The following is a 1,109,869-nucleotide window of genomic DNA, read 5'->3' as shown; positions in this document are numbered from 1 at the left end:
TATTACTCACCAAATAACCAACCAGTGTCCCTTTTGAATGCCTCAATTGACCCTCCACCACATTTCCAGGGAGTAAAGTCAATGTAACTCCCTACCACTGCTGGGGCTGAGGTTACCTAGCAGTGCGCTGACCTACAGGATTCCAAGGATATTGGGTTGGCCACTTAGGATTGAGGTGAAGAGAAATTTCTTCTCCCAGTGAGTGGGGAGCCTGTGGAATTCTCTGCCACGGGAAGCAGTTGAGGCGAAAATATTGCATGTTTCCAAGAAAGAGTTAGACATCATTGTTAGGCTTAAAGGAATCAAAGGGGAAAGAAATGGGAAAGGGGTTGTGAGTTGAATGATCAGCCATGATCCTATTGAATGACTGAAGGGCCGAATGGTCAGCTGCTGCTATTTTCTACATTTTATGTTTTCAGTTCCCTGCTGCAACTTCACCCATAAGCCTCTGGCATGTCTCGCTGGATTTTCCAAGGGCTAGGCCAATTACTCGCTGGCAACATTCAATTTCGTTTGGGGTTGGCATGAAGGGTGATGAGTTCAAGGCCAATGGCAGCACATGCAGCATTGACACATCAACAATCCTACTGGCTGAGGTGGGAACTGCAAGTTCTGAATGGAGGGAGAGGGTCACGATAATTCAACATAGAGGAGCCATCAGGAGACGAGGCAACATTTTCTTTCAATCTCGAACAGCCACAATACCTTGTTTGTGCTAATGCAGGGACAATCCTTCCTTGGTATGGTCAGCTGTGGCCCCGTTATTGGCTATGCCTCATGCCACCTTTCATTCTCCACCTTACCCTCCATTCCTTGGGTCCAGGGCTAAATTCGAATTCCTTTCCTTCAGAGTGAACCTTCCACAAATCTACTGTACATGAATAACATGTAGAGCAATGATGGACTAGGACCATAGCCTGGACAATACTGCATCCCATTCTCACTCTGTGCTGTGTGCCTCACTCCTACACAGCGCTGTGTCACTGAGCTGAATCCTGTCAATGATATACCATTCCTTATGTAATTGGAACTGTGCCCCACTTCCATGATTCTCTCTCACTCTGCTTGTCCGACTGGAATTCAAATTCGAAATGCCAGTGGTGTACACTCAATTTGAATCTTAGGGAGACAGAGAACTTGAGAATTGCTGGAAAACAACACAATTTTGTCAAAACGTGTCATATCACACTCATCATGACCATTTGAATGAACACCATTAAAGGGGAGTCGAGAGTGTGTTGCTGGAAAAACACAGCAGGTCAGGCAGCATCCGAGGAGCAGGACAATCGACATTTCGGGCCCTTCATCAGGAATGAGGCTAGTGGGCTGCGGGGGCTGAGAGATAAATTTGAGGGGGCGTGGAGTTGGGGGAAGGTAGCTCAGAATGCGACAGGTAGATGAAGGTGGGGAAGAAGGTGATAGGTTGGAGAGGAGGGTGGAGCAGATAGATGGGAAAGGTGAAGGACAGGGCAAGAGGGCAGTGCTGAGTTGGAGGCTTGGGACTGCGATAATGTAGGGGGAGGAGAAATGAGGAATATGGTGAAATCCATTTTAATCCCATGTGGTTGCAGTGTCCCAAGGCAGAATGTGAGGTGTTCTTTGTCCAGGCATCATGTGATAAGGGTTTGGTGATGGAGGAGGCCCAGGATCTGCATGTTCTTGGTGGAGTAGGAGGGCGAGCTAAAGTGTTCAGCCATGGGGCGGTGGGGTTGGTTCGTGCGGGTGTCCCAAAGATGTTCTCTGAAATGGTCTGCAAGTTGGCATCCTGTCTCCCTGGTGTAGACGAGACCACATCGGGTGTAACAGATACAGTAGATGACATTGGTGGAGGTACAGGTAAAGTGCTGTCCAATGTTGAAGGATCCTTCGGGGCCTTGGATGAAGGTGAGGCGAGGGGTGGGCACAGGTTTTGCATTTCCTGCGGCGGCAAGGGAAGGTGTCAGGAGTGGGATATGGGCTAGTGGGAGAATGGGGGGTGGGGGGGGGGGGTTGTGTGTGCATGGATCTGACATAGGAGTCGTGGAGGGAATGGTCTCTCCGGAACGCTGATAGGGGTGGGGAGAGAAATATATCCCTAGTGATGGGGTCTGATTGTAGGTGGTAGAAGTGGCGGAGGATGATGCAATGTATACGGAGGTTGGTGGGCTGGAAGATGAATATCAGGGGGTTCTGTCCTTGTTGCGTTGGGAAGGTTTGGGTTCAAGCACGGAGGTCCGGGAAGTGGAGGAGATGCACTGGAGGGCATCATCAGCCATGTGGGAGGGGAAATTGAGATCTTGGAAGAAGGAGGCCAATCAACTAGCTCTCTCCTCTCATCCAGTTTTGATTTTCCCCATGATATAGCATTCTTGACAATTGTCCCAGTGAGTGACACTTTGACAAAATAAGTCCTTCCTCAGCAATGCTTGGGGAAGTCTATCATCTGTGGACCTCACTGTCTGCTGGAGTATGAACAAACGAGGTGACTCCTCCTCACAGCCACTACCTTTCTGCCCAACTCCATTGTCAAGAACATCAGAAATATTGTGGACAGAAAGGCAGAACGAAGGTTGTTGCAAATTTCAATCTTACTTTTAATTATTCGATTGGTTGCAATTTAATCATGAGTGATTACATTACTGCCTGAGACTAATAACAAGTGAGTTGTCCTGGCACACCTCCTGGTTGGCATGCATTGATGGTTACACGGGAGTTCAAGATGTTCCCTTCACTGTGGGGGAAACAATGTTGTGTTTTTTTTTCTCTCGGTCAGTCTTTAGTGTTATCATAGAATCCTGATAGTGTGGAAGTAGACCATTCAGCCCATCGAGTCCACACTGACCCTCCAAACAGCATCCCAACCAGACATATCCCCTCCTTCCATCCAGGTAATCCTGCATTTCCCTTGGCTAATCCAGTGAGCTTGCACATCCCTGGACACTATGGGCAATTTAGCATGGTCTAATCTGCACATTTTTAGACTTTGTCCTACCACACAATGGGACATGACTAAACACACGGGTTTAGCAGGTCCTCCAGACAGTCTGGGATCTTAGTCCCTGAGAGTAGTTATTGCAGATGTACCTAAAGTGCTGTAAGGACTGGCTTCTAACACACTGAGATAGACCCAATATAACATTGACATGGCCTTAAAGTGTCCTCATTTCCTTCACCTTGACTTATAGGCCAGCAGCCCCACTCCCAACAAGCCCAACCAACTTCACATATCCCAGACCCCAATCCACCTGCTCCAATGTCTGCCCTGCCCTTTGTGTCCCGATCCTCTCTGAAAGCTACAATTTGGCTCCTCCTCCTTTCTCTTGTGCCACACAGTTCAACACAACTAAAGACATATAACCCAATCTCTCAGAATCCAATCTGTTTACTCTCTCGCTCTCTGTTGAACTGTCACTCTGTCCTTCTCACTCACTCACGCATTTTTTGATCTCATTCAGTGAGGCATCTTTGAATGTGTAAGAAGCAAAGAGCACGATGGAACTGCAGTAAAGGTCTTGTTGAGGATGTGGGTTCCTGTTCCCTGTGCTTCACTGGGAACAGGCAGATTTCACCCTCACTTGTGTTTATGGTCACTGATTCCAGGGATTCAGTGAGGTGAACTGGAGGGATCACTGACTTGGGGATAGAGAGGTCGGGGAGGGGGTTGGAGGTGTAAATGGATATATATGTAAATGGGGGTGAGGGGGCTAGAAGATTCAGGAAGACAGCAGAATGGGTATCAATGAGAGGGTCTGGGGGGTCTATAAGTGGCCAGGCTCACTGTGTTCGGTTTGGGATCTGTGAGCTTGTGTGGTGGGGGTGTCAGTGACTTTGACCATTGAGAGTCTGTGATTAAAGCAGACAAAGTAATTCAGTTCAGGATAACCTTATGTAAGTGGATAGTGATTGAATTCAAACTCTGCTTTTAATGAGCAAAGTTTTGATGTGTGTATGTCTGTATTTGAGTGTGAGTGGCTTGGGTCTGTGTCTGTATGTCAGACTGCCTCTGTGTCGTGTGTGTGTCTTTGTGTGCGTCTGTCAGTTTACGTCTGTTCCTCTGTATGTGTGTCAGTGTGTTTTTGTGTGTATGTATGTCTGTGTGCTAGTCTCTGCCTATCTGAGTGTTTGTATGTTCGCCTGTCTCTGTCTCATCCATATGAGAGTGTCTGACCTGTGTGTGCAGATACGTATGTTGCTGTGTCAGTGCCTCTTTACGTCTGTGTGTGTTTGAGCTATGCACATGTGTACATTTTTGTCTATGTGTGCTTTGTTTGTATGTGTGTGCCTCTGTGTGTGATTTTATTTATATCAGTGTCTGTGTGTATGTTTGTGTTTGCTTTTGTCTGTGTCTGTCCATATGTTCACATCAGAATCCGTGGTGTTTATGTCTGCATGTGGGACTGAGGTTAGTTATTGGGTGCAATCAGATGAGCGCTGATGTTAATATTGGTCACAATGTTTAGTGACATTTTGCTGTCAGTTTTTATTTTTAGCTGAAGATATTGAGTGGTGGGAGCAGGTGCGCGAGCAGCTCTGAAAGAGGAAGTGATAGAAGATTCTGACTGGGATTCTCTGACGCCTCCATTCCTGAAAGCTATCTTACTGTGATTCTAATAAAATCCTCATCACTTTGCGAAAATACAATGCAAGAACCAGAATAAACCAACAGCTCATACATGCATGTGTATCTGTGTATGTGTGTCTACATCCAACTGTGTGTCTGCATTTACCTGTGTCTGAGTGTATGTCTGTATCTGTGTGCTTGTTTTTGTCTATGTCTGAATGTGTTTGGCTGTACCTGTGTATTCTTGTGTCTGTCTGTGCCTGAGTATGTGTATCTGTGAATGAGTATGTGTCTGTGTCTGCATCTGAGCCTGTGTCTGTCTGTCTGTGTTTCTGTGCATGTGTGAGTATGTGTATGTGTGTCTCTGTGTGTATGTCAGTATTTGAGTGTGAGTGTGTGTTTGTGTGTGTGTGCAGTGTATGTATCAGTGTCTGTGTGTGTGCGCGCGCGCGCGTGTCTGTGTGTGTGTATCTGTGTGTGTGTGTCTGTGTGTGTGAGTGTCTGTGTGTGTGTGCTATCATAATCGGAAGGAATGCAATTGGAAACCAGTTATGTTACATTAGCCCTACCTCAGACCTTGGAAAGGACACATTCAGAATACGGGTAACATTCTATTAGAAACATGAATGTAGAGACATTGGGAAAGGGAGGAGATTACGAGAGTGATAACAGGATGAGGAGATTATAGCTATGGGGAAAGACTGAACTGGCTTTTCTATTGAAAAATGATGATTGAGGAATAATCTTGAGGACTTCCAGATTTGCGAAGGGTTGACAGGAAAGGCATGGATGTTTCCACTTGCAAACAGAAATAGAACTAGGAGCATAACATCAGCAAGTCACTACTAAATCCAGGATAAATTTCGCAAGAAACTTCTCTCTCTGCAGAGAATGTGAGAATGTAGAACTACCTACAACAAAGGAAAGTTGATGTGAATAGTAATGGATGCATTAAAAATGAAGCATGAACAGGGCTTGAGGCAGAGTTGGTCGATCGATATTTTGATGAACTAAGTTAACAGAAGTAGGGACACCAGCCGAGACCTTTTAGGTCTGCCTCTGCCCTGTAAAAATATTAACCAGCGCACTTATGTCTGCAAGAGTCAATCTAATCCCCAGGATAGACTACTTATTACTCTGAGGCTGTGCCTGCAGTGAGAACAAGCTGTTATTAGTCTGTGATTCAATGACTGATATGGATGTGGACGAGACAATTTCGTGAATTCCATGAAACAGTTTTTCAAAATCAAAACTGCAGAGAGCAACATTTAAATAAGAAACTTTCAAATTGACTTCTGAGCAGATTCCAATACATCTGTCGACCTCAATGCTTCAGGGAGAATGGTGTGACTGAGAATAGAGGAGACTGCACTCTCTCCAGCTCCAGCTCTGAATCCCAAGCCTCGCAGATACTGCCTGCTGTCTGAGCTCAGTTTTGGAAGTGCAGTGCCAATTTCAGGAGTCCACTCCACAATGGAAGTTTAATGTCGCAGTTTAATGTGCAGCTCAGTGCCAATTATAAAGCTGGCACAATTCAGTGACACGTCAAATGTAGTTCAATGAAACGGTATTTCTAACCGGCGAGGGATGCCAACCTAATTTCAAAGGTGAGTGGGCAGGCCTGGCACTGACACAGGGGGTAAGGTACATCGGGGCCCAGTAGTGGGCATGTGTCACCCAGTCTCTGCTGTTAGAAGCCTCTCCCAGACTGACATCACCTTCACCAACACTGCAGCTGACGTGGCCAGCAAGATCAAGGCATGTTATGGCACCCGTGGTTTTCCTAAAGGCCCTGGGTGTTGTGGATTCTCTCCAGTTGAGCAGTATGGCCAATAGAAGGAGACAAAGCTCACAAATTTACAGCAGCAGGTTGGGTGTCTGAATCCAGGTCTTTGCTGTGAACATACATTGACCATCACTAGACAGAGGCCCTTTGGTCCTGATTAAGCTGCTACCCTAACAGGGGGAGAGACGGATTCTCTGACTTACCACAAAGCTCCTTCGTATCCACATGACTGCAGCAAACAAAAAGGGAGATAGAAAGACAGTCAAGGAGAGAGAAACACATTTATTACTTCAACGCAACGACAGACCAGCAAGATTACTTTCAGTTTGATGTGACAGAATATTAGAATCTGACTTTTGACTCCAATACCAAAAGTAAAAGATTGCAGTCAGTCACCAATGGGCCCATTCCTTCCTTATTTTCTAATCTTTCCTTCCTCCTATCCACTCTATTCTTATGGGGAAAGTTCAACCAACCGATAAAACAGGTCAAGTTGGCAACTACAGCACGACCATCCAGCAGTATGTATTAATATGTTCAGTGTCTCTCAAGTGGTTGCCGTAGCAACAATGCTATTTTAAGCAATAGGTTGCTGTACTGCATGCTAACATGATTTTCTCCAGAAAAACCATCCTGGGTTTTAAAGGGGAACTTCAAATGTCCTTGTATCTGACAGGGAGTGGATTAATTGCCATAACTAGGAGAATTTGGAGCTAGGCAAAAGAGAGGACTACAGATGCTGGAGATCAGAGTCAAGATTAGAGTGGTGCTGGAAAAGCACAGCAAGTCAGGCAGCATCCGAGGAGCAGGAATACAGGAATCCTGCTCCTCGGATGCTGCCTGACCTGCTGTGCTTTTCCAGCACCACTCTAATCTTAAATTTGGAGCTATACCATTCAGTTTAAACAATGAGGCCTAAAACTTGGATTGAGCCTGATGCTGCAAACTGTAGCTGTCTGGTCTGGTTACCTACAGTCAACGGGCTAAAGGTGCCCACAGTGGACTGTCAAGCAGCCCCAGCATAGTCCCATGACATTAAGACACCATGAAGACAGCAGTAACCTTCAGTTCCAATACATATCTGGGACACAGTTCTTTCTCCTCCTCTTGGCCTCAATGCCAGGATGAGTCATGAAGCCCAAATTCACAATCCTTGATCCAAAGGGGAAAACATTCTCAACCCCAATGCTACTGTCAACTTCTGTCCTCGAGTTCTACAACAATGACTGAGGCACAAGGGCTGGGTGACCTTCCCAGTGCTACACTGAGGGAGTGCTGAACTGTCAATGGCACTGTCTTTTTTGCTTGACACGTCATATCGTGGTCGTGTTTCCGCTCTGTCAACTCACTGCAAGTCATTGGGCAGAGAAGATGTAGGAGAGATGTCCCCAAGTCCTGGTCAATACTTAACCCTGAATCAAAATCACAACATGATTAGGAGCTGAGAGAATTGCTGTTTACGGGAGCCTAGCTGTGCACAAATTAGCAGCCGCATTTGCAGCATTACAGTGACAATACTTCAAAGGTATTGGCTGCAGGCAGTGTGAAACAATCAAAATTTGGAGATGCCGGTGTTGAACTGGGGTGTACAAAGTTAAAAATCACGCAACACCAGGTTCCAATTAAACCTGTTGGACTATAACCTGGTGTTATGAAACAATCAAAGATTGTGAAACAAGAACACGTCTTTCTGCTATGTGAAGCTCACTCTGGGGGAGATTGAAGATTAAAATATGTGGACGTGGTTACTGTTCAAAGGGCTAACTGGTTTCACACTTCACAGGCTGTGTTCTGATGATCTGTATTGTTACATCGAGTGGTAAGAGCAGGTGTGCAGCAAATCAATGATGCAAAGAGGACAAGGCATTTTAGTTGCAATCTTACTTGTGTGAACCTGACTGTAATTCACAGCACCTATATGCATGGGAGCCTTTATACCTGGTCAGTGTCAATTTTAGTACAACAGCAATCAGTGAGACAGTGAGATCAAACCATGACAAAATCATGATGTGATTTCAGTGAAATGGGAGAAAAGAGACCCCATATGATCCACAGAATAAGAGAGACAGACAGAGAGCAAGAGGGACTGAGACAAGATCAACACAAACAAGGCAAGGGACTGCACAGGGATGAGGAAACCTGCAAGAACAAAACTGTCCTTTGTCAGAATATGTGCAGCACAGGTGTAAAGATCCCACTACTCTTTCAAACTGGTAGTAAAGCTCTTTCTACTCTCCCAGAACAGGTACTACACTGGGTTCGAGACAGAGTAAAGCTTCCTCTACACTGTCCTTATCAAACCCTTTGAGGACAGGAATAGCATGGGGATAGATACAGTATGTTTGAATCAACCTGTTCAGAAGTGTTATGATATATCTCTGGAGTAGGTGGGATTTTATTCTAGGTCTCCCACCTCAGAGGTACGGACACTACCACTGTACAACAAGCTCCCCATAAAGTTCTTGCTACACTGTCCAATCATCTCAGCTGCCAGTTTAGCATTCCACTTTTCTTTCACCATTGAGGATAATTGTAAAAGCAGCTTCATTGGGATTTTTGATCCATTTTGTGCACTTGCACTCTGTAAATCCATGCCCTGCTGATCTCCTCAAAATCAGTCTGTGTTGATGGAGTCTGAGCTGAGCTGGGATCCCAGTGTGGATGCTCTGACTGGCAAGTCACGGTGACATAACAGGTCACCTCTGTGGACCTCTGTACAGGTTACTTGCAAGATGTGCACCGGACACAGAACATAACTCTCTCAAAGCCAGCCGTAGCTGTGTACGCGACATGAGCCCAGGTTGGATGTGACTGCGGATTTCAGTGTACAGATATGCACTGGAGGAACTCACTACCTTGATCTCCAGCAGGCCATGGGCACAGATGGTCCTGGCTCAGGTATATCAGGGGCTGGGGAAGGTTCTGAATTTGGAACACTATCATCTTGGCTCAGTACCAGTGAGATCCTCTCCCCGTCTGTCGTGTCTGGTTTATAAACGGAGCTCTAGCACCTGGGGAAGGGGGCGGCATTTGAGCTCACAGTCTCTGGGTCCATGACAAACAGATACTTACATCTGCCATGGAGACTCAGTTGCTCGGCTTTCCACTCAATTCCCCACATCACAAATCAGTTAGCGACCTCCAAAACTCAGCAGGTGAGTCTGCAACTGGAAACTAACTTCCCCCATCCAATATGTCCCAAAGCCTTTCACAGCCAATGTTTAAAAAGTGAGGTCTGCAGATGCTGGAGATCAGAGCTGAAAATGTTTAGAAATACAGAAAACTGCTCCAAAGGTGGGTCATTTAGTGCAACGAGACCTTTGTGCCATTCAGTATGATCCTCTATCTTAGTGCCAGACTTCCATATTCTCCCCATTCCCATTGTTAATTTTAGCTTGTAGCAAATTCTCTATTTCATAGTATCCCTACAGTGTGGAAACAGGCCCTTCAGCCCAACAAGTCCACACTGACCCTCTGAAGAGTAATCGACCTATACCCATTCCTCTATAACCTATTATCCTATATTTACTCCTGACGAATGCAACTAACCTACACTATCCCTGAACACCATGGGCAGTTTAGCCTAACTTGCACATCTTTGGATTGTGGGAGGAAAGTAGAGCATCTGGAGGAAACCCACACAGACGTGGGGAGAATTTGCAAACTCCACATAGACTGAGGCTGGAATCAAACCCAGGTCCCTGGCGCTGTGAGGCAGCAGTACTAACCACTGAGCCACCGTGCCACCCTTGGTGTCTTGGCCTTCACAGCTTTCTGTAGAAGAGAATGCTTGGAGTGAAGGAATTTGTCCTCACCTCAGTCCTAACTGGCCTACCCAGTATCATTATATTGTCCAGATCTTATTGCATATTTACATGAACTGCTTCAGAATTTGAGGAGTCATGAATGGTGAACATTATGCAATCATTAGCAGACAATCCTGCAAGTCTTCAGTACTGTTGTGGAATGTTGTCAGGCTCCATTGCAGTATTCAGCGCCTCCAACTTTTCTTAATATCACGCAGAGTGAATCGAAATGGCTGCAGACTGGTATCTGTAATGCTGGGGACCACTAGGGGAGGCCAAGATGGATCATCCATTCGGCATTTCTGGCTAAAGGTTGCTGCAAATGCTTCTGCCTTATCTTTTGCCCCGGGCCCTTCTATCATTGAGGATGGGGATATTTGTGGAGCATTCTCCTCCAGTGAGTTGTGTAATTGTCCACCGTCATTCACAACTGGATGTGACAAGGTTTCAATCGAATCAGTCCTCCCAACTGTACTGCCCACTGGCCTGGATTTGCCTCCTTAATTACACATCATCAGAGGGACTCCACAGCTGCCTCACCCAAAAATGAAAATTATAACAGAACGGGGTCAGTGAATTGATTCTGAAACAATTTTGTCCGTAAGACCATCAATGGAGTTAACTGCTGGTCACATTGGCTTCACATAGATACTCAGCAGTTAATTTTCAGACAAGCACAGCACCCACAACAACACAGAATGTTGCTTAAATAATGCTTTTACCTGACCCCAATCTTTCACAGTTCATAAAGTAAACACTACTTGCAGAATAGAGCGTGACACTAAGTGAGGACAGCCCAATAAATACTGCGAACAGACTCAATTACATTGAACTCTCCAATGCAGTCACGCTAATGTGTGTCACACTGGGTCATCTATATTTTATATCAAAGGACTGGGAGAACATGGCAGGCAATTAAACATCGGTTGGAGCTCAATAGTAGAATACAAATGTAAAAAAAAAAATTTCAATATCTTTTTCAGTAATTCAGGGATTGGCTTTGTCACCCCATTATGTGCCTCTTTGAAAGAACTATGTGATTATTCCCACTGCCCTGCTCTTCCCCATAACTCTGCCATTGTTTTCCTTTCTATTTTAAATATTTATCTGCTTCTCTCTTCAAAGTTCTTCTTGAATGTGCTTCACGTCACTTCCAGCAGCATTAGGCTGCTGCCATATTGGCTCAGTCGACTGATGAGGTGTCCACATTAAACTGGCAATCCACAATCTCTACTTTCAAATGCTCTACACTAAATTGATCACTGGCATGGATATCTTGAAAACCAATCATTAACAAAGTCCAATCTGAGGCTGTCATTTCAGTTTAACCTTGATCCTCCTGTTTTGGGATCTTCAAAAACATGTTGCCACCTTATCCTTATTGGTTTGCGCCCTTAATGAAGTTCCTAAAAAGCCTATCCAAAAGCAGGATTGGTGACACATTTATCTCCTGCACAGGCTGAAACTGAGACTGAATAGTCTTCATGTTACAGAGAGAAGAAAGTGAGGACTGCAGATGCTGGAGATCAGAGCTGAAAGATGTGTTGCTGGAAAAGCGCAGCAGGTCAGGCAGCACCAAAGAATTGATGTTTTGGGCTTAAGCCCTTCTTCAGGAATGAGGAGGGTGTGCCAAGCAGGCTAAGATAAAAGGTAGGGAGGAGGGACTTGGGTGAGGGGCGTTGGGAATGCTATAGGTGGAAGGAGGTTAAGGTGAGGGTGATAGGACGGAGAGAGGTTGGGGGCGGAGAGGTCAGGAAGAAGTTTGCAGGTCAGGAAGGTGGCGCTGAGTCCAAGGGTTGGGACTGAGAAAAGGTGGGGGGAGGGGAAATGATGAAGCTGGAGAAATCTGCATTCATCCCTTGTGGTTGGAGGGTTCCTAAGCGAAGATGAGGCGCTCTTCCTCCAGGCGTCATGTTGACACGGTCTGGCAATGGAGGAAGCCAAGGACCTGCATGTCCTTGGCAGAGTGGGAGGGGGAGTTAAAGTGTTCAGCCACAGGCGGTTGGGTTGGTTGGTGCGGGTGTCCCAGAGGTGTTCTTTGAAACGCTCCGCAAGTAGGCAGCCTGTCTCCCCAGTGTATAGGAGGCCACATCGGGTGCAGCGGATGCAGTAAATGATGTGTGTGGAGGTGCAGGTGAATTTGTGATGGATATGGAAGGATCCCATGGGGAGGTGTGGGGGCAAGTTTTGCATTTCTTGTGGTTGCAGAGGAAGGTGCCGGGAGTGGAGGTTGGGTTGGTGGGGAATGTGGACCTGACGAGGAAGTCGCGGAGGGAGTGGTCTTTCCAGAACACTGATGGGGTGGGGAGGGAAATATATCCCTGGTGGTGGGGTCTGTTTGGAGGTGGCGGAAATGACAAAGGATGATACGATGTATCTGGAGGTTATTGGGGTTGTAGGTGAGGACCAGTCGGGTTCTGTCCTGGTGACGATTGGAAGGGCGGGGTTCAAGGGCGGAGGAGCGGGAAGTGGAGGAGATGCGGTGGATAGCATCATCAACCACGTCTCGGGGGAAATTGCGGTCTTTGAGGAAGGAGGCCATCTGGGTTGTTCGGTATTGGAAGTGGTCCTCCTGGGAGCAGATGCGGCGGAGGCGGAGGAACTGGGAATATGGAATGACATTTTAACAGGGGGCAGGGTGGGAGGAGGTATAATCAGCTACACTGGCGCCAACCCCACCTTCTCCTCCGCTACAGACCCCCACTGATCCTCACCTACCACCCCACCAACCTCCAGATACATCGTATTATCCTTTGTCATTTCTGCCACCTCCAAACAGACCCCACCACTAAGGATATATTTTCCTCCCCACCCCTATCAGCATTCCGGAAAGACCACTCCCTCGTCAGGTCCACACCCCCCACCAACCCAACCTCCACTCCCGGCACCTTCCCCTGCAACCATAAGAAATGCAAAACTTGCCCCCACACCTCCGCCCTCACTTCCCTCCAAGGCCCCAAGGGATCCTTCCATATCCTTCACAAATTCACCTGCACCTCCCCACACATCATTTACTGCATCCGCTGCATCCGATGTGGCCTCCTATACATTGGGGAGACAGGCCACCTACTTGCGGAGCGTTTCAGAGAACACCTCTGGGACACCCGCACCAACCAACCCAACCGCCCTGTGGCTGAACACCTTAACTCCCCCTCCCACTCTGCCAAGGACATGCAGGTCCTTGGCCTTCTCCATCGCCAGACGGTGGCCACACGACGCCTGGAGGAAGAGCGCTTCATCTTCTGCTTAGGAACCCTCCAACCACACGGGATGAATGCAGATTTCTCCAGCTTCGTCATTTCCCCTCCCCCCACCTTATCTCAGTCCCAACCCTCGGACTCAGCACCGCCTTCTTGACCTGCAATCGTCTTCCCGACCTCTCCGCTCCCACCCCCTCTCCGGCCTATCACCCTCACCTTGACCTCCTCCCACCTATCGCATTCCCAGCGCCCCTTCCCCAAGTCCCTCCTCCCTACCTTTTATCTTAGCCTGCTTGGCACACCCTCCTCATTCCTGAAGAAGGGCTTATGCCCGAAACGTCGATTCTCCTGCCCCTTTGATGCTGCCTGACCTGCTGCGCTTTTCCAGCAACACATTTTTTTTGTTTATTTTACAGAGACCCAAGAGGAATAGTCAGATACACAAGGAAGAGATTGCCTTACTTGGTGTTGTCGGAGTCTATTGTATGAAAGAGGTTTTCCAGTTCCTCTTCATTGAGGGTTCCATCTGAGAAAAAGGCCCGAAATTCGTCCAAGGACAACTTACCATCATCTGAAACCAAGTGAACAAAAGGGTCATTGGTGACAGGAACATGCAATCAACACATGTCGCAGCAAAAGATAACAGTCTGAAATTAGTGTCGCATGGATACACAACAATCCATCCCTCCCAAACAGTTATTAATAATATTCACTGTGAAAAGTTCAGGTTCTCTGACAAATCCCTGAGGAACACTGTTTACCACCTCTCAGGAAACACAGGATTCACTGTAATCCTTTTCTCTGTCACACACTACAAAATCTGTATCACCAGATTACCACCATGTCGTGCTGACACTCTCCAATCATTTACAAGCAGCTGTTTTGTCTCTCTAATCCTAATGATCAATTCTGGCAACTCCTTCACAACTGACTGGTTTATGGGACACACAGTCTTTGGGTCAGAGGAAAGTGATTGTTCCACTAACCCAATACCTGGCATCATCATCCAGTGCTCACCTCATCTTTTAGCTTTATCTTTTTTTTCTTCATAAAATATGCAAGATAGTGCCGGATTGTGGCAACAGTTGAAGTTTTTCGCCGTATGTTACTGTGTTGTTCATTGTAGAGTACAAATGACAGTAAATCATTATTCATTCTTTGCTGCCCTCCCTACCCGAAGTGATGAACATTTCTCTCAGAATCACGCCACCTCTTTACATGAGAGTTGGCCCTTCAGATTTGCTTCAGTCTGCTGTTTAGGCCCACAGGCCTCTCAGTGGGTCAGGCCTCCGCATTCTCCAGCTGCTTTCCCCCTGCCTGTCCTCACCTCTCTCGTGGCTCCCCAAGGTCAAGAGGAAAGGGTCAATAGTGAAAGAGTCAGCTACCCCATCGACCAGGATGTCAAGCTCTCCAGTTTGAAAAGGCTCTGAGCTGGTGTTATTATCTAACAGAGACTGTACTACATCGGCCCATTTACTCTGTCAGTGTGATGTAGAAACAGTGTCTCATTTACTGTAATAGCTGCTGAACATAGATTGTGGGAGTTCCCCGAATGTTTGAGTGCGAAAGAAGCTGCTTGGTTATCAGGGAGAAAGTGAGGACTGTAGATGCTGGAGATCAGAGTCGAAGAGTGTGATGCTGGAAAAGCACAGCCGGTCTGGCAGCAACCGAGGAGCAGGACAATCAACATTTCGGGCAAGAGCCCTTCATCAGGAATGAGGCTCGTGAGCCGAGGGGGTGGAGAGAGAAATGGGAGGGGAGTGGGCTGGGGTTAAGGTAACTGAGAGTGTAATAAGGTAGATGGAGGTGGGGGTAATGGTAATAGGTCAGAGAAGAGGGAGGAGCAGATAGGTGGGAAGGAAGATGGTAAGGTAGGACAGGTCATGAGGGCGGTGCCGAGTTGGAAGGTTGGAAGTGGGATAATCCGAAGGGAGGAGAAATGAAGAAACTGGTGAAATCCACATTGATGCCATGGGATCGGAGGGTCCGGAGGCAGAAGATGAGGCGTTCTTCCTCCAGATGTTGGGTGGTTAGTGTGTGGCAGTGGAGGAGGCCCAGGATCTGCATGTCCTTGGCTGACTGGCAGGGGGAGTTGAAGTGTTCAGCCACAGGATGGTGGGATTGGTTGGTGTAGGTGTGTCCCGGAGATGTTCCCTGAAGCGCTCTGCAAGTAGGTGTCCTGTCTCCCTAATGTAGAGGAGACTGCATCAGGAGAAATGGATACAGTAAATGACATGTGTGGAAGTGCAGGTAAAACTGTGGTGGATGTGAAGGCTCCATTGGGGTCTTGGACGGTGGTGAGGGGGGAGATGTGGGCACAGGCTTTGCAATTCCTGTGGTGGCAGGGGAAGGTACTGGGAGGGAAGGTTGGGTTGCTGGGGGGTGTGGACCTGACAAGAGAATCGCACAGGGAATGGTCTTTATGGAAAGCAGATAGGGGTGGGGAGGGAAATATATCTCTGGCAGTGGGGTCCATTTGTAGGTGGCGGAAGTGGCAGAGGACGATATGATGTATCCGGAGGTTGGTGGGGTGGATGGTGAGGACCGGGGGGGTTCTGTCCTTGTTGCAGTTGGAGGGGTGAGGTTCAAGGGCGGAGGTGCAGAAAGTGGATGAGGGGCACTGAAAGGCATCATCGACCACATGGAAGGGGTAATTGAAGCCTTTGAAGAATGAGGCTATCTGATGTGTTCTGTGGTGGAATTTCACCTTCCACCACACCAACCTCCATGTACATCACATCATCCTCCGCCATTTCCGCCACCTATAAATGGACCCCACCACCAGAGATATATTTCTCTCCCCTCCCCTATCCACCTTCTGTAAAAATTATTCCCTCTGCGACTGTCTTGTCAGGTCCACACACCCCACCAACCCCACCACCCCGTGGCCGAACACTTCAACTCCCCCTCCCACTCCGCCAAGGGTCCTGGGTTTCTTCCATCGCCACACCCTAACCACCTGACGCCTGGAAGAAGAACGCCTCATCTTCCACCTTGGGACCCTCCAACCCCAGGGCATCAATGTGGATTTCACCAGTTTCCTCGCTTCCCCTCCCCCTACCTTACCCCAGTTCCAACCTTCTGCTCAGCACCGTCCTCATGACCTGCCTCATCTGTCAATCTTCCTTCCCATCTATCCACTCCATGTTCCCTCGGACCTATCACCTTTACTCCCACCTCCATCCACCTATCGCACTTTCAGCTACCTTCCCCCTAGTCTGACCCTCCCTCCCATTTCTCTCTCCACCCTCTCAGCTCACAAGCCTCATTCCTGATGAAGGGCTCTTGCCAGAAACATCACTTCTCCTGCTCCTCAGATACTTCCTGACCTGCTCTGCTTTTCCAGCACCACACTCTCGGCTCTGCTTGGTTATCAGACTGCCTAATAGAATCTGTGGTTCCAAAGCTTATTTTACATGGGATGTGTGCATCACTGGACAGGCATTTATTCAATCATAGAGTCCTACAATGCAGAAAGAGGCCATTCAGGTCATCAAGTCACCACCAACCCTCTGAATAGCACCTCACCCAGAGCCACTTCCTCCCACCCCTGTAACCCCAGTGTTTTTTTTTAACCATGGCTTAACCCATCTCGCCTGTGTACTACAGGCAATTTAGCATGGCCAATCCACCTAACCTGCACATCTTTAGACTGTGGGAGGAAACCAACACAAACACAAGGAAAAATATGTAATCTTCAGACAGTTACCCAAGCCTGGAATTGAACCTGGGTCCCTGGCACTGTGAAGCAGCAGTGCTAACTGTCCTTGAACTGATTGGAATGTTAGGCCACTATGAAAGGACAATTAAGAGTCAACCACATTTGCTGTGGGTGTGGAGTCTCACACCAGTCAAGAATGTCAGACTCCCTTTCCTGAACCAGATGAATGATTTTTAACAGCAATTAATATTGTTAAAACAATTTACCGTGACTGTTATTGAGACTAGCTTTGAATTCAAACTTTGTGAACAAATTTAGTCTATATTCCACCAGCTGCTATGGAGAGATATGAACCTGGACCCCAGAGCATGAGCCAGAGTTTCTGGATTACTTATCCAGTGACATTGCCATCATCCCTCCCAACGATCCAAAGTTAAAAAAATCAGATAAAAGTAAATGGATCCATGTCATAGCTAGGGAAACTAAAACAGAAACTGGGATTGGAAACCAAAATCTCTGAGGAAACTGAAACTAGTTGAACCAGCTAAGAAAATATAGAGGTAAAAACGATGACTGCAGATGCTGGAAACCAGAGTCTAGACTAGAATGGTGCTGGAAAAGCACAGCAGTTCAGGCAGCATCCGAGGAGCAATAAAATCGGTGTTTCGGGTAAAAGCCCTTCATCAGGAATACTGATGAAGGGCTTTTGCCCGAAACATCGATTTTACTGCTCCTCAGATGCTGCCTGAACTGCTGTGCTTTTCCAGCACCATTCTAGTCTAGACTAAGAAAATATAGAGTCAACTGAATTCAGATGGTCATTCCAGTGGTGCAGTAAGGCAGACTGAGACTAATTCTGAGGGAGCTAGGAACAGGCAAATATGTAGTTGCTACAACTGTTTCAGATACTTGAAAATAACACTGGGAGATTTACATCATTCAGGCCAGCGCAAGCAGAGATGAGGAGGGTCTGCAGACATGTGTCATTTTTTTGTAAAGACAGTGCCAAGGGAGCTCTGATTGTGCATTGCCGTCAGCTGGGAATCAAGCTAAATCCTCAAAGGAGTTGGAATTCTGCATGAGAAAGGCAGAGTTTTGAGAAAGGACCTTGTAATTGAGATTTATGTCACATATGTTGAGTAAATTGTAAAATCTGTCTTACCATTAATTGGTCATTTACAACCAACAGCAATTTACCTGTTGGTAATGCAGTGATGCCAACAGCAAGGGTTCAATTCCTGAACTAGCTGACGTGTACCATAAAGGACTCTCCTTCTCAATTTTTCCCCTTTCCAGAGGCACTATAACCCTCAGGTTGAACCAGTATCAGTCATCTCTCTCTCTCTCTCTCTCTCTCTAATGACAGAACAGCCCTATGGTCTGGTAAGACCAAGGTGGTTTCACATTTACATGCTTAACAGAGACTAATTTTTGGTTTGATTGCCAGAGTAAGACTTTCTAGAAATGAAACCTGGAGCATCAGGTTTTCCATTGGTTCTGTTTTGGAAGTTCAGTTCTTTCACATTATTGGTCTCCAGGGTGATCTTAACATTTGTTACAATGAGTCATAAGGTAGCACAAAGCTTAAGTACTACTCAAGAAGACACATTTAGTCAAAGCTCTTCATCTTATATTTATTAAGCCATTTTGCAGGAATGACATCTCAAGGTGAAAACCAATATCATTACCATGCTAGAAGACAGTATTGATTGATTGGAAGGTGAACTCTAATTGGAAGAGGTGTTTCCATGCAGAGTGCACCCATTAAGATTGATGATGTGGAGGCACTAGTGCTGGACCGGGATAGACAAAGTTGAAAGTCACACAACACCAGTTTATAGTCCAACAGATTTATTTGGAAGTACAAGTTTTTGAAGCACCACAGAATGAAGGAGCAGAGCTCCCAAAACTTGTATTTCCAAATAAACCTCTTGGACTGTAATCTGGTATTGTGTGATGATGAACTTTGGCTATTAATGTTGATTGACAGTTAACTGCCAGGTTCTGTTTACATTTTAAATCAGACAAAGTTGATTCTGATTGGCCAGGGCATTGTCCAGAGACATTAACCAGAACATGGTTGTCATCTACTTGTTGAGGTGAAACAGGCACAATAAGAGTCCTATATCTGAAGCACACAAACAAGCAATTCTGCAGCATTTAGTCAATAGAAATGCTGGTGATCAGCATGCCAGCTTTCAACCTGAAAGTCTCATAGAGGGAACCATATGCAGAAATGAACCTTCAAGAAAATGGAGAAGGATAGAAGAAACCAGAGCAGCCAAAATGAGATTTTCCTTTTGAAGCTTAGCTAACAGTTCAGCCAGGGCTCTGGGGAACTGCTGCCTGGCCCACATCATTTCCCTACTCAGCTTTGAATTTTAACATTGAACTTGAGAAGATTAATTATGATTCAGGTAACGTTTGAAATCATTGACTGGATTGAGTGTATGCAGTAATTTTATTTGAAGAATTATATTTTAACATCACCTTTTGCTTACAAAAAAATGTGCTTGCCAACACCAAGTTGAAAGTGGACTCCAAATTATTTACAGGAGAAAGAAAGGACTGCAGATACTGGTGATCAGAGTCAAAAAGTGTGGGGCAGGAAACCAAGAAGCAGGAGAGTTGACGTTTGGAGCATAAGCTCTTCATCAAGAATGTGTTCCCTCATTCCTGATGAAAAGCTTCTGCCCAAAACATTGACTCTCCTGCTCCTCAGATGCTGCCTGATTGGCTGTGCTTTTCCGGCACCACACTTGTTGACTCCAAATTATTTCTGATCCTGTTGTGGACCAGTAACTTTTCAGCAATTTGAAATCCTGATTACTCCCGAGGAGAATAAAGCCACAAGATTCCAAACTTCCAAACAAACCAAAAGAAAGTACAACTGTCTTATACCCAAGCATCCAGAATTAACATGAGGTAAACATGGATATACAGGCAAACTGTGGTCAAACGCACCATGAGCCATGCAGAAAATGGCAGGTACAACCAAGACTGATCCCCGAGTTTACCAGCAATACCCAGATATCAATCATGAATTTAAAAAATCTTTGAAGATTCCAAAACTAGAGGGCATATGTTTAAGGTGAGAGGGGAAAGATTTAAAAGGGACTTAAGGGATTGGATTACTTACAGTGTGGAAACAGGCCCTTCAGCCCAACAAGTCCGCACCGACACGCCGAAGCGTATACCACCCAGACCCATACTCCTACATTTACCCCTTCACCTAACACTACGGGCAATTTAGCATGGCCAATTCACCTAACCTCCACATTTTTGGACTGTGGGAGGAAGCCGGAGCACCTGGAGGAAACCACGCAGACACGGAGAGAACATGCAAACTCCACACAGAGAGTCGTCTGAGGCGGGAACTGAACCCGGGTCTCTGGCGCTGTGAGGCAGCAGTGCTAACCACTGTGCCACGTGCCGCCCACATACCACCGTGCTGCCCAAAGGGGAAACTTTTTCACGCAGAAAGTGGTGCGTGTATGGAATGAGCTGCCAGAGGAAATGCTGGAGGCTGCTACAATTACAGCATTTAAAAGGCATCTGGATTGGGATATGAATAGGAAGGGTTTAGAGGGATATGGGCCAAATGCTGGCACTAAATTAGTTTAGGATATCTAGTCGGCATGGATGAGTTGGACCAAAGGGTCTGTTTCCATATTGTCTATCTTTATGATTCCGTCTTCCTTGTGATGGACTTCAGCAGTTTTCTTTCAAGGACATACATTGGGATTTCCCACAAAATCCGCTGCAACTGAGATTTTTACAATGAATATTCGACTCTCAGCTGCACTGACATGACTCCAGGACTCTAGGTGACATGGGTTTCCTTTTGCCCCAAATGTCAGCTTCACTGGCCTGACACTGCCTCTACATCCCTCTAAGCCCCAGTCACTCTGGTTTTCTTAGCAATTACTACTCTAAAACCTCTCTGAGCCTCAAATGCAGGGAGCTAACCACAGCATTTCAGTACCATGGAACTGTCTGCGTTCTCCTGCTTCTCAAGCTCCACACTGTTCACAGCCCATAAACTGCTATGTCATCTGTAAAGCTCAGTGAAAGGGCAGCAGGATGACTCAGTTGTTAGCACTACTGCCTCACAGCGGCAGAGACCTGGGTTCGATTCCACCCTCGGGCGACTGTCTGTGTGGAATTTGCACATTCTCCCTATGTCTGCGTGGGCTTCTTCTGTGTGCTCTGGTTTCCTCCCCCAGTCCAAAGATGTGCAGGTTAGGTGGCTGAGCCATGGGAAATGAATGGATACAGGGATAGGCGAGGAGATGGGATGCTTTTTGGATTGTCGCTGTGGACTTGATGAGTCACATGGTCTGCTACCACACTGTAGGGATTCTATAATAACACCATCACGGCTGTAATCAATTGCTCTTAACTCATTCTAGATCAACTAAACTCCAGATTATTTGTTGTTCCTGAGCTGGTCAATCATGGTCAATCCTGTGGATGTGACTGGGAAAAGGTGCTGCTCATTCACCCAAATGAAGCCTCAGAGTCAAATATCTCGTAAAGGGTGATTCATGCTGTCTCAAGTGAGCTGTGACTCTGTAGCTATCAATCTCTCACTGAACTAGAAGATTAAGAGTTCAAGAACACCACTTCAAGTCTTTTTAAGATTGAAAATGCATCAAATGATATAGGGAGAAAGCAGAATTTGGCATTGAGATAGAGGATCAGCCAAGATTGTATTGAGCAGGCTTGAATAAGCTAGATGGCCAACTCTTGTCCCTATTTTCTATGTTTACCTGAGCACAAAATCACAAGCTAATGCAACACAGGATAGAGGGAGTGCTGCATTATTAAAGGTGCTGACTTCCAGAGAAGATGTTCAACTGACATCTTACCTAGCCTCTCTGGAAAATGTAAAAGCTCTCATAGAAACATTAAAAAAGTGAGAGTGCACTCCATAGTCTGCAGACCAGGAATGGTCCTCCAAAACAGGCCACCTTGTTGGTCTTTTATCTCTGCCTGTGAGATGGTTCTGTGCAGAAATTAGTTGCTGCATTTCCCAGCTAATAACAGTGAATGCATTTCCTATGTGTTTCATAGGCTTTAAAATGCTTTTGAATGTTTTGAACTTATGAATGGAGCTATAGAAATATAATAAACAAAATAAAATGATGTGATTAGGCATGATTTAGGATGCATAGGATGGGGAAGGAAACTGCAGGAGACGGGCCCAATTGAAATGTGGAGCTTGTTCAAGGAACAGCTACTTTGAATACTTGATAAGTATGTATCAGTCAGGCAGGGAGGAAATTGTCGAGCGAGGGAACCGTGGTTTACTGAAGAAATTGAATCTCTTGTCAAAAGGAAGAAGGAGGCTTATATAAAGATGAGAGGTGAAGGCTCAGTTAGGGTGCTTGAGAATTACAGATTAGCCAGGAAAGACCTAAAGAGAGAGCTAAGAAAAGCCAGGAGGGGTTATGCAAAGCCTTTGGCAGGTAATATCAAAGCAAACCCTAAGGCTACCTATAGGTATGTCAGGAATACAAGGATGACTAGAATAAGATAAGGGGCAGTCAAGGACAGTCGTGGGAAGTTGTGTGTGGAGTCTGAAGAGACAGGAAAGGTACTAAATGAATATTTTTCATCAGTATTCACACAGGGAAAAGACAATGTTGTCGAGAATACTGAGTACAAGCTATTAGACTACTCGGGATTGAGGTTCACAAGGAGGAGGTGTTAGCAAGTCTGGAAAGTGTGAAAATTCTCTGGGATTCTCTGGGAAGCTACAGAGGAGATTGAAGAGCGTTTGGCTTTGATCTATACATCACCATTGTCTACAAGAATAGTGCCGGAAGACTGGAGGATAGCAAATGTTGTTGCCTTGTTCAAGAAGGGGAGTAGAGACAACCCTGACAATTATAGACCTGTGAGCCTCACTTCGGTTGTGTGTAAAGTGTTGGAAAGGATTATAAGAGATAGGATTTATAATCATCTAGAAAGCAATAATTTGATTAGGAATAGTCAACACAGTTTTGTGAAAGGTAGATCGTGCGTCACGAACCTTATTGAGTTCTTTGAGAAGGTGACCAAACAGGTGAATGAGGGTAAAGCGGTTGATGTGGTGTATATGGATTTCAGTAAGGTGTTTGATAAGGTTCCCCACGGTAGGCTATTGCACAAAATACGGAAGCATGGGATAGAGGGTGACTTGGTGGTTTGGATCAGAAATTGGCTGGCTGAAAGAAGACAGGGAGTGGTGGTAGATGGGAAATATTCATCCTGGAGTTCAGTTACTAGAGGTGCACCACAAGGATCTATTTTGGGTCCACTGTTGTTTGTCATTTTTATAAATGACCTGGATGAGGGAGTAGAAGGATGTGTTAGTAAATTTGCAAAAGACACTAAGGTCAGTGGAGTTGTGGATAGTGCCGAAGGATGTTGTAGGTTACAGAGGGACATAGATAAGCTGCAGAGCTGGGCTGAGAGATCGCAAATGGAGTTTAATGTGGAAAATTGTGAGGTGATTCACTTTGGAAGGAGTAACAGGAATACAGAGTACTGGGCTAATGGTAAGATTCTTGGTAGTGTGGACAAGCAGGGAAATATCAGTGTCCATGTGCAGGTTGATAGGGTTGTTAAGAAGGTGTACAGTGTGTTAGGTTTTATTGGTATAGGGATTAAGTTTCGGAGCCATGAAGTCATGTTGCAGCTGCACAAAACTCTGGTGCGGCCAAACTTGGATGATTGCGTACAGTTCTGGTCACTGCATTATAGGAAGGACATGGAAGCATTGGAAAGGGTGTAGAGTGGATTTACCAGGATGTTGTCTGGTATGGAGGAAAGATCTTATGAGGAAGGGCTGGGGGACTTGAGATTGTTTTCCTTTAGAGAGAAGAAGGTAAAGAGGTGAATTAATAGAGACGTACAAGATAATCAGAGGATTAGATAGGGTGGACAGTGAGAGCCTTTTTCCTTGGATGGTGATGGCTAGCACGAGGGGACATAGCTTTAAATTGAGGGGTGATAGATAAAGGACAGCTGTCAAAGGTAGGTTCTTTATTCAGCGAGTAATAAGGGTGTGGAATGTCCTGCCTGCAACAGGAGTAGACTCGCCAACTTTAAGGGTATTTAAATGGTCATTGGATAAACATATGGCTGAAAATGGAATAGTGTAAGTTAGATGGGCTTCAGATTGGTTTCACGGGTCGGCATGACATTGAGGGCCAAAGGGCCTGTACTGCACTGTAATATTCTATGTTCTATGTTCCATGTTCTAAAGATTTAAATCCTTTCATTTCTTTATATATTAACTACATTACAGTTCCTTGGTGTCTTTTCAGGAACAATAGAAGATTCCTATTTCTCTTGGAGTTTGGAAGAATGGGTGGGGCGATATTATAGAAACATCTAAAATTTAAAGCAGACTAGACAGTGTCACGGAACAAATGATATTCCCAATGACTGAGGAGATCAGAACCAAGGATTACAGTTAAGGATATGGGATAGGTTATTTAGGACTGAGACAAGGAGAAATGTCTTCGCCTAGAGTATCTTCTTTTTGAAAATATTAAGTGTTTTATTTTTACAAATGCTTTCTGCCGGAGAGAATTCCTTAGGCACACCACTCTATACTACACTCCTATATCAAGTAAACAGTTCCACTTAACCATTTCTCCCTAGTTTCTGTTCTAACAACTCAAACTTTCCCAGCTTCACGCAATCTGAAAATATTTAAGCTGAAAATGTGTTGCTGGTTAAAGCACAGCAGGTCAGGCAGCATCCAAGGAAATTCGACGTTTCGGGCCAGAGCCCTTGAAAATATTTAAGCAAACACTCCCGGTGTGGCAATTTCACAAACTGAACTTTTCAACTCTGGCTCGCATGTTAAAGAGGAAATGAGTGTACAGTAATTCCAAGCTAGGAATCATGTCATTTGTGCACAATGGAAGCTGATCTATTCATGTACAAAAGACTATTGCTTATTCAATATTACTTTCCCTGAACATCCCATCAGATGGAAAAGTGTACAAGTCAGCTTCCTGCCACAATGTCGACGCAGTTTAAGCAACATTGTAGAAAACCTCAATCTGAGCTCGTTCATCAGCAGCAATTCTGGGTTTTCCGAGCCCAATGACCATGCCTGTCGCTACAATACCCTGCTCATAAATCCAGGATATTGTAGCGACATGCCTGATTGTTACCATGCCTGATTCCAATAAGAAGTATGGAATTGTGAATATTAAGCAGCTTTTGTCTATACAGCTCCTTTTGCTCCTTATAGGAACCACCTGCAAGAGTTGGCAGTTTAAAACATGTATGTTGCAGACCGAAGCCCACCCCTTTCCAGAAGATCTACTCGCCAATGATTCAGTTGGAAGCAGAGACAGTCAGACAGGATTAAATTCATGTTCCCTTGAGTGGAGAGAGGCACAAAGGAATCTCATTGACCTTTAAGCCTAACAGTAGCGACCCATAACCTCAATGGATCACCCTCACTTAATGGATACAACTATCCTGTCACTAGCAGTTGCTTCCCAGGAAGCCATATTGTAATGCCATATTGGTGTGGATGCCATTTGAAGGAAAGTGGGCACATGACACAAGGATGTACCCAGGATGGCAACCTTCCTGAGATATCCCCACACAGCAAAGGTCAGCATGGGCTCTTTAGCAGCTGCTTGGCACCACTGCCAACACCAATGAATATGCTTGGGCACTGTGAGAGTGTACACCCAGGATCAAATGGTAAGTTCCAGGGCTTCAAATGGGCCTTTCCAAAGGATAGTTTTGTGTATCAATTGATGATCGTTATAATGAATGCCTCTCCAAAATTATCCAGAAGTGGCCAGGGCTCGAGGGAGGTGGAAGGATAGCAATATGACCTGAGCAGTAACACCCTTTCGTTCAGCTGAAATCCAAACATTTACTAGTTGGGGCCCGTGAACCTTAAAACATGGATGACAATAATTGGTTTCCCTTCTGCTTTTGACTCTCCAGTCCCATTAGCTCCCAAATCTTGCAGTCCCATTTTGTCTGAGACAACAACGCATTTCCCTCTTTTTGCTACCACAGTCCTTTATGAGCCGCTACATTCCTGGACTTTGGAATGTCAGAAGTTGTTTTCCGTTCATCACTTCAGGAAGGATCCTCATTTTGAAAAACAAATGGGGTACTATGTGAGAGAGCTCATTTCTGAAGTAAGTCACTCTTAATCACTGCAGATCACTAGAAGCCACATTATATGAAGTTACTGTGTTATTGTCATTATTAGTGTCTTCAGTAAAAAAACTTGTATTTGGACAAAATACTCAAGCCTTATTCACAAAGAGTCATATGGCTAATTAAAGGATGGATTCCTTACACTAGTCATGTACGCAGCTAAACCAAGACCTCTGGAGGGGTTTACCTGTGTCCAGAGGTTTCTCAAATTTAGAAGGGATGAGATTCAGGTTTGATAATGGAGAAACCTCCAAAACTACTGGGAACCAGGTATATCTGTCTCACAGGTATGAGGGGACGGGTGAATATTGGTGGGGATGGAGTGGTGGGGAGGAAATGTTGGATCAGAATGGGAAAGGTGATTGATATCTGTTGTGGGCACGTCCACTGGAACCACCTAATCCCAATAGCTTTACTATATCATACTTAGTATCTACTTATATTCCATCTGTGTTGCATGGGAATTTCTTACAAGTTCACAGGGTAAATGTTAGAACAAGTATACATTATTACCTAGCTACATGGACCTAGCATTTAGGAAAGCATTCTAGAGACTGATTGCTTCATCCTAGGAAAAGTTTTGTTTCCCTGATGGGTGGACGGCATCTTATATTGTCTGTTAACCCCATAATCTCTTGACTACCCCATACAACAAGACTAGAGTGGTGCTGAAAATGCACAGCAGGTCAGGCAGCATCCGAGGAGCAGGAAAATTGACATTTCGGGCAAGAGCCCTTCATCTGGAATGAGGCTGGGAGCCTTGTGGGTGGAGAAATTAATGGGAGGGGGTGGGGCTGGGGAGAAGGTAGCTGGGAACGCAAATAGGTGGATGGAGGTAGGGATGAAGGTGATAGGTCATAGAGGAGGGTGGCGCGGATAGGTGGGAAGGAAGATTGACAGGTGGGACAGGTCATGAGGAGGGTGCTGAGCTGGAAGTTTGGAACTGGGGTAAGGTGGGGGAGGGGAAATGAGGAAACTTGTAAAGTCCACATTGATGCCCTGGGGCTGAAGGGTTCCAAGGCGGAAGATGAGGTGTTCTTCCTCCAGGCGTCGGTTGGTGAGGGAATGGTGGTGGAGGAGGCCAAGGACCTGCATGTCCTGGGAAGAGTGGGAGGGGGAGTTGAAATGTTGGGCCACTGGGCAGTGGGGTTCCAACTCAGCACCATCCTCATGACTTGTCCCATCTGTCCATCTTCCTTCCCACCTATCCACTCCATTCTCCTCTCCAACCCATTACCTTTACCCCTCCCTTCATTCATCTTCTGCACTCCCAGCTACCTTCTCTCTAGTCCCACCTCCTCCCATTTATCTCTCCACCCCCGAGGCTTCCAGCCTCATTCCTGATGAAGGGGTCCTGCCCGAAACGTCGATTTTCCTGCTCCTCGGATGCTGCCTGACCTGCTGAGTTTTTCTAGCACCACTCTAATCTTGACTCTAATCTCCAGCATCTGCAGTGCTCACTTTCACTTACCCCATACAACATATTCTGTCTATGTATCCCAACATTTTACTGACTTTTCTCCATTCCATCCATTGTTTTAGTATTGCACCAGGAACTAAGCTATCATTCAGTTAGTAACATCTTTGGGTCTGAATTAGCCAGTTCTAGATTTGAATTCCACTGTACAGTGTTGACAACAGAAAGCTAGGCTAACACTCCAGTGTGGTGCTGATGGAGTGCTGTACTGTCAGAGGTGCCATCTTTCAGAGGAGATACCAAATCAAAGCCCTGCATCTCTCTCCCACTCCACTGTCTTGAAAAATCACTAGTGGGTTCCCATCAATATTTCTCCACCTGTCCACAATCGACAGCAACAGATAATCTGATTCACATCACGTTTTTGCTTATTGCAGCTAGTTCTGTGCAAATTGGCAAAGTGTTTCCAAAACTGCAAATGGAATACAATTCAAAAGGAGTTCATAGTGTGATCCCGTGATCGTGAAAGGTGTTACATAAACATAGGTCTTCCTTTCTTTCATCATTGAAAGTGACAGGCATCGGTCAGAATTCCATAATAATTCCATCAACTCTACTCTCCATTCAGATTACTACATATTTTCATCCAGATACATTTCCCTCAGGCAGTTTCCTGACAACTGAAATACTCATTAAAACTCCTTTTTGAAGGAGAATCTGCTACAAGTGTTGTATCTAGAGGGAATGATAGAAACAGTGAGAAATACCATCTAATTCGTACACATCAATGGTTAGCACTGCTGCCTCATTGCGCTAGAAATCTGGGATTGAATCCAGCCTTGGATGACTGTCTGTGTGGAGTTTGCACATTCACTCCCCATCTGCGTGGGTTTCCTCTGGGTGCTCTGGTTTCCTCCCACAATCCAAAGATGTGCAGATTAGGTGGATTGGCCATGCTCAGTTGCCCCATAGTGTCTTGGGATGTGCAGGCTACGTGAAGCAGCCAGGGTAATACAGGGTTACAGGGGCGGGCTGGGGGTTGGTCTGGATGGAATGCTCTTTAGAGGGTTGGTGAGGAGTCAATGGGCCAAATGGCCTGCTTCTACACTGCAGTGATTCTATGATTTCATCTGCATAAAAAAAGCTCTTGCTGATGACCTATCCAACAAGGTTATGCATGGTATGGTAGGTGCTAGCTATGAAAGAAAGGTTGAGTAGGATTGTTTTCAGTAGAAAAAAGGAGATTGAGGGGGGACCTGATTGAAGTCTACAAAATCATGAAGGGTATAGACAGGGTGGCTAGAGATAAGCTTTTTCCCAGGGTGTGGGATTCAATAACGAGAGGTCACATGTGAGAGGAGAAAGGTTTAAGAGGGATACATGCGGCAAGTACTTCACACAGAGGGTGGTAGGTGCCTAGAACTCGTTGCCAGCAGAGGTAGTAGAGGCAGGAATGGTAGATTCATTTAAGGTGCATCTGGACAGTTGCATGAGTAGGTGGGGAGCAGAGGGATACAGATGCTTAGAAATTGAGCAATAGGCTTAGACAGTGGATTGGATCAGCTCAGGCTTGGAGGGCCTGTTCCTGGGCTGTAAATTTTCTTTGTTCTTTGTTCTCTCTATCTCATGACAGAACTGGTCAGGTAAGTGTGTCAATTGCTGGGCCTCTGACTCTTATAATCCAACTTCATGAACTCCTCCTGCTATTTTTGCTATTCCTGGATATTTGGCAACCACAGACATCTCTAATCCAATTCTTATTGCTTCACCCTCTAGTGATAGTGAAATACATGTGAACTCATTCAACTCAACCAACCTCTCACAAAACATTAAAGAATTGCAATTTGAAGGGATTGCGAATGCTGGAAATCTGAAACAAGAACAGAAATTGCTGGGAAAACTCAGCAGGTCTGGCAGCATGTGTGGAGAGAGAAACAAGAGTCAAAGCTTCAGGTCCAGTGACCCTTTTGCAGAGTTTTAGTTTTTGTTTTTGTCTCACAGAAACTATTGTCCATCCAGCTCAGGATTAATCTTTTTTTAAAATTAATTAATTTATAGGATGTCAGCAATGCTGACTCAGACAGCATTTGTTGTCTGTTCCTCGTTTCCCTTGAGAAGGTGGTGGGAGCTGCCTTCTTTAATGGCTGTAGACCATTGTAATCCACCTCGTTCCTTACATGTAAGATAGTAACCTAAAGGGTTAACTGCCGTCACAGTATAAGCTTCACCTATCAAGATATAAAGGATTGTACCTGGCAGGGGCTTAACTGATTGTCAGAGCTTAAACAATGGGCTGAGGATTGGCAAATGGAGTTTAGTTCAGATAAATGTGGGATGTGCATTTTGGTCAGGCAAATGAGGGCAGGATTTATACAGTTAATGGTAGGGTCCTGGGCAATGTTGCCAAATAAAGAGACCTTGGAGTGTAGGCTCATAGTTTTTTTTAAGATTAGATTCCCTACAGTATGGAAACAGGCCCTTCGGCCCAATAAGTCCACCCCAACCCTCTGAAAAGTAACCCACCCAGACCCATTCCCCTACCCTACATTTACCCCTGACCAATGCACCTAACCAATGTGGGCGGCACGGTGGCACAGTGGTTAGCACTGCTGCCTCACAGCGCCAGAGACCCGGGTTCAATTCCCGACTCAGGCGACTGACTGTATGGAGTTTGCACGTTCTCCCCGTGTCTGCGTGGGATTCCTCCGGGTGCTCTGGTTTCCTCCCACAGTCCAAAGATGTGCGGGTCAGGTGAATTGGCCATGCTAAATTGCCCGTAATGTTAGGTAAGGGGTAAATGTAGGGGTATGGGTGGGTTGCGCTTCGGCGGGTCGGTGTGGACTTGTTGGGCCGAAGGGCCTGTTTCCACACTGTAAGTAATCTAATCTAATCTAATCTAACATTATGGGCAATTGAACATAGCCAATCCACCTAACCTGCACATCTTTAGATTGTGGAAGAAAACCCATGCAGACATGGGGAGAATGTGCAAACGCCACACAGTCGCCTGAGGCTGGAATCGAACCTTGGTGCCTGGGGCTATGAGGCAGCAGTGTTACCCACAGAGCTAAAATGTGTTGTGGAAAAGTGCAGCAGGTCAGGCAGCATCCAAGGAGCAGGAGAATCGACGTTTCGGGCATGAGCGTTTGGTACACTTGCCTTATAGGATATTGATTAGGCCACTTTTGGAAGACTGCTTTCCACTCCGATGTGCCTGTTATAGGAAACATGAAATGATTTACACGGATGTTGCCAGAGTTGGAGGGTTTGAGCCACAGGGAGAGGCTGGATGGACTGGGTTTTTTTTTCCCTGGAGGGTCAGAGGCTGACGGGTTACCTTATAGGGGTTTATAAAATCATGAGGGTCATAGATAGGGTAAAAAGACAAGGCCTTTTCCCCAGGGTAGGTGAGTCCAAAGGTGAGTTTGGACTAGAGGGCAAGGATTTAAGGTGAGAGAGGAAAGATTTAAAAGGGGAAGGGGCAACATTTTCATGTAGAGGGTGGTGCCAGAGGAAGTGGTGAAGGCTAGAACAATGACAACAGTTAAAAGGCATCTGGATGGCTACATGAACGGGGGGTTGTAGAGGGATATGAGCCAACAAACCCAACCTGTCCAACAATTCCCCAGAAGACAAGCTCTTCAGTCCCAGAATTAATTGAAACCTTTTCTGAACTGTTTCTGTTGCAATGTTATTGTTTCTATGCAAGTCTTAAGCAGTACACAACACACTGGAGGTGGTTTAATCAACACACAGTACAGCTACAGTAAAATGTCCCTCCTTTTATGTTCCATTCCCCTTGCAATAGGCAACCACATTCAATTTGCCTTGCTAATTATTTGCTGAAGCGGCTGACTAACACCCAAACCCTCAGGATTTTGCAATCCCACCATTTAGCTAGCACACTGCTTATCTATTCTTCCTGCCAAAGTTGGCAAATTCACATTTTCCCATGTTAGTTTCTCTCTTCCAAAAGTGTGTCTACTCACTTAATCTGTCTATATTGTTCTCTGGACTCATTGTGTATTCTCACAACTTACTTGTTCATTTGCCTTTGGTATAGTTAGCAACCATACAGACATCTACATACAGACAACCATGACTCAAATTATTGATGTAGATTGTAAATATTTCTGCATGTAGCACTGACCCCTGTGACATTCAACTAGTTCTAGCTTCTTATACCAAAATTATCCTACTTCTCTACTTCCTATTAGCAAACCAATCCACTATCCAGGTCTATATGTTACCCCCTTTTCCTTATGTTATCTTTTCATTCATGGGACAAGGGCGTCATTGGCTAGGCCAGTATTTATTGCCCATCCCTAATTGCTCTGAGGGCAGTTAAGAGTCAACCACATTGTTGTGGGTCTGGAGTCACATGTAGGTCAGACCAGGAAAGGTTGGCAGTTTCCTTCCCTAAAGGACATTAGTGAACCAAATGTTATTTTTAAGACAATCAACAATGGATTCATGGTCATTAGACTCTTAAATTCTTGAATTTTTAAATTGAATTCAAATTCCACCATCTATCATGGCAGGATTCAAACACTGATGCTCAGAACATTATCTGTGTCTCTGGATTAATGGTGTACTACGTAATATGGTATTTTATCAATGCTGAAAATGTGTTGCTGGAAAAGTGCAGCAGGTCAGGCAGCATCCAAGGAACAGGAGAATCGATGTTTCGGGCATAAGCCTTATGCCTGAAAAGTCGATTCTCCTGTTCCTCGGATGCTGCCTGACCTGCTGCGCTTTTCCAGCAACACATTTTCAGCTCTGATCTCCAGCATCTGCAGTCCTCACTTTCTCCTCCTACTTTATCAATGCCTTCCACATAAAACTCTTGTCAATTAAATTAATGAGCAGAATCAACTCTATACCCCAGGATTATAACAAAAGGAATATGTGCCATATTTGATTAATCTGACATCTTAGTTTAGTCTAGACCAGCGGTTTCCAATCATTTTAAGCACAAGATGACTTTTTGAATTGAAGTGCAACCCAGAATCTAGCCCAAAGAAAACACAGAGTGAACAGTTTAATTTTAGTGCTGTATAAATCTAAACCTAAGTGCATAGAATTATTCATTTTATCCTCTGCTCACTGAGTCTCAGTGTGACACCTGTGATTGCACATTATCTGCCTCTGGTTTGTACTTTGAGGCTGTTAATGGTATAAAGATTATCAAATGACTCTCTGAGATGGGTGCAATACTTGCACTTGATTGAGAGAAAATGAGGACTGCAGATGCTGGAGATCAGAGTCGATGAGCATAGTGCTGGAAAAGTACAGCCGGTCAGGCAGCATCCGAGGAACAGGAGAGCCAGCATCCTTGGAAGAGGCTTCACAGTAAGGTTACAATCAGCAAGGAGGAAGTGAGGACTGCAGGTGCCGGAGATCAGAGTAGAAGAGTGTGCCAGTTAATTATCTTTATTGGGGATAACAGGTGGAGGCAATGGCCTTAGTGGTATTATCACTAGACGACTAATCCAGAAACTCAGCTAACGCTCTGGGGACTTGGGTTAAAATCCTGCCACAGCAGATGGTGGAATTTGAATTCAATAAAGAATCTGGAATTTAAGAGTCTAATGATGACTGTGAAACCATTGTTGCTTATTGGGGGGAAAACCTTCACTAATGTTCTTTAGGAAAAGGAATCTGTTACCCCCTACAGGTGACTCCAGATCCACAGCAATGTGGTTGATTCTTAACTGCCCTCTGGGCCATAAATGCTGGCCAGCATCCTGTGAGTCAATATGAGGGATGTGTAATCAAAGTGTGCTTTCTCTTTAAGAGCACAGGATGTCAGAAGTGGGTATTTTTTCCCTGTTAACCAGTCTCTAAAACATCACTGTCCCTTGACTTGACTTTCAGCTCAATGGTGTTTTGGATAGTAATTACCTTCATCCTTTTTACATCAAACATCTGATAGCATTTACTAGTCAATGCACCAATGTCTGCTTCAAAGAGTGGACCAGAGAAAAACTCTTGTGTGGCATTATTCCAAATCCCCCTTTTTAACTTATCAATGTACTTAGGTGACAAGTAGGGGAAGCAATTATATTTTACAATTAAACAAAGAACAGGACAGCACAAGAACACCAAGACTGCACACCAACACGTGGTGCCTTTCTAAACTGAAAACCTTTTGCATCTCTGCAGTCCATATCCATATCCCTCTATTCCCTGCCTATTCATATATCTGTCAAGTTGTCTCTGAAATGTTGCCATTTTATCTGCCTCTACCAGCTCCTGTGACGGCATATTTCATGCACTAACACCCTCTATGTAAAAAAATTGCTTCTCACACCTCCTTTAAACCCCCTTTTACCTGAAACCTATGTCCCCTATTAATTGACATTTCTACCCTGCAAAAGAAAGCCTCCAACAACCCAATCTATCCAATCCTATCAGAATTTTGTAAACTTCTATCAGGTCACCCCTCATCCTTTGACGTTCAAGTTGTGAACAGAAATTTATTTGCCCACTCTATTTTGAAGTTGTACATTTTGTTTTGGTTTCTTATCAGACAGTTCAGGTGCATCACTCATCATGAATGCTTCATCTTGAAGTTCATGACCTCACTCGGCATGTCTACGTAATTGGAACAGCCAGAAGTTTGCAGTTTTCTGCATGGTGGTTTGGGGGTGGGAGGATCTCATCTGTGGTCGTGATTCATTTCTGAGGACCCTGGTCAGCTTGCGCTGCTTGGATACTGGAAGTGGGGTGAAGCAGCATACTTATAATTCTTCTTTGTATTGACCGGACCTGTTAGATGTGCAGCTGAATGAGAAAAGGCTGACAGAGAATGGGCAGAGGAGTGAGACAAACTGAACTGCTCTTGCAGGCAGTCTGCATGAACAAGATCAGCTGAATAGCCTTGTGGCTTGCTCTGTAATGGGCTGGCTTCAAACATCAGCTCCTCATAGATTTTAATTCATTTGAGTGCATTATTCTGAACCCTGCAGAGATAGTACATCTGGTCTAAACTGAAACACTTTGCAACAAGCCGGCAAAGCCTATTAAGAGGATGCACTTTTCTCTAATCACGCAGTTTCTGGAAATGGAAGTCAATGTTGATCAATGTGCCCACAGTGAAAGAATGTAGGCGAGCAGGCAGGTGGTGTGATTGACTGCCAGACACTCTGTGTTCAACTGGTCTGTCATGATCTACATGTTGGAACCGATAGTCACTGGCCATCAACAATGTTGCTTGTTTGAGGCAGAGCACTCTTAGACTCTTTCCAAATGACTGATCCACTATCCTTTCATTTCCCAGTGAGTCTGCACAAATACATTACTTCAAGCTGCTCCTCAGCAGACAGCTGCTTCCAGGGTTTTGTTTTTGCCAATCCCTAGTACCATCAGAAATTGGACTATTCTTAGAGTCATAGAATCTTACAGCACAGTGGCCCAAACTAATCCATGACGACCAAAATGTCTATCCACGCTAACCCCATCTCCCTGCACTTGGCCCATCTCCTTCTAAATCAAGAGTGTGGTGCTGGAAAAGCACAGCCGGTCAGGCAGCATCCAAGGAGCAGGAGAATTGATGTTTCGGGCAGTCCTCACTTTCTCCATATCCTTCTAAACCGTTCCATGTATTTATCCAAATATCTTTTAAATGCTGTTAATGTACCCGCCTCAACCACTTCCGCTAGCAGATCATTCCATATGCATACCACGCTCTGTGTAAAAACATTGTCCCTCAGGTTCCCTTTTATCCTTTCCCCTCTAACCTTAAACTGATGCCCTCTAGTCCTCGATTCCCCAACCCTGGGAAAAAGACTGAGGGCATTCACCCTATCCATGTCTCTCATCGATCTTATACACTTCTATAAGTTTCCCCCTCAGTCTCCTACATACTAAAGAAAATTTTCCTCATTTGTCCAACCTCTCTCTATAACTCAGACCCTTGTGGCACCATTCTCAAGAACATGGGATCCTGGGTTCATGGGATCACAGGATTATGGGATCATAGAGGTTCTGGGATATGGTGATTCCAGTATCATGGGGTCACAGGATTCTGGGACCACAAGATCACAGGGATTCTGGGTCATGTGGATCTGGAGTTATGGGGTCATGAGGACCTGGGCTCATGGGGTCACAGAGATCTGGGATCATGGGGCTACAGGGATTCTAGGATTATGGGGCCACAGGGATTGTGGGATAATGGGGTCATGGAGGTCTGGGATCACATGGCTATGTGGATTCTAGGATTATGGGCTTGGCAGGTGTCCAGGTTACAGGATCACAGGGTTTGTGGGCTCACACTAAGTTCAACGTCATCAGTAATCAACTCAATGGCATCAATTTGTATCCAGCAATGTCTCATAAACACCAGCGAAAGGAGCATCAGTTAAATTTTCATGTTGGTTGAGGAATATGCATCGGTTAGGTCATGGGAGAAGGACTCACTAGCTATGGCAGCTTCTCAGTTTGATATCTCATCTGAAACCGAACATCTCTGACAGTGTGGCTCTCCCTCAGTCCAAGATTGCACGTGCTGCCCTAGGGCAGTGCTGAGGTCCAGCCCACCTCTGCCATCCTCATTGTGCCATCATATCTAACCTAGGCCAATTGCTGAGGGTTGATCTCACAACAGTATGGCACAAAGCCATCATCCTTCCTATCTCTCAGACCAGATGTGGGTGAGGCTGTGAGGATGAGACCTGAGAGAGGACATAGCAGTCGGGATTTGGAAGCAGTCTTCCCTTCAATGCCCACCCTCAGACACTAGGAGCTCTCTTTTGTCTATGCCCCCTCACCATGGCTCTTAGATCCAGTCACCATCTTGGAATGTGCAATAGAGATAGAAGTTCCTGTCAAATTGTCTGCCTTTATCTGCACACCTGTCGAAGAGGGTGATCTTTGGTCCAGGGATGGAATGAGAGAGCATGGGATGTTGGCATTAATGGGAAAGGTGATGGGGTTGGCCCATTGTCCACTCCTCTCCTCTCTTGGACCTTCTTTTTCTCTTAATGGGAGCCTGACGGCCAGTTGCCGAGGTACCCAGACTGCTGCACAACTGAAACAGGGCCAAGCAGTTTGCAAACATGAAGAGCTGTCAGTCACTTCAATCTCCAACTCAGCACCACACCAATCCATCCCCACCCCTGCAGTCCAAATCTCTGCCTAGACTGTGTCTTTGAAATGCATTGTCAATGAAACCCCCTGACGTCAGCTGTTACCATGGAGCCTGAGGTTAAAGGCATGGCCTATGATGGCCTCCTCCAGCTAATAATGATGTTTTTGGAAAATAAGCCAAACTAAAAATACAAACTCACCTGTGCTGCTGTTGTCTACATATTAAATAATGACATATAATTCAAGGGATCAGAACACTTCCACTGGTTACGCTAGAATAGCCCTAGGCACCCAGGTTTCAATAACACAGTCATAATGCATATAAAAATAATACCATTATATGGCAAAAAATTAAATAACTGAATAAGTGAATTGAAAGTGAATTCCCTGGGGGATTTTGTTTTTGGCGTAATACCAGCCCAGAAGTCTCTATTTGTAGACTGATACCTTCCTCAAGCTCCTAACTAACACTGGATGGGCTCGTTATCCTATTACAGTCATACAGTACAAAAACAGACCTTTCTTTCCAATCAGTCCATGCTGATCGTAATCCCAAACTAAACTAGTCCCACTGGTTTATGATTGGAGTGGACAAGATTAGACACGCCACTACTAGGAGCAGTTTGATGACTCAGTGATTAGCACTGCTCCCTCACAGCGCCAGGGACCTGTGTTCAATCCCAACCTCGGGCAACTGTCTGAGTGGAGTTTGAACATTCTCCCCGTGCCTGTATGGGTTTCCTCCCACAATCCAAAGTTGTGCAGGTTAGGTGAATTGGCCATGCTAAATTGCCCATTGTGTTCAGAGATGTGTAAGTTAGATGTATTAGTCAGGGGTAAATACAGCTTAGTAGGGGAATGGATCTGGGTAGGTTACTTTGAGGGTCAGTGAGGACTTTGTAGGGATGTTATTCCATTCTACCTCGTTGAGGTGACAGGGATGGGCCCTGCCCGTAGGACATCTTCTGCTTTACTTCATTTGTGTTTGTGACATCTTTCCCAGCACTAAGCCATTGATGATAATGATGTGAGTGAGATTGCTACACCCTGGAGTATTGTGCATGCAGTTTCGGCATCCCTTACCTGGGGAAGGATGTTCTGACAATGGAGCGAATGCAACAGAGGTCTACCAGACTGATTCCTGGGATGGCACGACTGACAGATGAAGAGATATTGGATCAGTTAGGACTTCACTCACTGGAGTTTCGAGGAATGAGGGAGTTCTCACCAAAACTTAAAATCTAACAGGGTAGATGTAGGGAGGATGTTCCTGATGATCAGAGGAGTCTAGAACCAGGTATTACAGTCCAAAGATAGGCCATTTAGAACTGAGATGAGAGAACTTTCTTCACCCAGAGAGGGGTGAGCCTGTGGAATTCACCACCACAGAAAGCAATTCAGGCCAAAATATTGAATATTTTCAAGAGTTAGACAAAGGTCTAAAAGGATCAAAGGGTCGAGAGAGAAAGCAGTTGTGGGATAGTAAATTGGATGAACAGCCATGATCATACTGAATGGCGGAGCAGGCTCAAAGGGCTGAATGGCCTAATCTTGCTCCTATTTTCTCTGTTTCTATGAAGGCGTGCTATCCTCCCATCAGCCTTTGTTGCTGCTGTTAGCCCAGCCTGGGATGACGCCCTGTGAAGACTGTCTACTCCATTGGTTCAGGGGGAACCTGTTGCATCCCAGCTCCCTGGAGCCACTCCCAACATTTCTGGACATGTAGTAGCAGAAAGGGAATAGGGAAATGCACTGAATCTGGTTAACCACACGGATACATTCAGCCAGGTTGATGCTGGGGCTGAAATGGGATCTTTCTGTGTTCACTATTCCCTGGAAAGAAAGATTCCATTCACCAGTAGGAAACTCTCATAAGGGGCGGCTGCCCATTTTCAGAGCCTGGAATTTTTACGGATCATTTTGCCGGAAAGGATAAGCTGGCATATAGGAAATATCTTTCCAACCATTCTCAGTCAGGTTTGATATCTCGCCAGAGATTTCCCTGGGGAGCTGCCTCGGCCAATGTTACTCAGTATATTTTTGCTCTCAATGCATTTCGGGACATTATTGACTAACACAACATTTTTCCAGCCACCCCTTTGTAATAAAATGTGCAGTGAAAGTGACAAACACATCATTCAGGCACAAACAGATGATCATTGCCACCAGCCTGCTCTCTGTCTTAACCCTTTACATCACTCACACACAGTCCATTAGAGATCATGGTCCCATTGGTTACACTGTCTCTCCTGAATGCTATGATGGAATTAACACATTCTTTATCTCACAAGAACAGGGTTATGATGAAGAGGAAACTAGACCTGACGACAACAGGACTGTACAATCCAGCATCTCACCTATCTACACCCCACTGTGTGAAAAAGTCCAGCCTGATTTCCAACATTCATCGTAAACCCAAAGCCTCTGTTTGAACGTAACTTCCACTCATCCATCAACAATGCACGTGCAGGTGACATATCGGTTTTAAAATGATCAGCCCATCTTCCTTAAACAAGTGTATCCTTGGCCCCAAACGTCTCGATCATCATTCACAATCTCTCCTGATGTGGCTCAGTGTCAGGTTGCTCTGATATCGAAGCTCCTTGGACAATTTTTACTCTGAAAAGGTGCTATTTAAATGCAAGTGATCATGATTGCCTTCCTGGGTTACTGCATGCTGCAAAAATAATTGAACAAGGTTCTTTTGATTCATGGGAGGTGGGGGAGTACTCAATGGAAAAGCCAGCATTTGCTCATGCCTCATAGCCTTCAGGAAGGTGGTGGTAAGCTGCCTTCTTGAACCACTGCTGCCTGTCAGACGGGGATGTTCCAATCGATTGGCTGCCTTTGGCCTTTGAGCTGAAAGTAAGGGCAGGTTTAGAAGGCGCTGCTGAAGTTGCTATGGTGAGTTACTGCAGTATGTACAGAGAACGATGCATAACGTAACGCAGTGTGCCAGGGATAGAGTTGGCAGTACCCTCCAATGGCTAGAGTGTAGCAGCAGTAACGGTCAATCTGAATCTATCATATCTTGCCACATAGAATCCCTACAGTGTGGAGAAAGGCTAGTTGGCCCAACAAGTCCACACCGACCCACCAAAGAGTAACCCACCCAGACCTACTCCCCCATCACATCACCCCATATTTCCCCTGACTAATGCACCTAACTTCCAAATCCCTGAATACTATGGGGCAATTTAGCATGGCCAATGAACCTAACCTGCACATCTTTGGACTGTGGGAGGAAACCGGAGTATCCAGAGGAAACCCACGCGGACAGAGGAAGAATGTTCAAGCTCCACAAAGACAGTTGCTTGAGGCTGGAATTGAACCTGGGATTATCGATTGTGGAGGGGACAGAATGATTATTGAGCTAGCTTTTCTAAGAAACCAAACCTGGCACAGAGATAAAACTCTGGAATAAAAGATCACATTCAAATTGACAAGATGGTGATGGTGAGATAGACAGTAAAGTCACTCAGTCCTGAACGGCATCTCCAGGGAGAGTCTTTTTGGACTTAAAAGGTTAACTCTGCTTCTCTCTCCACAGATGCTAACAGCCCTGCTGAGTTTCTCCAGCATTCTCTGCATTTACTTCAGATTTCCAACATCTGCAGTATTTTGCTTTTATTTTTATGCACAAAGTTGGATTAATGAACACCGAGATGGAGGAGAAAAGAAGGCATGGGTCAGCTGTATTGAGTCATTATGCAGCACAGAAACAGACCTTTCAGTCCAACTCGTCCATGCCAACCAGATATCCTCAATAAATCTAGTCCCATTTGCCAGCACTTGGCCCATATCCTTCTAAACCCTTCCTATTCATATACCCATCCAGATGCCTTTTAAATGCTGTAATTGTACCAGCCTCCATCACTTCCTCTGGTAGCTCATTCCATACACGTACCACCCTCTGCTTGAGAATATTACCCCTTGGGTCCCTTTTAAATCTATTCCCTCTCATCTTAAACCTATGGCCTCTACTTTTGGATTCCTCTACCTTGGGGAAAATACCTTGTCTGCTTACCTATCCATGCCCCTCATGATTTTATAAATCTCTTTAAGGTCACCCCTCAGCCTCCAACGCTCCAGAGAAAACTCCCAGCCTCTACAGCCTCTCCTTATAGCTCAAATCCTCCAACCCTGGCAACATCCTTGTAAATCTTTTCGGTACCCTTTCAAGCTTCACAACATCTTTCTTATGACAGGGAGACCAGGATTGAATGCAATATTCCAAAAGTGGCATAAACAATGTCCTGTACAGCCACAACATGACGTCTCAGTATCTCTACTCATTGCACTGACCAATAAAGCAGACCAAACAACTTCTTTACTGTCCTGTCTTCCTGTGACTCCTTCTACGAGGAACAATGAACCTGCACCCCAAGGTGTCCTTCTTTGGCAACATTCCCCAGGATTCTACCATTAACTGAATAGGGCCTGCTCTGATTTGCCTTACCAAAATACAAAACATGATATGTATCTCAATTAACCTCCATCTGCCACTCCTCAGTCCGTCGGCTCACTTGTAGTTACCCTTATGTTCCAACTGCATTACAGAACAGCATTGCCAGAAATGAACCTTACAACTTTGGGGCGGCACGGTGGCACAGTGGTTAGCACTGCTGCCTCACAGCGCCAGGGACCTGGGTTCAATTCCCGCCTCAGGCGACTGACTGTGTGGAGTTTGCACGTTCTCCCCGTGTCTGCGTGGGTTTCCTCCGGGTGCTCCGGTTTCCTCCCACAGTCCAAAGATGTGCGGGTCAGGTGAATTGGCCATGCTAAATTGCCCGTAGTGTTAGGTAAGGGGTAAATGTAGGGGTATGGGTGGGTTGTCGCTTCGGCGGGTCGGTGTGGACTTGTTGGGCCGAAGGGCCTGTTTCCACACTGTAAGTCTAATCTAATCTAATCTAATCTAAACTTGTGTGCGGGCTCGAGCTGTTCTGCTTCTGGGCCAGGGGACCTGGGTTCAAGTCCCAGCTGCTTCAGATGTACCATTTCTGAACAGATTGGTTAAAAAAAGCCTAAAGGTTGTGAGTTTAATCCTGCACCCTTTCGAAATTTCCTAATCTGTAAATGTTGCTCTGCACACATCCTTGGATCATACATGAAGGGAGGCATGTCTGCTAATGTTACAAAGAAACTCTGAAGCTCTTTATCTTCACTCACTTTCCTCAGCGCCAAGGGCAAATGTAGCAAACCAGGCTTCTGAGGCACAAAATAGTCTTGTTTCGAAAGGCAGGGACCTACGTTTAAAATAAACCAAGTACACCTCGCTCACACCTGAATCATGCATCGGGAAAAGACGCAGCTAAAAAGAAAGCAGACGGATCTCTCGTGAGGATGGGGGTGAAGTAAGGGCAGCAATTATTCCGTTCAAAGCTGCGCGATCCGAGGAGAAGGGAGCTTAATGAATGATTTGACTGCAGCTTATAAATTATTGAACGGTCAAAGGACAACCTTGCTGCAAAGTTTGGCAGAGAAGGCGAGGTGAGTGCGTAAGACAAACAGGAATTGCTGGAAAAGCTCAGCAGGTCCGCCAGCACCTGCGGACAGAAAGCAGAGTTAATGTCTCGGGTCCGGTGATCCCTCTTCTAATTTCCAGCATCCACAGATCTTTGGTTTTGTTTTGATCGGAATGTGTATACTCTCCAGTCTGAAGAGAGCAGACTGTGGACTAGAGGTTGCGAGGGGCAAGAGCAGGTCGCAGGGTTTCTCAGTGTGTCCAATCACCTCACCTCCAGCTTCGTTCCCCTCCCCAACCCCCGCACAGGGCAATATAATGTGCGCTGGACCCAGTCCCACGTCTTGCATCTAACATAGACTGGGGAGGGAAAAGGTGAGGGAGAAGGGTAGGTTAGGTGGGGGGATTGGGATGGAGGGTGGAGAATTCAGGTGGGGAGAGGGGGGGATGGGAAGAGAGAATGGAGGAGAGGGAAAGAGGAGGGGATGGAGAGGCAATAAGAATGGAAAGGGAGGGGCTGAGGAAGGAGAAGGGGGAATGGAGGTGGAGGACAGAGGAAAGAGAATAGAGGAAGATAGAATTGGGGGTGAGGGGGGAAGCAGTGCTGGGTGAAGGGAATGAGGATGGGGGCGGGTACCACCCTGACTCTGAAAAGGTGTTGCTTACTTTTATTACAGCTCAGAGGTAGGCAAAGGGGGAAGGATTATTGAGAGATTGTCGAGTGGGAGTAAGAGAGGTGACGCTGGAAATTTGATCAACAAGTAGAATAAAAACAAATTCCATTCCTCTGGCTCTTCACCATTTCATTCCACAATATTCCACGTCCTCCTGTCCCCACCTCATTCACAACTCCCAATCCCACTCCCAACTCCCAATCCCACTCCCAATTCCCAATCCCACTCCCTCCCAGCCCGTCTCAAACCCTGAGCTGCAGTGAATGACCGGTTTCTCTTACATCTGTCACAACACTGTGACTTTAAGAGGTTCATTTTGTCCTGGCATATTTTTTAAGCAAGGTTATAAGACAGAGGTGAAGGGCTGTCCATTTACTCTGAATAAAGTAAACATCTTGTGAGGCCTTAGGTTTTTTTTTAAAGCTGGGACAAGAGAAGCAGTCTGAACGGGTGGGGTCAAACTCACACAGAACCAAGAGTTTTAGTTTTAGCTTTCAGCAGTTGCTGGGGTCTTCAAGCTGGATGTGGAAGCTCCTATTCCTCTATCTGCTCCAGCTAAAAGCTGGGGTGCTCTTCCTGGTGATCAAACTGCATGTGAGACAATTTATTTTATTGAATTTGCCTTTGCCAAGGGTGTGTTTCTGAGATAGGCAGAAGTGGGTACTACAGATGCAGGAGATTAGAGTCAGGATCAGAATGGTGCTAGAAAAGCACAGTAGGTCAAGCAGCATCTGAGGAGCAGGAATCCTGATGAAGGGCTTTTGCCCAAAATGTCAATTCTCCTGATCTTCGGATGCTGCCTGACCTGCTGTGCTTTTCCAGCACCACTCTAATCTTGATTGTGTTTCTGAGTTTTTACTATATCCAACTAATTAATTAGTAGTAGTTAATACATATTATTTTGTGAAGCATTTTGATAGAGCTACAGTTAAGCCAATTCTTTTACTTTTATTTTGTCTGTATTTAACTGTAAATGTAAAAATAAAGTATGTTTTGCTTAATGTTGTGAAGATTGAGCAATCAGAATGCATCTGGAATGCAATCCCTTCCACTAACCTTTAAAACAAGGAAAGGTTAGGGTCTAGGCTATCTTCTGGATATATTCTGAGGGCGTTGGCATGGTCCATTACACACTCCACTGAATTCTCTATTGATCGAGAGAGTTCTCGCCTCTCTTCAAGATGTTGGCACTGATACTCCTCTAAGGTTCCAGGTCTGTTATTGAAATGGACCCCTGGGTCCACCTCAGGCCTTGTTCTCTGATGGGGCCCCATCGCTCCATTCCGAAATCATCACGAGGTAGGGACCTGCCTTAGAAGTGCAGACATCTTGGAGTCACAAGTATACAGGAGGAGGCCATTCAGCATATTTTATCCACAAAGAGAAGGCAGTGAAAATGATGGGAGATGGGGAGGGCAGGATAAGAAACCAAGCACAGACATCTCCCACCTCTTCCAACTGAAGGTCAAGACTAAGAACTGATGGCAGGGTGGAAAGATTGCCAAAAAAGCACTAGCAACTCACCAACAACAATGACACGTATGGTGCAGTCCAGACTCTCTCTAGACCAAGGGCCCAACACCTTATTCTACTCAGAGTGAGGAACAGACCGACATCCATCAAAAGCTGCCCAAGACCACCTCAGCACAATGCCAGCCTGCCATGAGGTTCAAAAGGCTCTCAGCAGCTAAAAACCCACACAATCATTGACAAAGATGGAAACCTCACCAAACTATTTCAATAAAATATGGCAGAACATATGTGACCTCCTCTCTCTTATTCGCAAAGTGGAGGGCATGCCCAAGATCTTGGAGACACTGAAATTGTGATCAACTTCAAGAAAGGAGATGAATCAAAAGTGCTGAGTTGATGATCCATTTCAGTCCCTCCAGCGCCCCCCAGCATAACAGATACCAGCCAATTTGATTCACTCCATGTGAAATCGAGAAATGGTTTGAGACACTGGATATTGGAAGATATGGACACTGACAGCATTCCAGGAATAATACTGAAGACTTATGCTCCAGAACTTGCCACTCCCTTAACCAAAAGCTGTTCCAGTACAATTACAACATTGGTATCTACCCTGCAATGTGGAAGATTGCCCAGGTATGTTTCATACACAAAAAGCAGGACAAACCCAACCTGGCCAGTTCCTGCCCCATCGGTCTACTCTTGACCATCAGTAAAGTAATGAAGATGTCATCAAAAGGGCTATCAAGCAGCACTACACAACAATAATCTGATCAGTGATGCTCAGGGTCACTCAGCTCCTGACCTCATTACAGCCTTGGTTCAACCATGAACAAAAGCACTGAATTCCACAGATGAGGTGAGAGTGACAGCCCTTGAAATCAGGGCCACATTTCACTGAGTGTGCTATCATGGAGGCCTGGCAATGCTGGAATCTATGGCTATTGGGGGGAAACTCTCTGTTGGTTGGACACATAGGAAGGTGGTCGTGGTTGCTGGAGGTCAGTCATATCGATTCCAGGATGTCTCTGCAGGACTTCCTCAGCTTAGTGACCTAGGCTCAAACATTTTCAGCTGCTTCATCAACGATGTTCCCTTCGCCAAAAGGTCAGAAGTGGGGGATGTTCGCCGATGATTGCACAATGTTTAGCAACAATCTGTGATTCCTCAGATATTGAAGCAGTCCGTGTTCAAATGCGACAAGATCAAGACAATATCCAGGCTTGGAGTGATAAGTACACGTAACATTTGTGCCACACAAATGCCAAGTTATGACTATCACCAATAAGAAACAATCTAACTGCCATCTCTTTACATTCAAAGATGTTAGCATTACTGAATCGCCCAAGATCCTGAGGGTTATCATTGACCAGAAACTCAACTGGGCTTGCCATATAAACACAGTGACTACAAGGTCAGAGGCTAGGAATATTGCAAAGTGTAACTCACCTCCTGTCTCCCCAAAGCCTGTCCATCATCTACAATGCACAAGTCAGGAGTGTGATGGAATACTCCCCACCTGCCTGGAAAGGTGCAGTTCCAATAACACTCAAGAAGCTTGACACCATCCAAGACAGAGTAGCCCTCTTGATTGGTACCAAATCTACAAACATCCACTCCCTCCACCACCGAAACTCAATGGCAATAGTGTATATTATGTCCAAGATGCACTGCAGAAATTCACCAAAGATCCTTAGACAGCACATTTCAAACCCACAACCACTTCCATCTAGAAGGACAAGATCAACAGATATATGGGAACAATACCACCCGCAAATTCCCCTCCAAGCCTCTGACCATCCTGACTGGAAATATATCACCGTTCCTTCATTTTCACTGCATCAAAATCCTGGAATTCTGTCCCTAAGGACATTGTGGGTGTAGCTACAGCATGTGGACTGCAGTGGTTCAAGAAAGCAGCTCACCACTACCTTCTCAAGGACAAACAGGGGCAAGCAATAAATTCTGGCCAAGCCAGTGACACCCATATGCCTTGAGTGAATTAAAATAAAAGCCCATTGTACTAAGTATGGAGGGTTCTCACTGCTGTCCTCACATGGAAGGTCAGTGCAAACATCTACCTCAATCATCTGCTCCCCAGAACTCCTACTGGCTTCACAAGGTGGGTTCTGTCTATTGAAGACTATAGGAGCAGGCCATTCACCCATTGAGACTGCTCCCTCATTCAATGACACCATGGCTGATCCGATAATCTTCAATTCCAGTTTCCTGTCTAAACCACATAAATCCTTCATTCCCTTACTGGTTAAAAATCTAAGCCTTGGGAATACTGCATGAGCCAGCCTCAACAGCCCTCTGCAGTAACCAATTCCATGAACTCGTTACCCTCTGAGAGAAGAAATTCCTCCTCATCTGTTTTAAATGGGCAACCCCTTCATCTGAGATTTTACCCTTTAGTCCCACCTGGGGAGAAAACCTCCCCCCATCTACTCTGTTGAGTTCTCTAAGTATCTTAAATATGTCAAAAAGGCCATTTCTTATCGTTCTAAACTCTAATGAGTACTGGCCCAAACTATCCAACCTCTCCAAGGGGATAGTGGACATGATCTTCACAGCAAGACACATGCATGAAATATAGAGAGAAACAGCAACATTTACACAGCCTTCTTCAATCTCACATTGGCCTTCGACTCTGACAACTAGGAGAGGAATGTGGGTTATGCTGCTGTAGTTTTGTTACCAAATTCATCTCCATCCTCTGCCAGCTGTACAATAAGAGGGAGCCATAATACTGATCAACAGAACCCCAACAGATCCAACATCTGTGCAACCTGGGGTCTCTGTTCATGAGAAGCGATACAGAACTTGCACGTTAGACTTGTTAGACAGTGACTGTGTCTAGTTGTGGGAAAAGACGTGAATGCATTGGAAAGAGTTCAGAAGCAGTGGTTCCGGGAATGGGACACTTCACCGATAGATTAGATTAGATTAGATTACTTACAGTGTGGAAACAGGCCCTTCGGCCCAAGATTGAAGAAGTTGGAACTGTCTTCCCTGGAGAGAAGAGATTGAGAGGAGATCTGATTGAAATTTTCATAATCAAGAGTGGGCTGGATAGAGTGGATAGGGAGCAACTGTTCCTGTTTGTAAGGGGAACAAGAACAAGGGTGATATGAGAAAAAAAAACTCTCATAATCAGAGATTAATTAGGGTTTGAAATGTGCTGCCTCGAAATGTGATGAAGTGGACAGACAGGAGGCTGGAAGAACAGAGCAAGCCAGGCAGCATCAGGAGGTGGAGAAGTCGATGTTTTGGGTGTAACCCTCCTTCATATGATGAAGGCAGGTTGAGTCTGTCCAACCCTGTTAGAATGCTCAACATTTCAATGAGATCCCCTCTCTTCCTTCAAAACTCCAGTGAGTGCAGGCCCAGTTAAAACAATTGCTCCTCACCAGACAGTCCTGCCAACCCTGAGTGAACCTGCCCTGCAATCCCTTTAATGGCATGTACATCCCCTCTTCAGCAGGGGAGCAAGACTGCACACAATATTCCAAGTGTAGTGTCACCAAAGCCTTGAATAATGCACTAAGAGGTCTCTACAGCTGACCTCAAAAGGTGTGTGATGAAGGCCAACATGCTGGCTGCCTTCCTAATTGCTTGCTGACCTTATGATGAAAATGTCGATTCTCCTGCTCCTCGGATGATGCCTGACCGGCTATGCTTTTGTGACTCTGATCTCCCACATCTGCAGTCCTCTCTTTCTCCCTCCTGTACCTCTCTGTCCACTTTCGTTTACTGGTGTAGAAGGACGTCCAGGTCCCTATGTCCATCCACCCTTCTCAATATATCACTATTTAAATAATACTCCTCCTGTCTATTTTTCACATTAACGTGTTTAACTTCACATTGCACTGACATCTGTCCGGCCCACTCATTCCACTCGTCTAAATCATCTTGCATCCTCCTCGCAACTCACAATCGTATCCCAGTTTGTGTCATTGGTAAATGTTGCATTTGCTTCACTCATCCAAGCCATGCACATACATCATGAATAGCTGAGCCCCAAACATGGGCACTTACAGTTTGTGAAGTGGTCGGATGCAAAATGAGTCTTTGCTGATCTTACAGGGGCTTAGTGATATGGAGACCCTGTTCGATTTGAGTCTGACACCGTCCTAGGCTCAAGAGGATTAGGAGCTAAAACAGGGTGAAAGCAGTTACGCAGATGCTGGAGATTAGAGTCAAGATTAGAGTGGTGTTGGAAAAGTACAGCAAGTCAGGCAGCATCTGAGGAGCAGGAAATTTGACGTTTCTGATGAAAGGCTTTTGCCTGAAACGTTGATTTTCCTGCTCCTCAGATGCTGCCTGACCTGCTGTGCTTTTCCAGCACCACTCTACTCTTGACTAGGGACTACAACATGTGTATGGTGTGTCCGTGCAATGGAGATTGGTCTTCTAGCATCCCTGGCTGTGCCTGCCATTGGACAGAATCCTTGCTCCCTCAGCGCTGTGTGGCAGTCTATAATGGAACCCCCTACTATACAGGGCAGTGACACATTGCACTCTGACAAAATAAAGTGAGGGATCTGCAATGTCACAGACAAGGCCAGCAGCATGAGACCTGGATACCACACCATTGTCATAGCCACAAGGTCTGGTACTGTGGCAATGGCACCTCAGCCCTGAGTGAAACAGAGTGGGCAGGAGAAGGTCAACTCAAAGAACGACAAAGTGGAGACACCCTCCCTGGTAGGGGTTAATCTGAGGAAAAGCACTGCCTCACTGGATAGATTCAACATTAAAAAAATGAATCCGTTAACTACCTTGGCCAGCTCCCTTGTGTGACAATTCAATGCCTTATGATCCTTATTTGTACACCTTGACATGGGAAGCAATGAATGAGAACAAAGAGCCATGGAATTCCAACCTCGATCAGTCATTGTCCTGGGTCCCCAGTGGATCGGAATGGATTCTCCCCTGGTGATTTCTGAAACTTCTGGAAATGTGAGATTGGCATGGAAAATTTTGGGTCATCAAACATCAAATGGTGCCCTCTTCCTCCTCCAGGTGACATATTTCGATCTGGGCATAACTAACATCCTCTATCATCAAGTAGTCCTCATGGCAACACCTTTGCTCTGGACAGTAGTGCCTGCTCAGCATGGCACTGCCCGAGTGTGGGACATATCCCTTATGCCATGACAGGAGTTAGCTTTCAACATGGTTGATCTGATTTATTTCTTGTCAAGTGTATCTTGTTATACAATACAGTGAAAGTGTGTAGTGTCGCCACTCTCCAGCACCATCTCAAAACACAGAAAATTAAACCAAAACATAGAATATAAGGGCAGAAAAATGACAAAATAAAGAAATTGTTCAACTGTACAGTCCTTCTTGTTAAGTGCTCTGACATGGGCCATGGGCCTGGTCGTCAGGTACGTGTCCCTTCGCCACATTGCTGTCTCTGGGATGAAAGTCGTCACTCTTCCCTACTGTCTTCCCTCCACCTTGCCACTAACTGGGCCTTGTCAATCCAGACATCACTGATGCCACCAGTGGGTAGCGCATCAGCCCAAACTCAACTCCACTATGGCCATGAGCCTGTTTTGGGCCAGTTCCATCAGCCTGGCAGAGAAATGGCAGTGGCAGCAGATGCGTTTGCCACAGGAAGATCAATAATGAAGGATATGAATAGGGAAGATTTACAGGGATACGGGTTAAATGCTGACAAATGGGACGAGATTAATTTAGGATATCTGGTTGGCATGGACAAGTTGAACCAAAGGGTCTCTTTCCATGCTCTACAACTCTATGACTCAATGACGCAAGGTCTTTGTGCAGGAAGACCTACTCAGTCAACGCCTGGTGATGCTCAATGAACAGCAGACACAGAATGGCCCTCAGTGCCAAGCCTGCCCCTAAATCCATCCTGATCAGCAGGAGACTCTCGGTTTCACTGCCAGGATATATCATGGCTCTATTGATGGAGATCCAAGAACTAAAGCTGGAAACACCACCAATGCTCAACGGTGAGAAAATAGCTCTAAAGATAAATGAAGATTGAGATCTAACTGAACGGCCTGTGATTTAAAGAATGGAAGGTGGGGGAGCAAAGAATGCAGGAAATCCAGCGGCTTGCTGACACCCAGGATATGTGAGTTAAAACCATTTACAACCCAAGTACCCTCACACCCATGTCCAACCGAAAGCTGAGGACAGACAGGTGGGCAGCAATCATTTGAGCATCTCTCCAACCATGACTCAGTCCCCATTACAGATTTACTCAACCATGCCCTACAGAATGTCCTCCATTGCCAGCTCAGCTCAAGCCCAGCCCAACATATATACATCTTCTGACAGCTCGGAACCAACAAGGTCAATGCTGCAGATGTTATCCTTATCGAGATCTGAGATTACAGTGGACAGGCAGTCTTGGTGCAAGCACATGACCTCACACATCAGCACAGCCTTTAGCCATTTGGGGAAGAGTGTTTAATCACAAAGCCCGCAAACCCAGTTCTCAGTATGCAGGTAGCAGCAGCTGTAGGCGCCCAAGACCTGAACAGTATTCAGCACATATCTCTCAAATGCCTTGGGAAGTATCATCAGTAATGTCTCTTCAAACACTGCAATCTACTGGCAGATCCTGCTGTTTCAATATCCATGTATGTCCCCAACATTGAGGAGCCTGTTACTGCCAATTAGCTGCACTGACCAACTGCCTGACTCAATACTTTCACAACAAGCTCCCAATTTCCATCTCAGTCATGGTAGCCACTTAACAGAGAAATACGTTAATGATGCCCTCAAAGTCTCCCGCAGAATATGCAATGAAATTACTGACCACATCAATAGTCAAGACCTTGATTCCAGAGAAAGTCAGTGTGTGTATGGGACCTGAATCCCAGTGAGAACTACAGAGGAACCTTGATTATCTGAATATCATTTATCTGAATTTTGGATTACCTGAAGAAGGTCCTAACAGAAACCTTACATCAACAACATGTTTCCAACACTGATTGCACCTTTTGTTTACGGTGATTAAAAGTGATCTCAGCTTACTGAACTGCTGCTGAGCTGACCTCCCGCCCTCTCTCTCTCCCCACACTTTCCAGGGAGTTCTACACAGGGATGTATCCTGAACGCCCCCCCCCCACCGCGCACCCTTCCCAGATAATCTCTCCAACGTTGTTCTGTACAAGGCAAAAGTGGAACCTGTCAAAAGGTTGTGTAGGTGTGTGCGTATCTGTGTATCTGTGTGCGCGTATGTGTGTGTGTGTGTATCTGTGTGTGTGAGAGGGTGTGTGCGTGTGTGTGTCTGTGTGAGAGAGTGTGTGTGCGTGGGCGTGTGCGTGGGCGTGTGAGAGTGTGTGTGTGGGTGTGTGAGAGTGTGTGTGGATGTGTGAGAGTATGTGTGTGTGAATGTGTATCTGTGTGCGTGAGAGGGTGTGTGCATGTGTGTGTCTGTGTGAGAGAGTGTGTGTCTGTGTGAGAGAATGTGGAAGTAGGTGTGTGAGAGTGTGCGCGTGTGTGAGTGTGTGTGTGGATGTGTGAGTGCGTGTGCGTGTGCGTGTGAGTGTGTGTGTGTATCTGTGAGTGTGAGAGAGTGTGTGCATGTGTGTGTCTATGTGAGAGAGTGTGTGTGGGTGTGTGAGAGTGTGTGTGTATAGGTGTGTGTGAGAGTGTGTGTGTGTGTGACTGTGTGTGTGTCAGAGAGTGTGTGTGGGTGTGTGAGAGTGTGTGTGTGGGTGTGTGTGAGTGTGGGTGGATGTGTGAGAGTATGTGTGTGTGAATGTGTATCTGTGTGCGTGAGAGGGTGTGTGCATGTGTGTGTCTGTGTGAGAGAGTGTGTGTCTGTGTGAGAGAATGTGGAAGTAGGTGTGTGAGAGTGTGTGCGTGTGTGAGTGTGTGTGTGGATGTGTGAGTGCGTGTGCGTGTGCGTGTGAGTGTGTGTGTGTATCTGTGAGTGTGAGAGAGTGTGTGCATGTGTGTGTCTATGTGAGAGAGTGTGTGTGGGTGTGTGAGAGTGTGTGTGTGTGACTGTGTGTGTGAGAGTGTGTGTGTGGGTGTGTGAGAGTGCATTTATGGGTGTGTGAGAGTGTGTGGGTGTGTGAGAGTGTGTGTGCGTGTGAGAGTGTGTGTAAGTGTGTATGTGCGTGTGTATCTGTGAGTCTGAGAGAGTGTATGCTTGTGTGTGTCGGTGCGAGAGAGTGTGTGTGGGTGTGTGAGAGAGTGTGTGTGTGTGTGTGTGTGTGTGAGTGTGTGTGTGAATGTGTGTGGGTGTGTGAAAGTGTGTGTGTAGGTGTGTGAGAGTGTTTGTGTGTCAGAGAATGTGTGTGGGAGTGTGAGAGTGTGAGTGTGGGTGTGTGAGCATGTGTGTGAGAGTGTGTGTATGTGTGAGAGAGTGTGTGTGAGTGTATGAGAGTGCATGTGTGGGTGTATGAGAGTGTGTGTGTGGATGTGTGAGTGCGTGTGTCTGTGTGGATATGTCAGAGTGTGTGTGGGTGTGTGAGATTGAGTGTGTGTGTGTGTGCGTGTGTGCGTGTGTGTGAGAAAGTGTGTGTGAGTGTGTGAGAGCATAAGTGTGTGAGAAAGTGTGTGTGTGTGAGAGTGTGTGAGAGTGTGTGTGTGAGAAAGTGTGTGTGTGTGAGAGAGTGTGTGTGAGTGTGAGAGTTTGTGAGTGTATGCGTGAGTGTGAGTGTGTGTGTGTGAGAGTGTCAGTGTGTGTGTGACTGTGTGAGTGCGTGGGAGAATGTGTGAGTGTGTCTGTGTGAGAATGTGTGTGTGAGAGTGTGTGAGTGTGTATGTGTGTGGATGTGAGTGTGTGTGTGAGAGAGTGTGTGTGAGTGTGTCTGTGGGGGTGTGTGAGAGAGAGAGTGCGTATGTGTCTGTGGGTGTGTGTGTGGGTGTGTGTTTGTGAGAGAGTGTGTGTGTGTCTGTGGGTGTGGGTGTGTGAGTATGTGTGTGAGAGAATGTGTGTGTGTCTGTGGGAGTGTATGTGTGTGTGAATGTGTGAGTGTGAGAGTGTGTGTGAGTGTGTGTGTGGGTGTGTGTGTGAGAGAGTGTGTGTGTGTGTCTCTGGGTGTGGGTGTGTGAGTGCGTGTGAGAGAGGGTGTATGTGTCTGTGGGAGTGTGTGTGTGTGTGTGTGTGTCAATGTGTGAGTGTGAGAGTGTGTGTGAGTGTGTGTGTGTGGGTGTGTATGTGAGAGAGTGTGTGTGTGTCTGTGGGTGTGAGAGAGAGTGTGTGTGTGTGTGTCTGTGTGTGGGTGAGTGTGTGTGTGAGAGAGAGAGTGTGTGTGTATGTGTGGGTGTGTGTAAGACTGTGTGAGAGTGTGTGTGTGTGGGCGTGTATTTGTGTGTGAGAGTGCGTGGGAGTGTGTCTATGAGTGTGTGTGTGGGTATGTGTGTGTGAGACAGTGTGGGTGTGTGAGTGTGTGTGAGAGAATGTGTGTGTCTGTGGGAGTGGGTGTGTGTGTGAGAGAGTGTGGGTGTGTGTCTGTGGGTATGTGTGCACTTCAGAGAGAGTGTGTGTTTGTCTGTGCGCGGGTGCGTGTGTGTGTGTGAGACAGAGTGTGTGTGTGTCTGTGGGTGTATGTGAGGGTGTGTGTGTGCGAGTGTTTCAGTGTGAGAGTGTGTGTGAGTGTGCGCATGAGAATGTGTGTGTGAGTGTGAGAGTGCATGTGAGTGTGTGTGTGAGTGTGAGATGGTGTGAGAGTGTGTGTGTGAGATTGTGTATGTGAGTATGTGCGTGTGAGATTGAGTGTGTGAAAGTGTGTGAGTGTGTGTGTGAGAGAGTGTGTGAGTGTGTGTGTGAGATAATGTGTGAGAATGTGTGTGTGTGTGTGTGAGTGTGAGAGAGTGTGTTTGAGTATGTGTATGAGTGTGTGTGTGAGAATGTGTTTGTGTGAGTCTGTGAGTGTGGGAGTTTGTGTGAGTGTGTGCATGAGAGTGTGTGTGTGTGTGTGTGTGTGTGTGAGAATGTGCTTGAATGGGTGAGTGTGAGAGTGTGTGTGAGAGTGTGTGTGTGAGAGTGTGTGTGTGTGTGTGTGAGAGAGTGTATGTGTGAGAATGTGTGAGTGCGTGTGTATGAGAGTGTGTGAGTGCGTGTGTGTGTGAGAGTGTGTGTGTGTGAGTTCTGTGGGTGTGTGCACGTGAGGTATTTGGAGACTTACGCACCCCAAAGGCAGCAGCACTCTTATTGTTGGTGTCCGGTATGGCTGCCTGGGGGTCGGGGGGACGCACAGGGTTGGTGGGGGGGCAGAGCAGCGTGGAGGACTGGTGGTGGGGGGTGCGTGGGTGGGGCTCAGACATTGGTTTGGTGGATAGGGGAGTGCGGGGGGTCGGTCGGGGGATGCAGGCAGGGGGCATGGTTGGACAGGGTTGGGAGGGAGGATGGGGGGTCAGATGGGGGCAGTATTGGACGGGGGGGACTCACACACGATGTGCTGCTGCCTCGTCTCCTGAACGGGGTGTGGACTTCACAAAAAACTCTAAGCCCCAGAGGAAAGGCATTGAATCAATTAACCGATTAAAGATTATCCGAATGAAATAGTCCCCACCTATCTCGTTTGGATAATCGAGGTTCCTCTGTATGTACGTGTTGGATCCTATATCCCAGAAAGAGTGATTGTATATGTTTAATCCAGACCCATTGAGAGTCCATGTGTGTGTGGGACCCATACCCCACTGAGAGTCAATAAATGTGATTCCCATAACCCAGTGAGAGTCAGTATGTGTGTGGGATCTGTACCCCAGTGACAATCAGTGTGTGTGTGGGCTCTGTACCCCAATGACAATCAGTGTGTGTGTGGGCTCTGTACCCCAATGACAATCAGTGTGTGTGCGGAATCTGTACCCAACGACAATCAGTGTGTGTGTGGGATCTGTACCATATTGACAATCAGTGTGTGTGTGGGATCTGTACTCCATTGACAATCAGTGTGTGTGTGGAATCTGTACTCCATTGACAATGAGTGTGTGTGTGGGATCTGTACCCCAATGACAATCAGTGTGTGTATGGTATCTGTACTCAATGACGATCAGTGTGTGTGTGGGATCTGAACCACATTGACAATGAGTGTGTGTGTGGGATCTGTACCCCAATGACAATCAGTGTGTGTGTGGGGGGAATCAGTACCCTAATGACAACCAGTGTGTGTGTGGGATCTGAACCACATTGACAATCAGTGTGTATGTGGGATCTGTTCCCCAGTGACAATCAGTGTGTGTGTGTGTGGGATCTGTACCCCAATGACAATCCGTATGTGTGTGGGATCTGTACCCCAGTGACAATCAGTGTGTGTGTGGGATCTGTACCCCAATGACAATCAGTGTGTGTGTGGGATCTGTACCCCAATGGCAATCAGTGCATGTGGAATCTGTACCCCAATGACAATCAGTGTGTGTGTGGGATCTGTACCCCAGTGACAATCAGTGTGTGTGTGGAATCTGTACCCCAATGACAATCAGTGCGTGTGTGGGATCTGTACCCCAGTGACAATCAGTGTGTGTGTGGGATCTGTACCCCAATGACAATCAGTATGTGTGTGGGATCTGTACCCCAATGACAATCAATGTGTGTGTGGGATCTGTACCCAGTGACAATCAGTGTTTGTGTGGGATCTGTACCCTAATGACAATCAGTGTGTGTGGGGAATCTGTACCCCAATGACAAACAGTGTGTGTTTGGGATCTCCAGTGACAATCAGTATGTGTGTGGTGTCTGTACCCCATTGACAATCAGTGTGTGTGTAGGATCTGTACCCCAGTGACAATCAGTGTGTGTGTGGGATCTGTACCCTAATGACAATCAGTGTGTGTGTGGGATCTGTACCCCAGTGACAATCAGTGTGTCGGGGTGGTCTGTATCCTAATGATCATCTGTATGTGTGTGGGATCTGTACCCCAATGACAATCAGTGTGTGTGAGGGATCTGTACCCCACTGACAATCAGTGTGTGTGTGGGATCTGTACCCCAATGACAATCAGTGTCTGTGTGGCATCCGCTGTCCCTGGGTTAGGCTCTTTAGAGCGGAAATCAGAATTAATCAACACTTTTTAGCATGAAGTTTGTTTTCATTCAAGCTTAGGTTCAAATCTGGTATACACACTATTCACAGTATTAAGATAGATCTTCCATCATTCTATGCAAACTCTCACTCTCTTCAGGAGAAGCTGATAGTCATCATTAAGGGAACGGAAAATCCACTCAGTCCATCAAGTCTCCAACTAGCTCAGCATCACTTCAGTTCTGGACAGTGCACTTTCAGAACAATATGAAGGCATCGGGGAGATTGCAGAAAGGAATTTCTCAGAATGGTTCCAGGGATGAGGAATTTCGCTTACAAAGCTGGGACTGTTCTCCTTAGAGAAGAGAAAACTGGGAGGTGATCTGGTTGAAGTTCAAAATCATGGGGATGACCTAAATAGAAAAGGGAAAAACTGTTTCCACTTGTGAAAGGATTGGGGTCCAGAGGCCACAGATTTCAAAGGCTTTGTGAAAGAAGCTAAAGTGATTTGAGGACAAGCCTTTCTGCACAGCAAGCGTTTCAGGTCTGAGATGGAATATCTGAAAGGATGGTGGACGCAAATTCAATCACAGCTCGACAAAGGGAAATCAGATGGTTCATTATAAAAGGAACAAACTGCAAAGGAAGAATGACACTTGGTGAGATGCTCATTGAGATAGTAGGTGAGGAGATAATGGGTTGAATGGCTTCCTCTTGCAGTGCTGAGATCTTGCCTGGTCTGTAGCTGATCTCTATTCACCCAGACTGGCTCTTGTTGGCTTCACCGGAGAATCTTGTCCTCCTTTAACCCTTGAAACCCCGATCACATCCAAGTGAATCCTTGCCAATACTCTATATGCTTCTTGAGTTGCAGTGTTCAGAAGTGAACACAGTACTGCAGATGTGGTCCAACCCAGGCTCTGTTCTATTGGAAATACAATTCAATTCCAAGCTGCGGGAGATAAAGGTCAACATCCAAGAGGATGACGCCTCTTCACATTATCCCAACCGAATCTTTTTGTACATTTAATCACCACAACCAGATCCATGCGGAGTTGGTCCAATCCAAGGGCACATCAGCTAAGTTTACAGCTGTCCTTGCAATTTAACCCTTTCACCCTCAGTATCATTATCAAAAATGCCTCTGAAAATTAGCCTCATATAAATTAAATATGCATCATTATGAATCAGCACTCACCATTTTTATCAGCTCTTCTGAATATCTAGAGAGATGGAGAAAACAGATTTTTAAAAGGTTAATTTCTTCGCTGACTCAGCAGAAATTCAAACAGAAACCATTCCCTCCGGATGCCCCCGGGATTTGTTTGCAGTATTTAATATTACATTACAAACCAGACTATGGAGACATAGTGAAAGCTATGGAAACATTTGTACAGACACGCTCCCTCTTCAGATTTTGGTATTTCTATTCATACTTCCATCCAACTTTCATATTAATTTCACCCCTGCCAACAGATTGCCTCTCTTTCCGGCTCATCTTCCTTTCAATCCTCCCTCTTCCTCTGCACTTTTCTGTCTTTTTCCCTCTATTTCCCTTTGCGTCTCCTTCTTGCCTTTCAGCCACTGCCTCTCTGTGTCCCCTTTTCCTTTCTCCAGTTTCTCAGTACGTCCCTCACATTTTTACACTCTCTGTGTCACTCGGCGTTTCTGTCTCTGTCTCGCTTTCTGATTTGCTCTGTTTCTCTGTGTGTCCCTCACAGTTTCTCGCTCCCTGTCACTTTCTCTCGCATTCTTTCAATCTCTGTCTCTCTCAGTTTCTCCGTTCCTTTCTGCATGTCCCTCTATTTCTCTCTCTCTCTCCCTGTCACTTTCTCTCACATCCTCTCTCTCTCTTCCCTTTTGTTTTAATATCCTCGGGCACTTCCTTTCTCCTCACGTTCCGACTGAATTTATTCACCTTCAGTCCCTTTTTGGCAGGGAAGGATTTCGACTCAGTCCCTGGTCAGTGGGGGAAACCTCTAACCTCTGAAAGTTGGCCACTGTCTCTCTCGCCTCCTCCTGCGGGTCTGAGACTGGGAGCTATTAATGAAAGTAAGCGCAAAGTTCTTTGAATACAGTCGAGGCCAGGGTTGGTATAAACTCCAGGCTGGGGAGAGAGAGAGGGGGGTGGTGAAGAGAGCTACTTACGTCCAGGATAACCGAGATGCCTTTCTTGGTGTCCGGTGGGAGCTGCTCACTGGAAGCTGCCTGTTCAGTTTTCTGGGAGTCCCTGTCCCCGAACTTCTTGTCGCTCATCTTGGTGAAGACCCAGCGCAGGACCCCGTCCAGCCCCCTGATGCTGCGCTGCAGAGGCGGCTGCTTGTCACGGAGCTGCTGCTGGACGCTGACCCTGCAGTAGCGAGCTGCCTGATCACACATCTTCTTCACATCCTGCAGCCCACCCACTTCCCCTCACCTCCCTCCCTCCCCCCCCCTCCCTCCCTCAGCTTCAGGCCGGCTCCAGCAACACGCCTCCCTCTTCTCCCCCCCCCCCCCCCCTCCACCCCACCTCCCCGCTCCCCGTCACCGCTCACGCACCAAGCACAGGGACCCGGAGAGCTGGAGAGAAACGGGAGAAGATGTAGAGCAGAGAGGCGCACACACACACACACACACACACACAGGCCGGCAGAGATGGAGAGATGCAGAGGCACAGAGGGGCGGGAGGAAAAGATCAGACCCCGCTCTGCACTCACAGACACTGTCCTCCTCAAACTGCTGCCCAGTCAGCTGGAGACAGGCTGGACCCAACCAGGGACCCCCCTCACAGGGCAGCTCCCAGGTTAATAATAATATATATGAAAACTGTGGGTAAACTTTGTGAATATGTGAGTGTGTTTTTGATACGTGTGTGCAGGTATGGGTACATGTACATTATGTCTAAACTGTTAGAGATGCAACAGCTATGTTGTGCGTGTCTGTGTGCTTTAATCAACGGGTGTGTGTTTGTGGCTCCATACCTGTGTATCTGTGTGTCTGTCTGTGTATATGACTCTGTCTGTATCTATGCATGTCAGTGCGTGGATGTCTGACTGTGCCTGTGTGTAGCTCTGTATGCCTATGTGTATGTATCTGTCTCTGCACCTTTATGTGTGTGTCTGTCTGAGTGTACCAGGCTATGTGTCTGTACATGCGTATCTGAGAGTGTATATATAGATACCCTTGTGAGTACATTGAGTGAATGCCTGCATCCATGTTAATGTGGGTGAGACTGTTACTGTGCGTGAGACTGCTGTGTGTATGACTGTGTGCATGTGACTGTAACAGAGTCTGTGTGACTGGTTGCATGACCATGTCTGTGACTGTGCCTGTGTAATTTTGTGTGTGACTGTGTTTGTGATTGTGTCTGTGTGTGTGTGTCTGTGCATGTGATGCCAACAGTGTGGGTTCGATTCCCACACCAGCTGAGGGTACCATGAAAGTCTCACCTTCTCAAACCCTCCTGTCACCTAAGGTGTGGTAACCCTCAGGTTAAACCACCACCAGCCATCCCTCTGTCTAATGAGAAAACAGTCCTATGGCCCATTGGACTATGGTAACTTTCCTTTTATCTGTATCTATTTGAATGTGTGTATGAGTATGTCTATGTGTATTTGTGTGTGCGTATGAGTATATCTGTGTATATACATACCTGTGTGTATATCAGCTGTTTGTGTATGTGTGTCTGTGTGTGTCTACCTGTCTCTGTGCGTATGTGTTTCTGTGCATGAGCCTATCTGTCTGTACTTATGTGCGTGATTTATATGTGTCTACACAAATGTGAGTATGAGTATATCCTTGTCTGTACATATGTGTATCTGTATGTGTGTGTACGGTATATGTGAGACTTTGCAAGCATTTCTGTGCGTTTCTGCATGGATCTGTGAGTATGTTTTTGGCCTTTGTGAGTCTGTGTGCCTTCATGTCTGTGTATGTATGTTTGTGCATGTCACTATGTATGCATGTGTGTGCAAGTTTCTATTGTGTGTGATTGGTCTCTTTGTATGTGTGTTTATATCTGTGCCTGAGATTGTGTCATTGTGCTTGTCTGTGTCTATATGTGTGTAGGTGAGTCCATATGCGTGTATATGTGTGTTTCTGTAAAATGTATGGCTATACATTTGAATTTGTGTGTATGTGTTAGTATGTATCAGTGTGCTTGAGTTTGACTGCATGTGTATGTCTGAGTTTGTTTGTGTTTTGCTATACGAATATGTGTGTGTGGGTGCATGTGTCTATGTATAAGTATCTAGGTGTCTGTCTATCCAAATGCATGTGTATGTATGCATGTGTGCATTTGTCTGTGTGCGTATCGGTGTGAGTGAGTATATGTCTGTGTGTGCACATGCCTATGTGAGTGTGTGTGTGTGTGTTGTTGCATGTGTCAACACCACAATCCCTGCTGTTCACTTGAATGTGTTACTTTTTCTGAGGTCCTGAGAGGGTGGCCAGCCAACTGGGACCCTGGCAGAGTTTGATGTTTCTGAGCCACAGGGATTAATTATATTTCTGGTCGAGTCAGTGAGTGCAGACGGAGGATGGAGCCTGGATCTTCCTGATGAGTGTATCTCATTCAGCAGTCAGTCCTCAGAGGAGCTTAGCTGTACTATAGGTAATGCTGTAATAAACTGGTACAGAGCAGGAAGAGAAACAGCAAGAAACAGGACAATTGTTCACTGACTCTAACACTGTGACAGTAAGAGATAAATTTATCACCAGCAGTGACAGAATCGGGGGACATAGGATCAGCTTCCTGTTCTACACAATACCTGCTATTCAGTCCCATTACAGTGGGTGGAATTAAATATGTGGAGTCACAGATGACTGCTGGCTAATCCCATTCTCCACTTGGTCACTGCCCCTGGACAAGTTCCTCCCCATTTACACAATTGAAATCAGCTAATATTAACCCCAGGATCCACTCCATTAATCGCCATTAATATCCATAACACTCCCCACATCACCGCAATTTCACAGGTTCACTTCCATTTGAGAGAAAGAATTCCTCCTCATCTTTGTCTTAAAGGGGCGACTTCCTACTCTGACATTGTGCACTCTGGTCTTAAACTCTCCCACACTGTGAGACAACCTTTCCACATCTACTCTCTCATGATCCCAAGAATCTCATATGTTTCAGTAAGGTCAAAATTCTTCTATATTCCAATGAGTTTAGCCCCAATCTACTCAACTTCTCATAAGACAGTCCTTTCATACTTGGGATCAGCTTAGTGAACTGGTCTGCCTCCAATGCCAGCATAGCTTTCTTAGATAAAGGGCCCAAAACTGTTCGCAGTAGTCCAGCTGTGGTCTGACCAGTGCCTAGTAGAGTTTTAGCAAAATGTCCCTACTTTTTATACTCCACTCCTTTTGAAATAAAGACCAATGTTCCATTTGTTTTCCTCATTACCCACTGAACTCAGATGACAGGTTTCAGTGATTCATGTATGAGGATTCCCTAAACCCTTTGTGCAGGAGTTTTCTGTGATCTTTCTTCATTTAAATAATGTACAACTCCTTTATTCTCCCTGCCAAAGTGTATAGTCTCATATTTTCCTACACTATATTCCACCAGCCAAGATGGAGTTCTGCCCACTCACTTAACAAACCTATTTCTCTCTGCGCGCTCTTTGTATCATTGTCATCACTTGCCTTCCTACATGTTTCTTGTCATCTGCAAACTTGGCAAGAGTGCATTCACTTTCCTCATCCAAGTCATTAATATACATTGTGGTCCCAGCACTGATGCCTGTGGCACACTGCTACGTACAGGTTGCCATCCTGAAAATGCCGCCTTATCTCAACTCTTCATCTTCTGTTAGCCAGTTCCCAATCCATGCTAACATCCAATCCCCAACACCATGGGCTCTTATCTTATTAAGTAGCCTAATGTGTGCTATTTTATGGAACACCATCTGAATATCCACTTCTTCCCTCACCTCCCTGCTCATTACCTTATAAAATAACTGTAACACATTTGTCAGACATAATTTCCTAATCATGAAGCCATGCTGACTCTGCTCGATATATTCTGCATTTCAAAATGGTTTGCCATTACATCCTTTATGATGGAGTCTAATGTTTTCCCTATGATAGATGATAAGCTAACTGGTGCTTGTCTATGTCTGTATGTGTGTATGTGAGTCCATATGTGTGTATCTGTGTGTTTCTGTAGAATGTGCAGCTATACATTTGAATCTGTGTATATGTTTTAGTATGTATCAGTGTGTTTGAGCTTGTGTGTGTATGTCTGAGTTTGTGTTTTGCTATATGAATGTGTGTGTGTGGGTGCATGTGTCTATGTATAAGTATCTGTGTGTCTATCCAAATGCATTTGTATGTATGCATGTGTGCATTTGCCTGTGCGTGTATCAGTGTGAGTATATGTCTGTGTGTGCACATGCCCAGGTGAGTGTGTGTGTGTCTGTATTGATGCATGTGTCAACACCACAATCCCTGCTATTTACTTGAACGTGTTACTTTTTCTGAACACAGAGGTCCTCCCTTCTTGAACAAGAGTGTTACATTGGCAGTTTTCCAATCCTCTGAGCCTCTTCCAGATTGCCATCAGTGTATCCACTATCTCTGGAGTTACCTTGAAAATCCTAGGATGCAAGCCATCATGTCAAAGCAGCCTGTTGGCCTTTAGTCCCATTAGTTTTTCTCGCCCTTTTTCTGTAGTGGTACTTATTGCATTTATTTCTTCCCCTTTCTTAGCTATTTAATTATTTCACATTTTTGGATCCCCTACCATGAAGACTGATGCAAGGTATCTGTTCAACTCTGCTTCTATTTCCTGGCTCACCGTTTTTATTCCCTCAGCCTTGTTCTCTAAGAGGTCTATGTAGCTTTTCTTTTCCTTTGTATTTATGTAAAGAAGGTCTTACCATCTATTTTGATGTTACTTGTGAGTTTGGCCTCAGTTTATTTCTCCCTTGTTATTAGTTTTCAATTACCTTTGCTAGCTTTTTAAAATGTTCCCAATTCTTTGATTTCATGTGAATCTTTGCTATATTTTATGGTTTTCCTTTCAATTTGATACAATCTTTAACTCTCCTGTTAAACATGATTTATTCCCTCCTGAGAATCCTACAGCTATCACCTGAATAAGGTAGTTGTTATATCATTGAACAAGTAATCCTAGTTAATACTGTCAAACATGGGCTCAAACCCCACCATGGTATATAGTAAAATCTGATCTCAGTTCAAAGATAGCTTAATGATTTGAAAAGGAAATCAGAAAAAAATTGATTCTTCTGGACCTGAAATGTTAACTCTGCTTTCTTTCCTCAGGTGCTGCTGGACCTGCTGAGTTTTTCCAGCAATTCCTGTTGAAGATGTATTTGTCCTTTAGGGAAACTCCTGGATAATCATCCACTGTGCAACTGCAAAGGGATATAATGCTAATGGTCACCTTAAAATCCCATCGCCTGCCTCTAGCTCCAAAAGGATACTGACCTGCACGAACATTGATTAAATTGGGAAGCAATTGTATTCCAATAGGATTCATACATACTGTATGACCGGAATGATGAATCAATGTAAGCCACAGCCTCTGTTCTCTGAGCCTGCTGTTTCTTTTAATATAAAGCGAAATGCTCAGAACATCTTTTGTTTTCTCTGAAGTGTGCAGGCAGCTTGTGATCAAAAGGAAGGACTTGCTTTCCGGCGAAGCCTTGCACAATCTCATTGATGCCAAAGTGCATCACAGCGAATGAAGTCCTTCTTTGAAGAGGAAGCAATGCAACAGCCAATTTGGACACAGCAAACAGCAAAGGCAGATTGACCGCGTGTTGGTTGAGGTAGAAACATTTGATGGGATTCCAGGGATAACCTCCTATTCTTAGGAAAACACAGGAGACAGGAAATGGGAGCAGGAGCAGGCCATTCAGCCACTCAGATTTTCTATTGTACTGAATCATGCTGATTTTCTATCCCAGCACCATTTTCCATCGCTATCCCCATATCTCTTTAATATCTAGAAATCTATCAATCTCTTGAATATATTTCATTATTGAGCATCCACAAGACTGACCAGATTACAGAGACTCACCACCCTGAAGTGAAGAAATTCCTCTTTCCCTGACTTCTAAATGAGACTGCGTCCCCTTGGGTTCTAGATCCCCTTTCAGCCCTTCGAGCCTGTTCCAAAATTTAATATGATCATGGCTGATCATCAAACTCAGTCCCCTGTTCCCACTTTCTCCTTTTGAAATCTTTAGCCTTAAGAACTATATCTAAGTCAATTTTTTCACCTGAGTTGCTTATACAGAATTTTGCAAGCTCACCACTCCATGGATGAAGAGATTTCTCCTCATCTCAGTCCCAAATGGCCTATCCCACAAGACCGTAAGAACATAAGATATTGAAGCAGAATTAGGCCATTCAAACCTTCGAGTCTGCTCCGCCATTCGATCATGGCTGATATATTTCTCAATTCCATTATCCTGCTTTCTCCTCGTGACTTTTGATCAAATTACTAATCAAGAGCCTACCTATTGCTTTCTAAAGTACGCTCATTGCCTTGTCCTCCACAGCCTTCAGTGGCAATGAGTTCCACAGATTCACCACCCTCTGGCAGAAGGAATTCCTCCTCACTTCTGTTTTAAAGAGTTGTCCCTTCGTTTTGAGGCTGTGCGCTCAGGTCCTAGTCTCTCCCCTTAATAGAAACATCTTCTCCATGTCCTTTCTATTCAAACTCCTCAGTATTCTGCACTGCCTTCTGCAAATCAGCCAATCATCTTTCCATGCCAGTATCTTGCTCCTAACACCTTAGGTTCTTATTTAGCAGCCTCCTGTGTGGCACATTGTCAAAAGTCTTCTGGTTCTCCTTTGTCTAACTTGCTCATTACCTCATAAAAGAATTCTAAAAGATTTATCAGGCATGATCTCCCCTTGATGAAGCCATGCTAATTCAGCCTTTTTTACTATACACTTCCAAGTACGGCGCATTCTCACCCATAGTAATGGAATCTAAAATCTTCACAATGACTAAGGTCAGGCTAACCAACCTATAATTTCCTGTCATCTGCTTCCCTCCCTTCTTAAACACTGGTGTTACTTTTGTCATTTTCCAGTCCTCTGGGACCCTCCCTGATTCCAGTGATTCCTTAAAGATCACCACCAATGCCTCCCCAGTCTCCTCTGCTATTTCCTGCAGAACTCTGGGGTTTAATCCACCTGGTCCAAGTTATTTATCTATCTTCAGACTTTCAGCTTCCTCAGAACCTTCTCCTTAGCGATGGCCATTGCACTCACTTCTGCCCCCGACTCTTTTGACATTCTAGTATTCTGTTGGTGTCATCCATTGTGAAAACTGATGCAAAGTACCTGATCAGTTCCTGTGCTATTTCTCTGTTCCCCATTACTACTTCTCCAGTTTCATTTTCCAGGATTCAATTTCCACTCTTAAAGTTGATATATTGAAAAACGTTCTTGCAATCCTCTTTCATATTACTAGCTAGCTTACCCTCATATATCATCTTCTCCCTGTTCATTGTTTTCTCAGTTGTCCTCTCTAGTTTTTAAATGGTCCCCAATTCTCTGGTTTCCCATTAATCTTCACTATATTGTATGTTTTTTCCTTTTGTATTTATGCTTCCCATGTCAGCCATGGATAACGCGTCTAGATGGAAGTTGTTGAGCATTGGAAGGTACTGTCTGAGGATCTTGTGTGAATTTCTGCAGTGCATCTTGTGGATAGTAGACACTGATGCTACTGAGCGTCAGTGGTGGTGAGAGTGGATATGGTGCCAATCAAATGGGCTGTTTTGTGAGGAATGATGTCAAGCTTCTTGAGTGTTGTTGAGCTGCACTCAAACTGGCAAGTGGGGAGTATTCCATCACAGCCATTACTTGTGCCTTGTGGATGATGGACAGACTTTAAGGAGTCAGGAAGTGAGTTACTTACCGCTGTTTGTGGTGCAAATGTTACTTGCCACTTGTAGACTACTGCAGTATCTGAGGACTCATGAATGGTGCAGAACATTGTGCAATCATCAGCAAGCATCCACACTTCTGAACTTATGATGGAGGGAAGCAGCTGAAGATGGTTGGGCCGAGGACACTATTCTGAGGAACTCCTGCAGAGATGTCCAGGAGCTGAGATGACTGACCTCCAACAACCACAATCATCTTCCTATGTGCCGGGTATGACTCCAACTCTGATACTCATTGATTCCAGTACTGGGACGGCTCCTTGATACCACACTTGGTCAAATGCAGCCTTAATGTCATGAGCTGTCAGTGTCATCTCATACAGCGCGATCAATGCATGGGGGTCCACAGGTCACCAAAAATGACAACATAAGTGAATACGTTAGTCAAGAAGGCATGTGCCATGCTTGCCTTCATCAGTCAGGGCATAGAGTATAAAAATCAGCAAGTCATGTCGCCGTTGTTTGAACTTTGTTTAGGCCACATTTGGAATATTGCGTACAGTTCTTGTTGCCACACTACCAGAAAGATGTTGAGATTTAGGAGCAGGTATAGAAACAGTTTACCAGAAGGGGGGGTGTTAGCAATGAGGTGAGATTGGACAAAGTTGGTTAGTTTTCACTTCAACTTTGAAGGATGGAGAGAAACCTGACAGAAGTTTGCAAAATTATGACAGGCGTGGAAAAAAATGGAGTCTTTTTCCCAGAGTAGAAATGTCAATTACTAGGGGACATAGTTTAAGGTAAAATGTGGTAAGTTTAAAGGAGATATGAGAGGCAGGTTTTTTTTACACAGAGGGTAGGAAGTACCTGGAATGTGCTGCCTGAAGGGATAGTGGAGGAGATGCAATAACAAGCATCTTAACAGATACATGAATAGGCAGGAAACAAGGAGATATGGACCACGTACAACCAAAAGGTTTTTTAGTTTAGAAGGTTGCCATCTGTCAGCGCAGTCTTGGAGGGGCCAAGGGCCTGTTCCTGTGCTGTACTGTTCTTTGATTAGATACAGAATAAAGGTTCCTCTACACTTTTAAACTGAAAATACAGCTTCCTCTACACTGTCCCCATCAAACCCTCACAGGACAGGTCCAGCATGATGTTAGATACAAGGCAAATCTTCCTCCACACTGTCCCAATCAATCAGTCCCAGGACAGGAACAGCATGGGGTCCAATACAGAGTAGAGGTCTCTCTACACTTTTAAACTGAAAGTACAACTTCCCTTTACTCAGGCCCCATTAAACACTCCGAGGACAGGGACAGCACAGGGCTGGATACGGGATGAAGCCTCTATTACAGTGTTCAATAATATTCCTTGTGTCATTACTTGATAAATGTGTTGGATAGTATTGACTGACAAGGATACAGCAGTCAGTTTGTTGTCTCTCAGAGTCAGGTTTCCCGCTGCTTTTGCTTTTTGTCAATGTGAACACTGGTGGATCAGGATGTTCACAACACCATTCTATATAGGAGACTGCGAGGAAACACAATGTTGAATCAGTGCTGTCTGAAATGTTGATTCACACCTCAGAGGATAATGTCACCCGCATCCCCAGCATTCAGGGAAATGTCCACATCTTCCAACTGATGACTTTTCACATTATCGAAGCAATTTGCATTCCTTCAGCACCTCAGAACCTCTCAAATAAATAACTACCCAAAGAGTGAATTCAGCGACATCAGAACCAATTTATAAACAGCACAATCACCCAGAATAGCGAAGGAATGAACCTGGTGTTGCTCAATGAAAATTCACCAGAAAATTCCCTTTTCCTCCCTGGAGAAAACCGATCCCAGTCAGGCAGGTTCAGTGGATTGGCCAGGGTAAATTGCCCATTGTGTTGAGGGCTGTGCAGGCTAGTTAGGTTAGACATGGGAACTGTGGAGTTACAGGGAGGGGGATGGGTCAGGCAGGATGCTGTTCGGGAGGTTGGTGCAGATTCAATGGGCTGAATGCATCTATTTGCACTGTCTGGATTCTTTGATTCTAGAATATCATGACTAACCAAACAATTGATATCCCATTCTGATGATAATATTCTTTTGACAATAGAGCATTCCTCAGTACTGACCCTCTGACAGGGCAGCATTCCCTCAGTACTGAAACCATGTCAGTTACTGGAGTCATAGCAAAAGGAGTCACAGTATCTGGACTATAACAGGACTCACAGTAACAGCTGGGTAGTTAGTGTCTAATGGGATTCGCAGTAACAGGAGTTACAGTAACAGAATCTTAGTGATTAGGGTCACAGGAAGTGGAGTTATTGTTATTGGAGTCACAATACATCGATCATAGAACAGCATAGAATAAGAACAGGTCCTTTGGCCCACTATCTACATGCTGACCACAATGCCATTCTAAATCGATCTTATCTCCCTGCACATGGTCTGTATTTCTCTATTCCCTGCCTATTTATATGTCTAAATGTCTTAAACTTTACTATCTTATCTGCTTCTACCCTCTCTCCTGCAGCCTGTTTCAGGCACCTACCATGCTCTCTGTATAAGAACCTGCCTCACACATTTCCTTTAGATTACCCCCCCACTGCCCCCCCCCCCCCCAACCACCACCTTAAACCTATGTCCCCTAGTATATGACATTTCAACCAGAGGAAAAGACTCTTACTTTCTGTCCTAACATACCCTTCATAATTCACTCAAGTCACCCCTCAGTCTCCAACACTCTACCAAAACAAGCAAGGTTTGTCCAACCTGTCCTTAGAGCTAATAGATTCCAATCCAAGCAACATCCTGGTAAATCTATTTTGCATCCTGTTCGAAGCCTCCACGTCCTTCCGATAGTGTGGTGACCAGAACTGCACGCTCCAAATGTGACCTAAATAAAGTTTTATCCAGCTGAAACAGGAACTGGAGTCACAGAAATAGGAGTTACAGTAACTGGAGTCATTGTAATGGGAGTCACTGTAATAGGAATCACAGACATTGGTATCACATAAATTGAAGTTAAAGTAACTGGAGTCACAGTAAATTTTCAGGAATAATAGGAGTCAGAAGTGAGAGGACCATCAGTAACAGGAGACTGCCCAGGCATGTCTCCACGGCTTTCAAATTGTGCTTGACTAAACGTTTGAGTTAAAGGCTGAGATGAACATTGATTTTCATTATCACATTGCAATGATATTGATCCACACTCAGACCTCCTCTAGCATTTGCGATCACTGAAGAAAGTTGTTTGTTGCCGGGTTTCGCAGCCCTGGCTCAGTCAGTGGTAGCCTCATACCTGCCTCAGGCTGTTGTTTCAGGCGCTGCTCTGCTGAGTTGACCACATAAACCAAATGAACAATCTCCCTGCAGTAGTGGGAGGCTTTAGAGTTAGACAGACATTGATCTGAAAGTTCTCTTGGCACAATTGCAAGGAAGACCAGAGCAGTTACTCCCAGTGCTCAGCTCAACATTTATCCTTCAACCGACATCATAGGCATAAATAAAATCTGAAAGAACTGCAGATGCTGTAAATCAGAAACAAAAACAGAAATTGCTGTAAAAGCTCAGCAGTCTGACAGCATCAGTGGAGAGAAACCAGAATTAACATCTCGGGTTGAGTGATCTTTCCTCAGAACTGAGGAAGGGTCACTCGACCCGAAACATTAACTCGGATTTCTCTCCACATATATTACCAGACTTGCTGAGCTTTATCCAGGAACTTCTGTTAGTGTTCATAAGCATAACTGATTTGCTCTAGCATGGGCAAAGATCTGGAAAATGGAGTAGAGTGGAAAAGTGGGAAATTTTCCATGTTGGCAGAAAGGATAAAATGAAGCATAGTATGTAAATGGTGAGTGATTGTAGAGAACTGAGATGCAGAGGGATCTGGGTGTCCTAGGACAAGAATCATAGAAGGTTAGTCTGCAGATACAGCAAGTAATCAGGAAAGCACATAGAAAATTATGGTTTATTGTGAGAGGAATTGAATGCAAGAGTAGGGAGGTTATGCTTCAGTTATAACAGGCATTGGTGAGTCTGAAACTGGAGTACTGTGTACCAGGCACTATTAATGTGTCGGAAGCAGTTCAAAAAAGGTTTATAAGATTTATGCATGGAATGAGTGGATTATTTTATGAGGAAAGGCTAGACAGGTTAGGCCTGGAACCTCTGGAGTGTAGAAGATTCATGGGTGATTTAACGGAAACATATAAGATCCTGAGGGGACATGACTGGGTGGATGTGGAAATGATGTTTCCTCTTGTGGAAGAATCTAGAACGAGGGGTTATGGTTTAAAAATAAGGGATCGACACTGCAGGCAGAGACAAGGAAACGTTTCTTTCTCTCTCAGAGGGTGTTGGTCTTTGGAATTCCTTTCCTCAAAAGAAAGTGGTTGTAAAATCAGTAAATATTTTTAAACCAATGTTAGATATATTCTTGATGGCCAAGGGAATGAAAGATTATTGGGGATATGCAGGAATGGGAATGTAGAGTTGAGGTTAAAACTAGATCAGCCATGATCCTATTCAATGGTGGAGCAGGGTCAAGGGGCCTACTCTTGTTCTTTGTGTGCTGTGTGAATTTTTTGTGTTCAAATTGGCTGCTGTGTTTCCAACAGCACAGCGATGACAATGCTAATGCATTGATTGTGAAGCAATTTGAAACATTTGTTTTTGGTCTATTTTTCTGGAGCATTGGAAACTGAAGGGTGACCTTATATAGAAGCTTATAATATCAGGAGGGACATGAATAGGGTAAATAGACAACTTATTTTATCCCGGAGTAGGGGAGTCCAAAGCTAGAGGGCATACATTTAAGGTGAGAGGGAAAAGATATAAAACAGACCTAAGGAGCAACATTTTCACGCAGAGGGTGGTGTGCGTATGGAACAAACTGCCAGAGGAAGTGGTGGGTACTGGTACAATCACAACATTTAAAAAGCATCTGGATGGGTACACGAATAGGAATGCTTTAGAGGGACATGGTCCAAATGCTGACAAATGGGACACAATTAATTTAGGATATCTGGTTGGCATGGACCATTTGGACCAAAGGGTCTGTTTCCCTGCTGTATATCTCCATGACTCTAAACGCTGGAATTGAAAGCTACTTCCAGTAATGGTGACCATGAAACCACTATCAAGTAAAAATGCATCCGGTTCACTAGTGTTCTTTATAGAGAAGCAAATCTTGTGCCCTTATGTGGTCTGGGCCTATATGTGACTCCAGACTCATGGCAAGAAAAGTTGACTCTTAATAGCTCTCTGAAATAGGTGAACCACTTAATTCAAGGGTAAGTAGGGAGGAGCAATTATTACCAGTGCTGCCCATATGCCGTGAAAGACCAAAGAAGGACAAGCCCTGATGCCGCTGCAAACATTATGGCAAGACTCAAAATTGGGTTCAGTTATGGTTCCTATCACCATGCTTAGACAACCACAGCAAAAACACACAGGAAATTGGTGACTAGGTGACCATTCCCCGTGAATCCATGTCCGAGGGAGGGGAAGGAAGAAAATTGAGGGATGGAGAAAAACAAATTCCCTCCCTCCCTGGTGTGTTTTGAGGGAAGGGGAAACGGTGAACCAATTCTCTGAACTATCAGAGCACACTTCCCGGTGGAGTCTGGCATGCTTTCCTCATTACTGGAGCAGCAGAGGCTCAGTGTGATATTTCACTTGAAAGCAACGTTCTCCTGACTATCTGTGTGGTTAATTAGTCAATCCCTACAGTGTTTTAAAGGTTGAAGCTGCAGATTAAAGTCGTTTCCCATCTCACCACCTGCCAGTCTGTCTGTCTCATCATCACACACACCAACTCCAGTAAAAGCATTCCCCAATTAAATCTGCATTTGCAATAAATGGATAAACACATGAGGAACGGTGCCAATTAGTCCAGAATGAGCTCAATCAATGCTGAGTTAATCCTATCCTTCAAAGGAAAACTGTTTACCTCGCTGGACAGAGCAAAAATTAATTGACAGACTTGGAGAGCGGAGCATGTAAGGTTTGGTCTGAGAACAGATATAAGACAGGAACATTGTAAAAGAGAAAAGAACTTCAATTGAGAATGTAAAGCTTTCTCTGAGCTTTAGTTTGCCTCAGTCTGGGTCTCCTCTTTATCCCCAAATTGATGACAGATAGAGAAAGTATAATTAATATAGGGCTTTTCACAAGCCCTGGATGTCCTGAATAACTTCAAGGCTAATGAAGTATTTTTGGACTGTAGCCTTGGCTTTCAAATTAAAATGAATCAACCACTGGGTACACAGAAAGATCCCACAGTCAGCAATGCTGGGCCAGGACGCCCCTGCACTGGGGTGGTGTCCAGGGCCTCAAATGAGCTTCACACTTGAAGAATGGCCTCTGAAAGAGTGTAGGGGTGGTGGAAGGGCAATCTTTCACTGCTGGATTGGGAGGGCTGAAATTTGTCTGTGTTGCAAATCCCTACAATATGGAAAACAGTCATTCGGTCCATGGAGTCTGCACTGGCCCTACAAAAAACATCCTGCCCAGAACCCCTATTCCCATAACCCCATACTTACCATGACTAACCCACCTAGCCTGCACATTGCAGGCAATTTAGCACGGCCAATCCACCTAAACTGCACGTGGAGTTATCGAGTCATACAGGTCTACAGCATGGAAACAGGCCCTTCGGCCCAACTTGCCCCTTTACACCAGTTTTCACAATTAAACACATCTCATTTGCCTGCATTTGCTAAATATCCTTTCATACCTATCTCATCCTGTCAAAATGTTTCTTAAATGATGAAATTGTACTCTCTTCCACCACTACCTCTGGAAGCCTCTCTCCTCTCAAACCTATGCCCTCGCCATGGAAAAACACTGTTGGCTATTTACCTTACCTACTCCTTTTATGATTTTACAGACCTCTGTAAGTCTTTGCCCTTTGGGAGGAAGCCCCCACACAGACATGGGGAGAATTCCTGAAGCTGGAATCAAACTGAGGTCCCCGATGCTGTCAGGCAGCAGTGCTGACCTCTGTCCCGCCCTCCCTTCTTCAATGTACCACTGCTCACTGAAACACTACTAATAGCAAAACACCCAAACTCTCCACAACCAAATTTATCCGATTGACCTCCCTATTCTCTGTCAAATTCAGCAGTGCACCTCTCAAAGTGTTTGGGCTCTTCATTTGTGTTCTTCAGTTTTAACAGACTTTCTTTCTTTTAATTATAATTGAAGGGTTACTAAACAAACGACGACATTGTGGTTTTTGAGGAGATTTGTAGCTCAGGTTGAGGTTCAGGCTGTAAGTTTGCTCACTGAGCTGGAAGGTTTGTTTTCAGATGTTTTGTCACGATGCCGGGTAACATCATCAGTGAGCCTCCAATATTCTGGTATTCTGTCCTGCTTTTGATTTGTGTCTTGGTCTGTTAAGGTGAGTGATATCATTGCCGGTTCTTTGTCTCAGAGGAAGGTAGATGGGGTCCGACTCGATGTGTTTATTGATGGAGTTTCGATAAAATACCAGGCCTCTAGGAATTCCCGTGTGTGTGTCTCTTTAGTTTGAATGTCATGGTAGCTCACAAACCTACCAACACACTTAAACAGCGGCTGATGAACCTAAAGGACCCAATACAAATAAACCGCAAAACCAATGTCATTTACAAAATTCTATACAATGACTATAACAAACACTACATGGGACAGACAGGCAGAAAACTAGCCACTAGGATACATTAATACCAACTCGCCACAAGAAGACATGACCCACTATCACTAGTATCCTTACATACAGATGAAGAAGGACACCACTTCAACTGGGACAACATATCCATCCTAGGACAAGCTAAACAGAGACACACATGGGAAAAAGAACTAGAGATGATATCCCCCACCTTAAGAGACCAAGACACATAAATAGAAAGCAGGAAAGAACACCAGCGCTTCACCTGGAGGCTCACTATGATATTACGCGACATGGTGATGAAATGTCTGAAAACAAACCTTCCAGCTCAGCAAGCAAACTTACAACCTAACAACAAGATGGATGAACAGACTTTGAACTTTGTGTTGGCTCTGTTCAATCAAAAAAATTGGAAGGTTTTGACATCCAAAGGGACATGAGTCGCTAACAGGCAGATGCAGCAGCTAATTGGGGAAGGAAATGGCAGATTTGCTTTCATTGTGAGACGACTGAGTACAGGATGAAAGCCATCTGTCCGAAACTGTACACAACCCTGTTGAGACAAATGCAGAGATTGCTGAAGAAACTCAGCAGGTCTCTCAGCATCTGTGATGAGAAACAGTTAATATTAAACAGTATGACTCCTCTTTGGAACAAAAACAATTCTCGTATTCAACTATTCTGGTGAGCACAACATGGCACTGCTGTAGGTAAACAAGAAGGTACCTTTCTTACACTGTTTCATTCACGTAATATATGACTTCTCCTAAAAAATGTCAAGTTTGAGATGTTTTTCACTGAATCGTAATGTTTGGACAAGCTTCAGTTCAAACAGTCCTGCAATGGGGGCATCATTGAGGCTCAATGGTTAACACAGTTGCCTCACAGTGCCATGTACCTGGGTTTGATTCCACCCTCAGGTGACTGCCTTTCTGCGTGGAGTTTGCACATTCTCCCCGTGTCTGTGTGGGTTTCACCCAGGTGCTCCGGTTTCCTCCCACAGTCCAAAGCTGTGCAGGTTAAGTGGAATGATTATGCTAGATTTCCCATGTGTCCAGAAATTGCAGGCTAGATGGAGATGCAGGGTTACAAGGATAGGGTAATGGGTTAGGTCTAGTTGGGATGCTCTTCAGAGGGTCAGTGTGGATTCAATGGGCCAAATGACCTGCCTCCACATTGTAGGAATTCTATTCTAATTCATCGAGCATGATCATTTGTCTGAGATCGAACAATGACATACTGCTTTTATATAGCCTGTAACATTATAAAATAATCTATGCCACAATTGATGAAGGCAAGCATCCAAATGCCTTCTTAACTACTCTATTAATCTGTTCTGCCACCTTCAGGGATTTGTGGATAATCACCGGAAGATCTCTCTGTTCCCGTGAGCTGCCTAGTGTCTTACCATCCATTGAGTATTCCCTGGTGTTGCTCCTTCTTCCAAAGTGCATCACCTGACAGTTATCAGGCTTAAATTGCATCTGCCACTGATCTGCCCAACAGACAAATTCTTTTACATCTTCCTGTGGCTGAGATTATCTTTCTCATTACTAACCATCAGGACAATCTTTGTGTCATCCACAAACTTAATCATCACCTCCCATGTTCCTATCTTCATCATTTATTTATGAACAAGGGTCAAGTAATGAGGGATTCAGCACTAATCCTTGTTGAATATCATTGAGCGCTAGGCCCCAGTAATGCCAACAGCCTTCCAGCACATATGATCATCCAACTTAGTCCCTTATTCCCATTTCCTCTACTTGATCCCTTTAGCTATACAAACTGTATCTAACTCCATCTTGAAAACATTGTATGTTTTGGCTTCAAATGCTTTCTGAGGCTGGGAATTCCACATCCTCACTCAGCTCTGTGTGAAGAAATCTCTCCTCATCTTAGTCAATATCATCAAAGTGGAGGGAGAGACGCAGAGAGACAGAAAGACTCAGGAAGGGAACTTCAAAGCTAAGGATCAGAACTGATGAGTGTAAAGCAAAGCAGAATTATGTTGAAGAAATAAAGAGATGGAAGAGGTTTGAGAAGCACCCCCTTGAGAGGTTCCCTTTCCTCAGTCAATATGACACAGTCGGGCATTAGGTCATATTGGTCCCGTGGGTGCCATTCTCACTGCTTGGGCTTGCCATCAAAGCTGCTGCCTGTGTAACTGAAAGTCCAGTGTCATAAGGATGATTCCAAAGAGTTCAACAGCAAAACTTATTCAATCTGTCAGATAGTGATGAGCAACCAGTAAGGAAGGGTTTGGGTGGCTTTCCTTCTCAAGCAGCAATTGACACATAGTCAACGTTTCCTACAAACCTGTTCCCTTCCAGCTGACATCCGCCTAACACATCAAATTCTCCACATCATCTACTTATGGTTCTCTTTGCTGTTTGTGGGAGCTCACTGTGCTGATGGGCGGGTGATGGTCTAGTGGCATTATCGCTGGGCTGTTAACCCAGAGATGCAGGTAATATTGTCCAGTCATTCAGCACAGAAACAGACACTTCCTCTGGAAGTTCATTCCACATACGAGTCATACCGCCGTGTGAACAAAAAAATTGCCCCTTGCCTTTTTTAAATCCTTCTCCTCTCAGCTTAAAAATATGCCCCCTACTTTTGAAATCCCACACCCTGGGGAAAGGATCCCACCATTCACCTTACCTGGACCCTTCATGATATTATGATCCTTGAAAAGGTTGCTCCTCAACCTCCTGCACTCTAGTGAAAAAAGTCTCAGCATATCCAGCCTCTCTGGTCTGGGCACCCGGGTACCAATCCCACCATGGCTGATGGCGGAACTCGAATCCAACCAAAATCTGGATTTATCTGGTCTGATCTGGACTCCATGTGACTCCAGACCCATAGCAAGGCAGGTACTCTCTGGGATGGGCAATAAATGTTGGCCTAGCCAGTGACACCCACATCCCGTGAATAAATTAAAAAACATACGAACTGCTAGCTTTATTTGTCATGAAGATTATTACCAAAATCCTCATCAGCATTAAAGACAAATTGAAACCAGCAGGAGATGGCCATTTGTCCCATTGAAACTGTGCTGCCCTTTCTGTTAAACAATCCCAAATTAATGGTTCTGTCCACTCTCTTCCCACTGGCTTTGGGAAACTGTGTTTCAAATATTTATCTAATTTTCCTAAAAAAGTATGAAATGATATTTGCCTTAATGCAGGGAGCTATTCCATTCTCCAGCCAGCAACTTGCACAGATAGCATCTTTATCCCATTTCCACCCCCTTAGCAGTGAAGAGGAATTCATGATCACTGATTCTCCAAGCAGAGCAGTCCTTCCCTATTCATAACTTAGTGATTTACATTCAACAGAGTGCTTTCAAACTCAGACAGGTCCTGATGAAAGAAATAGGGAGAAGCTGATTGCATTTATTTATTTTTCTTTACTGTATTTTTTTTGCAATTGAATGGTTATGATCTGGAATGGACTCTCTGGTGAGGCTGTGGCTGGCGATTCAATCATAACTTTTAAAAGAGAATTGAAAATGTATGTAAAAAGAGAAAAAAATTATTATAAGGCTTTGGGAATGGGAGTATCTTTCAAGAAATTGGCAGAGATTGGATTGGCTTAAATAGCTTCCTCCTGGACAATACAATTTAAAAATGCATGAAACATTGATGAGACTTCATTACTGAATCGACTGTAGTGAAAACCCTAGTGTCTCAAAACTGTCCTCATAGCCACAGTTAGCCGTACCTGGAATTATCTAGGTGCAACTGCATTGTGCAATCCTGTGATTTTCAAACCCCTTTAAAATACCCAAAATTGCACACTGAGACCGAACTGGGGATGAACCAGTATTTCAAACTAAGTGATCACTTCTTTATCATGTCATGTCTGGATTTAAAACCCATGATGAAAGGCTAGAATCCCTTACCTGGCAGAAGCCAGCTGGGAAGACATAGCATTTTCAAAGGGTCAGTACAAACATAAAGCTAGTCTTCTTCCAAGCTGCAGGTCGGTCTGAAACATATGAAATCTCTTCGCCTTCTCTGCTTCAGACTGGGATTTTAAGTGGAGGTTTTTTTTGGGCTGCCAAATCCTTCTTGACTCATGGCCAGTGAAAGCTTGAGCGAGCCAGCCTTGTAGCATTTGCCAACCAAACACTGCATTTGGCACTTCCCAATGGTAATTGTTTCGAAGAGTAGTCTCTCTTGTTAAGTGGTTCTTTGTGATTGTTCCTGGGTGTCCATGCAAAGCTGGTCAAGATATTTCTGACCAACCTGTTCAGACAAATCTCTGGAGCAGGTGGAAGTTGAACCTGGGCTTCCTGGCCCAAAGATAGGGGCAATACCACTGCATCAATGATAGTCAATGCTACTTCCATGTTCAGTAACTGGCAGTATATCAATTGAACGGGACCCATTAACAATGGAAAGTGAGACCAAAGTATGCTTATTAACTGAAATGTTAGATCCAAAAACTTGCTGCCAAATTTTCATGCCATCGATTGAAATTACATCTTGGGGGATTTTAATTTGTAGAATCTCATAATGGTAACTTAGAATTTGGACAAACCTAAGCTGATCAGACAGACCAAACAGATTCACAAAGACTCTAAATGTTGAGGTAGAATTGTTGAGGTAATTGCGAGTAATATGTTAATTATATTGCCACAGTTAAGAACACATGTGAGAAGGACATTGTATCATGAAGTAATTAGACTTAAATAAGGATAATTACAAAAGAACGAGGGCAGAGATGGCTGGAATGCATTGGGGAAGGAGTTTGGCAGCAAAGACAAGGTGGTTGAGGAGTAATGGCAGACATTTTGAAAATAGCTCATAGTTCACAGGAATAAAAATCTTAGTGAAGAGGAAGGATCCGGGGAAGGGGAAAACCAACTATGATTAACTTGGGAACTTAAGGAGAGCAACAGGTTGAAAGAAAAGAAACATATAATGTGGCAAACATTAGAGGCAGGCCAGAGGATTGGGAAAATATTAAAAACCAGCAAAAGACAATCAAAAGAAAAGAGGGAGAAGATAAACTTTGAGCATTAAGCTACATAAGAAATAGCAATACAGACAGCAGGAGCTTCTTTAAATATATAAAAAGGAAAAGAGAATTTAAAATCAGTAGAGGTCCCTGAGAGTGAGGATGGGGAAATGATGATGGACTAGGAAATGACAGAGAAGTTGAAGAAATACTTTGCATCAATCTTCAGGGTAGAATACCATAACAGCATTTTAAAAATATTAAATAATCAAGGAGCAATGGAAGAGAGGGATAATTACAACAACTGTTGCTAGAGAAAAAGTATGAGAAGAACTATTGGGGATAATGACTATAAATTCCCTGGACCTGATGAAATGCATCCAAGGATATTAAAGAAAGTAGCTACAAAGATGAACTATTTTTGGAATCCCTAGATTTTGGAAAAGTTCTAGTTGATTGGAAAACTGACAATTTCACACCTTTATTTAGAAAGGGAAGAAGATAAAAAAAAAATAAGTTACTGCAGGTCAGCTAGTTTAACATCTGTTATTGGGAACATGTTAGAATCAGTTTAAAATGATGTAACAGTAGCATACTTCAAAATACAGAATATGATGAAGCAGAGTCAGCATGGCTTCATGATGGGAAAATGTTGCCTGACATGTTCACTAGAATTCTTTGAGGAGCTAACATACACAATAGACAAACGGGAAGCAGTGACGTAACATTTTTTCAATTTTCAGAAGGCATTTAGAGTCATAGCCATAGAGATGTACAGCACGGAAGCAGACCCTTCAGTGCAACTTGTCCATGCCACCAGATATCCCAACCCAGTCTAGTCCCACCTGCCAGCACCCGGTCCATATCCCTCCAAACCCTTCCTATTCATATACCCATCCAGATGCCTTTTAAATGTTGCACTCGTACCAGCCTCCACCACATCCTCTGGCAACTCATTCCACATACGCACCACCCTTTGCATGAAAAAGTTGCCCCTTCGGTCTCTTTCGTAACTATCTGTTCTCACCCTAAGCCTATGCCCTCTAGTTCTGGACTCCCCCACTCCAGGGAAAATACCTTGTCTATTTACCGTATCCATGGCCCTCATGATTTTATAAACCTCTATAAGGTTATCCCTCAGCCTGTGAGGTTCCAGGGAAAATAGCCCCAGCTATTACACCTCTCCCTATCGCTCAAATTCTCCAACCCTGGCAACACCTTTGTAAATCTTTTCTGAACTCTTTCAAGTTTCACAACATCTTTCTGATAGGAAGAAGACCAGAACTGCATGCAATATTCCAACAGTGGCCTAACCAACGTCCTGTACAGCCGCAACATGACCTCCCAACACCGATACTCGATACTCTGACCAATAAAGGAAACCATACCAAACACCTTCTTCACTATCCGGTCTACCTGCTTCTCCACTTTGAAGGAGCTATGAAGTCCTTTGTTCAGCAACTCCAAAGTCCCTTTGTTCAGCAACAGTCCCCAGGACCTTACCATTAAGTCTATAAGTCCTGCTAAGATTTGCTTTCCCAAAATGCAGCACCTCCCATTTATCTGAAGTAAACTCCATCTGCCACTTCTCAGCCCATTGGCCCATCTGATCAAGATCTTGTAATCCGAGGTAACCTACTTCACTGTCCATTACACCTCCAATTTTGGTGTAATCTGCAAACTTACGAACTATACCTCTTATGATCACATCCAAATCCATTTATAGTGGACCCAGCACTGATCCTTGTGGTACACAGGCCCCCAATCTGAAAAACAACCCTCCACCACCATTCTCTGTCTTTTATCTTTGAGTCAGTTCTGCATCCAAATGGCTAGTTTTCCCTGTATTCCATGAGATCTAACCTTGCTGACTATTCTCCCATGGGGAAACCTCTTCAAATGCCTTGCTGAAGTTCATATAGATCACATCTACCGCACTGCACTCACTGGAATTTGAAGAAATCACCTCCACACCTAAAATACCTCAAAAAAGCAGCAGCCTGTTATAGCCAGAAATTTTTCTCATTCTCCAACTTGTATCAGACATTAATCAATGTGAAAAGACCTCATGGTGTTTGTGGTCATATATTAGTTTGGACAGAGGACTGGCTTATAAATAGGGATTTGGGATAAGGTAGACATTTTCATGATGGCCACCTATAGCTAGTTGAATACTACAAGGATCAGTGCAGAAGCAACAATTATTTACAATATACGTCAATAACTCAGATGATGGAAACAAATGTATTACAGCCAAATGGCATGAATATAGGTGTGCAGGCAAGTGAAGAGGATGACATAAACAGTCACAGATACGTTATAGATACATTAATCGGGTTGGACAAAACTTGGCATACAATGTGGTGGAATGTGAAGTAATGCACTTTGGCAGGAAGAATAGAGGAAATGAATATTATTAAATTAGATTACTTACAGTGTGGAAACAGGCCCTTTGGCCCAAATAGTCCACACCGACCCGCAACCCACCCAGATCCATTCCCCTACACCTAACACTATGGGCAATTTAGCAGGTCCAATTCACCTATCCTGCACTTTTTGGACTGTGGAAGGGAACCGGAGCACCCGGAGGAAACCCACACAGACACAGGGAGAATGTGCAAACTCCACGCAGCCAGTTGCCTGAGGCAGGAATTGAACCCAGGTCTCTGGTGCTGTGAGGCAGCAGTGCTAACCACTTTGCAACCATGCTGCCCACTTATTTAAGTGGAAAAAGACTGCAGAAAGTTATAGAACTGAGGGATTTGGGAATACCTGACCATGATTCACAAATCGAAAAGCGTGGTGCTGAAAAAGCACAGCCGGTCAGGCAGTCCGAGGAGCAGGAAATGAAGGGTTTATGCCTGAAACGTCGATTCTCTTGCTCCTCGGATGCTGCGACCTGCTGTGTTTTTCCAGCACCACACTCTCGACTGTAATCTCTGGCATCTGCCGTCCTCATTTCCTCCATGATTCACAAATAGCTGGCAACCAAGCTTAATGGGTAATAGGGCAGGGGAATGGAATATTAACTTTTATTTCAAAAGGGAATGGAGTATAAATGTAAGGAGTTTCACTCAAACTATACAAGGCACTAGTCGGAAAACAGCAGAGGTACTGTCTGTGAACAGTTTGTGGCCCTTTACCTAAGGAAATATATACTGGCATTGGAAGCAGTCTAGAGAAGATTCACTAGGGTGATAGCAGGAACTGTCTTATGAAGAGAGGTTGAGTAGGACTCATTGGAGTATCAAAGATTGGAAGATCACCTTATTGAAACATACGTGATCCTTAGGGTAGGTTGTTTCCACTTGTGAGAGAGTCTCGGACCAGAAGGCTCCATCTCAAAATAAAGGGTCGCACATTTAACTCAGAGCTGAGGTGGTATTTCTTCTGAATCTGTGGAATTTCTTACTGCAGAGGGCTGTTGAGGTTAGGTCAGTAAGTATATTCAAGGTTGAGATATATAGGAAGGGAATCAATGGTTATGGGGAAAAGGCAGGAAAATAGAATTGAGGATTATCAGATCAACCATGATCTCATTGAATGGTGGAACAGATGAAGTGGGCTGAATGGCCTTCTTTTGCTCTTACATCTTATAGTCTATACAACTAGCTCTATATCAGATTTCTTCCTTTTACCATTGTATAACTGACATGGAGGATGTTGAATGAAGCTATATAATGCCACAGACCATTAAGACGATTCTTGGAATACCAGGTCTGTATTTTCTGCAACAAAAACAGACATTGCTGGAAACATTCAGCAGGTCTGGCAGCATCTGTGAAGAGAAAGCAGAGTTAACATCTTGGACGAAGTGACCCTCCTTTAGAACTGAACTGCAGCCTTGAAAAGTCCTTTATATTGAGATAATGCCCTCCAGTCTCGTAGAAGGGGAAACAGCCCCTTCACATCCACCCCATCATATCCCCAAAGAATCTTTTGTTTCCGGAAGGTCACCTCCCATTCTTCAATACTCCAATGAGTACTCAACCTCACCTCATAAGACGGTCCCACCTTCTCTAGACTGCTTCCAATGCCAGTATATATTTCCATGGATAAAGGACCCAAAACTGTTCACAGTATTCCAGTTGTGGTCTGACTAGTGCCTTGCATATGGAGGGAAAGTGGGTGGACCAGAGGAACTGGCCAAAGTGCTCACTAACAGGTTCTGGCTGTGGGCCGTGAGGATTTGACCCAACTGTCTGCCTCTCTAGGACAAAGCCTCAAACCTCAACAATTTTTCCTTCCAATCCTTCCACTTCCTCCAGATGAAAGGGGTAGCCATGGGCACCCGCATGAGCCCCATCTATGCCTGTCTCTTTGTCGGCTACATAGAGCAGTCCATCTTTCGGGGTTACACCGGCACCACTCCCCAACTCTTCCTTCTGCTACGTTGATGACTGCATCAGCACCACCTCGCACTCCCGAGAGGATTAGATTAGATTAGGTTAGATTACTTACAGTGTGGAAACAGGCCCTTCAGCCCAACAAGTCCACACTGACCTGCCGAAGCACACCCACCCAGACCCATTCCCCTACATTTACCCCTGCACCTAACACTACGGACAATTTAGCGTGGCCAATTCACCTAACCTGCACATGTTTGGACTGTAGGTTGAGCAATTCATCAACTTCACCAACACATTCCACCCTGACCTCAAATTCACCTGGACCATTTCCACCCCCTTCCTCGACCTCTCCATCTCTATCCACAAGCACCAACTCAACACTGACATTTTTTACAAACCCACCAACACCCACAGCTACCTGGATTACACCTCCTCCCACCCTACCTCCTGCAAAAGCGCCATCCCGTATTCCCAATTCCTCCACCTTCACCATATCTGCTCCCAGGAGGACCAGTTCTACCACAGATGGCCTCCTTCTTTAAAGACCAAAATTTTCCATCCCACATGGTTGAAGATGCCGTCCAATGCATCTCATCCACATCCCGCCCCCCCGCCCTCAAACCCCACCCCTCCAACCACAACAAAGACAGAAGCCCCCAGTCCTCACCTTCCACCCCACCAACCTCTGCATAAATCACATCATAATCCAACCTTTATGCCACCTACAAATGGACCCCATCACCAGGGATATATTTCCCTCTCTATCCCTATCCGCTTTCCACAAAGACTGTTCCCTCCATAGCTACCTGGTCAGATGCACACCCCATCAAAAACCCACTCTCCTTGCAGCACCGTCTCTTGTCACCCCAGGAATTGTAAAACCCATGCCCACACCTCCCCCCTCACCTCCATCCAAGGCCCCAAAGGAGCCTTCCACATGTATCAAAGTTTCACCTGCACTTCCACCCATGTCATTTATTGTTGCTCTCGATGTAGACTCCTCTACACTGGGGAGACTGAACCTTTAGAGAACATCTTCAGGACACCTGCACCAATCAATCCCACCATCCCGTGGCTGAACATTTCAACTCCCCCTCCCACTCTGCCGAGGACATACAAGTCCTGGGCCTCCTCCACCGCTGCTCCCTCACCACTCGACACCTGGAGAAAGAACACATTATATTCCACCTTGGGACCCTTCAACCCCAGGGCATCAATGTGGACTTCACCAGTTTCCTCATTTCTCCTCCCCCCACCTTACCCCAGTTCCAACCTTCCAGCTCAGCCCCATCCTCATGACCTGTCCCACCTGTCAATCTTCCTTCCCACCTATCTGCTCAACCCTCCTCTCTGACCTATCACCTTTACCCCCACCTCCATCCACATATTGTACTCTCAGCTTCCTTCTCCCCAGCCCCACCCCCCCTCCCATTTATCTCTCCAACCCCTGAGGCTCCCAGCCTCATTCCTGATGAAGGGGTCCAGCCCGAAACACCGATTGCCCTGCTCCTCGGATGCTACCTGACCGGCTGTGCTTTTCCAGCAACACACTCTCAACCCTGTCTGCCTCTCTGTCATGGTGGTGTTTGAGCACCGTTGGTATCCTTGAATAGGAAGCATGTGTTGTCCAACTAATGACCATGACCAGTGGCGTTATCTCCCCTTCCAAATAGCACATTCATTACATTTTATCGGTTTCTTAGAAAGTTTTGTCTTTCAATGTTGTGCACCTTTAAGAGACTGTCTTCTTTGACTTCCCTTGTTTAATTTAGTGCAATTGTTTAGCAAAAATGTATAAATAGCGATTGCTGGAATACTGAGGGCTAGGAGGTGGAACAGCAGATATATGTAGTGCCATATCTTAGAAACAAATATACTATCAAGGCAATGGCACGGAGTTTCACGTTCCACTAAGTAGCTTTGGATTGTAAAAACTGTAACAAACACAGTAAACGACAGAACATCAATAAACATTATTCATCTGGATTCCCACTTGCCATGTAAGAAAAAAAAACACTGAAAAAAATGAAAATTGGAAACAATGTTCATAGAATCCCCACAGTGCAGATTGAGGTCATTCAACCCATCAAGTCTGCACCTCAACCTATCCCCATAACTACACATTTACCATACTCAACCCAACCAGCCTGCACATCCCTGGACACTATGGGGCAATTTATCATGGCCAGTCCACCCATCCTGCATGTTTGGACTGCGGGAGGAAGCCCATGCAGACACGCAGAGAATGTGCAAACTCTGCACAGACAGTTGCCCGAGGGGGGAATCAAACATGAGTCCCTGGCGCTGAGGCAGCAATGCTAACCACTGAGCCACTGTGCCACCCAAAATTGCAACATGGGTCAGAAACTGTTGGAGACAGTGGGTAAGGATAATGGCAATGGGTTCCAATTCCCAGGGCATGGCTAATATTTTTCTCCACTGATCGCATTCAATGAAGGAGCAGGTTCAAAGTGTTGAGCGATATCTGTCTGTTTCTAAATTGCAACAGTGCACAGTTCGGTGGATTCTGTAAGTCTGCCAGTGCTTGGTTCAGTTCACAGCTTTCTGCTTCCATTTACACTGTCTGCTATCTTGACTACCACCTGATGAAGGCGCAGCCTCTGAAAGCTAGTGCTTCCAAATAAACCTGTTGGACTATAACCTGGTGTTGCGTGATTTTTAACTTTGCTGTCTTGACCTCAGCCAAAAGGAAACTAGAAAGGCACTGGTGTTGAACTCATCAGAAAAACCACTGCCCCGGAATGAACTTAACCCATTCACTGCACACAGTTAATACAGCAGCTGTGATAAGATAACTCTCTCCTTAATTGGGGATCAAATAAAGTTGAGAAAAGTCACACACAATATCCACTTAGCAATAGAATCTACAAATACCCCTGTCGCTCTATTCGTCAAACTGTGAACCAGTGATTTATTGATTCAATTGCTAGCATAAGGGTTTGTCCAGATAAGGTCACAATTTTTTTATCTACACAGTGCTGTGAATCTGTATCTACTCATTGCACCCTGTCAGTGTACAACAACTCAGAGATTGAGGGAGTCTTGTTGTTAATCGATGGGGAAGTGCTTCATGAGCTGAGAGAGGAATTTCTTTCTCAAAGGAGTGCATTTTAAGTTGTTTGCTGTCAAGGCTGTAAGCACTTCATCCCAGCCCCCTGTGTGCGCTGACCTACATTGGTAACCGGTCAAGTGATACCTCAGCTTTAAAATTCTCATCCTTATTCACAGCCTTGCCCCTATCTTTGAAATTGCTTCAAAACCATCTTTTTTTTGTATGACGCGCTAGTCCTAGTCACGTTGTTCTACCATTAACAAACAGGATTTTAACTGCTGAGGTCCTAAATTCTGGAGATACCCCTCTTCCCACTTCTTCATCTTTCCTTCCACCTTTTAGATATTCCTGAAAACGTACTGTTATTGATGACACCAGATACCTCCTTTCCAATCCCTGACGTATTGTAAGGAGATAGTCTAGATTTATATATTGAAAGGCAAATGTATAGTGCCGTGTTTCAGGTGTGATTTGAATGGTCCACCACTCGGATTTAATTAAAACACACTTAATTCTTACAACACAGTTAAAATACAAAAACATAGTTTTGACGTAACTTTAACTCTATTAAAATACTTAACAAGACAACGTATTATTTAACCACTAATCATCAACTGTTCCAATACAGGCAGCATTCCATAAACACACCCTTTGGCAAAAATGCAATTCAGTAGAACAGTTTGATTCTCATGTACTGTGTCTCTCCAGAAGAAGGAAACAATCTGCTCCTTTTTAATTTTTAAGGGGATGCCTTGCTGTCTAAGACTTGACTCTAGCAGCAGCAAACTCAAGCTTTTAGCTCAGCAGCCAGCAGAAACCTTCTCAACTAACTGAAAGCGAAATTAAAAACCTTCTAGATCTCTGTGAGCTCTGACACAGCCCACTCATGATTCTTTTGAGTCCTTTAAAACAAAACAGCCTGGAAGAACTCAAAAGCTGTTTGCCAACTGCCTGTCTGAAGGAGACATTCAGACTCCACTGTGACACCAGCCCTCAGCAAGAGAAACAATGAGAGAACATGGCTTTTAAAAGCAAAGTCTTGTCACAGTATATGTTTGCTTAGTCTTATGGTCCATAGTCCTAATGCATTTTACATCCAATAATATCTGGTGTAAACCACAGAGACAAGCTATTCAGCCCAATAAAACCATGCTGTATTTAAGCTCTGCTTGAGCTTCTTCCCTTTTCTTTTATACGTGGATAATCCTCTATTCCTGTCACCCTGTAGCTCATTTGTCCTTTAACACAGTTCATAACAATTCACCATGACTCCTCCCTATGGCACCAAGTTCCAAAGGCCGACCACTCTCTGGAAAAATAGCTTTTCAAAATTCTCACTGGAGTGTCCTGAACTGGGATCCACAGTCTAAAGGATACAAATCGGACCAGTTAGGATTGAGATGAGTGGACATTTCTTCACCCAAAGAGTGGTGAGACTGTGGAATTCTCCACCGCAGAAAGCTGTTGAGACCAAGTATTGAATGTTTTCAAGAGGGTGTTAGATGTAATTCTTAGGGCTAAAGGGATCAAAGGGAATGGGGAGAAAGTGGGAACATGGTGCTGAGGTAGATGATCAGCTATGATTCTCTTTAATGAGAGAGCACGCTCAAAGGGATGAATGGTGACACAGCGCCAGGGACTTGGCTTTGATTCCAGCCTCAGGCAACTGACTGTATAGAGTTTGCACATTCTCTGTGTGGACCTCCTCCCACAATCCAAATATGTGCAGCTTAGGTGAATTGGCCACGCTAAATTGCCCAGAGTGTTCAGGGATGTGTCGGCTAGGTGCATTAGTCAGGGGTAAATGTAGGGAAGTAGGTCTTTATGGGTTACTCTTTGGAGGGTCAGCATGGATTTGTTGGGTCAAAGGGCCTGTTTCCACACTGTAGGGATTCTATGATTCTTGGTGTCTTGCTGTTCCTTGCAGGTTGGAACACTGGACTTTTTAAAACAGTTATCGAAAAAAAGCAATAAAAAAAAGGAATAAGTCATTTAGCCCTTTGAGCCTGCTCTGTCATTAAACAGAATCATAGCTGATCATCTACCTCAGCACCCTGTTCCTACTTTCTCCCCATTCCCTTCGACCTCTTTAGCCCTAAGAATTACATCTAATACCCTCTTGAAAACGTTCAATGCTTGGTTTCAACAGCTTTCTGTGGTAGAGAATTCCACAGACTCACCACTCCCTGGGTGAAGAAATGTCCCCTTATCTCAGTCGTAACTGGCCTAATTTGTATCCTTTAGGCTGCGATTCCCAATTCAGGACATTCCGATCACTGGGAACATCCTTCTTGAGTTTATCCAAACTTAGGTTTTTATCCCCTCCTTCTAAACTCCAGTCAATACAATCCTAACCAATCCAGTCTCCCTTCGTATGTCAGTTTTTGCCATCCCAGGAATCAGAGTTGAAAGTATGGTGCTGGAAAATCATCGGCTAATGCTCCTCGGATACTGCCTGACCTGCTGTGCTTTTCCAGCACCATATTTTTGACTCTGATCTCCAGCATCTGCAATCCATTCTTTCTCCATTCCAGGAATCAGCCTGGTAAAGTTTCAGTGTACTCCCTCCAAAGCCAGAATATCCTCAGATCAAGCCCAGGCACAATGGGCCAAGTGGCCTCCTTCTGTAGTGTACCAATTCAGTAATTCTATGATAAAGAAGCCAAAACTGCGAACAGTCTCATCGAGACACAATAGAATTCACTCAGAGGTCACTCAGAGTGGTGACAGGAGCAGAGTGGGAGCAAAATGGAGTGAACCCTGCAATAAACAGCAGCGGGAGGTTCTGGAGGATCGTGGTCAGTCAGATGGGGACTGAGGTCAAGATAGTAGCAGAGCGGGAACTTTTAATGGAGCCCCAGAAGTGACATCAAGGCTGAAAATGTGATGAAGGATTGGCTGCTCAGGAACCAGGTCAAGAGTCTGAGTAAGTGTTACCTGCAGGAAGAGAGAGAGCATATAAAGTGCTTTTTTTTTGTGGTTTCTGGTTAAGAATAGAGAGCAAGTAGTGACCACATACACAAGAAGTGGAGTCAGTTACAACTCCTGATTTGTTGCCTGGGGTGGCTGGAACTGCAGATGTACTCCTTCCGGAGCAGGGTTATAAAATCATGAGGGGCATGGATAGGGTAAATAGACAAGGTCTTTTCCCTGGGCTGAGGAAGTCCAGAACTAGAGGGGCATAAGTTAAAGGTGAGAGGGGCAAGATATAAAAGGCACCTAAGGGGCAACATTTTCACGCAGAGGGCAGTGTGTGTACAGCTGCCAGAGGAAGTGGGTGACACTGGTACAATTACAACATTTAAAAGGCATCTGGATGGGTACATGAAGAGGAAGGATTCAGACGGGTATGGGCCAAATGCTGACAAATGGGATTGGATTTATCAAGTATATCTGGCCGGCATGGACGAGTTGGACCGAAGGGTCTGTTTCTGTGCTGTCCTGTACATCTCTATGACTCTATCTATGAGGGAGAGGACATCATGGAAAGCACATTTAGTGAGCTGGGCACATCGCAAAAGAAGAGAAGAGTTGGATGACCACCAGGAAGACAAGTTAACATGGCATATAGTGCAAGGATACCTTCTGCCCATTCCCCTCTTAAACAGGGATATCAGTTTGGAAACTGTTTGGTGGTGGATGCCCTCTCAGCGTAAAACAGCAACAACAGCTAGATCAGTGCCACAATGACTGGCACTGTTATACAGCATGGGGGATCCAAGTGTAGGTGAGTGGTAGTGACAGGGGACCCTATGGTCAGAGGCACAAAAAGGTTTTTGTGACCACCAGTGAGACTCCAGGATGGTGTGTTGCTTCCCTGATGCCAGGGTCAATGATGTCTCTGAGCAGGAAATTTGCAAGGGGGAGGGCGAGCAGCCAGAGGCTGTGGTCCATATTGGTCCTAATGCCTCAGGTATTTGTGAAACTTCCAGACTCCAAATATGACCGCCAAATTTTCTTTCTCTATCTGGGCATTCCTGATGAAGGGCTTATGCCGGAAACATTGATTCTCCTGCTCCTCGGATGCTGCCTGGCCTGCTGTGCTTTGCCAGCACCACACTCTCGGCTCTGATCTCCAGCAACTGCAGTCCTCATTTTCTCCTAACTTGGTGATATTCCCTGGTCCACGTGTGAGTGAAGATATGAAGATATTCCTGTTGGTTGCGTGGCTAGAGAGCTGGTGTAAAAGGGAGGAATTCACATATCTGGATAACTGGGATCTCTTCCAGGGCAGGAGACACCTGTACAAGAAAGGCAGATTACACCTAAACTGGAGGAAAGTTTGCTAGTGCCATTCAGAAGGGTTTAAATTCATGTGGCAAGGAGGTGGGAAGCAGAGCAGGAAGGGAGGGGAAGGTTAATGTTACGTCAAGTAAGTCTAGTCAGAAGAACAGGCAGGACCAGCTTGATGAACTTGGTGGGACTGGCAGTCTGGAGTGTACTCATTTTAATGCAAATCGTATAACAGGTAAGGCAGAGGAACTTAAAGCCTGGATTAGCAGACAGAACTATGAGTCGATAGCCATTAGAGAGCTTTGGTTCAGAGACGTAACTGAATGCTGCAGGATTTAGTTGTTTCAGGCGGGCTCGGGAGGGATGTAAAAGGGGTGGGGGAGTTGTACTACTGATCAAGGAGAATGTCACAGCTGCACTAAGACAGGACATTTTGGAAGGCTCATTCAGCAAGGCCATATGGGTAGAACTCAGGAATAAAAAAATGTCCAGTCACTATTATAGGATTACACTTTGGGCTTCTCAGTAGCCAGCAAGAGATAGAGGAACAGGTATGCAAGCAGATCATGGAAAGATGTAAAAACAACAACGTTGTTGTAGTGGGTGATTTTAACTTCCCCAGTATTGACTGGACACCTTTCGTAACAAGGGCTCTATTGGGACCGAATTTATTCGGTGCATCCAGGAGAGTTTCTTGAAATATGTAGGTCGCCCAACTTGGGAAGAGGGTCTACTAGACCTTCTATTGGTGAATGAGTCTGGTCAGGTGATCAAAGTTTCAGGGAGCATTTTGGGAACAGTGATTTATAACTTTGTAAATTTTAAGATCGTTATAGATAAAGTTTAGACTGGTCATAGACAGAGTCATAGAGATGTACAGCATGGAAACAGACCCTTCAGTTCAACTCGTCCACGCCAACCAGATATTCCAACCCAATCTAGTCCCACCTGCCCGCACCCAGCCCATATTCCTCCAAACTCTTCCTATTTATATCCATCCAGATGTCTTTTAAATGTTGCAATTGTACCAGCCTCCATCACTTCCTCTGGCAGCTCATTCCATACATGTACCACCCTCTGTGTGAAATAGTTGCCCCTTATGACTTTTTCATATCTTTCCCCTTTCACCCTAAACCTATGCCCTCCAGCTCTGGACTTTCCCACCCCAGGGAAAAGACCTTATCTATTCACCCTATCCATGCCCCTCATGATTTTATAATCCTCTATAAGGTCACTTCTCAGCCTCCAATGCTCTAGGGAAAATCGCCTTACCCTTTTCAACCTCTTCTGATAGCTCGAATCCTCCAACCACGGCAACATCCTTGTAAATCTTTTCTGGACCCTTCTAGTTTCACAATATCTTTCCAATAGGAAGGAGACCAGATTTACATACAATATTCCAAAAGTGGCCTGGCCTAACTGATGTCCTATACAGCTGTAACATGACCTCCCAACTCCTGTACTCAATATTCTGACCAATAAAGGAAAGCATACCCAACGTTTTCTTCACTATCCTGTCTACCTGCAATTTTACTTTCAAGGAGCTATGAACTTGCACTCCAAGGTTTTTTTGTTCAGCAACACTCCCTAGGACCTTACCATTAAGTGTATAAGACCTGCTAGGATTTGCGTTTTCCAAAATGCAGCACCTCACATTTACCTAAATTAAACTCCATCTGCCACTCCTCAGCCCATTGGTACTTGGGGGAAAGTATTAAATTGGGGAAAACTAATTACAACAGTATTAGATAGGAACTGGAGAAATTAGATTGGGGGGCAGCTGTTTGAGGGTAAATCTACATCTAACATGTAGGAGCCTTTGAAAAGTCAGTTGATCAGAGTTTAGGAACAACATGTTTCTATCAGGATGAAAGGTAAGGATGGCAAGATTTGGCAACCTTGAATGACAAGTGATATTGAAAGTTTAGTTCAAACTAAAAAGGAAGGTTATGTAAGATTTAGGAATTTGAAATCAAACTGGAGCCTTTAAAAACATAAAGAAATCAGAAAGTAACAAGCAAAAAACTAGGAGGGCTGGAAGGGGCCATAAAATGTCCTTGGTATGTCAGATAAGGGGAATCCCAAGACATTTTATATCTACATTTGAATCAAGAGAGTAACTAGAGCAAGTGTAGGTCCACTCAAGGACAAAGAAGGGAACTTATGCATGGAGCCAGAGGAAGTGTGTGAGGTTCTCAATGAATACTTAACATTGGTATTCACCAAGGAGAAGGACATGGATTATGGTAACATTAGGAAGGGGTACATTGATAGGCTGGGTCATATTGATGTTAAGAAGGAGGAAGTACTAGGTGTCTTGCAAAATATTAGAGTAGATAAGTCCCCAGGGCCTGATGAGATCTATTCCAGGATACTGAAGGAAGCAAGGGAGAAGACTACGAGAGCCTTCTCAGAGATCTTAGTCTCCTCTTCTGCACAGGCGAGATCCCAGAAGACTGGAGAATAACCAATGTTGTTCCTTTGATTAGGAGGGGTAATAGGATTAATTCAGGAAATTATAGGCTAGTCTGCCTTACAACAGTGGTTGGGAAATTATTGGGGAAGATTCTTGGGGACAAGATTTACTTGCAATTGGAAAATAATGAATTTATTAGGGATAGTCAGCATGACTTTATGAGGTAGTGGTTTAGTCTCAAAAACTTGATTCAGTCTTTGAGGAACTGACAGAAATGATAAATAACAGTAGGGCAATAGATATTGTCTGCATGGACTTTATTAAAGCATTTGATAATGTCCCCCATGGCAGGCTGGTCCAGAAAATGAAATCACATGGAATCCATGGTGAGTTGGAAAGTGGATGCTAAATTAGCTTGGTCATAGAAGACAGATGGTAATTGTGAAGGGTTTTTTTTCTGACTAGAGGTCTGTGACCAGTGGTGTTCCTCAAAGATCAGTGTTGTTTGCTTTTTCATACAAATGATTTGGATGAAATGTAGGAGGTCTGATTGGTCAGTTTGCAAATGGATTTGTTGGATTTTTGGATAATGAGGAAGGTTATGAAAAGATACAACAGGTTATAGATTAGTTGGAAAGTTAGGCAGAGACATGGCAAGTGAAGCATTGGAGGAGGTCAAATGCAAGAGAAAAGTATACAGTAAATGACTGGCCCCTTCGGAGCATTGATATACAGAGAGATCTTAGGGTGTAAGTCCATAGCTCTCTGAAAGTGGCAATACAAATGGAGAAGGTGGTAAAGAAGGCACACGACATGCTTACCTTAATCGGTCAGGGCACTGAATATAAAAGTTGGCAAGTCATGTTGCAGCTGTATACAACTTTAGTCATGCCACATTTGGAGCATTGTGTTCAGTTCTGGTCAACACACTATAGGAAGGATGTGAAGACTCTGGAGAGGGTGCAAAAGTGGTTTACCAAGATGTTGCCAATGTTGGAGTGTATTAGCGATAAGGAAAGTTGGACAACAGACAATAGACAATAGGTGCAGGAGTAGGCCATTCTGCCCTTCGAGTCTGCACCACCATTCAATATGATCATGGCTGATCATCCTTAATCAGTATCCTGTTCCTGCCTTATCTCCATAATCCTTGATTCCACGATTCTTGAGAGCTCTATCCAACTCTTTCTTAAATGAATCCAGAGACTGGGTCTCCATTGCCCTCTGGGGCAGAGCATTCCACACAGCCACCACTCTCTGGGTGAAGAAGTTTCTCCTCATTTCTGTCCTAAATGGTCTACCCTGTATTTTTAAGCTGTGTCCTCTGGTTCGGCACTCACCCATCAGTGGAAACGTTTCCTGCCTCCAGAGTGTCCAATCCTTTAATAACCTTATATGGCTCAATCAGATCCCCTCTCAGTCTTCTAAATACAATCCCAGTCGCTCCAGTCTTTCAGTGTAAGGTAGTCCCGCTATTCCAGGAATTGACCTCGCGAACCTATGCTGCACTCCCTCAATAGCCAGAATGTCTTTCCACAGAACTGCACACAATACTCCAGGTGTGGTCTCATCAGGGTTCTGTACAGCTGCAGAAGAACTCTTTGCTTCTATAATCAATCCCTCTTGTTATGAAGGCCAGCATGCTATTAGCCTTCTTCACTACCTGCTGTACCTGCATGCTTACCTTCATTGACTGGTGTACAAGAACACCCAGATCTCTCTGTACTGCCCCTTTACCTAAATTGATTCTATTTAGGTAGTAATCTGCCTTCCTGTTCTTGCCACCAAAGTGGATAACCATGCATTTATCCACATTAAACTGCATCTGCCATGCATCTGCCACTCACCTAACCTGTCCAGATCACCCTGTAATCTCCTAACGTCCTCATCACATTTCACCCTGCCACCCAGCTTAGTATCATCAGCAAATTTGCTAATGTTATTACTAGTACCATCTTCTATATCATTAATATATATTGTAAAAAAGATGCGGTCAGCACTGATCCCTGCAGTACTCCACTGGTCACTGCCCGCCATTCCGAAATGGAGCAGTTTATCACTACTCTTTGTTTCCTATCAGCCAATCAACTTTCAATCCAAGTTAGTACATTGTCCCCAATACCATTTGCCCTAATTTTGCTCACTAACCTCCTATGTGGTAATTTATCAAAAGCGTTCTTAAAGTCCAGGTACACTACATCTAATGGATCTCCCTTGAGCATCTTCAGAGTTACATCCTCAAAAAATTCCAGAAGATTAGTCAAGCATGATTCCCCCTTCATAAATCCACGCTGACTCTGACCTATCCTGTTACTACTATCCAGATGTGTCGTAATTTCATCCTTTATAATAGACTCCAGCATCTTTCCCACCATGCAGGTCAGACTAACAGGTATATAATTTCCTGCTTTCTCTCTCCCACCTTTCTTAAAAAGTGGTATAACATTAGCCACCCTCCAATCCGCGGGAACTGATCCTGAATCTATCGAAAACTGGAAAATAATCACCAACGCATCCACGATTTCTCGAGCCACCCCCTTCAGTACCCTGGGATGTAGACCATCATGCCCCGGGGACTTATCAACCTTCAGACCTAACAGTCTCTCCAACACCAATTCCTGGCAAATATAAATTCCCTTAAGTTCAGGTCCTTCAGCCACTGTTACCTCAGGGAGATTGCTTGTGTCTTCCCCAGTGAACACAGATCTGAAGTACCAATTCAATTCTTCTGCCATTTCTTTGTTCCCCGTAATATATTCCCCTGTTTCTGTCTTCAAAGGGCCCAATTTTAGTCTTAACCATTTTTTTGCCTTTCACACACCTAAAAAAGCTTTTACTATCCTCCTTTATATCTTTGGTCAGTTTACCTTTGTACCTCATTTTTTCTCTGCGTATTTCCTTCTTAGTAATCCTCTGTTGTTCTTTAAAAGTTTCCCAGTCCTCCATTTTCCCACTTATCTTTGCTATGTTATACTTTTTCTCTTTTAACTTTATATGTTCCTTAACTTCCCTTGTCAGCCACGGCCACCCCTGCCTCCTCATAGGATTTTTCTTCCTTTTTGGAATGAACTGATCCTGCATCTTCTGCATTATACACCAAAATATCCGCCATTGTTCCTCCACTGTCATCCCTGCTAAGGTATTGCACCATTGAACTTTGGCCAGCTCCTCCCTCATAGCTCCATAGTTCCCTTTATTCAACAGAAATATTGCCACTTCCGATTGTACCCCTCCCTCTCAAATTGCAGATGGAAGATTATTGTATTATGGTCACTACTTCCCAATGGCTCCTTCACTTTGAGGTCCCTGATCAATTCTGGTTCGTTCCACAATACCAGATCCAGAATTGCCTTCTCCCTGGTAGGCGCCAGCACCAGCTGATCTAAGAATCCATCTCTGAGGCACTCCACAAAATCTCTTTCTTGAAGTCCAATACTATCCTGATTCTCCCAGTCTACCTGCAAGTTGAAATCCCCCATAACAACTGTAGTAACATCTTTGCGACAGGCCAATTTCAGCTCCTGATTCAACTTACATCCGACATCCAGACTATTGTTTGGGGGCCTGTAGATAACTCCCAAGAGGGTCTTTTTACCCTGAGAGTTTCTCAGCTCTATCCATACTGACTCTACATCCCCTGATTCTATGTCTCTCTGCGCAAGGGACTGAATATCATCCCTTACCAACATGGCCACCCCACCCCCCCTGCTCGTCAGTCTGTCCTTACAATAGCACGTGTAACCTTGAATATTTATTTCCCAGGCCCTGTCCACTTGAAGCTACTTCTCAGTTATCCCCACAATATCGTATCTGCCTATTTCCAAAAGAGCCTCCAGCTCATCCATCTTATTTCTAATGCTTCGTGCATTCATGTATAGTATTTTTAATTTGTTACTGCCCTCACCCTTCCCATCAACTCCTATTTCACTGAACCTTACAGCATGATCCCTTTCTGAGTTTTCTGCCTCATTGATACAGTTGTCTTTCTTGACGTCCCTTGTTCTAACTTTCCCTCCAATTTCCTTCTTAAACATCCAGTTTGTCCCTCCCCCCCGTTACTTAGCTTCAACGCAGCTGTGTTACAGTAGCAAACCTGCCTGCCAGAATGCTGGTCCCTAACCTAATAAGGTGCAAACCATCTCTCTTGTATAATTTATGCTTACCACAAACCACACCCCAGTGATCCAAGAATTTAAATCCTTGCTTCCTGCACCAGTTCCCCATCCACACGTTCAAGTCCATTATCTCCCTGTTTCTGGTTTCACTAGCCTGAGGAACTGGAAGCAAACCAGAGATAACCACTCTGGACATCCTGCTTTTCAGCCTTCTGCCTAGTTCTCCGAAGTCCCGCTGTACTATGTTCCTCCTCTTCTTCCCGACATTATTTGTGCCGACATCTACCACCACCTTCGTCCTCGAGGATTTCCTGCACTCTGTCTGTGATGTCTTTAACCCTGGCATCAGGAAGACAACACACCGTCCTTAAGTCCCGCCTGCTGCCACAAACACCCCGGTCAGTTCCTCTCACTATAGAGTCCCCTATTCCCACGGCTCTGTGTGATGTCCGACTCTTCCACACTGCCTCCACACCAACTTTTGATTGACAGACCTGGCCACCTCGTGGACTGGCAATGTCATCTGTTTCTACTGTTTCCAAAAGATTCAACTTGTTCCTGACAGGTACTTCCCCGAGGGTCTCTTGCACCTGTCTCCTCTCTGCCTTCCTCATCGTCTGCTCTCTTCTGCTCTTTTTTGGTATGGCCGGTGTAATCACCTCACTGAAGGTCTTGTCCAGAAAGATCTTGTTCTCTCGGATGAGCCTAAGCTCCTCGAGTTCTTTCATCAGTGCTGCAATATGCTCTGTCAGTAGCTGAACGTGCACACACTTTCCACACTTTTACGAGCTAGACACACCAGAGTCGTTGACCTCCCACATCAAGCATGTAGCACACTGAACCAGCTTGGCAGTCATGTCTTCACCCTCTTCAACTGTGGCGTAATCACTTCACTCAACCTCCTTGTCAAAGACTCCTGAGCTAAAGCCTCACTCTTCAATCCACAGGAACTTCCTAGGACCCTCTTTTTGGGGCAAGTCTGTGGACTTTTAATTTAGGTTAGAGGAGGAGGGTGGGAGGGAGGCCCTACTTTGTAGGACCTGGGGTCTAGAACACACCCACACAAATAACAATCAGTTGGATGGTTTTCGGTAGAGCAGCGGAGGCTGTGGGACAACCTGAACAAAGTATATATAAAATTATGAGGGACATGGATAGGGTAGATAGTTGAAATATTTTAACCAGGGTGAAAATGTCAAATACTACTGGGCATAGATTTAAGATGAGAGAGAAAAGATGTGCACGGAAACTCTTTTACAAAGAGGGTGGTAGGTGCCTGGAAAGTGCTGCCTGGGAGATGGTAAAATCAGACACATTAGCAAAGTGTAAGAGGCATTTAGACAGATACATGAACAGGCAGGGAACAGAGGGATATGAATCTTGTGCAGGCAGCTGGAATTAGTTTGGCATCATGGGTGGGATGAAGAGCCTGTTCCTGAACTGTACAGTTCTATATTTCAAATGTAGCAATTGATTTTTTGAAACCTTGAATAATTTTATGTTAGGCTAGCTCCTTAACATTTTCTTTTGAAGAGAATAGGAAGCCCATGATTTAACTGTTTCCCAATGGGTATATTCTTGATATTTTGGTGTTGGCTTTCATCACATCCCCTCTGTGTTTTTATCACATGACATTAATACAGCTTCACATTGAATTTCATCTGACAATACTTTGCTGAAGCATTTGGGGCCATTTTACTACTCTAAAAGCACCATACAAGTGTGTGTGTGTGTGTGTGTGTGTGTGTGTGTGTGTGTGTGTGTGTGTGTGTGTGTGTGTGTGTGTGTGTGTGTGTGTGTGTGTGTGTGTGTGTGAGAAAGAGATGGGAAGGGATCATATAGCTACCTGAGCCAGACTGGTATTTGCATCCACAGAGACAGGTCCAAATCCCCTCCATCTTCTGTCTCCAACTATCGATTCACCTCCCAGAACACATCTCCATCCACAAAGATGTGTTGTCCCCAAAATTACCCACCTCAAATAAATGCTTCCTGCACTCAAATTTCCTCGCAGGTTTTCTTCAAATTACATCCAGATTTTCAGTCTCAGTGGAAAATAAGGTCATTGCTCCACTCGTTCCTCAGCCTTTTTTTTGAGCAATATTAAAATATTTATCTTCACTGACGTCCAATTTTCTAAATTTATAAGATGTTTTTATAACATCAGTTAAAATCACATTAAAAATTAAAACTCTTCATTGAAGACTCCTGCACTTGTCCCCAGTGTGCATTAATGATGGATGAACAAACTGACACTTTAAATCTCATGCTACAAAATGAAAGCTTGGGTTGAGTTCAGAACCTTTCTCATCGATTATTAGTTATGGTCATTTTAACATTTGGGTGAGATTTAATGAAATTTGACAGAACCTTGAACATAACTTCGTGACAATTTCAAATCCGTATATCTTAGAGCCTGAGAGATCTGGGCAGGCTGGAGGCAGAGAGAATGTTCCCGCTCAAGGGGGTGTTTAGAATTAGGGGACACTCTTAAGCAAGAATTTCCCACTTAAGAACCTGTGGAATTCTCCCCTCCAGAGAATTGTAGAGGGAGGTCCATTGAATACTCTGAAAGCTGAGATTCTTGACTGGCAAGGGAATGGAAGGTGAACTGGACAAGAGAGTTAAAGCGATATTGCACCATGGCTAAGTGGTTAGCACTGCTGCCTCCTAGCACCAGGGTCACAGGTTCAATTTTGGCCTTTGTCAACTGTCTGTGTGGAGATTAGCTTGATCTTAGAGTACGATAAAAGGTTGGCACATTGAGGGCTGAAGAGCCTGTACTGTTTTGTGCTCGATATCCTTATTGGCAGAAATGAATGCCAGAGTTGGCACTGTTGTGGCGCAGTGTTCAGATTTGGGAATTGGGGTGGTTGGGCCCGAGCAAGCAGATAGGGAAGAAGTAGGTACAATCTCAAGATATGCTCGTGAAATCATCAGACTGAAATCATTTACCTTTTCTCCAAACTGCCCAATGTACTGTGACTGCAGCATAGCAGGATAAAAAGAAGGGAAAAGGGCAGGAAATTAAACCCCATTTCCATTTCCAAATATACCAGTTGGTTCCCTATTACACTTGTTGTACAATACAGATATGTCATCTTGTGTTCACGTCTAATGGATTGGTTTGTTGTACAACAAAAACAGCCCCTGTGGCTACATTTTCTTTCATTGATCTGGGTGTGGACATCACTGGCAAAGCCATAAGTCATACAGCACAGAAACAGACCCTTTAGTCCAACTAGTCCATGCTGACCAAACTAATCTAGTCCCACCTACCTGCTCCTGACCTATATCCCTACAAATCATAAGGCCATAAGACAAAGGAGTAGAAATGAGACCTTTTGGCCCATCGAGTGTGCTCTGCCATTTGATCATGGCTAACATGTTTTTCAACCCCATTTTCCTGCTTTCTTTCTGTAACCTTTGATCCCCTTGGCAAACAAGAACTTACCTATGTCTGTTTTAGATATATGCAATGACCTGGCCTCCATAGCTTTCCATGGCAGTGAATTCCACAGATTCACCACTCTCTGGCTAAAGAAGTTTCTCCTTATATTCGTTCTAAAATATCTTCCCTTTACTCTAAGACTGTGCCCTCAGGTCCCTGTCTCTCCTGCCAATGGAAACATCTTCACATTCAGTACTCTGTAAGTTTCAGTCAGATACCTCCCTCATCCTCCTAAACTCCATCAAGTATAGACCCAGAGTCCTCAAATGTTCCTCATGTGTTAGGCCTTTCGTTCCTGAGATGATTCTCGTGAACCTCTTCTGGACCTGCTCCAGGGTCAATACATCCTTCCTGAGTTATGGGGCCCAAAATTGCTCACAGTAATTTAAATATGGTCTGACCAGAGCCTTATAAAGCCCAGGAAGTACATCCCTGCTTTTATATTCTAATGCTCGCAAGATGAATGACAACATTGTGTTTGCCTTCTGAGTACCGACTCAAACTACAAGTTTACCTGAAGAGAATCCTGAACGAGGACGACCAAGTCCCCTTGTATTTCATTTTCTGAATTTTCTTCCCATTTAAAAAATAGTCCATGCCTCAATTCTTCCTACCTCACACTTCCTGATATTGTATTTCATCTGCCACTTCTTTGTTCACTCTACTAACCTGTTTAAAACTGTCTGCACTTCCCTGTCACTCTACCTACCTTTGTATCATCTGCAAACCTAGCCAGAATTCCCTCAGTTCCTTCATCCAGATCATTAATGTATAATGTGAAAAGTTGTGGTCCCAACACTGACCCTTGCAGAACACCACTCGTCACTGGCTTCCATCCTGAGAAGGACCCTTTTATTCCCTCTCTCTGCCTTCTGCCAGACAGCCAATCTTCTATCCATGCTAGTACCTTGCCTCTAACACCATGGAGAAAGTGAGGACTGCAGATGCTGGAGATCAGAGCTGAAAATGTGTTGTTGGAAAAGCATAGCAGGTCAGGCAGCATCCAAGGAACAGGAGAGTCGACGTTTCAGGCATGAGCCCTTCTTCAGGAATGAGGGAAGTGTGTCCAGCAGGCTAAGATAAAAGGTAGGGAGGAGGGACTTGGGGGAGGGGCATTGGAAATGTGATAGGTGGAAGGAGGTCAAGGTGAGGGTGATAGGCCGGAGTGGGGTGGGGGCGGAGAGGTCAGGAAGAGGATTGCAGGTTAGGAAGGCGGTGCTGAGTTCAAGGGATTTGACTGAGACAAGGTGGGGGAGGGGAAATGAGGAAACTGGAGAAGTCTGAGTTCATTCCTTGTGGTTGGAGGGTTCCTAGACGGAAGATGAGGCACTCTTCCTCCAGCCGTCATGTTCCAACCACCCCATGGCTCAACACTTCAATTACCCCTCCCACTCCACCAAGGACATGCAGGTCCTTGGACTCCTCCATCGCCAGGCCATAGCAACACGCCTTGCTAACCTGCAATCTTCTTCCTGACCTCTCCACCCCCACTCCGGCCTATCACCCTCACCTTGACCTCCTTCCACCTATCGCATTTCCATCACCCCTCTCCCAAGTATCTCCTCCCTACCTTTTATCTTAGCCTGCTGGACACACTTTCTTCATTCTTGAAGAAGGACTCATGCCCGAAATGTCGATTCTCCTGCTCCTTGGATGCTGCCTGACCTGCTCTAACACCATGGGCCCTATCTTACTCAGCAGCCTTCTGTAAGGTCCTTATCCAGGTAGATAACATCCACTGGTTCTCCTTGGTCTTACCTGCTTGTTGCCTTCGCAAAGAATTCTAACTGATTTGTCAGGCATGACCACTCCTTCATGAACGAGGCTGAAAATGTGTTGCTGGTTGAAGCACAGCAGGTTAGGCATCATCCAAGGAATAGGAAATTCGACGTTTCGGGCATAAGCCCTTCATCAGGAATGAGGAGAGTGTGCCAAGCAGGCTAAGATGAAAGGTAGGGAGGAGGGACTTGGGGGAGGGGCGATGGAGATGTGATAGGTGGAAGGAGGTCAAGGTGAGGGTGATAGGCCGGAGTGGGGTGGGGGCGGAGAGGTCAGAAAGAAGATTGCAGGTTAGGAGGGCGATGCTGAGTTGAGGGAACCGACTGAGACAAGGTGGGGGGAGGGGAAATGAGGAAAGTGGAGAAATCTGAGTTCATTCCTTGTGGTTGGAGGGTTCCCAGGCGGAAGATGAGGTGCTCCTCCTCCAGCCGTCGTGTTGTTATGTTCTGCCAGTGGAGGAGTCCAAGGACCTGCACACACATCATCTATTGCATCCGCTGCACCCGATGTGACCTCCTCTATATTGGGGAGACGGGCCGCTTACTTGCGGAACGCTTCAGAGAACACCTCTGGGACGCCCGGACCAACCAACCCAACCATCCCGTGGCTCAACATTTTAACTCTCCCTCCCACTCCACTGAGGACATGCAGGTCCTTGGACTCCTCCACTGGCAGAACATAACAACATGACGGCTGAAGGAGGAGTGCCTCATCTTCCGCCTGGGAACCCTCCAACCACAAGGAATGAACTCAGATTTCTCCAGTTTCCTCATTTCCCCTCCCCCCACCTTGTCTCAGTCGGTTCCCTCAACTCAGCACCGCCCTCCTAACCTGCAATCTTCTTCCTGACCTCTCCGCCCCCACCCCACTCCGGCCTATCACCCTCACCTTGACCTCCTTCCACCTATCACATCTCCATCGCCCCTCCCTCCCTCCTCCCTACCTTTTATCTTAGCCTGCTTGGCACACTCTCCTCATTCCTGATGAAGGGCTTATGCCCGAAACGTCGAATTTCCTATTCCTTGGATGCTGCCTAACCTGCTGTGCTTTAACCAGCAACACATTTTCAGCTGCGATCTCCAGCATCTGCAGATCTTATTTTTTACCTACTCCTTCATGAAACCATGCTGACTTTGCCCTATTTTACCATGCACTTCCAAGTATTCAGAAATCTCATCCTTCACAATGGGCTCGAAAATCTTACCAAAGACTGAGGTCAGACTAATTCACCTATAATTTCCCATCTTTTGCCTTACTCCCTTCTTAAACAGGGGAGTTATATTACCAAGGACAGCCAAACCAACCTTTCAGCAGACCTTTGATAAGTGCCTCACAGGAGGCTGCTGGGTAAGGTAGGGACCCATGGTGTTGGAGGCAAGGTACTAGCATGGATCGAAGATTTTCCAGTTTTTTGGGACCCTCCCAAACACTAAAGCCTTCATTATCTCTTCAGTTATCTCTTTCAGAACTCTTGGGTGTAGCCCATATAGTCCGGGTGATTTATCCACTTTCCTATTTATGTACTTAGCCAGATGTTTAAATGATGTAATTGTACCCACATCTACCACTTCCCCAAGCATTCATGCCACACACGAACCACCCTCTGTGTAAAAAAATTGCCCCTCTTGTATTTTTTAAATCTCTCTACTGTCACATTAAAAATGTGATCCCTAGTCTTGAAATCCCCCATCCTAGGGAAAACACAACTACTATTAACTCCATCTATACCCTTCACCATTCTATACACACCTATAGGGCCAACTCTCAACCTAATTGTTGTCACATGTAGGTCAGTTCAGATCAGAACAGCAGTTTTTTTCCCTAGAGGGATGAGTTTTTGACAATGGCTACATTGTCACCTTTTAATCCAGATTTTAATTAAATTCAAATTTTCCCACCTGCCATGGATTATGAACCCCGATCTCAGAATGTTACCACTATATCACTATCTCTCCCAGACGTAAGATGCTATGGACTTAGCTGTGGCTCAATTAACATGTCCTGGTCTCTATCCCAGACGTTGTTAGCTGGAGTCCCCACTCTATAGAATTATGCCCATTACCCTGATCCTGTAACAAGAAGCACTGCACTGGCGGTAGATCCATCTTCGAATCTTAGAGACATAGAGCTGCACAGCTTGGAAACAGAACCTTCGGTCCAACTCATCCATGTTGACCCTTTCTGAAGTGGACAGAAAGGAACCCAGAGTCTGATTGTAAAGATGAACAGCAGAGTCCTTTCCTGTGTCTTGGTCAAGCAGCATTTAGAGAGCTTTGCCTTTGCCACATGACTGCTTTGTGGGAGCTTGCTGTGTACATTTTGGCCATCACATATCCTACATTACAACAGTGACTATATTCCAGAAGTATTAGTTGTTATAAAAACGAGACTACCCTGAGGTTGTGAAAGATGTTCCTTAATTGTTTAATAATCACTATTTTCCCTTCATCATCTGTTTCAATGCCAGTCAGTTCTTTCACTAGCAACGGGTGATACAGCTAAATGAGAATATGTTTGAGGACACTCTGGTCACTGCTTACCCCATGATAGTCATTAGTGCCAAAAATAAAACATATATTGGAGGTACTAATGCCTCTAATATCTGAAACACATGACGTCAAGGCCCTTTCATCAGTCTCCGTAGGCCACTTTTCATCTATTGCCTGCTTGCATTGCAATTGGGCTGCAGTCCATCGATTACAATTCCGTTTCAACAAAACAAGATTTAGGGAGACGACGGCACTGTGTCTGTAGCCCTTCTCTATCCAAACAGGCTCTTCCTATGTCACTTGTAGTTACTCCGTATCTCTCGATTCATGGTGACACATCGAAAGGTACAACAAAATCTGCTTCACTTTTCGAAGCTCCGATTGTCCTGGGATCCACCTCTTTGTGAGGGGAGAATTTGAATTATCACTGCCCATAGTCTGAAATGTTGCTTCCTGGTTTCACTTCTGAGTCCCCCAGCTCAAAAATTAGTATTATCACCAGCAGACTGCACCACCGCACAAACCCCCGACCACAAGAGTAAATAGTTTTCTGCATCTACTCTAAAGATTCATGTTAAACATCTGGAATCAGATTATCTCCCAATCTTCTACACTGAAGATAAGGCAAGCTATGTTTGTACAATCTGTCCTCATCCTCTAATCCTTTTAGCTCTGATGTCATTTGACGAATCAAAACTATCTTCCCATTAAAATCAGACATAAGGAGGGGATACAACATGCAAAGGATACAAAGATACCAGAACCTTTTTCTTCCAACACTTTTTAAAAGAAACCTATTTTGTAGTATACGCAACATTTCCCTCAACTGAGACTTGGACAAGCTCGATTAAGCCTTGATAATTTATTTAAATAAGGCAGCAAGGCTGTTGATTCTAGCCTCCCTGATACATGGCTTGAAGGGGTGGGGAGGACTGTGCGGGGTTCTCTGTAAAATCCAATCTTCAGTTTTTCCCAACTGTTGAACATTTTCTGGTCAGCATTAGTAAGTGGTAGGTAATGATACATGCGCATTCTGTACCCCATTAGGGTGAGAATTCCAAAAGGCTAAATGAAAGATGCAAGAGTCCCCATGGGTAATGAATATTGACCAATATAAGAAACCTTTTCACAGGATCATGGGAGAACTTGTCTGCACAGGAGACATAAGGAAGTAGAACAAAGAACAATGCAGCACAGGAACGGGAGCTTTGGCCCTCCAAGCTTTCACCAGAATGTTTTTGCCTTCCCTACTAAAACTGTCCTCATTTCCAGGATCCATGTCCATCTATTCCCTTCCTATTCATGTACTTGTCTACTATTGTGTCTGTTTCCACCGCCTCCTCTGGCAATGTGAATTGTGGAAATACAGACAGGGGAAGAAATAGGGCCTCCTGCTCCCACAGCCACATGCCCTGAATAGCACGTTCCCTACCTGGGGTATGGCACATGCATGGCCAGAGAAGTGATCAAAGAATCCTTACAGTGTGGAAGCAGACCTTTCAGCCCACTGAGTTCATACCAACCATCCAAAGATCATCCCATTCAGATCCACTCTCTACCCCATCCCTGTCACCCTGCATTACCGTGACTAATCCACCTAGCATGCACATCCTTGGACACCACAGGCAATTTAGCATGGCCAATCCACCTAACTTGCACACTTTGCACTGTGGGAGGAGACCGGAGGCCCCAGAGGAGACACATGCAGGCATGGGGAGAGTATGCAAATTCCATACAGACAATCACCCAAGGTTGGAATCGAACCAGGGTCCCTGGAACTGTGAGACAGCAGTGCTAACTATTGTGTCACTCTTGATAGAAAGAACCAGGACAGAATTTTCCGAAGGGGCAAAATGGTCTCGTTCTGAGCTGTGAGGTTCTACATTAGTGTATTAATAAAACGGGATGTAAGAACATTGGAAAGAAAGAAAATGAGAGAGGGAAAGAATCAGGGGGCGGTTGGGAGAGGTAGACAAAGGCACAAAGTGACAGCAAGAAAAACAGGAAGAGATTGAGGGAGACAAAAAAAGACAGTAAGAGAGAAATAAAGGGAGGTAATGGAGATGAGAGCCTTTCAGGAATGTTTCATGGCTAGTGCCATCTTACAGATGGGTTGAGCTCAGAGTTTGCTGAGTGATGGGGATGTGAGTGAGAATGTGAAGTGAATTATGTGAAACCACTGATGGGAAAGACCCAGTGACACTGAGATTTGTTGGTGCTGGAGGCTTTATTCAGATTTTCTGGAGCAGAACAAACAAGGGAGGTTCTGGCATTTAGCCTGGCTAGTCAGCCCAGGAGCAGCTTCTTCCTCCTCAGCGAATCAAAGAAAACTGTGATCTCCTGCTGACCATCTCACATGCTATTGTCTTGGGTCACCGTCTTCTTTTAGATCCATTCGAACCCCTTTGCAGCCCATTCAGCAGCAAGTTGGTCAGATCTGGAATGCACTGCTTGTGAAGTTGGTGAAGCAGACTCAATGGGAACTTTCCCAAGGGATTGGAGAATTACCTACTAAGGTGAAGCACTGAGCTGTGCAATAGGATTGATGCACTTTAAGCAAGTTAGCACAGACACCAGCGGGAAACATGAGCTCCATTGTGTTGTGTGATGCCATATTTTGAGATTTGAACACTACCATTTATTGCGTGTTCCTCGTTGTCCCTGAGAAGATGGTGGAGAGCTGCCTTTTGGAACTACTGCTGTCTATGTGCTGTAGGTTGGCCCACAATGCCATGAGGGTGGGAATTCCAGGATTTTGACCCAGTGACAGTGAAGGAATGGTGAAATACATCCAAGTCAGGATGATGAATAGCTTGGAGGGGAACTTGTAGGTGGTGATGTTCTCATGTATTTGCTGTCCTTGCCCTTCTTGACAGAAGTGGTTGTTGGTTTGGAGGGTGCTGTCTAAGAATCTTTGGTGAAGTTCTGTAGGGCATTTGTAGATATAGTACACACTGCTGCTACTGAGTGTCAGCGGTGGAGTGAGTGGATGTTTGTAAATGTGGTGTGAATGAAGAGGCTCAACTTGGTGGATGGTGTCAAGCTTCTTAAGTGTTGTTTAGGGCTGCACCCATCCAGAGAAGTGGTGGGTATTCCATCACAGTACTGACTTGTGCCATATAGATGGCTGACAGTCTTTGGAGAGTCAGGAGGTGAGTCACTTGCCGCAGTATCTCTAGAGTCTGACCTGCTTGTTGCAGCCGTGTGTTTATGTGGCAAGACCAGTTGAGCTTCTGGTCAATGGCAACCCCTAGGGTGTTGATAGTGGGGGACTCAGTGATGGTAGCACCATTGAAAGTCAAGGGCAGTGGTTGGATTGTCTCTTATTGGAGATGCTTATGCCCGAAACGTCGCATTTCCTGTTCCTTGGATGCTGCCTGACCTGCTGCGCTTTTCCAGCAACACATTTTCAGCGATGTTCATTGCTTGCCATTTTTATGGCGCCAATGTTACATACAGTTTGTCAGCCCAAGCCTGGATATTGTCCTGATGGTGTTGCGTTTGAACATGGACTGCTTCAGTATCTGAGGAGTTGCGAATGGTGCTGAACTTTGTGCAATCAATAGTAAAGATCAGAGACAGGATCAGATCAGGAACAGCCTGCTGTCAATTCCAGCTGAAACCTTAAGCAGATCAACCTGTACCTAAGAAACAAACACAAGCAACTAATGGCCAATTCAATAACCTTGTGTCACAAACTCAAGGTGAAACTCTCTTTTTCTCTCCCAATGGCCAAAGCCTCACTGTCTGGGAGTTGCCAGATATTTTCCATTTCAGTGGGTTTTGGAGATTACTGGAGTCACAACACTCCACTGTCATCACCAATCATTTGAATCTTTCCATGACTTAGCTAAAACGAGAATGTTGCTGAGCTGCAAAATGAGAAAGAAGGAAGGTTTGTGTTTGATAGCACCTTTCACAAGTGTAAGTTTCTATCTCGGGCGACTGAATTAACACGACTTCTCCATTTCTATCTCGGGCAACCGAATCAACACGGACATTTACAATAAACCGACCGACTCCCACAGCTACCTAGATTACACCTCCTCCCACCCTGCCCCCTGTAAAAACGCCATCCCATATTCCCAATTCCTTCACCTCCACCGCATCTGCTCCCAGGAGGACCAATTCCAACACCGCACAGCCCAGATGGCCTCCTTCTTCAAAGACCGCAATTTCCCCCCAGACGTGATCGGTGATGCTCTCCACCACATCTCCTCCACTTCCTGCCCCTCCAATCGCCACCAGGACAGAACCCCACTGGTCCTCACCTACCACCCCACCAACCTCCATATACATCGTATCATCCACTGTCATTTCCGCCACCTCCAAACTGACCCCACCACCAGGGATATATTTCTCTCCCCTCCCCTATCAGTGTTCCGAAAAGACCACTCCCTCCGTGACTCCCTTGTTAGGTCCACACGCACCACCAACCCAACCTCCACTCCCAGCACCTTCCCCTGCAACCGCAAGAAATGCAAAACTTGCACCCACACCTCCCCCCTTACTTCCCTCCAAGGCCCCAAGGGATCCTTCCATATCCGCCACAAATTCACCTGCACCTCCACACACATCATTTACTGCATCCGCTGCACCCGATGTGGCCTCCTCTACATTGGGGAGACAGGCCGCCTACTTGTGGAACGTTTCAGAGAACACCTCTGAGACACCCGGACTAACCAACCCAGCCACCTCTGACTCAACACTTCAACTCCCCCTCCCACTCCACCATGGACAAGCATGTCCTTGGACTCCTCCATCGCCAGACCATAGCAACACGATGGCTGGAGGAAGAGCGCCTCATCTTCCGCCTAGGAACCCTCCAACCACCAGGGATGAACTCAGACTTCTCCAGTTTCCTCATTTCCCCTCCCCCCACCTTTTCTCAGTCCCAACCCTCGAACTCAGCACCACCTTCCTAACCTGCAATCTTCTTCCTGACCTCTCCGCCCCACCCCCACTCCGGCCTATCACCCTCACCTCAACCTCCTTCCACCTATCGCATTTCCAACGCCCCTCCCCCAAGTCCCTCCTCCCTACCTTTTATCTTAGCCTGCCGGACACACTTTCCTCATTCCTGAAGAAGGGCTCATGCCCGAAACGTTGATTTTTCTGCTCTTTGGATGCTGCCTGACCTGCTGCGCTTTTCCAGCAACACATTTTCATCTCTGATCTCCAGCATCTGCAGTCCTCCCTTTCTCCTAAGTTATCCCAAAGCCTACTTTAGCCATCCTTCAATTGTATGAGTAAGGCAACCAATGTGCGCACAGCAGGATCACACTGAAACACAGAGATAATCACCAGATATTCTATTCTTCCTGATGTTGGCTAAGGATAGTAAGAAGAACTCCCTTGTTTTTCTTTACAAGTGCTAAGAGATGTTTTGCATCCAGCTGTGAAGCAACAGGGAGGCTTTGCTTTAATGTCTCACCTGAAAGGAATCCTCTCTGGTGCACTGTAAGACTGTGTACATTTCTAAGTATTTTCCCAGTTGAATAGTCTCCCTCAAACAAGTATCACACCTGCTTATGAATTAAGGAAGACAGCAGTCTATCAGTGAGAGTGTTATTAAAGTGTTATTATTAAAATTATTGAAATTCTGCAGGAGGTAATACTTCAAGTTTTATTCTTTAGAGAAGATCAAAGCTCTGTTGTTGATCTTGATCCCAGTCTAATTAAGTTGGATTATGCTTGCACATTGGGTTGTGATCTCACTGAGCTGGCTGGAACTCAGTTAAACAAGCCAGGCTGACAGTCTCAGGTTCTACTCTCACAGCTATATTCATTCTCAGGATGTGGCATCCATTGACAAAGATGGCATTTATTGTCCATTCCTGACTACTCTGTGAAGATGATCCTAAATTGTTTTGTTCAGCCATTGCATTGAGTTTGAGACTCATGGATTGGCAATAGCTGCTTCAGTGGTCAATTTATACAAGGGATGCGAAGTCACTGGCTAGGCCAGTATTTATTGCCCATTCCTAATTGTCTGCAAGACCGTTGAGAGTCCACCACACTGCTGTGCATCTGGAGTCACGTGTGGGCCAGACCAGGTAAAGATGGCAGATTTCATGCCCTATAGAACAATAACGAACCAGTTGAGTTTTTCTGACAATGGACAATGGTTTCATGGTCATCATTAGATTCTTAATCCCGATTTTATTTGTTGAATTCAAGTCAACTGTAGGATTGGAGCCACAAATAGACTCAAGCTGGTGAGGACAGGACTTTAGTGAACCAGTCATTTTTTTTTTACAATTTTCAAGCATTCATGAGGACCTTTCCTTTCTCTTTCAGCTCTTTCCACTTTGCAGAGGATCACTGTTGCAACAACCATCTCTTTATTCTTGAATAAAGCGGTAATCTTGCAACTAGATTCTTTTTGTTAACCCTTCCTCTTTATCTGGACTGGGGACCCACACGATTACATGAAGACTTGCCTGCACCAGTACCTGAGTTTGCTTCATTCTACCACATTGTACATTGATTTTGTTGGATGGGTTTAAATTAAGGGGGCAGGGGACAGAGAGCCTGACAAGTAATCCAAAGGGTGATAAGCTGGGATGGACTTAGAGGTTAAAGCATGAGTTAGTCTGGAAGTCAGAGGAAACATAGTCTAGATAAGAAAGAAGTGGGTTTAGTAAGGAGACTGAGGAATAAGAAAGTGGAGCTGAGGACACAGGCTGGCATAGGACAAGATGAGATCAAAGCAAAGACTGAACTTTGGCTGAAAGATGGACAGGATTGGCAACTCAACATTCCTGGTTATAGGGTGTTCAGATGAGATAGAGTGGAGGATAAACAAGAAGAAGTCACAGCATTGATGAAGGAATCAATAATGGCAGTGAAGATGGATAATATCTTGGGAGGGTGGATATAAAAAACATAAAAGGGACAAACACACTGTTGGATGTGTACTATATGCTCTCAAACTATCAGGGAAAGACAGAGGATCAAATATAAGATTAGAGATTTCTTAGCACTTTCTAAGTTAAAGTGGAGAGTTATTCTTACTATCCTTAACCAATGTCAGGAAGAACACATCCCTATTACAGGCTTTACTTTTCCTCTATCCAGCTTGATCAGGATTTTAAAAACTTCTATCGAATCTCCTCTCAGCCTTCCTCTCTCCAGGGAGAACAGTCCCAACTTCTTCAATCCATCCTCATCACTAAAATGTCTCATACTCGCAACATTTTTGTAAATCACTTCTGCACTCTCTCTTATGCATACAGTGTGGGGTCCACCGCTGTATACAATACTCTAACTAAAGTCTAACATGTGATTTTACAAGTACAAACTTCACCTCCTTATTCCTGAACTCTATCTCCCTATTAATATTTGATTTGATTTGCTTTATTGTAGTCACATGAATCTGAGTACAGTGAAAAGTTTTGCTTTGCGAGTTGTCCGGGCAGTAATAGGGTGCTTAGACAGAGCAAGGCACACAAGGTAAAAACATTGACTGCAGATGCTGGAAACCAGATTCTGGATTAGTGGTGCTGGAAGAGCACAGCAGTTCAGGCAGCATCCAAAGTGCAGTGAAATTGACTTTTCGGGCAAAAGCCCTTCAATAGGAATAAAGGCAGTGAGCCTGAAGCATGGAGAGATAAGCTAGAGGAGGGTGGGGGTGGGGAGAATGTAGCATAGAGTACAATGGGTGAGTGTGGGAGGGGATGAAGGTGATAGGTCAGGGAGGAGAGGGTGGAGTGGATAGGTGGAAAAGGAGCTAGGCAGGTAGGACAAGTCTGGACAAGTCATGGGGACAGTGCTGAGCTGGAAGTTTGGAACTAGGGTGAGGTGGGGGAAGGGGAAATGAGGAAACTGTTGAAGTCCACATTGATGCCCTGGGGTTGAAGTTTTCCTAGGCGGAAGATGAGGCGTTCTTCCTCCAGGCGTCTGGTGGTGAGGGAGCGGCGGTGAAGGAGGCCCAGGACCTCCATGTCCTCGGCAGAGTGGGAGGGGGAGTTGAAATGTTGGGCCACGGGGCGGTGTGGTTGATTGGTGCGGGTGTCTCGGAGATGTTCCCTAAAGCGCTCTGCTAGGAGGCACCCCCAGTCACCCCAGTGTAGAGGAGACCGCATCGGGAGCAATGGATACAATAAATGATATTAGTGGATGTGCGGGTAAAACTTTGATGGATGTGGAAGGCTCCTTTAGGGCCTTGGATAGAGGTGAGGGAGGAGGTCTGGGCACAGGTTTTACAGTTCCTGCGGTGGCAGGGGAAAGTGCCAGGATGGGAGGGTGGGTTGTAGGGGGGCATGAACCTGACCGGAGTCACGGAGGGAACGGTCTCTGCGGAAGGCGGAAAGGGGTGGGGAGGGAAATATATCCCTGGTGGTGGGGTCTTTTTGGAGGTGGCGGAAATGTCGGCGGATGATTTAGTTTATGCGAAGGTTGGTAGGGTGGAAGGTGAGTACCAGGGGCGTTCTGTCCAAGGTTACAAATGCACAGGAGATGCATAAAGCAAGATTAACATTAGATTTGAAATTAGAGAGGTCTGATAAGTAGTTTGATAAGAGCAGGGAGGAAGCTGCTCTTGGACCTGCTGGTGTATGTGTTCAAGCTTCTGTATCTTCTGCCTGGTGAAAGAGATTGGAAGAGAGTATTACCAGAGTGGAAGGGGTCTTTGGTGATGTTAGTGCCCTCTCCATGGCAACGAGAAGTGTAGATGGAGTCCATGGATGGGTGGTTGGCTTCTGTGATGGTCTGGGCTGTGCACACAAACTTCTGTAGCTTCTTCCGGGCCTGGTCAAAGCAGTTGCCATACCAAGTCATTATGCACCCGGACAGTAAGCTTTCTATGGAGCATCTATAAAAGTTAGTGAGAATCCTTATCGATGTGCTGAATTTCCTAAACTGCCTGAGGAAGAAGTGCCAACTGAAAATGTGTTGCTGGTTAAAGCACAGCAGGTCAGGCAGCATCCAAGGAATAGGAAATTCGGCGTTTCGGGCATAAGCCCTTCATCAGGAATGAGGAGAGTGTGCCAAGCAGGCTAAGATAAAAGGTAGGGAGGAGGGACTTGGGGGAGGGGCGATGGAGATGTGATAGGTGGAAGGAGGTCAAGGTGAGGGTGATAGGCCGGAGTGGGGTGGGGGCGGGGAGGTCAGGAAGAAGATTGCAGGTTAGGAGGGCGGTGCTGAGTTGAAGGAACCGACTGAGACAAGGTAGGGGGAGGGGAAATGAGGAAACTGGAGAAATCTGAGTTCATTCCTTGTGGTTGGAGGGTTCCCAGGCGGAAGATGAGGCGCTCCTTCTCCAGCCGTCGTGTTGTTATGTTCTGCCGGTGGAGGAGTCCAAGGACCTGCATGTCCTCGGTAGAGTGGGAGGGAGAGTTAAAGTGTTGAGCCACGGGGTGGTTGGGTTGGTTGGTCCGGGCGTCCCAGAGGTGTTCCCTGAAGCGTTCCGCAAGTAAGCGGCCCGTCTCCCCAATATAGAGGAGGCCACATTGGGTGCAGCGGATGCAATAGATGATGTGTGTGGAGGTGCAGGTGAACTTGTGGCGGATATGGAAGGATCTACAGAAGAAGTGCCAAGGAAACTACACTTTCTTAACAGCTCTCTCCATCCATCCTGCCATCTTCTATGATTTGAGCTTGGCTCCTCTGCCCCTTCAAAATTGTATCTCCCTTTTTTATTTTGACTGTTAATGTCATTCCAGCAAAGTGCAGCACCTCATACTTCTTGTTCCAATTAGTTCAAGATATTTCTGGGAGTGTTATCTATTCAAGTGAGGTCACAATAAAAGAACTGCGATGGCATGATAGTTCGGTGGGTTTGATTCCAGCCTCAGGTCACTGTCTATGCAAAGTTTGGACTTTTTCCTGTGTCTGCATGGTTTTCCACCTACAGTTCAAAGATGTGCAGACTATAGCCATAGGGAAAAAAGGAGAAGATAGGGAAGTGATTCTGGGTGGGATGTTCTTCAGAGGGTCAGTGTAGACTCAATGGGCCAAATGGTCTGCTTACACACTCTAGGGATTCTATGATTCTAAGGATTATTTAAGAATTGACTTTTTATGAGCATCTTTATGGGGCAAGAGAGGCTTAGGAAGGGTACTTCAGAGGCTGGGATCTTCCTCTACAAGTTGCATTGGTGTGAGTAACCCAGGATGGCTGAAGAGGTCAGGTGTATAGGAGGGCAGGTATCTCAGACGGCTGTGGGGCAGGAAGAGGAGACAGAAAATGGGAGGGACCTCTGAGAAGCTTGATCAGCGCGCCAATTCTGGAGGACATTGCTGCACACGGATATCAGAGGACCATATAGCGGGCAACCTCGAGAAATCTGAAAAGAAAGAGTATGTGAAAAGCAAGAAGTCAATCAATGAGGGGTTTATGTGGGTCAGCGAGCACAAGTCTCAAGGCATCAGACATGATTGACGGTTTCAGCAGCAGATGAATTGGGGCAGGAGTGGAATTGGATGATAGTCTAAAGGTGAAATTAGGTGGGAATAGTGACCTTGCTGGTATGTTGTCACAGCTCAGCGTAAAATAAAAGTTGCAGATAGTTTGGGTCAGTCTCGGAGAGTTGCCCAGAAGAAGGTTAGAATCAATGACGAAAGAACACAGTGTCTGTAATGCATTGAGAACGTTGGCTACAGACTTCTGGTTAACCAACACTGAATGTCAAGCAAACAACCGGCCAATTCAGTGAAAAAGGTGTAATGTCAGAGAGCTACAGCAGCTTAAGATGAATTATGAGGGAACTGTTATCTCCATCACAGATGTATGCAGGATGCTATTTGTGAGTTTTACACAATGTGTGAATATAGGCTGTGAACTGAGGACGATGTTGGATAAAATCCTGCCCTGACTGGGAAGAAATTGAAGTCTGAGATTCTCCTAATTTTCAGGTATGAACTTTTTCTCTCTTGATGCTATTCCTGTCTCTGAAACTCTAGGTTTAAATCAATCTTTAAGTGCCACTATCAACCATCTTGTCCTGTCCCAGAAATCCCAGTGGAGATGGAGCTGATTGTTACTATGGCAACGCCACATTTCTGTTCCTCCTTTCGATTGGCTCACATTGGGTTTTGAAACCTGTTGTCAGGCAACAAAATTCCACTGATTCAGAAGTTTCTCTGGAACTGGAGCATCCTGAAGAAGCTATCAACAATAAGCAATTCATTTTAAATTAATGAAGCATAAAGAAATGTGGGTTAAGAAGAAATATGAAACAGAGAAACTAGGAAAACAACCCAATTTTCATGCTAAAAATACAAAGGTAGTGAACTGAGCTTAAATACTTAAAATTCTTTTGTATTCCAATAATATTTTGATGGCTATCAATGCACTTAATGTTATATTGAGTTAATTCTGATAGTTGCCCAAGATCATTTCTGTGTTATTAGCATTTATCTGATTGTCAGACTTTGCAATAATCCCAAAGCCATTTTACTGGATCTTTTTATTTCTTTTTTGTGTGTGCAGGTGTGAGACACAGTGAGAGACACAAAGTGTACAAATCTTTATTCAATATCCACCACCAGGAAAAATAGGAAAACACCCGAGTGGCCTGTGACAAGCAGTGCCCTTCACATCAAAGGGCAATGCTGTGTGATCAAACAGTGAAGGGGAGGACAGGGACTAAATCAAAATAGAGTTGGAGGGGAAATGGATCTTTTTATTATGCACGGGACATGGGTATCATTGGCTGATCCAACTTTTATTGCCTGTCGATGGCAAGCTGCCTTCTTGAATCATTGCAGTAGTGTGGGTAGACCCACATTGCCTTTAGAGAGGGAATCCCAGGATTTTGACCCAGTGACAGTGAAGTAATGATGATATATTTCCAAGTCAGGATGTTGAGTGGCTTAGAGGGGAACTTGCAGGTGGTGGTGATCCCATGTATCTGCTGCCCTTGCCCTTCTCGATGGAAGTGGTCATGCTTTGAAAGGTCATGCTAAGAAGCCTTGATGAATTTCTGCAGGGCATCTTGTCGATAGAACACATGATTGCTTAATAGTGGATGGATTGAATATTTGTGGATGTGGTCCCAATCAATTCGGCAATCAATCATTGCCTAGCACTTGGGTGGCATGAACATCCCATGCCATTTGTCAGCCTAAGCCTGGATATTGTGCAGATTCTGTCGTATTTGAACAAGGACGACTTCAATATCTGGGGAGTCGTGAATGCTGCTGAATATTGTGTAATTATCAGCGAACATCCCCATTTTCTGATCTTATGATGGACTGAGCACCCATTGATGAAACAGCTGAAAATGGTTGTCAGTAGTCTCAGACTTAACAGGTTCTGTTGAGGTAGCTGGTCTTGGGTATGCTGGCAGCATTGGCTCTATAATCGGTCTCAGTGCCCTCAGGTTGGGTAATGATACCCCGGTCAGAGTAGAAATGTCTGGGGACATAGGCTTAACATAAAAATGGGTAAGTTTAAAAGAGATGTAGGAAGCAAATCTTTTACACAGAGGGTGGTAAGTGCCTGGACTGTGCTGCCAGAGGAGGTGGTGAAGACGGATACAATAACAATGTTTAAGAGGCATTTTGACAGATATATGAATAGGCAGGAAATAGAGGGATACAGAGTGTGTAGATGTAAAAGGTTTTTAGTTTAGAAAGATACCATGTGTTGGCAAAGTCTAAGTAGGCTGAAAAACCTGTTCAAATGCTGTACTATTCTTTGCTTAATGTCGACTGTACAAAAATGGATCAGATAGATTAGTGCAATGGAGTACTATGGACAGTTTTCATTCTTTATCAAAAAAAGAATAGACATACAACAGAGACAGAGGACAGTGGTTGTCCACCCTGGAATGGTGGGTTTGCTTTATGAGGATAGATTAAGTTGAATGGTGCTAAATGGCCTACTCCTGCTCCTATCTCCTATGTTGCCAAAATGTCACTCAGCATGCAATATTTTCATGCCACCATTTTGGAGCCTCGGTTTTCTGCCCTAGCTATAGAATTGGATATTGCGACATTTTGATTTTTTTTGTCAGCATTGTAAGTACAATAAAATACAATGAAAAGCTTTCATTTCTCGCTCTAAAACGCACCGTTTTGAATAATTTAAGAACAAGGAAAAGATATAGCTTGATGAGAGTCCATCAGCCCTGAACCAGCTCATCATTGTCAATGATGTTGACAACACCTGTGTTGGCCATCCCTCTGTCACCACTTCAACGCTGTCTACACTAGATTCAACTAACATCAAAGTTGCCAGTCCTCAGGTGCCATATTTGCTATTGGGCTGATACTCCTCTGCGGCTGCCTAGCCGTCATTTGCGCCAGATCAGCCCACATCAGGGTCACGTGTATCGCCACTGGGTCCACCTTACTGATGTTGCTGTGATGGCTTTCTACCACCACCTTGCCGCCGACAATGCTCCGTCTTCTGCTGCTCGGCCTATCTTGCTGACGTTGCCTCTGTTGATGTAGCAGCCACTGATTCCAGGTCCAGTGCTTCTTCCAGAAAAGTACGTAGGGCCTCACTCCCCTTCGCATTGGATCCTGCTGGAGTTCTGGGGTAGCCAGCCCAAGGTCGACCCTCTGGGCCCAGCCCGAGACAGCTCAAGATCTGCGTCCTGGGTCCACTCGAGGTCTGCGCACTGGGGTCTCACCGCTACCGATGCAGTCCAAACTCAGGACAAAGGTAAGTAAGTAAAAAGGAGGAAAGAGAGGGGAAAAAGTAAAATGGTCAGAGCGGATGGGCTCTGGCACAGGACCCTGACTCTGCCTCGATCTGTTCCTCTTTCAGGAACAGATCAAACTTTTTTTTTCCGTGCAAGATACGTTGAATGAACAATAAGAAATAAGCATCATCTAAATGGTGAGAGGTTGGAGAACTCTGAGGTGCAGGGCAATCTGGATGGCCTTATGTAAGAATCACAGAAGGTTAGGTTGCAGGTGCAGCAAGTTATCAGGAAAGCTCATATAATGCAATCGTTTATTATGAGGGGAATTGAATGCAACAGTAGGGAGGTTATGCTTCAGTGAAATACAGTGAAACCAAACTGAAGTACTGTGTACAGTACTGACCACCATATATATGGAAGGATGTTGATGTGTTGGAAGCAATTCAGAAAATGTTTACTGGCTTAATATCTGAATTTAGTGGATTATCTTATGATGAAAGGCTAGACATGCTAGACCTGTATCCTTTGGAGTTTATAAGACTCAGAGGTGATTCATATTAGATCCTGAGGGGACCTGACTGAGCAGATGTGGAAAAGATGTCTCCTTTTGTGGAGAATCTAGAATGAGAGATCATATTTAAAAGACCTTTTTATGACTAGGATGAGGAAACATTCTCTTTTCTCAGAGGGTTCTTTGTAATTCTTTTCTTCAAAAGGGAGTGAATGCAAAATCTTTAAATATCTTTAAGAAAGAGGTAGCTTCATTATTACCAAGGGGGGGAATGAAAGATTATTGGCGATATGAAGCAACATAGAGTCAAAGTTAAAATCAGGGCAGCCATGATCTCATTGAGTGGTGTACCAGGCCTGAAGGGCCAAGTGGTCTGGTTTTGTCACCTGTTTGCATGGTTATTCAATCATAGTGGAGGTTTAGCGTGGCTCTCAGCACCATTCATTAAATAGCACCTATACCTGTAGTGGGCTTTGTTGTGTGTTTGACTAACATTATTTGCGCACAGATGCACTTTAAAGAGTCTTGAACATAGCTTCCATGCCCCACCAGGTCCACCATTAAAACTGGACCTGAGAGGCAGACCAAGAGCTGCCACAAAGCTATACTTTAAGGCAGATCCACTGAGCTGAATATGACCCTCAGGTACAGTTATGCATCGGCCAAGCTCTTCAGCAAGAGCTGTGGAATTTATACTGCCTTTTTGGAAATGGGTGCTCCCTTTGGAGTGATTGAGCCTTGTAAATGCTTCAAGAAATTATTAATTGAAAGACACATGATAGCATAAAACGTAAGCAAGAACAGATCAGAGGTGAGAAAAATAATTCACAGGGCGATAATGTGAATATCCCCTCCCAGTAAACTCCACTTTACATGCCAGACTGGGAGCATTACAGAGAAATTTCACACAGTTTAGAGCCAAGAATTTTAATCCAGTGTTAGAACATAGAACAGTCCAGCACAGTCCAGGCGCTGCGGCACTTGATGTTGTGCCGACCTTTTATCCTACTCTCAGATCAGACTAATCTACGTACCCTACACTGTACTATCATCCATGTGCATATTCAAGATTCCCTTAAATGTCCCTAATGTACCTGGCTCTACTACCAGAGCCGGCAGTGAATTCCACACACCCACCACTTTCTGTGTAAAGAACCTACCTCTGGGATCTCCCCTAAACCTTCCTCCAATCACCTTAAAATTATGCCCCTTTGTGATAGCCATTTCCGCCCTGGGAAAAAAAGTCTCTGGCTATCCACTCTATCTATGCCTACATGCCAAGGCTTTTTCATGCCCCCTTCTAGCTCTCCTAAGTTCAATCTTCAGTTCCCTTCTGGCTACCTTGTATCACCCTACAGCTCTGTCTAGTCTTTTTTTCCTCAACCTTAAGTAAGCTTCCTTCTTCCTCTTTACTAGATGTTCCATATCTCTTGTCATCCACGGTTCTTTCAGCCTGCCATCGCTTTCTTGCCTCAGTGGAACAAACATATCCAGCACTCGCAGCAAGTGCTCCCTAAACAACCTCCACGTTCTGGGTGTAGGTTTGCTTGCTGAGCTGGAAGGTTTGTTTTCAGATGTTCCGTCACCATGCTAGGTAACATCATCAGTGAGCCTCCGGATGACACACTGATGGTATGGCTCACTTTCTATTTATGTGTTTGGGTTTCCTTAGGTTGGTGAAGTCATTTCCTGTGGTAATGTTATTTACTGATGTGATGTCATTTCCTGATTTTTTTCTCAGGGGGTGGTAAACAGGATCCAAGTCAATGTATTTGTTGATAAAGTTCTGGTTGGAATGTCATACTTCTAGGAATTCTCGTGCGTGTCTCCGTTTGGCCTTTACTAGGATGGAAGTGTTGTCCCAGTCGAAGTGGTGTCCTTCCTCATCTGTCTGTGAGGATAATGATGAGTGGGTTATGATTTTTGTGGCTAGTTGATGTTCATGTATCCTGGTAGCTAGTTTTCTGGCTGTTTATCCAATGTAGAGTTTGTTACATTCTTGCGAGGTAATTTGTTAATGACATTAGCTTTGGTTGTTGTTTGTATAGGGTCTTTCAAGTTCATTAGCTGCTGTTTTAGTCTATTGGTGGGTTTATGGACTACCATGATGCCAAGGGGTCTGAGTAGTCTGGCAGTCATTTCCGAGATGTTTTTGATGTAGGGGAGAGTGGCTAGGGTTTCTGGATAGACTCTCTTCTCTGTTCCTCTAACCACTGAATCTCATATCACTGTCACTCTCCTATTCTCCCCACTTCCCTTTCGAGCCACAGAGCCAGGCTCAGTGCCAGATACCTGGCCACTGTGACTTTCCCCTATTAGGTCATTCCCTAAAACAGTATCCAAGGTGGTATACTTATTATTGAGGGGAACAGCCACAGGGGATCCCCACACTGACTGCCTATTCCCTTTCCCTCTCCTGACAGTAAACCAACTACCTGTTGTCTAAAAGAAATCACTCGGGTAAAAAATGAGGTCTGCAGATGCTGGAGATCACAGTTGAAAATGTGTTGCTGGTTAAAGCACAGCAGGTCAGGCAGCATCCAAGGAATAGGAAATTCGACGTTTCGGGCATAAGCCCTTCATCAGGACTCACTGACTAGCTACAGGCCTGCATACGGAGATACAATTTTAACCACATGCATTCACTTTAGAAGAACATAATTAGATACAATTCAGGTTAGTGAGTAGATAAGAAAGTAAGATCATAGGAAATGGGAATGGAGCTTTCTAATTGGTCCCTCCAGCATTCAATGAATTCATGTCTAATTTCCTACCTTAGCCCTTGTTTCCTGCCCTATTACTGCATCTTAATTCTGTTAATAGAACAAAAATTCTGTTGACCTCAATGTCTGAGCATCTACAAGTCTCTGAAGTAGAAAATTCTAAAGATGCGCAACTCTGTCAATGAATAAACCTTCCCCCATCTTTGCCCAAAGTGGTTGACTCTTTTTCCTGAGACTGACTCCCAGTTCTAAAGTTCCAGCTCGGCACCTGCCTGTGATGATGAGATGATGAATTGTTTTGAAAAGAAATTTGATGGACACTTGAAAGAAATACACTTGCAGAGCTACAGAGATAGAGTGGGAGTGGTGCTGATTGAACTGCTGTACAAAAAAATCTATGACTTAACCCTGTCAATCCCCTTGACAATGTTATATTTTCATGAGATCACCTCTTGTTCTGCTAAATTCTAGGAGATAGAGGTTCAGTCCACCTAATGTTTCCTTTATGGATATTCCCACATCCCAAGAATTGAACATTTTTTTCTCTTCTTCCTGTTTACTTCATGGATATTGCTTTATTTATACGATATTTATATGGCTTGCACATGTTTACTTCACAAACTGATTGGACAATGCTCCAGTTGCTTTCCACTGTGCCACGTGACAATAAATTCAATTCAATTCAATTCAATTCAATTCACAGCTCCTCAGATACTAAAGCAGTTCATGATCAAATAGAACAAGAACTATGCAGTATCCAGCCTGACAAGTGGCAAGTAACATTCATAACACACATCCGCTGCACAATGAGCATCTCCAACAAGAGAGAATCTAGCCGTTGCCCCATGACATTAAATGACATCACCTCCACTGAATGCCTCACTGTCAACATGCTGGGGTTACCTTTGATCAGAAACTGAACAGGACTAGCCATATAAGGGCTATGGCTTCAACAGCAGGACAGAGGTTGGGAATTCTACAATGAATAACTTACCTCCTGACTCCCCCCAAGCCTGTCCATCATCCACAAGGTACAAATCAGAAGTGTGACAGATTACTCCCCACTTGCATGAATGGGTGCAGCCCCAGCAATAGTCAACAAGTTTGACACAGTCTAGGACAAAGCAGCCCACTTGATTGTACATTCACAAGCATCCACTTCCTCCACCACAGATGCTTAATAGCAGCAGTGCGTAATATCTACAAGATGCATTGCATAAATTCACCAAAGATACTTAGACAGCACCTTCCAAATCCATGTCCACTTCCAGCTCAAAGCACAAGTACAACAGGTTAATGGGAGCACCACCACCTGCTGGTTCCCCTCCAAGCTACCCACCAGCCTGACTTGGAAATATATCATTGTTCCTTCATTGTTGCTGGGTCAAAATCATGGAATTCCCTCCCTCACAACATTATGGGTGACCCCACTCATGCTTTCAACATTTTAACTTCTGCTTTCACTTACACGCTCACACTTCATGAATGTGAGTTTGCTAGTCACATGGGTGGTATGTGTATGGAATGAGCTGCCAGAGGAAATGGTGGAGGCTGGTACAATTACAACATTTAAGAGGCATTTGGATGGATATATGAATAGGAAGGGTTTGGAGGGATATGGGCCAGGTGCTAGCAGGTGGGACTAGATTGGGTTGGGATAACTGGTTAGCATGGACGAGTTGGACCGAAGGGTCTGTTTCCATGCTGTACATCTCTATGACTCTATGACTATGACTGCTTGGTCTTCATTTCTCATTAACTCACTAGAAAGGTGACTGTTCACATCTGAGTTCCTACATACTTGGTCACACGTGGTCCTGTATTAGGCTACACTGACCAACTACAGGAAACTCTCATCACCAAGAAGGAATTGGTAAATAAAGGAAGATGTAAGAGGCCCAACAAAGTAAGATAATTTTCTTCAGTTCTGGTCAGAGAGTCATAGAGATGTACAGTATGGACCCTTCAGTCCAACTCATCCATGCCAACCAGATATCATAAATTAATCTAATCCCATTTGCCAGAATTTGGTCCATATCCCTCTAAACCATTCATATTATACCCATCCAGATGACTTTTAAATGTTGTAATTGTCCCAGCCTCCATCACTTCCTCTGGCAGCTCATTCCATACACACACCACCCTCTGCATGAAAAAGTTGCCCCTTAGGTCCCTTTTAAATCTTCCCCCTCTCACCTTCAACCTACGCCCTCTAGTTCTGAGTTCCTCACTGCAGGGAAAAAATCTTTGCTCTTTACTCTAAATATGCCCCTTCTGATTTTATAAGCCTCCATAAGGTCACCCCTCAGCCTCCAACACTCCAGAGAAAACAGCCCTAGCCTATTCAGCCTCCCCCTATAGCTCAAATCCTCCAACCCTGGAAACATCCTTGTAAATCTTTTTTGAACCCTTTCAAGTTTAACAACATCCTTCCTATAGGAGGGAGACCAGAGTTGCACACAATATTCCAAAAGTGGCCTAACCAATGTTAGCCACAACATGATATCCCAACTCCTATACTCAATGCTCTGACCAATAAAAGAAAGCCTTCCTCACTATCCTAACTATCTGAGACTTCACTTTCAAGGAGCTATGAACCTGCACTCCAAGGTCGCTTTGTTCAGCAACACTCCACAGGACCTTACCATTAAGTGGATAAGTTCTGCTCTAATTTGCCTTTCCAAAATGCAGCACCTCGCATTTATCTCATTTAAAGACCATGTTCCACTCCTCAGCCCATTGGCCCATCTGATCAAAGTCCCTGTGTACTCTAAGGTCACCTTCTTCGCTGTCCACTACACCTCCAATTTGGGATGACCTACAAACCTAATAACTATATCTCTTATGCTCACATCCAAATCATTTATATAAATGTTGAAAAACAGTGGACCCAGCACCGATCCTTGTGGTACACTACTGGTCACAGGTCTCCAGTCTCAAAGGTAACCCACCACTACCACCCTATGTCTTCTAACTTTGAGCCAGTTGCATAATCAAATTGGCCAGTTCTCCCAAGATTCCTTCTGATCTAACCTTGCTAGCCAGTCTACCATGTCAAACGTCTTACTGAAGTCCAAATAGATCATATGCATTGTTCTGCCCTCATCAATCCTCTTTGTTACCTCTTCAAAAAACTCAATCGATCTCCCTAAATATTAGTTTCTCAATTCCTAGTTGACTATTGGGGATCTACAGAACAATCCCAATCAGGTGATTTGTTAATTCTCAGTTCAATCAAAATAACTTCCCTGGAAGTATTCCCAAGAATATCCTCCCTAAGTACAGCCATAATGTTATCCCTTATTAACAACACTTCTCCCCCTCTTCTCTTGTCCCCTTTCTATACTTCCTGTAGTATTTGTATCCTGGAACATTAATCTGCCTGTCCTGTCCCATCCCTGAGCCTCATCTCTGTAGTTGCTATGGTATCCCAGTTCCTTGTTTCTAACCATGCCCTGAGTTCATCTGCCTTCCCTGTTCAGCCTTTTGTATTGAAATAAATGCAGTTTAATTGATCAATCCTACCTTGTTCTCTGCATTGCTCCTGCCTGCCCTAACTGTTTGACTTGCTCCTTTTCCTAACTGTACCAGTCTCAGATTGGTCTCTTTCCCCACACTCTCCCTGGGTTCCATGCACACACCTCACCACCCCCACCACCCCAACCTTAATAATCGCCCTGAGCAGCTCTGGAAATCTCCCAGCTAGTATATTAGTCCCCTTCTGATTCAGATGCAATCCATCCTTCTTGTCCAGGTCACTTCTACTGCAGAAGAGACTCCAATGATCCAAAAATATGCTCTATCCTCCTTTTCCTAATCTCACTAGTTTATAGCGTTGGGGAGTAATTTAGATATCACTATCCTCAAGTACTTCCTTTGTAAATTCGTGTCTAACTTTTTATATTGTCCCTTCAGAATCTCATCCTTTTCCCTTCCTATATTGTTAGTTACAATGTGTTCAATGACCTCCTGCTGGTCCGTCTCCCCTTTGAGAATATTCTCACTGTCTTGAGATATCCTTGATCCTGGTACCAGGGAGGCAATGCACCATTCTGATTTATCATTGTTGGCCACAGAAACATCTGTCTGTGCCTCTGACTAGAGAGTCCCCTATCACAATCTATCGTTTGGAACCTAACATACCTCTCGTTACATTAGAGCCAGTTTCGGTACCAGAAACTTAGTTGTTCGTGCTACATTCTCCTGAGACGACATCATTTTCCAAAGGCTGGCAAGTGAACTCTCTACCTCTGAGTAAGACAAATTAAAATCCCAGTCCAGAGACATGATCCACAATCCAGGCTAACCTGCCTGGTGGCAGATCTGAGGATGTGCTGTACAGTATCGCTGTATTATTATCCTTTCAGTGAAACATTGCACTGAAACCCTATTTGCTCTCTTAGAGAGATCCCATTGCACAATTTCAAACAAGTGCAAGGAATTTACTCTTTGGTCTCTCACCTAATAATTAGTCTGAAATTTTCAGCACGAAAAGACTGTTGGCCATTGGTCACCTTATTTAAGGAAGAATATTAATTCACTGAAAGCAATTGAGAGAATGTTGATCAGATCAATACCTGGAATGGATGGGTTGTTCTATGAGGAAGGTTTGGACCACTTTTCAAAAATGAGGAACAGCACAGAGATTAGATGACTTTATTTTTCTCTCAAGACGTTCATAATTCTATGTGTATAAGGCGGTGGAAGCAGAGTCCTTATCTATTCTTAGGCAGAGGTAAATAGATTCTTGTTAAACAAGGAGGTGAAAGTATACCAGGGGTTCGTCGGAATGTAGATCCAGACCGGCCTTGGTTTTATTGAATGGTGGAGCAGACTCGACGGGCTGAATGGCCTTCTCCTGTTCCTGGTTCATATTGTTTGTGTGAGCTTGGTGTGTACAAATCTGCTGTTGTTTGTCTCACAGTAACACTGTGACTACACTTCAAAAGTATTTCATGAGCAGTAATGAGTTTGAGATTGTGAAAGATGTGATAATAATATTAAGCTCTTTCTTTCTATCTTTGGTGACTTGCCTGCATCTCATTTGTATTCATGACTTTTTCTATAAATAATGTTCTCACTTTGAAAGTAGTTCATGGCCTTTAAATGATGCCATTACCCAGGTGTGGTCTGCATCTCTTCAGACACATCATTGACTGCGAGGATTCCAAACTAAACCTCACACTACCTAGTTGCACTGGTGGTATCTGAGAGTGAAATGTGTTTTAGTCATGGCACTGGATCACAGTGAGCTGGGAGCTGTCAGAAAGCACACGGGATTACAGCCTCATCCATCAGTCATGTGTCTCAACTGGTGGTGAAATCTTTGTGTAAGCCCAGATTTTTGCACCATTGCAAGCTGCTGGAGTTTTTAGCGGGGGTGGTGTTAGAGACAGCCACAAATCTCCTTCTGGAATGTGCTTTTGCATAGGAAGTCTGACAAAACATGCAGTGGCTTTTGTCAAGGTTCGTCCCAAGCAGGTCCATGACACAGAACTCTGTGCTCTACGACCTGTTCCCCAGGACGCTCACTGAGACAAACATCAACTGCGACTGGAGGACCATCAATTCAGTGAACTCTTTGGTCTGCCCAAAACCTGTTGGTCTTCCAAAGAAAGGAATTGACCTTGATCAAGTGTCGCAGACTAACACATTCCAAGTTCCAGAATTACATGCTGAGGGACACACTAAAGCTTGGGGGAGCTGCCACCAAGGCACAGTGGGGAAAGACTATTGTCTAAGGTTTTTCTGCCGAAGTTAAATGGGAGTCCGTTCAGTTATCAGACCTTCCTGGTGCTTCAAAGGTGTATAAATATAATCTTGTGCAAGTAACTAATGCCTTGGGTTTGATGCTGGATGGAGTCAAACTCCAATGTTTGTTTGTTTCTTCATATGCTACTGCACAGAATCAAATTGTTTCAGTGACTATATATGTATATGAAGGTACTTTTGTAAATAAAGTATGCATATTTAAAAAAATCTATCCTGACTGCATGTGGCCCTCACATCACCTTCTTTCCTCAAAGTGCTAAGATAGGGAGACAGGAATGGCGGGATTATCCGTCATTTCAGTTTTGTCCCTTCTCACCAATTCCCACCTATTCAAACAGCTTTCCCTGCAGTCACACCACACAGGATCACGCAATGAGGAATACCCAATTGGATGTGCGCTCAGAGAGAAAAGGACTGGAATTCACTCATTGTTTGGATGTTTAGGCCATTGGAATCATAGGCTCAGCTGTGAAAGTTGGTACCTGAGGTTCAGCGACTTTATCATTGTTTCGATCTGGCGCTGCCAGTGGTGAAACACAGGCAGAAGGGCATCACAGCAACATCACCGAGGTGGGCCCAGTGATGAGAGACAATGGCAGTTGTGGAGGAGTATTGGCCCAGCAGCAAAAAATGGCACCTGAGGATTGGTGCCTTTGACGTTGGTTGGTTCTGGCAACAGTAGATGAGAGATGGTGGCGCAGGCTTTGTTGACTTTGTTATGTCATTTTTTCTCTTTATTCTTAAATTATTCAAAATGGTGCCAAATCATGGTGACCGATGATATTTTTTCACGATGATAATTACATTCTTACTGTAAAGTACACAAGACAACAAAATCATTCCTTCAAATCATTCATTCACGAGTTTAAATCTTAAGGTCACAATTTGAACATGTGAATTCAGGAATCTGGAAACAAAACTGTGATCAGTATAAATGACAGGACCTTAGAACATAGAACATAGAACATAGAAGGATACAGCGCAGTACAGGCCCTTCGGCCCTCGATGTTGCGCCGACCGAGTCCTACCTAACCTATACTAGCCCAATAACTTCCAAATGCCTATCCAATGCCCGCTTAAATGAACATAAAGAAGGAGAGTTCACCACTGATACGGGCAGGGCATTCCATGAACTCACAACCCGCTGTGTGAAGAATCTACCCCTAACATCTGTCCTATACCTACCACCCCTTAATTTAAAGCTATGTCCCCTAGTAACACCTGACTCCATTAGCGGTAAAAGGTTCTTAGTATCTACCCTATCTAAACCCCTAATCATCTTATACACTTCTATCAGATCTCCCCTAAACCTTCTCTTCTCCAATGAGAACAGCCCCAAGTGCCTCAGCCTTTCCTCATAAGATTTTCCTACCATTCCAGGCAACATCCTGGTAAACCTCCTCTGCACTCGTTCTAAAGCTTCCACATCCTTCCTATAGTATGGCGACCAAAACTGCACACAATACTCCAGATGAGGCCTCACCAGAGTCTTATACAACTGCAACATGACCTCAGGACTCCGGAACTCAATTCCTCTGCCAATAAAGCCCAGTACACCATATGCCTTCCTCACAGCACTATTTACCTGGGTGGCAACTTTCAGAGATCTGTGTACATAGACACCAAGATCCCTCTGCTCATCCACACTACCAAGTAGCCTACCATTAGCCCAGTAATCCATCATCTTGTTATTCCTACCAAAGTGAACGACTTCGCACTTAGCTACATTGAATTCCATTTGCCACATTTCCGCCCAGCTCTGCAACTTATCTATATCCCGCTGTAACCTACCACTTCCTTCCTCACTATCCACAACTCCACCGACTTTCGTGTCATCCGCAAACTTGCTTACCCAGCTTTCAAGTCCTTCCTCTAGATCATTTATAAAGATAACAAAAAGCAATGGTCCCAAAACAGATCCTTGTGGTACACCGCTAGTAACTGCGCTCCAAGATGAACATAATCCATCAACTACTACCCTCTGTCTCCTTCCAGCCAGCCAATTCCTAATCCAAACCTCTAATGTATCCTCAATGCCATACCTCCGAAGTTTTAGCATTAGCCTACCATGGGGAACCTTATCGAACGCCTTACTAAAATCCATATACACAACATCTACTGCTTTACCCTCATCCACTTCCATAGTCACCTTCTCAAAGAACTCAATAAGGTTTGTGAGGCACGACCTGCCCTTCACAAAACCATGCTGGCTATCCCTGATCACGTTATTCCTACCCAGATGTTCATAAATCTTGTCAGATTTATTTTATTCGTGGGATGTGAGAGTCACTGACTGGGCCAGCACTTATTGCTATCCCTAACTGCCCTTGAAAAGATGGTGAATGCATAACAACCTCACTTATCTGAATATCAATTATCCAAATTTCAGATTCTCCGAACAAGATCTCAAGGTCCCGTAAAAACATTATCCATGATACGAACAATCAGTTATCCAAACAAAATAGTCCCTGTCCGTCTCGTTTGGATAATCAAGGTTATTCTGCAATGTAAGAATAATACCCCAAACCACTTTCTGAAAGTAAACAGAGATTGGCAATAAATGCAGGGTCTGCCAGTGTTGGTGAAATCTTGCAAATGTTGAAAAGCTTGAGATATAATGACTTAATCAAAAGCTGGGAGCTTGTGTTGAGTTACTGAGTTTCCCAATATTCAATAGAGTCACAGGCAAATATGCCAACATAATCCAACCGCAAGTGTTAATTAGGCTGGGATCAGGAAAAGGAGCAGAGCTTTGTTATCTGAATAATAATAGCTGATGCATTAAATCCTGTGAATTTCAATAATTTAATAGTTGATAGGCTGTAGGCAGTGGTGGGTCCAGAGAGACATGGGGAGTTGGAGCTGATGATATACCATGTTGAGAAATTGGTTAAAGTTTTGAGTTTTTGGTATGGGAGGAAGATCTGAATATGATGAAATCCTCATTATTGCATTCCCTCAGGCAGCAATGGGGCATGAAGGTTCTGTTGTTGTCTTATACAATTAACAAAGCACACATCTCTACTCATAGGGGATAGAGTACAAAAGCAGAGAGATGTTGGCGAACTTGTACAAGATACTTGTTAGACGTCAGGTTGAGTGTCGTGTACAGATATTGGTGGCACATTATTGGAAAGATGTGAATACACTGGAAAGATTGTAGAAGTGATTTACAAGAGTGGTTCCAGGCATGAGAAACTTCAGCTATAATGACACATTGAAATTAGAGAGAAGGAGACTGAAAGAAGTTCGAAGTAAGGTTTTCAAAATCATCAGCAGGTTGGATAGAATAGATAGACCGAAGCTGATCCCGCTCAGAAGAGGAACAAGAATAAGAGAGCATCGATTTAGAGAAGGAAGCAAGGTCAATGTGAGGGAAGTGTTTTTCAGACAGTGAATGGTTAGGATCTGGAATGCACTGCTTGGAAATGTGATGGAGGCAGGCACAAGTGAGGCATTCAAGAGGGCACTGGATGGTTATTTGGATACAAAGTGTGCAAGGATAAAGGAAAAATGTAGAAGATTGACACTATGTGATACAGCTGGTGCAGGCATGATGGACTGAATGGCTTCCGTCTACACTATATCAATTCTGTGAGCTTGTAATGTGCCTGCCTCTGCCCATCAGAGGTAACTTTGCTGACAGCCATGCAATGGGACACTGTCACCTATTAGAACGTAGACATAGATTTGCAAATTGTTTTGCAAAATATTATCCTCTGTTGTCAGCTCCTGACCTCCCCAGTGTGTGCAGAAGGGTTGCCTGACACAGTATAGATAGGCCAACAAAGAAGTGAGGCCATATTGGGTAAAAAAACCCGGCTAGATTTGAAGGTAGGTGAGCACTTTAGTGATAGTGACCACAATTCGGTTATGTTTACTTGAGCGATGGAAATGGATAGGTAGAGAAAGCAGGGTAAGAGTTATAGCTGGGGGAAAAGCAATTATGATGTGATTAGGCAAGATTTAGGGTGCATAGGATGGGGAAGGGAACTGCAGTGAATGGGCACAATTGAAATGTGGAGCTTGTTCAAGGAACAGCTACTGTGCACCCTTGATAAGTATGTACATGTCAGGCAGGGAGGAAGTGGTTGAGCAAGAGAGCTGTGGTTTACTCTTGTCAAGAGGAAGAAGGAGGCTTATGTAAAGATAAGATGTGAAGGCTCAAGTTAGGGCATTTGAGATTACAAGTTAGCCAGGAAGGACCTAAAGAGAGAGCTAAGAGAGCCAGGAAGGGACATGAGAAGTCTTTGGCAGGTAGGAACAAGGAATACCCTAAAGCTTACTATAGCTAAGTCAGGAATAAAAGAATGACTAGAGAAAGACTAGGGCCAATCAAGGACAGTAGTGGGAAGTTGTGTGTGGAGTCCAAAGAGACTGGAGATGGGGTAAATTGATTTTTTTTGTCAGTATTCACACAGGAAAACGACAATGTTGTCAAGGAAAATACTGAGGCTATTAGACTAGACAGGATTGGAGTTCATAAGGAGGAGGTATTAGCAATTCCAGAAAGTGTGAAAATAGATAAATCCCCTGGGCTGGATGTGAGCAAAATTAGGGCGCATGGTACTGGGGGCAAAGTACTAACTTGGATTGAAAGTTGGTTAGCTGATAGGAAACAAAGTGATAAACTGCTCCATTTCGGAATGGCAGGCAGTGACCAGTGGGGTGCTGCAGGGATCGTACTGGGACCGCAGCTTTTTACAAGATATGTTAATGATATAGGAGATGGTACGAGCAATAACATTAGCAAATTTGCTGATGATACTAAGCTGGGTGGCAGGGTGAAATGTGATGAGGATGTTAGGAAATTACAGGGTGACCTGGACAAGTTAGGTGAGTGGTCAGATGCATGGCATATGCAGCTTAATGTGGATAAATGTATGGTTATCCACTTTGGTGACAAGAACAGGAAGGCAGATTACTACCTAAATGGAATCAATTTAGGTAAAGGGGCAGTACAGAGAGATGTCGGTGTTCTTGTACACCAGTCAATGAAGGTGGGCATGCAGGTATAGCAGGTAGTGAAGAAAGCTAATAGCATGCTGGCCTTCGTAACAAGAGGGATTGAGTATAGAAGCAAAGAGTTCTTCTGCAGCTGTACAGGGCCCCGGTGAGACCACACCTGGAGTACTGTGTGCAGTTCTGGTCTCCAAATTTGAGGAAAGACATTCTGGCTATTGAGGGAGTGCAGCATAGGTTCACGAGGTCAATTCCTGGAATGGCTAGATTACCTTACACTGAAAGATTGGAGCGACTGGGCTTGTATGCCCTTGAGTTTAGAAGACTGAGAGGGGATCTGATTGAGCCATATAAGATTATTAAAGGATTGGACACTCTGGAGGCAGGAAACATGTTTCCACTGATGGGTGAGTGCCGAACCAGAGGACACAGCTTAAAAATATGGGGTAGACCATTTAGAACAGAGATGAGGAGAAACTTCTTCACCCAGAGAGTGGTGGCTGTGTGGAATGCTCTGCCCCAGAGGGCAGTGGAGGCCCAGTCTCTGGATTTATTTAAGAAAGAGTTGGATAGAGCTCTCAAGGATAGTGGAATCAAGGGTTATGGAGATAAGGCAGGAACAGGATACTGATTAAGGATGATCAGCCATGATCATATTGAATGATGGTGCAGATTCGAATGGCAGAATGGCCTACTCCTGCACCTATTGTCTATTGTCTATTTAACCTAGGATTCTCTGGGAAGCTAGGGAGGAGATTGAAGAGCCTTTGGCTTTGCACTTCATGTCGTCATTGTCTACAGGAATAGTGCCAGAAGACTGGAGAATAGCTAATGTCTTCCCCTTGCTCAAGAAGGGGAGTAGAGACAACCCTGGTAATTATAGACCAATGAGCCTTACTTCAGTTGTGAGCAAAGTTTTGGAAAGGATTATAAGAGACAGGATTTATAATCATCTAGAAAGGAATAAGTTGATTACGGAAAGTCATCACGGTTTTGTGAAGTGTAGGTTGTGCCTCACAAACCTTATTGAGTTCTTTGAGAAAGTGACCAAACAGGTAGATAAGGGTAAAGCAGTTTATGTGCCGTATATGGATTTCAGTAAAGCATTTGATAAGGTTCCCGCTGGTAGACTATTGCAGAAAATGCAAAGGCATGGGATTGAGGATGATTTAGCGGTTGGGATCAAAAATTGGCTAGCTGAAAGAAGACAGAGGGTGGTGATTGACGAGAAATGTTCATCCTGGAGTTCAGTTACTAGTCGTGTACCACAAGGATCTGTTTAGGAGACACTGCTGTTTTCATAAATGACCTCGATGAGGGCTAGAAGGATGGGTTAGTAAATTTGAGGATGACACTAAAGCTGGTGGAGTTGTGGACAGTGCAAAAGGATGTTGTAGGTTAAAGAGGGACATAGATAAGCTGCAAAGCTGGGCTGAGAGATGGCAAATGGAGTTTAATGTGGAAAAGTGTGAGGTGATTCACTTTAGAAGGAGTAACAGGAATACAGAGTACTGAGCTAATGGTAAGATTCTTGGTAGTGTGGATGAGCAGAGAGATCTAGGTGACCATGTGCACAGATCCCTGAAAGCTGCAAACCAGGTTGATAGGGTTGTTAAGAAGGCAAATGGTGTGTTAACTTTCATTGGTTAAGGGACTGAGTTTCGGAGCCATGAGGTCATGTTGCAGCTGAACAAAACTGGTATGGCCGAACTTGGAGTACTGCATACAGTTCTGGTAACTGCATTATAGGATGGATGTGGGAGCATTGGAAAGGGTGCAGAGGAGATTTACTAGGATGTTGCCTGGTCTGGAGGGAAGGTCTTATGAGGAACGGCTGAAGGACTTGAGGCTGTTTTTCCTTAGAGAGAAGAAGGTTAAGAGGTGACTTAATAGAGACGTACAAACTGATCAGATGATTAGATAGGATGGACAGTGAGAGCCTTTTTCCTTGGATGGTGATGGCTAGCATGAGAGGACATAGCTTTAAATTGAGGGGTGATAGATATAGGACAGATGTCAAAGATAGGTTCTTTAGTCAGATAGTAGTAACAGTAGTGCAATTGTCAACATTAAGGGCATTTAAATAGTTATTGAGTAAACATGTGGATGATAATTGAATAGTATAGGTTGGATGGGCTTTAGATTGACGTCGGCGCAACATCGAGGGCCGAAGGGCCTGTAATGTGTTGTAATATTCTATTTTCTATGTCCCCATTCTCTTCTCCCCACCATGTGCTCCAAACTGCAATGTGGTTGAATGAAGAATGAAAGACTTGAATTTACATTGTACCCATCACAATCACAAAACGTCAGACAGATTTTGTTTACAATGGATAATGTGCTTTGAAAGTGCCACGGCTTAACTGGGAAGAGTGCACTGAGCATGATGCCCAGCCCTGTTCCAAAAGCTTTCAGGAAACTTATGAAGTCTCATTGAGACCATGAAGATGACTAACTTGCCAGCCTTTTAAGCTGTATTGATTTTTGAATCTATTCACCATGAGGAGAGAGAGAGAGAGACAGATACTTTCAGGTTGTGGGCTCTGCATGTCTCTAGCTGCATTACAATTACAGCTTTGTAACAGGCTGCACCTTAACCATCAGAGGGCTGTCATCAGGCTGACCTCCTTATTTCAAAGACTCTCAGTGTTGCTCTGTCTCAAGGTATCCCCTCCACTGCTTTGAAAAGCAACATTGTCTTGTACAGCTAAAATGTTCACCATTTGATTTCCTCAAGCTGTAAGATCCCTTGGTATTTCTGTTAGATAGCAGTCTAGATTCCATTTTATAGCCTCCAAAAAGGAAAAATATATGGTCACTTACAGAAGTTTCATCACTGACGTAATGTAGGGATGCAAGACCCGATTTGTGCACAAGTTGTCAAGGGGCAGATTGCAAATTTTAAAACAAATCTCCACTTCCCTCCACCCCACTCCCCCTCCTGCCACCTGACAATAAGCAGATTGTTATTTAATTTCCCCCCCTTTTTCTTTTAAACAGTGGGGGCCTACTTACCCCTCCCTCCCCCCTCACTTTATTAGTTTACTCTGACTTTGTAAGAAATGCAACAACGTGGTGGCAAACTTCAACTGGAAACACTCTCAGACACAGGGGAATGCTTCATAAATCATGCACAGATACAAACACAGAAATCGAAACAGAAAGGATTAGGAATTATTCAATTAACATCAACTGAAGTATCACGAAAATAAAATTGATTTAACAGTGTCCTTGCTTTTTAGGATGGAGTCCAAAAGTATGGAACAGTCTGGATTTTCTTTTTTGAAAGGGAGGGGAGGTGGTGGCTTGCTGGCAGCATCCGAGGAGCAGGAAAATCAATGTTTCAGGCAAAAATCCTTCACCAGGAAGATCTTGACTCTGATCTCCAGCATCTGCAGTCCTCACTTTCACCTATATACTAAAGCAATGCAGGCTTGGACTAAAAAGTGTCAAGTAACATGTGCACGACACAAGTGTCAGGCAATGCCCATCTCAGACAAACTCAACATCACCCACAAGATCAAGCAGCCCACTTGATAACACCTCACCTATCACTTCAAACAGTCACTTCTTCTACCACACTACCCTTGGCAGCAGTGTGTGCTCTACATAGGGTGCACTGCAGCAACTCAATGAACCTTCTTAGCAAAATGTCTAGGAGAAAAGGGATAGCAGATACTTAGAAACAGTGCTACTTACAAACACCCCTCCACTCCATACACGACCCCGACTTGGAAATATATTACAATTCCTTCAGTGCCACTGGGTCAATATTTTGGAATTGCCTCTATGGACTATATAGTCCAAGTAAGTGGATCTCTGTCATTTTCTGAAGTGCAATTAGCAATGGGCAATAAATTATGGCCTTGTCAGTGATGCTCACAACCTGGAATTAGTACAGATTTTGAAAGAATGTGATCCAGTTGAGAGCAGTGACCTACATTCATTGACTGCTGAAACTGCCCCTCAATCTTGACCAGCACATTTTATTGTGAGCAGGGCTTTCTCACCCAGGTTGAATTGCCCCAGGGTGCCCAGTGTAGCTCAGTCATGTGACTCTCCCTGGCAGCTGCTCAAGTCTGAAACTAGAGCTGAGTTTTTGTGGTGGGCTCTCTGTTTCATATTGTCACTAAACTGCATAAACGCGCACGTATTCTGTGTTCCCATGGGAACTGTGGTTTCTCTTTGACATCCTGAAATCTGTGTGAATCCAATTACAGTAGCAAACCTGCACAGCAATCCATGGAGTGACAGAGCTGAAAGAGACACCATTGCTGCTTTGATGGAGCTGTCACTAAAATTGGTGTGTTAGCTACACACAGTGCTGACCCTGCCCCACTCTCTCATTGCCTTGTCTCAGCTAATGAAAAGCATTCATGTATCTGTCAAGAATCAGGATTAGGAGGAAGTTTTATAAGAAGCTCGCTCACAGTAACCCCTACTTGCCCCTCCTCTCCCAATGCTCGCTGGGTACACATTTCCCTACGGCAGCTCTCCATACACTCTCTTGAGTCACGATGTGGATGTCACAGGTTGGTCGACCACAGAGGCTGCACCTGCATGCCCTCTTTCAATCTCTCCAATTCCATCTTCACACTAGGAGCAAAGAAAGACTCACATTTATGCAGCACCTCGGCTCCAACCAGCCTTAAAGTCAATGAGGTCACTTGTCACATGGCAGACAACAGAATTCTATAATGCAATGTAAAGAGTCACTTCTCCTGCCCCATTTCGAACTTTATACAGCGAAGGCTGAGGGGTGACCTTATAGAGGTTTACAAAATTATGAGGGGCATGAGTAGGGCAAAAAGGCAAAGTCTTTTCCCTCGGGTTGGGGAGTCCAGAACTAGAGGGTAAGAGGGGAAAGATATAAAAGAGACCTAAGGGGCAACTTTTTCATGCTGAGGGTGGTACTTGTATTGAATGAGCTGCCAGAAGAAGTGATGGAGGCTGGTACAATTGCAACATTTAAGAGGCATTTTGATGGGTATATGAATAGGAAGGATTTGGAGGGATATGGGCTGGGTTTTGGTAGGTGGGACTAGATTGGGTTGGGATATCTGGTTGGCATGGACGGGTTGGACTGAAGGGTCTGTTTCCATGCTGTACATTTCTATGACTCTATATGATGGAGCAGGGATGTAGATTGCTGTGATTGATGCAACTTACCACACATTCTGTTGCCCAGGAGAAGCCTCTCCATCAACAATTGCTGAGTTCATAGACTGTCCCATTCCAACCAAAGAGCACGGGTAAGCATTCTTTCCATTATCTTGCAGTTCAGTCCAGTTTCAGAGGCTGACTTCTGACACCTTATCCGAGCATCCACTCTCTACAACTAGGTGTGATGGATGATTTGACTACTGAAGGGATCACGATAACGCCAACTTCACCCAACATTGATGTTCTACACTCCAACATGTATCATTAGATTGTCATTGGGATGGGATTTGACAACTCATTAAGAATGATTGTTTTTGTGATTTCAACTTTTTCTATACCCAGAAGTGCAATCAACCAAATTGTTTTTTCCAACCACCAAATCACATGACTTTCTTTTAACTATTAATATCAGTAAGTCACCTGTGCAACTAATTGGCTATTAACATCCAAAGCCCGATACAGGGCAATGAAAACCCTCACGGGCAGTGAGGTACGGGTAGGGACACCAGGAAAGGACAGCAAGAGTTTATTCCTCCTTCCTTAACTCGGCAATTCTGGCAATGCACTGGTTTTATTGCGGGCAGCAGTGAACTGCCCATAGAGCATCCTGGCCCATGAATGTCAATGCCAGCTCATTTCTGAGACAGTGCACCTTCAATCCCGGAGAGACATTATGGCCGCACTACAAGATATCCAGTTGATGTGCTTTGAACTCTCATTATCAGTTCAATACATTTCCCAAGTATGAAAAGGAATGGGCAATTTGGCTGTGTGAGATGTTGGAAGTGATGTGATGGCACCTCCAGGAAAGTATGCCCAGAGCTGGCAACCCTCATTCACCCTCAGAATCTGAACAGGAGTTGAAAGGACCTGAGAACAAGTGGAGGCCACTCACCGTTTAATCCTTTTCCATCACTCATTCAGATCATGGTTAATCTATCCCTTGACTCCCTTTACTTGCCTTTGTCACGCATCCCTTGATAACTTCACCCATCAATGATATCAGTCTTGGGCAGCGTAACTTGACTCATACTCTCTTTGAGAAGCCTCCAATGTGTGCACTTGAACCTTCACACTCCTCTCAATTTTAAGATTGGAAATGGGAGTGGAACTAAAGATTTCAGAAAGTGACCCCCTCCAATTGCCCCATCCTCTCCCACTCACTTTCTCCCTGTTGGTCAGCTGATATGTCCACTCTAGCATTGCACCATTCAGAAAGAAAACAACCTCCTCCAATTATCGCCAAGTTTCCACCAAATACGTAGAAGCGTTAAAGTTCTGTTTGAATGCCTCTCTGGTTTCTGATGCCAGGCTGTTCCCAGCAGTGCCCTGCCAGTGCTATCTTTATTTCCTGGTGGGCTGGCCACCCGCCTCAGTTTGCCCAGACAGGCAACAATGCTCTGCCAACTCTCCAACAACCAGAGTATTTACACTCACACAATCAGCTTTTGTGATTGTTTCCAAATGAAGATCTGTGAGGAGTTAATTTTACAGGTTACATTATCTGTACAGCTTTCAAGTTGGTACTTGCCTCCCTGTTTTATGCGCTATGAATGATTGCAGTTTGTCAATAGATTGTAAAGGATATTTCACTCCTAATTAGAATTGGACCCAAGCCCAGGAGTACAATTCTGTTTAGAATTCATATCAGTTGCTGACAATAGTTCACCTTAAATGGAAGAAAGATTGACTGATAGGACAGCTTTTACAGCCTCAAACCTCATCAAAGAGATTTTGATTCTAATGTTGTGAATGTTGATCTGGACACAGTATAGTCCAAAGGCTTCAGCACGTGATCTTGGCTGGCACTCCAAGGTGTACTGAGGGATGATTGCACTGCTGTAAGAGCCTGGCTCCTCGATGAAGCATTCAGCTGAGGCCCCATACTTCGTCCTCAGCGAACATGAAAAATCCCATTTTGAAGCTGAGTTTTCCCCAGCAAAGAGGCTAGTACTTATCCATCAATCAACATCCAAAACACTTCGCATTTATCCCATTTACTATCTATGGGTAAAGGAACGTTAAGAAATAGGAACTGGAATTGAGCTTTTCTGACCATGTTAGATTAGATTCCTTAGTGTGAAAACAGGCTGTTTGGCCCAACAAGTCCACACTGACCCTCCAAATAGTAACCCACTCAGACCAATTCCTCTACATTTACCCCTGACTAATGCACCTAACCTACACATCCCTGAACACTATGGGCAATTTAGCTTGGTCAATTCACCTGACCTTGCACATCTTTGGATCGTGGGTGGAAACCAGAGCACCCGGAGGAAACCCATGCAGACACGGGGAGAATGTATAGATTCCACACAGACAGTCATCAGAGGTTGAAATCAAACCCGGGTCCCTGGCACTCTGAGACACCAGTGCTAACCACACAGCCACCATGCTGCCTGTTTGTACAAGGCTGTAATGAAATTAGGAGCTGGGTAACCCTGGCAGAACCCAACCTCGGCATCACGGAGCAGCTTATTACAGAGCAGGTGCTGCTTGGTAGCACTGCTGATGCCACCTTCCATCACTTTACTGATGATCGAAAGTGAGCTAATGGAGTGTTGATTATCTAGAGTGGATTTGTTTCTGCTTTTTGTGGAGAACGGAGAACGTATCTTTACAGGTTTTCCTGATCTTGAATGGAGTCCATTGAAATGTGGCCAGTTCTGGAGCATTCTCAAGTAAGTTCTATGAGCAAATTTCTCTCACTAAGGAAGCAGTAGTTGAGTCTCAGAACTTTGGGGAATATTTCCCCGTCACTTTTTCTGCCCCACCATTGACGTTATGCCCTCACCTTGCTTTCACTGGTGGGTTCTGCCTGGGAAACCCATGTACCCACACTTAAAACTGAAAACCTCAGTTGAAAAAATACTCAAAATCCCTGTTAAAATATCTAATTGTCAACCTGCCTTTTCTGAGAAGGTTTCACACATGAAGCCTAACAGACTGCAAATATAGCCCCATGTCACCTTTTGATGGCCCTCAATTTTCCATCTTGTGAAATTCAGCACCAATGACAATGTGGCATTCCCTCAGTCATCAAGAGCAGTAAGTAGTATAGTGGTAATTTCACTTGACCAGGAATCCAAAACCTCAGGCTCATACCCTGAGGATATGGGTTCATAGATATTTAAATTTAAATTCAAAGAAAATCTTGGAGGAAACGAATGGTGAGACATAGCCATTGTTGAATGTCATATAAGCCCATCTGATTTACTAACAGCCTTTAGGAAAGGCTGTCCTTACTTGGTCTGGCCTACATGTGACTCCAGTCCACAGCAATATTGTCAACTCTTAACTGCCCTCTGGGTGATAAATGCTGACCTATCCGGTGACACGCATGCTCCATAAATAACATAAAAGTGAAGTGCTCAATTCAGTTGAGTCCAAACCCATAACCTGTTTCAGAAGCAACTAAATGATCCTCAACCAAAACTGAGCTGCACAAATTCTCATTTTTCTTTTATTACTCCCTCTCCACTCTCAGTAGAGAGAGAGAGAAAAAAATACCCTGTATACTTTTCATTTTAAGCTCAGTTACCATGGAGACCGCTGAAGGTTTCTGTAACTTTTAGATGAAGACTTTTTTTTAATAAAAGATCTTCTGCGCAATGAAAAGGACTGAACCTCCGTGTATAGCCATAATGAGTTGGAGTTGTGCCAGTTGTGCTTCTTTCCCATCAGACTGACACCGTGATGCTGGCAGAAAACCAGTAGAATTCGTATCAGGGCCTGGTTTCTCTTTCATGGTTCAGAGAGATGGCGGGGGGTGGGGGTGGGGGCGGGGGTGGGGGGGAGGTGAAGGTAGTGAGGAAATGCATTTGTTGTCTCCAGTAGAAGTAGATTGTATCAATATTAGCTTACATTGTCTGTGGAATACTGAAGATGAAATTCCAATAAATCACAACTAGAGGGAAATAAAAATCATAAAAAAGATAATTTCATCACCTTTTGTCACTTCCACTAAATAGTTCAAATTACTTTGGAGATGTTTTTGGACGATGAATTGTAAGCCATAAAATCTAGTTTCAGAGCCATGTTCAGGCAGGAGAAGTCAAGTGTCATTCTGATATATATTTCAGGAGACAGATGATACGAGTGAGCACAGTTGGTTATGTAGGAAACCAGCAGTAATATGTCCAACATGAGCTCGCAGCTCTAATGGTAGCTCAGGACTGGAAAGGTTATGAAATAATAACATTAAATTTAATGGATAAATCTGGAATCAAAAGCTAGTGTAATGGTGAGCATGATCTACTGTCAATTGCCATCTGATTCACTCATGTCCTTTAGGGAAGGAAATCTACCATCCTTATCTGGTCTGGTCTATCTGTGACTCCAGACTTTCAGCAATGTGGCTGACTCTTAAATGTCCTCTGAAATGGCCTAGCAAGCAACTCAGTTGCATTTATCTGCTAAAAGGTCTGATATTATGGGTGCACTTACACCAAAAGACTGCAGCAGTTCAAGACAGCACTTTCACCATCACCTTCTCATGGGTGATTAGGAATGGGTAATAAATGCTGTAAAGACAGAAGTGCCCCCATTCTGCAAACAGGTTTAAAAAGAAATCTGGGCCAGAGATTAGAAAAAAGAACTTTTAAAAGCAGGAAAGGCACAACAAGTCTAGTTCCTTTTCCTCCTGTGCACTGATATATCCTTTTCTCCAGTGTATTAGGCCCTTTTTGGGAAACGAGGGTTTTGCTGGGCAATTCCCACCATGGGAAGAGAAATTGGATTCATGTCAACAGGGACTCAGTGGGTGATGTTACGAATTTGATCAAGTAATTGGAGATTGGGAGGCAGAAAGTTAGAATCTGGTAATTGTAAAATGCTGCTGGCTGGGGGAGGGGGCAAGTGGTGGGGCGAGGAGATAGCATTGCATGGTTCCTGTAAAAGATGGCATTTTGTTTGTGCTTAGAGATTTACAATGCAAGTACATAGAGAGCCCGAACTGAAATATTTGGCTCGAAAGGCCACACAGCAGGTCAAGCAGTGGTTTTTACCAAGACAATAGGTTTTTGAATTTATCCAACCAATTTGAAACAGGTACTTAGATACCAAAAGCTTATTAAATTTAATTCTGATGGTTTTGACAACATAGGTCCAATCTTGTTGTAAGAAATATTGATATGTCATTACTGGTATAAAAGAAGGGAGCAGTTGGACAAAAAATGACCCCAGAGCTAGCTGCCATCCACCAGAACTAACAGCTCCAAGCACGCAAGAGACAAATTGGCTCTTACAGTCATCTATGTATTAGAGAAAGCACCATTTAAATAATAAGTCCCAACAATAAAGAATAGAAGGAAAAGTCATTTTTAGCAGAATACTTGATGGAAGAACACAGAACATTCCAGAAGACACATAACCTGGCTGTAATTTTGAGAGACTAAATTCTGTTTGTTTGTATGAGTAGGACTTATATTTATTGGAACAGCATACCATTCAAATTTTGTTTTATTTGGGAATAGTTAGTAGTTAGAAGGGATTAATTCAGGTTATTAACAGTTTAGTTAATTTGTTCACTGTTAGATAAATAAATTATTACTTGTTGATTTTAAAATGAGTGTCAGGGATTTATTTTATTTAACCACTAGAAGTTGCTGAATAGCAGGTTATACCACTTTTCACACACTTTTTAGATTATAGGGCGAGCTGTTCCTCTTTGGTTGTTTCGGTTTTAGTTCTCGGGGGAGGTCAACATCCACTTTATAACAGATTGGGGGCTTCAGTCTGGGATTTGGACAGACTTAGACTTGAGGACTAGTGTTCTAGGTCTTTAAAACTTAAGTGAGAAGTAGAAAATCTGTTTAATTTCAGTTGCTTGTTGTTGGTTAAGTCAAAAGTGGTGAAATAGCTCTTTACATTTCTAAAGCAGTTGTCAAGAAAGTTAGAAAGACAGAAAGAGGTGACAACTGTAGTATTAGCTAACATGCTAAATTGGGTTTATTTAAGGAAAACCTTAATTTATGAAAGTTGAACTTGTAACAGAGTTGGCCAAGCATTTTAAGTATATCAGAGAAACAGTCAAGTGCAGTGGAGTTACAAAAAATTAAATTGGAAATGAGACAATTGAAGTTAGAAAGTGAACTTAAAGAAAGGAAACAGTTTGAATTACGGTTAAAAGCAGAGGAAAAAGGAAAGAATATTCGAGTTGGAAAATGTGAAGTTGGAACTTGAAGCAAAAAGACTTCAAATGACAGAAGGAAAAGTAACAGACTGAATGATGATGAGCAAACTCATCGTAACCAACAGCCTGGTAGGGATACATCCAAATATGTCCAAACACTACCAAAATTCAATGAAAATTATGTAGAAGCCTTTTTCATTTTCTTGAAAAATTTGTGACACTGGTGAATTGGCCAGTGACTGTGTGGGTAATATTAATTCAGTCCACATTGGTTGGCAGGGTTACTGAGGTGTTTGCAGTGCTGACAGAAGTGGTGTCAGGAGAATATGAAGAAGTAAAAAAGGCTATTTTGAGCTGCTTATGAATTGGTACCAGAAGCATATAGACAATGGTTCAGAAATGTACGAAAGGAACCAGGTCAGACATATCGAGCTTGAAAGAATTAAGCACAGCAAAGTCCATAGATGGATGAGAGCACTAAAGATAGCAAAGACATATGAGGCTCTTAGAGATATTATTCTGCTGGAGGAATTTAAAAGCTCACTTCCAGAAGTGATAAGAATTCATGTTGAGGAACAGAATTTTAAAACAGTGAGAACAACTGCAGAGATGGCAGATGAATATGCATCAGTGCATAAATCCAAATCTAGCTACAGACAGCAATTTCATTCCATAAGGGATAGAAATTGTTAAAGAGGGAAATCCTTCAATGAGAAACAAAAGGTAGACCACACTGGGAACTATTGACCAATATGAAAAAAGAAACCCAAGACGGTGGATAAGGAGTGAAAGACCTCAAGTATTTTCACTGCAATAAGGTGGGACATACAAAGACACAGTACTGGTGGTTTAAGAAAGGCTCTAGTAAAAAAAAGGATGGGGTAAAAGAGGCTAAATCGGTGGGATTAGTTAAGACAATGAAGAAAATCCTGAGAGAAGTCGAGGAGCTGAAGGAGGGTGCACGGCTTAGTCACAGGCTGGATAGTAAGACAGTACTCGGTCTTTTCAAAGACTTCACCTGTGTGGATAACATTTGCTCAGATGGAATAGGGGGAGTAGGTGAAGAAGTTAAAATATTGAGATACGGGAGCTAGTCTCTGTCTAATAGTAAGAGATGAAAATATTTGCAATCTTCTGAAATATGGCCCAAGAGAGTGGTAATCTGGGGCATAAATGGAGAGATGAATAATGTCCTGTAAGATAAGGCTGGAAAGTCCAATTAAGACTAGAGGAGTGATAGTGGGAGTGATGGAAAAACTGGCTATTACAGGAATCCAATTTATTCTTGGAATCGATACAGCTGGTTCACAGGTGGGAGTGATGTCCATTATAGTGGAAAAGTCTAAAGAAAACCAGGAGTTAAAGGAAAAATACCCTGGAATATTTCCAATCTGTGTGGTGATAAGATCCCATAGCCATATGTTAAAACAAGAAGGGAGAACAAAAGAAAAAGATAAAGGAGTTGAGGTCCAGTTAACTGACACATTGTTTGATGAGATGGTATAGGAAAAACCTAAGCAGGTAGAGGATCAGGCAGAGGTGTTTAGTTCTGAAAGATTAATAAAGTTATAACAAAAAGATGAGACAATAAAAGATTTATATCAGAAAGCCTACTCAGAAAAAGAATCAGACTGCAATCCAGAATGCTATTAGCTTAAGGATAAAATCTTAAGGCGGAAACTGTGGGCGGCACGGTGGCACAGTGGTTAGCACTGCTGCCTCACAGCGCCTGTAGACCCGGGTTCAATTCCCGACTCAGGCGACTGACTGTGTGGAGTTTGCACGTTCTCCCCGTGTCTGCGTGGGTTTCCTCCGGGTGCTCCGGTTTCCTCCCACAGTCACAAAGATGTGCGGGTCAGGTGAATTGGCCAAGCTAAATTGCCCATAGTGTTAGGTAAGGGGTAAATGTAGGGGTATGGGTGGGTTGCGCTTCGGCGGGTCGGTGTGGACTTGTTGGGCCGAAGGGCCTGTTTCCACACTGTAAGTCTAATCTAATCTAAAAAATGGAGACCACGGCAGGGTAGTGCCGATGAGAACGGAGTGGAAGTTCACCAGATTGTCTTGCTGGTAGAATACAGACAGGAAATATTGTGGATATCATACAAATTACCTGTAGGAGGTCATCTAGGAGTGAGGAAGACTCAAGCTAAGATACAGAAGCATTTTTATTGGCCTAGATTACCTAAAAATGTGGTTGAATTTTGCCATACTTGTCAAACGTGTCAGATGGTAGGAAAACCACAGGCAGTGATAAAAACAGGACCTTTGATGCCAATTCCCACATTTGAAGAACCTTTTACACGGATTATAATCAATTGTGTAGGTCTCCTTCTTTAAAACCAAAAGTGGAAATCAGTATCTGCTAACCATAACGGATATGTCTACCAGCTTTCCAGGGGCAATTCCGATATGGAATGTCAAGTCAAAAATGATTGTTGAGGTGTTGCTTGCTTCCTTTACCCGTTATTGATTACCCAGGGAAATTCAGTCAGAGCAAGGGTTCAATTTTACTGCCAAATCATTTGAGGTGGTCATGAATAGTGTAGGCATTCAACACTTCACATCAACTGTGTACCATCTTGAACCTCAGGTAGCAATGGAAAGGTGGCATCAAAGCTGAAAATGTGTTGCTGGTCAAAGCACAGCAGGCCAGGCAGCATCTCAGGAATAGAGAATTCGACGTTTCGAGCATCAACCCTAGAGACCATGTTGAGGTCTTATTACCAGGATTACCTAAATGATTGGCATAAAGGTATTATTATATATTAATACTTTATATTGTTTGCTGTTAGAAATGCTCCAGATGAATCAACCCACTTTACTCCATTGAAAGGCCAATTGGTTATTTTTCAAAACAACTCAATATCCACCAGGAAAAAACCTTTTTTTCAATGGTTGAATATTGAGTTTGGTAATGGCCTTACAACATTTTAATGTTTACATTGCAAACAACGCATCAAAGACTCATGTGCACACCGATTACAATCCTTTGACATTTTTGGAAAGATTTAAGGACAAGAGCACCAGATTATTTTTTGTGAGTCTTGTGTCAGAAGATTATACACATTGCAGGTCATGACAATATTATCGTAGATGCTTTATTGCAAGTTTTAAAGAAAAATGTTTACATAAGTTAGAAACTGTAGCATTCAATGTTATATATAATTAGTATAAAATGTGTAACTGTAGATTTATGAGCCAATAGTCTAGAAATGGAGTTAATAATGGAGTTAAGAGTTGAAAATAAAATAAAAGAAGACATCTTTTCATAATGATGGTTCATTATTTTCTTAAGGAGGGGGCGTGGGGAAGTGTTGCCAAGTTGAGTAGTGTAATTGTAGATTGGGAGGTAGGAAGTTAGAATTTGGTGTTTGTAAACTTCTAAAATGCTAGGGAGGTGATAGGCATTACATGGTCCCTTTAAAAGATGGTGCTTTTTCTGTGCTCAGAGATTTAAAATGCAAGTACAGAGACAGCCCGAACTGAAACATTTGTATTGAAAGGCCATACAATTAGTAGGCCAAGCAGCACTTTTTAACCAAGACAAGTTCTTGAACTTAGCCAATCAATTTGAACCAGGCACTTAGATACTAATTTAATTTAAATCTGATGGTTTTGACAACACAGGGCCTCTGCTATTGTAAGTAATATTGATATGTCATCACAGGTATAAAAGAAGCAGGAAGTTAGACTAAGACCCTACAGCTAACTGCCATCTGCCAGAGCTAAAAGTCCTCAACATTCGAGAGAGAATTTGACTCTCCCCGTCATCTCTGTATTAGAGAAAGCACTATCTAAAGAATAAGGGTACCAATGAAGAAGAATCGGAGGAAAAGGCGTTTCTGACAGAAGCCTCGACAGAAGAAGGCACAGAAACTTCTGAAAGACACATAACCTGGCTGCAATTTCAAGAGACTAAATTCTGTTTTTCTGTATATGAGCAAACTGGTATTTATTGGAATAGCATACCATTAGAATCTTGTTTTATTCAGTTAAAAATCACACAACACCAGGTTATAGTCCAACAGGTTTAATTGGAAGCACACTAGCTTTTGGAGCGACGCTCTTTCATCAGGTGATAGCGGAGGGCTCGATTGTAACAGAATTTATAGCAAAAACTTGCAGTGTGATGTAACTGAAATTATACATTGAAAAATTGATTGTCTGTTAAGCCTTTCATCTGTTAGAATACAGTTTTATTCAGGAATAGTTAGTAGTTACAGAGGATTTATTCAGTTTGTCAATAGTTTAGTTAATTTGTTCACTGTTAGAGTTAGATAAATAAATTGTTACTTGTTGATTTTAAAGTGTCAAGAATTTATTTTATTTAACCACTAGAAGCTGCTGAAGGGCAGGTTACACCACTTTTCACACTCTTTTTACAGATTATAGTGCAAGGTGCTCCTCTTTGGTTGTTTCTGTTTTGGGTGGGGAGTCAACCTCTGCTTTACAACTGTAACACTTACTTTTGAGTGACAATGGTATGGTTCAGCTCCGACTACACAATAAACTAGACCGGTATTTCGGTGCAGTACTGAGAGAGTGCTACACTATTGAAGGTGACAGATTTTGGATGAAATGGAGACCTCATTCTCACACTCAGTTCGATGTGAGAGATCCCAAGACACATTCTTGAGGATCATGGGTGTTCATTCCTGCTTTCTTGGCCAATACACAGTCCACAGTCAAAATTAAGAAAAGCAGGTAATTTGGTCATTATCGCTTTGTAGTTTGTGAGATTTCTATAATATAACAAAAACTATTTTAAGTGTATTTCACTAGTTATAAAATATCTTGAGACATGAAAAGGGGCACAGGCAGCAAAAAGTATAATAGCGGATGGAATTAAGCTCCGGATGTGGAATATATTCCTAGGTCCATCTTTCTTTACTGCTTGTCCTGACTCTTTGGACAGTGATATCCTGCCTGTGATGAGGTGACTAGATATGAAATGTCCCAGCTAGAGACTGACCTCCATGTAAGTTTGTCAAAGTTATTAACTCATGCAACGAGAGACAAGGCTACAGTGCTAACATCCAAAGAAAGTAATGGTAGCCAATGCTGGAAGGAAGGGAATCAGTGAGATGTAGGAGGTCAGAATTGTAGGAAAGCAGATATCTGGGAGGACTGAAGGGTGACAGGAAGTTGCAGAGAGAATGAAGCGGCAAGGCTATGGAAGGATTTGAAAATGAAGAGAATTCTAAAATTGAGCTAATGCTTATCCAGAAACAAATATAGGTCAGCAAATACAGAAGTGATGAGTGAATGAGAATTGGTACAAGTTAGGCAGCAGAGCTTTGCGTGAGCTGAAGTACTTAGGGAGAATAGAAGCCCTCCACACTACAGTTAAAATCTGCCCTAACATGAGTCAGAGCAGGAGATGTTTAATCCTTTCCGTCCAATGCTGTGCTTGTTCGATAAACAGTAAACCAGTTGTTTAGTGCCACCTATTGAGGACACAGCTTCATAATCAGAGAGTCTGAGTCATAGATATGTACAGCACAGAAACAGATCTTTCGGTCCAAGTCATCCATGCTGACCAGATATCCTAATCTAGTCCCATTTGCCAGCATTTGGCCCATACCCCTCTGAACCCTCCCTTTTCACATACCTACCCAGATGCCTTTTAAATACTGTACCTGCCTTTATCACCTCCTCTGGTAGCTCATTCCGTCCAAGCACCACTCTGTGTGAAAAGATTACCCTTTAAGGTCCCTTTTTAAATATTTCCCCTCTCACCTTAAAACTATGTTCTCTAATTTTGGACTCCAGTTCTCTCTACAAATCCTTGCTGAAACAAAATCAATTAAAGCTGGTTACTGTCTGTAGGACAGATTTGTTTAAGTTAATAATTAGATAGGATATACCTGTTTAGCAAATGATTGACACAAGAAAATAAATAATGTAATTTATAATTTGTCTTGATATTGCAGCATTGTTTACTGTCTCATATTGCTCCAGGGTCATAGTTCCATGTGAGCTGAACTCAGCACACTGAGCAGCTAAATCCCTTTCTCCCATCATTCAAACAGCCTCAGGGAACAGGAGGAACCTTGTTCCTGCAGTAAAACAGGGATTTCTTTGTTTCCCACCCCCACCTCAAATCAGTCACCTTGTCTACAGCCCTGCCACCCAATGGCTCCAGAATCCTCCCCACCATCCCATAGATTCCGACATCTATCTGAACCTATAAATGAAATTTATATATTTTAACTGACTGGGATTCTGCATCTGCACAAAAGCATGGGATTTTAAATCCGTTTGAAATGTGACAGGAATTCTTTCTTTCTTTCATTTGTCCTGCACCTTTCACACTGTAGAAATTTCAGGATTGGATTCTTCAGTGTCACATTGTTAAGTAAAAAAAAAGGCTGACCAAAGTTTATACCAGTTATTGTGTTAAATCAGACACAAGATGTTAAAAAACATATTTATTTTATTTGCTGGCATCATGATCAATCTCATGATCAATATCAGCAGAAAGATGTCAGGCACGTTCACAGGAGCAATATTTCTGCTAAGTTTTTAACCAGATTTATGGAAGCGTAGGATAAATGCTCCAAACAACATCTCCCAATCGATGGCAGAGTCTAGAAATGGTTTCAGGCATTAACCCTATTGCAAGCTCTATAACGATCCTGTGCATCATTATGTAAATTAAACCTTCATTACTGGTTGTTTCAACAACAGACTGCAGATATTTTAATTTATTACTTAATTTCCACTGCATGCCCTGTACACACAGTGTATGAGAAGCTATTCTTCAACACGTTAGAAATTAGGTCATCAGCAAATGAGAGGGAGATTTTTTAAAAAATATATAAAGAGATCTGCATTGGAATATTGAGAAAACAGATCTGGACTAGATAAGTGAATGGGTAGAAGTGCTTAGAAACCAGTTCTGCACGGCACAGACTGGAGTGCTTAGGGAGAGAATAAAGCTCCCTTTCCACTGTCCCACTTAGTAAGCCTCATATCTGAGTTAGATATAAGAGCAGCTATCCCTCATGAACTGTCTTCTATTGTCCACAGCAGTCGATTGATCATCTCATCAAGATTGTCACTTGAGAGCAGCATTAAGGCAGTTCTTGTGCTTTGGATTTAAATCCAGATGAAACCAGCCAGGCACCATTAACAGGTTCTCCCAAACATCTGAAGCCCACCACTCAAATTTAGCTCCAGTACTCACAGCTAAGAGTAAGGCACTGACAAGCTGAGCCAGGCATGTCTTTGGCCCGATAGCATTGGGTGTGCACTTCCCTAAGCCCTCAATGAATTTAATAACCGTGTCAGCAGAGCTTCTCCTGCTCCAGCAGGCAACTCCCCATTGGCCAAAGCCAGTACAGACTCCAGAACCAGCCATAACACTGACCACTCCCAATACTGGGTGCAAATCCCAGCTGACAAGACTAGCAATATGTTGGCATTTCAGGGAAAGTGCGATAAACTTTGGCCATCTTCTACAACAGCAATCCAGAAGCTATCATTTCAAGGTTTGTGAAGCACATATTGGCCATACCCACAGGCCCTTCTCCACTCCCCACCTTCATAACTGGACTCTCTACTATCTGTGCCAGGTCCAGTCAGTAATCCATGGGCTGACGATACCGAGCATGTTAGCTATGGGGATGTATGCTACCTCGGACTTCTCCTATCCCCTTTCCACACTCAGTGGTCATCTGCCTTCATGCTTCAGCTCAACACGTTCAAGCTTGTTGGTCACACAAAGTCCATATCAGGTGGAATGTTGGCTCTTTTGGTACTGTGTGTTTCCTTGTCATTGTCTGGAACAGCTTCATCCTCAGGCTGCTTGGCATCATGGGCCTGGATGGTCTTATTCAGTTCCTGGTGAGCTCGACGCACTAAGTATAACATCATGGCAACACTGATGAAAATCTGGAGGAAAATGGATACAATGAGTCTGCGTAAAATCCTGTGAAATGACTTCTCCATACTGTGATACATTTACCTGTTCAATCATATTATTCACAGAAGAAAATTAATTTGACTTCTTCATCTTATTGCCCTCCAAATAGCCCTCCCCTCAATCCAGCTACCCCGTTCCCCCTAGCCCCACATCCCCATTCTTCATGTGCATGCTTTGAAAACAAATATGACCTCGCTATTCAACAACAGGGACCATCACTGCCCAGTTCACACACTCAACTGTACTCTGTTCAAGCACACAACTTCCAGCAGGGGGCAATGGATCGTTATCTGTTCAGACATTTCTTACTGTCCTGACCCAAGGGATTGAGGACAATTGCAGTTCGATCTCAGACTCCCTAAGTGAGCATTTAGCAAGAGACTGAGTGGTGGAGTCTTCAAGCCAGGAATAAAATCAAAGTACTGCGGATGCTGAAAAATTTTTTTAAATGTGGGAAAAACTCGGCTGGTCTGGCAGCTTCTGTGGAGTCAGTATCAGAGTTAACCTGTCAATTCCCATAAGTGGGTTCCAAACCAGAGCCATTTCAGACTTGAATTGTTGAGTTTATAGATCTTCGTACAGATCTTCCAGCCTGTTTAGCTGACTACTACATGCAATGATCTTTTATACCTACATGATCTCAATCTTTAACCAGACTTCACGTAATGGTCAGCATACTCTTTGTGAAATCGTACTGGTGATTAACTAATATTTAATATAGGGCAGAATTACACTTCAAAGAACGGCCTGGATAAAAAGCTCCTGTTATGTCCAGATTTCCCTCAGGATCAGATTCCCAGTGGCTGGTCCCTGGACCATGGTGAGAAATGTTGCTTATGCAATGCTGGAATATTCGGTGTCTACTTCCGGTCTCTCAGTCTGACCTAATATCAACTTTGGTCCTTCGGAAAATAAAACTGTGGGGCTAATTGCTCAAAAAGCAGGGCATTTTCAGATTATTTTCTAACTGACCTACTCAATGATGTTACAGCCTGCTTCTACAGAACATAGAACATAGAACAATACAGCACAGAACAGGCCCTTCGGCCCATGATGTTGTGCCGAACATCTATCCTAGATTAAGCACCCATCCATATACCTACCTAATTGCCGCTTAAAGGTTGCCAATGATTCTGACTCTACCACTCCCAGGGGCAGCGCATTCCATGCCCCACCACTCTCTGGGTAAAGAACCCACCCCTGACATCTCCCCTATACCTTCCACCCTTCACCTTAAATTTATGTCCCCTTGTAACACTCTGTTGTACCCGGGGAAAAAGTTTCTGACTGTCTACTCTATCTATTCCTCTGATCATCTTATAAACCTCTATCAAGTCACCCCATATCCTTCGCCGTTCCAACGAGAAAAGGCCGAGAACTCTCAACCTATCCTCGTACGACCTATTCTCCATTCCAGGCAACATCCTGGTAAATCTTCTCTGCACCCTCTCCAAAGCTTCCACATCTTTCCTAAAGTGAGGCGACCACAACTGCACACAGTACTCCAAATGTGGCCTAACCAAAGTCCTGTACAGCTGCAACATCACTTCACAACTCTTGAATTCGATCCCTCTGCTAATGAACGCTAATACATCATAGGCCTTCTTACAAGCTCTATCCACCTGAGTGGCAACTTTCAAAGATCTATGTACATAGACCCCAAGATCGCTCTGTTCCTCCACCTGACTAAGAACCCTACCGTTAACCCTGTATTCCGCATTCTTATTTGTTCTTCCAAAATGGACAACCTCACACTTGGCAGGGTTGAACTCCATCTGCCACTCCTCAGCCCAGCTCTGCATCATATCAAAGTCCCTTTGCAGCCGAAAACAGCCCTCCTCATGTCCACAATTCCACCAATCTTCGTATCATCTGCAAATTTACTGACCCACCCTTCGACTCCCTCATCCAAGTCATTAATAAAAATTACAAACAGCAGAGGACCCAGAACAGATCCCCGCGGAACTCCACTTGTAACTGGGCTCCAGGCTGAATATTTACCATCTACCACCACTCTCTGACTTCGACCGGTTAGCCAGTTTTCTATCCAATTGGCCAAATTTCCCTCTATCCCATGCCTCCTGACTTTCCGCATAAGCCTACCATGGGGAACCTTATCAAATGCCTTACTAAAATCCATGTACACTACATCCACTGCTCTACCCTCATCCACATGCTTGGTCACCTCCTCAAAGAATTCAATAAGACTTGTAAGGCAAGACCTACCCTTCACAAATCCGTGCTGGCTGTCCCTAATCAAGCAGTGTCTTTCCAGATACTCTGGAGCAACTGGAGTGTTAGCCTAGACCTCCTGGCTCAGAGCAGGGAAACTGCCACTGCACCAAAAGGGCCTAACAGGGCAAATTAGAAAACCTGTTACAGCAGCAGGAACCAAATTTGATTCCACCCTTGGGCAAATGTCTGCGTGAATTTTGCACATCTTTCCTGTGTCTGTGTGGGTTTCCATCGGGTGCTCCAGTGTCCCCCAACAGTCTAAAGATGTGCAGGCTAGTTGGATTAGCCATGGGAAATGCAGGGTTACAGGGATAAGATAGAGGGATGGGATGCTCTCTGGAAGGGGCAGTGTGAACTCGATGGGCCGAATGCTTCCACACTGTAGGAATACCATGAAACACCATTGGAATACCCTCCTGAAATACAACAACCTCCATCTCCTGTGAAGCAGCCCTTGCCACTCAGACGCCCCACTTCCATTCTGATGGCCCTCCCAGAGGAAAGAGCAATAGAGTTTCACAAATAGATGGAGCACCCAGTCTGCCAAGAATATGTCCTGAGGAAGTTCTACCTGACATGTAATATCACTCAAACAGGTTTACTACTTCACTTTATATTCACATACTACCTTTCTGCATACCAGTCAGTCAAGCTACAAACTACAATGAATGGCCATATTCCATGAAAACTGCAGGATTTCACTTTTCTGTGAGTCTAAACTTGCTTATTAATTATAGAATTAGTGCAATGCAGAAGGAGGCCATTAGGACTGCACCGGTTCTATCACCTAGGACCATTCTCCTGCCTTTTCCCCTATTGCTGTACACCATTTCTACCCAAATAACCATCCAATACCCCTCTTCAATATCTCAATTGATAATTTCTCCGCCACATTTCCAGGCAGTGCTTCCCCCACCTAATTACTTGCTCTGTGAGGAAGTGTTTGCTCACGTCACCCATGCTTCAGTGACATATCACTTTCAAAATGTCATCTCATTCTTGTTTCTTTTACAAGGAGAAATAGTTTATTTCTATCTATATGGTCCAGCCCACTCATGATTTTGAAAACCTCCATTAGATCTTCTTCTGTCCAAGGTGAACAGCCCCATAACTGACGTTTCTCATACCTGGAACCGTCTTGTTATGGTTCCAGGTATGATTATGCATTTCATTTTAAATTTTAGTATATTTATTTATTCTTGGGATGTGGCCAGTGGGAACAAATCCAGCATTCCCTGATTACGCAAGCGAAGGTGGTGGTACTCCTACAGCATTAAAGAGTGAGTCCCAGGGTTTTGACTGAGATGATGATGAAGGATTCGGCACATTCCAAGTGATTTGATCCATCCACTTGTCAGCCAGCTTTCGAATTGCAGCAATTGCAGTTTTCACATTAATTTTAATGGGCATCAATTATTCTACGCACAAGTACATACAGCTATATTCTGGTTTACTCCTGAGGGCTTCAACAACAATGGATTTACTGCATAAAGCAGAAATTTTCAGGTTTAAAGAATGAAGTAGTTCAAACAGTACATCATGTACTGTTCACATTCTATCAATGCAACAGATAAGCCACCATAACCCCAAAATGGTCACTTAACCTATTTTTCAGTTTATCACACACTTCGAGTTGCAAACACAAAAACACAGCTGAGTAACCATTCACTCACTCACAACCCAGCATTGTCGATAAAAGCGTGGACATGAAAAGAATTTTTAATATCAAAGAGTCGCATGCTTTACAAGGGGAACAGCTGGACACAAGATGATGTGCTAGAAAGTGAAAGAAAGAGACTGATAATTTCACAACAGCAAGCGTGATTAGAGAGAAAGGAGGATTAAACAGATAGTCAGGGAGAGTGGATGGAGAGAGTAAGGACAGCATAGAGAGAAGGGTGGAAGGGGGAAAATGGATGTAGTGAGGGGCAGTCAATGGAGAAGGTGAAACAGAGTGCACAAACAGACCAAGGGAGAGTTGACAGAAGGACTGAGGGAAATTGGACAGAGGAAGTGAGGGAGAGGGATTAGACAGAGGGATTGAGCGAGAGTGGACAGACGGATTGAGTGAGAGGGAGGGAGATTTTGCAGAGACAGTGAAGGGAAGTGGACATAGGGAGGGATTGTGCGAATTGGGATTGTGGATGAGAGTTGAGGACTAGTGGGCAGAGAGTGTGTGAAGGAATGAGGACAGTAGATGTGTGAAGAATGAGAGAGACTACCTGCGTGAACGAGGAAGGGAGTGATGGACACAGGACATGAGAGAGAGCCGTTGGGAGGGAGGGTGAGAGAGTAGTCAGAGAGAGAGGGTGGCAGAGCGGATAAAGAGGGAAGGTGGCAAAGCAGACAAAAAGAGAGGGTGGCAGAGCAGACAGAGAGAGAGGGTGGCAGAGCGGACAGAGAGAGGGTGGCAGAGCGGACAGAGAGGGCGGGAGAGCGGACAGAGAGGGAGTGTCAGAGCGGGCAGAAAGAGTGGCAGAGCAGACAGAGGGAGAGGGTGGGAGAGCGGACAGAGAGGGTGGCAGAGCAGATGGAGAGGAAGCGGCAGAGCGGACAGAGAGCGAGTGGCAGAGCGGACAGAGACAGAGGGTGGCAGCGCAGATGGAGAGGGAGTGGCAGAGCGGACAGCGAGCGAATGGCAGAGCGGACAGAGAGCGAATGGCAGAGCGGACAGAGACAGAGGGTGGCAGCGCATATGGAGAGGGAGTGGCAGAGCGGACAGAGAGAGAGAGAGAGAGAGAGAGAGACTGTGTGGACAGAGAGTAGGGAGAGCATGAACAGAGAGATGAAGGGAGAACAGGGAGAGGGAGGGAGGGAGGGAAAAAGAGTACATAGAGAGAGTGAGGCAGAATAGACAGACAGCACGATGGAAGGGGTGAGGGAGAGTGGATAGAAATTGGATGGGGTGAGTGAGGTAGAGTGAATGGTGAGTATGAGGGGGAAGGGACAGAGGATGGACAAAGGGAGTCAAGAAGAGGTAGGAGTGAGGAGGAGGGTATGAAGAGAGAGAGGGTGTGTGTGAATGTATCATGAAGAAGAGTGGCTTGGTAGCAACGTGAGGTGAACAACTAGTGAGCAAAGCAGAGGCCAAGAAATGGTAAATGCAGCAGCTGTTTTTTACTGCAATAAATCGGACTGTTTGTTCCCATTTTGTGAAAAATGTATTAGTTCTTGGAGATTGTTACCTGTAATACAAATGCTAAGTAGCCCTCTGGACTTTGATGATTTACCACATCTTCCAAGGTCCTGACAGTACTGCCCAGGTAAGAGTTGAGTATCTGGGAGGGTAATAGACCCACAGTGGAGGTGGCCAAATACTGCAGCGTTTCCAACTTGCTGATCTGAAACAGAAAGCCCAAAGACTCTAGTTATCACTTTCAAGTAAGACATTATATTTAATAAAGTATTATTAATCACTGGCATTTCAAGTAATTCAATAAAGTTTTTTTTAACAAAATTACAATTCTTGACTCTTCTTTCCCAGAATCATTTCTGCCTACTTGCCCGTCTATCTTTCTCATTACCCCTTTGGCATCCAGTGAAACAAAGATTTTATCTTAAAAAACTCAGCAAACATTCCTCATACAGTTTTACATGATAGTCTGCACGCACCTTCAGTGTTGCTGAATCAAGAAATAGCACTCTTTGGCATTAAACTGGACCTCTGTCTGACTAAACCTCAAACATGCAATCAGGAATTTCAATCATTCGCAAACCTCAGAGAAGAAATTCTTCTTCATCTTCAGATTAAATGGACAACAACTTATTTTTAAACTATGTCCCCCTAGTTCTAAGTCACCCCAAGAGCAGAAACATTCTTTCAACATTGTTTTATTCATTCATACAACACAGACATTGCTGGAAATTCCATCCCTAATTAGAGTCATTGAGTCCTAGACATGTACAACAGGGAAACAGACCCTTCGGTCCAACTCATCCAGGTCGACTAGATATCCGAAATTAATCTAGACCCATTTGTCAGCATTTGGCCCATACTATCCCTCCAAACCCCTCCTATTCATGTATCCATCCAGATGTCTTTTAAACGTTGTCAATGTAGTAGCCCCCACCACTTCCTCTGGCAGCTCATTCTATACATGCACCACGCTCAGGATGAAAACGTTGCCTTTTAGATTCCTTTTAAATCTCTCTGTCTCTCTCTCTCAACCCCCTTTTGCATGCAGCTCAGTGGTTCGCACTGCTACCTCACAACACCAAGGACCAAGATCCGATTCCAGCCTTGGGCAACTATCCATATAAAGTTTCTCTGTTCTGCGTGGGATTCCTTGGGGTGGTCTGATTTCCTCCCACAGTCCAAAGATGTACAGGTTAGGTGAAATGACCATGCTAAATTACCCATCATGTTAGTCAGACGGAAATGGGTCTGGGTGGGTTATTCTTCAGAATGTCGGTGTGGAATTGTTGGGCCGAAGGACCTGTTTCCACACTATAGGGAGTCTAATGTGCCATCTAGTTTTGGACTCTCCCATCCTGGGGGAAAGACCCAGACTATTCACCCTATCCATGCCCCTCATGATTTTATAAACCTCTATAAGATCACCCCTTAGCCTCCAACACTCCAGGCAAAGTAGCCCCAGCCTATTCAGCAGCTCCCTACAGCTGAAACCCTCCAACCCTGATAACATCCTTGTAAATCTTTTCTGAACCCTTTCAAGTTACACAACATCCTTCCTCCAGCAGGGAGACTAGAATCTTGATGTAGGTGATGGTGAGCTGCCTTATTGAACTGCCACATCTGTGGGGTGTCAACTCTTATTCACACAGAAAAGAAGCTAATGGTCCTCCAGTGCTACCCTCTGGATTACCATACCTGCCCTAATAATCACAGTCATAGCCTCCTGCCTCTCACCACAAGCCACACTGATGCACCTAAGGGATGTCACTACCTGTTGGAAGAAAGTGTTAAGGAAACCTTCTCTGTGTCTGATGCATCACAGGATCTGAAGCTCAGACTCCAGTTCATCAACACTGTGCTAATGTTTCTCAAGCAACAGATATTTATTGTTCTTGTTGTTGCTGTGGATCACAGCATGAGTGTATAAGCTGTAGAACATCACCTGCTTTGTCATTTCTATTTTTTTAACTAATTAGCTTTTCAAGTTTCACTCAATTGTCCATTTATGCTTTTTAACAGAGACAGCAGCCTTGTTTAGTTTATAAAATATGTTTAAGTCTTTACTGTCACTCTGTGTATACCTAACCCACCTCACAGTCAAAGTTTAATGAATTCATCAGAGGAACAGGAACAGATAATCCAGGCCAACAACTCTAACAGTGGGGAACTGCATCACAGGGAGTGTTGTATTTTGGACTAGATATTAACCCAACAGAATATCTCCCTTCGCAGTGAAAGATTGCATGGCACTGATTTGAAGAAGAGCAGGAGAGATCTCCCCGGTGTCCTGACAACTGTTTATCCCTCAACATCAATAAGAACAGCTTATCCAACCATTAGCTATTTGCAGGATTTTGTTGTGCAGAAATTGCTTGGCAGGTTTCCTACAATGCAACAGTTGACTATATATTCCAAAAGTATTATTTGGGTTGCTTTATAAGTATTATCTTTCTATTTGTCTTTGTTCCTGCAGCCATGTGAATGATAAAGCCCTTCAGTCTTTGATTCTTAAAGTAATTTGTTTCTATGGCTTTTCTGGCAGCAATTCTCACCATTCAGAACGCACCAGTGTGATGTGTGGGCTCAGTATAGAGACTCTGCACTGACAGAATCATAACATTGTATAACTTTCAAGATCAGGTCCATTGGGAAGAACATGCAGCAGCTTTCCATGCAACTCTGCCAGAGTGTTTGCTTAGCTCAATTCACTAAGCTCTTCAAGGTCTAGACAGTGTATGCTACACATTATCTAATAGCTTTCAACTGTGGGACTTTCATTATCCATAGATTCAGAAACTCAAAGCAAATAACTCGCTTTTAAAAGGAGACATTTTTTCTTCACCGCCACATTTAAAATCTCTCACTCCAGCTGTTTTCAGTGATGCTCATGAACCAAAACCATTAAAGGAAAATGTCTATGATGCGCTCTAGCTGTTTGCACACTGCTATAAAAGACATTAGGTTTTTGACCTTGGCTTTTAAACAGAAAGTGCATTAGTAAATTTATACAACCTTGTTACATTATCTGAGAGGTTCTTTCCTCTACATTTGTCACCCACTTTTTTCACAGCTCAGTCCTAACGCCTTACTGAGTGGCCCAATAGGACATAACACCCACAGATTCCTCCCTTTCAGACAATAAGCCAAATCTCCTTGGAAAAGTAATGGCAAGTAACCAACACGCATTGATATCTGTAAAGCAGACAGCAGGTTCAGGGGAAAACAGAAGATATCATGATTTGAAAATTGTCAGAACCTGTCGGCCAATTCTTGTCATCCCACCATTTGTTTTGCATCAGCAGCATTGTGCTCAGAGTCCACTGTTAACTTTAAGTGCTTGCTGGGCTTGCACAATGCTCATCATACTCACCACAGAAAACTAAGGTTCATGATTAATTGAGGAAGGTAATATTTAAGCAGTAGAATTTTTGCTCAAACAATGTCAACTTCTCTCACGTGGAAAGGGTACACTTTAGAGTACAAATGTCTCACTTGGGAGTACATCTTCCTGGAGATTAAACTTTAAATGATATGAACATTTTTGAATTTTGTTTGGAAGATTCCTTTGAGTTTTCTTTCTCCTTTCTCTTTCTTAGTCCAATTTTTTTTAACTTCTCTATTTCTTCCTCCATCAAGCCTATGTTTATTTCCCAATACTTAAATCTCACTAGCTGAAGAAGCACATTTTTGATCTCATTGTTTCCAAAAGGTCCCATATGCTGAGTTTTCTTCATCACACTATCTGCAGCTTCTTGCAAGTTGCGTAACTAATTCCAGTCTTGCTGAACATTAACAGTAAGTCTAACAGCTCATGCTGTGAGATAACTCACTGCAATGAGATTCTTCTGGCAAACAACTATGCCGAGACTGGGAAGCAAAATAGGCTTCCCAATTTTTCAACAAGCCTAAATTTAAACAGAGCATTATCTAGCATCACCATTTCATGCACAGAATAAATGCAGACCATTCAGCCCAACTGGCTGAGGACAGTGTTTACACATCATGTTGTTTATGGGTCTGAAGGAGTTAACAGTTGATTGAGGACAGTAAGCACGAGCTACTATGATAATAGCACAGGAATCTGGTCACAGTAAAAGGAGGAGCTGGTTGGAGACAGACCGGAGGTACTGTGCTCCTAACTGTCTCTGCAATAATGTGGGCCATATTCCTGGAAGCTGTAAAAAGTGCAGCAATGCAATGAAATTTGTGCTGTTTACTCAAGAAGATTCTTTTAGTTAGATCAGATAGGTGGTCATCCTCATTCACAACAGGTCACTTTGCGTTTGAAGGAATCCACAAAGCCTCCAGGATATTAATCTGGTGGCAGTGAGGAAGTGGCGATTGTAGATCAAACTTGGAGACTGTGGTGTTTCCTTGCATCTGCTGTTCTTGTTTCCATCTGGTAGAGGTCATCCATTTGTAAGGTGTTATTAAAAACTGTGTGGTAAATTGATTCAGTGTGAATGTGAATAATGAAGGCTTTGTCTGGAACGCTGTTGAGCTTCTGGAGGATTGTAGGAGGTCACTCATCCAGGCAAATGGAGAGTATTTTATCACATTCATGATATGCAACTTGCAAATAGCCAACATACAATTGAGGGGGGTTACTTGTCCCAAGACTCCCAGCCTCCGGCTTGCTTTTGTAGTCACAGCATTTCTATCGCTACTGCAGTTCAGTTTCCAGTCAACTATGAGCCCCGGAATGTTGGCAGCTAGAGAAAATTTAACAATTTGATCCGAACGTTACTTTCTATTTATTACCCAAGCCTGAATGTTAAGCATGACACTTTGCATATTGACCCTTGCAGCTTCAGTACCCAAGGAGCTGCAAATGATACTGAACATTGCGCAATCATCAGCGAACATCCCCTTCTGACCCTGTGATGGAGGGAAGGTTTTCGTTGCAGTAGCTGAAGATGGTTGGGCCTCGGACACTCTCCTGAGTAAAATCCTGGAATTGAGATAATTGAACTCTTATTGTGACTCCACCAGTACAGTTTCACTTGAAACCCCATATAGAAATCAATTTTATTTGGGGTCCTTGGTATGAAAATAATTAATAACATTAGGAAATAAGAAATGGAAGCAGGACTAAGCTATTTTTTGGTTCAGAGCTGAAAATTGTTGCGGGAAAAGCACAGGTCAGGCAGCATCCAAGGAGCAGGAGAGTCGATGTTTCGGGCATGAGCCCTTCTTCAGGATGCTCCTTGGATGCTGCCTGACCTGCTGCACTTTTCCAGCAACACATTTTCAGCTCTGATCTCCAGCATCTGTAGTCCTCACTTTCTCCTATTTTTTGGTTCAACCTGTTTATGGCCTTGGTGTCACTTTCCTATCTGTTTCCCCATGGCCTTTGAGACTCATGCCATTCAAACTCAGCATTGAAGATATTGAGAGACCTAGTGTCCACTGTACAAAAATGAATGACTATTCGAGAGAAGGAATCATTTCTCAACTCAGTCTTATTTTTAAATTAATATTCTCTAGTTCTAGATTCACCTACCAGGAGAAATGCCCTCTCGATGAGTACCCTGTCAAGACCCCTCAAAATCGTGTATGTTTCAATAAGATCATTTCTCTTTCTTTTAAACTCCAGTGTATAGGCTCAATCTTTTCTCGTAAACCCAGCCCTTCATCCCAGGATCATTAATGATTATTCTTTTCTTAATCGTTCCCAGCATGTTTCCCCCTTAAGTAAGAAGATCAAAAAGTACAAGTAGTGCAGGCTTCGTCTGTACATTGCAAGCAAGACTCCCTTTACCTTTCCAACTCATAAATAAAGGCCTATATTACATTTGCTTTCCTAATTATTTGCTGCGCCTGCAGGCTGATGGTTTATGATTCAAATTCTAGAATGCCAAGGTCTCTCTGATGTAGCATTCTGTAGTATCTCTATATTTAACCAATATTCTGATTTTCTATTCTTGCTGCCAAAGTGAACAACCACATATTTTTTCCACATTGCACTCTATCTGTAAACTTTTGCTAACTTACTTACCAATCTATATTTCAATGCAAACTCTAGTAGGAATGAATTTTACTGTAAACCAATTTGAACAAGTTTCACAGAAGAATTCATACAGATTAATAAGTTTAGATCCAATGAGGTCCAGAACAAGATAGCCAATTGGATATAAAATTGGATTGATGGTAGAACACAGGATGTGATAGAGGGTCGTTCCTTGGACTTGAGGCATGTGATCAGTGATGTGCCATAAGGATTGGTTTGGGTCTGCTGTTGTTTGTCATTTACATTAAAAATTTGGATGTGACTAGAGGAGGTATGGTAGTAAGTATGTGGATGACACCAAACATTGGTGGTACAGTGAAGAAAGTTATCTAAGAATACAGCAAGGTCATGATCAATAGGCCAATGGTCCAAGAAGCGGCAGATGGAGTTCAATTTAAATAAATATGAAGTGTCGATTTTGGTAAGGCAAAATAGGGCAAGACTTATATAGTTAATGATAGGGCCCTGGAGAATGCTGTTGAACACAGGGACATGAGGTTGCAGGTTCATAGTTCCTTGAAGGGAGATTGGGTGGTGAATGCAGCGTTTGGTATGCTTGCCTTTATTAATTATAGCATTAAGTATAGGAGTTGGGATGTCATGTTGCAGCGCACAAACATTGGTGAAGCCACTTTAGGAGTACTGTGTACAATTCTGATCACCCTGCTATAGGAAGGATGTTGTAAAACTAGAAAGGGTGCAGAAAATATTTACAAGCACGTTACTGGTACTGGAGGGTTTGAGTTATGGGGCGAGTCTGGATTGGTTGGGACTTCTTTCCCTGGAGCGTCAGAGGTTGCGGGGTGATGTTAGAGATTTATAAAATCATAAAGACATAAATAAGATGAATAGCCAAGGTCTTTTTCCAACGGAGGGCGAGTCCAAAACTAGAGGGCATAGGTTTAAGGTGAGAGGCAAAAGGTATAAAAGCAGCCTGAGAGGCAACTTATTCATACAGGATACATGTATGAAACGAGCTACAGTACAGACAGATACAATCATAACATTTAAAAGAGATTTGGACAGATACATGTATAGGAACGGTTTAGAGGGGTATGGGCCAAACAGAAAAATGGGACTAGTTTATTTTAGGATACCTGGTTGGCATAGATGGGTTGGACAGAAGGGTTCGTTTCTGTGCTATTTGACTCAAATCCTATCTAGATTTGTAATGCCACCTTTCCAAGCTTGCCTCATTACCTATACACCATGTCCGACATACTTTCCCTCTTTCCACAGGAAGGGGTACTTGCCAGAGGTTGGATCTCCCAGGATTCCAGGTGTCTGTGCCAACTTTAAAGGCCAGCTCTGAAACCAGTCAAGCAGTGGACGTCTAGAGTTGCACTTCACCGTTCATGACAATTGTTCCCGACGGGTGGGAATGAGGGAAATTGGCAATCTGCTTTCCTGACCGGGATCTCGAGGTAAAAACAATGACTGCAGACACTGGAAACCAGATATCTGAATTAGTGGTGCTGGAAGAACACAGCAGTTCAGGCAGCATCCGAGGAGCAGTAAAATCGATATTTCAGGCAAAAGCCCTTCAGGAGGAATCTAGAGGTGCTGGTGAATGCATGGGCTGCAGGTGGTTGCTGCCCATGAAATGTATTCAAAGATGGCATGGTGGCTCTGTGGTTAGCACTGCTGCCTCATTGAACCTGAGTTCAATTCCAGCTTCAGAAGACTGTCTGTGTGGAGTTTGCACATTCTCCCAGTGTCTGCGTGGGTTTCCTCTGCATGCTCCAGTTTCCTCCCACAGTCCAAAGATGTACAGGCTAGGTGAATTGGTCATGCTAAATTGTCCATAGTGTTCAGGGGTGTGTAAGTTAGTTGCATTTGTCATGGGAAATGTAGAGTTATAGGGTAGGGGAATGGGTCTGGAGGGTCAGTGTGGACTTGTTGGGTTGAATGGCATGTTTCTACACTATAGGGATTCTACGATACTATGGAAGGCCAAAGGGGCAAGTGGTGAGCTGCAGCTTCCAGCTTTCAGCTCTGACTTACATGTCGGGAATAGGAAATAAAGATTGATGGATGCTGAAAATCATAAACAAAAACAGAAATTGTTGGAAAAACTCAGCAGGTATGGTAGCATCTGTGAAGAGAATACAGAGTAACATTGCTGAAACTATTTCTGGCTCACGGATGCTTCAACCCAAGTACATCCAAGAGAGGGAGTGAGGGGGAGGGTGGTTTGTGGGTTTGGTATTCACTTGGAGCTAAGCTATCCCAGATCTGATGTACATGAGATAACGTCAGAATTTGCTCTCATCCTAAACATCGATAAAGTGTCCTGCAAAAATCAGCATTCTCACAGCATTTTTCTCAAAGAAAATTTATTTCTCTCCATCTCACGTTGCTATGCCCCTCTTTTGTTGGCAACCTTCATGTATTGTATTATTCTCCATCTGTAAAGCTAGCCATTGAGGAATGAGGAGGTATCCCTCTACGATGGCATCACTTGTATGCTAGATATTTCAACACAAGCAATTTCAGGCTGAGAACACAAAAATGAGCCAGCTTTTTTTTTTACAAAGCCTACCCTCAGCCGAGGCACAGGCCAATTGGAATGCCTCTATCTAGACTAGCCTGATCGCTAAACTTGGCAAGGACAGGCAGATTCAGCTGTGTGATGTGGTGCATAGGCTCAGCATTTTTAATCCATTGCATGTGGCATCCAGACCCATTCCCAGTAAATGAAAGAGTTAGGTTCCACCTTTCACTATATTAAACTGAACATCGCAATAGAGGTACTGCACCTCATTGTGGAAAGATATGAGAAGGAAATGTTCACTAGTAGGAATAGTGCCAGATAGATTCAGTGTCAGCTAACTGCTTACTCATGCCAAAGGAAAATGAGCAAAGTAGTGACAGGAATACATAGCTGAAGGGAAGAGAGCAACAATAGCTATTTGACATAATGGTTCATGAAACAAATGTACTCTCATTAACTGCCTATAAATGGGAGTAAGTTTACTAAGTAACAGCACTTTAGAGAATTGTTATTAATTCTATAAAGATACAGAGTACTTCAGCTCCTCAGAGACTTTTACCTAACCTTGAGTCAGTTAGCAGGAATAAGCTTATCACAGTGAGTTTTGCTGTACATAAACTTTCTACACGGTGTTGCACATAATAGATTGATTTTGTCAACATATTGATGAGTAAAGAGTATTAATGAATCACGTCAATGTTTCCTGTTCCTCAAATTTCGAACTCAAAGATATTGTTATGTCTAATGCAGGTAACAAAGATGTCACAAAATGGTAATTTTAGCTGACAATGCAACCAATATTACATGCCTTTTGTTTCTTTCTGTGTGACATACAACACACTGTGGATATGCAAACCTAGACCAGAAAAGTACAGGGCAATGCATTAATTGATTCAAAAGGAGGAATCCTTGCAAGGGTGCTGGTAACTTGATGTCTTTGCAAATATCATGGCGTGAGGAGAAATTGAAAACTTCCAGATCTCAGTGAAAAACTTTTTCTGATTCTGTATGCAGTGGATGTAAAAGGACCACTTTTATGTTATGCTACTGAATCCAAGTGATAACAAGCTGGTACATCACTGTTTTTGCAGGATTCTGCCTTGTTTTCATCTTCCTCTACTCAAACCCCTTTTGATTTACAACACCATCTAGATCGGTAATGAAGATAGGACAAAAAAAACTAGCCAGGAGTCCCAAGTAAACCAAATACTGTGATTTGAGACATTCTATCCATAGGTTGATGGAAGTAGTGAGGAAATTGATAAAATACTCATGCATCACATGTGGCAGTATAGTATAATATGTGGCTAGAAATGAGCAGTTCTTTTTGTGTAAAGAAATCACGAGTAAAATGGAAAGGGATGTTTCTGACTGCCTTAATGAAGAGTATAGGTGAAAACAATGATTGCAGATGCTGGAAACCAGATACTGGATTATTGGTGCTGGAAGAGCGCAGCAGTTCAGGCAGCATCCAAGGAGCAGCGAAATCGACGTTTCGGGCAAAAGCCCTTCATCAGGAATAAAGGATGAAGAGTATAACTGCTTATGGTGGAACAATGGACTAATGACGGCTGATTTACAGTCACTACAAACTGCTAACTCTTCATATCAGCTTCTGCCAAGCCAAATTCAGACAGGGAACAATGGTATTTTTCAATTCAGAACAGAGTACCAAGGCCTGATTTTAAACACTTCAGCTGGCCGTGTAGAACAGTGTGGGTGGGAGGGTTTCTGATGAGCTCCATGTTAATATGTAACGCCCGCTCACTAAAATTCTTGCACCCTCCACTTCCTCAATTGATTTGTGCTTGAATTTATATGTAGAGCAGCTACAGGCTGAACTTTAAAGGTGAACTGGTGCCCAGATGATGACAAGTGCACCACCTCAGATGGTTTATAAAGATCAGTAAAATCTCTAGGCTGGTAGATTAAATATGTTGGAAGATACTTCCCACATGTATTCCCAGTTTAAGTGGAAATTATACAAGATTCTTACAGAGCAGCAGGAGCAAGTGGCCTGACTTCTCTACCAACTGATCGCACACTGTCCTGCTTGCTCGCTCGCAATTTTAATGTGCCTTGTGGAGGGGAACTGTACGTGTGGCTCTCTGACCCCTGCACCACTTACAACACATGGTCAAACTCACTGAGGTGGCAACCAACCCCATCACTTCACTCACACAGTATCCAAGTGAAAAACTGTATTAGAGAAAGGCCCATCTCTAATTCAGTGACTCCATTAAAGAGGAGGTTCCCGCATGAACAACAAACAACATGGGATTAAAACTCCCTCACTGTCCCCAATAAACATTCCTAGGACAGACGACAGTAGAGTAAAGCTTCTTCCACACTTTAAAACTGAAAATAAAGCCTACTCTACTCTTTAAAATGAAAGTAAACTATACAAGCCTCCAACGCTGTCCCTATCAGACTCTTCCCGGATAGGGGAACAGCATGGGATTAGATACAGAGTTAGGCATCCTCAATACTTCTGAACTGAAAGTAAAGCCTCCTTTACACTGCCCCATCAAACACTTCCAGGATAGGTACAGCAGAGGGTTAGATATAGAGTAAAACTGTACTCTTTCAATCTGAAAATAAACTGAAAGCAAAGCTTCCCCAATACTGTTCACATAAAACATTCTAGGTCAGGCACAGCAAAGGGTTAAATATTGACTATATCTCCCTCTACTCTTTCAAACTTTCAGACATTCCCCTACCACATGCAGGTGATACAAAATAAAACTTCCTCCACTCTTTTAAAATGAAAGTAAAGGCCCTTTGACATTGTCCACACCAAACAAGGACATTGCTGAGTTATAATCAGAGTAAAACTCCCTGTACAGCTTGAGTGGATTACAGGGTAGATAGGAAAGAACTCAAAAATGGACTGAGGAGAGCTAGGAGGGAAGGGGAACAACAAAGCCTTGGTTAGAAGGATTAGGGAAAACCCAAAGAATAAGGGAATGATAAGAGAGGAGGATTGGGCCGATCACGGGTAGTGGAGGGAACTTGTGCCTGGAGTCTGCAGAGGTAGGGAAGGCCCTTAATGAGTTTTTTTGTTTCAGTATTCATTAGAGAGCCACCTTGTTGACAATGAGAACACTGTGGACAAGATTAATAGGCTTGAAAAAATTAATATTAAGAAAGTGAATGTGCTGCAAATTATGGGAAGCATCAAGATAGATAACTCCCCATGGCCAGACCAGATATAGAGCTGAAAATGTGTTGCTGGAAAAGCGCAGCAGGTCAGGCAGCATCCAAGGAGCAGGAAATTCGACGTTTCAGGCATAAGCCCTTCATCAACAGCTTATGCCCGAAACGTCGAATTTCCTGTTCCTTGGATGCTGCCTGACCTGCTGCGCTTTTCCAGCAACACATTTTCAGCTCTGATCTCCAGCATCTGCAGACCTCACTTTCTCCTCCCAGACCAGATATATCCACGGTTACTACAGGAAACGAGGAATGAGATTGCAGCACCTCAGACAATGATCTTTGCATCCTCACTCTCCATAGGAGTAGTACTGAATGACTGGAGGGAGGTGAATGTTGTTCCTCTGTTCAAGAAAGGAAATAGAGAAACCCCTGGGAATTACAGACCAGTCAGTCTTAGTCTGTGGTAAGCAAGGTACTGGAAAGGACTCTGAGATAGGATGTATGACTATTTGGGAAAACACAGTTTGATTAAAGATAGTCAGCATGGCTTTGTGAGAGGCAGATCATGCCTCACAAGCCTTATTGAGTTCTTTGAGGATGTGACAAGACAAGTTGACGAAGGTCAAGCAATCAGAAAGATAGGAGGTATGGGATACAGAGAAATTTGGCTGTCTAGGTACAGTATTGGCTGGCCAAAAGACGACAGCCAGTGGGTAGTGGATGGAAAGTATTCTGCCTTGAGATTGGTGACCAGTGGTGTCCCGCAGGGATCTGTTCTTGGGCCTCTGCTCTTTGTAGGTTTTATAAATGACTTGGACGAAGAAGTGGAAGGGTGGATTAGTAAGTTTGCCAATGACACAAAGGTCGGTGGTGTTGTAGGTAGTGCTGAGGGCTTTTGCAGGCTACAACAAGGCATGGTCAAGATGAAGAGCTGGGCTGAGAAGTGGCAGATGGAGTTCAACCTGGATAAATGTGAAGTGATTAATTTTGGACAGTCGAATTTGAAGGCTGAACACAGGGTTAAAGATAGGATTCTTGGCAGAGTGGAAGAACAGGGCCTCTTGGAATCCATTTACATAGATCCCTCAAAGTTGCCATCTAAGTTGATAGGGTTAAGAAGAAGGCGCATGCTGTTTTGGTTTTCATTAACAGTGGGATTGAGTTTAAGAGCTGCGAGGTTTTGCTTCAGCTCTATAAAACCTTGGTTAGACCACACTTGGAATATTGTGTCCAGTTCTGGTCGCCTCATTATAAGAAGGATATAGATGTTTTAGAAAGGGTTAAAAGGACATTTACCAGGATGCTGCTTGGATTGGAGGGCTTGTCTTATGAAGAGGGTTTGAGTGAGCTAGGGTTTTTCGTGCTGGAGAATAAAGAAGACAGTTGACTTGGTAGAGGTGTACAAGGTAATGAGAGGCATAGATAGAATAGATAGCCAGTGACTTTTCCCTGCGGCAGGAATGACAGTCATGAGGGGTCATAAGTTTAAGGTGGTTGGAGGAAAGTATGGGGAGATGTCAGAGGTATGTTCTTTTTGCAAAGAGTGGTGGGTGCGTGGAATTCACTACCAGCGGTGTTGCAGAATCAGAGACATTAGGGACAATTAAGCGGCTGCTGGACAAGCACATGGATGGCAGTAAATTTCGGTGTAGGTTAGGTTGGTCTTAGATTAAGATAAATGCTCGACACAATATTGCAGGCAGAAAGGCCAGTGCTATTCTATGTACTTTAGAAAGAAGGAAGACAGACAAAGGCAGCAACCACATGGTCAGAGAAAGAAACCTATACTGCTGTCTGACACAGCAGTGAATCTGCACAGTGACTGTCTTTGCTGCTTAAGTTCAACTACCTCTGGACATTGGAGAGCATCTAAAAAAAGTTAACAACAGCGAAATTCACAGCTGACCTTGCAGGAAACTGTGTGGGAGAGCTCACAGCACAGGAACAGATAAGTAACCTTGCTGTAAATCTACAGCAGTGAGGAGAATGGGTTCTTTCTTGGCGAGATCGGTCTCTTGATTAAATTTTAAAAATGCAAACCATAAGTACTAAGTTAGCCTCGAGTAGTTTTTAGAACATGAAGGAGCAAACATGGCCTTCAGTACAGTAATGTGCACTTCCTGTCAGTTGTGTAAGTTTAGGGAGAGTTTCCATGTTACTGATCATTATGTCCGCAAGAAGTGTTTTTGGTTACAATTCCTCTCTGCTGTCTCTCTATCAGATCGCAAGGATTGGTTGGAGCAGGAGTAAGAGGCAATAAGGAATTTATAAGAGCTAGGGGTGTGATGGACGGCAGTTATAGAAAGAGAGGAAGGCTGTAAATGGGTTAACTCCAGGAAAGGTAGGGAGGGAGGCAAGTAGTGTAGGAGTCTCCTGTGGTTACCCCCATCCCAAACAAGCATGCTGCTTTGGAAAATGTTGAGATTGATGGACTCAGGGGAATGTAGCACCAACATTCTGTTTCAGTACCAGTTTCAGGTACTGAGAATGGGTCTAAGAAGTGAGGTACGTTTGGTTCCAAGCGATTGATTGTAATAGGGGACTGTCTTGTCAGATTTTTCTCTGACCGACATTGAGAAATCAGAATGTGTGTTGCCTTCTTGTTGCCAGGATTAATGATATCTCAGAGAGGGTGCAGAATGTTCTCAAAGGGGAAAGGGACCAGCAGGAGGTAGCTGCACACATTGGAACTAATGTCATACGAAGGGAAAAAGGATGAGATTCTGAAGGGAGAATATAGAAAGTTAGGCAGGAATTTAAAAAGGGGTTCCTCAAGGGTAGCAATATCTAGATTACTGTCAGTGCTATGAGCTAATGAGGGTAGGAATAGGAGGATAGAGCAGAAAAATGTGTGGCTGAGGAATCACATTTTTGGATCATTAGAAACTCTTCTGGGGTAGAAGTGCCCTGTACAAAAGGGATGGATTGCATCTGAATCGGAAAGGGACTAACATACTGGCAGGGAGATTTACTGGAGCTGTTCAGGACAATTGAAACTCGTAAGCGGGGGGGGGGGTAGTAGGTTGGTCCCTGGGAGAGTGTGAGTACGGAGACTGGTGCAGATAGGAAAAGGAGCAAATCAAACAGTCAGGGCAGGCAGGAACAAAGCAGAGTACAAGGTAGTATGGTAAATTAAACAGCATTTCTTTCAATATAAAAGAGGCCTAACAGGGAAGGCAGATGAACTCAACACATGGTTAGAAACATGGGACTGGGATATCATAGCATTACAGGAACTGGCTCGGGGATGGACAAGACTGGCAACTTAATGTTCCAGAATACAAATGCTATGGGAAAGATAGAAAGGGGCTCAAGAGATAGTGAGATGGCATTTCTGATAAGGGACAGCTTTACTTATGGAGGATATTCCTTGGAATACTTTCAGATAACTTATTTGGGTGGAACTGAGAAATGAGAAAGGGATGATCACCTTCTTGGGATTGTATTATAGATCCCACAATAGTCAGCTGGAAATTGAGAAACAAATTTTTAAGAAGATCTCAGTTATCTGTAAGAATAATAGGGTGGTTATGGTAAGGGATTTTAACTTTCCAAACATAGACTGGGACTGCCATTGTGTTAAGGGTTCAGATGGAGAAGAATTTGTTTAGTGTGTACAAGAAAACTTTCTGATTCAGTATATGGATGTACTTACTAGAGAAGATGCAAAACTTGACCTACTCTTGGGAAATGAGGCAGGTTTGGTGACTGAGGTGTCAGTGGGGGAGCACTTTGGGGCCAGCGACCACAATTCTATTAATGTTAAAATAGTGATGAAAAAGGATAGACCAGATCTAACAAGTGAAGTTCAAAATTGGAGGATGGCCAATTTTGACTGTAGGAGGCAAGCACTTTCAAAATTTGATTAGGGGCAGATGTTCACAGTAAAGAGACAGCTGAAAAATGGGAAGCCTTTGAAAGGGAGATAAGAATCCAAAGATAGTTTATTCCTGTTTGGTGAAAGGAAAGGCTGGTAGGTGTAGGGAATGCTACACGAAGTGACTAACCAAATTGAAGGTATGGTTAAGAAAAAGGAAGCACATGTCAGGTATAGACAGGATAGATCGAGTTAATCCTTAGAGTACAAAGGCAGTAGGAATATACTTAAGAAGGAAATCAGGAGGCCAAAAGGGGGACATGAGATTGCTTTGGCAAATAGGGTTAAGGAGAATCTAAAGGATTTCATAAATATATTAAGGACAAAAGGGTAACTAAGGAGCGTAGTGTCCTCAAAGATCAGCAAGACAGCCTATGTGTGGAACCACAGGAGGTGGGAGAGATACTAAATGAGTATTTTGCATCAGTGTTTACTATGGAGAAGGACATGGAAGATACAGAATGTAGGGAAATAGATGGTGGCATCTATTAAGATCAAGTTAATAAGTTTTCAGATGATACCAAAATTAGAGGTGTAGTGGACAGTGACGAACACTACCTCAGAGTACATTGGGATCTTGATCAGATGGGCCAATGGCCTGAAGAGTGGCAGTAAGTTTAATTTAGATAAATGTGAGGTGCTACATTTTGGAAAGGCTAATCAGCGTAGGACTTATGAATTTAATGGTAAGGAGTGTTGCTGAACAAAGATGCCTTTGAGTGCAGATTCATAGTTCCTTGAAAGTGGAGTCGCTTGTAGTTAGGATAGTGAAGGCAGCATTCGGTATGCTTTCCTTTTTCGGTCAGAGCATTGAGTATAGGAGTCAGCAGGTCATATTGCAGCTGTACAGGACATTGGTTAGGCCACTTTTGGAATATTGTGTACAGTTTTGGTCTCCCTCCTATGGGAAGGATATTGTGAAGCTTGAAAGGGTGCAGAAAAGATTTACAAGGATGTTGCCAGGGATAGAGAATTTGAGATATAGGGAGAGGCCGATAGCTGGGGCTGTTTTCCCTGGAGCATCGGAGGCTGAGGGGTGACCTTATACAGGTTTATAAAATCATGAGAGGCATGGATAGGATGAATAGACAAAGTCTTTTCCCTGGGGGAGTCCAGAACTAGAGATCAGAACTATAGGTTTAGTGTGAGAGGGGAAAAAATTTAAAAGGGAAATCTACACCTTATTCCAATTCCATCTCAAACTACAAAGCTACTCCACCTAACCTTTACTTCCTGCCTGTCCCACTGCAGAACAGATCAGAGTTTTAGAATGACAACAATTGTTCTACTTACTTAGAATCCAGTACAGTTTTGCTAAGCTGTACCATGTCTGACTGGCTGTCTGATTCAAAGCTTAATAACTGAAAGAACTGTAGGTGCTGGAAATCAGACACAAAAACAAAAATTGCTGGAAAAGCTCAGTAGGTCTGGGAGCATCTGTGGAGAGAAATCAGAATTACTGTTCCATATCCAGTGACCCTTCCTCAGAATTGGCTTAAAGCTTTAATGGAGTGAAAATATTATTGCTGAAGAATTTGTGATAAAAAAATTTCTGAGAAACCATCTACCAAAAGATCTTATTTTTATACTATCATCACTTTGAATTGTTAGTCTGACTGATATTTGTGGATAACTGAATCTTGTGCTATCTTCAAGAGCGGTGATGGTACTTAATTGTGCCAAAAGACAAGTTTCCAACATTGGGATGCAAATTTGCAACTAAATTCTCAGAACTTTAAAGGCAGGCTGAGTTTTGCAAAAGAAAGGTGACAGAAAGCACTATCATGTCTGCCAAGCACAAACAAGGTCACCAGAATTATATTCCCCTTGCAATTTCCCTGCAAGTAGGCCCATTCCCAACAGCAATAATGATGTGCGACAGGGGAGGTACTGCACTTTGGCATGAGTAGCTGCTGCTCTGCCTCCTTTGGGAAGCATTCATCTATTCCAGAGCACGATTGACACTGAGTAGCAGTAGTGTCAGTTGCGTGGGACATTGAGGATGACTGTGGGATAGAAACTGGAGTGTAATGGGCATGGGTCAAAGTGGCTGGCCTGGGGTGTCTGAGGAAGGGAAGTAGGCTAGCTGGGAAGGGCCAGAACGTTTAACTGAAGGTATTCGCTCAATGAGCCCAGGTGATACCCGATTGGTTGCCATTATAGCGCCAGCACTTTTAATTCCTTAACACAATGGGGCAAGTGTCGTGTTCCCGGATATTTTCTAATTTCTTTGGAAATGTTTTGAAAGGAGTTTGAGATGTTAACTCTGTCACTCTCTCCACAAGTTGCTGCCAGAACTGCTGAGTTTCTTCAGCAGTCTCTGCTTTTATTTACCAAGGAAGCTTCCCTACCTTTCTTCAAGAGTGGGGCTTTCTATGCTCACCTTGGTGTTTTGAGGATCACGTTAAGAAACTGCAAATAAAGAGTCACTGAAGAAAGTGATGTCACATCTCATTTGACCTAAAGGTGTGGACCAACAAATGAAATGGGGTTTACTTGTGCAGCAGGTCAGGCAGCATCAAAGGAACAGGAGATTCGACGTTAAGCCCTTCTAGAAGGGCTTATGCCTGAAACGTCGAATCTCCTGCTCCTTGGATGCTGCCTGACCTGCTGCGCTTTTCCAGCAACACATTTTCAGCTCTGATCTCCAGCATCTGCGGACCTCACTTTCTCCTGGGGTTTACTTATGCTCCTGTACTCGTGGAGTACAAATATGACCACAAATAAGGCATCAGTTCAAGTTACACAGTGACGTACCACTCACCTCAATAAGTACACACAATAAATTATCACGAGAATGACTCGGGAATCACATAACAAGCAACAAGGAAGTTCTTGTCCTTAGCCACACTTTCCTGACAGATAGACTCTGGCTCCATATTTAAAGAGCAACTGGATACCACTTCATTATCTGGGAGTTTTTATGGTGGCAGCTCCCAACGCCTGAAAAATGCCCGCCAAGTTGCAGAAACTTGCCACACAGTTCAGTGATGCTTTGGTACAGCTACTGTTGAATGGAGCAAGGAACGGAATGGAAGCCATCTTCACAGGGGATGAGACCAGGAGGCCATCCCATCAAACCTGTATGACTTGGACTGAAATAGCAGACTGTGCACCAATGCCCTTTATGAACTAGTGGTGTAAGGAAATGAATGATTTGTTACCCTCCACCAGCGTAAATGGCACAATCGTCTCTGTGCCAACTCACACTCTCAGATGCACCACTCGTTTAACTCTCCCTCTGCACAGGGATCTCACAAAAGGCAGAGCCTGCCAGCTTGGTATCATAGACATCATATGCACTGAGGCTCAGACCCATACTCTCAAGCTGCTAACACTTCTGAGGCACTGCACTTCCTACTCACTTACTTCAGATGGACACTACGTGGCATGGCTCCACATACTCTCAAACCCTGCTCACTCACCCACTGCTACCAGATTCAAACCTTCTCTATCTCAGTGCAGCCCACAGCCGTGCTGAAAGGGCCAAGAGTAGTGGAGATGGTCCCAGTCATAAAGATCCTTACCTCCTCTGAGGAAGGGGCAACAGAGAAGAATGGGAACCATTCCTCTCGCGAGGGAGAGATACAATGATCATAAAGTCCAGTGAGCACCATTGTGCTCTTACCCTTTTGGATATGCATAAAGCCACATACCTTGATGTGTTTGATATATTCTGCATCTTCAGCAACTAACTCTCCCCCTTCTCTCCTGCAGGCACTATTGGCAGCGAGCACCAGGCCTACCGGAAGAGACTACAGCCTGAGCCCCTCTACACCACTACATCTGAGCAGGAAGCCTGTAAACCCTCAGAGAAAACACCTGCAGTGTACTCCTTCACCCTCCAACAGAGACAGAGACAGAGACGGTCATCGCCATGCGAATGCTACCAAGCTTAGATTCACAATTGGGTGAATGTATCAGTTACACATGATGCCAGTGAAGGAAGGTGAGCCTGAAGTCACTGACAGTCAGAAGATTGTTGTAGATCAGATAGCTGCTGTGTGCCAGGCAGATGTGTCCCTGTACTCGGCCTGATAGGGTCAGGCTGCAGCTCGAGAGAGGGAGGGGAGTATCAGGCAGGTATGATGATGGAGGACGGCATGCATTGGCCTTGGTCCTTCACAGAAACAGCACAGGCTGTTGTGGAGACCCAGGTCCAGCAGCATGCTCAATTGAACTGAGCATCCTTGGCAAGGAAAAATAGCACCAGGCACCTCAATCTTCCCCGAGTGCCTAATCTTCTCAAGGAGATAGTTGATGCCAGCAGGCACCCACAAGAAGACGGGTGACTCTGAGATAGAGTCATAGCCAATGTGCACTCTGGGGCTTAGACCCAGACTCTCAGGAGACTCTAAACGTGTGTTGGCCCTCCGTCTCACAAATCTCATAACTGTGGAGCTAGGTGGAGGGATCAGCTTAAATCTTCACAGCCTGGAGGAGTGGCAGTGTCATCAGTGACGGTACTTAGATACGGCATGGATGCAGTGAATGCTCACTGTGGTGTTCTGCAGCACTCCAGAAATATTGAGAGAGTGTAAGCTGCTTCAGTAACAACCTCAAGATAGAGGACAAGTCAGTAACATTCAGCAGCCAGTGAGATTTCTTTGTGCTTCTAATTCTTTGCTGCAAGACTGTCTTAGCAGACCCATGTGTGATCATGACAAAGCTCACTATTACAGTTGTTTTGGTACGAATGTTGGTCCAGGACAAGGTGTGTACACCAGCTTTCAGTAAGATGATCAGATCCACAACAAACTGCCTCATTGCCTTCTGCACTGCTCAGTGAGACAAACATATCTGGTTGTTCTTTATGCCAAGCTGCTACTCTGAAGCAAAGCCTGGTGCTGCTGTTCAAAAATCTTCAGCTGCTTCAATGACCTTCCCTCCATCTTAAGGTCAGAAGTAGGGATGTTCAGCGATGATTGCACAATGTTCAGCACCATTCATGACTTCTCAGATACTGAAGCAGTCCATGTCCAAACGCAACAAGATCTGGACAATATCCAGACTTGGGCTGACAAGTGGCAGATAACATTTGCGCCACACAAATGCCAGGCTATGATCATCTCCAATAGGAGACAATCTAACCACCTTTCCTTGGCATTCAACAGTGTTACCATCTCTGAATCCCCTACTTATGAACATCCTGAGGGTTATCATTGACCAGAAACTCACCTGAACTCACCACATAAACACAGTTGCTACAAGAGCAGATCAGAATGTTGCAGCAAGCAACTTACCTCCTGACTCAAAACCTGACAACCATCCACAAGGTACAAGTCAGCAGTGTAATGCAATACTCCCCACTTGCCTGGATGAGTGCAGCTCCAACAACACTCAAGAAGTATGAAACCATCTAGAACAAAGCAGCCTGTTTGATTGACACCACATCCATAAGTATCCACTCCCTCCTGCACTGATGCTCAGTAGCAGCAGTGTGTGCTATCCACAAGATAACTGTAGAAATTCACCAAAGGTGTTCAGACAGCACTTTCCAATTCCATGACCACTTCAATCTAGAAGGAAAAGAGCAGCAGATACACGGGAACACCACCATCTTCAAACTTCCCTCACTTGGAAATATATTGTTGTTCCTTCACTGTCACTGGGTCAAAATCCTGGGATTCCCTGCCTGATGGCATTGTGGGTCAGCTCACGCAGGTGGACTGCAGTGATTCGAGAAGACAGCTCACCACCACCTTCTCAAGGGCAACTAGGGACAGGCAATAAATGCTGGCCAGCCAGCAACACCTGCATCCCACAAATGAATTTAAAAATCTCCACTCAGGACCCAACAGATTCTGGATCAGTGGCGCTGGAAGAGCACAGCAGTTCAGGCAGCATCCAATGAGCAGCAAAATCGACGTTTCGAGCAAAAGCCCTTCATCAGGAATAAAGGCAGTGAGCTGGAAGCATGGAGAGATAAGCTAGAGGAAGGTGGGGGTGGGGAGAGAGTATTCCTTCTACCCCCAGGATCTGACAAACTCCATTTACTCCTAGGCTCTGACAGCATTGTCCCTTTCTCCTGAAACTCAATCCTCCACCTTCCTTCCACTGCCAAACCAACAGCATTCCCCTCTCACACCCTAAACATCCAACAATAACTCCTGACCTAACCTAAACACGTCACATCTACCTGGCCCTTCACCAACTTGTGTTCTGGCACTGTTCCTTCGTAGCAGGCTATCTCCCGCCCAACTGATAACCTAACCTCTCACTCACCCTCATGTACCTACACATTCTTAGGAGCTTTCAAAGTGGCTGTCTGTGATGCTGGCTCTTTAAATCATAGAATCACAGCAGTCAGTCGCTGTAAAAAAAGAATATTGTTTGCCTTCCCCTTGCACTATGTCAGATTTTAAGTATAGCTCTATATTTCTCAAGGAGATCTGATCAGAAACCCTTCTCATCTATCCAGAATTCTTTCTTGATGTAAAACTGTAGCTGAGTGGCAATATGTGTGACTGCCATTCCTCAGAAACTCAGGCCATGATTTTGAAGGAATTTTGTTATGGATTGTCCACCATTTCTCTTCAGTGAATGTGATACAGCAACATGAATGCCTCTCCTGCATTAGTACATTAGGCTTGGAGTCATTGATTTCTTGGAAGTATGAAAAGACCTGGCATGTAATTATGGCTGAATTTAGTTTTGTCTTCCCCTGATACGTACATTCAGCACTTCCCAACTAATGCAGACCGGAAACTGAAAAAATTGTAAACAAGTCTGTTAATGTCAACCTTCTTATCCTGGCTGACAGAAAATAAGGGGTTCCCACTGCTGCTGTCCTGCGATTGGGGTAGATATGGGTTCATGCTGTGGGTCTTTTGGTTACTTTAAATTTGGTATTATTTAACAAGGAAGGATTGATAAATGGCCTTGTAGTTAAGGATCCTCTTGGACGGAGTAACTACAACATGTTAGAGCTTCAAATCCAGTTTGAAAGGGTGAAGACAGAGTCACATATGTATAGTGCTGAGCAAAGGTAATTATACAGGCCTGAGGAAGGAGTTAGCTTGAGTGGACTGGGCAAAAATATTAAAGGGCAGTACACTTGAAGAACAGTGGTAAATGGTTAGGCAGATAACAAATATTTGTCAATTAAAGTGTATTCCTGAGAGAAAGAGGAATTGTAAAAATCATCCATGACTTAACAAGGAAATTAAGGATAACATAAAGACAAAAACTAAGGCATATCGACCTGCAAAAGTTAGCAGCCCTCTGGAGGATTGGGAGAACTTTAAACATCAGCAAAAGGTTACTAAAAACAAACTCAAAAGAGCTAAGATGAACTATGAAAGGAAACTAGCAGGAAAGATAAGCACTGATACTAAAAGCTTCTATCAATATTAAAAAAAAAGAAACTAAATGGTAGCCCTTTAGAGGATGGAAATGGCAAAATAATAATGGGAACTCAAAAATTGTAGTGGCACTAAACCAATATTTTGTCTCCACTTTCACAGTGGAAAATAATAAATTTCTTCCCAAAAACTGCAGTTATTACAGAGGAACTTGATGAAATTACTATAATTAGGAAAAAGGTATTAAGTCAACTGATGTGAATAAAGGCAAATGTCCCTGGCGCCTGGTGACCTGAACCCTAGGTTATTAAAGGAAATGGCAACACAGATAGTGGACACAAAAGTTATGATATTCCAAAATTCTCCGGATACTAGACAGGTACCAGTGGATTGGAAACATGTGAGTGTGACACCCTTATTCAAAAAAAAAGGCATAAAGTGGGAAACTCTATCCAGTTAGTTTGACCTCTGACTCCAGCAACGTCCCCAGTACAATCATGAAGGAGGAGATAACTGAGTACTTGGGAAATCAAAGCTCAATTCATCAGTGTCAGTGTAGTTTCATGAAGGGAAAGTCATGCTTGACAAAACTTGCTGGAGTTCTTTGAGGATGCAACGACTAAGCTGGATAATAGGGATCCTACGGATGTGGTATATCTAGACCTCCAGAAGGCACTTGACAAGATGCTGCATAAAAGACCTAGCTAGAAGTTTAGATCCCAAGGGAGTTAGGAGTACAGTTTTGGCTGACTTACAGAAAGCAGAGTATTGGGATAAATGGGTCCTTCTCTGGATGGTCAACTGTAACTAGTGGGGAGCCGCAGAGTTCAATTCTCAGACCTCATCTATTTACAATCTGTATGAATGATCTAAAACCAGGGACAGATTGTAACATAGGAAAACTCATGAACTTTACTAAAATAGATGAGAAAGCAGGCAGTGATAAGGAGATAAAGAGCTTATATATGGATATCGATAGGCTAGCAGAACGGCCAAAGTTGGGCTGAAGGTTCTGTTTCCGTGCTGAATGCCTTTATGACTCTGGTGTGAGGTTGTCCATTTTGGATGGAAAAATAAAACGGCAAATGATTTAAATGGGAAGTTTTACAAAGTGTGTCAGTGCAGAGAGATTTGGGTGTGCTCGTGCACAAATCACAGAAAGAGGATATGTAATTGTGGCACATAATAAAAAAATCACATGGAATCCTGTCATTGATTGCAAAAAGGACTGGATTATAAAAGTAGTGTCATTACAATTAAATAAGGCGTTGGTGAGACCACACCTGGGGTATTGTGTCCTGTTTTGGTCTCTTTACTTGAGGAAGGATTTGGTGGCAACAGAGGCAGTTCAGAGGAGGTTTGCCAGATTGATTCCAGGGATAAAAGGGCCGTCGTTTGAGAAATGATTGAATAGCTTGGGCTTGTACTCAATGAAGTCAGAAGAATGAGGGCGGGATCTGATTGAGCCATATAAAATGCAAATGGGGATTTGATAAGGTGGACATGGTCCCACAAGAGGGAGCATCTGTTCAATCTTGAACAAGAGTTCAAAAATACAGTGAGAGGAGGCAGGTTCAAAACTGAGTTGAGGAGAAACTACTTCTCTCTGAGGGTTGAGAATCTGTGGAAATCACTGCCCTAGACTGCAGAAGAGGCAGAATCAATCAACAGATTCAAGAAAGAGATAAGATATGCTTCTGATGAAAATCAGGATAAAGGGTGATGGGGAGCGGGCAAGTGTAGTTTAGACCAGGATAAGATCAGCAATGATTATGTTAAATGGCAGGATGGATTCGAAGGGCTGAGTTGCCTACTCCTGTTCCTAATTCCTATTTTCCTTCCTACATGTTAATCATTGGTTTGAAAGAAGAGACAATGAACTCTAATGGTTAAATGGTCCTGAATCACAGATGAGAGCTGAAAATGTGTTGCTGGTTAGAGCACAGCAGGTCAGGCAGCATCCAAGGAACAGGAAACTCGACGTTTTGGGCAAAAGCCCTTCATCAGGAATGAGGAAAATGTGTCCAGCAGGCTAAGATAAAAGGCAGGGAGGAGGAACTTGGGGGAGGGGCGATGGAGATGTGATAGGTGGAAGGAAGTCAAGGTGAGGGTGATAGGCTGGAGTGGGGTGGGGGCGGAGAGGTCAGGAAGAAAATTGCAGGTTAGGAGGGCGGTGCTGAGTTCGAAGAAATCGACAGAGACAAGGTGGGGGGAGGGGAAATGAGGAAACTGGAGAAATCTGAGTTCATCCCTTGTGGTTGGAGGGTTCCCAGGTGGAAGATGAGGCGCTCTTCCTCCAACCGTCGTGTTGTTATGTTCTGGCGATGGAGGAGTCCAAGGACCTGCATGTCCTTGGTGGAGTGGGAGGGAGAGTTAAAGTGTTGAGCCACAAAATGCTCGTGGGTAGGTAGTGCAAAAAATTTAGATTGGCAAATAAAATGTTATCCTTTATTTTCAGGAAGATATATTACAAAAGTAGGCAAGTCTTGCTACAACTATGCAGGGCATTGGTGAGACTGCACCATGTGGTGCTGCTTACTTTTTCCCTTTTAAGTGGAGTGGGGTGGAGTGGGAAGGCATACCTCTGAAGTTCAGAGAAGGTTCATCAATCCAATATGGCAATGAAGTAGGACACTTCAGCTGGAGCTTCTTGGCTTTGTTGGTTTCTTTTTTTGTTTCTCTTCTGTGTTTTGTTTTCCCTCTTCTTTCTTCTCAGTGACAACCAGAACTCCTGGCCTCAGCAAGGACTTGGACTCCCGGCCTCAGTGCAGACCCGATGAGGTACTCTTTCGGCCTGGCATAGTGTCTCCTGGCCTGGCATGGTGGTCTTCTGGCCTGGCATAGCCTCAGCATGGACTTCTAGCCTCAAGGTGATTCCAGAGTGGTCTCCTGGCTTTGAGGTGAAGTCTGGTGTGGTCTGCAGTCAAAGCCTGGTGAGGACTGAGTCTTGGCACCAGCATGGAGTGGGCTGGAACAGCTCTTGTTTTGATGTTTATATTTATCTATTTTCTAATTTATTTCTATGGTCTGTAATGCTGGACTTCTTATTTATTTGTCTAATTCATTTTCCTAACTTGTAATGAAAAATCTGACCTTTGGTAACTTGAAGCCAGGATGAGTCAAAATGTGTGGTGCTGGAAAAGTACAGCTGGTCAGGCAGAATCCAAGGAGCAGGAAGTTGATGTTTCAAGCACAAGCTTTTCATCAGGAATATGAGGGGTGCCCCAAGGGGGCTGACAATTAAATGGGAGAGGGGTGAGGCTGGGGGGGGGAGGGGGAAGTAGCTGGGAATGCAATAGATAGATGAAGGTTGGGGGTGATGGTGATAGGTCAGAGTGGAGAGTGGAGCAGATAGGTGGGAAGGTAGGACAGTGCCACGTGGGAGGATTGGATCTGGGATAAGGTGGTGGAGAGGAGATGAGGAAACTGGTGAAATCAACATTGATCCCATGTGGTTGGAGGGTCCCAAGGCAGAGGATGAGGCATACTTCCTCCAGGCATCGGATGGCTAGCGTTTGGCAATGGAGGCGGCCCAAGGCTTGAATGTCCTTGGCGGAGTGGGAGGGGGAGTTAAAGTGTTCGGCCACAGAGGGTGGGGTTGTTTAGTCTGTGTGTCCCAGAGATGTTCTCTGAACCATTCTACAAGTTGGCCTCCTGTCTCACTGTACGGGGTGACGTGTTAACTTTTCACTGTTGTCATTTGAAGACGTGACAAAGCTAATTCAATTCAATTAATTCCTGACGATGAAAAGCTTGCCCTACAAGTAAAGATTGAGTAGGCTCGACTGATTCTCATTGGAGTTTAGAAAAATGAGGGTGATCTTATTGAAACCTAAGATTCTAAGTGGTCTTGACAGGGTAGATAATGAGAGGATGTTTCCTCTTGTGGGGGAATCTAGTACTGGGGAAAACAATTTCAGAATTAGAGTCACCCAGTGTAGACACAGTTTAGGAGGGCTGTAAATCTTTGAAATTCTCCATCCCAGACAGGCAAAGGAAGCTGAGTTGTAGAATAGATTCAAGGCTGAGTTAGACAGATTGTTAGCCTTCAAGGGAATCAGGGACAATAAGGCAGGAGGAAATACGCAACAACCTTTTCTAATAATGAAGCAGGCTTGAGAAACCAACCTACTTCTGTCTGATTCCTCTGTGAATTTCACTGCATTAGTAATCAAGATTACTCTCATATATCCTGAAACAGAACACTTTTTGACAACAACAATTACATAATACAAAACATCCCAAGACTAATAAGACAGAGTTCGATACCAAAGGCAGGTGATCAAAAGCTTGGTCAAAGAGGCAGGTTTCAAAGTGATCCTAAAGGGTGAGGGAGGCGTAGGCAGAAATCTCGAGAAGTCAGCAAGGAACACAGTGAAAGTGGCCACAGTCCCAGAGAAATCATGACTGTTTCTCATTTGACAGATGACAGGCGGTGAGGAGCGGAAGGTGAAGCGTTCAAGGAGACCTCAGCTGGTACAGGTAGCGAACCTGCGATGTTGGCATCACTCAGCACCGTGAGTCCGCTGACCAATGACAGAGAAAAGCCAGGGTAGAGGGAGAGAGGGTCAAGCAAGAGGCGAAAGGCGTGGAGATCTCCAAGGGTTATGGGATGGAGGAGGCCACAGAGATAAAGGAGAGAAAGAAGAACTCACAAAGTGCCAACTTACTGCGAAGACTGCATTCTGGAGTCCAAAGGGGATGGGCGTCAGCCTTGCCAGGAAGACCACCTTAAGGCCACCGGTGCCATCCAGCACTCGGATGATGGCACTGAGCTTGGCGTTGCCTCTGATCAGGGCACCCATGGGTGCCAGCAGCCAGCGCTGGGTGACCAGATGAGCTGCCAGGGTGCCCACCGCCGCCCCAAAGACCAGCACCGCCAGCCCCAGCTGGAAGCCGTACAGGTAGCCCGGGGCCAGGCTCAGCAGCGTGTAGCCCCAGGTCCAGGGGAAGGAGATGACGATGAAGGCCGCGCTGAAGAGGAGCAGGCCGGCCCGCAGCTGCTGACCCTCCAGCCAGAGCAGCAGCTGGCGGCGGCACGACCACAGCGCCAGGCCGCCCAGCGCGGTCGCCACGGCAACGGCCAGCAGGCAGCAGCGAGCGGCGCAGGCGCAAGCCCTGAACCGCCACAGCGGCAGCGGCTCCCCCGACACCCCGCTCGGCATCACCGCCAAGACCGCGCGCTCCAACCGTCCCACCACCCGGCGCGAGGGATGGTCCTGCAGCCCCGCCCCCTCAACCAAGCCCCGCCTCCCCCACACCGGAGACCCGCCCACTTAACGGTGCCCCGCCTCCATGCCCCCCGCCCACACGTTCCCAATCCCCGCCCACATCCCCCCTGGGCCGCGAGCCCCGACACCTGGAACGGAATCCCCTCCAACCCTGCACACGGCCCTCCTTGCCCCCATGCCCCGCGCCCCGCCCCTCCTCCTCGAGCCCCAGCGACGTGACGTCGAGGGCCCGCCCACTCCGACGGAACACCGCCCCCTTTCACTGAAGCCGCGCCCCGTGGTTGATTGCTCTCCCCGCCCACCTCGAATAAAGGTGCCGCTCATTCCACTGGAGCACCGCCCACTTCAGCGGACCCCCCCATTCCGGTTAAGCTCCGCCCCCCGCACCCAAGCCTAACGCCTCCCATGAGCGTACGGTCCCCAATTCAAGCCCAATGGATAGGATAAATTAACAAAGTCTGTTCCCTGGGGTCGGGGAGGCCAGAACTAGAGGGCATAGGTTTAGGGTGAGAGGGGAAAGGTATGAGAGAGACCTGAGGGGCAACATTTTCACACAGAGAGTGGTATGTGTAGAGAATAGCTGCCCGAGGAAGTGGTGGAGGCTGGTACAATTACAACATTTATGAGGCATTTGGATGGGCATATGAATAGGAAGGGTTTGGAGGGATATGGGCCGGGTGCTGGTAGGTGGGACTAGATTGGGTTGGGATATCTGGTCGGCATGGACGGGTTGGACCGAAGGGTCTGTTTCCGTGCTGTACCTCTATGACTCTATAATGATCTGGCCCGGAGGGTGAATAGTTATTAATGGGTGTGGCTAACAATGGGTTGTATCTAATAACAAGGCTTGATATGTGGACATTGGAGTAAAGACATGGTAGGATGATAGGTAAGGACAGAGGGCACCCTGTCACTGTTGTGGGATGAAAGACAAGAGGTAAGGGCTGTAGTGCGGGAGATGATCAGACCCAGATGAGTAATTTTCCTGACAGCCTGTGGAGCTGCAGCTCTTTCTGTCATTAGGAGCTTAACTTTCCCTGAGGCACCAGATACTAAAGCCTTTCACGAATTGACAGGCATAATTAAGGAATATTATAACCTCAAGCCGCATCTAATTCAGTGACACTATTGCTTTTATTTAGTAGTTCGAGAATAAGGGACTCTACATCAGAGTTTTTGATTAGGCAGAGGCCTGTGGCTTTGGTTTAACTCTTAATGACGTGCTTTGAGACATGGTATGTGAGATCAATGATGCAACAATGCAAAACACATTTTAGCTGAAACCCAACTGAATTTCACACCCCCACTATCATGGCTTTATCATGGAGCACGCAGCAAATGGAATATGTGAATTGCAGGGTATTCTGATCAAAGTAGACACCTTCACCAGTCTGATGGAGCTTGGGGAACACCACTTGAGTTCAGGCAATTGCATAGTCTCACTCAGAATATATCCTGATCAGAGGGACTATAGGTCGGCCCATAGAAAAACCCCAAACAAAGCCAACCATTGTAGTTGGTATGCAAACAGAAGACAGCAAAAGGATCCTACTGGACCTAAATCATAGATTCTGTACAATGTGGAAACAGTCCATTTGGCCCAACAAGTCCACACTCACCCTCTGGTGAGTAACCAACCCAAACCCCTTCCCCTATTCTATTACTCTATATTTACCCCTGCCTAATGCACCTAACTTACACATCCCTGAATACTATGGGCAATCTAGCATAGCCAGTTCACCAAACCTGCACATCTTTGGATTGTGGGAGGAAACAGGAGCATCTGAGAAAACCCATACAGACACAGAGAATGTGCAAACTCCACACAGACAGTTGCCTGAGGATGGAATTGAACGCAGGTCCCTGGCGCTGTGTGGCAGCAGTGCTAACCATTGAGCCACTGTGCTGCCAATAGATTAAGATAACTTACAGGATGGCATCTAGGAGAGTTCATATCCTGGAAAGTCCATCTACATTTGGTTTGGAACAGTTAAATTACTTAGCAACATCAACATCAGAACCAATCAAGATAATTGTCTGGTTAAATGATCATCTGGTTCTAATGGAGTTCTGTACCAGTGCAGCCGTATCAGTGATTGCAGAAGCAGTTTTTAACAAAGTTTGCTCTGTACTGGAGATGTTAACTTTGCATAAACCACAACTGGCTGTGAACCTATACCAAGGAACCTTTTACAGATTAAGATTAATAGATTCTTACAGCACAGAGAAAGACCTCTTGGCTCTGCACTGACCTCACTACCACTAAAAGTGTTCAAATTCCAATTTTCTGCACTTGTTCCACGCCCTTGGATGTTGAAGTATTCATCCAGATATTTATTTTTGAAGGTTGTAAGGTTTCCAGCCTCCTGTACCTTCCGAGGCAGTGCACTCCAGATTCCTACCACCTGCTGAGTGAAGAGCATTTTTGCCAAATTCTCTCTGAATTTCTTACCCTAAAACTGTGCCCTCTCATGATTGACCCTTAACCAAGGGGAACAGATGCTCTCTATTCACCCATTCGATACCCCTCGATCTTATACACCTCAATCATGTCCCCCCTCAGTTGTCTCTGCTCGAAAGAAAACAATCTAAGCTTATCTGGTCTCTCCTTTTCACTCAGTTTCTCCATCCTGGTATACCTCCTCTGTATCTCCTTTGGTGCTATCATGTTTTTCATGTAGTGAGGTGACCAGAACTACACACAGTACCCAATCCTAATCAATGCTCTGTATATTTCCAACATTACCTCCTTGCTCTACAACATGATTGATGAAAACAAGTCTCCTATATGCTGCCTTAACGATCCTATTCATGTGTTGTGCTGACTTCAGAGATCCATGAATACTTACCCAAGATCTCTCTGTTCCATTAAGCTCGTCATTGTCCTGTCGTTCATAATTACTCTGTCTTGTTTCTTCTTCATCATCTCCACTGGTCTGCCCATTTGACCAACTCATTTATATTTTCCTGTAACCTACAATCATCTTCGCTATTAACCATTCTACCCATCTTAGTGTCATCTGCAAATTTATTTAACGTTTCTTCTACACTTGGATCTGTATCATTTATGTATATAACAAAGAATACGGGTCCCAGTGCTGATCCTTGTGGTACACCACTGGGCACAGGCTTCCTGTCACTTGAATAGCTTTCTCCCACTACCCTTTATGTCCTATTACTAAGCTAGTTTCTGATCCACCTTGCCCAGTTTCCCTCAGTTCCGTGTGCTTTTACCTTCTCAATCAGTCTCCCATTTGAGACTTCATCAAAAGCTTTGCTAAAATCCATATATACTACATCAACTGAACTTCCCTCATCCACTCACTCGTTCACATTTTCAAAGAATTCTAACAAATTTGTTAGGCATGACCTCACTCTGACAAAGCTGTACTGACTATCCTTAATTAACCCATGCCTTTCCAAGTGGGTGTTAATTCGCTGCTTCAGAATTTTCTCCAATAGATTCCCTCCCACTGACGTAAGACAATGTAATTTCCTGGTTCATCTCTACCAACCTCCTTAAAAAAGTGGAAACTACATTAGCCATCTTCCAGTTCCCCCGTGGCCAGAAAGGAATTAAAAATTTATGTCAGAGCTCCTGCAATTTCCTGCCTCACTACCCACAGCAGTCTGGGATGCAATTCATCTGAGCCAGGGGATTTGTCTGTTTTTAAGCCTGACAGAGCCTCCATTTCTCCCCATTTCCTATGTCAAACTGTGCAAGTTCTTCATAGTTCCTTCTCCTGAATGTCGTCCACACATCCTCCTTTTCCAGAGTGAAGGCTAAAGAGAAGTATTCATTTAACACCCCTAATATCCAGCACCTTTACTTCACACACAGATGGCCCCCTTGGTCCCTATTTGGCCCTATTCTTTCCCTGGTTAACCTTTCCCTGAGTATATTTGTAAAATATTTTAGGATTCTCCCTAATCCTGTTTGTAAGTCCTTTATCATGCATTTTTTTTCCTTCAAATTGCTTTAAGTTCTGTATTCCTCCCGGAGCTATAGCTGAATTGATTAGATTAGATTAGATTAGACATACAGTGTGGAAACAGGCCCTTCGGCCCAACAAGTCCACACCGACCCGCCGAAGCGCAACCCACCCATACCCCTACATTTACCCCTTACCTAACACTACGGGCAATTTAGCTTGGCCAATTCACCTGACCCGCACATCTTTGTGACTGTGGGAGGAAACCGGAGCACCCGGAGGAAACCCACGCAGACACGGGGAGAACGTGCAAACTCCACATAGTCAGTCGCCTGAGTCGGGAATTGAACCCGGGTCTACAGGCGCTGTGAGGCAGCAGTGCTAACCACTGTGCCACCGTGCTCCTTTTAGAATTGCTAAAAGCCCTACTCTTTTTTTGTTTATCCAGTCCTGAATTGTCCTCGACATCCACGGTTCTCTGAATTTATGGGTCCTATATTTCCCTCTAAAGGGTACATGTTGGACCTGTAGTCTCCCCAGTTCTTTTTGAATGACCCTCAACCCCCATTGCTCTGCTGTAGACTTCGCCATAAGATGAATTGGCCACGTTAAATTGCCCGTAGGTTAGGTTAGGGGTATGGGTGTTTTGCGCTTCGGTGGGATGGTGTGGACTTGTTGGGCCGAAGGGCCTGTTTCCACACTGTAAGTAATCTAATCTAATGTCAAGACATCGACCTCCTCTAAACCCTTAACACTATGCCAGGAAAGTTGAAATCCCCTGATATAGTTACCCGATTATTACTCTCTCACACTTCTAGAGAAATGTCTACATATTCGCTCCTGTATTTCCTGCTGACTCTTTGGGGGCCTATAATACACTTGCAGTAAAGTAGCTGCCCCATTAATATTCCTTGGTTCTACCCCCAAAGCCTAGTTTTGAGGACCCTTCCAACATATCATCTCTCCTTAATGCAGTAATTGACTCCTTAATTAATAGTGCTACACCACCACTCTTCTTAGGCCGTCCTCAGTCTCCTAAATACTTCAGAATGTTGAGTTGTCAGTCCAGCCCTTCCCTTAACCAGGTTTCTGTGTAAGGATACAATTTTGGTTCCTGCATGAAAAGCAGCTGGTTCAGTTACCAGTGATTATAGTAAGAGGCTCAGACCCGAGCTTGATGGGAGGTTCACCTTGATTGGCTCAGCATTTTTAAATTAGAAAATGGGAGGTGGGCACCACAGGGAGTACAGTGCTTTATTTCCCCCTCCAATTTTCCTTTGATTTAATCCTTGCCATCCCCTTCATTTTTTGATCATGCAGCATTGCCCTTTGTTGAGAAGGGCACTGCTTGTCACTGGCCACTCAGGTGTTTCCTTCCTTCCTGGTGGTGGAATATAAATCAAGGTTTACATACGTGTTGCACATCACTGTGTCTGATACCTACACACACTCAGCTGGTGGGGGGGGGATGTGGAGAAATTAAATTAGAAAATGGCTGCCTGACTGAACTCCTAATTAAATACCCAGACGTCTTCCAGGAAGGTCTAGGGGCCACCAAAGGAGCCAAGGCCACCTCACATGTTGACCAGGAAGCACTTCCATGATTTTGTAAGGCCCACCCAGTGCCAGTTGCCTTACAGGCAAAAGTAGAGGCAGAAATCAGGAGGCTGGGAAGCAAAAGAATCAACAAACCAATCCAATTTGCAGAATGGGCAATATCATATGAATCAATTTCGGAGGTCCAATGCCTTCGTGGGGATTTTAAACAAATGGTAATTCACTTTTTGCAGCTGAATAAATACCCAGTCCCTTGAATACAGGAATTATATTCTGGATTAGTGGTGCTGGAAGAGCACAGCAGTCCAGGCAGCATCCAAAGTGCAGCGAAATCGATGTTTCGGGCAAAAGCCCTTCATCAGGACAGCCCTGTGCCACCCATTATCCAATAGCCTGGCAGAAAGAGCAGTCCAAACTTTGAAGGCTGAAATGAAGAAACAGCCTACAGCCTCACTGGATACAAAGCTGTCAGAGTTCTTTATTTGCTTGAGGGACCACTCACATGCAACTACAGGGACAGCACCAGGAGAGTTGCTAATGGGGAGAAGACTCCCCCCATCAGGTTACTTCTGATCTTCCCGGACCGGGAGGGAGGGTGATAAAGTATTAGGAACACCAATACTAGACCCGAGACTTCTCCAAGCGAAAGGGACAGTTTGAAAAAGGGAACAAATCTTGTGTGATTTATGGATGGCGTGAGGTCAGGACTGTTCCGTATAAAGTTCGGATGGGTGCAACCATCCTGAATAAGCAAGTGGACCAGATAAAAGCTGCAAATTCTCAAACGATGTGAAAGCAAAATGTTTCTCAAATTCTCAAATGATGTGAAAGCAAACTGATTGCTGCTGGAAGAGGAGTAAGCTTTTACCGAGGACGAGCGGCAAGCTCCCACGTGTCACTTGCTGAGTTAGAGAAACTTTTACCCGGTGCTAAAATGACCCAGGAGGCCCTCCAAGGAAAAGGATTTGTTTATGCCCTCTGACTCAAAGGGTGAGGGATGTAGTAGTTGTAATGAGGTCAGCCAGCTGGAATTCATTGAATAACAAGTGCCCTGATTGTGGCTGTTGCCCTGGCTGACATAAAAAAAGGATACTGGTGCCTGACTTTGGATGAGGCAGTACTATAGTCAAGGACTGTGCATGTGTAAATGAAGAGTGACTGGCTGCAGGATACCGGCCTCTGGAGTTATTTCAGCCTAGCATAGACATAATGTCATTGGGCTGTTCATCCCAGACTAAGTGAGGCCATAGTCTAGACTTTAAGGCTGTTGTGACATTAGGGAGAGAGAGAGAGAGAGAGAGTGAGAGATGAATGATGGTACTTTAACCTGAGGGTCATCACGCCTTCAGTGAAATTGTGAAGGAGACACCTTCATGGTAACCTCAGCTGCTGTGGGAATTGAACTCACTCTGCATTACAAACCAACTGAGCTTAACCTACCTCGACCCAGGGAATCAAAACAAACCCAGCACATACAGAACAGAACTCCATATTAAATTCAATATTAATTCTGTTTCTCTTTCCACAGATACAGCTGGACCTACTGAGTTTCTCCAGCACTTTCTGTTCTTTTTAATTGCAGATTTTCAGCAACTGTTATTATTTCAATTCAGGGGACCTGGGTTTAAATCCCACCATGGCAGATTGCAAAATTTGAATTCAATTAATAAAAATCTGGAATGAATAAAAGGCGGGCATATACCTGTTGATTGTTGTAAGACCCTGGCAAACTTGGCAAAGGACAGCAGATCTCCTTCCACACTCCAGAGCCACAGCAACGTGATTGACTCTTAACTGCCCTCTGAAATAGCCTAGTAAGCAACTTGGTTAATTAGCAAATTGGGAAGGACAATAGAAACTGGCTTAGCCAGCAAAGCCCAAAACCATAAACTGTGAATGAAAGGACCAAAATTTGAAATGATTTGCAAAAGAAGTAAATGTGATGTGAGAAAAAAATATCTTTATCACGTAGCAAAACTTGACCTTCTCTTGGGAGATAAGACGGGGCAAGTGACTGGGGTGGAGGAGTACTTTGGGGCCAGTGATCATATTGCTATTAGTTTTTGAACAGTAAGGGAAAAGGATAGGCTTTGTCCTAAAGTTAAATTGGAGCAAGGCCAATTTTGACGGTATTAGACAGGAACGTTCAAAAGTTGATTAGGAGATGCTGTCACGGGGACTAGAGATATTGAGGCTCTAGTCAAGAAAGAGAAGGAGGCATATGTCAGGTATGGACAGCTGGGGTCAATTAAATCCCTGGAGGAGTATAGGGGAAGCAGGGGTACACTTAGGAGGGAAATCAGGAGGGCAAAAAGGGGATAGCTTTGGCAAATAAGGTCAAGCAGAATCCTGATAAATTCTACAAGTAAATTAAGGGCAAATGAGTAACTAGGAAGTGTGCAGGGCCCCTTAAAGATCAACAAGGCGGTCTATGACCGAAGGGTCTGTTTCAGCGCTGTATGTCTTAATGTGTGGAACTACAGGAGATGGATGAAGCATTAAATTAATAGTTTGCATCAGTTTTTACTGTGGAGACGTTCATGGAAACTTGGGAAATGAATAATGGTGTGTTGAAAAGAGTCTGTATTTGCAAACGAGGAGATGCTGGAGGACTTAAAATGCAAAGAGATAAATAACACTCTGAGGCCTGATCAAGTGTATCCCAGAACGCTATGGGAAGCCAGAGAAGAGATTGCGAGGCCTCTTGCAGTATTATTTGTATCATCAACAGCCATGGGTGAGGTGCTGGAAGGCTGGAGGTTGGTTAATGTGGTGCCACTATTTAAGTAAGGCTGTAAGGAAAAGCCAGTGAGGTATAGACCGATAAGCCTGACGTCAGTGATGGGTAGGTTGTTGGAAGAAATTCTGAGAGACAAGATTTTTATGCATTTGTAAAGGCAAGGACTGATTAGGGTTAGTCAGCATGGCTTTGTGTTGGGAAATACTGTCTCTCAAACTTGACTGAGTTCTTTGAAGAGGTGATCAAGAAGATGAAGGCAGAGTGGTAGATGTATGAATGGACTTCAGTAAAGTTCCGCATGGTTGTTTGGTCAGTAACTTTAGATCATATGGGATCCAGGGAAAACTAGCCAACTGGATACAAATTTGGCTTGACGGTAGGACACACAGGGTAGTGGTAACACCTGTCTTCTACCTGGTCCTGATCACAGTCTGGGATATGGTCAGCTCATGCCAATGCCCTTCCCCTACAGGAGTGGTGGCTCTCATCAGAAATCACTGCTCAGGTCCAGGTTCTTTCTTAAATGTGGTTTGTGCAGGCCAAGGGAGAAGAGAGCTTAGGACACGGGGCTGACCAGAGTTGGAGACACGCTGGATGACAGAGGAGCAGGCTGGATATTGCCGACACAGTTGACTGTGGGGGTGTTGGTCCACCTCTAGGGTTCGCAACCCAAGCCTTCCAGAGCCTGACAGACAAGGCACTTGGCCTTGACACCTCATGTCCACTCGAGGTGGCTTAGGTGTGCGATGGGCACGACATTGACCTTGCACCATAGACCCTCCCCCATGATGCAGTGTGCCACAATTTGAGCCAACTCGGGATATCCTCTCAGTGCCCTTTGGAATAGCAGCGGTGTAATGCTGCGCACTCTCCACTGCCACACTTCCTCCTTCCACCTGGACATGTCATGGTGTGATGTTTTGTCCTCCAGTGGTAGAGACACCTAGTGGAGGGGCCTCTGCAAGTGGGTCCTCCCCTGTTACATTGGGGTTCTGAGGTGGAGAGTACTGAACACAGCGGTCCTGTGCAACTGGCGACTGAGCACATTTAATGCGTACCAGACCACGGACACGTTCTGTGGCCTGGACAAGACGGTATTTCACGTATATGTTGAGTGCATCCATTTGCAGCCTATTTTTAGTTTTTTGAAAGGGCTGCTCTTTGAATTTTGGTTACACTTCAGCCCCAGGCTCCTGATCTATGGAGCCCTGGAGTCAGGAGGAGTGGACAAGTCGATGGAAGTTCTTATGGCTTTGCTCCTGGATCTGGTCAAGACGGCCATTAACAGATCAGGGAGTGAGCCGCAGAGGGACTCATTGTTCCTGTCTTCCTCTCTTTGTGATTATGTCTGCACTTGGATCTCCCTGGAGTCAAAGGACCGGGTGCTCGTCGGTACAGTGAAGGCCTTTCGTGACCATTGGGTCACTGTAAGGGTGAAGTGCGGCATCGGTTTGAGTAATAATATTTTGATCAAGTGGTGTAGGTTTCCGTTCAACTTTTTAATTTTGTGTTTGTTCTGGTTTGTGCCTAGAAATGGGCTATCTTGTTTTTCTTTTGTATTGATTTTGAATCTTTTGGAAGAGCCATTGAGGGCTTTTTCATGTTCATTTATGGGATGTGTGCGTTGCTGGGTCACCAGTATTTATTGAGCATCTCCAGTTGCCCTTGGAAAGGTGGTGGTGAGCTGCCTTCTCGAACTACTGCAGTGCATGTGCTGTAGTTTGACTCACAATACCATCAGGGAGGGAATTTCAGACCTTTGACCCAGTGACAGTGAAAGAATGGCAATATACTCCAAATTAAGATGGGGAGTGGCTTGGAGGGGAACTTGAAGGTGGTGGTGTTCCCACGTATCTGGTGCCTGCATCTTTCTAGATGGGAGTGGTCATGGGTTAGAAGATGCTGTCTGAGGATCTTTGGTGAATTTCTGCGGTACATCTTGTAGATAGTACACACCGCAGCTAGTGAGCATTGGTGGAAGGAGTGGACGCTTATGGATGTGGTGCCAATCAAGCGGGCTGCTTTGTCCAGGAAGATGTGTGTTCTTGAGTGTTGTCGGAGTTGCACATATTTAGACAAGTGGACTCTGGACTGGTGCCTTGAAGAAGGTTGACAGATCATCGCTTCTCAGCTTTTTGGCTTGGAATATGTGTAGGTTTTGGAGAGTTAGGAAGTGAGTTACTTGCTGCAGTATTCCCAGCCTCTGACCTGCTCTTGTAGTAACTGTATTCATGTGGCAAGTCCAGCTGAGTTTTTATTTAAATCTCATACTGTCCCTGTCCCAGGTGAGCTTGATGTGAGGGGTTTGGTGTGAGGGGATTCCATTTTTAATTAAAGTGAATAGAGGAAATTTCTTCTGAATTTTCAAACTCATGTATTCCCTGTCCCTGGAGCGATTGAAGACGATGGAGCAGAGGGCATTTGTTTTCTTATGGCTTCCTTTGCGTTTGAATGAGCCTGGGAAAGTTTATTTTACAACTTGGTCCCTTGTTGTTCTTACCCCGAGTGGTTGGTGGGTGTGCAGTCAAGGGCTGGCATTTTTTTTGTTTATTTTTGCATTCTTGTTTTTCCAGAAAGAAAGTATTTTTCTTCTTGTTTCGAGAGCTGAGGAAAATGTTCCTTCTGGTGAGATAGGGTAGAGGAAATCTTACTCTGTAACTTACTGGTGCTCTCCCCATCCCAGGAGTGTCTGATGGGGATTGATGAGTGTCTGTGTGTGTGAGCAGGGGTGGGGTTCCAGTTGTTTTTGTTTATATCCTTTGTTTAAAAGAATAGAGGATTCTTATTTGGATTGGAGGCCTGTGACAAACGTTGTGTCGCAAGGATTGGTGCTGGGTCCACTGTTTGTCATTTACATAAACAATTTGGATCAGAATATGGGAGGCATGGTTTGTGGATAACCCCAAAATTGGTGGTGGAGTGGACAGTGAAGATGATTATCTAAGAGCACAATGTAAACCTGATCTGATGGGTCAATGGGCTGGGGAATGGCAGATGAGTTTAATTTAGATAAATGTGAGGTGTTGCATTTTGGGAAGGCAAACCAGGGTAAGAGTCACACAGTTCGTGGTAGGGTCGTGGGGAATGTTGCCAAACAGAGAGACCTAGGAATGCAGTTACATAATTCCTTGAAGTGGCCTGACATGTGGAAGATGGTGAAGAAGGTGGTGATCAGAGCATTGAATCTTGGAGTTGGCATGTCACATTGCAGTTGTACAAGACATTGATCAGGCCACTTTTAAAATACTGCATACAATTCTGGGTGCCCTTTTATCGGAAAAACATTGTTAAACTGGAAAGGGAGCAGAAAAGATTGACACGATTCTTGCTGAGACTGGACAGTGTGAGTTATAAGGATATCGGAGGCTGCGGGGTGACCATGTAGAGGTTTATAAAATCATGAGGGGCATAGATAAAGTGAATAGCCAAGGTCTTTTTCCCAGGATAGGGGAGTGCAAAACTAAAGGGCATAGGTTTAAGGTGAGAGGTAAGTAATTCAACCATGGAGGACTGTACATGTACGAAATAAACTGCCAGAGGAAGTGGTAGAGACAAGTACAATTACAACATTTAAATACTATTCGGACGGTTACATGAGAAGGAAAGATTTAGAGGCCAAACACTGGTAAATGGAATTACTTCAGTTTGGAATACCTGGTCATCATGGACAAGTCGGACCACAGTGTCTGTTCCTGTGCAGTAGGACTCTTAAGTTTAATGTCCAGAATTCATTACCCAGAAATGTAGTGAAAGTAGGATCCATCAAGGTATCCAAGAGGAAGACAGATGATTTATTTATTTAAATGGGAAAGAGTATGAGAATGACATTACACCATAATACTCATTTGGACAGCCAGTCTCGTCATGATGGGCCAAATGACCTCTTTCTGTCAGATGCCCTTCTATATCCTGAAGTCATTAACAAATCATAACCATCAACCTCTACCGATGAGCCAATGAGCCCTGAGACCAAGTGAGGAAAATCCCAGTGATGGAGACCTTTGGGATCCCTAGATACAAAGTTACGTACTGCTCTTATACTGTATCCCTAAGTGCAATTTCCTTACATAACCACCTCCTATGGGGAAGGTGCTATGTGATCAGTTTGAGAAATAGTATGAGTCTGACAGTCAGTATATTCAGGAAAAGAGGATTTAGAAATGGTAACTCGTTTCAGTGGTTTGAAGGGGTACTTATGGTTGTCATTCAAATGTTGTCACATCAAACAATTTTGACACATGCGCAAACCAGGAAGTGGACAGGGGCCTTCTGCTGGGAAAAGTCAATCTTCTTGTTTTCGTGATTTTAAGGCCAGTTTGCTGCGAATCTGTCTAAAGTAATTCAACATTGGGTGACATTCGGGTCCATAGTATATGTTCAATTGTTCCTGTTGCAGTGACTGGCAGAGGCAGAGTAGGGACTATCCAGGAGTTTCCAGAAATAAAGATCAATTTCTTCAAACTGGGACAAATATCACAGGGACATTAAAGTCAGTACAGCAGACCTGTTCAAACATTCTGGTTGATTGACTGGTCCATATAATTAATGTAAAAACACTCAGTAACAGAAATGTCATGTGGGGGTATACATATCACTGTTATACTTTATTTACAGCATAATCATGTGGCAACCTTAGTGGCAGAGAGCCTTCTCACTTGCCCCCTTAATTGTGTGGACATTGCAATAGTATAGAAAATGCCTGGTATTTCAGGAGTATGATTTTTTTGCTGGTTTATAGAGAGTGCTAGCTCATAAGGTGCTGTTTAAAACAAAATTTGCTATACTTTTTTTCAATTTCCTTGGGAATTTTTGATCGCACAAATATTAGAAATGGGAAGTAAAGCCGTTTCACCCTTGTGATTTATCCAGTGTGGGTAACAGAGCTTGAGAAGGTTGTTCACCTGGACAATGATCATGTCATTGGGTAGCTGGCTCTCTCTCCAAACCCGATCACTTTCCAGACCCGATCTCCTCTCCTCTTCTCGACCCAACCCTCACTCTTCAATCCTCGTCCTCCCTCCACACCTACCTCTTACTTTCCAGCCTCACTCTTCACCCAGAACCAACCTTCAGTCCTCAGACCCTAATTCTCCAGCCCACCCTCCACAGAGACCCAACCCTCACTCTCCATTCAGACCACCTGATTATCTCAAAAAGTACAACATATTAAGTATGATCCTCATATATCATCATGTTTCCTGATTTCCAAAGCTGCTTGTTATTGGTCTTTCTTTCTGTGTGGAGCAGTTCCTCTGAGCAAATGACAGTGTCTCCATTCCTGATGTTTTTCTGTTGCGGAAGGTGTTTTTTAAAACCCACATTATAGACCATTTTGGCAGATACCCGACAAGCAGTGGATGATCTGGGTGTATTTGTTGAGAAGGTCAGACAGAGCTACGTTCCATCCAACTGGTCTGGCACTGCTTCATACCTACACACAGCAATGGTGATGAGAACAGCTTCCAAGTCGGGCTCTCACCTTCCTCAACCTTCGTTAACATAGAGTACTCAATGACAAAGAGAAAAAGGAATTGTTACGTCTCTCATTGTGGGACAGCTCCCATCAGATGCAGGGGTAGCTTGTATCTGTTCCTTTTATGTAATGGCAGGGCCAGGCAGCACAGCCATTCCCAGGAAGGAGATTGCTACAAACAGGTTAGTGTGAATAAAATGGACTTCATACCATCCTTGCTCTAAGGTGATGAACATTGCATCAACCTGATAAATTGAAATCTGAGATTGCGATCTGAGATGCAGTGAAAAGGAAAGTAACTACCTCTTTAAAAACTTCCAGCTTGTACATTTGCACAAGAAATTCATCAGGTGTGACTTCAACAAACTGAAAGGTGTACTTAGGGAGATGGATTTTTGTATGTTAATAGTTGTTTTGACAAAAAAAACTTTAGTTGCTCTAATTTGCCTATTGTGCCAATGTAAATACTGTGGTGTCGACAACGTTCACACCTTCCTTGTGTGTTGTGACTTTATGTTCACTGGAGAGTTGATCATTATTGGGGATAGTGATGAATACATCTATTTCTGTGTCTGTATGCGTCCAATATACCATGTTTATTTTTAGATTAGATTACTTACAGTGTGGAAACAGGCCCTTCGGCCCAACAAGTCCACACCGACCCGCCGAAGCGCAACCCACCCATACCCCTACATTTACCCCTTACCTAACACTATGGGCAATTTAGCATGGCCAATTCACCTGACCCGCACATCTTTGGACTGTGGGAGGAAACCGGAGCACCCGGAGGAAACCCACGCAGACACGGGGAGAACGTGCAAACTCCACACAGTCAGTCGCCTGAGTCGGGAATTGAACCCGGGTCTCAGGCGCTGTGAGGCAGCAGTGCTAACCACTGTGCCACCGTGCTGCCCGTGTGAACACAAATACAGAAAGTATTGTTACCATGTTAATGTATCACCTAATAATTAGGGAGAATGAAAAAGTCAATCTGAAAATCAAAAATTACCTCTCAAGGAGAGGTCCCTTGTTGGAAAAGGGGCTCTGTTCCTCAAGATGATTAAAGTAATCTTACGATCCCAAGAAAGTACAATGTTAAACATGTTCAGTTATTCAACAAGGTTTATTCAAAGGAAAGAAATATTTTCATACAACAGCATGGCACATGGGAAAGAAAAGCCAGCAGATTGAGAATGACATGTTGTACATGAAAACATATAAAAGAATGTCTAGATTGTAATGGGTAGAAGGAGTCAAAACCAAACATCATCTGTCTCACACAAACCAGCTCAATAGGGGCTGCTGTAGTGGGAAAACGGCGCCAAATAAACTTTCGTACAGCCACAGCAAAAGTTATGATTTGGCAACTAAACCTATCTCAATAAACTGAAGAAGCAGGATCAAAGGTTAAATTACTGCCAGAGACAAAGCTCGAAGGGCTATTGGTCCAATTCATAAAGAAAGGAGAACTTTAGGCACACCTTATCAAATTGCCCAGGAACATGTCAACAGTTTTTGCACACAATGTATTTGAGAAATTTGAGAATTATTCAGGTTCACAGCCACAAAGAATGAACGGAGACTGAATCAGAGGAAGACTGGACCAGGATCTCTGACAAAATTGGTAATCGCTGCAAGTGTCTGAGGAAGAGCCTGTGTGAAGTAAGGCACTTTGTGAAACAAAGGAGGAAATAACTAACACAATAACCTACTTTAATAGGAAATGGAAGAATACAAAATCCCTACATTTCAATCTGACCTATTGACAAAGAATGAAATAGTTGCTCAACATGAAGATGGTGAAGGCTTACTGGCCAACTCAGTTTGATAAAGGGAGAGGTGTCCCTGGGCAGTATGGAAACGGGATACAGAATAAAACTGGGCAGGAGCCTTAAAAATGAGCCTTGGGCAGGTAATGATGCCCAGTTGAGATTTATCTGGATGGTAGAATTCTCCAGGCTAAGATCATTGATATCCTCTGTGTACAGCAATACTGGAGATTATCTGGCAACTTGCTCTGCTACTGGTTGGACAACCATACAAGCTTGTCAATAAGCAGATTCCACTTGGAATAAAGTGATTGGAGCATTGACTGAGTCAATAAAACATTTGGTAATTTTTGGAGAAAAAAAAACGTGCTTTAAGCAGGAATCCCTGAGATCTTTTTTCCTCTTACTTCTCAGGAGTAACACCTTTCAGGTAATAGATCCAGGACATCATAGCTCCCGACCCTGCGGAACCTGGGCATGATATGATCAACTTGCCAGTGACAGGGGATTTGGAGATGTTTGTAGCTTCAAAGTTGACAACCACAACATGGGTTTTCTTCCCACGTAGTGTCTCTGTGGGTTTGCAGGAAAACGCCGGATTGTCCACTTGGAAGGAGTAGGTGGTCGCCTGGGGGAAGATATTCCTGAATGGGATGGTAGCACTATTACCAGCTCGAACTGAGAAGGGGCCCTGAGGTTTTGCAGCCAAACACATTCCAAGGAGGGGAATGTTGTACTCGCCTCCAACCGGAGAGTTGACGTTGAGAATTGCTCTGGTCTCGCCCAGATGAAGAGGTTCGTAGATCACCTCCACACCCACCTCTGAACCACCCGGCGAGGCTGGTGGGACCGTGATGCTTTTCTCCACAAAGAATTCGGGGCTATCAACCTGAAAGGAACAATAGTTGAATCAGGTTGTTATATCCAAGATCCCTGAGGGATCAGGAAATTTACAGACAATTTGAGCAGCAGTGCTCAGCTGCATCAGAAATTCCAAATGCAAAAGAAAAATTAAAACCAAGTTAAAAATTCAAAAAGGAGCATTTGGTTCACTCACTTTAATCATTAAGGTGAACGTCAAAACAGTCCACTTTGGATCCATTCAACAACACCTGCAGAAACATGGCTTAAATATTGACCACATCTCCTTATGTGACAGGCAGTCAGTGTCACTGAGAGGGGTGGGTGAGGGCTCTGCGAGAGGCAGTCAGTGTCAATGAGAGGGGTGGGCGAGGGCCCTGTGACAGGCAGTCAGTGTCACTGAGAGGGGTGGGTGAGGGCCCTGTGACAGGCAGTCAGTGTCACTGGGAGGGGTGGGTGAGGGCCCTGTGACAGGCAGTCAGTGTGAATGGGAGGAGTGGGTGAGTGCTCTGCGAGAGGCAGTCAGTGTCACTGAGAGGGGTGGGTGAGGGCCCTGTGACAGGCAGTCAGTGACACTGAGAGGAGTGGGTGAGTGCTCTGCGAGAGGCAGTCAGTGTCACTGAGAGGGGTGGGTGAGGGCTCTGCGAGAGGCAGTCAGTGTCACTGAGAGGGGTGGGCGAGGGCCCTGTGACAGGCAGTCAGTGTCACTGAGAGGAGTGGGTGAGGGCCCTGTGACAGGCAGTCAGTGTCACTGAGAGGAGTGGGTGAGGGCCCTGTGACAGGCAGTCAGTGTCAATGAGAGGGGTGGGTGAGGGCCCTGTGACAGGCAGTCAGTGTCACTGAGAGGGGTGGGTGAGGGCCCTGTGACAGGCAGCCAGTGTCACTGAGAGGGGTGGGTGAGGGCCCTGTGACAGGCAGTCAGTGTTACTGAGAGGGGTGGGTGAGGGCCCTGTGACAGGCAGTCAGTGTCACTGAGAGGAGTGGGTGAGGGCCCTGTGACAGGCAGTCAGTGTCACTGAGAGGGGTGGGTGAGGGCCCTGTGACAGGCAGTCAGTGTCACTGAGAGGGGTGGGCGAGGGCCCTGTGACAGGCAGTCAGTGTCACTGAGAGGGGTGGGCGAGGGACCTGTGACAGGCAGTCAGTGTCACTGAGAGGGGTGGGTGAGGGCCCTGTGACAGGCAGTCAGTGTCACTGAGAGGGGTGGGTGAGGGCCCTGTGACAGGCAGCCAGTGTCACTGAGAGGGGTGGGTGAGGGCCCTGTGACAGGCAGTCAGTGTCACTGAGAGGGGTGGGTGAGGGCCCTGTGACAGGCAGTCAGTGTCACTGAGAGGGGTGGGTGAGGGCCCTGTGACAGGCAGTCGGTGTCACTGAGAGGGGTGGGCGAGGACCCTGTGACAGGCAGTCAGTGACACTGAGAGGGGTGGGCGAGGGCCCTGTGACAGGCAGCCAGTGTCACTGAGAGGGGTGGGTGAGGGCCCTGTGACAGGCAGTCAGTGTCACTGAGAGGAGTGGGTGAGGGCCCTGTGACAGGCAGTCAGTGTCACTGAGAGGGGTGGGCGAGGGCCCTGTGACAGGCAGTCAGTGACACTGAGAGGGGTGGGTGAGGGCCCTGTGACAGGCAGCCAGTGTCACTGAGAGGGGTGGGCGAGGGCCCTGTGACAGGCAGTCAGTGTCACTGAGAGGAGTGGGTGAGGGCCCTGTGACAGGCAGTCAGTGTCACTGAGAGGGGTGGGTGAGGGCCCTGTGACAGGCAGTCAGTGTGAATGGGAGGGGTGGGTGAGTGCTCTGCGAGAGGCAGTCAGTGTCACTGAGAGGGGTGGGTGAGGGCCATGTGACAGGCAGTCAGTGACACTGAGAGGAGTGGGCGAGGGCCCTGTGACAGGCAGTCAGTGTGAATGGGAGGGGTGGGTGAGGGTCCTGTGACAGCAGTCAGTGTCACTGAGAGGAGTGGGTGAGGGCCCTGTGACAGGCAGTCAGTGTCACTGAGAGGAGTGGGCGAGGTGAGGTCACTTGTTGAGAAGCAGACAAGTAGTGACATAAGTGAGACACAGGATGTAAACAAGAATAAGATTTTTGCAACTGCATGGATCTCTGTGGGAAGTCAAATTCCAGTATGCTATTTATGTTTCTCTTTTTTCTCTTCGCAAAGACAATATGGAACAGATTGCTAGTCCTTTGTATGTACTTAGAGGTATATTTTGATAAATGAAGTATACTTCTGAAGTTAAAAATGCTTTCCCGTCAATACTTAAGTGGGAACAAGGGTAATATAAAAGCAGAGGAACTATACTTCATCTCGTTAAACTCTGCCTCACAGCTCAGCACCGTGCTTTGCACATCCTGCAACATACATGATAGCCCTCCTGAATGAGCCAGAGGCAGGGCCATGGCAGAGGGTGGTTCCACTTTTGGGGTGGGACAGGGGCTGAAATGTGAAAGGCCAATATTCGGAGAGGACTCCTCAGTGAGGAGGGTTGAGATGGGCCTTTGTAGCAATAGATGTGACTCCAGGATATGGTGTTGCCTCTCAGGTGCCAGGATCAAGGATGCCACAATTCAGCTGCAACATATTCTGTAGAACGTGGAGGGTTAGCAGACAGAAATCGTGGTCCATTTTGGGATCAAAGATGTAGGAAGCAAAAGAATGAGGTCCTGCAAGCAAACTTTAAGGAATTACTGGAGCAGATTTCCTCATGGAAGTGATATGGCTTAAGGAGTCTGGGGGTTAAATATTCCTGGGTATGAGGTATTTCGAGAAGATTGAAAAGAAGGAACAGGAAATGGGATAACTGTACTGGTTAGGGAAGGCACTGCAGTGCTGGAGAAAGAGGATGTCTCAGATGGTTCAAGGTCAGAGTCAACTTGACTACAGCTGAGGAATGAAGAGGGGCAATTACATGTCTCAGTGTAGTCTATGGATTGCCAACCAAAGGATGTTGAGGAACAAATCTGCAGGGAAATCACAGAGAAATGGCAGTATTACAGTGGAGTTACAATGAGTGACTTTAATTACCCAATTAAAGACCACGCTATTTGTAGTATAAAGGGGACTGATCCTGGATTACATGATAGAAAGTTTCCAAAAGCACTGTGTGTCCTGTCCATCAAGAAAGGGTGCATTGTTATACCTAATTCTTGGAAATAAGAATGGACCAAGAGTCAGTGGAGGAATATTTAGCAGGCAATGATCATGAAATCGTAAGGTTCAGGATATTGGTGGGGAATGACATGCAACAATCCAGAGTGAGAGAAATTAATTGGTGGAGAATGACTTTAATGGGGCAAGAACAGACCTGGGTGGGAATGACTGAGATGAGAGGTTAGAGGGAAAAAGTCGCAACTGAGCAGAGAGCCACTTCAAAATGGTTTGGGTATAGTCAAGGTAAATTCCCTCACAATGAGAAAGGTATGTCAAACAAATCCAGAGCTCCCGTGATGACAAATGAAACATAATTAAGAAAAGGATGAAAGGCATGCTTTTGACAGAGAGCAATAAGTAAAGCATACAGTGTCCTCAACTTTATTAATGGGGGCATAGTGTACATCAGCAAGGAGGTGATGTTGAACCTACACAAGTCACTTGTTAGACCTCAACTGGAATATTGAGTCCAGTTGTGGATGTCACATTATAGGAACTGTGAATGCACTGGAGAGCAGGAGGTAATTTACGGGTACGATTCCAGGTTTGAGACAGTAGAATCATTTCAGTGATAAGGATGGATTGAAGAAGTTGGGTCTGCTCTCCCTGGAGAGGAGACGGCTGAGAGGAGATTTGATAGAAGTTTGCAAAAGTGTTAGGGGGTTGGACAGGGAAAAACTCAAAAGGATCAAGTAAGAGAAGACACTGATATAAAAGTTCCACACATCAGCAAAAGAAGCAAGGATGATGTGAGGAAAGAAAATGTTCACTCTGAATGATTTGGATCTAGCTTGCACTGCCTGGAAATGTGGTGGAAACAGATTCAAACTGAGGCATTCAAGAGAGCGTTAGATAATTATTTGAGTAGAAACAAAATGCAAGGGATGGGGAAAGATTGGCACTAAGGCATGAGGCTCACTTGGAGAAAGTCTGGTTGAAGATTTGTAGCTCGGGTGTCCGTTGTTGTGGTTCTGTTCGCCGAGCTGGAAGTTTTTGCTGCAAACGTTTCATTCCCTGGCTAGGGAACATCATCAGTGCTATTGGAGCCTCCTGTGAAGCGCTGCTTTGATGTTTCTTCCGGTATTTATAGTGGTTTGTTCTTGCCGCTTCCGGGTGTCAGTTTCAGCTGTAGTAGTTTGTATGTGGGGTCCAGGTCGATGTGTCTGTTGATGGATGTTCTTGCCGTTTCCGGGTGTCAGTTTCAGCTGTAGTGGTTTGTATATGGGGTCCAGGTCCATGTGTCTGTTAATGGAGTTTGTGGATGAATGCCATGCCTCTAGGAATTCCCTGGCTGTTCTCTGTCTGGCTTGTCCTATGATGGTAGTGTTTTCCCAGTCAAATTCATGTTCCTGGTTGTCTGAGTGTACGGCTACTAGGGATAGCTGGTTGTGTCGTTTTGTGGCTAGCTGATGTTCATGGATGCAGATTGTTAGCTGTCTTCCTGTTTGTCCTATATAGTGTTTTGTGCAGTCCTTGCATGGTATTTTGTAAACTACGTTAGTTTGGCTCGTGCTGGCTATTGGGTCCTTTGTTCTAGTGAGTTGTTGTCTGAGTGTGGAAGTTGGCTTGTGTGCTGTTATGAGTCCTAAGGGTCGCAGTAGTTTGGCTGTCAGTTCTGAGACGCTCCTGACGTATGGTAGTGTGGCTAGTCCTTTTGGTTGTGGCATGTCCTCATTCTGTGGTCTATCTCTTAGGCATCTGGTGATAAAGTTGCGTGGGTATCCGTTTTTGGCGAATACCTTGTATAGGTGTTCCTCTTCCTCTTTTCGCAGTTCTGGTGTACTGCAGTGTGTTGTGGCTCTTTTGAATAGTGTCCTGATGTAGCTTCGTTTGTGTGTGTTGGGGTGGTTACTTTCATAGTTTAGGACTTGGTCTGTGTGTGTTGGTTTCCTGTGTACCCTTGTGGTGAATTCTCCGTTGGGTGTTCTCTCTACTAACACGTCTAGGAATGGGAGTTGGCTCTCCTTTTCCTCTTCACTCGTGAATCGTATTCCTGTGAGTGTGGCGTTGATGATTCGGTGTGTTTTTTCTATTTCTGTGTTTTTGATGATTACAAAGGTGTCATCGACGTATCTGATCCAGAGTTTGGGTTGGATTTGTGGTAGGGCTGTATGTTCTAACCTTTGCATAACTGCCTTTGCTATGAGTCCCGAGACTGGTGATCCCATGGGTGTTCCGTTGATTTGTTCGTATATCTGATTGTTGAATGTAAAGTGTGTGGTGAGGCACAGGTCCAGTAGTTTAAGTATGCCATCCTTGTTGATAGGTTCTGTTGCAAGGACTGCATAAAACACTATATAGGACAAACAGGAAGACAGCTAACAATCCGCATCCATGAACATCAGCTAGCCACAAAACGACACGACCAGCTATCCCTAGTAGCCATACACTCAGACAACCAGGAACATGAATTTGACTGGGGAAACACTACCATCATAGGACAAGCCAGACAGAGAACAGCCAGGGAATTCCTAGAGGCATGGCATTCATCCACAAACTCCATTAACAGACACATAGACCTGGACCCCATATACAAACCACTACAGCTGAAACTGACACCCGGAAACGGCAAGAACATCCATCAACAGACACATCGACCTGGACCCCACATACAAACCACTACAGCTGAAACTGACGCCCGGAAGCGGCAAGAACAAACCACTATAAATACCGGAAGAAACATCAAAGCAGCGCTTCACAGGAGGCTCCAATAGCACTGATGATGTTCCCTAGCCAGGGAATGAAACGTTTGCAGCAAAAACTTCCAGCTCGGCGAACAGAACCACAACAGCTCACTTGGAGAGCCGGTGCAGATGTGATGGCCCCGTTGGCTTCCTTCTGTGAGCTGTCTGGAACCTACCTTACAGAAGTACTCCACTTTCTGGCGGGAGTGGTTTAGGAACTTGGCCATGAGGGTCTGGTTGCCACCAAAGTTAGTCCGGAAGTGGCGTGGTTTCTCCGGGCCTGCTGGCTTGGCTTTCAGGATTAGGTCATACTGATAGACTCCTAAATCACTGTTGTTCAGTGTAAGGCGCCCAGTGACCTCACCCACTTTCAGAGGCTGATATTCAAAGGACACTATACCCTATGGAGAAAAATGAAACCAGTAAGATTTTATTTAAAAAGTCACCAGTAAATCATAGCAACAGCACATCAACCATGAGAGACTTTATACAACTCGGAATAAGCCAGAACCTCTGTGCACTGTCTCAACTTCACCCAGCCCTGCTCATGTGCTCACATCTTCAAATCTTAGCTTTCTGGTGTGTAGACCCAGATAAAAGATGCTCACACAAATTAGGTTAGCATCAGGGACTTCAATATTTCTTGCTGCTTGACAGCTCTTGATTTGAGTGCTGAATGCAGGAACCATCGACCCGACACTAAGGCTCTGCAGTAGGAAAGGAGTTGCCCTTGTGCTATTGGAATTCCACTCCGCAGGACCCCAATAGACATAAAGACTTAACAAAATACGTTATTTTTTCAGGCAATGTCTTAGTGAGAGCCCCCTAATATCAATGGTATAGTGCTTCCTGTTCCCTCATTTGACACAGCTTGATGGCCTGAGGAATCCATCTCTTACAGTCTAACCACCCCAGGTCAAGGGCAAGGTGGAGGTAATGGAAAGACATCTCTGGGGCAGCTGTCAGAGCTGAAGGTGGGGATACTTCTGCACCAGAAGGTGCAGCTTCCAGCTGCCAGTGTGCTTTCCTGCTCAGTGTCATTTCTGTGGTGTACAAGATTGTTCTTTTGCTTTGGCTGTCTCAGAAACATAGAGATCTACAACACAGAAAAAAAGTTATTCTCACCCACTGTGTCCGCATCAGCCAAAAGTAAACAACTAACTATTCAAATCACATTTTCCAGCACTTGGCCCATAGCCTTTGTATGTGCCTTGTCACCGCAAGTGCATATCTGAAATAATCTTGAATGTTAGATGGGTTTCTGCCTCACCCACCCTCAAAGGCAGTGAATTCCAGATCCTTATTATCCTCTGGGTAAAAAGTGTTTCCTCATACCTTCTCTAAACCTTCTGTCCCTTACTTTAAATCTATGACATGGTTGGTGATTCCTTCATCAAGGGGAAACATCCCTTCAGGTCTCCCCTGTCAATGCCCTCATAATTTTAGACATCTCAGTCATGTCCCCTCTCAATCTCCTCTGCTCTAAGGAAAACAACCCCAGTGTGTCCAATCTCATTTTGTACCTGAAATTCTCCAGCCCAGGCAACATCCTGGTGAATCTCCTCTGCACCATCTCCAGTGATATCACGTCCCTCCAGAACTGCACACAATATTTCGATTGTTCCGAAGCAACATATTATACTGTTGCTGCATAACCTCCCTGCTCCTGAATTCTTTGCTTCGGCTAATAAAGGCAAGTAAACACCTGTCTTGATACCTGAAGGGATTGATGCACATGCACACCAAGATCCCTCTGATCCAAAGGCCTTTGATTTCAAATAAACCTGACGTACTATAACCTGGTGTCATGTGACTTCTAATTTTGTCCATCTGAGTCCAACACCAGCACCTCCATGTCACAACTATGATACATTACAGATTGGGCCTCTTCCACCTTGAGGAAATCCTGGAGCGATGTCCTGGAGCTGAGCTGACTACCCTACAACCATAAACATCTTTTTTTGTGGCAGGTATGACTCCAACCAGCGGAGAGTTGTACCCCTAATTCCCATTGATTCCACTTTTCCTCAAGCCCTTTGCTGCCATACTCTTAAACAATCAAAACTCGCAGAAAGTGAAACTCAGTCAAACACATCTTCAACTGCTTTGCTCTATTGCTAGAATTACAGAATACATAGCAGTATATTGGTTTTAGCACAAGACAGGTAAGTTTCCCTCTTAAAGACATTAGAATTCCACTCCAATGCACCTTGAATAGAATACTGCAACCTGCAAGCCTGCATCCTTTAACATTCCAGCTCCCCATGTTTGCCTGTTGCTCTTACCTTAGCCTGTGGTGGGACAATGAGCTGCGTTGGGAGAGAGATGTCTGTGATTTTACATTCTGTGATGAATACAGTTGGGTTAGACAATGGATTCTCAACCTCCACACTCCCTGTAGTGCTCTGGCGAACTGGAGCCACCAACTCTATGGTGCCATTCAGACCAGGAGATGTAGATTTAATGTTAACGACATAATAAAGGTATTCCTGAGTGGTCTCATTACGGAAGGTCACCTGTGGAGGCAGATTATTAGGATCCTTCGGCATTTTATTCAGTAACATTTATTAGAGACAACCTGTACCTCTGGTAGGCATTTAGACACACTGGCCCAAACCTTGGGAGTTACAGTTCCCTGACTTCTGGAGAGTATAAATCACATCTATTTAAAATTTCCTTAATACAATTAAAAAAACATGAACTGAGAAAAGCAAATTCTGAAGACAATTTCCCTGAATTCTCCACATTTCTTCCAGCTGTCTGTGTCAGAGTGTCTGGTTTAACTTATTATGTTCTCACCATCACATCTGAAGAATATATTTAATCCTATATGTTACCCTCCCAGAAACTTTGCTAAGAATGTAACGTTAATCAGATAGGCACAAATTAGCAGAAATGACTGTAGAAGTGACAGATGCCAAAGAAAAAAATGACTGGAGTGATAAGTGTTTGAGCAATCCTTAACAGTGGGATTTATGTGGATTATCAAGTAAAATATGGCAAGAGATGAGTGAATCTCCAAGGGAAGTGGTGTGAATGGCCCTTATCAGCTGCTTTCAGCTGTGGTTCCCTCTGGTCTCTCAATGGATTTCATCACCCACATTCACAGCCTGTATCTTCTGTTCTACATGATGATGGGGTGTGACCACTGACCAAATTCCACATTCATATGAATATGTGTCATCAGAGCAAACAACAAAGTCCAAGATTCTTTTGAGGGGAGGATTAATTATTTGTTACAACACACGCAGCTAACTGTAACTTGTTGAATCTCGGCCAAGTCTGAGATAGTTCACTAATGATTACCCATGGTAGCAGCAACAGATGGGGCTCAGTTGCAGGGTTCCCATTTCCCAATGAAAAACAACATTGAGCAGGATGTAATAGGCTTGGCTGCTGAATATATCTCATTTATCAAGCTATATTTAGCCTTCTTTCAGCCGCATTTTTCTTCACTATACCTGTCATTCGAAGTGTAATTTCTAGCTTATTTTTGGCCATAATTTATCTAACTTAATGATTCTGGGTCTCAGAGTGTATGAGGTTATCGAAGACAGTATTTACTGTATGTTTTGTTTGACTCAGGATATAATAATATAAAAAATTCTTGTTTAAGCCATGGAATCTTGTGGTTTCTTTAGTAAATAACTGTATTTCGAATGTATTTCTTGAAAAACAATCGCCACTGACACTGTAACACCTTTACCACTTTAGACAACTCTAAGTGCTTTGCAGCCAATTAGGTATGTTGTTTATTTCGTAATTATTGTTGAAATGTCGGAAACACAAAAGCTAATTCCACACAATTCCACAAATGGCACCAGTATATGAAAATTGATTTTATTGATGTTGGTTAAGTGAAAAATGTTGGCTGGGATATTAGGAAGAACTCCTCTGCTCTTCTTCAAATAGTGCTAAGCAACCTTTCACTTCCAACTGAAAAGGTAGACAAAGTCTGAGCGATGTCTTGTCTGAAACGACGGAATCTAATGTAACACTTCTTCGGGACTGCACTGGGAAGATCAACCCAGGCTCATAGCTAGAGCGTGGCATCATCCACAACATGCGGGAGAAGAGAATGCTTATACCCTGAGAAACCTCAGGCAAGCACAGAGCATCAGATTTGAGAAGGAAAGGTAAAAGTGTGCAGCAAGAAGTATTTGATTAGGTATTGGGGTTTGTTAGGACACAATGTACAAACATACAATGGTCATTTCATAACTGGATCACGTCAGAGGACGTCAATCAAGGAATTGTAAGCCTATGCTTTCCTATTCCTATGAGCAGAAGAAGACAACTTGGAGATTTGGAATGTCCTCTCCTACAATTTTTCCAAGTTTTGTTTCAGCCGTATAATCAATTCACCACAAAGGATTATCTATACTGGGGAGGTATAATGCCACACTGTGTGTGTAGCATGCTGGGAACCTGCAGAGAGGATTCCACTGGAATTCGGAATCAGTCACTGCTGCACTTCTAATCTCACAGCACAGAAGACGATTCAGTTCAATGTGCCTGTGCTGATATGATAAAGGAGTAATGAAGTTAATCCCATTCCCCTGCTCTATACAGATTGCCCTACAATATTTTTTCCATCAAGTTATTATCCAATTGCCTTTTGAAAATTGTTTCTGAATCTGCTCCCACTAACGTTTTTCAGCTAGTGCATGCTGAATCATAATAAATCACTCCATAACCTACTCTTTGTCCATCCAGTACTTTTGGCAGTACCTTTAATGTATCCTTCAGGGTTGACCAAAGCTCATGTCAATATCCTTCAGAACTTCGAGCATCACTTTTACGTTTCTTCTTCACCTGTTTCTGCTCAAAGAAGAACAGCTCTGTCCCACTGCTTATCTGCTCACCTTCTATAAACTGTAGCATAGAAAGCAGTGATTCTCCCACCTTTACTGAGATGATTGCCTCCTTGTAGGTGAAGAAAGTGAGCCTGTACTCCCGCCTGGAAGACCCAGGAACATCAATATAGTCGAGTCCTTTCAATGTGGTGGTACTCTCTAGTCGTTCAGGCTTGACCTGGTCCAAGGTAGCTCGGAATCTACAGTATCACATTAAAACAGTCAGTTCATTTCTGAACAGTAACAACGGTTGGAACACACAGAGGCAATCTGTCCCCCAGACTCCTCAGGTCACCTGGAAAATCCCCCACAGGGTGACCAATCAGAGCAAAACACATCCCCATAATTGCAATGGTAGGAAGTGGTGAGGAGCACTTCAACAACAACAGGCCAGCATGGATTCCGGGCTGGAGATCTGAGGTGGGGAGGTGGGAACGGATGGGGTGTCTTGAGAGTGATTTGGAGGGGTGTGAGAGCTGCAGCCAGCCGAGATGTCACCAGTGAGATTGAGGGAAGGAATATGGAGGTATATATGCATTTGTGGTTGTAAAATATGTTTGGGTGCTGAGGGAAAGATGGCTGCAAGAAGAGTGAAAGAAGCGAATGAAATGTAAGCAGGCTGTGGAGAGTGGTTGCAAAGGTGGGAGAGGGATCCTAGAAAACTTCAAATCATTGAGGTATGAATTTTTTTGCAAATACATGTGGAATCTCTAGAGCTTTGCAAGTTCACAATTTACTATATTTGAAAAATGTAGTGGATTTTACTGCAATGAAGTTGTTAAATTTAAATCTGAGATTGAGATCTGAGGTGCAATAAATAAAACCATAGTTGCCAAGTTAGAGTGTTCCAACCTTGTGCATGTGCAATAGAAATACAATAGCTGTGACTTCACCAATCTGTGGGAAGTGTGTTTAGGGTATTGGTTTTCCATGTGTTGAAATATGGACCAGTTGTTTTGGGAAAAAAAAAGTTTTTGTTCAATTACATCTGTTCTACCAACTTCATTACTCTAGTGTCCAGAAATGCATTTATAAACTGTGGCTTTAAATTTAGTAGAGAGTTGATTAATTATTGAGGAATTAATAATTAGAGTCATAGAGATGTATAACACGGAAACAGACCCTTCGGTCCAACTTGTCCATGGAGACCAGATATCCCAACCCAATCTAGTCCCACCTGCCAGCACCCAGCCCACATTCCTCCAAAACCTTCCTATTCATATACCCATACAGATGTCTTTTAAATGTTGCAATTGTACTAGCCTTCACCACTTCCTCTGGCAGCTCATTCCAGACATGTACTACCCTCTGTGTTAAAACGTTGTCCCTCAGGTCTCTTTTATATATTTCCCCTCTCACCCTAAACCTATGCCCTCTAGTTCTGGACTCTTCCACCTCAGGGAAGAGACTTTGTCTATTTATCCTATCCATGCCCCTCATGATTTTACAAACCTCTATAAGATCACCCCTCAGCCTCCAATTAGGGAAAACAGCCCCAGTCTATTCAACCTCTCTCTGTAGCTCAAATCCTCCAACCCTGGCAACATCCTTGTAAATCTTTTCTGAACCCTTCGAGTTTCACAACATCCTTCCAATAGGAAGGAGACCAGAATTGCATGCAATATTCCAACAGCGACCTAACCAATGTCCTGTACAGCCGTAACATGACCTCCCAACTCCTGTGCTCAATACTCTGACCAATAAAGGAAAACATACCAAATGCCTTCTTCACTATAATATCTCCCTGTGACCCCACTTTCAAGGAGCACTCCAAGGTCTCTTTGTTCAGCAACACTCTCCAGGACCTTACCATTAAGTGTGTAAGTACTGCTAAGATTTGCTTTCCCAAAATGCAGCATCTCACATCTATTTAAATTAAACTCCATCTGCCAATTCTCAGCCCATTGGCCCATCTGATCAAGATCCTATTGTAATCTGAGGTAACCTTCTTCACTGTCCACTACACCTCCAATTTTAGAGTCATTTGTAAACTTACTAATGCTTGCATCCAAATCATTTATATAAATGATGAAAAGTAGTGGACCCAGCACCGATCCTTGTGACACTCCACTGGTCACAGGCCTCCAGTCTGAAAAGCAACCTTCCACCACCATCATCTGTCTTCTACCTTTGAGCTAGTTCTCCCTGTATGGCTAGTTCTCCCTGTATTCCATGAGATCTAATCTTGCTAATCAGTCTCCCATGGGGAACCTTTTCGAATGCCTTACTGAAGTCCATATAGATCACGTCCACTGCTCTGCCCTCATCAATCCTCTTTGTTACTTCAAAAAACTCAATCAAGTTTGTGAGACATGACTAGTTCTGCTTCTGCGTGAGTACCTCTTATGTCAACACAAATAAAGGAGATATTATTATTATTACTTTATAACTGCATCACCTAATAAATGAGTTAGTGATAATTAAGAAGTAGCCCTTGAGAAAACCCCAGGTGGAGTATTTGATAAAGAAGTTACTTGAACCCCCTCTGGAATATGTCAAGCATTTAATATTGCCTGTAATATCCTCCTTGGCACACATTTTGTTTTGCCAAATGCTTCCCTCCTCCACTCCCCACTGTGATCAGGATAGGGTTTCAAGGTGTCAGCAGCTCTCCAGTATCTAGCCTGGATGGTGGTGCCTATTGAATGTTTGACCAGACAGTGAGAAGCACTCTGTCGAACTGCATATCCAGTCACACATGCTCTCAGCAGAAGTTATTCAACATTGTTCAGAAACCCTCACCTCAAAGCATAAGGGCTCGAACTACTGAATTTAATTGAAATGAATTTGGCTTCTCATCACATGGGTACACTGAAAAGTTAATAAGTTGCCACTTATGACGCCATCTTAGGTACAAAGGAACCTAGGTACAGAATCTTCGGTACAAAGCAGAAAAACAAGGAAAACAAAGTTTAAAAAGTACAACAGTGCAGTCCTTCTTATATTACAACCTCCCTGCCAGTTTCCTTGATGGGATCAGCTAATTCAAAACAGATAAGGACCAAACCTTAGGCCTCAGAATCACCACGACTTAACATGGACAGTACATACACACATAAAGACAGAGATGGAGTTGCAAGATAAACTAGCACATCTGCAATCATCTCGAGCCACCCACAATGGTAAGGTCCTGGGGAGTGTAACCAAACAAAGGATCTTGGAGTGCAGGTTCATAATTCCTTGAAGGTGGAGTTGCAGGTAGACGGGGTAGTGAAGAAGGTGTTTTGTACACTTGTCTTTATTGGTCAGTGCACTCAATATAGGAGTTTGGAGGTCATGTTGCGGCTGTACAGAACATTGGTTAGGCCACTTTTGGAATACAGCATTCACTTCTGGTCTCCTTGCTATGAGAAAGATGTTGTTAAACTTGAAAGGGTGCAGAAAAGATTTACAAAGATATTACCAAGTTTGGAGAGTTTGAGCTGTAGGGAGAGGCTGAATAGGCTGGGGCTATTTTCTCCGGAGCGTGGAGGCTGAGGGGTGACCTTTTATAGACGTTTATAAAATCATGTGAGGCATGGATAAGGTGAATAGTCAAGGTCTTTACCCTAGGGTAGAGGAGTCTAAAACTACAGAAAATAGGTTTGAGGTGAGGGGGAAAGATTTAAATGAGATCTAAGGGGCAGGTTTTTCCCGTAGCATGTGGTGCGTGTATGGAATGAGCTGCCAGAGGAAGTAATGGAGGCTGGTACATGAATAGGAAGGGTTTAGAGGGATATGGCCAACTGCTAGCAAATGGGACTAGATTAATTTAGGATATCTGGTTGGCGTGGATGGGTTGGACAGAAGGGTCTGTTTTTGTGCTGTACATCTCCATGACTCTAGGTGATATCCTGACCAAAAGACATTAAGGAATGTCCCAAAAGTTCCACTGCAATTTCTGAATTTACAACAGGTTAAAGTTCAGCTAGTTTAGTAGCTAGACAGAACTAACTCCAAACTCACAAATCAAATGTAGGGTCATTGACCATTTATTCATTCGTTCATGGGATGTGGGTATCACTGGCTGGGCCAGCATGTAATGCCCATCCACAGTTGTCCTTTAGAAGGTGATGATGAGCTGCCTTATTGAACTGCTGCAGTATTTCTGCTGGAGGCACGTCCACAATGCTGTTAGGAAGTGATTTTCATTCAGCAACACTGAAGGAATGCTGATATATTACCAAATCAGAATTGCGTGTGTCTTGGTGGGGAAATTGAAGGTGGTGATGTTCCCATATATCTGCTGCCTTTGTCCTTCTCAAACGTAGTGATTGGAGTTTGGAAGGGTTGAAACAATTTCTGTATATTGTACATAGTGTACACTGCTGTAAATGAGCATTGATGGTGGAGGTACTAAATGCTTGTGGATCTAATGCCAGGTAATGGTGGCTTTGTCCTGGATAGCAGAGTTCCTTTAGTGGTGTTGGAGCTGCACTCATTCTGGCAAGTAGGGAGTATTACCATCTTACTCACTCTTGTAGCCACTATACTTATATGGCTAGTCCCGTTCACTAAGTGTTCAATGGTAATGCATAGGATGTAGAGGAAATTCACTGAAGGTAATGCCATTGAAAGTCAGTGGGATACTGTTTAGATTCTGAGTTGTTGGAGATGCTCAATGTGGTCCAATATTCGGGCGAAATTTCAATCCAAGCCTGGGCAATGTCCAGGTCTTGCTACATTTGGACATGGACTGCCTCAGTCTGTGAAGTCTGACAAATTGTGTCGAACACTGCAATCACCAGCAATCATCCCCACTTTTAACACTGATGGAGGGAAAATATTTTACGAAGCAGCTGAAAAATGACTGAGTCTTCTGCACTTCTGTGAGGATGTCCAGCACAAATGGCCTTGAGCTGATCTACAACAACCACAGCATCTTTCTATGTGCCAGCTTTGGTTCTAATCAGCACACGGGTTTCCCCATTGACTTCAGTTTTGTTAGAGCTCCTTGATTTTGCACTCAGTTGAAAGCAGTCTTGTTGTAAGGACTGTCACACTCACATCATCTCTGGAATCTAGCTCTTTTGTCCATGTTGGAGTCAAGGTTTTAATGAGGTGAGGAGCTGAATGGCCCTGGTGGAACCCAAACAGGGCATCACTGAGCAGGTTATGGGGGTCTGATGAATGAAGCAGTGTGAAAGTCCAGCAATTCCTTTGCAAAGTTAGGAAAAGCAAAGTTGCACTCACTGTCCATGACCATCTGTGCGAAGGCATTGAACTGTAGATTGCATTGGCACCGGCCATAGAACTTTTGATAAAAGACTTTGAAAATTTAACTGTTTCTCTCTCAACAGATACTACCTGACCTTCTGAGTGTTTCCTAGAGTTTTTTTTACATTTCAGACGTTCCAGCATTTGTAACATTTTTGATTTTGTGTCAGCAATGTAGATCTAACCACTTTTCTATTATTTTCATAGAAGCCCTCCAGTGTGGAAACAGGCCCTTCCATCCATAAAGTCAGCACAAATTCTCCGAACAGTATCCCATCCACACCCATTCCCCTACCCTGCTACTCCATATCTACCCCTGACTAACACACCTAACCTACACATCCTTGAACACTATGGACAATTTAACATGGCCAATTCACCTGACCTGCACATCTTTGGACTATGGGAGGAAACCAGAGCAGCCAGAGGAAACCCACGCAGACACAGGGAGAATGTGCAAACCCCACACAGACAGTTGCCCGATGCAGGAATTGAACCCGGGTCCCTGGCGCTGTGAGGTAGCAGTGCTAACCACTGAGCCACCCTTTGTGGGAGCTTCCTGTGTGCAGGATTACAACATGACAACAGTGATCACACTTCATAAGAACTTCATTGTGATGACTTGAGGTTGTGAAAAGCACTGAATCAATGCAAACTTCCTATTCTTCCATGTGGGTGAAAGCAGCTGAGCAGTAAAATAGATGACATGGGATCATATCTATATTGTACACCTTCTCCAAATGTGCAACATCACTGGAAGCACCAAAGGAGCACACGTTCTGTGCACTCTGGTGGCTGCAAAGTGAGTCAGTAGCAGGGAGCGATGAGAAATAGAATTGAAAAGGAAAGGTTTTGCTAAAATAAAACCTGAGCCTACAATGCAATGAAAGACTGTAGTGACAATGATGCAAATAAAACAGTAAAACCCAGTAAAATGACACCAAATTGCAAATTAAAATCTAAAACTCAAACATTTCTGAGAGAAATTGATTCCTGTAGGTCAGGAAAGCCAAATCTGAAGTTTTAACAAATTGCAAAAATCCTAAAATCAATCACAACAATGTGCTTGCAATAAAATTGGCATTGAGACAAAGGAGGAGAAAGTGAGGTCTGCAGATGCTGGAGATCAGAGCTGAAAATGTGTTGCTGGAAAAGCGCAGCAGGTCAATCAGCATCCAAGGAACTGGAGATTCGACGTTTCAGGCATAAGCCCTTCTTCAGGAATGAGGAAAGTGTGTCCAGCAGGCTAAGATAAAAGGTAGGGAGGAGGGACTTGGGGGAGGGGCGTTGGAGATGTGATAGGTGGAAGGAGGTCAAGGTGAGGGTGATAGGCTGGAGTGGGGTGGGGGTGGAGAGGTCAGGAAGAAGATTGCAGGTTAGGAAGGCGGTGCTGAGTTCAAGGGATTTGACTGAGACAAGGTGGGGGAGGGGAAATGAGGAAACTGGAGAAATCGGAGTTCATCCCTTGTGGTTGGAGGGTTCCCAGGCGGAAGATGAGGCCCTCTTCCTCCAATTGTCATGTTGTTATGTTCTGGCGATGGAGGAGTCCAAGGACCTGCATGTCCTTGGTGGAGTGGGAGGGAGAGTTAAAGTGTTGAGCCACGGGGTGGTTGGGTTGGTTAGTCCGGGTGTCCCAGAGGTGTTCTCTGAAACATTCTGCAAGTAGGCGGCCTGTCTCCCCAATATAGAGGAGGCCACATCGGGTGCAGCGGATGCAATAGATGATGTGTGTGGAGGTGCAGGTGACAAAGGAGGTGGGAAGCGGAGAAGCTTGAACAAATAGGATGGCTGAAAGCAGCATTGGAAAGGGGTGCAGGAGAGAGAGAGATACAGTAAGAAAGGTAGAGGAAGAGAGATCCAGTATGTGAGAAAGATATACACAGTAGGAGGGATGCATTTGGAGAGATACAGTGGGAGCAAGAGAGAGAGAGAAACAATGGATGAGAGACAGTGTGAGGGAGAGAGATACTGGCAGTGGGTGGGAGAGAGAGAGAGAGATAGCAGGAGAGATAGAGATACAGAGGCAGAGAAAGGGAGGGAGACAGAGAGAGATAGATAGATAGAGAGAGAGAGAGAGAGTGGGAGCAAGGGACTATCAATACTGGAAAAAGGGAAGGGTTTGGGAAAGCATGATACCAGAGGTCCAGAATTCTTCGACATTTTGTTGCACTGAAGGAACTTACAGAGATGGAGTGGGACAAAGTTGCCAGAGGCCAGACCTCTGGATCAGGAGGTGCTGTTCGTTTCTCTGCATTAAAACTGCTGAAGCTAATTTATTTCTCCTCACTAGTTGCTATAAGCTGCTGCTTTTAACCAATAAGTCAGAAATTTTATAAGTTGTGAACGAGTTGTTCTTTTGTAAGTAAAAGTACGTGGAGAAGAGAGATCTAGGAGCAGTAAGTCCTGGCAAGTAAAAACGAACATCTCAGTGAACCCTGTGAACTGCCTTCCCAGATTTTCCCTCACCCACAGCATTAATTTCTTTTCTAATGTGTGTGCACAAAGGGGAGTTTCATAAAGGAATTAGAGATTTAATAAGTAGAGCTATATGTTGATGGTTTGTATCAGTTTGCCTGTTGTTTTAATTTGCTGAAAAATGTGTTGCTGGAAAAGTGCAGCAGGTCAGGCAGCATCAAAGGAGCAGGAGAATCGACGTTTCGGGCATAAGCCCTTCTTCAGGAATGAGGAGGGTGTGCCAAGCAGGCTAAGATTAAAGGTAGGGAGGAGGGACTTGGGGGAGGTGTGTTGGGAATGCGATAGGTGGAAGGAGGTCAAGGTGAGGATGATAGGCCTGAGAGGGGTTGGGGGCGGAGAGTTCGGGAAGAAGATTGCAGGTCAAGAAGGTGGTGCTGAGTCCGAGGGTTGGGACTGAGAAAAGGTGGGGGGAGGGGGAATGAGGAAGAGAAATCTGCATTCATCCCTTGTGGTTGGAGGGTTCCTGAGCGGAAGATGAGGCGCTTTTCCTCCAGGCATCGTGTAGCCATGGTCTGGCGATGGAGAAGGCCAAGGACCTGCATGTCCTTGGAGGAGTGGGAGGGGGAGTTAAAGTGTTGAGCCACGGGGCGGTTGGGTTGGTTGGTGCGGGTGTCCCAGAGTGTTCTCTGAAGCGCTCCGCAAGGAGGCGGCCTGTCTCCCCAATGTATAGGAGGCCACATCGGGTGCAGCAGATGCAGTAAATGATGTGTGGGGAGGTGCAGGTGAATTTGTGATGGATATGGAAGGATCCCTTGGGGCCTTGAAGGGAAGTGAGGGGGGAGGTGTGGGCGCAAGTTTTGCATTTCTTGCAGTTGCAGAGGGAGGTGCCGGGAGTGGAGGTTGGGTTGGTGGGGGGTGTGGACCTGACGAGGGAGTGGTCTTTCCGGAACGCTGATAGGGGAGGGGAGGGAAATATATCCTTAGTGGTGGGGTCTGTTTGGAGGTGGCGGAAATGACGAAGGATGATACGATGTATCTGGAAGTTGGTGGGGTGGTAGGTGAGGATCAGTGGGGTTCTGTCCTGGTGGCAATTGGAGGGGTGGGGTTCAAGAGCAGCAGAGTGGGAAGTGGAGGAGATGTGGTGGATAGCATCGTCAACCACGTCTGAGGGGAAATTGCGGTCCTTGAAGATGGAAGCCATCTGGGTTGTTCGGTATTGGAATTGGTCCTCCTGGGAGCAGATGAGGCGAAGGAATTGGGAATATGGGATGGCATTTTTACAGGAGGCAGGGTGGGAGGAGGTGTAATCTAGGTAGGTGTGGGAGTCAGTCGGTTTATAATAAACGTCCTATACATTGGGGAGACAGGCCGCATACTTGTGGAAAGTTTCAGAGAACACCTCTGGGACACCTACACCAACCAACCCAACTGCCCGTGGCTGAACACTTTAACTCTCCCTCTCACTCTGCCAAGGACATGCAGGTCCTTGGCCTCCTCCTTCGCCAGACTATGGCAACACGACGCCCGGAGGAAGAGCGCTTCATCTTCCGCTTATGAATCCTCCAACCACAAGGAATGAATGCAGATTTCTCCACCTTTCTCATTTCCCCTTCCCCCACCTTTTCTCAGTCCCAACCCTCGGACTCAGCACCGCCTTCTTGACCTGCAATCTTCTTCCCAACCTCTCCGCTCCCAACCCCACTCCGCCCTATCACCCTCACCTTAACCTCATTCCATTTATCGTGTTCCCAATGCCCCTTCCCCAAGTCCCTCCTCCCTACCTTTTAGCCTGCTTGGCACACTCTCCACATTCCTGAAGAAGGGCTTATGCCTGAAACGTCGATTCTCCTGCTCCTTTGATGCTGTCTGTCCTGCTGTGCTTTTCCAGCAACACATTTTTCAGCTCTGATCTCCAGCATCTGCAGTCCTGACTTTCTCCCTGTTGTTTTAGTTTGGTCTGTTTGTGATAAATAGCAGTCCAGGTTTCTGGTGCATTCATTTTGAAACCTGGTGCATTCATTTTGTTAACCTGAGATATGAAATGACAGATCAATTGGGGAATTCTGCATATTCTTTGAAAATCTTTAACTTTTACAATGATTCCAAGAATATAGGACTGGGTTTGCCATGCACTATTCCTGTGCATCATAACAATATTGGAGGAAAGTTTGACAACCTGGGGTGCACAGACCCAGGAAAGGAACATGAACAACCAGAACAGAAGCAGTCCTTCTGTCAGTCGGTGACAGTACAGATATGGCTGAAGAGGGAATTTCAGGGCTAAATGGCCAAAACTAATTCTGTCTAAAGTTTAATGAGATTTGATAACTGTGTGTCAGGGTGGGGGTGGGGTTGCTGGAAGTTTTATGAGATCTGTTCTAATTACATTTCCAATGTGATGTGCATGTGGGGTGTTTGACAACACTCCATTATGCATGTATACCACATGCTAATTTTGAGTGTTAGAAGTAATTTGTACATGCATTGTGAATTGTAACAATGTTAGAACAGTATTACAAATGCATTCTTGTTGTTTGTTCAAAACTATGGTATCTTTTGAGATTAGATTAGATTCCCTACAGACTGGAAACAGGCCCTTCAGCCCAACCAGTCCACACCGACCCTCTGAAGAGTAATGCTCCCAGACCCATTTCCCTCTGACTAATGCACCTCACACAATGGGCAATTTAGCATGGCCAATTCACCTGACCGGCACATCTTTGGATTGTGGGAGGAAACCGGAGCACCCGGAGGAAACCTACGCAGACACGGGAGAATGTGCAAACTCCACACAGAGAGTTGCCAGAGGCTGAAAGCGATCCTGGGACGCTGGTCCTGTGAGGCAGCAGTGCTAACCACTGAGCCGCCCATGACTTTATAATGAGTATGTTTCCTGGAACTCACTTTAAAAATAAAGATCACCATCTTATAATCAGATCATAGCATAATTTGGTGGTCTGGTCTGGGATTATAACCTAATTTTCAATTTTTCTTTCCTAAACTATTCAAAATGGCGCCAGATTATGGCGATCGTTGGAGGCTTTTCACTGTTTAGGGGCTCATCTGAGATCTGTAATTGACAAGCAAATATGCATCCTGGGACTTGCTGACGTTAAGGCCAGTAAAGGTAATTATTACTATACATATTGCAAACCAAAATGGCTTTGACAGTTGCTATAATGTTTTTGGAAAGGAAAGATTTATCTGAGTGCTTTGCAAACATTGACCACAGCTAGGTTTATTGCAACAGGATAAATGTTGGAGAGAGAATTAAAAGGGTTAAGAAAGCAAAGGTAGTTGAGAGAATAGCACAGCATTTGGGGTTGGAAGAAGTCTGCAGTCCAGGTGAGATTTTGCTTGCTAACAGCTTGAGTTGACTATAATTTAGTTGCAAATGAAGCATTTTGAAATGAACAGAGACAAATGTTTGAACATGAACTTCATAGAGAGAAAGAAATAAGATAGAATGAAATGGATAAAGAAAAGCTTCAGGTTTAAATAGCTCAGATGAGCAGGGAAGTCCCATTTGGAAGCTGGATTCCATTGAAGTTTTCCTTTTTTCCCCAAAATTGAAGTAAGAAGGCAGAAAGAGAGATATTTATTCCAATCTTTCAGAAGAGCAATCTTCAGGTTCTGAGACAACTAAAACTGTGGTACTTAACATCTTTGAACTTATTCCTGAAACTTACCAATTAAAATGTAGGGCAGTGAAGGTGAACCACAGACAGACCTTTGATAAATTTACTAAAGGAAAACAAAATGTTATGGTATTGGGTGCTTTCATTCACTGAAGTTAGAGCTAACTTTTGAGAATGTGATGGAAACCATGATTATGGAAGAATTCAGAAACACCATTCCAGTAATTATTCGATCTTATCTGAACGAGTGCCAGGTTTCTAAAGTCAAAAAGGCTCTGGAACAGGCATATGATAATTCACACAATCAGCAGAGTGTTTGTAAGGATGCTACATGGAAACAAACAAGGTAGCTGGAGGAATCAACAAGAATCTGCATATAATGGGAAAGCAGAAGGTTTTCCAGATAATAAAAACGGTGACGTGTGAAAAAAAACACCACAGAGGCCAGTATCCCATCAGCAAGTCTGCCTTTACTTATACTGATCCTTGACACTGGTCTAATTCCCTCAGAGCCAGCTCTGAGTGAACAGAACCTCTGACACTCCTGTTTATATCAGTCAGCCAGGGCTCCTTACTGGACCAGGTGAACAGCCCCAATCAGAGAACTCATTCTATGAAGTCCACAAGGCTGACCGCATTACAATCACTACAATGTAGACAGCAGTGTGAAGAAACTAGTATGTTTTCATTGGCGTAAGGCAGGGCATGTAAAAGCAAATTGTTGGAAGCAGAGCATAAACTAATGAACAATGTGCAGCCTTGTTCCTTACACACCTATCAATGAGCTGATGCATTGACCTTTGGTTCCAAAAGCCACTACCACACACAGATCTTGAATTCAACACAACAGAAAAATAAATCACAGGGAACATAGCTGGTGGGACTAATATGCATGCTTAAAAAGTTTTTAGAAAAGACAATAATCAGTCACAGACATAAGAGAATAAAAAATTGGCACTGGTTCACTTGAAGGAAATTTCCACAAAAAGGATTGTACCAGAAAGTGAGGTTTGGAAGAAACTCATTGTGTCTAATGCTTTTACACTGAAAATAGGTAAGGATGTTGATGATTATGAGGCTTATATATTGGAAGGGGAAGTCAATCCATTTTTGTCCAAAAAAGAGCAGAGAAAGATTGTGATCTTGAGAGATGATAACAACAAATGCTGGAAATCACAGTAGATCAGATAGCATCCATGGAGAGATAGCAAAGGAATGTTTTGAGTCTAGATGACTTTTTATCAGAGCTGAAGTGAATTGTATAGAGGACAGCATTTATGCAATAATTTGGAGGGGTGTGGTGTGGGGGAAGTGGGTGTAGGGTGCTGGTGGAGAAAGGATGTTGATAGTTCAGATTAAGTGATCAGAATCTGAGAATGGCAGGGCAATAGTCTGCCTACCTGCCTGACCTGAAAGGGCAGGACTGTCCCACTGGGGTGGGGCGCGAAGGGAGAGAGGACGTGCTAACAGAATGTAACAAGTTAAAAGAAAGGGAAGAAATGGGAGTTAGTTCACAATTTGAAGATGTTGAACTCAATATTACGTCTACAAGGCTGTACAGTGCTTAATCTGAAGATAAGATGTTGTTCCTCTAGTTTACGCTGTGATACACTGGAACACTGCAGCATGTTGAGGACAGACATGGGCATGTGAGCTGGACACTGTGTTAAAATGACCGGCTATGGGAAGGTCGGGGTCCTGCTTGCGCACAGACCGGAGGTATTCCATAAAGCAGTGATCCAATCTGTGCTTGGTTTTTCCAGTGTAAAGTAGGTCACATTGGGTGCAGCAAATACAATACACGAGATTGGAGGAGGTACAGGTGGAATGCTGTTTCACCTGGAAAGACTGTTTAGGCCTTCGGATGGTGAAGGTGTTGCACCTTCTGCATTTACATAGGAAGGTGCCATTGAGAGGAGGGGTGGTGTTAGTGGTTGTGGAATGGACTAAGGTGTCCCGAAGGGTAAGATCCCCGTGAAGTGCAAAAGGGAGAGTGAGGGGAAGATGTATTTGGTGGTGACGTTCTGCTGGAGGTGTCTGACATGGCAGAGAAAGATCCTTTGAATGTGAAGGATGGCAGGGTGAAAAATGAGGACAAGGAGAACCTGATCACACCGAAGGAACTGAGAGAATGGGTTGGAGTCCTTGCAAGATGTGGGGTGTGAGAAGCTATAGCGAAGGTAGCCGTGGGAGTCCGTGACTTTGTAGTAGAAGATGGTGAACAGTTTATTCCCCAAATGGAGACAGATAAGCCAAGGAAAGGAAGGGAAGTTTCAGAAATGGACAATGTGAAAGTTGTAGAGGGGGTGAAAATTGAAGGCAAAATGAGTGAATTTGACCAGGTCCTGGCGGGAACATGAAGCAGCAGTGAAGAAGTCGTTGATGTTCCAGTCTTACACTGGCCCCCTCCTACCACCCTTTTGTCAGTACCTTGATGACTGCTTGAAATGTTAGCTTGCTCTGTCTCCATGGATGCGATTTGTGATCTCCATTTGTTGTTTTCAGTACAGATTCCAGCACCAACAATAATTTGCTTCTGCCTTATCTTGAGAGATACTAGTTGCCCTTGGGGGCTTATAATAAGTTATGGATTTGGACATTCCTTCAATATGTTTGCTGAATCAAAATGTACAAATACAGGATGTTGGTGGGAAGTACATGTTGCTCCCATTGCATGACTTAAATTAAAACAGTGCTCAGGGAAAAGGATCTCATTTTGCTAATGTTCTCAAGTTGCTAATGTACAGTTAGTATCTGTGAGTATAAACTCTTTGCCTATTTGTAATCCAGTTCAGCACACTGCTGGCTCCAGTTGAAGTGCTGGTGTGTTCACAGCCATAATGGCAAATGCAGAAGTCATACAAGGCTGAGTAGAATTGCCAAATCAGGTCTTTAAATGGAAAGGACTGAGACTGCAAGGTAACCTCAAACAGTCAATGCCACTTGACACCAAAGTGGGAGCAGTGTTCCACTTAGTCAGTTCTTCTCGAATGTGATGGTTGCGTTCTTGTACAGCCCCACATTAGCGTGCTTAGAAACAGCGCTTAAAACGTTGGCGAAGTAATCGCTAAAAAATTTGCATTTCAGAAATAGTGTCCCTGATTCGTCAATTACGTTATGGCAAATTTGTGTTAACGTTATGATAGAACAACCCTGTATTTAGTTTGGTTTTGTGCGGACCTCTGAGGCCTGTGTGCGGAGTGACCTCCAGAACCAGGGGTCAAGGCCTTTTTCAGGGGAAAATTTGGGTATGGCACGGGTTAATCCTCTGTCAATTTATTTGGGGATTTATAATAAATCTTCAGATGGTGTAAGCAATTACATTAGAAAGAAGTAGGGAATTTAGTTACCCTGATCAAATAGATTCATTATATAATTTAATTTATTCTTATCCAAGAAAGGTTGTCAGGTTAAAAAGAATTGAAACATGCAGACAAGGTCCAAATGCTGCTGATATAGCAGACTGCCAGGTACAGCAAGGGAGCCTCCAGGCTCAGAGCAGCAGCACAGAAATTAGTGGGAGTATTAAGACCTGAGACTTCAGGGTGCCCCTTTCATCTTAGATATTTGGGAAATGAGTTATTTGTCTGAATCAGACCATTTGGAGTTCAAATAACTTGCATGTCTAAATATCTGATGTTTCTCATTGTTTAGCAGAGTATTACCTCAGAATTCTCCCTGGATTAGACACCCTCAATGTTGGCTCCGAAAAATGACTGTTAAACCTGTACCTGAGATTATTCTGTAAAATAAACTACCTCAGACATCTCAATCAGCTGATTGTCGTGCACAGGAACGTTAGAGTTACTGAGCTGGTTAGAGGGAGCATTGGCTAGGAGTGTCTGCCAGCATTGAGACACAGAATAGGGACAACAGGAATTTAGGCAAGTCACCAGTTCCCACCAACCCCCCAAAAAAATCTAAAACCCCAAGTTAATTGTAAACCTGTGATTTATGAATTGAGTTTTTAGAAAATAAAATCAAAATTCATAGTGAGGAAGCCAAGGACATTGCCTGGGAAGAATTAAGGAAGATTATGAGATCACAAGAAAGTGAATGATTTCAAAGTGTACAGAGATCAAAATTGGCAGGAAAACAATACACTTGCAAAAAAATCTCAACAATTCTTAAAAAAAAATTGATCAGAGATTACTCAAATTGCTAGCACACGAGCAATTCATTTTGACTTTATTTTCTCAAAGTGAAAAGTTACCCCGTTTGAGTTTGGAAAATGTATTGAAAGGTGGAATTACATTTACAGCTGACAAAAGGAGGGACTGTGGGCTTAATGAAGCCTTCGTTGCAGAATTAAAGAAGAGAAGAAAAAGATTTGGAATAATGTTAATATAACATTTAAAACCTTCTATTCCTACTTGTTATTGTACTTTTGATTTAAGCTGTTACAGTTTTGTAAATACATCACAAGTTTTTTTCAGATTAGATAAGATTCCCTACAGTGTGGAAACAGGCCCTTCAGCCCAACAAGTCCTCACCGACCCTCTGAAGAGCAATCCACCCAGACCCATTCCCCTACTCCATATTTACCCTTGACTAATGCACCTCGCACTATAGGCAATTTAGCTTGGCCAATTTACCTGACCTGCACATCCTTGGATTGTGGGAGGAGACCGGAGCACCCGAGGAAACCTGTGCAGACACAGGGAGAATGTGCAAACTCCACACAGACAGTCACCTGAGGCGGGAATCAAATCTGAGTCGCTGGCACTGTGAGGCAGCAGTGCTAACCACTGAGCCACCGTGTACCCATAATTTGTACAATCTGTAATTAGCTAATTATTAGATGTGAATAATAGGAATTTGTTATATTTTTGAAGGCATTGTAAAGGATTATTCACAATGGGGAAGCTTTCTTTCTTCCAAGGGAAATGTTGTGAATATTATGAGGCTGTTTTTGTTAGAGAAGAAGGTTGAGAGCTGATTTAATTGAGACATATAAGATAATCAGAGGGTTAGATAGAGTGGACAGGGAAAGCCTTTTTCCTCAGAAGGTGATGGCAAGCACAAGTGGATGTAGTTTTAAATTGAGGGGTGATAGATATAGGACAGATGTCAGAGGTAGTTTCTTTACACAGTGAGTAGTGGGGGCGTGGAATGTCCTGCCTGCAACAATGGTAGACTCGCCAACATTAAGGGCAATTAGATGATCATTGGATAAACATATGGGTTAAAATGGAATAGTGTTGGTTAGGTGGACTTCAGATTAGTTTCACAGGTGGGTACAACATCGCGGAATGAAGGGCCTTTACTGCGCTGTAATGTTGTGTGTTTTGTGTGCCGAGGGGCAACAGCACTCTGTGAAAATGGTAACATTCTGTTATTCATGAGTACAGAGTTCCAGCAACAGTTCAGAAGCAACATTCAAGTCTGCTCTCCAATAAAGACGGAGCTAATTGGGTTTTAGATAGGTCCCTCAGGATAATTTAAAGGTCAACGATACAGATAGTCAATGATAGAGACAGGGACAGACTGTTAGGAATGCTGGATTTCAACAGCCAGCAGGGAAGAAATCAAGAGCAGTGGGATGCTTCTGTCCCATTAGCATGTACCCAGGAGAAAGTTCTAGGAATTAGTAAGCAGACAAGAGTTAGAATTAGGACTTGAGGGAAGAAAAAAGTCCAGTGCAGCTGAGAAAGTGAGAAGGTCGCGTCTCTGTGTTGGGGGAAGCTATGAGGAGCTCAGAAGAAGCCTGTGAACATTGATACTGTACTGAACGTTAGTACAGTGTACAGCTGAGAAATGGGCTTGAAAAGCTTATAAGCAATATGGGCTTCAAACAACTGATCAAAAACAGAGCAGATATCCAGCCAGCTGAGGGTGGTGAACCGGAACTGTGTCTGCAAATAACTACTGGAGTTTCGGAGTCGAGAGAGTGGACGCAGGACAGAAAGGTGATTGAGCAGAAGGGGAACAGTTGCTGAGGATAGTTCTTTAAAGGCTAACAGTGTTTAATGATGAAAGAAAAAGCTAGCATTGGTGCCACCAACTGGAATTTTCTTTCTGCATTCCACAGAGGAATACCCCCTTGGTGGGCCTTGTACTCAGTGTCAAACCACCCTCATAGCTACTAGCTTTTTCTTTCATCACTGAATACTGTTAGACATATGACCCTCACCCACAGAAACACTTGATGCCATGACCTGTGCTCAATCCACTGCCCTCTGAACTTTGAAACTTACTGGCCCTGCCTGAACATAAGAAAACGTACCAAACATTTCCACTGTCTCAGTTTGCCCAGTTCACAGCAAGGTGTCTGTAAGTTCTACAGCTGAGGGAAGCCTAGTCACCGGATGACAAGTAGACAATAGACAATAGGTTCAGAAGTAGGCCATTCTGTCCTTCGAGCCTGCACCACCATTAAGGATGATCAGCCATGATCATATTGTATCAGTATCCTGTTCCTGCCTTATCTCCATAACCCTTGATTCCACTATCCTTGAGAGCTCTATCCAACTCTTTCTTAAATGAATCCAGAGACTGGGCCTCCACTGCCCTCTGGGGCAGAGCATTCCACACACCCACCACTCTCTGGGTGAAGAAGTTTCTCCTCATCTCTGCCCAAAAGGTCTACCCCGTATTTTTAAGCTGTGTCCTCTGGTTCGGCACTCACCCATCAGCGGAAACATATTTCCTGCCTCCATAGTGTCCAATCCTTTAATAATCTTATATGGCTCAATCAGATCCCCTCTCAGTCTTCTAAACTCAAGGGTATACAAGCCCAGTCGCTCCAATCTTTCAGTGTAAGGTAATCCCGCCATTCCAGGAATTGACCTCGTGAACCTACACTGCACTCCCTCAATAGCCAGAATGTCTTTCCTCAAATTTGGAGACTAGAACTGCATAAATACTCCAGGTGTGGTCTCACCTGGGCCCTGTACAGCTGCAGAAGAACCTCTTTGCTTTTATACTCAATCCCTCTTGTTATGAAGGCAGCATGCTATTAGCCTTCTTCACTACCTGCTGTACCTGCATGCTTACCTTCATTGACTGGTGTACAAGAACACATAGATCTCTCTGTACTGCCCTTTTATCTTAATTGATTTCATTTAGGTAGTAATCTGCCTTCCTGTTCTTGCCACCAAAGTGGATAACCATACATTTATCTACATTGAACTGCATCTGCCATGCATCTGATCACTCACCTAACTTGTCCAGGTCACCCTGTAATCTCCTAACATCCCCCATCACATTTCACCCTGCCACCCAGCTTAGTATCATCAGCAAATTTGCTAATGTTATTGCTGATACCACCTTCTATATCATTAACATATATTGTAAAAAGCTGCGGTCCCAGCACTGATCCCTGCGGTACTCCACTGGTCACTGCCTGTCATTCCGAAATGGAGTCGTTTATCACTACTCTTTGTTCCCTGTCAGCCAACCAACTTTCAATCCAAGTTAGTACTTTGCCCCCAGTACCATGCACCCTAATTTTGCTCACTAACCTCCTATGTGGGACTTTATCAAAAGCTTTCTGAAAGTCCAGGTACACTATATCTACTGGATCTCCCTCGTCCATCTTCAGAGTTACATCCTCAAAAAATTCCAGAAGATTAGTCAAGCATGATTTCCCCTTCATAAATCCATGCTGACTGTGACCTGTCCTGTTGCTACTATCCAGATGAGTTGTAATTTCATCCTTTATAATAGACTCCAGCATCTTTCCCACCACTGAGGTCAGACTAACTGGTCTATAATTTCCTGCTTTCTCTCTCCCACCTTTCTTAAAAAGTGGTATAACATTAGCCACCCTCCAATCCGCAGGAACTGATCCCGAATCTATCGAACTCTGGAAAATAATCACCAACGCATCCACAATTTCTCGAGCTACCTCCTTCAGTACCCTGGGATGTAGACCATCAGGCCCCGGGGACTTATCAACCTCCAGACCTAACAGTCTCTCCAACACCAATGCCTGGCAAATATAAATTCCCTTAAGTTCAGGTCCTTCAGTCACTGTTACCTCAGGGAGATTGCTTGTGTCTTCCCCAGTGAACACAGATCTGAAGTACCAATTCAATTCTTCTGCCATTTCTTTGTTCCCCATAATATATTCCCCTGTTTCTGTCTTCAAGGGCTCAATTTTAGTCTTAACCATTTTTTTGCCTTTCACACACCTAAAAAAGGTTTTACTATCCTCCTTTATATTTTTGGCCAGTTTACCTTTGTACCTTATTTTTTTCTCTGTGTATTTCCTTCTTAGTAATCCTCTGTTGTTCTTTAAAAGCTTCGCAGTCCTCTGTTTTCCCACTTATCTTTGCTATGTTATACTTTTTCTCTTTTAACTTTATATATTTCTTAACTTCCCTCGTCAGTAATAAAACGTGTGGCAGCTGCTTCTGATGGGAGTCCTGCCAGGATCCAGGACACCAATTTCTCAATGGTCCACCTATTAGTGCAGAGCTGGCCTGTGAATCTTTACAGTGGAAAGCAACAGAAACAAATGTTTGGCAAGAGATTCTTTAAAATGATGAGAACAATGCGGTCCCAGAACAGTGGTTAACTTGCACCCCAACACTCACAAACTGAGGATGACAGTTGCTCTGCATTAATCAATCAGTCGACTCTGTTAATTCAGTTCCAGATTTAATCAAACATTTACCACATCATCACTGAATCACATTAGCCATGGGAAATGCAGGGCTACAGGGATAGGGTCAGGGAATGCTGTTTGGAAGGTCAGTGTAAGGTTATTGGGCTTCCCTGCTGGTCTTGTGATAAGGATTTGTCACTCTCACTCCTGTGGTCTGGGGGCAATTCATTGGGTAACACTGCTGCCTCACAGTGCCAGGGACCCGGTTCGAGTCCACCCTTGGGCAACTATCTGTGTGGAAGTTTGCACATTCTCCCCATGTCCGTGTAGGGTTTCCCCAGGTCTTTCCATAGTCCAAAATGTGGTAGGCGGATTGGCCATGTTAAATTGCCTATAATGTCTACAGATGTGCAGGTTAGGTGGGAATTGTGGGGTTACACAAATAGGTGGGGTGGGTCTGGATGGGACGCTCTTCCGCGGGTTGTTGTGGGCTCGATCAGGTCTTCTTCCACATTGTAGTGATTCTGGGAATCTAATATATTATTAAGTCAAAATTGTATTTTTCCTGAATGGCCAGATTCATAAAGAAAATAATTTTCAAAATAAAATAAATCTTATAACATTGGAAATCTATGTGAAATATAAATGCAGCATTGCAAATACATATTAAAATTTTAAAATAAAACAAAGATCTGTGGATGCTGGAAATCAGAAACATAATAGAAAACTGGTAGAAGAACTAGGGAGGTCTGGCATCACCTGTGGAGAAAAAACAGAGTTCTGAACAAGGGTTCCTAGACCTAACCCTAATCCTAACTGATCTGCTGAATTTCTCCAGCAATTTCTGTTTCTGCGTCATTACATCCACCTTAGGTTTCAATTGACCAGGCTCCATCTAGAGGCAAACGTTAGGCACTGCAGGCTGAATTACCTGCATCCGCCAGCTTCTGCCACTGAGTGGAGAGCAGCACCTCAGCACAACTTCAAAATGGGAGCCAGGGGAGAAGTGGACACCAGAGGCTTTAAAAGTAAGAACAGAGGGTAAGGACAGGAGCAAGTGGAGGGCAGGAACTGAGACAGGATGAAAGCCAGGGGATGAAATGTATAAGGAAAGGGCTTGACAGCAGGAAGTCTCAGGCAAACAATGTTAAACTGAAACTCATAACATGAAAGGAATTTATTGTCACAATTTTATTAACACTAAATATGTCAGTATTAAATGGGGACTTCCTGGGTATTTCAAAAAATTTGGCTATAAAACATTTTCAGACCACTTTCTGTGGTCATAACATGTGATATAAACACAGGTCTTTTATTTCTTTTACCTCACTTCAACTGACTCACTTTACATTTTATTCCAAGTAGATGCCCTTGTCTGGAACTTTTCCATCGCTGTTCTTCAGCGGGTCTGTGATTTTACTTACCGTATTCCAATTTGGATATGGCTCAGATCATAATCCAGAGATTATAACTTTTACTTTTGCAATTTAGTGCCCAGTTCCTTGTACTTTCTATGCAGAAACTCTTTCCTAGTTCTGTCTGTTTCACCAAAACTTCATGGACCATGACCATTGGATCCTCCCCTTCCCACAGCAGGGTGCCTTCCAGCTTTGAGCAGACGTTCTGAACCCTGGTACCAGGCAGGCGACACAGCATCTGAACTCTTGCTCTTTCCTGTAATCCTATATTAGGCTCAACTACGACAGTATTCGTGTTACTCCCCCTCAATTGTACAGCTTCCTGTATTATAGTGCCGTGGTCAGTTTAAACAGCAGCCCCTGTTCTCATCTATCGGATTATTGCCGAGGCCGACACTCCTGCACACATGGTCTAGGTCCCCATACTTGCTTCAGTCTCTGATCACTGAGTATATCAGAAAACCCTACCATAAGTGCTATGACTGCCTCCTGGTAGCTTTACCCCTCCCTGATATTTTTCCAAGGCAGTATTCAGCTGCTAGTTCAATAACTCAGAGTGAACATGGCTTGAATTTCAGACATTTAAGGTTGTTGTGATGCCCTGATCGCAATGGTATCCAGGAGCTCCTGCATGCTGCAATCTTGACACATTACCTGTCTTGCCATCCTCTGAGTTTCTTGGGTCATTTTCTCACCGGCTTCTCTAGGTGGTGCTGATTGCTTGTCTGTGTCTCTACCTTGCCTGTTCTCTTGGCAATGCTGTCTGCTTATCTTGGGATTCTCACCTCCAAACTCCCCATCATGCCTTATATCAATGTGACTAGTCTAAGGTGCTCATAGGCATCTACCCATTCTGCCTGCGGTCACTTTAGTCATATACCTTAAATCAGAAAGACATTTGCATGCTGCTGGACAGCAAGGGAGGTGGCTGATTAAGGATTCTACATGTGGAAGTATTAGTTGAGGGAGGAATATTGTCTAGTGAATGCCCGTTAGGGAGTAACACAGGTTCTGCAGTCTCCTCCGGAATCACTGCCTCCATAGTGTAAAGGAGAGTCTGCTTGAACAGTTTGTTCACATCCAGGTTTGAAGCTTGCAACAATGAGCTATCAGATTCAAAGCTGTGAGGGTCACTGAGAATCAAGCTGACATTTCACTGAGCTAACCCTGGGAACTGACATGAAATCTTTTTGGGGTCTTGACGATACACTGCAGAATACAGCAGGATAAACATGCTGACATGTGAGAGGCCACTCGCTTCATACAGTTCCCAAGCTTTCTCCTGAGAAAATGTGCACTGTTGTTGAATACAGCACCAACACTGACTGCCTTACTTGATCTTCCTTGCTGATATTCCTCACAGGTGTGGATACAGGATTGGCAGAACACTCTTAAACTAAGGGGGAGCTAAGTTGAACTAACTTTCCAGGTTAATTCGCTAATAGATGATCATAAACAAGAGTTATTCCTTTACATATATTTGCAGTGACTTTTTGCCTACCGTTGTGGTTTGGGGAGCCAGTTGTGAATTGATAACAATACAGTGTGTAACGTCTTGCAAGGCACTTCACGATTTATAACTGCGACTGCCTTTGGGGGCTCAGCAACTCCTTGTAACATGTAGAGCAATCCTGTACCATCAGGCAATGGGAAAAAGACAGAGCCCTGCAGAAACACAGAAATACTGATCAATATTGAACACGGGGAATTAGTGACACACTGAGGTCCCTCTGTGCTGTGGTAATCTATTCTGTTGGACTCAAGTCGCGTTGTGGAAGCGCTGAAATGAAATTGTTGAGAGTTAATGTGGGTTTGGGAGGAGAAATTGGGTCTGGATGCAGGAAAATCACCAGAGCCCATGATTTCTTTCCCTAGCCCTCTTATTCACCTCAATCACGTGTCCCAGTGAGTTCCACATTTTTAACATTCTTGCAGTAAAGATAATGCTTGTGAAGTCTCAACTTGATTTCTTGATGACTGCGTTTTGTTGGCTGCCCTGCTTTTCAGCAAAATAAAGACATTTGCTTTATCAGCTCTAACAATTTTCATAATTTTAAAATCTCCAATTAAGTTCTGTCTCAGGCCCCCCTTTTCTCCTGAGAAGACACCCAGACTGTTCATCCTTCCCTGACAGGGTAGAACCTCGGAGTTATAGTTTTCCATCTGTGTAAATCTGTTTTGCTCCCTCCCTAGAGGCCTACACCTCACTGGCACTAGAACTGTGGGAAGCACTCGGTGTGATCTAACCTGGTTCGATAGGAAATAATATGTCAAGATACAGTAGGGGTCACTGGAGACGTGATATGTGGCAAGTGTGGCAAATGCAGGAGGTTGTTTATTCTGTGGTTTGAAGTTTCACGGGAGGAAAATAGTCCCTGTGTCACTGCAGATAGTTTCTCTGAGTTGACGCTCAACACATGTTTCTACACTTTTACAATCATGGGATTTTAGCAAAGAAGGAGGCCTTAATTTCATCATTCCTTAGCCCTGCCAAACGCAGCTCACCCAGTGTAACCAACAAGCCTAATCCATGCACTTTGGTTGTTCAATTGTAAAACTATTCAGAGGCTAGCACAGAAAAGTGTGTTGGAATCAACTTCTAATAGCCATCCCCTAGCTCCCTCTCTCCTCCTGCCCTTTGTGCACTAATCTTGAGTTGCAACCCATTATGACTAAGTGAGTGTTAAACGCCATTGTAGATCTAAAGGTTCAAATGTATACTGATTCTCAAGATCAAAAAGGCTGATGTGTTTGAATCACTGTTACCTTTCTGCTTTTCTGTATGAGTTCACAAAATAACATTTAGATTAATAGGTTCCTCCTGATGAGTGGAGAGAGAGAGAGAGAGTGCGAGCGAAGTGTGAGAGAGATTTGGATTAAGAATTGATGGATGGAAAGAGGGATCAGAGGGGGTGAGCTACACCTATGCAAGTTCAGCAGGCACTGCAACTCCCAAATGACAGCCCTGTGAACAGATTCAAAATCACTCTGTGCCAAGTGGCCTTTTCTTTTACCTGATGCTTTTTGCCATCCATTGTCATGGTGAGTGGCTTATATGTGATGTCATAGGTTTGGTTCTGCAGATGAGGTTGCACAGTGATAACCTTAGGTCCACTCCAATACTCTCCTTCAATTGAGGGCTGCAGATTCCAGACCTGGTTGGTGCGATTAGTTAGTACAATGCTGTGAACCTGTGAGGTCCGAACTTGACAGCTGAAATTGAGTACCTGTAAGTGACATGTAACTGCAATGTTAGTGCACATTTTAACACCATCCGAGTAGTATTCAGACTTGAAAAGGATTACACAGATCATTTGTTAATATGCGCTCTGCTGAAGGCAGGTCCTTGGCTCATTATCTGCTGATGCTTCATTAATGGAGATCTAACTGAGGTAGAGATGATGCTAAAGGGGATTGACAAAGTGGACATAGAGCAGCTATTTCCCTTTGTGAGGCAATCCAGAAAGAGAACTCATAGCTTTCGGCGAAGGGATGACAGATTTAAAACAGAGGTGAGGAGGACTTACCTCTCTCTAAGGGTCATAAATTTGTGACATTCACTATCTTAGAGTGAGGTGGCTGCTGGGACACTGAAAAAATTTAAGTAGAAGATATATTTTTAATTAGGAAGAGATTTAAGGGTTATAGAGAGCGAGCAGGAAAGTGGAGTTGAGGCCAAGATGAAATCAACCATAAATAGGGCTGAATTGCCAGTTCCTGCTCCTGGATCTTATAAACTGTGATTCCTTGTGATTTTTGCTAGTGGCAGTTTACCAGCACCTTCTACACTCAGGGGAAGGACAAAGAGTAGGGCCCCCAGTCTGGAATGGGAATCAAACTGTGCTGTTTGCATCACTCTGAACTAAATGCTAGCTGTCTAAATAACTGAGCTAGCAAGATGTTACATACAATATACAGCACAGAAAGAGGCCATTTGCCCAACCAGTTCATGCTGGTGTTTATGTTCCACTTCAGCCTCTTTCCTTAACCCCTCAACCCCATGCTCCAAATTTAACTTTCTCAAGGGGCAACTTTTTCACTCAGAGGGTGGTGCGTGTATGGAATGAGCTGCCTGAGGAAGTGGTGGACACTAGTACAATTGCAACATTTAAAAGGCATTTGGATGGGTATATGGATAGGAAGAGTTTGGAGGGATATGGTTCAGGTGTTGGCAGGTGGGACTAGATTGGGTTAGGATATCTGGTCAGCATGGACGAGTTGGACTGAAGGGTCTGTTTCCATGCTGTACATCTCTGTGACTCTGTGATTCTATGACTCTCTGATGAAAGGTCATTGTGACCTGAAATCTCGGCCAGTACTTTTTTCCACAAAGACAGGATCTTCATTGCCTGGCCATAGCCACCCACCTCCACAAAGGCCCCATATGCTCCCTAAGACAGGCTAAGGCACTTCCATTCCAATGACCCACTGTATGAGACTAATCAATCTTATGGTGACAATAGGATGTGCATAAAAAGGCTTTAATGAAAAGTTATTTATTTATTACTTTGCACAATGTTTTTAAAAAGTTAATTTTACTGCAGGACAAGAAATGTATCAATCAACTAGACTTTTTGAAAAAATCAATAGCAGAAACTGTAAGCAATTGAATCTATGGTAGACCATAAGAGAAAAAGACAGAAGTTGATCAATGTAGGTAGCAGCTGAAGTCCCAGGATTAGCTGAACTGACTAACCTTTGCCAATTGATAGAGTTGAGGACTTCAGCACAAACTAGAATGGAAACCAGAGGGCAGAATCCACAGGGACTAAGCTAATATTTGGAGTCTTTTTCCCAGTGTAGAAATGTCAATAATTAGGGAATGTAGATTTTAGGTAAAAGGGGGTAAGTTTAAGGGAGATGTAAGAGGCAAGTTTTATTACACAGAGGGGGATAAGTGTCTGGAACGTGCTGCAAGAGGAGATGGGAGAGACGGATATAATAGCGATGTTTAAGAGGCATTTTGACAGAAGAGTTTTGAGAAGATTTGTAGCTCAGCTTGAGGTTCTGGATATAAGTTTGCTTGCTGACTAATACACCTAACCTACACATTCCTGAACACTGTGGGCAATCTAACATGACCAATTCAACTAATCTGCACACTTTTATCAGTGATGATGTTATCTAGTATGGTGACAAAACATCTGAAAATGAACCTTCCAACTCAGTGAGCAAAATTACATCCATTTTGACAGATATATGAACAGGCAGGAAATAGAGAGATACAAACCACATAGAGGCAAAAGTTTTCTTAAGTTATAAATGCATTGTGTGTCTGTACAAGCTTAGTGTACCAAAAGGCCTATTCCTGTGCTGTAATGTTCTTCCTTTGTTTTTTAACTAAGGCAAGAAAAGTCCCTGACAAAGTGGAGAGGAAAGGTATAGGAGCTGGCAAATTGTCAGGAAAGCAAGAGCAGCAGCAGCAAGAGGATCTGAAGATGAGACCAAAAACAATGCAGGAAAGGTCATGTTAGCAGAGAGCCCACTGAGGAGGAAATGTCTGGGAAATGCTGCATATGCGAAACTGACATTAAAATTCATTCAAGCATAGTCAACATGGTTTAGTGAAAGACATATTGTATGAGAGCTTTTTGAGATGCAAGGTAGATAAAGGGGAACCAGTAATGAGCAAGTTGTTGGAGGGAATCCTGAGGGACAGGATTTACATGTATTTGGAAAGGCAAGGACTCATTAGGGATAGTCAGTTTGGCTTTGTGCATGGGAAATCATGTCTCACTAACTTGACAGAATTTTTTAAAGTAGTAATGAAGAGGATTGATGAGGGTAGAGCATTGGATGTAACCTATATGGACCTCTGTAAGGGATTCAACAAGATTCCTCATGGTAGACTGATTAGCAAGGGATCACATGGGATATAGGAAGAACTGAGTATTTGGATACAGAACTGGCTCGAAGGTAGAAGACAGAGGATGGTGATGGAGGGTTCCTGTGCAGACCTGAGGCCTGTGATCAGTGGTGAGCCACAAGGATTGGTGCTGGGTCCACTGCTTTTTGTCATTTATATATTGAAGATGTGGTGGACAAGGAAAAAGATTACCTCCGAGTACAACAGTATCTTAATCAGATGGGCCAATGGGCTGAGGAATAGCAGATGGAGTTTAATTTAGATAAATGTGAAGTGCTGCATTTTGTAAAGGCAAATCAGGGCAGATATTATACACTTAATGCTGAGGTCCTGGGGGTGTTGCTGAACAAAGAGACCTTGGAGTGCAGATTCATAGCTCCTTGAAAGTGAAGTTGCATGTAGATAGGATAGTGAAGAAAACTTTTTTTATGCTTTCCTTTATTGGTCAGTGCATTGAGTACAGGAGTTGGGAGGTCATATTGTGGCTGTACAGGACATTGGTTAGGCCAATTGCGTGCAGTTCTGGTCTCCTTCTTATAGGAAAGATGGTGTGAAACTTGAAAGGGTTCACAAAAGATTTATGAAGATGTTGCCAGGGTTGGAGGGTTTGAGCTATAGATAGTGGCTGAATAGGTTGAGGCTATTTTTCCTGGAGCAGAGGTGGTCTTAGAGGTGTATAAAATCATGAGGGACATGGATAGGATAAATAGGCATGGTCTTCTATGGAGAGGGGGAGTCCAAACTCTTGGGCATACGTTTAAGGTGAGTTAAGGAAGTGGTGGAGGCTGGTACGATCACAAAATTTCATAGAATCATAGAATCCCTACAGCATGGAAACAGGCCATTTGGCCCATTAAATCCATACCAATCCTCTGAACAGTAACTTAGTCGGACTCATTCCCCTACCCCTATTACTCCACATTTCCCCTGACTAATGCACCTAACCTACACATTCCTGAACACTATGGGCAAACTTGCATGACCAATTCACCTGACCTGCACACCTTTGGATTGTGGGAAGAAATGGAGCACCCGGAGTAAATCCACGCAGACATGTGGAAAATGTGCAAACTCCACATAGACAGTCACCCAAGGCTGGAATCGAACCCAGGTCCCTGGTGCTATGAGGCAGTAGTGCTAACCACCGAGCCACCATGCCACCATCCCCCTCACCTTAAACCTATGCTCTCTAGTTTTGGACTCCTCCACCCAATAGAAAAGACCTTGTCTATTTACCCTATCTGTGTCTGTCATGATTTTATAAATCTCTACCAGATCACCCCTCAGTCTCCAATGCTCCAGGGAAAGTAGTCCAAGCCTAGTCAGCCACTAGTCAGCTCAAACCCTCTAATCCTGGCAAATTCTTTGTAAATCTTTTCTGAACCCTTTCAAGTTTCACAACATCCTTCCTAAAGGAGGGAGACGAGAATTCCATGCAATTCTGCAAAAATGGCCTAACCAATTTAAAAAGCATCTGGATGAGGATATGAATAGAAAAGGTTTAGAGGGATATGAGCCAAATTCTGGCAAATGGAACTAGGATTATATATGATATCTGGCCTGCATGGATGAGTTGAACTGAAGGGTCTATTTCCGAGTTGTATATCTCTATGACTCTATGAGATGCCACAGAGATGAGTGCTGAGACTTCAATTATTCACGGTCTAAATGACTTGAATGTTGGAACAGATTGCATTTTAGCTAAATTTGCTGATCATACAAAGGTAGTTAGGAAAACAAGGAGGGAAAGGGTAATTTTATGTAGCCCACAAGAGCTGGAAATACAGAATGAAGGGTGACCATATTAAACATAAGCCCAAATTGTGATTTCCTTAGTGAGTGAAAATGCTGAAATTGACTGCACAGCATATTTGAGATGTGTTGTGTCTCACTCTGGTCTGTGGTAGTTCTCTTTAGGAAACATCTGCCGTGTTAAGGTTCAGTCAGAGACATAAATGGACAGTGATGGGCCTTCTGTGTAATTAAAATTCCAGGGGTAGGAATCCTGCTCCGACCCCTCTCTGGGACTTAATGGACAATTAGAGGCCAGGACAATTAGAGGATGGTGTTAAAAATGTGTCCACAGAGAGGCCTAGGATTACTAAAGAACACAGGCTGAAGGTGAATGTGGTAGATTGGAAGTTATCGGGCAGGGTTTGCAAAGTGCAGAATGGGAAGCCAGAATGTAATGCCTGGGGCAGCTCTTAAAGCAAGAGCAGTTTTTCTAAAGCTTGGTCCCTTGACCAGGCAATGAGAGCTTGACTATGAGGTAGCACCTTTCCTCCCCACCAGAAACCTGTTTTGCTTTCGGCATGGAGAGTTCCCTGGCTGGCGAAATAGCAGGTTGTCTGCAAGACTTCCCAATCTGCGGTTAAATGGGGCAGAGGTGGAGAGTTTCCACCCACCACCTTCCTGTCCAATTAAACAGATTCCCACAATCCCAAACTCACCTGGATGGGGACCCGGAAAAACACTGACTTAAATTTCAAAACTTCTAACCGATCACTATTTGGTCTTCTCAAAAGAAAACAGTCCTAATTTGTTCAGTCTCCCCTGATAAGTATAACCTCTCAGTTCTGATAGTTTACTTGTAGAGATTAAAACTCAATGACATAAAAATAAAAGCACTTAAAAAGTATCAGGAAAACTTCTGTTCCTTCAGATGCTGAAGGGACAGAATTTCTCTCTTCATCCATGGACATTCTCAGCTTTCCATCCCCAGGCTCACCATCAAGGGAAACAACTTATACCTGAAGGCTGTGTGATACCAAAGTTATGTGGAATCCATTTCTATCAGTATAGTGTGAGTTACAACACTGATTACCCATTTTCTTCTACTTAATTGGTTCTGAAGCATAGGAAAAACACAATACAAATGCAAATTATTTCTATGTTAGTTTTTTTTCAAATTAAGCCTGGCAAAAATCAATAAAATTGTCGAACACAGTATATCTTTTAGATACAACACTGACCTGAATTAATACTCTACAGCCTGAAATGAAGTTCTTCTTGTCATCATACTTAATGCTATGTGTCTGCAATGATTTTATTGAGACATTAACCCAGTAGGTTATCAGGCTACTGTTCCCACTAGTTTGGTTTACAAAGTTATTCAATACAAACCCAGAAAGAGTGTAACAAAAGAAAAACAGGAAAGACTGGCATTTAAATTCACTGTATGATAAAGGCACACAAATCATTGGAAATAAAAAGGCAGACAAATGGAGTTACAACAGAAGCAAACTAGTGTTTCTTTCTGATGGCATGTGAACCAAAAGTAGAGGCGCGCTGATAAACTTTTATTGAATTCAGGTGAGATCACATTTGGATTTCTGAGTGCAGTTTCGTCACCATATTATATCAAGGTTAGAAAGACACTGTGGGAGGATTATTGGGGTACAGTTGCAATGTCCCTATCGTCGAGCTAGGAGGCTTTGAGTTCAATTCCAACCTGCTCCACAGGTGTGTTATAATATCCCTGAACAGTTGATTCAATATCTATAAAGGGTATTGAGACAGCAAAAATTATATCAGAACTACAAACTTAGGACAGAAAAACTAGGCAATTTGTCCTGGAAAGACTGAAGAGATCTGATAAAGGTCTTCAAAGTTTTACAGCGTATGTAATGGAGAAGATGGAAGAATGAAAGCTGGGGCTATCAGAACCAGATAATAACCAAGAAATCCAATAGGGAATTAAGAAAATACTTCTTTAGCCAAAGAATGATGAGATAGTAGCACTCACTACCAGACTGGGTGAATGAGGTGATAGTGTAGATGCAATTTGAGAGAAGCTTGGCCAGCAATTGAGGAAGAAGTTATACTGATGGCGATAGACGTCAAATGCAGGAAGAGGAACATGTTGATCATGAACTCTGTGATTGACTGAATAAGGTTCACTCTGTTAACTCTGCTTTCTCTCCACAGATGCTGCCAGACCTGTTGAGTTCGTCCAGCAATTTCTACTTTTGTTCAGATTGCCAGCATTTGCAATTCTTTATTTTATTTCTAAAATGGACTACTTAGGTTGAATGGTCAGTTTCTATGCTGTACATTATCAGCAATTCCATGTAACATAACATCTTTCACAGCCTGAGAAAGTTGATATTCAGCCAATTAAATACTTTAGTAAAGTACATAAAACATAACAGCGCAGTACAGGCCCTTTGGCCCTCGATGTTGCACCGCCCTGTCATACTAATCTGAAGCCCATCCCACCTACACTATTCCATGTATGTCCATATGCCTGTTCAATGATGACTTAAATGCACTTAAACTTGATGAATCTACTACTGATGCAGGCAAAGCATTCCATACCCTTACTACTCTCTAAGTAAAGAAACTACCTCTGACATCTGTCTTATACCTATCTCCCCTCACTTTAAAGTTGTGTCCCCTCGTGTTTGCCGTCCCTATACTTGGAAAAAGGCTCTCCCTGTCTACCCTATGTAACTCTCTGATTATCTTGTATGTCTCTATTAAGTCACCTCTCAACCTTCTCCTCTCTAACAAGAACTATCTCAAGGCCCTCAGCCTTTCCTCATAAGACATTTCTTCCATACCAGGCAACATCCTAGTAAATCTCCTCTGCACCCTTTCCAAAGCTTCCATATCCTTCTTATAATGCGGTGACCAGAACTGTACACAATACTCCAAGTGTGGTCGTACCAGAGCTTTGTACAGCTGCAGCATAACCTCCTGGTTCCAGAACTCAATCCCTCTATTAATAAAGGCCCAAAACACTGTATGCCTTCTTAACAACCCTGTCAATCTGGGTGGCAACTTTCAGGGATCTGTGTACATGGATACCAAGATCTCTCTGCTCATCTGCACTCCCAAGAATCCTACAATAAGCCCAGTACTTTGCATTCCGATTACTCCAGCCAAAGTGTATCACCTCACACTTGTCACATTAAACTCCATTTGCCACCTCTCAGCCCAGCTCTGCATCCTATCTACGTCTCTCTGCAACCTACTACATTCTTTGTCACTATCCACAACTCCACCAACCTTAGTGTCGTCCGCAAATTTACTAACCCACCCTTCTAAGCCCTCATCCAGGTCATTTATAAAAATGACGAACCGCAGTGGACCCAATACTGACCCTTGCAGTTCGCCACTAGTAACTGGACACCAAGATGAACATGTTACAACAACTACAACCCTCTGTTTTCTTTCAGCAAGCCAATTACTAATCCAAGCTGCTATGTCTCCCACAATCCCATTCCTCCGCATCTTGTATAATAGCCTATTGTGGGGAACCTTATCGAATGCCTTGCTGAAATCCATATACACCACATCAACCAGTTTACTCTCATCCACCTGTTTGGTCACTTTGTCAAAAAAGTCAATAAGATTCGTTAGGCACGACCTATCCTTAACAAAACCATGCTGACTGTCCCTGATCAGATTATTATTTTCTAGATGGTTATAAATCCTATCTCTTATAACCTTTTCCAACACTTTACCAACAACTGAAATGAGACTCACTGGTCAGTAATTACCAGGGTTGTCTTACTACCCTGTTTGAACAAGGGAACCACAATTACTATCCTCCAGTCCTCAGGACTATTCCTGTAGACAATGATGATTTGAAGGTCAATGCCAAAGGCTCGGCAATCTCTTCCCATGCTTCCCAGAGGATCCTAGGATAGATCCCATCCAGCCCAGGGGACTTGTCTATTTTCACACTCTGCAGTATTTCTAATACCTCTTCCTTGTGAACCTCAATTTCTTCTTGTCTAGATGCAAGTATCTCTGTATCTTCCTTGACAACATTTTCATTTTCTATAGTGAAAACTGTCGAAAAGTATTTATTTACTGCTTCCCCTATCTCCTCTGACTCCACACACAACTTCCCACTATTATCCTTGATTGGCCCTAATTTAACTCTCATCATTCTTTTATTCCTGACATACCTATGGAAAGCCTTAGGCTTAACCCTGATCCTATCCACCAACAACTTCTCATGTCCCCTCCTGGCTCTTCTGAGCTCTCCTTTTAGGTCTTTCCTGACTTCCTTGTAACCCTCAAGCGCCCTAATTGAGTTTTCACATTTTGTCGTAACATAAGCCTTCTTCTTCTTCTTGACCAGGGATTCCACTTCCTTAGTAAACCACGGCTCACACGTTCTATATCTTCCTCCCTGCCTGACAGGTACATACTTATCTAGGACACACAGCAGCTTTTCCTTGAATAAACTCTACATTTTTAAAGTGGTTCGACATTGTAAAGTAGAAAACGCAGCAGCCGGTTGGAAGTAGCAAGCTTCCAGAAGTAGTAACATGCTAGTGACCTGATCATCTGACGAGCATTGGCTGACTGATAAATATTGTTATGGTAATACAGACCAAATCTCTATTTTTCAGCTTCACTATTCAGTTATTTCCTTAGTTATAATTCTCAGTCTTTAACCTAGCATGTTGTCAAAATAGTTCCCCATCTCACTCACAGCATTGCAGACAGTGTTTAGCACAATCAGCACAGCAAACAAGCTCTGGAGGATAAATATGTTTGTGTAGCTTAAAATGGCCTGGTGGTCACAATTAGTGTCTGATGTCTGTTTTGCAGGAGTACACATCTGCCTGGAAATGATCGTAGCTCATTGGAGACATCTTTTTCCATCCAAAATAAAGAAAGAACATAACAAGTTCTCCAGTGTTTTTTTTACTGTAAGTGAAAACATGCTGAGAGGCTCAACATGTTTATCCGGTTCTAATCTAAAACTTCCAGCCTGGAAGAATTTATTGACATTCTGGTTTTGAATGTCTTGTGACAAAAAAGATAAAGGTTAAACAAGTTAACAAGTGGGGAAATGACACTTGACATTGAGAATGGAAAGAAAAATGGTCAGGTTTGTTCAAGCACACTAGTGCAATAAGGGGCAAGCGATTCAGGACCAAGATGAGGAAGACTTTTTTCATTCAAAGCATTGTGAACCTGTGGAATTCTCTACCACAGGAAACTGTGGGGACTGTTTGTTAGATATATTCAAGAGGGAGCTGGAATGGCCCTTGTGACTAAAGTGATCATGGGGTATGGAGAAAGAGCAGGAATGGGATGCTGAAGTTGCTTGATCAGCCAGGATCATATTGAATCGAAGGGCTAAAGGCTGAATGGCCTATTTTCTATGTTTCCAATGGTGAAGAGGGAGGAACATGCTGCCTTCTTTGTTGCAGTTATTCCAAGAAAGTAAAAGTAACAGAAAAGGTATAAACTTTAAGGAGGCTAGATCATCTTGTTGAGACATGAAATAAATAATTGAAAAAATAGGATTGCAGTGGTTAGCACTGCTGCCTTTCAGCACCAGGGACTCAGGTTCAATTCCAGCCTCGGGCGAATATCTGTGTGGAGTTTGCACATTTTCCCCATGTCTGCATGGGTGTCCTCCGGGTGCTCCGGTTTCCTCCCACAGTCCAAAGATGTGCAGGTTAGATGGATTGGCCATGGTAAATTTCCCATTGTGTCCAGAGATGTATAGGTTAGGCAGATTAGCCATGGGGGTTGCAGGGATAGGGAAGGGGTTGAGTTTGGATGGGATGCTCTTCAGAGAGTTGGTGTGGACTTGTTGGGCCAAATGGCCTCTTTCCAGACTATAGGGATTCTATGATTCTGTGGAAAAAAACCATCACCTCTTGGATGATTACCATCTATAATGTCAATCAGGAAAAGCAAACGTTAGTAGTACATTTATTCTCATTGCCTGCTTCTTTTAACTAAAATTTGAGGCACTACTGAACTTGAATAATACCATAAGAGTGTTTATCATAGCATAGAATCCCTACAGTGTGGAAACAGGCCATTTGGCTCAACAAGTCCACACCAACTCCAAAGAGTATCCCACCCAGACCCATTCCCCTACCCTATTATTCTACATTTACCCCTGACTAAAGCATATAACCTACACATCCCTGAACATTATGGGCAATTTAGCATGACTGATTCACCTGACCTGCACAGCTTTGGACTGTGGGAGGAAACCAGAGCACCCAGAGCAAACCCATGAAGACGCAGGGAGAATGTACAAACTCACACAGACAGTCGCCCAAGCCTGGAATCGAACCCGGGTCCCTGGCGCTGTGAGGCAACAGTGCTAACCACTGAGGAAGAGGTGATTTAAAGGATTTTGGTTGGGATTCATGTTCGAAAGTTGATACAAGATCCACCTAAGCTGTTGCATTTCCTACCATGAGTCAGCTCAGAGGAAAACTGTCATCACATGGACAGATACAAACCAGGAACAAGAGTAGGGCACTCAGCCGTTCGAGCCTGCTCCATCATTCAATAAGATCATGGCTGGTCAAATTTTAACCTCAACTTTAGATTGTTTCATATCCCTGATAATTGTTCACCACCTTGACCACCAAGAATCTATCTACCACTGCCTTAAAAATATTTAGATTGCGCATGCACTGCCTTTTGAGGGATGGAATTATCAACCCGCTAAGAAAAAAAACCTTTCATATCCCTGTTTTAAATTGTTATCCCTTTATTTTAAACTGTGTCCTCTAATTCTAGATTCTCTCACAAGAGGAAATGTCCTTTCAACACTCACCTGGTCAAGTACCCTCAGGATCTTATACTTTTCAATTAGGTCACCTCTGATTCTTCTAAATTCCAGAAGATACAGGCTTGGCCTGTCTAGCTTTTGCTCATAAGACAATCTGCTTATTCCAGGCATTGGTCTAGTAAACTTTGTCTGAACTGCTTCCAATGTATTAACATCCTTCTGTAAGGGCAGTGACAAGTACTATACACAGAGGGGCAGGTTGTGACTCTTTCTCTGTTAGTAAACATGCCTTCTTGACACAATCCTTGTTGTTAGCTGCATAACATGTATACTTCTTTAAAAAATATATTCTTTCATGGTGAGCAAAGTTGGCAGGGCCAGAACTTGCAGCTGAAACTTAACTACCCTTAAGAAAGTGATGGTGAGTCACCTTCTTGAACTGCTGCAATTCATCTGTATAGGGAGACGCACAGGCCTGTTAGGAGGGGAATTTCAGGTTTTTGACTCAGTGAGTGTGAAAGCAAGCCCATATAATTCTATGTCAGAATGGTGTTTATTGACTAAAAATCATCAACACACTTACTCCATGGAGATACCTCCATGTGAACAAGGATGGTGTTATGGTCTTGGTCTCCAGGGTGAAAAATATATTGTATTATGATGTGCACTTACTGAAACAAAATATATTTGTCAGTGTGTTTGACTCTTTGGAAACACCATCAGATGCTCTTGGATATGGGACGGAAGAAAGTTAATATGCTCAAGGAGATAATGATAGTCTTTGAATATGTGTTATAATGGAATAAGATTCTCTGTCAGAGTCCATTTATAACCCAAACAGTGGATGGAACAAACATGCAGATGTGTTCAGAGCCAAATATGTTTCAAATCCTTATGAAGGAGAATCAGATTGTAAATGATAATGCATCATTCACAGAACAAAAGGAGTGCTGTTTTCCTGTTATTCGTGGTGATGTAGTTGTAATGTCATTGAACTAGTAATTCAAAACCTCTAGCTAATGTTCTGAGGAGTTGGGTTCAAATTCCCATCAAGGATGGTACTGAAATTGAAAATTGTTTTTAAAAGTATCTGAAATAAAAAGCTAACCTAAAGGTGACAAAGTAATGATCGTTGATTGTCATAAAACTATCTGGTTCACTGATGTCCTTGAGGGAAAGAAATCTGCCATCCTTACTTAGATTACATGTGACTCCAGACACACAGCTATGGTTGATTTCTAACTGCCCTCTGAGTCAATTAGGGATGGCCAACACATTTTTAAAAATTGAAGAATTCTACTGTCTTGTATTAAATTGTACCTCACAGCAGTTAATACGTGTGTGTGTGTGTGTGTGTGTGTGTGTGTGTGTGTGTGTGTGTGTGTAAGAGAATTGAATTCTTTCTCCACCATATGATGTTGGTAAAAAGCAGTGGTTGTCTTGAGGCTGACATCATGTGTTGCATGCGTCTGCACTGTGGTTTCTTCTCATTACAAGGTTGACCTGATAAATACTGTGAGCAGAGTATTAGGCAGACCTCAGTTCAGAACAGCTGACCTATACTTTAGTATTGTGATGGGCATTCATCAGGGACAAACAGCTTAGTCTCCCACGTGAAGACTGGTCACATGGGCAGTGGATGATTAACATTTGGGTATCCATGGGCCAGCAAGAGTTGACAGTCCTGCCACCCTGCTCCCAGAACGTGTGGTGAGGGAGGTGGGCGATAGGGCTGCAGGATGTCCAGCATTCTCTCCTGTTTTACCTTACCTTAGCGCCAGCACACAGGGTTTTTTTGGTGAGTTGCTGGATGCCTGTGGCATGTGTGGCACTCGTTGGCATTGACACTGGTGGGGACCAGGAACCTTGCAGCAGTGTGTCCTAGCAGGATTTCTAATTGGGACTGGGGAGGGAGTGGAGCACTCCTCACTCTCGCAGTCTGGGAAGGGCCAGTCAGCCTTACACTACCTTGCTCCTGGAAAATCCCAACTAGAATGGAAAACTACGGGTTGCAAATCTCCTCTCCCTCAATATCAATTAGATTCGTTAAGATTAGATTCTGGAAACGTTAAGATTAGATTCTCGACAGTGCGAAAACAGGTCCTTCGGCCTAAAAGTCCACACCGACCCTCCGAAGAGTAACCCACCCAGAAGCATTCCCTCTGACTAACATACCTAACAGTATGGGCAATTTAGCACGGCCAATTCACCTGATCTGCACATCTTTGGATTGTGGGAGGAAACCAGATCACCCGGAGGAAACACACGCAGACACAGGGAGAATGTGCAAACTCCACAAACAGACAGTCGCCCAAGGCTGGAATCGAACCTGGGACCCTAGTGCTGTGAGGCAGCAGTGCTAACCACTGAGCCACCATCTCTTTTCCACATGCCCCACTCCCAGATGAGCTGAGGTCTTCAGAAAGGGTCACACAAAATTGAGGAAAGATTTGAGAGCAGGCTGACTGTCTGTCAATCTACATTATAAAGATCCTGTGGATGAGGTGGGGGGAGGGGTTCCACTGAATTCTCTAACCAGCTGTGGCCCTGCTTACTGACCATCCAAATTACACACAATTAAAAAATACTGGCAACTACCTTACCAGAATTACACATTTCACACAAAGGAACAAATTATTGTAGATGCTGGAACCTGTACTGAAAACAAAGAGCACTGGAAATCACAATGGGTCAGGCACAGCATCCATAGAGAGACAGCGAGCTAATGTTTTGAGTCCAGAGGACCCTTCATGAAGAGTTATCTAGACTCAAAACATTAGAATCATAGAATTCCTACAGCATGGAAGCAGGCCATTTGTCCCATTGTGTTAACACCAACCCTTCAAACCTACCCAGGCCCATCTCCTCAACCATATTCCTCTAACCCTGCATTTCCCATGGCTAGCCTTCATGTCTCTGGACGCTATGGGCAATTTAGCATGGCCAATTTGCCTAACCTGCAATCTTTGGACTATGGGATGAAACCAGAACACCTGGAGGAAATCCACACAGACAGGAGGAAAATGTACAAACACTACAACTCTATGACTACACAGACAGTCACCTGAGGCTGGAACTGAACCCAGGTTCCTGGTGTTATGAGGCAGCAGTGCTAATCACTGAGCCACCATGCTATGCCTTAGCTTACTCTCTCTCCACGGATGCTACCTGACCCTCAGTGATTTCCAAAATGTTTTATTTTCAGTATGTTTCACATGTCGTTCTTCTGGAATCTGCAAATGGGAGTATAACAACAGATATCTCTGCGAATGCTAAACATGGGGTTTGCAATGCACATAAATGATGAGTCAGAAGTGCATTCAAAACAACTTCGCTACAGTCAGAAACATGCACAAAATAAAGTGGGAGCTTAATTCCTTCCAGTATGTTACTGTTACAGTGCTTGTGAGCAACACTTCACCCCATTGTGTATTGCCTGCTCCAGAGGGACGTTTTGCTATTTTCACTCAGGCCAGCAGATGTCAAGTGTGGAGCCCCATGAGGCTTCACCCGAATGGGAGTCACCACAACCATTCTCACATTACCTGACAGCCAGCGTCAACCCCAATCTAGTGTGGCTCACCCACCATGAAGAGTTATCTTGAGATATCTTGGGAACTGCAGCACACTTCTTTTTGGTGGGAAACTATTCCCCTTTTTATGGTAATCAACAGTAGTTATATCATCACCATTAGACTAGGTCTTTATTCCAGATTTTTAAACTGAATTTAAATTTCCACGTCAGCAGTGATGGGATTTGAATCCATGTCCTCAGCACATTAAGCTGGGGTTCAGGATTACCAGTCCAGAGATATTACCACTATGCCACTGCCTCCTCCTTTGCTTTGCTTACAATCAACAACTACCAGAGCAGTTTCAGAATGATCGTCAATGTAAGCCAGGTTTTAAAGGGTGATTTTAACCTAGTAAGAAAATTGATTGCTTCAAGCACAATACCAGATGCCTGATTTAGATGACTAGATGACACAAGTCTAAAAAAAGACAGAAAGAAAGAAAGAAAAAAAAATGGAAGAACAAAGAAAGAAAGGAAGGCCTGGCATTTCTACAGATCCTTTGGTGTTATCAAAACATCAAAGACCATCTGCAGATAGTGAAGTCTTTCTGAAGTGTAGCCATTCTTGTAAAGCAGGAACTACAGTTGCTGATATGCTATTGCAAAGTGGTTGTACCTCTTTCATAGCAGTTGGTGCTACACATGAACCAGTCAGGTAGAGATAGAGAGATTTGGCTCCTTCGATGAAACATTGCACGTTTTCCAAACGAATGTCTGCATGTACTTTAGCTGGATGAAATATCACTTCCAGGGACACTTGCATTCCTGGGGAGATATAGCCCTCCACGGGAGAAATTGAAAAGTGAGGCTTAAACTTCTCAATGTCCCATCTAAATCTGGAATGTAAAGGAGAAGGTTTAACTCATTGAGAACACAATGCAATGACAACAGAAACTTGAATTTACATAGCACCATTAAAATAGTAAACTATTCCAAGGCATAGAATTTGACACTAAACTGGATTTTTAAAAAATCATTTACGTGTGGAAGATTACCTAGGTACATTCTTTCCACAAAAAGAGAACAAGTCCAATCAAATCATTAGGAGAAAGTGAGGACTGCAGATGCTGGAGATCAGAGCTGAAAATGTGTTGCTGGAAAAGTGCAGCAGGTCAGGCAGCATCCAAGGAGAAGAGTCAACGTTTCGGGCATGAGCCCTTCTTCAGGAATGAGGAAAGTGTGTCCAGCATGCTAAGATAAAAGGTAGGGAGGAGGGACTTGGGGGAGGGGCGTTGGAAATGCAATGGGTGGAAGGAGGTCAAGGTGAGGGTGATAGGCCGGAGTGGGGGTAGGTGCGGAGAGTAAAAAAGCTGCAAATGTGTTGCTGGTCAAAGCACAGCAGGCCAGGCAGCATCTCAGGAATAGGGAATTCAACGTTTCGAGCATAAGCCCTTCATCAGGAATGGAGAGGTCAGGAAGAAGATTGCAGGTTAGGAAGACGGTGCTGAGTTTGAGGGATTAGACTGAGACAAGGTGAGGGGAGAGGAAATGAGGAAACTGGAGAAATCTGAGTTCATCCATTGTGGTTGGAGGGTTCCTAGGCGGAAGATGAGGCGCTCTTCCTCCAGCCGTCGTGTTGCTGTGGTCTGGCCTCCTTCGACTGACTGAACTGGTCCTCACCCTGAACAGCTTTTCTTTCCAATCCTCCCACTTCCTCCAAACCAAAGGAGTAGCCATGGGAACCTGCATGGGCCCTAGCTATGCCTGCCTTTTCGTAGGATATGTGGAACAGTCCATCTTCTGCAGCTACACTGGCACCACCCCCTACCTTTTCCTTCGTTACATCGATGATTGTATTGGTGCTGCCTCATGCTCCCACGAGGAGTTGAACAGTTCATCCACTTTACAAACACCTTCCACTCTGACCTCAGATTTACCTGGACCGTCTCAGACTCCTCCCTCCCCTTCCTAGATCTTTCCATTTCTATCTCGGGTGACCGAATCAACACAGACATTTGCTATAAACCAACCGACTCCCACAGCTACCTGGACTACACCTCCTCCCACCCTGCCCCTTGTAAAAACGCCATCCCATATTCCCAATTCCTTCGTCTCCCCTGCATCTGCTCCCAGGAGACCAGTTCCAATACCGTACAACCCAGATGGCCTCCTTCTTCAAAGACCGCATTATCCCCCCAGATGTGATTGACGATGCCCTTCACTGCATCTCCTCCACTTCCTACTTCTCGCCCTTGAGACCTGCCCCTCCAATCGCCACCAGGACAGAACCCCACTGGTCCTCACCTACCACCCCACCAACCTCCATATACATCGTATCATCCGTCGTCATTTCCGCCACCTCCAAACGGACCCCACCACCAGGGATATATTTCCCTCCCCTCCCCTATCAGCGTTCCGAAAAGACCACTCCCTCTGTGACTCCCTCGTCAGGTCCACACCCCCCACCAACCCAACCTCCACTCCCGGCACCTTCCCCTGCAACTGCAAGAAATGCAAAACGTGCGCCCACACCTCCACCCTCACTTCCCTCCAAGGCCCCAAGGGATCCTTCCATATCCACCACAAATTCACCTGCACCTCCACACACATCATTTACTGCATCCGCTGCACCCAATGTGGCCTCCTCTATATTGTGGAGACAGGCCGCCTACTTGTGGAATGTTTCAGAGAACACCTCTAGGACACCCGGACCAACCAACCCAACCACCCCGTGGCTCAACACTTCAACTCTCCCTCCCACTCCACCAAGGACATGCAGGTCCTTGGACTCCTCCATCGCCAAACCTTGGATGCTGCCTGACCTGCTGCGCTTTTCTAGCAACACATTTTCAATCTAACCATTAGTCTATTTTGAACCATCACAAAGTGACAGGAAGTGTTGTTGACAGTGACTTTAATTCAGCAACAAACTGCTCACTTATGTTTAGTTTGGGTTTTACCAGGACAACGCAAACTAATTACAGCTTGGTTCGAAAAATGTAATGGCTACAAGAGCAGGTCAGAGGCTAGGAAACGTGCAGTCAGTAACTCAGGTCCCAAAGCCTCACAACTATCTACAAGGCACAAGTCAGGGGTATGATGGAATATTCTCCACTTGCCTGGCTGGGTGGTGTCTGAGACCTAACCATCTTCAGCTGTCTCATCAATAACCTTCTTGCCTTTGTAACCGCAAATATGGGAGTATTTGCTCATGTTTAAACAGTGTTCTGTTCAATTTTACAACTGGTCAGAAAAGGCAATCTGTATCCCCATTCAGCAAGACCTAGACAGAACTCATGCTTGAGCTGACAATTGGAAAGTCACATTAGTGCCACACAAGGGCCAGGTTATGATTATTTCCAGTGATAATCACGATGGGCCGAAGGGCTCATTCCTGCGCTGTACTGTTTTGTAAAGAATCAAATCATCTGTCCTTGACATTCAATGATATTACCATTGCTGAGTATCTTACTATTTTTATGGAGCAGGCTGTAACGCCTCAAAACATTTCAAGAAAGTAGCCCAGACCCTAACTTTTCTAATTGCTTTAAACAGGTGTAGAGTGGATATTCCAGGCCTAACACAGCTAGTTCAAACCCCTCAGTTTTAAACAAAACAGAATTTATTTATGGAGCACCAAATGAAACAAACAAAAGATAACAGAATACAGAACAACTTAACCTATCCAAAAACCCAACAGAGCATCCTAACTTAATGATGCTCTTCCAAATGCCTACAACAATCCCCCTTGACCAAAAGGTAAAATCAGACACAGGAGAGATGTCAGAGAGAGAGAGAGAGAAGGAGGATCAGCCTGGAACTGTTTCTTTGATGAGCAGCCTCAAAACACTGACTGCTTGTTAAAACCAAACCAAACCAAATCAGAGAAAAGGGAACTCCCTTTTATGTACAATTTTTAAAAAACTTAAAAGCATCTTTAAGTAGATAAATGCAGACAAAATGGAACCCCTCTGCTGCAAATGTGTTGCTGGTCAAAGCACAGCAGGCCAGGCAGCATCTCAGGAATAGAGAATTCGACGTTTCGAGCATAAGCCCTTCATCAGGGCTTATGCTCGAAACGTCGAATTCTCTATTCCTGAGATGCTGCCTGGCCTGCTGTGCCTTCATCAGGGCTTATGCTCGAAACGTCGAATTCTCTATTCCTGAGATGCTGCCTGGCCTGCTGTGCTTTGACCAGCAACACATTTGCAGCTGTGATCTCCAGCATCTGCAGACCTCATTTTTTACTCGAAAATGGAACCCCTGTCTTTATGACACCTCTAAAAAGAAAACAAGGATAACTTAACCTTGTTAAAGGAGCAGCATTGTCACACTACCAATGGGGGTTACCACTGACCAAAAACTAGAGTGGACTAGCGATATAAACACTGTGGTAATAACAGCAGGTCAGAGGATAAGAATCCTGCAGTTAGTAAGTCACCTTGTGACTTTCAAAGCCTGTCTATGATCTACAAGGCATAAATCAGGAGTGTAATAGAACACTCCATGCTTGCCTGAACAAAAATAGTTCCAACAATACTCAAGAAACTTGAGACCATTCAGTTCAAAGCAGCACAGTTTATTGGCACACCTCACCAACTTAAAAATTCACTTCTTCATTGCAAAAGGATGCACAATGGCACCAGTGCATATCATCCAGAAGATGTACTGTATCAAATCAGCAAGGGTCTTTCAATAGCATTTTCCAAATCCACAAACTCTACCATCCAGAAGGACAAGCACATGGATATAACCACCGCCACCATCTGCAACTTCTCTTCCAAATCCTCACCATCCTGACTTGGGACTATATTACTGTTCATTCAGTATCGCTGGGTTAAAATTGTGGAGCTTCGTTCCTAACACCTCTACAGATATTCCTACATTCCAGGGACTGCAGCCGATCAAGAAGGCAACTCACCGCACCTTCTCCAGCGTTAATGTGGATGGGGAACAAATGTTGGTCTAGCTAGTGACATATCCATCCCATAAAAGAATGCAGAAAAGGATAATAAATACTTCTGAGCTCTGAAGGAACACTAGACTCCATAACACCATAAGCAGAGAACTTAGGCCATTTGGCCCATCATGTCTGCTCCACCATTCAATCATAGTTGATAGGTTTTTTCTGATGAAGAGCTTATAGAACATAGAAGGATACAGCGCAGTACAGGCCCTTCGGCCCTCGATGTTGCGCCGACCGAATCCTACCTAACCTATACTAGCCCAATAACTTCCAAATGCCTATCCAATGCCCGCTTAAATGACCATAAAGAAGGAGAGTTCACCACTGATACGGGCAGGGCATTCCATGAACTCACAACCCGCTGTGTGAAGAATCTACCCCTAACATCTGTCCTATACCTACCACCCCTTAATTTAAAGCTATGTCCCCTAGTAACACCTGACTCCATTAGCGGTAAAAGGTTCTTAGTATCTACCCTATCTAAACCCCTAATCATCTTATACACTTCTATCAGATCTCCCCTAAACCTTCTCTTCTCCAATGAGAACAGCCCCAAGTGCCTCAGCCTTTCCTCATAAGATTTTCCTACCATTCCAGGCAACATCCTGGTAAACCTCCTCTGCACTCGTTCTAAAGCTTCCACATCCTTCCTATAGTATGGCGACCAAAACTGCACACAATACTCCAGATGAGGCCTCACCAGAGTCTTATACAACTGCAACATGACCTCAGGACTCCGGAACTCAATTCCTCTGCCAATAAAGCCCAGTACACCATATGCCTTCCTCACAGCACTATTTACCTGGGTGGCAACTTTCAGAGATCTGTGTACATGGACACCAAGATCCCTCTGCTCATCCACACTACCAAGTAGCCTACCATTAGCCCAGTAATCCATCATCTTGTTATTCCTACCAAAGTGAACGACTTCGCACTTAGCTACATTGAATTCCATTTGCCACATTTCCGCCCAGCTCTGCAACTTATCTATATCCCGCTGTAACCTACCACTTCCTTCCTCACTATCCACAACTCCACCGACTTTTGTGTCATCCGCAAACTTGCTTACCCAGCTTTCAAGTCCTTCCTCTAGATCATTTATAAAGATAACAAAAAGCAATGGTCCCAAAACAGATCCTTGAGGTACACCGCTAGTAACTGCGCTCCAAGATGAACATAATCCATCAACTACTACCCTCTGTCTCCTTCCAGCCAGCCAATTCCTAATCCAAACCTCTAATGTATCCTCAATGCCATACCTCCGAAGTTTTAGCATTAGCCTACCATGGGGATCCTTATCGAACGCCTTACTAAAATCCATATACATAACATCTACTGCTTTACCCTCATCCACTTCCTTAGTCACCTTCTCAAAGAACTCAATAAGGTTTGTGAGGCACGACCTGCCCTTCACAAAACCATGCTGGCTATCCCTGATCACATTATTCCTACCCAGATGTTCATAAATCTTATCCCTTACCATTCTCTCTAAGACTTTGCCCACCACTGAAGTCAGACTCACTGGCCTATAGTTACTAGGGCTATCCCTACTCCCTTTCTTGAACAATGGGACCACATTCGCTATCCTCCAGTCCTCTGGTACTATTCCCGTTGACAATGACGACATAAAAATCCAGGCCAATGGCTCTGCTATCTCCTCCCTAGCTTCCCATAGGATCCTGGGGTAAATGCCATCAGGCCCAGGAGACTTATCTATATTCATCCTTTCCAATATTCCCAAAACCTCTTCCCTGCATATTTCCAGGGCATCCATTCTAATTATTTGTGATTCCATATTCACATCAGCAACAGTGTCCTGTTCCTGAGTGAATACTGATGAAAAGTACTGATTTAATGTCTCTCCAATCTCCTCCGCCTCCACACACAACTTCCCACTACTATCCTTGACTGGACCGATACCTACCCTAGTCATCCTTTTATTCTTGACATACCTATAGAAAGCCTTTGGGTTTTCCCTAATCCTACCAGCTAAAGACTTTTCATGTCCCCTTCTCGCTTCTCTTAGCTCCCTCTTTAGCTCCTTCCTGGCTACCTTATAACTCGCAATCGCCCCTACTGAACCTTCACGCCTCATCTTTACATATGCCGCCTTCTTCCCTTTCACAAGGGACTCCAATTCCTTACTAAACCACGGCTGCCTCACAAGGCCCTTTACACCATGCCTGACTGGTACATACCTATCGAGGACACGCAGTAGCTGCTCCTTGAACAATCCCCACATCTCATTAGTGTTCTTCTCTTGAAGCCTGTTTTTCCAATCCACACATCCTAAGTCATGCCTCACAGCATCATAATTTCCCTGCCCCCAGCTATAGCTCTTGCCCTGCGGCGCACGATTATCCCTCTCCATCACTAAAGTAAAAGTCACCGAGTTGTGGTCACTGTCCCCGAAGTGCTCACCTACCTCCAAGTCTAACACTATGCTCAAAATGTCAATTCTCCTGCTCCTCAGATGCTGCCAGACCTGCTGTGCTTTTCCAGCACCACACTTTTCGACTCTGATCTCCAGCATCTGCAGTCCTCAGTTTCTCCTGATGGGTTTTTTAACCCCATTTTCCTGCTTTCTCCCCGTAATCTTTGATCCCCTTGGCAATCAAGAACTTAGCTATCCCCATCTTAAATATACTCAATGACCAGGCCTCCACAGCTTTCTGTGGCAATGAATTCCACAGATTCACCACTGTCTGGCTTTTACTTTTACTCTAAGGCTATGCCCTAGGGTCCTCTTCTGCCAATGGAAACATCTTCCCATTATCCACTTTGTCTATTCAGAGTTCTGTAAATTTCAGATCCCCCCTCATCCTTCTAAACGCCATCAAATATTGTCCCAGAGTCCTCAAACATTCCTCATATGTTAAGCCTTTCACTCAAGAGATCATTCTCATGAACCTCCCCTGGACCTGCTCCAAGGCCAGTATATCCTTCCTGAGGTGAATGGCCCAAAATTGCTCACAATAATTTAAATCTGGTCTGACCAGAGCCTTATAAAACTTCAGAAGTATGTCCCTGCTTTTATAGTCTAGTCCTTTCAAGATGAATGACAACACTGTATTTGTCTTCCTAACTATCGAATCAATCTGCAAGTTTACCTGAAGAGATTGCCAAGTCCTTTCGTATTCCAGATTTCTGAATTTTCTCCCCATTTTGAAAATAGTCCGTGTCTCTATTCTTCCTACCAAAGTGCATGACCTTACACCTTCCACACTGTATTTCATTCCCCACTTCTTAGTCTACTCTCCTAAAATGCTTAAATTTTTCAGCAGCCTCTCTGCCTCCTCAATACTACCTGCCCCACCATCTATCTTTGTATCATCTGCAAACTCAGTCAGAATTTCCTCAGTTCCTTCATCCAGATATAAAGTGAAAAGTTGTGGTCCAAACACTGACCCAGGTGGAACACCACTAGTCACTGGCTTCCATCCTGAGATGTATCCTATTATCCCCACTCTCTGCCTTCTGCCAGACAGCCAATCTTCTATCCGTGCTAGGACCTTGCCTCTAACTCAATGGGACCTTATCTTACTCAGCAGCCTTCTGTGCAGCATCAAAGGCATTCTGGCAGTCCATACAGATAACTTGATAGAGGTGTACAAGATGATTAGGGGTTTAGATAGGGTTGACCATGAGAACCTTTTTCCACGTATGGAGTCAGCTATTACGAGGGGGCATAGCTTTAAATTAAGGGGAGGTAGGTATAGGACAGGTGTTAGGGGTAGATTCTTTACTCAGCGAGTCGTGAGTTCATGGAATGCCCTGCCAGTAGCAGTGGTGGACTCTCCCTCTTTATGAGCATTTAAACGGGCATTGGAATAGGCATAGTGGGCTAGTGTAGGTTAGGCTTGGGTCGGCACAACATCGAGGGCCGAAGGGCCTGTACTGCGCTGTATTTTTCTATGTTCTACCTATGTTCTATAATATCTATTGGTTCTCCTGTCTAACCAGCTCATTACCTCCTCAAAGAATTCTAACAGATTTATCAGGCATGAAACCCCTGTATGAAACCATGCTGACTTTGCCCTATTTCACCATGCACTTACAAGTATTTAGAAATCTCATCCTTCAAAATGGACTCCAAAATTTTTTTTTCTTTTTGTCTTTTTTTTCTTTTTTTTTTCTTTACACTACCACCTAACTGCAGTAGTGCTTATTTTCCCCAGCACCCATGGTGTGTGTGTGTAGTTGTGAGACACAGTGAGAGACGCAAAGTGCACAAATCTTTATTCAAATATCCACCACCAGGAAAAGTAGGAAAACACCCGAGTGGCCTGAGACAAGCAGTGCCCTTCACATCAAAGGGCAATGCTGTGTGAACAAACAGTGAAGGGGAGGGCAGGGACTAAATCAAAATAGAGTTGGAGGGGGAAATGATGCACTCCACTCCCTGCGGCGCCCACCTCTCCCTGAACAACTCCAGGGTGTTGGTGGACACTGCGTGCTCCTTCTCCAAGGACACCCGGGCCCTAACGTAACCGCGGAAGAGGGGACTCCAAAATTTTTACCAATGACTGAGGTCGGGCTAATTGGTCAATAACTTCCCATCTTTTGCCTTACTCACTTCATAAACAGGGGGGGTTACAGGAGCAATTTTTCGGTCCTCTGGGACCTTTACTGACTTCAGTGATAGCAGAAGGATCACTATTAAAAGCTCCACTATCTCATCAGCTATCTTGTTCAAAACTGTAGAGGGTCCAGGTGATTTGTCCACTTTTAGACCTTTTCATGTTCCTCGCACCTTCTCCTTGGTGATGGCCACCATTCTCATTTTTGCCACCCCCCATCTCTCTTGAACTTTTGGGATATTACTTGTGTCTTCCACCATGGAGACTGATACAAAGTACTCATTCAGTTCCTCAGCGATTTCTTTGTTCCCCAGCATCATTTCCCAGCAGCTCAATGTCCACTTTTGCCATTCTTTTACTCTTCATACATCTAAAGAAACTCTTGCAATCTTCCCCAATATTACTGGCTAGCTTACTCGCATGTTTAATCTTCTCCCTCCTTATTTCTTTTTCGGGTGTCCTCTGTTGGTCTTTGATGGCTTCCCAATCCAGTGGCTTCCCAGTGCCCTTTGCCACATTATATGCTTGCTCTTTTGCTTTTATGCTGTCCCTGACTTCCCTGGTTAGCCATGGTTGCCTCATCCTGCCTTTGCTATGCTTCTTTTCCCTTGAGATGAATCTCTGCTGTGTCTCCCAAATTACTCCCAGAAATTCCTGTCATTGCTGTTCCATTGACTTTCCTGTTAGGTTCCTCTCTCAGTCAATTCTGGTCAGCTCCTCCCTCATGCTCTGTAGTTGCATTTAATCAACTGTAATACAGTTACATCAAATTGCAGAGTAAATTCTATCATACTGTGGCTTAGTCAAGTCATCTCATGCTGGCAATGATCTGCGTACCTTGCACCAATATCTCCAACATTTTCTAGTACGATCAGCCGCATGACTGAGCTACGCAGAACAACTGATCCAAACGCAATGCAGTTCTGATCCAGTGAGATCTCAATTCCCTGGCAGCACCCTTGTATCACAAATAGTGGCTTTGACACGCCAATGCACTCCATCATCACCTCCTCTGCAAACTGGGGAATTCGGTACGTTGGGGAGAAAGTCACCACCACATCACAGGTGCCTCCCTGTGCAGTCAGCTTGATGCTGGTATGCGGTGACAGAGACAGAACCTGAAAAAGATAAAGATGAAGCTAATGGACAATGTGTTCAACGCAAATGAACCCTAATTGGTAATTAAGAATTTAAATAGCTCAGAAACACCTTCCCCATTTTAATCTTCCAGTTACAGCCAAATGGCCAAAGCCATTTCTACTACATTAAGGAGAGAGTGACTGCCTTGACACAAGGTATGGTGGTCAGTGTTTAGCATTGCCACCTCACAGCGCAAGTGACCCGGGTTCAATTCCACCTTCTGACGACCGTCTGTGTGGAGTTTGCACATTTCTCTCTATGTCTGTGTGCGCTCCCTCCAGGTGCTCTGGTTTCCTTCTACAGTCCAACGATGTGCAGGTTAGGTGGGTTGGCTGTGCTAAATTGCCCATAGTATCCAGGGATGTGTAGGCTAGGTGGATTAGCCGTGAGGAATACAAGTTTACAAGGACAGGAGAGGGATGGGTATGGAGGGATGCAGCTCTTTGGAGGGTCAGCATGGCCTTGACGGCTGAATGGCCTGCTTCTACACTTATGGGATTCTATGAATTTAAGTCATTATCATCTGGAATAGAGTATGGTAAGTGATGAATTGTTCCCTTTATAAAATCCTTTTGTGTTCAGTAGCCAACAAACTGAATTGCAACAGTGAGAGCACTCAGCACAAGGCTTTTGATAGGTTACTCAGCATAGCTCAAGGGCCAAAGAAGAGGAGTTTAAAGATTATAGTCAGTGAGTGAGAATGTGCAAAACAAATCAAAGCTGACTGCATGTTAGAGCATTCAGCTAGCTGTACTGCCCAGAAATCAGAACTGCACATTTCATAGGGAGAGTTCTCAGAAAGTTAAACGTATCTGTGTTGTTAGAACTTAGCAAAGTCCTAGGAATTAGTAGACAGCTAAGTGTTGGAGTCAGTACTCAGAAGAAGTCCTATGGAGCTAGAAAAGTGAGAATGTTGTTTGTTTGTGTTGGAGGATCCTGTGAGGTGTTTGGAAGAAATCTGTGAGCATTAATACTTCATTAAGGATTGGAAAGCTCACAAGTAATGATTGCTTGATGCAACTGAACAAGACTAGAGCTCTAGAAACTCCCAGAGACAGCACTGGCTCAGTGAAGCAAACTGCCTGTGAAGACCTGCTGTTAAGCTTGTAAATGTGCATTGGATGTATATTTGGAGTACAAGAGAGCTTATCTCCAGGAACATAGAACACAGAACTGTACAGCACAAGAAATGGCCCTTTGGCCCATGATGTTGTGCTGAACATGACGCCAAATTAAACTAATCTCTTGCGCCTGCCCTAGGTATATATCCTTCCATACTTACGTAAAAGCCCCTTCAACACCCCTATTGCACCTGCCTCCAGCACCATCCTGGCAACACGTTCCAGACTCTTACCACTCTCTGAATAAAAAATCTTGCCCCTCACATCTCCTTTGAACTTTCCCCCTCTCACCTTAAATGCGTGTACCCTAATTGTGGACATCTCAACTCTGGGAGAAAGATTCTGACCGTCAACCCTATCTTTGCACCTCATCATTTTATAGACTTCTATCAAGTCTCCTGTCAGCCTCCGACACTCCAGAAAACAAAAGGGTTTTTCTAGCCTCTCCTTATAGTTCATACCCTCTAATCCAAGCAGCACCCTGGTAAACTTCGTCTACACCCTCTCCAAAGTCTCCACATTCTTACTGTAATGTGGCAACTAGAATTGAATACAATACTCTTAAGTGTGGCCTAACAAAAGTCTTATATAGCTTCAACATGACAAGCTGACTCTTGTACTCAATTCCCCAATCAACAAAGGCAAGAATGCCATAAACCTTCTTTACCACTCCATCTATTTCTGCAGCCACTTTTCGGGTGCTATGGACTTGAACCTCAAGATCCGTCTGTAGATCATCGCTGCTCAGGGTCCTGCCATCATTTGTATACTTTTCCTTAACATTTGATCTTCCAAAGTGCAGCACCTCACATTTCCCCTGATTAAACTCCTTCTGCCATTCTCCGCCCATAACTGCAAATGATGTATATCCAGCGGTATCCTTTGACAACTTTCTACGCTAACCCCAACTCCAATGATCTTTGCATGGCCTACACACTTACTAACCTGCCCATCTAAGAAGGGGGAAGATCAGGCCATCTATGACATGAGTATCTCTATACAGGGAGCTTCAAGCCCAGATCTGCAAATGTAAAAAACTGTGATCTCTTGTGAAGTTTATTATACTTGATGGTTATTTGACTTGTACCATTAACATCTAGGGTGTGTTAGTAGGACATTTGTGGGATCAATCTTGATTGCATTTACTATTTAATGTGTACTGTGGGGCATGTATTGCTCATATTTATCACACATTATCTCCGGGCGTGAGAAGGAAGTTATACACATATGTAGTTTGCATTAGTCTGCTAATGTTGTTAAGTTTATTGCTGTTTGTTCAAAACCGTGGAATTTTGTGGCTTTATTCTTTTGGTTAGTCCCTTGAACCTCATAAGGTGCCGACTTTAAGAATACATGTTCCTAGTCCCTAGCCAGATCATAACACAGATTTGGTGGGCAGTAAATTATGCTTACAGTGTTGAATGACTAGTATGCTAATTCTCCCAGAGTAGTCCAAGCTGACTGGTCCCAGGAAGCAGACATCCCGAGACTAACAGCTGCTGTTTCAGGATCATGTGCACATACACTTAGTTTGGACATAACTGGATTAGGGTGTTAGTGCAGGAATTGAGATTGTGCCTTGGATTTATTCAGGGTAGATAGATCTTTATGTCAGTTGACAAGAGCAATGTCATTTCAATTTCACGACTGCAGCTCATGCCCTCAATGTTCTGATCAGTGAGGGCAAGCATGCCAAATGCCTTTGTCACCACCCTGTCACCCTGCTACCCCACTTTCAGGGGACTATATATCTGCATCCTGAGATCTCTTTATTTGACAACATCTCCCAGGGCCCTACAATTAGCTGTTTAAGTCCTGCCCTGGTTTGCCTTACTAAAATGCAACACCTCACACTGATCTAAATTAAACTCCATCTGCCAATCCTTCATCCAACTGACCAAGGTCTTGTTGTACTCTGTGATAATCTTCCTCATTGATCACGACACCACCCATTTTGATGTCATCTGCAAACTTACCAACTTTGCCACCTATATTCTCATCCAAATCATTTATATGGATGTAGGTTTGCTCATTGAGCTGGAAGGTTCATTTCCAGACACTTTGTTACCCTACTGCATAATATCTTCAGTGGGCCTTGGGACAAAGCACTGCTGATTATTCCTGCTTTCTATTTATATGTTTGGGTTTCTTTGAGTTGGTGATGTCATTTCCTGTGGTGATGCCATTTCCTGTTCTTTTTCTCAGGGAGTGGTAGATGGGGTCTAACTCGATGTGTTTGTTGATAGAGTTCCGGTTGGACCCCATTTACCACTAAATGACATCACCACTAACCGTAGAAACCCAAACATATAAATAGAAAGCAGGAATTATCAACAGTGCTTCGCCTGGAGGCCCACTGAAGATGGTACCTAGTAGGGTGATGAAACATCCGGAAATGAACCTTCCAGCTCAGCTACATCCAAAACCTCGATCTGAACTACAAATCTTCTCAAAACTTGGTAAAATCATTTATATAAATGTCAAAAAGCTGGGGATCCAAAAGTCGTCCAGTCCAAAAAGCAACCGTCTATCACCACTCTCTGACCCCTATTTTCAAATCAAGCCAGTGGCCCCTTTTGAAGCCTTTCCACAGGCAGCGAGCCTGACTGCCAAACCACCCACCTGACTCCCAAAGTGAAACAGAAACAGAAACATCCAGGGTACTTTCATCTGAGTCAGGCTTGCATTGTTTGTAAGTTTCCTGATTCTGCACACCCAACTGAGGAAGGAAAGCTCATGCTGAAATCAGGCCGTGAGGGTATGAATGGTAATAGGTTGGTAAATGGACAAGTGGGCCCAATTAGAAGACACAAGGAGATTTATGGCAGGAGGCAGGGTAAATAGCTGACCTACTGAAAGACTTCATGAAGGAAGCGATTCTGCCTAAGTTGTAGTAAAATAGAAGATAGTCACACACTGAATGTGCTAATAATTGAGGTATTAGAAGAGCTAGCAGGACCTAAGGTCGGATCAGGTCTATCCATGGACACTGAGCTAATTAATAGTATGCATTATGAAGGTACTGGCTATGCTCTTCCTCTTGTCCTTAGATACAGGCTGTTGCCTCCGTACAGTAGAGTTGCAAATTTTGCAGAAAGATTGACATGGTGGGCTATACTGTATTCAGTTTATTATTCTCCGACTTTATGCCTCTGTAAAATGTAAGGATTGGAAGAATCGCCTGCTGTTTACCATGTTCCTAATATATAGCAGTTTGAGAAAGACCTCACCATATCAGACATTCGGGATAGATTGCATAATAAGAATAAGGAGTATTAGCAGTCCATACCTTTGGGTTCTGAAGAAGTGGTTGGTTGGGATTCACAGCGAGGGTGAATGTCAAGGGTACCCTGCTTCTGTTGATAATTGGTACCACTTTCTTCACAACCTGTCCAACCCTTGGAGCTTGCAAATTGACCACCTTGTCCTTGCGATTGACAACTTCAATCTGAGAGGCAGAAAGGAGACAGTGCTGTCACTATGTGTTATGTTAAAATTATTTTTTAAAAATTCATTCATGGGATTTGGGCATCATTGGCTGCTCAGAATTTATAATCTGTCTCTAGTTGTCCTTGAGAAGGTGGTGGTGAGTGTCTTGAATTACTGCCGTCCATGTGCTGTGGATTGACACACAATGCTAATGGGAGGGAATTCCAGGATTTTGACCCAGCATTGTGCAGATAAATGAAAAAACAAATTGTGCAGAGACAATAGCAAGTACCAAGGCTGCTACACTCAAAATTACACAGGAGTTTGCTATAGTACCTGTCAATGATAATGGGACCCTACAGAGGACAATTTCTGTGTTTCATTTGCCACATTTCAACAGAAGCAACATTAAAACATATGTCAATTTTAAAACACTTTGAGAAGTCCTGAAGTCACAAACGTTGCCAAATAAAAGTAGGTTCATTCTTTCCTTTCTTGATCTCCAGCAGACTACAAAGCAATGATGTCATGAACATTTCACTCTCGGCTTTTCTGAAGTACATAATGGGATGGATTCAGGAGAAATGGGTTCTCTTGGGATGCTCCTCCCATGATCAAGTTCTAAATTGAACAGTGGTTTGGTGCCAGGTATGTGAATGTTGTTAGTCAAAGACTGTGGAACGGTGGCTGAAAGAACGTTTGATAAGGACTCATCTACTGAGGAGGTATGGGCTAAGGTTAGAAACAGGAGAGGAGAGGTCACTCTGCTGAGAGTTTTTTATAAGCCTTTGCAGAGTTTCAGGATGTGGAGGAGAACATCAGCAAAACGATTCTGGGTAGAAGTGAAAGGAACAGGGTGATCATTATGGGGGAATTTAACTTCCCCAACATTGACTGGAAATGCTATAACTCTAGTATGTCAGGTGGATCAGTTTTATCCAATGTGTGCAGGAGGGTTTCCTGACACAGTATGTCGAAGGGCCGACAAGAGGGGAGGCCACATTGGATCTGGTACTTGGTAATGAACCAGGCCAGGTGCTTGATTTAGTGGTAGGTGAGCATTTTGGACAGAGTGACCATAATTCAGTTATGTTTAGTTCAGTGATGGAAAGGGATAGGTATACCAAGGTCAAGAGTTATAGATGGGGAAGGGCAATTATAATGCAATTAGGCAAGACTTAGGATGCATAGAATGGGGTAGCAAAATGCAAGGGATGGGGACAATCGAAATGTGGAGTTGGTTTAAGGAACAGATATTGCGTGTCCTTTATAGGTATGTGCCTATCAGGCAGGGAGGAAGTGATAAGGTAAAGGAACCATGGTTTACTAAAGAAATTGCATCTCTTGTTAAGCAGAAGAAGGAAACTTATGTGACGTTGAGACAAGATGGTTCAGATGAGGTGATGGAGAGTTACAGATAAGCTTGGAAGGATTTAAAAAGAGAGTTAAGAAAGCAAGGAGGGGACATGAGCAGCCTTTAGCAAGTAGAATAAAGGAGAACCCTAAAGTTTTCTACAGGCATGCGAGGAATGAAAGGATGACTAGGGTAGGAATAGCGACAGTCAAAGATAGAAGTGGGAAGTTATGTGTGGACCCTGTGGAGATTGGAGAGGCGCTAACTGAATATTTCTCATCTGTTTTCACTCAGGAAAAGGAGAATATTGCAGAGGAGAAGAATAAAATATGGGATATGAGACTAGAAAGGATCAAGATTAGGAAGGAGAAGGTGTTATCAATTCGAGAAGGTGTGAAAGTAGATAAGTCCCGTAGGCTGGATGGGATTTATCAGAGGATTCTTTGGGAAGCTAGGGAGGAAATGTTGTGGGCTTTGGCCTTGCTCTTTGAGTCATCATTATCTGCAGGTTTAGTACCAGAGGACTTGAGGATTGCAAATGTTGTGCCCTTGTTCAAGAAGGGCAGTGGAGATGACCCAGGTAATTACAGACCAGTGAGCCTTACATCCGTTGTAGGAGAAGTTTTGGAAAGGATTATAAGGGATTGGATTTATAATCATCTTGCAAGCAACAATTTGATTGCAGATAGTCAACATGGTCTTGTCAAGGGCAGGTCATGTCTCATTGAGTTTTTTGAGAAGGTGACCAAGCATGTGGATGAGGGTAGGGCAGTTGATGTGGTGTACATGGACTTCAGTAAAGCCTTTGATAAGGTTCCACATGGTAGGCTTTTGGAAAAAATGCAGAGGCATGTGATTGAGGGTGATTTAGCAGTTTGGATTAGAAACTGGCTTTCTGTAAGAAAGTGGTGGTTGATGGAAAATGTTCAGCCTGGAGTCCGGTTACAAGTGGAGTGCCTCAAGAACCTGTTTTGGGACCACTGCTGTCTGTCATTTTTATAAATGACTTGGATACAGGCATAGGTGAATGGGTTAGTAAGTTTGCAGATGACACTAAAATCGGTCGAGTAGCGGACAGTGTGGAAGAATGTTGCAGGTTTAAAGTTTGGGAGAAGATTTGTAGCTCGGGTGCTCGTTGTTGTGGTTCTGTTCGTCGAGCTGGGAATTTGTGTTGCAGATGTTTCGTCCCCTGTCTAGGTGACATCCTCAGTGCTTGGGAGCCTCCAGTGAAGCGTTTCTGTGATGTTTCCTCCGGCATTTATAGTGGTTTGTATCTGCCGCTTTCGGTTGTCAGTTCCAGCTGTCCGTTGCAGAGGTCGGTATATTGGGTCCAGGTCGATGGGCTTCTTGATTGAATCTGTGGATGCGTACCATGCCTCTAGGAATTCCCTGGCTGTTCTCTGTTTGGTTTGTCCTATAATAGTAGTGTTGTCCCAATCAAACTCATGTTGCTTGTCATCTGCGTGTGTGGCTACTAAGGATAGCTGGTCGTGTCGTTTCGTGGCTAGTTGGTGTTCATGGATGCGGATCGTTAGCTGTCTTCCTGTTTGCCCTATGTAGTGTTTGCTGCAGTCCTTGCATGGGATTTTGTACACTACGTTGGTTTTGCTCATGCTGGGTATCGGTTCCTTTATTCTGGTGAGTTGTTGTCTGAGAGTGACTGTTGGTTTGTGTGCTATTATGAGTCCTAGTGGTCACAGTAGTCTGGCTGTCAGTTCAGAAATATTCTTGATGTATGGTAGTGTGGCTAGTCCTTTGGGTTGTGGCATGTCCTCATTCCATTGTCTTTCCCTTAGGCATCTGTTGATGAAATTGCGTGGGTATCTGTTTTTGGCGAATACATTGTATAAGTGTTCTTCTTCCTCTTTTTGCAGTTCTGGTGTACTGCAGTGTGTTGTGGCCTTTTTGAACAGTATCTTGATGCAACTTCTTTTGTGTGTGTTGGGGTGGTTGCTTTCATAGTTTAGGACTTGTTTAGGATTGTAGTTCGTAGTTTAGGATTGAGAACATTTTAGAATTCTGCGACCATAAACGCTAGGAACCCTGAAAACGCCAATCTCTAAACACAGCTCCAACTCAGTCCATTCTCGCCTTCCCTCCCCCCTTTAACTTATCCCCAACTTGAGTCTTCACACTGAAAGCCCATCCAACACAAAATATTGCCTTTCACCAATTAGGAAATGCTGAGTGACTGCAGCAACAAGGACGTTGAACCTGACATTATTGGAGCTGAAATGCCTCAGATTGTGAATTGGAAATACACAGAACTTAAAAGTTAGGCTGTCCCCAAGACGTTACCTATTACTCTTTGGCTGCAAGATTACCTTCATCTCTGCACCTTGGCCGAAGATCTTGACATTCTGTCGGGTGAGTCCATTGATTTCAAAGGTGACAACTTCTTGGTATTTAATGGGTTCCCTTGGGTAGAAAATTATGATGGCTTCTACTGATTTCTTTGGCGCCAGAGCACAAGGTTGGAACTTTACCTCCAGGTAAGAATTGTTGGGGTACAAGCAATGCAGACTTGCAGGAAGAAGCAAAAATAGGTCACAAACAGGAAACTGACAACTGGTAAGTTAAACATCATCATATTTCAGCTGCAAATGTGTTGCTGGTCAAAGCACAGCAGGCCAGGCAGCATCTCAGGACTCTTATTCCTGATGAAGGGCTTATGCTCGAAACGTCGAATTCTCTATTCCTGAGATGCTGCCTGGCCTGCTGTGCTTTGACCAGAAACACATTTGCAGCTGTGATCTCCAGCATCTGCAGACCTCATTTTTTACATCATCATATTTCAGGCATTATTCCAGCACCTAGTTACAGGAACTTTGAGAGTTTTTGAAAAGATTTGTATTGAAAGAGAAATTCTTTCAAGTCAATTTTTGAACTGATCTTTGCAGTTCTACAGGGAAAAAGGAAAGGCCTGGTTATTAACTGATTAGATCTTTCCATTGGCTGGCACAGACACAGATAGCAGAATGACTGCTGATGTGCAAATTATTCTATAATTATCGACTTGCAAACAGACTCAAAAATGGAGCCCATTCACAACCTGAGGAACTTCTTATAATTTATTTAAATCAACAGATAGCCAAAAATATAACTTTGTTGATGATATTAATTTAGGTGGTGATTCAATAATGTGAATCGGAGCAGAAAACTGCAAAGGATATTGATAAAACTGTAGTAGATCATCCACTGACATTTCCGCCTAAACCAAATCATCCGCCGACATTTCCGCCACCTCCAAAAAGACCCCACCACCAGGGATATATTTCCCTGCCCACCCCTTTCCACCTACCCCAAAGACCGCTCCCTCCGTGACTACCTGGTCAGGTCCACGCCCCCCAACAACCCACCCTCCCATCCTGCCACCTTCCCCTGCCACCACAGGAACTGCAAAACCTGTGCCCACACCTCCTCCCTCACCTCCATCCAAGGCCCTAAAGAAGCCTTCCACATCCATCAAAGTTTTACCTGCACATCCACCAATATCATTTATTGTATCCGTTGCTCCTGATGCGGTCTCCTCTACATCGGGGAGACTGGACGCCTTTTAGCAGAGCGCTTTAGGGAACATTTCCGGGACACCCGCACCAATCAACCACACTGCCCTGTGGCCCAACATTTCAACTCCCCCTCCCACTCTGCCGAGGACATGGAGGTCCTGGGCCTCCTTCATCGCCGCTCCCTCACCACCAGACGCCTGGAGGAAGAACGCCTCATCTTCCGCCTCGGAACACTTCAACCCCAGGGCATCAATGTGGACTTCAACAGTTTCCTCATTTCCTCTTCCCCCCACCTCACCCTAGTTCCAAACGTCCAGCTCAGCACTGTCCCCATGACTTGCCCTACCTGCCTATCTTCTTTTCCACCTATCCACTCCACCCTCCCCCCGCCCCTGACCTATCACCTTCATCCCCTCCCCCACTCACCCATTGTACTCTATGCTACTTTCTCCCCAACCCCACCCTCCTCTAGCTTATCTCTCCACGCTTCAGGTTCACTGCCTTTATTCCTGATGAAGGGCTTTTGCCCAAAACGTCGATTATACTGCTCCTCGGATACTGCCTGAACTGCTGTGCTCTTCCAGCACCACTAATTCAGAATGTAGTAGATGGAATTCAACTTGTGGAAGTTAGGCACAGAAATAACCAAAATGCTAAACAATATATTGATTCAAGAGGATTAGAATACAATGGGATGGACATTATTGTCACATTTACTGCATCTGGAGTTCAGCTCATCTCAGGAGGGATAGATTGGCTTTGAAAGGGATTGCAACACAGATTCACCGGAATGATACAGGGCATCCAAAAGTTAAATCATGAGGATAGCTGAATTTACTAGAGTAGCATTCCCTTGAGTCATAAAGATTAAGAGCTGATTTAACTGAAATATCATTATAAAATGGTTATTAAAAATTTGGTAGTCTAGATTAAGGGTCATAGAGTCATTCAGCACAGAAGAGGCCCTTAGGCCCATCACGTCTGTGCTGACCTATCTACACTAAACCCACTTTCCAGCACCTGCCTTGAATGATATGACCATTTACTTCTTAAAGGTTGTGAGCTTTCCCATCTCCAATACCATCTGGACAGGTCATTCCAGAACTCTGCCACACTCTGGTGAAAAGAAGTTTTCCTCAATTTCCTCTGGACCTCCTGCCCTTTACTTTAAAATTATGCCCCCTTATTACGACCCTTCAACTAAGGAGACCAGCTTCTTCCTATCCACCCTGCCACGTCCCTCATAATCTTACACTCGTCTGTCAGGTCCCCTTACAGTCTTCTATGCTCCAAAGAAAACAATCCAAGCTTATTCAGCCTCGCTTCATTGCTAAACATTCCAAACCAGGCACTATACTGGTAAATCTCCTCTGCACACCCACCCATGCAATCACATTCTTCTTATACTGTAGTGACCAGAACTGTACACAGTACACCTGCTAAGGTCTAACTAAAGATTGATACAGCTCCAATGTAACCTCCCTGCTCTTAGACTCCACACATTGACTGATAAAGGCAAGTGTTCTCTATGCCTTTTTAACCACCCGATTAATCTGTCCTGCCACCTTCTAGAACAAATGCCCCAAGATCCCTCTGTAATGCTAAGCTTCCTAATGTCCTGCCATTCATTGTGACTCTATGATATAACTCGATGAGCACTCCCTTGTTTTATTACTTCTTCCAAAGTGCATCACCTCACACTTTTCAGGATTAAATTCCATCCACTGCACTATACACTGTCTCTCCCTCTCTCTCTTTTTTCTCTCTCTCTCTCTCTCCCTCCAAGACACTCATATATAAGTCAATGGTGTAAATTTACATTTGCTGATTTGTATTTGCAGATACATTCTATTTTGTTCAAACAGCACACAATCTGTATGCAGTCAATCAATGTGACATTTTATACATTCCTACTTTGGAAATAAAAACAGTCTGACTCCAGGTTGGACACAAATAGACACTAATCTCACATCATTTATGCATTGTCTGAGCTGAGATGTCACTTTTTTATATACTGATAAAACCTTAAATTATCTCAGTGCAGTGACTTGAAAGTAATTCTAGGATTTACATCTTAATCAACTGAAACCTGTATCTCCATTCTAAGTGATTACAGACTTAACAGCCATCTAGGTTTGTCTAATACATCGCACCAGTTGTCTGACACTTTCATCTTTTACTTATAAATTCTGTCTCCTATGTATCCTGCCCCACCAGGTACCTGATGAAGGAGGAGTGCTCCAATAGCTAGCATTTTCAAATAAACCTGTTGGACTGTAACCTGGTGTCATGTGATTTTTTAACTCTGTTCACCCCAGACCAACACTGGCACCTCCACATCATGGCTGCCCATTTGACCAACTCGTCTGTAGTCTGTATGTTCCTGTAATCTGAGATCATCTTCCTCACTACTCACTACCTGGCCAAGCTTTGTATCATTGGCAATCTTACTCATCACCTTCCCACATTCTCATCTACTGATGAGAATTGTGTTCTTTGGAACCAGGCGCTATGACCTCAGATTGGAATCGAGGAACACCCTAAACATAAGTTGTTCAGGCTGTGAGAAACGTGAAATGTGAAAGACAAGACAAAAATGATAACATGGAAGACAGAAGAGAATAGATGAGAAATGGGTTGATGGGGCAAGGTCAAATGCTGTGGTAATGGGATAAGTAAAGAAACAAAAGGTGTGGCTCGGGGATGTGTGAATGGCATTGCACGCTGCTCCTTGAAACACAAAAATCATACTGTAGGTAATCTAATGTAATCTAAACAAAACTGGGAAAATGAAAGGAAACAGAAGGGGCATGACATTATTATCTGAGATTGCTGGACGCAATATTTAGTGCAGAGGGTTCTCGAATTCGTAACTGAGAAAAGTGTGCTTTGAGCTGACAGTGAGCTTCACAGGAACACTGAGAGAAGCCAAGGCCAGAGTAGAAAGGTTGCAAATTAATATGATGGGCAACCATGAGCAGGGGATCACTCTTGCAGACGGAACAGCAGTGTTCCACAAAATGGCTACAGAAACTCCACTTGATCTATTTGATGGGAGAAAGTGAGGTCAGAGCTGAAAATGCGTTGCTGGAAAAGTGCAGCAGGTCAGGCAGCATCCAAGGAGCAGGAGAGTCGACGTTTCGGGCATGAGCCCTTCTTCAGGAATGATCTATTTGATGTCAAGGAGACCGCAATGAGAACAATAAATACCTTACACAAACAGAAAATTGGTGTTTCACCTGGAAGGAATGTTTGGGCCAGGCATTTCATATGGTGCATTTACATTAAAGATGCTGTGAGAGAGGAGTGGTTGTTTGTTGTAACTGAACAGTAGACCAGGCTGTCCTGGATGCTATAGTTCCTTCAGAATGCTGGGATGGAGGGTATGAGAATGGTAGTGATATCATACTTGAGGTGACAGAAGTGATCTGGAGCATGGTGGGTGGATGAGCAGCTCAAGGGGAATCAAGCATGATTCTTACGTGGATAGGGCTATGACAACACTAATCTTTCGATACATTCCTGTCTCAGTTTTATCTTCAAATATGTAACCTAGATTCCCTTAAAAGGCACATTGATAAAAGATTAAGGTAAAATCGCCATAGTTTTACCAGGCTATAAATCTGCTGCCTCATTAGAGTTGGTTTAACCTGAGGGTCACCATGCCTCAGGTAAGGAGAGAGCTTCAGAAGGAGAGTCCTTCACAGTAACTTCAGCCAGTGTAGGAATTAAACCCATGCTGTTGGTATTATAAACCAACTGTCCCAGCCAACTGAGCTAACTGACCCCAAATAACTCATTGCAACAAAAGTGTTTTGTGTTTCTACAAATCCCTGTATGAGGAATGTTCTGTAGGACATGCATGGTGGGAACTACCTGGGACGATGAGCAGCAACTAACCTAGATCGAAAATTGGTAAAGTAACAACGTGAAACACCAGTGTCAAAGAAATGAAAAGAGCTACGATTGCCTTACCCGATTGCTTGCTCCTGTTTATTGGTGATAATCAGAGTTTTTTTCAAAGGTGTCATGCCAGCATTATAGATGAAACATGGCCCAAAATCATATCTGGTGAAAGATAAGTGGGCGCTTGGGGTCACTATGTACCCAATGAGAACACAGGCAAAAACAGGGCCTTTCTGGATCTATGGGCAAGAAGAAAGATTATAATTTGTGTGTACAAGCTAACTTTCAGTCAACACAATGAACAAGGCGAATAGGTAGCTGGTCAATAAACTGACAACTTTCTGCAGCATAATTCATCCCCATCGTTTGTCTAAGACCCTGTAATCTTGCAAACAGAGGCTCCCAATTTGACAAGATATAACTCAGCAATACATCCCTATGTTCATAACGGCACAATTGATTCATTCCTCCAGGGACTGAAAATTAATCTCCTAACCCTAACCCTATTGCAGGAGAGTATTCCAGAAGGTAATAGATTGGCTCATATTGTATACATATGAAGTAGATTAAGCTAACAAATTTACTATGCATTAAAGTGCACCTGTCTTCTTGTATCCATTTTGTTCAGACCTTAAATAATCCATTAGGTACTTTTAACCTGACAATACAGGAGTCACAGCCTGTCAATGTGAGATTTATTCCAAATCCCTGCTTTAGTCTTTCTAACCAGCCCCCTGTGAGGGCCTTCTGAAAATCTAAAGTATTCAATGTTCACCAGGTCTCCCTTATTAGTAACATTTCAAAATGCTCCACCAAGTTTGTCAAACACAGTTTCCCATTCACAAATCCATTCAGATCATTACCAACCAGTTGTCTATTTATCCCATCCTTTATAATAGATTATAGTATTTTCCCGACCACTAATGTAAGGCTAACAGTTCTGTGGATCCCTGTTTCTCCTTGCTCCTTTCTTACAGAGAGGGGTGATATTTGCTACCTTCCAATCTGCAGGAATCATTCCAGAATCGATAGAATTCTAGAAGATTGACCATCTCTCTAGTAAGCTCCTTAAACTCTGGGATGACGACATCATGTCCTGGGGATTTAACAAATTTCAGTCCCATTAATTTCTTCAAAATAAACTTCTTACTCACACTAATTTGCTTCAACCCCTCACTCTCCTGAGTCACTTGGATCTCTTCTTCTGAGGGATTTCTTTTCACATTGATAAAGCGTCATGAGCTTTTTTTGATCTTAATTACCAATATAATTTCATATCAACTTTATGAATTAACTGGTTAATTTCACTCAGCATTTTCTATTTAGTTCTAAGCTCTCTGGTGTCTTGAGTTTCTGGTATTGGTCATGAGCTTCCTTTTACTTTCTTGCTCTACCCTACTTTGTGTGTTCTGTGATCCCTGGTTTTCAAGGTCCAGATTTGAGAATCCCACCTTTTGTTTTTCCTGGTAAAATATTTATTTTTAAATCTCTCTCTCTTCTTGTATGCATCCCACCCACTGCTCCGACACTGTTGCAAAATCAGCCAGTCGGGAGAACCTTTACTAGACACACATCAATATCAATGCTGAGCAGTGTGGCTGGTAGTCTGAGTGGGAATCTTGATGCTTACCTTCAGCTTTAGCTCGACGTCCTTTAGCACAAACTTGTGGTCTGGATGGAATCGGATTGATGCTGCGACACTGCTTTCGGTTTCCACCCTGTTCTGCTTGCAGTTTAGTTTCAGACAGTTCAGGATGCTGGGAGGACCAGAAAGCTCCCAGTCAAAGTCAAAGTTAAATTTCCCGTTGTTTGAGATGACAAAATGGTAGCTAATATGATCATTCAATTCCACCTGTGAGTACATTAAAAACAGTGTAAAAATCAGGCTGCCACACTCCCAGGCAATCAAATACACTCCCAGAGTCTGACCTACCATTAGCTGAAGGAACCGTCTTTATGGTAAGGTAAAGAGAGAGATACACTGGGCAGTGGTTAAGCTGATGTTGAACGCTCACAGTGCTTCAAGAATGCCCAAATCTGAACTGCTATATTTGCTTTGAGTCTATCCTGTGATAATGCTCCACTTGATGGAGGGTATCCTCAGCACCAAGATAGGAGTTGCTCTCCACAAGATCTGTGCAGTGGTTTCTTACTGATATTGTCATGGACAGATGCATCTGTGATTGATGAGAACAAGGTTAAGTAATGTTCCCTTGTCTTGATTGTTTAACAACCTGACACAGGCCCAACTGACAGACAGGAGCTATTTCTTCCAGTGGAGCAGCCCAGAACAGTGACAAAATGCGAGCAAGGCCTTTCATGGGTGATGTCTGGAAGTACTGCTGCATGAAGAAAGCAGCAGAAGTCAAAAAGAGAAGGGATGAGAGCAGGGTGACCAGCCATCCGGGAATTTCCAGGACCATATTGTATCGGAGGCTTATCTTCTGTGTCTTGAGTGTGCTCCTGCTTGAACAGTGTGCAGCTGTAATCTTGTCCTGTCATGTGCGCTGTACACACTTTTCCTGGTGGTGCTTCCCCAACCTCATCACTTCTGTGACAGCTTTAATATCACTGTCTGTCCTTAAAGGTCCAGCAATGCAGCACCCTCAGTGACATCTCTGACATAGACTGAGCAGTACAGTCTTTCACTGTCCCCTTCACATTCCCCTGCTGTGTCAGCTCGGTCAATGAACAAGACGGTATAAATTTAAAATGATGTGCAAATGAAGCAAGGGTGATGTAAGAGAGATATTTTTCACACATATAGGGGAGGGTAAAGGGCAAGTCATTCAGCAGCTATCTCTCAACATTCCCAATAACTGAATTCCAATGCCTTTCCCAGAAATTTATACTTAGCTGGATCACAGACTGGGACATTTTTTGCAAGTAACTCACCTTCTGACTCCCCAACACCTGTCTGCCATTTACAAGGCATAAGTAAAGAGTGTGATGGGAATACTCCCCACTTGCCTGGATGGGTGCAGCTCCAACAACACTCAAGGAGCTTGCCACTATCCAGGACAAAGCAGTCTACTTACTTGGCACCACATTCATAAACATCCATTCCTTCCACCACCAACAGGGGTGGACAAAAAATGTGGACTTTCCTTGTCAATGAGAGCTACAGACCAAAGGTAATTTTTAAAAAAGTCTTTATCTGTCTTCTCTAGTCACAGGCAGATAGAAGAATGTGTTTGGTATGCTTTCCTGTATTGGTCAGAATATTGAGTACAGGAGTTGGGAGGTCATGTTGCGGCTGTACCGACATTGGTTAGGCCACTTTTGGATAATTGCATGCAATTCTGGTCTCCTTCCTGTCGGGAAGATGTTGTGAAATTTGAAAGGATTCAGAAAAGATTTTCAAGGATGTTGCCAGGGTTGGAGGATTTGAGTTATAGGGAGAAGCTGAATTGGCTGGCGTTGTTTTCCCTGGAACATTGGAGGCTGAGGGGTGACCTTACAGAGGTTTATGAAATCATGAGGGGCATGGATAGGATAAAAAGACAAAATCTTTTCCCTGGGGTCAGGGAGTTCAGAACTAGAGGGCAGAGGTTTAGGGTGAGAGTGGAAAGATATAAAAGAGACCTAAGGGGCAACTTTCTCACACAGAGGGTGGTACGTGTATGGAATGAGCTACCAGAGGAAGTGGTGGAGGCTGGTACAATTGCAACATTTAAGAGGCATCTGGATGGGTATATGAATAGGAAGGGTTTGGAGAGTTATGGGCCGGGTGCTGACAGGTGGGACTAGATTGGGTTAAGATATCTGGTCGGCATGGACACATTGGACTGAAGGGTCTGTTTCTGTGCTGTACATCTCTATGATTCTATCAGTGCCAACAGGACAACTCACTAGCGAGCAGTGAATACTGAACTGAAATCAGTATGAGAAAAGAAATTGAGAGCCATGGTTCATGGTGCATCAACATGGGAGAAAAGATAAGAAAGTAGTGGCACCCAGCTTGAATTGTAAAACCTGTGGTATTGCAGAAAGAATGATGTGGAGGAGCTGGTGTGGGACTGGGGTGGACAAAGTTAAAAATCGCACCAGGTTAATTTGGAAGCACCAGCTTTCGAAGCATTGCTTCTTCATCAGGTGGACTAGGGTAAAATCAATAAAACACAGAGAGAAGGAGAGTAGGAAGGATGTCTAAGTGAAAAAAAAAGATGAAGTTATTTGTGATATAGGCTTTAGCTCTCTGACAAAAATATTATCTTATGGTAGGTATAAGCGTCATCTGATCAGACTATCAGATCGCAAAATAATTTAACAAGTAGCTGATACGCAGCACTGACCTCTCCAAAGGAGATCTCATTGACAGTCTGATGACTGAGTTCAGTTACTGTCCCATCACTGCCTTCACATGCCACTGTAGCTTTCATGCTGTATCCATGCATCTTGACATTTAAGGTCAAAGGTACTGTCTTTGATTTCACATCGCACACAACATTCCAGTTCACATGTCCATCAATGCTTGCAATACAGGAGAAGACAATGGGCATACTGTAGTTGAAACAGATAAGTATCATAAGAATGCTACATTATGTATTTTCACATACAATGTACAGTTCACATTGAGGTTACAGGCTAGTTACAGTACAGGTAAAAACAAGGACTGCAGATGCTGGAAACCAGAGTCTAGATTAGAGTGGTGCTGGAAAAGCACAGCAGGTCAGGCAGCATCCGAGGAGCAGGAAAATCAACATTACGGGCAAAAGCCCTTCAGGAATAGAGGCAAGGTGCCTGTAGAGTGGAGAGATAAATGGGAGATGGGGTGGGGCTGGGGAGAAAGTAGTATAGAGTACAATAGGTGAGTGGGGGTGGGGATGGAGGTGATAGGTCAGAGAGGAGGGTGGAGTGGATAGGTGGAAAGGAAGATGGGCAGGTAGGACAGGTCATGGGGACAGTGCTGAGCTGGAAGGCTGGAGCTGGGGTGAGGTGGGGGAAGGGGAAATGAGGAAAATGGTGAAATCCACACTGATGCCATGGGGTTGAAATGTTCTGAGGTGGAAGATGAGGCGTTCTTCCTCCAGGCATCGGGTGGTGAGGGAGCGGCGGTGGAGGAGGCCCAGGACCTGCATGTCCTCGGCAGAGTGGGGGGGGGGGGGGGGTGAAATGTTGTGCCACAGGGCGGTGGAGTTGATTGGTGCCGGTGTCTCGGAGATGTTCCCTAAAGCGCTCTGCTAGGGGACGTCCAGTCTCCCCAATGTAGAGGAGACCGCATCGGGAGCAACGGATACAATAAATAATATCGGTGGATGTGCAGGTAAAACTTTGATGGATGTGGAAGACTCCTTTGGGGCCTTGAATGGAGGTGAGGGAGGTGTGGGCGCAGGTTTTGCAATTCCTGCGGTGGCAGGGGAAGGTGCCAGGATGGGAGGGTTGGTTGTTGGGGGGAATGGACCTGACCAGGTAGTCACAGAGAGAACGGTCTTTGCGGAAGGCGGAAAGGGGTGGGAAGGGAAATATATCTTTGGTGGCAGGGTACATTTGGAGGTGGTGGAAATGTCGACGGATGATTTGGTTTATTCGAAGATTGGTAGGGTGGAAGGTGAGCACCGGGGGTTCTGTCCTTGTTACAGTTGGAGGGGTGGGGCTTCAGGGTGGGATGTGGATGAGATGCGTTGGAGAGCATCTTCAACCATGTGGGAACGGAAATTGCGATCTCTAAAGAAGGAGGCAATCTGGTGTGTTCCGTGGTGGAACTGGTCTTCCTGGGAGTAGATACGGCGGAGATGGAGGAATTGGGAATGCAGGATGGCATTTTTCAGAAGGTAGGGTGGGAAGAGGTGTAATCCAGGTAGCTGTGGGAGCCGGTGGGTTTGTAAAAATGTCAGTGTCAAGTCAGTCATCATTAATGGAAATGGAGAGGTCCAGGAAGGGGAGGGAGGTGTCAGAGATGGTCCAGGTGAACTTAAGGTCAGAGTGAAATGTGTTGGTAAAGTTGATGAATTGCTCAACCTCCTCGTGTGAGCACGAGGTGGCGCCAATGCAGTTATCACTGTGCGGAGGAAGAGGTGGGGAGTGGTGCCGGTGTAATTACGGAAGATGGACTGTTCTACGTAGCCAAAGAGACAGGCATCGCTGGGGCCCATACGGGTGACAATGGCTACCTCTTTGGTCTGGAGGAAGTGGGAGGATTCAAAAGAGAAATTGTTAAGGGTGAGGACCAGTTCAGCCAAACGAATGAGAGTGTTGGTGGAAGGGTACTGTTGGGGACATTGGGAGAGGAAGAAACAGAAGGCTTGGAGGCCATGGTCATGGCAGATGGAGGTGTAGAGGGATTGGGTGTCCATAGTGAAGATGAGGCATTGGGGGCCGGGGAAATGGAAGTCTTGAAGGAGATGGAGGGCGTGGGTGGTATGTCGAATGTATGTGGAGAGTTCCTGGACCAGGGGGGGAATAGGACAGTGTCAAGGTAGGTGGAGATAAGTTCGGTGGGGCAGGAGCATGCTGAGACAATGGGTCGGCCAGAGTGGTCAGGCTCGTGGATCTTGGAAATGAGGTAGAACCAGGCGGTGCGGGGTTCCTGGACTATGAGGTTGGAAGCTGTGGGTGGGAGATTTCCTGATGTGAAGAGGTTCTGTATGGTCTGGGAGATGACTGGTTTGGTAATGGGGGGGTGGGGTCACGGTCGCGGGGGTGGGAGGAGGAGGTGTCCTCGAGTTGACATCTGGATTCTGCAGTGTAGAGGTCAGTGTGCCAAACTACCACTGCACCCCCGTTATCTGCTGGTTTGATGGTGAGGTTGGGATTGGAGCAGAGGGAGTGGAGGGCTGCGCATTGTGAGGGTGAGAGGTTGGAGTGGGGGAAGGGGGTAGACAGGTTGAGGCGGTTAATGTCCCGGCGGCAGTTGGAAATGAAGAGATCGAGGGCAGGTAATAGGCCAGTGCGGGGTGTCCAGGTGGATGCAGTGTGTTGGAGACAGGAGAAGTGGTCCTCGGAAGGTGGGTGGGAGACCTGATTGTAAAAGTAGGCTCGGAGGTGGAGACGGAAGAAGTGTTCGACGTCACGTAGTGTATCAAATTTATTGATGTGTGGGCGGAGGGGGATGAAGGTGAGCCCTTTGCTGAGGACTGATCGTTTGTCCTCAGTGAGGGGGAGGTCTGGGGGAATGGTGAAAACTCAGCAGGGCTGGGACAGTGCACCCTGTCTTTTTACAATCCGGGCTCAGTTCACTGTTTGGTTACAGACTAATCACAGTTCATTATCACATTATCATAATTTACCATGTGGTGACAAACCAGCTATAGTTCCTGTTAAGATTACAAACTGACTCCAGTTTATTGCTAGTTACAAATCACATGCAGGCCATTCTGTCAGGGGAGAGAACAGAATTCTAGTTACTGCTGTCTAGAATTCAGCCTCATCAATTCCCACTTCACCGATGTTACTTGGCTGCATTGTGTGCTGATTTTGCTTTAAGGAAACTCCTGGCTTCCAGTTTCTGTTGGACATCTCCTTGGCCTTATTTTGTTTCTGTGATTCACTTGCCTTTCATCACTCATATTGTAAACTGGTGGATTCAGCTACTATGTAGGTGCTGGCTGCAGATAGCTGTACCTTGAGTCCAGGAGGCTTTATCAGGAAGAAAAATTATAAACTTCAAACTTCCGTCCAAGCACCCAAAGGATCCTTCCATATCCGACAGAGATATACCTGGACTTCCACACACGTCATCTACTGTGTCCGTTGCTCTCGATGTGGTATCCTCCACATTAGGGAGACAGGACGCCAACTTGTGGAACGTTTCAGAGAACATCCCTAGGACACACGCTAAACAACCTCTCTGTCCTGTGGCCAAACACTTTAACTCCCCCTCCCAACTCACCAAGGACATGCAAGTCCTGGTCTCCTCCACTGCCAAACTCTAGACACCTGGAGGAAGAACACCTCACCTTTTACCTGGGAACCCTCTAAACACATAGGATCAAAATGGATTTCACCATCTTATCCCAGATCCAACCTTCCAACTCGACACCACCTTCTTGAACTGTCCTACTTGCCCATCTTCCTTCCAACCTATCTGCTCCACCCTCCTCTCTGACCTATCACCTTCACCCATATCTTCATCTACCTATTGCATTTCCAGCTATCATCCCCCCAGTCCCACCCCTCTTCTCCCATTTATCTCTCAGACTCTTTGGGCTCTTCACCACCCCCCAACATTCCTGATGAAGAGCTTATGCTCGAAAAGTCAACTCTCCTGCTCCTCAGATGCTGCCTAACTGGTTGTACTTTTCCAGCACCACACTCTTCATCTCAATGCTGTGTATAGGTCCTAGCTGTAGCGTGTTGGAGCTGGGAATAGGTTCAGCTGGGCAATATACTATTTGGAGAAGAAAGCAAAACACCAAAACAGCAGTGAAATATATGACTGTGTAATTTAAATATTGGCATTGGAATAATTATTGACCAGGACATCAGACAGAAAGTCTATACTCTCCACTAAATTAGATCTAAAGGAGTGACAAATAAAAACGCACTCTGTCAATACCACACAGAGCTGTCAACCCGAGTGATGTGCTCAGGTTTCTAAGTAAACATTAACATATAACCTTGGGACTTAGAGGTGCAGTACCATCACCGAGCCATTGTGGGCTCCTAGAAAATCCACATGCCACTGGATTTTCAGCCTCAGCGTCATCCATGGAAAATCCATGGAGAATTTCCTTAATCAAGGCTGAGAAAAAGACACTCGGTACCTTCCCAAACAACAAGATACCATCCCAAAGAGACCAACAAACTTGAGCCATGTTCTGATTATTAAACACAGATCTTCATGAGTAATGGGTAAGGAGTATCATACACAATAGCCTTCATGGGTAATGACTGTTTCATTGTTGCCAGCATGAACATTGAAGCTCACTGAGCCACTGAATGGCTTTTGAGTTCTGGCTGATTTCCATACCTGCTGTGAGGGAGAACAATGCCCTCCATGGGCTCCACAAAAAGTTTGCACACGTAAGCCTCTGAATGCAGTGTCTCCTCTCTGAAATGGAAACTTAGTGGGCTTGCTTCATTGTTAATCATGTTGACGGTCTCATGCGCTTTGTAGCCTGTGGGTAACACAAGGAACAGCATTGGTACTGGTAGCCAGGGGCCAGGTGATACTTTTGTGATCCAGAGGAGAGTTGTGGAATTTCAGCTGAAGTGTGAGGAGCATTATGGGTGTTTTCTCATCATTGAATTATATATGTACTAAATACTTTCCACACTTTGCATGTGGCAATGATGTGTCCACCTGCTTGGCATTTATTTGTTAATAGTTCTCACTTTTCCATATCTTTTGCTTCCAGAGGGTAACTTTCAGGAGCTGGCTTTGCCCCCCAGCTACCGTCAGCTCAGAACAAACTGAAGCCAGCCACCCCACAAAACCTGTCGGGAAAATTGGTTGTTAATTGATTGCTTAAGGACCTTAAGTGGAGCAGATCTGCATAACTCAGTTACATATGTGTTACAGTACAGCACGTGGCCATTCAGTCCCATTGTGCCTACACTGGCTCTTCAAATGGCATTCCTTCCTAGTGCCAATCCCCTGCCTTTTTCCCATACCTTTGAACACTATACCTTTCCAACTAACCATCCGGTGCCCTCTTGATTGCCTCATTTGAACCTGCCTCCTTCACATTTCCGGGAAATGCCTTCCAGACCCTAACTACCCTGAGTGTAAGACCTTGCCTTGTTTTGAAAGTCACTTCAAATCTCTGTCCTCTTGTTCTTGTTCCTCTTACAAGCAGGAACAATTGCTCCCTATCTACTCTATCCAGCCTGCGTTTGATTTTGAAAACCTCTAACAAAGCTCCTCTCAGTCTTCTACACTCCAAGATGAAAAGTCCCAATTGCTTTCAATCTATCCTCAGAACTGTGTACTGAAACTGAAATGAGGAGAAACTACTTCTCTCAGAGCGTTGTGAATCTTTGGAACTCACTGCCCCATAAATCAACAGATTCAAGAAAGAAATAGATATATTTCTGTGAAAACCTAAAGGGCTATGGGGAGCAAGCAGGAAAGTGGAATTGAGACCACATTAAAATCAGCCATCATCATGTTAAAAGGCAGAGCGGGCTCGAAGGGCTGAATTGCCTACTCCTGTTCTCATACCTAAGTTTCTATTTTATATTGTCTGTCAGTGTTCTTCTGGCCAAACAGCATCAACGCACACTTCGTGATCGCGTTCAAACATAGGTTTTCTAACCCAGACCTTAATTTCCAAGATGGTGGGAGAAAGCACAAGTATCTTACTCTTTCTGCATCATATCTAGGCAGGGGAAAGTTCTGCCAAAATTAAGTCAAAAAATTCAAACGCATACCTAATAACACAAATTTGTAGTTGATGTGGGAGCGGTTAAAGGAGACAGCAGGTTCTCTCGTGTTGCCACATAACAGGAATGGCACGGTGATATTTTGCTCTGGAATGATGAAACTCCAGAACGATTCAGTGATGTTCAGCTGCTGAGGCACAAACTGAAAGCTGACCTGAGGAGACAGGTAAGTGATTAATACAAGATCCATCGTGATGAGATGGGTTGATGTGCTCCATCGCTAATGACATCTTTTTAACGCCAACATCTGTGAAACATCAAAAACATCACGGCGCGGGTTTAGAAGATAAAAGCAAAAGTAAAAAGATGTTGAACATGACTTTGCATAGGATTTTGAAGTCAGACAAGATATTTCCTTGCTGCTGTTAAAACTACCATCACCTATATTTATTTCCTTAATCGGATTCTCATTTCTGCAGCTCAGCACACTTCTCCCACGCTGGAAGCCTAAAAATAAATAAATTATTGTATAGTCCCTGATTACATTCAAACCACTGCAGAGATTTTAATGTTGTGTTACTGATTAAAGTGCCTCTTTACAAATTAGAAGTAGTTAGCAATTATCACAGTTAGACGTTCTGTGGGTTTTCATTAACTTGACCCTGGCTATGACATGAGCTGATCTGGAGCCAATTTGTAGGCTACATTTACTACACAGCACATCCAGAATCATTAGGTTCACCTAATGGTTCTTCCAATCAGTGGACTGTACAATGGGCTTCATAAATCAAAATGTAGTAATCAAGCACCCCCTGGTGGCTCATTTAGTGACCATATGATGTAATGTGGACATCATCCACACTTCACATTTTCCCACAGTGTCCTCCATTTGCCAGATCTGTGCCCACTCACTTAACCTAACTTTTTAAGCCTAGTTGTGTTCTCTTCACAACTTACTTTCCTACTTTCCCTTGTATAATCAGAAGATTTAGCAACTATTCTTCCATCCCTTTATCCACGTCATTTACCTAAATTCTGAACAGTTGAGATCCCAGCTGATCTACATGGACTCCTGTGGCACATCACTTGTTAAGGTTTGCTAACTTGAAAAGGCTCTTTATGCCTAATTTCGGCTTTTTGTTCGACAGTCAATCTCGAAGTATTATTTTATGCAATAACCTTTTATGTGACGCTTTATATATTTTTCCCTTCTGAAAATCTACTCCACCAATTCCCCCCTTATCCACATGCATTACTTCCTCAAAGAAGTCTGATAGGTTGCTTAACCATGATTTCTCTAACACAAAACCTTGAACTAACTATGTTGAACTAACCGAAGTGCCCCACTATAATCCTGATTTTTGATAATCGCATCCAGCATTTTCCCTATGCCAGTTGTAAGGGTAGGATCATATAAGAAATGGGATGATTTAACTTGTCTCATAATTGGCTAATAGATGCTACAATTGGCATCAGTACTCCTGTGCTGGATTTCTGCTCCTGATTGGCTGTTAGTGACATTTCCTTGAAGGAATTCATTCTGGAGCAGTCCTCAGTTTCTCGTCTCAATTATTGCTTTCCCAGTGTGGTCCTGGATGGAGATCAGGTGGAACATCCTCAATTTCAGTCCTGCCTGGTATATTTTGGGAGCTGGGACTTTATTGGTCTCAGTGATTAATACTAGTGAAGGCATTATGCCATCGAAGCCAGCTCAGTTTGATTTTCAATCGATAAACTGGAAAACACTAAGAAGGATCTATTTCCATTTACTAGAATATTTTTTGTCTGTAACATGCTGAGCATGACTGCTCACGCCATGAAACACACATTCAAACTTCAGATACTGCCAGAAAATGTCCTTTTCCCATTTGGTTCCTATCGACCTCCCACCTTCAGCAAACTTCAGTTATCTCAAATTCTGTTGCTTATATCCATATTTGCACCAAGTACCTTTCAACGAAAGTACACAGGCATGTGCAGCAAGCAATTGGGAAGGCAAACACTGCATTGGTCTTCATTGCAAGAGGATCTGAGTCCAGAAATGGGGATATTATACAGGGTCTTCGTGAGATTACGCCTGGAGTATTGTGTACAATTCTGGGTCTCTCTACCTAAGACAGTATATATATGCCATAGAGAGGTAGTGCAGTGCAGGTCCAATCGGCTGATACCAGGGATACCAGGATTGCCCAATGAGGAGAGAATGGTTCAACTGGGCCTGTATTCTTTGGGGAATCAACGAGGTAAAAACAATGACTGCAGATGCTGGAAACCAGATTCTGGATCAGTGGTGCTGGAAAAGCACAGCAGTTCAGGCAGCATCCGAGGAGCAGTAAAATCGACGTTTCGGGCAAAAGCCCTTCATCAGGAATACAGGCAGAGTGCCTGAAGGGTGGAGAGATAAGTGAGAGGAGGGTGGGGGTGGGGAGAAATAGCATAGAGTACAATAGGTGAGTGGGGGAGAGGATAAAGGTGGGGAGGAGGGTGGAGTGGATAGGTGGAAAAGAAGATAGGCAGGTAGGACAAGTCATGGGTTGTGCTGAGCTGGAAGTTTGGAACTGGGGTGAGGTGGGGGAAGGGGAAATGAGGAAGCTGTTGAAGTCCACATTGATACCCTGGGGTTGAAGTGTTCTGAGGCGGAAGATGAGGCGTTCTTCCTCCATGCATTGGGGTGGTGAGGGAGCAGCGATGAAGGAGGCCAAGGACCTCCATGTCCTCAGCAGAGTGGGAGGGGGAGTTGAAATGTTGGGCCACAGGGCGGTGTGGTTGATTGGTGCGGCTGTCCCAGAGATGTCCCCTAAAGCGTTCTGTGAGGAGGCGTCCAGTCTCCCCAATGTAGAGGAGACTGCATCGGGAGCAACGGATAAAATAAATGATATTGGTGGATGTGCAAGTAAAACTTCGATGGATGTGGAAGACTCCTTTAGGGCCTTGGATGGAGTGAGGGAGGAGGTGTGGGCGCAGGTTTTGCAATTCCTGCGGTGGCAGGGGAAGGTGTAAGGCCGGGAAGGTGGGTTGTAGGGGCGCGTGGTCCTGACCAGGTAGTCATGGAGGGAACGGTCTTTGCGGAAGGCGGGAAAGGGTGGGGAGGGAAATATATCCCTGGTGGTGGGGTCCGTTTGTAGGTGGCAGAAGATTTAGTTTATACGAAGGTTGGTAGGGTGGAAGGTGAGCACCAGCGGGGTTCTGTCCTTGTTGCGGTTAGAGGGGTGGGGTCTGAGGGCAGAGGTGCGGGATGTGGACGAGATGCGTTGGAGGGCATCTTTAACCATGTGGGAAGGGAAATTGCGGTCTCTAAAGACGGAGGCCATCTGGTGTATTGTGTGATGGAACTGGTCCTCCTGGGAGTAGATACGGCCAAGGTGGAGGAATTTGGATACGGGATGGCATTTTGCAGGAGGTAGGGTGGGAAGAGGAGTAATCCAGGTAGCTGTGGGAGTCGGTGGGTTTGTAAAAAATGTCGGTGTCAAGTTGGTCGTCATTAATGGAGATGGAGAAGTCCAGTAAGGAGAGGGAGATGTCCGAGATGGTCCAGGTAAATTTAAGGTCAGGGTGCAATGTGTTGGTGTAGTTGATGAATTGCTCAACCTCCTCGCGGGAGTACGAGGTGGAGCCAATGCAGTTATCAATGCAGCGGAGGAAGAGGTGGGGAGTGGTGCCGGTGCAATTATGGAAGATGGACTGTTCTACGTAGCCAACAAAGGGACAGGCATAGCTGGGGCCCATACGAGTGCCCCTTTCATCTGGAGGAAGTGGGAGGATTCGAAGGAGGGAATATTTGAAGAATGGGCTAAGAGAGGGGATCTGATTGAAATGTATACAATTCTAAGAGGGATGAACAGACGAGGTGCAGGAATGATGTTTCCCTGGTTGAGGAGTCCAGAAGTAAGGATAACAGATACAGGATGAAGGAGCAAATTACTGTAGGTCAGGCAGCATCCATAGGGAGAAAGCAAGCTTTAGCTCAAGTGAAGAGTCAGCTGGACTCAAAATGATAACTTGCTTTCTCCCCATGGATGCTGCCTGGCCCATTGTGATCTCCATCATTTTTTGTTTTCAGTTTGATACAGGGTTGGCCATTAAGAACTAAGATGAGGAGAACTTTGTTCTCTCACTGAAGCTGTGGAATTCTCTATCAAAAAAGGCTGTGGAGGCCAAGTCATTGAATAGATTCATGAGATAGATACACTTTTAGATTTTAAAGGCATCGCAGGGTATGGAGAGAAAACGGTAACATAATGCAGAGATAGAGGATCAGCCAAGACCATGTTGAATACTAGAGCAGACCCAAAGGCCCAACTGGTCTATTCCTGCTCCTAGTTTCTATATTTTAACATCACCCATATTCTCACTGTTGTACAATGGCTTGCTGACTAGCTGTACTGAGAATTGAACATTCGTGTCCTTGTGTTCAAATCCATTCATCACCCAACTTAACCTCCCCCAGCACTAAAGACAAAGTATCTCTGCTCATCTAATTCTCATTTTTAATTTGTCTAGCACTTCCATTTGGCTCTCATCATGTCCTAATATACCCTTTTGTGACTTGATGTTAAAAGTTTTTTGATTTTGCATCTTGGAAGTACCTTGCGATGTTCAACTACACTGAAGGTGCTACATAAATCTGTGCACAGACAGAGTAAGAGTCTTGTCTGAACTAACCTCGGTCTTCTTCCCTGCTGCAATATATCCTTTCTCTGTCAGGCAGAAGAAGACTGGCTGCACCCGTACATTTGGTGCACTTTCAGACACCCACTGGAAGGAGTAGTCAGTATTTGTTGGATTCATTATGTAAAAAGACCTAAGAAGAGTAAATAGATATTTATTTCAATCTGAACAGCAATTAACATGGTCACTTCATCTACTGTTCATACGATATACAGAATAAATTCAGCACCAATGTAATAATTAGCCCTGCTTCAGCATGCTAATAAATGTGAGGCAGTTGAAGTTAACCATTAAACAGATGGCTAAAGCATGACTTTAGAAGACAGCTATGAGTTAGACACTAGTGCTTCTGCATTACAAAATTATGGGAGGCACAGGCACAGTCTTTTTCCCAGGGTAGAAATATTAATTACTTGGCGACATAGGTTTGAGCTGAAAATGTGTTGCTGGAAAAGCGCAGCAGGTCAGGCAGCATCCAAGGAACAGGAGAGTCGACGTTTCGGGCGTGAGCCCTTCTTCAGGAATGAGGAAAAATGACATAGGTTTGAGGTATGTGACAGGCAGGTTTTTTTTACACAGAGGGTGATAAGTGCCTCGATTCCACTCCAGAGAAGGTGGTGGAGGCAGGTACAATAGCAATGTTTAAGAAGCATCTTGACAGATATATGAATAGACAGAAAATAGAGGGATACGGACAGTGTATAGGGAAAAGGTTTTTGTTTAAAAAGGCATCAAGTGTCAACGTGGTCTTGGTGGGCTGAAGGGTCGGTTCCTGTTCTGTGCTGTTTTCTGTTCTTTGTACTTTGTCACAACAGTGTCTATGCCCTTTCAAAGTATTTCAGTGTTTGTACAGCATTTTCATTTGTCTGGTGTTTACAGAGATTGTTGTACAAGCACAAGTCTCTCTTTTTCATCTGTCTAACTCAGAAATATGGTAATGTTAACATGACAAAAAGAAAAGTGTTGAGCTGGATTTTCAAGGAGGTGTGGTGACTCAGGAAGCTTTTCGAATGGTGGTGTCTGTCCCAACTCATTGCTTTTTTTCCAGGATTATGGGTGTGGCAGAGATTATTTAAATTCCAAACATTTAAGATTAAGAAAACTGTAGCCTGCCTCTGATGGTGACTGGTGAATAAAAACACAGTTTGTGAAGTTAATGTAGTCGCAGCCCTTTTAAAAGTTTGAAAAAGTAAGTTTGCTTTGTTTAAACGAAAACTGAAAACCAATATGTTTCAACTGTCCCAATAACTGTTTATTGACAGAGGCCCACATTATCTCACACTTTCCACAACCTACAATTATCCTAGGCAGGGAAGGGGATCATATATACAGCTAACGTAACAGCTCAAAGAGGTTATTAACAGATTAGCCTTTGTTGGTATGAGGTTATGAGTACAAGCCTATTTGATTAGATACTTGCAGGACTTTTAAATTTGTGAGTGTTTTCTCATTTATAATGAAGATTGAAGGAAGTATTAGACCATTATTTTATTCCATCACAATATGCCTCCACAGGTATGCCCATATTAGATACTAGGAGACTGGCATGGAGGCTCTAAGGGCAAAGAACATGAGATGGGGGCATGGGTTTTCATGAATTGTTATTTGATTGGCTTTTCTCCTCTCAGATGTGAAAGGGTGGATGGAAAAAATGGCCTGGCACTAAGTTGGCACACAGAGTATCTGGAGGTAAGAGTGATAGGTAATGGCAGAGATTAACATTGGGTTGGTGTTGAGCTGGCTTGAGATTTATTTTGGGCTTCAGGGACGGATGGGGAGCAAGACCTGGTATAGGTTGGCACGGGGGTAAAAAGGAGCCATGTGTGAATAGGTTGGGGACATGAATTGGTGCTCTTTTGATCTGAGAATGCGTGGGGTTATGGTATGGCTGGCTGGAGAGTTGACATTGGGCTGGATGGGGGTTCAGTTGGCATGGATGGGGCTTCATGAGTCATTGGCAGGGGTGTGGGGGGGAGGTCAGTGGTTGGGAGGGCATCAAGAATTAACACTTGACTGGCACTTGACAACCTGTGGCTGCTACAATCTGTATCTGGGTGTTGGCAGGCCTGACTACATCTCCACTTGTTACACATCCCCTCCAATCCCCTACAGAGCAAAAAGCAGATCTGACAGAAACACTTTCCAAAGGTGGTTGTGGTAAACCTGGTAGCCTCCCAACTCCCCTATCAGCCTCGGGAATGAAAATGTGACCCATCATGTCGGCTTCAATGGAGATCCTAATTTGATGCTGACACTGGATGAAAAGTGTTTAATTGCTCTGCACTTTCCAAATTAATACTACATTCACTCACTTAAACATTAAATATTAGAGAGAGATGCAAATAGATGACAGAGAGATTTTCAGGCAATAATTAAGATTCTAAAATCATTTATCACCCCACCAGTTAATGTTCGTATTTCTGATAAAAAGTCAACAAATATTAGAAATAAATATGAAATTGCTGGAGATATATGAAAAATAGTTTGATGGTTACACTCTACATCATAATACCCAGATCATTAAGCAAGTTTCCTTTTCCAGATACTGACCAGCATAGTGTGCATTTTCAGCATTTTTTTACTGATTGGTCCCTTGATGTTTTTCCCCTTCTGAATATATTTTTCATGTTGACAATTTAATGTGTTTAAATGCTAATTATGTGGCACATTTCAAGGATCTTTGTGACAGGATAGATAATAGGCTAGTGTTTGTTTTCAGCTGAAGAGCAATTATTTCTTGACATGTGTCATTTAAATTAGTGGATAAAGCTTCCCACTGGAACCCAGCAAGGGCCTTTCAAGTTGGTACAAAATACTGAGTCATGATGGTCTGAATTGGGTGTCAGCAACATTGTTATCTGAGACCATTGCAACTTGGATAAAGTGGAGAGATCCTGCCATAGAATAAATCCTCCACTGGGCTGAACATATGGGTCTAGATGTGAAAGGCCACTTTTCACACTAACACAAGGATCTGGAAATTTGTTCACACTTTACCTGCAATTGAATGGTTGAATGCTTAGGCCCAAAGTTCCCCAGACACTGGGTCTTGGATCTTATGATAATGGAATCAGTAAAGGAAGATGAATATGGTGGGATAGGTGAGCGGGTGAATGGATACCTAATGTCTGAAAAATGGCAATTTATTTTCTATCATCAGTTGCTTTGACCATTGCTTTCATCCAATAATGCAGATAATTTATTAACTATGAACAAGTCATTCTGTGCCTCTTGCATGTCAGAGAAAGGTCAACTGGACCTGAAAAGCCCAAAGGATCATCTCAGCAAACTCAATGGACAGGGACCAATTGAACAGTCTTCATATTATTTCTCTCGTTCATTCAGCATTCTCAGGGGACTCAATGGGTAGATGTGGAGGGGTTGTTTCCCCTTGGGAAAGCCCAAGACCAGACAGCATTATCTCAGAATTACAGGTCGCACATTTAAGACAGAAATGAGGAGGAATTTGTTGTCTTGGAGAGTAAGGGATCTGTGAAATTCTATACAACAGAAGACGTTCAAGGCTGCGTCATTAAGTATATTCAAAGCTGAGATAAGACAGATTTTGAATGCATAATGGCAGTTTCACAGGGAAAAGACAGGAAAGCGGAGTTGAAGATTATCAAATCAGTCATGGTCTCATCAAATGGTACAGCAGACTCGATGGGCTGAATGGTTTCTTCTCCTTTGACTTATGGTCTAATAACACCATGTTTTATTTTGTGTCTGTATATAGGGTAAGGGGAGTTTATAGAATTTGAACTAGTTGAGTTGTATGTGAGTGGTTCATCATGATTTACCTGTAGCTGGACTCTATCTATTTGTAATATATAGTAATTCTGGTTAGGTACTAGAAACCTGGACTATGCTTTCTGTCAAGCTGGGTCTAAAAGGACATGGTAAATTGGGAATGTTGCATACTTTGACAAAATCTTTATCTTTTGTGATATCTCCAGGAATAGCAGAACTTGATTTGTAGCACATTATCCAGTAAGGCGTTACAATATTACTGGTCTAGATTAGATTACTTACAGCGTGGAAACAGGACCTTCGGCCCAACAAGTCCACACCGACCCACCGAAGCACAACTCACCCAGACCCATTCCCCTACATTTATCCCTTCACCTAACACTATGGCCAATTCGCCTAACCTGCACATTTTTGGGCTGTGGGAGGAAGCCGGAGCACCCAGAGGAAACTCACGCAGACACGGGGAGGAGAATGTGCCAACTCCACACAGTCAGTCACCTGAGATGGGAATTGAACCCGGATCTCTGGCGCTGTGAGGCAGCAGTGCTAACCACTGTGCCACTGTGCCGCTCACGGTCTAGTTCAGTTTCTGGTCAATAATGTATTTCAGGATGTTGATAGTGGGAGTTTCAGTGATAGTAATGTCATTAAAGGCAAATGGAGCCAGTTGGATTCTCTCTAGTTGGAAATAGTCATTGCCTGGAACTTGTTCCTTGCCACGTATTGCTCATGCCTGGACCTTGTTCAAGTCTTACTGTATTTGAACATGGATTGCTACAGTATCTGAAGAGGCATGCATAGTGTTGAACATTGTGCAAACAAAAGAACAAGGGGAGTTTGAGTAGGCCATACAGCCCCTCAAGCTTGTTCTAGCATTTGATAAGATCGTGGCTGATCTTACTGTGGTTTCAATGCCACAATTTGCCTCCCGATGGCTTAGTGTTTAGCACTGCTGTCTCATGGCACCTGGGTTCAATCCAGCCTCGGTTGTCTGTCTGTGTGGACTTTGCACATTCTACCTGTATCTGCATGGGTTTCTTCCCACAGTCCAAAGATGTGCTGATGAGGTGGATTGGCCATGCTAAATTGTGTCACTGTGTCCAGGGATACGCAGGTTAAGCGGGTTATTCATGGTAACTGCAGGATTGCAGGGATTGAGTGGCAGTCTGAGTCTGGTGAGATAATCTTCAGAGGATCTGTGCAAACCTGATGGGGCAATTATCCAATTCCTGCACTGTAGCGATTCTAAGATTCTATAACCTTTGGGTGCCTTGTAAGTGTCTGTCCAAAATGTTCAACGAACATGCCCCCACTGCTCTCTGGTGAAGGGAACTCCAAAGACCCATGACCCTCTAAGAGAAAATAATTCCTTATCTCGACCTTAAAAGGAAGAGCCCCAAGTTTAAATTGTGTCTCCTAGTTCTACTTCACTTCTGATTTTCTGATGGATTGAAAGGTTATTAATAAAGATGCATGAGCCTAGGACCAGTTCCAGGATTCTGTGAATGAGAATCACCCTCCCAGAGATATGTTGCTGGGGTTGAGGCGGGGAGTGGGAGATGGAGTGGGGAGAGTCTCAGGTGACTTGCCTTTACATTTATTTCCTCCCAGTATTTAGAAAGGGCTTGACCTTCACAAAATAATCTTTAATTGAAGCAGCTTCTGATTAAAGTGTAGAATATCCACTAATTTAAAATGAGAGTTCCAATTATATGCCAGATTTGAAAAGCAGGATGGGGCATTCAGTGCTGCATTTTCATTACTGGCAGGTGGCAGTGTAGCTTCACAATTAATATGCTTAATCTAGAATGGAATCAAAAACAGTGATTTGACAAGCAAGGGATCGTGCGATCATAACTGATGAGGAAATCCATTAATCACTGTTTATCTCACATACACAGACTGAAGCCTTATTCACCCTATTGTAACACACAATGGTTTCCTGAACGATTTCTGGGTTCCTGCCTCTATGAATGTTCCCAGATGCTCATTTCAAATGCTTATCACTGCTCACATGAAGATCTGCCTGCAATCGAACTAACATTTACTTGTCCTCCTCACACAAGCCAAACTGGAAGCAGAATCCATGACAATGTTTAAAAGAGAACAGAAAATAAAACATTGGAAAAAGAACAAAAATGAGTAAGTTTCTGGGGGAAGGAGAAGAACTGGACTGAGGAACCAGGATGCGATTGTGTAGAAAGTGCAATGGACACCAAAAGGGACCCATTTCTTCCACTTGTTTTGCTCACATCCAAAAAGAACTAATAGCAGTTGCACTTTGTATCGACACAAATATGCTGTGTGTTGAATGATAGCAGGTTATTCAGCACTGAATGTTGTCTCACTGTCACAGAGTACCGCGGTTTCCACACGGCAAGTTGCTGATTTCAAACAACTTGTTGAAGATCTGCTGATGAATTGCCCCTCCATTTGCCTTTAATGGCATTACTATCACTGAAACTCCCACTATCAACACCCTGAAATACATTATTGACCAGAAACTGAACTAGACCGTGAGCGGCAAGAGATAACATAAACCAGTCTCAAATCAGTCTTATTTGAAGCAGTGACAGTGTTCCTGTCTCAGACCTGGAACCAGAGAGTCCTGGTTCAAGTCCTATCTCAAGATATGTTGGTCATGGAAGTTATAACAGGTCAAAAGAGGTCAGCTAGAGAAATAAAATAATCAGTCTTAAACAACAGGAAAGACCAGACTGGGGATCCCTTTCTATGAGTGACAAGGCTGAGAGGTATCCGATGAGAAGAAGAATTATGAAGGGTATTGATAAGGTAGACAAAGATAGATTTTCTGCTTGTCAGGGACCCCAAATGAAGGCTACAAATATAAGAGATCATCAATAAATTAAATGAGAAATTCAGGAGAAATACCTATCTGGAGACCATGTGGACATGGAACTCTGTGAATATATGCAATACAATGGAGTGATGTGGATATACACAATACAAATACAATACATGCATTGAAGCACTAATTAGACAGTTGTGAAGAAGAATGGAATAGAAAGATATATTAATAAAGGTAGGTGAAGAAACTGGGAAGAGGATCATGTGGAGAATAAACACCAACATAGATTTGTTGGGTTGAATGACCTGTCCTGAGCTGTGAACTTCCATGTAAGACTTCTCGTTTATCTCTGAGATGGTTGTGTGCAGGAAACAGGGACAGATGCTAATGGCAGAAAGCAGCCTTGAATTTTCTTGGCATAAAGACAACAAAATTAACGAGAGTTCAGAGACAGCATGTTCCTGTTAGTATATACATGGGCAAGGCTAGGAAGTGTAGGAAATGCAGGATGACTGGAGAAATTGAGGCACTGGTCAAGAAAAAAGAAGGAAGCATACGTCAGGTATAGCCTCAGTGATCATGCGAAGAGAGCAGTGACAGTGCACTCAAGAGAGAAATCAGGAGGGCAAAAAGGGGACATGACATAGCTTTGGCAAATAGGGTTAAGGAGATTCCATGGGATTCTACCAATACATTAAGCACAGAAGAGTGACCAGGTCCACTGCTTTTCATCATTTACTAAATGTTTTGAATGTGAATATAGAGGTATGCTTTGTAAGTTTGCAGATGACACTAAAATTGGTGGTGTAGTGGACAGCGAAGAAGGTTACCTCAGATTACAATGGGACCTTGATCAGATGGGCAAATGCGTCGAGGAGTGGCAGATGGAGTTTAATTTAGATAAATGTGAGGTGCTAATTTTGGAAAGGCAAATCAGGGCAACTTATACACTTAATAGTAAGGTCCTGGGGAGTATTGCTGAACAAAGAAACCTCGGGATGCAGGTTCATAGCTCCTTGAAAGCGGAGTCACAGGTAAGTGAAGAAAGCAGTTGTTACGCTTGCCTTTATTGGTCAGTTCATTGAGTATCGGAGTTGGGAAGTCATGTTGCAGCTGTGCAGGAAATTGGTTCAGCCACTTTTGGAATACTGCATTCAATTCTGGTCTCTCTGCTGTTGAAAAGATGTTGTGAAATTTGAAAGGGTTCAGAAAAGATTTACAAGGACGTTGCCAAGGTTGGACGGTTTGAACTATAGGGAGATGCTAAATAGGCTCGGGCTTTTTTTCCCTGGAGCATCGGAGGCTGAGGGGTGACCTCATTATAAAATAATGAGTTACATGGATAAGGTAAATAGTAAAAAATGAGGTCTGCAGATGCTGGAGATCACAGCTGCAAATGTGTTGCTGGTCAAAGCACAGCAGGCCAGGCAGCATCTCAGGAATAGAGAATTCGACGTTTCGAGCATAAGCCCTTCATCAGGCAAATAGTCAAGGTCTTTTCCCCAGGGTAGGGGTGTCCAAAACTAGAGAGCATAGGCTGAGGAGGAGTGGGGAAAGATTTAAATGGGATCTAGGGGGCAACTTTTTCATGCAGAGGATGGTGCTGCCAGAGGAGGTAGAAGAGGCTTGGTACAACTACAACATTTAAAAGGCATCTGGATGGGTACATGAATAGGAAAGGTTTAGAGGAATATGACCAAATGCTGACAAGTATTAGGTCAGATTATCTTGTCCACATGGATGAGTTGGACCGAAGGGTCTGTTTCCATGCTGTTTAACCCTACAACAGGATGTTATTTTAAATACACTTAAAACATATAAATTCGTTTTCATGGAATGATGCAATTTGATGTTACTTTGTCATACCTCCGATTGATTGTGTTCACACCCACAGCTTGGAATTCGATGACACGTGTGTTGGGGTCAAGGGTTACCCCTGGAGGAGCACCCCTCGGGCCACTTAACTCAGGGTTACGCCTGTTTCCGCTGATGTAATTAGAGTCTTCCAGCTCAAAATGGCAGAATGGGAGGAGGCTGCGGCCCTTCACGGCTACCACTCGGTCCTGCAACCCCGCTTTCAAATTTGGAATGCTAAGGGAATAAAAGGAACAGAAAAATTCATAAATATGAAAACTTTTCCTCATGTGCTTGAACATTTTGCAATTACTAAGTTCTGTGCAATTATTGTGAGTTTTAGCACCTCCAAAGTTTCCTCTGAAATAAAATATGAGCGTGTGTGTGTTCTGCTCATACATCTATGTGTGACTCAGTATCTAAATATGATTCCAAGTATTTGTCTAGCCTGATTGCCAATGTGTGTATGTCAGTATAGTCTTCGTCCGCGCGACTGTATATGTGTGTGTCTGTATGATTGCATGCATGTCTATATCTCTGTGTATCATAGTGTGTAAATGTCTGTGCATCTGTATCTGCGTCAATGTTTGTATGTTGCTCTGTGTTTGCCTGTGTATGAGTATGTGTGTGTGTGTGTGTGCGCGCATGCATGTGCATGGGTGAATTTGCTTGTGTGTGTAAATCTGTCTGCATGTATCTGCATTAGTGTATGCCTGCATCGCTTTTTCAGAGAATGTGGGTCTGACAATATTAAAATGTCGCTGGACACTACAAATGAGAGGAATGCACACAACATGCAATACAGTCCAGAAGGTCCCTGTGATCTCATGATCCGAACATTTGCTAAAATGTTAAATGCAGTCATAGTACAAAGGTGTGTAGATGAGAGCAATGCATTTGACATATCTACTTGGGCTTCAGCAAAGCTTCACATAAGAGCCTGCATGGGAGATTAATAATGAACTTAGGAGCCAATGGAATGCAAGGAAATTTGGCAAATTGGATACAGAATTAGCTGAGTGGCAGAAAGCAGAGTGTGACGGATGAAAGATGTTTTGGTGACTGAAACCCTGTATCCAGTGGGATTCCACAGGGATCAGTATTGGGATCCATGCTGTTTGCGGAATACGTAAATGATTCAGACTTGAATGTTGCAGGTTTGATCAGTAAGTTCACAGATGATATAAAAATTGATGGGGTAGTAAATAGTGAGGAGGACAGCCTTAAATGACAGGAGGACAGAGATGAGCTGGTCAGATGGGCTGATCAGTGGCAAATGGAATACAATCAGATAAATTTGAAGTAATGCACGTGGCAGGACTAACAAGGCAAGGAAATATATGATGAATGGTGTGACCTTGGGAAGCACCAAGGATCAGAGGGACCTTGGTGTCTGTGTTCCCTGGTCCTTTAAGATATCAGGGCAATTGAATAAAGTGGTTATAAAGGCATGTAGGTTACTTGCCCTTATTGGCTGAGGCATAGACTTTAAGAACAGAGTAATACTGGTGGAACTGTATGAGACATTGAGTACTGTGTTCAGGCCTGGAATCCACAGTGTAGGAAGAATGTGACAGCATTGAAGAGGATGCAAACAAAATTTGCCAGAATGTTGCCTGGGGTGGAGAATTTCAATTATGAAAAGAGATTGGACAGACTGTAGTTGTTTTCCTCAGAGCACAGGAGATTGAGAGGGGACAAGATTGAGTTGTTTAAAATTATGAGGGGATACATGAGGCACAGAGTTTGGATGGGAAGGTACCTTTCTCCTTGGTAGAGAGGTCAGTGACCGGGGGACAGAGATTTAATGCAGAAACTCTCAGAACATTTAAGAAGTATTTAGTGGTCTACTTGCAATGCCAAAGTAGATAAGGCTATGGGCCAAATTCTGGAAAATGGGATTGGAATAGTCAGGTGACTGTTTTTGATCGATGGGCTAAGGGCCCTTTCCTGTGCTGTATATCTCTACGATTCTACGTGATGAGGTGATTCCCCTGCGGTTGATTTGGCTCTTGATAGAGACTGTCTCAATCATGTGTGAAGAACAATCATGTTGGGGAGGAATAAGTGGGCTGAAGTAAAGTGTGGAATTGTTACCCCGGTGCCTTCAGAACAGATGGGAAGATGAAGTGAAATGAGAAGATGTACATGAGGTACACACAATGGGTGCTGAAAATCTTGCTGAATGCGATAATTCTGACACCTAACGTCAGCAGGTGCTCGCTATTCAACTAATCCTGTGAACTTCATTAACGATTCCATTTAAATTTACAGCCCATTTTCTTGCCATAGGCTTTCTGGAAAACCTTAACTATACAGCAGATTTAAAACACGTTAGACCAGCACCAATGAGTAGCTGCTATAAATAAACTGCAGCTTTCTGAACCTCCTCATAATTAATTATGACAATGCAGATTAAACTCTGCTCACTTTTAGCACTTGAAGTAATTATCAAACTTTAAACTGCATAGCAGAAATTAAGTGTTAAGAAATGTGCTGAGGGATAACTTATTTATAGCGCTACCTTGGCTCACACTAGCTTCCAGTCATGGCAATGCAATGGTATGTAATTTCCCAAACCACTTAATCACATCAGTCATGATTCCCATCACCAGGCAATTCTGATAGAATTTTTTAAATGCAGACAAGTGGACTCAAATGCAGGAGAGTGCACTATTCTCTTCTGTATCTATATCTATGCTGGAAAAATAAAATACAAATAAGTCAACCCTAGAAAAACACTGGGGCAATTTTCAGATTAGTTGCTTCCCCTAGGAAGAGATGACTTTATCCGAAATATGAGGGCTCCCACCTTGCTTAGTATACCTAGATCAATCAATAAGGACACTAGTGCAGAAGCTCTTAGCCAGGATGTTGGTGAGTCCTGACATTCGATAAGAATTTGGCGTTTACAGAGGCACATGATATTGGATAACAGGGTCCCTCATTTATGATGCAGATTTTCACACATAACAGAAGAACTCCATGAATTGTAGTGGTTGTCACCCTTAAAGATCAGCAACATGGGATAGTGTATGGAAGATACAATATGACCTTATCTTTTTCATCCAGAATCAGGGGAGCAGTGTTGAATTTCAAAGATCAGGCTTTGGCCTAAAGCATCTCAAGAAGTTTGTGAACAGAATTTACGAGATGGGTGCAGTTAATCGCACTCCTTGACTAAGGATCCTATTCCTATCACCTTGGGATACTTTCAACCAACTTTTACCTGCAGATGAGTGATGCCTCAAACTCGCCAACCTCCAAGGGGATAAACTTGACTTTGAATTCCTGTGTTCCCATGGCTGCGACTGTCCCGCTGCATGGCTCCACTGTGAATGGAGGCCTGTCAATATTAATGGAATCTCGGGAGGAGATGCTTTCGATGCCATTGTGAAACCTGCTGAAAGCTTGAGTGCCCTTGCTGGTTGAGAGTCCAGCCAACTCACTGGCTGAAGGTGTATCTGCAAACGCAGGAAAAGTTAATATGGAACTGTCCCAATACACCAAACAATTTCATCATCATGAATCATAAAATTCCTCAGCGCATTTATTTTGGTATTAATCTCATTTCATGCCACCAATCAAATGGAGAAATTCTTTTATAGAGTCTTTGGAATATGATTAGTTATTTTGAAGCACAATAACTGTCACAAAAACCATTTACACATGGCAAGACTATCAATTACCAATTAATTTTTTATTGCTCTTTTGGGTGGAGGGAGACTGTTGGTAAACAGACTGGGAGAATTCTTTATCCAGTTGAATAGTGGGACTTGCACCTATTCCACTGGACTAAGGGAAATGTGGCTAGGTTTAATTCTAAATTAAGAGAGACATGCTAACAAATTACTCCTTTCTTTCAGTTGTGTTAATATTTTTATATTTTAATTTTAATAACAAATCCAGAAATCTGTCAGACAGCTTAGGAAGCAAACAACATTGGAGATCATACAAAACTTAAAAAAGTATTACACAGGTGAGAAAGATGGTAGCAGACTTCAGGGGCATCATGGTGGGCTATGGAAATGGACGAACGTGGGATAGATGGAACTTAATGTCAAGAAGCACCCCGAAGAACAGTGGCCATTGCTGGGATTGCATGAAGTCGACAGAACAAGGTGACAGGAGTTAAATCCAGAGATATCCTCATGGGGTGAGGACAGGGGGCTCACTGGAGGGAGGGGAGGAGCGCTTGAGGAGCTTGGGAGTCAGGTTGCAAAAAAACAGGGAGGAAAGGTCAGACCTTGGCGGACCCAATACTAATTGGGGTAATCATATTATAAAGAGTTTTGAAGGGGAAGATTTCTTAAAATGTATACAGGTTGGCTTTTCATGTCAATGTGTAGATGGTCCAACAAAGGACAGTGCAGTGTTGGACCGAATTCTGGCATTCGAGGTGACAGTGGGAACATTTTAGTGGTAATGATTATGACACCATATGTTAGAAATATGTAATGGAGAAGGAAAAAGCTGGTCTGCAAAAAGAATTTTGGATTGGGTTAAGGCAGATTTTATTTTTAATAAGATCTGGCCAAAATAGATTGGGAACTGCTGCTTAAGGGTAAATTTATAGCAGAACAATGAGAACAATGAAGTGAGGGGTGGGGTGGGGGAGGGGCAACCTCTCAAAAATCAATTAGGAGAGCAATGGGGAGCAATGTGAAAATACTAGAATCTCAAGAAATTCTACAAGTATTTCAAGGGGAAATGAATAACCAAGACCTATTAGGGACCAAGGGGGTATTCTGTGCTTGAAGTGAGAGAAGACTGGCAACGTATTAAGTTAGCACTTCACACCTGTCTTTATTTGGGAGAAAGAGAATTTGAGAAGATGGATTGTGAAGTTATTGAGCAGACTGATGTAAGAAGTGGGGAGGTGTTGGAGGTTTTGATGGATTTAAAAGTGAACGTATCCCCAGGTCCGGATGAGTTGTATCCTGCTGTGGGAGGCAAGGGAAAAAATTACAGGGGCCCTGACCCAAATTTTTAAATTGTCTGTGGCCGCACAGCAAGTGCCAGCTACCAAGCGTCCAGCTAATGTGGTTTCATTTTACAATAAGGGAGTAAAGGTAGACCTGGGAACTAAAGACCAGTGAGTCTCACGTCAGTGGGAAGGAACCCATTACAGAAAATAGCAAAGGAAAATAATTGTCTCCACTTTGAGAGGCAAGGTTTGATCAGGGAAATCAACATGGCTTTGTCAGAGATAGATCATGTCTAAAAAATCTGGTGGAATATTTCAAGGAAGTAACCAAGTCATTGAATGAGGGTAGAGCAGTTGATGTAGTTTAGATGGATTTCAGCAAGATCTTTGAGAAGGTCCCATAGGGGAAACTAAAAGAGGTCAAAGCATGTAGGATCCAGGGTGATTTGGCAAGGTGGATCCAAAATTGAATTAGTGACAGGAGATAGAGAGTTGTGGTAGAAGGCTGTATGGCTGGAGCCCAGTATGCAGTGGCATGGCTTAGGGATTAGTGATGGGTTCCTTATTATTTGTGATATTCATCAATGATGTAGAAGAGACTGTGGGGGAGATGATAAGCAAGTTTCTGGATGACACAAAGATTGGCTGGCTGGTTGGCACTGAGCACGAAGATATTATATTAAAGGAGGAAATAAATGGATAGGTCAGATGGGCAGATCGATGACATGGAATTTAACTAGGAGAAAGTGAGGAGATCAGAGTCGAGAGTGTGGTGCTGGAAAAGGACAACAGGTCAGACAGCATCCAAGGCGCAGGAGAATCGATGTTTTGGGCAAAAGCCATTCATCAGGAATGAGACTTGTGGGCCGGAGGGCTGAGAGACAAATAGGAGTGGGGTGGGTCTGGGGGGAAAGGTAGCTGAGAATACAATAGGTCGATGAAGGTGGGGGAGAAGGAGAGGCGGGTGGAGCAGATAAGTGGGAAGGAAGATGGACAGGTCAAGAGGACGATGCCAAGTTGGAGGTTTGGAACTGGGATAAGGAGGGGGATAGAGAAATGAGGAATTGGTGAAATCCACATTAACTCCATGTGGTTGTAGAGTCCCAAGGCAGAAGATGAGGCATTCTTTCTCCAGATGTCGGGTGGTAAGGGTTTGGCGATGGAGATGACACAGGACCTGCATGTCCTCAGTGGAATGGGGAGGGAATTGAAGTGTTCAGCCACAGGACCGTGAGGTTGGTTGGTGTGGGTTGGAATTTACCCATGATAATGTCTGCTGACGCATTTTAGAAGAAGGAACAATATAAGGGAGTACTCAATCAATGACAAGATACTAGGAAGCATAGAGGAACAGAGGGAACTTGGGGTGCTGGTCCACAGATCCCTTACGGTGAGAGGACATGTTATGAGGGTAATTAAGAAGGCATTTGGGATGCTTGCCTTCATCAACCTTGTCATAGATTATAACAGCAGGAAAGTCACATTGGAACCAAACAGGACTGTGGTTAGGCCACAGCTGGACATGAGAAGGAAGAGATTGCACTGGAGAGGTTGCAAATGAAGTTCACCAGGACTTTCCCTGGGATGGAGCATTTTAGCTATGGAGAGGGGCTTGATAAACTCAGGTTGCTTTCTTTAAATCAAAGAAGGCTGGTGGGTGATCTGATAGAGGTGTGTAAGATTACGAGGGGCATGGGCAGGGTGAATAGAAAGGTGGCATACGCAGGGACATAAGTTAAAGTAAAAGGCAGGAGGTTTACATGGAATTTGAGGTAAAACTTTTTCACCCAGAGGATAGAGGGGATCTAGAATGCACTGCCTGGGAGGTAGTTGAGACAGGCAACCTCACAACCTTTAAAAAGTATTTGGATGAACATCTTAAGTGTCACAACACTCAAGACTGCAGGAAAGTGGCACTAGTGTGGGCAGCAGTACACTTTTGGAGGTACAAACTTGTGTTCTGTTTTATACTATAAGCCCCTAATCATAAGGGGGACACTTACCAACTGTACTCATCGCAACTAAGGCCAAACAAGCTGACATACACCCTCTCCAAATGCAACCCCTAAAAGCACCTCACCCACCCCCACCAAACCTCCTTCCTGATGATCTCTTTCACCTGTCTAAAACTGGTGGGCAGTCAGAAAGGAGTCCTTCAGCAGACATTAATTGGTCTCTGAAGGGCCTGCATTGGGCTGGTGAGGCTTTCCCTTCCTTTGCTCATGGACCATAATATGTTGTTGCTAGATCAGGCTGGCAACCAAAAAGAGCATCCACAGGATTTTACAGGCCTCCCCACCAATAATCCTGCTGCCAGAGGATTGTAATGTCCTTCCCCACAATTTTAACTGTGGGGCAAAGGTCTCAGAGAAACTAATACGTCTTACTGTAGAGTGAGATAAATTCAAAAAGCTTAATTATAAGTCAATCCCTTCGATTCTTGTTCTGTGTTCTGATGTCAGTTCCACTCCCTTATGCTGTAGACAGAGCACCTTGTATTTTAGATAAGCAAACGGTACACATAGTGCAATATGGTTCCTCAAAGATAAGAAATGGAGCACCTAAAATTTCAGAATAAATACATTGCAGTAGAATGGCAAGAACTATTCTTAGTTTCCAGATGTCATTGGTTCACTAAGAGATCTAATTGAAATTCAAGTAGTGATTGTCCAAGCTCTCTAAGAGTAAAAATGAAAATAAAATGAGAGTATAAGAAAATAAGGAATTAAGAGATGAGCTAGAGAGTCCGATAAGGAAAATGAAGAGGACACACAGCAGATATGAAATTCATGAAGAGAAAAATAATCAAGTATTTCAATAGATGAGAATCAGACCTCTGAGACAAGGAAGGACTGCTAATTTATGGCTGTTGTTCAGAAATAATGAAGGTATTTTGGAAGTACTATGCAACAATCATTGTTTTCATACTGGATATAAAATAGGGATATATAACATGCCTGTACAATGAGCAATGCTCTGATGGATAGGGGGCAATTTGGGATAATTAAAAAAAAAACCTGCCTCGAGATATTATCACACAACTCTGGAGCAGGTGGGACTTGAACCCAGGCCTCCTGACTCAGAGGCAGGGACACCTATCACTGTGCCAAAACAGCCCCTCACTGTACATTAATCCTATAATTATTTTGAATTATGTTATACGATTCTTCCAGCACAGGTGGGACTTAAACATGACTCACACTACCACTGTGTTGAAAGACCCCTACACGATTGCACATGGTATTCCCAGGTAGTATCTCATCCAAGTACGAACCAGGCCTGAGCCTAAGATTAGCGTCTGAGATCAGACAAGACTGGACTTTTGCAGAGTACAGGTCATTCTATTTCGTTAACACAAATCCACTGTAACGCGATTAACAAATTTGGGACACAGTTTTTGACATTGACATAGAATCCCTCGTGTGGAAACAGGCCCTTCAGCCCAACAGGTGCACACTGGCCCTACGAAGAGTAACCCACCAAGACCCACTCCCCTACCCTATTACTCTACATTTACCCCTGACCAATGCACCTCACCCACTGAACACTAGGGGCAATTTAGCATGACAATCCATCTAACCTGCACATCTTTGAATTGTGGGAGGAAACCGGAGCATCCAGAGGAACCCACACAGACAAGGGGAGAATGTGCAAACTGCACACAGTCAGTCCCTGACGCTGTGAGGCAGCAGTGTTAACCACTGAACCACCATGCTGCCCCTTTTTAAAGTGTGAATTTTTAAAATGTGCGTTAGCTGTAACACGATTTCTCTGGCAACACTTCAAGTGCTGTTTCAAAAATACGATTTTTATATAATGCGGGCTGCATGAAAACACAGCTATCACATTATATAAGAACTACCTGCATTACGGGTCGTAGGTGAATAAATTATTGAAGCCAAGCTAACAGCAACAACCTGAATGAAATGTTCCCAGGTAGTTCGCAGGAGTGTTATGAAACAAAAACGGATACTAAGCTATGTATAAAGATCTATATTAGGGCAAATAGCCAAAATCTTGATTAAGAGGTAGTCAGTTTGCAGAAGACTAAGCCATCACACCCCAGCCTTCCACCCCAGAACAGACTCCTCACCAAAATCTCCAGATACCTTCTTTTCAACCCCACAACAGATTAGAAGAGACTCTTTCTCCTTTCCACCCTCCAGATATCTCAGTGCCCTTGACACATACACACTCTCACCCTCTCACTCTCTCCCCCACTCCTTTCCTCTCACTCAAACCTACCCATCCTAATCTCACCCTTAAACCCACGCTCTCGCTGCTGCAAATCCTATTCTCTCACTACTCTCTCAGCCCTGCCTCTGCACTTTCACTCCTCATGACCCTGCACAGCTACAAGCATCCTGGCTCTCCCTGTGCAGGTCAATTGTCTATCTCATGCTTTTCCCCACGTCACCCACTCCACCTTCTCAACCCTGTCATTGCTCCCCACTGACTCCCTCTTACCTTCTGCCATTTCCCTTCCCCAACTCCTTCTGACTGCTGTCCTCCTCTCACTCCTCCATTTCTTCGTTCCCCAGCTCTCCCTCCTTACTCACTTGACGTGCAGGTTAGGTGAATTGGCCACACTAAATTTGTTGGTGACATCACTCCTGACCCCATAACCACGCCCACTCCAGTAGCAGCCTCTGTCCCCACTCCCAGCTCCACTCCCACCCCAGGTCCTAGCTCCCAGCCCTGTCATGTTTTTGCTATTCTCCCAGACCTCCCCCTTATTGAGGGTGAACATTCAGTCCTCAGCAAAGGCCGCACATTCAACCCTCTAGGCTCCCAGATTAATGACTTCAACATGCATCGTGATGTTGAACATTTCTTCCACCGCTCCTGCCTCCAGCCCCACTTTTTCAAACAAGAATCCCGCCCACCCACCGAAGACTCCTTCGCTAGCCTCCAACACCCCCCACCCACCTGGACACCCCCGTGCTGGCCTGTCACCCACCCTTGAACTCTTCATTTCCAACTGCTACAGTGAAATAGACCGCCTCAACCTGTCTGACCCCCTCACCCACTTCAACCTCTCACCTTTACAATGCACAGCCCTCCACTCCAACCTAAACCCCAATATCACCATCAAACCAGCAGATAAAGGAGCGGGGGGGGGGGGGGGGCACTGTGGTAGTTTGAAGCACTGACCTCTACATCACTGAGGCCAGGTGCCAACTTGCAGACACCTCCTTCTACTGCCCCCTCGACCACGACCTTACCTCCCATCACCAAACTATCATCTCCCAGATGATTCACAACCTCATCACCTCTGGGGACCTCCCATCCACAGCCTCCAGCCTCATTGTCTGTGAACCTCACACCGCCAATTCTACTTCCTACTGAAGATTCACAAACCTGACTATCCCAGCTGACCCATTGTCTCAGCCTGCTCCTGTCCCACCGAACTCATCTCTGCCTACCTTGACATCGTCCTGTCCCCCTTAGTCCAGGAATCCCCAGCTATGTTTGGGACACCACCCACGCCCTTCACCTCCTTCAAGACTTTTGTTTCCCCAGCCCTCTTAGCCTTATCTTCACCACGGACATCCAGTCCCTGTACACATCCATCCACCACGACGAAGGCGTCCAAGCCCTCTGTTTCTTCCTCTCACGCTGACACAACCATCCTTCTGGCTGAACTGGTCCTCACCTTAAATAAATTGTCCTTCAAATCCTCCCACGTCCTTCAAACCAAAGGGGTAGCCATGGGCACCTGCACGGGCCCTAGCTATGCCTGCCTGTTTGTCAGGCACGTGGAACTGTCCATCTTCCGCAGTTACACTGGCACCATTCCTCAGCTCTTTCTCCGCTACATTGATGACTGTATCGGCGCTACCTCATGCTCCCACAAGGAGGTTGAAAAGTTCATCAACTTCAACCTCTAATTACTCGGGACCATCTTGGACAATGCCTTCCCCTTCCTGGACTTCTCCATCTCCATCTCCATCTCCAGCAACCGACTAACCACAGGCATCTGCTACAAACCCAGCAACTCCCACAGCTACCTGGACTATACCTCCTCCCACCCTGCCTCCTGTAAAAATGCCATCCCTTCTTCCCAACTCCTCCGTCTCTGCCGCACCTGTTTCCAGGATGACCAATTCTACCACAGAACATCCCAGATGGCCTCCTTCTTCAAATATTGTAATTTCCCCTCCCACGTGTTCGATGATGCCCTCCAACATATCTCCTCCACTTTCCACACCTCCGCCCTTGAACCCCACCCCTCCGAATGCAGCAAGGACAGAAAACTCCTGGTCCTCCCCTTCCACCCCACCAACCTCCAAATACATTGCATCATCCTCCATCACTTCCACCAGCTACAAACACACCCCATCACTAGGGACATATTTCCCTCCCCACCCCTATCAGTGTTCTGGAAAGACAATTCCCTCTGCGACTCCCTTTTCGGATCCACCCTCACCCCACACCAGCCCTCATTCCACTCCTGGCACCTTCCCCTGCCACCGCAGGAAGTGCAAAACTTGCGCCCACTCTTCCTCCCTCACCTCCCTCCAAGGACTCAAAGGATCTCTCTACATCCGACAGAAATTTACCTGAACTTCCACAAATGTCATTTACTGTATCTGTTGCACTCGATGTAGTCTCCTCTACATCGGGGAGACAGGATGCCAACTTGTGGATCGTTTCAGAGAACATCTCTGGGACACCTGCACTAACCAACCAAACCCACTGCCCCATGGCTGAACATTTCAACTCCCCTTCCCACTCCAATAAGGACATGTAAGAGCTGGACCTCCTCCATCGCTAAACTCAAGCTATCTGACACCTGAAAACCTCATCTTCCGCCTCAGGACCCTGCAACCACATGGGATTAATGTGGATTTCACAATTTCCTCATTTCCCCTCCCCCCACCTCATCCCAGTCCGAAGCTGCCACCTCGGCACCGCCCTCTTGACCTGTCCATTGTCTTTCCCATCTATCTGCTCCATCCTCCTCTCTGACCTATCATCTTCTCCCTCACCTTCATCCATCTTCCCCCCAGCCCCACATCCCTCCCATTTATCTCTCAGCCCCTGAGCCACAAGCCTCATTCCTGATGAAGGGCTTTTGTCCAAAATGTCGATCCTGCTCCTAGGATGCTGCCTGACCTGCTGTGCTTTTTCAGCACCACACTCTCGAATCTCATGCAAAAATTGCCTGTAGTATTCAGGGATAAGTAGGTTAGGTGCATTAGTCAGGGGTAAATGTGAAGTAATAGGGCAGGGGGAATGGGTCTGGGTGGGTTACTCTTCGGAGGGTTGGTGTGGACTTGTTGGGCCGAATGGCCTGTTTCTGCACCATATGGATTCTATAAGAGGTAAGCTTTAAGGGCATATTAAAGAACAAGAATAAGGTACTGGGGCAGTGCGGTTTCAGGAAGAAGGGTTCTTGGTATTTGAATGCTCAGGGACTAGGGTGGAGCAGCTAAAATCTTGAGTGTTCCTGAATTAGAACAAATATACTGGTGGGATGAATGGCTGGAGAAAATTACAGAAATATTAAAGGGTGAAACTACAGAAGGGCTTGAAAATAAGGGTGTGAATGTTAAAATTGAGACTCCTTCAGAGGAGAATCTAGAAGTGGAGGTATGGATTCAGAACAAAGGAGTCAGATGAGCTGAGCCTTTTTCTCCAAGAAGGTTGCAAATATTTGGAATTCTCTACCTTTGAGAACAGTGGAGGCAGAGTCACTGCAGGGTTGAGCTAGACAGGTTTCAAGGAGTTCAAGGCAACAGACAGGAAAGTAGATTTAAGGTAGAACTGCGGATGCTGGAAATCTGAAACAAAATCATACATTACTGGGGAACCTAACTGGTCTGGCAGCATCTGTGGAGAGAAAGTAGAGTTAATGTTTCGCGTCCAGTATTTCTCTACGCAGAAGCTGCCAGATCTGCTGACTTTCTCCAGCAATTTCTTGATTTAAGGCCACAGTTTGAATGTTATTCAAAGGGCTGAATGGCCAACCGCTCCTCATATTTCCCATGTTGTTCTTATTGGGTGCTGTTTAATCGGGACACAGTGTGTGTCAGCAAACACATGGTCAACAAGTGAGGGGAGTATGGTGTGAATGAGGACAGGAGCTGCAGGTTTTTTTGGAGAACCTCAAACTTATTAACATTAAAACATGGGAGATTACCAGGGGTATGCTTGACCAAGTTTAGAGACAATGGAGGAATGAATGAGGGTTTGAGCAACTGATGAACTGAGACAAGGGGAGCATTCAGCCGATGTTATGGAGGTGGCAATAGGAGGATTTAATGATCAGCTGAATACACGGTTGGAAACTTATCCAGAGTCAAATATGATATCAGGAGAGTGAACCATCTGGTTCAGTTGTAGACACTTGGTAGGAAGTCAATGACATTTGAATGGAGTGTGAATGTGATTGAACACAAATCAATGGCTTCCTAATATTTAACCGGAGGAAAAAGGCAGGCATAGATTGTTGTTCAGGAAATAAGGGTTGGAACTGGAGAATGGTTGATGCAGAACCACCTTTAAATAAAGAATGAGCTTATCTGGGCATTTACAGGACAGTTGGCTTATTATCTGATGTAAGTAAATTTTAGGATATTCAAGGTTGGTTTTGACTAGACTAGACTAGACTTACAGTGTGGAAACAGGCCCTTCGGCCCAACAAGTCCACACCGACCCGCCGAAGCGAAACCCACCCATACCTCTACATTACCCCTTACCTAACACTACGGGCAATTTAGCATGGCCAATTCACCTGACCCGCACATCTTTGGACTGTGGGAGGAAACCGGAGCACCCGGAGGAAACCCACGCAGACACGGGGAGAACGTGCAAACTCCACACAGTCAGTCGCCTGAGTCGGGAATTGAACCCGGGTCTTCAGGCGCTGTGAGGCAGCAGTGCTAACCACTGTGCCACCGTGCCGCCCACCGTGCTACACACCTGAATGAAATTAGCTAGAAGCAACTCTCCAAATCTCAAAAGAACAATCATGTCTCACAGACGTCTGCTTTGATGAAGATGTGGAGGAGCTGGTGTTGGACTACGGTGAACAAAGTTTAAAAAAAAAATCACACAACACCAGCTGATAATCCAACAGGTTTATTCGGAAGTACAAGCTTTCGGAGCACTGCTCCTTCATCAAGTAGCGAGTGGGGCAGGATCACAGGCCACAGAATTTATAGCAAATGATCATAGTGTCAATACAACTGATGCGATGTATTGAACAAACCTGGTGTTGTGTGATTTTGTTTACTTTGTTTACAGAAGTGCCAGACAGGGCAAATAAGGAAATACAATGGGTGCAACGGATGTAGATTTTCAGAAGATTCTTGACAGGATATCAGAGAAGATACATACTAGGAGGTCAAGACAGCTTTTCAGAGTTAGAGACAAAAACACTGCATCTGCTGGAATCCAAAGTAGAGTGGCTGGTAGCAAGCGGTAGTATCCTTAGAGTTCAGCCTTATTATCACTGCCATTCACTGTGTCAATCAAAGGGACATCGTCCCCAATCGAATGCTGTTGGAGTTTCAGATCACAGTAAACTGGAAGATATACTATTTCCTTTGAAAACCAAAGAAGCTGCAAAGAGGCATTAGGGGGAATGGGTCAACAGGAGACATAGCAGATCCCACAATCTTCCTGACACACCCTCACACCCCCATCCCTAACAAGTTTTGAGAGGGATGATGGATGATACCTCCTATCACCACGCTGACTCCAACTTAAAGTAGCAAATTAAGGATGATAAGGAGCCTCAAGCTAAAAGTAGTAGGCAAGGATCTCACCATGTAGGCAACCCACAGGGCAGCACTTGTCAGGTTTTTTCAATACGGGTCACCCCAGATTTCAAGTAGCACTTGAATCTACAAATGTCTAACTCAAAGATGAGGTTACTGAGTTATGGACAGGGTATTGCAATGAGAAATGAAATTGCCAACATTGGACCTTCTTTCAAATGGAAAGGATTAGACAAATTCTAACCCCTGTCAATGCTCTAATGGATTGTAATTTCTCTGTGGCAGCAATGGAAATTTAACAATCAGGAGAAGGTTGTGTCAAGATGTGGTTTACCATTGGTCCTTTCAGGGACTGCTTGTCCAGGAGACAGCAAACCTTCCTTAATGTAGGTGTGTAAATCTTGTTCTGCTGTCATCATCTTCCAGAGGTACTCCAGTGCTCCAGGGCCCTTGTTTATGACTTGTATCCTAAACACAAGATACAAATCAAAGTAATCAAAGTATTGTAACATGATAGATCAGATAGTCATGCTGTTCCAAGTACATCTTCATTCTAGCCTCTTATAAGAACATGTTTTCAATACACAGATGTCCTGCCTATAGCAAATCATATCTACGGCACTCTTGTGGCATTGGAATAGTGTCCCTACTCCTCGACTGGGAGGCCCAAGTTCAAGTCTCACTTGTTCCAAAGGTGTGTACTAACATCTCTGAACAAGCTGATTAGAAAAATAGGTTAAAAGAAATAAATAACAAGATCATACATGTCACCTGGACGGATAGCCGCATGAACACATGTATCTTCCAGGAAGCAGATATCCTGAGCAGAAGTGTGGTTATTCTCACATGGTAACTGAACTGGACAGGCCATTGCATTAAGACACTGAACACTCACCTGAAAAAGGCTCTCTACTCCCAGATCACAACTGGCCACCAGAGAGGTCAGGGGATAGGTTTCAAAGATCTCACAAAAGCTTATTTGTAGAGAACGGGCTTTGACTTCAATAGCTGGGAAGAGTGTACATTGGCTGCCCACAATGGCATGCCTTGCTTCACCCAGTCCTAACTGGCTTTGAAGAAGAGTGGACAAAGAAGGCCAAGATGTAGGTTTAGAGGGATATGGGACGGGTGCTGGCAGGTAGGACTACATTGGGTTGGGATATTTGGTTGGCATGGACGGGTGGACCGAAGGGTCTGTTTCCGTGCTGTACATCTCTATGGCTGATTCTCTGTGAGAGTGATGAGTTCAAACATGAATGCAACCATCATTGATGGTGGAGTTAGCAACAGACTGACTTATGATGTGAAATGTGGGTTTTGTTTTAACAATATTTCTCACTTAATTTAACTTTATTCATGTTTCCGCCTCCTTTACTGCACACCAACTTCACCTCTATCTCTCCTAGCTCTTACACTCCTTTTCTCACATCCTTTTTTTCTTTCTCTCCCTTTGTTTAGTACCCTTACGTTGCCAAGTGACTGCCTCGTTCTGAGGGACTGTCAAAAGAAAGGGACACCCATCTCATTACAATAACATAATGGTTATCCTGGAGAGGGAACAAATAGCAAAAATAGTTCCAGGAATCGAGAAGATTGGAGAAAAGATTTCAAAAGTTGACTTCTTTCTTAAGGGAGGAAGACTGGGAAAAATACCAGAATTATACAGCACCTTTTCCGACATGGAGGCAGGGCGAGGGGATCCCAAAGCAAAGGGCTTTACAGCACATTGGGAACTTTCTCAAGATGAAATGCAGGAATGTACAAATGAATTGCTACACAGCAACAAACAGACAGCATTGTTACAATGGCCACATGGTTTCTTAGAGATGTTGTTGAAAGGACAAAAATTAGGCAAAGGAAAGCAGCTTTGGTGGTGGGGTGGGATTAGTGTTAGATGGCAACTAACATGCCATCAAGAAAACATACCCAATCACCCACCAATTAGCTCAGTGCTTACTGTCTGACAAACCTTCAGATCTTAAACAGTGGTGGATTCCTATTTTTTCTGAAGTTGTTCCGAATTACATATCAAGTTCTGAACTTTTTATTTCACCAGCAGATAGCACAGTTTATTTCAGTCACAGGTGCTGCCGTGCTTGATTGTTCAAAAAGATAGCCAATCTTGTAATGAGTTGCCAAGGGCCACCCAATAATATTGCTGATGTAGATAGCTCCACACACTGTTACCACTACCACATAAATGAAAGCAAGGAAATGTAATTCCAGGAGCCAAATAGAAAGACACAAAATACCCAGTAACAGAAGAGACAAACAGAAGGGAACAGAAGATGCAGAAAAAGAGAGGACGCAGACAAGAAGAGGCAGAGGACCAGGACAATAGGAGTAGAAAGAAGCAAGTGGAATAGTGAGAAACAAATCAGGGAGCAGGAAACTTGAATCTGGAGGCTGGTGGGAAGGGGGGTTGGACACCAGAATGGACAAAAAGAGAAACAGGATGAGAAGCAGGTTGGTATCATCCTTTGCAACAGGCTGCAGTGCCATTGACTGTTGACCAGATGACCACTGCTGTCTTCAAATCTCAATAGTAACTAGGATTTCACAACTTGTACACAGGTATGGAGAACAATTAAAGTTTTCCAGGGTGAAAAGGAAATTTGTTTAATATATAAATGATTGCTTTTGATGATCTGCAAATATCAGAGGGAAAACGTTTTAAATCGGAAAGTGCAGTGAAAAGGAAATAGATGTTGATGACACAGCACTTGCAACACAGACTGTGACACTTCCCTCCTTGGAGTGAGAGAGGAGAATAATTGGGTGAGTTTATCTGGGAAGAAACATGGCCTTTCTTGTCACCTCAGCAATTAAATTCCAGGGTGAGAAGGTCTATTGGTGCCCTGCTTCCTTAATAGGGAAACCATGGCAACCTGCCTGTCATGTTAAGAGTGGAGGTCTCCAATTGTCTAAATCTGGAGGCAGTCTGAGATATGGATGGAGGTCAAGAGGATGACCTCACAAAACCACATTCCTTTCTCTTGCCTCTGAACTCTCTGATCCTCCTCTCCTCACGACCCCACCTCACAACAAGAGAATTAAAGCCCTTACCTTCTCATTGCTGATCCCTCAAAGAGTTGGGCTGAACCAATGGACTTCAGGGCCAGAAGTTAACACCCAGTCTCAAATTGAGTAGCAGCAGTACTGAGCTAATTGGTGCATAATTGGGCAAGGTTTCTTGGTGACACGTTAGTTGCCATCTAACACCCTCAACACCCCCATCACCAACACCAACACAAACAAAAAGATGAGGAAATTCCACCCACCATCTAGTTCTCATCTCCATATTATTGAAAAGATATTGATAGCTAAAGAAATATCTGAAAGATTGATACAATATACAAAAGGCCCTTTGACTATCAAGAGATACCAAATAGCCAGGGATCCTTTCTCTATAAAAAGGAATTTTAAGTGGTGATCTGAGAAAAATATTTTAAATTATGAAGGATTTGATAGGTAGATTACAGTTGCCTCCGCTATACTCGATGCCATGAATACATGCTATCTACAAATAAATCTGAAATTCAGGAGAAATATCTTTTCTTGGACAGTGGTGAAAAAGGGAAACTTGCTATCAAGTGGAGTGGTTGTGGTAAAGAACATTGATGCATTTAAAGGAAACCTGGATACACACGAGAAAAGAAGGGTATGCTGACGAGGTTAGAGGAAGTGGGTTGGCATTACGCTCATGTCGAGTATAAACAAAGAAATGATTTACATATTGACCACTAAATGACGGACAGAGTCATCAAATAATCATGTCAGCTTTCTTTCTCACAGAAGGGAACATATGGAAGCATATTCACGCAGGCAGTATTGATATATTCAACAGAGAATTCTATGAATTTCCAAGAGGGAGAAAGGATTAATAAAACAGTCTATTTAAGTACTATTTCTTGACCGATTCTGGAACATGATGAGCAGTATATCTAAGAGATCATAATGATCATGAGTGTCTTTTGTACAATATTCCAGAACATTGTAGGAATATTTCTTCAATATTTGCAGTGAATCAGCACGCTCATACTGTGTGGGCGAGGAACACTCTCCATTGTCTGCAACCATCTTCAAAAGCAAACTCACCTGAGATCCAAATTAATTCAATCTTTAATTATCTTATCATCCTGACCTATCCAACTGAAATCGTGATGGCTGCTCTGGATCTTGATGACGCTTGACAATCCTTCAGTAGATTACAGATTAGATTAAGTGGCCCAACAAGTCCACACCTACCCCCCAAAGCGTAACCCACCCAGACCCATTTTCTACATTTACCCCTTTACCTAACACTATGGGCAATTTAGCATGGCCAATTCACCTAACCTGCACATTTTTGGATTGTGGGAGGAAACCGGAGCACCCAGAGGAAACCCATGCAGACACGGGGAGAATGTGCAAACTCTACACATTGAACCCGGGTCTCTGACGCTGTGAGGCAGCAGTGCTAACCACTGTGCCACCGTGCCGCCCACTATGAGAGACCTGGGATCAGACCTCTCATCCATCACAGAAATCAATGCAGACAATAACTCTGTAGCGTGTCTTCCAACTGAGAAGTCCCGACTGCAGCTTTTCTCAAACATGACATAGCAAGCCACAGGCCAACAGGAGGAAAATCAATCAAATGTCAAAGAAAGCTTTTCACAGGAGCAGTAATTCAGACACACTGTGTGATTTAAAACTCAGGCACAGTGAATGATTCTCAGACTCACCCATGTAGGTTAACAAGGATGTGTCCTGAACACACAAGTACAGGAGTGATCTGTTAACAATGCTGATCAGTTGAAAGGCAGCACATTGTATCATTCAGCAGTATAGTCCCCTCATGGTGCTCTCCTGGAGTTTTACAGACTCCAACATCCCCTTACTTTCCACTTATACAGTCTGTCTTTCCTGAAGTAACCTTGAATTGTCAAAAGAATAGTTGAAAACATAAGTACGTTTTGGGTTATGAAGCAGGTTAAAGGTTTCCCGTTTCTCAGAAGCCTTATGACAATCCTTTAGGAACTGAACACAGACAAAGAAACTGAAACGGAACAATAGAATGCTAAATAACTGGAGATTACATAGCATTTAGTGTTGTTCTGAATTAAGAGTGTACAGCATTTCGTTATGGAAATAGGAACAACTAAAAGCTGCTGACTTGTTGGGTTTCTGACAACAAAAGAGGGAAGGAAACAAACTGAACACACAAGAAAAGAAAGCCCTAGAAAACCTCAAAAAAGACAAAAGCATCGTTATATTACCTGCAGACAAAGGTCAGCTCACTGTCATCCTGAACAGAGGGGACTACATCGAGAAAGCCAGTGCACTACTCGCAGACACCAACACCTACCAACAGGTGGCACTAGTCTAGACCCCACAACTAGGAAACAAAATTACATATCTCCTAAGAAAATTACACAATTCCGCACAATTAAACAAGACGGAATTCCAGAAAATGAAACCCGATGGGACCAACACCCTACTATTCTACGGACTACCAAAAATCCATAACCCAGGAGCCCCCCTCAGACCTATAGTCTCACTACCCGGAACACCAACTTACAGACTGGCCAAAGAACTACACACAAGACTGAAGGACCTAGTAGAAGAGTCACAGCACTCCATCCACTCCACCCAGGAATTCCTAAAAATCATCAAAAACACCAAGAAGACGAAGCAATGATCTCATTCGATGTAACAGCACTGTTCACCTCCATCAACATCGACCTGGCAAAGGAAACACCTACCACACCTTTAGAAGAGACCATCACAATCACACCAACCACCATCAATCACATTACCAACGAAAACATCATGAAGCTAGTGGACCTGTGCCTCACCACCCACTTAACTTTCAACAACATAATCTACAAACAACCCAACGGCACACCCATGGGATCTCCGCTATCAGGATTCATAGCAGAAGGGGTAATGCAAAGGCTAGAACAAACAGCCCTACCAGCCATCAAACCAAAATTTTGGGTCCGCTATGTAGATGACACATTTGTCATCACAAAACGAAACAAGATAGAAGAGACATTTAACATCATCAACAACACCCTCACAGGCATACAGTTCACCAAGGAGGAAGAAACCGACAACCAACTCGCATTCCTGGACGTCAAGTAGAAAGAAAGGACAACGGAGAACTACAAACCTGTGTATACAGAAAACCGACAAACACTGACCAAATACTTAACTACACCAGCAATCATCCCAATACACACAAATAAAGCTGTATCAGAACACTATTCCAACGAGCCACCACACACTGCAGCACAGACGAACTACACAAAACAGAGGAGAACCACCTATACAACGTATTCAAGAAGAACGGATACACAAAACATATAGTGCACAGATTCCTCAGGAACAAACCATAACAAGCAGACCAAACACAGCCAGAAACCCAAACCACCTTACCATACATCAAGGAAGTTTCAGAAATGACAGCCAGACTACTAAGACTCCTCGGAATCCTTGTAGCACACAAACCCACCAACACTCTCAAACAAAAACTAACAAACTTAAAAGACCCAGTACATCCCACGGACAAAACCAACGTCATCTACAAAATTCCATGCAAGGACTGCCACAAACATTACATAGGACAAACAGGAAGAAAGTTAGCCACCAGGATACACGAACACCAGTTAGCCAAGACATGACCGTCTCCCCCTCGTAGCCCTACACACGGATGAAAAAAAGCCACCATTTCGACTGGGACAGGCTAAGCAAAAGCATGCCAGAGAATTCCTAGAGGCCTGGCACTCCAACTACAACACCATAAACAAACACATAGATCTAGATGCCATCTATCAACCCCTCAGAAAATGAGTAGGAAATGACATCATCACAAACCCCAGGAACCCCATCCAGGAGAAAGATATAAATAGAAAGCAGGACACAACAGCTTCGCCTCACTTCGCCACTGATGATGTTACCTAGCCAGGTAATGAAAAGTCTGTATATCAAACCCACAGCTCAGCGAGCAAACCTACACCCTAAACAAAATCTTGGCTACAATCATTCAGGTGTAAGTTATTCCGTGAGTATTTAATCAAGATTATGGCAATGCTGTAAATCAGCATTGTCGTTTTCAATTTACTGGGGAAAAGTCACTGGCACATTCTGTGAAACTAGAAAGGAAATAGAATATGTCACTGCACGCAATACCTGCACTTGAGTAATTAATTGTGACTGTACAATTGTTTCATTATTCAGGTACGTCTTCAAGGCTAGCTCCAAATTTTCTAATAAGAATGTTCTTAGCTATAGAGGCTGAACCAAATAAGAGCTGTTCCATTGCTAATCAGTAAATCCTTCACAAAGAGTTTGCCATCGAGACAACTTTGAAAAAGTTCAAGTGCCACACTGGTATATTTTCATCTTTAGAACATCATCAAAATGGAATTGGATGTAGCCCAGGAACAGCTGTATCACTTGCTGAAATAACTCCACAGAGGCCAGTATCTCATTACCAAGTCACCCTTTATTTACACATGCAGAGTCGTGAATGCCCTGGGGATTTGGGTTCAAATCCAACCACATTAGCTGGTGAAACTTTAATTTGATTCAAAAATTTGGAATATAAAACAAATCTCTAAATTAGTGACCTTGCTATCCACCTCTACTTGTTGTGTGGACGTACCTGGTTCCCTCACATCCTTTAGGAAATGAAGACGATCAGCCTTAAACTTTATGGCTGACAAGTGATACCAGATCCATGGCAATGTAATTGACTTTTATCAGCCCTCTGCAGTGGCCTAGCAAGCCACCCGTCCAAGGGCAATTAGGAATGGGCAGTAAGTACTGGCCTTGCTAATAGTCCTATTGTGCACAGTATCCAAACACGTGCTACTAAATATTAATGTAACCTCATCACATATCAAGTAAAATCATAAGATACAATTGTCTCATTGTAAAGATTTTCTCACTGTCTCTGCCTCAATGTCTGTGCCATGCCCATATATTTTAGTTGCCTATTTGCTTTTGAATGTGCCAGTCTTCAAACTCATCGCTGAGGAAGATCATCATTAAATCCAAGTTTTCTTCTGAAGAATAAAGCCAATTCAATGTGGGATCAACACTCATCCAAGGCAGACGCTTGAATCATCGAATCCCCATAGTGTGGAAGCAGGCTCTTCAGTCCATCGAGTCCACACCAACCCTCTGGACATAATTCTACCAAGTCCCATCCCACTATCCTATTCAGGTGACCCTGCAGTTTCCATGGCAAATCCACTGAGCATGCACATCCCTGGAAACTATGGGCAATTTAGTATGGCCAATCCACCTAACCTGCACATCCTTGACCAATAGGAGGAAACTGGAGCACCTGGAGAAAACCCACACAGACATGGGGAGAATGTGCAAACCTCACATAGTCAGTCACCGGAGGGTAAAATCAAACCCAGGTCCCTGACGCTGTGAGGCAGCAGTGCTAACCACCGAGGCACTATGTCAACCGACTTTTTCAATTAAATTCAAGGTGCATTATTTCGGGTGAATTTCCCATATTTTCATTGACTTGGGTAGTTCTGATCAAGGTGGTTACAGTTATTACTAAATTTAATGTCATGGTAAAGACCTTGACTGTAGCCTTTAATGTCAAAGTCTTTTCATTAAAATGTCTTGGCAAGTTATGTTTAATGTTGGTTTCTCTTCTGGACAGAATGAGATTAATTAGAAAGAGACTGCAATAATATTGGCTAACTGTTAATCTGTCAGGGTAGACTGGTTTCTGTTGAGGCAGTAGATTAAAGGAACTGAAACTGCTGGCTTTCATGGGAAGCTGACTGGAACCTGCTGACTTTGGCATTTAAGTTAACGTGTTTCAGTGGAAAACACAGTTGGCTCAGGCAGGTCTGATATTTACATATGGCAGAGACAACAAAGTGGAGTTTTAACCCTGAACTCTGTTGTTAACTGTGAGAGCACAGATTTTGGATATTTCCTGGACCAGACCAAGTTGAACAAGGTGAAAGGGTAGCCAGGAATGATGAGGCTGAGCAAGTCTCACAAATATCTTTAATACAAAGATAGACAGTTGATGGCTTGTCTAAATAAAAGACTTGCTCTGAGGAAGGAGCGTTGCTCCAAAAGCTAGTGCGCTTCCAATTAAACCTGTTGGACTATAACCTGGTGTTGTGTGATTTTTAAATTTGTACACCCCAGTCCAACACTGGCATCTCCAAACCATTGTTCTTGTGAGACTGTGTTCAGAATAACCAATCTGTCCTAACTCAGTTTGGACCTGAGAGTAACTCTAGTTCCACACCAATGTGACTGTCTTTTAGCTGCTGTCTGAAATGGTTTAATAAGTTGCATCAAACTGTAACATGAAAAATTTAATGGCATTGTGAAAGCAATTTCACGACAGAGGCAGCAGCAGCTCAGGAAGGCCCACCAACAATTTCACAAAGTAACTAAATGCAGTATGAGGTGTTTTGTGCAGAACATAACAGACGTACTGAACAAATGTCTGCTTCTGTGCTGTAAATTCTTTTTATATTTACATTACAAGATAAAGAAGAAAAATATTAATCCATTCCCTTCCTTTCTAGGGGACAAATTGTGCTGCAATAATGTGAGCAGATGAAAAGAGGAAAGCTGTCTTCTTTCTAGTTCTGCCATCCATGAGAGCAGGAAGCCATAGACACTCTGAGCACTAATCTCCCTTGGAGAATAGAGGATAGAGAAAGTGAACAGCAGCAGGGTCACTGTCTCAACAGCAACAAATGCATTTATATAGCATCTTTAATGTTAAATATCTCAAAGTGCTTCACAGGAATGCAATAAAAGAAAATTTCCATGAAGCAGTAGCAAACTTTCTTCCACTTTATATTCTAGTCTTTTGGGCAAATAAAGCTAATATTTCAGTAGCCTTACGGATTTCTTTTCACCAGACCACTATATTTTAATGATCTGTGTACATGGATTGTCAAATCTCTGAATCTATATTCCTCCCAGCTTTATACCATCTAAAATGCAGTCAGATCAATTCTTTGTTGACTTAAAATGCTCAATTTCAACTTACTGCAGAGAAGTTTATTGGCTACAGTGTATTGCACTTACACAACCTACATAATTTGGAGATGCCGGTGTTGGACTGGGGTGTACAAAGTTAAAAATCACACAACACCAGGTTATAGTCCAACAGGTTTAATTGGAAGCACACTAGCTTTCGGAGCGACACTCCTTCATCAGGTGATAGTGGAGGGCTCGATCGTAACACAGAATTTATAGCAAAAATTTGCAGTGTGATGTAACAGAAATTATACATTGAAAAATTGATTGTCTGTTAAGCCTTTCATCTGTTAGAATACAGTGATAGTTTCACTTCTTTCATGTGTAGATCACAAAACCTTTTTTTAAAAGTTGCGTTCTCGGGTTAGCTGTTAACAATGGTGATAGCTAGACAATATGTTGAAGGTGTTGGCCCCCTGTGTTCTCTGTCAATGCCTTGATGTTTAGATTGATTCTAATCTAAAAAGTGAGATAACCGAGTTTGGCATAAATTCATGCAGTCTTTGAGCTCAGAGTTCTACATGAATGCATGCAGTTTTTGAGCAAAGTACAATGTAACTCTGCAAGTACAAATTTGCCCCACAAAATAAATGTGTGCATGTGGGTCTTTGTCTGTCTGTGTGTGTCCGTTTGGGGTGGGGGTTGTGAGTGTGAGAAAGTGTGTGTGTGTGTGAGTAGTGAGTGCAGAGTGTCTTAAGTCTGTGAGGGTGTGCATGTGTAAGTGTGGGAGTGTGTTTGTCTATAAGAGTGTGTGTCTATAAGAGTGGGTGTCTGTGTGCGTGTCTGTGTGTATCTGTGTCCGTGTGTGAGAGTGTGTGTGTGTAGGAATATCTCTGTGTGTGTGTAGTGCAATGGTGATCACCTGTAATGTGACATGAACCCAAGGTCCCGATTGAGGCCCTCCCTATGGGTACCGAACTTAGCTATCAGCCTCTGCTCGGCCACTTTTCTCTGCTGCCTGGCCCGAAGTCCACCTTGGAGGATGGTCACCCGAAGGTACGAGGCTGAATGTCCTGGACCACTGACCCAACTGGGAGGGAACCCTCTTGTCTGTTGATTGTTGTGCGGTGCCCATTCATCCGTTGTTGTAGCCTTTGCTCGATCACTTCAGTGGTCCAGGACATTCAGCCTCAGACCTTCGGGTGACCATCCTCCAAGGCGGACTTTGGGACAGGCAGCAGAGAAAAGTGGCCGAGCAGAGGCTGATAGCTAAGTTCGGTACCCACAGGGAGGGCCTCAACCGGGACCTTGGGTTCATGTCACATTATAGGTGATCAACATTGCACTACACACACACACACACACACACACACACACACAGATATTCCTACACACACACACACTCACATACACACGGACACAGGTACACACAGACGTGCACACAGACACCCACACACACCCTTATAGACACACACACTCCCACACTCACACATGCACACCCTCACAGACTTAAGACACTCTGCACTCACTACTCACACACACACACTTTCTCACACTCACAACCCCCACCCCAGACGGACACAGAGAGAGAGAGAGAGACAAAGACCCACATGCACACATTTATTTTGTGGGGCAAATTTGTACTTGCAGAGTTACATTGTACTTTGCTCAAAAGCTGCATGCATTCATGTAGATCTCTGAGCTCAAAAACTGCGTGAATTTATGTAAAACTCGGTTATCTCACTTTTTAGATTAGAATCAATCTAAACATCAGGTCATAGACAGAGAACACAGGGGGCCAACACCTTCAACATATTGTCTAGCTATCGCCATTGTTAACAGCTAACCTGAGAATGCAACTTTAAAGAAAAAGGTTTTGTGATTTACACATGAAAGAAGTGAAACTATCACTGTATTCTAACGGATGGAAGGCTTAACAGACAATCAATTTTCAATGTATAATTTCTGTTACATCACACTGTAAATTTTTGCTATAAATTCTGTGTTACGATCGAGCCCTCCACTATCACCTGATGAAGGAGTGTCGCTCCGAAAGCTAGTGTGCTTCCAATTAAACCTGTTGGACTATGACCTGGTGTTGTGTGATTTTTAACTTTGTACAGCCTACATAGGTCATTACAATTTTATGCCTCTTAATAAACAGTCATATACAATAACATTCCTTAAATTTCATTAGCCTTAACCTTAGGTTTAGATTAATTTGTGCTTTCCCCAACTTTTACGAAGAATTCTCACTTCTTGGCATGTAACACTAGGCAAACGTTTAAACATTTCAAACTTGCTATATTTAATTCAATTACCACCAAATTTAAAGAGCTCTTTGCTGTTTTATACTCAGTTAAACCAGTCACTTCGGCTCCCTCTCTTATCATTCTGCATGTGTTCCTTGAGAATCTTTGACATCAGCCTGTATCTCAGACATTTTCCTTTTATTTCCTCCCTTTTCAACTCTCCATCAAACAGATCTTCCAGTGCTGAGACCAGTTAAAGATGTTTATTTTGTCTTTTGTATTTAACAGGGATGTATTATTTTCTTTCTACAGCTTCAAACACTTTCCTCATATTGAGCAACTATCCATTTTATAGTTAAATATCTGAATTCTTATTCCATTTTACCTATGCTGGCTCTCCTGGTACATTGTTCTAACTCCAACCTTTCTCCAGCTGTTGTTCTTCATCCACAGGTCTTCAGTTATTTTCTTGTGGCTTTCAATTTCTTGCTAAATTCTGGGCTACTACTGAGGCAAACCTTTTTTGCAATAAACCCAAATTTTATTGAATTTATTTCCAAAATCCAAATTCACTCAAGCCATTGCTGTATGATACAAAATGCCTGATTGGAGTTGAAATTATCTTTGCCTTGTTGGTCAGATGAAAGATCTATGGGAAATTCAGTATCGCAGGTCCATATTATATAACTAATCTTCACCTTGCATGACCTTAGTGTTGAAACAAAATGCCACAACATTAACATGTACAATGGACATGTCAAAGTGAATGAAAATTTTCTTATATTTGCCATACTTTCCCCATTACCTCTAGCCTTCCTTCTGTGATCCATACACAGTAAACTACCTATTATTTAAAACACAAACACTGAGAATTCTCATGAAATCGGCAAAATAAAACTACCATTTTTATAAAGATGCTTCAAAAACACATCAATTGCCATGCGGTAATTCTCCAAACTACCCCTTGTAGCGCTGCCCATCTCAGGGACCATGACAGGATTGGCTAGTTATAAAGTCATAGAGATGTACAGTACAGAAACAGACCCTTCGGGTGAACTCATCTATGCCAATCATATTTCCTAAATTTATATGATTCCATATGCAAGCACTTGGCCCATATCCTTATAAGCCCTTCTTATTCATATATCCATTCAGACGCCTTTTAAATGTTGAAATTGTACTAGCCTCCACCACTTCCTCTGGTAGCTCATTCTTTTATATGCTCTGTGTGAAAAAGTTGCACCTTGGATTCCATTTAAATCTTTCCCCTCTCACTTAAACCTATGCCCTCTAGTTCTGGACTCCCCCACCCCAGGAAAAAGACCTTATCTATTTACCCTATCCATGTCCCGTATGATTTTATAAACCTCTATAAAGTCACCCTTCAGCCTCCAACAGTCCAGGCAAAACAGGCCTACCTATTCAGCCTCTCACTATAACTCAAACCCTCCAACCCTGCCAAAATCCTTGTAAATCTTTTCTGAACCCTTTCAAATTCACATCTTTTCAACAGCAGGGAGACCAGAATTGAATGCAGTATTCCAAAAGTGGCTTAGCCAACATCCTGTACAGCTGCAACATGACTTCCCAACTCTGACACTCAGTGCTCTGACTAATAAAGGAAAGCATACCGAATGCCTTCTTCACTATCCTAACTATCTACGACTCCACTTTCAAGGAACTATTAATCTGCACTTCAAGGTCTCTTTACTCAACACTCCCCAGGGCTTTATCATCAAGTGTGTAAGTCCTGCCTGGATTTGTCTTTCCAAAATGTAGCACCTCACATTTATCTAAATTAAACTCCATTTACCACACATTGGCCCATCGAATCAAGATCCTGTTGAGGTAATCTTCGCTCTCCAATACACCTCCAATCTTGGTGTCCTCTGCAAACTTACTAACTATACCTCCTACATTCACATTCAAATCATTTATATAAATAACAAAAAACACTAGACCCAACATCGATCCTCATGGCACACCACCAATCATAGGCCTCTAGTCTGAAAAGCAACTCTCTACAACCACCCTCGGTCTTCTACCTTCAAGCCAATTCTATATCCAAATGATTAGTTCTCCTGTATTCCATGAGATCTAACCCTGCTAACCAGTCTCCAATGAGGAACCTTGCTGAACACCTTACTAAAGTCCATTTAGGTCACGTCCACCGCTCTGCCCTCATCAGTCGTCTTCATTACTTCTTCAAAAGAACTCAATCAAGTTCGCGAGACATGATTTCCCACACACAAAGCCATGTTAAGAATCCCTAATCCATCCTTGCCTTTCCAAACACATGTAAATCCTGTCCCTCAGCACTCTTTCCAACAACTTGCCCACCATTGATATCAGGCTCATTGGTCTATAGATCCCTGGCTTTTCCTTACCACCTTTATTAAATAGTGGCACCACAGTTTGCCAACCTTCAGTCTTCTGGCACCTCACCTGTGACTATCGATGATACAAATATCTCAGCAAGGGGCCCAGCAATCACCTCCCTAGCTTCCCACAGAGTTGTAGAGTATACCTGATCAGGTCCTGGGGATTTATCCACTTTTATGTTTTTTTAAGATATCCAGCACCTCTTCCACTGTAATGTGGACATTTTCAAGGTGTCACCATCAATTTCCCCACATTCTATATCTTCCATATTCTTCTCCAGTAAACACTGATGTAAAATATTCATTTAGTATCTCCCCTATCTCCTGCGGTTCCACACATCAGATATCTTGCTTTATTAACTCAGAGGACAAGGGTTAAGCCAACCCATCCTTAAACGCTAAGAGGCTTGTTTAGGTTAAACCACATAGCTGTGGATCTCTGGGGCAGACGAGTTAAAGATGGCAACTTCCCTCTTTAAAGGAGATTACTGAACCAGATGGTTTTTCCCAACAATTGGCAATGGATTTGTGGTCATCAGTAGATTCTTAATTCCAGATTTTTAATTGAATTCATTTACTGTGGCAGGATTTAAGCCCACATTCCCAGAAGATTACCTGAGTCTCTGGACTAATAGTCTGATGATAATATCATTAGAGCGTAACCTCCTCTTAATGATTTAATGAGAAAGTTGACAAACCATGAAGGTAAGATTCACAAAATTCAGCACAAGTACTTTCACAATGATGGTATTTTTAATGTGCCGTGTGTGGAATTAGGTGACAAGTGAAACTCTGAAGAGGTGCTGACGAAACCTTGCCTTGCATCTTGCTTGAAGGATAGCCTGATGAGGATTGTGTATGAGAAAAGCAAGCAAATGAAAACTGTGTGTGAAAAAAGTCATGGAATTGATTGACTGCTGTGTTGTATATCCAGTGGAAAAAAAAACTTCCAGAGGTGAACTGGATGAATGGCTGTATGTTGACAAGGATGCCCCTGTCACAATGACATTAAATACAGAAGAAATTATAAATAGTGTTTTTAGTTATGTCAAACCTAAATTTCAAGATGAGAAAGTGATGACCGCGGAAGCATGTTGAAAGAGCGTATTGAATTGGTTTTCTTTAAGAATGCTTCTTGTGCAACTGGCTGACTCATGTAACCAGCACCTCCATACATGCTTAAAAATGGAGAGTTTACTGTACATTGAAAGAATTGCATTGATATAGCACCTTTGATGAGCAGAGGTCCTCTGAAAGAGCTCTGCAGCAAGTGCAGTTGAAATGTCGTCACTGTTATAATACAGAAAACATAACAATCAATTTACATCCAGCAAGATCCTACAAACTATCAAGTGATGGTGACCTGATAATATTTTTACGATGTACACTGAAGGATAACTATTAACTATTCAGGGCATTGGAAATAACTACCTTGCACGTCATTGATGTTTACTGCTCATTCGAAAGGATTGATAGGATTTCCATTTAATGCTTGATCTGAAATGTTGCAACTCCGACAGTGTAGCTTTGAATATTACACTGGAATGTTAGTCTGATTATTGTGCTCATGCTCTTGGTGGGATTTTCAATCGTCTTCTGACTCAAGTCACTAAAACCTGTGAAGTGAGCCACAGCTGGTGCCTAAATATTCAATCACACATCCTATCTAATGAAGCAAATGATACCTTAACAACTTTAGTTTTTCTTAAAAGACAGATGATTATGGAATCACAGAGAGGTGCAAAAATTATGAATTAGACTCGATATTCCAAAGTAGGTCAATCTATATCTATTACTGATGTGGCTGGAAAATTTGTTGAGTGGTAGGTGACAGAAAGTGGGATTATCAGGCAGGTACTCAAATTGGCAGGATGTGACAACTGATGCTCCACAAGGATCTGTGTTAGGACCTCAATTATTTAAATTATTTATTAACAACTTAGATAATGGTGTTGAAAGTTATATATTCAAATGTTGTGACAACACTAGTTAGGTGGCTTTGCAGACAGTAGGGACGATAGCATAAAATTACAAAGAGATATTGATTGACTGGGCAAATGGGCAAACCTGTGGTGGATGGAGTTCAATGTCAGCAAGTGTGAGGTTATCTATTTTGGACTGAAAAACAATAGATTGAGGTATTTCCTAGATGATATGAAGTTAGACAATGTAAACGCCCAAAGAGACTTAGGGGTTGAGGTGCATAGATCTTTAAACTGCCACAAACAGATGTAGAAAATAATCAAGCAAGTTAATGAAATGCTGGCCCTTATATCTAGAGCACTACACTACAAAGATGTATAAGTCATGCTGCAGTTATTTAAAAAACCTAATCAGACTGCACCTGGAGTACTGTGAGCAGATCTGCACACCACACCTTAGGGAGGATATATTGACCTTAGATGGAATACAATGTAGGTTTACAAGATATCTGCACTTCAGGAGTTAAGTTATAAGGATAGATTACACAAATTAAGCCTGTTTTCTCTAGAATTAAGAAGCTACTGAAAAGAAACATGTGGAGAGTTTGGAGGAGGACTTAATGGTGCTTTTCTGAGGCCAGCATTTAGCTAAAAGGGAAAAAAATGCGTATTCAAGGTGAATGAGGTAACGTATTTCGGATACAGAATCAACAAGGATGGATTATAACCTGTTGAATAGGAGGTCTGATTGAAGTCTTCAAGATATTAACAGGAATAGATAGAGTTGACAAAGATAAACTATTTCCTCTGATTGAGAATTCTAGAAATACAAGACATCGTCTGAGAATTAGGGCCAGACTGTTCAAAAGAGATGTTAGGAATCACTTCTACACACACGTGGGTGCACGTTTGGTATTGTCTTCTACAAATGGCAGTTAATGCTGGATCACTTGTTGATTTTAAATCTGAGATAGATAATATTTTGTTAAGCAAATGTATTAAGAGATAAGAGCCAAAGGCAGGTATATGGAGTTAAGCCATGATCTCATTGAATGTTGGAACAGCCTCTTGGGATTGAATGGCTTTTCCTGTTTTCATGTTCCTATATGCTGGACTAAGACTCTACCTTAAGTGAAAGAGGGCATTCATTCACAGCATACCACAGTTTAGGCTTTATTTGAAAACTCCTTTAATGAATATTAATGTAGTACTAAGTCTTTTATATCAGAAGTTCCAAAGTGCAATAGTTGGTCTCAGTAAGTATTGTACATAGGGTTGCTATGACTAATGTTAGATTTCCTGGCTCCAGGAGTAGAAATACGACGAGACAGGATAGGATTCTTACCACTGATCTGAAACACAATGTCGAATGTTCCCTTTTGATGTGGGGCTGTATTGTGTTGGATAGGGTAGGAGAATGGAGAATGTGCAGACTGCAGGTGCTGGAGATCACAGTCAAAAAAATGTGGCGCTGGAAAAGCACAGCAGGTCAAGCAGCATCTGAGGAACAGGCAAGTGAATGTTTTGGGCATAAGTCCATCGTCTGGAATGTGGGTAGGAAAATGGCAGGCAGAATCTGATTCCAAAACAATCAATTTCCAGCACAAGCAATTCTCATTGGAACAGGGAAGGAAATGAATCAGACATTACTTCTCAGCTGGCTTCATTGCGGCCATTTCAGATCTTCTGCAATTTTCAGAGTCAAAAGACAGAAGGATTTACACCAGCTCAGGGATATGGTGCAATATGCTTTGAAATCAGAAACTTCAAGAGCATTGAGTACAAAAGGCGCTGCCTACTTCACATGTCATTTTGGAATGTTGCATATGATTTGTTTGTAGTACAGTGAGTACTCATTGGGCTTCCTTTTGAATGTGTGATTCACCATTAGATAATGTGCTTGGTAGGTTATCATGTCTGACATCTGGATAGCTGTCAGGGAAATGGAACATCATTGTGAAATTAAGCTAGAGTGCAATTTCACTGGATTTCATTTTGTATTACACAATAGTGAAATTCATATTTAACTGAAGGGTTCTTTTTACTTTCTTGTTTACCTTAAAGTTTAGTTTAGCCATCTGTTTGGCTGTTTCAAAACCTTAACAGATGGCTGAACTTCTGGTTTTCTTCAAAGAATTTTGTGTATTCAGCACAAGAAGTTTTGTTGACACAGTTGCTTAATGAAGTTCCATTATAAAAACTTGGTTGAGCTCCAAATTCACTAATAGATTCTGCTCAACAGAAGTTGTTGACAGCCATCAATGGGAATATGTGCATTGTTAATTACAGATTTATGTGCTGCTAGGAAGTTTTTTTTTAAAAGTGTACTGTTTGTTTAATTTGGGAGACCTATGAGCTTCTCAAAGTTTTCCCAAAGTTATTATAAGAGTTGTGAGATCTATATATTGGTGATACAGTACATGAAAAGGGTATGGAGGAGACTAGGAGGGATATGAGGAGCCTGGACATAATGAGAGGATGAGGCTGAAGTTTTGGGGGTGACGATTAGAGCATTTCGTCCCCATGTCCAGAGTTGGCCCAAAGATGGACCTTTAACTGCCTACTTGCTCTCTGCTATGAGCCTGCTGCAATGGGCAGAAAGCTGATTCCACTCTCTTTCCAAATCTCTATCAAGAAAATGGTGAGTAGTGCTGGTTAAGAGGGAGGAATCACCTGACTCTCAATTCCAAGGTGAAGGTCAATACCAGTTTGAAGGATTGTGTGTCGAGGGTATCGGTGAGGACAGGGTTGGGTTCAGTTGTTGTGTCCTAAATGCAAATATCCAGCTAATATTCTCCATCTGAGCTCAAATAATGAAAAGCAGACATGTGACAATGCATTTCCAGAGCCCATAATAATACTGCCAGCAGAATGTTTCAGCAGAGAAGACAGAAAGATGAGAAAAAAAAAAGCGAATAAGTTAAGAAATATTCCGCATTTCTGCAGAGATCCTCTTAGTCTCCTGTTATAAGTTTGACAAAATACACGCACCAGCTGGTTTTGAAATAGTAACATACGCACTAGCTGGTTTTGAAACAGTTACTCCCCTACTGTTGTTAGAATACTGAATGGACTCACAAACTCTTAATATTCGCCTGTACTTGTATTTTTGTTTTTGCTGCTGTTTACCTATTATTTACTTATCTATGCTACTTCACTCTGTGATCTGCCTGGATTGCTCGCAAGACAAAGCTTTACACTGTGTCTCGGTATACATGACAATAAATTCAATTCAGTTCAATTCAAAACTTCCTCAGGTGGATGTTATAGCTGGAGTCCTCAAGGACAAGGAAAAATCTCCAGCTCATCCTTAGATACTTACTTGTAGACCCGAGATTGGTACAACATTGTGTCTTTAAAGATGATGCTTTTACAAGTACATTCAAAGTCACTGTAATCCACCATGGCACTGATCTTCAACTCTAGCTCCCGAGAGCTATCTTCCAAAACCATGTGGACAGGTTCAGGTTCCACCTCTACTACCTGGAAAATACACAGTAACAAAATGGGTTCTTAGAGTCGTAGAATCATACAGCACAGAAACAGACTCTTGGTCCAACCAGTCCATGCCGCACATAATCCCAAACTAAACTAGTCCAATCTGCTTGCTCCTAGCCCATATCCCTCCAAATCTTTCCTATTCATGTACTTATCCAAATGTTTCTTAAACATTGAAATTGAACCCTCTGCATAAAACATTTGCCCCTTATGTCTTTTTAAAATCTCTATCTCTCACCTTAAAAATATGCTCCCTAGTCTTGAAATCCCCCATCCTAGGGAAAAGACAACTACTATTAATTCTATCTGAACCTCACTTTTTTTAATATAAACTTCTATTAAGTCACCTATCCAGCCTCTCTTTATGGTTCAAACTTTCTGTACCTGGAAAAATCCCAGTAAATGTCTTCTGAACCCCCTCCAGCTTAATCATATCTTTCCAATAACATGTACCGACAAATACTCTTTTAGCTGCATCGTTTAATATTTTTTAAAATTTGAGGAACCGGATGCAAACACATTCACAAATTGTGCCAACAACAGTGCAATTTCAACTTCCATTATATACTGCTTCAAAAGCAATCGCAATATAAACCAGTTGTCTGTGAATTCTTAAGTGTCCATTGTGTTTCAAAAGCAAGGAGCTTTGTCTGCTGGTGAAAAATGTTCTGTTCATTCATGGATGGAACAGACAACAGGCCTGTGGTGCCAATTGAGCAGGCTGTTTTATCCCCTGGATGACGTTAAACTCCTTGAGTGTATTTGGAGCTGCATTCATCCTGGCAAGTCTTCTATCACACTCCTGACTTGTGCCTGGTAAATGGTTGACAGGGTTTGGGAATCAGAAAGAGAATTACCCGCTGCAGGATTCTGAGCCTCTGACCTGCTCTTACAGCCACACTTGCATGGCTAGTCCAGCTCAGTTTCTGGTCAACACAATTGTTTGCGAGAGTAAACAATGCAGGATTATTAATATTAGTTATAAATACATAAGAGGGAATGCAGACTAAGGACGATCTGAGAAGACTGAAGTGTGAAGCCAGAAGACATGTTCACATGTTGGATCATTACATAATGGAGAGCTTTTCTACAAATGGCTATTGAGCCACAGACTATAACTTTGTTTGATGGGAAATTTGAGAATTATTTGAAGAATTAAATTTAAATACAAACTCATCTTTAGAAATGAAAGCGCAATAATCAACTGCAGTGCAGTTGCTCCACACGGTATCAATGGGATCCATTTATGCTGTAAATTCCATGTTACTATAAAGCCTCAGGAGAGGAGAAGGATACTTACAGGAGGTGAAAAATGTGCTGAAATTCTAACAAAATGAATTGTTGAGTGGTACCAAATGTCACTGCTTGATTGAAATGAGCAGTCCAGGTAAAGAAGTGAAATACTTCATGCAGGAGAAGAAAGGATGTGGAAATCAGAGAATGGTGATTTTGGGATACAGGCTGTATGAGGAAGGAAAGGATTTCTGTGTCACTGATAAATAAATTTGTGGATGATGGGTGATTGACAGTGAGGAGGAAGGTTTTACATTACATGATGATATAAACAGATTGGTCAGATGGGTAAATCAGTGGCAGGTGGAATTTAACCCTGGTAAATGTGAAGTGATGCAATTTGGAAGAAGGAACAAGAAAAAGGAGGTACTCAGCGAATGACAACACTGGGAAGCTTAATGGAACAGAGAGATCTTGGGATGTTTATTCACAGATCCCTGAAAGTGACAGGACAGCTTAATACGTTAGTTAAGCAGGCACATGGGATGCTTGCCTTTGTCACTTGTGGCACAGAGGATAAAAGCAGGAAAGCTATGGTGGAGCTGTACAGAACTTTAGTTAGGTCACAGCTGGAGTACCAGTGCAGTTATGGTCACCACACCATAGGGACAATGTGATTACACTGGAGGGGGTACAGAAGAGATCCACTAGGAAGTTGCCTGGGATGGAGCATTTCAGCGATGAAGAGAGGCTGGATAAGTTCAGGTTGTTATCTTTAGAGAGATAGAGCTGTATATGACTATGCAGGGCATGGACAGGGTGAAGAGAAAGCAGCTGTTCCCCAAGTTGAAGGGTCAACAACAAGGAGCCATCATTTTAAAGGCAGGGAATTTAGCTGGAATGAAAAAAATCATTTTCACCCAAAGGGTGATGTGAGTCTGGAATTAACTGCCTGGGAGTGTGGTTGAGGTGGGAAACCTCACAACATTTAAAAATTACACGGATGAGTAATTGAAGCGCTATAATATTCAAGGCTGTGGACCAGGTGCAGAAAAGTGGCATTATGTTTGGTAGCAATTTAGTTTTGGTGGTACAGACTTGAGGGGTTGAACGGCCTCTTCAGTACTGTATAATTCTCTGACCCTTTTAAATAATGATTGTGCTTCTACCATTTTTGTAATATACATTCCAAATGTCTGGTATTTAACAGACCAGACTTGCAACAATAGGTGTATGTTGGGACACTGTGGAATTCTTGACATATGAATCTATGTGGAAATTGCCCAGGAATTTTAAAGTTCCACTGAACAATTCACTACCCAGACACCCCTCCCCGAATGTCTCTGTAGTAGTTAACATGAAATTAAATACATTAAAATGTGGCCTAATATGATGGTAACTCAAATCCCTCTCAACTAGTTCTGAAGAAGGGTAACCGGACTTGGAACATTTACTCGGTTTCCTTTCCACAGATGCTGACAGACCTGCTGAATTTGTCCAGCAATTGCCCCTTTTGTTTATTAGTAACTCACCTTCTTCTTAGCGGGTCGTACTCCTTGCCCAGCACTGACCCACTTCACAATACTGAGGCGACTGTCCCAATCTGGAACCTGGTCGGGGGGCACTGGGTAGCTGATTTTTGACACCTTGCACTTTATTGTGTGTTGGTTGTATGTCACAGGTAGATCTGACTTAAATGTTGCTGTCATATCCTTTGCACATCCAGCATGCAAATGACCAAACTAATCAGAAAAATAAAATCATCATAAACACAAGTTAAAACATATTTGAATATGAAGAAGTCTTAGCAATGAAGCTTGTTTGCGATATCTTGAGCAAGTTTGGTGCATTTCTGAAGCCAGTGTGAAACATGCCAGGACTATCAAGTTGTGAACCTTGGGCAAGCTTGTCGGAAAGGTAGAAACTCAGAAGCTATTGTCAACATCAAATGTCATAATTGAATGGTGTATGATAAATTAAGCTCATCATTAATACAGTGCTTGGTCACAGGGCTTTGCCTTTTAAGGTAAGCAAACACAAAATAATTTAGAAGGGCCTGTGGGTTGAAGGAGGGTCACTGGATCCAATATGTTGATTCTACGTTCTCTCCACAAATGATGCCAGACCAGTTGAGTTTCTGCAGCAACTTTTATTCCTATTGTGAATAGTTATATGTTTGATTGACAGTGCTATGAGCTTCTAAGAGGAGCTTTTATTTAAATGATCAGCTTGGATGAATACTGTTTCATTTTTTATTTCATTATCATTTCAAAAGCTCCCACAGTTAATATCGAGCTCTCTACAAAGGAAATACAATGTGAATGGTCATGGAGGGGGCATAGGGACATGATGGACAGACAATGAGGTTTATGGACGGAGCATGAAAGAAGTGTTTGGAGAAATTGTGGGGATATAGTGAGAGCACTAAAGACACGAAGGGGTAAACAAAATTATGTTAGGCATCAAATGTATGAGGGAGCATAGAATGGTATAAGTCTAAGGAGTAGATGTCGAGCATGTCTGGTGTGTGTTATGAGGGGGTTTGGGGAACTTGGAAGGAGCTTGGATAAAATGAGGGTATATGGAGGTGGGAGCTAAGGAACAGGAAGCATAGTAAACATGCATTGTATTTGATCAATACCCTAATGAATTGTAGATGTGTCAGTTATTTGCCATTGCTTTTTTAAAAATATTCACGTAAAGTGCTAGCTGCACCAACATTAATTGCCCATTCCTAGTTTCCCTTGAGAAGGTGGTGAGCTGCCTTCTGTGAACACTGCTGTAAGTTGACCCACAATGCCATGGGAGGGAGCTCCCCAGGATTTTGACCAATGACAGTGAAGGAGTGGGGATACATTTCCAAGTCAAGATAGTGATTGGCTTGAAGGTCCTTGACCTTTGATATGGCAGTGTTATCTGTTTGGAGGATGCGTCTGAGGAGACGAAGCAAATTTTGTGATGTCAGTTCCTGTTTTGGGCATGCACTGCAGGGCAGTGGCCCTGATTTCAGCCCAACTATGAATCCCACCAAGTTGAAGATCGCATGCACTGGCAGATTGATTAAGAACTAGGGAACATGGTACAAAACTGGTGGGAGGGTGAACTGTAAGGATGATGCAGAGATGTTTCGGTGTAATTTGGACAAGTTGAGTCCGTAGGCAAATGCACAGCAGGTAAAACAGTAATGTGGTTAAATGAGAGACATCCGCTTTGGTAGCAAAAAACAGGAAAGCAGATTATCTGAGTGGCAATAGATTGAGAAAGTGTGAAATGCAATGAGAACTCGGTATTGTCGTACACCAGGTCGGCTAGTGGTAAAGAAGGCAAATAATATGTTAGCCTTCATAGCAAAATGATTTGAGTACAGGAGCAGGGATGACTTGCTCCAGTTGTATAGGGCCTTGGTGAGGCCACAACTGGAGTATTGTGTGCACCTTCGGTCTGCTCATCTGACTAAGGGGTTTCTGGTAATGGAGGTAGTGCAATAAAGGTTTACCAGACTGATGTCTGGGTTTGCAGGACTGACGTATGAAGAGAGACTGGATTAGTTAGGACTAATGTTCCTTGGAGTTTAGAAATATGAGGTGTGATTTCATAGAAATCTATAAAATTCTAACAGGACTGGACAGGGCAAACACAAGGGGGATGTTCTCAATGACTGGGGAATCCAGAATCAGGAGTTCCAGTCTAAGGATATAGTTTAGACTATATAGGCCTGAGATGCAAAGGCATACACAAGGTTTTGGATCTGGAAAATGGGGTTAGAATGTTGAGGTGGTTGTTTTGACTGTTGCAGATGCTGACAGGTTTTTTTCCTATGTCATAAACCCCTATGTCTACGACTCTATGATGAGAACCTTTTCACCCAGAGTGTGCTGAGTGTGTGTAGAATTCTCTGCCACAGAAAATGCTTAAGGCCAAACATTGAACATTTTCAAGAAGGAGATAGATATAGTTCCTAGGGCTAAAGGGATCAAAGGATATGGGGAAAAAAAGCAGGAATAGGGGACTGATGTGAATAAGCAGTCATACTCCTGTTGAATGGTGGAGCAGGCTTGAAGGGTTGAGTGCCTATTCTTGCTCCTAATTTCTAAGTTTCTGTGGGATCAAGAAATGACCCAACTCATGATTCCTTGAACTGATGTTGAGAATCTGGCCCACTGAGGTCCATAAAGGAATGGCTGCGGGGTCTTTGTTCAGACGAGGCATTCAGTGCATTTTGTTAACAATACAAAATGTAAATGAATCTGCAACAGTAACAGAAACAGAAAAGCAGGAGGTGTACATTCAGTGTTTTGCACATCTTATGATTCAATTAGAACATAAATGAGTTACATTTCAAATCCATTTACCCGGCTTTGATTCATATCTTCTTCATAAAATTCCATCTCTTAGTGTTGTGAATGTTTCTTGACCTTCAGAGTCCACAAAACTTTGGGAGAACAAGTTCACTGGATATTATGCATGTAAGTATAGCAAAGAGATAGAATGAGTCAAGGGGGAGCGATCCGGTAGGTTTAAGGGAAGACCTATGGATCTGGAGAAGAAACTGGAACGACTAAAAAGGTGTGAAGGGATCATTTTCAACTTTTTGACTAGTTCTCTTATCATAGTCACCAAACTAGTCTTTCATTTATACTTCCCCTCAACTGGTAGCTTGGAAAAAATAATTGACTGGCATAGTATCATATTGCTAGGTTGTAGCTGGTATCATTGTTAATCATAGAATTTTACAGTACAGAAGGAAGCCATTCCACATAACAGGTCTGAAAAGAGCTACCCAGCCTGCAGCCTTCTAAAGTCACCACTTTCAAATATATATCCAACTCTCTTTTGAAACTGCCAACGAAATCCACCTCCATCACTCTCCCAGGCAATGCATTCCCCAAATCCTACAACTCTGAGTAAAGATGTTTCTCCTCATCTCATGTTAGCTCTTGCTAACAATTTTGAAATTGTGACCCCTAGTTACTAACATAATGGAAAGACCGTATTCTTCTTTATCTCTTTAAAATTGTTCATATTTTAAACACCTCAGTAAGGTAATCTCTTAATCTCCTGTGCTCCAACCCAAATTTCTCTCACCATTCCTCATATCTAAAATCTCTCATTCTCAGTATTATTTCATTAATCTCCTTTGCACTCTCTCCAGAACTTTTTTCTTACTTAAAATGGAGCCCAGAATTTAACACAGCACTCCAAATATAGTCTGACCAATGATTTATAGAGGTGTAGCACCATTTCCTTGCTTTTATATTCAATGCCTCTATTTATAAACTCAAGGATCCTACAATCTGAAGAACTGTTTCAACTTGCCTGGTCATCTTCAGAGATTTATGCAACTGAACCACGAGGTCCGTCTACTATTATACTTCCCTCAAAGTTGTACCATTGAGTCTGTATTTTCTCTCTGTGTTTCTTCTAGCAAAATGTATCACCTAACATATCTCCGCATCAAAACTTAACTGTCAGGTGTCCGCTCAGTTGGATAACTTTGCAATATCTTGCTGAAGTAGCTCACAATCCCCACTATTCTCCCCAGCTTAGTATCATCTGCAAATTTAGAGATTTTGACCTCAACACACATCTCCAAATTATTTATATAAGATCAAAAAAAGCAAGGATCCGAAACAAATCTCTGGGGAACACCATTTTCAACTTGACTTCAATCCGAGAAATGTCCATCTCCTATCTTTTAGCCAACTTTTAATGCATGCCACCAAGGATTCATCAATCCTAACTATCTAACTTGCTAACCAACCTGCAATGTGAAACAGTATCAACTGCTTTCTGAGAACCAAACATATAATATCCACAGCATTAAATCCCTTGCCTGTGTCACCTCAAAATAATTCAGATAAATTTGTCAGACATAATCTGCCCTTGACAAAGCCATGGTGATTGTCTACTTTTAACATATTTTCTTCTTGTGTACATTTACCTTGCCCTGTATTATGTCCTCAATCAGTTTTTCTACTAGCGATGTCAAGCTGACAAGTCTGTGTTTCCTGCCAAAGTTGCAGTGCTCTGAAAGCTTGTGATTTCAAACAAACCTTTTGGACCATAACCTGGTGTTGTGTGACATCTGACCTTGTTCACCCCAGATCAACACCAGCACCTCCACACCATTTCCGAGGTTATGCTTTGCCCGTCTTTAAAGAAAATGGCATCATCTTTGCAATCTTCCAATTCCCCCGGACTAATCCAATGTTCAGAGAGGCTTGGAAAATTTCTGTTAATGGTTCCATGATTTGTTCCCTCACCTGTCTCAGTAATCTAGGATGCATCTCATCTGGTCTTTTTTGCTTTTCTACCTGGGGTTCTGCCAGTCTTCTTAGCACCTCTTCTTTATCTATCACTATACTGTTCAGTTGCTCAACACGCAAATTTTCAACTAAGCCATTGTCACCATTTTCTATTTTGGTAAAGTCAGAAGCTGAAATAATTCCACAGTCACCAAGTCACCCTTTGTTTGCACATGGAGAGTCCTTAATAATGATCCAGCTCCTTCAGAGCCAGCTATCAGAACCTCTGACACTCCTATTTATATCTGTCAGCCAGGGCTCCCTGATTGGATCAGATTAACAGCTCTAGTTGGGGAAATAATATTCGACGAGGTCAATCTAGCTGACCTCATTACAATCACCATGGAAGCAATGTACTGGGGGTATAGCTCAGTGGTAGAGCATTTGACTGCAGAAGCAAAGTACTCATTCAGGACCGCTGCTGAACCCTCTGATTCAGAGAGCAGCTAACCCTGCTTGTTCCTTATGGGCCCACTCTATCCTTCACTAATCCTTCCCTATTAGCATGTTTGAAGAACATTTTACTATTTGTTTCCTAGCAGCCTGCCAACTTTTCCTCATGCTTCCTCTGAGCCTTCCTTGCTCTGGCCTAAGCCTCTCTCCCACATTTGAGATATTCTTCCTGATTTCTATTGCCATAACTATTTCAGTATGCGAAATAATGGGACAGCACAAAATGTCTGCGGCCAAGGTTAGGAACAAATACCTGTGGAGAGATGTTGAACTCGCGGATGTCTGAAAGCCACTCAAATCGTATGATGTCTGCTACACTTCGATTGGTCATTGTGAAGGTCACCAGATATGGCTTGCCAATATGACAGTCTCCAAATTCGATATGCTCTAAATGTGTTGCTGGAATGGAAAACCATCAAAACATCTCAATGTTTTCCATTATCTTACGACCAGGCTGCTGAGAGCTGCACACGTATAAAGTGGTAAACATTCACAAAGACAAACAGACTTAACTAAATTATTGGATCAAAGATTAGGCAGATCTTGGCACAAGGTTGTATTCAGCTGTTGTAACTGAAGTGTGTTAGCCAAACTATGATAATGCACTGAAGTGTCATCATAGATTTCAGTTCAAGACTCTGAAGGAGAATTTGAACCCACAACTCTCTGACCAGGAGGCAAGAGTAAGTCACTGTGGCACGTTTGACATTTAAAGCACAACTACAATCAAAAACAGGGAAGATTAGGGCAAACTTTATCAGATACTAGAAAGTCAGTGGATAAGGGCTCATTGGCAGATGGGACATGACATAATTAAGGACCTCAACGGATTACAGTTAGGCAGTAGTCTGCTGTATTCTCCACCATCTGTACTGGAAAATCATGGTGTCTTCATTGTCAGTGGCATACTGTCATAGTTTAGTGATCAATCTCCTTGCTTTCCTGCTTGTTAGCAGCTGTAAAAAGCCTCTAAAATCCAGACTACAGTGCCAGAGAGAGAGGAAGGCCTTTCTATTCAGGCCGGACAGCAGTGAAGCTTGTGGTTTGGGTTCTCTCATGCCATTTATTAAGGCCAATTCACTTCTTCTCTTTGACAATGGTCCTTTCTGGACCAGATTGTGGGAAACATGCTCGATATATATGTTAATATTAACTACATGGCCTTCCTTGATCCTGCCCTTACACCTTTACAACCTGAAGAATATGGACGTCCAATGAAATGGCTACAAGCCTTTTGACAAGGGGTCAGTGAAGCTCACAGTGCAGCTTTTAAGGAAGTGCACACAGCAGCCATGTTGAAACATATGGAGCCTGGGAATTTGGAAATCCATTAACCAACTGGATAGCATTCCAACCAAGGAACAGGGAACAATATGGGTCAACAGATCAACTATGCAATATCAATGTTAGGTGTGTGCTGAGTTCAACAGTGTTATTCAATGCTTAGACTGCATGAGGACACGAGTTCCAGTGTCCATTTCCTGAAGCTTGACTCCCTTATGATTGTGAAAGTACGATGGTCATTCACTGGTCAGCCTGTACCTCACTGTTAAAAGACTTTGTTTTTTTTATCCGGTGGCAAAGCATTCCAAATCACACTTTAACTCAGGTGAAATTGGATTGCTGATGGAAGTCTTGTTCAAAAGTAGGTGAAAAATTTATCACATGTAGAAGAACAATTTTCTGATGGTGAGCCTTGGGAATTTGATGTTAATTGAATCCTGTAAAACTGAAGTTATACTGTCACTTGCAAATAAGTACTTAGATGTCCCAACGTTTTCACTTAGTTCATGGGGAGTGAGCATCGCTGGCTAGGCCAGAATTTATTGTCTAATTGTAATTGTCTTTGAGAGGATGGTAATGAGCCTCCTTCTCGAAACTCAATAGCCCATCTGTCAGTGTTAGAAAGGCATGGGTCTTCAGGGTAAAGCAATAAATATTTTCTATCCATCCTGTTCGGAGAGGTCATAAAACACCTCTGGAGTAAGTGGGACTTGAACACGCCCTCAAGGGTAAGTGAGAACAGCTCCAGACTTGATTGAGAGCAGCTAACACTAATTGGATGTATAGCACCATCATAATGGAAGCCTGGGTTCAAGTTCCAACTACTCCAGAAGCTTGTAATAATATCTCTGAACAAGTTAAATTAAACAAAAGAGCTGAGCTCACTGTGGAGTCTGTGGGCCATGTATATATTGGTTTTGGGTGGTTGCACCCCACTGTTTGATTATTTAACTAATCCTTTGCTATTCTTTTGGTTCCATTTCAGCTCCTCCTACTCCTGATCTTTGGGGATGAACAAGTCAGAGGATAGCTTTATGGGATGCTTCTACACTTGGTTAAGGCGGTCATCAAAATAAAGTTAAAAATCACACAACACTAGGTTATAGTCCAACAGGTTTATTTGGAAGCACTAGCTTTAGGAGCACTGCTCCTTCATCGGGTGATCAACAGAATTCTGGCAGTGACGAAAAATCAGAAAAATTGTGATTGGTTTGAGGGAGTGTGTGATCATTGCCCTTTGGATCCAAGGAGGCCGAAGAGAGATTTAGTTGAGGTGAATAAGATAATGAGGAATTTGGACAGACTGAATAGGAAGAACTTCATTTCGCTAGCTGAAAATGAATAACCGGACCCTGGAATTAATATAATTGACATAAGAATTAGAGAAAAATTGCAGATAAAAAATATTTTCACCCAGAGGATGGTAGTATCTGCCTTTAGTGGTGGTAAAGGCAGAAAAGTTAAAAAGCATTTCGCTATGCGTTGGACTTGCTACCACAGACATGACATGACCTCCTTTGGTGCTTGTCTAAATTCTCATGATTTGCATCTGGGATTTACACTTGGTATTACAACAAAATTGCAAATAGTCCTCACCTTTAATGTCAGTGTCCTCCAGAAAGTTTGTAAAGCTTTCCACCGAGCCAGCTCTTCCTAGTCCATGGATATTGTCAAATGTGATATCATCCTGAAAACCTTCGCCAATTAATCGTATGATGGTGTCCTCAAACTGGTTGTTGAGCACTGTCAAGTACAATGCTCCTTCCAGGTGCTGAGCTAAGGTTGGTTGGAAGGAAACATCAAACTTGGCCTCCTCCCCACTGTTGAGCTTGATAGTGAGCATGCAACTTTCCTTTACTGTGTGTAAGATAAAATAAAATATGGTTTTAGTTTGATAACCATTTTCAAAGTCATAGAAAATTAGGCCTTGAAACTTGAGTTATTAAAAGAGGGAGAATCACAAAGTCACAGAGTCACATAGCATGAAACAAACCCTTTGGTCCAACTTGTGCACACCGATCAAATCTGCCTAGTTCCATTAGCCAGCATTTTCCCCATATCCCTTTAAGCCCTTTTTCTACATGTACTCAATTAAATGTCTCCACCACTTCCTCTGGCAGCTTGTCCACACACTCAACACTGTCTGGGCAAAAATTGTTACCCTTGGTCCTTTTTAAATCTTTCCCCTCTCACATTAGACCTGTGCACTCAAATTTTGGACTCATACTTCCTAGGAAAAAGACCGTAGCTATTCACTCCATCTATGCTCCTCATGACTTTATAAACCTCTATAATTTCTCCCCTATAAGCCTCCAATGCTTCAGTGTAGAAAGCTTTAGTCTATTTAGCCTCTCCCTATACGTCAAACCCACTAGTCCTGACAATATCCTTGTGAACCTTTTCTGCACTCTCAAGTTTGACACTATCTTTCCTATGGAAGGGTGACCAGTGGGCGGCACGGTGGCACAGTGGTTAGCACTGCTGCTTCACAGCGCCTGTAGACCCGGGTTCAATTCCCGACTCAGGCGACTGACTGTGTGGAGTTTGCACGTTCTCCCCGTGTCTGCGTGGGTTTCCTCCGGGTGCTCCGGTTTCCTCCCACAGTCCAAAGATGTGTGGGTCAGGTGAATTGGCCAAGCTAAATTGCCTGTAGTGTTAGGTAAGGGGTAAATGTAGGGGTATGGGTAGGTTGCGCTTCGGCGGGTCGGTGGGACTTGTTGGGCCGAAGGGCCTGTTTCCACACTGTAAGTCTAATCTAATTGTATGCAGTATTGTAAAAGTGGCTTCACCAATGTCCTGCACAGCTGCAACATGACACCCCAACTCCTACACTAAGTGTTCTGGTGTCCGGGACATTGTCTGTAAGACATAATTTCTTATATTGTAAGGTGTGACGTGAGTATTACCATGTCAGGTTGGTGGAGAAAGTGAGGTCTGCAGATGCTGGAGATCAGAGCTGAAAATGTGTTGCTGGAAAAGTGCAGCAGGTCAGGCAGCATCCAAGGAACAGGAAATTCGACGTTTCGGGCATAAGCCCTTCATCAGGAATCATGTCAGGTTGGTGCTTGACTTGTTTGTGAAACAACTTTTCCAATTTTGGGGTTAGCCCCCAGATGTTAGTAAGAAGGACTTTGCAGGGTTGACAGGGCTGTTTATATTTCTTTTCTGCTGCCTAGGTTGATGTCAGGTGATTCGTCAGGTGGATTTCTTTTAGATTTTGGAGTGACAGGTACAAATGTGTGGCTTGATCAGCCATTTCAGACTGCAGTTGAGAGTCAACCACAACGCTGTCGGTCTGGAGTCATATGCAGGCCAAACTGGGTGAGGATGGCAAATTTCCTTCCCTGATCCACTGAGTGCATCATGGGTTTTTCCTGATAATCGATAATGGTTTCATGGTTTCCAGATTTATTTTTAAATGAATTCAAATTTCATGGTGAGATTCAAACCTGCATCTCCAGAACATTAGCTGAGTTTCTGGATTGATAATCTAGCAATAACACCACTTGGCCATCCCTTCCACTTCATTCATGCTCAATGAAACTTCTTGCAGTGTCAGAATATCCAGCAGAAGAGCGATCCCCAGAATCGTAATTTGTTGTTCAATGTTATTGCTCAGTAAGGAAGTTGGTGAAGAAATCTCAGCTGAAATGTGAAATCTTATTTCTATCTAAGTGTCCTTGCCATGAAGCGAGGGGCTATGTTTGATATAGTGTTCTTTTTTCAGACTAGTAGTTGTTCACTAACATTGATTAAAATACTGTGAGCAATTGTCAGGTGCAAATGACGCATAGTATCTCAATGAGAATGACTGAATGAATAAAAAATGACAAACAGCATCAACCCATCCCAACCAGAATCCTCCACTGACTTGAGCACCATCCATTCTTGATCCAACCAACATCAATCACACAGCTGCTCCAATTATAACCAAACTTCTATTATACATTAACAACATTCACGCCATGTTGCTGAACGAGTCTAAAGTTATAATCATATTTCAATTAACTTGCCCTGTCTTGTTCCCTGTGCATTAAAATACTGCCCCTGTAAGTAGCTCATTTTCTGTTTGTTACCTTTCTCCGGATTCTCTTCTTGAATATACCGGTGTTTAGGATAGGTGCATATGGTTCCAATACATTCCTTCAGAGAAAACACTCCATAATCATCAGAGATATTGACAGACACCTATCAAGAAAAGAACCCAGTTGATTGATTATTTATGTGAAGATTGACAAACTCTGATATGAATGTACTTGGGATTGTTAAATTGTCCTTCAAATTATCCTACAAACACCAATGGACTTACTTTCGACAGGGGAAATAATATGGATATAGGTTTCAGAATATAGGTTTCCTCATTTCTATTAATGAGGAAATTAATATGAGTCATTCTCAGACTTCTCATCTTGTAGGAGAATTACACTCTATGATATTTCTAAAAATAGTTTTATTTTGAGAACAAGTAAATAGGTGTCTCAACTATCTTTTCAAAATGTACAGAGCCAAATGCTCAATTTCAAGGACAGATTCCATTGAGGAATAAAAACGACACATTAATAATCTAATTTACCTCCTTATCCAGTTTTTCCAACATCTGGTTATATATAATTTATTGTCCATGAGCAATTGAGCCCTCAGGACATCACTCAAAAAGGTGGAAGCTGTCGACTGAAAATTCCAAAACCTGTTGTCTAATAACTCAAATGAGCAGTCAAAATGCCTGATGGCTTACTTTTAAAGTCTCAGCGTCTCTCTAGTTTACACTTTGGTGATCTATGCACACAGAGTCATAGAGATCTACAGCACAGAAAGAGGCTCTTTGACCGATTGTGTATGAATCAATCAAAATCAACTACAACTAACCATGTCCTCTGATTATATATGAAAAGGAATGTAAATATATTATAAAAGCAAAAGAACAGCCCTCCCTGACAAGTTCTCCATATGTATTAATTCACTCATTCCTTCAAAAGAGATAAACAGATTCAATCCCTCACTTCAATTCCAACTGGGATGTGCCAGTGGTAGAATAATTTTCAGAAACAGCAGAAATCAAGGGTGTTAGTTGTCTATGAGTTAGAGTTTAATTATATGCTTGCACTAAACAATAACTGACACTGACTTGTGTTCCCTTTGTGGCTCAGTGATGCTGCTCTTTCCTCTGATACAAAAGTCTTGGTTCAACACCCACTTCAAGACGTCATGGCTATGAAGGTAATTTCAGAACATGTCCAAACAAGTTGATTAAAAATTGTAACCAGTAGCAGACTGAAAGTGCACTTGTTGAGTATGCTGCTATGTGTTGAAGTACACAATTATTAGGTTCTCCAGTGTTCCTTCTTCACTAAGATAAATAAAGAACTGATGAAGATTTGAAAGAAAACGAGGAATTACTGGAAAAACTCAGCAGGTCTGGTAGTATCTGTGGAGAGAAAACAGAGTTAATGTTTCAGGTTCAGTGACCCTTCTTCAGAGTTTGACTTAAATTCTGAACATTGCTTTCTCTCCACAGATGCCTCCAGAACTGCTGAGTTTCTCCAGTAGTTTCTGCTTTTGTTTCTCTTCCTCACTGCCTGGTTATATGAGTTCCTACATTGGAGCAGACATGAGTGCTTTGGGTTTTTTTTAACATAAAATCTAAACTCCCATGGTGGACATTTTCAGAAAGTAAGTTTAAATGGTTGGGCTCTGATTTGCTCAGATCCTCTCAGAATCTTAATTATGTTAACTTCATTCTTCCATAGGTCATAATGTGGACATGTACAATATTCGACTAAGTGGGAAATAAGGTTTGTGCTTGGTATTGTATTTTGTGCTTAAATGCCTATAGTGCCATCAGAATGGATTGATCTTCTATGGAAGAACATATCATGATATGTACAGATAGTTGAGAAACTTATTTATTTGTACTGAAGTATACGATACTTCTGTTGAGATTATTGATTGAAAAACATACTCTGGATCAAATGCCGGCTTTATTTCTAAATAAATCCTGAGAAAAGTCATTTATTTCATGGAACAAATGAGCTATGTTGTGATAGAGTACAGGAGACTTAACGGTTATCAGATTTTGTAACAATCCAGTTATTGGATGCAACAGAACAATAATGGGTGTTATAACCATGAAAAGTGAATCTAGGTAGATCAGAAGATGAAATTAGAACAGTAGTAATGGAGGAATAATTCTCAAGGAAATGTTCATTGATATCTTAGATGAGATTGAGTATTGTCTGGGCGGCACGGTGGCACAGTGGTTAGCACTGCTGCCTCACAGCGCTAGAGACCCGGGTTCAATTCCCGCCTCAGGTGACTAACTGTGTGGAGTTTGCACATTCTCCCCATGTCTGCGTGGGTTTCCTCCGGGTGCTCCAGTTTCCTCCCACAGTCCAAAGATGTGCAGGTCAGGTGAATTGGCCATGCTAAATTGCCCGTAGTGTTAGGTAAAAGGTAAATATAGGGGTATGGGTGGGTTGCGCTTCGGCGGGTCGGTGTGGACTTGTTGGGCCGAAGGGCCTGTTTCCACACTGTAAGTAATCTTAAAAAAAGATAAATTATTCAGAGTGAAGAGGCAGGGTTTTTGAAGTAACACTAAGATAATGAAGGAGTGATGAATCTGAACATATTTCAATCGTGTAATGGATGTCTTGGTTGTAGACACCTTTTATAGTTGTATAGTATCAGTACATGTACCTCAATGTGGCAAATTTGATTGATCAATGGATTATCTTGACTCATTGAGCAGTAATTCATTCAAATTTAAGCAATGTAAAGGTGTTACATTTGGTGATATCACCTTAAGGTCACTTACACTGCGGTTCCATAGAAAATATCAATATTGGAAGCACATTGGGATAAAAAATCTAGCCTGAGAGAAGTTGGGGTACCTGCAGGGCTATCTGCCCACAAGTGGCAGGTAGCTGTCCAATTAATTTTAGGGTTATTATTATTGCTGGCCAAATGGGATTGTTCACTCTTTGTCCAGGTTTTCAGAGGTGGGGGAGCAGAGCGACTACCTGGGTGGTGCCTTTTGGTATCCGACAAGGGACCCAAGCTTCAGGTATGTTTGGAAACTCTTTGTACCTGTCTGGGTGCAATATGAAATCCTGCCTCACAGATTTTTTTTTCTTCACTTTCATTTTAAAGTTCTCTGAAAACCAGTGGTGGCTGTGTCAGGTAGCATAGAAGGTTCACTGGATCAAATGGTCTTCCAATTGTCATGACTTCTGACCACTAAATTGCCAATTTGTGGGTGTTCCCGACATAGTACAAGCTTCAAACCTGCAGTCTGAACTGACAATGAGATTATGAAACTGCCCAGGGATCTCTTGCCAAGATACCAAGGCATGTTGGGTAATCTTCTGTGAAAAAAGCCACAAATCAAACTTGATGGCAATTAGTTTCAGTAAGGTAGCTGATCCACAGTTAACCCAATCAGGACCTCTTAATCAAACCTAATGTCTCACCAGAATATTAGTCAAATATTAGTTACCTCAGGTACAAGAATGGATAGGATTAAAATTGATAAAGTGTTATTTAGAAGGATTACTGTAATTAAAGTTGGTAAGCTCCCAATGGATGGAATCCATTGGAGGATGAACATAGGAACGTACAAGTTAAATTTCCAAATTTACAGCTATTTCTGAGATATCACTTGTATTCTCTAAAGTGAATTCTGAAACAAAGTACCTCTTCAATTCAACTGCCAACTCTGTGTTTTTCATTATTTATTCCCTAGACTTAATTTCTGCAGGATGATCACTCATTTTGTTAACTCATTTAATTTTTTTAAAAAATGTAAACATGTTTTATCTCTTCTAGCTCACATTTTCTTGTACTCTAAATTTTCCCTCTTCAGTAATTGCTATGGTTCCAGTTGGTGATCATACCAGACAGGCCTGATCCCAGAGTGAAACCTGTTTGATAGACCAAAAGTTATAGTTGCAATACAGTTAACATTTAAAACACATTTGGACAGGTACATGAATAGGAAAGGTTTAGTGGGATGTGGACCAAACAAAGGCAAGTGGGATGAGTTGAGTTTGGGAAGCTTGGTCAGCATGAACAGTTGGACCAAAGGGTCTGTTTCCAAGTTGTACAACTCTATGACTAATTTGGCTACCATGGTGTTCCATCATTGAACATTTTCACACAAGAAACAACAAAAGTATTTTTAACAAAGAAGTATCAAAGTTTATTACACACAAAAAGGGAAATATACCATTTTACATGATATAAGTAGTACTTGAAATGGTTTTACGATAAATATCAGAAATAAGGATTCAACTCTTTTACCTTTGCAACAACCTTACAGACACATGAACCTCAGTGAATGCTCACCATGTTTCCACATTAAAGGTTTTTGTTCAGTTGACATGGGTATAACTGGTTTCTTTCCAGCAAACCTCGACATGCACTCAATTAGATTAGATTACTTACAGTGTGGAAACAGGCCCTTCGGCCCAACAAGTCCACACCGACCTGCCGAAGCGCAACCCACCCATACCCCTTACCTAACATTACGGGCAATTTAGCATGACCAATTCACCTGACCCGCACATCTTTGGACTGTGGGAGGAAGCCGGAGCACCCGGAGGAAACCCACGCAGATATGGGGAGAACGTACAAACAGTCAGTCGCCTGAGGCGGGAATTGAACCCAGGTCCCTGGCGCTGTGAGGCAGCAGTGCTAACCACTGTGCCGCCGTGCCGCCCAATGCTATCTTCATTCATTTATTTCTCTTCAGGAGATACTTAAACAAAGTGCTAATGCTTACTTCTTAATATAGATTTCTTAAACACCTCTTCCATAGTATTCTGTTTCTGCAGCTTTCTCCTCCTGGTAATAAGTCCTCAGGACTGCTTGTCTCATCAAATTACTTTGAAAACTGCTAAGGTAACAGCACCTCGATGCCAAAGATCTGTTCTGTCTGACAAAAACCTGTACATACAATGAATAAACCTTTCTTAAAAACTAGGTTCTGCTTATTTCTGCCTCTGTCTCTCAATGTCATAGGGCACCTTGCTGCTCGACTTCAGCCCTACTTTTTCTCCTTTCTACTCTTTGTTTCCTAAAGCATCAAAATACTCAGCTCAATGAGTTTTAAAAGCCCAATTTAAATGCAAGTAAACTAATTTCTAGACACGTAGGGACCACTCAGAACTCAAAAATGAAGTGTTTCTTTTCATAACCTATATAAAATAGAAATACAATTTTGATTTAAAGGTATTCTCTCTTGAATTCAAGTTTCCAATTAGTAATCCCCATGAACTTTCATCACATTCATTTTTAGTATTTATTTGTTGGTTTTTATATTTTGTTCGATTATCTCACCACTTTGGTGCAATTATGTGCCTTTTCAATAGATAATCTCTTTTTAATTAACTAGTGATGATGGATTCTCTACTCAGAATTTTGCTTACTCATTGGAATGTATCCACTCTGTGTATACTAAGATATTCTCTTAAATGCATGTATTTAAAAAATCTATGTTAAGAGGTAAGCATTAGCACTTTGTTTAAGGTTCTCATGAAGAGACATGAATGAAAGAAGTGAATGTAGAATTGAGTGAATGTAGAGGCTTGCTGGAAATAAACCAATTTCATATACCCATGTCAACTGAATAAGGAACAATTCCATTGATCTATCCCTCATCCCCATTTGCCAGTTCATTTTAGCTGGCCAGAGGCGTATGAGATAGAAACAGGCTCTTTGGTCCAAAATATCAAAGCCAACCAAGCTTTCCAAACTAAACAACTCCCATTTGCCTGCGTTTGGCCCATATCCCTCTAAACCTTTCCTATTAATGTACCTATCCAAATGCCTTTTAAAACTTGAAACTGTACCTGTATCTACCACTTCCTTTGGCAGTTCATTCCAGATATCCTCTGTGTGAACACGTTTGCCATCATCATTGCCTTCATTTATGTTTAAAATAAGAGTTTGGTACCCACTCTTCTGTCCCTCCAACTGAATGTGAAATTCAATAACATTACAGTTCCTTCTGCCTAACAGAACCTTTACTGTGAGATAACTAATTAATTCTATCACAATGTATATTGTGTAACCTAGTATAACCTGCTGTATAACCAGAACATACTGTCCTAAGAAACTATCCTAAACATTCTGTGAATTTCTAATCCAGGCTACTTTTGCTCACCTGATTTTTCCAATCTACATGTAGACTAAAATTTCCACAATATTGCCATACATACCAGATAAGCTCTTGTAATTGCTTCTTTCATACTTTACCCTCCCATGTGGTTCCTGTTAGGATGCCTGTACAACACTCCCATATGCCACTTCTTGCATCTACCCTTTCTCATCCCTACCCAAACCACCTCTACATGCTGGTTTCCTGAATGTGGGCCATTTCTTATGACTGTGTAAATACCATCCTTAATTAACCTCACCACCTTTTCCTAGTGCCCTGTGCTGCCTTAATGTCATGAACCTTTCAATATTTAGGTCACAATTCATGTCATAATTTGATGACTAGCTCTCTTGCTGGCCATGCAAAACATTTTTTCTGTCATGTCCATGTTATTGGTGACTACAGGGATAACTATTACTGAATCTCCCCTTCCAACTCTAAGTTTCTCTCCACCCCTTGGCAATGGACAAGCAGCACAGACTTCTAAACTAATGCTCTTTTCTGCAGAGAACAGTGCAAATCCCCTTCACTAATTGGTCCCCTGTTTATGCCATATTCCATTTTGCTATCCCCCTACTTGAACAGCTTCCACAAAGCCATCATCAATTAGCTCGCCCATCCTGCAGCCCTCACTCTCATACAAACACACTGAAAAAAACACTAAAGGGAGAAAATTGTAGAGATATTGGTTATAATCCCCTCGATCATACTTGGATACAGAGTGGATGCAATTTGAACGTGGTGTACTGCAGTGTGGGAAGCCAAGAAAATAATTGCTGCAGCAGAAAACTATTTGCAAAAGTGAATTTCTTGAAACTAAAGAAGGTACATTTTATGCCACTATATTACTACTAAATATATGACCATTCGGTTCACATGTTACCTGGGCAGGTAAGGTACCATCATTTTTGAGGACAACAGACAACTTCTCTGTTCGACCTAACAATAGACGTGAGTAGATTAGCAGTGGGTTCCCTTTCTTATTGCGCAGCATAGGCTGCAGGACGTTGATTCGGGGGAGGTTCCCATCTCCAATGATATCAAATACCAAGGACTTTGACTTAGGAACACTGGAAAACAAAAGATGAGAAAGGAATGCAGTCTTCCCTAAGAAAATAGTACAAAGCTATAGTAAATTCAGATATTTAATCTGTGGATTTATAACTCCATTCATTCTGCAATGCTAATCTTGCAAAACACTTGTGAAAATCCTTGGATTTTTACTTTGTATGGTTAGATTTTGCAATTTCTCCTTTTTTTTGCCCCTGCATTGGTAAACTTACAGGTCCATTGTTTATGTATGGCAGCATTGACCCACACCCTCACCTGGGCCAATATTTCTTGTGTGTGTGCAGATAATGGGAGTAAGTTAGATTAATGACAGATCCTGCACTGCTGCAGAATTGTGCCTGTATCAGACACAACTCTTACCTTTTCCCAATCTAGGATATGAGCCATTATGCTCATTTGTAGATCACCAGGACTTTTGCAGGTCAGTTCAGGAAGCAAACTGTTGAGAGTGTGGTGCTGGAAAAGCACAGCAGGTTAGGCAGCATCCCAAGAGCAGGAGAATTGAAGTTTTGGCAGAAGCCCTTCATCAGGTAGGGCAGGCACTGAGGAAGGAGATGTGACTGTGGTAGCGAGTCTACTTCAGGATGTGGCTGAAAAGTTTCAGGGCGGGGGGGCGGTGTAGTGAGTGAGGGACTCACTCAGATCCTTGTAGAGAGAGGAGGCAAACTTCTTCAAAGTAGGCATCCTTGGAAGATGAAGGATGAAGGGCTTATTCCCGAAACGTTGATTCTCCTGCTCCTGGGATGCTGAATGTCCTGCTGTGCTTTTCCGGTACCCCAGTCTCGACTCTGATTTCCAGCATCTGCAGTCCTCACTTTCTCCTAATTCCTATGGAGTCTGTTAAGTCAGTGATTCCACAGGTTCCTCATATGCCACTCTGCAGAAATGGCTGCCCAGGCCAATTGATTTAGATGAGGATACAAATAGGTACCACCACTCATAAAACAAGAGATTTAAAAAGGTACAAATTCCAACAAAAACAGAAAAGAGAAATCTCGACTGTAAGAAGCAAGAATTTAAACATTGGTTCTGTCCTCATTTATGAATCAAGCCACAAAGTAAATAAATACCAGCCCACTCTGGCAGTACGTTCAACATTCACAATATTGTCAGTGAAGAAAGCTCTCACAATTTGTTTCCTTTGATCTGACTTGTTTTATGCCCCTTGATATGAACTCACCTGCAAGTGAAAACAATTTCTGTACATCTACTCTAACAAATGCTTTCATACTTTTAAATCTTCTGAAGGCTCCTCTTGGTCTCTTCTTTTCTGGTATCAGCCAGCTGTAAGGTTCCTGGTTACGGTATCTATCACTGTAGGAACATTCACTTCTGGCTCAATATCTTTATCGGTTGTATGATGACCAGAACTGCGCAGGGGCAGGGACTGCACTGTGAAATTGACCCATGTATGATTCTTTTGATGAAGGCAGCATGCAAACTTTGAGTTGTCTGCTCTTTTGATGGAACTTAATCCAGTAATATGTAACCACATGCAGTTAGTTAATAGCATGCCTCCACTGATGGCCAAATTTACGTGAGGTGAGAAACTCTTAAAGGGGTGCATCAGTGTAGGTGGAGCAGGTACACAATGTGTCTGGGTAAGAGCTTCCAACCTGTTAGAGAGTAACAAATAGGACTGTCAGGGATGGGGTGTAGCCGGGGTATGCTCTGTGCATAATGTCTTTGAGACGTATGGGAAAAGGAGGTTGTGGATGCTGTTTTTTACAATCAATGTCGTTTAGTAGAATGTCTCATCCCCAAAAATTTCAAACAATCACCCATACAAAGCTTGGCTATTGATGTGAATGGTGCTAGATCCTTTCTGCAAGCCTAAAGTCTCACTCCCTCCCTGCCCATGAGGCAGTGACAGTGGAGAAGACACACTATCCTCCTCCTTTGGAGCATATCTTTCTAAATGAGGTCTGAAAAGATGTGTTTTGTCGAGGTTAATTCAAAATCCAAAGGAGCAAACTATTGCATCCACATCTTGGAGCGGATTGTTTTTTCAGATCTTTTGACATGTGAATTAATTCCTTCAGCACCTGCCATAACTTTACCTGTAGACTTACATCATGCTAACAGTCACTAAACCCTTCTGCAGAAGCAGATACAGCCAGTAAATATCAATCAACAGATAACCTGAAAGTAGCTGCTGATCCCATTTAATGGTGTTGCTGCGGGCAAACGTGTGTTCAGCTGTCTGTATTCGAAAGGTGTTAGCTGCAGCTGTGAGCTCAAATAGGCAGTGTCAAACCAATATTTCACACTGACTGACATTATGATCTGTCCATTCTGAAGACTTCAGGCATATGCTGTCAGTGCACAGATGTGTTTGCACCTTCCAGATCCAATATTGGAACAAAAATAGTGCCCAGAATTTACATAATCAAATTTCACTTGAGTAATGGGAATCCTAGTTTTATCTCTTGCATTTTAAAAGTAATTTTGCTGAAGAGATGTTGCTTTTTTATTGTCCTTTCTCTTTATTTAGAGTGTCATACACTTTTTTGACATCCCTTTATGTCATGTCTCATGTCATTGTATCATTTTCATTTTTATCCATTTGTGGGATGTTGGTTGTCGCTGGCTGGCCAGCATTTACTGCCCACTCTTGGTGGTGGACATTGCAATCTCCCAGCAGAGTACACTTTGTGCCTTTGTCATCCTCAGTGTTTCCTCCATCATGAGGGAGAACTGATTTATCACCTGAGGGAGGGCAGTTGCCCTTGAGAAGGTGGTGATGAGCTGCTCATCACAGTTCAACTGCTGTGGGTTGACCATTAGAGCGGGGATTCCAGGATGTTGACTCAGTAATAGCGGAAGAACAGTGATATATTTCCAAGTTAGGGTGATGAGTGGCTTGCAGGGGAACTTGAAGGTGGTGGTGTTCCCATGTACTTGCTACCCTTGTCCTTCCAGATGAAAGTAGCCATGGGTTTGGAAGGTGCTGTCTGAAGATCTTTCATGAATTTCTGCAATGCCTCTTCTAGATAGTACACCCTGCTGTTACTGAATATCAATGCTAGAAGTGGATGTAGTGTGAAGCAAGCAGCTGCTTTGTCCTGGATGGTTAAGCTTCTTGAGTGTTGTTGGAGCTGCACCCATCCAGGCAAGTGGGGAGTATTCCATTACACTTCTGACTTGTGCCCGGTAGACGATGGACAGGCTTTGGGGAATTAGAAGGTGAGTTACTTCTGCAGTATTCCTAGCCTCTGCTCTTGTAGCTACTGTGCCTGTGTGGCAAAGTTCAGTTGAATTTCTGATCAACAGTAACCCCCAGAATGTTGATATTGGGGAATTCAGTGATGATAACACCATTGAACGTCAAGGGGCAGTGGTTACATTGTCTCTTATTGGTGATGATCAGAACCTGGCATTTGTGTGGCACAAATGGTACTTGCCACTAAGCCTAGGTATAGTCCAGATCTTGTTGCATTTCAATGTGGTCTGCTTCTGTATCTGAGGAGTCACAAATGGTGCTCCATTGCACAAACATCAGCAAACATCCCCACTGCTGACTTATGATGATGGGAAGGTCATTGATAAAGCAGCTGAAGCTGATTGGGCCTCGGACACTAACCTGAGGGACTTCTGCAGAAATGTGCCAGAGCTGAAGTGACTGTGTCAACAACCATGAATATTTTCCTGTGTGCCGGGTATGACTTCAACCAGTGTAGAGTTGACTTCTGACCCACTGACTCCAGCTTTGCTAAAGCTCCATGCTGCCACACTCCGCTGCGAATGCACCTTTGATGTCAAGGGCTGTCACTCTCACCTCACCTCTGGAATTTAGCTCCTTTGTCCATGTTTGAACCAAGGCTGTAATGAGGTCAGGAGCTGAGTGGTCCTTGCAGAACCCAAACTGAGCATCACTGAGGGGTACTGTTTAATAGCAGTATTGATGACACCTCCTGTCACTTTATTGATGATCAAGACTGGATTGATGGACTGGTAACTGACTGGGTTGAATTTGTCCTGCTTCTTAGGTACAGAACATACCTGGGCAATTTTCCACATTGTTGGGCAGATGCCAGTGTTGTAATTAGATTGGAAAAGCTGATCAAAGGGAAAGCAAGTTCTGGAGCATAAGCCTTCAGTAATGTTGCTGAAATGTTGTCAGGGCCCATAGCCTTCACAGTGTCCAGCATCTAGAACCGTTTCTTGATATCACATGGAGTGAATCAAATTGAGTGAAGACTGATATGGGGACCACTAGAGGAGACCGAGATAAATCATCCAATCGGCACTTCTAACTGAAGATTTCTTCTAATGCTTCAGCCTTATCTTTTGCACTTCTACCACTGAGGATGGGGATTGTGTATTGTTTAATTATCCACCATTGTTCTTGACTGGATGTGGCAGGACTGCAGAACTTCGAGCTGATCTGTTGGTTGGGGGAACTGCTTAGCTCTATCTATCACTTGCTGCTTAAGTTGTTTGGCACACAAGTAGCTCTGTTTGGTAGCTTCACCAGAGTGACAGCTGATTTCCAGGCATTCCTGGTGCTGCTCCTGGCATGCCCTCCTGCACTCTCCATTGAACCAAGGTTGTTCCCCTGGCTTGATGGTAATGATTGCATGGGCGATAAACCAGGCCATGAAGTTGTAGATTGTGCTGGAGTACATTTCTGCTGCTGGTGACGGCCCACAATACCCAGTCTTGAGCTGATAGACCTGTTTGAAGTCTGTCCAATTTAGCACAGTGATAGTGCTACACAACACGATGGAGAGTACTCTCAATGTGAAGGCAGGACTTCGTACCACAAGGACTGTGCGGTCGTCACTCTTACTGATACTGTCATGGACAGATGCTTCTGCAGCTTGCAGATTAGTAAGGATGAGGTCAAGTATTTTCCCTCTTGTTGGTTCCCTCACCACTTGTTGCACAGCCAGTCTCGTAGCTATGTCCTTTAGGACCCAACCACTTTGAACAGTAGTACTGCTGCACAGCCATTTAGAATTAGAATCTCTACAGTATGGAAACAGGCCCTTTGGCCCAACAAGTCCACACCGAACATCCGAAGAGTATCCCTCCCTGACCCATTCCTCTATATTTACCGCTGACTAATGCAACTAACCTATACATCCCTAACCACTACGGGCAATGTAGCATGGCCAATTCACCTAATCTGCACATCTTTAGATTGTGGGAGGAAACAGGAGCACCCAGAGGAAACCCACGCAGACACAGGGAGAATGTGCAAACTCCACACACTCTTGGTGGTCGACATTGAAATCCCTCACCCAGAGTACATTTTGTACCCTTGACATCCTAAGTGGTTCCTCCTAGTGGTTCATCCTAGGGAGGATGATATATGGTAATCAAAAGAAGGTTTCCTTGCCCTGAACATTAGCTGAGTTTTTTCGATTAATAGTCGAGCAACAAGGCCACCAGGTCATTGTGTCCCCTTGTGTCACTGTATTTTCAGAGGCCTCCTGACTGTGGTACTAGAGTTAGCACCAATGTGTTTGCATTCTGCAGCTGAATATCATGATTCCTTTTTTAAACAGTTTTTTTTGTTCAGGTAGCTGTATAAGCCAAGCGTCTGCTCTATATTCTACAGGGAAGACAATGGAGGATGTGAACGTTCAATGTGTAGTACTGTAAATTTATCTGCAGACTTCCCTGAAAGCAAGAAGTTGGTTTTCCTCACTGAAACTTTCCCTGTTTGGGTTTGCATGTTATTTCAGCTCAAAATGCACAGTACTACATAGGTATGCATAGTATTTCAATTTTTACATTGGCTTTTTCAGGCAAAAATTGCCCTCAGGAACCTAACTGTGGCTTTAATACTGACTCATGTCAAAACTATGCTTTACTTTTAGTTATTTCACTTAAAGTTAAGGTTGACACAATTGCAAGCCAACTTTAAGTAAGGACACCCTGTATGCTTAATCAAGATTCAATGCACATTTAATAATAGCCCCCCAACCTGCAGGTCAATGAAAATTAACCTCTGTAGTTTGTTTGTCCTTTTTATGTCTTTTTCAACTTAATTACTTGAAAAAAGTCATGTATATCAAATGTATTTTTTGCTCTGTCCCGACAATTGCAATTACATAATGTCCATAGACAATGCTATACCCAGGTGTTGGTTCCACAACAGCTTCGAAAATGCACTGGTAATTCTGCATAGTCTGAGGAGTGAACGTTACAACCACAAATTTGTGGTCATAGCTCGGGATGTTCATTCTGGTAGGTGTCACATCAAAAATATCAGTAATGCGAGCGGCAGCCTGAAAAACAAACCGTGAACCAAACATTAGCAGTGAATGTACAATTCTAACGACTAGGCAAAAGTCACCGGTTTTGAAATAAAACAGAGAAAAGACGATATCCTCAGCAGTGTTTGCAGAGAAAACTGAGCTAAGAAGGCAGAGTTTGGTGTCCCAATCGGTGTGGGAAGGATGTGGAAATGAGCAAAGTTGAGGCACTGGGAATGGAATTTCCCACAGGCCCCATATAATGTCCCATTAGCAGGAGACGTTCAGGGTATCACTCTGTAGCCACATTCTGTGACATGCGGTCACCATCGACCAGTTCCTGATGAAGGGTTCCTGCCTGAAACATCAATTTTCCTGCTCTTCGGATGCTGCCTGACCGGCTGTGCTTTATCAGTACCACTCTAATCTTGACACCATCGACCAGCCTAGGGAGAACTTATATTTAAAATCCGACAGTGTTTTCATTGAATAATCCATATTTAAATTAGAGTGAAATCAATTGGGACAATACCTTGCAATCTCAAGGATTATAGTGTACCATGTTTGAACATTATTGTTGAGTTACACTGTGCATTTACCTTATTAGAAACTGGTTTAACGGATACGAGCACATCAGCAGCTACTTTCCCTCCATTGATAATCTTGAAACGAGCTTCAGCTTGATCTCCAACATGTATATTATGGAAAAGGTATCTCTTCTCATCCTCCACATAGACTCCACTGCAAACAATAGACTGCAAGCACTGATGGAGATTAATATTCTGGCAAATATGATGCTCTTCAAAGATGGAAGCAATGTCATCCACCACAATACCTAGACGAACAATGAATACCAATGAGTCTACAGCAAAGGAAGCATAAGCTTGACACAGGTAAACACAGAGCCAACAGGTTACCAAATATCGTCATCTGAAGGAATTTATAAAGCGTTTCAGAAATGTGGGAATCAAATTTTTTGTAAATCCTTTTCTCAGCAGACCACAAGAAACTTGCAAATATGTTTAACTTATCTTGTTTGTCAAAGAAGAAAGGCAAGAAAAATAAAGAAAACTGTTCATTCACTATGCACTGGTCACAGCATAGGCCACTTGTAACAAGGTCAGCCAGATGGACCTCACAGAAAATGAGTTCCCTGTTTGGAGCTGTTAATCTGGTTTAGTCAGGGAGCCCTGGCTGACAGATAAGATAGAAGAATGCCCCAGTGGTTTGTGATGAAAGGTAATGATCGGTCATGTGTGCAGCAGTGTGTCAGGCTGGTATGGTGCATGGGTATGAGGTTGTCTCCCTAATCCTATAGCCACCCTGAGATAGTGCCGCCTCATTATTGGCACCTCTGCCCGAAGCATTGCTCTCTTTTCCTTGTCATCCGCCTTTGTCAGTTTGTTCCTTTGGGGACCTGGGATGAAAGGGGTTGCACCCAGGAGTCCTGCATAACCACAGATTGCAGTGACTCACAGATTCCCAGTCCAACTGTTTATTCTGTGAAATTCGTGAACCAAGTACATATTGGTTGTGGGTGTTTGAAACCCCATTTTAGTTATTTGAAAAATCTTTTGCTATGTTTTTGATTGCACTTCAGCTCCATGCTGCTGATCTTTTGGCATCCGGTGCAGATGGGGTTGGGCAGATCGGAGGACTGCTCCTAGGCCTGGCCAGGCTGACTATAAACAGGTGCAGGCAGTCTGCTTGGAGGCGGTCATCTCTGCAGATTGTCTGCCCCTCTTCTGTGGCTATGTTTGAGCCTGGGTTTCCTTGGACAGAGAGTAATGGGTGTCTATCAATGCTTTCGGTGTCTTTAGGAAGAGGTGGGCACCGTGGGGGTAGAGTGCTTTATTTCCCCCTCCAATTCTATTTTAATTTAATCCCTATCCTTCCTCTTCACTTTCTTCATGTAAGCACAGCCTTTATCCAGCTTTGCTTGCTAATGGTTCACTGGCCACATGGCTGTTGTCCTGGGTGGTGGAAAGTATGGAGTAAAGTTTTTTTGCGCAATGGTGTGTTTTACCAAGTCTTTTACCACATGCACACACAGCCCATGGGCGTTGTGGGGAAAATATAAGCACTACTACTGTGCAGTGTTAGTGTGGGGAATTATATATATATATATATATATATATTTATAAGGTAATGATCACATATATTTATATATATATATATATAAAAAGGGGAAATCAGAGTCTGCTGATTTCAGGGATTGACTCCAAGCTGAAAGAAACAAAAAATTACAAAATAGGAGATTCAGAAGTTCTCCTCAGTCTCTGGACTGGCTTTCAGCTAGCTGGCCACAGCCAGTTTACTAAGTGCAGTTGCTGCTGACAAAATAAAAGGAGTGTCAGAGATACTTAGCTGACTCTGAAGAGGCAGTATTAGAGTCAAGGACTGTTCACGTGTAAATAAAGGGTGATCTGGTGACAGGATACCAGTCCCCGTGGTACCAAGAGTAAAACATGTTCCCAAAGAAACCCGCTCACAGCAGTAGTCTTTGTGTTGGAATGAGTATTTCTTAAATCATGCCTTTGCTTGGGAAGCTGAACTTATTTGACCCTGCTGCCAGGGACTGGAGTTGGTACGTGGAAAGAATGCATTATCTTTTCCTGACAAACAACATTACGGCAGATACTAAGCAATAAGTAATTCTTCTGACAGCCTGTGGAGCTGCAGCTTTTTCTGTTATTTTATTTTGTTAGGAGCCTAACTTTCCCTGAGACACCAGGTACCAAAATCTTTCAAGAATTGATGGATATCGTTAAGGAAGCCAAACCTCTGCTAATTCAAAAACACTATTGTTTTTACTCAGCAATTCAAGAAACAGGAATCCATATTGGGATTTTTGACTAGGTTAAGACGATTGGCAGAAGCATGTGATTTTAGTTTAATCCTTGATGAGATGCTCAGAGACTGTTTGGTATCTGGGATTAATGATGCAACTGTGCCAGAGTACCCACGAGCTGAAGCCCAACTGGACTTTAAACAGGCTTCATCATTGGAAAATGCAGCAAGTGAAGCATCTGAGTTGCAGGATATTCCAATGGAAATGGACACCCTCACCAGTCCAGCTGAGCTTAGGGGGCACCATTTGATTGCAGGCAATTACATAGGTTCACTCAGGACTTGTCCTGATCAGAAGGACTCCAGATCAGCCCCTAACACAATTGCAAAACAAAGTCAATCCCACCCACCTTTTCCTCCGCTACATCGATGACTGTATCGGCGCTGCCTCGTGCTCCCACGAGGAGGTTGAACAGTTCATCAACTTTACTAACACCTTCCATCCCAACCTGAAATTCACCTGGACTGTCTCAGACTCCTCCCTCCCCTTCCTAGACCTTTCCATCTCTATCTCGGGCGACCGACTCAACACAGACATCTACTATAAACCGACTGACTCCCACAGCTATCTGGACTACACCTCCTCCCACCCTGCCCCCTGCAAAAACTCCATCCCATATTCCCAATTCCTTCGTCTCCGCCGCATCTGCTCCCAGGAGGACCAGTTCCAACACCGCACAGCCCAGATGGCCTCCTTCTTCAAGGACCGCAGATTCCCCCCAGACGTGATCGACGATGCCCTCCACCGCATCTCCTCCACTTCCCGCTCCTCCGCCCTTGAGCCCCGCTCCTCCAACCGCCACCAAGACAGAAACCCACTGGTTCTCACCTACCACCCCACCAACCTCCGCATACAACGTATCATCCGCCGTCATTTCCGCCACCTCCAAACGGACCCCACCACCAAGGATATATTTCCCTCCCCTCCCCTATCAGCGTTCCGCAAGGACCATTCCCTTCGTGACTCCCTCGTCAGATCCACACCCCCCACCTACCCAACCTCCACTCCTGGCACCTTCCCCTGCAACCGCAGGAAATGTAAAACTTGCGCCCACACCTCCACACTCACTTCCCTCCAAGGCCCCAAGGGATCCTTCCATATCCGCCACAAGTTCACCTGTACCTCCACACACATCATCTATTGCATCCGCTGCACCCGATGTGGCCTCCTCTATATTGGGGAGACAGGCCGCTTACTTGCGGAACGCTTCAGAGAACACCTCTGGGCCGCCCGGACCAACCAACCCAACCACCCCGTGGCTCAACACTTTAACTCTCCCTCCCACTCCACTGAGGACATGCAGGTCCTTGGACTCCTCCACCGGCAGAACATAACAACACGACGGCTGGAGGAGGAGCACCTCATCTTCCGCCTGGGAACCCTCCAACCACAAGGTATAAATTCAGATTTCTCCAGTTTCCTCATTTCCCCTCCCCCCACCTTGTCTCAGTCGGTTCCCTCAACTCAGCACCGCCCTCCTAACCTGCAATCTCCTTCCTGACCTCTCCGCCCCCACCCCACTCCGGCCTATCACCCTCACCTTGACCTCCTTCCACCTATCCCACCTCCATCACCCCTCCCCCAAGTCCCTCCTCCCTATCTTTTATTTTAGCCTGCTTGGCTACTCTCTCTCATTCCTGATGAAGGGCTTATGCTCGAAACGTCGAATTCCCTATTCCTGAGATGCTGCCTAACCTGCTGTGCTTTAACCAGCAACACATTTTCAGCTGTGATCTCCAGCATCTGCAGACCTCATTTTTTACTCGAAAGTCAATCCTTGGCCAAACAGTTAAAGGTTTTCTTCAGGATTCTGGCTGACATGTTACGTAATTGCTTCTAGCATGCGGACTCGAGATATATAAAGAGACCTACTATACCTAAGTTGAGTAAGATAACTCAAACGCCGGTATCCAAGAGAGTTCATACCTTGGAAAGTCCACTTAAATCTTGTTTGGAACAGTTACATTGCTCAGCAACATTCAAATCATAACTAATCAAAATCAACACCTTAAATGGTCAACCAGTTCTAATGACGATTGATACTGACGCAGCCATATCAGTGATCTCTGAACCAGATTTTAACAAAAGTTGCTCTGGACTGCGGCTCTTAAGGCCAAGACCTTGACTCAGCTGACCATCTTTCTGGAGAGCCTTTACAGATTAAGGGTACACCTTTGGTTCTAGTTTCATACCAAAAGCAGCTGGTTCAGTTACCAATGATTTCAGTAAAAGGGTCAGGCCCAAGCCTGATGAGATGAGATTGGTTGTGAGAGATTCACCTTCATTGGCTCAACATTTTTTAATTGGAAAATGGCTCCTGAGTGAATTCCTAATTAAATACGCAGATGTCTTCCAGGAAGATAAGACTCTGGTGAGGCCTCATCTGGAGTATTGTGTGCAGTTTTGGTCGCATACTATAGGAAGGATGTGGAAGCTTTAGAACGAGTGCAGAGGAGGTTTACCAGGATGTTGCCTGGAATGGTAGGAAAATCTTATGAGGAAAGGCTGAGGCACTTGGGGCTGTTCTCATTGGAGAAGAGAAGGTTTAGGGGAGATCTGATAGAAGTGTATAAGATGATTAGGGGTTTAGATAGGGTAGATACTAAGAACCTTTTACCGATGATGGAGTCAGGTGTTACTAGGGGACATAGCTTTAAATTAAGGGGTGGTAGGTATAGGACAGATGTTAGGGGTAGATTCTTCACACAGCGGGTTGTGAGTTCATGGAATGCCCTGCCCGTATCAGTGGTGAACTCTCCTTCTTTATGTTCATTTAAGCGGGCATTGGATAGGCATTTGGAAGTTATTGGGCTAGTATAGGTTAGGTAGGACTCGGTCGGCGCAACATCGAGGGCCGAAGGGCCTGTACTGCGCTGTATCCTTCTATGTTCTATGTTCTATGTAAGATCTATCACGGGACTATCAGAGGAGCCAAGGCCACTTTGCATGTTGACCAGGAAACTATTCCATGATTCTGTAAGGCCTGCCCAGTGCCACTCTCACAACTTGCCTTTCTATCTATTTTTGTGCCATCTGCAAATTTGGCTACAGTACATTCACTTCCTTGCTCCAAGCCATTAATACTTATTGTAAATAGTAGTGGTCCCTATGGGATGCCCCTAGTTATAGAGCATCAACCTGAAAAAGAACCTGTTATCACCACTCATTATTTCATGATTAATTGGCCAGTTCATTATCCATGCCAATATATACCTCCAACACCTTGATATCACATTCGATCAGATATTTCATTGATATGGAGCACAATCATTTTCGCCTCTCCTCTGGTTTCCAGCTCTTTTGTCCAGATTTGGAACAAGGCTCTAATAGGGGCTCTTTTCTTATGACAATCTTTGAGAAATATCTTGTGGAAGTCCAAATCAAAGTTCCATTCTATCCACTTTGGTTGAGAAAATTTCTAATAAATTAGTCAGACTTGATTTCCCATTTATGAAGCCATGTTGATCGGCTTGATTTGATAATGATTTTCAGAATGAGCTGCTATTACGTCCTTACAACGTTGAGATGGTGATCTACCAACTTGAATGATTGGAGTCTGGTTGGTCTTGATATGAGCAAGGAACTATGGGGAGGGAGATGCAGGATTTTGACCTAGTTCTAGTGAAACAATTCAGTATATCAAACAACCTCGATTCTCCGAACGAGACAGGCGAGGATATTTTATTTGGATAACTGATTGTTCAGTTAACTGATCAGGGTTCACATTGCGGCAGTAATAGCAGGAATAGGGTCCCGTGGTGGGGGTCCCCGTGGCGGTAATAAAAGGAACAGGGTCCCTGTGGTGGTAATGGCAGGAGCAGGGTCCCTGTGGCAGTAATAGCAGGAACAGAGTCCCCGTGGCAGTAATAGCAGGAACAGAGTCCCCGTGGCAGTAATAGCAGGAACAGAGTCCCCGTGGCAGTAATAGCAGGAACAGGGTCCCCGTGAGGGTAATAGCAGGAACAGGGTCCCCGTGGTGGTAATAGCAGGAACAGGATCCCTGTGGCAGTAATAGCAGGAACAGGATCCCCGTTCGGACGGTAATAGCAGGAACAGGGTCCCTGTGGCAGTAATAGCAAGAACAGGGTCCTCGTGGTGGTAATAGCAAGAACAGGGTCCCCGTGGCGGTAATAGTAGGAACAGGGTCCCCGTGGCGGTAATAGCAGGAACAGGGTCCCTGTGGCGGTAATAGCAAGAACAGGATCCCCATGGCGGTAATAGCAGGAACAGGGTCTCCATGACGGTAAAAGAAGGAACAGGGTCCCCATGATGGTAATAGCGGGAACAGGGTCCCTGTTGTGGCAGTAATAGCAGGAACACGATCCCGTGCGGACAGCAATAGCAGGAACAGAGTCCCCGTGGTGACATTAATAGCAGGAATGGTGTCCCCGTGGGGATGGTAATAGCAGGAACAGGGTCCCTGCGGCGGTAATAGCGAGAACAGGGTCCCTGCGGCGGTAATAGCGAGAACAGGGTCCCTGCGGCGGTAATAGCGAGAACAGGGTCCCCGTAATAGTGGTAATAGCAGGAACAGGGTCCCTGTGAGGGTAATAGCAGGAACAGTGTCCCCGTGAGGGTCATAGCAGGAACAGGGTCCCTGTGAGGGTAATAGCAGGAACAGTGTCCCCGTGAGGGTCATAGCAGGAACAGGGTCCCTGTGAGGGTAATAGCAGGAACAGGGTCCCTGTGAGGGTAATAGCAGGAACAGGATCCCTGTGAGGGTAATAGCAGGAACTGGGCGCCCCGTGAGGGTCATAGCAGGAACAGTGTCCCCGTGAGGGTAATAGCAGGAACAGTGTCCCCGTGGCAGTAATAGCAGGAACAGGGTCCCCGTGAGAGTAATAGCAGGAACAGGGTCCCCATGAGGGTAATAGCAGGAACAGGGTCCCCGTGAGAGTAATAGCAGGAACAGGGTCCCCGTGAGAGTAATAGCAGGAACAGGGTCCCCATGAGGGTAATAGCAGGAACAGGGTCCCCGTGAGAGTAATAGCAGGAACAGGGTCCCCATGAGGGTAATAGCAGGAACAGGGTCCCCGTGAGGGTAATAGCAGGAACAGGGTCCCCGTGGCGGTAATAGCAAGAACTGGGTTCCCGTGACGGTAATAGCAGGAACAGGGTCCCCGTGAGGGTAATAGCAGGAACAGGGTTCCTGTGGCGGTAATAGCAGGAACAGGGTCCCTGTGAGGGTAATAGCAGGAACAGTGTCCCCGTGAGGGTCATAGCAGGAACAGGGTCCCTGTGAGGGTAATAGCAGGAACTGGGCGCCCCGTGAGGGTCATAGCAGGAACAGTGTCCCCGTGAGGGTAATAGCAGGAACAGTGTCCCCGTGGCAGTAATAGCAGGAACAGGGTCCCCGTGAGAGTAATAGCAGGAACAGGGTCCCCATGAGGGTAATAGCAGGAACAGGGTCCCCGTGAGAGTAATAGCAGGAACAGGGTCCCCATGAGGGTAATAGCAGGAACAGGGTCCCCGTGAGAGTAATAGCAGGAACAGGGTCCCCATGAGGGTAATAGCAGGAACAGGGTCCCCGTGGCGGTAATAGCAAGAACTGGGTTCCCGTGACGGTAATAGCAGGAACAGGGTCCCCGTGAGGGTCATAGCAGGAACAGGGTTCCTGTGGCGGTAATAGCAGGAACAGGGTCCCTGTGACGGTAATAGCATGAACAGAGTCCCCGTGGCGGTAATAGGAAGAACAGGATCCCTGTGATGGTATTGGCAGGAGCAGGGTCCCCGTGGTGGTAATAGCAGGAACAGGGTCCCCGTGGTGGCGGTAATACCAGAAACAGGGTCCCCGTGACAGTAATAGCAGTAACAGGGTCCCTGTGGTGGCGGTAATAGCGGGAACAGGGTCCCCGTGGTGACATTAATAGCAGGAACAGTGTCCCCATGGGGACGGTAATAGCAGGAACAGGGTCCCCGTGGGGACAGTAATAGCAGGAATAAGGTCCCTGTGGGGACGGTAATAGCACGAACAGGGTCCCCATGGTGGTAATAGCAAGGCCAGGGTCCCTGTGGGGACGGTAATAGCAGGAACAGGGTTCCCCGTGGTGGTAATAGCAGGAACAGGGTCCTGTGACGGTAATAGCAGGAACAGGGTCCCCGTGAGGGTAATAGCAGGAACAGGGTCCCCTGGCGGTAATAGCAGGAACAGGGTCCCCGTGACAATAATAGCAGTAACAGGGTCTCCATGACGGTAATAGCAGGAACAGGGTTCCCCATGGTGGTAATAGCAGGAACAGGGTCCCCGTGAGGGTAATAGCAGGAACTGGGTCCCCTAGAGACGGCAATAACAGGAACAGGGGTTCCTGTGGTGACGGTAATAGCAGGAACAGGGTCCCCATGACGGTAATAGCAGGAGCAGGGTCCCCGTGGCAGTAATAGCAGGAACAGGGTTCCCGTGATGGTAATAGCAGGAACATGGTCCCGTGGGGACGGCAATAGCAGGAACGGTCCCCATGGCGATCCTGTTCCTTATCTCACCACCAGCCCAGTCTGCCTGCTCTCACTGTGCTTTCATTTAAATTTAATAACATTTTTCCAGGACCTTGAGATTGTGTTTGGATTATCTGGAATTGGGATAATTGATGTTTGGATAATCAAGGTTGTTCTGTATTTCGCAGGTGGGATATTGTGTGGCAAGTAAGGGAACTTGCAAATGATGATGTTCCCACGGGTCTGGGTGAATTGGCTGCCAATCAAGTAAGGTGCTTATATAAATAAATAGATGAATAAATAAGTAAATACATAGGCAGCAAGAGACAGACAGCTAAATATGATGGATGCTGGAAATCTAATATAAACACAGAGAATGCTGGAGAAACTCAACAGGTCTGGCAACATCTGAGGACAGGGAAGCAGTTAATATTTTGTGTCCGTTTAAGACCCTTCTTCAGAATGGCTACCTTGTTTCATGAGGGTGGTTAGAATTGCACTCAATCAGGCAAATAGGAAAGATTCCATCACACTCCTAATGCCTGACATGTATTTGATTAAAAAACAGCGTGCAGAGTTAAGAGATGATTTACTAGTGGTGGTTAATAAATGGAAAAATAAAGTTCAGTTATGAGTAAGCAATTCTGAATATTAAAAGAAATCAAATCACAGGGCAATGCCCTTAACAGGCTTTGCATGTAAATTAATCAAATGGAAAACATGAGTGATTTATCGGTGATGGCTGCTAGGTATGGGAAAACAACTTACAGTTGCATGTCAGAGCACTTCTGGCAGTGTAAGGGCTTGACCTGGGGCTGCTGAGGGGGTTACGGGAGTGTATGAAGAAGTGAATTGCACACTGAGGGCTCTGCATGTTGTCAGGTCCCAGGATACATATGAAAGGTCACAGTCATAGAAGGCAGGTTAGGGGCTGGGAATTCCATGGTAAGGAACTTATGTCTTGACTTCTCACGGTGTTACTGTGTATAGTTGAGATGTCACAAGTACAATGGAATACTTTCCAATAGCCTGAATGAACGTAGCTCCAACAATGTTCAAAAACGGAACCAGGATAATGTACTTTTGTTAAGCACCCAATCTCCTATCTTGATTGGTCAGAGCATTACGTGTAGGAGTTGGGGCGGGTCATGTTTTGGCTTTAGAGGGCATTGGTCAGGCCACTTTTGGAATACTGCATTCAAGTCTGGTCTCTCTGCCATAGGAAAGATGTTTGTTAAATTTGAAAGAGTGAAGAAAAGATTTACAAAGATTTTACTGGGGTTGGTGGGTTGAGCTACAGGGAGAGACTAAATAGGCTGGGGCTATTTTCTTTGGAGTGTCAGATGTTGAAGGCTTTGCCTTACATAAGTATATAAAATCATGAGGGGCATAGATAGGATGGATAGACAAGGTATTTTTCTGAGCATGGGTAGTCCCAGAGGTTGTAGTTTGAAGGTGAGAGGGGAAAGATTTAAAATGGGCCTAAGGGGAAAACATTTTCATGCAGAGGGTAGCGTGTGTGTGGAATCAGCTGGTGGAGGCTGGTACAACTATAACATTTAAAAGGCATCTGAATTGGTACATGAATGGGAGAAGTTTAGGGAGATATGGGCCAAATGCTGTGAAATGGAACTAGATTAATTGTAGAATATCTGGTCAGCATGGATGAGTTGGAGCAAAGGGTCTGCTTCTGTGCGGTTTAAAACTCTATTAAACACTACCAGCACACCAGGGGTTGTTCAGCAGCATCTCCCAAACCCACAACCTCTGTTAATAAGAGGAACAAGGGCAGTAAGTAGACAGGAGCACCACTGCTTCCAAGTTCCCTTTAAGTTTGGAAAAATGTCACTGGTCCTTCATCCTCACTGGGTCAAAGTTCTTAAATTAGATTAGATTAGATTTACAGTGTGGAAACAGGCCCTTCGGCCCAACAAGTCCACACCGACCCGCCGAAGCGAAACCCACCCATACCCCTACATTTACCCCTTACCTAACACTACGGGCAATTTAGCATGGCCAATTCACCTGACCCGCACATCTTTGGACTGTGGGAGGAAACCGGAGCACCCGGAGGAAACCCACGCTGACACAGGGAGAACGTGCAAACTCCACACAGTCAGTCGCCTGAGTCGGGAATTGAACCCAGGTCTTCAGGCGCTGTGAGGCAGCAGTGCTAACCACTGTGCCACCGTGCCGCCCACAAATTCTCTTTTTAACAGCAGCTGTACCCACAACATGAAGCACAGACGGTCTTGAAGGTGACCCTCCATCTGCTCAAGGGCAATCAGGGTCAGTCAGCCAATAACAGTAACACTTATGTTCCATGAGTGAAACTAAAATAATTCCAGTTATTCATGCAAATTGCTTTTGAGTCTTATTTCTTCTGAACGTACTTGGTGCGCAGCATTCAATGACCAGTCCATATGGAATACCGGATGGATGGCTGTCTGGGTCACGATCAGTTATATCAAGACACAGGAGCTCTTCATGTTTTCCAATCTGATCTGCAGAACAGTCTACTGTAATGGCCTGTTGGGCTCCAGGGAGCACAATTCCATAACCAGGGAAAACTGTGAACATTCCAACCGTCAAACGGGCCTGCGAGAAAGGGAAGAACAGAAACTGTAAGCTACTGAGCACTGGAGCATGCAAACAACTCAGCACAACGTTTAAAAGTCTCAATCTTGGGATGTTAGTGTTGTTGACAAGACCAGCATTTGCTGTCGATCCTTAGATTTGCCTTAGAAGGTGGTCGTGAGCCATGTTATACTTATGCAGGCTTGACCCAGGAACAGTGATAGAACGGTGAGCTTTTTCAAGTGGAGATAATTTGTGAAATGGAGGGGTCATTTGGTGCTTCTATTCACCATATCGCTTTCTAAGTGATGGATAGGTTTGGAAGGTATGATTGTAGAAGCACAACATTCTATACTGAATGCTATAAGAGGAGGTAGAACCACATCAGTGGACAATCATGTAAATGGCTATGAGTTGTTGCCTTGAAACGTATAGTATCACAAGCTAACTAGATGTGCATTCTAAGATTTGATGGAACCAAGCAGTGCCTTGATAGGGACAGATGTCTCCAAATTTGGAGGCACGGAAATCAAATGGTGAATAATCCTGAGGTATCATCAAATACTTTCAGCAGCTCCTGGAGTCTAGCAATGGCAGAGGCTCTAAATGAGGTAAACTATTGGCTTCCCCAGCCATGAGATGAATGGTACAGTCATTTTCACTCTTCTAATTCCTGCTCTCACAGACAGGGACGATCAGGGCAATGGTGCTTCATAGGAGCGTAATTTACATAATATGTGACAATCAAACTTGCTCAAAGGAGAACAATGCCATCATCTGCAGACTCTCCACAAAAACTGAAAATCTCCCATCTCTGGGGTCATGAGTGAATCTCTTATACAACCTCTCCAGGTTCTTGACATCCTTCCTACTTGTTTGAACAGGAAACTCCATCTAAAGCCAAGCCTAACTGGTGTTTTCTAAAGGGTTAGCATCAATTGTTTGCTTTTATACTTAATTCCCCTTTGAATAATGTGTAAAGGTAATATCAAGGACATGATGTAAGGAAATCAACATTCTGGGCATATCAGATCATCTCTCCATACAGCTTTATCATATCAATGACTTGCAACAAGCCCTTATAGCACAGCAAATCAGAATAACACCATTAAAATAGGGAATTTATAAATAAAACCAATGGCATTTGCAATGCTGCATAAAGGGGACATGGCAGTGTGTAACTGGACATGAGATTTCCACTACTTCTTGGTGACTTCATCCAAGCACCTCATCCTATTCCAATCCTCTTGACTCTCCTTTCAAAGTTATGCTCACCCCACTCATTGTCTCTCCTGTCTTTTTTTCAGTCTCTGCACTGACAATTCCTGATTATTTATGATAATGAGCAACTCAGCTTCCCTTGCCTCTCTCTCCTCTGACTTCAGTCCTTAATAAAGCTTTCCTTCCGTGTAAACTCTTCTAACTCATCTGCTACCATTTGAGGGGGAAGGTTGGGCTGGTTGAACTGGATGAATCAGGGTAGGAAAAGTCTTGTGGACCAGTTCAAAGGGTCAGCACCTGCTCCAAGCTTCTATGTTTCTGTGTTGTACCAAATATAAATAGTGCATTGCCCAGTTGGGCTGAGTGATCTGTTTCTGTGCTTTCAATTATTTTAACTGTTGTAACCTCCTGAAGTTTACTATCTATCCTCTCAGTCTCACATACATAATCGTTTCTGACCACTTCATGGCATCCGGAGAAAGTGAGGATTGCAGATGCTGGAGATCAGAGTGAAGACTGTGGTGCTGGAAAAGCGCAGCAGATCAGGCAGCATCCGAGGAGCAGGAGAATTGACGTTTCGAGTATAAGCCCTTCATCAGGAATGAGGCTTGTGGGCCATGGGAGTTGAGAGATAAATGAGAGGGGGCGCCCACACCTCCTCCCTTACCTCCGTCCAAGGCCCCAAAGGAGCCTGCCCCATCCATCTGAGATTTAACTGTATTTCCACACACATCATTAACTGTACCCATTGCTCCTGATGTGGTTTCCTCTACATCCGGGAGCAGGACGCCTACTTGTGGAACGCTTCTGAGAGCATCGCCAGGATATACGCACGAAACAACCCCACCGCCCCGTAGCTAAACACTTTAACTCCCGCTCCCACTACCCCAAGGACATGCAGGTGCTGGGTCTCCTCCATCACCAAATCCTTACCGCCCGATGCCTGGAGGAAGAACACCTCCACCTTGGGACCCTCCAACATCTTCCGCCTCGGGATCCTCCAAACACATGGGATCAATGTGGATTTCACCAGTTTCCTCATTTCCCCTCCACCACCTCTCCCACCCCCTTATCCCAGATTCAATCTTCCAACTCGGCACTGTCCTCTTGACCTGTTCTACCTGCCCATCTTCCTTCCCACCTATCTGCTCCACCCTCCTCTCTGACCTATCACTTTCACCTCTACCTCCATTCACCTATCACATTCCCAGCTACCTTCCCCCCAGCCCCCATGGCCCGCAAGCCTCATTCCTCAAACATCAATTTTCCTGTTCTTTGGATGCAGCCTGACTGACTGCTTTTCCAGCACCCCACTCTCTATTTCCTGGCAGCTTGCAATGCCCACAGTTCTCTATCTCAGTTCCTGGAGCAAACTCCTCCCAATCATTTAGGAGCTTAAAACTCACAAATACCTAGCATTAGGCCTTTCATTCACTGTTAACAGTACTGAAGGCAGCAATCAATTTGTCAGTTAACTAGATAGCTGGTTCATGAAACAGAATGATACCAACAGTAAGGGTTCAATTCCCGCACCAGCTGAGATTACCATGAAGAAATGTCCTTCTCATCTTCTTCTTCACCTTAACTGTGGTGATGTTCAGGTTAGACCGCCACAAGTCATCTCTTGCTAATAACAAAGGTGGACTATGGCTAGGTTTTTTTTACCTCCAATTGGAGAATACTCTTGTCCCTACACAACCTTTATTTTTTTCCCATTTTCCATATCTTCTGTCCCTCATGTTCAACAGGTGCAGTTTTAAGCAAATCTGATGCAAATTTGGTCTTGCTGTCCCTTAGGGCATCTGGCTGGATCTTATCAGCATTGTCAGTTCTCACTTTCCTCTGTCTAAGCCACCCAATACTCCAGCATCAAGCTTGGGGGCTAAAGAAAACCTTTCAGTTTTAAATGCCTTTTTATCCCACTGTATCTTTAATTCATCATTCCAACAACTATAGTAAGGTATGGACTTATTCACACAGACGGAGGCCATTTGTACAGCTATCTCTGCTGCTTCTTTCTAACTATTTATCTGTCAAGTCTCACCAAATTATACTTCATTGCCATCTGTCCTAGCTTAGACCCACTTAGGACTGAAATTAGAAGAAATTTCAACACCCAGAGAGTGGTGAGCAAGTAAAATTCTCTGCCATAGAAAGTAGTTGAGGCCACAACATTGAATGTTTTCAACGAGTTATATATAGTTCTGAGGGCTAAAGCGGTGAAAAAGTGTGGAGAGAAAGCAATAACAAGGTACTGATCATATGGTGTGATGGAGATAGCTCAAAGGGTTGAATGGCCTGCTCCTGCTCCTATTTGGTATGTTTCTTTTGAGTTCATTAAGCCCATGATTCAGTGCTGCCTGTCCTGCTGATCATTAATTGCATTTACTGTTTTGAACGGGAACACTAGCTGTCTCTGCTTAGAAATACACTTGAACACTTTTGCAGCTATGTTTCTAACCAGATCCTACGTTAAAACTTACCTGGGGTGCTTGTTCTTTCTGTTTTGGAACTCCATCAGCTTTATCCTGAGATTTCCCAATCTTTGAAACACCACCACCGCTAGGGAACCCAGAAAAAAAGAAAATAGCTACAGTTTCTAAAAATGTTAGTAATTTAGTAACGTACAAAATTGTTTCTGAAAACACAGGAAGCAGAGAATGATACAGCACAAAGGAGACTATTTGACTCATCAAAAGGAGTTATCCAATTAAAATGTTGCCCTCCTCTTTCACCATAGCTCTGAGTCAGAGAGATTGTTATAGAGCAACTCTGCAAATATTTTCTCTTCAGGTGTTTATCCAAATCTGCTTTTCTATCCATGTGGCAGGTCCAGTTGAATTTTCAGTCAATGACGACTACAAGAATATTGACGAACAATGGCAATGCACTGAATGATAAAGCGGGAGAGGTGGTTTAACTCTCTTGATGTTACCTATGTGGCTCTGACATTACTGACTACTCAGCAACACAGGGCTGAATGTTATCAAGGTCAGAGCACAAATGGGCTAACACTATACATAGCGATGTGACACTATAACAAAATGGTGCTGGAAGGAGGGAACATTTTACGAAAGGAACCGATTAACAACTTTTGTGTTCAAATCAGGCGATGACAAGTCTGTCAACATTTGATATTGCAGTGGAATTGATCCTACCAATGATTTTTGTAATTATGTGTTGACAGACCTGTGCTCTGCATTGTCATCACCTTATTTTAATCACAGGAGAAGTTTCTTGGCTCCCTTAAATAAATACCTTTACTCTGTTTTACCATCATGCTGTTTTTGCCTCACAATTGTTTTTTTTCAAATCAGCTAAAACACCCTCTACAGAAAAAGTAATTTTCCATCAACTGCATATTTCTATTTATTGACAATGCTGCAATCAGAACTACTTCAACCTTAGATTTACTGTACAGCCTAAAAACAAATGTGTTGTTGTGCATGCATTTCCTCTTCCCTCATATTTCCTGCACTAAACACAAAATTCATGGCAGGCTCTCTTACTTCAGCTCATTGTTATTCAAGGCAACAAAAATATGCATTTATTTATTACCTCCAATGTTGTAAAGCCTGCCCCAAAGTACCTCACAAGTGCATTCTCATTCAAAATGTGACATTGAGTCATATGGAGAGATGCTGGGGAAGATGAAGAAACGTTTGATGAAACACATAGGTTTTAAGGTGTGCCTTAAGTGTGAGAGAGGCAAATAGATTTTAATGGAGACCGCTAGAGGCTAGAATTAGAGGGATGCAGAGTTTTCAGAGGGCTATTGGAATGGATCACATTATAGAAATAGGAAGGGGTGAGGAGGTTGAAGAGTTTAAACACAAGAATAAAAATCGTAAAATTTAAAATTTTGTCAATGGGCATGTGTGAGGCGAACAGAACTAGGTGCGAATTAGCATAGAGCTAGCAGACGTTGGGATGATTTGAAGTTTATGGGAGGGACGGGGGCAGGGGAGGTAGCAATTCACAACTTCAGAATCGTGAACTTTCTCGCCTGCTGCAGATCTTCAAATTTTAAATCTATTCTAATCCATTAATTTTGCCAACATTCAACACAACCACAATCAGCTTCTTTCTAAGATAAACGTTTAACCCAATTACCTACAGTCAACTGTCTCCTGATATCACCCATTCTTGTCACCTAGTTCCATATACCTCCTGTTATTACTATGTTCTAATTAAGTGGCAAGTCTTCATGGGTTAAATGAGCCATTCAAACATGGGGCAAGGCTTCAGTTAAGACCAGTCCTCTCTTTGCTCACCACACACTTAGTTTAGGTTATAGGGATCACTAAAGAGTTGTCAGGAACAGAAGTTGCAGCTGCATCCCTTATCTGCAAAGGCAGAGGCACTGAAACGAAAGATGATGCTCCAACTGCTATTCTATCCACTACATGATACACCCAAGTAACTCAGAACAAATTGTAAAGAGAACAGCTGCTGGATGCACCCAACAACAATTGCAATGATTTCTAGATGGGATATTTGATGGGATGTTCCATACCCTTTCTTTGATTGGCGTGGAATCACAGCTGACATTTTGAAGATGGAGTATTTGTAATCAAATTCACAGTTGTTCTCGAGGATGAATGTACGGCTTTTCCGGTTGCCAAATAACACAATACCAAAGTTAACCTCTCCTGCTGGTAATATCTGATAGGTGGTGAAAATTGCACGAACTGATATTTTAACTGGAATGCTGGCTATAACCTCTCCTCCATCACCCAAAGTGGGCTCAATCACCTGTATTCACAAAGACAAAGCACAACGCTACTCATTTACTTTCTTTTGTAAGTTACCAAATGCATAAAATGAAATAAAACACAACGGGCAAGGTGATTCATTTATGAGAGTGAGTAATTCTAATTTAGTGTCAACAGTGTGGCAATCTCAATGTTTCTTACGCTTTCACTCTCTTGGACATTTAAAACAAAGAGGCACACGAAAGCATGCTGTCAGTACAAGACTGATTTACTCAGGCTCAAGCTTCTGTCTTTGAGCTGCAGTCTGAGGCATGTGAGCTAACAGCAGCCAAAGCAGAAGTAAGTGAAACAATTGGTCCTAAAGCACTGCGCTGTGGAGGGGAAAATGTTAGTGATATTTCTGTTTCTTATTTCTCTCTGGTGATTAGGAAAAAGTCCTTAACTGTGATTGGCACAGAACTGGAAGACAGACAAAGACATCAACAAGAAAGTGAGTGTTCTGTTGCACATTAGCAGCCAATAATTCTCTGGTCATTCATTTTAAATGAACATTTATCTTCAGAGTTTCACATGACTTGCAAAAACATTGAGAAGATTTGACCATCAGGATAAGATTGTGAGGTGAAAATGGGGAATTAGCATAAATGATTACATTGGGAAATGATTGTGTGGCTGCTACAGTTCTCCCTCAGGATGATGTCTGGGCTTCCCAGCTGGCAGATGATGGATCATAGCAAATCCTAATTTAGGTTTGTATTGAGTAATACATGTGCTGTTATTACTCATTATCGCTTCAGCTGGCAACCAGGAAGAGAGGAACCCAGCAGGTAGTTCTTATCAAGAAGGAGAATGGCTCCAGAAAAGTTATGTATCGTGTGTTTACTATGTTTCTTAGCTCCCAGGAACAGATTCCAGTCTGGAGATTGACTGATAGGGCTATCTGGAATACTTGTTTTCTGCCTGCTCATTGGTCTGCTGCTATTGAGGGTTTAAATGGGTATTATGTGGACTTTCATACTGTGAGCACAGCCCACTGTACACAATTAACTCAAGATCATAACCTACTGCAGTCCTGTCTTGGCATAGTAACTGGTTCCTTCAGAGAACAAAGCAACACAAAATGTTCTAGGCAGGGAACAATACATAGCTTTAGGATTAGTGATTCAATCAATGAGTGATGGTCGCGTGTAATGGGTCAAGTTATTCTCAACTAAATTTTAAAAAAAGAAGGACAGATAAACTTCAAAGTTGTGCATAGGTATGAGAAAAATAGAAGAAATTACAATGGCATAAACTGTAATGGTATCTTATTATCCAGGTTACTTTGCTGCCTACCTGATAGGTTATTAATCTTAGAGGATACAGCAGTCATGGCAAACCTGTGCATGACACACAGAACTGTAATAACCAGGAGTCAAAACCATTATCTACACCCTTACCAGGCAGCGTAGGATGGGCTCATCTTTGATCTCTGTGGTAGTTTTGCAGTGGAAGTTGATGTAGATATGAGTGGCACGGTCATTGGGTAGGAGGGACCCCTTCATCGGCTGAATTGTGAACAGAGAATTCAGGTCTGGCATGTCACGTCTTGTGGGTTGCAGAAGGAACCTAAAAGAAGAAAGCATATGATTGGTATGAGCATAATTAAAACCACTGGCAAAAACAGCAAATGGAGAGAACAGGAATTTTCATTTCGGAGACTGGTGGTCATTTGTGCTCCTTCTCAACATTACAGTGGCTCTGACAACCAGATTTGCTTCACCCATGTCCCCAAACCACTCATTAACTGATCAGTTATTTCCTGACAAATAGGCCCTCCAGGGATTCAAAAACCTGTTTCCTGTACCTTCCTTTTACTCCACTTATGAATGTTATTGGCAGATAGTTAGCCATTATCCTCTCATCAGGCAGGATTATCCTAATAAGAAACAGACTTCACATTGCCAAGACGACTTCCATAACAGAAAATGTTGATAAGTATTTTCTCATTAACTTGTTCCGAGATGGTATTACACAACTCTGAACAGGTGAGACTTGAGCCCATATCTCTGACTCAGAGATATGGATACTATCACTGTACCACAATATCCCACCAGAAAACTTTGCTATCATTCTGTACTCAACAGTGTTCATGCGCACGCATTTGGGATTATTTGACATCAAAAAGCAATTAAATTAGATTATTAGCAGATGACAGACAGCATCATATGATCACCTACTTCTCAAAAGCATTCAACAGACATCAATTAAGGAGCTTGTTCCTGAGGAAAACAAAGTCAGAACTTCCTCCTCTTGGAAGTGTGAGAGAGGTTCTGAGAAAGGGAAATAATTGAGCAAGTTTGCCCCTGGGAGGAATGTGCCCCATTCTTGCCATCTCTGTGATTTAATGCTGTGAGAAATGGATCACAGGCAACTTCTTCAGTCACCAGAAATTAAAGCCATTACATTAATGGTATAATCCAATGCTACTATATGCCAACACATATCAGTGTTTTCAAGAAAAAGAGCAAATAAATACCTGTATCCAATCTCATATTTGCCCTTGTTCTTCAAGGTAATGGTCTGCTTCACGCTATCAATAACCTTGACGACACCAAAATCAATCCCACCATCTGTGCCTATTAGAGAAACGCAAGGATCAAGTGTTAATACAGCAGAATGTATGGAGCTAATGAAATTGTTGGGGGGTGCTTATAGCCTGCCTGTCAGTGGGATGCTGGGCTTGGGAATGTCATCAAGCTGCCTCCTGCCCCTGAATAACCTTTTCCAACACAATTAAAAATGTGGCATCTCCTAATGAAATTAAACATCTTGTCGTGAATGTAGAGCAGTGGAAGGAGTAAGTTGCCTCCTGTGTCAAATGTGACAAGGAACTCTAAACTAGACTGACCATGGTTAATAGTCGAGAGTGTGGTACTGGAAAAGCACAGCACGTCAGGCAGCATCAAAGCAAGAGGAGAATCAACATTTTGGGCAAAAGCCCTTCATCAGGAACTCCAGCATCTGCAGTCCTCACCTTTGCCTTGACCATGGTTATTAGTAGTTTAGATAAAGGTGAATCAGTAAATGTGATATACATAGAATCCAAAAGACAATGAGGTTGCCACACAAAATATTCATGCATAAGATTAAAGTAATGGAGTTGAAGGCAGTATATTAGCATTAATAAAGGATTAGTTAATGATCAGAAAGCAGAGAATAGGTTTAAATGAGCCTTTTTAAGTTGGTGTGCTGCAACTAGTGGAGTGCTGTAAAGGATAATTTCTGGGACTTCAGTTATCTACAATCTAACTTAATGGCTTAGATAAAGAAACCAAGAACACGGTGGCACAGTGGTTAGCACTGCTGCCTCACAGCGCCAGAGACCTGGGTTCAATTCCCAACTCAGGCGACTGACTGTGTGGAGTTTGCACGTTCTCCCCGTGTCTGCGTGGGTTTCCTCCGGGTGCTCCGGTTTCCTCCCACAGTCCAAAGATGTGCAGGTCAGGTGAATTGGCCACGTAAATTGCCCGTAGTGTTAGGTAAGGGGTAAATGTAGGGGTATGGGTGGGTTTCGCTTCGGCGGGTCGGTGTGGACTTGTTGGGCCGAAGGGCCTGTTTCCACACTGTAAGTAATCTAATCTAATCTAATGCATGTAACTTTGCTGATAATACAAAACTGGAAGAAAATGCAAAATGTGACAAGGATGCAAAGAAATATAGACAGGTTAAGTAAATAGACAATGAAGTAGCAGATAGAGTTTACTGTGGGAAAATGAGTTATTCACTTTGGTTGAAAGAAAAGCAAAATATTTTTAAACATCTCAAATATTTTACATTTGTAAGTGCACGTAAAACAGAAAATGTTGGAAAAAAAACAGCAGGTTTGGCTGAATCTGTGGCTGAGAGAAACAGAATTAATGTTTCAAATCAAATTTAACTTTCCTTGGAACTTGTAACTGTTGATATTCAGAAACACTTGGATGTTCTCATGAAAATAACACAGAAAATGAGCATGCAGATTGGCAAGCAAATGTGATGATAAAAGGCATGTTGGCCTTTATTGCAAAGGGCATTGGAATATAAGAACAAATAAGTCTTGCTACAAGTGAATGGAGCTTGGGTGAGACAACAATTGGAGTACTGTGTACAATTTTGGCTTCTATATCTAAGGTAAGCTAGTGGGGACAGTACAGTGATGGTTCGCTGGATTGATCCCTGGAATGAGAAGCTGAGAAAACTGAATTGATATTGTCTGGAGTTTTGAAAAATGAGAGATTTTTGAAAAATGAAACAGTCAACATTGTGAAAAAGTTTGAAGGGTTTTAATTTGTATATCCTGGAATCTAAAACAAGGGAACACAATTTAAGGACGAGGGCAAATAATTAGGACTGGCATAAGATTAAATTTATTCACTCAAAATGCTGTGAATGTATAGAATTCTCTATCTCAGGTGATTCTGGATGCTCCATCATTGAACTTATTTAAGATGTGGAGATGATGGTCTTGGACTGGGATGGACAAAGTCAGAAATCACAAGTTTTTGGAGTGCTCCTTTCTCATCAGGTGAAATGGAAGGAAGCATACAGGCACAGAATATATAGACAGATATATATATATATATATATATTCTATATATTCTGTGGCTGTATGCTTCCTTCCACTTCACCTGATGAAGCAGCACTCTGAAAGCTTGTGATTTCAAATTAATCTGTTGGACTGTAACCTGGTGTCATGTGATTGCTGACTTTGAACTTATTTAAGGCTTGGAATAAACAGGTTTTAGGTCTTTCAGGGAATCAAGGGCCATGGAGAGTAGGTGGAAAGTGGAGTTGCAGCACAAAGTCAGCCACAATCATGTTGAATGGTGCAGCAAGCTCAACACCACATTGTTTCCATCCTGCTCCCATCCACCATCTTGTTCCTATTCCTTGAATTCTTAGCTGAAAATGTGTTGCTGGAAGAGCGCAGCAGATCAGGCAGCATTCAAGGAACAGGAGATTCGACGTTCCGGGCATAAGCCCTTCGAAGGGCTTATGTCCGAAACGTCGAATCTCCTGTTCCTTGGATGCTGCCTGACCTGCTGCGCTCTTCCAGCAACACATTTTCAGCTCTGATCTCTAGCATCTGCAGTCCTCACTTCCTTCTTGAATTCTTAACCAGGTTTATATACTACAGCAACAGTGCATGGTGAATGGGGGAAAATGGTTGCATTTATATATTGTTGAGACTTCAGGATGTCCCAAAGCACATTATGGCAATGAAGTACTTTCTGTAATATAGTCACTGTTGCAATGTAAGAAATATATTACTTCTCAGTGGTGCAGCTCATATACAGTACAGCATACTACAACACCCAGTTCCATCCTCCTGTGCAGTGTCAGCAGTCTGTGACTCCACTTGTTTTTAAAATTACAGAATATCTTTATTTAAACTGATATTAATCAAGCGAGTCTCTGGGTTGTGTGTGCAAAATGTTTTTGATCCATTTCAAGATTATCTATAATAAGACCACAAGATGGTCTTATTGTCACGGTTAATTTGATTGAGACCAATTCTGAGACCTCTGCTGAATCAGGAACAGAAAGTACTGGAACAAATTAACAGGCTGTTAGTATCGGTGGGGAGAAGTGATTAGTCAATTCTTTACTTAAGTTTGTCAGTATTGACATAAGGTTCACAAACAAAATGTTCACGCATTTGTTATCTCCTAAACTTGCGGAGTATTTCTGCATTTCCCATTGATGTTTCAGATTTTCTGCATGTGAGAGATTCTTTTGCTGTTAGTCCCACACAGGAATGTCATCCTATTGGGAGGAGACAGGCTAATATGGAATTCTATTTGTCCTCATGTGTTAAAGTAATCTAATGGAGATGCAGGAACGTTCAAGGTGACAAAATAGAGGAGGCAGTGGCATAATGATAATGTTGCTGGACTACTGATTCAGAACCCAGGCCCTTTTGAGAAGGAAATCTGCTGCCCTAACTTGTTCTGCCGTACTATGAATCCAGACCCACAGCAATGTGGTTGAACTATCTTCTGAAATGGCTCAGATAGCCAATATTTCAAGGGTAGGTAGGGATAGGCAGCGAGGCTCACATGTATAAAGACAGAATAAATATTGGTAACGAGATTATCCCGTTGGTATGAAGGTTTATGAAGATTTTTTTTCCATTGTTTGGATTGTCCTGGAGTTCAAAAGCAGGAAACAAAGGAATGAACTTGTAAAGGAATACATGGTATTGAGACCTGAATTAAAAACAAGACTTTTCTCATGCTCACTGGCCCATTGCTGACTCTTTCCTTTCTTGAATCTCCCATCTCCATTTCTGAGGATACGCTGTCCATCAGCTTCCACTACAGACCCACCGACTCCCACATCCTCTGACACCTGCGTCCCAGAAAGAATCTATTCCATCCTCCCAATTTCTTCATCTCTCTGTCACATCTGTCCCAGTGCTGTCACTTTCTAAAGGCTGCCTCTGACATGACCGTCTTTTTCCCCAGCTGAAGATCCCCCCCCCATTGTGATTGACAGGGATCTCTAGTTGTCAATCCGAGCTGCCACAATCCATCTTCCACACTTCTGCCGGCAGGCCTTTCTTTTCTGAGAACAACTTACTTTCTACCCCAATAGTCTTCACATTTCAAGCTCATCCTCCATCATTTCCACCACTCCATCATAATGTCACCATCAAACGCCCTGCGTTTGGCTGTCAATATCCCACAAACTTCCCTCCATGATACACTGGTTCACTCTTCCATCACTCCTAATGCTGCCTTACTCCTCCATGGCACCTTCCTAAGCATCACAGAAGGTAGAATACTTGCTTATTCTCTTCCTCCCTTTTAATTGTCCAAAGTCCCAAATATACCTTCCATGAAGCAGCATTTTACTTGTATTTCTTTTAATCAAGTCCACTGTATTCACTGTTCATATTGTGGTCTCCTTTACAATCGTGACACCAAACACAGATTGGGTGATTGCTTTCAGGAACACTTCCACCCTATCTGTAGCAATTACCCTCACCACCAGTTGCTTGCCATTTCAATAAGCCACCTTGCTCCCATGCTAACATTTCTGTCACGGGTCTGCTACAATGTTGCAATGAAGCATAACACAAGCTGGAACAATGATGCTTCATTTTCCATTTATCGTACTTTTAGCCTCGAAATCTCAATATTGAATTCAATAATTTCAGAAACTGACTGATTTATGACTACTTTACATACATTCTCCCCTCCCAGCCCCTCCTATACCTTTGTATTTTGTTTATTTTGCACTTAGGAACAAGGCCTCATTGTCACTCTTTCAAATCTTAATTTACTACTAACAATCCCTCTGTGATTTATATTGGGCCTCTTTACCATTTGCTCTCTTGCTCCTTCTCTATTTCCATCACAAGTATATAAAAGTATATTTTCTAGTACCCTTCAGTTCTGAAGAAGATTCAGACTCAAAACATGAACTCTGCTTCGCTCTCCACAGATGGGCTCAGACCTGCTGAGTTTCTCCAGCAGTCTGTGTGTTCGTTTTGCATTTCCAGCATTGGCAGTATCTTGCTTTTATCTGAACTGGGCTTACCTTTTGGGAAACTGATATCCAGGGCCACATCATAAGCTTCTGCAAGAATCAGAATGTTTTCTGTCTGAACAATGCCAAGAATATTTTCTGCATCGTAGACCTAGTAGATAGCAAAAGGATGGTGCAGAACAAACATAAACACAAATCGAGAAAGAGGGATTTCAGTCAAAGTGGGTAAATGGAACTGCGGCACACATCAGCAATGAGGACACAACTACAACAATCTGTGTTAAAGCTACTTCACAGGAGACCTCAAACAAAGCTCCCATCCCTGACCATGGTGTCCCTCTAACCATTTACCTTGACAACAGCATCCATTTCTTGTACCCACAGTGAAGGTCTCTGCTGCTTGTCAGGATTCTCACGGGGATGAGGCTTTGCAAATGAAATGAGGTCACATTCTGCCATTGGGGATGCGCTGCTGTTCACAGGCATTCGCCCGGACTCCACATACAGTGCACTAGCTCATCTTTAGGATTCATGTTTAGACTGTATGCCATTTCTCAGACAATTATATTGTTTTGAATTTAGAAACTTTTGGATGGAAATAACATGTTACACTGCCTGATTACTTATTTTTCTCCTCCCACCTTACCTCTAATCGAATATACTTTCTGAGGTTGACTTGTCGCATGGCTTTGAAGCTCATTTGCACAGAAAAATCACTCTTGGGATCGATGACACCCTGATCCTGAGACAGAGAGAAATCATCACCCAGATTCTCCAACCCAGTGATTCTCCAAGCCACTGGCAGGAGGCAATTATTCCGCATGGTGAGGCTCTTGGTGTCCCTCCTAACGGGAGAAAATAAACTTGCATTTGTAATAAACCTTTTAAACCCTCAGCTCAAATAGTAAAACACAGTTCTGCAGCTCAGTTGGTGAGAGTGTTTCGGAAATGTGGTCATTACTGAAAGCACCCAAAAACAGCATTGTGATAAATAACAGTTTGCTTTATATTTTGGCTGTGGGATAAATGTTGACCAATACACCAGGGAGAGCTCCCCTGCTCTTTCTCCAAAGTTTACATGGGATCTTTTATCTTTATCTGACATGGCAGCCATGATCATCAATGAAGATTTTACTGATCCACAGACAGTTCAGTAATCTCATACAATTCACTAAAATATCAGCCTGGATTACTGAAGTCCACAGAGTGGGACATGAATCACCAATGTCCTGACACAGAAGTAAAAGTTGAAAATGTGTTGCTGGAAAAGCGCAGCAGGTCAGGCAGCATCCAAGGAACAGGAAATTCGACGTTTTGGGCATAAACCCTTCAACAGGAATGAGGAAAGTGCGTCCAGCAGGCTAAGATAAAAGGTAGGGAGGAGGGACTTGGGGGAGGGGCGATGGAGATGTGATAGGTGGAAGGAGGTCAAGGTGAGGGTGATAGGCCAGAGTGGGGTGGGGGCGGAGAGGTCAGGAAGAAGACTGCAGGTTAGGAGGGCGGTGCTGGGTTCGAGGGAATCGACTGAGACAAGGTGGGGGGAGGGGAGGGGAAATGAGGAAACTGCAGAAATCTGAGTTCATCCCTTGTGGTTGGAGGGTTCCCAGGCAGAAGATGAGGCGCTCTTCCTCCAACCGTCGTGTTGTTATGTTCTGGCAATGGAGGAGTCCAAGGACCTGCATGTCCTTGGTGGAGTGGGAGGGGGAGTTAAAGTGTTGAGCCACAGGGTGGTTGGGTTGGTTGGTCCGGGTGTCCCAGAGGTGTTCCCTGAAGCGTTCCGCAAGCAGGCGGCCTGTCTCCCCAATACAGAGGAGGCCACATCGGGTGCAGTGGATGCAATAGATGGTGTGTATGGAGGTGCAGGTGAATTTGTGGCGGATATGGAAGGATCCCTTGGGGCCTTGGAGAGAAGTAAGGGAGGAGGTGTGGGCGCAAGTTTTACATTTCTTGCGGTTGCAGGGGAAGGTGCCGGGAGTGCAGGTTGGGTTGGTGGGGGGTGTGGACCTGACGAGGGAGTCATGGAGGGAGTGGTCTTTTCGGAACGCTGATAGGGGAGGGGAGGGAAATATATTCCTGGTGGTGGGGTCCGTTTGGAGGTGGCGGAAATGACGGCGGATTACGTATACGGTATTGGAACTAGTCCTCCTGGGAGCAGATGCGGCAGAGATGAAGAAATTGGGAATATGGGATAGCGTTTTTACAGGGGGCAGGGTGGGAGGAAGTGTAGTCTAGGTAGCTGTGGGAATCAGTCGGTTTATAGTAGATGTTCTAGGTAGCTGTGGGAGTCAGTCGGTCTCCTTCTTCTAGGCAATACCGTACAGCCCAGATGGCCTCCTTCTTCAAGGACCGCAGAATCCCCACAGACGTGATCGATGATGCCCTCCACCGCATCTCCTCCACTTCCCGCTCCTCCGCCCTTGAGCCCTGCCCCTCCAACCGCCATCAGGACAGAACCCCACTGGTTCTCACCTACCACCCCACCAACAACGTATCATCCGCCGTCATTTCCGCCACCTCCAAATGGACCCCACCACCAGGGACATATTTCCTTCCCCTCCCCTATCAGCGTTCCGAAAAGACCACTCCCTCCGTGACTCCCTCGTCAGGTCCACACCCCATACCAACCCAACCTCCACCCCCGGCACCTTCCCCTGCAACCGCAAGAAATGTAAAACTTGCGCCCACACCTCCTCCCTTACTTCTCTCCAAGGCCCCAAGGGATCCTTCCATATCCACCACAAATTCACCTGCACCTCCACACACATCATCTATTGCATCCGCTGCACCCGATGTGGCCTCCTCTATATTGGGGAGACAGGCCGCCTACTTGCAGAACGCTTCAGAGAACACCTCTGGGACACCCGGACCAACCAACCCAACCACCCGTGGCTCAACACTTTAACTCCCCCTCCCACTCCACCAAGAACATGCAGGTCCTTGGACTCCTCCATCGCCAGAACACAACAACACGACGGTTGGAGGAAGAGCGCCTCATCTTCCGCCTGGGAACCTTCCAACCACAAGGGATGAACTCAGATTTCTCCAGTTTCCTCATTTCCCCTCCCCCCACCTTGTCTCAGTCGATTCCCTTGAACTCAGCACCGCCCTCCTAACCTGCAATCTTCTTCCTGACCTCTCCGCCCCCACCCCACTCTGGCCTATCACCCTCACCTTGACCTCCTTCCACCTATCACATCTCCATCGTCCCTCCTCCCTACCTTTTATCTTAGCTTGCTGGACACACTTTCCTCATTCCTGATGAAGGGCTTATGCCCGAAACGTCGAATTTCCTGTTCCTTGGATGCTGCCTGACCTGCTGCGCTTTTCCAGCAACACATTTTCAGCTCTGATCTCCAGCATCTGCAGACCTCACTTTCTCCCCACAGAAGTAAAAGTACCTGCAAAGCTACTGCTGTTCAGAAAAATGTAAAAATGGGAGTGAATGGAGTATCACTGTTAATGTGGGGTTCTAGAGGAGGAATGAAAAATAAAGGGTGTTCTTTTCATTGGAGTTCATGAGGTCTTGTGCTAGTGACAACATGGCAAGGAGCAGAGGGTGGCAATGAGAAGAGTATTAAAGGGAGGGGGTGCGTGGGTGGGGGGGGGCGTGGATAGGAGGAGGGGTGTGGGATGGAGGTGGATGTGGCAGAGGTGATTAGGAGGTGGTGTAGGAGGGAGTTTATTTTCTCTTTTTTTGTGTGGGATGTGGGCATCACTGGCTGGCCAACATTTATTTTCCGCCCCTATTTGCCCTTGAGAAGGTGGTAGTGAATTGGATCTTGGATCGCTGCAGTCCACCTGCTGTGGATTGACCCACAATGCCATTAGAAAGGACATTCCAGGATTTTGACCTAGTGACAGTAAAGGAATGGCAAAATATTTCCAAGTCAGGATGATGAGTGGTTTGGAGGGGAACTTGAAGATGGTGTTGTTCCCATATATCTGCTGCCCTTGTTCTTCTAGATGGAATTTGCCAGGGGCTTGGAAGGTGCTGCCCAAGGATCCTTGGTCAATTTCTTCACCTTTCGTGAAGGTGGGTGTGGAGGGGAGGCAGGTGTGGACAGGTTGGGGGGTTGTGGGGGGTGTAGGAGGGAGGTGGATGTGGACAGTAGCATGTGGATACGATGAGGGCGTGGGAGGCAGGTGGGTTTGGTAGAATGCTACCATATGCACAAAGCTGCAGCTATTAACCAAGCATTTGACGTGCAACACCCAACAGAGAACATTAACAAGCAACCGGTTTTGGGTCAAACATTTTGGAAACTTCAAGGATATTTCTGTAAAGTGACTCAATCGGACCATCTTTGACTGGTTGGTTTCAAATCCATGTCTTTGACTGACCTGTGAAGAATCATCTTGTCAAAGTGCAGCTGCTTGCGGTTGAGTTCCAGGTCTGCACGGACTCCATAGCAGCATAACTTAAAGAGAACTGGCTCAGGATTCTCTCGAATACAACAAACGAGGCAGTCTTCAAATATACCAGAAGAGGTTGGGTAGGCCCAAACTGAGATATCCTGCAAGGAACAATTTTTGAGCTTAAGACGTCTTACCACAGACATCAATTCCACTTCCTTGCCACATCTCTTATTCGCATATTTATTTGTCTCAAGAACATATTTACATAGTCTGAACTCCACATCTCAATTAGCGTTGGCGAAGAACCTGCATTCAATCTTCTCCAAGATCCGTCCAACTCTGTTAGTGTTTGAATCTTTCACCAGTCACTGAAGCCCTTGTATAACTAAAATAATAGAGTCATAGAGTTGTACAGCACAGAAACAGGTTCTTTGGTCCAACTTGTCTTACCTGACCAGATATCCTAAACTGAATTAGTCCCATTTGCTAGTAGTTGGCCCATATCCCTCTATTCATATACCCATCCAAATGCCTTTTAAATGTTGTATTTGTACCTAACTCCACCACTTCCCCTGGCAGCTCATTCCACGCATGCACCACTCTCTGCAAGGTCCTTGGTTCCTCTTAAATCTTTCCCCTCTCACCTTAAACCTACATCCTCTAGTTTGGACTCCCCTATCTTAGGAAAAAGACCCTGGTTCTTCACCAACTCATGCCCCCTCATGATTTTATAAATCACTATAAGGTCACCCGTCAACCTCCGATACTCCAGGGAAAATAGCCCTAGTCTATTCAGCCGCTCCCTGTGGTACAACCCTCAAATCCCTGCAACATTTTTGTAAATCTTTTCTGAACTCTTTCAAGTTTAACAACATCCTTACTATAGTACGGAGACCAGAACAAAATGCAGTATTCTAAAAGGACCACACCAATGTTCTGTATAGCTGCATCCTGACCTCGCAACTCCTCTACTCAATGTACTGACATATAGGCAAGTGTGCTAAACACTTTCTTCACCACCCTGTCTATCTGCGACTCAACTTTCAAAAAACTATGCACCTGCACTCCACAGCAACACTTCCTAGGACCCGACCATTATCTGCCAAAGTCTTGCCATGTTTTGCCTTAGCAAAATACAACACCTCACATTTATCTAAATTAAATTACATCTGCCATTCCTCAGTTCATTGGCCTTTCTGATCAAGGTCCTGTTGTACTCTGAAATAACCTTCCTTACTGTCCACTGCACTGCCAATTTTGGTATCATCTGCAAACTTACTAACCATATCTTCTATATTCACATGCAAATCATTTACATAAATGACAAAAAACAGTGGACCCAGCACCGATCCGTGCAGCACTCTGCTGGTCACATGGCTCAAGTCTGAAAACAACGCTCTACCGCTGCCCTCTATCATTTATCTGCAAGCCAATTTTATATCCAATTATCTAGCTCTTTCTGGGTTTTATGTGATCTAACCTTACTAACCAGTCTACCATGTGGAACCTTGTTGAACGCTTTGCCGAAGTCCATATGGACAATGTTCACCACTCCGCTTTCATCAATCTCCTTTGTCACTTCTTCAAAAACTCAATCAAGTTAGTGAGACAAGATTTCCCACGCATAAAGCCATTCTGATTATTCCTAATCAGTCCTTGCCTTTCCAAACACAATTAACTCGCCTCCCTCAGAATCTCTTCCAACAACTTACCCACTACTGACGTCAAGCTCACCGGGTCTATAATTCCCTGGCTTTTCCTTCCTACCTTTCTTAAATAATGACATCACATTAACCCACCTCCAGTCTTCTAGCACCTCAGCTGTGTCTGTCGATGATATAAATATCTCAGGAAGGCGCCCGGCAATCTCTTCCCTATCTTCCCAAGACGTTCTGTGTACATCTGATCAGGTCCTGGGGATTTATCTACCTTTGTGTGTTTTAAGACCTCTAGCACCTTCTCTTCTTTAATGTGGACATTTTTCAAGACATCACCATCTATTTCCCCAAGTTCCCTTGCTTCCATGTCCTTCTCCACAGTAAATATTGATGAAAATATTCATTTAGTATCTCACCCATTTCCTGTAGTTCCATACATAGACTGCGGTATTGATCTTTAAGGGGCTCTGTTCTCTCCCGAGTTACTCTTTTACCCGGAGTGTATTTGTGTCAACTTTGGGCGAGCTGTCTGCAAATTAGTCAAGCCACAGCCTGACAATCATCAAATAATACTTTAAAGCTAACGTCCCATTAGGTTTTCACAAGTAGGAGAGACTAGGGCCCAAGGGCACAGCCTCAGAGCAAAGGGATGACCCTTTAGAATTAAGATAAGGAGGAATTTCTTCATGAGGATGGTTAATCTGTGGAACTCATTGCTACAGCAGGCTGTGGAGGTCAAGTCATTGAATATATTTAAGATGTCATTTAACATATTTGACTTGATTGAGTTTTTGAAGTGAGACTATTTTGCACACACACACACACTCTCTCCCACACATGCACGCACATACACATATAAGTCAATGCATTTACAGAATTATAACTGCAGATACATTCTGTTTTGTTTAAAAAGCATACAATCTGCAGGCAGTCAGTGCATGCAATCAATCCAAAGATTTTATAAATTCCCACTTTGGAAATAGAACTAGTCTGGCTCGAGGTTGGGATACAGACAGACTCCAACCTCATGCCTTTAATGCATTGTCTGAGCTGAGATGACACGTTTGCTTATAAAACCTTAAGTTTTCTCGAGAATGTGACTTGAAAGGAGTTCTGAGATTCGCATATTAATGAACTGAAACCTGCAACCCATTCTAAAAGATGAAAGATTTAACAGCAATCTAGGTTTGTTCAATATATTGTTTCACTTACATGACACTGTGATCTTTTGCTTCACAGTCAATGTCTTATGATCCTGCTCCACAGCTCCCCGATGACGGAGCAGTGCTCCGAAAGCTGGTACTGTTGCACTATAACCTGAGATCTTTTAACTTCAATCATATTTAAGACTGAGAGAGATAGGTTCTTGATTCGGAAGGAGATCAACAATTACAGGGAAAAGAGGAGAATGGGGTTGAGAAACATATCAGTCATGATCTAATGGCAAAGTAGACTCGATGGGCTTAACTTTGCTCCAATATCTTATGATCTTAGGGAACAATTTAGAAAATGGCAAATTGAGAAAAATATATTGCTGCATTCAACCTCCTGCAGAAAAAAAGCATTACAATTTCAAAGTCTCATCTTTACGGATGCAAACACATTAACAATACAGTGAGAACTCTCCATGAGATCTGAAACATTTAGTAAAGACTCTGCTTCTGTCTGAACGACTGAATGAGACATCACATTGATAATAATTTCCAATATGTTGTGGATATGTGTACCTTTCTCTGGTTGGCTTCAAGAGTGATAGTGGGTGGATCCACAAGGTAGGTGGAAGCTTTTGAGTCGTGCTGAAAACAGAAGGAAACCTCGGCCACCATGGGCGAAGTGTTCACTATTCTGATAATTTCCCTGTTTTCTGGGTGTTGACTCTCCTTGTATCTAAAATCAGAAAAAAAACAAGAATTTTAACAATCCTTGTGACCCTCACAATTAGAGTCAAAGAGTCATAGAGATGTACAGCATGGAAACAGACCCTTCGGTCCAACCCTTCCATGCCGACCAGATATCCTGACCTAATCTAGTCCCACCTGCCAGCACCCGGCCCATATCCCTCCAAACCCTTTCTATTCATATACCCATCCAAATGCCTCTTAAATATTGCAATTGTACCAGCCTCCACCTCATCCTCTGGCAGCTCATTTCATACACGTACCATTCTCTGCGTGAAAACGTTGCCTCTAAGGTCTATTTTCTATCTTTCCTCTCTCACCCTAAACCTATGCCCTCTAGTTCTGGACCCCCCAACCCCAGGGAAAAGACTTTGCCTATTTATCCTATCCATGCCCCTCATAATTTTGCAAACCTCCATCAGGTCACCCCTCAGCCTCCGACGCTCCAGGGAAAATAACCCCAGCCTGTTCAGCCTCTCCCTGTAGCTCAGATTCTCCAACCCTGACAACATCCTTGTAAATCTTTTCTGAACCCTTTCAAGTTTCACAACATCTTTCCGATAGGAAGGAGACCAGAATTGCACGCAATATTCCAAAAGTGGCCGAACCAATGTCCTGTATAGCCGCAACATGACCTCCCGACATCTGTACTAAATACTCTGACCAATAAAGGAAAGCATGCCAAACACCTTCTTCACTATCTGATCTACCTGCGACTCCACTTTCAAGGAGCTATGAACCTGCATTCCAAGGTGTCTTTGTTCAGCAACACTCCCTAGGACCTTACCATGAAGTATATAAGTCCTGCTAAGATTCGCTTTCTCAAAATGCAGCACTTCGCATTTATCTGAATTAAACTCCATCTGCCACTTCTGCCACTCCATCTGGTCCAGATCCTGTTGTAATCTGAGGTAACCCTCTTCGCTGTCCACTACGCCTCCATTTTTGGTGTCATCTGCAAACTCACTAACTGTGCCTTTTATGCTCGCATCCAAATCATTTATGTAAATGACAAAAAATAGAGGGCCCAGCACCGATCCTTGTGGCACTCCACTAGTCACAAGCCTCCAGTCTGAAAAACAACCTTCCACCACCGTCCTCTGTCTTCTACCTTTGAGCCAGTTCTGTATGCAAATGGCTAGTTCTCCCTGTATTCTATGAGATCTAACCTTGCTAATCAGTCTCCCATGGGGAACCTTGTTGAACGCCTTACTGAAGTCCATATAGTTCACATCTATTGCTCTGCCCTCATCAATCTTCTTTGTTACTTCTTCAAAAAACTCAATCAAGTTTGTGAATCATGATTTCCCACACACAAAGCCATGTTGACTATCCCGAATCAGTCCTTGCCTTTCCAAATACATGTACATCCTGTCCCTCAGTATTCCCTCCAACAACTTGCCCACCCCCAAGTCAGGCTCACTGGTCTATAGTTCCCTGGCTTGTCTTTACCGCCCTTCTTAAACAGTGGCACTACGTTTGCCAACCTCCAGTCTTCCGGCACCTCACCTGTGACTATCGATGATACAAATATCTCAGCAAGAGGCCCAGCAATCACTTCTCTAGCTTCCCACAGAGTTCTCAGGTACACCTGATTAGGTTCTGGGGATTTATCCACCTTTAATCATTTCAAGACATCCAGCACTTCCTCCTCTGTAATCTGGACATTTTGCAAGATGTCACCATCTATTTCCCTACAGTCTACATCTTCCATATCCTTTTCCACAGTAAATACTAATGCAAAATATTCATTTAGTATCTCTCCCATTTTCTGTGGCTCCACACAAAGGCTGCCTTGCTGATCTTTGAGAGACCCTATTCTCTCCCTAGTTACCCTTTTGTCCTTAATATATTTTGGATTCTCCTTAATTCTATTTGCTAAAGCTATCTCATGTCCCCTTTTTGCCCTCCTGATTTCCCTCTTAAGTATACTCCTACTTTCTTTCTACTCTTCTAAGGATTCACTTGATCTATCCTGTCTGTACCTGACATAGGCTTCCTTCTTTTTCTTAACCAAACCCTCAATTTCTTTAGTCATCCAGCATTCCCTATACCTACCAGCCTTCCCTTTCACCTTGACAGGAATATACTTCCTCTGGAAATGAAGGCTTCCCATTTTCCAGCCATCCCTTAACCTGCAAACATCTGCCTCCAATCAGCTTTCAAAAGTTCTTGCCTAATACCATCAAAATTGACCTTTCTCCAATTTAGGACTTCAACTTTTAGATCAGGTCTATAATACAATCCCAATAAGGTGATCATCCCTTTCTTATTTCTCAGTTCCACCCAAATAACTTCCCTGGATGTATTTCCGGGAATATCCTCCCTCAGCACAGCTGTAATGCTATCCCTTATCAAAAATGCCACTCCCCCTCCTGTCTTGCCTCCCTTTCTATCCTTCCTGTAGCATTTGTATCTTGGAACATTAAGCTGCCAGTCCTGCCCATTCCTGAGCCATGTTTCTGTAATTGCTATGATATCCCAGTCCCATGTTCCTAACCGTGCCCTCGGTTCATCTGCCTTCCCTGTTATGCCCCTTGCATTGAATGAGTATTGAGTGGGTCACCTTTTCTTCTGTTTTATATTTTTACTTTTATACACTCTTATCCCCCAGTGGTCCTGGAGTACAGCTTCTTTAGATAGGTGTACCTTCCATATCATTGTTTGTATGATTCTAGGTAGTGAGGAAAATCAGGTTGTTCAACCATGTAAGAAGTCTTAAAATAAAAGGAATAGGTACAGGCAATTCTGCTGCCTGACCATCTTCTGTCATTCAGTTTGATTATGGCTAATCTATATTGCAACCTGTCCCTTTAGCTTTATCTATAACTCATCCAAACACTGACTTCACAAAAAAAAATCAATATTGTATTTGAAATAACGTAATAGCTGTCCAAAAGAGAGGTCCAGGTTTTCACTGCCATTTGTAGAAAGTCAGCAGGAGAAATAGCTGCACATTGGTTCATTAGTGTCTTTTAGAGAAGCAAACTGCTATCCTTATCTGATCTTGCCTCCATTTCAGTCCAGACCCACACAATGTGGTTGATTCTTAACTGACCCCGGCAGTTAGGAATGGACAAGTGCTGCCTAGCCAGCAAAACCCTTATCTCATGAATAAATAAATAAAAACACACAAGACATCTGCTGAACAACTAGGGTTAACATTAGCTTCAGTCCTTTGTTCTGCAATTCCTATGTGGGAAATTAATTTCTCTTAATGATCCTCCTGAATCCTTTAATCATTTTAAATGTCTGTTAGGTCTACACAGCCATAAGACTGCTCTAGTTACAAAAACAGGCCATAGACTTGGAATCTTGCAGTCTCTCCAGAGCTTGTCCACTGTCTGCAAGTCAGGCGTGTGATGGAACATTCTCCAATGGTCCAAATGAATGTACCTCCAACAATTCTCAAGAAGCTCAATACCATACTGGACAAAGCAACCTGCATGATCAGCACCCATCCATTACCTTAAAGAAGCACTCTCTTAACCAGAAACACACCATGGAATGTTAAAAATCACACAACACCAGGTTATAGTCCAACAGATTTAATTGGAAGCTGCTCCTTCATCGGGTGGCTGTGGAGTACACACCGGCATCTCCAAATCATGACTACCATGGTAATGGTTTGCACTAACTACGAAATGCACTACAGTAACGTACCAAGGCTCCTTCTAAATCCTGAAAGGAAGGGCGATGGCATCAGATAAATGGGAACATCGCCACCTGTAATTCACCCCACACAGGCCATCCTCACTTGGAATTCTATTGCCATTTTTTTGAATTATAGAACTCCCATTGCTGCGTGACCCATTAGGAAGCAGCTCATCACCTTGTTCCTAGTGCCATTTGGGAGTGGGACAATAAATATTCTCCATACAGCAGCATATCTCATGTAACCCAAATGAAGAGAGAATTTCAGTTGAAATTCAGTCTCATGTACACAACCTGTCCTTAATTTTGCAGAATCAACATGGCTCCCATTCCAAAGTCAACATGAATTGCACCCAAGCCCGATTCTACACTCTCCAATGTTCTTGAATGCTCTTCCAAAAGCAGAAAATTTTAAAATTATTTCTGAGGATGTTGGTGTCACTGATTATGCCAGTATTTATTGCCCATTTTTAATTCCCTTGGATGGAGTTCAGCATCAAGGACAGTGAACGGCTTGTTATTTCCCAGGGACATTAAGAGGATTAAATTCAACAGGCAAGGAATTAAAACTTAGATCACATCTCTTCTGCTCAGTGTATATGGGGCATTTATTGTTCCCAAGGTATAAGGTATAGGCAAGTAGCTAAATGTGGTAGACCCTGATCTGAGACATACTTACAAGAACGTAAATAACATGAGACATGGGAGTAGGAGTAAACCACACACACGTCAGACATGTCCCAACATTTGAGGCGAATGCGGCTGATTATCTGCCTCATCTGAACTTTGCCATTCATTCTGCATATCTCTTAATTTGCCAAGGGCCTTAAACATCTGTCTAAGTTAGCCTTAAACACAGTTAACAATAGATAACCACAACTACCAGAAATAGAGAATTCCAAAGATTCACAATTCTTCAAATGAAGAAATTTCATCTAGTTTCTGCCCTAATTGTTTAGTCACTTATGCTTAAATTGTGCTCCTAATTTGGTTTGAGTGAAATAATTTGTCCTTAACCAAATCCTAAATGATTGTCCCTTATCCTAAGAATGTGCCTCCATGTTTTAAATTCCCCAACCAATTCAATCTCTCAGCATTTACTCTATCACTTTCTTTCAGAATCTCACCTGGCTTAATAAGGTCAACTCTGCTTTAAACATCCAAAACTGTAAGTCCTTTTTACTCAGTTTCTTATCACAGGACAACCTCCTCATCCCAGGGACAAATCTGCACCAGCCAGGCCTCACATCTAATATCCTGAAATCAGACTGTACACTCAAGCACCTAACACAGTGCAACACCATGACTGACATTATTTCCTCTTGCAGAATAAGGTGGCAAACATTGGAAAGGAGACAGCATAATCAGTGGGGGAAATGGATGATTATATCTCCTGAACTTTGTGAATGAGATGGCTCTTAGTATTATGGGTCTGGGTGTGAAGGAGCCCATGTATTGCTGTGAACACTGAGAATAGAATATTCCTGCCTTATGTCATTTTCAACTCTAAGTTCAACCTCATCTGCCCATTAGCATGCTAAACAAATTGCAGATAGTGTTAACATGGATCGATGGGCTTCCAATCCACATCTCTTTTCTCATCCCAATCTTACCATTCTGGTTTTCCACTTTTAAACAGCCAACTGCTACCAGGTCCACAACATAGGTTGCAAAAGGAGGAGAACATGGACAGACCCTGTCACTCAATCTGGCAGATTTGATGCTGGACTACATGTCTCTTACAGGCTAGTATGAAAAAGGGGTCTGTATGCGATGAGTTACTTGGTATTTGTGGACTCCAGCCAAGTTTGAATAAAAGCATAAATACTGGCTTATAAGGTAGCAAGAAAATATATAAATATAGCCAGGGGACAAAACGTTTGCAACAAAAACTTCCAGCTCGGCGAACAGAACCACTACATAGCCACAGAGAATCAGATGTAGGCAATGTGCTGGCATACAACAGAACACAGATGGACAGGCACACTGAGATAGATTTGCTGGCCTGTCAAGGAACATAGAAATTTATGTCTCCAAATAAGCAGAGGGCACCTTGTATAGCATGTCCCTTCTCCAGTCTGTGGTCTGTCCCCTGAAATGTTTAATTCCCAGAGACATTCAAACTGCTGTTCCAATAAACTGCTTCAACGTTGTTTTGGGCAGATCGATTGTCTTTCATTGTCTGCAGGAGAACAACATGTGAAATCCAGGAACTCACCACATTTCCTTAAAAAATACTCCAGAGTGCTTTTAAGCACTTTGCATTAGAAAAGTTTCTTCCAAATTATCCTAAATGCAAATTAGACGTCTGGCCCTTTCAGTAATGCTAGCATAACCAGACACCCGTTCTTTTGTGAGTGATAAGCAAATTTGTACAAATTTGGTAAATAGGTGTCACATCAGCCCACTAGACTATACGTTGTTATTATAGCATGCATTCAGCTGGTTCTGGCACTCACATGGGCTGAAGCCTTCTCTGGGTGGCATGCTGCAAGGCTGAGTCAGAAGCACTGTGGCAAATTACACCTACTGAAGAGGGCAGTCAGTTTCAGTACTGCCAACCACTGATTCACAATTTGTGGCCAGAATTAATCCATACTGGGAACACAAAGGGCAACTCACAATGGGAATACTGGGAGACAGCAATTGGAGTCAGGCTACTTGGCCAAGAGGTAATATGTAGACCAGAAACTACAGTGCAAACTCCAGGGAATTATATGGTTAAAAAAAACGCTATTCCATTCCATATCCACAAGTCACCCAAATATGGAAGTTATAAACATGGAACACTTTTTAACTTAATAAAGTTGATAAACATCAACCCCAAATGAAACACTTGTCATCTCTGGTTCGGTGCACTATTGGAGGATTCACCACTTCCAGCTGTCTGATCCAGTCAAATAGACTTTCTCCCCAGCTCGAAAATGATCATAAATAACGAACAAAGTGTACAAAGAAAGTGAAGACAAAAGAATTCCTGGTTATAGAGTAAAGGATCAATTCTCAAATATAAATATTGAATTTACATCAGTAATGATGCAAGAGATCAAAGTTCCAAAACAATGCAACAGTATGTAAAATAGTAATTGCTGCTCCTAGAATTTGAGGAAAATACCTTCAACACCTAAAATACCTCAAAAAAAGCAGTTCTTACAGCCACAATTTGTCTCGACCTCCATCTTGGATTAGCATTTGGTCTCCTTCCTATTGGGAAAATTGAAAGGGTTAAGAAAAGATTTATAAGGATATTGCCAGGGTTGGAGGATTTGAGCCAAAGGGAGATGCTGAATAGGCTGGGGCTGTTTTCCCTGGAGCGTTAGAGGCTGAGGGATGACCTTATCGAGGTTTATAAAATCATGAGGGGCAAGAATAGGATAACTAGACAAAGTCTTTTCCCTGGGGTGGGGGAGTCCAGAACTAGAACTAGGTTTAGGACGAGAAGGGAAAGATATAAAAGTGATCTAAGGGGCAACTTTTTCATGCAGAGGGTGGTACGTGTATGGAATGAGCTGCTAGAGGTGGTGATGGAGGCTGTACAATTGCAACATTTAAAAGGCATTTGGATGGGTATATTAATTCAAATGGTTTGGAGGGACATGGGCTGGGCGATGGCAGCTGGGACTAGATTAGGTTAGGATATATAGTTAGCATGGATGAGTTGGACTGATGGGTCTGTTTCCGTGCTGTAAATCTCTATGATTCTATGAGATCAAGTGATAAAAGATTCTGGAATGAGTCAATAAAGCCTTGTGCTCAGTTTAAAGCTGTAAATAGCAGAATATCTGATAAAAACTAAACTTCCCAATATACTACACTTTAGGGGTCTCTTCTGAATCTTGCCAAGGACCCATCCTCTTCATGGACTCACTACATGGAAACAGACTAATGTCCCTGTTTTTCTCTGTGTTATTTAAGGAAGTGCTCTGGAGATTATTCTGGACAGTTAGCAACCTTAACTCCTGATCAATTGGTGTATAGTTTCATGCCATTACTTGCCTTTCTCTTGTCAGTCCACAGAGCAGTGGCCCAAACTGAAATACTCCTGTGTTCATGATGTACTTCTTCCGAGGAATTTCTTCTGCCTTCGTGTTCTTCCTCCGATGTTGAAAAACAACACTGGGAAGGAAGCAAAAAAGACAAATGGTCAAACAAAGCAGAAATTCCATCAATCAGACATTAGTTGGTTGACTGTTGAAGAGTTACTGACTGTCACAGAACCCTGGAATTACTTTGTGCAACACCTGTTTTAATGAAGTTTCACCTGTTATTAGATTAGAATTACAGTGTGGAAACAGGCCCTTCGGCCCAACAAGTCCACACCGACCCGCCGAAGTGCAACCCACCCATACCCCTACATTTACCCCTACCTAACACTACGGGCAATTTATCGTGGCCAATTCACCTGACCCGCACATCTGGTGCACCCGGAGGAAACCCACGCAGACACGGGGAGAACGTACAAACTCCACACAGACAGTCGCCTGAGTCGGGAACTGAACCCGGGTCTCAGGCGCTGTGAGGCAGCAATGCTAACCACTGTGCCACCGTGCCGCCCACTATTTTGACAGTGTCAACCCATTTCCAAATCAGTATTATTCTTCCTTGTGATGTCTTTGTAAAAATCAGTGCGTCATTTGAGTATAGGAGTTGGGACATTATGTTGAAGTTGTACAGGACATTGGTGAGGCCTCTTCTGGAATAGTGTCCAGTTCTGGTTGTCCAGTTATAGGAAGGAAGTGACCAAGTTGGAAAGGGTTCAGAAGAATTTACCAGAAAGTTGCCAGATATGGAAGGTTTGAGTTATAAAGAAATGCTGGATAGGCTGGGACTTTTTTCACTGGAGTATAGGAGTTTGACAGGGGACCTGATAGAAGTTTATAAAATAATTTGAGGTATAGATACAGTAGATGTATATGGCTCTGGTAGTTGTCTTTTCCCTAAGATGGGGAATTTCATGACGTGGAGCACATTTTTAAGGTGAAAGGAGAGAGGTTTAAAAAAGAAATTAGGCAAGTTTTTTTTTTAACTCAGAGGGTGGTTTGTGTATGGAATGAACTTCCTGAGGAAGTAATAGATGCGGGTACAATTACAACGTTTAAAAGACATTTGGATAAATTCATGAATAGGAAAGGTTTGAAGGGATGTGGGCAACGAGCAGGCAGGTGGGATTACTTTAGTTTAGGATTATGTTCAGCATGGACTGGTTGAACTGAAGAGTATGTTTCCGTGATATATGACTAAGTATTTCTAGCATTTCCCATTCATCAAAAACTATTCTGCAACTTTTAACACTTAGGAGATTTTTCTGTAATAATTCTTTCACTGTTTAACATCCTTTGCTTTTCACTACTGGTCTGAAAAATGTGTTGCTGGAAAAGCGCAGCAGGTCAGGCAGCATCCAAGGAGCAGGAATATAAGCCCTTCAGGCATAAGCCCTTCTTCTGTAACGTCGATTCTCCTGTTCCTTGGATGCTGCCTGACCTGCTGCGCTTTTCCAGCAACACATTTTTCAGCTCTGATCTCCAATATCTGCAGCCCTCACTTTCTCCTCGTTGATTTTCACTTCTGGTGAATACCTTGATTTAGCCAGCCTGCATACTTCTATACTTCTCCCCACCAAGTTCCCTTCTTTCTTGTCTCTTGGAAAAAAGGCTGCATGTATTATATAGTATCTTTCATAGCCTTAAGACATCCCAAATAAAAATGCTGATTTTAAGGGGCTCTAAAAAGAGGCAAGAGTTTTAGTTAGGCAGAGTTTAAGGTCAGCATTTCAGAGCTTAGATTCTAGGCAATTGAAGGCACAGCCAGCAAAATTGTAGTAGTTAAAATCAGGGATATTTAAGGGATTTAAAAATTATGATGCTGATTGTAGGCTCCAATCTGCCAGTAAGTACACTTTAAAAACACTTCACTGACTTTCCTGAGGGGAGGCCTGCTTACTCACTGCTGCTGCTTCAATTGACAAATCGCCCAGAAGTTGTACGTGAATTACCTCTACTCCACTGATACCTGATACCAATCCAAATCAGAATCATGGCTATGCATTAGTAACTGAATTACTTTTGGGAATAAGGATCTGAATTTGCAATGTGTCCCCAGCTGTTTAAATTGAGGGAAATTTGCAGAGAAATGCAGGGAAATTTGGGGCATCTACCTCTTTTGAATGGTTGCAGAATCTGACTTTGTGAATACCACATTGCTTTTTTCTAGCTCATGTATCTCGAGTGGTTGCCCAGATAAAACACAAGCCTGCTTCGCTTAAAGGTGGCCTTCTCTTTTTTAAAGGGAATTAACTGTAAATAACAGAAAGGTGAACACCAGGGCAGGGTGGGCTCAATGTCAGAAATTAGACAGTTGGTGCTATTAATGCTGGAGATGGGAACAACAGAAACACTACAATCCTGCAGGGATTGGGAAACCCTCAAGGATCACCCTCAAAATAGCATCCATATGCATCTGGATCCAAGGATCAGCGACAGTGCTATAACAAGTCTAACGACCTCATGTGGATAGTTAAGAACTGGTGAACTGCATTTTCTAGTGACATCTCCTCTACAGCACTGTATACATCGTTCAAGCGACTCAATACATCACAAAACTCATCCAACAGTACTTCCATGAACTCAGAACTCAAGAATAACAACATGTTTTTGTATTTATATCGTGCTTCAATGTTAAAAAGATATTACAGGCACTTCACAGAGTCAGTATAAAACAGAATATGACATCAGGTCACAGAAGGAAATATCGGGGCTGATGATCAAACTGTAGAGAGTCATTGAGGTCTATTGCATGGAAACAGGCCCTTCAGCCCAACTTGCCATGCTGTCTAGTTTTCACAATTTAATCTAGTCCCATTTGCCTGTGGTTGGTTCATATACATCCATCCTTACCCCATCTATGTACCTGTCTAAATGTTTCTGAAATGGCAACATTGTATTCGCTTCCACCACTATGCCTGACAGCTCATTCCAGACACTCATGCCCCTTTGGACTCTTTTGTATATTTCCCTCTCTCACCTTAAGCCTATATCCTCTAGCTTTAGACACTCCTACTCTGGGGAGACACTGTCAGCTATCTACCTTATCTATGCCTCTCATGATTTTATGGACCTCTAAAAGGCCACTCTGCAGTCTCCTATTCTCCAGTGGGAAAGGTCCCAGCCTACCCAACCTCTCCTTATAACTCAAACCTTCCAGTCAAGGAAGCATCCTAGTAATTTTTTGACGCACTCTTTCTAGTTTAAAAATAGAGTGGAAATGTTCTAAAATGGATCATATTGGGAGAGTTTGAGGAGTACATTCCAGAGCTTAGGTTCTATGCAAACAAAGGAACAGCAAGCAAAGTTAAGAGTAATTAAAATCAGGGGTGTTCAAGAGGTCAGAATTTGAGAAGCAAACATATGTTAGAGGATTGTGGGGTTAGAGTAGATTAAAAACATGCAAACGTCCAGCATCTTGCAATTCAAAAAGTTCTTGTTCACAATTGGGTGCATAGTCCTATGAATGATATTGATACATGTAGTGGTTCTGTTCGCCGAGCTGGAAGTTTTTGTTGCAAACGTTTCGTCCCCTGGCTAGGAGACATCATCAGTGCTGTGGAGCCTCCTGCGAAGCGCTTCTTTGATGTTTCTTCCGGCATTTATAGTGGTCTGTCCTTGCCGCTTCCGGGTGTCAGTTTCAGCTGTCCGCTGTAGTGATTGGTATATTGGGTCCAGGTTGATGTGTCTGTTGACACATCAACAGATACATCGACCTGGACCCAATATACCAATCACTACAGCGGACAGCCGAAACTGACACCCGGAAGCGGCAAGGACAGACCACTATAAATGCCGGAAGAAACATTAAAGAAGCGCTTCGCAGGAGGCTCCACAGCACTGATGATGTCTCCTAGCCAGGGGACGAAAAGTTTGCAACAAAAACTTCCAGCTCGGCGAACAGAACCACTACAACAAGCACCCGAGCTACAAATCTTCGCACAAACTTTGATCTTGATACATGTCCAAAAGGCTAAACCCTTACTGTTGAAGGGCAATTTACACATCTGCTGTCAGTATCAACAGTGTCTACATTATAATCCCATCAGTTGGCAATCCAAGGATTTTCGTGAGCTCAAGCAGCATCATTGTATGTGTTTTCCTGACTGAGCACAATGGAGCCATGCAGAGACCACCAAAAGCACAAGGCACCTAATAAAACAGTGATGAGCAAGAGGATTGCCAGACTTTTATTTCTTAAGGAATAGAAGGATCTGGTGGGCATTTTCAATGAAGTTTCAAACTATCAGGCAACCAAGTATTTCTGTGAGGTGAAGATTCTGCAAGGCCTCCTCACTGTGGTGGTGGTTCTAGACTAAGGCAAAAGAAATGGCTCAGGAACATTGATCATGCCAAACTGCCCCATTTATATTCAGCAGAGCAATACCAATCAAAAATGACCATCTTTTCTAGCATCATGTAGAAAATTTTGAAACTTTGTGATTCTTAGATAACCAACATGATAGAGGGAACACACTTTTACTCGTTCGCAGGATGTGGGTGTCACCAACAAGACCAACTATGATGCAATGTCAGATTAGTATAATTTGATATCTTCAGAACTACCCAGAAACTAGGGCATTATTACAGGAAAGTCCAGACTGTAAATCTGCTAAAATTGGGCTTTTATTTTCTAGTAAAAAATGAGGTCTGCAGATGCTGAAGATTACAGCTGAAAATGTGTTGCTGGTTAAAGCACAGCAGGTTAGGCAGCATCCAAGGAATAGGAAATTCGACATTTCGGGCATAAGCAAGGGCTTATGCCAGAAACGTCGAATTTCCTATTCCTTGGATGCTGCCTAACCTGCTGTGCTTTAACCAGCAACACATTTTCAGCTTTTATTTTCTACAAATACACAATTTAATAATGGGCATCATTGGTGATCCAGGTACAAGACTCACTTGCACTGAAGATGTGCCATAACACGTCGAAACAAGTTGATTAAAATGACTACATCCAAATAATTCTTGACACCAGCTCTGAGTGCAACAGTCTAAAACATGACTCTGGATTAGGTAAAAAACTGGAAGTACAACAAACATTTATCTACCCACCTCCATAACCAGCGCTCCTCAAACATTGCAGAAGATTCCCCTGGTCTCTGGAGCTGCTCGGACGCCATTAGCCATGCTACCATCCCCACGCTGATTGATGACGTCCCTTCTGCCCCCACCATAGCCACGCCCACATTCACTTCCGCCCCTCACAATTCCTCATGCACCACATATGATATCACTTCCATCCCTCACATCATTGCTGATGTCACACACTCAGTGACTTCTGCCCCCTCCACTGCCATATTTGCCACCACTTCCGCCCTCAACAACGCCACTTACCTGCATTCTGCTGACATGCCCCCCACAGATCCCACTGTCACCATCTCCGCACCCCAGAACCCTGAGGGGAACACCACCCTTGCTCATGACTCTACCCCCATTCCTCCCAACACTACACCCACTCCAGGCCAGACCCTCACTCCCAGCTCCACACGCACACCAGGTCCCAGCTCCCAGCCCTGCCGAGTTTTCACCATCCCTCCAGACCTCCCCATCACTGAGGACGAACGATCAGTCCTCAGCAAAGGACACACCTTCATCCCCCTCCGTCCATGCATCAATGAATTTAATACATGTCGTGACGTCAAACACTTCTTCCGCCACCTCCGAGCTTACTTTCACAATCAGGATTCCCGCTCACCTTTCGAGGACCCCTTCACCCACCTCCAACATACTGCATCCACCTGGACACCCCGTGCTGGTCTATTACCTGCCTTCGCCCTCTTCATTTCCAACTGCCGCCGGGACATTAACTGTCTCAACCTGTCTACCCCCCTCCCCACTCCAACCTCTCATCCTCACAATGCGCAGCCCTCCAATCCCTCTGCTCCAAACTTGACCTCACCATCAAGCCAGCAGATAAAGGGGGCGCAGTGGTAGTCTGGGGCACTGACCTCTACACCGCTGAAGCCAAACACCAACTCGAGGACACCTCTTCCTACCGCTCCCTCGACTATGACCCCACCCCCCATCACCAAACCATCATCTCTCAGACCATATAGAACCTCATCACCTCAGGAGATCTCCAACCCACAGCTTCCAACCTCATAGTCCAGGAACCCCACACTGCCCGGTTCTACCTCCTTCCCAAGATCCACAAGCCTGACCATCCTGGCCGACCCATTGTCTCAGCATGCTCCTGCCCCACTGAACTCATCTCTACCTACCTTGACACTGTCCTATCCCCCCCTAGTCCAGGAACTCCCCACAAACGTTCGAGACACCTCCCACGCCCTCCACCTCCTCCAAGATGTCCGGTTCCCCGGGCCCCAACGCCTCATCTTCACCATGGATATCCAATCCCTCTACACCTCCATCCGCCATGACCAGGGCCTCCAAGCCCTCCGTTTTTTTCTCTCCCGATGTCCCCAACAGTACCCTTCCACCGACACACTCATTTGTTTGGCCGGAATGGTCCTCACCCTTAACAATTTCTCCTTCGAATCCTCCCACTTCCTCCAGACCAAAGTGGTAGCCATGGGTACCCGTATGGGACCCAGTTATGCCTGTCTCTTTGTTGGCTAGATAGAACAGTTGATCTTCCGTAATCACACTGGCACCACTCCCCACCTCTTTCTCCGCTACATTGATGACTGCATTGGCGCCACCTCATGCTTCCACGAGGAAGTTGAGCAATTCATCAACCACACCAACACATTCCACCCTGACCTTAAATTAATCTGGACCATCTCTGACACCTCCCTCCCCTTCCTGGACCTCTCCATCTCCATTAATGATGACTGACTTGACACCGACAATTTTTACAAACCCACCGAATCCCACAGCTATCTGGATGACACCTCTTCCCACCCTACCTTTTGCAAAAATGCCATCCCATATTCCCAATTCCTCTGTCTCCACTGTATCTGCTCCCAGGAGGACCAGATCCACCACAGAACACACCAGATGGCCTCCTTCTTTAGAGACTGCAATTTCCCTTCCCACGTGGTTCAAGATGCCCTCTAACGTATCGTGTCCACATCCCACACCTCTGCCCTCAGACCCCACCCCTCCAACTGTAACAAGGACAGAACACCCCTGGTGCTCACCTTCCACCCTACCACCCTTCGCATAAACCAAATCATCCGCCGACATTTCTGCCACCTCCAAACAGACCCCACCACCAGGGATATATTTCCCTCCCCACCCCTTTCCACCTTCCGCAAAGACCGTTCCCTCCGTGACTACCTGGTCAGGTCCACACCCCCCTACAATCCACCTCCCATCCTGGCACCTTCCCCTGCCACCGCAGGAATTGCAAAACCTGCACCCACACCTCCTCCCTCACCTCCCTCCAAGGCCCTAAAGGAGCCTTCCACATCCATCAAAGTTTTACCTGCAGATCCACCGATATTATTTATTGTATCCGTTGCTCCCGATGTGGTCTCCTCTACATTGGGGAGACTGGATGCCTCCTAGCAGAGCGCTTTAGGGAACATCTCCGGGACACCCGCACCAATCAACCACACTGCCCTGTGGCCCAACATTTCAACACCTCCTCCCACTCTGCTGAGGACATGGAGGTCCTGGGCCTCCTTCACCGCCTCTCCCTCACCACCAGGCGCCTGGAGGAAGAACGTCTCATCTTCCGCCTCGGAACACTTCAACCCCAGGGCATCAATGTTTCCTCATTTCCCCTTCCCCCATCTCACCCTAGTTCCAAATTTCCAGCTCAGCACTGTCCCCATGACATGTCCTACCTGCCTATCTTCTTTTCCACCTATCCACTCCACCCTCCACCCTCACCGACCTATCACCTTCATCCCCTCCCTCACTCACCTATTGGAAGGCTTTATTCCTGATGAAGGGCTTTTTGCCCGAAACGTCGAATTTACTGCATTTTGGATGCTGCCTGAACTGCTGTGCTCTTCTAGCACCACTAATCCAGAATCTAGTTTCCAGCAATTGCTGTCATTGTTTTTACCTAAAACATGACCCTGCTGCCTCTCAAACCAGAAAAAAATTCAAATACTTATAATGCAAGTAAATTATCTTATGAAGGAATTAATATGTACAATCATGATCATGTTGCTGTGCCAACTGGTCCAAAGTTCATGAAAGCTATCCCTGTAACACAAATCTTCCTTTGCACTTACAAAACCTACCAGGGATCTTGACTTATAGTTGGGTATGTACAGACTCCTCTGCAGTACAATTTGTAACATCGTCGTGTGCTCATGATTTCAAAGTTCAGCGTCTGGTCAAATGTCCCACACTCTGCTGAGGTAAAACGCAATTGTAATGCAACTACCTCCCCAGGTTGCACGATCCAGCGGTAAGGAGGAACTCTGCAGAGCAGACAATGATGATGGGTCAGAGGAAACTTTCACAAAGGTCAAATGAGCCAAAGCACAACTTATAGCACAGTATATTCATTCAGACAATTCACCATACTGACCAGTTATTATTGTTACTAGTATGGGTAATTCCTAGTCTTCAAGAAAAGTGAGTAACCATGATTAGAAAATTGAAAAGTGGGTTGGACCATTCAGTCTGTTGACCTTGTTCTGCCATTTATGATGATCCTGGTTGATTCAACACTTCCATACATTTATCTACACTATCCACATAACCCTTTATGCAATTAGTAATCAGCAATCTATCAACCTCTACATAGTTAAAGACTGAGCTTCCACAGCCCTCTGACTGTGGTAGTGGTTCCAAGATTCCCAATCTTCCAAGTTAAAAATAAATCCTCCCACCTCCTTGCTGAATTGGGCAGTGCAGGAAACACCTGGAGACCAAAGGCATCCAATGAACATAGTGGCGGGCAAGAGAATTTTCAGCCTTTTGGTTCTTAATAAATCAGCAAGTGTGGTCAAGTGTGGTTAAATTGTGTCTTTTTGTTTTAGGCTCCCAACTCTGGGAAAACACCTTATCTGCATACATCCTGTCTTTTGTTGTATGTTTCAATGACATCACCTCCTATTAACAATTTTTGAGAAGATTTATAGCTCAGGTTGATGATAAGTCTGTAAGTTAGCTCACTGAGCTGGACGATTTGTTTTCAGATGTTTCATCACTATGACTACGTAACATCATCAGTGAGAGTCTCTGGTGAAGTGTTGGTGGTATGTCCCGCTTCTCTACTTATAGGTCTTGGTTTCTTAAGGTGGGTGATGTCATTTCCGCTTCTCTTTTTCAAGGGAAGATAGATTGGATCTAATTCAACGTGTTTACTGGTGAAGTTCTGGTTAGAATGCCACGCATGTAAGAATTCTCGTGCGGTGTCTTTGTTTCGCCTGACCTATGATAGTGTGTGTTGTCCCAGTCAAAGTGGTGTCCTTCTTTTTCTGTATGTATAGAAACTAGTGAGAGTGGGTCGTGCCTTTTGCATACAAACGAAGGAGGACAACACTTTGACTGGGCCAACACACACATCCTAGGGCAGGCAAAACAAAGACATGCACGAGAATTCTTAGAGACAAATCAACTGAGAAAGAGATCAGAAGGTTGTTGCTATCTGTTGAATTGTACACCACCAAAACATAGATGACATACAATCAGTTGAAGTGTGACACTCTCTTTCTATAATATTGCTACTATATTAAACATAATTTTAGTATAGGAAAGGGAAGTCTTTGCCAATATAAATCTCTGCTGCTTAAGGAAAATGAGATCAAGGTCGCTTACTTGATGACATTTAAATCTTTGCTTGTGTCCTCAAGACCAGTGTTACGGTCAACATCAGATTGAGGTGAAATAGTACCCACAAGAATTGAAGAGCGGGAATCACGGCGACCTCTTTTATGACCACCGGACCGACGCTTGTCACGTTCCAAATCTCTTTCCTTTCTGGACTTTCCTCGATGCTGAACTTGTGGCTCTTCCTGGAGTACACAAAAAAAAAGTTTACTTAACTCAAATAAATTAAAGAATATGTCGCTTATTTGTTCACAGGATGTATGTGCCACCAGCAAGACCAGCCTTTAAAATCCAGTCCTAGTTATCTTTGAGAAGGTGATGGCCAGCTGCCTTCTTGAAGTATTGCGCAGTCCTCTGCAGTCGCTTCATCAGGTTTGTGCTTCGCCTTTAGCCATGCCTGATGTTTCTCCTGAAATGTTCTCCTGCATTACTTATTAAATTAGGGTAAGTTGACTGATCGATAAAAGCAGCATGTTAAAGGACAAAAACTGAAAAAAACTGCAGGATGCTGTAAATCAGAAACAAAAACAGAAATTGCTGGAAAAGCTCAGCAGGTTCATCAGCATCTGTGGAGAGAAATTAGAGTTAACATTTCGGGTCAAGTGATCCTTCCTCAGAACTCTTTAACTCTAACTTCTCTCCACAGATGCTGCTAGACCTGTTGAGTTTTTCCAGAAATTTCAGTTTTCTTTTAAATTAGGGAATAGGTCAGATTTGAGGTTGTAGATTGTGCTGAAATGTAACCCCCCCTTTTCAGTACTTTCTCAGAAGCCCAGGTTTGAGTTGCTTTGAAAGAAGCCAGTTAGCTCACCATGAGAGCCACATAACACAATGGCGAGTGGTGTCAGTGTGAAGTTTGAACTTTCTCTTCACAAAAACTGTGAGGTGATCAATCATATCAATGCTGCCAATGAAGACGTGCATTTATGACAAGTAGATTTGTGAGATCAAGAAGGATTTTCCCTTGTGTTGCTCCTCCAACATTCACCACAAGAGTAGTCTGGTTGACTAGTTCTTCAGGGTTCAGTTAGCACTGGTGCTACTGAGCCACCATTCATAGTAGATTTTGCAGAGTATACTCTGTACCTTTGTTTCCCCTTACTGGCAATTAACATGGACAAATGCGAATTCAGTAGTTGAACACAACAGGTGCGAAGGTTTTAAACTATTCAGGGGATGTGAGTATTTCTAGCTAGGTCAGCAGTTATGGTCCAATCTTATTTGTCCTCCAGTAAGTCCAAATGTGTCATGGTCTTGAACTGTTGCAGACTAGGGGAATGAGAGTGGAGTATGACAAGAATACTGTTAGGAAGGCTGGTCCAGATTTTCACCCACTGATAGTGAAAGCGTGTCAATTTATTTTCAAGTCAGGATGGTTTATGGAAACCAGTAGATTGTTTTCCTCCGACTCCCGTTGTCTTTAGTTTTACTCAGTCTCTCTGATGCCTCACTTGGTAAAGTGCAGCCTTGATATTCAAGGCAGCTACTATTACCTCATCTCTGGAATTCAGTTCTTTTGTCAACCATTAGATCAGAGCTGTGATGAGGTCTGAAGCAGAGTAGCATTTGCAAAACCCAAATTGGGCACCAGTGAGTGGGTTATTGCTGAGCAAGTGTGGCTTGATAGTACTGTCGATGACACCTTCCATCACTTTGCGGGTGACTGTGAGTAGACCGATGAGGCAATAATTGACTGGGTTTCACTTTGTCCTTTTTTTTTGAACATAATATACCTGGGCAATTTTCTACATTGTCAGGAGGATGCCAGCACTGGAACAGCTTGACTAGAGGCACAGCTAGTTTTACAGCAGATATCTTCAGTATTATTGCCGGAATATTATCAGAGCCTCAGCCTTTGCTGTACCTTTGGTAGTTTCTACCTATCATGAAGAAAGTTGACAAAGGCAGGGCAGTAGGCCTAGTCCATATGGATTTCAGTCAGGCCTTTGATAAGGTTCCACATGGGAGGTTGCTCTGGAAGGTTAGATCACATGGAATCCAGGACAAGCTGGCAAATTGGATACACAATTGGCTTGACAGTAGAAAGCAGAATGGAAAGATGCTTGTCGGACTGGAGGTCTGTGGCTAATGAAGTGCCTCAGGGGTCAGTGTTAGGCTCATTAATATTTGTTATCCATATCAGTGATTTGGATCAGAATGTACAATGCATAATTAGTAAGTTTGCTTATGATACTAAAATATACTTAGTGTTGTGACAGTGAGGAAGATTATCAGAAATTGCAGCAGGACCTTGATTAGCTGAGGAAATGGGCCGAGAAATTGCAAACAGAGTTTAGTATAGATACGTTAGAGGTCTTCCACTTTGGAAAGTCAAATCAAGGTAGGAGTTTCAAGGTGACTGGTAGGGTCTTAAGTAGTTGTGGAACAGAGGAGTCTTGGAGTTCAGGTACACTGTTCTCTGAAAGTGAAGTCACAGGTAGACAGGTCAGTGAAGAAGGCTTTTGACACACAGGCCTCCATCAGTGAGAGCACTGCGTTTGAAGTTGGGAAGTTATGTTTGCAGTTGTACAGGATATTGGTGAGGACACACTTGGACTATTGTGTTCAGTCCTGGTCACCTTGCTATTGGAAGGATGTTATTCAACTGTAAGGAGTGCAGAAAAATTTTACAAGGATGTTGCCAGGAGTCAATGATCTGAGTTTTTGGGAAAGGTTGGACAAGCTAGGATCTTTTTCTTTTGCGCAAAGGAGACTGAGGGGGAATCTTATAGAAGTGCATAAGATCATGAGAGATGTGGATAGGATGAATGCCCTCAGTCTTTTTCCCAGAGTTAGGGAATCGAGGATGAGAGGGCATCAGCTTAAGGTTAGAGGGGAAAGAATAAAAGGGAACCTGAGGGTCAACCTTTTTACGCAGAGGGTGGAATGCATTTGGAAAGAGCTGCCAGCGGACATGGTTGAGATGGGTACATTAACAACATTTAAAAGGCATTTGGACAAATACATGAGTAGGAAAGGATTGTAAGGATATAGGCCAAGTGCAGGGAAATAGGGTTAGCATGGATGAACATTTGAGCATGGATGAACACTTGGGCCTGGATCTATGCTGTCAGACTCTCTGACTCTGAATGGAGTAGTTGATTAAGGATGCCATATGTGATACTGAGGATCTCAAGAGGAGGCCAAGAAGGCGCAACCACGTAGAATGTCTTGAAGACAGTTGCAAGTGTTGTCAAGTCATTAGTTTTCACTCATTTGGAGCTGAAATAATTTAGACCAGTACTATGTCCACAAACCATCATACCTGGATTTACAAAGCCCCTTTCATGACTTCAGGACATTCCAAATGTTTTACTTTATAAAGTTAATGGGGGGATTTTGAAGTTTTGTCATTGTTACAATATAGCAAACTTTGCAGTCAATTTACACAGAGCAAGGTCTCAAAAATACCATCCTGACAATATGGTTTGATGTAGGTTGAGGGTTACATTCTGAGGAGGACATAGGGAAAATTCATTCTCATCTTAAAGTTGACATCCCCAGCCAATGTTCTGTCTCAGCTGTACATGGCCACACAGCAGTCAGGATTACACTGTTACATTGAAAGAAACAGGCTGATCACAATACCGAGCTCAAGTGGGGATGGGCTGAGCATCAAATTCCAATGTCACAATCATGCATGGTGGGATAGGGAACGGGAAAAGTGCAGCAAGGAACAGTGTGAATGAGACAGAACCTGTATCTAAAGGATTAGTGAGCTCTACAGATGGAAGTGTGCTTGAAAATTAGCAGCATGTCTCAAAAAGACAAAAAAAACAGACAGGGACTCAAAACACTTGGAGAAAAGCTGCTCTGCTGTGAGGGTAAGGCAAGAGCTGACGTCAGTGAAAGAGATAGATCTGTGGACCATCTAGGTAAGAATCCTAGATTAGGACACGAATCAGAATTACTCCTTATTCGGCAACATTCAATGTCCCAGAATACAATTCAGAACCCAATTACATGGAAAGGATGACAGCAACACGAATCCAATTGGACAGATCTATCTTGGACACCTACACACACAAAGCACCTGCAATGAAGTTGATCAATAGATTTAGTGTCAAAGAATGCCTTCTGATGGGTAGAATATTATGCAGATTTGGATGCTGAATATGTAAAGAACGGCCAATAAGCATCCAGTCTTATTATTTGCTGAGTCACATTTGTAAACTTGGAAACCATAATTAACTGCAGCTATAACAATAATCCATGGAAGGTTGACCAGACTATGTGAATTTAATTTTATTATTTAACAAGATGAATAGATCTTGAATGCTGTTTATATGATAAACCAATACTTGCAAGTTGCGTGATTCCTTCCATCTCCCTTCACATGTATACTGAGCATAGCTTGAGTCAAGAAAAGGGACCTAAAAACCCACACGTGGAATGTGTGGTAGGAAAAAATAAGGAACAGGAAATTGGAGGAGAATGGGATGGCTGAAGACAGAGAGAATAGAAAAATGTGAGGAGGGGAAAGATTAAATATGTGAAAAGGAGGAGAACACAACCGTGAGCAGTGACTTAGAACTGAACAACTGACAGTAGATGTAGCAAGAGTTGCGATAGGAGAGCTACATTGGTGGGACATGTGAGAAAAAGGAAAATTTAATTTGTGATAAGACAGACAGGGGGACATACAAGATGAGAGGAAAATGAGACATATAAAAAGAGAGGTTGATCGCACTGTATGAAACTGTATGTTTAAAGTGACCTGAAGAGAAATAGGATGGGACAAGTGGTTTGAGAACAATGTTTCCTTTAAAGTGCGAATGTGCACAGCAATCTGGAACAAACAGTGCGTGGAATAGTTTGGCTTTTGGAACTTTGAAATTTGAATGATTTGTGAAATGTAGGATGTTAATAGATTAAATGATTGGGCTCAGAGGAGTGTGTAGTCTACTCAGAACGAGGAAAATTCGGAACATTGCCTTTGACAATACAGCACACCCATCCCTGAAACATTATCCTAGATTTTCAATATATTCAACTCGTATCTTCAACACACAGTCTGCTACACCAGCAGAATGGGCCACATGATCCCTGATTTTGAACAAGCTACATGTCACCTGCCTAAGCATCACACTTTGAGAACAGACATGAAAAAAGACCTTCTGGCTCACTGTCCACATTACCTTGTTTGTTTAAGATTCACATGAGAACTGTATTCAATGGCAACCAACAAGAATATTAGATACAGCCATTTTCACTCAGCCCAGACTGATGTTCTTGCTCCAGACATACCTTAATAACTGGGACCACAACCTCAGGCTCTGGTTCAGGCTCCTTCCTATCCTCAAACAACAATTTTCCTTCATCTGGGTTGGGTAAAAGTGTGAAGTTTTTTTGTACTTCTTGTCCTGAAGTGGGCCTTGGTTCCAAAGGAAATTGTACCACTGCAAACAGGGCGGGAAGTGGAATAGGGGGGCCACTTGGACTCAGACCCAGACCATTTAAAACCTACAAAAGAGAAAGCAATATCAGTGAACTTTGAAACAAAAGAGATGAAGAAATAGTATAAATTTAGATAAACAAGAATGATCTAGTAGCCATTACAGTGACATAGCTGCAGGATAATATAGTTTGGAACCTGAGTTTTGAAGAGTATGTGACATTTAGAAAGGAAAACAAGGTAGGAAAGTTGATTGCAGGTTATTTTAGCAAAAGAGAGATGTAATCACCTAAATTCAGGGAAAGAAAGGATAAAGAAATGTTTTAGGTAGGAATACGGTCAAGAGAAAGTCATTTGTGGGATTGGTATATGAGCCACCTAAGGGAAACTACATAGTAGGACAGGTGTAAAAGTAGTAGTAATGGGAGCTTACCTGTGAAAAAGGTGTGATGATTATCGGGGGAAGTTTAATCATATAGACTGGAAAAGTCAGATGGCAAAGCTAGCTTAGATTAGGAATTCTGAGAATTATTTTCTGGATAGTTTCTTACAACAGTCTGTTTTGGCACTAATCAGAGAGCAGGTTATAATAGACCTGGTATTGACTATTGCAATGATTCTAAATAATTACCTCAGAGTGAAGACCCTTAGCTAGTCTTGTTCAACCTGCCTCAGTGCATCACCTCACATTTATCTGGATGGAATTCTATTTGCCACCAATCAGCCCACCTGACCAGCTCATCTATATCCTTTTATAGCCTATGGCTATTCTTCTCACTATTTACCACTCCCCCAATTTTCATATTGTCCAAGAATTTACTAATCAATTCTCCTACACTCAAGTCCAAATCATTTGTATAAATCACAAGCAGCAAGGCTCCCAATACTGATCCCTATTGGACCTCAGTGGGTACGCACTTATAGTTGGCAAACATCCCTAAACTATCATCCACTGCTTCCTGCCACTCAGGAATCCAATTTGCCAAATTTTCCTGGAGCCCATGGGCTCTTACCTTTACTATTAGTCTCCCATGCAGAACCTTTGAAAAAGCCTTACTGAAGTTTAAGTCAACTACATTAAAGGCATTTGGCCCGCATCTACAACTTTGATCACTCTTCAAAAAATTCAATCAAGTCCCCTTCACAAAACCACACAGACAGTTCCTGATTAATCCCTTCCTCTCTAAACACAGATTAATTCTGTCCCTCAGATTGTTTTCAATTGTTAGCACACCACAAACGTTAGACAGACTGGCCTGTCTTTCCTGGTTTAACATTTGCTCCCTTTTTGAATAAAGAAAGACACTGCTATTATTAAAGGTATAATAACAAGGCACTCAGATAATTTCAAGGTAATCATACAAACATATCAATATGCAAATCAGAAACAAGGCAGGCTATTCGGTCCCTCAACCCTTCTATGTCACTGAATCAGATCACGGCTGATCTGACTGTAAACTCAAATCTACATTCCTAAACCCTATATTCCTAAGTTCTAATATAATAACTGTGTTTGTGACATTTAATCTATTTCATGTAACCTAATAACTATAACAAAATGTGACTAATCAATGTACTGGAAGGAGCAAATTACTGAGCTGATGAAAAGTAATCCAGACTTGAAACATTAGCTTGCTCTCTCGCCATGGATGCTGTCTGACCTGCTGTGATTTCCAGCATTTGTTGTATTCTATGTACTGGAAAATTATTATAGCATTAGAAACTGTATGTATCTTAATTAATTTTCTGTTATTTTCTAATTTAGAAAGTATCCTTTTACATACATGGCTGCTGGTGTTTCAGGGACAGACTTTTGCAGGTAGAGATAGGGTTTACACAGGGGATGAGCCAAGGGGACATTGAAAAATTAAGCAAATCAAGGGTCAAAGCAGATTTGAAGACGTCACGGAATGTTAGATATGGTATTATGCTACTCGCAAACAATGCTTGTGTCTTTACCACATCAACTGTCGGAATTTTCCCGCTTTCCAGAATAATTTTCCCATAGCAATCCTCTGGGTCAGTCACGTGCAGCTTGATGTGTGGCACTCCAAAAACTTCTTCTTTTTCTGCACTTTCCTTGCTGTCTCCTTCAACTGTGTTATCGGATAGTGGAGAACCACCACTTTTCCCCTCTCTCAGCTTTTCCAAACGTTCTTTCTCAGCCTTTTCTCGCTCCAAGCGGTCTTTCTCAGCTCGTTCCTTCTCAGCTCGTTCAGCTCTCTCTTTCTCGACTTTGTCATGTCGATCCTTTTTACCCCTTTTCCCTGAAGGTGCAGGCCGCTCCATCATATGCTCTTCTCCAAAGCTTTGGACATCCTCTGATGTCGGGAAGACAACGGCTCCTTGGGTTCGATCCCAGAATTCCAAAGTTTGAGAGATTTTCTTCTGGTTGCGTTCATACCTTTGAAATCTCTGGAAAAGCAATTTTTCTGGGCTTTTGTATAATGCATCGTCTTGGGTTGAGTCAGTCCTGTCCAATGTTGCGTGGTTGCTTCTGGCATCTTTGATCTTTCTCTTTCTAGTTCCTTCCTCTACATCACCACGATCTGCTGAATCATGAGGGTCGGTAGTAATGACCTTTCCTTCAGGAACATCATTCCTCATTGTTGAAATATTTGTGCTCTGTAGAAAAATACATAACAAAACCACCATTATATATGTTCTTTTATTCCCAAAGGCTTTGAAATGATCCTTTCATACAATTTGACTGCACCTCCTGCACTGCAAACATATTATAAAGGGATATTAAACTTGTTAGACTTGTATCCCTGTCTTAAACCAGCAATTCCACCCAAAAAAATACATTCACTAGGGAGTGCAGAGCCTACAATCACCAGACGGGTGGCATAGATCCTCTTTAGGAAAGTCACAAGAGTGCACAAGAGAAAGTTGGATGACTATGAAGAATTTATTGATTTTCTTGCTTGACAGCAGAAACAGAGAATATTGTCTTATTACTACAACTGCAAATGTGTTGCTGGTCAAAGCACAGCAGGTTAGGCAGCATCTCAGGAATAGAGAATTCGACGTTTCGAGCATAAGCCCTTCATCAGGAATAAGAGAGAGAGCCAAGCAGGCTGAGATAAAAGGTAGGGAGGAGGGACTAGGGGGGGGGGCGATGGAGGTGGGATAGGTGGAAGGAGGTGGGTCACCCCCTTGACCTCTGAATCCACAACAGAGTAACTGAATGGGACTGATGGTAAGTGAACATAATGAGGTTAGCCAGGTGGACCTCACAGAATATGTGTTCCCTAATTGGGACTGTTACCCTGGGAGAAAGTGAGGACTGCAGATACTGGAGATCAGAGTTGAAAAGTGTGGTGCTAGAAAAGCACAGCAGGTCAGGTAGCATCCTTGGAGAAGGAGAATCAACATTTTGGGCATAAGCCCTTCACCCTGGTCCAATCAGAGAGGTTTGGCTGACTGATATAAACAGGAGACTCAGAGTCTCCTCAGTTTAGGGGATTGACTCTGTGTTGGCTGGTGCAACAGTCAGTGTGTTACTGTGACTGTTGGATTCTGTTTTCCCTTTTTTTTGGAGGAAAAAACCTGATTCCAGAACTGGCTGAATTATTTAGCCAGTTTAGCTGGTATTCCTTTAGTGAGGACTGATTTCTAAACTTCTGATGCACACAATGTGTTTTAGGTGTAACTCAGTTCTCATTAGGGGAGTGTTATTTCACTGGCTGGTTACAGCCTGTGTGTTACTCTTTTCTCTTTTTACTTTTTGAGAAAAGGATAATGTTAATTTTGTGGTAGGGCTTAGCCCTTGGACTCTAGTTTTCTTTGTTTTTTTGTATGTGTCTTCACTTTTTATTGGTGGTTGGACTGAGCCTTTGTGGAAGACATCCATTCTACCAGAGGAGCTGTTCCTGTGGGGAGGCCTAGCCCTGGGACTGGGCCTCTGAAGATTGAACACCTGTGTGTGTGCTGGGAGGTGAGCAGTTGCTGTATCCTGGAGTTTGGGAGAACACCTTTCCCTCAAGAGTGGACCAAACTGCTGTGAGTTAACTGCACCTGTACAATGTACTGTTCCTGTGAGTGGGCCTGGTTTTCCAAGGCTGGACTAGGACTCTGGAGACTAAACAACTGTGGGGTGTGCATTTCCTGCCTTCAGGAGTGGACTCTGCCCTTGGTTGTGGACTCTGTTTTTGTAACGGACTCTGCAGTTTGGAGCGGACTCTATTTCCGACCACGCACATCGTATACTGGAGTGACTCTTCTTGGCAATGGATTCTATATCTTGAAGACTCTATGTGTAGATTTGGACTGTGTACCAGAAAGGACTCTGTTTTTCTTTTATTGTGGTGTTTCCTGGATCTATCACCTGCACTGTCTTGTGTGTCCCTGGGTCTGGCAGGTCTTGTCGTGAGCTGGGAGGCTCATGTGTCGCCCTGAAAGCTGTCACCCCGAGAGCTGGAAGGTGAAAGGTTCATCCTGTGAACCTGAAAGTTGGTAGGCTGTCCTGAAGGCCAGAGGGTGGGTAGGCCACCTTGATGCCAGTCATCCCGAGAGCCAGATGGTGAGTAGGCTGTTCTGAGTGCTGTCGTCCCGATAAGGGGTAATCAGGACGGGCTGTCCTAGAGGTGGTCGAAAGGTGTCAGAGCAGCCGAGAGCCAGAAGGCGCGTAGAGGTGGGCTGAGTTCCGGATGGCTTGTGGGCTACCCTACACGCTGTCGTCCCAGGGAAGGGGACGGGCTGCCCTAGAGGTGGTCGAAAGGTGTGCTAGGATAGCCCACTGGTCGGAGGTGCAACAGGGTGGGTGAGAGCCCAATGGTACGTAGGGGCAAACCGAGAGCCAGAAGGCGGGTAGCTGTCCTCAGCGCTGTCACCCCGGGCAGGTACTGGGGCGGGCTGCCCCAAAGGTGGTCAAAAGGTGCTGAGGGTGGTTAGTGAAGCTGGAAGGTGGGTAGGCCGTCCTCAGCGCTGTCACCCCGGGCGGGTACCGGGGCGGGCTGTCCTAGAGGTGGTCAAAAGGTGTGTGAGGGCGGACCGACAACTGGAAGGGGCATAGGATGGACCGAGAACCGGAAGGTGGGTAGGGGCGGGCTTCCTTAGAGTGGTCGGAAGGTGGGAGGGATGGGGGTTTGCTGGGTCTGTATTGTCTGCACTTCTGTATGTAACCGTATTGTTTAATGTACAAATGTCATTGTCACTGTCTTATGTGGAACTGGGATTTGAGATTTGCCCTCATCTCCCCGTGAAATGGTCAAACGGTAGGGTTTGGGGCCTAGCTTTGTTGCTCCTCTCCCTTGTAAAATTGCTGTCTCTTGTACAGCTGTAAATGTTTATTGTAAACTGTTTTGTAATTTGGTTAATAAAATTTAAAAAAAATATAAACAGGGAAAAAAAATAAACAGGAGACTCAGAGTCTCCTCAGTTTAGGAGATTGACTCTGTGTTGGCTGGTGCAACAGTCAGTGTGCAACTGTGACTGTTGGATTCTGTTTTCCCTTTTTTTTTGGAGGAAAAAACCTGATTCCAGAACTGGCTGAATTATTTAGCCAGTTTAGCTGGTATTCCTTTAGTGAGGACTGATTTCTAAACTTCTGACGCACACAATGTGTTTTAGGTGTAACTCAGTTCTCATTAGGGGAGTGTTATTTCACTGGCTGGTTACAGCCTGTGTGTTACTCTTTTCTCTTTTTTTACTTTTTGAGAAAAGGATAATGTTAATTTTGTGGTAGGTCTTAGCCCTTGGACTCTAGTTTTCTTTGTTTTTTTTTGTGTGTCGTCGCTTTTTATTGGTGTTTGGACTGAGCCCTTGTGGAAGACATACATTTTTACCAGAGGAGCTGTTCCTGTGGGGAGGCCTAGCCTTGGGACTGGGCCTCTGAAGATTGAACACCTGTGTGTGTGCTGGGAGGTGAGCAGTTGCTTTCCTGGAGTTTGGGAGAGGACCAAACCCCTGTGAGTTAACTGCACCTGTACAATGTACTGTTCCTGTGAGTGGGCCTGGTTTTCCAAGGCTGGGCCAGGATTCCATGGAGACTGAACACCTGTGTGCTGTGGGGTGTGCATTTGCTGCCTTCAGGAGTGGACTCTGCCCTTGGTTGCGGACTCTGTTTTTAGCAACGGACTCTGCAGTTTGGAGTAGACTCTATTTCTGACAATGCACATTGTATACTGGAGTGCACTCTTCCTGGAAATGGATTCTATATGTTGAAGACTGTATAGATTTGGACTGTGTACCAGAAAGGGCTGATTTTTGGTAATTAACTGTAGCGTGTTGTTTATTGGGTCTATCACCTGCACTGTCTTGTGTGTCCCTGGGTCTGGCAGGCCTTACTGTGAGCAGGGAGGCTCATGGGTCATCCTGAAAGCTGTCACCCCGAGAGCTGGAAGGTGGGTAGGTGTGAACCTGAAGGTTGGTAGGCTGTCCCGAAAGCCGGAGGGTGGATAGGCCACCCTGATGCCAGTCGCCCTGAGAGCCAGATGGTGAGTAGGCTGTTCTGAGTGCTGTCATCCTGAGAAGTGGTGATTGGGACAGGCTTTCCTAGAGGTGGTCGAAAGGTGTGTCAGAGCAGCTGAGAGCCAGAAGGCGCGTGGGGACAGGCTGAGATCCGGAAGGCTTGTGGGCTACCCTGCATGCTGTTGTCCCAGGGAAGGGGATGGGCTGTCCTAGAGGTGTCGAAAGGTGTGTCAGGGCAGACCGAGAACTGGAAGAGGCATGGGGTGGACCGAGAGCCAGAAGGTACGTAGGGTGGGCTGCCTCCGTGGTCGGGAATTTGGGAGGGACGGGGGCTTGCTGGGTCTGTATTGTCTGTACTTTTTTACAGAACAGGATTGTCTTATGTATAAATGCCATTGTTGCTGTCTTTTCATATTTGAAACTGGGATTTGTGGTTTGTCCTCAATTCCCTGTAAACTGGTTGAACAGTAGGGTTTGGGGCCTAGCTTTGCTGTTGTAAAATTGCTGTTGTATACAGCTGTAAATGTTAACTGTTTCTCTGTAACCTCTTTTGTAATTATTTAATAAAATATATAAACAGGAACAAAAGGAAAATAAACAGGAGATTCAGAGTCTCCTCAGTTGAGGGGACTGACTCTGTGCTGGCTGGTGCTACAGTCAATGTGTTACTGTTGGTTTCTGCTTCTCTTTCGGTGGAGGAAAAGCTGATTTCTGAACTGGCTGAGCTATTTAGCCAGTTTGTTAACTGGCATTCCTTAGGATTGACTTCTAAACTCCTGATGCACATAATGTGTTTCAGGTGTACTTTGGTTCTCATTAGGGGGTGGTTGTTTCACTGGCTGGTGACAGCCTGTGTGTTACTCTTTGTCCTTTTTTCAAAAGTAAAATGAAAAATGTTAATTTTGTGGTAGGGCTTAGCCCTTGGACTCTAGTTTCCTTTGTTACTTGTATGTATCCTCACTGTTTTTGGTGTTTGGACTGAGCCCTTGTGGAAGACATACATTTGACCAGAGGAGCTGTTCCTGTGGGGAGGCCTAGCCCTGGGACTGGGCCTCTGAAGATTGAACATCTGTGTGTGTGCTGGAAGGAGAGCACTTGCTGTATCCTGGAGTTTGGGAGAGGACCTTGCCTTCAGGAGTGGACCAAACCCCAAAGTGGACTCTGCCCTTGGTTGGGGACCCTGTTTTTTAAGTGGTGGACTCCATTTTGGACAACGTACCTCATAAACTGGAGTGGACTCCATTCCTGGGAATGGACTCTATATTGTGAAGACTCTATATTTGGACTACGTACCAGAGAGGACTCTGGTTTTTGGTAATTAACTGTAGCGTGTTGTTTATTGGGTCTATCACCTGCACTGTCTTGTGTGTCCCTGGGTCTGGCAGGCCTTACTGTGAGCTGGGAGGCTCATGGGTCATCCTGAAAGCTGTCACCCCGAGAGCCGGAGGGTGGGTAGGCCATCCTGTGAACCTGAAGGTGGGTATGCTGTCCCTAAAGCCAGAGGGTGGGTAGGCTACCTGATGCCAGTCGCCCTGAGAGCCAGATGGTGGGTAGGCCGTACTGAATGCTGCTGTCCTCGAGGCGGTTGAAGGTGTATCAGAGCAGCCGAGAGCCAGAAGGCGCGTAGGGGCAGGATGAGATCCGGAAGGCTGTGGGATACCCTGCATGCTGACGTCGTTGGGGTTGGGGATGGGGACAGGCTGTCCTAGAGGTGGCTGGAAGGTGTGTTTAGGTAGCCCACTGGCTGGATGATGCATTGGGGTGGGTTAGACCAATGGTACGTAGGGGCAGACAGAGAGCCAGAAGGCGGGTAGCTGACCTCAGCGCTGCCACTCCGGGCTGGCCTAGAGGTGGTCGAAAGGTGCTGAGGGTGGTTAGTGAAGCCGGAAGGTGGGTAGGCTGTCCTGACCGCTGTCACCCCGGGCGGGTACCAGGGCGGACTGTCCTAGAGGTGGTCGAAAGGTGTGTCAGGGCGGACAGAGAACTAAAAGGGGCATGGGGTGGACCGAGAGCTGGAAGGTGCGTAGGGTTGGGCTGCCTTTAGAGTGGTTAGAAGGTGGGAGGGACGGGGGCTTGCTGGGTCTGTATTGTATGTACTGTTTTTTTCTGTAACTGCATTGGCTTTTTATGTACAAATGTCATTGTTGCTATCTTGTCATATGTGAAACTGGGATTTGAAGTTTGTCCTTATCTCTCTGTAACCTGGTTGAATGGCAGGGTTTGGGGGCCCTGGCTTTGCTGCTCCTCTCCCTTGTAAAATTGCTGTTGTACACAGATGTAAATGTTAACTGTTTTTTTGTAAGCTGTTTTGTAATTGTTTAATAAAATAAACAGGAGTGTCTGTCATCTTGTTGATAAAGAATCATCATCCTCCTCCTCATCAGGGCGATTCCCTGCCCTCCGGCATATTCACTCCTTCCAACACCAGGGGTTCATTTGCCTGGCCCAGGAGGAGGTCACCGAAGGCTTATTTACCCTCCTCCACGAGGGTGCAGCCTACCGTGTCTTATGGACAGCGTGCGCTGCCACCTGTAGCGTAAGGTGGGACATGTAAGAAAAAAACAGCCCAGCCCACACCAACTCCTCCAAAGTCAACACCACTAGCCCAAGCAGTGGGGGCTATGCTAGAGACTTCCAATGTCTCAGCCTCTGGCAGGGAGGGGGGTGAGCGTCCGGGCAGCCAGAAGGCAGTAAAGAAGACCTAACGTGCCAGGCCTGCCCATGTGGAGACCACCCTGTCACCTTCCCCCACAACAGATCCAAGACCTGCTCCACCCTGGCATGACAATGCCCTTACAGCCATGCCAGTGTTACCCTGGCATGGGAACCCTGACCCCCCAAACCTATATCTGACCCAACCCCCACCCCGTTACAGACACCGCTGGGGCTTCAATGCCTGCTCCTGGTGCTACAACACCTGGCCCGAGGGTCACTGAGCCTAAGCTCCGCCACACCCTGGTATTAACCTGGGGGAAACCATCGCTGCCTTCCCTCCTGCAGCAGCTGTATCTCTGGGCCCTGAAGAGGGAACTGGGCCCCTGCCCTGCCCACCATCACCTGATAAACCAGGGGCAGGGCAGCAAGTGACACAGCTGGCCTCTCCACCCGGGCCACGCCCCCTGCCTTCCCCCAGCTAATAGTATTCTGGGTGGGGTGGGGGACCTCGGGCCCCATGACCACCAAGGTGGACAGAGAGGGGAAGGCCCATAAATTCCCCCCAGCCTCTTTGGGAAAGAGGCGCTGGCCCTTGGAGGGGAGAGACAGCCTGGCATCACTATCCCTCTCCAGGGGATGTGCCCACACTGTCTCTTGCCTGTCCCACCCAAACCCCCAGGGGCTATAGCAGGACTTTCTGCTGCCATAATTCCACCAGCCCGGGGATGACTTTAAAAACAACATGGGCCGCGGTGCGGGCAACAACAGGGAACTCTCCGCTGGGTCATCGAGCGGTGGAGGGGAGGAAGGTGTTATTCTCATTCCTCCCGCAGACTATTTTTCCGGGGGCCTTGGCCCTGGGGAGGACCTTTTCCATAAGGACCTGGGCGTCCCGGTGGCGGGAGAGGAGTGAAGCCTTGAGACTCCGCCTCCCGATGACCCGACCTTGGGGCATTCTGGGAAGGGGTGCACTGAGGAAGGTACTGCCGGTGACCCTGGGGGTGGGGCCACCGGGGGTTTGAGGTCAGTTGGCGGTGTCGGACCAGCCCCCCACTCTCGGTGGGAGAAGGGTCGGTGACAGAGGGCGACTTCCCGGAGGAGGGTACGGGATCGGTAGTGGACGAAGCAGAGTCTGTCTCCAGTGACATTTGTGAGTCCTAGGTGCCTCCCACCGATCTCGCCCTCATCCCCCTTGAGTAACTCCAGTAGTTTGCTGAGGAAACTCTGAGTCGCCAGGATAGACCCCAACTGGCGCTCGACTGCTGGAGCTCCTTTGAAAGAGTTTACTGGTCTGCCCACGCTGCGCGCCAGGCAGCTGGGCTTGATGCTAATGAGTGAAAGTGAGTCAGGAACTTCCTGGGGAGGGTGAGGGACTTCTGTTCCCCTCCCTCGCCCTCTCAGTAAATATATATAGTTTGTCACTGTACTGGTGGTGGTTACACAATGCTTCTGACATGAAGACAACTATAGCCAGCTTAAACATCAACGGCAGCAGGGAGTCACAGCGCAGGTTCCAGACTCTCTCAGTGCTTCGGGACGGGAGGTATGCAGTGTGCTTCCTGCAAGAAACCCACACTACCCTGGGAAACGAAGCCACCTGGCCCCTGGAGTGGCAAGGGGGGGGTCTACATGAGTCACCTCACCCGCAGATCTGGCGGGGTGGCTATCTTATTGGCCCTGTATTTTCAGCCGGAGATCTTGGGGATCAGAGAGCCTGTGCCAGGCCATTTGCTTCACCTGACGGTTCGGCTGGGGGGCGCGGTGCTTCACTTGGTGAACGTCTGTGCTCCCCTGGCCAGGCCGAGGCAAGCGAGCTTCTTCGGAGAAATGTCCGCTCATCTCACCTCCATCCACGAGAGCCAGTACGTCGTCCTTGGGGGAGATTTTAACTGCATCCTCGAGGACTGGGACTATGGCGGTGCCCGCAGCGGTTGGGCGTCAGGTAGGAGGTTGGGAGACTTGGTCAAGTCCTTCGAATTGGTGGACGTCTGGCGGAATCTCCATCCCGACTCCATTGCCTTCACCTTCGTGAGGCCTGGGGTCGGAGCATCCAGAATCAACCGCCTGTATGTTTCATGGGCGTACGCCTCCTATTTTCCGCCCGCCTCCATGCGGCAGGTGTCGTGCACGGACCATCGCCTGGTGTGGGCGGACTCCTTCCGTTCGGCGCCCGACTCGGGTCCACGTACTGGAACTTTAACAACCTGTGGCTGGAGGATGAGCAGTTCCGGGACTCGTTTCATGGTTTCTGGGCCGGCTGGAGAAGGAAGCGGGGAAGCTTCCCCTTCCTGAGGCTATGGTGGGACGTGAGCAAGGCTTACGTCCGCGTCTTCTGTCAGGAGTACGCCAGGGAGGCGACAATGAGGAGGAAATCCAGGATCGAGGAGTTGGAGAAGGAGATGCTCAACCTGGAGTCACGCCTCGGTCGCCTGACACGGACCCGGCCCTGCGCGGGGTGTACGAAAAGAAGGCCGCGTTCCGGGACCTGCAGCTCGTCAGGACTCGGGACGTGTACGTGAGGTCGAGGATCCAGCTCCTCCAGGACCTGGACCGCGGCTCCCCCTTCTCCTCGCTGGAGAAAAGGCGTGGCACCCGTCAGCAGCTCCTTGTGCTGCTGGCCGACGACGGGTCCATCGTCTCGAAGCCGGAGGGTATCAGAGCCCACATCCAAAACTATTATACGGCTCTGTTCTCTCCGGATCCATCCAGCGAGGATGCTCACAGAGTTCTGTGGGAGGACCTGCTGCATCTCGGCCCGGAGTACGGAGGAAGGCTCGACGCTCCCATCACCTTAGAGGAGTTGACCAGTGCACTCGACTGGCTCTTGAGGGGCAAATCTCCGGGACTGGACGGGCTGACTGTGGAGTTCTTCAGGGCGTTCTGGGATGTCCTGGGGAGCAACTACACACAGGTCCTGGGGGAGTGTCTAAATGCCGGAGAGCTGCCCCTTTCTTGGCGCAGGGCGGTCATCGTCCTGCTGCCAAAGAAGGGGGACCTTCGTTCTTTTGAAGTACTGGCGTCTGGTCTCCCTCCTCAGCACGGACTACAAAATCTTCACCAGGGTGTTGTCTTCTCGCCTGGCTTCTGTGCTGGCCCACATGATTCACCCGGACCAGTCCTACACGGTCACGGGTCGGAGGATACATGACAACATCCACCTGGTCCGGGACCTGATCCACTTCTGTCGATGGGCTGGTCTGCCGAGCGCCTTCCTGTCTCTCCACCAGGAGAAGGTGCTCGACAGGGTCGATCACGAGTACCTGCTCGGGACTCTGCGGGCATTCGGGTTTGGGACGCAGTTCGTCACCCCGATCTGATTTTTGTACGCTGCCGCAGAGTGTCTGGTTAAAGTTAAAGGGTCCCTGAGGGCGCCAGTTCGCTTTGGGAGAGGAGTGCGTCAAGGCTGCCCCCTGTCTGGCCAGCTGTATTCCCTGTGCGTGGAGCCTTTCCTGCGCCTCTTGTGGAGGAGTCTGTCAGGGCTCGTTCTGCACAGTGCGGGCACGGGGGTGATCCTTTCGGCCTATGCCGACAAAATGCTCCTCACTTTACACCGACCCGGCTGACCTGGGGAGGATCCGCAAGTGCCAGGCCGTGTACTCGGCAGCGTCTTCTGCCAGGATCAACTGGGCCAAATATTCCAGGCTATTGGTGGGTCCGTGGCGGGTGGACTTCCTACCGGAGGAGTTTCGGGGGTTCAGCTGGAGTACCATCCTTCCCCTCTATCTGGGGGTCTACCTCAGCCTGACCGAGGAATCCTGGCCAGCCAATGGGCAGGAGCTGGAGGCCAAAGTCTCGGCTCGCCTAGACCGCTGGCCAGGACTGCTCCGAGTGCTATCTTACATGAGTCGAGTGCTGGTCATAAACCAGCTGGTGGCCGCCATGTTGTGGTACCGACTGGTTACTTTGGTCTCTCCTCCTGGCTTTGTTGCGGCACGGTGGCACAGTGGTTGGGCGGCACGGCGGCACGGTGGCACAGTGGTTAGGGCGGCACGGTGGCACAGTGGTTAGCACTGCTGTCTCACAGCACCAGAGACCTGGGTTCAATTCCCGCCTCAGGCGACTGACTGTGTGGAGTTTGCACATTCTCCCCGTGTCTGCGTGGGTTTCCTCCGGTTTCCTCCCACAGTCCAAAGATGTGCGGGTCAGGTGAATTGGCCATGCTAAATTGCCCATAGTGTTAGGTAAGGGGTATATGTAGGGGTATGGGTGGGTTGCGCTTCGGCGGGTCGGTGTGGACTTGTTGGGCCGAAGGGCCTGTTTCCACACTGTAAGTAATCTAATCTAATCCAGAGAATGTTGGTCGACTTCTTCTGGGACAAAAAGATGCACCGGGTCGCTGCGCAGGTTCTGAGTCTCCCTATTGAGGGCAGTCAGTCACTGGTGTGTGTCCGCACCCAGGTCGTGACATTCCGCCTTTAAACCTTGCAGCGATACCTTTATATCAAGCCTCCTCCGAAGTGATCCGTCTGGCGCCATATTTTTTCCGCCAGGTGCGTAACCTCAACTACGACACACAGCTCCTGTTCGTCGACCGTGACGGTTTGGAGGTCGCCCTCAAGATGCTGTCTGTCTTTTAGCAGGACCTTATCACTGTCTGGAACATGATCGAATCGCGTCGCGCCTACCCTCCAGCAGGATTGGCAGCTGTCGTCAGGGAGCCGTTGCGCAGGAATCCGCACCACTGTACTCGTGGGTTCGAGTGGCTGTCGGAGGGGAGGGCCGTGGCGGCGAGGGTGACCAGGGTTGGGGATGTGCTGGGTGCCGGGGGCCTGGGCTGGACGCTGCCATAGGACATAGAGAGCAGGGTGGCGGTGGTTCACGGACTCCCAGCCCAACTGCTTGTTGTGTGGCGCTGTGGAGTCCGGGGACCATGTGTATATTGGGTGTGGGCGTATGCACTCCCTTGTTGATTTTCTCAAAAACCTCCTCCACCTCTGCTTTTGGTTGCACTTCAGTGCCATGCTCCTGATCTTCGGGCACCTGGTAGAGGAGGGAGGGCAGGTCTGAAGACCTCCTTGTGGGTCTGCTCCAGGGCCTGGCCAAACTGGCCATAAACAGGTCCAGGCAGTGGGCCAAGGAGGGGGTCGTTAGGGCCGACTTCCTGCCCCTCTTCCGCGGTTATGTTAGAGCCCGGGTGTCCTTGGAGAAGGTGCATGTGGCGTCCACCAAAACCCTGGAGTTGTTCAGGGAGAGGTGGGCGGCACAGGGAGTGGAGTGCATTATTTTCCCCCTCCAACTCTATGTTGATTTAATCCCTGCCCTCCCCTTCACTGTTTGATCACACACAATTGCCTTTTGTGAAGGGCACTGCTTGTCACTGGCCACTCAGGTGTTTCCTTTCTGCCTGGTGGTGGAAGCTGAATAAAGATTCGTACACCTTGTGTCTCTCACCCTGCGCACACACACAACATGGGTGCTGGGGAAAAAAAAGATAAAAAAAGCCGGGAAGCTTCTCCTCCCTAAGGCTACGGTGGGATGTGGGCAAGGTTCACATCCGCATTTTCTGTCAGGAGTACGCGAGGGGGTCGACAAAGAGGCAGAAATCCAGGATTGAGGAGTTAGAGAAGGAGATGCTCAACCGGGAGTCATGACTCGGTCGCCTGACACGGACCGGGCCCTGCGTAGGGTGTACAAAGAGAAGAAGGCCGCGCTCCGAGACCTGCAGCTGCCTGCGCGGCCTTCTTCTCTTTGGAAAAATGGCGTGGCACCCGTCAGCAGCTCCTTGTGCTGCTGGCCAACAACAGGTCCCTTGTCTTGGATCCAGAGGGTATCAGGGCCCATGTCCAAAACTATTATATGGCTCTGTTCTCTCTGGATTCATCCAGCGAGGATGCTCGCAGAGGTCTGTGGGAGGACCTGCCGCAGCTCAGCCCAGAGGATATCAGAAGGCTCGACGCTCCCATCACTTTAGTGGAGCTGACTGGGACTTCAGTCCCACGCTCCATATCTTCGGGCACCCAGTATGGAGGAGGGAGGGCAGGTCTGAAGACCTCCTTGTGGGTCTGCTCCTGGGCCTGGCCAAACTGGCCATAAACAGGTTCAGGCAGCGGGCCGTGGAGGGGCTCGTTAGGGCCGACTGCCTGCCCCTCTTCCGCGGTTACGTTAGAGCCCAGGTGTCTCTGGAAAAGGAGCATGCAGTGTCCACCGACACCCTAGAGCTGTTCAGGAAAAGGTGGGCGCTGTAGGGAGTGGAGTGCGTTATTTCTCTCTCCAACTCTATTTTGATTTAATTCCTGCCCTCCCCTTCACTGTTTGATCACACAGCATTGCCCTTTGATGTGAAGGGCACTGCTTGTCACTGGCCACTCGGCTGTTTCCTTTCTTCCTGGTGGTGGAAATTTGAATAAAGATTCATGAGCCTTGTGTCTTTCACTGTGTCTCACATCTGCACACACACGGAATGGGTACTGGGGGAAAAGGAAAAAAAAATACAAAGGGACCTTGATTAGATGGGCCAATGCACTGACGAGTGGAAGATGGAGTTTAATTCAGATAAATGTGAGGTGCTGCATTTTGGAAAGGCAAATCACCAGGACTTATATATTTAATGGTAAGTCCTGTGGAGTGTTGCTCAGCAAAGGGACTTTGGCATGCAGGTTCATAATTCCTTGAAAGAGGAGTCACAGATAGATAGTATAGTGAAGGCAGTGTTTAGTATGCTTCCCTTTATAGGACAGAGCATCAAATATAGACATTGGGAGGTTATGTTGCAGCTGTATAGGACATTGGAAAGGCCACTTTTGGAATACTGTGTGCAATTCTGCTCTTGCTCCTACCTGAAAGGATTCATAAATGATTTACAAGGATGTTGCCAGGGTTGGAGGATTTGAGCTATAAGGAGAGGCTGAATAGGCTGGGGCTGTTTTGCCAGAAGTGTTGGAGGCTGAGGGGTGACTTTATAGAGATTTATAAAATCATGAGGGGCATGGATAGAGTAAATAGACTCCCTGGGGGTGGGGCAGTCCAGAACTAGAGGGCATAGGTTTAGGGTGAGAGGGGAAAGATTTACAAGGGACCTAAGGGGCAACCTTTTCACGCAGAGGGTGGTATGTGTGTGGAATGAGCTGTCAGAGGAAGTGGTGGCGGCTGGTACAAACACAACATTTAAAAGGCATCAGGATGGACAGATGAATAGGAACAGTTTAGAGGGACTAGATTAGGTTAGGATATCTGGTTGGCATGGACAAGTTGGACCAAAAGGTCTGTTTCTGTGCAATACATCTCTATGACTACTTTTGTGAGATTTGGGTGTTGCTGGCTGGGCCAGCATTATTTGCCCGTCCCTAGTTGCTCATGAGAAGATGATGATGAACTGTATTCTTGAATTGCGCAGTCCACCTACTGTGGGTTGACCCACAATGCCATTAGGGAGGAAATTCCAGGATTTTGATCCAGCACCAGTGAAGGAGTGGCAATGTATTTCCAAGTCAGGATGGTGAGTGGCTTGGACGGGAACTTGAAGGTGTTTTGTTCCCATATAAACTATCCTTGTCCTTCTAGATGGAAGGGGTCATGGGTTTAGAAGGTGTTGTGTGAGGACCTTTGATGAATTTCTGCAGTAACTCTTGTAGAGTACATAATGCTATTACTTAGCATTGGTGGTGGAGGGAGTGGATGTAGTGGATGCTTGTGGATGTGGTGCCAATCAAGCAGGCTGCTTTGTCCTGAATGGTGTCAAGCTTCTTGAATGTTGTTGCAGTTGCACTCATCCAGGCAAGTGGGAGTATTCCCTCACACGTCTGACTTGTGCCTTGTTGATGATGGAAAGGCTTGGGGGAGGGAGATCAGGAAATGCTGCAGTATTTCAATTTCTGACCTGCTGTTGTAACATTGTGTTTATGTGGTGAGTCCACTTGAACTTCTGGTCAATGGTAATGCCCAGGTTGATGACAGTGGAAGATTCAGTGATGGTAACACCATTGAATGCCAAGGGGTGGTGTTAGATTGTCTATTATTGGTGATGATCACAACCTGACATTTATGAGGCATGCATGTTACTTGTCAGCCCAAGTCTGGATATTATCTAGATCTTGTTGCATTATTGGTGAACATTCCCACTTTGGTCCTAGAGCTGATATGACTGACCTCCAACAATGACGAGCACCTTCCTCCATGCCAGGCATGACTCCAATCAGTGGAGAGTTTGCCTCTGATACCTATTGATTCCAGTTTTGCTTGGGCTCCTTGGTGTCAAGGGTTGACACTCTCACCTCACCTCTGGAATTCAGCTCCTTGATTTTGTAGCAATTGATGCAAAGCTAAGCCATTTCAGAGACCAACTGAGAGTCAACCATATTGCTGTGGGTCTGAAGGTTGGTAAGTAATCAAGTTGGATGCCCTTCATGTAATTAACAGATCCCATTAATCTGATCCATGGACCAGCACCAATATACATTGGCATGCCTATCTCAGTGACTGGATTGCTGCATGGCCAGGAGTGAACTTGAGCATTTTGTCTCAGAGTTGGCGTGCCACCACCTGAGCCACACAGAGATTCCAACATATTCACAGATATAAACCTAAGGGATATAACCCAAGATGTTTAAACTCACAAAGTGAAAACCATGACTTAAACCATAGGAATTGGATTTTCAATCATTGTTCTATTTTTCCATTGCTCCAATTAATTCCTGTATTTCCTAATAGTGCTGTTTGTTCTTGAGGTATCCACAAGCCTTAAATATTCCATCCAACTAGCTTTGCTTTTTGAGTTAATTGATGCAACAAATGTTGCCAGTGTGCTTCATCCCAGAGGTATCACTGCTGAACCTGGTTCTGTCACCAACTGAGATTCCCAGTGACAAACTTCCGGAGTGCCTACCTCGGCTGAGGCATTTGAGTCAGCACAGTCCAAGGTCCACATTGTGAATGAGTGGCACATATGACTGAAAGTTATATTGCAAAGTTCGCTTTACACACTGAAGCATTTCACCATTTCAGGTGTAATAGTCAGAAATGAAAAGCGACAGTAAGTGCCTTATTAAAATGGGAAGATGGAGAGCGAAGAGGAAAGGAAGTTATCATTATAAATGATTGAACTTTAAGATGCACAATCACTCAGTTGTACCATATTGTCTGGAGAGCATTCAATAGTCCGTCTTTGGCAAGCTATAATGGTTCAAAGCTTTCATTACTTTTCCTTGTCCTGACCTCAAATTTTATAAGATCGATAACTAATCAAATTAATGAAGCAAAGTAAGTTTCTCTATTCCTAGTTTTCCAGCAACCGTACCATTCTTGCACTTATCTGGTATTTTTTTGCATCATCTTTGCTACCAAAATCTTTTCTTGTTCTTTTAGATTTTTTCTTAAGTTCTTCTTCCTCTCGCAGCCTCTCCAATTCTTCCCTCCATTTCTGTTGCTGCAGTTGTCGTTCGTGTATCTCCTTCAAAACTCTGGACACAAAAACAGATGTTATCACATAAGACCACACCTCTGCTACAGGAGAAATTTCACAACTAACCCATCAACTAATGATGGCCCAGTAAATCAGCAGATGAAACAATAGCTATTGACAAATATGCCTCAACAGGTTAGATCCTAGCTTATCTTCACTTCAAGGCTTTTCACAAAACCATGTTAAGTGCACGGGGAAAAGTTTCCTCATGCAGTACATCGAAAGTGATACTCAGGAAGGGGAAAACTTGACCTACTCTTGAGAAATAGGGCAGAACAGGTGTTGGGGGAGACAGCAGGAGAGCACTTTGGGACCAGTGACCATTGTTTTATTAATTTAACATAGTTATGGAGAGGGACAAACAGGTCCACAGGTTCAAGTTTTAAACTGGGGCAAGGTGACTTTTGTTGGAATGAGACAGAAGCATACAGGGTCAAAAAGTGTGGCGCTGGAAAAGCACAGCAGCTCAGGCAACATCCGAGGAGCAGGAGAGTTGATGTTTCAGGCATAAGGAGCTTGCATGGTTTATTGGGGTAGTTTGTTTGCAGGCAAAGTGATTTCTGGCAAGTGGGAGGCCTTTAAAAGTGAAATAGCTAGAGTTCAAGGTCTATATCTTCCTGTGAGGGTGAAAAGCAAGGTGAGAGAAAGTGGGGACTGCAGATGCAGGAGAGTCAGAGTTGAAAAGTGTGACACTGGAAAAGCACAGCAGGTCAGGCAGCATCCGAGGAGCTGAAGAGTCAATATTTCAGGCATAAGCCCTTCATCAGGAATGTGGGAGTTGGGGGGGGAAAGAGGACTGAGAGACAAATCGGAGAGGAGGGGTGAGGCTGGGGCGAGGTTAGCTGGGAAGGTGATAGGTGCATGCAGGTGGGGGGGCGATGGTGATAGGTCAGAGGGGAGGATGGAGTAGACAGGTGGGAAGGAAGATGGACAGGTAGGACAGGTCAAGAGAACTGTTCTGAATTAGAGGGTTAGCTCTGGAATGAGGTGGAAAGAGGGGAGATTTGGAAACTAGTGAAGTCATTGATGCCATGTGGTTGAAGGTATCAAGGCAGAAGATGAGGTGTTCTTTCTCTAGGTGTTGGGTGGCTTGGATTTAACAATAACAAAGGTTTGGGGCTTGCATGTCCTTGATGGAGTGGGAGGGGGGAGTTGAAATGGTCAGCCACAGGGCAGTAGGGTTCCTGGATGCATATGTCCCAGAGATATTCCCTGAACGCTCCGTGAGTTGGAATTCTGTCGCCCAATGTAGAGGAGACCACATCAAGAGCAATGGACACAGGAGATGAGGTGGGTAGATGAGCAGGGAAATCTCTGCCAGATGTGATAAGGTCAGAGGAGATGGCTTGGGGGGGGGGGGGTGGAGGGGAGTGCAATGAGAGAGAGACTCACTCAGGTTCTTGTGGAGGGAGGATGAGAACCTCTTCAAGATGAGCATCCTTGGAAGAGGCTTCACAGTGACTGAGAGAAAGTGAGGACTGCAGATGTTGGAGAGTCAGAGTTGAAAAGTGTGGCGGTGAAAAAGCACAGCAAGTTAGGCAGCATCGGGGGGCAGGAGAGTTGGCATGTCAGGCATAAGTCGTTCATCAGGCATGTGGAGGGTTGGGAGTTGGTGGCAGGGGATGGGGGTGCAGCACTGACAGATAAACAGGAGGTTGGGGTGGGGTGGAGGTAGCTGGGAAGGTGATAGGTGAATGCAGGTGAGGGGTGATGGCGATAGGTCACTGGGCAGGGTGCAGCGGAGAGAGAGGAAGAAAGATGGACAAGTGGGACAGATCAAGAGGATGATGCTGAGTTGGAGGGTTTGATCTGGATGAGGTACGGGGAGGGGACTTCTGGAAACTAATGAAGTTGACATGAATGCTATGTGGGACAAGGTTGGCAGGAATAGGGAACCCTGGAAGACAAGAAATATTGAAGCTTTGACCAGAAAAAAGGAGACGTGGCTCAGGTATAAGGCAGCTGGGATCAAGGGAACCCCTGGAGGTAAACAGGAGTTTACTGAAGCAGGAAACCAGGAGGGTGGAAGGGGGGCATGAGTTAGCCTTGGCTGAGAAGATTAAGGCGAACCCAAAGAGGTACCTTAAGTATATCAAAGGAAAAGGAATAACTAGAGAGTATAGGGCCCCTCAAGAAACAAAGTGAACATGTATGAGTAGAACCTCTGGAGATGGTTCTATTTCTCCTCTATGTTTACCAGGGGGAAAGAATGAAGATTTGGGAACTTGAGGAAGTTAGTGGTGATATCTTCGGGACAGTCCATATCACAGTAGAGGAGGGGATGAATGTATTAGAATGTATGAAGGTGGATAAATGTCCTGATCCTGACCACATATATCCAAGAACATTGCAAGAAGCTGGAGAAGAAATTGCTGATATTTTTGTATCTTCGTTAGCCATGGGTGAGGTCCCGGAAGGCTGGAAAGTAATGACTGTTGTGCCATTGTTCAAGAAGGGTAACAAAGAAAAACCTGGGAACTATAGACCAGTAAGCTTAATCCCTGTGGTAAGTAAGTTATGAGAAGATTCTGAGACATAAGGCATACATGCACTTGGAAAGCCATGATTTGAGTAGGAATAGTCAGCATGGCTTTGTGTGTGGGACATGATGCATGAGCTGCCAGCGGAAGTGGTCGAGGGGGGTACATGAACAACATTTAAAAAGTATTTGCTCAAATACATGGAAAGGAAAGGATTAGAAGGATATGGGCCAAGTGCAGGGGAAAGGGGCTCGCGTGGATAGACATTTTAGTCAGCTTGGATTAGTTTGGGCCAAATGGCCTGTCTTCGTGCTGCAGGACTCGATGACTCTGTGTTGACTCTGCTTTACTGCATTAAGCTTTTCTCATTGTCCTCCAATTTCTTCCTTAATAAGGGACTCCAGCAACATCCCAGCAACAGAGGGAAATAGATCAGTCATTCTCAGATATGCTCTTCTTATCAAATGTGGGAGTTTAGAGAGAGTTTACGGGTTACTGAGGATTAAATCTGCAACAAATGCCATTGGTTGTGAATCCTATCAGATTGAATGGATCGGTTGGAGAGACAGTTAGAGGCAATGAGGAATTTACAAGAGCAAGGGGATGTGGTGGATGGCAGTTTTGGGAAGGGGAAAAGTTGCAGATACAGTCACAGAGATGGGTTAATTCCAGGAAAGATAAGAGAGATAGGCAGGTAGTGCAGGAGCCTTCTGTGGCTACCCCCATTTCAAACAAGTATGCTGTTTTGGAAAATGTAGGGGTGATGGATTCTTAGGGGAACGTAGCACAAACAGCCAAGTCTCCCGTATTGAGACTGGCTCTAATGCAATGAGGGGTACGTCGGACTCCAAGAGATCAATTGTGTTAGGGTACTCTCTAGTCCGAGGTACAGATAGACGTTTCTGTGGCCAGCAACGAAAAATCAGAATGGTGTGTTGCTTTCCTAGTACCAGGATCAAGGATGTCTCAGAGAGGGTGCAGAATGTTCTCAAGGGGGAGAGAGCCCAGCAGGAGGTCATTGTACACATTGCAACCAACGACATTCTCAGAGAGTTAGGCAGGAATTTAGAAAAAAGGTCCTCGAGAGTACTAATATCTGATTATTCCCGGTGCTATGAGCTAATGAGGACAGGAAAAGGAGGATAGAGCAGTTGAATACATGGCTGAGTAGCTGGTGTATGGGAGAAGGATTCACATTTTTGGATCATTGGAATCTCATCTGGGGTAGAAGTGACCTGTACAAGTGACAGATTGCACCTAGATTAGAATGGGACTAATGTACTGGCAGGGAGATTTGCTAGAGCTGCTCGGGAGGATTTAAACTAGTAAGGTGGGGGGTGGGACCCAGGGAGGTAGTGAGGACAGAGGTCAATCTGAGACTGGTACTATTGAGAACAGAAGCGAGTAAAACAGTCAGGGCAGGCAGGGACAAGGTAGGACTAATAAATTAAACTGCATTTATTTCAATGCAAGGGAAGGCAGATGAACTCAGGGCATGGTTAGGAACATGGATTGGGATATCATAGCAATTACAGAAACATGGCTCAGGGATGGACAGGACTGGCAGCATGATGTTCCAGGATACAAATGCTGCAGGAAGGATGGAAAGGGAGGCAAGAGAGGAGGGGGAGTGGCATTTTTGATAAGGGATAGCATTACAGCTGTACTAAGAGAGGATATCCCAGGGAATACTTCCAGGGATGTTATTTGGGTAGAACTGACAAATAAGAAAGGGATGATCACCTTGTTGGGATTTTATTATAGACCCCTAATAGTCAGAGGGAAATGGAGAAACAAATTTGTAAGGAAATCTCAGTTTTCTGTAAGAATAATAGGGTGGTAATGGTAGGGGATTTTAACTTTCCAAACATAAACTGAGACTGCCATAGTGTTAAAGGTTTAGATGGAGAGGAATTTCTTAAGTGTGTACAAGAAAATTTCCTGATTCAGTATGTGGATGTACCTACTAGAGAAGATGCAAAACTTGACGTATCCTTGGGAAATAAGGCAGGGCAGGTGACTGAAGGGTCAGTGGGGGAGCACTTTGGGGCCAGCGATCATAATTCTGTTAGATTTAAAACAGTGATGGAAAAGGATAGCCCAGATCTAAAAGTTGAAGTTCTAAATTGGAGAAAGGCCAATTTTGACGGTACTAGGCAAGAACTTTCAAAAGCTGGTTGGGGACAACAGTTTGCAGGTAAAGGGATGGCTGGGAAATGGGAAGCCTTCAGAAATGAGATAATGAGAGTCCAGAGAAAGTATATTCCTGTCAGGGTGAAAGGCAAGGCTGGTAGGTATAGAGAATGCTGGATGACTAAAGAAATTGAGGGTTTGGTATGAAAAAGAAGATCGAGTGAATCCTTAGAAGAATATAAAGGCAGTAGGAGTATACTTAAGAGGGAAATCAGGAAGGCAAAAAGGGGACATGAGATAGCTTTGGCAGATAGAATTAAGGAGAATCCAAAGGGTCTTCACAAATATATTAAGGACAAAAGGGTAACTAGGGCGAGAATAGGGCCCCTCAAAGATCAGCAAGGCGGCCTTTGTGCACTGCTACAGAAAATGGGGGAGATACTAAACAAATATGTTGCATTAGTATTTACTGTGGAAAAGGACATGGAAGACATAGACTGTAGGGAAATAGATGGTGACATCTTGCAAAATGTTCAGATTACAGAGGAGGAAGTGCTGGATGTCTTAAAATGGTTAAAAGTGGATAAATCCCCAGGACCTGATCAGGTGTACCCGAGAACTCTGTGGGAAGCTAGAGAAGTGATTGATGGGCTCCTTGCTGAGATATTTGGATCATCAATAGTCACAGGTGAGGTGCCGGAAGACTGGAGGTTGGCAAATGTGGTGCCACTGTTTAAGAAGGGCGGTAAGGACAAGCCAGGGAACTATAGACCTGTGAGCCTGACATCGGTGGTGGGCAAGTTGTTGAAGGGAATGCTGAGGGACAGGATGTACACATATTTGGAAAGGCAAGGACTGATTCGGGATAGTCAACATGGTTTTGTGTATGGGAAATCATGTCTTACAAGCATGATTGAGTTTTTTGAACAAGTAACAAAGAAGGTTGATGAGGGCAGAGCAGTAGATGTGATTTATATGGACTTCAGTAAGGCATTTGACAAGGTTCCCCATGGGAGATAGTTAGCGAGATTAGATCTCATGGAATAGGGAGAACTAGCCATTTGGATACAGAACTGGCTCAAAGGTAGAAGACACAGGGTGGTGGTGGTGGGTTGTTTTTCAGACTGGAGGTCTATGGAGCGCCACGAGGATCAGTGCTGGGTCCACTTCTTTTCCTCATTTATATAAATGATTTGGATGTGAGCATAAGAGGTATAGTTAGTAAGTTTGCAGATGACACCAAAATTGGAGGTGTAGTGGACAGCAAAGAGGGTTACCTCAGATTACAACAGGATCTGGACCAGATGGGCCAATGAGCTGAGAAGTGGCAGATGGAGTTTAATTCAGATAAGTGCAAGGTGCTGCATTTTGGGAAAGCAAATCTTAGCAGGACTTATACACCTACTGGTAAGGTCCTAGGGAGTGTTGCTGAACAAAGAGACTTTGGAGTGCAGTTTCATAGCTCCTTGAAAGTGGAGTCGCAGGTAGAGGGGATAGTGAAGAAGGTGTTTGATATGCTTTCCTTTATTGGTCAGAGTATTGAGTACAGGAGTTGAGAGGTCATGTTGCGATTGTACAGGACATTGGTTAGGCCACTGTTGGGATATTGCATGCAATTCTGGTTTATTCCTTTCGGAAAAATGTTGTGAAACTTGCAAGGGTTCAGAAAAGATTTACAAGGATGTTTCTAGGGTTGGAGGATTTGAGCTATAGGGAGAGGTTGAATAGGCTAGGGCTGTTTTCCCTGAAGTGTTGGAGGCTGAGAGGTGACCTTACAGAGGTTTACAAAATCATGAGGGGCATGGAAAGGATAAATAGATAAAGTCTTTTTTCCTGGGGTGGGGGAGTCCAGAACGATAGAGCGTTGGTTTACGGTGAGAGGGGTAAGATATAAAAGAGACCAAGGGAGCAACGTTTTCACACAGAGGATAGTATGTGTATGGAATGAGCTGCCAGAGGATGTGGTGGAGGCTAGTACAATTGCAACATTTAAAAGGCATTTGGATGGGTATATGAATAGGAAGGTTTTGGAGGCAAATGGGCCGGGTGCTGGCAGGTGGAACTGGATTGGGTTGGGATATCTGGTTGGCATGGACGGGTTGGACTGAAGGGTCTGTTTCCATGCTGTACATCTCTATGACTCTAAGCCATTAAATAGCCAGTGATATTTCACATGAACATATTGGTCCCACTGGATCTCTTTTTTCAAGTATAAAAAATTGTATGTATCATTCACAAACTTTATTGTTTTTTTAATCCTGGATGGGCCATCCATTGTTATCCAGCTTCTCAAGGTCAGGTAAGGATAAGCAATAAGTGCCATCCTTAACATTGATGACCTCCTCCTATAAATCAATTTTTAAAAAATCTAATAGTGCTTCAATTTCAACTTTTTATGGGGAGGGAATTCCAGATTTTTTCTATACTTTATGTGAAAACGAGTTCCTTGATGTTGCCCTTAAAACATTATCCAATCCTCTTTGAAAGCCATTATTGAATACCCCATTAACTCCGACTCTGGCAGTACATTCCAACTCAGAATCACTCTATGAATAAAGTGGGTTTTCCTCCGATCACTGAATTATATTTTGTCAATCACCTTAAAACGGCTGTGATTCACAACCCTTCCACTAATGGGAAGTTTCTCCTTACTTGTCTATTCCGTCCCCTTGATTTTAAGAGTTTTATCAAATTCTCTCTCCATTTCTCTCCTTCACGCAAACATAAATTCTCCATCGTATCCAAATAACTTAAGTCTTGCATATCTGCAATTATTTTAATAAATCTTTCAGGAATCTAAAGCTTTCATATCCTTCCTCTAGTGTGGTGCCCATATTTAGACACGATATTTGAGTTGTGGCTGAACCAGTGGTTTATAAACATTCACCACACCTTGTTTGATTTTGTACTTTATGCCTCTATTTATGAAGCCAGGAATCCTGCTTTCTCAACTTAGCCACTTCCAATGATTACGCACATATTCTTTTACCACACACCTTTTCATATCATATCCTTTTTACATACTGTTTCCTCAGGCTTCCTCTCAAAATCTCACTTCCCTGCATCTGCCATGTGCCAGCCTGTTCCACCAGACTATGTCCTCTTGAAGTAGACTCATTCGCCTCATCACTGTTCACAATACTTCCATGTTTTGGGTCATCTGCAAATTCTGAAATTATGCCAAGATCTCCCAGGTCTCAGATGAGTATCAGATGTAATACTCAGATCCAGATCCTTAATACCGTGTAACTAAATTATGTCGCAGAGTAATTCTTCACACAAAGGTTAATATAAATCTAGACTTCTCTCTCCCAACAAGCTGTTGAAGCAAGTTCAACTTGAAATTTAGAAGCTGAGAAAAATAGATTTTTGTCAGTTGAGACCATGAAAGGATACAGAAATATATGGGAATATAGAGTCAATGTATATATCAGTCATGATTAAATCAAATGCAACAGGCTTCATAGGTCAATCACCTACTTCTGTTGCTACACCTTTCTCTGTAGGAGCAATGAGTGTACCTGAGATTGTGACCCAATAGCTGACAGGATAGTTTGATCACTTACTTTTCCCTGCGTGCTTTGAATAAAGAAGCGCGTTTCAGGTCAAACTCCGCTTTTGCTTCCTCTGACAGAGCCTCATAGTCTTCTTCACTCAACTCTTGCAGATAAATCCTCTCCTCCTTTTCTTTCTCCTTCAATTTTTTCTCTATAATTTGGTTTTGGAAAAACAAGGCATTTATAGTGTAATTTAAGATTTGAATTCTATATTAAATCTGTATCTCATTACATTTTCCCAGTTGATTGACTACACCAACTTATATTCTTATAGCCAATGTAATATTGAAAAATAGGTATTTACAGAGGAACTATAAAAATACACCCATCGGGAGCTTAGCAATTCAGACAGGTACAACCAAAGTGTCAACAATATTCGTTGTTCTAAATTAGCAGTTCTTAGTTGAGTCAGAGGCCGGTTTATTAACTTCAATATCATACTTTAAAGCCATCCAAGGTTCCTTCCCTGAAGAAGGGCTCATGCCCGAGACATCGATTCTCCTCCTCCTTGGATGCTGCCTGACCTGCTGCACTTCTCCAGCAACACATTTTCAGCTCTGATCTCCAGCATCTGCAATTCTCACTTTCTCCTCTCCTTTATCAAAGTGCAGCTATCCCAGAGGAAGACTACATTTACAGGTATTGAGTAAGGTGAGGATAGAATCAGGGCTTGGATAAGATGCCTCCCAGCAGCAATTACTTAGTTTCAAGTATAACTAAGGGTCTTTTGGACTTGGTATTAGAATAATTGTGTACATGGAGCAGTAATGACAAGGACAACACTTTTACCAGTAAACATGAAGAGAAAATAGGCAGCAGAAGAAAAGGAAATCAGACAACAGTGAGATTACTCTTCCCAATATTAACTGTGCATTAATATGTCAATGCACAATCATCAATTGTCAAATACTTTCAACCTCTGTAGGAATGAACAGTCCTGTAGATTCTAAGCATGATTATCAGAAGTATCCCATGCTCAAGCATTTTTCCCTGCATTCTCAAGTACACACACCACATGGGAATTAGGTTTAATCAAATTCCGATTGTTGTTAGTTAACTGACTGATATAGTTTCTTTTCTTTGATCATTCACAGGATGTGAGAGTCATTGGCTCAGCCAATATTCATTGCCCATTCCTAATTGCCCAGAAGGCAATTAAGAGGCAACCACATTGCTCTTGGTCTGGAGTCATATGTCGGCCAGACCAGTTAAGGAGAGCAGTTTCCTCCCCTAAAGGACTTGAGTGAACCAGATGGGTTTTCCTGACAATGGTTTCATAGTCATAATTAGACTCTTAATTCAAGATTTTTACTGAATTGAAATCCTACTATCTGTCACGGTGGGATTTGAACCCCAGTCCACCGACATTACCTGGCTCTCTGGATTATCAGTCCAGCCATAAGACCACTAGGCCATTGCCTCCCCTCTCCAGGCCACCCTTCCACTGCTGATGAAAATCATAAAAATGCTCATATTTTAGTCACTTGAATTACATTGAGGATTTCTTTCAACTTTTTTGTGAGAAAGAAACTTATTGAAGCTATTCCAATGACACAAGTAGAAAGAGGGATGGACTTCTCAAAGCACATTTTAGGGAGTTAGGAAGGAAATAAAGAAGCAGAACTTCAAAAGTAGTAATCTCAGGATTACTCCAAGTGTCATGTGCCAGTGAGTACAGGAATAGGGAAACTGATTGATTGAACACATGGCTGGAGAACTGGTGTGGCATGAAGGGCATCAGATTTCTGAGGGCAGCTGGGAACTGTACAAACTGGATGGGTCACATTAACAGGACTGAGACCAATATCCTGGCAGGGAGATTTGCAACTGCTAATAGGAAGTGTTTAAACAAGCTTGTCAACACATGGACGCCTGAACGGTAGCTCAAACTGGAAGCAAGTGAAGCTGGTAACGAGAAATAGAAAGTGGTAAATGAAATTAGAAAGCAGGTGAGCATCCATTAAGATTACAATATGGATTAATGTCCAAAAAGACAAAGTTAAGGGCACTTTGCATGAATACAAATAACATTCACAATAAGGTTGATTATTGAAGAATAGAAATAGACGTAAATGGGTAGCATCTAGTTGATGTTACACAGACATGGCAGCAGGGTGACCAAGGCTGGGAACCTAATTTTGGAGGACAGTCAACATTTTGGAAGGATAGGCAAAAAGAAAAAGAGGTGGAGTTACACTAATAGTAAGAAATGGGATCAATACATTAGCAGGGCAGGATCCTAAATCAGAAGAACACAATGTTGAATCTGAAGCAAAAACAGACTTTGGTGGAGAAACTTACTTTGTCGGAAGAAAGCAGAGTTAATGTTTTGAGTCAGGTGATTCTTCATTAGAACTACCTCCAGTTTTGTCAGCAATTTCTGATTTTTTTGTTTTCAGGGAAACAGACCCTTCGGTCCAACCCGTCCATGCCGACCAGATATCCCAACCCAATCTAGTCCCACCTGCCAGCAACCGCCCATATCCCTCCAAACCCTTCCTATTCATATACCCATCCAAATGCCTCATAAATGTTGTCATTTCAGATCTCTAACATCCAGTTTTTTTGATTTATTAAAATGTTAAAATCTTTTTGGACAGAGCTAAGAAACAGAAAGGAGCAATAAACATTGGTAGGAATTGTTTGTCGGTCACTAAATAGCAACAGTAGTGTGGGGCATGACATGTTTTCTACAGCTGTATGTTGAGGAAAGCAGGCTATTTGTATCTATTATTATGTAACAAAAAGGAGTTAAGAGTCTTTTTGGAAAACAATATTTAGGGATGATTGATCATAATATGATGGAATTTTACATTTTGTCTGAAAGTAAGATAGTTCAATCATATGCCAGGGAATTACATTTGAACAAAGGAACAATTAAGTGGCTGTTGTGTTTTGGGAAAATATATGAAAAGGTATAATGGTACATCTGAAAATGTGTTGCTGGTTAAAGCACAGCAGGTTAGGCAGCATCCAAGGAATAGGAAATTCGACGTTTCGGGCATAAGCCCTTCATCAGGAATGGTACATCGGCAATGCAGAATCATGAAACAATTATTATTGTAGTTCCCAACAAACTTATGCTTCTTTCAGGCTCTTAAGAAGAACCTAAAATTCTTCAGTCAACTGTGGCTAACAAGGCAAGCTAAACATTATATGAGATTAAAATAAATGGCCTATAAGGTGGCAAAAAACAGAGAACACCCTAAGTTTTAGGACGACATTCAAGAACATTAAAGGGAAGGTGATGGCCTAGTTGTATTATGGCTAGACTATCAATCCAGAAATTCAATCTAATGTTCTGGGGATGCAGGTTCAAATCCTTCAAGGGAATTTGAATTCAACAAAAAAACTGTTTGAAATCAATAATCTACTGAAGACTATGAAACCATTATTGACTGTCAGAAAAATCCAGCTGGCTCACTATTGTCCTTCAGGGAAGGAAAATAGCCATCTTCACCTGGTGTGGCCGATGTGTGACTCCAGATCCAGCAATGTGGTTGACTCTCAACTCTCAACTGCCCTCTGAAATAGCCTAGCAAGCCATTCAGTTGTAACAGTCACTAAAAAGTCTCAACAAAAATTAGGCAGACCACTCAGCATCAACGTAGACACTAGAAGAGACCAAAATAGCCGGTCAACCCTACAAAGTCCTTACTAACATCTGGGATTAATGCCAAAACTGAGACAGCTGTCTCACAGACTAGTCAAGCAACAGCCTAACATAGTCATACATATGGAATTATACCTTACAGACACTGTCCCAAACACCACCATCCTAGGATATGTCCTGTCCTACCGGCAGGACAGACACAGCAGAGGTGGTGGTGCAGTAGCATACAGTCAGGAGGGAGTTGCCCTCGGAATCCTCAAAATTGACTCTGGACCTCACAAAGTCCTGTGGCTTCAGGTTAAATGTGGGCAAGGAAGCCTCCTAATTATCATGTACCGTCCTCCCTTGGCTGATGAATCAGTACTCCACCATGTTAAACAACACCTAGAGGAAAAACTGCGGATGGCAAGGACACAAAATATATTCTGGATGGGGGATTTCAATGTCGACCTCCAACAGTGGCTCGGCAGCAGTACTACTTTTCAAACTGGTCAGGTCCTAAGGGACATAGCTACCAGACCAGATCTGTGGTGGGAACTAATAAGAGGGGAAAAACATACTTGACCTCATCCTTGCCAATCTGCCAGCTGCAGATGCATCTATCTATGGCAGCATCAGTAACAATGACCACTGAACAGTCCTTGTGAAGACAAAATCCTGTCTTCACGTTGAAAATTCGCTCCATCATGTTGTGCGGCATTATCACCATGCTAAATGGAACAGATCTAGCAACTCAAGACTGGGCATCCACGAGGTGCTATGGGCCATCAACAACATCAGAATTGTATTCCAGCCCAATCTGCAACCTCATGGCCCAACATATTCCTCACTCAACTGTTATCCTCAAGCCAAGGGATCAACCCTATTTCAATGCGGGGTGCAGAAGGGCAGCACTAGGTATATTTAAAAATGTGGTGTCAACATGGTGAAGCTACCAAACAGGGCTTCTTGCAAAACAGCATAAACAGCAAGTGATAGATACAGCTGAGCAATCCCACAACCAAGAGATCAGATCTAAGCTCTGCAGTCTTGCCATATCCAGTCGGAAATGGTGGTGGAAATGAAACAACTTTCTCTCTCAAGGTGGAGGAGGAGGAAATTCCATAAATATCCCTGTGATGTTTCTTTAAAAGAGGAGTTAGTTCTGTGCAGTTTCTCTTGTAATGGGATATTGACACGTATTGACACAGTGCTGCCAAAATGTCTCCCTCAGACAAACAAGTGAGTTCTTCCTGGATTTTCTTTTAATGAGATAAAAAGGATCATGAGTGGGCAGGGTCAGGGTTCTCACAGGTTCAGGGAGGCTTTCAGTTCTACTTGCAGTTAGTTGAGAAAGTTTTTGCTGACTGCTGAGTGAAAAACTTGAGTTCCCAGCTGCTAGATTGAAGTGTTAGACAAGCACAGCGGGTCAGGCAGCATCCGAGGAGCAGAAAAATCTACGTTTTGGGCAAAAGCCCTTCATCTGGAATAGAGGGAGGGTGTCTGCAGAGTGCAGAGGCACCCTGCCTCTATTCCTCATGAAGGACTTTTGCCCGAAACGTCGATTTTCCTGCTCCTCGGATGCTGCCTGACCCGCTGTGCTTTTCCAGCACCACTCAAATCTAGACTCTAGTTTCTAGCATCTGCAGTCCTTGTTTTTACCCTGAAGTGTTAGACAGAAAGGCTTCCTCTTAAAAATCAAAGAGGGACAGATTGTTTCCTTCTTCTGGACTGGAAAGTCACAGCATATGAGAATCAAACTGTTCTGCTGAATTGCATTTTTGCCAAAGATGTGTTTATGAGACGGTGCCTACATTGGAACAGTTGACCATTAGTGGTTAAATAATACATTATCTTGTTAAATATTTCAATGGAGTTAAAGTTAATTCAATTCTTCTTCTTTTGCATTTTAACTGTGTTGCAAGTATGAAGTGTGTTTCGATTAAAGCTTGGTGGTGGATCATTCAAATCACATCTGGAAGGCAGCACCTTTAAATAAATATGGTAAACAGGCAGGAGGCTGGACGAACACAGCAAGCCAGGCAGCATCAGGAGCTGGAGAAGTCAATGTTTCAGGTGCAACCCTTTAAATAACTATGAAAGTTAGTGTCTAGGCTTTCTCCTCACAATGTTTTTTTTGCGGGGTGGGGGTGATCAGTCTGGTCTAGTCCATAACAACCCCCAGCCTCATGATGGAAGAGACCACATAAGTGCAAAAGATAAGGCTGAAGTACTCACAGCAATCTTCAGCCAGACGTGCCAAGTGGTTGGTCCATCTCAGCCTCCTCTAGTGGTCTCCAGCACTATAGTCTTCAGCAAATTTGATTCACTTCATGTGATATCAAGAAATGGTTGGAAGCACTGATACTGCAAAGGTTATAGGCCCTGACAATATTGTAGCAATATTACTGAAGACTTGTGCTCCAGAATGTCTTGCTACTGGAGCCAAATGCTTCCAGTACAGTTACAACAGTGGCATCTACCCGACAATATGGAAAATTGTCCAGCTATGCCCTGCACACAAAAAAATGACAAATTCAACTCTGCCAATTACTGCCTTATCAGTCTACTCTCAATCATTAATAAAGTAATGGAACATATCATCAACAATGCTATCAAGCAGCAATAACCTGCTCAGTGAGGCCAAGTTTGGGTTCTGCCAGGGTCGGTTCAAACATGGAGTGTTAAAATTCCAGAGGTAAGGTGAGAGTGACAGCCCTTGACATCAAGGCCACATTCATTTGAGTGTGGCATCAAGGAGACCTAGCAAAACTGGAATTGATGGGCATCAAGGTGCAAACTCTCTGCTGGTTTGAGTCATTGCTGGCAAAAAGAAATATAGTTCTGGTTGTTGGAGATCAGTCATCTCAGCTCCAGAACATCTTTGGAAAAGTTCCTCAGGGAACTGTCCCAGGCCCACACATCTTCAGCTGTTTCATCAATGACCTTCCCACCACTATAAGGTCAGAAATAAGGATGTTTTATAATGATTGCCATTCACAACTACTGAGATATTCAAGCAATTCATATCCAAATGTAGCAAGATCCAGACTGACAAGTGGCAAGTAACATTTGTGCCACACACATACTAAGTAATGAACATCTCCAATATAAAAGGAAATCTGATGACCACCCGTTGATATTCAATGGTTTTACCATCACTGAGTCCCCAACTGTCAACATCCCAGAGATTACCATCAAACAGAAACTCAACCGGACTTATCACATAAACATGGTGGCTGCATGAGCAAGTCAAAGGCTGGGAATACAAAGCCTGTCCAACGTTGACCAGACACAAGTCATGATGATGGAATACTTCCCACTTGCCTGGATGGGTGCATCTCCAACAATACTCAAGAAGACTGATACCATCCTGGACAAAGCAGTCCACTGAATTGGCACTCCATCCACAAGCATCCACTCTCTCCATAACCAATACTCAATCTACAAGGAGCACTGAAGAAATTCATAAAATCCCTACATTGTGGAAACAAGCCATTTGGCTCAACAAGTCCCTCTGAAGAGTATCCCAACCAGACCTATTCCTCTACCCCTAATACTCTACATTTTCCCTGACTAATGCACTTAGCCTACAAATCCCTGAACGCTATGGGCAATTTAGCATGGCCAATTCACCTAACCTGCCCATCTTTGGACTGCGGGAGGAAACCGAAGCACCTGGAGGAAACCCACGCAGACATGGGTAGGATGCACAAACTCCACACAGACAGTCGCCTGGGTCTGGAATCGAACCCGGGTCCCTGGCACTGTTAGGCAGCAGCTTTCAAACCCACAACCGCTTCCAACTAGAAGGAAAAAAGCAATAGATACATGGGAACACCACCACCTGCAAGTTCCCCTCCAAGCCACACACCAACCTGACTTGGAAATATATCACCATTCCTTCACTGTTGCTGGGTCAAAATCCTGGAATTCCCTCCCTAAGGCACTGCAGGTCATCCTACAGCATGTGGACTGCAGCCATTTATGGAGCAGCTCACCACTACCTTCTCAACAGCAAATAGTTGTGGGTAACAAATTCTGGTCACCTAGCGATGCCCAAGTCCCACATGTGAATACAATAAAAAAGAAAAAGGGAAGCAAGAAACTGATAAAGAAAGGGAGAAGAGGTTATTAATGAAAAACTGGCAAGAAATACAAAAGAAAGACTGTACAAGCTTCCAAAGGATCGTAGAAAGGAAACAATTGGCTAAGCCAAATGTGGATTCATTATAGGCAGAAGCAAGAAAATACATAATGGGGAATAGAGTAATAGCAGAGAAGTAACATGTTAATTTGTGTCTATTTCAACTGGGGAACATGCAAGAAATGTCTGAAGCTGAAGATTAATTTTTTACCCATTTATTGGGTGTATGCATTGCTGTCTGAGGATCTGTGGTGAACTTTTGCCGTGCATCTTCAAGATAGTACACCCTGCTGCTACTGAATGCCAATGGGGAGTGAATGCTTGTGGGGGGTAGTGCAAAGCAAGCAGCTGTTTTGTCCCGAATGGTGTCAAACTTCTTGAGTGTTGTTGGAGCTGCACCGGTTCAGGCAAGTGGGGAGTATTTAATCACACTCCTGACTTGTGCCTTGTAGACAATGGGCAGGCTTTGGAGAATGAGGAGGTAAATTACTTGCTACAGTATTCTGATCCTCTGCTCTTGTAACTACTATGTTTATGTAGTGAATCCTTGAGTTTCTGGTCAATGAGAACCCTCGAGATGTTGAAAGGGGGGGATTCAGTGATGGTAACAACATTGAATGTCAAGAATCAGTGGTTAGGTTGTCACTAATTGTTGACAGTCATTGCATGCCATTTGAGTGACACAATTGTTACTTGCCACTTGTCACCCCAATCTTGGATATTGTCCAGACCTTGTTACATTTGAACACGGGCTGCTTCAGAATCTGAGCCGTGAAGCGTGCAATCATCAGCAACATCCCCATTTCTGACCTTATGATGGAGAGAAGGTCACTAATGAAGCAGCTGAAGATGGACACTACCCTAAGGAACTTCTGCACAGATGTCCTGGAGTTGAGATTACTGACCTCCAACAATCATGACCATTTTCCTATGTGTCAGATATGATTCCAACCACTAAAGAGGTTTCTCCCTGAAATCCACTGATTCCAATTTTTCTAGGGCTGCTTGATGCCACACTCCATCAGATGCAGCTTTGACATCAAGGGCTGTCACTCTCACCTCCCCTCTGGAATTCAGCTCTTTTATCCATGTTTTAATCCAAGGCTGCAATGAGGTCAGGAGCTGAGTGGCACTCGGGGAATCCAAACTGGGCATTACTGAGCAGGTTATTGCTCAACAGATGCTGCTTGATAGCACTGTTGATGCCACCTTCTATCACCTTACTGATGGAGAGAGGTTTGGTGGGGCAGTAATTGAATTTGTCCTGCTTTTTAAGTATGGGACATACCTGGAAAATTTTCACATTGTCAGGTAGATTCCAGTGTTGTTGTTGTACTGGAAGTGTTTGGTTAGAGGAGCAGCGAAAAGTTTTGGAGTACAACCATTTCTTGATATCATGCAGAGTGAATCGAATTGGTTTAAGACTGATATTTGTAATTGAGGAGCCGAGATGAATCATCCACTCAGCACTTCTGGCTGTGAATGCTTCAGATTTATCTTTTGCACGGATTTGCTGGGCTCTTCCGTCATTGAGGATGGGGATATTTGGAGAGCTTCCTCCTCCGGATGATGAGACATTCCATTCCCAAGCATCCCAGATGTTCACCTATTTTGAATAATGTACTTCCCCTCCCCTTTCCACCCCTCCCCCACCTCTGTCATCCAGACAGCCCTTTACTACACCTCCTCCATTTCCTGCTCTACTGCTTTAAACCATCCCCCTTCTCCAAATGCAATAAAGACAGGGTCTCTCTCGTCTGCAACTACCATCCTACTAGTCTCCACATCCAACATATCATCCTTAAACACTTCCACCTACTCCAATTAGATCCGACCACCAAAAAGGTCTTCCCGTCCTATTCCTCCCTGCCTTCCACAAGGACCCGTTGACTTCATCAGTCTTTGATTAGCGCCACTCACTCCACCAACCACACGGAATCCCCGGTACCTTCCCTGCAACTGTAAAATATGCAAATCCTGTCAGTACACCACCACCTCACCTCCATCCAGCACCCCAAACAGTCCTTCCAGGTGAAATAGAGGTTCACCTGCCTCTCCTCTGACCTAGTTTACTATATCAGATGCTGACAATGTGGTCTTCTTTACATCAGGGAGACCTAACGTAAACTTAAGGAATGGTTCACCGAGCATCTCAGACCTGACCTCCCACTTAAATTCTCCCTCTCACTCCCTTTCTGACCATCCTTAGCCTCCTCCTTTGCCACAGTGAATCAGACCACAAATTGCAGGAACAAAACCTCATCCTCCACCTGTGGGGGCAGCCTACAGCCCCAAAGACTCACCACTGAATTTTCCTATTTCCCATTCCCTGACTCCTTTTCCAGCCCCTCCTCCTTTCTTTCATTCCTCTGATCAACCCTTCCTTCCAGTTACCAACTGGATTCATTCTTCCTGAGTTCACCTATTTCTACCTCACCACTCTGCCTCCTCCCTACCACCACCCTTTACCTGCAGCTCCCCTTACACTCTCCCATCGTCCTGAAGAAGGGTTACACCTGAAATGTCGACTTCCCCACCTCCTGATGCTGCCTGGCTTGCTGTGTTCTTCCAGTCTCTTGTTTGTCTTCCTCCAGTGAGTTTTTAAAATTGTCCACCACCATTCACGACTTGATGTGGCAGGACTGCAGAGCTTAGATCCGATCAGTTGGTTGTGGGATTGCTCAGCTCTGTCTATCACTTGCTGCTTATGCTGTTTGGCACACAAGTAGTCCTGTTTTGTAGCTTCACCAGGGTGACAGCTGATTTTCAGACATTTCTGGTGCTGCTCCTGGCATGCCCTCCTGCACTCTCCATTTAACCAGGGTTGATCCCCTGGCTTGATGGTAAGGGTTGAGTGGGGGAAATGCCGGGGAAATGAGGTTACAGGTTGTGCTGGAGCACAATTCTGCTGCTGGCGATGACCCACAGTGCCTCATGGATGCCCAGTCTTGAGTTGCTGGATCTGTTTGTTACCTGTCCTATGTATCACAGTGATAGTGCCACACAATATTCAATGTGAAGACGGGACTTTGTCTCCACAAGATCTGTGCCATGGTCACTGTTACTGATACTGTCATCGACAGACGGATCTGCAGCTGGCAGATTGGTAAGAATGAAGTCAAGTATGTTTTTCCCACTTGTTGGTTCCCTTTCCAGATACTGCAGACCAGTTCTAGCAGCTATGTCCTTTAGGACACAACCAGCTCGATCAGTAATACTACTGCTGAGCTACCCGTTGTATTGATAATTGAAATCCCCCACCCAGAACACATTTTGTGACCTTGCGATCCTCAGTACTTCCTCTAAGTGCTGTTCAACATGGAGAAGTACCAATTCATCAGCTGAGGGAGCTTGGTACTTGGTAATCAGCAGGAGGCTTCCTTGCCCATGCTTAACCTGAAGCCACAGGACTTCATGAGGTCCAGAGTCAGTGTTAAGGATTCCTAGGTCATCTCCCGCCAACTGTATACCACTATGTTGCATCCTCTGTTGGGTCTGTCCTGCTGGTACAACAGGACATATCCAGGGATGGTGATGCCAGTGTCTGGGACGTCATCTGTAAGGTATAATATCATGAATATAATTATCTCAGGCTATTGATTGACTGGTCTGTGAAACAGCTCTCCCATATTTGGTACAAGCCCTCAGATGTTAGTAAGGAGGACTTTGCAGGGTCAACAAGTCTGTTTCTGCACTTGTCCTTTCCGGTACCCAGGTTATGCCAGGTAATCCATCTGGTTTCATTTCTTTGAGACTTTGTAGCAAGTGGTACAACTGAATGGCTTGCTAGGCCATTTCAGAGGCCAACTGAGAGTCAACCACATTGTTGTGGGCCTGGAGTCATATGTACTCACATATTTCCTCCCCTGAAGGACATTGGTGAACAAGATGGGTTTTTCTGAAAATCGACAATGATTTCATGCTCATCAATAGATTCTTAATTCCAGATTTTTTTTTACTGAATTCAACTTACACCAACTACTGTAGTAGAATTCGAACCCTGGTCCCCCAGAACATTAGCTGAGTTTCTGGATTTACAGGGAGAAAGGGAAGCCTGCAGATGCTGGAGATCAGGTCAAAATGTGTGGTGCTGGAAAAGCACAGCTGGTCAGGCAGCATCTGAGGAGCAGGAGCATCGATATTTTGAGCATAAGCTCCTCATTAGAAATGTTCCACGATCTGATGAAGGAGCAGCACTCTGAAAGCTAGTGCTTCCAATAAACCTGTTTGACTATAACCTGGTATTGAGTGATTTTTCGCTTTGTCCACCTCAGTCCAACATCGGCATCTCCAAATCGTGATTTCCAAGTTTGTAGATGTCAGAAAGCCAAGTGGAAATTACTACTGTAAGCAAGATGCAAAATGGCTTCACAAACTTAATGAGTGGGGAAGGGCATGACAGATTGAGTATATAGTGGGAAAAATGTGAGACTGTCCATAAGGCACAAGGTTTAAAGGCAGAATTAGGCCAATCGACCCATCGAGACTGCTCCACCAGTTGATCATGGTTGATTGTTTCTCAACCCAATTCTCCCTGCCTTCTCCCCATAATCATTGATCTTTTCACTAATTCACAGTGGTTTGAGGAATAGATGTTTGCACCATTTCTTAAATGATAAGAACTTTAAAAGTGTCATTGTCCAAAGTTTTGGAGATGCCGGTGTTGGATTAGGGTGAACAAGTCAGAAGTCACATGACACCGGGTCCTAGTCCAACAGGTTTATTTAACATCCAAGCTTTTGGAGAACACTCCTTCACCAGGCAAGTTGCTCCTTTCCCACTTCCCGACGAAGGAACATCGCTCTAAAAGCTTGTGACTTTAAATGAACCTGTTGGACTATAACCTGATGTCATGTGACTTCTGATGTTGACCAAAGGGCCATAGAAGTCCTTATCAATAAGTTACTGAAGCTAACAGAGACAGAGAAAGGGAAGGCAGATGTTGTGAGGGGATTTGAGTGCAAGAGTGGCTAAGTCTTTCTTCAATTGTGCAGACCTTGGTTGGATCACATCTACATGTGCAGCTTTGGTCCCTTTTTCTTTCGGAAGAACATTATTGCCATTGAGGGAGTGCATCAGAGGACCACCAGATTGATTCCAGGAAGGTTAGGACTGTTCTTTGAAGAAAAACTGTAGAAACTGGGCCTGTAATCTCTTGAGTTTCAACAACTAAGAGATTATCGCATTTAAACAAACATAATACCTAAAGGGATATGTGGGTAGGATATTTCTGGATGGGTATCTAGGACCAGAGGTCATAACTTCAAAATAAAGGGGAAGCTATTGGGACCAAAATGAAAAGCTTTCTTTTACTCAGAGAGTGGTGAGCCTTTGGAAGTTTCTACCCTAGAGGAGAGTAGAAACTCAGTCACTGAGTATGTTTAAAAATTGAAAAACCTCTCAATACCAATAAAGTAAAAGGATACGTGGGCAATGTGTGGATAAAACATTGAAGTGATCAGCTTTGATCATAATGATGGAGCAGCAGGCTTGAATGGCCTACGTTTTTTGTTTAATGAACACAAGGACAATCAAGAAAGCTGCCTTAAGATCTTTCATTTTCAATGCCGATAGCAAATAACGTGAGACTGTAAGAGCTACAACAAATCCATGCCAATTGAAATGGTCCTCTCAGATGTCAGCCACTGGTGAATGGCAGCACATTTGCTGCTGAGTAATGTAGTTTTAGGGTCAAATCCCATTCCAGCCCATAATTGAGGCTGACATTCTATTGCATTACTAGCTTCGGATTCAGCAAAGATTTATGGAATTAAAATCCTACCTTTTATTATTTGAACTGTTGCAGCCTAGCCCCTACTGAGGATGGACTTGCTGTTTGACAAAAGTGCTATTCACTTGGCATAAGAACAGAAGAACATAAGAACTAGGAGCAGGAGTAGGCATCTGGCCCTTCCAGCCTGCTCTGCCATTCAATATGGCTGATCTTTTCATGGACTTAGCTCCACTTACTTGTGTTTTCACCATATTCACTCAATTCCTTTACTTTTCAAAGAATTATCTACCTTAGTTTTAAATGTGATTACTGAAATAGTGTCAACTACTTCCCTGGGCAAGGAATTCCACAGATTAACAACCCTCTGGGTGAAGAAGTTCCTTCTCAGTTCAGTTCTAAACCTACTTTCTCTAATCTTGAGGCCATGCCCTCTTGTCCTAGTCTCACCTACCAGTGGAAACATCCTCTCTAGTTCTTTTTAATCGATTCCCTTCATAATTTTATATGTTTCTATAAGATCCCCCCTCATTCTTCTGAATTCCAATGAATATAATCCCAGACTACTCAGTCTCTCCTAAGCCAACTCCCGCAACTCGAGGAGAAAGTGAGGTCTGCAGATGCTGGAAATCAGAGCTGAAAATGTGTTGCTGGAAAAGTGCAGCCGGTCAGGCAGCATCCAAGGAACAGGAGATTCGACGTTTCGGGCATAAGCCCTTCTTCAGGAATGAGGAAAGTGTGCCCTGCTGGGCACACTTTCCTCATTCCTGAAGAAGGGCTTATGCCCGAAACGTCGAATCTCCTGTTCCTTGGATGCTGCCTGACCTGCTGCACTTTTCCAGCAACACATTTTCAGCCCTCAACTCCAGAATCAACCTCGTGAACCTCCTCTGCCCCCCCTCCAGTGCCAGTACATCCTTCCTCAAGTAAGGAGAGCAAATCTGTACACAGTACTCCAGGTGTGGCCTCACCAGCACTTTGTACAGCTGTAACATAACCTCTCTGCTTTTAAACTCGACCCCCTTTAGCAATGAAGGACACAATTCCGTTTGCCTTCTTAATTACTTGTTATACCTACAGACCAACGCTCTGTGATTCATGCACAAGGACACCCAGGTCTCTCTGTAAATCAGAATGCTGCAACTTTTTACCATTCAAGTAATAATCTATTTTGCTGTTACTTCAACCAAAATGTATGACTTCACATTTACGAACATTGTATTCCATCTGCCAGACCTTTGCCCACTCACTCAATGTTCCTCTGCAAAGTTTCACAGTCCCCTGCACACTTTGCTCTGCCACTCATCTTCGTGTCATTGGCAAATTTTGACACTGTACACGTCGTCCCCAACTCCAAGTCATCTATATAAATTATAAATAATTGTGGTCCCAACACTGAAGCCTGAAGCACACCACTAGTCACTGATTGCCAGCCAGAATAACACTCACTTATCCCCATTCTTTGCCTCCTGTCAGTCAACTAATCCTCTATCGGCACTAATACTCGACCCATTCATCGTTTTCTTATGCAGCAGCCTCATGTGTGGCAACTTGTCAAAGGCCTTCTGGAAATCTAGGTACACCACATCCACTATTTCCCATTGTCCATATTGCTTGAAATTCATAGAATTTCATAGAATTCCAAAAGATTTGGTTAAGAAAAAGGAGGAAGCATATATCAGGTATATTGAGTGAATCCTTAGAAGAGTATAAAGGCAGTAGGAGTATACTTAAGAGGGAAATCAGGAAGGCAAAAAGGGGACATGAGATAGCTTTGGCAAATAGAATTAATGAGAATCCAAAGGGTTTTTACAAATACATTAAGGACAAAAGGGTAACTAGGGAGAGAACAGGGTCCCTCAAAAATCAGCAAGGCGGCCTTTGTGAGGAGCCACAGAAAATGGGAGAGATACTAAACAAGTATTTTGCATCAGTATTTACTGTGGAAAAGGAAATGGAATATATAGAATGTAGGGAAGTAGATGGTGACATCTTGCAAAATGTCCAGATTACAGAGGAGGAAGTACCGGATATTTTGAAAAGCATAAAGGTGGATAAATCCCCAGGACCTGATCAGGTGTACCGTAAAACTCTGTGGGAACCTAGGGACGCGATTGCTGGGTCCCTTGCTGAGATAGTTGTATCATCAGTAGTCACAGGTGAGGTGCCAGACGACTGGAGGTTGGCTAACATGGTGCCAATGTTTAAAAAGATTGATGAGGACAAGTCAGGGAACTATAGACCAATGAGCCTGACATCGGTGGTGGGCAAGTTGTTGGAGGGAAATCAGAGGGACAGGATGTACATGTATTTGGAAAGGCAAGGATAGTCAACATGGCTTTGTGAGTGGGAAATCATGTCTCACAAACTTGATTGAGTTTTTTTGAAGAAATAACAAAGAGGATTGATGAGGGCAGAGTGGTAGATGTGATCTATATGGACTTCAGTAAGGCAGTCAAAAAAGGTTCCCCATGGGAGACTGGTTAGGAAGGTTAGATCTCATGGAATACAGGGAGAACTAGCCATGTGGATACAGAACTGGCTCAAAGGTAATGGTAGAGGGTTGTTTTTCAGACTGGAGGTCTGTGACCAATGGACTGCCACAAGGATTAGTGCTTGGTCCTCTACTTTTCTTCATTTATTTGTATGTGAGCATAAGAGGTATAGTTAGTAAGTTTGCAGATGACAACAAAATTGGAGGTGTAGTGGACAGCGAAGAAGGTTACCTCAGATTACAACAGGGTCTTGATCAGATGGATCAATGGGCTGAGAAGTGACAGATGGAGTTTATTCAAATAAATGTGAGGTGCTGCATTTTGGGAAAGCAAATCTTAGCAGGACTTATACACTTAATAGTAAAGTCCTAGGGCTAAACAAAGGCATGCACGGGAACTCCTAGAGGTCCGCATTCAAACCGGAACTCCATTAAAAAACACATAGATTTGGACTCTATTTACCAACAGAGTGGCATGGTGGCTCAGTGGTTAGCACTGCTGCTTCACAGCACCAGGGAACCCAGGTTTGAGTCCAGCCTTGGGCAACTGTCTATGTGGAGCTTGCACATTCTCCCCATGTCTGCGTGAGTTTCCTACTGGTGCCCCGGTTCCCTGCACAGTCCAAAGGTGAGCAGATTAGGTGAGTTGGCCATGCTAAATTGCCCTTAATGTTCAGGGATGTGTAGGTTAGGTGCATTAGTCAGGGGTAAATGTAGAGTAATGGATTGGGGAATGGGTCTGGGGGGGAGGGGGGTAACTCTTCAGAGGGTCAGTGTGGACTTGTTGGTCTAAATGGCCTGTATCCACACTGTAGAGATTCTATGATTCTCTCAGAGTAAGTGGAAAAAGATCTCAATTATTCAAGGGAAGACTCATATCAATTTTAGGATTAAAACATATTTTGGGACGATTGAAGAAACCTTTTTATTATTCTGCATTAAAGCCATGACACAGAAGTATTCTGGTGGTTAAAATGAATATTCATTGATACTGTACGCATTGTTGCAGAGCCCTTTGGTACAACAGTCACATACCCTCTTCCTCCTGCTTGGCTTTCTCCCTGGACTTCAGTGCTGTATAATCCTGATGAAGGTTGATTAAGTAGATGTGACGTCTATTGCTAATTGCTTTAAGTGCAGCTGTGAGAGTATAGGCTTCACTCAGACTGTATATGCTTTCCAATCCATCGAATACAACACCTCGGCAACAGTCATTCAGCTACAACAGACAATGGTGATAAAGTACAAGCCAAACAATGAGTTAAACATTTCAATAAAGCGGACTTTAATATTGATTCTACCATCTCCAAAGCAGCAATATGACATTATTGACCGTGAATTACTTATCCTATTCATAAACTCATAAATGGCTTTGATTTTTTTTCATTAGATACAAAACGCTGAACTGAGATATTGCTGAGTAAAGGGGGATTCAATTAATCCACATAATACTGTATATTACTGACATTAAATTGACACAATGCACAGATATTAGGCATCATATTTGAGCTGGAATGTATAAAATTGACAGACCAAAACAAATACAAGTCAAGTTGTTTGCTTTAAATTAAGAATATGTAAAAAAAAGGGTTGTGACTGGAATTTTAAATTTGTAATTCAGATGGATGTGGCAGAAATAACTCATATTTGAGGATAAATAAATGAGAATAAAGCTCAGACAGATGTAAGGTATAAGACTGATACAAATGGTAAATATATGGCTGGGATTGGGGTTGTGGCGGGGGGCAGGGTCAGCGTCAGCGTTAATCTATGCAGTACCGCTTTTTGCTGTACCACACACATTTATATCAATTCACCAAAGGAAGGCATTGCAACTGTGCATAGTATTCTCCATTGATATCATAGGGAAACACTGCACAGAGGGGAACATCTAGGCCATAGCGATCACACTGTAATAAGGTTTCATATAAAGATTTGAAAGAAATCAGTAAAACAAGTTACGAGGTGATGGATTTGAAAAGGGCTAATTTTGAGGGAACAAGACTGGAACTAAAAATAATGAAAGAATGAAAATGACCAAATTATAGGATATAGGAATTATTTTGAAAGGTAATCAATACAGTTCAGGCTAAATGTTATTAAAAATGTCAATGAACTATCACAAACCAGTACGGAGAAATGTAATAATTGCAACTAAAAGATAAGAAAAACACAAACTACATAGGCAACAACAAAGATGGTGAGAGAAATCAAATCAATATCAACTAAAATTTCTAAGTAAATCTTGGATTTATTTCTTCCAGTAATAGATTTTTACGTAGATGCCTCTTAAGCATATGATTCAAATATCTCATGTACAAACAGACCCACATGGCACTCCATCCTTTTCCAGTACACAAACAACAGGGCAGCATAAGACACACGATGAACAGCCCCAATTCATTCCACATGATTTCATGCAGTTTTCCACTTTCCTTTGATGTCAATGCTAAAAGTGGGTCAAATCCAAGAAATTGCATTTTGTCTTAGTATAAAACAGCATCATTTTAGAAGCTCCCCGCTGAATCAAATATGCTTGGGTATTTCAGCTCTCAGTTCTGAACAGATTCAAGACAATTATTTTTAATAGTTTCTTTTAGCACAATTGCAGATCCCAATTCTAGCTCCCTACAGGCTGATAACCTTGCTACTGCCTGACCATTTGTGTCTACCAAGTAGAAAACATTCAATAATAATGCAGACTTGCTATCATTGCATTTTAATGTCAGCGTACTGGTACAATAGCTTGGTGACCCATTGTAAATTATTAACATTGCAACCGTAGGCTGTACCATTGACTTTCATCTTACAAAATACTTTAAGTTTCTTAATGGCAGGATGTTGGCACAGCTCCTGTGTCTATCTGGGCTTTAAATGCTATTCTTGCTCAGAAATACAAGGTAGTATCAAAAAGGAGCCCGAGTTATAGGGAGTGGCTGGCCAGGATAGAACTTTATTCCTTGGAACATAAGAGGATAAGGGGTGACCTTATTGAGATGCATAAGATCACGAGGGGCATAGACAGGATGAATGAATATAGCGTTTTTCCCAGGGATGGGGAGTTGAAAAGTAGAGGGTATAGGTTGAAGGTGAGAGGGGAAAGATTTAAGAAGGATCCGAGGGGCAACTTCTTCACACGGACAGTGGTGCATCTATGGAATGGGCTGCTAGAGACAGTGGCTGAAGCAGGTACAATAGCAACACGCATGAAACATTTGGATAGGTACATGGATGGGAAGGGTTTAGAGGGATACAGACTAAATGCGAGCAATTGGAACTAGCTGAGTGGGTACCATGGTCAGCATGGACTAGTCTGAGCCGGAGGGCCTGTTTCCATGCTGTTGTACTCTATGACTCTGTGAGCTGTGGCAGAGTCAGGCAAGAAGTCTGGGAGTGTCACACAGCATCTGTTTTTGCACCTGCCAAATGGTGAGGCGAGTTTATCATGAGACAGTGACAAGTTGACAATTGAGGAGGATTATTGTTTGTTAAGTACCTTGTTAACATTCAGCTACATAATGTACAAAACCTGCTGAACAAGCTAGATGTTGAGAATCCTTCACATGTAAGTCATAGTGGATAGCTGGCAACTTTGGCTCACCACTTGCTTGAAACAACATTCATGTTAGACACCAGCCTCTATCATATCAGACTTGCAACAATAAAAGTGGTAGAACATTAATCTTGGGAGGAGGTGGGTACTGTAGCAGAGATAGAGTGAGAGTGAAATATAGGAGAGATGATGACACCTACACTAGTGGAGCGTTGAAAGTCATTGACCTTTCTTTCACATTACTGTGCATTCCTCCAGATGGCTGAGATTGTATTGTCTTGGGTGCTAACCTCAGACCGGGCTGGTGTGATCTTGGATCTGGCATGATTAGTTTAGTGTGCAAGCCAATTAAGATGCTAACCACAATTCTACAGCCTAATGGAAGACAGTTAATCACAACATGGGAGGATTCAATTTAGCACAAATTCCCTGGCCTAGGAAAAGGTCAAGAACAAAATCAGCTCAAACCATCAGCTGGAGACTCCTCTGTTAGAAAATAAGAGCGTTCTGAGAGTTGGGTAACGATGGAATTTAGCTTTGCTGTGATGTTGTCCCATGATCAGAAAAACTAGCAACACCCATGATCTCAGTCCATAACTAATAGTCACTGAAATTAATCATTAGAGGTTTTTAAATATAACTGCACCCGATAAAGTATTACTGCCTTTGTTACGAGAATAGAGGGAACCGGAAAATCGCTTTTTGGTATCCTATTATATGAAGTGATACAGCAAATGCAGTAACATTCCTGGACAGCACCGTATTGTACCTGCAATCTCTCTGCCAGAAGTTCTACCATCACATCTTCTGGTAATTGACAGCTCATGAGGTTTGCTTCTCCGATGAAGCTTGTGGTGATGCTCAAAGGCTGCTGCATTACCGGACCGATTACAGACATCTAGGGATTTCAGTAAATATCTAAAATTACTTCCAATCAGAAAAAAACATATTTCCTCATAAATGCTACAATGTTAACATTTAGCAAACTTTGACCTTAGAACTTTTAAATGCTCTGAAGAAGTATATATTTGGAATAATTTAAGATAATGTTATAGCTGAAGTGAAAGAACAATTGCAAAGCTGAATTAGGTGGCCACAGATTAGATCAGATGTTCAGTTTGTCATATTTGAATTTTTGATAATGTAACAAATAGTTTGTGAAAAACTACAGTGGTTGTCATGGTGTACACAGACTTTCAAAAGATATTTAATAAAGTGTCAGATATTAGACATGCCAGTAAAGGTGAGCCCATAAAATAAAAGGGAAAGCTAAATTATAGATACAAAACTGACTAAATGAGAGGAAACAGTAGTAATGAAAGGTTATTTTTCAAACTGCAAGTGTGCTCCCTCACAGTTTTTACTGAGATCCCTTCTCTTCCTGGTGTATTTTAAAGACATTTTATTAAAAATGAGACTTGGGTGCACAAATGTACAATTTTGAAACGAGAAGGTGACACAAACCTTGGAAGCATTTGAACAGTGAGGACACTAATAGATTCTCAAGGGATATAGGTGATGAAACGAATGGACACATGGCAAATGAGTTTCATCGCGACAAATGTGAAGTGGCATGTTGTGGTCAAAGGGACGACACGAAGCATTATGTTCTTTGTTTTGTAAGAACAGAGAGACCTTAGGCACAATGTGCATAAATCATTGAAGATGGCATGGCAAGTTGAGGAAATTTGATTTGATTTATTATTGCCACATGTATCAAGATTGAATGAAAAGTGTGCTCACCAGACGGATTATACCTTACATAAGTCATCAGGGTACTAGAACAGAATGCAGAATATTGTGTTAAAAGAGGCTTTTTACAAAGATGTATAGGACACAAAAGCAAGGAAGTCCTTTTGAAAATTCAAAAGATTCTGATTTGGCCTCAATTAGAGTTTTACATAAAACTTTACCAGCATGTGCCTTTTACCAGAAGGTTGAAAGGAGACTATGATAGTTTAGACACAGTATTGCTAAGAGAAACCATGTCCATTGGTGAAAAGGTCAAGAGCCAGACAATAGTGATTGGCAAAAGAAGCACAGTCTCGTGAAAAACTTTTTATGGCAGCAAATATTTGGGATCTCTGGAATGCACAGCTTGAGAGGCTTTCAAGGGAAAGCTATCAATGCTTTTGAGGAAGCTCAGAGGAGAGCTTCAGAACATAGAACATTACAGCGCAGTACAGACCCTTCGGCCCTCAATGTTGTGCCTCAATCTGAAGCCCATCTAGCCTACACTATTCAATTTTCATCCATATGTCTATTCAATGACCAATTAAATGCCTTTAAAGTTGGCAAGTCTACTACTGTTGCAGGCAGGCTGTTCCACTCCCCGACTACTCTCTGAGTGAAGAAACTACCTCTGATATCTGTCCTATATCTATCACTCCTCAATTTAAAGCTATGTCCTTTCATGCTAGAAAGCTATGTCCTTTCATCCTTTCACGGTCAAAGAAAAAAAGACTCTCACTGTTCACTCTATGTAACCCTCTGATTATCTTCTATGCCGCAATTAACATACCCCTCAACCTTCTCGCTGACAAAAACAGCCTCAAGTCCTTCACCCTTTCCTCGTAAGACCTTCCCTCCATACCAGGCAACATCCCATTAAATCTTCTCTTATTACTTTCCAAAGCTTCCATATCCTTCCTATGATGCGGTGACCAGAACTGTACACAATACTCCAAGTGAGGGTGCATCAGAGTTTTGTTCAGTTGCAGCATGACCTCATGGTTCCAAAATGCAATCCCTCTACCAATAAAAGCTAATGCACCATATGCCTTCTTAACAAGCAAACTTTCAGGGAACTATGTACATGGACACTGAGGTAGAGTCTTAGAGTCATACAGCATGGAAATAGACCCTTCGGTACAACTCGTCCATGCCGACCAGATATCCTAACCCAATATAGTCCCAACTGCCAGCACCCGGCCCATATCCCTCCAAACCCTTCCTATTCATATACCCATCCTGATGCCTTTTAAATGTTGCAACTGTACCAGCCTCCATCACTTCCTCTGGCAGCTCATTCCATACATGTACCACGCTCTGCATGAAACTTTTGCCCCTTAGGTCTCTTTTATATCTTTCCCCTCTCACCCTAAACCTATGCCCTCTAGTTCTGGACTCCCCCACCCCAGAGAAAAGACTTTGTCTATTTATCCTATCCATGCCCCTCATGATTTTATAAACTTCCATAAAGGTCACCCCTCAGCCTCCGATGTCACAGAGAAAACAGCCCCAGCCTATTCAACCTCTTCCTATAGCTCAAATCCTCCAACCCTGGCAATATCTTTGCAAATCTTTTCTGAATCTTTTCAAGTTTCACAACACCCTTCCAATAGGAAGGAGACCGGAATTGCATGCAATATTCCAACAGTGGCCTAACCAATGTCCTGTAGAGCCGCAACATGACCTCCCAACTCCTGTACTCAATACTCTGACCAATAAAGGAAAGCATACCAAATACCTTCTTCACTATCCTATCTACCTGTGACTCCACTTTCAAGGAGCTATGAACCTGCACACCAAGGTCTCTTTGTTCAGCAACACTCCCTAGGACCTTACCATGAAGTGTATAGGTCCTGCTAAGATTTGTTTTCCCAAAATGCAGCACCTCGCATTTATCTAAATTAAACTCCATCTGCCATTTCTCAGCCTACTGGCCCATCTCATCAAGATCCTGTTGTAATCTGGGATAACTTTCTTCGCTGTCCACTACACCTCCAATTTTCTTGTCATCTGCAAACATACTAACTGTAACTCTTATGCTCACATCCAAAACATTGAAATAAATGATGAAAAGTAGAGGACCCAGCACTGATCCTTGTGGCACTCCACTGGTCACAGGCCTCCAGTCTGAAAAACAACCCTCCACCACCACCATCTGTCTTCTACCTTTGAGCCAGTTCTGTATCCCAATGGCTAGTTCTCCCTGTATCCCATGAGATCTAACCTTATTAACCAGTCTCCCATGGGGAACCTTGTTGAACGCTTTACTGAACTCTATATGGATCATGTCCACGCTCTGCCCTCATCAATCTTCTTTGTTACTTCTTCAAAAAACTCAATCAAGTTTGTGAGACATGACTTCCCATGCACAAAGACATGTTGACTATCCTTGCCTTTCCAAATACATCCTGTCCCTCAGGTGTACACTAGAACTCTGTGGGATCCAAGGGAAGTGATTGCTGGGCCCCTTGCTGAGATATTTGTATCATTGACAGTCACAGGTGAGGTGGCGGAAGATTGGAGGTTGGCAAATATGGTGCCACTGTTTAAGAAGGGTGATAAGGACAAGCCAGGGAACTATAGACCAGTGAGCCTGATGACGGTGGCGGGCAAGTTGTTGGAGGGAATCCTGAGGGACAGGATGTACAGCAACACTCTCGCGGACCTAGGTGCTGAACAAAGAGACCTTGGAGTGCAGGTTCATAGCTCCTTGAAAGTGAAGTCGCAGGTAGATAGGATAGTGGAGAAGGTGTTTGGTATGCTTTCCTTTATTGGTCAGAGTATTGAATACATGAGTTGGGAGGTCATGTTGCAGCTGTACAGCAATTGGTTAGGCCACTGTTGGAATATTGCATGCAATACTGGTCTCCTTCCTAGAGGAAAGATCTTGTGAAACTTAAAAGGGTTTGCCTTGGGGATTTATCCATTTTTATGTGCATCAAGACATTCAGCACTTTCTCCTCTGTAATATGGACATTTTTCAAGATGTCACCATCTATTTCCCTATGTTCTATATCTTTCATGTCCTTTTCCACAGTAAATATTGATGCAAGATCTCTCTGTTCATCTACACTACCAGGAATCTTACCATTAATCCAGTACTCTGTATTCCTGTTACTCCTTCCAAAGTGAATCACCTCACACTTTTCCACATTAAAGTCTATTTACCACTTCTCAGCCCAGCTCTGCAGCTTATCTATGTCTCTCTGTAATCTACAGCATACTTCGGCACGATCCACAACACAACTGACCTTAGTGTCATCCACAAATTTACTAACCCATCCTTCTCCGCCCTCATCCAGGTCATTTATAAAAAAGACAAACAACAGTGGCCCCAAGACAGATCCTTGTGGTACAACGTTAGTAACCGAGCTTCAAGATGAACATTTCCCAACAACCACCACCCTGTCATCTTTCAACTTACCAATTTCTTATCCAAACTGCTAAACTACTGATGTCCCCATATTTTGTGCAATAGCCTACAGTGGGGAACCTTATCAAACACCTTACTGAAATCCATATACACCACATCAACCGCTTTACCCTTATCCACCCGTTTGGTCACCTTCTCTAAGAACTCAATAAGGTTTGTGGGGTATGGCCTACCCTTCACAATACCATAGCAACTAGCCCTAATTAATTTATTCCTTCCTATATAATTATAAATTATAATCTCTTATAACCTTTTCCAAAACTTTACCCATAACTGAAGTAAGACTCACTGGTTGATAATTACTCCCCTTCATGAACAAGTGGACAGCATTTGCTATCCTCCAGTCCTGTAGACAAGGACGACATGAAGATAAAAGCTAAAGGCTCTGCAATCTCCTCCCTGTCTTCCCAAACAATCCTAGAATAAACCCCATCCAGCCCAGGGCACTCATCTATTTTTTAAATTTCCAGGATTGATAACACAGGATGTACAGCAACACTCCTTGTGAATCTCAACCTCTTCTAGTCTAGTAGCCTGTATCTCAGTATTTTCCTCAACAACATTGTCTTTTTCCAGTGTGAATACTGACGAAAGATAATCATTTAGCACTTCCCCTACCTCCTCAGACTTCGCGCATCAGGAAAGGAAAGCACAGTAGACTTGGCGAAGTTGTTTTTGCAAAGTTAATACAGACACAATGCCACTTTCTATCCTGCAAACATTCTATGATTCTATATTTTATTTCATCAGCCCAATAAAATATTTTTTGGTAATTTAGAAAATTGCATTCTTAGGTTAGCACCCTGAGGTAGCCTAAGGAATGTTAAGCCAGTTATTTTTAGTGGTGCCACACAGGCCAGATGGATTTGTCTATTCTGAAGAAAGGTCATTGGGCTCAAAATGTCAACTCTGTTTTCTCAGATGCTGCCAGATGTGACGACGTTCTCCAGCAAACACTGTCTTTGTTCCACATTTCCAGCATCCACAGTTCTTTCATTTTTGACAATACCGTGCCTATAAAAGATATGTTTTTATCCTGGTTCTCTTCCAGAGGGATATTTTCACAATGGTGCCAAAATGTCTCCTTCAAACAGGCAGTTGATAAATAGCATTGAGTTCTCTATGGGTGCTTTATTTCAAGGAGGAGAATTTCAATGTTTCAAGCATGAGCTCTTCAACAGGAATGGGGCAGGGGGATGGGGGTCAGGCAAGGATGCTGGGAGATAAATGGGAGGGAGGTGGGGCTGGGGGGGGGGAAGTAGCTGGGAATGCAATAGGTAGATGAAGGTGGGGGTGAGGGTGGAGTGGATAGGTGGGAAATGAGATGGATAGATAGGACAGTGCAAGAGGGTGGTGCAGATTTGAAAGGCTGGATCTGGGAAAAGGCAGGACAGGGAAAATGAGGAAACAGGTGAAATCAACATTGATCCCGTGTGGTTGGAGGATCCCAAGGCAGAGATGAGGCATTCTTCCTCCAGGTGTCAGGTGGCTAGTGTTTGGCGGTGGAGGAGGCCAAGGATTTGCTTTTCCGTGGTGGAGTAGGAGGGGAGTTAAAGTCTTTGGCCACAGGGCAGTGGGGTTGTTTAGTGCGTGCGTCCCAAAGATGTTCCCTGGAACGTTCTGCAAGATGCTATCCTGTCTCCCCAGTGTAGAGGAGACTACATTGAGAATAATGGACAAGTAGATGACATGTGTGAAAGTACAGATAAATCTCTGTTGGATGTGGAAGGATGCTTTGGGGTCTTGGATAAAGGTGAGAGGGGAGATGTGGGCGCAGGTTTTGCACTTCTTGTGGTGACAAGGGAAAGTTTGAGCAATGGAGGGAGGGTTGGTGGGGGGTGCGGACCTAACAAGGGAGTCGTGGAGGGAATGGTCTCTGAGGAACGCGGATAGGGGTGGGGAGGGAAATATATCCCTGGTGGTGGGGTCTTTTTGTAGCTGGCAGAAATGGTGGAGAATGATGCGTTGTATCCTGAGTTTGAGAACCCGCAGGGGTGTTCTGCCATTGCTAGAGGAAGGATATTTTTCAATTGGAAAAAGTGCAGACAAAATTTATAAAGATGTTGCCTGGACTCAACTGTCTGAGTTTTAGGGAGAGGCTGGACAAGCTCGGACATTTTTCTTTAGAGTGCGGGAGGCTGAAGGGGATCTTATAGAAGTATACAAGATCATGAGATGCATTGATAGGGTGAGTGCCCTCAGTCTTTTTAAAAGGGTTGGGAATCAAGGACTACAGGGAATCAGTTTAAGATTAGAGGGGAAAGAATAAAAGGGAACCTGAGGAGCAACTTTCTTTACAGAGGGTGGTACACATATGAAATGAGCTACTAGTGGAAGTGGTTGAGGTGGGTACATGAACGTTTAAAAGGCATTTGGACAAATATACGGATAGGAAAGTTTTAGAAGGATATGGGCCAAGTGCAGGGTAACGGGGTTAGCGTGGATGGACATTTTGCTCAGCATGGACCGGTTTGGGCCAGAGGGCCTGTCTCCATGCTAGAGGCCTTTATGACTGTAAATGCTGGCAGGTTCTGGGGACGTCCAGAGGGACTGTCCTTTTCAAGTTCTCTTTATCTCAAGCACACCATTCTCCCCACACATCCATACCCAAACTTCTTGAGTTCTACTTACACCAAATAGGTCGACCAACAGTGCTGCTGGACCTCTGGTTACTAACTCTTCTGCTAATGGGAACTGTTTCTCCTTATGTACTCAATCATAATCTATTCATTTTTGAACATCTCTATTAAATCTCTCCTGAACATTATCATTGAAGAAAACAGGGGCCTGTTTACGTGCAGTACAACCCATTTAATCCCATGTTATAGCCTCCTTTTGCATAGCAGGGTTCATGACTTTTGGGGATTCTAACCTCCCTGAGTTTTCAAAAACAAATCCTGTCAAATTGAGATCATGCATTCTCCTTAAAAACTTTTACTTTAGCCTGTCTCCAAGGAATTTGTTGGCGATTAAAACCATAAGTGGATGCATCGGAGGGGAATGAGAGATTTTAAAATTGTTTCTCAGTGACACTCAGCTAACTCATGTGGAGTTAAAATTCCTCACAAAGGTAAAACGAATATCTTCAAAAATATTCAAAACAAGGATGGATGAGCATCAATATGGATTTGAGCAATGCTCTTTAAAAGGTTACACTTAGTTTTTTTAAAAAATCCACAGCATCAAACTGCATGCAAAACTTGTTGAGTGGCAGGAAATAAAGTGTAATGTTTGAAAGGTTTTATTGACATTAGAAAGCTGTTTCCAGCAAGGTTGTGCGGGACTCAGTAATAGATCCCTGTTTTTTAGACCTAAATGTAGGGGCATGATCAAGACTTCTGCAGGTAACACAAAAATTGAGCTTATGGTTGCCAATGACGACATTTATTGACTATGGGAAGATATCATTGACAAAAAAGTGGCAAGTAGAATTCAATCCAGAGAAATGTGGCATGATAGATCTGAGGAAGTCAAACAAGGCGAAGGGATATAAATAAGTGCGAACACTCTACAACTCACAAGATGCATACCTTATTAGTCAGAGAATGGAACTGATGGTCCCAGTCAACATGGATTCATTAAGGGGAAATCATGCTTGATAAATCTTCTGTAATTTTTTGAGGAGGTGATCAGTAGAGTAGACATGGTGAATCAATAGATATTGTGTTTCTAGGCTTTCAAAAGACTTTTCACAAGGTTCCATACAAGGAACAGCTTTAAGGAAAATTAAAGCTCATGGCATCAGAGGTAGTGTATTGACATGGATATGGAAGTGGTCAGCAGATAGGAAAGCAGAGAGTAGAAACAAGTGGATCCTTTTCAGAGTGGCAGGTAGTGACAAGTGTAAGGCTCAGTGCTGGGACCTTAGCTGTTCACACTATACATTAACGATTTGGAGGAAGGAATTAAATGCAATATCTCCAAATTTGCAGATGACACTAAGCTGGGTGGCAGTGTGTGCTGTGAGGACGATGCTTAGATGCTGGAGGGTGACTTGGACAGGCTGGCTGAGTGGGTAAATGCAAAATAATGTGGATAAATGTGACATTACCCATTTAGGTCACAAAAACAGGAAGGCAGATTATTTTTGGAACAGTGGCAGTTTAAGAAAGGTGAGGTGCAATGAGGCCTGGGAATCAATGTGGAGCAGTTGCTGAAGATTGGCATGGAGGTGCGGTAGGTATTGAGGAAAGCTGGCCTTCAGAGTGAGACAATTTGTGTATCAGAGTAAGGATGTCTTGCTGCAGTTATCCAGGGTTTTGGTGAGGCTACCCCTTGAGTATTGAGTGCAGCTTTGGTCTCCAAGTCTGAGAAAAGACATGCTTGCTATTGAGAGAGTCCAGCAAAGGTTCATCAGACTAATTCCTGGGATGGCAGGACTGACATTGAGGAAAGACTGGATCAACTAGGCTTATATCTGCTGGAATTCAGAAGAATGGGGGGTGATCTCATAGAAACATATAAAATCCTGATGGGACTGGTCAGGTTAGATGTGTAAGAATGTGCATGTTGAGCAAGTCCAGAACGAGGGGCCACATTCTAAGAATAAGGGTCGGCCATTCAGGACTGAGGTGAAGAAGAATTTTGTCACTCAGAGTTATGAACCTGTGGAATTCTCTTCCACAGGAAGCTGTTGGAACCAACTCATTAAATATATTCAAGATGGAGCTGAATATGGCTCTTATAGCTAAAGGGATGAAGGGGTATGGGGAGAGGGCAGAAATAAGAACTTGAGATTGCATGATTGTATTGAATGGTAGTGCAGGCTTGATGAGCCAAATGAACTACTCCTGTATCTATTTTCTATGTTTCTATACTGCCCAACATGAAATGTTATTCTGAAACTGGACAGAATTTGCTTAATGATCTTGTGTGCAAAGATCTACACTGACAATCAGTTGAGGATTGGTAGTTGAGCTCACAGTGTGGTGCATTTCTGCATATGGAAAGTACATGTATCAATATGCTTGCAGGCCTGTTCTTCATTGACAAAAGGAACATTACTCAAACTATGCCTGGTTCAGTTCAACAAAATAGGGAGCAACCATTCTCTGGTTCATTTCTCAAGATAATGCCTTGACCAATCAGAGTCACCTGCTTGGTTCAAAATTTAAAATTCAAAGTTTAACAGTTAACTGTCAATCATCATCTAACTGGTGCATGCTCCATTGCAATGCCTCGACCAGTCAGAATTATCTTGTCAATTCATCAGCACTTTTCTCTCACTGTGAAAGTTTTATTTTCCCTTAACTTTGATATTTCTAACAATTTGTCGTGGCGAGTGCAAGACAAAAACTTTTGGCAAAATATATGTTTTTCAGAATACTCACAACTTTATTATAATGTTAAAGATAAAGTTGCTTTAGTTCTACTGGATCACATGGTTACTCTCTCATTAGAAGTGATCTTTTAACCTGACAGGCAGCATGTTTCAGGTGAGGGGAGAGGTTGAGAAGTAGTGTCCTTCATGGTGACCTCAGCTATTGCAATTGAACATGCAATGTTGGTATCATTCTGCATTGCAAACCAGCCTTCCAGCAGCTAACCAATCCCTACTCCCTGTTAGTATGTCAAATAAAGCTGATTCAGCTTCTGGTTACTCTAATTTGGTAAGAACATTAAAAGAAATCCTTTACACCACGTATCTTTATATTAATGTATCAGTACTCTACCTGTGAAGTTACGACGTCATTTTGCTGCTTCTGGATATTATGACTTGACTTAAAAGTGTTCATGCTACTTTTACGAGGAATGGCTGATGACAAATGTGGAAGTTTGAATTCAGAGTTCGGGCTTCCATCAGGTGTTTGTTTATTTGTTTCATTCACAGTGGTACCTCCAATTCCAATTGATGAATATCGCGTGACGGCACTCTGTGACACTGAAATAACAAATGATCACATTTGAAAGCAGGGAGACATCTCAAAACTTTCATGATCCGAACAAATATTTGTAAATGCCTCCTGTTTTCCTTCTATAGAAAAGTATAGCTGACTTTATAGTTCTTTGGATGTGAAACAATATTCAACCATGAAAGCTACAGAATCAATCTTCCAAGACATTTTTTAACTGGGAACAAGAATATACTCGCTTTACTTTGTGACAAAATCTTGCATTGTGTTTACTTTTTAATCTATGATTTTGTATCTCGAACCTAAGATGGTGCTATGAACGGCAACATTGTAAAGTTTTCACTGTAGTTGTAGCCCTGTACTTGAGACAATAAAACCTAATTCTAATTCATTTATTGTCCTGAAATGGTAGTTCCACAGTGGGACATGGCACAAAACAGGGGCCTTTTAGGAAAGGTACAATGCCAATCACGATTGATTTTGATGTGCATATAGACTATATTAATCAAATTGTCAAGGAGACCTTCGGGGAAGAGTTTGATGAATTTATTAGAGATTATTTCATGGAGCAATATGTTGGGGAATCAATCATGGATCAGGCTGTTCTGGATTTGATATTATCTAATGAAGGGGAGTTAATCAGCGATCTCATAGTAAAGGAGCCACAAGTAAAGACTGATCATAGGATGCTAAGATTTCAAATTTAGTTTGATGGTGAGAAACTAGAGTCCCATGCTAATGTTCTGGAGTTAATCTAAGGGAATTACTAGATAGGAAGACAAAAAGGTAGGACAATTGATGAGCAATGGTAGATCCTTAAGGAGATATTCAGTTCCTTACATTTCACAGAAGAAGAAAGATTGTAAGGTAAAACCACCCATGCCTAACCAGGACGTTAAAGATAAAGCTAAAGCATACCATACTATAAAGGTGAGTGAAAGATTGGAAGATAGAAAATCTTTTTTTTTAAAAATCAGAAAAGAATTACTCAAAATGTGGTAAAAAGAGCAAAGGTAACGAAAACTCAGGTATCCCTTCCACAGACAAATGTTACACATTTTCAATTTTCCAGTACATACTGGGACTGCCATCGAGTCATATACACAGGTACTTATAAGTTCTCAGTTCAGAACAGCATTGTCCCTCTCTTAAAGGTGCGGTACTTGTCTTCAACTTCATAACACTCCCCCACTGAAGAACAAAATGAACCATCATAATGAAAAGATTTTTTTTGTTCTAAGTCCCTTTGCGATGAAATACATAGGTCATTATTCTAAGCTATACTTTACATATTAATTTCTGCAGATGTATATATCATTGAAATCTGTCCAATCTTACCTACACATTCTTTAAATCGTGATCACACATCTGCTATCACATTTTTACTAAGCGCAACATAAACAATTTGTAAAAGTCTGTAACATAAGATTCCAATGAAATAGTCTCATATTCTTGTCTTTAAATCTTTCCAAGAATGTCAGAGGACTGTGGTCTGTGTACACAACCATCTCTTATGTGTTCACCACATAAACATTGAAATGTTGTAAGGCCAGTAGCAAACTCAATAATTCATTTTCGATGGTAGAACATTTTCTCTGGTGGGTGTTGAGGAAATTTGAAAAGTAGCAAATTGGCTGTTCAATTCATCATCATCTTCCAGTAGTAGTCTAGCTCTAATTCCTATATTGCTAGCATTGATCGCAACTTTAAAGGGTTTCAAACGTTTTGGTGTAGCCAGAACTGGTTTGGCAGTTAATACTGCTTTTAAATTCTCAAATGCCTTCTGGCATTGTTCTGTCCACTTAAATTTTGTGTTCTTCTTTAGTACATCTGTTAGTGGTGCCACTACACTGCCAGAGACCCGGGTTCAATTCCCGCCTCATGCAAATGTCTGTGTGGAGTTTGCACATTCTCCCCGTGTCTGCTTAGGTTTCCTCTGGGTGCTCCGGTTTCCTCCCATGGTCTAAAAATGTGCAGGTTAGGTGAACTGGCCATGCTAAATTGCACGTAGTGTTAGGGGAAGGGGTAAATGCAGGGGAATGGGTCTGGGTGGGTTGCTCTTCGGAGGGTCAGTGTGGACTTGTTGGACCGAAGGGCCTGTTTCCATACTGTAAGTAATCTAACCTAATCTAAAGAAATATTTGGTAGAATCCACTTAGTCCCAAAAATCGAAGCATCTCTTTTTTTGAGGATGGCTGTGGAAATTGCTCAATTGCTTTCAGCTTCACATTTCTTGGGGTTAACCTTCCATGACCGGTGTTATGCTTCAAGAACGTCACGTCTGCCTTCACGAATTCTATTTTCTTTAAGTTTATTACCAGTTTTGTTTCTTGTAATCATTCGAAGAGTGCTGCCAACTGTACGTGTGATCCTTCCATGACTCGCTAAAGATCTTTACATCATGCACAATTTGTTAATCCGTCCACAACTCTGTACATGAGTCTTTGGAATGTGGCTGGTGCATTCTTTATTCCAAAAGGCATCGCTTTGAATTGATATAGCTCATTTGGAGTTTCAAATACAGAATTTATTTTGCTATCTCTAATAAGTTACCTACCAATAACCATATGGTAAGTCCAAGTTTGTAATGTAAGTGGCTTGTCCAATTTTCTCCATACAATCCTCCAATCTTGGTATTGGGTATGAGTCTGATTTTGTTAGTGTTGATTTTCTGATAATCCACACAAAATCGTTGAGTCCCGTCAGGTTGATTCATGAACACGATCAATGAATTCTCGTCACTCTTACTCGGTTCAAGATATCTTCATCAAGCATCGCATCTACTTCTTTTCTGGACCTGTGTCGCTTTGAGAGGATTAAGCCTGTAGGGGCATTGTTTTATCGGACCAGCATTCTCTACTTCCACCTCATGCACAATAGTATTAGTCCTCACTATCTAATTCCTGCATATGTCCTCATACTGCTGCAACAAACCTTTCAACTCGGTTCTTTGCTCCTGAGAGAGATCATTCACTAACCTATCCCATTCCTCAAGGACTTTCTCATTATTTAATATCTTTTGAGGCACATCAAACTCCACAACATCTGGATTTGATTCCTCACTCTGTGGTAACCAACACCTGTCTCCAGTTCCCTGTGTCTATTTCACAGGGAACTGGAGGTTTCAACATATTCACATGACACATCCAATATAGTTTTTTTTCCCTATCTGGCATCTATACCAGATAATTTACCTGACTCAACTTCTTCTTAATTTGATAGGGTCCACTAAACCTGGCTTTGAAGGGACCTCCTACAATTGGTAACAATACAAATATGTCATCCCCATGAGAAATCGTTCGAATTTTAGAGTTTTTATTTACCTTCTTTATTCTATGCTGTGACATCTTCAGGTGCTGTTTAGCTAACGTACCTACCTGATTAAATCTCTCCCTCACCTCAGACACATAATCTAAGTGTGAGATCTCTGACTTCGATCCTGTCAATTTTTCTTTAATAAATTTCAAAAGCCCTCTCACTTTATGTCCAAATATTATCTCAAAGGGAGTAAATGGAATAGATTCATTTGGGGCATCTCTAATGGCAAACAATACAAATGAGATACCTTTATCCCAGTCATTCAGGTAATCCTGACAGTATGCTCACAACATGGTTTCAGAGCCTGATGCCACCTTTCCAAAGGTCCTGGGACTCAGGGTGGTATGTACTTGATTAAAGTGCTGTATGCCTAAGCTATCCATGACTTCCTTTAACAGTCCAGCAGCAAATTAGAGCCTTGGTCTGACTAAATCTCTCTGGGTAGCCCATACCAGGTAAAGAAAGCTACCAATTCCTCCACCACCCTTTTTGCCTGAATACTCTGTAATGGAATTGCCTCAAGAAGTCTGGTAGATACATCCGTTATGGTAAGCAAGTACTGGTTCCCACTTTTAGTTTTCGGGAGGGGATCTACACAATCAATCATAACCCACATGAAAGGTTCTTTGAATGCAGAAATTGGCAATAAAGGTGTGGGTTTTATTACTGCCTGTGGCTAACCTACCATTTGGCATGTATGATATGCATGGCAAAATTTAATCATATCTTTATGCAATCCAGGCCTATTGAAGTGTTTTTGTACCTGACCCTGAGACTTCCTCACACCTAGATGATCACCTACTGGTAATTCATACGCTACCCGTAATACTTCCTGTCTATATGCTATCGGCAACACAATCTGGTGCACTTCCACTCATTTTCCCTCTGCAATAACCTGCCATGGTCTCCATGTCAGTCTTAGGATTCTATCTTTCAGATAATAATCCTCAGGAATAGATGCTCATTCCTTTCTCGTCATTCTGTTGTAAGTCCATTAGCCTTTCAGGACTAAACACTTCTGCCTGACCCTCTACCTGTTCAGGTTTTCCGGCACCATTACATTAAGCAGGGTGTCAGTTAACTGAACCTCAACTCCTTCATCTTTCTCTTTAGTTTTTGTTGCTTGCTGTGACTTATGATATGACTTGATTAAAGTACTGTCTGTGTAAGCTATCCATGATCTTGTTACGACACAGGCTGGAAAAATTCCAGGGTTTATATCTTTTAACTCCTCAGTTTCCTGGTTTTCCTTTGGCTTCTCCACAACAAGGGGTGTTATTCCCACTTTGGATCCTGCTAAATTGTTTTCAAGAACAACTTTAATTCCAACGTCTTGATTTAGTTCTCCAAATCGATCTTACACAGGGGAATGCTAAACTTCTGACCACCTATTCCACAAATTACCACTCTCTCGGATAGTATGTCAGAAAAAGTGCAAATACATTCACCCTTTACTATTAGGGACTGTTAGATCCCGTATCTCTCAAAATCATAACTTTTTCCCTTCTCCCCCTGTTCTTTCAGAGTAAACTTTACCCACAGAGGTGAAGCCTTTGTAGAACCCCTGCCTAGGCTTGCACTCTCCTGCAGCTCCTTGACTTTTCTTGGTGTTTCGTTTACTATTTTCACTAATCCCACTGGCTTAGCCACTTTCACTACGTCTTTTCCCACAGTGCCTTTCTTCAATGACCAGCATTGTGATCTTGTGTTCCCCCTTCAGGCAATGAAAACACTTTTTCATAGTGCCTTTCATAAACCACCGTCACTGTAATTTTGTGTGTCCAACTTCAGTATAGAGAAAACATCTGCGGCCTTTCACCTCCTTTTCACCCTCTTGGGCTTCTTTTTTTCATCTGTGATAAACCATTCCCAGCATGATCTACACTTTGCTTTGTAGTGAAGGATTTCCTCTTCTCCCAATTTCTAACCTTCACAGAATCAAATTCCTGCCAGAAACTAAATTTCACCAGTGTATATTTATCTGCCATCTCTGCTGCTCTTCTCCCTTTTTGAACTTTCTGTTCATCTATATGAACTCTTACCATCTCTGGCAGTGAGTTTTTAAACTTATCCAGGAGAATAATCTCTCTTAGACTCTCAACAATCTTATCTATATTTAAGGCCAGCACCCATTTATCAAAATTACTATGTTTAATTCTTTCAAACTCAACAAAGGCCAGACCTGGTTTCCTCTTTATGTTTCTGAACCGCTGTCTGTTTGCTTCTGGTACTGACTCATAGGTACTCAATACAGTCTGTTTGACATCTGCATAATCTCTTGACCCCTCATCTGACAACGCTGCAAATACGTCACTAGCTCTGCCGACCAGCTTAGTCTGAACTAGCGTTACCCACTAGTTCCCTGGCCACACCATCCGCCCAGCCAATTTTTCAAATGAAATAATGAAGGCTTTGGCATTTTTCATCAAAATGTGGCAATGTTTTAACATATCTATGTAAATTATTACCTTCTCGCTTCATCTCCATCCTGTTAACTTGGCTTTCCTGATTAATCCACAATTTTTGAAGTTCAAATTCTCTCTCTTTCTTTTTGCTCAGCTAAACACCTTGTCTCCCTTTCCTCTTCCTCTCTCATGGCTCTTTTTTCCCTTTTCTTCATCTTCTAACTCCAATTGTATCATTTACAACTTAGGTTTTTCTAACTCTACTTCACTTATCTGTTTCTCTAACATACCTAAGTGCTTGACCAACTCCATGGCAATTTCAGCCTTTCGTTCATCCCTGGCTAAACCCAATTCTAACCTATTTGCTTGGATATCCCACCTCTCCAAAGGTGTGTAATAACATCCCTGATCGGTTTTACTGGAAAATATAGATGGTACTATTTACAGAAGACACAAAAATAAAGTAAATTATTTTTACTTTATTTAAATAATTTAAAATAAAAAATAAAGATGAAGTAAATTGCAAAGAAGAAATAATCTCTTTGCTAATTCTAAAAATATGTCCTTCCTCTATCTTTCTAAACTTTCTTGGTGAATTTGGGAAGTACCTTCAAACCCCAAAGCCTCTTTGGCAATCTTAAGAGCCATTTCCAGCACTTTTAATTTAACCAACCACAAGTACCCGAAATAAAACAAATCTTCTCAAGTATGTTTAATTTAAACTTCTAGGTCACTAATCGGCAATTGTTTAAATCTGCTGGGATGTTTTATACCCCAAATCTGTTCAAATCTGCCCAAACCTCAGAGTGGACTTATCTAAACCTGTCCAAATCTCAAGCCCAAGATCCCAAACAGTTATGACATGGAAGTGAACCCCTCTGCTAATTAAACCGAACACCCAGAAAAGTTTACCTTGCCTCACTTCCACTATTTAAAGAAAATAACATCAATTCATTTTGTAACTCTTAAAGTGGATATTAAATAACAAGCATTCACAACTCTAAGCCCCCTTTTCCCTTAATTGCTTACTATCTGCTTCCAAATCTATAACAATATATTGTTACAATAAGAAACTTACATCAACTTAATTTCAAAATCACACAACCACTGCCTTCTTCTGTCTTCCTTCTTCCAGCTGAGAATCTCCCTGGGTTGTTGTCTTCCTTTTTACTGCAAGTATCTTTCATATGGAAAGGTACCTTTGATAGAGAGTGTTTCCTAATTTCTTGGAGAGCAAGGTGTTAACTCTCTATGTGTTTTTGTCTTGATGGCAGTTACTCTCTCCCCAATTTTCAAAATGTTCACATTTTTATACACCTAACATTGGATTATCTCATTGATTCGATGTTAGCAAGACAATAAATTCAAACTCAATTGAGTTTTAATTTTTAGCATAATTTAAACTGATGAGTTAAATTCAAATTATTGTCAAAACAGCAACCAGAACTCAGGTATCCCTTTCACAGCCAAATGTTACATATTTTCAATTTTCCACTACGCCCTGGGACTGCCAGCTGGTCATATACACAGGTGCTTGTAAGCTTTCAGTTCAGAACAACATTCTCTCTCTCTTAAAGATTCAGTACACACCTTCAACTTCATAACACAAGCAAGATGGGAAACGGGGATCCTTAAAATGTAGCAGCTGGATTCAGGGAAGGTATTTGATATGGTACCACTGAAAAGGTTAGGACATAAGATAAGATCAATGGAGTTAGTACTTTATTAACTTGAATAGAGGATTGGCTAACTAACATAAAGCAGACAGTTGACATTAATGGGGCTTTTTCTGGTTGGCAAGCTGTTATTAGGAGGTCCATGAGCCCCAACTATTTACAATCTATATTAATGACTTGGACGTCCCACTTCTCCACAGGTGTGTAATAACATCCCTGAACAGTTTTATTAGAAAACATAGAAACTAATGGATCTGTAACTCACCACCCACTTGACAATCAATAAAAGAAAACCACAAACAATTCAATGGAACACCTATGAGATCACCAATATCAGGGCTCATAGTGGAAGCAGTAACGCAGAGACTTGAACAAGCTGCCCTCCCATCTATCCAACCAAAACTTTGGGTCCGCTACGTGGACAACACCTTTGCCATCACAAAATGGAACAAATTAGAGAAAACTTTCAGCATCATCAACAAAATCCTGCAAGTAGGCATATAATTCACAAAAGAGGAGGAGAACGACAACAGAGTCCCATTCCTGGACGTGACAGCTGAACATATAATTAACGGAGAGCTTCAAACCAGCGTCTACAGAAAAACAACAAACACAGACCAAATACTTAACTTCAGAAATAATCCCCACACCCAAAAATGGAGCCGCATCAAGACATTATTTCAATGAGATATATCACACTGCAGCATCCAAGAACTACACAAGCAAAAAAAAATCTATACAATGTTTTCTGGAAAAACGGGTACGCAATAACACAATCCACCGATTCCTCAGAAACAAACCCAAACAAGCAGACACAAGGCAACCAAAAATTATAGCCACATTACCTTTCATCAAAGACATATCAGAAATGACTTCCAGACTACTCAGACCCCTTGGCAACATGGTAGCCCACAAACCTACCAACATACTTAAACCATGACTAATGAAACAAAGGATCCATTAGATACTACCAGCAAAACTAACATCATTTACAAAATACCATGCAAGAACTGTGAGAAACACTACATCAGACAAACTAGCAGGAAACTTGCCACCAAGGTACACGAACATCAACTAGCCACCAAAAGACATGACCTGCTATCACTAGTTTCCATTCATACAGATAAAGAAGGACACCACTTTGATTAGACAACACACACATCCAAGGACAGGCAAAACAAAGACATGCATGAGAATTCTTACGGACATGGCATTTTAACCAGAACTCCATCAATAAACACATCGACTTAGATCCTATCTACCTTCCCTTGAAAAAGAGAACCAGAAATGACATCACCCACCTTAAGAAATCAAGACCTATAAATAGAGAGGCGGGACATACCACCAGCACTTCACCGGAGACTCTCACTGATGATGTTACGTAGTATGGTGATGAAACATTTGAAAACGGGAGATAACTTACATACTTATCATCAACCTGAGCTATAAATCTTCTAAAAAATTGCTAATAGAAGGTACTGTTTACAGAAGAAATTAAAATAGATGGGAAAGCAAATTTCAAAGAAGAAATAAGAAATTTATAAATTGATATGGATGGGTTAAGTGAAGGGGTCAAAATATGGCAGATGAAGTTTAACATGGAGGCTATCCATTTTGGTTGGAAGAACAGAAAGATAATTTATTATCGAAATAGGAAGAAACCTCAAAGTGCTTCAGTGCAGAGTGAGCTGTGTGTCCTAATGAATTAATCTCAGAAAATCAGTATGCAGGTAATAAGGAGGAAAAATTGAATTTTGGCATTAATTACTAAATGAAAAGTGGATAAAAATAGGGAATTATTGCTGCAACTGTGTAAGGTATTAATGAGACCACATCTGGAGTATTGTGTAGAATTTTGGTCCCATCATTTCAGGAGGGATATGATTGCAATGGAGGCAGTCAGAAGTGATCTACTAGATTGACTCTAGAGATGAAGGGTTTGTTAGAGATGAAGGGTTTGTCTTATAAAGAAAGTTTGAGCAGTGTAGACCTCTACTCTCTGGAGTTTAGAAGAGTGAAAGGAGATCTAATTGAGTTATATAAGATGCTAAATAGGATTAACAGAGTAGATGTAAAAAGGATTAAATTGAATTGAACTGAATTAGGTTTATTGCCACATGTACTCAAATTAGTATAGGGACAAGTTTACAATTTGCCACTTACAGTGTCATCTTAAACACAAAGGCATCCATAATCTTACGTACAAAGCAGAAAAATAAGGAAAACCAAGCTTAAAAAGTTAAACATTACTGTCTTCCTTACTAAAAGGAGGATAAAAATAGAAACACAATTAATAGTTCAATACCACAGTCCATAAGGCTGCTTGAGCAATCTGAATCAAGAGGTTACACCTTTTGGATAAAGGGTAGCACATTCAAAACAGAGATCAGGAGAAACTACCTCTCTCACAGTCATGAATTATAGAACTTACTGCCCCACAACATGATGGATGCTGGGACATGGAGTAAATTTAAGGAAGAGATGGATTTTCTCTTAGTGATAGTTTGAATGGTTATGGACAGTGGGAAGAAAGTGGAGTTGAGGGCGAGATGAAATCACCATGATTGTATCACATATCAGATTGGGCTCAAGGGGCTAAATTGCCAACTCCTGCTCCCAGTTCTTATGTCCTTACATGAATAACTGGTAGCCAGTGACTCTGCACCAGTGCATTCCCTATTCTAAGGCCAATTCCTTCAGTACTCTGGGAAGTAGATTACTGTGAATCCGACAACACGCTCACCTGGAAGTGGGAGAGCTCCATCCTTAACATTCAGATCAAATGAATTTATTGACCTCTAATCCCATCAATTTCCTTTATACCATTTATCTACTAATACTGATTTCCATTAGTTCCTCCCTCTCATTCGATCCTGTGTTCCAAAACATTTTGGATGTTATTTGTGTCCTCCTTTACAAGCAGAATCAAAATTGTATTTAACTGGATTGCTATCTTTGTTCCCCATTAAAATTTCCCTACTTTCTAATTGTTAGGGACGTATAATTGTTTGAGACTATAGGACCATAAGAAGGAGGAAAACTAGACCTTGAGCCTGCTCCATCAATAGGATCTTGGCTAATCCAACATGCCTCACGACCAGTTTTTGCATTTTCTCCATAACCCTGATTCCCCGACGGATCACAAATCTTTTTCTCTCTAACTTAAATATATACAAGAACTCTGCCCCCACAGCTCTCTGTGGCAAAGAGTGCCAAAGACTCACAACTCTGAGAGAAGAATTCTTCTTCATCTGAGTCTTAATTTGGTGTCCCCTTATTCTGAGACTATGCCTTTGGGTCCAAGACTGTCCCATATGGGGGAACACCCTCACAGCATTTACTCTGTTAAGTCCCTGAAGAATCATGTTCATTTCAATGAGATGACCTCTCATTCTTCTAAACTCGAGTAAGTAGAGTCCCGTACTCACTATTTTGTTCTCTTAACATACCTACAGAAGCTTTTACAATCAATTTGAATGTTCCCCACAAGCTTACTTTCATAACTGAATCTCTGCCACGTATTCAATCCCTTTGTCCTCATTTGTTGAAACCTAAACTTCTCCCAATCTTCAGATCTGTTGCATTTACTGGACAAATTATGTGTTCCTTGTACCCAATACTATCCCAAATTTTTCTTAAGCTGTGGACAGCCGTATTTCTGTTGTTAGACAGGAATGAACGATTGTTGCAGTTCCCCTAAGCACTCTTTAAATGTTTGCCATTGTCTATTTATCATCTTTTCTTTAAGTAACATTCTGCAATTTATCACAACCGGCTCACACTAGTACCATTGAAGTTTCCTTTGTTTAGATTCAGGATCCAAGTTTCAGAAACAACTATATCTCTCTTTACCTGAATGAAGATTTCCATGATATTGGAATTCTTTCATGAGAAACAAAAGTTGCACTAACTGACAGTGAAGATTAATTGAATCAAATGAGAAAAACCTATTCAGTATTTGGGCGGCGTGGTGGCTCAGTGGTTTGCACTGTTGCTTCACAGTGCCAGGTTCAATTCCAGCCTTGGGGGACAGTCTGTGTGGAGTTTGCATATTCTCCTTAAGATTGTGTCAGCTTCTTCTGGATCCTCTAGTTTCCTCTCACAGTCCAAACATGTGCAGGCTGGGTGGATTAGCTATGGAAAAGACAAGTATTGGGCCATGGGTCTGGGTGGGAGGCACTTCGGAGAGTCAGTGGAGAGTTGATGGGCCAGTTGGCCTGCTTCCACACTCTAGGGATTTTATGATTTGTGTGGGACTAATAATGGAAGTATGGGAAAATGGAGATCATGTGATGAGTGGTCCCGAATTGGCAACTGTGGACCCAGGATATTGACCATGTTTAACTAAAATGATATTATCAAACTTATGTTACCTTCTTCAGCATCCCTCAGCATCTGATCCAGAGCAGCTTTTGTACACAATTCACGAGCTCGTGTAGCTGCGGCTGTGGTACCACTTGAAACCGCTTCCCGTAAAACAGAATCTATAACCAAACAGGCTGCTCCATAATATTTTGCAAGAAAGACAGCAGTGTTTGTCTTTCCTGTAACAAAATAAAACATATGATATGATTTTAAAAGACAAGCATGAGTCATTATCGAATTAATATCTTCAAATTATCTATGCATGATCTCATTCTTCATGGCTCAATAGGTAGAGGCATTGAACCAGATGCACCAACCACTGCCCAACCAACCTCCTTTCACTGTTCAGTCACAGAAAGGGAGCCACCATTATGGTTGTAGCATATCTAGGTTGAGGAGGAGAAAGTTTAGTCAAAGGTCCTGCTTTTGATCTCTCTCCAATGTACCCAGCTATAAATGTGAGTATGGTAAATATTGGGTGAACTGAGGATTAGAGCCAGTTGTAAACCTTTATAATCGAGAAGCTTGCAATTTTTAAACATTTTTTCATGGATTGTAGGTGTCATTGCTTAATGCCATCCATCATTGCCTCTAAGAAAATTGTGCTGAGTGACCTTCTTGAATAGCTACAGATAATATGCAGGTACACTCACAATGCTGTTCAGAAGGGATGTCTCATGTCTCACAAACTTGACTGAGTTTTTTGAAGAGGTGACCCAGAAGATAGATGAAGGCAGAAAAGACATTATCTACATGGCCTCGACAAGGTTCTGCATGGTAGACTTAGATCACATGAGTTTTAAGGGCAGCTAGCCAATTGGATACAAAATTGGCTTGATGGTAGGAAACACCGTGTGGTGGTAGGGGTTTGCTGTTCAGACCAGAGGCCTGCTACCAGCTGTATTCGATAGGGATCAGTGCTGGGTCCACTGTTATTCATCATGTCTACAAACAATTTGGTTGTGAACATAGGAGGCATGGTTAGTAAGTTTGCAGATGACTGCAAAATTGGTAGGATAGCAGACAGTGAAGGAGATTATCTAAGTTATAGTGGATTTAAAAATGTGTTGCTGGAAAAGCGCAGCAGGTCAGGCAGCATCCAAGGAACAGGAGATTCGACGTTTCGGGCATAAGCCCTTCTTCAGCCATTCCTGTTCCTTGGATGCTGCCTGACCTGCTGCGCTTTTCCAGCAACACATTTTTAAGCTCTGATCTCCAGTATCTGCAGTCCTCACTTTCTTCTCTAAGTTACAGTGGGACCTTGATCAATTGGGCCAGTGGGTTGAGGAATGGCAGATGGAGTTTAATTTAGATAAATGCGAGGTGCTACATTTCGGGAAGACAAACCAAGGCAGGACTTTCAAAATTAATAGAAGGGCCCTGGGCAGTGTTGTTGAACAGAGAGACCTAGGGGTGCAGATATACAGTTCCTTGAAAATGGCATCACAGGTAGACACATTGGTGAGGAAGACATTTGGCATGCTTGCCATCTTTGGTCAAATCACTGAGTACAGGAGTTGGGATGTCATGTTACAGCTGTACAAGAAATTGGCATGGCCACATTTGGAATATTGCGTACAATTCTGGTCGCCCTGTAATAGGAATTATGTTTTTAAACTGGAAGAAGTGCAAAGAAGATTTGCAAGAATGGTATTGAGACTGAAGGGTTTGAGTTAGAAGGAAAGGCTGGATGATTAGATTCCTCACAGTATGAAAACAGGCCATTTGGCCCAACAGGTCCACAATGACCCTCCGAAGAGCAATTCCCCCACTCTATATTTACCCCTGACTAATACACCTAACACTATGCGCAATTTAACATGACCAATTCATCTGACCTGCACATCTTTGGATTATGGGAGGAAACCGGAGCACCAGGACAAAACCCATACAGACACGGGGAGAATGTGTACACTCCACACAGACAGTTGCCTAAGGCTGGAATCAAACCCGTGCTAACCACTGAGCCATTGAGCCAGTGTGCCACCTCAAAGGAAAGGCTGGGATTTGTTTCCTGGAACGTAAGAGGCCGAAAGGTGATCTTATAGAGGTTTGCAAAATCATGAGGTGTATGGACAAGGTGAATAGCAAAGGCCTTTTCCCCAGAATAGGAGAGGGCATAATTTTAAGGTGAGAGGGGAAAGATTTAAAAGGGAGCTGAAGGACAACTTTTTCTCACAGAGGTTGGTGCATATATGGAACGGTCTGCCAGAGAACGTAGTACAGGTGAGTACAAATACAATATTTGAAAGACATTTCGATAACTCTGTGATTAGAGGGGTATGGACGAAATGCAGGCAAATGTGACTGATTCAGTTTCGGAAAACTGGAGTCAAATACTGAGCACCAGAAGAACGTGCAAATTGTAATAATACTTGTTTTAAGCGTTTAATATTCTTTTGCCATTTTGCATAGTGGTGCAGATTAAATGCCAAAAGATTGTAATGTGAACAAATATTAGAAAATGTACTTATGGAGCTGGAAATATGAAATGGATGGGAAAGGAAGAGGATCCTATTATAAGCAGAACAAAAAGGATTTCGATGGAATTACTGATAATTTATAGATTATGTCTAGTTTGAATTGTTAATTTAAAAATGTGCTGTGGACTGTGGGCTCATGATGGAATTTACTTGTACCTGCAGCAGGAGCTCCATGTACTATGATAGCAATGCCTCTGCGGTTTCGAGCAGCACATCCCTCAGGGGACAGGTCAAGTCCGAGGTACCTGCCAATAGCCATGGATACAGGGGTAACTTCCAGTTCTCCAACACCCACATTGATAAAAGCATCTGCACCGAACACACAAATATTTCAAGTAAATCTCCTTCTTCACAAAATAACTTCCTTAGCTTCTTTAATCTTACACATGAAACTTTAATCAGGAGTGCAGGCATAGACTTTTCAAAACAATGCAATCATAGAGGCCGACAGCACAGGAAAAGGTTTTTTGGCCCATTGAGTCTGTGTCGGTCAAAAACAACCACCAGTTATCCTAATCACAATCTTGCCACTTACCAGAGCACTTCCTATTTTCATTAGTTCCCCAATCAAAATTGTTATCCCTTTCCCCACTCTTCCCTACTTCTCTTAATCCAGTCAGAGCACATTCCAACTAGACCAACAAGAATTCAATTTGAACACACCCATAGTGAGATAAAGATCAATTAACTCTTTGCTCCTTCGTCCCAGTTGAACCAGCAATCAGGAATTGTCAGGTGCCCAAAATCACATTCGATACTGTCTCCTTAAGAAAATGGTCCACTTCACTATTAAATAACTGCTCACACGTGTAAAACACAACCAGGGATTCTTCCTTACATCACTTCATTGTTCAGAGGAGGCCCTCAGTAAAAGCACAAACTATAAACTTTGTTGATAGGTAAATCAACAATATGATTAACTGTATTCGTCATGCCAAGTCAGAAATAATGTACTGTGAGAAAGGACGTACTGACACTGGAGGCATGCAGACTAGGTTGATTCCGGGGTGGAGGGGGTTGGCTGATGAGGACAGACTGAGTAGACTGGGATTATATTCATTGGAATTCATAAGAATGGGGGGAGGATCTTATAGAAATATATAAAATTATGAAGGGAATCAATAAGATAGAAGGAGAGAGGATGTTTCCACTGGCAGATGAAACTAGGACAAGAGGGCATGGCCTCAAGATTAGAAGAAGCAGGTTTAGAACTGAATTGAAAAAGAACATCTTCACCCAGATGGCTGTAAATCTATGGAATTCCTTGTCCAAGGAAGTAGTTGACGCTACTTCAGTAAATGTTTTAAAGCAAATATAATTTTTTTTTAACAATAAAGGAATTAAGGGATATGGTGATAGCGCGGCTCAGTCGATCCGAGTCCATGAAGAGATCAGCCATATCTTATTGAGTGGCGGGGCAGGCTCAAAGGGCCAGACAGCCAACTCCTGCTGCTAGTTCTTATGTAAATGGATGTGCTGAAGTGTGTCTTATATACATTATTATCAATTTTAAAGGTTGGATTTCAAAATAGTGGCCAATGCGCATGATTAGTTTTATGGGGGACACTGTTTAAAAAAAAAGCAAGGTCAACAATCCTTCTGGAACAGTAACCTGATTCAGTATGTTACAGCAGGTAACTGCAAACTCCGAATGTTAATAAAAATAAGATACTAATTCTGTGAGTGTATTCAGTTCAAAATATTAAAAATTGATTTTACATAAGAAAATCTGCAGATTAAATATTTTTAGGACAATTTAAAGGACATCTAATGGTCAGTTTTGCTCTGAGAAAAGAATTTTTCAAAGTAATCCAGGAAATAACTTGCCTCAGCAGAATTGCAGATTGTATAGTTTCTATACCATGAAACTTGGTTAGAAATTTGCAGGTTATTAGAAGTTGAGAAACTTTAAGAGCTCAGTTTTTTTTAAATGTGTATTTGCATAAGAAGACTCCATAGTTCATAGAAAAGAAACCAGGGAGAAGCCACCAAGCAAAACTTAAAAGATTTGACTTATAAGAATAATTTCTCTGAACGTGAATAATTAAACTTAAGCAAAGTTTTCCATTTAATACGAATTAAACTGAGTACTTAACCGTATTCTATGTAATTTGGAGATACCAGTGTTGGACTGAGGTGTACAAAGTTAAAAATCACACAACACCAGGTTATAGTCCAACAGGTTTAACTCCAATTAAACCTATTACACTATGACCTGGTGTTGTATTCTACATAATTGGTTTTGTACCTTTAGCCTCTAATGCTTTTTCAGTTACTTGGTTTTCAGGCTCCTTTTTGTCCTCTGATATTAGGCTTGTTGCTGGTCTTGAAGAGACCTCACTTTCACTGATGAGTGTGGCTCCCTCTGGAGGTACCAACCGATCCTGCTTTTCCATCTGATCAGGCAGCTCCTCCACTTCATTCTCTTTCTGATCTAGAGGGAAATCAGTCAGATTTCATGTTGAGTTCATAACAAAATGAAACAGTTACAGATTTTAATAATATTTTTCAAGTGACCTGATTTCAGAAAATCTGAAATCAGCCAGGAAGTTTTACTTTGAGATTTATAGCAATTATTTAGTGATTGTGTGGATAGAATTAGGTGTCAGGTTGCCATTTCTCTCATGGAAATGTTCAGTAGTAATTAAAGCAGCATTGTGTACTTCAGGAGCGGTAGAGTCAATTAGTTGTATTGTGTCAATTTGGGAATCATAGAACGTAACGGCGCTGGACTGGCCCTTCAGCCCTCGTTGTTGCACCGACCTGTGAAACCAACCTGAAGACCATCTAACCTACACTATTCCATTGTCATACATATGTTTGTCTAATGACCATTTGAATGCCCTTAAACCTGTTGAGTCTACTACTGTTGCAGGCAGGGCATTCCACACCCTGACTAACGAACCTACCTCTGACATTTGTCCTATATCTATCACCCCTCAATTTAAAGCTATGTCCTGTCATCCTAGCCATCACCATCTGAGGTGAAAGGCTCTCACTGTCCATCCTATCTAATCCTCTAATCATCCTGTATGTCTCTATTAAGTCACCTCTTAAGTTTCTTCTCTCTAATGAAACAGCCTCAAAATCCTCAGCCTTTCCTCACAAGACCTTCCCTCCACACCAGGCAACATCCTGGTAAATCTCCTTTGTACCTTTTCCAATACATGGATAGTGGATTAAATACACATCCTTTCTATAATGCAGTGACCAGAACTGTACACCATACTCTAAGTGTGGCCGCACCAGAGTTTTGTACAGCTGCAACATGACCTCATGGCTCCAAAATGCAATCCCTCTACCAATAAAATCTAACACACCATACAGCTTCTGAAGAACCCTACCAATCTGGTTGGCAACTTCCAGGGATCTATGCACATAGACATAGCAATCTCTCTGCTCATCTACACTACCAAGAATCTTACCATTAGCCCATTATTCTTTATTCCTGTTAGCCCTTCCAAAGTGAATCACCTCATAATTTTCCACCTCTCTGCCCAGCTCTGCAGCTTATCTATGTCCATCTGTAGCCCGCAATATCCTTTGTCACTAGCCACAACTCCACCTACCTTAGTGTCATCCGCAAATTTGCTAACTTATCCTTCTACACCCTCATTCAGGTCATTTATAAAAATGACAAACAGCAGTGGACCCAAAACAGATCTTTGCAGTACACCACTAGTAACTGAACTCCAGGATGCACATTTCCCATCAACACCATCCTCTGTCTTCTTTCAGCTAGCCAATTTCTGATCCAAACCGCTAATCACCTGAAGCCTTTGTATTTTCTGCAGTAGCCTACCTTATCAAATGATTTACTAAAATCCATATACACCACATCAACTGTTTTACCCTCATCCACCTGTTTGGTCACCTTCTCAAAGAACTTAATAAGGTTTGTGAGGCACGACCTACCTTCACAAAACCAAGTGGACTACCTTTAATCAAATTATTCCTTTCCAGATGATAATAATATTTTCACACTTTTCAGAATTGCTAACACCTCCTCCTCCTTATGAATCTCAATCCCATCGACTCTAGTAGCCTGCACCTCAGTATTCTCAACAACATTGTCTTCTTCCAGTGTGAATACTGACGAAAAATAATCATTCAGCACGTCCCCATCTCCTCAGAATCCACGCACAACTTCCGACTACTGTCCTTGACTGGCCCAAATTTTACTCTAGTCCTTCTTATATTCCTGACATACCTATAGAAAGCTTCAGGGTTTTCCTTGATTCTACCTGCCAAAGACTTCTTATGTCCCCTCCTGGCTCTTTTTAGCTCTCTCTTTATGTCCTTCCTGGCTAATTTGTAACTTTCAAACATCCTAGCTGAGCCTTCATGCCTCATCTTAACATAATCTTCCTTCTTCCTCTTGACAAGGGATTCAACTTCTTTTGTAAACCGTGGTACCCTTGCTTGACCACTTCCTCCCTGCTGCACAGGTGTATACTTATCAAGGACCCACAGCAGTTGTTCCTTGAACAAACTCCACACTTCAATTGTGCCCATCCCCTGCAGTTTCTTTCCCCTTCCTATACATCATAAATCTTGCCTAATCACCTCATAATTGCCTTTCCCCTAGCTATGACTCTTGCCCTGCAATATATACCAATTCCTTTCCACTGCTGAAGTAAACATAACTGAATTGTGATCACTGTCACCAAAATGATCACCTACCTCCAAATTTAACACCTGGCCGGGTTCATTACCCAGTACCAAATCCAATGTGGCCTCACCCCTTGTTGGCCTATCTACATACTGTATCAGGAAACCCTCCTGCATACACTGGACAAAAAGTACTCAAACCATAGCTTTTCCAGTCAATATTTGGAAAGTTAAAGGCGGCCATAACAACTACCCTGTTATTTTCACTCTTATGCAGAATCATCTTTGCTGTCCTTTCCTTTACATCTTTGGAACTATTCAGAGGCCAATAGAAAGCTCCCAAAGGGTGCCCTCACCTTTCCGGTTTCTAACCTAAGCCCATGCTACCTCAGGAGATGAGTCCTCATCAAATATCCTTTCTGCCACTATAATACTGTCCTTGCCACACCTCCCCCTCTCTTACTACCTTCCTTGATCTTACTGAAACATCTAAACGCCAGAAGCTGCAATAACCATTCCTGTTTGTGCTGTATCCATGTCTCCGAAATGGCCACAACATCCTTCGCCTCTGCGCCTACTTTCACAATTCTTCCGCCGCCTTCGCCTCCGCGCCTACTTTCACAACCAAGACTCCCGCCCACCCTCTGATGACCCCTTCTCCCACCTCCAACACACCCCATCCACCTGGACACCCCGTGCTGGCCTCCTACCCGCCCTCGACCTCTTTATAGCCAACTGCCGCCGTGACATTAACCGACTCAACCTGTCCACCCCTCTTACCCACTCCAACCTCTCACCCTCAGAACATGCAGCCCTCCACTCCCTCCGCTCCAATCCCAACCTCACCATCAAACCCGCAGACAAGGGAGGCGCGGTGGTAGTTTGGCGCACTGACCTGTATACCGCTGAAGCCAAACGCCAGCTCGCGGACGCCTCCTCTTATCGCCCCCTTGACCACGACCCCACCTCCCACCACCAAACCATCATCTCCCAGACCATCCAGGACCTCATCACCTCAGGGGATCTCCCATCCACCGCCTCCAACCTCATAGTCCCACAACCCAGCACCGCCCGTTTCTACCTCCTGCCCAAAATCCACAAACCTGCCTGCCCCGGCCGACCCATTGTCTCAGCCTGCTCCTGCCCCACCGAACTCATCTCCCAATACCTCGACACGGTCCTGTCCCCTTTAGTCCAAGAACTCCCCACCTACATTCGGGACACCACCCACGCCCTCCACCTCCTCCAGGATTTTCGCTTCCCCGGTCCCCAACGCCTTATTTTCACTATGGACATCCAGTCCCTGTACACCTCCATCCCCCATCACGAAGGACTCAAAGCCCTCCGCTTCTTCCTTTCCCGCCGCACCAACCAGTACCCTTCCACTGACACCCTCCTTCGACTGACTGAACTGGTCCTCACACTGAATAACTTCTCTTTTCAATCCTCCCACTTCCTCCAAACTAAAGGAGTTGCCATGGGCACCCGCATGGGCCCTAGCTATGCCTGCCTCTTCGTAGGATATGTGGAACAGTCCATCTTCCGCAACTACACTGGCACCACCCCCCACCTTTTCCTCCGCTACATCGATGACTGTATCGGCGCTGCCTCGTGCTCCCACGAGGAGGGTGAACAGTTCATCAACTTTACCAACACCTTCCATCCCGACCTGAAATTCACCTGGACTGTCTCAGACTCCTCCCTCCCCTTCCTAGACCTTTCCATTTCTATCTCGGGCGACCGACTCTACACAGACATCTATTATAAACCGACTGACTCCCACAGCTTCCTGGACTACACCTCCTCCCACCCTGCCCCCTGTAAAAACGCCATCCCATATTCCCAATTCCTTCGTCTCCGCCGCATCTGCTCCCAGGAGGACCAATTCCAACACCGCACAGCCCAGATGGCCTCCTTCTTCAAGGACCGCAGACTCCCCCCAGACGTGATCGACGATGCCCTTCACCGCATCTCCTCCACTTCCCGCTCCTCCGCCCTTGAGCCCCGCTCCTCCAACCGCCACCAAGACAGAACCCCACTGGTTCTCACCTACCACCCCACCAACCTCCGCATACAACGTATCATCCGCCGCCATTTCCGCCACCTCCAAATGGACCCCACCACCAAGGATATATTTCCCTCCCCTCCCCTATCAGCGTTCCGCAAGGACCACTCCCTTCGTGACTCCCTCGTCAGATCCACACCCCCCACCAACCCAACCTCCACCCCCGGCACCTTCCCCTGCAACCGCAGGAAATGTAAAACTTGCGCCCACACCTCCTCCCTTACTTCTCTCCAAGGCCCCAAGGGATCCTTCCATATCCGCCACAAGTTCACCTGTACCTCCACACACATCATCTATTGCATCCGCTGCACCCGATGTGGCCTCCTCTATATTGGGGAGACAGGCCGCTTACTTGCGGAACACTTCAGAGAACACCTCCGGGCCGCCCGAACCAACCAACCCAATCACCCCGTGGCTCAACACTTTAACTCTCCCTCCCACTCCACCGAGGACATGCAGGTCCTTGGACTCCTCCACTGGCAGAACACAACAACACGACGGCTGGAGGAGGAGCGCCTCATCTTCCGCCTGGGAACTCTCCAACCACAAGGTATGAATTCAGATTTCTCCAGTTTCCTCATTTCCCCTCCCCCCACCTTGTCTCAGTCGGTTCCCTCAACTCAGCACCGCCCTCCTAACCTGCAATCCTCTTCCTGACCTCTCCGCCCCCACCCCACTCCGGCCTATCACCCTCACCTTGAACTCCTTCCACCTATCCCACCTCCATCGCCCCTCCCCCTAGTCCCTCCTCCCTACCTTTTATCTTAGTCTGCTTGGCTCTCTCTCTTATTCCTGATGAAGGGCTTATGCTCGAAACGTCGAATTCTCTATTCCTGAGATGCTGCCTGGCCTGCTGTGCTTTGACCAGCAACACATTTGCAGCTCTGATCTCCAGCATCTGCAGACCTCATTTTTTACTACAACATCGAAGTCCCAGGTACCAACCTAGCTGGAAGTTCACCCACCTTATTCTGGATGCTCCTGGCATTGAAGTAGATACAATTCAAACCACCTTCTTGCTTGCCGATACACTCTTAAGACCTTGAAATCTTATTCATAACTTCATTACTCTTAACCTCCTGTACATTGGAGCTACAATTCAGGTTCTCATCCCCCTGCTGAATTAGTTTAAGCCCTCCTGAAGAGCATTAGCAAATATCCCCCCCAGGATATTAGTACCCATCTGGATCAGGTGTAGACCATTACGTTTGTAGAGGTCCCACTCACCGCAGAATAAGCCCCAATTATCCAAGTGTCTGAATCCTCCCTCCTCTACCATCCCTGTAACTATGTGTTCAACTGCTCTCTCTATTTCTCATCTCGCCAGTACATGGCATGGATAACAAACTAGAGATAACAACTCTGTTCCAGCTCTAAGGTGGTCATGTTTTCTATCTCAGTTCATAATGTTGATCCCTGAATGTAGTCCCTGAAGGGAGTGTTGTACCATCTGATCAGTAGTTAAAACAGAGGCTTCTTCTGCCCTTAAGTGAGCAAAAAAGATTAACTGCCTCTTTACATCATTGTTACCTACTTTACTATGTTGGGCATAAATTGCTTGCCATGTTATCTTCATTATAACATTTCAACAGAAGCTTCATTGGTTGTAAAGCACTTTAGACATCATACATTGAGTGTTTTATAATAGTGCTTTACTGGGCAAAGAAAGAAAGGATAGGAAATGCTGGCACTGACTGGACAGGAAATAAAATACTGGGATATATTAAACGGCAGTTTTCTTGAAGATCTTCATCTTTCACAGGAGGTGGATTAGGGTTAGGGCAGAATTATTTCAATGTGACAGCTGCTGATAAATTGTGGTGAGCTTTAAAATTGATTCATACCTTGCTGAAGTTGCATATCATGTGAATGAACTTGTACTGGGGTATGGTGACTGGAATGGCAGTGGTACCATAATCTGAAGTCAGGTATCACTGCAGCCCTCTGAAAGAGCTGAAGTGGGGATGACCATGGTGCCATACAACAAGTGAAGAAACATTTAAAAAATGTGAGGATAAAGTTAGTGGTGCAGGTTTGACAGGAGAATGCAGGCCTAACATTTCACTTTTTATTCAGGTTGTAGTGGTTGAAGATAAAAACACATACTCTACGTCGGGAAACATTAGTTTTGGAGGGGTCCAGGAGGATGGTACCAGTAGCCGCCCAAGGGCATCTGTGATTACATCTTTGGGAAATAGAAGCAGTTTAAGTACTATGATGTCAGCTGTGGTTTGGGGATAGGGGCAAAAGATCACTCACTTTACAAGTGCAAAGACAGAATAGACCAGAGAAATAGTATGTGTTTCTGAACTTCAGTCTACACCCACAGAACTATCAGGAGCAGGGCTGAAATCTTGGCCCACTCTAGTTCTGGAGTAAGAGTAATGGCACTAATCAACTCTGTAATCAAACAACATTTGGCACTGAGCTGGATAAGATGCTTGGACATATGATTGTAAATTTGATCAATAAACTTGATTTTAAGGAGAGACATGGAAAGGGGTGAAAAATAAAATGAAGAAGTTTCAGAATTGACTAGCAGGTTTATTACTCATGGTTACATTAAAATTATGAGAAAACTTACATTATATAAACCTGCAAAGTATGGATAAAGTAATATCAGTCACAGTAACTTCTAAGCCAAAGTTGTACTTGGACAGAAAACGACTGGAAATTGTTTCAGTGTGCAGTTTACTTCTGAGCACATACCATTTTCAACTTCAGTGACTTCCACGGCTCTATTCTTGGCTTGCTCCTGTTCTTCTTGGATTTGGCTTTGCTCTTTGTAGTAATCCAATAATTCAAATGGAAGTTTCTCGCCTGGTTGTCTTGGCGGCAGCAACAACATGTTATCTGAGCCATAGCACTTCATCATCCTCAGAACCTTTCAGGTAAAAGTGAAACAAAGGGTTCAGCATTAAGGAGGTTTCAATTTTTTTTTAAGTGTGCTGTTTTAACAAAACATTTTAACCATCAGACAGTAGCATATAGATTAGATCAGAGTGGTGCTGGAAAAGCACAGCAGGTCAGGCAGCATCCGAGAAGCAGGAAAATCGACATTTCGAGCAAAATGTCGATTTTCCTGTTCCTCGGATGCTGCCTGACCTGCTGTGCTTTTCCAGCACCACTCTGATCTAAACTCTGGTTTCCAGCATCAGCAGTCTTCACTTCTGCCTAGTATAGCTGTTTTAATGAATTATACCACAGAATACTGGAGCATCTGTACTCCCTGAACTGGCAGTTTCTTATCTCAGTCCTGCCTGCATTCAGACACAACACATATAAATGTAGGTACTTGAACTCTAATATTGCTTCTATACCATTTAAACACTCTCCCCTTCTCCAGCAGCTTTCCCTGAGTACAGTAAATGTATATCACATTCTAAATGTCAATATGGAGATTTGATGGAACCTATTCCCAGACCTCCCTCAACACCGCTCTAAGTTTTCTACTCAAAGATGTTCAGCACAACTTGCTGTTGATTCCCATTCTGAGTAGCCTCCCTTCCCTTCCTCTCTAAGGCTAGCATGGTTAATCCATGTCTATTGCTGTATGTCATTGTATCATGCAATATTGCAGGGAAGCTTGGGTAATGGTAATGATAAAGAAAAGTTCCGAGCAGCAAAATCCTTTGACTCCTTGGAACAGCCCACAAACCCCTCAAGGACCAAATATATAGTCAAAGACTGATGGCTAATGACAATAACATTGATTTTAACCCTGGAGAAAGTGAGAACTGCAGTTGTTGGAGATCAGAGTCGAGAGTGTGGTGCTGGAAAAACACAGCAGGTCAGGCAGCATTCGAGGAGCAGGAGAATCAACGTTTCGGGCAAAAGTCCTTCATCAGGAATTAGGCTTGTAGACCGTGAGATAAATGGCACCAGCCTCTCAGCTCACAGCCTCATTCCTGGTGAAGGGCTTTTGCCCAAAATGTCAATTTTCCTGCTCCTTGGATGTTGCCTGACCTGCTGTGCTATTCCAGCACCACACTCTCAATTATATTTAATCTGCCTTTCTTAGCTAACTACCTTGTTAATGTAAAGCCACATCAGAACCACATCCTTCAGACTTGTTTAGACATACCACCCAGCAAAACCTTTAAGCTTTCCATAGTCACTGAGATCTTTCTGGGATTAGCTCCTTATTTAGTGGAGATAACCAAATAAGTCCAAGAGCAGCAACATCGTGAGCTTTGAGTTGCCAGCTACTACCTGCTGCAGGATCCACAGTGCCAAATCTACATCAAAAACCTCAACCTGAGCTACAAATCTTCTCAAAACTTGTTAACCTTGATTTTCTTTTGACCTCCAAGAATGTCTGTAACAAAAATATAGCTTCCACTCATCTGTAATTACCTCCTGAACCTGCCTTCAAACACACCTCCAGAGTTAATGACTTCCTATCTATATTCCTTGAAAGTCAGTCTTCAATGTGAATGTCTCCAAACTAAAATCTGATGCTCACAGACTTAGTAAATCTGAAATCCTTTATTGACATTTAATATTGTCAAAAACACATGTAAAAGAAATAATTGTTTTGCCAAATTGAATACAGGAATTAAAATGAAACTTTTCAGTTCAGTAGATAACGGTAGCGCAACACTCCGGAGCCAAGGAATTTAATGGGGAGTGTGCTCAGATAAGGCCACTCTTAAATGTTGCATACTATTTGATTCTCCATCTACTTGTTTCAATAACATTAAAATTTCATTTGTTTACATATTCATAATACAAGCAGTAAAACTGTCACTCAATCATATTTTCGAACATGCTGTGATTCAATTGGTAACCCATCATAGTACCAAAAAGGGATTCTTTAACGTTAACTTGTATCTTAGCCAATCTGGCAATGATTAGCCCTAATATCTCCATAACTTCTGATCACTTGTCTAAAGGACAAATTTGCTGGTTATTGCATTTTGTGGATATCAGATGAACATGGGCTTGAAGTCCACTTGGAGTCAGAAAGAGAACCAAGATTGGGTTTGGACTGAGAGGAGGCTGAGGCTGAGATGGGGAATGGGACAGGGAACTTGAACTGTGGCTGCAAAGGGATTGTAAACAGGGCTGGGACAGGAGCTGGCATTGGAATAAGGACGGGAACTGGATTGATTTGGGGATTGATTTGCAGTGTGGTTCTGATAAAATCAATGGAATTAAATCATGTGTTCTCTTAGGGGTGAATGATCCACTCCATCAATTTATCCCCCTCATCAGTGAGGATGAATGCCCGCTCATATATATCTAAGCAATTCAATATTGTCAACTCTCCAGATACCTTTTCTTCCTCCAAGTAATTGTTATCATACTCCACTGAATAAAATTCAATGGGAAAAGTGCAGGGATTCTTTACAATCGCTATCCCTTCAACCTCTGTACTGTAAGGTAAAAGTGGGCCCAGTTCCAATAAAGTTGTAGAAAATTCAAGTCGAGGCTCCAGTCCTTGGCCAATGGCTGTGATCAGCACCTGGTTACTGCTCTGTGAGAAGTTCAACATCAAACGATGTTTATAACGTTTCTGCCAGGGAGAAGAAAACATAATCAACTCTCATCTTGCAACAAATGCTAATATTTAAACGCATATTAATTCATAAAAACATTTTTGTTAATAGTCATGTTACTACAAAGATGTTACTCTTTATATGACCTACTCCAGTTTGTAACTCATGCTTATATTACCAGCAGTAACGTGTTCAACATATGTGAAGGGTTTGATGGGGTAAATAGGAGAAACTGTTCCTGCTGGCAGGTGAATCCATAATAACAGCACAGAGATTTAAGTTAATTGGCAAAGGACCCAGTGGGGAAACTTGGGGAATTTCTTTTTCTGCTCTGAGTTGCAGAATCTGAAATGCATTGACTGTAAGTGCAGTAGAAATGAATTCAGTTGTAACTTCCAAAAAGGAATTTGGGCTATGCAGAAAGAACAGAGGCAGTATGATAAATTGTACAGTTCTTTCAAGAGCCAGCACAAGATACCATAAATGGCCTCCTTCTGTGCTGTACCATTCTTTGGTTCAAAGATGTGATAAAGGATGGATGGTTTACACCAAAGCATCCTCTGGACTCCTTCTCATTTTTTCTGGCTCTCACTCACAGTTGTGGATGTCTCACAGGTTGTCTCAGAGTTTGCTAAAACAGCATTTCTAAGTTAGGCTAATTCTGGATATCCATTCAAACTAATGCCTGCTCTTTTCATGCACAGGTTGCTTAGGTTGGCTTTTCCCTCATTCAGTTGTCTGGAAAGCACCTAACCCTTGCTCAACAATTGAACTGTGATCGGAAGCTTGCACATAATTTGTAATCAACCTATTTAGAATTATTACTGATATATTTTTTAACAGAAACTAATTGAATATCAGACTTTTAGGCTGATACTTTATTCTTTCTTGTCTTTGAGAAACTCACCTCCTCATCAGGAATAAATGTCACCTGCACGTTCACTTTCGCCCCAGCCTCCAGCACACCACAAGCTGGTGACATGCGGAATACATAGGAAGGTTGCTTCAACTCCTTCAGTAGTTTGGATCGCAGGTACAGGGGAACATGCTTATCAAGCTATTTAAATGACAAAACCCAAAGCTGGATAAACAATGTGACAAGTAGCAGTCAATAAAACATATTTGACATGGAATTTTACAGCAACGAGAGGCCATTTGGCAACACATTTATAACCCACTTCCACCTTCTGGCTCCCCCTTGAAGTCATCTACCTTATATATTATGCCATGGTGAGTTTCACATTCATACCACTCTCCAGATAAAGGTCCTCCTGATTTTCTTGCTGTAGGTACTACTATTTGTGTTATATTTATGATTTAGACTCATCCATAAGTGGACCTTTCTTTATGTCTATTAATACCTGCATCTTATTGTAAAACAGAAAAGTCTTTCATTACCTTCTCTTTTACAACACTGGTATCAGTGAAAAACCATTCACAGGTTACATCCAGGTGGTTGTGGAGTTGAATGGTCATAACCTGACATTGCCCACATTGCACAGTGCCAAAGTCCAGGTGATCACTGGAGACGGTTAAGCCAGGCATGGTCACTGTAGCACTCAGGATTACATTCACTGTTGGCCCACTTATGACCTAAACAAAACATTAAATGTATAAGTAAATTAATTCCCAGTATGGATCAACTATTTTCATCTTCTTCTGCTTCACTCTCGACTGAACCAAACTCAAAATACATTTGAGACACAGATACCTAAGGCATATTTGTTGTTTTTAAGTGAATTCTCTCAAGCCATTTGGCCACCACTAAACTAAACAAAAATGTCCCTCTTGGAAACAAGAATTTCATTGGAAAAATTGGAAAAAAAGACAGAAAGACTAACTTCAAGTACCCTAAGTTAACCAGAGAGGGATTCCCTTGGGTTTCCAACCAAGCACCATCCAGTTGAGTCTGATGATCAGTCTGTGTGTACTCTTCAAGTAAGGACCAGACTCTGTTCTGATATCTTTAATGATGCCTGCAATTAACTAGACTGACTAAAGAGAAATTGTTCCTGATGAAGGGCTTTTGCCTGAAACATCGATTTTCCTGCTCCTCGGATGCTGCCTGACCTGCTGTGCTTTTCCAGCACCACTCTAATCTAGACTGAAGAGTAATTGTGCCATTAGCAAGGAACCCCATCAAGTTGTTATCATGGAACTGTAACCCAGCGACAGATAAGACGAAACCTGCAAAAGTAAGGAATGAGTTCCTTGGTTTTGCCGGCACTGAGAGCTACGTTGTTCTCAGTGCATCATTTTTCCAGGTCTTCCATCTGTAGTCTGTTTCGTCGCCTTCTGAGATTCAACCAAATATGGTGATGTCATCAGTGAACTTGTCAATGGCATTTATTTGGTATTTGGCGACACAGTCAGTACAGGGTATATAGTGAGTACAGGAGAGGGGTGAGTACATGCCCCTAGTGTGAGGGGAGGCGGGCAGGTGGGGTCCAGTGTTGAGTGTTAGTGAGGATGAAATATTGCTCCCAATCTTCACTGAGGATCCAGTTGCAGAAAGTGGGCTTAGTCTGAGATCACTAAACTTAGTAATCAGTCTCGGGGGGAATAACTGTATTGAAGACGGAACTGTAATCAATGAATAGGATTCTTACATAGTTATTCTTGGTGTCAAGATGTTCTAGGGAGGAGTGAAGAACAAGTGATATGTTATCTGACATAGATCTGTTGGTCCAATAGGCAAATTGGAGAGGGTCAAGAGTAGTGAGGGGGCTGGAGGTGATTAATGCTATGACCAGACATTCAAAGCACTTCATGCCCACCGAAGTCAGAGCCACTGGGCAGTAGTCATTGAGACATGCTGCATGAGCCTTCTTAGGCAAAGGGATGATGTTGGCCTCTTGAAACATGTAGGGACAGTGTTCTACTGCAGGGAGAGGTTGAAGATATCCGAAAAGACCTCTGCTAGTTGATCTGCACATGCTCTAAGTGCACGGCCTGGTACTCCGTCTGGTCCCATCACTTTCCTTGGATTCACACGAAGGGAAACTGATCTGACCTCCGATGCACTGACTGGTGGGATAGGTTCGTCAGGACTTGTGTTACCTCTCTATCGAATTTCTGCTCAAAGCGAGCATAGAAGGCATTGAGATGATCTGGGGAGGGATATGTCATCATTTGGTATCTAGCACCGTTGCTTTTTAGAACCTGTGATGGCATTCAGTCCTTTCCATAGTTGCCAGGTGTCTGTCTGGGTCTCTGGTTCGGATTGGTATTGGTCCTTAGTTGTCTTAATGACTCTGCGAAGGTCTTACTTGGATTCCTTATATTTGAATGGGTCTCCTGATGTGAAGGCCTCATGCCTGGTTTTTAGTAAGTTCTGGATATCCTGACTCATGCAGGGTTTCCTGTTGGGGGACACCCAGATTGACTTCCTCAGTATGGAGTCCTGCACACACTTGCTGATAAAGTCTGTGACGGTGGTGGAGTACTGGTACAAGGTACCTGCAGACTGTTTGAACATGGCCCAATCTGCCGATTCCAGACAGCACCGAAGATGATCCTCTGCCTCCTCCAACCAGCACTGGACTTGTATTCATGAGAAAGTCTCCTGCTTGACCTTTTGCCTGTAAGCCAAGAGAAGAAACACAGCATTGTGGTCAGACTTCCCAAAATGAGGGCAGGGGATGGAGCGGTAGGCATCCTTCACAGTGGTATACCAGTGGTCTAAAATGTTCAGGCTCCTGGTGATGCTGGTAATGGTGTGGTGGTACTTGGGCAACACCTTCCTTAGATTGGCTTGATTGAAGTCGCCAGTGACAATAAACAGGGCCTCAGGGTGTTCCGTTTCCAGGGTGTGCGTGGTGAAGTACAGCACATTCAGAGCTTCCTCAACCTCTGCTTGTGGCGGGATGTACACAGCAGTTAGTACAGGTACAACTATATGATAGATGTAGAATGGAATTCTCTCTACTTGTGTGGATTAGTGCAGCTGAAACAAGACCATCCAGGACAAAGCAACACACTTTATTGGCATAAGCAGAAATATTCACTCCCTTCAATACCAATGCTCTGTAACAGCAGTATGTACTATTGACAAGATGCACTGTACAAATTCACCAAAGATCCTTAGACAACACCTTCTAAACTCTTGACCACTTCCATTTAGGTCAAGGATAGCAGAAACAAGGGAGCATCACCACCTGTAAGTTTCCCTCCAAGCCATACACCATTTTGACTTGGAAATATGTCATCGTTCCTGGATCAAATTCCCTCCCTAATGATAAGTGGTCTACCTACAGCACACAGATTGCAGCGGTTCAAGGAGGCAACTGGGGACTGGCATTAAACACTGGCCCAACCAGCGATGCCCACATCCCACGACACATTAAAAAATAAGTATTCAGATTTTGTAAGGGTGGAGATAAAAAATCCAAAAATAACTGGCCAACTACAACAGGATGTCGGCCAGCAGTGATCTCACTGAGTACTCGTGGGTCAAAGTTCACCCTGGACCTTCAAAGAGATTTAATGCAGATATTCTAAAACTTTCACAAAAGAACAATGGCAGCAGAAGTTGACAGTTTATTGGGCTAGGATTGGTCCATCTCTATGCCAGTAAAAGAGGTGGCAGGTCTGACTGCATTCCAACCTCACTTTCCCCTGATAAAGGTCCCACTGGCTGGTACTGCCAGCATAGAGATGGGGTTGCAACATTGGCAAATTTTTCATTTGCAATTTATATCTTCAACATTAATATCCTCCCTACAGGTGTCTGAAAGCACAAAGGTAAAGGCTCATATGTTACAGAAAATGGATGTTGGTCATAAATGTTTTTGGAGGTCTTGCGGAAAGACAAAGTGACATAGACTGACATTATCAAAAATGTTGTTCTTTTTTGAAATATTTGTAAGAATTCATAAACTTAAAAAGCTTGGATCATTTTATTATATTATGAATAGGAAATAAGGAATGATAAAGAGCTTGCAATAGTCATGAGGGCTTGGAAATGCTGAATGAGTTCTAAGTATGTGGACATTGCCATGGGCATTCCTAAAATGGTGTTTTGACCAAAGAATTAGACATCCCATTGGCCAACAGTAGCATAAGATTGATTGAAATAGGATAGTATGATCTTGTCAATGAAATATCCCATGCACCTTGGAGAAAAAAAGATATAAAAATCATTTTATGGTTCGTTGCCTAATCAAGGAGTCTGGTCAGTTGCTAGAGCTACATTCAGCAAAGGAATTGGCCACTCCAATTCACCATTAGGATCATCTTGAGGGTTGTCTGTGTGCTGCTGTGCTCAAATACAGTCCTGTACCAGAACCTGCTGCAGCTGCACAGGGAAGTAGAACATGGTATGTTTTGTGCTGTATTTCTGGCTAACTGCAATGGACGATTTGTTATAGGAAGGATTGTATTATTTAAACTTACCATGAATATCAGCATACATAACCTCTGAAGCCTTACAAATTCTCTCTAAAAGCAGAGGTTCAATTTACAGGATAAGCTTAAAAGTGAGCAACTGACATGGGTGTAGGTGGTGACTATTTTGAAATGTCATCAGCATCCACGCAAAAAGTGGGTGTGTTATAAACGTCTCCATCCTCACAACACAGCTTACATTGTCTCCTTGATTCTTGGTCGTCAGTTATAAGACAAGCAAAACATTCATTGCATGGGATGCAAAACTAATTCTGATTATTAATGTAAGAGTAGCATGTTCTTGGCTGAGAAAGGGGGTCAGCTGAAAATGTAAAAATAAAAATCAGCTCAGAAAATGTAACATGGTTTTTGGGGCTATCAAAATGGGGCCAGCTTGTATGACTGGTCAAATTATAAATTGTGAGTGATGGCAGTTAAGATATTTGTGTTAAAACTGAACTTTGAGTAATGCATTATCGTTATCTGTCAGGATTCCCACGTGTGAACTGTAGAATAATCAGGTGCAAGGACATTACAATCCCAGTGTTTCCTCGTCAACACCCTGGTTGGAGTTTTTTTCTGTGGGGAACTTATAGGTTCCATCTGGAAGGATTGCTGGGGATGGAAACTGTTGGTGTACTTTATTGGAATAAGAAACAGAAGACAGTAACAGTGAGTCTTTCATTACTACACACCCCAATTAGACCTGACATTGCTCAACAGGCTTCCTTTCATGAAGGATATCTCCCTCAGCTGAAAGGGCGACCCAAAAAAGAACTGATTAAATCGGTGAGTGACACAGACCAGCAAATGGATGGGGCCCACCTATCAGCTGATGTATGGAGCTCAGCCTGCAGAGTTAACTTACACTGCATCCTGCTAAACATGTTTTATTTAAGACAAACACACTCACATAGCTGTAGCAGCTATTTATGGTGCATAAATCACCGTAAATAATCACTGCTTGCTGGCATTTCAATTTGAACCAGGAACAGATTTCAAGGGATAGTAGACTTGCCACTCCCCTGTATCCCACACTAATTCCAGCCAGGTACAGTGTTAATTTTCCCACTCTCAACAACTAGTTTAATATCCTCTGACGTTACTTTTTCAGGTTGAGTAGCTGTTAAACTGTTTGCAAAGTGTGAAAGAAGAATTATCATCGTCAATCGAAATTGTCCAGGTTACTTGTGCAATGTTTCACTTGCTGAAAACACAAGATTTAATTTGGAAAGGCTATTGTGATCATTATCGCCCAAAAATAAGATTGCAAATATTCCAAGAAAAACATCCAAAGCAGAGACGACAGCTGCAAGAGAGATGCAAACAGGATGCTGCTCCCTGGGTCTGCCAATATTGTTTTCTAAACAGTGTGAGAGGTGTCAGGATGACTCAGCTTTTGATCATCCTCCCCATACTGGGGCAGTGCTAAAAATCAAAGTACCCCACTGTGTGAAGAATCACAGATGCCAACTGTTCTCTGGTACATGACAAGATTTGGTAGCATTTTGATATAAAATAATTACAGGAGCCAAGTTTCTGCAAGAGTGACAGACAGCGTTCCTGCTTCAGAATAGCACAGCAGATGAAAATTGCTGCACTAAATAATGCATCATGCCAACCTCAAAGTATTCTAGTACAAAAATATGCAAAGGGATTAAATAAAACCAGATCTTTGAAAAATGAGAGCGATGATTTTTACACACCTGTATCGACATCAAAGCTTTCGTAGGTCCAATACGGAGGTTTGCACGAAGGGGGTCAAACCGTACTTCAAAAGTCTCTGTTTCACAATAGGGTAGATTCTTCACCTTATTCAGCTCAGTGCTGAAACCTACAGTACAAATCACATCAGGAAAATCAGGAAAGACAGATACCTACACTTTACCTGTAAGGTATCGTTATTAGAATAGACAGCAGTTACTTACAAGGTGAGAATATCGAGTTTTATTTCTATTTTAATGTACAAATGCCTTTCCACATGTTGCATGACAAGGGAAGTAGAATGTTTGTATCTGGGAAAGTCAGATGTACTTCCAGTAATTGATTTATTCCGAGGAAGTTAAAGTCTGAGATCTGACGAAGTTCTCTAATGACTTACATATAGAATAATAAATACGCAGGAGTGAGTTCTGAGGTGATTGAGACGTTTAGATTAGATTAGATTACTTACAGTGTGGAAACAGGCCCTTCGGCCCAACAAGTCCACACTGACCCGCCGAAGCGCAACCCACCCATGCCACTACATTTACCCCTTACCTAACACTACGGGCAATTTAGCATGGCCAATTCACCTGACCCGCACATCTTTGGACTGTGGGAGGAAACCGGAGCACCCGGAGGAAATCCACGCAGACACGGGGAGAATGTGCAAACTCCACACAGTCAGTCGCCTGAGGCGGGGAAATGAACCCGGGTCTCTGGCGCTGTGAAGCAGCAGTGCTAACCACTGTGCCACGTTCTGATGCTTTGCCCAGCAAATCAGACCTGGAATGTAGTATGAGGAGAATAATTATGGTCCTCAAAAACAAGTCTTTTATCTTGATAATTCCAGTGCCACGTGCTAGTGGAGGTAAGAACAGGAGGATATGACAGATAAATACGTGGCTAAAGAATTGGTGCAGGGGCAGGGATTCAGATTTTTAGATCATTGCAATCTTTTCTGATTGGTGACCTGTCCAAGAGGGATGAGCTGCATCTGAACTGAAAGGGGATCAATATCTTGGCAGTCAGATTTGTCAGCGCTACAAGGGAGGGTTTAAAGTAGACTGGCAAAGAGGTGGGATCCTCAACAGCAGGGAGGCAAGTGCGAGGCTGCAAGGAGATACAGTAATCAGAAACAGTAAAGTGTAAATACAGGTCAGGCTGGAACACAACAGGGAGTAAAGTATGCCTGTTGGATTAAATTGCTTCTATTTCAATACAAGAAGACTGACAGGTAAGGCCGAAGAACTCAAGGCATGGATAGGTATGTAGGACTGGGATATTATAGCCATCACAGAAACGTGACTAAGGGAGGGACAGTACTGGCAGCTTAATGTGCCAGAAACAGGTGCTGTAGCCAGGATAGAGGTGGTAGCAAGAGGGAAGGGGTGTTTCATTTTTGATTAAGTATTGCAGCAGTAATCAGGGACAAAATAACTGAATATTCATCCAGTGAGGCTTTGTGGGTGGAGCTAAGAAACTTAGTGGTGATGGTGATGTACTGGGGTGTACTACAGGCCTCCAAATGGTCAACAGGAATTAGAGGAACAAATCTGGAGGGAGACTGGGGAGACTTGCAGGAGCAATATAGTTGTCAAAGTAGGGGATTTCAATTTTCCTAACATAGTCTGGGACTGCCATAGAGTGTACGGCTTAGATAGGATGAAATTTGTTCAGTTCACTCAGGGAAGTTTCCTCAAGCAGTATTAGAGGGTCTTACTCAGGAAGGAGCAAAACCCGACCTACTCTTGGGAAATAAGGCAGGACAGGTGACTGAGGTGACAGTGGGGGAGCATTTTGGGAGCAGTGACCATAGTTCTATTATTTTTAAAATAGTTATGGAGAGGGATAAAACTGGTCCACAGGTTCAAGTTCTAAATTGGGGTAAGGGGAATTTTGATGGAATTAGACAGGAGCTTGCAGGGGTTGATTGGAATAATTTGTTTGCAAGTAAAAGGACTTCCAGCAGGCCCTTAAAAGTGAGACAGCTAGTGATCAAAGTCTATATGCTTTTTTTTAGATTACCTACAGTGTGGAAACAGGCCCTTCAGCCCATCTACTCCACACCAACCCTCGGAAGAGTAACCCACCAGATCCATTCCCCTTAACTAATGCACCTAACTCTACGGGCAATTTAGCATGACCAATTCACCTAACCTGCACAACTTTGGACTGTGGGAGGAAACTCCACACAGACAGTCACCCAAGGCTGGAATTGAACCCGGGTCCCTGGCGCTGTGAGACAGCAGTACTAACCACTGAGCCACCATGCCGCCCCTATGAGGGCGAAGGGCAAGGTTGACAGGAACTGGGAACCCTGGATGACAACAGACATTGAAGCTTTGACCAGAGGAAAAAAGAGATATGGCTCAGGTACAAGGATCTGGGATCAAGGGAATCCCTGGAGGCATATTGGGGAAACAGGAGCTTATTGAAGAAAGAAATCAGGAGGGCGAAAAGGGGTCATGGGATAACCTTGGCTGAGATTAGGGTGAATACAAAGAGGTTCTTTTAAGTATATTAAAGGAAAAAGAATAACTAGAGAAAGAATACAACCCCTCAAGGACCAAAGTGGACATGTACGTGTAGAACCTGAGGAGGTGGGCAAGGTCCTCAATTAATATTTTGCCTCTGTGTTTACCATGGAGAAAGACATGAAGACTTGGGTACTTGGGAAAGTTAATGGTAATATCTTGGGAACAGTCCATATTAGAGATGCTGTTGGATGTATTAGAATGTATGAAGGTGGATAATTCGTCTGGTCCTGACCAGATATATCTAGAACACTGCCAGAGGCTCGAGAAGAAATTGCAGGTGTCCTGGCTGATATTCTTACATCATCGTTAGCCGCGGTGAGGTCCCAGAAGACTAGATGGTAGTGAATGTTGTGCCCTTATTCAAGAAGGGCTGCAAAGAAAAATCTGGGAACTATAAACTAGTAACTTTAACATCCATAATAGGTAAGTTACTTGAGAAAATTCTGAGAGATAAGATATACATATATTTGGAAAGACAGCATTTGATTAGGAATAGTCAGCATGGCTTTGTGCATGTGAGATCATGCTTCACAAATTTGTTGGAGTTCTTTGATGAAGTGACCAGAAGGATTGATGAGGGCAGGGCAGTAAGCAAAGTCTGTATAGATTTCAGTAAGGCCTTTCATAAGGTTCCACATGGTAGGATGCTCGAAGGTCAGATTGTATGAAATCCAGAGAGAGCTGGAAAAATGGATACACAATTGGCTTGATGGTAGGAAGCAGAGGGTAATAGTGGAAGGATGCTTATTAGGCTGTAGGCCTGTGACTAGTGGAGTGCCTCAGGGGTCGGTGCTGGGCCCATTGCTGTTGTTATCTATATCAATGATTTGGATGAGAATGTACAAGACATCAATAATAAGTTTGCAGATGGCATTAAAATAGTTGGTATCGTGGACTGTGAAGAAGGATATTGGAAATTGAAGCAGGACCTTGATCAGCTGGAGAACTGAGCCAAGAAATGGCAAATGGAGTTTAATATAGATAAGTGTGAGGTCTTGCATTTTGGAAAGTCAAATCGAGGTAGGAGTTTCATGGTGAATGGTAGGGCATTAAGGAGTGTAGTGAAACAGAGGGACCTTGGAGTTCAGGTGCACAGTTCTCTGAAAGTGGAGTCACAGGTAGACAGGGCAGTGAAGAAGGCTTTTGGCACATTGGCCTTCATCAGTCAGAGCATTGAATAAAGAAGCTGGTAAGTTATGTTTCCATTGTACAGGACATTGGTAAGGCTGCATTTGGAGTATTAAGTTCAGTTCTGTCATCTTGCTATAGGAAGGATACTAGTCCACTGGAAAGAGTGCAGAAGACATTTACAAGGATGTTGCCAGGACTCAATGGTCTGAGTTACAGGGAAAGGTTGGACAAGCTAGGAATTTTTCCATTAGAGCTTAGGAGACTGAGGGGGTATCTTATAAAAGGCATGGATGGGGTGATAGTCTTTTTCCCAGGGTTGTGGAATCGAGTTTAAGGTTAAGGGGGAAAGAATAAAAGGGAACTTGAGAGGCAACTGCTTTACACAGAGGGTGGTATGCATATGAAATGAGCTGCCAGTGGAAGTGGTTGAGGCAGGTACACTAATAATATTTAAAAGGACAAATACAGAAACCTTTACAACCAGTCTGTACACTCCCCACAGCTTTTTTTTAATACTCTATTTATGCAGGGAAATGGGGTTACCATGGACGGATATTTTGGTCAGCCTGGACCAGTTTGGGCTATACAGCCTGTCTCCATGCTGTAGGACTCTGACTGTATGATATATGAAACTGCCAGAAATATGCAATTCAAACAGGAGATACAGATCTGACTGACTGACTTCGGTCTTTCTGATGAAATGTTAAATTCAGTTCAGACTAGGTCTTGTTTATTGCGGATTTATGACCTTGGTTCAACCACAATAGGTGATCAATGTGGGTATTTTGTGTTTTTGGGGTTGAAACCAAGCCATTTTTGAAACCATTTTAGTCAATCCTAGGTATTGAAATCAGATGATGTAAGTTGACAATTGATGGGTCATTTTTTTCTTAGGAACTGTTCCAGAGTTTGTAGAATCTTGAAAAATGACTATCAATCCATGTATTATATCTAAGGCCACACATTTAAGTATTCTAGGATGTAGATTATTGGTCAGTACCAGCTTCAATCACATCAATTCCTGCAATACCATTTCCTGACTAATACTGATTTCCTTTAGTTGTTCCTCCCTGTCACTAGACTCAGTGTTTCCCAACATTTTTGGAGCATTATTTGTGTCTTCCTTTTGAAGACAGAACCAAAATATGTAGTAAATTGGTTTGCCATCTTTTTCTTCCCCATTATAACTTGCCCTGCTTCTAAATATAATGGATCTACATTTATTTTCACTAATCCTTTTTTTCACATCCCTTTACAATCAGTCTGTACACTCCCCACAGCTTTTTTTTTATACTCTATTTTTGCCCTCTTAATTCTTTCAATTCTTCCTCGTGGCTATCTCTGTCAATCTGACTTTTCCAACTGTTTACTGACTGAATAACGTTCAGTACCAATCTCGACTCCTCAGATACTGAAGCAGTCTATGTTCAAATACAATGAAATACTGGCTTGGGCTGAGAAGGGGCTAGAAACATTCACACTGCACAAATGCCAGGCATTAACCATCTCAAATAAAAGACAATCTAACCATTGCCCCCTGACAATCAATAGACTGAATCCCCCACTATCAACATCAATTGACCAGAAATTCAACTGAACTCGTCACACAAACATAGTGGATATCAGAGCATATTGCGGCGAATAACTAATCTCCTCAGTCCCCAAAGCCTGTCCACCATCTACAGGGCACAAGTCAGGAGTGTGATGGAATACTCCCCACTTGCCTGGATGGGTGCAGCTCCAACAACATTCAAGAAGCTTGACACCATCCAGGACAAAGCAACCTGCTTGATTAACACTATATGTACCAAAGTCCACTCCCTCTACCTCCAACACTCGGTAGAAGTGGTGTGTATTATCTACAAGATGCACTGCAAAATTATTCAAAAATCTTTAGACAGCACCTTCCAAATGCTCGACCACATCCATCTAGAAGGACAAGGGCAACAAGTACATGGGAACACCATCATCTGCAATTCCCCTCCAAGCCAGTCACCATCCTGACTTGGAAATATATTGCTGTTCTTTCACAGTCGCTGAGTCAAAATCCTGGAATTCTCTCCCTAAAAGCTTTGTGGGTCAGCTCACAGCATGTGGCATACAGCTCACCACCATCTTAAGGGCAACTAGGGACGGACAATAAATGGTAGCCACTAAAGTCTCATGAACGAATATAAAGAATCTACATGAAGATTAAAGTCAACCATGATTAATATACTGCCTCTTGTCCATGTCCTCATTATCTATTGATTTTTTATCTGGCCTACCACATAGCTACTGTTAGGAGGCCTATAGACTACTCCTAGTTGGGATTTATTCCTTGTTTTACTTCTATCTCACTGATATAGATTCTGTATCTGCCTTCCAAGATCATTTCTTTCTATTACACTAAATTATTTTGTATTAATGATGCTACCTTAATCATGTTTTCCTTCTTGTCTGTCATTTCAAAATATCATATACTGCTGAAAAGTTAGTTTCCAGCTTTGATCTCCTTGTTACCACCTCCATAATGGCTATAAGATCACAGCCTTTAACCTGGGTTTAAGCATTTGTTTTGCTCCAAATTCTACATACACTGAAGAGAAGAGTAATTGCCCTTTTTATCACTTTTTCCCTCTCTGATCTTATTTACCACTGTTTTTCTATGTTTGTACACCCTGTCCTACTCTTGGCATTGTAATTCAAATAGCCATTGTGCAAAACCCCCACTTCTCCAATTAGTTTAAAGCATTATGAGCTATACGGAGAGGTTGAATAGGCTAGGGCTGTTTTCCCTGGAGTGTCGGAGGCTAAGGGGTGACCCTATAGACGTTGATAAAATCATGAGGGCATGGATAGGATAAATAGACCAAGTTTTTTTCCAGGGGTGGGGGAGTCCAAAACTGGACAGCATAGGTTTAAGGTGAGAGGGGAAAGATATAAGACACCGAAGGGGCAAATTTTTCACTCAGATGGTGGTACGTGTATGGAATGAGCTGCCAGAGGATATGGTTGAGGCTGGTACAATTGCAACATTTAAGAGGCATTTCGATGGGTATATGAATAGGAAGGGTTTGGAGGGATATGGGCCAGGTGCTGGCAGGTGGGACTAGATTGGGTTGGGATATCTGGTCGGCATGAACGAGTTGGACATCTCTATGACTCCATGTAACAGCAAATGAAGGATAGGTCATCCCGTTGTAATGACTCCAAAAAGATTTTAACAAGAATACTTCTGGGGTAAAGATTTATATTCTAGATTCAGACATACGGATCAAACAGTAACTTATTTGCAGTGTGTAGAGGGTTAAAAATGAATACAATTGTTGTGCTGATATGGTGAAGAATAAATGAATGATAAACTACATGTGTTGGACAGCATGAGCAGATATTTATACTCCAGGGAGTTTTGATTTTAAACAAATGCAGAATCAGCTAATTCTGGTTCGAATATCCTTTAACAGCTAATAAAGTGTCTTATAGTTTAGATATCATTAGGTTCAAAAGACCTGAATGAACTGGAAACTTTGTACAACCACCATTGGCGCTCTACACCAAATGTACTATTATTATTTAACTCACTATAGGAGGTTCTTTGCATGACAGAATGAGCTTGGAGAGGTGTTCCCGCACCTATAAATACTATGCCCATATGTCTTAAAATATCTCAAGTCATTTCATAGGAGCTTAATCTGAAAAAATAACATTAGGTCAAAGAGGGGGATATTGAAATAGTCACATACAAATTAATAAGAAATTTAGATGAAAATGATTTAACCAGGGGTTGTAAGAATGTGGAACTTATTACCGGATGAAACAATTGATTCATTTAAGGAAATGTCAAATTTGAGGGACAAAAACATCCAGGAGATATATTGATAGGGTTACATAATAAGCTGGGAGAGAGGCTTGTTTAGAGGACAGATATCAGTTGGACCACTACCTACTTCTGTGCTTTAAATTCTATTTAACCACTGAGATGTTCTTGTGTTCCTAAATTACATGTTGATTACGGGACTACATCATTCATCCATCATCCTGCCATGTACATATAGCGTCCCAGGAATTGGGGCAGACTTGAATGAGAAAGTCATCATGAAAAGTCAATCAAACACAGAACAATAGATTACACTGGACAATGTGGGACATTTAGCTTTTTCTCTTCAAACATTACCAGTGGTTACCAAAATACCAGGCTTCAGTCTCTCCTCTTGCAGACACTCAGTTTGAGCTTTCAAAAAACTAGGCGGAGCGCCTTGATTGCCACAAATGCAGATGAGTTCAAGTCACAATAAAAAGCTGAGGCTGGGTTTTCAATACTGAGCTGGAAAATTTCCTGGCTCAGTAAACCTTATCAAGGTTTCAAGGACCCTATCACATGTAATCTTTGCTCCACAGAGATTGGGTGGGAGAGGGTCTGGCCCAGTGACTTCTGGAAGCAGACACAGGACCTCCAGGGGTGGGCGAATGCCAAGGCAGACTGGTTAAAAGCCTTGGTTCTCTTGGTCTTTGTCCCAGTTGTCTTGAGCAGGAAGGTTCCCTAGCATTTGTGCTGTCAACACTCTCAACTGCTACCCTAGTCCTATCCATGCTCTCTTAGACACCTCCATATATTCCATGCCATCTTCATACCCATGTGTGAGAATCAGTTGTCTGGCCATCTATTTCTGCTGATAGAGTTCCTGGAAGGATTCATTAAGAATGCTTAACTGGGCTTCAAGACACAAATTGCGTCAGCTAAGTAGGTGTCTACTTGACCAAACTGAAGAGAAGTGCCTTACCTTGATTGATTGACAAGTATATGCAGTTATACTAAGTTTTTTTTTCCTCTGTTCGCTTTTGTCATTGTATGTTTTTTGAATGAGAGGAGAGATATGAAGTGGTAAAACCTCTAGTTACTGATGATATAGGATCTGATCTCATTGACATGCTATAGAGTTGTAAAAATAATATTTATTTTCGAAACAAGTTTCTGAATGGATGTTTTTTGACCCTCAGCATTTCAACAATTGTCCCGATATACTTTGGCTTGTTAGTTCTGCACGTGGTGTATAAGCATGGTGGGGGCATGGAGAGATGCCATTGCAGATATTGAAGGAGCTTAGGAGGAAGAGATTTTATATTTACCTTTCAAAAGATTTCTCAATCGAGACGGGATGCACAATTCCTTTGAGGGTCGTGAACTCCAAGCATCCAGAAACTGGATAGCTTTGACAAAGAATTTGAGGGTCTATGAGATAGCTACCCCCACAGTGCGGCCAGCCAGGTCATTAATGCAGGGTGTGGACACTGCTCTCAGGACTAATGATCACGAAACTACCATATTATCATAAAACCCCATCGGATTCACTGTGTCCTTTTTGGAAGTCTGGCTGACAAGTTAATCCAGATGGCGGTATTGCGTGCAATTCTGGTCTTCTTTCTATTGGAAGGATGTTGCAAAACTTGAAAGTGTTTAGAAAAGATTTACAAGGATGTTGCCAGGGTTGGAGGATCTGAGCTCAGGGAGAGGCTGAATAGGCTGGGGTTGTTTTCCTTGGAGTGTCGGAGGCTGAGGGGTGACCTTATAGAGCTTTATAAAATCATGAGGGGCATGGATAGACTAAGAAGAAGTTTCTTCCCTGGGTTGGGAGAGTCCAGAACTAGAGGGCACAGGTTCAAGGTGAGAGGGGAAAGATGTAAAAGGGACCTGAATGCCAATTTTTCATGTATGGAATGAGCTGCCAGAGGAAGTTGTGGACATTAGTAAAATTACAACACTTAAAAGGCAACTGGGGAGGGCAGGGTTGAACCTGAATGAAGTACACAAAATTATGGGAAGCATAGACAGGATAGATTGTTAGAATCTTTCCTCATGGCAGATGTTTAAGGTGAAAAGTAGCTTGGAGGAGATCTGAGAAATATGGTAGAAATGTGGAGCATGTTACCTGAGATGGTGGTAGACGAAGGTACTCTCACAGCATTTAAGAAACATCTGGATTCACACTTAAAGTGCAAGGACGCTGTAAGCTATGGACCCAGTTCAGGTAAATAGCATTTGTGCAGCTTGGTGTTTTTTGGTTGACACTGACATGATGGGCCAAAGGACCTGTTTCTATGCTATCTGACTATGATATATAGTTCCTAGGTCTACAATAGTCAAGAAGAAATGGCTCTGGGAATTCTCACCATTGATATCAGACCTCATGAAATCTGATGACTACAGATCAAGAATGGGCTTGCGGCAGATGGTAAGTGAACTGACAAGAAAGAAAAGCCAACAGCAGTGATGTGGTCCCACTCATCCTCACTTTCCACCTCACCAAACTCTGCATCCAAAGGATCATAAACTGCCATTTCCTCCAACTCCAGCTGGATGTCATCAAAGACACATATTTCCCTTACTTGTCAGCATCCTGCTGGGACCATTCCCTCTGCAACACCTTGGTCTACTGCTACTACACTCCCAAGACCTCCCCATACTCTTATCACAACCTCCCATGGACACATAGAAGGTGCAGACACCATTTCTGCACATCCACCAGGATGTCACCAGACACGTATTCCTCTCCCCTTCTTGTCAGCATTCTGTAAGGACCATTCCTTCCGGAACACCCTGGTCCACTGCTCTCCACTCCAAACACCTTCCTGCACAATCGCATGGTAGAAGGCGAGAGGGGAAAGATTCCATTGTCATGGCCCATATAGCCACCAATAATTTGGCAGAAAGACAAAAGAAGTTCTGCTGAGGGAATATGAGCAGCTAGGTGCCAAGTTAAAAAGCACAACCAAAAAGGAATTGATCTCTGGATTACAATCTGAACTAAAGGAAATTAGCACAGGGTCAACAAGATTTAAGAGGGAAATGCTTGGCTCAAAGATTGGTGTGGGAGAAATGGGTACAAATTCACACAACATTGGCACCATTACTGGGGAAGGGGGGATCTGTTCCAATGGGTTGGGTTTCATCTAAATCATGCTAAGAACAGAGTTCTGGCAAATTGCATAAGTAGGACTATACATAGGGATTTAAACTAAATAGGTAAAAACAATGACTGCAGATGCTGGAAACCAAATTCTGGATTAGTGGTGCTGGAAGAGCACAGCAGTTCAGGCAGCATCTGAGGAGCAGCAAAAGCCCTTCATCAGGAATAAAAACAGTGAGCCTGAAGCATGGAGAGATAAGCTAGAGGAAGGTGGGGGTGGGGAGAAAGTAGGATGGAGTACAATAGGTGAATGGGGGAAGGGATGAAGGTGATAGGTCGGTGGGGGGGGGGGGGAGAGGAGGGGAGAGTGGAATGGATAGGTGGAAAAGAAGATAGGCAGGTAGGAAAAGTCATGGGGACAGCGCTGAGCTGGAAGTTTGGAACTAGGGTGAGGCGGGGGAAGGGGAAATGAGGAAATTGTTGAAGTCTACATTGATGCCCTGGGGTTGAAGTTTTCCTAGGCGGAAGATGAGGCGTTTTTGCTCCAGGCATCTGGTGGTGAGGGAGAGGCGGTGAAGGAGGCCCAGAACCTCCATGTCCTCAGCAGAGTGGGAGGGGGAGTTGAAATGTTGGGCCACAGGGCGGTGGAGTTGATTGGTGCAGGTGTCCCAGAGATGTTCCCTAAAGTGCTCTGCTAGGAGGCTTCCAGTCTCCCCAATGTAGAGGAGACCGCATTGGGAGCAACGGATACAATAAATGATATCAGTGGATGTGCAGGTAAAACTTTGATGGATGTGGAAGGCTCCTTTAGGGCCTTGGATGGAGGTGGGGGAGGAGTTGTGGGCACAGGTTTTGCAGTTCCTGCGGTGGCAGGGGAAGGTGCCAGGATGGGAGAGTGGTTTGTGGCGTGGCGTGGACCTGACCAGGTAGTCACGGAGGGAACGGTCTTTGCGGAAGGCAGAAAGGGGTGGGGAGGGAATATATATCCTTGCTGGTGGGGCCTTTTTGGAGGTGGCAGAAATGTCGGCGGATGATTTGGTTTACGCAAAGGTTGGTAGGGTGGAAGGCGAGCACCAGGGGCGTTCAGTCCTTGTTACAGTTGGAGGGGTGGGGTCTGAGGCCGGAGCTGCGGGATGTGGACAATATGCATTGGAGGGCATCTTGAACCACGTGGAAAGGAAAATTGTGGTCTCTAAAGAAGGAGGCCATCTGGTGTGTCCTGTAGTGGAACTGGTCCTCCTGGGTGCAGATACGGCGGAGGCGGAGGAATTGGGAATACTGGATGGCAGTTTTGCAAGAGGTAGGGTGGGAAGAGAGTAATCCAGGTAGCTGTGGGAGTCGGTGGGTTTGTAAAAAATGTAAGCATCAAGTCGGTCGTCATTAACGGAGATGGAGAGGTCCAGGAAGGGGAGGGAAGTGTCAGAGATGGTCCAGGTAAATTTAAAGTCAGGGTGGAATGTGTCGGTGAAGTTGATGAATTGCTCAACCTCCTCAAACAATGTGAGCACGAGGTGGCACCAATGCAGTCATCAATGTAGCGGAGGAATAGGTGGGGATTGGTGCCGGTGTAATTATGGAAGATCAACTGTTCTACGTAGCCAACAAAGAGACAGGCATAGCTGGGGCCCATACGGGTGCCCATGGCTACCCCTTTGGTCTGGAGGAAGTGGGAGGATTCAAAGGAGGAATTGTTAAGGGTGAGGACCAGTTCGGCCAAACGAATGAGAGTGTCTGTGGAAGTGTACTGTTGGGGATGTCGGGAGAGGAAAAAATGGAGGACTTGTAGGCCCTGGTCATGGCGGATGGAGGTGTAGAGGGATTGGCTATCCATGGTGAAAATGAGGCATTGGGAGCCAGGGAAACGGAAGTCTTGGAGGAGGTGGAGGGTGTGGGTGGTGTCTCGAACGTATGTGGGGAGTCCCTGGACTAGGGGGGATAGGACAGTGTCGAGGTAGGTAGAGATGAGTTCAGTGGGGCAGGAGCATGCTGAGACTATGGGTCGGCCAGGGTGTTCAGGCTTGTGGATCTTGGGAAGGAGGTAGAACCGGGCAGTGCGGGGTTCCCGGGCTATGAGGTTGGAAGCTGTGGGTGGGAGATCTCCTGAGGTGATGAGGTTCTGTATGGTCTGGGAGATGATGGTTTGGTGATGGGGGTTGGGGTCATGGTCGCAGGGGCGGTAGGAAGAGGTGTCCTCGAGTTGGTGTTTGGCTTCAGCGGTGTAGAGGTCAGTGCACCAGACTACCACTGCGCCCTCTTCATCAGCTGGCTTCATGGTGAGGTTGGGATTGGAGCAGAGGGATCGGAGGGCTGCGCGTTGTGAGGGTGAGAGGTTAGAGTGGGGGATGGGGGTAGACAGGTTGAGGCAGTTAATGTCTCGGCGGCAGTTGGAAATGAAGAGGGCGAGGGCAGGTAAAAGGCCAGCACGGGGTGTCCAGGTGGATGCAGTGTGTTGGAGGTGGGCGAATGGGTCCTCGGAAGGTGGGCGGGAATCCTGATTGTGAAAGTAAGCTCGGAGGCAGAGGAAGAAGTTGAGGTAGAGGGGTTCAGATGTATGAAAAATTATGAAATGAAAGATAAAGGAGAAGGTATGTTTGTAGGTTAGTGATGGAGTTGATTGCGACTTGAAAATAAAAGGAAGGGTCAGAACATGTGAATGTCATATTGTACCAAGGAACCATAAAAGTTTAAGGAAATCCAATAATAGAACAAAGTTAAAGGCTTTGTATCTTAATGCACAAAGTTTTCAGAATAAAATATATGAATCAAACACAAAAATCAAGTAAATGAACATGATCTCAGAGCCATTTTGGGAATATGGTTACAAAGAAATCAAAATTGAGAACTTAGCATTCAAAGATATTTGACCTTTTGGAGAGACAGGAGAGATGGAAACGGTGGTGGTGTGGCACTGTTAGTAAAAAATGATATGAGGACAGTTGTGAGATGGTTGAGGCTTGGATGATGCAGTGGCGGAAAACAGCAAAGGATAGAACAGATTAGTAGGAATAGTGCACAGACCCCCAGACAGAAGAAGAAAGTGAGGTCTGCAAATGCTGGAGATCAGAGTCGAGAGTGTGGTGCTTGAAAAGCACAGCCAGTCAGGCAGCATCCGAGGAGCAGGAGAATCGACATTTTGGGCATAAGCCCTTCATCAGGAAGTAGCCAGTAGCCAATCTGTGGGAAAGACTATACATTGACAAATAATAGGTGCATTTTTTAAAAAGGACAATAATTATGAATGACTTTAATGTTTGGGTTGATTTGGTTAATCAGATTGGAAAGTGTAGCTACGACAATGAATTCATTGAGTGCAATATGGAAAGTTTCCAATGTACTATGTCATGGGACTAACCAGGGACCTCAGTAGTGGGTAATGAGGCAAGTTTAAGAGATGACCTCCGAGGTAGTGATCTTAATGTGATAAGAGTTTAATGTTCAGTTCAAGAGTGAGAAATTTGGGTTGGAATCAACTGGGTTTAACTGAAATAAAGGGAACTATAATGAAATAAGAATAGAATTGATTAAAGTGAACTGGTGCAGAGATTAGCAGGAATGACAGTAAGTAAGCAGTGGCAGACATTCATGGAGGTACTTCATGGCTCTCCGCAAAAATGCACTGGAGAGGGGGCAGAGGAGATTCAGCAGGAAGGTGCCTGTGATGAAATGTCTCAGTTATGGAGACAGACTGGGTTTGTTTCCTTCGGAGCAGTGGAGGCTGACAGGGCCTCTGATTGAGACATACAAAGTTATGAGCGGTACAGAAAGAATAGATTAGAAAGAATTACAGAATTAGAAAGAATTAGAAAGCGGTACAGAAAGAATAGAATACTTAGAGTGTGGAAACAGACCCTTCAGCCCAACAAGTCCACACCGACCCGCCGAAGCGCAACCCACCCAGACCCTTTCCCCTACATTTACCCCTTCACCTAACACTACGGACAATTTAGCATGGCCAATTCACCTGCACATTTTTGGACTATGGGAGGAAACCGGAGCACCCGGAGGAAACCCACGCAGACACGGGGAGAATGTGCAAATTCCACACAGTCAGTCGCCTGAGGCGGGAATTAAACCGGGTCTCTGGCGCTGTGAGGCAGCAGTGCTAACCACTATGCCACCATGCTGCCCATAGATCATGAGAATCTCTTCCCCGTGACAGACATGTCTAAGACCAGTAGTTTAAGGTGAGGACTAAGTGGATTTGAGGAGATCCAAGGAAAAAACTTTGACACAGAGGATGGTAGAATTATGAAACATGCTGCCTTAGAGGGTGGTAGATGAAGGAACTGTTGCAACATTTACAAAGCATCTAAATGAGCATTTAAAATGCCAGGGCACAGTGGGCAATGGACCAAGTCCAGGTAAATGGGGTTAGAGTAGTTTGGTGCTTGTTGGTCAGCATACAGATAGTGGGTCAAAGGGCCTGTTTCTTTGCTGGTTGACTCTACTACATTTCTATGACACCTTCCATGACACCTGTGAAAGCCCCAGCTTACCTACACTTCATTCAGTCTAGTCTGCCATATTAGCTTTGCTCTCTCTGTCTCTCACACACACACATATACACACACGAGAGAAGGTTCACTGGATTTGAAATGTTAACTCTGATTTTCTTCTGACAGATGCAGTCAGACCTGCTGAATTTCTCCAGCACTTCCTGTTTTACGTCTCCCTCATCCACAATTCTTTGTTTCTCTTTACAGAAAAGAAACCCTAATTCACCTTATCCTCAACAATTTATGTCACAGATATTACTATCCATCATAATACTGATTACATGGCCACCATACAGTCCTTATGGGGACAAGGTGCTATTCCATATTGAGCAAACACACTTTCATATTGTATGGCAATACCACAGTGCTAAATAGGATAGATTCAGAATGGATGTAGCAGTTCAAAACAGGATATCCAATGCAGCGCAGTGTGCCATCTGCAGGCAGCAGCAGAATTCCATTTAACCCCACTCATAACCTCATGATTGGGCATATCTTTTTTGATTAGCCACATCCATTTCACTGGGCCAATCACCTTCACAGCTGCTGGCAGGGTGTTCCTAGCCTTGAGGTGACATTGTTCAGTTGTAAGTGATAGGTTTTAGTGAGATCATGCTAGTGAAATGTAAATATCAACCATTATTCTTTGCCAAGTTCAGGTCGGTGAACAGCTCCTAGAACATACTGGGTGGGTACAGTCTTCTGTTAAGAAGTTTTCTTCCCTATTTCCTCATCCCTCTTCCAGCAGCTTGTCTTGCTCTATGTGACCTCTGTTCACTCTCTCTTCCATGTTTATTAATAACTACAGGTATGTCCATCTTCAGAAACCACGTTTGTGCAAGAACCTTGAACTCAGCAATTACCTTTCATAACACTCCATGCTATTATTTTTTGTGACTTGAAAGAACTATAGTATCAGCAACATTTGTAAAATCATGGTAACAACCAGAATAAATCAATCAGCATGTAATCTGTAATTAGTTGATCCCATTTAGTGGATTAGGTGCTGAAGGAGAAACATCTCTGCAACTTGATATATTGAACTCTGCAAGTTTGAGAGGGTAGAGTGTGTGGTGTTGGAAAAACACAGCTCAGGCAGCATCCAAGAAGCAAGAAAATCGACGGATTACTCCTGATTAAGGGCTTTTGTCCAAAACATTGATTTTTCTGCTTCTCGAATGCTGCCTGACCTGCTGTGCTTTTCCAGCATCACACTCGACTCTAATCTCCAGCATCTGCAGGTCTTCATTTTCACCAAGTTTGAGAGGGTGTTGTCCTTATTAAATGATGGAGCAGGCACGAAGTGTTGATTGGTTCACTTTTGCTCTTCGTTTATATATTTGAATTTATGGTCAAATCTGGGGCTGATTCAGAAAATCATGCAAAGAATGATCGGTGTATCTCTGGGTCGGACAAAAGAAGCAAAACACATAAAGACTAATGTGAGCAGCAGTTGGAAACACTGTATGATATGACTCAACTTTATGCAAGAGACTCCCATTCATTTACATTGAATGTAATTTTGTGGCAAATAAGGTTCTCAGGTTCCCTCAGATATCTGTGTCCCATTGAATATATAGTCGCAGGCACTATTGAATAAATATCCATCTCAATAACAGCACTTTGATAATTTCAGCATTTGTAAATGGTGTGGAAAAATAAGTTTAAAGTTTAGATTGTATTTTCTGCACAACAAATGCATAGTTAGCTGTGAACCATGACTTTTTCAAGCATAACAGCTGCCTTACCTGTTTTTTTAAGAGCATGTCGATCAGTGTAAAATGATACTGGCAAACAGCCTGTGTTTGTAATCTTCACAACATGTACCTTGACAGTGCTGAGGATTACAAAGCCAAAATCCAGGACAAACTCTGGCAAATGACATCTGCAAAATAAAAATCATGGGTGTAATACATACGTAACACTACTTATTCTTAAATTATAAACAATAACCCACCATTTTCAGTATAGAGTACGTGTAGCTGATTCTATCATTTACTCTGAAGTTCTGACAGGGTGGAAACTGTGAATGAGAATCTGGTGTGGGTAACAACCCTGCTTTTAACAGACAAAAACCTTGAAGAAGTGGAGTTCATTACTGCATTCAAAACTAGGAAAATGGTTTCGATTGGGGGGGGGTGGGGGTGACACATTCATACAAACATGTCCAAGGAAGGCAGAGAGGGGAGAGGACAGATGTTACAAACTGCAAATTACTTAAGATCAAAGATGTTAAGACTAGTTTAGATGTAGAAAGTCCAATTGTGTTGAGGCTGTGAATTGTGGTCCTTATCACAAGAGTTCAAATGCAGCATAATTGCTGATGAAGGTACAGGGAGTTTCAAGATGGGAATTGACTGACTGTGATTGATTGATTGATTTTATTGTCACGTACTGGAGTATCGTTAAAAGTTTTGTGTATGAGCAGTGCAGACAGATCATAGTAAACAAAGAAATGACTTAGACAGAGGCATACAAGTTACATTGCACAGGGTGTGTGGTGTGTGGATGTGTGTATGGTGTGTGTATGTGCACCTTTTGTCTAATGGAAGAGGTTGTAGGAGAGCCTGACTGGGGTGCGATGGGTCTTTGATGATGTTGGCAGCCTTTCCATGGGAACAAGCCATGTAAACTGAGGGAAGGTTGGCTTCCATGATCGTCTGGGCTGTGCACACCACATTCTGTAGTTTCTTACATTCCTGGGCAGAGCAGTTGCCATGCCAGACTGAAAGCAAAATATGCTTTCAATGCCCCATCAGTAGAAACTGGAGAGGGTCCTCACGGCTATGCCAAATTTCCTGAGCCGCCTGAGGAAGAACAGGCGTTGTTGTGTCTTCTTGACCATCACATCTACGTGGGAAGTCCAGCATAGGTTGTCAGTTGTCGTCACTCCAAGGAACTTGACGCTGTCTACCCTCTCAACCTCAATTCCGTTAAAGTAGATGGGAGCATGTTCTCCTCCTTTATTCCTGAAGTCAATGGTCAGTTCATTAGTTTTGCCAACCTTGAGAGAAGGTTGTTCTCATTGTGCCATGTCGCCAAGCCCTCTACCTCCTTTCTATATTTGACACAATGTTGTTAGAACACAGGGTTCTTTCCAGATATCAATCTTTTGGGACATATTGAGATCAGGGGCAAATGTTTTGCCTGGAGCAAGTTGCTTTTCTGGTGTTACAAGCAGACTTAAAATCCTATGGTTATAGAGTCATACAGCATGGAAAAAGACCAGTCGGTCCAACCAGTCCATGCCAAACATAATTCCAAACTAAACTAGTCCCACCTGCCTGCTCTTATAGTTAAATCCAGGACTCCTGGTTCAGAGGTAAGTACACTACCTCAATGTCACATGAGCATCCATTTTGCATTTTATTGCATTTCCCTTTAAGAGGTGTCAATCACATTATTTAGTTTATTCAATCAAAACAAAATGAAAGGAAGACTGAGCTGATTTGAGAAGATAGTTGGAATGCAGCATCACCTCCACTCGCATCACAGCAACATTTTAAATAGAAAAGTTTGCTTTAATGTTGCTTTTTGTTACAATAATGTTACAATATCCCTTCCCTTAACTGTTTCTTCATCTGATTACATTTTACATTTTCAAAGAGAGTAAAGACTTTGGGGTTTGGAAGGCAGATGTTAGACATACATAATCCTGCATTCTGTAAATAAACTGACTGTCAAAAATGGATTTCTACTCAACTTTCATAATTCACCATCTGGATTGGGATCCAATTAAGCTGCACATGGGATTTTTGGCAGACGTCTTAGCATTCACATTCAAAGGTCTCTATTTCCTCACAGAGCTCTTTCCTTATTGTCCAAGGAAAGTGGCAGAATAGGAGTTATTGTCTTGCTCGGAGTTTGAGTTTTCTTTTTATTAACAGATTCCTCAGCTTTGCAAAATTACTTTTGGTTATTCCTACTTTTCTTCTAGCATGGTATCAGATCAACCACCTTTTGTTATCATTTGTCCTGAATTGACAAACCTTTTCCTGTGTGACATTGTCTATTTCAATCTTCAGTTTCTTTTCATGTACTCCTCCTAAATACCATTGTTTCTGTCTTTGCATGTTTATTCTTAGTCCATATTTACAGTTTTAAATTTGACTTGATTGACAATAGTTTGAAGGTTTGCTTTTGATTCTGCAAGTGGCATTATGTCATCAGGGCAACACAAGTTTGAAATGTTCTTGCCTCCAATTTTTACTCACAGAAGTGCAAACAATTCTTTGAATAATTTCTGTGTACAGACTGAATCATTTTGATGTCAGTATACTGCTCGCCTCTCTGGAAATACATCTGATTGTCCTTTCCTGCCTATTTGGTTTCAATCTCAGCTCTGGATAAATCTCACCTCTTACTGTCAACATCATACTTCAGCAATGTTTATTAGTTTTTGGTATTAAACACAATCAAATGTTTTTCATAGCCTATAAAATATATGTAAATGTTCCCATTTAAGTCTTTACTCTATAGATCAGAGAACTAATCCTCAAACTCATCAAAATGTTCAACAATTTGGAAAAGGGACTATTCCTTTCATCCAATATTTTCACATTTTGAGTATTATACGGATTTATCATCCAGTTTTGAGGTCCAAGATCACTAATCCTTATGAAAAGGAGTCCCTCAATTAAGAAATTTAGGAACCAATAACTTGGGGAAGTAAAATCAAGTTTTTCTCACTTGTCATTCGTGTTCATTTGTTCCTTCATTAGGAGGAAGGGCAGGACCAGAGAAGGCCAAATAATACAGGCTGGGTTGTCTCCTAGGTGACTGCGACCTCGTGCTGAACAGACTATTCCAGTGTAGCAGGTGAAATAGTAAAGAACCTGCCTTAGTCAATGACAGGAGAAGACCATAGCCATCAGGTCACTTGCTCCAAAATATGCAAATAGGTATAAAGGGTACTTTTCATCTGTTAGTTGGTCCTTGATCTAATTTTGGGTTAAGAAACAAACAAATTGGCATGTCAATAATATTAATTATGGTGATGAAACATGTTCATAGTTGTGAATTTGAGAGAGATATAAAGAGAGAATGATTGTATTCTTCTCTTGATGAGCAGAGAATATTACTGGGCAGAAGGACTGCTTCTGCAGCATAGAGTTGTGGCATACTTATAGAATCAAACACAACAAAAGATGCCTTTTGGCCCATCATGACTATACTGCCAAAGCTGCACGAAGTCGATACCAGTTCCACTTGCCCACATTAGGTACGTTGCCTCGAGTGTTGTCTCACTTTAAGTGCTCATTGACATGCTTTTTAAAGGTTGTGAAGTTTGCTGCCTAAACTACCCTCCCAGGCAGTGAATTCCAGACCTCTACCACCCTCTGGATGGAAAAGCTTTTCCTCAAACGTCCCACCTTCCTATTAAATTAAGTCCACTTATTGTTGATCTACTCATCCAAGGAGAACAGAGGGTTTCTATTCACCTTGTCTATGCCCTTCATAATCCTATACATGTCTATGCCTCCTCAACCTGCTCTGCTTCAAAGAAATCAACAGAGTTAATCTAGCCTCCCTTCAGAGCTGAAATGCTCCATCTCAGGCAACATCCAGTTCAATATCCTCTGCGCCCACTTCAGTGAAATCACATCCTTCCGAAAGTTTGAAGACCAGAAAGGCACATAGGACTCTAGCTGTGACCTAGCCAACATACCTATCCCTGCTCTTATAATCTATGCTTTGCCTAATAAAGGAAAGTGTCCCATGTGCCTTCTTAACTACTTTACTAACCAGCCACCTTTAGGGATTTATGGAAAAGTATCCCAAAATTGTTCTGTTTCTCTGAACTTCCTAGTGTCCTGCCATTGATATATACTTTGGTTTTCTGGAATAAAAACATCTATAATCCCATTAAGTCCTGTTCAAATACATTATAAGGAACAATATACAAATAAACATAATATGTACAGGATTACATAGGAAGATTAGGAATGTGCGGAGATCATTCAGTGGCTCAAGCCTGACCTGCCATGCACTGAAACTAAGTTGATCTCAGTCTCAAATACTTTACTGGCTTCCCTAAATCCAACAGGTTCCTTCCCACAGTCTGATCTGCAATAAGCCAACATTAATTCAGACTGTCCTCACACTGCACTTTAGGAAGGTTTACTCTCTACTTCAGAAGGACTAATATTCCTGCTTGCCAGTTGCTTATCATGATTTAAAAGCATGGAAATTCTGGAGAAATACAACCAAGGACTGACAAAGCCATGTTAATGCTGGTGAACTAAAGGCTACATAGTATTATGAACACTGAATGGTTCATATGATGGTTATGTTTCAAAATATCACCTCTAATCTAGGGTGAAACAGAATGTGTTGGACAGGGGGGTATGTGGAAAATACTAAACTTCTGGGGATAGACCTTTGTAATCTGCTTGTCATGTTGGAAAGAAACCCAAAGCAATAACCTATTGAAAATGAAGAGACAGTGTAAATATCTTGACACAAAGAGATGGACGGTTTTGAAGAAGTGATACCCACATAGAGAAACAGAGAGTAAACATTTTTTTAATGTTAACAACTCATCAGAATGCTTGGAAAGGTTGGCTTTCTTTTCAAAAGTAGGTGGGTAAGACAGAGGTGAATTGTGGAGATGTTAGAAACAAGATGGTCTTTGCTGACACAAGTCAGTTCTGGAATACTCAGGTTGACAGGAATGATTTTCAAAAACCAGAGATGTGATCTTGCAATGTGAGGGAGAAGTGAACCTGCTGGAAAGCTGTGAGCGACTTGTAACTTCATCTTAAATGTCACATGTCTGGCAGAAATGTTTTTTAAAGTAAATATTGGATATATTGGTCATGTTAAATAGTCAATGTGAAAGAATGTTTTCATCACAAAAAATAAGAAGGAACTAATACTTCAGTCTAATGCTTAGCCTATATTGATTTTAACTTCTTTATTGCATTAAAAGTCTTAAAACATGGTATCCTACCTTCTGTCCATTTCTGCTCATTGTTGGAAAATTATTTTTGTTTTTAGAAGTTATCAGTCTCTAAGGAGATCATGACAATAGTCATGGTAATATTCTGCCTAGCAAAGAAGCTAGTTATTTTAATACTTGGTGAAGAATGGGTTTCCTCTACCATCCCACCACAGCTTCCATTTTTGACAATGAAGCGTTGAGAACAAAGCATCTGCATAATCTTACCCTCCTGCTGTCTGACCCAGTTTCTGAGACAGCATGTGGCATGTGGACATGTAGAAACAAGAGGCTTTTAATTATAGTAAATTACTCTCCCAGCATACCATCTGGCACTTTTCTGTTGCCAGAGATTGCAATATAAGCTGTCGATGTCAGAACACTCAGTAGCATATTTTCTTCAGTGTACAAGATAAAATAATTATTTAACTAAGCCAAGGACATTAAAATCATTAGATTTATGAAAGCACAATGTCTTGCTAATGTACTAATGTACTAAATGGGCTTTTCAATTGTTAATGTTGTAAGAATATATGCTTTTTCAATCAGTAAAGGATGTGAGTGTTGCCATTCATTGTCCATTAACAAGTGCTATTAGGGGGGAATATGTCACATAGGCATAAGTTCTGTGATCAGGTCACCAGTGGCCCAGTGTTTGTGTGTTACTGTCTCAGTCTCAATGATTTTGTAAGTAGGTCTCACTTATAGATTGGCCAAGTACCTGGTCCATGATAGGCCTTGTGTTGGGATCTCGTCACAGTGGATTGGGAAGTCCCTGTACAAGGGACAAGTTTAAAGAATTCCAAATACTTCAAGGTAAGTGGCCACATATGACTGACAATCATTTTAGTGCCCTTATTTCAGCCTTTGCTAGTCACAATGAATAGGAAGATCACAAATACAAACTGTAACAAAGTATAAAAATGCTGCAACCATCCAAAGTCCCCTTTGATGGGTGATGAAGGTGAAAGCAGTGAGAAGGGGACATGGCTGTGCTTCTCACTACATGATATTGCAGCATCTCTAGATGGGTGAGAGGAAGGTTAAAATGACAGTCTTCGTTTTAGTCCCTGGTAGCATCAGTCTCCCAGTGTGTGTTAATTGCAGCAGATCACTGAAGTGGTGCTCATGTGCCACCTGTGCCTGGCCTTTACTAGTAGGTGTACCTCTCTCTGTATGTATGTTGGCTGAAAGGTAAGTATGGTGTACTTCTCTTGCAGAATGATCTGCCTCCCAATAGTGACATCCATTCAATTTCCCTCTTCTTCTTTCAATAAACACAGGTGAAGAAGGATTCGCACAAGGGAACTCATTTCCTCAATAGTGTGTACAAACCAGAGCAGTGCTAGATATTTAAATACAAAAATTCCTGAGGTGAAACGAAATAGCAATTAACAAAATTGCGAGGAAAATATGCAAAACACTGCTGCAAATTCCAAGGTTCATAAAATAACACCTCAGCTTATACTTATTTTATATCAAAAGATAAATGAGAATATAGACAGATATAATAGATAGATGCTGCATCAGCTTAAACAACTGTCATTTCTATACATGTATAATCATATCTTACGGGGACTAATTTTCATTCACTTATACATGGACTGCAAGGCATTGCTAGCGCTTGTACAAATTTCAGCCACAAGGCAGAAGATTATGGTAAATGGACAGAAAGAAAACACAAAAACTGAATTAACCAAGCAGTGCAGATACAAAGAAAAACAAATAACAAATATGTTTTAATACATCTCTAACAACCTCACTTTGCAATCAATTAAGATCATAAGGCACAGGAGTGGAAGAAAGGCCATTCGGCCCATCGAGTCCACTCTGTCATTTAATCATGGCTGATGGGCATTTCATTTCCACTTACCCACCCTCTCCCCATAGACCTTAACTCCTTGCGAGATCAAGCATTTATCAATCTCTGCCTTGAAAACACCCAATGTCCTGGCGTCCACTGCGCTCCATGGCAATGAATTCCACAGGCCCACCACTCTCTGGCTGAACAATTCAGAACTTTTGAACTGCAGTCACTGTTGTAATGGCAGAAATGCTGCTGCCAATTTGTTTGGAGTAATGTCCCACTGACAATATCTAAATAAACAACTACGTCATAATTTTTAGGTGTTGGCTCAGGGGTAAATATTTGTTGTGGTTCCACAGGCCTGGCTGCGACTGTTAGATTCTCCTGAGAGACTATCCCCCCAACAGTGTCCAAAAGGATATACCTGTTAGAGAGGGGAATAGCCCCAGGAGACTCCTGTACTACCTGCTTGCCTCTCCTAGTGGTCACCCATTTAGCTGACTGAACCTGCTGTGGTGTGACGCCTGTCCGTAACTAGTGTTTATCATACTGTCCATCCCCATATGTTCCACAGTGTGTCCAATGCTGCTCCAACCAAACAACATACACTGTGAGGAGCTGCAACCGGTTATACTGCCTGCAGACATCGTTGTCAGGGACACTAGACTGCTCCCTGATCTCCCACATCTGGCAGGAGGAGCACACCACTGCCTTGACTGCCATCTCTGCCCCTTTACAGTAAGAAATATAAAAGAATCATACCTTTCATGCCTTTCTCACTGAAGCCTGGTATTCACCTAAGCCCACAGCAGCACTTTGTTATATTCCCACAAATGGCAAATAATAAGGAATTAATAGGCCAGCATAGGCAATTGATAAATATTTTAACCGTTCCTTTCAGACATCTCTGGACCAGAGATATGGAGTCCCTAGTTTTTGTCCTTTCTTTATGTTCCTAGTGTCTAGGAAGAGGTCTGCAGGTGCAAAGATAGCAAATAACAACTTGCTTTTTTGCACAATTATAAAAACTCAGACTATAGATTGTTCTGCTATCATTCACATGTCATCAGCAAGAGTTGGCTATAATGCAATTGACGAATCGTGGATGTTGCTTAGATAGCGCAAACTTTCTACTGAACCTACTGCAATTTTCTATTAACGACCTTCTACAGTGCGATTTTCTATAACGGTTTCCCATAGTGCAATTTTCTACAGTGCAATCCTGTATTGCTCTTTGAATCAAAATTCAAGAAACCAGTTGACTAACTGTGGTCTCAGGTTGAAATTTCGTCTCTCACGGAGCCAAAGTAATTGTAACTGTATGTTCTTCTATGTTTCTTTTGCTTTGGATATTATTCCCCTTTTAACGTGCCTGCTTGTGTCTGTGTGTGTCCGTGAGTGTGTGAAAGATTGTGAGTATACGCAGTGACCACACAATGGCCACAAGCTTGATGTTGTGTCCTTATGTTCCTTCAGTAATAAGACCATAAGAGACAAGGAGCAGAAAGAGACCACTTACCCAATCAAGTCTGCTCTGCCACTCAATGAGAGCATGCTTTATCTGTTAATCCTCAACTCCACTTTTTTTCCAGAAGATCATAAGATGTAGGTACAGCAATAAACTTGTTCTTTTCTAAACACACACACACACACACCACCACCCCCCCCCCCCACACACCCGCCACCCCCCCACCCTCCCCGACACACACACACACACACACACACACACACACATACACACACACACACACACACACACACACACACACACACACACACACACACACATACACACACACACACACACACACACACACACACACACACACACACAATCCACCCACCCCTTGAGATTGGCTCCTTACTTAATAACAGAGCAAGCTCAAGGGGCTGAATACCCTAGTCCTGTTCCTATTTCTTAAGGTCTTATTTTTAACTGGGCAAAGATCTAGTCCTGTGTTGAAAATAACTTGAACAACTGTTGAAACTGACTAAGAAGATTCAAAAGAAGGGAGCTAATTCACCCCTTCTCATCTTGTCATAATACTCACACTGTATCCTGCATGACTCAACATAATAAAAAATATTTTACAGCTAGTAAACTGAATTTCTAGTGCAGCTCCCATGGTGTCATAGGAAACATGATCAGCAACTTTGTGTACAGCAAAGTTCCACAAACAGCAATATTGTGGAATATTACCTGAGGAAGCATATTGTTTGACGGAAAAGTATTGACAAGGACTTCAGATCAAACTTCTGCCCTGATGGACATAATAACATTAGAGATTTTATGTCCATTTGAGATGGAGATGAATACCCCATCAAATAGTACATGCTTTTTGTTTGCATTTATAGGGAAAATTTGCAAAAACAGTGTGTTGACCTGAGAGATAGGGAAAATTAATGGTGAGCATGAATGGTAGTTAATGGAGTAGGAGTAGAATTGCAGTATTCCTACCTGAATACACCTTTGTGTGCACGTTGATTTGATCCAGGTGAAGAGCTGTGAGAAGAAAGAAGTAAATCTTGTGCCAGACTGCACTCCTTAATTAGTAAGCGATCAGCCTCCATCTGCAGCAGGGTGTCATACTGTGAAGGTTAGAAACAGAGAAAATCCATCAATAAGTACACAAAATCTTCAAAAGAAAAGCATTTGTAAATCAATATCCATAACCAACTGCATTTCAGTGAGACAGGCACAATCATTTGGGCAAGCCACACTGAGGGTTAGACAACTGCAGTCCAATGAAGAAAGGAAAAACTGAAAGGGAAAAATGGGAAGTAATTTAAGTATTGTGCTGCAGCGAAGGGACTTATCTTCGAGAGAGTGGTGCTGGAAAAGCACAGTTGGTTCAGGCAACATCCAAGGAGCAGGAGAGTCGACTTTTCAGGCAAAAGCCCATCATCAGGAATCAGGATTTATCGCCAACTGCCTTCCATTCCAGGTTGGCTTGATGTAAAACAATTCTATAAAACACCTTTTGCAATCACATAATTAAGAATGAGAGCGACTTACAGAAGAGAGTGTGTTGGCCGCACCCAATTCTCCTGCTATGGTTTCAGGACGGCTGAGCAGGTTTCCTTCAGTTGTTTCTCTCTCTAATGCTTCTCTTGCCTCTTTCAGCAGTGCCTCATACTTTTCATTTCCTGTTGGTAATAAAGTTCTAATCAAACATAAAATACAGTCCTATTCTTTCCAGTCTATTCCTGTTTGTAAGTCTTCGAGTAAAAAATGAGGTCTGCAGATGCTGGAGATCACAGCTGCAAATGTGTTGCTGGTCAAAGCACAGCAGGTTAGGCAGCATCTCAGGAATAGAGAATTCGACGTTTCGAGCATAAGCCCTTCATCAGGAATATTATTCCTGATGAAGGGCTTATGCTCGAAACGTCGAATTCTCTATTCCTGAGATGCTGCCTAACCTGCTGTGCTTTGACCAGCAACACATTTGCAGCTGTTTGTAAGTCTTCACAACACTGGAACGTTTAGAAATTTTGCACTGCTACTCTGAAACTCCATTACTCGGAAAAAAATGACAGTCTGTAGAGTTGGTGTACAGTTTTGTTAAATGACACATACAGAACCTCATCCTGACACATTGAAGATACCAGTAATTTTAAGTGCATGTTGGCAACTGACACTTTATTTGGGAGTTATTTAGCAAATCTTTAGACATAGCATTTAGCACTTTTAATTGGATCTTATGTTGCGTACTAAGATCTACCCTGTGTGGACATTAGGAACAAAATCAAATTGAACAAAATCATTAAAATATTGAAACTAAGAGCAGAAGTGGGCTGTTCAGCCTTTTGAGCTTGGTCCACCATTCAACATAACCATAGATGATCCTCTACCTCAATATCATCTTCCTGCTTTCTCCCATACCCATTGATGCCTTTAAAATTTAAAAATGTACCAATCTCCATCTTTATATATTCAGTGACTTCATCTCCACAGGCTCTATGGTAGAGAATTCCACAGGCTCACTATCCTCTGAGTGAAGAATTATTTCCTCATCTCAGTTCTAAATAGTCCTGTGCCCTGCAACTGTGAGCCCCTGGTTCTAGATTCTCTAAACAGGGAAAACATTTCAATCAAATCTTTCTAAATTGTTAAATTTCAGCCCACTTAAACCAGTCACTCCTCATCCTACAGTTTTACTATTCTCAATTTCAACCTCTGCTGCAATCCCTCTATGGAAAGTAAATCCTTTCTTAGGTAGGGAGACCAAAACTGCATGCAATATTACAGGTGCAGTCTCATCAAAGCTGTATATAACTGCAATACGACATCTATAATTCTCAACTCAAATAATCTTGTGTTGAAGGCCAATATTCTATTTGACATCCTAATTGCTTGCTGCAAATGCCTGTCTACTTTCATTGACTGGTGTACAAGAACACTCAGATCCCTTTGTACATCCACACTTCCCCATATATCACCATTTTAACAGTATTCGTCCTGTCGGTTTGTTGACATCAACATTTATAACTTCGCATTTAGCCAGATTGTATTGTACATCCTCAAAACAAACTCCAATAGACCTGTTAAGCACAAATTGGACTTTGTCCAAACATATTCATGCTTTCCAAATCTTGATAGCTGGTTCTAGTATTTACCCCACTATCGATGTCAGGCTAACAGATTTGTAATTCTGTTTCTTTTGCCTTTTTAAATAGTGAACTTACATGTGTCACCCTCCAATCTGTGGGAATTGCTCCGGAGTCTAGACACTTTTGGAAGGTGACGACTAATACATCCAATATTTTCAGCGTCACTTCCTTTAGTACTCTGGGATGTAGATTATGTAGCCCTGGAGATTTATCAGCCTTTAATTTTCCCGACACCATTTTATTTCCTTCAATTTAACTCTCTCACTAGATCCTAACATTTCTGGATGGCACAGTGGCTCAGTGGTTAGCACTGCTGTCTCACAGCACCAGGGAGCCGGGTTCGATTCCAGCCTCGGGTGACTGACTGTGTGGAGTTTGCACGTTCTCCCGTGTCTGCGTGGGCTTGCTCCGGTTTCCTCCCACAGTCCAAAGATGAGCAGGTCAGGTGAATTGGCCATGCTAAATTGCCCTGAGTATTAGGTGCATTAGTTAGAGGTAAATATAGGGTAGGGGAATGGGCGGGTGGCCTATTCAGAGGGTCAGTGTTGGCCTGAAGGACCTGTTTCCATACTGTCGGGATTCTATTTCTTGGAGATTATCTGGGCCCTATTTTATGAAGCCAGATCATTTTCTATTTTTCTGCCATTTTTTGGTTCCCCATTATAATTTACACAGCTTCTGACTGCCACGGACCTGCATTCAATTTACTAATCTTTTTCCCTTCACCTATCTATAGGAGCTTTTACTGTCAGTCTTCATGTTCCCTGCAACTTTATTCTCATACTCAATTTTCTCTCTCTTGATCAAATATCTTGTCCTATATTGCTCAATTTTTAGTCCTCAGGCTTGTTGTTTTTTCTGGCAATCTTATATGTCTCCTTTTTGGATATGGAAAAGGAGAAAGTGAGGACTGCAGATGCTGGAGATCAGAGCTGAAAATGTGTTGCTGGAAAAGCGCAGCAGGTCAGGCAGCATCCAAGGAGCAGGAGATTCAACGTTTTGGGCATAAGAAGAAAGGCTTATGCCCGAAACATCGAATCTCCTGTTCCTTGGATGCTGCCTGACCTGCTGCGCTTTTCCAGCAACACATTTTCAGCTCCTCTTTGGATATAGCATTATCCCTAATTTCTTTGTAAGCCATGGTTGAGCCAACTTTCCCCTTTCCTTTGACAGACAGAAATGGATAATTGTTGTAATTCATTCACACATTCTTTAAGTATGTACCATTGCCTATCCATTGTCAGTCCCTTCAGTAAGATTTCTTCATCCATCCTTGGCAATTCATGCCAAATACCCTTAATAGATCTCTTTATTTAGATTTAGGACATTAGTTTTGGATTTAACTGCTTTGCACTATCTGAATTAAGAATTCTATATTTTGGTTGCACTTCCACAAGAGACTCTGCACAGCATGATTGTTAATTAATCTTTTCTTACTGCATCTTTGGGGGATATACATACATTAAATCAGTTCTCCCATATTGACTGCATTACTACAGAGATGGCACACATGCACAGTTTGGCAGCGGATCCACAACTGCCTGAAAGAAAGGTGGCATTGCCCATAAAGCAATAGTGCATGGTGGAGTCAATTCCTGAGCATTTGACATTTCACTTCCTGCTGCAATGATCATTAAAATATTTCAGCATGAACTTTAGAATTTACAAAGTTGTGAAGGAAGCAGCTCCCTGATTTTACTGGGTGCTTTGCAATGTCCCAGTTATTGAAAATAATGACTGGAAAGAGCCTGTTGCACATAGCAGGCTGTTCATGGATCAATGATTCCCTGACTTGATTACTAGGTTTCTGCTTTCTGTGTGTTCAAAAACTAGGAGATCTTAATAGGTTGTCTGTGTCATCAGTTGTGAGTGGTTGTCTTTTTAACAGAAGGAAAACCTGTCACAGCAAACAGTCTATCAGACTGTCCTCAGTATATACATTTGCAGAAATGCTACCTGACAACAAAGACCATGTCATGGCAAAGTGACATCACAGGCCCCGTCTGCACACGTGCTGTTGGGCATTCTGGCATTTGGACTAATTATTACATCTCACATTTAATTCCGAGGCACATTATAAGAATCCGCTGTACAGACAGTTGTCATAATGATTGTTTCACATGGTACTGCCACACAGATGTTAACAACCAACTGCCTCACATCTCATGGCAAAAGTTTACCATTTATAGGCAGGGAATCTGCATAGTGCAGTTCTGCAAGATTCTGTTTCGGTATGACTACTGTTCAACTTCTCACACAAAATGACTGAAGAGAGTCAGAAAAAAATCATTACAGATAGAATAGATTTCATAGAATCTCTACAATGTGGAAGCAGGCCATTCAGCCCCTCACGCCTTCACTGACCTTCCAAAGAACATCCCATCCAGACCCACCCCTGTAACGTTGCATTCCCTATGGCTAACCCACCTAGCTTGCACACAATGGTCAATTTAGCATGGCCAATCGACCTAACCTGCACATTTTTGGAATGTGCCCAGTGGAAAGCCATGCAGACACTGGGAAAATGTGCAAACTCCACACAGACATTTACCCGAGACTGGAATTTAACCCAGGTCTCTGAAGCTGCGAGGCAGCAGTGCCACTTACTGAGCCACCATGCTGCCAGAGTATAATGAACGACCGAATTGAATTGCAGCCACAATTTCAGATAGGCATCTTTGCGCTATTGTAGGTAGAAGCTTAATATTGCACAAAGATAGGGCGGCACGGTGGCACAGTGGTTAGCACTGCTGACTCACAGCACCAGAGACCCGGGTTCAATTCCCGACTCAGGCGACTGACTGTGTGGAGTTTGCACGTTCTCCCCGTGTCTGCGTGGGTTTCCTCCGGGTGCTCCGGTTTCCTCCCACAGTCACAAAGATGTGCGGGTCAGGTGAAATGGCCATGCTAAATTGCCCATAGTGTTAGGTAAGGGGTAAATGTAGGGGTATGGGTGGGTTGCGCTTCGGCGGGTCGGTGTGGACTTGTTGGGCCAAAGGGCCTGTTTCCACACTGTAAGTAATCTAAAAAAAGATACTGATTAATTCAGGAAATGGGTAAAACTGTGGCAAATGGTTTTCAGTGTCAGGAAATAAGAGTTCATCCACTTTGGACCCAGATAGGTTTGAATAGCAAGGTTTTCAAAATAGGAAATCATGGAAGTCCAAAGAGACATCAGTGATAAGATACACAGTAAGATTTCATAAACAAAGACTAATGAAAAAGAATTACTGGCCTTATATCTAACAAGTAAGAATATAGGTAGCTCAAAATTTTGCTGTAGCTATACAAAGCCCTGCATGAATCATATCTCCAGTACTGGTCACCAAGAAAGGATACACTGGTCTTGGAGGGTGCAGCTGGATGGGCCACTGAAAATGATGGCTTTATGAGAAATGGACAATAAACAATGCATGTTGGGAAATTCAGACACACCTTGATCAAAAGTGACTGTGCTCAAAGACTATGGAATAAACATGCTGTAGAAACCAAACAGGCTGCAGCTACAGACAGAGACTATGCAATTGACCCAGCAGCTGCAGATCATATAATATACCTGAATTTGAATGGAACAGAATCGATCTGAAATGACATCCCCATGACAATCAGAAACATCCAGTTGTTTACTAGACACGGGGAGCCTCACACCCTTATTTGGAGAGAGCTACTTGACCTACGTGCTCCCAACAACTTCCAGGAGTAGATGTTCAAGGACCACCCCGCCATCAATACGTCAATGCCTGGTTGAATCCGATTGATCAGGCTGATCAAGCCCTGATCGATTTACTGGAGGACATCAAAGACCCTCCCAAAACGGTGCAAAGACTTCTAAGTGTAAGAATCGCCACAACACCATTCTCAGTACAGTAACTTGAGCCCACCCATCATGAAGAGAACACAACCTTGGGACCACCGGCAGGAGAGGACCAGACAATCATCACCATGTGGATCAAGGCCAAGACCTGGAGTGGTGGAACATGACCATCCACTTGTTGTTTAGATTTATAATGTGAATTGTTAGTTTGTAGAGTATTTCATTATATTAATATTAATTGTGTGAAATAAATATTATCGTTTATTACTATTAAGAGTTGACTTGCAGTTTCTTTGCTAGATCTAAGTTATAACACACTGTGGGGCAGACACAACAAGAGAATGCAACATAGATTTACAAGAATTATATCACGAACTAACTTATGAGAATGGATTATATAAACTAGAATTGCATTCCCTGAAAGTTAATAGATTGAACAGTGATTTCAGTGAGGTTTACAAGTTTTAAGGCAAACAAATTGAGCAGAGAGAAACTATTTCCAGTTCTTATGAATTCTGGACTAGGTCTAATAACCAGACTCAGACTTTTTAGGGGCAAAAATAAGAAACAGAATGGTAGAAGGTTGGAGTTGCCCTTCACAGATGGCAATTCTTGTTAGATTGAATGCTAATTTTATCAGTGACCTTGACAGATTTATGTGAAAAGAAAGCATGAAGGGATATGGGGCAATGTGGCTAAGAGGAGATAAGTTATAGATTACAAATGATTACACTGAATAGTGGAACACTTATAAACTGTGAAACTGTTGTAGTTGTTTGCTGTTTGTTTTGTACCAGCATTGCATTTACTTTTAATTTAAAGAACTAGCTGAAAGTTAAGGCCATACCTTTTATGTTTCTTGGGAGATCCAGGTAAATTCTGGGAAAGATTCCTTCCCCCTTCAGGCTAATACTCTCAGGTTCAAAGTAAGAGACTTGAATCTCAAAGCTCTTATGAAAGGCCTCTGGTACTCCAGGTAAATAAGAAACCTTCAGCTTCTGCTGCGAATTTGCTGCAATGTAACCCTAAAATGACAGTTGATTGCAGAGGAATAAAACACTCTAATGTTAATGAAAATAAGTGGTGCTGTATCAATAATAGAGCCAGCCATATCAGGCTGTTAGAAAAATTAGGTGATTACAGTGAATGTTTAAAAGTCAGAAAACATCGTTAAAATTGTCACTTGAGAGTGCAGCATGAATATTTCTGAAAAGAGAGACTTGTTCCTGAAGATTTTCATCTGCACTTATCAAGACAATGCAAGAATGCCAAATTTCAGATGATCACAATATGTTACACTGTCAGAGAAGAGCTGAGCAGAGGGGGCTGATTAATTGATTTTAATTGACTAAGGTGCTGATATGACGAGATTAATGGCGAGCTACAGACCATGCTACGCCCAGGTAACTTGAAACAAGCACACAATCTGAGAACCCCATTGTTAACAGCCTGTGTTTCTCTCCATAGATACCAACAAGACCCACCAAGTGTTATCTGCAACCGTTATTTGTATTCTAGTTTCTTAGTGTTCCCCAAAATTGCCTATGATCTATTTATCTGTGAATAACTTATACATCATATAAATAGATAATTGACTATTGCACTCAATGTGGCAACAAAGTACAGACAAGGATCACCTCCATGGTCACCATCTGATAAATCCTTTATCAAAGGAGTGACGATGCTGCTCCTTTAATAAGGTTATGCTGCCCTTGGCTTTTTTTTTCAGATAGGTCATAAAAGCAGCGATTCTGATAAGTCTGGGTTTAACTAATTGAGAATGCTTTCAATTTTTTAAAAGCACTAGTACCACGAAAGGGGAGTGGTCAGTTCTCCCAGCCCAGCTTTTCTTTGGTTTGGTTTTAGCAGTCTGGCTGTTCACTGAAAGCAGTCAGTCAGTTGTGAAGCTGCTGGACACAAAGAAGCAGGTTCATGCTGATCCTCCCTCTCTCTGACATCTCTCCTGCAAGACCCTGAGTTGGATTTTTCCATTTTTGTGCAAAGGGTGTTTATGGGGATTGCAAGTATTTTGAACAGCATCATTAAACTGGGATAATCTGTTGGATTTTCGGACAGGTTAAGTTATTCTGTATTCTGTTGTTTTTTGTTTGTGTTTCATTCGGTAATCGTGTAAATAAATTCTGTTTTGTTGAAAAGTAATTGGTTGGGTCAGCTGCAGCGCTCCTGGAATATCCACTTTACACCTGCTTAAAAAAAACTAGCCAAGTTAGGGTCCAGGCTATTTTCTTTAAATGTTTTGAGGGGTCTGGCCTAGTCCATGACAGAGGTAACAAACAAATTAAGGTGCAGTGACAGCATCTTCAATAAGACATCTCCTGCAGGAACAATGTTCATTTTGCCCTCACCTCATAGTTCCCTTATCTTCATAACCAACAATCATAAGAGAAAGCACTAACCGAGCAAGGAGTAACAAGTGGCACGCCTGGTACAGGCACTTGCTTAGCCATCTGGTCAAGGTGCAAAACAGCGAAGTCAAATCCCACTTTTCCAGTATTCATCAGGGTTAGGTCAGCCACAGCAACAAGGTTAAATAGCTAGAAGAAGAAAAGAAAGCAAAGATTATACTTCTTGAATCAATGAATAGACTGTCTCTCAGCCTTGAAGCACAGTACAGTGTGGCAAAGTGCCCACATCTTGAGATCATTACAAAATGCTGGGTCCACTACTTCTCATCATTTATATGAATGATTTGGATGTGAACATAGGAGGTATAGTTAGTAAGTTTGCAGATTACACCAAACTTGAAGGCATAGTGGACAGTGAAAAAGGTTCAGAGCACAACAGGATGTTGATCAAATGGGCCATTGGGCTGTGGACTGACAGATGGAGTTTAATTTCGATAAATGTGAGGTGCTGCATTCTGGAAAAGCAAATCTAAGCGAGGCTTATACACTTAATGGTAAGGTCCTGGGGGGTGCTGCTGAACAAAGAGACAGTTCAGCAGTGCAGGATCATAGCTCCTTGAAAGCAGGGTCGCAGATAAATAGGATAGTGAAGGTGGCATTTGGCATGCTTCTCTTTGTTGGTCAGAGTATTGAGTATAGGATTTGGGAGGTCATGTCGCAGCTGTGCAGGACATTAGTTAGGCCATTTTGGAATATTGCATACAGTTCTGATCTCCTTCCTATCAGAAGGATGTTGTGAAACTTGAATGTGTCCAGAAAGGATTTACAAGGATGTTGCCAGGGTTGGAGAATTTGAGCTGCAGGGAGAGGCTGAATAGGTTGGGGCTGTTTTCCCTGGAACGTTGGAGGCTGAGGGGTGACCTTATAGAGGTTTACAAAATCATGAGGGACATGGATAGGATAAATAGACAGGGTCTTTTCCCTGGGTGGGGGAGTCTAGAATTAGAGGGTGAGAGGGGAAAGATATAAAAGGAACCTAAGGGGCAACTTTTTCACACAGAGGATTGTGCATGTATGGAGTGTGTTGCCAGAGGAAGTAGTGAGGCTTGTACAATTGCAGCATTTAAAAAGCATCTGGATGGGTAAATGAATAGGAAGGTTTAGAGGGACATGGGCCAAATGTTGGCAAATGGAATTAGATTAGGTTAGGATGCCTGGTCAGCATGGACGAGTTGGACCAAAGGGTCTGTTTCTGTGCTGTACATGTCTACGACTCTATGAAAATGTTAGACTATCTAATTTACAGATATACCTCCAAGTTCTTACTGCCATTGGGAGTAAACGCATGCAGGACATAAATAACATGCAAGATACAGACATTAATAACATCAAAGTAAGGTAAGGGACAGTATGCTCAGTGATGTTAAGGGCAAATTTGAGATGAATAATGGAAACTCTTAATTGGAAGAATAATATTTACTGATACATTGCTTTGTTCCCAGTTCAAAATAAAATTGTGTGCCATTTCATAGGAAATTGGCCCAAGCAGGCCCTGTATGTCCTTTGAGATAGCAGCACAAGTTTCTGGAGAAGAGCTGGGCAGTTCTTGTTTGTGGCAGGAACAGTATTTATCCACCAAAAATATTAAAATGCCTGATTTGGTCTTTTGTCTCATTGATGTTTGTTGGACAATTGCATACCAATTTTCTACACTACAGTAGTGCCAACACTGCAGAGGTGTGCATTGATTGTAAAGCACTTACAAACAGCCAGAGGTCATAAAACTATACAAGTGCAAGATTTCTTATAAAACGTTTGGTTTCTTAGTAAGGTACCAAAGATAAAACTGTTAAAAGGTATTTAAGAGCTGTACAGTTGATAGGGAAGTGCAGGCATCTTTTCTTGATGGTTCCACTTATATTTGCTAATGAACCTTTTTTTTGAAAACACCCATGTAACTCTGTTAGTATCCTATAAAGAGCTTGACTGGTCATTTGTTCTTACTCTCAGTCTTATGTGGAAGGTGGGAAGGGAAGGAAAGGAAAGGGTAAAACTCCACAAAGTCTACAAAATCACAGGATGGATAGAAATAAGCTTTTTCCCAGGGTGCGGGATTCAATAACAAGAGGTCATGCGTTCAAGGTGAGAAGAGAAAGGTTTAAGGGGGATACATGCGGAAAGTACTTTACACAGAGGCTGGTAGGTGCCTGGAACGTGTTGCTCACAGACGTAATAGAGGCAGGCACGGTAGATTCATTTAAGGTGCATCTGGACAGATGAATGAATTGGTGGGGTGCAGAGGGATACAGATCCTTAGGAATTGGGTGATAGATTTAGACAGCGGATTTGGATTGGCTCAGGCTTGGAGGGCCGAAGGGCCTGTTCTTGGGCTGTAAACTTTCTTTGTTCTTTGTTCCAAGAAGTATAGTGACCAATGGGAAGCAAAGCTGCAGGGGGTGGATTCAACTGTGTTGAAAAACATGAAAACACAGGGAAACTCAGGAGAGGTTATTAAATTCTCCAGCACACAATATTGGACAGAGTGTTTGGAAAGAGTCAGGGATCAAATTTCAAACACATTGGATAAATGAGGATCAATGAGAAGAGGACGGTCAATACAGGACTCTTGGTGTTGTATCTGAATGTGTGCAGTAAACAAAATAAGGTAAATGAGCTTGTGCTGTGCCTGGAGGATCATCAACTCAGTGAAGGACGCTCTCTGGGTGGTCCGAAACCTGTTGATCTTCCAGCTGAAGGAGTTGACCCCGACTAAGTGTTGCAGACTGGCACATTCCAAGGTCCAGGACTAAGTGTTGAGGGACGCGCTGAAGCTTGGGGCAGCTGCCACCAAGGTGCAGTGGGGAAAGACCACCGTGTAACATCTGCCTGACTAAGAAGAACAGGGGGCCCTTGCAGTCATTTGGGCTCTGCTGACACCTCAGCTAAATATATTGAAATATATGATTGAAAAATGTACAGACCTGTATATAAAAATGATAAATTCTGATCTCTGTATGTAAATGTTTACATATGTATGGCATGACCAACTGTACAGACCATCAAATTATTTTATGAATAAAGTATATTCTTGAAATAAAAAAAAAATCAGAATTGGCAGGTATGATGTGGTGGGCACCATGGAAATGTGGCTGCAAGGGGATGAAAACTGCGAGATAAATAACCAAGGATATACATCCTATCAAAAAGACAGGAAGGTGGGCAGAGGGAGTTGGGTTGCCTTGTTTGTAAAAAATGAAACTCAGCCAATAGTAACAAAAGAAGCAGGGTTAGAAGATGTGGAATCTGTGTGGGTAGAGTTCAAGAACCACAAAGTTTAAAAAATGCATAATGGGAATTATCTACAGCCTCCTAACAGTAGTCATGATTTGGGGCATAAGACACACCGAAAGACAGAAAAGATTTGTATGAAAGACAAGATTACAGTGATCTCTGGGGGATTTCAATACGCAGGTGGACTGGGAAAATCAGTGGTAGTAGATTTCAAGAAGAGGAACTTGTGGAATGTACACACGATGGCTGTTTGGAGCAGCTTGTGATGGGGCCCACAAGGGACAGACAGTTCCAGATTTAGTGTTATGCAGTGAGGCAGACTTAATAAGGGAGCTTAAGGTGAAGGAACTCTTTTGAGGCAGTGACCATAATATGATAGAATTTACTCTGCAATTTGAAAAGGAAGAAAGAAGGTGGAATCAGATGCAACATCATTACAGTTGACTAAAGCACCTACAGAGGCAGAAGGGAGGAGCTGACCATAATTAACTGGGAGAGGAGCCTAGCAGGAAAGACAGTGGAACAGCAATGGCAGGAGATTCTGGAAACAATTCAAGAGACACAGCAAAATTTCATCCCGAGGTAAAAGAAGCACGCCAAAGGCAAAATGAGGCAACCAGCATGTCTGACCAGGGAAGTCTGGGAAAGCATAAGCAAAAGAAAAAGCATATAATTTGGCAAAGGGAATCCAGAGAACTGGGAAGCTAACAAAGACCAACAGAGGACAAAAAGAAAGAAATAAGGAGAGAGAAGACTAAATATGAGCGTAAGCTAGCCAGTAATATTAGGAAGATTTGCAAGATATATAAAGGGCAAAAAAGAGGCAAAGGTGAGCATTGGGCTGCTGGAAAATAATGCTGGAGAAGTAGTAATAGCTCAGGAACTAAATAATTACTTTGCATCAGTCTTCATGGTGAAAGACTAAAGTAAATTTCCAAAGATTCAAGAGAGTCAGGAGGCAGAGATGAGTATTAAAAGGAGAAGGTGTCAGAAAAACTGAAAGGTCTGGAAGTGAATAAATCACATAAATCAGATGGGCTATGCTCTAGAATTCTGAAGGAGATAGCTGAAGAGATACTGGAGGCTTTAGGAGTGATCGTTCACGTATCACTGGAGTCAGGGAAGATGCTGGAGGACTATAAAGTCACCCCCCATTTAAGAAGGGAGTGAGGCAAAAGATGTAAAATTATAGGCCAATTAGCCTGACCTCAGTCATTGGTAAGATTTTGGAGTCCATTATGAAGGATGAGATTTCTGAATACTTGAAAGTGCATGATAAAGTAGAGCGAAGTCATCATGGTTCCATCAAGGGGAGGTCATGCCTGACAAATCTATCAGAATTCTTTGAGAGGTAATAAGCAGGTTAGACCAAGGATAGCCAATGGATGTTAGCTATCTGGACTTTCAGAAGGCCTTTGATAGGATACTGTAGAATTCTACAACGTAGCCCATCTGATTCATGTGATTTATTCACTTCCAGGCCTTTCAGTTTTTCTGACTGCTGAGTAAGATAAGGTCCCATTGAGTTAGAGGCAAGGTACTAGCACAGGTAGAAGATTGGCTGTTTTGCAGAAGGCAGAGAGTGGGGATAAAAGGGTCCTTCTCAGGATTGATGCCAGTGACTAGTGGTGTTTCACAAGGGTCAGTATTGAGACCACAACTTTTCATTTCTGGACAAAGGATCATGATCTGGACAAAGGAACTGAGGAAATTCTGGCTAAGTATGCAGATGTTACAAAGTTAGGTAGAGAGGCAGCTAGAATTGAGGAGGCAGGTTAGGAGAGTGGGCAAAGAAGTGGCAGATGAAATACCATGTCAGAAAGTGTGAGATCATGCACTTCCGTGGGAAGAGTACAGACATGGAGTATTTTCAAAAGGGGGAGGAAATTCAGAAGTCTGTAGTGCAAAGGGACTTGGGAATAGACCTTAAGGTGAAGGAACCAAGCCTAAGAAAACTGCAAAGCTCATTAACTGTAGGAGAGTGCCATAAATCACTTGACCTTTAGTATGAGCTGTTAATGTACTGATATATTACCATGAAAGCAATGTATACTTCTAACTTTATTCAAAATATATTGTAACTGTTTAGACTTTTATCTTTGAACAGGCATATTGTTAATTCCTTTGGCATTGTGCATAGTTTGTGCCTAAAACCACAATTAATAACAGAGACAGTAGTTTGACATTCTGTTTGGCTTCATGGTTAAACTTGGCCTGTAGTATGGATAAGCTTTGTGACTGTCAGTACTAAGGACAGGAAAAGTCAACATGTGCAAATGAAGATAAAAGAACCTTTGTCTCCAAAGGTTTATTTGAGTGGGCTATTGCTGCATCATGCCACAAAGGGGCAGGGTGAGGTTTGTCAATGCAGTTCTTGAACAGGAGAGGTACTGAGCAGATCAGAGCAATAGCCCTGCATGAAGACAGGAATTAAGAGCAAATTGCCCCAACTTCAAACCATTTGGAAAGGCCCCAGTGGACAGGAAGACCTTAAAGGTAACATTAATTCAAGGAAGGAGGGAGACAGCCAAATTTGTAATTGGGAAAATGATAGAATCTATTGTTAAGGAAGTAATAGCAAGATCATAATACATCAAACAACATCAAAATGGCTTTGTCATACTTGAAAAATAGATCAATAGTCTTTGAGGATTGAACAAACAACATAGATAAAGGAGTGCCAGTATTTGAAGCATATTTGAAATTTCAGGCACAATTTGACATGGTGCCGCACAAGAATTGAATCCACAAGGTTAGGGTTGATTAAGCTGGGATGATATATTAGTGTGGATAGAGGATTGTCAATGAACAGGAAACAACAGCTCTGAACAAGAGTCATATCAGAATCAAAATATAAACACTGTTTCTGTCAGGCCTTCTGAATTCCTTCAGTATTTGCTGTGTTTGTTTCAGATTCCCAAAATCTGCAGCATTTTGCATTTATTTGCGGGAGAAATATGGTAGTCTCAAGCTGGTTAGGTTTTGACGAGTGGAGTGTTGGTGATCTCAGTGATTTCCAATCTATATTAATGAATTAGATGAAGAAATAGAGAGTAATGCACTGTCTACTGACGGTAGAAAGCTAAGTGGAACTTTAAGGTTTGAGGACGCCACAAAGTGGTTGTAAAGAGATCTCAAAATGTTAAGTGGGCAACAAAATGACAGATAGCGGAGTATAATGGTGAGAAGCTTGAAGTTCCCAAGAACCAACACCATCTTATTTCTTCCTTTGTTGACTGGCTTCAATTCAGTTTTCCGTTCAATCCCAGGTGTACAGTATCCCCAGCCTGACTGAACAGTTACCTGGGAATTGTAGCAGTAACAGTCTCTTAAATCATAAAGCACTTACTCGTATCATTTTGACCAACAGAAACATCAATAAATAAAGTCTTAAGCTGGGGCTTTTAAATATAAACATATAAATTAGTAGCACAAGAACACTATTTGTTGTCTTGAGCCTGTTCCACCATTAAAAACAAATCACAGCTGATCTGGTTATGGCCTCCACTCCATTTTCCTGTCTTCCCTTACACCTTTTGATTCTCTTGTCAGTTAAGAATCTACCTAACTTAACTTCAAAAATATTGTATAACTCTGGCTCCATTGCTGTTTTGGGGAGAGAATTCCACTGGATAACAATGCACAAAGCAACATCTTCTCCTTATTTCCATAGTCATACAGCACAGAAGAGGCCATTCAGTCCATTAATTTTGCACTGACCTATGTACACTAATTCCATTTCCAACATGTGGCCCATTGTCTTGAATGTTATGGGATTTCAAGTGATCATCCACATACTATACGTTTTCAAAGAAGAGTTTTTTTTACTATTCTGCCAGGCTGCCAGATTCCCACCACCCTCTTGATGAAATGTGTTTTACCCCAAATCTCTCTAAACCTCCTGCCCTTCACCTTAAAACGTTGTCTCCTTGTTATTGATCCTTCAAGTAAGGAGACTATCTGCTTCCTATTCACCCTGTTCCTGCCCCTCATAATGTTATATTTCTCAATCAGGTTTCTTTCCGATTTCTCCACAGGAAAGAAAACAACCCAAACCTATCTAAACTCTTTTTGTAACTGAAATGGTCCATCCCAGGCAACATCCTGGTGAATTCCCTCTGCACCTCCTCCAATGTAAAGACATCCTTCCATAGTGCAGAGGTCAGAGCTGCACAGAGCTACCCCAGCTGTGGCCTAACCAAAGTTCTGTCCAGCTTCAGCATAACCTCACTACTCTGATAATCCATGCTACAGTTTGTAAATACAAAGGTCCCACATGCGTTCTTAACTACCCTATTAACCTGCCTTCAGGGATCTATGCATAAGCATCCCAAGACCCTTCTTTTCATCTGAGCTTCCTAGTATCCTGCCATTTACTGAATACTCCCTTGTCTTGTTACTTCTTCCAAAGAGCATCACCTCACACTTTCCATGATTAAATTCTATCTGCCACTGATCTGCCCATCTGGTCAACCTGCCTATATCTGCCTGTATCCTGAGACCTTCCCCCTCACTATTAACTACGCATCAATCTTTCATGTCATCCACAAACGTACTTTTCATCCCCCACATTCTCATTTACATCATTTATAAGTAACATGTTGCTTAAATAGAAGATGCACTATTTTAAAACATTGTTTCCTAGTTCAAATCTTTCTCTGAAGGTGACACATCATAAATGAAGCTATCATGCCCGCCTCTACCACCTCCCTGGCAATGCATTCCAGGCACCCACCACCCTCTGCATAAAAAACTTTCCACGGATATCTCCCTTAACCTTTTTCCCTCTCACTTTGATCTTGTGACCCCTAGTAATTGAGTTCCGCACTCTGGGAAAAAGCTTCCTGCTATCCATCCTGTCTATACCTCATGATTTTGTTAACCTTAATCAGGACCCCCTTTACCTCTGCCCTTCTAATGAAAATAATCCTAATCTACTCAACCTCTCTTCATACCAGGCAACATCCTGATGAAATTCCCCTGCACCTTCTCCAAAGCATCCACATCTTTTTGGTAATATGGCGACCAGAACTGTACATAACATAATATTCCAAATGTGGCCAAACCAAAGTCTAATACAACTGTAACATGACTTGTCAACTCTTATACTCAATACCAATGGGGGAAAGCACGCTGTGTGCCTTCTTGACCACCCTATTGACCTTGTGTTGTCACCTTTCAGGGAACAATGGATTTGAACACCCAGAACTCTCTGTATGTCAATTTTCTCCAGGACTTTTCTACATACCGTATATTTCACTCTTGAATTGGATCTTCCAAAATGCATTCACCTTGCATTTTCCTGAATTGAACTCTATCTGATATTTCTCCACCCAAACTCTCCAATCTATCTATATTCTGCTGCATTCTCTGACAGTCCCTTTCACTATCTGCTACTCCACCAATCTTAGTGTCATCTGCAAACTTGCTAATCAGACCACCTATACCTTCCTCCAGATCATTTACACATATCACAAACAACAGTGATCCCAGCATGGATTCCTGTGTAAAAAGACTGGTCACAGTTCTCCATTTTGAGAAACTCTCTTCTACTACTTCTCTCTGTCTCCTGTTGCCCAGCCAGCTTTTTATCCATCTCACGAGTACACCCTGAAACCCATGCGATTTCACTTTCTCCAACAGCATACCATGGAGAACCTTAAATGCCTTACTGAAGTCCATGTATAGTACATCTACAGCCCTTCCCTCATCAATCAACTTTGTCAGTTCCTCAAAGAATTCTATTAAGTTGGTAAGACATGATCTTCCCTGCACAAAACCATGTTGCCGATCATTGATAAGCACATTTTCTTTCAAATGGGATTGGTCTTAACCGTCAGTATCTCCTCCAGCAGCGTCCCTACCACTGACATCAGGCTCACAGTCTATAATTACCTGAATTATCCATACTATCCTTCTTAAACAAGGGGACAACATTAGCAATTCTCCACTTCTCTGAGACCTCACCCATGTTCAAGGATGCTGCAAAGATATCTGTTAAGGCCCCACCTATTTCCTCTCTCGCTTCCCCTAGTAACATGGAATAGATCCGACTCAGACCTGGGATCTTGTCCACCTTAATGCCTTTTAGAATACACAACATGTCCTCCATTCTTATGCTGACTTGATCTAGAGTAATAAAACATTTATCCTTAACCTCAACATCCGTCATGTCCTTCTCCTCAGTGAACGCCGATGCAAAGTACTCATTAAGAACCTCACCCATTTTCTCTCACTCCATGCATAACTTTCCTCCTTTGTCCTTGATTGGGCCAAACCTTTCTCTAGTTACCCCTTGCTTGTCATATCTGAATAAAGGGCTTTGAGAAGTTCCTTAACCCTGTTTGCTAAAGATATTTCATGACCCCTTTTTGCTCTCTTAGTTTCTTGTTTCAGATTGGTCCTCCATTCCCGATATTCTTCCAAAGCTTTGTCTATCTTCAGTCACCTAGACCTTATGTATGCTTCCTTTTTCCTTTTAGCTACTCTCGCAATTTCACCTGTCATCCATGGTTCCCTAATCTTGGCATTTCTATCCCTCATTTTCATAGGAAGATGTCTTGCCTGCACTCTCATCAACCTCTCTTTAAAAGCTTCCCACATATCAAATGTGGATTTACCTTCAAACAGCTGTTCCCAATCTATATTCCCCAGTTCCTGCCAAGTTTTGGTATAGCTAGCCTTCTGTCCATTTAGCACTCTTCCATTAGGAGCACTCTCCATGGAGCCAAACAGATGCGAACCTTCATAGTGACCGCAGAATCATGCAGCATGGAAACAGATTTTTCACTCCAACTCATCCATGTGATCAGACATTACAATCTGATTTAGTCCAATTTCCCAGCATTTGGCCCACATTCCTGTAAGCCCTTCCTATAACCCAGTCACTTTATAGTAGATGCCTCAGGAGAATATCTTTCTGATTTCCTTTGATCTCCCTATTGGGGATACCTTTCACTTGTTAACTCACTGTCAATTCAAGATTATTTTTTTTGTCAATTTAAGGAATGTGGACATCACTGGCTAGGGCAGCATTGATTGGTCATCCCTAATTGCATTGCTTTGGGTCTGGAGCCTTAAATAGGCAAGACCAGAAAAGGACAGCAGATTTTCTTCACTAAAGAACATAAAGTGAACTAGATGGGTTTTTACAACAATCAATAGTCATGGCATTATCGTCATTTGGCTAGCTGTGTTCTTTAAAATTTCATATTTTCTTTAACTGTAAATATCACCATCTACCATAATGGAACTTACTGGATTCTGGATTACAAGTCAAGTGACGTTACCACTATATCTCTGATGACTGTGCTTTTGGGTAATTAAACCAAGATTCCTCTACTGCCTGGTAACACAATTTCACATTCATACGTTTATACCAAGATAGTGTGTATCAGTCAGAAAATGTGTTGCTGGAAAAGCGCAGCAGGTCAGGCAGCATCCAAGGAACAGGAAATTCGACATTTCGGGCATAAGCCCTGCATCAGGAATCAATTCCTGATGAAGGACTTATGCCCGAAACGTCGGATTTCCTGTTCCTTGGATGCTGCCTGACCTGCTGCGCTTTTCCAGCAACACATTTTCAGCTCTGATCTCCAGCATCTGCAGACCTCACTTTCTCCTCCAGTGTGTATCAGTCAGTCAACCATACTGACTTCAAGTTTTCTTTTTGTTTTCAGAGAGGTAACTCTTTCATACTCAAGTAATCTTACATTTGTCTTCTTTTGTACCATCGAGACAAACATCATGCCTGATCAAAATGGCTGAATGCTTCTGGTCCAAGTAGGATCCAGCAATGGTCTAAAGGTGACTCCCCTCCTTAGTATGTATAGAAGCAGATTTCCTTCTCCCAGCATCTCTCCATAGTGCATGGTTATTACGGAATGTGCAGCAACTGGTGGTGCAGATAAACATTCCTTCATGCAATTTCAATGCACCATTAAGACAACCTGTATTTGTTCATAAGATTTTCAAAGCTCTTTTAAAGACTTGGATGTATATACATATTTTCATGAGCCATTCATCAAACTCAGACAGGAGTGCTATCACAGGTGCAGCTGCTCAATGATAAAAGTGGCATTGTAGTAACTGAATATTATTTTTAGGTATGCTCAAATTTTATGTTAAATGTGAACAAAGTTTAGTGAGAGAACGTTTGATTCAAAACACAGCTGATTTTATATTGAAGGAAAATGTGTTATCCAAGAAAAAGCCAACGAGTTACCCGATCAGAGCTAAGCCATCGTTCATTGTTGAAGGATTGTTATGTGTCCTCCCCAGACAGCATCTCCATCAAAATGAATATGGTCCCCAGGTTCAGGCCAGTTTTACACTAGTCCAGCACAGCCTGCTCCTATTTTCATTCCTTTTAATTTAGATTGATGTTCAAGCATCAGGGTACAGTGTTAGTCGATGGCAGAAATCCAAACTGGAAAAGCATCCATTCAGGCAAGAAAAATTACATCAAATGTGTTCTGACAATATTGTTTTCATTATAAAATGTCGTGTTCTTAAATAAAGACAGCTACTTTGTCATCTTGCCTGAAGTAGCTGAAGCCATAAGGGAAGTTTCAGGTGGAGAATATTGTACCTCATAATGCACCATTTGATAACTATTTGAAGCTGACACAAGTGCAAGGTTATGGGGCCGGGGAGTGTGGTGGTGGAATTTGTGTTGGTTTGGTCTTGTAAACAGTTAGCACAGAAATACTACTTGTAATCTGCAAACATCACAGGATCTGTGAAGCAGCTATCAGTAAATGATCACTAACCTGGTAACCATAGTCAATCTCGTTTCTGTCAAAAGCATATTTGATAAATGATGCCTCTCCTTTTAGTACAATCTGATATGCTGGCCCACCTTCCACCTCACATATTGCTTCCACCTCACTCATAATGTTCACATGGCCGTAAAATGTAAAGGTCACCTGTTGACTTTCATTCGGATGCAGAAGACCAAACAGCGGGAGAATATCAAACACCTATCAGACAGAGAGATGCAGTTTAAATAATAAAAGAACAAGAACTTATAACATATATCTTTCACAAACTTCGGATGTTTGAAAATCTTTCAGGCAAAATGAAATCAGAAACAAAGACAGAAATTGCTGAAAAAGCTCAAGAGGTCTGTTAGCATTTGTGGAGAGAAATCAAGAGTTAGCGTTTGGGGTCCAGTGACTCTTCCTCAGAACTGATGGTAGCTAGGAAAATGTTGGTTTTAATGCAGAAGATAGTTTGGGGGGAGGGGTTAAGGAGTAAATGATAGGCAGGGAGAAAGCCAAAAGAGTCAGAACAATTGGACAGATGAAGGAGTGGATAACAATTGGGCTGAAAGGATGAATAATTATTAATGGGGACTTAGTGGCTAACAATGGGCTATGTGTAATAGCAGACCAGGTGATAACAAGGTCTAGAGTATGGGGAGAAAGTGAGGACTGCAGATGCTAGAGATCAGTGCTGAAAAGCGCAGCAGGTCAGGCAGCATCCAAGGAATAGGAGAATCAACGTTTCGGGCATAAGCCCTTCCTGAAGAAGGGCTTATGCCCGAAACATCGATTCTCCTGTTCCAAGAGTATGAGGTCTTGGAGTAAGGACATGGGAGAAGCTCAAGCCCTCAAGTTGGTGAGCTTGATATTGTGTCCAAAAGGCTACAGGGTTCCCAAGAGGAAAATGAGGTGCTGTTTTTTCAGCTTGCACTGACCTTTGCAGCAAGCCTGAGGTGGAGATATTGGCCAGGAAACATGGCGGGGTGTTGAAGTGGCAGGGTACTAGAAGCTCAGGGTCTTTTCCCAGACAGATCACCCAGTCATCGTTTTGTTTACCCAATGCAGTCGAGACCACATTATGAGCAGTGAATGCAGTAGACTAGATTGAATGAAGTGCAGGTAAAGTGCTGATTCACCTGGAAGGTGTGTTTGGGTCTCTGGATACTGAGAAGGGAGGAAGTAAAAGAACAGGGTTACACCTTCTGCAGTTGCAGGGGAATGTGCTATGGAGCTGTCTGCTTGGGGCAGTGGGCCTGACCCCAATTAATACCAGCACCCTCTGGGACAAAAATATAGTCATTCAGGAGAGTTTATCTGAGTCAGGTCTGTGAAGTTGGAGATTTTTCAAACTTTGCACACCCAACTTGGGAGTGAAAGTTTGACCTGTAGTCTCTAGTGACAGATCTATAATGCTGAGTAAACCTTGAATGGCAAAGATACAAATGCAACTGGACATGCAGTGAGAACAGGCAACACCTTTTTAGTAACAAAATCTGATATTTCTCATCAAACTGCTAGCTAAATATTAATAGCTTTCTGAAAAGAACTTTTAAAAATTGCCTTAGAGTTACATACACAATTTGCTGAGCCTACTTGATCAAGGTTAAAAATCCAGGTGCAGTTGATCAATCATATACAAGGTTAATAAATAGGATTAGTGAGGAGTATCAAATAAATAAAAATTACTGGAGAATGCCAACATGTCTTACTATAAGCCTGCAAGAGACTTTCATGAAATAGTTGCCATGGATATAAAAGTAAGGGACAAGAAAAGAAATACTTTCATTGCACATTTTGCAGAGATGGTGACCAGTTGTAGAATTTTCACAATAATGCTTTGGAATGGCAAAAATTACCATCGAAAAAATAATGGAGAAATGGATTTGGACTACTTTGGATACCAAACAAGGTTCTAACTGATAATGGAGAAGAATTCATGTGCTAGATCAACTATGAGCACCTTAAGGAAACAGCGCTTTCTGTGAATGGTGGGATAGCTCGAACCAGAGGAGTTCAAACTCAGCAAACACTCTTTCCATCTGTTGTGAGACAAATGTACAACAAAAATTTAAAACATGCACAAGAATAAAATCCTCGCTTACAGAGACTACACGACTGAGAGATTTATTACATGTTTAGTGGCATTGTTAGTTGCATTGTCAAACTGTCCTTTACAGTGCAGGAGTATTACAAGCAGATTATTTCTGCATGTGTGTTATGAATTACATGGACAACAAGTTTAATATGATCAGTCCGACTCTCCGTCTGGTGCAATTGTTGATATTGGAATATGAACTTGTACGCTGAGTTCAACCATCCTCTTGTACATTCCTCACGGCAATATCTTGACCAGTCAGAGTTAACCTGTCTGGTATAAATTTAAACTTGGCAGTTAACTGTCATCTTCTAAATAGTACATTCTCTAGGGCAATGTCTCTATCAATCAGAGTCCACTGGCCAAATAGCCGGCATGATGTTCACACATTGCTTAAAAACGCTGAATATCTTTGTTTTGTTTTCAGCAACACTCAAATTGTAAATTAAGTGTGTTTAATTGTATGTAGGCGATGAGCAATAACTGGAGATTCATTATACCCATATAAATAGAAACAGGTTAAAACAGTTCTTCTTGGGTTAGGCGATATATGTTTGCAGTGTGCAATTGTAAATAAGACGAAAGTGTGTAATAATTGACTCCAGTTCTATCTTTCTCCAACTGCTTTTCTGGGGAATACTATGGTCATCAGGGAAGGTCAACAAGTAATAATTTATCTGTCATTTTCGTCCTCTGCATATTATCAGCTCAATTTGTGCTTGTTTTTACTTATAAGTTAGATTCTTTATCTATTTAGACAAAACGCACAATCACATATTTCAAAGCACTTCATAGACAATTATTAGTTTGTAAATATATTCAATATGGTTTTCAATGTGCATAAGTCGTGCATAAGTAGTAGGCAATTTGTGAACAGCAAATTCCACAAACAGTGGTGATTTGAGCTGAGCAGGAAAGATCGGCCTGTTTCAGAGATCACCAAAGACAACACATTTGGCAAGGTGGCAATTTCTCAATATTGTGCATCAGTCTAAGTAGAGGTGACATTTGCAAGCACTAGCGTGAGTTATAAACCCAACTACATTGTACCATTTAGAACTCTGCTAGTTGAGCCAACAACAAAATGAGAGATGGAAGGTCTTGAGACAGTTGCGAAAACATTACAGTCTTACAAGGGACTCTCACACAAATTTATAACTGCATGGTTAAGATTTATTCCCAACCTGTAAATAAGTGGGACTGCTGATCCATCAGATTTTTTGCTTGTGAAAAGATGATGTAATCTTCATCACAGTAGAAAATGACATAGAATAAGGCACTTGTTATCAACAATTTTCAAACATTCCAGTGAAAGTTCTCTCTACATGCTCCGGTGTGTCTTGAGCCCCACTTAGACCTCAGCTCCATAAAACACTATTTTGAATTGATTGGTGAAATAACCAATCACTTGAAAAACTTGGCTCAGGGACAACACAGAAGATATCCCTAACTAATATAATTCATTTAATATAATACATTATCAGATTATCAGTTGGGTCAGCAATGTACTTGGATAGAAACGCACATGTGCTTTCTTCGGAAAAAAAAACCTAAAGCAAGAAGATGATTATTATTCACTGAGCATTCTCTCATGCATCTTAAGCAGGGTTTTAACTTAAGTAAATGACATGAGGTCACACAATTATTCTGATTTAATTGTTGCAAAATAGATTCCTAATTCAAACCTACGCAGCTTTCTCAGCATAAATGAATTTTAAAATATCCTCCAAGTCTAAACTTTTGAGTTTAAAACTTCTAGCATGGTAGGAATTAGAGAAATGTAGCAAGTCTAAAAAATACTTCATTTTATTTCGATAAGATAACCTTGTTTTAGGAGGACATTTGCATATCACAGGTGACCTCCACCAAATAAAAATTGTAATGGGTTCTGTGTATTGAAAATGCAGTAACAAAATGAGCCACAGTGTGACCATGACATAAAAATTGACCTGAAGATTTATGATCAATGATGTTGGCTCAGGACCAACATTGGCCAGATCAATGGGGAGAATTCCACCGCGGTTCTTTGAGTGTTGACAGGGATCTTGTATGTTCACCGGACTGGACAGACTCAATTTAATGTTTCCTCTGAAAGACTGCACCATCCCTGACACCACAGCAGGCCCTTAGCGCATGACTGGATTATCAAATTGGATGAGCAATAAATCTATTTCACTAGGACTACCTACAATCCAAGAATTAGTTTCTAAAAAACAACCTGAAAATTCAGTCTGCAGCCGTAATAGGCTGAAAGCACCCAAACTAGTCTGATCTTAGTAGCTAAGCGGACTCAGTCTGGTTAGTACTTGGATAGTAGACTGCCTGGGAGCAACAAGGCTAAAGAACTCTTGTGGCACAATGATAGTGTCCTTAGCTCTAAGCTAGGAGGCCTGGATTCACGTCTCACCTGCTCCAGAGATGCGTGATAATATTTCTGAACAGTTTAATTAGAAAAATATCTGAAAGTTTATTGCTACTGGGAAACCAATACGCTGTTCACCCCCAGTGTCAGGAGACACTGATGTCAGGACCTTAATTACACATTATATATCTACACAAAGATCAATTTTGAATAATATAATAAAAGAGAGAGAGAGAGATACATATATGAATTTGGGGCAGATTATGAGAGGTGATTGCACATTAGACAAGGGGTTCAAGAGGTTTGAGGCAAAGAAAGACAGAAAGAAAAGAATGAACACTGGAAAGGACAATGTTACAGTGTGTGAAACAATGAGATAGAAGTAAGAGCAAGGTGGATGGATGTACTTGAGTCAGGAAGATCTACGTGAGCATCAAGTATTGTACATTTATCACAAGCAAAAAAATTTAAATTTCAATAAATTTGCAAATGTCTGAAATGGTTTCTAAAACTAGGTGTCATCAATATAAGACACTTATTAATAAATCAAAGTAAGGAATTCAGGAGAAACCTCTTTACTCAGTGAATGTTTAAAATGTGGAGTCTGCTGCTACACCTGAAATGGTTAAAGTGAATAGCATAGATGCATTTAGGAGGAGGCAACATATGTATATCAGGGACAACAGAACAGAGAAATGTTTGCGAGTTGGTTATGAAGTATGTGAGAGGAAGCTCATGTGCATAAGCACAGGCATGTGGCAACTGGGCTGAATGACTTGTTTCTGTAAACTCCAATAATTCCATGCAACAAAAATTTTTTTTAAGAATTATCCTGTTCCTTACCTGCTCCACTCCTAATTCCACATTATCTTGCATTCGATTACAGCTCCAGGGAAGACACTTGCTATCTTTAGTCTCATCTGGCATCAGTTTCCCTGCATTATTCTCACTTAACAAATTTACCTGTAAGGATAAACATTAGTCTGATTGCACTGCAGAAAATTAACAGCATTTCTTTCATAGATCCTTATAGAAAACAGGACCGTCAGAATGCTAAGTGCAGTGAATTTAGATCGGTACAGCTGTATTGCAAATGCAACTTGCTGCTTTGTTCACATTCTTGGGGGGATCTGCTGTCAGCAGGATAAAATTTGGAATTTTTCATCAAAACAACACATCTTAATAAATAAATGTTATGGTATCCATTTACTTTTCACAACTGATAGATTTTTAGTTTAAGTCAATGAAATTCTTTTTTAGAAAATTTATTTTGCATTCATTCACATTACGAGATCATCCTGACCATCAAATACAGCCACAATTGAAAGTCTCGAGAATATCCCCATAAAGCTGATCAGAAAACTAACTATTGCTCCATTGTACTATCTGGCATATGTACATCAGTCATTGCTTGAGCACTTTACTTTGATTTCTCCATGCTGGAAAACTTTCCAGATCTTCAGTACTCTACCGTACCATGATGCTCTTGAGACTTATTCTTCTCCTGACAGGGGAAAAAGTTCCAAAGTCTCCAGCAAAGGACTGCCAGACAATCTCACTCAAATACATTTCTCAGGAAATTGATTAGTCTCCACCACAGGGGGAAGCCAGACTAAACCCCATCCCCATGGAACCTGTGCCCCATTTCCTTGTTGCCATGAAACAACAAGATAATGTAAGTTAATGCACTGTATTTCAACTTCTGCTTCGTTCTCAAAGGAGATTAAAGTTTTCAGAAAAAAACAACATTCACTAAAAAAAATGATCAACCAGGCAATGCAACAGTAAAAGAATCAGGGAAGGGAAGTCCTGCAGGGAATGTGCAAGACATAACTTTACATCAAAGCCAAACACATGCCTCGATGTGCTCATTTCCCTAACCCCAGCCTGCTCGCAAATTGTTATGCCATCAACTGGTACATCATTTTCTTTACATTCCAACACTAATAAGAACACTATCTCAGGCAGAGTCCAGATTTATAGGGTACTGTTTTGTCACACTGAAACCCATATAGGAACTTTGATGAGAGCAAACAGAAATTATTTGTCTATCCCAGAAACATTTTTTTTCTTGCTATAAAGTCAGCCAATTCAGGAACAGTTTGGACATCAGGTATTCCAGGCTGTGCTTGCAATAAATTTCAGGAGAAGGGAAAAGCCACACACTGCTTGTACCATGAAGAGCAAATGTTGTTCATTCATTCCATGTGTAACTCAACAGTATAACAGATTCTTTGCTCATTGAGTATTGTTGTTTCAAGCTCAGCAGTTTTATTGGCAATTTTTTTTAAAGTACTGTTTTGTCAATGCCTTCCATTTTCAGAAGCAGAGATAGGACGCAGGTCCATAGTCTACTTCAGTCAGAATGGGATCAATTCCGCACTGTTGGCATTATTCTATGCCATACCAGCCATCATTTCAACTGAGCTAACTGGCCCCCTAGCAATTACCTGATGTTGGAACTCTCACTGTTTTTTTTCTCCATTTTTGGTTGAAAGTGTAAGACTTGAAGCTGACCTTTAAACTGTGACCTGCAGTTATTTTTAAAAAAGAAGCAAGAACAAACAAATTGATATTTGTTTATGGGACATTGACTGAAAGTCAATTTCAGGTTCATTCTTGCTCAAGGAACACTTTCAGCTCTGGAAAAGTGTTATGCTCAACTGGAGGCAGATGTCTGGATATTAACAGGGGCTATCACAGTGAGGCCGGTGCTAACAAGTCTATAAAAGAAAATGTTGGCAAAAACAGAAAGAGGAATCAAAGTTTGAACTGTTTTTTTGTCAAAGCGATAGTAGCTGGCAAAGCTACTCCATGGAGATTTGATTGCTCCCTGGTTATCCTCCCATTATCAACTTACTTAAAGTTCAGATAATAGAATCTCAGTTATAAGAATTAAGTGACAATTCCTTGAGACCCATTGGAAGATATTTGAATTGATGTTGTCCGAAATCTAGCAAGATACTGACCTATGTGCCTGTGATACCATGTATTGTTGAAAATGCTTGAATGAACTAGCCAGTTACATCTCTCGTTTTTCTTTTAATTTATTCTTTAACTCTGTCTGTTTGTCAGTCTGACTATGTGTGAGTGGTAGTTATAATCAAAGAGGAGTGCTTTAAGTCACAGACATTAATTAGATTGCCTTATTTAACTTTGCTCAACTTAAAGCTACTGCATTAATAATAAATTGTTCATTCTCATTAAAGTTTAAACTTTGTGCCTGGTGTTAGTTACTCACAAAGTCTAGTTAGGAACCATTGGAGCAATTTTGAAGGTCATTGAATGTTTTAATTTTACAGTGTTGCAAACACAGGGATAGCGAGGCTGATTTGATTTGGCTGTCTGTGTCATAACACGAGACTGCGAGTTAAGTGCATATTTAAATACTAATGAAAAACATATCCTCTTATCAATAAGCAGCAATTTATTACTTCCAAGATTTGAGAAACTTCTCTCAATAACAAAAAGCTAGGTCAGGATATTTTGCCATTGACCTACCAGAATTAAAGATTGAATCAGACAGCTGACAGCAAAAAATAGAGGGGAGTTGCATCCTTTCTGAACTCTGTAGTCTAACGTAGTTCTGGAGTATTAAAGTTAGGGTGATTTTGACATATAGCAGTTGCTTCTTGGACCTGTTTTATTTTCTTAAATATATGGTGGGGTGCCAATTAATTAAAGTAGATAAGTAAATGTGACACAACATATCTCCAACTGCTGATAACAATATTTTGGAACTGGTTTAAACAAGTGCACTCTGAGCTAATGTATACTGAGGTAAATCAAGACCACTGGAGATTTGCAATTGGTGTACTGGATACCTCATGTCCTTCTGTGAGACTGTTAAGTGAAATTTCTTTCGGTAAGCCCAGGCCTTCGCGTGTTTCATTCTCAGCATCAGTTTTCTCTACATCATTTTCATTGATATTGGAAAGTGACATTTTTCTGGGGAGGCAACATAATAATCACATGATTAGAAATACCATAAAATGAGCGATTAGATAATGGCTGCTTTAAGGCTCAATGATACTAAAATAAATGTGTGCATACAAGGACACTATAGAATTAGCAACAAATAAACCTTTACACCGAGTGAAAACTCCTTGGTAAAAGTTGATGGGCTAGCATCAGTCCTACTTTACAGGCCTCCCTGCCAAACTCAGAAGCAAAGAATAGTGATATTTCAGACTCATTTTGTAAATGGAGCCCCCAAGTACAAACTGTACATTAATTTTCAAGTATTGCTATTTTCTTTCATGATTTAGACATTGAAAGTATATAATATCAAACTCATTATGCTTGCTTTGGTTTTGTAGTGTTTGGAACAAAATTGGCCAGGTGGATCGCATTGAGTTTGTGTTGCCTGTTTGGAGCTGTTAATCTAGGTCAATCATGGAGCCCTGGCTGACAGATATTAACAGGAGTGTCAGGGTATCAGTTCGCTCTGAGAGCTGACTCTGAGGGAGCTGGATCCATGTCAAGGACTCTCCGCGTGAAAAAAAGGGTGAATTGTGATGGGATACCAGCCTCTGTGGAGTTTGTACATCAGTCATTGGCACCATTAGTTTCCCTAGCAGATTTTCTCAAGAGATAATTATTGTATTTATTTCTTCTCCTTTTACTCCTTGATTATTTGGTGATTTTGGAATTTTAGAATCAAAGTGCTCATTGTTCAGCAGCAAAATATATCAGGTGATTCTAACTCATACATAAGGATGCTTTAAGGTTCTCTGCTTTTCTGATTTCTGAGATTATTCTGCAGATAATGTCAAATTTCACACCATAATAAGTACTTGCTTCCCTGTGGACGTAGATATTTTACGTACTGTCTGAGAAATTATACAGAGTTCAGTTCCAACATCCAAAGCAAACAACGCGTGTTAAATATTTGGAAAGTGACTTGAACTGTAACATACAATATTTTTCCCCAAAACAATGCCACATCATTTGAAATGATGCAAGTTTTTTTCTGTGTTGTTGAGAGCTATTTGCACCACCCTGCCTGGAAAGGCAAGATTTCCATTCCATTGCATCCTATTCAGATCATAAACAGCACCAAACCTAATGCTACTAAATATAGCATATCTATGTCACTCTCTGTGGGGATATTGTGACCTTGGACCACCCAGTAAAGATCTCTCTTTAGTTTTTGCAGATGCCTAGTGGAACATAGTTTAAAAGTATTACAAACTCAATATTATCCTCTGTGCATGGAAGCTGTGCTTTTTAAGTGCTTGTACATCATCATTTCCACCTTGCACTTATTACATTGGATGAAAACAGGGCAGCTTTTGTCTGACTGGAGAATCACAGTCTATCCTGCTTTCAATATTTAGTTCCTGCTATGGTGGAAGATATTATATCACATAAGAATTCTGCACTTTGTATAAGCATTAAAATCTCTGGGGAGGAACCTTAGATAATTGAATGTACAATTATGTAACAGTCTGAGTTTAGTTGCATCATCCAATTTACACCCAATCTAATTTCAATCTGTAATGGCCATTATCTGCCCATGTGGCAGGTAAAATTACACTCCTTGTCCCATATACAATATCCAGACAGATCGACAGATTTACATTTCAGCCATTTTAGATTATTGCAGGCAGATTTTCTCCTAGCATTGTTATGCATGTCTGCTTAAAACAGTGCAAGCAGGAACTGTAAAGTAACCTTGGGAGTTTGGTCTCTGATGGTCTGCAAACACTTTGATATTAACACAAATGACACAAGGACAAGATATGAATGATTGACAGGATGTATATGTAACAAAGGAACAATAAAAGACTTCAAAAAATCCAATAAATATGTCTGAATTGTAGAATATACATTCTAACCTGTCGGAGTCCTCAATAACCATGGTACCTTCCTCCAAGGGTAATTCATCTGTGAGTTTTGTCTCATCTTTAACATTCTTGGTCTCCAAAACCACAATTTCTGCTGTTGATTTGCAAACTGGTGAACTATTTGGAAACACAAACACACAGACAATTATGAGGTAACATTCAATTTGAACTACCTTTCCAGAAAGCTCCTACAAACAACAGAAAACCAAATGTGTTCAATCTACTTTGTAGCCTATCATGTATTCGTTTAAAAATAAATCAAGGGAAGCTGCCAAACTCTAAATTGATCTGATCAAACAGTAGCTCCTTGTGCCCCCACCCTCAAAACCCACATTTTTACATAATATCCTCTAATCCGGCAACCACTACAATCTAGAAGGACAAGGGCAACAGATACATGGGGACACCATGCACTCACCATCCTGACATGGAAATATATTGCTGCTCCTTCAGTGTTGCTGAGTCAAAATCCTGGAACTCCCTAATGGCATAGTGGGTGTGCCAAGTTGACTGCAGTGCTTCATGAAGGCAACTCACCAGCACCTTCTTAAAGGTAATTAGCAACTGGCAATAAATGCTGACCCAGTCAGCCACACCCACATTCCATGAATGAATAAGAAAACACAGAACCTGAAAGCTTTTCTTTTGACCACTGAATCTCCCTGTGAGTCTAACCTCAGAACTGCTTTTGCACCAAAATAGCTGCATACACACACAGGCACTATGTATTCCAGCTCTTACATTTACTTTGTTTAATATAAGAAATGATGTTTGATTTTTATACAATCAAGTCCAATGACAGTTGCTGCAGACACCAACCCCACCATCAGCCTGGTAAGCTGAGTCCAAAAGCTTTGTACTGAGGACTTCTAAAGGGATGGACAATGAACTAATTAACGATGATCAAAGGTACCAGTGATTCAGTTGGAGATGGCCAAAATCAAGCCCCTATCTCTCATGAACTGCTAGGTTTACAGCCATTTCCTCAGAGGTCCACTCAAAGGCCAGGCAAGAGCTGCAGCCCACTTGGATCCATTTCAAGACTCAGCTGTCATGAGATGAGAGCTAGCTCAGTTTAAAGAGGCAAATAAGAGCGAACTACCATAGCTGCTGGAATTCTGAAATAAGAAGAAAAATGACGGAGAAACTCAGAATCTGAAGAAGAGTCATATTGGCTTCAGAATGTTAACTCTACTCCTCTTTCTACAGATGCTGCCACACCTGCTGAGTTTCTCCAGTATCTTCTCTTTTTATCTCAATTTATAGACTTTGGCTTCACAAATTTACCCATCCATCTCAAGTTACATCTAAAGGAAGCACTGAGTTAAATCACTGGTGCACATACAGGGAAGCAAAATGATAAAAAATTGAGCATTACATTAAATTACAACACTGTGAAAGCATCAGGAAGAAGTTGACAATGTTCCTCCATGTATTCTGCAGCACAATTCATTTCTTGAGGCTTCTGTGCCTCTGTATCTGACACACAAATTGCATTTGTACCAGAGTTAGGAGAAAGCTTGATGAATTTCCGAATCTAGATCAGAGGAAGCAGAATGTTTGCTCGCTGGACTGAGTAAAAATCAAGAACATTTATATGTGATTTAAATAATTTATTGACATCAATTGTTATCTTGTAGTCCTGATACATTTTGAAGTAATATCATGTTAGAGTTCTTTCATCAATTTTCTGGAATCTTGGAATGGTGGAACAGATTTGAAGAATTGAAATGGTCAACTGTTCTTCTGGGCTAGCTACTTGTAGAGGTGGGAATCAGTAGGTGGGTTAACTTCCGGGTTGCAAACCCATCACTTCTGTGAATCTGGAGCTGACTGGATTTCTATTAATGCAGAAGCCAAATGAAAGAGATGGCAAGTCTGCCAGGCAAATAGTGATGGGGGGGAATGGAGTCTCCACCGTTAGACAGGCAACTGCAACCATTGCTGTAGCTGCATTTGAGACCGAGGACCCTAGTTTTGCAATTTCCAGAAATGTGAAGATAACATAGTGAATTACCTCTCAATCTAACTGTGAAATCAGAAACTGTAGGAGACTCTCCTCTAATGATAGGTAGAGGTAGATTGTAGAAACATAGTTTCTACTGAGAAGAATTTTCCCCTCCTTCACCTTGTTTGGTGAGAGCTATTTTTAAAAGTTTGAAAAACTAATTTGGACGAATGTTGGAACGTTGACCTTCCTTGTTGTCCTTGGTCCTGCGTGAGCAGCATGTAATGAAAATGTTTTAGCATTGAAAGCACATGAATAAAATGTTTTAACAGGGCTGTTTGCAGATAAGAAACCTGAAGTAAAAGACTTTTCTAGGAAATGCAAATGAAGATTTTTTTAACTGAACAACTTTTCAATAAATAGTTACTTGTGTGTGAAGAAATGTATTTGCACATTGCAGATGTTTATAAATCAATGTGTTCAGACATGTTATCACACATCTCTGGGTCAGCTGTGACTTGAATCCAGACATAGGGATGCTCCCACCATTTATACATTATACACTTGTCGTTTACCAGTCATGCTAACTCTGCCATAATTTACTTTCACTATAGAGGTAACATGAACAAACAACAACATTTAACCAAATATCTTAATGACCAGCAAATGGTTGCTGCACATGTTCAGAAGGGGACCTTGACATTAGCTGACTGTGACAGGTTGCAGACAACAACACCTCCACCTCTTCAGATGGTACCCTCATAGCTGCAGCAGATACAGGGGTGAGGGAAGAAATTGGAGGCAATGGGTTCAAGAAGGCTGGAGCTGCTGAGGCCGGGAAGCTGGAAATGAAGTAAAGTTTTCCCTCCCTACCACTTGATACCCGGCTAGGATTCAGTTGAGGGCAATGCAATGTTTAGAGTATGAACAATGCAAGTGCTGGCGATGGATAGTCTATGAGTTTCTAGCCAGGCGGAGGGGCAGCTGGATCAGTCCGCTCTGGAAATATCTTGGGTAGACATAGCATCAGTTCCTCATGATGTCAGGTTAAAGCTGAAGACAGTAAGTCTGTAAGAGGAGAAGTCTAAAAATATGCCAAGATATGGACAAAAGGAGTCTAGCAAGGCACTTTTCAATGTGCCAGTTCTGCCAGCTGATCTTGGCACACCAGGTGGATTCTTCTACCTGTTTGCAAACTAAACAGAGAGAAGAAAAGATGGATAATCATGGCAGGCATCAACAACCCAGCATTTTGTTGAATTAAAAATCTAACTACAAAAAAGGCACATCCAAATCAGAACCAGAAATTATTTTAAAATGGGACAAAATAGAACAAGTTCCATCCCAAACTACTTGAATGGTGATTCCTTCGGTACATTACAGCCCAGTATCGCCACCCCAACACAAAAAAAAATTGGGAATGATAGAATTGATAATAGTCCATAAATGAAAGTCACAGACAAATCAAATTTCATTTGGATACTCTGGTTTGAGATCCAGGGTTTCTTGAGTGATGAACATCATCCATCTAAATTTGGTCTTTTTCTCCTCTACCTTCTTATTTCTCGGAAGGGTACATTAGTCTCAGTACCAGTGTTCAAGGGAGGTTTGAAAGCATCAGACTAGGATTCAACCAATTAAGATCCAGTGCCTCCACATGGACAGCATGTGTATGATACATAGTGGATGAGGCAGTCATGCCCTCCATGGTGAACAGCTTGATAAACTAACCACCGTACTGTACAGGAGAGGAATAAAATCAGCCATGTTTCGCTTTCATCTATCATCATTTATGTATATTGGTGCAATGTCTTAACCATACATTTCTGCCTACCACCTCACACATTAAAAAGAACATCAGTTAGGCTTGAATTCCTAACACCAGAATTAAACCCCAGCAGAAATAAGGAGGAGGATAAGGGGGATAAAACTGGAAGGTACTGGGTCATAAGGGAAGACAACATTCAAGTTGTTTTGAAAGATACAGACCTTCTTAAATGCAGTAGTCCTTGTAGTTAATGCACTCCCACAAAGCAATTTGATTGGGAATTCCAGAATTTTGACTTATCAATGATGAGGGAATTGCCATCCAAGTAAAAGATGGGATGTTTGCATAAAGACGTAAAGGTATTCTTGTGCACATGCTGCTTAAGTCCTTGCAGGTGGTGAACATTGAGAATTTTGGAGATGCTACTGAAAGAACATGGGCAAGTTATTGAAAGTCACTTACAGATAATATAGCTATGGTGTTGTTGAGTGAGTGTTGTTTAGTCTGTTAGACTAAAAGTAAAAAGATTTACAGGTTAAGAATGGCTTCTATCAAAGGCAAAAGGGTCAATATGTGTGTTGAACCAGAGGACATGGGTGAGGTCTTGAATCAAAAGTTATCATCTGTATTCAGATGGAGGTGAGGTAGAAGATATTGTAACTGGAGATTTCAATTAGGGTGGTCAAGTTCAACACCATATTAAGATTAATAAGGAGGAGGTATTAGATGCTTTAGTGAGCATACAGATGCATAATTCCCCAGGGCATAGCGAGATATATTCCAGGCCACAATGGGAGATAAGGAAAGAGATTGTTGGGCCCCTAGTGAGATATGAAATACTTCGCTAGCCACAGGTGAAGTGCCAGATGATTGGAGGATAGCTAATATTCAAGAAGGGCAGAAAGGAGAGGTAGTTACAGACCAGTTAGTCTGACATAGCTGGTGGGGAATTTTCTTTTTAGATTACTTACAGTGTGGAAACAGGCCCCTCGGCCCAACAAGTCCACACGACCCACTGAAGCGCAACCCACCCAGACCCATTCCCCCGCATCCACCCCTTCACCTAACACCATGGGCAATTCAGCATGGCCAACCCACCTAACCTGCACACTCCCGGACCGCAGGAGGAAACCGGAGCACCCAGAGGAAACCCACAGAGATATTGGAAAAAATTTTGAAGGACAGGATTAATCAAGATTTGGGAAGGCAGGGATTGATCAGAGATAGCAGCATGGATTTTATGGAGTAATCCTACCTGACTAATTGAAGTTTTTGAAGGTGATTAAATACATTGATGAGGGTAATGCAGTTGATGTGGTTTGCATGGCCTTCAGTCAGGCCCTTGACAAGGTTCCATATGGAAGGCTGGTCCAAAAGGTCACAGCCAGTGGGATCCAAGGCAACTCAGCAAACTGCTTCCAGAATTAGCTTGCAAATAGAAGGCAAAGGGTGATTCTGGAACAAAAACAGAAATTACTGGGAAACCCAGCAGGTCTAGCAGCATCTGTGGGGAGAAAGGAGAGTTAATGTTTTCAGTCTGATGACTCTTCATTGGATATGACCGCAGCTAGGAAAAGGTGGTATTTATGCATAAGACAAGGCGGATAGGAGGAGATGGAGCCCAGAGAGAGAGTGTGTGTGTGTGAGAGAGAGAGAGAGAGAGAGAGAGAGAGAAAGAGAGAGACATATGAAAGAGGTAGGCAGATAAGGGGTTTACTGATAGTAGGCCAGGACAGAAGAGAAACTAAATGAATGACAATGACAGCTGACAGTAATAGAGAATAGGCAACACATGTCTTCACAGGACCAGAGTGTGGGAGTTGGTAAAAAAACAGGGAAGGACAGAATAAGGCTCTAAAGTTATTGAACTCTATGTTCAGCCCAAGCAGCTGCAGGGTACCCAGGAGGAAAATGAGATGCTGTTCTTCCAGCTTGCACTGAGCCATAGTGGAGCACTTCACCAGACTGTGCTAAATGTTTTGACATGGCAACACAGAGGTGTGTTGAAGTGGCAGGCAACTTGAAGCCTGGGTTATTTTAATGGACAGAATGTAGGTGCTCTGCAAAAGTGGTCACCCAGTCTGCATTTTGTAATGGTGGAGGGTTGTTTGCATGATTGGAAGCTAGTGATCAGTGATGTACACATGGATCAAGGAGCATGTCTTGTTACAACAGTTTAAAACATTGGTTGGGCCGCATATAGAATTCTGTGTGAAGTTGTAGTCACCACGCAATCGGAAGAATGTGATTGCACTGGAAAGGGTGTAGACGGGTTTCATCAGAATGTTGCCTGGGATGAAAGGGCTCACTTAAAAGGAGTGATGGATAAGCTGGAAGAGGATCAGATGGAATCTGATTGAGGTATGCAATATTATGAGAGACACAGATAGGGTAAATTGTGTGAAGTTTTTCCCAATGGCAGACATGTTTAAGACCAGGTGGCATAAACTTAAGGTGAGTATAGTTTGGTGAGGATCAAAGGAAACTTTTTTCCACCCAGAGAGAGGCTGAAATATGTAATTTGCTACTTGAGAGGGCAGTGGCAGCAGGTCTACCCGCAACATTTAAGAAGCAGTTGAGTACTTATAATGGGAAGGTGCAGTAGGATATGGACCAAGTGCAGAAAAGAGGATTAATGTAGTTCAGTATTTGTTGGTCAACATTGACATGATGGGCCAAGTGGCCAGTTTCTACCTTTTATGACTCTATGACTCATTAATTAAACCAACAGCATTTTTTCCATGGAATTGCTGATTTTAGCCTGAAAACTGACTGCTTTCAATAAAATGCCTGAATTGTTAAGTTACTGTGCTATGATTCAGTTTTAACTGGAATATTTTCTCATTCTGTTTTGTTTGCAGCCATGTTTTTCTATGTAGTACAGGTTTTCTATCACTGGATATTACTGATGGACTGGCATAAACAAAATGCCTGACTATGAAAGAGGTTAGGGATTATTTATTGCAACCCACGCATAATAATTGCTGAAGATAAATGCTGAGACAAATTACAGACACACGTCAACTGCTGGACAACAATTTTTTTCGAAATGCTGAAATTGTTTGGTGTGCAATTTGTTTTGAACATCAGTGAATGGAATTTGCAAACATGATTACTCCAGGAACAGCACTGTCAGCAGATACTTAATTTCAAGTTCACAACTTCCACACAAACATTCATTCAAAATGATGATGTTCATAAGAACTCTTTCAACATTTTACTACTTAGACAAGTGAGTGTGAAGGCAAGGAATTGTACAGCAAGATTACGCACATTTAACCAATTGAGTACTCAATTCCACAGACAACCCATAATTGATAGAAGTCTTGGATTTATAGAACTCTTCTCAAAACTTTTGTACGTCCCAAATTGGTTTCCAAGTAATGAACTAATTTTGAAATGTTATCACTATTGTAATGGTGAAAACACAGTAGCTGGTTCGAGCACAGCAATGTTGCACAAACCGCAATGTGATAATAATCAGATCTGTTTCAGAGGTGTTGTTTGAGAGACAAATATTGGCCAGGAAAATAAGGAGGACTTCTTTGCATTCATTAGAGTTATATCAACTTGAGAAAACAGATGGAAATTTCAATGAATGTGAAATCCCTGCTTTCGCATGCAATGAAGCCTGAACCAACACACTCTATTCCAAGGCAACAATGTTATCAACTGAGTCACAGCTGATGTGGAACTATGAAATGTACGTTCTTTGATGAGGTTCAAATGTCCAAAGAGACACCTCTGAGATGTTTTGTTGATTACTAAACTACGAGCAGCTTGCATCAAATACTCTCAAGGACCAGTTTCTTGCCTTTGTGAATTACATCTTGCCACACTCACCTCCTTTGCCAACAAAAAACTGCACATATTGAAATGGTGGCAGGACTTCCACCTGACATTTTAAAACTTGAAAGAATCTTGTGAGGTCTGTGAAAATGTAGTCTTACAGATCAGCTCTTGATTTCTGGATTGCTGTTGTGTGGGTTATTGTCAGAACTGATATTGTTTCTGTTTTCTCAAGCTGTGAAATGAGAATGTTTTTGGTCAGTGAGGCTATCTCAAGATGGATTTATGTTGCTCCTTTTGCAAAGTGGAAGATTGCCATGTGGAAGCCATCCAAGCCTACTTAATCAGCAGCTCATCTACCAACTTAAACATTCACTGTCAAAGTATTTATCATAAAGAAGATGGATCACAGCATCTTTGCAAGCTTCAACAATACATTGTAAACATGCAGCCTCCACCATCGAGAAGCATAAGGGCAGCAGATGCATGGGAACATCAACACCTGTGAGTTCCTCTCCAAGTCATACACAGCCCTCACTGGAAACTATATTGCCATTCCTTGATTGTTAAAATCCTGACACCACTTTGGGTGTACCTACATCACGGAATACAGAATTTTAAGAAGACAACTCACTGTCATCTGCTTAAGGGTAACTGGGAAGAGGTAACAAATACTAGCCTTGCCCACATCTCAATAATGAATTTAAAAATGAAAACCATCAATCTTTGTCTGAAATACAACTTGAACCAGTGGAGACTTTCTTCCTGATTCCCATGAACTTCAACTTTGCTAAGGTTCTTTGATGCCAAACTGAATCAGCTAGTACCTTGAAGTTAACAGCAGTCAGTTCTTTTATCCATTACTCGAAGCAAAGCCATAATGATATCCAGAGGTAATTGGCCCTGGCGGAACTTAAAGTGAGTCATGATGACCAAGTTATTGTTGAGTAAGTATTACTTGATAGCAGATAGAAAATGGCACCTTCCATCACTTTGCTGATAATTGAGAATAGTGAAATAGCAGATAATTGCTTGGATCGAGTTAGTCCTACTTTTGTGGGTGGGACAAAATGGGAAATTTTCCACATTGTTGTCGAGACACCATGTTGCAGCTAGATTGAAACAGCTTGAATAATGCCATGGCTAATTTTACTATAGCAAAAACGTTGTCAGGGTCTAAAGTCTTGAATGTATCCAGTGCCCTCATTTCTTGATATCATGCAGAATGAATATAAAATAGAATAGAATCGCTACACTGTGGAAACAGGCCCTTTGGCCCAACAAGTCCACACTGACCCTCTGAAAAGTAACCCACCCAGACCCACTCTCTTATCCCATTAACCAATATTTATCCCTGACTAATGCACCTAACCTACACATCCCTGAACACTATGGACAATTTAGCATGGCCAATTCACCTGACCTGCACATCTTTGGATTGAGGGAGGGAGCTGGAGCACGCAGAGGAAACCTACACAGACACAGGGAGAATGTGCAAACTCCACACAGACAGTCGCCCGAGGCTGGAATCAAACCCGGGTCCCTGGCACTGTGAGGCAGCAATGCTAACCACTGAGCTACCATACCGCCAACAAATAGAAGACTGCATTTGTGATGCTGCGGAGCCCAACAGGAGTGATGAGGACAGAGGCAGCATGGTAGAGAATTAACAGAAAAATTGTGTTGTGACAGATGGTTGTACCATAAGGTTGAAGCAGGGGAAAAAAAGGGTGCACAAGTGATTTGGCATGTAAGTACTTGGATGTTATGAGGAATTTTCTGAATGGAATACAATGAGGTATCGGAAGGAATTAACATGAAGATGTTGAACTAGGTAAAAACAATGACTGCAAATACTGGAAACCATATTTTGGATTAGTGGTGCTGGAAGAACACAGCAGTTCAGGCAGCATCCGAGGAGCAGGGAAATCGAAGTTTCGGGCAAACACCCTTCATCAAGGCATAAAGGCAGAGAGCTTGAAGCGTGGAGAGATAAGCTAGAGGAGGGTGGGGGTGGGGAGAAAGTAGCATGGAGTACAATAGTGAGTAGGGGAGGGGATGAAGGTGATAGGTCTGGGAGGAGGGTGGAGTGGATAGGTGGAAAAGAAGGTAGGCAGGTAGGACAAGTCATGGGGACAGTGCTGAGCTGGAAGTTTGGAACTAGGGGGAGGTGGGGAAATGGAAAATGAAGAAACTGTTGAAGTCCACATTGATGCCCTGGGGTTGAAGTGTTCCGAGGTGGAAGATGAGACGTTCTTCCTCTAGGCGTCTGGTGGTGAGGGAGCAGCGGTGAAGGATGCTGCCTGAACTGCTGTGCTCTTCCAGCACCACTAATCCAAAACGAAGATGTTGAAGTTGGTACTCTGGGACACTACACTGAATCTGGTCTGAATCTGGATGTATTGGAGAAAGACTTCGGGAGCCTAATGATGAGATGGTGGTGGAAATTGATCTTCTGGCAATGAGCCAAGTATGATGGCTTTTGTCCTCTTAAGGGTGACCGAGAGATGTGACTTCAGAGACGAGGGGAGGCAGGCATGGAGTGTGCAATATATTCCGGGGAATCTAGTAGATAATTTGAGGGATGTGGATTGTATTTGTCTGACGGCTGTAAATGTACATCAAGGATGAACACCTCCTATTAAGAAAGTCAAATCAGCACCAGCAAAATGTGATATTACTGGTTAGAGTCACACAATTTGGGGAGAGTATTAAACTAACTCCCCGAGTAAGAGATTGATAGAAGGTCAGGTTAGGAATATAGGAAATAGAAACGGGAGCCATTTTGCCTTTGAAACCTGCTTTGTCATTCAACTACTTGGTTGATTTTCTACCTCAACACTATTTTCCTGCAGCATCCCTTGTTGTTAATATGCAAAGTCTACCAGTCTCTGTCCTGGATGTAGTCAACGACTAAAACACAGCAACCTTCTGGGATAGAGATTTCCAAACATTCATAAGCCTCTGAGCAAAATAAAACACATCTCAGTCCTAAATTATCTCCCTCTTATTCAGAGTCTGTGCCTCAGGAGAAACATGCACCCATCAAAGCTTAAGAGAATATTTTTACGATTTAATTCGATCACTTCCGGATGTAGGTTTGCTCGCTGAGCTGCAAGGTTCGTTTCCAGATGTTTTGTCACCCTACTAGGTAACATCGTCAGTGGGCCTCCGCGTGAAGCTTTGCCCAGACGCCCACTGAAGATGTTACCTAGTAGGGTGACGAACTGTCTGGAAATGAATCTTCCAGCTCAGCGAGCAAACCTACATCTAGAATCTCAACCTGAGCTACAAATCTTCTCAAAACCTGCTTAGATCACTTCTAAATGCCAGAGAATATTTAGATATGCAGGATTTACACCCTCCCTGATAATACTCTTCATTGACAATGGAGTGAAAATTCATGTTCAGTGTAACTACAGAGTTACACTCAGGCCTGTCAGTTTCCTGCTAGACAAAATAGGTTAACATTGGCTCCAATGCCCTCAATCTTGCAGATGCTGGAATGAAGGAAGCTCTACTGTTCCAGGCTGAAAATACATCACTGGACAACACAGCAATTGTCACATAGTCATAGATGGTGAGAGATGCAATAGCAGTTGGCACATATACAGTGGAAAATAGTCACAAAGGAGAGCAAAGATTGCACTAACACAACAGGAATAATGCCTTAAAACTTTGTTCCCTGCAGACTCTGTTTGATTTCATACCAAGAGGTATGCTCAGCCAGCCTCTCTTATAAAGCTCCAAAGAACAACATTGACCATGGGGCATGGGGCATGGCTTGTATCCAAAAAGCTAATGAATATCGCTTCTCTAGACATACGTTGACACAAGCAAAGTCTTGAGCTCACACTATGACTGGAATTCCAGAGGGCATGAAAACAAAATTAGCAAACTGCAGATGAGACTACTTCATTTCAAGAATCACAGAACTGTAGCAAACTCCCATCAGACTGACTAGTGCGCTATTAATTAACTTATTTGCAACAGGAATACAAAATGAAAGGAAAAGAAAAGTTTAAGAATAGGTGAAGATATTGAAATATGATAAATTGAGACTGCTCTGTCTTTGCTAAGATTATAGATGCATCACTATAGAAGACGATGTGATAAATAAATTAACTGCTCTTCACTATACATTTTCTACATAACTTCAGAAGCAACAGGCAGAAGAGGTGAATGCCTCTTTTGTTTATGTTCTAATGAAATCTGCCTGTGCCAAGGAATGTTATTTAATCATACTCTACCAATTTAACATTTCACAAGAAAAATCTGTGCACAATTGAAGCTGGCGTTGATTTGATTTGCATCCCCTGTATTTCCGACAGGACCAGTGTCACTAGAGTTCACATTCAGATGAGAATGCCAGCCTCAGATATTGAGCTCAACAGGAGAGACAACCAAGCACACTACTGAGACATCTATGTTTAAATTTTCGAGATGCAACAGTAGTTCATTTCAGTGCATTTGTAGAAAGAACCAAGACAGCCATCAGAATTTGCAATACAGGAGATTAGGCAGGAGGTTTCATCAAGAATCTCTAGAATACAAACTGAGGTAAGGCAAAACAGGTGAGTATGTATGGTGGGTTATGTATATTTAAATAACAAAGATCCAATATACCAAAGTCACATCGCTTTCAAATAAATATCACTCTTCTCTGGCACACCCACTGTACAGTAGAAACTCTTAAGGTATGTTAATCCTCTTTCTTCCTTGGCTGTGTAGCCCTGCTCTGGTGGTCCTTGTCTAAGAAATCAGTCAATGTAACTGGGAGAGGTGGTGGTAACGGCCCAGGCTAGTACTTGGAGACAAGGGCTGAAATCTCTCCATGGCTGTAGATAGAATTTAACAAAGGTGGTTAGATGTTTATTCAGCAAGCAGATGACTAGTCATTGGGGGTCCATAGGAAAGTGGAAGTTACAATCAGGATAGTGTAAAAACCACATTTTTTTTATTTCCTTTACTTTTTGGATTGTGAATAATAAGGGGATGGTACTGCTTTAAACTAAGGACTATTCTTAAAAATAAAGGGCTTTAGTTTTAAAATTTATATTTACTGGAGCTCATTGCAATGTTGCATTTTTCTGGAACTGTGAGAGCAAACGCAGAATCCACAGAACTGATGGGTTTTGATCTAAGGAACAATAGCTTAACAACAATATTTTGGTTGACTCCGACCAGGTGACAAAGACTTGTACGGCAGTAAACATCCAGCCTGTGAAGAGAAAACATAAAAAATCTTTCTTTCTCCTTTGTATGGAGATATACCAGAAAGTTTCCCATAACAGCTAGCTGTCTTCCACTCCCCTTTGTCTGCAATCCTCTGTTGAATGAGAAATACCTTCATGGAAAGTGAAAGAACAAATCCTCAACTAATGAAAGAATGAACACTAATGTTTAAACAACCTTGCCATCATTAAAGAATGAAAAGGAAGTGAAAGGAAACAACTCATTAAATTCTGTGGTCTGAATATGTGTTGTATCACTGTGTTTCTCTGATTTCACTTTCTTCTTTCATACCCTTCTAAACAAAAGCATCTAGCAATGAGAGCACTACCAAACAGATATTAATGTGAATATGTCAATGTGAGCCTGTCAATGAATGGCTAATCAGTTGTCTACATATCCCTTCAAAGCTGTGATGCTTGCACTTACAAGAGTGAAGATAAGGCTTAGTGTGGGGGAACGAGCAGACTAAGAACTAAGACAAATGGTTTAATGGTGGTTAGGACATCAAAGTTAGATTGATTGATGAATACATTTTCGACCTTGCTCATCTTTGTAATACGCTTACAATCATATGACACCAGGTTATAGTCCACCTGGTTTATTTGGAAATACAAGTTTTCAGAGTGCTGCACCTTCATCAACTATGGTTTTTTGGTTATAAATTCTGCGTCCTTTGAACCTGCTCCAACTATCTGACAAAGGAGCAGTGCTCCAAAAGCGTGTGTTTACAAATAAGCCTGTTAGACTATAACCTGGTGTTGCACGATTTTTAACTTTGTCCACCCCAATCCAATATCCACACCTCCACATCACATCTTTGTCATAGTGTCACAAGATCTTTTCCGTCTACCTGAGAAGGCAAAGGATATCTCTGACAAAGTAGCACTCCCTCAGTACCACGCTGAAGTGACAATAATTTATATAGCACCTTTAATGTGTTATGAGGCTGAAGCATGTACTGTGCCTTTGCGAGAGAGTGAGTGCTGTTTTACACTGAGAGCTTACAAGCACCTGTCCAATGGCGAACTAGCAGTCTCAGGGTGTATTGAAAAATTGAAAATATGTAACATTTGACTGTGAAATAGATACACGAGTTGGCTGCCATTTTGACAAACTTAACCAATCAGTTTAAATTGTGCTGAAAAATGTGTTGCTGGAAAAGCGCAGCAGGTCAAGCAGCATCCAAGGAGCAGGAGAATCGACGTTTCGGGCATAAGCCCTTCTTCAGGATTCCTGAAGAAGGGCTTATGCCTGAAAGGTCAATTCTCCTGTTCCTTGGATGCTGCCTGACCTGCTACACTTTTCCAGCAATACATTTTTCAGCTCTGATCTCCAGCATCTGCAGTCCTCACTTTCTCCGAGTTTAAATTATGCCTCAGGATACTAAAACACAATCGAGTTTGAATGTATTGCTTTGCCAACATCGAACCAATGAGACAATCCAGAGTTGGGGGTATTAAAAAAGCAGGCATTTTGAAGTCAGAGTAACTGCCATCGAGAAAGACCTAAAACATTTAAACACCTTTTATCAAAAGGTACCTTTTCATATGAAACATATACGCAGTAAAAGAAAGAAGAGACCCAGGGAGGTCCTCAGCTCGAAGAAAGACACTAGCACAGACAGACACTGTATGCTTTTGAAATTAAGTTGATGCAATTTTATTAAACAATAAAAGTGTTTTATTGAACAGTATATTTTTATAGAGTTGAAGGCAGATAATAAGCAGTTAAGAGAAACAGGGGGACGGGACTTAGAGTTGTGAATATTTGTTTAATGTTCACTTTTCAAGTTAAAGAATAAATTGATGTTATTTTCTTTAAAATGTGGAATTTGGGAGTTGCCTGGAACTCACTTTTTACTAGATTATATGGCGAGGTGAGCTTTTTTGGGAGTTTGATTTGTTGAACAGAAGAGTTCACTACCGTGACGTAACAAAAATAATAAAATATTTCAAAATGCTTTAGAACCATTATCAAACAAGATTTGATATCACACAGAAGATAGCAGGAAAAGTAACCGAACATTTGGTGCAAGATGCAGGTTTTAAAGAGATGCCTTCTTGAACCACTGCAGTCCATGTACTGTAAGTAGACCCATGATACCCTTAGGGAGAGAATTATAGGATTTTCACTCAGAGAGAGTGAAGTATATTTCCAAGTCAGGATGGTGAGGGGTTTAGAGAGAAAATTGCAGGGGTGGCCTTCCTACATATCTGCTGCTCTTATCCTCCTAATGGAAATGATCATTGGTTTGGACGGTGCTGTCTAAAGAACTGAGGTGAATTGCTGCGGTGTACACAGATAGTACAGTGCTGCTGCTGAATGTCAGTCATGGAAGGAGTGGATTCTTGATGTATTAGCTTATTATTATTAATATTATTCAGATCTTGTAGCATTTGAATATGGACACAGACAGCAACAAAACTAACAGTGTGCTATAACACCGTCAACATAGTAAAAACCGTGACAATTCACAACACAGTTAACAGTCCACGCATTAAAGTGATCAATAATGAACATCCCCACATCAAGTCATACAGCATAGAAACAAACTCTTTGGTTGAACTTGTCCTTGCAAACCAGAAATCCTTGTCTGACCTAGTCTCATTTGCCAGAATTTACCCATATTCCTCTAAATACCTTTCCTATTCATATAACTATCCAGATACCTTTTAAATGTTGTCATTGTGCCATCATCTGGCAGCTCATTCCATTCTTGCACTGTGAAACTTCACTTTAAATCTATGCCCTCTAGTTTTGGACTCATCAACCTTAGGAAGAAAACTTTTGCTATTCACCATATCCATGCCCCTCATGATTTTATAAACCTCTATAAAGTCTTCCCTCAACCTCTAATACTCTTGGAAAAAAAGACTATTTAGTATCTCCCTAAAACTCAAACCCTCCAGTCCCCACAACATCCTTGTAAATCTTTTCTGCACCCTTTTTCCAATAGAAGGGTGACCAGAATCGTACACAGTATTCCAGAAGTGGCCTCACCAATGTCCTGTACAGCTGCAACCTGACATCCCAACTCTGATACTCAATGTTCTTATATCTGGGACATTATCTGTAAGCTGTGATGTGAGTATGATTATGTCTGTGAAAGAACTCTCCAAAGTTTGGTATTAGCTTCCAGACATTAGTAAGAAAGATTTTCACTTCTCATTGTATTATGGAAGGAGGGTCATTAATGAGCAATGAAGATTGTTGAGCTGAGGACACTACCCTGAGGAACTCCTGCAGAGATGTCATGGAGCTGAGATGACTGATCTCGAACAACCACAACCATCTTCCTATGTACCAGGTATGAGTCAAAGTAATGGAGAGTTTGCCTCTTGATGCCAGTTTTACTAAGGCTCCTTGATCAAAGATAGCCTTGATAGCAAAGGCTGTCACTCTCACCTTACCTTTGAGTCTTTTGTTTCTGTCTGAACCAAGGCTGTAATGGGGCCAGGAGCTGAGTCACTCTGGCAGAAACCACATTCGGAATCATTGAGCAGCTACTACTGAGCAGATGCTGCTTAATAGCACTCTTTATGGCACCTTCAATCAATCTGCTTGAATGATTGAGAGTAAACTAATGGGGTAGTAACTGGCCTATTTGGAATTGTCCTGCTTTTTGTGTACAGCACATAACAAGACAATTTTTCAAACTATTGGGTAGATGCTAGTGTTGAAGCTGTACTGGAACAGCTTGGCTGGAGGTATGTCAAGTTCTAGAGCACAAGTTTCCAGTATATTTTCAGAATGTCATCAGAGGCCATAAGCTTTGCGGTATCCAGTGCCTCCAACCATTTCTTAATATTACACAGAGTAAATGGAATTTGCTGATGATAGGCATCATAATACTAATGACCATTGAAGGAGGCCAAGATGGATCATCCACTCAGCACTTTTGGCTGAAGATTGTTGCAAATGCTTCAGCCTAATCTTTTGCCCTGATATGCTGGGCTGTTCCATCATTAGATTTGGGGATATTTGTAAAGCCTCCTTCCTCCAATGACTTGTGTAATAGCTACCACCATTCGCAACTGGATGTTGCAGGACTTCATTCCCAAAATCTGAACCACCGCTTGTGGAATCATTGAGTTCTGTCTTTCACTTGCTATTTACATTATTTGGCATGTAATCTTGTTTGTTACCAAGGTCAGCAAAAAAGGGGCAGTGGATGAATAGGATTCAGTTGTATTTAGGCGACAGTCCCTGTGCTTTAAAATTATTTCATAATAGCTACATTTCTTACATACTCAAACAGGACAGTTGTGTTGTGCAAGTTTCCACACACACCAATCTGGACTGTTAATGTATTTTTAATGTTGTTGTTTTAGGTCTACTATTACTGAATAATAAAGTGGGGCAAAGGACTGAAAATTTGGAGACACCCATGCTAGTTTGATAATAAAACCTTGAGAGATGTCAGATGAATAGAATGAAGTTTAAAATGTACTGTGAGCTTTTTTCATTGAGCCATACCATCCATAGTCCTAGAGGCCATCTGCACTTGAACCCCATCTCATCTCACAAAACAGTATGGCAATTATGTTTCCAAAGAGCTATGGATATAATGTATGTTACAATTAAATAGCTGTCTAACTGCAACTTAATTTAATTTCTGATCATATTTGAATCAAATCAAAGGGAAGACACAGTAACTAGAGACTTTTCTAAGTCAATTATTTTGAGCTGTTTTTAATTTTTATGTTAAAATATTGATGTAAAATGTTCTTGTATGAACATCATTTAATGGTTCTACACTCAATGGAGTATTTGCTTTTTTTAATTTAAAAGAACTGAAAAAGTCTAAAGAGAAACCTTCTGAGAAAATTGATAGAGCAATTTTGGAAGCCAATTTCTTATATTCATTGAACTGGAAATGGGAAAAAAAGCTCAACAGGACTGGATTGTGCAAGGTAGGTGTAAGGTATTATCTAGAGGCATCCGTTGCTTTGGTATTTGTTGACATAAATTTGAAAATAAATTATCTTTCTCTGAAACTGCCTACAGTAAATGCTAACAGTCTGGCCTCAAAACTAACGTCATCCCAAATTTTAAAGAGAAGATTGCTGGGAGCTGAGGTGGAAGGGAGGTTAAGTCACAACATCAACATCAACATTATACTGCTTCTGCTGTAATGTCTTCTCTTTCACTCTCCCCACCCCGTCCCCACAGACAAAGTTGGTCTTTTAGTGTTCTGAGTATCATTTTCCCATCCATCCCCAAAAACCTTTGATTCCCATGCCCAATGAGATTTTACCCACTTTTTACTTTAAAAAAAAACAATGACCTTGCTACCATCACCTTCTTAGGAAGAGGGTGTCTGGAGCAGTCATAGCCTCCAATTTTCACAGTTAAGGATGCTGATCGGTTGAAGACTGGGTTGGACCATTTTACCAACTATAGAGAAAGGAGTGGAGTTAGGACATCAATGCTGGTGCAGGACCAATTCAAATATGGCATGGAAGCCGTGAGTATGGTTGCAATTTTGTTGCACGAATGGATGAAGCAGTGAAAGGAGAGAAAAGGCAAAGGGCAGGACTGCCCCCTTTTTCACCAAGGCTAACATGTAGGCCCTCCTTGAGGCTATGAGGGAGTGGATTGAGATCCTCCTTCTGAAAAGTGGCAGAAGGCAGCTAATCTCCCACAACAAAAAGGTATGGACTGAGATTGAGAAGTTTAGCAGTGGATTTACCTTTTGGAGGAACAAGATCTAGTGCCAGAAAATGTTCAAGGTTTTATTTGCTCTGGAAGTGCCAGACCAAGCAACAATTCCATTTGAGGAGCCTTAGATGCAAGTTGTTTGTGAAAAATGGGAAGAATATGTGTCCAAGACATCTAACCCCTCCCTATCTGAGTACCTTATGATGTAGATCCCAAGCACTGATGGGATCTTCAGTGAGTGCACCCTGGCAGAAGGTGGAAGATGAGTGCACAAATTAGGAAGCTCTTGTTATGGTTATGGACTAGCTGAACTTTGAAGGAACAGAGGTCCTTCCTGTTAATGGATCTCACTGTGCTCCTTAATGGTCATTTGGATGCATTTCAGGAAACACTGCACTGAATGTACAGCTGAGCACTTGCAAAATGGGAACCTGTCGACAGCAATATACAATGATGTGCAGCTGTTTGTGAGAATCGACTAAGATCCACAGCTGACCTTTGAAAATAACCAGAGGTGAAGATGCTAAAAGCCACAGTGACTTCGACACTACCAAAACAGTAGATGGCAAGTAATGATGCAAGGCGTGAGCTTTTCCGCAATAAGGCTACAAATCTCTGTGCCCATCTGCTTGGAGGGTCATGTTTTCTACAATCTCCACCATTGTCCAGCCTGTTGTAACACTTGGCTGCTGTTCTCTGCCAGCTCTTCAAAGACTGATGAGAATAGACCCAAATCCTGAGGTTTTGCTCCCTATCTTGTGCTCCACTGAACTCCCTATAGAAGCACACAAATGATACAGCACAGTTACTGGCCGGGAAATGTCTTTCAGCTCATCTTATCCAAACTGAACCAAAGACACCCAAGTGTCCTTTCTAATCCCATTTTCCCATACATGGCCCATGGCCCTGCAGCTTACAGCACTTAAGGTGCAGATCCAAGTACTTTAAAAAAAGATTTTAGGGTCTCTGCCTCCGCTACCATCATAGACAGTGAATTCAATATACCCACACCAACCACATTAAAACATTTTTCCTGACATCTCCTCTAATCTTCTGCCACTTAACTATAATCTAAAACTCCAGGTGTTTGAACTCTTTGCCAAGGGAAACAGATTCCTCCATCTACTCTATCTCTACATCTCACAATTCTATACACCTCAATCATGTCACCTCTCAGGCTGCTTTGTTCCAAGGAAAACAAAACCAACCTCTCCAGTCTCTCCTCATGGCTACATTTCTCCAGACCTGGCAACATTCTACTAAATCTTCTTTACACTCCATCCAGAGCATTTATATCCTTCCTGTAATAAGGTAACCAGAACTGCACACAATATTCCAATTGCAGCCTCATCAGTATCTTACACAATTTCATCATTATGTCTCTACTTTTTATTCTATACCTCAGCCAATGAAATAGAACACTCTAGATACATTTTTTACAATCTTATCTAACTGTACTGCTATCTTTATGATCCAAACCAAGATCTCTCATTTCAACTAGCCCTCTCAGTATATTCCTGTTTATTCCCTTTTAAAATTTAACTTTCCTAAATGCATTGCTTTACACCTATCAGAGTTGAACTCCATTTGCCACTTTTCTGCACACTCCACCAACCCAACTATATCATTTTGGAGTTTACAGCTATCCTCTACATTACCCATTTCATGACTAATGTTTCTGACATGATTTGGATTTGAACTTGGGGGAACAAATTTCCCAATTGTGCTCTCCACATTCAAATTCAAATCATAAATGTATAAAACAAACAGCAGGGTTCCCAACACCAAGCTCTGCGGAGCACCACATGAAACAGCTTTCATACACAGTGGCAGTTATTGACCCTTTGCTTCCTGTTACTAAGCCAACTCTGGATCCATGGGCTTTTAATTTCTTGACTAGCCTGCCATGTGGAACTTTGTCAAATGCCTTACTAAAATTCACTGCTCTATCCTAATCAATCCACCTATCACTTCCTCAAAAAATTCAATCAAATTTGTAAGTCATAACCTTCCCTCAACAAAACCATGCTGACTACCCTTCACCAGTCCATGCCTTTCAAAGTGACAGTTTATCCAATCTCTTAGGATTGATTCTAACCACTTGCTCATCACTGACATAAGACTAAATGGTCCATATTTAGCACTTACTTTGTACCCTTTTTAAACAATGGAAAAACATTTGCATTCTTCCAGTTCTCCAGCACCTCACCTGTGTCTAGTGAAGATTGGAAAATAATTCTCAGAGCATCTGTTATTTCCACTCTGACCTCCTTCAACAACTTAATAAAGACTTTATCTGACCCTGCTGATTTATCCACTTTCAGGAATTCCAACTCCTCGATTTCTTCCTTTCTCGTTATGATTATCTTGGCCACACTGTTCCTCTTACATTACTACATCAACATCATCCCTTCCCTTTATTAATACGAAGAATAAACTTTGATTTAAAATTCTCCCCAGCATCTTTTCACAAGTTCCCTTCTTCATCTCTGATGCTTTTTTTTAACTATCTTCTTGTATTTTAGAAACTGGTTTAATATCTTTGAGTTTTCCTTTAACTTGCTTGCTAATTTCTTTACAAGTCCACTATTTTGTTATTTCTTTTTTAACCTGACCCCCTGTACTTTCTATATTGCTCTGGCTATCTGCAATGTTGAGATTTTTTGGACTATCACAAGCAGTCTTTTTCTTTTTCCCTATAATGTGAAGAAGCCTTACTCTTTCTTCTTTTGCAATTCGCTGCAAAGTGAGGAGAGTGATTGAGACTGCAGTGAACACTCTGCAGGCAACCAATACATGCTCCACAGCATCTAACGGCTAACAATTCTAATCCCTGGACTGACTACCAAAGATAGATGACTGCCAGACTACTCAGACCCCTTGGCATCATGGTAGCCACAAACCCATCGACACACTAAAACAGCAGCTAATGATTTTAAAAGAGCCTATACACACAACAAGCAAAATGAACATCATTTGCAAAATACTGTGCAAAAACTGTAATAAACACTACATTGGACAAACAGGCAGAAAACTAGCCACCAGGATACATGAACATTAACTAGTCACAAAAAGAAACGACCCACTCTCATTAGTATTCTTACATAGAGATGGGAAAGGACCCACTTCAACTGGACAACACATCCATCCAAGGAAACCGAGACACATAAACAGAAAGCGGGTCATAACACCAGTTCTTCACCGGAGGCTCGCTGATGATGTTACCAAGTATGGTGACAAACATCTGAAAATGAACCTTGCAGCTCAGTGAGCAAACTTATATCCAGAACCTCAATCTGAGCTACAAATCTTCTCAAAACTAGCTGCCTACCAAAGGTGCTGCTGCTGCTTTAACATACCTGGTGTGTCCTTGATCCCGCGGGGAATTCATGCGTCTCACACACACTCTAAAATCTGGAACTGACCCTAAAAATGTTCATAATGAACTGCTTAACTACTTTATTTCAAAATTAGATGGACCGTTGGGTTCAAATTTCCCACATCCTAAGGAAACTCATTGGTGGCTTAAACAGTGAGGAAAATCAGCACACTTTCTAGTGCCTATCTGCCTGTGCCCCTGCACACTGTCTTCATGGCATCAAGAGGTGTGGTGCAAGAAGATCCATAATAGAACAGCTCAACGTCCTTGAGTTGGAGTGGGCAAATGTGTGGGATTTTATTTTCTCTAGCAGTTCAAACTGAATTCAAACAAGTTAAGTCTGTATGAAATGACCTCCAATTTGGAAAGTAAAAGTCATTCTTGTTCACACAGTAGACTGTGATATGTGATATATATGATAGATATATATAATAACATAGTATATACATTTATAATACATATTGTGAAGCCTTTAAAATTCCAAGGACATGTTAGCTGTTCCTGAACTCCAGTGTTATCCATCAAGATCCAATGAAATGAGTTCAATCGACATGTCATAGCAGACTCCTGCATTCATTTGTAAAGTGCCAATCAATATTTCATGCGTGAAAACTTATAACAGAATAAAGTTCAATGTTCATTTCAAAGGCTGCAAAATTCAATATTGTTTCAGAGGAAAAATAGTCAATGTCCATTACAACAGTGCAGAGTTCCAGTGTCAGGAGAAACAAAGTTAGCATTAATAAAATAATACTAGTATTAAGTATTAGTAAAATTAGTATTAGGAAGTATTAAGCATTAGTATTGGGAGGTATTATAATATTAGTAAACTCGATATTATGAGCAAACCAAGTCTCTAAATTAATGTAAGAATACTTTCAATTTGATGCAAGGTAACCATAAAACTGAAAACATGTGTTTGGGATCCTGATTTTATGTCTGCAACCCTCACTTTGAAACTATCATAGTGGATGTTACTTAAGGTATGGTATGCTAAATTGGACTGTGGAGGAATTGAGTGGACTGATCCTTTAATCATTAGAAAATGGAAGAATGAGAAGGAATCTTATTGAAGCATATACGGTTCTTCGATGACAAGACAGGGTAGATGAGGAAGGATAGTTTCCCCTTGTGGGAGAGTCTAGAGAGTCTGGTCCTAGGACCAGAAGGCACAACCTTAAGATAGAGGGTTGCATGTTTAAGACAGAAATGAAGAAGAATTTCTTCTCTCACAGGGGGTGAATCTGCAAAATTCTTTGCCAAAAAGATGCTTCAAGATTGAGCTGTTCAGCCAATTCAAAGCTGAGATAGGCAGACTTTTAATATTAAAGAAATTAAGGTTTGTGAGGAATTGGCAGGAAAGTGGAGTTGAGGACTATCAGATCAATTATGATCTCATTGAATGGCAGAGCAAACTCGATGGGCTGAATGGCAGCTTTAAGGCACACAAAGGACAATCTGTGGCGCCACAAAGGATGTTTGCAGCATTTCAAGATTGTCCAGGTTCTGGAAATAGATTCTACAGCAAAAGTAGGATTGAGAATGAAAGCACATTTATCAGATCTGGACACCATATCAGATGATAGGACTGGAACAGCAATAAACACAAATGAACCCTTAGAATGCTGGGGACAAATAACAGGTGCTTCAGGTGTGACCGAAAATATCATAATTTAATAAACAGCTCAAAAAGGGACTCAAAGCGTTGGATCGTACGTAAAATCAGAGACAAAAGCTGATGGATATGATCAGATTAAAAGAACTGCATTAGCCTCAGAGGTGTGTGTAATAATAATAGAATAATTTGACTATGCAGCATCGGGTAGTAATTGCACCTAAACAATGTGTGGAATAGGTCGACTAAAATATTATCTAGATTTACTCAAGTGAGAACTTACATGATGTCAGAGAGTATGAAAGTTTACTTTCAAGAATGACAACATCTTTAGGTCCCTACAGCAAGTGATTGTTCAAAGCAAATTAGCTGAAATAAGCCACTTTATTAGGACAGACATAATCTCTAATGAGATAGTTTTGAAAATTTTGCATAAAAGGGATTACAAATGAAACTAGACATCAAGCATAATAAAGCAATCCTTTTTGGAGAATTATTGAATCTGTGGTTTACCCGGAGCATTTTTGTATCCCCTTAACAAAATCTGACATGACTAGTTGGAGAAGATAAGCACAAAGAAAGAGGAGCAGGACTAAGCCCTTTGATCCTGCACTGCCATTTAATGAAATAATGCATCTTCTACTTCAACAACATTGTCCTGCACTACCCCTGTATTCCTTCATGGTTGTACTATATGAGTCTTTAAAACTCAGTCTTGAAAATGTTCAATGCCTGAGCCTTTACGGCCTTCAGGAGTAGAGTGCAAACTCTCATCTTCCTCTGAGTGAAGAAATTCCTCTTCATCTCAATATTAAGTAGCCAATCACTTATTCCATGCCTTGGTTCTAGGCAATCCCCAACCAGAGGGAACATCCTTTCTGCATCTGCATTCTCACAGATTAATGATTAATGAAATCAGGTGATAAAAATCAGAGAATGAAAATCAAAATACCCTAAAGCTCACTTTGTTCACCCTGCTTGCCAAACATTAACCATTCTCCCACAGGATACAAAAGTGGCTATTAAAGTGTATACAAAAGGCTTATGGGAAAGATCAATTGACTTAACAGGTTGATGTTAAGGAGGAGGATGTGCTGGAAATTTTGAAAACATGAGGACAGAGAAGTCCCCTGAGCCAGATATGACATACCCAAGATTACCACAGGAAGGGAGGGAAGCGATTGCTGTGCCTTTGATAATGACCTTTGCATCCTCACCGTCTATTAGAGCGTTACCAGATAATTGGAGGGTGGCAAATGTTACTCCCTTGTTCAAAAAAAAGGCAATAAGGAAAACCCTGGGAATTATAGACCAGTCAGTCTTAAGTCAGTGGTGGGAAAATTATTGGAGAAAATTCTGAGAAACAGGATTTACGATTACCAAGTTTTGAGAAGATTTGTAGCTCAAGTTGAGGTTCTGGATGTAGGTTTGCTCGATGAGCTGGAAGTTTTGTTTTCTGATGTTTTGTTACCGTACTAGGTAACATCATTGGTGAGCCTCCGGATGAAGCACTGGTGGCATGGCCCACTTTCTATTTACTTGTTTACGTTTGCTTGGGTTGGCGATGACATTTCCTGTTCTTTTTCTTAAGGGGTGGTAACTGGGATCCATGTCAATGTGTTTGTTGATTGAGTTCAGGTTGGAATGCCATTCTTCTAGGAATTCTCGTGCGTGTCTCTGTTTGACTTGTCCTAGGATGGATGTGCTGTCCCAGTCGAAATGGTGTCCTTCCTTATCTATATGTAAGGATACTAGTGAGAGAGGGTCATATCTTTTTCTGGCCAGTTGATGTCATACAGATGAGGAAGGACACCACTTCGACTGGGACAACACATCCATTCAGGACAAGTTAAACAGAGACCTGCACAAGAATTCCTAGAAGCATGGCATTCCAACTGGAATTCTATCAACAAATACATTGACTTGGATCCCATTTACCACCCTCCTGAGAAAAATAACAGGAAATGACATCACTACAGGAGATGATGTCATAACAGGAAATGGCATCACTAACCCAAGGAAACCTAAACACAACTAGAAAGTAGTCCATGTCACCAGTGCTTCATCCGGAGGCTCTCTGATGATGTTACCCAGTATGGTGATGAAAAGTCTGAAAACGAACCTTCCAATGCAGTGAGCAAACCTACATCCAGGTTTTATGATTATTTGGAAAAGCATAGTTTGATTAGCGATAGTCAGTACGGCTTTGTGAAGGGCAGGTCAAATCTCACAAGTCTGACTGAATTCTTTGACGATGTGACAAAACGCATGGTTGAAGATAGAGCAGTGGATGTGATGTATATGGATTTTAGCAAGGAATTTGATAAGGTTTCCTATGGTAGGCTCATTCAGAAGGTAAGGAGGCACGGGATACAGGGACATTTGGCTATCTCTTTACAGAATAAGCTGGCCCATAGACGTCAGAGGATGTCATAGACGTAGTAGATGGAAAGTATTCAGCATAGATCTCAGTCACCAGCGATGTTCTACAGGGATCTGTTCTGGGACCTCTGCTCTTTGTGATTTTTATAAATGACTTTGCTGAGGAAGTGGAAGGGTGGGTTAGTAAGTTTGCTGATGACGCAAAGGTTGGTGGAGTTGTGGATAGTGTGGAGAGCTGTTGTAGGTTGCAATGGGACATTAACAGGATGCAGAGCTGGACTGTTATGGGATAGATGGAGTTCAACTTGGAAAAGTGTGAAGTGATTCATTTTGAAAGATCAAATTTGAATGCAGATTACAGGGTCCAAGGCAGGATTCTTGACAGTGTGGAGGAACAGAGGGATCTTGGGGTCCATGTTCATAGATCCATCAAAGTTGCCACCCAAGTTGATAGGGCTGTTAGGAAGGCGCATGGTGTGTTTGCGTTCATTAACGGGGGATTGAGATTAAGAGCCATAGGTTATGCTGCAGCTCTAAAAAGCCCTGGTTAGACCACACTTACAATACTGTGTTCAGATTTGATTGCCTCATGATAGGAGGTATTTGCAAGCTTTAGAGGGGATGCAGAGGAGGTTTACCAGGAGACTGCCTGGACTGGTGGGCATGTCTTACAAAGAAAGGTTGAGGGAGCTAGGGTTTTTCTCATTGGAGTGTAGAAGGATGAGAGGTGACTTGATAGAGGTATACAACATGATGAAAGGCTAAATAGAATGGATAGCCAGAGACTTTTTAGCCAAGGCAGAATTGGCTATTAAGGTGACTGGAGGAAGGATCAGGGGAGATGTCAGAGGTAGGTTCTTTACACAGATACTGGTGCCTGCATGAAATGCACTGCCTGCAGTTGTAGTAGAGTCAGAAACATTAACGGCATTTAAGCTAATCTTGGATAGGCCCATGGATGATAGTAAAATGAAGGGTACATAGGTTATGATCTTATAGTAGGATAAAAGGTCAGCACAACATTGAGGACCAAAGAGCCTGTACTGTTCTGTATTCTGTGTTCTAGTGCAAAATATGAAACATGTAAACTGTGTGGGAGTCTGCTTTCCACTTGGACATGACTTTAATGGGGTAGCTGGCATCAAACTTATTATGAGCCTTGTGAAAATAGAATATCAATATTTAACGTTCATTATTTGACTTTAATATTTTACACATTCCTGAACTAAACACAGCTTTATAAACAAAAAGGAGACTGTTAGTCTTAAATGGCTGCTCTGATCACCTTACAAGCGAGGCAAACCACATGGGAGAATATACAATAACTGACTGCCTCAGAATTTCCATGTTAATCAAGGAGCATTGGAATTCAAACAAAACAAGCTGCTGGTGAAGCTCAGCAGATTTGGAAGCATCCTGGAGATAAAACATTTGGAGTCCGGTGACTTTTCATCAGAACTGAACTTTGGAGGTCAGTGAGGTGTCAAGAAATTTGCATCTCCTGTTTTACACTTACACTTAAATGGTAACTTCACATGTTAAAGATGAAAGTTACTTGCAGAGTATTCAGTTGGAAAAGACAGTAGAGCTAGAGTGAGAAAGTACAAATATTTGCTTTAAGCAAAATGAGAGAGGAAGCAATATGGATCAAAAACTGCAAGGTTAAGGAAAATCCAAGGTCATTTTCTCTCTCGCTCTTTTAACTCAAGCTTGAATACACATTTAACAAAAAGCAATTTGGAGTAATAGCAATGATTTAGTGATGACTCTGGGACCACTGGTGCTTATCAAGGATGTAACCAGTCAAGTTGTTCGGGGGACCCAGTGGAAGTGTTTACTTGGATTTTCATAAAGTCATGAAGTTCTATATAAGAGATTAAGATTTAAAATTAAAGTGCATGGGATTGGGGATACTGTACTAACATGGATAGAGAACTGGTTGGCAGACAGAAAACGAAGAGAAGCAATAAAAGGTCTTTATCTGAGTGGCAGGCAGTGGCTAATGGTGTATGCAGATATCAGTGCTTGGATCCCAGTTATTCACATTATATATTAATGATTTCAATGAGGAAACTAAACATTGTATTTCTATATTTGCAGATGACAGAAAGCTGGGTGGGACGGTGAAGGATGAAGAGGTTAAAGAGATGCTTCAGTGTGATTTGGACACAAGTTGAGAGCGCAGACAAATGCATGGCAGATGAAGTATATTGTGTATAAATGTGATGTATCCAGTTTGGCAACGAAAACAGGAAAGCAGATTGTCCTCAGAACGGCGATAGATTGCGAAAGGGTCAGGTGCAACGAGACCTGGGTATCCTTGTGCACTAGTTGCTAAAGATAAGCATGCAGGTGCAGCAGGCAGTGAAGAAGCAAATGTTATGTTGGCCTTCAGAGAGTAAGGATTCAAGTACAGGAGTAGGGGAGTCTTGCTGCAATTATATAGGGCCTTGGTGAGATCACACCTGGAGTAGTGTGCACAATTGTACGCTCCACAAATAAGGATGGATGTTCTGGCTATGGAAGAAGTTCACAAGACTGATTCCTGGGATGGCAAGATGAGCATATGAAGAGAGTCTGAATCAGTTGGGACAATATTCACTGGAGTTTAGAAGAATGAGGGGTCATTTCACAGAAAGCTATAAAATTTGAACAGGACTAGACAGACTAAATAAAGGAAGGATGTTCCTGAACACTGGGGAGTCCAGAACAGGGGTCATAAGGATACAAGCTAGGCCATTTAGGACTGAGATGAGGAGACATTTCTTCATTCAGAGAGGTGACCCTGCAGAATTCTCTGCCATAGAAAATAGTTGAGGCCAAAACATTTAATGTTTCAAGAAGGAATTAGATATAGTTCTTCGGGCTGAAGGGATCAAAAGATTTGGGCAGGGAGCAGAACAGGGGTATTAAGTTAGATGATCATATTGAATGCTTCTATGGGACACTGGCAACTTCATAAACACAGAGGAAATAGGACAGAAGCTATGCAGTTGGAACATGTTTCTCTCCTGCAACTCAAAGACTATGTTAAAACAAACTGTTAACTATGATCTCCTTTACCTTTTATCTGTGCCAGACAGCCTTCACTTCCAACCTTCTTTGTAAATTCATTATTGTATTTTATCATGTGTGATGGTTGCCAGGTATTAAGTGATTTTTAATCCAATAGAAGGTTTGGGAATCAAAACTTTCTCATAGTTTTATGGAGAAGATAATGATGTTTTAAAAACTGATAGCATTAGCAAATGTCATGTCCCAGAGATTATGCCAGAGCATCAAAGGCCAATGACAGATTCTAAAAGGACAAATATTAGCATCTGTCATCTCACAGTTGTCTTCTTTTGTCATCTCTGCAGAAGTGTCAGCCTGATGCTAGCTACCTCTGGAAATATTCAGACAATCTACACTCTTCTTTGCAGTATCTGACATCTCTATCTTTATCATGGCTGTCATAAGCAGTGATTTATTCTCCACCCCATTGTTCAGTTAAGCATTTGTTTTCCTAACCTAGCTTTTTAATCAAACAGGTGTTTTCGTGATCTACTCTTGGGAGTTTAGTTGACTGAATAGCTGGCTTGTGATGAAAAATAACATCATAGCATGAACACAATTCCCACGTTGGCTGAGGTCAGTATGAAAATCCTGCATCTCAGCCTCACCTCTTTTCTGAAATGTGGTGACCCTCAGGTTAAATTCATTACAAAATTTAAAATCTGATTGAAGATTTGTAGCTCGGGTATCCGTTGTTGTGGGTCTGCTCGCCGAGCTGGAAGTTTTTGCTGCAAACGTTTCGTTCCCTGGCTAGGGAACATCATCAGTGCTGTTGGAGCCTCGTGTGAAGCGCTGCTTTGATGTTTCTTCCGGTATTTATATTGGTTTGTTCTTGCCGCTTCCGGGTGTCAGTTTCAGCTGCAGTGATTTGTATGTGGGGTCCAGGTCGATGAGTCTGTTGATGGATGTTCTTGCCGTTTCCGGGTGTCAGTTTCAGCTGTAGTGGTTTGTATATGGTGTCCAGGTCAATGTGTCTGTTGATGGAGTTTGGGGATGAATGCCATGCTTCTAGGAATTCTCTGGCTGTTCTCTGTCTGGCTTGTCCTATGATAGTGGTGTTTTCCCAGTCAAATTCATGTTGCTGGTTGTCTGAGTGTATGGCTACTAGAGATAGCTGGTCGTGTCGTTTTGTGGCTAGCTGATGTTCATGGATGCGGATTGTTAGCTGTCTTCCTGTTTGTCCTATATAGTGTTTTGTGCAGTCCTTGCATGGTATTTTGTAAACTACGTTAGTTTGGCTCATGCTGGGTATTGGGTCCTTTGTTCTAGTGAGTTGTTGTCTGAGCGTGGATGTTGGCTTGTGTGCTGTTATGAGTCCTAAGGGTCGCAGTAGTCTGGCTGTCAGTTCTGAGACGCTCCTGACGTACGGTAGAGTGGCTAGTCCTTTTGGTTGTGGCATGTCCTCGTTCCTCGGTCTATCTCTTAGGCATCTGGTGATAAAGTTGCATGGGTATCCGTTTTTGGCGAATACCTTGTATAGATGTTCCTCTTCCTCTTTTCGCAGTTCTGGTGTACTGCAGTGTGTTGTGGCCCTTTTGAATGGTGTCCTGATGCAGCATCGTTTGTGTGTGTTGGGGTGGTTACTTTCATAGTTTAAGACTTGGTCTGTGTGTGTTGGTTTCCTGTGTACCCTTGTGGTGAATTCTCCGTTGGGTGTTCTCTCTACTAACACGTCTAGGAATGGGAGTTGGCTATCCTTTTCCTCTTCTCGTGTGAATCGGATTCCTATTCCTGCGAATACCATGCAAGGACTGCACAAAACACTATATAGGACAAACAGGAAGACAGCTAACAATCTGCATCCATGAACATCAGCTAGCCACAAAATGACACGGCCAGCTATCCCTAGTAGCCATACATTCAGACAACAAGCAACATGAATTTGACTGGGAAAACACTACCATCATAGGACAAGCCAGACAGAGAACAGCCAGAGAATTCCTAGAAGCATGGCATTCATCCCCAAACTCCATCAACAGACACATCGACCTGGACCCCACATACAAATCACTGCAGCTGAAACTGACACCCGGAAGCGGCAAGAACAAACCAATATAAATACCGGAAGAAACATCAAAGCAGCGCTTCACACGAGGCTCCAACAGCACTGATGATGTTCCCTAGCCAGGGAACGAAACGTTTGCAGCAAAAACTTCCAGCTCGGCGAGCAGAACCACAACATCATTACAAAATGCCACTTTCACTTCATTCCTATACAGGGGCATCACATTCAACTTCAAATCCAAGTACTTTTAATAATTCGAAGGCTTTAGACTGCAATGCTAAATTTTTTACTTTATTTCCTTATTTTCTATTTTGTACCTCAGTACCTTGTACATAACACAGTGCCAAGAATGGCAACTATGTACACTTTTATCCCTGTATTTGAATACACGTGACAATGAAGCTTAATTCTAATTCTAATTCAAAATAGTAAATTCTCTTACCTGCTCCATTCCAATGGGTCACCTGCACGGAAGGACCAGCGATACTTTACTGGCAGGGGACTGCAGTTTGTCATCTCCACATAGCGCACTACCTCAGTATCATTTATGATACAACCAAAGTCCACTGTAGAAGTTTCAAAGTGCAGGTTTGGGAAGTGTACTTCTCCTCTCAACACCACATAATCTATGTGTGGGTGCTCCAAGTACCGGATTGTCAGAATCTCCTCTATTACACGACTGTGCAAGTCATCCTTATATGATGGGTCAAATTGGATTAACAGCTGAAGGTGCTCATCTGCATCCAGTTTAACAGTCTGGGTGGAGAAAAGGTGCCATGAATTACAAGGATTAGAGTATTGTTAACAGCCCCAGAACTGTAAACATCAAAATATGTCACCAGTGTAAGAAATGCAGAACATTTGAAGGATTAGACATTGAATTAACTGCTCCGTTTGCAACAGATTATTAAGGCATTCCAGTTCTTCAAAACAATGATACTGCTAAGGTATACTTGTTACTAACATAATATAAAACATGCTGAAAGAGAACGCTGAAGCCTTCTATTGCTATCCTTTATTACTGTCATATTCACGAGATCACAAAAACTCTCAAAACATTTTCAACCCAATGTGATCGCTCAAGCCCATAAAGATGCCATGGTCAGACAGGCAGGCAACAAATTCTATCCCACACAAAAAGTATCGTTGTCACTTTAGACAATTATGCTGTCCCATTGACATGGAAACAAAATGAGGTCAGGCAGGAAGTGTCTTCAGCAGGGAAATAGGTGTTTACAGGTTGAGGAGACTTTTTCTAAAAAAAACACTTGCATTCATTCATGGAACAGGTGCATCACGATGAAGGCCTGAATTTAACATCCAACTCAAAGTGTACTTGAAAAACTGGGTAAAGGGCCACTTTCTTCAACCACTGCAGCCTACGTGGTCTACATACACCCACAGTATTTTAGAGAAGGAGTTCTGGAAAATTGATCAAGTGCATTTGAAGGAAATGCTGCATAGTTCCAAGCCAGGAATATGTCTGACTCAGAGAGGAACGGGAAGGTGGGGTTTTACAATGCACCGGCTGCCCTTGATTATTCTAGGTGGTAAAGCTATGAATTTGGGATGTGCTGTCCATGAAGACTTCTGAGCTGGTGAAGTTCATCTTGATTGAAATCATCGCACCATACCATATCAGCAAGAGGGGAACAGCAGTGATAGAGCGTTCATCAAGTAAACCACCTTGCCTTGGACAGTATCAAGCTTAAGTTTTCAAGCTGCAAACATTCAGCAATGGAAAGTATTTCACCACCCTCTTAACTTTGGTAGCGAAGGGAAGACACTGGGGAGACAAGTCAGCTGCTACAGAATTACCCAGACTCACACGTGGTCTTGTAGCTATGATACTATGCAGTTGCTCCACTTAAATTGTCGATCAATGATGACCTTGGATGCCAATGATGTCATGGGAAGGTGGTTAGACTTTCTCACTTGGTGGAGAAGATCATTTCTTTGCGTGAGTGACGCAACTGTTAATTGTTCCTTATCAGTCAAAGCCTGACGCTTTTCAGGGCTTCCAGCATGTGGGGAGGTGGTGTAATGAGATCAAGAGTGAGTTATCCTCGTGAACGTAAACTGAGTATTGGTGAGCAGGTTATTAGTAACTAAATGTTGCTTGATAGTACTGTCAATGCTATTCTCCATTCATTTTGCTATGCTTTAGAGTTAGTTGATGGTCTAATGAATTGACTACATGTATTTGACCTGTCTTTTGAAGATAGGCCATATATTAATCATTTTTCAGTTTGTCAACTAGGCACTAGTGTTATAATACAGCAAAACAACTTGGCTGAGGCATGGACAGCCCTGAAACAGAGGATTTTAGCATTACAATCAAGATGCTGTCTGATCCCTGGGCTCTGCTGTATTTCGTACACTCAGATATTCCTTGAAATCACAGGGAGTGAATTGTCTGCTTGAATTCAGATGTCTTTGTAGGTAAAAACTCGGAAGGATGTTGTGAAACTTGAAAGTGTTCAGAAAAAATTTACAAGGACATTGTTAGGATTGGGGGGGTTTGAACTATGGAGAGAGGATGAATAGCCTGGGGTTGTTTTCCCTGGAGCGTCAGAGGCTGAGGGGTGGCCTTATAGAGGTTTGTAGAGTCATGAGGGGCACGAATAGGAAAAATAGACAAGGTCTTTCCCTGGGGTGGAGGAGTCCAGACTAGAGGGCATAGGTTTAACATGAGAGGGGAAACATTGAAAAGGGACCTAAGGGACAACTTTTTCACATAGAGGCTGGTGCGCGTGTGGAATGAGCTGTCAAAGGAAGTGGTGGAGGCTGGTATGATTACAACATTTAAAAGGCATCTGGATGGGTATTTGAATAGGAAGGGTTTTGAGGGATATGCGCCAATTGCTGGCAAATGGGACTAAATTAATTTAGGATATATCGTTTCCATGCTGTATATCACTAATTCTCTCTTATGACTCTAAAGAGGACCAGGTAGATAGTTCATGTAGCATCTTAGGTTAAAAATGGTTGCAAGTCTGTCAGCCATGTCTTTTGCTCTGATATGCTGAATTGCTTCATCATTGAAGATTGGGACTGTCATGAGGTTTCCTTTTCCTCTGATTAATTGTTTAACTGACCATAGCCATTCACAAATGGTTTTGGCAGAACTATAGGGCTTTAATCTGATGCACTGGGTGCAGGGATTGTGAATGTTGCTTCCACGGTTGAACAATCACCTGCCAGATTCCTGTGTTACACTTTCACCACTTTTGAGTAGTGCTGTATCAGGTATACTCCACTACAATCCTTCATTGGTTGCTTGGATTGACAATAATTGTGGAATGAAGGATATGTTTGCCCACATGGTTAATGATTGTGGAGGATTTAAATTCTGCTATTAATTATGGTTTGTTTGCCCCTCACACGAGTCAATTCTGAGCTGCTAGATTTATTGATCTTATATTTAGTACAGTGGCAATTCCAAACACAATGCAGTATGTCTGCAATGTGAATTCAGAACAGTACACCATTACTAATGTGCAAATGTATGCAACAGATTGATTTGAGTGATTACAATGGTTTTATCCTCATGCTGGTTCTCTAAGTCCTCCAGGAGTTAGCTATTTTGGTTTGTTGTGGTACTACTGGTCTGCATTCAGAGGACAATCTAAGTCTTCAGCCTCCCTTCACTACAATGTTTAATATGCAAAAGTACAGATTAATTTGTTGTTTAGTGGGTGTTAAACAGCAGATTTACTGACCTAAGTTTGACCTGAAGGTACACCTTAAAAGGTTGGAGAAGCATTTAACAGGTGAAACTGGTGATTAGGAGAGCAGAGAGCAGAGTCAGTTATTGGTCTGAAAAGGTACTGAAATAATTGGAAAGACATTTAAGAGTGACAGGTGTTAACACAGATATTGATCAGATAAGAGGATGTTTAGTAGGTTTCTGAGAACGTGGGCGGCACGGTGGCACAGTGGTTAGCACTGCTGCCTCACAGCGCTTGAGACCCGGGTTCAATTCCCGACTCAGGCGACTGACTGTGTGGCGTTTGCACGTTCTCCCCGTGTCTGCGTGGGTTTCCTCCGGGTGCTCCGGTTTCCTCCCACAGTCCAAAGATGTGCGGGTTAGGTGAATTGGCCATTCTAAATTGCCCGTAGTGTTAGGTAAGGGGTAGATGTAAGGGTTTGGGTGGGTTGCGCTTCGGCGGGTCAGTGTGGACTTGTTGGGCCGAAGGGCCTGTTTCCACACTGTAAGTAATCTAATCTAATCTAAAAAAAAATAGAAAAATACAGCGCAGTACAGGCCCTTCGGCCCTCGATGTTGCGCCAACCGAAGCATACCTAATCTACGCTAGCCCAATAACCTCCATATGCTTATCCAATGCCCGCTCTTAAATGACCATAAAGAGGGAGAGTCCACCACTGATACTGGCAGGGCATTCCATGAACTCACAACCCACTGAGTAAAGAATCTACCCCTAACATCTATCCTATACCAACCTCTCCTTAATTTAAAGCTGTGTCCCCTAGTAACAACTGACTCCATACGCAGAAAAAGGTTCTCACTGTCAACCCTATCTAAACCCCTAATCATCTTGTACACCTCTATCAAATCTCCCCTAAACCTTCTTTTCTCCAATGAGAACAGCCCCAAGTGCCTCAGCCTTTCCTCATACGATCTTCCTACCATGGTCACTAATATAAAATGGGTGCTAAAGTTAGAGAGACACCAAGAGAAAATTTGGTTAGTATTCTTTTTAGGATTTTCTTCATTGTTCAAATGATGTGCATCTCCCATAACCTCAAAACGTCATTCAGAACTAGAAAATTCTGCGGCATTGATGCATTTAATAGGATGTGCTCACTTACTCTGTCCACAAACCTGTCACAGAGCACAGACCAGCCCAAGGGTCGTGATGCCCCTGCTGGGGATAGCTGGCATTAAGTATCTCAAAGATCAGGGAAGGTGGGGGAGTCTCTCATCTTGACAGGGTCAGAAATCACATGACACCAGGTTATAGTCCAACATGTTTAATTTGAAATCACACGCTTTTAGAGCACTACTTCTTTGTCAAGTGGAGTGGGTAGGGGCGGAAGTGGGTAGGGTTGGGGGAAGAAAAGGGGGGTGGAAAGGGAGGGGAAGGAGATTGGGACTGGGAGGTGAAAGGTCAGGGCTTGGGAGAATCGAAGAACTAGAGGTTGTAGCAATAGGGATGAAAGAGAGCCAGGGTAGAGCGCAGAAAGGAGACAATGGGGAAGAACCTGGCCCCTGAGTCCTGGACCTTGCTGGTCGCTTCCACCCTCTGTCTTCTTGGCCATTCTCAATCCAGGGAAATTCCCCCCACCTCCGTTATCACTCTGTGTGGGATCACCCCCTCCCTTCCCGTTCTCACTCCGTGTGGGATCACACCCTCCCTTCCCGTTGACCCCAAGTTCAAAATCACAAATGCTCCCCTCAGCGTTTGCAGTTTGGCATTTGCCTACGACGTCATATGTAAAATAGATATATGGGTGTGTTTGAATGAGCACACATGTAATTGAACGCAGTTTCAGTGTCAGTAAACGCTGCCAAGTTTGAAATAGTTCCACTCTAAGGCACCCTTGGAAACGGGATAAGGATTCAAAAACAAGTGTATCTCAATCCCAGACAATGAAGTTGTTCAAGCCACACTCCTAAAAGACTCCTAATACCAGAATATCAAAGTGGAAAGTGCAAAGAGCTGAAAATGTGTTGCTCCAGCATCTGCAGTCCTCACTTTCTCTTCCAGAAAATGCAAAGATTCAAGCATAAAGTTTGTGTCACTTCATCATCTCATACATTATCAAAATTTATCTAAAATTCTTAATTTTAAATAACAGAGCTCTTAAAAGAGTAAATTTCATCTTGGAATCCAGCTGATGAGAAAAATCAATCTCTCACTTAATAAACAGATGATGAAACTTGTGATCATACCAAAGCTTCAGTAACATAGATACAAACTATCAGAGCACCAATGTTTAATTAGTATCTTTTAGTAATTCCCATCAAACAATCAATACATGATATTTCCATAAGCTAGTGTTCTCGAGCAGTAAATTTGATTGAAAATGGCAATTTTCTTCTACCTTTGAAATGATTGTTGTCTCATGATCCATGCTTTCTATAATTCCAAATGGTCCTTCCATCTTCAGGATCAAGGTCAATGGCAATGGGGATATGTTCTTCAAAGTAAGAGGTGTGTACTGAGGAACCAGCTTGACATGTTTGGGCTGCAGGCATAAAAAGATAGACTCAGGTTTTTAGAATAGGAGCTACCACAACACACATGAAAGGTTCCCTGGCCTACGCTGGCTCCCACTTAAAGTAACATTTCAATGCTCATTTTCTAATTCTCATGTCCTTCTCGTGTGTCATTCCTCCCTATCTCTATAATCTCCTACAATCCCTATAATCTTCCAAAATATCTGTGTATCTTCAACTCTGGTTTCTTGATCATGCCTGACTTTAATTGTCTCACCACTGGTGGCTGTGCCTTCAGCTGCAGAAATCCCAGACCCTTGAATTCCTTAATCTTTTTCACGTCTTGTGTTTTTTAAGATGCAACTGTTGATGAAGCTTTCAGTCACCAGTGTCTCCTCATACAGCCTGATATCAATCATTGCTTGATAACATTCTTTTTATGCATCTTAAGATATTTTACTATGTCAAAGGTGCTATATAAGTACAAGTTACTATCCTTGTTTTAGGGTATTATTATATCTTTGACATCCTCTATCATAGGTGTTTTCTACCATAACATATACCAATTCACTTGCAGACAAATTTTGTTGCAGTTTTGAGGGTATCTCCCAACAACTGGAGACACAATGAGAGACCTGTGCTTACTCCATCCAGGATGAACCCTGGGATTCTGAACAGCATCAGCCATTATGCTAAGTCGTGCCATCATAGTGAGGCAATGGTTACCACCAGAAGGACATTCCTCTCCCCTCAGCTTCAAGTCCAAGACTCAGGCCACAGGTATCCAGATCCTGGACCAAAGGGAAATACATGCCAGAGTGATCTGCCTGGTTTTAGATGCTGGGCTAATCCCCTGATGTGGTTCCTAACTGGCAACTAAGAGCCTGTCCATCCAAAACCTAATGCTGATGGAGAGGAGAAGACAGCAGGGTTCGGGTACATCGTGCCAATGTTTACTGTAAACCATGCAGCTGTGCAGACTCAGTGAATGCGTTGAGTCGTGATAAAGGGTCTTGCCCAAAACATGGACTCTCCTGTTCCTCTGGCGCTGCTTGACCTGTCGTGCTTTTTCCAGTTCTACATTTTATCGACTCTCACTTTCCAGTATCTGCAGCTCTCACCCTCTCTAATGCATTGACTTTCAGTTTCAGACGTTGTGGCTGCATACCTGGCCCACATAAATGACTAGCAAAGATGTGCACACCATTCTCCTAACCCACATCATGTGATTAGCATTCCACTGATAGGAAGTGTTGAGGATACTGGCATTGTGCCAGATTACATTAATCCTTGTTTTCCCTTTATTATCCATTCAATAGGGTTTCCCTATTAATGAAAAGATCCATAAGAGGCTTTACAGAAAAGATGAAGCACACCAAAGAGGAACATTATGTCCTCATGCCTCTTTGAATCTGTGACTATCCAGACTGACAGCTGGAGCCTCTTGACACAATCCACTTCACATTCAGCCCAAGGAAACAACCATCAATGAAAACAATTCAAACAAAATGGTCAGCACCTCTGCTATTTATCACAGTTCAATAAGACTGCTACTGAAATAAATTCAGATGCTACATTTTTCTCAAAGAATTATGGAAAGTGTACTTAAATAAGCAAAGGACGAGTTTATATCTAAGGTCATGTTTGTTCTAGTAGCAGCATGCTAATGAACACTTTGGATTGTACCCAGAATTAGTTGGTGGCATCAGAAGATTTCAGTGACCTAAAACAAGCAATCATCTGAAGCATAACAGTCAGGGGCACTAAAATACAAGCCGGATAAATGTACATGTTTGACCTAAGGTAGACGAGTCCCCAGGTCCGGATGGGATCTACCCCAGGTTACTGAGGGAAGCGAGAGAGGAAATAGCTAGGGCCTTAACAGATATCTTTGCAGCATCCTTGAACATGGGTGAGGTCCCGGAGGAGTGTAGAATTACCAATGTTGTCCCCTTGCTTTAAGAAGGGTAGCAGGGATACTCCAGGTAATTATATCTGGTGACCCTAACGCCAGTGGTAGGAAAGCTGCTGGAAAAGATACTGAAGGAGAGGATCTATTAACGTTTGGGTGAAAATGAGCTTATCAGTGATTGGCAACATGGTTTTGTGCAGGGAAGGTTATACCTTACCAATTAAATAGAATTTGTTGAGGAAATGACAAAGTTGATTGATGAGGGAAGGATTGCAGATGTCATATACTTTAGTAAGGAATTTGATAAGGTTTCCCATGAGATGCTGATGGAGAAAGTGAAGTCGCATGAGGTCCAGGTGTTCTGATTAGATGGATAGAGAACTGGCTGGGCAACAGGAGACAGAGAATAGTAGTGGAAGGGAGTTTCTCAAAATGGAGAACTGTGACCTGTGGTGCTCCACAGGGATCCATGCTAGGACTACTGTTATATGGGATATATCATAAATGATCTGGAGGAAGGTACATGTGGTCTGATTAGCAAGTCTGCAGATGACACTAAGATTGGTGGAATAGCAGATAGTGAAGGGGATTGTCAAAGAATGCAGCAGATTATAGATAGATTGGAGAGTTGGGCAGAGAAATGGCCAATGGAGTTCAATTCGGGCAAATGCGAGATAATGCATTTTGGATCATCCAATTCAAGAGCAAATTATATAGTAAATGGAAAAGACCTGGGGAAAATTGATGTACAGAGAACTCTGGGTGTTCAGATCCATTGTACCCTGAGGGTGGCAACGCAGGTTGATAGTGGTGAAGGCAGCATATGGCATGCTGTCCTTCATCGGACAGGGTATTGAATACAAGAGTTGGCAGGTCATGTTACAGTTGTAAAGCTTTGTTTCGGCCACATTTGGAATACTGTGTACAGTTCTGGTCGCCACATTACCAACGGATGTGGCTGCTTTGGAGAGGGTATAGGAGAGGTTCACCAGGATGTTGCCTGGTATGAAGGGAGTTTGCTATGAAGAGAGCTTGAGTAGATTAGTACTATTTTCATTAGAAAAGTGGAGTTTGAGGGGGGACCTGACTGAGGTCCACAAATCATGAGGTATAGACAGGATGGATAGCAAGAAGTTTTTTCCTCAGAGTGGGGGCTCAATTACTAGGGAATCACGATTTCCAGGTGACAGGGGAAAGTTTAAGGGAGATATTCGCGGAAGGTTCTGTACACAGAGGGTGGTGGGTGCCTGGAACATGTTGCCAGTGGAGGTGGTACAGATGGGCATGATAGCATCAAGTAAGATGTATCTGACAGATACGTGAATGGGCAGGGAGCAGAGGGACACAGATCCTTGGAAAATAGGTGGTAGGTTTAGATAAAGGATCTGGATCAGTGCAGGCTTGGAGGGCTTGTTCCTGTGCTGTCATTTTCTTTGTTCTTTGAAATCATGTCTAACAAATTTGATTAAATTCTTTAAGGAGATGATTAGGTGTGTAGATGAGAGCAGTGCAGTTGATTAATTTACAAGGACATCAGTAAGGCTTTTGACAAGGTCTTGCACAACAGACTGGTTAAGAAGTTAACAACCCATGGGATCCAGGGCAATTTGGCAAACTGAATCCAATATTGGTGCAGCACAGGAAGCAGAAGATGAAGGTATTTTTGTGGCTGGGGACCTGCATCCAGAGGCATACCACAGGCTTCAGTGCTGAGTCCCCTGTTATTTGTGCTGTACATTAATGAATGAGACAAGATTGTAGGAGGAATGATCGATACATTCACAGATGAAACAAAAATTTGTGTTGCAGTGCAGTGAAGAGGAAAGTCTTAGACTCAAAGATGATGTGATTGGTCGAACAGTAGCAAATGGAATTTAACCCTGAAAAGTATGAGCTGATGCATTTTGGAAGGACTAACCGGCAAGACAACACACATTGATGGAAGTACAGAGGATCAGAGGTTCCTTAGTCCATATATCCTTGAAGGCAGCAGGATAGTAGATACGGTGATTAAGAAGGCATATGGATTACTTGCCTTTGTTCATCAAGGCACTGAATACAACAGTAAGGAAGGTATGACAGGGCTGTGTATGCTAGTTAGGCCACAGATTGAGTACAAGCTGTCACTCTCATTGCCATACCACAGGAAGGATGGGATTGTGTTCGAGAGGGTGCAGAAGAGATTCACTATGTTGACTGGGCTGGAGTGATCCACCTATGAAGAGAGACTAGATAGGCTGGAGTTAATTTTTGGAAAGCACAGAAGAATGAGGGGAAATCTGATTGAGATAACACAAAGAACAAAGGACAGTACAGCACAAGAACAGGCCCTTCAACAAGCCTGCGCTGACATGATGTCTTTCTAAACTAAAAGTTTTTTTTGTCTTCACACTGTCCACACCCCTCTATTTCCTGCCTATTGTATATATCTGTCAAGACACCTCTGAAATGTTGTTGTTGTATCTGCCTTCATCACTTCCTCCGGCAGTGCATTCCAGTCACTTACCATCCGGTGTGTAAAAACAAAACCTGCCTCTCGCATCTCCTTTAAACTTACTCCCTTTTACCTTAAACTATATCCCCTAGTAACTGACATCTCTACCGTGGGAAAAAGACTCTGACTATCTTTTCTGTCCATGCCTTTCAATTTTGTAAACTTCTATCAGGTCACCCCTTAGCCTCCAACATTCAAGTGAAAATGAATCAGGTTAGTCCAACCACTTCTCATAATACTCTCCTAACGAGGTAACTTCCTGGTAAACCTTCTCTGTACCCTCTCCAAAACTCCAGTAGTATGGTGGCCAGAGTTATACACAATATTCCAAATGTGGCCCAACAATCAGAGTTACAACATGACTTGCCATTGTTTATATCTAAGTCCTAACTGATGAAGGCAAGCTTACCTCATGTCTTCTTGGACAGAGGTCTCCGATCCCAAAATTACTCTTCTTTCATCCTCTGCTTCCTGCCACTACACCAATTTTGAATCCAATTTGCCAAACTGCCCTGGATCCCATGAGCTCTCAGCTTCTTAACCAGTCTGCCATGCAAGATCTTGTCCAAAGCCTTAATGAAGTCCATGTAAATTAATCAACTATTCTATTCCCACCTACACGCCTAGTCATCTCTTTGAAAAATTCAGTCAAATATATTAGACATGATTTCCCCTCACAAAGCCATGCTTACCAAGCCTTCCTGAGCATCTTACCCAATTGTGTTGCCACTTTCAGGGAACTATGGACCTGTAAGCCTAGATCCCTAGAAAACAGTTGACATTTCGAGTCCAGTGTTTACATTTTGAATAGCTAGACGCTTGATGACTGACACAGACACAGTGGGCCAAAGGGCCTCCTTCTTTATTGTAAAAACTCTGTGACTTTAGCTTTGGACACCTGTTCCTCCTCTCCTGATCCAGATTTCTGATATCACCATAAAATTATATTTCCACGAGGCAATCTGCATGTGTAACTCCCTAGTATTATTTAGTATATGCTATGCATTCACACACATATTTAGATGTCATTACTTTCTCCCTCACTCTGCCTTCACCTATTCACTTTCTGTCCTCTCTCCTAATGCTATCTGTCTCTTAGTATTTTGTACATCCTGGCATTAACTTGTAAGTTTTTCTTCGGGTTCTCACATCCCTGGCAGCTTTGTACAAACCCTGCCCAACAGCACAGCAAAACATCCTGCAAGGATCTCAGGCCTAACACTATTTTGGTGCAACATGTTTTACTTTTCCAGATGCCATCTTCTCCAGGGTCAGTACCAGTGGCCCAATATTCTGTACCATTTTTCCAGTTACACATTCATCTGCCTTGTTTTCCCATTTCTTTTCTCACTTTTACCTGACACTGAGAGTAATTTGGACATTACTACATTTGAGGACCTGTTTATGATTTTTGTATGTAGCTCTCCAAATTCTGAATGGAGGACCGCAATGCTCCTTCCTATCTAGGTCTTTGGTACAAATGTGGACCATGCCACCCTGTGGCCCAACCTTTCAATTCCCCCTCCCACTCTGCCGAGTACATGGAGGTCCTGGGCCTCTTTCACTGCCGCTCCCTCACCACCAGACGCCTGGAGGAAGAACGCCTCATCTTTTGCCTCGGAACACTTCAACCCCAGGGCATCAATGTGGACTTCAACAGTTTCCTCATTTCCCCTTCCCCCACCTCACCCTAGTTCCAAACGTCCAGCTCAGCACTGTCCCCATGACTTGTCCTACCTGCCTATCTCCTTTTCCACCTATCCACTCCACCCTCTCCTCCCTGACCTATCACCTTCATCCCCTCCCCCACTCACCCATTGTACTCTATGCTACATTCTCCCCACCCCCACCCTCCTCTAGCTTATCTCTCCATGCTTCAGGCTCACTGCCTTTATTCCTATTGAAGGGCTTTTGCCCAAAAAGTCAATTTCGCTGCTCCTTGGATGCTGCCTGAACTGCTGTGCGTGCTCTTCCAGCACCACTAATCCAGAATCTGGTTTCCAGCATCTGCAGTCATTGTTTTTACCTCATGATCTGTCTGTTCACCCTCTCCAAGAAGCATGTCCTGCATTGCCTCAGTGACATTCTATCATGTAGGGTCACATCTCTGACCATAGAGAGACCTGTCAATTCTTCTTATCAATGAATCCTCCATTACTATTGCTCTTCTTACTCCACTTTTCTACAGCCAAGATGCTCATGGGTGGCACAAATGTGGCTGTGACTACACTACCTTGAGCCAGCTCCTTTATCAGGTTCAAAAACAGAGCTAGATGTCAGGACACTCTAGCACTTGTTATCTGCTTCTCTTGAACCACCTCTCTTAATGTCGTATTGATATAGCAGTCAGTTTTGCAGATGTGTCACAGTGACTCCAGCGGTGATGCAAGCTCTCAAACTCTGAGCTCATGTTTCTACATGAGGTCTTCTTGGACAATGGTAGGGTCCATGGCCTCCCACACATAACAGGCCTCACATTCTACCAACTGAGCAGTGCTGCCTTGCCTTTAATTGATTTCCCTTATTTTATTCGGCTTTGGATTACATGTATTACTTTGTTGTATTGGCCCTTGTTTTTGGCATTTTTCAGTTAACTCCAAATAAAGCTGTTTCTTTAAAAATAACATGCTTGTCTAACTTACAGCAATTGAAAGACAGTTCGCAATGGCAAATTCTGGCTGACAAATTAGCTTTTGTGATTTCTTTTTTTTTGCTGAACGTGGGAAAGGTTTATAGCTTTCTTCTGCAAACTAAAACAATTGTAAATTTTAAATTGAAGACTGATATTTGATATCCTAAAGTGTTAAGGATACAGACCAAAGGCGAATACCTGATGTTAGATTGCAGCTCAGCCAAAATCTCAGTAAACAGTAGAGTGGTAGAACTGCTTCACAAAATTGGTCATCTTCGGTTTTTATCTTGTGACTATTAGTTGTCATTTGTTGCCTGGTTTCAATACTTTAACAACATGTGTATAAATACTTGAATTTAGTGGAGGTGGTACAATTTTCCAAAGTAATTCAAGTCTTCTGGAATTGTGACAGAAATAACAGAGGTATGGAAGCTCCCTCTTCTAAATAGCAAATGTGTTTTTCTCCCCTGACATGGAATGAACTCAAGAAGTCATTGCTGATCCACATGCAGAACCAAATCATTAGTTTACTGCTTTAATGCTATTTTGAAACAATTGAGTAAATCCTAAACTGCAGGATATATCTGGTCATAGGTGTTTACTGCAAAACCATATCTTTATGAACCATTCTTAGAACAGTATAGCTTTGTTGCAGATACACTCAAAGTATTTCCTACATGTCCCACAGTAGGTGGCAAATAAAGCACAAACAGCCGATACATTTGTTATCAATTACCTTCTCAACTCTGAAGTTCAAGTGCTTTGGTGAAAGCTCTAGGACAGGGGCAATGAACTCACAGTGTACATTCACTCTCATTATTCTCTGCTTGCCAGACTGCTGGCCGATAATAGCATCACATATGAGCTGTCCATCGACAACCTGCAGAGTAACAAATGGTGACAATGAGAAGTGTTAAGAGATTCTGGCAGATTCTGGAGTTTGTCACATGGTGATTAATTTAGTTTTGCATTCAAGGATGTGATAGCTTGAGTGTTTTCATATTCCAAAGGGAAAAAACAGACCTGTTTCACCATATCTGAGTTGTCAGGGATTAAATATATTGGCTCAGACCTTTCAGTCAGTGTTGAAACTGAGCATAATAACCTGATTCTCTGTGACCCAAACCTTACGCAATTTTCAGCTGGGTTGCAGAAGACAGATTGTATACGTTGTGGTGTTCAATTCATTTGTGCTGGTCAATTTCTGAGACCAGGTGTTAACTAGAAATTCATTTCTGTGGTAAGCATCCAGGTAAGCTCCAAATGCTCTCAGGCAAGTCTCTAACACTGACATCAGTTTGACATGCTTACAGCGTGTGTTCAACCATTGCTTCTCAGCACCCACACCCCACAGGCTTGACAATAGCACACAAAAGACAGAACAGTCTATAGGTAATTAAGCAGGAGGATGGGAAGCTAAATTGTAGTTCAAGTATAGAGGAGGTTGAGGGTAGTGAGGTCAGAAATAAGTTTTCAAGGTCTGAAGAGGACACCAGCAAGCAAGAAGTAGGTTTGAAGTGTGTCTGCTTCAACGCTGCAGCATCGAGAATAAGGGAGGTGAAATTGCAGCAAGGGTTGGTATCTGGACTTTGATGTTGTGACCATTTCAGAGACATGGATAGAGCACGGACAGGGATGGTTGTTGCAGGTTCTGGGATTGAGATGTTTCAGTAAGAACAGAGAAGATGGTAAAGGGTGGGGATGGGGTATTGGCATTGTTAGTCAAGGACAGCAGAAAGGACATTTGAGGACTCGTCTGCTGAGGTAGGATGGGTTGAGGTTAGAAACAAAAAAGGAGAGGTCATCCAGTTGGGGGTTTTCAAGAGGCCTCCGAATAGTTCCAGAGATATCAAGGAAAGGATAGCAAAGATGATTCTCCACATCAGTGTGACAGGGTAGTTGCTATGGGTGACTATAACTTTCCAAATATTGACTGGGAATACTATACTTCAAATACTTTAGATGGGTCAGTTTTTGTTAGTGTGTGCAGGAGGGTTTCCTGACAGAGTATGTGGACAGGCCAAAAAGGAGCAAGACCATTATTAGATTTGGTACTGGGCAATGAACCCAGCCAGTTGTTAGGTTTGGAGGTAGATGGGCACTTTGGTGATAATGACCATAATTCAGTTATGTTTATTTTAGCAATGGAATATACTACAGAGCAAGAGTTATAGCTTGGAAAAAGGCAATTACTATGCAATGAGGCAAGATTTAGAATGCATAGGATGGGGAAGGAAACTGCAGGGATTGGGCATAATTAAAATGTGGAGCTTATTCAAGCAACAGCTACTGCGGGTCATTGATAAGTATGTACCTGTGAGGCAGGGAAGTTGTTGTTGAGCGCGGGAGCTGTGGTTTCCTAAGGAAGTTGAATCTCTTGTCAAGAGAAAGAAGAAGACTTACATAAGGATGAGATATGAAGGCTCAGTTAGGGCGATTGAAAGTTACAAGTTTGCCAAGAAAGACCTAAAGAGAGAGATAAGAAGAGCCAGGAGGGGACATGAGAAGTTGTTGACAGATAGGAACAAGGAAAACCCTAAAGCTTTCTATGGGTATGTCAGGAATAAAAGAATGACTAGAGTAAGATCAGGGCCAGTCCAGGACAGTCTTGAGAAGTTGTGCACGGATTCAGAGGAGATAGGAGAAGCGCTAAAGGAATTTTTTTTTTGTCAGTATTCATACTTTAAAGATACAATGTTGCCGAGAGGAATACTGAAATACAGGCTAATAGACTAGACGGGATTGATGTTCGTAAGAAGAGGTGATAGCAATTCTGGAAAGTAGGTAAGTCCTCTGGGCTGGATGGGATTTATCCTGAGATTCTCTGGGAAGCCAGGGAGGGGATTGCAGAACCTTTGGCTTTGATCTTTATGTCATCATTGTCTACAGGAATATTGCCAGAAGACTAGAGGATAGCAAATGTTGTCCCCATGTTCAAGAAGGGGAGTAGAGACAACCCTGGTAATTAAAAACCAATGAGCCTTACTTCGGGTGTGGGCAAAGTTTTGGAAAGGATTATAAGAGATAGGGTTTATAATCATTTAGAAAGGAATAAGTTGATTAGGGATAGTCAGCATGGTTTTGTGAAGGATAGGTCGTGCCTCACAAACCTTATTGAGTTCTTTGAGAAGGTGACGAAACAGGTGGATGAGGGTAAAGTGCTTGATGTAATGTATATGGATTTCATTAAAGTGTTTGATAAGGTTTCCCATGGTAGGCAATGCATAAAATACAGAGGCATGGGATTGAGGGTGATTTGATGGTTTGGATCAGAAATTGGCTCGCTGAAAGAAGACAGAGGGTGATGGTTGATGGGAAACGTTCATCCTGGAGTTAGTTACTGGTGGTGTACTACAAGCATCTGTTTTGGGTCCACTGCTGTTTGTCATTTTTATAAGTGACCTGGATGAAGGCATAGAAGGATGGCTTAGTAAATTTGCGAAGGACACTAAGGTCGGTAGAATTGTAGATAGTTACAAAGGATGTTGTAGGTTACAGAGTGACATAGATAAGCTGCAGAGCTGCGCTGGGAGGTGACAAATGGAGTTTAATGCAGAAAAGTCAGAGGTCATTCACTTTGGAAGAAGTAACAGGAATACAGAGTACTGAGCTAATAGTAAGCATCTTTGTAGTGTAGAAAAACAGAGATATCTCGGTGTCCACGCACAAAGATCCCTCAAAGTTGCCACCTGCGTCAATAGGGCTGTTAAGAAGGCATACTGTGTGTGTTAGCTTTTATTAGTGGAGTTTCGGAACCATGAGGTCATGCTGCAGATGTACAAAACTCTGGTGCAGCCGCACTTGGAGTATTGTGTGTAGTTCTGGTCACTGCATTTGAGAAAGAATGTGGAAGCTTTGGAAAGGGTGCACAGGAGATTTACTAGGATGTTGCCTGGTATGAGGGAAGGTCTTACGAGGAAAAGCTGATAGACTTGAGGTGTTTTTGTTCGAGAAAAGGAGGTTGAGAGGTGACTTAATTGACATAATAAGATAATCAGAGGGTTAGATAGGGTGGACAGCGATAGTCTTTTTCCTCAAATGGTGATAGCTAGCCCGAGAGAACATAGTTTTAAATTAAGGGGTGATAGACAGAGGACAGATGTCCGAGGTATGTTCTTTAGTCAGAGTAGTAGGAGCGTGGAACACACTGCAACAGTAGTAGACTTGGCAACTTTAAGGGCATTTAAATGGTAATCGGTTAAACATATGGACAAAAATGGAATATAGTGTAGATTAGATGGGCTTCAGGTTGATTTCACAGGTTGGCACAACATCAAGGGCTGAAGGGCCTGTACTGCGCTGTAATGTTCTATGTTCTCTACCATAATCAAACACTTCACTGACTGTCCTTCTTGCACACAAGGTTAGAGCAACTAATGTAGGAGGCAATTTATTAATATGGATAAAGAAAAGATTAGTTAACAGAAAGCGCAGGATAGACACAAAGGGGTCTTACTCGGGTTTGTAAGGTCCACACCATGCTAGTGATTTGTGTGTGGTGAAAGAACTGCAGAGTCTAAGCTTTACCAGCTGAAGCTGCATGCTGAGAGAGACATACACCTTTGTCTGATGGCAAGTTTGATTCTTATGCACTGCAACTGTTGGATTCTCACAATAGTGACTAATTCTCCATATAACATTCACAACACATGCTTCACGTGCCACCTCTATACACAAGCTCTAAGTAGAGAGGAAGCTACAAAGGAACTCGGGAAATTAACTACACATCCAACAAGACCCAGACGGGGTGATAATTGGGCCGGATTTTTATGTACAGTTAGACCTGGGCAATTATCCACATTGTTGGGTAGATGCCAGGTTGTAACTGTACTGAACAGCTAGGTCAGGGGAACGCCAAGTTCTGGAGCACATGTCTTCAGTACAATTGCTGGAATGTTGTCAGGGCCTGAATCCTTTGCAGTATCCAGTGCCTTCATATCACTAGGGATGAATCAAATTGACTGAAGACTGGTAGTTGTGATGCTGGGAACCACCAGGTCATTCACTTAACAGTTGTGACTAAAGATTGTTTTAAATGTTTCTGCCTTATCTCTTGCACTGAAGTGATGGGCTCTTCTATCATTGAGAATGGAGATATTTGTGGAGCTTCCTTCTCCAGTGAGTTGTTTACCTGTTCACCAGCATTCATAGCTGAAAACGTGTTGCTGGAAAAGCACACCAGGTCAGGCAGCATCCAAGGAGCAGGAGAATCGACATTTCAGGCATGAGGCCTTCTTCAGGAATGAGGAGGGTGTGCCAAGCAGGCTAAGATAAAAGGTAGGGAGGAGGGACTTGGGGGAGGGGCATTGGAAATGGAAAATGGAAGACCAATTTGAGAGTGGGACCCCTGGGGACTCCTTCACTACTTGCCTGGTCTCTTGAATAACCTGGCAGTCACCCATAACTTTCTTTCTTCCAATCCCTGCGGTGTGACCATCTCACAGAACGCAGAATCCACCTCATCCTTTAGACGTGCCTCAGCGTCCCCAGTCACTGTTTGAGTTTTGAGTTCCTGTTCCTACGTTTTTCTACTTGTAGCACAGCATCCATGTCCAACATATTCACTTATTGACACTGATATGTTGTACTTTGTCCTCCCTCTGACTTTGCAGACTGCATGGAGCTTGACCTGCCCTTATGTATATTGATGAACTCTCTTGGCCTCTCTACTTTCTCAATGAACAGATCCAGTTATGTCAGAGAAATTTGGACCATAGACTCCTCCCACCATTGCTAAACAATGCACTCTTCATCCTGATCAGCCCCTTTTCCATAAACATTTTTAACCAACTCCACTGAGAGTGGGTCTCCCTTTTAAGAGGTGCAGCATGGTTTGAAATAACGCAGGCTAAGTGTCATAAGCATTCCACAAACTGTTGAGGGCTGCAGCTACTGAACAGCATGGGTAGGACATCCCAGTTGGCCTTCTAGTTCAAGGACTGCAATGTCCCCTCCTATGTGATCAACAATGCCCTCCAATGCATCTCCTCCACTTCCTACACCTCTGCCCTTGAACCCTATCCCTCCAACCGCAACAAGAATAGAACACCCCTGTCCTCACCTTCCACCCCAATAATCTCTGGATACAGTGCATTATCCTACAGCATTTCTGCCACCTACAAGCAGACCCCACTACCAGGGATATATATTGCCCTCCCCACCCCTATGTGCATTCCACAGAAACCATTCCCAACATGACTCCCTTGTTAGTTCCACGCCCCCCACCAACCTACCCTCCACACCTGGCACCCTCTCTTGCTGTCACAGGAGGTGTAAAACCTGTGCCTACACCTCCTCCCAAGGCCCCAAAGGCTCTTTCTACATCCAGCAGAGATTTTCCTGCACATCAAAGCACCTCATCTACTGTGTTTGTTGCTCTCAATGTGGTCTCCTCTACAGCGGGGGGACAGGATGTCAACTTGGGAGAGAATATCTCCAGGACACACACACCAAACAACCCCAATCTCTGTGGCTGACCACTTCAACTCCCCCCTCCCACTCCACCAAGGACAGGCAAGTCCTGGGCCTCCTCCACTGCTAAATCCAAGACACCCGACAACTGGAGAAAGAACACCTCATCTTCTGCCTTGGGACCCTTCAACCACACGGCTTCAACATCGACTTCACTGGCTTCCAAATCCACTCATCCCAGATCTAATCCTCCAACTTGCTCTATTGATCTGCCCTACCTGCCCAACTTCCTTCCCACCTATCCACTCCAATCTATCACAATCACTCCCCCACCTGCATCTACTTATCACCTTCCCAGCTACATTCTCCCCCATCCCCACTCTCCTTTTTATCTCTCAGCTTCCTTCCTCCCTGATGAAGGGCTTATGCAAAAGCATTGACTCTCCTGCTCCTCGGATGCTGCCTGACCTGCGGTGCTTCCAGCATCACTCTTTTCAAAAGCATGAGTAGTACTGACTACATGAGACAATTACACAAATTAGGATACAGCAAAAATGCTGCCTGCACTGGAAATAACAAGCAGGAGTTAATGCCATATCATGATTTCCATGCCCACTTTCAGGGGCAAATTTAGGCCCCTTCCAGTAAATAACCATAAAATGCAAAGAAAGAGGACAATGGCACAGATGCATGGAAACATCATCATCTGCAAGTTCCCTTCCAAGTCACACACCAATTCTGACTTGGAACCATATAACTATTCTTTCACTATTACTATCAAAATCTTGCAACTTCCTCTCTAACAGTACTGTGCAAATACTTATATCATCTGGTCTACACCTTCAAGAAGGTGGCTCATCATCACTTTCACAAAGGCAATAAATATTTACCTATATCCCATTTGCAAATACTTTGTAAAAACACTCCAGACTTGTTTCAGAAGAGAAATTGTTTGAGATCATGGAGGCCAAAGAGCTTTCCTCAATTCCAACAATAATTTGCAAACAATAATTTCAGACAAATTTGTACATGGTGTTATAAGGAGAACTTTTCTTACCATAGGACCATCTGATTCACCTTCTAGTGTCAGTACATCACTCCTGCCCGGTCTGAGATCCATTCTCAGAGGTCTAACTTTGAAGATGGGAACATAGTGACCCTTTACAGGAGAATCTCTATATTTCATATCACGAGGTGAAGGCTGTGGACTGGGTTTAAAGACTTGGGGAAAGCCTATCATCTTCCAGTACATCTGATGGCGTCGCCGTCCACAATTTGTCAGCTTAACTGAATAGCGGCAAACCTCGGAACTAGGATACAATAAAAAACAGCTATCAACACTTCAGGTGTATCACAGTTTTCACTCATGCATTACAGGATTATAGTGGGCTAGACAATGTTTCAGTTTATTGAGGTTTATTTGCCTTGCAAGTGTTATTACCATATAAAAGTTGATACAGTCGGTTCTGCTAGAATGTGCGTTTTCTCAACACGAATTGGCTATAATGTGATTGAAGAATTTAGACCATTGTTTGTAGAATGCAAACTTTCATTACCTATATTGGCGATAATGAGACTCTGATCCCATTGGTTTAAATGATGCTGCAATTATGTGATTTTCTTATAATGTGGGATTGCAGGGAATGGAACTATTGCGTTATAACAGAACAAACTGTATGTACATTTAATGCACATGATAGTAATCACTTAAAGTTTCTGTCACGTGACAACATTACATCCAATTGACAAAAGACCAGTAGGAGAGAACACAGGGATAGCAGTAGGTCATTCAGATCTTCAAGCCTGCTCCACTACTCAATTAAATCATGGCTGATCTATATTCCATTTCCTCAACCTTGTTTTCTTAGCTGTTTTAACAAAAATCTATCATTCTCAAGTAATAACAACGTTTGCATTTATCTGCATTGTTTCATGTGTAATCAGACTTTTCTCACATTAACAATTTGATACAGATATATATAATTGGATGAAAATGTAATTATGAAAAGAGGTGACATCCATTCAAAGAGGAAGCTAACTTCAGTGAGGTATTGTTTGTTCAAATTAGTTCCAAAAGCGCTGAATTTCTGACTACAGATTCCAGCAAAATTTAAATCAAAAACATTGTGTGGTGTTGCCCTGACCTCAGTCTTCAATTTCACATCTTCTGCAGCTACAGAACTTGTGATGCAATTACTCACACATTTAAGAGATGACGTACTTTGGCAAAGTATTCTACAGGGGAGGATATCAGGATGACAGTTGGCCTCTAGATGGTTTGGCAAACATAAAGATGAGCTGGGAGGTATCATTCAGCTAAAGTAGGACAAACCTGTAGTAATACTTGCAATGTAAGTAAAAACTTCTGACATCAGGTTGTTAAAGAGCTATGAGTATCCCACAGTCAGCATCGCAGTGAAGTAGTCTGGGAGTGTCCCGTGAGTATCACAGTGAAGCCTGTCTGGGAACAGTGTCAAAAAGTGACACAGGGCAAGAGACTGAATATTTATACTAAGTTTCACTTTTAGTCGGTAAGGTCTCTGTTAGGAGTTTATCATTTGTAGGGGCAATAGTGCAGAGATTAAGAGAAGAAGGGCCCTGGAATAATTAAGATTATTTGATTTTAAGGGTAATCCAATGGTTTAACTTAAAGGGTAAATCACGGAAAGAAAATTTGAGGTCATGATTGTGTTTACCCTGCTCTAGGTGGGGTATCAGGTACAGTTCCAGTGCCCAGGACCAGGCGTGTGCAGGAAGAGTCTCCAGGTGCATAGAGTCATACAACATGGAAACAGACCTTTTAGTCCAACTCATGCCAATCTGACTTAGTCCCATTTGCCAGTAAAGCGCAGCAGGTCAGGCAGCATCCAAGGAGCAGGAGATTTGATGTTTCGGGCATAAGCCCTTCTTCAGAAAGAAGGGTTTACGCCCGAAACGTCGAATCTCCTGCTCCTTGGATGCTGCCTGACCTGCTGCGCTTTTCCAGCAACACATTTTCAGCTCTGATCTCCAGCATCTGCAGACCTCACTTTCTCCTCCCATTTGCCAGTAGTTGGCCCATATCCCTCGAAATCCTTCCTATACATATACCCATCCAGATGGCTTTTAAATGTAATCGTACCAGCCCCCACCACTTCCTCTGGCAGTTCATTCCATACTCACTCCACCCTCTGCGTGAAAAAATTGCCCCTTAGGTCCTTTCTAAATCTTTCCCCTCTCATCTTAAATCTATGCCCTCTAGTTTTAGACTAGGAAAAAGACCATGACTTTTCACCCTATCTATGTCCCTCATGATTTTATAAACTTCTGTAAGGTCAACCCTCAGCCTCCACTGCTTCAGGGAAAATGCCTATTCAGCCTCTCCCTACAATTCAAATATTCCAGTGCCGGCAATATCCTTGGAAATCTTTTCTGAATCCTCTCAAGTTTAACAACGTTCCTTCGATAGAAGGGCCACCAGAATTGTACGCAGAATTCTACAAGTGGCCACACTAATGTCCTGCACAGCTGCATCATGATGTCCCAATTCCTATACTCAATGTTCTAACCAATGAGGGCAAGCATGTCAAAAGCTTTCTTCATCACCCTGTGTATATGTGACTTCACTAAAGAACTATGCACCTGTACTCCTAGGTCTCTTAGATCCTCCAAGAACAATTCTCAGAACAGGACCAGTGGCTGGAGACACAATGGAGTATCCACAAGGCTGAGAGTATCATCAATAGCACATACTGAAGGGTAGCAACTCCACAGGCTCACATTCCACAGGGAGGGAGGAAATGGGTGACCACCAGACAGAGAAAGTGGACTAGCTGGGCAATGCAGGAATTCCCTACGGCCATTCCCCTAAAAAGCAGATACATCGTTTTGGATTCTGTTACGGGAAATGGCCTCTCAGAGGAAAATAGCTATAGCGAAATTCTTGGATCACGATTGGCTCTGCTGCATGAGAGTGGAAAAATAAGTATAGAGAGGTTATAGTAATAGGAGATCCAATAACATGAGAAATAGATAAGATATTTCTATTGCTGCAATCAAGATTCCAGAATTGTATGTTGCCTCTTGGATGTTGTGTCTCTTATTCAAAAAGCACTCAAGGCAGATAGTAGAAAAATATGAACCAGTTAGTTTAACGTCTGTCTTGGGAAGTTGGTGCAATCCCTTATTAAAGAAGTGATACCGGGACAATTTGGAACATCAAAATGCTATCCATCAGAGTCAGCTTAGTTTTATGAAGAGTAATTCAAGTTTGGCTAATTTGCTAGAGTTCTGCAAAGATGTAACTAGCACAGTGAATAATGAAGAGGTTATTATATAAGTCAAGATTGCAAGGGTCTAAGGGGTCTGATAGAGGACTGATTAACCAACAGAAAGCAGAGAGTTGGGTTAAATGCATCTTTTTCTGTTTGACAAGCTATCTCTAGTTCAATGATCGGGGCCCAAATATTTACAATTTATATTAGTGACTTGGATGCAAGGATAGAAGACACTATAGCCAATAGCAGATGATACTAAAATACTATGTAATGAAGAAACAAAATATATACAAGTGGATATCAATAGCTTATGTGAATTACCCAAAATTTCGCAGAGTTTAATGTGGATAAGTGAGAGTTTTGGTTGGAAGAATAGAAAAGCAACCGATTATCCAAATGGAACAAAACTCCTGAGTGCTTCAGTACAGAGGACTCTGATGTCCTCAAGCATGAGTCACAGAAAACTAGTGTACAGCTACAGCATTTCCAGGGAAAGTAAATGGAATTTAGGTATTTATTGTTAAAGGAATAGAGTATAAAAGTAAGGAGATATTGCTGCAACTGCACAATGCATTAATGGAACTGCACCTGGAGCATTGCATGCAGTTTTGATTCCCGTACTTGAGGAAGGATGTTACTATCTTGGAGTTTCACTAGAATAATCACAGAGGGCAAGCATTTAGGCAGGACCAGGACTGATATCTGAGGGGAGTATTGGCTAGTCCAGTTGGGGAGGGTATAAACTAAAATGGCAGGGGGTAGGAACTTAAACAGGTTGACAGACTGGGAAAAGGGGGGAAAAAAACAAAAGAAAAACTAAGAAAAGTGATAGAGAATTCAAGGACAAGAATCAAATAGGGCCCCACTGCAAAATAATGGGAGCAGGACAAAGGATGTTAAAATGCTAAGTCTTTAGGCCTTCTGTCTTAATGCACGGAGAATTAACAATAAGTGGATGAATTAGCTGCACAAATAAAGAGAAATGAGTATGAGACAGTTCACCTTACAGAGATGTGGCTGCAGGGTGACTATAGTAGGAACTGAATATTCAGTTTTTAGGAAGGACAGCCAAAAGAAAAAGGTGGGATAGCGTTGCTGATTTGAGAGGAAATTAATGCAATATTGAGGGAGGATATTAGCTCGGGTGGTGTAGAATATGTACGGGCAAAGCTTAGAAACACCCACGGGCAGGAAAAGATATTCAGAGTTGCATATAGACCCCAAACTGCAGTGGTAATATTCAGGAAGTCATTCAACATATAATTAGAGATGCAAACAATAAAGGTACATCTGCAATTATAAGTTTCTTTAATCTACTTATAAATTAGGCAAATTACATCAGTAACTACAACGTAGAGGAGGAAATTCCTGGAATCTGTTTGTGATGGTTTTCTGGATCAAAAAGTTGAGGAACAAACTAGAGGACTGATCATTCAGGGTCAGGGCTATTGTGTAATGAGGAATGAATTTAGCTGTGCAAGGCCCCCTGGGGAAGAATGACCATGACATGGAAGAATCCTTCATCAAGATGGAGAATGACAGAGTTGATTCTGAGACTATGGTCCTTAAATAAAGGAAGCTGCAATAGTGTGAGGTACAAGCTGGTTATGATAAATTAGGGAATGTTACTTAAAGGAATGACAAACATTTAAAGATGAGCTAGCTAAATGCAATATTTCCAAGTTTGCAAATGAAACAAAACTGGGTGGGAAGATGAACTTTGAAGAAGATGCAGAGATACTTCAGTAGATTTGTTAAAGTCATGTGAGTAGGCAAATGTATGGATGAACTATAATGCAGAAAATTAGGAGGCTATTCACTTTGGTGGTAAAAAATAGGAAGGAAGATTATTACCTGAGTGGTGATGAATTGGGAAAGGGGGACGTGCAGTAAAATTAGGACATTCTTGTACACCAGTCACTGAAACTAAGCATACATTTGCAGCAAGCAGTGAAGAAGGCAATTGATATGTTGATCTTCATAGCAAGGGGATTTGAGTACAGGAGCAAGCAGGTTTCATCTCTTTATCTGAGGAAGGATGTTCTGGTGATGAAGGGAGCGCATCTAAGGTTTATCAGATTGATTCCTGGGATGGCAGGACCGACATATGAAAAGAGATTGGATTGGTTAGGACTACATTCAGTGGAGTTTAGAAGAGCATCGGAACAGAAGTAGGCCTGTCAGCCCCTTGCGTGTATGCCACCACTCATTGAGATCATGGATGGCTCATATCCATTTGCTCAACAAAACATTATCTATCTCCAATTTGAAGTTAAATACTGCCATTTTGTGAAAGCAAGGCTGACACATCTACAGCCCTTTGTATGTAGAAATGCTTTCTAACTTCTCTCCTGAACAGCCTAGCCCTAATTCTCAGTTTCTGCCCCCTAGTGCTAAAATCCCTCATCAGTCCAAATAGTTTATCTTTATCTTCTTTATCGATCCTGTCTTTTCCTGTTACTATCCGGAAGACCTCAATTAGATCACCCCTCACCTTCAACCACACGGCATCAACATCCACTTCACTAGTTTACAAATCTCCCCCCACCCCACTTCATCCTAAATCCAACCCTCCAACTCGACACTGCCCTCAATGACATGTCCTACCTGTCTATCTTCCTTCCCATATATCCGTTCCATCCTCCCCACTGACCGATCACAATCACCGCCCCCCCACCCCCGCAAACAACATCTACATATCACCTTCCCAGCTATCTTTCCTCACCTTCCTATTTATCTCTCAGCCACTACCACCTCCCCTTCCCCCAATTCCTGATGAAGGGCTTATGCCAAAATATTGACTCTCCTGCTCCTTAGATGCTACCTGGCCAGCTGTGATTTTCCAGTGCAACACTTTTCAAATACTTAGCCATTATCCCTACTATCCATCGCTTGCCACACAAACGATTTCCCAGCCATGTCAGTAATGTGTCGTCAATTCCATGAGTTTATACCTTAGTTAACAGTCTCGTACATGGGACTTTATGAAGTGCCTTCTGGATGTCTTTATAAAAACAACACCCATAGACATTCCCTCCTCTACTAACTTAGTCAACACTTCAAAAAATTCAATGACGTTTATCAGGCTTGTCATACCTGGCAAGATTCCATGATAGCTCTCCCTGATTGATTCAAATTTGTGAGGTGTTCAGTTAATCCTGGATTACAGACTCCAATAATTTCCCCACTATGTTTGTTAGCCTAACTCTTCTACAATTCCTGGTTTTCTTTTTTCTGGCTTCATAAAAGGTGGCATGACGTGCAAGTGAGGGGTGGGTGTCTCATAGAAACTTACAAAATTCTAACAAGACTAAACAGGGTCAATGCAAGAAAGATGTTCCTGATGTCTGGGAGGTCAGAATCGGGGGTCACAGGTTAAGGATATAGAGGACACTATTTAGGACTGAGATGACGAGAAATGTCTTCATTCAGAGAGTGGCTATCCTGTGGAATTCTCTGCCATAAAAAGTAGCCGAGACCAAAACCTGAATGAGGAGGAGTTAGATACAGTTCTTAGGGCTAAAGGGATAAAATGAGATGAGAACAAAGAGAGAACAGAGTTCTGAATGCAAGGTTTGTGAAGGTTTCTAGCTCAAGTTGAGGTTAGGGTGTAGGTTTGCTCGCTGAGCTATGGGTTTGATATCCAGACTTTTCATTACCTGGCTAGGTAACATCATCAGTGGCGACCTCCAAGTGAAGCGAAGTTGTTGTCTCCTGTTTTCTGTTTAGAAATAGAAAGCAGGAGACGACAGCTTCGCTTCACTTGGAGGTTGCAACTGATGATGTTACCTAGCCAGGTAATGAAACGTCTGGATATCAAACCTATAGCTCAGCGAGCAAACCTACACCCTAGAGCTCTGAATGCTGAGTAGGATGACCAGCCCTGACCATACTGAACGATAGAGCAGGCCTGCAGCAGCTGAATGGCTTATTCCTACTTTCTCTGTTTTCATGAGTGAATAAAGTTAGTTCAGTTGGCGATTTTCAGGACAATGTATGGAAATACCCAAAATTCGTAAGCCTTGGATTATCAACTACATCTACATCTTTCTCAAACCTCAGCAAATCATGAAATTCAGCAGCTAATATCCACTACTATATCAACATGAACCTTTGTTCTTTCTCAGTCCCAAATAACGTGTCACACTAGGATAAAAACTCAACAAATCTCACACTTCACCTGAATGAATGGAGCAAAAATTCCACAACCATTCCAGCAACTTCCCACATAACATCAACTAGAGAATACAGGAAAAGATTAAACTTTATTGGCTGAGATAAAACTCAGGAATAAAGTGGGGACCATTCACAGTTTTCAAACAGCAGGCAACAGTAATCTCCAACAAGACAAGTCAATCTATCCCTCCTTGATTTAAAATAACATTATCATGATCGAATTGCCCACCATCAACATCCTGGGTAAAGCAATGGATTAGAAATTAAACTGAACTTACAAATGATACTGGCTAATTATCAGCTAAAATTTAGTCAGAGTCATATAGCAATGCAGCAGACCCTTCAACCTCTCATATCTATGCAGACCAACAAACACCAAATCACACTGATCCCGTTTACCTGCATTTGGTCCATATCCTGCTATGTCCTCACATTTCAAGTATTCAAGTAAATGTTGCAAAAGAACCTACCTCCATCACCTTCTCAGGCAGCACATTCTGCATTTAAATCCACTCTGGGTGATAGAACTCTTTCTCAGATCTCCTGTAAACCACTTGCTCCTCATCCTAAACTTATGCTATCTGGTCTTAAAGTTGACTAATCCTTTCTCACACTCTAACTTGATAGAGTTTCTTTGAAGAAGTGAAAAGGTTGATGATGGCAGAGCGGTGGACATTGTCTATATGGACTCCAGCAAGGTGTTCAACAAGGTTCCGCATGGCAGACTGGTTAGCAAGGTTAGATCACAAGGAATCCAGGGAGATCTACCTATTTGGATACAAAATTGACTTGAAGGAAGGACACAGAGGGTGGTGGTGAAATATAGTTTGTTTTTTGGACTGGAGGCCTGTGCCAAGCTGCATGCCACAAAGATCGGTGCTGCGTCCACTGCTTTTTTTCATCTGTGTAAATGATTCCGATGCAAATATAGGAGGAATGGTGAGTAAGTTTGCAGATTACACCAATATTGATTGAAAGGGCTGATGTTCTGACGAATTGCAGAAGGAGTTGAATTTAAATGATTGTGAGGTGCCGTATTTTGATAAGGCAAATCAAAGCAAGATTTATACACTTAATGGTACGATACTGGGGAATGTGGATGAGGACTGCAGATGCTGGAAACCAGAGTTTAGATTAGGGTGGTGCTGGAAAAGCACAGCAGATCAGGTAGCATCCGAGGAGCAGGAGAATCGATGTTTTGGGCAAAAGTCTTTCATCAGGAATGGAGGCAGGAAGCCTCAAGGGTGGAGAGATAAATGGGGGTTGGGGGGGGGGGGGGGGGGGGGGGGGGGTGGGGGGGAGAAGGTAGCAAAGAGTACAATACGTGAATGGGGTTGGGGATGGAGGTGATAGATCAGAGAGGAGGTTGGAGCGGATAGGTGGGAAAGGAGATTGGCAGGTAGGACAGGTCATAAGGACAGTGCTTCCTGCCTCCATCCCTGATGAAGGGCTTTTGCCCAAAACGTCGATTTTCCTACTCCTCAGATGCTGTCTGATGTACTGGGAATGTTGCTGAACAAAGAGATCTTGGGGTGCAGATTCATAATTCCTGGAAGGTGGAGTCACAGGTAGACAGTATAATGAAGATGGTGTTTGGTATACTTGCTTTTATTGTTCAGTGTATTGAATAGAGGAGTTGGGCTGTCATGTTGCAGCTGTACAAGACATTGGTTGGGCCATTTTTGGAATACAGTGTTCAGTTCTATTCTCCTTGCTATAAGAATGATGTTGTTAAACTTGAAAGGGTGCAGAAAAGATTTACATAGATATTGCCAGTGTTGGAGGGTTTGAGCAAGAGGGAGAGGCTGATTAAGCTGAGGCTACTTTCCCCAGAGTATCAGATGCTGAGGGGTGACCTTATAGGAGTTTATACAATGATGAGGGGCATGAATAGAGTGAATAGCCAAGGTCTTTGTTCCAAGGTGGTGGTGGGAAAGGGTGGAGTCCAAACTACAGGGCAATGGTTTAAGGTGAGAGGAGAAAGATTTAAAAGGGACCCAAGGGGCAACATTTTCGTGCAGGAAGTGATGCATGTATGGAATGTGCTGCCAGAGGAAGTAGTAGAGGCTCGTACAATTACAACATTTAGAAGGCATCTTGATGGGTACATAAATAAGAAGGGTTTAGACGGATATGGGCCAAGTGCTGGCAAATGGGACTGGATTAATTTAGGATATCTGGTCGGCATCGACAAGTTAGACCGAAGGGTCTGTTTCTGTGCTATACAACCCTATAACTCCATGACAAACACAGAATTTTCTTCATGAGGAATTTCAAATGTTTCTGAATGTACTGCAGACATCAGTGATATCCCTGCTTTAGCCCTTATGGTAGAGGGAAGGTCATTGATGACATAGCTGAAGAAAGTTGGGCCAAAGCCACAAAAATGAGTAATTCATACTGAAATGTCCTGGAATTAAAATGATTGGCCTCCAACAATCACAACAATCCTTAGTGCTAGGTATGATTCCAACCAATATTTCTCACTACTATCTACTTGATGGCAATTTTACATGGGCTCCCAAATCTATTTATGATCAAATGGTGCCTTGATTCTTGACGTATTTCTGGAACTCAGCTCTTTTCACCATGCTTGAACCAAGGACATAATCTGGTGACATTTCCAATTCCTAAAATTCTCCTTATTTCAGTATCAGGACAGGTCACCAAAAGCCTTGCTCAAAGAAGTAGGTTCGGAGCAGTGCACCCAGTATCCTGACCCAATTTCTTAGTTTCTAATCAATTTCCTACCCGGTTTTGGCACAGGAGAAGACACTCTCTCAGTCTTTAAAGGGACACTCACCTGAATATTGCTCCAAGGTTAAGAACTGGACCGAATGGTTTATTGGGTACAATGGTGGTTCCAATTCCAGTAGCTTGCACATGAATACTCCTAGTATGGCTGTTCTCTACTTCCAAGTGTACCTTGTCTTCAGACCAGATTGTGTCATCAAGATGCGCCACAACATATAAATCTTTGTGTTGAAGAGGAAGGATCACCATTTCACTCGGCTCCAAACGCCATTTTGATTTTTCTAAAGTCTGAAGTTAATCACATTAGGGACAACTTATTGATAAAATTGACATATCAAATCTGCAAAGAAATTTTGCAACAAGATCCAGAGCACAGAAATAAGTGACTGAAAGACATGAACATCAAATTTGTTGACATTTCCAATAAAACAGCAGTTAGTGAAGCTTACATAATCAAATTAAATGTTCCAAGACTAACATTTTACTATTTAACTTCTAGGTGCTAAAGTCTTTAGTAATGCTATGTACAAAGGGGTTCAGGAGCTCGTCAATTAGCAAACTAAACTGTTAATTTAAAGCACAAAATATGTAAAGCACAAAGTTGATCAGCATTTCCAACACTACATTGGAATTTTCTGAAGCTAAACCATGTCTTGCTGGACTTTGCAGCTCCAAACGTCAGGAGAGAATAAAAAAACAGGGCAGAATGTGAATGCTGAAGTCCTCCCCCATTTCCAAATCTTTATTTCTGAGCGGTACAGGAATAGGAATAGGGTGGTAGCCATGCATGCCATGGGTTAAGACATCATTGACAATAGACATTTTAGACCTTTTGCAATTTTCAACAAGGTGGCTGCATTTTCGAAGCCTTTCTAAATTATGATTGATAAATGGAGATGTGTCCAGACGTGAATCATGGATTGCGATCAGGAAGAGTACAAAATGTGACAGAAAGGTGTTGACCCTCCCTCCCTTTATTGTTCATGATGAAATGCTATAGCTGTGATGCATCTATATTTAGTCAAGTGGCTAATAATAGCACAGATTGTTGGTCATTAATCTGTTGCCACATTGTTCCTTCCACAAACTGGCAAGCTATCAAGGGAAGGGCAGTATTTAAAAAGTATAAATATCTTTAAGTGCAGTGGGCAAGATTTTTCATTGGATAAAGCTCTATTTTGCAAAACATAGCAATGTCAGATTAATAACTAATGTTTAATTTTTCCCCATGGCCTTTACCAAATCTTACAGAATATTTCAACCATCTGTTTGTATGTTTCAAAGCTTTGAGGAAAAAGTGAGGACTGCAGATGCTGGAGATCAGAGCTGAAAATGTGTTGCTGGAAAAGCGCAGCAGGTTAGGCAGCATCCAAGGAACAGGAAATTTGACGTTTCAGGCATAAGCCCTTCATCAGGAATGAGGAAAGTGTGTCCAGCAGGCTAAGATAAAAGGTAGGGAGGAGGGACTTGGGGGAGGGGCGATGGAGATGCGATAGGTGGAAGGAGGTCAAGGTGAGGGTGATAGGCCGGAGTGGGCCGGGGAGAGAGGTCAGGAAGAAGATTGCAGGTTAGGAGGGCGGTGCTGAGTTCGAGGGAATCGACTGAGACAAGGTGGGGGAGGGGAAATGAGGAAACTGGAGAAATCTGAGTTCATCCCTTGTGGTTGGAGGGTTCCCAGGCAGAAGATGAGGCGTTCTTCCACCAACTGTCGTGTTGTTATGTTCTGGCGATAGAGGAGTCCAAGGACCTGCATGTCCTTGGTGGAGTGGGAGGGGGAGTTAAAGTGTTGAGCCACGATGTGGTTGGGTTGGTTGGTCCGGGCATCCCAGAGGTGTTCCCTGAAGCGTTCCGCAAGTAGGCAGCCCGTCTCCCCAATATAGAGGAGGCCACATCGGGTGCAGTGGATACAATAGATGATGTGTGTGGAGGTGCAGGTGAATTTGTGGCGGATATGGAAGGATGCCTTGGGGCTTTGGAGAGAAGTAAGGTGGGGAGGTGTGGGTGCAAGTTTTGCATTTCTTGCGGTTGCAGGGGAAGGTGCCGGGAGTGGAGGTTGGGTTGGTGGGGGGTGTGGATCTGATGAGGGAGTCACGGAGGGAGTGGTCTTTTCGGAACGCTGATAGGGGAGGGGAGGGAAATATATTCCTGGTGGTGGGGTCCGTTTGGAGGTGGCGGAAATGATGGCGTCATTTCCACCACCTCCAAACGGACCCCACCACCAGGGATATATTTCCCTCCCCTCCCCTATCAGTGGTCCAAAAAGACCACTCCCTCCGTGACTCCCTCGTCAAGTCCACACCCCCCACCAACCCAACCTCCACTCCCGGCACCTTCCCCTGCAACCGCAGGAAATGCAAAACATGCGCCCACACCTCCCCCCTTACTTCTCTCCAAGGCCCCAAGGGATCCTTCCATATCCGCACAAATTCACCTGCACCTCCACACACATCATCTATTGCATCCGCTGCACCCAATGTGGCCTCCTCTATATTGGGGAGACAGGCCGCCTACTTGCGGAACGCTTCAGGGAACACCTCTGGGATGCCCGGACCAACCAACCCAACCACATCGTGGCTCAACACTTTAACTCCCCCTCCCACTCCACCAAGGACATGCAGGTCCTTGGACTCCTCCACCCCAGAACATAACAACACGACGGTTGGAGGAAGAGCGCCTCATCTTCCGCCTGGGAACCCTCCAACCACAAGGGATGAACTCAGATTTCTCCAGTTTCCTCATTTCCCCTCCCCCACCTTGTCTCAGTCGATTCCCTCGAACTCAGCACCACCCTCCTAACCTGCAATCTTCTTCCTGACCTCTCTCCCCGGCCCACTCCGGCCTATCACCCTCACCTTGACCTCCTTCCACCTATCACATCTCCATCGCCCCTCCCCCAAGTCCCTCCTCCCTACCTTTTATCTTAGCCTGCTGGACACACTTTCCTCATTCCTTATGAAGGGCTTATGCCCGAAACGTCGAATTTCCTATTCCTTGGATGCTGCCTGACCTGCTGCGCTTTTCCAGCAACACATTTTCAGCTCAGTTTCAAAGCTTTGATAGATATCTGAGCTTTGATTTCTTTAAAGGTTCTGAGAGATGCTGCTCAGCAGAATATTTTGTACACAAATATCCAGGGGAATGTTAATTTGATGAACTTTTTTTAACATTGCAAATCACTGGTGAATTTTAGTCAGTAGGGGTTTCTTACATAGCTCTGCAAAGGAAAGTGTATATGCTTATTTTCACAGAACCATATGCTTCAGAAGAGCATAATGTGCCGATTAATAGGTCATAGAATAGTATAGCACAGAACATGCCTTTTTACGCTCAATTTTTTGCCAGCCATCTATCCTACTCTAAGATCAGACTACTTACCCTTCATTGTACTAACTTCCATGAGCCTATCCAAGAGTCACTTAAACCATTGTGATAAACATAAATGATCTGGAGGAAGATAGGTGGTCTGATTAGCAAGTTTGCCGATGACACTAAGACTGATTTGGAGATGCCGGTGTTGGACTGGGATGTACAAAATTAAAAATCACACAACACCAGGTTATAGTCCAACAGGTTTAATTGGAAGCACACTAGCTTTCGGAGCGACGCTCCTTCATCAGGTGATTGTGGAGGGCTCGATCGTAACACAGAATTTGTAGCAAAACTTTGCAGTGTGATGTAACAGAAATTATACATGAAAAATTGATTGTCTGTTAAGCCTTTCATCTGTTAGAATACAGTGATAGTTTCACTTCTTTCATGTGTAAATCACAAAACTTTTTTTTAAAAGTTGCATTCTCGGGTTAGCTGTTAACAATGGTGATAGCTAGACAATATGTTGAAGGTGTTGGCCCCCTGTGTTCTCTGTCTATGACCTGATTTTAGATTGATTCTAATCTAAAAAATGAAATAACAGAGTTTTACATAAATTCATGCAGTTATTGAGCTCAGAGTTCTACATGAAAGCATACAGTTTTTGAGCAACGTGCAATGTAAATCTGCAAGTACAAATTCACCCCACAAAATGTGTGCGCACATGGGTCTTCGTGTGTGTGTGTGTGTAGTGAGTGCAGAGTGTCTTAAGTCTGTGAGGGGGTGCATGTGTGAGCGTGGGAGTGTGTGTCTATAAGGGTGTGTATGGGTGTCTGTGTGTGCGTCTGTGTGTACTTGTGTCCATGTGTATGTGAGAGTGTGTGTGCGTTAGGAATATCTGTGTGTGTATAGTGCAATGGTGATCATCTGTAATGTGACATGAACCCAAGGTCCCGGTTGAGGCCCTCCCTATGGGTACCGAACTTAGCTATCAGCCTCTGCTCGGCCACTTTCCTCTGCTGCCTGTCCCGAAGTCCACCTTGGAGGATGGTCACCCGAAGATCCGAGGCTGAATGTCCTGGACCCCTGAAGCGTTCCCCAACTGGGAGGGAACCCTTCTGTCTGTTGATTGTTGTCTCTGTGCCCATTCATCCGTTGACGTAGGCTTTGCTCGGTTTCCCAAATGTACCATGTCTCTGGGCATCCTTGTCTACAACGTATAAGATAGACAATGTTGGCTGAGTCACATGAGTACCTGCCATGGGTGTTCCCACGCGTAATAGTGGTATCTATGTCCACAATCTGACATGTCTTGCAGCGTCCACAGTGACAGGGTTGTATGGAGTTGTCCTGAGAGCCGGGCAGTTTGCTACAAACAGTGATCTGTTTGAGGTTTGGCGGTTGTTTAAAGGCAAGTAGTGGAGGTGCGGGGAAGATCTTGGTGAGGTGCTCATCCTCATTGATAATGTGTTGCAGGTAACGAGGAACATGGTGTAATTTTTCAGCCCCTGGGAAGTACTGAATAACAAAGAGGACCCTGTCAGTTGCAGCACGTGTCTGTCTCCTGAGGAGGTCATTACGGTTCCTTGCTGTGGCACGTTGGAAATGGCGGTGGATGAGTTAAGCATCGTACCCTGTTCTTGTGAGGGCATCCTTAGTACTTCCAGGTGTCCGTCACATTCCTCCTCATCTGAGCAGATCCGGTGTATGTGTGGGGCTGGTCCATAGGGAATGGCTGTTTTAATGTACCGAACTTAGCTAGCAGCCATTGCTCAGCCACTTTCCTCTGCTGCCTGTCCCGAAGTCCACCTTCAACATATTGTCTAGCTATCACCATTGTTAACAGCTAACCCGAGAATGCAACTTTTAAAAAAAGGTTTTGTGATTTACACATGAAAGAAGTGAAACTATCACTGTATTCTAACAGATGAAAGGCTTAACAGACAATTAATTTTTCAATGTACAATTTCAGTTACATCACACTGCAAATTTTTGCTATAAATTCTGTGTTACGACCGAGCCCTCCACTATCACCTGATGAAGGAGCGTCGCTCCGAAAGCTAGTGTGCTTCCAATTAAACCTGTTGGACTGTAACCTGGTGTTGTGTGATTTTTAGCTTTGGACACTAAGATTGGTGGAGTAGCTGATAGTGAAGGGGACTGTTAGAGAATGCATCAGAATATAGATAGATTGAAGAGTTGGGCAGAGAATTGGCAGATCGACTTCCACCTGGGCAAATGTGAGGTGGTATATTTTGGAAGATCCAATTCTAGAGCAAACTATACCGTAAATGGAAAAGCCCTGGAGAAAATTGATGGACAGAGAGATCTGGGTGTTCAGATCTCTTGTACCCTGAGGGTGGCAATGTAGGTCGACATAGTGGTCAAGAAGGCATAAGGCATGCTTTCCTTCACCGGAGGTTTTGGAGAAGGTGCAGAGGAGGTTCACTAGAATGTTGCCTGGTATGGAAGGTGCAAGCTATGAAGAGAGGTTGAGTAGATTAGGATGATTTTCATTAGAAAGACAGAGGTTGAGGGGAGACCTGGTCGAAGTCTACAAAGATATGAGAGGTATAGAAGGGTGGATAGCAAGAAGCTTTTTCTCCAAGAGTGGGGGACTTAATTACAAAGGGTCACGAGTTGGAGATGAGAGGGGAAAAGTTTAAGGAAGATATGCGTGGAAAGTTCTTTATGCAGACAGTGGTGGGGGTCTGGAACACGTTGCCAGTGGAGGTGGTATAGGCAGGCATGATAGTGTCATTTAACATGTATCTTTGATACATGAATGGACAGGGAGCAGAGATTTACAGCTTCTTAGAAAACAGGCAATAGGTTTAGATAGAGGATCTGGATCAACTCAGGCTTGAAGGGCCAAAGGGTCTGTTCCTGTGCTGTAATTTTTTTGTTCTTTGTAAATGTCCCTAATGTATCTGACTCTACTACCACTGCTGGCAGTGCATTCCATGCAGCCCATTACTCTCTATATAAAGAACCTACCTCTGACATCTCCTCTAAACCTTTCTTCAATCACCTTAAAATTATGCCCCCTTGTGATAGAAATTTCCATATGGGAAAAGGTCGCTGGCTATCCACTCTATCTCTGCCTCTCATCATCTTGTACACCTCTATCAAGTCTCCTTTGCTCCAATGAGAAAAGCCCTAGCTTCCTCAACCTTTCTTCATTAGACATACCCTCCAGTTGAGGCAGCATCCTGGCAAATGTCCTCTGCACCCTCTCTAAAGATTCCCCATCTTTCCTATAATGAGGCAACCAGAACTGAACACAATATTCCAAGAGTGGTCTAACCAGGGCTTTACAGAGCTGCAGCATAACCTCGTGGCTCTTAAACTCAATCCCTCTGCTAACAAAAGCCAACACACCTTATGCCTTCTTTACAACCCAATCAACCGGGGACAACTTTGAGGGATCTATGGACATGGATCCCAAGTTCCTTCTGTTCCTCCATACTACCAAGAATCCTGCCTTTAACCATATATTCTGCATTTATATTCAACCTTCCAAAATGAATGACTTCACACTTTCCCAGGTTGAACTCCATGTGTCACTTATCAGCCCAGTTCTGCATCCTGTCAATGTCCTGTTGCAACCTACAACAGCTCTCCACACTATCCACAACTCTACCAAACTTCATGTCATTGGCAAACGTACTAACCCACCCTTCCACCTCCTCACCCAAGTCATTCATAAAAATCACAAACAGTAGAGGTCCCACAACAGATTCCTGTGGAACACCACTGGTCACTGAGATCTAAGCTGAATACTTTCCATCTACTACCACCCTCTGACCTCTATGGGCCAGCTAATTCTGTATTCAGACAGACAGGTTTCCCTGTATCCAATGCCTTCTTACTTTCTAAATGAGCCTACCATGGGGAACCTTATCAAACGCCTTGCTGAAATCGATATACACCACATCCACTGCTTGAACTTCATCATGTTTTGTCACATCTTCAACGAATTCAATAAGGTCTGTGAGGCATGACCTGTCCCTCAAAAAGCCGTGCTGACCATGTCTAATCAAAATATGTTTTTCCAAATAATCATAAATCCTGTCTCTCAGAATCCTCTCCAACACTTTGCCCACCACAAACATAAGACTGACTGGTCTGCAATTTTCAGGATTATCCCTATTGCCTTTCTTGAACAAGGGAATGACATTTACCACCCTCCAATCATCTGGGAGTACTCCAGTGGACAGTGAGGATGCAAAGATCATTGCCAAAGACTCAGCAAACTCTTCTCTCGCTTCCTGCATTAACCTAGGGTATATCCCGTCTGATCTAGGGGATTTATCTATCCTTATGTTTTTCAAAATTTTCAGCACATCCTTCTTCCTATCATGTTCTAGTATATAGTCTGTTTCACGCTGTCCTCAGAAATGTCAACATCCATCTCAGTAGTTAATACTGAAGCAAACTATTCATTAAGAACCTCCCCTACTTCCTCCGATTATTTGTTTAATTTGGCATATTTATGAGCTTTACAAAGACTTCTAAAAATTATTGTGTTGCTTGTTTGTTTGGCTTATTGACAACACCAGGTAAGTGGATGGGGATAGGTGAGGTAGTTAAAGCAAGAGGTGACATAGAATGAGAGAGGTAGAAGGTAATGGCTAGTGGCGAGGCTTTACACTCATCTGTATAACTGGGTTGATGTCTTTGTGAATGGATGCAGGTCTTTTAACCTGGCCACTTCAACATTGCCCTCCCCTCTGTCACCAGGTCATTTCCACATCCAACAGATGAAAATTCTGCCAGTAAGCACTGACAAGACAAGGCTAGGATCATAACATTGGAAACATTCCTGATTGTTAATTCCCACTCCATACAGCCCATTAACTTTGCATTACAGGAAAAGTCAAAGTTTAGTCTATAATCAAGCCAATCAATATATAGGATCTTGGGCTATGCAAATAGAGGTAGAGGTAAAGTCACCATAGTCCCGGCAGACCATATTCCGCTTTCTCATTACAAAGAGACTGATGGTCAGTTTAACCTAAAGGTCACTATGCCCAGACAAACGGTAAGGCTTATGGTAGAACTTTCATAAATAGGATTACCGAATATGAAGATTAGATTAGATTACTTACAGTGTGGAAACAAGCCCTTCGGCCCAACAAGTCCACACTGACCCCCCCTAAACGCAACCCACCCATACCCCTACATTTACCCCTTATCTAACACTACGGGCAATTTAGCATGGCCAATTCACCTGACCCGCACATCTTTGGATTGTGGGAGGAAACCGGAGTACCCAGAGGGAACCCACGCAGACACGGGAAGAACGTGCAAACTCCACACAGTCAGTCGCCTGAGTCGGGAATTGAACCCGGGTCTCTGGCGTTGTGAGGCAGCAGTGCTAACTACTGTGCCACCGTGCCGCCGATCGCCACCGTGTCGCATGAAGCCTGTAACAACAGCATTGCATTTAATTCTAGAAATCTTTTGGGAAGGATGTGGGGGTCATTGAGAGGGCATATCAGAGATTTGTCAGTATTGTTCCTGGGATGCGAGCCACCAGAGCTAGCTACCACCTGCTGGCTCTTCTCCATCAAGACTGGATGCAGGTCGAGCTGTGGCTGTTCAGCAGAGTGTTATACAGGAGCAAGGGATAGAGCAAATATTTCAACGACCTATTTGGTAGCATAGAATCAAAGAATCCCTATAGTGTGGAAGCAGATGATTTGGCTCATTGAGTCCACACCAGCCCTCCAAATAGCATTCCACCCAGACCACCGCCCCGCCCTGCACCCACCCCCCACCCCCTCCCCCTCCCCCCCCCCCCCCCACCCGATCATGCTAACCTTGCATTTCCTATGGCGAATGCACCTAGCCTATACTACCTGGACACCATGAGTAATTTAGCATACCTAACCTGCACATCTTTTGGACTGTAGGAGGAAATCAGAGCATCTGGACAAAACCCATGCAGTCCTGGGGAGAACATGCAAACTCCACACTGAGTGTTGGTCGAAGCTGGAATTGAGCCTGGGTCCCTAGTGCTGTGAGGCAGCAGTGCTAACTACTAAGCTACTGTGCCACCCTATTTAGTGGTTGGAAGGAACTCTAAATCCCAAAAAAAAAGCTGCCCTATAACTCTATCCTGTCGACACAGTATTAATTTGGCTTGAGCAAACAAGGTAGTGAAATCAATTCAAGCAAAGTACTATAGATACTGAGATCTGAAATTAATAAAGTCGGATGTCCAAACAGGTCTGGTCACATCCGTAGAGCGACAGAAGCAAAGTTAATATTTCTATGGCAATTCTAATACTCTTCTATGGTACTGAAGGGCGCTGGAAATTGATGATTCTTATGCTGTTGAACAACAGAAACAAGTGATAAAAGTTGGGAAAGATGCTCAGAGCAAAAGGCAAAGGGAGTACTAATGGTAGGAGAGAAGAGATAGAAATGAAGTGCAGTGTTCAAGGAAAACATCAATAGCAAGAAGAGTTCTAAATTTATTAAACTCATGGTTGAGTTCTGAAGACTGTGAAGCGCTGAGGCAAAAAAAATTAGGTACAATTCCTCAGGCTTTGCTGGAACACTGCAGCAGGCCGAGAAAAGAAATGATAGTGTAAGAGCAGAGTGGCATAATAAAATGGCAAGCAACCAGGTCATGGTAATTCCTGTGGACAGAACAGAAGTGTTCTGTAAAACTGTCTCCCAGTCTGTATTTGGTCTTGCCAATGTAGAGGAGAGTGCATTGTGAACTATGATTACAGTGGACTATATTGAAAGAAGTAGAAGTAACATAATGCTTCACCTGGAAGGTATGTTTGTAGGCTTGGGCAGTAAGAAGGGAGGAGATAAGGAGCAAGTGTTACACCTTCTGTGAATATGTTGTGTTGGGAGTGACCAAGGATTCGGTCAGGGTGTCACTGAGGGACGAGTACCTGTAAAATGCTGACAGGATTGTAAAGTTGTGTTTGGGAGTGGCATCTTGCTAGAGGGGTGGCAAATGATGAATCCTTGAATACAGAGGCAATTGTCAAATTACAAAGTCTCAATGAAGAGTTCAAGGACAGGTTGAAGGACAAGTCTGGGTGGATTATCCTTCGGAGGGTCAGTGTGGACTTGTTGGGCTAAATCCCACATTGTGGGGATTCTATAATTCTATGAAAGGGTGGGATCTAGGTCAAGGGAGATGGGTGAAAGGGTCCACGGAGTGGATAGTTAATCATAAAACCATAAGACCATAAGACATACGAGTGGAAGTAAGGCCATTCGGCCCATCGAGTCCACTCCGCCATTCAATCATGGCTGATGGGCATTTCAACTCCACTTACCCGCACTCTCCCCGTAGCCCTTAATTCCTTGTGACATCAAGAATTTATCAATCTCTGCCTTGAAGACATTTAGCGTCCCGGCCTCCACTGCCCTCCGCCGCAATGAATTCCACAGGCCCACCACTCTCTGGCTGAAGAAATGTCTCCACATTTCTGTTCTAAATTGACCCCCTCTAATTCTAAGGCTGTGTCCACGGGTCCCAGTCTCCTCGCCTAATGGAAACAATTTCCTAGCATCCACCCTTTCTAAGCCACGTATTATCTTGTAAGTTTCTATTAAGTCTCCCTTTAACCTTCTAAACTCCAATGAATACAATCCCAGGATCCTCAGCCATTCCTCGTATGTTAGACCGACCATTCCAGGGATCATCCATGTGAATCTCTGCTGGACACGCTCCAGTGCCAGTATGTCCTTCCTGAGGTGTGGGGATCAAAACTGGACACAGTATTCCAAATGGGGCCTAACGAGAGCTTTATAACGTCTCAGTAGCACAACGGTGCTTATATATTCCAACCCTCTTAAGATAAATGACAACATTGCATTCGCTTTCTTAGTCACGGACTCAACCTGCATGTTTAGCTTTAGAGAATCCTCGACTAGCACTCCCAGATCCCTTTGTACTTTGGCTTTACAAATTTTCTCATTGTTTAGAAAGTAGTCTACACTTTTATTCTTTTTTCCAAAGTGCAAGACCTCGCATTTGCTCACGTTGAATTCCATCAGCCATTTCCTGGACCACTCTCCCAAACTGTCTAGATCCTTCTGCAGCCTCCCCACTTCCTCAGTACTACCTGCCTGTCCACCTAACTTCGTATCATTGGCAAACTTCGCTAGAATGCCCCCAGTCCCTTCATCCAGATCATTAATATATAACGTGAATAGCTGCAGCCCCAACACTGAACCCTGCGGGACACCGCTTGTCACCGACTGCCATTCCGAAAAAGAATCTTTTATCTAACTCTCTGCCTTCTGTCAGACAGCCAATCCTCAATCCATACCAGTGGCTCACCTCGAACACCATGCGCCCTCACCTTGCTCAGCAGCCTCCTGTGTGGCACCTTATCAAAGGCCTTTTGGAAGTCTAGATAGACCACATCCACTAGGTTTCCCTGGTTTAACCTACTTGTCACCTCTTCAAAGAATTCCAACAGGTTTGTCAGACACGACCTCCCCTTACTAAATCCATGTTGACTTGTTCTAATCAGATTCTGTTCTTCCAAGAATTTAGAAACCTCATCCTTAATGATGGATTCTAGAATTTTACCAACAACCAAGGTTTGGCTAATTGGCTTATAATTTTCCATCTTTTGGCTTGATCCTTTCTTGAACAAGGGGGTTACAACAGTGATCTTCCAATCATCCGGGACTTTCCCTGACTCCAGTGACATTTGAAAGATCTCAACCGATGCCTCTGCTATTTCCTCAGACACCTCTCTCAGAACTCTAGGATGTATCCCATCAGGGCCAGGAGATTTATCAATTTTAAGATCTTTTAGCTTTTCTAGCACTTTCTCTTTTGTAATGGCAACCATACTCAACTCAGCCCCCTGTCTCCCTTTAAGTATTGGGATATTACTCATGTCTTCCATTGTGAAGACTGATGCAAAGTATTTGTTAAATTCTCCTGCTATTTTCTTATCTCCCATCACTAGGCTTCCAGCAACAGTTTGAAGTGGCCCAATGTCTACTTTTGCCTGTCGTTTGTTTCTTATGTATTGAAAGAAACTTTTACTATCATTTCTAATATTACTGGCTAGCCTACCTTCATATTTGATCTCTCCTTCCTTACTTCTCTCTTTGTTATCCTCTGTTTGTTTCTGTAGCCTTCCCAAACTTCTGATTTCCCACTGCTAGTGGCCGCTTTGTAGGATCTCTCTTTTTCTTTAATACATTTCCTGACTTCGCTTGTCAGCCATGGTTATCTAATCCTTCCCTGGATAATCTTTCTTTTCTTGGGGATGAACCTCTGTACAGTGTCCTCAATTATACCCACAAACTCCTGCCATTTTTGCTCTTCTGTCTTCCCTGCTAGGCTCTGCTTCCAGTCTACTTTTGTCATTTCCTCTCTCATGCCCTCATAATTTCCTTTATTTAACTGTAACACCATTACGTCCGATTTTGCCTTCTCTTTTTCAAACTGCAGACTGAACTCTACCATTTTATGATCGCTGCTTCCTAAGTGTTACCCTACTTTAAGATCTTTTATAAAGTCTGGTTCATTACATAGCACTAGGTCCAGAGTAGCCTGCTCCCTTGTGGGCTCCATGACAAGCTGTTCCAAAAAGCCATCCTGTAAGCATTCCATGAATTCCCTTTCTTTGGATCCACTGGCAACATTATTTACCCAGTCCACCTGCATATTGAAGTCTCCCATGATCACCGTGACCTTGCCTTTCTGACATGCCTTCTCTATTTCCCGGTACATGTTGCGCCCCTGGTCCTGATCACTGTTAGGAGGTCTGTACATAACTCCCATTATGGTTTTTTAGTAGTAAGGTAACCAGTTTTGTGTTTTGAATCAAACAAGTGGGTGTCAATCCTGTGCAGGTAAACATAACAGATTGTGATCCAGCTGTAAAAGACAAGTAAATACTTTTTTTAAAAATGGTAAATGGATGGCCAGGAATAAATAACATGTGACAGTTTTGGAGAATGGAATACCAAATCTAAACATATTGACATCAGAAAGGAATAGTTTACAGAAGTGAAGATATGCATGGATGATGAAAAGAATGAAGAAAATCTCTGAAGTCGTCAGTGTTGTTGTAGTTTTGGAAAAAAACTGGGTCACTAAAGTAATTTATTGCTCAGCCATATGCTTCAAATGGTCTCTTACTCCATTCCCACTCTGAATTGAATGAACTAATCTCACCATTTAAGGCCTAACAATTAGCTTCACTCAGGGCAGGAGGAAAGAAACATCCAACATTCAAACTCTGTCATTATCTAGTAAGGTGAAAACCGAAGCATCTATTTTCCTGCTCCTCGGATGCTGCCTGACCTGCTGTGCTTTTCCAGCACCACATTCTCGACTCATCATCTAGTAACACTCCCCTCGGCTGTTTGTTGATATTGGTCACAATCAGGTCATTATGGTACTTTGCAGAAATGAATAGCTTGCTGAGATCTTAAATACCAGCCATCAATGAAAATTGCTCACTTAGATTTAGACTTTATTGCCACGTTTACTCAAGTAAAGGAGACAGTGAAAAGTGTACAATCTCACCATACACAGCACCATCTTAGGTACAAAAGTACTTAAGGAAAATTATCTAGGTACAAAATAGTAAAAGAAGCAAAGTTAAAAAAGTTAAGCATTAATTTCAGAGAAAAAGTAGAAAAATAAAGAAATAAGGTAACAGTTGACATTAAAGTCCTTCTTAATATCGACTAGAAAAATAAAAGAATAAAGTTAAAAGTAGTTGGATTATGGAGATCATTTTATGTTGAAGGGACCCAGGCATAACTCACTGCCTTCAGGAGAAGGAGGGAGAATTCTGGTGGGGAAAAAACAGAATTGCAGGAAACAAGTATTCTGGATTAACAATGCCATATAGTTTAAAAAAAAAGTTTCACAGACATATGGCTTCTCTAAATATTGTTAAGGTGGGCATAAAAAGAGGCTTCTAAATCTTTATGTCTTTGGGTCAAGGGGTCAACACACCCTGGGATTTTTGCAGCTCGAATTAAAGATGTACTGATTTTTTAGAAGCTACCCATCAATATGAAATATCAAAGCAATGTTCATTATTTCTTTATAATAAGTTTGCCAATAAAATGTCATCAAACTGTGCAGGTCAATTGCTTTATGCCCTGTGGCATTTTCTGTACTCATAGAACCAATAATTTTGTGGAACATACTCCTGCAAATTTTTAATAGCCCAAACCCAATGAAATAAAATACCATTTGACAGTGACTATAATGGTTAAATCCACAATTTGCACTCTTAAATCACTGAAGTTGCTTTAATAGAAACTAGCAAACTTTTGACTTTTACTATCAGGAAAGACTAGGAGCCTCATCTCTCTGTTTCCATTTACGTCATGTATAATTCTAACCTGGGAGATTTTTCAATGTTCTTTCACCATTGCTGGAACTCTGAAACTTTCTACCTAATCTTAAAACTCTACCAAACAACATTTTAATAAAGAAGATCACTTTCACAGGAAGATTCATTGTTATATTCTCAAGAACAACAAGGATACAAATGCATGTGAGCCTTGCCAGCATTACCAACAAAAATAGAACACTACAGCACAGTACAGACCCTTCGGCCCTCAATGTTGCACCATCCTGTGAAACCAACCTGAAGCCCATCTACCCGACACTATTCCATTCTCATCCACATGCAATCCAATGACCACTTCAATGCCCTTAAAGTTGGTGCGTCTACTACTGCTGCAGGCAGTGCGTTCCACACCCCTACCACTCTGAGTAAAGAAATTACCTCTGACATCTGTCCTATATCTATCATCCATCAATTTTAAGTTATGTCCCCTTGTGCTAGCCATCGCCATCTGAGAAAAAAGGCTCTCACTGTCCAACCTATCTAACCCTCTGATTATCATTTATGTATCAATTAAGTCACCTGGAGCTAATCTAAATCTAGAATTAATCTGTAAAAATGTTCTTAAACCTTAAATAGTAGTTCTTCCTCATCCAGTTTCAAACAACAATCTTGTGGAATGACAATGCGATATCTGGTGAGCGACTGATGCATACTCTACATTGCACGGCCAAGCTACAGAAGAACTTTGCATTTGTGGACAGCAGCTTGCTAAATATTTCCCGGTATCACCATTTAAGTAATACACTGCAATTCTGCAATCCAATGACGAGTAAGTTCCACTCCTCCAAGTTTGAAAATCTCAAAGGGAATCCCCTCTACTGCTGTGATTTTTCCAGTCTTCATTTGTCTAATGGAGGCTTCAAGTTCTGCCACACTTGGTGGGAATCCAAGGTCATCTTTGATGAGGAGTACGTAGAATTTCTTCAAACATATTCTCGTCAACGATTGTATTGTGGTTTAGGAGTTCTTTGAAGTGTAGGTTACCAGGACCAAGGGAATTTATCAGCTTTAATCCCATTAACTTCCCTTGCACTTTTATGTTACTAATTCCCCTTACTAATGCCTCTTTGTCACGAGACCATCAGTTCCCTATCATTTCTGATAAGTTATTAATGTCTTCATCCATTAAGTAAAACTGTGGAAGTTAACAAATTTCTCTAACAAACACAAAGAATGTTGGCAATGTTGCTAGTTCCAACTTCATCGCTTACATCACCCTACCACTTGGAGGCCTATAGACAATTCCCACAAATTTTTTCCACCCTGTTGCTTCCTAGTCAAGCCTTTACTAACAACACCATTCCAACTAGATTAGAGTAGATCAGATTAGATTACTTAGCCCCTCGGCCCAACAAGTCCACACCGACATTCCGAAGAGCAACCCACCCAGACCCATTCCCCTACATTTATCCCTTCACCTAACACTACGGGCAATTTAGCATGGCAAATTCACCTAACCTGCACATTTTTGGATTGTGGGAGGAAACCCACACAGACAAAGGGAGAAGGTGCAAACTCCACACAGACAGTTGCCTGAGGCGGGAATTGAACGCAGGTCTGTGGTGCTATGAGGCAGCAGTGGTAACCACTCTGCCACCGTGCTGTTCCATTTCTTTTCCCTTGAACTTCCCAAATGTTGACTATATTTATCTGTCTTGTACAAGCACTTAGATCATACTTTGACAGATAAGGTCATCACTCATGTACAACAGAGTCTGTTTAAACTCAGCAATGAGTACAAATGACTCTACTGTGTTCAGGTTTTCCCCACATGCGAATCTCATTCCCATTTCCTTACCAGCAAAAATGAGATCCCTTGGAAATGAAGGCATCACTTTCAGATTGCCACTTTGGACAGGCAATGAAGTTTTCATTATTCCATGAAAATCTAATCTGTGAGGTGTTTGGCTAATTGACTGATACTGATACTTTCTTTAATTAAGGTAAGGGTGATCAGATGACTTTGAAACAAAGGTGGAAAATGGAGTTAAAACACTAATCAACCATTATCTGACTGAATGGCAGACAAAGTTCAAGAGAATAAATGTCCAACTCCTGTGCTTATCTGTATGGCACCATACTCTTACCAAAGGTATTATAACTCAACAATAATATTTCATAATCAACAGGTGCATGGTCACTTTACTGACTTAATCAATGCTGCTTTAGTTAATTTACAGTGACAAAATATTAATTGCATTCCATAAAAGAAATAGCTGCATAATTCAATAGAACCAATTCTTTCTACAGGTCTATATACAAACTTAGATTATATAGTACAAAATAATCATGTTAGAGAATCGTCTGACAAATGGGCACAATTATACACATCATTTTCAACTGTAAAACTGGAATAAAGCAGACAAATTTATCAGTGAGCTTGCCTGTGCTTACTCTGTGTCTCAATATTAAATTTGAGACATTTTTTTTTCTCTATAGGCATCACAGAGGGTGATGGCAAATTTGTAACTTACCTTACTCACATATCCACAGCCCTAACTCCAACTGCCTGTTGTCATTTTTCCTCTTCCGTCCTGAAGCTAATAAATAAGAATACAGACTCCACACAATGCTTCTGCATCTTGGACAAGTGATCATTATTCTTGAGTATTTTTGATAGAAGACATGATTCTTAAAGCTTTTCTCCTTGCATTAACCAAGACAATTCACAAGAATCCCAATTCAAGGACAAAACAAACATTTATACTACATGCTTGGCGAGCAAGTGGGCTTCTATTGATAGTCATAGAGAAAAGTCCTTCGGCATACCAGGTCTGTGCCAGTCAAAAACAACCACCTAACTATTCTGAACAGATTTTCTAGCTCTTGGCCCAGAGGCTAGTATGCCTTGTCATCACAAAATTTAAAATCACACAACACCAAGTTATAGTCCAACAGGTTTATTCGAAAGTACTAGCTTTTGCACTGCTGCTCTTTCGTCAGACAGCTACCCCAGTCCAACACCAGCATCTCCACATTTTGGTATCACATGTACATATCTAAATACAACTTAAATGTTATGAGAGTTTCTGTCTCTACCACTCTTACAGACAGTGAGTTCCAGATTCCCACCATTCTCTGGGCAAAATCAATTCTCACATTTTATTTTGGATTATGTTTTGATCATCTTTTTGGAGTGATTACAGTTAGTCTCACAATAGGGTGGTTTCACATTTGAAGTCGTGCTTTGCTATGCATAGCCTCAAGTCTGAGTCTGCCTTCTTGGATTGGAAGCTAAAATAGCACTTACTGAGCAGTAACACAGTCAACCCTTTGTGACCCCCTTCCAACCTAACCATGTTTTCTTCCTATAACAAGATTTTTGAAGACCTTAAATCAGACTACTGCCTTCTAACAATACTTTCCCCAAGTACCCACTACACTATATGTATGTCACCCAAACCCCTCAAATTGCTAAGTTACTTTGTAATTACGCACAGATAACAATTAGTTTATATAAAATTGATGCTGATCTTGTTGTTTAAAGTGAACTGCTGATTTTACACAATAAGTACAGGAAAATTCAATCAGGCAATTTATCACAATTCTTTAACCTTCCAGATGGTTTAATTAATGTCAATTTAGTTAAAGAGAATAAATTTCTGAGCAGCATTTGCCTAAAATAAGAAAAGTCTCCCAGGAATCAAAAATGTGTAGTGAGCTGCAGACGAGTGGCAAAGAGCTTTGCATTCTGATGACAAACCACACTTCCCAGAAAATTAGTTATTATTACAGAGCACTATTAGAATCCATTCGTCATGTAACCAGAGGGGTTGAATCGTGGGAAGATGTCACAGATTATTGAGTTGCCACTCCAAGACTTTCCAGTGTGATCTCATGATACTTGGGAAGATAATAGGGAAAACTTAACGGGCTTGGCAAAGAGCCAGGGGGTGGGGAGGGATGGTAAAATACTTTAGCACAATACAGCTAGCCTAATGAATTGTACTTTTCTGCCAGGAATCTCTTTCTCATTGTCTGCTGACATTCTCTTTCCCCTGCTTTCTACTTCTTGGTGTTACCATCCTTCTTCTGGGTGCCTGATTATCTTTCTCTCTTCGGACTCCTGGATACTTATCTCCACCTCTACTCCTGATTCTCTTTTGTTAAGACCTATTTTGAGTCCCACACCTGCTATCTTTCACAGCACTTCTGCATACTCCCACTGACCAATTTCTGGGCCCTTTAAATGTTTAAAGGAGAAATAGAAAAGCCAAAAAAAGTGTGCACAATTGGAGATGCTGCTGCATGGACTGAGACTTGTGGTTTGTTGGGAATTATAGTCCTAGCCTTCACCTTAGAAAACAGCACCAGAGAATCCATCTCATTCTTCCAGAGTACGAACCTTTCTTACCCTCTATGCTTCCTATTCACTCACTGAGAACACTTCCTTGCCTCTCTGGCTCCTGCATCACCACTAATAGCTCTTTGTTCCACTTCCACCATATTCAATTCTTGCCTTTGAAAAAAGGTACCAGTCATAAGAAGCATTCTGTGCAGATGCAAGAGTGTCTTTGTATGCAGAGTATACTGCCAGGTGCATGCAGATCGCAGGTGCCTGTGAACCCCATAGGGCTGAAGCGATGTGAGAGTTGATCCAAGCGCAGGTATAGTGATGTGGTGAGACTGATGGTTTGCTGTTGTAGAGTTGTGTGGATAAAGAATTGAGGAGAATGATATCCATGGAGCAAGAGGAGTTGTTAAAAAAAAATTTATGCAAAAGCAGAGCCAAGCATTCACTGAGCTGCAGCCACCAGCTCCAGTTCAGGCTCACATGTTAGAAATTTATCCTTCAGAGAGTGGAATCTTATAAGGATCTTAGCAATGTCAGCATGACAAGACATGTGCTAGAATCAAGAAGCTTAGCAACACCAGAGGCAACCGACTCCATTTGTACCCAAGTGGAACGTGAGATTCATGCTGGGCAAGCAAAGGTTGCCAAGTGACAGTGATTATTCCTTGTTAAGTGCCTTGCTGAAGGCCCCCCTCACCTCATTAATATTCAGCTCCCTAATTAACTATCCACAATAAACAAACTGACATCGGGAAACCAACATGGAAAGCAGAGTATGCACCTAGGGGATTCAGCTTGCTGTTTGTTCCAAACGACCTCCATGCTGTCGACGACCAAATCACAGCCCAGAGCACGATTTCTAGGCACCAGAGGCACACAGCGACAACATGCTTGCTGCACAAATATAGGCATGCAGAATCCAACAACCCTCACAACCAGCTTGGCATCTTTCCTGTGCTCTGGAAATGCAGGTTTATTTTGCAGGGAACACTGGCAACTAGCGATGAAAGGCTGCAGCAGGGTCACTTTTTGAGCAGAAACAGGCACCCAGCTTATGGACTGGATCAGTTTACATGCCAGGGCTGTGCATTAGGCTTCTTAGTATGCCTATCAGCACTCCCACAGCGTACATGCCTTGCCTTGTTTTACCTTGCCATACTTATCCAACTCTCTTTTGTGGGTACGTTTACAGGCAGTACATACTCTTCACCTGCTGCTCCCTTCCCCTTGAGCCCCTGCCATGCCCTACCCGAGCAAGGACTTTTTTTTCCAAATTATTAGCTTATCTTAATAAGTCACAACAATCTAAATTGCCTTGTTAATAGGAGCTAGAGGGGCTTCCAAGGCCTGCTTCTTCCCTGCTCACTGGAAAATAATTGAGGGCAAACAAAAAGGTCTCTAATAATCTTACCACTTCATTCAGTTGAAAGTTTCTCCTCAGCTAATCTAGAAATATCCCTAGTTCCTTGACTTTAGAAAGTAGAATAATTAAAACACATATTTCAATACCTACTTCGCAATATCCATAATATCAGTATTCAGCAAAACTGTATGTTTCTGTGAGGAGCTCGAGTAAATAAAACCAAAGTAGATAGAATCTGATCCATGGTTATGCAGAATTAAAATGACAACTGTAAGCTGAAGCTGAAAGTTGGTTTTCCTGTTGACAAGTTTCCACAATCTCAACTCATCCATCAGAACACTGTCAGTGAAAGTATTTCAACCTCTGCTGACCCATCACTATAATTCATCTTTAATCAATCAGCCTCTTCAAATGCAATCAATATCAAAACAGTGCATTTAACCTAAATTATGTTAGCTACCACCAACAGCATAGCAACTCTGGCAAAAAAGAATCTAACAAAATTGCAGTAGTCTGAAATTGTAAATAGTTTATTTAATCCACTAAATATTCCCAATATTGTCTCTGAGTAACTGAACTAGACATTAAGTGAGCAACAGGCTAGATTACTACTGCAAGCTTCAATTTTACACTAATTTCAAGGGTAATTATATGGACAATCAAAATGGTACCTATACATTCCTAGATTCATCAGTTTCAAAATACTTATAAATTGCAATATCCCATGGCAAACAGTTTTTGTTCAATTTACAAGGGATAAGGTTCCTAATGTAGAACTGAATGATAGAAGAGAAGACGAAAGGTAGAGAAGGAATGCGGATATCAAACTTGGGTTTTAAAGGCCTAAGAAATTCAAACTGAAGGGAAAGGTTCCACAATTGTGAGGTCCTCCGGACTTGACTCCTGGTACATGACTCCTCCAAGAACCCTTTGGGATATGAGTACTTTCTTTTAACTATATTAGCCAAACATCTAGCGGACAAATTACAAACACTGAAACAATAACAAAATCAAAGAGAGGGTAAACAAGGGAGGCAAGTAAATCAAAATGGTGCAGTAAGAGTAAACTATGCAACTTAGACCCGACAGTAAGGATTTAAAAAAGAAAACCACCAAATTAACTAATCAAAATAGCTAAGCAAACAATTAGCAAGCACTACCTATCAGGGACAGTGCAACAATAACAAAAACCAAAAAGATGGCGAAACTAAGGGAGGGACCAAATCAAAATGGTGTTAGAGGAGAGATAAATGAGCTCTGGACCCAGTGGTAAGGACAACAGGCTTTTTGTTTCTTTACAAACAAAAAGAATAACTTCATTTGCAAAATATTTCCAGATCTGTTCTGGAAAGCTCCTGATGATTAATATGCACACCCTGCTGTATTTCCCACAAGCTATATCTTAGTTCAATGTTGTTGCCATTGGGGTGATGTACACCAGTCTGAGCTAACAGTGGCTGCCTAGGAGTCATTCATTTTGTACCTGCCTCACTGGAATGACAATCCTAACTCTGGAGCCACTTTCTCCCAGATTTTTCCAACTTCCAATACTTACCTCAAGGATGAAAACGAGCATTCTTTTGAGGGCTTTCATGTTAAATTGGGAAAAGTCCTCAAAATATTCAACCATTTTGATTTAAACTGAGTTCCTATGCTCCTTTGCTATTTTACAGAAATCATTTTTAGTAATGTCCATTGAACCTCATATACCTAAAGCAGAATCAAAAAGCATGTAGAAGAATACATACAAATCATGGATAGCATACAGACAACAAGGAAGTTACAATAGTGCAGGACCATCATAGACTTTGTACAGGGATATCGTAACCTAGATTTACAGATTTAATTGGAATGTTAATTGTATATCAATTGTGATTAACTAGATGCAGATAGAGAGCTTTGATTGGGTTATTACTTCAGCACACAGAAGGGCTTTTGTGGTACAGTGATAATGTTCAAGGGTCCAGCTACTTTAGATATGTGTCATAACATTCTGAACTGTCTTGAGCACATAGAAAGTCAGACTTGAAGGAGGTGAGGTGAGATGAGGTGATTTGATTTACCCTCTCCAAATTATTCTAAATTTGGGTTCTTCCTTCACCAACTGGACATCAAGAGTCGAGACTGTGGTGCTGGAAAAGCACAGCAGGTCAGGCAGCATTCAAGGTGCATCAGAAACATCTTCAGGTCCACCATTAGAACAAGGCGATCAAGAGTCACTTCACACATAGCACATAAAGTTAACTCATAGAAAGCACCAAAACACTGTTCGGGCATAAACGAGCCAGCTCAAAAGTTGCTTAGGGCACCATGGAATAAGGTAACAAAAGTACTGAGATATCAAGAATTAGTTCATACATAACCTATAAACAACATTGAATCAGTTCAAATATCAGATGAGTGTCAGTTTGAGATCATAGATAGTACAAAGGCATTACAGAGTCAGCTCAAAATGACACATACAAACAGGAAGAAGGAGTAGCCCTTTCGGCCCTTACAATCAGCACCACCATTTGAGTAAATTATGGCTAATCTGATCCTGGCCTCTATTTGCCTTCTACTGTCTAACCCTTAGACCTTTTGATTCCCTTTCCCATTAAGGAAAAAATATTCAATGACCATTTCCCTTGCTATTTAGAGAAAAAAAATCCTTAGACTAATGATTCTGAGAGGAAATGGAAATCCTCATCTACATCTTTAAAGGAAGACCTCTTACATTTCATTTGCTTCCCTAGTTCTAGTTTCTCCATCCTCTCCAAATCTACCTTCATAATCATATTTCAATGAGTTCCTATTCTTTTAAATGTCAATCAGAACAAGCCCAACTTTTCCTCATAATGTAACCTCTTATCCCAGAACCCTGTCGAGTAAGCCTTATTACGAACTAATTCCAGATGCAAATATATGTTCAGTGCTTCAAATGTGGTCCCACTCAAGCCTTGTAAAACTGTAGCAAAATTTCCCTTTTATATTCCATTCCCCTGATAATAAATAACAGCATTCCATTTGTCTTCCTAATCTCTTGCTGTACCTACATACTAACTTCTTGTGATTCATACATTAGTACAGCCAGATCTTTTTGTATCACACATTTCTATAATCTCTTTCTATTTAAATACAATGTTGCTCTAACATTCTCCCTGGAAATATGCACAGATGTAGCTTTCTCCAATCATATTCCATGTGCTATATTTTTTTCCCACTCAACATAATTACATCTCTTTGGAAACTCCTAATAGAGATCTACAGCACAGAAGTATGGCCTTCAGCCCATCACATCCATGCTGGTCAAAAACAACTACCTAACCATTCGAATCCCATTTCCCAGCACTTGGCCCACTCTTATGTTTTGGCATCACATGTGCACATCTAAATAACTCTGAAATGTTATGAGAGTTTCTGCATCTAACACCTTTTACAGTGAGTTCCAGATTTCCCCCACAACCCTCTGGATGAAAAAGATTTTCCACACATCTCCTCTAAACCTTCTGCTTTCTACCTGAAATGTATGCCTCTGGTGATTGAATATTCCATCAAGGGGAAAAGATTCTTCAAGTCTACCCCATAAATATCCTCATCCCATGTTACTTGCCTATCTATTTTTAAGTCATCAGCAAAATTAGCAACCATACATATTGTCCCTTCATCGACATTATTAACAAAGACTGTTGTGGTTCTGTTCGCCGAGCTGGAAGTTTTTGCTGCAAACGTTTCGTTCCCTGGCTAGGGAACATCATCAGTGCTATTGGAGCCTCCTGTGAAGCGCTGCTTTGATGTTTCTTCCGGTATTAATAACAAAGACTGTAAACAGTTGACGTCAAAACTCTAATCCTCGTGATACTCCACTTGTTACATCTAACCAATCCAAAGATTGGACAGAAGCATGGCAGTGAGCTAAATGGGAACATTATAAAGTCAGGTCAGGCAGCATCCAAGGAGCAGGAAGTCGACGTTTCGGGCATAAGCCCTTCATCAGCGCTACACGTTTTGACTCTGACTCTCCAGCATCCCACATTATAAAGTCAGCTGACAAATAATATATGGACAGTACCAAGTCAGTTCAAGTAAAACATAGAAAGCATTCCAAATTAACCAATAAATTCATTGTCAGCTGACAAATGGTACAGGGTGTCATGCAGTCAACTGACCTACAGCTGAGGGACACGAAACAGGCTCAAAAATAGCTGCAATATCACACAGTCAGCTTATGAATGATACAAAAACTTCACAAAATCAGCTTACAAATGATATAATGACATCATAGAGTCAGTTCACAATAGTTCAGGAACATTAGGGCAGGAAATCAGAGATTCTATGTGGAAATCATACAGTTGGTTCACAAAAAGTAAAGGGAAGCCACGCAGATATCAGAGTCAGTTCAGTGATTGCTGGAGGCATCACAAAGTGAGCTATAGTCAGAACTCTCCCACTGTATGCAGATATTAGAGATTGTACTCAAATTACAAAGGACATCAACCAAATGCACTCAAATATTCCAAGGAATATCAAGAATCAGTTCACAGGCCACAAACAGATATCAGTCAGATCACAGATAGCACAGGGACACCAGATGTATTTCACAGTGTCAGCTCACAGACTGTACAGGGAAATCACAGATCAGCTCATAGCTAGCAGTCAGGCATTAACAATTGTGCTCAAGGTTGCTCACAGGAACATCTAGAAAAAGCTCTCAGGTCATGCACTCACAGCAGCGTGAGCTCATAGACTGCACAGGCATGATAAAATGAATTCACAGAGTACAGGGATATCATATAGTCAGTTCACATACAGCTACGGTCAATTCAGATTTCCAGGAACACCATAGAATCAGCACATTGATAGCATAGGCATCAGTGTCTTCCCATTCGTAGAACGGAGAAAAAGCAAAGAAAGCTCAACTAATTTCTCAGAAATATAAAGAAATCAGTTCACTGAAAGTATGCAGTCAGACAACAGAAAAAAAGAGGGACAGCACACCAAAACAGAGTCATACAAACATAAGGAATAGGAGCAGGAGTAGACAACCATCCTGTGTGTCAAGCTTATTCTATTATTCAGTACAATCATGTAGGGTGCTTGGTTTTAACTCTACTCTCCTGCCCTTTCCCCAAATTCCTTAATTCCCGAAGAGATCAAAGATTTATCTCAGTTTTAAAGATATTCATTCCACGATGGTGCATCCAAACTTCTCTTCTGATGTGCCAAAGATGCAAAACCATTTCAGTCAAAAAAAATTCTGTTTATCTCAGTCCTAAATTTTCAACATCTTATCTTGGGCTGTATCCCTATGCTCTGGATTCCCAACCAGGAGAAATGACACCTCAGTTTCTATCCTGTCAATCCCATTCAGAATCCTGCATCTGAAAACGAGAGCATTTCTCATTCTTTTAAACTCAGAGAATACAGACCCCTAACTTACTCAGTCTCTCACCACTGGACATGCCACTCCTCCCAAGAGCTGTTTCAGTGTGGTGTCCCTCTTTTTACTGTTATCTGACTACATGCTTTCAGTGAACTAATTTCTTCATATCCCTGAGCTCCCCGAGTTGAGCTTTCTCTGCTGTACTGCAGTTAAGCACGTAGGAGAAAGTGAGGACTGCAGATGGTGGAGATCAGAGTCAAAAGGTGTGGTGCTGGAAAAGTACAGCCAGTCAGGCAGCATCTGAGGAGCAGGACAGTCGACATTTCAAGCATAAGCTCTTCATCAGGAGTGTGTGTGTGTGTGTGTGTGTGTGTGTGGGGGGGGGGGGGGGGGGGGGGGGGAAGCTGGGGGTAGGGTGCTGAGAGATAAATGGGACGGGGGGGTGGGACTGGAGCAAACTGACTGGGAATGCGATAGGCAGATGAAGGTGGTGGGTGATGGTGATAGATCAGAGTGAAGTATTGAGTGGATAGGTAGGAAGGAAGATGGACAAGTAGGACAGTTCAAGAGGGAACTGACAAGTTGGAGGGTTGGATCTAGGATAAGGTGGGGGAAGGGGAGATGAGGAAACTGGTGAAATTGACATTGATCCCGTGTGGTTGGAGGGTCCCATGGCAAAAGAGACAGCGTCTTTCTACAGGCGTTGGGTGGCTAGATTTTGATGGTGAGGAGACATAGGACTTATGCTCGAAACGTCGACTCTTCTGCTTCTTGGATGCTGCCTGACCAGCCGTGCTTTTCCAGCACAACACTTTTTGACTGTTGTCAAACATGTGTATCATTTATTAAATATGAAGATCAAAATTACATATTGTGGTCTCATTAAAGCCACAATCGTAGCATGACATCTTTATTCTTGCAGTCATCAAATCATACAGCACAGAAGAAGCCCTTCAGTCAAACGAGTATGCACCAACTTATTTACGCTAATTCCATTTTCCAGCATTTGATCTAATGTCTTGAACATTGTAATATTTTCCTCAAATTCCCTCTAAATAACCTACCCTTCATCTTAAAACTATGCCCCCTCCTTACAGACTTTTCCGCTGAGGAGAAGAGCTGCTTTCTATCTAGAGTGTCCATGTCCCTCACAATCTTTTACACCACAATCAGGTTCCCCTGTCAATGTTCCCTGCTCTGAAGAAAACAATTCAAGCCTACCCAGCCTGCTTCATAGATAGAATGTTCCAACCCAAGCAATATCTTGGTGAATCTCCTCTGCAATATCTTGGTGAATCTCCTCTGCAATATCTTGGTGAATCTCCTCTGCAAAATCTTGGTGAATCTCCTCTGCAAAATCTTGGTGCATCTCCTCTGCACTCTCTCCAATGAAATCACATCCTTCCTATAGAGTGGAGACCAGAACTACACAGATGTAGCCTAGCCAAAGTTGGGTACAGCTCCAATGTAACCTTGTTGCTTTTTGAATCTGTGCCATGATTGATAAAGGTAACTGTCCTAAATACCTTCTTAACTACTATGTTAATCTGTCCTGCCACCTTCAGGGATCTGTGGACAAGCACCTCAAGATCCCCCGATCCTCTGAACTTTTTAGTATCCTGCCATTTATCGAGTTATACAGCATGGAAACAGACCCTTCAAGCCAACTCTGACTCCATGCCAACCAGGTTTCCTAAACTGAACAAGTACCATTTGCCTGCATTTAGTCCATATCCCTCTGAACTTTTACTATCTACGCATTTGTCCAAATGTCTTTTAACTGTTTTACGCCATTGTCTTGTGACTTCTTCAAAAGTGCATTCACCTCTCAGTTTTCAGGGTTAAATTTCTTCTCCCACTGATGTTCTCTGTTCTCTTCAGAGCAGAGAACATTGACAGGGGAACCTGATTGTGGTGTAAAAGATTGTGAGGGACATGGACATGCTAGATAGAAAGCAGCTATTCTCCTCAGCTGGAAAGTCTGTCCCGCTCTTTATCTTCCTGAAATACCTTCTTCAGCATTGTTAATAATCCAGCTAATCTTCATGTCATCCGCCAACTTACTTATCATCCCCCTAATCTGTATTATCTGCATTCTTATCTGTCTTATTTATCTATATCATGAGCAATAATATATCTAGCCTATATGTCAATAGTCCGATGAGGGTAGGGGCCAAATTGGACCCGGTATTGGGGAACGAGCCAGGCCAGATGATAGAAGTTGCGGTGGGGGATTTCTTTGGGAACAGTGACCACAATTCTGTCAGTTTTAGAATACTCGTAGATAAAGAGGAGAGTGGTCCTAAGGGAAGATAACTAAACTGGGCCAAGGTCAATCAAATCAAAATTAGGCAGGAGCTCAGAAATGTGGATCAGACACAGCTATATGAAGGGAAGTTCACATTTGAGATGCAGGAGGCTTTCAAAGATAGTATTGGATAGGCATGTCCTGTTGAAGGCAAAGGATAAGAAGAGCAAGATGTGTGAATCGTGAATGACAGGAGAAATTGTACGACCAGCCAAGAAGAAAAGGGAAGCATACATAAGGTCTAGGCAGCTAAGAACAGAATGGGACCTGGAAAAATATCGGAAGAGTAGGACCAGTCTTAAACGAGGAATCAAGCGGGCGAAAATGAGTCATAAAATAGCTTTAGCGAGCAGAATTAAGGAAAATCCCAAAGCATTTCATTCTTATATAAGAAACAAGCGGGTAACTAGAGAAAGGATTGCTCCACTAAAGGATAGCGAAGGAAGGCTGTGTGTCGATCCTGAGAGAATGGGTGAGATTCTGAATGATTACTTTGCATCAGTGTTCACTGAGGAGAGGAACATGATGAATACTGAGATTAGAGAGAGAAGTTTGATTAGTCTGGATCACATTGACAAAAGTAGGGAAAATGTGTTGGGTAGGCTAGAGGTTATTAAGGTGGACAAATCCCCAGAACCAGATGGGATCTATCCCAGGTTGCTGAGGGAGGTGAGAGAGGAAATAGTTGGAGCCCTGACAGATATCCTTGTGGCATCCTTAAATACAGGTGAGGTGCCGGAGGACTGGAGGGTTGCTCATGTTGTCCCCCTGTACAAGAAGGGTAGTAGGGATATTCCGGGTAATTACAGGCCAGTGAGTCTGACGCCGGTGGTGGAAAAGTTGCTGGAGAAGGTACTGAGGGATAGGATCTATTTATATTTAGAAAATAATGGGCTCATCAGTGATAGCCAACATGGTTTTTTGCGGGGGAAATCGTGCCTACCAACTTAATAGCGTTCTACGAGGAAGTGACCAAGTTGGCAGATGAAGGAAGGGCTGTTGATGTCATATACATGGACTTTAGCAAGGCGTTTGATACGGTTCCCAATGGTAGACTAATGAAGAAAGTGAAGTCATATGGTGTGCAGGATGTTCTAGCTTGGTGGATAAAGAACTGGTTGAGCAACAGGAGACAGAGAGTAATAGTTGAAGGGAGTTTCTCGAAATGGAGAAAGGTGACTAGTGGTGTTCCACAGGGGTCAGTGTTGAGGCCACTGTTGTTTATAATATACATAAATGATCTAGAAGAGGGCACAGTTGGTATGATCAGCAAGTTTGAAGATGACACCAAGATTGGTGGAGTAGCAGAAAGCATAAGGGACTGTCAGAGAATACAGGAGGATATGAATAGACTGGAGAGTTGGATGGACAAATGGCAGATGGAGTTCAGTCCAGACAAAGGTGAGGTGATGCATTTAGGCAAGGCTATTTCTAGATGGAATTATACAATGAACGGAAGAGCCTTGGGAAACGTTGATGGGCAGAGAGGTCTGGGAGTGCAGGTCCATTGTTCCCTGAAGGTTGTTGCACAGGTGGATAGAGTGGTCAAGAAGGCATATAATATGCTTGCCTTCATTGGATGGGGTATTGAGTATAAGAGCTGGCAAGTCATGTTAAAATTGTACAAGACATTGGTTTGGCCACACTTAGAATACTGTGTACAGTTCTGGTCACCACATTACCAATAGGATGTGGATGCTTTGGAGAGGGTGCAGAGAACGTTTACGAGGATGTTGCCTGGTATGGAAGGTGCTAGCTATGAAGAAAGGTTGAGTAGGTTAGGTTTATTTTCATTAGAAAAAAGGAGATTGAGAGGATACCTGATTAAGGTTTATAAAATCATCAAGGGCATAGACAGGGTGGATAGAGACAAGCTTTTTCCCAGGGTGAAGGATTCAATAACGAGATGTCATGCTTTCAAAGTGAGAGGTGGAAAGTTTAAGGGGCATATGCGCGGCAAGTACTTCACACAGAGGATGGTGGGCATTTGGAACGCGTTGCCAACAGAGGTGATAGAGGCAGACACGGCAGATTCATTTAAGATGCATCTGGATAAATGCATCAATAGGTGGGGAGTAGCGGGATACAGATGCTTAAGAATTGATCGACAGGTTTAGATAGTACATTTGGATCGGCTCAGGCTTGGAGGGCCAAAGGGCCTGTTCCTGGGCTATAAATTTTCTTTGTTCTTTGTTCACTTATTCCTGTTGTACACCATTGCACATCGGGCTGCTGTCACAAAAATAGCCTTGTACCAGCCCCCTCTGTCTCCTACTACAAAGCGAATTTTGAATCGACCTTGCCTGGATCGCGTGTACCTTTCTGCAATTAGTTTCCTTTGTGGAAACTTGTCAAAGTCTTTGCTGAAATCCATATCAACTACATCAACTGCACTACCCTCCTCTATACCCTTGATCACCTCCTTGAATTTTCATTAACCAGGAATTCTGGATTTCTAGTCTCTGCCACCTCAGGCAATTAATTCCTTTGCACAAGAAAAATAAGTTTATAAAAAATAATACAAAAGTAAGACTAGGATATGGTGAGACAATTTGATGAAGCAAAATGCTCTTCCTATGGCATGTGGAGAGATGTAGACAGTTCAAGTGACCAAGACAAGCAAATGTACAGCAAGTGTCACCAGCCGAACCAACTTGCACAATTGGTATTGAGCTTTAGTGGCTGCTGGGGTCAGTAGGCTATATCAATGAGTTATAAGATTGTATGGATGGCATGTTCAGAGACACTGCAAGGGACATTGGCCAGATAGGGAATAGATGACAACCAGGCAGCTGAAGAGATCCAGGCAGATCATGCAAGAGAGCCCTGAGATCCCATACATGAGTCCATTTTCCATTCTGGATACCAATGAAGGTAATACTTCCTCAAAAGCTGGGTCTGTGGCCCCACAGGTGACCTAGCTGTATAGAAGGGAAGGGAGGTGAGTACGAGAACAGTAGTGCTAGGGAATCCAGTGGTTAGGGGTATGTACAGGTATTTCTGCAGCCTTGGTTGTGACTGCAGTATGGTCCTTGGATTCCCTCTTGCCAGAATCACAGACATCAGAGATCAGAGATTGTAAGGCATTCTCTGATAGGGGAAGGGCCATGAACAGTCAGAGGTCATGGTTCATGTAAGTGACAACATACTGAGGAAGGGCCTGCAGTCAGGCAATCAAACTTTTGGGCATTCAGTGGAAAATTAGCAAGTTGGATATTAAAAGTAATAATCTTCAGTTAACTCCAGTGCTAAATGATGCGAGTACAGCAATAGGAGGACAAGACAAATGAATTTGTGGCTGCAAAGATGGTGCAGAAAGAAGGACTTCACATTCTTGGAATGCTGGGCCTGGGAAGGTGACATAACTGTACAAGTCAGATGGGGTGCTTCTGAACAAATCCAGCACTAAACTCCTTGCACAGCTTTTTGGTGGTGCTGTTGGGAAGGGTCTTAAAACAAACTTGGCAAAGATGTTGAAACCAACAGAGTACATTTCAGAGTAATATCAAGGTACACAAAATACTGGGAAAGACAAATAGCATTAGAATAGAAAATAACAAGTTAACTGGTGGAGTTGCAAAAGTAACAAAAATATAGAGAACAGATCATATTACACTGTAAATACATGAATGTACAGAGAATAATCAGTAAGATTGGTGAGTTACAAACACATGATTTCATGGAGAATTATGTTATTGTGTATGATTAAAATAGAAATATTGCCCAAAACAGAACTGAGTGTTAAATATTCTGCTTTCAAGATGTTCAGAAAAGATAAGGAAAAGAGCAGAAGGAATGTAGTATTGGTTAAGGAGAGCAGTGGAGGATATCTGAGGTTTGAGGATAAAGTTAATTTGGTAAGAACTAAGTACAGTAACAAAAACATTACAATTACATTGCTTAGTATAATCTCAGGTCTATCAACTAGTGGAAAGAATATATAGGACCAAATCTGCAAGGAAATTACAGAGAGGTACAAACATCATAAAGTAGTTATCATGGGAGATTTTCATGGTCCAAATATAGAGAGGATTATGGTAAAGAGCACAGAGGGACAAACATTCCTAGATTGTGTTCAAGTAACTGTTCTAAAGCAGCACATGTCCAACCCTGACCAGGCAATGAGGTGAGTCAAGTAGAGTAACTTTAAATGGAGGAGCCTGTCTGTTCCCAGTACCAGGCTGACTGCATCCTTCTCCCTCCTTTTCTTTTTTTCTCTTTCGCCTTCATCTTCTTTTCAGTAGTGATGGCGAATGAAGGTGGCATTGGCAGGATTAGGCAGTGAGGGAAGGTTGGTGGTGACAGTGGGAGCAGACACCCTGGAGTGGCCAGCAGCTCGAGAGAGAGAGAGAGAGAGCAGGTAGTAAGAGCAGGAGGAGACAGCCTAAGACAGCCGGCGACCGAGAGCAGGAACAGGCAGCCTGGAGCGAGAATGGGAGCAGGCAGCCTGGGGCAAGAATGGGAGCAGGCACTGAGAGAAGAGAAAGCTAAGAGGAAATTTGACAGAACTTTTCAAAATCATGAGGGGCCTCAACAGAATCGATGTGGAGAAACTGATTCCCACATAGCAGGATAGAGAATCACAGGGCTCAGATATCAGGTAACTTGCAAAAGAAAAAAATGTAAAGTAAGAGAAAATAATTTTCACAATCACACTGCCTGGAAGTGTGATGAAGGCAGGTTCAATTGAAGCATTCAAGAGGACATTAGTTGAATATGTAAATAAAGACAATATTTAGGGCCATGGGAAAAAGGCAAAACAATGGCAATAAGTTATAATTCTCATTCAGAGAGCCAGTGCAGACACAATGGATCGGCTAACCTACTTGTGCATCATGACAATTTGATGATTCTGGCTGGAGATTCAGGGAATTATAGGTTATAGATGGAACTGTGATACTGCAAACATTCTCCAACCTATTCTTTTGGCACTGCTTCCCTTTATTGATGATGTAGAATCAACAGATTTGCTCTGTAAATTCATTATTTATTCATACCAAGCTGTTTCACAATTTCTGTAAATTACTTTTGGGATTAACTTCACTCTCGTCCATAATATTATTCCTGAAATCTCAAGTACTATCTTAATCCATGCACTGCGAAGGCTATAGTATATATGCATTGATTTTAGTTCTAGCACCAGAGCACTGGACTCTTTTTATAATCTCGATTTCTGTGGAGTCAGGGTGATTCTAAAATGGTGCACAAATCCCAGATCTGGATGATCTGACCCAATTTATGACAAATTCTATTTTGGCCAAAGGGAGTAACTAATTCATAAGAGGAACCCGAACTCAGCAGCACCATTTGAAGTTAATGCTATGCTCAAACAGACCTCAAAGTCACCGCAACAAAGTCTTAAACTTTGGCATCATTAAAAGATTTCACACACTCCCCCTTAACTGCCTTTTTGCAGGGGTTACATAAGTTATGATAATGTGGCCATCCACTCCTTAAACATTCCCTTAGTGCTGAAGGGGGCATAGATATGTCACGAATAGGCCATCTGCCATTAGGCTAAATGAGAACCCTAACAACCTAGTTATCCAGCAAGTAAAGGCTTTATTCCACCTCTGTTGCAAAAATACAGGGAAAAGTGGAACTCAGAGCAGTATGGACAGCCTTTTTATCCACTATCTAAAGTGTACTTGCTTCAGAGGTTGCCCTCTGTGCATCAGGTGCACTTATCCCAAGATCGATATCTACTTTGTGCATCATCGCAGTTCTCCAAAATGTAATCATCCATCTTCACTCAATTATTTCTGAGGGTATGTGAATCCCTCCCCACGGAAAAAGTACTAACTCAGTTCACTCCTAATCCATGATGTAATCTCCATAGAACTGCTTGCAGTCCCAGCCACATGCACTAATGTGTTCTGATGCTGCTCGAACTGCAAGAGTTACTGACAACTCTCAAGTGCAACTTGTTTCCACAGTTTGGGGGGATACACACTCTAATCCACTGCTTGCGAAGGCACTCACTGTATATCACTACACAGTGGCCATTGTTACAGGCCCTTCCAATGGGAGAGGAATGAGCAACCTGTCCCCTGTAAACTTCACATTTGTCTTTTAGGAACTTCTGTAATAGCTGCAAAAACTCTTGAAGAGTACATAATGTCAACTAGGGCAGACACGATGGGCCAAATGGCATCCTTCTGCATTATAACTATTCTGTGATTCTGTAGAATTGTCAAGCTGTGAAATTATTTAAATTCCCAATGATTTTTATAAACTGAAATCAGCCTGCTTGTGTCAGTGAGTGTTAAAGAATTAACCCGACAAGTTATTTAAATCCCTGGCCCCTTGAAAAAAACAACCTACCATCTCAGAAAGGGATCCTAAGTTCATAGTTTGATTGACAGCTTAAAGGAGGTATTAAAGAATTAATTGTCTTTGATGGTGGGTTAAAATAAAAACAATACTTTTGTTTTTATTTGAGAAGATTTTAATATTTTGAATGGGCTTTCATGAATATTTTACAGTCATAAAGGCTGTAACAGATATGAAGACTATTATTTTACCTCATGTCAGTATGGTTTCTGAGGGCTGACCATAGTGGATACTTGATGAATTGGCATGATATGTGTCAGGGTAAAGGATGATGGGTGGGTGGCATAAGTTGATGTTGGGTTGTAAGGTGTGGAAATTGCTGGGGCATGTATCGGCATGGATGGTATGAGAGGCCTTAGGGGTACCTGAGTGGCCAAAGTTTAGCATTTATTGGCATGGATAGGACATGGTGAGTGGGTAGAGGTTGAAGGGGTGAGGGCTGGATGGTCTAATAATTAATAAAATTACTGCCAACAGAGACGGGCCTTTCAAACAGCCCACCTAGGCTACCCTGTGGTACTCCCGACCTATTTCTGAACATAGCAGTTCCAACTCTATTCCACACCCACTCCCAGAGCTGATTCTATCCCACATCTGGATGGGTTTCTCTGCTGGTGCAGTGAGCTGGGTATTTACCACTTTATTGCAAGTCCAAGCCTATGATTTCCTTTGCTGCTTAGAATTGTGCTAAGGAGCATTTCCATAAGTTGTTTATGATGATCAGAGTAAGTGCAGCTTCTCAACTGACATAAAGCAAGGTTAAACCTCAGGTATTAATGCTGTAATCCTGTGCATACTCACAGCCTCTGTTAACTTGTAGAAACCAGTTGCTTTTTAATAGTGCAAATTGAGTGAACAGTCAAGTCTGGGGTGGGGGGGGGGACTAAGGTGGCACAGTAATTTAGCGTACCACAAGAACCCAGGTATATAAAAAGGTCCATCCATTGTAAGAGTAAACTTTTCAGCTCAGTTTTAGCTCAGTTCTTGTTTATGGAAGCCACCAGTGCAAAGAATTTGTAATTGATCGTACAAACAAAGGGTTGTGCAGTTTTTATGAAATTCTTAACATGCAATTCTGCGAATACCAATGCAATTAAAAATACAAAACAGAATATGGAAAACGTGTAGAATTCAATTAGAGAGTGCACAGATGCAAAGTTCAACTCTTTGAAACATCCTAAGCTCCATAGTACATGAAGGAATAGTTAACAGCCGAACCACACTTTTGTGAAAGCTTTATTTCAGTTCGCCATATTACATCTACTTTTATTTCTAATTAACCCACTCAAAAATGTTATTACATACCTCTAGAGCAACTTGGACTTGAACCTGGCCCTGTTGGCTCAAAGGAAGGAAACTACCAATGTATCACAAGTGTCCTTTTAGACACACTATAAAACTCACCTCCACTGATTACTACTAGGGGGAGATCAGGCAGGACCCATTCTTCCCCCTCATGGACCTAATCACCCCTTGCCCTCAGTCTGTTCTCTTTTCTCTAACCCAGCCACCACCTATTCTCTCACTTCCCAATTCAATTCCCATCTTGTTAAATGCAGACCTTTGGTCGTGATGCAATGACACACAGGGCCTGGAATGTGCAACATTGTCATGTGAGCACATATACTCAGTCACCAAACACTGCCTTTTTTCAGCAACCAATTCACATTCAATTCTTTATTTAACCACCACCAGTAAATCACCTGTGTTTCTCATCATTCAATTTATTTGCAGAACCTATTGAAGACAATGCAATAACAGCAAAGGTGAGGGAAAGATAGAGAGAGAGGAATTCACATCTAATTAGCTCCTCTTGAATATATTCATCACCAGATCCCTCATGTCTGATAGGTCTCAGACATTTCTTCAGACTCTGTCAGATCATAACAAGATTAGCCAAAGGAAGAAATAATCTCTGGATACAATTTATGAACTTCACTCCAATTCAATTGCATAAGTTCTGTCTCTCAATAAAATCTCAATACAAACACTAAAACAATTCTGGACCTGCATCAGAAGTGGGTGTCACAAGCATTTATTGTCCATATCACAATTTATATTAATAACTTATATGAAGGAATTAATCGTAGACATGAAGTTTGTAGACATAAAGCTAGGTGGGAGGGTGAATTCTGAGGAGGATGCAGAGATGCTCCAGTGAGATCTGGACAAGTTGGATGAGTGGGCAAATTCATGGCAGCAGAAATATAATGTTGATAAATACTAGGCCATTGCAGAACACAGTTAGGAGTGATCCATTTTCCTGTGGATTTGCAGTCACTGTCAGTGCGATGATATAAGGATGGCAGATTTCTTTGCCCAAAGGACATTATTGAACCAAATGGATTTTACTATTGATGATCATCGTCATGGTAACCAGCACTGATGGCAAATTTCATATTCTAGAAAATAACTTAATAATATATTTGAAATCACAAAATAACTTAACTTCCACAAGCTATTAAGTCCCCAAGTTAGCTTGCCCTTGTGGAAATTACTAGCCTGTGACACCACAGCCTCTCCTGCATGGTGTTAGATAGATTATCAAACAGCTTTTCCACCTTAGGCCTGAGCAGAATCTTGTTTGGACTGAAACTCTTGCTACCAGCATTTCATGTATCAAATTAAATGATTTGAGCCAACTTGGACTCAGTTCTTGGACTGTACCTACAGCATAAATAATCTTAAGCAGCACTTTGAAAAAACTGGTAGAACATTTTTTAAAGTCAATCAAAGCAGACCAAGAATTTGGATCTGTTACAACTATTAAAATTTGGTTGTTGTTTTGAAGAAACATGAAAGACTGCTAAGGATTGCACTGAACAGAATACACAGATACTACACAGATACTGCACAGATCCTATCAAGCTGTGCAGCGTACACTCTGATGGTAAATTTATAAAAAAGGAAGAAGAGCTAAGAGCATGGCAGATGTGCAAGCAATCCCATCTGTGAAGCAATTAATCATCTTTACTGAGCATATTTCCTTTTTTAATTACTGCAAATGACTTACCATTTTGGCTGTGACTCTGGCTGGGATAAGTGATTCATTAGACAGGCAGATGGTCTTGGGAACATCAGTTAGTACCTTGATTTTTCCCCAGTCAATCTTTGTGGAATTTAGATGGACCACTGGCCCCTCGCCTATGCAATATACGTGGACAATCTGGTTCAAAACAACAGAATAAACAACATTTCTGGATATGTTCTGTATTTTAAATTATAATAAATAACTGGCAATGAGTTATAATGTGTACAGTCAGAAAGGATAACATATGTATAGAATTTACAGCATAGAGACAGCCAACTACTCTATGTTTATGCATCACATGTGCCTTCTCGCTCTTTGTGTAACTGCATTTCCTTCAAAGAAATTTAACTTACTTGTCATAGATACATTTAGAGGGAAGCTAAGTGCCATAAATACGCCTTTTGGTAACGATTTCCACATTTTTTGCCACCCTTTAGTCAAGGAAAATTCATAACATGGATCATTTATCCACAATATATTCACATATCATATGACAATTTCTCCAAACTCATAAGAAGTATGAGATGTGTGCAATGTTGACAGGGGATTTTGATTGCCACCTCTAAACATTAAATGGTGAGCACTCATGGCCTTGCACCTCACCAGCAATGACTTATACAACTGAATGGTGTTACGCATGGCCCAGGAGAGAAAAGATCATGCAGTACTGATCACTGGGACCTGTGTATTCAGGTATTCCAGCACTGTATCAGTCTGTCCTCCTCAGTGACCAACCAGAAGGTAATCCCCTTCTGAGAGAGACAGAATTTGACATAAGAAGAATAAAAGAAGATCATTCAACCCTTCGAATCCGCTCTGCCATTCAATAAGATCATGGCTTATTTCATTTTAACTTGAATTCTACATTCCTGGACATCCCTAATAATCTTTCATCACTTTGGTAATCAAGAATGACAAATATGCTAGAGTTCTTTGAAGATGTAACAGTCAATATGGATAATGGGGATCCTGCAGATAAAGTATATCTGGACTTGCAGAAGACATTTGAAAAAAAGCTGCACAAAAGATTAATACACAGTGTTAGATCACATGGGGATAGAGCAGTATACTAGCTCCAGTAGAAGATTGGCTAACCAACAGAAAGCACAGAGTCAGGAAAAGTGGGTCCTTTTTCTGCTTGGCAGGATATAATTAGTGGGGTGCACCAAGGTTCAACCTTTAGGCCCAAATTATTTACAATCAATGTTAATGATTTAGATGCAAAGATATAAGATACTATGACCACATTTTCAGATGACTAAAATAAGTGAGAAAGTATGTTGTAATGAAGAAATACGAAATTTACAAATGGATATGGATGGGTTAGGTGAATGGGCCAAAATTAATGTTGATTAGTGTGAGGTTATCCATTTTGGTCAAAGGAATAGAAAAGCAAATCCACATGGACAGGAACTTCCAAGTGCTTTGATACAAAGGGATCTAGGTACCCTCGTGCATGAGTTACAGAAATCCACTGCGCAGATATACCAGGTAGTAAGGAAGGAAAATGGAATTTTGGCATTTATCGCTAAAGGAATAGAGAATAAAGGTAAGGAACTGTTGCTACAACTGTACAAGGCATTAGTGAGACCACACCCAGAGTACTGCGTAGAATCTTGGTCCCCTTACTTGATATCGTTGCATTGAATGTAGTTCAGAGGAGGTTCATTAGATTGATTCCAGAGATGAGGGGTGTGTCTTATGAAAAGAGATTGAGCAGTTTAGGTGTATACTCTGGAATTTAGGAGGATAAGAGATCTATTTTTGATACATTAAATGCTAAAGGGAATTAACAAAGGAAACAGAGAGGATGTTTCCTCGTGAACAATCTGGATTGAGGGGCCATAGTCTTAGGATAAAGGAAAGCAGATTGAAAACAGAGATGAGAAAAAAATTACTTCTCTCAAAAGGGTTGAGAAATTGTGGAATTTACTACCCCAGAGAGGCACTGAATAAACTTAGGAAGGAGATAGATGATTTTCGTTTATCATGGGTTGAAGGGTTATGGAGCACAGGCAGGAAAGTGGAGTTGAGGCTAATGTGAGATCAGCCATGATGATATGAAATGGGGGAGCAGGGCGAAGAGGCTGAATTGTCTACTCTTGTTCCTAGTTCTTATGTTCTATCTACTTCCACACTAAAAATATTTAAAGATTTTTAGTCCACTATCATGGGCGGCACGGTGGCACAGTGGTTAGCACTGCTGCCTCACAGCGCCTGTAGACCCGGGTTCAATTCCCGCCTCAGGCGACTGACTGTGTGGAGTTTGCACGTTCTCCCTGTGTCTGCTGAGGTTTCCTCCGGGTGCTCCGGTTTCCTCCCACAGTCACAAAGATGTGCGGGTCAGGTGAATTGGCCATGCTAAATTGCCCGTAGTGTTAGGTAAGGGGTAAATGTAGGGGTATGGGTGGGTTGCGCTTCGGCGGGTCGGTGTGGACTTGTTGGGCCGAAGGGCCTGTTTCCACACTGTAAGTCTCAAAATATCTTTTGTGGAAGAGAATTCCAAAGGCTCACAACTTTGAGAAAAAAATGTTTCCTCATCTCTGCCATAAATGAACCATCTCTTTTCTTTGTAAAAGAAAAAGATTTGAGGTTTTTTTTACACAATTACAAAATTAATATAGTGTCACCACTTTACAGTATAATAACAGCATCAATATAAAATTAAGAAAACTAACTATTAAACTACTCCACAAACTACCAAAACACAAAATAAGATATAAGAAAGAAGACTCTATATATAAAAATATATAGCACATTGGGGATGCTCCTGTCTTGAACTTTGCAAGCCACTTTGGTGCCATATGACCCCTATGAAGTAGCTTCAATTGAATAGCCTGAGTTTTATTACAGATAGAGTCTTCCTGGCATTTTCCCAGATATCCCTCCACATTTGAGATTTCCATCCCTATAACTGTCCCATGTCCTTTGATACCTTATTATCTAGCGAGTGGTAAAGAGTACTGACTGAGGGTGCACCCATCAACTGAAGAACTCTCGTTTCCATATCTGATTTGTAAGGATTTGTCATCAATGTGGTTTTTTTTGTATGAAGTCTCGTACTTGAAAATATCGAAAAAAGTCCTTGCTAGGCAACCGGAACTTCTGACGCATCTGTTCGAAGGACATCATGAACTCCCCATTGAACAGATCTCCCAAACAGGAGATGCCTCTCGACTCCCAAATTTTAAATCCAGTGTCAGTCAAGCCTGGCTGAAATCCCAATATTCCCACTATAGGAGTAAAAGGGAAGGTTTTCTGTAAATTACTCTCATCCTGTCACATCATCCTCCAAACTTTGATTGTGTTCAGTAAACTGGGTTTTTACCACGATTCGTAATTATTCTTAACTTATCCATAAATAATAGATTGATGTGGGGGCATTTTGCTTGGGAACCAAATTGATTGTGAATCACAAGAGACCCAATTAGCCACATGAAATTTATATGAAGGAATTAATCGTAGACATAAAGTTTGTAGACATAAAGCTAGGCAGGAGGATACAGAGGAGGATACAGAGGAGGATACAGAAATGCTCCAGTGTGATCTGGACAAGTTGGATGGGGCCATCTATGATTCCAAATAAAGGAACCAAGTCAACCATAAAACTTACACAGCACCTGGCAACATCAAAGGAAGCGTTCTCATGGGGTATAATAGGCCAGGTAGAATATTTATCTTGACCAAAGCTATTCTTCCTAGCCAGGATATCGGGAGATCTTCCCAGCGTTGGAGGTCCTGCCTTAATTTCTCTAATAAATGCGCCTAATTAGCTTTGTATAGCTGACCAAATATCAGGATAATGAAAATACCTAAATAGAGAAAACCTCCCAGTGACCACCGAAAGGGAAGCGGGATCCATCCGCAAAATTGGATATGCTGGTAAAACTTCCTAGCAGCATGGCCTCTGATTTCATGAAGTTAATTTTGTAACCTGAGAACATACCAAATACGTTACCACTTGAATTAAGCGGGGCAGAGGTGTCAGTGGATCATTTAAGAAAAGAAGGACATCATCTGCATAGAGAGTGATTTTATGCTAACCCGATCCTAACTCCAGGGCTGTTATATTAGGGTTAGTTCAGATGGCTTCTGCCAGCGGTTCAATCACTGTGTAAATAGTAGTGGCGAGAGAGGGCAGCCTTCACGACAACCTCCGCAACTAAAGCTATCCGATTTTAAGCCGTTGGTAATCACCGCTGCTTACAGGTCGTTACATAATTTTGCGACCCACTTGTTAAAGACCTCTCCAATGCCAAACCGTTCCATAGCATAAAAAAAGACATGGCCATTCCACCCAATCGAATGCCTTCTCTGCATTTAGGGAGACGACTAATCCTGGTATCGCTCCCTGCTGGCAGACTTGTACCATGTTTAACACTCTTCTGATATTATTAGTAGATCTGGGACCCTTATTAGACCACGTCTGATCCTCTTTTATAATAAATGGTAAAACCCTCTCCAGTCTTAATGCCAACATTTTTGAGAGAATTTTGAAGTCCACATTCAATAAGGATGTAGGTCTGTACGGAGTACAGTCATCTGGGGCTTTTCCTTTCTTAAGAATGAGAGAGAGATATTTGCTTCTCTCAGGGAAGGCAGGAGACTACCCTGACGATGTGAATAATTAAATATATCTATAAGTGGTCCGGCTAATTTGTCTGTAAACTCTTTATAGAACTCAGCCCGAAATCCGTCTGGTCGGGGTGCTTTACTGCTCTGGAGATGCCTCACTGCCTCCTGCACCTCCTGGCTTGTCGGGGGGCATTCAAAAGCGATACCTGCTGCGAGGTTAAGCCCGAGAGGACCTGATTTTTTTTAAAAAAAGACTCTATCTTCCTTGCTCCAGCCTCACGGTGCTACAACTTATACAACTCAGAGTAAAACTTCCTAAAAGCTGCATTGATCGTTTTAGGATCACAAGTCAGGGCGCCAGCACCTTCTCTAATATATGTAATGGATTGGGGAGTCTTCTTCTTTCTGGCAGGGTATGCTAGATACCTGCACGGCTCATTGCCGTGCTCAAATAATCCTTGCATGTCTCTCTTTGCTGTTTGAGTAAGTGCGGTATTCAAAGCAGCCCTGAGGGCTGTAATTTGCTGTAATTTAGTCATGGACAGCCTATCAACATACTCTGACTCAGCTACCCTCAGGCAAGCCTCAAGCAGATGCTTTTGTTCTGCCTTTTGTCTTTTTCGGGTCACAGAATATGAGATAATCAAGCCACGTGCATTTGCCTTAGCAGTCTCCCACATCACGGATGGGTTACTGGCCGTACCTCAGTTGATATCACAGAAAGTTTTAAATTCCTGCGAGAAATATTCTATGAACTTACTATCCTTCAACAGGAAAGGGTCCATATTCCAATGCCAGGAACCCACCTTGCCATCACTAGTCTTGACCTCCATATACACTGCAGCGTGATCAGAAATAGTTATATTCCCTATTTTACAAGACAATATCGAATTCAGAAAGGTCGAGGGGATAAAACAACATGTCGATTCTGGTATGACACTAGTGTGGGTTAGAATAAAAAGTAAAATCTCTACCCTCAGGGTGAAGACACCTTCACACATCTTCACACATCTTCGAGGAGAAAGTGAGGTCTGCAGATGCTGGAGATCAGAGCTGAAAATGTGTTGCTGGAAAAGCGCAGCAGGTCAGGCAGCATCCAAGGAACAGGAAATTCGACGTTTCGGGCATAAGCCCTTCTTTTTGACGTTTCGGGCATGAGCCCTTCTTTTTTTGAAGGGCTTATGCCCAAAATGTCGAATTTCCTGTTTCTTGGATGCTGCCTGACCTGCTACGCTTTTCCAGCAACACATTTTCAGCACCTTCACACATCTACCAATCCCAACTCGCTATTCAGATCAGCCAACTGCCTGGATCTCAGAGATATACCTGCCGAGCTGCTAGGTAACCTGTCCACCTCGGGGTCGGTTATACAATTAAAATCTTTCCCTATAATTACGTGACGCACCCCGAGAGCCATCAACTTGGAGAGTGCATCTGTTACAAATTTAAAAGGATGTGCCGGGAGCAATATACATTCAAAATCCCATACTCCTCTCCACATATTAGAGCTTTAAGTATTATAAACCGTCCAGACTCATCTTTTATCTGGCTTTGCACTTGGAAGGGAAGATTCTTCCGGATAAGAATGGCCACTCCCCTTCTTTTTGAACTAAAAGATGAAAAGAACACCTGACCAAATCCTCCCTGCTGCAGTTTCGAATGCTCCTTATCAAGTAGATGTGTCTCCTGTAAAAGGGCTACATCAACCCTCTCTTTTTTAAGACTTGGTTGTATCATTTTCCTTTTAATTGGCAAGCTCCCCTTGACATTAAGCGAATGACTAGCCATGATTGTTCAAGAAAGTCCAAGACCCCCCAGGAGAAAGAACCCCACTCAAAAAACATTGAGTAGAGACCGTAAACAATTCCCATAAATTTCAAAATACAACCTTTAAAACAACTAAACCAAGACAACTAAGAACTACTCCTAAAAAAAACACAAGACATAATTAACCAACCCTTATTTCTAAACTAAGACCTCTAGTTCTAGATTCGCTTACAAGACAAAATATTGTTTCAACATCCATCTGTTTAAGTCCCCTCAGGATCAGACATGCTAGAATGAATCAATGAGGAACTGCACTTCCATTTAACATTCTGTCTCTTTCATGCTCTTCCAATCACAAATGTTCTTCTCCTGCATTTGCTTCTGATAGGTTAATTTGTGAACAGGGAAGGGGTGAAAAGTGAAGTCTCCAAGTTGAGAGAATGAAAAAGAGGAGGAGAGGGTAAGGAGGTGGCTGCAGGGGTTAGATTGGAACCAAAAAGAGTTGGAAAAGAACAATGAAAAACAGAAAGAACAGTTTTAAACCTGTCATGAAAGGATACTCAACTAACTAGAATAATGGAGGAAATGGATTATTATTTGGGAAAATGTGAAGTTGCTGATTTTGAAAGACAGAACAGAAAAACAGGATAATATTTAAATGGAGAAAAGCTGCAGAAAACTGCAACACAAAGTGACTTGGAGGTACTTGTGCATTAAACACAGAAAGCGAGCACACAGGTGCAGCAGAGAATCAGGAAGGCTAATGGAACGTAGGCCCTTATTTCATGGGAGCTGGAGTACAAGTGAAGGAAGTCTTACTGCAACAGTGCAAGGTACTAGTGTGGTCACATCTGGAATAATATGAGCAATTTTGATCCTCTTATTTACGCAAAGGTAGCCATAGAAGCTTCACGACGATGATCCCTGTTATGGAAGGACAGTCTTATGAGCAGAGCCATCCAGGTTGAGATTCTACTCACTAGAATTTAGAAGAAGGAGAGTTAATCTCATTGGAAGATATATGATTCTTATGGGGCTTGACAGGATAAACATTGAGAGGATGTTTTCCTTCAGAGAGTCAAGGACCAGAGGGCACAGTCTCAGAATACAGGGATACTGGATTTAAGACTGAGATGAGCAGAGGATTGCGAATCCTTGGCACTCCTTGCATGGAGAGAATTTAGAATTAGAATCCCTACAGTGTGGAAGCAGGCCTTCAGCTCAACAAGTCCACATCAACCCTCCGAACAGTAATCCACCCAGAACCACTCCCCTACCCTATATTTACCTCTGACTAATGCACCTGGCCTACATATCCCTGAACACTATGGGTAATTTAGCCTGGCCAATTCACCTAACCTGTACATCTTTGGATTGTGGGAGGAAACTGGAGCACCCGGAGGAAACCCACACGGACACGGGGAGAACCTGCAAACTCCACACAGACAGTCACTCGAATCTCGAATTGAACCTGAGTCCCTGGTGCTGTGAGGCAGCAGTGCTAACCACTGAGGCACCGCGCCGCAGTTTGTACAGTCCTTTTGTATATTTATGGCTGAAATAGATAGATTCTTGTTCAGTAAGAGAATCAAGAGTTATGGGGAATAAGCAGGAAAGTGGATGAGAAGGAAGTTGGATCAGCCATGATCCATAAAGGGTGTACTCCTCTTCCTATTTCTTAGAGTCTTATTGTTTTGTATATTGTAGCTTTGGGTTTAATGGAGAGTTAAACATTAATTGAGGATATTGATGCTTTATTCTAATTCTGCTTCTGAATGAGTCCAAATATCCTATAATATAAATATAATTATATAAACATAGCAAGTATTGTTACTGCATGATTGCATCACCTGGGCAAAAATTTGGTAGACGGGGAACATAACGTGGGGAAATGTGACACTATGCAATTTGACAACAACATAGAGGGGGTAAATATTATTTAAATAGAGAAAGACTTCAGAAAGTCACAGAAGGATTTGGGAGTACTCATCCATGAATCAGAAAAGGCTCGCATTTTGTAGAAAATATTCTACAAAACAATGGTTAGGATTGGAACATACTGTCCCCCGATGCTGAGGTTGGTTCCAATTTGAATTAATTTAAAAGGGAACTGGATAAAAACTTGCAATTAAAATAAAGGAAAGAGTGTGAGGTAGAGGGAGGAGGTGGTAGGACTGTTTGGGTTTCTTTTGGAAAGAACTGGCTCAATGGACTGTAAGACCTCCTTTTAAGTTGCATTATTTGATCTTTCGGACCCAAAGCACAATACAAAGACTCATGACAGAAGCTTTGAGTGTTAAGGGTGGTGGTGGTGATAGTGGCAGAATGGAGGCGGTGGGGTCAGAAACGGGAGAAGTTTTCAGGGATTTTTCTCTCTGAGCTCACTCAAGCGGTACTAGAGCTAACCATAAAGTGTGGCATTGGAATCATGAGTCTGTTCAGACACGAATGATTGAGCCCTGAAGAACACTAATGAAACAATTGGGTTTTTTTACATTCATCAGTAGATTTCATGCTCATTTATTCTGATTCCAGTACACAAATTAAAAGGCTAATTTAGTTTGATCTTTGCCAAAGTTGAGTTACCACTATATCTCTATACGTGAAACACAATGAAGATAACAAATTACAGCAGAATATTAAAGAGAAAGTAAAATGACAGGATTACAGTTAAATTAAATGGAATTTAGTATTTACTGGTAGTCAGCGACAAAGGGGATAACACATCAGAGTGAGTTATAGTGATACTAACAGATTGCAAGCAATGATGTACTGTGACAGCAATGCATTACGCTATATTTTATGAGAGCAAAAGATCACTGTTTTACAGAACATCTGATTGCAAACAGTAAACAGTAGCACACAAATAGCAATTAGCATACTAGCAGTGGCATGGTGGCTCAGTGGTTAGCATTGTTGTCTCACAGCGCCAGGAGACCTGGGTTCAATTCCACCCTCGGACGCCTGTCAGTGTGGCGTTTGCACATTCTGCCCATGTCTGTGACAGATTTCTCCGGGTGATCCCGTTTCCTCCCACAGTCCAAAGGTGTGCAGGTCAGGTGAATTGGCCATGCTAACTTGCCCATCATGTTAGGTGCATCAGTCAGAGGGTGGAAATGGGTCTGGGTGGATTACTCTTCGGTAGGGCAGTATGGACATGTTGGGCCAAATGCCTGTTTCTACACTGTACAGGAAAGAACTGATTACAGTTGGTGAGTTTCAGAAAACAAGATAGATCACTCACTGGGTTACAGAAAACAGATTGCAGGAAGTGATGAAATTAGGGATATCATGAGAGGGTCAGCAAAGAAAGAGAGAAGGAAGTGGGGAGCAAGGAGAGGAAAAAGGTTGAAGTGGAGAGTGAAGGAAGAAAGGCTAAGTACTGACATAAGATGAAATAGAAGCCAATTTTGTTCGCTGTTTAGGTAATGTTAGAAATTGAGGCACAGACTGCCATAAAATTGAAGCAAAGATCCAAAGAATCCTACATTGTGGCCTGCAACAATGGCCTAGTAAGCAATCAGGTAACTGCAGAAGCGAAGAACAAGACAGAGAATGAGAAAGGACTTCTACACAAGGCATAGCAGTGGCCAGTGGCTCAGAGCGCAGAGATACAAGAAAACTGTCCTCCTCCTTCTAAAAAAAAATTGTATAAACCTGGGCTTTAGAATGAGAACTTTACTTCTTAAGGACTGACAGGAAATAATAACCTTGTCATCATCGCCTCTCATTGAGATTAAGGATGTACATGAGGCAATATTAAAGCACTTACTCAGCAATGAATGTACCAGAAATTCTATGCTAAAAATCATCAAGCAGAAATATGTTAAAAACAAATGCTATGTCCACAGCATGATTCCACATAGTATAGGAAAACTGAAAATGTTTGAAACTTGAAATAGAAGAAAGAGAATCTTTAAAATACACAGCAGGTATCAGTAAAGACCAAAATGTCAGCTGCAGCATTTCCTTGACTTCAAACAATGTTCTCAACGAAAGATCCTATTGTCATCTCTCAGATGCAGATAGCCACATTGCCAAAATTTGGTATTTTCTGATCAACCTGTTCAGTAATGTTATTATATATCCCTGGAGAAGGTGGGTTCTGAATCTGAGCCTCCTGGCTCAAAGATTAGGACATAATCACTGTGCTACAAAATGCCTTTTATTTTTTGTTTGTATGTCTGTTCAATGTTTCTCTGTTGCACTGAAAAACAAAGTTCCTTTTGACCATCAGTAGAGTAATTAATCTGAAATACAATTATTGGGCAGTCACAGCTGAGACTGTTACAGAAGTATTGAAAAAGAAATTGGGTTTGTTAGTAACCTTATGCTAGACATTATGAGGACTTCAACAGCTCCAAAAAACATCTGCCGTGTCAGCACACATGCAGTTAATGGCCATCAGAAACATCAAAAGCAGGTAGAACATGACGACAAAGAATCATAGAGATGTACAGCACGGAAACAGACCCTTCGGTCCAACCCGTCCATGCTGACCAGATATCCCAATCCAGTCTAGTCCCACCTGCCAGCACCCAGCCCATATCCCTTCAAATCCTTCCTATTCATATACTCATCCAAATGCCTCTTAAATGTTGCAATTGTACCAGCCTCCACCACTTCCTCTGGCAGCTCATTCCATATATGTACCACCCTCTGTGAGAAAACGTTGCCTCGTAGGTCTCTTTTATATCTTTCCCCTCTCACCCTAAACCTATGCCCTATAGTTCTGGACTCCCCGGCACCAGGGAAAAGACTTTGTCTATTTACCCGATCCATGCTCCTCAAAATTTTGTAAACCTCTAAAAGATCACCCCTCAGCCTCCGACGCTACAGGCAAAACAGCCCCAGCCTGTTCAGCCTCTCCCTATAGCTCAAATCCTCCAACCCTGGCAACATCCTTGTAAGTCTTTTCTGAAGCCTTTCAAGTTTCACAACATCTTTCCGATAGGAAGGAGACCAGAATTGCACGCAATATTCCAACAGTGACTTAACCAATGTCCTGTACAGCCGCAACACGACCTCCCAGCTCCTGCACTCAGTACTCTGACCAATAAAGGAAAGCATACCAAACGCCTTCTTCACTATCTGATCTACATGCAACTCCACTTTCAAGGAGCTATGAACCTGCACTCCAAAGTCTCTTTGTTCAGCAACACTCCCTAGGACCTTACCATTAAGTGTAGAAGTCATGCTAAGACTTGTTTTCCCAAAATGCAGCACCTCGCATTTATCTGAATTAAGCTCCATCTGCCACTTCTCAGCCCATTGGCCCATCTGGTCCAGGTCCTGTTGTAATCTGAGGTAACCCTCTTTGTTGTCCACTACGCCTCCAATTTTGGTGCCATCTGCAAACTTACTAACTGTACCTCTTACGCTCGCATCCAAATCATTTATGTAAACGACAAAAAGTAGAGAACCCAGCACCGATCCTTGTGGCACTCCACTGGTCACAGGCCTCCAGTCTGAAAAACAACCCTCCACCACCACCCTCTGTCTCTGCCTTTGAGCCAGGTCTGTATCCAAGTAACTAGTTCTCCCTGTATTCCATGAGATCTAACCTTGCTAATGAGTCTCCCATTGGGAATCTTGTCAAAATCTACCGGAAAACATTACACAGAATAAATATTGTAGAAACGTGTCATTTGGTCATGATTTTCAATGAAATTTTAAAGCTATATTTCAATAATAATTTTGCAATCTTGCTCAATATATTTCGGAACATAGGAACAGTGGTAGGCCATTCAGCCCCTCAAGGCAGATGCTGGAAATTAGAGTCAGCGTTAGAGTGGTGCTGGAAAAGCGCAACAGGTCAGACATCATTTGAGGAGCGGGAAAATCAATGTTTCTGTCTTGAATGCTGCCTGACCTGCTGTGTCTTTTCCAGCACCACTCTAATCTTGACTCAATCAGCTCCTCAAGCCGATTCTACTATTCAATAAGATCATGATGTAACTCCATATGCCTGCCTTGGACCCACATCCCTTGATACCCTTGCTTAATAAAAATGGGTCAATTCCTGATTTAAATTTAACAATTGAAGTAGCATCAATCACTTTTTGAGAAGGCTTCCACTAATCTTTCCGCATGGAAGTGCTTCATAACATCGCTCCTGAAGGGCATGGCCATAATTCTTAGAACATGTTCCTGGTTCTAGAATCATCAACCAGTAAAAATAATTTATTTTTATCTACTCAGATGGGCAGTACAGTAGCTCAATGGTTCGCACTGCTGCCTCACAGCACTAGGGACCAGGGTTTGAATCCAACCTCAGGATTTCCGCCGGGTGCTCCAGTTTACTCCCACAGTCCAAATATGTGCAGGTTAGGTGTCTCAGTCTTGCCAAATTGTTTGTAGTGTCCAGGGATTTGCAGGCTAGGTGGATTAGCCATAGTAAATGTGGGGTAAGAGTGTTGGCCTGGATGGGATCCTCTTTGAATAGTTGGTGCAGACTCAATGGGATGAATGGGCTCTTTCCACACTATAGGGAGGAATTCTATGATTTTGTCATTCCCTGTTAATATCATAGAACATAACAACGCAGTACAGGCCCTTCGGCCCTTGATATTGCACCGACCTGTGAAATCAATTTGAAGCCCATCTAATCTATTCCATTTTCATCCATATGTTTATCCAACGATTATTCAAATGCTCTTAAAGTTGATGAGTCTACTACTGTTGCAGGCAAGGTGCCCAATGCCCCTACTACTCTCTGAGTAAAGAAACTACCTCTAACATCGGTCCTATAACTATCACCCACCAATTTAAAGCTATGCCCCCTCGTGCTCACCATCGCCATCCAAGGAAAAAGGCTCTCACTGTCCACCCTAGCTAATCTTTTGATTATCTTCTATGTCTCAATTAAGTCACCTCTCAACCTTCTTCTCTCTGACAAAAACAGCCTCAAATCACTAAGCCTTTCCTGATAAGACCTTCCTTCCATACCAGGCAACATCCTGGTAAATCTCCTCTGAACCCTTTCCAATCCTTCCAGATCCTTCCTATAATGCAGTGACCAGAACTGTGCACAATACTCCAAGTGCAGCTGCACCAGAGTTTTGTACAGCGGCAACATAACATCATGGCTCCGAAACGCAATCCTTTTCCCAATAAAAGGTAACATACCGTATGCCTTCTTAACAACTCTATCCATTTATGCACATGGACACCGAGATCTCTGTTCATCTGCACAGAAGATTCTTACCATTAGCTCAGTATTCGTTATTCCTGTTGTTCCTTCACATTTTTCCACGTTAAACTCCATTTCCCACCTCTCAGACCAGCTCTGCATCTTACCTATGTCCCTCTGTAACCTGCAACATCCTTCAACACTATCCACAACTCCACCAACCTTCATGTCATCGGCAATTTTACTAAGCCATCCTTCTACGCCCTCTTCTAGGTCATTTATAAAAATAACAAACAGCAGAGGACACAAAACAGATCCTGATTAGAGTGGTGCTGGAAATGCACAGCAAGTCAGGCAGCATCCAAGGAGCAGGAGAATCAACATTTCGGGCAGGAGCCCTTCATCAGGAATGAGGCAAGAAGCCTCTGGGGTGGAGAGATAAATGGGAGGGATGGCACTGGGGAGAAAGTACCTGGGAGTGCAAGAGGTGGATGGAGGAAGGGGTAAAGGTATTAGGTCGGAGAGGAGGGTGGAACAGATAGGTGGGAAAGAAGATTGACAGGTGGGACAGGTTATGTGGATGGTGCTAAACTGGAAGTTTGGAACTGGGGTAAGCGTGGTGGGGGAATGAGGAAACTGGTGAAGTCCACATTGATGCCCTGGAGTTGAAGGCTTATGAGCGGAAGATGAGGCATTCTTCCTCCAGGCATTGGGTGGTGAGGGAGTGACGGGGGAGGAGGCCCAGGACGTGCATGTCCTTGGCAGAGTGGGAGGGGCAGTTGAAATGTTTGGCCATGGGGCGGTGGGGTTGAATGGTGCGGGTGTCACTGAGATGTTCCCTGAAGCGCTCTACTTCAATATAAAGCAGACGGCATCAGGAGCAACAGATGCAATAAATGATATTTGTGGAAGTGTACGTGAAACTTTGATGGATGTGGAAGGCTCCTTTGGGGCCTTGGTTGGGGGTAAGGGGGAAGGTGTGTCCTTTGGTGCCGTGGATGAATGTGAAGGGGGAGGTGTGGATCCTTGCAGTACACCACTAGTAACTGAACTTCAGGATGAACATTTCCCATCAAACACCACCCTCCGTCGCTTTCAGCTCGACAATTTCTAATTCAAACTGTTAAATCACTTTCAATCCAATGTCTCCGTATTTTGTGCAATAGCCTACCGTGGGAAACTTTATCAAACCTTTTCCTGAAGACATCAATTAGATCACTCCTGAACCTTCTAAATTCCAGAGAATAAAGACCTGATTTGTCTAGTCTCACTTCATAACTTATTTGTAAACCTGCATTGTACTCTATCTAGAGCTAAAACATCTTTTTAAGTTCTAGTATCCAGATCTGTGTACTCTAACTAGATTTTGTATAACTGCAGCATATTGTCTGCATTCCTTTATTTCTGTCCTTCAGATATGAAGCCCAGCATTCCATTAGCCTTCTTGCCTATTTTCTGCACCTGTTCACGGCATTTTAAAGAGCTATACACCTGTGCCCCTAAATTTTGTTCGATATACACTATTTTTAATTTGGTATCTTCTAAAAAAAAACTATAGTTTTTTTGCTCCAAAATGGATAACCTCACACTTGTTTATATTAAAATCCATCTGCCACAACCTTGCCCATTCACCTAATCTATCAATATCCTGTTGTAACTTCATGTTGTTGTCAACACTGTCTGCAATGTTGACCTGTTTGGTATCACTGCCAAATTTGGATGTTTTACTTTTTAATGCCATTATCCAAGTTGTGAAAGAATATTGTAGATAAGTGAGGCCCCAACAAAGATCCCTGCAGGATGCCGCTAGTCACATCCTGCCAGTTTGATTACTCCTTTTCCTGTATTACATGGGGTAATCCCTTCTGCTAATGTAAACCAGACACACAGAAATGCTCACCTCGCGCTGCAATCTGTTAAATTTCAAGTGGCAAAGAACTATCTGAAATATCACTAATTAAAGAAAAAAATTACCAATTTTATTCATTAAGTCCAAAAGAGAACAATAAACAACAACTATTTACAACTCCTTTCTCTTAAACTGATGTTTACCTCCCACTCTACAATACTGGTCCGATAAATTCCCTCTTAAATTAATGGCAAATCAATTTTCAAAATCAGTTGTTGTCTTCGGATGTTGAACTTCCTCTGTAGATTCCTCTAGGTCGTCTTCAGTCTTCTGCTGCTCAACTTTCTTATGGAGAGGTACCTTTCAGAGAGCTATTCTGCTGGCAGTCTGTTGGTGCTTGGCTGCTCTTTGCTGTTCTCCCCAACTGTTCAAAATACCCGATTTTATATACAATATTATACCGTCTCATTGGTTTGATGTCATCAAAACATGAAATTTCAAGTTCGATTGGATTTTGGTACTAATTGGCTGAATTTGAATTTGTTGTGTACCATAGTAATGCAGCTTCAGCTATTAATTTCACAATAAAATATTAGATTTTTAAGTTGTTCAGCATACTCTGTGCCTCTCTAGGTCTGTGCCAGCTTCCACTCTCTTCAAGGTACAGTACACACCTACACCTTCATAACAACTGTCACTCAACTGATTTCCTATCCATTTGCTCTGAATTTCCACCTTAACTAATAGTCTTTTGTGTGGGACTTTATGAAAAGCCTTCTAGAAGTCCACATAAACAACATCTGTCCACCACATTCATCCCTCTTCAAAACATTCAATGAGCTTTGTCAGGCATGACCATGAATCCATGCTGCAATTTGCTGGTTTCCCTCTAATATCCTTCTTAAAGAGCAGAGTGACACAAGAAACTTTCCAATCCAGAGATTCAACTCTTGAACCCAGATTCACCACGACACTAACAGATAGTGGCCTGAGAAAAGTGTCCTATTGCTATTATTTTATTAAATAGAAAGTTATCTTTATTGCAAAGTTGTGTGTCTGAAACTTTTTATTTGATAATCAAAGTGTGGGAAAATAGTTGCTTCTGTGCAAATCCTGGTCCTCTTTCAAATTTCGGTACCTTCTAACATAGTGGAGTTGTTGCATAACTAAATGCATGACTGACATGACGGCCAGCCCAGGAACAGTCTATTTTACACCCAGTATTGTGTAATGCAGTAGGATAAAGAAGAGATTTCATAGTTAAGGATCCTCCAGTGAGTAATGATTGCAATAATGGTAAGCTTCCAATTGAAGGAAAACAACTTGGGTCTCAAATTCGTGTTTTCAACTTAATTAGGGACAATTATACGTGAAGAGAATTTGTCAAAAGCAGGCCAGCAAAATAAACTAAAAGGAAGGTTAGTAAATGAGGAGTGGCAAACATTTAAGCAAATATTTCATAACACTCAGGAAACATTCATTATGGTCAAAAAAAAGAACTCGATGAGAAGGATGGACTTTCTGTGGTTAACAGAAGTAATTCAAGAAGAGTTTTCAATCAGAAGATAAGACATACAAAGCAGCAAAACCTAGAAGTAGGCTCGAAGATTGGGATTCGTTTACAAACCAACAAAGGATGACCAGAAAAATTAACTAATAGGGAAAAAAAAATGATAATTAAATTAACAAGTTGCTTCTGTAGGTATATAAAATGAGAGTAGTTCAGGTGTATGGGACCCTTGGAGAACACAAGTGGGAAATCAATAATGGGGAGCAAGGAAATGGCAAATAACTTAAACTAATGCTTTGCATCAGTCTTCAAAGTGGAGGACACTATAAACATTTCAAAGATAACAGAAAAACCCTAAGTGCTAATGGGAGGAAATACCTTTTAACAGTCTTTATTATGGGGGACAAAGTATTTGTAAAAATAATAGAACTGAAGGCAGAAAAGTCTGCCTGATGTCCTGCGTATAAAGGTTTCAAGCCACAAGGATCAGTCCTAGGGCCTCAATTATTTAATATCGATATTAATAAATTGGAGGAGGGTAGAAGATGTGATGTACCCAAATTCGTTAACAATATAAAAATAGGTGGGCAGGCGTAGTTTAAGGAATCTGCATAGGGATATAGATAGGTTGGGTGGGTGGGAAAAACTTGGCAGATGAGGTTTAATGTAGGAAAGTGTTAGGTCATACACTTCAATTGGAAAAATCAAATGACACTATTATTCAATTAAAGAGTTTCCAACAAAGTGCAGTGTAGAGGGATGTGAGTGTTCTTGTGCATGAAACATGAAATGTTAGCATTCAGATGCAGCAATTAATGAAGAAGACAAACAGAAGTTTGCTTTTTATTTGGACTTTAAAAAATAGGGAAATTTTGTTATAATTGTAGGGGTGTTCGTGAGACCACAGCGAGTGGACTGAGTACAGTCTTGGTCCCCAAATTTATGAAAGGATACACTGGCATTAGAGTCAGTTCAAAAGGGATTCACGAGTCTGATTCTTGAGATGCAGGCTTAAATTATCAAGAATGGTTAAGTACATTATGCATTATTCAATAGATTAGGAGAATGAGGGGAGATATTTTGAAAGTTACAAGATTCTAAGGGGGCTGACCGGATAGATGGTGAGATTATTTCCTCCAGCAGAGGAATCTCAAACCAGGGAGCATAGTTGCAGAATAAGGGGACACTCATTTAAGACAGAGATGCAAAGGAATTTCTTCTCCAAGAGGACAGTGCATGTTTGGAATTCTCCACACCAGGGAGTTGTGGAGGCCCGATCACTGTAAACATTGAGGAGGAGGTACATAGAGTTTTGAAATTTCGAGAAGTTGAGGGTTGTCAGGAGCTGACACAATAGTGGAGTTGAGGCCTGGGGCAGATGAGCCATGTAGACTGTTAGGAGAAGCTTCACAACCTGAATGGCCTATTCCTGTTCCAATTCTTATGTTCACTGAATGTCTTTTTGATTCAGAGTATTGATCATAGATTCATATACTTCAGAAGACTATTCAGCCCATCATTTTGTGTTGATTCTTGGAAAGAGTTATCACAGGCCTATCTTCTTCTATTCTTTCATGGGATGTGGGCACTTCTGACTAGGCCAGTAGTTATTAGTCCCTGAAAACCTTGAGCGAGTGGTGCGGAGCTGCTTTCTCAAACGGTTGCAGTCCACGTGGTGTAAGAACACCACAATACTGTTAGTAAGTGAATTCCAGGATTTTCGTCCAGTGACATTGGAGTAACCGTGATATAGTTTCAAGTCAGGATGGTGTGTGATTTGGAGTAGAACCTACATATTTTTATTTTGAAAATTTTTCCTGAAAGCACTAATTGGATCTATACCTTTAGGACCAGATTATGACAACTCACAATAAAAATTATTTCCATTAATTTCCCTCTTGTTCTTTTGCTAATTATCTGTAGAGTGCTTTCTCTAGTTACTGACATTTCTGGAAACAATATCACTTTATTTTATTCATTCAAGCCAGTTATAATTTTGAACATTTCTAGTAAACCTCCCTCAACACCTTCTGCACTGGTGAAAATAACAAGATTCTCCTGTCTTTCCACACAACTAAAGTCCCTCATTCTTAAAATGCAGTGTCCAAAATTGAGCACGGTACTCCAGCTGAGGCCTAACCAGTGAGTTATAAAGGTACGGTATAATTTCTTTACTTCTGCTGTATGGCCTATATAAGGTCTTGGATCCTGTATGCGTTTATTTTCAGCAATCTTAGCATTTTGTCCTGCAAGCTACAATTGAATTTATATTAGAGTTCCATGGGAGGAAAAAAGTAATAATTCAATACTTTACAACATTATATGAGAGACCTGCAGCCTTTTTCTATAACATTACTTTAAATTTGCACTAATTTATTGAGCTCTCCAATTGTCTTAGTGGATGAATACACCAAGTGTTGTAGCAATGATCAACAAACAGCCACAGGTTTAATGCTATCTCTCTTTGATCTCAGCCTGTACATGGCATTTAATCACAGCAAGTGGGTGAGTAAAAGACTGCCAGTACTTGTTGAATAAGTTCAACATAATACTCATTCAGCTGAGCCATCAGAAGTAAAGCTGTAGCTCAGCAAGTGTCAGCATCCTCACAAGAGGAAGAAGGAAAAGAAAGATTATGTAAATTTAGAGCAGCAGATACAGAGGAAGGTGTTAGATAGCAATATCATGGGGGACAGGATTAAGTTATTGAACATTTACCAAAGAAATGTGAATTCAAATGCTTGCCTTACTCCAAACCAACCTGGCTTTCTAACCTGTTTTCTTAATTGTAAATCCAGTACTTTTGCTCGATATACAAGTTGAAAACATTGGCAAAGTCATATGCTGCTATCGCACAGTACATGGCTATGTCAATGTGACTGATCCTGTCCGTACACCAATACAGTTGCTATATAGTGAGAATCTACAGAGCAACAGAACAAATTTTCATTCAAATTCAGTACACTCAAATTTGCCATTTATAGAAAAACTCACAAGAGGAAATTGACTTTTTCCAAATAAGGCAATGTATACTTCTGTATTCAGTTCTCCAAGTTGTTGCGGCTCCACTACTAAAGGGATCTCCACAATGGAACAGGCCTCAATAATTCCATAAGGCTCTGGACTGGAATAAAGTATGCCTTGTTGATTGTCCAAACCCTGAGAGAAGCAGCAAACACAAGAAAGGTTGGAGTTAAACATATATACCAATAACATCCAATAAATTAATGAGGAGTGATGAGAGACACAAGATGTACTTGCAAGGCTACCTCAGCAGCATCCCAAAACCTGTAGTCTCCATCTCATAATGGCAACAAGTGCATGGGAATGCCAAGGTCTGCACAAAGCACAGGCATCTTAATTTAGGCTTGTACACTTGCAGTTCTTTCACTGTCTCTGGTCAAAATCCAAGAACATTCTCCCTAACAGCACTTCACATGAATGCCCGCATCTCATGAATTACTTCTTTTTAAAAACATGCCACAAAGCTAAGCAGCATCTCACACTCTGGAGGAGAATAAACTGTAAATAAAAACAGTAACACTTGGAAATAAATGCATACATTGGTCTTGAGCTCAATTTTGAAGTACAGTATACAAGACAAGTTGGAACAATTGCATCATTCATTGAAAGTTCTATTGGCTTTTCCTTCTGGGACTGAATGAATCTACTCTCTATTAAACCTTTTGTTCAGCCTGTTGAAGATTCTCAGTGCTGAGTATGAAAAACATTCAGATACTGTGCAGGTACTCCTAAGAGTGGTCTTTCGGAGTAAGACTATCAATTCTCACCACTTTTATGCATGCTTTGTAAGAATTGGATTGAGTTTGTCCAAAACAATTCTGTACAGTTAGCTCATTCAGGAGAATTTCATTCCATTAGTCTGATGTTAATTTGTAAGTCGAGGTTCCAAAACCAAAAGGCCCAATGTACAACCTTATCCTTGTGGGACACATATGTATAAACACAAAGTTGTTCTAAAACAATTTCTGAAACAGGTAAATTCTGTTTCATTTTCAAACATAACCTTTTATACAAACTACAATACTATTATTGTTGTAATCGGGGATAATGTAGTCAGGAGAATAGACAGTTTTCTCTGTGGATAGAACCAAGCGTCCCAAAGGCTGTGTTGCTTGCCTGGTGCCCAGATTCAGGATATCTCATCTGGGCTGCAGAGAAACCTGGAGTGGGGAGGAAGATCCAGTTACCATGGCCCACATAGGTACTAAAGATACAGGTAGAAAGAGAAAAGAGGTTCTGCTGAGGGACTAGGGCTAAATTGACAAGCTAAATCAGAAAGGTATTACGACCAGATTACTATCCAAACCATGAGCTAATTGGCACAGGGTCAACAAGATTAAAAAGGTAAGCACATGGCTCAAAGATTGGTGTGGGAGAAATGGATCTGAATTCATGAGACATTGGCACAGTAATGGGGAAGGGGGGAGCTGTTCTAATGGAACAGGCTCCACCTGAATCATGCTGGGACAGAATCCTGGTGAATTACACAACTGTGGATAAAGCTTTAAACCAAATAGTGGGGGGGGGGGGTGGTTTCAGGGAAAATTATAGAGAAAGGGAAAGGCGGAGAGGGCTCAGAAGAGATTATTAAAGTTTCCAGAACACGTAATCGGACAGAGAGTATGGAAAAGCCAGGAGTCTAACTTCAGGCACAGCAGTTAAGGGGACAACTATGAGAAGGGGGACAGTCAATGCAAGACTGAAGATATTGTACGCAATATTCAAAAAACGGTGAATGATCTTGTATTGCAGTTTGAAATTTATGGACACAATGTTGTGGGAATCATAGAACTGTGGTTGCTTGGGAATTAGGGCTGGGAACTAAATATCCAAGGATGCATGTTCTATTGAAAACACAGGAAGATGGGTGGGGGTGTGGAGTTATTCACTTTGCTAGGAAGAATAGAGGTGTAAACTATATTCTAAATGGGGAAAGGCTGAAGCACAAAGGGTCCTCACTCAGAATTCTCTTAAGATTAACATGCAGGCTCAGTTGGCAGTTAGGAAGGCAAATACAATGCTACCATTCATTTCAAAAGGGCCAGAATATAAGAGCAGAAATGTACTGCTGAGGCTATATAATGTTTGGTCAGACTGCATTTGGAATAGTATGAGCAGTTTTGGGTCTTGTTCCTCAGGAAGGATGCACTGGCCTCGGGGTGGGGTAGATGGGCAAACGTCGAGGAGGTTGACAAGAATGATCCTGGAAATGAAGAGCTTGCCATGAGAAGCGATTGAGAACTCTAAGACTGTACTCATCAGAGTTTAATTTATAGAATACTGGGAGGCTTGGATATAGTGGCCGGAGAGAAGATGTTTCCACTAATATAAGAGATGAGGACTCATGTGAACAGCCTAAGTGTGAAGGGATGACCCTTCAGAACTGAGAGGAGCAGGAAATTCTTCAGCCAGATGGTGGTGAATCTGTAGAACTCATTGCTACAGAAAGTTGTGGAGGCCAAGCCAGTGAGTGTATATAAGATAGAGATACATGGGTTCTTGATTAGTAAGGGGATCAAGAATTACAGGGAGAATCCAGGAGAATGGAAAACATATCAGCCATGATCGAATGATGGAGCAGACCCAATTGTCCACATGCCTTAACTCTGCTCCTATAGTTAGGATCTTAGATTGCTACAGAAGACCTAAAACAGAAAGCTTGTGCAAATGATCTTACTGTACATCAAAATAAAGACAGGTTCTGGCTCACAGCAAAGACCCATCCCCATAACATCTCCACTGCAGCAGACTATTAAGCACAAAGGATTCACAAATTTGTTGAAAACACCAGTGTCCAAAATCCAAGAGTTTAATTTTCAACCTGCTCAATGCATTTGGTGAGGATTAATTTTACAGAATTCTACTTAGCTTTACAAAAAATCATTAGTATTTTATCATCAGAGCCACTTTAAAGCATCTACGCCTGGGACTACTCAGTGGCATCTCTGCCACAGTGTGCACAACTGGGAGCTCATTACTGGCAACTTATTACACACAGTTCATTACTGGCAGCTTTGGGGATGTGCATTAATTTTCATATATAGTTTTTAAGTTGAATATGCATCCCTGAATAAATGAAACATTGATTTGTGAGGACAAAACAAAAATCACAGCAATATTTTAAGCATGAATTGAACTGTGGGAATAAATGGGCAGTGACACTTTAGAAAAATGATAATGCTGAGGATGAATCTGCATTTCAGACAGTCACAAACAGCAAACTCAAAATCATACTGTCTCACATTAACTGCAAATCATATTCTCATGTTTATGCAATATTTAAACAAATGAATTGATGTCAGCGCTGCTCGACGTTTGCCCATCTAAGTCCTTGAACCAGACTGGCTTTAGCTTCAAATTCTGATTGGTTTTTATGAACAAAATTCCTTTAGCTTCTATTCTTAGTTTAGAACTATTGATTGGTAGGAAAGCAATCAACAGCTAGAGCAGAGACTGCTCATGCATACTTAGATACCAATCTGAAAACTTAATCAGAGTGGTTCGTCTTTCTGGTTTCGATTACAGTTTTTTATTATTCGTGCTGCTTGTCAAATTTTGCAATTTTTTTTCTTTCAGAGATATCGGCATTAGGTTTCATTTATGAAATCCTTTCTTTGATGAGTAGTACTTTCATTTTCATTTTTTTTATGGAAAATGCAGCATCTCAATTCCGTGCACCATTCTCTAGCTAATAGGTCACCTATCTTACACGTGTCTGCCAGTTTCATTTCTCAGCTAGTTATTTAATGGGGCCTGAATTCTGGCTTGGTGACTCAAACCTGCCAAAACCGGACCCTTGTCAAGGCCCATGCCCTTCAGTGAAACTGGGACCTCATACAGAACTACGCAAACTCCACCATACCACCTACTGTTTAATATTCAGGAGCATACTCTGAATATCTGCACTCCCAGCCCAAATCAAATTGCCCTCATACTATGCATCATTAACTTCGCAATTTTCTCCATTAAAGTTAAATTCCGTTCCGTTCCTCAGAAATTACAGTCATAACCCTCAATCTCTCACTGTTTAAAAACTTCTCGTGATGTTGCAAAGTCATCAGAAACTGGATGCAAAAAATATTTGATGGATTCTGGAAGCTTCCGGACGCAGAGAACAAGGACAATGGAGGAGGCACTTAATTATATGAAATATACAACATCGCTTTGCTGCCAGCAAGATTCCAATTTGATTCACTCCACATGCTATCAGTGTGGAGACAATGAATACAGCAAAGGCAGTGGACCCTGACAACATTCCAGTAATAATGCTGAAAACTTGTGCTCCAGAATTTGCTTCCAGCCTACCCAAGCTGTTCCAGGATAGTTACAACACCGGTATCCACCAGACCATGCAGAAAATTGCCAAGGTATGTCCTGTGCACAATAAGCAGGACAAATTCAACCCAACCAATTACAGTCCCATCAGTCTACTCTCAATGTTCAGTAAAATGATGGATGGTGTGATCAACTTGCTTAACAACAACCTGCTCATTGACATTCAGTTTGAGTTCTGCAGGGCAACTCAACTCCTGACTTCATTACAGCCTTATTCAAAAGAAAACAAAAGACCTAACATCCAAAGGTGAGGTGAGAATGATGTTCTTGACATCAAGTCTGTATTTGACTGATTACGTTGTAGCATGCATGCTTTAATTTTGCTTAGGATCCTCCTAAATGGGACCTTCTGAAATTCCACATTCAGTACTATGGTTGACCATGTGAAAAGAGTGACAGCAACAGTTAAGACTTGCAGACTAGTTTTGGATCTTCATCCAGTGTCTCCCTGAGTTGAGTTCACTCAGGCAGAGTGCACTCTGAAGGCAGCCACTGGAGAGAATGAAAGTGCCACCTGTCATCCTGTGAACTAGTGAATCTTTGCACATTATTGCAATTGGTCATCTATCCAATAATAGCCACTTTTCTTGATTTAAAAAAAAACCTTTCTGACATACTCAAACCAGTAACTATTCATTCCAATTCGGACTAACCTGTGGAATTACCCCATAACATGCTGGAAGATCATTGGTATTCTGAAGTTTTATCATGCATTCATAAGGGTGCTTGAGAAAGCAGCGTCCAAGGTCAATCTGTTGGTTAACCACCTCCACATTGGGAACAATGCATCTGTCAAACAGAAATTGTTAAAAGCTGGTAACAAGTTAGTCAGTCATTGTGTGATACCTACAGTAATATGTAAGCTTTACCATCTGCTAATTACATGGTGAAGCAAAAAAGATTAGCAGTAATCTACAGTGACAATTAGAGACATATGGTCTGCTTTGTCTAAAGGGACTACTGCACAAAGAACTGTGCTGCCTTAAATAAAACATTCAATTACATGTCTATCACAACCAAATGAATGTCAAGAGATAAACAAACCACAGCAAACCCCAAAATTGCACCTAATCTTATTCCATTTCTATAAATGCTGAGAATACATTTTCCCCTGTAGCAAGGTTATCTCCACATTTCCACCTGAACTCCTACACTGCCAAAACAAACCTAATTTTCCATAATGTACCACCACTGTATTACTATACGTAGTCTGTTATGTCAACCATCTTGTTCAAATACAAAGCGTTATTGATCAGTGCAAAAAACATGTTGGCACATCTTCCAGAACAACTTTTCAGAATCAGGAAAATTTCATTCTGAGCTATTCCCAGATTTTTACTGACTCTTTCTGCCCCCTTCTTCCAGGTCCCTCTGATCCTGCTGTTAATTGCATGCTGAGTTTAAATTCAAAACATTTATTTCCAAAACTTTTCAGAATAGGTAACTTCAAAATAACCTCACTGAAATTCAGAGCCTGACTTGATTCACTTGCTGCAACAATCTCCGCAATATCCCTATTCCTGATCACAAAGGCAGCATTAAGAACAACTACATTCTCTTCCTTTGATCCTGCTGCACATAATGTGCCTGGAATCCACTGGTATCTGGGGACGGAATATAGTTCTGAAGGTCACTGAACCAGAAACATTAATTCTGCTTTCGCTCCCCTGATGCTGTCAGACCTGCTGAGTCTCTCCACCAATTTCTGTTGTTGCTTGTGATAGAATATAGTTGTTTGCTATATATCACCGGACACATTGGAAAACATTTCAACTCAAAGGTGTAAAATTGGCACTATGGATTAACAGTCTGAAATAAAATCAGCCCCATTTTTATTTTCAATGAGATTGAGACTGTTTTTCATTTCCAGGCCCTTGTTCTAACTACTGCATAGGATGTTGCATTAGGTGATGGTTGTGTAGGAGTTAATGTTCATGTTACATTGACGCCATTCATTCTACTGAGGTCTTACCCAATTTTGGTGGAAACAAGGAGAAACTCCAGTTTCTGAAGGGAGCATATCTACTCCATCTCCCAAGGTGCTAGTAATTATGCCTGACCTTCCTGGTCTCTTCTGTAGAGACTATGGCTGGGTCTCTTCTGAAGAGGCTATGGCAATACATCCTCCATCGCTAAGAATTAAATAGGTCCAAGACGTAGCAAAGACAAAGCAGATTGGAGGTAGTGAAATACCTCAAACAACCCTCAGTACCATATGATATAGGTGGCAAATACTGCAAAATTCCAGCAGTCATCATCAAGGAAAATAACACACCAGTGGTCTTTGCAATGTATCATGCTGAGAAGAATAATTATTTGCTTTCTGCATGTCATGTACTTTACATCTGCAGCCCACTTTATCCATATACAGGGTACATATGATGAAAGAAAAGAGAAATTACCGTGCCAGGATGGGGATTGCAAGAACTTCCAGGCCAACATTCTCCACCTCGACAATGAGGGGCATGTCATATTTTTTTACAGTGTTGGGGCAAAATGATACCTAGGGAAAAAAAGAGAAATGAATGAGAATTTATGATTCCTGTCCCTCTGCAGGGTGCAATGGAGATTAATAGTCTTGGCTTGGCTATGGAAGAACTTTGGCATAATGCATTATAAAATACCACAGAACAAACTACACGTAGAAGTAGATTAGAATTCAAAGCGGAGTGGAGATAATTCAACCTAAGCACTAGGACAAGACAGGCAATGGTAATTAAGCTGTAAATTTACCATCCCACTCAACTTGCTCCATCACGCATGACAGGCTTTCCCCATGGACAGAATTTAATTGATATGATGGTGGAGCTTCAGAGGATATGGTCTTTCTTATTGAGGCCAACATTTATTGTCCATACTTAATTGCTCTTGGGAAGGTGATGCTGAACTGTATTCTTGGACTACTTCAGTCAGGATGTTGATAGGGACCCAGGTGCTATTAGGGAGTTCCACGATTTTGACTTAGTGACAGTAAAGGAACAGCAAGATATTTTCAAGTTACGATGGCAGTGTTACTTAAAGGGATCTTGCAAGTGATGGAGTTTCCACCGATCCGCTTTAGCCTTCCCGGAAATAAAAGATGTGGATTCGGAAGGGGCTGCTAAAAGAGGCATGGTGAGATGGTACACATTGCTACGACTATTCATCAGTGGGGAAGGGACTGGATGTTAAAGTTGGATGTGGTGCCAATCAAAAGGGATGCTGTGTCCTGGATGTTCTTGATCTTCTAGAATTTTTGTTGGAGTTCCATACATCCAGGAAAGTGGTCAATTTTCCATTACACTACTGACTTGGACCTTGAAGATGGTGGGCAGGCATTCAGGAAAAGGAAGTGAGTTACTCATTGTAGAATTCGGAGCATCTGACTTGATAATTTCATAGCTGGCCCAGTTCAGTTTCTGATTGACTGTAATCTACCAGGATGTTGATAGTAGGGATTCGGAAATAGTAATACCATTGAACATCAAGGGCAATATTAATTTTCTTTTGCTGGAGATGGCAAATGTCTGGCTCTTGTGTGATGCAAACATTACTTGTTCCTTTTCAGCCCAAGCTTAGATAGTGTTCACATCTTGCTGCATTTGGACAAGGATGGCATCAGTTTTTGAGGTTTCATGAATGGTGCTGAACATTGTGCAATCATCAGCAAACACCTCCATTTCTGACCTTATCATGGACAGGAAGCCAATGATGAGATAGCTGAACATGTGTGGGCCTAGAATTCACCCTGAGGAACTCTTGCAGAGATGTCCTTGGCAGTGGGATGATAGACTCCTAACAATCACAGCCAATTTCCTTTGTTTTGAGAATGACCCCAAACAAAGGAAAGTTTTGTGCTGATTCCCAGCAACTTCATTTTTGCAAGGATAATTTAATGCCACACTCAGTCAAATGCAGCCTTAATGTAATGAGCAGGAAGTCTCAACTCACATCTCGAATTCAGTTCTTTTGTTTATGTTTGGACCAAGGAATTAATGAGGTCAGGAACTGAATGGTGTGGCAGAACCAAAACTGAACCAAATCAGAATTCGGTTATTTCTTTAAAAGTGCTGTTTGATAGCACTGCTGATGATTCCTTCCATCACTTTGTTAATGATCTTGCATCTATCATCTTAGAGCACATACAGTGTATGTATATATCTGAAAATCGGGCAATCTGAAGGACCTCGTCATTTTTCTAACAACAATTCATGGGAAATTGGCAATAATACAGGGATAAGACGGAGCTGTTCAGATGAAACATGCTCCACCTGAATCATGCTGGGACCAGAGTCCTTGCAAATCACATGACTAGGACTGTGGATATGACTTTAAACTAAATATCGGGAGGGTAGGTTCAGTTGCATTAAAAATTATGGAGAAAAGTTAAAGATGGGCTTAAAAGAATGCAATATACAAATCAAATTATATGAGCTTGTAGAGCAGATTTAAATTTATGGGTACAATGTTGTGGGTATAACAGAGATGTGGCTGCAAGGGGATCAGGACTGGGAGACACATACCAGGACAGGCAGAGGGGGCAGGGTTGCCTTGTTAGTAAGAAATTAAATTAAATCGATAGCAAGAAGTGATATAGAGCCAGAAGGTGCACAGGAATCGCAAAGGCAAAAAGACCGTAATGGAGTTAGGCACAGGCCTCCCTCGTAGTAGTCAGGATGTGGGGAAGATCTCAAGAAAATAAATTCATGTTTACAAAATGTTTTTTTGGAGCAGCTTGTGATAAAGCCCACTAGAGAACAGGCAATTGTGGATTTAGTGATGTGTAATGAGAAAGACTTGATTAGGGAGCGGAAAGTGATGGAACTCCGAAGTGACCAGTGACCATAATAAGATAGAATTCACCCTGCAGTTTGAGAAGGGAGAAGCTTGAATCTGATGTAATATTTTACAATTATGTAAAGGTAAGCAGAGAATAACTTAAAAAAAGCAAATATGAAGGTATGCTAGCTAGTAATATAAAATGAAATTGCAAGGTGTTTTTAACATATTGAGGTAAGAGAGGCGCGAATGTGGACATTAGACCATTGGAAAATGAGGCTGGAGAAGTAGTAATGGGGAACAAAGAAATGGAAGAGGTACTGAATAGTACTTTGCATTAGTTTTCACAATGAAAGACACCAGTGTTGTACGAGAACTTCAAGTGAGTCAGGGGACAGAGATGAGCATAGTGGCCATCACCAAGGAGACATTTTGGGGGATCTGAAAGATCTGAAGATGGATAAATCACCCAGACCAGAAAGACTATACCACAGAGTTATGAAGGAGATAAATTAAGAGATTGGGGATATATTGGTTGTGATCTTTCAGGAAGCACTGGAGTCAAAGAGGATCCCAGAGGATTGGAAAATGGCGAATGTAACACACCTGTTTAAAAGGGGGTAAAGGAAAAAACAGGACATAAGAGACCGATTAACCTGACCTTGGTTGTTGGAAGATTTTAGAATGCATTATTATGAATGAGATTGATGGGATTACGAAGTACATGATGCAGTGATTGTAATGAGGTCAACCAACTGGACGTCAGAGAATATGAGGTCTCAGAATAGGGCTGTTAATGTGGTCCAATCAGGGGGCTCTAGCTGACAATGAAAAGGAGAGTGTTAGGGATACAGACACTCAGAGTTGACTCTGAAGAGACAGTACTAAAGTCAAAGACTGTTCATGTGTAAATATAGGGTGGCTCAGGTAGTAAAACTTGTTCGAGGTTTGTGTAAAGGTTTGTAGCTAGGGCCCCAGTTGTCGTGGTTATGGGTATGTTCACCGAGCTGGAAAGTTTTTTTTAGTTTAGATCCCCTACAGTGTGACTAATGCACCTAACACAGGGACAATTTAGCATTGCCAATGCACCTGACCTGCATATCGTCCGACTGTGGGAGGAAATCCACAGGGACACAGGGAGAAGGTACAAACTCCACATAGACAGTTGCCCAAGACTGGAATTGAACCTGGGACCCTGGTGCTGTGAGGCAGCAGTGCTAACCACTGAGCCACCGTGCCACTACAAGTATCCCACCCAGACTCATTATTCTAAATTTCCCCTGACTAATGCACCTAACCTACACATCCCTGAACTCTATGGGCAATTTAGCTTGGCCAATTCACCTGACCTGCACATCTTTGAACCGTAGGAGCACCCAGAGGAAACCCACGCAGATAGGGGGAGAATGTGCAAACTCCACACAGAGGCACCCGAGGCTGGAATCGAACCATAGGGATCACTGTTGTTTGTGATATACATAAATGATTTGGAGGAAGGTTTGGGTGGTCTGATTAGCAAGTTTGCAGATGACACTAAGATTGGTGGAGTAGCAGGTAGTGAACGGGACTGTCAGAGAATACAGCAGAATATAGATAGATTAGTGAGTTGGACAAAGAAATGGCAGGTGGGGTTCAATCCGGGCAAATGCAAGGTGATGTATTTTGGAAGATCCAATTCAAAAACGAACTATAAGTAAATGGAAAAGTCCTGGGGAAAACCTGGGTGTTGACATCCATTATTCCCTGAAGGTGGCAATGCAGGTCAATAGAATGGTCAAGAAGGCATACGGCATGCTTTCCTTCATCAGATGGGATATTGAGTACAAGAGTTGGCAGGTCATGTTACAGTTGTAACAGCTTTGTTTCGGCCACATCTGGAATACTGTGTACAGTTCTGGGCGCCACATTACCAAAAGGATGTGGATGCTTGGGAGAGGGTGCAGAGAAGGTTCATCAGGATGTTGTCTGGTATGGAGGGCCCTAGCTATGAACAGAGGTTGAGTAGATTAGGATTATATTCATTAGAAAGATGGAAGTTGAGGGGGGACCTGATTGAGGCCCACAAAATCATGAGAGGTAGAGACAGGGTGGATAGCAAGAAACTTTTTCCCAGAGTGGGGGATTCAATTACTAGGAGTCACGAATTCAAAGTGAGAGGGGATACATTTAGGCGACACAAGCATGGGAAGTTCTTTTATGCAGAGGGTGATGGGTGCCTGGAACACGTTGCCATCAGAGGTGGAAGAGGTGGGCGCAGTAGCATCATTTAAGATGTATCTTGACAGATACATGATTGGGAAATACAGACCCTTATAAAATAGGTGACAGTTTTAGATAGAGGATTTGGATCGGTGCAGGCATGGAGAGCAAAGGGCCTGTTCCTGTGCTATAATTTTCTTCGTTTTTGTTAAAATTAAGTCATTGACCAAGAGTAGAGGGAGCTCTATTTAAATTCACAGTTTCTTAATTCCACTCCATAAAGCCAAAAATGTATAGAACATTACAATTTTCCAGAGTAGAAAAATGTTGCTAGTCTCCCATGCAAAAATAAATTCCTAGTTTATATCTTTTCACCAACTCCTCAAATTCTTCCATCTTCAGAAGCATGATGAAAGCTCTTTATAATCATGGAGTCAGTGCATTCTTGACTATTTTGGTTAAAAAAGAGAAACTGTTTTCAGTAGAGGAAAGACAGAGTGAAATGTTTATTTTGCTTTTGGGAGGCATTGTAATTGTTCAGGTGGCAAAACAAAATAATGTAAAATAATTTTTAAAAAGATGCTGGAAATCAGAAACAAAATAGAAATTGCGGAAAAAACTCAGGAGGTTTGGCAGTGTCTGTGGAGAGAAAGCAGAGTTAACATTTCGGGTGCTGTGTTCTGAAAAAGGGTCACTAGCCCTGAAATATTAACTTTGTTATCTCTTCAAACATTCTACACCAGTCCTATTGAGTTTTCTTCAGAATTTCTGTTTTTGTAAACAAAACTTAAATGAAGAAAACTGTGCATTAAACTATTACTGCTGTAATAGAATGCAGATTCAATTTTCCCTGCAAGCCTTTCCAAAAACTCAGTCATTCTATTTTGAAAGTCAGGAATCACAGATTCCTACTACTTGTAGCACTCAACCAAGGCATCAAGCTCAGTGGTGACTCTCACCTTTACTCTGGAGCTATTTTAGCATTTTGATGGTAATAGATTCAACTTAAAAGCTGTTAAAACAGGCTTTGATTCACTATTGCTGTTCTGCAATATGACTGAAGATCAATTTCACTCCTACAAAATTTGCTTAGACTAATATCCTTTAATATGTTGAATAGTAATATTATTGAGATGTAATATTATTGCTGAAATTCAGTTTGCCTGTTTTCTACTGAGATACCCAACTCCAATTTCTAATATATGTATATAGATACAGGTTGCCACCAACCTCACAAGACAGCTCTCAAAAATTAAATTTCTTCTGTAAGAAACCACTGGTAATACAAAGAATTCTCAGAAATTATTAGCACAATATCTTTTAATAAGAGCTGGAGGTTTTCTGAAGAGTACTTAAGTCACAAACGGATTAAGAGCTGAGAAGAAGATTACTCATCACTAGATATGTTTGTATTTCTCTCAAATGACCTTAGGTTCCAATTGGTCATAGACTTATATATTCTATTTAAAGGAATTTTCCAACATTTTACTGCTGGGGATGGATAATGCTCACTCAGACCAAAGGCTGCCAATTCAGATCTACAATGTGCACCTGCCCATGAGGATGATGGAAAAAGTGATGCTCAAAGAGAAATTAAATGGGCACTTGAAGGAAATAAATTTGCAGGACCACTGGACAGAGCAGAGATTGGGATGATTCGAGAGATGGCAAAGGCTCAGTGATAGACTGTCTTCTGTGCTGTAACAAATGTATGACAGTTTAACCATTTATGATCATGATTGTAAATGTACCATAATTTTCGATATGAAATTGGAGGGTGTGTGTTGGGGGGGGGAGAATGTGTAAGGGTGCACACATTACGTTGGCAATATGTGATACTCTTAAAAAAATTTTGCCTGATGAGATTGACAAGGAGAGCTACAAACCAGAAAGCACAATACTGCTATTCACTTTAGGTCTTGCTGGGGTCATAATCATATTGGCTGAAATAAATCTACTTTAATAGATGGAGTGAAATTTGAAGGATATTAGTTAATGTACACTGGAAGATTGTTATAATATATTGGGTTAAGATGAAAGGGAGTGCCATTAATACAAACTAAATTAAAGCAAAATAAATGTCTTTTTATAATTTGTATGATTAGAATCATGAACCATTCAGGATAGAAGATGTCCTTCGGTCCATCAACTTTGGACAGCAAAAAAAACCTAACGAGTCCCACTTTAGGGACTGTATATTTTACAGATCAAAAATAATTCATGTGATATGCCTGAAAGTGGCTTCTTTGGATCTCTTTGTAGAAAAGACAGAAACAGTTATAAAGTGTTAAAATAGTTAAGAGTCTCAACTTGTGTGGTGAGTGATGGTCAGGTTACTGAGTGTAACTCAGGTGTAACTCAGGCAAATACCCAAATGTCCAGTTATGAATGTAGTTTGTTAGTGTAAGATATTTTACAGTTGGTTCCATTTCAGTAAGTTCTGAATGAGGCAGTTCACGATTTTTAGTTAATTTTCTCACATCATTGCTGATATGCCCCAAAACAGTAACAGCTCTTTGTGAAGTGGGTGGTACCATGTTGGAATTCATTATGTAAGCAGTTCATAATTTATGGCACTGGATAGGGCAAGAGCTGTCAATACATCCCAGCATTAGTATTAAAATGTAATCCAGAAGAAACAACATCCCAAACCAAGTTGTTCCAGTAAAGCTACAATACAGGCATCTACCTGACAATGTAGAAAAATATCCAGGTATGTTTAGATTAGAGTGGTGCTGGAAAAGCACAGCAGTTCAGGCAGCATCTGTGGAGCAGGGAAATCGATGTTTCTGGCAAAAGCCCTTCATCAGGAATACAGGCCGAGAGCCTGAAGGGTAGAGAGATAGGTAGAGGAGGGTGGGGGTGGGGAGAAAGTACGACTTTCACATTCAAGCGGAGCTAACTCTTCAATAACCTGCTCATAGATGTTCTGTACAGTTTAGTGGGGGCGTCCTGTCTCTCAAACACATTAAAGCCGTAGTCAAATATGAATAGAAGAACTGAAGTAGAGGTGCCGATTTTGGTGACTTCCCTTGACATCAAGGCAGTATTGCAGTAAATGTGACATGAGAGAGACCTGGAGGTGGAGTGTGAGGTTGTTTAACTTAATTGACTAGATAATGAGAATTTGTTGCATAACAAACCCAACTGCAAAGGTACAATTCTTGTAATTGTGGTGATGGTGATTTCTAAAGCCCAGAGTGCTCACCTTTCCACATGCTTGCGGAGTGATAACCAGAGATGCCTTTGGCTCCTTATATGCCTGTCCCTAATGCTTCCTTCTGTCACTCTCTTTTTGTTCCTACCAACTTTGTTTTCTTGCTGTTCTAAGTTTTCACAAGCATTACTTCTTTCATCATCCAAACACTCACTACTCTACTTTCACCACGTCCCACTAGCTCTGTCGCATTCTTGATGTAGTAATCAAGCTCTCTGCCACCCCAAATCTTTTCCTATTTTTTAATCTATTCATACTATTGTGGGCATTACTGATAAGATCAACAATTTTTGACCAACCTCTCCAAGACTTTGCTCCAGCAGCTGTTAAGGATTGACAACGTAATCCCAAGTCAGGATGGTGTGTGGCTTGAAAGGAAATTTGCAGCTATTGGTGTTTCTGTGAACGTTCTGTTCTTATCCTTTCACGTAGTAATGACACTGGACCAGTAATTCAGTACCAGGATAATGTTCTGGAGACGTGTTCAAATACTACCATGGCAGCTAGTTGAATTTGAATTGAATAAAATCTGGAATTAACACTAGTCTAATGGTGACCTTTTAACTATTGTTCTGTCCATGAAAATGACCCCAATCTTCAAGTTGTCTGCCATTTCAACATATCACTGTATTCCAATGTCTGCATTTCTGCCTCTCGGCCTTTTGGCTAAGATCAAGTGTCTGTTCTTATCAGCTGAAAATGTGTTGCTGGTTAAAGCACAGCAGGTTAGGCAGCATCCAAGGAATAGGAAATTCGACGTTTCGGGCATAAGCCCTTCATCAACGTCGAATTTCCTGTTCCTTGGATGCTGCCTAACCTGCTGTGCTTTAACCAGCAACACATTTTCAGCTGTGATCTCCAGCATCTGCAGACCTCATTTTTTACCTTCTGTTCTTATCAGGACAGGTGTCAAGTTGCGAGTCATCAGAGCTAGTGGAGAGATCATCGCTGGATCGTGATTGTGATTGGACGTTGGAGGATCGTTTGGTTGTGCTGACCTGCTATTGGCGGATCTTCATGCTGGCTTCGGCCTAACGCCAATTCAGGGACCAGCCAATCTTGGAGACATGGCCTCAGCAGCCATTCGCAGCCCTGGCCAGGGCATTCGCAACACAGTCAGGGTGACTGTGAAGAAGGTGGAGGAGCACACACTGGTCGATCGGACTGTGTTTATAAAGAAAGTCTTGCTGGAATGCTGTGGATTTGCAGCAGCGGATGTGTTTTCTGCTCAAAGGTGTTCAGGAGGCGAGAGAGAGGCGGGGAAAACTGTCCCAGCTCCAGGAAAGTATGCAGAACCTGCTCCTGCTGCAGACGATGGGGGTCGATGTCACAGAGGACCTCAAGGAGGTGAAGGGCCAGCAAGCCTCGCTCTTTGCCTCAGAGGCCTCCAAGATAATCTTCCGGTCCAGGGTCCGCTCGGTGGAGCAGGACGAGACGTGCTCACGTTTCTTCTTCCAGAAGGTGCACAAAGAGAGCTCTGTGCTCAGCAGCCTGAAGGAAGAAGACGGCTCGACAACGTCAGCTCAGGCTGACGTCATGAGGATCAGTAAATCCTTCTATGCCAGTCTGTATGACGCGAAGCCGACCGACAGCGCGGCCTCCCAGTCGTTCCTGTCGTCTATCACGGAGGTCTTAGACGACAGAACACGCGAGAGGCTGGACCAGCCGCTATCTCTGGACGAGCTGACCAAGGCCCTCGAGTCCTTCGAAAAGAATAAAACTCCCGGAAGCGATGGCTTACCGGTCGAGCTCTATTCCGCTCTGTGGGACTTGATTGGCCAGGACCTGCTGGAGGTGTATGTCAGTATGCTTCGGGCAGGTACCATGAGCAAATCCATGAGGAAAGGCATCATCACCCTCATCTATAAGCGGAAGGGGGAGAGGGAGGAACTCAAAAATTGGAGACCGATCACACTGTTGAATGCAGATTACAAAATCCTGTCAAAGGTAATTGCCAACCGGGTCAGGTCTGCTCTGGGGTCGGTGATTCACCCTGACCAAACCTGTGCTGTGCCAGGCAGGAAGATTGCTGAGAGTCTCGCACTCCTCAGGGATACGATCGCCTACGTGCAGGACAGAGGGTTGGACGCCTGCCTGATCAGCCTGGACCAGGAGAAAGCCTTTGACAGGATATCACACATGTATATGAGAGATGTTCTCTCCAAAATGGGCTTTGGGGAGGGAATCTGCAATTGGATCAGACTGCTCTACACCAACATCGTCAGTGCAGTCTCAATCAATGGGTGGGAATCAGATAGCTTCCCAGTCAGATCTGGAGTCAGGCAGGGCTGCCCTCTCTCTCCTGCCTTGTTTGTGTGCTGCATAGAGCCATTTGCCGAGTCCATCAGGAAGGATGCGAGCCTGAGAGGGGTGACTATTCCGGGCAGCGGGGGCCTGCAGGTTAAGGCCTCCCTGTACATGGATGACGTCGCCGTTTTCTGCTCGGATCCACTGTCCGTGCGCAGACTCATGTGCATTTGTGACCAGTTCGAACGGGCCTCGGGGGCCAAGGTAAACCGAGGCAAGAGCGAGGCCATGCTCTTCGGGAACTGGGCCGACCAATCCTCGATCCCCTTCACCGTCAGGACCGACCACCTGAAGGTGTTGGGTATTTGGTTCGGGGGGGCTGGGGCGTGCGCCAAGTCTTGGGAGGAGCGTATCAGTAAAGTGAGGCAGAAACTGGGCAGATGGAGGCTACGGTCGCTCTCCATCACGGGAAAAAACCTGGTCATCAGGTGTGAGGCACTGTCATTGCTGTTGTACGTGGCACAGGTCTGGCCTATTCCCAGAACCTGCGCCGCTGCAGTCGCCCGGGCCATCTTCCAGTTCATATGGAGTTCAAAGATGGACCGGGTCCGAAGGGACTCACTGTACAAAGATCTGGGCAACGGGGGAAAAAATACACCCAATGCCACCCTCACCCTGATGGCCACCTTTGTGTGTGGCTGCATCAAGCTGTGTGTGGATCCCCGGTACGCAAACACCAAGTGTCACTACGTACTGAGGTTCTACCTGTCCCTGGTGTTGCGAAGGATGGGCCTGGCCTCGCTGCCGCGGAACGCTCCGAGTAGTTGGACCGTTCCGTACCACCTGTCCTTCGTGGAGAAATTTCTGAAGAAAAACACCTTTGACCACAAGTCCATCAGGAAGTGGTCAGCACGTAGCGTCCTCGAGACCCTTCGGTAAAAGGACAGGGCGGATCCTGTTGAGTGGTTCCCTGAGCAGACTGTCAAAGCAATTTGGCAGAATGCCTCATCGCCAGAACTTTCCAACAAGCACCAAGACATGGCTTGGCTGGTGGTGAGAAGGGCTCTACCTGTGAGATCGTTTATGCACGCCCGGACTCTCAGCCGCACCGCACGCTGCCCTCGAAGCGGCTGCGGGGGGGACGAGACTGTCACACACCTCCTTCTGGAATGTGCCTATGCAGAGGAAGTCTGGAGAGGAATGCAATGGTATTTGTCGAGGTTCGTCCCGAGCAGCGCCGTGACGCGGGACTCCGTGCTCTACGGCCTGTTCCCTGGGACGCACACCGAGACGAATGTCAATTGCGCCTGGAAGGTCATCAATTCGGTGAAGGACGCTCTCTGGGTGGTCCGAAATCTGTTGATCTTCCAGCTGAAGGAGTTGACCCCGACTGAGTGTTGCAGACTGGCACATTCCAAGGTCCAGGACTACGTGTTGAGGGACGTGCTGAAGCTTGGGGCAGCTGCCGCCAAGGCGCGGTGGGGAAAGATCACCGTGTAACATCTGCCTGCCTAAAGAAGATCAGGGGGCCCATGCAGTCATTTGGGCTCTGCTGACACCTCAGCTCAATATATGAGTGAGAAATGCACAGACCTGTATGGAATAATAATAATTCTGAGCTGTGTATATAAATGTGGACATATGTATGGCATTACCTAATGTACAGTGTATCAAATTATTTTATGAATATTTTATGAATAAAGTATATTTTTGAAATAAAAAAAAAGGATGTGTACTGCCTGCAGGATTTCCCTGGGGCAGGCTACTTTGACGTGATCTTCAGGAGTGTGAAGCATTGTGAGCAGCTCCTGAAGGTCTTCAAGGAGAAGGAAGGGGAACTTCTGTTCTCCATCTTGTCGGCGGTCCTGTTGTGTGTGCTTCCTGCGCAGAGAAGTCGGGTTGTTACAATCCAAATGTACAACCCTTACGTCCCAGCGGCAGATGTTCTCACCTTCTTGAAGAGGTATGTCCAGGTTGAAGGAGAAAGCACCGATGTGGTCGATCCTTTCGGGATCTGGACCAGTAAAAGGCAGGTCAAGGTAACCCTGAGGGTCGATGGCAGCGGGAGCATCCTCCACCCACCCTCCAGCTTCGCCATCGGAGGAAGCAGAGGTTACCTGACGTACGCAGGGCAGCCGAAGGTGTGCCGAACCTGCGGAAGGTCAGGCCACATGGCGGCCGACTGTAAGGTGACCGTATGCCGAAATTGCAAGCAGGAAGGCCACCCGACCAGGGATTGTAAGGAGGCCAAGAACTGTAACCTGTGCGGAGAGGTGGGCCACATGTACAAGGCCTGCCCAAGAGGAGGAGCCGCCACCTACGCACAGATGGCCGGAGGTGGCAACACGAATATGAACCGTGGACCAACAAAGACCAGCAAGGCACCAGAAAATAGCATGGAAATGGTGCCTGGAGGCACCCAGAAGGAGGAGCAGGCAGTAGCGGAGCAGACGGCAGACAGCGGGGAGGTGCAGCAGCCGATCCAAGCTCCTTCAAGGCAGATGGAGGAAATGGAAGAGGAGGAATCAAAGGAGGCAGAGGACTGGATCACAGTAAAAAACAGGAAGAGAAAACCTCTCGGGGGCCCCAAAGCCACCCAGCGAAGGGGGAAGCGACACCTACAAGTTGAAAACGCATGTTTTCCGATGGTGAGGACGGGCGCAAGAAGGGTCGTCATCAGAGGAAGAGTCGTCATCAGAGGAAGAGACAGAGCGCCGTGGGGAGAAAGGAGGGCAGCACCGCCCAGAAAGCAAAGGACGATCCCTCCGAGGGGACGGGTAAAAGCCTCCCCCTACCTGGTGAGAACCAGGAGGTACCCACTGGCCCACAGCTCCAGGTATCTGGGAGCAGCGGTCCTATGACAGCCCTGCTGTCAGACGGAGAACTGGTCAGTGCGGACCATGGGCCTGACACGAGGACACCAGAGTGGAGTAATGGCCCCAGCGCGGAGCTGGACAGTTACCTCAGCCCTGGGAAGGTCCAACAGTTTGCCGCCACCACGGGGATGCACGCAGCTACCCCAGAGGGGCAAGACCAGCAGCAAATGGACACCGGTAAACCTGTAAACTGTTAAAATGGGGTTTAAAATTGCCAGCATCAACGTGCGTAGCATCAAATCGGCCATGCGATGCATTTCAACGCTGGCCTTCCTGGCCAGCGTCAAAGCCGACGTCCTGTTTCTGCAGGAGTGTGGGATACCGCACCTCAGCAGTTACAGGAGGTGGTAGAGCTTGTGGGCCCATGGGCCGTCAGTGTGGTCGGGGGGCAACGATAACCGCTCCTCAGGCCTAGGGATCCTGTTGCGGGGAGGCAACTTCACCATCTCCAAGGTTAAGGAGATGGTGGGCGGGCGCCTCCTCGTCACGGATGTTAAATTCAGAAACGCTCCTGTAAGACTAATCAACGTGTACGCCCCGGCGGATAAGAGTGAACGGTTGGCCGTCCTGCAACAGCTTCCCCTGTTGCTGGCTACGTCCAGGCCGGTCATTCTGGCCGGAGACTTCAACTGCATCATTGATGCAGATGGACGATCCGGCGGGGGGACAGTAAACTGGACGCTATGTCCAGAGCCCTGATGGAAACGGTCAAAGATGCCAAGCTGCACGACGTCTTCACCACCCCTGCAGATAGAGCGCAGCGTAGATACACATGGTCACGGGCAGACGGGTCTATCCGCTCAAGGATAGATTACCTGTTTGTGTCCCGAGCATTCTCGGTCAGAACCACCGACGTCAAGCTGGTGTTCTTCTCTGACCACTGCCTCCTACTGGCCGACTGTCACCTACAGGACGAGCAGCGGGCGGGCAAGGGAACGTGGAAACTGAACACTAAGCTGTTGACCCCGGGAAACATCGAGGAGCTCAAGAGAGATTACGCAGGTTGTAGAACCGTGAAGCTCCTCTTTGAGTCCCCAGCGGACTGGTGGGAAACAGTAAAAGGGAACATCAAGAGGTTCTTCATCCTCAAAGGTGTCCAGGAGGCGAGGGAGAGGTGGGGAAAACTGTCCCAACTCCAGGAAAGTATGCAGAACCTGCTCCTGCTGCAGACGTTGGGGGTCGATGTCACGGAGGACCTCAAGGAGGTGAAGGGCCAGCAAGCCTCGCTCTTTGCCTCGGAGGCTTCCAAGATAATCTTCCAGTCCAGGGCCCGCTTGGTGGTGCAGGACGAGACGTGCTCACGTTTCTTCTTCCAGAAGGTGCACAAAGAAAGTTCCGTGCTCAGCAGTCTGAAGGAAGAAGATGGCTCGGTAACGTCATCTCAGGCTGACATCATGAGGATCAGTAAATCCTACTATGCCAGTCTGTATGACGCGAAGTCAACCGACAGCACGGCCTCCCAGTCGTTCCTGTCCTCTATCACGGAGGTCCTAGAGGACGGAACACGAGAGAGGCTGGACCAGCCGCTATCTCTGGACAAGCTGACCAGGGCCCTCGAGTCCTTCGAAAAGAATAAAACTCCCGGAAGCGACGGCTTACCGGTCGAGCTCTATTCCGCTCTTTGGGACTTGATTGGCCGGGACCTGCTGGAGGTGTATGTCAGTATGCTTCAGGCAGGTACCATGAGTGAATACATGAGGAAAGGCATCATCACCCTCATCTACAAGCAGAAGGGGGAGAGGGACGAAATTAGAAATTGGAGACCAATCTCACTGTTAAACACAGACTACAAAATCTTGTCAAAGGTCATTGCTAACCGGGTCAGGTCTGCTCTGGGGTCGGTGATTCACCCTGACCAAACCTGTGCTGTGCCAGGCAGGAAGATCGCTGAGAGTCTCGCACTCCTCAGGGATACGATCGCTTATGTGCAGGACAGAGGGGTGGACACCTGCCTCATCAGCCTCGACCAGGAGAAAGCCTTTGACAGGATTTCGCATACATATATGAGGGATGTCCTCTCCAAAATGGGCTTTGGAGAGGGAATCTGCAATTGGATCAGACTGCTCTACACCAACATTTTCAGTGCAGTCTCAATCAATGGGTGGGAATCAGATAGCTTCCCTGTAAGATTTGGAGTCAGGCCGGGCTGCCCACTCTCTCCTGCCTTGTTTGTGTGTTGCATAGAGCCATTTGCCGAATCCATCAGGAAGGATGTGAGCCTGAGAGGGGTGACTATTCCTGGCAGCGGGGGCCTACAGGTTAAGGCCTCCCTGTACATGGATGACGTCGCCGTTTTCTGCTCAGATCCGCTGTCCGTGCACATACTCCTGTGCATCTGTGACCAGTTCGAATGGGCCTCTGGGGCCAAGGTAAACCGAGGCAAGAGCGAGGCCATGCTCTTCGGGAACTGGGCCAACCAATCCTATATCCCCTTCACCGTCAGGACCGACCACCTGAAGGTGCTGGGTATTTGGTTCGGGGTTGCTGGGGCGTGCGCCAAGACCTGGGAGGAGCGGATCAGGAAGATGAGACAGAAACTAGGCAGATGGGAGCAAGGGTCACTCTCCATCGCGGGAAAAAACCTGGTCATCAGGTGTGAGGTACTCTCAGTATTGTTATATGTGGCACAGGTCTGGCCTATCTCCAGAACCTGTGCTGCAGCAGTCACCCGGGCCATCTTCCACTTCATGTGGAGATCAAAGATGGACCGGGTCCGAAGAGACCGGTGCAATGGGGGAAAAAACACTCCCAATGCACCCTCACCCTGATGGCCACCTTTGTGTGTGGCTGCATCAAGCTGTGCGTGGATCCCCGGTACGCAGACACCAAGTGTCACTAGGTACTGAGGTTCTACCTGTCCCCGGTGTTGTGAAGGATGGGCCTGGCCTGGCTGCCGCGGAACGCTCCGAGTAGTTGGACCGTTCCGTACCACATGTCCTTCGTGGAGAAATTTCTGAAGAAAAACACCTTTGACCACAAGTCCATCAGGAAGTGGTCAGCACGTAGCATCCTTGAGACCCTTCGGTAAAAGGACAGGGCGGATCCTGTTGAGTGGTTCCCTGAGCAGACTGTCAAAGCAATTTGGCAGAATGCCTCATCGCCAGAACTTTCCAACAAGCACCAAGACATGGCTTGGCTGGTGGTGAGAAGGGCTCTACCGGTGAGATCATTTATGCACACCAGGACTCTCAGCCACACCGCACGCTGCCCTCGAAGCGACTGCTGGGGGGACGAGACTGTCACACACCTCCTTCTGGAATGTGCCTATGCAGAGGAAGTCTGGAGAGGAATGCAGTGGTATTTGTCGAGGTTCGTCCCGAGCAGCGCCGTGACGTGGGACTCCGTGCTCTACGGCCTGTTCCCCGGGACGCACACCGAGACGAAGATCAACTGCGCCTGGAGGATCATCAACTCGGTGAAGGACGCTCTCTGGGTGGTCCGAAACCTGTTGATCTTCCAGCTGAAGGAGTTGATCCTGACTGTGTTGCAGACTGGCACATTCCAAGGTCCAGGACTACGTGTTGAGGGACGCGCTGAAGCTTGGGGCAGCTGCCGCCAAGGCGCGGTGGGGAAAAACCACCGTTTAACATCTGCCTGTCTAAAGAAGATCGGGGGCCCATGCAGTCATTTGGGCTCTGCTGACGCCTCAGCTCAATATATGGGCCTATGAGCAAGAAATGCACGGACCTGTATGTAATAATAATAATTCTGAGCTGTGTATGTAAATGTGGACATATGTATGGCATTACCTAATGTACAATGTATCAAATTATTTTATGAATATTTTACGAATAAAGTATATTTTTGAAATTAAAAAAAGTCTGCATTTCTGCCGCAGGCTCGGTGTACTATTCCAGTGTGATTCAGCACAAGCTTGAAGAGCAGCATCTCATTTTTGTCTTTGGGACGCTGCAGCTTCTAGGACTCAACATCAAATTCAATAAGTTTACAGCATGATTCTGTCCTTCCATATTTTTTCCCCATCCTCATCCCCTGGTCCTATAATGGCATGGGTTGTTTTTAGCATAGCCAACCCATTCTCATCCATTCTCACTACTATTTTCACATAACATAGCCGATCCATTCTCTCCTACTCTCAGCTCTCATTATCACTTACTCAATTTCTCTGCTGTCCTGGCCTACTATCAATAATCCCCATGTCTACCTACCCCTTACATATCTCCCCATCTTGACTCAGGCTCCACCTGTCCATTCACCACTTCCCAACTTCCCATCCCAATCATTAATATAAACACCAAATTTTTCTAGCTATTATCAGTTCTGATCAAGAGTCATCAGACTCGAAATGATAACTCTGCTTTCATCCCACAGATGCTGCCAGACCTGCTGAGTTTCACCAGGAATTTGTTTTGTTTCAGATTGCCAGCATTCATAGTTCTTTGTTTCAGTTTGTATTAATGTAACCATCGTCAATCGTCATAAATAGCCATTTGGCATATTCGCAAGGTTTGTGAAGATTCGTAGCTCAGGTTGAGGTTTAGGGTTTAAGTTTGCTTGCTGAGCTGTAGGTTTGTTATCCAGACATTTCATTACCTGGCTAGGTAACATCATCAGTGGCGACCTCCAAGTGAAGCGAAGCTGTTGTCTCCTGCTTTCTATTTATATCTTTCTCCTGGATGGGGTTCCTGGGGTTTGTGGTGATGTCATTTCCTGTTCATTTTCTGAGGGGTTGATAGATGGTATCTAGATCTATGTGTTTGTTTATGGCGTTGTGGTTGGCGTGCCAGGCCTCTAGGAATTCTCTGGCATGTCTTTGTTTAGCTTGTCCCAGGATAGATGTGTTTTCCCAGTCGAAATGGTGATTTTTTTCATCCATGTGTGGGGCTATGAGGGAGAGGGGATCATGTCTTTTTGTGGCTAGCTGGTGTTCGTGTATCCTGGTGGCTACCTTTCTTCCTGTTTGTCTTACACAGTGTTTGTGGCAGTCCTTGCATGGAACTTTATAGATGACGTTGGTTTTGTCCATGGGTTGTACTGGGTCTTTTAAGTTTGTTAGTTTTTGTTTGAGAGTGTTGGTGGGTTTGTGTGCTACTAGGATTCCGAGGGGTCTCAGTAGTCTGGCCGTCATTTCTGAAACTTCTTTGAAATATGGTAAGGTGGTTAGGGTTTCTGGCTGTGTTTGGTCTGCTTGTCGTGGTTTGTTCTTGAGGAATCTGTGCACTGTGTTTTTTGAGTATCCGTTCTTCTTGAATACCATGTATAGGTGGTTCTCCTCTGTTTTTTGAAGTTCGTCTGTGCTGCAGTGTGTGGTGGCTCGTTGGAATAGTGTTCTGATACAGCTTTGTTTGTGTGTGTTGGGATGGTTGCTGGTGTAGTTGAGTATTTGGTCAGTGTTTGTCGGTTTTCTGTATACACAGGTTTCGAGGACAAAGTGAGGACTGCAGATGCTGGAGATCAGAGCTGAAAATGTGTTCCTGAAGAAGGGCTTATGCCCGAAACATCGAATCTCCTGTTCCCTGGATGCTGCCTGACCTGCTGCGTTTTTCCAGCAACACATTTTCAGCTCTGTATACACAGGTTTGTAAGTCTCCCTTATCCTTTCTTTCTAATGTGAAAGAAATGTGAGTTTGTTGTCAGTTTCTTCCTCCTTGGTGAACTTTATGCCCATGAGGGTGTTGTTCATGATGTTAAATGTCTCTTCTATCTTGTTTCGTTTTGTGATGACAAAGGTGTCATCTACATAGCGGACCCAAAATTTTGGTTTGATGGTTGGTAGGGCTGTTTGTTCTAGTCTTTGCATTACCCCTTCTGCTATGAATCCTGATAGCGGAGATCCCATGGGTGTGCTGTTGGTTTGTTTGTAGATTATGTTGTTGAAGGTGAAGTGGGTGGTGAGGCACAGGTCCACAAGCTTCATGATGTTTTCGTTGGTAATGTGATTGATGGTGGTTGGGGTGTGTGTGTGATGGTCTCTTCTAAAAGTGTGATAAGTGTTTCCTTTGCCAGGTCGATGTTGATGGAGGTGAGCAGTGCTGTTACATTGAATGAGATCATTGCTTCGTCTTCTTCTGTTTTGGTGTTTTTGATGATTTTTAGGAATTCCTGGGTGGAGTGGATGGAGTGCTGTGACTCTTCTACTGGTACTTCAGTCTTGCGTGTAGTTCTTTGGCCAGTCTGTAAGTTGGTGTTCCGGGTAGTGAGACTATAAGGTCTAAGGGGGGCTCCTGGGTTATGGATTTTTGGTAGTCCGTAGAATCAGGGGGTGTTGGTCCTGTCGGGTTTCATTTTCTGGAATTCCATCTTGTTTAATTGCCCGGAATTGTGTAATTTTCTTAGGAGATATGTAATTTTGTTTCCTAGTTGTGGCGTCGGGTCTAGCGCCACCTTTTGGTAGGTGTTGGTGTCTGCGAGTAGTGCATTGGCTTTCTCGATGTAGTCCCTTCTGTTCAGGATGACAGTGAGCCGAACTTTGTCTGCAGGTAATATAACAATGTTTTTGTCTTTTTTGAGGTTTTCTAGGGCTTTCTTTTCTTGTGTGTTCAGTTTGTTTCCTTCCCTCTTTAGGCTCAGAGTAGGTGCAACTGTCTGTCTGATAGTTTGTTGTGTTTCTTCCGTGAGATTGTTGTCCTTCAATGTGGTTTCTAATGCCGCTAGGAAATCCTTCTTGTCAGCGTCTCGGTAATTGAAATTTAATCCTTTTACTAGTACCACTTCTTCTGTGTCTGATAGGGTCTGGTCTGATAAGTTCTTTATCCATGCCCCTGTGTTATCGGTTTTGTCTTTTTTTGTGAGTTTGTCAAGTTTTTTCTTCAGGTCCCGATTTTTCTTTATCTGGGTTTGTCGTTGTTTGGTGTTTATGGCTCGTTCTACTGCGTCTGTCCATTCTTGATTTGTTGCTTGTTTGAATAACGTCTTTTGGCGCGCAATTTCCCGTTTGTATTTTGGAGTCTGTGGTGGGCGTCATTGATTAGTTCTCTGAGCATTCTGCGACCGTTTTGTTCTGTTAAATTTCTGGCTTGAGGTGTTTTTAATCGGCAGTTTATATTGGAGACATTTTCGCAGTACCTGTTTTCTCAAACATTCATGCAGGAAGTACAGTTGTTCACGGGTGGAACTCTCTCGGATGGCATTCCTTTCCCATCTTCGGGCCAGTTGTAGCGTATTGTGCCCATAGGTTTTCGCAAGGTTTGTGAAGGTTTGTCGCTCAGGTTGAAGTTTAGGGTGTAGGTTTGCTCGCTGAGCTGTAGGTTCAATATCCAGACGTTTCATTACCTGGCTAGGTAACATTATCAGGGGCGACCTCCAAGTAAAGCGAAGCTGTTGTCTCCTGCTTTCTATTTATATCTTTCTCCTGGATGGGGTTCCTGGGGTTTGTGGTGATGTCATTTCCTGTTAGTTTTCTGAGGGGTTGATTTGGCATATTAACATCCTTCAGTGAAGGAAATCTGCAGTTTTTACTTGATTTGGCCTATGCATGACACCAAACCCACAGTCATGCAGTTGACTCTTAGCTTCCCTCTTAAATGGCTGAGAAAGCCAATCCATTCAAGGTTAGCTACAGATGGGCAGCAAATGTTGGTCATGCCAGTGACACCCACAACTGTACAATAACATTTCTTAAAAAAGGGCAACCATAGCAAAAATGCAACAGTATAAAAATATCTCAGGTGATTAAGACAGACCAACCACGTGCAATGATATGAGAAATTTAGATTAGATTTGACTTACAGTGTGGAAACAGGCCCTTCGGCCCAACAAGTCCACACCGACCTGCCGAAGCGCAACCCACCCATACCCCTTACCTAACACTACGGGCAATTTAGCATGGCCAATTCACCTGACCCGCACATCTTTGGAATGTGGGAGGAAACCGGAGCACCCGGAGGAAACCCACGCAGACACGGGGAGAACGTGCAAACTCCACACAGTCAGTCGCCTGAGGCGGGAATTGAACCCGGGGTCTCAGGCACTGTGAGGCAGCAGTGCTAACCACTGTGCCACTGTGCTGCCCTAAGGTCATTATTAATTATTCATAATGAATAAGGTCATTATTAATTATTCATAGATAATGATCCCTAGATTAGTTCATTATGAGCAAAATCTTCAAATTTTCTAGTTACTTAAATAGAGGTCAACTCAAGCAATGAAGAACAATAAACTTAGGTTTTAGGTAACTGAACCAAATGCTGGATAAATAAAGCTCAACCTGGATAAGTGCAAAATAATTAGTATGGAAGCAAGAAAGCGAAAGAAGGGCATGCATTAAATTGAACAGGCCATGGTCATGAAAAAAAGCATTCGATTATTATGAATACATCGATCAAACTGTCAGTGAAGTACTTGGCTTTTGAAAATGTAAAATAGATCGGTTGCTATTATCAAAGAGAGTGTGTGCAAATCAAAAGAGATTGCAGTGGTGTTGAACACGATTATAGTCAAGTCCATTTGGTTTTCTTCATGCAATTCTCCCATAAATTAACCAAATCTACTTTTAATATTTGGAGCTAGAGTCAAAAAGTGTAATTACAAGTTAGAGAAATTAGATTAGATTAGACTTACAGTGTGGAAACAGGCCCTTCGGCCCAACAAGTCCACACCGACCCGCCGAAGCGAAACCCACCCATACCCCTACATTTACCCCTTACCTAACACTACGGGCAATTTAGCATGGCCAATTCACCTGACCCGCACATCTTTGGACTGTGGGAGGAAACCGGAGCACCCGGAGGAAACCCACGCAGACACGGGGAGAACGTGCAAACTCCACACAGTCAGTCACCTGAGTCGGGAATTGAACCCGGGTCTCAGGTGCTGTGAGGCAGCAGTGCTAACCACTGTGCCACCGTGCCGCCCACGATTCATAGAAACGATAAGAAAGCTGGTATTAACCTTCCTTGAAAAATAGACTTTTGGGTTACCTATGTGAAACTATAGAGGAAACTGGCAAAGTTGATTAGGACAAATGGTTCACAATATCTAAACATTCAAGAGAATGAAATATCACATAGGCAATGTGCAAAATGGATGCTCTCAAACCTGTCAGCAGTTGTGTGTCACACAAGGTATTCTGTTTGAACTGAATACAGGATGTGATATATCATTGATGGAGTTGTCAAGCCATCCCTTTTACATCCCACCAAACTCAAATGGCAATCTAATTATTCATAAACTCAAAACTAAGAATAAGAGGATAAAGCAGGATAATCTGCTTCAACTGAAGAATATTGGATTGTCAAATAAGATGAAGGTATTGTCTTGCACAGATAAAATGAATTTAAGAAAAAGTTTAAAATGTTTCTGGAGATAGGTGCAATTTGAGGACACACTTATATTTCTAAGCACACACTGGCAGTGAGCACTCTCATCCATGGCTAGCTAGTGTGTTCTTGTAGTGGGACTGGTTCCTCATGCTGAACTGAATTCAGAAGAATTACCCCCAGGGTAATCAAGTAATTGAACAATCTAAAACCTTCAAAGAGAAGATGGTTGTGATATAGAGTATAAGAGGCATTCTAATAAGAGAAAAAGCAGTGAGAAGAGAACAGACTGGTGACAATGGCAGACTAGATAAATTGGTGAAATGGGTAGATGGATTAGATTAGATTAGATTACTTACAGTGTGGAAACAGGCCCTTCGGCCCAACAAGTCCACATCGATCCGCCGAAGCGCTACCCACCCATCCCCCTACATTTACCCCTTACCTAACACTACGGGCAATTTAGCATGGCCAATTCACCTGACCCGCACATCTTTGGACTGTGGGAGGAAACCGGAGCACCCGGAGGAAACCCACGCAGACACGGGGTGAACGTGATAGGTAAAATTTTATTTCAGAGAAGAGTGAAGTGATGGATTCTTATTCCAAGAGATGACCACACCTCTTGGGATAGCTTCTTCAGATGTGATCACTGGTTAAGGAAAGGCGAGTGTGCCTATGAGTGAGGTAAGTAAGGGGACCTAGAAGGCAGGAGTGCGGGAGCTTTGACTTTGGCAGTTGTCAACCCAGCCTCTACTGTACATGATCTGCATAAATGATTTGGAGGAAAATATAACTGATCTAATTAGTAAGTTTGCAGACCATACAAAGATTGGGGAAGTTGCGGATAGTGAGGAGGATTGTCAGCGGATACAGCAGGATATAGATCAGTTGGAGGCATAGGCAGAAAAAAAGGCATATGGAGTTTAATCTGGACGAATGTGAGGTGATGCATTTTGGAATGTTGAGTACAGGTGGAAATTATACAGTGAATGATAGAAGACTTAAGTGAATTGATATGCAGAGGGATCTGGGTGTGCAGATCCACAGATCACCAATGGTGGCAGCGCATACAGATGAGCTAGTAAAACAGGCCTATGGAATGCTTGTCTTTAATGGAAGGGGCACTGAGTATAACAATATACAAGTTGTGTTGCAGCTTTATAGAACTTTAGTTAGACCACACTTGGAATATTGTGTAAATTCTGGTCACCACACTACCAGAAGGATGTGGATGTTCTGGAGAGGGTAGTGAGAAGGTTTACCAGGATATTGCCTGATATGGGGGATTTTTGCTATGAAGAAAGGTTAGATAGACTGGGTTTGTTTTCACTGGAACACTAGAGGTTGAGGGGCGACCTAATATAAGGTTTTAAGATTGTGAATGGCATGGATCAACTGGAAAGTATGAGGCTTTTTCCCCAAGGTGGAGTGGTCAATTACTAGGGGATACAGGTTCTAGCTGCGAGGGGCAAGTTTTTCACACGAAGAGTGGTGATTGCCTGCAACACGCTGCCAGAGATGATGATGGAAGCAAACATAATATCAGCATTCAAGAAACGCCTAGATGAATACATGAATAGGAAGGGGATAGAGGGATACAAATCCTGTAAGTGAAGACAGTTTTAGTATGGAAGGAAAAAAATGTGTCAGTGCAGGCTTGGAGGGCCGAAGGGCCTGTTCCTGTGCTGTACTGCTGTTTGTTCTCAGGCCTGAGGGTCTTTCAGCTTGTTTGGATGAGAGTGGAGGCTGCAGATTGGATGATCATCAGTCATGGGAAAAGTGAGGGCTGTATCACTGAGACTATCTACACCTAAACATGCTGGAACCAATGCTCTTACAAGGCATGTGATTAACAAAGCAAAGAGGGTTTAAATTAAGTAATGTGGGAGGAGTGGTGGGGAGCGATTAAATCTGGGAAAATTTAAATCAAAAAGCAGAGACAAGGCAAAAGAGAAAGGTATTCATATGGGAAATGATAAACAGGCCATGAATGAAAGAGATAGAGAGTATAAATCTAAGTAAATCAAGATAAGAACAAATGTTTAAAAATTAATATGAAAATAAACCCAAAGTCTTTGTATTTGAATGCATACAGTGTCAAAATTAACCAGATGAACCAACAGTGCAATTAGAAATAAATGTGATTTGATAACTGTTATAAAGATATGACTGCAGCTTAACACAGACTGGGACCTGAATACTGAAAGGCAGATGACAGTCAGGAAGCTGGGAATATGGTTGTGGGTAGCTTTGTAGATTAATTATCGTAGAGGTGGACCGTACCTGCTTATACCAAAATGGTCCAAGTTTGAAAGGCACAAAATGGCCAACAAGGGTTAAATAAAACAAAGCAGCTTGTCCCAGTATTAAGACACTAAATGACTGAAGAGATAAACAGGATGAACAGCCTGTTTGAGCCTTTAAATGAAATACAATGGCAACTTTGAACAGAGCTACTCCAAGGCAAGTGAAGCAGCCTTGTGCAGTGACCAGCTGAGACAATTTTGATGAGAGGATGACTAAAGACATACAAATAACTGATCCAGGCTTCATTAATGAAAGGATGATTGTCCCAGTAAATGAATAACACCAGATGTGAGTCTCAGCCTGTGAACCAGCCAGATTAACTCCCTCAGCAGATGCCCTGACAACAGCTGAAGTTATTTTGTAGTAAATAGTTGTTTCTTTAAAACTACTCACAATATTAAGAAATAGGCTTCAATTAAAGGTTCTTCAGGTAATCATAGAAGTTGTTTTTAACATAAAGGATAGATCTGGATGTAAGTTTGCTCGCTGATCTGGAAGGTTAGTTTTCGGCCGTATCATCACCATACTAGTTAACATCAGCAGTGAGCCTCCAGTGAAACACTGGTGTTACTGTTGACTGGGACAACACATCTATTCTAGGACAAGCCAAACAGAGACACACACAAGAATTCCTAGAAGCATGACATTCCAACTGGAACTCTATCAACAAACATCGATTTGGACCCCATTTCTCACCCTCTGAGAAAAAGAAGCGAAAATCACATCACCAACTCAAGGAAACCTAAACACATAAATTGAATGGGGGACATAACAGCAGAGCTTCGCTAGAGGCTCACTGATGATGTTACCTAGTATGGTGACACAATGTCTGAAAACAAACCTTCCACCTCAGAGAGCAAACTTATATCCAGATCCTCAACCTGAACTACAAATCTTGTCAAAACTCGATAAAGGATAGATACACCTCACCAAAGTATAATGCAAGGATTAGAAAAAAATACTGTGTCAAAGTTAATTTGCCTCAAGAAATCTCCTCTATTGCGCCCTGAACAAAATAGATTGTTCACAGCCTATTATTCACAAAATAGGAAGGATGTTGTGAAACTTGAAAGGGTTCAGAAACTATTTATAAGGATGTTGCCAGGGTTGGAGGGTTTGAGGTACAGGGAGAGGCTGAATAGGCTAGGGCTGTTTTCCCTGGAGCATCAGAGGATGAAGGGTGACCTTATAGAGGTTTATAAAATCATGAGGGGCATGGATAGGGTAAACAGACAAGGTATTTTCCCTGTGTTGGGGGAGTCCAGAACTAGAGGGCATAGGTTTAGGGTGAGAGGGGAAAGATTTAGAAGGGACCTAAGGGGCAATTGTTTTTCATGCAAAGGGTAGTGCGTGCGTGCCAAAGGAAGTGTTGGAAGCTGGTAGTATTACAACATTTAGAAGGTATTTGGATGAGTACATGAATGGGAAGGGCTGAGTGGGATATGGACTGAAAATGTGTTGCTGGAAAAGCACAGTGGGTCAGGCAGCATCCAAAGAGCAGGAGAATCGATGTTTCGACCATGAGCCCTTCTTCAGAAATGGGATATGGGCCAAGTATTGGCAAATGGGACTAGATTAATTTAGGAAGTCTGGTTGGCATGGTTGAGTTGGACCAAAGGGTCTGTTTCCATATTGTAACTCTCTTTGACTCTACTACTAGTAGTGGTTGTATAACTTTCCACTTTATAACAGAAGTCAATATTACAAATCTTAAAGTGAAAATCAAAACTGTCTTTTGTGGTTTTACATATATAAATAGGACAGCGGGAAATATAAGAAGAATGACTAAATTTGTGAAAAGCAGCACTATGAATAACAGGATTTAAGCTATCCTTTGAGATAAGCATGCCTGATACAGACCTGAAGGACTGCAGCCATGCAAATGAATAGGATGAACAGGAAGATTCCAAGGCCTGGCAATCACAGTGTTTGTTAAATACCAAGAGACCATGGGAACTGGGGTTGTCCATGGGTATCCATCATTGATTAGGTGTTTTACAGGATTAGGTGGGAGGAATTAAGGGGAAGGACAGTGACTATGCAGTATTTACATTTTTAAAATTAAATTCATTTGTGGGACTTGGTTGTCATTGGCTGGCCTGCATTAATAGCCCTTGAGAAGGTGATGGTGAACTGCATTCTTGAATCGCTGCAGTCCACTTGCTGTGGATTGACCCACAATGCCGGTTAGGTGTGAATTCCAGATTTTGACCCAACGACTATGAAGGAATGGCCATATATTTCAAAATCAGGGTGGTTGGAGGGGAACTTGCTGGTGGTGGATTTTTAGATTACTTACAGTGTGGAAACAGGCCCTTCGCCCCAACTGGTCCACACCGGCCCGCCGAAGCGCACCCATCCAGACCCATTCCCCTACATTTAACCCTGCACCTAACACTACGGGCAATTTAGGATGGCCAATTCACCTAACCTGCACATTTTTGGACTTTGGGAGGAAACCGGAGCACCCGGAGGAAACCCACGCAGACACGGGGAGAATGTGCAAACTCCACACTCTGGTGGCTCACTGCAGAGTATTAAACCAGTATATGATTTTAAGCTAAAGAAAAATAAATACAGAGGAACCTCGATTATCCGGCATTCAAAATTTGAATTTCAGATTAACCAGCAAGATCGCAAGATCCCAATGCTTGGCTAAATTATGTTATCCAACATTTGATTTTCCGACATTCGATTATCCGAATTTCAGATTAACTGGCAACATCACAAGGTCCCGATGTTTGGGTAAACTATGTTATCCAGCATTCAATTATCTGGTATTTGATTATCCGAATGAAATACTCCCTGCTCGTGTCCTTCGGATAACCCAGGTTCCTCTGTAATTATGCAAAGCTGGGTGGCATGTGAGTCAATTTGACAGGATATATACAAAAAGAATTAAAAAATTAACAAAAATTGAAAAATTAGAGTATGTGAGAAAGATAGTTCAAACAATGGAGAATGGAATCTTTTCAGCCACTTATGATTGGTCAATGATGAGATAGGTTTTAAAAAAATGGCGAAATCAGGAAAATGAGATTCTCACATCAAGTTTAATATTCCACACAATGTTTTAACAGCAAGACAAGAATCTCACTCGTAAGTGGCAAGAAGCCTATTTGCATACATTTACATCTCATTATTACCTAACCTCTCCTCATTTATAAGTAATTTGCTATTCTCGATCTGGAAACTAGACGGCGACAATTGTCAATATACAAGTCTGAGTGAATATCTGCAGCTCCAAATCACCACTTGCTTCTTAAAGATCCATTTTAACCTCAAGGCACACTGTAGAGCAGCAACCACCTGCCCCCATCTATGGAGGTTGGCATCAGACTCATTGCGGGGAGAAAGTGAGGACTGCAGATGCTGAAGATCAGAGCTGAAAATGAAGGGCTCATGCCCGAAACGTCGATTCTCCTGCTCTTTGGATGCTATCTGACCTGCTGCGCTTTTCTAGCAACACATTTTCAGATCAGACTCATTGCCTCTTGATGACACATCTTCGATTCCCTTACGATGTCGTTCATCACTTCAGTACTGCACTTTGGAATGCAATGACGCCTTTCAATTCAATGCAAAGTTGATTCTGCTACTGGACCACTTTATTTGCAGGGATAGGTACATATCTCTTGCATCTCTGCACTCTGAGCTTGCTCTCAATACTCGATTGCTTATTGCTTATTTGGATGCACACAGCATCCTCACCTTGCCTTTTTTGTGCAATAGCACCGCATTCAGAACTGGCAACCTCACAGTACTTCTGTCTTGCCTTGCCTTTAGCGCACACACACAAAGTCAAGCAGCTAGTCATGTTTGCCAACAATAATCAGTCAAATGGGCAGACATTTTGCTATGTAGGAACATAGAAAATAGCAGTAAGAGTCGATCATTCAGCCCTTTCAGCGTGCTCAGCCATTCATTACAATTATGGCTGATCATTCAACTCAATACCCTATTCCTGCTTTCTCCCATATCCTTTGATCATTTCTCCTGGGACCTGTGTAATATCCCTACATATAATTTGCGTCCTATCACACTGCTTTATATCATTTCCACATGACAAGTTCAGTGCTCCAGCCCAGGAAACAGGCTTTGCCAACATAATTCATTTCCCCAGGAGAAGGGTATTATGAACTGTACACAGGCCAGTCAGCGTACCATATCATAATGCAGGTAATTTTAACAATGCAAAAGTCTTTCAATCCGCAAACAGTCAACTCTGATCACCTTATGTATCACATCTCAGATGTCTGTACCAATTATCCTGGAAAAAGCCATGACATCCATATCCCTGATAATCTTAGATTCCTGATTCATTTCAAGGACCAGTTACCTCGTAAGAATGGCTGCTGGGACACAAGGATTACACTCAACAACCATAGATGATGGCAGATGATATAAACAATTCTTTGACTGAGGCTGAGTGCCGATACAATGCAACTCATTCTTCAACAAGGGCCATAGTAGGACAGATGATTGATCTCCTGAAGGTGAGATGTTTGGACTAGTGTGGGGGACACTTCAAACAGAGACTGCCACATAATCTTTGTATAATGTGTTACATAACTGGAGCAGACAAAGAGGTGATGAGATTGGTTCTGAAGAGCAGTATGCCTTCTGAGAAGAAAGATGACAACATTGAGTAGGAGAAACATCTGCATAATCAGGACCCAGAAAAAAACAGGGCTTGATTTCCAGCACACTACCCCTGAAACATTAGCCAAATTGTTAATTCTAATTTTCCAAAGTTCCCTACAAGCAGGAAAGGTTCTATTAAATTTGTAAATAATTAATGTAACTCCCTTGATTCAAAAAGCAGGAACCTATAGGCCAGCTAGCTTAACAATCATCATTGGGAAAAAGTTATTATATAGATGTTAAGGCAGGACACTGAGAAACATCCAAAGTAATCACTCAGAGTCAACATGGTTTTGTGAAAGTTAAGTCAGGCTGAACATTATTATTTTCATCCAAACATGAGTTGTGTGGATTTTCTTTTGGAGACATTCTCACCGCAAAGCTTAGTCAAAGTTTCTGTGGTATCATAATTAATTCCCTTCCCCATCCTCACTCATGTCTGATTCAGACCCATCTAACCACCTACCAATTCCAAAACAGCTTGACACTCAACAGATATCTGCCAAAAAAACTGGCATCTCTTATGCCCATACCATCTTTGAGAGGCTGCTGTGCACCTCACCTAGAGCATAATAGCACAGAAGCCACAAAGCCATGCTGCCCACCTTGACAATCTATTATGGCCTTCTGCATCCAGCTTGCACATACTGAACTAGGTGTTCAATCATGTCCTGTCTGTTATCCACAAGGCAAGCTTCCTCCAACTTGTTGCCCTCATCTTCCTCCTCAGGTAAGTGCATCTATTTGCCCAGCTCCTCAGTATTTATCACACTGCCTCTTTGCCTGCTCCAACTGTGCAAAACTAAGCATAACAGGTTGGTGCAGGACCCCCTGAGCACCGCACCTCAGAACCAGATCTTCTGCAATCTTCTCATCTTGTCTGTCACGGTACTGGTGCATCAACTTGGCAAATGTATCATGCTGGTTGAGTGATCAACATCTTACAGCTAAAATGGAGTGCCTGCCCATCAGGGATGCACATCAAACATCCCACTTTCTGTTGGACTGAATGAGTGAAAAATAATGATTAAAAGCTATTGAGAAATGCGCTAAATTTTCTTCAAGATTTCCTTTGTGATATTGGACCCTCCTCCACCTCTCAACATGTATCTGAACTAATATCGGCCTGAGGTAGGAATTCACTCCCTCCTATTCCATTTGATAACACCTGGGACCTGTATTTTGGAAGCACTTTACTGATAAATCTCAAGCATAAAATGTGAACATCTCCAAATTTGTTAAAAACTATTGTGAACAAGGGAGATTCTGACATGAAAACCATATGGAATACTTCTTAACGAAGTCACCAACATAATGAAGTATGTTTTTGAAAAGGGTTGTTGCAAAGTTGCTTGAAAATCCTGCATGCAATCAAGTAACAAGTGACTCTAAGAAATAATATTGCCTTGTTTAGAGGGCATTCTTGCTCAGAAATTAACATGAAATGCACAATGTCATCAAAAGATAGGATCAATTTAAAATTGTGTAGCTCTTTTGTAGATTCTAGAAACTGGCTCATAACAAGGTAAACGAGAGATGATTTGCACTTGTAAAGGTAGAAATGAGAGCAATTAATCTGCTTAAGTGGCTGCTCGATGTACAAACTGCTAAATTAAACACATAAATATAAATTATTCTTTTCATTATCTCCCATGAAGAGTAGACTTTCAGAGAGGAAAATGGATGGTTTCAGCTTTAATCATGATTATAGAATGATGAAATCTGCAGGTGTGGAGTCTGCATCAATATCATTATTTTCAGGTTCACAGTGTGGGATTTACAAAAATGTAAATAATAATGGAGATTGCAATAAAACTTCCTTTTAATTCTTTCACATAAAATTCAATGGACAACCTGAAGAGGTAATTCACATCCATCATAGTTCAAAAGTATGATAGAATGGAAACTTACAGTCAGGACGGTATAACTTTTTAAAGAGAAGCCAAGTTAAATCAAATCATGTTATCTCATTCTCCATCTCAATGCCCAGATGCTTACATGAGCTGCCAGAAGTTCCACTGAAAGTCTTTTGTTCGTGCCAGTATGGATACAGATAAGTAAAGGCTAAGTGATATTTTATTACCTGAATTTCTTTTCCAACATGGGACTTAATGTTACCACCACTGGGATTTATTGTAAATTCCTTAGGTCGTGCTCCTGATTCGATGTTCATCCACAAATTTATGCTTTTGTGCTCTGAGGCCTGGCTGAAGCTTGTTTGGCTGATTTCACCAGTACCATCACCAGGAACTCGCAACTTAATTGACATTGGTACAAGGGACGTATTGGTAAGGCAACATGATATGGTCTTGGGAAAACCTAAAATTTTTGGAAAGTAAGATTGATAGAAATTACCCATATGTACTGTACTCAATTCCACTTTAACCCAATACAACTCTCAGTTTACCATAAACAATGGGGCAATATTCAATAAGCAGATTGATCAGAGCTCCTCAGAACCCCTGTTAGCATTAACAGAAACATGCAAATTGCAACAGTGACATTGTATCGTATGTTTATCCAGAATACTAAACCAAACGTTCTCATTTTCTGGTGATTCTAATATTCCCAATTTTATATCCTTATAATCACTGTAGTGCTTCTTTTCACTGGCCATCTTAGCCAAACAAACATAAAACAGATGGTAATTCAAAACCACTCAAAGGTCCTGATATGTACAATGCGATAAAGAGGATGTAAGGAGACCAAAAATAGCTGACAAATTGACAAAGCCAGGGGAGGGAGATAGTACAAATTTTAACATCAGAAACTCCTCGTTATTTAAATCGTTTGTTTTAGCTCTAGCAGCTGGACATATTGACAGCCTGGGAAGCCATTTGGTGAAATAAACAGTGATAGGGATTCTTAGGGATGGTCTCCGACCTTCAGGTGAAGGAAAGATGAACGCTTTTACCTGAAGTATGGAAGAAGTCAGTGATCAGAATTGGTTGTGAGGAGGAAGTGAACAAGCAAATTCAATGGAGGGGCACATTCATAGACTGGGGCTTTGAAGGTGGAATTAGCCATCACAAACTGGAGAAGAGATGCCATTCGGGTTGGAGCAAGAGAGTTTAACAGTTGTTCTTTTTGTGGGGGGAAGACATTGAGAATTCCAGGACATCTTCAGAGCCTGGCAGGAGTACTCTTGCCTGTTTTGGCTTAGAAGATTTGCTCTAAAAAAAGGCACTTAATTCATGAGCTCCCACCTTCCTTTGCTGACACACTTCTAGACAAATGGAAACATTGTCTATCTCCCTGTTGTATTAATGAGCTAATGAAATGTCCTTCTGCTTCATTAAACATTTAGCAGCCAGCACTTCCATGATTCCCTCTCATTTTTCCTTTTTTAAATACCGCCCCACTTTCTAGGCCATTAATTTGTCTTCAATCAGTAACAATTTGATTGGATATAGTCAACATGGTTTTGTCAAGGGTAAGTCATGTCTCACAAACGTCATTGAGTTTTTGAGAAGGTGACCAAGCATGTAGATGAGGGTAGGGAAGTTGACTTGGTGTACATGGATTTCAGTAAAGCCTTTGATAAGGTTCCACATGGTAGGCTTTTGCAGAAAATGCAGAGGCATGGGATTGAGGGTGATTTAGCAGTTTGGATTAGAAACTGGCTTTCTGTAAGAAGGCAGCGAGTGGTGGTTGATGGACGATAATGGCATAGTGTAGGGGTAAGGGTTTAGGTTAGTTCACACGTCGACATAACACTGAGGGCCAAAGGGCCCGTTTTGCACTGTATTGTTCTATGTTCTAAACCACGGCTCCCTTGCTCGACCACTTTTTCCCTGCCTGACAGCTACATAGCTGTTCCTTGAATAAGTTCCACATTTCAATTGTGCCCATCCCCTGCAGTTTCCTTCCCATCCTATGCATCCTAAATCATGCCTAATCGCATCATAATTGTCTTTCCCCCAGCAATAGCTCTTGCCCTGCCATATATACCTATCCCTTTCTATCACTAAGGTAAACATGACCGCATTGTGGTCACTGTCACCAAAGTGCTCACCTACCTCCAAATCTAACACCTGGCCAGGTTCATTACCCAGTACCAAATGCAAAGCGGCCTTGCCCCTTGTTGGCTTGTCCACAGACTATGTCAGGAAACCATCCTGCACACATTGGACAAAAATGGACCCATCTAAAGTACTCAAACTATAGTATTTCCAGTCAATATTTGGAAAGTCAAAGGCCCCCATATCTACCCTGTTAGTTTCGCTTCTTTCCTCTACATATCTGGAACTATTCGGAGGCCTATAGAAAACTCCCAATAGGGTGACCTCTCAAAATAATCCTTCACTGCTTTCTTGAATGCCTCAGTTGAACCTGCCTTCACCATATTTCCAAGCAGTGCATTCGATACCAAAACTATTACTTTGTGAAAAGGGCTTTTTCTGACTTCACTTTTGTCTAATTTGAACATCACTTTAAATCTATGCCTTCTCATTCATGTTCCTTTTACGAGGGGAACAATTTCTCCCTAACTACCTTGTCCAACCCACACATGATTTTGTAATCAGATTGCCTCTCAGTCTTCTTTTCTCCAAGGAGAACAGTCCCAACTGCTTCAGTCTATCCTCATAACTGAAGTTTCTTATTCCGAGAACCATTCTTATAAATTACTTCTGCATTCTCTCCAATGCACTCACATCTTTATTACAATGTGCTGCCCACAATTGTATACAATATAACAGTCGGGGTCTAATAAGCGTCTTATACAAATTCACTATCACCTCCTTGCTCCTGCACTCCACACCCCTATTAATAAACTTTATTAACTACACTCTCCACCTTCCCACCATTTGCAATGATCTGTTCACATATAGACCCAATTTCCTCTGTTCCTGTACCGTCTTTAGAATTGTATACCATATTTTATATTGTCTTTCAATGTACCTCCTACCAAAGTGCACTACCTCACATTTCTCGGCATTGAACCTCATCTGCTACCTATCTGCCCAACTTGTCAATGCCCTTTTTGACTTCCACATTGTGCTCCTCTCAGTTTTTAACTCTTCCACTTTTTGTGTCATCTGAAAACTTTGAAGTTGTCTCCTGTTCCAAGAACCAGATCATCGATATATGTCAAGGAAAACAACAATCCCAATACCGACCTTTGAGGAACTCCATTACAAATCTTCCGCCAGACCAAAATATATCCACTGACCATTATTCCCTGCTTGCTAACACTCTGCCAATTTGTTTTATCCAAGTTGCTTCTGTCCCTTTATACTATGACCTATTACATTCCTCACAAGTCTGTTGCAAGGCAATACCTCCCAAAAATACCCCATGCATGGGTTAATGAGACATGATTGAAAAAGTTTTAAAAAATATTTTCTGTACTTAGTTTGTCATTTTAATGCTCTATGTACCCCTTCAGATCTCCACTGTTTCTAACTCTTCACCAATTATTAAGTTTTCTGTTCTGTTGTTCTTTAAGTCCAAAATGTATGATCTCCATTTTCCACAATGTTCCAAACTATTTAAGCTTTCAATATCACTTTGTAATTTTATGCTTTAATTTGCATTGTTTATAATGCAGTCTATCTATATGTTCATGAGTAGATCTGGATATGTGGGTTTCTATGAAAGAATAAAACTGCTTAATAGGCCAGCATGAATGTGGAATAGCTTAATGATTACAGAAAGGACAAAACAATTTAAGGATTAAAATGTATTATTATGAACAATAAAGGTATTTAGCTAAAAGCATAAAGCAGTAACCATTTTAAAAATGACAAATTGTTAGTCAAGCAGATGTCTTGTGGTCATAATCCAAGAGCTTTAGCAAGTATAGATCTTTTTAGTTGGAATCCCAGGGAAGGAACCCACAGCTGCCGTCAACTATTCCAAACTATGTAACTATAAAACTATAGTTCCATTCATAGAACATTATAGCATAGTACAGGCCCTTCAGCCCTTGATGTTGCGCCAACCTATGGAACCAATCTGAAGCCCATCTAACCTACACTATTCCATTTCCATCCATATGTTTATCCAATGACCATTTAAATGCCCTTACTGTTGGCAAGTCTATTCTTTTTCTTATCAGCATGGCATTTTATCATAACTGCGGTTGTTACTAAAAAGAATAAGGAAGTCAACATTTCCAGCAAAAGCACTTCATCAAGAATCTGGCCCTTCTTGATGAAGAGCTTTTGCCTGAAAACTCAATTTTCCTGATCCTCGGATCCCGCCTGACCTGCTGTGCTTTTCCAGCACCACTCTAATCTAGACTCTAATCTCCAGCATCTGCAGTGCCCACTTCCGCCTACTAAAAAGAATAAGTCATGCATAGACTTTCCCATGATTTTTGTTATAAAAGACTGTACTTCAATAACTCTTCAGAAATTTTTCCGATACGTTTATTGGATCTCTCCCCATGCATGGGTTTGGACAATTCAAATACTCGTTGTTTGAAAAGCCTTGTTTTGGGTCAGTAAAAACTTTAACAGCATTGACTAAGTCATGAGAGCTACAGTGAATAGCTGAAGGCCCCCAAACACAAATTCTTGCATGACACCACTAATCACATCCCGGTATTAACCTTAATCACTGACTATGACCTCTCAATCCATTTCCTAACCAGATCGATAAATGCTTTCAGTTCAACAGAGTCCACATTTAGGTAACACTTTCTAATTTGCGACTTTGTCAATTGCCCTCTGGAAGTATACATATAAATAACATCCATTTGTCTTCCTTGCCTTCTATTTTAGCCATCGATCCAAAAGATTCTATCAATTTCATCAAAAGTGATCTACCCTTTACAAATCTATGCTGACTCTTTCTAATCAGCTGAAAAATTTCAGACTGTTCAGTCATGGTATACTTAATAACAGATTAGACATTTTCCAACAAGATATCCGGCGAACTGGTCAACAGTGAGTTGGCTTCCCTGTCTAGCTTTTCTTTAAATGGCAGAGTGGCATGCACAACCTGCTCAATTTTCCAATCTACTTGAATGACTCCTGGGATGAGAGAACAGTGATAGATTACCATCTTCCATTTCTGAAATCATACCATATCTTTGAAATCCAGTCCATGATTCTACTGTGTTACTGAATTGATCTGTGAAGAGTATTATTGCACAAACTTTAGACAGACACTGGGTTTTGGAATACTCCCTTTCAATAAAGCTTTTAACCCAACTTGTATACCCTTCAACACCTTTTCAGAAGAAATTCAGTCTTTCTTTTAAGCAGCAAGTTTGCTGCATTTACAGGTCAACCAGCAGGTCAATCAGGACAAACAGAGACAGTCCTTTGCCCCTGTTCCAGTGACCCCCCCTCCACAAAGATCATACTGTTCACAGTACCATATTCAGAATGTGGCATTCCACTAGAAAAGTCCCAGAAACTTTATTGCAATGAGTACTAAAAGAAACACAAAAAAGTTTAGATTAATTAAAATGTCTACCACTATAGCTCGATATAAAATCCTTATTTGTCAAAGCCCCCAGATGTGAAACAAGTCAGACTCTGACTCAGACTAGATCAGAACTATCTGGGCCTCCTGTCAAAATCCTTGAACAAGTTTGCTGGACTTTCTTGGAACTAACAAAAAAATGTCAGAAGCTGTACAGACAAACCCACTCCATCCAAAGCTACAGAAAAAGGCAACTTCTCTGATACTTCTGCTCTCGTTCTCCATAAGAGGGCACTGGAAATCAGTGCATACCTCAACAAAGGGATCCACTGTCTCTCACACCAAACTCAATATGAATACTCAGTTTTTGCTTCTCTATCAGAGAGCACAATGTCTACCTTTTTCTGTCGAACAAACAGCCAGAGATCTTGAGTAGTAGACCCATCTGGACCAATTTCACTTAGACATTTTGACAAAGTTCTGATGGTAAAGGACTTCAAAGCAAAATAATACAAGTATCCTTAATAATTTCCCTTAAGGAAGCTCACAGGTAACTTGTATCACTCTTCTTGGGACAGATGCTGATATCAGTAAGGGATTATCTTATCAAATAACAGAGGTGAGCTCTGGGTGATGTACTCCACTGAGCCAAAGGTCACTGCAACAAGGAGACTGAATAATTGAGATGACACGGTTTATGTTTTTTTGAATGAACATTAGAAAACATGATTCTCTTACGTTGGTATTCAGCTCATCCACAACTAATCTAAGTTGATCCAACAATACCTCTTCTAATAGATCAATTTGTCCAGCTTTATAAAGTATAGAACTGTGTCTAATTTAGAACTGCAATTTAAACCTTATGCAGATGGCTTGTCAGTAACAATACACTGAATAATCAATCAGTCGTCCATAAATCAGTTATTATTAATGACTGGTGCTCATAGAGTGATCATAAATTTGAATATAAATGGATCCCATCTAATTATCTGTCACTAAATATTTTACTGAGAATATCATCTATGACAATCTTGCTAAAAGAACCACTCTTACACAGCTGAAACCCAGCACTCCTGAGTTACTGCGAGACTCTGAGTGTACGATTAACTCAAAATGCACCAGACAAAGCCACAGAACGTGCATGAGGCCAGTGCCGAAATGAAGATACCTGCTTTACCATTATAAATGCTCAGGTATAGTTTTGGGGACAACCAACTTGATGGACATTAAGCTGATGTAAAAGAATGAATGAGAGAATTCTTTCAGTAAGGGCCATTGAATTAATCATAAACTTGAAAATTCCACATGTATAGCAGCTTGATTCCCTATTACTAAATGGAATAGGAATTCTTCATTTCTTTGCAATTCTTTTCCTAATAAACACTGTGAGGCACTGATATATATACTCACCAAAGGATACTTCCCCAAAGTTCAGTACAGGCACATTGAAATGAAATGTAGGTCCAATGACATGTCCCCTGCAAAAAAAAAGTAGTTATCAGCATGTTTTATGCAGCAGTGGGCTGTAACAATTAGCGATGCATCTGCAAGGAGGCCACGAAGAGAATAATTGTTAGCAATACCTACACACTCAGCAAGTCTCAATGATAATGAATACAATCAAAGGTGAACATGTCAATACAAAAGCAGTGAAACAAGATGGGCAATCTCTTTCCAAATATAACAGAGCAGCAGTATGTTTCTGACTAGAACTGAGGTTAGAGTCAACATTTTACAGGATTTCCAGCAGACGTACTCACAGAACTCAATCTAAGAAGATATTAGATTCACCAGATTCACTGCACCGTTCTTAAAACTCTCACACTTTAAAAAAAAGTAGATTTAAGGCAAAAACAGCAATGAAAAAAAGTACATCTCGCCCACTAGTCAGGTCAGGTTTATTTTCAACTTTAGTCAGTTGAAAATCCAATTTATCAGCATGACAAAGTATCATTATGTTTACCCATTTGTGACTTCTCCTGCCCATGTTCACCCGAAATAATGACATTAAGAGTCCCATAGAAGGATTCTAGCATATGAATTAACAGCTTTGGAAAGACAGGAGCCTGATATTAACAGTGCTGAATAAATAGCCAGGGGGTGTAGATACTGGATAGAAAAATGGACGACTGGGTTTCCCCACCTGCTGTGGATTTTTAACAGATTTTCTGCCTACAAATCAGTTTGATTAACAGTCTTGGCTTCCAGTCTGGTGTAGCAACTGTGGAGCAAACAAGTCTGATTCCTGAACCGTGACCAATTACAAAAATACAGTACCTGTGACATAATAAATCCTCATAAAATGGGTCACCTGAGCATTATAAGGTAAAACAGTCTGATTCAGTCTCAGAAAATCGGCAGGAAAAAGAATTGAGTCAGTGAATAGGTAATATAGCTATAATAGAAACCAAAGACAATAGCCTTATTTCTTCAATGTTTAATTGAAAAAAAATCTAGCCATTTAAAATTAGATGTTGGACATTAAGTCTGAAAATGTGGCATCAGTGGAAGAGATGAGTGAGGTGGCAGTGAGGTAGAGGTAAATACCATCAATGTACATGTGGAAAGTGATAAGCTTACCACTGATGTTGTCAAGGGAAAAGATGTAAATGAGAAATAGACGAGGTCAAAAATAGGCTTGAGGAATGGTGTGGGAGCAAGGTGAAATATCATAATAGGTGAATTGTTGGCTACAATTACCTAAATAAAACTAGAACCAGGTGAATGGAGTTCCCCTCTACTAGACAATGGAGGGAGGATTGGTGGATGGGGGGTTTGGTCAAATGTGTCAAAGACTGTATACATGTTGAAAACAATGAAGACCTACCAGTTATCAAAATTAATATGATGCTCATTCAGATTTCATTATTGCCTCAAATATGCTGTGAATGAAACTAAAAACGATCTAGAGCTTAGAGCTGATCTTCAACCTGTCCAATCATTACACCACAATTATTAATAAACCAAATGGAATGCAGAATTAAACAGCTAAAGCCACAGAGTACAAACCAGTGAAAGTGACGCTCAAAACTATATAATCCCTGGCAGACCACACATTAGGCTGAATTTTCACCATAGATATGGGAAATAAGAATAAAATCAGAAAGAGTTGGAGTAACTCAGCAGGTCTGGTAATATCTGTGGGGGGAGAAACAGAGTTCAATGCTTCTTCTATTGAATAGGAGCTGGGTTTCTTTGTATGTCAGAAAAAACCTCCAGTGAAAATTCAGATGTTACTTGACTGAGCCTTTAATTGGTATGCAGATTAGTTTGACACCCAAACTGCCAAAGGGGACAGGTGGGTCGCACAAGGTATGCAGCTGATTTCGACATGCCACAGAAGCTATCTGGCTGACCTGTGGGAGAATATGCTGATTGTTCCAAAGCCGTCTATTTTACCAGAGGGAAGCAAGGTGTCATGGGAAGCCAAAGGTACGCCACCAAGGTGAGGGCAGCCACGCAATGCTGGCCTGTATTTAATGCTGCAAGCTATGGATGAAAGGGCTGGAGGTTCTTTTCCCAGAGAGTGGCAGAAGAAAGTCATCATCTTCTCCAAAGACCACAAGGCATTAAGAAATAGGAACAGGAGTAACACTTTCAGGCCCTCAAGCCTGCTTCACCCTTTAATAGAATCATGGCAGATCTGTCATTCCTCACAATCACTGTCCTGCAATTTTTCCCATAATGCTTGATTCTCCTTCTGATATAAATATGTATATTTATATGTAAATATAAGCAAGTATTCTGCCTGCACAGCAACCCTCAGCATCTTAAATTGGTGCCTCTTTATTATAAGATTGCACTTTCTGGTCCTAGGCTCTCCTATGATGAGGAACATCCTCACAACATTTACACAATCAAGCCCTTTAATAGCATAGAAAAGTACAAGGCTATGTCAAGGATTAAATACTAATCTAAAACAAAATAACTTAACCTATGCACCCCTCAATTCACTGCTGTTCATATGCATGTCCAGCGATCGCTTAAATGTTCCTAATGACTCTGCTTCCACCACCGCTGCTGGCTACGCATTCCATGCATTCATAATTCTCTGCGTAAATAACCTACCTCTGACATCCCCCCTATATCTTCCTCCTGACACCTTAAAACTATGAGCCCTCAATATCAGGTCAATCCTGCCCAGGAAAAGTCCCTGGCTATAGACTGTATCCATGCCTCCCATTACCCTGTATACCTCAATCAGGTCACCTCTCTTCCTCGTTCTCTCCAGAGAAAAAAGTCCGAACTTAGTCAACCTCTCTTAGTAAGACAAGCCTTCCAGTCCAGGTAGCATCCTGGTAAACCTTCTTTGCACCCTCTCCCAAGCCTCCATATCTTTCCTATAATGAGGGCCACCAAAACTGGACACAATATTCCAAGTGCGGTCCCACCAGGGTTTTGTACAGCTGCAGCAACTCGATCCCCCTATTAATGAAGGCCAAAACACCATATGCTTTCTTCACAACCCTATCCACTTGAGTGGCAACTTTGAGGGATCTATGTACTTGCACACCCAGATCCCTCTTTTCTTCCACACTGCCAAGAATCCTGTCTTTAATCCCATCTTCAGCATTCAAGTTCAACCTTACAAAATGCATCACTTTGCATTTATCCAGGTTGAACTCAATCTGCCATTTCTCAGCCCAGCTCTGCATCCTGTCTATGTCACGCTGCAGTCTGCAATAGCCCTTAATACTATCAACAGTACCTCCAACCTTTGTGTCATCAGCAAATTTACTAACTCACCCCTCAACCAAGTCATTTATAAAAACTACAACGAGAAGAGGCCCTGAGGGACACCACTCACCACTGACCTCCAGGCAGAATGCTTTACATCTACAACCACTCTCTGTGTTCTGTCACAGAATCACAGAGATGTACAGCATGGAAACAGACCCTTCGGTCCAACTCGTCCATGTTGACCAGATATCCCTACTCAATCTAGTCCCATCTGCCAACACCCAGCCCATATTCCTCCAAACCGTTCCTATTCATATACCCATCCAGATGCCTCTTAAATATTACTATTGTACCAGCCTCCACCACTTCCTCTGGCAGCTCATTCCATACATGTACCACCCGCTGCATGACAAAAATGTCCCTTAGGTCTCTTTTACATCTTTTCCCTCTCACCTTAAACCTATGCCCTCTAGTTCTGGACTCCCTAACCCCCAGAGAAGAGACCTTATCTATTTACCTTATCATGCCCTCATGACTTTATAAACCTCTGTAAGATCACTCCTTAGCCTCTCCCTATAGCTTAACTCCTTCAACCCTGGCAACATCCTTGTAAATCCTTTCTGAACTCTTTCAAGTTTCACAACACTCTTCTGATAGGAAGGAGACCAGAACTGCACGCAAAATTCCAAAAGTGGCCTAACCAATGTCCTGTACAGCCGCAACATGACCTCCCAACTCCTGTACTCAATACTCTGACCAAATAAAGGAATGTGTACCAAATGCCTTCTTCACTATCCTATCTACCTGCGACTCCACTTTCAAAGAGCTATGAACCTGCACTCCAAGGTCTCTTTGTTCAGCAACATGCCCTAGGTACTTACTATTAAGTGTATAAGACCTGCTAAGATTTGCTTTCCCAAAATGCAGCACCTCGCATTTATCTGAATTAAATTCCATCTGCCACTTCTCAGCCCATTGGTCATCTGATCAAGATCCCACTGTAAATGAGGTAAACTTCTTCGCTGTCCACGACACCTGCAATTTTGGTATCATCTATAAACTTACTAACTATACCTATTATATTCACATCCAAATCACTTACATAAATGAAGAAAAGTAGAGGACCCAGCAGCAATCTTTGTGGCACTCCACTGGTCACAGGCCTCCAGTCTGAAAAACAACCCTCCACCACCACTCTCTGTCTATAGGAAGGATGTGCTGGTGTTGGTGGGGTCCAGAGGAGGTTTGCAAGGATGATCCCAGGGATGAAAGGCTTGTCACATGAGGAGCTATCGGGGACACTGGATCTGTACTCAAGAGTTTGGAAGGATGAGGGGGATCTCATTGAGCTGAGAGTGAAGGGACAACGCTTTGGAATTGAGATGAGAAATTTCTTCAGGCAGATGGTGAATAATCTGCAGAACTCATTATCACAGAACTTTACGGAGGCCAAGTCATCAAATGTATTTAAGATAGAGAGAGATAGGATCCTGATTAGTTGGGGGGGGTCAAGGATTACAGGGAGAAGGCATGAGAATGGAGTTAAGAAACATATCAGCATTGATCAAATAGCAGAGCAGATCCGATGGACCAAATGGCCAAATTCTGCGCCTATATCTTTTGTTAATCTTCAAGAAATTCCTTGAGCATTACATTACCTTTCACCACACAAAATGAGAAAAAAAAACAAGAAAATACACAAATTGAATCTGTATAAAGAGAAAGCAGCTTACTTGAAAGTCACTTGGACTGGTTCAGGGGATCCTTTCACAGAAAGAAATAAATCTACTATAAAATTCCCAAGAATTGCAGCTTTGAAAGTCACTTCCAACAACTGGTATTTGCCTGGCAACAGGGTCCCTTCACTTGGGCTAAAACAGAAACAGGAGCCCAATGCCCTGCGTGCAGGAATCTGGGTGTATACAGCAGAAATATCTCCCTTGTTGATCAACACAAGCTGAAAATATAAATACAAAGTGATAAAGTTGTTGCCGTTTTTAAAAATATAAAGTCATTTTCTTTTATTTTTAAATCAGAAAAACGAGTCATTCTGACTTTGTGCAGTAGTACAAAATGGGCAGCCATAAGTCAGTGGCCCATTTTATGTCAATCCCACTTCTAACTCTATTGTCTTCAGGCAATATCTACCTCAAACAGGTACAATCTTTGCCATTAGAAATGTGGAACTTACCATTAGTGTCTGCATAATCATTATCCAGTCATGGTGCTGCCTCTCACTTTTTCTCTCAACTAAGTATGCTTAACATCTACTTACAGTGAGAGAACCTGTGAGTTGTATGCTGCACCATAGTCAAAAGGCTACAAGGTTGCCATGGGAAATCCTTGACCTACATACTTGCACTGAGAAACCATGTTAAATCTTCAGCATATGGATCTGTAAGAATTAAATAATTTGTAATCCATGACAGAGAAAATATGTGGTTAAAACTTTACAGAAATTAACACTGTTGATACTTGAAATTATGAAGGAAATTTGCCCCTTGTATTCAGGAAATTACTGTATTTCAGCATGCAAGTTTTCAGAGCTGTGCAAATCAATATAAAGTTTAAAATGGATTTTGTGAAGCTTAGTTCTTAGGTGAAGGGGGAACATTTTGGCAACGATCTCTGTTCTGCAACACCTTCTTAATATTAATTCAGTGAGGCAGAGAGAAATTGCCTGAATTCTACTCCTCAGGGCATTTGGATTGAGGGTTTCCCATTACTTCAATAGAAGGTGAAAAACAAACAATATAAAATGCAAAAGTGACACGTAAATTGGCCAGAGAAAAAGATCAATAAATGAAAAACAATTAAAGCAAACTAAAAATAAAGTTAAATCTCACAGTCAATCCAACCTTCAATCTGAGAAGACATTTCATGCCTTTTTCAAAGGACTGTTAATAACCAATTGGCATCAAGACACAGGATGAAATAAAATGACAACTGAACAAAAGAAATTATAGGGGGCCGACTGAATCCCCAGTCACTGTCCAATTCAATTCCCCCAACTTCTCCCTTTCCGACATGATCATCCTTGGCCTTCTCCATTGTCAAAATGAACCAAACCACAAATTGGAGGAAAAACACCTCATCTTCCACCTGGGCAGCCCACAGTCCGGAGGACTCAACATTGAGTTCTCCAATTCCAAAAATCCTCCCTCCCCATGCCCCGACTCCTTTCCCAACCCCTCCCCATCCCTTCCACTGCTCCCTGCCACCAATCGGATTAATTCCTCCCACTGACCAACCAGGTTGAACCCTCTATCTGCCTTCACCCATCCCCACTTTACCACCCTGCCTCCACTACCCTCTTTATCTGCAGCTTCCCCCCCACACCCACCCCATGTCATGAAGAATGGTTACACCCAAAACATCAACTTCTCCACCTCCTGATGCTGCCTGGCTTGCTGTGTTCTTCCAGACTCCTGCTTGTCTACTTGCAAATTAAGGCAGACCATCTACTGATGAGATTGAAAGTTTCAATATAAAAGGTCACATCAAGAGGGAAAAGTGCTTAAACCCATCTCAGACATAATTGGTAAAGACAATATGAGCTGTATAATGATTGCAATACAAGACTGTGCCTGGCAATGTCCTTCAGTTTATCTTAACTCTACATTTACTAATATATCTATTGATCATAATACTAAAAATTTGGAACTTTGTTTCTATTAGAAAAGGTAGAATTTTCCTCTCCTAAGAAGTGTGGGAGATAATCAGATGGGCATCAGGAAGACTTAGAAGTTGAACACAAACTTTGGAACAGTTATGAATGGTGCTGAACAGTGCACAATCATCATCAAGCATCTCTATTTCTGACCTTACAATGGAAGAATGTCATTGCTGAACCAACTAAAATAGTTGGGCCTAGGCTGAGGAACCTCCGATAATCCTCTGCCCTTAATCCATTTGCAGATCCCAATCCCTCTCTGTCAGTCAAGATGCTGGTGAGGCAGATCTCAGAAGAAGATGTTTAAAAGACAACCTTGTGATCAACTGCTCAATTATGGACAGTAGGTGAACTGCTGAGGCTACAGACCAATTCAGGTGTCTGCAGGCTTTAGAAAAATAAATAGTACCACAGTCAGAGAGATGAATATGAGTGTCTTAAGGAGATGCAATTTTAAAAAATGTCAGAAGTTATGTCACCCTGTGGAAAGAAACCCACTCCACACGATGGCCAACGACACCAGCTGTGGAATGCTGCTGATGATGAGGATTTAAAAGAATAGATTCACAAACAAACCATCCCCTAACGTGCAACCCCTACCCCCTTCACAGGCCAACCCCAAGCAAGCTGCCTCAAGGGATACAAACAGAAAACACGAGAGAAATTTAGCAGGTTCGGCAGTTTCTACAGAGACAGAAACAGAGTTAACATTTCAAGTCCCTTTGGTTCAAAAATGAAAACAGATTTGTGGAGAATGGTCATTTTTAGATTAAATCATGGTACAAGTGGGGTTCCCCAAGGGCTGTTATTAGGACCTCTGCTTTATTTACTTTGATTACATAGTTTGGGGAAAGAAACCTTAGAATTTACAGATTACACAAAACTTGTGAATATCAAGCTAAATGTGAGATGTATAAGAATAGACTTCAGGAGTGTATTGAAAGATTGGAGCAGTAGACAATCATGCAGCTCATAAATCTTAATAAGGAAAAGGGCTTTAATAAGGCCTCTTCCTCGACACTGTACTTTCTCTGTCTCTTTCTCATTCTACTCCCCCCAATCTCCAGGTAGATGATCAACACACCTGCAAGTTTCCTTCCAAACTACTCACCATCCTGACTTGGAAATATGTCACCATTCCTTCATCTTGGAATTGCCTCCCTCATGGGATTGTGGGTGTGCCTACTGCACATGGACTGCAGATTCAAGGTTTATCATCATCACTTTCTCAAGGACAACTAGAAACAGGTAATAAATGCTGGTCCAGTCAGCAACACTCACTCATCGGATCCATTGTCTGTCCCTAGCTGCCCCTGAACTAAGTGACTTGTTTGGCCAATTCAGAAGTCAGCTGAGAGTCAGACCAGGTGAGCATGGCAGATTTCCTTCCTTGAAGGACACTGGTGAGCCAGATGGGTTTTTACAATAGTTAGCAATAGTTTCATGGGCAGTAGTAGACTCTTAATTGCAGATTTTCTTTTTGGTACTAACACTCGATCATCACTTCCCACTTCTCATGAGGGAATAAAAAAAGTGGTCTTTCTTAGGAGTCTGAAAGCAGGATGTTATAGGGTAGGACTGGTGTAAGTGAAAGGAAATTCGGGCAGTTATCAGCACCCTAAGCAGCTTATCATACCAAATGAGGATGAAATGAATGTTAAGAAAGCAAATAAGATAGAAACATATTGTCATATTTAATAAGGTCATGATATGGAGAGCCATCTCCTCTCTATGGCTCAGGAGATGCTGGCATTCCTGTCTCCTGCCAATGCTGCCTGGCTCTCTTCTATCTGTGCCAACGTCTCCAAAGAAAAAGGATATCAGAATGTCCTGAAGCATGGAGTTTGAGTGATGTGACAGCCACAACTGAACAGCAGGAGATATGTGTAGGCACTGAGAAGTGAGGGTGAGGCTTGTGGTATTGTTAAGTCTAAGTGAGTGAAATGCAACATCTAGACATTAGGAGTAAGTCTGGACAGTCAGAGCACACTTCTGGCTGAGTAATGCAGCTATGATACATTTAGCAGGGTGAGCAATTGAGGCTGTAAAGGGTATTGGGTAAAGAAAAGATGTTGAAAAATGTGGTGCTGGAAAAACACAGCAGGCCAGGCAGCATCCGAGGAGCAGGAGAATCGACGTTTCGGGCATAAGCCCTTCCTCAGGAATGAGGCTGGTGTGCTGAGCGGGCTGAGATAAAAGGTAGGGGGGACGGAATTTGGGGGAGGGCTGCTGGGAATACGATAGGTGGAAGGAGGTGAGGGTGAGGGTGAGGGTAATAGGCCTGGGAGGGGGTGGGGACGGAGAGGTCGGGAAGAAGATTGTAGGTCAAGAGGGCGGAACTGAATCTGAGGGTTGGGACTGAGATAAGATGGGGGGAGGGGAAATGAGGAAGCTGGAGAAAGCTACATTCATCCCTTGTGGTTGGAGGGTTCCTAGATGGAAGATGAGACCTAGGCATCCTGTATGTAAATTACAAAATGTTAATATGCAAATTAAGATGCATACAATGGGGAAGGAAACTGCAGGAGATGGGCACAATAGAACTATGGAGCTTATTCAAGAAACAGCTACTGTGTGTCCTTGATAAATACGTACCTGTCAGACAGAGGGGAGGTTGGCAAGTGCAGGAGCCGTGGTTTACTAAGGAATTGAATCTCTTGACAAGAGGAAGAAGGCGGTTTATGTTAGGATGAGATGTAAAGATTCAGTTAGGGTGCTTGAGAGTTACAAGGTAGCCAGGAAAGATCAAAAGAGAGCTAAGATGAGCGAGGCTGGGACATGCGAACTTGTTGGTGCAGAGGATCAGGGAAAACCTTAAAGCTTTCCATCGACTGATAAAGAATAAAAGAATGATGAGAGTAAGATTAGGGCAATCAAAGACAGTAGTGGGAAGTTGTGCATGGAGTCAGAGGAGTTAGAGGGAGTGCTAAATGAACATTTTTTTGTTATTATATACATTAAAAAAAGACAATTTTGTTGAGGAGAATACTGAGAAAAGGCTACTAGACTAGATGGGATTGAGGTTAACAAGAAGGAGGTGTTAGAAATTCTGGAAAGTGTGAAAATAGATAAATCTTCTGGGCCAGATGGGATTTATCCTAGGATTCTCTGGGAAGCCAGGGAGGAGATTGCTGAGCCTTTGGCTTTGATCTTTGTGTCATCATTGTCCACAGGAATACTACCAGAAGACTGGAGGATAGCAAATGTTGTTCGCTTGTTCAAGAAGGGAAGTAGAGACAACCCTGGTAATTATAGACTAGTGAGCCTTACCTCTGTTGTAGGTAAAGTATTGGAAAAGGTTAAAAGAGATAGGATTTATAATCATCTTGATAGGAATAAGTTGATTAGGGATAGTCAACACGGTTTTGAGAAGGGTAGGTCGTGCCTCACAAATCTTATTGAGTTCTTTGAGATGGTGACCAAACAGGAAGATGAGGGTAAAGCAGTTGATGTGATGTAAATGGATTTCAGTAAGGCATTTGATAAGGTTCCCCATGGTAGGCTATTGCACAAAATATGGAGGCATGGGATTGAGGGTGATTTAGCGGTTTAGATCTGAAATTGGCTAGCTGAAAGAAGACAGAGGGTGGTGGTTGATGGGAAATGTTCATCCTGGAGTTCAGTTACTAATGGTGTATTGCAAGGATCTGTTTTGGGTCCATTGCTGCTTGTCATTTTTATAAATGACTGAAATGCAGGCTTAGAAGGATGGGTTAGTAAATTTGCGAATGACACGAAGGTAGGTGGAGTTGTGAATAATGCTGAACGATGATGCAAGTTACAGAGGGACATAGATAGACTGCAGAGCAGGGCTGAGAGATGGCAAATGGAGTTTAATGTAGAAAAGTCTGAGGTGATTCACTTTGGAAAGAGTAACAGGAATGCAGAGTACTGGGTGAACGGTAAGATTTTGGTCGTGTAGATGAGCAGAGAGATCTCGGTGGCTATATACACAGATCCCTGAAAGTTGTCATCCAGGTTGATAGGGATGTTATAAAGGCATACGATACGCTGGCTTTTATTAGTAGAGGGATTGAGTTTTGGAACTATGAGGTTATGCTGCAGCTGTACAAAACTCTGGTGCAGCCGCACTTGGAGTATTGTGTGTAGTTCTGGTCACTGCATTATATGAAGGATGTGGAAGCTCTGGAAAGAGTTCAGAAAAGATTTACTAGGATGTTGCCGATTATGGAGGGAAGGTCTTCCGAGGAAAGGTTGTGAGGGACTTAAGGCTGTTTTTGTTAGCGAGAAGAAGGCTGAGAGGTGACTTAATTGAGACAAAAAAGATAATCAGAGGATTAGATCGAGTGGACAGTGAGAGCCTTTTTCCTAGGATGGTGATGACTAGCATGAGGGGACATGGCTTAAAACTGAGGGATGATAGATATAAGACAGATATCAGAGGTAGTTTCTTTGCTCAGAAATTAGCAGGGGTTTGGAACGTACTGCCTGCAACAGTTGTAGATTTGCCAACTTTACAGGCATTTTAATGAGCATTGGATTGGCATATGGACAAGAATGGAACAGTGTAGGTTAGATGGACTTCAGATTGGTTTCACAGGGTGACGCAACATCGAGGATTGAAGGGCCTCTACTGTGCCATAATGTCCTATATTCTATATATTTACAGTAAGGGGTTAGGAAGGCAATTGGAATGTTGTCTTTTACTGTATTAATTGAGTATAAAGGTACAGATCGTAAGACCATAAGACAAAGGAGCATAAATTAGGCCATTCAGCCTATTGAGTCCACTCTGCCATTCAATCTTGGCTGGTAAGTTTCTCAACTCCATTCTCCTGTTTTCTCCCTGCAATCCTTGATTGTCTTTATACTCAAGAACCTATCTATCTTAATCTTAAATATACTCAATGATCTGTCCTCCACAGCCTTCTGGGGCAATGAATTCCATAGATTCTCCACTCTCTAGCTGATGAAGTTTCTCCTTATCTCCATTCTAAAAGTACCTCCCTATACTCTAAGCATATGCCCTCTCTATCAATGAAAAATTTTCCCAACATATACGTTATCCAGGTCATTCAGTGTTCTGTACGTTTCAATTAGATCTCCCCTCAACCTTATAAATTCCATCAAATATAGCCCCAGAGTCCTCAAACGTTCTTCATATGTTAAGCTTTTCATTCCTGGAATCATTCTCATGAACCTCCTCTGAACACACTTTAGGGCTAGTACATCCTTCCTGACATATGGGGCTCAAAGCTGTGCACAATCCTCCAAATGTGATCTGACCAGAGCCTAATGGAGTCTCAGACATATATCCCTGCTTTTATATTCAAGTCCTCTCAAAATAAATGATTCCTGATGAAGGGCTCTGGCCCGAAACGTCGAATTTCCTGTTCCTTGGATGCTGCCTAACCTGCTGTGCTTTAACCAGCAACACATTTTCAGCTCTCAAAATAAATGCCAACATTGCATTTGCCTTCCTAACTACTGACTCAACCTGCAAGTTTACCTTGAGAGAATCCTGGATCAGAACTCCCAAGACTCCTTGCGCTTCAAACTTCTAAATTTTCTCCCCATTTATAAAATAGTCCATGTCTCTATTCTTCCTACTGAAGTGCATGACCTCACACTTCCCCAAGTTGTACTCTACCTGCCACTTCTTTGCCCACTCTCTTAACCTCTTTAAATCTTTCTGCAGCCTCCCTGCCTCCTCAGTGCTACCTCTACCTATCTTTGTATCAGCTGCAAACAGCCAGAGTGCCCTCCAGTCCTTCATCCAGATCACTAATGTATAAAGTCAAAAGTTGTGGTCCCAACAATGGCCCTTGCAGAACACCATTCATCACTGGCTTCTATCCTGAGAAGGATCCTTTATCCCCACTCTCTGCCTTCTGCTAGATAGCTAATATTTGATCCATTCTAGCCCCTAACTCAATGGGCCCTTATCTTACTCCTGTGTAGCACTATATCAAAGGCCTTCTGGAAGATAACATCAATCTGGCTATCCTTGATCTAATCTGCTTGTTACCTTCTCGAAGAATTCTAACAGATTTGTCAGGCATGACCACCTTTTCATGAAACCATGCTGACTTTGCCCTATTTCACCATGCACTTCCAAGTATTTAAAAATCTCATCCTTCACAATGGGCTCCAAAATCTTACTTATGGTCAAGCCCCATAATTTTCTGCCTTTTGCCTTACTCCTTTCTTAAATGGAGGGGTTACATCAGCAATTTTCAAGTGTTCTGGGACCCTCCCTGAATCTAGTGATACCTCAAAGATCACTACTAACAGCTCCACTGTGTCTTCAGCTATCTCCTTCAGAACTCTAAGGTGTAGCCTATCTAGTCCAGATGATTTATCTACTTTCAGACCTTTCAGTTTTTCTAGCATCTTCCCCTTGGTGATGACCACTGTGCTTATCTCTGCGAGCTGACTCTCTTTAATTTTTCAGATATTACTCATCTTCCACTTTGACACAAATACTTACTACGTACCTCAGCCATTTCTTTGTTCCCCATGATTACTTTTCCAGCAGCATTTTCCAGCAGCTTAATGTTCACTTTTGCCCTTTATATATCTAAGGAAACAATCTTTCCTAATATTACTGGCTAGCTTATCCCCATATTTAAACTTCTGCCTCCTTACTTCTTTATTCATTGTCCTCTGTCTTTGGAGTCTTCCCAATTCTCTGGCTTTCCACTGCTCTTTGCCACATTATATGCTTTCTCTTTTGCTTTTATACTGGCCCTGACATCCCTGGTCAGACATGTTGCCTCATCCTCTCATTAATATACTTTCTTTTCCTCGAGATGAATTTTTGCTGTCTCTCCCAGATTACACCCAGAAATTCCTGCCATTGTCATTCCATTGTCTTTCCTGCTAGGCTCCTCTCCCAGTTAATTCTGGCCAGGTCCTCCCTCATATCTCTTGCCTTTTGTAAAGTAATTGCCTTTATTCAACTGTGATACTGTTATATGGGATTCCACGTTCTCCTTCTCAAATTGCAGAGTAAATTCTATCATATTATGGTCACTGCCTCCTAAGGATTCCTTCACCTTAAGTTCCCCTTTAACGCCAACCTCATTGCATAACACTAAATCCAGGATTTCCTGTTTCCTAGTGGACCCCACAAGCTGCTCCAAAAAGCCATCTTGTAGAGATTCCACAAATTTCTTTTCTTGCAATCCACTGATTTTCCCAGTCCACCTGCATCACCCTGGGGAACACATCTTTTCTATCTCTTGGTGTATCTTATGCCTCAAATCTTGTTTGGAGGCCTGTACATAAATCTCATTATGTTTTTTTTCACATTTGCAATTCCTCAACTCTACCCACACAGATTCTACATCATCTTTTTTTTTTGGACATAGAATCCCTACAGTGTGGAAACAGGCCATTTGGCCCAACAAGTTCACACTGGCCCTCCAAAGAGTATCCCAACTTAGCATGGCCAATTCGCCCAACCTGCACATCTTTGGACTGTGGGAAACCCACGCAGACACAGGGAGAATGTGCAAATTCCACACAGACAATCACACGAGGCTGGAAACGAACCCAGGTTCCTGGCGCTGTGAGGCAGGAGTGCTAACCAGTGAGCCACCACGCTGCCCATCTGACCCTATTTCATTTATTGCTATTAGTTTAATTTCATTTTTTTTTATCAACAAGGCAACCCACCCTCTATGCCCACCTGCCTGTCTTTTCAATAGGATGTATATCCTTGGATGTTTAGCTCCCACTCTTGTACCCTTGCAGACACGTCTCCATGATGCCCACCACATCATACCTGCCAATTTTGATATCCATCACAAGCTCATTTACCTTATTTTGTACACTGTCGGCTTTCAGACACAACATCTACAGTCTTGTATTGACCATTCATCTTCTCATTGTTATACTTTTATCCAATTGTCCACATATATATCATTAAAGATGGCAGGGACAGTGGTTAGTGAAAAAAGACATTACCAGGGTTGAAGGATTCAGTTATAAGGAGAGAAGTGAAAAGTTAAAATTATTTTTCTTGCAATAAAATAAGTTACTATGTCACTTATCAAGGCTTTCAAGATGAGGAGAGTCTTTTTAATTAATTGCAATGAAAACTATTTTTTTCTGTTAAAAATATAAATTTTTCTATTTGTATCTCTGATAGCCAGTCAATGAGGAATAAAATTTGAGCAGAATCTTCACGTAGTTAGATTTTATATGTAGAGGCACACTTCAGAAATGTGCAACTCCAATACAAAAGCACAACCAACGTTGTATCAGTCTGCTGAAGGAGCACACGTGAATCCCCAGTTAAAGCCTGCCAGCTGAACACAATTGAGTATGCAACTAATCAACAATTAATAAATCACCATAGGTTTCAGAACATTAGTAAATGGCACAGATTCTAAGAGGTCTGTCAGGATCTGGAATGTTGTACCTCAAAAGCTGATTACATAAATAATTATATATTGAGGAAAAGGTTTGTGGGTAAAGAAGGGGAGTCTAGAATTCAGAATGACTACTCTTTCAAGAGCTAGTACGGGTATAATGGGCCAAAGCGTATACTTCTAAGCGAAGAACCTCAAATTCTCCTGTAATCAATCTTAATTCTGTGATGATATTGGTTTATCATTGAATTTGTTTGATGAATTAGTTAATGTACTTGAAATTTCATCTGTAATTGCTCTGTTACATGTGGTTAAATTACTCTTGGATCAGTGTTCTGTTGATTTGATTTGGCTTGGTTTGGTTGAATAGTAGTATAATTTGGACTATAATATGTGGATCACTCCAGAGGTTACATCTATTATGCAATATATATTTGTCAACATAAGTTGCAAATTGCAACCAAGTTTCTGATTTTTGCATTATGGAAAGATCAGAAGAGAGTTATATCTAAAATAGGGCACACTTCAGAACATCCAGTTCAAGTTTCCTTATAAATGTTGCAGGATTGACTATTCAGCAGCCAATGAAGATCTTCCAGTTATCTCATAACTTACTATCTCAAGTTCTTTTATTCATAGCTCACATTTAATAATACATATCAGAAGCACTGTCTCTTCTGAAATATTTATTTCAATCTCTTTCAGAATACTACATTGCTCCCTGTAGGCTGACTAGAATCTTAACTTCTCTAGTCAATGTAAAAATTTTGGTCCATTATCTTGAGCATTCACAAAGGCAAAACCTTAGTTAACTGTTTTGGAAAGTGATAGACCACCATTCCAAATGTCCTTTCTATATCCTTTACTCTTGCAAATCGAAGTCATATTCCCTTGTGCAAGCTATGAATCACCACTCTATTTCCAAAATGTAGTCACAATTTCAAATTGGCTTTCCTAGATATTATTCACATTTTTCTCCCTTTGATCCCACCTACAAGATAAAACTTCTAAGCGGCCACAAATTAAATTAATATTCCTACACCTGTCCCTTTTCCTCAGAATTAGATATTTTAATACTTTAGGCAACAGCGGTCTCACCCCCTGGCTGCGAAGCCAGAAAATTGTGTCAACTCTTTCCAGGCACATTACTGGACAGTGGAGGATCTTCCAGGATCAATGATGTGCAGAATTCCTGCCGGACAAGAGCTGCTCGATAATCAGAGGTTAGCATCTCTTTATTGCTCAACACTGATACTTGGGAGGCATTGGTTCTGCTGCCAGTACTGCCTGAATGAGTCCCAGAATTGCTGACTGATCCAGGCAAGAGGTGAGAGATGGTGAGAGGAAGAGTCACAGTGTGATGGTTGCAAGACAAAAGCGTTTCAGCAGCAGGGGCTGGGAGTTGTGAGGCAGCAGGTCGGCAGGGTTGAATCTCAGTGGACCTCTTCCTGATGTCAGCTATCTTCATAAGGCATTGAGTGTCTTTGAATGAGGAATGACAATAATGTGGTTGACTCTCAGTTGATTTCTGAATGGCCTAGTCAGTCACTCAGTTCAGTGAAACTAGATGTGAGCAACACTGATATACCATGGCAAAATAGATAGAAGAAAATGCTTCCCTTGAATTCAAACACCATCCTGACTTGAAACAGTCTCACAATTCTTTCACAGTCACTGGATCAAAATCACTGGATCTTCCTCCCTAATAGCACTCAGAGTACTAGCACCACATATGCTTCATCATATTCTCAAGTGTAAGTATGGATAGACAATGAATGCTGGCATTTCCAGCAACAATCACATCCTATAACATCAATAAAAATCAAATTTATTCTTTCAGCACTTTCTGAACATCCCCAGTTGGCAATGAGGACACAATGGCAAACCATTGCAGTTGTGGCAAGGGAACTCTCAACAATGTAACCGAATAAATAAATTCTGAATTTTGCCAGTCAGGATGGTGAGTGACTTAAAGAGGGACTTAAAGGGGTGGGGCATTACCAAATGCCTGCTTCTTTTGTCCTTCAAAACTTACTTGAATAAGTATCATATTCAAATAAGTTTATATGAATCATACCATTCAAAAAGATTGTGGTTGATTTGATTGTGGTTTCAGCGTACATTTCTGCCTACTCCAAATGACAACTGACCTAAGAATCTCTCTGCTGTTGTCTTAAATATATCCAATAACCCTGACTCCACTGTCCTCGGGAGAAGAGAATTTCAAAAACTCATGAATCTCTGATAGAAAAAAGTTCTTCCTCATCTCCACCTCAAGTAGGATATCCTTTATTATCAAAACGTGTAACCTAGTAACAGTCCCTCCCACAAGAGAAAGCATCCTTTTAGCAACAACTCTGCCAAGTTCCCTCAGGATCTTATGAGTCACAATAATTTTACATTTCATTATTCTCAACTCCAATGTATACAGGTCCAGCCTTTCCAATTGAGTGGGCAGCACGGTGGCACAGTGGTTAGCACTGCTGCCTCACAGCACCTGAGACCCGGGTTCAATTCCCGACTCAGGTGACTGACTGTGTGGAGTTTGCACGTTCTCCCCGTGTCTGCGTGGGTTTCCTCCGGGTGCTCCAGTTTCCTCCCACAGTCCAAAGATGTGCGGGTCAGGTGAATTGGCCATGCTAAATTGCCCGTAGTGTTAGGTAAGGGGTAAATGTAGGGGTATGGGTGGGTTTCGCTTCGGCGGGTCGGTGTGGACTTGTTGGGCCGAAGGGCCTGTTTCCACACTGTAAGTCTAATCTAATCTAATCTTTATGCATAAGATAATGTGCTGAAAATGCGTTGCTGGAAAAGCGCAGCAGGTCAGGCAGCATCCAAGGAGCAGGAGAATCGACGTTTCGGGCATGAGCCCTTCTTCAGGAATGAGGAAAGTGTGCCAAGCAGGCTAAGATTTAAAGGTAGGGAGGAGGGACTTGGGGGAGGGGTATTGGAAATGTGATAGGTGGAAGGAGGTTAAGGTGAGGGTGATAGGCAGGAGTGGAGGTGGGGGCGGAGAGGTCAGGAAGAAGATTGCAGGTAAGGAAGGTGGTGCTGAGTTCAAGGGTTGCTCAGCACCACCTTCCTTACCTGCAATCTTCTTCCTGACCTCTCCGCCCCCACGCCCACTCCGACCTATCACCCTCACTTTAACCTCCTTCCACCTATCACATTTCCAATGCCCCTCCCCCAAGTCCCTCCTCCCTACCTTTTACTTTAGCCCGCTTGGCACACTTTCCTCATTCCTGAAGAAGGGCTCATGCCCGAAACATCGATTCTCCTGCTCCTTGGATGCTGCCTGATCTGCTGTGCTTTTCCAGCACCACACTCTCTGACTCTGATCTCCAGCATCTGCAGTCCTCACTTTCTCCGCATAAGATAATGTCCCCATCTCAAGAATCAGTTCAATGAACCTTCTCTGAACTGCCTCCAATGCATTTACATTCTTTTTTAAATAAGAGGCATCATGGTGGCTTAGTGGTTAGCCCTGCTGCCTCACAGTGCAAGGAACCCAGGTTCAATTCCACCCTCAAGCAACTGTCTGTATGGAGTCTGCGCATTCTCCCCATGTCTGCATGAGTTTTTTCCAGGGCTCCAGTTTCCTCCTATAATTCAAAGATTATGCAGGTTAGGTGGATTAGCCATACTAAATTGCCCATAGTGTCCTGGGATGTGTAGGCTAAGTGTACTCGCCCTAGGAAATGCAGGGTTATAGGATAGGTCTGGGTGGATTCAATGGGCCAAATGACCTACTTCTATATTTATAGGAATTCTATGAAAGGTAACCAATACTCTTCAGTTGCATAATATTTGTGATTCATGCACCAAGAAACCTAGATCCCTTTGTGCCTCAGAGTTCTGCAATCTCTCTCCATTTTCTATTCTTTCTGCCAAAGTGGATAAGTTCATATTTTCTACATTATACTCTATCTACCAAGTTTTCACCCACTTATTTAACCTCTCTATATCACTTTACAAACTCCTTACATCCATTCACAACTTACTTTCCTACGTTTCTTTGTATCAGGATGAAATTTAACAACCATACAATTGGTCCCTTCATCCAAGTCTGTGATGTAAATTGTAAATAACTGAGGCAGTAATGCTGATCCCTGTGGCACACCACTCACTCAACCCTGCCAATCTTGAAACAACCCCTTAAAGCCCATCCTCTGTTTCTTATTAGCCAACCAATCAATTATCTATGCTAAATTGTTACCCCCTACAACATCCTTATTTTACATAGTTAAAAATCACAAACACCAGGTTATCGTCCAACAGCTTTGTTTGGAAGCACTAGCTTTCGGAGTGTTGACAACTACCTGATGAAGGAGCAGCACCTTGAAAGCTTGTGCTTCCAAATAAAGCTGTTGGACTATAGCCTGAAGTTGTGTGATTTTTAACTTGGCCCATCCCTATCCAATACCAGCTCCTCCACATCATTATTTTCTATAGTGATCTTTGATGTGGTACCTTGTCAAATATCTTCGGGAAATCTATTCATTCCCTCTCAATAAATTAGTTAAACATGATTTCCCTTCCAGAAAATCATGTTGACTCTGTCTGAACGCATTACCACTTTCTAAGTATCCCATTATCATCTCCTTAATAATAGATCCCAGCATCCTTCCTGCGACAGACATTGGATGACCTGGCTGTAATTTCCTACTTTCTGTCTCCCCCCTATCTTGAATAGAAGAGTTCCATTCACTATTATCAAACTGATAGAATCTTTTCAGAATCTAGAAAACTTTGGAGAATTAAAATCAATTCATCGACCATTTCCACAGCCTCATCGTTTAAGATCATAGGATGAAATTTAGGTCAGTTGTCTAGCTGGCTGGTTTGTAGTAGCACAGGTTCAAATCTCATACCAGCTGGGGTTACAGTGAAGGTCCCATCTTCTCAACATCACCCCTTGCCTGAGGTAAGGTAACCCTCAAGTTAAACTCAGCACCAGTCATACTTGCTGTAGAGTTACCTCACATTTCAACTGAATGTTTTTCATGAGTGCCATCATGAAGAATGAACTTTCCTTCAAGCATTTCATTGAAGTAATAACACCCATCAAGATGGTTACTGCAAGGACATTTTGTAGACAATGGCAGGGAGTGGTTCCCAGATTGGATCAGATTGCATCTCAGCTGCTCGCTTGCTCTCTAACTGTTTGTTCAATTTGTGCCTTACCTGCATGTTCGCACCATTTCATACCTTGCCCTGAAACACTGAAACTTTAACTTGGGTCAAAGGCTGTCATTACTGCCGTTTTAAGAGGTTCTATCGTGCGGACATACAGAGAGGCTCTTCTCATGCTTATCGGTTTTGAACTGTCCGGGGGTATGGACATCTTGATGAACAGCACACCAAGACAGCAATGTAACACATACAACATGTGCCAGTTGCCTATGTGGCAAACACAACTATACATTTATTGAGGGAAAAAGTGAGGACTGCAGATGCCTGAGATCAGAGCTGAAAATGTATTGCTAGAAAAGACGACGTTTCGGGCATGAGCCTGACTCCCTTGTCAGGTTCACATACCCCACCAACCCAAGCTCCAGTCCCGGCACCTTCCCTTGTAAGTGCAAGAAATGCAAAACTTGCACCCACACCTCCCCCCCTTACTTCACTCCAAGGCCCAAGGGATCCTTCCATATCGCCACAAATTCACCTACACCTCCACACATATCATTTACTGCATCCGCTGCACCCGATGTGGCCTCCTCTATATTGGGGAGACAGGCCGCCTACTTGCAAAACGTTTCAGAGAACACCTCTGGGACACCCGGACCAACTAACCCAACCACCCCGTGGCTCAACACTTCAACTCCCCCTTCCACTCCACCAAGGACATGCAGCTCCTTGGACTCCTCCATCGCCAGACCATAGCAACACGACAGCTGGAGGAAGAGCGCCTCATCTTCTGCCTAGGAACCCTCCAACCACAAGGGATAAACTCAGTTTTCTCTAGTTTCCTCATTTCCCCTTCCCCCCCTTGTCTCAGTCCCAACCCTCGAACTCAGCACCACCTTCCTAACCTGCAATCTTCTTCTTGACCCCTCCAACCCCCATCCCCCATCCCCACTCCAGCCTATCACCTTCACCTTAACCTCCTTCCACCTATCACATTTCCACTGTCCCTCCCCCAAGTCCCTCCTCCCTACCTTTTATCTTAGCCTGCTTGGCACACTCTCCTCATTCCTGATGAAGGGCTCTGGCCCGAAACGTCGAATCTCCTGTTCCTTGGATGCTGACTGACCTGCTGCGCTTTTCCAGCAACACATTTTCAGCTATACATTTACTGAATCATATAGCCAAGTCAGAAACTGGTGTGGGCTAATCCTTAATCAAGACAAGGGTTTGGTGGTGTGTGTGTGTTTGTATGTGGGTGGGGGGGCGGGGGGTCGGGGCTTTGTCTGTCAGGAGATCCTAGTACTGTTATTCAAGGGCACAGTCCACACACAATCTAGAGGCTTCACAACAGTATGTTGTCCATTCACATAGCTCATTGTTAGGAGATTTGTCCCAGCACAATGTGGGAGTGTTTGTGGGCAGTCCTGTGGGTGCTGCAGCAGTCAGGGGAATTGCGTATCATCATTCAGGAAGTTGCAAACACAGCAGTTGGGGATCTGGTCAGTCATGTCTAGGAACTGCTTACTGACGTAGGTCAGAGGTCTGGGGCCAATGCAGTACTGAGATTCGATCCATCGATCTTTCAGGAGAGTTCAACGTGGATAGCTAATGGTGGAGGGGGGGATTGTGGGATCAATGGAAGGGATGAGTGAAATGATGGCTGGAGTGTAGTGGGGTTAAAGCAGTGGCATTTATTCAGTCGGATAAAGGGATAACACAAGTTCATTGCAGGACATTTGGAACAGCAACAAAAGAAATGCTAAGATGTAGGGGGTGTGGAGATTGTGAGCACCTCTGTGGCCTCCGTTATGGGAGTGTGAGGGAGCAGAAGAGTATCAGCAAATGTTGACATGAAGGGGTATGGTACCTGAGACATTTGCAGGATGAAGGAATCATGACAGCTTTCTGGGAACTGACAGCAGACCTGTACGGTTTGCTTCTTCTTATCACAAACCAGCTAGATAGTCAATGAGTGGAATCTTTTTTCAGTCATGGAATCTGACTGGTTGGTCCTTCTATGTGGGCACAATCAGTGACTACTTGGGGCATAGGTGGATCCATTGATGGTGCCAAAGTCCTATGCTCTCTGTTCCTGGATTGGCTTATCTGTGTCAAGATGGATGTTTCCCCATGTTATTTGAGATAGGGTATCTATTACCTGTCTGATGGTATTATAAGCTATTAACTGTGAAATGCCATCCAAGTCCCAGTTAATCTCTGGAATAATCTGACTGCATAAAAATTCAAGATAAAAGTAGCTTTTATAGTTGTAGGTAGGAAACAGCCATGGAGGCCATGAGGCATCAGGTCATCATTGTGTAAATCTCCAAACTATCGACCTGAATAGGCACAGCTGATTTAGCAGTGCTGCTGTCACCTGCAGATACCTGATTCGTGGCAGTATGATCATGGGTAGCACCTCACTCTCCACTGTGTTCTGCAAACCTCCTCCTGTAGTACATCACTGCTGTTCTAATATATATCAGAGTACTGTAGCCTATTCACATCTCTCAACTAGCTTAACAGGTACATATCAAAGTGGATTCCAGACATTCCTCACAACTCCTACTGAAAACTGCCTCACACTCTGGAGGTGATAGGATACAGTGTCACTCTTAAAGAACGTTAATTTCCAAATTGTTATTAGCCTGGTGTACATGAAATTTATCACATTGGTTGAGTAGTAATCAGATTTACAGCCAATGGAAGGTACTTTTTGACATCTACATTGTTTGCAGCATGATTTAGCGTCATGGAGTGCCATTCACAAATGTCTTCCTTGTGTGCACTAATGATCAATCGATTCATCAACTGCAAATTAGAGATGAAACCTTTATTACTTTAACACCTGACAATGCGGAAAGAATTAATAAAAATATACTGCACAAGAACATGCAGAATCAGCTTAGTTTTCATAAATTATTTTAAATATACTGTTAGATCACAGGTAAGTTGTTAACACAATAAAAGGCTGACTGAATAGAAGTGATTAATCCAAAGATTAATCAAGTACAACAGAAAACTCACATGTAAAATGGTGTGCTTTCTTTGACTTTTTTTTAAAAGCTTGAAGTTTCTCATTTCAAATACTGTTGAATAAAGTCCAATGGTTGATGATAATTTGGGGATTCAAATAACAAAAAAATGCTGACAATTTTAAGGCAAGCAGTTTAGCAAACAGAGAGAAAAAATGTATATTACTTCAACGATTGACAGGAAAGTGCAAAGGGCAGATAGATGTCAATACAATATACTCTGTATGGTATAATATTTTGGGAAGATAAAATAGGTATGGAAAACTTTAAATGGTATGGGTGACATGAGAAATGGTGTTGTAATAAATGATCACCAGAAACTACAACAGTAATTAAATATGCCTTAATAAGGGCCAGCAGAATTTTGGCCTATGTAAACAGATAAGTTAAAGTGCTTATGTCCTCTCCAATAACCAAAAATAATGTACAAGTATAGCCTGTGAGAGGATCTGTATATTGACTGTCGCAACTAGTTTACATAGAATGCACATTTAGACAGTGACATTTAAGGGAAAACCTGATAAATATTTTCAGAAGCAGAAGTTAAATGGTTACAGGGAGTAAAGCAAAGTGGTGGGAACCTTTTCAGAACAGCATTGGTACTGTGAGCAAACAGCCATTTTCTATACTGCAAAGACAAGTCAGGTAGAAAGTATGAGGTTATGCACTTTGGTAGGAAACACAGAGGTGTAGGTTATTCTCCAAATGGGGAAAGGCTTCAGAAATCTGAAGCACAAAGGATCTTGGGAGTCCTAATTTAGGATTCTCATAAGGTTTAACAAGCAGTTTCAATAGCAGTTAGGAAGGCAAATGCAATGTTGGCATTCATTTCAAGAAGGAGAAAGTGAGGACTGCAGATGCTGGAGATCAGAGCTTTAAAATGTGTTGCTGGAAAAGCGCAGCAGGTCAGGCAGCATCAAAGGAACAGGAGAATCGTTGTTTTGGGCATAAGTCCCGAAGAAGAGCTTATGCCCAAAACGTCGCTTCTCCTGTTCTTTTGATGCTGTCTGACCTGCTGCGCTTTTCCAGCAACACATTTTTAAGCATTCATTTCAAGAAGCTTTTCTTAGATACGATGTGCAAGACTGCTCACGAAGTTCCAATGTGATCTGACAAGAGCAGAGATGTATTACTGAAGCTCTTCAATGCTCTGGTCAGATCGCATTTGGAACATTGTGAGCAGTCTTGCACCCCGTATCTAAGGAAGGATGTGCCAGCATTGGAGGGAGTCCAGAGGAGGTTTACAAGAATGATCCCGGGGATGAAAGGCCTGTCATAAGCAGAATGGTTAAGGACTTTGGGTCTGTACTTGATGGAGTTTAGAAGAATAAGGAGGGGATCCGATTGAAACTTACAGAGTACTGACATGCATGTTCAGGGAGAATATGGAGATGATGTTTCCAATAGTAGGAAAGATTAAGACACAAGGGCATAGTCTCAGAGTGAAGGGATGACCCTTCAGAACTGAGATGAAGAAGAATTTATTCAGTCAGAGGATAGTTAATCTGTGGAGTTAACTGCTAGAGGGCTGTACAAGAGAGACGGTTTGCGCATTAAGAGGTTGGGGACCAGTATTTTGGCAGGCAGGTTTGCTACTGCAACACAGCTACGTTTAAACTAAGTTGGTGGGGGGGGCAAACTGGATGTTTAAGTAGGAAATTTGGAAATGGGGAACGGGGAACAAGGAACAAGGGAAGTCAAGAAAGACAACTGTATCAATGAGGCAGAAAACTCAGAAAGGGATCATGCTGTAAAGTTGAGTGAAATGGGAGTTGATGAGAAGGGTGAGGGCAGTAACAAATTAAAAATACTATACATGAATGCACAAAGCATTAGAAATAAGATGGATGAGCTGGAGGCTCTTTTGGAAATTGGCAGATACGATATTGTGTGGGTAACTGAGACGTGGCTTCAAGTGGGCAGGGCCTGGGAAATAAATATTCAAGGTTACACGTGCTATCGTAAGGACAGACTGATGGGCAGAGGGGGTGGGGTGGCCATGTTGGTAAGGGATGATATTCAGTCCCTTGCGCTGGGGGACCTAGAATCAGGGGATGTAGAGTCAGTATGGATAGAGCTGAGAAACTCTAAGGGTAAAAAGACCCTCTTGGGAGTTATCTACAGACCCCCAAACATTATTCTGGATGTCGGATGTAAGTTGAATCAGGAGCTGAAATTGGCCTGTTGCAAAGATGTTACTACAGTTGTTTTGGGGGATTTCAACATGCAGGTAGACTGGGAGAATCAGGATGGTATTGGACCTCAAGAAAGAGACTTTGTGGAGTGCCTCAGAGATGGATTCTTAGAACAGCTAGTGCTGGAGCCTACCAGGGAGAAGGCAATTCTGGATCTGGTACTGTGCAACGAACCAGAATTGATCAGGGACCTCGAAGTGAAGGAGCCATTGGGAAGTAGTGACCATAATACAATAAGCTTCAGTCTGCAATTTGAGGGGGAGAGGGTACAATCGGAAGTGACAATATTTCTGTTGAATGAAGGGAACTATGGAGCTATGAGGGAGGAGCTGGCCAAAGTTCAATGGTGCAATACCTTACCAGGAATGACAGTGGAGGAACAATGGCGGATATTTTAGTGTATAATGCAGAAGATGCAGGATCAGTTCACTCCAAAAAGGAAGAAAGATCCGAGGAGGGGGCATGGGTGGCCGTGGCTGACGAGGGAAGTTAAGAAACATATAAAGTTAAAAGAGAAAAAGTATAACATAGCAAAGATAAGTGGGAAAGCGGAGAACTGGGAAGCTTTAAAAGAACAACAGAGGATTACTAAGAAGGAAATACGCAGAGAAAAAATAAGGTAAGAAGGTAAACTGGCCAAAAATATAAAGGACGATAGTAAAAGCTTTTTTAGGTACGTGAAAGGCAAAAAAATGGTTAAGACTAAAATTGGGCCCTTGAAGACAGAAACAGGGGAATATATTACGGGGAACAAAGAAATGGCAGAAGAATTGAATTGGTACTTCAGATCTGTGTTCACCGGAGAAGACACAAGCATTCTCCCTGAGGTAACAGTGGCTGAAGGACCTGAACTGAAGGGAGTTTATATTTGCCAGGAATTGGTGTTGGAGAGACTGTTAGGTCTGAAAGTTGATAAGTCCCCGGGGCCTGATGGTCTACATCCCAGGGTACTGAAGGAGGTGGCTCGAGAAATCGTGGATGCATTGGTGGTTATTTTCCAGAGTTTGATAGATTCGGGATCAGTTCCTGCGGATTGGAGGGTGGCTAATGTTATACCACTTTTTAAGAAAGGTGGGAGAGAGAAAGCAGGAAATTATAGACCAGTTAGTCTGACCACAGTGGTGGGAAAGATGCTGGAGTCTATTATAAAGGATGAAATTACAACACATCTGGATAGTAGTAACAGGAAAGATCAGAGTCAGCATGGATTTATGAAGGGGAAATCATGCTTGACTAATCTTCTGGAATGTTTTGAGGATGTAACTCTGAAGATGGACAAGGGAGATCCATTAGATGTAGTGTACCTGGACTTTTAGAAAGCTTTTGATAAATTCCCACATAGGAGGTTAGTGAGCAAAATTAGGGCGCATGGTATTGGGGGCAAAGTACTAACTTGGATTGAAAGTTGGTTGGCTAATAGGAAACAAAGAGTAGTGATAAACTGCTCCATTTCGGAATGGCGGGCAGTGACCAGTGGAGTACCGCAGGGATCAGTGCTGGGACCACAGCTTTTTGCAATATATGTTAATGATATAGAAGATGATATTAGTAATAACATTAGCAAATTTGCTGATGATACTAAGCTGGGTGGCAGAGTGAAATGTGAGGAGGATGTTAGAAGATTACAGGGTGACCTGAACAAGTTAGGTGAGTGGTCAGATGCATGGCAGATGCAGTTTAATGTGGATAAATGTATGGTTATCCACTTTGGTAGCAAGAACAGGAAGGCAGATTACTACCTAAATGGAATCAATTTAGGTAAAAGGGCAGTACAGGGAGATCTGGGTGTTCTTGTACACCAGTCAATGAAGATAAGTATGCAGGTACAGCAGGAAGTGAAGAAGGCTAATAGCAGCTGGCCTTCATAACAAGAGGGATTGAGTATAGAAGCAAAGAGGCGCTTCTGCAGATGTACAGCGCCCTGGTGAGACCTGGAGTACTGTGTGCAGTTCTGGTCTCCAAATTTGAGGAAAGACATTCTGGCTATTGAGGGAGTGCGGCATAGGTTCACGAGGTCAATTCCTGGAACAGCAGAACTACCTTACACTGAATGACTGGAGCGACTGGGCTTGTATACCCTTCAGTTTAGAAGACTGAAAGGAGTTCTGATTGAGACATATAAGATTATGAAAGGATTGGACACTCTGAAGGCAGGAAACATGTTTCCGCTGATGGGTGAGTGCCGAACCAGAGGACACCGCTTAAAAGTATGGGGTAGACCATTTAGGACAGAGATGAGGAGAAACTTCTTCACCCAGAGAGTGGTGGCTGTGTGGAAAGCTCTGCCCCAGAGGGCAGTGGAGGCCCAGTCTCTGGATTCATTTAAGAAAGAGTTGGATAGAGCTCTCATGGATAGTGGAATCAAGGGTTATGGAGATTAGGCAGGAACAGGATACTGCTTAAGGATGATCAGCCATGATCATATTGAAGAGTGGTGCAGGCTCGAAGGGCAGAACGTACTACTTCTGCACCTATTGTCTATTGTCTGTTGTAGAACCAAGTTATTGAATGTACTTAAGACAAAGAAAGGTAAGTCCTTTAAAAAAACAAAAGTACTGCAGATGCTGTAAATCAGAAACAAAAACAGAAGTTGCTGGAAAATCTCAGCAAGTAGGGCAGCATCTGTGATGTCTCTTCCCAGATACCCCATAGGTTCTTGATTGGCAAGAGGATCAAGGGTTATGGGCAGAAGCAGGAGAATGGGTTGAGAACCATATCAGCCATGATTCAATGGCATAACAGACTTGATGGGGCAAATGGCCTAATTCTGTTCCTGAATCTTATTGATTTATGTTCTAAGATATCTGGTCGGCATAGACAGGTTGGACCGAAGGATGTGTTTCCATGCTGTACATTTCTATGACTCTATTTGAGATGGACAAATAACAAGATAAATAGGATGGTACTGCCATCTTAATTTAATTTAAAGTACTGAAAATTACAAATAGATTGCAGTTTTCCCAAAGGAAGCAATCACAAACTGTAACAATAAGAGTTAAATAGAAAATGCTGGAAATATACAGCAGGCTTGAATTGTATTTATAAAAAGAAATCTCTTTCTCTTGTTAGATGTATATTTCTAGCATGTTCACTTTTTTATTTCAGATTTCAGGCATTTGCTTTGCTTCTTTTTACTTTGTACACAATGAATCATGCTAGTAGAATCCCAGACGATGCATATAGAATAAATTTACGTAAAAGGAATCTCACTCTACTGTATCTCAATCCTGATCTCAAAAGAGCTCTTATTACAGAAGGGTATTTCAAATTGTCCCAGCACTTGCAGCCCTCAATGAGTGAGATTCTAAATTTAGATGGAATAGTAACACAGTGGTTCTGCTACCAGACTGATAACTTGGAGGTCTAGAACACTGATGCGAGTTCAAAAGTCACTATAGCAGCTGGGATATTTAAATGTTGTTAATTAAATAAAATCAGCTCCATCTAAAATTAGTATTAGCAAACATGCATCTATCAGATTGTTTTCATGAACCATTTGGTTATTACCCTTTTGGGAAGGAAATCTGCTGTCCATATTTGGTTTGGCAAATTTGTAACCACAAATCACAGCAACGAGGTTGCTTCTTAACTGTCCTCTCAACTCATTTGTCAAGATGATCATTCATTAGCACCTTTTCCAGGACATTCGGAGATCAGCTCCAATCGCTGACCTTGTCAGTGATGTCCACATCCATCAGTTAACAAAAGAAAGTTTCAATTAAAGGCCAAGTTTGAACTGGCCCCTTTCGACTGCCCTAATTAATTTCACCTAAACTCATTGAGGTTATCAGCCAGACAAGCCTGGACTGAATTTGAAATCACATCCTCATGGTAGACGCCCAGACTTTGCTCTATTTAATTCTCTAAAAACAAAACTTTGAATCACCTCCACTGAAGAAAATCGTCAAGCCAATTCATCACTGAAATGTACAAGCTATTTCAGAATACTGTAAACAGAGAGCAGATGGACAGGGCAATGAGCTTCTTCAGATCTTTCAAACTTGTAAGCACAAGATACATGCAAAATTAAAAATTTAACAGCCATGGTATGACAGATGTATGGCCAGGTAAATAAATAACAGCTTGGCTTGGAACACAATGCCCTAATTAACTACTCAATAATTGGTTTGTCCATGAATCCCTAACTTGAACTTTTCATTCAGCCATGTTCTAATGGATTCAGATTAAGCCTTTGGGTCGATTTTGAAGATGAACAGAAACCAACTGTATCACTGACCTCATAGATTTGCTTTGAATTAATGAAGACATTTCCGATTTCAACTTGGTCCACATTCAGGATCACCTTGGGACCTAAACCTTCACACTTGATGCGGAGGGGCAAGCGAGTTTCACGACCTAAAGAACCAAAGCATTGATATAAAATATCAACTTTTAACTGTGAGATCACGACCTATGAAACATTTATAAATATCACCTTGTAGTTGTAGCAGCTTGCAATTCTTGATTACTTCTGAGAGTTCAATGAAATGTACACTAATAGATTGCTGGTTAGCTACAATGGAGGCTCCTGGAGTAAGCCAATCAGATTGTGGTAAATTGAAATCCCAGCAGCAACCAGCATGCAACTTCACCAAGTCTTAACACATTTATCTCATCAATGGTACACTCAACAAATTTAGGAAAAACATCAACGTGTTGTGAGAATATGCAGCACACTTCCTTAAGGGCATAAGCACAAACTGAGGTCTTTAAAGGAAAATACTTACTTGGAAATGAAGAGCATTGTGTGATTTGGAGAAATAGTAGCAGTTTGGAATTAGACAAAATTATTATTTATTAAAGGTGGAGTGGCAGCTCAAGAGCCAAATGGGTGACGGGTGTTGTGAAGTCATCTTTAATATACTTGGTACCTCATTGTGGATGAATGGGAAATTGAATCCTCAAGGGTATACATGCCTGCAAGCATATGACGACAGAATAAGAAAGGTGGCATTTTATCCCAGTCCTCTCTCTCTTTTCCTGTCTTGAAAGTAAGTTTCACTGAGCTCCAGTTCCTGGGATACCATGTAACGTTTTGATAACTTGGTCAAGTTACTATTATTCAAGTAGGAGTCGACACAATGATGGCCAGAAAATTATTCACATAAGGCATGGTGGGATGTTGACAGATTGGTAATTTACTGGACTGGTAATCTTGTTGCTGGAAAAACACAGAAGGTCAGGCAGCATCCGAGGAGGAAAATCAACGTTTTGGGCCGGAGCACTTTGTCAGGAATCTGGATGACCAGACTACTACTGTGTAATAAGGATTCAAATCCCACCACACAACTAGGGGGGAACTTAAATTCAATTAATAAACCTTAACTAAAATGCTAGTCTCATTAATAATGATTATGGAACTACTGGAGTGCCTTTAAAACAAAATCTATGTATTCTACTATTGCTCTCATAAAGAAGAGTAAGTGTGTTGTGCCAGCCTTTAGATTCACACCAAGTTGACTCTTGACTACCATCGGAGATGACTGAAAAAGCCACTTGATAAGAGATGTATCATAGAATCCCTACAGAGTGGAAACAGGCCCTTCGACCCAACAAGTCCACATTAACCTTCTAAAGTGTAACCCATCCAGACTCATTCCTCTACTGCTCCACATTTACCCCTGACTAATGCACCTAACCTACACATCCCTGAACACCATGGCCAATTCACCTAACCTGCACATTTTTGTGATTGTAGGAGGAAACCAACGCAGACACTGGGAGAGAGTGCAGACTCCACACAGACAGTCACCTGAGGCTGGAATCAAACCCAGGTCCCTGGTGCTGTGAGGCTGCAGTGCTAACCACTGAGCCACCGTACCGCCCACAATGATTCACCACAACTTCCTCAAAGCAAATGCAGATGTGCAATTGATCCTGGCATTACCAAGAGAGCTCACATCCCAAGCATGAATGAGTTTAAAAGATCAGAGACTTTCCCAATCCAACCGTCATATGATATCACATATGCTTATTTTCCAGCAGGGGTCTTTGAATAACAAAAGTAGGAACTCTATACAATCCCAGTTTAGTATTTCCCCCTATTATTCGGGCATTACAGTCTCAGCTCCTTCCACAAGCTAAGATTAGCTAATACAGGACAGAGATGGAATCAAACTTACAACTATGATTGTGTAACTCAGTTACCAACTGAAGCACAGAAAAGCGACAGATGTAGTGCTTAAAAATGTTGTGCTGCACAAAACTAAGGCAGAGTATTATGATTAGCTCATATATATATCTGAAAATAATACAGCAAAAATCAACTTTTTAGCATAACCTGTACTCTTCCTTCTCTTGTAACTTGCCATTCTGAACACATGTCGCTCAGAATTACAGCATTACCATGGCACAGAAGGAGGCTATTTGATCCATTGTGCCTTCACCAGTTCTATAACTTAATGGCAGTCTCCTTTGCAGACCATTTCTAGGAGGATAGGATAATCAGTGCAATTCAAACAGTCCAGCCAACTTGCAGGACCTAGGCATTGAGCCCAAATATCAGCTTAAGACAACGTTTGAATTGAGAACAAAAGGTCAACCAACTCCTACAGATAGGAGAGGAATCACAAAAGCTGGCACTCTTATTTAATTGAGTTTGAAATTTAATTCCCAAAATTACAACAGAACTGTTTTGACTGACAGTAACTGAAGGAAATTGTTAGAAAACCTAGTCACCTTAATTACAGCAATATATAAAAATCAAGTAAAGAATAAAAAAAAGGTTTGGATTTTGAGATTTATGTATACTGTTTTACGAGAAGTTTCAGCACAAACTACACTGGTGGTTACCTTCCAGCCAAGTCTCCTCCTTCAGCAAATTCTATCAACAAAGAATTCCTAATGTGACAGGATTAATAGTTGTCCTTCAACCAACAACATCAGAACATGATATCTGGTCATTTTTAATCACCAGTCTCTGTGGGGCCCTTCTTCCTGTTCAGTAATTGCCACTTTTGTTTGTGTTACAACTTTGGCTACACTTTAAAATGACCTCATTGGAGGTGCAATGTTTCAGAATGCTTTGAGGATGATAATAGTGTTTTACACATTCCTTTCTTTCAATCAATTGCAATGACTGCTCAGGAAAATGACCTTATTTGTGAATGATGGTTACTGTCTGTTCACTGAAATTCACCATGATTGAAATTGTAGATGTTTTTCCATGTGTTTTTAAAAGGTTCAGAAAATTCACTGTTCTAAAACCATCAGCTTCCTTAAGTTTTCATCTGGATTAATCCAAGTTCTAAGCTAGAATAAAATATGAAGCACAAAGAGGATGTGCTGGTTGGCTGACCTCAGCAGCCGAAGCAGTTCAAGAGTTTCCGTAGGTTTGATTTCCATTTCAACCCCACACTCTTCCAATCACTTTTCCAACGCCTGCTCACCACTCTCCAGAGTCTGACAACAGGCTTTCTGCAAATTCCATTCCTTGCTCCAAGATTGACTACTTTCCCAGCAGTGGCCACTGCTCCAAATGGCATTGCTGGACCCCTAATTAGTCTGCAGTTTTTGGGAGTAGGGCATCCTGCCTTATGGGCGAAAGTGAGGACTGCAGATGCAGGAAATTAGAATCGAGAGTGCAGTGCTGGAAAAGCACAGCAGGTCAGGCAGCATCCGAGGAGCAGGAAAATTGACGTTTTGGGCAAAAGCCCTTCATCAGGAATCAGGTAGGGCATCCTGCCTTATGGTATGGGCAAAAGGCGGGTGCGCAGAGGTTGTGGAATGCATAACCTAAGGGAACAGTTTGAGCATTGTGGATTCTGGGGCTGGCAAAGGTGAGTTCTCCCCAGATTTCCAATGGATGTATGGGGCTACTGACTCAAATCCCAGCCATTGCCATGAAGACTTCTGCAGATGAGTCTGCTGTTTTCATGAATTATGAGCGCTTCCAATTTCCAATCATTATCAACTGCACACTTTACAGGCCTTGATCTTCCATCTGATAGGTGATATGATGCTTTACTCCAGGCCATTCCTCTATACTCTAAACTCTCTACATCATTAATGAGGGGCAGCTTGACCTATGTAAGTCCTGCTTACTGCTAATGATCCTCTCAGGAACTTTGAAGATGGGCTCTGCTACAACCCCATCCATGGCTGAGTACAGTCCTCATCAAGAGGAAAATGGGAGTGCCAGGCAAAATTCAACTGTTTGGATGAATTTGGTAGCTTCCTTCAAAACAGCTCAGAATAAGTGCCTCAAATGTTGATAATTTGTTCAAGTAATGACTCCATTATTATAGAACATAATGGAGCAGAAGGTGACCATCACACATGAGGAATAACATTGCTCTTGTATAAAAATGAAAAGGTGGAAAAATGAATGCTCCACAGAGTTTAAGGACTTGTATCTGACTTCAGCTCCTATGATGTTCCAAATTGTCAGCATTATCAGATTTATCTGAGTTATTATCTGATTATCCACCTTCACAATGAGAATATCCTCCATTGTGTTGTGTGGCATTATCACCATGCCAAATGGAACAGATTTCAAACAAATCTAGCAACTCCAAATTGGGCATCCATGAGACACTGTTGGCTATCACAGCAGCAGAAGTGTATTCCAAACAATCTGCAACATCAAGCTCAGCATATTGTCCCACTTAACCATTACCAGCAAGCTAGGGATCAACCCTGGTTCAATGGAGAGTGCAGATGGGCATACGAAGAACAGCACTAGGCATACCTGAAAATGAGGTTTCAATCTGAAGCTACCAAACAGGACTACTTGCATGCTAAACAGCAAAAGCAGCAAGTAATGTACAGAGCTAATACAAACAATGAATCAGATCTAAGCTCCTGCAGTCCTGTCACATCCAGTCACGAATGGTGGTGGACCATTAAACAACCCACTGGAGAAGGACACTCCACAAATATCTCCAACTTCAATGATGGAAGAGCCTAACACATCAGTGCAAAAAATAAGGCAGTTGTAGAAGTCTTCAGCTAAAAGTGCCGAATAGATGATCCATCTCAGCCTCCTCCAGCGGTCACCAGCCAGATACCAGTATTTAGTCAATTCTTTTCACCCAATTTGTGATCAAGAAACTGTTGGTGTACTGAATACTACAAAGGCTATGAGACTTGACAAGAGGCCGGCAATAGTACAGAAGATGTGTGCTCCAGATTTTGCTATACCTCTAGCCAAGCTCTTCCAGTACAGCTCTTCTATCCACCTCTGAGAAAAATTGCCCAGCTTATGCCCTGTAGATAGAAAGCAGGATAAGTCCATCAGAGTCAATTATCACCTCATCAATCTACTCTCAATCATCAGTAAGTGATGAAAGATGTCATCTACAATGCTATTGCGCAGCATCTGCCTAGTGATACCAAGTTTGGGTTCCACCAGGGCCACTCATTACAGTCTTAGTTCAAACACAGACAAAGGAGCTAAATTCCAGAAGTGAGGTGAGAGTGACAGCCGTTGACATCAAGATGACATTCAACCAAGTGTGGCATCAAGGAGCCCTAGCAAAACTGGAATCAATGGGTATGAGGAGACAAACTTCCTCCTGGTTGAAGTTATACCTGACACATGGGAAAATGGTTGTGGGTGTTGGAGGTCAGTCATCTCAGCTCCAGGACATCCCTGTCGGAGCTCCTCAGGGTAATGTCCAAGGCCCAATCATCTTCAGATGCTTTATCAATGATCTTTCCTGTTGTGCGGCACTATCACCATGCTAAATGGAACAGAGCTTGGAATAAATCTAGCAACTCAGAACTGGGCATCCATGAAGCACTGTAGGCAATCACAGCAGCAGAAGTGTATTCCAAAACAATCTGCAACCTCTTCATGGGCGGCATGGTGGCACAGTGGTTAGCACTGCTGCCTCACAGCGCCAGAGACCCGGGTTCAATTCCCGCCTCAGGTGACTGACTGTGTGGAGTTTGCACGTTCTCCCCGTGTCTGCGTGGGTTTCCTCCGGGTGCTCCGGTTTCCTCCAACAGTCCAAAGATGTGCGGGTCAGGTGAATTGGCCATGCTAAATTGCCTGTAGTGTTAGGTAAGGGGTATATGTAGGGGTATGAGTGGGTTGCGCTTCGGCGGGTCGGTGTGGACTTGTTGGGCCGAAGGGCCTGTTTCCATACTGTAGGGAATCTAATCTGATCTCTTGGCTCGGCATTTTGCCCCAATGAACCATCAAGCCAGAAGTGGTTATGTTCACTGATGCTTGCACAATATTCAGGATCACCGTGGCACTTGGGGCTCAGTGGTTAGCATTGCTGCCTCACAATGCCAGGGTCTCATGTTCGATTCCAGCCTCGGGTGACTGTGTGGAGTTTGCACATTCTCCCCGTGTCTGTGTGGGTTTCCTCCCACAGACCAAAGATGTGCAGGTCAGGTGAATTGGCCATGCTAAATTGCCCAGAGTGTTCGGTGCATTAGTCAGAGGGAAATGGGTCTGGTCTGGTTGGATGACTCTTTGGAGGGTCGGTATGGACTAGTTGGGTCGAAGGGCCTGTTTCTGCACTGTCAGAAATCTAATCTAATCTAAAATCTAATCATTCGTGACTCCTCAGATACTGAAGTAGTCCATGTTCTAATGCAACAAAATCTGGCCAATATCCAGGCTTAGGTTGACAAATGACAGGTAACATTTACACAAAAAAAATGCCAGGCAATTACCATCTCTAAATAGAGACAATCAAACAACATTCAATCACCTGCTATCAACATCCTGAAGGTTGCCATTGACCAGAAACTCAATGGACTCACTACATAAACATGAGCCCTCCTGAAGAAGGGCTCATGTCCGAAATGTCGATTCTCCTGCTCCTTGGATGCTGCCTGACCTGCTGCGTTTTTCCAGCAACACATTTTCAGCTCTGATCTCCAGCATCTGCAGTCCTCACTTTCTCCTCACTACATAAACAGGCTGATTGACTGTAATAGCAGGTAGAGTGCAGGAATACTGGTGTGAGTAACTCATCTCCTAATTCGCCAAAAGCCTGTCCACCATCTACAAGGGACAAGTCTGCTGTGTGATGGCATAATCCCCACTTGCCTGGATGGGTTCACTTGATGCCCTCCAGAGCAAAGCAGCCCACTCAATTGGTACCACATCACCAAACAACAACTCCCTCCACCACCGATGCTCAGTAGCAGAAGTGTTTACCCGTCTTATGATGCTCTGCAGAAATTCAACAAAGACGTTTAAACATCAGCATTCCAAACCTACAAACACTTCTGTCCAGAGGGACAAGAACAACAGATATATGGGAACACCACCACCTCCCCACCTGACTTGGAAATATATCAAAGTTTTTTTAGCATTGCTGGGTCAATATCCTGGAATTCCCTTCCTAAGGGCTTTGTGGATCAACCTACAGCATGTGGGCTACAGCAATTTAAGAAGGCAGTTCATTCCCATCTTCTCAAGGGCAACTAGGGACAGGCAGTAAATACCGACCAGATAGCAACATGCATATCCCACAAATGAACCTGCCATTTTACACCTGGCATGGGAGCTTTTTTTATGTTGCTTTTCATCATCTAAACTGAAGAATGTTACACAGTAATAAATACAAGAAAAGTTTTAGAAAAGTTAAAAATAAGACATTAGCTTTTGAGGATATAGTTCACCCATGACTTAACATTAACAATCTTTCTGAAGTCCTGTTGAATACTATTGCTACCTTTGGGACCATCTTAGTGTTATTCAATGTATCCGCTACACTAAACAGAAAGAAGACTTTTATTCCCTTTGAAAATGTAATAAGCTCAAATAGACATTGATGTAAAAATCAGCATTTTAACATCAGTCAATTATTCTCCTGACTCAGTATGAATAAATCAATTGGTGAATCAATACCAGTAAAGCATAATCCTTGGCAAATAAAAGAGAGACATTATTCTAAAGCAACTGAATGCTGACATAGAGGCAAATGAAAAATTGAGCCATCAAAAGAAAACAAACAGTACTTAACAAGTTATTATTGGACAGTATTCAATGAGAGAGGGTATATGTAGAATATTGGGGAGTAATCCACTAGACTCTGATTCAAGAAATAGTTACAGTGATGGCATAGATCTCAAAGTTAAGAAACAACAACACGGCGGCGCGGTGGCTCAGTGGTTAGCATTGCTGCTTCACAGCACCAGGGACCCACATTCGATCCCAGCCTTGAGACTGTTTGCGTGGAGTTTGCACATTCTCTCTATATCTGTGTGGGTTTTCTATGGGTGCTCCGACAATCCAAAGATGTGCAGCTGAGGTGAATTGGTCATGCTAAATTGCCCACAGAGTTCAGGGATGTGTACGTTAGGTGCATTAGACAGGGGTAAATATAGAATAATAGGTCAGGGAAATAGTGTGGGTGGGTTAATCTTCGGAGGGTTTGTTGGGACGAAGGGCCTGTTTCCACACTGTAGGGATTCTATGACATTAGAGTTGACACTGAATTACAGATCTGAAATCCTTTCACACAAGATACACAATCATTATAAAAAATGATTACTCTGCATCAAAAAAAGCAATTCTACCAATGTAGCCATGCTTTTGAGACTGTTGTGGACTAGGCCAAACCACTCAAAACATTCTTAAGCAGGCAGCCCCAGACCATAACTTTGCAATTTGTTTTGGTAACTGTACAGTGAAAATTACCCGGATTAAGTTAGCTAGGTTGACTACTAGATTTTAAAACAGACCAAAATTTATTCACAACATTTCACAATGAAACACAAAGAACAGAATATAGAACCCCTACAGAACTCAACCTGTCCAACTTGACTTAATTATGCTGTTCTGATTATACACGATAATCACAATATGTAAACTCCCTTTAAAATCCAGTATAAATGGAACACACGCTGACAGGTTGAAGTTGACAGGCAAGGAGAGAGAGAGAGAGTTTCCACACAGCTCCCTGTTGAACTTCCAACCAGCTCAAGACTGAACTAAAACTGCTCAGCTCAGCTAAAGAGCTGACCACTCGTCTTTCATTATAGAGGGCAATTCTACAACATGACCACTTTGGCCTGAAGTCTCATCTGTTTCCATTTAAACAAAAGGCCTCTCAAAATCCTTTTCATCTCTGTATCTAATCAGACTGATCGGAGTCCAGCCCGGTTTCTTGCCCCTCTGAAAGAAATCAAGGACTGAGTCTCCTTGAGCCAAGCAGCAGCTTTTAGAAAAAAAGGACTAGCTTTGTGACACCTCCACCCTTAAAAAAAACCATCAATACCAAAAGATAGGCAAATGGTGAGGACAGTGCAGGAGAGAGAGAGAGAGGGAGAGAGAGAGAAACTGCACAGTTACCTCCTTTGCTGTTTGAATTTGTGTATCATTGGACATCGGAGTGCATCTGGGAAAATTAACAAACAGTGAAATTCACAACTAATCTTGGAGGAACTGTTGGGTAAAGTTCACAGCACAGAATCAGATAAGTTAATGGCTGTTTTAAGTCTGTCCAAGAGAAAGGCTGCAGTAGTGAGTATCGTGGATTCTTTCTTTGATTTTATGTTTTTGGAGATAAGTCTCTTGATTAAACTTAAAATATAAGCCATAGCTATTAATTTAACCTGGGGCAGTGTTTGCAGAGGAATAAGGCGGTGTTATTTTCTGGGTCTGTAGATTGTGAAGGAGCAAAAATGGCCTTTGCAGTGAAATGTACTTCTTGTCAGATGTGGGAGTTTAAAGAGAGTTTAAGGGTTACTGGGGATTATATCTGCCATAAATGCTGTTGGATGTGAATCTTATCAGATCGAGTAGATCGGTTGGAGAGACAGATAGAAACAATGAGGAATTTGCAACAGCAACAGTATGTGATGGATGGCAGTTATAGAAAGGGGGGAAAGTCTCAGATACAGTCACATAGACGGGTTAACTCCAGGAAGGATAAGAGAGGTAGGCAGCTGGTGCAGGAGTCTTTTGTGGATATACCCATTTCAAACAGGTATGCTGTTTTGGAAAATGTAGGGGGTGGTGGATTCTATGGGGAACGTAGCAAGTACAGCCAAGTTTCTGGTACTGAGACTGGCTCTCATGCAACAAGGGGTACGTCGGCTTCCAAGAGATCAACTGTGTTAGGTAATTCTGTAGTCGGAGGTACAGACGTTCCTGTGGCCAGCAGTGAAAGAGCAGAATGATGTGTTATTTCCCTGGTGCCAGGATCAAGGATGTCTCAGAGAGGGTGCAGAATGTTCTCAGGGGGGAGAGGGTCCAGCAGGAGGTAATTGTCCATATTGGAACCAACGACATTGGAAGGAAAAAGGTTGAGACTCTGAAGGGAGATTACAGAGAGTTAGGCAGAAATTTAAAAAGGAGGTCCTCAAAGGTAGTAATATCTGGATTACTCCCAGTGCTACAAGCTTGTGAGGGCAGGAATAGGAAGATAGAGCAGATGAATGCATAGCTGAGGAGCTGGTGTATGAGAGAAGGATTCACATTTTTGGATCATTGGAATCTCTTTTGGGGTAGAAGTGACCTGTACAAGCAGGACGGATTGCACCTAAATTGGAAGGGGACTGATACATTAGCAGGGAAATTTGCTAGAATTGCTTGGGAGGATTTAACTAGTAAGGTGGGGTGGTGGGGGGGACCCAGGGAGGTAGTGAGGAAAGAGATCAATCTGAGACGGGTACAGCTGAGAACAGAAGTGAGTCAAACAGTCAGGGCAGGCAGGGACAAGGTAGGACTGATAAATTGAACTGCATTTATTTCAATGCAAGGGAAGGCAGATGAACTCAGGGCATGGTTAGGAACATGGGACTGGGGTATCATAGCAATTACAGAAACATGGCTCAGTGTTGCCAGGACTGGCAGCTTAATGTTTCAGGATACAAATGCTGCAGGAAGGATAGAAAGGGAGGCAAGAGAGGAGGGGGAGTGGCATTTTTGATAAGGGATAACATTACAGCTGTGCTGAGGGAGGATATTCCCGGAATACATCCAGGGAAGTTATTTGGGTGGAACTGAAAAATAAGAAAGGGATGGTCACCTTATTGGGTTTGTATAGACCCTCCCAATAGTCAGAGGGAAATTGAGAAACAAACTTGTAAGGAGATCACAGGTATCCATAAGAATAATAGGGTGGTTATGGTAGGAGATTTTAACTTTCCAAACATCGACTGGGACTGCCATAGTGTTAAAGGTTTAGATGGAGAGGAATTTCTTAAGTGCGTAGAAGACAATTTTCTGATTCAGTATTGGATGTACCTACTAGAGAAGGTGCAAAACTTGACCTACTCTTGGGAAATAAGGCAGGGCAGGTGACTGAGGTGTCAGTGAGGGAGCACTTTGGGGCCAGCGACCATAATTCTACTTGTTTTAAAATAGTGATGGAAAAGGATAGACCAGATCTAAAAGTTGAAGTTCTAAATTGGAGAAAGACCAATTTTGACGGTATTATGCAAGAACTCTCGAAAGCTGATTGGAGGCAGATGTTCACAGGTAAAGGGACGGCTGGAAAATGGGAAGCCTTCAAAAATGAGATAACAAGAATCCAGAGAAAGTATATTTATGTTAGGGTTAAAAGGAAGGCTGGTAGGTATAGGGAATACTGGATGATGAAAGAAATTGAGGGTTGGTTAAGAAAAAGAAGGAAGCACATGTCAGGTATAGACAGGATAGATCGAGTGAATCCTTAGAAGAGTATAAAGAAAGTAGGAGTATACTTAAGGGGGAAATCAGGAGGGCAAAACGGGGACATGAGATAGCTTTGGCAAATAGAATTAAGGAGAATCCAAAGGGCTTTTACAAATATATTAAGGACAAAAGGGTAACTAGGGACAGAACAGGTCCCCTCAAAGATCAGCAAGGCAGCCTTTGTGTAGAGCCACAGAAAATGGGGGAGACACTAAATGAATATTTAGCATCAGTATTTACTGTGGAAAAGGATATGGAAGATATAGACTGTAGGGAAAATAGATGGTGACATCTTGCAAAATGTCCAGATTACAGAGGAGGAAGTGCTGGATGTCTTGAAACGGTTAAAGGTGGATAAATCCCCAGGACCTGATCAGGTGTACCTGAGAACTCTGTGGGAAGCTAGAGAAGTGATTGCTGGGCCTCTTGCTGAGATATTTGTATCATGGATAGTCACAGGTGAGGTGCCGGAAGACTGGAGGTTGGCAAATGTGGTGCCACTGTTTAAGAAGGGCGGTAACGACAAGCCAGGGAACTACAGACTGGTGAGCCTGACCTCGGTGGTGGGCAAGTTGTTGAAGGAAATCCTGAGGGACAGGATGTACATGTATTTGGAAAGGCAAGGGCTGATTTGAGATAGTCAACATGGCTTTGTGCGTGGGAAATCATGTCTCACAAACTTGATTGAGTTTTTTGAAGAAGTAACAAAGAAGATTGATGAGGGCAGAGCAGTAGATGTGATCTATATGGACTTCAGTAAGGCATTCGACAAGGTTCCCCATGGGAGACTGATTAGCAAGGTCAGATCTCATGGAATACAGGGAGAACTAGCCATTTGGATACAGAACTGGCTCAAAAGTAGAAGACAGAGGGTGGTGGTGGAGGGTTGTTTTTCAAACTGGAGGCCTGTGACCAGTGGAGTGCCACAAGGATTGGTGCTGGGCCCTCTACTTTTTGTCATTTACATAAATGATTTGGATGTGAGCATAAGAGGTACAGTTAGTAAGTTTGCAGGTGACACCAAAACTGGAGGTATAGTGGACAGCGAAGAGGGTTACCTCAGATTACAACAGGATCTGGACCAGATGGGCCAATGGGCTGAGAAGTGGCAGATGGAGTTTAGTTCAGATAAATGCAAGGTGCTGCATTTTGGAAAAGCAAATCTTAGCATGACTTATACAGTTTATGGTAAGGTCCTAGGGAGTGCTGCTGAACAAAGAGACCTTAGAGTGTAGGTTCATAGTTGAAAGTGGAGTCGCAGGTAGATAGGATAGTGAAGAAGGCGTTTGGTATGCTTTCCTTTATTGGTCAGAGTATTGAGTACAGGAGTTGGGAGGTCATGTTGCTGCTGTACAGGACATTGGTTAGGCCACTGTTGGAATAATGTATGCAATTCTGGTCTCCTTCCTATCGAAAAGATGTTATGAAACTTGAAAGGGTTCAGAAAAGATTTACAAGGATGTTGCCAGGGTTGGAGGATCGGAGCTACAGGGAGAGGCTGAACAGGCTGAGGCTGTTTTGCCTGGACCGTCGGAGGATGAGGGGTGACCATATAGAAGTTTACAAAATTATGAGGGGCATGAATAGGATAAATAGACGTCTTTTCCCTGGGGTTGGGAGTCCAGAACTAGAGGGCATAGGTTTAGGGTGAGAGGGGAAATATATAAAAGAGACCCAAGGGGCAACTTTTTCACGTAGAGGGTAGTACGTGTATGGTATGAGCTGCCAGAGGATGTGGAGGAGGCTGGTACAATTGCAACATTTAAGAGGCATTTGGATGGGTATATGAATAGGAAGGATTTGGAGGGATATGGGCCGGGTGCTGGCAGGTGGGACGAGATTGGGTTGGGATATCTGGTCGGCATGGACAGGTTGGACCGAGGGGTCTGTTTCCATGCTGTACATCTCTATGACTCTATGGCTCTAGATGTCTTCATTTTTGACCCTTCAAAACCCAGTTAGTAGACTAAACACATATACACTATACTAACTATCGACATGCAAACATGCACAACCACATGCAAAGTCAGGCTGCAGTACACCCACCACCAAACGCCTCTTTATCCCACTCGAGTCTTGATAACTCATTGGCAATCATGTTTTCGCGACCTGCCACATGCACAATTGTCAAATTGAATGACAACAAGCTCCACCTAAACAGCCTGGCATTTTTGTCATTACAATTTTCCACAAATGTCAGTGGGTTATGATCAGCGTATTCGATTGTCTCAGATGCATTGCTGGTAATATAAACACTGAAATGCCAACACCAAGCTTAAAGTCTCTTTCTCCACCGTTGAATATTTGTATTGATGCATGTTCAACTTCCTGGAAAAATACCCAATAGATCTTTCTATTCCGTCATCATCCTCCTGCAACACCACCCTTTTGACAGTCCGTTGTCCACTGAAACTTCTTGCCGTTTTTAACAATTTGGTGAGCAGAGCAGCGCACTGCTAAAGTTCGGCACAAACTTTCGGTAAAATCCACTCAACCCCAGGAACCCTGATACTGCTTTTTCATCAACAATGAGAGAAATTCCCCAATTACCTTTGTTCACACACTTCATAGGGCCATTTGCCCATGCCCAATAACATGGCCCAGGAAGGTCACTTTGGCTTTGGCAAATTCACTTTTAGCTTGGTTTACCATCAAGTCTGCCTTCTCAAGCCAATCAAACAAGCTCAATAAATGTCGTAAATGTTCCTTCCACGAGTGACTAAAATCACCAGGTCATCTACATACACCACACAGTTGGGTAATCTGGCAATGACCTTATTAGTCAATCTCTGGAAATGTGGCTGGAGAGTTTTTCATACCAAATGACATGACCTTGAATTGATATAGTCCATTTGACATTACGAAAGCCAAAATTGCCTTTGCTCTCTCTGACAGAGGTACTTGCCAGTAGCCTCTAAGCAAGACTAACTTTGAGATGTAAGTTGCCTGTCCCAATTTTTCGACATAGTCCTCCAACCATGGAATTGGATACAGATCAGTCTTTGTAACGGCATCGACTTTGCAATAGTCCGCACATCTGGCTTTGGCACCATGACTATGGGTGAGCTTTAATCACTGTAACTCACTTTGATTATGCCATCTTGGAGCATACACTCTATCTCCTGTGCCAACTTTAGAGGGTTATACCTTTAAGGATGTTGCTTAATAGGAACAGCATCTCCTATATCTACATTATGCACAATTAGGTTAGTACTTCCCAGTTTATTTCCACATATCTCCCCATGTGATAGTGTGATTAGATTAGATTAGATTAGATTAGACTTACAGTGTGGAAACAGGCCCTTCGGCCCAACAAGTCCACACCGACCTGCGAAGCGCAACCCACCCATACCCCTACATTTACCCCTACCTAACACTATGGGCAATTTAGCATGGCCAATTCACCTGACCCGCACATCTTTGGACTGTGGGAGGAAACCGGAGCACCCGGAGGAAACCCACGCAGACACAGGGAGAACGTGCAAACTCCACACAGTCAGTCGCCTGAGTCGGGAATTGAACCCGGGTCTCAGGCGCTGTGAGGCAGCAGTGCTAACCACTGTGCCACCGTGCCGCCCACCAAGTATTAACTCTTTCAGGTCATTTTGATTTTCTTCTGGAAGGTAATTCAATAATTTATTCCAATTTTTGACAACTTCTTCATTGTCCAATTTGATTTCAGGAATGTCCAATTCAGAATCCCCTGAACATAGTTCTTCCTTCTGTGCTGTAATCATTGGCACATTCTTTTCTTGCTTTCCTTCAAAATACCTTTTGAGCATAATCACATGACACACTCTGATATTTCTTCCTGTCTGGAATCTTTAGCAAGTAATCCACCTTATTCAATTTCTTCTCAATTTGATATGGTCCACTAAACTTTGCTTTTAAAAGGCTAACTTGTTATTGGAAGTAATGTCAATATTTTATTCCCAATTCAACATTGCGAGTGGGTGGTTTCTTATCCGCTTCTTGTTTCATTGTATGCTGTGATACTTTTAAATGCTGTCTAGCCAACTCTCCAGCTTTTTTTAATCGTTCTCTAAAATTTGACACATAGACCAAATGGGTGGTCTCTGAATTCTGATTTATTAATTCATGCCCAAACGTTTATTCAAATGGACTGAATTTGGTTGATTCATTTACTGCATCTCTGATTGCAAAAAGTACCAGCGGAACTCCTTTATCCCAATCATCTGGATAATCCTGACCATAAGTCCTCAACATGGTCTTTAGTATTTGATGCCATCTCTCTAGCGCTCCCTGCGATTCCGAATGGTACACAGTATATTTGAATTGCTTTATTCCCAAGTTATCCATAACCTCCTTGAATAGCTTGGATGTGAAGTTTGATCCTTGATCTGACTGGATCTCTATTGATAGTCCGTATCTAGTGAAGAATTTAAGTAGTTCTTCTACAACCCTTTTAGCTGTGATGCATAATGGGATTGCCTCTGGAAATCTAGTTGACAAATCCATTATTGTTAACAAATACTTATTCCCACTTTTTGGTTGAGGTAGGGGGCCTAGACAATCAATCAAGACTCTTATGAAAGATTGCTCAAATGCTGGAACAGGTATTAAAGGTGCAGGTTTTATTACTACCTGTGGTTTTCCGATTAGCTGACATGTATGACACATCTGGCAAAATTCAACTACATCTTTGTGTAGTCCTCGCCAGTAAAAAAGGTATTTGTATTCTAGCCTGTATTTTCCTCACCTTGAAATGACCTCAAATTGGTAGCTTATGCACCACTCACTGCACCTTCTTTCTATAACCTACTGGCAAAACAATTTGATGAATTTCTGCACATTTCTCATCTGCTTGAAAGTGTGATGATCTCCATTTTCTCATGAAGACATTATTTGTTGAGTATTAACACACAGGGATGCATTCATTTTCTTTCTCAGTAAATGCTTTTTGATATAACTATTTTAACTCATCTTTCTGCTGTTATTCAATCAACTTAGTACAGCTAAAAATACTTGCATGTTTACCTATTTGCTCTTTCTCTGTTCTACTCATCTGATCAAAGAAGGTTTCGCATAACACTATGTCAGCTTCCTTACCTGTACCTTTTGATCTCTCCTGCTTCAACTTATGCTTCTCTGATCTTGTGATCACACAATCAGGGAAATTTCCTGGTAAACATTCTCCATGTCTTCAGTTCTGCATGGCTCCACTGGCATTTCAACTAGACTTATGAATCAGTTATTTCATTTGCAAGTACAAATTATATTCTTGGAGCTGAGAGTTTGTCCAGTACTTCTACCACACTTCTTCACTCTTCTCTGGGCTCTCTAGCCTCACTTTACATAATTGAGTACTTGCAGCAGTACCTTATCTGACAATAGTCTCTCAGGAGTGCATATCTCCTCATCCTTCCACATTACAGACTGGGAGGATCCTGTGCACCTTAATATTGTAACCTCCTTTCCTATTACTCCTGGCCTTTGTGAGTAAACTCTACCCTTGCATGTACATTAATCTCTTATCATCTCATACACTCTGAGGCAGTTGTTGAACTTCTGTTATGCTTTTTGTTACCAGTGCAACAAAACTTCCACACTTGTCTGGTTCTCCTACATCTGGCTTTCTCCCAGCCCACCAACACTGTGACTTTGTGTGGCCCACTTTATTACAATGAAAACACAGGAGCTTTTTAACTTATTTGCCCCCCTCACAGGCTTCTTTTTTTACCCTGTGGTAAATTATCCTTATGATCTTCACTGAGGTCTACCTTTCTCTTTCCACGTAAGGATTTCTCTTTGCCCCAATTTCTATCCCTCGGACTAAAATTGATTCTGGAAGCCAATCTGAGTATTATGGACCAGTTCATAATCATCAGCCACTTCAGCTGCTAACCTTGCTGTTTTAACTCTTTGTTCTTCCACATGAGTTCGCACTACTTCAGGCAGTGAATTTGTGAATTCCTCCAAAATAATTACCTCTCTTAGGACAGCATAGGTTTGCTAGATTTTTAAAGTTCTTACCCATATATTGAAATTACCGTTTGATCCTTTCAAACTCAATATAGGTTTGACCAGGGTCCCTTCTTCGATTCCTGAAATATTTTGTGTAGGCTTCTTGTCTCTAACTCAAGCTGCTTCATTTGCAATTGAATTCTTGCCATCTCTACATTCTGACCATTTCTCCAGCAAGCTTAAATGATGAACTACTGCTGTGATGATCTCTCCTTTCCTCACAGAAACAGGCAGTTCCACTTCCAGCTTCTCTGCTAAGTCTTGCAAATGGGTCTTTTTCACTTTTTGCAAAACTTCCCACGTCACCGCATCCACATCCAAAAAACTTTTGCTGACTGCAAGAGCCATTTCTATCCCAAGCTTTGTCTACCCAACCAAACCAACACCTGAAATAAAGACACTAACACCTACCATTCGCTGTTTAAAATCCCGCAAATAGCTCCAAATCTGTTATGAACTAGGCCAAACCACTCAAAACATTCTTAAGCAGGCGGCCCCAGACCATAACTTTGCAATTTGTTTCGGTAATTGTACAGTGAAAATTACCCGGATTAAGTTAGCTGGGTTGACCACTAGATTTCAAAACAGACAAAAATTTATTCACAACATTACACAATGAAACACAAAGAACAGAATATAGAACCCCTACAGAACTCAACCTGTCCAACTTGACTTAATTATGCTGTTCTGAATGTACACAATAATCACAATATGTAAAGTCCCTTTAAAAACCAGTATAAATGGAACACACGCTGACAGGTTAAAGATGACAGGCAGAGAGAGAGAGAGAGAGAGAGAGAGATTCCACACAGCTCCCTGTTGAACTTCCAACCTGCTCAAGACTGAACTAAAACTGCTCAGCTCAACTCAGCTAAAGCGCTGACCACTCGCCTTTCATCATAGAGGTCACTTCTAAAACATGACCACTTTGGCCTGAAGTCTCATCTGATTACATTTAAACAAAAGGCTTCTCAAAATCCTTTTCATTTCTGTACCAAATCAGACTGATTGGAGCCCTACCTGGTTTATTGCCTCTCTGAAAGAAATCAAGGACAAAGTATCCTTGAGCCAAGGAACAGCTTTTAGAAAAAAAGTGACGAGCTTTGTGACAAGAGACATACCAAATAGAGGCTAAACATTTCCCAGCAAAAGAGCTGTTCGCAAAAGCTATTTTGAGATCTCCAGCCAATGACTTATTGAAACATGGACATGAATTGACTGGAGGCTGCCTGCTCTCTCAGCTGGGAAATGAAGCAAGGAGCAGGGAAAGCTAATGACATGAAACAAACACACATAAAAGAAAGCAGAGACTCGCCTGTCAAGTTGAACTTTGTATTTCATGAAGTGAAGATTTTTGTTCCACAACCTCAGCTCTGAGCTATTCAATTTTTAATCTTGGTGCAGTGAGCCAACATTGAGACAGTTCTCCTACAGCTGAATTCCCATCTTCTAGATCACTAATTGGATCCAATTAACAGAACTGGTGTCTGCAGATGTAAGTTCCTAAAAAGGTAAATTTCTACTCAGTGTGTACCAATGGCAATCACGACAACAACACACAGAGGCAGAAGCTCAGGATCACTTCTTTTAGTAAGGGAGAATTGGGATCTGGAAATAATATTTCAGCAGGAAGAAACAGATAAGTGAAGTCAAGAATAGCATTTTTACAAACGAGCTTTTTGGGCACAGACATTTAAGTTTAAATCTAATTGCTTTCCCAGTGACATGCATAGTTCAGCAAATTCCTCATCAACATGACAAAAATTGTAAAATATCACTAGACAACCGAATAGAATGTTCAATGCATTCCCATGAAACTTTTAATCTCAATTCTCACAACAGTAACTTTAAAATATTAAATGTGCAAAGCTCACATGGTATCCTCACAATGGATATTCATTAACATGTCAGTATTGAATTCAGCACTGCAGAGCTATGAACTGTCTTTGTACATTAATCCAATGACTAGGAAATCACAAAAAAAATTGCATTTTGTTTTCATCCCAATTGAAAATCAATTAGAAATTTGTCATGGAGTCTTGTCCCTGTTGTAGTATGGGTATGTAGGAATGATAAATTAGATGACATCACAGATTTCTACTTATCCAATCTTTAAAAGGAGAAATAACAAAGAAATAAAGAGAACAATTTATTAATTCTTATCATTTCAACATCAAGAAGGTTTCACATTCAAAATCAGCAATTAACAAATTTAATGTTTTGCCTTATATCCACTCATCTTTGAGTAGTTCCACAGATTTCATTCATTGTTCTTCTGGGAGTCTAACTAATGGATAACAGTATTCCACACTGAGACCACCACACGGAGCTTACCTAATGTACACATATTGGCAAGAATCACTGAGAGCTGCACAATAACAGGCCCCAGCCACTACTTCTGTTAAGCGCTGCTTCAGAGAAACAGACAATCCTTTGTTATGCAATCTCAGGATATCCTACACTACATACACCTTTCCTGCATATCTATGCATAAGTATTGTGATGACGACTTATGGAGTTTGCTAAGAGAGAATGCTTGTAAAGAACATGGAATTCCTGGAATCAAAGGACATATTCTCCTTCATTTTGAAGGAAGGGTTTGAGATGGTGATGTTACTGCTGGTGGCAGGCACCAAACTTTAGAACAGAAATTGTTATTCAGGATATAACATTCACATTCAAACTATTTTAGTTTTACATTGAGAAGTGTCCACTATTCAATAACTAGTTTAATCACTCAAGAATATAGTATCATGACAAAACAGTGTCAATAAAGAGCAAGCTTGCACTGTAAATATTCATGCAGACAGAACGTTCAGGACAGAAGGGAAGGGAAGAAAAGAAAGGATGGCACATGGCATTATGAAATTACAGAGAATATTCCAGAGGGTAATAGCATTCCAGAGAATAATTACAGGGAACATTATGGAGAGTATTACAAAGAACAATATAGAGAATATTACAGAATATTAGAGAGAACATTTCAGAGAATAATGCAAAATAATTCAGAGAATAGCAGAAAGATTATTACAGGGTATATTGTATTACTGTATAGAGGGGCTCTGGACTGGTTGGTTGGAATTAAGGAAGTACATCAATGTATTCTACGTCCTTGTGTGTACTCCATTCATCAACAGTTATGGGGAAAGACATAGTGGGAGAAAATTTGCAGATAGGTTATTTCAAGACTCAAAAACTATTAAGTAACGATAAAGAGGAATTTTACTCGACCTAATACAGATTGGGATGGCAATGGTGTAAAGAACAGATATGGGGAAGAATTTCTGAATGCGACAGTAAAGGATACAGAACAATCTAAAGTGAAAAATAATTAAAGAAAGAACGGCTGATTTCAGTTCTTAATAATGGCTCTGTCATAGCTTGAAAACAAAGATGGCTGACAAAATTGTATGGAAACAACAGGCTCTATTTTAAAGGGGAAATGGATCAGGTACATTCATGTGAGGGAGAAAACCTTAGCTCCTTAGATGAAGAAGGAAGTAGAGAGTAAGATAAAGTAGAAAAAGTGGTAAATGACTTCTGTCATTTTGAGAGTACAAGTGGCAAAATGCAAAATGCTCAGAGCAAATAAAAAAGACAAAAATCCAGTCCTATAAAACACTTAGACAGACTACCAAGCACATTGAATTTATTGAATGAGAGAACTTTAACGTTTTTGAGAATCGATCTCTTTCTAGAACTTAATTAATTGTTGCAATGTAACTTGGAGTGTGTGGTTCACAATTAGCCACTGGTAACTAAAGTGCTGGCAGATGTACAGTTAGTTACTTAGATAGATAGCTTGAACTGCTAAGTATTGCCAAGAGATGACTCGTGTTTAGAATTATTGTGACTATAAGAAGCTTTTGCAAATACAAGGAGAAGAATTCCATGGAATTCTTCCACAGAGCACTAAGTCATGCAATTTGTTGAGTGAGGAAAGAGGTATTGTCATGGAATAGCACTGCTGCCTCACAGCGCCAGGGACCCGGGTTCAATTCCCACCTCAGGCAACTGTCTGTGTGAAGCATGCACATTCTCCCCGTGTCTGCGTGGGTTTCCTCCGGGTGCTCCGGTTTCCTCCCACAGTCCAAAGATGTGTAGGTTAGGTGGATTGGCCATGCTAAATTCTCCGTACTGTTAGGCGAGGGGGTAAATGTAAAGGAATAAGTCTGGGGTGGTTGCTCTTCGGAGGGTCAGTGTGGACTTGTTGGGCCGAAGGGCCTGTTTCCACACTGTAAGTAACCTAATCTAATACATTGCACATTGGAAAGCGAGGGTAGAATTGATGTAGTTACAATTTTGAAACATAAATGGAATAACTACCATAATAGGGGTGTTCCTATAGGCCTCCAAACAACTGACAATGCTGAAGAAAGTCAGTGTGAAAATTGCAGAGATTCTTGTCATAATTTTCTCATTCTCATTAAATTGGAGATCTGAAGAACAGAAAATATCACAGTTCATCAAAAAGATATAACCAAGATCTATAGGCTGATCAGTTTAACCTATGACAGGAAACCTTCTGGAAATGTTAACCTGGGGGCAAAATTAACAGTAACTTGGACGTGTGGATTAATTAGTGAAAGTCTGCAAGGATTTGTAAAAGGCAAAACTTGTTCATTTTTGATGAGTGTAATGCATATCACAGTTAGTATAGTGTACATTGAATTTTAAAATGTATTGGTCAGGTGTCACTGAATGAAGTTGCCAGAAAGGTTGGAGGCCAGGGAATAAAAAGGCACAGTGCCAACGTAGATCCTTGCTCGTGGATTATAAATTATAAATCTGTATAGATCAGTATATTAGAGGTGCTTATAAATAGAACAATATAGTAATTGAGTACAGGTCATTCTGCTATCACACACATTTCATCATCATGAATTCCTTGTAATGTGATTGACAAATAGGTTTCTACAGCTGTTTCTGAAGCCCAAACTTTTGTAACGTGTGTTGGCTACAGCGAGATCGCATCACCAACACGAAGTGTTCTTTGTACTGGTCAATTCATGTACACGGTCACACAGGCATTTGAATATCATACTATAGAAGAAAAAACTGTAATATCAACCTATGTACAAACTAAATAATCTTGAATAGTCGTAATGTTGTATAGGACAACTTCTTAATATACGTGAGATTATTTTCTACAGCAATACATTCATGAACCAACTAGAGAATGAGCAAATTTTACATAGTTTTGCACATTGCAAAAGGGTTAATTCCTAACCTTGCTACTAGATGACTAGATGACTTACAGTGTGGAAACAGGCCCTTCGGCCCAACAAGTCCACACCGACCCACCGAAGTGCAACCCACCCATACCCCTACATATACCCCTTACCTAACACTACGGGCAATTTAGCATGGCCAATTCACCTGACCCGCACATCTTTGGACTGTGGGAGGAAACCGGAGCACCCGGAGGAAACCCACGCAGACACGGGGAGAACGTGCAAACTCCACACAGTCAGTCGCCTGAGGCGGGAATCGAACCCAGGTCCCTGGCGCTGTGAGGCAGCAGTGCTAACCACTGTGCCACCGTGCCGCCCTAACCACTGTGCCACCGTGCTATAAAGGACACTTCAGGAAATAGTGACCAAATTATGGTAGCATTTTGCTTAAAGTTTAAAATTAATGTTGTTCAAACAGAAGTAGGTTTGTTAGGATGATCCCTGGTACAGAAGGACTGCCTTATGAGCAAAGGTTAAACAGATTAGGAATCTACTCACTAGAGTTTAGAAGAATAAGAGGTGATCACATTGAAACATATCGGATTCTTAAGGGGTTTGATAGTGTAAATGCTGACAGGACATTTCCTCACATGAGACAGTCTAGGACCTGAGGGAATAGTCTCAGAATAAATGAGGACAATTTAAGACTAAGATGAGGAGGAATTTCTTCTTTCAGACGGTTGAGAGTCTTTGGAACTCATTGCTGCAGAGAACTAAGGATATATTCCAGTGTATATTTAAGGTTGAGATAACAGATTCTTGATCAGCAGGGGAATCAACGATTACAAGGAAACTACAGGAAACTGGACATGAAGAATATTGGATCAGTCATAACTCTACTGAATGGTGAGCGGGCTCGAGGGGTTGAATGGCCGACTCTTGTTCGTATGTATTCTGCCTTTGATCTTAAGCTAGTGCCTTAAATCAAAACAAAGGAAGCAATGAAGGTATGAATAGTAAAGTGGCTATGGTGGATTGGGAATCTTCAATAAAATGCATGTTGATAGATAGGCAGCTGCTGACATTTAAAGCAGTATTAAATAATTTACAACAAAAATACGTGTTTATGGCACAAGAAATGCACCAATGAAAGTGTTCCAATCAGGACTAACAAAACATACATTAACCTAAAGTTTCCAATGAAGGTAAGCCTGAGGATTGGGAGCAATTCAGAATTCTGCAAAGAAGGATGAAGAAAAAGATTAATAAAAGAAAAAATGAATAAGTGTAAACTCACAAGAAACATAAAAGCAGATCGTTAAAAACTTCAAAAAGTTATGTAAATCGGAAAATATCAGCCAAAATAAACATTGGGTTCTTTACAGCAGAGTTAAGAGATTTTCAGAAAAGCATAAAAATTGAGCTTATAACAACCTCAATAAAAATAGGAAGCTTAGTACACCACTGAAAAGAGATGGACCATGCAGCCATTCTACTTAAAAATGATTGTGAAGTGTTAAATAACTTAAGTATAAGACAAAGGAAGTTCTGGAGTGACTTATTTATTTGAAGGTGGATAAATCACTACAGTTAGGTGAATTCATAGTTTCATATAATAGAAGCAGAAGTAGGCCATTTGACCTGTCAAGCCTGCTCAACCATTTATTAAGATCATGATTGGTGCATCCATCGTCTCAGCTCCTCCTACTTGTATTATCCCCAGAACCCTAATTTCCCTACCATGCAAAAACAATAGACATAGACAATAGGTGCAGGAGGAGGCCATTCTGCCCTTCGAGCCTGCACCACTCTTCAATATGATCATGGCTGATCATCCTTAATCAGTATCCTGTTCCTGCCTAATCTCCATAACCCTTAATTCCACTATCCTTGAGAGCTCTATCCAACTCTTTCTTAAATGAATCCAGAGACTGGGCCTCCACTGCCCTCTGGGGCAGAGCATTCCACACAGCCACCACTCTCTGGGTGAAGAAGTTTCTCCTGATCTCTGTTCTAAATGGTCTACCCCGTATTTTTAAGCTATGTCCTCTGGTTCGGCACTCACCCATTAGCGGAAACATGTTTCCTGCCTCCAGAGTGTCCAATCCTTTAATAATCTTATATGGCTCAATCAGATCTTCTAAACTCAAGGGTATACAAGCCCAGTCGCTCCAACCTTTCAGTGTAAAGTAATCCCGCCATTCCAGGAATTGACCTCGTGAACCTACGCTGCACTCCCTCAATAGCCAGAATGTCTTTCCTCAAATTTGGAGACCAGAACTGCACACAGTACTCCAGGTGTGGTCTCATCAGGGCCCTGTACAGCTGCAGAAGAACCTCTTTGCTTCAATACTCAATCCCTCTTGTTATGAAGGCCAGCATGCTATTAGCTTTCTTCACTACCTGCTATACCTGCATGCTTATCTTCATTGACTGGTGTACAAGAACACCCAGATCTCTCTGTACTGCCCCTTTACCTAAATTGATTCCATTTAGGTAGTAATCTGCCTTCCTGTTCTTGTCACTAAAGTGGATAACCATACATTTATCCAAATTAAACTGCATCTGCCATGCATCTGACCACTCACCTAACTTGTCCAGGTCACCCTGTAATCTCCGAACATCCTCCTCACATTTCGCCCTGCCATCCACCTAAGTATCATCAGCAAATTTGCTAATGTCATTACTAATACCATCTTCTTTATCATTAACATATATTGTAAAAAGCTGCGGTCCCAGTACTGATCCCTGCAGTACCCCACTGGTCACCGCCTGCCATTCCGAAATGGAGCCATTTATCACTACTCTTTGTTTCCTATCAGCCAACCAACTTTCAATCCAAGTTAGTACTTTGTCCCCAAAACCGTGCACCCTAAGTTTGCTTACTAACCTCCTATGTGGGACTTTATCAAAAGCTTTCTGAAAGTCCAGGTACACTACATCTTCTGGATCTCCCTCGTCCATCTTCAGAGTTACATCCCCAAAGAATTCCAGAAGATTAGTCAAGCATGACTTCTTCTTCATAAATCCATGCTGACTCTAACCTATCCTGTTACTGCTATCTAGATGTCTCGTAATTTCATCCTTTATAATTGACTCCAGCATCTTTCCCACTACTGAGGTCAGACTAACTGGTCTATAATTTCCTGCTTTCTCTCTCCCACCTTTCTTAAAAAATGATATAACATTAGCCACCCTCCAATCTGCAGGAACTGATCCCAAATCTATCGAACTCTGGAAAATAATCACCAACGCATCCACGATTTCCCAAGGCACCTCCTTCAGTACCCTGGGATGTAGACCATCAGGCCCCGGGGACTTATCAACCTTCAGACCTAACAGTCTCTCCAACACCGATATAAATGTAAATTCCCTTCAGTTCAGATCCTTCAGCCACTGTTACCTCAGGGAGATTGCTTGTGTCTTCCTCCGTGAACACAGATCTTCTTCTGCAATTTCTTTGTTCCCTGTAATATATTCGCCTGTTTCTGTCTTCAAGGGCCCAATTTTAGTCCTAACCACTTTTTTTGCCTTTCACATACCTAAAAAAGCTTTTACTATCCTCCTTTATATTTTTGGCCAGTTTACCGTCGTACCTCATTTTTCCTCTTCATATTTCCTTCTCAGTTATCCTCTGTTGTTCTTTAAAAGTTTTCCAGTCCTCTGTTTTCCCACTTATCTTTGCTATGTTATACTTTTTCTCTTTTAACTTTATATGTTTCTTAACTTCCCTTGTCAGCCACGGCCACCCCTGCCTCCTCATAGGATTTTTCTTCCTTTTTGGAATGAACTGATCCTGCAACTTCTGCATGATACACAGAAATATCCACCATTGTTCCTCCACTGTCATTCCTGCTAAGGTATTGCACCTTTGAACTTTGGCCAGCTCCTCCCTCATGACTCCATAGTTCCCTTCATTCAACTGAAAAATTGTCACTACCGATTGTACCCTCTCCCTCTCAAATTGCAGATTGAAGCTTATTGTATTTTGGTCACTACTTCCCAATGGCTCCTTCACTTCGAGGTCCCTGACCAATTCTGGTTCGTTGCGCAATACCAGATCCAGAATTGCCTTCTCCCTGGTAGGCTCCAGCACCAGCTGTTCTAAAAATCCATCTCTGAGGCACTCCACAAAGTCTCGTTCTTGAGTTCGAATACCAACCTGATTCTCCCAGTCTACCTGCATGTTGAAATTCCCCATAACAACTGTGGTAACATCTTTGCGACAGGCTAATTTCAGCTCCTGATTTAACTTACATCCGACTTCCAGACTACTGTTTGGGGGTCTGTAGATAACTCCCAAGAGGGTCTTTTTACCCTTAGTATTTCTCAACTCTATCCATACTGACTCTACATCCCCTGATTCTAGGTCCCCCAGCACAAGGGACTGAATATCATCCCTTACCAAGATTAGATTAGATTAGATTAGATTACTTACAGTGTGGAAACAGGCCCTTTGGCCCAACAAGTCCACACCAGCCCGCCGAAGCGCAACCCACCCATACCCCCCTATATTTACCCCTTACCTAACACTACAGGCAATTTAGCATGGCCAATTCACCTGACCCGCACATCTTTAGACTGTGGGAGGAAACCGGAGCAACCGGAGGAAACCCACGCAGACACGGGGAGAACGTGCAAACACCACACAGTCAGTCGCCTGAGTCGGGAACAATGCCAACAATGCCACCCCACCCCCTCTGCCCGTCAGTCTGTCCTTACGGTATCACGTGTAACCTTAAATATTCATTTCCCAGGCCCTGTCCATTTGAAGCCACGTCTCAGTTGTCCCCACAATATCGTATCTGCCTAGTTCCAAAAGAGCATCCAGCTCATCCATCTTATTTCTAATGCTTCGTGCATTCATGTATTGTATTTTTAATTTGTTACCTCCCTCACCCTTCCCATCAACTCCTATTTCACTCAGCCTTACAGCATGATCCCTTTCTGAGTTTTCTGCCTCATTGATACAGTTGTCTTTCTTGACGTCCCTTGTTCTAACTTTCCCTTCAATTTCCTTCTTAAACATCCAGTTTGTCCCATCCTCCCCGCTACTTAGTTTGAACATAGCTGTGTTGCAGTAGCAAACCTGCCTGCCAGAATGCTGGTCCCTAATCTATTAAGGAGCAAACTGTCTCTCTTGTAGAATTTATGCTTCCCACAAAACATACCCCAGTGATCCAAGAATTTAAACCCTTGCTTCCTGCACCAGTTCCCCATCCACACGTTCAAGTCCATTATCTCCCTGATTCTGGCCTCACCAGCCCGAGGAACTGGAAGCAAACCGGAGATAACCACCTTGGAAATCCTGCTTTTCAGCCTTCTTCCTAGTTCTCCGAAGTCCCGCTGTAGTATGTTCCTCCTCTTCTTCCTGACATCATTTGTGCCAACATGTACCCCCACCTCTGGCTCTTCACCTTCGTCCTTGAGGATTTCCTGCACTCTGTTTGTAATGTCTTTAACCCTGGCTCCAGGAAGGCAACTCACCATCCTTAAGTCCTGTCTGCTGCCACAAAAACCCTGCTCAGTTCCTCTCACTATGGAGTCCCCTATTACCACGGCTCTGTGCGATGTCCGACTCTTCCGCTCAACTTTTGATTGACAGACCTGGGCTGCCTCGCGGACTGGCAGTGTCATCTGTCTCTACTAGAACACACCCACTCAAATAACAATCACTTACTTTCCCGACCGGCTTTGCGCTCTGCCTTCACTTCCGCCCAGCTCCCGCCGCTCTCTGATGTGAAAAGTAACTGTGTCTTGAAGATATTTAATGAAGCTGCCTCTACTGTTCCTTGGACAGAGAATTCCACAAATTCCCTACTATCTGGGAAAAGCTATTCCTCCTCATCTCCATCCTAAATCTACTCCCCCTAATCTTGAGACGACTCATCCACGTCCTAGTTTCACCCACCAGTGGAAACAATTTGTCTGTCTCTATCTTATCTATTCTGTTCATAATTTAATAAGTTTATATAAGATGCCCTCTCATTCATCTAAATCCTAGAGAGTACAGTCCCATGTGATTCAATTTCTCCTCATAGGATAACCCCTAATCTCCAGAATCAACTTGGTGAACCTCCTCTGTACTGTCTCCAAAGCCAGTATAGCCTTCTTCAAGTAAACAGAGCAGAATTGTACACAATACTCCAGGTGCAGCCTTACCAACATTACAATTGCAGAATCTCCCTGCACTTAAGTTCAATTCCTCTCACAATGTAAGCCAATATTCCATTTGCCTTCCTGATTACTGGTTGCAACTGCAAATCAGCTTTTAGCAATTCATGTATGAGAACTCCTAAGTTCATCTGCACAAAAGCATGCTGCAATCTTTCACCATTTAAATAATATTCTGACCTATTATTTTTATTTCCAGAGTGGATAACTTCATATTTACCAACATTGTACTCCATCTACCAGACCCTTGCCCACTTACTTAATCTATCTAAATCTCTTTGCAGACCCTCCACATTCTCTGCACAGTTTGCCCTTTCACTCGGTTTAGTGTCATCAGCAAACTTGGATCCATTACACTTGGTCTCCTCTCCCAAATCGTTTATATACATCAGGAACAGTTGCGGGCCCAAACTGAACCCTGCAGCACCCCGCCCACCACTGATTTCCAACTAGAGAAATACCTATTTATCCCAACTCTCTGCTTTCTATCGGTTATCCAGTTCTCTACCTATGCTAGTCCATTCTGCGCAACTCCGTGTGCTTTATCTTATGGTTGAGTATTTTATTCAGCACCTTATCGAACACCTTCAGGAAATCCAGGTTCTCAGAGAAAGCCAGGGAGGAAATAGCAGATGCTCTGAGGATAATTTTCCAATCTTCACGAGATAGAAGTCTCTGAATATTGCACCATTTTTCAAAAGGTGTGAGGGAAAGCTTAAATAAACAGAGGCTGGCTAGTCTGACTTTGTGGTAGACAAATCATTAGAATCAGTCCAAAGAGGCAGGATTAACTATTACTCAAGAGGACACAGATTATTCAGATATAGTCAGCATGATTTTGTTAAGGAAAGATAGTATTTTACTAAAATAATTAAATGTTTTTTAGGATGTAACGAAGAGAGGTTATGAGGGTAATGTAGTCGATGTTGTCTTTGTGTATTGCAGTGAGGCATTTGACAAGGTGTCACAGGGCAAATCGCTCCAAAATTAAAGCCCATGGGATACAGGAGAAAATGGTGAGTTGGGATCCAAAATTGGCTGAGCGAGAAGAATCAAAGGGTAATCAACAGATGTGTTTGTGAATAAAAAATGATTTTGAGTGGTGTTCCACAAGGCTTAATGTTGGGTCCCTTCCTGCTTGCAGTATATGTTAATGATTTGGGATCGCCATTATTATACAGTTACGGATTATGAACTGGTTAGCAGAGTGAAAGGCATTAACAAGTATGGTACTGCAGGGATCAGTGCTTGGGTCCCAGCTATTCACAATATGTGTCAACAATATAGATAAGGGAATCAAGAGCAGTATTTGCACATTTGATGACACAAAAGTAGGCGATTTGTAGAAGTTAAATGTGTCAAGGGATATGGGGAGAGAGTGGGAGCATGGCATTGAAATAGAGACTCAATGGGCTGAATGGCCTTTTCTATGTTACAGGATATTCTCATTGTAATTCTAATTAGCATGCAGAAATCATGAAGTCAATAAGAGGAAGAGGAAGTACAGTGAAAGAAAAATTCGATCAAAAATAATAATTTTAAAGAAAAAGTTATAAAACATACTGTAGGCACCTACCTCAGTAGAACTAAAAAAAATTATAGTCATCTAATAAATCACCAACTAATGAAAAAGAAATTGAGGGAGAAACATATGAACAGTTTACGAGTTTTTGAAGCAATTACAAGAATTGTAATTAAACTATCTAAAGGTAGATTGGGATAATCTAAAATATGTTTAGAATTTTAAAAGACACTTCAAATATTTATAAGCTTGTTTTCTTCATTCACACGGTGTCTCCCAAACAATCTGGTTCTGGTCAGAAATGTGAAAGTATGTGGACACTATAAATCATGGTCATAACTTGGTGAGGTTCCTATTCACGTAAAGACATAAAGAGAAATGGAAATCAAGGATAAAGAAGGAAGATAGGAAACTGGCTAACTTCACAGATGAACTGACTGAAGAACATTACAACTTAAACATGGCTGAACAGCTAACCCTGAGTGTTATCTTACAGGAGGCAAGTGTGGGTTCTAAACCAGCTGGTTGTTGCCATGTTTTGGTACCAGCTGATCACTTTGGTTCCTCTCCTAGGACTTGTTATAGATATCCAGAAAAAGCTTATTGAGATTTTCTGGGACAACAGTCAACACTGGTTCGCTGCTGGAGTTCCAAGCCTCCTGCTTGAGGAGGGCTGTTAGGCACTGAGCCCAGTGACTTTCCACCTTCAGACCTTGCAGTGACACTTTTACGTTGCGTCTTCTCAAAGGTGGTGCACCCTTATGACGTATGTCTTCCATCAGCTATGTGGCCTCAATTACGACATGCAGTTCCTGGTGACAGAATGGTCCTGCACTTGGATGTTCTTGCAGGGAGTGGACCTGTTCAAAGTCTGGGGACACAGTTGTCTCAAACTGGAGCACACTCCCCGCAGGAGTGGTGGCTGTTGTAAGGAAGCCAAGGTTAAAACTGGTTCTTCCATCAGTGTGGTCGCTCCTGGCTGAGGGAGGAGACCGTTTGGGTCACTGGACTGACCAGAGTTGGGGACAGGTTGGATGGCAGAGGAGCATACTGGATGATGCCAGTGCAGCTGGCTGAAAGGGCATCGGTCAATGCCCAGTTGGTGACCCGAGCCATCCAGTGCTTCAGGGACGAGGTGCACAACCCCAACACTTCACATGCGATCGAAGTGACTCAGGCTTGCAGTGGGCTTCTGGACGAACTGACCCCTGTGTCCATCCGGAACTCAACATTGGCCTCATGGAACAAAGGCTCTCTCAGGGCATAGTGCCCCACAATTGGAGTCGTCTTGGGGGAGCTCTCCCCGTGCCCTTTTGTACGGCACAAAAGGCTTTTCATGTCACATCTGCTGCTGCACCCTCTTCCCTTCCCCACCCTAACCCGCCACTCGGACAGATCTTGGCATGTAGTTTTGCCCTCCCGTTGACTGGCCTCTACAAAGAGGTCCTCCGCCTTTCTGGCATCTGGGATGAAAAGTGCTGCATGCTGCAGTCCTGTGCAATTACAGACTAAGCAAGTTCACCGGGTACCAAACTATTTGTAGTTTTTTGAGGCCTGGAGCAAACGGTTTTTCACATTTGTGCAGAATGTTTTAGTTTGCAGTCCTTTTATACTTTCTTGAAGAGGCTGCTTCTTACGTTTTGGTTACACTTTGGTCCCAAACTACTGACCTATGGGTATCCGTTGGGAGGGGGTGAGGGGGAAGTCTCATCAAGTCTAAGGGCCTTCTCATGAATCTGCTCCTGGGTCCAGGCAGCAGGCCACCGAGGGACTCATCATTCTGAACAATCTGTTCATCTTTCAGGGCTACGTCCGTGCTATGGTGTCCCTGGAGAGGAGTCTCCAGTGATCAACAGCATGGTCAAGGCCTTTCAAGACCGATGGGCACGACTGGAAAATATTATTTTAATGAGTATGTTTCTGTTCCATTGCATAAGATTCCATTAAATTTGTGTCTTTTGATGTAGGAGAGCTTTAAAAATAATTTTTCTTTTAAAATGAGTAGCAGGATTGTTACGCTAATTAACCTCACACAGTCACTGTCCTGGAAATGTTTGACGGGGATGGTGTCAAGGGAGCTTTAGTTTCAGTTTACTTTCAATTTAGAAGAGTAGAGGTAGATTTAAACTCCAACTAATCTCTCTCCAGTAAGTGGTTGATCGTGACAACATTGAGGGAGCTTTAGCTTTGGTTTAAAAGGGTAGAGAGACACCAACTCTGCAATAAAACCATGTACTGTACTAGAAGTGTTTGATAGCCACTGTGTTGAGAAAGCTCTGATTTCAGTTTTCTGAGGCTTGCAACAAAAGGTCAGACTGTGCTAAAAGTTATACCAGAAATCAATTTATGATCATCAGCTAATACTTTCAGTTCATTGCTAGAAGTTCATTAACAAAACTGAAGGTTAGTAACAAAAGAAACAACAATAAACTAAATCAAACTATCTACTTATAACACAAATTCAAAGTTGTTAATCACACAGTAAAAGGATTATCTCATTAATCCCAAAACACTCATTTATAAACTGAAAGGAAAGATAACAGATTTTCTTCAATCCCAAAACATTCCTTGTATCGTACCCAAAAGACCCCAAGTACAATACTCACAGCAGAACCCCTGCCTCTAACACCTAAGCAGTTTTAAGTCTCTTGCAACTTTAATTTCGAGACTGGGTCTGCCAATCTTCTTCCTATTATTCAATCTGAGTTTAACTTCTCTCAGCTTTAAGTAAGCTCTTCAAGGTTTTATAGCAACACTTCTGGTCTGGGAATATCACCATCTCTTTACCCTAAGGCAATCTAGTTTCACTATTACCTTCCCTACTCAGGAGCACTAGTTTGTAGAAGCAGTTTTCCTTGAAGGAATTCACAGGACTGTCCAAAAACAGAAAGTAAAAGAAGAAATCAAATCTCTCTCCTTTAACATAGGGTTTTTTTTTAGATTAGATTAGATTACTTACAGTGTGGAAACAGGCCCTTCGGCCCAACAAGTCCACACCGACCCGCCGAAGCGCAACCCACCCATACTCCTACGTTTACCCCTTACCTAACACTACGGGCAATTTAGCATGGCCAATTCACCTGACCTGCACATCTTTGGACTGTGGGAGGAAACCAGAGCACCCGGAGGAAACCCACGCAGACACGGGGAGAACGTGCAAACTCCACACAGTCAGTCGCCTGAGTCGGGAATTGAACCCAGGTCTCTGGTGCTGTGAGGCAGTAGTGCTAACCACTGTGCCACCGTGCCGCCCGTGTCACTTCAGTTTAAACTACCATCTCCTAACCACCTGAACTAAGATTGTTTATTTTGGTCAGTCATAAAACTACATAAATGTGCATAAAAAAGCAAATAATTCCAAAACTAAACCTCAGAAACCTTTTTATAAAAAGAAAATCACCACAGCTACAGAGGTATGTTTAAGTTATATATTAACCAAATACACTTAAAACATATGTCACACATTCAAAAACCAAAACCTAAACTTACAAATAAAACAGGATTAAACATCCATATATGGTTATATAAATCACATAATCTACGTCACAATAGTTCAAAAATGGGAAAACAAGTAGGCTACCTAGCTCATTCATTCTTCAGTGAGATCATGGATGATTTGCAACCTAAGTCCATCTGGTTTCCTTTGCCTCACATCCCTTCAAAGCTCTGATCAAGAATAATCTACCATTCTTGATCTCAAAATTAGAAATTGATTTCGTGTCAACTTTTTTTAATGTGAAATAGCATTCAATTGCACGGAGACATTTTTCTTAAATTCATTCACAAAATGTCAGACTCAAATCTCTTGCAAATGTCCTTTAGTCTTACATTCCCATATTAGCCAATGCATTTTTCATGTATTCAATCTGTACTAATAATGTCTAATTTGATTTCATTTATTGTAGCTACATGTACCTAAGTACAATGAAAAGCTTTGTTTGTAAGCAGTACAGGCAGATCATAGTAAACAAAGATATACAGAGCATAGGGTGCTTAGATAGAGCAAGGCATACAAAGTTACAGCTGCACAGGAAGCGCACAATGCAAGAAGAGTGTGGAACAGTTATAAGAAATGTGAAAATAAGATGTGCTGCAGAGAGCAAGCAAAAAGTCACCCAGTGTCAGCGCCATCTTGAATCTTGAAAACCTTGATCAAACTGCTGATCAACCATCTAAATTCTACAGGATACAAAAAACTGTGTAATCTCTCCTTATAATTTAGACTTTTGAAGTTTAGATATCATTCATTATCAGACATAGCTGACCTGGTTTGCAGAAAGTGGTGAAGGAATAAAAGGGAATGGCCTCTTTCTGCACTGTAGGGTTCCACAATTTTATGATATTTGACCTTGTGCCCACCATACATCTGCTCATGACAGTATCAGTAGCAATAATCAGCACATAGACATTGTGGAGACTAAGTCCCATTGTTACAACTAGGATACCCTTGTTTTGTCTTACACTGCCAAAGTAATAAGTGGGTTGACTTTAAACTGATTTAGCAACTTTAGACAATCTATGTGGTGCTGTGGGATACCAGTAGCAGAAGCTTATCCAACCACAGCGTGGTATCTCATGCCCAACATACTCCCCACTCTAGTACTGTCATCAAAGCTTGGAACCAAGCTTGGTTCAATAAGGAATACCGAAGGGTAAAGCAGTAACAGGACTGGAGATATCAAAAAATGAAGTATCAACCTGATGAAGTTATAACACAGGATTACTTCCATGCCAAACAGCAGAGTAGCTTGTGATGGACATGCAGATCTGACCTAAACTCTGAAGTCCTGCCAATTCCAGTTGAGAACAATGATGGACCCGTAAGCAGCCACGAGGAGAAGGAAGCTTCACAAATTTTCCCAGCACATCAGAAAAAGAAAAAGGCTAAAACATTTATTTCTATCTTCACCCAGAACTCAAACATTTAGGCTTAAAGTTTATACAAGAACAGAGAGCTGTAACATTAAAAGCTCTATTTTCCAAATCAAATGCTAAACAGCACAAGAGGAACTTAGTGAGATAGATTTTGAAATAACAAGACCAAAGGGAAACTCTTGATTCAATTAACAAGCTATTAATTTCCAAAATAGCTAAACTAAAAATAAGTCATGGCATGAAACTGTACAAACATTCTGCCCATTGAGACAGAAAAGCCAAGATCCTTATTATATATCTGCTGCATTAATTGCTTAAACTTGAAATAATAACATAATACCTCATAAGAGTGCTTTGCTAATGAATTAGCTGACGGATTCTATGGATTCTTTAAAAATATAATTAAAATATACTTACGGTATATCATATCAGCTTAGTTACTTCAAAATCTTATATGGAGCTGCCTACACAGAAAAACATTTAAAGGCGTCCCAAAACAGTAGTCAGAGTTTTACATGTTAGGACAATAAATTGAAAGCAAGATGGAATGCTGAGTGTGAGCAAGAGACTGGTTCAGCTGAATTGTTGTGTACAGTCCCGGAAACCCTATTTTAAGACAGATTTGATAAAATAATAATAGGAATTCCTGGGTTCAATTCCCGACTCAGGCGACTGACTGTGTGGAGTTTGCACGTTCTCCCCGTGTCTGCGTGGGTTTCCTCCGGGTGCTCCGGTTTCCTCCCACAGTCCAAAGATGTGCGGGTCAGGTGAATTGGCCAAGCTAAATTGCCCGTAGTGTTAGGTAAGGGGTAAATGTAGGGGTATGGGTGGGTTGCGCTTCGGCGGGTCGGTGTGGACTTGTTGGGCCGAAGGGCCTGTTTCCACACTGTAAGTCTAATCTAATCTACATGCTGCAAAAGGGACAAAGGGACATAATGAATAACAGATTATGATGGAACTTAGAAGATTATTGGAGATTGACAATGGAAGAATCCAACAGAAAATTTCCAGTTTGAAGAGGAAAAAACAATAAAATACTGTATCCCATTAGTTGATGCATTGGCATCAATAGAATACAAGCATTATTTCAAAACATTATAGAATATGAAACTTTTTGACACAGGTAATGGTGTGTCAGCAGGAACGGATGTTAATAGTGTACATCTATATTGAGCTTGGTAGCCTGCACCATATGCAGGCTGAAGGCTGAGAAGAACCCAATGCATCTCTTTATCCAGCTGGAAGCTCTCACAGAGCAGAAGGACATATAAATCTGATAACTATAAGAGACTTATTCTCAGCAATGGGCTGAAATGAAAACTGATGCATTCAGCCAATTTGGATCCACTTTCTTAAAGGGCAGTCGCCTTTGAGGTTACTTCAATTTGTGCTGGAGATTTCCCTACTGTTTGTTGCTTTCAAATCTAAATAATTTTAGCTGGTAAAGCTGTATACCTCTTTCAGCTATGTGTCAGCAATTTAAAGTTGGGTTATTTGTAGGTCAAGAGGAAAACAGTTTCTCAACTAAGAAGTGCTTAGCTTTTGTGATGAACACATTTTCAGCTTATTAAAGAAAATAACTGCACCAGTTTACAACTCTCAAATGTAACAGAGAATACTTTCACATTCAAACAATTTTTCAAAAACAAAATGGCAATTTTATTGCTGCCCAACTGGAACACATTACATTCAGCAATATGCAAATGTCTTCAATAGAAACCTGAGCAAAAACAAACACTGTTAAAAGCAAGCTCTATTTTGTACATTATTTACATGCAGATCACTGATTGCATACGAAGCACAGCGCTTGACCATTATTCCTTCTCACCTGAGCGACCGCCTCCAGTCAAAAACTTGGATGTGATCCAGAATAAGCCTACATATAATAGGAAGGAAGAAGGAAAAAGTTCTGACCTTAAAAGCAGAGTATCCACTGCATTTTTCTTTTTGAATATTTAGTTGATGGAGTGTTAAGTTTGTATAGAAATTGAATGAATGAGGATGTACAAGTATCTGAGTTCCTTCCCTGTAGTTTTCTCCACTATTCTAAAGTGATGGTGGAGAATAGCCCAGTATCCAGCACCTGCTGAGACCAACTAATTCATCGTGGCCAGAAATTCAACCAGAGGAATTCCTCGTTTAGTTGGCTCTATGCTGTACTTATCTATTCAACAATGGGATGAGCATTATTAGAATTATACTGATTTATTTTACTTGACCTAGATGATTTATCATCAGCAACTTGCACCAATATAAAAAAGCAGTCTGAAACACAGAGAGGTGAAACAACCTGACACTGAACAATCACTGGAGAAGAACAAGAGCAGATAGCAAGTTCAAACAGATATGCTTCAAAATGCTTTGGATGTAGGGAGACATGTAACGGGGCAGGAAGTTTTCAGGAGATAAAATGGAAAAGAAAGTACAGACAACAGTGAGTGACTGAGGCAGTAAGTGTGTAGACAGAGAGAGTTACCAATTCAGGCCAAGGTAATTTCAATAAGATCACCTCTCTTCGTCAAAACTCCAGTTAGTACAGTCCCAATTTGTTTAGCCTTTGCTCATAAACAATCCCTCCATGCCAGGAATCATCCTTCTCTGAACTTCCTCCAATGAAATGATATCTTCACTTAAATAAGGGGACTAAAACCGCTCCCAGTACGATTTCACCAGCACTTTGTGCAGTTGCAGTAAGACTTCCCAACTCTTATACACCAACCCCTTTGAAATAAAGGCAAACATTCTATTAGCCTTCCTGATTATCTGATGTCCCTGTGTGCTAGTTTTCTGCATTTTGTGAAAAGGTACCCCAAGTTCCTTTGTATTGTTGATATCTGCAGCTTTTCTGTATTTAATCAATACTGTTCTTTTGTTCTCCATCCAACATAAACAACTTGACATTTTACCATACTTTACTTCACTTGACAACTTTTGCCCACTTAACTTATCAATATCTCTCTGTAAACTGATGTATCTTCTTTGGAACTTGCCTTTCCACTTATTTTTGTGTTGTCTGCAAAATTTGGCTACAGTATAGTCACTTCCATCATCCAATTGTAAATAGTTGCTCTCCCAGTATTGATCCCTTTCAAATCCTAATCGCTAAAAGTTGCCAACCTGAACAAGAATCCCTTATCCCTACTAACTGTTTCCTACTCATTAGCCAATTCTCTATCCACATCAAGATACTACCTCCAACACATGGGCTCGTATCATATGGGCTATTATGAGGTACCTCATTGAATGCCTTCTGGAAGTCCAAATATGTCTACACATTCCCCTCCAATAACTTACTGCAGCTGAGATAATGTTTGAGGATTCACCTACTGAGGTAGCTTGGGCTGAAGTTAGAAACAGGAAGGAAGAGGTCACCCTGTGAGGAGTGTTCTATAGGCTTCCATAACTTCCCCCATATTGACTGGGAATGCTACAGTTCAAGTAGTTTAGATGGGTCAGTTTTTGTTCAATGTGTGCAAGAGGGTTTTCTGACACAGTATGTAGACAGGCCAACAAGGGGCGATGCCATATTGAATTTGGTACTGGGAATGAACCCGGCCAGGTGTTAGATTTGGAGGTAGGTGAGCATTTTGGCGATAGTGACCATAATTCGGTTATGTTTGCAATAGCAATGGGCAGAGATAGGTATATATACCACAGGGAAAAGGGATAACTGGGGGAAAGGCAATTATGATGTGATCATGCAAGATTTAGGATGCATAGGATGGGGAAGAAAACTGCAGGGGACGGACACTCGTGAAACGTGGAAGCTATTCAAGCAACAGCTATTACGGGTCCTATCAGGCAGGGAGATAGTTGTCGAGAGAGATGGCATTGTTTACTAAAGAAGTTGAAGCTCTTGTCAAGAGGGAGAGGAAGGCTTATGTGAGGCGTTAACGCTCAGTTAGGGCGCTTGAGAGTTAAAGGTTAGTCAGAACAGATCTAAGAGAGGGCTAAGAAGAGCCAAGAGGGGACATCAGATGTTGTTGGCGGATAAGATCAAGGAAAACCCTAAGGCGTTCTATAGGTGTATCAGGAATAAAAGAGTTACTAGAGTAAGATTAGGCCCAGGGTAGCAGTGGAATGTTGCATGTGGAACCTAAAGGCATAGGGAAAGCAGTTAATGAGTATTCACATCGTCAGTATTCACATTGGAAGGCGGCAATGTTAGTGAGAATACGGAGATACAGGCTACAAGATTAGATGGGATTGAAGTAGACAAAGAGGAGGCTTTAGCAATTTTGGAAGATCTGAAAATACATAAGATCCCAGGGTCGGATGGAATGTATCTTCGGATTCTCTGGGAAGCCAGGAAGGAGATTGCAGAGCCTTTGGCTTTAACCTTTATGTCATCATTATTGAAAGGAGCAGTGCCAGAGGACTGGAAGCTAGCAATGGTCGTTCCCTTGTTTAAGAAGGGGAGTCGGGGCAACCCTGATAATTATTGTCCAGAGAGCCTTACTTCGGTTGTGGGTAAGGTATTGGAAAAGGTTATAAGAGATAGTATTTATAATCATCTGGAAAGGAATAATTTGATTAGGGATAGGCAACACGATTTTATGAAGGGTAGGTCGTGCCTCACTAACCTTATTGAGTTCTTCGAAAAGCTTACAGAACAGGTGGATGAACGTAAGGCGATTGATGTGGTGTATATGGACTTCAGTAAGACTATGAAAGCCATGATAAAGTTCCAAACAGTCGGCTATTGCTCAAAATACAGAGTTCCGGGATTGAAGGTAATTTAGCGGTTTGGATCAGAAATTGGCTAGCTGAAAGAAGACAGACGGTGGTGATTGATAGGAAATGTTAATCCTGGAGTTCAGTTATCAGTGGTGTGCCACAAGGATCTGTTTTGGGGCCACTGCTGTTTATCATTTTATGAATGATCTGGAAGTGGGCTTAGAATGGCGAATTAGTAAACTTACGGATGACACTAAGGTAGGCAGAGTGGCGGATAGTGTGGAAGGATGTTGTGTATTACAGAGGGACATAGATAAGATGCAGAGCTGGGCTGAGAAGTGACAAATGGAGTTTAATGCGGAAAAGTGTGAGGCAATTCACCTTGGTAAAAGTAACAAGAATGCAGAATAGTGGGCTAATGGTAAAATTCTTGCCAGTCCAGATGAACAGAGAGATCTCGATGTCCAGTTGCATAAATCCCTGAAAGCTGCCACCCAGATTGAGATGGTTGTAAAAAAAGCATATGGTGTGTTGGCATTTATTGGTAGGGGGATTGAGTTTCGGAGCCACAAGATCATGCTTCAGCTGTACAGGGCACTGGTAAGGCCAGACGTGGAATATTGCGTGCAGTTCTGGTCACCGCATTATAGGAAGGATGTGAAAGCTTTGGAAAGGGTTCAGAGGAAATTTACTAGGATGTTGCCCAGTATGGAAGGAAGATCTTACAAGGAAAGGCTGAGGGAACTGAGGCTATTTCGTTGGAGAGAAGGAGGTTGAGAGGTGACTTAATCGAGACATATAAGATAATCAGAGGGTTAGATCGGATGAATAATGAGAGCTTTTATCCTCAGATGGTGAAGACAAACACAAGAGGACATAGCTTTAAATTGAGGGGTTATAGATTTAGGGCAGATATCAGGGGTAGTTTCTTTATTCAGAGAGTAGTAAGGGCGTGGAAAGGTCTGCCTGCAACTATAGTAGACTCGCCGACATTAAGGGCATTTAAATGGGCATTGGGCACACATCATACATATGGATAATAATGGAACAACGTAGGTTAGATGGGCTTCAGATTAATTTCGCAGGTTGGTGCAACATTGAGGACTGCACTGTAACGTTCTATATTGGTTCTATGTCTGGTTGAGAGCTCCTCAAAATCTCTAATAAATTTGTCAGACACAATTTTCTTTAAATGAAGCCATACTGATTCTGGTAAGATTATAATTTTCTAAATGTTCTGCTATTACTTCCTTAACAACAGTTTCCAAACTTTTTCCAGTGATTACTGGCTAATCACATACAGTTACCCATTATTTTTGCCTCCCTTCTTTTTTGAAAAGGGATATTGCATTAGCAATTTTCCAATCCTCCAGTACTTCTAGAATACAAGGCTTTTTGGAAAATACCAACTAATGCATCCACTACCTCTGTAGCTGCTTCTTTTAAGGTCCACAGAAGCAAGCTATCAGGGCCAGGGGACTTTAGCCCCGTGAGTTTGTCAAATACTACTTCTCTAGTGATGTCGATGATACTGAATTCTGCCTCCATATTCTTGAGCTGAGCCAGTAGACAAGTCAGACAGAACTCAATCAAGCAGCAGGAGAAATGGATAAATAGCAGGAAGTGGGTTGGAATAGGTAACATTAAAGTTTAAGATCGTAGGTGACAAATAATTGATGTTATGTACCTGTGATGTCACAGTAGACTGTTTGGTAGTAGACTTTTGCTTCTTTAGGTCTGCAGATTACATTTACTTCAGCTGTGGAATTGGGCCAGATATCCCCTTCCTGAAAAAGATCCCCAAAGGCATAGCCAGTTAAATGTAATAGTAACCAACAGTATTTCAAAAAAACATACTGTTACTGTCATCTATCATATTCGCTGAAAGATATCTTTTATCGTGTATACACCAATTTCGAAAGCAACATCCCATATATAATAAGAATTTGAATTCAGTACAAACCATACTATTGTCCCAAGGAAGGAAAAGACCAGTGAGGTCTCAACTTTGTGTATTTAACTGAGGCTAATTTAATTTGAAGTGATAATTAACAGCAGAGAATAGTTCCTCCTGTCTAATGTTGGAAGGATTTGACTTTTATTGCTTTTGCTACACATTAAACTTGAAGCCAAATTGTGTTTGACTTCCACAGTGTAAATAAAGTCTGACAAACGCCCTTCATCTCTGAAAATAAATCCACATCAAACCAAGACTAATTAGTTAATACAATACATAAATCATTGTGACATTTTCATTCCCACAACAGGTATTGTTGCAAGCCAAGGAAAACTTGGGAAAAAATCAATTTTCTATACTCAGTTATTTATGATATATTTCATGACAGTAGGGTGGTAAAAGCACAAAATAGCTAAATGCTGTTTAATAAGTAATTGTATGATCCAACAGCAATGGATTTTCCACAGTTTCTCAATGGCATTCTGACATCCAGAGGTTTAATTGTAAAACATAACTGCTAATTCACCTGATACTTTAAGCCCACAGCTCCCAAAAATCAGCAAAATAAATCAGAGATCTATAAGTTTCAGGTTCAATTACAAAATTACCTTTATGTTTCATTTAAATAAAATTGTTTCTCCACTGTAACATACCATGGAAATAGGCACATTATTTTGCATAAAAAAAATTTTATGTTCAGCTAGCAGCTCTACCCATTCATTGGTTAAGTTAGAGATTTGTATGATCAGATTTGATTTAGAGTCATGGAAATGTATAGCACAGAAACAGATCTTTCAGTCCAGCTCATCCACACTGACCAGATATCCTAAATTAATTGACTCCCATTTGCCAGCACCTGACCCATATCCCTTTAAACTCTTCCTATTCATGTACCCATCCAGATGCCTTTAAAATATTGTAATTTTACCAGCCTCTATCATTTTCTCTGGCAGCTCATTCTGCACATGCACCACCCTCTGCTTGAAAAATTTTGCACCTTAGGTCCCTTTTCAATTCTTCCCCTCTCAGCTTCGATCTCTGTAGTTCTGGACTCCCCCCACTCCAGGGAAAAGGCCTTGTCTATTTACCCTATCTGCGGCCCTCATGATTTTACAAACCTCTGTGAGGTCACCCCTCAGCCTATTCAGCCTCTCCCAAAAGCTCAAATCCTCCAACCCTGGCAACATCCTTGTAAATCTTTTCTGAACCCTTTTAAGTATCACAACATTTTTCCAATAGAAGGGAGGCCAGAGTTGCACATAACATTGCTTGATTTGATTTATTTATTGCCACATGTATTTTGTTACAAAATACAGTGAAAAGCATTGTATAGTGTCACCACTCTCTGGCGCCATCTTAAGACAGAAAATTAAACCAAAACATAGAATGTAAAAGCAGAAGAATAAAGAAATAAAGTTCAACTGTACAGTCTTCTAGTTAAGGGCTCAGAAAAAGGCCTGCAGCTGCCAGCCATGAGTGCCTTCTCCATGACACCGGAACAACTCACCAATCTCCAGCGCTATCTCACCTCCACTGATGCCACTGTATCCCACACCAGCCCAACACCTGACTCTGTTGCCAACATCAAGAGTCCATTCAGGGCCCCTCTCACCAACACAACCACTACCGATGCTGCCAGGTCTCACACTGGGCCCAAACACACCACCGTCACCACTATCGTGAGTCTGTACTAGATGCAGACAAGACGGGAAACCCAAACTCACCTCCACCCAGTATCCTCTTCCTAAAACTTGCTGATATATAGAGAAATGTATCAAAGTAATGGCAATCTTTGTAATTTCCATGGTTTGTATCACAGTACAAAGTTGTAAATTGACAAATTACAAATTGTTTCCAGCACTAAACATAGTAGAGATAAAAAGTTGGCAGCTAAAAGAAATTTCAAAAATATATGATCCAATTTCTGGAATTTACTGATAATTTGCTAGCTTCCCATGCATCTTTGATTCCTTGATTCAAAGTAGTTCTGTATTTATAGATTGTGAGCATCACAGGCAAGGTCAGCATTTATTGTCCATTCATAATTGCCTTTTGAGAGGGTGTTGGGGAGTCACCTTCCTGAAAAATATAGCAGACCTTATGGGATAGGTACCTTGCAGTGCACTTAAGAAGGGAATTCCAGGATTTTGATCCAGTGACAATAAAAGAACAATGATATAGTTCCAAGTCAGGAATGACTCGGAGGGAACTTGTAAATGGTGGCACCTATGAGTCTGCTGCCCTTGTCATTCTAAATGATAGATTTTTGGAATGAGCTGTCGAAACAGTGGATCTTGTGGCTGGTACATATTACTCCTAATGTACATTTGAGTAGATTAGATTAGATTACTTAGATTAGATTAGATTACTTACTGTGTGGAAACAGGCCCTTCAGCCCTACAAGTCCACACCGACCCACAGAAGCGCAACCCACCCATACCCCTACATTTACCCCTTAGCATGGCCGATTCACCTGACCCGCACATCTTTGGACTGTGGGAGGAAACCGGAGCACCCGGAGGAAACCCACGCAGACACGGGGAGAACGTGCAAACTCCACACAGTCAGTCGCCTGAGGCGGGAATTGAACCCGGGTCTCTGGTGCTGTGAGGCAGCAGTGCTAACTACTGTGCCACCGTGCCGCCCATTTGTGGTTAGAGAGTTGATGTTTAAGTTGGCAGAGGGGGTGCCTTCAAGTGGTTCAAATGGATGTGGTAGGCTGTAGAGCTTTGATCTGATCTGGTGGTTGTAGGATTGTTTACGTTTGTATATAGTATGGGACTTCCATGTTCAGCATCCTCATAGTCCTGTCTTGTCAAAGAATCATAGTGTTGTAGAGATGTACAGCATGGAAACAGACCCTTCAATCCAACGCATTCATGCCAATCAGATATCCAAACCTAGTCCCACCTACCAGCACCCAGCACATAGCCCTCCAAACCCTTCCTTCATATGCCCATTCAGATGCCTTTTAAATGTTGTAATTGAACCAGCCTCCACACTTCCTCTGGCAGTTCATTCCATACACATACCACCCTCTGCATGAAAATATTGCCCCTTAGGTCTCTTCTATATCTTTCCCCTCTCATCCTAAACCTATGCCTATAGGTCTAGACTCCCCCACCACAGGGAAAAGACCTTGACTTTTTATCCTATCTATGCCCCTCGTTGACAACTCATTTTTACATTAACTTGATACTGATGCTGACCTGAAATGTTGTACTCCTCATTGAACTGAAGCTAGTCCCCTGACTTGATGGCAATGGCAAATTGAGTGCAACAAAATGTTATAAAGGAAGGAATTTAATCTGTATGGCAAGAGCTTCAACCAAAATGGAATAGCTGCGGGAATTCTGTGTCATTGCTCTCTAAGAGGATTAAAGGAACCATATATTTACCTGGAGAAGCATCCATCACTAAATGTATCCTGAGTTTAATTGGGGAACATCAGGAAGGAGGCATGCTCGTGCCTGATTAAGGGATCCACAGCCTTCAAACATGTCTCGGAGTGATCTTATACCTGGACAGCACCACTGGATACAAAACCTCAGGTGAGCAGTGATTTCTGTTAACCCAACATTCTAAAATGCAGAAGGCCCTCAATGGCCTGAGCAAGGGCAGAACAATGTGTAGGCCCTTACAAGCCTTTATGCTGTCACTGAAATGGAATCGCTTGCAACAACTTTTGTGTAAAATTCTCAGATTTTGTCCAACGCTTTTCACTTAAGATTAAAACTAACTTCAAGCCATTGTTAACTTCACTTATTAGAAAGGAAATCACACAAATGCCACAGAATTCAGAAGTTCCAACTGTCACTAATGTGAAGTGACAGAACTGGAGTACTGCAAGATAAATATCAGACTATTGTTTAACCTCAATCGAGGGGGCAGAAAGATGAAACATTTTTCCCAAGAAGTTGAGGCTTTTGTGGCCTGAGGTACTCAATATTTACCAGCCAAAGTGAGGAAGCTCCAGGAATTTCATGAGGCTCAATTATGTGATGAAGAAAGTACACACATTTCATTGTTCTACCTTGACCACGGGCCAGAGTATATCCCTAAGAACCTTGTCCTATTGCAGCAACGAATTTGGACAGTACCATTACATCAATATTATTGATGATCTTTTGGCATATGTTGAGGGATTGGTGGTCTCACAAACACTGTCTAGACAACCTCCAGAAGATTCATCAGGGAGATCCTGATATTCCTAAGTGTCAGGTCAGGGTGCAGCAGACTGTATGGTGTCCAAACATCTCACATTCTCTTGAAAACATCGCCTTCTACTGGGTCACTTGTCCCATGAACAGAGATCTTTTAAAAACTCCTTTGCCCTCTGCCTATCCAGCCATGGCCTGGGAACACCCTCTTGAGCAGATCAAATTGAATATTTTGTGCACTCACATCTCCACTAATGTCAGTCCCACTGAAGCAACACTCTCCTTCCAAACCAACAACCCAGCATTACCAGGATTGTCATTATTTTACTTTTGCCTTTCAGGAGACCATGAATGGAAAGGCTTTCTCCTCCCCCTCCATCTATAAACAATTTGCCCACTTTTGTCCAGACTCTGCTCAGTTTTCTTCTTATGCCATAGATCATGGGGATGGGCCAAGGCATTCATGGTTTGAAGCAAATAATATGACCAGGCACTTGAAGTCAGAGCCAAGACCTTCAAAGAGAGTCTTCCTGTGCTGAATGTATTCTCAGCTCTGCATGTTAAAGATGACGGTGTGACTGATCTATTGACTCTACTTACAGTAAACACCCTGCCATAAAGTTATTACCAAAGTAGCATAGGACATGCAAGGAGAATGTACAGCATGGATGGAGGCCACTTTGGTACAGAACAGGACAAGTAATACAGAAACTATAAAGCCAAACTTTGAAGCCTTTGATTTCACTTAACAACTCCCAATATATTTCATAAATATTATAAACATTTGCAGAGAAGCTACAACAACAATTTAGGGAAAGGAGGCAATTGTTTTCCCATAACAAAATCCCATAAACAACAATATCAACAAAATTATTTTTAGTAATATTGATTGAGAATTTAACATTGGCAAGAACATCAAGACAACCTTGTCTGCTCTTTTTCAAAATGTGGAGAAAGTGAGGACTGCGGATGGTGGAGATCAGAGTCCAAAGTGTGGTGCTGGAAAAGCGCAGCAGGTCAGGCAGCATCTGAGCAGCAGGAAAATCGACATTTTGAGTATAGGACCTTCATCAGGAATCCTACTGAAGAGATTACACTTGAAACATAGATTCTCTTGCTCCTTGGATGCTGCCTGATCTGCTGTGCTTTTCCACCACCACACTCTCGACACTTTTTCAAGATGTGTCCATCAGAGTGAAAAACAAAAATTGGTTTAACACTTCCTCTGGAAGCCAGATATTCTATGAAGGCAGCACTCTTTCGGTATTGCACTTAAGTGTCAACCTGATTGTATATTCAAGTCACAAAGTAAATCCGAAAACTAAGTCAAAACAGATCTCAAAACAATCAAAAAAGGAGAAACGTACAGACAAAAAGGACGTCTGCTTCATAAGATGTTTAATTACCAACAGCGATGAAAGAAAATTATCAGTGGTCGAAGGATTACAACAGAAGCTAATAGGCAGCCAATACTAGCAGATCATGCTGTTCACTGGCCGAATTTAAGTTTTCAACAAAAGTTCAATCAAGAAATTCACAGTTAAGTTTTGTGAAATGCAAAGGCATGTCACACACTTTTTGAAAGCAACAGAGTGCAAATAGTCAAATTGCCAAAAGGAACAGCAGGATAAGCATGGAATCGTTACCCTGCTGCAGAAGGTTGTGACAGACGGCAAACATTCAGTGGAAGCAATGCCGTTAAGAAAACAATGTGTCAGCACAATTCTCCTTATCCTACAACAGCTATTCTAAGTCAGCGTTGTCAGAAATTCTACACATATCATTTGAACCAGGTAAAGTCATTCTGCAACAGCAGCTTCCCCAACATGTCAAAAAAGGTAGGAAAAACAGTAATTGCCTCCGTTTCACATATCCCTTTCAGCCTCCCATTTTTCACTTTCAATTCTGCTCAATTTTGATCAGTCACCTATGCAGGTTAACTATAAACTCATAAGATATAGGAACAGATCATCACTGACCTGATAATTCTCAACTCCACTTTTCTGCCTCTTCCTGCTGAACATCCTGACCACCCTGCCTGGAAGACTGACCCTGCTCTCCCAGCTTGTCAGCAGCTGTCACATTCCCTCTTTGCTCTAATTGTACAGAGCATAACATGCTATGATTAGCAGGTGCTGTTGTTGGACTTGGGTGGACAAAGTTTAAACATCACACAATACTAGGCTATAGTTGTACAGGTTTATTTGGAAGTACAAGCTTTTGCAGAGCTGCACCTTCATCAGGTAGCTAGTGGGGCAGGATCATGGGACACAGAATTCATATAAAAGATCAAAGTGTCATGCAACTGATCCAATGTATTGAACAAATTTAGATTGCTGTTAAGTCTTTAATCACTTAGATTAGGGAAGCAGAATCTGACTCTAACCTCAACCTTTGATGCATTGTCTGACCTGAGATATTATCTTTTTCTATACTGATAAAACCTTAAGTCACCTCAGGACTGTGACTTGAAAGAAGTTCTGAGATTTACATATTAATCAATCAAAACCTGTCCCCCTCTATCAGCATTCCGCAGAGACCATTCCCTCCACGACTCACTTGTTAGGTCCATACCCCCTACCAACCCACCCTCCACACCTGGCACATTCCCTTGCCAACACATGAGGTGTAAAACCTGCGTCCACACCGCCCTCCTTATCTCTGGCCTTAGCCCCAAAGGATCATTTCAAATGTGGCAGAGATTTTCCTGCACATCCACCCACCTCATTTACTGCATCCATTACTCTCAATGTGGTCTCCTATACATCAGGGAAACAGGACACCAACTCAAGGAACATTCAGGAAACATGTCTGGAATGCACACATCAAACAACCCCACTGTCCTGTGGCTAACTACTTCAACTCCCCCTCCCACTCCTCCAAGGATGTCCAAGTCATGGGCCTCTTCCACCACCCATCACCACCTGGAGGAAGAACGTCTCTTCTTCTGCCTTGGGACCCTCCAACCACATGGCATCAAGAACAACCTCACCACTTTCCAAATCTCCCTGCCCCCACCTCATCCCAGATCCAAACCCTTCAACTTATTACCGCCCACTTGAACTGTCCTACCTGTCCATCTTCCTTCCCACCTATCTGCTCCACCCTCCCTACCAACCTATCACAATTACCTCCCACCTGCATCCACCTATCACCTTCCCATCTACATTTCCCCCAGCACCAACCCAAACCCCCTATTTATCTCCCAGCCCCTTTCCCCTCCCAGCATCATGGTGGCAAAGACATGACAAAGAGTTTATGCCCAAAACATCAACTCTCATGCTCCTCAGATGCCTGATCTGCTGTGTTTTTCCAGCGCCATGCCTTGACTCTTAATAAATTTGCAAGTGACACAAAAATTGTTAGAGTTGTGGATAGTGAGGAAGGTTATAAAAGGAAACAGCAGGATAAAGATCAAGTGAAAAGTTGGGTGCAGCAATGGCAAATGGAGTAATCCAGACAAGTGTCAAGTGATTTATTTTGTGAATAAAATGCAAGAGGAAAGTATATAGTAAATGGCAGAACCCTAAGAAGTATTGATATACAGGGTGATCTTGGGGTCCAGGTTCATAGATCCCTGAAAATGGCAACACAAGTGGATAAGGTGGTAAAGACTGCATTAGGCATGCTTGCCTTCATTACTTGGAGCATTGTGTATAATCAGGCCACACTTGGAATATTGTGTGTAACACTGTAGCTAGGATGTGGAGGCTTTGGAGAGAGTGTAGAAGAGGTTCACCAATATGTTGCCTGGATTGGAATGGATTGCTGTAAGGAGAGGTTGGATAAACTTGGATTGCTTTCACTAGAGCATCGAAGGCTGAGGAAGAACCTGATAGAATTACATGAAATTGAGATATAGGTAAAAACAATGACTGCAGATGCTGGAAATCAGATTTTGGATTAGTGGAACTGCTGTGCTCTTCCAGCACCACTAATCCAAAATAAAATTGAGATGTGCACAGGGTGAATAGTGGGGGCCTTTTTTTCCAGGTAGAAATGTCAAATACAAGGGGCATGGATTTAAGGTGAGAATGGAAATATTTAAGGGAGACGTGAAAGACAAGTGTTTCACACAGAGGATGATATGTGCCTGGAATACTGCCAGGAAAGGTAGTAGAAGCAGATACTTTAACAGTGTTTACACAAGGAATAAAGGGATAAGAAACATATGCAGGTAAATGGAATTAGTTTAGAATAGCATCATGGTGTCAAAGACATGGTGGGCCATATCTTCCTGTGCACCACTGTTCTATATTCTATGAAAGTCTTTCTCATCTCTGTTTTCATTGTGCCATCCCTTATTTTGAGATTGTGCCCTCTGGTCCTAAATCTTCCCACAGGGGAATCAACCTTTTTACATCAACTGTACCACGTCCCCTAAGAATGTTTCATGTTTCAATAAGATCTCCTCTAATTCCAATGAGTACAGGCACAAACTCTCAACTTTTCTTCATAAGACTGTCCTTCCATACCTGCTATTGGCCTCGAGAGAACCTTCCTTGGACTGCCTCCGATGCTTCTGTATCTTTTCCTTAGGTAAGGGGACCAAAACTGTTTACAGTATTCCAGCTGTTGTCTTATCAGTGTTCTGTGCAATTTTAGCAAATTCTCCCTACTTTCATACTCCAGTTTCTTTTAAACAAAGGCCAACATTCCATTTGCCTTCCCTGTTACCCACAGAATATGGATGTCCTGTATCTTTCTGCAGTCTTTCTCCATTTAATAACATTCAGCTCTCCCATTATCCCATGGCTGTGATTCATGCCTGAGGTTAGGTTTGAAAGGTGAGCTGCCAGTGAAGAGTCTCACCCATGGGGATGCTATGAAAAAGACTGCTTATGGATTACCGAGTTTCATGAAATTTCCTCACATGTACCATCTATAGCCAAGTATCTGGTTTTTATACTCAACTTTTTATACCTTTTTCAGTTAAATATAACAGCTCAGTGTTTCCCAGTTTCTTGGAATAACATTTCTTATTATTTTCTCTGCCAAACTTCAGAAAACTATGAGCAACTACATTTCACCCACATAATTCCCTTTGGTTGAGAAAACTAACTCAGGACAGGCCACATACTGTACTGCAGCCTTGTTAATTCCACAGTTCAACACCATGAGCTCTGGGAGTTTTACACACACCTTTCCCCACAAGTATTTCTCTTCAATTTCTTCTTCCGGTCTTTTGGGAAAACATTTGACTCCTTGCTCAACACAGATTCACAAGATTGAATCACTTGCCTTCTAGACCTACATCCTAGTAGCCATTAATCATTTTATTAATAATAACCATAACAATTAGTGTCAGTAATCTATCTAGCTGCAGAAGGCAAAACAGATAGGTTTGGTCCAAGCCTTCACACCAACTGTGATAATTAATACAGCACACTTCTCCTCTGGGGAATCATGAACTATCCCTTCACTTTTGCATGAGACCTCCACAGGCTGTTCTTACAGAGGAGTACAGATAAGCCTGCTTCATGGGTGTAGCCCCAGAGGGAAATTCTGGGAAGCATGGAGTGGTATGGCTAGCAAAGGAAGTTTGCGATGACTAAAGAATCAGGGGAATATTCCTGCTCTTCCCAGAACTATGGGAAGATTCCTTCAAAAATGTTTTCAAAGAGCTGACCTTTAGCTGACAGCTGCTGCTTAGGCCACAGAGACGGTTGAATCTTCCCGAGTTGTTGGCTGTCTGTTTGCCCAGCTGATTACTTATCAAGTTCTTTGAGAAAATTGAAAACTGGCATTACGCTCCTCATTTACACATGGAGCAATTATTATTCCTCCAAGATGCAACTTGCTTAAGATGCATTCTAGAAGCAATACTGCTTCCAGGTCATGTCATGCACATTTCATGGGAACCACATATTGACTGTTAAGTAACCTTTTTCAAACATTCAGAATTGTAGCAGTGGGTTGAGACAATAATTTGGCACAAATTAGCAATTACACACAGAGTATATCGGTGGGAGCAGGAAGGTAATACTGTTTTTGATTTTGTTACCAGACATTCCAATGGGAAGTATTCAATTTCCAAGATCAATATCTTGAGCACAAACTTCACGAGTTTTGAGTAGATAAAAGGTGTATTCTGGAAGAATGTTATAAATGGATGATTTGGATCTGTTACATTTTAATACACATGGAAATTAATTGAAAGAAGAGCTCCAAACACGTGCATAAGAATAAAACTTTAACAATATAAATAATGGGGAATGTGACAACCAGGTTCAGAGATTTAGATTGTTTAGGAAATTGGGCCAATACACCACAAATGCAGTCCCTAGATTTATGGTTTTCAGACTGTGTAGGTGACTCCCTGAAAACAGCACATTTCTTTGTCAACAGGGATGCTGAAACTTAGCACTTAATATCAGGCAAAGTGGAATACTCATCTGATCTGTCGATATTCTCCTGAATCCCGCTCCAAAATCTGGACTTTGCTTATTGTACACAGTGTCAGAAAAGTTTTTGACGAGGTTTCGCTTAGTAGACTGGTAAGTAAAATTAGGTCACATGGGGTTCAGGGACAGCTCATTAATTGGATACAAAAATTGGCTCGACAGTAGGAGACAGAGGGTGATGGTGGAGGATGTTAATCAGACTGGAAGCCTGTGACCAGAAGAGTTCCGCAGGGATCTGTGCTGGGTCTACTGTTATAACAATTAAAAGACACTTGGACAGGTACATGAATGGGAAAGGTTTTGAGGGATATGGGCCAAATGCAGGCAATTGGGACTGGTTTAGTTTGGGAAACTTGGATGAGTTGACTGAAGAGTCTGTTTCTCTGTTCTATGATTCTATGTGCCAGGGTGCCCACCTCAGCGGGCGAGTGAGTTCTCTTCCATTTAAAAGCCATAATACAGTAGCGCCTCGACATACGAACCACCCCGTTCATGAACAAATCGGTTTACGAACAGGATTGTACGTAAAATTTTGCTTCAGCATATGTACGAAATTCAAGGTACGAATGCAAAAAGCCCGTGTGCAACCACGTGGTTTCATTGTTCTGCTTTGCTACACGCTTGTTGAATACAAAAGCTCTCGGGCCCCACGTGATCTCATTCCATTCATCTTTGGCGCGTGCACGGTGAACAGCCATCCAAGCATTCTTATGCTATCTGAACAATAGGAAAAATTAATTCAGTTCGCAAACTTTTCAGCTTGCGAACCGGGTCCCGGAACAGATTAAGTTTGTAAGTCGTGGCGCTACTGTATACTGTAAAAGAAAGTGCAGTTACTCTAAAGCCAAATCCTCAAAACAGCCAGATTTGTATTTACAAACATCTTTTAACAGTTTAAATGCTCTCCAGCCTTCAGCAGCTTTGGATGCAAGGGAAAAACTGGCATCCTTTGCATTTACTCTTGCCTTCACAAGAAATGTGCTAAAGGAGGAAAATCAGGTGAACTGTTTCTTTTCACTTCCTGTCTCTGCAGACCTATGTACTTTCATTACACTCTGTGTTAAAGTTGGTGATATTTTTGTGGTATTAAAATTTCTGCCCTTCATAGCCACACGCTGAAATTATTACTCACATTCATTCAAAATATTGTCTTAGTTATATGACAATATGATCTTTTGCTATAAATTCTGCTCCACTAGCTACCTGATGAAGGAGCAGCAGTCTGAAAGCTAGTACTTCCAAATAAACTTGTTGGACTATACCTGGTGTTGTGTGATTTTTAACTTTGTCCACCCCGTCCAACACTAGCACCTCCACATCGCATTTCCTCGAAAATACTTTAAAGTTAGTAACTTAACTTGTACATTGACCAGAGCTAATACTGTTACTAAAAAGAACTTCAGTCAATCACAGAATCTCAATTGTAATTTGTAAAAGACTAAGTTAACAAAATCTAATTAAATGCTTGAGATGTTGAAAGCCTGATTTTAATTTCAACCCTGTCATCCACTGCTTCCATTACATAATTAATGAAATAGCAGTTCATGCTAACCAGAACAAATAAAGTACATCCAACTGGATCATTGTATGAGGCCTGTAAAATGGTGTATACATTCTGTAGACATTTCATATGCATATAAATGTTTATTTTTGTTAGATAATAACTATTGATTCTTTTTCTGTTAATTTTTCTTTCCTTTCCCTGGAAGCTCACCACCATTATTTGGATATTTGGTCCTTTGATCCAAGGTCATAGCTGATCTTGCACCTCAACTCCACATTCCCACACTCCCTCCCTATACCTTGATTCACTTAATGACAGGAAAATCAATTGTTTCAACGACTGAGAACCCACAGTTCCCCGGATAAAAATCCCTAACCTTCTGATTAAGACAATTCTGAGCTCATTCTTAATTGGCTGACATCTTATCCTGAGACAGTGACCCTAGTTCCAGATTCTTCAAATAGGGGAAACAGATATTCCAGCCTTTATACTTTCAAGCCCTCTCAGAATTTTAGACATATTAATTAGTTCACTGACATGTGAATAACAATGGTAGAATAATCTATAGTTCATTATTTGTGTGTGCAGTTCGCAAACCCACAGCAGACTCACAAAATTGTGTACAGATATCATATGGAGTCCTTAAAGGTCACCTCTCAATGGCAAAGTTAATGTATAATGTTCTCATTTTTTAATACTCAAGAGAATATAGACCCAATCCACTCAAATGTACTTTTTTTTTCTCTATTACCCATTGAAATATCCAATCCTCATATCTGAGCTTAGAAAGTATGTGTTGTGAAAAATGGAAAATTTTCACAGCTGTCGAGTCTGTGTTCTGAGGCAGATGGATATGCTTGAATCTCATCCTGCCTGGCTGTTTAACCTCTTCCAGTCTCATGATCCTCTGTGACCTCTCAGTTCCTCTTCCAATTCTGGCCTCGCATACATCATTGATTTCCTTTATTCCATCAGTGACATTTATGCCTTCAGCTTCATTGGCCTAATATTCCAGTATTGCTTTGGGCAAAGCCTTTAATAAGAGTCATAGAGATGTACAGCATGGAAACAAACCCTTCGGTTCAACCCGTCCATGCCGATCAGATATCCCAACCCAATCTAGTCCCATCTGCCAGCACCCGGCCCATAACCCTCCAAACCCTTCCTATTCATATGCCCATCCAAATGCCTCTTAAAAGTTGTGAGCTGAAGACAAGTAGTCCCTGGAACTCAAATTGAACATTGGAAGACAAATCACCTGTGTGTGTGAATGACTTGATAGAACTGTTGACAGCACCTTGCATTGTTTAGCTAATGATTAGGAATAACCTGATGGGGGAGTAATTGGTCAAATTGAATTTCCCCTAATGTTGTAAATGTGATGGAACATTTTTGTTAAGGGTGCAGGTCATTCTGGATTAAGATCTTTTGGATGACAATCAGGAGGCTTTTGATGCCTGCGCTTATGTACAGTGCAGTAAACTGATTTTTATGTGATGAAGAATAAATTAAATTCTCCGAAGATTAGAATCTGTAGTAGTGTTACTTCAGGAGATGACTGAAGACCATCATTTATTTGGCACTTCGTGCGAATTTGATTGTGAAAGCTTCAGTCATGGCATTTGTAATCATATGTCGTACTCTGCCGTGATTGAAGAGGGACATATTCATGAGAACACCTTCCCCCATTTGTTTAAGTGTCCACTGGCATTTCTGATTGGATGTGGTAGGGCTGCAGAATATGAGCCCTAACTGTTGCTTGCCTAGATCTGTTACTTTTGTCATTTACCACCAATATGTATTACAGTTTCACTAGGTTGGCAGTTCATTTTCAGGCATCTAATTCTGCTCATAAGACAACCCTGTCGTAGAACTGTGTAGATCGGTGTTGATGTTGATAGTGGAGTGAAAGATAGGGTAGATAATATGGGATTATAGATTGTCATGATATATAATGCTGCTGCTGATGGCTCACAGCACTTCATAAATGACTTGTTTTGACCTGTCAGATTTGTACCAAATATGTATTCTACACAGTGGATGTGCAACACAGGATGGTGGCAAGAGGCTACATGATGGTGCTTGTGGGGTGATTTTCTAAGCACAGAGTTTGGAATTTGAATCACAGGTTTTCATGCTGCAACTCAACTGTGTCACTGTAGTGATGTTGTTTTAACTTTAGATACTCTAACTGGCGAGGATGACATCCTAATGATGAGAGAGACAGCAGAAGGCAGGAGCTGCTAGCATGCTGCCAACAGCCATGTTGAGGACTGCCACTGCCTTGCCAAAGACAATAGGCAACTCCTTAAAGAATGTCAACCTGTGCAGACATGACAGTTCCTTTCAGGATAGGGTTAAGTAATGATTAGTGAGGACTGCAGATGCTGGAGATTAGAGTCAAGGGTGTGGGGTTGGACAAAGCACAGCAGGTCAGGCAGCATCTGAGGAGCAAGAAAATCGACGTTTTAGGCAAAAGCCTTTAATCAGGAATGAGGCTGGGAGCCTCGGGGGTGGAGAGATAAATGGGAGGAATTGGGACTGGGGCAAGTAGCTGAGAGTGCAATAGGTGGATGGAGGTGGGGGTAAAGGTGAGAGGTCAGAGGGGAGGGTGGAGCGGATAGGTGGGAAGGAAGATGGACAGATGGGACAGGTCATAAGGGCGATGCTGAGCTGGAAGGTTGAAACTGGGATAAGGCAGGGGGTGGGGAAATGAGGAAACTGGTGAAATCCAAATTGATGCCATGGGTTGGAGGGTCCCGAGGCAGAAGATAAGGTGTTCTTCCTCCAGGTGTCAGGTGGTAAGGGAGTCGCGATGGAGGAGGCCCAGGTCCTGCATGTCCTCGGCAGAGTGGGAGGGGGAAGTGTTTGGCCACGAGCCGGTGGAGTTGGTTGGTACGGATGTCCTGGAGATGTTCTCTGAAGCACTCTATGAATAGGCGCCCTGTCTCCCCAATGTAGAGACCACCGTATTGGGAGCAACGGATGCAATAAATGACGTGTGGAAATGCAGGTGAAACTTTGTTGGATAGGAAGTGTTTTAATCGTGGAGCACAAAGTGCTAATCTTGCAAAAGCAGCTCACTGATGCTGAGTTCATGAAATGGAAAATGTTTCGTTCCATATGGCTTCTAGATAGAGGAACAAAATAATCCACCTCTAAGCGAGTTCTGAGAAGATTTGCAGCTCAGGTTGACGTCCTAGTTGTAGGTTTGCTCGCTGAGCTGGAAGGTTCTGGAAATGTCTGGAAATGAACCTTTCAGCTCAGCGAGCAAACCTACATCCATAATCCACCTCTAATATACAATTGCAAACATATTTGCACCACTGCCCTCAAAAGCATACTTCTCTCTGCAAACCATTTTAAGCACTAACCACTGGTTCAATGATGAAAATATCATCAGACAACAGCATTGTGTCATCCTCCACCAAATGGCGACGATTCTGGAAGGTACGGGTAAGGAGCGGCATCTGTTCACGTAAAGTAGGGTCTTCAGTGCACTCCTTCATAAACCGGTTAGTTTCCTCTTCTTCTTCAGTCATCAAGTCTGAAATAAATCTGAACAAAGACATACAGATCAGCTATGAACTCAGAGCTCATCATGTCAACATGAACTGCAAATGTGTTGCTGGTCAAAGCACAGCAGGCCAGGCAGCATCTCAGGAATAGAGAATTCGACATTTCGAGCATAAGCCCTTCATCAACGTCGAATTCTCTATTCCTGAGATGCTGCCTGGCCTGCTGTGCTTTGACCAGCAACACATTTGCAGCTGTGATCTCCAGCATCTGCAGACCTCATGTTTTACTATGTCAACATGAACCACATTATCTATACATTTACCCTCAGGAAGATTCTTACACATCCAAAATATTGACCTGCATTCACTTTTTGATGGTAACTAACTTGAGCATTTTGTGCACTTATTTCAAATTTCTTAGATTCTCTTTTTCTATCTCATAAAAGTATTTATAAAATAGTGTTGCCTCCCAGCCACCTTATATAGTGGTGAGGGCCCAGGCATGAGAATTCATGCCAGCAGAATCCTGGGCCTACAGCCATTTTCCTAGAGCTAGGATGAATTCATAAAGCATTGGACAATTCAAACCAATTAAGATCCATCGTCAGATGTGAAACCAGAATTATTCTGCTCAGACTCTGACTACCTGAAACATAGGAATATGAGGAATTAAGAGCAGGAATAGGCAAGTGGCTCTTTGACTCTCTTTCAGGGGTGAATACGGCCTTCCAATGAAAAGCTGTGGGATCAGTGTTAAAGGCAGCCTTTGAACTCTCCCCACCTGCCATTTAACAAGTGCTGAAAACTTCAAGTACCAACGTAAAACGCTAAAAATATTAAGGAAGTCTACAGCTGCTGACAGAGGATCACTGAACTGAAGTGTTAATAATTCTCTCTCCACAGATGCCAGCATACATGCTTGGTGTTTCCAGATATACTGCCATATACGTAGATATATAGACATAAATATGTTTATCTATTAAAATGACATTTCTTGTAAAATAGGATTTGCTGAGTCACCCATCATCATCAGGAATATCCTGGAGCTTACTCTCTAACATATGTGTGGAGACCCACTAAGTCTCTCAACTTTCATTAAGTTTAATTGAACAGCTGAGTTTCAAAATTAAAGCAGAGCAGTAACAGCTGGTATGTGACACAAATAAACTGCATGATAATGAGGAAATAGTTCTAGTTCTTTCTATCAGTTCAGCGGTTTAAAAACAAAGTTATGGGTGGAATCTTCCAGGGACCTGAACAACTTGGGCTGTGCTGAAAAATATGGCAGAATATTTGAGAAGTCCAGTAAGGCTGATCGTGACATCAGAAACAACTCACTACATCTTTTTGCTATCTTTTAACTGGATGTCAAAGTGAGATTCCCTGAACACAGAAGTGAATTGTCTATTAAGGGGAATTACGCTTGTTAATTATCTTATTAACTGCATACATTTTGCCTCATTAATATGCAACTTCCTGTACTACCACATGGCATGAGCAAACTGGATGGTGAGGATTCTTACCATGGGACTCAGAGGGGTTACCTGGTGACTTCAGCTCACCACTGGCTGCAAAGAGGAGCTTTCATGTTCCTCATCATGCAACGGCATCTCAGAGCACAATCCATGAGGCACTCCTTGTCCATGGTCCTGAGGGAAGGGAGAGCTGTCAGTGGAGGAAGTGTTTTGGATCCTGAGAGTAGAGAGGGGTGTCAGGTCCCATGGAAAGAGGGGCATGTTGGGTCCAGGTCTAAGGAGTGTTGAGGTGATGTATTTTGGGGCAGGTGAGTTCAATAAGGGTGGTCAGTTGAACAGTTACTTACAAGCAACACTCGGTTTTTAATAACTTACCTCTTCCTGAGTAACTATTTACTTAATTGCAAAGGAGCCCTTTGAATTCTTGATTCAAATAGATATTTTTAGAATCATTTTCTGGATAATTCCCTTGGAGACTGCTATGTCAGGAATTCTGAATGCACATCTATGATACAGAAACAATTATCTGGCCATTGGAAAACCTGGAGCAATTGCTCTGACAGCACTGTTGACAGGAACAATAAGTTGCAAAGAATCAAGAATACATTAAGTAAGTACATAACAGTTTGGCAAATTAAATTTAATGTGAGATCATATACAGCTTACCTAAGAGAGTTAAAAATCACACAACACCAGATTATAGTTCAACTGGTTTATCCTGCTCCACAGCTACCTGATGGAGCAGCACTCCAATAGTTAGTACTTCCAAATAAACCTATTGGACTATAACCTGATGTTGGGTGACCTTTAACTTTGTCCACCCCTGTCCAACACCGGCACCTCCACATCAGAGCTATCGAAGATAAGATCAGAGTATTCTCCAAATGGTGAGAAACTAGGAACTGCAGGTGAGCTGAGAAGTTGAGAGGCTTGATACATAATGTCTAAAAGCTAGCGTGCAGGAAATGTGATTAAAAAGGCTCACCGAATGCTGACATTTGACTCTACCATAGAGTTCTGACTCAGTCCAGTCTAGATTACTGCATTCACCTCACTTCTTGACAGTACCTCGGAAAGAAGGAGGTGCATCACAAATTCACTAGACTGACACTGGGCCTAAGAGAGTTCCCATGAATGTAGAAAATTCATAAATGATCTATTTAAGTTATTTAAGGTGGTCAAATTACTTGACACAATAAGATAGAGATAAATGGTCCTGTTAAATGTAGAAGTAGGCTGTTCAGGCATGATGTTAGAAAGTATTTCTTCACTCAAACTGCCATGGAAATCTGGACTCTTTTGCCCATCATCTAAGAAAAGGTTGTAAAATAAATTGAAAAAACTTAGAATTGACACTGACAAATTTATGATTTAAAAAAGGATAAAGAATTCTGGAACTAAGATGGGTAGATGAAGTTATGTTAGATTAAGGTTAATCATGATCCACCTAAATGATGAGATGGGCTTAAAGAGTTGAATAATCTACTCCAGTTCCAATGCATATTATTGAATCATCACGAGGTACGTCTCATGGGTGACATGTCTATGCCTGATCCAACAGAACCATTCAGACTTATTTCAGGTAATAGTGTAATATATTGATTTCAACTGAACTGATAGTCATCCAATACTAGCAGCACATTCACGACAGCTATAGCTGTCAGCTAATGTCAAAATAACCCCATAGTGTTTCAATCAATATTTTATAATTGGCTTCTTTAAGCCATTAATGCCATTTTAAAACAGATTAATTTTATCAGTTATTAAAGAAGCAAGATGATTATGTTTTAAATTGACTCCTTTAAGGTATATTGAGAATGTGAGGTCTTAAAAAAGATCTAGCCAGAGACAAGCCCATGAAGCTCAAACTAAATCTGAAATCGAAACAGGAAAAAGAGGGAAGGATGAAAGGGCAGTGAAATCAGAGGGGGAAGAGAGAGAGAGAGAGAGAGAGAGAGAGAGAAACCAAACTGGAGTTTGGAATCAACAATTCTTAGAAGTCACTAAGTGAACATGCAAAGAGTGGAAAAATTGGTGAGAATATTTTTAATGGCTGTGCAAATAAAACTCTGCCTCAAAGAGGCTCAATTCTCTTCAGAAAGGATAGAATTAAAAAACAGATAAGTTATATTAATTATGTATAGGTCTTCATAAGACCACCCTTGCAGTACAGTACTTCAAGTTTCCATATTATAGGGGAATGGGGGAATTATTTTCCACGGTTTCAGCTACCTGCGGTTTACCAAGGCCCGAACATATTATAGGGAACCTTCCGAAACTAGGGACCGGGGGCTGCCGGGAATTAAGTAATTAGCCATAACCTTTTGCAGTAACATTTAAACTCCAGGGAGGAGGTACTCAAACCACAAGTTGCCGAGTCATAGTGTCACAAGATCCATCGAACATAAAAACTACATAAACTAAAACCACTACAGTTAACAAACCTACAAAGCTATCAATGATTACATACAACAAAAACCAAAAAGCAATCCAACGTATAAAGTGCCAACAGCGTTGAATAAGGGAACTCACATCCTGCCCAAAGGGACAACTACCCATCCCAAAACCCAATTTCCCATCCCGCTGCCAAGACTGCAGCCCGGGCATTTAAATACCTGAACCGGGTATAAACTGCCCATAAACCAGGCATCTAGCCATCCCAACCATTTTCCCTTCTCCTAGCTAGAGCCGCACTGCAAACACAAGCAGAAAAGAAAGAAAATACACCATGGAATAGCAATGTGAATAAAAAAATTCCTTTTCAAAAAAAAGGATAAATACAACACCAATCCTTTGGTATAACTTCTTAGAAATTGAAAGTACACATTTCAACCGCCACCAAATATAATTTAAACCAGATTATTACCAATAATAAAAATAGGAAAAGAAAGCCCCAACCAGGCTTCCTCTGTTTTTTTTTAAAGAACAAACACACATACCCAAACAACACTACTATTTGGACACCTCAAAGAGTACTGGATACCAAGCTCCCTCAGTTATGTCTTGACACCATCAGAGGATTTTCTTTTCTGGATCACCACCACTGACAGGTCCTTGAAGAACATGATCTTTGAGCCCTCGTACATTAGGGCATTCGGATCCTTTCCCGGGATTCTGGAAAGTTCCACGATTCTCCCCTTATCTCTATAATGATGAAACCGCACCAAGAGAGGACGAGGGCGTTGACCCAGCCCTGACATCTGCGCCGTGACATCCGCGCCGTGACCCGATGAGCCCTCTCAATCTTCAAGCCTCTCATTCCAGCCTCCAAGTGAAGGAATTTCAGCAACCCCTCCTCAATAAACTCTGCTAGCTCACCTTCCTTACCCTCCAGCAGACCAACAATCTGAATATTTTTCCTCCTGCCCCTGTTCTCAAGAGCATCTACTTGATCACACAAATTATGGACCTGCATCTCCAAGGCCTGAATCCTATCCTTTGGAGGAACTGGTATCAGCTTCCACCATTGTGATTCTGTGTTCAACCTCATCCGTCCTTTTTTCCAGGTCTTCCAGCTGTTGTTCATGCTTCTGCAGCATGATAGAGATCAAGGCCAGCTTCTCCTCTATCTGCTTACTCAACATCTCATAAGATTGTGAAGCTTCTTCACCAAGGCCTGGTAGGTCATCGAGTCCAAGGATCCTACAGGCTGCGCTGCGGGCCTGGTTTCAGACGATCCTCCTTCCTTCTTCAGCATCCCTGGACGGTGAAAACACAGGTATGATGATTTTTCACAATTTCCTGGGACTCCACAACCTTTCCAGAGTCCCAGGATATCACAATGATCCAGTTTAAGTGGGTTAGAAGTTCATCCTGCTTGTGCTATGGTGCAAAGGTCTGCAATGCGATCCTCCTAGAATGCTGCCATCTTGGATTCCCCCCCTTAGTAAGACCTTTGATAAGGTTCCCCATGGTAGGCTCATTCAGAAAGTTAAGAAATATGGGATACAGGGAAATTTGCCTGGCCAAAAGAAGACAACGAGTGATAAGTGAATGGAAAGTATTACGCCTGGAGGTCAGTGACCAGTGGTATCACAGAGGGATCTCTTCTTGGGCCTCTGCTTTTTGTAGTTTTTATAAATGACTTGGAAAAAAAAAGTGGAAGGGTGGTTTAGTAAGTTTGCCGATGACACAAAGGTCAGTGATGTTGTAAATAGTGTCAAGGGCTGTTACAGACTACAACAAGACATTGACAGGATGCAGAGCTGGGCTGAGAAGTGGTGGATGGAGTTCAACCTGGATAAATGTGAAGTGATTTATTTTGGACAGTTGAATTTGAAAGCTAAATACAGGGTTAAAGACAGGATTCTTGGCAGAGTGGAGGAACAGTAGGATCTTGGAGTCCAGTTACACAGATCCATCAAAGTTGCCACCCAAGTTGATACGGTTGTTAAGAAGACATATGGTGTTTTGGCTTTCATTAACAAGGGGATTGAGTTTAAGAGCATGAGGTTTTGCTGCAGCTCTATAAAACCCTGGTTAGACCATAATCGGAATATTGTGTCCAGTTCTGGTCACCTCATTATAGAAAGGATGTAGATGCTTTAGAGAGGGTGGGAGGAGACTTACCAGGATGCTGTCTGGATGAGAGAGCTTGTCTTATGAGGAGAGGTTGAGTGAGCTGGGGCTTTTCTCATAGCAGCGAAAATGGATGAGAGGTGACTTGATAGAGGTGTATGAGGTCATGAGAGGCATAGATAGAAAAGTTAGCAGAGGCTTTTCCCCAGGGCAGAGATGGCTGTCATGAGGGGTCATAGCTTTAAGGTGACTGGCGGAAGGTATAGGGGAGATGTCAGAGGTAAGTTCTCAATACATAGAATGGTGTGTGTGTGAAATAGAGTCAGAGACATTGGGGACATTTAAGTGGCTGCTGGACAAACTCATGGACGGCAGTAAATTGAGGGGTGTGTAGGTTAGGTTGATCTTATATTAAGATAAATGCTCAGCACAACATTGTGGGCCAAAGGGCCTGTACTATGCTGTACTGTTCTACGTTCTCTGCTATAATTGAAAAGTTTACCCATCAGGATGGGACAACGTTTCCTCTGGCAAAGGGAAGATTGAGGTCTGACTAGATGAAGGCCTGTAAATAATACAGAGTTTAATGGCATACGTGTAGAGAAAACATTTCCTCTTGAGGGGTGGAACAAAGGCCAGGTTCAAATCTTCCTGCGATATCAATTCTTCCCAAAAATATTTTCCCATTGCAGCACTACTGCACATGTCTTCAAGGACATTCCAGTTGCAGCCAACACTTAAATGAGCAGAAACAAAACCTGAAATTGCTGAGAAACTCAGCAGGTCTGGCAGTATCTGTGGAGTGAAAGCAGGGGCTACCTTTCTCTTCACAGCTATTAGTAGCTAGTAAAAAGTGGTGTAGATGCTAAAGAAAGTGAGGGAACAGGTAAGTGATTTGGTGGAGACAGAGCCAAAGAGAGAGAAAGACAGTTAAGCAGACAAATAGATGAATAATGGGAAGCCAGGGAGAACGAAAAGCTGATAATAGGGACTGTAAGTAGGTGGAAATGGGTTGCCTGTACTGAAAGCAACTCATGTCGTGATAGAACAAGGGTGTGGGGCTGGATAAAAAACATGGAATGATGAAATCATACAATAAAGTTAATAAGTCTATAGTGTGGTGCTGGAAAAGCACGGAAGGTCAGGCATCATCCAAGGAGCAGGAGAATCGAAGTTTCAGGCATAAGCCCTTCATCAGGAATCAGTCCTCAGTTTCTCCTATAAAGTTAATAAACTTGATGTTGAAACCTAGAGGCTGCAGTGTCCCCAAGTGGAAAATGAGATCTTGTCCTTTCAGTTTCTTCTAAGCCTCGCTAGAGCACTGTCTGTCCAACTATCTTTCTCGTTCTTTGGGCTCTCTCTCCTCCTACTCACTTACTCCTTCCCCCCATCTCTACTCTATGTCTTCAGCATGTATATCTTTTCCTAGATACTAACAGTCTGAAAAAGGGGGTCACAGGACCTGAAACATTAACTCTCCTATGTGAAGCAGAGGCAGCACAGCACACACCCCCTTTAATGGTGATGATTTCCATATTCTGGTAAATATTAAAGATCCAGTCTTTTAATGAATGAGTGCAGGCTGGTCAATGGACTAGTGAATCAGTGACAGGATGTGGGCAGATGAGTGAAGTGGGTAGTCAGGTAGGTGAAGGAGTGGCTGCAAATACTGAGTAATACTATCATTCGTCTCTGAATCAGAAATTACCCAAAATCTACAATGATCCATCATCCAAAACTTCACTATTGTAAACAATATTCAAATATAGTTTCCCCCAAAAATTTAAACACAATTGAAATCAAATGTACCTTAGAAATAACCCTGTGCTGAATTAGTTATGCTTAATTAGGAGTATTTCACTGCTATTCTATATTGTGATGTTCATGGGTTGCTCTTAATGATAGCAATAAAATCACTGAACAGTACCACATCGAACACTTGTTTAACATCTCCTTTGTGCTATTTTAAGCAAACACATTTACATCTATTTTTATATGCACCATTTTAACGAATACTTAGCAGAGGACATTTAAACAAGTTAATTGCTATTAAAATTTCCACGCAGGAGAGATCAAATGCAATGTAAAAAAATTGTTCTACCCAACAAGAACACTTCAATGAGATGAAGAGAACTGATAAACTCAAAGTTAAATTAGTGTTTAGAACTGAAACTGTAATTTACACTCATTTCAAATTATGCCTCTCTTTAAAAAAGTAACTGTATTAGGTAAATCGCCATGAGCAGCAGCATACGATATGAGAACATTTTTCAGGAACAACATCCAGTGTTTGAGGATTGGGATGAAACAATTTCGTTGCAGCAATTAATGAGCATGAAGTACGACTTTGATAAAGATTGCAGCATATGCTTCTCATGCTAACATAAGGCATAAACCAGTATCTGTAAAATAGCTGTCCTCTGATACCTATCAATATTTCCTATTTACTCATCTACTTCGCATTTGTGACAGTACAAAGCAAGAAAAAAAACCCTTCATAGACCATTTATGTGAAGTGTCAGTTGTGACTCAATGGGTAACATTCTTGTCTTTTCATAGACTACAGCATATAAATGTCATTGTAACACTGATGTACTATTGGAGATGATGCCTTTTAGATAAAACATTAAACTGAGGCCCTTTCTACCTTGTCAAGTGACTATGAAAGACCCCATGACCTTATTTCAAAAGCAGGGTAGACAACCAGAATGTTCTGGTGTGTAGCCATCACCATTAAAAAAAGTGGTACTATCATATTGAATTTCTGGGATCCTACTCATGCAAATTGGTTGTGGTGTTTCCTTTATTACACCGCTGACTTCACTTCAAACTGTACTGCATTAGCTACATAGTGTGTTGGGACATCTTGAGGTTGCAAAATATGCTATAGAAATTCAATCTCTCTTTTAAAGAGACATCTTTTTCTTGACAATAATGAGTCCCCACCCGGTCACAGCAAATGATAATTTAATGGCATATGGTTGTAATGCACCAATAATTCTTTGGACTCTTGCTTAAATTATATTCTTCATTAAGGATTACATTATAAAGCACGTCCCAAAAGTGCTTTACAGTTCATGGAGTTCTGTTAAAGTATAGACACTACTGGAATACAGGGACTGGCAGCGATGGTCGATAAACCATTGTGGGCGGCACGGTGGCTAGCACTGCTGCCTCACAGCGCCTAAGACCCGGGTTCATTTTCCACCTCAGGCGACTGACTGTGTGGAGTTTGCACGTTCTCCCCGTTTCTGCGTGGGTTTCCTGCGGGCGCTCCGGTTTCCTCCCACAGTCCAAAGATGTGCGGGTCAGGTGAATTGGCCATGCTAAATTGCCCGTAGTGTTAGGTAAGGGGTAAATGTAGGGGTATGGGTGGGTTGCGCTTCGGCGGGTCAGTGTGGACTTGTTGGGCCGAAGGGCCTGTTTCCACACTGTAATCTAATCTAATCTAATCAAACCGAGAGACAATGAAAGCACTGAAGCTGCAATTCAAGAACTGCTGGCAAGCTAAACAGCTGAAGCAAGATATTGTGGACAGAGCTAAGCAATCCCACAACCCTGAACCAGATCAAGTCTCTACAGTCCTGTCACATCCAAACAGGAACTAACAGGAAAGGGAGGTTTCACAAACTTCCACTGCCTCAACGATGGTGGAGCATGTGCAAAAGACATGGCTGAATGTTTGTAACAATCTTCAGCAATAAATGGCAAATGGATGGTCCATCCCAGCCTCCTCCTAAGGTTACCATCATTTCAAAAGCTAATCTTCATCAAATAGATTCACTCCTCACAATATGAAGAAACAGTTTTATTTTTCATTCATTCAGAGGATGAGGGATTTGATGGCTCAATTTCTCAATCCCATGCCTCCAAGCTGCCATCTGATTGCTGACCGTCACCTAGGCTCACCATCCACCTTGCCTCAGGCTGCTAGAGTCCCACTGTGGTGCTGTTCCAACGTAGATAGGCAGCAGGCTGGAATAACACAGCAGGCCCCCAGCTGCTTCCACGATGTCACTAAGCAGCAGAGTTCTGCCCGGGCCACACCAATCACTTCATGGCCCACCATCAAAGTCCCTGTTCTGGGTCCCAGCTGCTGCCTTCACCACCAAGCTCCCTCCAGAAGGTGAGCAAAGAGGAAAAAAGACTAAAAAAAAGAGAAAAAAGCAAGAAAAGAAGAAAAGCAGTCGGAGCGGACAAGCTCAGACTCATAAGCTGCCATTTTGGAATTGCTGCACCCACAATTCCATTAGGGAAGAAGTACCTGCATTTTGATCCAACTGATAGGTTTCCAAATCCGTGTGGTGAGGGGATCCAGATGATAGTGATTGGAGTTTTTGTACTTGTTTTCTATGAAGCCTTGGTAAATTTCTGCAGTGCATCATGTAGATGGTATTTATTGCTGCTACAATGTGTCGGTGGTGGAGGGAGTAAATGGTTGTCGATGTGATGTCAATCAAATGGACTGTTTTTTTTCTGAATGGTGTCAAGATGTAAGTGTTGTTGGAGCTACATTCATCCAGGCAACTGAGAAGTATTCCATCACATTACTAACTTGTGCTTTGTAGACGGTAGATAGGCTTTGGTAAGTCAAAAGGTGAGTTGTTTGCTGCATACATCCGAAGCACTAACCTGCTTTTGTAGCCATGGTTTTTCTGTTGTTAATCCAGTTCAGTATCTGGTCGATAATAACCCCCAGAATATTGATAGTTGGGGATTCAGTGATAGCAATGTCATTGAATGTCAAGGGACAATGGTTTGATTCTACCTTTTTGGTAACGGTCATTAACCTGGCACTTGTGTAGCACGAATCATACTTGCCACTCGTCAGCCCAGGTCTTGCTACATTTGGGCATGAATGACTTTATTATCTGAGGAGTTCCAAATGGTCCTGAATTTTTTGCAATTATCAGCAAGGAATGAAGGTCATTCATGAAGTAGCTAGAGGTGGCTGGGCCTAGAACATTAAACTCTTGCAGAGATGTTCTTAAACTGAGATGATTGACTGCCAACAATCACATCCATCTTCCATTGTGCCAGGCATGAACTCAATCAATGCAGAATTTTCTCCCTGATTCCAGTTTTGCTCAGTGTTCTTGATGGCACAGCTGAGCACAGTGGATACAGCAGAAGATGACAGGAGTCATTGAGTCATACAGCATGGAGCCCAACAAGCTTCTAGTGATAGTGCTCCAAACGTATGTCTTCTGCCATCTTTTCCAGTACAGCATTAATAACGGCATCTACCCGGGGTGGCACAGTGGCTAGCACTGCTGCCTCTCAGCACCAGGGACCTGGGTTCAATTCCAGCCTCAGGCAACTGTCTGTGTGGAGTTTGCACATTCTCCCTGTGTCTGTGTGGATTACCTCCCACAGTCCAAAGGTGTGCAAGTTAGGTGAATTAGCAACTTTGGATGGACAATAAATGCTGGTCATGTCCACAAGAGAATAAAAATAAATAAATATCATGGCTACATCAGGATAAGCCATAAATCAACCTGACTTGAAACGAAATCAGCCATTCCTTCACTGTTGTGGGGTCAAAATCTGGACTTGCCTTCCAAACATCAATGTGGGAGTTCCTGCACCACAGGGACTGTAGCACTTCAAGAAGGCAGGTCACCACCTTCTCAAGAAGAAGGGATGAGCAATAAATGACAGTATTTCCATGATACCCCCATTCCAAAAACAAATATATGAAAATAATAATTTGCGTCCAGCAGTCAACTGAAGCTGAACAGGTTTTGTTTCCCTTAATTACTTTAAATTCCTTGAAAGTTAGTCTAAGCTCAATTAAATAGAGCAGAGCAAGATGCATGTGTGGGGTTTCAATTGACTGCTAGCTTCAGATCTCATGTACCAAGGGCAAATCAGAGTAACTACTGGTAATTAAACCAGAGTTGGGATGCCATGTACAGGTTGTACAGGATATTGGTGAGGCCTCTTCTGTCATACTGTGTCCAGTTCTGATTGCCCTATATAGGAAGGATATTATTAAGTTGGAGCAGTCTCAGGAGAGATTTACCAGGCTGTTGCTGGGAATGGAGGGTTTGAATAATAAGGAGGGGCTGGATAAGGTGGAACTTTTTTCACTCAAGTATAGAAGTTTGAGAGGTGATCTTATAAAGATTTACAAAGCCATGAGGGATATAGATAAGGTGAATGGTAGGTACGTTTTCCCTAGAGTGGAGGATTTCAAGACTAGGGGGCATGTTTTTATAGATAGATTTTAAAAAGACATGAGCGGCAATTTGTTTTACACAGACAGTAGTTCGTATCTGGAATAAACTTTCAGACAAAGTGGTGGATGCGGTACAGTTACAACATTTAAAAGACATTTATATAAGTACACAAATTAGAAATGTTTGCAGGCATAACAGGCCAAGTGCAGACAGATGGGACGAGTTTAGTTTGGCATTATGGTCGACATGGACTGGTTAGGTCGGAGGGTCTGTTTCCGTGCTGCATGACTCTATGACTCTGTAACTCAGGTAAACAGAAGATCAAGAGTCAAGTAAAGTATGGCTAATATTCCATCAATTCTGCTCTTCTTTTTTGATTCTAGCGAATGGTCTGTTTTACAAATCAGTGATGTTCTTGACTGCTCTTGCGTCGGAGATCGTACTTTTGGGCTTATCAAACAAACTATGCTGAGGAAACTCAGCAGGACTGGCAGCATCTATGGAAAGCGAAACATTCCACATCTCCGTCCACAGGTGTTGGCAGACCTGCTAAGTTTCTCCATCATTCTCTGCACTTGTTTCAAATTTTCAGCATCTGCGATATTTTGTTTTTATTTGGGCTTGCCAGTTTGTTTAGTCAAATGAACATGACCCTACCATTACAAATCTAGTTCAGAACAAGCATATCTGCAGCTTATTTATTTGCCAATTCGCATAACTTCATATCATAATCTAGAGATTATTTGAAATAATGTGTGTGGATCTCAATGCACACTCTGCTGGCATCAGATAGGCAGGCAAATTTCCAACCATTAGTTTTGATGAAGAAAACAACTTGAAATTTTCTCTCAACTTAAAAAAGGTATCATTTGTTAATGAATCTGAGAATGTATCTACAAATCAAATGAAACTGATTTTTACAGCACCTCCAATCATCCGTAGAATTATATGAGGATAAAACCAATAAAGGAACAGCAAAGATTGCTCAATGTATCTCTTGCATTGGTGCCCTAGCATCTGATAATATTCCAACCTGAAGGCACAAAATACCAAGACATTAAAAATGTTCCTTCAGTTTCAAGGAAATTCCCTTCCACCCCTGGCAGTTCACTCCATATACGAACCACCTTCTGTGTGAAAAAGTTGTCCCTCAGGTCCCTTTTAAACCTTTCCCTTCTCGTCTTAAAATTATGCTCCTTAGTTTTGAACTCCCCCACTCTAGGGAAAAATCTTTGCTATTCACCTTATCTATGACCCTCTTGATTTTATAAGGTGACCTCAACCTCCTACATTCCAATGAAAAAAGTCCGAGCTTATCCAGCCTCTCCTCATAACTCAACCCCTCGAGTTATTGTGACAACAATGAATCTTTTCTGCACCTTTGCCAATTTAATAATATCCTTCCTATAGCAGGACAACCACAGCTGTACACAAAAATGGCCTCACCAACATCCTGTAAAATCACAACGTGACATCCCAGCTTCTATACTCAATGGTCTCAGCAATGAAGGCAAGTGCACCAAATGTCTTCTTTACCAATCTGTCTACCACTGTTGCAACTTTCAATGAACTTTGTCTAAATGCTTAGGTTTCTCTGTTCTATAACACTACCCAGGGCCTTACCACTAACTGTGTAAATCCTGCCTTTGTTCATTTGACCAAAATGCAACACCACGCATTTATCTCAATTAAATTCCATCTGCCACTCGTCAGCCCATTGGCCCAAGTGATCAAGATTCCTTTGTAATCTGAGATAACCTTCTTCACAGCCGATTATACCACCAATTTTGATGTCATCTGCAAACTTACTAACCATACTTCCTATATTCCCATCCAAATCATTTGCACAAATGACAAACACAGTGGTCACAGCATCCATCTCTGTGGAACACCACTGGTCACAGGCCTTCAGTCCAAGAAACAACCCTCCACCACCATCTGTCTCTTACCATCAAACCAATTTAGTAAACAATTGGCAAGCCCTCCGTGAATCTCATAGGATCTAATTTTGCAAACCAGTTTAACATGCAGAACCTTGTCAAATGCCATACTAATGTCCATAGAGACTATAGCAACACTCTGTCCTCACCTTTCTTCATGGTCACATCCTCAAATAAGTGTCAGAGTCATGACTTCCCATATACAAAGCTGTGGTGATGATCCCTAAACTGTGCTTGCCTCTCCAAATGCATGTAAATCATGTCCTCAAGCAACTTACTCACCATTAATGTAAGACTCTATTGTTCCCAGGCATCTCATTGCAGTCTTTCTTAAATAAACAGAATTGTTCGTAATTTTGAATACCTCAGTAAGGTTACCTCTTAATCTTCTCTGTTTCAAGGAGAATAAGCCCAATTTCCCTAGTATTTTCTTGTATCTAAAATACCTCATTCCTAGTATCATTCTAGTAAATCTCCTTTGAAATCTGTCCATGGCTTTAAAGTCTTTCTGTAACTAAATCCAGAGAACTAAACACACAATAATTCGAATGTGAAGCAAAAAGCCGAAGAGTTGAGGATGCTAGAAATCTGAAACAAAAATAGAATTTTCAGGAAAATCTCAGCAGCAGCTGTGGAGGGAAAACAGAGTTAACATTTCAGGTCCACTGACCTTTCAACTGATTGTAGCTGGGAAAAGGTTAGTATAAATGCTAAAGGGGTGGGGGAAGAAGGGAGGAGTAAACAACAGCTGGAGCACAGAGAGGGAGAAAAACACTTGGAGAGACAAAGGAAAAGAAAGAAGTCAGTCTGGGAGAATGAATAGCTGGTAACAGGGACCATTACTGGCTGACAGTAGGTCAGAACCCTTGTGATGACAGGAGCTGATGTATGGAGGTTGGGGGAAGGACACAGGGAAGGTGCTCAGGCCTAAAATTATTGAACTCAATACTGAGTCCAGATGACTGCAGGGTTTCCAAGCGGAAAATGAGATGGTATTCATCTGGCTTGCGCTGAGCTTCACTGGAGCACTACAGCAAGCCAAGTCAAAGATGTTAGCTTAGGAACACAGCTCTTGTAATGAAATGGCAAGTAACTGAAAGCTCAGGATTATTTTTGCAGAGAGAATGTAGGTAGGTGTTCTGCAAAGTTTGCACTTCATAAATTACAATTGGGTAACTCAGTGCAGGTTTCTGACCCACATTTGTCCCAGATGCTGAAACATGTGAAGAAAACCTGTTCATAGTTTTAATTTATTTATACAACATTCACCTGATAACATATTCTCAAATCCAATTTGGTTCCCTGAAGATACTTCAAGTTATCAGTGAGCCTTTAAAGACGAGACAGTGAATACCTCCAAGTCTCTTTACAGCTTTTATATTTGGAGATCACCCAAGCATGACCTATGTCTTTAGGGTACTGTCAGTTTGGTAAATGTGTCAGTTCTCTGCTGCATACCTAAATTGGAGAGAAATCCTGAAGTTATCCACTTCAATGTTCAGAATATTTTACTTTGCTGCACTAAAGAACATCTGCTATTTCCACTTATCCCACCTCAATCAGTTTCTAATCTTATCTTAGTACTCAGCACTTATCTCAGTTTTCTTAATAATGCCAACTCACATTTCTGTGCCATTATAAGTGTTACAACAGTATCACTGATGTCCCTTTCATGATCATTAACAGAATAATGAAGTACGAAGCAAATAGTTTAGAATTCTGAAGAACTCTAAACAAAACCAGCTCCAACCCATAAGTTCACCATTAATAATCACCATCAATATACACAGTTTTAATCAGACTGTTTGTAAAGGTTTGAGAGAAGGTAGGCTCGGGAAAGGTGAAAGGAACAGGAGAAGGCAGATGAAGCTCAGGAGAAGCAAAGGGAACAGCAGAAGGCACGTGGTGGCTTGGCAGAGATGAAGGCGACAGGAGAAGGCTGAAGGGAACTGCGTAGAAGTGAAAGGAATAGGTGGCAGCAGACAGGGGCTTGGGAGAGATGAAGGGAACAGGAAAAGGCAGGTGGGGAATTGGGAGGAGTAAAGGAAACTGAAGCTAACAGGAAGGGCTTAGAAGATTTATAGTGAGAGGTTTTTTTGTTTGGAGAGACAATGGGACCAGGCTAGCAGACAACAGGATGCACTGAAGACAACAGCTGAGCAAGGAAAGTTGCCAGTACTAGCACTGAACACACACCAATGGTGTCAGTAGTGGGAGAAACTGCATATGCGCTGGCAGCCATAGTGTGAGCCAATATTCCTGTTAGCGGGATAACTGGCATTAAGACAACTGGCACAAAGTATTTGGATGGTTAAGTGATATTGCTGCATGTCTTCTCTATGGGTACATAACATTATTAGATAACAGAAGAATTCAGAAATAGGCCCAACTCATAGAGTGAAAGCTGCAGGAATGTCAGAGTTAAAATTGCACACATCATCAGATCCCAAGTTGCATTTTTAGAGAAATACACATCAGCATTAATGAAAAGCCTATTTAAATTGTAATTGTTGGGACGTAAGTCAAACTGGCCTTTTTACAAGCAAAAGAAAGTGGATGCTGGAAATCTGAAAAAAGTGCTGGAGAAATCCAACAGGTCTGGCAGCATTTGTGAAAAGTGACACAGAGTTAACATTGTGAGACCAAGATGGCTCTTCTTCAGAACACTAAGAGATATGGGGTGTAGTGGTGGTTAACGGAAGTCAGGCTGTTGCCCTGGAAAGAATTCAGAGGTACTACACACACTGTTAGGTGCCAAGGTGGTGGCTGGCTTAAAGGCCGCTTTGGTGATCCATGACTGCCATCCCAGTAAAAATAGACAGACCTCTAGCCCTTATGTCCCACCTATGACCCATCGACATCACTCATCCCAATTCACACTGCCACTCTCCCCCACAGCCCCTCATTCCTTCCATGTCAATCTATCCCCCTTTACCAGGGTTTGTTATAGCACCCGTACCAAATTGCTGTCAACTCTTATCGACATGTTCTCCCACATCGACCACCACTTTATGTCAACTCACTGAGAATCTATCATCTATAGATCTCAGGTGCAAAATTGAGGTGAAATAAAATGAAGTTCAAAGTCTAAAAATAAGTCATCAATTAAAAAAAATCTTAGTGATACATTCCTTCAAGAACATAATTCTTTATAAAAACAAACATTCCATTCATGCACTTAATCCCTGACACATATTCGTACACATTTGGAGCCAGTACTTCTGGAATTGAGACTCCAGTAATATTTTAGCAAGTTCAGACATTCCTAACATCCCTGCAAAAAGTGAGCTCAGGTTTAATGTTTCAGGTAGGTGACCCTTTATTGGGAAGGATGTCAAGTTGAAGCCATGAGTTGAGTTCCAGTTACTTTTCATAGCAGTTTACGTATAGAACATAATAGAATACGTAACCTGATAAATAAGTCTCAGTGAAAAAGAAAACGTCACCATTTCAGAGCCAGATTTTAGCCAAGACAGAACGTAGGCCTATTCATCCACGATGAGGTTACAGATATGTGTGAGCTGATGAACTGTACTGTATGCGATAGAGAGAGGGAGGGCTTCCATAGAGCTTCCAGGATAAAAATTGGAGTCAGTATGGGAACATTTATTGAATTTTTCTACAATACCAGCATAGCATCAATCGTTGTTTTTAAAAATATATCAAAAGATCTAGCCATTGGGTAACAATTATCAGAGGACCTTGCAAAAGCATGATCTCTACCCAACACCATGAGGTCACCAAAAGATAAGGTGCCTTGTCTCATCCATCAGGGCAAAAGTGAGGACTTCAGATGCTGGAGATCAGAGTCAAGATTAGAGTGGTGCTGAAAAAGCAAAAGCCTTCATCAGGAATGTTCATCCATCAGTTGGGACCAAAAGTAGAATCAGTCTGCAACCAACAATGGCAGATATAATGAGTATTTGGGAGTCTGGCTGCAAATGAGGTTTCAAATCCTGAAGGTGGATCTAATACATATTACAGAAATGTCCTTATGAGACTTAGTTAATAAATATTACATAAATTAAAGAGTCTTAGATACTAATTGACTGACCTGATTTTTTGCTGCTCCTCTTCTTCTGGAGTTGCAAAGGCCTTCCACTGAAAATGCACAATTACATCACTCCTATTGCAAATGGAAACCACTCTCTGGTTAGCCAATGATATGTAGGTTTTCTCGATCATTACTGAGTTTTTATCCAGTCTTACATTTATGTCTGTTGCAGCTCCATACAAATGGATAAAGATGTCCTCACCTACAGTGGATCATAATGGGAAAAAAAATCAGTAAATGATGAATTTGATTGAAAGCATAATTTTATTTAATTTTGCTACTGAATTTCTCTCCACCCACAATAACTCAATAATTCCCAATTGCAGCTGTGTGAGGCTAGATACTGCCCAAGTGTGGGGGACAATTTTACTTCCAGCTACAATTGGTAGGACTATTAATTTGCAAAACCTTACCATGTACTCATTGGATGCTGCATTTCCTATGTTCAACAGGAACGAACACCTTACCAAAGTACTCTATGAGCTACAGAGAGTTTATGTATATCCTCAGTTTATAAAAGCTCCGCATAAAACAGAGGCCTCGAATTTTGCTCCTGAGGTAGTTATGCAAAGCCAGAAAAGCTCCCAACTTTCATAGCTCAGAGGGCCATGAAGAGACTGAATCAGTTAGATAATGGTTAAATTTTCAGTAAAAGCAAATAGGACAGAGATGAAGAACACAGATGTACAGAAACAAACTGAAGAGTGTGATGAACTATTTGTTCATATACCCTCAATGCCAACTCACTCAAAGCACAGCATGAGCAGACTCCAGGAGATGAAATAAAATTAAGCTTTAAGTATCTATTACATACTTTGCTGATATACATCTGATTAACAAGGTCAGGTTGTCCTTAGTTTTTTCAAAAGGTGTTGTAAAAGGCAGAGGTTCTGATTTGTTGGGGTGGCCCACTTTGACTATGGCTAACAGATAGTACCGAAGGTGACAATCAAGGAAAAGGAGCTATTGGATTTTTTTTTTAAAACACTTGAACAACAAAAGGGGAGTTTGCCCAGTTCAGGGGTTTTTCTAGGAGAAAGTGAGGACTGCAGATGCTGGAGATCAGAGCTGAAAATGTGTTGCTGGAAAAGCGCAGCAGGTCAGGCAGCATCCAAGGAACAGGAGAATTAACGTTTCGGGTATGAGCCCTTCTTCATTCCTGAAGAAGGGCTCATGCCCGAAATGTCGATTCTCCTGCTCTTTGGATTCTGCCTGACCTGCTGTGCTTTTCCAGCAACACATTTTCAGCAGGGGCTTTTCTACTTTGGAACATTTTTAGCCAAGAAAAGCAGCTAGAGAAGCAGCTACAGTGAAAAGAGATTCCATGTTTCAACAGAGGTCTTTCTTGAACTTTCTCTCTAAATCCTCTCCTGTCTGTAAGATCGTGTGTATGGAATGACATTTTTTTGCCAAGCAATATGTTTATGGGGATATTGCAGGAAATTGGAACATATCATCAAGTTGCCATAGAGTTGTTAGGTTTTCGGATAGGTTAGGTTCTTCTATATTCTGTTCTGCTTTGTTTGTGCTTCATTTGGCAATCTGTAAATAAAATCTGTTTTGTTTAAAATTGAGTAGTTTGACCAGCTACATCACTCCTGGCACATCCACTTACATCTGCCTAAAGCAAATAAAAAGATTTAGGGTCTAGGCTACCTTCTTAAAACATTTTGAGCAGGTCTGGCCTGGTCCATAACAAGAGCAAGGGCCACGCATGTAAGGAGTAACACAACCAGCAAAAATAAAGGCGGCAAAAGGTCAAATATCTGTCAGGTATACTGTGGGAAATTAATACCTGAGATATCTAGTCAACATAACTGTGAATTTATCAAATAAATAATTGAATATGAGATCTGTAAAGAAGATAACATCCAATGAGACTTTGCATAGTTAGTATTACATTAAAAAGACAGACTCACTTTGCAGATGTTTGAATAAACAATATTACGAGGGGTCATGAGTTCAAAGTGAGAGGGGAAAAGTTTAGGGGAGATATACGTAGAAAGTTGTTTACACAGAGGGTGGTAGGTGCCTGGAATGTGTTGCCAGCGGAGGTGGTGGGGGTGGGAACAATAGCATCATTTAAGATGTATCGAGACAGATATATGAATGGGCAGGGAGCAAAGGGATACAGATCCTTAGAAAATAGGTGATAGATTTAGATAAAGGATATGGATCGGCACAGGCTTGGAGGGCCAAAGGTCCCGTTCCTGCACCTTAATGTTCTTTGTTCTTTGCTCTATTATCCTGATTCTTGAGTCCCCTGGACATTTGTAAAGTCGAAAAGCAATACCCAATTGGGAAAAAGAACCCTAAATACTGGGATTTTCATCTCTAGAGGAGGCCACATGGATGGAGTCAAACTAATGGATGCAGATCTGAGATGGCCACATGGACTGCAAATGCAAAGGCCTACTGTTAAACAGTCCACCTCTGTTCTGAGGCCTGGTCCCAGATGTTTCCTTAAATATATGGCCCTCACATCCTAACCTGTCTCACACTCAGCCTCACACCCTTCCCCACATATTTCAGCTTTTGTCAACCCATACACGCCATCCACTGCCACTATTTGTTCATACACCCTCAATACCAACTCATTCAAAGCGCAGCATGAGCAGACTCTTGGAGATGAAATAAAATTAAGCTTTAAATATCTATTACAAACTTTGCTGATATACATCTGATTAAAGACATTCATGAAAGCCCATTTATATCTGCTCATGTGCTCAATTCTTTATGAAGACATTTGGATTCAAAGCCTCAAGCCAAAGATATCTAATTTTTTAACAACATCTTTGATTTGTGAACTTTCACCAACCCCCCCCACCCGCCCCATTCCCCCCCCAACATTATGATAATGAAAGATTGTGGGGATAATGCTACAATGATAACACTAAAGGCTATTTCATCAAACAGCTATGAAACGACAAGCTCAGCATTGTTTATTAACTCAGGCACAGGCAAGCAGTTTTGTTTCAATTTAAAAGGACTTTTATATTTAAATAAACTAATAGCTGACAAATCTATAGATCTTATCCACACTTCACAAGCATTCCTGTCCATTCTAAAAGTTTATCACGGCTGAGTTCTTGTATCCTTTTTGCGCAAGTCACGATCCATCCCCTATCAGCAAATTTATAACCTGTTGGAATTAGAGGTAGGATTTCCAGATGCAAGTCATAGAGACGTACAGCACAGAAACAGACCCTGCGGTCCAATTTGTCCTGATCACTGTTTTTGAGAGATCCCAGGAATGTCCACGACAATACAAAAATATAGACTCAAGCTTTTTTTCTCAAGGATTAAATGACCGAAAGCAAGGTCATTTTTTTCTGCAGCAGATAATTTGCATCCTTACTGTAACCAATGAACAAAGGGAAATTGATAAAGTTGATAAAGATCAATGGAGGGATACGTAAGTTTGAACATTTTGATTGGAAGAATGAGAAGAAATGAAACTAGCTAAACAGTACAACTTCAAATGGAATGCAGAAATAGAGACAGCTGGGAGGGCTAGCTCATAAATCATGTTAAAACAATTATTAAAGCATCTGGAGCCCTTTATAATTAGAGACATTGAGTACAAAAGTTAAAGGGCTACACTAAAATTCAGTTTGGTCCAGCTGGATCTTTTTTGCTCAATTCTGGGAACTGCAGAAAAATTTAAAGGTTTGAAGAGGGTGCAAAAGAAGTTGATTAAAATGGTTCCAAGGATGAAGGATTACAGTTGTGGGCAGACTGGAAAGGCATAAAACCATAAGATGTAAAACAATATATTGAGTCTAGTTCACTGTTCGATAAGATCATGGCTGATCCATAAATCCTCAATTCAATTTTCCTGGATTTTGCCCATAACCCTTAATTATCTTTCTGATTCATAATTTGTCTATCTTAGCATCTCAACAGCCCTCTGTGGTAAAGAATTCCACAGATTCACTGCCTCTGAGAAGAAATTCCTTCTCATCTTTCACTTAAATATGTGAACTTTTATTCTGAGATGTGGTCCTCTGGTCGTAGTCTTTCCCACAAGGAGAAAGAGTCTTTCAGCATCTACCCTGTCAAGTTCCCTAAAAATCATTTGTGCTTCAATAAGATCACTTCTCAATTCTAAATCTAATCAACTGTTACTCATTGTCGGGATCAAGCTTGGTGAACTTTCACAGGACTGCCTCTAATGTATTTGTATCCTTCCTAAAGTGAAGTGACAAATACTGTGCTTGGTACAAAGAGAAGAGTACAGGCTTAATATTATTCATGGTTTTATTCATCAGAGCTCCTGCTTAGTCTGTCTCCCTCAAATACAAGAGAATGCATGCGGCATCCTGTAGTCTCAATGAGCTAGTTAACAGAACAAAGAATGCGAAGAGAATATGTAACACAGAAAGGCAAAGAAGAGAAAAATATATAATTTCTGAAGGAATAAACAGTACCTTCTTTTTAAGTAGAAAGCCCCCAATCTCCCCCATTTTCACCCAAGCCCTTATAAATCCTTAAAATTCTTTCAATGGCATGCCTCATCAGGCAATAGTATCCAGGTGTACGTAAATTGACAATAAGTACAAAGTATTCAACTGATTGCTTGTTACACTTAGATCTTCAAGGGTTTTACAAATCAAACAGATCAAAGCAGCATAAAACACCACCATGATCAATAGTCTCTTACTAGGACAGATGTTGTTGTGAAAAGTCAGCACTTGTTTCAATTGTGCCTGCATTTTTTTTAACTTCTGTCTCAAGCCTACAGAATAAACATGGACACACAAAAGCAATGGTGGGCCATTCAGCTCTTGAAGCCTGGTCCATCATTCAATATTATCATGGCTGATCTTCCAACTCAGAACCCTGTCCCCATTTCTGCAAATACCCTTTTATCCCTTTAGCCCTAAGAAGTGTACCTAACACCTTCTGGAAAACATTCAATATTTTGGCCTCAACCACACTTTGTGACAGCAAATTCCACTGACTCACCACTCTCTGGGTGAAGAATTTTTTCCTTATCTCAGTCATAAATGTCCTTAGGCAGTGACCACTGGTTCTGCAATCCCCAGTCATCAGCAACATCCGTCATGTGTTTATCCTGCCTGGTCCTGTTAGAATGTTATAGTTTTCATTGCAAACCCCTTCCTTTTTCCAAACTCCAGAGAATATTATCTTAACTGCACAATCTCTTAAATGTCATTCCAGGAATCAGGCTGGTAAACCTTTATTGCAGTCACTTGCCAAAGCATCCTTCCTAAGGTTAGAAGGCCAATCTGCTCGCAATACTCTGGGTGTCGGCTCACCAAAGCTCTGTATAATTGCTCCTGTTTTCAAAGCCTCTCGCTCTGGAGACCAACACACCATTTGCCTTTTTCACCACCTGTTGCACCTGCATATTTTCTTTCAGCGAATGGTGTTCAAGGATATACAGATTTCACTGCACCTCCCCTTTCCCACTGAGGTAATAGTCTATTTTCCTGTTTCTGCTACCAAAGTTAATAACCTCACATTATACTTCTGCCCCTCCCTGAACATGTCCAAATCACACTGTAGCATCTCTGCATCCTCCTCCCAGCTCAACCTCCTACCCAGTTTTGTGTCATCTCAAACTCGGAGGTATTAAATCTAGTTCCTTCACCTAAATCATTAATATAAATTGTAAATATAAACCTTACAAATGTGTGCCCTCAGCACACATATTTTTCTGCTGGGACTGAGCATCAGGAAATTGCTTGATTTCTAGCCCTTAAAATTAATGAATATCTCAATTGTATAAAATCAGGAAGATTTTCCAGAGTCCAGGCTAACTTCATCATAAACAGATACAGTACATTCTTGCAAAAGCATACAGTTAATGTGAAAATCTGAAATTAAACCAAAAAGGGATGTAAAACACTCGACAGCCTCTGTGATGAGAGAAACAAGTTGATGTCTCAGGTTCAATTCCAATAAAATAGGTGATCATTAATCCCCTCCGCAAATGCTGCAGACCTGCTGACTATTTCCAGCATTTTCTGTTCTTACAGGTAGTCATTAATTTGAGAAAACTGGCAGTAAAAATAAAAAGCTCCTAAATTGCCTCCCAGAGTTAGAGAAAAGTACAGGAAAAATTAATTTTCGTGCCCTGCCAAACTTTTAAAACTTGTTGATAATGTTTAGAATTTTTTTCAAAGTTTAGTGAAACTTTTACAAAACCTTTGGAAAATTATTCTCAAAACTTTTAGGGTCATAGAGATTTACAGCAAAGAAAAATGCCCTTTGGCCCATCACATTCATGCTGATCATAAACAACCACCCAGCTATTCTATCCTGTTTTCCAGAACGTTTGCCTTTTATGCCTTGGCTTTTCAAGTGTGGATCTAAGTCCTCTTAAACCTTTGAGGGTTTCTGCCTCAACCACACTTACAGGCTGTGAGTTCTTGATTCCCACCACCCCCTCACTAAAAAAGTTTTTCTTACATCTCCTCTGTACTTTTTCTTACATCTCCTCTGGCCCTGTACTTTCAATCACTGCCCCTTGGTCATTGATCTTCCCCATTCAAGGGAGAAAAGTCTTCCAGTCTACCCTATCTAGGCCCTTTATAAAATTATATATCACAATTATATCTCCTCTCAACCTCCTTTGCTCAAAGTAAAATAACCGCAGTCTATCCAATTTCTCTTCATAACTGAAACTTTCAGTCTCGGCAACATCCCAGTAAACGTCCTCTACATCCTCCCCACTGCAATCACATCTCTCCTACAATGTGGTTTCCAGAACTGCACACAATACACTAGCTGTGGCTTAAACAACGTTTGGAAAATATTTGGAAAAGTATTGGGAAAATTCTTGAAAATTTACTGATGTAAAACCTTTCCAAAATGTCAGTAAAAATATTTTTAAATGTCTTTTCTAGAAATTTGCTGACAAGTCATGACGGGCTGACCTTTATTCACCTCTTGAAATATTCGGAGAATCTCCTTGGAGGGAGGGCACAGATAATTAAAGTTAGAGGGAAGAGGTTGAATTTTGATCCATTTTGTTGTTAAACATTTCTGATGTAAATTTTATTGCATTCATAAAATAGTTCTTTAAGAACTGGAGTTGTCTCACCTAGCCATTGTCAACAGTGATTTAATTACATTTTCACGGACTCCTAAAGGAACCACTCCTGCTCTGGTCTACTCTCAATTAACATCAACTTTTACCACATCTCATCTCATGAGTTTACCTTGCAGAATTTCCACATGATGCTAAAAGCACTTAAAAGCCATTCAAAAATTGCAAAGAGGCTTCAAAACTAGGAGGTAGAAGTTCCAAGGTTTAGACTAAATTATCCAGTCTGACACTGACAGTGCCAGTGCTGAGGGAGTGCCACACTGCTGAAGAGTCAGTGCTGACAGAACACCTCACTGTTAAAGAGTCAGTGCTGAGGGTGTGTAGCACTGTTGGAGAGTCAGTGCAGCGCTCGCTGTCACAGTACAGAGGAAGATGTCAAAACCGGGGTTCACCAGACCATAGGGGCCGCTGTCTTATTAGAGAGAAGTAACTGATGGTGATTAACATGAGGGCCACTAGACCTCAGGCAAAGGAAGAGGTTGAGAAGGACAGCCTTTCATGGTAACCTCAAACTGGTGATGGGAATTGAACCCACACTGTTGGCATCACACTGCTCTGTAAACCAACCATCCAGCCAACTGAGCTAAACCGATCCCCATACATATGTTAAATACAGACCATTAAAAACAAGAGAGGCACTTCAAGATGGCGGGGGGGGGGGCTTTAAAAAAGAAATTAGGAAGGCAATGAGAGGCCACTAATTACCTTTTGCAGAATTACAGAAAACCCTTAAGGCATTCTATAAATATATTACGAGCAAGAGGATTACCAAGGTTAGAGTACTCCCTGTTAAGGACTAAGAGCCAGAGGATGTGGGTGAAGTCTTAAATGAATATTTCTCATCCGTAAGAAGTAAGATAGTGCAGCCGGAGATTTCAGTCGGGTTAGCGAGATTCTCGAGCCTGTTAAGATATTAGATGATTTAGCAAGTATAAAGGTGTATAAATTCCCAGGGCCTGATGAGATATATCCTAAACTGCTGTGGGAGGGAAGAAAGGAGATTGCAGGGACCCTGACAGAGATATTTAATATTCCAGTGGTCGCAGATAAAGTGTCAGATCACTGGAAGATAGCTAATGTGATTTCTTTGTTCAAAAGGGCAGTAGGGATATGCCAAGTAATTACAGACCAGTTACTTAGTCTGACATCAATGGCGGGGAAATGATTTGGAAAAAAAAATTGAGGGACAGGATTAATTGATACTTGAAAAGGCAGGAATTGATCAGGACTGGTCAGCACAGATTTGTTGGAGGGAGATTTAATTGAGTTTTTTTGAGAAGGTGACTAAATATATTGAGAAGGGTTTACATCTATGTGGCTTACATAGATTTCAGTAAAGTCTTTGACAAGGTTCCATATGGACTGCTCATTCAAAAGGTAACAGCGCCATGGGATCCAAAGTAAGTTGGAAAACTGGATCCAAAACTGGCTTGCAAATAGGAGGCAAAGGGTGATGACGGAGTGCCGTTTATGTGATTGGAAGCCTCTGACCAGCAGTGTAGCACAGAGATTAGTGCTGGGATCTTTCCTGAATTCTGTCTACATCAACAACTTGGATACAAATATAGAAAGTATAATTAGTAAGTTTGCAGATGACACAAACATTAGTGGTGCTGTTGATAGTCAGGCTGCAGTCTGATACTGATCAGCTGGCAAATTGAACAGAGCAATTGCAGGAGGAATTTAATCCTGATAAGTGCAAGGTCATACATTTTAAGAGGTCTACTTAGGGAAGAATATAAACAATGAATGGTGGGTCCCTAGTGTTCAAGGATATCCCTAGGGAGTCTTGAGGAATAAATGGACAATGGTGTCCAAGTCCATGAATCCTTGAAGGTGTCAGTGTAGGGAGATTTGATTTTGAAGGCGGCAATTGGATGCTTGCCTTAATTAGTCAGGGTAAAGAATATAGGAGCAGGAAAGTCTTGTTACAACTTTATACAGCCTTGGTTAAACCAGAGATGGAGTACTGTCTGCAGTTCTGCTTGTCACTGTGTTGGAAGGATATGACTGCACTGGAGAGGGTGCAGAGAAGATTCTCCTGGGATAAAAAAATCTCAATTATGAGGACTGATTGGATAAACCAGGTCTGATTAGTCTGGAGCAGAGAAGGCTGAGGGAGATATGCTTGAGATATACAAAATTATGAGGCTTAGATGTAGGGTAGATCGTGACAATCTTTTCCCCATGTCTAAGACCAGAGGACATAAGTTTAAAGTGCAGAGCAAGTGGTTTAGAGGAGACCTACGGAATTTTTTTTTCATCCATGGGACGGTAGAAACATGGAACACGCTGCTTGAGAGGGCAATGCAGGCAGGTACATTTAAGAAGCACCTAGATGAGAATTGAAATATAAGAGCATTGTAGGCTATGGACCAAGTGCAGATAAATGGGACTACTGTAGCTTGGTGTTTGTTCGTAGGTATGGGCGTGGTGTCTATGCTGTATGACTATGAAATGACACTTGCACTAATCATGTAACTGCAGAAAATGAAAATTGCCAGAGAAGTTCAGCAGGTCTGGCAACTTCCATGAAGAGAAAGCAGAGTCAATGTTTCAGATCGAATGATCCTTCTTCAGAGGTTCTCACATGCTGATACACAAGATAGCTGAGTTCATTAATAGAAAAATGTTCCATTCCATCAATATGTAAGTGATCAGCGATATTCTAGTACTGCCATGATTCCTACATCCTTGAGAATGCATGTGTTTCTTTGTTTGAGTATCAAGATGCCTTACAATGAAGATTGCTGGGAGACAAGGGCTACAAACAGAATGTGTCACATTATCAAAGTAAAGTTAAAAAGCACACACCAAGTTACAGTCCAACACGTTTATTTGGAAGTACAAGGTTTCAGAGCGCTGCTTCTTCATCAGATAGCTAGTGGGACAGGATCATAGGACACAGAATGTATATTTAAAAGATCAAAGTGTCATACAACTGATGCAATGCATTGCTGTTTAGTCTTTATCATTTAGAATAGGGATACATGGTATACTGGCGAGGCCAAGCAGACGCTATATCAACAGATGAATGGACACAAAGAAACATTTGCCAGACAGGGATGTTCCCTCCCATTCGGGAACACTTCAGCGGTCAAGGACATTCGGCCTCACATATTCAGGTAACCGTCCTCCAAGGCGGACTTCGGGAAACACTTTTTGTTCCAAAAGCATACCATCTGTTCGCAGTCAGTCCATGTGGTATTTTGCAAATTTCTAGTTTGGAAATAGAACCAGTCTGACTCTAGGCTGGATAGACAGACTCTAACCTCACAACTTTAATTCATCGTCTGAGCTAAGATTTCACTTTTTTTATAAAATCTTAAGTTATCTCAGGACTGTGACTTGAAAGAAGTTTTGAGATTTACAAATTAATCAATCAAAACCTGCATCCCCATTCTAAGTGATTAAAGACTTAACAGCAATCTATGTTTATTTAATACATCACATCAGTTGTATGACACGTTGATCTTTTACTACATGATCCTGCCCCCCCTAGCTATCTGACAAAGGAGCAGCGCTCCAAAAGCTTGTACTTTCAAATAACCCTGTTCCACTATAACCTGGTATTGTGTGATGTTTAAGCTGTGTCCACCCCAGTACAACAAAGGCACCTCCACATCATAATCACAGCATGTTATGCTCTGCACCATCAGAGCAAAGAGGGAATGTGACAGCTGCTGACAAGCTGGGAGAGCAGGGTAAGTCTTCCAGGCAGGGCGGTCAGGATGTTCAGCAGGAAGAACAGAACCTTGTTCATGATATAACTTTGCAGTATCAGACCCCATATTCATCATTAATAAGATCTGAACTATGGTGGACATTCAGGAAACCAAAACATTGATTTAGAGAGACTTGCTGGATAGGATGTGGAAAGGGCTGCTGAGTTGTATGGTCTAACACTGAAAAAGTCATAGTGATAAGAATGTGCAGATCTACATGCAAAGAGGTATCAGCTGTGCCATCAATGTGACATGAGAAGCATTGATATGAAGCTGTTGTACCACAATATTGAACAGTGAAGGGTGCTCGGGACTGTTAGTGTTTGTTCAAGAGCATGACTGAGGTTCTAGGATGGCACCATCAAGTATATGGGGAGGGGGAAGGGGAGGGGGAAGGGGAGGGGGAAGGGGGAGGGGGACGGGGAGGGGGAAGGGAAGGGAAGGGGAGGGGGAGGGGGAGGGGAAGGGATGGGAAAGTGGAAGGGATGGGGAGGGGAAAGGGAGGGAGAAGGGATGGGGGGGAGGGAGGAGGGAGGGGGAATGGGGGAGTGGGGAGGGAGGGGGAGGGGGAGTGGGGAGGGAGGGGGAGGGGGAGTGGGGAGGGAGGGGGAGGGGGAGTGGGGAGGGAGGGGGAGGGGGAGGGGAGGGGGAGGGGGAGGGGGGGGGGAGTGGGGAGGGAGGGGGAGTGGGGAGGGAGAGGGAGGGGGAGTGGGGAGGGAGGGGGAGGGGGAGGGGGAGGGGAGGGGGAGAGAGAAGGGAGAAGGGAGGGGGAAGGAAGAAGGAAGGGGGAGGGGCAGGGGATGGGGAGGGGAAGGGATGGGAAGGTGGAAGGGATGGGAAGGTGGAAGGGATGGGAAGGTGGAAGGGATGGGGAGGGGAAAGGGAGGGAGAAGGGATGGGGAGGGGGAGGGAGGAGGGAGGGGGTGGGGGAGGGAGGAGGGAGGGGGTGGGGGAGTGGGGAGGGAGGGGGAGGGGGAGGGGGGAGGGAGGGGGTGGGGGAGGGAGGAGGGAGGGGGGTGGGGGAGTGGGGAGGGAGGGGGAGGGGGAGGGGGGAGGGGGAGTGGGGAGGGAGGGGGAGGGGGAGGGGGAGGGGGAAGGGGAGGGGGAGGGGGAGGGGAAGGGGAGGGGGAGGGGGAGGAAGGGATGGGAAGGTGGAAGGGATGGGGAGGTGGAAGGGATGGGGAGGGGAAAGGGAGGGAGAAGGGATGGGGATGGGAGAAGGAAGGGGGAGGGGGAGGGGAAGGGGGAGGGGGAGGGGAAGGGGGAGGGGGAGGGGGAGGGGGAGGGGGAGAGAGAAGGGAGAAGGGAGGGGGAAGGGAGAAGGGAGAAGGGAGAAGGGAGAAGGGAGGGGGAGGGGGAGGGGGAGGGGAAAGGGAGGGAGAAGGGATGGGGAGGGGGAGGGAGGAGGGAGGGGGATGGGGGAGTGGGGAGGGAGGAGGGAGGGGGAGGGAGGGGGAGGGGGAGTGGGGAGGGAGGGGATGGGGGAGTGGGGAGGGAGGGGGAGGGGGAGTGGGGAGGGAGGAGGAGGGGGGAGTGTGGGGGAGGGGGAGTGGGGAGGGGAGGGGAGGGGGAGGGGGAAAGGGGGAAGGGAGGGGGGAGGGAGAAGGAAGGGGGAGGGGAGGGGGAGAGAGAAGGGAGAAGGGAGGGGGAAGGGGGAGGGGGAAGGGGGAGGGGGAGGGGAGGGGGAGGGGGAGGGGAGGGGGAAGGGAGAAGGGAGAGGGGGGGAGGGGTAAGGGAGGGGGAGGGGTAAGGGGGGGAGTGGGAAGGGAGGGGGAAGGGAGAAGGGAGAGGGGGAGTGGGAGGGGGAAGGGAGGGGGAAGGGAGGGGGAAGGGAGGGGGAAGGGAGGGGGAGGGGGAAGGGGAAGGGAGGGGGAGTGGGAAGGGGAAGGGGGAGGGGGAGGGGGAAGGGGGAGGGGGAAGGGGGAGGGGAAGGGGGAAGGGGGAGGGGGAAGGGGGAGGGGGAGGGGGAAGGGGGAGGGGAAGGGGAAGGGGAAGGGAGGGGGAGGGGGAAGGGGAAGGGGAAGGGGGGAAGGGGGAAGGGGAAGGGAGGGGGAGGGGGAAGGGGAAGGGAGGGGGAAGGGGAAGGGGAAGGGAGGGGGGGGGGGAAGGGGAAGGGGAAGGGGAAGGGAGGGGGAGGGGGAAGGGGAAGGGGAAGGGGGGAAAGGGGAAGGGGAAGGGAGGGGGAGGGGGAGGGGGAAGGGGAAGGGAGGGGGAAGGGGAAGGGGAAGGGGAAGGGAGGGGGAAGGGGAAGGGGAAGGGAGGGGGAAGGGGAAGGGGAAGGGAGGGGGAAGGGAGGGGGAGGGGGACGGGGGGGGACGGGGAGGGGGACGGGGAGGGCGAAGGGAGGGGGAGGGGGAGGGAGAGGGGGAGGAAAGGGGGGGAGGGGGAAGGGAGGGGGAGGGGGAAGGGGAAGGGAGGGGGAAGGGGAAATGGAAGGGGAAGGGGAAGGGAGGGGGAGGGGGAGGGGGAGGGGGACGGGGAGGGGGACGGGGAGGGGGAGGGGGTGGGAGAGGGGGAGGGAAGGGGAGGGGGGGGGGGGGAGGGAGGGGGATGGGGAGGGGGAGGGGGAGGGGGAGGGAGAGGGAGGGGGAGGGGGAGGGGGAGGGGGGAGGGGGGAAGGGAGAAGGGAGAAGGGAGGGAGAAGGGAGGGGGAAGGGAGAAGGGAGGGGGAGGGGGGGAGGGGGGAGGGGGAAGGGAAAGGGGAAGGGGGAAGGGAAGGGGGAAGGGGGAGGGGAAGGGGGAGGGGGGAAGGGGGAAGGGAGGGGGGAAGGGGGAAGGGGAAGGGGAAGGGGAGGGGAGGGGGAAGGGGAGGGGGAGGGGGAGGGGGAAGGGGAGGGGGAGGGGGAAGGGGAGGGGGGAGGGGGAAGGGGAGGGGGGAGGGGGAAGGGGCGGGGAGGGGGAAGGGGCGGGGAGGGGGAAGGGGAGGGGGAAGGAAAGGGGCGGGGAGGGGGAGGGGGAGGGGGAGTGGGAAGGAGCGGGGAGGGGGAAGGAGCGGGGAGGGGGAGGGGGAAGGAGGGGGATGGGGGAGGGGGAAGGAGCGGGGAGGGGGAAGGAGCGGGGAGGGGGAGGGGGGTGGGGGAGGGGGAAGGAGCGGGGAGTGGGAAGGAGGGGGAGGGGGGGAAGGAGGGGGAGGGGGAGAGGGAGGGGGAGGGGGAGGGGGAAGGAGCGGGGAGGGGGAGGAGTAGCGGGGAGGGGGAGGGGGGTGGGGGGGAGGGGGGGTGGAGGGGAGAGGGGGTGGGGGGGAGGGGGGAGGCGGGAGGGGGAGGGGGAGGGGGGGAGGGGGAGGGGGGAGGGGGAGGGGGAGCGGGGAGGGGGAGCGGGGAGGGGGAGCGGGGAGCGGGGAGGGGGAGGGGGAGCGGGGAGCGGGGAGGGGGAGCGGGGAGGGGGAGCGGGGAGGGGGAGCGGGGGGGAGGGGGAGCGGGGAGCGGGGAGCGGGGAGGGGGAGGGGGAGCGGGGAGCGGGGAGGGGGAGCGGGGAGGGGGAGGGGGAGGGGGGAGGGGGAGCGGGGAGGGGGGAGGGGGAGGGGGGAGCGGGGAGGGGGGAGGGGGAGCGGGGAGCGGGGAGGGGGAGGCGGAGGGGGAGGGGGAGGGGGAGGGGCAGGGGGAGGGGGAGGGGGAGGGGTGGGGCAGGGGGAGGGGGAGGGGGAGGGAGGGGAAGGGGAAGGGAGGGGGAGGGAGGGGAAGGGGAAGGGAGGGGGAGGGGAAGGGGAAGGGAGGGTGAGGGGGAGGGGGAGGGGGAGGGGAAGGGGAGGGGGAGGGGAAGGGGAGGGGGAGGCGGAGCAAAGGCAGAGGGGAGGGGGAGGGGAGGGGCGGGGGAGAGAGCAGGGGAGGGGGTGAAGGGGAAGGGAGGGGGAGAGTGAGGGGGAGGGGGAGGGGGAAGAGTCAAGGAGGGCGAGGGGTCAAGGAGGGGAGGGGGAAAGGGAGGGGGAGAGGGAGAGGGAGGGGAGAGGGAGAGGGAGGGGGGAGGGGGGGAGGGGAGGGGGAGGGGGTGGGGAGGGGGAGGGGGGAGGGGGATGGGGATGGGGGAGTGGGAGGGGGATGGGGGAGTGGGAGGGGGATGGGGGAAGGGGTTGGGCTAGGGGAAGGGGATGGGGGAGGGGGAGGGGGAAGGGGTTGGGGGAGGGGAAGCGGATGGGGGAGGGGAGGGGATGGGGGAGGGGAAGGGGTTGGGGGAGGGGAATGGGTTGGGGGAAGGGGATGGGGGAGCCGGAGGGGATGGGGGATGGGAGGAGGGAATGGGGGATGGGAGGAGGGAATGGGGGATGGGAGGAGGGTAGGGGTGGGGGAGGGGACGGGGATTGGGAGGAAGGGAGGGGAGTGGGAAGGGGAAGGGGGAAGGCAGAAGGGGGGGGAGGGGGGGATTGGAGGGGGTGTTGGGGGAGGGGGAAGGGGATGGGGAGGGGAAGGTGATGGGGGGAGGTGAAGGGGAGAGGGTGATCGGGGAGGGAGAGGGGGAGGGGGAGGGGAGGGTGTGATCGGGGAGGGGAGTTGAAGGGGAGAGGGGGAAGGGGAGAGGGGGAAGGGGGGAGGGGGATGGGAAAGGGAGGGGAGGGGAGAGGGAGGGGAGGGTGGAGTGGGAAGGGAAGGGGAGGGAGAAGGGGAGGAGGGGGGTGTGGGAAGTGGAGGGGGAAGGGGGAGGGGAAGGGGAGAGGGGGAAGGAGGGGGTAGGGGGTAGGAGTGGAAGGGAGAGGAGCAAGGGGAGTGGGGGATGAGGAGGGGGGAGGAGGAGGATGGGGGAGGAGGAGAGGGGAGGAGGAGGACGGGTGGAGGGGGTAGGAGGGGAGGTGGGAGAGGGTGTAGGAGGGTAAGGGGGGGAAGGGGTGAAGGGGGCAGAGTTCTAAACTAGAACACATTTTTAAGGTGAGAGGAGAAAGATTTAAAAAGGACATGAAGGGCAACTGTTCTACACAGAGAGTGGTTAGTGTGTGGAATGAACTGCCAAAGGAAGTGCTGGATATAGGTGCAGTTACAACATTTGGAACAAGTACATAAATAGGAAAGGTTTGGAAGGGTGTGGGCCAAATGCAGGCAGGTGGGACTTGTTTTGTTTGGAAGCATAGTCAACGTGGACCTAGTCGGACCAAAGGGTCTGTTTCCATACTGTATGACTCTATGAATCTTTATCCCAGTAATACAAATACCTCTGTTATGAAAAGTTGGAGAGCCAGCATCTGAAGGGAAGCATGGAGCATGGTATGTCGTTAAAGCGGTATTCTAATTAAAACACAAGGGCTCATAGCAGGAAACCCTCCTGGTAAGTTAAGGAATATGGGAGAATTCAGCACTTTACATCATGTTATTTATCTAAGATCTGAAACGTGGCTTTGGACCAACAGAAAACTAGTTATGAGTTGGCATTTTGCATCAGGATATAAGGCTCCTCATTCACAATGACTGCTGAGGTGACCAAAAAAACTTCACTGCAATCACACAGGCGAAACAATCAGACAATAAAGGGTCTCACTGAAAAGAATGGGATTATTCTGTTTCAAAAGTCTGAAGTATTGTCTAAGTCTATGGTTGTACTGCTCATGTGAAATTATCTAACAATTAACTGGGTTTCTAGATTAGATTAGACTTACAGTGTGGAAACAGGCCCTTCGGCCCAACAAGTCCACACCGACCCGCCGAAGCGCAACCCACCCATACCCCTACACTTACCCCCTACCTAACACTATGGGCAATTTAGCATGGCCAATTCACCTGACCCGCACATCTTTGTGACTGTGGGAGGAAACCGGAGCACCCGGAGGAAACCCACGCAGACACGGGGAGAACGTGCAAACTCCACACAGTCAGTCGCCTGAGTCGGGAATTGAACCCGGGTCTACAGGCGCTGTAAGGCAGCAGTGCTAACCACTGTGCCACCGTGCCGCCCACCAATTTCTCTTCCAATTTCAGTCTGAATGACAATACATTATTAGCTGTCCTTAGAAGTAGGAAATGGAAGGTAGTATTGAGGACAGAGGGAGCACAGTAAAGAATATTTGGCTTTGTAGTGCATCATTCCATTCCGGTTGTGCCTCAAACTTTAAGGTTGTTCGAGGAAATGTGGGACAGCTTATAAGAACTGTGATCATTGATGTGAAAGTTAGGAATTGGGAAAGAGTCCAAATTGGAACAGATGGGTTTATCTAAAGTTAAGTTCCCTCATGGAATTAAGAATTGTCAAGGTTTGATAAAGCATTTGGTTCGATCCAAAGAGAAAGCTACAGCTCTGTACAGATTGCCAAGCAATCAAAGTCCTTCAGGGCTTAATTACACTTTTCAATGACCTCCCCTGAAATTTTCAGAAAGTCATTTGTAAACAGTCAGTAGATAAGTAAATTCTGTCTCTCAATCGCATTGATGCATCAGAACATAAATAACACCAGCTAGACATCTGTTTAATATTAATATTTAGAGATGATATTTCACTCTTTTAAATCCAGTGCTTTGAATATGGTTCATCAAGACAACTTGACAAGATATATAATTTAGAAATTCATAATTTCAACAATATTTATAATTTATAAATACAATATGGTGTGTTCCCATTTGTCTGCTGCCCTTGCACTTCTAGATGGTACTGGCTGTGGGTTTGGAAGGTGCTGTTTAAGGACCCCTAGTGAATTTCTGAAGTCCATCTTGCAGACGGTACACTCTGCCGCTATTGAGAATTGGTGGTGGAGGGATGATATGTTTGTGGATGTGGTGCCAGTCAAGCAGGCTGCTTTGTACTGGATCATGTCAAGCCTATTTAGTGTTGTTGGAGCTGCACTCATCCAGGCAAATGGGAAATTTTAGTAACGCATTTGACTTATGCCTTGCAGATGGTGGTTCAGCTTTTGGGAGTCAGATGCTTAGTTACATACAGAGGCAAGATTCCTTGCCTCTGACCTGTTCTTGTATTCACTGTATTAATATAGCAAGTCCAGTTGAGTTTCTGTTCAAAGATAACATCCAGTATGTTGATAGAGGGGAATTCAGTGATGGCAATACCTTTGAATGTCATGGGGAGATGTTTGGCTTCCCTCATGTTGAAGATGGTCATTGCCTGGCACTTGTATGGCATGAATATGTCTTGCCATTTGTCAGTCCAACCTGGATATTGTTCACATCTTGCTGTATTTGGATGTGGATTGCTTCAGTATCTGAGGAGTCACAAATGGTGCTAAACACTGAGCAAACGTCAGCGATCATCCCCACTTCTGACCTTATGAAGGAGGGAAGATCATTGAAGAAGCAGCTGAAGATAGTTGGGCCTAGAACACAAGTCTGAGCAATTCCTGCAAAGAAGTCATGAAACTGAGATGACTGACCTCCAACAACCACAACTATTTAACTTTGTGCAAGATTCTGACCAGTGGAAACTGTTACACTTGAGTCCCATCGAGTCTTGTTTTGCTCAGACTCCTTGATGTCACACGTGGTCAAATGTAATTTTGATGTTAAAGACAGTCATTCTCACCTCACGTCATGAAAAGTTAAGAACATATCTATCTCAGTCTTAAATGTATTCAATGACTGGGCCTCCACATCCTTCTGCGACAATGAATTCCATAGATTCACCCACTCTCTGGCTGAAGAAGTGGCTGCTTATTTCCGTTCTAAAAGGTCTTCCCTTTACTCTCAGGCTGTGTCCTCAGGTCCTAGTATCTCCTACCAATGGAAACATTTTCCCAACATCTACTCTGTCCAGGCCATTCAGTATTCTTTAAGTTGCTATTAGAGCACGCACGTGCACGCACGCACACACACCCACCACCCATCACCCCCCCCCCCCCAGCACATCCTTCTAAACTCCATAAGTATAGACTCAGAGTACTCAAGTCTTCCTCGTATGTTAAGATTTTCATTCCCAAGACCATTCTCATGAAGCTCCTCTGAACACACTCCAAGGCCAGTGCATGTTCCTTTCTAGCTCTCCTCGACCATTGTTCAGTTCCTTCCTGGCTACCTTGTAACCCTTTAGAGTCCTGTCTGATCCTTTCTTCCTCTTGACTAGATGTTCCATATCTCTTGTCATCCAAGGTTCCTTCAATCTACCATCCCTTCCTTGCCTCAGTAGAACAAACTTACCCAGCACTATGAGCAAGTGCTTCCTAAACAACCTCCACATTTCTGGTGTGCATTTCCCATAGAATATCTGTTCTATCTGAAGTTATGCTCTTCAGCTCCTGCCTAATAGCACTGTAATCTCCCCCCTGCCCCAATTAAATACTTTTCCATGTCATCTGCTCTTATCCCTCTCCATGACTATGTAAAAGTCAGGGAGTTGTGATCACTATCACTGAAATACTCGCCCACCGAGAGATCTAACACCTGACCTGGTTTGTTGCCAAGCTCCAAACCCAACATGGTCTCCCCTCTTGTCGACCAATCTACAAATTGAGGTAGGAATCTTTCCTGGGCACACCTGACAAAATCTGCCCCATCCAAACTATTTGTACTAAGGAGGTTCCAATCAATCGAGTAAAAAATGAGGTCTGCAGATGCTGGAGATCACAGCTGCAAATGTGTTGCTGACCAAAGCACAGCAGGCCAGGCAGCATCTCAGGAATAGAGAATTCGACGTTTCGAGCATAAGCCCTTCATCAGGAATAAGAGAGAACACCTCCGGGCCGCCCGAACCAACCAACCCAATCACCCCGTGGCTCAACACTTTAACTCTCCCTCCCACTCCACCGAGGACATGCAGGTCCTTGGACTCCTCCACCGGCAGAACATAACAACACGACGGCTGGAGGAGGAGCGCCTCATCTTCCGCCTGGGAACCCTCCAACCACAAGGTATGAATTCAGATTTCTCCAGTTTCCTCATTTCCCCTCCCCCCACCTTATCTCAGTCGGTTCCCTCAACTCAGCACCGCCCTCCTAACCTGCAATCCTCTTCCTGACCTCTCCGCCCCCACCCCACTCCGGCCTATCACCCTCACCTTGACCTCCTTCCACCTATCCCACCTCCACCGCCCCTCCCCCTAGTCCCTCCTCCCTACCTTTTATCTTAGCCTGCTTGGCTCTCTCTCTTATTCCTGATGAAGGGCTTATGCTCGAAACGTCGAATTCTCTATTCCTGAGATGCTGCCTGGCCTGCTGTGCTTTGACCAGCAACACATTTGCAGCAGGTTCCAATCAATATTAGGGAAGTTGCAGTCACCCATGACAACAACACGTTCCTTCTGCACCTTTCCAAAATCTGCCTCCCAATCTGCTCCTCCGTCTCTTTGTTGCTATTGGAGGGCTTATAGAAAACTCCCTATAAAGCAACTGTTCCTTTCCTGTTTCTGACTTCCACCCATACTGACTCTGTCAACAAACACTCCTCAACAACCTCCTTTTCCGCAGCTGCAATACCATCCCTGATTATCAATGCCACTCTCCAACCTCTTTTACCTGCCTCCCTATTCCTTTTGAAATCTCAACCCCAAAACATTCAACAACCATTCCTGCTCCAGTGATATCTAAATCTCCATTATGGCTATAACATTGTAGCTCCAAGTACTGATACATGTTCTAAGTTCATCACCCTTATTCTTTACACTTCTTGCGTTAAAAGAGAAACATTTCGATCCATCAAACTAACTGCAACTTAACCTATCAACTGTCTATCCTTCCTCACAGACTCTCAATGTACTTTAATTGCCTGTTCACCAGCTACCTCACCCTTTGATCTGTAGCTCCAGTTCCCATCATCATGGCCAAGCTAGTTTAAACCCTCCCGAAGAGTATGAGCAAACCTCCCATCCCAGGATATCAGTACCCCTCCAGTTCAGGTGCAACCTGTCCTCTTTGTACAGGCCCTACCTTCCCCAGAAGGTATCCCAATGATTGACATATCTGAAGTCCTCCCTCCTACACCAGCTATGCAGCCTTATGTTCAGCTGCACACGCTCTCTGGAAGGGGTAACAATCCTGAGATTACTACTCTGCTTGTCCTGCCTTTTAGCTTCCAACCTAACTCCCTATTTCAGTTCCTCATCCCTTTTCCTAGCTTTGTTATTGGTATCGATGTATACCACGACTTCTGGCAGCTCACTGTCCTCCTTAGGAATCCTGTAGACTCGATCCGAAACATCCCTGACCCCGGCACCCAAGGGGCAACATACCATTCGGGACTCTTGTTCGCGAGCACAGAATCCCCTGTCTGTTCCTCTAACTATTGAATCTCCTATCGCTATCACTCTCCCACTCTCCCCCTTCCCTTCTTTGAGCCTTGGAGCCAGGCTCAGGCTCAGTGCCAGAAACCTGGCTGCCATAGCTTTTCCCCTGGTAGGTTGTCCCCCCAGTAGTACCCAGAGTGATTTACTTAATCTTTTTTTGGTATACTTATTCTTGAGGGGAACAGCCACAGGAGATCCCTGCACTGTCTGCTTATTCCCTTTCCCTCTCCTGACTGTCATCAAGATACCTCTTAACTTAGGTGTGACTACCTCCCTATAACTCCTCTCTATCACCCCCTCAGCCTCCCAGATGATCTAAACTTCATTCAGCTCTAGCTGGATGCACTTCTCGCACTTTTGCTCACACAAAATGGCCGACAAACAAAAAGAGGCATCCTGCCTTAGAATTAAAACACTAGATTTCTGAAAGGAGTTAAATGAGACTAACAGTCTGTCCCAGCCTTCAAGTAAAGAAAACAGTGATACCTTTGAACAAAAGGGCGGCACGGTGGCATTAAAGGGCGGCACGGTGGCACTAAAGGGCGGCACGGTGGCACAGTGGTTAGCACTGCTGCCTCACAGCGCCAGAGACCCGGGTTCAATTCCCGACTCAGGTGACTGACTGTGTGGAGTTTGCACGTTCTCCCCGTGTCTGCGTGGGTTTCCTCCGGGTGCTCCGGTTTCCTCCCACAGTCCAAAGATGTGCGGGTCAGGTGAATTGGCCATGCTAAATTGCCCGTAGTGTTAGGTAAGGGGTAATGTAGGGGTATGGGTGGGTTTCGCTTCGGCGGGTCGGTGTGGACTTGTTGGGCCGAAGGGCCTGTTTCCACACTGTAAGTCTAATCTAATCTAAAAACTACTCCAAAGCCAGTGAAGGGGGCCTTGAGCAGCAACCATCCTCAATGGTTATGATAAGAACATACCTATGCGACAAACAAGCAAATATCCTCAGCTCACTAATTAAAGAATGATTATGCTACTAAAGGAATAAACACCAGAGGAACACATAACATACTAACTCCCTTAATAGCTACCAGAACTAAAGTTAGCTATTCTGTAGCAAACAGTTGTTTCTTAATTATTCTGCAATATTAAGCAATAGCTTCAAGCTAGAGATTCTTCAACATAAATATAGGTTCATATAGCCAAAACATGTATGCCTATGTGTGATGTTTAATTAGATTTAGGAAGTACTCTCGTTCGCCCTGGACAAAATAGATTGCTCACAGCCATTAATCACAAAGTACTAAGAGTACAGCTGGCTATTCCTAACCTTAGCTAATTGTGAAACAGAAATCAATATTACAAATCTTATAATGATTAACTGTTTTGTGTATTTTCACATACATAATTAGAACAGTGGGAAATATAAGGGGAGTAACTAAATGGAATACAGTGAATAATGGAATTCAAGCTGTCCTTAAGAGATAAGCCAGGCTGAAACAGATCTGAGGGAGGACAGCCAGTGACTTTGGAATGTGAATGAATAGCATACATAGAAAGATCCCCAGGACTAAAGAGTATAATGCCTGGTAAACATCCTGAGGTAATGGGAACCTAAGACTGGCCATAGGCATGGGATGCTCATCATTAATTAGGTGTTCTACAAGATTGGGTGTATGGATAAAGAAGGAAGGGCTGTATCTATTTTGTATGTGATCCTTGTAATACAGATTTTTTTTTAAAAATGCCTTTTACTGTGTGAGCTAGAGTGTGTCATGGATCTCCCTGTTGAGGCTGGGCTTGGGAAAAGATTATTTGGCCCTCTCCTTGCTTTAACTGGTTTCTGCATGAATAAACTTGCACTTTTTCTTTCCTACAGTGTGAAAACAGGCCCTTTGGCCCAACCAGTCCACACTGACCCTCTGGGGGTAATCCATCCAGACTCATTCCCCTACTCTACATTTACCTCTGACTAATCACCAAACATAATGGGCAATTTAACATGGCCAATTCACCAGACCGGCACATCTTTGAATTGTGGGAGGAAACTGCAGCACCCGGAAGAAACCCACACAGACACAGGGGAGAATGTGCAAACTCCACACAGACAGTGGTCCGAGGCAGGATTGAACCTAAGTCCCTGGCACTGTGAGGCAGCAGTGCTAACCACTGAGTCACCATTCTGCCTGCCTCCTGAGTCTTCACTCCCTGTCAGGGGAAAAGGCTCCTACATCCTGACTCCCCAAACCCTATCCATCTTCTACAAGGCATAAGATAGGAGTGTAATAGAATACTTATTTGCCTGGATGAATGCACCTCCAACAACACTCAAGAAGCTTGGCACCACCCAAGGCAAAGCAGTCCTCTTGATTGGCACTGCATCCATAAACATCTGAGCCCTCCACCACTGATGCTCAATAGCAACAATGTGTACTATCTACAATATGCCACTACAGAAATCCACAAAAGAACCTTCAAGAACACCCACCAAACACACGACCATTTCCATCTACAAGGAAAAGGGCAGCTGATACATGGGATGTTCACCACTTGGAAGTTCCCCCCAAACCACTCCTGACTTGAATATACATTGCAATTTTTTCACTGTCACTGAGTCATTATAGAATTTCCTCCATAACAGCATTGTGGGTCTAGCTATATATAACACATGGTCTGCATCAATTCAAGAAGGCAGCTCACCATCACCTTCTCAAGGGCAACTAGAGATAAATAATAAGTGATGACCAGAAAGTGATGCCAAAGATCCTCAAGGTTGCTAACAGACTGGGTTAATCGCAGTTTATTGCCAGGAAGAAGGATGGGATCAATAGTTCGAGATTAGAGTTTGGTGCACAAAACATAAACAATGGTTTCAGTCTTGCCAATATTTAGATGAAGGAAATTTCTTTCCATCCATTACTGCTCACTCATTCAGGACATGTCCCAACTTGCACCAACAGTAATTCTTACACTCTCAGCTCCTGTTAATACCTGCTCATTTTTCATTCCTTGATGAAAATAGCCACAAGAAGGAAAAAGGTGTCAAGACAGTGGCATGCTGCCTGTCATTAGTTCCTCATCCATTACAAGGAGCTAATCCTTATTCTGACTACTTTTAGTGGGATTTGGACTGATATTGAATGCTGCCCTTGACTTACTGTGCTGGGAACCATATTCAAAAGACTTCTCCTTAACTCGACTGAGGCCTACTGACAAGTGCATCAAGCTTCTAAGCTTATCTGTACTAAACGGCACGGCAAAGTAGCAGTAATATAAGTTGATATTGCTAACCGGAGTGTGAAGCACAAGACAGCAATGCTTCTGTGAGCATCCAAGTAGGTTCAAAGTGAGTCAGTGCTATGAGAGTCCATGAGATTGCATTCCCTGAGCTCACTATGTCCCTGATGCAGCATTACAATGAGAGGCACCAGTGCAGCCCCAAGGTGCAGCATTGAAGTGAGGAAGTGTCTTGTAAATGGATTTCAGATGAGTCCTGAGGGCTCACAGAAGCTGACAAGTCAGCCAATAATGTCTGTAGACGTTATTGTGTAATTTTGAGTTCTAAATTCTCACCACATTCACGAAGTAACTTTCATCCAAAGTCTCTGTTTTGGTTTTTCAGCGATTCCCTCATATGTGCTGGCCTAAGTCTTGATCTTCTCACAAGTAAACGCATTTTCTCCACATCACCCAGATCACATTCTGTCTTCATTTAAAAGACCTCAAATTAAGCTTTTTTCTACATTCAAATCTGGTGAAGTGTTCTTCAAATGAAACTGAGCTCTAGTCTCCAGTTCAATTATGTCTGAGACCTCAAAAACAGTGAGTATGCTATGGGATAGGTTAGGCTTATGGATTAACAAAATATATTGCGATATCTCTGACTGGAATGTACAACATACAGTGCCCTATCGAAGGGGGAGATTACAAAGTCAGTAGGTTCCTTTCCTTTCTCCTCTCATTTGTCCAATGATTTCTTTACTTCTTTTTTGAAGCCATTAAGTTTTCACTGGGATTCCATGCTGCCGTCATTCAAGAAACCATTGTCTGTGTTTTTATTCCAAGGATGAGAAAAAGACTTCTGAGAGTGCCTTTCATAAAATCCAAAAGTGTATTAATGCCAATGAAGTACTTTTGTAGTGCAGTATCAAAGACTATGGTGCTGGAAAAGCACAGCCAGTCAGGCAGCATCTGAGGAGCAGGACAATTGATGTTTCGAGCATAAGCTCTTCATCAGGCATGAGGGTTGTGGTCCAAGGGGGCTGAGAGATAAATGGGAGGGGGTGGGGCCGGGGGAAGGTAGCTGGGAATGTGATAGGTAGATGAAGATGGGGGTGAAAGTCATAGGTCGGAGAGGAGGGTGGAGTGGATCAGTGAGAAGGAAGATGGACAGGTAGGACAGGTCAAGAGGGCAGTGTCAAGCTGGAAGGTTGGATCTGGGATAAGTTAGAGGGAGGAGAAATGAGGAAACTGGTGATATCCACACTGATTTTGTATGGTTGGAGGGTACTTCTGTAGTGCACACTGTCACAATGTAGGAAATGAAGCAGCCAATTTTCACATAGCAAGCTCCCACAAACAGCATTGAGATAACAATCATATTGAATGGGGATAAAGATCTGACACAACGTCAGGTTTAACTCCCCTGCTTTTCTTTGAAATAGTGGCATGGAATCTTATGCGTCTGCCCAATAGAGGGTGACTGTCTGTGTGGAGCTTGCACATTCTCCCTATGTCTGTGTGAGTTTGCTCCAATCTACTCCCACAGTCCGAAGATGTGCAGGTTAGGTGAATTGGCCATGCTTGAATTGCCCATAGTGTTCAGGGATGTGTAGGTTAGATGCATTAGTCAGGGGAAATGTAAAGTAATAGGGTAGGGGAATGGGTCTGTGTGGGATATTCTTCAGAGGGTCGGCGTGGACTTGATGGGCCAAATGGCCTGTTTCCACACTGTAGGGACTCTATGATTATATATTATGTTGGGATGTGTATGATTTTTGCCCTTAAGGCATATCTGAAAATGTTGATGTTTGGTTTCCAACATGGAGGTCATTCAGACCAAGCAGCAAACTGAATCTACCTGATGCTCACTTTTTTTTTAGATTAGATTACTTACAGTGTGGAAACAGGCCCTTCGGCCCAACAAGTCCACACCGACCCGCCGAAGCGCAACCCACCCATACCCCTACATATACCCCTTACCTAACACTACGGGCAATTTAGCATGGCCAATTCACTTGACCCGCACATCTTTGGACTGTGGGAGGAAACCGGAGCACCCGGAGGAAACCCACGCAGACACGGGGAGAATGTGCAAACTCCACACAGTCAGTCGCCTGAGGCGGGAATTGAACCCAGGTCCCTGGCGCTGTGAGGCAGCAGTGCTAACCACTGTGCCACCGTGCCGCCCGAGTGAACTTTGGTTCACTTGCAAAATTTTCTTGTGTTGAGATTGTTTGGTGTGTTTAGCAAAATGGCAGTCTGAATATTAACGAAGCAAATTTGGCTGATAACAACATGTTTTACAGTCAGTTGGTACCTAGCGAGAATCTCACCATGCCACTTGTGGAAAGCATATAACACAGGGCAAGTTGCTCCCAATGTCAAGAGGCGTCTTACTACACTTATTCCATGATTCTCCCACACATCTTTCCATAGCCCATATTTCTTGGATCCCCATAAGATTTTGCCCAATGAGAAGATCATGATGTAAAAACTCACTGATTCACTCATCTTTAAGAAAGGAAATCTATCATACTAAACTAGTCTGGCTTACGACTGACTCTAGATCTAACTGTGGGATGAATCTTAACTGCCTAGCCACAGATGAGCAACAAATGTTGACCTTGCCAATGATGCACACGTCCATGAAAGAATAAAGAAAAAAATATTTAAACGATGAGCAGCATGTACATGAGAAACTGGAGAAAGCCAAGGATAAATCTGTGACAGTCTCTAGAGATAATAGTGTCAGAGCAGGAAGAGGTAAAAAATGAGGTCTGCAGATGCTGGAGATCACAGTTGAAAATGTATTGCTGGTTAAAGCACAGCAGGTTAGGCAGCATCCAAGGAACAGGAAATTCAACGTTTCGGGCATAAGCCCTTCATCAGGAGTGATTCCTGATGAAGGGCTTATGCCCGAAACGTTGAATTTCCTGTTCCTTGGATGCTGCCTAACCTGCTGTGCTTTAACCAGCAACACATTTTCAACTCAGAGCAGAAAGAGAAAACTATTAGAAGTGGTTCTTAAAATGTGATTAGATAACAAGTGAGCCAAGTGAGATCAGCTGTGTTTCCTAACCAGTGTTGCAGGAAAGATGGGAAAGGATTTGTAAAGTGATCACTCATCCAAGAACATGGGATAGAAAAGGGAGATTCGAGATTGACTTTCCTTTTTTGAGGATGGTGTACTGACAGAAAATTTAAGAGAGGTTATGATGCAGCTCTCCATAGTCCTGGTTAGACCACACTTGGAATATTGTGTTCAGTTCTGGTCGCCTCTTTAACACAAGGACGTGGAAGTTTTAGAGAGAGTGCAGAGCAAATTTGCAGGCTGCTGCCTGCACTGGAGGGCATGTCTTATGAAGAAAGGTTGAGGGAGCGAGGGCTATTCTCATTGGAGCAAAGAAGGATGAGATTTGTACATGATCATGAGTGGATCGCCAAAGTTTTTTTTCCCCAGGGCAGAAATGGCTATCATGAGGGGGCATAATTTTAAGGTGATTGGAGGAAGGTTTAGGGGAGATGTCAGAGGTTGGTTCTTTACACAAAGAGTCTGAGGTGCATGGAATAAACTGCCAGCAGTGGTAGTACAGTCAGATACATTAGGGACATTTAAGCGACTCTTGAATAGGCACATGGATGATAGTAAATTGAAAGATGTGTAGGTTAGTTTGATCTTAGTGTAGGATAAAAGATCAGCACAACATCGAGGGCTGAAGGGCCTGTACAGTGCTGTACTGTTCTATGTTCTATGAGAGGGGAACAACACCTGAAGAGACAGAACCATTAACAATATCATAGCATGGAAGTCAGGAGAGGAGGTGGGTGAAGTTTAGAGGCAATAGGATAGAGGGTCAGGAGGTGGATCTCATGACAAAATAAGGTCAGAGAGGGCATGGAGGGAGCTAAGGGAGAAACTAGAGAAAGGAACAAAACTAGGGTAAGGGCTAGGGAAACATAAGAACATTAGATCTCAAAGCAGGAGTCGGCCATTTTTCCCATTCAGCTTGCTCTGCCATTCAATAAGATCATTGCTGATCTTTTTGTGGACTCAGCTCCATTTACCCACCCACTCAGCATAACCCTTTATTCCTTTACTGGTCAAAAATCTATCTTTGCCTTGAAAACATTCAACGAGGTAGCCTCAACTGCTTCACTTAGCAAGGAATTCCACAGATACACAATCCTTTGGGTGAAGAAGTTCCAGATGAACTCAATCCTAAATCTGTTCCCCCTTATTTTGAGGCTATGCCCCCAGTTCTAGTTTCACCCACCAGTGGAACCAACTTTGCTGCTTCGATCTTGTCTATTTCCTTCCTAATTTTATATTTTCTATCAGATATCCCCCTCCATTCTTCTAAATTCCAATGAGTATAGTCTCAATCTACGCAATCTCTCATCAGCCAACTCTCTCAATTCCAGAATCAACATAGTGAACCTCCTCACCTTTCCAGTGCCAATACATCTTTTCTCAAGCAAGAAGACTAAAAGACCAAGTGGGCCAGTGTGAGGAAGGAATATGGCCAAGGCAGCATATACAATTGCCTCAAACTTTGTAAGTAAGGAGGCCATGAGCTCTTGGTAACAGTTGAGGGTACAGCAGAATTCAGCAGGAGTTTTGTCTCCTGGTGTAGAATATGTAGAATTTAAGTGTTGAAAATGTGTTGCTGGAAAAGCGCAGCAGGTCAGGCAGCATCCAAGGAGCAGGAGAGTCGACGTTTCGGGCATGAGCCCTTCTTCAGGAAGGGCTCATGCCCAAAACGTCAACTCTCCTGCTCCTTGGATGCTGCCTGACCTGCTGCGCTTTTCCAGCAACACCTTTTCAGCTCTGATCTCCAGCATCTGCAGTCCTCACTTTTTCCTGGAATTTAAGTGTGCCTATATTAAAAAGCCTTGTAAATGTGGAGGGGGGCCACAGAGAGTTGAGAAGTAAAAACACTCCTCATTTACATGATTCACACAAGCAGCCAGCACTCAACCTGAGGCTGTTTGCCAGGTTAAAGACAGAAAAATAAGACAGTGTTGATGGTTTCTTACATGCCTTCAGCATTTTAAAGGTCTACCTTTGTCCAAACAAATTAACATTGTCTAGCTGCGAGAAACACTTGAGGGGTGAGAGCGCTACTAGCAGTTCCAGCAATACTTCCTGATTCAGGTATGGAAATGTTGGTTGGCGAAGTTTCAGAGAGAACAGATGTCAACTTCTCCAGTAATTGAAGGAATGTTTCCAAGACAAGTTAAGGAATGGGCTTAATGAGAGATAGCACAGCAGATCTATAAATCAACAAGACATACTTCACTGTACATGATTTGTGCTGAAACTCATGCTTCAGAAACAATCAACATCTTCAAAACTATTTCTCATCCTTGGTCAAAATACGCCATCTGCCATTTGCCTTGCTTAGGAAGTTGGTTACTACATCGCAAAGGTTGCCTAGTGAGAGAATGTATTTGTCTATTTCCTACAAGTGACACTGTAAATCACAGGGCAGTGACAGCCAGCAAAGGATATGATCCTGCCAGTGTGCAAACAGTGGTCATATGGAAGGACCAGAATTGGCTGCAGGTATACTTTACAATTCCTAAGGCCACATTTCATGTTTTTCAGTTTTATCTCTCTCAAAAGATAATTTATAGAAACACAGAATCCCTACAGTGTAGAAACAGGCAATTCAGCCCATCAAGTCCACAACAACCCTCTGAATAGCATTTCATCCAGAACCATTCCCTTTACTATATCTAACCATGGCTAATACACCTAACCTGTACATCCTGTCATGAAGGTGTAGGGTGCTGTATCTTTGAGAGAGTTGAAAAGCTAACAAAACTGCCTGACATAGCACAAAGTATTCCGAACATGGTAACAATGTAACACATAGGCGACATAAATAGAGTAGCTGGGTTGCCATGAGACAAAAACAAATTCAAATTTGGCCAATCAGTTTAAATTGTGCCCCAAGATACCAAATTAATTTAGTATTTTGATAATATTAAAACCAATGAAATGATCCAATGTTTTGGGGTTTCAAGCCAGAAATTCCGAACAGCTAGAGAGAAAACTGCCAAAGGACCAACCCATTTGGCTGCTAGCTCAAGAGCTCTCTGAGAGGTACCTGCCTGTGGGAACTCTGTGCTGCAGAACATCGAAACCAACCTGGAGAGAATCCACAGAGGAAAATCTACAAAGGAAACTCGGCAAAGCTGACTGGCTTTAAAACCTGATTTTTTTTTGTTAATCTTAATTGTTTTTTTAAATCAGACTAGGATTATAGAATGGGAGGTAAAGATAGTTTTTAGAGAAAGTAGTTGCAAATAGTTGTTAGTTTTAATATTCTCTGTTGGGCTTAGAGAATAAAGTTGTTAATTTTTATTTTAAATATTTAGCTCTGAGATAGTTCTTTGCCTCTTGAGTATTAACAGATTACAGCACGGGGTGAATCTTTTTTGTGTTGCTGGTTTAAATTAGCAGAGGAGTTTACCCTGTGTTGTAACAGACTGGGGGCTTTCATCCGCGATTTGAACAGGTTTAGATAGATTTGGACATATGTGAATAGATTTGGGGTACGAGAAAGCCTGTGTCCTGGATCTTTAAGTAAAACATAGGTGAGTCAATTTATTTAATTTCAGTGACTTGCGGTTGGCTAAATTAAAAGTGAGAGAAATGGCTCTTAAAACTGCTAACAAGGTTCTGAGATTTCAAGATGATTTTCAAACTTGCCAAGAAAGCTTAGAAGGGAAGAGAAAGGCCATATTTTTAGAATTAAGAAAGAAGTTAGATTTGGGTTTAACCAATGACAAAAGTAAAGCTGAAATTGTAAGAGAAGAACTCAAGCACTTAGGCGTATCAAAGAAACAGACAAGAGCAGTAGAGGTAGAAAACTTTATTTACAATTGAGGCAAATGGAGATAGAAGATAAACAATGAGAGAGAGAGGAGAAAGAGAGAGGAAGAAAGGAAGAGAGAGAGAGAGGAAAAAGAGAGGGAAGGTTCTTAGCTGAGCAGAGAGAGAGAAGAAAGGGAGAGAAAAAAAGAGAAAAAAATTTGAACTTGAGAAATTGTAACTTAGTCAGCAAAGCCATAACACCCTCTGTGTGAAAAAAATTCCCCTTTGGTCTCTTTTATACCTTTCCCCTCTCACCCTAAATCTATGCCCTCGAGATCTGGACTCCCCAACCCCAGGGAAAAGACTTTGCCTATTTATCCTATCCATGCCCCTCATAATTTTGTAAACCTCTATAAGGTCACCCCTCAGCCTCCGACGCTCAAAGGAAAATGGCCCCAGCCTGTTCAGCCTCTCCCTATAGCTTAATTCCTCCAACCCTGGCAACATCCTTGTAAATCTTTTCTGAACCCTTTCAAGTTTCACAACATTTTTCTGATAGGAAGGAGACCAGAATTGCACGCAATATTCCAACAGTGGCCTAACCAATGTCCTGTATAGCCGCAACATGACCTCCCAACTCCTGTACTCAGTACTCTGACCAATAAAGGAAAGCATACCAAATGCCTTCTTCACTATCCTATCTACCTGCGACTCCACTTTCAAGGAGCTATGAACCTGCACTCCAAGGTCTCCCTAGGACCTTACCATTAAGTGTATAAGTCCTGCTAAGATTTGCTTTCCCAAAATGCAGCACCTCACATTTAGCTGAATTAAACTCCATCTGCCACCTTAGCCCATTGGCCCATCTGGTCAAGATCCTGTTGTAATCTGAGGTAACCCTCTTTGTTGTCCATCACACCTCCAATTTTGGTGCCATCTGCAAACTTACTAATTGTACCTCTTTGCTCGCATCAAAATCATTTATGTAAATGACAAAAAGTAGAGCACCCAGCATTGATCCTTGTGGCACTCCACTGGTCACAGGCCTCCAGTCTGAAAAACAACCCTCCACCACCACCCTCTGTCTTTTACCTTTGAGCCAGTTCTGTATCCAAATGGCTAGTTCTCCCTGTATTCCATGTGATTTAACTTTGCTAATCAGTCTCATCTACTGCTCTATCCTCTTTGTTACTTCCTCAAATAACTCAGTAAGTTTGTGAGACATGATTTCCCATGCAAAAAACCATGTTGACTATCCCTAATCAGTCCTTGCCTTTTCAAATACATGTACATCCTATCCCCCAGGATTCCCTCCAACAACTTGCCCACCACCGACGTCAGGCTCACTGGTCTATAGTACCCTGGCTTGTCCTTACCACCCTTCTTAAACAGTAGCACCACGTTAGCCAACCTCCAGTCTTCTAGCACCTCATCTGTGACTATCGATGATACAAGTATCTCAGCAAGAGGCCCAGCAATAGCGTCTATAGCTTCCCACAGAGTTCTAGGGTACACCTGATCAGGTCCTAGGAAGTGGTGGAGGCTGGTACAATTGCAACATTTAACAGGCATTTGGATGGGTATATGAATAGGAAGGGTTTGGAGGGATATGGACCAGGTGCTTGCCTTTGGGACTAGATTGGGTTTGGATATCTGGTCGGCATGGACGGGTTGGACCGAAGTATTTGTTTCCATGCTGTACATCTCTATAAATCTATAAGTGAAAAGAATGGAGGTTAAAAGAGAAGGTAATGATATATACAAATATGTCCAAACTCTGCAAAATTTTATTGAGAAAAATGTGGAAGCCTTCTTTATTTCATTGGAAAACTTAGCTCGGCAGATGGAGTGGTCTGAGGATTTATGGATAATACTAGTTTAGACTAAACTGGTGGGCAGAGCTAGTGAGCTATTTGCCACGCTGTCAGATGAGGGGTCAAGAGATTATGAAGAGGTCAAACAGGCTATTTTAAGTGCTTATGAATTGGTACCAGAAGCATAAAGATAGGGGTTGAGAAATATAAAGAAGGAACCAGGTCAAACTTATGTTGAGCTCAAAAGAATTCAACATAATCATTTTGATACATGGGCACATGCTTGAAAAAGAGATAGGACCTATGAGGCTCTAAGAGAGATTATTCTGCTGGAGGAGTTTAAAAACTCACTTCCAGAGATAGTAAGAATTCATGTAGAGGAACAGAAGTTCAAGAAGTGAGAAGGGTAGCAGAATTAGCCAACAAATACACATTGGTGCATGAGACAAGCTTCTGGTCAGAATTTCATCCTGTAAGAGATAGAGGTTGGGAAAAGGGGAGATCCTACACTCCGAAACCAAGAGTAGAGAACACTGTTAAGAGTTTACCACAGGTTAAAAAACAAGACCAAGAGGGTGGAAAGGAGGTGAAAGGCCTTAGGTGTTTCCACTGTGGTAAAGTGAGACACGTAAAGTCACAGTGCTGGTCGTTAAAGAAAGGCACTGTGGGAAAAGATATGGTAAAAGAAGCTACGCCAGTGGTATTGGTGAAGATAGTAAAGGAGACCCCAAGAAGAACTGAGGAGCTGCAGGAAAGTACACAGCCTAGTTGGCAGCTGGGAATGATGTTAGTACCTGATCACTACAAAGAATTCACCTCTGTGGATAAAGTTTACTCAGAAAGAACAGAGGGGAAGGACAAGAAGTTATGATTTTGAGAGATACAGGATCGAACTAGTTGCTGATAATAAGAGATGAGCAAATGTTCACTCTTCCTGATCTGTTATCCAAAAGTGCGGTAATTTGTGGGATAGATTGACAGAAAGTTAGCATGGAGAGTGCAGTGCTGGAAAATCACAGCAGGTCAGGCAGCATCTGAGGAGCAGGAGAATCGATGTTTCAGGCATAAGCCCTTCATCACCATTTCTGTTGAAGGCCTATGCACGAAATATTGATTCTCCTGCTCCTCGGATGCTGCCTGACCTGCTGTGATTTTCCAACATCACACTCTCCGCCTCTGATCTCCAGCATCTGCAGTCCTCACTTTCTCTAGAAATTTAGTGTTCCCCTATTTAAGATCAGGTTGGAGTGCCAACTCAAGACTGGAGAAGTTACAGTGTAAGTGATTGACAGTGTCAGTTCCACGAATTCAGTTTGTTCTTGAGAATGATTTAGCAGGGTCCAAAGTGGGAATGACAACTCTTGTGTGGAGAAGCTCAAGTTAGACCAAGAAACTGAGGAATTAAGACAGAAATATCCTGGTATTTTCCCAGACTGTGTGGTAACCAGATCCCACTATCATAAGTCACAGTACGAAGCAAAAAGTAAAGAGAAAGATGAAGGAGTCGAGGTTCAGATCGCAGATACCCTGTTTGATGTAATGGGTGCAGGAAAAAGAAGTGTTTAGTCCTGAAAGGCTAAGAGACTTGCAACAACAAGACAAGATGATAAAAGATATATATGTGAATGCGCACTCTGAAAAGGAAGCAGAGAATACTCCAGAGGGTTATTATCTGAAAGACAGAATCCTACATCTGACATGGAGACCACGACAGATTAATGCAGAGGAGAAATGGGGGGGATGTGCACCAGATTGTGTTGCCGATAGCATACAGACAGGAGGTGTTATGGGTAGCACATGAACTACCTGTAGCAGGTCACCTCGGGGTACGAAAGACTCAGGCTAAAGTTCGAAAACACTTTTATTGGCTGGGAATACAAATGATGTGGTTAATGCTTGCTATACGTGTCATACATGCCAAATGTAAATCACAGGCGGTAATAAAACCAGCATCTCTGTTGCCAATTTCAGCATTTGAAGAACCTTTCAAGCAATTTATAATTGATTGTGAGGTCCCCTCCCTAGAACTAAAAGCAGGAACCTGTACTTGTTAACCATAAATGATGAGTCTACCAAATTTCCAGAGAACATTCCATTACAGGGTATCAAGGCAAAAAGGGTAGCAGGGGAGTTAGTAGATTTCTTCACATGGTATGGGCTATCCAGAGAGATTCAGTCGGACCAAGGGTCAAATTTTACTGCTAGGCTGTTTAAGGAAGTAATGGATAGCTTAGGTATAGCTAGCACTTTAAATCCAGTGTGTATCATCCTGAATCCCAGGGAGCTTAAGAAAGGTGGCAAACTTTGAAGACCATGTTGAGAACATACTGTCAGGATTACCCAAATGATTGGGATAAAGGTATCCCATTCATATTGTTTGCCATTAGAGATGCTCCAAATGAACCTACTCAGTTCACTCCCTTCGAGTTAATATTCCAACATGAAGTGAGAGGCCCTTTGAAATTAATTAAAGAAAAACTGAGAGGACCAAAGTTGAAGATCTCACCCTTAGATTATGTATCAGCAGTGAGGGAGAGATTAAATAGAGTAGGTGAGTTAGCTAAACAGCACCTAAACATCATAGAATGAAGCAGGTAGCAGATAAAAGCTCTGAGACTCTGACGTTTTCCCGAGGGAATGATGTGTTAGTACTGTAACCAGTGATAGGAGATCCCTTCAAAGCTAAGTTTAGTGGTCCCTATCAAATTGAGAAAAAGTTAATCAGTTGAACTATCGAGCAAAGATGCCAGATAGGTAAAAAAACGGTTTCGGGTATGTCATATGAACATGTTAAAACCATATTATACTGGAGAGAAAGAACTGGAGAACCAGGTGTTAGTTACTTCCCCGCAGAGTGAGGAATCAAATCCAGATGGTGTGGATTTTGGTGTGCCTCAAAATAGATTTAAAAAGGAACAAGTCCTTGAGAGTAAGATAGATTAGCAAGCTATCTGTCTCAGGAGCATAGAAAGGTTTGTTACTGCAGTATAAGGACATATGTAAGAATCAGATGGGGAGGACAAATGCTATTGGGCATGAAGTAGATGTAGGGAATACTGCTCCGATAAAACACCACCCCTATCAGCTGAATCCTTTCAAAGTCAGACAGGTCCAGAAGGAGATGGAGGTCATGCTCAACGAGGATATCAACGAACTGAGCCAAAGCGAGTGCAGTTCGCCGATCGTCTTAGTTCCCAAACTGGATGGGACTCAATGATTTTGTGTGGATTATCAAAAGGTCAACGCCGTCACAAAATCGGACTCATATCCAATTCCAAGATTGAAAGACTATATTAAGAAAGCTTGTCAAGCCAGTTACATCGCCAAGTTGGACTTAGTGCATGGTTACTGGCAGGTACCTTTATCAGAGATGGCAAAAAAATTTCTGTGTTTGTAATCCCAAATGGGTAAATCAATTTAAAGTGATACCCTTTGAAATGAAGAATGCACCTGCCAAATTTCGAAAACTCATGAACATGGTTGTGGCTGGGTTATCAAACTGCAGTCTTTTTTTTTGTAAGCATATTTATTAGCAAGAAAAAAAGGTTAACTTTAAAAATATGAAGTTATTGAAAATATAACAAATAACAAATACCGGTATAAAAAAGAAAAATGCAAATTACGATATAACTACTAACTACTAACCTACTCTACAATACAAAACAAAACCTAACACCAAATAATAAACAACACCAAATAATAAATAAGTAACTAATAAAACAAAAAAAAACAGAAGAACACACAAAAACACAAAATAACAATGCTCGCCCAATCAAAAGAATGGGAGCGTTGTATATATACCCGTATTAACTCAGGAGACCCCCTCCAGGGCCCAGGGCTCAGCAAACCCAACCATCCTGGTTAAACAAACGACCTAGTTAAGATAGCAGACAAATCTGTGTCCAAATAACTCAAAAAGGGCTGCCATGTCTTACAAAAAAAGGTCTGTTGTGTGGTGCACTATTTTGTGAAAAAAACATCAAGGAAATGTGCTCCATTATTAATTTCCGCCATCCCAGCAAGCCCGGCGGGTTCTCAGACACCCAATCCATCAGAATATTCTTCCGTGCAAAGTAAGTAAGAATATTAAATAGTTTCTTCCCGTGCCCATCTGAAGAAGATAAATTCAGTAGACCGAGGAGAGATACCGGGTCTACTTTAACTTCGGTCCTCAATTCCTTCCTTATCTCTCCCGCCACAGCTTTCCAATAAACACAGAGCCTGTGACATGTCCAGAAGGAATGGTTAAGAGTACCTACACCGTTTACATTTGGGGCACATTGAAGATGCCCCTTTTTTAAACTTTGCCAGACGGTCCAGTGCCAAATGAACCCTGTGCAGAACTTTTAACTGCATAGCGCATGTCCTATTACAGATTGAGATCTTTCGAGCATTCTCCCATATGTCCTTCCACGTTTCAGAAGAGCTCTTCACTCCTCGCTCTTGCTCCCAGACCTCACATAACCAGTTAATATCCCGCCAAGCTCTGCCACCCAGCAGGTGATAGAGGGCACTAACCGAAAGGGTGCTTGTGGAACATAGCAACAACCTCTCTGTTTCGGACTTATAGGCTTAGTGAGAAGCATAGACTTCTTCTGGATGAAATCCCTAACCTGAAAAAAAATGGAAAAGATCTCTGCTGGGCAACCATATTTGCTCAATTGCTCGAAAGACATCATAACCTGCCCCTCAAATTTCCCAAACCGGAAACTCCTCTCGCTGCCCATAGTTTGAACCCTGAGTCCATCATCCCTGGTCGGAACCCCAGCATACCAACTATGGCCTTAAGTGGAGAAGTCTTGGATAAGCAACTTCATTCTGATGCATCGCCCTCCATGCCTTGACCGTACTAATAACAGTGGGGTTCCGGCAGTGGTCCATAACTGTCCTCATCTTATCCATGAACAATAGGTTAATAAGAGGGTACTTTGCCTAGGAGGCCTCAATATCCAGCCATATTGAGCCCGGAGCGTTACCTGCCCAATCGCACACAAAGGATAGCAGGGAACTCAATCGGTAAATCCTGTTATCTGGGAAATCAACTCCTCCCCATCCGTGAGGAAACTGCAATTTACTAAGTTTGGTGAGGGCTGCCCACGATGCCAGACAAAGGAACTAAACCAACCTATAAGTTTCTGCAGCATTGACCTGGGAAGCACTATAGGGAGCATACGCATGGGATAAAGCAAATGAGGAAGGACATTCATCTTAATGAGGGCTGTTCTGCCCGACCACGAAATTGGAAGAGCCTCCCATCTCAGGAGATCTCACCTAATATTGTAGAGCAAATGAGCAAAGTTAGTCCAAAACAACAGATCAAACTTGGGGGTAATAAAAATGCCTAGGTATCGGAACCCCGCCCGTGACCACTTAAAAGGGAACCGAGGGCCACCTTCAACTTCTGGCACATCCTTAAAGTTCCCCGAAGGCATCGCCTCCGATTTTGCAAAGTTAATCTTATATCCTGGAATAGCCCCAAATGAATTGATACATTGTATCAAACGGGGTACAGAGGTCATCGGGTTTGATAAAAATAGAAGGATATCATCTGCATACAGTGTAATCTTGTGTACCCTCGATCCCACTTTTGCAGTGGTTATGTGGACGTTCTGACGAATTGCCTCTGCCAACGGCTCTATCACCAACGTAAACAACAACGGTGAGTGGGGACAGCCTTGTCGACTACCTCGACCAATCCTAAAATACCCAGACCTTTCACCCCGTTGGTGATGACTGCGGCCAGAGGATGGCAATATAAAACCTCTATCCATCTAACAAAGACCCCACCCTATCCAAACCGCTCTTAAAATATAAAAGAGATACGGCCATTCCACACGGTCAAATGCTTTCTCTGAATCTAAGGAAATCACCAACCCCTGAATCAATTGTTGCTAACATGCTTGGACCCTATTCAGCAACCTTCTAAAATTATTAGATGACCTACTGCCCATTATAAAACCTGTCTGGTCCTCTTTGACAGTATAGGGCAACACCTTCTCCAATCTCAGTGCCAAAATCTTTGACAGAATCTCGTAACCTGAATTTAATGGAGAGATGGGCCTGTATGAGGTACAATCCTCAGCAACCTTCCCCTTCTTAAGAATTAAGGGATTATTAGCTTTTCTCAAAGATGGTGATAGGCATTCATGCATATAGGGGTGATTGTACATCAACATCGACCCTGACAGAATCTCTATAAACTCCTTAGAAAACTCACCCAGGAGACCATCAGGACCTGGCACTTTCCCACTCTGAAGTTGCCTAGCTGCCTCCTGTATTTTCTGTACTGTTAAGGGGGCATTAAGGAGAGAGGCTTGTTCCAAGGTTACCCCTCGGAGGTCCAGGTTCTTAAAAAAGACTTTCATTTTAGCCTACCTGTCCTAGCAACCTTCAGACTGATACAATTCAGAGTAAAAGCTTCGAAAAGCCTCATTAATCCTTTTGACATCGTATGTAAGGACCTCGGCGCTGTCTCCGATTGCAGTAACGGATTGGGAAGCATGCTTTTTCCTAGTCAGCTATGCTAAATACTTCCCTGGCCTAAGCCCATATTTGAACAGCCTTTGTCGAGCAAAAGCAAGTTCTTTCTTTGAGGTTTGTGTCAGTATTGAATTCAAGGCAGCCCAGAGGGCCGTGATCCGCTGTAGCTTAATCACCGAAGGCCACGCAAAATGTGCTGCCTCAGCGGCTTTCAACCGCATCTCAAGTAGATGCTGCTGTTCCCCCTTCTGTCGTTTCCGGCTAGCCAAATAGGAAATAGCTATCCCCTAGCAAAGGCCTCAGCGGTCTCCCACAGTATAGACGGACTACTAACCATGCCTAAGATGATAGTCAAGAACTCCTGAAACTCCTTCAAAAGGTATTCCACAAATTTGGAATCCTTAAGGAGAAAATGATCTAGACGCCAGTGCCACAAACCTAGCCCCACACTCTTGGCCAAATATACCGCTGCATGATCAGAGATAGCTATGTTCCCAATTTTACAACCCATAATCGAATCCGGAAGGGTCAAGAGAGCCAGAAAAAGATCAAGCCTCGTGTGACCTTTATGTGGGTTTGAAAAAAAGGTGACATCCCCGCCGGTAGGGTGAAGACTTCTCCAAATATCCACCAGCCCCAACTCCTCACATAAGTCAGCCATCTGCTTGGCCTGCGAAGAAATAGTTGGGGACCCACTCGGCATCCTGTCCACTGTCGGATCCAAAAGACAATTAAAATCTCCTCCCCCACCCCCCCATAATAATGTGACAGGTTCCAAAGGCACTCAGCTTAGAGAAAAGTTTGAGGGGATGTATCAGAGGACAATAGACATTTAAAATGCCATATTCCTCCCCATGTATCAGGGCCTTAAGTATCACAAACTGCCCTTGCTCATCTTTCACCTGTTCTAATAATGTGAACCGAAGATTTTTAGGAGTAAAGGATGAAAAGAATACCAGGTCATAACCCTCCTGTTGTAGCTTCAGATGCATTGTAAGCAGGGTTCTCCCTCCCAGGGGTTCAAGGGTCTCTAAATAAAGGCTCATAAAGTCGCAGAATCGTGTACACAAAAACTACTCTATCATAACACAAACAACTATTACTACCAAAAAACTACAAAGAAAACCAACTATAAAACCTTGAATGGAAGACTCTTCCCTCTGTCCATAGGGGGCACTCATCCTACCCATCCCTGCCTTCACAGCTCCTTCAAGCCCAGACTGTGCCCCTTAGGCAAAAAAAATGAAACAGGGAAATGATCCTTAAGTCAACAAAAAAAGACCAAGTCAGGATAAGCACTTCATCCATCCCCGGTTCCATGTCACCTCTATTTCTGACTAAAATAGAAAGAGAAAAAAAGGGAGACAATAAAGGACACCCACAAAATTCCCCATGGTAAAATCCAGATATGAAAATATAATAGGAACCATATATTCCAAGATTTATTTAAGAGAAAGAAAAAAAAAGTGGGGGAAAGGAAAACACAAGGGACAAAAGGAAAAGAAGACGAACATTAACCGTATTCTTCAGACCAGTTATTTTATTTTAAAGTGTATACAAATTTCTTAGCTTTATCCACTGAATCAAACATATAAACTGAGTCCTCGAGGCTGAAACGTAGCACTGCCGGCTACCCCATGGAGTACTGGATGCCCAGGCTCCTCAGCCTCTTTTTAACTTCATCAAAGGACTTCCTTTTTCGAATCACAGCTGCTAAGAAATCCTGGAAAAACATGATTTTTGACCCTTTGTGCAGCAGTGCCCGTGGGTCCTTTCCCAGTAATCTGGAAGTTTCTATTACTTTTTGCTTGTTCTTGTACGTGTGGAAGTGCACCAGGACCGGGCGGGGGCGTTGTACCGACCCAGACCTGTGCACTGCGACCCAATAGGCCTTTTCAATCTGCAGCCAGCTGGACTCGGTTTGAAGGCCCAGGAACTGCAGCAACCAGCCTTCAAAGAAGCAGACTGGCTGCCCACACTCTTCACCCTCTGGGAGCCCGACAATGCAAAGATTCATCTTCCGACCTCGATTTTCGACCTGGTCTCATAAGGCTTACACCTCTCGCTCCAGTACCTGGATCCAACAAGATGAGGACTCGATCGCTGCTTCCGAGGCCTTGGTTTGACCTTCTACCTCCATTTGCTCTCCAATGCCCTGGAGGTCCCGTTCACGCTTCTGCAGCATGGACGCAACGGGTTGGACCTGGGCATGGACCTCTTCATGGATCTCCTCAATCGTAGCCCCAACCTTCAAGGTAAGTCTCGCCATTGCCACTGCCAATTCCTGAGTCTGCCAGGTCCCCCGGGTGTTAGGGTAAAGTTGCTGCTGCAGCCTCTGTTATGCCCAGTGCTGCTGGGGAGTGTCCTCCTTGCTGCTGTTTGTTCACTCCTTTTTCTTTGGCATCCTTCCCACTCCTAAATATTAACAAATATGTGTTTTGTAAGGTTTTAAACGAATATTTCCTTCACATAAGTTGGCCAGAGCTGGCAAATAACACCAATATGCCTTGGCTATTAGGCACAGCTGTCCACGGCAGTTCTACAGAATTGCCGCCACCTTGCCGAGTCGTTCAGTCTACTTGGATGATGTAGTGATCTTTAGTAAATCCTGGAAAGATCACGTGAATTTGAATTACTACACCAAGCAAAACTGGTAATAAACTTAAAACTGAATTCATGAAAGCAGATGTGACATTCCTGGTACGTAACATGGGTCATGGAAGGTTGACCCCACGGAACGCAAAGGTGAATTTCCACGACCAACCTTGAAGAAAGAGGTGCTTTGATTTTTGAGACTCAGCCGATTCTGTAGGAAGTTTGTTCTAAAATTCAGCAGTGTCATGGCACCATTAACAGATTTGCTAAAGAAGAATATAAAGTTTCGGTGGACAGAACAATGTCAGGTGGCATTCGACCATTTGAAAAAGCAATATTAACCACAGCACCAGTTTTAGCTATACCAAACTTTCAAAATCTTTTAAAGGAGTTGGAGCTGTACTGCTACAGGAAGATGATGATGGGATTGAACTGCCAGTTGGTTACTTTTTGAAGAAACTCAACATCCATCAGAGGAAATACTCCATGATCAAAAAAGAACTATCGAGTTTGGTACTGGCCTGACTACATTTTAATGTGAATGTCATGAACCATGCATCAGAGATTGTTGTGTACATAGATCACAATCTTCTGACATTCTTTGAATACTTTAAAAACAAGAATATGTGACTATTTCATTGGAGTCTTATGTTACAGTCTTTGAATTTATATTTCAAGTCACCTTCTCAAGTTCTTTGAGAAGGTGACTATGGAAGTGGATGAGGGTAAAGCAGTAGATGTTGTGTATATGGATTTTAGTAAGGCGTTCGATAAGGTTCCCCATGGTAGGCTAATGCTAAAACTTCGGAGGTATGGCATTGAGGATACATTAGAGGTTTGGATTAGGAATTGGCTGGCTGGAAGGAGACAGAGGGTAGTAGTTGATGGATTATGTTCATCTTGGAGCGCAGTTACTAGCGGTGTACCACAAGGATCTGTTTTGGGACCATTGCTTTTTGTTATCTTTATAAATGATCTAGAGGAAGGACTTGAAAGCTGGGTAAGCAAGTTTGCGGATGACACAAAAGTCGGTGGAGTTGTGGATAGTGAGGAAGGAAGTGGTAGGTTACAGCGGGATATAGATAAGTTGCAGAGCTGGGCGGAAATGTGGCAAATGGAATTCAATGTAGCTAAGTGCGAAGTCGTTCACTTTGGTAGGAATAACAAGATGTTGGATTACTGGGCTAATGGTAGGCTACTTGGTAGTGTGGATGAGCAGAGGGATCTTGGTGTCTATGTACACAGATCTCTGAAAGTTGCCACCCAGGTAAATAGTGCTGTGAGGAAGGCATATGGTGTACTGGGCTTTATTGGCAGAGGAATTGAGTTCCGGAGTCCTGAGGTCATGTTGCAGTTGTATAAGACTCTGGTGAGGCCTCATCTGGAGTATTGTGTGCAGTTTTGGTCGCCATACTATAGGAAGAATGTGGAAGCTTTAGAACGAGTGCAGAGGAGGTTTACCAGGATGTTGCCTGGAATGGTAGGAAAATCTTATGAGGAAAGGCTGAGGCACTTGGGGCTGTTCTCATTGGAGAAGAGAAGGTTTAGGGGAGATCTGATAGAAGTGTATAAGATGATTAGGGGTTTAGATAGGGTAGATACTAAGAACCTTTTACCGCTAATGGAGTCAGGTGTTACTAGGGGACATAGCTTTAAATTAAGGGGTGGTAGGTATAGGACAGATGTTAGGGGTAGATTCTTCACACAGCGGGTTGTGAGTTCATGGAATGCCCTGCCCGTATCAGTGGTGAACTCTCCTTCTTTATGTTCATTTAAGCGGGCATTGGATAGGCATTTGGAAGTTATTGGGCTAGTATAGGTTAGGTAGGACTCGGTCGGCGCAACATCGAGGGCCGAAGGGCCTGTACTGCGCTGTATCCTTCTATGTTCTATGTTCTATGTTCTATATCTTACATGTTGCGGATCATAAGAATGTAATCGCAGATGCCTTATCGTGGATTTAACTGATAAAGTTTTAATAAAATTGATATCTATTCAAAGCTTTATTTATGTGGGAGGAAGTTAATATGAACTTAGATTAAAGTCATATGTTTGTCATGATATTGTAGGTAGGGATTAGAGAAAAAAAATGAAGCCATGTTTTCATTATGATGGTTCATTTTTTCTTAAGGGGGGAGATGTTATGAAGGTGTAGGGGTGCTGTACCTTTGAGGGAGTTGAGAAGCTAGCAAAACTGCCTGACATAGCACAAAGTGTTCTGAACAAAGTAACAATGTAACACATGGTTGACACAAATAGAGTAGCTGGGTTGTCGTAAGACAAAAACAAATTCAAATTCGGCCAATCAGTTTTCATTATGCCCCAAGATACCGAAATCCAATCAAATTTGAATTTAGTATTTTGATAATATTAAAACCAATGAAACGATCCAATATTTTGGAGTATAAAACTGGACATTTTGAACAGCTAGAGAGAAGTGCCAAAAGACCAACACATGTAGGCTGCTAGCTCAAGAACCCTCTGAGAGGTACCTGTTGTGGGGAGTCAGTGCCATAGAATATCAAAACTGACCTAGAGAGTGAGAGGTAAAAGATAGGTTTAAGAAGGAATCGTAAATCGTTGTTATTTTTCATATTCTCTGTTGGACTTCAAGAATAAAGTTGTTCATTTTTACTTTAAACATTTACCTCTGGGATAGTTTAGATTAGGTTCCCTACAGAATGGAAACAGGCCCATCGGCCCAACAAGTCCACACCGACCCTTTTGAGTAACCCACACAGACTCTTTCCCCAACATTTATCCCTGACTGAAGCACCTAACACTATGGACAATTTAGCATGGCCAATTCACCTCACCTGTACATCTTTGGATTGCGGGAGAAAACTCACGCAGGCACGGGGAGAATGTGCAAACTCCACACAGACAATCGCTCGAGGCAGGAATCGAACCTGGGTTCCTGGCGCTCTGAGGCAGCAATGCTAACCACCGAACCACCATGCCACCCCTACAAAAGATTCTGTAACATAAGATTCCAACAAAATAGTCACATATTCTTGTTTTTAAAGCATTCCAAGAATGTAAGAGGATTGTGATCTGTACACACAACTGTCTCCAACACATGGTTCGTGACATATACATTAAAATGTTGAAAGGCTGGATCCAAGCTCAATAGTTCTTTGCCTCTTGCATTTTAACAGATTACAGCACAGGATGAATCTTTTCTGTGTTGCTGGTTTAAATTAGCAGAGGTGTTTCCATTGTGTCATAACAATCCTTTGACACTATAGACAATTCAGCATGGCCAATGCACCTATCTTCACATCTTCAGACTATGAGACGAACCCAGAGCACCCAAAGATAAGCATAGGGAGAATGTGCAAACTCCACATGGACAGTTGCCCGATGGTGTAATGGAACACAGTCCCTGGTGCTGTGAGGCAGCAGTGCTAACTACTGAGCCACAGTGCTACCATTCGGTGTGTATTGTGCTGCCACTAATTTGACATAGAGGCATAGAGTCATAGAGATGTATAGCATGATCTAACTCATCCATGCCGACCAGACATCCCAAGCTAATCTAATCCCATTTGTCAGCACTTGGCCCCTATCCCTCTAAACCCTTCCTATTCATAAACCCATTTAATGGTAGTTACCTTTTACCTGGGATGGAGGATTTCAAAACTAGGGAACACATTTTTAAGGTGAGAGGAGAGAGATTAGTGATCTTGCCAAGATCATCTCCATATTTCATTTCTCGCCTTCAAACAACCACCAAACCTTAAACAGATCAATGTTTGCCTTCAAGACAACATCCACCATAACACCACACATGGCAACCTGTGCAAGAGGTGCTAGATCATGGACATGGATACTACCATCACAGGTGGGAACACACAAGTGGCAGATCATGTGATCTATCATTATTTTATAAACTTCTATCTGGTCGCCTCTCAACCTCCTACGTTTCAGTGAATAAAGTCCCAGCCTATCTAGCCTTTCTTCATAACTCAAACTTTCCATACGCAGCAACATCCTGATAAATCTTTTCTGAACCTTCTCCAAATTAATAACAATCTTCCTATGACTGGGCAACCAGAACTGGACAAATATTAAGGAAACCACATTTCTTCATGGGCAAAATACTTTAAACAACCTATGTGAACTCAAGGAAAGCAACTGGCAGATGGAGTCTCCAGCTGTACATTCAGATTCTGTGTGGACCAGCTGGCGAAGTAATTTGACATCTTTTATCCCTCCTTACCAGAATCTGAAGTTCCCACCTGCTTCAAAGAAGGCCACCATCATCCCTGTACCAAAGAAAACACATGCAACGTGCCTCAATGACTTCTGTTCAGTGGTTCTGATCTCCATAATTATGAAGTGCTTTGAGAGTTTAGATTAGATTAGATTCCCTACAGTGTGGAAACATGCCCTTTGGCCCAACAAGTCCACCCTCCGAAGAGTAACCCACCCAGACCCATTTCCCTCTGACTTACGCACCTAACACTATGGGCAATTTAGCACGACCAATTCACCTGACCTGCACATCTTTGGACTGTGGAAGGAAACCGGAGCACCTGGAGGAAATCCACGCAGACACAGGGAGAATGTGCAAACTCCACACAGACAGTTCCCTGAGGCTGGAATCAAACCTGGATCCCTGGTGCTGTGAGGCAACAGTGCAAACCACTGTGCCACCGTGCCGCCTTAAGTCACGGCTCACATCAACTCTAGCCTCCCAGCTTGCCACACGAGTCCACGGCAGATGCCATTTTCCTAGATCCACACTCATCCCTGGAATACCTGGTTAATGAAGATACCTACATCAGGCTCCACTTATCAACTGCAGCTCCACTTTGAATGCTATAAACCCAACCAAACTAATCTCCAAACTCCAAGGCCTAAGTCTCTGCTCTGTCGTTAGCATATCCTGACCCATAGACCGCAATCAGCGAAGATAGGCAACTGCACTTCCTCCACAACAATCCTCAACATCAGCGCCCCACAAAGATGCGTACTCAGTCCCTACTATACTCCCTGTACACTCATGACTGTGTGGCCAAATTTTGTTTGAACTCCATCTACAAGTTCGCTAACGATACCACTGTTATAGGCCAGAATTCAAACAATATTGAGATAGAATATAGGAAGGAGATGGATTGCTTGGGAAGGTGGTGCAAATTTCTCCCTCAATGTCAGCAAAATTAAACAGCTGATCACCAACTTCAGGAAGCAAGGAGGAGGACACATCCCTGCATAGATGGAACTGGGATGGAAAGGGTTGAAAGCAACAAGTTCCTAGGAGTGATGATAACCACAATCTGGCCTGGATCTACATAGATGCAATGATCAAGAAGGAACAACAATGCCTCTTCTTGCAAGGTTAAGGAAATTCAACATGTCCATAAGGATCCTCACCAACTTTTATAGATGCATCGTGGCTTCTTATGGCAACAGCTCATTCCAGGACTGTAAGAAATTACAGAAAGTTGTGAACACAGTCCAGACCATTTATTGACTCAATCTACACTTCTTGTTATCATGGAAAGGCAGCCAACATTATCAAAGACCCCTCTCACCCTAGTTGTAATTTCTTTCAACCGCTACCATCAGGCAGAAGACACAAAAGTTTAAACACACACACCAACTGTTTCAAGAACAACTTGTTCCCCACTGTTATTGGACTGCTGAATGGACCTCTCAAATTTCAAATCTAATGTTGGTCTTGTTTTTGCATACCTTCTGTGCAGCTGGTAACTTTGTATTATGCACTCTGTTCAATCACACTATAATCTGTTTGTCTTGTATGTTATGATCTGCCTGTACTGCATGCAAAACCAAACTTTTCACTGTACTTAGGTACATGTGACAATAATAAATCAAATCAAATTAACATTAGGCAAAAACCATCTAATAGGAGGCATAGGAGTGGTTTACGGAAGACTTCCCTAGGCTTTTCTGACTTGAAAATTTCATTTAACTTCCTTCTCTCCAAGCCTGGTCATGTATGGGATAGTTGTGTCAACATTCCCCTAAAAACAATACGGCCTACTCCTACTGTTATTTCTTCTAGTCTTATAAAGATCTTATGAACTTAGCATGATCCTCTAGACTCAAAGTAAAAAATTTCCCAAGTATATATAAGCGCATAATCATAAATCTCTCTAACATCTGGAATGTTATAAGAAAGCTGTTTCCTGAATTTTCAGTAGGATTGGCAGTTTAATTTGGACAAATATGAAATATTACATCGTGGTACAACAAACAGGACTTACACAATTAACGGTAGGGCCTTGGGTAGTGTTGTAGAACAGAGAGATCTGGAGGTTCAGGTACATAATTCTTTGAAGTTTGCACCAGAGGTAGGCAGCATGTTTAAAAATGCTTTTAACACACATGCCTTCATTGCTCAGTCTTTGGAGTATAGGAAGGCATGTTGAAGTGTTACAGGACATTGGTGAGGTCTCTTTTGGAGACCTGTGTCCAGCTCTGGTCATCCAGTCTAGGAAGGATATTATTAAACTAGAGTGTGTTCTGAAGATATTTACCAGACTGTTGCCGGTTTTGGAAGGTTTATTGAGATATAAAAAAAGGCTGGATAGGCTGGGACATTTTTCAGTGGAGTATGGGAGCTGGACAGGTGACTTTATAGAATCGTGAGGGGTAGAAATAAAGTTAAGGCTCAGCATCTTTTCTCTAAGATGGGGGATTTTATAACGAGGGAGCACATTTTTAAGGGGAGAGATATTTAAAAACGATAAGAGGGGAAAAGTGTTGATACAATAGGGTAGTTTGCATGTGGAATGAACTTCCTGAGAAAGTTGTGTTTGTGGGCACAGTTACATTTAAAATACACTTTGATGAGCTACATGAATAGGAAAGGTTTGGAGGGATATGGGCCAGAATCGTGCAGATAGGACTAGTTTAGTTTTGCATTATCTTTGCATGGTCTGGTTGGATCAAAGGGGTTTTTTTCCTATGCTATATGTCTCTATGATTAACACTCTTGACATCAGACTAGTACAAATCATGCTCTATTTACCTCCAGGGCTCACACATAATCACAATATACAGATTACATGGAAATGTTGCTCAGTTAGTGTGGGAATTGTAAAAATATCATCTTTTTAAAAATTCATTCCTGGGACATGGGCATTACTGGCTGAGCTGACATTTACTGCCATCCTCAGTTGACCTTGAGAAAGTGGTAGTGAACTGCCTTCTTGAAATGCTGCAGTCCATGAGCTCACAATAGTGGTTTGACCCACATTCTTGTGTTGTGAGTGCAGACTTTTCTAAGGTGAAGCTAAGGCCCATTTGAAAGGGAACTGAAAAGCTTCTCACATTCTTCCACTGAACAAAATAGAAAGTGTACTATTTTCTAGAACTAACATCCATCACTTCGAGGAGAACAAAATGAACACAAACTGGCATGCAATGTACTATGCAAATTTGCACCAATCTCAATGCATATAGTGTCCATTCAAAACAAAATACAGTTGCTATAATGAAGCCAAATGATATACATTAAAATATTACAGAGATTAATAAAAGAAGGCAAAATATGTTATCCATTAGCCAGTGCTCACTTTCACAACTAAATACCTTTGGCTAATTATCTGCGTTATCCATCTCCAATATGGTTATTAATCCCCAGTACAAAAGAAATATGAGCACTTTGGGAGGAACAATGCATTAGCACAGGCTTATGCAAATGAATAATTTGAAGCAAAAATTTTAAATAAAATGATGAGATTTTACTATTACATTAACATACTCAGGTTCTATTCATTCTGAGCATAGCTCAATTTACATATTTAAATAAATGTCAATAGAGGGGAAACAAAATGAGAATATGATAGCTCTAACTCTAAATCCAAAAAAATTCTGAGTAGTCCAAACTCCAGTGAAGTTATTTGGATGGAACTGAAAAACAGAAGAAGAATGATCATCTTATTGGTGGTCAAAGGCCTCCACTTTGAAAAGCAACTCTTCGCTGCCACCCTTTGCCTCCTGCCTTTGACCTAGTTATTTATCTAAATGGTTCGTTCTCCCTGTATTCCATGTAATCTAACCTTGTTCACCAGTCTACTATGCAGAACCTTGTCGAACACCTTACTGAAGTCCAAATAGACCATGTCCACCGCTCTGCTTTTATCAGTCCTCTTTGTCACTTCTTCAAAAAACATTCAATCAAGTTAATGAGGCACAAAGCATTCTCTGCCTATTCCCTTTCCCTCTCCTGACAGTCTACCAGCTACGTTTATCCTGTCAGGAGGTCTCAGCTATATGGAAGAATAATAGAATGATAATAGTAGAAATTTTAACTTTCTAAACACAGACTAGGCATGCCACAGTGTTACGGGCTTGGATGGAAAAGAACTTGTTAAGTGTGTACAAGAATTTAAATAAATGTAAGGTGCTACATTTTGGCAGGGCGAATCAGGGCAGGACCTAAACATTTAATGGTAAGGTCCTGGGGAGGATTGCTGAACAAAGAATCCTTGGGGTGCAGATTCATAGTTCCTTGAAAGTGGAATCACAGGGAGACAGGACAGTGAAGGTGGTGTTTGGTTTGCTTATCTTTATTGCTCAATTACATTGAGTATTGGAGTTGAAACGTCATGTTGCAACTGTACAGGACATTGGTTAGGCCACTTTTGGAATTCTGCATTCAATTCTGGTCTCCAAGATTGGAAAGATGTTGTCAAACTTGAAAGGGTTCAGAAAAGATTTACAAGAATGCTGCCAGAGATGGCGGGTTTGAGCTATTAGGAAAGGCTGAATAGGTTGGGGCTGTCTTCCCTGAAGCATCAGAGGCTGAGGGGTCACTTTATAGAGGTTATAAAATCACGAGGGGTATGGATAAGATGAATAGACAAGGTCTTTTCCCCAGGGTGGGGAGTCCAAAATTAAAGGGCATGGGTTTAGGGTGACGGGAAAGATTTAAAAGGAACCTAAGGAGCAACATTTTCACATACAGGAGTGGTGTTTGTAGGGAACGAGCTGCCAGAGAAACTGGTGGAGGCTGGTACGATTACAACATTTAAAAGGCATCAGGATGGATATATGAATAGGAAGGGTTTAAGGGATATGGGCCAAATGCCAGCAAGTTGGACTGGATTAATTTAGAGTCAGCATGAATGAGTTGGGTCAAAGGTTCTGTTTCTATGAGGTACATCTCTATGACTCTCTGAACTATGACTCTATTTCTGCTTAAAATGGTTTTATCTATAATGGTGTTCTGCCAGAAACAAAAAAAGATTGATAAAAAAAAAGCCTTTTATCTATACAGAAGGTGGGGTTCTGTAAATACTTCTACTAATGTCAAACCATATTGCGGTGGAGGAATGCTACTCAAGATTACATTAATTCATTCAAACTTTGGAAAAGTAGCAAATATCTTGGATGCTCTGACAGTCATTGAGAAAATTTACAGGTTTTGCTTGATGTTGTATCCTTCAAATTACAAGGTCATTCACGTGAATTAATCTGTGTTGATTTTTCATTCCACTCATAATGGTTATGCAGCTCACTGTTGATTCAAGATTTTAAGCAGAACCAATGAATATTCTCAATGTTCTATCTGATTACCAAACAGGATCAAGTAAATCAAGGTCTAAGTTGACAGCCTAGGAGTCTCAGCTGTTACTGATGAGAAATTAATAAGGAGAGATCAGTGTTCCCAAACGGGAAGGGAAATTGCATATCAACTACCTAAATGATTACAAGGGGTGATAAGTGCAGTACTTGTAGTTGCAATGTTTAATCATTACCCCTTGTCTTCTCACTTTGCACTTATTAACTCTGGATTTAATTTCATAACTCTCAGCTCAATTCAATCTCCCTGGATCCTTGAATATCTGATTTGCCTGTTCCATTTGGTGTACCCCACCTCTTTTACTTTATTTATTTATAGGACATGAGCATTGCTGATCAAGCCAGTATATATTGCTCAACCCGAATTACCGAGGAAGAGGAAGAGGAGGAGGAAGAGGAGGAAGAGGAAGAGGAAGAAGAGGAGGAGGAGGAGGAGGAGATGGTGATGATGATGATGATGGTGGTGGTGGTGGTCGTCGCCGCCGCCACCGCTGCCGCTGTCTTGAACCACTGCAGTCCTTGGGGTTCTAGGAACTACCACAGTACACCTTGTAGATGATACTCACTGTTGCAACTGTGCATGCTGAAAGTGCTGCTATTCCTGCTCAATGTCTGCATTTTCCTCCTCAGAAGACTACTACCACTTTTCTAGCTCTTTTGAGTCCATCACATCCCCTCTTGTGCGCTCTTATTGAGAACAGCACAGCAAGCTGGATTACACTGCATATTCCACCTGGACTATAATGGAAGGAACTCCAGACCAACCCAAGCAACAGCACTTCACCTGCTGCAGGCCTACCAGCATCTCCACCATGGCATTGTTGAAGAATGGGCAGGGCAGCATTGTATCTACTCTCGTTCCTCTACAAGGGGCTTTGGAATGGAGTCATTAGCCATGATTTCAGAGGGTTCATCCTGTCACCCAGCAACCATCCTTGGAAGGCATCCAATATTTGAAACAAGGACATAGATGTTTTCAACAATACAGCGTCAAGGCACTCCTATGGCACAGACTTCTAAGATGTGTTGCTGATCATCACAGTTCACTTACACATCAGTGGAATGAATTCTTTGTTTTTGATTAAGTCAGCTATGTTATGATATAGTATTCTCAACATAAAGTGTGCACAGTCTGTAGCACATTGCATCTGAGGGAAGCCAACTGTGTTGGCAAACGTTACTGCCCAGGCTACAATTCTGACTTTGTGACGGGGAAAAGAGATGAAGTGCTGTGATCTAGCACAAACTGCATCATGAACAACTTTGATACATTTAGGAAAATCACAGAATCCCAACAGTGCAGATGGAGAACATTTAGTCCATCAAGACTGTGTCAACTCTCCAAAAGCATCACATCCAAACCCAGCACCCCACCTTATCCCTATAACCCCACATTTACAATACCTAGTCCACCAGTTAGCAAGTTCCTGGACACTATGGGCAATTTAACATGGCCACTCCAACTAATCTACATATCTTTGGACTCAGCAGAAACCTACACAGAGACAGGGTAAACATGAAAGCTCCACACAGATAATCACCCAAGGCTACAATCAAACCTGGGTTCTTCGCACTGTGAGATAGTAGTGCTAATCACTGAGCCAGGGTTTAACTGTTGTGAGATCCTATGTTGGTCCTCAATGAATTCTTGAAAGCAGCCAACTGAATAAAAATTTAGTGCCACTGTCACCTTGATAGTCATCCATGCCTTCATGTTCCAGCTCACATTTCAGCAGTTGGCACAGTTCTGTGACTGTGGCTCAAGATAATCTCAGTCTGCAGCGATGGTGCATTTTGTTCATTTGAAGGAAATGGCATCAAACATAATAGACTCCTGTCCTCCTATATTGTACATGCATCCTGAGGAATTTTCAGTTGCACTGTCTTTGTGAAGATTGTTCAATAGCTGCTGGTCCTGGGCTTGCTGGTACATTTGGTCCTCCTAAACTTTGCTGGGCAACCACTGAACAGCAACTCCTGAATGATCTCTTAGCAGTTCCTCAACTGATATACTAGAATCCCAAGAGTAATTGAACTGAATCAACAGATTTGACCGTGGCCCACTCCCCAGACTATAGAGTTATGGATCCCTGACCCTGATGGCCCTAAGTGACCAACTACACATATCCAAGTCCCTGAACTGACTTTGTACACGTCCTTTGACTTACCATGTTGGGACCCTTTGATTGAAAGCTGTCATCTTTGACATGACTAAGGACTACTCCCTTTAGACTTTGAGACATGACCTTCAGTTAAAGCAAATTGAGTGTGTTTGCCTGTAAACTGACACATGGTGCAGATGTAACAGGCACCTGAACCACCCTCTACATTCAAAAAAGTGTCCATTATCACTTTCTTAAATCTCTCTTCTCTCCCCTTAAAAATGTGTCCCGTAGTTTTGAATACCTCCATCCTAGGGAAACGACAACTAACATTAACTCTACCTACAGTCATTGTTATTTTATAAACTTCTATCAGGTCACATCTGAACCTCTTACATTTCAGTGAAAAAAGTCCCAGCCTATCCACCCTTTCTTTGCACTTCAACCCTTTCATACCCAGCAACAGCCTGGTAAATCTCTTCTGAATGCTCTCCAGATTGATAATATCTTTCCTATCACTGAGCGACCAGAACTGGACACAGTATTCTTGAAGAGGCCTCACCAATATCCTGTACAATCTCAACATGACTTCCCAACCTCTATATTCAAAGGATTGAGCAAGGAAGGCAAGCATGCCAAACGTCTTTTTAACCACCCTGTCTACATATGAAGTAAACTTCAATTAATTATGTACCTGGACCCCTTGGTCCCTGTATTCTACAACGCTATCTAAGACCCCACCATTAATTGTATATGCCCTACGCCCTTGTTTGTTGTATTAAAATTCAATACCTCGCACTAAGCGGGTGTGGGTACAATTACAACTTTTAAAAGACATTCAGATAGGCACGTGAATAGGAAAGACTTGGAGGGATATGAGCCAGGAGCAGGCAGATGGGACTAGTTTAGTTTGAGATTATATTCAGCATGGACTGGTTGGACTGAAAAGTCTGTTTCCGTGCTGCTTGACTCTATGTAGCATGATGTCATACAGCCACATGTCCATCTCTCCTTAACTGATCCCTGCTGGCAATGATGACAAGCTGCCTGTCTTTGTGTCTGCACTAAATGGCAAGGCAACACAGAAGCACTTTGAGACTGGAAGTTCGGAAAAGGGGGCAAAGTGCAAAAAGGAAAGGCAAGGTAAGACAAAGATACTGTGAGCATCCAAAAAGCACAAAGTGAATGAGCACTAAGGCAGAATGTGAGGAAACCTGAGAGATACATTAATCAAATCCATGTGGTTAGAGCTTGTTCCTGAATGTAAACTGTCCTGGCAGCAGCATTCCAATGAAAGGTGCCAAAGCGCTCCAAAACACAACACTAAAATGGAAAATGAGTAATGAGGATAGAGAGGCTGGTGCATGTCTAATACCAATTGCAACGGGTGGTGGTATAGGATTAATGGCTGGTATTTGCTGATGGTTGATCCCATGGAGCATGCCCTGATATCTTGAGGACTGCTGTCCAGAATGGAGGTCCAGAGGAGCAAGGTTTGTTTTTCATTCATTCACAGGATGAGGGCATCATTGGCTGGGCCAGCATTTATGGTCCATCCCTAATTGCCCAGAGTTAACCACATTGCTGTGGGTCTGGAGCCCTTCCCTAAGTGACATTAGTGAACCAGATGGGTTTTTCTGACAATCGACAATGGATTCATTGTCATCATTAGACTCTTAATTCCAGAGTCTTCTGAATTCAAATTCCCCAGAACATTACTTGGGTCTCTGGATGAACAGTCCAGTTATAATACCACTAGGCCATCGCTTCCACCAGTGCAAGCCAGAATCACCAGGCAGCCACTCTGACTTTCATGTCACCATCTAGTTTCTCTCCAACATATGGGCGAATAGGAAAACACCTGTCAATGAGACAATATTCACTACTAATGGCATGCTACCCACTGCTTAGTTGCAAAATATTCTCATCTTGTCATTGTTGATTTAGTTGCAGAATTGGATGTCTTTTTCTGGACATTATGAATCACATTTCTGCCAATCTCAACATAATTCCCCAGCTGACTCACCATTGTAAATGTTAGTTAGTGAAAGATTATGTTCAATGTTTCTAGCCCATTTCCATATTTTCTGACATCAATGCATCAATTACCTTTCCCCTTCATAATATTAAACAATTCTTTTGAATTATCCCTGCATAACTTTCATGCTAACAAAACATTTCAAATCTTTCCTTGCAATGGTGTTTCTCAAGAGCAGGTAATCCTCTTACTGAATTTACATGGTACCTTTACCATTGCCTTAACATAGTGCCAACAGAGTGAAGGCCAAAGTTGCACATAACATTCTATCTCACTGTGATTTTATCAGTACATTTTTCCTTTTATAACATTTCCATATAACCCAGTATTCTATTAGTTATTTTTTAATCCTCTTGGCTACCTTCTTAAATGCCTTTAATTTTTGTCATCCAGAAGTCCAAAATTCCTCTGGTTGGAACAATCCAAACAGGGCTATGGGAGAGACAGGCTTGCACATTGGAGGCAATATTATGTTCAAAGTCATCAAGAAAGGAAGGTGAAGATGTACGGGCACCTATCAGAGCACTTAAGAGAATCATGATATGATCAGAAATAGTCAAAAAAAAATTATAAAAGGGTCAATATGTTTGGCAAATCTTTAAGGGATTTTAGAAGTGGTCATTAATAGGCTACATAAGAGGGAAGCAATGGATGTAATGTTTCTGAATTTTCAAAGAATATTCAATCAGGTGTCTCAAAATTTTCCAAAATACCAAAACAAGCATGATAGGCTGATTGGCCTCCTCTTTTGCTGCATTATTCTACAGTCCAAAGATAAACTGGATGAAATATAAAATGGATAGCGGATTTCATCATGCCAGTCTTTCACTCGGCAAATTAAATTAGTTATCTCCAACCTTTCAAAGCAATTTCAGTTCCAAAACTTTCTTCAGTTGATATCTTCTTATGACAGCTATGCTATTGCTGGCAGCAAACTGGATGGAAGTTTTGTGCAGATTTGAAATCTATGAATACTAAGCTGCTCATAGCTGTGTTATGAACATGAAGTTTCATAAGATATTAGGTTTTGGACTGTCAGTTTAAATCAAGATGAAATAACAATGAAAAGGGACATATAATCCACTGTTAATGCTATTTAGTAATAAGCTAATGTGACCTGGTTATCAGGAAGACAGTAGGCCCAGATCAAATATTGCAAAACCTGAGAACAAAGGACAAAGCATCATATAGAATTCCCTATATGATGGGTGGAGGGGGTGAAACAGGGAAGCAGTAGTCCTTTGAGCACCAGAAAAAAGGCTGCTCTCTGTAGCTACCAAGCAAAATGCTAATGAATGTTCTCTTGATGAACAGACAGAATCTGCAGAGAACTGAAGTCAATGGAAGATTTGTCCAGCTAAGGACAAGAGACTGCATCACTAGAGTGCTAAAAGTCAATTTATGAATTATTGGAAGTGAATTTTATTGAACATCTGATTTTAAGACTCTGCAAAACAGAGTGAAGTGAACCAGTTGGAACTTGGGAGAAACTTTGGATTATCTCCTTTAAACTCTCCAATTCTGGAAAAAGAATAAGGTATAAATTTAGCATGGGGTTTCAGAGTGTTCTAAAGAAGGGTTATACCTAAAATGTCAACTTCTCCACCTTTTGATGCTGCCTAGCTTGCTGTGTTCTTCCAGCCTCCTGCTTGTCTACCTTGGATTCAACATCCGCAGGCTTTTTTTTCTCTAAATATTGATAAGGTATTCTTTTCCATCATTTAAAGCATTAATTGCATATTAGGTATGTTTAATAGATATGGGTTTTAGCCATTTGCTACAGTAACAGTCTAACCATAAGATCTTGCCACGTGACTTCTTTCAGTTGGACAATGGAAATTGATTTTGATTCTTAAAGTCAACAGTCTCTAAATGGACGTAACAATGGCAACAAGAAAACTGGGGATGGACAAAATATTTTGTGGATCATTCAAGGTATCTTATCCTTTAAAATCTTTCTTAAATCTGGTGTTAAGATTTATTCTGGATCTTTGAAGTTCAGTGGTTAATGCAGCAGGAGGCTCTTCAAGGGTTGCTTAATATTTTTTGGCATTTTGAACCAACATGGATTATGGCTCACCTGGTTCAAATATTCCGCATCACTCAACAGAATCAGGGAGCCATTCAAGTGGGGGGAAGAGAAGAGAAATATTGTTGTAGTTGGGGACAGTATAGTTAGAGACTTCAAGAGTCCAGAAGGTTGTTTTGCCTGCCTGGTGCTCAGGTTCGGATTCGGGATATCTCATCAGGGCTGCAGAGGAACTTGGAGTGTGAGATAAAGATCCAGTGATCATGGTCCATATAGGTAGCAATGACTTAGACAGAGTTGAGCTCAAAGACTGGTGTGAGAGAAATGGGATTGAATCCATGGGACATTGGCACCAGTACTGGGGAAGAAGGGACTTGTTCCGATGAGATGGTCTTCATTTGAACCTTGCTGGGACCAGAGTTCTAGCGAGTCACTTAATTAGGGCTGTAGACAGGGCTTTAAACTAAACGTTGGAGGGGTTTATAGGGGAAATTAGAAAAACCAAATTAAAGGAGGAAGCAAGAGTGCAAACCTCAGGAGAAATTATTAAAGTCTCCAGCACAGTTACAAATAGGACAGAGTGTTTGGAAAAGATTAGAAATCAAACTTCAAACACACTGAAGAAAAGAATGACAATGAGAAGGGGGTGGCTAATACAGGACTAAAGGTGTCACATCTGATTGCACGCAGTATAAAGAATAAGGTAAATGAGCTCGTGGCGCAGATCAAAATTGGCATGTATGACGCAATGGGCATCATGGAGACGTGACTGCAAGGGGATCAGGGCTGGAGCTGAATATTCAAGGACATACATCCTATCCAAAATACAGGCAGGTGGGCAGAGGGGTTGGGGTTGCCTTATTAGTAAGAAGTGAAATTAAAACAACAGTAAGAAACGAAGTAGGATCAGATGATGTAGAATCTGTGTGGGTAGAATTGAGGAACTGCAAAGTAACAAAAAAAAATAGTTGGAGTTATGTGCAGACCTCCAAACAGTAGTCGGGAGCTGCCTAGATAGTTGCAGTGCCAACAACATTCAGAAGCTCAACAATATCCAGAAGAAAGCAGCCTGTTGGATGGGCAAACAATCCACCGCCTTCGATATTCACTCCTTTTATTAATGACAGCAGTCAGTACCATCTATGAGATGCACTGTAGAAGTTCATCAAGGCTCCTCAGGTAGCATCTTACAAATTTATGACGACTGTAGCTGATACAGGAGAAGACAACTACCAGCAAGCCCTGCTCAAATCTAATCACCACCCAGACTTGGACATTGCTGGCTAATAATCCTGGAACTCCCTCTCAAACAGCATTGCAGCCTATCCACACAAAATACGGCAGTTGTTTAAAAAGGCATCTCAAAGCAACTAGAGATGGCCAATAAATGTTGGTCCAGCCAGTGACCACCACATCCCATGAATGAACTAAAAAACCCCTGAACTCATCATGCCCACACCCCAACCCACCCCACCCCAATCAACTTGGTAAGACAGCCCCAACCGATGAATAACCAGACCTCTGACTGATTTCCAAGTATCTTCCCAAATGAATGACTGACTGACTTAAAACTCCCCTGAATGGATAAAGTGGACCGACAGGACTGATTGTGACCCACTCTTCAGCATGTAACATTACAGACCCCTTAGTTCTCATCACTGGAAGTGCCGAAATGATGTGTCTGTACCCTTGACTGAATGATGACAGACTCCCTGGACTCAACTCAGTCTTCCTCTCCTTAGAATTTCTGACATAGTTATTTGGTTGTACGACATGTAGTATGTTTTTCCAGAATCTGCTGATACATGCTGCTGATGTGATATTAATGGAACCAAACAGAAACATGTCCACAACCTTTGCTGATCATTCTGACAAACACAACAAGATGTTTAGCTTTGTGACTGCTACACAGCAAAGTAAGACAGAAGTACCCTGAAGCTGTAAGTTTTGAATGAGACACTGCTGGCCGTGTAGTAGCACTGTGAGCATCCAAACAATTCAAAGGTGAGTGAGTGCTACAGGACAAGGTCAAGTCCTGAGATGCCTGAGGTGAATACCTGTCCCTGCACACAAAGTGACCTAGCAGCAGGATAGCAGAGTAAAGTGTCAATGAGGTAAAAGAAAGTTTAGATGGTGCAATGTATTAGAAGTAAGTTGGAGATGTGCCATGATTATGTTGTCGTACTGGGAGTCATCTCATGCCAGCCTCTAAGGACAAAGGATTCAGTGAGTTGTTGCCCATGAAATATACCTTGAAATGCTGGGGCATTCGAAACAAGATGGAAGCTCAGAGGAAACCTCAAGGAGCTATAGCCACCAGGTACAACTCAGCCTTTCATGTCAGGAACTATTGCCATCTCGTTTCTCTTCACTGCATAAGAACAGAGCAAAATGCATAAGATGCTACAGGTGGAGCTCCTCTGTTCAGCCCGTCCTTTTTCTTCTTTTCCTTTTATTTTCTCGCTCTCTCCTCCCTTCTCTCAGCCTCCAACAATGGGGTCAGCGGTCAGCAAAGACACCAGCAATCAGCTACCTGGTGCAGAGTGTGACAGTAGCAAGCAGTCAGGATACATGGAGGCCCCCTGTGCTGATCTACTATGGAGGGAAACTGTGATGCTTGTCCTTTTAACTTTGTTTTGTTTTTTTCTAACTTATGGTCAGACCCTGTATAGCTGTAATATAACTTTTTCTCTTCAAAACTCTATTTTGTAACTAAACACTGTACAGAGGTAACTTTGCACTTAAGATGAGTAAGAAACTACCTCTGACATCTGTCCTATATCTATCAACCCCCCAAATTAAAGCTATGTCTCCTCTGCTCACCATCACCATCCAAGGAAAAAGGTTCTCACTGTCCACCCTATCTAACGCTCTGATTATCTTATATGTCTCAATTAAGTCACCTCTCAACCTTCTTCGCTCTAACAAAAACAGCCTCAAGTGCCTCAACCTTTCCTCATAAGACCTCCCTCCATACCAGGCAACATCCTGGTAAATCTCCTCTGCCCCCTTTCCAAAGCTTCCACATCCTTCCTATGATGCAGTGACCAGAACTGTATGCAATACATCAGGTGTGGCCACACCAGAGTTTTGTATAGCTGCAACATGACCTCAATCTCTCTGTCAATAAAAGTTAACACACCATATGCTTTCTTACCAAACCTATAAACCTGGGTGGCAACATTCAGGGATCTATGCACATGGTCACCGAGATCTCTCTGCTCTTCTACACTACCAGGAATCTTACCTTTAGGCCAGTAGCCTGCATTCCTGTTACTCCTTCCAAAGTGAATCACCTCATACGTTTCCACATTAAACTCCAGGTGAACCTTCCGTCTCAGACTCCTCCCTCCCCTTCCTAGACCTTTCCATTTCTATCTCGGGCGACCGAATCAACACAGACATCTACTATAAACCGACTGACTCCCACAGCTACCTATACTAAACCTCCTCCCACCCTGCCCCCTGTAAAAACGCCATCCCATATTCCCAATTCCTTCGTCTCCGCCGCATCTGCTCCCAGGAGGACCAGTTCCAATACCGTACAGCCCAGATGGCCTCCTTCTTCAAAGACCGCAGATTCCCCCCCAGACGTGATCGACGATGCCCTCCACCGCATCTCCTCCACTTCCCGCTCCTCCACCCTTGAGCCCCGCCCCTCCAACCGCCATCAGGACAGAACCCCACTGGTTCTCACCTACCACCCCACCAACCTCCATATACAGCGTATCATCCGCCGTCATTTCCGTCACCTCCAAACGGACCCCACCACCAGGGACATATTTCCCTCCCCTCCCCTATCAGCGTTCCCCAATGACCACTCCCTCCATGACTCCCTCGTCAGGTCCACATCCCCCACCAACCCAACCTCCACTTTCCCACCTTCCCCTGCAACCGCAGGAAATGCAAAACTTGCGCCCATACCTCCTCCCTTACCTCTCTCCAAGGCCCCAAGGGATCCTTCCATATCCGCCACAAATTCACCTGCACCTCCACACACATCATCTATTGCATCCGCTGCACCCGATGTGGCCTCCTCTATATTGGGGAGACGGGCCGTCTACTTGCGGAACGCTTCAGGGAACACCTCTGGGACGCCCGGACCAACCAACCCAACCACCCCGTGGCTCAACACTTGAACTCCCCTTCCCACTCCACCAAGGACATGCAGGTCCTTGGACTCCTCCATCGCCAGAACATAACAACACGACGGTTGGAGGAAGAGCGCCTCATCCTCTGCCTGGGAACCCTCCAACCACAAGGGATTTCTCCAGTTTCCTTATTTCTCCTCCCCCCACCTTGTCTCAGTCGATTCCCTTGAACTCAGCACCGCCCTCCTAACCTGCAATCTTCTTCCTGACCTCTCTGCCCCCACCCCACTCCGGCTATCACCCTCACCTTGACCTCCTTCCACCTATCACATCTTCCCCCAAGTCCCTCCTCTCTACCTTTTATCTTAGCCTGCTGGACACACTTTCCTCATTCCTGATGAAGGGCTTATGCCCGAAACGTCGAATTTCCTGTTCCTTGGATGCTGCCTGACCTGCTGTGCTTTTCCAGCAACACATTTTCAGCTCTAATCTCCAGCATCTGCAGACCTCACTTTTTACTTGCAAATTTACTAATCCATCCTTCTACGCCCTCATCCAGATCACTATAAAAATGACAAACAGCAGTGGGCCCAAAACAGATCCTTGCGGTACACTAGTAACTGAATTCCAGAATGAACATTTCCCATCAACCACCACACTGTCTTCTTTCAGCTAGCCAATTTCTTATCCAATCCGCTAAACCACACTCAATAGGATGCCTCTGTATTTGTGCAATAGCCTACCATGGGAAACCTTATCAAATGCCTTACTGAAATCCATGTACACCACATCAACTGCTTTACCCTCATCCACCTGTTTGGTCACCTTCTCAAAGAACTCAATAATGTTTGTGAGGCACGACCGACTCTTCACAAAACCGGGTTGACTATCTCTAATCCACTTATTCCTTTCAATATGATTATAAATCCTCTCTCTTATAACCCTTTCCAACACTTTACCCACAACCGAAGTAAGGCTCACTTGACTATAATTATCAGGGTTGTCTCTACTTCCCTTCTCAAAGGAGGGAGCAATATTTGCTATCCTCACGTCTTCTGGCACTATTCCTGTAGACAATGACAACATAAGGATCAAAGCCAAAGGCTCTGCAATCTCCTCCCTGACTTTCTATAGAATCTTAGGATAAATCCCATCAGGCCCAGAGGACTTACCTATTTTCACACTTTCCAGAAATGCTAACACCTCCTCCTTGTGAAGTTCAATATGTCTAGTACAGTAGCCTGTATCTCAGTATTCTCTTTAGCAACATTGTCTTTTTCCAGTATGAATACTGACAAAAAAATATTCATTTAGTACTTGCGCAAAGTCCTCAGACTCCATGCACAACTTCTCACTACTATCCTTGATTAACACTAATCTTACTCTAGGCATTCTTTTATTCCTGATATACCTAAAGAAAGTTATAAGGCTTTCTTTGATCCAACCTGCCAATGACCTCTCATGGCCCTCCTGCCTCTTCTTACCTCTCCCTTTAGGTCTTTCCAGGCTAACTTGTAATGCTCTGGCACCCTAACTGAGTCTCCACATCTCATCCTAACATAAGCCTTCTTCTTGCTCTTGACAAGAGATTAAACTTCTTTAGGAGACCACAGTTCCCATGCTTGACCACGTCTTCTCTGCCTCACAGTTACATACTTGTCAAAGACCCAAGTGGTTATTCTTTGAATAAGTTCCACATTTCAACTGTGTCCATCCCCTGCAATTTCCTTTCCCATCCTTTGCATCCTAAATCTTGTCTAATTGCATCATAATTGCCTTTCTCCCATCAATAACTCTTGCCCTGAAGTATATACCTGTCCCTTTCCATCACTAAAGTAAACATAACCGAATTGTGATCACTATCACCAAAGTGCTCACCTACCTCCAACTCTAACACCTGGCCGGGTTCATTACCCAGTACCAAATCCAATGTTGCCTCGCACCTTGTTGGCCTATCCATATACTGTGTCAGGAAACCCTCCTGCACACTTTGGACAAAAATTGATCCATCTAAAGTTCTCAAACTACAGTATTTCCAGTCAATATCTGGAAAGTTAAAGCCCCCATAACAACTATCCTGTTACTCTCACTCCTATTCAGAATTATCATTGTTATCCCTTCCTCTACATCTCTGAAACTATTCAGAGGCCTATAGAAAACTCACAACAGGGTGACCTCTCCTTTCCTGTTTCTAACCTCTGCCCATACTATCTCACTAGATGAGTCCTCAAACATCCTTTCTGCCACCATAATACTGTCCTTGACCAGCAATGCCACACCTCCCCTTCTTTTACCATCTTCTCTGTTCTTACCGAAATATCTCAATTTCTGAACCTGCAACAACCATTCCTGTCCCTGCTATATCCATGTCTGTGAAAGGGCCACAACATCGAAATCCCAGGTACCAACCCATTCTGCAAGTTCACCCATCTTACTCCGGATGCTCCTGGCTTTGAAGTAGACAAACTTCAAACCACCTTCCTGCTTGGTGGTGAACTCTTATGACATTGAAACCTTATTTCTGACCTCACTGCTCTCAACCTCCTGGACACTGGAACTACAGCTAAGGTTCGCATCCCCCTGCTGAATAAGGTTAAACCCTCCCGGAGAGCATCAGGAAATTCTGTCCCCCCCACCTACACCCCACCCCAGGATATTGGTACCCCTCTGGTACAGGTGGAGACCATCCTGTTTGTAAAGGTCCCACCTACCCCAGAACAAGACCCAATTATCCAGGTATCCAAAACCCTCCCTCCTGCACCATTCCTGCAGCCACATGTTCAACTCCTCTCTGTCCCTAACCCTCACCTTGCAAGCATGTGGCATGGGTAACAAACCAGAGATAACAACTCTGTTTGTTCTAGCTCTAACCTTCCACCCCAGCTCCCTAAATTTCTGCCTTAAACCTCCATCCTTTTTCCTACATAGTTCATTCGTACCTATGTGGACCACAACTTGGGGCTGTTCCCCCTCCCCCTCCCCCTAAAGGATCCTGAAAACACCTGGGAGGCAACACACCAGCCATGAGTCTCTCTCATTCCCACAGAACCTCCTATCTGTCCTCCAAATTAGGGAGTCCCCAATGACTAATGCTCTCTCATCTCCCCCCCTTCCCTTCTAAGCAGCAGAGACAGAGTCTGTGCCAGAGACCTGCACCCCATTGCTTGCCCTTATAAATCGCATCCCCCAACAGTATTCAAAACGGTAATACTTGTTATTGAGGGGAATGGCCACAGAAAATCCCTGCACTCTCTGCCTGTTCCGTATCCGTCCCCTGACTGTAATCCATCTGCCTTTTTTTGTGCCTGAGGTGTGACTACCTCCCTGTAATTCCTCTCAATAACCTCCACCGTCTCCCAAGTTATCCGAAGTTCATCCAGCTCCAGATTCAGTTCCCTAACATTTCCAACACTTGTCCTTGGTGATGGCCACCATACTCAGCCCTGCCCCCTCACTCTCACGAATGTTTGGGATATTACTCGTGTCTTCCACAGTGAAGACTGAGGCAAAGTAATTATTCGATTCCTCAGCCTTGATTCCCACTACTATCCCTCCAGTGTCATTTTCCAGCAGTCCAATATCCACTTTTGCCTCTCTTTTGCCCTTTACATATCTAAAGAAACTCTTTTCGCTTTCCTTTTTTTATTACTGGCTAGCTTACCCTTATATTTAATCTTCTCTCTCCATATTTCTTTTTTTGCACAGTACAAACTTCGATGCCCATGGACCAAATGACCGATGTCATGCCTTAAACCTCAATGCTTCTAACTGGTATGTCTGTCACAGGAAGGGAGGATAGGAACAGGCTTTTATCATTTGGCCTAAAATATGTTCAATGCTGGTACTTGACATTGTGACAGAAACTTGTTAACTGAAACATGGGAAGCAATTTTGCAACACTAAAGTAGCAATTGTACAGCTAACTGTATTTAAGATGGAGCTAACTTAGAGGCAGGCATAATCTCCACAGGGTGCATCTTTGAAATAGTCATAGAAATAAATGAAATTCTTGCCAGTCATGTTGAAGGTAATTTTCTTTTATTTTTAATTTATAATTTAATTTAAACTGAGGGTGGCATGTTGGCACAGTGGTTAGCACTACCACCTCACAATGCCAGCAACCCAGGTTCAATTCCAGCCTTGGACGGCTGCCTGCGTGAAGTTTGCATATTCTCCCTGTGTTGGTATGGGTTACTGCTGGGTGCTCCGGTTTTCTTCCACAGTCCAAAGATGTGCAGGTTAGGTGGTTAGGCCACAGTGATCAGGAATGAGTAGGCTAGGTGGGTGAGCCATGATAAATGTGGGGTTACGGGATGGGTCTGGGTGGTTCTTCAGAAGGTCAGTGTAACTCAATGGGCTGAATGGCCTGTTTCTGCACTGCAGGGATTCTGTGACTTCTAGGAGTCACTCTGGCTTCTGACTGATGTTGAAAGTGTGTTGCTGGTTAAAGCACAGCAGGTCAGGCAGCATCCAAGGAATAGGAAATTCGACGTTTCGGGCATAAGCCCTTCATCAGGAATGAGGAGAGAGTGCCAGGCAAGCTAAGATAAAAGGTAGGGAGGAGGGACTTGGGGGAGGGGCGATGGAGATGTGATAGGTGGAAGGAGGTCAAGGTGAGGGTGATAGGCTGGAGTGGGGTGGGGGCGGAGAGGTTAGGAAGAAGATTGCAGGTTGGGAGGGCGGTGCTGAGTTGAGGGAACCGACTGAGACAAGGTGGGGGGAGGGGAAATTAGGAAACTGGAGAAATCCGAGTTCATCCCTTGTGGTTGGAGGGTTCCCAGGTGGAAGATGAGGCGTTCTTCCTCCAACCGTCGTGTTGTTATGTTTTGCCGGTGGAGGAGTCCAAGGACCTGCATGTCCTCGGTGGAGTGGGAGGGAGAGTTAAAGTGTTAAGCCACGGGGTGGTTGGGTTGGTTGTTCTGGGCGTCCCTGAGGTGTTCTCTGAAGCGTTCTGCAAATAAGCGGCCCGTCTCACACATGTTGAATTGTACATTCTTACTGTAGCTCTGTAACAAATACATAGCTGGAATTTACTGTTTGCAATGGGGAGTTTGTTCACCAGCTGGAATACTGGTGGGAGCTGTGTGCTGCTCTACTCACGAAGGCCTGTCATATTTAATTGCACATTTGGCACTGAGGTAACGAGCATTTGGTCTACTCTTGGGATTAAGCATCAAGGAGAAGAAATCCTGCCCGTTCACCCAACTCCCAACAGCTGCTACCAAATCAAAATTGATAGTTAAACGTTCCCAACCAAGGTACAAGACCAATAAGAAATCCCTGCAAAAAGATGAATCCTGAAGATGATGAGTGGTGGGGGGCGGGTAGGGTAGAGGTGTATGGTACAGAAAGCTGCCCACAAGTCTTCCCATCCTGCACTTAAATATAGTGGAGGCAAGAAAGCAACAAGGTCCCAGTTCTCCATTTTCTCATCCAATTAAATGCCTTTCCCATTTTCAAACACACCTTGGCAAAAATGTAACGTGGAATTAAACGACACAGGTTTGAAGATTTTGGTTTCTGATTTGATTGAACTGCCTGAAGCCAAAGGAGCAGTGGAGGTGCTGGGGTTATCAATGTCCAATTATTCCAGCTGAAAATGAAAACTGATTAGGTAATATTGAGAAGAGAATGATGCTCAGCCATGAGCATACACTGCAGGTTGCTAAGGCTCAAACATGAAGGAAAGCCACTCACGCTGAGTGTTGGAGGGGTGCCACTACCAGTGGACTGTTTTCTAACAAGGCACAGAGGAGGGCAAAGGAGAGAAATTTAGAAAAGAAACCAATTCCCCAACCAGTTAATCAAATGCAAAACTGTAATTTCAATTGTAACACACACTTCATTGCGAAACAAATTAAAGAGTTAGTGCAGCAGTAGTTCACTCGGTTGATACCAGGGATGGCAGGGCTGCCCTCTGAGAGGAGATTGGTTCAACTGGGTCGTTATTCACTGCAGTTTAGAGGAGAGGGGATCTGATTTAAAGTTTAAATTCTAATGTGGTTGGACAGGCCAGATGCAGTGTGATAATGTTGTCACTTTAAAAGATTATTTTGTCCTTTTTTTTTAAGAAGAAGAGTCCTGTAAGGCAGAGGTGCGGAACTGGCTGCTGAACATGGCTTAAGTAAACAATGTGTAAAAGCCTTTAGGATTTTTTAAAATGTTGGAACAATGGAGGTAGATTGAGTGGGAGTGACCAGCTCTGAAAGACCAAGCTTTCTTGTTTTTTTAAGCTTCAGCAGCAGAAGCTGTTTGGGGTCTTGGATACTGCCTGACCGTCTGTGCTTTTCCAGCACCACACCTTTTGTCTTCGAAAAGTTAAAAACATCAGTAAATGATTCCTGGCTGCTACTTTCTTTGAAATTTCTCTTGACGTTTTTCCTTGTTTGGAGAATGCATATAAGAATCTTTGTCTGAATGTGACTTTTTGTCAAGGGTGTGTATGGGATATTACTATATTGGAACGGTTAATTAGTAGTAGGTACTACATAGTTGTTATTCTAAATTCCTCTTTTTTTTGTTTGTATTTTAACTTATAGTGTTTAAATCAATTGTATTTTGCTTAATGTCAAGTAGTTTGACCAGTCACATCACATCTGGAACACCGCACTTCCCATCTATCTTTAAATCACAAAACATTAGAGTCCAGGCTACCTTCTTAAAATATTGTGAAGGGGTCTGGTCTGGTCCATAACAGCAGGGAGGATCTTTTCCCTTGCTGGGGAGTCTAGACTAGGGGTAATGTTTTCAGGATATGGGGAAGGCTATTCCTGAGACAAAGAAAGATACCTTCACTCAAAGCAAACTGAACCTGTGGAATACTCTACCACACAAGGCTGTGGAGGCAAGTCATTGAATATACTCCAGAAAGAGAGAGATAAAAACTTTAGATTCTGAAGGCTTCATGGGAATGTGGAGAAAGCAGAAGTACGAGATCAAGGATCTGCCATGATCATGTTGAATGGCATAGCAGGCTCAAGGGACTGAATGGCCTACTCCTGTTCCTAGTTTCTATGTCACTTGCAGTTGTGGTTTTAGGAGCCAATGACACCAGTTAATATCATATTATTACTGTTCACTCCATTTACACGTAATCATTTATTGCTGAGTGTTTTGATAATGGCACAAGAAATGAAATGAGAGTTATCCATTGAGAGGCTACTATGCTCCTTCCTGCTCCCTCATTTTGGAAAACTGCTTGGTAATCAAATAAAACCCAAAAAATAGCACTCTAACCTCTGAGGTAGAAACTTATGGGTTTAAGTCCCGGCAGAGACTTAAATACAGAAGTCCAGGATGGCTGCCCAACATTAAGGGAGAGCATCACTTTAGGTTTTTTGGATGAAACATGAAATCACAACCTTATCTGCCCTTTTATAAAAGAATCAATTACCCTTTTTTTCCAAAAAAGAGCAAGGGAACTACCCATTTTATCCTGGCCAAGATTTATCTCTCAATCAATATCATTAAAACAAATTAATTGATTATTATCTCACTGCTGCTTATGGGACCTTAAGTGTGTAAATTGAATGCTGTGCTTTTTAAAATCAATGATGGGATCTGAATGTTGCTGGCAAAGTCAGCATTCATTACCGAACCCTAATTGCTTGAGAAGAACTTGGTGACTCATCTTTTTAAACTACTGCAGTCCAAGTGGTGCAGCTATACCACAGTACTTTAAAGGAAACAGTACCAGAATTTTGTCAATGACAATAATGAAATAATGAAATAGTTCCAAGTCAGGATACTGCGTGACTGGAGAGGAATTTGCAAGTGGCTACATTCCAATGTAATTCTTCTAAATGTTAAGATGACAGGTTTGGATGCTGCTCTCTGAGGTGGCTTGGTGAGTTGCTGCAATGCATCTAGCATGAACTACATACTGCAGCTCCACTGAACTCTTAGGGAAAAGGCTAAGTATTTAAATGGGCTATCAATAAAGAGGTCCACTCCGTCCTAGATGACATCAAATTTCTTGAGCAATGTTGAAGTAGCATTTGTCGAGCAAATGAGAGTCACATTCCTGTCTTATGTTTTTTAAATCCTGGACAGGTTTGGGGAGTACAGAAGTGAATCACTCACTGAAGAATTCCCTGATTTGATGTTGAAGTGCAAAGATTGATGTGACTGGTCTGGTTAAAATTCTAGTCAATGGTGAACCCCAACATCGTTCTCCTGGAGTATGTGGCAATGCTAATGGAGTTATCAAAGGGAAATGATTAGACTCTATCTTGTTGGAGATGATTATTATAAAAAACACACAAATTTAAAGAGTAAGTAGGCCATTCAGCTCCTCAAGATCTTACTGAATGGCAGAATAGGCATGTGTTTCAAATTCTACATTCACATGTATTCCCAATAACCTTTGATTCTCTTGCCCAATAAGAACCTACCCACCTCCACTTTAAAAATATTTAAAGACACCACTTCCACCACTGACTGAGGAAATGGAAACCAGCCCAGCATGTCCAACATTTTTTCATATGACCAATGCTCACTGCAAGTATCAATCGAACAAACCTCTCCAACACATTTAAGGAAACAGAGTGTTTGAGATGAGATCTTACTAAAGTCATGTATAAGAGAAGCTAAACATTTGTGATCAAGTCATTTTGCACTAAGGTACTACATTCAATTAGTTTCCTTGATCACTTACTCTATCTGCGTGCTAATGTTTCATAACTCGTGCAACAATCGCCTCTACTTCTCTGTACCTCAGAATTCTGCATTTAGGTAATATACTGCTTTTAATTTTCCTGGCAAAGTAAACAACTTTGCATTTTCTAATATTATACCCAATCAGCCATATTTTGTCCACTCTCAACTTATCCACATCAACCTGCAACCTACTTACATTCTCTTCATAAAATACCTTTGAACCTCTCTTTGTGACATCCGCAAATTTGGCTACCATATATTCACTCCACTCACCTGAGTTATTGATATAAATTATAAAAGTTGAGGTACCAACATGGGATTCCAATCATCATATCCTTCCAAACGGTAAAAGATCCATTTATACATACTCTTAAATTTCTGCTAGCTGTGATAGACTGTTACCCCGTACTCCAAGTATTTCTACTTGGTACAATAACTTTTTATGTGGCACTCTGTCAAATGTTTTCTGGAAATCTAAGTACAGAAAATCTACATGCTCTCCTTTATCCACATCAAATATTACTCCTTCAAAGAACTCCAATAATTGGTTAAATCGGATTGCCCTTTCACAAAACCAGACTGATCCTTCCCAATTACCTTGAATATTTCCAAATGCCTGGCTAAAACCTCCATAATGATCAATTCTAACACCTTCCCCACAACCAATTCCAACTAACTTTCTTTTTTTGCCTCTCTCCCTTCCTGAATAGAGGTGTTAGATTTGCTACTTTCCACTCTGATGGGACCAGCAGTGGATTAACATAACACCACTTCATTAACCACCTTTATTTTAAGGCCTTAGGATAAAGTTGACCATTACCTGCCAGTTGCAAGGAGTGAATCTTACTTGGCACTTACCACTTCAAGCCTAGATATTAACAACTATTTTGAAGAAATGAATTTATAAAACTAAGAAACTAATTGTAACTTCAATCTACAAGATCACATCTTAGTTGTTAAGGTCAACACCAATTTCACACCAATCTGCAAGGGAGGGCTCTTCAAGATTAAGATTCAGTTTGAGGCAGTTTGTTAAAATTCAGAGATGAACAATTATTCTTAATTTAGTTTATGTAATTTTATCTAACCTTGCAGTGATCAACATTTCATGTTAAGGGAAAGTTGTTCCTTGTCAGGGAATCACTCAACTTGTTATTTAGAAAAAAAAGTACAAAAATACATAGAAAACAAAAATGACAATTTCAGAGTTAGAGTAATTGCCTTTTCTCACAAACTCAGTGCGTCTGCTGTTTTTGTAATGTTCTTATACTGCGATTCCCAAATCATTCTGATACCATATTTCCTCATTAACAATCTGTCATATTTAGAAAGCAAATCATTCACAATCTAAAATTTATTTGAAAGTTGCAGTGAGTTGAAAATGTAATTGGAATTAATGAGAGAAACAACAACTTAAGTGATAACTATTTGACCCGACAGTGTAAACAGAAGCAATTTCCCACAGGAAATCACCAACTAAAGCCAAATACACTTCAGAAGCAGAATTTACACTTGTTCTCTGCCTTTAATTTCTCTGGCTCACAACAGAACATGTGCTGAGCTTTAACAAGTCAAGCCTAAACAGAGTTTTTAAACAATTGATTTGTCCTTTGACTACTTTGTATTTCTTCTAATAAATTCCAATTTGGGACCGTTTTTTCCATTTTGAAGCAGGAATCAGAAGTCAGGCCATTTCTTTTCCAATGCACAATAATCCTGTATCTTGGGTGGCTGTGCCACCCAATGTATTTTCATTTCCGCAACCCCCCCCCCCCAAACCAGATTCAGGAATGGAGCTGGAGTTGAGATCTGTATGTCACAAAGCAGATGGGTGTCCAGGCAGGCAGAAGGTCCTCTGTTGTTCACCAGGAAATAAATCTGATTCTATAGATGTGTATAGGATGTCCTTTCAGTTAAGAAAAATTAGAACTTGTTGGATGGAGGGGAATGTGGTGATTTGATGCAAAACTGACTAAGTGACATGGAGCCAATCGTAACAGTTGACAAATGTTTTTGCAATTGAAAACATGTAAAGAGGAAATTTACAAAAATGTTGCCAAGTCTTAAAAATTGCAGATATTAGGAATGATAGGATAGCCTAAGATTGTTTTCCTTAGAACAGAGGAGGCTGAGAGTGCCTTAATTGAGAACATAGAACAGTATAGTCCCTTCAGCCCTTGATGTTCTACTGACCTTTTATCCTACTCTAAGATCAAACTAGCCTACATAACCTTCATTTTACTATCATCCATGTGCCTAGCCAAGGGCAGCTTAAATGTCCCTAATGTTTCTGACTCTACTACCACTGCTGCCAGTGCATTCCATGCAACCCACCATTCTCTGTGTAAAGAATCTCCAGCTGACATCTCCCCTAAACCTTCCTCTAATTACCTTAAAATTACCCCCCTCGTGATAGCCATTTCCACCCCGGGAAAAAGTCTCTGACTATCCACTCTATCTATGCCTTTCAACATCTTGTACACCTCTATCAAGTCACCTCTCATCCTTCTTCGCTCCAATGAGAAAAGCCCTAGCTCCCTCAACCTTTCTACATAAGACATGCCCTCCCATGCAGGCAGCATCCTGGTAAATCTCATTTGCACCCTCTCTAAAGCTTCCACATTCTTCCTATAATGAGGCAACCAGAACAAAACAGACTCACAGGCGACTGACTGTGTGGAGTTTGCACGTTCTCCCCGTGTCTGCGTGGGTTTCCTCCGGGTGCTCCGGTTTCCTCCCACAGTCCAAAGATGTGCGGGTCAGGTGAATTGGCCAAGCTAAATTGCCCGTAGTGTTAGGTAAGGGGTATGGGTGGGTTGCGCTTCGGCGGGTCGGTGTGGACTTGTTGGGCCGAAGGGCCTGTTTCCACACTGTAAGTCTAATCTAATCTAATCTATTCCATGTGTGGTCTAACCAGGGTTTTATAGAGCTGCAGCATAACCTCACGGCTCTTAAATTCAATCCCCCACTAATGAAAGCCAACAAACCATATGCCTTCTTTACAACCCTATCAACATGGGTAGCAACTTTGAGGGATCTATGGACATGGACTCCAAGATCCCGCTGTTCCACCACACCGCCAAGAATCCTGCACTTAACTCTGTAACCTGCATTCAAATCCAACCTTCCAAAATGAATCACTTCATACGTTTCCAGGTTGAACCCCATCAGCAACTTATCAGCCCAGCTCTGCATCCTGTCAATGTCCCGCTACAATCTAAAAAAGCCCTCCACACTATCCACAACTGCACTAACATTTGTGTCACCAGCAAGCTTACTAACCCACCCTTCTGCTTCTTCATCAAGATCATTTATAAAAATTACAAAGACCAGACTGCCAGAACAGATCCCTTAGGAACTCCACAGGTGACTGAGCTCCAGGCTGAATACTTTCCATCTGCTATCACCCTTTGTCTTCTATAGACCAGCCCATTCTGATTCCAGACAGCCAAATGTCCCTGTATCCCCTGCCTCCTTACTTTCTGAATGAGCATACCATGGGAACCTTATCAAATACCTTACTAAAATTCACATACACTGCTCTACCTTCATTGTATTTTGTCACATCTTCAAAGAATTCAATAAGGCTAATGAGGCATGACCTGCCCACATAAAGCCATGCTGACCATCTCTAATCAAACTATGCTTTTCCAAACAATCATAAATCCAATCTCTCAGAATCCTCTCCAATAATTTGCCCACCACCGATGTAAGACTTGAGAGTGTGTTGCTAGAAAAGTATCAGTTGGCTAGGCAGCATTCGAAGAGCAGGAAAATCGACGTTTTGGGCCAAAGCCCTACTGACTGGTCTGTAATTCCCAAAGTTATCATGCTGTCCCTGCAAAGGTGTACAAAATAATGAGGGACCTGATGAGAGTGAGGCAGGCAACACCTGACAGAGGTAGATTACCAGGCAGCACAAGTTGAAGGTGATTAGTAGAAGGCTTCGAGAGGACATTAGGATATTATTTTCCTTCAGTACCTAGTTTGGTGGTTGAGGTGGAAATCCTCAATTTATTTAAAAGGAACCTGAATCTGCACCTCAAGCACTGTAACCTGCAAGACTACAGGTCTATGCCAGAAATTGTGTTTGGAATGGGTTGCTAGTTTATTCAGCCAACGCAGACACAATGGCTGAATGATCTCCTTTACTGTTGTAAATTTTCCATGTTTCTATGGCCTTAATCCTAATCCCCTTCCCCAAAGATCCCCAATGCTCCCTTCACACCAATTTCCCATATATCCTCCCCATAGGCACACTACACCACCAATCCCTCATGCTCCTTTGTCTCTGTCATCCAACAGCCACAAGCTACAGAAATGGATTCTTATAATATTAGGAAGACTTTGACATTTTCATAAACTTGTTGAGAAAAGCAGTTATTCAAAAAACAGTTTAAAAACTCACCTGAAACGCTCATAAGACTCTCAAGGTATACAAATGGTCATAAGACTCTCAGACCTTTTGACAACAGTGTCAACAGCCTACGCTGAGTTGAAGCCATGCGTGAGTTTTGGAATTCAGCCTAGCATTCATAATGAGATTCCATTGTAGAAAAGCTTCCAGAGCTAAATATATTAAAATCTTTGAAATAATTGAAATAACTCAGCCATCTGTTTGAGTTTTAAAGTGAGGAACATATGTCAAGTTGTCAATGAATGTAAAGATTAAATCATAGGAGATAAATGCTCTTCAATAAGTAAAAGCCCTTTGTTCATTGGACCTTGCACTTGAATGCATGTGAGGATGTTTTATTGACCATAATGCCAGTTAATTTAGTAGCCACTTAGGTTTTAAAAAGTAATGAAATGAAACTTTCAATCATTATGTTAACAACATACTTAACTATTAATGGTATACAAAACTGTAAATACCTTCAGAATTTGCTTACCAAAAGGTTCCCAATGATACTTCTGAGCTAATGAGAACTACACAGGTAGTTCAGAGATTTCTCTTTGTAGTTTTTATAAATGACTTGAATGAAGAAGTGGAAAGGTGGATTAGCAAGTTTGCCAATGACATGAAGATCAGTGGTGTTGTAGATATTGTCGAGGGCCGTTGCAGACTACAACAAGACATTGACAGGATGCAGAGTTGGGCTGAGAAGTGGCAGATGGAGTTCAACCTGGATAAGTTTGAAGTGATTCATTTTGGAAGGTCAAATTTGAATGCTGAATACAGGGTTAAAGACAGGATTCTTGGTAGAGTGGAGGAACAGTGGGATCTTGGGGTCCACATACATAGATTCCTCAAAGTTGCAAGCCAAGTTGATAGGATTGTTAAGAAGGTGTCTGGTGTTTTGGTTTTCATTAACAGGGGGATTGAGTTTAAGAGTAGCGAGGTTTTGCCGCAGCTCTACAAAATCCTGATTAGACCAACTTGGAATATTGTGTCCAGTTCTGGTTGCCTCATTATAGGAAGGATGTGGATGCTTTACAGAGGGTGCAGAGGAGATTTACCAGGATGCTGTCTGGATTAGAGGGCATGTCTTATGAAGAGAGGATGAGTGAGCTAGAGCTATGCACACTGGAGAGAGGAAGGAAGAGAGGTGACTTGATAGAGGTGTACAAGGTATTGAGAGGCATAGATAGCCAGAGACTTTTCCCCAGGGTGGAAATGGCTGTCACAATGCGTCATAATTTGAAGGTGACTGGAGGAAGGTATAGGGAAGATGTCAGAGGTAGGTTCCTTACGCAGAGAGTGGTGGGTGCGTGAATGCCAGCAGGGATAGTAGAGTTAGAGACATTTAAGCGACTGCTGGACAAGCACATGGATGGCAGTAAATTGAGGGGTGTGTAAGTTAGGTTGATCTTAGATTAAGATAAATGCTTGGCACAACATCATGAGCAGAAGGGCCTGTACTGTTCTATTTCAGTTCCTATGCAGATTTCATAGAATCCTGTGGAAACAGGCCATTAGTCTCAACATGTTCACACCAATCTTCCAAAGAGCATCCCACCCTGACCCATTTCCCTATCCTATTACTTTACATTTCCCCTGACTAATGCATCTAAGCTACACATCCCTGAACACTATGGGCAATTTTAGCATGGGCAATTCACCTAACCTGCACTCCTTTGGACTGTGGGAGGGACCCAGAAGAAACCCATGCAGACACAGGGAGAATGTGCAAACACCACACTGACAGTCACCCAAGACTGGAATTGAACCCGGGTCCCTGGTGCTGTGAGGCAGCAGTACTAACCACTGACCCACCGTATTGTCCTTAACTGGCTGTAACCTTCAGAAGCAAATCCAATGCCATCATTTCCAGATCGACTTCCACAATGGAGCCAATAAGATCAGGAAAGCTGATTGGAAACCACTGCTTCCTGACTCTAGGTTACTTGAACATCAAATCCTTACAGTTATTGCTGATAGAGATCAGCTAACTCATAGCTGTTGGTGATTAATCATAGGATGTTCCTGATAGCCTGTTTTAGCTACTCACTGATAAAATAGCTCAGCACCCACTCTCATTTTATATTGTTGTTTTAACACTTTGAAGAGAATTTTGCTTTGAAGTTGGAAGCAATTATTTATTGTTCTGCATAAAACTCATTCCTTCATTTGCTTTGTTAATTCCAGCAAGTATTTTAATTATTTTCTGATTCAGTGAAGGCAGTTTTCAGGTATCTCATGTCCCCATACAGGGAAGAATGTGGGTGCCATGTGCTCAAATGCCACCCTATTCTCATTTCTGGCAATTTTCCATCCAATCACAGAAGGTTTAATACCTGCCCATTTACCTCCTCTCTCCTCACTATCCAAATCCCCAGTATACCTTCGAGATGAAGCAGTGATTTCCCTGTACTTCGTTCAATGTAGTCTACTATTTTCACTGTTTGCAATGTGGCGTCCTCTACACTGGGAAGATGAAACGCAGACAAGGTAATCGCTTTGCAGAACACCTATGTTCAGTCTGCAAAAATAACCCTGAGCTTCCTGTTGCATGCCACTTCAACACACTATCGTGTTCCCAAAATTTCTGTGACACGCTTGCTGAAGGGTTCCAGCAAGCCTCAGTGCATGTTCAAAGAATATTTCATTCACTGCTTGGGGACTCTGCACACTCCCGAACTCAACATCAAGTTCAATAACTTTTCAATCCCATTCCATCCTTTTCTGTTTTTCATCCATCTCAGACCTGGTCCTGGTATAACTTGAGTAGCTTTCAGTACAGTCAGCCATTCTCACATAGTCCTAGGCCCATTATCACATTATATGGGCTGCATTCAGTACAGCTCAGCAATTTTCCCCTACTCCTACTTCTTAAACACACCTATTTAGCTTTTCTTCTGTCCTGATCTACTATCCATAATCTCCTTGTTTACCTAAACATTTCATACCCCCAACCTCTCCGGGCTCCATCTCAATTTATCTACTCAGCTCAGCCACCACCTAATTCCAACTCCTCCCCTGCCGACCCCAATTTCAGCTTCAATTAGAGTTGATACTTCAAGTTAAACATGACTCTCTTCTTGGCATAATTTTTACATGAGTCATCCAATAAAAAAGAAACAGCCACGGTTGCTCCAAATCTGACCCTTGTGTCCTCAGGTTACAACAAACAGATGTAAGCCATCAATTGCATCTGAGAAGGTCATCCCAAGGAAGATAAAAGTCAGTCAGTGCAACATTAACATCAGACCACAGTAAGATGAGGAAGCGGATTATGGGGGTGGCAAGTGATCTGGCATTATTTCCACTGTTGAGCCAGGAGAGACACTAATTTATTCTGTGCCAACCTCCAATCTTCTTTTTAAAACCACTGGCTTTACTGTTTTACATCCAACAACGGTATACCACATCTTGTAAGATGCACGCCATAGTTTGGAAAGGGCCCTAAAACTGGTGTAACACCCTTAATTATTTTTACAAAGTAAATGAGCCCCTAATGGTTTCAGCCACACACCCTGCATGGTTTTTGTGTTCCTAATTAAACAGGCACACCGTGTTCTGACAGATCAGACTGAAAGAGCACATACCACATGGAACACTTCAATTCTAGTTTACCCAAAAACAAACTTTGGAAGCAGTGCCTAGTGGGAGCAAGCGGACAGCAGGCAGGGAAAGTAAGTTACATAAAAAACTTACCTCAGGGATCTGCGGCCTTCATCTCGTGAGCCGGGGCGAATGGAGAGCAGTCTGAGAAGGTAAGAGTTTCTGATTTGAAAAGATTTCGACTGAGAGGAAACTAAAAAATAATGGCACAGGAGGGCTGCAGCTTGACCGGTTAATAGGGAGTCTGCTAAATTTGAATCCGTGTTAAATTTAATCTTGTGGAACCATTGGTTACAACTTAGATTCAGATTGAGAAAATAAGCAGAGATATAAAAACAGTTAAAAATTTTAAAATAACAAATTCAAACCTAATTAAATAAAATAAGGATGGCGGGTCAGGTGATGTCTTGTATGATGTGGGAGTTGGTGGACCCCATAGTGGTTCCCAGTGACCATGTCCGTAGTAAATGTTGGTTGCTGGAAGAACTCTGAATCAGAGTCGATGAGCTAGAATGAGAGCTTCAAACATTGCAACACATCAGGGAAAGGGAGATAGTCACACCCCTTAGACTAACTCACACGAATTCGGCCAGTGGTCAGGGGCAGGAATGTGTGGCTGTGAGTGAGGTAGGTAGAGGAATCCAGGAGGTAGAGTTGCAGGAGCCTCAGCCCCTCTCCTTGTCCAGCAGGTTCAAGAGATTTGCTCCCTGCGTAGACAGGAATGGGGACTACAGGGTGGATGAGGCAACTGACTGCAGCACCATGGTGCAGGGAGCCAATGAAATGAAGGGACAGAAGAGAAATGTTGCTTTAATTGGGGATAGGGTAATTAGAGGCACGTTCGCTGTGACCAGGATCGAGAGTCCCGAAGGTTGTGTTGCCTGCCTGGCGCTCAGGTTCAGGTTCAAGATATTTCATCTGGACTGCAGAGGAGCCTGGAGTGGGAGGGTAAAGATCCAGTGGTTGTGGTCCACGGAGGTACCAATGACAAGAGGTACCAATGATAAAACAAAGACAAGAGGTTCTGCTAAGGGAGTATGAACAGCTAGGAGCTAAACTAAAAAGCAGAACCGAAAAGGTAATAATCTCTGGATGACTACCTGAATGCACACAGTACAAGGAATAAGGTAAATGAGCTTGAGGCACAGATCGAAATTGGCAGATATGACATGGTAGGCATCATGGAGACGTGGCTGCAGGGGGTCAAGATTAGGAGCTGAATATTCAAGTACATATATCCTATCCAAAAGACAGGCAGGTCGGCAGAGTGGATGGGGTTGCCTTAATAGTAAGAAATAAAATTAAAACGATAGTAAGAAAAGGAGGAGGGTCAGATAGTGTAGAATCTGTGTGGGTAGAATGAAGAAACTGCAAAGGTTAAAAAACTGTCGTTGGAGTCATATACAGACGTCCAAACAGTAGTCAAGAGTTGGGGTGCAAGATACGCCAAGAGATAGAAAAGATGTGTAGGAATGGCAAAGTTACAGTGATCATGGGGGATTTCAATATGTAAGTGCTGTAGGAAACCAATCCACAGTTTGGTTGTGGATTGCAAGAAAAGAAATTTGTAGAATGTCTATGAGATGGCTTTTTGGAGCAGCTTGTAGTAGAGCCGACTAGGAAACAAGCAATAGTGGATTTCGTGTTGTGTGATGAGGCAAATTTGATAAGGGAGCTTAAGTTAAATTAAACCTTAGGATGTAATGATCATAATATGATTGAATTTACTCTGCAATTTGAGAGGGAGATGATAGAATCGGAGGTAATGGTAACAAAGCTGAATAAAGGCAATTATAGAGGCACAAGGGAGGAACTGGGTAGAACTGACTGGGAGGGGAGCATAACAGGAAAGGCAGTAGAACAGCAATGGCAGGAGTTTCAGGGAGTAATTCGGGAGACACAGCAGATATTCATCCTGGAAATAAACAGCATGGTACAGGTAGGATGTACAACTAGGGATAGCTTAAAAGCAAAAGAGAAAGCATATAATATGGCAACGGGCAGTGGCAAACCAGAGGATTGGGAAGTTTACAAAGTCCAACAGAGGGCAACAAAAAAACAAATAAGGAGGAAGAAGAGTAAATATGAGGATAAACTAGCTAGTAATATAAAGGAAAACTGTAAGAATTTCTTCAGCAATATAAAGAGCAAAAGAGAAGCAAAAGTGGACATTGGGCTGCTGGAAAATGACACTGGAAAGATACTAATGGGGAACAAGGAAATGACTGAGGAACTGAATAATTAGTCATAGAGTCCTACAGCACAGAGATATGCCCTTTGGCCCAAACTGGTCCATGCCAACCAAAATGTCCAACAATACTAACCTCAGTTCCCTGCACCTCACCCACATCCTGCTAAACCTCTCCTATTTGTCCAAGTGCCTTTTACATATTGTTAATGTACCTGCCTCAACTATTTCTGCTGGCAGCTCATTCCATATGCTTTGTGTAAAACAGTTGCCCTTCAGGTTCCCTTTTATTTTTTCACCTCAAACCTTAAACTGATGCCCTCCAGTCCTCATTTCCCCAACGCCAGGAAAAAGACTGACTGCGTTCACCCTATCCATCTCCCCTCAGTCTCCTTTGCTCTCAAGAACAAAGTCATAGCCTGTATACCCTCCCCCTATAATGCAGACCATTGAGTCCTGGCAACATGCTTGTAAATTTAATACATCCTTTCCATAGCAAGGTGACCAAAACTGAATACAATACTAGAAAGGATGTTTTACGGGCACACGGTGGCTCAGTGGTTAGCACTGCTGCCTCACAGCGCCAGGGACCTGGGTTCAATTCCATCCTTGGGTGACTGTCTATGTGGAGTTTGCATGTTCGCCCCATAGTCCAAAGATGTGCAGGTTAGGTGAATTGGCCATGCTAAATTGCCCATGGTGTTCAGGGATGTATAGATTAGGTGCATTAGTCAGGGAAATATAGAGTAATAGGATAGGTACATGGAGTAAAAAGTGAGGTCTGCAGATGCTGGAGATCAGAGCTGAAAATGTGTTGCTGGTTAAAGCACAGTAGGTTAGGCAGCATCCAAGGAACAGGAAATTCAATGTTTCGGGCCAGAGCCCTTCATCCAGAACATGGGTCTGGTGAAATACTCTTCAGAGGGTTGGTGTGGACTTGTTGGGCCAAATGACCTGTTTCCACACTGTAGGGATTCTATGATTTTGTTGGATCTGGTCCTTGAGAATGAAATGTGCTGAGTGGATCAAGTGTCAGTGGGGGAACATTCAGAACACAGTGCTCATTCTATCATAAGGTTTAGATAGTGGTGGAGAATGACTACAATCCAGAGTAAGCGAAGTTAATTGGCAGAGAACTGACTTCAACATAATTGAATGGCCTGAAAAACAGTGACAGAAAAACGGGCTACATTCAAAGAGCAGATGGTTCAGGGACAATTGAGATATATTCCCTCGAATGGAAAAGGTAGAATAAACAATTCCAGGGTTCCCTGGATGACAAACAAAATAGAAATTAACATTAGAAAGGAAAAGTGTGACAGATGGAAGGCAGACAATACAACTGAGAACCAAGAAGAATACCAAAGGTTTATTGGGAGATAAAAAGGCAAATATGAGAAAGGAAGAAGAATTATGAGAAGGGACTGTCAGCTAACCTAAAGTCTTTTACAGGCATAGAGAAGTGCAGTTTACAACCCTTTGAGATCTTCATTACCATCCTTCCACCTGCCTGAAAAGTTTCCACTGACCATTATTCTGTTTCCTATCACTCAGCCAAGTTTGTATCTACACTGCTCCTGTCTCTTACGTACTGTGACCTCTTACTTTCCTCGTAAGTCTGTTGTGTGGAACTGTTTCAAACACCTGGAAATCTATTATTACCACATGAACAGCATTACTCTCATCAGCCTGTACCTCTTCAAAAAACACCAGCAAGATAGTCAAACATGATTTCCCCTTGAAAAATCCATTCTGACGTTTCTGAATTAACCCACTCATAACCACCATTATAATTTATTAGCTTATTTTCTTTGCTGGTTTACCATCTCAACCTCTTTGACTGCCTACCTTTTTTAAATCTCTCTCGATGCTCCCTCTCCACCCATCTGCTCACTCCTTTTCATACCCTCCCTCTATCATCAGCATAATACCACCTTTCCTATCTCTGCCAGTTCTGAAGAAGGTTCACTGGACTCAAAACATTAACTCTGTTTTCTTTACATAGATGCTGTCAGACCTGCTGAGTTTTATTTTGTGTGTAACATAAAACTCTACTTGGGACAGCATCATGCTGGCTTGCTGCCACCTTCCTCTTATCAGGATGTTTTCAAAGAGGTAGTGCTGGTGTGCAAAGGAATAGTGGCCTAGTCCTAGTGACCAAGCAGCCAATGAATGGGCATGAAATATAGCCAGTGAGAGGGAGCAGTCTGACAGCAGATTAAAGCACACGATATCATTTTTTTCAAATTTCTTGCAAATCTTCAACTTACAAAGAGTTATTGCAGTGGCTGCAGACTGTCCTTTTGAACGCTTTGTCCTTCATACTGGCGGTTTTGGCAGCTGTGACCATTTTAGTTTCAATGATTTCAAAAGCGCTGATAGGACAACTCTAACTTTAGGTGCTGTTATACTGATGTACTATTGCAATGTGATTTAGAAACTTTGCACTGAATCTTTCCAGAAGTTAGCTAAGTGTCATTTTTGGAGAGTTTCAAGAAAGGATTCTCTCCGTGAAGCCAAGGCAAACTTTCCCTCACTATCATCCTAAACTCACTCCTTTATCCATCAATCTCTTCTGGCTTCTTGCTCATCATACTCCCCCACCACCACTATATCTCAGGATCTCTGGTGTGAATACCATCTTTAAAACCCAGACATGTATCTAATCAAGTTTTGGAGAAAGTGAGGACTGCAGATGTTGGAGATCAGAGCTGAGAAATGTTTTGCTGGAAAAGCGCAGCAGGTCAGGCAGCATCAAAGGAGCAGAAGAATCGACGTTTTGGGCATAAGCACTTCTTCAGTAATGATGAGGGTGTGCCAAGCAGGCTAAGATAGAAGGTAGGGAGGAGGAACTTGGGGGAGGGGCGTTGGGAATGCGATAGGTGGAAGGAGGTTAAGGTGAGGGTGATAGGCTGGAGAGGAATTGGGGGCGGAGAGGTCGGGAAGAAGATTGCAGGTCAAGAAGGCGGTGCTGAGTCCGAGGGTTGGGACTGAGAAAAGGTGGGGGGGGGGGGGGGGGGGGGGGGAGGGAAAATGAGGAAGCTGGAGAAATCTGCATTCATCCCTTGTGGTTGGAGGGTTCCTAAGCGGAAGATGAGGCGCTCTTCCTCCAGGCATCGTGTTGCCATGGTCTGGCGATGGAGGAGGCCAAGGACCTGCATGTCCTTGGTGGAGTGGGAGGGGGAGTTAAAGTGTTCAGCCTCGGGGCGGTTGGGTTGGTTGGTGCGGGTGTCCCAGAGGTGTTCTCTGAAACGTTCCGCAAATAGGCAGCCTGTCTCCCAATGTATAGGAGGCCACATCGGGTGCAGCGGATGCAGTAAATGATGTGTGTGGTGGTGCAGATGAATTTGTGACGGATATGGAAGGATCACTTGGTGCTTGGAGGGAAGTGAGGGGGGAGGTGTGGGTGCAAGTTTTGCATTTCTTGCGGTTGCAGGGGAAGGTGCCGGGAGTGGAGGTTGGGTTGGTGGGGGGTGTGGACCCAACGAGGGAGTCGCGGAGGGAGTGGTCTTTCCGGAATGCTGATAGGGGAGGGGAGGGAAATATATCCTTGGTGGTGAGGTCTGTTTGGAGGTGGCGGAAATGACGAAGGATGAAATGATGTATCCGGAGGTTGGTGGGGTGGTAGGTGAGGACCAGTGGGGTTCTGTCCTGGTGGCGATTGAAGGGGCGGGGTTCAAAGGCGGAGGAGCGAGAAGTAGAGGAGATACGGTGGAGAGCATCGTCAACCATTTATGAGGGGAAATTGCGACCTTTGAAGAAGGAGGCCATCTAGGTTGTTCGGTATTAGAATTGATCCTCCTGGGAGCAGATTTGGCGGAGGCGAAGGAACTGGGAATAAGTCCAAAGACCAGCATCTTCTCATTGTTCAATGTAGAACCATCACACACTAGAGAGCCTTCAAACATCTCAATGTAGTCATTTTTATTCAATAGCGACAGTATATCAAAATATTTCTCAACTGTTATAAGGCTTTCTGCCTCTACCACCTTTGCAGGCAATGAGTTCCAGAGTCTTACCACACTCTGGTGGTTTTTGTCCAGATTGTAAAGTAGGTCACACTCAAGCTAATCAAAGCAAAGCAACTTCATCTTCAGGAGACCTATTGTCTGCTCCTCAATGGCTTTAGTAATTGAATGGGCTACACTGTACCTATGCTCAGCCTCAGCCATTGTTGAGCAGTCCTTGTCCCCCAGTAACCATCCTTGAAAGGCATTTGATCCATCAAATGCAGCAACAACATGGGAGCTCTCAAGAATATAGGCATCATGGCAGCTCCCAGAACACCTGACACAGACTCCTAAGGTATGGATTCCTGATGAAGGAATTTTGCCCGAAACGTCAACTCTCCTGCTCCTCGGATGCTACCAGCACACACTCTCGACTACTGATAATCACAGATGACTTTCACACTGACGGAGAGGTGGTGGCACAATGATACAGTTGGGTGGGAGTTGCCCTGGGAGTCCTTGACATCAATTCCAGACCCCATGAAGTCTCATGGCTTCAGGCTAAACATGGGCAAGGAAACATCTTAATGGTTACCACGTACTGTCCTCCTTTGGCTGATGAATCAGTACTCCTCCATGTTGAACTTCACTTGGAGGAAGTACTGAGGGTGGCAAGGGTGCAAAATGTACTCTGGGTGGGAGATTTCAATGTCCACCACCAAGTGTGATTTGGCAGCAGCATTACTGATCGATGTTACTGATGACTAAAGATGGTTAAACTGGGTCTGCGGCAGATGGTGAAGGAACCAACAAGAGGAAAAAACACACTTGTCCTCATCCTTACTAACCAGCAAGCTGCAGAAGGATCTGTCCATGACAGTACAGGTAACATTGACCACCACACTGCCCCTGTGGAGACAAAGTCCTGTCTGACATTGAGAGCATTCTCCATTGTGTGGTGTAGCACGAGCACCGTGCTAAATGGGACAGACTTCAAACCGATCTATCAGCTCAAGACTGGGCATCCATGAGGTGCTGTGAGCCATCAACACCAGCAGAACTTACTCCAGCACAATCTGCAAACTCATATCCCCCACTCAACCATCACCATCAAGCCAGGGGATCAACCCTGATTTAATGGAGAGTGCAGGACAGCATGCCAGGAGCAACATCTGGCGTACTTAAAAATGAGGTTCAACCTGGTGAAGCTACCAAAACAGCACTACCTCCATGTCAAACAGCATAAACAGCAAGTGATAGACAAAGCTAAACAATCTCACAACCAACAGATCAGATCTAAGCTCTGCAATCTTTCCACATCCAGTCGTGAATGATGGTGGAAAATTAAACAACTCACTGGAGGAGAAGGCTCCACAAATATACCCATCTTCAGTCATGGAGGAGCCCAGCACATCAAGGCAAAAGATAAGGCTGATGCATTTGCAACAATCTTCAGTCAGAAAAGCTAAGTGGATTAATCATCTTGGGCTCCTCCACTGGTCCCCAGCATCACAGGTACCAGTCTCCAGCCAATTCGATGCACTCCATGTGATATCAAGAAACGACAAAGTCAATGGGACCTGATAACATTCCAGCAATAGCACGGAAGACGTGTGCTCCAGAACTTACCGCTTCCCTAAACAAGCTCCTCCACACAATTACAACACTGGCATCTACCCGACAATGTAGAAAATTGGCCAAGTATGTCCTGCACACAAAAAGCAAGACAAATCCAACCTGGTCAATTACCACACAATCAGTCTACTCTCCACCATCAGTAAAGTGATGGAAGGGGTCATCAACAGTGCTATCAAGCAACACCTGCTCAGCAACAACTTGCTTAGTGATGCCCAGTTTGGGTTTCTCCAGGGTCACTCAGCTCCTGGTTCAAACATGGACAAAAGAACTGAATTCCAGAGGTGAGGTGACAGTGACAGCCCTTGACATCAATGCCACATTTTACTGAGTATGGCGTCAAGGAGCTCTGGCAAAACTGGAATTAATGGGCATCATGAAGCAAACACTCCACTGGTTAGAATAATATCTGGCACAAAGGGAGCTGGTTGTGGTTGTGGAGGGTCAGTCATCTCAGCTCCAGGACATCTCTGCAGAAGTTCCTCAGAGTCATGTCCTAGATCCAACAATCTTCAGCTGCTTCATCAATGACCTTCCCTATGTCATAAGGTCAAAAGTGGGGATATTTGTCGATGATTGCACAGTGTTCAGCACCATTTGTGACTTCTCTAATACTGCAGCAATCCACGCTCAAATGTAACAAATGTAATCCAGGCTTGGGCTGAAAAGTGGCAAGTAACATTCGCACCACACAAGTGTCAAACAATGATCATCATCAAAAGAGACACTCTAACCACCATCCATTGACATTCAATGGTATTACCAACATTAAATCCCCCACTGTCAACATCCTTGAGATAACCACTGACCAAAAACTCAACTGGACTCAGCACATAAATATAGGGGCTACAAGAGCAGGTCAAAGACTAGGGATACTGTGGCGAATAACTCACTTCCTGCAACCCTAAAGTCTATACATCATCTACAAGGGACAAGTCAGGAATGTGAAGGAATACTCAACACTTGCCTGGATGTTTGCAGCCCCAACATCATGCAAGAAGCTTGACACCATCCAGGACAAAGCAACCCACTTGATTGGCACATCTACAAACATTCAATCACTCCACCACTGCCACTCAGTAGCATCAGTGTGTAACATCTACAAGACACACTGCAGAAATTCACTAAAGATCCCAAGGTAGCACCTTCCAAATCCATGACCACTTCCACCTAGGGCAGCAGGTACTTTGGAACACCACCACCTGCAAGTTTCCCCTCTAAGCCACTCACCACCCTGATTTGGAAATATACCGCTGTTCCTTCACAGCGCTTGAGTCAAAATGCTGGAATTCCCTCCCTATCGGCATTGTGGGTCAATCCACAGCAAGTGGACTGCAGCAATTCGAGAAGATAGCTCATCACCACCTTCTCAAGGGCAAATAGAGATGGGCTATTAATGTTGGCCAGCCAGAGACGTCCAAGTCCCACAAATAAATAAACAAAAATACAAATGTTGGTGTACGAAAGTGCCACATTATTGGCAACTGTATTAAGTCTTGAGCACTAAACTAAATATGTATCAATTATCGCATATCATTCAACCTGTATCACATTCAAAGAAAGCGCATGCATTTTGTGACATTATTTAGTGCCAGTGCTATCCACAAGACATAGCAGACATCCACTTTCCTGCCTACCTGCAACAGCATGCAGCTCTCTCTATTGTGGAGGCAGTATTACTGTCCCTCCAGTATTAAACATAGCCGTTAGACTGTGAGTGTGACAGGTGGTGAGCAAGGCAACAAAAGGAAAAAACCCACTTCATCCTCACCTATCTACTTGTCATAGATAAATCTGCCCATTATATTATTATGAGTGACTACTGTTCAGAACTTGCGGAGTCAAAATTCTGTCTTCATAATGAAGATAGCATCCATCATGCTGTGAGACCATACTACTGGGCTAAATGGAATAGACATTGAACAGATCTAGCAACTCAAGCAGGATATCCATGAGGTATTTGGGGCAATCAAAACAATAGAATTGTACACAACCATAATCTACAATCCCATGGTCCAGTATGACCCCACCACCACCACTACCATCAAGCCAAGGGATCAGCCTCAGTTCAATGAAGTGTGTAGGAAGGCATATCAGCAGCAGCATTCCTACAATGTTGTGACAACTTGGCAAAGCCATGACACAGAACTACTTGCATGCCAAACAGTGAAAGCAGCATGCAACAGACACAAATATGCAATCCCATAACCAAGGGATTATTGGACCTCAGGAGGAGGCTGAGATTGATCATCCACTCAGCCGTTCTGGCTGAAAATTATTTCAAATGCTTGTCTTTTACACTCATTTGGGCTCCCCAATCTTTGAGTATGAGGATATCTAAGCATCCACTTCATTCCATTACTTGTTTGATTTAAAACCACATTCACAATGTGATAGATATGCAGAGTTTCAATGTGATTTGTTGGTTTTGGGATTGCTTAGCCCTGTCAATAGCAAGAAGCCTCTACCAGCTACATTTAGTCCTGTGTTCACCTGGCTGTTATTTTTACATATTCTTCGTGCTGTTCTTAGCATGCTTAGCTATACCCCTCATGTTACCGGAGTAGATCCCTGGTTTGATGATAATGATAGAATGTGAGATGTGTGCTGCTGCTGGTAGCCAACCATGTTGTTTAGATACACAATTTTGAGTTGCTGGTCTGTTCAGAACCAAGGCCATTTTAAGCATGTGGCAACATCAACAATGCAATGAGGTGTGTCCTTAATGTGAAGGCAGACTTCACCCGTACAAGGACTGTGCAGTGTTCACTCCTACTAATAATATCATGGATAGATGCAGCTATGACAAATTGATAGGTGAGGTCACAATCAAGTTCTCCCCATCAAAGTTCGCTCATCAGTTGCCACTGGCTCAGACTCAGTAATTGCCCTTCAAAATTCAATCAGTTGGTCAGTAGTAAGTGGCACTCTTTACAATTGATGTTTACTTCCTTCACCCAGGGTATATTATTTCCCCTTCTACCCTCTTTCAAGTGGTGTCCAACATCAGGGAGTGCAGTAAATGGTAATGAGCAAGAGGTTCCCATTCACATGTTTAATCATTGGCAACATTACTGTAAGTATATCAATCCATGAAGTAGATCGAAGTCTGTTAAATTTAATGATCCAAATTGGCTGATCATTTTCAACAGTGCCATGGAATATTTTGGCCCTGCCTGGTATCCATATCTTCGAGGAGAAAGTGAGGTCTGCAGATGCTGGAGATCAGAGCTGAAAATGTGTTGCTGGAAAAGCACAGCAGGTCAGGCAGCATCCAAGGAACAGGAAAGCTGGAAAAGCTCAGCAGGTCAGGCAGCATCCAAGGAACAGGAAATTCCTGAAGAAGGGCGAATTTCCTGTTCCTTGGATGCTGCCTGACCTGCTGCGCTTTTCCAGCAACACATTTTCAGCTCTGGTATCCATATCTGTCAGAGAAGGTAGCACAAGGCGGCAGTGTGGGCAAAGTTGAGCCCTTGTGAAGAGTGCAAGCTGAGCATGGCCAGGACTGTGATATTAAACTATTAACCATGTTTCTTAGTTTTTCTAGATTTTGTTAAGAATAACTGTAATGTTTAACTTCTTAACTTGCTTTCTTTTTTTTGGCTTATACCAAGATTCGGTGTCTAGGTACATTTGTATCTAAGATGGTGCCGTAAGTGGCAGCTTGTACATTTTTCACTGTACTCATGCGACTGAGTATGCATGACAATAAAGCTAATTCGAATAAAGCTTACTGAATGCACCATACATAAGTGAATTGATACCAAGTGTCCACCATTTGGCTCCTGTCACCAGCATCACCACCTCGCAAAAAACTATGATATCCACGGACATAATATGTAGAGTAGCACAACTCACCATTAAGCACATATGTTCTGTTGGCCAAATATCCTTTACTCTTTCAAATTGTAGCTCAATTGCTGCTTTTTTGTTCTTGTATTGTTCAACTAAAAGAAGATATTCTAGTGATATCACTATAAGAAACGATACAAATAATCAAGGGCTAGGATGTAAAGCAGTATCCTCTTTATGTAAAGAGCCAATAGTCAATCAGTGGTGTGTGATGAGTACTTATAGTTGTTGCTGTGATTGATGGTGAAAGATTGCTGAATCCCTGAAGTAGTCCTATCTGTTCAGCTATCCTGTAATGTGTATAGATATATTAATTTGATCTTCAAATAAATCAAACTTATTTATGGTTTACCAAGGACATATGCATGGTTAGTCAGTTTGTGCAAAGGATCCAAAAGGTGAAACATGGTGGTTGTGAGTATAAAGGCAATAGGAGGAGCACAGACAAAAATTGGTGCAATGCAGAGACTGTACATGCAGTGATGCTCGGGAAGCAGAATTCTTCTACAGACAGTACTTTACAAACCAGCAATTACCTTAATTTTGGGGTTTTTGGATTGATGGTGAATGGTGCAGGGAGTCACTTCAGAGTTACACTGTGAAATCATTTTGAAAAAGGCAGAATTACATAATTACATCTTTTCCTAGCAGCCAGGTGATCATCACCATAAGAGACACTTGATCAGTTCTACAATGAGCATCTGCTCTCAGCAGCAAGGAAGGATGGATAATGAGTACATTTGCAGATACAAATTGCAAGATCAAGCTTACTCCTTATCAATTTCTTCATTTAGGTCCTCAAATGTGGAGCTTTGGCATACTCAGAAAGGTATTCAATGACAGGTTGATATAAAATATATGCCTCTTTCTCTGCAACTATTGTCTTTTGCTGCAAATACATTTCAAAGCTTGATTCCTGATCTCTTCTTGCATGCACATGAAGGAAATCTTTCTGTTTGATGACTATGGATTATGAACCATGAAGCAAAACTGTATTCATGTCTTACATACAACAGGGGTAACCTACTTTGGGTTACCCTCTTCATTGAAGAAAAAAACAAGGTGAGCTTCTCCAATCTCAGTGTACACCCAAAGAACTAGCAGGCTGAAACTAGCAGGTTCCAAAATAGATCAATAAACAAATTATGTAAATTCAAGATTTCTGAGGCAATGCAGCCCAAACTTCTCAAAGGTCCAATATATTTGATGACACGACATAGCAAAAAGGATGATGATTGTGGTTGTGAGATCAATCATCTCAGCCACATACATCTCTGCAGGAGTTCATTGGGGCAGTGTCCGAGGCCTCATGATCATCAGCTGCTTCATCAGCTAACTTTTCCACCATAAGGTCACGATGTGGAAGTGCCAGTGTTGGACTGGGATGGACAAGGTCAGAAGTCAGACGACACCAGATTATAGTTAGACAGGTGTTTTTAAAACTTTCACTTGATGAAGGGGCAACACTCCGAAAGCTTGTGATTTCAAATAAACCTGTTGCACTACAACCTGGGTTGTCGTCTGACTTCTGATTTTGTCCACCATGATGTCATAAGTCAAAATGTTTACTGATTGCCCAATGCTCAGCACCACTGGCAAACTTTCAGATGTTGAAGCTGCCTGTGTCCAAATGCAGTAAGATCTGGATAATGTTCATATTTCTGTTGATTTGTGGCAAATAACATTTGCACCACACATGACTATCTCCAATAAAAAGAATCAAACCAGCATGCAGCTTGCTCAATGGGCTAGTTCAGGAGCAGTGAAGAGTCAATAGATTGACAAATGACAGAGTGAAATTAAATAGGTCTTCTTCTGACTGTCAGGCAGTAGTTAATAGGTACTGCATAGATCAGTGCTTCAGCCCCAGCTATTTATGAAATGGATAAACGACAAAATGCATCATTTTCAAGTATGCTGATGACACAAAACTGGGTGGAGTTGTAATGGAAATGTAAGGAAGCTTTAAGGTAGTTTTGAAAATATAGTAAACGTAAAATTATACACTTTGGTGTGGAAAGGAAGACTATTATTTAAATAGCAATATATTTGAATGTGTGGATGTACAAAAGATCCTAAGCATCCTTGTACACCAGTTTGTGAAAATAGACAGGCTAAAAAGCAAGTAATTAGGAAGGCAACAAGTATATTAGCTTTAATTGCAAGAGGATTTGAGATCAGAACTGCTTTACTGCAGTTATACAGCAACTTGATAAAACCACACCTGGACGGTTGCATGCAATTTTGGTCTTCTACCCACGAAAGGATGTCCTTGCCAGGGAGGTTCAGTACCAGCGATGGTTGCACTGGCCTGTGAGGAGAGATTAGTTTGACTCGGCCTGTTTATAAACTGAAAAGGCATGCGCACATAGTGGATTGTTTTTAACTGAATAGACCTTAGAATCAGCTATTCACTGTTGCATGCTGAATGGAAATGCCTTGTTCAATCACAGTCAACCGATCTGCTACTGAGTTTAAGCCAAAGCTTGGTAGTTAGCTAAATTTAGGTACATCTCCATTTGTGGGGCCACTTCTGGAGTACTGTGTACTGTTCTGGTCATTCTGCTGTAGGAAGAACATTATTAATTTGGACAGAGTTCAGAAAAGAGTTACTAGGATGTTGCCATGCCTGGAAGGTTTGCGTTATAAGGATAGGCTGGGACTTTTTGCACAAGAGGTTGAGGGGTGACCTTACAGAGGTTTACAAAATCATGAGAGACATAAGGTGAATAGCAAAGGTCTTTTCCCTTAGGTGAGAGAATTCAAAACTAGAGGGTATTTTTCTTTACATGAGAGGAGAAAGATTTAAAAGGAACTTGAAGGGCAACTTTTTCACGTAGGGAATGGTTTGTATGTGGAATGAACTGCCAGAGGAAGTGTCGATGCAGGTACAGTTACAATATTTAAAAGGCATTTGGGTAGGAACATGAATAGTAAAGATTTAGTGGGATATTGGCCAAATAGGCTAGTTTAGTTTAGGAAACTTGGGTCTGCATGGACTAGTTGGACCAACTGGTCTGTTTCCATGTTATATGGCTCTATAATCACTTTGCTATGGCTCTGGAATCACATGTCGAATAGGCCAGACCAGTACAGAAGAGGATTTCCTTCCCTAAACAGCATTAGTGAACCAACTTTGGTTGTACAGAAAATGACAAGTCACACTATCACCATTAGATTCATTCGTGATTTCAGATTTTATTAAATTCAAATTGCACCGACAGATTTGTGATTTGAAGCCACGTCACCAGGAAATTAGCCCAGAATGCTGGAGTACTGGTCGAGTGACATTACGACTAAGCTACTCCTTCACCCATCTCCTCACTATCAATATCCTGTGGGTAATCATTCATCGGCAATCGAACTGAACGAATTATATAAACACTGTGGTTACATGAATAGGTCCTAAGCTAGGAATCATGCAGACAAGTAACTCACCTCCTCCCTCAACAAAGCATGTCCAGTTTTTGCATGTAAAAGTCAGAGATTAGATTAGATTCCCTACAGTGTGGAAACAGGGCCTTTGGCCCAACAAGTCCACACCGACCCTCCGAAAAAACCCATTTACCCCTGACTAAGGCACCTAACACTATGGGCAATTTAGCACGGCCAATTCACCTGACCTGCACATCTTTGGACTGTGGGAGGAAACCAGAGGACCTGGAGGAAACCCACGCAGACACGGGGAGAATGTGCAAACTCACACAGGCAGTCACCTAAGGCGGAATTGAACTTGGGACACTGGTGCCATGAGGCAGCAGTGCTAACCACTGAGCCACTGTGCCACCCTTATACGATGGAATATTTCCCACTTGCCTACTGAGTGCAACTCGAACAACACAAAAAATTCAAAACCATTCAAGACAAAGCAACCAGCTTAACTGCAACCCCTTTCAACTTTCACTACCTCCACTACTTACATGCAGCGTACACTGTTTACACAATGCTCTCTGACAACTCCACAAAGCTCCTCATACAGAACTTCTAAACCATTGAGTTTTACCACCTAGAAAGATAAGGACAGCAGATGCATGGGAACACCACCACCTGCAACGTCCCCACCAAGCCATATATCATCCTGACTTAGGAGTATATCACCGTTCCTTCAGTGTTGCTGGGTCAAGGTACTATAACTTGCTTCCTAACCAACCCAGTTCAAGAAGGCAGTCAGGCCAAACCTGCAATGCCCACATCCCATAACTGAATGACATAGAAAATAATGCTTCGGACTTTATCTAACCCTGGGGTGAAAATTTGTGGATGGTGGTAGAGCTCACAATCACAAAACCTCAAGACAATAACATTTGCTGCATCCTTAACTAAATCTACCATCCAAGTATGTACAAAAAGGAAATATCTGGATTAGATATTCTAAATTCATGTCTCACAATTATACAATGACTACACACATACATATAGGGATAGGAGAATAGTTCCCACCAGAAACACACCAATTGGAAGATCTTGATAGGGTATGCAGCTGCTTGTCTTCCTTGCATTCATTGTTCCCACCCCAACCATGTACTTGTGAGCCCACCCATTTGTTGAATGGATTGACATGTTATTTAGTTGCAATGTTGCAGAGAGGTTAAGGATCAATTATTTGAAACAATGCTTGGAATGGATAGCCAAGAGAAACAGTCAAGGTTAATTGTTTAATTGTGTTAGACAAATACCAGGAAAAAAAACTTGCTTCTGGTGCAGGAGAAGCATGGCAGCACCTGAAAAGTTTTCATGCATGGAATATGTGAGAGTGTGAATAACCCACAATTTAACTGGACTGTGAGTTCCACGCCAAAGAGATTTCTTCTTAATTCCAACATTCTTATTTTGACATCAAAATGAACCTGTTCTGCATAATACAGTGGGATGATAATCACAACAATAATTACCAAACCAGCATCCAAACTTTTAAAATAAATCAATAATGTTAATGGATTTGATGTAAAATGCGCAACTTAATGACTTCAACAGCCATCATTACCCAAAATAGTATCTGTAACTACTAATTGGAAGTTCCATTAATACTCAACAGTTTTAGGCTAATTACAGAGATCATATAATTCTCAAGTTTAAAAATGTTGAAGCCCTGCCAGGTAAACAATCTAACTATATCATTATATTACCTCTTTCAAATCAATGTAAAGCAGTAACAGATGTGTATAAGCCTGAATGTTCCAGCAGAACGAAAGTTCCAAAGAAGAATAACATTGGAGTTAAAGCATTAATTCTGTTTCTCCCTTCACAGATGCTGCCAGCTCTGCTGAGCTTCTTTTAGATTAGATTAGATTACTTACAGTGTGGAAACAGGCCCTTCGGCCCAACAAGTCCACACCGACCCGCCGAAGCGCAACCCACCCATACCCCTACATACACCCCTTACCTAACACTACAGGCAATTTAGCATGGCCAATTCACCTGACCCGCACATCTTTGTGACTGTGGGAGGAAACCGGAGCACCCGGAGGAAACCCACGCAGACACGGGGAGAACATGCAAACTCCACACAGTCAGTCGCCTGAGTCGGGAAAGTTCTCTTGCACTTTAAATTAAAGCACAAGGTAGATTGGTAGAAATTGTTAGGTTATAATAAATTTTGTTGTGATAGTACTAATGTGTCAAATAAATGAATATTACTGTTTACTACTATGGACAGGCGACTCTCAGTTTTTTTTGCGGATATAAGAGTTAAAACACAATGTGGAACGTGCAACAAGTGCAACACATATATCTGCTGCCCAAACAGTAAGGGTTTCCAGTTTAAAGTTACTACAGGGATCCCAACAGCAATGTGGCAATATTGGGACTTTAGCCAGGATATGTTATCTAAGTTCATCATAAGTTACCACATCTTGACATGGTCTTTTCATCTTATATGAGGAAATATAACACATTATGTAGACAGGCCAACAAGGAGAGATACCATATTGGATTTGGTACTAGGAAATGAACCCGGCCAGGTGTTAGATTTAGAGGTAGGTGAGCATTTTGGCGATACTGACCATAATTCGGTTATGTTTACAACAGCAATGGGCAGAGATAGGTATATACCGCAGGGAAACAGGTATAACTGGGGAAGAGGCAATTATGATGCGATTAGGCAAGATTTAGGATGTATAGGATGGGGAAGGAAACTGTAGGGGATGGACACAATTGAAATGTGGAGCTTATTCAAGGAACAGCTACTGTGGGTACTTGATAAGTAAATACCTGTCAGGTCAGGGAGGTAGTTGACGAGAGAGGAAGCCATGGTTTACTAAAGAAGTTGAATCTCTTGTCAAGAGGAATAAGACGGCTTATGTGAGGATGAGGCATGAAGGCTCAGTTAGGGGTCTTGAATGTTATAAGTTAGGCAGAAAAGATCTAAAGAGAGAGCTACGAAGAACCAGGAGGGGGCTTGAGATGTTGTTGACAGATAGGATCAAGGAAGGCCTTCACTTCGTATATCAGGAATAAGAGAACGACTCGAGTAAGATTAGGGCCAATCAAAGGTAGTAGTGGAAAGTTGTGTGTGGAATCTGAGGAGATAGGGGAAGCACTTATGAATACTTTTCGTCAGTATTCACATTAGAAAAGGGCAATGTTCCTGAGACTACAGAGATACAGGCTACAAGATTGGATGGGATTGAGGTTGACAAAGAGGAGGTTTTAGCAATCTTGGAAGATCAGAAAATAGAAAGGACCCCAGACCTGGATGGGATGTATCCTTCGGATTCTCTGGGAAGCCAGGAAGGAGATTGCAGAGCCTTTGGCTTTAACCTTTATGTCATCATTGTCAAAAGCAGTAGTGCCAGGGGACTGGAGGATAGCAAATGTTGTTCCCTTGTTTAAGAAGGGGAGTTGGGACAACCCTGGTAATTATAGGCCAGTGAGCCTTACTTCGGTTGTGGGTAATGTGTTGGAAAAGGTAGTAAGAGATAGGATTTATAATCATCTGGAAAGGAATAATTTGATTAAGGATAGTCAACACAGTTTTGTGAAGGGTAGGTCATGCCTCACAAACCTTACTGAGTTCTTCCAGAAGGTGACAAAACAGGTGGATGAAGGTAAAGCGGTTGATGTGGTGTACATGGATTTTAGCAAGGTGTTTGATAAGGTTCCACATGGTAGACTATTGCACAAAATACAGAGTTTCGGGAATGAAGGTGGTTTAGCGGTTTGGATCAGAAATTGGCTAGCTAAAAGAAGACAGAGGGAGGGTGATGGTTGGTGGGAAATGTTCATCCTGGAGCTCAGTTACCAGTGGTGTGCCACAAGAATCTGTTTTGGGGCCACTGCTGTTTGTCATTTTTATAAGTGATCTGGATGTGGGCGTGGAAGGACGGGTTAGTAAATTTGCGGATGACACTAAAATAGGCAGATTTGTGGATAGTGTCGAAGGATGTTGTGTGTTACAGAGGGATTATAGATAAGATGCAGAGCTGGGCTGAGAAGTGGCAAATAGAGTTTAATGCAGAAAAGTGTGAGATGATTCACTTTGGAAGAAGTAACAGGAATGCAGAATACTGGGCGAAAGGTAAAATTATTAGCAGTGTAGATGAACAGGGAGATCTTGATGTTATAGTGCATAAATCCCTGAAAAGTTGCCACCCAGGTTTATAGGGTTGTTAAAAAGGCATATGGTGTGTTGGCATTTATTGGTAGGGGGATTGAGTTTTGGAGCCACAAGATCATGCTTCAGCTGTACAAGATACTGGTAAGGCCACACCTGCAGTATTGCGTGCAGTTCTGGTCACCATATCATAGGAAGGATGTGGAAGCTTGGGAAAGGTTCAGAGGAAATTTACTAGGATGTTCCCGGTATGGAAGGAAGGTCTTATGAGGAAAGGCTGTGGGAACTGAGGCTGTTTTCATTGTAGTGAAGAAGATTGAGAGGTGACTTAATCGAGACATATAAAACAATCAGAGGGTTAGGTAGAGTGGACAGTGAGAGCCTTTTTCCTTGGATGGTGAAGGCAAACACCAGGGGACATAGCTTTAAATTGAGGGGTGATAGTTTGAGGACAGATATTAGGGGCAATTTCTTCACTCAGAGTATTAGGGCGTGGAATGCCCTGCCTGCAACACAGTAGATTTGCCAATGGTAAGGGCATTTAATGGCCTTGGACATACAAATGGATAATAATGGAATGGTGTAGGATCGACGGGCATCAGATTATTTTCACAGGTTGGCGTAACATCAAGGGCGGAGGGGCCTGTACTGCGCTGTCATAATCTTTGTTCTAGGTTCTATGTTCTATGTACAATAACTATCACCTGAAAAACTGATGGGGCTAAAATATGAAAAATCCTCTAAATCTAATGGGTTACACACAAGAATTTTAAAGGAAATAGCTATATAGATAGCGAACGCACTGATAGTAATCTTCCAAGAATCCTTAGATTCTGGAAAAGTCCCAGAGGATTGGAAAACTATCAATTTAAAACCCTTATTCAAGAAGGTAGGGAGGGAAAACAGGTAACTATAGGCCAGTTATCTTAACATGTGCCGTTAGGAAGATGTTAAGGGTTATAAAGGATGTAATAGAAAATAACACCATAAGAGCAGAATTCAGCCATTTGGCCCATCAAGTCAGCTCCCCATTTGATCATGGCCTATAGATTTATCGACCCCATTTTCCTGCCTTATCTAACTCTGTCTTAAAACACTCAATGACTTGGCCTCCAGATCCTTTTGCAGCAATGAGTTCCACAGAAACACCACTCCCTGCCTGAAGAAATTCCTCCCCATCTTGGTTCCAAAGGGTCATCCCTTCACTCTGAGACTGTGTGCCTAAGTCCTAGTCTCACATACTAGTAGAAGCAACTTCACCACATCCACTCTATCCAGGCCTCTCAGTATTCTGTAAATTTCAATCAGAATCTCTTTATCTTTCTAAACTCCATCAAATACTGACCCAGAGTCCTCAACTCCTCCTCATTTAACAAGCTCTTCATCCCGGTGATCATTCTCGTAAACCATTTCTGGACTCCCCCTCCAACACCTTAAGAACCAGTACCCAAAACTGCTTACAATATTCTAATGTGGTCTGACTAAGCCTCATACGGTTTCAGCAGGATATCCCGGCTGTTGCATTCTAGCCCTCTTGTATTTGCCTTCCTAACTGCCAGATGAACCTGGCATGACGGGAATCCTGAACTCGGACTCCCAAGTGCCTTTGTGCATCAGATTTCTGAAGCCTTTTCCCACTTCGAAAATAGCCCAAGCTCTATTCTTCCAACCAAAGTGCATCATCTCACACGTCTCCTCATTGTATTCCATTTGCCACTTCGTTTCCCACTCTCTGAGCTTGTCCAAGTCCTTCTGCAGCTTCCCCACTTCCTCAAAAGTACCAGTCCCTCCATCTATCTTTGTGTCATCTGCAAACTTAGCAACAATGCCCTCAATTCCTTCATCCAAACCAGTAGTTGTGGTCCCAGCAATGACTCCTGTGAAACTCCACTAGTCACTGGCTGCCATTCTGGAAAAGACCCCTTTATCCCCACTCTCAACCTTCTGGCAGTCAGCCAATCCTCTATCCATGCCAGTACCTTGACCCTAACACACTGGGCTGTTATAGTAAGAGTACATTTATAAATACAAAATAATCAAGCAGACTCAGAATGCATTCCTGAAGGGAAAGTCATGCTGACAAATGTATTGAAATTATCTGAGGTGGTAACAAGCAGGATAGATAATGGAAAATCAGTGGATGTATTGTATTTGCATTTCCAAAAGGCATTCAATGAAGTTCCATAATAGGCTGTTTATTAAGATTAAAGCCCATGCTGTTGGTAGTAGTACATTTACATGAATAGTCGATTGGTTAACTCATAGAACACAAAGTTGGGATACATGGGGGCACGTTTGCCATGGAAACCAATAACAGGATTGATGTAGTACCACAATCATTTACAATATATTTAGTAACTTGGATGACGGAAGTGTATGTATTATCACCCAGTTTGCAGATTATATAAATAGGGCTGGGAAGACAAAGAGTGAGGCTGACACAGTCGACAGAGGGATTAGACAGGTTAAGCATGTGGGTAAAACTTGGCAGATGGAACATAATGTGGGAAAATGTGAGATAGTGCACTTTGGAAGAATTGAAGAGCAGAATATTTCTTAAATTGGGAAAGACTGCAGAAATCTGAGCACAAAAGGATTTAGGTTCTTTGTGCATGAATCACAAAAAGCTAGCATTCAAATTCAGTAAATAAAAGGGAAGGCAAATGGGCTATTGGCCTTTATTTCAAAGGAAACGGGATATCAAAACAAGGAAATCTGCTAAAACTATGCTAAGCATGAATCAGACTACACTGAGTATGCTTAGGGTGACGCGATAGCTCAGTGGCTCGTTCTGCTGCCTCACAGCACCAGGGACCCAGGCTTGATTTCAACTTCAGGCGACTGTCCGTGTGGAGTTTGCACTTTCTCCCTGGGTCTGCATGGGTTTCCTCCAGGTGCTCCGGTTTCTTTTGCACACCAGTCCAAAGATGTGCAGGTTAGGTGAATTGGCCATGCTAAATTGCCCATGGTGTTCAGGGATATGTAGGTTAGGTGCATTAGTTGGGGTAAATATAGGATAATAGGTTAGAGGAATGGGTCTGGGTGGGTTACTCTTCAGAGAGTCAGTGTGGACTCGTTGGGCCAAAGGGCCTGTAGGCATTCTAATTCGATGAACAGCTTTTGTCCTTTATTTAAGGACAGACGCACTGGCATTGAAGGAAGACCAGAGAAGGTCCACTAAGTTTATTCTGGGTTTAGAGAAATTTTCTTATGAGAAGTTGTACTCATTGGAGTTTGGAAGAATAAGAGATTTTATTGAAGCATGTAAGATTCCTAGAGTCACGCACTTATACAGTCATTAAGTCCGACAGCATGGTGACAGGCCCTTTAGCCCAAACCAGTCCATGCCAACCAAAATGTCCAATAACGCTAATCCTGTTTCCCTGCATGTCACCCATATCCTACTAAAACGCTCCTATCCATGTAATTGTCCAAATGCCTTGTAAATGTTGTTAATGTACCCATCTCAACCATGTCCACTGGCAGCCCTTTCCTATGCGTACCTCCCTCTGTGTTAAAATGTTGCCCCTCAGGTTCCCTTTTATTCTTTCTCCTCTAACCTTAAACTGATGACCTCTGGTTCTAGATTCCCCAACCCTGGGAAAAACTCTGAGTGTATTCACCCCATCCATGCCTCTCATGATCTTATACACTTCTACAAGAACCCCCTCAATCTCCTACACTTTAAAGAAAAAGGTCTTAGCTTGTCCACTCTCTCCCTATAACTCAGACCCTCGAGTCCAGGCAACATCTTTGTAAATTTCTTCTGCACTCTTTCCAGTTTAATAACATCTTTTCTATAGTAAAGTGACCAAAACTGAACACAATACTCTAAGTGCAGCCTCACCAACGTCCAGTACAACTTCAACATAACTCCCCAACTTCTACATTCATCTCCCTGACTGATGAAGACCAATGTGCCAAAAGCCTCCTCCACTGCCCTATCTACCTGTGACTCCAATTTCAAACTAACTGCTTGGCAGGATATATGTATATTGACTATTTCCTCTTGTGGGAAAGTCTAAGACCAGAGGGCATAATCTCAGAGTAAGGGATTATCCATTTAATACAGAGATGAGGAGGAATTATTTTCCTCTCAGAGAGTAGTGAATCTGTAGAATTCTTACCACAGAGGGCTGTTGAGGCTGGATCATTAAACACAATCAAGACTAAGGTAAACAGCTTTTTAAAAAAATCAGTAAGAAAATCAATAAGACAGGAAAGACTTAAAAGCACTGACAGTGCATGGGACAGGACTTCCCAGACTCTCCAAAGTGAAAAATATCAACCATCCACACTGCCAAGAAGAAACATTGCACAACATCACAAACCTAATTTCTGGGCAGCAGAGGCCAATTCTTGAACAAAGGCAGGGAAGGGACGCTCCTATCATCCAGCCCATAACACTTACATTAAATTCATCAGGACAACCATCTAGTGAAGGAGCAGTATTCCGAAAGCTAGTGTTTCCAAATAAACCTGTTGGGCGATAACCTGGTGCTGATTTTTAACTTTAAATTCCCCTGTCTTTGTCTGACCATCACAACAAGAGCCAAACATTTCACAACAAGAATGAATTTTAAAGTATCAAAAAGTATTTAGCAACTTGGGATAATGTCATAGGGTCTATAGTTCAGTTTATGGAGGTAAAACAAATTTCACATTGCACTCCATGGACTTACTAGGGACTCACTCAAAAAGCTCTTCCATTTTTTGTTCACTATGATCATGTTGGTGAAACGATATGTTGTTTTTAATGTCGCTTTTGAATAGTGTAACAAAATGTTAGTTCTATCCTTAAATGCTGAGTAAAGCAGAATGGTCACATTATTTAATCCCTTGGTGAGCTGGTACTCTTATACATACTGTATTGCTTGTATTAAACCTGAGACAATGTCTCAGCTTCAGAGCTTTTAGGCACTACATTAAATTCTGAAACTGGAACAGATTGGTATCTCTGAACACTGGATTATTTTACATAAATTAGATTTTCTTTGCATGACTGATATTGTGAACCAGAGATGCCGTGGGAAGCAACAGAAGAAATAATTTGCATTTATGTACTCTTTGACTTAGACTATCTCAAGGTCTTTCACAGATTGTTGGAGGTAAAATTGACACCAACACCAGTACCAATATAACGTAGGAGCAAATTACTGCAAGATGCTGGAATCTGAACCGAAAATGAAAAATGCTGGAGTTCACAGTGAGGCAGGCAGCATCCATGGAGACAAAGCAAGCTAACGTTTCAAATCGAGAAGATACTTCATCAGAGTATGTGGAGTCAACAGAAATATCACAAGCTGGGCGGAGATGTCTACGCAGCATGTGTTTAAGAGGACTGGGATGTAAGTTAAATGACAGAAAATTACATTCAGGTAGCTGAACATGGTGAAAAGAAGGGAAAAGCTATGAGAGTTCGAAGAACAATTGATCTGTAGTCCAATTGGAGATGTTCTCATTTTGCTCTGTTAAGTAGGAGCGAAAGTAAGTGAGGGCCATCATATGGCTGAATCTGCCACCAGCTTTGACACTTAGGGTTGAATCTTCCCATGTATTGGAAAAATGTTTTTCCAAGCGACATTCAGGTACCCCGTCTGCCATGTGCCCATGACTTCTCATGCTAACTTCTGTTCTTCAACTCATTAATTATGCAACTGGCCTCTTCAGTGCAAACCAAATGGAATCAGTCTAAACTGAAGGAGGGTCACTGGATTTGAAACATTAATTCTGTTTCTTCATCTCAGATACTACCAGACCTTCCGTGTTTCTCCAGCAACTTTTGCTTTTTTATATTTAAATGCTAGCTGCACACCACTCAGACAGTGCAAGCAAGGAAATGCCCTCTCACACTATCATCTCCAATCATTTGGTTGAGGCATATGCAATGTGTTTGCTGTGTAAGATGCTGACATATGCTGTGATATGACATTGATGCATCAGAGATCTGTACACCAATGTGTGTACCTTCTTGACTATTCAATTCTCTGAACTGATGAACTGTGGCCTCTTCCTATGCATTAAAAAGCAATAAAAGCCACAGGGGCTGACAGCACCCAAGTAATCCAGTATTAAGAAAGCAAACCATGAGCCATAAGATGTATTGTGTCAATCATGAAATGCAGATGTGTTCCTGTGCACAATGACCTCACAAAATGCAAATTTTAGGTTACCCTAATCTTTGAAGTAAAGTCCTGTAGGGCTGAACTGGCATGCGAATTTGTCTGAGAGAAGGCATGGTAACTTGGTGAGGCCGACAGTTTACCATTGGTGACTTGCATGCAACCTTCTAACATTTATTAAATGTACATTTCTCCAGGTACATTTCCAGATCCAAAATAAGCAAAAACTTGCATGTTACATAGTTTTATTCCTTGCTTTTGTTTTTCATTCCTGTACTGATATTGCAATTCAAATCCAGCCCTTCACAGCATTAATTTCTAAACTTTGTCTAGGTCATAATTGCTTCGCTATATTATATTCAGTAATTTCTGACTGACACACAACTAATTTCATACATAACTTTTTCTTTTAAAATGTAACCACTGTTTATGCCTCAATCATGGTGGCTTTCTTTCCTGCCTACAAGTTTAACATCGTTTTAAATACACTGGTCTTGGAATTCCATGCAGGTTGTCCAGGCCTCATTGGTAGAGGAGAAGAAGATCCAGAAGCAATTATGGCAGCAGCGGTTTTAAACCATTTCTGCTGGTTCTGCTGATCTCCAGTCAGTTACAGGAGGGGCAAGGAAGTTTCTATGGAATGTTAAAGCATTCAATTTGCAACTTTAAATGTTTCGCCACCACCCTTTAAGAGTGATACATTAATGGAAATCATGTCTCCTCCATTCAAATGAGATGGCCTTACAATTAGGCAATGCAGAGCAAATTAAATTAAAATCTTACAAGTGAAAACATTTTCACTAAGGCAGGGTAAGTGTATCTCGCTTGCAAAAGTGCTGATACACATCTTCGTCATACTGTCCAAACCCCTCACCTCAATACCACAATCATGGTGTTTTTTTTAAAATGCAGGGTCTAATTTTGAAAATAAACTGCTTAAAATCTTATTTAATGGTTATATTGTTCATTAGATAAAAAGATTAAATAAATTTCCTAATCTCGCCCAGCAAATTGCTATTGTGCATTGAGGTTTACTTTGGTTATTATTGTTTAACTCATTGTTGGTTCAGAATTGCTCAAATATTTACAAAAGCATGTGAACAATTTACCACGATAGGTTGCCAATACTCTAATTTACTCAGCAATGAATTTAACAAACCTTCAAAGAGGATTGAAAAATGAGTTGCTGGAAAAGGGCAGCAGGTCAGGCAGCATCAAAGGAGCAGGAGAATCGACATTTTGGGCATAAGCCCTTCTTCAGGAATGAGGAGGGTGTGCCAAGCAGGCTAAGATAAAAGGTAGAGAGGAGGGACTTGGAGGAGGGGCGTTGGGAATGCGATAGGTAGAAGGAGGTTAAGGTGAGGGTGATAGGCCGGAGAGGGGTTGGGGGCGGAGAGGTCGGGAAGAAGATTGCAGGTCAATGTTAAGTTAATCTCATTCTCAAACAGAGGGATCTTTGACCTGCAATCTTCTTCCCGACCTCTCCGCCCCCTAACCCCTCTCCGACCTATCACCCTCACCTTAACCTCCTTCCACCTATCACATTCCCAACGCCCCTCCCCCAAGTCCCTCCTCCCTTCCTTTTATCTTAGACTGCTTGGCACACCTTCCTCATTCCTGAAGAAGGGCCTATGCCCGAAACATCGATTCCCCTGCTCCTTTGATGCTGCCTGACCTGCTGCACTTTTCCAGCAACACATTTTTCAGCTCTGATCTCCAGCATCTGCAGTCCTCACTTTCTCCTTCAAAGAGGATTGCATATAAAATTCAAGACCTCGATTATAGAGCACTTGATTCATTCAAATTCATTTAGTCTTTTATTTACAGTTCATTGCTTTGCTGGATGGAGAGAAACCTTTGAACCAAGTTAATAGTTTCCCAAATGCTCAATATCTCACCTCTGTTGAATATGTTAAAGGATTGCATTGTGTTTGATGTAAATGTTAAATTAATCTCATTCTCAAACAGAGGGATCTGCATTTAATAATGCAGATGTTGACAGATTTTAAAATAGTATTAACAATTATCAGTTGTTAGTTGGATACAGAGAGGCTGGCAGGAACAAAGTTGTCACAGAGGGTCGTTTACAGATCAGAAGCAGAGGTTAACAGGTGAGGCACTAGTAACCAAATCAAAGGAACGGAAGCAGAGACTAAGCAAACTCTCTCCATCTGCCTCATGCTGGAAAGGAATTTATTTCTTCCACACTTAATTCATTGTTAGTCATATACAAAAGCAAAAGGAAGAGAGAGAAATGAACATGGAACTTTCGGAGAGATTAAAGACGAGGAAAGAAAAATGTAAATACATACGTTTTAAAAATGTTGATCTACAATTAAACTCTGAAGACACATTGCTGGCAGTGATTAATAAATGTTGCACTATTAAAAATCCACATACACTTGAATGCATCAACCTTCTCTTTCAAGTGTTCAACAGATAGCCAATTGATAAGTATATCATGGCATTAGATGTCTTTTAATATTGAGTTTACTGGTAATGTTATGATCACAACAAATCAGATCACAGATGGAAACTTGGTTGATAAATCATAAGTTTACTTTTTGTAGTTAGTTACTGTGGTGGTTAGTCACTGCTGTCTTTACCTGCTCTGGACCAAAGTCACTCCAGGCCCACTGGTTTTGAACAGCCAAGCAAGCTGCTCAGTTGTACAAAACTGTTACAGGAAAGAGAGCATTGGTTGAAAAAGTTAGCTTACCAAACTTTTTCAAGGGTAATTATGAAAGGGCAACAAATATAGAAGACTTTTCACTGTATTTTCGTAACAAAATACACATGACAAAAAATAAATCTGGCCCTGTAAGCGCTGCCAACTTCCCATGAAATAATAAGAAATGCAAAGATTACCGATGCCTATGGTCTCATGAGTTATATTCATAGTAGGCACTGGATGAGTGTGCATGAGGGGTGTGGAATGGACACAGAAGGAATATGAGGTAAAATGGATGAATATTACAAAGGGCCGGGGTCTTGGGAGTAATTCAGTGAAACATAGGTGGCCTCATAATACAGAGCTGAGCCAATGTTTTACTGAAAGGGGATGGGCCATTCAACATGCTCCCATTGGTATCTGCATATCTTCATTGCATTATCAAGCTTTTGAGTGCAATGTCTCTAATTCTAGCATATCCCTGCCACTTCCCTTTTGTGCTTCATTTCCTTCTCTCTTCTCCCAACCATGGATTCCCAGTGTCAGACTCAACACAGACATGGCACAGCGGCCTCCTGGCTTAGCATGGCCACCTTCCGGCTTGGCCTGGCAATCTCTCAATGGCCCAGCGTGACAGTCTCTTGGCGCAGCATGGCGAGCTCTCAGCCTGGTATGGCAAACTCTCAGTGGCCCAGCATGGAATCTCTCAGCCTAGCATGGCTATCTCTCAGTGGTCCAGCATGGTGGTCTTTTGGTTGTACATGGCAGTCTCCTGACCCAGTATGGCCTCAGCATGGACTTCCGGTCTTGAGGAGATTCCTTGAAGTGCGATCCCACCATGGTGGGATCACAGCAATGTTTGAACTTTCACTTTTACCTCTGTATTTTCCATATAAAACTAAGAAGGTCTACAATGAGTAAGTTTTAACCTTATTTCATATATTTTATGCTATATATAATTACTGTAATGTTTAACTTTTGTTGTTATTACCTTATTCTTAAGATTCTGTACCTAACTACAGTACCTAAGATGGTGCCTTGTGTGGCAACAATATACACTTTTCACTGTATTCCTGTACTTTTGCACTTGAGTACGCATGACAATAAAATCAAAATCAGTTACAATAAGCATACACTGCAAGAAGGAGGGATCATGATGTTAGGAAATGATCTGACTTACAATTCCCACCCCAGGCAGGTTTCTCTGTAAACTCATGTAATTTAAGAAATTTGTTCCAGATGCAGTCTACCTCATTAGAAGCATTTCCTGATCTACCGCTATGTCAAAATGCATAGAGTATTAAAGAGTTGATTTTCAAGCAAGTAAAGTATCAACTGTCTCCATTTCACGATGGCCTTACCACTTTGCTTTGAAGTGATACAACTGGCCAGTGATAGCATTACTCACAATATAGTGTCCATGAATGAAATATTAGCTTGATCATATTTTGATTGAACAAATTACAAGCACTCAGCAGCACAATAATCTCTCATTTAGTGCCACTGCAATGCATGACAGGTTGTAAGATCCTCTTAGTAGATGCAACAAATGGTCAATTGATGAGTGTTCCCTCAAAACTAACAAATTTTGACATTAAATTTACTAGCAGCAATTTTCCCTTTTTTAACTACTGAGATTGAATAAATAGCATATTTTGGCCAAAACATTTTATTTGTAAATATGCTGCTCATTCTCAGAACAAATGGGTTAATGTTTCTGTTGTGGTTCTTTCACCAGGTGGTACGCAAGAGACTCCTCCTGTTCTCATAAATAATCTTCAACATGCTCAGTGCCCAGTAGCCACCCTTTGGGGAGTCAATGACCTAGTGGTATTATCACTAGGTTGTTAATCTAGAGACCGAGGTAATTTTCTGGCATCTGCCATGGTGTGATCTGAATTCATTAAAATATCTGTAATTAAGAATCTAGTAATGACCATGAAACTTTGTTAATTGTTAAAAAAAAATCTAGGGTTTTTGAAACGATTTGTAGCACGGGTTATGGATGAAGTCGTGGATTAGCTCATTGAGCCGGTGTGTGTTTCTGCAAATGTTCCGTCACCTAACGGGCGGCACGGTGGCACAGTGGTTAGCACTGCTGCCTCACAGCACCAGAGACCTGGGTTCAATTCCCGACTCAGGCGACTGACTGTGTGGAGTTTGCACGTTCTCCCCGTGTCTGCGTGGGTTTCCTCCGGGTGCTCCGGTTTCCTCCCACAGTCCAAAGATGTGCAGGTCAGGTGAATTGGCCATGCTAAATTGCCCGTAGTGTTAGGTAGGGGGTAAATGTAGGGGTATGGGTGGGTTGCGCTTCGGCGGGTCGGTGTAGACTTGTTGGGCCGAAGGGCCTGTTTCCACACTGTAAGTAATCTAATCTAACTAGGTGATATCATCAGTGCGTCTTTGATAAGATGTTGTGGTCTGTCCCGCCTGGTATTTATATGTCTCTGTTTGTTGGTACTTCCAGTTCTGTAACTGAGTGGTTTGTACATAGTTCAACATATCTCTTGATTTAGTTGCGGTTGCAGTGCCAGGCTTCAAGCAACTCTCTGGCGTGTCTCTGTTTTGCCTGTGCTAAGATGGTTACATCTTCCCAGTTGAATTTGTGTCCTTTGTTGTCTACGTGGTTGGAAATGAGAGAGTGCTGGTCATGTCTAGCGGTAGCGAGCTGATGTTCATGCACTTGTATGCTCAGTTTTCCCCTTGTTTGTCCTATGTGGTGTTTTTCAGTCTTTGCAGGGTATCTTGTAGATAATGTTTGTCCTGTTGGATGTGGGTATCAGATCTTTAACCTTTGTGAGGAGCTGATGGAAGGTCTTTACTGGTTTGTGGGCCACTAAGATTCCCAGGGGTCTGAGTAGTCAGGTAGTTATCTCAGATATGTCTCTGATATATAGTATGTTCACTATTGTGTCTGGTCGTGTAGAGTTTTCTTCTTTGAGTTTGTCCCTTAAGTTCTGGAAGATGGTGGCAGACCACCAACACCTTATCAAAGGCGCACTGATATCACCTAGTGAGGCGACAAAATGCTTGCAGAAAAACACACCACAACTTTAAAACACCATCTGGTTTATGAATGTCTCTTAGAGAAGGAAATCTGCTATCCTTCTCTGGTGTGGTCGACATGCAACTCCAGACCCAAAGCAATGTGTTTGACTCTTAACTGCCCTCTCAGCAATTAGGGTTGAGCAATAACTGCCTAGTCAGCAACTCCACATCCCATTAATTAATTTTAAAGAAGTCTTATCAGTTAACAGATACAAGAGGAGAATGTTTGGTTTGGAGGCAAAAGGTGGGGGTGGGAGTTTCTGACTTGTGTCATATCATACTCTTTGCTGATAAAGTTACCAGACAGACTAATTTATGAAATACTGCAACACAAAGAAACACAGAAAATATGAGCAGAAGTCAGCAATTTGGCCCTTTAAGCCTGCTCCCTCATTCACTGTATCACGACTGATCATCCAACTCAATACCCTGCTCCTGCATTTCCTCCATAATCTTTGATCCTTTTAGCCCCAGTAGCTATATCCAACTCCTTGAAGTTTTGGCCTCAACTGTTCCTGTGGAAGTGAATTCCATGAGCTCACCATTCTCTGGGTGAAGAAATTTCTCCTAATCTCCTAAATATTTAGTTTATGAACCCTAGCTCTGGAATACCTCAAGATCGGAAACATCCTTTCCACACCTATCTAGTCTAATCCTGTTCAAATTTTATCAGTTTTTATGAGATCTCCCTTCATTCTTCAGAACTCCAGCATATTAAATCCAACCAATTCAACTTCTCTACATACATCAGTCCGGCCATCCCACAAATCAGTCCTGCCATCCCACGAATCAGTCCGGTAAACCTTCGCTGCATTCCCTCTATAGCAAGAATATCCTTCCTCAGATAAGGAAACCACTACACCAGGCATGGTGTCACCCTGTACAATTACAGCTCGGTATCCCTGCTCCTGTACTCAAATTCACTCACTGTGAAGGCAAATGCATGACAGCTGCAGTATAATGAAGGTAATCGTGGGGTTAACTACTTTGATGGCAAAAACAAGAAAGTAAGTTATTATCCGAATAGCCATAAATTGAGAGAGGGGAATGTACAACGAGACCTGGATATCCTTGTACACTAGTCACTGAAGGTGTGCATATCAGAATGAAGCACCTTTGCAGCCTCCTTACAGTTCACCCCTACCCTCTCTTCCCCCAACTTAGCTTTGTGTTATCTGTAAATTTGGGAATATTACATTTAGTTTCCTCATTCAAGTCATTAGTCTATATTGTGAATAGCACTAATTCCTGCAATACCCCACTAGTCACTACCTGCCATTCGAGAAAAGATCCTTTTACTCCAACCCTTGTTCCTTGTCTGCAAACCAGTTTTCTAATAATTTCAATACACTAAAAACACTTTTACTTTACACACTAATCTTTCATGTGCTCTTTGTCAAAAGCCTTCTGAAACTCCAAAAAACACAGATCCATTGGCTCCTACTAGTCACAATCTCGAAGAACTCCAGTAGATTTGCCAAGCATGATTTCCCTTTCATAAATCTATGCTGACTCTATCTGATTCTGCCATTGTTTTCCAAACACTCAGTTATTAATTCTTTTATAATGGAGCCTAGCATCTTTTCCACATGTCAAATCTATAATTCCCCATTTTCTCTCTGCCTCCCTTCTAAAATCGAGGGGTTACATTAGCTACCTCTCTGTAGGAACTGCTCCAGAGTCTATAGCATTTTGGAAGATGACCACCAATGGATCCACGATTTCTGGGGTCATTTCCTTAAGGACTCTGGGATGTGAATTGTCAGGACCTGGGAAATTTATTGGCCTTCAATCCCATCAATTTCCCTAACACCATTGTCCTGCTAATACTATTTCCCTTCAGTATCTCCCTCTCACTACGCCCAAAATTTCTGGTATGTTATTTGTGTCCTTCTTTGTGAACATGCAACCAAACTATGCATCTAGTTGTTCAGCCATTTATTTGTTCCCCATTATAAATTCTACCATTTCTCATAGTAGGGGACCTACATTTGCCTTCATCTATCTTTTTCTCTTCACATATCTCATGAAACTTTTATATTTAATTTTTATATTTCCTGCAAGCTTACTGATGTATACTTTTTCCCTTTCTTAAGTAATCTCTTTATGTGGCTTTGTTGAATTCTAAAATTCTCATTGTGTAAACAACTGTTGGACAAGCATTAATCGCTAAGTTGCAGATGATTTACAACTAGGGGGTGTCCTGATGCAGCTTTTTTGCTATAAACAAGTTGTTGCTTGGCTTCTGGATTAGTGAACAGTTATCAATTAAACAGACCTTTTAGCTGAAAATGTGTTGCTGGTTAAAGCACAGCAGGTTAGGCAGCATCCAAGGAACAGGAAATTCGACGTTTCGGGCAAAAGCCCTTCATCAGGAATGAGGAGAGTGTGCCAGGCAGGCTAAGATAAAAGGTAGGGAGGAGGGACTTGGGGGAGGGGCGATGGAGATGTGATAGGTGGAAGGAGGTCAAGGTGAGGGTGATAGGCCAGAGTGGGGTGGGGGGCGGAGAGGTCAGGAAGAAGATTGCAGGTTAGGAGGGCGGTGCTGAGTTGAGGGAACCGACTGAGACAAGGTGGGGGGAGGTGAAATGAGGAAACTGGAGAAATCTGAGTTCATCCCTTGTGGTTGGAGGGTTCCCAGGCAGAAGATGAGGCGCTCCTCCTCCAGCCGTCGTGTTGTTATATTCTGCCAGTGGAGGAGTCCAAGGACCTGCATGTCATCAGTGGAGTGGGAGGGAGAGTTAAAGTGTTGAGTTACCGGGTGGTTGGGTTGGTTGGTCCGGGCGTCCCAGAGGTGTTCTCTGAAGCGTTCTGCAAGAAAGCGGCCCGTCTCCCCAATATAGAGGAGGCCACATCGGGTGCAGCGGATGCAATAGATGATGTGTGTGGAGGTACAGGTGAACTTGTGGCGGATATGGAAGGATCCCTTGGGGCCTTGGAGGGAAGTGAGGGAGGAGGTACATAACAACACGACGGCTGGAGGAGGAGCGCCTCATCTTCCGCCTGGGAACCCTCCAACCACAAGGAATGAACTCAGATTTCTCCAGTTTCCTCATTTCCCCTCCCCCCACCTTGTCTCAGTCGGTTCCCTCAACTCAGCACCGCCCTCCTAACCTGCAATCTTCTTCCTGACCTCTCCGCCCCCCACCCCACTCCGGCCTATCACCCTCACCTTGACCTCCTTCCACCTATCACATCTCTATCGCCCCTCCTCCCTACCTTTTATCTTAGCCTGCCTGGCACACTCTCCTCATTCCTGATGAAGGGCTTATGCCCGAAACGTCGAATTTCCTGTTCCTTGGATGCTGCCTAACCTGCTGTGCTTTAACCAGCAACACATTTTCAGCTGTGATCTCCAGCATCTGCAGACCTCATTTTTTACCCAAACAGACCTTTTAGCCTATCAACAGCTTTGTAAATATTTCTCAGGTAACTTGGAGCTGAGAACAAGTTCAGGAGGGGCAGAAGTGTTCAATTCTTCCCCAGCTCAGGAGTGGTCTCTGTTTTCTGCAGTCAAAACTCACTGCAAACTTGAAGAAAGCCAGTTATCTTTCTTGCAATTGTTACTGTAACCAATGACTTTTGACTGATAAATCAGGGACTTTTTAATAATGGGAATATAATATAAAAGATATATAACATTTTAATAAAATTGTGTCTCTCATCAATCAGTGGAAGTAACTGGAGAAAGACATCTGAATCAATGTACTAACCTGCAGGAAAAAATCATAAAGATCATCTGAACAACAGTACCTGGGGACAAAGACAACTGAATTATCTTTCCAGTTTTTGCCCCTCAACATTATCTTGTTACCTATTTGGGTGTCTGCATATGTAAAGGGGGTATTTATAAGAGGATGAGAGATTTAATTAGTAGTGTACACTGACAGTTTATGATAGTTTACCTGCAGCGAGAGATTTCTAATAAATAGTGTTTCTTGTTCAATACAGAAACCTGGTTTGTGTTTCATATCAATCTGAGTCTGAAAGTCAAAATATTAAAATACTTTTTAAAGTATTAACTTTCGTGACAATACTGGGAACAGCATGGTTTTATTTCCAGAAGGTTACCCCAGTGAATCATAGCAATACAGCGATCTTTAAAAATTCTTCTGTGCAATAAACTTTCATTTACTTTTATTAAAAACACATTCGCAGCCTCATGTGAATATGATCAGTGACTGACCATCACTATGATCAAACTACAAAAATAAAACTTATGGTCTATCAAGCTAGGATTTGCTCTGGGATCTGACTTGTCTATTATTAGCATCAGATACAATCATAACAAGTCTTCCCCCAGCTGGAAACAGAAAAGAAAGGCACATGTGGGAAGGCAATTCAGGTTTAGAGAAAATACTGAGACTCAGCTCTTGGCTTGGAATTAATTGCAAAAATGTGTAAAATTATGTTTTTCAATTACAAGTTTTTCAGTAAGAAAAGAGTACTTACGATGATAAGTGATATTGAGTTAAATAGCAATTGCTTTCGCTGGTATTTTCATTGCCCACTTACAGTCTGAGGGAAGAAAGCAGCTTACCTATTTACTATTGAATTTTTTCAGGAATGGTTTCTCAGCCTTTTTACTAAAAAAAAAACTGAAGAAAGATGTATGAAGACAAGGAAAAACTATACCTAGTTCAAATTACAAAGTACTACTACTGTAACCCTAAACTACACTGCCATAATATTGGTAGTATTGATCAATATGCTGCAAACAAATTATACGAATTGCTAACAAGATTGATTAGAACTAAGAAGATATCTAAACAGATCCAAGATTTGCAAGACGAAGTGTAAGAGACTCATATCCATCTGGATCATGCGTCACACAGCATCCCAAGTCACTCACTGCAATAGTAGCAAACACTCACACAACCATGGATCCATTGACAATGGAAGGTTCAATTACTGAGTTGCAATCATTTGATTACGTGTCAATGAGCTTAGGTCAAATGGAGCAAATGACATGGAGAAGCCACTGACCATCTGGAGCAAGTTACAGCAAGTCATAGGTCCACCTGGAGCAATGAAATGTTGATACTGAGTTACCATATTACAATTGTGGCCAATTGTCTCATCAATTCTAACTTCATTTCTGCAACTCAGTATTGAATGGTTACTAAGAAAACTGCATTCATGGAGAGGTCCACAAGTCATATCTGAGCAATGCTGCACAACTGTCTGATTAGGTTAGAAAACTCAATAAAAGGCATAGACGTTCCTGGGTCCTCAACTTACAACTGGTTATGGCAATATACATTTTAAAGCATCCGCCTTCACTAAATGGCAGCACTGTTATCTTTAAGTCTTAACATTGTAGACTCAAGCCAATCCAGACAAGAATCAGCAGTTAATCTACCCGACTGCAATGCTAAGGTAATGTTTCAATGTTAGAAGTGCTGTACTTCAGATGGTGCTGATGCTTGTAACCAAAGGTGACATTAAATCAATCATCCTTCAGCTAGCTCAAGTGACATCGTACAGTATTATTTGAAGAACAACAGATATCTCTTGTTATTTTTACCATTTATCAATCTGACACCACAGAAAATCAGATTTTGTTTATTTGTCTCATTGTTGGGATCTTGTTATTCATAAAGTTGTTGTGTTATTCCCACTGTTATCACAGTGACTGATATCAAAAGCTCTTTATTAGTATTAAAATGTTTTGGGAGATCTCTAGGTTGTGAAAAGTGATACACAAAGTTTATTTTTAGACATGTGTCAAAATAAGAAGGTGATTCTATTTTCTAAGGATAACAGTTTCAGTTACTATAAGTAACACTATTTTGACCAAGATGAAAATGGCTAATGTTGTTTTAGCTTGTGAATTAGAGTACCCTGGGAAATAAAAAGCAAAAAGCAAAAGTCCCTTACTGCAAAAAAGAATTTAATTCTGAGTTATGTGCCGATTCAATTGTTAAGCAGCAAATTAATTCTCCCTCTGGTAGAACTGAAAGTTCATCTAATTTACTTCTAGGAGTTCAACTTAAAGGCCGCAAATTACAAACGGCATATCCTATTACGAGCAAAGCGTCAACCCACACAACACCATTAAAGGTAGACATGACTCTGCACTAACCAAGTGCATTGCGCTACTGCGTATTTAAAATCCAGTTCTAAAAATATGAGCTTGAGCTTGCCAACCATATAATGGATTTACAGACAACATAAACTCAAAACCAAGTTAACCAACAGAATGGCTTCAACTCAAAAAACTGAGGGGATTCTTAGCAAAGTACAACCAGCACTATATCACCTTGCAGCTTCAAAACTTGCATTGTATTACCTCACAAATAGTGCTGTCATTGAAACTCTGGATAATTCTTGAGAGGAAAAGGTGAAAAGCATTTAAACAACATATTTGGAAGGTACTTCAGAATTCAAACAGAATAACTATTAGCTGGATTTTTCTGAATGAGGTAAAAGGGTTGTGTTGGAGAACTACCGAACTCAGCAGATCTATATCCTTTATGAAGGCCCCAGAACATTGTATTTTTGCACCAGGAAGGCAGAGCTGGGATGGTTTCGGGCCACTTCCTCTGCTGATAGACCAGAATGTACCTGTTCACTGGAACATCCTGTCAGTTGTATTAATATCAAACCAACAGCACCCCTCAACATTTCCCCAATTGGTCGCCCAAGTCAGCTCTATTTAGCAAACAGCTAGGCCCAAGCAGAGGATTATGGAGACAACTCATTCACTTAAGGTGAAGAAAAACTAGAAGCTGTTTTTCTAAATCACCATCTTACTGATCTTCAGATCAGATGTATTGATGCTCTGCCCAAGCTGCAAACAAAAAAAACTGTCAACAGGTTAAAAGGAGAGAACAGGAGCTTATAATTGAATTCCAACAATGCATTCAACTTTTGTGACCCTATTAGCAATTTTGACAATTTAACTGAAGTCTGTCCAAAGTATGAGAAAGAAATGGGAAACAAATACATCTTAATTCAGACAGTTGAAGAATCATCTTTCAGGTTAGCAAAGTGTTTCTGCTAATAATGCACATTCTTTAGAGCAATAGGATGTGAATGGACTTGTCAAAGTTCTTGCATATTGTGTTGTGAATATCAGCTCAGTTGTTGTCATCAAACTACACTTCACTACACTGTACTTCACAGGGAAGAACAGAAATCAACATGTAAATCGTTAAAGGCAGCTCTCTTCATCTCCTTACAGCTGTTTGATCAGCAGCTCTCACATCGACCAAAAAAATAAATCACATGCGTTTCTTTTATGTGAAGAATAATGAATTGTCTGAGAGCGAATGAATTTAATAGACACTGCACAAATTTAGCTGGGGTGTAAAATTGGGTAATGACCTGCTACTACCAATTTTATGCCCCTGCCAAAGTTGCAAGTTTCATCAATAAGTGCACATTCACTGGATTACAGCCTGAAAACTGTACTGTTACAGGGGTCAACATTAGCAAATAGATGTTTAATATATTCATGCAGTAGTGGACCCCTAGCGGTAAGGGTGCTGAGTTACAAACCCCAAGTTGAGTTAAAATCTCACTGCATCAAGTTGTGAAATTCAATTTAACAACTTTAGTTCTAGATGTGGATGCCAGAACAAACCTGGATTGTAAATCAGTTAATCACTAACAAGGAGCAGCAGAAAGTGAGGTCTGCAGATGCTGGAGATCAGAGCTGAAAATGTGTTGCTGGAAAAGCAGAGCAGGTCAGGCAGCATCCAAGGAACAGGCGATTCGACGTTTCAGGCATAAGCCCTTCTTCAAGAATGGGCTGAAGAAGGGCTTATGCCCGAAACGTCGAATCACTAACAAGAAGGCAAGTAAACAAGAACATTATCATTAATAAATATTCAGTGTCGAAAAATTATTGGGCAATAGTTCAATATGATTTTTAATATTACCCATTTTGTTTCTATGTACCATTTCTTATCATGTTCTCCTTCCCCCTTCGAAGTGCTCCAAATCCAGATATCACAGGATAGATTAACAGAGATATGGAACAAAACAGCTATTTTGCTCCTTTTTCTGCACTTTTCTGTGAGTTTCTACATTTTTTTTTATTTGTTGCTGCTTAGTGCCAACCTTGAAGATATCAGGAGTTGACCATGTGGTAAAATACAGCCAAAAGGGTAGTAAGCTAGTACAACATAGTGACTGTCTACCAACGTGTTCTTCCCAATTAGCAGATAGCCATAATCTAGTAAATTATGCCTTTGATCTATTCCTGTTATCTCAATATAAAACTAGATGCTAATCTAATAAAATGCATCATTCTCAGATCCAGTTGGAATGATGCACTAATAGTACAGAATTCCACATAAAATGTTTACACTCTACTGTACAAATGTATGAAATTTCAGGATGTTTGATGTTGGAAGCAGATGGGTATCTCACCTGTGTCCAAGTGTAAGATCAAATCTTCACTGTAATCCCCAGTTCGCTGGGGGGTAAATTCTACTAACACTTGAATGCTCTCCCCAACCTCCAGGTTTCCATGGATAGGTTCCACAAGAAATGGCCTGCAAACAACAAGTAAAAAGAAAATTATTGAAATGTGCATGTTAGAAAGATCTAGCAATCAAACAGCTGCATTTATAACATATTGTTTTTCATTTTGGGTAATTATGTGCAAAGATCTCAAATCCTTTGCAATTGCATATTATAATACCACTAGCATTTTTTTCCTAAGGAACTCAAATTTTCCAGTTTTGTATAATACAATCTCCCAACTACCCCATGCTTTCCAAGTAATCATGGTGTTACAATTTCTGCCATTTCCCAACTCTGTTTTTATTTACAAGGATATATTATTTCCATATGACTACCAAAGCAAAAAATCACAAAGTCGAGCTCAGTAGTATGTCTTTGTATGAGTAATAAATTGCTAAACAGCAAAAAAAATCAGATAGATGCTCCATTTTACATTTGTACTTTGAAAGATGATGCTGTTAAACCATACCTCCTTACATATTTTAAGTATATTAACAGTTAAATGTCTAGTTAAACGGTGTCTTAGATAATTTGCAAAACTAAATTAGCAGGACATTTTATTTTTTAACTTTCCTTTAACCAATGTTTAACATATTAGCTGCATTGAGTTCCCATTTCAGCACCAGGCCAGAAACATATACAAACAAAATCACAAATCCATAAGCTATAGGACCAGAAGTAGGCTATTTGGTCCATCAAGTCTGCCCTGTCATTCAAGGAAATAATGGCTGATCTATTCATCTTCAACTGCCCTATTTGCCTTGTCCCCATCGCCCTGGATTCCTTTATTAATGAAGACAAGCAATCAACCCAAAAGCATGATCAACAGCTTTCAGAAAATAATCCCTCATTACATATTAACATGCTGGATATATGTGAGGTAAAAGATATTTCAAAAGTTTCTATTAAGTTATTTAAAATCTGCATTGTCATTAAAAAGAATACTACAACTGAGGAAACAGAGTTGGTTCTCATGGAAATGTCGATGAAATGAGATTAACCTCTTGGATAGAGCATCAATATTCAACAATATTGAATGAAATCAAACAACACTGCTTTTTCCACAGCAAAGAAATATCCCCAGCTCTCCTCTAAACATCAATGCACCAACAATGAGACGTAGATACATAGATAATGTTTGAGCACATTCCATCATTCAAAATGATCATGGCTGATCATCCAACTCAATACCCTGTTCCCATTTTCTTCCCATACACTTCGACCACTTTAGCCTGAAGAACCATATCAAACTACTTCTGGAAAGGATTCAATATTTTGACCTCAACCACTTTCTGTGGCAGAGAATTCCACAGGTGCACCACTCTCTGGATGAAGAAAGTTCTCCTCATCTCAGTCCTAAATGGTTTACCGATTTCCTGAGATGTGACCCCTGGTTCTAGAGTTCCAATCATCGGGGCATTCTTCCCACATTCACCCTGATTAGTCCTGTTAGGATTTTACAGGTTTGTTTGAGTTCGATTTATTGTTGCCAAGATACAGTGAAATGCATTGTTTTGCACACTATCCAAACAGAACAGAATGCAGAATACGGTGTTACAGCTGCAGAGAAGGTGCACAGAAGTGATCAAAATTAACATTTGAAAGGTCCATTCAAAAGTCTGATAACTGTGGGCAAGAAGCTGTTCTTGAATCTGTTTGTATGTATATTCAAACTTTTATATCTTCTACCTGACAGAAGAGAGGCAAAGAGAGTATAACCGGGATGGGAGGAGTCTTTGATTATGTTGGCTGCTTTCTCGAGGTAGTGGGAAGTACAGATCAACTCAATGGATGAAAGACTGGTTTGCATGATGGATTGGGCTGTGTTCACAACTCTCTGTAGTTGCTGTACCACACTGTGTTGCACCCAGATAGGATGCTTTCCATGGTGCATCTATAAAAATTGGTAAGAGTTTTTGTAGACATGCCAAATTTCCTTATCCTCCTGAGGAAGTAGAGGCATTGCTGTGCTTGACTGTCGCATCAATGTGCGTGAACCAGGATAGATTGTTGGTGATCATCACTCCCAGGAACTTGCTATGAGATTCCCCCCTCAATCTTTTTAACACCAATGAATATAGTCTTGATCGATCTAGTCTGTCTTCACCTGTAATCTCTGTCATTCCATGAATCAGTCTAGTAAACATTCATTGCATTCCCTCCAGAGCAAGAACATCCTTCTCTGGTAAGGAGACCAAACCTGCACACAATACTCCAGATGTGGTCACACCAAGGCCTTGCACAATTGCAGCGAGACATTCCTGCTCCTGTACTCTAATCTTCGAGTTATCAATGCCAACAGACCTTCGTCACCTCCTGCTGCACCTACATGCTTACCTTCATGGAACGTTGTACAAGCACACCCAAGTTTCATTGCACTTCCCCTTTTCGAAATCTATCACCATTCTGATAATAATCCACCTTTCTGCTTTTGCTCCCAAAATAGATAAACTCACAGTTATCCACATTATACTGCATCTGTCATGCAATTGTCCACTCACTCAACTTGTCCAAATCACACTTAAGCATCTCTGCAACCTCCTCACATTTCACCGTCCCACCCAGCTTTGTGTCATCTGAAAATCTTGTAGATATTACATTTAGATGCTTGTGAATTTCTGTCGTGCATCTTGTAGATCGTACAAGATGCACTACAGAACTGCTGCTGAGCATCTGTGGTGGAGAGTTTGTGGATGCGGTGATAATCAAATAGACTGCTATCCCTGGATTGTGTCAAGCTTCTTGAGTGCTGTTGGAGTTGCATTTATCCAGGCAAGTGTGGGATAATCCACCATGCTCCTGACTTGTGCCTTGTAGATAGTGGACAGGCTTTGGGGAATCAAGAGGTGAGTGACTCGTTACAGTTTTCCTCACCTGTGACCTGCTCTTGTAGCCACTTTATATAGCAAGTCTGTTTCTGTTCAATGATAACCCCCAGGATGTTGATATTCATGATTCATTAATGGTAATAAAATGTCAATGGGCAGTGGTTAAAAGTCTTATTGGAGATGGTCTTTGACTGATATTTGTCCAGCACTAATATTTCTTATCACTATTCAGCCCAAGCCTGGATGTCATCCAGGTCTTGTTGCAATTGTACATGGAGAAAGTGAGGACTGCAGATGCTGGAGATCAGAGCTGAAAATGTGTTGCTGGAAAGGCACAGCAGGTCAGGCAGCATCCAAGGAGCAGGAGAATCGACGTTTCGGGCATGAGCCCTTCTTCAGGAATGAGGAGATTGTGCCAAGCAGGCTAAAATAGTCCCTTCTCCCTACCTTTTATCTTAGCCTGCTTGGCACACTCTCCTCATTCCTGAAGAAGGGCTGATGCCCGAAACATCGATTCTCCTGCTCCTTGGATCATGCCTGACCTGCTGCGCCTTTCCAGCAACACATTTTTAGCTCTGATCTCCAGCATCTGCAGTCCTCACTGACCTGCTGCGCCTTTCCAGCAACACAGTTTCAGCAACTGTACATGATCTGTTTCAGTATATGAAGAGTCGCAAATGGTGCTGAACATGGTGAATTAATCAGCAAACATCCCCAGTTCTAACATTATGATGGAGTGAAGGTCATTGATGAAACTGCTGAAGATGGTTGACTCTAGAACACTATGCTGAAGAATTTCTGCAGAAATATCCTGGAGCTGAGATGACTTACCTCAAACAACCACCATGTAGGAGCAAATTACTGCAGATACTGCCATCTGTACTGAAAATAAAAATGCTGGAGATCACAGTGGAAGCTTGCTTCCTCTTCATGATTGCTGCCTGACTTGTGTGGTCTCCAGTATTTTTTGTTTTCACTTTCAACAATCACAACCATCTTCTTATGTGCTAAGTACGACTCCAACCATTGGAGAGTTTCCCTCAGTTCCCACTGACACCAATTTTCCTAGGATTCCTTGTTGCCAGACTTGGTTAAATACAGCCTTGATAGATGAAACAAGCACATACCTTTTTTTAGCCATACTGAACATTCATACACAAGCAGTTTCCAGCAAGCTGCGCATGTCCTCAGATTGCCTTTCTGGATCAAAATAAATTTGCCTTATACATGTATCAAACACATGATCAGCATGACATTACTTCTTTATCACAATGACCACCTGATTCTGGATAATTATACTGTCACCTTAATTTAGACTGTAATTCGATGGAGGTGTCATTTGAAGCCACCCCAAATGGTAACTTTTGCCACAACCTGTGTGAGCAAATCCCTTTGGCAGCAGCCTGATCCTCATTAGCAAATCACACCTTAGTTTCTTCCCCTGTTATTCTGGCACCTCTCCTCCATGAACATTACTTTCTCCCACCCTTCTCAACTTTCATAAGACAGTGGATACATTGAATATGATCTTTCAAAATGCATTAGATTCTGGAATCATTCTAGTCAACTGAAGGTAATGAATACATCATTATTTAAAAAAGGTGACAGACAGACAAATGAAGAACTCCAGACCAGTTAGTTGCTTAAAACAGAAAGTACAGAGTCTTATTGGAAATAACTTGCTACTCTTCCTTAGATTGATACTGTGGGGATCTCAACATGAAATTCATTATGCGACAGATCCTATAGATAAGCACTGATTGCAAATATTAATGTCACAATTTTTCTTTCCTTTACTAATTCATTTCAAATTTGTTTGCTTTGATCCCTTTCCATCTCCATCAATAAGAGAGAAATTTCAGCATATTATATAATTTTTCATTCTTGTATGCAAAGCTATACATAACATCAGCATCTTCTACTACTGTTTTGGTCGCCTTTAGGGTTGGTTGCTGACTAATTCCTGCTTATTTTTAAGGCAGCTGGGCTGCAAGAGGTTTGTAGATTCTGGTCAGAACTTCAGAGTTCTTGAAGCACGACTGGTTTACTGGGCATATTAAAATTCGATTTATCAAGCAGCAGCTGCATGCCACAGTCACTGCAGCAGAGGATTGGATGGTGTTCAAGGACTTGTATTTCAGCTTTGCAATCTTAAAATATTATTCTATGAAAGAGATTAAATAGTCACAAGTACTTCTTATGCTTCAAAGACCCAAAATGACCTTAAGGGTAGGATTTAATTTCCTTTTTTTTTATGCAGAGTCTTGGATTACCAATTCATCCATTTTCCGCAAGATTCTTTACAATTGCCAGCTTGTCTTCCAAGCACTGAGTCTAGCAGGTCCTTTGGCCAACACTTTGCATGTTCCATAATGATATACCCCTGCTCTGCCTCAAAACATCTTCAGCCACCACACAGTTCCATGACAACACTCATATACCACTGGAAACGGCAATGGACTGCACACAGTCCGAAGATGACTTGACAGTCTAAATCAAAAGGGAAGGATGAGGTGGGTGTCAGATATTAAGGGAATGAATGTTCAGGGGAAATATGAAGACTGGAAATGGGTATGCAGAGGAATGGACATTATGAATAGTAGGCAAGGGGAAGGAAGGTCGGGAAAGAACACTTAATTTATAAAGGAAGAGAATATATAATCAGCGAGGAAGAATATTAAACATTGCTAAATTGAAATACAAAGTTGAAGCTTTAAGCCTAGCAGTCATCAGGACTAAAATATGACAGGAATAACTGGGGGAATGGGACCACAGAAAAGGCTGGTAATAACAGGGACTGAATGGCTTCCTCCAGTGTTAACAATACTAACATCTTATGAAAATGCTCCTTTCTGAGATCAAATCCAAAGAATGGATTCAAAATTGTGGACTCTGAGCTGGGTTTGTACAGTGTTTTAATTTGGTTCAGGTTTCACTGTATCTACCAGCTACTTGGGTGGTATGGTGGCTCAATGCTGCCTCACAGCGGCAGGGACCCAGATTCAATTCCTGCCTCAGGCAACTGTTCTGTGTGGAGTTTATTCATTCTCCCCGTGTCTGCGTGGGTTTCCTCTGGGTGCTCCAGTTTCCTCCCCCAATCACAAAGATGTGCGGGTCAGGTAAATTGGCCATGCTAAATTGCCCATAGTATTAGGTGCAATAGTCAAGGGTAAATATAGGGTAGGGAATGGGTCTGGGTGGGTTACTCTTCAGAGGGTCGGTGTGGATTTGTTGGGCCAAATTGCCTGTTTCCATGCTGTAGGGAATCTAATACAGTCAAAGCACAGATCAGCTGTAATCAAGTTTCCAGTTTGCAATAGTCATCTTCACACAGAACCAAACTCCAAACTCCAAACCAGAATTTAAGGACATATTGGGAGAAGGATCTGGCACATTAAAAGTGGCCGAGTAAGGTGCCTGGGTAAATTGGGAGCATTTGTAATGCAGTAGTTGAATTTATCACTACTGGGGAAGGCAATGGCCTCGTGGTATTATCGCTGGACTGTTAATCCAGTGACCCAAATAATGTTTTGTGGACTCGGGTTAGAATCATGTCAGACATATGGTTGAAATTAAATCCAATAAAAATCTATAATTAAGAGTCCCATGATGGCCATGAATCCATTGCCGATTGTCAGGAAAAAACCAGCTGGTTCATTATTCTCTATAGGGAAGGAAACTGCCATACTTACCTGGTCTGGACTACATTGTGACTCCAGACCCATAGTAATGTGGTTGACTCCTAACTGCCCTCTTGCCAATAAGAGATGAGCAACAGACGCTGGCCTAGACAGTGCCATCCACACCCTATGAATGATTTTTTTTAAAGCCTCCTGTAAAGTCACACTACTTCCATGTTTCGAGACATTTGCAAATTTTGAAATAGAGCCCTCTGAATCCAAAGCCAACTCCTGGGTCAAGGATAACAGGAGCCCTAGTTCTGGTCCAATGGAAATATCACATTAACTTTGAGTTCATCCAGTACCTCAATGATTTCCTCTTTCACTATGACTTTAGCAGTAACTTCTTTCTTGACTGACACAAATGAAAAATAATCATTCAACATCTCAAACAATGACATCTGTCTGCACATTTATTCCTTTTTGGATTTTAATTGGTTACCACTGCTGCCTCACAGCACCAGGGACCTGGGTTCGATTCCCACCTTGTCTGTGTGGAGTTTGCACATTCTTCCTGTGTCTGCGTGAGCTTCCTCCGGGTGCTCCATTTTCCTCCCACAATCCTAAGATGTGCAGATCAGGTGAATTTTCCATGCTACATTGCCCAAAGTGTCAGGTGCATTAGTCAGGGATAAACATAGAGTTGGGGAATGGGTCTGGGTGGGTTGCTCTTCAGAGGGTTGGTGTGGACTTGTTGAGCTGAAGGGCCTGTTTCCATACTGTAGGGAATCTTATCTAATCTAATATAATATAATGTAATCTAATTGGCCCCATCTATCCTTTTATTACCCTTCCACTATATTTGTCTCTATAGAACACTTTCACATTCTACTATAGGTTAGTTGTCAGTTTCCTTTTATACTCCCTCTTCATTTCTTTATTTCATTTCTTATTGTCTCTTTGAATTTTCTACAATTAGCCTGATTCTCACTAACATTATCAATCAAACAGCCATTTTTGATCTCCATTTTATACTTCGCCTTAGAACAATGAGAACAAAGAGAGTTTACAGCCCAGGAACAGGCCCTTTGGCCCTCCAAGCCTGAGCCAATCCAAATCGATCTAAACCTGCGCCCAATTCCTAAGCATCTGTATCTCTCTCCTCCCCACCTACTTATGCATCTGTCCAGACGCATCTTAAAAGAATCAACCGTGCCTGCCTTTACCACCTCTGCTGGCAACACGTTCCAGACACCCACCACCCTCTGTGTGAAATACTTGCCGCGTGTATCCCCCTTAAATTTTTCACCTCTCACCTTGAAAGTGTGACCTCTCATTATTGAATCCTTCACCCTGTGAAAAAGCTTATCTCTATCCATCTTGTCTATACCCTTCATGAATTTGTAACCACAATCAGGTCCTCCCTCAATCTCCTTTTTTCTAATGAAAACAAACTTAACCTACTCAACCTCTCTTCATAGCTAGCATCTTCCATACCAGGCAACATCCTCATAAACCTTCTCTCCAAAGCGTCCACATCCTTTTGGTAATGTGGTGCCCAGAACTGTACACAGTATTCTAAATGCAGCCGAACCAATCCCTTGTACAATTTTAACATGACTTGCCGGCTCTTATACTCAATACCTAGTCCAATGAAGGGAGGCATATCATATGCCTTCTTGACCACCCTATCCACCTGTGCAGCAACCTTCAGGGTGCAATGGACCTGCACTCTCAGACCTCTCTGCTCATCAACTTTTCCCAAGGCTCTTCCATTCATTGCATAATTCGCTCTAGAATTAGACTTGCCTAAATGCATCACCTCACATTTGTCTGGATTGAACTCCATCTGCCCCTTTTCCGCCCAACTCTCCAGATATCTATATCCTCCTGTATTCTTTGACAGTCCCTTATGCTTTCTGCTACTCCACCAATCTTTGTGTCATCTGCAAACTTGCTGATCATGCCACCAAAGCCCTCTTCCAATAAATAACAGTGGCCACAACACTGAGCCCTGTGGAACATCACTGGTCACCTTGCTCCATTTCAAGAAACTCCCTTCAACTACTACTCTCTGTCTCCTGTTGCTCAACCAGTTCTTTATCCACCTAACTAGAACACCCTGCACACCATGTGACTTCACTTTCTCTGTATTAGTTTATCATGGGGAACTTTATCAAACGCCTTACTAGAGTCCACATATATGACATCAACAGCCCTTCCTTCATCTATCAACTTGGTCACTTCCTCAAGGAACTCTATTAATTTGGTAAGGCACAATCTCCCCCGCACAAAATCATGTTGCCTATCACTGATAAGCCCATTCTTTTCTAAATATAAATAGATCCTATCCCTCAGTACCTTCTCCAGCAACTTTCCCACCACTGACTCATTCCTGATGAAGGGCTCTGGCCCGAAACGTCAAATTTCCTGTTCCTTGGATGCTGCCTGACCTGCTGTGCTTTGACCAGCAACACATTTTCAGTTCCCACCACTGACGTCAGGCTCACTGGTCTGTAGTTACCAGAATGTCCCTACTACCCTTCTTGTACAGTGGGACAACATGAGCAATCTTCCAGTCCTCTGGCACCTCACCTGTGTTACAAAGATATCCACCAGGGCTCCAGCTACTACCTCTCTCGCCTCCCTCAACAACCTGGGATAGATCCTATCCAGTTCTGGGAATTTGTCAACCTTAATAACCTCTAGCCTACCCAACACATCTTCCCTCCTTATGTCAACGTGATCCAGACTAATCAAACTTCATCATGTTCCTCTCCTCAGTGAACACTGATGCAAAGTAATCATTCAGAATCTCACCCATTCTCTCAGATTTGACACATAGCCTTCCTTCATTATCCTTTAGTGGAGCAATCCTTTCTCTAGTTACCTGCTTGCTTCTTATACAAGAATAAATTGCTTTGGGATTCTCCTTAATTCTGCTCACTGAAGCTATTTCATGACCCTTTTAGCCCGTTTGATTCCTCATTTAAGACTGGTCCTACTCTTCCCATATTCCTCCAGGGCCCATTCTGTTCTTAGCTGCCTAGACCTTTTGTGCGCTTCTTTTTTCCTCTTGGCTAGTCATATAATTTCTCCTGTCATCCATGGTTCACGAATCTTGCCATTCTTATCCTTTGCCTTCAAAGAGACATGCCTATCCAATACTGTCTTCAACCTGTCTTTGAAAGCCTCCCACATATCAAATGTGGACTTCCCTCAAGTAGCTGTGTCCAATCCACATTTCCCAGCTCATGCCTAATTTTGATATAATTGGCCTTGGCCCAGTTTAGTACTCTTTCCTTGGGACCACCCTCATCTTTGTCTACGAGTATTCTAAAATTTACAGAATTATGGTCACTGTTCCCAAAGAAATCTCCCACCGCAACTTCTACCACCTGGCCTGACTCATTCTCCAACACCAGGTCCAATATAGCCCCTTCCCTCATCAGATTATTGACATACTGCTCTAGAAATCTCTACTGGATGCTTGTTACAAGTTCTATCCCATCCAGACCTCTGACATTAAGTGCATCCCAGTCAATGTTGGGAAAATTAAAATCTCCCATCACCACTATCCTATTGTGTCTACATCTTTCCATAATCCGTTTATCTATTTGTTTTTCTACCTCACGCTCAATGTTGGGAAGCCTGTAATACAGCCCCAACAATGTAACTGCACCCTTCTTATTTCTCAGTTCCACCCATAATGCCTCACTACCCAAGCCCTCCATAGTGTCCTCCTTTAGCATAGCCGTGATTTTAGGGGTGGCATGGTGGCTCAGTGGTCGGCACTGCTGCCTCACAGCACCAGTGTCCCAGGTTCAATTCTGGCCTCGGGTGACTGTCTGTTGGAGTTTGCACATTCTCCCCATGTCTGTGTGGGTTTCTTCCAGGTGCTCCGGTTTCCTCCCACAGTCCAAAGATGTGCAGGTCAGGTGAATTGGCTATGCTAAATTGCCCATAGTGTTAGATGCATTGGTTACAGTGAAATGGGTCTGAGTGAGTTACTCTTCAGAGGGTCAATGTGGACTGGTTGGGCCGAAGGGCCTGTTTCCACACTGTAGGGAATCTAATGTAATCCTAATGAAAATTGGGAGAGCAGTAATGTACAAGGCAGAGAGGAAATAGTTTCCGAGCTGTCTGCTGTTGAATTTTCTTAATAAGCATCTTTCTAACCCAATTTTAGGTCTGATTTTGGAGAACAATGTAGTTCAAAAAGATCACATGTCAATAGAAGAACATTTGTTGAATAGTGTTCATAGAATCAAACGGTTCAGGTTAGATGTGGGAAAAAAGACCATAACAGTCTATAACTTTATCGAAGAAGAGACAATTTCTGGACTTGAGAACAGACCTCTCCATGACAATTGGAATTAAAGATTAAGAGGTAAAAGTGTAATGGGACACTAGCTTCTTTTAAAAAGGACATAATTGGGATATGCATGAACTACATTTATTCCCACACTGAGGAAAGGTAGGGGAATCAAAATTAGAGCTCACTGGATTACAAAAGAGAGCGAGGCAAAATAACTGGTGGCCTGAAATGCATCTACTTTAATGCAAGAAGTATAGTGTGCAAGACAGATGAACTTGGGGTTTGGATTGGTGCCTGGGAGTGTGCCGTTATTGCAATCACAGAGACTTGGTTGAATGAAGGGCATGATTGGCAACTAAATGTTCCACAATATATGTTTCAGACAGGACAGGGAAGGAAGTAAAAAAGGAGGGGTTGGGGGGGGGGGGGTGGAATTGCAATACTGGTCAGGGATAATATCACTACCCACTAATTCCACTAATCTGATTCTCCAGCTCTTACAGCTCTATGCAATTTCCCAACAAGTCTGCTCTTCTATACCTTTTGGCTCTAATATAGACTCAGTGGTATAATAGCATGTCTGCAATCTCTTAACTTTACCCATATAGATCTGACCTTAATTGAACCAAGACAACCTCTCTTGGCAAAACTCTAATATGTTCCTTATACTTTCCCATATTTCCATCACTTTTATCCAGGAATATTTAGTACCTATTCTGCTCCCTTTTTTGAGCCAGGTCTTCCTTATCACCACCAAATATTTTTCCCATATGGCTATTTGTGCACCAGCTCACCAATCCTTATTTACTATATGTTATATATTTATGTACAAACACTGCAAATCTAAATTAGGCCTTCCTATAATTCCTCTTATTTCTGAACTTATCTGAATCCTTATTCAGAGTATTTTTATTTCAAAATAACTGTTTCTAAGTTGACTTAGCATAACAGGAAAAAGAAAAGCAGCACTCGAATTGCTTGAAATGAGGTCTACTCCAAAAAGGTAAAGATGTGTTTGAATCAATTGTCACTTTTGTTTAAGGCTATATACGGCAGGAGATGGATATTGCACAGCAGTGCTAATTATTATACTGTTATTATTTAAACAATGCATTCTGTAGTAGTTATTGGATGAAAATTTAAGGAGGCTAAACTCACCAACTGCAGACCTGCTGGTGGCTTGTCAAGCCCATCAATAACTGACCAATTGATTCTGTTCCTCTCTCTGTCATCCTGGCTCTTCACTCATTGTCAAAAAGGCATTACCAATATAGCATCTCCAGGCATCATGATCCACTAGCAATGGCAATGTGTTGCAAAGAGAGGAAACTCTTCAGATAGTACTTGAAACATTTGCATAGAATCTCTTTGTTCCATTTACAGGTGATCAGTTCTCCATTCACTTCAATCTTGGGCAGATTGTCACACATTTGGGCATTGTGACCTGCTGGTGATAGCTGGTTTTGCAGAGGATGGCCTTAACGTCAGAGATGATGACTGCTTTTCAATGTTGGTGATGTGATCCTGCCAGGAAACTTGAGTATGCTGTGGAGGTAGCACTGATGGAAATGTGCTTGAAGAATATACATTACAACATGACCAGACCTTGACTCAATGCCATCCATAAGAGGGATAGGACAAAGCTTTGTAGACTGTGTTTAATCTATGCTCTGAGGTTGCAGTTACTCCAAACTCATTTTAGAGTGTGTAAAAGACTGTTTGCTTTTGAAAGCATATTGTCTACTTCTGTGTCTGTAATGGCATCAAATGAGGTGGCATTACCCAAAGAGATAAATTGTTTGATGGATTCCAGCAGAGTGTCCTTGATGACAATGCTTGGCAGTTTATTTAATTCTTGGAGAGGAGGTTGATGCAGGTCTTCAAGTTTTTTTCAACATATTTCACCACAAAGAGTGTACCACCTCAGTTGTACACTGCAAGTCAGAATCACTGTTGGCCAGAAAAGTGCAGCCATTATGAAATGTTTCACAAATGTTTCTCTTGTATCTTTATACGAGTATAAAGACACTGGAAAGAGGTCTATACATCAGTGCTGTTTGTAAACTCCTCTTTAAGGTCTTCCATTGCCATCGAGTAAATGAGTAGTGAAGCAAATTACCATTCCATTCTTTCAACGTTGTAGATTCAGATGAAACTCATGGGGTTGTGGCAGTGCTTGAATGGTCCATACTATTTCCTAGGTCTTTGGAATACAGATATTATCCCTTAACAATCCAGTTGGGAAAAATTAATTCACAGTGGAAGCTCGTAAAAAGAAGTCTCGGGGAGATTCCATATCACTATCTCCTCAATTAGGATCCCCAAGTCTTGCTGCCCATATCCAAGCCAAGAGCAACCAATTAACACCACAGATACAACTCAGTGTATCTCCTAGATTTTGTTTCTATCCATGTAACTGTGAAATGAGTATTCATCATCCAGTCAAAAGAATCACAAGAGGAGGCAGAGCTATTCCAGCACAAAGATAATACAAATAAAAAAGAACCTATTAAAATTTTGATTTTCTCCTGTAAAATATAATTATTCAAGGCATCTGGAACATCCTGGAGAAAGGAGGAACGAATGCACGGTGTTACAGGAAAGGGAAGCAGTTTACACAGAAGTTAAAATTCAGTTGTGAATTTAATCATCTCAGAAGCTCAGCAAACACAGAAAAGTAGAAAATATGGGAAGAGTTAGGCCATTCAGTGCTTTAAGCTGCTATGACAATCAATATGATCATGAATAATCATCCAACTCAGTACCCTGTTCACACTTTCTCCCATAACCTTTGACCATATGGTTATGCAGCACAAAAACAGGTCCTTCAGCCCAAATCATCCACGTGACCACGTTTCCTAAACTGAACTGGTCCCATTTGCCTGCATTTGGCTCATAGCCCTCTAAACCTTTCTCATGCATGTATCTGACCAAATGTCTTTTAAATGTTATAATTGTACCCATTTCTACCATTTCCTCTGGCAACTCATTCCGTTTACGCACCACGCTCTGTGTGAAGTTGCCCCTCAAATCCTTTTTAATATTTTTTCCCTTTCACTTTAAAAGTATGCCTTCTATTTTTGGACTCCCCTACCCCAGAACATAGAACATTACAGTGCAGTACAGGCCCTTCGGCCCTCGATGTTGCTCCGATCTGTGGAACCAATCTATCCTACACTATTCCAATGACCATTTAAATGCCCTTAAAGTTTGCGAGTCTACTATTGTTGCAGGCAGGGCATTCCACACCCCCACTACTCTCAGAGTAAAGAAACTACCTCAGGCATCTGTCCTTTATCTATCACCGCTTAAGTTATAGTTATATCCCCTCATGCTAGCCACGACCATTCGAGGAAAAATGTCCACCCTATCTATTCCTCTGATTATCTTATATGTCTCAATTAAGTCACCTCTCAATCACCTTCTCTCTAATGTAAACAGCCTCAAGTCCCTCAGTCTTTCCTCATACGCCCTTCTCTCCATAGCAGGCAACATCCTAGTAAATCTTCTCTGAACTCTTTCCAAAGCCTCCACATCCTTCCTATAATGCAGTGACCAGAACTGTACGCAATGCTCCAAGTGTGGCCTCACCAGAGTTTGCAGCATGACCTCGTGGCTCCAAAACCCAATCAAACCCTCCACCAATAAAAAAAGAACACACTGTATGGCTTCTTAACAACCCGATCAACCTGGGTGGTAACTTTCCTGGATCCACGTACATGGACACCGAGACTCTCTGCTCATATACACTAACAAAAATCTTATCATCAGCCCATTCCTCTGTATTCCTGTTACTCCTTCAAAAGTGAATCACCTCACACTTTTCCACATTAAATTCCATTTACCACCTCTCAGCCCAGCTCTGCAGCTTACCTATGTCACTCTGTAACCTGCAACATCCTTAAGCACTATCCACAACTCCACCAACCTAAGTGTCATCTACAAATTTACTAACTCATCATTCTACGCCCTCATCTAGGTCATTTATAAAAATGACAAACAGTAATGGATCAAATACAGATCCTTGTGGTACACCACTAGTAGCTGAATTCCAGGATGAACATTTCCCTTCAATTTTGGTGTCAACTGCAAACTTACTAATCATGCTTCCTATTTTCTCATACAGATCATTTATGTAAGTGACAAACAACAGTGGACCCAGCACTGATCCTTACAGCACAACTCTGACCACAGACCTTCAGTCTGAACAACAACCCTTAAAAACCTTCTACCATCACACTTTGTCTCCTATTACTTCTTTTCTAGGGCTACTAAAAGCCAATCTAACTCCTTCTTGAAAATATTCAATGTTTTGACCTCAACCATTTTCTGTGGCACAGAATTCGACAAGCTCATCATTCTGGATAAAGAAATTTCTTCTAATCTCAGACATAAATTGTCTACCTCAAATCCTTAGACTGTGAACGCAGTCTGATCATCCTGATGAAGGGCTTATGCCCGAAATGTCGACTTGCCTGCTCCTCGGATGCTGCCTGACCTGCTTTGCTTTTCCAGTGCCACACTTTTCAACTCCGACTCTCCAGTATCTACAGTCCTCACTTTCTCTCCAGGTATGGTCTCACCAAGACCCTGTACAATTGCAGTAATACATCCCTGCAATAATACTGAATCCTAACAAAATATGGTAAATAATTAATTCAAAATGCACAAATTCAGTATCAGATATTGCACAGAGGAAGTGATGTACAGATTTTTAAAACAAGGAAAACTGGTCACAGCTGAACATGTGGTTGAAATGCCTTTGCAGAACAAAGCCAACAAAATAAATTAGGAATGTAGCAAATTATCAGAATTTCCAGAATTACAACCAACATGGAACGCAGGATACATTGAAAAAAAAATCAAGAAATGTTGAATTATCAATGTTAATTACATGGTTGCTTGGTGGCTCAAGTTTGGACCAGGGTTCTTCAACAAACCCCTACTTCCAATCCAAACCCAAATAAAAGACAAGTCCAATCTGACACACCTGCTTATTTCTCTTATCCTACAATTTTATGTTTTTCAAATAACTCTCTACTCTTTTGTTCATAATAGAATGATCCTGCCTATTCAAAAGGAAAGGTATTTCTGAGGTCTTCATAAAATAAATCAATGAAAACCTTCAAAAAATAATGAAGGAAAACCTTTCCTATACAATGAGGCATCAATTGCAAGTATTCATTGTAACAAGACTTGCAAAACTTTGATTCATAGTTAGCTGTACTGGAACAAATGCATAGCAAACAGTACCTCAAACCCGCAGCATACATGCTCCCATCAACGACAAGTAGGAAATGTGTCAAACTCAAAGCTTTCTACATGTTTTTATATGAACTGTCTTTCTGTTCATTACAACTAACTTAGATAAGCATTATGTTGACTGGCGAATGGTAACAATCTGTATTTATAGCAGAAATTATATCTTTGGAAACTTCTTGTCAATATCATCCTAGTCATGCTCCAATAGCCTGTAGATTAGTGCATTGCAATAAGGAGATTAGACACTGCATCCTCCTCCTAAGCTGCCAGAGCTAATGAAGTCTGTGAAACATGCTATACAGTAGAATCTTAAATGATGCAAGGGTTAGCTATAATCAGATCCCTCCATTGTGGTGAAAAATTAAAAATTAGTCAGATGTAGAAGATAAGGTTCATTAGCATCAAGGATGACTATTTACTAAGATACTCAGCAAGTTTAAAAGCTGCCAATGCCCATTTTCCAAGCTAATATCACCAGTAACGAAATTGAGATTGCAAACTCTGGATTTGCAGAAACCAGTGTTTTCACTGCAATGAACAGCATCCTCAACTTCAATACATACTCAGCGTATTGGTCGAGTACAAAGTTGAAGAGAGTTTCCATCCAAAGATGACCTGGAATAGATGCCCAAAACACAATGAAGACCCAGGAGAAAAATATTTCAAATTAAGAGTTATTCTGGATCAATATAGTAGTATAATTTCATGTAAATGGAGTAGAAATATAATGTCACACAGATGGATGTCGCATTTATTGATTGGTGGTAAGACATTCTGGCATCAAAGTGAATGTCCTTATGTCAGCAGCAGATGCTTAAAGAACTTTCCTTTGGCACTAAATTATTAAACTTCATACAATAAAAATGGTTTTGAATAACTAATTACCTTCAGTACTTTGAGAAAATGGAGAGTCATTAAAATTCAAAGCAACAGAAAAAAAAAGGACAAAGGTTGAAACTACTCCCAATTTTGTTTTAACTGAGTAATTTCCAGACTTATAGACCGTGCATGATGGAATATTACTGTATTTCCTGCACCGTTTGCACTTGATTTGGGAGAATGGACAATAAATTTACCACAAAGCTGACCAGTTAGGCTGCTGCTGTAAACAATCCTGAGTGTCTGACCATCTTAACACAGCAGTGGAGAGCCTCCAACCTACTCAGTGACTCTCCAGATCAACGCAGCTGAGATCAGAAATTCACGAGATGTTGAAGCAGGGTGAGTAGTCACATCTTGACATGTGGTGGACTGGAAACCTTGGATATCCATAAGCATTTCTCTTAATTAAAGCTTAGTTTAAGATTTTAACACATAATTAAAAGTTAGAATGACCGGCCCAGACTCCAAGAAGTCTAAGGAGCACTCTAGCCTTCACTATTTCTGACCACTTGACACAGTAACTTAGACTGGTTTTGCTACTTGCTTATGGATATGCATCACAGTGCCGATTGCCAACATCTGCTCCACCTCAGGTTTTAATAAGCAAGAAATGTCACAACTGATATTTAGTACCATATGTCAACACACATTTATGTTATGTACAAAATTGCACAGAGCTCTGTACAGATGGCAATATAAGCAAGACAAAAGTCTACATTTTACAAGTGACTGCTTCTAATATAGATATACAATGACGAAAGTACTTATGGGAATTTAAACAGCAGGTTAATGTGGCTGATTCTTTATGCATCAAAGACAGCAATAACAAAATTAAAAAGGAGGGATGTGATTTGGTGAGTAAATATTTACAAGAATAAGTACTTACTCAAAGTATTAGTTGTAGCAGGTCTTTTTCAATTTGCTGGTGAAATATTATAAGTTACAAGAAATTCTGAAGAATCTGTATCATATTATACTTCACTAATGCTAATGACATCTACCCAAAGAATGTTGCTGTATTTCTGAGTTAGAAAAATGAAAAAGGCTTGTGTTTTTACAACAGTTTCTGTCAACACGAGACAAATGAAAATGCTGTACAATCACTGAAGGGCTTTGAAGGGCGTATTCACTGTTATAATAAAGAACAAAAAATAGTACAGCACGGGAAAAGGCCCTTCTGTCCATCAATACTGCGCCAACACATACCACACACTTACCACCCTCTGTGTTGTTTTGGGCCAGGGCAGATCCCCTCAAAACATTTCAAAAAGGTAGCCCAGACCCTAGCCCTTTAAGCAAGTGTAAGCTGGATATTCTAAGAGTGATGCAGACTGTCAAACCATTCAGTTTTAAACAGAACAGAATTTATTTACAGACTACCAAATGAAACACAAGCATAAGAAAACAGAATTTAGAATAACAACTATTTGAAAACCCGACCGACAAGATATCCCCTGCAACTTAAAGAGGTGTTCTGATTTCCTGCAACATCCCAAAAACACACCATTTGGCAAAAAGGTAAATTTAAACACAAGTTCTTCCAGGACAGATGTCAGACAGTCAGCCAGAAAACTTCTGTTGAGTCAGGGAATGTTTTAGCACTAGTCTTATACCAAACTAAACCAAATCAGAAAGAAAATCTGAGCTGGGAGAACTGGCCACTCCCCTTTCATTGTACAATTGTTTTTAAAAACCCTAAAGGCCTCCTCTAATTGTTGATTTAGGCAGTATCTGTTAGCCAGTATGAAAGTAGTCACCTCTGCCTTTACAACCCCTCTCAAAATAAAAGGCTAAACAATCTTGTTAAAGAGGCAGTTCAAAAAAACCTGCTTCTCACATCTAAGATCATACAGATGTCTAGCACAGGAGCAGATCCTTCAGTCCAACTTGTCCATGCTGACCAGATATCCTAAATTAATCTGGTCCCATTTGCCCTTCTAAATTTACCTCTTTTTAACCATAAACCTATGTCCCCAAGTGATTGATATTTCTATTCTGGGATAAAGAATTCCAACTTCGTTTCATCATTTATCAGCAAATAATAATTAGATCATTGCACAAAAGATTTTAAGAACTAGGTACTGTGTGGCAATTATGTACAATATAATTATTCACAGCAAATTATTCTATCATATAAAGGATAAAGTACATGCAATGTCAGTATCTGAGCCAATGACTGCAAGCATGGAATAAAAAGGCAATCAATCATGACCAATGTCTTATTTCCCTTTCACTTCCTGCTCCCAAATACTTTCTCACTAGGTTGCAGCTCTTGGGCATCTGAAAGGAAATAGGCTTTATGGTTGGAGAAAGGGAGAAAGTGAGAAGTCCATACTTACACTCTCTGTAGCTTATAAATCAGAACAGAAGTCAATGGGATATGAGATAGAGCATTACATATTAGTGTTCTATCATTCTGATGCCATGATACTGCTGATCATGGCAAGCTCCACCAGGGGAAGGACCAGAAGCCGTTCCAGTCCTCTTATAGTTAGATGCTCTCTGTGAGGTTAAGAAGCTATGAATGTGAGGTATGAACTGTGTTTATTATAAATTGCTGTCATGTGAGGGGAAAGATTGGGGCCAGGGAGTCTGATTAAAAGAAATTCATTCATTCACAGGATGTGGATATTCCCAGCTGGGCCAAAATATAATTGCAAGCCTGGATGGTGAGTGGCTTGGAGGAGAACTTGCAGGTGGTGATATTCCAATATATTGACTGCCCTTATGGCAGTGGTCTTAAGTTTGGAAGGTGTTGTCTTCGTGAATTTCTTGTAGCTGGTACATACTGCTGCTACTGTGTGTCATAGAGTCATAGAATCATAGAAATGTACAGCATGGAAACAGACCCTTCGGTCCAACCCGTCCATACCGACCAGATAGCCCAACCCAATCTCGTCCCACCTACCAGCACCCCGCCCATATCCCTCCAAACCCTTCCAATTCATATACCCATCCAAATGCCTCTTAAATGTTGCAATTGTACCAGCCTCCACTACATCCTCTGGAAGCTCATTCCATACACATACCACCCTCTGCGTGAAGACGTTGCCCCTTAGGTCTCTTTTATATCTTTCCCTCTCACCCTAAACCTACGCCCTCTAGTTCTGGACTCCCCAACCCCAGCAAAAAGACTTTGTCTATTTATCCTTTCCATGCTCCTCATAATTTTGTAAACCTCTATAAGGTCACCCCTCAGACTCCGACGCTCCAGCCTGTTCAGCGTCTCCCTGTAGCTCAAATCCTCCAACCTTGGCAACATTCTTTTAAATCTTTTCTGAACCCTTTCAAGTTTCACAACATCTTTCCAATAGGAAGGAGACCAGAATTGCATGCAATATTCCAACAGTGGCCAACCAATGTACTGTACAGCCGCAACATGACTTCCCAACTCCTGTACTCAATACTCTGACCAATAAAGGAAAGCATACCAAACACCTTCTTCACTATCCTATCTACCTGTTACTCCTCTTTCAAGGAGCTATGAACCTACACTCCAAGGTCACTTTGTTCAGCAACACTCCCTAGGACCTTACCATAAAGTGTATAAGTCCTGCTAAAATTTGCTTTCCCTAAATGCAGCACCTCGCATTTATCTGAATTAAATTCCATCTGCCACTTCTCAGCTCATTGGCCCATCTGATCCAGATCCTGTTGTAATCTGAGGTAATCCTCTTCGCTGTCCACTACACCTCCAATGTTGGTGTCATCTGCAAACTTACTAATTGTACCGCTTATGCTCACATCCAAATCATTTATGTAAATGACAAAAGGTAGAGCACCCAGCGCCGATCCTTGTGGCACTCCACTGGTCACAGGCCTCCAGTCTGAAAAACAACCCTCCACCACCACTCTCTGTCTTCTACCTTTGAGCCAGTTCTGTATCCAAATGGCTAGTTCTCCCTGTATTCCATGAGATCTAACCTTGCTAATCAGTCTCCCATGGGGAACCTTATCGAACACCTTCCTGAAGTCCATATAGATCACATCTACTGCTCTGCCTTCATCAATCTTCTTTGTTAATTCTTCAAAAAACTCAATCAAGTTTGTGAGACATGATTTCCCGCGCACAAAGCCATGTTGACTATCCCTAATCAGTCCTTGCCTTTCCAAATACATGTACATCCTGTCCCTCAGGATTCCCTCCAACAACTTGCCCACCACTGAGGTCAGGCTCACTGGTCTATAGTTCCCTGGCTTGTCTTTACTGCCCTTCTTAAACAGTGGCACCACGTTTGCCAACCTCCAGTCTTCCAGCACCTCACCTGTGACTATCCATGATACAAATATCTCAGCAAGAGGCCCAGCAATCACTTCTCTAGCTTCCCACAGAGTTCTCAGGTACACCTGATCAGGTCCTGGGGATTTATCCACCTTTAACCGTTTCAAGACATCCAGCACTTCCTCCTCTGTAATCTGGACATTTTGCAAGATGTTACCACCTATTTCCCTACAGTCTATATCTTCCATATCTTTTTCCACAGTAAATACTGATGCAAAATATTCATTTAGTATCTCCCCATTTTCTGTGGGTCCACACAAAGGCTGTCTTGCTGGCCTTTGAGGGGCCCTACTCTCTCCCTAGTTACCCTTTTGTCCTTAATATATTTGTAAAAGCCCTTTGGATTCTTCTTAATTCTATTTGCCAAAGCTATCTCATGTGCCTGTTTTGCCCTCCTGATTTCCCTTTTAAGTATACTCCTACTTTCTTTATACTCTTCTAAGGATACACTCAATCTATCCTGTCTCTACCTGATATTTGCTTCCTTCTTTTTCTTAACCAAACCCTCAATTTCTTTAGTCATCCAGCATTCCCTATACCTACCAGTCTTCCCTTTCACCCTAACTTTCTCTGGATTCTTGTTATCTCATTTTTGAAGGCTTCCCATTTTCCAGCCGTCCCTTTACCTGCGAACATCTGCCTCTAATCAGCTTTTGAAAGTTCTTGCCTAATACCGTCAAAATTGGTCTTTCTCCAATTTAGAACTTCAACTTTTAGATCTGGTCTATCCTTTTCCATCACTATTTTAAATCTAATAGAATTATGGTCACTGGCCCCAAAGTGCTCCCCCACTGACACCTCAGTCACCTGCCCTGCCTTATTTCCCAAAAGTAGGTCAAGTTTTGCACCTTCTCTAGTAGGTACATCCACATACTGAATCAGAAAATTGTCTTGTACACACTTAAGAAATTCCTCTCCATCTAAACCTTTAACACTATGACAGTCCCAGTCGACATTTGGAAAGTTAAAATCCCCCACCATGACGACCCTATTATTCTTACAGGTAGCTGAGATCTCCTGACAGGTTTGTTTCTCAATTTCCCTCTGACTATTGGGAGGGTCTATAATACAATCCCAATAAGGTGATCATCTCTTTCTTATTTCTCAGTTCCACCCAAATAATTTCCCTGGATGTATTTCCAGGAATATCCTCCCTCAGCACAGCTGTAATACTATCCCTTATCAAAAATGCCACTCCCCCTCCTCTCTTGCCTCCCTTTCTATCCTTCCTGTAGCATTTGTATCCTGGAACATTAAGCTGCCAGTCCTGCCCATCCCTGAGCCATGTTTCTGTAATTGCTATGATATCCCAGCCCCATGTTCCTAACCATGCCCTAATCTGCCTTCCCTGTTAGGCCCTTGCATTGAAATAAATACAGTTTAATTTATTAGTCCTACCTTGTCCTTGCCTGTCCTGACTGCTTGACTCACTTTTGTTCTCAGCTGTACCAATCTCAGATCGATCTCTTTCCTCATTATCTCCCTGGGTCCCAACCCCTACCCCTCCCCCCCCCCCCATCCCCACCTTACTAGTTTAAATCCTCCCAAGCAGTTCTAGCAAATCTCCCTGCCAGTATGTTAGTCCCCTTCCAATTTAGGTGCAATCCGTCCTGCTTGTACAGGTCACTTCTACCCCAAAAGAGATTCCAATGATCCAAAAATGTGAATCCTTCTCCCATACACCAGCTCCTCAGCCATGCATTCATCTGCTCTATCCTGCCCTCACTAGCTCATAGCACTAGGAGTAATCCAGATATTACTACCCTTGAGGACCTCCTTTTTAAATTTCTGCCTAACTCTCTGTAATCTCCCTTCAGAATCTCAACCTTTTCCCTTCCAATGTCATTGGTTCCAATGTGGACAATGACCCCCTGCTGGACCCTCTCCCCCGTGAGAACATTCTGCACCCTCTCTGAGACATCTTTGATCCTGGCACCAGGGAAACAACACACCATTCTGCTCTTTCTCTGCCTGCCACAGAAATGTCTATCTGTACCTCTGACTACAGAATCCCCTAACACAATTGATCTCTTGGAAGCCGACTTACCCCTCATTGCATTAGAGCCAGTCTCAATACCAGAAACTTGACTGTTCATGCTATGTTCCCCTGAGAATCCATCACCCCCTACATTTTCCAAAACAGCACACCTGTTTGAAATGGGTATATCCACAAAAGACTCCTGCACTAGCTGCCTACCTCTCTTATCCTTCCTGGAGTTAACCCATCTATGTGACTGTATCTGAGACTTTCCCCCCTTCCTTATAACTGCCATCCATCACACACTGTTGCTGTTGCAAATTCCTCATCACTTCTCTGTCTCTCCAAACGATCCACTCGATCTGATAAGATTCGCATTTATGGCCAATATAATCCACAGTAAACCTGAAACTCTCTTTAAACTCCCACATCTGACAAGACGTACATATCACTAGAAAGGCCATTTTTGCTCCTTCACAATCTACAGACCCAGAAAATAATACAGTCTTATTCCTCTACAAACACTGCCCCAGGTTAAATTAATAGCTGTGGCTTATATTTTAAGTTTAATCAAGAGACTTATCTCCAAAAATATATAATCAAGAAAGAACCCACTGTACTCACTAATACAGCCTTTCTCTTGGTCAGACTTAAAACAACAATGAACTTATCTGATTCTGTGCTGTGAACTTTGCTCAAAGCGGTTCCTCCAAGATTAGTTGTGAATTTCACTATTTGTTCATTTTCCCAGATGCACTTCGATGTCCAGCGATACACAAATTCAAACAACAAAGGCGGCAACTGTGCAGGTTTTCTCTCTCTCTCCTACACTGTCCTCACCATGTGCTTCCTTTGACTGCTCTTCCCCCTTTTAAAACTGCTGTTGTTTTGACTTTTTTTTCAAAAGTTCCAAAACAATGCAACAGCACATAAAACAGTAATTGCTGCTCCTGGAATTCGAGGAAGTCACCTCCAACACCTAAAATACCTCAAAAGAAGGAGCAGCTCTTACAGCCAGAAACTTTTCACATCCTCCATCTTGGATTACCCAGAATCCACTCAGTTATCAGAAGTGCACACCATTAGTACCATAACAACCTTTTAAGTCACAATCAAAATCGCATATCCCATTTGATGCACATTTTTGAAGTGACAGCGTAAATCATTCGACTGGATTTGATTTCCGACAGTGTGGAAACAAGCCCTTCGGCCCAACTAGTACATACCAATCCTCCGAAGAGTAACCCACCCAGACCCATTTCCCTCTGACAAATGCACCTAACACTATGGGCAATTTAGCAAGGCCAATTCACCTGACCTGCACATCTTTGGATTGTGAGAGGAAACCGGAGCACCCAGAGGAAACCCACGCAGACACGGGGAGAATGTGCAAACTCCACACAGACAGTCGTCCGAGGTTGGAATTGAACCTGGAACCCTGGTGCTGTGAGGCAGCAGTGCTAACCACTGAGCCTCCATGCCACCCCCATCTGTTTGAACTCCTACAAACATGGTGCAACTAGACTTCCCAAGAGCATTTAGCATCAATGGTAAGCTCATAGCAAGTGAGCGGGTAAATACTGGGAATCAATAACACACTGATTAACAAGTTGGAAATCAGCAGGCATAAGTGGGAGCAATTATGTTGGGACTGGGAAATTTATGAGTGCCATACTGGGGGCAATCAACATTACTGCTATTTTTGCTTCTAGTATATTTCCTGGATTAAGAAACATATTAGTGAGGTGACAGATGCTTCTAAATCAGGAGGTTGAGAGCAGCAAGAAGAACAGGAGGATAGCATGAGAATGAAATGTACACCTGCCTGATTAAGTTGGATATATTTTTGCAAATTCTTTTCTCAGTTTTGCCAGGAGAAAACTCAACTTCTTAACAATTACAGGAAACTTACTTAAAATTATTTTTTACAATTCCATGAGTTTTGAAACAGCCAAAAACATTTTAAGCACTGAATTAACCCTGTATTTGACAGAGTGGGGCATCAAGAAGCCTTAACAAAGCTGGAATCAATCAGTCAATGCAAAATGGGGAAAACCTCTCCATCAATTAGAGCCATACCAAGTACACAGATAGTTGTAGTCGATGAAGGTCAGTCATCTCAGCTCCAAGACATCTCTCCAGGAGTTCTTCAAGGTAGTCTTCAAAGCATAAGTTAGGAATGGGACTTACCTGGATGAATGCAATTCCAACACCACTCAAGAAGTTCAAAGCATCCCAGCAGATTGGCACCACATCAACAAACATTCAGTCCATCCATCACTCAGTAGCAGCAGCATGCACTATTTACAGGAGGCACTGCAGAAATTCACCAAGTCTCCTAAGACAGTACCTTCCAAACCCATGACCACTTCCATCCAGAAGGACAAGGGCACCACATATGTGTGAACACACCCACCCACAATGGAGTTCCAAACAGTATTTCTAAGTCATGTGATTTTGGCTAAATGATCAGAAATCCACTTGGGGAGACAACTGTTGATATGTTTGCTGACTTGAGTTTTAACTGACCAGAGGGAGAGGGAACAGAACATTTATTTAGAAGAGGTCTGTTATTAGCAGTCCCCAAGCCTGAAGTGCTGAGAAGTCAAGTGTGAAATAAAACCCAGAAACAGCAGGCTTTGGAAGTGTCAGATAGGAAGACATCTTACAAACCTATTAAACAGGAACAACTGTGAAGGAAGAAATGAGGTGCAGCTTAATTTAAGGGACTTCATAGAATCACAAAATCCCTATAGTGTGGAAGCAGGCCATTTAGCCCATTGAGTCCACAATGACCCACCCAGACCTACCCCATTACCTTATCCCTTTAACCCTGCATTTACCATTTCTAACTCACCTAAACTACACATCCCTGGAACTATGAGCAATTTAGCACAACCAATCCCCCCCTAACCTGCACATCCCTGGGCACTATGAGCAATTTAGCATGGCCAATCCACCTAACCTCACATCTTTGGACTGTGGAGGGAAACCAGAGCACCCAGAGGGAACCCACGCAGACACAGGGAGAATGTGCGAACTCCACACAGACAGTCACCTGAGGATAGAATTTTACCTAAGTCTCTGCTGCTGTGAGCCAGCAGTGCAAGCCACTAAGCCACTGTACTGCCCAGTAGAGGATATGGTGACAGCAGTGCTTGGAGAAAAATTCAGCGTCTTGGGGATAGCTGATATAATTTCTGACATTGGCATTAAACATTGCCCCAGTTTCTTTCTCCACAGATGCTCTCTGAGCTGCTGAATATTTGTAACAGGTTGTGTTTTCATTACATCTAAATCCTTTCCCTTCTTTACTGTTATCAATGGATTCAACAATTCCTTTGTCAGTGTGCCACATTTTCCAACTTCTCCAAGCTAAAAACCTTAGCTGAATCAGGTAATTAGTCCAGGTTTATTGACCTGCCCTCCCACCTCCCCCCACTCCCCAACTCCCTCCCCACCCCCTCACCTCGATCATTTACCTTGAAACATCTCAGAATTTTTTACTGGTGGGCATTTATATTATTGCTCTTCAATAGTGTGACCAACAAGCAATCGTGAACAAATAAGCATTGCCACTGTTCTTACTTTTGGGTTTGGAGGGTGAACTTTGTTTCTCTTTTACCAATGTTCCGAACTAGGAGAATCTTCTGAGTATTGTACTTGACAGGACATGTGGAGAAATTGATAAAATCTGGGAAGTCCAAGATAGCACGTGCACCAATAGCTTTTACAGGCACCAAAAACTTCTCCCTCTCTGTGACACAGATCAATTCATGGATATAATCCTGAAGGAATAAAACAGAAAATATGGAATTGGTTATTTAATTCCTCTCCACAAGTGTCGCTAATGCAATTTAGTCCTCCTACCTAAGAAAGGATATAGTTGCCAAACAGGGAGTGCAGTGGAGGTTCATGAGCCTGATGTTGGGATGGCAGGACTGTCCTATATGGAGAGATTGGTTCAACTGGGCTTGTATTTGTTAGTTTAAAAGGAAGAAGGGGGATCTGATTAAAATGCATAGAATTCTAACAGGACCAGACACAGTAGATACAGAAATGATGCTTTCCCTATTTGGGGTATCTAGGACCAGAGAACATATTCTCAGGATAGCAGGTAGGCCATTCTAGTTTTGAGATATGGAAAACATTTCATCCAATAAAGGAAAGTGAACCTGTGGAAACCTCTACCACAGAAGGCTATGGAGGCCAAGTCACTGATTATATTCATGAAAGAGATAAGATACATTTTTTAGATTTTAAAGGGAAGAAAATGGGAAAATGGTACTATCCTATTAAAAGGGTCATATGCACTAAACACACAGTTATTCTTTATCTGAGCAATTGAGCTTGAGTTTGAATTTGATGTATTGTTGTCACTTATACCAAGATATAATGAAAAACATTGTTTTGTGTGCTATACAGGCTGATCATACCATTTAAAGTCTGGTTGAAGATGTGTAGCTCGGGTGTCCGTTGTTGTGGTTCTGTTCGCCGAGCTGGAAGTTTTTGCTGCAAACGTTTCGTTCCCTAGCTAGGGAACATCATCAGTGCTATTGGAGCCTCCTGTGAAGCGCTGCTTTGATGTTCTTCCGGTATTTATAGTGGTTTGTCCTTGCCGCTTCCGGGTGTCAGTTTCAGCTGTAGTAGTTTGTATGTGGGGTCCAGGTCGATGTGTCTGTTGATGGATGTTCTTGCCGCTTCCGGGTGTCAGTTTCAGCTGTAGTGGTTTGTATATGGTGTCCAGGTCATACCATACAATGTGCATCAGCGTAGCAGAACATTGTATTCTGCACTATGTTACATCACAGAGGAAGTGCAGATAGAAAGATCAGAACTAACATTTAAGAGGTCCATTCAAAAATCTGGCAACAGCGGGGAAGGAACTGCTCTTGAAAGAATTGGTAACTTTCAAGAGTTACCAGTAAAGAGTTAATACTTTGTTTATGAGATATACGGTTGGATGGCAATGCTAGAATTTATTGCCAATTCACAATTACCTCAAGAAGGTGGTAACAAGTCATAGAGTAAAAAGTGAGGTCTGCTGATGCTGGAGATCATAGCTAAAAATGTGTTGCTGGTTAAAGCACAGCAGGTTAGGCAGCATCCAAGGAACAGGAAATTCGACGTTTCGGGCCAGAGCCCTTCATCAGGAATGAGGAGAGTGTGCCAGGCAGGCTAAGATAAAAGGAAGGGAGGAGGGACTTGGGGGAGGGGCGATGGAGATGTGATAGGTGGAAGGAGGTCAAGGTGAGGGTGATAGGCCAGAGTGGGGTGGGGGCGGAGAGGTCAGGAAGAAGATTGCAGGTTAGGAGGGCGGTGCTGAGTTGAGAGAACCGACTGAGGCAAGGTGGGGGGAGGGGAAATGAGGAAATTGGAGAAATCGGAGTTCATTCCTTGTGGTTGGAGGGTTCCCAGGCGGAAGATGAGGCGCTCCTCCTCCAGCCGTCGTGTTGTTATGTTCTGCCGATGGAGGAGTCCAAGGACCTGCATGTCCTCGGTGGAGTGGGAGGGAGAGTTAAAGTGTTGAGCCACGGGGTGGTTGGGTTGGTTGGTCCGGGCGTCCCAGAGGTGTTCTCTGAAGCGTTCCGCAAGTAAGCGGCCCGTCTCCCCAATATAGAGGAGGCCACATCGGGTGCAGCGGATGCAATAGATGATGTGTGTGGAGGTGCAGGTGAACTTGTGAGGATATGGAAGGATCCCTTGGGGCCTTGGAGGGAAGTGAGGAAGGAGGTGTGGGCGCAAGTTTTACATTTCCTGCGGTTGCAGGGGAAGGTGCCGGGAGTGGAGGTTGGGTTGGTGGGGGGTGTGGACCTGACGAGGAGTGGTGCCAGTGTAGTTGCGGAAGATGGACTGTTCCACATATCCTACGAAGAGACAGGCATAGCTGGGGCCCATGGCAACTCCTCCATCACGAAGGACTCAAAGCCCTCCGCTTCTTCCTTTCCTCCATCCCCCATCACGAAGGACTCAAAGCCCTCCGCTTCTTCCTTTCCCGCCGCACCAACCAGTACCCTTCCACTGACACCCTACTTCGACTGACTGAACTGGTCCTCACCCTGAATAACTTCTCTTTTCAATCCTCCCACTTCCTCCAAACTAAAGGAGTTGCCATGGGCACCCGCATGGGCCCCAGCTATGCCTGTCTCTTCGTAGGATATGTGGAACAGTCCATCTTCCGCAACTACACTGGCACCACCCCCCACTTTTTCCTCCGCTACACCGATGACTGTATCGACACTGCCTCGTGCTCCCATGAGGAGTTTGAACAGTTCAGCAACTTTACTAACACCTTCCATCCCGACCTCAAATTCACCTGGACTGTCTCAGACTCCTCCCTCCCCTTCCTAGACCTTTCCATTTCTATCTCGGGTGACCGACTTAACACAGACATCTACTATAAACCGACTGACTCCCACAGCTACCTGGACTACACCTCCTCCCACCCTGCCCCCTGTAAAAACTCCATCCCATATTCACAATTCCGTCGTCTCCGCCGCATCTGCTCCCAGGAGGACCAGTTCCAACACCGTACAGCCCAGATGGCCTCCTTCTTCAAGGACCGCAGATTTCCCCCCAGACGTGATCGACGATGCCCTCCACCGCATCTCCTCCACTTCCCACTCCTCCACCCTTGAGCCCAGCTCCTCCAACCACCACCAAGACAGAACCCCACTGGTTCTCACCTACCACCCCACCAACCTCCGTATACAACGTATCATCCGCCGTCATTTCCGCCACCTCCAAACGGACCCCACCACCAGGGATATATTTCCCTCCCCTCCCCTATCAGCATTCCGCAAAGGCCACTCCCTTCGTGACTCCCTCGTCAGGCCCACACCCCCCACCAACCCAACCTCCACTCCCGGCACCTTCCCCTGCAACCGCAGGAAATGTAAAACTTGCGCACACACCTCCTTCCTCACTTCCCTCCAAGGCCCCAAGGGATCCTTCCATATTCGCCACAAGTTCACCTGCACCTCCACACACATCATCTATTGCATCTGCTGCACCCGATGTGGCCTCCTCTATATTGGGGAGACGGGCCGCTTACTTGCGGAACGCTTCAGAGAACACCTCTGGGACGCCCGGACCAACCAACCCAACCACCCCGTGGCTCAACACTTTAACTCTCCCTCCCACTCCACCGAGGACATGCAGGTCCTTGGACTCCTCCATCGGCAGAATATAACAACACGACGGCTGGAGGAGGAGCGCCTCATCTTCCGCCTGGGAACCCTCCAACCACAAGGAATGAACTCCGATTTCTCCAATTTCCTCATTTCCCCTCCCCCCACCTTGCCTTAGTCGGTTCCCTCAACTCAGCACCACCCTCCTAACCTGCAATCTTCTTCCTGACCTCTCCGCCCCCACCCCACTCTGGCCTATCACCCTCACCTTGACCTCCTTCCACCTATCACATCTCCATTGCCCCTCCCCCAAGTCCCTCCTCCCTACCTTTTATCTTAGCCTGCCTGGCACACTCTCCCCATTCCTGATGAAGGGCTCTGGCCCGAAACGTCGAATTTCCTGTTCCTTGGATGCTGCCTGACCTGCTGTGCTTTAACCAGCAACACATTTTCAGCGGTAACAAGTCATACCTTAGTGGTAAACACATTTCTGCAGCTCTGAAATAGAGGATCGGCCATGGGTCATATTGAATGGCATAGCAGGCTCCAAGATCCAAGTGGCCTAATCCTGCTCCGAGTTTCTGTTTCTACTCTCAGAAGAGACAATTGGATCCAGGGAAGAGGCAAGTGCATGTTGGGAGGTGAAGAGGGGAAGGGAGGAAGACACAGGGATAAAATGTAGTGGGCAAGGGTTCCTTGGAAGATGAAATTGGAGAGCTAATAGTGGGGAACACTGAGATGGCAGAGATGCTGAATCAACACTTCACCTCAGTTTTCATGGTGGAGAACAACAGTACCATTCCTTTTGGAATGGGCAAGTCAGAGGCAATAGTAAAGGTAGAACCTAGACCAATCAATATCGATAGGGAAAAGATATTCAGCAAACTATTAGGATTGAGGATAGACAAGCTCCTTGGACCTGATGGCTGACATTCTAGGGAAGTAGCAGCAGAGATAGTGGATCCACAGGTTACAATATCCCTGGACAGTGGAAAGGCTCCAGTGGATTGGAAAATTGCTAATGTAATGCCCTTATTCAAAAAAGGCTAAATGTGGGAAATTACAGACCAGTTAGTTTAACAACTGTGGTTGGGAAAGTCTTAGAATCAATTTTCAAGGAAACAGTATCAGGTCATTTGGAAAGTCAAAATGCTTTCCATCATATTCAGCATGGTTTTATGAAGAGCAAATCATGTTTGACTGATTTCCTAGAGTTCTTCGAAGATGTAACAAGCGAAGTGGATAATAGGTATCCTGTAGATATAACATATCTGGACTTCCAGAAGGCCTTTGGTAAGGTGCTGCACAAAAGATTAATTCACAAGGTTGGATCATATGAGTAATTTATTGGTTTGGATAGATAACTGGCTGATGGACAGAAGTCAGAGTCGGATAAACAATTATTTTTCTGGAAGGCAGGATGGAACTAGTGGGGTGTGACAGGGTTCAGTCCTTGGACTTCAGCTACTTATAATCCTTATTAACGACTTGGGACAGATGGCTCGATGGTCAAATTTGCAGACGACACAAAAATGGGCGGGATGGTAAACTGCAATGAGGGAATAAGAACCTTACAAATGGATATAGATAGTGACAGTGAGCCAAAATATGATAGATGGAGTTTAAAGTGGATAATTGCGAGGTAATGCACTTGAGTCAAAAAAGTGGGAAGGCAACCTTGAATCTTAATGGGGAGCAACTTCCAGGTGCTTTAGTGCAGAAGAATCTAGGTGAACTCGTTCATGAATCACTGAAAACTAGCATGCAGGTATAATAGATAATAAAGAAAGCAAATGGAATGTTGGCTTTTACAGCTAAAGGATAGAATATAAAGGTAAGGAAGCGTTGTTGCAACTATACAAGGCATTGGTGAGACTGCACTGGAGTATTATGCAGTTTTGTCCCGTTATTTGAGGAAAGATGTAATGGCGTGAGAGGTGGTTCAGGGAAGGTTCACTCGATTGACCCCAGAGATGAGGGATTTAGATTACTTACAGTGTGGAAACAGGCCCTTCGGCCCAACAAGTCCACACCGACCCGCCGAAGCGCAACCCACCCATACACATACCCCTTACCTTACACTACGGGCAATTTTAGCATGGCCAATTCACCTGACCCTCACATCTTTGGACTGTGGGAGGAAACCGGAGCACCCGGAGGAAACCCACGCAGACACGGGGAGAATGTGCAAACTCCACACAGTCAGTCGCCTGAGGTGGGAATTGAACCCAGGTCCCTGGCGCTGTGAGGCAGCAGTGCTAACCACTGTGCCACCGTGCCGCCCTGCCTTATGAAGAGAGATTTAACAGTTTAGGCCTATAATCTCTAGAATTCCAAAGGGCGATCAAATTGAGGTATAAAAGATGATAAAAGGTATGGATAAAATAGACCTGGAGTGGATGCAAGTCTTCAGATAAGGGGTAGCAAATTTAAAACAGAGCTGAAAAATAACTTCTCCCAAAGGGCTTATGAATCTCTGGAATGTGCTACCCAAAGTGCAGTGGATGCTGGGACAGCTAGTAAATTTAAGGAAGAGCACCACAGTGTGAAGGGCTTAGATGGGGTGGAATTTGTTAAGTGCATTCAGGAAATTTTCCTCAAGCAGTATTTAGAGGTCCTTACTCGAGAAAGGGCAAAATTCAACCTACTCTTGGGAAATACAACAGGAGAGGTGACAGAGGTGATAATGGGGGAGCACTTTGGGAACAGTGACTGTAGATCTATTAATTTTAAAATAGTTATGGAGAGGGACAAAACTGTTCAATAGGTTCAAGTTCTAAATTGGGGCAAGGCAAATTTTGATGGAATTAGACAGGAGTGTGTAGGGTTGACTGGAGTTGTTTGTTTGCAGTCAAAGGGATCTCCGGCAAGTGGGAGGCCTTTAACAGTGAGATAGCTAGAGAGTTCCTGTGAGGGTGAAGAGCAAGGTTGATAGTAATAAGGAATCCTGGATGACAAGAGATATTGAGGCTTTGACCAGAAAAGAAAATATGGCATCAGATCCTGAAGATCATGTTGTGAGCATACTGTCAGGATTACCTGAATGATTGGGAAAAAGTATCCCATTTGTATTGTTTGCCATTAGGGATGCCCCAAAATGAATCTACTCAGTTTACTCACTTTGAATTAATATTTGGACATGAGGTGAGAGGTCCTTTGAAATTAATAAAAGAGAAATTGACAGGACCAAAGATTAAATCAAGTAGATGAGTTAGCTAAGCAGCACCTAAAGAGGGCACAGTTTAGGATGAAGCAAGTGGCAGATAAAAGCTTGAGACTCGGACGTTTCCCATGGGTATGATGTATTAGTATTGTTACCAGTGATAGAAACTCTGTTCAAAGCCAGGTTTAGTGGTCCCTATCAAATTGAGAAAAAGTTGAACTATCTGGTAAAGACGCCAGATAGAAAAAAAACTGTATCATGTATGTCATGTGAATATGTTGAAACCTTACTATAATAGGAAAAAGGTGAAACAGGTGTTAGTGACTGCCCTGCAGCATGAGGAATCAAATCCAGATGTTGTGGAATTTGACATGCCTCAAAATGCATTAAACAATGAAGGAGACTTGAGGAGTGGGATAAATGAGTAAACTGTCTCAGGAGCAAAGAACACAGTTGAAAGGCTTGGTATAGCAGTATAAGAATATATGCAGGATTAAGTTGGTGACATAAAGATCAAAGCCAAAGGCTCAGCAATCTCCTCCCTGGATTCCCAGAGAATCCTAGGATAAATCCCATCTGACGCAGGAGATTTATCTATTTTCACACTTCCCAGAATTTTTAACACCTCCTCCTTCTGAACCTCAATCCCATCTAGTCTTACAGCCTGTTTCTCAGTAGTCTCCTTGACAACATTGTCTTTTTCCAGTGTGAATACTGATGAAAAATATATATTACCAACATTTAAAATACATTTGGACAAATAGATGGATAGGAAAGGTGGACAAAGTGGGAAATGGGGTTAGCATGGATGGACATTTTGGCCGGCATGGACTAGTTTGGGCTGTAGGACGCTCTGACTATGAGTTAGACAAATTTTTAACTGGTAATGGGTTGAAGGGTTATGCAGAGAAGGCAGGAAAATGGAGGTGAGGAGCACACCAGCCATGATCAAATGGTGGGGCAGACTCGATGGGCTGAATGGCCACATTTTGCTCCTATATCTTATAAACTTTCACTTCGACAAGATAGAGCTATGGGGTCGAGGTGCCTTTCCTATTCCCCCAGGGTTGGCATTATCAATTAGTACAGGTGCAAGAGGGAAGGTAGGCTGGATACATTTTCCTGATGAAGGGCTTTTGCCCGAAACGTTGATTCTCCTGCTACTCAGATGCTGCCTAACCTGCTGTGCTTTTCCAGCACCACACTCTCGACTCTGGATATATTTTCTGACAGGCAGGCCCTAATTTTTGTTTCAGTAAGCCATAAGTGAGGATTAGAGCTTACCAACATTTAAAATGCATTTGGACAAATACATGGATAGCCTTGCTTTCTTATCAAGGTCTGATTTACTGTTTCATTAGAGGGTTCACTTGCCTTTATCACTGTGTCTCTTAGTGGAAGTAGTAGGGGACAGAAAGTATTCCAACCCCATCTGTCTCACCATTTTGAGTCAGTGAGAGACATCTGTCCTATTCACTATGTTTTTCTTTAGCAATTGGCTTTAATAGTTTGTTATGGGATCCACGGATAGCTGGCAATGCCAGCATTTATTGCCAATTCACAATTATATCAAGAAGGAAGTGACAAATCATACCTTAGTGGGAAACATGCTCCCATAGTGCTGTTAAGAAGCAAGTTCCACAACTTTAACCCAACAACAACAACAAAGAAATGATGATTTCTTTTCAAGTCAGGTTCATTGTGGCTCAAAGAGAAATTTATAGGTAGAGGTGTACCCACTTGTTTCCTGTGTGTTTCTGAGTGGTACAGGTTGTGGTTGGAAAAAGCTGTTAGAGAAGCCTTACTAAAGTACTGCAATATATTTTGTAATCAGTTATCACTGCAGCCAGCATGTGTTGGAGGGAGGTAATGTTTCAAGATGGTGGAAATCAAGCAAGTTATTTAATCTTACTGGTGACGCACTTCTTACTTGATGTTGGAGCTGCACTCATCCAGGCAAGTAAAGAAAAATGCAATACATTCCAGACTTTTATGCATTGTGAACAGTCTTTGCAGAGTCATTGGATAAATCATTCATCACAGAGGACTCAATCTCTTAGCCTACCATTGTATGTGTCTGTGCTGGACAAACTACATTTCGATAATAGTGACTTGTAGGATGTTGATAATGCAGGATTTGACAATGTAAATGCAACTGCATGTGAAGGATAGGTGGGTAGCTGTTCTTTTCTTACGGGTAGTCATTGCAACACTTGTGTAACAAGAATGCTAATCATCATCATCAGCTCAAGCCTGAATATTGTCCAAGATTGCAGCAAGTGAGCACAGACTGAATCATTACTCAAAGAATAGTGAATGGAACAGAACATTGTGCAGTAATCAGCAAACATCCTCACTTCTGGCCTGATGATGGAGAGAATGTCATCAGTGAAGCAGCTGATAATAGTTGAGCTGTGCTCACTGCTCTAATCTTGCTTTGTGCTAGATATGACTCCAATCAAATGAGAATTTTCCCCAATTCCAGTGAATTCCAAATGTTATTAAGGCTACATAGTGGCAAACACATTTCTTTACTGCCTTAATATTCTCACTTCATGCCTGAAATTCAGCTTTTTCATCCATAATTGGAGCTAGTGGTGCTGGCAAATCTCGAAGTAACCATTGTTAAGCAGATTATCAGTAAGTAAAAGCTTGAACTGCTACTTATAATACTTCCATTACTTTTTTTGCTGATGATTTACTTTTAATTGACTGGAATGCACAGTTGGGAAATGGGATGTCTGGTATCAAATTTGGAAAGTATGCATGCGCTTAACGTTACATTTTTGAGCATTCAGTGACTACATTGCACCTGAAATGCAGTCACCAATCACCCTTCCACAGCTTTGATTCTGATTCCTTTGTAACACTTGAATTGTTTTTATAACCAACATCACGCCTGGTTAACACACCTTGTTTTCCCCAGGTTTGAAAAGCAGCTTGTAGGTAGTGGTCATGCCTGGTGCCACTTTACGACCCACATCAGTTGGACAGATGATTCTGAAGTATGGAGAATCCTCCTGGATAACTTTAACCATCCGTGGGACCTGAAAACATGTTTTAATAAATTATCATAGGATAGAATTTTATGAAATAAGCAAAATTGTGAGAAGTGTTCACATTTAGCTATAATATGGTTTTATATGTGGGAAGCAGCCGCATTACTATGAAATCATGGTTTCATTATAGTTTCTGACAAAAATAATCAGTGATCATTTACAAATTTACATGTTCTCACAGATTCAAATCATGAAAATGCAAATTCAGTAAAATATGAAGCACATATTGGTAGCTATTTCCTACTCTTGCCTATAGGATAAAGTCAGGGCACTCTATCAGTCTGGCCAGAAAGCAAAGAAACTACGTTGTAAATGTTCAGTGAATGAATTCATGTTACTGATTAGATTAGATTAGATTACTTACAGTGTGGAAGCAGACCCTTCAGCCCAACAAGTCCACACCGACCCTCCGAAGAGCAACCCACCCAGACCCATTCCCTACATTTAACCCATTACCTAATACTACAAGCAATTTAGAGTGGCCAATTCACCTGACCTGCACATCTTTAGACTGTGGGAGGAAACCGGAGCACCCGGAGGAAACCCACGCAGACACAGGGAGAATGTGCAAACTCCACACAGACCTGAGGCATCCTAGAAAACACTGATTAGGTGCTGGCTGCAAGGCTCCACTAAATTGCAAGAAACTGCATGCTATTTAAGAACTACTTCTCTTTAAATCTCAGTTAGTGATAGTGAACCACCCCAACCACAAGATGCCAATAGCTGATCCCAAAACCAAATATGACACACAACACAAACATTTTCCACACTTTGGATGTGTCATGCTATGCCTCGAAAATCTCTGTACAAGCTCTTGGAGTCAATCTTGAGGACCCGAAATACTAGCCTTATAACTGTTCTCAACACTTTATTAGAACACTTGAATGGATATTCTGTTGGTGACTATGTGACAAGAAAGTATTGGGAGAGGCAAATGTGGGTGTTTATGTAAATGAAAAAGGGATGACAGGATATGTAGGGAACGACAGACTTATGTGATGAATGTTCTTGGAAATACTATCTAATCAATCGAAAATATATTTAAATCCAACTGAAAAGGCAAATTGTTTCCTGGAATCCTACCTATTAGCATTTCAATGAGTTACATGGTAAAATGACCACACTGCTAGTTTGTTAGCCATATTATATAATACAATATTGCTAGTTTCTTGGAACTAATGGAGAGACCTTTGTTCCTCCCAATGTACTGCAATATTTTACTCCGTATAACATGTATTCTACTTATCATTGACTATCTTCCTACATTGATTGCATTGCTTATAGTTTAAATACAATTAAAGTCAAATGGCTTCTCAACGGATAGATGATCTAGCCCTTTAAATTACCCCCACACAGAAGTAGTGAAGTTGAAAATAAACCTCAACATCGCTCGAAATATCTGATTTCCCAATTTCATCAGCATTGTCCAGTGATTGCTTCAAATTCAATTTAATTTAATTGCACTGAAGTTGAGGATCCAGCCGTTCACTGCGTGCTGAAGTTAGATATTCTAGACATTCAATGTAAGATTATTTCTGAATCATCAGGTGAAACACTGAGTGATAAAAAAAATCATTAACCTGGTTTTATGGTTAGTGAATCTTGCTTGAAAAAAAAACAGTGAGTTCTTAAGGATATAGATTAATTCATTCAAAAAGGGAACTCAATAGATTTAATCTCCTAGACTTTAGCAATGCTTCTGATAAGATATCATGAAGGAAATTGCTTTACAAATAACAAGGGCATGGAATAAGAGGGAGGTTTTTAAAGTGAATGACTGACTCAAGGCCAAATGTTTTGGGGAATACCAACAGAAATAACTTGCATTTACATTTTGGCATGCTCTCCTTTATTGAAAGAGCATTGAGTACAGGAGTTGGGAGGTTATGTTGCGGTTGTACAGGACATTGGTTAGGCCACTTTTAGAATATTGTGCACAGTTCTGGTCTCCCTCCTATCGAAAGGATATTGTGAAACTTGGAAGGGTTCAAAAAGATTTGCAAGGATGTTGCTAGTGTTGGAGGGTGTGAGCTACAAGGCGGGGCTGAGTAGGCTGGGGCTGTTTTCCCTGGAACTGAGGGGTGACCTGATAGAGGTTTATGAAATCATGAGGGGCATGGATAGGATAAATAGACACGGTCATTTTCTTGGAGTGGGGCAGTCCAGAACTAGAGGGCATACGTTTAGGTTGATCGGGGAAACTTTAAAAGGGACCGAAGGGTCAAATTTTTCAGAGGCCAATACAATTACAACACTTAAAAGGCATCTGAATGGGTATATGAATAGGAAGGTTTAGAAGGATATGGGCCAAGTGCTGGCAAAGAGGACTAGATTAGGTTAGGATATCTGGTCAGCATGGATGAGTTGGACCAAAGGGTCTGCTTCCATGCTGTACGCCTCTATGACTCTATATTGTTCCTTTAGCTAGCCTCGAAGTATTTCCCAGAAGCATACTCAGTCAAAATTTTACCTGGAGTCACACAGGTAATTATTTGGGAAGGTGATTAAAATGTGATCCAAGCAGTATGATATTGCAGCCATTTCGGAGACTTAGGTATCATAGGGGCAGGAATGGTTGTTGAGGTTGGATGCTGTGGGTGGGAGATCCCCTAAGCTGATAGGGTTGCTTACAGTCTCATAGTTCAGGAACCCCACATTGCCTGGTTCTACCTCCTAGCTGGACTACCCCGGCTGACCCATCATCTTGGTCTGCTCCTGTCCCACCGAACTCATCCCCACATACCTTGACACTGTTCTATCCCCCCGATCCAGGAACTCACCACATATGTTTGGGACATACCCACGACCTCCATCTCCTCCAAGACGTGCGATTCCCTGGCCTCCTCATTTTCACCATGGACATCCAGTCCATCCGTCATGACCAGGGCCCCCAAGCCCTCCATTTCTTCCTCTCTCTGCATTCCCATCAGTACCTTTCCACTGACACTCTCATTCATTTGGCTGAACTGGTCCTCACCTTCAATAATTTCGCCTTTGAATCCTCCCACTTTCTCCAGACGAAAGGGATAGCCATGGGAGCCCACATGGGCCCCAGCTGTGCCTGTCTCTTTGTTAGCTACTTGGAACAGTCCATCTTCTGTAGTAATACCGGCACCATTCCCCACCTTTTCCTCCACTATTTTGATGACTATCGGCACCACCTCGTGCTCCCATGAAGAGGTTGAACAGTTCATCAACTTCACCAACACATTCCATCCTGATCTTAAATTCACCTGGACCAAGTCTGACACCTCTCTCCCGTTCCTGGACCTCTCCATCTAAAATCAACAGTGACCAACTCAACACTGACATCTTCTACAAACCCACCACTCCCACAGATACCTGGACTACACCTCCTCCCACCATGCCTCCTGTAGAAATGCTATCCCTTATTCACAATTCCCCCGCCTCCGCAGCATCTGCTCCCAGGAGGACCAGTTCCACCACAAAACACACCAGATGGCATCCTTCTTTAAAGACCGCAATTTCCCCTCCCACATATTGGTGATCTCTCCAGCATATCTCATCCAATTCCCGCCCCTCCGCCCTCGAACCCCACCCCTAACCGCAACAAGGGCAGAACCCACACCTTCCACCCCACCAACCTTCGGATGCATCGCATCATCCTCCACCATTTCCACCAACTACAAACGGACCCCACCACCAGAGTTATACTTCCCTCCCCACCCTATCTGCTTTCCATAAAGACCATTCCCTCTGCAACACCCTCGTCAGGTCGACACCCACCCTCCCCTCCTGGCACCTTTCCATGCCACCACAGGAATTGCAAAACCTGCACCCACACTTCCCCTCATCACCATCCAATGCCCCAAAGGAGCTTTCCACATCCATACAGGTTTTACCTGCACTTCCACACATGTCATTTACTGTATCCATTGCTCCCGATGCAGTCTCCTCTACATTGGGGAGACAGGACACCTACTTCCACAGCAATTCAGAGAACATTTCCAGGACATCCGCACCAACCAACCCCATTGCCCCATGGCCAAACACTTCGACTCCCCCTCCCACTCTGCCATCTCCACTCCCTAACCACCTGACGCCTGGAGGAAGAACGCTTCATCTTCCACCTCGAGACCCTCCAACCCCATGGCATCAATGTGGATTTCACCAGTTTCCTTATTTCCCCTCCCCCCATCTTATCTCAGTTCTAACCTTCCAACTAGACACCGCCTGTCCTACCTGCCTGTCTTCCTTCGCACTTATGCACACCACCCTCCTCTCTGACCTATCATTATTACCCTCACTTCGATCTACCTATCACGCTGTCAGCTACCTTCTCCCTAGCCCCACCTCCTTCCTATTTATCTCACAAAAATCTGATTGAAGATTTGTAGCTCGGGTATCCGTTGTTGTGGTTCTGCTCGCCGAGCTGGAAGTTTTTGCTGCAAACGTTTCGTTCCCTGGCTAGGGAACATCATCAGTGCTGTTGGAGCCTCCTGTGAAGCTCTGCTTTGATGTTTCTTCCGGTATTTATATTGGTTTGTTCTTGCCGCTTCCGGGTGTCAGTTTCAGCTGCAGTGATTTGTATGTGGGGTCCAGGTCGATGTGTCTGTTGATGGATGTTCTTGCCGCTTCCGGGTGTCAGTTTCAGCTGTAGTGGTTTGTATATGGTGTCCAGGTCAATGTGTCCGTTGATGGAGTTTGGGGATGAATGCCATGCTTCTAGGAATTCTCTGGCTGTTCTCTCTCTGGCTTGTCCTATGATAGTGGTGTTTTCCCAGTCAAATTCATGTTGCTGGTTGTCTGAGTGTATGGCTACTAGAGATAGCTGGTCATGTCATTTTGTGGCTAGCTGATGTTCATGGATGCGGATTGTTAGCTGTCTTCCTGTTTGTCCTATATAGTATTTTGCGCAGTCCTTGCATGGTATTTTGTAAACTACGTTAGTTTGGCTCATGCTGGGTATTGGGTCCTTTGTTCTAGTGAGTTGTTGTCTGAGCGTGGATGTTGGCTTGTGTGCTGTTATGAGTCCTAAGGGTCGCAGTAGTCTGGCTGTCAGTTCTGAGACGCTCCTGACGTATGGTAGAGTGGCTAGTCCTTTTGGTTGTGGCATGTCCTCGTTCCTCGGTCTATCTCTTAGGCATCTGGTGATAAAGTTGCGCGGGTATCCGTTTTTGGCGAATACCTTGTATAGATGTTCCTCTTCCTCTTTTCGCAGTTCTGGTGTACTGCAGTGTGTTGTGGCCCTTTTGAATAGTGTCCTGATGCAGCTTCGTTTGTGTGTGTTGGGGTGGTTACTTTCATAGTTTAAGACTTGGTCTGTGTGCGTTGGTTTCCTGTGTACCCTTGTGGTGAATTCTCCGTTGGGTGTTCTCTCTACTAACACGTCTAGGAATGGGAGTTGGCTATCCTTTTCCTCTTCTCGTGTGAAACGGATTCCTGTGAGTGTGGCGTTGATGATTCGGTGTGTTTTTTCTATATCTGTGTTTTTGATGATTACAAAGGTGTCATCAACATATCTGATCCAGAGTTTGGGTTGGATTTGTGGTATGGCTGTATGTTCTAACCTTTGCATAACTGCCTCTGCTATGAGTCCCGAGATTGGTGATCCCATGGGTGTTCCATTGATTTGTTCGTATATCTGATTGTTGAATGTAAAGTGTGTGGTGAGGCACAGGTCCAGTAGTTTAAGTATGCCGTCCTTGTTGATAGGTTCGGCCTCCTGTGTTCTGTTATGTATGTCCAGTAGGTTGGCTATTGTTTCTCTGGCTAGGGTTTTGTCAATTGAAGTGAACAGTACCGTCACGTCGAATGATACCATGGTTTCTTCTTTGTCTATGTGTGTATTCCTGATGACGTCCAAGAATTCCTGTGTTGATTGTATGGAGTGTTTGGATCCGCTGACTAGGTGTTTCAGTTTTTGTTGTAGTTCTTTGGCCAGTTTGTATGCTGGTGTCCCTGGTAGTGATACTATGGGTCTGAGTGGGATGTCTGGTTTGTGTACTTTGGGTAGTCCATAGAATCTGGGGGTGTTGTTGCTTTCAGGTTTCATTCTTTGCTGGTCCGCTTTGGTTATCTGTCCGTTTTTTTGTAGATTCCTTAGTGTGTTGTTTATTCTATTGGTGAGTTGTGGTGTGGGGTCGGAATCCTTCATTTGGTAGGTGTTGGTGTCTGCGAGTAGTTGTTGTGCTTTACTGATGTAGTCTGATTTATCTAGGATGACCGTCATTCTGCCCTGGACAAACAGGAAGACAGCTAACAATCCGCATCCATGAACATCAGCTAGCCACAAAACGACACGACCAGCTATCTCTAGTAGCCATACACTCAGACAACCAGCAACATGAATTTGACTGGGAAAACACCACTATCATAGGACAAGCCAGAGAGAGAACAGCCAGAGAATTCCTAGAAGCATGGCATTCATCCCCAAACTCCATCAACAGACACATTGACCTGGACCCCATATACAAACCACTACAGCTGAAACTGACACCCGGAAGCGGCAAGAACATCCATCAACAGACACATCGACCTGGACCCCACATACAAACCACTGCAGCTGAAACTGACACCCGGAAGCGGCAAGAACAAACCAATATAAATACCGGAAGAAACATCAAAGCAGCGCTTCACAGGAGGCTCCAACAGCACTGATGATGTTCCCTAGCCAGGGAACGAAACGTTTGCAGCAAAAACTTCCAGCTCGGCGAGCAGAACCACAACATTTATCTCACAACCCCCTCGGCTCACAGCCTCATTCCTGATGAAGGGTTTTTGCCTGAAACGTCGGTTCTCCTGCTCCTCAGATGCTGCCTGACCTTTTCCAGCACTATACTCTCGATGCATGGCTTTGAAAGGGGCAGGTCATGCCTCACAAACCTTATTCAATTCTTTGAGGATGTGACAAAACACAGTGATGAAGATAGAGCAGTGGATGTGGTGTGCATGGATCTTAGCAAGACATTTGATAAGATTTCCCATGGTAGGCTAAATTCAGAAAGTAAGGAGGCATAGAATACAGGAAATATGGCTGTCTGGATATAGAACAGGCTGGCCCATACAAGAGAGGGGGTGGTGATTGATGTAAAATATTTAGCCTGGAGCTCGGTGATCAGTAATGCTCTGCAGGGATTGGTTCTGAGACCTTTGCTCTTTGTGATGTTTACAAATGACTTGGATGAGGAAGTGGAAGGGTGGGTTAGCAAGGTTGCTGATGACATGAAGGTTGGTGGAGTTGTGGATAGCAGTTGCAATGAGACATTGACAGGATACTGAACTGGGCTGATAAGTGGCAGATGAAATTCAACCTGGAAAAGTGTTAAGTCATTCACTTTGGAAGGTCAAATTTGAATGCAGAATACAGGGTTAAAGGCAGGATTCTTGGCAATGTGGAGGAAAAGAGGGCTCTTTGGAGTCCAAACCCATAGATACTCAAAGTTTGCCACCCTGGTTGATAGGGTTGTTAAGAAGGTGTATGATGTGTTGACTTTCATAGCATGGGGATTGAGTTTAAGAGACACAAGTTGATGCTGCAGCTCTATAAAGCCCTGGTTAGACCACACTTAGAAAAACTGCATTCAGTTCCGTTCGCTTCATTATAAGAAAGATGTAGAAGCTTTAGAGAGGGTGTAGAGGAGATTTATGAGGTTGTTGCCTGGACTGGATGGTGTGTCTTATGAAGAAAGGTTGAGGGAGCTAGGGATTTTCACATTGGAACAAAGAAGGATGAGAGGTGACTTGATAGAGACATAACAAGATGATGAGAGGCATAGACAGAGTGGAAGGACATTTCCCGTCAAAGAAATGTCTATCACGAGGGGGCATAATTTTAAGGTAATTAGAAGAAGGTGGGTTTCTTAGTCCAGAGAGTGGTGGATGCATGGAATGCACTGCCAGTAGTGGTATTAGAGTCAGATATGTTAGGGACATTTAAGCAACTCGTGGATTGGCACATGGATGATAGTAAATTGAAGGATATGTAAGTTAGTTTGACCTTACAGTAGGATAAAAGGCCGGCACAACATTGAGGACCAAAGGGTCTATCAGAGGTGGTGTCAGGAGAATTTGAAGAAGTGAAAAAGGCTATGTTGAGTGCCTACGAATTGATACCAGGAGCATACAGACAACAGTTCAGAAATGTACGAAAGGAACCAGATCAGACTTATAGCATATTGTTAGATGTGTTAGTCAGGGGTAAATAGGGGAATGGTAGGGGTGGGATACTCTTCGGAGGGTTGGTGTGCACTTGTTGGGCCAAAGGGCCTGTTTCCATACTGTAGGGAATCTAATCTATTGGATGCGTCTACTAGGTTTCAGAGGCAATTCCATTATGGAACATCAAGGCAAACAAAGTTGCAGTTAGTTGCTTTGTTTAGCCATTATGGATTAACCAGGAAGATTCAGTCAGACCAAGAGTCCAATATTTATTTAAGGAGATCATGAATAGTTTCGGCGTCAAACACTTTATATCGAGTATGTACCATCCTGAATCTCGGTGAGCATTGGAAATATGGCATCAGACCCTAAACTCCATGTTAAGGGTTTTTTGCCAGAATTACCCAAACGATTGGGATAAAGATATCCCATTTATATTGTTTATACTAGAGACGCTACTAATGAATTGACTCAGTCTGCTCCATTTGAATTGATATTCTGACACAGAGGAAGAGGGCCTTTGAAATTAATTAAAGGAAAAGTTAAAACGTCTGGAGTCAGAGGACTCACAGTTCGCTTATGTATCTGAGGTGGGGAGAAAGATTAAACAGAGTAGGTGAATTACAGAGGCAATATTTGAAGGTGGCACACCACCTAATGGAGCAAGAAGCAGATAAGAAATCAAAAATTCATACATTTGCCCCGGGGCTAAAATATTGCTGTCGTTAACAATAGCAGGAGATCCATTCGAAGTAATGTTTAGTCACCCCTATCAGATTGAGAAGAAGTTAAGTCAGGTAATATATCTGCTAAAGATGCCAGATTTAAAAAATAATTCTTGGGTATGTCATGTGGACATGCTGAAACAGGGAGAGCGAGCCAGCGAAACAGGTATTAGTTACTGCCATTGAGAGTGAGGCATCAAATCCAATTGATTTGGATTTTGATGTGCCTCAGAATAAAGTGAATAATGAGGACGTTTTGAAGAAATGAGAGAGAGTAGTGAGCTATCTAACCCAGAAACAGGGAACTGAATTGAAAGACTTGTTACAGTGCTATGAGGACCAATGAAGACATAGAATGGCGAGGACTAATGCCATAATCCATGAGGTTGATGAAGAGAATGCAGTTCTGATTAAACAACACCCCCACCAACTTAGTTCTCTCAAAGCCCCGCGGGTCCAGAAGGAAGTGGAAGCTCCAAGAAGACTTTGAAGAGACAAATTAAAGCAAATGGAGTTTGCCAATCGTGTTGGTTCTGAGGTCTGGTGGTACTCAATGATTTTGCATAGATTATCAGAAGGTAAATGCTATGGCTAAATCTGTCTCATACCCAGTTCCAACACTGGAGGACTGTGTGGAAAAAGTAGGACAAGCCACTTACATCACAAAGTTGGACTTACCATGTGGTTATTGGCAAGTACAGCTCACTACTCTCTCTCATTTCTTCAAGACTTCCTCATTATTCACTTTATTCTGGGGCATATCAAAATCCAAATCGTTTGGATTTGATTCCTCACTTTCAGTGGCAGTAACTAATACGTTTCACCGCTCGCTCTCCCTGTTTCAGCATGTCCACATGACATACCCAAGAATTTTTTTGATCTGGCATCTTTAGCAGATATATCACTTGACCAAAGAGTTTTTACAAATGCACTAAGGACAAAAGAGTAACTAGGGAGACAATAGGGCCCCTCAAAGATCAGGAAGGCGACCTTTGTGTAGAGGCGCAGAAAATGGGGGAGATACGAAATGAGTATTTTGCACCAGTATTTACTGTGGAAAAAGAAAAGAAAAATATAGACTATAGGGAAATATCTGGTGACATCTTGCAAAATGTCCATATTACAGAGGAGGAAGTGCTGGATGTCTTGAAACGCATAAAAGTGGGTAAATCCCCAGGACCTGATCAGGTGTACCCTCGAACTCTGTGGGATCCTAGGACAGTGATTGCTGGGCCTCCTGCTGAGATATTTGCATCATCGATAGTCACAGGTGAGGTGCCGGAAGACTGGCGGTTGGCTTACGTGGTGCCACTGTTTAAGAAGGGTGGTAAAGACAAGCCAGGGAACTGTAGACCAGTGAGCCTGATGTCAGTGGTGGGCAAGTTGTTGGAGGGATTCCTGAGGGACAGGATGTACACGTATTTGGAAAGGCAAAGACTGATTAGGGATAGTCAGCATGGCTTTGTGCATGGGAAATCATGTCTCACAAACTTGATTGAGGTTTTTGAGGAAGTAACAAAGAGGGGTAATGAGGGCAGAGCGGTAGATGTGATCTATACGGACTTCAGTAAGGCATTCGACAAGGTTCCCCATGGGAGACTGATTAGCAAGGTTAGATCTCACGGGATACAAGGAGAACTAGCCATTTGGATACAGAATTGGCTCAAAGGTAGAAGACAGAGGGTGGTGGTGGAAGGTTGTTTTTCAAACTGGAGGCCTGTGACCAGTGGAGTGCCACAAGGATCAGTGCTTGGTCCTCTACTTTTTTATCATTTACATAAATGATTTGGATGCGAGCATAAGAGGTACAGTTAGTAGTTTGCAGATGACACCAACATTGGAGGTGTAGTGGACAGCGAAGAGGGGTACCTCAGATTACAACAGGATCTGGATCAGATGGGCCAATGGGCTGAGAAGTGGCAGATGGAATTTAATTCAGATAAATGCGAGGTGCTGCATTTTGGGAAAGCAAATCTTAGCATGACTTATACACTTAATGGTAAGGTCCTAGGGAGCGTTGCTGAACAAAGAGACCTTGGAGTGCAGGTTCATAGCTCCTTGAAAGTGGAGTCGCAGGTAGATAGGATAGTGAAGACGACGTTTGGTATGCTTTTCTTTATTGGTCAGAGTATTGAGTACAGGAGTTGGGAGGTCATGTTGCGGCTGTACAGGACATCAGTTAGCCACTGTTGGAATATTGCATGCAATTCTGGTCTCCTTCCTATCGGAAAGATGTTGTGAAACTTGAAAGGCTTCAGAAAAGATTTACAAGGATATTGCCAGGGTTGGAGGATTTGAGCTATAGGGAGAGGCTGAACAGGCTGGGGCCATTTTCCCTGGAGTATCAGAGGCTGAGGGGTAACCTGATAGAGGTTTACAAAATTATGAGGAGCATGGATCAGGAAAATAGGCAAAGTCTTTTCCCTGGGGCCAGGGAGTCCAGAACTAGAGGCCATAGATTCAGGGGGAGAGGGGAAAGATATGGACAGGTTGGACCAAAGGGTCTGTTTCCATGCTGTACATCTCTATGACTCTAAGTACCTTTGTCGGAGAGATCAAAACAAGTTTCTGCCTTTAGAACACCAAACGGGCTATCTCAAAATGAGCTATATCAATTTAAAACGATGCTCTTTGGAATGAAAAATGCACTAGCTGCTTTTCAAAGGCTTATGAATGCAGTTGTTGCAGAACAGCCTAAATGTCAACATAGGATGACTTAGTGATCTTTAGCCATTCATGGAAAGATCCCAGAGCATTTGGCAGAGCTATTTGAGAAACTGCAGAAGGCAATGTTGTTCATAAACTTGGCAAAAACAGAATTTGGGAAGGCAGAAGTGGCATTCTTAGGGAACAGCATTGGAAATGGACGGACGACAGCAAGGAACAGAAAGACAAAGGCAATTAAGGAATTCCCAAGACCGTCCTTGAAGAAGAAAGTGCTACAAATTTTAGGATTCAATGAATTCTATGGAGAATTTGTACCAAACTTTAGCACGGTGCCACCATTGACGAATTTGTTAAAAAAAAACTTGAAATTTCAGTGGACAGAGTAATGCCAGGAAGCTTTTGAGAATTTGAAAGCAGTGCTAACCACTGCACCAGTTTTAGCCATGCCCAATTTTTTTGTAACCCTTCAAAGTAACCATAGACCAAGCAACAGAAGTGTTGGAGCTGTGTTATTACGGGTCAATGATTGTGGAATTGAAAAGCCAATTGGTTATTTTTAAACAAAAATCAATATCCACCAAAAAACGTATTGCATCAATGAAAAAGTGTTATTCAGTTTGGTAATGGCCTTACAACATTTTAATGTGCACGTTGCAAACAATGCATCAGAGACGATTGTGCATACTGATCACAATCCTTTGACATTTCTGGGAAGATTTAATGTCAAGAATGCCAGATTATTTGATTGGAGTCTCACAATTCAAGTGCTTAATTTACAGATTGTATGATGTTGCGTGTCCTGAAAAAATATGATCATGATGCTTTATCATGGGTTTAAAAGAAAAATGTTCATAGGAGATAAAACATTGGACACAACTGTTGCTATCAGTATAAAATGTGTAACTCTAAGACTTATAGAGGTTTACAAAATTATGAGAGGCAGGGATATGGGAAATAGGCAAAGTCTTTTCCCTGGGGTCGGGGAGTCCAGAACTAGAGGACATGTGGGCGGCACAGTGGTTAGCACTGCTGTCTCACAGCGCCTGAGACCCAGGTTCAATTCCTGATTCAGGCAATTGACTGTGTGGAGTTTGCACGTTCTCCCCGTGTCTGTGTGGGTTTCCTCCGGGTGCTCTGGTTTCCTCCCACAGTCTAAAGATGTGCGGGTCAGGTGAATTGGCCATGCTAAATTGCCCCTAGTGTTAGGTAAGGGGTAAAAATGTAGGGGTATGGGTGGGTTGCGCTTCGGCGGGTCGGTGTGGACATGTTGGGCCGAAGGGCCTGTTTCCACACTGTAAATAATCTAATCTAATCTAATTTCAATGACATAGGTTTAGGGTGAGAGGGGAAAGATATAAAAGAGATCGAAGGGGCAACTTGTTCACACAGAGGGTGGTGCATGTATGGAATGAGCTGCCAGAGAAAGTGATGGAGGCTGGTACAGTTGCAACATTTAAGAGGCAGTTGGATGGGTATATGAATAGGAAGGGTTAGGAAGAATATGGGCCGGGTGCTGGCAGGTGGGGCTAGATTGGGTTGGGATATCTGGTCGGCATGGACAGGTTGGACCGAGGGGTCTGTTTCCATGCTGTACATCTCTATGACTCTATAATTAGCTATGGACCTGGTAATATATTGGGGTTAAGGTTTCAAATAAAATAGAAACCGTCTTTTCATAACGATGGTTCATTTTTTCTTAAGGGGAAGGTGTTGCGAAGTTGGGTAGAGTGGTTGTAGGTTGGAAAGCAGGAAGTTAGAATTTTATCGTCTGTAAAATTGTAAAATGGGGAAAGCATTGTGTGGTGCTTTTTAAAACTGATGCTTTTTCTGTGCTTAGAGATTTAAACGCAGTATGTATCAAATCTGAAGTGAAACATTTGTATCAAAAGGTCAGATACTAATCTGGCCAAGCAGCAAAGTTTACCAAGACAACAGTCTTTTAAATTAGCCTATCAATTTGAACAGGGCACTTAGATACCAGCAATCTATTACATTTAAATCTGACGCTTTTGATAACATAGGACCAATTCTACTGTAAAAAATATTGATAAGTCAACGAGGTTGTAAAAGAACAGGGCAGCTGGACAAATACCCCAGAGCTAACTGCCATCCATCAGAACTAAGAGCCCTCAGCTCTAGAGAGAGAAATTGGCTCACACAATCATCTATGTATTAGAGAAAGCACCATCTAAATTTTTGACAGAAAAGCGATAATGAAGATGTTCCTGACAGAAGAACAACAGACAAGGTACCAAACAGTCTGCAAGACATGTAACCTGGCTGTAATTTTGAGACACTAAATTCTATCTTTGTTATACGAGTGGAACTTTTATTTATTGGAACAGCATTCCATTAGAATCTTGTTTTATTCGGGAATAGTTAGAGTTGGAAGGGACTTATTCGGTCTGTTAATACTTTAGTCCATTTGTTTACTTTTAGAACTGTACAAATAAATTATTACTTGTTAATTTTAAAGGGAGTGCCAGGGATTTAGTTTAGTTAACCACTAGAAGTTACTATAAGGCAGATTACACCACTTTTCACACCTTTTTTAAGATTAAAGGACAAGGTGCTCCTCTGAGTTTTTTGGTTTTAGTTCTCAGAGAGAAGTCAACCTCTGCTTTAAAACCTCTGTCAGCATTTGAGCAGCCGCAGCTGACATCACCTATACCCTAGCGATGCCCTCTCAGACCCCCTGCAGGATGGAGATATCTCATTTACGGATGCCAATCAAGTGGGTAGAGAGTGTCTGTAGAGGAGGAAAGCCACAAGCAAAACTATGCACAGTTACATGACATATCATAATTTCCCACCCACCCCCAATCTGGCATTTTACCAGATAATTCACCTGACTTCATTTCCTTTCAATCTGATAGGAACCACTAAACCTTCTTTTGAGGGATCTCCTATCAGTGGTAACAGCAGCATTACTTCATCCTCACAGGGAAATGTACAAATTACAAACTCCCTATCTGCTTCTTGCTTCATTAGGTGCTGTGCAACCTTCAAATATTGTCTAGCTAATGTACCTACTCTTGCTTAATCTGTTTCTCACCTCAAGTACATGATCCAACTGAGATCTCTGACTTCAGACCTACCAACATTTCCTCATTTTAAAGGCCCTCATACTTTGTGTCCGAATATCAATTCAGATGGAGCAAACTGAGTCAATTCATTTGTCACATCTGTAACAGCAAAGAAAATGAATTGGGTATCTTTATCCCAATCATTTGGGTAATCCTGACAATAAGCCTTCAACATAGTCTTAAGGTGCTGATGCCATATTTCCAGTGCTTCCCAAGATTCAGAACAGTACACACTTGATGTAATGTGTTTAATGTCAAAACTATCAATGACTTCCTAACACAATTTGATAGTAAAGTTGGACTCTTGGTCTGACTGGATCTCTGAGTAATCCATAATAGCTAAAGAAAGCAAGCATCCCCTGCACAACCTTTTTTGCTTTGACATTGCATAATGGAATTGCCTCCAGACAATTCATTATGGTTAGCAAATACTGGTTCTCACTTTTGCTTTTCTGGAGGGGACCAATATAATCCATTATAACCTGTGTAAAAGATTCTTTAAAAGTGAGAATTGGCACCAAAGGTGCTGATTTTAATCACTGCCTGTGGCTTTCCTACCATCTGACATCTATGACAGATACAGCAAAATTCAACCAAATCCTTAGGCAATCCAGGCCAATAAAAATGTTTATGTATCTTAGCCTGAGTTTTCCTCACTCCTAGATGACCTCCTACAGGTAATTTGAGTGCTACCTGCAATACTTCCTAACTGTATGCCACCAGCAACACAATCTGGTGAACTTCCACCCATTTCTCATCTGCAGTAACCTCCCAAGAACTCCATTTCAGCCTTAAGATTTTATCCTTAAGGTAACGGCATTCTGGATTACACACATTCTTTTTCTGACCAGGCTTTATGATGTAAATCCTTTATCATCTCATCTTTTTGTTGTAACTCCATTAATCTTTCAGAACTAAACACCTTTGCCTGATCATCTAACTGCTTAGGTTTTTTCTTTACTATGTAATCAAACAGAATGTCAGCTAACAGGCCACACCTCCTTCATTTTCTCTTTTGTTCTCCCTTCTTGTTTTAATTATGGCTATCGGTTCCTGTCGCCACACAGTCCAGAGAAATGCAGGGTATTTTTTTCTTCTAACTCCTCAATTCCCTGGTTTTCTTTTGGTTTCTCCAGTACAGTGGGCATGACTCCCAGCTGTACCATTTCCAAGAATAGACCGGATTCCTGTAATAGCCAGTTTTTCCATCATTTCCATCATCACTTCCCCAGTCTTGACTGGACTTTCTAACACAGGGGAACACCACTCCCCTCTCCATTTATTTCACAGATTACCACTCTCTCGGGCAATATTTCAGAAGGCTTGCAAATATTTTCATTTCTCACTATTAGAGACAATCATATCTCAATTTTTTTAACCTATTCCCCCGTTCTACCTGTGTAAATCTTACCCACACAGGTAAAGTCTTTGAAAAGACCAAGCACTATCTTACTGTCCAGCCTGTGACTAGGTTGTGTACTCTCCTTCAGCTCCTCGACTTCTCTCAGTATTTCCTTCACTGCCTTAATTAACCCCACAGGTTTAAACCCCACTCTTATACCACATTCTTCTTCTCAGTGCCCTTCTTAAACCACCAACACTGTGTCCCACATCATTACAGTGAAAACACCTGAGGTCTTTCACCTCTTTTCCAGCCTCAGCTTAATTTTTTCACTTAGGGTAATCTGTTTCCAGTGTGATCTACTTTTTGTTTTTCATTGAAGGACCTCCTTCCTTCCCAATTTCTATCCCTTATGGAAGTAAATTGCTGTCAGAAGCTAGATTTTGAATTATTAACTAATGCATAAACATCCACCATCTCTTCAGCTCTTCTGACTGGTTTAACTTTCTGCTCCTCAGCATGGGTTCCTATCATTTCTGGAAAGGAGCTTTTAAACTCCTTCAGCAGAATAATATCTCTAACAGCGTCTCATGTCTTTTCTATCTTTAATGTTCCCATTCATCTATTGAAGTTGCTCTGTTTAATTCTTTCAAACTCAATATAAATTCGACCTGGTTCCTTTCTTACATTTCTGAACCATTTTCTACTTATTTCTGGTACCAGTTCATAGGCACTCAACATATACTCTTTTACTTCTTCATGTTCTCCTGACACCCTCTCTGATAGTGCTGTAAACACTTCACTATCCCTACATACCAACTTTGTTTGGATCAACAAAAGCCACAGTCACTGGCCACTTCATTTGTTTAGCCACTTGCTCAAATGAATTGAAAAAGGCACATCCTTATCAAGTTTCAGCAACGCTTGGATATTTTTAAAACAGGTTCCCACCAGGCCTTTGGCTATGGTGGTTTAGCTCAACATCACTATCCTCACTAAACCAACCTTCTGCCATCATCTCCATCCCTTTGAGGCAACTTTCCTGTCTAAATGTCAACTTCTGACATTCAAACTCTCTCTTTTTCCCTTCTTTCTGCTCAGGCCTTCCTCTATTCTTTTCCCTCAGCTTTTAACTGTAATTCAAACTGTTTCCAATCTCTTTCCAAACCAAATTGTCTTATTTGCAATTTAATTGTTTCTAACTCCACTGCTCTTGACTGTTTCTCTAGTATTCCTAAATGCATGGCTAACTCAGTTACAATTTCAGCTTTCATATTATCCCTCATTAATTTTAGCCTGTTTGCTAATTCTACAAGTGTCACTATTTTCTGTCTTTCTAAACTTTCTTGGCAAATTTGGGGAGCATCTTTGCCTCAGAACTTCTTTAGCAATGTTAGGGGCTATTTCCACACTTGCAAACTAACCAACAAGCAATATCAAACAGATTTTTCACTTCTCACATGTTTTATTTAAAGACCTAGAACACTAATCCTCAAGTCTGTTTAAATCTGCTGGGACCTTTTGCACCCCAAATCTTCACAATTCTGTCCAGATCCTGGACTCCAGCCCCTAGTCTGTTATAAAGCAGAGGTTGCCCTTCTCTGAGATCTAAAATCAAAACACCCAAAGAGGAACACCGTGCCCTGTAATCTGTAAAAGGTGTGAGAGCTGATGTAACCTGCCTTCCGGCAACTTCTAGTGGTTAAATGAAATAAATTCCTGACACTCACTTTAAAATCAAAAAGTAAACAAAATTAGATATTGAACAGTGAACAAATTAATTAAACTATTAACAGACCAAATAAATCCTAACTAATTATTCCCAAATAAAACAAGATTTAATGGAATGCTGTTCGAATGAATGCAAGTCCCCAAAATAGAATTTAGTCTCTCAAACTTACAGGCAGATTCCAGAATGTTATGCCACCTCTGTCATTCTTCTGCTAGGAAAATCATCTTCATCATTTTTCTGCCAGGAACCTCTGCTCCATCATTGGTACCATTATTATTTAGAAGGTGCTTTCTCTAAGACATAGAGGAGGCTGCTATAGCCAGTGATTCTCTCTCAAAAGCTGAGGCTGTTAGCTCTGGAGTCTTTATCCCAATGGTTTTTTATATACCTTTGATGACATATTAATATTTCTTACAATAGAATTGGTCCTATGTTGTCAAAATTTTCAGATTTAAATTTAATGTCTAAATGCCTGGTTCAAATTGATTGGCTAAATTCAAAACAGTGTTGTCCTGGTAAATACTGCTGATTTGCCTGCAAACTTTCAATACAGTTTCAGTTCGGGCTCTCTACATACTGCATTTACATCTCTGAGCACAGAAAAAGCATAATCTTTTAAAGACACCATGCAAAAGTCCAGGCTCCAAGAGCTGATATTTCAAGGCAATGGCTGGTCAGAAATACAGGCCAGAAAACTTCTCACAGTAGCAGCAGCCAGTCTAAGTTGCAAGTTCCTCCAGGCAGGCATACTGCAGTGCATGAGGCTATAGGCTACAAGCTCCAGGCCCCAAGCAGCCTTTCTCTTTGGTGCATTATTATAGCAGTCTTAACTCACTGAAGAAAAATACAAGTTACAAAGCTTCCAAAGGCAGCAGCCATAGAGAATCCCAGGCTCCTATGTGTCCCAGCAGGCACTCTACAGCACCAGAAGCTTCAGGCTCTCGGCCTCAAACAGCTCCAGTTGCTCTCAATTACAACTGGTGTTGCCACTCAAGCCTCTAAGTTCCAATGCCAGCAGCAGCAGAGTGCAGACTCCCAATACACTGCCCTCTACTGGGAAGGCAACCTCCATCACCACTCTCTGTCTCCTGCCATCAAGCCAGTTCTGTAGCCAAATGGCTAGTTCTTCCTGTATTCTGTGTGATCTAATCTTGCCAACCTGTCTACCATATGGAACCTTGTCAAGTGCCCCAATGATATCGATATCTATCACATCCTCCGGCCTGCCTTCATCAGTCCACTTCTTTACTTCCTCAAAAAACTCAATCAAGTTAATAAGACGTGATTTCCAATGCACAATGCCATGTAGACTCCCTAATCAGTCCTATCTTTCCAAGTACATTTCCCTTTGGATCCCCTCAAACAACCTCCCACCACTGATGTCAATCTCATCGGTCCATAGTTCCCTGATTTTTCCTTCCACCTTTCTAAAATAGTGGCCCCACGGTAGCCAACCTCACGTCTTCCGGCACCTCATCTGTGGCTATCAATGATACACATATCTCAGAAAGGGACCCAGCACTCACTTCCGTAGCTTCCCACAGAGTTCTAGGGTACACCTGATCATGCCCCAGGGATTAATCCATCTTTATGCATTTTAAGAAGTCTAGCACTCTTCCTCATTTTTTAAGTCCATGTATGATGTTATTTTCTGTTATTCAATGAGATGATCTGAGGATAGAGAACTAGGAGATAAAAGATAAACTAAATTAAGGAGCATGAATCTGAAGTTATGCCATTCAGAGGTTATGAAGTTTGGACAGAGTGGATTTTGGACAGCATAAGTAAATAAATTAACTGAGAAGAAAACAGAGGTTGATAATTTGAGCAGATCATTCCGCTCAAAGACCAAGGGACACATGTAGCCATCAAAACTGTGATTTTAGACTTGGTTTTGGGGTGGGGGGCTGGGGATGTGAACCTTGCCTTGGCCATAATACAAACAGTAATGAAGGAAACACAAATTGTAAAAGAGGCAAAGGGGATAACCCATCGATGGACTAAATACACCAAAATAATTAGAACTCCTATTATAAAGCAAATGAGGTGTTCATGACCCCAGCTTTTGGAGTAAATTTTGGAATTGGGAATGTAATTTTTAAATACATTCATTGGTGAGAGTATTATTGCATGTGGCTGCAATGTGCTCTTGTGTGCTCTGGTAATTGAAATATTCAATGTGTATTAGCTCAGAAGGTGGAAAAATGAAATTATCTAAAAGGTGAAAAATGAGGCTCGAATGAAATCGAACGGATGATTGTTATTATAAAGCGAATTGTGTGAATCATGTAGTTAGACTTTGTTTTGATATTTTAACTAAACGTATTTATAAACATTGTGGAAGTGATGCACTTACTAAGTGTTGATTGCTAGCTCAAGAGTGGTTAACAGAATGAAAGGAAAATGATGATTCTAAGATATGATTTGGAGGAATCAGATGGACTGGGGTGGACAAAGTTAAAAATCACACAACACCAGGTCATAGTCCAACAGGTTTATTTGGAAGCACTATGTAGTCTGATGAAGAGGCAGTGTTTTGAAAGCAAGTGCTTCCAAATAAACCTGTTGGTCTATAAGACCATAAGACATAGGAGTGGAAGTAAGGTCATTCGGCCCATCGAGTCCACTCCGCCATTCAATCATGGCTAATGGGCATTTCAACTCCACTTACCCGCATTCTCCCTGTAGCCCTTAATTCCTTGTGATATCAACAATTTATCAATCTCTGCCTTGAAGACATTTAGCGTCCCGGCCTCCACTGCACTCTGCGGCAATGAATTCCACAGGCCTATCACTCTCTGGCTGAAGAAATGTCTCCGCATTTCTGTTCTGAATTTACCCCCTCTAATTCTAAGGCTGTGTCCACGGGTCCTAGTCTCCTCACCTAACGGAAACAATAAGCTGGCGCTGTGTGATTTTTAACTTGAAACTAAGATATATATCTTTGGGCCGAGAGGGTGGAGATGTTGGCCAGGGCCTACTCACACGCAAAAACAGCAAGCTTGCGAACTGAAGTTACCTAAGCCCCAGTCACTGGCTCTGAGGATGACATAGGGTGCAAGTCCTTATTTGGAGGGAGAATAATGGAGTAGTCCTAAAGGTGTCCCAAAGTGGAAAGACAACAACTGTCAGATAAGCAATGGACCAAGAAGAACAAGACACCACAGTTCGGAATGATTAGGTCAAATGATAAAAATGCAGGATTCAAGGTGCCATCAGTGAAAATCCTGGAGAGCAGACTTCACATTTGGAAGTGTGAAGAGGTCTCTAAGACCTAGAAGAAATCATCTGGCTAGCATGAGCTTCTGTTAATGTCATAGATTCATGGAGCATGCAAAATAAACCCTGTGGTCCAACCAGTCCATGCAGAATAGAATCCCAAACTAAACTAGTCCCACTTGCCTGCTATTCTTGGGTACTTGCTGTTATTTTTGTTCACTGTTCACGAAACGTCAAACTCGATGGATGTGCAGTTGATTTTTCACTTTGTATGAATTGTACACCTGCTATTAACCTTTTCCTAACCAATGGTGTAAATTGTATGTCTATTTTAACTAAACTAATAAATGTATTGATTAGTTGTCCTCTTTGTGCCGAGCCAATATCTGTTGTCGAGGGCAATAACCAGGCAACACTTCTTCAATGGTTTGAATGTTCCCACCTTTTAGGCAGTGTGTTCCAGATACCCACCACCCTCAGGATGATAAATATTTCCTCAAATCCCTGCAAAAACACCAGCTCATAAAATGTTCCTCTTCACATTTGAAGACTTTTGCCACGTCTGTGCCTTTCATGCTTTCTGTATCCCAGATAGTATTGGGATAATTGAAATCCCCCACTCTTATGACCCTATTAGTTTTACATTTCTTTGAGATTTGCTTACATATCAGTCTTCCCATCTCTGTCTGACTATAAGGGGTAGATAAAGTACCACACACAATGCGATTGCCCAATTTTTATTTAGTTCTGCCCAGATGGCCCGATCTGAGGTGCCTTCTAATATTTCATTGGTCCCCATTGCAGTAGGTGATGCCTCAACTAATATTGCAACACTGCCTCTGTTACAATCTGCCTTCTGGTCTGAAGCTTCTATATCATGGAATAGGGTCACCATGATTTTTGACTGTTTTATTGCCACCTCCACCTCTGTGCCCACCTCTACAAGCAGGAATTCTTCACCCTCACGTCCCAGTTATCCACTCGTCCACCTCCAGTATTCACCCTCCACTTCGACCCCTTCCTCTTGCCGCTTACCTGTTCTCGAACTCTTCACTGAAAACTGTCAGTGTAACATTGGCTGTTGCAATTTCTCTGCTCCTCGCACCCACTCTCCCTGTCACCTTCCGAAATGGCTGCACTTCGCTCTCGGGTCCAACCCGAAATTTGTCATCAAACCCGCTGACACGTGAAGTGGTGCACTTGTAGTCTGGCACATTGATCTTTACCTTGACCACCAGTCAAGGCTCTCTGACACTTCTTCCTATCTCTCCCTGAACCATGACCCACATCCAAACATTAATCCATTGCTGCCAGCACTGTCACCGACCTCATTATATCGAGAGATCTTTCTCCACTGCCTCCAGCTTTGTAATTTCCCAACTATCATCTCATCTTCAGGAACATCATTTTGTCTTCAGTCGAGGCACCTTACAACCTTTTGGACTTGCTATTGAGTTCAACACCTTCAGATTATGAACCCACTCCCATTCCTTCCCTTTTATTTAGCTTTACTTGTTGTATTCTCTGTCAAAATGTCCTCTCTTCCCCCTTCCCTCTCCTCTCTCCCACTCCAGTGGGTTTTTTTAAAATATAAATTAGCAGTGAGAAATGCTATTGATCTGCTGTTCTCACATTCCAATCACTTAATCTGTACTATCAATGCTGTTTCTCTTGCAGCACTTTCCCCATCACCACTATTGCCGAAATGCTGCCCTCTCCATACTTCACGCCAGTTCTGATGTAGACATCTAGATTCGAAACGTTAGCATGCTTGCTATCCAAGGATGCTGCCTGACCTGCTTTGATTTCCAGCAATTTTTGTATTCAATATTGTTGCCAATCTGCTACTCTCTCTACCATGTCTCCATTAGATTACTAGATTAGATTACTTACAGTGTGGAAACAGGCCCTTCGGCCCAACAAGTCCACACCGACCCGCCAAAGCGCAACCCATCCATACCCCTACATTAACCCCTTACCTAACACTACAGGCAATTTAGCATGGCCAATTCACCTGACCCCCACATCTTTGGACTGTGGGAGGAAACCGGAGTACCCAGAGAAAACCCACGCAGACACGGGGAGAACGTGCAAACTCCACACAGTCTGTCGCGTGAGTCAGGAAATGAACCCGGGTTCAGGCGCTGTGAGGCAGCAGTGCTAACCACTGTGCCACCGTGCCGCCCACATTCTAGCGATGATATCATTTACCAAACAGAGGGTGGTACGTGTATGGAATGAGCTGCCAGAGGAATTGGTGGAGGCTGGTACAATGGCAACAATTAAGAGGCATTTGGATGGGTATATGAATAGGAAAGATTTGGAGGGATATGGGCCAGGTGCTGGCAGGTGAACTAGATTGGGTTGGGATATCTGGTCGGCATGGACGGGTTGGACCGAAAGGTCTGTTTCCATGCTGTACATCTCTATGACTATGACTCTATGTGCTAATCAACATTATCAACGCATTTGCCTTCCTCATAATACTCCATGCATTAAAATAAATGCTATCTAGCCTTGCCACGATCCCTTGTGTCTTAACTTGAAAATATTCACATTGTTTCTACACTGACTTAGTCTGTCGTGTATGCTTCTCTGTGCATCACAACCAACACTGCCTCCAAAATCCCCTCCTGCTGTCAAATTAGTTTAAACCCCCAGTAAATCTGCACCAGCAAATCTCATCGGAAAGATGCTGACCCCATTGTGGTTTAGATGCAAATCATCAGACTTGGACAGGCCCAACCTTCCCAGTGATCTAGAAATCCAATGACCTCCCTCTGCTCCAGAACATTGATCTGTTCTATTCGTGTATTCCTAGATTCACCAGCATGTAATACCAGAATAATTCACAGGTTACAGTTTTGATGCCCTGCTTTTTATTCTGCTGCATAGCTCCCTACATTCTTCTCACAGGACCCCTTCTCTCCTACTGCCTATGTCATTGGTACCAATGTGAACCACGTCTGACTGTACACTCTTCCCCTTTCAGGATGCTCTGTCATGGTTCAGTGACATCGTTGACCCAGGCCCCAGGAAGGCAAGTCACCATCCTGCAGTGACATCTGTGGCTGCAGAAATACCCATGAGTGCACCTCATTCCTACCACTACTGTTCTCCCTCTCTTTCTGATCCCCACCTTCTACAGCTGAGCTCTGGCTGCACTTCCTGGAGGATCCGTCACTCTCACTGTTTTCAACACAGAAAACCTCTTCTTTAGTGAGATGCATGCTGGCGCTTTCCTGAATCTCTGACTACCGCTCTTTTTCTTGACTGGTGGTCAGTTCCGTGGACCATGTGTATATTGGGTGTGGGCGTTTGCACTCCCTCTTTGATTTTCTGAAAAACCTTCTCCTCTGCTTTCGGTTGCACTTCAGTCCCACGCTCCTGATCTTCGGGCACCCGGTGCGGAGGAGGGAGGGCAGGTCTGAAGACCTCCTCGTGGGTCTGCTCCTGGGCCTGGCCAAACTGGCCATAAACAGGTCCAGACAGCGGGCCGTGGAGGGGGTCGTTAGGACCGACTGCCTACCCCTCTTCCACGGTTACATTACGGCCCGGGTGTCCTTGGAGAAGGAGCACGCGGTGTCCACCAACACCCTGGAGTTATTCAGGGAGAGGTGGGCGCCACAGGGAGTGGAGTGCATCATTTCCCCCTCCAACTCTATTTTGATTTAGTCCCTGCCCTCCCCTTCACTGTTTTATCACACAGCATTGCCCTTTTTGATGTGAAGGGCACTGCTTGTCACTGGCCACTCAGGTGTTTTCCTATTTTAAAGAAAAAAAAATATAACCAGGAGATTAGAATCTCCTTTGTTGAGGAGGGCACTGCTTGTCACAGGCCACTCGGGTGTTTTCTTATTTTTCTGGTGGTGGAAATTAAATAAAGACTGGTGGTCAGTGTCAGTCAGAAACACATACACTGGCAAATGACCACGCCGAAGCTCTAAAGCCCCACTCTCAAGCTGATCAAACCAGTACTACTTCCTGTAAATGTGGTCAGTGAAGGTGAATACAGATCCCAGGCCTTGCCTCTGCCTGGGAGAGATGACCCCGATGGTCCAGCAGTCACTACTCCCAGAATGTAAGTGCATTTATTTGACACGTGCATGTGCAACAATACTGCTGTAGTTTATTTAATGTGAAACAGAATATTTATTTACAATAACATTAATTATTTACAATAATTGAGAGAAAGGTCTATTGACTTCATGAACTGGAGACTCTGGATGGCAGCAACCAGAATTATGAAAAGGTGTATGTTTTTGGATAAGTTTCTATCACAAAGGTGGAGATCAATTTTTGTTATAATGTCTACAGTCTGGAGGAGATCAATGCTGAGACAAAATTTATGATCTGTTAAAAGATCAGATGTGGTCATAAAGATGTGAAAGCCATCAGCTGTTGTGATGAAGCTGAGGAGACCCACTGGTGTGACAGAAGCATTGATGTTCAGAAGATCTGTTCGTATATTGATGGTGAGGATCTGGAGCAGAATATTTGGTATTAGAAGTCAAGGGCCTGGGCCATATTCAGAACCTGATGTGCTGAGGTCTCATTTGGGTGCTGTACAGCAGCAATTGCCAATTAATCTTTTACACTAGGAGGTTCACCGGGTGAGTCGGAAGCGATGTGATTACTTCATGAGGAAGGCCAAGGCCACTGCATGATCGTGGAGATAGTCCTGGTTGGAACTGAAGGATACACAGATGTAGGAATTCACCATGTCAGGGTAATCATCAACGAGTTGATGCAAAATACGCCTCAGGAAGTCCCGGTAATTCCAGCTTAGTGCCTTAATCTTTCAATTAAGGAGCAAGCCTTTGTGGATCCAATGGATGAGAAGATCATCTACAGTGTTGCACTACAACACTGCATGTTTTTCTCACTCTTACTATCCAAGTGCAACAGCAAGCACACGATGCTGGTGTGGATCTGTTGCTGGAAGTTACCAGACTCCCCAAACTTGGCCACTATTGCCAACATTTGGAAAGCCTCAAGAGACTTGCTCACTTCCAGCCCCAAATAGTGGCCGAATCCTGGAGAGGATTGAATTTTAAAAGGATGTGATTATTTGTGCTGGTGCCTCAAGAATTTTTTTTTTGCAGGCAAGACAACACGGCACGTGTGAATAGACCGCTGTTCTCTGTATTCCCTAACAGGCTCACCAAGACATCGGTCACACTCCATCAGCATCGCCTCGTTCCAAAATCAATGTTTTTTAAAGCTCTGACACAGAGCAACTGGCCAACAAGTGAAGAGTCATACCAGCAGAGGTATCAGATTAAGCTGTTAATCACAATGTCTCTGAGACCCAGATCAGAAACACACAGTTTTCAGGAGTCCCCAAAGAAGATGATTATAGGAACTGCCTGAACAGTCTCAGATCCGAAGGATTTGGTAAGCCAGTTGACGTACGTTATTAGATAAATCATCACCTGCAGATGCTGTCATTGCCCTGGCCAGCAGAACAACCCCCTGATCAAACCCAAACCCGAGTAGCTGTTGCCATCCTCCTCCCATCACCGTGTGGTCAGGGATGTCACTTTGACCAATCAGATCAAACAGGGTCTTGAGTGACCTCACGCACCTTTCATTCAGTGACCAACTTGTATCAACGTCAAATCCAGCTGTGAAATCTCTCCGCTGTGATTGAATATCTGTATCATTGGATAGACAGAAACCCACCCCACTGGTGAGAGATGCAAGTAGACCACTGAATATCTATGGGAACAATGTCCTCACTACATCTGCCATCCTGGGCTGAGTAAGTATCTCATATAGGCCATGGATGGCAGTCAGCGAGTCACTGGATGAGTACATATCTCCACTGATGCGGCAGCTTTTTCCCTCGAGAGGATACACAAGATGCTCGATTGTATGCACTGCACAGACTCTATATTCAGCTGCTACCCTCTGCACATCCCAGATGAACATGTCCCCTGGGGGCGGGGGAGCTGGTGCGACAGATCAGGAGCTGAGACATAACTGCTGTCGAATGCTGTGAGGTCAAACCAATTATCCCTCTTAGAACAAGCTGTTTCATCTCCTGGTGAGGGTTTATCTCCAAATGAACCCAAGCACATGAAGGATATCGGAGACCTGCTCCTGAAGTTGTTTTCTTTCTCGCAGGAAGATGTTTTCCAATAGCAAGGAAGTGACCTGGGCACAGCTGGGATGTTGGTCAGACAGACTGCCATAGACCACGAGAAGCAGGTTGTCCAGCTGACCACGCAGCAGGCTCTGACAAATCAACTCCATCACCTGATGACACTTCTGAAAGTTAACCTCTTCATCAGGGTCCATCAGGTCTTCAGGCAGCGTTTTCAGAATCCCTGGATGCTCTTGATATTGTTCCAGCCTGGCTCCATCACCCACTAAGTGGATGGACAGGATGGTATAGACTGTGTTGAGGGCCATTTGTTGAACTGCATGGGAACCATCAACACAACGTGGAATCAGTCCTCCAAGCAGTATTCCCACAAGATTCTCCAGTATTTCCCTGTTATCATCAAACCTCCGTGAAAACACCACAAGCATCTCAGACATGCTGTGTATTACCATTTCTCGCTCATTGTCTTCCATCGACAAGATCCCCTCCTCAATCTTCTGGATGACTTCATACTGATCGTCTCCCTCAGCAATGATCTTCTCCACTGCTATACAAAAGACACAAGTAACAGGTTTTATCGTTCAGTCTGCTTGTGAAGATCCTTTAATTCTGCTGATTGAAATGTTTCAATCTCTCCCTGGAGTTGGGAATGATATGGAGATGCCAGTGTTGGACTGGGGTGTACAAAGTTAAAAATCACACAACACCAGTTTATAGTCCGACAGGTCTAACTGTAGTCAGGTCAACAACTACCTGATGAAGGAGCAGTGCTCCAAAGGCTAGTGCTTCCAATTAAATCTGTTGGAGTTTAACCTGGTGTTGTGTGATTTTTAACTTTGGAGTTGGGAAGGTATTGAATCAGTTTCCCAGTGCACGCGGCTTGATCTTCTCTCTAGATGTCTCTCCTGAACAAGTGCACAGATCGTTTCAGTTTGTTGTGTTTTGTGTTGTCATGGTTCTCATTGTGATGACAGCAACCCTCAGTTGTGATGTGGTCCTGAGCTCCCAGTGGGTGTCGTGTGCTGGGATTTTCAAATACAACATTCAGTGAGGAGTCACAGAGATTACGACACAGAGTGAGGGCTCATGTCACAGAATCAGAGAGTCATTCAGCACGGATCAGATCTTTCATTCCATCCAGTCCATGCCGAATATAATCCCAAACTAAACAAGTCCAACCTGCCTCTTCCTGATCCATATCCCTCCAAATATTTCATATCTGTGTACTTCTCGAAATATCAATTTTGAGTACAAAAGAACTGAAAATGAATCAAAATAATAACTATATTATTGAAATGCCATAATTAAGAAATCGAGAAGTAAATCTAGCGGTAAGCCTGAATCTCAAGAGAAGCTGCAAGATCCATGCTATCCACAAGGACAACATTTTAGAACATTTTTTTTCTTATTAACATTCTTCAAGATGGATGTCATTCCTGTTGAAAGCCATCATTGCTACATTCCATTATCTGGGAGAACACTTTCTCTCCCAATTTCCCTTCACTGAAGAACTCTTCCTGTTCCATTATCTGGGGAATCTTTATTTAGATTAATGTCCAGTGTAGCACATCACATCTCTGTGGAAGCACACAGTTATTTAGCGAGTTTTGAGAAGATTTGTAGCTCTGGATGCAGGTTTACTCACTGAACTGGGAGGTTCATTTCCAGACATTTCGTCACCCTACTAGGTAACATCTTCAGTGGGCCTCAGGTGAAGCTTCGCCCGGAGGCTCACTGAAGATGTTACCTAGTAGGGTGATGAAACGTCTGGAAAGGAACCTCCCAGCTCAGCGAGCGAACCTACATCCAGCAGGTAGTTTCTTTTTTGCAATATCCTGGATTTCTAATTAGCTCATTTCTTCTTGACCATATCTCGAATCTGTGGAGATTGGTATGGAAACTATTGAGTCATATGAAGTTTATCGTCCTTTTGTGTAAGAAAATCTTAATTCTCAAACTGTTGAATTATCTGTGCTGAAGCATTTCATTTGGCTCAGTAACATCTGGATATGGATGCAGGTGGGGGTAGGTAATTCTGGATATAGATGTCGATGGGATGGTCGGTAATTCTGGATGTGGATGTCGGTGGGATGGTCGGTAATTCTGGATATAGATGTCGGTGGGATGGTCGGTAATTCTGGATGTGGATGTCGGTGGGATGGTCGGTAATTCTGGATGTGGATGCAGGTGGGATGGTCGGTAATTCTGGATGTGGATGTCGGTGGGATGGTCGGTAATTCTGGATATAGATGTCGGTGGGATGGTCGGTAATTCTGGATGTGGATGTCGGTGGGATGGTCGGTAATTCTGGATATAGATGTCGGTGGGATGGTCGGTAATTCTGGATGTGGATGTCGGTGGGATGGTCGGTAATTCTGGATGTGGATGCAGGTGGGATGGTCGGTAATTCTGGATGTGGATGCCGGTGGGATGGTCGGTAATTCTGGATGTGGATGTCGATGGGATGGTCGGTAATTCTGGATGTGGATGCCGGTGGGATGGTAGGTAATACCTGGATGGATGTCGGTGGGATGTTCGGTAATTCTGGATGTGGATGTCGATGGGATGGTCGGTAATTCTGGATGTGGATGTCGATGGGATGGTCGGTAATTCTGGATGTGGATGCCGGTGGGATGGTAGGTGATGCCGGTGGGATGTTCGGTAATTCTGGATGTGGATGTCGATGGGATGGTCGGTAATTCTGGATGTGGATGTCGATGGGATGGTCGGTAATTCTGGATGTGGATGCCGGTGGGATGGTAGGTGATGCCGGTGGGATGTTCGGTAATTCTGGATGTGGATGTCGGTGGGATGGTCGGTAATTCTGGATGTGGATGCCGGTGGGATGGTCGGTAATTCTGGATGTGGATGTCGATGGGATGGTCGGTAATTCTGGATGTGGATGCCGGTGGGATGGTAGGTAATACCTGGATGGATGTCGGTGGGATGTTCGGTAATTCTGGATGTGGATGTCGATGGGATGGTCGGTAATTCTGGATGTGGATGCCGGTGGGATGGTAGGTGATGCCGGTGGGATGTTCGGTAATTCTGGATGTGGATGTCGATGGGATGGTCGGTAATTCTGGATGTGGATGTCGATGGGATGGTCGGTAATTCTGGATGTGGATGCCGGTGGGATGGTAGGTGATGCCGGTGGGATGTTCGGTAATTCTGGATGTGGATGTCGGTGGGATGGTCGGTAATTCTGGATGTGGATGCACGTGGGATGGTCGGTAATTCTGGATGTGGATGCCGGTGGGATGGTAGGTAATTCTGGATGTGGATACCGGTGGGATGGTAGGTAATATCTGGATGGATGCCGGTGGGATGATACGTAATGTCTGGATATGGATGCAGGTGGGATGGTAGGTAATTCTTGAAGTGGAAGAAGATAGGACCAGCATCCACATCCAGAAGAGCATCAGCCACCATTTCCGCCTCATCCAGTGAGATGCCTCCACCAGACATATATTCCCCTCCCCTTCCTTGTTCGCCTTCCACAGAGACCATTCCCTTCAGGATACTCTGGTCCCCTCTTCCCTCACTCCCTACAGCCTCACACTACCTTCCCCTGGTGTAAGTTGTAACACCTACCCATTTATTTCCTCCCTCCTCAGCATCCAAGGGCCCAACTATACCTTCCAGGTAAAGCAGCACTTCTCACAATCTAGTCCACTGCTTTCGCTTCTCACAATGTGGTCTCCTCTACATTTTGGAAATAAATCGTGGACTGGGTGACCACTTTGCAGAGCATGTACATCGCGCCCACAAAAAAATGCCCCAAGCTTCCAGTTGCCTGCTACTTTAACACACCACTCTGTTTGCTGGCCAACACCTCTGTCTCAGGCTTGCTGCCGTGCTCCCGTGAAGCACATCACAAGCTGGAAGAAAAACCACCTAATTTTCCACTTGGGGACCCTGCAGCTCTCCATACTCAATATCAGGAGTTCAATAATTACAGGGCCTGAACTCCCCCATGACCTAGCCCCCTACCACACACACATAGTCTGCCATTACAAACTACCTATTGTTAGCCACTAACAGGCTCCAATAACAATTATTCAACCTCCCAGCCAGATCCTTTGGCAGTCTAACTGTTCTCTCTCTTTTTGGGCTCTATCCCTACTTATTGTGTACTCCTTAACCCCTCCCCCCACCTCACCTTCTTCAAAAAAAACCAACATTTTTTAGCACCATCAGTTCTGCCAAGTTTTTCCAGCAACCTCTGTTTTTCATTCTGAGTTACAGCATCTGCTGTTCTTTCAGTTTTTTTTCAGTTTCAATAGTTTCATGCTGCATTTTAAGTAGATGTGCGTTTGCTACAGTGATTTTTTTCCTGCAAGGGGAAGTTAACATTCACCAACATTGCATACAAGCCGAGGTGTATTAGAGCGCATTTCCAACTTTATGCATTTAAAATTGAATAAAGCACAGATTGGGATCCCTAAGGGCAGTATTTAATACAGCTGACAAGAGTCTTTTTCACCCATTGGAGATGCAATGTAGAGGAGCCAGTGTTGGATTAGGGTGGACAAAGTTCAAAATCACACAACACCAGGTTATGGTCCAAAGAGTTAACTTGGAAGCACTAGCTTTTGGAGCGCTGCAATAATGGCTGCAGTTGGCAATGCGCCTACCCAAAACCTAGGGTTTGCTGAGGGGCCCAGGCCATGGGTAATGATGGAGGATAAAGTGGGGTTTATACTGAGATGACATACTGGGGTTATGGTCATGACAGAGGTGTTGGCAACAAGGTTCAGCACTCTGAATCTCTTTGCTTCTTCGTGCTTATTCCCTTGATCAGGCACCTCTCTTTATTCATTCATGGGACATGGTGTTGCTGGCTGGGCCAACATTCATCACCCCATCCCTAAGCAGCCTTCTTAAACTGCTGTAGTCCATTTGATGTTAGTACCCCAGTAATGCTGCTAGGAAGGAAGTTGACCCAGCCAATATTGAAGGAATGGCGAAATACTTCCAAGTCAGATGGTGAGAAGCTTGAAGGGGTACTTGTAGGTAGTAGTGATATTCCCATGAATCTGGTGTCCTTGTTCTTCTAGATGGAAGTGATTATAGGTTTGACAAATGCTGAAATGTATCTTGTAGATGGTACACATTGCTGCTACTGAATACTGCAGTGAATGATTGAAAATATGGTGTCATTCAAGTGGCTGCTTTGTCCTTGATCATGTCAAGTTCGTGCGTTGTTGGAGCTGCATTCATTCAGTCACATGCTTGGCTTGTTCCTTGCAGATGGTGGACATGCTTTGGGAAATCAAGAGATGAGTTATTTGCTGCAGGATTCTTAACTCCTAATCTGCTTTTGTAGTCACTCTATTTACACGCTAGTACAGTTCAGTTTCCAATCAATACTAATCTTAAGAGTGTTAATGGTGGGGGATTCAGTGATGTAGTGCCATTAAATACCAGGGGTGATAGTTAAATTCTCTCTTATTGACTATGGTCATACTGACACTTTTGTAGTGCAAATGTTACTTAACGATTGTCAACACAAGCTTGAATACTGTCCAGGCCTTGCTGCATTTAGACTTGGACTGCGTCAATATCTGAGGAATCACAAATGATGCTTCTGATGGAGGGAAGGTCATTGATGAAGCAGCAGAAGATGGTTGTGTCTTAGCATGCCTTTGAACAACAGAGATAGCCCCACCCAGAAGCTCACAAGCAACCATAACATAGTTGAATTTCAGGACTCCTGCAAGCTGAGACCACCACTCCTATTCCACAACCAACCCACCACAGAGTGAATACACCGAGGTTAGTGTTGGGGGTCTGACATTCAGTGATATCCCAGTGAGCACAGAAGAACATTCCGGGCTTCAGGCTTCTCACTCTGGGCAGCCTCCGAAGATAGTAGGCATGATTTTGTACCACTTCTATCTCTCGAAAGCTAAAATACTCAAGGCAGTAGACCTTTAACAAAAGATAAGTCTGTCGAATCTGTCAACTTGTCCTAACTACCCTCTCAACAAACAGGTGTCAGATATGCTTTAATAAAAAATTCGATTCATATGGAACCATTTTCCAAGTGTTCCACAATCAATCAAATGATGTTGAAGATTATTACATTAGGTGGAGTGGTTTAATTCTCAGCACCTCATTTTTCACGTACAGCAGAGTTAAGATTAAATAACACCAAGAAGCTGTCACAATGACTTTGCCCTACTATCCCAGAAATACTAGAAACATTTATCAATACTTAACATCTATATTCCCCACTAATCTTGTTTGATGTTGTCAAAAGCCATCATGGTAATTTAATGGAAAATGCCACTGTATAGTTGTTCCTTACAAGACATGACAGAAAATATGATCCCATCAAAGCCCCTTCAGCCCACATTATCTTCACATCAATAGTCATGTCTGCACCTCCCTGACCTTCTATTAACCTTGGCACAGTTCACATCCAAGTTAGAAAATCAAACCACATTCCAACAATTCAAGGGTATTTCTAAACTTACACTTCATCGCACTACTGAGAAGACAGCACTGTATTGATGGATTAAGTAGCTAATTCGCAAGTAAATATGTTAAGTAGTTACAAAGAGGAACTTTAATTATCCAAATACAAATTCGGCTAGCAATAGCATGAAGGGTAGAGAGGGCCAAGAGTTCCTAGACAACAGTCAGAAAAATTCTCTTACTGGCATGTTTCCAGTCTGATGAGAAGGGTGATATGACTGGTGGGAATAAGGTGCGTCAGCTGGAACAAATGTCAGTGGTTAACATTTAGCGATTGTATTGTGTTGTATCAGAGGTACCGTGGCAACTGGCAATCCAGAGGTTTACCCTAATATTAAAGGGACAAGGATTCAGCTGATTGAATTTAAATCTGAAACTGAAACCATCAATTGTTGCAAAAACTCAATAATGTCCTTCAGGGAAGGAAATCTGCCATCCTTAGTCGAGTTAATTTGTGACTCTAGGGTGGCACGGTGGCTCAGTGGTTAACACTGCTGCCTCACAGCACCAGGTTTGAGTCCCCCAGGTGACTGTGTGGAGTTTGCACATTCTCCCCATTTCTGCGTGGGTTTCCTCCGGGTGCTCTGGTTTCTTCCACAATCCAAACATAGGCAGGCTAGGTGAATTGGCTGTGCAAAATTGCCCACAGTGTTCAAGGATGTATAGGTTAGAGGCGAATGTAGAGTAATTGGGTAGGGACATGGTTTGGGTGGGATATTCTTCAGAGGGTCAGTGTGGACTTGTTGGGTCGAAGGGCCTGTTTCCACACTGAAGGGATCCTATGATAGATCTACAGTAATGTGGTTGACTTATAACTGCAAACCATTTAGTTCAAGAGCAACTAAGGATGCTGCTAGCAATGCTCATGTCCCATGAAAGAATATCGTTTAGATTGGCTATAGGAAAGGAGAAGGAACAATTCAGAGTGAAAATAATTAATTGGGGAAGAGCTGAATACAGTCAGGCATGAATCAGGATCAGATAAATTAGAATCAAAGGTTGCAGGATCGAATGCATCAAATGCACTGCCAGCAGTGGTAGGAGAATCAGGTACATTAGGAACACTTGAGCAACTCTTGAATAGGCACATGGAAGTTAGTACAATGAAGGGTATGTGGGTTAGTCTGATCTTAGAGTAGGATAAAAGGCCCACACAACATCGAGGGCCAAAAGGCCTGTACTGTTCTAACAAAAAAAAGCCAGTCTGGATTTGTCAAGTGCAAAGTGAAATAACTCTACAGAGGCCAGCATCCCATCACCAAGGCACCCCGACACTCCTGTTCTTATCTGTCAACCAGGGCTCCCTGATTGAATCAGCTCAATCAGGGAACCCAAATTCGGTGAGGTCCAACTGGCTGACCCCATTACAATCTCTACACAAATCATGTTTAACTAATCTGCTTGTGTTTTCAGTTGAAATAACAGAGGGGATTGATGAGAGTAATACTATTGATGTACTGTAGATGAACTTCTAAAAGGCATTTAATAAAGTGCCGCATATACTTTTGAGATCAGTTACAGCTCATGCAATCAGTTAAAGCAAAAACATGAATAAGAAATTGTTTTAGTGATAGGAAACAGAGTAGTGTTGAGTAGTTCTCTATGATTTAGTTTTATCACCCCTGCTGTACCTTATATAAATTAATAACTAGACATTGGGGGTAGAGACACAATTTCAAAACGTACAGATAACATAAAATCTGAAAGTATTGTGAACTTTGAGGAGGATGTGAGGATCTAAAATCTGAATACAGGCTGCTGTCAGGAACAACCATTTAATACATGCTCTTACTAACAATAAAATGGCTTCTTAATGCAAGTAACACGACAAAATGGCTACTAGGCTGCAAATTGGCAATTCTGCTTAAAACGGCTTTTGACCCTGCTAAAAACTGCATTCCTGAAATAACCATAGAGTACTGAATCAAAGATTAGCAGACAATGCTTCCTTTACAGCACAGAAATAACTAGACTAGATAAGACATTACTAGCCATCCTAATTGAACCTGCAATTGCAGGTGCAAAGAGAGATAAAGAAGCTTGTTTTTAGAAAACAAAGTTGGTTCCCAGGAAATATCATTGGGCTAAGTGGCTGTCAATAATGTCATTTTATTAAATTTGATTGGTAATTGTCTAAATCTGCTTTGTAACTACGGCTGTACTTCTTTTCAAAAAAAGATATAAAAATGTCTTTGTCTGAAGCCATGCGTGCAGCTTTCTCCTAGAAACACAGAAGTATTTAACGACTGTGTTGCTGGACAACCTGTGCCTGGCCGTGATAATAAGGTGTGAAATCTTGCAGAATCAGACTGAATTGCTCATGTTGTTTGACCGATCGTGGAACCTAGAGACCCCTCCCGTGGGTCAAGATCTTTAGGTGTACAACTTCAAAAGTACATGTACAATTTGGTGTAATAGGCAGACAAGTCATTGACAAAAATTGAATGCAGAATGTGAAGAGATTCATTTGGTTGGAAAGCACAATGCTCGGGAGGGATACAGCGGCAATGTATTTGTACATAATTCATTGAAGGTGGACCAACAGGTTGAGGTTGCAGGTTGAAAAAAAGCAGCATACAGGTAGTTCTTCTATAATGTAATACTGCATTCTTGTGCAACCCCACATTATAGAAAAATTGCGCTTTACAAACAGCACTTAAAGTGTTGGCAATGTAATTGCATTACAGCCAACACACATTTTAAAAGTTCATGCTTTAGAAAATGTTCCCAATTCATCAATCCTGTTACAGCGAATTTGCACTAATGAAACACACATTATAGCAGAACATCTGTATGTTACAACATCAAGATGATTATGTCAAATATTTATGTAACACTAGTTTAGCCTCATCATGGGTACTTTTATTTTGGAAGAATATGAAAGCATTTGAGAGGATGGAGAAAAAATTCCATTTCTAGGATTGAGGACTTCTGTTGTATGGATAGACTGGAAAGATTGGGGCTGTCATTCTTGGAGAAAAAATATTTACGATGACATTTGATTGAGCTGTTCAAAATCTCAAGCATTTGGGACAGAGTAGCTCACAAGAAACTGTTCCTATCGATGGAAGGATCAAGAAGCAGACAGCACAGATTGAAGTCATAAAAGTAAAATACTGTAGATGCTAGAAATCTGAAACAACATAGAAAGTGCTGGAGTGACTCAACAGTTCTGGCAGCATCTGTGAAGAAAGAAACTAAGTTTATGTTTTGAGTCTGATATGACTTGGTATACTACAGAACATATTTAAGTTAATTGGCAAAAGAAGTAACGACAACATGGGGATTTGTTTTACGCAGTGAGAGTGCTTAGGATGTAGAAATAACTACCTATGAGCACGGCGAAAGCAGGTTCAATTGATGAATCAAAACTGGATCATTATCTGAAAAGGAAAAATGTACAGGGCGACAGAGAACAGGTGGTAATTACACCATGCATTGCTCTTATAGCCAACACAGACATGATGAACTGGAAAGCCTTCATCTGAGCTGGAAAAATGTTCAGATGGAGTTCAGAGAAACTTCCCAATGGCAAAAGAGTCAAGAACTACAGGACACCAGCATAAAGTAAGCAGCAAAATAACCAAGACTAACAGAACTTTATTAAAGCAGAAAGCAATTAATATGTGGAATGCACTGTCTGGACATTTGTGAAGACAGATTCAGTGAGGTCTTTTTTAATTGGAAAACTATGGAAAATAAACTGGAGGACTCCAGGAAATGGGTGAGAAGTGGGACTTGCTGAATTGTTCTTGGGGTGAGCAGGCATCGATTCATAAGATTGTATGTTCTCTTTCGAAGTTGTAACTCTACCATGATTAAGTACAGACTTTCCTCAATAGCATCTGATCAAGGTGGAAAGGTTAATAGTTAAAACTAAAATTGATTATAATATTTCTAAATCAACATGTTTAGGACACATTGAAATGAAACTTTGCTTTACTGACTGACTTTACAAAGAAATGAAAGAGGAACCATGATAAGGGAATCAATGGAGAATTGTTCTCGACTTGCTCCTTGCTACGCTGCATCTAAAGGCTTCATTCGTTTGGAAAACTCAGTTCCATAACTAATGGATAGGTAAACCAAATTAAAGATGTTTTCTTAAATATTTCAAGCTTATGGATTGACCAAATTAGAATTTGATTTTACTTCCATAAAACCAATATGATATTCAAAGTTTCTGAGAAGATTTGTAGCTCGGGTGCTTGTTGTTGTGGTTCTGTTCGCAAGCTGGGAATTTGTGTTGCAGAAGTTTCGTCCCCTGTCTAGGTGACATCCTCAGTGCTTGGGTGCCTCCTGTGAAGCGCTTCGGTGTTGTTTCCTCTGGCATTTATAGTGGCTTGTCTCTGCCGCTTCCGGTTGTCAGTTCCAGCTATCTGCTGCAGTGGCCAGTAATTGGGTCCAGGTCGATGTGTTTGTTGATAGAATCTGTGGATGAGTGCCATGCCTCTAGGAATTCCCTGGCTGTTCTCTGTTTGGCTTGTCCTATAATAGTAGTGTTGGCCCAGTCGAACTCATGTTGCTTGTCATCTGTGTGTGACTACTAAGGATAGCTGGTCATGTCCTTTCGTGGCTAGTTGGTGTTCATGGATAAGGATCGTTAGCTGTCTTCCTGTTTGTCCTATGTAGTGTTTTGTGCAGTCCTTGCATGAGATTTTGTCCACGACATTGGTTTTGCTCATGCTGGGTATCGGGTCCTTTGTCCTGGTGATTTGTTGTCTGAGAGTGGCTGTTGGTTTGTGTGCTGTTATGAGTCCTAGTGGTCGTAGTAGTCTGGCTGTCAGTTCAGAAATGTTCTTGATGTATGGTAACGTGGCTAGTCCTTTGGGTTGTGGCATGACCTCATTCCTCAGACAGGAAAGTCAAATCAGTCATCATCCTATTGAATGGTGGAGCAGGTTCGATGAGCCAAATGGCCTACCCCTACTCCTATTCGTTATGGTTACACTAAAAGTGACCCCATTAACCTTTCATTGGCTATGGCATTGGTATATTCTGAACTTTGCCACAGTCCACAGACAGCATGCCTATCTTGTAAAAGTGAAAAATGAAGCTTGTCTAACCTTTTCACATAGAGGGTGGTGTATATGTGGAATGAACTACCAGAGGAAGTGGTAGATGCAAGTACTGTTGCATTTAAAAGACATTTGGGCAGGTGTATGAATACAAAAGATTTAGATACGGGCCAGATGCAGGTTTGGGAAATTTCCCAAATTAGTTTGGGAAATCCTGTCGGCATGGACGAGTTGGACTGAAGGATCTTTTTTGGTGCTATGTGACCCTAAGACTGTATAACTTTTTTCCAATATTCAGAAAGGATTTATGAGAGGCAAGCACGCTGTGTTTAAACATCCAAGAGAGTACTTTAAACAGAAAATGTAGTCAAGATCAATCCCATAGATTGCACAATAACCCCCAGCTGTTAGTGACACTGTCAGTCTGTGGGTAATCAAATCTCATTAAACATTACGTAGAATTTATATTTTTCTCTGTTCAAGATTTAGCTTTGGAATTCCCCCAAAAACTGCTCTGTCACTGACTTCTTAAGCTAGCTTAACCAAGTTGGTATTACGTCTATGTTCCTCTGAGTTCTCAGCTGCACAAAGCAAATCATGTTTGTGGGCTTCCTTTATTCTTACTCACTGCTGCATTGAACCATTAACAAGACATGGCTTCTTCCAGCCCCCACAACTCCCATGCCTTTTCCTGAGCCCTAACCCAAACATTCAGCTGCACATCCTACCTCCCCAGATTTCTTCTTCATCCTCATGACATAGCAATTGCTGCTGCAACACCTTTACAGGATGGGCTTCTTCTTTCTGCTCCTGTATAATCGACTGGCTAGTCATTCAAAAATAACAACCTTCTCTTCTATTGCCTTTGTTCAACTGCCTAAATCTGACTATTCAGGAACCCTGGAACCGTTTTGTGTAACTTAGTGAAAACCCTGCAACAAGCCAAACCCTTGTTCGCCAGCAGTATTAAAATTGAATGCAACTAATGTATTTGAACAGTCACATGCAGTAATCTCTTGGAACTATTTCAAAATGTTACAAAATTTACAGATGGTTGGCTTGATCAAAAAATGATATAAATATAATGTGTGTCTTGGAGTCAGACTTGCAGACACGGGTATTCCCATGCTCTACTACTCTTGCCTTGTGGGCAGTCGAAGTCCCGGGTTTGTAAGGTGCTATCCAAGAAGCCCTGATGAATTACTGCAATGCATCTTGTACATGGTGCATACTGTTGTACACTGTGTTTGTGGTGAAGGGAGTGACTGTTGAAGGTAATGAATAGGCTACAAGTAGACTGTACTCTCCTACATAGTACCGAGTTTCTTTGATGTGATTTGAATTGTACACATCTAGGGAAGCTGAGAGTATTCTATCACATTGAAACAAATATTATTTTAATATTAATACTGAGCAGAATAGTGGAGCATACTCATAGAAATTGATCTTGTAACAAATTTCTTCTTGATGTAGATCCAAGGAACCTATTTGACAGTGAGCTCCGACTTGTTTGCATGTATAATTCAACATTAACAAAAGTAAGGAACCTAGGGATCAGAAGAAAGGAACTTGGGATGGGGAGAAACTAGGAGAAATGAATGAATGAATTCTTTCTATAATTAACTCCTTCAAAAAAGGGCAAGATAAACATCTGACTGAAAATGGGATTGGAGAAGATAAGCAAGCACAAATAAACAAACCTCCAAAAGCCTTGAAAATGATCGTTTCTGTGCTGGTGTGGTCAATCCATTGTTGTCAGTTAAGGGGAGAAGTGTTGGTAGTTGAATATTGAGATTGGAGATGTATGTTCTGGTTTTACTTCATCTGCTTTCAAATTAAGGAAGGACTTCAGCACAACATTCCCATAAAAGATAAGGCCTTGCTACTTTAAAGGGTCAGGATGATTTACATTTCTATTTTACTATAGAAAAGGGATGTTTGTCAAAATAATGTAAAATTATGGAAGAATGGCTTTTTTTAAAATCATCCCAATGTCATCATCGGGCTCATTGCTTCTATACCTATGTAGTGGGTTAACTGGCATGGAAGTGCTATGGAAATTCCTGATGAAGGGCTATTCCCTGAAACATCAGTTCTCCTGCTGCTCGGATGCTGCCTGACCTCCTGTGCTTTTCCAGCACCACACTCTCAACTCCGATCTCCAGCATCTGCAATCCTCACTTTCTCCATGGCAGTGCCATTGCCTAGCATGAGGATGAGCTGGGGAGCAGGCAAAAGCATGGAATGGGTGGAGGAGCATGAGGTGGAACAGATGCCACAAGGCAAGTGTTAAGTGATTGTTTTCAACTGGCATAGATGCAATGGACCAGATGACATTTTCTATGCTGTACACCTGTGACAGCTCCGGCCCTCTGGGTATGCGGGTTGGCAGGTCATACATTTTTCACTACAACAAAGACAAGATCCTACAGGATTCAGACAGGCTTTTTAAAGAGGCTGCCTCAGCACCCAGCTTGGCGTACAGCTACCTTGGAGCTCTTTCACGGGTCGGCTGAATCAAATGCAGCCTGAATCCTCCCTCACACTGAAGATCATGTCTCCAGAGCCACTTCCATCCAAGGCAGGTGAGCCAAGATAGAAATTTTCCCAACTCCCACTACATGCCTTAAGGATTAAAATCCAGGTTTAAATGCTTCATGTTGAGTTTAATCTTTCTTAACCACATGCCTTCATGTACACAACAAAGAAAAAAATTCCAATTGTCTTTACTTACCTGATCATGGTTCCGCAGAATCAGAGGAACCTCATGGGTTTCAAAAGGTTCATAGTTTTGAAAGACAATTTCTGATGGGAATGGCTGAAATATTGGCCTGTCAGTGTCCAACATGGAGAACTGCAAAAGAAAGCAAAGTCAACGTTAATCCCTACAGACTAAGTGAGAATGCAACATTACAAACTTCACGTATCCAACATTTATATCAGACTTTATGTATCTACAACCTTTACGATCAGATGTAAGTACAATATTATTCATTCACAGGATGAGGGCATCACTAGCCAGGGCAACACTTATTAACGATTCTTAATTGCCCAGAGACCGGTTGAAAGTTAACTACATTGCTATGGATCTGGAGTCACATGTAGTTCAGACCAGGTACAGATGACAATTTTCTTCCCTAAAGGACATTATTGAACGAAATGGACTTCTCCAAAAATTAACAATGGCCACCATTAGACTCTTAATTCCAAAGTTTTATTGAATTCGAATCCACCATCTACCATGGGATGATTGGAACTCTGATCCCCAGATGAATACTTGGGTCTCTGGATTAACAGCCAAGTTAATCCATAATACTGCTGTGCCATCACCTCCCCATTAAATACAAAATGCAAAGTGTTCAGAGGATCGATGGAATTTGTTCCACCTGACAGAGACAGAAGTGAGGCCTGAAATTTACAGGTCAAGCTCATAATTTTTTCCTCCCTTCATCAGACATGGACTTCTCACCTCTAATTGACCTGGATAAGATGGTGGCATGCTGCCTTCTTAAACAGCTACAACTATTGGGGTATAGAGAACCAGGAATGCTGTAAAGGAGGGAGTTCCAGGATTTTGACCCAGCAACACAATTTATTCGCAATTCATGTTTGTGTGTGACTCAGTGGGAAACCTGCATTTCCATGTATCTGCTGCCCTTGTCTTCTAGATTGTAGCGACAGAGTTTGAAAATCTTGCTGACTTCTTACACGTAATTTTTTTTTGTTTCTAAACAACAAACTGTGCACTAATTTTTTTTTAAATGCCTCGCTGAGAAGCAAAATAATTTTGTGCATTAGTTTTCATTATAAAAAAGATAAAAGTTGGGAAAGCACATCACAACTAAGAAAGTTTCATGGTACTTGAAATATTAATTTTTGATGAATCTCAATTCTGATGTTGTAGCTACTGTCAGTGCTCACTGTTTAATGCTGTGTGGGTTAGAATAATTAAAACAGGTAAACCAGCAGCCATGAAACCATTCCCCAGCAAAGAGTCAAAACAAGAATAAAGTGATAAAAAAGGAACCTGACAGAAATAATTATTGATCAAATCCATTCCCTGCAGACTATCTAGTTCTCAACATTCTTTTCCTTTGTAAAGATCATTTTTTTAGACCTGGTAACAGAGAATAAAGGCTAATATTCTCCAAGAAAATAAGCATTTGAGACAATTGACGCACACCAGTGAAGTTGGAAATAATTGCCCAGATTTTTCTGTCAAAATTACAGTGATGCTAGTGCCCATGAGTATTTGGTCAGATGAGTATTTAGCTGAAAAAAGTCCACAAATTGCTGACTAAGGTACCAGCAAATTCTGGTAAATGCCATCTCACTGTTAGCCCCACCAACCAAGTTCATAAACCCGCAGAGTAAATGTGAAAAAACACACACCAAAACATAGTCAACATGACTTTGTGCATGGGAAATCATGTCTCACAAACTTGATTGAGTTTTTTGAAGAAGTAACAAAGAGAATTGATGAGGGCAGAGTGATGGATGTGATCTATATGGACTTCAGTAAGGCGTTCGACAAGGTTCCCCACAGGAGACTGTTTAGCAAGGTTAGATCTCATGGAATACAGGGAGAACTAGCCATTTGGATACAGATATGGCTCAAAGGTAGAAGACAGTGGGTGGCAGGTTGTTTTTCAGACTGGAGGCCTGTGACCAGTGAAATGCCACAAGGATCTGTGCTGGGTCCTCTACTTTTTGTCATTTACATAAATGATTTGGGTGCGAGCATAAAAGGCACAGTAGGTAAGTTTGCAGATAACACCAAAATTGGAGGTGTAGTGGACAGCGAAAAGGATTACCTCAGATTACAACAGGATCTTGATTAGATGGGCCAATGGGCTGAGAAATTCAAAGTTTGGGAGAAGATTTGTAGCTCGGGTGCTTGTTATTGTGGTTCTGTTCGCCGAGCTGGGAATTTGTGTTGCAGATGTTTCGCCGCCTGTCTAGGTGACATCCTCAGTACTTGGGAGCCTCCTGTGAAGCGTTTCTGTGATCTTTCCTCCGGCATTTGTGGTGGTTTGAATCTGCCGCTTCTGGTTGTCAGTTCCAGCTGTCCGTTGCAGTGGTCGGTATGTTGGATCCAGGTCGATGTACTTAGTAATAGGTTTAGGGTGAGAGGGGAAAGATTTAAAAGAGGCCTAAGGTGCAACATTTTCACTCAGAGGGTGGTACGTGTATGGAATGAGCAGCCAGAGGAAGTGGTGGAGGCTGGTACAATTGCAACATTTAAGAGGCATTTGGATGGTCTATGAATAGGAAGGATTTGGAGGGATATGGGCCAGGTTCTGGCAGGTGGGACTAGATATCTAGTCGGCTTGGATGGGTTGGACTGAAGGGTCTGTTTCCATACTGTACATCTCTATGACTCGATGACACAGGTAGTTAAGTCAAGTCAAGCCAAAGCCAATATACTATTTCCCTGCGCTTTCCCCTGTCATTTTGCTTGCTCTCCCACTTCTCAGCAAGTTTCCAATCAATCCTTCTTTCCTTGTCATTCTGTGTTTGCTTTGGCATTGAACTTAGCCCTCTAATTTACACTTCCCTCTCAGTCCTTATGCTGTTAATTTTACAATCCTTCAATCTGGTTGACTGAGGGGATAAACAGTCAAGATTAGAGTGGTACTGGAAAAGCACAGCAGGTCTGGCAGCATCTAAGGAAGGGCTTTTGCCCGAAACATTGATTTTCCTGTTCCTCGGATGCTGCCCGACTTGCTGTGATTTTCCAGCACCACTCTAATCTCCAGCATCTGCAATACCCACTTCTGTCTGAGGGGATAAACAGTACTGTTCACTTGGAACACAGATGTCACTTCACTCACACTTTCTGTAACACAAAATTTAAAAATTAAACATTTTCAAGCAAGTTGAACTAAGATGATCTGTGGAAAAATAGATTATTTGTCTTGAACTCAACTGTCTTCATTCAGTACTAGCCACAAAAACCTGAGCCTTGTCTTGATCCAGGTCACACTGTTGTTTGCTGCCATTTCAAAATAGGTGGTTTATGGACAGGGAGAAAGTAATCTCTGTAGAGACATTTTGTGACCTTTCATATTTCCTAGCATTCTCAGTGGCCACAGTTGAGTATCTTATCTCTGGGTGAGAAAAAGGGGAAGATTGTATTTCTCATGATCCAGTTGGGTGAGGCACACCCACAAATTTAAAAGCCAAGAAAAACAGCAATAATAATAAATAAAAGTGTAAACTGACTGCATGAAATATATCCCAGACTGAGAAGGATGAAAAAGCAGTGTCCTCGTCCTCACTTTTCATCCCACTGGCCTCCTAATTCAAATTTCAGACAACTCCAGCAGAACATCACCACCAAACACATCTTCCCCTCACTCCCCCCGTCTGCATTTCTCAAGGATCATTCCCTCCGTGACACTGTCCATTCCACAACCACTAACACTACCTCTCCTCTCAATGGCACCTTCCTATGTAACTTCAGAAGGTGCAACACCTTCACCTCTCTGCTCACCATCCAAAGGCCTAAACAGTCTTTCCAGGTGAAACAGCATTCCACCTGTACCTCCTCCAATCTCGTGTATTGTATTTGCTGCACCCAATGTGGCCTACTTTACACTGGAGAAATCAAACGCAGACTGGGTCACTGCTTTAAGGAACAATACCTCAGCTTCAGACCAGGCACACTTACAGCCTTCGGGACCTAATATCGAGTTCAACACCTTTAAATTGTGAACTAACTCCCATTTCTTCCCTTTCTTCTGTTTATTATCATGTCCTCCTCTCCCACTGTTCCACTTACTGTCCTTTCAAGACTGGCAGGAGGCATACCATTGTTCTGCCATTCTCACATTCCAATCAATTAATCTGAACCATTAACATTTTTCTCCATCAGCACCCTACACCCACTATCTCCAACCGTCCAAACTATAGCATAAATGCTGTCCCCTCCACACTTCACTTCAGATCTAATGAACAGTCATCTACTTTTGAAACATTAGCCCCTTACTGTCTCTTAACGGATGCTGTCCACCCACTGTGATCTCCAGCATTTGTTATTTTCATCATTTTCCAATTCTTCTGGCCACAGGCATAGTGTCAGGGATCTGGAGGATTGCTGACATTGTAATCTTGTTTACAAAGGGAGGAAGAGATAAAGCAAGTAACTACTGGACAGTCAGCCTTCCCTGAACATTGGGCAAATTATTGATAAAAGAAAATTGAGTGACAGTTTCTACCGCTCGAACGCCATTAGCAACTCCAACTTATTGGACATCAAAAAACTTAAGTACACTAAACTTTCACGTACTTTCCTCCAAACTTGGGACTCCTCGATCATTCCGGAACCTTCTCACAGCCTCTGGAACTGTGCGCATGCCTTTAGCACTCCAGTTTATTGGACATCAAGGAACGTAAGTACATTAAATATTCACATACTTACCTCCAAACTCTGGATTCCTTGATCATTCCAGAACCTTCTCCTGGTCTTCGGAACTGCTCGGACACCATTAGCCACACGGCCGCTACAGCCACCACCACGGCAAACACTTCTATCCCTGCCGCCCCACAGACTTGGCCACTACCTCCACGATCACCACCAGGACCACTACCTCTGTGATTGCCACCAAGACAACTGCCGCCGAACCCACTGCGAAGACTACCCATCACGTCACTTCCAACCACCAAAGTGGTGCTGCCTCAGCCACTTCCGCCCCCACGGCTGACGAACACGCAACAGCTGCTGAAGATATTGCGAACGCCACATGGAACGTCACTTCTGCCTCCATGGATGCCACTGAATCACCGTCTCTGTCCCCCTGATCCCCATGGTGTGCGTCACTTCCTTTGGTGATGTCACCCAGCACCCACCTCAGAGATCATCTCCGTCCCCACTCCCAACTCCAGCTCTATACCAGGTCCCAGACCCCAGCCCTGCAGTGTTTCCACCAACCCTCAAGACTCCCCGTCACTGAGGATGAATGATCAGTCCTTCATAAAGGCCTGACCTTCATCCCACTACTCTCCCAGATCAACAAATTCAACATGCGTTGTGACATCACATTTTTCTTCCACCGCCTCGGCCTCCGTACCTACTTTTTCCACCAGGACTCCCAGCCACCCTCTGAGGACCCCTTCAGCCACCTCCAACAAACTCCATCCACTTGTACAGCCCGTGCTGGACTGCCACCCACCCTTGATCTCTTCATCTCCAACTGCCGCTGCAACATTGACCACTTCAGCCTGTACACAACTCTCACCCACTCCAACCTCTCAATCTCGCAACATGCAGTTCTCCACTCCAATCCCCACCTCACTATCAAACCAGCTGGCAAGCTTGAGGGGGGGCGGCGCAGAGATAGTTTAGCACACTGACCTGTATACTGCTAAAGCTAGGTGCCAACTCACAGACACCTCCTCCTACTGCCCCCTTGAGTACAACCTCACCTCCCAACACCAGATTATTATTTCCTGGACCATCCACAACCTCATCACCTCAGGATGTAACTCTTACTCAAAAATCAACTACCCTGGTTGACCCATTATCTCCAACTGGTCCTGCCCACCAAACTGATCTCTGCCTTCCTTGACACCATCCTGTCCCCCTTGGTCCAGGACCTCGCCACATACATTCAAGACACCACCCCGCCCTCCATCTCCTCCATGATTTTTGATTCCCCAGTCCCCAATGCCTTATCTTCATCATGGACATCCACTCCCTGTACATGTCCATCCACCATGACGAAGGCCTTAGTACCCTCTGTTTCTTCCTCTCCCGCCAACCCAAACTTCCACCAACACACTCATTTGACTGGCTGATCTGGTTCTCACCCTCAATCTCTCCTTTCAATTCTCCCACTTCCTTCAGACCAAAGGGGTAGCCATGGGCATCAGCTCGGGCCCAGCTATACCTGCCTTTTTGCTGGGTTAACTGACAATGCAGTTAACTGGCACTATTCCCCACCTTTTTTTCCACTACATTGATGACTATATTAGCGCACCTCATGCTCTCACGAGGAAGTTGAACAGTTCATCAACTTCAGAAACACCTTCCACCCTAACCTCAAGTTCACCTGGACCATCTCGGACACCTCCCTTCCCTTCCTGGATCTCTCCATCTCCATCTCCATTTCTATTGACCAATTCAAAACAGACATCGACTTCAAACCCACTGACTCCCACCCCCACCCTATAAAAGTGCTATTCCTCATTCCCAATTTCTTTGCCTCTGCTGCATCTGCTCCCAGGACGATCAATTCCACCCCAGATGGCTTCAAGGACCGCAATTTCCCCTCCCACATGGTCAACAATTCTCTCCAGTGCATTTCCTCCACTTCCTGCACCTCTGCCATTGAACCCCACCCTCCAAACGCAACAAGGATAGAACCCCCTCCCGCACCTAACCCCTGTCCTCACCTTCCACCCCGCCAATCTCCAGATACAACACATTATCTTCCATCATTTCCACCACCTCCAGTCAGATCCTACCATCAGAGATATATTTCCCTCTCCATCCCTTTCAGCATTCCACAGAGATCATTCTTTCTGCGACTCCCTCATTAGGTCCAGGCCCCCCACCAACTCACCATCCATTCCCAGCACCTTCCCTTGCCACCGCAAGACATGTAAAACCTGCACCCACATCTCCCTGCTCATCTCCCAAAGGATCTTTCCACATCCAGCAGAGATTTTCCTACAAATAAAAACACCTTATATACTGTGTCTGTTGCTCTTGGTGTGGTCTCCTCTACATTAGGGAGACAGGATTCCAACTTGCAGAACATTTCAGAGAACATTTCCAGGACACAATCACCAAATAACCCCACCGCTCTGTGGCCAACCACTTCAACTCCCCATCCTACTCCGCCAAGGACATGCAAGTCCTGGGCCTCCTCCATCGCCAAATGCTAACCACCCACGACTAGAGGAAGAACACCTCATCTTCCTCCTTGGGACCCTCCAACCACATGGAATCAATGTTGATTTCAGCAGCTTCCTCATTTCCCTTCCCCTCACATTATCCCAGATCCAACCCACCAACTCAGAATCACTCTCTTAAATTGTCCTACTTGTCCATCTTCCTTCCCACCTAACCAGTCCACTCTCCACTCCGACCTATCACCATCACCTCCCCTTTCCCCACCTTCATCTACCTATCACATTCCTAGCTACATTCCACAGCCCCATCCCTCTCCCATTTATTCTTCAGCCTCCTTGCCCCCACCACACATTCCTGATGAAGAGCTTAGGCTCAAAACATCGACTCTCCTGCTCCTCAGATGCTGCCTGACCAGCTGTGCTTTTCCAGCGGCACACCTTTTGGCAGTACAAACAGTCACATGGAAAAGCAGAGATTAATCAAAGACAGACAGTCTGGATTTATTAAAAAAAAAGGTTGTATCTGACTAACTCAAATGCATTTTTTCAAGAAAGTTGATGATATATTCATCTCAGATATTTGCAAATATTTGATAAGCCCACATGATAGGCTGGTCAGGGAAGTAAAAATCACTGTATCCACAGGAAAGAGGCATATTGGATTTAAAACTAACTCAGTGGCAAGAAAGCTAATGGGTGTTGGAGTCTGTAGTGGAGTTCCAAAGGTCTCAATGCTGAGTTCCTGCTTTTCATGCTATGTATCAGTTATTTTAATTTAAATGTAGGGGACATGATTAAGATGTTTGCAGATGAAATAAGAAAAGACAATGTGACTGATTTTGGGGAAAAAGTGCTGTAGACTACGGGAAGAAACCAATGAACTAGAAGATGGGCAGAAAAAAGTAGCAAATGGAACTCAATCAGGCAAAGTGTCAGGAAATCTACTTGGAAAGAAAAGACAAGACAATGCACAATATACAATAGAAAACTGAGAACTGTTGAAGAACAAAGGGACATTGGAGTGCCTGTCTACAATCCCTGAAGACAGCAGAGCAGGTAGAATAAGGACTTAAGAAAGCGTATGGGATGTGTTCCTTTGTTAGCTGAGGCAAAGAACACAAGAGCAAAGAATATACACTGAATTGTATAGAACACCTGCTAGGCCACAGCTAGAGTCTTAAGTATAATGCTGGTCACCAATTACTGGCAAGGTAAGAACTCACCAGAGAAGGTGCACTGGAGATTTAAGAGACTAAGAATGGAAGATTTTAATCATGATGAACGATTGACAAGGCTGGAATTTTTGTCTTTGGAACAGAAGAAACTGAAGATGATTTAACTCAGTGTATAAAATTACAAACAGCCTGAACAGAATAGATTATGTACTTCAATAACCAGCTTGAATAAATTTAACATGATGTGGCAGAAGAATTTAAGGGAAGTGTTCACCCAGTAGGTGATGGGGAATCTGGAACTCACTTTTCAAAAAAATAGCAGAAGCAGAAAACCACACTGCATTTTTAGAAAATATTAGCATATGAAGTTGGGATGCTGCAGGCTCAATGCAATGACAAGAGCAGCACAGTAGGTTTAAGCTGAATCAATACTGTACAGCTGGTATGGATGAGCCGAATGACCTCCTTCCATGCAGTAAATGGTCTGTGAGGAATATTTAACTCTCCTACATATTCACTTGTGGCTCCAGTATTATTTATTCATTTTAGCAAATTTTAAAGCATTGTTAGGATGTTCACAAATACAAATTAAGGGAAATTCAGACTGGTTTATAATTATTTTTTCTCACTTCTCAATTGACATTTTATTGGCCTATCATACGGATCTTATTAGACATGATCAACATAAAATACTATGTCAAAAAAATACAATATTATATCAATCCTACAAATGTAGAACAGTGTAAAAACAAACAAATGCCTGGAAGTCTCAAAGTCAATCATTTTAAGAACTGAAACAGTACAAAGAACAATTAAAATTTAGGCATGGATGTTCTCAACCGGAGAGAATAGATAAGAAACAAATGACCTGAAGTTTCGGAGCACTCGGATAAATTTAAGACAGTTGAGAATAATGAAAGCCAGGCAAAAAGTTTTTTTTAATTAATCCTTGGGATATGCCACTGCTGAGAGTTGCCTTTGAGAATGTGGCAGTGAGTTGCCTTTATGAACACTGCAATCCTTGTACTGCAGCTACACCAGCACTGCTGTTATAATTAAGGTCAACAGTAGAACAGTTTCCCATCCACAAGCAGCCAATTGAGTTAATGAAGAGTCTTATTAAGGTCAATCTCCAGGCCTCACATTGTAGCACCAAAACATGGCCTGAGAAGAAAAGGTGTATTGGTGGAGAAGGAGTGTGTGTGTGTGTGTGTGAGAGAGACAGACAGATAGAGGCAGTGCTCATCCTACTTTTGGCCCTCCGGCTTCTGGAATCTACCTACCCTCCTCAATTAAACAGTGAGCTAATTGGCAAGTTCAGGAAAAATGCTGTCAAGTCACTATTCCCAACATTATGCAGGGTCAGGAATGCACTTGGACCCATCACAAGGTCTCAACCTCAAATGGATAGTTGGTCCAGGTATTAAAAGATAGTGATGTTGCTTGAAAATAATTTCAGCAGAAAGTACATATCATGTGATACAAATATAACTAGGATTCAATCAAATGAGAGATTTTTGGAATGTCAGTGAAAAAACTGGAATCAATATGTTGACTGACTGGCTTGTCCCAGTTCAGACCAGACAGCAAAAAAAAAGCAACCAGTCAATAAAAAACTAATAAGGATTTTATTTTGAGTTGTAATTATCATTGACATGCTTTGTGGCAATTTTAAAACAAAGAATACATGGGTATGAGTTAACCATGACAGGAGGAAATATTACAAATTGCTTTAAAGGTTAGTTTAAAAAAATTATGAGTTAAATTACTACAATTATCATCAACAACTTATTGGGATGGGATTGTAAACTGTTCACTGTCTTCATTCCTAAACTATCAATCCATCTTGTTCTGGATTAGAAAAAGTACTAACCTTAATTCCTATGGCTATAGGTATACTGCCTCAAATCAGGCTGTCCAAAACCCCAGCTGTCCAAACACTTCCATTATACATCAATCTTAATTTCTGAAAGGTTCACGGCTAGGTGCTGCAATGGCTATCAAAGTCAGCTAACGAGAGTTCAGACACATTGGGGAACAATGGATGAATCAAGATATTGAGGCTCTGGTCAAGAAAGCTGTCATGAGGGGTCATAATTTTTAGGTGATTGGAGGAAGTATAGGGGAGATGTCAGAGAGTGGGTGCATGGAATGCACTGCCAGCAGTGGTCGTAGAGTCAGAGACATTAGGGACATTAGGTTGTTTGATCTAGATTAAGATAAATGCTTGGCACAACATCGTGTGCCGAAGGGTCTGTCCTGTTCTATGTTCATACATTAAACATAGACAACCGAGAACAAGTGAATCCCTTGAAGAATATAGTGGGGGGGGGGGGGGGGGGGGGTAGGAGCATTAAGAGGGAAATCCAGAAGGCAAAAAGGAGATGTGAGATAGCTTTGGCAGGTAAGGTTAAGGATATTCAGAAGAGATTCTACAAGTGCATTAAGAGCAAAGAGCAATTAGAGACAGAATAGAGCCCCTTAAAGATCAACGAGGTCATCTATGTGTGGAATCACAGGATATGAGAGAGACATTAAATAAATATTTCATGTCAGCTTTAACTGTGGAGAAAGAAATCGAGGTTAGGAAACCCAGTGAAATAAATACGGATGTCTTGAAAACAAATCACATTACATAAGAGGAGGTGCTGAAGATCTTACAAAACATAAACGTGGATAAATCTGCGGGACCTGATCAAGTGTATCCCAGGACATTGTGAGAAGTTAGAGAAGAAATTGCGAGTCCCCTAGCAGAGATATTTGTATCATCTCCAGCCATGGGGGAAGATGCTGGAGGACTGGAGGGTGACTAATGTTGTGCCTTTATTTAAGAAAGTCTGTAAAGAGTAACCTGGGAACTACAGGTCAGTGAGTTTGACATCAGTGGTGGGTAAATTATTGGAGGGGACTCAGAGATAGGATCTACACACACTTAGACAGGCAAGGACAGATTAGCGATAGTCAGCATGGCTTTGTGCATGGGAAAACGTGTCTCACAAACACTTGATTGAGTTTTTTGATGACGTAACCAAAAAGATTAATGAGGGCAGAGCGGTAGATGTTATCTACATGAACAAGGTTCCACATGGCAGACTCATTAGTAAAGTTAGATCACATAGGATTCAAGGACAGCTTGCCAACTGAATACAAAATTGGCTTGGCGGTAGGAAACAGAAGGTGGTGGCGGAAGGTTATTTTTCGAAATGGAGGCCTGTGACCAGCGGTGTTTTGCAAGGATCAGTGCTGGGTCCACTGTTGTTTGTCATTTATATAAATGATTTGGATGAGAATCTAGGAGGCATGGTTAGTAAGTTTGCAGATGACACTTAAATTGGTGGTATAGTTGACTGTGAGGTAGGTTATCCAAGATTACGAAAGAATCTTGATCAATTAGCAAATGGGCTGAGGAGTGGCAGATTGAGTTTAATTTGGATAAGTGTAAGGTATTGCATTGTGGTAAAACAAACAAACAAACTTACAGCTAATGATAGGGTCATGGATAGATTTGTCAAAAAGAGACACCTCGGGGTTCAGATATATGGTTCCTTGAAAGTTGTGTCACAGGTCAACTGGGTGGTTAAGAAGGCATTTAGAACACTTTCCTTCATTGCTCAGACCACTGAATATAAGAATTGGGATGTCACCTTGAGGTTGTATAGGATATTGGTGAAGCCACCTTTGGAGTACTGTATATAGTTCTGCTCACCATGCTATAGAAAGAATATATTTAAATTGGAGAGGATTCTGAAAAGATTTACCAGGATGTTGCTGAGACTGGAGGATTTGAATAATAAAAATTAACTGGGACTTTTTTCACTGGAGCATAAGAGTTTGAGGAGTGACCTTATAGAAGTTTATAAAATCATGAGCAACATAAATAAGGTGAATATAAAGGGTGGGGGAGTTCGAAGCTAGGGGGCATATTTTTAAGGTAAGAAGAGAAAGATTTAAAAGGGGCCTGAGGAGCAATTGTTTAAAGACAAAGGGTGGTTTGTGTGTGGAATGGACTTCCAGAGGAAGTGGTGGATGTGGGTACAACAACAATGTTTAGAGGACATTTAGATGAGTACATGAACAGGTAAGATTTGAAGGGACATGGGTCAGAAGCATAGTTTAATTTGGGAAACCTGGTCGGCATAGACTGGTTAGACTGGAGAGTCTGTTCCTGTGCTTTATGACTCAGTGACGTTTGGACAGATACGTGAATAGGAAAGTTTGGGAAATTTGGTCGGCATGAACAAATTGGACCAAAGGGTCTGTTTCCATATTATGTGCTCCATGACTCTATAGCACAATGTGAGCCTAGACGAGTCATCAGCTTCTCGTCTTCATGTACCACATTTTCCTACACTCATCCATCCTGCAAGCAACCTCATCTATTCACTGCCAATAATGCCCACCAAAATCTGGCAATATTCAAACTCAGGCGTCGCCTCAGTCCAGAAGTTGCCAGATGTGAGATATTGTACCTGTATTATTATCATAAGTTTGGAGTAGATTTGCAGAAATGGCCATGACCAAATTCATGCCTGGAAATGCTGGTCAAAGTCCAGTGACTGACCCTGCTATGTACATGTAATTATTTAAGCTTCCTTTTTGGATATTTCTAAAATGGATCCCAATATTGAACCATGGAATTGAAATAAGTATTTTTGTTTCAGCATGTTATCTTCAGAAATAAACAAGCAAAGTTTATTGCTTTCATTCAGTTCTTCAAATAGCTGACATCCTTGTACATCTAAATCCTCATCCTATTTTATCTGTGGATGAAATGTCAACTGATATGACATAAATACTGATACGATCAGCATTTATTGCCCATCTCAGTTGCGTTGAGATATCGCTTTTTTGAACCACTATAGTTCATGTGACATAGATGTGGTCATTGTGCTATAAAGGGCCGAGTTCTATTGTTTTGATCCAGAGACGATACAATTCCAAATCAGTCTGAACTGTGGTTTGCATGGGAAATCTGCATGTGGTGGATTTCTCACAAAGCCAATATACCCATTTCTGACCACATGTTGAAGGAAATGAAGCACTTTGAAGATAGTTAGACACTGCCCTGAGGAAGATCAGCACTGGGGCTGAGATACCTAGCCTTCAATGACCACTAACATTTTATTTTCTGCTGACTCCAGCCAGGGGAAGGTTATGCTTAATTTCCTTGCTTCATTTGGATTAGGGCTCCTTGTTGCCACATGTGGTCATATGCTGCCTTTACAGTCAAGAGAAATCACTGTCGTCTTGTGGTGTTAAATTCTTAAGTCCCCAGTTAAACTGAAGCTCGGATGAGATCAAGAGCCAAGTGATGTAGACAAAACACACATTGGCTACCGGTGAAAATATTATTGTAGAACAAGAGCCACTTTATAGTTCTGTCAATGACACTTTTCATCACTTTGTTGATGATTAAAAGTAGTCTGATGGGACACTAACTAAGTGGATTAAAATTGGCCAACTTTTTGTGTACAGGGCAGATTTGAGCAATTTGCTGGATAGATATGAAGGTTTCAAAACTTTTTGGTTTCACTTTTTAAATTTCTTATTTTCTCATCCAAATTCTCCAACCTTCTATCCTCATTCAACACACCAAACCACTTTCAGAGGCATAGCCTCTCTCTCCAACCACCCCCCACACCCAAACAACTACGCTCAAACAGCTTTGAAGTCTCCAGCTTTATTCCCACCATCGGAAATCAGAAAAATCAATACAATTTAGTTTTTATGCCAGCACACCAAAAAAAAACATAATTTTAATTGTCAAAAAGTTAAAACTTACTTGACTTTCAAAGTATTTTTACTATAAATATATCAATAACTTAATAAAAGGAACTAAATCCACAAGTTTGTGACTTTGATACATTTGTTTGCTAGTGAGCCAAATTATAGTCTGTTGTCATTAACTCTTTTGGTTACTGAATTTTATGGCCACAGACTGTACATTACAGTGCCACCTTCTTCAGAATCCACACCAGTATGCTGCAAGCACCGACTGCTTAATCATGCAACATTTATCCACAAGGTTGCTTTCCCAATTCTCTGACTGAAAGTCATTTGCTGTCAGCACACCAGTGTCAACGAGAAATTAGAATGGAAATCACATGCGAATCCTTTGACAAGGACCCATTGATTGATCGTGCTCTGACAGCTTCACACACAAACTCAAGAGGGCTCATGATTGTCATCTATTGCCTCAGGACCACGGTCACCCTCAGCATCAATGGAAAACCAGAATCCCAGAAGCATTTGATAATCATTTCTAGTTTGACCGTCCCAATGCTTGCTTGCTTAATCCAGAAAATAATTTTTAGTGACAATAACAAACTTCAGCACATCACAGAGGCGAATTTTGGAAAGCAATGGGCCTGAGCAAAATGTGTTTAGGACAATTTTCACAGATTAAGGTAGAATTTTGAAGACATATTTGCTGCAGGAAATTTGCTTCCAATATTCAAATTTTAAATACCTTTGTTGCAGAATGACAAACAAGATTAACATGGAGAAGAACTTTACATTCTATTGCTAATCTTTCAAACCAGTTTTAAGATACTGTGTAATACTTGCAGTGCCAATGAAAATATGAAATCACTACATTCACATTCAAAGCTCCCCCTAAATTGCTTTGCTTGCCCCACTTTTTTTTTGCTCCAAGGTTTCTAAGCAACAAATAAATTTGAATTTTGGCAGAAGTTCTTTGTTTCTTCCTCTGAAGCTAAAACTCACAACACCAGATTATAGTCCAACAGGTTTATTTGGAAGCACTAGTTCCGAAAGCTAGTGTTTCCAAATAAATCTGTTGGACTACAACCTGGTGATGTGTGATTTTTAACTTTGTACATCCAAGTCCAACACCAGCACCTCCAAATCATGACTCCTCTGAATCTGTGTTACATAGGACATATGCACAAAGTATCCCTTGGTTATTAACTCACCTTTGTAATGGCCTCCTTTAAAAGCTAATCCTTTGGCCAGAGCAAATAAAAGAACACACCATTATGTGAATCACAATCACTAAATGCAGAAAAAATTCTACTTCCATTTCATCATATCTTCCTCCAGGTTTTCGGTATTTTCACTACTTGTGTTAAACACAACAGTATAAAGTTGTCTCTAAAAGAGAAGCCAATGAACCAAAAGAAAGTTATTGTTCCCTCCTCACTATGTGATTCTGACTGTTTTGCTTTGGACCATCTGTTGTCCTTGCTCTTCCAGGTGGTAGAGGTCGCAGATTGGGACTGTGCTATTGAAGGAACAATACACCTCGTAGGTGGTATTCACTGTAGACACCATGTGAATGGGATGAATGATTAAGGGAGTGGTGGACAGGGCACCAATCATAGGTGTTGCTTTGTACAAAATAGTTTTGATATTTTTGAATCGTTGCTGGAGAACTTATCCAGGTAAGTGGACAGCTTTCCATTATATGATTGTCTTGTGTCTTGTAGATGGTGAAAAAAATTAATCACCACAGAGTATCCTGCCTTTGATTGGCTCTTGTAGCCACTATACACATGTGATTCACCTAGTTAAGTTTAAGAGGGTAGTCTTAGGTTAGATTACATTTTAGATTAGATTACTTACAGTGTGGAAACAGGCCCTTCGGCCCAACAAGTCCACACTGACCCGCAAAAGCGCAACCCACCCATACCCCTACATTTACCCTTATCTAACACTAGAACAATTTAGCATGGCCAATTCACCTGACCTGCACATCTTTGGACTGTGGGAGGAAACCGGAGCACCCCGAGGAAACCCACGCAGACACGGGGAGAATGTGCAAACTCCACACAGTCAGGCGCCTGAGTCGGGAATTGAACCCGGATCTCTGGCACTGTGAGGCAGCAGTGCTAACCACTGTGCCACTGTGCCACCCAGTCATAGAGATGTACAGCATGGAAACAGACCCTTCGGTCCAACCTGTCCATGCCGACCAGATATCCCAACCCAATCTAGTCCCACCTACCAGCACCTGGCCCACATCCCTCCAAACCCTTCCTATTCATATACCCATCCAAATGCCTCTTAAATGTTGCAACTGTACCAGCCTCCACCACATCCTCTGGCAGCTCATTCCATACACGTACCACCCTCTGCATGAATAAGTTGCCCCTTAAGTCTCTTTTATATATTTCCCCTCTCACCCTAAACCTATGCCCTCTAGTTTTGGACTCCCCAATCCCAGGGAAAAGACTTTGCCTATTTATCCTATCCATGCCCCTCATAATTTTGTAAACCTCTATAAGGTCACCCCTCAGCCTCCGATACTCCAGGGAAAACAGCCCCAGCCTGTTCAGCCTCTCTCTATAGCTCAAATCCTCCAACCCTGGCAGCATTCTTGTAATTCTTTTCTGAACCCTTTCAAGTTTCACAACATCTTTCTGATAGGAAGGAGACCAGAATTGCACACAATATTCCAACAGTGGCTTAACCAATGTCCTGTACAGCTGCAACATGACCTCCCAACTCCTGTACTCAAATCTCTGACTAATAAAGGAAAGCAAAACAAAAGCCTTTTTCACTAACCTATACACCTGCGACTCCACTTTCAAGGAGCATTAACCTGCACTCCAAGGTCTCTTTGTTCAGCAACATCCCCTAGGACCTTACCATTAAGTGTATAAGTCCTGCTAAGATTTGCTTTCCCAGAATGCAGCACCTCGCATTTATCTGAATTAAACTCCATCTGCCACTGCTCAGCCCATCTGGTCCAGATCCTGTTGTAATCTGAGGTAACTCTCTTTGCTGTCCAATACACCTCCAATTTTGGTGTCATCTGCAAACTTACTAACTGTACCTCTTATGCTCGCATCCAAATCATTTATGTAAATGACAAAAAGTAGAGGGCCCAGCACCATTCCTTGTGGCACTCCACTGGTCACAAGCCTCCAGTCTGAAAAACAACCTTCCACCGCAACCCTCTGTCTTCTATCTTTGAGCCAGATTTGTATCCCAATGGCTAGTTCTCCCTTTATTCCATGAGACCTAACCTTGCTAATCAGTTTCCCATGGGGAACCTTGTCAAACGCCTTACTGAAGTCCATATAGATCACATCGACTGCTCTGCTCTCATCAATCTTCTTTGTTACTTCTTCAAAAAACTCAGTCAAGTTTGTGAGACATGATTTCCCACGCACAAAGAGGATTTAAAAGATTTTTTAAAAATTGCTTGGTAACAGCTTTTGGATAGTTAAGCTGCAGTTCGCCATAGAACTGAGAGACGGGATATTTGCACTCAACTTCAAAGCCTGCAAATGACACTCTTTCTCAGTGGAAAAGAATCAGCAATCAAAAACTCTGAAAAGACGAAGTTTAACTAAAAGAGAAAACGCTTGGTCCCAATGGCCATCAAATCAAGGATTGCCACAGTAGAAGATATGCTAACAACTTGAAACCAAGAGAACTGAGAAAGTCACCTCATTTTACCCTTTGGGACTCCTGATTCAGAATTTGTTCCTTTTCAACTCCATTTTTGCAGAATGGTTGGCCTTGTCCATTCCATTTGTGAATGAATGTGCATATATGTTGGGATTTAAAGAGGGCAGTACAATTTAAGATTTAACGTTAGTATTAATAAACGTTTGTAACTTGTTAAGGATGCTTGTTAATAGTAAATGCTTTGTTAGCTTCTTTATTGATAAAACCTGCTGAGAGTTTATTTTGCTGGACAGAGTCAGGCAAATTAACCATCTGAGTGATTAAAGTGGACATTTATACATTTGTGACAACTCATGAAGTTGTGGTGCTTGATCTCCAGACCATCCTTCCTATCAGGGTTGTGATACTGTTCATCCAAGAATTTTTCTTCATTCAGCATTTATTGCCCAGCCCTAGTTGCCCTTGAAAAGGTGGTAGTGAGCACTAGCATGTCCACTAGCATGTGTCCACCAGCATGCAAAGCTTTAGGGACGGCATTCCAGGATTTTGGCCAGCAAATGAATATTTCCAATTCAGGATGGTTGTTGGATTAGAGAGAAGCTTGCAGGCAGAGATGTTCTCATACATCTGCTGCCTTTGACCTTCTAGATGGAAGTGGTGATGGGCTTGGAAGGTATTATTGAAGGAGCCTTGGCAAATTCCTACAGTGCATCCTGTAGCTGCCATACAGTGGTGCTACTGAGCATCTGTGGTGTAGGGAACAAATATTTGTGGATGTGGCACCAATCAATCAATTTGCTTTGTCCTGGATGGTGTCAAGCTTCTTGAGTTTTGTTGGAGCTGAAATCATCCAGGTAAGTGGAGAATATTCCATCACATTTCTAATTGTGCCTTGTAGATGATGGAAGACTTTGGGGAGTCAGGAAGTGAGTTATTTACCACATGATTCATAGCCTCTGACTTGTTCTTGTAGCCATAATATTTACGTAGGTAGTCAAGTTCAATTTCTGGTCAATGGTAACCCCCAAAGATATTGATAGAAGGGGATTCAGTGATGCTAATGCCATTTAATATTAAGTGGCGATGGTCAGATCCTTTGTTGGAAATGTTCATTGCCTGGCACTTGTGTAGCTCAAATGTTACTTGCCACTTGTCAGCCCAAGCCTAGATAGTGTCCAGTCAGGACAGCACGGTGGATCAGTGAATTAACTCAGTTGCCTCACAGTGCCAGGAACCTGGGTTTGATTCCCATCACAGGCGACTGTCTGTGTGGAGTTTGCACATTCTCCCCTTGTCTGCGTGGGTTTCTTCCGGGTGCTCCAGTTTCCTCCCACAATCCAAAGATGTGCAGGTCAGGTGAATTGGTCATGCTAAATTGCCCACAGTGTTATATGCATTAGTCAGGGATAAATGTGAGGGAATGGGTCTGGGTGGGTTACTCTTCAGAGGGTCGGTGTGGATTTGTTGGGCCAAATGGCCTGTTTCCACACTGTAGGAAATCCAATCAATCAGTCTTGCTGTAATAGAATATGGACTGTTTCAGTAGCTGAAGAGTTGTGAAGAGTGTTGAACATTGCCATGCTGATGATTGCACATTGCCACTTCTGAACTTATGATGGAGGGTAGTTCATTGATGAAGTCTCTGAAGATGGGTGAGACTAGGAAACTTACCCGAGGAAATAATGCCTTTGAGGTGAAATGACTAATCCCCAACAGCCACAAGCATCAACCTTGAGTTGGGTAGTCAGAGAAATGCAGAATTTGGGTGGGGATGTGAGGCTAAAGAGTAAGTTCAAAAATAGAATTGGACTAGACAAACTACTGACACATTCAAGGATTTTAAATATCCAATGTTGGGTGATGAGGACGTATAGTTCATTGAACATGATATACAGGTAACACTTAATGTGGTGGGAGACATGCTTATTTTCAACAAATTTGGTGCTTACAGAGGATGGAACAGTAGAGCAACATAAAAACTGCTAAAATTATTAAGTCAAGGACCAAGTTAGTTTAGAATATCTGGTAGGCATGACGAGTTGGACCGAAGGGTCTATTTCCATGCTGTACATCTCTGACTCTATGACACGACTCAGTAGAACATTTTCTCCTGGTTCCCATAGAAAACATAGCAGAATTGTATTATGGCATCAGAGATCTCATTAGCTGGCTGAGAGCCACAAGAGACCCAGGCTGCCTCTTCTCAGGAATGCCCACTGAAATGCACCAATCAGGCACTGACGGGGCTGCTGCCATCACCTATTCCTGTTTTCAAGAAGCTGGGGATGGACCTCCAGGCCAGTGGGAAATACCAGGAAGTCAGTGGGCACCCTTGTCCAATGTCTAGTCTTTCAATTAGGCACTGACTATCTTTGATCGAGGAACCATCATCCCCAACAGCCGAACCACCTACCCACAGGTGACAAGCTACCCACAGTAGGCTCATTTGAGGTCTTTAAGTGTCCTTAATTGCCAGCAAGGTGGGAAAGTCAACGTGGGCCTTCCTACCCGAAACATAATTCAGATGGAGACGGAAAAGTAATAGCATTTAAGTACAACACCACTCCACCTAATTGTGACCTTTCTGCCTTCAAGAACAACAGATTCATGTCCATACATCCAAAATCTGAGAATCATAGGATCCCTACAGGGCAGAAAGAGGCCATTCGGCCCATCAAGTCTGCCCTCAGATCCCCCCCACAACCCATCTCCATAACCCCACATTGACCATGGCTGATTCACTTAATCTAGGCATCCCTGAACACTACAGGCAATCTACCATGGCCAATCCACCTAACCTGCACATCTTTGGACTGTGGAACGAAACCAGAGCCCTCAGCTGAAACTCACACAAACACAGGGAGAATATGCAAACTCCACACAGTTACCCAATGCTGGAATTAAACTCGGGTCCCTGGTGCTGTGAGGCGCCAGTGTTAAGCTCTGAAGCACCATGAGATTCAAATAATTCTGAACCGATGGGTTAAAGAGCATGATAACAAAATCAAATTAATCCAGTGGAAGACTGTCAAACTTTTATACATTTAGCAATTACCATTCATCCCAATCCTCCATGTTATGTTTTTCCTGTATTTGAGCAATCATTCTAACTCCACATGCCCATCCTGTTCCAATATCCCTTCATTAACTATTGATTCCACCATGCAGACTTTTATTGTGAAGTGGGTGATAGCACGGAGCAGGGGGACACTAGGCACACGGACACATAAGATGGCCGCTGTCAGTTCTGTCACATGGACGTACCCATATGCTCATGCAGTCAGCCCCAGACCCAATCTTCTTTTTCCCATTTGACTTGTCAAGACTGATTGCCAGATTCTTCATGGTGGATAGCATATTTACATGGCTGTGGTATCCACGTTTTTTTGTATGGGAGGTCCGTACCCCTATTCCCCTGGACGACAAGGCTTGGTGTACTTAGTTTAACTTCTGGGAAACTATTCAAATGACCCCCAAACCTGCATGACAATCCACTCAACTCCCCAGACCCTTTACACTTCCTGGACCTTGAGCTGACACCACCATCCCAGTCTTGCCAATGGACCCAACAGCTCCCTTAATGCCCAAAACCCAACACAACCGTGGGACCCTCATGCCTCCAATCTGTATCCTGACTCTTTCCCATGCTGCCAAACCTCCCAGCATACACACTGGACCCAGCAATCCTAGTACCACCAGTGGTAACTTTCATTGCTATATCACCAGAGCTGTTCCCCTTCCTACCTATCCACCTCTACAGAACTAACATCCCGACCTAGCCACCAACTGGACCACCCAACAACACCCCAACAAGATCTGACATCACCCTGCAGCATCTGACCCAACCCCATCCAATCTCCACCAAACCAAATATCTCCCATTCACCTTGAAACATCCATTTCTTACCTACCCGCCTTTCTATGTTAGAACATAGAACATAGAACATAGAAAACTACAGCGCAGTACAGGCCCTTCGGCCCTCGATGTTGCGCCGACCAAAGCCTACCTAACCTACACTAGCCCAATAATCTCCATATGCTTATCCAATGTCCGCTTAAATGACCATAAAGAGGGAGAGTCCACCACTGCTACTGGCAGGGCATTCCATGAACTCACAACCCGCTGAGTAAAGAATCTACCCCTAACATCTGTCCTATACCTACCACCCCTTAATTTAAAGCTGTGTCCCCTAGTAACAGCTGACTCCATTAGCGGAAAAAGGTTCTCACTGTCAACCCTATCTAAACCCCTAATCATCTTGTACACCTCTATCAAATCTCCCCTAAACCTTCTTTTCTCCAATGAGAACAACCCCAAGTGGCTCAGCCTTTCCTCATAAGATCTTCCTACCATACCAGGCAACATCCTGGTAAACCTCCTCTGCACCCGTTCCAGTGCCTCCACATCCTTCCTATAGTATGGCGACCAAAACTGCACACAATACTCCAGATGAGGCCGCACCAGAGTCTTATACAACTGCAACATGACCTCAGGACTCCGGAACTCAATTCCTCTACCAATAAAGCCCAGTACACCATATGCCTTCTTCACAGCACTATTTATCTGGGTGGCAACTTTCAGAGATCTGTGTACATGGACACCAAGATCCCTCTGCTCATCCACACTACCAAGTAGCCTACCATTAGCCCAGTAATCCATCTTCTTGTTACTCCTACCAAAGTGAATGACTTCAAACTTAGCTATGTTGAACTCCATTTGCCACATTTCTGCCCAGCTCTGCAACTTATCTATATCCCGCTGTAACCTGCCACATCCTTCTTCGCTGTCCACAACTCCACCGACTTTTGTGTCATCCGCAAACTTGCTCACCCAGCTTTCAAGCCCCTCCTCTAGGTCATTTATAAAAATGACAAACAGCAATGGTCCCAAAACAGATCCTTGCGGAACACCACTAGTAACTGCACTCCAAGATGAACCTATACCATCAACTACTACCCTCTGTCTCCTTCCAGCCAGCCAATTCCTAATCCAAACTTCTAATGCACCCTCAATGCCATACCTCTGTAGTTTTTGCATTAGCCTACCATGGGGTACCTTGTCGAACGCCTTGCTAAATTCCATATACACCACATCTACTGCTTTACCCTCGTCCACTTCCTTGGTCACCTTCTCAAAGAACTCAATAAGGTTTGTGAAGCACGACCTGCCCTTCACAAAACCATGCTGACTATCCTTGATCACATTATTCCTATCCAGATGTTCATAAATCCTATCCCTTACAATTCTCTCTAAGACTATGCCCACAACAGAAGTGAGACTCACTGGCCTATAGTTACTCGGGCTATCCCTACTCCCCTTCTTGAACAAGGGGACCACATTCGCTATCCTCCAGTCTTCTGGCACTATTCCCGTAGACAATGACGACATAAAAATCAAGGCCAATGGCTCCGCTATCTCCTCCCTAGCTTCCCAGAGGATCCTAGGATAAATGCCATCAGGCCCAGGGGACTTATCTATTTTCGTCCTTTCCAGTATTCCCCAGACCTCTTCCCTACACACCTCAAGGTCATCCATTCTAATCACTTGTGACTCAATATTCACATCAGCAACAGTGTCCTGTTCCTGAGTGAATACTGATGAAAAGTCTTGATTTAGTGTCTCTCCAATCTCCTCCACCTCCAAGCACAACTTCCCACTACTATCCTTGACTGGACCCATACCTACGCTAGTCATCCTTTTATTCCTGACATACTTATAGAAAGCCTTTGGGTTTTCCCTAATCCTACCAACTAAGGACTTTTCATGTCCCCTTCTCGCTGCTCTTAGCTCTCTCTTTAGATCCTTCCTGGCTACCTTATAACCCTCAATCGCCCCAACTGAACCTTCACGCCTCATCTTTCCATAGGCCGCCCTCTTCCCTTTACAAGGGATTCCAATTCCTTAGTAAACCACGGCTCCCTCACAAGACCCTTTACTCCCTGCCTGACTGGTACATACTTATCAAGGACACCCATTAGCTGTTCCTTGAACAATGTCCACATATCATTTGTGTTCTTCCCTTGAAGCCTATTTTTCCAATCCACGCATCCCAAGTCATGCCTCACCGCATCATAATTTCCCTGCCCCCAGCTATAACTCTTGCCCTGCTGTGCACACATATCCCTCTCCATCACTAGAATAAAAGTCACCGAGTTGTGGTCACTGTCCCCGAAGTGCTCACCTACCTCCAAGTCTAACACCTGGCCTGGTTCATTACCTAGAACCAAATCCAGTATAGCCTCACCTCTTGTTGGCCTGTCCACATATTGTGTCAGGAAACCCTCCTGCACACATTGGACAAACACCGACCATCTAACGAACTCGAGCTATAGCTTTCCCAGTCAATATCTGGGAAGTTAAAGCCCCCATAACAACCACACTGCTACTTTCACTCTTCTCCTGAATCATCCTCGCAATACTTTCCTCTACTTCTCTCGGACTATTAGGAGGCCTGTAGAAAACTCCTAACAGGGTGACCTCACCTTTCCTATTTCTAACCTCAGCCCAAACTACATCAGATGGCAAGTCTTCCTCCACCGTCCTTTCCACTGCTGTAATACTATTCTTGACAAGCAATGCCACACCTCCCCCTCTTTTACCCCCATCTCTGACCCTGCTAAAACATTTAAATCCTGGAACCTGCAACAGCCATTCCTGTCCCTGTTCTACCCACGTCTCTGTAATGGCCACAACATCGAAGTCCCAGGTACCAACCCACGCTGCAAGTTCACCTACCTTATTTCTGATACTTCTGGCATTGAAGTATACACATTTCAAGCCACCTTCCCGTTTACAGGCACCCTCCTTCGAGATCAATGCCTTGTTCCTAACCTCCCTACACTCAAGGTCCTGTACCCTAAAGCTACAGTCCAGGTTCCCATGCCCCTGCAGAGTTAGTTTAAACCCTCCCAAAGAGCACTAGCAAATCTCCCCCCAAGGATACTGGTGCCCCTCACGTTCAGGTGTAGACCATCCTGTTTATAGAGGTCCCACCTTTCCCAGAAAGAACCCCAGTTGTCCAGAAACCGGAATCCCTCCCTCCTGCACCATCCCTGTAGCCACGCATTTAACTGTTCTCTCTCCCTATTCCTCGACTCTCTATCACGTGGCACGGGTAACAAACCAGAGACAACAACTCTGTTCGTTCTAGCTCTGAGCTTCCAACCTAGCTCCCTGAAAGCCTGCCTAACATCCTCACCCCTCTTCCTACCTATGTCGTTGGTTCCAACGTGGACCACAATCTGGGGCTGCTCCCCCTCCCCCTTAAGGACCCGGAAAACACGATCAGAGACATCACGTACCCTTGCACGTGGGAGGCAACATACCAATCGTGAGTCTCTGTCGCCCCCGCAAAACCGCCTATCTGTGCCCCAAACTATTGAGTCCCCAATAACTATCGCTCTACCTTTCTCCACCCTTCCCTTCTGAGCAACAGGACAGGTTCTGTGCCAGAGGCCTGAACCTCGTTGCTTACCCCTGGTAAATCATCCCCCCCACAAGTATCTAAAACGGTATACTTGTTCTTGAGGGGAATGACCGCAGGGGGTCCCTGCACTGGCTGCTTCCTCCCACTCCCCCTCACTGTCACCCATCTGTCTATAACTTTCGGAGTAACTACTTCCCTAAAGCTCTGATCTATGACCACCTCTGCCTCCCGAATGATCCGCAGTTCATCCAACTCCAGCTCCAGCTCCAGTTCCCTAACAAGGTCTTGGAGGAGCTGGAGATGGGTGCACTTCTTGCAAGTGTAATCAGCAGGGACGCTAATGGCTTCCCTCACCTCGTACACGTTGCAAGAGGAACATTGCACTGCCTTCGCTGCCATCCCTCTAAAAGGTAAACTTTAAAAAACTAGATCTAAAGAAACAAACAAGCAAAATGCAGCACCTACCTGCTTACCACAACGGGTCTTATTATTAGGTTAGAGGAGGAGGGCGGGTGGGAGGCTCTACCCCTGTAGTGCCTCGGGTTCTTCGCCTGCGCGCTTATATAAGAAAAAAAAACCTTCCCAGGTAATCTAGCGCGACACCAGCTTCCAGGTCCGCTAGGCACTTAAAAAAACTTTAAATTTTAGCCGTTAAAAAAACAAAAACTGGACTATACCCGCGACTTAAAAAAAACACCACCGGACAGCCGTTACCTGCTCCACTGAGTGAGTTCCATGTTACTAACCTGGCACCATATCCATTTTCCTCCTAACCCCTAAGCACCGTACTCACCTACCCATCTAGCATCTGATCAAACTTCTCACCCTGACACACTATCTTCCCAGCATCTTAACCTCACAACTACCCTATCCACTGACTCTTTCAAAGGAACCATCAAACTGGCTCTAACTTATAAATTATCGCAACTGAATGTTGTGAAAAAAAGGGGCAATGTTTGCCTTTTCATAGCGGTTCTATGCTACAAGGGATCTGTCGAAATGAAAGTAAAGCTCTGTATTTTCAAAGAAGCTCTGACCAGAACGTCTAGCCAGAAAGCGGAGCCCTGTCATTGTGTAAAAAAGGAGCAGAGTGGCAATCTCCATTAGATTGCTTTTCCTAGAAAATCTGGCCTAATATTTCAATAATTTCAATTTAATGTTCTTTCACCATGTCTTGTAAAAAGGGAGAATAATTTGTGGGTTTCAGATTCACAATATCCAGCTTGTATCATTATTATTTCTTTTTAAACTAAAAAACATCACCTCAATATCACTGATGTTGAATTTCATTTGATGATATCTGAATACCTATTTTTTTGTAATGTAGCTATCCCCTTGCAGCTTCTTTTCGACTTTTGAATTTATATCTGCTATTTTGGTCCCATCTGTAAATGTTATTACCACAACATCTAGCCCTAGTTCTAATTCATTGATATACAACATTAATAGCAATCCCAGAAAAGTACCCTGGGGAGACCATTACCTCTTTTCAATCACAAGAAATTACTTTAATCTTCTATTCTGGTTCATCTCTTTTAACTCTTCCCCTTAATCTTCCCACTCTGACTTTTTTTTTGAAAACTTGCAAGAAATCCTCATGCACCTTATCCACTCTAATTTGCTAAAGTGGGCTGATTTAGTTCCGTTTGTGCCAACAGCTGAGGTTACCGTGAAGCCAGTCCCCCTTGCCTGAAACATGGTGGCCCTCAGGTTAAACCACCATGAGTCACCCCTGTCTAATGAGAGAGCAGCCCCACTGTCTGATAAGACTATGGTGACTTTATTTTATTTCCCCAAAACATTTGTAATGTCTTCCAAGAACTGGACAAGTAGATCAAGAAAAATCTTTCCTTGTGAAATCCACCTAACGATTGCACCTAATTATTTTCTTGTCATCGAGATATCTGATGGTATCATCTTTAATCAAAGGATTACAAAATTTCTTCAACCACAAATGCTAAATTAACTGACCTGTGATGAGATCATAGAGTCATAGAGTCATAGAGATGTACAGCATGGAAACAGACCCTTCGGTCCAACCTGTCCACGCCGACCAGATATCCCAACCCAATCTAGTCCCACCTGCCAGCACCTGGCCCATATCCCTCCAAACCCTTCCAATTCATATACCCATCCAAATGCCTCTTAAATGTTGCAATTGTACCAGCCTCCACCACATCCTCTGGCAGCTCATTCCATACACGTACCACCCTCTGCGTGAAAACATTGCCCCTTAGGTCTCTTTTATATTTTTCCACTCTCACCCTAAACCTATGCCCTCTAGTTCTGGACTCCCCAATCCCAGGGAAAAGACTTTGACTATTTATTCTATCCATGCTCCTCATAGTTTTGTAAACCTCTATAAGGTCACCCCTCAGCCTCCAACGCTCCAGAGAAAACAGCCCCAGCCTGTTCAGCCTCTCTCTATAGCTCAAATCCTCCAACCCTGGCAACATCCTTGTAAATCTTTTCTGAACCCTTTCAATTTTCACTACATCTTTTCGATGAGGAAGGAGACCAGAATTGCACGCAATATTCCAACAGTGGCCTAACCGATGTCCTGTACAGCCGCAATATGACCTCCCAACTCCTGCATTCAATACTCTGACCAATAAAGCATACCATACGCCTTCTTCACTATCCTATCTACCTGCGACTCCACTTTCAAGGAGCTATGAACCTACACTCCAAGGACTCTTTGTTCAGCAACACTCCCTAGGAAGTTACCATTAAGTGTATAAGTCCTGCTAAGATTTGCTTTCCCAAAATGCAGCACCTCGCATTTATCTGAATTAAACTCCATCTGCCACTTCTCAGCCCATTGGCCCATCTGGTCCAGATCCTGTTGTAATTTGAGGTAACCCTCTTCACTGTCCAATATACCTCCAATTTTGGTGTCATCTGCAAACTTACTAACTGTACCTCTTATGTTCGCATCCAAATCATTTATGTAAATGACAAAAAGTAGAGGACCCAGCACCGATCCTTGTGGAACTCCACTATCACAGGCCTTCAGTCTGAAAAACAACCTCCAACACCACCCTGTGTCTTCTACCTTTGAGCCAGTTCTGTATCCAAATGGCTAGTTCTCCCTTTATTCCATGAGATAACCTTGCTAATCAGTCTCCCATGGGGAACCTTGTCAAATGCCTTACTGAAATCCATTTAGATCACGTCTATTGCTCTGCCCTCATCAACCTTCTTTGTTACTTCTTCAAAAAACTCAATCAAGTTTGTGAGACATGATTTCCCACAGAACTTCAATCAGACTTCTTATTTTTCAGAAAAGGTATTACATATTCCAATATGCCAGCACACACAATCTCGACAGATACCCTGAAATTTTTAATTGATCAATATTTTGAATAATTGTTGAATACATTATTTAGCTTCAGTATTTACAGTAGAAAAGGAGGATCACTTGCTCAAAGTCCCAAGGAAATTAACAATGGATTGGGAACAAAGACAGTTTAAAACTAATGTAAGTAGAACATCGATAATAAAGAAATTAATGAGAACATTTCAGACACTGACTATAACCTTCCAAAATTCTATTGATACAGAAGACATCTCTCTCGATTGGAAAATTACAAACATCACTCCACTTTTTAAGAAAGGTGAAAGATGAAAATGAGAGAATTGCAGACCAGTTAGCCTAACATCTGTGGTGGGGAAAATCTTGGAGTCGAGAATCAAATATGAGGTAACTGAACACGTTGAAAGTTTTCAATCAGGGAGAGCCATCATGGACTCATGTCAGGTAAGTCATACCTGACAAATCTCATTGAAGCTTTGAAGAGGTGACTAAAGCGGTATACAGAGAACATCTATGTTGGTGTTTATATGCACTTGCAGAAGTCATTTAATAAAGTCCCACATAAGAGACTGCTAACTAAGGTGGAAACATTAGAACTGAGGGCAAATTATTGATTCAGTGGTGGATGACAGAAAGTAGGGATATTGGGTACGTACTCAAATTGGTAGGCTGTCACCAGTGGAGTCCCACAAGAATCTGTATTAGGGCCTCAATTATTCACATTATTTATTAATGACTTGGACAATGGTATAAAAAGTCATATCTCCTAATTTGCTGATGACACAAAGTTAGGCAGCATTGTAGACAGTGGAGACGATAGCATAAAATTACAAAGGGATATTGACAGACTAAGTGAATAGGCACTCTATGGCTGATGGAGTTTAAGTATGAGGTTATCCATTTTGGGCTGAAAAGACCGATCAGGATACTTTTTAGATTTGAAGTTAATTCTAGAAATAAGAGTCCAGTGATGACTGAGAAACCATTGCAGAGGTCGGGAAAACCCATCTGATTCACTAACATTCTTTAAGAAAGGAAACTGTCATCCTTACATGGTCTGGCCTACGTGTGGCTCCAAAACCACAGCAACATGGTTGATTCTTTACTGCTCTCTGGGCAATTAGGGATGGGCAATAAGTGCTGGCTTAGCCAGTGATGCCCTCATCTGGTGAATGAATTAAAAAAAAAGTAGTGTTCAGCCAAAGAGTTTTGGGGTTCAGATGCATAGATCTTCAAAATATCACAAACAGGTGTAGCAAATAATCAATAAAGATAATGAAATGTTAGTCTTTATATCGAGAGGACAGGAGCACTAGGGTGCAGAACTTATGCTGCAGTTATACAAAACCCCACTTGGAGAACTTTGAGCAAATCTGAGCACCAGAGCTTGAGAAGGATATATTGGCCTGGAGGAAGTACAATATAGATTTACAAGAATTACCTGGACTTCAAGGATTAAGTTATAAAAAGAGATTATACAAATTAGGTATGTTTTCTCTAAAATTTAGAATGTTAAAGGGGGTGATCTGATCAAAGTCTTCAAGATATTAACAGGAAAAATCAGTGTAAATAGATTATTTCCACTCATTGGGGATTCTAGAAATAAGGGGCACAATCTGAGAATTTGGGCCAGACCATTCAGAGAGATGTTAGGAAGCACTCCTACACACAAAGGTAGTTGATGTTTGGACTCAATTCCACAAAAGATGCTAGATCAGTTGTTGATTTTAAATCTGAGACAAGTTATTTTTGTTAAGGTATTAAGGGATTTGGGCCATAGGCAAATAGATGGAGTTAGACCATTATTCATCCACAATCTCATGGAATGGTGAACAGGCTTGAAGCGTTCAATGGCCTCCTCCTGTTCCTACATTCCTCAGTCATAATCCACATCACTCAGGAGCTTTAGATGTGTTCCATCAGATCTTGGCAATTTGTCCTCCTCCAACTTGATTAATTTCCTTCATATTTTGCTTTATTTATAATATCTCTTGTCATGGCACTGAGGATTCACCACTTGAGCAATATATTTCAGAATATTTTTCTTTGCCTGGGGAATAATGTATGGGAAAGCAAATCTTAGCAGGACTTATACACTTAATGGTAAGGTCCTAGGGAGTGCTGCTGAACAAAGATGTTGCGAAACTTAAAAGGGTTCAGAAAGGATTTACAAGGATGTAGCCAGGGTTGAAGGATTTGAGCTATAGGGAGCGGTTGAATAGGCGAGAGCTGTTTTCACTGCGTCGGAGACTAAGGGGTGACCTTATAGAGTTTTATAAAATCATGACGGGCATGGATAGAATAAATAGACAAAGTTTCTTCCCTGGGTAGGTGGAGTCCAGGACTAGAGGGCATAGGTTTAGGGTGAGAGGTGAAAGATATAAAAGAGACCTAAGAGGAAACTTTTTCACTAAGCGAATGGTATGTGTGTGGAACAAGCTGCCAAAGGAAGTGGTGAAGGATAGTACAATTGCAACATTTAAAAGGCATTGAGATGGGTATATGAATAGGAAGGGTTTAGGAGGATATGGGCCAGGTGCTGGCAAATGGGACTAGATTAGGTTAGGATACCTGGTTGGCATGGATGAATTGGACCGAAGGGTTTGTTTCCATGATGTACATCTCTATGATTCTATGATTCATGTTGAATTATTCTTCCGGTAAACATGAATATTCACAATTATTTAGCATCCAGCACAGCAATATCTTCCTTCATCAGGTAGCAGTGCTCAAGCTTGTATTTCCAAATAAACCTGTTGGACTATAACCTAATGTTGAGTGACTTTTAACTTTGACAACCCCAGTCCAACACCAGCACCTCCACATCATAAAAGGAATAGACATCATCATTAATGTTTATAATGTGGGAAAGAAGTTCCAGTATTACAAAACTAGAAATCGGAGGGAGGTCAGCAGCAGGTTTCAATTCTCCCTGCTCTACTCACCCATCCCCCATTCCTGTCTTATTGGAGCCATTCCCAGCAGTTAAAATACTCCTCACAGTGTCTCCCTAAATAAGCAGAGACATTCAATTTAACATATTCAAAATCCCTGACATTATGGCACATCATTAATATCGCCAATATGCCACATTCAGCCCATGATCTTAACTCACAGTAAGATTTCTACCAATAGGAGTTATATTAACCGAGTTCTTATCCTGCAAAAGTGTTAATCTGTTACCTGGTCTCCTGAACAGCTAAATTAAACATCTCATTTTTCACTAACTATATGTCTAGCCAAAGTAAATGCCATAATTAAACAAGACTCACAATAGGAAGCAACTATCAGCAGCTGACAGACACTGAGATCAAAGATGACATTTCAATTTATGAGAATTTCTTTCATTGGATTTCTTTCATATAAGAGCTCTGAGAGCTGTCCAAGGTTGCAGCAACCGTCTGATTTCAACACCTACCTTCAAAGAAACGAATTTCTTGCTGTGACACACGAGTGCTCAACATTTAATTCAGCATAACTCCAATGCTCAGCCAATTTAATTCCAGAATATATTGTCTTTTTCATCCTTTTTACAAGAGTAATTACATTTTTGTTTAGCTTCCATGGCAATGGTTTCTGTAATGTTTCTTTTCCTTTCCAACACTCACTGGAGTGGAGGTTGGCTACTGATTTGGATAGCTACCTTGGAGAAATTTCTCTGTTCCCCTGTTACCTCAAAGATGCAAATTTTGAGCTGGGGCAGAGGGGTGGTCATGTGGTAGGGAAGGGTGTAAAACAAAGTCAGACTTCCGGATCTTGAATAACTAGGCCAATGGGCCAAGGAGTGGCAGATGGAGTTAATTTAGATAAATGTGAGGTGTTGCATTTTGTTAAGACACCAAAGGCAGGACTTACACAGTAAATGATAAGGCCGTGGGATAGTGTTGTCAAACAGAGAGATCTAGGGGTTTAGGTACATAGTTCTTGAAAGTTGCATCACAGATATACAGGTGGTGAAGAGCTGGTCAGCACACTTGCCTTAATTGCTCAGACCATTGAGTATAGGAGTTGGGGTGTCATGTTGCAGTTGACAGAACGTTGATGAGTCCATTTTTGGAGTACCGTGTACTGTTCTGGTCATCCTACTATAGGAATGATGTTATAAAACTGGAAAGGGCAGAAACAATTTACAAGAATGGTACCAGGACCAGAGTGCTTTAGTGATAAGGAGAGGCTGGATAGCCTGACCTGCTGTGCTTTTCCAGCACCACACTCTTGATTCTAATCTCCAACAGCTGTAGTTCTCACGTTCACCTAAGACATTTTTCCCTAGAGCGCAGGAAGTTGAAGGGTGACCTTAGAGGTTTATAAAATCATGAGGTGCATAGTGGGTACAGGAGACTCAGAGAGTTGAAAATTAGGCAGCATAAGTTTAAGGTGAGAGGAGAAAGATTTAAAAGGGACCGGAGGGACAACGTTTTCACATAGAGGGTGGTTTGTATGTGGAATGAACTGCCAGAGGATGTGGTAGATGCAGTTACAGTTACAACATTTAAAAGACATTTGGACAGATACAAGAAAAAGAAAGTTTTAAAAGGGATAATGGGTCAAGTCCAAGCAAATGGGATTAGTTTAGTTTGGGAAACCTGGACATGGATGAATTGGACCAAAAGGTTGATTTCAATGCTGTACGACTCCATGACTCTATGACACCTCCAACAGAGTTTTTGAGAAGATTTGTAGCTTGGGTGCTCGTTATTGTGGTTCTGTTCGCCAAGCTGGGAATTTGTATTGCAGACGTTTCATCCCCTGTCTAGGTGACATCCTCAGTGCTTGGGAGCCTCCTGTGAAGCGCTTCTGTGATCTTTCCTCCAGCATTTGTAGTGGTTTGAATCTGCCGCTTCCGGTTGTCAGTTCCAGCTGTCCGTTGCAGTGGTTGGTATACTGGGTCCAGGTCGATGTGCTTATTGATTGAATCTGTGGATGAGTGCCATGCCTCGAGGAATTCCCTGACTGTTCTGTGTTTGGCTTGTCCTATAATAGTAGTGTTGTCCCTGTCAAATTCATGTTGCTTGTCATCTGAGTGTGTGGCTACTAAGGATAGCTACTAAGGACACGACCAGCAACACTCCTTGGCCACTCACTCAATAGCCAAGATGGCTAGAGAACCAAGGCACACCTTCCAAAACCTCAGGGACCAGATGGAAATTCTAACAATCTAATACAATACTTACTCCTGTAGACTTGGTAGTGAAAATCTCCACTCATAACATTCCCTCAAAATTTTTAAATTCTCTCCTATAAAACCTTCTAATCAGATCCCATATCAAGCACAGCTAACCCTTAAGTAACATCTTTAAATTCCCAAGCAAACTGTGAATTAGAACGAAAGCTGTTTTGTTTTTGATTTCCAGCATCAGCAGTTCTTTCAGTTTTTATTGTGAACTATAATTCCCGACATAGATCACAGTAGCACTTCAAACTAAGCCAAATACACATAATGACATAACAACAGCATTTGCGGAATTGTCAAGAAAGAGGTCTATTGAAACTGTGTGATCAGTTGCTACTGCAGTTTTTAGCCAATACCTGTCAACTAAAGCAGCCAGAGGATACTTCAGATACTCACAGATAGCTCCTGGCTTTTTTTTAATCCCCTACTTTTCTTTCCCATTGATGCCAATGAAGAGAAAACTGGGCAGGCTTTAAAGTGTGCTGCCAATTCACTAATGTCCAACATTAAAATGTTTGTGCCACTAATATGCCAAGATTTTCAACATAAATCCAAAATGTACAACAAGACCTGACACTGTCACGGAGTGGCCCTTTTCATCAGTTAGAAAGCCATCAGTAACCTCAGTGTGGTAACTTTTGGGAGCCCCAATGGATTAAATGTCAAGGCCTGGCAGCAAAAAAATCAACCCCATCAAGAGGCACCAGGTAATCTAACAGCCAGAAAACCTCAGTTTTTGCAATGCACTTAATTGGTCACTAAAGGGTCAACCTCAACCTTCCTTGCCTCTCCAATCTGTGCCTTTCCCACCAAGTAAACAGCCCACCCTTTCCTCCCAGTCAATTCCTAGGCTAGTAATCCTTGAGTTTGAACATCTAACAAGGCCAAAATGTGATATGATGATTCAGGACCAAGAAGCCACACTCACTCCAGTGCAAGCACGAGCTGAACTTCCTAGTTCCCCTCACTAACTTCACTAGGAATGAAATGGCACCTTTAAGAGAGATTCACACATTACAGACTGTAGATCAGTTCATAATTCTCCCTGTTCCCAAAAGCAGCCCCAGTAACTTAACCTCTGATCCTGGGCAATACTATCATAGTTACATTGTACCAGTAGATCCAATATAGTGCAGGTTAATCCTAGGTAAAGGCAGAACATAAAATTTTTGTAAGTAAATTAACTACATATCATAGCATGCTTAATTGGGCAGAACAAAAGTTAAAGAAATGAATTCATTATGAACACAGGAATTCAAGTATTTGATTTAAAACAAAATGAATCAGAAAATTTGATGGGAATAGGGACTGTACCTTCTGGAGTGTAGTTTCAGTCATGTCTAGAAGCTCAATAACAGAAGGAAGATACATCTCATGAGTACTTGCTAATTTCTGTTTTGTGTCAAGGGACATTTCCTTTATGAATGCTGAGGGAGTCAACTGAAAGGAAAAAAAAAACAGAAATTATATTATTTAAGAACATAAAAACTAGGAACAGCAGGGGGCAATTCAGCCCTTGCTTCACCATTCAATATGATCACAGCTGATCTCAGCTCAGCTTCAATTCACTTTCCTGCCTGCTCTCTATTACCGTTCACTCCACTACTAATTCAAAAATCTGTCTATCTCCTACTCAAATTTATTCAGTGTCCCTGTATCCACTACATAGAACACAGAACAGTATAGCGCAGGAACAGGCCCTTCAGCCCATCATGTATTTTTTTAAATTCACTCATGGGACGTGGACATGATCGGCCAGCAATTATTGACCATCCCTAGTTGCCCTTGAGAAGGTAGTAGTGGCCTGGCTTCTTGAACTGCTTCAGTCCATATGCTGTAGGTTGATCCATAATACCACTAGGGAGGGAATTTTAGGATTTTGACCCAGTGACAGTGAAGGAATGATAATATATTTCCAAGTCAGGATGATGAGTGGCTTGGAACTTGAAGGTGGTGGTGCTCCTAGGTATCTGCTGCCTTTGCCCTTCGAGGTGGAATTGGTCATGGGTTTTGAAGATTTTGAATAAGGATTTTGGCTGAGTTTCTGCAATGCTTGTCTTGTTGATAGTACACACTGCTACTACTCAGTGCTAGTGATGAAGGAAGTGGACGTTTGAGGTTGTGGTGCCTATCAAGCAGCCTGCTATGTCCGGGATAGTTTCAAGCTACTTGAGTGTTGTTAGAGGGACATGCATCCAGGCTGGTAGGAAGTATTCCATCACACTCCTGACTTGTGCCTTGTAGATGGTGCACAGGCTTTGGGGAGTCAGGAAGACCATAATATCATTCTAAAGTAATCCTAGCTGCCTGCACATGCTCCATAACCTTCTATTCCTGCTTGTTCATGTGTCTACTTAAATCCTTCTTAAACTTTTCTATCATACCTGCTTCTACCACCTCCCCTGGCAGCATGTTCCATGCATTTTCTGAGTAAAAAAACTTGCCTCATACTTGTCCTTTAATTTTTTTTCCCCTCCACTTTAAACCTACGTTCCCTAATATTTGACATTTCCACCTTGGGAAAAAGACGCTGATTACGCACCCTATCCATGCCTCTCATAATGATATATACGTTTATCAGTTTGCCTCTCAGCCTCCGACAAAATAACAAAAACAATCCAAGTTTGTCCATCCTGTCCTTAAAGCTAATACACTCCAACCTAGGCATCACTTAGTAAACCTCTTTTATACCCACTCCACAGCCTCCACATCCTTCCAGTGGTGTGGTGACCAGAACTTCAAACAATACTCCGAGTGTGGCATAGCTAAAGTTTTATGTGGCTGCAAACATAAGTTTGCCAACTGTTATACTCAATGCCCCAATCAATAAAGGCAAGTATGCCTTACGCAATCTTTGCCAGTTTATCGACTTGCGTCACTATTTTCTGGGAACGACAGATCCCTCTGAATGTCAACGTTCCTAATAGTCCTGCCATTTACTGTAAACTGTCCTCTTGCATTTGACCTCCCAAATGCATCACCTCATACTTATCCGGATTGTCACACTTAATTTCATGTGACTTAATTTTCTGGACAAGTCTACCATGTCAAATGTTTTAGTAAGGTCCACGTAGACAATATCCCCTGTTCTACCCTCATCAAACATCTTCGTCACTTCCTCAAAAAACACACTATCAAATTTGTGAGACACGATTTTCCCTATACAAAGCCATTCTGACTACCCTAATAAGTCCATTCTTTGCCAAATACAAGTAAATCCTGTCCCTATGCACACTTGCAAGATCCACCGATTCCCAACCCGTTGACAGAGGTCATTCCTCTTCACCTCCGTATTAAACCCACAAACTTTAGTCTAAAACTGTGACGTCGAAAGAAACGATAGTAATTATACAAAGTTACACAAATGTTACCCTGGAAAATTCAACTTGTTTGTGACAAGTGAAGACCAATCAGTACTGCAGATTTGCCAAGTTCAACAAGTTAATTTTCGGGCCAAGTCGGGAAATAGACAACAACTGGTGCTTCAAGGGCACCAAGTCATATTTTAAAGCATTGAGTCATGCCTCCAGATATAAAAAACATTACAGTATTGCTGACTTGTGACTGCACAACACAGGAAGGTTATGACCTTGCATTACTTTCATACTAGCATCAGGTGCAAAAACAAGGAAAAACATATATATCAATTTCTCATAACTATCACCTCACACCTGATACAAAGCATAGCTCACCAAAATATGTTGTTTTTGAAAAAAATAATATCTGTAAACGTTAACATGCAATGCTGTGAAGAATAAAAATAACATTTTGGGAGCAGGATCGAGATCAGGTCACAAGACCTTATGCTGCAACAAATCAAGCCTTGTTATCCATCAAATTTGTTTTGATTAGAAATGTACCAACTGTCAATGGCTCTTCCAAGTGACTTATTCCTAATTTGCACTAAAGCAATCCCGTCAATTATTCATTCCTGAAAACTGAATTTTCAAAACTTATTGATGCAATCATACACTTGAAAAGCAGTTATTTTAGTAATGTTACAGTAGATAAAAGGATCACTAGGATCCAACTGGACAGAACCAGGATGAGCATCTCAAAATTCCTAGCAAATAATGGAAACTTTTAAGAAAACATTCTATTGTTTTCCTAGTTCTATTATTTCCATAAACTAACACATTCTTCAACCTTCCTGGTTAATTCAACATTTGAACTTGCATATCTGAGGGATACAGTTCCATATGAACACACAGTTTAGGGGAAAAAAGTACTACAGGCTCAAGAAGCAACAGATAAGTTTTGTTGTGCTATTTTGGAATGATAATGCTCCAGGGCAGTGCCCTATCAGGACTGCATTAAAATGAAAGACAGAAGCCCAGAAGAATTTGTAAACATCAAGTTAATTTACAATTAAAATAAGCAACCGCTGGAATTCCCATCACAATCACATTGAACCCTAAAATAGCTAATCATCTGAATTTTCTCCCTACCCCAACCCTTCACTGAAACAAAAATGAAAATATTATCCAATCAAGTAATGTGGGCAAACAACTTGTGAACAATGTCCAGCCCCTGACCCAGGAAGAAACTGATGTTGAACTATTTCCAAGTTCTAATTCCACCCTTGGAAACAGGAAGCAGTGACAGCCTCCCAATTTTCATTGATTAACAGGTAACTGGCTAGAGGAAAGGTTAGGCTGCAAACTAGCAGATATGAGGGCAGGAGAGGAAGAGGTACGCCTGATTTAGTAAAACCAATGATGCATTACTCATAGAACAGGATAAGCTGGACAGGAGGGAAAAAGTACCAGGATAGCAAAAACTCTGGACAGAATTTTTAGTTGAGAGTAAGCCTGTAGCCATCGGAAAGCTCAAACTGATGCAAAAAGCTATTGGCTTTAATTTTTAAATCAGCTAGAGAATCAAGAGAAAGGGGCAAAAGCTCAAAAAGCTAAGTTGAGGATTACCAGATCAACTATGATCTCAATGAAAGGACAAGAGACTTGATGGGCCACATGGCCTACTTCTGCTCCATCTTATGGTATGATGGTTGTTGGATGGCCATGTTATCAATGGAAGAATTCTGCCAATTAGTGTCTTCACCCACCTCCACCACTCCCCCACACCCCCACCCCCAAAAGAATCTTCAGCTGCTTCATCAGTGCTTTTCCTATCATCGTCACCATCATTCAGAAGTAGAATTGTTAGCTGATGACTGTTCGCAACCCATGAGGTACTGATGCAGCCTATGCACTGAGAGATGGACATTACGCAGACTTGGGTTAGTAATATTTCTATTACAGTAATGCAATGCAAGTGTCCAATAAAAGAGAATTTAACTGTCTCTCCTTGATATTCAATGGCATTACCAATACTAAATCCTCCACCATTAACATGCTGGAAGTTACAATTGTCCAGAAATTGCATTGGAGCAGCCATAAACAGGTCATAAACATACAAGAAGAGATCAGGGTTTGGAATTCTGTGAGGAGTAATTCATTCCTTGTCCCTGCAAAACCTTTCAATCATCTTCAAAACAGAAATCACGTGTGTGATGGAATACTTTTCCCTTACTTGGGTGAGTGCAGCTCTAACAACACTCAAGAGGCTAATCACCATCCAGGTCAAAGCATCACACTTAACTAGCAATATTTACTTCCTCCACCACCAATGCAGTGGCAGCAGTGTGTACCATCTACAAGATGGACTCCAGTAACTCACTAAGGGTCCTTAGCAGCACCTTTCAAACCCATAACATCAACCGAAAGTGTGGTGCTAGAAAAGCACAGCAGGATTCTTGCAGCATCCAAGAAGCAAGAGAATCGACATTTTGGGCATAAACCCTTCATCAGGAATGATGCTTGTGCGTCAGGGTTGAGGGATAAATGGTAGGGGATGGGGATGGGGGGGGGGGGGGGGGAAGGTAGCTGGGAAAGCGATAAGTGGATGAAGGTGAAGGAGAGGGTGATAGGTCAGAGGGGGAGTGATGGGTCCGGAGGGCTGCGCTGAGTTGGAAGCTTGGGACTCGGATAATGGGGGGAGGAATGAGGAAACTGGTGAAATACATACTTATCCCATGTGGTTGCAGGGTCCCAAAGCGGAATATGAGGCGTTCCTCCTCCAGGCATTGGGTAGTATCGGTTTGGCAGTGGAGGAGGCCCAGGACCTGCATATCCTTGATGGAGTGGGAGGAGGAGTTGAAGTGCTCAGCCATGGGGTGGTGGGGTTGGTGGCTACAGGTGTCCCAGAGACATTCTCTGAAATGATTCGCAAGAAGACGTCCTGTCCCCCCACATAGAGGAGACCACACCGGGTGCAAAGGGTGCAGCAGATGACATTGGGGTGTGGACCTTACGAAGGAGTTGCGGAGGGAATGGTCTTTTCAGAATGCTAATGGGGGAGGGGAGGGAAATATATCTCTGTGGTGGGGTCCATTTGGAGGTGGCGGAAGTGGCGGAGGATGATGCGTTGTATTCAGAGGTTGGCAGGTTGGAAGGTGAGGATCAGGAGGATTCTGTCCTTGTTGCATTGGGAGGGGTGGGGCGCGTGAAGTGGAGGAGATGCGCTGGAGGGCATTGTCAACCACATGGGAAGGCAAGTTGCAATCGTGGAAGAAAGAGGACATCTGGGACTTTCTGTGCAGGAGCCGGCAGAATAAGGAATAAGGGTTGGCATTTTTATAGGATGTAGGGTGGGAGGAGGTGTAGCCTAGGTAGCTGTAGGAGAAGAGAACTTATTGAAATTACAATCATGAGCAAATTGGAACTAAGCTATCAGCTGGACCTGCAGGTTGACAATTCTGTGGTCTAGATACACTTCATTCTAGTGTCTTGTAAGAGATGGCTAATAAGTTATAAAATACATCTCTATCAACTTTCTGAATTCAGAAAAGGTTCCATCAGACTGGAAAGTAGCAAATACAATCTCTCTTTTAAACAAAGGAGGAAGGCAGAACGTAGGAAACTCTAAGCCTGTCAGGTTGATGTCAGTGAGGGGGAAATTATTAGAATTAATCATTAAAGGAACTATAGAGTCGCACTTAGAAAATTCAAGGTAATCTGGAAGAGTCAGCATGACTTCATCAGAGAGAAAGCAATTTAACTGATTTGTTATAGTTCTTTGAAGAGGTAATACCTGCAGTGAATAAGAGGGTACCTGCAGATGTACTATACATGGATTTCCAGATGGCATTTGCTAAGTGTCACATCAAACTGAATGTAGAAAATAAAAGCTCATGATGTAGAGGGAACATTGTTGTGGTTCTGTTCGCCAAGCTGGGAGTTTTTGTTGCAAACGTTTCGTCCCCTTTCTAGGTGACATCCTCAGTGCTTGGGAGTCTCCTGTGAAGCGCTTCTGTGCTGATTCCTCCGACATTTATCGTGGCTTGAAACTGCCGCTTCCGGTTGTCAGTTGCTGTCCGCTGCAGTGGCCGGTATATAGGGTCTAGGTCGATGTGTCTGTTGATAGAATTTGTGGATGAGTGCCATGCCTCTAGGAATTCCCTGGCTGTTCACTGTTTGGCTTGACCTATAATAGTGGTGTTGTTGTTGTGGTTCTGTTCGCCGAGCTGGAAGGTTTTGTTGCAAACGTTTTGTCCCCTGGCTAGGCGACATCATCAGTGCTCTGGAGCCTCCTGCGAAGCGCTTCTTTGATGTTTCTTCCGGTATTTATAGTGGTCTGTCCTTGCCGCTTCCGGGTGTTTCGTTGACTTTCCCTTAGGCATCTGTTGATGAAATTGCGCGGGTATCTGTTTTTGGTGAACACCTTGTATAGGTGTTCTTCTTCCTCTTTTTGTAGTTCTGGTATGCTGCAGTGTGTTGTGGCCCTTTTGAATAATGTCCTGATGGAACTTCGTTTGTGTGTGTTGGGGTGGTTGCTTTCATAGTTTAACGAAAGACAACGAAATGAGGACGTGCCACAACCCAAAGGACTGGCCACACTACCATACATCAGGAGCATTTCTGAACTGACAGCCAGACTACTGCGACCACTAGGACTCATAACAGCACACAAACCAACAGCCACGCTCAGACAACAACTCACCAGGACAAAGGACCCGATACCCAGCATGTGCAAAACCAATGTAGTGTACAAAATCCAATGCAAGGACTGCACAAAACACTACATAGGACAAACAGGAAGACAGCTAACAACCCGCATCCATGAACACCAACTAGCCATGAAACGACACGACCAGCTATCCTTAGTAGCCATACACTCTGATGACAAACAACATGAATTCGATTGGGACAACACCACTCTTATAGGGCAAGCCAAACAGTGAACAGCCAGGGAATTCCTAGAGGCATGGCACTCATCCACAAATTCTATCAATAGACACATCAACCTAGACCCTATATAATCGGCCACTGCAGCGGACAGCAACTGACAACCGGAAGCGGCAGATTCAAACCACTATAAATGCCGGAGGAATCAGCACAGAAGTGCTTCACAGGAGGCCCCCAAGCACTGAGGATGTCACCTAGACAGGGGACGAAACATTTGCAACAAAAACTCCCAGCTCGGCGAACAGAACCACAACAACGAGCACCCAAGCTACAAATCTTCTCACAAACTTTGTAGAGAAAACATATTAGAGTGGATAAAATGTGACTGTCTTGCAAAAAACAGTGGCTTAATGTATCTTCATCAGATAGGAGGGCTCTGCACTGGAGCCTCAATGTTTTCTAATTCATATCAGCAACTCGGTTGAGATTAGTAAAGTCATAATAGCTAGGCTTGCAGATGACACCGAGACAGTTAAAGAAAGTGTATTGTGAACAAGGCATAAACAGGCAGCAAAAAGTCGTTTGAGTCAATGGCAAAATCTGGCAGATGGTATCTAATGAAGGAAAATGTGAAGTTGTTCATCTCGGCTTGAGGAATAAAAAAGCAGACTATTACTTAAATGGTGGATGACTGCAGAATTCATAGGTGAAGAGAGATTTAGGTATTCTGGTGCATAAATCACAAAAGGTTAGTATGCAGGTACAACATATCAGCAAATAGGCTAAAGGGATGCTATATTTTACAATGAGGAAATTGAACATAAAATAAACATGTTTTCCTTCAGTTATGTTGGTCAATATTGAGACCACTAGGAGAAAGTGAGGTCTGGAGATGCTGGAGATCAAAATCAAGAGTGTGGTGCTGGAAAAACACAGCAGGTCAGGCAGCATCCGAGGAGCAGGTCAATCGACATTTCAGGCATAATCCCTTCATCAGGAATGAGGCTTGTGGGTCGGGGTTGAGAGATAAATGGGAGTGGGTAGGGTTGGGGGGAGGTAGCTGAGAAAAGTGAGGGAGAAGGTGATAGCTCAGAGGGGGCAGGGATGAATGGGTCTGGAGAGGGGTGCCAAGTTGGAGGCTTGGACCACACCGGGTGCAGTAGATGGCATGAGTAGAGGTATAGGTAAATTTCTGATGGATGTCGAAGGATCTCTTGGGACCTTGGATGGATATGAGGGGAGTGATTTGGATGCAGGTTTTGCACTTCCTGCAGTGGCAGGGAAAGATGCCAAGAGTGAGGAGTGGGGGGTGGGCTGGTGGGGGGTGTGAACCTAACGAGGAAGTCACAGAGGAAATGGTCTTTTCGGAACACTGGTGAGAGAGCGAAGGGAAATATATCTCTGGTGGTGGGCTCCATTTGGGAGTGACGGACGTGGCAAAGGATAATGCGTTGTATGCAGAGGTTGGTGGGGTGGGAGGTAAGGACCAGTGGGGTTCAGTCGTTGTTGCATTGGGAGGGGTGGGGTTCAAGGGCGGTGGTGTGTGAAGTGATGAAGATGCGCTGAAGGGCATCATCAACCATGTGGGAAGGGAAGTTGCAATCGTGAAAGCAGAAGGCCACCTGGGGCTTTCTGATGTGGAATTGGTCATCCTGGGAACAGATGTGGCAGAGGCAGAGGAATTGAGAATAATTGGGTGGTCTCCTCTACCTCAGAGAGACAGGACGGTTTCTTGTGGATCGTTTCAAAGAACATTTCTGGAACACCCGCATCCACCAATCCCATCGCCCCCAAATCTCCCACTCAGTCAAGGACATGCAAGTCCTGGGCCTCCTCCACCACCAAACTGTTACTATCCGAACACCCCATCTTCCACCTTGGGACCCTACAACAACAACACGGAATAAATGTGGATTTCAACAGCTTTCTCATTTCCCCTCTCCCCACATTATCCCAGTCCCAACCTCCAACTCAGCATTGCCCTCCAAACCTGTCCAGCACTGTCCCCTCTGATCTATCACCTTCTCCCTCACCTTCATCCACCTATCGCTTTCCCAGCTACCTCCTTCCAACCCAAATCCCCTCCCATTTATCTCTCAGCCCTGACCCACAAGCCGCATTCCTGATGAAGGATTTATGCCCGAAATGTCAATTCTCCTGCTCTTCCAATACTGAGACCTCATCAATTAACGTGTACTGTTTGATCTCCTTACTTAAAGAAGAATGTATATGCAATGGAGGTCATAAAATGTTCATGAGATTGATATCTGAAATGAGTGGGTTGTCTAATGAGGAAAGGTTGGTCAGATTGGGCTTATTTCCACTTGAGTCCAGAAGAGAGAGGGATGAATTGGTTTAAATACATAAGACTCTGAAGGTGGATGTGGAAAGGATTATTCCTCCCGTAGGTCAATCCAAAACTTGGGGGTTACTTTTAAAATTAAGGATCGCCCTTTTAGGACAGAAGCAAAATTATTTTTCTTTCAGAGAATACTATGACATTGGAACATTCCTGAGAAGGTGGCAGACGTAGAGTCATTGGATACTTCTAAGATAGAGCTGGATAGATCCTTGTTGAGCAAGGTAAATGGAAATGAGGATTTCAAAACACAACTAGATCAGCATGATCCTATTGGAGCAAACTCAAAGGGATGAATGAACAACCAAAGAGATGATACGAGCTAAATGTAAGGAAACGGAAACATGGGCATGGTACACAAATTTTTGAAAATAGTAGGAAACGTTACCAAAGTTGTTAGACCCAAATCATCCAGAAGCAGAAAACTCCATTGACGACTTCTCTCAGCCCACTTTTCTTGCATTCCATTTGCACTTCACATGCCTGGGATCAAATTGCAATATGGGAGGCTTCAGAAATGCAATACCCAACTAAACCCTTGCAGTGAAGGATCATCGCACTTGCCAAGATTAGGTGAATTGACTATGTTAAATTGCCCAGAATGTCAAGGAATGTGCAGATTGGGTGGATTAGCCTTGAGAAATACAGGATTACAGGGATAGGGTTGCAGGACAGATCTGGTGGGATAGTCTTTGGAGGGTCGCTGTTGATTTGATGAGTTGAATAGACTGCTTCGAAACTGTGATTCTGTGAAGCCAAATCCCTTTTTATAGCACAGATATTGGAAAGGTGCAAAAGTAAAAGGGTTGTTGCCATGGATGACTTTAACTTCCCTAATATTGATTGGAATCTTCTGAGTTCAAATAGTTTGAAATGAAGCAGTTTATTTGTCAGGTGTATCCAGGACAGGTTCCTGATGCAATATGTAGATCGGCTGACTTAGAGGGGAGACCATATTGGATTTAGTGCTTGGCAACAAACCATGCCAGGTGTCAGATCTCTCCGTGGGAGAGCATTTCGGTGACAGTGATCACAACTCCCTGACCTTTGCTATATGACCTTTACTATACTCATGGAGAGACGGAGCAGACGGTATGGGCAAGTAGTTAATTGGGGGAAGGGGAATTACAATGCTATTTGGCAGGAACTGGGGTGTCTAAATTGGAAATAGATGTTCTCAGGGAAATGCACAAGAGAATTGCGGAGGTTGTTTAGGAAGCACTTATTGATAGTGCTGGATATGTTTGTCCCACAGAGGCAAGGAAAGGATGGTAGGTTGAAAGAAATTTGGGTGACAAGGGACATGGAACATCTCGTCAAGAGGAAGAAGGAAGCTTACTTAAGGTTGAGGAGGCAAGTATCAGACAAGACTTTACAGGGTTATAAAGTAGCCAGGAAGGAACTGAAGAATGGATCTAGGAGAGCTAGAAGGTAGCATGAAAAAGCTATAGCGGTTAAGATTAAGGAAAATCCTAAGGGATTCTACACTTATGTGAGGTACAAGAGGAAGGCCAGAGTGAGGATAGGGTCGATCGCAGATGGTGGAGGGAACTTGTGCCTGCAGTCGAAGAAAATAGGAGAGGTCCTTAATGAATACCTTATATTCATTACCGAGAGGGACCTGGGCATTTCTGAGGACAGCGTGAATACGTTAGAACAGGTTGATGTTAGGAAGGAGGATGTGCTGGGAATTTTGAAAAGCGTATGGATAGATAAATCCCCTGGGCCAGATGGGATATACCCTAGCTAAAGTGAGGGAAGAGATTGTTGTGCCTTTGGTGATGATATTTGCGTCCTCACTGTCCACTGGAGTAGTGTCTGATGATTGGAGGGTCATAGAGTCATAAAGATGTACAGCATGGAAACAGACCCTTCAGTCCAACAATTCCATGCAGATCAGATATCCCATCCCAATCTAGTCCCTTGTTCGAGAAAGGAAATAAGGATAATCCTGGGAACTATAGACCAGTCAGTCTGAAGTCTGTGGTGGGCAAAGTATTGGAGAGGATTCTGAGAGAGAGGATTTAAGATTACTTGAAAAACCATAGTTTGATTAGAGATAGTCAGCATAGCTTTGTGAGGGGCCTCATTCAGAAAGTAAGGAGACATGGAATACAGGGAAATGTGGTGGTCTGGATACAGAATTGGCTCGCCAATAAATAGAGGGAGTGGTAGTAGATGGAAAGTATTCAGCCTGGAGCTCAGACCAGTGGTGTTCCACAGAGGTCTGATCTGGGACCTCTACTCTGTGATTTTTATAAATTACTTAGATGAGGAAGTGGAAGGGTGGGTTAGTAGGTTTATCAATGGCACCAGGGTTGGTGGAGTTTTGGATAGTGTGGAGAGATGTTGTTGGTTGCAATGAGACATTGATGGGATACAGAACCGGGCTGATAAGTGGCAGATGGAGTTCAACCTGGAAAAGTTGAAGTGATTCATTTTGGAAGGTCAAATTTAAATGCAGAATATATGGTTAACAGCAGGATTCTTGGCAGTGTGGAGGAAGAAAGGGATTTGGGGCCCACATCAAAGTTGTCACCCAAGTTGATAGGGTTGTTAAGAAGGTATATGGTGTGCTGGCTTGCATTAGCAGGGGGATTGAGTTTAAGAGCCGCGAAGTTATGCTGCAGCTCTATAAAGCCCTGGTTAGACTACAATTGGAATATTGTGTTCAGTTCTGGTTGCCTCATTATAGGAAAGATGAGAAAGCGTTAGAAAGATGCAGAGGGGATTTACCAGGATGAAGCCTGAACAGGAGGGCATGCCTTAATAAGAAAGTATGAGGGAGTTTGGGCTTTTCTCATTGGAGTGAAGAAGGATGAGAGGTGACTTGTTCGAGGTGTACAAGATGTTGTGAGGTATAGATAGAGAGGTAGCCAGAGACCTTTTTTCCCATGGTGTAAATGTCTATCACATGGAGGCATAATTTTAAGGTAACTGGAGGAAGATTTAAGGGAGCTGTCAGAGGTTGTTCTCTACACAGAGTGGTGGGTGTGTGGAATGCAATGCGAACAGTGGTCGTAGAGTCAGATACATTAGGGACATTTAAGCCACTCTTGAATAGGCACATGGATAATAGTACAATGAAGGGTGTGTAGGTTATTCTTATCTTAGAATAGGATAGAAAGCTGGCACAACAGAGGGTCAAAGGGCCTTTACCGTGATGTACTGTTCTATGTTCTAAACAGCCATATCTTAAAGATTCCAAAGCCTCACTGGAAAAAGTACAATGAGAAGGAAAGAGTGAAAGGTTAGGATAGCATGTACGTCAGGATAGAGTGGCAGATGCAGGTGAGTAAGGGAGTGCCACGTAGTGTTGGTTAGGTGAAACTAAGCTTGTGATGTTCAAAGGGCATAGAAAGGGGTGGGCAGGTGTCAGCTTGGACCAGTGAGTGAAGTCTGCGGACTGAGGTCAGGTCAAGACAGGGCAGAGGGTGAGGAGTTTTATAGTTACCCAGAAGTTAGAACACATTTTATTCTTTTAACCTTGCCAGTGTCACAATTCAGAACTATCAGAAGATTCCATCTTTAACTGAAGAGTTAAGAGACTTTTTGAAGGGTAATTAAATATCAGATGTTGGTGCACCAGGTTGGGGGTGGGTTCCCTGATGGATGGCAATGTACTCGAGCAGTTGCAGATTCTCCTTCAGGAAGAGACGGCTAAGACAATAGTTCATAAGTGGTAATTAAAATTGTCAAGGATTTCGCTAGAATAAATAAAACAAAACTCATTTGATATTGGCTGAAACACTAATACCCAAAGGATGTTGATTTAGGTGATTGGCTAAAGAACTGAACATTTGTTATACTGGTCTTGAAATGCCATGCCTGTTAGAGTGGTGGATACTGATTAAACTGTAGCCTTTGAAAGGGAATTTAATGAAATTGCAAAAATATAGCAAAAGAACAAAGATTGACACCAACTTTGAAAGAGCTAGCACAAACTCAATGAGCCAAATAGCCTCTTTCAATATCCCACTATTCACAAATTACAGAGCATTTAGTTAAAATTCATTTGGGCACAACAAAGCATATCACCTAGATAAATACAGGTGTGAATGAGGAGGAAGAAGCCCATCAAATCTCTGTTAATTAATCAGATGAATTATATTTTTTCAATGCATTGTATCTTGCAATGATATCATTGAAAAAGTACAATTCATCTGAAATAAGTACTATTTTTAAAGAAGAGACTTTTACAACATTCAAAAACATTTAAAATTTTATGAACTGTCATGTGTCACAGTAATGAGCACCTTAATAAAAAGATCACGCTATGTCTGAGACAGATGCAATGTACTGGCAAGCAATGATCTCCTTAACAAGAACAGCCTGCCAAAGGACCCCTTCTTCTTTCCTGAAATACTCTATTGCTGACAAGTTTCCAAAGCAGGCTTGACTAATAAAATACCTAATGAAAACAATCATCAGTTCTATATATCTGACCAGGTAAATTAAGATTTTTTGCCTCATCCAATCAACATAAAATTGCTGTTTCGCCAAATTACAATTCGATAATAAGCTACAAATATAAATGCCCAAACTAATTTAAAGTATGATTGGTGCAATGGCTATTTATGTAATATTCAGATGTAATAATGCTCCAAATTCTAAGATGTTGAGAAAATAATTCATTTGCTAGTCCTTTATGCTTTGATTTCAGTCACTGTAAAAATAGTGTATTTGAACTATTTCTTTGATTAAATTCAGTGTCACAACATATTCATGTAGAAGAAATGACATTGTAATTTTGCACAAAAAATGCCCATTTTCTTGTGCTTACTGTGTCACCAAGTTTTAGGGAGACAATGATTAGAGATGGTGTGGTTCCCTCAGGAGTGAGATAAAAGAAGTAGAGAGCAAATTGCTTCAAAGATTAATCTTTTAAAAGATTAGCTATTGATTAAAATTAATAAACAATAATATTTGAAAGTAAAATAAATTACACTAAAAACAAAGTTTTACCCATTTCAACAGTAACTATCTATAATGTGCTATCCATCACGAGGCGGATATTCATTCTTCCAGAAAAAAACAGAATATTGGTGTGTCCTTCAAACACTCTAAATAAATAGCAATCTTGATTTCAAATCTTTGAAGACTTCATGAGCATATAGTTACTCCTGGGTAACTATAAAGCTCCTCACCCTCTACCCTGCCTTGACCTGACCTCAGTCCCCAGACTTGACTCACTGGTCCAAGCTGACACGTGCCCTTTCCAATCCCTTTCATCATCACAAGCTTAGTTTCACCTAACCAACACCGTACCTGGCACTCCCTTGCCCACCTGCAACTGCCATTCTACTCTGACGTACATGCTATCCTAACCCTTCACCCCTTCCTTCTCTCTGTACTCTTTGGTGAGGCTTTGGAGTCTTTAAGATATGGTTCTTTAGAACATAGAACAGTACAGCACAGTAAAGGCCCTTCGACTCTCTGTTCTGCCAGTCATAAAATCATACAACATGAAGAGAGGCCTCTCAGCTATTTGGTGCCTGTCCTGGCTCTCAGACAGAGTTATACAATTTGTCCTACTCCTCTATACTTCCCCGTAGCTTTGCATTTTCTTTTCACTTTTTAAATACCTATCTAATTCCTTTAGAAAATACTATTAATTTTTCTTAAACCTACTATTTCAAGCCAGATATTCCAAAATGTAACAATTTGTTAAGTGATAAAAGGCAACTCTGGGAAAACTCAACATAAATTGGATAACCTCCATTGACTCTTACATAGCTTTCTTTGCTCCAAAGCTCCACAACATTAGCTTCCCCAGTCTCCGTACATAAATAAATTATCTTATCCCGGTAAAATTCTGTTAAATTCCCTCTGCATCTTCTGGAAGTTCCTTTCTAAAGTGCCTTAGCATTTGTTAGACACAGACCTCTAGCTGAGGTCTAACCAACGGTTTAAAAAACGTTCATCAGAACTTCTTTGTTTTTATGCTGCACGGTGTGCTTTCAAGCAAACAATGCACCATTGAATTGTCCTGTCATCTTCAAAAGTGTGTGCATGCAAACTTTCTGGACTCTAAGTACTTGTGCCCTGTTAAAATGCTGTCATTATCATTAGGTGCGCTTAATAAAAAAGACACTGAGATAAAGAGACTGGAAAGAATGAAAGGGAAGATCAAATAAACCCGGGAACAATCATGGAAAGTTTGCAGACATGGCTGCTAAAAATTGGAAGATCAAGAGAGGTAATGAGTTGCACATTAGTAAAAACAAAGTGCAGAAAAATTCGGCAGGTCTGGCAGGATCTGCGGAGAGAGAAACAGAGTTAGATTTCAAATCCAGTATGACTTTTCTTCAAACTCTTTCTGTTTTTAATTTTCAATTTCCAGCTTCCAAATTATCCTTCTTTCAATGAGTTGCAAGGAGTTATAGTCCTATGAAACTATCAGTCACTGAGACCATTTTTAACATAATGAGGACAATGGAAGGAGGAAACGTTTTTGCAATGGGTCATGCGCACTTTTGGAGGAACACGATATTAAAAGATTTAGAAATCATAACTCTAAAAAATACATTCCAAAACTTTGTTACACTGAAGTCAAATCCACATGCAAGCTAGGGGAGATGGCAGCATTGTGATAACATCACTGGACAAGTTACCGAGGTCCAGGCCAATACTCTGGGAATACAGGTATACACCTCACAATGACAGCTAGTGAAATTTCAATAAAATTAATACATTTGGAATATAAAGCTAGTCTTAGTAATTGAGACCATGAAATTACGATTGATTGTTATAAAAGCCATCCAGTTCACTAACTTTAAAGGGAGGAATTCTGCTGCCCGCATATTGTCTACATGAAACGACAGACTCCTAGAATTGGGTTGACTTGTAACTGCCCTCCAAAATGGCTCAGTAAACTACTCAGTTCAACGGTAATTAGGTTGAGAAATAAATGCAAGCCACGTCAGCGATGCCCACATCCCATGAAAGAATGAAGGTTAAAAGGAAACACCAGCATAATACAGTATTGACGCTGATGGCAAGAGTTAATAGGAAAACTAGGATGATAATCCCTGTCTGGCATAACAGTACTGACATTAATTTGGTTCATACTTCCGAATGATGATGGTCTCACTGAAAACTGATTTATTCAAATAATTTCTAATTCCAGGCAGGAAACTTAAACTGCCTGAATCTTACCTTCTATTACCATGATGTCAGATAAATTGTCTTATGCAAAATGAAACGTACTTGGAAATCATATTCGAAACAGGTAACATGGCAAAAAATTTAAAACTTATGTAAAATATTGAACTATGTTAGCTAGCAATTGTCAAAGTACATTTTATGAAATATTTCTCATAGTTAATTCAGACCTGGCCATGGAGGTTACTTCACCTCCAAACCAAACAACAGGGAAGCAATATATTTGGATAATTAAGGCATGACCTGCAACAAACCATTGAACTGAGGATCAGTGGCATCCAGAAAGGTTGCATCAGACTGGACATGGGGGTTGGATCTAGCAGGGTCAGGTCCAGTGATGCCACTTCAGATTGTATTCTTGCCTCGACCTCAAATCATGTGGTGAAGGAGCTCAGTCAGAGTCAGAAGTGATTTGGGGATCCATTTAAAAGTTACTCAGGAATTACAGCTGGATTGTGATCCTTCATCTTTCCTAGGTAGCTATTAGGCTTCAGTAACTCAAAACCCTCCAAATTCTCCAACTTTAATGGACTCTTTCTGAGAATGTCAGGTAAGATGAATTGACCTTCGGAAAATTAAATTTAGAACACAGAACAGCACAGCACGGTACAGGCCCTTCAGCCCTCGATATTATGCCAACCTTTTATCCTACTCTAAGATCAAACTAACCTACATACCCTTCATTTTACTATCATCCATGTGCCTAACCAAGAGAAGCTTAAATGTTCTTAATGTATCTGACTCTGCTACCACTGCCGGCAGTGCATTTCACACACCCAACACTCTATGTAAAGAACCTACCTCTGACTTCTCCCCTAAACCTTCCTCCAATAACTTTTAATTATGCCTCCTCATGATAGTCATTTCCATCTCGGGCTATCCACTCTATCTATGCTTTTCATCATCTTGTATACTACTACCACCACTTATCCTTCTTCATTCCGATGAGAAAAGCCCAATCTCCCTCATCCTTTCTTCATTAGACATGCCCTCCAGTCCAGGCAACACCCTGGTAAAACTCCTCTGCATCCTCTCCAAAACTTCCATATCTTTCCTAAAATGAGGCGACCACAACTGGACACAATATTCCAAGAGTGGTCTAACCAGGGCTTTGCAGAGCTGCAGCATAACCTTGCAACTCTTAAACTCAATCCCCCTGCTAATGAAAGCAAACACACCATACGCCTTCCTAATAACCCTGTCAACTTCCGTGGCAACTTTGAGGGATCTATGGACGTTAACCGAAAGATCCATGTTCTTCCACACTGCCAAGAATCCTACCTTTAACCCTATAATCTGCACTTAAATTCGACCTTCCAAAATGAATCACTTCACACTTTTCCAGGTTGAACTCCATCTGCCAATTCTCAGGCCTCGCTCTGCATCCCGTCAATGTCTCGTTGCAACCTCCAACAGCCCTCAACACTATCCACAACTCCACTAACGTTCGTGTCACAGGCAAACTTACTAACCTACGCTTCCACTTGCTCATCCAAGTCATTTATAAAAATCACAAAGAGCAGAGGTCCCAGAACAGGTCCCTGCAGAACACCACAGGTCACCGAGCTCCAGGCTGAATAATTTCCATCTATTATCATCCTCTGTCTTTTATGGGCCAGCCAATTCTGTATCCAGACAGCCAAATTTCTCTGTATTCCATGTCGCCTTATGCTCTGAATGAGCCTACCATGGTGAACCTTAATCAAACGCTTTGCTAAAATCAATTAACACCACACCTACTGTGATACCTTCATTAATATGTTTTGTCACATCCTCAAAGAATTGAATGAAGTTTGTGAGGCGTGACCTGCCTCTCACAAAGCTATGCTGACTATGTCTAATCAAACTACGTTTTTTTCCAAATAATCACAAATTCTGCCTCTCAGAATCCTCTCCAATACTTTGCCCACCACTAACATAAGACTGTAATTCCTAGGATTATCCCTATTCCCAATCCTGAACAAGGGAATAACATTTGCCACCCTCCAGTCATCTGGTCCTATTCCAATGGACAATGAGGATGCAAAGATCATTGCCAAAGGTGCAGCAATCTCTTCCCTTGCTTCCCGAAATAATCTTAGGTATATCCTGTCTGGCCCAGGGGATTTATCTAGCCTCAAGTTTTTCAACTTGACAGAACAACCCTCTGTGTTAACATCAACCTCTTCAAGCATATCACACTGTCCTCACAAATCACAAAGTCCCTCTCACGAGTGAATACTGATGCAAGGTATTCATTAAAGATCTCCCGTACTTCCTCCGCTCCCAGTATAAGTCCCCTCCACTATCCCTGATCAGCCCTAACCTTATCGTGGTCGTCCTTTTATTCCTCACATAAGGGTAGAACTATTTGGAGGTTTCCTTAATCCTACCCGCCAAGGCTTTTTCATGCCCCCTTCTAGCTCTCCTAAATCTATTCTTCAGTTCCTTCCTGGCTACCTTGTAACTGTCTAGAACTCTGTCTGATCCTTGATTCCTCAACCTTAAGTAAGGTTCCTTTTTCCTCTTGACTAGGTGTTTCACATCTCTTGATCCCCAAGGTTCTTCCACAATCACTTCCTTGCCTCAGTAGGACAAACCTATCCAGCACTTGCAGCAAGTGCTCCCTAAACAACCTTCACGTTTCTGTTGTGCATTTCTCTGAGAATATCTGTTCGCAATTTATGCTCCACACTTGCCCAATAGCATTTTAATTTCCCCCTCCCCCAATTAAATACTTTCCAATGCTGTTTGCTCCTATCCCTCTCCAGTGATCACAGCTCCTTGAGCTTTACTATCACTGAAATGATCTCCCACCAAGAGATCTGACACCTGACCTGGTTCGTTGCCAAGCACCAAATCCAGTATGCTTCCCCCCACCACTCAGTTGGCCAATCTACATATTGAGTCAGGAATTCTTCCTGGACACACCTGACAAAGTATGCCCCATCCTAACTATTTGCACTAAGGAGGTTCCAATCAATATTAGGGAAGTTAAAGTCACCCATGATAACAATCCTGTTACTTCTGCACTTTCCAAAATCTGCCTCCCAATCTGCTCCTCCAAGTCTCTGTTCCTATTGGGGGCCCAGAGAAAATTCCCAATAAAGTGACTGTACCTTTCCTGTTTCTGACTTCCACCCACCCATAGTGACTGAGTAGACAAATCCTCCTCGATGAACTCACTTTCTGCAGCTGTGTTACTATCCATGATTAGCAATGCCACTCCGCACCTTTTTTATCTCCCTCCCTATTCCTTTTAAAAACATCTAAATCCCAGAACATCCAACAACCATTCCTACCCCTGTGATAGCCAAGTCTCCATAATGGCCACAACATCGTAGTTCCAAGTACTGATCCATGTTATCAGTTCATCACCCTTATTCCTGACACTACTTGCGTTAAAATAGACACACTTCAACCCATCACACTCACTGAAACTTTGCCCTATAACTGTCTACCTTTCCTCTCAGACTCTACACGTTGTATCCACTGTTCACCAGCTACCCCATCGTCTGATCCAGAGCACCGGTTCCCAACACCCTGCCAAATTAATTTAAATCTCCTGAGCAATTCCCAGAGAAACAGCTACACTGGGGATTCTGCAGGCTCTGACACACAACTCCAGTCAGCACTGCTCCAATGACTCTCTGACCATCAGAATATCTGGGGCAATTTTTGTATGGGTCAAGCTGGACATAAAACATTTTAGCAAAACATTCTATAGATTCAGTCAGCATTATTTTTGGGAGACTAAAAACAATTTTTCCATACGTTTTCAGCTATGTCAAAGTGTCTCAGCCACAGTTTGGTTTCCACTGTATCACAATTTACCAAACTAACATTATCGAAATACATCATTATCCTCTCTCCTTACACTTCATTTGTGATTCCATTTGTTAACCAGCTTTGACAAAAGCCTCAAGGTGTTAGTTATCAACACAATAAAGTAGCTTTCTGTAAAATCTTTACTGAAATCAGACCCACCCCAACTGAGAAGAAATTCAATACTTTAAAAATGTCACAGGCAAAAATAATGGTGTTATTATTCCCCAATTAAAATTTATGTGGGTGGGATTTCATAAATGTAAAACATAGATAATTAAAACAAGACAATATGGCAAGCTTTCATAATGTCAGCTCATCAGTTGAGAGAGTGTATGCAGCTTATTTAGTTAACAGTCTGCATAAACATTAAACACAGCAGGTATGCGAAAATTAAGAGATTGCTTGTTTCTACCTGTTGATCAGTGTTAACGCTGTTTGCATGCAGCAGCACAAGAAACAAAATAGCAATTCTAATGTTGGAGTGCCATTGGAATAATATGGCTAGGTTGACAGAAATGTTGACTAGGAGAGAGAGGGAGAAGCTTTCCAATAAATGTTCACTGATCCATTATGACAGTCAATCAAAATTTTGAATAAGAATCCATGGCATGTATTGACATAATCTCTAGTCCAACCATCTCTATTCATTTATAGACCCCCACCAGTTCGCATCGAATATTTTCATGTTAAGAATCGATTTTATTCAATTATAATCCCCTCCAATCCAAGAAATAATCTTAACTTTTTGAACAATGCCAACTTATGCTCAGAGCATGCTCTAAGCAATCTGTTCAGGCATGAACACTTCTGAAGCAGCTGTAATGACAGAAGCCAAGCATAGCAATTTAGGGGAGGACAAAGTTATCTTCAGCAATGAACGAGGTCTAGGATATTCATTGGTTTTATTATGACAAAGTTATGGACGGTGAAAAGCTGATTCAAGATCAACAACTGTGTTGTTGGGGCTGGGGTGATTGGGATGGAATGAAAGTTTAAGAGGTTGAACAATAAGGCTACTTGAGTGGTATCTTCCAAAGTCAGCATGGTATAAGTCAGGAAAATACTTTGGATCTGTCCAATTAGCACAACCATAACAGAAATTGCTGGAAAATCTCATCAGGTCTGCCAGTATCCACGAAGAGAAATCAGAGATAGTATTTTGTGTCCAGCGACCCTCCTTCAGAACTGACAGCAGCTTGGAAAAGGATGGTTTTTACACAGAAAATGGGATGGTGGTAGTGGTGTTTGTGTCTGTGTGCGTGGGGTTGGGGGTGGGAGGATGGTGGGGGTGGGAGATAGAGCCCAAAGAGAGAGAAAACCAGTTGGACTGACAGAGGAGTGGCTAAAGGGCTAAAGGTCAATCTGGAGAAATGAATAGCTGCTAATGGGGTCTATTAGTGACTGACAGCGTGACACCAACCAATGTAATGTCAAGGTCTGGAGTGTGGGAGTAGAGGAAAGCATGGGGAAAGATGCTCAAGCCCTAAAATTGTTGAACTCGATATTAAGTCCAGAAGGCTGCAGGGTTCTCAAGTGGAAAATGGGGTACTCCTCTTCCAGCTTGCACTGAGCTTTACTGGAGTACGACAGCAAGACTGAGACACGGATACGGGCTATGGAAGATGGTGCGCCAAGCAACTGAAAGTTCAGGGTCTTTTTTTGTGCACAGAACATTCTGCGAAGCAGTCACCCAGTCTGTACTTCTTTTCCCCAATGTAGAGGAGATCATATCGTGAGCAGCGAGTACCATAGACTAGATTGAGTGAAGTGAAGATAAAACACTGGTTCCCCGGAAGGTATGTCTGTGGCCTTGGATACTGAGGAGGAAGAAAGTAAAAGGGCAGGAGTTTCACCTTCTGTGATTGCATGAGGCTGTGACAACGTGTTAAGAGTGAAGGAGTGGACCAGGCTGTCCTAGAGAGAACAGTCCTTGCAGAAGGCTGACAAGAGAGGACAGGGGAATATGTGTCTGGTGGTGGCATCCTGCTGGAGGTGGCTAACGACCCTCTGGATGTGATGTGGATGTGCCAGTGTTGGACTGGGTGGACAAAGTCAGAAGGTCACGCAATACCAGGTTATAGTCCAACAGATTTATTGGAAATCAGAGTGCTGCTCCTTTGTCAGGTGATTGCAATTTCAAATAAACTTGTTGGACTATAACCTGGTGTCAAGTGACTTCTGCCTTTGCATGTGGATACTGATGGGATGGTAGGTGATGACAAGGGGGACACAATCACTGTTGTGGCAGGGAAAGAGGTCATGGCCAAATTGAGGGAAATGGGTCAGAGCCAGCTGAGGGCTCTGTCAATGACAGTGCCAGGGAATCATTGGTTGAGGAAGAAGTTGAACATTTCAGTTGCTCCCCTACTGAAGCTGGCATCATTAGAACAGATGCAACAGAGATGGAGGAACTGGAAGATTGGAATAGAATCTTTACAGGAAACAGAGTGTATAGTCAAGGCATTTGTGGGAGTAAGTGGATGGATAATGGATATTAGTGGCCAGTCTATCCTCAGAAATGGAAACAGAGATGTCGAGGAAGGGAAGGGAAGAGTCAGATAGACCAGATGAAGATGACAGCAGGGTGCAAATTGGAAGCAAAATAAATAAACTTTTCCAATTCCAGATAAGAGAGGAAAGCAGTACCTAAGATGTCATTGATAAACCAGAGAAAGTTGTGGCTGGGGGCTGGAGTAGGACGAGAACAAGGACAACTATATGTGGTGTTGAAGAAACAGCAGCTCAAGGAAATAACATAGCATGGGGCAACTGATCAGTGATATTTAGGCGAGAGGGGTCAAGGAAACAGAGAATGGAATAAGGAAAACTATCAATAGAGAAAGATGTCAAAGTTGAGATAGGATGCTTTCTTTCTGGTCAGCAGCCATTATCAAATTCAGGAGCAAGAAACTTAACAGCATTCGAAACAGCAAGTCTTTTGATGCAACATGGCAGAAGCTGTTGCAGGGAGTTCCAGGTACAGTTGACAGATCTGTGACTGACCAAACATGACATCAAAGACTCCAGTTTCAGCAGATCTCTGAAGTTCGCCTGATGATAAGTTCCAGACTGAAGGTGAAAAACAAATACAAAGACCAAAGAACAGCACAGCACAGGAACAGGCCCTTCAGCCCTCCAAGCCTGCACTGCTACATTTTGCCTTCCCATGCTAAAACTGTCTTCACTTCCAGAATCCATATTTCCCTTCCTATTCATGTATTCATCCAGGTGCTTCTTGAATGCTGCTGTTGTATCTGCTTCCCCCACCTCCTGGTAAATCTTTTCTGTACCCTCTCCAAAACATCCACAGTAGTGTGGTAACCAGAATTGTACGCAATATTCCAAATGTGGTCTAACTAAATCTCTATAAAGTTGCAATATAACCTGTCTATCCTTATACTCAATACCACTTCCAGTGAAGACAAGCATGCCATAAGCCTTTTTTATTACCTTACCTGCCTGCGTTACCACCTTCAATGATCTCTGTACCTGCACACCCAGATCTCTCTGCATATCAGTACTCCTAAGGGTTCTGCCATTCACTAAACAATTTCCACCTGTACTTGACCTTCAAAGATGCATCACCTCACATTTGTCCAGATTTAGCTCCATCTTCTATTTTTCTGTCTAACCCTCCATATCCTGCTGTATCCTTGTTGAATCTAGGGAGCTGTAACTTTGGGATTAAAGTGCTCACTTTTGTTCATACCTTAACATTTTTCTCCTCTCTTTTGACCAGTTTTGGATTGCCAGGATCCACCACCTTGCTTTTAATTCCTTCTGGCAATTTGAAGGTGCTCTGTATTGCTCGATCAGTTGATTCCACATTGCTAGCAGCCATTAATTGCTTCAGAAATATTCAGCAAAACACTGCAAGACAAATGAAAGAAAGGTCAATGCAGTTTTAAGTCAAACAAGAGAAAGGATCCCAAGAAGATGCTGCTCTTCCCGAGTGCAAGATCACTGTGGTAAATTGCCACATGCTTAAGATGGTTCAAGTTGATATCTCTGTGTACTTATCAACATTCCTGATATTTTTCCCAGTCAAAAAGTGTGGTGCTGGAAAAGCATAGCAGCTTTTCCAGCACCACACGTTTCCACTCTGATCTCCAGCATCTGCAGTCCTCACTTCCTCCTGATTTTTTTTCTAAACTGACTGAAACTTTTGATAGAAACTCGTAGTTAGTGATCCAGTAAATTCAAAGACTGAACTAATTATATAAATAAAACAAAGATCAGCAGGTGCTGAAGAAATTAAATAAAAACTAAAATCGTGAGAGCTCAGCAGATCTAGCAGCATCTGTGGAGAGAAAGCAGAGTTCAAAACTAGTCTAATGTAAGGGGAAAATTTTAAAAAGGACCCGTGTGGTAACTTTTTCATGTAGAGGGTTGTACATGTACAGAACAAGCTGCCAGAAAAAGTGATACAGGCAGTTCCTCTTACATTATTTAAAAGGCATCTGAATGGTATATTAATAGGAAGGGTTTAGAGGGATATGGGCCAGGGCTAGAAAATGGGCTAGAAATAGTTCACACTAGGATATCTGGTCAGTATGGATGACCAAAGGGTCTGTTTCCATGCTGTATGACTCTGTTAAGTCCAGCGATCCTTCTTCAGTTAGCCACGTAAATACTGTGAACACAAGAGCAGGTCAGAGGCTAGAAATACTGTGGTGAGTACTCAACTTCTGACTCCACAAAGTCTGTCCACCATCTGCAAGGCACAAGCCAAGAATACTGCCCAATTGCCTGCATGAGTGCAGCTCCAGCAACACTCAAGAAGATGACAACATCCAGGACAAACCACCCAGTTTGATTGGCACTATGTTCACTCTCTCCACCACTCACCTTCAGTTGCAAGAGTGTTCACTGCAGAAATTCACCAAGGCCCCTTTGGCAGCATCTTCCAAACCCTCGACTACTACCACATTGAAGTCAAAGGTAACAAATGTGTGGGAAAATCGCCACCTGCAAATTCCTTCCAAGTCACTCACCATCCTGATTTGGAACTGACAACTCTAAAGAAGAGTCATGCTGAACTCAAATGTGAGTTCTGTTTCTCTCTCTCCACTGATGCTGCCAGGTCTGCTGTGTTTCTCCAGCATTCTTTGTAATTGTTTTTGAAATAAAACAGTACATTTTTTACATTAGTGTTCCTATCAGAATGCAGGAAAGGAGACTGTAGTCATTTGGTCTTTAGGCCTTTTTGGCAAAGTCAACCTGTTTGCTGCAAGTTGCCTTAAGTGAATAGCTTTGTATCATTCACCAACTTCAGTAGCACAGGTTGCTTCAAGCCAAATGTACCAGTGTCCTACAGACAACAGCATCAAAGCCTTCAACTTTCTAATTTCACAAGTTATCTATTCTCTAGCATATTGTGACGCTTTCCTTCTCAAACTCCTTTCTTCTTCAATATTCATCTATCCCTGCTGCAAAGAAGCATATCTGTGCGGAAATATCACTTGCAAATTTATGTGTTCTGCTTTTCTTGTTTTAAAATGATAATAAAATAATGCACATTTTAAAATGAAGATAAGAATGTGCTATTTCACTGTCTCTCACAGAAGTTACGCATTGCATAGCAACTACCAACAGGCAACCTTAGCTTAGCTTCCCATGGCTCATTGTTGACAGAAAATAGTAACCACAGCTACAGCCACTGAATTTTTTGCACTCAGATAACTCACAATTTTTGTATCAATAAAAAATGACATTTTATGTGCCTGGAAGAAACAATAAAATTTAATCAGAAAATAATAATGTGAAATTAAAAGTACACCCTCTTTGTCAACATTATTTAGATAAAGTTACTTCAAATGACAGTGACCACACACAAACATACAAATTAAGAGCAGGAATAGAACATTCAGCCTCTTGAGGAGAGGAAGTGAGGACTTTAGAAGCTGGAGATCAGAGTCGAGAGGGTGTTGCTGGACAAGCACAGCAGATCAGGCAGCATCCGAGGAGCAGGAGTAAATGTTTCAGGCAGGATCCTTCATCAGGACTGGATAATAAATGCTCGTCCAGCCAGTGACACTCATAAACCATGTGTGAAATAACAGTTGCGGAGATTTTACGGCATGGAAAGCGGCCCTGCGGCCCATTGTGTCCATGCCGGTCATCAAACATCATCTATTCTCACCCCACTTTCCAGCACCTGTCCCGTAGCCTTGTGTGTAAATGGTGTTTCAAGTCTTCATCCACATAGTTCTTGACTGCCTTGAGAGGATGTTTGCCTCGACCAGTCTTTTAGGCAGTGAGTTCCAGGTGAAAAAAAATCCTCAAATCTCCTCCTAACCTCCAGTAAACTGTGTCCCTAACTTGCCAGCCCACTACCCTCGGCTGTTGTACCTCAACCAGACAGCCCCACACACCCACCCCTCTCCCTTCTGAGGAAAATGGAAAACAAATGTTGCCTAATAAAACTAAAAATGCTGAGGGTAACTTTATCCACCTGGCTCATACCCTGAGGAGGGTAAATAACCTCTACAAGTGGGCACTCAGTGGCTCCTCGGCGTCGCTGGCACTGTGTTCTCCACCCGGCCGCCGACACCATGGCAACGCGCCGCCGCTGCTCACGTCCACCCGCTAGTATCGGGCCTCCCTATTGGAGGGCACCGCGTCACGTGAGTCATCTCCGCGGCAACGGGGCAAGCGGTCCTCGGGTGCCCGCCCGCCATGTCGCCTGCGCCTCAGGGCTCGGTGTCCGAGCACGGCCGCCAGCGGCCGAGGTGAGTCGCTGCATCACTTCGTACCCCGCCACTGGCCGGATAAACGGTTCTGATGAAGAGTCACCTCAACCGAAAGGCCAACTCCGCTTTCTTCCCACACATGCTGCCAGACCTGCTGAGTTCCTCCAGCAATTTCTGTTTTTGTTGTCAGCATCCGCAGTCTTTTTGTTGTTTAATTGCACTGTCAGCCTACACCACCCCTGTTGGTCAAACCGCCCCCGACCCCCAATACCATTGTAACTACTGCATTCAACAAAACTGTTCACAAAAATACACTGGTTTGTAATTGTCACACTGATCCCGAGTAGCCAAGGTGATTAATCTTTTGCAGGTTATGGGCAACACCAGAGTTATTTTGGAATAAATCTCAATTTTTTTTTCATTTGTGTATGGGGTGTGAGCATCACTGACGTTTGTTGCCCACCCATAATTTTCTTTAAAACTCAGAGGTTTGCTTGGCCATTTCACAGGGGACCAGAGTGCTCCACAATACAATGAGACCACAGTCACATATGGAGGCTACATTGGGTAAGATGGGAGAAAACCTTCCCTTAAGCAGATGGGTTTCAATGCAATCAATGATAGTTTCCTTGTCATCATTACTGAGATGATAGGTTTTAATTCCAGATTTATTAATTAATTCCAAAAGCCTTAAACCGTCCCCTGTATTATCCTTAAGTATTTTGCAATTAAAAATGAATTTTCTGAAATTCAATGCAAACAATTCAAGATAAATAGCATGAGGACAGGACAAAACATTGTGCTTTATTTTCTGTTTTTTAAGAATTACATGTTGTTTTTACCAGGCCAAACACTTGGATACAAATGCTCTTGCAAATACAACCTCTTGGTATATTGCCAGTGTTTATTGCTCATGTGGGCTACTTTGATGTACTTCACTTGATAATGAACAAAGTTATTTGTATTTCAACAGAAATATTTGATCATAAGTCTAAACTTCCAACTGTTCCTTGTTTTCAACAGTTTTGGTGTTTACATTTTCTTGGCTAGTACAATCATTAAAATTCATCAAAGAATGAACTTCTTAATCATCATAAGCTTTTTGATCATAAGATACAGAAATAATTGGGAGTTGGAGAGACTGCTCCGATTTTTAAAACAGGATTTTAAGATTTTTTTTGTTGTTTTCAGCAATGATGTGTACTGACTAAGATTTTCCATCCATTGAAGTTAATTTTGCGGAAAACGTATCTGTGTCTTTTTTCCAGTTGGTGTTAAATTGGCTTCAAGAGTAAGAGGAAAGTTGCAGGGAGGAATTTCCAAAATGTGTTATACAGTCATACAGCATGAAAACAGACCCTTCAGACCAACTAAACCACACTGACCATGTTCCCAAACTAAACTAGTCCACTTACACAGAACATAAGAATTAGGAGCAGGAGTCGGCCCTTCGAACCTGCTCCGCCATTCAATAAGATCATGGCTGATCTTTTCGTGGCCTCAGCTCCATTTAACCACCCTCTCACCATAACCTTTAATTCTTTTACTGTTCAAAAAAATTATCTATCTTTGAGGTTATGCCCGCTTGTCTAAGTTTCACCCGCCCGTGAAAACATTCTCTTTACTTCAATCTTATCTATTCCCTTCGTAGTTTGATAAGATCCCCACTCATTCTTATAAATTCCAATGAATATAATCCCAATCTACTCAGTCTCTCCTCATAAGCCAACCCCCTCAACTCTGAAATCAACGAGTGAACCCCCTCAACTATGGAATCAACCAAGTGAACTTCTGCTGTACCCCTTCTAGTGTCAGTACATCCTTTCTTAAGTGAGGAGACCAAAACTGCACACAGTACTCTCAGTGTGGCCTCACCAGAACCCTATACAGCTGCAATATAACTTCTCCATTTTGAAACTCAATCCCTGTAGCAATGAAGGACAGAATTCCATTTACCTTCTTAATTACCTGTTGCACCTGCAGACCAACCTTCGGTGATTCATGAACAAGGACACTCAGGTCCCTCTGCAGCATGCTGCAATTTCTCACCGCTCAAGTAATAGTCCTTTTTACTGTTATTCCTACCAAAATGGCTGACATCACATTTACTAACATTGTACTCCATCTGCCAAACCTTTGCCCACTCACTTAAACTATCTATGTTCCTTTGCAAAGTTTCACAGTCCTCTGCACACTTTGCTCTAACACTCATTGTAGTGTCATCTGCAAACTTTGACACACTACATGTGGTGCCCAATTCCAAATCATTTTGTAAATTGTGAATAATTACTGTCACAACACTGATCCCTGAGGCACATCATTCGTCACTGATTGCCAACCAGAATAGCACTCACTTATTCCCACTCTTTTCCTCCTGTTGGTTAACCAACCCTCTATCCATGCTAGTATATTGCCCATAATGCCTTGCACCTTTATCTTATGAGGCAACCTTTTGTGCACACCTTGTGAAATGCCTTTTGGAAATCTAGATACACCGCATCTACTGCGTCCCCATTGTACACCGTGTTTGTAATGTCTTTATTGAATTCCAAAAGATGTCTTTCATGAATCCATGTGCATCTGCCCAATGGGACAACTTCTAAAAGATGCCTTGTTATTTCTTCCTTGATAATGGCTCAAGCATTTTCCCCACTGCAGATGTTAAACTAATTGGTCTATAATTCCCCATCTTTTGTCCACCTCCCTACGTCGTCACATTTGCTGTTTTCCAATCTGCTGGAACTGCCCCTGAGTCCAGTGAGTTTTGGAAAATTACCAAAAATGGTTTTGCTTTTTCTCCTGCTATCTCTTTTCGCACACTGGGATGCATTCCATCAGGGCAAGGAGATTTGTCTACCCTTAACTCCATTAGCTTGCCCAACACTTCCTCTTTCTTGATACTGATTGTTTCCAGGTCCTCACTTACCTTTATCTCCTTGTCAGTTACTGACATGTTATTCATGTCCACCACTGTCAAGACTGACACAAAATACCTGTTCGATGCCTTGGCCATTTTCTCATATCCCATTACTCAATCCCCCTTCTCATTCTCTAAAGGACCAGTGTTTAGCTTAGCCATTCTTTTGGTTTGTATATTTATAGAAACTTTTGCTATCTGTCTTCATATTCTGAGCTAGTTTTTTTCTCATAATCTGTCTTATTTTTCTTTATTGCTTTTTGTGACTTTCTGTTGACCCTTAAAGATTTCCCAGTCTTCTAGTTTCCTGCTGATCTTGGCCACTTTGTATGCCTTCTCTTTCAGTTTGATAGCCTGCCTTATTTCCTTAGACACCCATGGCAGATTACCCGTTTTCCTACAACTCTTCCTTTTCACTGGAATATACTTTTGCTGAGCACCATAAAGTCTTTGCTCCCAGTCTAATTTAGCCAGGTCCTCCCTGATCTGATTGTCGTCTCCCTTGTTTAAACACAGTACCCTGGTATTGGTTTTTATTTTCGCACATTCCATCTGTGTTCTAAATTCAACCATATCCTGATCATTCCTTCCAAGATGATCCCTAATTATGACATCATTAATTATTCCTGTCTCATACACAGGACAAGATCTAGGAAAGCTTGCTCCCTTGTCGGTTCCATTACATACTGTTCAAGAAAACTATCACTGATACATTCAGTGAACTCTTCCTCAAAGCTACCCTTAACAACCTAGTTTGACCAATTGACGTGTAGATTAAAATCCCCCATGATAATTGCCATACCATTTTTACAGGCATTAGTTAATTTCTTTGTCTATTGCCTGCCTCAATGTGATATTATTACGTGAGATTACAGCTATCAGTGACTTTTTCTTCTTCGAGTTTCTAATTTCCATCCAAATGGATTCAGCCATATTCTCCTTAGAACCTTTATCATCTCTCATCTCCACCTTGGTGTTGTCCTTAAACATCAGATTACACCATCTCTCTTACTTCCCTGTCTATCCTTCCAAGTAGTCTGATACCCCTGGATACTTAACTCCCAGTCATGACCATCCTGCAATCATGTCTCCGCAATGGCTACTAAATCACATTCATTCATGATGATTTGTGCCATTAAGTCATCTACCTTGTTACGAATGCTACAAGCATTCAGGTAAAGTGCCCTTATGCTAGTTTGTGTAAGTAATTTATGAATTCCAACATCAATAATAATATCTCCTGAGCTATCCATCCTTTTCACTTCTTTCATAGTGTACCATGCTAACCTATTGTTTTCCTTTTTATTTACCACCATGCTTCCTGTCATTTTCCCTTCCCTTCCCCAACTCACTAGTTTAAAGTCCTAGTGACCACCCTATTTATCCTTTTCGCTAGATATCACTTGCCTGTATTTAGTCAATATTTCTCCATACCTTTCTAATTCATGTACTTATCCAAATGTCTTTTAAATGTTGTAACTGTACCTGGATCCACCACTTCCTCTGGCAGTTCATTCCACACATGAACCACTGTTTGTAAAAGAGTTGCCCCCATATCCTTTTTAAAAGGGTGGCAGAGTGGCTCAGTGGTTAGCACTGCAGCCTCACAGAACCAGGACCCCAGGTTCAATTCCAGCTTCAGCTGAATGTCTGCGTGGAGTTTGCACATTCTCCCCATGTCTGTGTGGGTTTCCTCCGGGTGCTCTGGTTTCCTCCCACAGTCCAACGATGTGCAGGTCAGGTGAATTGGTCACGCTAAATTGCTCATACTGTTAGGTGCATTAGTCAGAGGGAAATGGGTCTAGATGGGTTACTCTTCGGAGGGTAGGTGTGGACTGGTTGGGCCGAAGGGCCTGTTTCCACACTGTAGGGAATCTAATCTAATCTAAAACTTCCTCCTCTCACTTTAAAGGCACACTCCCTAGTTTTGTACTCCCCCACCTCAGGGACCCTTTGTATTCATCTTATCTATGCCCCTCATGATTTTATAAAACACTATAAGGTCACCCCTCAACCTCCAAGGCTTCAGTGAAAACAACTCCCAGCCTATTATTTTTATACTCAAACCCTCCATTCCTAGAAATATCCAATGTAATAATATCCTTTCAAAAGCAGGTTGACCAGAACTGCACACAGTACTCCAGAAGAGGCCTCACCAATGTTCTGTACAACCTCAATATGATGTCCCACCTCCTGTACTCGATATCTGAGCAATGAAGTTAAGTATGCTAAACATCTTCTTAACCACCTTGACTACTTGTGACGCAAATTTCAAAGTATTATGGACCTGAACCCCAAGATATCTCTGTTTTACAACACTACCGAGGGCCCTACCATAAATTATTTATATCCTGCTCTCATTTGTTTTCCAAAATGCAATACCTCACATTTGTCAAAATTAAACTCCATCTACCACTCCTCAGCCCATTGTCACAATTGATCAAGATCTCATTGTAATCTAAATGTGATTCCTACTCTGCCGATCCCTTGACTATGTGTTAATGTCTTTGTAGTTCTACCTTCCGACAGGATATTTCAAAGTCAAGAATTGTTTTTCCTGTACTACAGTTTCTATCAATTTCTTTTCTACTTCTGACCTTGTACTCACTGTCAAATTCTGCACCACTTCTGTTCCCCAGTGTAATCTCATCTATGAAGGACAAACCCTAAATACAGGTGGATTCTGTCAAACAGAATCTCCCTTCAGCTATTCACAATAGACAAGGCAATGACTGCATCTGACCAAACTATGCTTTCAAAATACAAAATGCAGTTTTCAACATTAGATGTGGTTCTGTGATTCAGCATTGACTAAAAGTTCTGTGTATTTGCAGTATTACTTTGACAACCAATTTAGGATTGTTAGTCAAGCTTGTAGTGCGGCATGCATTTAAAAATACTGGAAGCTTCATATATTGATGGACAAGGCCTTGTTCTTTGCAGTCGGAAAGAGTATGTGCACAAAATGTATCAAATTTAACTCAACAAAACAGGTTTTAGACATGCTGTAGTTCAGGTAATACCTTAATCAATTAGAGCTAACCTGTCTGGTTTAAATTTGAATGTTATGAGTAGTTAGCTGTCAATCATCACCCAGCTTCTGTCTTCTCCATGCCGAGGCATCCACCAATTAGTGGAGTATTTATCATTTAACTCACTGCCACATCTCCTTCAGGAATGCCAAACTTGAAGAAGTTCTGCTCCTCTGTCCGAACGGATTTCTGCTCCAATCTTTCTTCTTGTCCACCGTCATTAATTTCACTGTGACTTCTGGTGTTTGACAAGGTATTTGCTAAAACTCATTTCCACAGCCACATCGCATTCCTCAGTGACTGCCTCTGGCTCAGACTTACCGCACGTGGATTCCAAATCAAGTTTCATCCTTTGTATTTTGAATCCACCCAGGATCATAGGTATCTATGTTGTTCAATGTTCCACAGATCATTGTTCTCGCTGCTCCTGAGATCCACACACAGTGCCGTGCATTGTCATATACACACTCTTGACCTTTCTCTCCAACAGTTCCACTTCACGCTGGTTCACAGCTGCACTGCTCACCAGTTCCATTTCATCCTCTGGCTCATTCGACATGCTAACAAGAAACCTTTTCTTTTCCTTTCAAGCATCAAGGCACACAAGGCAACAAATTAGAAATACCTACGGCCCTCCGGGAACCTTCCTCCCTTGCCCTCCCTCTGACTGTGCCCATTTCTCTGGACAAGAATCCCCCCCTTTGTCCCATAGATCCTTTTGCCCACTTCCAACACTCTCCTTCCACCTGAACCCTTCCCTCTGGCCTTTTACCTGTTCTTGGCCTGTTCATTGATAACTGTTGACATGACATTGATCACCTAAATGTTTCTGCCCCCCACACCTATTCCAACCTATCTCCCCGTGAGGATCCAACCCTGACTTGTAATCAAGGGTGGTGCTGTTGTTGTTTGGCAGACCGATCTCTACATTCCAGAGGTTGAACACCGAATCTAAGATACCTGATCCTATCTCTCCGGACCATCGCCCATCATGAAAATCAGGCCATTGTGTCCACTAGAGTCACTAACCTTATTTCATTTGGTTGTCTCCCCTGCCGACTGCCTCCAAGTTCACAGTCTCCCAACCCCACACAGTTCATTTCTATCTCCTTCCCAGCATCCACAATAGGACTGCCCAGGCAGACCCATTGTTTCTGCCTGCTCCTGCCCCACAAAACTCATTTACAAGGACTGAGAAAGGGCTACTAGACCTGAAATGTTAATTCTGATTTCTCTTCACACCTGCTGAGCTTTTCCAGCAATTTCTATTTTTGCTCCGCCAATCAGTATCCAGTTACCACCAATTGTCATTTTCTTCTCGTACAATATAAAAGTTTGTCTCTCTTTTGTTTTTTTCTTGGAAATGTCCTGATGAGCTGAAAATGTGTTGCTGGAAAAGTGCAGCAGGTCAGGCAGCATTCAAGGAGCAGGAAAATCGACATTTCAGACATGAGCCCTTCTTCAGGAAGGGCTCATGTCCAAAACGTCGATTCTCCTGCTCCTTGGATGCTGCCTGACCTGCTGTGCTTTTCCAGCAACACATTTTCAGCTCTGATCTCCAGCACCTGCAGTCCTCACTTTCTCCTCAGGTCCTGGTGAGTGCAGGAATAAAACTTTAATAAAATATGTCTGTTTTCAGCATTGATAACCCTTCCTAAACTGCTACAGTCCATGAGCTGAAGATGCTGCTGGCTATGAAGGTCCAGGTTGGATCCTCAGCAATGATATGGGCAACAGTGACATATATCCAGATCAGTAACACAAAAGTATGGTGCATTTTTATTAGAGTAAATCATTCCTGGTTATTTCACAGGTAGGTTATAAAACAACATTTGATATCAAGCCATGTGAGCAGATGCAAAGGCAAGTGACTAAAAGCATGATCAAAGAGGTTGGTTTCAAGGAGTATCTTAAAGACGGTGGTGGAGAATTAGGGAGGAAATTCCAAAGCTTACGCCTTCAACAGTTGAAAGATCAGCCACAGATAGAGGAACAAAGAAATTCAGAAATAATCGAAGCTGAATTCAGTTGGATAGCAGAGATAGGAACATTGGGATTTGAAGCATTCACCCCTTTAAGCATGTTCCACCATTCAATCAGATCGCACTGATCAGGTCTCAATCCCACTTTCCTGTCTGTCACCATTGCCCTTATCTATCTATCCTTATATATCAAATATAATTTAATTCTGCTATGAAAAATATCAGTGATACATGCTGCAATACTTATTGTGGAAGAGATATCAATGCTATGTGTCTGGAAGAGATCACAGAGATAGAGATAATCACAAACAGCAAAGAGATGTTAAAATTTTGGTCCATCATAACCAGGTGCCTTTGCTGATCAGTGAACACAGAAGACTGGATGAAAAAGACTAGTGCCTTAAAACTTCATTTGCCCACTATTATCTTTCAGTCAGGAATTCTTTTTCCAACGTCAAGAGATCTTCCTTGACCAGCATGTTCTCGCTCTAACTGGAAAGCAGTCATTCTTGAATCTAGTGCTACAAAATGATATGAGCCAAGTGGACGAGGTTTCTGTGGGTGATAACCCTGGGATGATCGATCATCAGATTATAAAGTTATCAACAAGAGGGGTACAAGGCATGTAAGGGAGGGGAAGTACCTGTCATAGGCAGACCTCAACTTCGCTCTTAATTATGGCTCCATGTGGCATGTGTTACCATATCCTGGCAGCACTTCAGTAGGTGGGTCGAACCAAATGAGGATAGCCATCGGATTTCCTACCCTCACCAATTTACGATTTTGACTTCTTTTTTTAGATTACTTACAGTGTGGAAACAGGCCCTTCGGTCCAACAAGTCCACACCGACCCGCCGAAGCGCAACCCACCCATACCCCTACATTTACCCCTTACCTAACACTACGGGCAATTTAGCATGGCCAATTCACCTGACCCACACATCTTTGGAATGTGGGAGGAAACCGGAGCACCCGGAGGAAACCCACGCAGACAAGGGGAGAACGTGCAAACTCCACACAGTCTGTCGCCCGAGTCGGGAATTGAACCCGGGTCTCAGGCGCTGTGAGGCAGCAGTGCTAACCACTGTGCCACCATGACTTCTCTGGCAGATGAAGAAAGATTTTGTCAGGCCGGACAGATGAGATCAATCTAAGGTCCAACCATCTTGAAGCCGGATCAGTAAGTACTATGTTACTGAATGTTTAGCTCAACGAGATATATAGGACCCGACTTCTGGATCCATCTCTGGCTATCCATACTCACTTTGCCACTGGACCAAGATAGATAAGGAAAAAACAATGAGGCTGACAATGTGCAAATTTCCTTCAATATAATCCAACTCAGGTCTATATCATGATTATCATCTTTCATCTATCATCTACCTGTCAAAAGGCCGAAAATGATCAGGATGCAACATAGGAGCAGCTGTGGATTCATTGGGAACTGTATCTGTGAACCTACACACAGGAAGCTTTGCCTGTAAGGTCTTTTTCACCCAAAGGAAGCAGAGATGGAACTCGTCAACTCTCTTGAGTGACTGAGCAGTCCTTTTCAGGATCTTGCTGCTCACTTTCCCTCATATTAGGAATGGGCTAGAAAAGGTGCGCTAAACATTTGAAGGGTTCACCTCCTTGGCTATGGCTGATTGGGATTCCTCCAACATGGTCATCAGTCAATCATAAAAGAAAGTAAAAATTAAAACTATTATCATCGGTACATGGAACATGCCTGTCCACATGGACAATATAACAGCTGACAGACACTTCCCTGTATTTGCCCCGCTACTCTCCAAATGTTTCCTTTCGGCTATTTACTCGATTCACTTGCAACACTTGGAGGTCCTAGTGTTGGACTGGGGTGGACAAAGTTAAAAATCACACAATACCAGATTATTGTCCAACAGATTTATTTGGCAACACTAGCTTTCGGAGTGCCACTCCATCAGGTGATTGTCCACCTGATGAAGGAGCAGTGCTCCGAAAGCTAGTGCTTCCAAATAAACACTTCCAAAATATTTACTAAATCTGCTTCCATCAGCTTTTTAGGCTGTGCATTCTGGATCACAATAACTCACTGTATGAAAGGAATATTCCCAATCTTACCTTTACTTATTTTGTCAACTACCTCAAATCTGTATCCTCTGGTTAATGACCCTGCTACCACTGGAAACAGTTTACTTGATCAAAATCCTTACTGCTTCAAACACCAGATTAAATTTCTTTTAAAGTAACTCCCAATCTCTCTAATCTCTCTATATCCCCTGATATAGCATCTCCTCTGCACCCCCTCAAAAGCCTTGTCATTCGCCCTAAGGTAGACAAAAATTGAAAGGGTAAAAGACCTTATATTTATCTTCTTAATAATATCCACTTCAAGAATCTAAGAAATTATGTGATAAAATGTAATTTAAATCATCAGACCCATCTCTTTCACATCCCACGAACAATCTGCACTACCATTGACTTTACCCGACATATGTGATTTTTTGAGGGGGAAGAAAGCAAAAGGATAGTAATGTAATTCCTCCTCAGTGTGCTTCTGTTCTATTTATTTTTAATACAGTTCCTTTAGCACATCACCATGCCAGCCAGTCACACCTTTCTCCACCATGTGAGAAAGAGAGATGTCACTTGTATCACTAGGAAATTGTTTCAGCCTGAGATAAGTGAGAACATTCACTATTTGAAACTTAGTTTGAGAAAGCCATTCATCTCCTGATTCTATAATGCCATTCACTAAATCATAGCTTCCCTGTACGACTCTGCATTAAATTGTCTTTGCTCTCCAATATCCCAACTTAAGCAAGAGTCTACTGGACACTACCTTGAAAATTTCAATCAGCCTGCACTTGGACATTTCCACTATCCTTATTGTGAAAAAATGTGCACCTTGATTTCACTTCCTCTGACCCAGATCCAATTTTATTATTCTGGATTCCCAGCTGAGACCTGAAATGGTTACTGTAACAAACATCTTCATTGTATTAATCAAATAAATTGAATCACTCAAACCCAAGGTAAGATCACTAAATCAGGTTTTGAAAACCATGATCAGCATGGACTAGTTGGACCAAAGGCTCTGTTTCCACGTTGTATGACTCTATGAGTTTAAGTTGGCCAATAGTTACTACAATTTGTACTGGACATCTTTCTTCATAAGAAGTCAATTAGGAAAGAATTACTGGTAAAGCCAGTGAAAGGAAATGAATTAGTACAGATAAAGGAAGGACATGTCAAGGACATCCAGGCAATAGCTGATTCAAGAGTGGAATTAGGGAAGATAAACTGAAACAAACAAAGTAAACCAAGCAAAGAGAAAGAAAAGTAAGAAATATTTATAAAGATGATCAACAGAATTCAGGAGAAATATATTATATTGCAAAACAGGAACAAACTAACTAATAAAGAAAAACCGCGGGAAATAGATCAATAAAAGGAAAAATACAAACCAAAGCATAGAGGAACTAGAAAGTGAAATTATCAGGAAAATGCAATAGAAAATAGGAAAAGCACACTCTAAACTCATGAATAAAAAAGAATCAGAAAGGGGTAAAACCACTAAGTGGTAAATAAGATAATTGCACAAGTAATGGCAGTGAAATGACTGAAATATTGAACAAATATTTTGCCTTTGTATTCACCATGGAGAATGAGGGGGTGTAAGTAACATTAGAAAAACACAAAAAAGATACACCAAACTTTGTGTTAACCAATATCTTACGAACTGCCACTCCATAAATCTCTGGGCCTGGGCCGGGAGAAGACACCTTCCACCAACGTTGCTAAAAGAAGGTAAGGGACCATAATAAACAAAGTAATAATAATTAAGCATAACAACGATGTGTATACCCCCCTGCATTATGTTTCTATTGCTTAGTGTGTGTTTTTACATTGATTATGTGAATCTCTTGATTATCTGGAATATTTGATCAACTGGCACACTCCTGATCCCATACGGCCAGATAATAAAACGTTAACTGTATTAAGATGTTTAAGTTAGAAAGAGAGGAGCTAATTAATAAACTAGTTACAATTCTAAATGATAAAATTCTGGGTGTATATGGATTACACCTACACATATTTAAAAAAATCTAGTGAACTCAGTAGTGTAAATAATTCATTTGATAGCATTATGTCACCAGAGGATTGGTAATTAATGGTATCCTAATGTTTAAAATGTAAATAAATCATATCCAAAGATAAATAAACTATGTAACTTAAATTTTATACTTAGGTTTTTATGTTGTGTTCCAAGCTAATGCAAATACTGTAAAAATTCAAAACCCAGACAGAAATCTGGCTTAATAGATTTTTTTTTAATTTGTCAAAGTAGCCTTCCAAGGAAACATGCAATGCTGCTGATTTGGTTTGAAAAATAAATAGCAGTTTACTACTCAAAAGAAATTATAAAATATAAATAACCAAACTATTACATATAATATCATTTGAAAGTACTTGAAACTCACAGTAAAAATACAATCCTCATCTATCTCAACACTACCACTTTACAGTATTCAAACACCAGGAAGAATTCTTTTCGATACCACCTCTACAAGTTTAAGTTAACTGTTTCTTTCCATTGGGTGAAAACTGAGGTCTGCAGATGCTGGAGATCACAGTTGAAAATGTGTTGCTGGTTAAAGCACAGCAGGTTAGGCAGCATCCAAGGAATAGGAAATTCGACGTTTCGGGCATAAGCCCTTCATCAGGGCTTATGCCCGAAACGTCGAATTTCCTATTCCTTGGATGCTGCCTAACCTGCTGTGCTTTAACCAGCAACACATTTTCAAATGTTTCTTTCCATTCTCAGTCTTGAGAATTGGCTAGCCTTTTCCTTGATTATTCACACAATTGAACTTAGACTTACTTAACTTCAAATAACTCCTTCAGTGTCAAACCAACTAATTCCAGTCTGAAACTTTCAAACTAAAATTATTGCACTGCGGTAATCTATTTCCTAACAGTTCTTCAGGAGAAACTATTTCACACATCTAGTCTCCTCCTTTGCAGGATCTCTGCAAAGTGAAATCAAAAGTTTTCCAAGCTATGGGTTTTTAGGAAGGAAACACAATTCTGACCCTTCTGAACAGAAAACAGACTTAGTGTTTGCTTAACTCCTTGATGTTTGTTCTGTCCGCTCACAAAGCTTTCCTAACGCAAGCAAATTCCCATTGTCATCTTGGATGCCCTATCTCACCTACTGGTGTAAAACAAAAGCTTCAAAATTCCAACAAGTTAGTTACTAACGTCCCATATACACAAATACAAAAGTCCACATGTCACTAGTTTGAACTCCAGACTCTGAAGTAAATGATTTTTTTTTAGAAACCACACACTTTACATCACAGTTCAAACTGTGTAGCTTATTGCCTAATATACTATTAGGCTATTGTTGATGTCCAAGGTGTATACATTCACCAGTTAACATTCAGGATAAATGAATAAAGCCATAACAATGTAAACAAATTCCTGGAAGGATAGAATTAAGAAGCAGGGAAAATTATGTTGAGCTTGTTATGATGGAATACATCTCTTTAAATTTGGGTTTTTGGAATGGGGGCCGGGCCCTGTTCGAAGGATTTTGAGAGGTGGGGGATGCATGGCATGAGATGCAATCACTTGACTACATGACCCAGTGTTCAGTTTGAAAGCCTGGCACATGGAAGCAGCATGAAAGAGAGCCCTCATGGGACAATGAGTCCAGAGCAGACAGAGAAGAACAAGCTGAAATGATGTCATTATCTCTATGCTTCTGAGGGACCTAGGGGTCTAGAAGCCTTTGACAGTTCTGCTCTGCTGAGGATTCACTATACAAAAAAATCTTAAGGCATTGCCCAGTGCTGGTAAGGAATTGAAACACATAGAAGCCAAAAGTATTTGTCAGCTCAGTGAAACTATATGCTCTATGAATATGTTAGGGCAGTTGGGGCAAAGAAAGGTCCAGGAGTATTGGTTTTCTGTTAAACAGCTAGGAGAATGCTGGTGATTAGATTTTGACAGGGTGCCTGATGAGATTGATAAACTGGGTGGTGAGCCATTGTTCGGGTACTCTTGAATTGGAGCTGCTATTGAAGGGAAATCAGCAGTTATATCCTCAAACAAGAGATATGCCAATCAAACAAGGTTGAGTTTCCATGGATGGAGTTGTTTCTTGAATGTTGTTGGAGCTGCATTCATCCAAGCAAGTGGAGAGTATTCAAATACTTCTGCACCTTACTTGTGGACAGGTTTTGGGGAATCAGAGGATGAGTTAGTCACCACAGAATTTGTATTTCTCCAGCATGAGGTCATAGCTGTTGCTACCTACAAAGCAACCAGGGGAAGAGGAAGAAAAGAGGAGTCAACCAACACTACCCCTTTCTGGCAAGCCAATAATTGACTCATCCAGTTGCCACGCAAGTACTGTAAACATAATTTGTGTATTGCCTGAAGCAGCAACAGGGGTTGATCTCAAGTCACGATTCTTATGTCAATCTTTGGAGGGTATTCAATTTAGTAGCCATACTTTCGTATATTAATATATTATTTACTGAATATGAAGTTTATTTCAATATAAGAAATATTTTCACTTTACCAAACTTAAAACATTACCTTTGACAATATTCACAGTTGTTTGGTGAAATTACCTTCCATTGTTCTCAGTATTCTTTCCTTAGCTGTCAGCAGCTCATTAGCATATGAAGATGGAAACCAATCTGTATCCCACACTTGAACATTAAAAGCAAAAGAGGAAATTACAAGATGTGATGTGGAAAATTACAAAGCAACACTGGCACAAATTATGAAAGGACAGCTGCAGCTGCAATGTTAAACAAATGCTTCACTTCACCAATTTCTTAAACAGTTAACTAACCGCAGGAAAGAACCAAAGATGGGCTTAATGCATCAGGTGGCTAGATAGTGCTGGCTGACATCAATATGCAGTAAAACCGGGTTTCAATGTGTGATTAGTGGAGTCACTCACAGGATCTAAAGCTTCTGATTATGCAGAAATAATTATTCTGCAGAAGTCACCAAACTGTGAAGGAGAGCTAGGCTTGCACATGAGTGAAGCATCATTAATATGTATTTAAAAATCTTGGCAAATGAGGAGAAAACTTTGGCACATGTAAATATCTGACATATGGTTATGATCTCCTTTCAATTCAGGATTGAAACAAACTCTCTTTATATTTTCAGAGTCCGAAAAAGCAGCTAGCAACATCGCTCACTATTATTACAAGATGATGAATAAGACAGCACATAGTCCCTAAGAGAGGACAGGAAAAATGCTGGACCATGAGTGGTGAGGGACGACGAAAGGTGAGCAACCACAGGTAGTGAGCAAGCTTGTGCAGTGAGGGTACCATGAGAGTTGAAAGACCATAAGATGGTGAGGGACCACAGATAGTAAGTGACCACGAGCAGTGAGGGGCCCAGAATGATGAGGGACAAACAGAGGTGTTTGAGGGACCATGAACGACCACGGGCAGTGAAAGACTGAGTAGCGAAGGACTAGAAATGGTTGAATGCTAAGTATGATCGTAGGCCAGGAGCAGTGATGCACAGGAGAGAATGAAGACCAGAAACCAGTGAGGACTAGGAAATATTTATATAATTGAGTTAGTGATTTTGAAGAGATATCTGTTGGTCATCAGGTCCCAATGGACTCCAACTGTTAACTCTGGCTAGGTCTTGCCCAGAATTATCCAATAATTTTATGCATCACACAGGCTCCAGCAATGTGTGAAGAACAAATGTGGAGAACTGTTTGATCAGTAGTGTTTGCAGAATGTGTTGTATCGTCCAGGGCCAAATCCACAGCTGCCTTATGTTTACATTACTGCATTCATTCAAGGGAAAACACACTCATCTTTATCAGCAAACACTGAACCTGTCAGCAACTTCCCTTCTGGATTTAACATGTCAGATGTGTTAATAGTTCCTATGAATCGATCAAGATAACACCTGTGTTGGTGTAAACCACTGTAAATGTAATTTTTATATTCTTTTAGCTTTTGTATATATATTCATACTCCTGAGTGTAAATGCAGAACTAATTGAAGGAAAGTCAATCTTAAATTGAATATGTAGATTCTTGAAACACTGTTTGCTGTTGACATGTTGGAGAAAGTGTTTGCCTTGTTAATAATCAGCACCCCTGAATTTCTGACTCCTCAATTTTGTTTTTCCTGAGTCCAATGGCTAATTGAAGAAAGAACATGTATTTACAGAGCGCATTTTGCAACATCGGGATTTCAAAGGATGCTTTACAACTATTTAAATTATTCTGTGATGTAATCAAAGTGATGTAAGGCCCCACAAAGAGCAGTGTGATAAGTAAACAGGTCATCTGTTGGTTTAATATCATAATGATCTGATTCATTTGTACCTTGTAAGGGACATAGAACCATGGAATCACAACAGTGTAGAAACATGCTATTATGCGCATTAAGTCAGTACTAACCTTCCGAACAGCATCTATACTAGACCCCGTTCCCACCCTCACAACCCTATCCCTGTAACCCCATATTTTCCCTGGCTAACCCATGGCCTGCTCATCCCTGGACACTATGAGCAATTTACCATAGCCAATCCAAAAAACCTGCACATCTTTGGACTGTGGGAGGAAGCCAGATATTTTAATCCAAATCATTTTAATATCTCAGGACAGAATACAATCTCTATTGTTAAGTCTAAAGCAGCAGGAATAGAGGTTGAGATGTTCTCTGCTTACCTCCTGACGAACATTATCTGTAAATAGTTTTATCAACAAATAAAGAACCCGCATTATTATTTCACCATTCCGTGTGTGTTTAGTACATTTATGTCTGAGAAGCCAACATGACAGTAAGAGTAATTTTGGACAATAATCCAGGAAATCTCCCCATATTCCTTCAAATATTGCTATGGATCTGTTACATCCAGCTGAGAAGGCAAGCAAGGCCTCTGATTTACATACCAAAGGCAAAACCCCTAGCAAAGCGCAGCACCCTCAGTACTACACTGCGAATGTCAATTGAGATGTTAAGCATCCCCTGTTCGTTATAGGCAAGAACTTTAGTGACTGTAGGAATCTACAGTATAAGAGTCTGCAGTCTCAACCACTAGCACAGGAAGTGTTTTGGAGGGGAAATTAGAGGCTGTTCCCATGGATTAACCATTTGAATTGGGGATCGAGAGTGAAGGAAAGTGAAAGAGTGAATGGCACTGAATGAAAGAAGTGAATGGCAAAGACAGATGGGGAAAAGGGGAAACTAAGTGCAGCTAGAGACAAGGGAAATGGAGACTTGAGAATAGGAGCAGCAACAGTAATCCTGATGGCCATTGGGGTATTGCAGATGCAGCTGAGTTTTGGGTGAAATTGCAGTTTAAGTCATCTTACCACTGCATTCTCATTGGAAAAAGTTGTTACCTTTTGGTTTAGATTTCAATTTTCTATTGAAATCAAAGTGAATTGTGCAATGCAATCTTTACTTTGCAACAGAATAATGATCAGGAGCATGACCCTGGCTAGTTTTGTTTTCCATCGTCAAAAGGCAATGGAGCCAGCTGTAATATTCTAGACATTGTTTGCTGAGACCAGTTGACACAATATGATTGGGTATAAGATTGGAAACTTCTGTCATTTTGCACATAGTGTTGCACCTGACCTATGTGCAGAAGGCCACCAAAGGAACAGACTAGTACATATTCACAGAAAACACCAGCCATGAAAACACTATCCAGGGACTTCAGAAAGTGCCTGAGAACAAGCTACAGGCAACAGCTAATGAGATTTGTGCTGCATTCAATGTAACAGCCTGATGATGATAGCTATCTCGTCTCAGCTTAAAGATAGTCTGAAATATGACCTCTTGTATAAGATATAGGATGTGAGTGATATGGAAAGAGCTATTGGATATGATATGACAATGCAAAGATATCGTTACTCTTTCTTGAAATTTGTGATTTACTACTCTGCTCAATATGACAATATAAATGGAACTTCATCTTTCTTTTCACCTGTTTCTGGAATGTTTAATAGGATAGTGTAGAAGGAACTTCATTGTGTATTTACCATGTACTGAGTATAGGAATATAATGACAGGGAGGTTGGGTAGAATTACTGAATACCATCCATGGAAGTCAGTGGGTCTGAGGGAGACCATAAGAAATAGGAGCAGATGTAGGCCATTTGGTACATTGCATTTGCTCCACTATTTGATCATGGCTGATATGTTTCTCAACCTCATTCTCCTGCTTTCTCCCCATAACCCTTGATCCCATTACAAATCAAAAACCTATCTATCTCTGTCTTAAATACACTCAATTACTTCATCTTCACTGTCTTCTGTGGCAATGAATTTCACAGATTAACCACCATCTGGCTGAAGAAATTCCTCCTCACCTCAGTCTATTTCTTCTGAGAATGTATCCTCAGGTTTGTTAGGGTTTCTTCTAATAGAAACATCTTCTCCATATCCATTCTATGCAGGCTTCTCAGTATTCTGTAAGTTTCAGTGAGATTCCTCCTTATCCTTCCAAATTTCATTGAATACAGATAGTCTTCAACTGCTCCTCAAATGACAATCCTTCATCCAGGATAATTCTTGTAAACCTCTTCTGGTTCCCCCCCCCCCCCCACACACCCCCACCAATGCTAACATATTTTTCATTAGTTATTGGGCCCAAAACTGCTCACAATATTCTAAATGTGGTCTGACCAGACCTTACGCTTTTCTGCTCATTTATTCTCGTCCTCTTGATGTGAATGCTAACACTGTATTTGCCTTCCTAACTGCCAACTGAACCTGCATGTTTACCTGAGGGGAATCCTGAACTAAGATTCCCATGTCACTTTGTGCTTCAGATTTCCAAAGCCTTCCCCATTTATAAAGTAGTCTATGCTTAATTCTTCTCACCAAAGTGCACAATCTCACACTTTCCACATTGTATTCCACCTGCCACTTTGTTAACTACTTTTCTAGTCTGTCAAAGTTCTTCTGTAGTCTCCCTGCTTCCTCAACATACCTGTCCCTCACACTATCTTTGTGTCATCTGCAAACCCAGCAAAATGCCTTTGATTCCTTCCTCCAGATGAATAGTTGTGATCCCAAAACTGACCCCTGTGGAATTCCACTAGTCACCAGCTGCCATCCTGATAAAGACCCTTTTATCCCTACCCTCTGCCTTCGGCCAGTTAGCTACTTTTCTGTCTATGCAGTACCTTACCCTAACACCATGGGTTCTTAACTTATTTAGCAGCCTGCTATACATAACTTGTCAAATGTCTTCTGGAAATCCACGGCATGGACGGGTTGGACCGAAGGGTCTGTTTCCATGCTGTACATCTCTATGACTCTATAAATAGATTCTGACCACTGGCTCTCCTTTGTCTAACTTGCTTGTTACCTCCTCAAAAACTTCTAACAGATTTATCAAGCATGACCTCACCTTGACAAAAGCATGTTGACTCAGTCCTATTTTACTCCCCACTTTCAGGTACTCAGCAATCTCATCCTCAATAATGGACTCCAAAATCTTACCAGTGGTCAGGCTAACCGGCCTACAATATCCTGACTTCTGCCTCCCTCTCTTCTTTAACAGGGGTATTATAATGGCCATTCCCAGTCATCTGGGAAGCTCCCTGACCCCAGTGATTCCTGAAAGATCACTACCAATATCTCTACAATCTCCTCAGCTGGCTCCTTCAGAACTCTGGAATGTGATCTCGGTGATTCATCCACCTTCATCCCTTTCAGCTTCTCCTTAGTATAGCCACTGCACTCACTTCTGCCCCTCGACTCTGTTGAAGTCCTGGTATGCTGCTGGTGTTTTCCACCATGAAAACTGATGTAAAGTACCCATTCAATTCCTGCACATTTCTTTGTTCCCAATTATATTTCTCCAGCCTCATTTTTCAGCAATTCTTGCCTCTATCTTAGCTTTTAGATATTTAACAATCTGTTGCAAATATTACTAGCTAGCTTACTCTCATATTTCATCTGCTTGTTTATTGCTTTTTTTACACTTTGCCAAATCCAGAATTGCCTGTTCTCTATGTGGGCTGTACCAGAAGCTGCTCCATGTAAACATTCCATGACTTTCTTTTCTTGAGACCGACTACCAAGATGATTTTCCCAGTCCACCTGCATGTTAAAGTCACCTATAACTATAGTAATAGTATTTTTCTCATATGCCTTTTCTGTCTCATGATCTATTTGCTTCCTTGCATCCTGATAACTGCTAAAAGGCTTGTGCACAACTCCCATCAGCATAATTTTTCCTTTGATTTGGAGGTGCCGGTGTTGGACCGGGGTGTACAAAGTTAAAAATCACACAACATTAGGTTAAAGTCCAACAGGTTTATTTGGAAGCAATAGCTTTCAGAGCACTGCT

The 1,109,869-nt window shown here is 42.9% G+C and overlaps 3 protein-coding genes across 3 annotated transcripts in view; all 3 read right to left on the bottom strand.

The window, feature by feature from the left end:
- The window catches only part of necab2 (N-terminal EF-hand calcium binding protein 2), a 150,241-nt gene extending 91,587 nt beyond the window's left edge, over positions 1–58,654 (bottom strand). The window contains exons 1-4 of the mRNA XM_060837520.1: positions 58,424–58,654; positions 57,474–57,498; positions 13,795–13,903; positions 6,530–6,555 (exon numbers count right to left, since the gene is read on the bottom strand). Of these exons, the coding sequence (XP_060693503.1) occupies positions 6,530–6,555; positions 13,795–13,903; positions 57,474–57,498; positions 58,424–58,654 (391 nt within the window). The remainder of the gene's footprint in view (positions 1–6,529; positions 6,556–13,794; positions 13,904–57,473; positions 57,499–58,423) is intronic.
- A 91,344-nt stretch (positions 58,655–149,998) lies between these two features.
- LOC132823809 (transmembrane protein 64-like) lies at positions 149,999–184,848 on the bottom strand. Its single transcript, XM_060837846.1, has 3 exons — positions 184,330–184,848; positions 156,868–157,023; positions 149,999–151,416 (listed from the first exon to the last, which is right to left on the bottom strand). Exons 1-3 carry the CDS (start codon positions 184,822–184,824, stop codon positions 151,240–151,242), a joined length of 828 nt encoding a protein of 275 aa, XP_060693829.1. The 5' UTR covers positions 184,825–184,848; the 3' UTR covers positions 149,999–151,239.
- Positions 184,849–200,764: 15,916 nt separating this feature from the next.
- hydin (HYDIN axonemal central pair apparatus protein) lies at positions 200,765–1,089,442 on the bottom strand. The gene is made up of 90 exons (XM_060837518.1): positions 1,089,341–1,089,442; positions 1,086,596–1,086,733; positions 1,085,890–1,085,955; positions 1,062,685–1,062,810; positions 1,027,779–1,027,898; positions 986,393–986,527; positions 976,776–976,975; positions 949,922–950,046; positions 832,221–832,422; positions 813,908–814,091; positions 798,196–798,295; positions 756,750–756,868; positions 731,877–732,100; positions 726,874–726,941; positions 720,170–720,405; positions 689,020–689,120; positions 687,271–687,406; positions 682,253–682,417; positions 662,408–662,560; positions 625,094–625,332; positions 614,916–615,168; positions 608,184–608,327; positions 600,295–600,438; positions 594,668–594,981; positions 563,381–563,506; positions 561,365–561,488; positions 558,384–558,503; positions 553,090–553,299; positions 541,079–541,216; positions 539,509–539,686; positions 533,253–533,383; positions 532,695–532,825; positions 523,238–523,374; positions 506,441–506,568; positions 500,748–500,942; positions 500,257–500,406; positions 499,127–499,366; positions 496,558–496,732; positions 489,449–489,606; positions 487,708–487,804; positions 487,329–487,481; positions 484,698–484,868; positions 472,746–472,954; positions 462,679–462,807; positions 459,392–459,575; positions 442,402–442,543; positions 434,058–434,220; positions 427,171–427,397; positions 425,810–426,152; positions 417,716–418,381; positions 415,609–415,824; positions 410,350–410,546; positions 408,822–409,004; positions 400,616–400,735; positions 392,795–392,954; positions 389,395–389,567; positions 385,700–385,898; positions 385,105–385,204; positions 380,057–380,156; positions 378,978–379,146; positions 377,340–377,578; positions 375,307–375,385; positions 371,419–371,623; positions 360,342–360,577; positions 359,628–359,775; positions 353,349–353,542; positions 346,389–346,500; positions 343,909–344,169; positions 341,282–341,427; positions 335,799–336,012; positions 332,862–333,018; positions 313,350–313,483; positions 301,590–301,824; positions 298,373–298,597; positions 289,942–290,080; positions 285,328–285,493; positions 283,925–284,072; positions 279,309–279,516; positions 276,644–276,865; positions 275,083–275,252; positions 269,923–270,121; positions 266,105–266,263; positions 261,392–261,672; positions 251,685–251,904; positions 236,134–236,346; positions 234,621–234,784; positions 211,951–212,101; positions 209,331–209,561; positions 207,222–207,446; positions 200,765–201,250 (listed from the first exon to the last, which is right to left on the bottom strand). Exons 1-90 carry the CDS (start codon positions 1,089,440–1,089,442, stop codon positions 200,765–200,767), a joined length of 16,203 nt encoding a protein of 5,400 aa, XP_060693501.1.
- Positions 1,089,443–1,109,869: the final 20,427 nt, after the last annotated feature.

Source organism: Hemiscyllium ocellatum, chromosome 17 (assembly GCF_020745735.1).
Source record: "Hemiscyllium ocellatum isolate sHemOce1 chromosome 17, sHemOce1.pat.X.cur, whole genome shotgun sequence".
NCBI lineage: Eukaryota > Metazoa > Chordata > Chondrichthyes > Orectolobiformes > Hemiscylliidae > Hemiscyllium > Hemiscyllium ocellatum.
This window is presented reverse-complemented; position numbering and strand designations above follow the sequence as displayed.

What these genes read in the sequence shown, in the direction of transcription:
- LOC132823809 (XM_060837846.1), bottom strand. Translation starts at nt 184,824, where the DNA reads ATGCCGAGCGGGGTGTCGGGGGAGCCGCTGCCGCTGTGGCGGTTCAGG. An exon ending in TCCAGAATGCAGTCTTCGCA is followed by an intron (nt 157,024 to 184,329) that starts GTAAGTTGGCAC and finishes TTTCTGTTTCAG; the next exon opens with ATCAGCAAGTTGGAAACGCT. An exon ending in ACTTAGCATTTGTATTACAG is followed by an intron (nt 151,417 to 156,867) that starts GTAACAATCTCC and finishes ATTTTCCTCCAG; the next exon opens with ATTTTCATCAGTGTTGCCAT.
- hydin (XM_060837518.1), bottom strand. Translation starts at nt 1,089,442, where the DNA reads ATGGTGTCGGCGGCCGGGTGGAGAACACAGTGCCAGCGACGCCGAGGA. An exon ending in TTCTGCGGAACCATGATCAG is followed by an intron (nt 986,528 to 1,027,778) that starts GTAAGTAAAGAC and finishes ACATGTTTTCAG; the next exon opens with GTCCCACGGATGGTTAAAGT. An exon ending in GTGAATCAGATGGTCCTATG is followed by an intron (nt 608,328 to 614,915) that starts GTAAGAAAAGTT and finishes GTTACTCTGCAG; the next exon opens with GTTGTCGATGGACAGCTCAT.